This window comes from Bombus huntii, chromosome 2 (genome assembly GCF_024542735.1).
Source record: "Bombus huntii isolate Logan2020A chromosome 2, iyBomHunt1.1, whole genome shotgun sequence".
NCBI classification, from domain to species: Eukaryota; Metazoa; Arthropoda; class Insecta; order Hymenoptera; family Apidae; genus Bombus; species Bombus huntii.
Window position 1 is genome coordinate 558,782 of NC_066239.1, and position 950,378 is coordinate 1,509,159.

Genomic DNA, 950,378 nt, shown 5'->3' on the forward strand with positions numbered 1-950,378 from the left:
CTAGGTTCGATAACGAATCCTCGGTCGACGGGATGATTGATGAACGTGCTCACAAAATCTAAGTCGGACGCGTAATATTCACTGGTCGTAAGGGGTTACTCTTTTCATCGATGAGATCGCGAGAAAGAATGACTTTCCCGTCCCGATGATGTCCCGGTGTTCTTTCATCTCCGACATATACTATACATATACTTTACGTCCTTCATATTGCCGTTTCTATAGAAAAATATCGGGTTTATTCTAAATCCAATTTGAAAAATAATTCACCGTATAATAAGAATAAAAAATGAAATAAAATGGAATAAAAATTAAGACAGGAAGTGGAATCTAGTAAGAAATACAGTGGAAGGGTCGTTGACTCATGAAAGAAATCGGAAACGCCTGACAATGACTGATTTTAAGATGATTATCAATGTAAATGTAATTTATTCCAACCAATTATTTTTCATTGTCAGATCACTATGGCGTTTATTAGTAGGGTCTGCGTGGACACGCAACGCAAGAGGCTTCGAGTATTTCGCGAGAGTCGCGACCACGGCTTCGAATAGATATATCACGTATTAAACTATGTTTCGATGATTAATTCATTTCAATTATCTTCTCCTTCTTTCCTTTTCGTTAAAAAATGTTATGTTGATTCGCGAGATCGTAAAAAAAAGACAATCGCGTGAAAAGACTGTCAAACGGACTCGCGCTCGACGAGCCTCAAGAATTCCGTGGCCCCGTTATAATTACAAATCAATCGTTAATTAATAATTAATAACATTAGGTACATATATCTATTAGCACTATTAAGATTCACCCACATCGTTCGACACGCATCATACAGTAACAGTAGGTGATCAATCATTGAACGAATGTGTTTGTTTCATCCATTTTATACAATGCTTTTTTACGTATTTCTTTATTCATTTTTTGTTGTTATGGAACAAAATTTTGCTCATAGATATGATTTACTTACAGGATATAGGATAAACGTGTCGCTGATCGAAGATCACCTTTTGGTTGAAGTAAGGAAGAAATAACCTAGTACCTTTAATTCCACTAATTCTGTACTTTTTATAAGTTTGATAATAGTACTATAACTATAAAAGTGTAATTATAAATTATCTGATTAATGTGTTATACTCAACAAAATGACATAAATATATGAATTATTAAATCGATAGAATTAAAATTTTGCTGTAGTAGATTTTTTATCATAAATGTTAAAATTTTTAATTTTTGGAACAGGAAATTTAAACGACTTAAAAACCAAGAATATAGAGAAGTTTAAGCTATAATATTACTTTCAAACCATAGTTTAGGAAAATGCTTTTTATTATTGATATTAAAATCGATCCTAAATTCATTGAAAAATTTAAGGGAGCACTATTATACATAAAATATATACTTCATCACCTAGAATAAAAACAGATTTTGTCAATAATATTTTGAAACATTAAATTATCTCAAAAATTAAGGATATCAGCTATAAAAGAAATTCGAATAAGTCGATTAACAGAATTAGAATAAATATAAGCATCGTAAAATAATAAATAATCTTTTATATACAATCTTTTTTATCTAGTCGTATATCTATTTCAACCTAGTCGTTCTTATCCAACTTCTACGATCGATGATTTTGTTACACTCTAGAAAAAAGAACTCAATTATCCAGTCGATATAATCAAGTTGCTTTGTAATTTAGCGACACGTTTATGTTTTCTAATCGCAATCGTACGAATCAGATTGGAATAAAACATGTCTGTTACAAACATACGTTACGTGAAACTAGAAAAACAAAAGAAAGTACACCATCCACCAATCCACCCTTTCGTCATTATGAAAGTTACAAGTGTTCACCCTATCGTATGTAAGTCGTTGATTAACATTTACACCGTTATGTACAGGATATAATACATTGGGAAAAGAATGACGGTAAACAGAAAGATCGCCGCTACGGTAATAATGAAGTTATAATAAAATAATAATTATTACAATTAATCCTAATAATGGTAGGTACAGATATTTTTTTAATTTCTTCTTCTTTTCAATAAAACAACAAGATTAAACCAAGAAAACAAGATTATAGTTACGTGTCTTACGCATTTCCGTTCTTTCGCAACAAGCAAAAAAAGAAATTTGACTATCTGCTGAAATAAAGAGAGACAAATTTTCACGCACAAACATGAAACAACAGAAAGGGAAATATAATCTATGAAGCGAGGATACAAGCGTATAATACGAATCTCGAAATGCAACATCGAATTTTCGCGTGATTAACACTAAATCTACCGGCGCAGTCAAATTGACCGCTATGCGACTTCTGCACAAATTTAACCATATTTAAGCTTTATCATATCGCTTCATAATTTCTGACTTTTCCTAAAACATGCATACAATATATTTTTCGGTATTTAATTTTAGTTTGCTCTTTTATTTGATGAGAAAAATTTGTACTCTGCCTTGCCTACCGTAAGCGGTTATTTCGACCGCCCGACAAAATATGTTAGTTATTCTTAAAATAAATGCAATCAGTACAAATAAAAGCCTATCTCAAGGTCAGATGACAAACAAAATCAGAAATAACAAATAATAACAGCTGTTGCACCCGCAATCTTGTCATAAAACAATCTATCCCTCGATCAAGATAGACACCAGCTGTCAAACATATCAACTCAGGCCCATAATAATTCTAAGGAACCGCCACAAAATTTAGCATTTTTTACAGTCCATTGTTACAAACATTTTAAAAGTGGAGAAGTTTCTTAGGATTACTGCTCATTGCTATAAAACACGGGGAAAGCTTTCCCAACTCCACCTTCGAGTAACCGTTGGTGGAGAACGGTCAATACTCATCAATATTTTCGTATAAATATCGCCGTCACAGATCATATTTTTACTTGCTATCGTCTTTTCGACTAGAATACATCTCGGTTTGTTAGTCAATTAGACATCTAAACTTGTTATCTCTAAAACTCAGACAGGAAGCATCTCAGAGCATTTTGTGTAAAGTTGTTATAAAAGTAAAGCATATCAAATTTGACAATAATTTTGTATTCCGCACATAGTATTATTCTGTGATAAATATTTACCCTAGAAAAGGGCAAAAAGGAAAGAAATTATCATTGACAGCAGAGAGTGAAACTGGGTCCGATGGAACAGTTTGGAAAGAAATAGATGCAAGTCCCAAACCTGGCATAATATTTTTAGGAATATGCTAAACGACATATAATGAAAGGACAAGTAAAAACGGCATTTTATCTTATTATTGATCATCGTATAAGGGATCATATAATAAAATGTACAGAAGCATTTAGAGTATTGGGGACTAAGAGGGAGCTAGATGCAACAAAACTAGATGCATTTATTGCTCTGCTATATGCCCGCGGTGCATATCAGGCAAAAAATTTAGATGTCTCATATTTGTGAAATAAAATTTGGAGGCCTGCATTTTTTTTAAAAACAATGAGCAGGAATGACTTTGCTGACTTTATGAGGTTTATACGATTTGATAAGAACGAAAAAAGCCAGCGTTTATGAACCAATAAATTTGCAATGGTATCTACAGTATGGGGCCAATTTACAGAAAATTCACAAAATTGTTATAAACCTAGTGCATACATTACTTTTACATAAGAAATCGTGGGGAAAAAATCATGCAATGAAACTATCAACAAGTTCAGATTCATTACTACAAAAAACTTGTCACGTAGAAGATTGTAAAGGTTACAAAATTACGAAAATTTGTTTAAGATGCGGGAGATATTTATGCGGCAAATGTACATTTGATAATAAGATAATTTGTAAAAAATGCAGCAAAGTTGAATAAGATATATCTCTATATAAATAAAAGTGTAATTCTATTTAAGTCTATGATTGAATTAAACAAAAGTAAATTTGGACGAAATTTTGTGAAAGTTCAACATTTTATATACATTTAGTTATAAATTAACCATTATCTAAGTTAAATCATAAAAACTATTACTTCTTTAATCGCCGGTCATTTTGACCACACACGATAGGAATAGATATACACAAAATGTCGGTAGATTTAGTGTTAAGAAAAGGTGTACCCTCATAGAAAATAATAAAAAAATCTCAAAAAAAAAAAACGATTTGTTTCGCGGAGTTAAAACTCGTGTTAAAACTCGTATGAAAATAGAAATAAAAAGTATGGGGTGGAACGAATTTACTACCACTAAGAAAACAAAAGGTCGTATCGTTAATAAAAAAACAAATGAGTGGTAACGTAAAGCAAAGGACGCAGGAATAAATCTACACACGTGTATTTTCAACACACGCCAACATATGCCAACTCCTCCCTCTCTCTTTCTTTCTCACGAAAAGATTGAATTGCAAATATAATGCGAACGTTAATCGGCGTTAATTTGGTATGTAGTTGATTGACGCAAAATGTGATAACACAACGCAATTATAAAAGCTGAGTAGAATCACAGCGACGTTCCAACATCCACGTTGATTAACACTTAAAAATTACAATAACACTATAAAATACGCGTTGACGTGTTGACTAATGTATAGAATTGTATATTATTGTATATAATTGTATATTATAATAGGATATTCATATAACTCTAGGCGATAAAAAACAAGTTTCAAAGTAATAAAAATAAACTTGAAAGCAGTATATCTACTAATTATTAGGAATATTAAAATAAAAGAGTAAAGGACCTCCTCAATTCCAAAGCAATAAATTTATCATTATTAAAATCGTTAAATAATAAAAATATCTGTAGTCAACGTAGACAAACGTTATCGTCAAAAAAATCCAACAATCATTTTATAAAAATTACAAAGATTATTTTTAAAACACTCCCAAGGCAATTTTACAACAATTTCAAGGAATTAATATTTCGATCAACACGTCAACATCCAACGTTCAATTGAAACGACGCGACGCAACGAAAAATTAAAAAATTGTTTTCCTTTTCCTTAAAAATCTTTCCGATAGTAATCGCCGATGTATATGCATCGTTGCTAAACTGCACGCAACTGACGAACTGAAAAAGATGGAACACGGCTTTAAACTAAAAGCGGACGGTGCTAGACATCTCTAGCATCGCCTCGAAGGTACAGGTTTCTCACATTCTAACACGATACAGGTTTACACTCTACGTTTTGCACACTTTGCGCTTTCTTCTTTTTTTTATCTTTTACTATTTATTACACTTTCCTTCCTCTCTCTCTCACTCTCTCTCTCTCTCTCTCTCTCTCTCTCTTTCACCTTCTTGTTTTGTACAAATCGAGGAGTAGGGAGTTGGGGAGCGCTTATTAAGCGGTAAGGGAGCAAAGAAGAGCGTTACAGGGGGAGGGTTGGGAGAGTTAGGGTGTAAAATATACTATTTGGCAGTTTGGCATTTCGTCGGATATGAATCAGACTGTTCGCTATTTCGAGACCCAGGTGACGATGTCCTTTTATCCTCGACTCTTGAAACGTCATCGACCACGAAAATTGCTTAGAAAATGTAACGGCGGGAGATATGGAGATCATATCTATAACAGGAGTGCTCGACAAAAGTTCCTGATTGAGTCTGAACACGACGGAATGGACACAGGATCGATACTATTATTCTTACTCTTTAATTAGAATCTAAATTGGAGATTCGACTCGATAATAATCGCACAAATATATGGGATTTTTGAAACAGCTTGCTATAAACAACAAAGATCAACGACGCTTATATAGTGGCAGGTAACTTTTAAAAAATTCTTCGAATAAAAACGTGTTTAACATTTTGACTGCCACGTTGGTCACATATGGCCATGGTTTCTCCTGTGACGCCACGGTGGTCATTGGTGACCGGAGCGCTTGAACTTCTTACACTTGTAAAAATTGAATGAAAATTGACAGTTAGGGCATTCTGAATGTAACCGATAAATAGAAGATGCTTTGAAATAAAAAGTGCCCCATTGAACAATTAAACATTCTTATTAGAACATCAATAAAAGAAAAATGAGAACAAATCTTGTATCTAACGGTGCACTGTTTGCGTCCATATCTTTGAGGGGAAATCTACGAATATTATTATAAACACACCTTAGAAAATAATCGTAAATTCTGCTTTATAATCATATAATTAAAGTTAGTGAAGTGTGAACATACTTTACTCTTATACAAGGTGGTTGGTAACCGTTGGTACAAGCGGAAAGAGGGTGATTCTACGCGAAGAAAGAAGTCGAAAACATAGAATAAAAATTTTTTTTTTTAATTTTTCCATCGAGACAACGATCTGCAGTGAGATCCGTTATAACGAGACGTGATAAAATGCGCGCGTACCGAGCGAAAATTCAAAGTCGATTTTGTCGAAAACAACGCCTCAAACGAAAAATTTTTATTCTATATTTTCGACTTCTTTTTTCGCGCAGAATCACCCCCTTTCCGCTTGTACCACCAGTTACCAACCACCCTGTATATAGAATGAGCAAATACTGTTTACTAATAACTTCTACACGTTTCAGCAATATATTCTGGACGATTTGCTTACGACGAAATAACGAATGCGAATGATTTGTTGAAATAAACGAAGCCTTGTTATAATATGTCGCTATCAACTGTTACCAAGGCGCCACGGTGGTCACCCGTGACCACCAATAAGATAAACGGTCCATTGGGGAAGAATGTTGTCTTACATCATCAATTTATTATTATTTTGCCATTATATGCTTTGAACAATAAAAATACTCCGGTGGCGTCCTGCGCGAAACATGTGATTTTGGCGTGGCAGTCAAAATGTTAAAAGTGATTTTGTTTCCTGTTATAAATAAAAATATGTAGTGGTCGTTATAGTGACTTGATAACATTGTGTAGATACTTCGAAAAAAAAGAGTTTAAAAATTATTTTGTTTAGAGTTATAAAGCATTTTAGTTTAGCCTATTTATATGTAATATTATTTAAAATTAAAAGAATATATCATGTATAATTAATTTATCTATGGTATTAAACGTTTACTGCGATAAGTACGATACATATCATATACCCCTACGAAATTTAACACAACGTTTTTTCGGACCCCCTATAATTCATCTTCTATTCTTGATAAAATCTTTTCAGTCTAAAGTCTAGAGTAACACTTTTTATAAAACGTGTTTATAAAATGGGGCAGTAAGAAAAAGCACTGGTAACATGTGAGGCTTTAACAAGTTAAATCAAAGATATTTTTCCTTCAACGAACGTCTCTACGTATGTAAGAGTGCGCAAACACGTAGTTATAGACGCGTACGAGAATATTCTGTACACATTATATCATTATTGGTCTCACTCACTCACTCACTTATTCTCACTCACTCACTCATTCACTCTCACTTTCACTCACTCACTCACTCACTCACTTACTTACTCACTCACTCACTCACTCACTTCTCATTCCCTCACTCATTCACACACTCACTCACTCACACACTCACTCACTCACTTTAATTAAAACTCGATATCTCTTATTGGCACAAAATTGTACTAGTAATATGGAAACATCTGTGAAAACACGTTACCGTCGATAAAGTTCCACGACAAGGTGATTCTTTCAAACGCGTTTTAACAAATAAGTTCTGAGTGAATTTGTTGGTGGAACTACATTGACCCACAGTAATTCTATGTATGTATTGTTATTATTTATAATATCATAAATTAACCTACGTCGTAATAGGAATGTGTACGAGAAGAACGTCGATGGAAAAAATGCGGTCCCACACCGAAGAAGCATTCGTTCATTTAAAAAGAAAAAACGGACAGCGAGCCAGGAGCCGGATGCACGCGCGGAACACGTCACGAGGTTAACAGCTATTGTATCATCTCCTTTTCCTTCTCTTTCGTGGATTATGTAAAATAGTTTACTTACTATAATCGAACAATATTAAATCGTTCAGTCTTTTGGTGAATTGCAGCGTTCACGATGTCGCTACGAATAAACGCATCTCCGGTCGGTAACGCTCGATCGATGAATTACGAGAAGAATCTCATCGTCGGTCGTCGAAGAGAAACGAATTTTATTAATTTGTTTATTGACAAAATATTCTAGAGATACGTCTTGTTCCCACCTTTATAAGAGATTTGTATCGTTTATACACAAATTTTAATTGGATCGTACATCAGTATTCTTACTGTCGATGTCGCTTTTCTTCCAAAGAAAAAAAAAAGAGTCATCGACGTTGTGATTGTTTCTTTTTCCTTTGTTTTTTCGTAATAAAAGGGTCGTAGCAGCTGGGTTTCGAATGGTTTATAAAGTTCCTTTTAAAAAAACAAAAGAGAAAAATCCGTTGAACTTTCCCTTTCAGGAACGCAGTTAATAAAAAAAACAATATAAAAATACAATTATGTGTATATCGAAGGACCCTCCATTAATTATACCATAATTAATCGCAAGTTTGTAGACTTTTACGCTGGTTATTGGATGACAATGACTCGATTTACCTTTTCCCTTTTTTCTCGGTGTTCTCTTACACACTATTTACTATCGTTCTTGTTACTTCATGTTCTTTCCTGTCCGGTTCCAATTATGCTTTCTTGTGTCCATTTTCCATTTTCCGAATGTGTCGGCTCTGTTTCACGATAATATACGATAACATAACCATGTACCTCCGTCGAAGGAAGTTTGACGTCCTTAATTATCTTTTCCCTTTTTCTTCTTATTTAACATTACCAAATCAATCAGCCTTCTTTGGAGCCGCGACGAGTGGTCGTTAAACACAATTTAGCTTCGTAGAGACATACCATACGCATATTTCCATATTACTCGCTCGTTTTCACTATGTAACAAATACGTGCACAACTCTGTCTCTCATGATTGCTTTTCGGGAACCGCGGCACATAGGAACGCGTGTTACAATTATGAATATTTTTACCTTGCTCCTCAAAATGCGAATCTAAAGGAAACGTATAAAATATCACTCATGAAAAAGTCGGAGCGATAATTAACAATATTCAAGGAGAACACGCGTTCGCAATTGAAGCATCAGCATCGTTCTCTCTCTCTCTCTCTCTTTCTCTCTCTCTCTCTCTCTCTCTCACTCTCTCTCTCTCTTTCTCTATGCTTCCCTTTCTCATCGATCCATGAAAAAATTCACGAAAATATAGTTTCTCCAATGTTTTTCTTTGTTTTCTTTTTTTCTGTATCAATTTGCTTTCATTTGTCCTCTTTGTTCTCTTTTAAAACTCTCTTTTTCGCTACCTTTCAGTCGTAGGTTCGCAGTCTGTCTCTTCTTCCATTTTCTATCTTCTATTCCGCAGTTGCTCAGTCTGTACCTTTCATACGTAAACGAACATTCATTCTTGAGCTTAGCACCCTTTAATTTCAGCCTTCCTGTGTTACAAAGGAAACACGCTTCGAAAGTCCCGCGTATCATGACGCACCGCCTTCAGCTCGCGTATCACGATTAATACGCAAAAATATTTCGTCTTGAGCAAAACATCTGGGTATGTCTAACGCTAAGAATACGTGTAGTCGTATCAGATGTGTGTATATGTGTACGTGTGTGTGTAATATCCGGTTAACGAACCAAACCAAATAGTAGAAAATGTCATTCGTTGTAAAAACTTTGAGAACAATTGGAAATTTACCGCTGCGAAAAGGATACCTATATGTAAAAGGTATTGTTTGTTTCTGTTGAATAAAAGATCACGTAAAAAATGCTAAATAAAGAATACTAGTAGTTTTGTTTCTTTTGTTTAAGCATTCATCTCGATTATAGCTTCTCTTACAAACAAAAACAAAATCACGTATACTTCTGTGTGACGTGTCTATTCGACAACCATAAATTGTTCGGCTCTTGCTAACTACCCTGTATATATGTACAGAATCGATGCAAATATTCGACTCTGTCTAATCGCAAGAACGAGAAATAAGGATATGCATTTTTTTTCTAACATGATGTGTATGGATACGCTTCCATAAAAGAAGGAAAAAGAAACTTAGTCTCTGCACGCACCGGTAAAATAGGCGAATAAATCCATATGACACTATGTGTAAATTTTGAATAAAGTAAGAAAACTATATATGTATAAAATGTATAAGGAAAAGAGCGAAAACATATGAAATTGTGACGCGGAGGCCATTATTTTCTCGTGAAGTCGTCTCAACCCATACGCTGGACGAGGAAGGTCCACCTGTCAGGAATAATCATTGTCGATCGGTCAATCGAATTCGATAGTTAATTTTTTAATCATCTTGCTGAAATGATTGCCATTACAAACTAGTCGACGAACAAATTACTTCGGTTAATCGAATCGGATCGCCCAACAACGAATATACGTAATTACATATATGTGTATATATTAATATACAAATTTATTAATATTTATTAATATTACTCAATAATATTCATTAATATTACTCAATAATTTATATACGTCATTATCTTATCATTACTATTAATAAATATACAGCAGAAGTGTGTGACATGTGATCAGGCACGATATCATATTCGATTAACCGAACACTTTACGCATGTTTATTTATTCCGTTTCAATCAATCGATCGATCGATCGTCAGGAACTGAACGCCCTGATATTCTCTCATTTTGGACATTCATCACCAACCCTGTCCATGTTTCTGTTAGCCATTGCTCCCTAACGTGCTTTATTACTTTTTCTTTCCTTTATCTTTTAAAACAAGACGTCCTTTCAGTTGCCCGACTACGACTTCTTTACATAGAATTATTCCGCTACCTTATACGTACAATCTGAAACTTGAAATTAGGGTTACAACTCGACCAAGTCAACGCGATCAAAGGAACGTCACCTCCATTTCATTTATTTCTTTTTTTTTTTGTCCGATTTTTTCGCTTTTTTTAATATCTTTTTAACCAGTCTTTCGTTAGGCTCTTTGATCCAACTATTAGAATTTCTCACTTTCGACCAAATGTCTTATCTCTTTCTTTTTCGCTCTTTTTCCCATGCTCTCTCTCTCTCTCTCTCCTCTCTCTCTCTCCCTTCTCTTTCTCTCGCTCACTCGCGGAGTAACACGGCACTTAAAAGTGTTATTGCGATAAAAGTATTACAATTAAAGTAAATGTCCAAGTATGTTTCGAGCACTTCTAGTATTCCGGTCATTTCGACGACCTGCTGATTCTCCTCGTTTCACTTCAAGTCCTCCATCGCACCGTAGTTTGCGAGGGATTTTTTAATCCTAAGCGCGGTCAGCCTAGCTGCCGCGTTGTGATACCAACACTCCTTCATCACCTTCGACATCACTTGTAACGCCTGGAAAAGAAACCAAACGACACGTGTATCATAGATTATATAAAACTTTCTACAATTATCATACACACCTTTGCATATAATTAATGATCAAGCAAAATATAGGGAATTTAATTCACAATTTCTTTTAACCTATTAACTGCGGAATTTAGTTTCAAAAGTTCCTTATAAAGTGCGCAGGTAAAATCAAGCAATGACGAGTATACACGTCGACCGCAAGGTAAATGCTCCCATTATAAATTTTATGAGAGGAAGGATTACATTTCTATTCGATAAAAAATTAATAATTTATTGTTGAAAAAAAGGTATTACTATTAAAAATGTAAAAATTGCAAAAAAATAATAAAGTAAAGTACACAAAACAATTCGAGGAATAGCCGATGCATTAGGGAAAATAATCAACTCAATTTATAAAAAGCAATACATTATACGAAGCGTAACCGATATGACAAAAAAAATAATCAAATAATCAAACTCTTTTTTTTATATATGTGTGTATAAAATATGCATAAAATAAAAATATGTATATGTATAAAACGGAATACGTAAGTTTTAGTGGAAGTATAAAGGGAACATACCACTAAATGTCATTTATTAAAATTTTTTTTTTTAAATTTTGGGTTTTTATAGTAAATGGTAATTTTTTAATTTGCACGACGAGCATACACATCAACCGCACCGAAATAAAGTTTTAGATTGACATGTATACACATCAAAGGCAGTTAATTGGTTAAAGAATCTGTTACGAAATATAAGATAAGATAAGCTAGCTTAAGTATAGATAACGAGATGCAGAATAAGGACTATTATGTAAGAAGTAGAACTCTGTAAACCCGAAGGGAGAATGATAAAGAATCTTCTATGTGTAATAAAATATATTCGAATATAAGTGGACTGTGGATATTCATGTAAGTTTTGTTTTTTATAAGTATAACTGTAACAAAGTTAGTAGTTATATGTAACAATTAGGGCACACCTTATTAATTTCAATGACCTTGAAATATGTTGTCAAAATCAATACTCTTTTTTCTCTCATTTAATCGTACTTCATACTTTGTTCACTTGGACGTTTGATAAATTTTTCTAACTTTATTGTTGAATAACACGTGGATGTTTACCCCCAACGGGATACCATCTTGGAGTTTGTCTATTTTATTTCTTTAGTGCGGTCAATGGGATGTTTTCTTTTTGGTCTTCTTTTTATGTGGGTTTTCTCGCTTCAGCAGCCAGCTGGTTTGGATGTGTTGTCATTCTTTCCTTGTATTTTTTGCGTATCTGCCGATTTCTTCTTCGACCAGTGGTATTTTTAGGTCTTTCTGGATTAGGACTATTGTTCTGAATATTATCGATTGTAACAACTATAGTTTATTTATGTGACTCATTGCTGCAGTGCTCCATAGTAGTATTCCATACGCCCAAATTGGTTTTATTATAGTTTTGTATATTTTTCATTTATTTTCTATGCTGAGTTTAGAATTTCGACCAGTTAACCAGTAAATTTGTCTTCTTTTTATCCGTATTCAGTCTATAATTGATTTAGTATGTTGCTTCCATGTCAGTTGTGAGTCTAAGTGTTCCTAAGTATTTAACTTGCTTTCATTGTGTTATGCACGTCCCATTCAATTGGATACTTGATGATTTCCGTTTCCTTGGTGTAAATGTAATATGGTTGCATTTACTGAAGTTTTCTTTTATTCGTTTATGTTGTAGCCACTTTTCTATTTTTGTGATATGTTCTTGTATTAATGCGACTGCTGTCACAGGGTTAGTGTGCCTGACTAGTACCATTGTGTCGTCCGCGAATGTCAGTATTTTGCTCTTGGTAGATGTTGATATGTCGGTCATTTATAATGTGTATAATATCGGGCCTAAGACGCTTCCTTGCGATACCCCTGCCTTGATGTCTTTGACTTCAGAGTATGTGTCCTTAATTTTTATTACGAAGGTTCTGCTGCTCAAGTAAGATTTTATTAATTGGTATATTTGCTCCGGGAATTGTTTCCTGATTGTTTGTAGTAGACTTTCGTGGTTTATTTTGTCGAATGCTTTCTCTATGTCCATAAAGAGGGCCGTGCAGTATTGTTTGTTTTCTAATGCTAGTATTATTTCGTTAATGAGCCTGTGCATTTGCTCTGTCGTGGAGTGTTTGTTTCTGAATCCAAATTGGTGATCTGGTATTAATTTTTCTTTCTCTATTATTGGTTTTAGGCGATCGTATATTATTTTCTCTAGTATTTGGGAAAACACAGGAAGTAGTGATATTGGTCTGTAAGATGCAGTTTGGTGTGATTCTTTGCCTGGCTTAGGTAACATTATCGATTCTTAAAATTGCATTGAATATTATTGTGATTAATCGTATTGCTTTTGGGGAAAGGTTTTTCAAGATTTTACCATTAAAATCAATATTTTGAACCAGTTATTCCTGTACATATGATCCCCGTTCGGCCTCAGTTTCCAAAACGTTCAGTTAGCGAAAAAAACTTCGATTAAATTGTCATTCCGATTAGGTACACTTCATTCTGGAATAGGCACTCGCAGTTATAGCGAACGATTCTCCATTAACGTGAAATAATCTTTGACGAATCGATTGATATATGGAATATTGCGCTTTATTCTAATTTTCATTTGGTCAATCAAGTGAAACTATACAAAAAGTTACCGCCTCCCCAATTACAATGATTTTGAAATATGTATGTTGAGAACGCTTTACACAATTTTTTCCTGTACATATAACCATCGATCTTCGGTAAGGGCTTAGTTTCCGAGATCTTCGAAAGAAACTGTCGGTGACACTACAGTGAATTCTGCGTCCGTAGCAGCGTATGCGTTATTGCATTGGAAGCATCCACGTAGAATATAAAAGCATAAAATAGTGGACAAGGAACGACGTAGAATTTGTCTAATTGAATGGCAACAAGCACCTTGCCTTCGTAGGAGTGTAAAAGGCCCATCCTTTTCCGTGATGACGAACGTACAGTATCGTATCGACTCAGAGATTAGCTAAGCATCTTAGAAATAGCGGCAGTGACATGTAGTTCACATTGCATAATTACGAAATATAAACTACTGTGAAACATGTATTTCTTACATGTCCTTACACTAAATAATGCATTTAATTATCTTACTATTATTACGCATGGAAAATATCCTGTCTCCGCCACACTCTTGAGATACCTTCAAGAGCACTCAAAAAACAGAAACACCTTTTATTTTAAATTTCTCTAGTTTTAAATATCCTTTATCTAAGCAATGTAAGTAACACAGCTGCGATTGAGCTGGATACCTAATAGACCGTCACATCGCGTCGCCACGTGAGAAGAATCCAACAACCATTCTTTGCAAACTCAGAAGGGTTATATTTTTTCGCGCCAATCGCCTTGCAGGTAGATTCTCCTATTCCAACCGACTCCAGTCACAAAATTCCCTTAGTTTCAGAAAATACTGCCTCCTAAAATCCTTAAGACTACAAAACTGCATCGATAATCAGATCTCCACCAAAAAATTCTGTAATAAGAAGAATGTCTTTCTCCGTGTTCGATAGATTAAAATTACAATTTTAGATCTACTAAAATCCAAAAGAGCGACGAGCGTAAACGGAAGTGGCGGGCAGGATAGCGACTTTTTCGCTCCGAAGGTTATAACGACTAAAGAGTAAGAAGGAGACTGCATTTGTAATATCTTCGGACGGAACTCTTCATACAATTACGAGCGAACCTCACCTCAGGTAAATTCGTTTGATCATTTGATTCTATTTGGCATCACTAGTTACCGTACTGCCAGTGTGTCAAAATCGAGCATCCACGCTCATAATCACACATATAATAATCTTTCTGATTATAATTATAATATCCATATCTGGGTTCGAAATTCGAATCTAATTGTTTTAGATCTAATACCCACGTTTTGCAATCCTTCACAAAGATAGTTGAATATTACCCACATGATACGATTTTACTACTCAAATTGTGTTGACTTTTCTTAAACAAAACACAGAATCAATACTAATATTTCTCATGACTCCCTATGTCCGCATCTTACAGGTTCCTTCACGTCAGGTTCGTCCTCGCAAACAACAGTCCTAGCGTCCTGATTTCGTATCACGTTTGACCGTGTATTTACCTACTAACCAATTTACATTTATTTTATGGTATTTATAGAATACGGATGTATATATGTATACGGATTATATATATGTCGGAGAAGCGTCAGGAATAGGGTTGTGGGCGTTTGATAAATCGTCATTGGAATCGGCCATCGTTGGGTTATAACGAAGGTACGGTCTGTTAATACGAGTATGGATACTACCGACTCGACAAACAACCGCGGCGGTTGGACACTCGCGATACTAGTGATGTTGGTCTTAGGTTCAATAACAAATCCGCGGTCAACGGGATGATAGATGTACGTGCTCACAATAATCTAAGTCGGACTCTTTGCGAAAACTTGGAATATCCACCGAGCGTACAGACACTAAGTAATTTACTAATACGACCTCACGAGAGAATGACTCTCCGTCGCGATGATGCTGCAGAGGAAAGCTATGATAGTGTGTGTCTGAGGACACGAGATCATCGGATTCGTTGAGGATAGCCTTCGTTCAGAAGGTGACGGAATTTGGCGTTGCTGCTAATTGGTCAATCTCCATATCGGTGGTTAGAAAAGGATGCTAGCCGCCCTCGAGGTTGCTAGTGGGAGACGCCGTTCGTTGAAAAATAGGTTTCTCCTATCTTCCCGTAGTTGGGACAAAGACTGTTTGTTTGAAAGACTTTAGTCAACTAAATCCTAAGATTTATGACGGGCCCTCAGGCTAGCTGAACATGTACTCCGGAGACGCATCGACATTTGGCAATCATCTTGCTCGAAGAATAGGGTCTGCGTATGGCGAGCCACGGGACAGAAACCGCTGGAATGTTTACTGTCGCGTGTCGCCACAAATATTTCTTTTAAGGAGAGCTACAGAATTACTCCATACCTTTGTTAGACAAAGCGTTCATCCCGTGACCGCGGCTACGTTCGGCGACTGACTGTCGACTCGAGCCCAAGCTCATTATCACAACTCTCGAACAATTACAATCGGATTGAATAACTACAATTGTTCAATTACAGACTCCGGTGTTCTTTCATCTCCGACATATATATATATATATATATATATATATATATATATATATATATATAATCCGCATTCTATAAAATACAATTGCCGGGTTCTCGCACTACTCGCAGCTCCGACTCATAACACTATAATAACACTTATAATAACCAACCTCTGTTTTAAAATTATTAGGAGTGATCAGTGGAATAACAGTTAAAATGTTTTCAGCGCTGCGGGTAAATAAGACTCATTATTAGAATAATTTATGCCACTGACTGATTACCTAACAGACTGCTTGATTACGGATTAAATGAACGTAAACTTGTATTATGTAAATGAAAAATCGTAAGTAGTAAAGAGAATCAGAAAACTCCTTTTATGTATCTGATAGCTAATTATATGTAATAAAATAGTTCTACTCTGCTGTCTATTATTTTAAACCTACGATTTGACTTATTTACGTCTTACGTAGAACAGCCCGAACATAAACAGTAGCAAATTCACAACGCGAAGTGAGGTTTATGGCGTAATCTCAACCCTTTTCTTAAGAACGCAAGGATCAGAGCTTTGTAGAAGTTTTGAGAAGCTTTGAGAAGCAGCACGTGGCACGTACCTCGATCGACTGCCACCGATTCGGTATCGATGGCCTCTGTCTGTCGGTACACACAACCTTACGCATCTCTTCGATCGTCGGATCAGAAGGCACCAAGTCGTAAAACGGCAGCTGATATTCGTCGTGAATTCCGCCGACGTTGCATCGCCTTGCGATCTCCCAGAGGATCAGCCCGAGAGCGTACACGTCAGCCCTCTTGAAGGAATCAAAGTGGTTCATGTTTATCGTCTCTTCGAGAACCTAAAAGCAGAAGTAACAATTCTCAGCAACCGCACTCTTCAAGAGGAGAATGAAAATGGGCTTTCTCCGTAGCGAAAAGTTTGAGAACCAGCGAGTTAACTTTGCTGCCTTTCCCGCTTCCATGCCAAACACCAATCTCAAAAGTAGCGATTAAATGTGTTTTATAGCATATGTAAGAAAATATCGACTTCTCCAAAATTTTTTTAAGTTTGAAATATTGCGAGGTAGGTCGGTCATCGTTAATTCTAAGGGAGGAAAAATTTGTCGTATTTATTTGAATCAATAACAATCGATAAACCGCGAGTATTTATGCCTTTATGAGATGTTTCCAAACATCAAAATGCATATGATATTCAAAAATCTATGAAATGTCCAAAGCAAATTGCTTATTATAATATATATTCAGTAGATGAAACAAATCTTTGATTGGGTTACGTACTGATATTTTTAGGAAAAAGACACCATTTGAATCGCATTAAATCTAAATTAAATTGTATGGGAAAAGAAATTGAATTTCTTATCTGAATTATATTAAATGAAAATGGTGTAAGAAAGATTTGTATAAAAACAGAACCAAGGGTACGAAAAATATATTTTCAAATCTGATATGTATTACAGAAATAAAAATGGAAATAGAAATTTCCATAACATAATTACTTTTCAATTTACGAATAAGGATTCCTCTATTTATATGCTTATAATACTTGAACATGTGTTGAGTTATATTATATTATATGAGTTATATTATATAACTTATAGTATTATAATATAGTTATATAATATAACTTATAAGTTATATAATATAAATTTGTCGTATTTTTATATACACATGTATACGTATATGTACATAATAATATATACGCATATATATATATATATATATATATATATATATATATATCAGGTTGTCCTAAAAGTTTCTTTCGTTTTATAAGGCAATAATAAATACAGCATCTTTTGTTTTATATTATTTTATTGAACTATGTATGATCCATTTTGTTGTATTACTACAAAATGAATAAAACGAAAAATGTTGCGCATCTATTATTTCCTTATAAAACGAAAGAAATTTTTGGGACAACCTAATATATTAGAATTCAATATTTTCAATATATCTCACATTTGGCTATTTCGATAAACAAAGCGAATGGGTAAAATGTGAATTTTTTAAATTTATAATTTACCTCAGGTGCCATGTACCGCTTAGTGCCCACCCGATTATTTAGCTGGATATCGACGGTGTCTGTTATTACATCATGTCTGACGGCCAATCCAAGATCGCCGATCGCGCATGTGCCATTCGTCTTCACGAGGATATTTTTCGACTTGAGATCCCTGTGAGCGATGGCTGGTTTCCCTTGCGTGCCGACGATCTCCATGTGAAGATGCGCTAACCCGGTGGCAATCGACAGAGCCATCCTGATCATACCGTTCGTATCAACGGTCGATCTGTTCAAATAATCGAACAGCGAACCCTTCTCGTGATAATCTGTGATCAACCACAGCTGGGTCCACGTACCATTATCTGAGGAACAAAGACATAACTTGTATTTCGGATTATTCTTAATCTAAATATGTATGTCGCATACATTAGTGTTTGCTTAAATTCCAATAAATCGAGGGATTCGTATTGTAGGCACCTTTACAAAGAACAATAGAAAGGATATAGTGAAAACAAGCAAGAAACATATTCTTTGCTTTCTCTGACTATATTTATTCACTGGTTTTATTATTAAGTTTAGCTTACAATGTCTAGTGAAGAGTAACGGATCTAGGTCATTTGAATTTAAATTGAAAGTTCTCTCTTTACTCAGGATGGTTTCGACGCATCTCAGTCGTGCTTGGTGAACGTATTGCGCGAATGACGCGAAGTTTACATACAGCCTAAAATCTGGTTGTTCACAGCGCGTACACGCGTGCAGGTTGCTTTGTACATGTATATGCATATGTGTAATTACAATTAGTCCAGCCTACTCAATATTTCTTTAGGAATAAATTAATAATAAAAATGTTTTTGCATAATATGATTCGGAACGATACTTTGCACAAAATAAGCGGTTTTCATACAATTTTTACCTCCGTTGTTTCACAAAAAAAATATCAATTAAACGGAAAAAAGACTTTTTTTTACACTTGACTTTGTACCTTGGAAACAATTTGTCGTGCGTGAGAAGTTTCAATAAAAAGTTGTAGCTAATAAAATTATTATAAATATATGTAAAATTTTAACTGTTACGTTACGATAAATCCAATTGTTAGATGGCAAATTAGTAAAAGATGCGAAGAAATCCGTTTTTCTTAAATCCTTTATAATTTTAGGTGAAATCGTCTTAAAATATCGAGGATCTGTGGTAAGTTAGTATTAGTCGTATCAAACTACGTGTAGTGAACCAAATTTCGAATCGATCCGTTTCTTAATTTTCGCACAATCAATTTTTCAACTTACGAAACGGGAAATATTTTGATATTTAACCGAGCAAGATGTTTTCATTCAAACTCTTGGCTAAAATACAGCTACGATCATTTTTTATTAGTTGTAAAATGCAATAACTTTTACATTTTTTATCCTACCATAGTAGAATTTGTTTCTATCAATTTCTGAAAATCATTTCATGTAATTTAAAAAAAAAGGATTTCTCTAGGATTTAGACTATTGACTAGGTACTGACAGAGATCTATTTTTCTTCGTTCAAAAAATCGTCAATGCGAAACATTAGGAAATGAAACAGGCGTCGCTTTACAGTTTATTACTTGTATTATATGTGGATCCTTTCGTATTGATTGGATGACTATAAAAGATTAATTAATTAATGAACATTTACAACACATTTACACAGCAGGCGATTAGAGGCCTTCAATGTAGCGAACGAGGCTGTTGACAATGAGAGCTCAACGCGTCGTTGTTGACTCGACCGGAACCGCGATCGCGCGAAAACTGTAACTCATGGAAAAAATCGCATTATCTCGGCAGCTATAGTTTAGAAAGACAGTCTTTCTTTAATTTGGTGTTACTCGAGTAAAGGAAACCATCGGTGATATCTATTTCCTTGTTTAATGTTATTTAAAGACAAAAAAATAAAAATCAAACCTGTATTTTCTGTTCTACTTATAGTTATTAACGTCATAAAAAACGCCCTATGATCAAAATCAATAACAACGAGTTGGAAATTAGACTACTAATTAACAGAATAGAAAGGATCATTTTATCGAATGTCCCTCAGATTATTCCTTACGTTTTAATAGTTGACATTCTACACAAATTAGGGTTGAAACCATACTCTGCCATATCATTTCTGAGAGCTCGTTTAAGCGAACAACGACTGTCACATATCATGAGTTCCCGATGACAGGTTTTTATACTGATAAATGATGATACTGATAAATTCCCTGAGGTCCTCTAAATTCAATTTGATAATACGAACTACTGGACTTTCATATCCTCTGGGAATCTTACATACTTCCTTCCTATACAAGAGGATATATATACATAATATATGTACATAAGGCTAAACAGATGCTTTAAGAAGTTCAGAATCAAATACTACATTTCCAGCAACTGTTGACACAAGTCAAACTAGCAATAAAATAAATAATAAATCGAGCGGAACAGATAAAAATCTAATGAACAATGCCTCATCCCTTATACCTACAATCACATTCCTATCGGCCAAAGCAAAAACTAGACGCGCATTACCCTTTAATTCTATCTTATCAGATACTCCTGATCGATCGAATCCAAGTTCAATCTGATAATTCATGCTATGGGCAATGAGGAGAACCTCGCAAGTATCATATCACTTGTCACGTATAGGCGAAACTTACCAAAAAGAAACTCAGGAGCAAGTTTCGAATTTTATGCCCGGTACCAAACATTGATCAATTTATTATGAATTCAATTAAGATAATAAAGCAATGTAATCCAAAATAATTTTCACTGAACTCTTTGCAGCTATGCAGTTTTTTTAGAAAATTTATCGGAAATAGGCAAAGAATATACAGACAATGGGAACAATCTCATTAACCATTTACACCATACCCAAACCTGATGAGAGTTCTGATCTCCTGCCCAAACCTGAGACAGAGTTCCATTAAATATGGAATAACTAGAACCATTAAAAAGCTCCAATAAGCAAGTAATAGATACTAATATTAAAATATATTAAAACAGGGAACTGAATCCGATACGGCATTAAAAACGGTCGAAGACTTAAGATAAATAGAATCATTCAGCGCTACTGGAGATCTAGCCACTTATGTTAATAACAAATTTCTTAGCGAAGAAAAGCCACGCTATCTTTGAGACCGTAGTAGTGCAAGCTTATATCGGGCGAAAAATTTACAAGTATAGTGAATATATGAAATACTTGGTTAATTCACAAGCATTAACTAGTAATAAATTGCTACACTTACTAAATCAGATACCTACACCGTACATGATATGTGGAAATTTTAGTAACCATAATATCTATAATCATAATCCCATATGAAGATCCAATACATTCCTTTCCCTGTCTACAAGGGAAAATTTATTGAAAAAAGCTTGACTGTATAATAACTTAATTCTACTATGTAGTATACATAGTATGTATACTTAACACTAAGGAATATGTTCATTATAATCTAGCAACCAATTCTTATTCGTTGCTATCCGATATTAACGAGTAATTATTATCCGTTAGTCTCGAAAAGGTTAAAGTCGTTAAATTAGTCGTTGAGTCGTGAAGTAACCGACAGTTAAAACTGTTCGAATTCCAATTCGACGCGATATTTATGCACTTGTATGCAAATTTGTACCCACCTTTGTTATCAGCTGCGATGAAGCCGAGGATATTATCGTGTCTGAGCATAACCGTCTGATAAATTTCGGCCTCCCTGAACCAAGACCTTTCTTCACGCGAGCTGAAGATCTTCACGGCAACGTTCTCACCTCTCCAACGACCACGCCAGACCTCGCCGAAGCGACCTTTTCCAATTGTCTCCACCAGCTGAATCTGGCGGGCTATGCTTCGCTGTACCAGAAGCGGCAGGCCTACTTGGGAGAGGATGGGCATTGAAGAACACGAATTTCAGTATAGTTGAAAATGACTCTCGTGTGCACGACATTAATAATGTGCTTTGTATGAAAATTTACGAATTCTAAACAGAATATGATACAGTAACAACATAATTAAACCCTTTCGTAGTTAAACTCTCTATGTAAAAATGTATGAGTTTCAAACAGAATACGATACAATAATAGGACAGTTTAATCTCTTCGTGGCCCACACCACACGCAGCATTTTATCGTAACTGGATTATATTGAATAGCCATCACGCCTGGTACACTTGAAAGCCGTTTACAGTTTACAATACAAAGAAATTTTGTGAAAGAAATACACTTTTAAGAAATAAATATACTTTTGGAAAGTATAATATAAATAAATGTCGGAACTTCGATCTGGACTTTAATGTACGTATTTGAAATTAATATCAATACAACTATAGTCCAGATGGAGTGTCGTGTAAAATAAAAAGAAGTAACAGACTAACTGGTAGCAATCCACTGTTTGAATTATTGTTAAATTTACAATTATATTCGATATACATATATGTACTGTGCACTGTTGAAAAGAAGACTAGCGCGATGGGGGCAAGGCGATGGTATTCCTCTGTATTATTTTGTTTATATATGTGACACTTTCGGCCAATACGCATGCTATCTTTATGATTGTGTAGAATTTATACGAAACAGCCAATCAAGCTCGCATTCCTTACGCTAGTCATCTTTTCAGCAACGCAAACAAATTTAAATGTGACATCTATTTTCGCAGACAAATCTGATTTAGTTATAAAATATCCATTGCTAGGTACATAGTGAACATGAAAAATGAAACTTGATTAATATAGAATTTAGTGCATAGCGAAAGTTAAACAAGTTTGATTAATATACATAGAACTTTAATTTGACCTACCTGAGCCACTACCACTGGTAGTCATTTCCAGCATATCCCTGATGGTAACACCACCCAGGATGGGTCGATCTGGTGCCTCCTGCGAATCATCGCTATTTCCTGGCCTTTCTGGGGTCTTACGCACGTGATAAATGACCATAACCACCACGCAGATCACGCATATTGGCATTGCTATCATCAAGGCCATTTTCCAAGTGACCCACGCCGTGTCATCGCCACCCGACCGCACTTTCCCCAACAAATACTTCATTATCATTTTATAGTGAATCATTTACGCGACAGATCACTCCAAGAAACATAAAACGTTCAAACCATAGTTTTATCGCTAATTTTCGACCTTCTAATTTTTTACTATTATTATACTTATCTAATATAAAATAACAATACACATCTTTTTTAACGAAAGTAAATAGAATGTTGCCAAGTTTTAAATTCATTTTTAATCTTCTACTGTTTTGTCACTGTCTGTTTTTATAAATGTTTTCATTTCTCATTTAGTACCTTTGAAACTATTTGTTCCGCGTCAAGGTTTTGTAATCTGTCAGGTTTCAAAGAATTTAACAAAATTCAGGATTACTTAGATAATAACGCGTTCAGTGTGAAATTGAAAATCATGAAATTATAGAAAAGATTTGCAGACAAGTATTACATGAAAATTAACTAATAGCTTACAGTCTACAGTATCGTAGATAGGTAATGAATATTGGATCCGTAGTGGATGTGTTGATCTTTCTATTCTATTCTATTATCCAACATATTTTTAAGTTAACTGTTAAAAAGTTTTTTTTAATAACAATTCGATATCTAACCAAGCTAAAGACACGGAGATTTATTATAATATTTGAATTAGTATACACGTATCTACAGACAATTATGTGTAGATAAGACTTCTTAACTCGATGAAAAAAAAATTTAACATTTGTTATCGTAGCTAAATATCCCGTGAATCAATTTATATTAATCAGTTAGAGACAATTTAAAGATAAGTTGAAAAATGTTGTGAAACGTTATAGTTTGTAAACTGAACTATTCAACTGTACAAAAAAAACAAACTCGAGCTCTAAGTATGATCAAGCTAACAAAGTTAAACGAATCCAATAGATTGAACGTAACAAGTTTCTTGGAATGATTTGAAAAGCCAGCGAAGCCATTTTCGGAATAAAAATCAAGAGGTACATGTGTTAAGCTTGGGAAACAACAGAGATGCAGAAACATCTTCGTGAAACATGCTAAGGCTAAATGATGAGCACACCCAGAAGTATACAGCAATGAGTCGCAACAGCTTAGTTTAAACTTTAAATCAACAGAAGCATGTAGTTTACAATTAGATGTCAGAAGGTCAGTAGGTCAGGACTAGGGACAAACTCTTTTCCAATTCTTTATAAATACTTCAACGATCGATACACGATTCGTATCGTACCTTATTCTTTTCATATCAGTCTGTATTATATAGATACAAGTATAGAGAAAGAAAAAAAAGAAAAGAAAAATAACGAATTCGATCGAGAATAAAGCATCGAAAGTATCAACATACTATAATGAAATAACATCCTCTCGATGATTCTGCCTCTTTCCATCACGTCAAAACGAGCGATTCTTTGCATTACCTGTCCGGTTAGTGCATATACCTACTCGTACAACGATGACGGAAACCGCGCATGAGTCATCGTGTCATCATGTAGATGCAACGCTCCTTTCACGATGTCTGGATCATCGTATCGTACTGTTCCCAGCTTCACTTACCTGATGATTGATTCTGCTACATAAAGAATATGATTTCCTTCATACGGATGCTGTTAATCGGTTATTCTTCGAAAAACCACACGGATCACATTAGGAAGAACACGAGGTTAAATTTGGAATATTCCTATTAGGAGTGTTTGATATTTTTGAAAAAATCGAGAATTACCTTCGAATTAGATTTGAGACAGTATAGATCGAATTTCAAAGCGAATAATCGCTTTAGCTTTCGAGTCGACTTAAAAGATGAATAATGAATAATCATTTTAGAACCAAATTACGAAAGGAAAAATCATTTATGTAGCAAATTTAAAAATGGACAATTTCTTTGAATCGAAGTTTAAAACAAAAAGTTGCTTTCCGTTTAAATTTCGATACAAGCGCTTTCGGATCAAACTCTGAGCCAAATTAAATAATCGATATTAAGTTGAATATTGATATTAAAAACAAATGGAACTATATAGGAATCTATTGTCTTATGTTATAGATACCTACACACCTTACTATTACCGTAATTTTCAATTTTTTCGAGGCATACTGCAGGGGAAGTGGAAAGATGATGGGAACGAACGGCTGTGCTTCGCCACAGGGAACAAATATTCGTGAAATCGGATCGATCACAGAACTGGCGTCCGCGCAAGAAGCATCCATCTAGCAATTTCACGATAAGGCATCAAATTGATTCCCACGAGATATTCGATGAGATGACGAATAACGATGAGACAGACGAGTCACAGATGAATGATTGCACGTCCAGGGGATGTCCGATGAAGATTGGCAAAAACCAGTATCTTGCTAACGCGTAATGTTAGTGCATGAACTCGTGCCCCCATCCTTAAATCGACCGTAATACACGATATATGTCATTTTGAACCAAGCATACAATCTCACGCGTCAAATGTTCCGCGAATATCGAACTTTCTTTTTATTGCATAACCGTTTATGTACATAAATATAACAAACAACTCCGTGATTGTTTAGAAAATTTTAGAAAATGTTGTAATACTGCTTTATCGTCGAAATTCATCGATCAACGAGTGCTTTTCTGCAGAGGAAACAATTTCTGTGAATTATTAGGTTAGCAATGGATCTCTTTGTATACTAATACAAGTTTTTGTTATTCGTTACTGCTAGTTTTCGTTATTCGTTACGGCACACTTGTTTCGAATAATGTATTATTGAATATTATTAAATATATAAATTTTTTATTAAAAAAATACGAGCATTATTAAATCTATGTTTATAAGATGCAGAAGCAAATTCCTGTTATTAAGAAAATTTATTAAAAGCAAAGAATACCATAGAATAAAGTAGATATATCTACATTTATAACAATAAGAAATTCTGTGCATAGAATGTAGAAGTATGTAGCAGCATATAAACAATAAAACATATTTGGTTTATTAATGATCATTTAGATCACTTTCAATGTAACGAGTTGATTCTACTACATGTTACTTTTACTTTTACTAAATAATATTTTCTGCTTAATATTATAAAACAAGTTTACCTAAATACCGAAAATCCAAAAACTTGCATTTACAATAGCAAAGTGATTTAATGTCATCATTTGCCACATTAGTGCCTATGGCTATGGCAATAGCGACCGTCGACGTTGATGCGACATTAGTGCCATGCAACAATTAAATACTATTCTCATTCTTCTTCAATATATATATTTATTCGTCTATTTATACATTTCTATCTTTATATTTTTCAATTAAGTATTCCAAGTCATTGAGTTACTTTCCTACAAATATAAGCATTTCTCAAAACCACATTTTCTGTAATTCGCATCGTTAAAATCACAATCTCAACTATAATAGCCATAGCCAATATAATAGCATTAATGTAACAATTCACAGATCATTACTGTAGCATAAAATAATTCGAAAATATAGCGCACTGTGAATGATTAATGGATATTAGGCCGCTGTTCTCGTATTCTATCTTACATTTAAATCTAAATTAAATTTTTATCTGAACGTAAACCAATTTTTCTATAATTCTATGTTTATGTGCCAAGTTTTCCAATCGATTGGTAGCTATAACATAACTTAATAATAATCGTTATATTCTAACGATCGGGCGATAATATTGAAAAAAAAGAACAGAAAAAAGAGAAGATGAAAAAGAAAAATACCTGCTGAGCAACGCTATTTACAGACGTATATCCGAACCGAAACAAATCGTTGCAGTGAAAGCTCACTCGAATAACTAGCTTACTCTCCCTCGGATTTAGTGGAACCCGTATAATCGATGAACACCGCTTTCGATACGTTCTATCAACCCTCCGTCAATATCGCACGAATACGCCTCGTTATTCTATGTACAGCGTGTCGTGTTGTCGTCCATTTTATTCAACCTTGCCATGCCGTCCTGTTCTCCATTACATTCCTTTCTATCTACTTTTCATACGATTATTAAGCTTATGTATCGGTCACTTGCCAATGACAATAATATTATATATATACATACATACATACATATATTGTATATAGAGAGGTTGTTTGTCCGATTCGTGACAGTTACGCCAGTAGCATACTCTTCCCAAATCGTAAATGAATAAGATAGTTATGAGGGTTGTATCCTCATTTTTATTTACCCAGATATGTCGACTCAAATAATTGACCAAAGACAACTAAAAAGTAGTACGTATATATTTTTAAACGATATGGTTAATCCTTCCATACTTGTATAAGTTATTAATCGACTAAACGGTAAATAAACTATAAATTTGTTCTCGGTAAAATCGACTTCAAATTTTCGTACATTATATTTTCTTTATGAAAGCAAGAAAAAATTCTATTTTTATTATTAATAACTAATAACAAATAATTTTTCTCGCGAAAAACAAAATTTCGACCTCGCAAGTTTAAATGAATGACTTTTGAATTTGAAGTATTTTGAAGGGGTGAGCGTTAAATTGATATGTATATATCTATATATTTGATAGAGTAATATTTCTGGTAAATGATATACGTATAGTTATGGATAGAAACTGCAGCCTGTATTACTTCGTATACATTAAAAAGCTGTATAAACTGTACTTATATATACATATGTATGTATATCGAGAAAACTTTGTTTATCATTTATATCTAGGTGGAATACAATTTACATAGAATTAACGCTTGTGTGTAACGTATGTGTGTAGTTGTATTTTGAATAAATAAGAGGCTGTAAAAAGATGGAAACTTGTTTCATCCTACTCACCCTAAAGACTAGGCTGATTCAAACTTCTACAAATAGATCAGACTTTATGCTTAATATACAATATATGTTAGGTATTTACTCAATTATTTCTAAAAATATAGTCTTTTCATATTTTCGTTAATTATTTTGATATTTTATATTCTGGCAATGTGACGATTTTACTACAGATAGGAGATGCACTTTTAACACCAGGTTTACTGGACCCGTCAATTTGACGGATTTCGAACTTCGAAATGAAATATCTCAAAAACCATAACACCAATTTTAACCATTTTGCATCGTAAATTAATCATTTCATCTAAAGAATTTATACACAAAATTATTTTTTCCTAGACTTCCTAATTTTTGAAATCTGTATGTAGTATACCTATCTTTACGGGACCCGTCGAATTGACAGGCTAACTGATTTCAGAAACAAACCGTTTTTCAAAGACAGTGTGCAAAAGTTTCAGTTATTGTAGACATTTCCCATTATTGTCTCCGCTTATTGTAAGTATTTGCAATAGGATAATTGAATTTGGGCACAGTATTTTCTTTTTTTGACCAATCCCCCTTTTCTAGCAATCATGAGTAAGTCCAGGAGCTATAATAAGATATTGAATAAAATTATCAACATCAATGAAGATTATTCTGAGGATACCTCCGTAGAAGATCAATATGAATTAGGCCAAAGCGAAGCTGACAGTGAAAGTTCTGAATACACTGAAAGTGGAGAGACAGAAGGATCTTCGGATAGTGAAGAGGAAAACTTCTTGAAAGATTTTTTGAGATATTTCATTTCGAAGTTCGAAATCCGTCAAATTGGCGGGTCCCGTAAACCTAGTGTTAATGTTATTGTTATTTTTTTAGTGATAATTAAAAAAAAAGACTTTTTATTTATTAATAATTTATTTAAACGTGAAGCCTAATATCGTTCCTTTCATACTTAATTTGAATAAATCGATTTTTTAAAGAAAAATGCGTATTTTCGTTTATCCGTCAATTTGATGGGTGCTCGTAGAGATAGGTATATACAAAATGCCCGTAAATCTAGTGTTAATATAAGTGGATATATTAGAACTAAAATGATTCAAACAAGACGAAACATTAAGTTTATCCGAGTCTGTTCGGCATAAAATATATGGCAAAGAATTAAGAATTATTCCAAACCTAAAAGGAAGTTTTGAAAAGAGAATCATCTGAATTTTATTTCAGAATCTTTTTATAACCTCTTATAAGTTATTATCTATGTATTTAACCTAGTTCTACTCTTTACTGCGACTTTATATTATTGCAAAATTATTTGTGAATTGTACAGATTACTTATTTTTGAGCTAGGTTAATATTCTCATTATATAAAATATCCTTCTGACACTTGCTCCAAGATACTCGACATGGAGAATTTGTGATAACTAAACTCGAGACGAACGTACGATCGAGATATATGTAAAATAAAAACTGCATTTCAAATCAAAATATTTTTAGCTAGTCTGTATTTGAAACAGCTCGGCGGAGATAAGCGTGAGGCGGTTCTCCTTTTATTCCATTGACAGCGCGTTTTTACAACATCGTTTTTGTAATAAGAGTCAATAGCATAGCGACCATAAGCGCCGTACACTACTATTACACGCACATTACTATCACGTATACTGGGCTGCTGGAAACAAGTCCCGCTGGATGGCGTGGCACAGGGGTAAGGAGAGCACTGCTCTCTATTGCTCACATATGGATATTGTAATATTAGTATATGTGACACTGTCGGCCATTCCGCGTGCTTATCTTTACGATTGTGTCGAGTCTGTCAGAAATAACCAATTGGGTCCGCATTCCTTTCGCGGGACTTGTCTCCGGCAGTGGACAATAGACATATACATATCTATGTACTTACATATCTGATGACGCAACGTATCGTCATCGTCGTTGCATCGTGACATTCGTGACATTCGTGACAAAGAATGGCGAATCGTGGCGATGAAACGAGAAGATGTTTGGCTTTTACCTTCAGTTGTACTAGCTTCATTCTTCCAATTTCTCTCTAAATGACGTTTCAATGTCCCCGTTCGACATCGCTATTTGAACAATCTACTATTTGAAATTTCACACAAGTATGGTTTTGCAGATTTCAAACCTAACGCGACAATAAATTCATTTTTTAATACGTTTTATGTTACAAGAAAATGGAAACAGAAAATAAAAAGTTAAATGATTAATTAAACACGTAATTCTTAAGTTTTTTAATATTTCTATGTCGCAAGAAGAGCAGAACGAGAGGATTTCAAATGAAAGGTCGAAAGGCCAATCGAATATTTAATTATTATTTTTTAACAATTGTGTTAGAAAAAAATTAAAACTGGGAAATTTACGATAAAAAGTAAAAAATCGAATATTTAATTACTATCGTTTAATTTTATGTAGCAAAACAATTTCAAGGGAAAATTTTAACTAAAATGTCAACAAAAGTAAATTCGTTGCGATACTAACGATTCGCTATACAACATAATAGAAAAGTATAACAGCGAAGAAATATTGCAAATATTTGATCTCAACAAAAATCTCGGAAAGAATATGCAGCAAGATAGTAGAAATAATAAGACACAGAACGATAACAATAACAATTTCTTATGCAGATAGTGAAAAATCCCGATAATAACGAAATGCTGTTCGATTAATTTCATTATATCGTTGCTCAATATGCTTGCGATAATTTACAAGTATTTACTTGGACTACTGTGCAAAATATTTGGACACTTAAATTTTCGTTTCCATTTACTCTCAAGTACTATTAGTGGCATACTGAACAAACTTTTTTATCTTAGGCCATTGGCTAAATACATATATCTATTCATATATTACGGACTCTACAACATAATGTTCGAATACTGTTATTAGATATTATTTCTACAAAATGTGAAATAAATGTGATCGTAATAAATGTGCAATTTGCTCGCACGTTATTGAATTCTGCTTTAACTTTATGAACATTTCGCAGATATTTGCGAATGTACCTATATAATATATAGGTACTAACATAAATTTATTTTAAGAATTTTTCCATAGTAAATTATTTCCTAATACGTCGTTCTAATATTTTCGTTACTCACCGTAGATTTGCAAAAGACGGACGTAAGTTATCATAATGTAAATAGAATGTATCATCGGGTTATGCAATGAAACAGCGGCCTTACAATAGCGGTGCAAAATATTGAATTTCAAGCTTCGCAAACAGTTCTCTGACAAGGGAAACGCGGGCTGTAAACGAATCACGGTGTTTCGTTTCGCGGTCGCTGCATTATGTCAGCTCGATATAGTGAAACGGGACGCATGAACAAAGATAACGTGTATATACTTACAAAGGACATGTATAGACATGTAATGTGTATGTGACAAAGATGATCACCCGAACCCAGACAATTCACAAAAAGCATCAAAAATCGATGATTAAAAGCCCAAAATTCTTTTTTTCTTTTCCTTTTTGTTTACTTCATTTTTATATTTATTCTGTTTTTATCGCACATGTTTTTCCAAGGTCGTCGTTGCGAAGATTCTCTTTATTTAGGTAGGATTACAATAAGTAAAAGAATATACTATTACAATTTAAAATAATTTTTTTTTTTGCCGATTTCTACGCAAAAGTATCTATTGATGAAGATAAGAATATATAATATTGATTACTTTTAACTTTCAGCGTTAGATATTGAATATCGCATGTCACTATCGCCTTGAAAATGTAAATCGATCAATATGCACTAGTTCAGTTCTTCTTTTACTATGCCGAAATTTCTGGTTTCTGTCCCCGATTTTATTGATTCAACAATTAGACACATGACGCGACATCACCATCATGTTTAATCATAATACCAATATATAATATACATAGATAGATATCTATATTTAAGCAGCAAGAAAACAGATATTTCCACAATATGTAAGACAAAGATAGAATTCATTATTCGCGTCTCGCAAATACATCAAAAGTTATATTTACTTACTTCGATTTTTCTTTTTTTTTTTCGTTCATCGATCAATTTTAATACCTTTATTCTCTTCATTTTATTTTTATATATTATCAAGTTAAAAAATTACGCTTGTTTCTTAGCTATTTGCTAAGATTCTACCTAAAGAAATGTGATCGTAATTGTTCTTTAATAGTTAGCGAAGTAGAGTCATGTGTAAGTACAGTTAATTCGTACTCATATTGTATTTATCGACTTGATCAACTTGAAAGAGTGAAGTCGAGAGAATTTTGCCGCGAAACCGAAACAACGAATAAATTAATTTCTCCGGACAACAAACAGATTAACAATTTCAAATTTCATAGGAATTGTGCATTCGCTTTCGCCTATAGTCGATCGACCTTGGAAGAAAACAGAGGTTGCGGAAGCTGTACCTCGTTCGAGGTAATCGACGAGTCGGAAGTATGGCCCACCTCTGGACTCGCGAGGAGTAAAAGAGGGCCTTAGGTCGCGATTGCAGAAGTCGGAGTGGTCGCAGCAGGCGACCGCGTATTCCACGTCACCTGGACCGTGTAGCGTGTTATTCGCTTTGCACCAGACTGAGTATTCGGGCGCCGGGAAGAAGCGCACCTTATCATAACACCTGAGAACAATTTACATCACTTCCGAACCAGAATATTTACCGTATCTCCGATCAAAGGGAAGAAAAGCGTTTTTTTGTTACACAAATTCGATCTCTTTTCATTCCTTTATTAGGTGTTACGTATACTCGCTTTTATTTTCAAGCGTGTCGTGATTTTCTGATATTTTTATGTTCAATTATTTCAGAGATAATGCATTGCGTCTCATAAGTATAAAATCACTGAAAAGCTTTCGATTTTTGTGTGTTGTTTATCTAATACATATGTATATGTAGGTATGTATATACAATCTGCGGTATCATAACTGCTATAACTCAAATTGAAAACTGTACGAATAATCATTATAAGTGATTAATATTTTTTGGTTACTGGCAACGATTAATCGTTATTATCGGCAATGAAAGCATTCGTTGGTTGATGCTGGCTAAAAACAACTTCCGTCGTCGATAATGATTACCACTAATCAGCAATCATGAAAAAGGTTGTAATTATTTATAACATAATCGATATACCTAAGCCGTAACCAGAACATTTAAATATTATTATTTTTTAATAATTTCATTTTTTAGAGAATCTCTTTAAAATTCAGCGATCGATGTTGTCTACTTAAACAAAAATTAACTTTTACTCAATGACTACCTCCGTAAAAGTGTCATAAATAACTGTAACTTTTTACCTCCGATTATACCGTGGTAGTGTGTAAGTTAATCCATTGCTAATTTTCATAGAACAGTATTGTGCGTCTATTATTGTATAAAATACGTATTCATATTATGTATTTCGTTATACGTATGCAGGATGTCTGTACAATCGAGGTACAGTCAGAGAAGAGGTGATTCCTCGCGAAAAAAATAAGTCGAAAATGTGGAATGAAGTTTTTGCATATGAGATGAGGTGAAACTGCTACTTGTAAAAATAAGTCTTACTAATACAAAAGCTATTGAAAATATCGAACATGAATTCTTGCAATGTGTTACACCTTTTTTATACAAATATATGTAAACAAAGATTGAGCTTAGAGCGCAATGAAATGAAATTATAACAATAATTTTTATAAATTGAAATGTTTGATTTCACATAGATGATTCTAATCAAATTTTCTCATATTGAAGATTTTACGGCAGTTTTATATTTATGAGACGTATTGTAATTGTAATTCAAGACAGAAAGATGTATTATATTTTTGGAGAATTTTTGTAACGGTACCTCATTGAACGGCCACTTGCTCATTTTTCTTTGTTTATTTCCAAGCAAGATCAATTACGTTTAAATCAAGTATCAGCGTCATTCTGCGCGTAAAGATATTGTAAATAAATTACAGACGAGAGCCGCAGCTGGTCGATGCTCTTTCCCTGTTCTTTCTTCGCTTTTGCTACTCTTTCTCATGGCCTTCGTTGGCCAAGTGATAAATTACTCTTATTACAAGAGTTATAAATTCGGAAGAGCACACCAACGAATAACAGGCAGCCGAGATAAATTCGGGAATTAATCATTAATAACTCACGATCGCGGCCATTAATTCACATGGTTCTTCATTTCTTTTTCTTTTTTTTTTTTTTTTTTTTTGCTTGGTAATTTGGCCGTTAAGAGGCCATATTATAACATAACGTCGTTATCTTCAGGCTCTTTGCGGACGCGTCGTTGCGTCGGTAATTTCTTTTTTCGCACTCTTTCAGTAAATTCTCCAACAAAGGAAAAAGAACCACTGCACCCCACGAAAGACGTGGTTCTCAAAGGGGAGATTCAATAAAATTAGTTTATTATACACGTATGGCGATTCACGAAAATATTTGGGCGCGTATCATAGAAAATAATTATGTATGAGTATATTGTGCATATTATATATATAAAATTTTTAAAATTTCATTAACATTATAATACAACGCGATTATCATAATTATATTGGTAAAATTTAAAACCGATCTCGAAGTGTAGGTACGTAGGTATTAAAATTGCAACATATATTTAGTAAAAAAAAGTTAGTGTATATAGCATAATTCGAATCATTTTATCTTCAACACATTGTTATAAATAATAAGTACCTGTTGAAGATGCTCCCACTGATATTCAGGCATGTTAATACAATGTAAATTCACCGCTTAAATATTTTTGTGACCTCTACAAATTCATACCTTTTTTTTTACTAAATATCTTTTAATTTCTATATCCTATACATATATTTCCAAATATTTCTAGATTTGTTCCAAACTTTACCAATATATGTAATCATAAGATTTACAACATAGTCTTATTATAATGCTGATCTGATGAAACGTCAAAATATGTTATGTAACATAATAATATAGATATGTATAAAGACATTTTCGTGAGCCGCTATACCTACCGTTATACGAAAGATATGTAAGTCGAAAGATACTCACATGATTAGTTTATAATTTTTTTTCATTGCTCGAACGCATAAATGGATATTGACGGCGTCAATTCTATTATTCTAAATCTACTTTTGTCGTTTTGAACTTGGCATGATACGAAATTATCGCAATGTTTAATGTTGACTCGTGAAATTTTTTAATACAATCATAGTTTAACAAGCACTTGTGCAACAAGGTACTTTTTAATGCACATTATCTAGATATATTCTTGAAGAAAGAAAGCATACGAAACATTTGCCAATATTCAATTACAGCGAATATTCCCATTAAACCAGTATAAAGTAAACATTTTTAATCTCTGAGAAGTAGTACATGTACCTACATTATACAAGTACAAATATACATATATACAGTATATAGAGTTTTAAAAGCCGCGGAGGATAGGTAGTTAAGATCGATTCTCTGTTAAAATCGGAGAAAAACGGAATTTAATTCGTTCTACTGAAGTTGATTACCTTTCGGATGCTTTTACGTCATCATCTTCAGACAATTCACAAGAACAAAATAATTGGAGAGATTAAATTGAAAGGGCGTGCAGAGATGTAAATAATAATAGCTAAAGGTAAAGAAAAAAAAAAAAAGAAACGAAGCGTGGGTGCAAGATTTTATTTTACGTATGAGAATCGTACGAATGATTACAATAAACATTTTGCGCTTTAAAAAAAGCACTTGAGAACACGGATAGCTTAAAGACCACTTACACTTAGTGCGAATAACAAACTAACCAAATTACAATGCAAGTAAGCATCATTCGATGATAATCACTCGTTAAATGAGTTAACACTAACACAACATCGAAGCCTCGATCGCGTTTTCACGGGATTAAACGACGTTAAAAATTTAAGTACGCCACGAGTAAAACAATTCGACACAAAATATGCGTAATTATTGTTACCGGTAATACCATACTATAACATGACGAATAAATTTACCGACTAATAACCAATATTATTCGATTGACGATGGAATCGCGTAAATTTTTTTACGTGAACTTTCAAAAGTATTTAAAAATATGTTATTGATAATTAGTTTACGAGCTAGGCCTATTTTTGTGAAAAATGGTCATCAAGCTGCACATGCGCATTTTCGAGACTTTATCTATTACCATATTTTTAAATAAATGTACAGAGGTTCTCTTCCTCAAAAAATATGTTTGATTACGATGTGGAGATATATAGTCAGCATACGCCAAACAAGATAACACAAGAAGATAAGCGCTCGTCTATATGATTTTTTCTTGATTCGCTACAAAGAAAACTACAGTAAATAAATAAAGACAGAGTTAATTCTTAAACTAATTACCTACTGCATCTTTTTAAATAGTTTTGACAGCTTTATAGTATAATCTTTCGATTAATATTAAAAATTATTATTATTACAGATCTACGCGATTGTATCGTCAATTGAATAATACTTCTTTGCAAGCAACTGACTTTTAAATGTTCTTAATGATAATGCTTTCATGTAATATTATTGTATCTCACACCGACCCTTCGAGCTCTAAAGTTATTATCTATCTACGACTCTGAAAGATAAATTAACGCGTATATTGCATAATCTCTTAGAACTGGTGTGATATTATATACATATACAAGGATGAAATTGAAGGAAGATTAAGAAAGGCTAGCAGAGCAAGTCTGTATCTCCTTTTTCTAACAGAAACTGAGAAGAAATATGTATTTACAAAAGATATACCTTTTGAAAGAATCTGTTTATCAATATCATTACAATATTTATCTTCGTTAGAGAGTGCAGGGAGGTACGTATATGGCAACATGCTACCGGTGCTTTCTAAGTTCACTCGGGAAGACTTGCGGTCTCCTCGTGCAATTGTAAGTGAAAATATGCAGGAGGAGAGTACCTTGAAGTAACTAGAACCTCTATAGGTGGCAAACATTTTCACACTGTTTCTTTTTAAAACCATTCATCATCGTTATATAACTTTTTTTATCTATAAATATCAAAAAACGAAATTTTTCATTAAATTAAAAGTACACTACTATAGTGGTAGTATAATTTATTTTTATCTCCATGTTGTTCAATTATAAACTTTTGCGATTCGTGTATTAAAATTTTATTAATATAAATACATTAAAAAATATTAAGGGAAATCAAAAAAAGGAAAGGCTATTGTTATATTTCTTCAATCGGCTGTGCTGCAATAAAAAAATGTTGAACAGTAAAAAAACAAGAGAGGAGACAGGCGGTAACGTATTTGAATAAAAAAATCCTGGATATTTGAGAAAGTTCAATCTAAAGCTATAAAGATACACTGTCATCGAAAAGTATGTGAACACTTTGATCGGTTTGTGTTAACAATATGTGAATGTTAGTAAAATGTAGAAGTTAATGATAAATAGATGAATAAAAATAATAGATATTATCTATTTCTGGAATGTATTATCATGATTATATTATAATTAAATTAATATACATATATATATTATCTTAATTTCTTTTATTATATTAATATTATATCTTTTATTATTATATTAATATATTAAATATATATAATTAAGTTAAATATATGTATTATATATGTATATGTTTAATATAAATATTATGTTGCGTGTATACAGGATGTATCCTCTAAGACCGTCTATGATTAACCACCATTTTTCAGACAATTCCAATAATCTGCCAGTAAAATGTTTTAAACAAAAGTACAAATCTGTTAATTTGAACAGAACAATGTAATTTGGATATTAAAAATTTTCGAAAAAGCCTTCTTGACATTCTGCATAAAAAGTTGTTAACCTATTTATATGGAGAAGCAATTAGTTTAGCAGATATTTTGTCTTTTAATTTGGAAAATCTACCGGATGAAATAAATGTAAAGCATTACGTTTATATTTGTTCTGCTTGTCTCTCATACGATATATTTTGCGACATAGTTTATAACATTTTATACAAATCAAAATAGCTGTTGAACTAATTGTCTGTGGACATAAGTAGATTAATAACTTTATATACGGAATGCAGAGACGAGATTAACATATTAATGCAATAAAGGACGATATCCAAATATGGAATAGTACCTGGAATAGTATTTTTAGAAATATGACAGATTGTCAAATATCTGTCAACTTACTATAGGCCATCTCAGTTACTCATTTTGGCATTGCTTATTTTGCCAAAGACCTTTTACAATATTCTGTTGGAGAAATATAGATCAAGTGGCTCGAAATGTTTTGAATTAATGAAATTTCTCTAAATGTTTTATATAACATACAGAATATGTGTGGGTATACAAGAAAGCTTTTTATGATAAGCGTTGCAATATTTTCGTGTACCACTATAGGCACATACTCGTACAATCTTTTACATCGTTAATATTTACTGTTGCTGCTACTGCTGCTAATGCTGCTAATGCTGCGCACATACTATGATAATAATAATGTACGTAATACCCATAGCGATGGAGAAAGTGAAAGAGGTTGACTAGGCATGAGCTATGATGCGATACAATGATGGGCACTGAGCGTTTGCTGAGCGACGAATAATTATCGTTCGAATTGAATCGGAAATAATAAAATAATTATATTAAAGCATCGGTGGAAAAACGCGGGCGAGTCAACAGCATGAAAATGTAATTGATACTTTAAATTAACAAGATGCTCTCCGGCATTATTACATATTATCATATACATATATATCTATACTTAGTACTGTATAGAAAGTCTCGGTCATTTACAATAGTAATCTGAGTAGTAGCAGTGATAGTGACAACAACAATTATATTTTATAGAGAATATTTTCACATGATCTTACATAAAATCTTTTCAAATCCTTTGATAGTATTTTATGGCGTTACTTATGTATTTGTACTTCTTTCTAGTTGACAATCTTCTTAGAGATGTTTCTTACAATGTATTTACTTGTCAAAATGACGTGGAGAGTATTTTCACATTGTTTTAGATAAAAATGGATCTCTTAATATTTCCTTTATGCGAATACTTGTAGATATTCCTGTTTCACAAATTATTCATAATCGACAATTCTCGAATTAAGCATATCTTAAAACGTCAATATCTATGTAATACCAGATTTAAAATAACATTAAATATCTACTCATTTGTAAAAACAAAATATTCATTTAGTAGGTGGCTTAAGATTTGTATACAGTACAGTATACATAGATATACATATAGATATATGTACATATATTTCTTATAACATGTACACACAAGCGCGCGCGCACACACACGCACACGCACACGTACACGCACACGCACGCACACACAAACATACCCACCCCTAGTACATTTATATGTACTAAATATATACCTACACAATATTTTTGGTTCCAACGAAAATCAACGTCTGCAGTAGCAGGAAAAAGATTAGCAGATAGAAAAATGTGAAAATTGTGAAAAATGGTGTGGGGAATCGTAGCTACAATGAAGGAGATAGAGAAGACAGTGATAGAAAAGAAAGTGAGTAAAGAGTGAGAGAAAGAAACAAAGTGAACTGCAGCAAAAGCCTGAGCCACCTGCAGAGTCATCGCTACTTCCAGGTCGTTTGACTGTACCTTTGTTGCGAGGGTGTAGCTGAGGTTTCAGATCCCGATTGCAAAAATCCTCTTTGCAGCACTCGATGACAAAGGTCGTGTTTCGCGAGTCGCTCGTCATGCAGAAGATGAGCGGCTCGGGCTGCGACGACGACAGCTGTTTATGCACGCACCTTCAAGCCGAGTTTGCACCAGTTTCAGAATTAAAAAAACCAAGAAAGAGGCAAACCACAACGTGTAATGTCATCTGGGGGGGGGGGGGGGGTAATCGTGCTTTTGGATCACGGCTTGGGACACTTGACGTTACTCCGTGAGAAATATCAAGGGCAATGTTAAGGAGGATACACACATATGTATGTGTATATGTATATGTATATGTATATGTACGTTACTCTCAAGGGAGAACGCGACTCTCGCGAGTAGTATTTACCGCGGTGCGACGCGACGCGATGGTAGAACGATAAAATAACATAAGATACGTTTTCTCTTTTTATCATTTTCATTTTATTTTAATTCCCATTCCCTTCTTTATTTTTAACCTATTAACTGAAAAAGTAGAGCTGATTCGTCATTCGAATTGTTCATCCACGAATAGCTCACGAAAGTATTCCAAAACTTTCTGTTAACGAAAAGCTAGTACAACATAAATAATGGTCTTAAATATAGATATAATTAGTGCTTTAACGCGGCTCCACCAAATATGTATCGTGGTTTATTCGTGTAATGAATAATTTAATGCTTAAATACTTTGACGATCCGTGCGAAGTGTTGCAATAAATTGCAATAAACTTTTAACTTCCATATATATTTACATTTTTAAATCCATTTCAAATTGAACCAACATAATTATGCTAGTCATGTATCAGTATCATGTTCATGAAATTTCAAAATATTTTTTAATACACTCACTATAAATGTGTATCAATATCCATAAAAAGTTTCTACAAGTGTTAAAATACTTTCGTATATGAACCACTATATTTTATTTGATTCAAAAGTGCTAAAATAAATGAAACTAAAATTGTTATTACGTCTATTAAGCCTTATTTTCACAATTACAGAAGCTGCTATTTCAGAGACATGTCAGTTAATAGATTAAATTAAATCGTGAGTTGAGAAATTAAAGATGAGCGACGGAAAAACGAAGGAATTTCTTGCAATTAATAATAATAATTTCATTCAATTTGATAAGCCAAGATTTAAGATTGCATAACAAAGAAGTCATGAAACCTTCAACAACCATGAGATCATTATCTAAAAATATCAATTCGCGTTTGGAAACGTAACGACGCGACGTAACGAAGCAACGAACGTGTTACTCGAGAAACGTGTTTTATAAAAACACGTCGAAATACTAGTTGCAGAAGTTAACAATGATATCTTAGACTCATCAAATTAAATAACCAGAGATAACTGTGGATTATTTTAGATATAAGAGCAGGTTTTAATAATTTTAAAATTTATTAGTTTAACTCTTGAAAGCTATCACTAATGGAAATCATCTTAATGCTATTATGGATAAATTTTTATTTGAAAATTCGATATATTTTAAAAGTCAAACAGACGCAACTAAATATTTTATCATCCAATACCAGATGAAAAGAAGAAAAATTATTGTTTGTATCTAATGGTTAGAAATAACATTACAATAGGATCGTTAAAATATCGAAAAAATAATTAAAAATAATATTGAAAGAAAATTCTTATGAAATGGAGTTTTACTCATAATAACCTATGAGGATAAATCAATTATTTTAATTACGACAGGTACGATATTCCTTGTTCCCCATAACCCATAAACCCTTCACATTTCACATTTCACATACACTACCTTCAAAAATTCAAAAGTATCCACACATTTGCTTACTTTTGACAAAATGTACCATAATTACAAGGATATGGATATCTGTAATGATCTTATTCTTTCTGATCATCGTAGCTATGTATGATAGAATATTATTGACTGAATTAACTTTTAAAAGACAATACGCAATTATAAAGCTGACGTTTGTATCTGTCATATCTTATTTATAGAATTACATATTTTGTTACTTGTATAATCGAAATAGGGGAACATAAAAAGAGTAAAAGGCCGTACAACTGTATCATAAGCTTCATCGTTCTACCGCAATTATGCTCGTATCCTTTTATATTTGATCGAGACTCCATCATTCCGTGATAACGTGATTGTCTCATATACGCGCGAATCTTTTCGAAACGAGCAAAGCGAGCGTACAGCGGAATAAAATTCATAGCCGGCTTTGAGTCACAAATATGCATCTGTACAATGTACAATGTACAGCGTATAATATATTGCGTACGACGTACGGCGTACGGCGTACAGCATACCACGGGATCGCCGTCTCGCGAAAAAGACACGTTCGAGATGTACGGTCGCTGATTACTTCGCACCACTGTTAAAACAGGCGGATGCTGGCGCGAATGGGCTCGCTAAACAAACTTCAGCAAACGCTGAAAAAGGAACAGGGGGAAAAAACTAGCGGAAGAAAAAAACAAAAATTCAAAACGGAAAGAAGGTAACAGTGTAAACGGTAGAGTTGTTAAAAATCGAAAAAGGGAAGAAGAAACAAACTGTTCAACACCGTGCAATTCAACACTCGTTTGTGATACCTGACAGTGGGGGTAGCCAGTCGTAGCAGATCGTCGTTCCTGAAATCCCGTTATTTCTCTCCCGGCCGGTGTACACAGAGCAAACAGTAAAAAAGAAAAAAGAAAAGTAAAGAATAGAATAAAAGTAGTTAACCCTCGCACGGCGGATATAGGGTTCATACGGACCCAGCCGTGTACCGCTTATTTTAAAGTCGCAAATGTTCGCCTGAAATCAAACACCTTATCTCGATTGAGAAACGAAGATTTAATGTAAATTTCTATAATGACGATAATACTATTTTTTTTTTTTTTTTTTTTTTTTTGTTACCAGTAACCATTATCGACATTATAGAAGACGAAACATTTTTTGTTCAACTAGTTTCTATCATCTACCATCATCGATTCTACCACATACTCGTATTAGTATTAGACACTAATAGATGATTGAAAGTAACTAAACAAAATTTCCATCATCTATGTACATATGTATGTATAATGATCACCGGTAACCAAACAAATTCTAATCAGTATTCGTACTTATACAATAACATTTAAATACCGATATTTTCTCATCTTTTAAAAAGGCTTCTTTAAAATTTCATGATCACTGTCTTCCGTTGAAGAAAAAATTTGTTTAACTTTTTCTCAATGACTTTCCTTGTAAAATTGTAAAAACTGTTATTTTTTGTTCCTAATATGTAGAATATCGCAAATACTTAAATCCATAAAAATCAATGATTGATTTGAAAGTAATCGACTAAAACTAAAAACAATTTACACCTACGTAATATATAGTATTTCACGAACATATGCCATATGTCATGTGGGTTAAATTAGATGATTAAAGAATGTTTCGCTGGAAGTCCGCTTGGTCCCAGTACCCGCCTCGCACGTGGATAAAACATAAAGCTATAACCATCCATTTTACCTTTCGAAGATTAAAAATTCTGTGTACGATTTGGCTGTTAGCTTTAGCTGTTCTTTTAACTGCGTCTAGTCTGTGCGAGTTTCGAATTTATTCGTTCGTTAATAACGTTAATTGATCTGACAATCAGAAGAATGACGAGATCTCATCGAGAAGAGAATTCTTCGGTCGTTGAGCCAAAGTTAAAGTCTAGCTGGATTAAAGCAGGCACAATGTATTAAAACGAAACTCTCCAACACACCAAAATGAGGATAAAAAATAATAAAACAAAAGAAAAAGAAACGTATACAGAATAGGAAACCAGAAAGAAAAAGAAAACGGCGGTAGTTAGAAGGCAAACGATCGTTATCATCATCATCACTATCAGAGATGCAGTTGATATGTTGTTAGTCAAGGTCGTCCATACCTGAAGTTCAACGAAATCAATTGAAATTTTCACAAAAAAAAAAGGCAAAACACGAAATATAGAAGGGGCAAAAGATCCAAACGAAATATGCGAGTGTACATTGTACATACGAAGATCGCAACTCGTTACTCGTTACGAAACAAGCCCCAAGATGATCCACAACGAGCTGTAATTCGAACGCGCGCGTTTGCGAGCACGTAGGTATTTCTACAAGCCAAACCATGTACGAAATCTCGAATGTTCCTTCATGCTACATACGATATCTTTTTCTATGCTTGTTTATGCTTTACTTTTTCCTCTTATTCTTAACAATTTTGAACAGTTTAGTACGATTTACAAATCGATTTACGATTTACAATTAGCAAATTTAGGGCGTGATTATATCTCCTCCTTTCCTAAACAAATATTAGCATTAAATTCTTCTAAATACGATGGACTGTGAATTAAAGCGGTATCAGTCCACTCACCACTGCCGGTTTTCATAAAACTGTGCTACATTTATTATGACAAAGACTGATTATATTTTTTTAAGTTATGAAAATGTATCGCTGCATTGAATGAAGTTATAACTTGATTAACTATGAAACTAAAGGGATGATAACTCTAAAAGTTGCAGTACGTGACTAAATTGAAATTCTTAAAATCCTGATCTACAAGAATGTGAATTATTTATTTTTTAATTATTTTGTGATATATCAGAAATTGCTAGTATCGTAATAAGTATTGTATTATACTATGTTATATTATATTATATTATTAAATTATTATGTAATAACAAAAAGAAATGTCGAATTTTTAACATTTTCCAAATTATTGCATTTCTTAACGTTCTTCTTCTTTATTTATTATTGATTTATTCGTGTTTCGATGTGAATCTGGGACGAAAAAGTTTGTTATATATGCTTTATTTACCAAATTTCCCAAGGCAAAATATAGGAATATATATACATCGCTAATCGCTAATCACTGTCACCGATGTTGATATTCTCAAGCAATATTAAGCATCATTTACGCAAAATTCAACGAAATTGATTCCATTTATTCAAACAAACAATATAGCTTGAGTAAGAAGGTCAATCCAAGCATATAAAATATTTCTTCCATTCGACTCCGTATGTGAAATATGACACATATCTGTGTGGTTTTTTTATGCTGAATCCATTCTTGAAATGGGATTGAATTTATTTTCCTGAATCGAGCGCCAAAGGATTTGTGCCCGATCGATAATCGATTACGCGCGAAACGTGTCACAATGGTAGTCGAGCTGTATGAGAATACGTCACGCAAAAATTGGAAAAACTAGAAAAGTGAAAGTTAGATAAAAGCGGGAAAAGAGGGTGAAAAAAATGGAAGGAAACAATTTCCGATGATTAGTTGTATTTTTTAGAACAGAAAATTCAAATTACTCTGAATGAATTATAATGGATGATAATTCACAGAAATTAATTAACTGTACATGTACATATATACAATACATATCACTACATACTAACGTTCATTGAGTATTCTGACACATTAGCTAATTTCTAACAACAGTACATGAATATTAGAAAATGTACAATTTAATCAGAAGCTAATAGTTAACAGGAATATTCATAATCTTTTTTTTAGGATCAACAAACAATACATTCTAATTACTTGTTTAAAAATTGATCAACAGTATATTGAAATTTGAAACGTTATTGTTTGAATTAATCACAATATAGATTTAGAAAATCTATTTGTCGAGGATAAATAACTCCCCCAGAATGTTTTATTATCAATTTTATTGAAAAATTGTGCCACAACTTGTTCATATAATAACAAAATTAATTTTATCATATCATGACAATGATACAGAATGCAGTTCTTTATCAATTTATCAATGCACAAGGTACGTTTTCTTATGATTCTAAAATACATTCTGCCAAAAATAAGCAAGTGCCCAAATACTTTTGAACGGCAGTAGATACGTACCTACTGTATATATGTATGTACGCAGCGAAGAAGAACTTTCTCTTTAAGAATTTGCATATTATAACGGTATTATCTGGGTATCTTAAACGTTGCGAAATTTAAACATTGTCGAGGATTAGAGGATTATCATAAAATATAGCAGATATAGGAGTACTACTACAGCCTACGTTAATCAATCGTTTTACGAGGTATTAACAAAAGCCTCTTAACTTGGATAATCTGTTTTTATTTGAAGACCGTTAACGATCTCTCCAATGTCCAATCCAATGGATATCCATACTGGCGAAAAAGAAACCAAGTAACGAACTGAACAAGTAACAGATACTCAGTGGAGAAGCATCCAAGGTCATGAAAGAAACAAACTCATCATAGAACAACGTTATCTGTTCTATGCTCCATATTCTATACTCTATTTAGATGCGTGTAACACGTCGTTCCTATAGCTTTGCGAGCTCTCACCTGTTTTAGTTTTAATAGACAAACTGTGAGTGTATGTACGCGAAAGCGTAACACGAACGGAATCGTAAACCCGAGAAGATTTTACATCACTGTCCAAACATCGAGCTCCTCTCTGTTCTTTTGCCCTTCGAACAGTTTCTTTCAGAAACGGTCTCGCTGTTATTTTCGAGACCCTGAAATTAACCCAGGTAAAAAGTTTGATTCCCAGCCGATCCCATTCGAAGGCTAAGAATATATAATGTACAAGGTGGCTTGGATTCGATATATAACTACAAATATACACAGTTGACAGAAGAAATGTCGAAGATGATACATCGTTAGTCGTTAGTCGTTAAGTTCTGGGCTTTCTAAGAAACTATTATAAAACGGAGGAAGATTGGAAATTTTTAATTATTTTAATTATTAATTGGTATCGTCGAGTCATAGATGATTAAAATAGCTTTAATTAGATTTGGTTTAGGTTATTCTGTAACATTGTTCGTAATACTGTATTTGTTTTACTAATTATAGCCAATCTTATTCAATCCTTGCATCCATCTTAGTTGTTTAAGATTTAACTTTACAGTCTTTCAAACATTTCTAAGATTTTAAAATAAAGTACGATGGCTCACGTAACACGAATCACGTTAAGAAAGATATATCAGATCTCCAGCTGTATAAAGTTCGATCCGCGATAGGGGGAATATGTTCATGTTAAGCTATGAGTACATAACGAGGACGCCTCACGCTATTTGAACTTAAATAGTGGTGCGTTAACAAATGTAAAATATGAAACACGAGAGTCGAGAAAAGGGAGATTTGAGTGGTTCCAGAGAGGAAGAGTGGTATTTATGAGCGGCGAAATTTTAATCGGATGCACATCCCAAACATGTGTGTTCGCAGAGGAAAGTATGTTGGTGAATTGGAAAGGGGCAAAAAGCGGACGCAAAATACGGGATAGATGAAGAGGAAAAAGAAAAAATAGGGAAAGAAATAATGAGAAAGTGAGAGAATAGGAGAAAAGAAACACGGGCACTACGTTTATGATTACGATACTTGCTATGTATATACATACGACTGCAAGAATTGCAGTTAATGATCTCGTTAGGAAATTCGCTATTGAGCTTGTTTCCGCGGTTAACTATAATATAAGAAGAAGAAGATGTGGACGAGCGTCATATTGGTAGTAGATAGGGCTTAGATGGTCATATTCATATGTATTATGTAGAGTTGAATCGAGGTCGAATGGAAAAATATTTCCGTGAAAAACGGTTTTCACGCATATAACATAATACAGTAAATGTCCGGTTAGATGGTGATTTAATGGATATGCACCTTCAACTAGTCGCATTTTTGTTCAGGTAAACAACATTGTATATACATGCATACTATTTTCATTCTTTTCATTTAAGAGCAGATAAATAATAATTACTGTATGTTTCCGGTTTAACCGGTCATTCATTTATCTGGTTAAAGATCCGATTAAAGTGGAGTACTGTAATAAAAACGAGAAGAGAAAAATAACAAAAGAATAAGAAATAATAAAAGGTCCATAGAATTTTTTAATGGGACAGTTTCGTGCGCATTTGCGATTAAAAATTGAATCGATTAAAGATGGAAATTATAATGAATGTTATAAGGAAATAATCTAGTCACGAAATAAAATCGAAAACTGTATTAGCTGGTTTGAAAAGTTCTGCTCGTTTCTTCTCGATTCCGAAATCTCTATTTTTAAATCTCGCGAATACGCTTCCTTCGCTTCCGCTCTGGTGGTATCACGACATTGCAGTGGTAGCAGGCGTCGAAACATCATTTTACAGATTCGTTGATATTTCGATTCTTTTTACAAGTTTTTCTTGAAATTATTTAGTATAATGCAAGGAATATGCTTTTTTCTCATACGCCCTCTCATTGTCAGAACGTTTGCTATTTTCTATATAACATGATGATAATCGAAAACAATATTTGTTAAACAGCTACTGATAAACGTTAGATTGGAGTACATATCAAAGAGCAAATTTTTTTTTTTTCATTTAATATTTCACATTCACACCTTGTTCAATTTGGACATGGTAGAATTTTTTAGCTGTTTGATTATCATGTGGGTGGTTACCCCCAGTGGGGTATCATCTTCGTGTTTGTTAGGTCATACTCTTTATGAGATCTGCTGGGTGCTTCCTTTTTAGTCTTCTTTCCATGTTTGAGGTGCTGATCGTTTCCGCAGCTAGCCGGTTTGGGTATGTTCCTATTCTTTCTTTGTATTTTCCTGCGTATCTGCTAATTTCTTCTTTGACCGTTGGTATTCCCAGGTCTTTCCGAATGTCCTCGTTTCTAACGCACCATGGGGCGTCTACTATTCTTCTAAGCTTTAGCTTGGATTGTCTCTATTTTGCTTATATGGCTCATTGCTGCTGTTCCCCATAGTGGTACTCCGTACGTCCAGATTGATTTTATGATGGTTTTGTATATTTTTAATTTGTTTTCTATGCTTAGTTTGAATTTTCGACTTGTTAACCAATGCATTTGTCTCCTTGCTATCTGTATTTTGTCTATTATTGATTTAATATGCTGTTTTCATGTGAATCGTGTATCTAAGTGGGGTCCTAAGTATTTGACTTGCCTTGTTTGTATTATATCCGTGCCATTCAATATAATGTTTGGTGGTATCTGTTTTCGCAGTGTGAATGTAATGTGGTTGCATTTATCGGGGGTTGCTTTAATTTGTTTAACTTGAAGCCACTTTTCTATTTTTGTGATATGTTCTTGTAGTAATGTGACTGCTGTTGCAGGGTCAGTGTGCCTGACTAGTACAGCTGTGTCATCCGCAAATGTCAGTATTTTGCTATTGGTAGTTGTTGGTATGCTGAACGTGTATAGTGTGTATAATATTCATCCTAAGACGCTTCCTTGCGATACCCCTGCCTTGATGTCTTTAACTTCAGAGTATGTGTCTTTAATTTTTACTACGAAGGTTCTGCTGCTTAAGTAAGATTTTATTAAATGGTACATCTGCTCCGGGAATTGTTTTCTGATTGATTGAAGTAGGCTCTCGTGGTTTATTTTGTCAAATGTTTTCTCGATGTCCATAAAGAGGGCTGTGCAGTATTGTTTGTTTTCTAATGCTAGTATTATTTCATTAGTAAGTCTGTGCATTTGCTCTGTCGTGGAGTGTTTGTTTCTGAATCCAAATTGGTGATCTGGTATTAATTTTTCCTTCTCTATTATTGGTTTTAAGCGGGCGTAAAGTATTTTTTCTAGTATTTTGGAAAACACGGGAAGTAGTGATATTGGTCTATAAGATGCTGTTTGGTGTGGGTCTTTGCCTGGTTTAAGTAACATTATGATCTGTGGCTGGTTTCCATAGTTTAGGAAAGTATTGGATTCTTAGTATTGCATTGAATATTATCGTCATTAGTCGTATCGCTTTTGGAGGAAGGTTTTTCAAGACTTTACCATTGATTAGGTCGACCCCTGGTGCTTTATTGTTTTTTTGTTTTCTCGATTATGTTTCTAACTTTTTGCGCTGTTGTTTTAGGTATGATGTAGTGTTTGTCGGTTGAGGTACTAGTGGTTAACGCATCCTCGTCAGTATGACAATTGTGGTTGCTGTTATTGATATTATGTGGTGTAAATATGTTAGTTAGGTGGCTGGAAAATTCTTCAGCTTGTTCTTCGTTGCTTCTTGCCCATGTGTTATCTGCTTTTCTGATTGCTGGGACTAGTTTTATTGGCTTCTTAATTTTTTTTATGGCTTTCCATAGGGAGTAGTTGTTGTTCTCGTATGCAGATAGTGACTCTATGAATTTTATGAACTCGTTGTTGTTGTGTTCTTTTATTTTGTTTGTTATTTCCTTTGTTTTATTTTCCATTCTTTTATTTTGTTTGTTATTTAGGTGTTTTTCTGTTTTCTTTTGATCTATGTTTTTGCCATTTTGCTTTCGCTTTTCTTTTTTCTCTAATTATCAAAGAGCAAATGTAATAATAGCAGAAAGCTCTGCTTAGAGCAAACTTGCTTCGAATAATTCTGAATTGGATCGTTAGAAAGTTTTAAAGTAAAACTGTAGAAAGACTAACTGGACTCCGATTTCGATGATTTTTTAAGATATTGTAGTAATTGTAATTGATATTTTGAATAACTTTTTCCTACCCATATAAGGGCTGAACTCGTTTAATTTCCGAGATATTCGCGAAGAACTGCTGGTACACAGCGTATTTCTGCCTATAGTTGTACGTTTGTGGCAGCGGATGTGTTAGTGTTGGTTGCCGACCGCTTATCTTCTGTTTATAAGGGAGCGACCTTAAAGGCCCTATGCACAACGTACATATGCGAAGCTACAAGAATTTTAAACGCCTACTATAGTTCAAAAATGAATATCATAAATGTATTTATTGTGTCTTTTCAATACGGCTGCCACGAGACTCTTAATACCAGTGCAATGCTTATCGTAAAATAATATCAACTCCTCATTCATCTACTTTTTTTTATAATTGATTTGTTATTATTTCGCGCGAGTAGTAGGTAGTATTCGATTAAGCGTATGCAATACATAAAAAATTTCGTATTTTTAGTATATAGAAATATTTAATTATCATTAATTTTTGTACTATGCTGTAACATAACAACATAAAATATAGAGCATAAAAGACAAATCTATATCAATATGTGAATATTTTTCTGACTTACTATACAAATACAATGAAATTGTAATAAAGTATACATATATCCATATACATAACTCAAGTAGCCAATTTTATTCAAAGCAGGGATTGCACGACAACAGTTATATAATCGTAACAATAAAGTTCCATCATCGTTACTCTCCCTCCTATCTGTTCTAACGAGCACAACTTCCATTCCGATCTAACCAAACAACAGCACGATAGTGACAGTGAACTGCTTGGAAGAACTTTGTTTTCTTTTGCTTGGGGTCGTATTGAAAAAGTGGCGCAAAGATCGACACAGTTTTCAATCGCAATCACAATTTCTTTTTCTTTCCGGAATCAATCGCATCGGTCGCAAAGTGTGACAAACCCTATGGGTAAACATTTCAATTTCGTCCCAGAATCGATTTATAAAAATCCGGGCATACCAGTTACGCGTGTCTCCTAAGTTCTAATCCTAACCAACACGATGATGAATACACCGATGGATTAGTGTGTTGCTTGCGTTTGCAGCAGAACACGGCTTTTTCGCACGTCTAAATGCACATAATATTATTGTTATGCGCCTCGCAAATCGTCGCACAAATATGTTAATAAAAAAGATGAAGAATAAAACAAATGAAAAAAAATATCACATTAATAGAAAATAAATAGCCAATCGATATTTTTGTAATTCAAGTAATCTTTTTTTATTTATCTTTCAGTAATTTTTTTTCTATTATTTTGTAATTCAATTCTCAGACACAAATTTTATTCAATATTCCTCTATATCTACTAACGGCGCATTTCTAACATGCGTTTACAAAAATTTGCATTGAAACGTTTGTGAGCAGGAATATATTCGGAAAATGGTAACTAACAGCGTATCCAGTGGCCGCGGAAAATATTTACGAATCTTGTTAATGTGAGTTTTCTTCGGCAGAAATGCGAAATGCGCAAACAATCATGAATGATCCAAAATATTACTAGTACTTGATACAAGTAAATAACATTAGTGCATCAAAGAAATTGGATAATACGTAGTTTATCCAAAAAGAATTACAGATTCTATGTTATTCGACAATATATATAGTAGTTTATCTAAAGAAAATTTCAAACATTATCATCGAGCAATAGTTTATCTAAAAAGACTTCCAACTTTATTATTACATATTAATTGATCCAAAAAAAAAAATTGTATACTTCATCAATGAATAAGAATTTAACAAAAAAAAATTACGACCATTATCATTAGATAATAATTTATCCAAATAAATTATATAGCTTATTGATCTATCGATTATCATAGTTTATTCAGAAATAATTGTAAACTTTAACATTGGATGGTATAATAGTATAACACGTTATTTAATTAATAATCGATAATCGGAAGTATTATTCGCGACAGGTGAAAGCTTTATCAGTCGCAAACATTTTTTGTTTGAAAACGTTTATGTTGTAGAATTAACGATTAATTTCATAAATCACGTCGACTAGAAGATTAGGTACTAGCGACAGATCATAAAAAGTATTGTACTTTATGTGATTACGCTATGCCAGATGTTTAATTAATTACGATGGTCTTCTTCTCTTTGAACAGAAAGCATCAATTGTATACGATGCACTATTTGTTTAATAAAATACAAATTCATATCTTGTAAAATTCAGATGTTCTCAAATGAACGAATATGTATATTGACAGAATTCATTGTTTCAAAATGTGGTAATCCGTGAAAAGCGGATTATTGTATACATATATAGCGTACACAAAGCATAGAGAATAAGAGAATAGGTAAGAATAGGTGTATCATAGTTTCGTACGTATTTTAATTCAATTATTAGTTTTTATAAGATAACTGCTGGTATAAATTATTATTCACATCGGGAAAACTTTGACTCGTGAATTTATTTAAATGCAAAATTTTGCGAAAGTCCAATCTTTCTCGTAATATAAAATTTCTATGAAAACTTTTTATAAAGAACAATTGATTTTTGAAAACCTAAACAATCATTTCATTGGCTATTTATTTTCTGTTAACCTAATAATAATAAAACAAGGCATGGAACAAAAAAAGAAACAAAAGATTAGAATGGGGGAAAAAATAGAAAACACGTAGGTGGAACGTTGTCTACGCTGGTCGAGAACAGCGAAAAGAATACCTGAGGATAATTCAGGCGAGTCGGGAGATAGCAACACCGGATATAAATCCTTGTTGCAGTACTCTTTATCGCAGCAGATTCTGGACCGATAGATACCCGGCTTTCTGTTGCAGGACTGCGGTTCTTCCGGTGGGAACCATTGCTTTCGATCGAGGCACCTTTCACAACACCACAATACCACCTTTACTTTCAACAGTTCGTTCTCCATCGCCTACGTATGTATGTATGTGCTATACATACATATGCCATACGTATACCCATGAGCGCGCGATATGCCCGCCTTTTTTTCTTTCTTTCTTTCTTCTTTTCTTTCTTCCTTTCCTCCTCCCCTTCTTATTTACTTTCTTTCTTTCTTTTTTCGCGCGTAATAAAATTCAACTGTTACTTGAAATAACTTATTTCAAAGAATTCGGTAGACTGTCAAAAGAAAATAGTGGATTTCAGTAGCTAGATTAGCATTGAAAGTATAAGTGCAAAGTATTGTGTGATAAGTATGTCCATATACATATAGAAGATTTTCGTAGATATATTGCTTTTTGTTTTTATAAATTAAAATTTAAAAGTAAATAGGAGTTAAAGAATAGATTATTGAAAATAAAAATTTGAGATTAGTGAAGCTATTAATTCGGTAGATAAATTTTTATTTTGTAAAAACTGTAGTATGAAAGACAAGGAAAGATGTAAGGCACTATTTTTGTATGTGTTTCCTTTCAAGCCATTTCATTTTTACCTGAAGCATTTTTCGCTATGAATAGTAACAGTGCCGTAAAGCAAGATATCAATATCAGGTGATATTGTATCTTAGCATATATTGTAGCTTAGATACTAATATAATAAATAATTGTCCCTGATACTTTAGTGATGTTTAAAAAACATATGCTTGCACTAATATCTTGTAACTTTTATATAAATTTTCAAATTCGTTTCAAACTTTACCAATACACTCTTAATAGTCGAGTCTCGTTGCAGGGCTAATTAAATTTCAAAATAATTTATAAAGTATACATTATCACACAGTATTATATATGCATTCATAGAAAGTCACTGTACGTATATATATACTACAATCAAGAAATGTGAAAAAAAGACAATGAACATGCTTGTAAAAGAGAAACCAAGTATGAAACGAAAATTTAATATTTAATACGATTCGCGTATCAACCACTTCATTCTGTAATCGGTCGATAGCAGGAAATTGTCTCGTGCTGCTTTCTCGTTTCGACCAATCAAATAATCTCGGTCGTGCTATTTTCAATACGATCTCCGGCTGAATTATCCGAATTACCCGCCTAGCGCATTAAACATTGAGGTCCCGTCCGTATGTCTGTGACCTCAGGCATCAAGCCGTCACAGATCGTCTTGCACGATTTCATCCGATTTCAAAATTGCGCATCATACTGTATCGTATCGTATCGTATCGTATCGTATCTTATCTTATCTTATCTTATCTTATCTTATCTTATCTTATCTTATCTTATCTTATCTTATCTTATCTTATCTTATCTTATCTTATCTTATCTTATCTTATCTTATCTTATCTTATCTTATCTTATCTTATCTTATCTTATCTTATCTTATCTTATCGTATCGTATCGTATCGTATCGTATCGTATCGTATCGTATCGTATCGTATCGTATCGTATCGTATCGTATCGTATCGTATCGTATCGTATCGTATCGTATCGTATCGTATCGTATCGTATCGTATCGTATCGTATCGTATCGTATCGTATCGTATCGTATCGTATCGTATCGTATCGTATCGTATCGTATCGTATCGTATCGTATCGTATCGTATCGTATCGTATCGTATCGTATCGTATCGTATCGTATCGTATCGTATCGTATCGTATCGTATCGTATCGTATCGTATCGTATCGTATCGTATCGTATCGTATCGTATCGTATCGTATCGTATCGTATCGTATCGTATCGTATCGTATCGTATCGTATCGTATCGTATCGTATCGTATCGTATCGTATCGTATCGTATCGTATCGTATCGTATCGTATCGTATCGTATCGTATCGTATCGTATCGTATCGTATCGTATCGTATCGTATCGTATCGTATCGTATCGTATCGTATCGTATCGTATCGTATCGTATCGTATCGTATCGTATCGTATCGTATCGTATCGTATCGTATCGTATCGTATCGTATCGTATCGTATCGTATCGTATCGTATCGTATCGTATCGTATCGTATCGTATCGTATCGTATCGTATCGTATCGTATCGTATCGTATCGTATCGTATCGTATCGTATCGTATCGTATCGTATCGTATCGTACCGTATCGTATCGTATCGTATCGTATCGTATCGTATCGTATCGTATCGTATAGTATCGTATATATTATACTCTTTGCTACGCTATCCACGTCATGTTGTTAAACGATCATACGAGCTGTAATGTATATCAAATCGATGTAAATTCTCTTTACCAAGTTTATTATTATCAACATAAAGCAAGCATATTATATACGATGGCTCTTTAGTGCTAACACGAGATGTTAATTTCGAGATGGAAATTTTATGTAGAGATACGATTTTAAATCGGCGTCTCCTTTCATTAAAACGCAGAAAAAGAGTAATCTGATCAATAAATAATAAAGAGTAAGAGAAATCTGATCAATATCGGTCCAGCCTACTTTATTCGATTTAGATACGAGAATAGATGCAATAAATGAAAATAACTGCGACTACTTGGCCGAATGTATATTACATATTTCATTCTTTATATTATCTAATACATAATAAGCAATTTACGCCTTACGCCGTTATCAGGTGGTTATCTTCATCGATAATAAACAATGTTTCGCCGTTTACAATTTACAGAGTCAGTGATTTTGTGAGTTGGTTAATAAAGTTTGTACTATTTGCTCCGAGAACCATTGGAATCTACCTTTTTGTAACAAAGATAAAAATGGAATCGATTAACGATCTCTTACCAATGAAGAAATATAACGTTTCAGAAACAGCAACAACCATCTTTGCTTTTTATAAAATATCCGAAATTCCCAACTACGAGTATGGCTGGAGTTAATGCATTTATCAAATATTGAAAAATGACAAAAGTGTATAAGATACAAAATAAGATATAAATATAATAGAAAATGTGCAAAGCAAAACACTTACTGGTTATAATTTTTAACTTGCAGTTTTTTGTTATTATTCTTCTTTGTTTGGTAAGAGTGTGAGATTTACATAAACATCCACGGTCTAATTATTTCATATTCTTATTACATATTACGATATACTATATTAAGGAAGAAGATAGAAATATACGTGATACTTTCTGATCTAACAATTCTCAGAACAATTCTACTGTGAAAGTAGAAAGTCAGAAAAATAACTTGAATAAAAAACGACACAGCTATAGTGGGAGCGCGTTATAATCTTCAAAATGCGTAATTTCGAATTATTCTTAAAGATATCAGTACAGATATCTTTAACAATAGTACATACATATTATATTATTGCTATTCTTGTCAAAAGAGTTAGAAATAATAGTTAACCATAATTTTATCCGGTTATAGAGGATTACATAATATAAATTATAAATAATAAATACCTATTGTTCAGTCTGCTAGAATTTCCCTAAGGCTAAATTCATGGCTACCCCCACGCGTTAATCGAGAACAAAAAAATTAACTGAAAAAAAGTGAGGTGTAGAACATAGATTGCAGATGATAGGTACTATTGGGTGTTTTCATGAGACCTTTCCACTTTCGTTTGATTCGTATTTTCATAGCGACGAGAATCAAAAATCGCGAGAACGGCTACGTTGAAGCGTTACCAACGCGACCACCGGCCGACAACAATAATTCGTTTCCGTCGCGTTGAAACTGCTAAAATAGAGGCTAATCATGCCTTGGCAGGGCTAACTGAAAAAAGCGGTTAAACGTTCCTGGAAACTACAACGAGGGAATCGATCGTAATCGTGACGTAAGAGAACGGGATCGTTGAATTTGCTTTCCCGATGAACATGATCGAACTAACTTGGGAAATCAGAGCTGTCCGAGTACTCAGAATGAGCCAGAATATATACAGGATTCGACCGAATAACATGTAAAAGCAGACGTGTAATTCCTTGTGTAAAAATAAAGCAAAATATAGAACAACATTTTTTCATTCTCGGCTTAGTTTTCGACAAAGTCGAATTTGAAAATTTATTAAGTATACTTGAACATGGTTAATTTCGAAATGAACGGGGCTAGATACATAATCGACAGGAGGCCGTTCTGTGTAAATAAGTCAAAAATGTAGAATAAAATTGTTTCTTTTAAGACTTCATTTTCAAGAAAGTAGAATTTGGACGTGTCTAGTTAAGAATCAGCCTACTACACGCGTATGATAAATTTTCAAATTCTTTTTTTTTCGGAAACACAGTGTCTTGTGAAAAAATCTTATTCTACATTTTCGACTTATTTTCACATATAGAATGATCTCCTGACGATTATTTAGTCCTGTCCATTGCGAAATTAGTCATGTTCAAATATACTCGATAAATTTTCAAACTCGACTTTCTCGAAAACTAAGTCGAAGGTGAAAAAATTGTATTCTATATTGTTTTCTTATTTTTACGTAAGAAATCACGTCGTGCCCGCTTTTACGTGTTATTCGGTCGGACCCCGTATTACTTCGACCCCGTAGCTTCGTGTGTTGAGGAATCGAGTCTTTATAATGGAATTTTCAGCTGTTTTGAAAAATCATTGAATCGAAAGTATTGAAACGGGCAATTAATTATAATCAATGGAATCTGTTTTTTTTTCAAATACGCTCTAATAGTTTGTTATTCGAATAATTGTTGACTTATTACATATTTGGACGCGCTTAAAAAAATATTCTGGATTCGACTACTTTTGATTTAATACGTCGGAAGAAACGAGTTGGAGTTTGACTCTTCGAATTCTTGAATATTTAATGTTTCGAGTAATAATGTTTTTTAATATTAAAATTTTCGATCGAATATTGCATGCTTTTGAGTATTTGGTTTTTTCAATGGAATTCTTTTAGCATCGAAGATTTCAAGTTTGTATATTGGGATTTTTTAACATCGAAATTTTTACTTTCTCGTATCTGCTCGAATCACTTTCAATACTCCAATTTTTCGTTAATTAATCTAGTATTTATTGTACCTACCTACGATTAGATATTTCAAATTCAAAGAAAAAATCAAGCTCGTTACATTAATTTCAATTTGTCAATCGTTTAAGTTAGTCATACACCATAAAGTCGTTTGATTTATGTTTCACGTATATAGTCAGAAATTAAAAGGATTAACGACCATAAGTAGAAATATCAAAAATATCGTAAATGAAGTAACTTTACTTAAAAACAATATTGTATTAAAAAAAAATTTAGTCTACGCCAAAATATACTCAAATATAATTTTAAAAGATTCCATTTTGTAAATTATTACTCTATTACCATAAAACTGAAACTTTTTAAGCTACTTTAAAAATCAAATAATTATTAGCTCTGATAGCAAATCCGGAAACGTTTCACGGCGAATTCGTTATGTCGAATTCGATAAAACGGGCGTGATTTAAACCTGCAATGAAACATCTACATATGTAAGAAAGATAATGGTAATCTTTATCCGACGTATTTATATATTTAATTTGTTTTATTTTACGCGGTGCGTTTCACGAAAGGAACGCATTACCGACGAGCTTCACCGGTACACCGCGCTGGTTGATCGCTCGTTTTATTACTCTGTCCATAATTTATTCCTCAATAACGTCCAATTAACGCTGGAATTAAGTTAAAAAATCACTTTTGCCGGATACTCGAGTTGGGAAAGCACATTGTTCGCCGCGATTATCGCGGACAGATATTGCTTCTATTTATTTCAGATAACGCGATTACGCGAAGCAAATGTTGTTTTACGTCCATAGATGTAGTAAAATTAATTACTGGTCCCTGATATGAACATCGATATCGTTCATCCCCTAATGTCATGATTCGCCATTGTTACGAAATTTATCGCACAGTCTGTTTCAATGTAGAAATTTAACGGTAGTGGTACTACGTTCAATTATTAAACATATAAATGACAATTCAAAACAGTTCATGTAATATTGCGATATTACACGAGATACTCCCCGTAATCTAGAATATTTGAACTTAATGAACTTAGTAAATTAAATAACACAGTGTTTCGAGTAAATGTTCATTGGCGTCAAATGAGGAACTTACTAATGTAAAAGAAATTTCAAAAATATCATTTTCTTCATAAAAAACAAAAATCATTCTGTACTTAGTACTTTTCTGAATAGGACCATATATTTCTCTCGTCATATCTTTATACTACCTTAGAAAACGAATTCATTTCATTCGTTAATGTTAACTAATTTGATTCGTTTTTGACTTGCCACTTACTACTTCATCGTAGATACATAAGTAACATTGATATTCCAAAACTAATGAAAAATATAGATAGAAGACTATGACAAAAAGAATATATGGTACTATTGAAAAGATACGAAATAAACATAGAAAAACAAGATACAAAAAGACACAACTTTTACTCGAAACATTTTATTTGTCAAACTATGAGCTCAAACATCTTGGTAACCAATATGTGAACCACTCTGTATATAAAGGTTATAAGACATTTATTGCAAACATACAATAAGTAGATCTTTCGTGACTTGTACGTACATTTTTGGATTTGTTTAAAATTTTACCAATTGTATAATCATGATAGTCGTATTATGTCGTATGTTATAAAATAATATTTTGTATAACACATAATATACATATTCAGAAAAATTATCTTAAATATTCCTCACAAATGTTGGATCGTAATGTAATTTGTAACTTGTATCGTTGTGTATAGTAGATAACTTTTATATATGTATATTACAACAAATATCTATACGTACGTAAGTCGTTTGAATTGTCATTTACATGTTCCAATTCAATATAAATGTAACATATATTCAATTTTGATAGAAACATATAAATAATTTATTCATGATTGTCAAAATATCGAAGAATTAAAAAATCAAAACGATTTTCGAACGAAATCATCGTTTTCGTAAACCCAATAGAAACAAATGGATCGTTCGAAAGATTAACCTTTGTCGACTGAAAACGACATATCGGCGATTAAAGAGAATTTGATTTTTTTGGTCAGTGAGAAATTACTGTCGTGGCTAAATACACATGCAAATACGTTACCTCCGGGCATATGTGGTCATATCATTCTCCAAGCTGGTGCTCGCGAAACAATAACCATCGGTTTCGCACGTGTGATTGGTGTCCGTACAAATATCGCAATAACACTTCAACAGTCCTGAAAAACGAAAAAAAGAAAGAAATTTTATTGACAATGGTAAACCAGTTGAATGCCACCGAATATCACGCATTCGATGCATATGAAATGTCATTTGTTTGAAGTTTGAATTTGGTGCGCTATTACCACCCTTTAAATTTTGTTTTATCGTGATGGTGAATTATCATCCACTATATTAAATGAGAAGAATCACACATAGGTATGATTCATACTCTTCCTTCTACTATGAATCATACATATTCAATGTCAAGAAAATTTATAACAAAGATATCAAACTTTGTTATTCTGACATTAACGCGTTACACAAATTTATTCTTTTAAATCTCACGCATATCGCGACATATTTCAATGCTTGCAATTTTTTAAATAGATATTAAAAGCGTAACAATTTTTTTTTTGCATGTGTGATACTCAAATATATTCAAATATATTTTACAATATTCTCTGGCAGAAAATATAAGATTCAAAGATATTTACGCAACTATTTAAATTTAAATGAACTCGAATTTAAATTCCTCGTAATAAGTTGGGCAAGCTAAAAAAAACGTCGCTTCGAGTGCAACTCGATTTACTAAGAAAAACGATGGAAGCATTATCTCCTCGGTAATTTATCACGTGCTTGATGACTGATGACGCACGTCATTTCGATCGTACCATGTACCTTCTTTTTTCACTCGAACCTGTCTAGCTGTATGTCGAAATATGTACATACATATTGTAGTAACAAATATCAAGACAAGTTCACCATCACTGGGATTTCAAGGTTTCCTTTCCCAAAATTTTATGTATACTTTATGATTAGCATTTAATACATGACATACGATAGTCCAATCGCAAAATATTTGATTTCTCTTTGATTAGATACTATCAAAATGGCAGTTGATAGTACGTTATTTTTTCGATATTTGAAACTTTTTCTGATATTTTTCTATATAAGATACAATATACTAAAATTTAAGATTAATTATCAGAGTAAATACAATTGCGTACACGCAGCATGGAGCATGAAACACAGGGTATGTAATATGTACACACGAGTATGAATGTTAATACAATGTGTATGATCTTAATAGAATTCAAACAAATTCAAGAAATTTGGAAAAACTTTACTTAATAAGTAATTATTTACTTTACTTAATAAGTAAGTAAATATGCAATTGTAATTAATTATTCAAAGCTTTTACTATGCCAAAGGATTACTTTTTCTATAAATCGCACAAAATGAAAAAAAGGTTTTACGATTAAAAATCGTAATTGATTGGAATTTTTTAATTGGAATTTAATGTTGTATTAACTATAAGGTTACTAGCGATATTATAGCAGAATATATTATGTGGCAAACAAATATTAACATTATAGTAATATTCGTTCTTTAATTTAAAGTTTTTATTATATAATTTAGTATTCGTTTATGAAGAATTTCAATTTTTATCAACTGAATCATATAATAATTTCTAATACATTAACAGAGATAAAAATGAACGAAATTCCCCATTTCGTATCATATCCGTCATACCCTAATCTAAGCTACGAGAATAAAAAGAGGAGTCAAAACGACGCAATCGAGAAATTTAGTCGATTCGCGGAAATATATAATCACGTGTACAATATCTTTCCGTGGATCAACAGAACACATGATTTCGGAGAGGTGGTACGACCTGACGAAACAAGTTTAATTCAAGTCATTAGTGCACGCCCACAGCGAATGGTCTCGCGAACCGAGACCACCTCTTTGGCCGCAGCGGACACAGATCGTAGAGTCCCACGAAACTCGAGGAAATATATACCACCTGTATGGGATTCACAACATGCCGAGCCCCATACAGCGTTTTTTGCGCGCCCACGAGATCCGTTATGGACTATGGACCCTTCCTATGGCCAGAGCGTTTCGTATGGAACCACCTCTGTAAATTCAAACCTCGTGCGGATCTGTTTTAGTATAGTATGGTCTAGCGAAGAATTTTTAATCCTCTCATCGAAGGACCACGAAAGGTATTTTAGAAAGAGCGAGAGAGAGAGAGAGAGAAAAGAGAGTCCCAACTCGTTTCTTTGAAGATGTGGGAAAAATGTGGTAATATACGTGGTGCGGGTGAAGTCAGGCAGATACTGGGGTTCAAAATTTTATTTCACTGCTCTTTATTGTTTGCACCTATTTACGGCAGTAATTGCATTTATCTTATATATGCCTGACATACATTACAATTAAAAATAAGGTTTGGCTTCATTACATTAATCTGATTAAACGGTAAGCGCTATGGAGTATTTTATTATAGATATCTTGTTATCCAGAATTATGAATATAAACGAATATTTATTCGAAAAAGACCACAGTTGTCAGAGTTTCTTTTACGAAGAAACTCAATTATCTAACCCAAATATCAAAGAAAGAAAATTTGTCATTTACTGGTATATATAGTTGTACAATATATATACTCCCGAATAGATGAGCTACTACAAAAATAAATTGTATTTTTTTCCTCTCTCCCTGTCTTTACAAATTGAAACGAGAGACGTATAAACACATCACGTCACAAGCACATGTATAATATAATCATATCCACACATGAACCTAGCGCCAAGGTAAAAGTATCACAAATATTTTTATTGATACCTCGAAAACTAAAGAGGACGTCACAGCAGTTATATGTATAGGAAGACGTTGCTCAAAATGTTAATCTTCTTTTATACATGATTTACATAGTAACTAATCTGAAAAATATCTTTGTTTCTCCGATCCAAGTTTCATCTTCACTAGTTACCGTAGATCAAAGTGTTAGAAAAATCGGAAGCTTTTTTCGCAGTTTCTTTTACAAATTAATCTCACTAGCAAACGCGTGTACCGTCCGAAAGGACAAGAATACGATACTTTATTCTCGATTCGACTACTTTCATTTTCGAGAAAATTGATAATATGTCGTCTGGAGGCAGCGTCGATGCAAAAGTAAAGCAGTCAGCCTTGTACTTATGCTAGCTCAAACTTTTGTTCTGGGTTGTTGTCAGGTCTACGTGTTCCCTTTGTTGTATTATTTTTGTTACAATGTAGAGAAATATCCATTCTATTATAAATACAGCTTTTCATATTATTTCTTAAATTAGATATAATAGCGAAATAATACTTTGGAACAATGTTTAGAGCAAGTTGAACAATCCAGGACAACTTTCAATTTACATGTTCAAAAAATTCCAAAAAGTGGGCCAGATCAAAAATTCACTCTTTCGGGATGATTTCTGAAACTTTTCGAGATAAATCATTATTTATTTGGAACAAAATAATAAATGTACTTTTAAATTATTGTAGGATGTATAAGATATATTTGTAATGAACATCTTTGATCTACTCTTATCCTCTGATATTATCAGGCAACTATATAGAGTTGATGGATATTGATAAGCCAGCTGTTATAGATGGAGAATATCTTGTCTCCTGCTGCACTTTTCAAATTCCTTGAAGCGCACTCAGGAAACAGAAACGCCTTTCTCTTAAACATTTATCTAAATCTAAACAATGAAGGAACAACGGCAGCGGTTGTACTTTATAGATAAAACGCAAAGCGTGTACGATACATGCGGGGGTGTCGTTCCCAGAACTCTTGAGGCGTTGTGGTTTCCATATGTATACGATAAATCCTCCAACCCCTGCCACGAAAATTTGGAGATTTTTCATGGTATATAAGGAGCTGAATAAATCACGCTCCTCGGACAGAACAGAGAGGACGTCATGAAAAGTATCGTCGTGCTACTTCGCGTCACGTTTTTAACAGTCAATATAGTCGTATAGTGAGATCGGGCTAAAATTCCCTTCCAGTCAATCGTCGGATTTCCTCGTCAGAATTTACGAATCAGTTTAAATTGAGTTTGATATCGCTTTGAAACTGCTCTTAATTTTAAATCTTAAGACATTGCCAATGCGTCAAAACCGTGCGACTAAACTTTAAGGTAATACACATTATGCTTGTTTATCCGCGACACATACATACTTATAACAATGTTTTATTTGCAATAAATACAGTTGTGTTCTCTACAGTTTTCTACAACTATAACATAATTGAACTTATCTACAAGATACGACATTACTGCTCGAGTCAATTCTTATTAATCTAGTTAGGAAGCTTTTACTAACATTCCCTGCGATCCTCTGATTTCGCATCAGATTCATTCGCGCGTCTCGATCCAAAAGAGAATCTTTCTAATCGAGTGGCTCCCCGATTCCGCGTCGAGTTAAATAGTTTGCTTACGCCGCCTGTCTCGATGATTCGCCAATTTCGCATCGCGTTCGTTCACGCAATTCCAACTTACAACCTCTTGCGGCTGACTCGCTGACCTCGCGCCAGGTTCGTCTATATACATATCTGCTAGTGTTAATGCTAACACACCGCAACCGTATTCCCTAAAGCCCCAAAATACTCTCGCCGGCCTCTCGCGCTGCCGAAGCCCCGGCTCGTAACTCGTAACGGAGCGATAATACACATTAAAATGAACATTGATTCTGCAAGGATGCCCGAGTTAGCTTATAATTAACGATCCGTTGCACTCGGAGTGCCAATTACGCTGCTACCAATCTCTTTTCCTTTTATATGAACCTTTTAAATATATCAAATTTGCAAAATTATTATGCACGAGTTTTGATTCAAAAATATTTGTATTCTTCTCAAATCCTTACGTAATCGATTCATAGGAATATTATAAGTATTAAATTTAGGAATAAATAAGACATTAAAAATATGTCGTATGCGTGTATATGAAAATGATACGATGACAAAGACTCCAACAATCGGCGGCTATGTAAATTTTTTCAATAAGAAATTCATAGGGTAATTTATTTTAGAACGAAATTTATCGATATTTTAGCTTTCGAAAAATAAATCACAGATTTATTAAGTGTTGTAAACAATCAAATGTATACCTAATATTATAAATTATAACAATCAATTTAAATAATCATAAAAATGGAAAAATACATATTTAACCGTGAAATCAAAAAGAAATTAATCTAGTACATATATCGAGTTTTGAAAGCTGTAAGAATGATATATGGAGTTTACATGAAAGCATATAATAAATGACATTTCCTATTTTTTTATACGGAAGCAGTATTAAAATTCAATACGTTGTCGAACAATCCCGCGTTACCAAAGTTGTATTTTTATATATTTGGTTTTCGTTGCAAGTATATGTTCCTTCGTACTTTTCAAAATTATAAACATATTTTCATACTCGTACTATTAAAATACCGAGTATATTAAAATATTGCCTGTCTTAATAATTATACTAAATGTACATATATTTGGTTTCCACAAAATTTCATCAACTAATCAACTATTTTTGAAAGATTTACTCTAGACTTCCTCTTTAGACTTAACAGAATGTTTCCGTTTCCAATTGTCGTATTAAAATCCTTCTGTTTAATCCTAAAATGACATTGGAGTCAAAAAATCAGCAAAAATGTAATTATCGTGTTTTTCTTCCATAATCTTCGTGTAAAATAAATTGTACAATTACTCTTTTGAAAAAAATGTAAAAATAATATGCCTTATCGTGATCTTCTGTAGGTTTCAATTGTTTCCAGAGTTAGATTATCAGCCAAACGAACGATATCGATTCGAAGATTAAGATGACATTGTTTTACACACGCGACATTGTTCAACGTAATACGTAGAGCAGACTTGAGTAGAGTACAGATCAAACTAAGACAAACGTTACGGTGAACTTTCCTCACGAACGGGCTTTCGTGAAGAGGAAGACCGATTATACTACGCAAACTCGCCACAACAAGAGCAACTACATATAATCGAGTTGAACGGCAAACTGGTAACAAACCACCAACGAAACGAGAGTTCCGTCCGTACATGGCGATATTAAACACGAACGTTTAACGCCGTTCTGCATAATTTTGCGTAGCATCCAACACCAACTCTTCGTGCATATGAGACGCTATCAAAATAGAGCATGTATGTATTCCACTTTAGGGTGTTATACCTAAGCTTATTTTCTGAGGAATTTCTTGCAAGTATATCATTAAAATTAATGTACAAAATACAGTGGCAATTCTTATTAGTTATAGAAAATAATTCAGTGTTTAACAGGAAAATACGATAGTAATAATCATACCTTTGACTGGAGCTAAGATTCTTTTTATTTTTAGCAATTTTACATTTAAAAAAATATTTGTTCTCGATTCCGTTAAAATCAAAAGATCGATAATAATGAACTTATTATGTCTTTCTACTGCAATCATTAACTATAAGAATCCCTTTTGAACTTATTAAATATAGGGTGAATCAATGACAAAATAAGAAGTATGTATATAGTATGTACTACTGTCATAGTATGTAGTACTATCAAAAAAACTAAAATAACTTGTTACCTATTGGTTGGTTTGTTTTATCGAAAAACGTCTTAAATAAATTGTATTGCATTTCACGGGACTCATCAAGGGAGGAATGCAATTTTATTTTTTTATATAATTATATTTTCTGAGATATCAAGGAGACTGTTTTTTAAATGGCACTGGTATATTTTTTATAACATTGATCGACCCAGCTGGAAATTCTCTACAAAAAGGTACGGACGCATTTAACGACAGACTATTACTTTAGTAGATATTATACCATTAATTTGTCAAATTTAATGTATAAAAGACAAAGACAACGTAAACATAAGAATACCGCTACGCGTTTCGTGAGGTGTACGATTACGTAAGGATGTTCGGCTACTGATTTTACGCAATTGATTAACACCGAAATGAAACGACAATCAAGAATAAAAAAATTGCGTTTCGATTTTGTTTTTCAGTTATTGACAATTAAGAATATCCCTACACACGAGCAAACGTCCTTACACGAACGAAAGATCAGCCTAAGCGAGGAGCGATCCTCCGAACGACACATGAGCGACAGCTTACCTCGTACAAGTTGTAGAAAAAAAAATCATGGTATTCATAAACAACTCCGCGCGACGTTTTGCGGAAGAAGTGGTAGATTGAACATTAAACCTGCTTACTCGTGGAAATCGATAAGAGCATATCGAAAACTGCCCAAGTAGAGAGAATTAATGTTTCCTCTAATCCCTCGCTTCCGCGAGTGTCTACAGCGAAATCACACACGCACCGCGATAGCTCCGGCCGTGCATGTCCACAAAAAATACAACAAATTACAATAGTCGTTCGATATGTCCTCCGTTCTTTTGCAAACACAAAGCCTTCTTCGCTTAAAATTTTGCCGTATTGCATCTTTATGTGTCCCCAGTAGTAAAAATCGAGGGGATTTAAATCTGGGGACTGAACAGGCTAAAGAACAGGTTGTTTACGTCTCTGAATACCATGATCTTCTTCTGTACAATTTGTGCGAGCTGCCGCTCATATACCGCTCGAAGTGAGGATCGCTCCTCGCTTAGACCGACCTCCTTTCGTTCGTGTAAGGAGTATTGCTCGCGTGCAGGGATATTTTTAATTGTCAATAATTAAAAAATAAAGCCGAAAACACAATTTTTTTTATTCTTAATCTTCGTTTTACTTCGGCGTCAAGAATCACCAGTACATCAACAATCATCGGGTACGCCACTACCGCACATTCCTAAATAAGTAGCTACGTTCATAACGTATTGTGCTTAGTGCAAAATCGCGGTGGCATCGCATCGCCCATCTGCGACAATCGCACAATTGCACAACAGTCGCAACTGCGATGTCGCGTCACTTGTCTGGCATCGACCGTAATATGAAGGTGCATCTTGTGAGAACTTAGTATCAATCATTTCCGTACGATAACGAAATTTCTGTATTCCATCTTGATAATCATGTAAGATAAAAGATAGTGAACATTTTATCATTTGATTTCAGTAAGCTTGGTTTATTAATTTTTTTATTATTTTCATGCTTAAAATTATTAAAACGAAAGACTGCCTCTGGTACAAACGCGTACGGCGCGGCAAACGCACATAGGAAATCCCAAGTCACGGCTTTTGTTGCGACCGTAGCACTGTAGGACAACACAGGTCTAGTACAGCGTAATATTTCTTTGCGGCTATTCTTTTCTACCACTTTTCTATCACTTTTCTTAGAACTTTTAATTGTAATTTTAATTCTACCTCTGTGTTATAAGTTGCTCGTATGCTCCTAAACTTTTTTCGTAGCGTTTTCATCATTCTTCGCTTTTCGTTAATCTACTTTTAAAATGTGTATCTACATATTTTATTTCATAGACATGGACATAGACGTTTTTCGTATTCGGATAAGAACGATACAACATCGAAACGTCTTTCTTCCCCCGTGTTTCCTTAACCTCTATCTAACTACTTCTCCGTTCGCTTCGTAGTTCTTCGTTCGCTTTATTGCACAAGAACGAGCATTGTCGCGATAATACAACACTCTGGTTTTCACCAAGTTTCATACGTAACATTAACGTAAAATGTCATTAGAAAATAAAGCCTACTTTGATTTCGTAAGAGTAACGTTGCAACAGCGAGTCCAATGTCACAACAATGCGACATGTAGTTTTCATGACGACAAAAGTCGTAACATTTAGTATCATGACCGTAAAAGTCACGATTTACTGTCACGTGAAAACATACCTTAAACAGTCAGTGTATGGTGTACATATTTATACATATAGCCCAATAAATTCAACTATGTACTTATAGTACATACGTATATATTAAGACCAGATGGAAAGAAATGATCATAATATATAAGTCTTGGATGAATAAATACTATGTATATTTAAAATTTTTCTTTATTCTTCCCTCTGGAGTTTAAAAATTATTTAGAAAAATTATCCGAGACAATGTTTTCGTTAAAAAATTGTTCAAAAATTGATTGGAAAAGTAAACAACTCGTAGATGAGAGATCGACAGAATAGGAAGAGTGTAACAAATGTGCATATTTTAATAAATAACAACAATTTTTCTTGCTAGTGATAAAACAAATAAATTATAAACAAATTCTGATTATTTGTTTCAAGTAACAAGACGAGTTCTGACACTTGTCTAAACTCTAAAGTCGAAGCTTCTGCGTCTGTGCCTCGCTTAATTAACTCATACAAAACCCATTTGTCCATTTCCCTTACTTTTCCAATTTAAGTCAAATGACGAATAATAGTAGAATCACTTACATTCATTTCGAACGCTATTTCTCCTGTTGTTTCTCCATTTCTCATGCCATTAACAATCTTTTAAAATATTATCTATTGTGTATAGATGTCAATGACCTTTCTTTCTCCTGATTCATTTTCTATCCAAAAAATTCTGTTTTGAATCTCGCGTACCAACGTTACGAATTTCTTCAAATATAATTTTCAATAATTTTTGCAATATTTTTTTCAAATTTCAACTCGTATAAGGAAATCACACGAACAGGTATTCTGATTATTCATGACCAATGCCAAATTTATTATAAATCTTAACATTGAATGTACGTGATTTATAAAAAATTTCTTTTCTTTTACTTGGTTGATAATTGAGATATTTAGAGACCATACTGATCAATTCCATAAACTGAAAACTTTAACAACATCGCAAATATTTTTTTACATTTACTTGGAATCTACGTTTGCTTATGTTAAGCAAATAATTAAGTAAGTAAGTAATAATTAGTAATTTACTAATAACATTAGTAAATTAATAAGTTATAGATTGTAGATTGTAGAATTTTACGTCGAATAGAAGCATCAGATAGTTTGCAAAATTTAATTTTGCTCATTATCATTCTTTTTACTATTAAACAGGAAAATTTATTAGTGTCAGTTTCTAAATTTCACTAATAATATCACTTTAATATTAATTTTAATTTAATTAATTAATTAATTTAATATTACTTTAATATACTTTAATATTGTAAAAAGGATTCAGGTAACACATAAAATTGAAAAATTGTCGAAATTTACGAAAGGCGATGTGTCTACTAATTTTCGAAGGACTGTACTATTTGAAATATCATTTTACGAGATTTGAAATTTGAATTGAATCGAGACTTCTATATATATATATATATATATATAGTAACTGCCAAAGATCTCTCTGACCAAATATAGATTTATTTCAGTGTATATATCTAACTTATACATTAATAAAATTCTTCTTCTACTCGCAGTACGTATTGTATTGTATTTTATAAAATGTTTTACACTATACACGTTACATCGCGATAAATTTCTATTTCTCGAAATTCTTTATATTTATTTCCATCAAAATTTTTTTATCGTAACGATGCGATGCAGTAAAATTGCACTTTGGTTGAAAACTTGTAGTACTATACCATATCTGATACTACGCAAACAAATCATTAAATCAATCAATCGATCAAATATTTCTTTGAACTTAAAATAACTAAAACGAAACGTCTAAATATGACTGAAAGCGACATTTATTATGTAGGAAGCCGACAGTAGACCAAAGGAAAATAGGCGAACAGGGAAACACTGAGAGAGAACAGAGAAAAGGAATATGTCGTAATCTCGCCATAAGTTAACATTAACATCGAATACAAGGCAGGTAGCTAGCTAAGACATCGATCGAGCAATTTCTTCACGATATTCTCTATCAATTAAATACTTCCCGGAAATCATCTCTAAAGGAATTGTCAAGTGACCAATAACCCTGTAACGTGACCGTTCACTATGTAATTTATCCGATAACGCAGATTCGTGATTGGTCGCGTAGCGATCGCGCGATTTGTATTTAGACCTAATTTACTATTCAACAATACGGTTGCGTAGAATGTATTCTCGAGAGAATTTTGCATTCTATAGGCCGGATTCACGCGTGAATGTGTGTGTGTATGTGTATGCGCGCGTGTGTGTGTGTGTAATAATAATAATATATATATGCAAAACAAACGACTCTTTTTTACATAGTAATGTGTTACTTGATTGGAATGATGTTCGTATAATAACCAATCAGCTGATTCACGTCTTTCATCATCTTTTTTCTCTTTTCGTACATCCTTCTTTTTATACATACATATTTCTTCATCTATCTTTATACGATTACGCAATTGTCGTGGGAAATAATGAAGAATGTTTATACATTGAAACTTATTCCACGTGTACATTATAAGTAGACAGTGATAAAGATATATCATGGCGTTTTCTGTTGATCGATGAAAGAATATAGTGACGAGTATTGTATATGTACGTAAATAAGAAAATGATCGTAAATTCAACAGATTTTCTATTGTGAAACGTTTTATTTCTATAATATAGAATTTGAAAATATACATCTTACACTTCGAAGTATTATAAATACAAAGAGGCTTGCAAATAAAGCTACAAATATGAAATATGTTTTAATATAAATCGGGGAATGGTTACTGTATTGTAATTCGTCTCTGACCGTGTTATGAAAAGTTTTAGTTTTATAATGTAGGATTCGAGAATGCATTTCTTATATTTTGAGGTATTATAAATGTAATCGTCTTTCAAATTCTTATTATAAGTAATAGTTATAAAATAAATTAAATTTGATATAAGAACTTTTCCTATTTATGTATGTACATATATGCCATTGTACACTACTGCTCAAATATATGTAGGCACTTGTTTATTTTTGGTAGGATATAATTTACAAAATTAAGAATAGAAAGTCCCAGAACAATTTTATCTCGTATTCGAATTATCGAACTGTAAATATCAAAAATTTCTGAATAGTTTCGTTGTTTAGAAAGAGCTTTCATGATTCTCACTTTGTTTAATACTTAGTACATAAGATAAGAGAAGAGTCTTCCAAATCCGTAGCGAGACTGTTATGATTAATTCTAGCATTAACCACTTAATACTTTGAGGAATCGTGTATTTAATTTTAATATAGCATTAGTAATGATTTAAGTGGAAAATTTCAATTTAGTATGATATAACGTAATTTGTTGATTCCATAAAAATCTTGTTTTCTTTTCAGCATTTACTAATAATAAGTATCTTAAGATCTCTTAATCATTAGTTTCCCATTAATTCATATATTTAGCAACATTCATATACATGTATTGTTAATACAAATCGACCAAAGTATCCACATATAATACTCATGAGCAGTATATATCCGTTCCTCTTATATCAAAACCATAAATATGCGATTCGATGGATTCTAAAAATTCATAAGCGAACGTAAAATAATCAAATAATTCTGGAAATCATGAGTCGAGTTTAAAGTATAACCATAATCTAAAAACAAAGGAAGGGGACATTTAGCTCTGCTTTCCTTTTTTACTGAAATAGTAGAAATTCGCACATTCATGCTATCGATCATGTATTGGCATAAGGAGTTCCATATAAAATCTTTTGTGTTTTATGATTCTAAACAAGCTAATTTTTACACGAAGAAAGTTTATATAAAATCTCAATTTTTTCCTAGTATACAATAGAATGGTTTTTTGAACTTGTTTAGCACGAACGAAAGTCGATAATCGAGTGAATGAAAGTTATTCACAACGGATGCATCTTTGGTGAAAGTTGTGTACCAGTACCACTGAATACACAATAGCTTCACGTTCCAGATGTTTGATCAGGAAAATTTTTTAATTACTTTGAACTGCATAACGTTAGAGATATTTAGAGCGTTATATTATTTTTCGAATGAATATATTTAATATACTTTTAATACACTTTATTCGTAAATGAAATTTCATTATATCACGTAATGCAACATAAAGTAATAGTAAAAACACTTTATAATTTAACATAAAAACAAGAAAACCTTAAAAGAACGTAACTAATGTAAATAGAGATTAGAAATATAATATTAATGCAACCTATGCAAAATGAAATAGACGATAATAAGAAGAAGAACATTTTACAATAATTTGGTTTTAAAGGATGATTAAAAAGGCATTGCAGTAAATTATATGCTTATAAAACTATATCATAGAGTAAAATAAATCTTTATTCGTCATATTCTTATCGTATTAGTATACTTTTAATAAAAGAGAGTATTCTAAGAAAAGAAATAAATGAGAAAATTTAATGTAAAACACAGTGAAGAATCGAAACATGTAAAAAGGGCGATATAAAATATTTGTTATAATTCAATCCATTTTGAAATAGAGTTCTATTCTACAAACGTGAGAATCTTTTGGCAGTGATCTTGTCCACAAATTTTTCCATTTAATTTATATTGTATATTGTATATTGTCAGATATAGCGGAGGACATGCTGGTATTGCTATAAAAGCGGCGAGGCAAATGAATAACTACATGTAATTTTATCGGTATTTTTTTAAAAGCTATCTACAAAAGATTGAGATTTCAATAAAAGCATTATGTAATCAACTGTATATAAAATTTTCTATTTGAAAGAACAAATATTTTCTCACGCTTTTCATCACAAATTAGTTAAAGAATAATTAGTTTTCTCAAGGATTATTTATAGAATTTGATCACCCATACTCATACATCAATAGTAATTTGTAATCAAGATTATACTAGATTATATCAGATTATAAACGAACTATCGATTTTTATAATTGTCATTTAAATTTAAGAGTGAAAACAATAATAATCAAATTTAAAAACAATTAATACGTATTAATCGTAAACAAACTAGCTATTAATCTTAATCATTGTCAGTTAAACTTAAAAACAATAATCACTGAATTTTTAAAACTGCTCAATAACTAAACTCCTTACATAAACAAACTAGTGCTCGATCTTGCGTTCTTTATTGTAAATTGAAATAATTAAATTGCACGCTTTACTTTATAATACCCAAGGCTAAATTGTAATATTGGGTTGGCAACTAAATGATTGCGGATTTTGTCATTAGATGGTAATCACTTAGTTGCCAACATCAGCATCGATGTAACATAAATACAATAGACAAACACTTTTATCAAGCTCCTGGATATTATTCACTTCTGATATTAAAAAAAAAGTTGAATGCCTATGTTACATTTACGTTACGTGAAATAAAACTTTGTAAAAATAATAAATTTTGAATTTCTAACAAATGATTGTTAACGAGTTTGCAATTTTAGCTACTCAAGAATGGACACTTGCTACAAAACATAAGAGGTGCACAATACCTCATTTTATTAATTTCAATTTACTTCATGTGATTTCTTTGTTAATACCTTAGATATCGTTTTCTATTTTAGAAATAATTTGGTGGACCAGGAACTAAGATGAGCAAGTGAGACTTGTGCTAAATGCTTCTTTCTCAATAGAATGAAGTCGATTGAAGTAAAATAGATATAAATGATAAATATGACTATTGTAAAATATGTATAAAAAGTAAAAATTAGTAAATAACTTCAAATTCATTCACTGAGCATGGGTTATAGAGTAAATTTTGTAGTTGTGACATGGCAGGGAACTGAGAATTTCACGTATAAGAGGTCATTTTTGGATATAAATAAATTAAATTTTTCAGAATTTCCCTTATGAAATTACAGTTATTATTTTTCTCTGTCATGTAAATATACTACTGTAAATATACTGTAAATATACTATCTAACGTTTTCAAGAGTGTTAAAAACTGACATACAAAAAAATTTCCACTTTGTAGGATCAATTAGTATGCAATTTATCCTCGAATTCCAGAATGTAGTTTAGTTAGAAATGATATTAAGTCTTTGATATCTCATAAATAGTGAACTATATATATATATATATAGTAATTATTATAAAAATTAGTATTACAAATTCACTATTTATGAGATATCAAAGACTTAATATTATTTCTATTATATAGAATATTATATATATATATATATATATATATATATATATATAATTAAAAGCATTGCTGATAATTTATAAAAAGATAGGAAACACGACTATGACTAAAAGAATAATAAAAAATTATATATGTATGTATGTACACATACAGTAAGGATCGGGATACCGCAAGAAAAAGAAAATAAACAAAAAAAACTTTGAAAATAATCTAATCACGATATCCTAAAGTATACATAATCAAATATACAATAGGACTGTTTCTATCGCGTGCCAATCGAAGACTGCCACTTTTTTCCGTTACGTTGACTGTATGATCGCGCAGCATCTAGCCACGATTTAACCGTCGCGTCAACTCGCACTTCAAAGATACTTTGTCTCATCGCGGTTACTAATTTCTACATACAAATGTCTGTATAAAACATAAGACATATAACAAAGATAAAGGAAACGTTAGTAACATATACAATGATGAGAGAAACTAAACACAATTTATAAAATTTTCAATATTACACAATATTACAATATTACAAATTACAACCAATGAAGTGACATAAAAATCAACATCACGCCATCTTTCGAAGGCTAACAAACCTTTTTTTACAAAGATACTGCAATACTACACAAGGTATATATGTTTACGCGCTGTTTATGTTGCTTTTGTAATGTGCGTATGATTAATATTATTAATTCAATATTATTGATATTAATAATATTTATCCTATCGAGGCTCGCCATTTCGAAATGTGCTATTTAATCGAAATAAGACAATTTTTAACGATAATATTTCCCATAATTAAATCGTCATTTCAAGATTCAGGATCATTTCACAGTCATAGTAAAGTAGGTCGTTGAACTTGTCTTAACATCGGCTACAACGGTACAAAGTAAAAAATACACAGTGTCATTTTATATGTAGTATCAATGTCAAGATGACCTTAACTTCTTCTAAAAAAAACAATTTTTTTGAAATTTCTTAGCCGATTTTATCCAACATTTCTAGCCGATTGAAAGCTGATTAACTTTTATTCGAAACATATGACATGGTACAACCTGTAGATTCTATCAAAAATTGTACAACGCTTTAATTTCAATCAAAAATAAAACAAAAATAAAACACGTTATGCTGTAATATTCTGTAATATTCTATTATATGCAGTAAATTCAGTAAAATACAATATCAATATATAATTCTGTTATGTTAAATATAGATTTTATAACACTTTATAATACAATCTTGTTCTATTCCATAAAAACGTGATGAAAACCACAAAAAAACAAAAAAACATACATGTATAATTATACTATGTACATATAGTAAAATAAGTAAAGTTGAGTATCTACATAAAATTTTAGCATACATATTCAATACACATAGATTGTATCAAAAATACAGAGACACAACAGAACCACACATAGACATGTATTCGCATAGATGCTAGATATTTCACCGTCAGTGTACGTAAATAAAAGTTCTGAATTTAACAAATACATGCATTAGTTTTATCTGAAAAAGTCGGAAAACATATCAGCTTGCAAAACCTCCCAATTTCAAAGTTCAAATGTCACAATTTTAAAGTGTCACATTGCAAAATAAAAATTACTATTTATCAAATTGACACGGCGAATTGATACAATTATATACAGTGAAAATTATCAAATAAAAATTGCAGGGTCTCTTAACTTCAAATATTACGCCGATGCGATTCAAATTATTTGCAAAGTTACCGATGAAAATATCGGAACAAAGTATCCTGAAATATATATTCTTCTGTTGCAAGAGGCAGCAATTTCTTCGAGACGAGTGTGAATGGTATCGAAGGAAGGTCAACAAGACACCGAAAGAGGCAAAAACAAAATGAGATTGATCGTAAAGTATCTTAATTAACTATCAACGAAACGTGGCGCTAAAAGGCCGTGCTCTGACTATAAGGATGTGTTTATAATAATAATAAATTCATAGCATACGTAGACTGGTAAGTCGAGGTAACACGACGAAGCAAGCAACATTGGAAAATCAATCATTTGCATACACATTGCACGCACAATTTACCCGAATGATTACGTATCTCGCGAAGACGATTGGATTTCAAAATCACGAGATACCGCTTATCGACGTCTTCGTTATGAAAATAACTACCATGTAAGTAATTACTGTACCGCGATTTTAAAACCAAGTTTCCATCTTGGGAAAGTTTCTACATAACAAAAATAGCGAGTATTTTTTCTTCTACGTGTAATTCAAATATTTAACGATTTAACTATGAGAGACGAATTAATTTATTAATTTGTAAAGGCTTTTAGTCTTTTCAATAAATTTTTCATTTAGTTAATACATGTATATTTATCAGTGGATTCCTTAATTTTTTAGTTTGAATTAAGTTTAGTTTCAGCTGCCGTTATTTATATTGGACTTTAAGATGAAATATGTTACTGAGAATATGTGAGAACTTATACATATGTAGGCATATAATAATTTAGATATTTTTTACTGCCCTTCTAAAGAATTATCTACATAAAAAGTACGATTACATATGATATATGTATTATATTTACACAAATTTGGTTAAAACCAAGCATTCTTTAACTTTGTACTATCAAATAATACACTATCATATTTTTAGTGTATTGCATTGTCAATTGTGTTTTATATCTTCCACGATGAAATAGTATTTACATATCATTGCTAACATTATAACATAATAATTCTTTTGTACTTAAATTTCATTCTAATTCACTTTTACAACCTCTAATACATTACATCACAAAATTGAATGCTACAATTCGATAGTTTACATTGTTTAAGTTATAACAATAAGAAATGTTTATAAAATTATTATTTTAACATTTCGAGAAACATTGTTACAATTTCTTCAGTTTCAATACGTCTACATTGCATTTTGTTAATATTTTCAACTATACTGATCTTTAGTTAAATTATATCGTACTACACATGACATAGTATTATTTCTGTTTATATTCTAATTTGTCATTTAAGTAACTAATTTATCGGTTCGACTATCTGATTCAGATTGAAAAAAATATTTTTTCAAAGACATAAAAATGATCTAACAATTACAAATAATGAATGTAAAAATCAAGGTACAGTGTGTATCTAACATAACAAGCAATATTATTTATAGAATGACTGTGAATATTATTCAGATTTTCTTTGTGCTTTTACGTAAACATATATAGAATATATTATACCTGAGGCCTGAATGAAATAGGTTAGTAATAATTTTATAACAGAACACTACTTTATAGTGGCAAAAAAGGAGTTACCACATAAATTGTGCGTGAAACAGGGAGTTTATATTCATACAGTTTGTGCCGATGAAACATATACCCTTCCGCATACTCGACAAGCCTCGGTACAACAAGATTAATTCGGCCCTTCTGTATTCGCGCATGATGCCGCGTTGCTTACGGCTTACGCAACGTTACGTAGTCCGGAAAGTAAAAAAAAAAGAAGAAAAGAGGGGAAGAGCAGGAAGAACGGTCGGGCAGAAGTCGGAAAGAAGAGAAGAATGAGAAACAGGTAGAAACGGATGCACGAATGAAATTAGGGAGGAAAAGATCGACTCGAGAAAGGATCATACAATACATATACTACGTATGTACAATGACTAGAAAAAGTATCGGAACATGCCTTTATATTCAAGCGAAGCCTTTTTTTAGTTCTACAGTTTTTCGTTAAATGTTTGTTCATCAAAAAGTTGTCAAATGACAAACTGATTTTACTCCACTTTTTGCCAGCTTCACCATCTCATTATCTAATTTCATGATTAACTTTCAATTCTCGAGAAACAAATGTCTTATTTCAACAAATTTATTTATCGAGTATGGTATAAGCTATAAACAGTAGCAAATTTTAAAAATACTATCTGTAACATCATCATCATTTTTCTGTATATTTAAATTTGCGGAATGATTTATATGATACGAAAACTAATATATCTGGACCTAAGTAATTAGTATGTATATGCTGTAGTAGTTTTTGTAACCACCGTAAAAGAAAGAAGCAACGAGAAATAGAAAGACAGAACGAATGAGAGAGAAACTAAACTGACGGGCAATGGAAGCATTACATACCGTCCACAATGCATGACGTGTGGAATAAATAGAGGAGCGCCAGAGCGAGAAAGCTCGCTATGCCGCCGTCGCACGCGCCTCTCATCTTCCCTCGAGTTTTCCTTGTGATCGTTGGTAGTGGAGGTGGTGGTGGTTGCGGTGGTGATGATGGTGATGGTGATAGTGATAGCGATAGCGATAGTGATAGTGACAGTGATAGTGATAGTGATAGTGATGGTGGCGGTCGTCGTCGTCGTCGTCGTCGTTGTCGTCCTCGTCGTCGTCGTCGTCGTCGTCGTTGTTGTCCTCGTCGTTGTTCTCGTCGTCCACGGCCTCGCTATCCTCTCGCGAAAAAACAAATTTTCGCGAAAGCAGCCGCAGCTCAATGGCGACGACAGCAAACGGCGACACGAGGATCGCGGTCGACGTAGCCACGGCGGTATCTTGATACCCAGAATATCATCTTCTTGTCGACGTGGGGCTAAGGCCAAGTTCCCCGTCGACGGAACACTTGTCACCGTTGATCGCCTCTCGCTCTCATACGAGCACACACGCGTACACAAACTGAATGCACAGTGGTTCTTCGTTACTCGGCTCTCGTGTTATTTTTCCTTCGTTCTTCCTCACGTCTCACTCTCATCTCGTAACTCGTGGTGTTCGCGCTAACAAGGTCCCTCCTTTTTTTTTCTTAACCTCTCCCACTCTCTCTCTCTCTTGTGTTTTTCGTTCACCGCGCCGATGATCGAACACCAACTCCACACACTTTACACTGCGAACAATTGACAATAAAACGAAAGGTTACTTTTTTTTCGTAATGTGTTCAAGCGCTTCACGCCAAGAACCTCGTTGCCTCTCATCGTCTACATCGCGCAAGGCAAGCCGCCATTTTCCTACTGTACTGATAGGCCCGGCCTATTATCCCTGTTGGCCAACAGAGAGAGAGAAGCTTGCACCGACAAAGAAAAAACCAACAACGAACGTAATGATTCACTGACAATTCGATGAATGGTTCGATCTCGCGCGAATCACGCGACACCAACTCTTTGACATCATCGTCCGGCTTGTAAACGTAACCTCCAGACAACTGTCACGCGGACCACTTACGAATTTTCACGGCGAGACTGAGACACACAACGACTCGTGCTGTTGCTACTGCTTACTGCTGCCGCTACTGCTGCTGCCTCTGCTTCTGCAACCAGTAGTTCGTTCAGCGGCGCCATCGCTCTTCCAAATCAGGGCCGTAAATATCAACATCGACATCACCGCGAATTTCAAGGATTTTTGTTAATTACTCATATCACTTCATTCGGAATTTCGTATATCGATTACGGAATTAATTTCATGATAAATTATCAATTTGCAAAAAATTGACAAGTTTAATGATATAATTCCTTCAACGATATTCAAGTTATTATATTTATACTCAATAATTTTATGTAGCAATAACACTTTGAAACCTATATATTTCTTACATAAAAATTGAATATGTGTATATATATAATGATGATACTAGTAATAATTTTTGCATTAAAGAAAAATTTTTTCTTATTTTTTGCAAATTAAAGTTTTCTTTTAATTGTCCTTCGTTTCAGGGAGCAGAATGCTGAAATATTTGTTTGAAAATAGTATACACTATTTCGCTTAAGGAATGTTAATGGAATATATATGTATGTATATACTAAGTGTATTAATGTATTAATGTATTAACGTAAACAATCAATAAGGACACTGAATTAGAAAACTTTCTGTTAACATTTATTTATAAATCTCGTGTATATAACCACAAAAGTAAATTATGTTGCTTGGAATAAATCAATATTAAATTATTTGTTTATACCACTTTCCTGTAATTACATACAATGGAAATAGTTCTTGTAAAATTATCATGAATATTTTAATTTGCTAATCTTCTAAGACTGTTTTTTATAAATGGTATTACATATTATACATTATACAAAACATTTTGATATCAAACATATATCAAATATATTTGACATATAATATAATATACCAAATATAACATTGATATTATTGCTTACTTTTTTCATTCCTTCCTAATGTTACTACCACAAAAGAATGTAATATTTTGAAACTAATATTTTCTCTACAATAAAGCAGAAAACAACTTTCATAACAATTTCATTACAACATTAAAAGTAGTAGTACCATTAAGAACGAATTATTTACACTTGTAGAAATATCTAATAAGAGCGTAATATTTAAAATTAAATGGAAAACTATAGGAAAAGTTTTCCAAAAATGCAATAAATGAATATGGAAGTATGAAAAAATAGAATTACAATAATTCTCCACATAATGGAAAATACTAATACATCTTTTTAAGTTAAAATATTGGTAAGTATTGTACTGTATCCTATAATGTCATAGTGTATCGCAATAAGTAATGTAATTAGTATCAAAAACTTCATACATCCGTGCTCGCTCGCGCAGTATTTGTTTTATATGCGTAACATATATTGCACAAAAAGTAAAGGAATATTCTTTGTTTGTTTCTTTTAAAATAGGATCTTTCGCTATAGATCGTGTAAATGCCCACTTGTAAAAAGAATAAAGCTACAATATTTACCATCATAATTATAATAATTGCAGATATCTACATATCAAATTATGTAAAAAGTATATATAAATGTTTGATACAACTGACGTTGTTCACTACTACAAACAGTTACAATAAGTGATATATATTAGGTACATACTTGTTCTCAAAAAGGCGCATTTGCTTCCAACATTTATAATCTTAAATCTAAGCTCCATCAAAAATGCTCGATCTTTCAAAATTTTGTGAATCTACATTTTTTGTAAATTTGAAAAAATTATAAGCTAATTTACTATTTCACAGAATCTGTAAAAAAGGAAAATACTTTAAGTGAAAGCAAATACTACTTTCTATGTCAAGATTATTCCGTGGAGGGTATAAAATCTAGCACATTTCGGAATTTACAAGATTATAAACCCATTCGCGTGATAATTAAAATATTTATGAAATCAAATAAATTCGGTCTCATATGACAACCTGCGTATATTTATTTATATTTGAGGTTGACTTCCCCATGCCCTTGAAAGTACGGTCCTCGTAATCCTTTTGCCAATAGTCTGTACGATAAAACCTATCTTTTGTAACCTATCGTGATCTAAAATTTTTCTTCCATCGAAAATATATGCAGGTTTCATCATGTTAATATAAATTCGTTTGTAATCCAGTTCCTAAAACAAATAATAAATCATAAGATAATCGTAAAACTATTTTTTAAAATAATTACAATTGTTACTTACTACAAACTCATCCCATTCGGTACAAAGTACTATAGCGTGTGTATCTTTCGTAACACTATAAGCGTCTTTGTAAATACTGATCCTGCTTTTTACGTATTCTGGATCATTAGTTACACTCGGATGTGTCAAATCCTCGATAATTTGACTCTCCTCGACCTTTATAAGAGAAAAAAGATACAAAACGCTTAGTAATTAATCAAATGTACATATTACAGATTACATTCTCATCGATGAGAATTACCTTGGGATCATATATATGAAGCATAGCACCCTCATCGAGTAGGGTCTTAGCAACGTGAATGGCCGGTGACTCACGCGTGTCACCAGTATTTTTCTTGAAGGCAAAGCCTAGCATAGAAATACTTTTGTCCGTGACGGTATTGAATAGAGACTCGATTACTTTCGCGGAGAACCTAGATTTCTGGTATTCATTCATGTCTATGACTTGTTGCCAATAGGCCGCTACCTCCGGTAAGTTTAGACATTCGCAGATATACACCAAATTAAGAATATCCTTTTGAAAGCACGAACCACCAAATCCGACCGATGCGTGAAGGAACTTCGATCCTATTCGAGAGTCAAGGCCAACAGCCCGTGCCACCTCAGACACGTCCGCGCCAGTCGCTTCACATACCGCCGATAAGGAATTTATGCTTGATATGCGTTGCGCCAAAAAGGCATTGGCGGCCTAAAATCACAATTAATTCAAATAATTACATAATGATTTTACGTATAAGCTCGACTACGTGCCGTAGCAACATGATATTTCAAATGTAAAACATGACGACGCAGCGTTGTCATTTATTTGATAAATAATATTGCTTTTCCGTCTTTAATATTATCAATGTATACATTGCGTTGAAATTAGTTAATTTCGTTAATTAGCATTTCGCAAACAGCAACGATATCGTTTCGCCAATAAACCAATGTTTTATTTCCTGCTTTTACCAGCTTAGATAACTCCGAACTCCAAGTGTTCGTAGTTAAAATATTCTTCCTTGGAATCCAATGCTCGTAAACTTTGCATAATTCCTCGATGGCCGCCTGCCCTTCCGGTGAGTCCTCACCTCCGATCAAAACGCGATCTGCATTCACTAAATCCTCAATTGCGGTACCCTCCGCCAAGAACTCCGGGTTTGATAAGATCTGAAGAAGAGATTACGTCTTTCCTATTACTCTCGTCTTGCACGATTGCGATGAAACTAAGAACACGTGACAAATAATAGAAAGGCTGATTAGCTGAGAAAGAAAAAAGGTCATGAACGATACGTGGCGAATGAAAAGCAGTTCGAATAGAAAATCTTGTACACTTGAGCAGATTCGAACTCATCAAGTATTAAATCAGGTAATTCCAAAGCCCGGCAGTTAATATGTATATTGATCATAGACGTAAGCAAGAATCAGGAATATTATTCGTTGCATATCATCGAACGATTATTTCAAAATATTGTTGAAATGATAGATTGAACAGCTGTGGAATTAAATATTTATATAAGGTCGTACACAGCTGATAATTATCGATAGAGACATATCGAGGTTCTACATTTGGAAGATACATTATTCGGAATAATTAAAGAATCAGTTATTTGACTTTCTCGTTTGCAATAATATTTGCTTTTAATCGTGACTCAATTTCGAAATTTATCTCTTATTATGTTTCTGAAATTTTAAACTAGCAAGTATATTTTAAGTATTTTAAAAGATATTTAAATTGCATTAGCATAGCCCATAAACAGAAAGGAAAAGAGATTAATCCACATGCACTAAAAGTTGTATCTGGCGAGCGGCGAGCCTAAAAATAGCTTCAAAGGATACAGTAAAATACTCTATTACAGGCAACAAGCGGCTGTTCTAAACTTCCTTTGCCCTTGTTTTACTTCGATTCTCAATCCAATAAACTACATATCTATCTGTTCAATCTTGGCTTCTGAGTACTTTTACACAAAGGAGTACAGGAAGCCAGCCACGTGGCATTCGACCCATTACTCTCTAGATTCTACACGACTTTAAAATCTAGAGAGAGAGCAACGAAAGGGAAACAGAAGTTCCAAAGAAAGGATTTATACTTCGATCAAAGTAATTAGCATTTTACAACTGCCTTGCACGATAATTAACCAACTAACAATATTCTGCTGAATTTGCAAGTCGTAGGTTATAAATTTTTCTTTTATAATTTCACGGTCTTAAGATATAGGACAATAAGACTATTTGTAATTTATGGAATTGATAAAATCTCGTTTGATTTATCACCGAAATTGTTAGGGTTATACAAGGGAATGTATTAATAATTTGCAACTCATGCAGATGTTTATATAAGAAAATATATAAAATATTTGAAATAAAGTATTCATTATAATATTTGAAGGACGAAAGAAATCTCTATTTAGATTCCACCTTTTTAAATGCTTAAAGATATAAATTTGCATCAAGATCCCCAATTTACTTAGGACTTGTAAAATTTCATTAATATTAGTCTCATTAAGTAAAAGAGTCTAGAACGCGAAATTAAATCATTTTTTACTTCACCTCAGCTTTTCTTACATAAAATTATCTATTACGCAGTAAAAACATTCGATCAAGATTTCGCCGACATGGTTGATGCAGTCGTAAATTTTCGTAACAGAAATGTTACCTGATACGATACTCCTGGTTTATGGTTGGCACGCAAAATATTCATGATACTCTCCGCTGCTCTGACTGGGACTGTGCTCTTCTCCACAACGATTTTGTCCCCGGTCGCAATTTCCGCGATCATTCTGGCTGCGTTCTCGACGTACTTCAAATCGGCTGCCCTTCCTTTCCCATTGCCAAATGTTTTTGTCGGCGTGTTGACCGAGATAAAAATTAAATCAGCCTCCTGGATCGCGGTCTCGATGTCCGTAGAAAAGAATAAATTTTTGCCGCGACATTTACGCACAACCTCATCGAGACCTGGTTCATAGATCGGAAGCTTTTCTGAGTTCCATTGTGCAATTCTTTCTTTACTCTTGTCCACTACAGTCACCTGAATCTCTGGGCACTTCAAGGCTATCACGCTACACGTCGGTCCACCTACATATCCGGCACCGATACCGCAAATCTTTCTGATAGTCATATCGATCGATTTATATCGTACCTATCAATCATTTAACTATTACTAGTTATCTTCTTCGAAGAAAAATAATTTGTATAGTATAAAATAATATATATATAGTATATAATAATATAATAGTATATATAATATATAATAATAATATGGATTAATATATATATATATTGCAATGATCATTAACTATGGCAACATTGCACATATCTTTATTTCTAATGAAGCAATTTTCTATCAGATTCTGCATTTTACTTTTACAGTACCAAATTTTGGAAGTCATATGAGAGTAGTATATACTACTAACTGATACGAAATTTAATACTAATCAATTATGTAATAAGTATATGCTATAATAAAAACAATGATATGCAAATACTTTTTGTGTTCACTTAAGTGTATTTACGTTTCATAGATTCATAAAGTTTTTAGGGAATGATATCAAATTTTTATTTCGTAATGTTTATTTCATATGTATATTTACTGGAAAAATTATAGTTATTTAGTGCTAACTGACACTAAGAATTATAGCTGCAATATACTATATTTACAATTACAACAGTAATTTATTATCAGCAAACATTTTTGCACCGACATTTGCAGACACCGAGATCTTCTAAATTGAGAAGTATGTTGATAATATTAATCTATAGTTAAATAAATCGAAATCAACCGAGATGTTTTTTCCGCGACATTCTTCTCTTGTTAAACTGAAAATTGAAAGATTCTGTCGGAATATATATATATAAAATGTTATATTATATATATATATATATATATGTTCCGTTGATATTTACTGAAACGTAAATTTGATTGTTGTACGAGTTACAAAATTTGTATCATAATATAACAAAAAAAATTAATTTTAACATTTACTTTTTTCACAGACTATCCTCAACGTTAATTTAGGTACACATATTCATATTTTCACCGATTCAAGTAAAGTATGCTTTTCAATGAAAAATGTTGCGTACTGCTATAATTTAATTTGGATTTGATAGAATTAACATTAAAGATGTATTTAACATGTTTTTGTCAGTAATCGCGAGCGGAATTCTGCATGACAACTTCAGCATGCGATGCAAGTAGTGACCATAAAATCTATTGCTAGCTTTAAACAGATAGAATAGAAATCTTCAGTAATAACGTTTAAGATAATATAAAACAGTTATACTTAATGTATATACTAACATTACCTGTAATGGTCCAAAAAGTACACCCAAATAGAAAATGTGAAATTTCTCAGAATCGACAGTGGGAGGGAAGGAAATGTCACGATAAGTCGGAAACTAACACTAATCATCCAGGTTACGTACTGTCACGAACACACTAATAAACGAAAGTTTTTCGAATACCAAGTATCAGCTTTCATGACAGGTGAGTTTCTTAGACGGATTGTCGGGACATTATGAACTTAACACATCATAGCCGCTACGCGTCCTCCTTCAGAAAATAGTCCAGAGTGGAGGCGCCAAGATCGCACGCGCGAATCGTCGTCGCCATCGTTGCCACATTTTCGTCCCTAGTGACATCGCGCATGTGTTCTTTGAACAGTTTTAATTTGTTACCGCATCTTTCAGATATATAAACATATTTTGGAAAGAAAGCTTGTTCTCAAACTATATCTTAGGCGTAACGTTAATTGTTACGATTATGTTTCGTTGATATAATACGTTCTAAATCAATATACGTATAATTTCCGTGCTTTATATACATAGAATCTTGATGTATTCATATCCATAAATCTTACAATTATTCATCTCACATTTTCTATTTTTCTATTTGTATCTTTTCTGTTTGTAAATTTATAAATTTTCTATTTATACGTATATTTTCACAAAAGAAATAATAATTACTTTAAACGGTAGAATTACGAATTTATTTCATCTTTTTTCTTTTTTCAAATTTAGAAAGATAATTAAGATTATTGTTAAAAATATATTGCAATAAGTGGTTTGAAGAAATAGAAACAATCATTGTGTTTCTTTTCTAGAAGCAAGTAATTACATTAAAATTTTAATTGTCAAGTGGCGCTGTTGTATGCTTGTGGTGGCGCTGCTCCATGAACCTTTCTTTACGTTCTTGGCAGTCATACTTCGCGTTGTTCTAAGCAAAGTACAAACTTTTATATCCATTGTAATATAAAAGATCCGTTAGGTTTTGTGTTAAAACGATGGTTCAGAAGAAGGTAAATTTACTAAATTGCTAAATAAGATTAATATTTCTAACAATAATTAGTTACTGTTATGAATTATAGTGGTTCGGTCTCAGCATGTTTTGGACATATGATATTATAAATATATTTCTTTTATATAGATTTGTTTATTATATTTTATAAGCTATTGGAAATGATATTATTTATTATTGTAGGAGAATATAAATTTTTAGCATTTGCAAAAGTTATAATGTTTTAGTTTTTATAAGATTAACTGCAACATTTTGCATGTACACATGACTTTGAACAATGATAATAAATGCATAATAATATTTATGATATAAATGATATTAATATATGCATTTACAAAAATTTAGCCCAAGAAGAAAGTAGGAAAGAAGGTGGCTGCTGCACCTTTGGCAGTCAAGAAGGTTGAACCCAAAAAACAAACCAATCCTCTGTTTGAAAAACGTACACGTAACTTTGGTATTGGTAAGTTGGACACATAACTTTAGATACACAAATTAATTATAATATATTATCATTAAATAACATACAATATAACATACATGACAACAAAATAATAAACAATCTATTATTTAGGACAGGATATTCAACCTGCTCGTGATCTTAGTCGCTTTGTGAAATGGCCCAAGTATATTCGTATTCAGCGACAGAGAGCTGTATTGCAAAAAAGATTAAAAGTACCACCACCAATTAATCAATTTACACAGACATTGGATAAACAAACAGGTATATTTATTTTATATTTGTTACATGCTAAAAAATAAAACAGTTAGGAAAATTTAACAATTCATAGAGATCTATCATTAACCTTTCATGTTACAGCAACACAATTATTCAAAATGTTGGAAAAATATAGACCTGATTCAGCTCTTATGAAAAAATTGAAGCTGAAAGAGAAAGCTGAACAAAAAGTTCTAAAGAAAGAAGATCCATCAGTAAAGAAACCTAATGTGTTACGCAGTGGAACAAATACAGTCACTACACTCGTAGAACAGAAGAAAGCTCAGCTTGTGGTAATTGCCCATGATGTGGACCCAATTGAGGTATACTTCCTTGTCTCTTAAAATACTATGCAAAGTATATTTAATAGTTCTATCACAATGATGTTAGAATTTCTTCACCTGAGAATAAATTCATATAATCAATCTTTTTCAAAGGATGAAATGTGACTCTGAGTAATATATAGTTATAGTCATAAACTATTGATTACAATATTATTCTCTTTTATAGATATATTATTTTTTATCACAGGTTGTTCTATTTTTACCAGCCCTCTGTCGTAAAATGGGTGTACCTTATTGTATTGTGAAAGGTAAATCGCGATTGGGACTCCTTGTTAGGCGTAAAACCTGTACTGCACTAGCTTTGGTCCAGGTAAGGGTTTTCATCAAAGCCAACTATTCTTACATAACATATAATTAATAATTTATAGTATGATGAATTTAAATAGAGCCAATCCAATGATAATGTTAATGATATAACTAAACAATATGTTATACTGATATAATTGTATTAGTACTAAATATTATAATTTTAATGTACTTTATTTTCGGTAACACATTATTTTTATTTCAGGTTGATTCCGGCGATAGAGCCAACTTCTCGAAATTGGTTGAAGCTATTAAGACAAACTTCAATGATAGATATGATGAAATCCGACGTCACTGGGGTGGTGGTCTCCTAGGCAGTAAATCTGCCGCTAGGATAGCTAAGTTAGAGAAAGCTAAAGCGAAGGAACTTGCACAAAAGCAGGGTTAACACCTACCTGCTTACTGAATGTTGTTTATTAAGTACAACAATAAAATACAAAACCAAAGCTTCTGTTGTTCTATATAACACACAAGTCCTTTGATTAAGACGAAAAATTTAGAATCAAAATTATTAATTTAGGAAAATCAAATTTCATTATATAAAAACAATTTTTACTTTATTGAAACAAAGTGAAAGAATTATGCAAATTTAGTAATTATATAGTTACAATCATATTTAATTTATATATGTACATTAAAATATAATATAATTATATATATTATATTTTATATATAATATATATATATATATATATATATATAAGTTTTACTATGAAACATTCATATTCTTTTTTTGATTAATTTTTCCAATCTTTTTATTCGCCCAGCTTCATGTTCTGGGCTATCTTGAATGATGTGACTCCTAGTGTCATGTGAAATATCTGTATTCTCAGGTTGCTTGAACTGTTCTAGTAATAGAACTTGTTCTGTCTTTTTCAAGCCCTACGAATTATTGAGATTTTAATATGACTGTTAAGTATTCTAAATGTTTATAAAAAGATTAGTTTACCTTCATATCCAAAATTTTTTGAAATTCTGGCGCTTGCAAATCTGGTAGACGTATTCTGCATTGTTTTACAAACTCTTTTGGAGATTCTATTGGTGACATCACAATTTTGAGTATCATTTCCGCACTTGCCATGCCTTTTACTACTACCTGTTTATAGTGAAATATATGTTTTGATACAAATCAATATATCAAATTAATATACAAATTAATGTGCTGACTAATTTATAAAAAGTTAATATATATCAGACGAAATTACTTTAGTATATGTCGCTGGTGCTTTCCTTTGAACTTGATATCCTGTTGATGGGAGGTCCAAAAGAGCAGTTTTCAACATATGTACATCTAATAGTAATTGTTCAGCGCCCACAGTATTTAAAGGTTTGCACTTATACAATTGCTGTACTAATTTTACTATAAAAGAACTGCAAAGAAATACATTTTTCATTAACTTTCTTAGTAAAACAAATTCACTTTTTGTTTCAGTTTTTACCTGGCAAACTTGACACAGAGTTGAGTAAAATACTTTCTGCACGAAGATAACTTATCTCTGATAGTAGGTATTGTTTGTCGAAGGTGTGCCACAATAGTATTAACATAATTACTTTGGTCACCAACAACCTCTATGGCACTCCATTGAACCTAAAAAATATTTGCATATCAATAACAGTGAACAAAATCATACATGTAATATCGTGATATAATATATTTACAAGGAATGGATGATACAGATGTTAATCGGACAGAAAAAGACGATTGTTGTTCAACCTGAACTATTCACACCAAACGTACAGAAAACAGCACAACTAAATAATTAGATAACGACTCGACTTTCACAAAATGCCATCAACACTCTCTCGGCAACGCCACTCGCAAACTCTGCTTCTCGACTCACACTCATCGTTCATTCGTCTTTTTCCCTTAGCGTCCCTTTGTCTATTTTCTTAGCCCCACCACGCACGTGCTCCGCAACCGCTCGTGGCCAGAGTCACGTAGGCCTTTTCGGCGTAACTATTCGATCGAAGGACCGACGATACATCGTTGGGCCTGTCGGTACTTCGACTTTCTCGCGACATTGTTTATAGTTCGCCCGATATCTCTTAGGCTTTTCGTCCACGATACTACACATATAACAAATATGAAACTGAATAAGTACCTTCGTCATTGCAGTTAATGCAGATTCACATGCAGACTCTAAATCTTGAACAAGTAGTTGTATACAATTCGATATAACACTGGAAAAGTTGTTATGAATAATGTTAAAAAAATTAACTAAATATCGATAACCCGAAAAAGATATGTAAATAAGTATATACTTATGAAAAATATCTTGCTCCTGAGATAGATTAATCTTTTCTGAATAACATCTATCTGTTTTTTCTCTTAATTTTTCTTCCAATTGTTGTGTTGTTTCTAAGCAATATTCGGCCGTTGTTAGTATACTGAAAAATAACTTTGTGCAATTAACTTTTTTATAAATATTATGTTAATTAAAATGCCACCAATTAGCAAATTGTTACCAGCATATACGCGATTGCTCTTCTTTACTAAATCTTGTGCTTTCACCTTCCTTTAGAAAACTTTGAAAATTTTGTATAAAACCCGATGTTGATAGGTCTCGAAAATCACGTATACTACTCATACTGGTACCAATTCCTGTACCACCTCCGATTCTGAAATAAATTTTAATTATAAAAGGTCATAAATTTAATTAATTCAAATAAAAAGCGTGTACTCTACTTACTTAGGTAAATTATTTTGTAATATTTTAAGAGCATATTCTCGCAAATATTTTTGAAAAGTTTCAGCTAAACTCAACATAATCGAGCCAGTACTAAGTTGTGTACATTGCAACATGCACTTTTTATAAAATACAAACAGATCTGCGCAAGAGGATAACACACTACTAGGACCTTCAATACCATCAAAATCTTTTGCACCAGGTGGTTGTGTTTTAGAATCTGATATAAATTTATCCATTAGATCTGCCAGATTACGATCCAGACTTTCTATATAGATGTTTAAGTATGGTTCAAAACATTTTCCTATAAGATTTGAAAATGGTGATGGTTTTGGCTTTTCGTTTTGTACCTGTTATATAATACAGTCGTTAGTATAAATGTTTAGTATAAATCTTAAGTAGAAGACAATTTTATACAAAATTCTTAAAAACCTGGTCATTTTGTTCAAACGGATTTCCTGGAACTTTATTATCAGTCGTGTCTGCAGTAGTAATCCTTTTATTTGTTATATCCACATTTTCCAAAGTAATACCACTAAATCTTTTTGTTAATAATGATTCAAAATTACTTGTTCTTTGAATTGCATAAAGTAATAGTTTTACATCTATTTCAGAACGTCTTTTATGCATTAACTTTGTAAGATCTTCTCTTGTAACATGACAAAATTGCACAGCAATTCGTTCAGAGATCTCCCAATCTTGCGGGAAGATTGTACCAAATTTTGACTCAAAATCAAGTAAATGCTTTTTTATCCATGCATAGCGCCGATCTATTTTATCTAACCATGCAAAATCTTGATTTTCATCAAAGAGATGTGCATATTCTTGTAATTGAATACCCACAAACCAAGTAAGTAGATCTTTCCTTGTAAAAAAGAATTAGTCATTACATTTGTGTTAAAACTATTTGAGTAACTAATCTTCTAATAAACATACTTACTTAACTTTAGGGTCCAATACGGATAACACTAAACAACCTTCTGTTAACTGACTAAAATATTTTGGATTTTGACCAGAAAATGCTTGTTTAAAATCTGCTGTAATTTGTTGAGCCAATTCAATATGTATTTGACGTACCTTTATTTCAAAATGTTAATAAACATTATATATATATTTTACTATTACTGCTATAAAAATTCATATATTACATACTTCATCAGACAATTGTTTCACTTGAGGTATATCCATATAACTACTAAAATGTTGCATCACCTCCATCACTGCTTGTAATGGTAAAACAATTTCACCATATTGTTTCTTTTGCGTTAATACTCTAAAGCAACAAGTAAATAACATTATAAAGTAATAATCACTAAATTACATGTGTTAACTATACTTTTTTTAAAGAAATTATTGTACATTACTTTAAAGTATCTACACCCTCTACGAGCATATGTAAATGATTTAAAGCTGTTATCGAGGCAGTGAGATTTCTTTTAGCAAAGTCCAGTTGTTTAATATCTCTTGTTATTTCCTTAACAACTTCTTCAGATTGTTCTGCTTTATCTTTGATATCTTTGATATGCACAAATAATTTTTTTATTACTTTCTGCGCATCTTCTAATGCTGCTTTTCCATCTTGACCTACATTTGTTTGTCCACGTACTACCGAACGAATTTCCTTGTCTATGTTACATATTTTTAATTCCATGTTATTTACTACATCGTCTATATTCGATAGAGATTGTTCGGTTGGGAATAATGAATTTATATAATCTACTACATTAAAGTTTGGTTGATCCAACGGATCTGTACTAGGTAAAACCTAAAAATTAAAAAATAACTTACTTAATATAAATTCATATAGATCACTAAAACAAAAAAAGAAAAAATAAATCGTAATACTTAACAAGATAAGAAAACGTTAACTGCTCACTTAGGATAGGAGTCAGTGTATATTTTGACAGTTATATGGTCAATCTAACCTGTTCGATCACATTCTGTACATTAGGTGGAAAGGTGTAAATAGTTGAATGTAAATCTTCTAATTCATCTTCCTCATGTCCTTCCATTTCTGTTTATGCTTCAATCTCAACTATACAACTCATACGTATTTCATTTTAAACGTATTTGTATGAGCATATGACAAGAAGATATATAAAATGTTTATACGAATACTTCAAACCCACAATATACAAGAGTAGAAAGGAATGAATTTTATACTATAAATGTCGCTCATTTGAATATTATTTTTACGCCTCGCAATACAACAGTTAATTATTTTTGTCATAAGTTCAAACAGTAAGGAGCCATCTAATGAATTTTGCATATATGTATAAATTAACATTAACAGATTATTTTATGACATTTATCATTTATATTTAATGTATTATAACTTGTTGTAATAGCTTAGTATCTAAAAAAGTTAGAAATAATTAATATTTTTATCGCTATAAAAGTAAATATTCAATAAAAGAACACATTGAAATAAAAAAATTGCACTATTTAGGTGGTTTTCACAATATTTTTATTTATCTGTTAACACTTATTTGATTCCTAACATTTAAAAATTTGTACAGAATAATAAAATATTGATATTATGAATATTATATTCATACATATATGTATATACAAATTTATCTTTTTCTGTTTCTTTTAATCGAATCTTTCAATTATAAATATACTATAAAAAGTTATTAGGAAATATATACAAGTTATGTAGCATATTACTGTAAGTAATAATATTCTTTTCGCGATATTAATTCATCTCTTTGTCGTAGCAACTGTGTTAATTAAAATTGACGGCTCCACCTTATCATGAAGGTACCAAAGCGTTATTCATTTCGGTTTACACTTTGCATCGTTTATTTCATGGCTGACCCATTAGCAAATCCAACGCCGAAGATCGCTCGATAAGCGAAAAGGCAGCGAGTCTCCGCTCTATGTTTTATATTCTATGGGAGTTGGTGAAACGATCGAAAAGCTTGGTCAGTTGTAGCGCCGACTCAGCTCGAAGTTGTGTAGTTTAAAGGCACATCACTGTACAAAATAGACGCACGTTTTTTCCGTATTAAGTAACGTAGAGAGCAGTAAGATTTTGCGTAGAGACAACGCGAGAAAATTCATACGAGGATGCCACGCATTCAGTCAGCATACCGGGGGAAATTCGTATTCGTATATATTTTACAATTATTTTCATGTAAGTTGTACGCAATCGTGAACACCCACCCGGCCAGTTCATTCTGTTCTTGATAGTGAAAATTACCGATTGTTTTTCTATCGAAATTTTCAGTGTTATACAATGTTTCAAACTGAAAAGGAACTCAATCATCGAAATCAAGTTTCCTATTCTGAGAAATTTGCCCGATCGTTTTCGTTCTAAAACGTCTTATACGAAACATTCTAAGTCTTTTCAGAATTTGAATGAGAAAGTCATCTGTACTAGTGTTTCATTGACAGTATAAGAAAAATAAATAATCTAGTGAAATAAATGTACATCGATATACGTGACTTCATTTATGTAAAATATTATATATTTCGAATTTAGTCTAGACAATACGAATGTATTATCAGTGATTATGAGTGAAAAGATAACCAGGAGCAAGTTTAACTACTTATACGTCTAATAAATTTGGCTAAAAAGAACTTATTGTTAATTAATGAGAAATATTATTAGTTAGAGATTCTACCGAATTACGAAGTGTATAGATGTGTTTACATTCTTCGCGGTTTTTTTTTTAAACTTTTCGTCATATATGTAACGTGTCACACGTATTAAATATTTTTCTTCAATTATTTAAATTATTATAACATTTCCTAAAATTCATTACGGCAGTTTACAAATGGAATTCGCTTGACATTTGTCTACTCTTCCAATTATGGGAAGACAGAAGCAGGATACAACAAGGAATCAAAAATGGCTCAGCATATGTTCAATCTCATTCAATCATTTCAACCAATAACAAAATGGCTATACTTATATCAAATTTTTTATTTACCTTAATATATTATAGATATATTTACCACTTTTTCGCCTCAAAAATAATAATTACAGAAGTAAAATAATTATGATCTTATATTATTATCAGGAAATATTGTTCAAATCTATCGTATTGCTTTTTGCAGATTTATGATAATTCTCGTAAATTATCACTGAAAACTAGAATTAAAATTAAAATACGTGACGAACCATTGAACGGATTCTCGTTTCTGCCATTTGCTCGCCTTTTCTTCCCTTTCGTTTCACGGTACACACAGAGGCGTTCCGGAAGGACTCTCGAGCTGCGAACTGCGAACGTTGTTCGGAAAAATTGATTTAAATCTGAAACGTGCGCGATCTAGGCGATTCGTATATACCATAAAACAATTCCATTTTCGACGATTATTCATTGTTATATGCTGATTTCGAAATGTCTTAAAAATATCCGGAATAGCCTGCGCGCGTGTTAGTAACACGCGCTTTCAGTGATCGATACAGTAACACCTCCCAGCAACAGGGTACTGCCACAAGTAGTTATAGTCGACCGAAACCTCTCCATCCTTCCTTACGGTTACATTAAACCTTGCGTATTTTCCGCGATGTCTCCCTTTTCACTTATCTATTCTTTAAAAATTTCTCCTTGGCTAACCCATTAGCATAATCTCGATCATTTATATGAAGTTCTAGACAAGCGACAATTGGATGAACGGAACGAAAAATTGACACGAATACGTTGGATCTACTTCTACAACGACCTAGATTTCACGAAGGAACTCGCTCGCATTAACAGACACTTGCCTTCCGGCACGCTAAATTGTATCGATTATCCAGTTATTAATTGTTGCCCGATGATGTAGTTCGGGGTAATTGTTACTCGACACATTAATAGCGAATCGTCGCAACGTTACACGGCACACGGTCCGAACGTTAACGCGATAACATATAAATTTGATCGTAACAGCTGTTTCATTAATTATAGGTGAAAGTTTATTGGTTACTTTGAAAGATATGACCCGGGATCCGAAATTTTTGTTCAATCTACAGTTGAAATTTTATAATTGAAGAGATAGATATTGCTAATCCCTTGCTTTATCATTTTTTCTGTATATCTATCTATATACATATTGTCGATCGTATGTATTAGGATTCCTAGTCTCTACATCTATTGGGAAGCTAATAAATTTTACTTCATTTAGTACTTTACATTGTATGGCGCGTGTGAAAATTAGGAGAAGAACACAATAAATCATATTTTCCATTTTCTACAGAGAAGCAGTTTCAAAATTCAGTAAATTATTTGATGCTGGGGTAAACACGTATGTTTCCACTTTCTCCATAATTTAAAAATATTGCACGCCTTGTATTAAAATATAGAAACATTAAAATAAAAGAATAAAAAAAAAATGTATTTATCCTGTAATATTTAAGTGATGTGAATGGAATTACAGATTTACCTATATTAAAATAACTAAAAAGGTAGGAGAAATGAAAAGCATTTAATTTGTATTAAACATCAGCATGATCAATGTTATAAATGTTTGTATTTATACTGGAGAGCTGTCTCTGCTTTCCCACCTTTTATTGGTGAAAATAATAAGAAAAGTAATCATATTATCAATATTGCCGTAAAGACGCCAATGGAATACAAAGGATTAAATGCCGACAACGAGTTGAAATTGAATTTTCAGACGAATAGAAATCTTGTTACGTTTGCTCCTTAATTCACGCTGCGAGTGTAACTCGATATTATAAAGCAAGGGATTAATAAGAATTGTTAATTTCAACCAATAATAACATTTTTAAATGCATCATAGTTTGAGAATCGTTACAAAGTTTTTACAATAATTATGCTTTTTAAGATATGTCAAATTGTTTTCTCTTATCTATGTTCTAGTTATTTAATGTGTTTTTAAAACGTGATAAAGATTTAGACTACTATGGAGGACATTCGAATAATTTTAGATCTAAATTTCCTATGGATCACAATGCGGTGACAGTTGATGCATCAAAACGTTATCAGTTTATCAAAAATCGATCTTCAATCATGATCGTAATAAACTCGACGATAATGATGGCGGACCTGATCAGTTCGTTTTATCAAATTATTTTAAACTCTCCGAAAAAATGTCGTATCGTCGAGTTTATTTCTACTAATATAATAGAAAAATTATCTGAAACAACTAAAAATGAAACAAGAGGATTATTCGTTTTACTTTGCCTTATTTTTTGTATATATCTATTATAGATTTTGTACTATCGAAATATTTTTTAACCGTCATTATAATTGTGACCAGCTTTCATGAAACGCAGCCATTAATTATGATTTTAATAAACGTATAAAACGAGGAACACAAGATTCGTTTTAGCGGATGCAGCCGAGCACAATGTTTAAAGTTTTATGTCATGTTATTGAACGAGTAGAGTTTCCCGGTTTGTTGTCCCGAAAATAAATTAACGATTTTGTTATTGTCAACGATGTAATTAGGGGCGAGGGACAAGAAGGGCAAAACATTTTGTTGTTGAATCGTAACGAGGCAAGTTTCCCGTTATATCTGTTGCTACGTGTACTTTTCACTACGTATAATAACGAGACATTTGAGATTCGTTAAACGAATTATTATTCATTCAAGCCCACCGCTATTATCATGTGAAATGTTCTTTTATCCTGCATGTGCTCTGTATCGTGTTTTTATCTGCATTTCAGCCATATTTCGCTTTAAATACTCTACAATAATCTTCTTTTTTTCTGAAAACTGTTTGAATATGATCATATTTTATATTTTGATTATATTATATATATATATATATATATATATATATATATATATATAAAATATATAGGGTTAGCAACTAAATGATCGCGTATTTTAAATAAGAAGGAAAATTCAAAATTTTTGCTTAAAAATATAACTTTAGGTATTGTCCGTTTTTGTCGATGACCTTTTGCCATCTTTCAAACAGTGTCATAACTTCTGATTTTTGCCAACAAAAAACTGAATTAAATGTGATTTTACAACATCAGCATCATTAAAAATTTTACCATTTAAGGAGTTCTGCATGGAACGAAATAAATGGTAATCTGGAGGCGCAAGGTCAAAGCTATATGGTGGATGTGACAACACATCCCAACCTAGTTCCAATAATTTTTGGCGAGTGACCAAAGATGTGCGGCGCCTTGCATTATCATGCTGGAAAACAACATCCTTACGATTTGCCAATTCTGGCCGCTTTTCTTCAACTGCATCGCTCAGTTTGGCGAGTCATTGAACGTACACGTTTGAATTAATCGTTTGGTTTCTTGGTAAAAGTTCAAAGTACAGAATTCCTTTATAATCCCACTAAACCAACAGCATAATCTCAGCTTTTGGTGTCGTTTGGGCTGGTTCATCTTGCATCACCCACGATCTTTTCAATTAACATTGTTATAAACTATCCACTTTTCGTCGCTAGTAATCAGTCGTTTCAGAAATGGATCAATTGCTAATGCGTTGCGTCAAATGAACTTCCTTAATCCGATGAGAGACCCATAAGTCGAGTTTCTTGACATAGCCAAGCTGTTTTAATTTTTTTTTTAATGCATGTATGCGATACATTGAGGTTGTCTGCAATCTCGCGCGTTGTGCTATGACGATCTGAATCGATAATGGCCTTGATATGAATCTCATCAACTTCAACTGGACGGCCAGATCGTTGAGCATTTTTCAGTGAAAAATCACCAGAACGAAATTTGGCAAACCCATTTTAACACTGCCTTTCTTTCAAGGCTTCATTCCCATATACGGCACACAACTTCTTGTGTGCTTGCGATGCGTTCTTGCCTTTTCGGTAATAATACAATAAAATATGTCTGAAATGCGCGTCTTGTTTTTCCATTTTTAAATTAAAGGTGGAAGTCCAAACAACAAGGAAACAATATAGGTTAGATGCTTTGAACACGTTGACGAAACAAAAGAATGTGCTAAAACCACCTATTGACAAAATCTGCAATCACTTAGTTGCCAACCCAATATATACTAAATGTACCTCTAACGATATAGATATTTCGCAATAATAAAATATAATATTTTCATAATGAAAAGTACATAAATGAAATAAAAGTACGTTAAGGAATTCGTAATATAAAATGAAAAACTTTGAAATGTTCGATGAATCAAATGATGTATGCTCAATATTACTAAGTGGTAGAAATGACAAACGGGATGTTTTTATGAGACAGCAGATCTGTAACCATGTGGGATGATGTGAAATTATAATTATCTTGTAAAGGGGGAGAGAATGATATTTATTTGTTGGAATACTTCATATTTGTTTGAATATTTCATATATTTCATATATATTCGTTATTCAGCGGTATTGGATACTTTAACGGAAAAGCTCGGGAAATGGGATTATAATTATGCGATCAAAGGAAAAAGAAGCATAGAGATATGTAGTTGTCAAAATATTTGATAAATTTTATACTTTAATGAAAAAGATTGGAAAGTCAAATAATCATAAAAGCTACTTCCCTAGCGAGAAATTGTTATTCAAAAAGTAAAACGTCATCGGTGACTTTCAGATGCAACTTGCAAGGTGCATGTACGACTGATAGCACCCAACTACGTAACATACAACAGCACAGCTACTCTGCATTGCGATCATAATGTCCCAGATGCTGACTTGCATAAAGTCGAGTTCATGAAGGGTGACAAGAAGATATTACAATACATAAAGGATAGGGAACCGCCGTTCAAGGACTGGGAAGTAGAGGGCGCAAGCATGAAGGTGAGTTTTATACAATCAACATACGACTGGTCCTGGCTGTCTTCCAATTATGCAGTCTTTGAGCAATTGCGTAGTCATACTCATTGCATATGCTACCCCGAGCAAACGATAATCTTCGAATTGACAAATCAGCTTTCTTTTCTTTTACTCCTTTTTTCTTTGATACAGCAAAATATCATTGACTTAAGATTGTGTTGGTATTATATTTTCACGCATATTACATCAACGCATTCATTTTATATTATATCTAATACGGTTAATATTTTATGTGTCGTTGATATGTTATTACCTGTAACCTTGAATTCTTGACGTTTTATGTGCGTATCGGCTCAACTTTTTATTTTATCATATTTTAAACGTTGATAAATGTATTGTTATTTATAATTTACTATCGCATCCGTGTTTTATGTTGTGTTTTAGTATTTTCTGGTAGATATAACTTTGAATTTTATTTCTCTTAAATGGATAAAATTTTATAATTTATTATGACATTTATCTTATACGAGGCGTTTAAATATTTTACGATACAACTTTTTTATTTCGTTCGTGTTAAATGAATTTTAAAATCTCTTGAAATTTACGGTTTTAAGTTTCCTCGTTTATCGATTTCGGGTCTGCATTAATTTATTTGAGGTTATTTAAAGTTTTGGCGAAAATAATAGACTTTATATCACTACACTTTATATCATATTTTATGTCACATTGATCTTCCGCTTCATATTATCGTTTTGTATTAAATAATTGTCTTTAGTTAATTAGTTTCCTTCAAATAAGCAGAAAATATGGAGAAACGGTCATTGATGATATCCGCTTACGAATATTATACATGAAAAAGTAATTCATTAATCTAATGCATTTAACGATTCCGTGATACTTTGATAGATGAGTACGTGTTCGAGTTACATACCGGCTTCCTGTGTATTCGTGTCTAGTATTGTTTAGAAATTTTTTGCCTTCTATCGGAACGTGTGATGCTGGAACTTTTCGAGTCTCCATTAATGTAATTGTCTGGAATTAATATTTTTATTTTGTTCGGATGAAAATGAAGTGTCAGTATCAAAATTAAAATCAATCTTGTCAACGATTATAATACTGATTTGATACTTTTAATACCTGCCTTATCGATCGAGTTTATCTATGCCGCCTTTCCCAGCGATTCACCGATATCGCATCAGGTCCGTTCACCAAATTTCAATCTCCTGTAGTTTGCAGCCTGACCTCGTGGTCGCGACTCGCGACTCGCGGCTCGCAGCTCGCGACTTACGGTTCACCCCAGGTTCGTCCGTAACTGATTCCATTCTAGAGGTTTCCTGATTGATTTCACGCCAGGTTCATTCTCGCGAACAAAAATTCGTTCACGTATTTGCTAACACATTGCAATCGTCTTTTGCGCTACTCGAAGCTCGTGCTCGTAACTCGTAACGAGGTTATATCGTTACATCCATCGTCGTGTCAGTGCCAATATGAAAGCGAAAAGAAAGAGTATGCAAAAAGCTTAAAAGAAAATTATGCGTAAAAAATATTTAGAATTTTAAAATTTATCTTATGAAATAAATCAAAATAAAAATATTCCGTTCAATGTATTTAGGTATTCGTTTTTGGAGACCTATATATTTGACTGGATAATAAATAATTTTTGTGTATCGTCACAATTGAAAGAGGTACATACAATGCATGTAGGATATATGTTTAAGTAGCTATTTCTGGATAAAACATCCTGCAGGTCTTTTTATTGAATAAGGTCATATAATTATTTTAGCTTATCTAGTCTTTTGTGCGTAGTCTTGTAATGCGTGATAAGTAATAAGTAACGAGTAACGAGGTCATATCGTTACTGTTATTTTTTAGTATCTAAAACATTAAAAGTTTTTTTATTTTCTTTTATATCAATGTATAAGTATACATAGAGTACTAAAATCATGTTATCATTATCATTATTATTATTATTATTATTATTATTATTATTATTATTATTATTATTATTATTATTGCTGTTAATACAGAAATACACGAACATTCTCATTGATGAAAGTAGACTATCTTCTGCACCATTTAATGGATCAAAATTACAATGGCCGTCATGGTCAGTAAAGTTCAACGAACATGCATATATCGTTAATGTGCCGATGCATTGGGGTTCTATAGTACATACCTCGTCTGATCTAAAAATAAATCATTCAACGAACCCGTCTGGCTTCTTTTTTAATACTTTAATCCATATAGGTCTGAACTTGAGTCTAGATTAACAACCGTATCACGCTCGAAAACGCATTTCGCTGCAATCGAATCGAACGGTTTTGAGAAAATTGTTGATTTACTCTATTTGAATGTTCGATTTAATCTGTTTGAGTAACACTAGTTTAATGTGCAATCACATGGACAAAGACGCGTAATAGATTTCAGTTACAATGAGTTGCACCTAGACTTAAAAACCTTTTCTTGGAAAAGGACAAGAATTCAATTTTTTATTTAAAGATTATTGTTTAAAGTATTTGTGTTTGTTTAAAGGCATTAATTATAATTAATGATTATTGTAATATTTTTGCGGAGAAAATAATTAATGTAAAGAACTTTTTTTATTTAAAAAATTGAATGTATATAATATTTTGACGTTAAAAAATCTTTATCATTTATCAGATTTTTATGGGTACCTATGAGAAAACTGTTTGCAATATATAAAAAGGACTATTTTTTTCTTATTATAAGTATGATAATAATCGTGTCATTTCGCCTTTCTAAGTTTAAATGTAATAAGATGACTCTTAAGCCGTTTGCTCCATAATTATATAGAAACGAAAAGTTTTTTCAAGTATCCATTTGTAGCAGATACCTCGATGTGGTTAATAGATAATTTCGTTTCTTTTAACCTACAATTACATATAAGCAGTGTTTGTAACAGGCTTTCGTTAGTAGTTGATAGGTAAATTATAGTTAATTATATAGCCATTTTTATATGAATATCGTCGTTGTCTTTCTTGTAACTTGCATGTCGCTTTCCGTTTCACTCCCATGTTCCACTACATATCGTCTTACTCTACTTGCACGGTTAGATTATTGTACAATATGTGTCTGATCAGATATAGCGTTATTCCACTTCTACGTTCTACGGTCAGCATATATATATGTACAATATAAATGTGTAATTAATTCAGGCTCGTTCGTTTATTCTTGCGTGAAAAGACCTATTTAGTACTGTTTTCATTCGATTTCTCTCTTGATATATTACTTTTTAAAGATGTCGTATCGTTTTTTCATGGGTTAATTCAAAAGAAAGAGAACAAGGCAGGAGGATATGATTGAAACGACTGAAACGAGAAAAAGGCCATCGTTTAAAATAATCAGAAAGTAATTGATTTCATCGATCATATCGATTTCGACGGACAAATGAATAAATAAAGAAATAAGACAAATATATCAAGATCCACTTAACCGAATTGTTGTATCGAATATTCATGTTTTTCATCTATTACGAGCAACGTAACAAAATTAATGCTTGACGATATACATATGTATGTACAAGTACATATAAACTATATTTGTCGAAAGGACGATGAATGAGCTACTTGATATACTAACTTTCTGACTCTTTCCCCTATATCCACAAATGCAAAACTTTTATCCGATAAAATCAACATGAAATGTCAGAGTCGTGTATTGTCAAAATTATGCGAGACTGGTTTATATGTTATATTATCAACGTGATTACTCACACATTTATTATATTAGATATATTAATGAATTATAATAGACACAAAAATACAGTCATATGTATTTTATTGTGTCTTATAATTTGTGAATTGTAAGCGTTAAATAAAACTGGGATACGTTTGATGTTACTTTTCGTGCTGATTCAGATCATAAACAAAATGTCGTATTAAAATAAGTATCATATGAAAAATTGTTGATAAACTAAATATCATATAACTATTTTTTAAAAAGTATTGTATACCTACATAAATACATATATTTAAAAAATGTGATGGTTGAAGAGATATCGATAAAACTTGTTTATTTTGACCAATTTTTACATAACTAAATAAAAATTAGTGTCTGAAGTTGTACATAGTTGTATAAAATATAAATAATTTTTTCTAATTACCTGAAGAGAATTTGAATAAATAGATATTCTCTTATGTGTGTCAGTTATCGACTTTATTTGCAGAAGCTGTAGGTAGAATTTCGGAACTTTCTGGTATTACTAAGCGATATTTTATGAAGACAACTTTGACAAACAGAATCTATAATTTCTATTCTTCATCCTATTCTTTAAAAGTTCAAACTATAAAAAAGAAATAACTATTTGAAGAGTTTTATTTTCTATTTCTCTTAATTATAATAAATTACTTTTGTCACAAAAGCAAGCATTATTTTTTGTCAGAACAAAAGAAACGCAATCGATAATGTTAGATTAATTTACTCCAATTAAAACATATCGTAATTATAAACATATCGACAAAAATTTATAGTCTTTGTTAATGCAATATTCTTTTAATGAATTTTAAGAATATTCTATACCAAATATCAAAGATTAATTTGAGCACAATTTCATTGAGACTAACAATGGACTAACTTGTAAATTATTTTATAAGAGACACGAGATTCCTATAATAAGTATAAAAGAAACGGCATGACTATAATTATACGTAGAACGACGGTTCACATCGGTGTTTCAAGTTCACTGCATGTTCAGTGTTCAATGTTCAATGTTCAGTGTTTAACTCATGCTTCGTGAAAACGATTTACTTTGCGTTACGAACCGCGTCGTGCTTGAAACATCAAGAGTAACGTAGAAAAAGTGGTCATTAAACGCGTATCTTCTCAGTGTTCTGTTTACTCTATACTCTGCTCCCTCTGTCTCTGACATATATGCATAGCCTTCTACACTCTACACTTTACGTCTACATAGTATACCCCGTGAACGTTGCTGAACTTTGCACTTCAGGACTCATGAACCTGGTAACTTGAATGCCCGTAAGGATCAAACAGAATTATCCTCTTTTAGCCATGAAAAGAGGAACTAGGAGTTTAATGGTTGTTACGATTATTTAATATTCGAAAACGTTATTTAATACCTGATTGATTTTTATGCTTCTAAAACAGCCTTTTACAAACGTTAATTACCATTCTCTTCCTTTCTCTTCTTTAATACAACACACGTTCATGCATTTTCAGGATATAACAAGAAGTGAGGGTAAAATAAAATCAGAGCTATGAGGTAAATGCTCGTGCTTCTATAGCATAACAGGGCTGCAATTAGAAAAAACGTACATTTAATCTCTTCTTTAACTGTAACACATTGTAAAAAGAATGCGAAACGAAGGTTTGTTACATTCTTTGATAAAACTATTTTACTTTAATTGGGATAATTTATAAAAAGGCGTTTACAAGAAAATAAATAGAATATTATTTAGGAACACGTTTTTCAACAACAGTCTTCAAACAAGATGATTGCAATTATAAAATTCTAATTGTAAGATACGATTCTTTCGAATACAGGGTGGTTGGTAACTGGTGGTACAAGCGGAAAGGGGGTGATTCTACGCGAAAAAAGAAGTCGAAAATATAGAATAACAATTTTTCGTTTGAGGCTTTGTTTTCGAGAAAATCGACTTTGAATTTTCGCTCGGTACGCGTGCACTTTATCACGTCTCGTTATAACGGATCTCACTGTAGATCGTTGTCTCGATGGATATTATCGCAGTTTAAGTTTGTTTTTGCCGTAACGGAAAATTAGGAATACATAATGAAATAATATGAAGTAATCATAAAGTTTATTATTACAAAAATTGCTGAAAATATTGCCCATTCTTCCGAACACATACTTCTGCTCTTCTAATTAAATTTCTATGAACACTTTCTAACGTATTCGATTGTTTTAAAGTATGAAAGGCTACAATAATCTTTTCTTTCAATTGCTCGCAACTTGCGATTTCTTCAGAATAGACAATTGATTTAATGTGGCTCCATAAATAAAAGTCAAGCGGAGTTAAGTCAGGAGAGCGTGGTGGCCAAGCTATTGTTCCAGCACGACCAATCCAGCCTTGGTAATGTTGGTTTAAAAAATTTCTCACATGAAGACTAAAATGTGGCGGTGCATCGTCTTGTTGAAAAATTAAACTTCCTCTAGTTCTCAGCGGTACATCTTCTAATAATTCCGGTAGTTTGTTTTGTAAGAAATCGAAATATGCTGCTGACGTTACATTTCCCTCGAAAAAATATGGCCTAATAATTAGATGTCCGATTATGCCAGCCCAGACATTTACGTTCCATCTTGCTTGAAAATGTGTTTCAAGAATAGAGTGAGGGTTCTCATTTTGCCAATTATGCATGTTATGGACATTGAACATGCCGTCCCTTGTAAATTTCGCTTCATCGGTCCATACAATTTTTAACAGAAATTCTGCATCGTTGGCATGCTGTTGAAGCAACCAATGACAAAATGCCTTTCGCGAAATCTTATCACGAGGCATGAGTCCTTGTACTCTGGTGATATGATAAGCATGTAAGTGGTTTTCGTGTAGAATTCGAAGAATCGTGAAGCACCTAAAATTATACCGCAAAGAAAGGTTTTTTCCTCTTATGTCAGGATGTTCCAAAACGTCCTTTAGTATTTGCTCTTCAACATTTACACTAACGCGTCGTCGACGACCACCATGTCGTCTAAGTTTTTCAAAAGAACCATATTCGCCGAAGGCTTCTGCTCTTTGAATAACACGTCTGTCAGGATGTCGACGATTGGGATACCGGTGTCTGTAATGATCAGCTGCGGCTGATGCGTTACCACCACACGCAACCAACGAATTATCATGTCCGTACATGGTATTCCCGATTGCTGTATGTAGACATGATGGTAGACTAATAGGTACTGACAGTGGATAGCGATAAAAGTCGGATAGTAAGTTAATAGGTAGGAAAACACTTCAGTCACATTGGAAGTGTTTATCAACATAACGTTAATCGAGACAACGATCTACAGTGAGATCCGTTATAACGAGACGTGATAAAGTGCACGCGTACCGAGCGAAAATTCAAAGTCGATTTTCTCGAAAACAAAGCCTCAAACAAAAAATTTTTATTCTATATTTTCGACTTCTTTTTTCGCGTAGAATCACCCCCTTTTCGCTTGTACCAATCATCCTGTATATACATATATAGATACCTTTAGAATTCTATACATTTAGTTTTATGTGAAAAATATTTTTTCATTTAAATTTGAAATTAAGTATGTGCTTTGTCACCTACTTGAATATTTAAAAAATGTAAATAACATTAGATTTAGGTAGAATAATATCAATGAATCTAAACTACTATAATTACATAATCTAGTATTTGTTTCTTATTATACACAGTCGTTTGTCATTAATTTTTGAAAGGCTTATATCTTCGAATATATCGGGCTATTGTCTTTTTCAAATATTTATGTTGAAGTGGTCACCACTTCTAAGAAAACTCTATATCTGGTCTTTTTAGTTTTCTGAAGCACTGAAGTCATCGACAGCGTATAGTTAATAGACTGGGACGAAGGCAGACCATAGATAGTAGACAGGCGACGATGGCTTCAGGGTTTTCAGTTATAGGGTAACACTGGTAGCGTGCGGATCGGGACCAGCACAAATTATATTTCTACTTGTACTTACACTTCTGTATTAAAATATATTTTCTACTTTACAATTTATCCACGCGTTCCTCTGTTCATACATCTAATAACCTCAACAATTTACTTATCAAGTATGTATATACCTAGCCACAAATAAGGGAACTTGAAAATTTCGAAAAAGTTGGGGACTTTGCAAAAATGTAGTTTAAATGACGTCAACGATTTAATCACTTTTTGTTGTTATAAACAGAGGATTTATGGAGACAAAACCATTCCTCGAAACAATTGCAAATTCTTAATATGTAGTAAATATTTACGAAACCACGTAAGATATAAAAAAGAAATTGTAATCACAATTGTTTCATGCTCTATATTATGGTGGTAAAGAATTTTTAAAAGACCCTTCTTTTTCAAAATTTACTCATATCGTCTTTAATATTTTATAAGAAATTTTTAAAACCATATACATAGATGTCGGTATGTATAATACGTAGACACATACATATAATACATACACATATGGATATTACAAAATTTTTAGAATAGCCAAAATCAATCTTTCGTTTAAGAAAGCGTACTGTAATGAGTGATACGGTTTATTCGCTGGAACAGGGAATGATTTCGCTATTACTGTCACGTTGGAATTACATTGCTACAATGTTTCAAACTTTCCTAGAGTTTTGAGTTACCGAATTTCTCTTGCAAGTGATATAAAAATCTGAAAATTAAGAAAAATATACTGACAATATTTTTACCTATATTCCTGACTTATAATAATTCGCAAAAGATCGTTCAACGAAAACACGTGAAATATTATTTATTAACAGGTGTTCTAAGAGCGCATCCATTATATTTTTTAATAAAGGCTGTTGTTACGAATTTCGTACTTAAAAACACTCCGTTAGTTATAATAATCCGTAAAAAGATAGCGAATGAAAAATTGTGCAAAATATTGTTTAGTTATAGCTCAGCTGCAACGCGTTCGTTGTGTTTCGTCGTTAAAGAATATACAGTATACACTTCCAGCCCGTTATCCAATCTTGTTTTACGCTCTCTTATATTACTTCATTTTTTGTGACCGTTATTCTATAGTTTACAGTCTACAATCTACGGAAACCAAACTCGTCTCGACATACGCTTACACGACGAGAACGTTGTAAAACAAAAATTTTTCTATGCGCGAATCTACGTGTAAGCGTCCTCGTGACCTGGAATTAAATAAAACATCGCTTTTCATTGGGACGAAACCACGAAGGCGTCGCCAGAGGAAATTGAAACACGGTATTAACGATAGTCTGTATTATGTCGAGAGACAATATCGAGATGGACTTTCTTAACCAGTGGCCGATACCACGTGAAACAACCTGCATCGCAACATGCGACGTTAATAAAAATATAACACGATACCCTCGATTCGTGACATATCCCGTCAGAGTATATCCAAGCGTTGTCAGATTAAAGAACATGAAGTAAAAAATAATAGGGTATAATGAAAATACATTCTTTTTAGATATCTGATCATTCCATACTTAAACGATGCCATACTTATATATATTATAAATTGTGTATACATATAATGGCTCACGAACATGTTCCAATATTAAACACAGGAAATTTATATGAATATATTATGTACATTATACGAAATTTCTGGCAATTTCTGTAGCACTGTAATATGATACAACTATCATGATTGTAATAGGGAAGTTGCAAAACAATTCGAAAATGTATATGAAAGTTTATAAGACATTTATTGCAAATATACACTTAGTGAAAAATTAGTATACAGCATGAATTGTAGCCTCACTAAATATTGTGGTTTGTTAATATAGTGCATAATTAACTATTCAAATACGTTGGTAAATTTTGTGAAGTGTATGTTTCCAGTAAATAGTCTGTAGCTTCTATATACGTACATTTCTAAATGTGTTTCAAAGATCAATATAATCACGATAGTCGTATCGTGTTACAGGATTAATAAAATTTCAAAATTATTTAAATTTATTATATGTGTACACACGTATACTTTCGTGAGTCATAGTATATAACGTGGCATGTAAAAATATCAATGTTATCGTATTTGTTGATGAACGATGTATTATTTATTGCTTTTTCACACGACGTTCCTCCTTTTTAATCATTTTTTAACTCTTCTCTTGAAAACTTGTGAAAATTAAACACTTTTTTATTCTTTATAACATTTTGTCCTTATCAAATTACATATTTTGTCGTCAAATAAATAAAAGTTTATTCATGTTAGGTATAGAAAATAAAGTGGATGACGGAACAAATTCCAACTGTATTTTATTCTACATATGTAATGTCGTTTCTACTCTGTGTGACTGACCACTGACACGATGGAACAGACTTTCCGGTTCATTAATATTGAACATTTCTCTATTGATGTTATTTGTAATTCTCTTAATTAGTGATTATGTATACGAGTTGCAGTTACTATTCGATCCTACTTTAGCGATTCAAAATGCAAAATGCAAAATGCAAAATAGAGAAAGATACTACTTATAAAATGGCTTGATACGAGTATATACGAGTGCAGGCGCTCACGAGAATATAATATTTGAACATTTATAAATATTTATAAGTATCTGAACCTCTTATAAATTTAGATATTTATATGACACTTGTAATTTTTTCATATGGGTAAGATCTATATGAAATGCAGTGCAGTCCTTTTAGCTTTCTACTTGATTCATCTGTAATTTTACAACACCATATAGATAACAATTTTTCTCTTTTCTACATTTCATTCCTTTTCTTTCAACGCCTACACGATCAAAGAACAGACGTTTGATCAATTTCTGAGGAATCGATACACAAACGTTCCTTTCATTTTCAACCATGCTTTCGCACGCAAGAGGCACTGATAAAGGCAGTGGTATAATGGCGAAGGATTTGAGTTTGAACGAGTACACGGAAACAGTGATCGCGTTTTATTTATTTTATTTAATAGAAATTTTTTACCACCTACTAGCACTAAAACACCGTTTGTTTACAGCGCTTTGAAAATGGCACGACAATCAAATTAGAGAATGTCCGTTACGAGGCATCCGGCTCGTATAGCTGTGAAGTTTCGATGTCGATTCCTATTTATAGCCAGATTTCGGAAAGCGTTCCAATGGAAGTTATAGGTAAGAGAAGATAAATATCTACATTTATATATCTTTATATATATCATAATATTTGAAACTCGCCATGACGCTGCTGTAGCGTTATCAGTTATAATCTACAATTTATGTTACGACTATGATGATACAGTATAATTTTTTATAAATGTAGGATTCAGCCAAAGAGCGATATAACTGTGTCTTAAAAAAAAAAAATGAGATAAATCCAAGGAACAATGTATAATCTTGGTAAACACCAATTACTAAATAGTAATTTGTAGAGAATGTTGTATAGTTATTTACAATATCCATCTCACCCATCTCGATGATTTCTGAGTATGTGTAGAAATCACCGTTTTGAACCACTTTTTCCTATACATATAATTTGCAAAATAAAGAAACTTATTCGTTAGATACCATTATTTATCATACCATATTAATCTCATTATGATACTATTTCAAGCCGAATCAAACGTTGGAAAAGATGCAAACGAAACAAAAAATTATATGGTACTCTTTATTCGCATTTCTATTCGTCTCATCCTCCAACGCTAGTGCAACAGATCGAAGCTCATTCTCTGCCCATTGTCTTCTGTTCGATCTTTTCACGTAGGTTCGCATTGTTTGCTATAAATACACATTGTTTACTGAAATAAGTAAGTTGCAACCACTATACTGACGCGGCATTTTACTCCAACATGTTGAGAAAGATGCTAAACTCGTTAAATAGGTAAAATTTTATGCTTATCGTTTGTGCAAAAGTAAAAGAAATTTCGAAAAATTCGTCTTTTCCGGTTTGCAACCTGCTACTATTAATAACACTCCTTTCTTTTATTACAATACGAAATATTATACTAAGCTGCAGCAAAAATTTTTGCGGACGTCGTAGCATAAATTTCTTCGACATACTCATGTTGTATATTACAACAAATGCTAAGTGATTTTCTTTATCAATTGACGTAACGGAAGAATTCGTAACTACACATAATAGATAACATAGACTGAATAGACTTCAGAATTCTAATTACTTAGCATCTTTTATTTGCCATCTTTCCCCTAATTACCTTATGTACTTATATCTACATTTATTTCAGTTTGATGGCCTAAAATTGGCTTTACATAGTTCATAAACATAAAAAAAACTAAAACTAAACTTACAGATAATTACGATAGCATAAAAATATGTCAGTTCTTTGATAATCCTTCTTTTTTATCTTTAAATACTTTATCTTTATATAATCTCCCCATTATATATATTCTCTATCTTTATATATTCTCCCCATTACGTTTCATTCATCATCCGCCATCCATTTCATCTATTTTTTATAACACTTGTATTTGTACCTTATTTCTCAATAATTACATTTTTCTTCTATTCTTTTCCTTCTTCCTTTCTATTCTCCGCCACCACCTTTTTCATGTTTTTATTTCTATCCAGAATTTCCTTGACATACAAATTCATTCTATCTATCGTTTCACATTCCTCCTTCCAGTGCTCCAACCAGTCCTCCTATTTTTCATACAACGTACGTGTCTTTTTCTCCTGTTTCGACCAGGACTTATTTGCCTCTTTCAAACTATCACATCTGATCCTGACTAAAATTCTTTCATCTCCAATTTTAAATATAAGAAACATCGTTATAAAAGATTGAATCTCATATCTATAATATTAATAATTTGCAATTAGATTATATCTATAGCTTTTAAAAAGTTAGTGTTTAAATTTCACTCATATTACAAATATTTCAGGGGGCATCATAATATTTCACCTGTAAAGTATATCTATCTTATTCTACTTTCGTATGAAACGTAAAATTATAATAAGAAATATGTCCTTTGACGGACAACAACAAACGAGACAAAATGTCTTCTATTCCAAATAGATTAGTCACGCAAAGATTAATAGCGCTAAATTACTGTAGAAACTTAGGAACTATAGTAAAATGTGGAGGTTGGACTTTGAAAAGTGTATAACATATTAAAAAAGTTCCTTTGCAATACAATTATCTATTAATAAGCGAAAACCAAAGTTTGAAAAAATGGGAAATGTTATAAAATTTGAAAAAGTACTTGTAAATCAATTACAAGAATTCTTTGATGTAACATTGCTGTGAAGACACTGAGAAATGAAAACATTGACTTTTATATTTTATACCCTAACTATTAATGTCATTTTTAAGTATTTGCAAAAAGTACTCATATAATCTATATAACCTATATGTAAATTCATAATATAGGATTTATTTATTCAGAAATATTAGAAATAAGGGTTTTCAATGATTTTTATCCTAAATGATAAGTTTATTGATAGATGGATCCATTTACAATGGATTAGACAGGAAACGATGGTCATTTAACATGAACTAAATACAGTAATGTGCTATAACTAAGACAACTTTATAGATAATTCACAACTCACAACTAATAATTTACAACTGATAGCAACTTGGCAATTCAACTCTCAACTCCTCATAACTGGACTTTTAGTTAACGATTTTTTTCTTTTAACATGGGCAAATCCTCATGGACGGGGTACTGTCGGACTCAAATCGACTAAAAACCCACGGTGGACGCCCTAACGATTGGTAGGAGTGCCCCGGGATCCCTTGCGAATTATTGCCGGGGCACACCTTCTCCCTGATGGTGTTATCGGAAGTCATCCTCCGTTGATTGACCGTTAGGGACCACTCCTCCTAACGCCACGCTGCCTGGGCCGTCGTGCAAATCCGAGGGGGGGGGGGCAGACCCTCCTCGGCTTGACAGCACTTTCGATGGATGTTGTCCTCTCTCCCTTTCTCTCTCGGCACGCTTCTTTGCGAGCATGACCTGCTCGCAGTAGGAGCGGACGACGATGTACTCCTGTTGCCCCCTCAGCATGACTTTTACGATCGCCTCGGGGGCCAAACTCTCGCCGATGGCGAGTCGCAGGACACGACGCGGTTCCTCCCACGCAGGACAGAACTCCAGCGTGTGCTGTGCTGCGTCTTCTTCTTCCTCGCATAGGTGGCACGTGCTAGTCACCTCCCGCCGAATCCTTAGCAGGTACTCCCCGAACACTCCGTGCCCGGTGAGCATCTGCATCATCTTGTACGTCAGCGGGAGCCCGCCGCAATCTCTCCAGGTCTCCCAGTTCGGTAGGACCGCTCCAACGGCTCGATGAGGCCGTACCGTATCCTCGGCAGCGAGCTGAATGCGCCATCGTTCCCAGGTCTCGAGCCTTGCCTCCTTCCGGACGTCGTGGACCGACTGGCTGGCGGAGGGCGTATCCCCGCCCGAGCACAGGCCCTGCAGGTGATGTACACCCGTCGGAGGACTAGGGCCTGTAGCTCGAACGGAGGAGACGTCGCCAGCACAGACGCCGATGCGTAGAATATGGTCCGATATCCCCTGATTATTCGGATGGTGGTAGTCCTCTGCAACCTCCTCAGCAGCAGTAAGCTGCGACGACTCCTCGGCAGATCTTCCGCCCACACTGGGGCCCCATACAGTCGACGAACTCCGACTCCGGCCCCGCCGATGTTTGGTAATAGGCCGCATAAGGCGTTGGCTGCGGCCGTCACTTTAGGAACCAGGAACTCGAAGTGCGGCCTGAACGTTCATTGGCTGTCGATCGCGAGGCCCAGGTATTTTATCTGGAGTCCTCCCTGTACTGCCTTTCCGCAGATGTTCACACAGAGTCCAGAAGGAGGGGTTCCTGTACGGTGTTGGTCGAAGAACTACATGACCTCAGACTTGGCAGGTGACACGCTCAAGCCTAGCTTCTGGATGGCGCGAACCGCGCACGCCACGACGACCTCGCCGAGTTGCAGGGTCTCGTTAAACCATCGTCCCCCGGCCAGGACCAGAGTGTCATCGACGTAGCATACGATGCCCGTGCCCGGAGGCTGGAGGCAGCGAAGGACCGAGTCGTCGACCGACCTGGTGCCACGTCACGAGAGGTCATCCTCTTCTTCGCTTCCAGCAGCTCGTCGTCGGCGACATCCACCGTCCAGATGGAGAAGATCACCCCTGGGACGCGCTCACCGCCATTCTCGCGTGAACTTTCTGCAGGGTCTCGTTTTCCTCATCGAGCACCGACGGCCTCGCTTCCTACCGCCTCCTTAAGGATCCTGATGTAGGTTCTTTTAAGGTTGGACGATATAATCGCCACTCTAATTATCTCCTCGAACCTCCTGATCATCTCAACACCGATATTAGCCTTATACAGCCGTAGCAGTCCTTATAGTGCAAGTCACTTACCGTTTCTTGCCCCTGGACCACCCAGATACTACAGAGAGGTTCGACTTCGAGACTAACGATTCCTCGTCGTCGGACCTCGTGCAGGCTCTCCAATAGCCTTCTAGGGAAGATGCTCCGGCGTCTGACACCATGGAGGGAGCCACAAACGGGCCCTCCGGCCCGTCAGCCGATCTCAATAACCCCCTCACCAGACGCAGAAGCCGATCCGGGGGCCTGACGATCCATCTCCGAATGACCGTGGTCGTAAGATGACAACGCAGCGGAGCCCACTTGACTACCCACAACTACGCGAGTCTCCCCTACTGGAATCTCCCTCCTCTGCACCGTAAACTGTATATTTTTACGTCTGATATCGTTTCTGTGATTGTTTATTTAAATTTCGCCGAGGTCGTCACCATTAGTTCCAGTCCTAGTGCCACTCACTCTTCCGCACCCTACCCCGGTTAAAGCCGGTATAAAGTGACGGGGAGCCCCAACGAGAAGGTGAGGTGAGCGTTCTTGACAGGTATGGGACTACCAACTTCTCCGAAATTCTCCACACCGGATCGGCAAAACGGCGGATGCGTAAGGGCACCGACCAGCCGCCACCCGGCTATAGGACAATATCAGATTCATCAGGGTTTCTCACGGCGTGGTACTACGCCGCGAGAACCCATACCCGTCTCGTGCTCCCCTCTTAGTTAACGACTGCTCACAACTCGATTCTCAACTAACGACTGTCTGTTGATTCGTCTTTCTTCCTTAAGCATCCCTTTGTCTTTTCTCATAGCCCCACCACGTACGTGTTTCGCAACCGTCCACGGCCATGGTCACGTAGGTCTCTTTTCTGCGTAACTATTCGACTGAAGGGCCGACGACACATCGCTTGGCCCATTGAAGTTCCCAGACCCTTTGACGATCTGTTCATGATACTATACTCGGCCATTCTAACAAATACATCTGACCTCAGATGTGCTTATCGTCACTCGCACTACTAACTCCAACAATGTCCAACTTCATATGATCAGTCAGCGTAGAGGCCGTTTGCGGCCCTTTGTGCTCACCTTTTCGCTGGTCCATGTAACGGTCATTCCGTAAAACTTTTACCATTCGATACGGCCCAGGGAGCTTCGAGTGGAACTTTAGTCCAGGACCGGCCTGCGAGTTCTTGATCGCCACCAGATCCCCCGTCTTGTATGTTGTCACCTTCTTGCGTTTCTGGTTAAACGTTCTTCGCGGATAAAAGGTCGGATTGATAGCTCGTACCATCTGAAATTTTGTCATAGCTGCCTCATTCTCGTTTTTCATTCATTCCTTAGAACTCATGTTCTCGCCATGCTTCATCAGGGTACCAATTATCATACATTGTGAAGGGGTTCCCTGTTGCACGACATTTATGGAACAATAATATTTGCATTTATGTTTCTGAAACGAAGGAAATGAATAATAGAGTAATTATGTGCAAGTATGTATAATACACGTTTGTTACATGCATCATAAAACGATATTGATATATGATACATAAGTAGAGATGGAGCCGAGTACCATTAAATTCAATTACACCCAATTTTATATCAACACATAAATGCGTATTCGGATTTATATACATGTATGTATACATGTATATGGACGAATAAAGTGGTGTGTTGGTTATACATACTGGATACGTCATTCAGTATTCAGTATTGGATGATCAGTATTGCGTTACATGTTATACGAAATGGACATGAATTTAGCAAATTTTTATTATATGTTGTTTTGATAATCTTTTATTCAAGGTCTTACTAATAAATGGTAAATTAAAACGAGGAAATAAGATGTTTTCTTTAAGAGAGGAAAATGAAAAATATCGTATTTCGGTTCGAGATTTTAAATCAATTAGATAAATTCGAGAGTGCGATTATTTTAGAATAAATTCTGAAACACATTTTTATATTCTGCATAGATGAAACGAAAGAAACACTTGATAAACAATCATCATTCGTTTGAAAGATGAATTCTCAGTCACAACGAATCTGATGAAAAAATTACGTATATCGACAAGTATAGACGACATCGAACGATCAATATACGTGTAGTATGTATAACATAACAAAACCACTTGCATTTATTATATTTCAAGGCGTTCAATGCGTTTATTCGTGTATGTACACGGACGTATCCGAATATGCATCCAGTACAAACGTAGCCTAAGTTGGCTCATGCCTTTTACAACTACGCGATTGCAATTTATATTAAAATTTGTCTTCGTAAGATTCTAAACTTTCATCGAACGTTAATCTGGTACTAACACTTCACTTTATTCTTCATTGATCGACTGGTTAATTAAGCAATGTTTTCGTTTATATGGTAAAATAAAATCGTGATAAAACACAACATCCTTGCAGTAAAATTATGTGACTTTTATCGGCATAAGTCATAACAGATCCATACAGGTTAGAAGAAATTATTCGATTGAAAACAAATATAACATATATTATCATATATTTTATATAATATAATGTATTTGCAGGTGAAATTCATAGAAGGAATAATGTATAATTGCAAATACGGAATTTATTCTTTTTAATCTAAAATGTTTTTATTGTGGGAGTTCTGCTGAATAATAATTAACGGTATTTAACCAAATAATAATGTATATAATTGCAAATTGTCAAGTTATAAGCATAAATTATGAACTTTTCTTTTGTGACTTAGTAATTTTTCGTATCTATTCTTCTTACTTGTAATTATTTCCTTAAGAATATCTACTTGAATAATCTATAATCTATAAAATTCACTTGTAAAATTTCATTCATTCCATTACTAAACTCGTTAATGATCTTTAGTCGTATTTATTAATACTAATAATTCGTAATTTATGTCTTTTTAAATTGAATTAATATAATTATTGAAATTTTACAAATTATTAATGTTAATAAATATTCTATTATAACAGTAATACGTTTGGTAACTATGTAAATAAAGATTTATAAAATAATTTTAAAAAATTATACAAATCAGCTGATTGTAATGTTTAACATAAACTTGTAGGATTTAGAAAAAGATGATAATGTTCGTGCAACAGTAGTCTATAACCGGTACTTGTCATTTTTCAATTTGATAATATTACTACATAATTATTCGATTATTGTGGTAGAAGGCCCATGTGCCGTGGAAAGTCCTGTCGCCCTTTAGGTCACTTTTTTTCTAATACATACTACGTTTATTAAACGTATCATTCTATACATATAGTATATACATATACATATACATAGAATAATATATTCATTGGGATTAGGTTGGGATTAGGTTGTCATAGTTGTCATAGTTGTCATAGTTGTCATAGTTGTCATAGTTTGAATAATTATATTATGTTTCTAGTGCAACTTGGCTTCCAGTTACACATTTGGTATAACGAACGAAACATTGTCTTTGTAGGTAGACGTGTATATTTATCTTTGTTCAGCGAACAATAAATCTATAATATATTTTTTTCTATTAAACGTCAAATACAGCAAACTAAGAATATATTCCTTCCGAAATATTTAAACACTCAAAGGGTCAATCTATCAAACATACAAAACCATTTCATTAATTATTTAATAAATAATGCGATTGAATTTTCGAAAAAGAATATATATATATTATTGAGTATATGTATATATTGGTTAAGAGAAGATGTTTGTTTGAATGTAATAAATTTTGTTAGTACTACATACATATATAAAGGCGCATTACATACAGCTTAGTTATAGCTTATTAAAAAATGAAAGAATTTTCTGCGTGACCTAATAAAAATGAAGCGAAAGTAAACATCTAGCGAAGTTTTCTGTAGCACTGAATTGTTCTTGCACTGGTCTTCTCCAGAGTAATTCTATTCTAATTAATGTTATGAAATTGTACAGTTCCACAGACTGAAAACCCAAAAATCACGTTCAAGAAAAGCATGTACGTGGTCGGTGAAAGTTTAGAGGCAAACTGCACCTCCTCGGCTGCGCATCCAGTTCCTCACTTGACTTGGTACATAAACGGCAAGGAGGTGAGTAAATATCAAAGATAACAGCCAACAATTCAAAACGAATTAATTTTTACTCGGTAATGTCCTTAGCTTTAATCATTTAAAGTATACGTATAAGTATAAGTAAAAGTATACGTATAAGTATAAGTAAAAGTATTAAGTATAAGTATAAGTAAAAGTATTAAGTATAAGTATAAGTAAAGCTACATCTTCACAATGTTTCTTTTTCTTCACGTGTTATCACTCACTGACAGCAGTCGTGTTTCACGAAATTTTCCTTTCTTCGTCTATTAACGTCAACTTTATTCAACGGATTAATTTAATTAGTAGCGCTGTCGTGTATGTCTTTAAAATTTTATTTATTTTCATATTGCTCGTTAATCTCAAATTTCAATTTTAATTTCCAACATACTTATATTTCCTAATACGATAAATATATAATATTTGAGGACTACAAGGGAATTATTTCAAGAAGGCGATGAGTCAAATTTCAATAATACTGTAATATTCAATATTATTATAATTTCAATATTATTAGCATATACCTAGATGCATATATCTACATATGAAGATATGTAAAGCTAAAGTGCAATCAACATTATATTAAGCATATACATTTGTGAACAAATTATACTAGGCTTTAGACCTATATCTATGAAATTTTATAAACAATTAAAAATACATTTAATATTATAATAATCAAAATATTTAAAGTGTTCAGTAAAGTACAAAATATATATGTATATACATTTTAGACCGAACCAATTTAATAAACCAATTAATTGTGGTATTAAGTAAAAAGTATCGTAAGTAAAGTATCTTAGAAATTGAGCTATAAATGTAAATGAGTAATTATATTTGCACAATATTTAAATTAATATTTTATAATTTCTTTCCTAAACAAGAAAATACAAACAAATGAAATAGATTTTTTTTATTATTTTTCTATCAATTGGCAATTTTAATGCGTTTTATTAGGTATATTTGAAGAAAATGTGTACTCAAAGGTTGAAGTTTTCGATAAGCGGCAAGTTAAGTTGATGTTTAGTTTAGTTTAGAATAATCATCGAATTACGGTACGATAAGTTGTGTGAGTTAAATTGAGAGTTAAACTTTCATATTATCTTCTCGTATCCATGTGTAATACTGCTATAACTTTTTTTTTTATAAAAGCGCACGAGAAACTCTCCGAGTCATCCTGTAATAATTCAACGTTCGATCAATGTCATTCAGCTATTTTTGTCCTTTTTTTGTTTTGAAAAATTTTGCGCCTTAAATGTAATGGAAATTTTACAGTCTGGTCCGACTAAGCCATCAAATATACATAATATATAGTAGTAACTACATATAAACGTCATAATAAGTGACGCAATTGTTATGTAATATTTATTTTCTATGCAGATAATAATATAAAATAATATATCATAAAGAAATAATTATTTTTTAAATCGTTCATTCTACACTTACCATACTTTTGAAGGATTGTAATCATGTTTCCACGATATTAAAATTTATATTCAATTTTATTTCATTGAAACCAATACTAAACACAAAAGATTGTACATAAAAATATAACGATGATTCTTTTAACTGATCAGTGAATGATATTTTTATTTTTCTTTATATGCATTGTACGATGGACTAAAAATTATAGTGATATAAGTCATGATTCTGAGAATCTGGATATTTTAACTTTTAGTTTTCAACTATTATCCCTGTAGTTTCAAATTGATCGAGTTACAATTTTATTCATTGGCACGATATGTTTTTATGACTTGAAAAAATATATTGAACTCTTTATAACACCTAATAGAAGCAAAAGAGTATATTACGAAAACTAGCGATAGTCTGACTTACACCACTATGATTCTCAGACCTTCATATTTGTCTACAAAGATGATTATGCATCTTTTATTAATAATAATAATATTTTAGATTTTAAGTTTGCACGATGATTATTGGATGATATATTTATGGTTTTTCAAGTTTTTAATCGTGCGTTTGCGTTAATGTTTGTATCGACGCGACGCGTCGACGTCTTGTGAACATTGCAGTTTACTTGTTCAGAACAGAGTTGAAATTGGGAAGCCTCCCAATCATCGCTAGCATACAAATACGCTCCTCGTCAAAGAGATAGCCCATGTGAGCTGTCTTCAATTTCTTAATGACGCGTGTAAAGTTTTTCGTCTGTAATGTATAATATCAAAACATTATGAGCTGAGGATATGCGGCTTGCTGGAAATAAGTGACAATGTCGTAGATGTTTTTACCAACTAAGAAAAACTATTCCAAATTGAGGTCGAACACTCTGTCAATATGTTTGGAAATTGCTCAGTAGTTCGTGACCTATCGACGAGAAAAGATTGCAGTATATATATTATATAAATGTGTAAGTATGGGACGCGGAAAAATATTAAACGACTGTGAAAAAAAGCAAATTCTAGAACTAAAACAGCAACAGTTATCAGTAGCAAAAATATCGAAAGTAATAATAAGAAGTCGTAAAGTAATACACAATTTCTTAAAAAATGTTGAAGATTATGGCAAAAAGAAAAGTACCGGTTGGCCGTCATCGTTATCCAATCGTGATAAGCGAGCGATTTTGCGTGTAGCTTCCAACTCGCAGTTAATGCAAACAATTAACGAGGCAAATAATGGAAAAATCTAGTGTTAGTGTCAGTGTTTCAAGTGTTCGTCGAGTTCTACTATCCTGCAAAAATATCAAGAGGCTAAAATTGAAAAAGAAACCTTCGTTAACAACGAAGCACAAAGTAGGACGTTTACGCTTTGCAAAAGAAAGAGTGCATTGGAAAAAGAAATGGAGAAGGCAGACGAAAAATATTCAACTTGAATGGTCCTGATGGGTTCCAATATTATTTTCATGACATAAGAAAAGAGACAATGTCAGCAATTCGATGACAAATGGGGGAGGCAGCGTGATGGCCGGCATCGGTTATTTCGACAACACAAGTATCAAGTTCGTCGTTGGGAGAATGCATAAATACATAAATTTAATCAAAAAAACAAATAAATAATCACGCAGAACGCATTTCTGGGCCTGATTACATCTTTCAACAAGATAACGCACCTGTACACACATCAAGATTGGTCCAATCATATTTTAATGAAAAAAATATATCTATTTTGCCCCGGCCTGTACGCTCCCCGGACCTTAATATTATTGAAAATTTTTGGGCAGAACTTGTTCACGGCGTATACGCGAATGGAAAGCAGTATCAACACGCACAACAATTAAAAAATGCAATTGTGCGCGAATGGAATACGTTAAGTCAAAATTACATCTAGAAACTATATAAGTCGATACCAAATCGTACAATAGAAGTAATAGAAAATAAAGGGGGATGTATCCATTATTAAATAAGTATATAAGTGTAATATCGTGATATAATGTGTTTACAAAGAGTGGACAATAGAGATGTTAATCAGACAGAAAAGGACGATTGTTGTTCAACCTGAACTATTCACGCCAAACGTACAGAAAACAGCGCAATCCACTCTCTCTCGGCAACGCCACTCGCAAACTCCGTCTCCGCTCAACTCGCACTCGGCTCCTCGACTCGCACTCTGTTTTTCGACTCACACTCTGGCCGTTGCCGCATTCTGTTGTCTTTTTCCTAGGCCCACCGCACACGTGTTCTGCAGACGCTCGTGGCCAGGGTCACGTAGGTCTTTTCCACGAAACTATGCACTTGAAAAGACCGATGACACATTGATGGGCCCGATGGCGCCTCGGCTCTCGCGACATTGTTCATAGTTCGCCCGATATTTCTTAGGCCTTTCGTCCACGATACTACATAAGTTTGATAAGTAATTATCGTTAGTTACTATTTATGTTGATTATTATTTTCTTGTTATAAGAAATTAATTGAGAAATTAAATATCACATGGGCTATCTCTTTGACGAGGAGTTTAAATAGTGACAACACGACCCGAAGTCGTTACGTTAATTTCAGGTCTGCCATGAACGAGTAGATTGTAACAATATATTCGAAACATTTGCATAACTCCAACGCATCGTTAGAACACGATCGAAACCCGACAAGCCATAAATACGTCATCGAATAATAATATTTTTACCAAAATTTATTCTGACCAAATGTCATGAGCTTTTTGTGTGTTATACTATGTAGGTGGATATTAGTCTGGTAAACCACTATCCTCACACGTATCACGAACACCAACTAATGTCAGCTACTGCAAAACTAACGATAGAAGTATCCGCGTTGCATACAGGGGAAAATGGATATTTGGAAATCAGTTGCTATTCAACTATTCCTGATTACCCATTACGCCACGTGCAGTACGCTGATGTTAGGATGGAATCGGTTTCAGGTAATTATTCCACTTAATATAATTTTTAACAATTATATTTTCGTTCCAATCTTTCATTTTAGAATTTATTAACGTATTTATTTTATTATTTTGTTAAAATCACGAATATGGAGTGGTGCATATAATTGGAAATCCAGTTTAGGTAGTATAAATCCAGTTTGCAGATATTTATTTCCAGAAATTTATTTCTTACAGAATTTTTTAACACTGCTCGTTGATCCAATTTTAGGAAAGTAACTTTAGAACATTTTCCCCAGGTGCATAAAAGAGGCAGATTAATTACCAATGTATAATTTCTAAACACTGCCTTTATTCAATGTTTCTATACAGATTTTCTAAACTTTCATTCAACGATTATTGAGGATTATGTTTTTACAATCTTCTCATAGGTCATATCCTTTTTATGTATCAGTTATCGAGCACTCACTTTTAGAGAGGTCCTCAATCGGATTTTCGAATGCTATTCATCGCGTGCAGAGTGCGCACGTGACCTATTTATTTTTGCTATCTTTTTTCTTTTTTTTTTTTTTTAATCCGGAAATCATATATGAACGTCCCGTATTTTATGGAACTTGCCTAGTTTAAATAGAAATTTGCTTTTCAAATGGAAATTCGTTATTTCAGATAGACATCGATACGCAAGTACGTATTAGCAGATTTGGTTTCACAAAGAGAAAAAAGAATCACGTACATGATGTCATTTCTTCGTTCTTTTTTTCTGCTAAAAAACATTCTTTTACTCTAATCTAGTAGTCACGAGGTTTTCATCTCAAATTCCTTTTCCATGCTTCAGATAAGGTGAACTAATGAATGAGATGCGTAGTTACCCTAAAAAGTAGTTCTAATTAACCCGTTTGAAGTGCTATTGCATCGCGAGAGGAAACATCCAATTAGAAATAGCAATCGCGAAATTCGTACTTTCTTCAGTTCCATGTACATCTAATCTCATACTCGTAGCAACTGTTCCATATTTGACTTGGTTTTCATGCACAATCATGCTAAATAATATAATATCTTTTGTACTATATACAGTGTTATATGTATATCAAGTATATTAATTATTAAATGTAATCAAAGAAAAGTAATCAAGTAATCAAGTAAAAGTAAAGATATGAGCAGTGTGCTTAAGCGTGTTCTTGTTAACTTTTCTATTTTTTTTTTTTTTTTGTCATTGCTATAATTAAGTCAATTTACTATGCTGAAAGTAAAATATAGCTTTCAATAAACTGTATGTGATATATTAGAGCGAACATTATTAAACTGTGCTATCGAAAATAGTTTAGATATAGAGTAATATAGGTTATTATGGTATAATAAAAATAGATTTCCTATATATATTGTAATTCCTGTATTATATATTTAATGTTCTCTTGTGAAGAAGGAACTATATCTTCTTCTCAGTAATTTATATGATCTGTCAATAATTTGTGACGATACAATGCAGAAAATCGTGAATGAAAAATTGTTTACTTTCAATCTTAAAATCGTTGTTCTAACGTATTATTAAACACGTAGGAATATTTTATTTTTGATAAAACAGGTTTTCATTTTGAAAACATGTACTTTTCAATAGATTCGTGCTTAAATTCCAAACAAATGGCAATGCCAAATGAACAACGTAATGTGATCAATCATTGCAACGTTAGTTATGTACATTAACTTAAATTTTTTTAAACCATCGTAATAACAAAATTCATGTTATTCATTTCTTACGAAACATTGTATATTTATCTTCTACTTTCAAAAGACTTATACCCTCAATCTATCTGGTTACTCCGCTTTTTGGCTGTTTTATATTAAAATACGTGTTTTTAGCTAGTGACATGGAAGTCAGAGAATTAAAAGAAACAGATTTATCACATCTTTTCCATGCGCTTTTATCTTCATACCTCTCGTAACATGTTCTTCCATTTCTCATTAGAAATACATTCGACGCTAAAATTTATTCCAGTTACGTCAACAGTCGTACACCATGTTATATTAAAAGGCGAAATTCCTATTTACAATTTTTCATATTTTTCGAATATCTCGCATCCTATAATTTCTTGTAAAAAAATATTTGCAAATATGCAATATGTATTTTTCGTATAAAAACTTTTCGTTTTTATATTATCCGGTCCTGTGGACTATTCTTTCACGTTTTTAGATCACTTCTTTCGCAACATTATATTTTATTTACAGTTATTATGTTTGCTTTGAAACGAAGAAGTTTTATAATTGTTTAAAGATATCGAGGAATGTCATTTAATTCTATATTTTATATGACAAAAAAGAATTTGATATATATAAAAGTTGTTAGTGTATTAAAATACATACTATGAACGGGATATAATTTAAAGTTCATTATTTATATTAAATATTGAAACTTTACGATAGATAAAATATATTATAAGACTTTTGAAGTGAGGTATATAATTACCACTAGTCGTCAAATATTTCACAGCAATAAATTCGTCGTTTATTAAATTTTAACACGAACTATATTACTTGAATTACGGAGTGGCATTTGATCAAAGTATTCGAAATCAAAATTAGGAAGGCTACATAAAGGAAACAGTGCAAAAAATCCATATACTTTATGAAATAATCATTTTATTTATTAAAAACGTAAATGTATAAAATTTCTATAGAAAACCACGAGTTAGTTTTTTTGACAACTTGGGCAGTTTTACTATTGTCCAAGTTCGCACATTCTGTGTTTCTAACGTGATATTTGTTTTTTTAATTCGTTGTTCCAGTGCAAATTATACCCGCGCCGATCGCCGAGTCCTCAGCACCAAATGTCGCGCGGGGGTGGCCTCTAGCTACATTACTGTGCATACTCTGCGCGATGCACAAGATCATTCCTTAATAAAAGTCAATTGCTATAGGATAATTAAAACAAGAGAAAAAGAAAGAAATTAAACAAAGAAGAAGAAAAAAACACAGGAAAAAGTAAAAAAAAGATGTGTAATATACGTAAACGGAGAGTAAACACAAGTGGAGAAAAAAGGGAGAATTTGTGGGAGGGAGGGGGGAATATATATTATATACATATACATATAATATATATATATATATATATTAAAGAACGAACAATCACAATGTCTTCCTTGATTATACCGAAATACACGGGGGCAGCGATTTTATTGTCTTGCAGAAATTTTATAAACTCATATAGACGCGGCTTCTTCGTGCAACTATTTTCGATTGTCGCTTGTATCAATCGTTATCTATTTCGCGAAAATATTGTCGAATTCCAAGGAAGAATTCCGTTCGTTTTTCTGGTCTGTTTCGACTCGCAAGAGTTAGAAATGAGACCATTGAAACGGCAATAGGGGGAAAGAAAACGAGATAACACTTAGTGAATAGCAATTCGCCGGTTAACAGTGATTTTTTCTAAAAAGAAAAAGATGAAAAAAAAGAGATAGGTATATACGCACGGGCGCATTTTCCTTCTTCTCTTTCTGCTTTTTCGTCCTTTTTCTTCTTCTTTTTCTCCTTCTCGTCCTTCTTTTCCTTCTTATTCTTCTTCTTCTTCTTCTCCTCCTCTTCTTCCCTCCTTCTCTTTTTCTTCTTTGTTTTGTTTTTCTTTTTTTCTTCTTCTCGTAACGTCGACCACGCAACATCGATCCGTTTACCATCGTTCGAAATCTCTCTGCGCGTATCAGTGTCCTCGATTTCAGATTTTTTAACTACGTTGATACGATATCGAATTAAATCGATTTCGTACTGAACCATCGAGAAGAATTTATCAGATCCGCGAGAAAATAGGTATATACGGATGTACTTATTGTTTTATCGATAACTTAAAGAGAGTTATCCATCGCTATTCGGTGATTATTGCGACGGGACGCGATGGACAAATCCGTTCATTCGATTGGTCTATTATAACGATCGAACACGGTGTAATGAATGTCAATTCGTAAATCGAATTTCTTGTTCGAAATTAAGGAATGTAATCGTATAGTTATCGTTTCAAACAAATGTTGAAGCATTTATCGTATATAGTTTAATACTTCTAATTTTAACATCTGTTATTTAAATATATGAATTTTTCTTTTATTAAATTGATGTTTCGATTTCCGAAATACTGAAAACGATTTAATACGACAAACAAAAGAATTGAATATCTTTAGTGTGTCACTATTATTACCATTAAACACATTATTTTCTTGTCATTGCTTTTTTGTCGACATGCATAACCAAAGATGAACATTGTGATCGATTATTTAACGTTTCTACATTCCTAGTTGTAGTATTATGTATGTACTCGTCATAAAGCTAATTTATGTACTAATAATAAGTAAGAAGGCAGAATTACCTATATATTTCATATACATATCGTATATATGTATGTATAAAAAAATATTATAAGTTAAATAGGTATGGTACATACGAGCTTTGTATGTGTGCATGTGAATATTTTGTTTTTAAATATCTTACATATTTATATATAAAACAAAAATTATATACGTATGTACTTACGTATGTTTGCTAACAGACGCTAAATATGTATACCGGTATGAAAACTGGCATCCTATTTACAAATCAGAAATTAAGACTGTTGTACCTTGTTATCAGTATAATGATATAATTGGTCGTATTTGACTATGATATTCGTTAATTCCGCTATTAACGTTTTCTTCATTTAATCGCTTGTTCCTCGCTCTTTTTGATGAAACTCGCGAATAAAAATCATTAATGTAAAGCTAGTTACATACGTTTAGTTATACCGTGCAATAAAACTACAATATACATTATACCTCTATGTATAGTACATTATACAGTAATAATATACATTATAAGAACCATTATATGTGTATGACATACATTCTATTACTATGTAATATTATTAGTATAAATTTTACATACATTTGTTTTACTGAAAAAGTTTAGTACAGGCCAAAGCCGTACACTTTGTCGATCTACATATAATGTATAGATACATATGTACATAGAGTACAATTATATTTTCAATTTTAATACAACTTCTATAAAAGATGAATATTATGAATATTTAATCAAATTGGTATTTTCTCCCTTTTTTCTTTCTTTTTTTATTTTAAATAGAGACGTATCGTTAGATATACGAGATCATGATCCGTTATTATTGAAACTTTTTATTTGTTATTTAAAATAACTAAAATCTTAGACAATCTTTTATATAGAATAAATAAATAATAGTAATAATTAGTAAATTATTTATTTTATTAAAACGGCTAAATGCAAACGAGCTAAATTAATTATATCATCATAGTTGCCTAATCATGTCGAAGCAAAAGAATGCGAATTTCTGATACTTATTTTAATCTCACTTTGTCGGACTTCCCGCATAGTTATATTGCACGTTATAATTAACCGTGTATAGATAACTTGATAAAATACGTGCACACGTAGGATGGTCCCTTAAGAACAAAACTTGTTCGTTGCGCGACGCGTCCCATTGCGCTAATCCCATAGCAGGTCCTATTTTTAACGAAAGAGGGGAAAGCACGAAAGAAAGAAAGGAAACGTTTTATTTTATCACAGGGGAAGGTTTAGCTATTTTGTCAGCACGACAAATAGTCTATAAATGGCCATCCTGAACAAGAACAGAAAAACAACATGTGTAATTATAGAATTTCCTTGCCTACGCACCGTGTTCTGCACATCGTGTCGATCAATAAAGTTGTGTATACGACGGCTTTCCGGGACATGCCACGTGTGCACGATTCTAAAACGCTTCTGTTCCCCTTTTTCTTCTCTTCTTTTTTTCAGTTTAACGCGTTCTGTGGAAAAGAAGAACGAGAAGAGGGAGTGAAAGTGACAGATGATAGATACAGATAAAGCGAGAGAAAAAAAAGAAAGAGCGATCAAGTGCTGTGAGTGGGGGGGAGGGGACTGTTATATTCATAATGGTAAGAGTTCTTTAGCAAGTGATAGGTACTTTCCACGTATCGGGCAACATATCGTAGCGTTATAATTATACATAAAGAGTTAATCTTTTCGAGCCTCACGGCTACTTGATTGTCCCTGATCTCAAGAGGCGCGCGAATAGCTGCTAGCTACGGCACCCTGCCGATACAATGTAATGGAGACGCTGACGAACGCGAAACAGCTCTGCCCATTATACAGACTGATTGTGAGTCAACCGAAAAAGAATTTAACATGAATAATGACGACTATTTTCAGAGTTGGTTGGACAATGCTTACGACATGATTTAAACGTAAAATATATATATGTAAAGATTTGAATAGTCCCTGCTTTAAATTTATAGATTTTTAGCAGAGTAAAACGTTTACATCTATGATAATGAGATCTAAATTTATATTAATAATTTATAAAATTATGCGTCTATTTGCAGGGCATTTAAAATGTTATATCGAATTAAAGAGGCTTAAATATTACTTGCAATATAAAATGCCTCACCTATTAAAAAAGTAACACGAAAGATTCGAAACAGATCAAGATTAGTTAGTTACGATTTGTACGAACGAATATGTGTACAACAAAACATAATATACACTATGTAAATATTGATTGTAAGTATTCGGAAACTCTGGTTAATTTATAGTAAAACTTTTTGAATTTGACCAAAATATACAAATTGACGATAAATCAGTAAATAATTTCAATAAATAACAGATATAGCAATAATATAATATGTGTGTATATATATATATATATATATATATATATATATATATATATATATACAATATTTATTATTTAAATATCATTATTTGGATTAATCTCGAAAATTTTTCTATTCGAAAAATCTGGAAGAACTTTCTTGATCTAACTTATAATTCACAGAAATCCAAGAATCTAAAGATAAAAAGCTTGCCAAGTAACGAGTAATTTTACAACTACGCAAGTTAATTTTATCATTACGCGCTATACGTTAAAAATTAATTTAATCACACGTCACAATTTTATTATACGTAAATATGATGATTACGGAGAATGTGTAAAATTGTAGTACAATTTATGCGTAATTTCGTAATGAAAATATGTTTTGTTAAACCTAACAAGTGTCTACATATTTTTAAGCCATAGTGTGTATTGAAAATAATAATGGTACATATTTTTAGAATGATTCAGTAATATAATTCAAATGATGCTTTTATGTCATTAACTTATTAGTTACATTTTGTACAAAATTGATTAAACTCAAGATATTAATTATTTACTTCGTACTTGTATAGACGTAAGTGCTTATTATTCGTTTTTATATTACTTAGGAATGTGAACGAGTTAATATTCATAACAAACAATTCACACGAATCGTATTTCTTCGAGTGTTCTATAGTCAAAATATATAGCATTATATGTTAAAACAAAACTTTGCTTTTAATCTGGATATAGTTATAACATCAGGTTTGATCATCTGACAAAGAAGATTTCTATCGATATTACGATATTATATTAGTCCCTAAACGATTGTTTTGAAAATTCGTAACTTTTTTTGTCAGTAAATTTATTCTATTATATATTTTATATATTTGGCAACAATCGTTTATCGTGCACTTTTATAAAAAGCTACTTAATAAAGATTATTTACAAATTGGACATTAAATAAGGTTAACGATTAAGGGAAAAATCTGGCATTGGTCAATAAAACGTGTCATTTAAAAAAAAAGAAACATTTTCCCAGGGTATATATAGGCATATGTAAGTAGTACCCCGAAATTCTTCGATTTTGTCATGAATTTTCCGAACAACCCGATAGAATAGAACGTGCCCGTGGATGTGTAACTAAAGATTTTGTATTGTGCACTTCAGCCTTTCAGAAACTAAATTAATCATACTTTTTATTAACTTCTCAATTTATCACTCTGAAAGCCGCAAAATGGAAGACAAAAGGCGATTGACGATGAGTAGCGAAAAAAAACGAAGAAACCGGCAAATTCAGGCCGATAGAATATCGTTGACAAACGATGAAAATGTTGTTGCTATTCACATTGATGTCTTCTTTCCAAGCGCTGATTGTAATCATGAACGAGATTCCATCGAGCGATGATAAAGCGTTGATCAGTCCGGCGAGAAAAGTAGCCGTGAGGATAGTCGGCGGAGAAATCACGAACATAAGAAATTACCCGTTTCTCGTAGGTGAAATGCGCCCGTGAAGATTCCTAAATATTATTTAAAACTGCGGATACGCGAGTCATGCTCTAATCGTCTCCAAAATACAAAAATAGGAAAGATACAGGTAGAAAATGGCGCCAACAAAATATCTATTTACGAAATCTTTTCATGTCTCGATGACATGGTAAGAATTATTATTCCTCGCGATTTTACTAAAATTCGTAGAGAATAGTAGAAAATATGTACGTATTTAAACTGTTTCCTATTAACGGAATTGATCAAGGTAAAAGTAGGAGGGAAGAATTTGAAAAAGGGGGTTAAATAATAATTTAGGAGCGTATAGTGTCTATATAAAAGTAAGAAAGTCAGTATGAAAGTAAGAAGTAATTTACCGATATAGGTACAAATTAATCTTGGAACAATCTCATCCGTGAAAATTGACAAGAAGAATACTTAATCAGAGTTACAATTCTTATAAACAAGAAGAAAGTGTTTTATTGACTTACATATGTGCATAAATAGGTGCCCCTAACCAAATTCACCCTGGAAACGAGGACAAAATTCGATATAAATTCATAATTTCCAGAACGGTCACAATTCTATTCTAAAATATACATAATCTTCGTCCAAGTTGAAGATATACTTGTAGAGGAATACTTCTTATATTAAATAGAAAACTAGGATAAGATCTGCCTTGAAACAAACACTGATGAGACAAGTCGATAAAGAATATTTCAAAATGTTCAGAGTTTAAAGTTTCTTCCTACGAATTAAATGTACCAATTCTCGTCGAAACAATCTTCATCTATAACCGGATCTAATATCTCTTTCAAGATTAATTTGCAAACCTATGTGCAATTATATTGATAATATAATTAGACCGTAGATACTTATGCAAATGCATATTTTTATGAATATAATTAAAGAGGTAGAATCTATGTGCAGAGTTGTTTTATTTACTAAATATTATAATTTTATATATATTTACGCGTCATGTGCATTCTACGTATTTTTGTATCTTCACATTTCCTATGAATGCATAAAAGTTTGCAATTTATTAATAATAGTGTTCTTCTCACTTTAATAGATAGTATACGCACCTAAATTTTCATTCGTCTCTGTAGCAAACAGTTCTTCGATTAGTTCTGAAAGTCTTAGGTTGTTCGAAAGTTGATAGCGAGATGCATAAAAAAAGTAATCAAAAAAGTAATTAGCATTTTGTCGAATGTTTATTTACTATTCTTTTTTATATGACATTTTACTATCTACCGAGTGGCCTCGATTATTTTTCAAGAAGGCTTTTCGTCTCTTTTTGATAATGAATTCTTTCAAGTTACGACGTATTAAAAATGTTTGTGGAAGCTAAAATAAATGACGTTCAGGAGTCCTTAATTCCTCCGAATTAGCTTATTTTCTAACTGAGGTTCGATATACTACTATACCTGTTTACTATAACCTGTTCTTGTTAAAAAACGGTTTCTAATTGATTATATTTTCTAAATGTTTCTCTTTAACTACTACATTTAATGTTCGGTTAGGAGCAGTATTTCTTTGAATTTTCTATTATATTATATAAATTGTTCGTGAAGTTGACAGCAAAATTTCAAAAAAGTTTCATAACAATCTGTTCTTATAGGATTATTATGGAAAGTTATTTTATTAGGTTGCATGTATATCCATCGTTTTATTTTCCGTTTGTGCTAAATTTAGTTGCTCCAGGTAATATTTTTAGGTTTATAGAGAATTCAATTTCTTGGAAATCAAGCAATTTTCTAAAGCCTAGAATATACGATAAGCGAATGGTGCTATACTTGGTGAATATATGTTTTCAACTAATGTCTAATATATTTTGCTTCTTCTTGATCGATATATCGATGAATGCAGGATTTTTCTCTTCGATAAAGAATTTTATCGAATATATACATGCTATATAACAGAGTATACTAATACTCTATTTATTGGAAGGCTGAGAATTATATTGGTGTAAGTCAATCCATTATCATGTTCCACAACATAGTGTTCTACATTTATTGTTCTAATATTTATTTCATTTTTTAAATGATAAAAGTGTATTCAGGCAAAGAATAAAGACATAGCTTCGTTAACTGCGGAACTAACGGGACAGTATTTGTAAGAGCTGAAATGCGTGATTAAATCGAATTTCCTAAAATCTTGACTTACATCGTGTTATGATATTGCGAACATTTCGAACAACCTAATAAAAGAATTGTGGATGTTTAATATTTATGCAAGTTCATATTTTTACGAATATAATTAAAAAAGTGGGACATGATTAAGAAATTGTTTTACCTGTTAAATATTGTAGAAAATATTTTATGCTTTGGATATTTTATATATTTTTGCATATTATGTGCATTTAGTGCATTTTGCATCTTCAAATTTCTTATAAATGCATAAATGTACGTTAGGATAAGAAATTTCTTCGGAGACGATTAGAGCGTACGTTGTAAGTATCTGGGTTCTATCGGTAAGAAGTAAAGGTTCGCTGATGACGAAACCGAATTTTCAATGTCAATTTCTCATAGGTCTCGGTCCAACGGCGACACTTTAGTCATGTCTGCGGAGGTACTTACATAGCACCGAGATTCGTTTTGTCCGCCGCGCATTGCATGGTCAGGTGCGTTCTAATTGTAAGACTGCGACACGTACATATGTAGGTATGTATACAGTCTATGACTCTTATCCGTAAAATGGTAGCAAAGTATCGCCAGTACTGGATATCTTAACCGACAGATTAATAAAAATATTCTATTAGTGAAATGTTGCAATGTTTTTACCGATTCAACGAATTCTCATTGGTGCTTTGAAAAGTGAGTACATGATAAATGAATACGCGCTATACATATACCGCTCATACACCGAGAATATTTATAAGTTTCTGAGGATAATTAGAAACTAATTTTCAGTCATTTAATCGATCGTAGAAAGAATACAGGGAAAATTGCTGATAGTCAAAGCTAAGGACTTTTTTTAATTGTACTTCTTGAGCTAATAATGAAAAAGAAATGAATTGGGAAGTTTGTATATTGAATTGTAACATATGAAATGTCTTTTTGTCTAACTTTACCCTACGCTAAGATATTTAAAAGTATTTCATTAATGAAACCAAAAGAATTTCTCGTTAACGAATTACAATTATATACATATCTATAATATTATATTATTTAAAGAGTTTAGATTTATTTTGTATTTCTTTACAATTTATTAGTGAGCATCCATAATAACTTGTACGCTATTAGTGCTCTCTTTAATTAAAATATTCTATCTAGAATGTTCTTCAGCTTTCAAGTATATTTAAATAATTCAAGCCTCTATGTTTCTTCCTTTTAACATTATCAAATAACATATCAATAACAATATCAATAACATTATCAAAAACGCTTGTATATTTTTAAGTGTAAATATATATGTACATAATTGTAAAAAATAAAAAATCTGATATATTCATATTTTTCTGGTGTATAGTTATACTATTTAGGTGTATCCACAAGCTGGTGTGAAATAATTATTTAAATATTTGGAACTGAATGAAGAAAGCAAAGAAAATGATAAAACTTCCGTTTTGCCGGATGTTTCGTAGTAGTAGATTTTAACTAATGGAAATAGATTATTTGTTATTATTTATATTGTTACGATATATACATTTATATTTTAAATAACATTAATATGTTATTATATTGTTATTATATATACTATATTATATATATATTGTTATTATTTATATGACGAAAAAAATTACTACAGAAAACTTTATCTTCAAAATCATTTTAACAAGGGATACTATAAAATATATGTTCTACCATTGTAATAAATGGCAAGGACAGTAATTAATGATAATCGCCTTTAAATCTATAAATTACTCTTTATATCGAGAAACACTATAAAAAATAGACTTTATTCGCAAAATATAAATTATACATCTACGGCATGCGTATATTACAATCCAATATACTCAAACCAACGTAAGCAGTATTTCCAATCTTATATATCCAGTAATTAATTTAAGTAACGCTATCTTGCTTTTTAACATATAAAATCGACTTCTACGTATTATGATCTTCGTATTAATGAAATTCCGTTTATGAAAATACGCTCGATTATAAAACACCTAGTTTTTTTCATATTCTTTGATCACGCAATGCGTATAAATTGTGCATCTTGTATATGTACAATGTACTTGTATAGATACGTAAAGGTAAAGTTGGCCTGCTGAAAGCCATAGAAACGAGAACGTGGAATCGATTTCCTTTCAGAGCTCGACGTACCGACGATTTTGTAAAGATTAGTTATAACAGTTTATCGACACCAAAGGCATGATAAATGCTGTCAATAGTTATTTTTTTATTAAAAGCGTACATAGATGAGACATTGGTGGAAGAAAAGGATTTATTATAATATCTCACGCGTATCTTTATGCTACCATTTTACGGTAATAGAGCATTCTTCGCTCGTAGCGCTTTCATTGCTATCATAGATACGTATGCTGCTTTTAAGATCTCCAAATGTAACAGATACGATACGTTAATTTTAAGGATATCAGAGATCCTCTATAGCTCGTTTAAAATTAACTGATTCAAGGCTATTTATAACTTGTCCGTGTCTTTTATATCTAATCAAGTATCAGATGAAGAGAACGAGTTAAAAATCTATAGAAAATCTATGGAAAATCAATGAACGAAAGATTTTATCGTTTTATTTTTATCATTATATATAGTTTGGATGGATTATTATGGATAATTGAAGGATTTGAAGCAATAAGGGGACAGCTTCAATATTGAAATACTTAGTGGAAGAGAAAGGCCTATTCTACCTATTCTGTAGGTTTGGTACTGAAAAATTAAGAAGTTCATTATCGGGAATAATAGAATATGAATTTTTAACGCTTTTATATCGCATTATCAATATTCTTTTGTTCGATTTTAGAATTAAGCATGTACTTTTTTCATTCTTATAATTATTTCAAAATTATTGATTGTTATATGCAATATAATATTAGGTACATATTTGGTTCTTTACAAAATTTCATAATCTACGGTTTATTTCTCGAAAGCTTGAGAGCTTGTTCCCTTCCTAGTATCGGTTGTAGTATCTAGCTATAGGCGACCAGAGTAGTTGAAGGTAGATTTCAGTTACGTTACTTAATTTTAGGCTGTTTAATTATGAATTTCGATTATTACTTTGTGGTCTTTCGTTTACTTTTTTACTTTTGCAATTTAATGCAGTTTCTGCTTACTAGTATTAATCATTATTTACTAATTTTTGAAGACCACCAACGTTCTTTGTTTTACTGCATATAAGTCAGCAATCCCGTTAAAGTTAATCCGTTGAAGTCTAACGTTGCATATATATACAATATACATATATTCGTATTATAGATATGTTTGGAAAGAAATGGAATACATAATTAAATCAAAAGACGAATCATAGTATATAAATGATAACGTCTATGACGGGACAAATAGCATTGATCAGCCAATTGAACTAGCTGTAGCAAAGTCAATTTTACCATTAGATCGCTGTTTTGTTAACCTTTGCGACTGCGTTGCGAACCGCTGCGATTGTTAACCTTTAGATCGCTAAATGTACAATCTAATCTAGGTAGAATGTCTATGTTTTGAATGAGTCTATAGTAGAAGCATTGCTGAAAATCCAATTTGAACAGAAAATCGATAAAATTGCACATACGAATCAAATAATTAATTATTCGACCATCAAACTGTTAACTGAGTTAGATTACCTTCGATTAAGAAATATTTCTTTTTCATTGAAAAGCCAATTTACAATTTAATAAGTACTTGTACAAAAATTCAATACAATCAGTTCCTGATGAAAATACACGTATGTATTGTAGCTAATAAGAAACAGGAGCACTTTAAAATACTTATCGATTCAGCAGTGAAATAAAAAATTCGTAAGTTATGAATTAATATTAACACTTAAAGGCTATCATGTGAATATCACTTAATATTATTGTCCTGTAATAATTGTTCACTTCCACACTGTAAACGACTTTTCTACTTTTCGTCTAATATCAAATAATAATGAAATATTTAATTACATTCGTTTGACTTTATTGATTTGTAAAATGAAAAGTATGTACATACATACATATATATAGTATATTCGATGACAGCTTTTAAGGGTTAAATTGCAAATAATTCAACTAACGAATTGATAATTAATAACCAAAAATCTCAAGTTCCACACAAAATTTACTTTTTCATGGTACTATTTTACACCGATCAGCATACGTAGTAGTGTATACCAACGACAGTAGCGACCATAGCAGTGAAAGGGTTAGCGGCGTTATATAGATCTTATTAACGTTTAACAACCCAAATTTAGAACAAAAAAAAAAAGACAAAAATCGCAAAAACAAGAAAGAAAAGAGACGGAAACTGACAATGTAAGTGCACTAATCATTCGTCACTATCTTTGTAATCGACTCATCAATTTTCCATCAAATTTCGAAAAGTGTTTATTATCTTTCCGTGTGAAGTCAGCTTTCTCTCCACTTTGGAAACAAGGAATCAGTGGCCGCCCGTGATGATCTTTCAAAATTACTTGATCTATTGTTATTGTTCTACGCGAAAGTTCTTATGTGTGCGTTAGGAAGAAAAGAAAAGAAAAGATGTAATGCAATGAAAAGAGCGAACCATGTAAGAATATGATGTGCAACTTAGAACTGATTCGATTAAATCATTCGTATAGACCGACGTTCGACGGCAATTGGATAGCTGAAAGTCCACGTCGATTCTACGCGATCGCCGGAGCCACTTATGTGTACTTTCCAAGCTGGAGTTCCATACAGATGGAATTGATAGACAGAATATTACCGCACACGAACTTTAGATTCTCGAACATGCATCACGATATTGGATTGTTCAGGGTGATTATTATGTGTATATATAAACTCTGTGTGAAAAAAATAAAATAAATGAAAGAAATGAAAAAAAAGAGAGAAAAAGAAGAGAGGTGGAAGTTAATATGAAATATCCTGAACCAACTATATGTATATATATACGTACATTCGTATATATGTATATATCTATGTACTTACATGTGTATTTACATTCTAAATATATGTAGATCTAACCAATGACTATTTTTCGTTTCCTCTCATGTTCAAATCGGAGAATATTTTGATTGAAATTGAATAAAGAATATATATAAGAATATATATTTATAGTGTAAAGAAATATTTGGTCTTGGTTACCGTAAACGGATTCTGCACTTTTGGATCGATGCAGATCCAAGAGGAAGATTGTTAAAAAAGTTGACTGCAAGATTGACCTCGAGCATGGTTTCTAAATTTTTTTTATCGCTCCATATAGTACTCATTGTGAGGAACAAAAGTCTAAAAAAAATCATGAATTGCAAATGTAAAGTTCTCATGTAAAGTGGTAAGAGGGCGTTATTATTACCAAAACCGATTTTAATTACGTAAGTTTTATATTTTGAGTAAAGTATGTTATCCTTTATCTGTTTGCTAACGCACATTAATATTGCAACCACGAGATAATCAAAATGTTTCAAAGCGTTTCATACGCTTTGTTACGTCCGGTGACTCTCTACACAAACCAGGCCCCACGCCGCGGACAAGATTTTTTCTTTTTTTTTTTTATTTAATTCTTTACATTTATAATTTGTCCAGTTTGGACATTTGGTAGAATTTTTTAGCTGTTTGATTATCATGTGAGCGGCTACCCCCAGCGGGATACCATCGTCGTGTTTGTTAGGTTGTGTCCTTTGTGAGGTCTGCTGGGTATTTCCTTTTCAGTTTTCTATCCATGTTTGAGGCGTTGATCGTTTCAGCAGCTAGCCGGTTTGGGTGTGTTCCTATTCTTTCTTTGTATTTTCCTGCGTATCTGCTAATTTCCTCTTTGACCGTTGGTATTCCCAGGTCCTTCCGTATGTCCTCATTTCTAACCATGGGACGTTTACTATTGTTCTAAGAATTTTAGCTTGTATTGTCTCTATTTTGTTTATATAGCTCATTGCTGCTGTCTCTCATAGTGGTATTCCGTACGTCCAGATTGGTTTTATGATCGTTTTGTATATTTTTAATTTATTTTCTATGCTTAATTTGGATTTTCGACTTGTTAGCCAATGCATTTGTCTCTTTGTTGTCTGTATTTTGTCTATTATTGATTTAGTATGCTGTTTCCATGTGAATTGTGTTTCTAGGTGGAGTCCTAGGTATTTGACTTTCCTTGTTTGCGGTATGTGCGTGCTGTTCAGTAGGATATTTTGGTGGTCTCTGTTTTCGCAGTGTGAATGTAATATGGTTGCATTTATCGCGGTTTGCTTTTATTTGTTTATCTTGCAGCCACTTTTCTATTTTTGTGATATGTTCTTGTAGTAATTTGACTGCTGTTTCTGGGTTAGTGTGCGTGACTAGTACGGTTGTGTCGTCCGCGAATGTCAGTATTTTGCTATTGGTAATTGTTGGTATGTTGGCCGTGTATAGTGTGTATCATATAGTATTGGTCCTAAGACGCTTTCTTGCGGAACCCCTACCTTGATGTCTTTGACTTCAGAGTATGTGTCTTTAATTTTTACTACGAAGGTTCTGCTGCTTAAGTAAGATTTTATTAAATGGTACATCTGCTCCGGGAATTGTTTTCTGATTGATTGAAGTAGGCTTTCGTGGTTTATTTTGTCAAATACTTTCTCGATGTCCATAAAGAGGGCTGTGCAGTATTGTCTGTTTTCTAATGCTAGTATTATTTCATTAGTGAGTCTGTGCATTTGCTCTATCGTGGAGTGTTTGTTTCTGAAGCCAAATTGGTGATCTGGTATTAATTTTTCCTTCTGTATTATTGGTTTTATGCGGTCGTATATTATTTTCTCTAGTATTTTAGAAAACACATGAAGTAGTGATATTGGTCTGTAAGATGTAGTTTGATGTGGGTCTTTGCCTGATTTAGGTAACATTATGATCCGTGCCGGTTTCCATAGTTTAGGAAAGTATTGAATTCTTAGTGTTGCATTGAATATTATTGTGATTTTGTCTTATCGCTTTTGGCGGAAGGTTTTTCAAGATTTTACCATTGATTAGGTCGATTCCTGGTGCTTTATTATTTTTTGTTTTCTCGATTATGTTTCTAATTTTTTGTGCTGTTGTTTTAGGTATGGTGTAGTGTTTGTCAGCTGATGTACTAGTGGTTAGCGCATCCTCGTCCGTATACTATTGTGGTTGCTATTGTTGATATTATGTAGTGTAAATGTGTTGTTTAGGTGGTTGGAAAATTCTTCAGCTTGTTCTTCGTTGCTTCTTGCCCATGTGTTGCCTGCTTTTCTGATTGCTGGGACTAGTTTTATTGGCTTCTTTATTTTTTTTTTTTTTTTTTTTGTGACTTTCTATAGGGAGTAGTTGGAGTTCTCATGTGCAGAGGGTGACTCTATGAATTTTGTGTATTCCTCTACCTCTACCATCCGCGGTGTGCCGACGGTGGCGACGACACGAGGAGTGACGAAATAAGGATCGGACCGATCGACAAGCAAGTGACCGTGAAGGACGCGGAACCGACCCACGATCAGGAAGAGGAGGACGTCGCATAACTGCGAAGGAGGGTGTGCTTTCTGGAGAGAGAGGTCAGTCGTCTCCGAGTGACGGTGGAACGGCTGACCAAGGAATGCACGGAGAGGGCAGCTAAAGATGATAACAACGACGGTGAAGGACAAGAGGTGGGGATCACATCTACGAGGGGGACGAAAGAAAATGCTCCCGGGGTCCCAATGGGAACGATTATGGGTCCCCCTCCCCCACCTCCCCCACACCCCTGATCAACGTCGCGCCGTTTCCGCTGTCACGACAGGTCGGGGAGTAATACAAAAACTAAGAAAACGGATAGATTCGGTGGTCTAGGACCTCGAGATCCACTAGAGGATCTCAAGAATCTGTCCTCCGTAAGTTGGAGGAGTGTTGGCGAGAAATAATGCCAGGGGAGCGATCCCCCCGGCTACGGATGCTGGCGTCGCCGCAAGAACCGTACAAGCACGATTGTCGACCGTGAAGTCGTCGGCCGACGAAACAGGATTCACTACCATCATAGGAGGAGGAAGAGGGAGAGCGAGGCGGAAGAACAGGAAGACAACGACGCAACCTCTTCCAACGGTCCATGCGCCGACCGAGGACGCAAGAACCAAGGGACGGGTATCGTCGTCTTTTCAGTCATCGACGTTACGAACAGGGGCCTTGACCCCCGGGACGGCGACCGGTAGTGGCGGAACAAGGGCAAGGTAGCCGCTCGGCCGCCGGTGCGCCCTCGCACGGGAAGGGAATCCATGCGAGGAGCGAGCAGCGGCGATGGATCCGGAGCTATCGGGACAGGAAAGAGACGTAACGCTAGTGGGCGAGACCTGCGCGGCGAGAAAGCGCTGGGCCTTCCCCGACTCCCACGGTGTGCCGCGGTATCGCTCACCATGAGGGGCGGCTCGGGCTTCACGTACAGGGATGCGATGTCGATGATGAAGAGGGAAGTCAAGGTTTCCGAACTCGACATCATGGAGTTAAGACCGAGGAGGGCGATCACGGGGGCGCTGCTGTTCGAAATCTCAGGCCAGAACGCTGGGACCAAAGCATCGCGACTGGCCGAGCGACTGGCGGCCACGCTGAAGGACTTGCCCGCAAAGGTAACCGTGCCGCGAAGGACGGCCGAGCTAAAAGTGATCGGACTGGAGGACTCGGTCACCCCGGAGGAGGTGGCAACCGCCGTTGCTGAGGCTGGGGGCTGCCACGTCGACGAGATCAACGTGGGAGTTATACGCTCCGCTTCTCGGGGTCTCGGGTTGGTGTGGCTACGCTGCCCGCTGACAGCGGCCAGAAAAATCAGCAGAGGAGGAGAGCGGCAAGGGTTTCCCCTCTCCCGGCGCGCCGACTCCAATGCTTCAGGTGCATGGAGTCGGGTCACGTGCTCCGGGACTGCACATCGACGGCCGACCGGTCGGAGCGCTGCTACCGGTGCGGGGCGGAAGGACATCGTTCCAGGGACTGCTCGGCGCGAGTACCTAAGTGTCCGTTGTGCGCGGACCTGGGACTGCCCGCGTCGCACCGTTTGGGGTCACCGGCATGCAAACCGCCTGCCCGTAAAAAGAGGGCCGCACAGGAAGCAAGGACCGTTCCAGGCGACAGCGGGAACGCGGCGACGAGGAAGGAAACGATGCCGCCGTCAACTGGCCCCACGAAGGCCAGAAGAAAGGACGGAGAAGTCGGACACACCGATTGCGAGGGGAACGGCCCGGAGGAGGCTATGGAGACGGACCCTTGCCCGACGTGAGCGGAAGAAGAGGAGAAGGAACTGCTCCTTCAGTGCAATCTTAACTGCTCCCGCCGGGCTCAGGACTTAATGTTCCAGAGCCTGACGGAGCGGCGGATCGGTCTGGCAGCGGTGGCCGAGCCGTACAGCATTCCCGACGCGTCACGGGGCGCTGAGGATCTGATCGGCCCGGTCGCCATATTCTGGACCGGAATCGCGAGAAGCCCCTCCTGCTCGGTGATCGAGCAGGGACGGGGCTTCGTGGCCGTGAAATGGGGCGACCTGGCTGTGGTGGCCGTCTACGTGTCGCCCAACATCAGCCGGACAGAATACGCCTGCTTCCTGGGCGGTCACGCGGCTTGCGCGAGGCGTTTGGGCGCCTGCCCGTCACTGGTCCTCGGGGACTTCAACGCCCACCCCACGGCATGGGGCTCCCGCAGGACCAACGGAAGGGGGCGCGACGTACTGGACTGGGCGGCCGCACTCGACCTCCGGCTTATGAACCGGGTGTCGTCCATCACGTGCGTGGCGTGGCGGGACGACACCATAGTGGACCTCACATGGACAAACCCTGCCGCTCCCCCCCCGTGGTTCCGGTTAGGAGGTGTTCCCGGAGGAGACCCTCTCGGACCATCTCTACATCTTGTTGAAGGTGGCGGTTGGCGGCGCGATGGGCGACCGTTCGTTGGGTGCGCGCGGGCCCATCGGCTCACCGGCCATCAGGGTAGTGAGGGGCTTTCGCACCATTTCGGCGGCAGCAGCGGCGGTGCTCGCCGGGTTTCCCCCGTTCGAATTGCAGGTCCTGAGGTGTCGCGAGATTTATCTCCACCCTCGGGGTTTGTCGGGCGGGGGCGGCCCGGTGTGTCGTTCACGCCGCTTTCCAGACCTCTCTCGATCGCAGCCGTGACGATTATCGTGGAGGTTTTAGTCGGCACTACCACGCCGCTTTTCCCCAGAAGCGGTCTGGTGTCAAAGCAGATTTCCTCCACGTTAATAAAAAAATAAGTGTGCATTGGCTTACGGAAGAACAAGTCATTGCACTTGCACGTTTATACTCAGTAATAGGTTTACGTTGCATTGCTCATCGCGTCGGTATGCCACATATAGTGTGTTGTATAATTCACATTAATTTATAATTAATTTTAAGAAAATAAATAAGAAAAATGACTACAGATATTCCGGAATAACGCCCACGCTAGTGGAAGAAATTATTGTCGCTGGATACTCCGGGAATTACATCAGAATTGGACTTTTCTACATTCTCATATTATATTTTACTCCTCAGAAGTACGAAACGCATCGAAACATTTGATTTTCTCATAATTGTAATATCAATATGCATCAGCAAACAAACAAATGATAATATCGATTACATGCTTTACTAAATATGTAAAACTTACATAATTAAGATCGGTTTCAGCAATAATAACATTTTTTTATCATTTTCCATGAAGTCCATCTACAACCAATGGTTCTTTTCAGACTTTTGTTCCTCGGGATGGATATTATACAACGCAATAAAAAAACTTAATCTTGAAGATGGTGCTCAAGATCAATTTTGCAATCAACTTTTTCGACAGAATTCCACCGATTCAAAGGTGTAGAATGTTGTACATACATATATGTATACAAAAATTGCAAAAAATTAGAAGGAAAAGAAAAAATAAGTTATAAAGTTAAAATTTGGAACCAATTTGAGCTATTACAGATGATTTGTGTTTTATTTTGTTTTGTGTTTTTTTTCCGGCTTTTAGCTGCAGAAATATATATGTACTTATATGTATATATTTTACACGCGGCTGTAAATTCTATGAAAAGAATAAGAAAGGAAAAAGAATCCAAGTCGAGATCTTCGACTAATTGTAGATTGTTCGATCGATGACTGTTTCATTTTCATATATATATGTCGGATTAGGGTTGGAATTTTGGGTTAGGTCCCCATTCGATGAACCTTAGGTCATTCGATGAACCTTCGCTCAAATTTACCATCGCAGATATAGCTGATATTTATTGGTACAAATGTGGGCACTACAAGAGGCTATAAGTAATAGCGGCGATGGTCAAGATGTTGATGACAACGAATTCAGGTTCGACAACGAATCCACGGTCCACGGGATGACGAATGCGATACACGTATAACTCCACGTACAAGTAAAAGTTATCTGCATGAACTCTACCAAAATCCAAGTGGAGGTTATATATTCCTCTCCCCACCTCTCGGGTCAATCTTTGTTTTTAAGGAAAGCCATATAATCATTCCATCCCTCTGTCAGGTAAACGTCCCTCCCGTGATTGTGGATACGTTCAGTGACCCGCTATGTCATTTCGAGCCCAAGCCCATCGTCATAAAATCGGATTAGAGCATTAAAACTACTTCTTATTTTTATTACTTAAGTGTAGCTATAGGGTATTGGGGTTTTTCCCAACATTCCAAAAGAGAAGTCCCGATGTTCTTTCATCTTCGACATATATATGTCGGGTTCGCATTATGATTAGGGTTAGGGGCGTGTAATGAATCTTCATTTGGATTAAACATTGTTGTTATGCAATAGAGAAGATATTTACTAGTACAAATATGATTATTAGTACAAGTGTGGATATTGCAGAATTGACAAGTAACAGTGATGATTAGACACTAATGACAATGGTCTTAGGTTCGATAACGAATCCGCGGTCAACGGGATAACAAATGTACTTTCTTTCAAAGTTTAAGTCGGACTCGATTTACTTGTCTATGGTACAAGTATTACTAAACTAGCTCTTTGTTAAAACGTAAAAAATATTCACCGAGCGTAAAGACGTTATGTAACTCGTTAATGAGAACTCACGAGAGAGAATGACTTTCCGTCACGATGATGCTGCAGAGGAAAACTATGATGGGGTGTGTCTAAGGACACGAGATCATCGGATTCGTGTCTAAGGATCGTCGACATCTGGTAATCATCTTACCCGAAGAATAGGGTCTGCGTGTGGCGAGACACGGGACAGAAACCGTTGGAATGTTTACTGTCGAGTGCCGCTACAACTATTTCTTTTTAAGGAGAGCTATACCGTTACCCTATACCTTTGTTAGGCAAAACGTTCATCCCTTAACCGCGGCTACGTTCGGCGACTGTTTGTCGCCTCGTGCCCAAAAGCTCATTATCACAAATCTCGAACAAATACAATTGGATTGAATGACAACAATTGCTTAATTACGGCTGTGGTAGAATTCAGATTAAAGTGTTAAGGGGTTTTCCCAAAATTCCAAAGGAAAGGCTTCGGTGTCCTTTCATCTCCGACATATATATATATCTTCAATAATGAAATCCTTTTATATAAATTAGTGTATATATACGTATGTAAATTATATGCAATAATAATTACATATAAGATAAATAAAACAAATTTAAGAGAAAAGAAGAGAAAAAGGAATGAATGAAAGGAAAATCAGCCAAATTAGATCAATAGTTTGTTACTCTGTTTTCAAAATTCTCTTTTATATCTAACTTCAGTAAGCTCTCTGTTCATAAAATATATAAAAAATAGAGAATAAAGAATGAAATAAAACAACACGAAAAAGGAAAAATGAAACAAGATACAAAGACATGAAATTCATGAGAAATATCATTTTCATTCTATTGTTGTGTTTATTTTTATATCCAGCTTCGGAACCCCTTTCATATTAACTCGTACGTGAAATACATCACCCTTCCTCTTGCTTATGACGCAGACATTTTCCAAAGGTACACCGACCCCTGCACTGTGGCTGGCTGGGGACGACACATTCCTGGATCCAATGTACGTAGTTAATCGCATCTAATTATTTACTGTCATCTACAAAAATTGTTTTATTGATTGACAAGCGTAGAAACATTCTGTTTAAACTTGTATTGTACGAAGCGTAGAAAATCCACAAGTGCTTGAAGCATGAATATGGAATAGAGTACATGAAAGAATACAGAGTAAATATAGATCGTATAGTGGAAATCTAAAGTTGAATTTCATTAATTCTTTGAACAGAAAAAAAATGAAGTTTACTTCCAATTTTATTTTCTTCTCTAGATATGCTCTCATCCTATTTTGTGTTTTCTACTTACTTTGTTTATTGTATTGTATTTTATAGTTCTTTCTTTCTTCCTATGACTTTTTCCTGTTGTTCATATTCCGAATTTCGTTTCTGACTATAGACTCTACGGTATAATTCTAACTTCGACAGTGAGTAATAAATCGACTAGAATAGAAGAACTTTTAACTTGCTTGTGGTAACGCATTTCAATTTAGAAAGATGATTTTGATTTTGAATTTGAATTTAAAAACGTGATTTTAAATCTGAACTTGAATGTTTACAGGGAACGGGTTAATAAGAGATTTCATTAAATTAATAAGGAATAATAAATATTCTAGTACAGCCAAATAATTTTATTTAGAGAGGGTCTGGTACTTACCTTCGTAGTGTCCAATTACCTTTGATTCCACCGGAAAAATGTCCAGTTTCAGGAGTAGATAGTAAGTTGCATTTATGCGCAGGCGTATTACAAGGTGGACGAGATGCTTGTCAAGTTTGTAACAATTTAAATTCAAATTTATTTTATACCTAGGTATCCTTTTCGTAAAAGAAATAAATTTCAGGGTGATAGTGGTGGCCCACTTTTATGCAATGGTACGCAAGTTGGAATAATTTCATGGGGAAAAGGTTGTGCTCGTCCTAATTGGCCAGGCGTGTATTGCCGAGTAGACTTATATTTAAACTGGCTAAACGAAACTGTACAGAACAACACTGCGTTTCAAATATGCGTTCCTGATATTACAAACGTTCTCATTATAAAACTGATAATATTCTTTGTTTTGTAAAATAAAAGGTATTTAAAATAAATTATATATGTATGTGCGAATAATTTATAAATCAAGTGAAAGATTATAGGTCAACAGAAAAATATTTTATTGTAGCAATAACATTTATATGTACTATACGAATGTGGTAAATAAATATTAAATAGTTTTTAAACTTGGCGCAAGTTTTATGCATCCTGCCATCGCTACATCAGCATTAAATAAATCGAGGTTCTAATTTATATAACATTGTTAATTAATAGAATTTTATAATTGAATAAACTTTTCCTTTGAGAATCATTCCTTTTTTAATTTATTCTGTACTTTTTTGATACATAATACTCGATGAATACAGAGAAAATATAGCGGTTTCAAGTTTGAGAATCCATTCGCACTAATTCAAAAGTATTGTATAGCGTATTGTATAGCTTTCATTAACGTGACAACCACCTAGACGGTGAATTTTGTTGTTTATTGCAACATCGTAAAGTATCAAAATATGCCCTTATTATTATTATATGAATCGATTTGTCAAATAACATTTTTCATAAAGGTTTGAAGGAAATCTATACATACTGCTCACGATCCAACGATCTAAACAGGTCTCGACACTCGTATACCAATGCCTAGGGAAACTGTTCGAACATTGAGTCTTGACTAGTTATGGAAAATCAGCATGGAAGACAAGAAAGTTCTTGTTTTGCGTATGCGTGGTATGCTATGAATATTTCAGACTAGGGTACTTCATCCGTCTCTGTCTGTCTCGCAAGAACGCGACATTTGTCGACTTTTCATGTTGATTTTTCACGACTGAACACGAGTCAATTTTTGTATGGTTTTCCTAGCATGTATGGATACCTGTTTGTATGATCGTGCCCACGATCGAACCATATTGGACGATTGGTCTTGAAACTCCCGCGGTGGAAGATGCGATTATGCGGTGACTTGTGTTTCTCCAATCCGCCACTAACGACGTTACTGCAGAGTAGTCGAAACAATAGAGTGTACAAGGCCATAATTTTGTTTTCCCTAAAATGAAATTTAACCACACATAGAATTGTTTATGAATAAATAATGTATACTTACTCATAAAATATTATAAAAATTGTAAAAAATTTACTTGGTTACTTCTACCACAAGGTACTTTATTGAAATTGTTTTAACTACTCAACATTAGCGCCTTGTGTGCGATGGACAATACAAGAAACTTTCTGTCCTCAAATCTAGAACTAATCCCAGCGTAGGAGTTTTCAGACCTATGTATTAGTGATGCCGATACATTTGAATTTTATCGATATGTATTGATAGATACTCAGAGTATCGATATAATATCGGGAATAAAATATCGATATTATCAATATCGATACTCAACGACTGAGTTAAACTACTTTTCATAATTTTTTATCATTTATTTAGAGTAAGTTGTCATGTTCCGGGTTCGTAGCGGCGCAGAATTATTTCGCGGCGATTTTCTCACGGACGTTACGGATTTGCAATCTTTTAACTATGAGGTGCTTTCATCGTACATTTAACCTGGCCCGCGATAAGACGCTTTTACGCCGAACTTACAGTGCAGGCACGACGGTGTGCCTAGTAATAGGCGCGAAGTATGGCTAGTAAGCTAGTAAGCGTCAGTAGACGCCTAAGGTTTATATCGTATACCGAATCGTCTATGCAGAAATCCTCGAGGACGGGGAAACTGGGGCATATGACGATCGGCTATAGTTTCCACGTGATAAGAGAGGACGATTTCTGCGACAGCGGGTTCATACAGCTCGCGAAAAAGTTTCTGCAACTGTAACTTTGGCATTCGACGTCACAAAGTACAAATGCGATATTTCATTTCATTCATTCATTCATTCATTTATTCATTTGTCACAGAAAACTGTTAGATGAATATTGATTATGAATCATTATTTCCAACAAAAAAATTTAACAAAATTACAACTTTCAAAACAAACATGTACACGTTATATTTAATACCTTTATATTTGACTCGTATATTGAAAAGTAAACTTGTCTTTAATTTTGTTTAATTCGTTAAAAAATGGCGTAACTATTAGCTCTAGCTATAATATATGTAAATAATATTATGTCCAAAATATCACACACGATTGAAACACTTCAATGTTATTAAACTTTTTATTGTAAAGGTAAAATGATAGTGTAATTTTAGAGCTTACAAAGGTTTTTAATAATGAAAAAATACTTATATTATATAACATTTGGTACACATTAGTTGGATACAAAAAAATAATGATAATATAATCATAATAATCATATATTTGAGATGGAAGTTGGTCTGTATTATCATTATCATGGTGCCACTTTTTCCTTTCACGCCTTCTGCTACTCTATCCATTGTGAGTCAAGTACACGATTACATAAAGGAGAGAAAAGAGACAGTATTTTTACATGATGGCGTCACACAATGAATTCTAACTTCTCGATTCAAGCGTCTGCTGCGGACAAATTAATCAACATTGTCAGATCACTAAGAGCCTTACCCTCACCACGGGAGTTCCCAGACCTTTATATATAATTTTGTCTCTCGAACTGAAACTAGGATTCCTGATGCGGTGTTATCACGTTGTTCGACACAGCTAGTAATAGAGCCAGCTATGACCATTGTCGTATATAATTAGAGATAATTTTGCGCCGGTACGAACTGGGAACGTGATAATTTGCTTTATATAAATGGTGAAAAATGATGAAAAGTAGTTTAGTTCAGTCATTGAGCAAGCTTAGTGATTTACTTCATATATTTTACCTTAGATGCTTTCATCAAAAGATTGCATTATTTAATTTTGTATTTACAAAATCCTAACTTCTCGACCGCAGCGTTCTACAGTGATCGATTTGTAAAACACAACTCCCGATATTAACAGTCTTACTCCTTCCACTGGAGTTTTTAGACCTGTGAATACGACCGTAATAGGGACCAAGCATAAATTTCATTGCCTGCAGCGAGGTGTGGAACCGCTTCCAGAGGACCAGGAATAGGGTCACGTGGTGTTTGCAGCGCATTCGTCACCATCTCAATGAGGTATACCAAAAAGAGGAAATAAACCAGTTCAGTTTCCTGTTGAGTGCCGAAGTGCAGACGTGTGTCTAGTGCCCTGTGAAGTTCACAAAAAACACGTGACACCCATCCGTCGAAAGTGATTCGAATCAGACTTAATCCAAGTCTTTCTTAACTAATGGAAAATCCAACGCTCCTAATTTCTGATCCGAATCATAGCCTCTCGACTAATTATTTCAAATTGAATTAACTAGATCGATGATGGCCCAAGTATATCGACCGGCTCTCTTGAGCCATAACTGCACCGCTCTACCTCCTCTGTGGCAAAAGGACAATATATCCCTCCTAACATTCGACACTAAAAGCATTAAAAAGCGTAAGCTAGAAATAGTTAAAACAAACGCAAACATTAGCCAAAACGAACAGTCAACAACAGTACCTATAATAGATACGCAATACGAGAGTCCACAAACGACTCCATGGACATAGCTGAAACACCAACTAACCAAAATATGCGTAAAAATCCCCCTCCCTCGCTCATCTTCATTGACGATGTCATCGACATTCAAACAATGGTAAAGTCCATTGCGAAAGATATTAACAAAGAGAATTACAAACTTAAAATAAACAATAACCAAGTCAAAATTCTGCCGACTAACCCAGACTCCTATAGAAAACTAACAAAGCTACTAAAAACCTTAAACGCAAACTACCACACGTATCAACTTAAACAAGAAAGACCTTTTCGAGTGGTACTACGCAACATCCACCACTCAGCTAACTTGGACGAACTGAAATCCGAACTCCTAAATCATGGCCACGAAGTAACAAACATCAGCAACATAAGACATAGAATCTCGAAAAACCCGCTATCCTTATTTTTCATAGACTTACAACAAAAGCCAAACAATAAACAAATTTATAACATCAATCGATTAATGAACTCGGTAGTCAAATTCGAACCTCCTTTTATAAAAAAAAGAGATAGTGCAATGTAAAAGATGCCAAAGGCACGGTCACACATAGAAATACTGCAACCATAATAGCCGCTGCGTTAAATGTGCAGGTATACACCCTACTGAGCAGTGCACTAAATCTCTATAAACCCCTGCGAAGTGCATCCTCTGTCAAGGAGACCACCCTGTGAACTATAAAGGTTGCTCAGCCTACAAAACCTTATACACAAATAAGTACCCTAAACCCAGAGCCAAAGAGGTAACCAACCAAGTACTCAATCCTAAAAAATTCTCTACTACTTCAATGTTCTATGCCCAAGCAGTACAAGGACATCAAAACAATCCGAAAACCCATAGGGACCATTCTCAAAATAGTATTTCCATTTCACAAAACATAGATAACTTCTCTAGACTCGAAAAATTAATCGAAAAACAATCAGAACAAATTAATAACTTACTATCGCTATTAACACTCCTCATGGATAAATTAATACACCCCGACACAAAATAAAACCAAGACGCATAGCTCTTTGGAATGCCAACGGTCTAGCTCAACACAAATACAAACTAGAACTCTTCTTAAAACAACAACAAATCGACGTAATGCTCATATCTGAAACTCACTTCACCGACAAAAATTACCTAAAAATAAACGGTTATAACTTCTACCATACCCAACATCCCAGTAGAAAAGCCCACGGCGGCACCGGAATTATTATCAAAGCCAGCATTAAACATTACGAGCTTCCATCGTTCCAGAAGGACTACCTCCAAGCTACAAACGTAGCGGTAGAAGATTGCCATGGTACAATCACCACTTCAGCAGTGTATTGTCCTCCTAGACACTCCATTTCTAAAGAAGACTTTGATAACTTCCTTGATGCTCTGGGCAATCGATTCATAGCTGAAGGAGACTATAACGCCAAACATATCCAATGGGCAGCAGTCTTATCACAGTAAGAGGCAAAAATCTCTTGAATAGCATAAACACCAACAGTCTCAACTACCGCACCACATATGAACCCACTTATTGGCCCACTGACACTAACAAAATACCTGATTTACTTGACTTTTTTATAACTAAAAATATCTCGCCAAGATATGTCCAAATCAACTCCTCGGCAGAACTCTCTTCAGACCATTCCCCCGTTATAGCAACAATTATCTCAACAATTATCGAAAATCCACCTAATGGCTTTATTCATAGCCAACTCACCAACTGGCAGCTCTTTAGAGAAGTCTTTAATCATTCAACATCAGCCTTAATTTCCCTAAAAACAAATGAAGATATCGAAACAGCCACGGAATACTTAAACAACAGCATGATAAACGCTCTCCGCTCCTCCACACCTACTAAGACTTCTATCAACGAACATGAATACCCCCATTACATATTTAACAAAAATCGCAGAAAAACGTAGGCTTAGAAGGATATGGCAGATCCATAGAACACCTGAGGACAAACGCAAACTAAATAACGCGACTAGGAATCTAACCAAAATCATTAAAAATTATAAAAACGACTGTTTCCAAAAATATCTCGCCAATTTGTCTCCCACAGCTGACTCCAACTACTCACTATGTAAGGCTTCCAGGAAACTCACGCGTCCCCCGCAAATAATCCCTCCTATCCGCAGTCCGCAAGGTGGCTGGGCGCGTAGCCCTATAGAAGAAGCCAACCTGTTTGCTGATCACCTATCTAACGTATTTAAACCTCACTCCTCCAAAACTGCCGCGGAAATAACCGAATACCTGCACTCTCCCTTCCAAATGTCTCCTCCTATTGAACCCTTCACTTCTGTAGAAGTTACAGAATTAATCCGTCGCCTAAATCCCAGGAAAGCATCAGGGCATGACCAAATATGTAATAAAGCAATCAAGGAACTTCCCACAAAAGGGATTGCACTCATTACATCAATTTTTAACGCAATTCTTCGCCTTGAATACTATCCTATGTCCTGGAAAATATCACTGATTACTCTCATCCCTAAACCCAGAAAACCGATATATGAAACTAGCTCCTATCGTCCAATCAGTCTTTTACCTACTTTGTCAAAACTATTCGAGAAGATGCTAACGAACCGAATCCTTCCACTCTTAGAGGACTTGAAAACGCTTCCGGAAACCGAATTGATGATCTGGTAGTAACATTCGACAATAAAGCAAATCCATCGCATAACACATGATATCAGCCAAAACTTAGAAAAGAAAAAATATTGCTCAGCGGTATTCCTGGACATTCAACAGCCATTCGACAAAGTATGGCATGAAGGGCTTCTATACAAACTAAAGAAAATCCTACCACACACCTACTACTCCATCCTAAAGTCCTACCTAACCAATAGACAATTCATGGTTAAATACTTAGACGCCACAACCGCAACATTTCCAATAGAAGCTGGCATATCCCAAGGTAGTGTCCTTGGACCCCTGCTGTTCTCCATCTACACTGCCGATTTACCAATATTAACAGAAATAACTATAGCGACATTTGCTAACGACACAGCGCTATTAGCATCCCACGTAGACCCGATAATCGCATCATCCACTCTCCAGCGATGTCTCGACTCTATGGAAAAGTGGTTTCACAAATGGGGCTTCAAAATTAACGAAAACAAATTCACACAAGTAACCTTCACGCTGAGGAAACAAACCTGCCCACAGGTGACCATTAACAATATAAAAATTCCTAACAAGGATTCAGTCAGATACCCGGGCATGACTCTGGACAGGAGATTAACATGGAAACAACACATCACAGACAAATCGAAGCAACTCAAGGCTAAACTTAAAAAATTCTACTGCCTCATTTACCGACGTTCCAACCTAAACACACAGAACAAAATTTCACTCTACAAAACCATAATAAAACCTGTCTGGACCTACGGAATCGAACTATGGAGTACAGCAAGTAATTCCAACATTGAAATAGTTCAACGCTTTCAATCGAAAACACTAAGATCCCTAATAGATGCAACCTAATAGATGTTACCAAGGAAGCAATACATCGCGACCTCAAGATACCCACAGTCAAAGAAGAAATAACAAAATGTAGTAATAGATATATCAAAAGAGTTAACAAACATCGAAACCCTCTAATTACTAAATTACCTAATACGTCGGACCAGATCCGCAGACTAAAAAAACACTATCCGTTAGACCTAAGCACTATATTCAGCTAGATATTTCTAATAAGTAATATTTAAGTATTTGTTATACTATTATTTATAAATTATACTTATTTATAAATTATACTTACTTATAATGAGTTAATAAGTTTATTAACTTATTATAAATAATTAGGCATGTCACTGAGCCACGCCAGAGAAACTTACTCAAAATTCTCAATGCGAGAATTGATTGTAAAGTACTTGTAAAGTACTTTATTAAAGTATTAAAAAAAAAAACAGTTAACCAGCTACACCAATTCACTCCTACTAGATGATACAAAATTTATGCAAAAAGAAGCATTACTGATTTGAAAATGCGTTAAAAATATGAAATAATTTCTATTTTATTTATATTGTATTTAAACACATATGCAACAACGATTAATATTTTTCATTTACTTACTAAACAATGAATAAAGAATAAATCAACTGTACTCCGCTACCGATATTATATTTTGAACAGTGATAGAGAAGGATAATTAGTATATATACTTCAAATACGATTGTAATTAAACTTGGAAAAAAGAATTTTGCAACAGGCCAAATTTACATCATTCTCAGTCCCGTAAAGAGTTTGAACTGCTTAAGCATACTTGGTTTAGCATCAAGCATAATTTTTAATAAACCGTATAAAAGCTCTTGCAGAAATACAAAACTTACGAGGACTTCTGTCGTAAAGAAACAGTTGAGGTCTACTTCCTACGACCAATGTATAGAGAAGCGACCGAAATATGCTTGAAAAGAGAAATTAATAATAAAAACAAACGAGTCAAATCAGCTTTAAGCGACAAACCTATATGCAAAAACGGACAAAGTACGCTTTCAGAAATAATTTTGTAAAAGAACCGCCGCAATTTTATCGCTTCTAGTAATGTCTCCAGTTTGTGGAGAAACGATCAAACATAATGAAATGAAATCAGTGAATGATAATAGGTCATTTGCGATAACAATAGTTAAAAATGGAGAAATATAAAAAGATTTGTAAACGGGACCAATCGGTAAATTAGCCCTACAAGATGTAAAAGTTTCATTCTAATAGGTTAATCCAGTAAGGAGCAATCGAAAAACATGCATAAAAATTAGGTCTTTGCAGTAGACAGTTGTTGACAATAAACAAATGTAAAAAATTCTTTAACGGAATCAACGGAAGAACATGAAGTATACGATGCGTTCAGAATCATCCCGCTTGATCAAATTGTTTCGAAGAAATCGGGGAACGTACATAAAAAGAAAAAAAAACAATATTTTCATCGAGTTGAGATACTTTCGCTCTTTTTTGAAGTCAGTATAAAAATAAATTCTCAACGCGAGAATTGATTGTAATTTTAATAAATAAATAAAAAAAAAAGTATAAAAATAAGACTTGCGCTTTCACATTCACGACCAATCACCAATGCGTATCCATATACCACGGAGCCCGCTCCCAGGAAACGGCTCTTTGTAGTTATTATTCGAAGTTTATACATATTCGTCTGTCCGTTCTTGCTATCGAATTTTATTATTTATAAAATTACTTTTAGTCAAAATGAGTAGAAAAGATAATTATGATATTTATGTTGGTGGTAAATCTGGAATTTTCAAAGGTAATTGTAAATACTTAATTCTAACATTATGTCTACTTTAATCTGAAAAATCGGATGTTTTACAATAGGTTAGGAGAATACATTAACCTAAAAAGATCGTTTTTATTTTATGTACGAAATATTGTGTTAATAATAATGGCAGCTAAACGAAATATATAAAATTCAATTGTGCATTTTATCGACAGGTGTAAGAGTAGATAAAAAACAATGTACATCACAAAATATACAGAATTTGGCTTCCATAACTAATAACGATGAGGTTACGACAATGTCTTGGGGTGATGATGAGGAAAGAGAAATTCTAATTGCGTGTGGTGTAAAAGACATTAGGAGGTCATGTATAATAAGTCATTTATCGATTATACTGAAATTTCATTTATTATTTATACAAATATCATAACTTCTTTTATTTTACAGTATAAAAGTTTATGATACCGATTGTTCAACATTTACATGTTCCTTCTTTTGCAATATTGGAGCAGGAAAAATTACTGGCATATCTCGATATAATGAGTAAGTAACTTTTAGAAATATCAAACAGTATTGCGGTGTATAATTTTAATATGAGATTTTATTTACAGAGCAATTTTGTCTGCTGTACAATCAGGAGAAATAAAACTCTGGCGATTTCAAGAAGATGGATTTTTGATGAATGCTGGTAAAAATTTAGATAAAATGCGTCATTCGAGAATAAATAAACAAATAATAGCTACTGGAGGTCAAGAACATGCATTAAAATTATTTGATATAGAAAAACAAACACAAATATTTATAGAGAAAAATGTACCTCCTGATTGGTTACAGTTAAGGGTTCCTATCTGGATTTCTGATATAGATTTTCTTCCTGGTACAGAAGAAATTGTTACAACTAGTAAATACGGATATGTAAGATCTTAATTGATATATGTATGATTCTAATATGTAGTTGTTACATTATGTAAACATTTTTTCATTGTACAAAAATGAAACTTTTAAGGTGCGTTTATATGATCCAAGATCACAAAGAAGACCTGTTATAAATGTTGAAGTAAAAAATGAAGCATTAACAACTTTAACTGTGGTGCCACAAAAAAGGTATGTGTATGTAACATACATAACAAAATGTAATGTATATTTTTAACGGATATCATACATAAATATGAAAAATTGATTATCTAATTGTAGGCAGATTATAGTTGGTTCTGGCAAAGGTATAATGAATCTCATAGACTTAAGAAAACCAGCTAAAGTATTAAATACATATAAAGGATCAGTTGGAGCTGTAACAGGAATAGCTTGTAGTAAAATTGAACCTTATATTATTAGTGTTGGTTTAGATAGATTTTTGCAAATACATCATATGAATACAAAAGAATTATTAAGAAAGGTAAAAATAATTTAGTATTGGGAAATTTTATATTAAAGAATAGTATTTATCAAGTATTTAATTTAATCAAGTTGCTATTTATTATATATTGTCCTATATTGCAGGTATATTTAACATCAAAAATATCATGTATGTTGTTACGTTCAGAGTTTTCATTTGCTATGAATAAAGAAGTTAACGAAGAAAATACACAAAAGTGTAAGAATAAAACCACTAAGAATTTTCAAGGAAAACAGCAAACTATGCAAAGTAATTCAGATTCTGATTCAGAATATGATATGTTATTTGAGAAAATGCCAGTAATTAGTAACAAAGAAGATAGATCAATGGAAAGAAAGCAAAGGAAAACAAATCCTTCAAGATTAAATAATGAAATTGTAAGTGATTTGTTATATTTCTTTTCTTTTCTAATTGATTTACAAACTTCAATTAATGAAGATAAATGATATTCTTTTTATTTTTTAATATGCAGATTTCCCGTAAACATGAACTAAGGAAAGATGAACTGTCAAAAAGACAGCATAAGAAGATAAAGAAGTCAAATTCGTTAATAGAATAAGTAAGATAATAGTAATCACGAATTATCAGCATCTAATATTAATTATTAGTATTGTTCACAAGTAATAATGAAAATCTTTTTATATTTTCATATGTTTGATATATGTCATATCTTATAAAATTTTAAAAAATTTGTATTAGATAGAAAATATTAAAGATGTTAATACATATGTATAGTATAATATAAAGATAGGGTAAAGGCACACAGAAATCATTACAAACAATGAAATAAAATGTCTCAGTTATGATGTATTTTGTCACTCAGCAATTCGTTTTTTTTTTTCATTTGTACCTTACATGTACAAGGGACATGAATAATACGCTAATAGCTTTTGCCCTGGATATACAGTACTGCGACGCGACTAAGTGTACTGTCTAATTATTCGATTAATTCTTTTTATTGTACAATTTACTCTTAATACCTTGTTTATAGTGTTTTGGTTCATGAATGCAGCATATACCGACTTCAATGGTTTCTCACACAACAGTAACAATGTTTTCTGTTAATGTTACATTAACTTGTGCTTTCAGCTACAACATGTAATAATATTGAAATCGGATGCGCTGCAGAATGTAGGCTACTGTAGATCTCTTTACGTCTAAAAACTAGAAAAACAGTGAACGTGACAACTTGTAAAGTTGAAACGTATTTTGTACTAAAAGGAAATAATATTCGCAGCTATAGCACACTAAATCTTATTCGGCTACAATCATTTCAGCTGTACAAAAATCATTGTCCCCTCGCTACGCCTCTTGATAATTAATACTAACGTAAATTTGCTTTATCCTGACTGTGCTCTCATCTGAAATGGAATATTTATTCTTATCCTTGTAAATGTACCTAGGAATAAACTCACTAAATTACAGGCACTGTCCCCTTCAAGATTCAAATAGGTAGTTTTCATCTATATTTCTGTAGACGAAATGGAGCTTTGTGCCAAAAAGGAAAATATATTCCCCGGCACAGAGGCCACTTATATACAGATTTCCACATAAATGTAACACATGCAGATATCCTGCATAATTTATAATTCCACCTCTTCTTACATGCAGTAAGCGTAGAATGAAGTCTGTTTCAGGCTGAAACAGTGTTTTTTTAATAAAACATTTTTACAGGAATGCTTTCTGCCACTCATTTTATAATTTGTTATTTAAACAATATACAATATTGAGTAGAGCTTCTATTTTATATAATTCTCAAATACAGTTCAATATCGGTGCTTGTTTAATCTTTGTATGATACTATTAATTTTATAAATATTTACGAGAACCAATTTTCGCAGTTTTCGAAATAATTTCTTTTAACTAATCATCACTTACATGTAAAAAATAACAACATAAAATACAATTATAAAATGTTTCATTTACTGTATTTCTTTTCGAATGCCACTTGTTTCTTTGTCAGTGATTAATAACGTATTGAATTTAGTGAGAAATCGTAAAAATTTTAACATGTTCTCTTTTCAAAAGGAAAATTTGTGAACATATTAGTTAATTTATAAAAATCTCTTGCATATAAAGCAAACACAAACATAGAAATATTTAAAAGAAGCGCTACAAAGTAAAATTATATGTATGTATATACACACAAGTCTAAAAAGACTTAATATGTTCGTAATTAAATAGTTTCATAAATAACTTGAACGAAGTGCTGCAAGTATTTTTATACATTAATTAAAATACCCGTGACAACGCATATTAGTTGTGGAATTGTTATTTTTCACATTTTGTAGGCCTTTCAGTACTTAATAATGTATATTCATCTCATAAATGTTATTTCTTAAAAAACGTACAGGAAATAATAACATATAAATTTAACAAGTATTGCTTTCCTGTTGTGAAACATTTCGTGAAGCTTATGTAGAAGTTAGATAATACAATTAATTTCGAACATTTTATCTACTACCTATGTATTTTATTGTTTGTTATTCATTATCTGCACACTACTTCCATTTTATCGTTATATCAGAGTTAACGCAAGATCAAAAGCACCATGTTTTTCTCTTTTTTTTTCGTTTTTTAAAAATATCACATGCTGTGCAATCGTTTAAAAGAAAATCGTTTATTATGCATATCAGTTTCTAATATTCAGACATCCAACGTGACAGTTCATGGATAAGAAGCTTTTTTATAGATAAACATACAGGATATATGTACATGTTTAGACGTTTGCTTAACACTGTATTTCGTTCCTGTCAGGAGAAAGCATGGAAGGCCTCTGTAAAAACGAGGTCCATATTTATTAATTATGGAGCACTCTTTGACATACGACTATTCTGTTTTATGTCTTCTGCACATTTTTCTATACTATATGAGTAAAGTAAATTACTTCATAATCTTTGATTTGAAATAAAATACAAGGATACCAGTATTAGGAGCGTAGTAACATCATAAATCTAAAGGATGCAAGAAACTACTATTTGTTTCCTCGAAAATTCTACTGAAACATTCCCAGTGTACGATTGAAGAAAGGGTGTACAGAATATCATACCCTGAGTAGATAATGGCGTAGCAATCGTTCCTGGCAAGAAGCTCGAACGTTTACGCTGAGTAGCATTTGTACCATAAAAAATTAAGTTTAATTATTTTATACAGTATAGAGCATTGCATTATCGTTTTGTCGCGTCCAGTGAAATTCATTTCATCATTTTCACGCGATTATATTTCAACACGATTACATTATTTTAGATAACAGTTAGTTTTGTGACGTAAATTGATTGAACGAGCGAAGAACAATTTTTCGCATATTTTTCCTAAGTTCTTAAGCATTGTACACGCAAGCATTAAGAACAAACGAAAAACAAGCTCAGTCGTACACTGCTTGATGTCGTTATCTTATAACGGTTTGACGTTATAGTCAAACAATTGATTCACAATTTCATGCTTAATGGCATGTTAAGATAATATTGGCTCAATCTCCTCCTGATACGGCTACTTCTCGCCATGCAGATTCTTGAGACTGATTTACTAAAGTTGACTGAGGTTCAGAAATATCTGATGCTGCAGGACTCAGCGGTGGACTAGGTGTTGCGGGTGCTTCTTCGGATTGGTTTACTTCAGCTGTATCTTGTTCAGCTTCTACTTCACCATCAGGAATGGAAGCCTCCGATTGCACAGAACTCGGAGCCTTTGACATAGAATCCTGTGCTCTTAACGATACAGAACTATCTTTGTTGCTACTGCCATCTTCACCTAAGCATTGATATTTGTTTGTTATTAATACCTTTTAATCTTAATAATATTACTGCTGTGTACTTTTGTCTCGAAAAAATGTAAATTAAGATATATTCTTACCACAAGGCCTAAGAACGAGGTAGAAGAGTAAGTCGGATAGAGAAATTATACCGATCACTTTATCATCATCATCAACCACTACTAACCTATGAACCTAAAAAAGTTTTACATGACTTATTTATATATATTCACAGTCATATAAAATAGTACATTATACTACAAAATTAAATAATTATAAGCTCTGTTCTATTTAAAATGTACTGCAATGAACAATCAATAATCATTTCTAACATATTCTTTTAATATGAAAAATATGAAGATTATACCTCTGCTCTAACAATTCTCTCCATAATAGTAAATAGGGTTTCATCTAATTTACAACTTTGAACTCCTTCAAACCATTCATTACGATGCTCATTTGCTTCTCTTAATGAAATATCTAAATTATTATACGTTTTTTCTGCAGCTAAGTTCTGTGAAAATACAAAAATAACGTATTAGGTAATATTATTAAAAATAAAAGTATAGTATTTGAGACTTATAAAATTCACTTACAATAACATCAAACTTTGAATAAATATTAACCAACTTTCCTTCAGTGTCAATAATTGGTAATGCAGAAACTCTCCTTTCAACAAATTTCTTTAAAGCTAAAATTATGCTAGTTTCTTCTGTTGCTGTTTCTATGTTCTCAAAGGTACCTATCCTTAGATCCCTCAATGTTTTACTGGTGAAAGATGGTTTTGGTAGCTCGTGTATCTGTTAATGAATTATTCAAATAAGATATATATGCTGATAAGTAGTTCCTCTGATTTTACAATTCTTCTTGTTTCATACTTACATAAAGAAACAGGAACCTAAGGATTCGTTTGTGTGTCAAAATATAGAGAACATTTCCAGTATCTGGATCTATCACAGGCAAACGATGAATTCTATTTTGAATTAAAGTTTTAATGGCCTCGTATAAAGATGCATCTGGGCCAATGCTCACTAATGGATGCACTTGATCTTTCAAGACTTCTAAAATGATAAAATTTCAAATATTTATATCTTTGAACATATATAATCTATACAACATCTATCGATAAAAAATATTTACTTCTCCATGTATCTAATTCATGTTCTTCTAATTCATCCATTGTTACAGATGGGCTGGTATAGTACATCTGTAAGATTTTTATAAAGTCTGTTATAGTTAGCATTCCAACAAATTCTTGTCTTGAACTGTCCCATAGTGGTGCAGCTCTCACACCTGTATATAAAGTTATTTATGTAATATACGATAAAATAAATAATTTTATCAGTAATAAATACAAAAATATCAAAAATAATTTGTTAAATATTTACAAATGTATTAAATCATACTGCATGCAGTAAATGTAAATGTTTCCCATGACAAAAAATTGATTTTGTGTAATGAAATGAAATAATGATCATTAAAATGCTATACAAATATATATAATTTTGCAACTTACCATTGTAGACGAGAGCAAAGAAGGCCTTCTTGACGAGGAGGTGCGTATCAAAAACAACTAATTTAGCGCTGGTTGGTATTAGATCATAACACTTGTGAAATTTGAAGAACTTTACGAAAATCTGTGATTCGTCCTCCTCTGAAAGTCCAAATAGTTCACAGTAGAGTAACGCTTTTTGGTTACGACGTAGCATCTTTATTTTTTCATGCGATGTCACAATGTTCTTACAATTTACACAATATTTTTCGAATTACTTTCAAGCCTTATCAGCCGGAACGAATTATTATAACATTTAATCTACATAACAAAAAAGTTGACACTTGACACTTTTACATACTCAAATAGTTTAATCTTGATAAAATGATACTTTTCATACTTGCGAGTACGACCTATATTATAGATATAACTGTTATGGCTATGACCACGACCGTGATTCCGTGGTTGTGACTATATTATGATAGGTTATGGTAACAGAATTCGGCGCCGAATCAAAAGTCTTGGCGCTACCTTTGAATATATATAACAAATATGAAATACAGTTATGTCAAAATAACAAACATACGAGAGAATCGCTTATTAGAAATGTGTACTGAGTATCATGAAAATTTTTTGTTTAAATTTTTACAAGTTTTTATAAGTAGTATACTTTTAATTAATATGACAAAATCTGCGTGATGCCATTATCAGTTAAACAGTGTTGCTTGTTAGTTACTTCACAATGCATAAAAATTAGTTTAAGTTTAAATGATATTAACCTTAATTTTGTAGAGCTTATCATATAAAAAACAAACAGAATGTAAATACAAGAATATTGTTTTGCATATATAACTCAAAATATGATAATATTTTGAATCAACTAATTTTGTTCTGATACAATTTTTTCATTGATAGAAGTATATAACATAAGATATTTAAGAATTCGAAATAAATGAAACATTCTGTATATCAGTGTACTACTTATTTGTTGTTACATCACGTAATATACGCAGTTGCTTCTAATAACAAGGAAGTAAGGTATAACGTTAGCAACACGTAGCCTAGAATTCCATTACTCAGAGCTAGAGTATATACATATGTATGCTGTTTCGCTGTAAAGTTTCCATGCATTATGACGATTATTAACTGTTTTCGTATGTATGATATTTATTTCGTAATAAACGAAATGAGAAAAGAGAGGGTAATGAATGAGGGAAATAATAGAAATAATTTTGCTTCAGATATTAAAAATTTTATGACGCGAATAAATGAATGTATGTCATATCAATACAGACGTTACATGTATCTAATTATGGTTTCATAAAAAAGTATGAAATATAAAATATAAATTAATTTCTTTTTTCATTTTATGCAATATTATATTGTATTTTAAGATAATTTCTCTTATCTCTCTTTGAATAATATCACTATTAATGTAGTAAAACAATATTTTCATAATAATATTGAAAAAATATATGAACATACTCTCGTCGTTATCATTTTTTATATTGATATATTAATATTATAACAAGTTTTTCTGAAGTATTCAATTTCTGATCAAAATACAACAATTTTATATAAAAAGAGATACTTTTATGTAACCAGTGTTATACAAAAGACGTACATGTGTACTTTTACATAGCCTAAATGTGTTAATAATGTTTTCTCGAACAATCCCATTATTAAAGTATTGATAGTAGTGAAATAAGAAGTAGTAATGTACTAAGAACTTTACTTTAACTTTAAGATAATAACACACTCGAGATATTGCTATGTTAACTAACTTTTGAAAAAGAAAGACACTTTGCTATTAAACCGTTGAAAAGAACAGTACATAGATATATCAGATAACAATTATCAAGATTATAAAAAATAATAGACATACCAATAAAAAGTCTATGAAATTTTTCCAACAAACGCGATATGAGTTGACGTGAGATTTGAAAATAAAATGTATTGAAATTCAAATGAAAATTTGAAAACTAAAGATAAAAATAAACGTAACGTCTTAAACGTAATAAGTACGAATCAATGAAGTACAGATTGAACAACATGTTTTAATATCGGGAACAGAATATGAAACGAAACACTTACCATTTTTACCATTTTGTTCACCCTTGAAAAGCAAGCAACAGCTTTTTCGAGGACGTGCAAAATCACAACGAATAACAGGAGGGAGGGAGGGAGAGAGGGAGAGAGAGAGAGAGAGAGAGAGAGAGAGAGAGAAACAGAAAAGAAGGAAAAGAGAAAAAGGGGCGAAAAGCGAGGAAAGTTCTCGAGGACGCAAATATACAAGATCTAAGAGAACATAGCAGCAGCATGGAAGAGAAAAAGAGTAAAAATACTATGAGACAGGGAAAAAACAATCACGAAACTGGGAGAACTGTAACAACAGTGTCAATAGGATGAAGTGCCGTTGAATAACAGCTTGTGATAGAATAAAATGGATCTGTGGGTGTCATATGAAGTGAACAAAATTCCAGTTAAATTCCCGCCATTCAGATTATATGTATCCTTCATGAATCTGATCACCTTTTTTCCTTAACACGATAACTTTCTTCCACCTTAAAGGTAATTAGAAGTGCATAAATGAATAATAAATTAAAGTCGTCTTCCTGTACACTGTTCACTAATACGTTATAATAATTATTTTGCTACAAGTTAAATGAAATTCAACTAATTCTCTTTAATCAAAAGTATTCAGATACTTATAGAAATCTTTGATTGACACTGTATATTACAGGTTTAGAATGACTATTCATGTTGTATACTAATTTTTTACTAAATACATTTGCAGTACATATCTTCTGACTTCTATATACCTACATACAATATATTCGTAAAAAATTCTTATATGTATTCATGTACATATTTCGTGAGTCACTGTATGTTACGTGACATATATGGTTGAATAAAAAACTCGTTTCCCCGATTAATTGTAAATTACAGAAAAATCATGGCCGTAGCACCGACATTCACCGTACACATATAAACCATATACATGTATATATGATAAATATGTAATACTAATTTTGAGAATTAACACTTTTAATTCACTGATATTAACACTAACTTTGAATCACACGAGAGATTCTTTCACAAGTAACATAGACTTTCCAAGTATTTATAAACATACGTATTATACAAAACATACAAAACATTCATTAAAATATATTTTCTACATCACTATAGCAGAGATCATTTTTTTTAAGCTATTCCATTACATTTCATATTATTTGTTTGTCCTTCCGTTTTCGTTCAATTTTACTACGCGTATAAAACGGATAAACGATTACGAATCGATTGGTTGATAATAGAATTGCATGGGAAAATAAAGATTCTATTTGCTGATTGTGAGGTCAACTGTAAGTATACCAACGACTCGTAAAACGTGTAATAAATTGAATATGGAATATCGAGTAAAAATCATCATACATAAAAATAAATTCTTCGTTAAACGAATTCTCTGTAAAGGGAACATGCATCTATCTATCGTTAAAGAGATCGCGTTGTAAATTCAAATCGTTATTTTGTACCAGAGACTAAAGTACAAATACACTAACGAAAACAATGATAAGTGCGAGGAACTGTGTGATGAACTGAATGAACTGAACGCGTAAAAATTGACGAAACCTTGGCCAAACGGATGTTTCTCTGCTCGGATAACAATAGGTGAAACTATCTTTTGATAAGGTGATTGTATAGTAGATTTAAGAATTTAGATTTTGATTAAATGTGAATTATAAATATACTGACGAAGGCTCGCTTACTATGCTGGAATAAATTGTACGCGTGCTGGTTAGAGAAACGTTCACTACACGGGCTTTCTGTACAAAGATCATGAAGCTACTGACTGGCGAACACTGTGCAGTACAGTTAACCTGTCGTTCGTCGTCATCGTGTTTTAAATATACTGATGAAGAGAGTGATGGTGAATCGGCTGGGAAACGCGTCAGTATAGTTAACAAAAAACAGTTTCTCAAAATGAGTATTCAATTATGACGTCACGAAACTCTCAAAGCCATCGTTAAATCATCTTTTGATCTGATATTGGGTTGGCAACTAAGTGATTGCGGATTTTATCAATACCACTTAATGACAAAATCCGCAATCACTTAGTTGCCAACCCAATATTTCTACTTCTGCAAAAAATCATAAAGATATACGAAAATTGTTTTGTGTATAACAATTTGCAGATTTCCCTAATAATCACGAACAAAATATGCAAAATGTATCTGCATTAAAAATTGTTCACATTGTCAAACAAATTTTTAAAATTTAAATAGATTAAACTTAAAAGAAATTTTAAATATTATCCGAAACTGTAAATATACATGTGTAACTATGTACATATTTTCACTATATACCAATTTAGAAACGCTAATAACTACAATGTCCTTAACATGTTTAATGCTCGGAATAGGTAGGTACCTGTTCATGCTTTGCAACGCGACGCGACGTGCAACGGTCTGAACGCATCACATGCGTCACATGCGTTACATCGATTTTCCTGTTTTTCGTTTCGCACGGTCAAATACAAGGAATAAAAGTCAGAATGATAACTACGTCGTGGTTATTACGCCAATTCTCCAGTCAGGAAATTGCCGTAATTTGAAAATACTCTTGACGTTAAAATGATTTGTATGAAATCTGTGAATTAGAATGACATTTTACCCTCCAGTAGTCGCTACAAGTTACAGTCTGTCGACAATTCCAGTTGCAGAGTTGAATCTTATACTATTGAATTCTGCATTCTGTGCTTCAATATTTTCTCGTTAGCGGTGCCTATCTCTCTTTCTAGATACAATTATTGAAAATTTGATTTCTCTAATGTATAGTTTATCAAAGCGTGATGTTTTAACAGCGTGGTGAAAAAAAACTTCCCAATTATTAAATTTGGAGGCACTAAAATTGATTTGTCTTGATTAATTTCCAATTTCATGTTCATACGAGTTTCTAATTAACAGTTGACCCGGATAACAGATTAAACGAAAAATTCACATAAAATGGTCTCATCCATCGGGTATTGTACGGTTTCAAATTACGACAAACGTCAGTAACAATTCTATCAACGATAACGTTCACTCATAACGATATAAACTCCTATTGGAAACGACACTCGGAACTCGAAATATCAAGCGTCGGATAGCGAAATACCTTTTTTGAGAATCCAAGCGAGCTCATCCTCGAGCGGTGGATTCTCCACTTCAAACTCCTTGATGAGATCTTTCGAGTAAACAGGATCACCGTCTTCACTCCACCAGGCACCCGTGACCTTCCTCAACGTGGCACCGACTCCCTTAGCATTCGAGTAATAATGCAGGGCCAGCATTATTTTCCATCGTCACTTTCCGTGACCGGACTTTTGCCCCTGATATTGATTCTGTCCGCGGTGACATCGCCTCGAAAATTTCTATCGTACTACCGATTCACTATCTACTCGAACCACAACTTGTTCGAGATTTCATCATCGAAACGCCTATCTTGGCGATTTAAATCAATGACCAAGCCCTTTTTCTTATTGAAATAATTTTCATTAATTATATCTATATTTGTTCTAATGCATACATTTAGTTTTTCGTTCCTCTTTCCTTTTCAGGAAATTTTATTCCATGTTTAGACGTTTGATTGCGACGTTACTATGACTAGTAAAAAGTGCGAGAATTAAATTAATCATTGTATGATGTATATGTATCTGTATATTATTGAAACGGGATTTCATAATTCCAAATCATTCTGTCAATAGTTGCTAAATTTGAACGAAACTGGTTCAAAATTTTCGATATTTAATCAGTAAATTCATTCTACGGAACCAACTAAACACAGAACTCAAGTTCTCTATGTATTGTATTTGTATTTGGTTTCTCCGTGTACATTGACTAGGAAGTTAGACCGACTTTTGAGTTGTCAGATGAATTCTTCGTCTGATTATAATATCCACGATGCTAATGAGGATAAAAGGAAAATATTATTTTCGGTAATCTATAATGTCGTAACAAGAAGGAAGTGGCGATACACACACACATACACAAAAGAGAAAATGTTTTACGAGGCTCAAATTGAATTCCACCGAGTTTTTCGATTATGATTAATTATACGGATTTGCTTTACACAATAGACCTTTCCCCAATTTTGCTCGGGGATTATTGCAGAAGAGAGATAATATCATACTATATTTTCATAAAAGCTTTTTTACAGCTTTTTCAGTCTACAATTATATCTAAAAAATGAAATGTGAACTATACATTTACTAAGATTTGTAATTTTAAAAATTATAAGGAGGGAAACAAATGTAATAAAATTCGAATATCGACAGTTGTAGAATAATAAAAAAGATCAAATAACAATTGGCAATGATGCAAAAATAAATCAGTAGTTATCTATCGATAACATAAAAGTATGTAGGCATTATAATTTAGATATTAATGAAAATTAACGACAATTATAGATATTAATCTATAATAATAATTCCTATAATTATCTCCAAGTTCTAAAATTAGATAAAATAAAATTTCCTGGATTGAAGCATGTTTAGTATTTTTCCAAAAGGCTACAAGATAGCCTTGTTTTTTTACTTATACTGCGATTTTTAGCACTACATAATATGTTATCCTTTGCTTGGAAAGCTGAAATATTGAATCTATGATAAAGAATAATGCAAAAAATTCAATTGATTAAATAACAGAAAAACATTTACTTGATTTAAAGTTTAGGCAAAGAGGCGAAGTTATTTAAAAAAAAAAAAAAAAAAAACGTTATAAAGAAATCGATATTTCGGCTGAAAGAATTACAGCAATTTTTCAAATGAATCTTCGATACCGAATTGAAATTAAAGTGAAATTAAAAACTACTAAATGTTAATCGCGAGATGAAATTTCAATTCTGTTCGTTAAAATTTAGGATGTTTTTGCTGGTGGCGAAAAATTCATCGAGGATGCAAATAAATTGATCTGGGTTCTGATAAAACCGAGGATCGAAATAGAGTTTATTTGGTCCATGACACTTTAGCTGTTGGACGAATCATGGCAAAAAGTAACTTGGCGAACTTCGAATTTGATGCGCAGACCTTTTACATTGTAATTTATGATCCAATTATTTGGTTGAATAATGTTTCGAAGATTTATAGATATTTCTATAAGTATCCAACTTTATTGTTAGGATAACAAATACTTTTTTTATAAATGATAACTTCCTCCTCGAGTCTACCAGTCAACTGAAACATGTGAATTTTTACTGGCACCCAAGAAGTGCTACATTTTTACTATAATATTCTAATATCTTATTGCGATATTATTAATTGGAAAAATAAAAGTTTTGAGGGATAATTTAAGCTATATTTAATAATAAAAAATAAAAAAATAGAAAATATATTTCATTTGTAGTTGAAAATAATAGAAATATTTAATATGTTGGAATAGTTTGGGAGGCGAAGCAATTTGTCTGCAAATTTTCGAGGATGCGTTCATTTAAGAAGGACGATTATTTATAGTCTAGGATCAACTGTATACCTCCGCGATCGATATATCTATGCGTAGAGTAAACGGTATTTGAAGAAAGTGAATACAATCCAGCGAAGCGAATTTCTTATTTACGATAAGTTGCTAAAATAAGATCAAAATATTATTGTGTATGGAGGATCTATGATCTATGGATCATTACCCTTAACGTAAAAATTCGCCGAAAATACTGAGTTTAACGAGAAGAAATTTTCCAAAAATTCCAGTAGGAGCCCTTGACAAAAACACACGAATATAATATCGAAATGTTGCAAATGCATAACTTATAAATAGAAACATTTTCATTGCCAATCGGTCGGATATGTGACGGATAATTGACAGTTGGATCTCAGTCAAATGTAAGGTGGTCATTCTAATCACAATATCTCACCAATAGATCTATCTCAATACCTCTCACGGCAATTATTATCACTCGTGTTTCTCATATACATATAAACATTTAACATGTACCTAACCAACTTAAATATCTTGCTAAAAGAGTCTTGATAATCATACAACGATTGCAATTTTTCACAAATAAAGTTGTCCGAAACAATTCCATGTTGTAATAAAATCTTAAAAAGATTATATTTATATTACAATTTAGAAAATACTAAAATATTACACCACCAGACAGCTTCCTCCTACTTTTTCAAAAAGAAAATTATCCATAATAATCCCATGTTATTATAACATTTAGAAAGTATTATGTTTATATTTAAATTTAGAAAATATAAAAATTATATCCCCCCCCCAAGAAATTTTATCTTTTATCTTTCCACAAAGGAGTGTCACAGTAAATAACGTTATCCATATTATGACCAAATTTAGAAAACATCATATTTAGATATAAATGTAGAAAATAATATATCAAATGATTTCCTCTTATTTTTCCAAAATGAAACAATAATCTGAGATTAAATCGTAAGTATAACGATTATGAAAAGGAATAAGTGCAAGAGACTATTCGCAGTTGGAAGAGTTTCTAGTTTTCTAGGCTCTCGAGGATCGTCTTAATGAACCAAAGTTTCACCTGACAACTCTATATCCGCAATAGGGTTACTCTCGATACCAATAATCATCACTCTTTGACCGACGACGCGTCGCAAAGTTCCTCGATTCCGTCGCTGGCGAACCGAATAACCGTCTCCGACTACTTCGTGTCTTCCTTCTATTGCCGACCACCACCTCATCGACGATGCTCGTCATCGTCATGGACGATCGTGCCAAGAATAACTCCACACGAAAGCTGATGTTCATGCCAAGAAAAAATTCAGTCGAGATTCCTCTATCTCACATTTTGAATTTCCCTATTTCCCTATTTTCCTATTTCCTATTTTCCTACTCGGCTTCATTCCTGTATCTTTAATTATAAAACACGTATAATAAATGATGTGTTAGATAGATAGATAGGTCGATAGCTTTGCGATCTGTTGCTTTTCTTTGTCGTCAAAGTAAAATAGTATTGTTTAGATTGGATCATTGGATGAAATTGGATCGAAGCAATAGTTGAGTTAGAGAGTAGTAGATAGGCTAGCTACCTGATCGATAGCAATACTCGAGATGCTCGAGTAAATCTGGCGATCTACCAGCAAGGGGCTCGGCTTGTAAATTCCTCTTCTTACGATGTTACTCGCATATGACGATCGCTTTCAAGGTAAAAACTGCTTGTTTACTATATTACGATATATTCGCTTTCTCCCTGTTGGTTTATTTCAAGATATTTTAATTCCATGGCTGTTTTCCTTTCTATTTTTCGTATTTTTATCTTGTTCAGGCATGGAGTTGTATTAAAGACCGAGGTGTTTCGCTGACAGTAAGTTTCATTATTCCTATGTGGATTTATTGACAGAGAAAATGTTTATTTTCATTTTCTCGAATAGTTAGCCTATCTAAATAAGAATTTTCTTCCTTAGTGAGGGATGTAAATTATAAGTTAACTTGCATATTCACGTGTTTGTTGATTATTACTGTTGAGCTTGGTTTAAGTTTAAATAATGTAAGAGGGAAGTTATCTCCTTGAATCATATAAAATACAGAAGCTCTGAAGAAGCTATGTAAAAAATAGATAACTAGCCAAAAGTGAGTTTAAAATAAAATAAGAGGAAGGATTACTGATTACTTCATGACCTAAAATTTGACTCGAATAAATTTTTTTACTATAAATTAGAACGTTCCAAAAATAATGAAACGCTAATCGAACATACTTTAATCGGAACATCATATGCTGCTAGAATTATCGATTGCCTCGGTTTAGCAACAAATACAGTCACGTGCATAGTGACGGTTAATCGATAATAACCATTATCGTGATTATTATTACACAGTACTATACGAGATCCGGCTTCAATGAAATGCTCGAAGGGAATGATTTAATGCAGTCATTTGTACTCTACAGATAATTGCCCCTTGAGGAACATGTTGCAATAATGATTAAAACGAGTAGTATTTATTCAAAATAAGCATTTAATATTGCGCCTGCTTTTGAGAATTGTAACAGGTAAAACTCCTTTCTTCTTACGCCTTTGTTTTACGTGCCTGTTTCACGTAACAAAAGTTTATTTGCAAAAAAAAAAATAGACAAAATACGACTCGACAATTATATGGTGCACCTTTTATAGAATAAAATAAAAGATATACAACTGCGGAAAAAATTTTTCATCTAGAACAGGGTTATCGTTGATTAAATGTAGAAATAGCAAATGAATCTGTACACGCAATAAAAAGACATTCTTTTTAGGCGGATAAGCCGTGTAAGTACAGGTCAATGAGTTTTAGAGACTTGAACTGTCAAAAATATTTTTCAAGTTTCTGAAAGGAATTTTCGTTAATAAGAGGTTATTTTCGCTTAAAAGATACGTATCCTGTATTTGCATTTTATTTTCAGCTGAGTAAGTAAATACCAATCAATTTTCGCGAATAAGAAGATCCTTATAGCTTGTTTCCAAGAGTTTTCGGTATTTCTGACGTTTATAATTTTTATTAATATTTATTAATCAACTGTCATATTTTTTAACAGAATTTTCTAACACTTAATAATAAAATGTTTTAGAGTCTTCCATATTTTTCTTTGCAACTGAACAATACAACTATCAATTTGCCAAAACGATAGATTTTAGTACTTTTGCTTTTGCAATTATCAAAAACTATACACAATATGTGATTTTGGCACAATACAATAGGACCTCATATATAACGCGATCAGAAAATAGCCACCGTACTCTCATATAGCCCAATTGCAAAATTGCTTGAAAACATTCATACATTATATGTATGTATATTATGATAGTATATTTGAAAGGAGCAAAAGCATATTATTGCCTTGTCTTCGACGTACAAAATAAAGTATCTCTACATTTTATTTAAAATCATGATTCAAATCATTATAATATATATATATATTATATATTTTTTCCATTGTATCACTTTATTTATAATTATTTATACGCAGAATATTTATTGTAGTGGTCAAGTTGGTAGTTGTAGTATTAAATATTCTATCAAATTAAAGATGCTGATACGTATATTGCATTAACCTAGACATCCTATATACATACTTATTGTTAGTACCTATATGTAAATTTAAAAACTGACATTTGAGTTGAAATTAGATTAAAATGCTGATAAATATTAAAAGACAAAAGATTAAAGGTAGCATTGTATTTTACATCACGAAAAGTTGGATTTCATCGGTGGTATAAAATCGTAATAGCATGAATTATCATTCAGCCCCATCCGAACATAACGAAAGTGGTTATAGACATAGTCAAATTTGAACAGCAGTAGTAGATTTTCCAATGACTTCAATCCAAATATCCACCTATGTATTTATGTATACATACATATATCGTTGAATTATAAATAAACATTCTCTTAGAGACCACCGTTGTAGAAAATCGCGTTTGAGCATTAAACCTGTTTAAAGGAACTGCACGTATATATACCGCCAAGTAATACAACATTTCTTCATACAGCTTCCTAACAAACAAACGATCCTTTGTTTTGCAACGAAGCTTCGTCTTCGTCTAACTTTTTATTCCAGGCTATATATGTATTTCCGTTCTTTTCATATTTCATACGAGGCTTGCCGATCGAGTACATGTGCATTATTGTTCAGAAACTTTAATCGCTTGTAGCAGGAAAGTGATTTACAGGGTGTTTCAAAAGTACAATACCATTAAACATGAACTGGTAGAAGATGGTAAAAGAAATATGGTACATTGTTTAATCAACAATTTTTCGTTTGAGGCTTTGTTTTCGAGAAAATCGACTTTGAATTTTCGCTCGGTACGCGTGCACTTTATCACGTCTCGTTATAACGGATCTCACTGTAGATCGTTGTCTCAATGGAAAAATTAAAGAAAAGAAAAAAAATTAAAAAAATTTTTATTCTATATTTTCGACTTCTTTTTTCGCGTAGAATCACTCCCTTTCCGCTTATACCACCAGTTACCAACCACCCTATATATGTATACCCGTATATTGTATATGTATGTAGGTGTATACCTTTGGTATTAAAGATACTCAAATTTATTATTGCTATGTGATTTAATAGATAATTTCAAATAATTAAATGATTCTATAAAAGATAGTAAGTGCTGCTTGCAATTATTAATGCATGTAAATTCTTTTTAGTAATTTTCTTATTTTCAATATGAAATTCACTTCATTTAGACATTCATCATAATCGAAATACCTTGTACAATACACAAACCATCGTAAGCTTTCATCGACTGTAATCGATCAAAACAATGAAACCCTGTTTCTCTAAATGTTATGCAACAATGTGTACCTATAGAAGCAGAAACAACGTATCGAAAACACAGCAACGAAGTAGTACAAAAATTCTATTAACTCGCCTTGTCGAGTTTCCGTATTATCGAACGTATACCACCCCATGACCTAGACCCAAATACAAATGTGCGAATGCGTCATAGAATGCAATCTCGCCGACCTTGCACCGGTCAGAGCTTATCTTCTCCCTTGGTCGGTTCTGCCCTGCTTTCATCCATCCCCCTTATTGTTAGCCGAGGATTTTTCTACTCCCATTTTATAGTTCGATAAAGTACTATCTCTACTATTTTCTTTCTAACCCCTTGTTTTACTCGTCACTTCGTCTACCATTCTACGAGATGTATCATGAAATCTGAACTTGCTATAAATGAACCATACGTGAAACACGAAACTTGTAGTACCAAGCTATAAATATCTAGTATTTTCAACAATCACAAGAGACGCGATAACGTGAGTAGCATGCACTTTTATCATTTTTTAATGCGTTAAACTCCCCAAAACCACAACCTCTATCTATCCTTGTATATGTATATGTATATGTTTTCCATTTCCCTCATCTATACGTGAAATATAAGACTATCGCTACCTACAAATCTCGGTAAACAATGAAAACCTAATGTCTACTTTTTTTTATGAAAGTATACCACGTACTTCTTCATTTTTACACCATACAAAATTTGCTAAACTTCACATTCGAAAATCACACTCCGTTTATCGCATCCATCTATAGGTGCATTCTTTCCCTGTCCCTGTTTTTCTCTCTGCTATTTACCTTCTTTCTTTCATTTTCTTTTTTCCTTCGAAAATTCGTGTGCCTATGTTCCCTTTTCTCTCACTTGTCTATGCTACTATCAGTTTCGCGTATTCAAGAATCAACCCTTTCTATCCGTCACATCTCTTGGAATTTCCGTATCTTCTGTCTTTGTTTAACGTACACGCGAGCGAGCTGGACTCCCGGGAATTCATCGATCGGCTCCATCCACCCACGACAGACAGTGAAATGGAGGGGAGAAGAGGAATACCGAAGGACTCAGTATCACAATTTCAAGGAGCAACCAATATAGATCGTCGAGTACACAGGATAAGCTTCCTGGTTTAATTTAAAGTTGTTTTTGATCGATTCGACCTGGGATATTCGTATCGCAAATATCACCCCCTAAATCCGTACGTTACTGAGTAATTTATCGATTACACTCGCACGTACACGATGGTTGTAAGTACTCATACGGTGTTTCAACATGATGAACAAAAAATTTTCGTTGTTTGGAGTAATATCGAATTTCTTGAGTAGAAAGTGTTGTAATGCATACGTATATAGAAATATTTTTCAAGCATAATAATTAACTTCTTAAGAAGAAGACCAAAGAAGATGAGTTAACTATTTAATTAATCGAATTTTCCTATATAATTTCTTTATAGGCCTTAAAAACCAGTTACATAGCTTATATTTGCAAGGACTAAAATTGTTCTAACCAAAATTAACTAGTCTTTCTTCTCCTTGAATGTTAATTAGCAAAATGATCCGGTTAATAGGTTAACATATTTAAGGTTACGATTTTATTAGATAATGAATGAAATAACAGTTCTGATTAGAAAGGGAAGAAGATAATAAAAATTCCGGAAACATCTAACAAAATTGAATGGAATACTTCAAAAAGGAATAAGAAATTGAGGACTGTATTTGTAATTTTTGTACATAATCGAATGATATTCGATCGATATCGATGATATTTCTTTCTTTCGATTCAACTCGAAGAACTAGATATTCCAGAAGAAGCGAAACACTATTTCTGTACACGATTAAATCAAATTTACGAAGAAGGAAAATAATGTTTATGAAACAGGTTCAAGTGTATTTTTTCTTCATTTTTAGTTTCTAGCGTTGGAGATCCCTCTTTCTAGTTAGGACGCAATTCACAATAAGACGCATTTATAGAAAACAGCACAACGTCATCTGAATCAGAAAAAGCGAGGTAACTGCTCTTTATCGACCAAATTATGAAGATAAATGAACAAGATTTTCATAATGGGTTGAGCAGCGTGTCTGCAACATTTTCATAGTGATAACTCGAAAATCGCGTTTTTTCGAGTTGTGTAACATTCATTGCGTTATCATGTCAGTCGCATTAACCGGTTAACCGAATTACTTGTTAATTAAAAACTTGTATAATTATACAATTAAAAATTAAAAAAGACAACAAAATCCACGATTTATCATTCTTTATCAAGGAAACCAAATTAATTTGATAAAAAAAATTAGTATAATACTAACATCAAATTCCAATTTAAAAAAATAAAACGAATTAACGTATTAAACGTATAAACGAATTAAAGGTAAGTCAACCTCAATCCTTGCAAATATGAATTTGGTATAATTTATTTCTAACAAAAATGGTACGACTTATTAAAAAATAGGAGGTAGGTATGTAAATAAAAAAATGTATGGACAATTTTTGGAGCATTTTAGAGCTTTCGTGAGTTTATAGGATACATTATATTTTCTACTCGGAAACCCAGCCTGAACAAACTAAATTTCTGTGCACTGCACGGCATGAAACAGCCAGTACATAACTATGTAAAATTGTACATACAGGTATAGGTATATGTTTACAGTTTCCTGTTGAATTTCGTTCGCTATGTTTACTCGTTCCTAGTCGGACAATTTTTATTTTTGTCAAGTTAGTGAGTTTTTAACTCGGTTCTCGTTTCTTTCTCTTTGCGATATTGTGTACTTTGAATTTTCTTTTAAGAAAAAAAGGTAATTGCGACGAATGTTTCTTTTTCGTAGAATCAAACACGAGATGGGACGAAAAGTAAGCAAGCATGAACAGTAATTCGAAGCAGGTACTTTGGATGTGAATGCAAATGAAAATTGACAAGTTTTATGCATTTAATCAACGTCACATTGATTACTACGTATATTTCTTTAAATAAGTGTCATTTCCTTTATTTTAATAATTTTGTACTTTATTCTCAGTTTGATTTGATTTAATTTAATTTAATTTAACGTAATGTAATTTAATTCAACACTAAACATATTAAAGAAATGAATTCGAATAAATTATCTCATATAGAACATCCTTGCTAATACGTTCAATCCAGTTTTATCCAATCCATGAATTCTAATTCTGTCTGCAAGTCTAAATTCTACTTCTGCGAATCAATATCAATGTGACAGTATCCACGTTTATCAGGATACTACCAAATCTTTTTACACCTTTTCTTTGTTTAGTACCAGTAGAATTGCTATTTTGCCCATTTTGCGTCTAATAAGTTCCTTCTTAATTTTTAGGCATTCGTGTTTCTCGAAATATAATTTGAAAGATGGAAGTTAGATAGAAAATTGTCTTACTTATTAAATATTATAAAAAGTGTTCTATAATACTTTAGATATTTTATGTATCCTTGCACGTAAAAATCTAGTTATAAAGTCCTATATCTATAAACACTTACAATTGCAATAATTGTATTTTATTTTATTGTGAAATATTAAATGTAGCAAAATTTACCTCATGCAAATACTATGACCCAAACCGAAGCATGTTTAGAAACGTAATAAATTACAAATCGTGCTATTAAAAATATTATTTATATATTTTATATTACTAAAAGTTAAAAACATCGTCAATATCTTGTTAAAATTACTAAAAAATAAAGATAATATAAAAATATCGTATTTTATTTATTATTCAATGTACGGATAATAAAAAAATTTCATTAGAATTCTACGAGATTTAATAATTCATTCAAATCCATCCTGCGCATCTTATTTACGAACTACCGCTTATTTATAAATATGTTACCTGCTCCATCGATTTACCAGCTTTCCCCTCTTTTCCTTCGAAAGCTTTCACGAAAGTATTGTATCACCTGACCGTACTCGGTTGTGGGACCAGTAAAATGAGATGGATTGTAATAATACTAATGTGTACAGAGAAAAGAAGATTCGAAAAAGGGCAAAAATACTTTTAATTTATTAGCATTAGGATATCATCACAAGGAGTTCGTGTTAGCAAACAGTTAAACAAGAAGTTACAAGAAAAGCTAAATCAATGTATGGTATAACATACCTACATTCGAGTATATATAATCAGTGTATGTATTATACACTTCGTTTAATAAAAACTATCCATTAATTTTCGTGTGTATATACATATATATTATTCATTGTTATTAATTTCAAATTATATATGATTATAATAGTTTCACTGTAAATTTTAAACATTGTGACATCGTTTTATGTAAAAATGTACATATATAAATTGTTTAATCATCTGCATAGTCTATACGAATAACTACTAATTACTTATAATAAGTCTCCTGGGGTTTTTGATGCTTAAACAACAGAAAAAAATAATACAATTTCATGTTTTAATTAATAAAATATTTTCAATTCTATATATATATATAGTATAGATATATAAATATTATAACACATATGTAGAAATTATGCTATAGTATTTCTAACAAGTCGGAGCGATTTATTACTAAGTAGACTATGGATATTTATGCAAATTACAGGCAGTGATAAAGAATTGAAACTGTTATAAATATGAGATATATTTCACTTTTAATGCTTTATACGCATATATATTTCCACGTTTATGTATGCTCACCCTTATTCATTTTTGTGTATATTTGCACTTGGTATAAATGTATGAAAATCTCTAGTCTATTAATAAACTATAAGTAAAATGGAATCTTTTCATCATTTTTTGAACAACTTATCGGAATATTTTTCTATCATTCTCACACATTATTTTATTATTTTTAATTTTAATGCCTTTAGAATATTTTATTCGTTTAAAATCCATATACTACATTATTTATATAAAATATCAATAATCAGTAGAACCTTGAATCCCGACTCCCAGCAGACCAATCGAAGCGCAATGCAAAATATATAAATGTACAAGTAAATAATTAATAGAACAGTACTTACCGAGATCAGAGAGCGAAACTTTCTCCAGAAAAGGATCTACAACGGGCAGCTGAAAATAGAGAATACAAATGAATATTATTGGTTCGTCATAAATGTTATATCATAATATCTATCGTTTTTATCGTCAACTGTATTTTTCATTTCATCTTAGAATATTACAGTAGAATATTTTTCATCGGATATTTTTCTGTTTCTTTTCTTTCTATACAGCAGTCAGAATGATTTTATTAAAACATTACCAACATGGATAATTATGAAATAAATAAAAAGAGGTGCTCTGACGGCATTTTTTTATACTTTATGTTTTAATAAATCATTTATAATCTACATGAATAATTGTAGTCATTTTGAACAGAACAAACTACACGTGCCACAAAACGTAGGTGTAACTTTAGAATCGAAATTCCTTCCATCAACATACGTATACTGCGACTAAATTAGATCTATATATAATACATATACGACTGCATTAAGTGTATGCATACAGAGCTGCTTTTGCTTTTTGTAGCGACTACTTTTCAAAAGATAGAAATTAATATTATCTCGCTTTTCAGTAGAAATATTATTTCATTGAAAATTTCCAGAGATTAACTTCATTTAAGTACCTATTTCATATTGAAATAGAACACCCATACTTTCATTTTATAATAGTACACCCACACTCTATAATGTGCCCTATATAATAAATTTATATAAAATCGTAAGGAATAAATCCCAACTACGTTTTACAGTTTTACTAATAGACTGCGAATCTCTGTGCACTTACGGGAAATTTAAAAGTGTAAAAAGTGTAAAATGTGTAATAATGCAGTTAAGTGACTTTTTCCCAATTTTCACTATTTTACTTCGGCTTTGTTTTATTAAACAATGAAAAATTTTTAAAATATAATGTTTTTGACATTTAATGTTCAAAATTTATCAAACAGGTTAGAGTGGACCTTGGGTCTTTTCAGAGTCAACAATTTTTTAAACAATCGAAATATGTATTTCCATTTTTTCGTATATATATAAATAGCTTTATTGAAAGCTAACTGAATCCTAAAATACAAGACAAACTTAACTAACCATTTTAGTAAATTTTAAACGTTAAGTGAATTACATTGAAAAAATATATTTTTATTTCTTTTTACGTAGTAAAGAAAAATTTCTAAATTTGATTCTTTCTTAGTAAAATAATAAAAAGTATATTGATTTCTCGATTAGAACTGCCTCAGTTAAAATAAAGCTACAAATTTCCATAAAAATCCGCAGTCTATTTATTACAAATATCTGTTTCACTTTTATTTGAAGGAAAATTGTTTGCAAGATATGTCCTCAGATATATAGGAAGATATATAGTTAAAAAAATGAAACAATAAGTACCAACGCCTTCTTCAACAAAGATTTTGGACTGAACGGTTGCCTCTTCTTTACGTTTGTCGTGATTTTCGTGTACCAATTCGATAAAATGCCAGACGAGCTGGTACTATGAGCTATGCTGGGACTCTTGGTGACAGTTCCGGTCGGTTCGCTGGTTTGCCGACGAAACACCATTTTTACACAAAGATTTTACTCGACTCTCACTCTCACAGGATCACAATCCATGCACGATTATATTCGGATTATTCCATTTAAAAAGTAAACTTATATTATTCTATTTCCTTTTACTTTCGATATTTATTGTTTTTTAAGAGATGATTTCATGACATCATAAACTACCAATACCTTCAATGTATGTTTTTCAATGTATTCGATAGATATAGATACTTTAGTTCTTGATATATATATTTATTATTTTCCTCTATGAAAAGATTTTATTTCACGAAAACATTTACAAACTTTTCCTATTAATTTTCATGATCATTCGAACGTGTATATTTTCAAGAATCCTCGAGAATTCTCGAGGTCGGTTTTCGAACAGATCGTCTACAATACCTTGTATATAGATATGTATACGTATGTATGCTAGCGCATTATGATCTGTCTTATCGGAAAATAATTGAACATCGAGATCAAGAGACAACATATAAAACACATTTTATCAATTTCTTCCTCACAGGAACTGCTGATTACACATCCTTCACTTTTTCGGAAAATCAAATCAATTTTTCGGCTTTATTTGGGAGAAAAAGAGACATTCATACACTTTACCAAATGTTATTTGATTCTTTGGAAATATAGGAAGACACGAATCTTCAACAAATCTTCGTGCGAACGATTATTTTTTAAACTTTTATATGAGAATCGGTATTAAATTGAAAAATCTTGTTGTGAAAAAATACCCTATTCAAAATATCCTACAATGACCAGCAGAAATAAAGTTTCCCTTAAATAAACAAAAATATTCTTTCGCTGTCAAAAGAACAAAAAAAAATTATATCGATATTTTTTTTTTTTGTACTACAAATCACCAATAATTCTGAAATTATAGTAAACACGTTTTAAGAAGTAACAGCTTCCTAAATGAATTATTTAAATGAATTATAACTTAAAATGATAACAAATTTTATATTCATTCATAAAAACAAAACATTCTCGTTTGGCACGTAGCTTAAAATTTTTGATCGATAAAGTACTACATGAGAGTATTGGGAACTCGATACTCTGTGAACAAAGTTATAGAAATATTATAAGAATTTCATCAAACACTGAAGTGTCTCGTTTATACGAGATAAAAATTATATCGTTGAAACATCTTTTTTCCCTGTTTTGTTTTCCTGTTGTGTTTTGTGTGATATCTCCCAATTATTCAACGATATATTAAGCAGAAAAGTTTCTTTGCTGTATTTTTAATCGGTTATCTCACAATTATTGACAAATTTAGAAAAATAACTCTACAATCCGCCATGAACCGTCGAAATATCAACACGGATAACGATTGGAAATATCGTAAGAAGATTTCGATGACACAGCTTTCTTCGGTACACTGTACGAATATGTCTTCCGAGGAATGGACGACTGATTCGAGTATCAGAGTATCACAGATTACTAATGCCACATTGGCATTGAACGCCCATGTCTACTAGCATTGAATACGAATGAGTTAAACACAACAATACACTCAGAAAAATGATTCCTTCTATGACATGATCTGTGCCCGATACCAAGTGAATCGAAAAAGCGTATCCTCTTTGAAATTCTAGCTCACAGGAGGAGGTTTAATTAAAACATTTTGAATTGTACATGCTTCTCTTAACTTCACAAAAATTTTAATGTGATAAAAAATTCGATTACAAGTAAATAAGTAAGGCTTCAAAATTTAAGAAAAGCATACTATTAATTACTTTCAACTAAATTTTTTCGGTTAAACGATGCTATTTTTGAACACTAACTTTGAGAAAGTAAATGTTGAATTAATATTGAAATCAGAATATCCTCTAAACTATTCAGTTTTTGGTACAAATATGCTTTGATACTGTTTTATTAAAAGTAAATAACTGCATCGATTAGTGCATTATTATAATTATTAATATAATTATTAATATAGAACTTTACCATCTTTTCTTTTTTGTTTTCGTAGAATGTTATATATTATAGATACTACATGTTATATATACTGTGTATGATATACATATTGCACACACATAAGAGATATCGTGAAGCATCGTAGAAATTAGCATGATTCATAAAATTTGCGTTTTTAGTCCTGCAAGATCAATAATTTACATATTGCTAATCTTGTTTAATTAAAGATTGTCACTCGTCATATCGTTGATAGGATACTATGTATGTGGTGTATTCGAATGCATGTTGTATCGTTGTCAAGCCTTCTATTTATGGACTTCCGACTGGAATATGTATATTTTTGCTCGCTGATTGAAGAATTTATAACTTACAAAAAGGTAAAGGAGAAAGAAGCAGGAAAATCTCCTTTTATGAGAAACTTCGATAAAAATGAAGATGTTTTCTTATGGCTTCAAGCGATATTTTATTAAAAGAAATAAATATAGCCACTTTTTTCTAATAACTTAGATATAAATAATATTAATTGGATTATAGCAAGTTGGATTTAAATAATATCTTTATTAGCTTCTGTCTAATAAACTTCTCTAATAAGTTTCATTTTTGAATCTGAATAGATTATAGTGAATCATGCTATGATTTATCAACTCTAGAATATATTAACTTCGGAATAACTGATAATTAATCAAATCCAAGTTAATGATCCCTACAAAAAGTCCAAAGAATATAGATTATTTTTCATTCACATTTCAAAGAAAATTAAAAAAAGGTAACTACATACGTACCGATCTAACTATCTTGCTAGCTTTCATAATTAAAAGTATAAAAACGTCAAATAGCTTAAATAGATATAACATTTTTTTTAGATTGTGTATTTGTTATTAATTTAGCTGAAATATATTGTTTACATAGATAGGCATACATAGAAATTCATTTTTCAACCAAAAATTCTCACAATCAGTCGTTCACATTTACTTCTCTTCGAGAGAATTCATTGCGATAGAAATGTATCAGAAGATCGCGTAATACCTTTCCTACGAGCAAAATAAAACGTTCACGGAATCGTACGAGACATTCTTCTAGATTTTAGATTCTAGATTCTAGACGACCACGTTTCTTCCACAGTTCTAGTAAATTGTAGCAAGTTTACAGAGATTAGTTTGTCAAGTGTCTGCCGGTATCATTGTCGAGAGTTCGTGAAAACCGGTAAAGACTTTCTAATTTTCTCGTTGATTCTTCAGGTTTTACGCCACGTTATCGTTGCGCGTATATGTATAACATTGCGAGTAGCAAATAAGTACAAGTTTCTTGGCAAAGTTCTGTAACGATACATTAGATATGCAAAATTGTAGACGGATAAAAGTAAGAAATATAAGGAAAATTTAAAAAATGAGCAACTAAATAATGCAATTATTGACTTGTCCCACAATATTGTATTCGGTGAAATATTAAGCAACTTTTAAATCTTAACAATAAACAAATAAGATTTCATTACATTTTTTTAAGCATATTATTTTTTTTATCTAATTGTTTGAAGAGAAATAACGGTAAGCATATTTTATTTCAATACGTTATTTCTTAGAGTCATTTTCTTTCAATTTCAGTTAAATGATATTAGAAGTAAATATTACTTAAAAGGCTATTTATAATTATTTATTAAAATGATCATATTTGCTCAATTCCTTACCCGTGAACAATACATGTATATTTTTCTCATTTATAACAGCTTCTAATGAGTAATAATAAAAATGTTATTTGAACAACAGGCTACTTTCTGGTATACGAGTGTGATATCAATAATTCTTTAATATGTTGTCGGAGTAACACAGTTCGCTGTAACACAGTATGAGAATTCCTACAACACAGTTTTGCTGTAACATGGGTAGAGAACAGGGGAAATCCCAATACAAAACAGCACGTAATGAGAATTTTTAAGTGCATTCGATGCTTTTCACTCGAGGAAGCGTGTGCGTTGTCTGCGATTTGCTTACGAAAGTTTGAAATATTGAAATTTTCGATTTATTATTAATTCATAGAATATCAATCCTTCGCTCTCAAAAGCTTTTTCGCTAAAGGGAAACAGCAACTCGAAAATTTCCTGACAAAAAGTCGATGATATTTTTACGGCTAACAGATCATCGTGATGAAATCATACTTGAATTAACAAAGCTCGAAAGATGAGGATGTTTAGATGAAACCAGAAAAGAAACGCCTCCGCTTAGTGGTGTTTAGCAGTGACGAAGAAGAAAACATTATGTAATATTAATATGTTATACTTTTCATTAATTATTGGTTGTCCTAATACACATATGTCTCTTATTTGTGAAAAGAAAATGGAAAAAAACGACTATAACACCATAATGTTTGCATAGAAGCACGTACGATATTTATAATTTAAATTCTATATACACTTATTGTAAACATAAAAGTAGTACTTAGGTAGAATCTTAAATAAATTTTCTTATAAAACCTTTAAGAAACATAATATATACTGTACTTATAATATACGCAAAATATGTCTAAAAATAATTCCCAGCACCTAAGTTAATTCCAAGTTTTTAACAATATCCCTATTTCTGTCGAGAAAAGGTAGAATCTGGTCTATGTCTTCCATTATGAATACCCACGCAACGCTACTCTACGCAATACCAATGCCAATATTTATCGACACGCAGAGACATATTCCAAACACGCAATAACGTGTTTTCCAATATGATATACATCATAAATAAAATCCAAGAAAACATAAAAAATGTAAAAAGCTTAAGCTAAAAACAAGGAATGAGATAGTTAACACGCAGATGAGTACAAGTCAGCATCTAATAGCAGACAAAAGTTTGTGATCAAACAGATTTTTCACTTTATATGTTAAAAGCCATATTTTAAAGAATTTCAACTAGTGTTATATAACTATATTACAAAAGCGCTTACATATTTCTTTTAACGTTTTCTTTTCGTTGCCATGCCCTTATACGCAATATTAGTTAATATTCTTCCAAATATCGCGATTATATTTGAAATATAATATAATATTGAAATATAATATTGAAATATAAAGTAAAAAATATATAATATCCAGCTGGAAACTTGTGTACACCGGTGCAGAAAAACTCAAAAGAATTCATACAAAAATACCGACAACTACCGACAAGCGATAATCATGAGAGAAACCGGTGTTTTCCGTGAATCACCAATCACTGGGTGCCTTCTTTTCTTTCCATGGGCGTAACTCTTTCTTTTTTTCTTCTTTTTAACCAACATACATATACAGACGAGACAAACGAGACAGACTCATTCGATCCGTGCCAAGAATAGTGATACCGTAGAGTAGATTGCCGAACAAAATACACGTATATAACAAGCACAATAAACGAACGCAAGATAGGACGAGGTAGGCGCCAACGATCACGATCAACGTGCTTATTTCACCAATGGAATTTCTGCTGCGAAACGCGGTGAGTTTTCAAAATATCGACGAATATAACAGTTCTTCCGCTTTGAGGGAGAATTCAAAATTCAGACTAATGTATGATTAAGAAAATTAAAAGTCTGGATTTTCTTTTCTTAGAAGAGGAAATAAATACATATAATTCAAGGGTTTTGTACGATATAAATGAAGTACATTCTTTCCTCAATATGATACGACATAGATATAAACATAAATATCTGAAATTTATATTTATCTAGAAGGTTTCATTACGAATACAAAAATTTGTTATAACTGGATCGTAGATGTTTATAGAAATTCATATTTTTATTAGCATAATTATAAAACGGAATCAAACATGTTAAATTAAATATTATAAATGGGTGCTATACTTGAATATTTTATACATGTATCTCCGAATATATTATATGTTTCCTGCAGTTTTCAATCTCTAAATATTTTACAAGTATATAAACATACACAGTCTTTTTATAAGTATGCATGTGTGCGGTCTAATTACGTAAAAAAGAAAAGCAGTATGTATTATTTGTAAACAACCAAATTTATACGAATTTAATTTAATTAAGAGAGAGATTTATATTCTGACAGTTCACATGTAATCAAATTTGAGAAAAATATTCAGAGTTATTCAAACGTGAAGTATACAAAGAAATCTCGTTTTAATTTTCTTTCGGTTATTGTTTTTTTCCACAATTGAACAATATATTGTTAATGTATAATTTAATATTTCGAAGCACACAGATTTTTCTATCGTACTTTTATTGAAAATTAACTTTATTCACGAATTATACCTATGCAGGTTTCTTAAATTAAATATTTTGTCATTCGTGCCATTTCTCCACCTTAACTGCCCGATTGATTAAAACTTTTTTATTTCTACCTGCAATCTAAGAACTAGTAATTATGGTAAACGAATCGTTTGTTACGATAAGTTAATAAAATTTGAAATTGCAGGATATGATAATATGCGTAACTTCCAGTATCTCTTTAGAAATACGCAATAAAATGAATAAAATGAATAAAATGAGTGATCGTTTTTAAATAAATTCTTTGTTTTTAATTAAATTCTTCTTATGGTTATTGCGTTTCTATCGGATAATTCGCAAATATGTATGTACTACGAAACAGCTCGGAGATCGATCGATATAAATACTGTCTATTTTTTCTGTGCCATTAGCGCCACAAAGAGAGTTCCTGAAGACATGCCAAGGCTTTGTAGAACAGTTCGAACCATGTTGTAATATCAAGAGTACTGTAATGTTATGATAGTATAAGTACCAAACTTCTCGATTGTGTTCGATTTCCTAGGATCCAATGGTTACGTTAGATCGGTGTAGCTTTTTTTATGTTGAATTTTACTAGAACCAGATTTGATTTTGTTTACATTTATATATACTTAGAAATATGCGAATGAATTGTCTACCAAATATATCAAAAAGTATATCAAAATATAACACAGGAGTTTAGTGTATCTTCTTTATTCTTTTTAAAATTAATATTTAATGGTAAATTTGTTATTATTAGCGGAAATAATCAATTTTTCCGCTTCGTTAATGTATTAAAATTCATTGTGAATTTTATTTACATTGGGATTTTTATGAAACTTGCTTAAAAAGTTCGACGTTATCGGAATTAACACTTGATCATCGGTGAACTATAATACTTGTTAAAAGTTTCTTTCAACTCTTCAATTTTTAACTCTTTATTAAGAATGTTTAAGCAAAGTAAATATCGGAAAAAAGCAAAATGTCAGAACTTTTCAAAATCTTATAATTTTTCTCAAATGAAGTAATTTAATAAATTCTAAGAAAATCTTATTAATAATCTAAAATTTCGAAATAAAATTTTTTGCGGTGAAAGGTAAAAATAATTCCAAGTTAATTTCATAATTAACATACTTATGATTACATCTCTCAAAGAAAAAAAACGAAATATTCTAAATTCTGAAGAAGAGGAGGAATATTGAATTTTATTTATTAGTAGGAATTTGTGTTCCACACAACTGTTGATTTGACACTATTGTATCACGATAAATTTTCGTTGACTTCGAGCTTAAAAAGGCGCAAATGAAATGATTCTAAAAATACAAGGTAGCTCTTGTTTTTGGCGTGTATTCAACCACGATCGATCATGAAACATACTAACCACCAATCGATCAAATAGCTATAAATTATTAGAAATAGCGTGGACCGTCTATTCACACGGTTTTAAATTTACTACGAAGCATTTATTTCTAAATATAAATATCGCTATACTTATCCATTAAAACAAACTCTATTTGCTACGAATATTCATTTTTTAGTAATAATTGAATTCATTTAAATATCTAAATTTCTATTTCTAAAATTTATTTTTATTTTTTTAAATTTCTAAAATTAAATAAGTAAATAAATGTATTATAAATTATTTCCACACATATATATACATACATATATATGTATGTATATAATACATTTTAAATAAATTTATTTTGCTACGAGAAAATTAAACAAATTCAAGCAATTAACAAATAAAGACTATCGATGTTAACCATCGTTAAGCTTGTTCGTACATTGTTGTAGTTTAGTTTTCTTTCGTTGACAAATATAGTTGCACGGACATACAATTTGTGAAAAGACTGGATTTAAATGGGACAGCTACGCAAAAATTCCGTTAATGTAAGTAATACTTAAAGCCGTGTAAAATAGTGTAAATGACACGAGAATCATTGTCTATGATCGTGACATTTTAGATCACGCACACATCATTCTGATTCTACGATACATAATTCACTATTCCCTTTGTTAGTACCTTTACTTTATTTATTTGAAGCTATTGACCTATTTTTTTGGTTTACCAAATAATTATTTGATTTTTAGTCCCTTGATTCTGTGTTTAGGAAAAGGAAATGATTATTTTCTAACCTTAGTGAATTCGCCACTAAAAATATTAACACAGCCTATAACGAAAATTATTTAGTTTTGGATAAACGATACGAAGAATTATATTCGTTTAAAAAAAAAAAAAATGATGATTTCACAGATAAATTGGCAAAGTTAAAAAGCTAAGAAATGTGGTCTTTGCACACATGAACATGAAAAGTTATTACGTATTATCATAAAAATCCAAACACGGAAAGATGATTAAATTTGAAAATAAACGTACAGAATTGTACGAAAATGAAAATATAGTTTGTGTGGTAAACATTGGTCACGTGAATTTTCCCAGCATCAGTATATTATCCTAACGAGCGTTTTGGATCATGACCGATATTCTTATAATAGCGGAATTTATTGCGAGAATCGTGAGCCATCTGCCAGAGAGATGTGAATATTGTTTGAAGATGCGAGCATCGTCAAATAATAATCTAAACATATTTGCCTGATGAAAATATTTACAAAACCGATCACAGTAAACATGGTCAGTCACATAAAGATAAATGTACGGTAATTAATTATCAGGACTAGAGAGAACCATTATGTACGTCATCGTGTTAAGTGAATATAAAACGTATAGAGAGCGTCACTCAAAATTTACATCAATATCATAGATATTAAAGTTCTTCTAAATATATTAAACTTCTCCAAGAAACAAATTTATAAAATGCCAAACTTCTACAATATTAAGGAAATTTTTGACATGTATAATTTTCAAAAAACATACGAAAGAAAATTAAGTTATCTAACTATAAATCACCAACCTTATCAGGAATTTATAGGATCATTAACAAAATTTTGAATTATAACACGATTTCATGTTCAGAATAAAAAATCTAAATTCATTCAGAATTTTAAAACTTCATTCAGAAGTTCTCGATTAGGAATATTTTTCATTAAAAAAATTTGGATGTACGTATGTATGTGACTAATGATTATCCAATACCTACAAGAGTAACCAGAAAATTTGAATTTAGTCAAATCTACATACATAATCGAACGTACCAACAATATATCGAGCGAAATTCCCTATCAATAAGAAAACCTTAATTCACTCTATTCATCCGGGACTGACAATATCCAAGGAAAGTTTCATTACTTCACGAGTGAAATAGCAGACTGTGTGTTACCCCCACGAGTGCAATAATTCCAATAGGAAACAATGTCAGAGAAGAACGGGAGCAGGTATTCGTTCGACACACGTCTCTAGCCTTTAGCAACAAGTGTTCGTCATTGTCGTGGCGTGGCTGTCCATCGGTAACGAGGCCCGCAACAGCGTTCGCGGTAATGTTTCTATCTAGAAGGAAACATTCGCAACGGTCTTTGATCCTGCACGAATTCAATACCAACACTGACCTAGCGCATCGTCGCATGCTGTCACTCTGACGACGCTCTGGCTCTTATCAGCTCGAAGGGGCAATTTATTCGCTCCTTCTTTCGCAAATCGGAAACTTTCCTCTGCACTCTATTCAACGATACGAAACAGACTGTTCCAAATAATTTTAACCCTGCCTATTGGATTCATATCAAACTCAACCAAAAATTCTTCAAATTTGAAGAAAATTTCAAAAGCTATATGAAAGTTAAACTATTGATATATACACATGATTTATCGTTTCAATTATCGTTTCAATATTATGCTGAAATTACTCTTCGTTAGAAAGCGTAGAAACCGTTTTACTCGTTGAAACATCGAAAATTGATATACGAAAAGATTTGAAGATCGTAGTAAGGTTAGAATTACGAGGCGAAGTGTTTGACGAAGATCCAACCTCAAAGTTCAAAGTCATTTATGTTTTGTCAAGTTTCCGGTGGTGGTAGCGGATGTTACGTGTCGAATTACAGGCTACCAACTATCGACCTATCTACCAAGTTTCAACGTAACGTATGAGAGGAAACTCGGGAAAACTGGTTCTCACACTTGACTAGACTCACGATCAAATTCACCTTGAACTACACTGACCTAAATCACTGTTACTGTTCATCGTCACATCGTCGAATACAAGAATTGTCTTTTGTTCATTGATTAACAAAACGAGTATTTAGTTTCTTCGTTGTCTCATCGAGAACTGAACTTAATCGGTTGAACATTTCAGGACGTACATTGTACATATAACGAAAGTAATACAATATATGTAAAATATCGTTACTCGAAAGTAACACGAAAATGTTCCTCGTGGACAATTTAGGCTGAATTAAATCGACTTGTGATGAGATTGTACAAAGTCGGAGGGGGGGCGAGGATTTTAGTGTCGCGGACAACACCAGCGCGGTCGCTCGTTGCAAACTGGATCGGCTTTCAAGCCGGCGCGGCGGAGTCCGCGACACGTTGTGTCGGAAATTTACGGCGCATCGGCTCGTATGCGCGCGCGACACTCAACCGATGCAATTTCACGGACTTTCTGTTTCTTTCCCTGGGAAAGTCACGTGCGCCGCGTGAATCTTCATTTACGTTGATTATTCTGTCACTGATCCGTGTGCGTCTTTTGTCGCTCTAAAGAACTTGCAATAATATTTACGTATATGGATTATGGCTAATACGGTAAGACTTATGAGACTAATTTGATGTATATAATATATATAATAGATATGTATAATATATGTATAATGTATATGGTTGATTGATGACCCAAATTTTAAGAGTATAGCAAGGTTGGTCAGTTAGGACTGACAAAATCAATATGTGAAGCAATAAATAATATAATCGAGTATCGAATTTAATTGGAAAGTTAAAAATATCTTCATCGTTAAAAGGTAATAAATTCTAAGTATGATTAATCGTGATAAATAGTAAATCTTTGCAGGAGAGTTATTTCTTTTTACTATGGAAATCGTTTTTCATTATATGTTATACGGAACGCAAGAATATATCACATTTCTGAAAATTTCGATCTCGTTAAATACATCATGTTTTTGAAACTGTAAGATGGATATCTTTTTGGGGGAAAAAAAGAAATGTATTTACACATTATGAATCTCCCTTATGTAGTTATTGATAATTTATATAAAAAAAAAATATAATATACAATAATATAAAATTGAATACAGTTTCGATATCTATAACAACCATTACCGTACTCTACCAAAATGATTCCGAAACCAAGAACCAAAATGTTCCTACGAAACATAGATACATGCATTCTAAAACCATAAAACATCCTACTCATATTCTTAAGTAAAATAATAAAAACAAGCTTGTCATTTTCTGCGAAAAACTTGATCAAAACTTGTAAATATTATAAAAATTATACAAGTATCAAAATATCAGAGTATCGGTTAAAAAAACGCAATAAAAATGAAAAACTGAGAGGGCAACAATTTTCTGAAAATATATAGCAATAAATATTTGACAAATCAAAATTTCCTAGAATTCGTGAGTTACATAACGAATACTAAAATTTCGCGGCAAAACGATTATAGTAGCTCGCGCAAAGGCTGTTTCACAAGTGTGATTGAATGTGAACAAGTGAAATTGATGTCTGCTTAAACTTCAGCATGCAGATTACGAACCGTTTCTATTCGTTTATACTTTATACTTCACGAACATCGGTACATCTAAAAAGGACGCGGTAAAAACGGACCTTATCATGCAAATTATACAGCTTTGGTACACGATGAGTAATAGATAACGCTTGCGGCAAACAAATTTTTTTTTTTTTTGAATCGCTTGATAGTCAAATCGATTTAAGATATGACCTGCGAGATTATCTCCGTTGGAAGTCTATAGTAAATAGATTTTTCTGTATATTTTTTCCTATAACACGCTATCGATAGAGCGTATCTTTCGAAGTATTTAAGTACATTGTACGTAGATATCATAAATTTTATTTAGATTTTTAATCCCTTTCATAATTTTATAATACCTTTGGTGGTTCGCATGATTTGTAAGAATTTATGAGTAACTGTACCCGAAAGTCTATTCATATTGAGATTATGACATACATATGTATGGTATGTATTTAACTACGTTCATAGCGCAGACTGTAAACACTCTTTATCGTGTGTAGTTGTCGTTCAACTATGGATACACGAGCGATAAGGTTTCAGATAAGCGTAGGGGCATGTGCCATAAATGCACCGTGAATAAGAGAAAGTGATACAAAACAAAGAACTTATTCGAATTTCAACACGTATGTGTGTGTATGTATGTGCGGAGATACATATATAATTTCCCTAAATATTTCACTTTCTTTTCAGAGCTGTAATTAGATCTTCTATATAAGCAGATTTTTCTTTGCTTATAAAAAATGCGGTTGATTACTATTAAATCGCTGTATATGTTCTATCTGCTAGAGTAAATCTTCTATAAATTCAATTAACATTCGTATTTACACGTTATGTTATTTTGTTACGAACATCTTGGAATTTATTTATATTTACTGCATTTTTACGATCTTAAAATTATTTAATTTCTTCTAGCCAAATCGTTTTGCATGTAAAGAATGAAGATCTATTCGATCTATTCTAAGCGATATTTGTCAGTATAAAAGCTTTCTGAATGCCCCGCTATTAAGAGACCAATGGAAATAGTGGGAATAATGTATCTTGTATAACCTCTAGGAACACGGTTTATATCGACTTAGGTAGCAATGTTACATTTATTATAACTAGTTTGCGGATTTTTATTCATTTGTATAAAATTTAAAAGTGTGCGAATTACATATTTATAATATATAAAATATACAAAGTAAAGTATTCGATATAATTTTTAATAGTTAAAGCAAATTTCTATCTAAATTTTGTTTCTTCAGTTGTGTTTATAAAATTCTAAATTTGCATAAAAACCTGCAGCTTAATTATAACTTTGATAACCTACTTATACATATAAATAAAGAGGCGGATAGAATTTATGCTGCAACAAAATGTTTCTGATTCTAGTATGAGTGATAGGTTTTAATAATTGTTACTGACGTGATAATATAGTAATAATAGAAGAAAATATGACAATAATAAATATTTAATATAATAATATTAATAATAGAAATAATATTTAAAAGAACAGATTTATATATATAAATACTATTGTACTATTATTACTATTATAAACTATTGTAACGAATGTACTAAATAATGTAATTTTCAAGTTATGTCATGTTATAGGGAGTTAAAGTAAGCAAGTAAATGAAAATAAATAAATTTTAGGTATATATTTCGTGGTTAGAAATAAAAAACAATTCGAGTAAATAAAAGGGATTTTCGAAGAGCTCTGGGCATTCAATTTTTGTAAATAAAAATAAGAACACGAAGAAGAAAAGTAACGAGAAGAATGAAAATGAGAGGAATAAAAAGTTGCGGGAATAAGAATGGAGAGTGAAGAACATGTGTCTTACATTATCCGGCAATGTTTTTCAAGACTATTCGTAAACTTATATATTACTGGTAGCAAATTTTTGCACCCTTTCCACGACGCATATTTGACGAAGCTCCAAGAATACACCTTAACAAATCGTACAATCTTCGATTCTATATTTAAAGTCATGATAGAGTTTCGATAAAAACACATTCTTTACATATGTTTCCTAAATATAAGCATAGACGATATATAACTGTAACATTTTTCATATATATACAATACATACCCTGTCCCACGATCGTATATGTACACACGGCATATAAGTCTGACAACTTCCGTAGTGGGGGTAACGGAGACTCTTACATGCACATGCGACATTTTACTATATGATCTCGCTGTGACCATATTTCTTTCTTTGTTTTCTTATTAAGAACAATAAAGACAGCTATATGGTCATAGCGAGATCCCGCGGTAAAATATCGCTCATGTGCATTCAGCCTTAATGTCGTGATCACGATCGTAAGATGCACTTTGCAAATCGGCAACTAGCCATAGCGTTTAAACTTTTACATTTAACGCCATTCTTCGGTGAAAGCAATAAAGCAGTAAAGAATATAAATGAAACTGAAGTAAAGTACTTTTCATAATTTTTCAGAATATATTTAAAGTAACTATAGAATATTTCGTGTGACACAGAAAATGTTGTGTACGGTCGTGTTACAGATTGAAGACACGAGGTCGCGCTGTACGACAAAGCTTCACAAATCGATTGAAGCATTTTACTGCGAACAAATTGAGAAACATTCCCTGATCTGTCTTATGCCTATAAGACTTAGCCTCAGCCACGGCCATATATACAGATCGGAAAATGTTTCTTAATTTGTCCGCAATACGGCGCTTCAATTGACAAGTTAGGATTCGTTGCGTAACGCCATCGTGTAAAAGTAGTCAGAATCTTTCTTCTCTGTCTTTGGCGTGGAAAAAAAAAGCGATAATGATAATAGATACCAATTTCTGTCTTACATATACGATTATTGTAATTATACTTTTATTATTTTATATCTAACTTATGTTTGATAAATGTTATATAATATAAATATTTTTTTTATTATTAAAAACCTTTGTAAAGTCTAAAATTACACTATAATTATGCTTTTATAATAAAAATAATATTGAAGTTAATAATATTGAAATGTTTCAATCATGTATACTTTGGAAGTGACATTTACATGTATTACAGATAGAGCTAATAGTTACACAATTTTTTAACGAATTTAAGAAAATTAAAAACAAATTTACTTTCCAATATACACGTCAAATTTAAACATATTAAATATATGTATGCATATTTGATTTGGAAGTTGTGATTTTGTTAAATTTTTCGTTGAAAATAATACATATTTAATAATAGTTCGTAATTAATTCATTTAAAGTACAGTTTTCTGTATATATATATTTACCTTAAATTAATGGTAAAGAATTGTGAAAAGTAATTTAGTTCAGTCATTGAGTAAGCTTAGTGGTTTAATTTATATTTTTTACCTTCGATGCTTTCACCAAAGGATGGCGCTAAATACAAAATGCTAACTTCTCGACTGTAGCACTCTATGACGGCCGATCTGTAAAACACAATTCCCGACATTAAGAGCTCCCTCCACCGGAGTTTCCACACCTGTTTATACAACCGTATAGTATCCCATATCTCATTCATTATTTCATAATTATATATAGTTCAAATTTCTTGCACTATTAATGTTGTAGTACTGTATGTGCTTGTAGTATGTACTATTCTATGGTAAATCGATAATATTAAAAATGATATTAAAATTGAACATGAAATAAAAAATGCAGAGAAGAAAATCAACTGCATGTTAACAAATGTCGATAAAAATGAACTTAAACTAGCGTCGATAACGTAGAAAGAATAGTGGTTCCATCACTTAAGAAACATTATCAAAATGTCGTAGGTATCATCTTTACCAACTGCCAGATACTACTTACCGACCATTACAACTTTATGTATGTGTTTAATTGGTAAGAGAAAAAGCAAAATCATTAACGAACAATTTATATATCAAATTGGTAACTTTTCATTTATGAGTTTGTCGCGTATCTCATTCATTTGACTAGATACATAAACAGAAATGATAACCTTGTCCCATTTCTCCAATATGATAAAGCACCTATGAGAAGAACGTTACTTCTTTTCTATACGATTCTATTGAATTTCCCTCTCTCTTATGTTCCAAGCTTTCATTGTGACCTAGATTCTTCTCGCGTTTCGTCGGACGATATATACAAATGCTTTACATATGTATAATGAGTTAGAGTAGAGGGAAAGACAAAAAAAATAAACGACTTGCGAACGTTTTGTTTATGTTCCGTTAGTTATCCAGCAACCTTGTGCGAAAACCATAGCCTAAGGACACCGTAGATGCGTAACGCGATGCAGATATTGGATATCGTTCTTATCTCGCATGGAATGCGTGATAATGAAAATTTACCGCTGCGAGAAGCTTGTATCAGGGAGAACGAGAAAGAAGTGAAAAAAATATTTGTATATCGTAGTTTTACACTAATCGTCTTCAACTAAATACAACTTAAATTAATAATTAAAGCATACGAGAGCTAAGAAGTCAATACGCTTTGAACTCAGTCTTTAGATATATGAGATGTTCCATTTAACTTGCACGGTTGAATATTGTTTTATTATCTAAAATCACATCAACTTTCTAGGATTATTATCAGCGACTACCTTTTTTTTTATTAAAATAATGCACATGTCATGTTTATTTTATGACTCTGTGTCGTTTTTCAGACAATTATCATGTTATTCGCGTATAAATTTCTAATACTAATTTCTAAAAAGGCATAGAGACTATTAACATAGTTGAATATAAAAAGAAAAGATGTAAGAGAAGTTGATCTTGGAAAGCATCAGCATAGTTAAAACATTTCTATTAATGCGATTGAATAGGATAGATAATTATTACTATTATTTTCATTATTATATTTAATAGTAATTAATTGATTCAAATTAATTGAGTTTCGAGCTCACTAATATTTTTTAATGAAACTTTATATATTTTAATATGCCCTCAATATGCTCGTACATTTGATTCTCTAAATAATGGAAAGATATTAATATCTACTGAGAAACGTTTCTTTTATCTTTGTATCAATAGACTATAATCTATAGAAAAGCAAAAGCGTACAAAATCTTTATATCGAAATTTCTATTCGCTTTCAGTTTATTAGAAAACACTATGAATGTTGGCAATTTAATTTAACACATTTTCTTAATGTGATAAATACATGAACTTCTCGGCCTTCAATCGCCAAAATAAGAATAATTTTATGGGTGTTATCTATGTACGTAATATTAATTCATGCGCTAAGGCTTCATCCGCTTTCACCTTCCGAGAAAATATTATCCGACATTCTTCTTTAAAGCCATCATAAATTACAAATATTGTATAATAATAATCGTCTTGTTCGCCATTATCTATTTATTTACCTATTTATATTATTTATTTACTATTTTATATACTATAAAAATATTTAAAAAGTAATAAAAAAATGATCTCGAAATATAAAAAAAAAACAATCTAAAGTGAAAATTTTCGATCGTGGTCTTTTCTACCAAATATATAAAATATTGTTTATTCAGTTTCATATTTTTGTGGCCATAATTAAAGAAATAGGAGCCACACAGGAATTTGTTTTATCCAATAAATACGTATTTATTATAATTATTAGAATTTAGAGTTATGGATGTTCATATAAATTCAAATTGTTATTAACTGAAGGCTAATCAAAAGAATGGAACTTAAACAGAGCTGTGTCTTTCATCTACTAATAAACATAATATACCATGCTTTGGATATTTACATTCACATTACATTTTATACATTTTTACACTTTTAAATATCTCGTCAATCCATAAACATCCGCAGTCTAAGTATTACAGTGAATATTTTGGATATTTTTTTAAATTTTCTATATCTCTGCATATTGTATGGATGCTCTACATTCTTACATCCACAAGTCTATGTGAATGGAACATATCGCAACTATTGCAAGTTTATGTGGAACACCCTATATGTTACTTATCCCCAATAAAGATCTTGGCAGATAGAAATAGATTACGAAAATCAACATTGATGAACCAGCATCGAGTTATAAAAACTTAGATTAGAGTTAACACTCACCCCTCTCGCGTCTCGGAAGAGGATGGCGGCGTGCACAGGATCTAGACAAGCATCGGAAGCTCTATGAGGAATCGCGGGTGTACCCAAAGAGAATCGTCTGGCACCAGGATCCAAAGAGCTCCGTCTAAGTGCGCCTGAAATTTTCAATTCATATTTTATCGTTGGTTTAATATAATGCGAAAATTATAATTAAAAAACCGAGTGTCTGATATAAAATTATAAATGATAATAGAAATTTAAACTGCATGAAAAAAAAGAAGAAAAGACGTTATTGGATTATAATTTCTATTTCTATTTCTTAATTTTAGTTAATTTAATTGTAATAATTTTTCTATTAAATTAAATTTTAAATTAAAGTGAATGTTACGTATTAACGTTATATGTAATAATTAATATATGTATATCAATCTATTAATTGAAGCATTATAGAATAAAATATTAACGAAGAAGAACCAATTTAAATTAAGAGAATATTGGTCCATGTAAATGTAGATATGATATAATTTATTTATAACAAAAATGAACCGACATGCTTAAAAATAGGAGGTTAAAAGATCACGATATTATTATTTCGAGTGACGAGCTAACTGGTATTATAACATTAATATTCTTCTCTTCTTCTTCTTCTTCTGCGTTTTACGTCACATGGTTCATTAAAAAAAGGCAAAATCGTGGTTTACCTCGAGCCGTTAGAAATAACGGGGGGCATGTATGTATTAGGTTTTCCGGAAAGTTCGTTCCGATTTTCAAGGAAAATTCAAATGCAGCACATTTAAATTTCGGTATACGATTGAATTACATAGGTGCCATTTTGTTCCACAACCTTTCTCTATCTTTCACGCAAATTGAATATTTCATCCTTTCGGAACTTCTCAGGTTTTTCGACGAAAAAATTTTCAATATGATTTTTTATATCGACAAAAGAGTTCAAGCTTTTACCATTAAAGGAATTTTGTAATGATCTGAAAGGTGAACATCTGAGGGCGCAATGTCTGGTGAATACGGTGAGTGGGGTAGCACATCCCAAACAAGTTCCAACGGCTTTTGTCGAGTAGACAATGGCACATGAGGCCGTGTATTGTCCTGATGGAACACGACGCTCTTCCGATTCGCTAGTTGCCTGGACGTTTTTGTTCAACTGCTATTTTTAATTCGCCTAATTGCGAGCAATACTTTTGCGAATTTATCGTCTGGTTGTTTAGTAGAAACACCAGACACAGAGTATAGCTTTTTTTGGACGAAGACCGCCTTTTGGGGTGGCTAAAGGTGATTCGTTCCGCTTTCCTCAAGATTTTCTCCACTCAACATTATTATAAATAATCCATTTTTCATCGCCCATCACTACTTACTTCGAAAATGGTGTCCCTTCGCTGCGTTTATAGAGCGAGTTGCAAATGGAAATACGATCATTCAGATTTTTTTCCGTCAAATCGTGGGGAACTCATACATTAAAACGGTTTATATAGTCAAGCTTTGCAAAATTCTCGTGGATGGTGGATTTTGATATTTTTAATATTTCTGTTAATTCACGTGTCGTATAGCGTGAGTTATTCTCGATCAGAGTTTTGATCTAATCTTCATCAGTATGGGGGGCCTACCCGGGAGTTCTTTATCTTCAAGAATCATCAGCTTTAAACCTAGCGAATCACCTCTGCACAATTCTTTCAGCTATAACGCCTTCGGCATAAACAGCGCGTATCTTATTTGTTGCTTGTGCGGCATTTTTGCCCTTCCGGTGGAAGAAAGGCATCAAATGCCTATAATGCACTTTGTTTCCTTCCATATTTAAGAGCGTATGAAAGTAACAAAAATTAATGTCTGCTAGCCAAATTTCTTTCTAAAGATGTTTGAAAGATCACCTTTTAGAATATGTACACATGTCATTTGTTTTCGATCATTCTGATATATTCAAACCTGTTCTAATGTCACCTACCGAAAATCGGCACGAATTTTCCGGGCAACATCTCATACGGTTCTTTCTCCATTACATTTACATTGTTAATCTTTGCATTTCATCAGTTTATATCTTCGATATTTTTTACAGCACAAAAAGGAACAAGAAAAATACTAACAGCAAAATTGTTTATTTCTACATAAAAGATACTGTAATTATAAATTTCGAATCACAAAATTATTTTTTAGTTTCCAAGATCACTGATAATTTTGTTATGCTGCTTTTTAATAGATTAGTTGTAAAGATATAAGAACATGATAACAAAGATAGGCACGAATATTATTCTCAAATACATATATTATCACCTCATATCGACGAGATCAGAAATTTAAAAAGTACAAACTCGAATACTAAAATTGTCTTTTTACAACGCTCTTTACATAATACTTATTTTATACTGCTGCAAATAACAAAGATACGGAGGCAGAAAAGACAAATGAAACATCTTGAACGTATGTTAATGTATCCAGAAACGAAGGTCGCTCGGTAGTTTCGCAAGATGTGTCAGAATCAAAGAATAATTTGTCATTCGATGAAAGTTGATGCCTTGCATGTTGAGAGTTATCATTTATATTTCTACCTTATGCATTTTCCATCGTATTGTATATGTAAGCGCCATAGTCGGTAAATGTTTCTTTCCTATTTACCAGTGAAATATAAAACTACTCTAATGACCCAAGTCGGTAACAAGAATATCATATTCCATCTAATAAATCATATTCTATTTAATCAACAAAATTAAAAAATATACCACACATTACAATATTGTTTAAATTGTACCAAAACACTTTTAACGTTTAATATACAGGGTGGTTGGTAATTGGTGGTACAAGCGGCAAGGGGGTGATTCTACGTGAAAAAGGAAGTCGAAAATATAGAATAAAAATCTTTTTTTTTAATTCTTTTTGTTTTAATTTTTCCACCGAGACAACGATCTACAGTGAGATTCGTTATAACGTACCGCACGCGTACCGAGCGAAAATTCAAAGTCGATTTTCTTGAAAACAAAGCCTCGAACGAAAAATTTTTATTCTATATTTTCGACTTCTTTTTTCGCGTAGAATCACCCCCTTTCCGCTTTTACCACCAGTTACCAACCATTATAACCTGTTAACCTAACCATTTCTTAATCAGAAATTTTTATAATTATCGAATTGAAAGCCAATAAACACAACTTACTTTTATTTAAAAAAATTATATAAAACATACAAAGTGAAATACTTTTAATATGGCCGATTAGAAAATTGTAGATGCATAAATATCAAAATTATTATGTCCAAGAAATTGAGAACTTTATGTAACAACGAGTTTACTCGTCTTTCCCAGCTAACAAACTGATATACAAATATGTATATGCGAACACGATACACATTAACAGACATCTATTTTATTATTAGGAAATATTTGCTCATCGTATACAGTAATACATAGACATTAAGCAGATTCTGTGCGTAGCGCGTCAACAAGTTTCCTGTAAAACTTCAGGTTTAAATTATGAAATTTTGTGGATAAAAAACTTCTTGGAAGACTTTATATTTGAATTATGTTGCGATACTTGCAATAAGATACTCATCGTTCCTTTTACGCGCCATTACAGTGGTGCGTCATTGGATATGTAAATTCGGCCCATCATGACCCATACGTGAATCACCGAAAATAAAACTTGTTAAATTTCTTCTTTCTGATAAATTTTATGCTCACGGATTGGCCATACTGGTTGACCAACACTGGTTGGCCTTAACGAATTATAATTTAACACGATTTATGAGCAGACGTGTACAATGTACATCTGCTATATTCTATGGGAATACATAAAATCCCATGCCACTCTTTATTTACATTTTAATTGTGTTCGCATTGAACTCGCTCATGAAGTTCATCTCTGTGACTCATTCTACATTTTTCTATCATTTTTTTTTAGAAATTTCTATGATTATAGAATTACATGTTACAGTCGAATCTCGGTAATTCGAACCTCAAAGGAAGAGCTGGAGTCCTTGAATTATAGACTTATCGAAAGTTTCCAAGTAAAAGAGATCTAACAAACAAAGATTCGACATACTGAAATTTTTTTACGAACGCACAATTACATTCATCTTTTTAGAAAGTGTTAGTATTTTAGAGTTCGCACTTCCGTTTGGAATTCGTCGTATTCAACGTACATAAATAAAAAGTTAAAGACGCGGGAGATGATAGCAAGTGTACGACTGACGAAGAAAAGATTAGTTTCACGGATTTACACGTAGTTGGAGAGCGACGAAGTAGGGGTACGTCTTATGTTATCCGTTCTACATTATTTCAGACAATCCTAAAAATAGGAGGAAAGGAGACAATATAGAAATAACTGGCTTCTTACATCTTACAACACATAGCATAACTATGGTTACACTTCGAGTTGCAATAGAAATTCAACTTTTAAAGATAAACACTTCGACTAGTAGAGGCCTGACTGTTCTAAGTTCGAGTTACCGAGATAAAATAATGCATCTGCGATTTTATTTCGACGTCTAGAAGTTCTCGCAGCGGAGCGAAAGGGGATCAAGATTGTAGTCTTATAGAGGTTCGAGTTATCCAGATTCAACTGTAATAAAGATAAATCAATTTCAGAAAGGTGGATCGTAGTCTTACAAATTAAAAATATAAGTATCGTGTAATTTACATAAGTACATACGTACGTGTGTATAATTTCAAATATGAAGATGTAATTTATATGTACGTTATAATACAACGATAAAGATGTGATTTGCTTGCAACCGGAGAGATTCATTGTATTAAAATAATAAGAGATCTATTATTGTATCGAGATAGAAGATAAGAGACCGTTGTATACAAAGATGATTAAAAATTCGAATGATTGTGAAAATTCGAGTTGTTTGGTTTCGTCGCTTAATTGTTAATAGGTTTATATTTTTCTTAAAAATGATATTAACTTGGAAGCTATCATTAAAGGAAATCACGTTAATTATCATGGGTGAAATATTTATTTTAAAAATCAATAAGGTCAAACACAAATGCAATTTTTCTTATCATTATATTCAACATTAAAGGACAAATAAATATCAGTATTATTACAGGTCAACGTTAGAATAAAATTCGCATGACGTGACATTTCATCCATGATAGTCTTTAAAAGTTCGTCTAATTATGAATTATCATATTTTGACAAGTGTGAAACAAAATTATAACTATTACATACCTAGAATTAAAGCTTTTAGCCTAGTTTAGTTTACTTTAGTTTAGCCAATTTAGTTCATTAAGCTTTATAAAAAATGCATTCATCCATGGTTACCAAAAAGTATTGACTTATACTATGACTATGACTATATTTTCTTATAAATTTACTCGATTATAAGCCTCTTATGACATTTAGTAGGATGATGTTTTTAAGAGCTGAGACACGCGACTAAATCCAAATTGTCAAAATCTTGACATACGCCATTACGATTTTCAACCCGTTAATTATTACAAATATGTATAGTGGCTGCAACAAATATTTGCACATCACTGTATTTATTATAACATTTACATAGCAATAAATTATATATATATTAAAATATATTATCATTTGGTAGTATGTACTGTCATATGACTGCAACAATTTCGTACTACCAAAATGAAATGTAGAACCTGATAAAAAAATTTTCTTTGGAAAATAAGTGTATCTACAGATAAGGTGTGCAAATTCTTCGTGACCGTTATAGATCACTTTGCTGCAAATATAGTGCTATTTGCAGCAAATAGTAACTGACGACGATAATTAACAACGATATGTAGATAATAGCGCAATCATAAGCAGACAAAATAGCTGTGTATAGTAGTGTAATGATAAGCAGATAAAATAGAAATTTAAAACTATGATATTAACACATAGATATGTGATTTTTTAAAGCAAAGTTTTACCGCACATGCTTCGTAAGAAAAAATAAGCTATCGCATAGCCCGCATAAAACAGAATGTCTCATTTCTGTTGCGTGATATTACCTCGTTTGCATTCTTCGAAACGTGAGAAACGAAAGATTTGAATTCTGCAGATTCTCACGATTTGGATGGCGTGGCGCAGCGCGGCGCCAAAAGCATCAAGATTTCCGGTCGTGTATTGCGTAAAATAAACTTTTTCTCGTTAAAATTTCCTATTGCGTACGATACAGGAAATCGGAATTCGTTTCAATCGTTAGTTTCGGATGGTTATTTTATTCCCTATACAGATTGACGTATTTAATGAATAACTTCACGTTTCTATGAATATAAATAAAGAAATGAAACCTACGCAGAAATTTCGTTCGCTCACGAAATACTGTAACCAAACTTCTCGTAAATTCTTAAATATATTTGAGGTCTAACTATGATGCACAACGGTGGAAGTGACCTTTGGAATAAGTAGAATGGAGAAGGAACGTTCGGCTTCGGTTTCCTCGTTACATTCCACATTCGCATCGCTCGGATGATATTTCATCTCACGGTCAGTTAATTGACATACTCGATCAATTTTACCTTGAAGAAATTTAACCTTCTTTCCTGCATTTCCAGGATTTTACCGATATAAATAATAATGCAAATTAGAGAAATGAAAATATGGAAAAAACAATAGTTACTTCTATATAATAAAAGCTTTCTATAGTAATCATAGAATAATACGAACAAACTGAAAACAAAATATCTACAGAATATGGAAGATTCGGAGAAAAAAAGTAATAGTATATATTATACATACAAGTACATTATTTTGTCATTCACAGTTTAATAGTAAGTTAATATAATATAATAAGTAAAAATCAGCTTATGTTGTGAATTAGATTATTAGACAAAAGTTGCCTTGCTTGCTCGAATATTACGTGCAAGATTTTAAACTAACAATAAGGTCGTAGGAGGTAGGCGGTGGGAGGATCTAAAAATATATGTATACGTGAATAGCTGATGAAGCTGGTAAACCCTGCAATGAGGTATTGAATATGTAAACCACTTATTGTTAGACAGCGGAATAGTTACGCGATCGGGTCAAGGTGATTCTTGATCTTTCAATGGTAACTGAACTCTACGGAGCTGAGCTTGCAGAACAAAATATAGCGTAACGTCATTTATTTGGGAGCCAAAAATATAGTAGAAACCCACAAGTATAGTGCAACTACAATAATTGTAAGTCTAGCACACTAGTAGAAATAATTCGTAATAATTTAATAGAATAATTTCATCGTTCAAACGAAGAGGAACTACAGGCCTATATTTCAATAGAAATTAATCGTTTCACGCATATTATATTGCACATTCATTACGCAATAAAGAGAAAGAAATAATATATGAAATTTCAAATTTTTATCATTTTTAAGTATCAGTATTTTATAATAATATTTTTTTATAGGCAGACGAAAATTACATGCAGTTGAAAAGAGCTCATACATAATGCATCAACGGCATAAAGTTACCTCATTCTATATACTATTTCACCCTCTTTTTATAACATTTTTTTCCCCATTTCTAATCGTTTAAAAAATAAACCTTGCGATATTTACACGAAATATCTTTTATTTCTACTATTATTAATACTTATATTATTAAATGCAAATGACAGTATAAATATTTATACCTTTATCAATGCGTTCTACGAGTGAAAATAAGAAGGAATATTATATAAATATAAATTGTCTGAGGTCTTATTAAAGGATTTCAATATAAATACGAAATATGAAAGAAACGAGATCGTGGTTATTAAGTACAATTCAAAAAAGGAAAAAGTTGTAGCCTTATTAGCAAATATCGATATTAAACTTTGTGATGCATTTAGTGAGAGTGGAAGAAGTTATTTGCTTATAGAGTGTCGAATAGTGAGAGATATTTTGAATCAAATAAATATTGTCTCATTTGGAGCAAGAATTAAATGCAGTAATTATATAGGAACGCCCGAGATTCGCAAGTAACAAAAACATTGATTTTAAACACAATTATGATGGCGATTTAATTTCTTGAACTACATTGAACCCCTTCAAAATGATACTTAAAATTGAGAACATTTATTCATGAACAATATGAAAAATTGTACAAAACTTATGAATCTCTGAAACAAACGATGTAGTGTTAACCAATAGAATAATAACTTTATATAAAGTTTCATATAGTTTTCCTTGAATTTCATCGATCATGTTCATAGATATTGAATCCTTGCAAAAAATGCTTGGAACCATTTTCTGACAAACAACATTAAAGATTAAGAAAAAATTAGGGAAACGATGTATGTGTTATCCAATAGAATGAATAAATTGAATTTTCCATCAATTACATCAATCATATCCATTAGAATTTTATTCATTGATAACGCGAAGAAAAAAAAGGAAGAGTTCCTATAAAATCAGAATCAATACGTGATGAAGTGATACGCGGAATTAAAGTTTCATTCAATGGGAAGAAAAAAATCAAAATGAACTATGCAGAGGACTAAATGCAATTTTTACTACCGTCAATCTTGTATCGACAGAAACGACGAACATTTTGAAATAGAGAAATAATTCTTCGTGTCTCGTATCAGTGCCTGTAGATAACCGTAAATTCATTACTCCTTTGCATTTTATATTCTTTTTATGACATTTTGATAATAAATTTTATAGTGATAATTTATAGTAACTTTAATAACGATGATATTTTTATATAATTAATCCATTAAATATATTAAATATTTAATTTAGAAATTAGAATTATCGTTCTATATTTATATTATTCGGCTAAAACTTGATTATCATAATAATAATAATTGACATTTACATGTTGAACTATGTAGACTTCCAATGACATATACATTCTACATACATATACATATCTTTAAATGCTTCAGAAATTCGAACGCGAATAGTCTAATTCAATTTGGCACATCGAAATAGAGGAAATACCCACTTTCGACCATCTTGAAAACAACTTGCGTAATGATACGTAATAGGAAAATTAGCGTAAACCACAACAACAATTTCAAATATTCTCGTAAATAAACACGTCTTACACTTGCAATTTTATGACGCAAACAAATATAAAAGTCTGAAGTTACTTAAGTTGCCAAATTAAACAAGAAGAGAAACGATCTATAATCTATACGTACAATATTTTTCATTCGAATTAATAAAGCGTTAGATCTTCGATATGAAATTGACTTTAATTTAGAATAGAGATATTAATTTGAAGTATTAGAAAACAGAATAGCAAAATCTCTGAAAGGGTTTAACTGATAATATTAGTGAATTAACAGGTTATACGTTATCGACTTTTCTTTTATAATTTTATAAGTTTTCGTCAAATAATTGCGGCAATTTGTACAATTTACTCGTAAAATTTCATTTCTTTTATTAAGCAAACAAACCTATAAACTTATAATTCTTGTAAGATTTCACTAATAATATTAATTCAATCGTGCCTCGAGTCCCGAAGTTTCAATTATATAATACTTTTATTTCATAGATAAATATAGAATAAAAAAAATTGTTCGACCATCGAGTTAAGCACCATTCTAATGTCTATCTTGCAAACAGACAAATGAAAAGTTTTAGCTATATACATATATGCAACTGATCACTATTAAAAATAAAAGAAATTAGTATCTAATAATAAAATTTTTCAGTCGTGCCAATAAAAATATTCGTTCTCACCCTAGAATAACTGACCAAATCTACAGAATTCTAATAAATTTTCGCAGCCCACATTTCGATACGTTTTTTCCGTTACCTTGCCTAAGAATGCTTTCGTAGATTCTGTAAGTGGTCTCACAATCAGCATCCCTCAGACTAGGATGCTTCGCGCCGCCATCCAGACTCTGGCTTCTATTCCGGAAATCCTCCTCTTTCTTCTTAGGCGGGTCCTGACATTCGCTCTGTCGCCTCATATGGCCTAATCTTCTCCCAAAGTGTCGTATCATCTCCTGAATGCTGTAATGATGATGATGCTTCTCGTGATCGCTGGTCATATTGAGCGACGTGGGTGAAGCTCTTCCGCTGCTCGTCTGATGATTCTGTGCATATTGTGACTGTAGCTGATGAACATGATGAAGGGGATGATGATGGTGAATCGACTGATGGTGGTGGCTGCTCCCATGAATCGTATGATATACCGAGTGATTGTGCACACTGTGATGGAGGGATGAGTTGTGATTGGAAGAGTTTAAACCATGAGACGAGTCGTGAGACGAGCCGCGAGACGAGCCGTGAGACGAGTCGTGAGACGAGCCGCGAGACGAGCCTTGAGACGAGCCATAGGATGTTGAAGAACCATAAGAATACGTCGAGCTCACTGAACCTCGAGATATTCGTCTTTGGATATGTTTGTGATTTAATAACTCCTGCAGGATCTTTGTGTCGTGTGTTCTAGTGTCAGACACGGAGGAACTCCTGTCTTGATGATGATTGACAGTCCTTGTGTCGCCATTGTGGGAATTATGGTGGGACAGTAGATGACTTATTCCGTGCATCTTACTAAAAAACTTTTCCCTTTTATTTTGTATTTTTAAGAAGATATCGTTGATCTTTGAAGAATATTTCTTCTTCTTCTTCTACTCTTACTTCTTTTTCATTTAATGAAAATTGTAAATCGGGCAGAATGTATCCGAGCAGTCTTTTCTTCTCGATTTTCGATGTCGCTCGATGATCCTCGAGATCGTTGTTCGTTAATGCAATAGGGAAGACGCTGTTCCGGTGAAGCTGTGACAAACAATTACACACACACACACATGTGCTATTTATATGGAATAAATGAAACCAAATGACTCGGAGACACGTGGACGTATCGATCGAAGAAACTCGGTTATTACTTATTACAGTTTCACTGGCTAATTGCTTCATAGAACAAATATACATAGCATTATGTGTACTATGTATCTCAATATACAAGAACTGAGGTACTACAGGATTTGCGAAATATTTCAATAGCGGCGGAATAATGTAGATTTTCGTTGCTTTCAAAGAACTGCTGTTCGATTCAAGGAAATAGCGTGAATAGGCGGAGATTAATGTAGTCGGACAAATACGATGCTCTTTGAAAATTAAACTCGTCTCGAAATATCTAAATTTAGCGGAGCTTCGAACTCTTAATGCTGGTTTCTGCTTACGCAAACCAATTCTAGAGTAACTCGTATTCGAGTCTAAATCGCATGCAAATATATGGAATACATGCTGTATTTACAGCTTCTGTGAGGTAAGATCGCTCGTGTTACGAATGTACGTGCAATAATCGATGAATAAATTGTCTTTTGTGTGTATTTACAAATTGACAAATTTCTCTCATGCAGAGATAGTTCGATATTTAGATTGGTGTAAAAAGACGGATCAATTTTTGGCACCACGAACCATCTCCATTTCTATAAACAACTAACTTTTCGTGAAATAGCCACGATTCTCCGCGTGATACGCGACATTGAATGCGCATCTGGCATGACGCCGAATTATGAATGCATCCGATTAATAAGTACGTACAACTTACATATTTACATTTCTCCTTCCGTCAGATTAAATCGAGGAAATTTCATACTGCTGAATAAATTTTTTATATAAAAGATTCATAGCATTTTATTTGAAATTATTATATTTGGTTAATTGCGTCAGTATTAATAATATAATATTTGATGATTATTATTATTATGAATATTGTTCATATTATTTTGATAGATTTTAGTACTGAAAAATGTTTTAACCCTACTGTGGTTTCAGTAAAATTATTATAAATATGCTTGTTTGTATCCTCGTGACATTATATTAAAATCTCATTGTCCCTTTTCAAATGGTATGTTACAAATAAAAATAGTTACATATAACGTCTTCGGCTCGTTTTTGTCTATAAATATTAAGACACGAGGTAAAGATGGAAATCAATCGTTAAAATGAAATATTTTGAAGTATTGTCTGACATTAAAGTCGAATTAACATTATAATAGTTCTGTTCCTATTCAAAATTATAATAATTGGCCAATAACAGTCTTTTCAACTGTGCTAGACATATCAGCATTGAATGCTTATGTTTTATATTCTAAAGTAAATTCCTCGTGAAAACCGACATCTTTGAGAAAAAGAGCATTCGTAGAAAATTTAGAGAACGGATTGATACAAAATTATATTATACGATGAAAATATTAGTCGCGTACGAAAGCTGCAAAAGAGATATGGTGGAGTGTTATAAATACGTCGGAATCTTCGGCTGAAAAAGTTACAGTTCACAGAAAGAGAGACAGATACCACATATGTACTAAAAGACAAAAGAAAAAGTCGCAAAAATGTTACGAACGTCAAAAGCTACTATTATCGTATATTTACAACTTGTTATAAATAAATAACTTTAGTAGACTGTACCAACTTTATATTATAAGGCATTATAAAAAAAAAACATAATAACATATAGCATTTCCTTGATCCTGTAGTTAGAAAATGAAACTAAGAAAACGAATTTTACATATAAGGGTCGCTTTTGTCTCGGAGACCTTAAATGTGCAGTTGAATCAAGGACTACAGCAGAGTTAAATAAATTTAAATATGTTGATTTTCTCCTGAAAGTTCTCATAAATATTATAACTTCTGATTTACTAAGCTATTTATCTTAAAACTATTGAAACTGATAGGTATTAAGTGTGCATTATTATTATTATTAATGTAACTAATAGTGACAGTTTATTTCTTTTTGGTAAATATTAGTATTATAAATTTTCACAATTTAATTTGAAGTCCTTTATATTTTTTTCCGAATATGTCAATAGTCTCTGAAAATTTTCAATTTCTTATTGACCAAAAATAACGTTACTAGTAACAATTCATTTTATTTCATCGAATTTTAGTATCATGTTATTCCTTAACACTAGGTTTACGGGCGTTTCTTAGATACCTATCTCTACGAGGACCCGTCAATCTGACGGGTAAACGAAAATACGCATTTTCTTTAAAAAATCGATTTATTCGAATTAAATCTGAATTGAACAATATTAGGCTTCACGTTTAAATAAATTATTAATAACTAAAAAGTCTTTTTTTTAAATTATCACGGAAATGATAACAATAATATTAACGCTATAGGGTAATCATATTTATTGAGCACATTTTTTACAAATATACTGAATTTTGTTTGTGCATTTTCAGCATACGATCTTTTTGGAATATATACTATTTTTTTTGCACTAGCCCACTTGGCAACTTTTTCGCACTTCTGACGTTGAAAGTGACGGAAATGAAGCATCTGATCTTTGGCAAAATATGAACTCCTTCCTGGATATTTTCGATCCGGTGCACTCTTTACACAATATCCACGCGTTTATCGCTGCCAAATCTAAAATATTGAAAAAGAACTTGGAGGGGCCATCGGAAACTCCCTGCTTTCACACTATTATTTGCGTGCCATCTGGTCAACGACGTCCACACCAAACTTTGTTTTATTATAATTTATAACGTTTATAACACGTTTATAATTGTCTTCTACTTGTATACCTGTATGTTTGGTGCTTAGAAGGAAGATTTTTACGTTAGGTTTACTTTTATACACAGTAAGCGTGCAGTTTTCTGATTTATATAAATTTGAGGAAAACAAAGTCACCTTGTCCTTTTTTCCCTTGAGCATCGAGTTTCATCTTTCCCCATATAAGGGAAACCATTCGAAATATATTTTGTTTGGACGTCAACTCACTTACAAACCAAAACTTAATGCCAAATTTATGCGGCTTATTCGGCATATATTGCGTAAACCTGCATCGGGCTTTCGTTGGAAATAATTGTTCATCTATTGAGATATTTTCATATGGCTTGTAACAAGCCCGGCTATTACTTATAAATCTGTTCCATATTTCGGATATCAGCGCAAATTTATCTGTTTGTAATCTTTCGGAGGCTTTCAATGATCTCGCTTCATATGCGGCCCGGGCATGTAGAACTCCTAGAAAACTACGTGACTCAGCAACTGCGATTGTCCGTCTTTTCTCAAAACTCAATGCGCCTCGGCTTCAGTGCAATCTTTTATGTGTTCCATTATGTGTCTATCAATTACCAATTCAAAAGCACTAGTTACACAACCCGACATAATATTCCTCTTAGCATAGCCAGTAGGCCCTGCGATATCCTTGAATATCATACGAACGGGCGTCCTACCCCTAGAAGTCTGCTTTCAGTTTTATCCACTGCGTCCCGTCAATTGCAATTTCAGTTTCACCCATTACATTTTGGGATGTGCTTGGAACGCTCGTCCTGTCATCCTCGGAGTCAGAACTAGAAAAAATACGCATCCTTTTCTTGTTACGACACACTTTCAGGAAGTTTTCCTCTTCACTATCCGAAGGTCCTTCTATCTCTCCGCTTTTAGTATATTCAGAACTTTCACTGTCAGCTTCGCTTTGGCCTAATTCATATCGATCTACTTCGGAGGTATCCTCAGAACTATCTTCATTGATGTTGACAATTTTGTTCAATATCTTATTATATCTCTTAGACTTACTCGTGATTGCTAGAAAAGGGGGATTGGTCAAAAAAAGAAAATACTGTGCCCAAATTCAATTATCCTATTGCAAATACTTACAATAAGCGGAGACAACAATGGGAAATGTTTACAATAACTGAAACTTTTGCACACTGTCTTTGAAAAACGGTTTGTTTATGAAATCAGCTAGCCCGTCAATTTGACGAGTTTCGTAGAGATAGGTATACTACATACAGATTTCAAAAATTAGAAAGCCTAGGAAAAAATAATTGTGTGTATAAATTCTTTAGATGAAATGATTAATTTGCGATGCAAAATGGTTAGAATTAATGCTATGGTTTTAGGGATATTTCATTTTGAAGTTTGAAATCCGTCGAATTAACGGGCCCCGTAAACCTAGTGTCAAGGTAACTTATATTGCCTTATTTTTTTGTAAATAATAATATAATATATGTAATATATATATATATAATATATATAATAATAAGAATATATTAGTGTCAATTCACTCAATTCGATTCACAATCACGCGATTCGTTTCGAAGAATACTGAACATTATAACTGAACATGTATAAACACAATTATATATTATAATTGAACATTATACATGTGTCAACAGTGTTTAGGCTCGATACTCGGTAACGGTTTTGAATAACGACTGACGATACTCTCAAGCATAATCATACATATGTATAAACAGGTCTGGAGACTTGCCAGGGGAAATCGTTCATCTTTTGAATTGACTTAAATCGGCGGACTCGCTTTCGGTATATGAGTGCCCAGACCTGTTTATATGATCGTGCGTCGCGGATATATAGTTTCGGAGGTCCGACGACGATCTGTTGTTCGTCGCAGAGGACCGCGGGCACGGAGCCAATGAAGCGAGGTCACGTTGCCCCGTAACACGAAAAGCGATAAGGATTTTTTAAAAGGATCTGGTCACGGAGTGATGAATCCTCTGGCAAAAGAACTGCGAACTGAGTCAAGAAAGCTTAACACTTACACGAGATCCAGACCGACTAAGATCAATATAGGTATTATCTAACAAATGGTAATCCATTTTATTTCAAGATTTTATTTTAATAGCAGAACATTTTTCACGGTGACTCGAACTTGCCTTCTTTTTATAAAAATTTTCATATTCCCTACAATGCGTATAAATTTTCAAACCAGTCTAATACCAGAATAAATAAATTTTACGATTGTTTTAACTTTCCAAATATGTTACATACATTCGTAAACAAAACGAATATAAAGTATATATTTGTTTCCTTTAAATCAAAACAGGTAAACAACCGATATAACATTAGACATTATCCAACTTAAAGCCGCATATCCAGCGATAAGCCAAGCTAATCTATGTTAAGCATAGCGAAATGTGAAAACATTTGCATCGATGCATCTATAATCTATACGAAATATGGAACCGTCTCTAGTGGAAAACACAATACTCCGCTTATCATTCATAGTTTAGCTGAGCCGATGGATCTTCGATCTAACTCCTCCGTCCTAGAAGCAAGACTATTTACTTCAATTAAAATCGATCGTTAAGTATCTAACGACGAACTCGTTGAATCTTGTTACCAAATAAACTTTATCGTCGACTGCACAAGATGGAAACAAACCCAGTTTAAACAAGTGTAAAGTAAAACAGTACAATAACGAATTATATGTACATATTTATCGATATATAGAATAATTGGATACAGAATCAAATGCACAAAGATAATAGTGGAAGTGAAGAACGGGCACATCTTTGAGCGATAGTTAAATTAGACTTCAGGAAGAAGTATTTATTAGCACACTCGACTGGTTGCGAGATTAGAGGAAGTATTCAGATCCAGCCGATTATTATGTTGCTTCTACGAGAATGATCTTATTTTCCTATTATTGAAAATAATGGAATCTCATCTTGGCCAATTGCTAAAGTCACGCTGAAATTAATTTTTGGCGATGTTGAGATGAAAACTTTAATTTACACGAAACGATGGAATTAAATTCTGTTTCTATTAAGTTGGCAAGTATGTGATTGCGGATTTTGTCAATAGGTGGTAATGACCAATAATTTTTATTAATTAATATATATAAATAATTTTTATAATTATTTGTTTGTGTTATTAGAATATCAAAATTATTTTAAATATGATGAATAAAATATAATAGTAATTTTTCATTTGAGTATAAGAACGCAAAATTGCAATTTAAGTTTCTGAATTTCTTTTGGAAGTTTATAGCGCTTTCAGGATAGACAAAAATTAATTATCGGTTGTAACAGTAAAACATCTCGGCAAGTTAAAACTTGCATAAACAAGCAATTTATAGAAATGTATAGGATGGTTCGTTTTAACATTCGATCGTACTACAAATTTCTTAATTTTCTATCGATAATCAGCTAATCTTCGGTAAAAATTTGGTATCGTTACAATAATATAATGATAAAGTATAGTGGCACACTGATAATTCCTAAAGTATAAAATATTGAGACAAAGTAAGATATTAGACACTGTTAATTAAATAAAATGATATTTTAAAAATGCAAATGAAACTTCTAACAATACCGCAGAGTATTATTAAGCATATATAAAATTTATGAAAATGAAATATATATACACGATGTAAATACTATAATCAATAATTAATCTCTATAAACTTAACAAAACATAATTAACAAAACATTTTATTTTTACTTTTATATGTATTTTATGTATTTACATATGTCTTAAATATCTTGAATATAATTATATAATACAAGACCTTGTCTTAAATTATAGGTAATATCTTACAAAAACTTTCAAGTATTCCTTTAAAATATGCTACAAGAATAAGGGCTTAAAATTTCGCTTAAGATACGGTTAAGGGGCAAAATCGATTTAATTTCGTATCGTTCGATCGTTTACGCATCCCTGATTTTAATTAAGTCCCTGTGCTATCACGAACTTAAAATCATGGCACCAACCTTCCGGCTATATGCTTGGAAATGTCCCAATTTTGACAACGGGGTCGTCGATGTGGCAAATTTCGGGGTCGTGGCAAGGAAACTAGGTCATATCGATTGACCGTCTCCCCATTCTGCAGGAGTGCGCGCTTAAAAGAATTATTATAGTTCTCCCTTATTTTCGTCTTTCGTACAACGAGATGAGCAGTGAAATTGGTAGCTAGAACTAAGGACAGAAACTCGGCAACGATATTAAAAATAAGAATCAAGTTCAAATCGCGATTTTACTGCCTGGTAAGATTCATTCTTTCGTTCATCTTATTGCATTACAAACTTTTATGTCCAAAAAATTGGAAAATGATATATTCCATAATATATCCTATATTCTATATTATATAATTCTAAATTTGTTCATTTGAAAATTATTTTTATTTATGATATCTTACATTATTTTGTATGGGTACTGTCTATTTTAATATCTTATATGGTTATATTAAAATAACCAATTATGTATAGTTAAATACATTTAATTTTACATTGCAATTACAATACATTAATACAAAAAATATATTTAATCTTATTACTTCATTAATGTGTATTTAACTTCATTCCATTATTGTCGTTGTTTAATACTTGATGCTTTGATGCAATTTTTAGTAACTTTGCTTTATTTCCGAGCATTTGATAATTGAATTCATTTTAAGATATAGATTACATAGCTGTACTAAAATATATAACTGAGTCTAAATTCTGATATTGTGAAGTATCATTCTATTTAATCTTATCATCTTACAAATATATATCTTATTTGATTTTGTTCTTTCCGATATTTAGTATCCAATAAAGTAATGTAATTTCTTGATAACTTCGCTTCGTTTTGATTCATTTGATAATTGAATTCAAGCATTTAAAAATATATAATTATATTAAACTATGTAACTATAATATACACATAATAAAATATATATATAATATTTAAGTTCAAATGTTCGATGATTTTAATAAATATTTCACTTAGCTTCATTTCTTTCAATATTTAATATCTAATACATGAATGTAATTTTTAATAACATTATTTTTCTAAAAATCAGGTAATAATTAAGATATTTAACAATTAGAAGCTCTACGCAATTTCAACCAATAAAATAAACTAGATATAATATATATGTGTAAATGAGTAAAATATCCGGAAATTTATTTGATTTTTTATAGAGGCAAGATGAAATTTACGTTCATAGTATTGAAAAAAATTTTGATAGACGCAGTATCATACAGAATTTATACCGGAATAATAAGTGGCGATGACATCAGCAGAATTATTGTTTTTCCAATCACGCACATTTTAGCATAACGGAAATCATTTCCAGCATATCGTTCGTACAAACATGCATTGGAAGAATAATACATATTTAGTTAAAGTCAAGCGATAGGATAAATACTAGTTAAGAAACTAACTAATTTCTAATCATATTAATTATTAATATTGTATTTCAAATATCCTAATAAAGTAGTATCATAATTCAATCAAATTTATATATCACTTTATTAATAATAATAGTAAATTGATGTTTCAAAAGAGAAAAATTTATTTCCATTTCTGTTGAAAATTTGTAGAAACAATTTACTACACTCACTTCTTATTACTTAAAATATTAGATATTAAGGGTCTAGATTTTAGACAATTTGACCTAAAAATAGAATTATGATGATATCATGTGTTCGCTTATTGCGTAAGTTTTGCATTTATAATTAGGTGTAAGTTTCTTGCTGAAAAACAGTTTTCCTCTTTTTTTTCTACATTCTCTCTAAACCTAAATAACCCTAATATTTTCTAACCCTATATAGGTACATATTCTTTACGTTTTTATTTGTCATTCTTTTATCAAACATATGCTAAGTATAGGTATTTAATGAAGATATGTATTTCACTCACACTCACACTCACTCACACAATACAGTGTATTTTATATAACCTTCTAACTGTTTGTCATATCGATAAATAAAGATGACAAAGGAAGAGTATGTTATACATAATATGCATAATTTTATATTTAGAAGAAGAAAGAAGTTTTGATTAGATTCACAGATATAAAGCATAAATACACACAGATAAATCTTTTAAAAATAAATACATAATCGATGGAAATTTATAAAAGTAATGATGTAATTAATGTTATAACGCTTAACATTTCTAAAATGTTTAAAAAAATGACGAGAATATAATAATATGTACATATATATAATTCTAAAATCAAGTAATTGATTTGGTAACATATGTTTGGTTCACAATATCGAATTTAAAGATTTACTACCCTTTAACTAGAAACTTTACCCAGAAACTATGACTTATCATATTCATCTCTATCATCTTCATACGTGATCGAAACGAGAGACTTAAGGAATTTAAATATTCAAAAAATTGGTAGCGATGACGAACATAATCGTAATCGTAACAAACTAAACTATTAAGTTTAATATCAACTTATTATCATTTATTTAGTTAGTTTTTGTTTATCAAACGCAATTAGGGAAGTGCGTGTTTCGTTACTTTTTCATTTCTATCGTTCCAGTAATATCACATATATAAGAAATCAAGCAGAACAAATTTCTTGCAACAGTTCCTATCTTAACGAGCAAAGAGAAGAGTTGACAATAATCACCTAATAATTTTGTACATTATCATCCATAAGGAAACACGCGTAAGTCGAAAAACAATTTATACATGATACGTTAAACCATAAAGTATCTGCGTAAAGGTCAGGCTCGGAGCAACATCAACATGAAAAATTACATCAAAGGATTTATAAATACATTGGATTTTCAATTTACATACCGTTAGAATAGTCGGTTTGAGGTTGAAGTAGTGATTACTTCGGTTGAGATGGTTCACCGAATCGATCTTTAAAATGTCGCACATGATACATATATGTATGTATGTACATATGTAATTACGTTGCGAAACCGGTCAGAGTAAATATACCTCTATTATAATACGTATGCATACATATGTTTATGTACATACAATACATACCAATTACGTTTATGTATACCATGATCGAAAGTAGATGATACGTTGAATCCGTTCTGCTACTGTCTACACACCAAAAGTGTCAGTATTTCACCATAAGCCAATCGAAATTAAATTACAACTTAATGACAGTGATCATGTCCGCGATACGTGCACTTCGCATATTCCTGATTTAAATTTAAATCGATATGCAGGGCGTCCTGTATACTAACGTTATAAGCTGGTTTCTCGTAAGTTATCATAGGTACATAGCGACAGTTTACTTTTTTCAGTTCTTTTTAAACAGTATGAACTGTCTTTTTACTAGTCCTTTTCTCATAGAACATAACAAACATAAATGCATAAAGCATTTAAGAAAAAGCTACGACCTGAGATAGCTAAGTAGTTGATCGCAAAAATGATAGATAAAAAAAGGTAAATGCATAAGTGGTTAAGCATTTATAGAAACTGTAAAACAAGCCTATTTATATTTAGCCTTAAGGCTAAAAGTAATAAAAAAATCTCATCTATTATTCGATTCGCCTAATTAATTTAGATATCTCAAATTTTAAATTTTTACAACAATTAGATGACGTAGTTGCGATTCTTCGTATTTGAATCGTGTTATTGGTACGTTACGTTTTTATCATTCCAACGTTCAACGAATTTTCAGATCTGCTCTGAAGTAACCCGGAATATTCACAAGATATCGGAAGAAAGCGCAATATATCGACGATACGATTTGAAAAAATGGAAAAAAGATGCCGAAATACAAAACGCCACAAATACGACTAGTTACACCATCTGTTCTAAGTACATATATATTCGCACTCTTTCTATATTATCCCTTTATAATTAGAGAACTCTATTTTACTTGTGAGAGGAAACAAACACGATGGATTACCTATAATTCTTTTTAATTTAGTCCAGAACGTAAGAAATATCAATAAATTTTCAAGTTAAAAGGAACTGTAGAAAACTGTTTATTAAATAATCATAGACAACTACATATTTTCCGGAAGTTACAAGAACTGTTTATTGATTTACTGAAATTAAACTTATTTTCCAGTTTCCATCAAGTTGAATATTTCTTGTATTAATGCCGCGCACAAATAGTGGTGTGGTATCTGAAATCTAGAATCCGGAGACTCACATACATATGCACATTTCATGACGCGTTACATATAGCGCAAACTGCAGTGGCACGATGCAGTACATATAATGATTACTTGAAGTTGTCGATGTCAATTTTACTTCGATCACGTTTGAAAACCCGATTTCGCAGCACCAATGATATTACGTCGTGAAAATCACTAAACGTGGATTACAGAAGACATGTGAAATTCCTCGCAACGAATTGTATCTACGTATAATAATTTAATTTAGGAAGATAAAGGCAGCCGAGTACTATACAGAGACCACTGCTTACTTCGTAGTTCGTACAAGATACCAGATCTAGCTAATGAGATAGAACGTTAATAAGATTTTCAGAGCTTCCACTACTAACGCTTTCCGTTAAAACGTTTGCTTTATAGTATATATTGTAAACGTTTCTTTTATGGAGAAGTAATTACCTACAATTCATATTTCCCTTAAAAAGATTGAAAGAATAAAAAGAGAAAGAAAAAGTAAGTACATACATATACGCTGTAACAAGTAGCATATTATAACAGAGATAAGTAAAACAATGGGAAATGAGTGAAGCGTAAACATAGTATACGATCTTACTATATGATGAAAGGCCTATAAAACTATAAACAAGCTTTTTAGCGTTTCACCTTCTCCTTAAACACGTTTCCGGTTTCGAACATCGATACGATCGACGTGTGAATCTCGAAACCGGTTCTTCAAGGTCGATGAAGACCCGTCAGCACCAGACTGCACTTTCAGAACCAGCTATGGCAACATGTTTACTATAACACTTAACAAGTTCTTCGGTGACCGACCTATATACCTAAAGGCCTGTAAATCGTGTTTCACGAATGATCGAGAGTATTATCTAAAATTCATTGCTATATCGTGCATTCTTTTATTTTCTTTCTTCGTTTCGTTTTTTCAATAGAAAATTTGTATTACGAATGAGTACGAATCTAATGACAGGTGATTAGTGACTTTTGGCAATGTTTAAAATTAGTATGCTTAAATAAATTCGAAGCTGGTCATTTTATCAGAGTTTAATTGTTACTTTCATACGTTATTATAATTTTTTAGTAAACATCTGGATGAAATTTCACTGTAATGCATATTGAACGAATTACTGATGGTATTAATCAATGGAAATTTATTTTCTGTGCGTTTGTTATACCAAGAATAGATAGCTGACGTACGTCTGTTTATTCGCGCTGCGATACCAGACATCGTAACTGTTACGTTATGGTATAAGAGTTAATACCCTTAATTAGAAAATTTTGGTTACGCATGAACATCGTCGATGACGGAAATTTAATTATGGTTACCAATAATCATTATCAATGACACAAATTTTATTTTGGTTACCCATTATCGACGCCATTATCGACGCCAACAAATTTTTTTAATTACATTCGACTGCTAACGATTGTTATTAATGTTACTGATAACTAGTATATATTTATTAACAACATAAAAATATTAATTATAAAACATGTATTGCTTTTAAGCGAAAAAACGGAATGAAAATATATGATACAAAGAACAGGATAAAAGATATTGCACTACTATAATAATGCAAATATTATACTACAATACCCTTTATCCTATTTCCTGTTTCATATATTTTCACACCGTTTCTTTGTTTAATAGAATATATGTATAAATTTTACAATTACGTTTTTTTATGTTGTTAATAAATACTAATCATCAGCAACATTAATTGCTGACCCACGGCCATTAATAACTGCCAACCAATTTATCTGTCATCGTCGGTAACTATTATCGTATTTCTATCTCCATTTATATCATATATCAAACTTTAATGATTGTCGACAACAATAGTAGCCAAACAATTAAATTGTATACTTAGTTACATACGTTGAATTTACAATTTCGATGCTTTTCAAATTTTAAACAATGCATCAAATAAAGTAAATCAATAAAGCCAGTAAAATAAATAAATAAAACTATCAAGAAACTAAATCTATGTTTAAATATTTCTCAATCTATTCCATCTCCCACGCAAGCATTTCATAATTCAACTAAAATCGTAAACACCAACCACATAAAACCACTACTATTTAAGAAAATAGCTTTACACATAAAAATCTTGATTTTGCTTCTTCCATTTAATATTCAGCAACTACTTACATAACTTAATTAGAAATGAATCTCTTTATCGTTCGCTACTATAATATTATAATAGCAACAGGAATAAAAGTTCAGTTGAATGATACTCATAAAAGTATTAATTTTTAGAAATAAAAGCCATATAGAATACGTCAATATCTCTCAGTGATTACGCAATGGAATAATTTCTACGAAAATTCTAAAACGATATATTAAATAAAATACATAAATAAATAAATATGTATGGCTTAAAAATTATTACGCATATAATTACAATATAATTATTTCTGAGTGTATTTTATGTAATATTCAATTATCCCGTAATTCCATTAATCCTGCTGCGATCCTTGAATTTTACGTTGCAATCACGCTTTCGTTTTAAGAGAAAGGAAAATTTAATGTTCTAAGGAGATCTTCAGCATAAAGTGAAATGAGAATTGGTGAGTAGATACTGTAATAACGATCCTTTTATTTTCTCAACTTTTTTTCTAACGATAAAGAGCTACGATTCGGTCGAAAGATAACCCAAAAAATACAAAGGAGTTGAATTCATAAATAACAGCGATCAAATGAAATAATTAATTATAAAGTAATTTGACATATAAACATTAATTTTACTATTTTTGCCTAGTAATACCCAATTTACTGTGCAATTTGATTACAAATAGATCCCTTCATTGTTAACTGTCAACTACCGTCATAACAACAATTACAATGAAGGCAAAAGCACAAAGAAAGTAAAGGAAATAATCCGTACGAAAAGGATCCTGGTTAGAAGGGATCTTGTACCGTGTGACCTTATCCCTATTCTTAGGACATTCTATCCACATGGAAATTCTGAGTTGGCAAAGTAAAGGAACACGTCTTCTATTACCTTCTGCCTATACACCACATTTACATCTTTACATTGCTCACCAGCGAATTGGTGCACCACTCGTCTTCTAATCTTATTGCAAGTGTTATCAACGTGTGGCAACGTAAATATACAGGGTGGTTGGTAACTGGTGGTACGAAAAATTTTTATTCTATATTTTCGACTTCTTTTTTCGCGTAGAATCACCCCCTTTCCGCTTCTACCACCAGTTACCAACCAGCCTGTATAATAAAAGCCGTTTCCCAGCCGTAGGTTCGCAGCTGTAGTTTAAGATGATTGTTCCTTGGAATACATGCAAAGTTGCCAGAACTAGTACGTTCAGTTCGTGAGAATCACCTCTCAGCAGGAGCATTTTGCTTGTACGATCTACATACATATGTACGTATACATATAAGTAGAATTTCTTTTAGCCTAATACAACAGCACTTCTTTTATAAGCTTGCTAATTAAAACGTAAAAATTCGTCATGCAACTTCTAGACGACATATTTATTGCGAATTTCCTAACTTTCATCATTTTGAAATTTTCATATATAAATCTCTAAATTTCTAAATTTTCCTACGCAAATTTATTATTCCCCAAGTTTCTACATCCTAATTTTTTCATTTCTGAATTAAAATATTCTATCCATATTCTATCCTTTTTAATTTATGATATTTCATATCACCTAAATTAATAAATTCCCAAATTTTCATATCCGAATTTTTTACTTTCCAAAAATTTTACATACAAGTTCGATACTTTCAGGTTTAAAATGACCATAACCACCTTTCAAGAAAAGAAATTAATATAATTACATATATATTAATAAAATAACATAATTATATTATTAATATATAACAATATTATAAAATAATATTAATAAAATTACGTATATATTACAATTTTACATTTACGTTTCCTACATTTTCAATCTAAATTTCTTTAAATTACTGTACAAAATTTAGTTTTATACGAAACTATTGAACATACTTCATCAGTAATATACGTTTGTATATTTTCAAAAATATTTTCTCGTTAATGTCAGTTCTCAACTAAATTTTCTCACCCACTTTTTCTCTGCCGACAAAAATACCGTAATACTTGCAAACAGAGTTATATTTAAAAATTCGGTGGGTACGTTTAGGTAAACGTTTAGTTGAATAATGAATGAATAAATATGAATGAAGATAGAATATCTTTTGGTCAAAAGTTAAGACTTGTAACGTGTTAAACTGAAAGATTTTAAGAACATTTTTATTCATTATAATAATTAATACAATTACTTAACTAATATTAAATATACAGAAAATGTTCCATACAATCTAATTACCAATGATATGTATTTTCTACGTTAAACAAGATTTTCTTTAAATTATGGGATTAATTACCTGACCTCCAATGCTATATCAATTCCAAAGTTTCCATAACTTTTCAACGTCATTAACGACAGATTGTGAGTTTATGATCCAAATCTGGTAAGTTATTGATCATATAATAAAAACATTCTGATTAACAATATATACATATATAGCTGTCTCAGCAATCGTGATACAATTGGTAAGAGGGTAATTCTACGTAAAAAAAACAACGAAAATTAGAATACGATTTGTTCATGTGACGTTTCCTTTTCGAGAAAATCTTACTTACTTACATACTTAAACTTAGCTTATCGAAAAATGATCAGAATTGTTATTTTTGGGATCGTTATTGTAATTTCATTACTAGAATACAATTATATTATTGATTAATTTTATTATCTAACGCTATAAAAAATATAATATACGAAATTTTGTACAAAATATATATTATTTCCCGCTGTAATATTTAATTTGTTCGAAAGAATAAAAAAACTGTAGAAAATGTATAAAGCATAGAGTACAAGGGAAATATTTAAGTTTAAATATCTTCCATAAATCTTCAAACTCAAGAAAACGAACAAAAAGCTTAGAAGTTCTCGAAGGGTGAGAAGGTTCTGCTTGAGAACAATGTTTGCTGTCTCAGCTCATTAATGTGATTTCGACGGAACTATATATGTATTTTTTGTGCCTTGCAGGCTGCATGGAATTTCGAGACGTGTTTTTAATCGGACATGTTATGTGTGACCATGAAATGTTCACATACAAGACAAGTTCTAATAAAAGGCTTTCATTATAAAACTACAACGGACGACAAATGTAAATTACGTGAACAATAATAACTCTGGATAAAGTAAATATGTAATGTGCAAGAGAATATTTTATTGCACATTCGAGTTAAATCCGTTAAAATCGTGACTCGAAAAAGAAGATAAATTCTCTAGATCTGTTCCTTTTTCGTCGTTCATTTATTCTGGTATGACCACACACGTGACAGAGTGACTGAAGGAGAACACGAAAAAAGAAAATGAAGTATCTGAAATATATCGTACATTGTTGTTTATATATATCTGAACAGTCTGGTATATCTAATAAACGTATACATGTGTACACGAAGGTTACCGAATCTTTGAATTAACGGTAAATTAATGGCAATCAATTTTAATAATTACCGCATGTATAATAATATTTAAGATATAAAATTTATAGTAGATAGATAGATACATACATATTATTACATATTTAACAACTTGCCCGAACCTTTCTCATGAAACATTATGAAAGAGTTAACCCTACTGTATTCTTTCCGTCATTTTCGATAGTATTTTCCTAACGTCAAGATACATACATACATATATCTTAAGTTTCAGCAAAACATGAACAAATTATTATCGGTATGCGCGATTTTATATTTCAATTATGTATTAAATATCTTTCTAAAACATTATATATATGAAAATTCGGTGATTGCAGCAGGGATAAACAAGTGACAGTATGTATAGTCGATTATACATGTGATTTGAGCAAAAAATCATGCGAAATAATCATAAAATATTCATAAAATCATGTTTTTGTTTAAAAAAAAATTGGATCCAAAAAGTCTCATCAATAGTCATGCGAGTGTTAATACTAGAGGAAAAATACTGAATGGTAAGATACAGACATACATTTGCATTCAAAGGCGTGATATTATATTATGTCCTACTGAACTATATTTTTATATGAAACTGTTTTAAACTTCGTATGAGAATGACAATACGTAGAAGATAAGTACAACATGGTACAAAAGTAAGACAATTTCAAAGGTAGTGCACCAATGCTTATTTCATCGAATAAACGTCCACGTCTCCCAATCATTACGAAAATAAAACGATAAGTTGGAAAAACGTAATAAATACTTACCAACTGTTGCAGAGTAGACCGTTTACGCAGCAACCGATTCACCGATTCTTCGATTCTCCTACATACTTGTAAATTTCACAGTACACTACACAATTAACTCCATTTGTAATTTAATATCCTTTAACACTTGTAAAACGTCCACACTGTTTACTTTTACGAAAAAGCAATATCTATCTGGTGAAATTTATCGGCTGTCACTATACGGAAAATCGACGATTTGAAGCTTTTCTTGAGACACATACGCGAAAATTCTTAGCATTAATTACAACCACCATTGGGTAGTTTTGCGCAGCAAATAAAGTAATCTTAACGATGAAAGATTCGACAAATAAAAACTACCGACGCGACGTTCGATCGTCAAGCAACAAAAGCACCGGTTCTAACACACTCAGCAAGTTCGCCGCAGAAAAGCACGCAACGCTGAATCGTGTTTACCTTTACGATCACAGGTCGCGTCGTTATTGACAAGTTCTAATCATAGTCCGTTCGAATAGCAATTCGCGTCTTAGTATTATCGAGAAGACTGCGCATTAAAGTAAAAAAGAAAAGACATCGAACGTTTCACGTTACAACCAATAAGTTTCCAACACCAGTCTCGTGCAAAATCTTCAACGATACTACGTTACATTTCGCACGTACGAGTTTCCTGCGACGATTCACGCGCGCAACGTCTCGGCACGGCGTATTAATTGAGCACAATTGTAGGTTAAGAACAGTCCGTAACTTTTACACGATTGGTTATTTCGATGATGATGCGTGGTTTTAAAGAATCGCGGGCATTAATCGTTAAGCTGGTGAACAGAGAACACGAAGCAGGCAACTTCAAGCACGTGCCACCGTACGCGTTGCGGTACAAAAACCATCTGAAGCGCAAGTCCCGTCAGCATCAGTCGTCCTACATACATGCTTCGCAATATACGCGCCATATTAAATGCAATGTAAAAGTCGACATCTAGCGGCGGTGTTGAGAGTTATTATGAAATACATATTTCGTCTCTTGATAAGCGAGGTATCTGTCACAGTACTTATCATGGCTCACGAAAGCATTTGAACATCTATCTTAGAGTACTTTCATGTATACATGTACATTAGATATATATCACATAAAATGCTTTGAAATTTCATTAATGTTGTAACGAGCTGTACAGCTGTCGCGAGTATATTGGTTTTGAAACCTATCTGAAGATGTATATATACATAATAGATGTATATATACATAAAACATTATTGCATGAATAACCGTTATAAACATATTACAGGTGTTCAAAATGGTTACACTGAATATTGAGGCTTATTAATATAATGGATAATTGATTGCCTACATACTTTCCTGATCCCTAACTTCCCTATAGATTCCTATATGAATATATCCAAATGTGTTTCAAACTTTATCAATATAATTACGATAGTCGGGTCTCATCATAATGCTAGTGAAATTTCAAAATGTTTCCAAACTTCGCATAACATAATATGTACATATATCGATAAAAAGCTTTTGTTTCTACAAATGTTCAAACACTTTCGTGACGTAAGCCACTGTAAACAAGATACAATACTGCTCATAATCATCCGGATACTTTGATCGGTTTGCATTGACGCATATTAGTAATATATTATTATTAATACATATGAACTAATATTATAATTCCCAATGATCGAAGCACAATACTTGCGTTGGGACAATCAAAATGGACAGTATTAATAATAATACTTCATATAGAAAATTAACACGATTGTATTATATATTATTTAATTTATACTATTATATTTTGGTATACTATTATTAATAATATATATTACTAATAATTAATATTTATTATATATAATATATATTATTCATAATTAAATAAGAAAATTAGTAACATACATGTATTACTAATAATAATAAATAATAAATAATTAATAATAAATAAATAATTAATAAATTTTGTAATTTATTAATCATGATTTAATCACGATATTCAATCATTTAGAAGAACCATTTCCACCTTGATAATTTGAAAACTAAACAATCTGAAGATTCAGAACTTTTTAAATAATGAAACTATTCCGGACCTTATAGAAGGAAATTTCATTATTGCATATTAGGTTTTGAAAAGCAATGTTATTATGTCATAATGCCTTACGATATAGCAAAAAATCTGTAATAACAACAAATAATAGAATTATCGTTGACTTCTTTTCATTTCTGACTTTGCGGTTGAATTATATTCTCTAAATAATCACGTACCCAAATATTTCTGAGCAATAGCGTATGTACGTGTACAGTATCTAAATATTGAGAAATTGTAATATACATTTACGTAGCATTATCTCATAGTTGTGATGTGATTATTATAGAAGAGGTATATAATATGTTCTTAATGTAGTCTAAATATTCCTTAAAAATATTTTCTATTTTTTAGAACTTTCATCTTTTTAATTAGGAACGTTATATACGTATATAAATATAGATATCTATACGTATATATGTATTAATTTTTAATAGACGTACTGATTTTTATTTAATTGATTATATATAATATGTCACAACATGTCGTGACGGTATAAAAAGTAATTAAAAAACATGTAATTTTGTTTTTCAGACACTATCAGTCAGACATCATTAGTCGGACATCATCATATACATATCTCAGTTATTTCGACATGTATGTATGGTCGTTATTACTTAAATGTTTATGTTGTTGGAACTAATAATCAGACACACGATTCCAAATCTAATTAAATATAAAATATATTTATACTTACTTTGTGAGGCTGTTTGAGACTGATGTTGAGCTGCAGTTCTCTGTAACAGCAACAAACATTTGTTTTAAACGGATTGATTATTGAAATACAATAGAAGTAACTAATATGTTTGAAGATCACAGAAAAGTTACATAAATACTCGATGAATTCCCGATGATTCTTGATTTTAATAACATTATGACTACAAAGAAATGTTTTAATATAGAATACATCGATAAAAATAGGAAAAGCATGTTAATTTTCTAGAAGTTGAAGATATAATTTGTAAAGCAAACATATATAAACATATAGCTAATATATTAATATATTTCTGTACTGAAACATTATAGCGTGTTAATTTATATTTTTAATTTTAGAAAAACTGAACAAAATTTGATAAAATTTTACAAAACAAAATAAAAGAACTTGATAAATTGACAACGTTCTAAATTTTGAAATTGCTCCTCGGTACAAAATAGAAAATGTGATTTAAATGAATTGTTCCCGTACTGTTCGTTTGTACAAAGATCAATTTTAACATTATACAGCACGGACTGTCACGTACCGCTACCGGAGCGACACCAGCATGAGAACATTGAAACATACATTTTAAATAAGACCGTTCACACTATCCATCCCCAATCGTTACGTTACATTATCGTTACGTGACGCTCCGCGCCGTATAGTGTAAATTACCTTTAAGAGATATATTGAATATTCATTGCAATGATGATTATTACAAACCATTAAAATCATTGACATTTTATATCTTAAAAAATACATTATATAATAAAGTAATAAATTTTAAGTACATTTTGGAGGATCAACCGTATCCCTGATGCTTCGAGACTCTTCGAATCTAAGGAACGACTTCTTGGTTTCCCTTCTAAGTAATCATCCTTTTTTCCACCTTTTATCCATCGAAAATACGACGACATATTGCACTTTCAACTTATTACGCACTAACACAGTATCACATATATAATCACATAATTTCAAATCTGACAATATGAAGTTTGTTCACTGTATTCTTATAGATGTAAAAGAAATCAGATGGATTAATTTTGTCAATTAATTTCTGAATTAAAATTGTTATTTCAAACCTGCATTATAAAGAAACAAAGATAAAATATAAAAAAGAGAAAATAAGGTATAGAAGGCGTAATAATAAGGCATACAAGTGATTTACCAAAAAACACAAAAAGGATGTAGAAAATACTGATATCTAATTGTCAAGTTTGATGAATTGATAATTCAACGGTGAACAATGATAACTGGTCGCCTGAACGGCATTGTTTATGGTAAAATTGTACAAGTAATGCTTTCTGTCAACCGGAAATAGAAGAACATTCCATCTATGAATAATTAAATGTGATAAAAATGACTACGTATTTTTCAAATCTTATTTAAATCTTCTCGTTAATAAAATCAGTTCATTATAGATAACGAAGTTACGAAAAGGCTTGTTCTTTACGATATCACAAAGAATGCCGTATACTGAATATGATAACAACTAAACGTTAAAATGCAATAGCTTTACATTTGCATCGTAAATTCTCAGGTGACACGTTTTTATCAAAACACGTTTTATGAAAATATTTACACGTTCAAAACGTTCCATGCTGTGGATGAGAATTAACTATAACGTAGTATTATATTTATCCAAATTAGATTAAACTAAATTCAATGTATATACATATATATCATCGTAAAATCATATATAATATTTTACAGTAAACAGATATAGTAAGTATTTTATAATAGAAATTACCGAAAATTGAAGCTATTATAGATATATTATTACATCATGATCAAAATATATATGCAGCTACCATTAACATTGTGAATTTGCTGTTTTTAAATATTATTGTTATAAGTCTTGATATCACTTAATTGTTATAATACTACAAAACTGTAGTTCGTAAGATCGTTTAAAAATTCTGCTCTGAACTTTTGAACTTACTTTTTAGAAAATAGATAATCAAACGTTACAACACGCGCAATAGGATTAAAACACAACTGTCATTACGATACGTGAATTTCTCACTCTACTATTATCATAGTTGAATTTATTCGAATACATCTAAGGCTGATCAATTTTTGAAGTCGTACCTTAACGACTATGGTATTTTTCTGTTTTAAATAACAGTTTCTGTAATTATTTTTAATTTATATGTACAAAGTCGATCGTTTATGATACGTGACAACTCGGTCTTACTGATCATAAATAATTTATTCTGCTGGGCAAATTTACATTTTCTGAAATCAAATTATTGATAATTTATACGTGAACCTGACTCCGATCTTTTATTCTATGCATATACATATATGCAAAACCAATATTAATTCTTTAACAATTGTAAGAATTAATGTTGTTTTTAATACTTTATGAACAAAATAACCCGCATTATTTTTTTACTTTATTAACGACACATTGCCGCCATAAAGATATAATACCTATTTTAACTCATTTAATATCGTAAACAGAAAACTGATAATATGAGAACCAATAAATATCTAATGCAGATACTATATAGTAACAAAGCTAGTATCAAATATGCAGAGTATATTCCATCTTTTCGTATGTGTCCGTATTATTGCTGTAGCATCTATTAATCTTCTAAAATTAGAAGAAATAGCCAAGCAAGTTATCGAGTAAAACAAATCTCAATATTTTTCATATGAAACTCTTTCTTATATCTAATCAATTATTTCCACAAGTTTCGCAATTATCGATATTTTTTGTATCTACATACTTCAATCTGGTTAACGATAAGTTCTCTATTCGTAACAATTATAAGTTTCCATACTTGATAGCAAAATAGCCTGTAATTAACTATTTCTTTTAACAAGTAAATAACGTTCCGACCACAAATTACCAATGTAAGAAACATAATAAAGTAAGAAAATCATAAAAACATCGACGATCACCCGATCGAATATTTTAACGTTATGCAAATGATCGCGCCGTCTCGTTTTAACGGAAGAATCGCCATCATTTACACAGGTTATCGCTTTTATAGGACATCTGAGGAGAAAAAAAAAGAAGATACGCACAGTACAATAGTTCACTTTAAATTTGAAGACTATCGATCTAGGTTATCGAGCAAAGGAGCTCCAAATATTTCCAGAAATTGGCCAAAAATATCCAATTTAGACGTGACAGATGTGACCTATCGTACTATATATTCCATATGTCAATGCAGTGTACATATTTCACAATGTACTACATATGTCTATTGTCTGGACATAAACGATTCGCAAAAATTCTAAAATCGCTAACAATCCTTAATTATAGACCACTTGCTTCTGAAATAAATTTGAACTTCTGTTTTATCGCTATAATTTAATGAGGGGTTTTAATTTGTTAATCGGAAAAGATAAGTTAATTAGTTATTCGAAATCTCTCTCTTCTTTATTTAGAGGTCACTTTTTACGTGGCGTTCCATTTCTATTACAAATCAATGAAATAATAATATCCTTTAGAAGGATTAAAAATTAGAACTATCCTAATTGTAATTAATGTATTTCTATTCATTTTTAATTTCATAATTGTATGTAAAAGGTTTTGGTTAATAGGATGATTCACTCGACAGGTTAAAAAATTCAACGTTTAAATAATTCGCGCTTACCATTGAATTAACCTTAACAAAAAAATTAATAATAAAACAGTAAAGCAATTTACGATTACATTAAACCAATGTTAATGACTCGGCGATTTATGAAATAAAATGACTAAACGTAATGTTTGTAAAATTACATGATACTGTGATAATGGTAAGATGTAATACTCTGTACTGTGTAACTTGATGGTTGAAGATAGCAAAACAAAAATTATTTTCATAAGTTGTTGGAGCATTATATTTGAAGCGGAGATTGGCGAAAAAGTGAAGGAAGAGAGGATGAAGAAGAGTAGCATAAAACTGCTAGCTGTCGATTTAGAAGAACTAAACAATGCAATGGCGAGAAGCTTTGTCAATGAACTCGAGACATCCTTCACGACCGTAAGTTACCATTCAGCGTCTTTTATGTCGCAGTTAAGAAGACTGTGACTATACGATATTTTTTGTTCTATAAGTTGAACGAATATATATATCTATATACGTTACTACTAGAAAGACTTGAATATTTTAATGATAACATAGAATTGTAATTTTGCAATAATAAACATAAACATACAATTATAAATACGATCAAACTACAATTTTCCTTAAAAGAATATTCCAGAATGTTTAAGGTTTAGAATATCAAAAGTCACTGTAGATCTGAAAATATTCTTCGATCTTAGGAAAAGAACTGTGGCGAGGAATCGCTGTTTAGAAGAAGAGACTAATTTTTTATAACTGAATATTGGGACGTGACTCCAACCTGCTTTCGTAATTTTATTAGTAATCGCAATTTTCTTATTTTATTTAATAGTTCGTTAATCCATAAAAAAAAGTAAGTTCTGTGCACACACACACATATGCACACTATAATAGTATTACAATGTACATATGTATGAAAATACTGATTACTATGAGATAAGATATCACTTACAAAATAAGCCAGACAGCAAATATAAATAATCGAGAATCACGTTACTCAAGACAAATTTTCAATTTTCTGTTACTTTACAATCACAAATCTAAAATTAAGAATAATTTTCACCACTAGAGGGGTTTCCTCCTAATAAATCAACTTAAAAGAAAAACTGGCACAAGATAAATCTCTAATTGGAATAACAAACTGTGGCTGTGTGACACGTGAAAACGGATGTGATCACGGTTAAAAAAGTTCGATCACGATTGAAATTTCACCAGAACAACACACCGTAAATCTTCCATAAGATTGGAAATGGATCGGTCAGAAATAGACACGCGCGATTCAAATCGAAAATATGTGCACGTTTTCCTAGCACCGTCAACGTTGCAAGTTCCGTAGCTCACTGAGTGAAAAACAGCGCCTTTGAATCCGTCTTTTTCCCCGCTCTCTGTGCTCATACACACACATCCACACGCTTAAGTTGCTTACATATGCACAAACGTATATAGATGTATATACGCATAACTCCCACCGAAATCTCCACGTCATAGACTCTTCTGTCTATACACATGTACATGTATGTATTTAAACCACCTGCCCAACGACTTAAACACTGCATTTTGAACTGAATCGTAGCTAATGAGAAATTACAATTAACACAAATATCAACTTCGATGTCAGAGATAGTATGTCGTAAATAAGGAACTTTTATTTTGGACAGTACATTACGAATTGATATTAGATATACAATGGATATTTTATATGTAAATTGTTTAAATAAATAATCCGCGAGTAAAATAGTTTTTTTGAATAGTTGCAGTACGAAATCAGATATCAGAAAATTATGTGATCTACATTTTCCTTCTTCTATTTATTGAGATAACGTAGCTCTTTTAATGAAAGATAATGAGCTAGCGGTAATGATCTCCATTCAAATAAATTGAATAAAACTATTTTCATTTTAATTAAAAATTATTTCGTCTACTTTTCTTCCTTTTTTTTTTTAACTAATACGGTTTTCAAGTGAAATAAATTCGCGGTAATAATTTTGATCGAAACAAATTAAGTTTAGTTTTTACTGGAAATCAGTGATATCGTAAATTCGATAAATATAAAATTCCAGTAAATGAAATGTAATATAAAGCATATTAATCGTTTACTGCAAAATTCACGGCAAACCAATTTTTAATAAATTAAATTCAACATAAAATAAATTAATGGTAATAATTTTATTTGTTGTAAAGTTCGGAAAAGAATATGTCTTTCTATTCAATTAAACTTGAAGTGAAATATATTAATTAAACTCTCGCACTTACTTCAAAGTTTACGTATGTACCTCTTTGCGTAAAATAACAAACCGTAAGAATCAGAAATAAATTTCTCAGCAAAGTGAAGAAATTTGCTACGATATTGTGATCGGTAAGAGAAACGAAACTGGTTTCAGCGCTAACGAGTCATGTGACATGCGATGATACAACATACGACCAAGAACGTTGAAACGCGAAAGAGAATTTCATTGAAAATTATCTAAAAAAGATAATTTATTTCAGGGTCATACTGTGTATAGAGAGAATATTCATTTAAATTAATGTATGTAATTGGCAAACGTAATCAGTGAACATACAACTATTTGTTTAACTTAATACGCAAAACGTATTAGCAGGTGTATTCCAAGAAAATAAATAAGTTTCTTAGTTCCGATTCAAAGATTAACGTTAATTTTAGGGATGCATATAAAATTTTTAGGAATCTACAGGATCTAAAACTGAAACAAAAACACAAAAATCCTCACAGTGAAACTCGCTAAAATAATCAGTGACGAAGCACGAGTTAGTGACTTCAATGTTTGAACAGATGCTGTTTACGACTTCATTACAAGAACGACCGTTGCCCAACCGATAGTTCCTTTTGTTTTATAGATACAAAACTTTTACATTCTCATTGGAACATAAAAATAAATAATAAATATTTAGCTTTAATATTTAAATCCAAATTCTCCTAAATAACATTTTTCATATGATAAGGAAGAATTACATAAAGTAAGTAATAAAACAACATGATTAAGATTAGCATAATAGTAAAAAAAATACCATTTTTTAGCATTATAGTAAGGTGAATTGTGCAAAGAAAAGATGAATCGTCGACGTCAACACATGTGTTCTCTGCTTTCAAAGATCATCCTTTTGTTCCCTAAGATACTATTGTGTTAGAACGAACCAGCAGTGGTTATTTGTTACAAAAAGTCATGCTCTGTCGAGAGCAGAAACACTGAAATAAGATGCATGATACAATTTTGTGTTCTTTACTTATACAGTGTAGAACTCAAAGAATGACCCGAATATAACCAAAGATTATCCAAACTTTTTACTTCTCTTATTCAAAGTTCGAGAAGCTTTTCATAATGGTGTATTTAATTAATAATTTAAAATTCATAACCTGAGGGAAGTTTAAAACAAATAAGATTGCATAGTAAAACAAAAATACTGTATGAAAGTTAAACAATCATTTTGTCTACCAATTGAAATACTAGATGTATGCAAATTGTATTTAATATTCCTTATTAAAAGAATGTAAAATATATGATGACTCTATTTGTTGACTCGAACGTTATATATTAATTTGTTCGCATTGATTATGTAATCATATTTACGTGTGTATACATATATACATATACATATGCAGGTATCATAAAGAATTTCATCCACAAACGAATCGGCTCGAGCATTTAATAATTACTAATCGTTAATATCATAATGCTGAAGTAGACATCTATTTTAAATTCTAGATCGGTAATTATATACGCATAGTAATCATCATTGCAAGCTGAAGCCAATATACATATATTCTTATAACGTTTTAACTTTGCAAAAGATACAAAATGTAGCATAAAATTGAATTGCTCACCGCTTTTCGTTTATCTTCAGCACTAAGAGCACTGTGACTCCTATGCCTAATGAGATCCATAACTTTGCTAACAGGATTTCTGCTACTTTCTGAACCTGCTCGAGGACGTCCCATAGGTTCTTTACCTTCCTTATGATCCTTACTGTCTTTGTGATGATCCTTATCCGTACGTACGTCTGTTGACGAACTCCCATGTGAGCCTCTATGCAATGAATGCTGCAAAATATCCAATAGTATTCAATTAATGTAATACTGTCACCTTCTTCTTGATTTTTTCAATATAAATATATGTAAATTCATTATTTATTTAAAATCAATTGGCTGTTCTAATTAATTATGTACTCTTTATATTTTCTATATGAATTTGTTATTTTCTTTAATCATTTCCCCTTCTTTCTTGTGAAAAGCTTTCATTATAATACACTTGAATGATGAAAGCTGCAGTACTTTCTAACCGTATAATCTACATGTAAATTACAGAATAAAATAATCTGTAATAAACATATAGTGGTGTGCAAAAGTTTCTAACCAGATAGATTTTTCACTTTATTTTTCAAAAAAGATATCTAAAAGAAGTTCAACTAATATTGAACAGAAGAAAACATCACACAGTATCATACATGAACAGTGTCATAGAAATATATAATATTGTAATTATAAAAAACGTATCTCATGTAAAAACTTTCGCATAGCACTTTAAATACATCCTCTAATAATAAGTATTATACATCTAATCAATAACAAAACCATGTGCATGGTTGATCAATGAAAATCATGTGCATTTCCCAATTCCAAAGGTGATACCAAACAGCTAATTGATGTTGGTCAAGAGATATTAGAACTATCATTGTACCTGCACGGCACTCTTCATATTCGCTATAATACTGGGCTTTCTTTTGCTAGCATCAGATTTACTTCTCGGTCTAAACGCATCGAATAGCGCTGGTTTTTTAGTAGGGCTAGCCGTGTCATCGACAGTGCCACCACCGCTTCTTCTGCGTTCCGCGCTATTACTACGGCTATTACTGCGGCTGGTGGAGCCAGATCGCGTGCCAGAAGCTTTTCTGCCACCTTTGCTTGAACTCGACGAACTCGAAGGTTCCGCCTGTTGCGGAAGAGGAGTCGACTTTCCAGAACCAGGAGCGCTTCCCGAGGTCGGCTTCCTGATTGTTCTCGAATGTGAGCCCCACGTTCCTATCGTGATTGAAAAAACATATTTGACATGTAAATAACATCAGAGACAAACCAGGTAAGTAACTTAACCAACATATATAATTACACGACAAAATACAATCTCACCTGCGCGTGGTCTATGACCTTGATCGTGAGAGGCATGACCCGCCGTGTCTGCATCTTCTGTTACGATTGTTGGCAATGGCTGCGATCCAAGTTCCTGTAAAAATCAGTATAACAGTCATTATATATGTACACACGTACATAGATATATTATAAACAATGTTCAATATTGCGATATCGAGAACTAAAATTGTAATTTCAATTACTTTTATGTTTTTATTAAATTCTCGATTATTAAAATTCGCTACTATTTTAGTTTCGATAATCGTACTTTACTACCTTAAAGTTCAGAGAATAAATACTATCAATTTTGACTACTTTAAAGTGTTCGACATACAATTTCAATCATTTTATACATTACCATCTCGATTATTGAAATATAATGATTTTGTTGAAATAAAATATAGTCATTTTAATTTCAATTATTAAAATTCATTGCTATTTTAATGTGGGTTATTTTTAAGCTTCAGAAAACCGATATTGTTTTAATTTTAATTCTTTGAGAGAATGTTTAATATGTTGGAATTTCAATCACATACTTTTACTAAGATGTTTTACTATTTTCATTCCAGTTTCTGGATTTGACTTTTATTTCGATTTCGACTGTTGTTGTACTTTACTATTTTAGGTTGCAGAGAGCAAATACACGCCGTTGCACTTCACAGGGGAGAATTTATCGGTTAATAGAAAGACTAATTGGTTGAAAGATGAATGGAAATAAAGTTGCAATGAAGTTTTATTATCCACAGATATAAAACGACACAATAAGACGATTAGATACTGTTGTATAATCAAGAACTAGTTGATATAATGTTTTATATTTAGCTAGATTATCTCTGATGACTTTCTTGCAAAGTATCTTGCAAGAGGAAATTTTGACACGCTCGCATGTCTTTCTCGGAATAGATATGTTTCGTGATATCTTTGAAAATGTGAGCGTAAATTGCCTTATCATAAACAACAGTGAACACGTTCGATTTTTCATCCATGTTGTTAATCTTCGTTAATCGTTGCTAATTTTTTGTCGTTTTCAAGTTATATTTAACAATGAATACATGGTGAAATATTTATTTAATACATTGGGATGTTTACACTAAACTCTGCCTCAATTTGACTAATCTTACTATTTCTATTTACGTTTATGTTTATCGTGTTCAATAATGAAAAACGCATATAAATGAAACAAAACGAAAAGATAGGTGTCATTATTAACCAGTTAGGTATTTTTGACGAGTAATTCGACATGAAGAAATGACGATATTTTGTGTTATGACGAGCTCTGTCAGTGATAAAATTACAAAATAAAAGAGTCACTTAATTACAACTTAGTTCTATATTATAACAGTTACAAACACTCTGTGTTTGACGAGTATACTCGTTATCGCTTTTTTTTTGCGACACATTTTAGGCACAAACTTTTCAAAGAGGTTGCAACAATTAACCGGTTAATTAATTACTTTCATAGAAATTTAATATGATAAAGACAGAATATTTTCAAGATTTTTTTGAAGTAATAAAATTTATTCTTAATGAATATCTCGTATATTACTTGTCTTTATTACCAATGCAATAAGTATAAATATATGTAAGTAAAAGTATTTATGTACTTACAACGTAATTCGACAATTCGAAACACAGTTAAGCGTATTACTTGGTACTTACTAGATAAATTTTGACAGAAATAAAGCTTTATATGAAAGAAATGTTTTCTAGGCCTCCGTCGTCGAATGTTCTGGTTATATTATATTTTATGATTTAAACTAATACATTTCTTTTGATCTTTTTCATTAGATAAAAGACAAATTCATGTCAATGACTATTGCTAACATATACACATTTTGTTTCAACCAAATTAATCAGAAAATATCTATAATCTACATATAGGTACCATAAAATGTCAAATGTTTTTGAGTATTAAATAATTTGTGTTCTATTGGGGTTTATTTTTTCATGTATAATTATCCTCTTGGTAATTGTACTACCAGAACTCTGTGTGTGTATGTGTGTGTGTGTGCGTGTATTAGCAAATTATAAAGAACTATACAACAGTATTGAACATGTGCCGAAAGAACAGCACAGTTGTGAATCTATTAAAAGAGAAAAACAAAATCTAAGTTGTATCCAAATCTAGGATAGCCAGCCGTTCCTCTAATTTTCCGACTGTTTTACTAAGATGGAAAAGGTAAGTACATGGAAACAATCTCAAGGTTTAATATCGCAATAAACTGAAAATCTTAGATTGCTTTTAATTCAAAGACTCGATTTGTATATATTTCTTCACTTTCTTTTATCGAACAATACATTGCCAAATGTACATATCTGCCAGTATGTATATTCAAATCAAAAAGTGAACTCTGAGATTTTAACGTTACAATCAAATTTTAATAATTTAAATAATAACAGGAAAGCAACAGAAGATTTGTTTAATCCCATGAGGTATATGTATTTTTTTATAATTTAATTGTTAAAAAACGGTTTTTTATCAATTTCAATGTGGAAAGAAGTATTCACGTTTCGTTTAAAGTGACAAAAATCGAAGACGACGATCTTTATTGGTAAAATTGAAAATGTATTATTGACAATTTATTATCCTTTATCCAAATAACCTTTTCAAAGTAAATGTAACATTTCTGCATGTTAGACAGTGAGATGGATCATCGAGATAACACATTGTGTTTCGTAATTCGTACAGTGTATTACGAATTCCTGGAATATATCCAATTATATCGACGGATCAGTTAAAGTACTTTCACTGAGTGGTAATCAAGGTCTATTGTAAATGATCTGCTACTCGTCTTACGTCTTACACCTGTTCGTGGAAACATTTGTGACAAAAAGCAACTTCTTTATCTTTGCCGGTTCTATATATTATAAAAATGTCTTATATAATCTATTTATTAGTAAAAATTGGAATTCAACAATTTTTTATAATACATTAAGATTATTAAGAAATTAGTATTAAATATTAAATTTATACTTGGACTAATTTCGATTTAATTTCCTATCTGCATCTTGTTAAAAATTGCTTTAGACCATAATTCAAAATATTTATATATATTTACTTTAATAATTATTTTCATTTATTAGAAATTATTATTCTTCTGTAAGATACATTACACAGTATGCTATCAATTATCGATTGGCAATAACATAAGAAATACATTATATTCTTTAATCTTAATCACATGTACATGTATCTTATATTTTTATTTATTAACATATCGATATACATGTATCGTTCGAACAGATAACATTTATTTACTGTTTATTGCAAAAATTAATCAAAAGAAAATCTGCAGTTTCATACTTTTATATTGTACATTTATTAATTTTTTAAAAAAGGACACATATATAATTAACCCTCAAAAACTATCATCAAAGGAAATCATATTTATTCCGTCTTCTTTTTTTTCTTATTATATAATTTGTACTTCACAATTTGTCCAGCTGGACATTCGATAAATTTTTCTAGCTATTATTCTGTCATGAGTGAATTTTCACAGCGATATATTTTTAGTATCAATAAACTCCAATAAACGCACTTAAATGCCTCATACGTTATTCAATATGAAGTGAAAAGTGGAGAACATACTTTACAACTTAATGTTTAAGTATTATGCAAATAACGTTATAAAAATAGTAATGTTAAAACAAAATTCACAATTTGTACAATTTCATTCATGATGGTCTTCAAGGATTCATTCTATATCATTATTATTCAAATTAATTCTGTTTCGTACCCTTTTCGCACAATCTGGCACCAGATCACTAAGCAAGCTCTCAGTAGCTTCTTGAAGTGTTCGTAAAACAAAAATTTTGGGAATCATACATATTATGATGCGCGGGCGCGCGCGTATGTGTATGCATGTGTGTGAAATATAAACTTATATAATATAATACGAGTTTAATCAAATATATTATTTTCCTGCACCATAGATACGTTTCTCGCACATTTTTCATCGAATCATGACATCTATTACAGTGAACAGAATTTTTATATACATATGCATATATAATATATCTGTTCTTTCTAACGATTCACAGTGAATGGAATGATACTGTAATGATTCGTAGTGAAGCACAGACATAAAGAAACCATAGAAATTCAATCGATCGTTGTCATCGGCCGATTGTATTCATGCTCGTGGACATAAATTTTAATCCTATCTTCGTACGATCCGCGTTAAAGGATTTTATTTCTGTTTCAATTCTTTCATTTTTGTATCACATAGCATTTAAATAATTTTCGTTTCTTCGTATAAATATAAGCGTGCAAACTATAATTTCATATTAATTATGTATATTCTTATTAAATATTGTTTTCTATATATTTAAAATAATAATAAGTATCTATAATATCGATCCACCACTATATGAATCTAGGATGGAATGTGGAATTGATCAAGAAAGATGACAATAAAACGTTGATACGAATCTTGGTACTCTAATTTCTCAGGACTATGTAAAAAGTATTATTAAATTTTACTTTAAAAAAGGAAAAGTATATAAATAGTTGTAATATTATATGTCCTTAACAAAAGTACGTATCTATGGATACGTGGAATGCTATTTAATAGCACTTGCTTTTGAAAAAAAAAAGTAAAAATTCTATCTGGATAGCGTAAGATTGCCTGTGAGAACTGATAACAGGAAACTCTACTACATGTAATCACATTTTCCACTGTTTGACAAACAATTCACGTGACTATTATCTCGTGATGATAGACAAGAAATCTAGTGTAACAATCTCGATAAATAAGTCATAATTACGAAAATCTAATGATCGTAGAAAACATTTAGACCAGATAAAAAAATGATGATAGAACATTTAGCAAAAGTACCACCAAAATGACGTACAAAACAGTTTAGAAATAAAATCGATCTAAATGCAGAATTCTATTGGAACGAAACAAAAGAAACTTAAAAGATGTGAAAACAATAAGAATAAAACATATTTCGCGTATGAAATATCACGTAGTTTCTCGTGCAATTTGTATGTATATCCATTCGCATTTCACTAGTTTCGCTGACCGAACAAAAATATTATATATCCCTAAAATCGCGAATCGTTTCGTTCAATGTTCCGAGCTCGACTGGCTTTTTGAATTAACGTTACACTGGCCTGACGTCTGATACAATACCACTGAACTATATATGTACATAATACAGTGCGTAACGAATGTTATGAAACCAGAAATAAATCTAGTTTAAAATTGGCAGAGGGCAGAAAACAGTAAGGAAAATTGAACATCTCAATGCCACGTGAATATCATATTCTTTATATTATGTAGCAAAATATTTCGATCTAAATTTTCAAAGAAAAATTGTTAACCCAGCTGCATCCTTTCAGCCGTTTTAGAGTTTATTTATCGTTACTAATATCTTAAATTTCAAGAAAGATGTAAAAGGATTTTTAGCATAAATATTATTTTATACGTTAAAAGTATTTTTATATGTACATCAAAATAAGAATGGTATTAACCCCTTAACCTTCGATTTACGTTCGAGAATGCCCGTAATATTTACGTTTGGTCCAATCATCTACTACGGGCTATGCCCGTAATATTTACGTTTGGCCCGATCATCGTAGTACGGGCTATGACCGTAGTCGTAGGTTAAGGGGTTAAGATTAAGACAAAAATTTAACCACAGTAGATAGGACTAGTTCTTTCACTCTTCCCCAATTATCTTTCTCATTGATTCATTCCTAACATATTGTTCGAGTATTTCTTTTACAGTTTTCAGGAACATTAACCTTTCTTAACATTACTCCCAACTTTGTCGTACATTCACAGAAATACAGGAACAATGAGATAAATCTGGCGATCTTGTTTTTATTGAAAAACGTAAAAATCGAGCTTGATTTTATGATAAACTAAAATATTTACGAGAAAATAAATAACCAGTCGAGGACTGGACGCTTGTAAACAGATCGTTCGATATCTGGAGGAGAGAGACGCAGCTTCTATGGAAAACAAAAATGAGTGCCAGCGACAATAAACAACAACCATGTCAGTTACTCTTTGGAAAAACAAAGAATCTCTTGGTCAATTTAAAAATTTTCCAGAAATGTATCAGATAGCGATTAAATACGTAGATTGGATCGTAAAACACATTTCGTAAATATAAAATATATTTGTACATATTGAATTTGGAAAAATCATAGCGAAATCCAAAAAGGCTGTAGCTAATTAAAAATATTAGCAGTTTAAATTAAAGTATTTTCTTTGTAAATTCGATGATTTTTTCATCTCTTACTACTAACCCTAACTTTAAGAGCCCTTTCTCAAAAATATTGTCCATTCTTTTTATGGTGTTTATTAGTAATGAATTCTTTAAAATATCTTCTACTTGCACTTCTATTTCTACTTTTACTTCTTTCTTGGAGTATTTAATTTTTACACTGAATATGTTTCTAAACACTACAATACTAATAATACAATATTTCAGATAATAAAATATTTGTAGTATCTATATTTTAGATATTAAAATATATTTAAAAGTATATTGACGGATTCGTTTGAATTTTGTCGTATTTCGAAAAAGTATATTATTTATGCGATGAAAAAATTCTATCGTAATTCTGTTAAGTCAAATACAAATTGTCAATAGCTAATCATTAAAGCTTAAATCGATAAGATTACAAAATATCTTACTCGACAGAAGACATACATGTATTCATATTGATATAATTTGTAGATAAATTAATAAATGAATATCCCGCTAAAATTGTCACTTTTTTAATTTTAAGATTGTTTCAGACCTACTCAAACTTTGTGTACATTAAGAAATATAATACTTATAAACAACATAAAGACAGCCAAAGGAAAATAAGATCCAAAAATAATATTGAGCAAAGTGCATAAACCACATTCTGTATAAATTAAAAGAACATGAATATATATTTGAATATACCTATGTATGAATATATATACATATGTATACACAGTATATTTGAAAATATATAGATATTGTACATATTAAAAATATTTGAAACTTATACAGGGTGGTTGGTAACTGGTGGTACAAGCGGAAAGAGGGTAATTCTACGCGAAAAAAGAAGTCGAAAATATAGAATAAAAATTTTTCGTTTGAGGCTTCGTTTTCGAGAAAATCGACTTTAAATTTTCGCTCGGTACGCCTGCGGTACATTATAACGGATCTCACTGTAGATCGTTGTCTCGATGGAAAAATTAAAAAAAAAAAAAAAAAAAACCTCTTTTTTTACGTGGGGAAATCCGGCGGATTTTTATCGGCTAAAACCCCACGGGCGGGCCTAGGTGTAGTTCAGCAACGAGTGAAACCGTTCTCCGGGGGTACTTCCCAAACACTCATAGAAGCACAACAACATAGTAGGCAAGGGGGGGCCCCGCTTGCCCGTTGTATATACTTCTAAGATGATATTTGGTTTTCCACCTTGGCTTGCCCAGGAGTGGTCTCGAACTCGCGACATCTTACTACCGCATACGCCCTTTACGAGCGTAGCTAGCGAACCCGCCGAGTATTTACTAGTTGTTGACGCATTATGTTCATCAAGTTGTCCTTATACTCTGGTATAAGAAAACTTTGGTCTTCAGTGTTGCTACAACGAACACGTGTTTTACAGCTGATAAGATAATAAAATATAGAATAATAGAAAATATAGAATATATAGAATAGAAAATATAGAATAAAAATTTTTCGTTTGAGGCTTTGTTTTCGAGAAAATCGACTTTGAATTTTCGCTCGGTACGCGTGCGATACGTTATAACGGATCTCACTGTAGATCGTTGTCTCGATGGAAAAATTAAAAAAAAAAAACTAAAAAAAATTTCTGTACCACCAGTTACCAACCACCCTGTATATAAAATATTCCTTGAAAAATAGATCGATTTATTTTTTAATGACAAATTTGTTATTTATATAACAGTAAATTATCTAACGTACTTCTTAGTATAGAACTTACTCTGTTTGCCATTGATCTAATTATTTTAGAGTATTGTACTTTAGAAATGAAATTCTGTGTTATATACATACATACGTGTATATTTGCAACGTATAGTAACGGATAAAAATTGAAACAGTGGAGAATAATACTTTACTTGGGATGAAATGATAATGCTAATAAATACTGTGCATATCCATGTATAATACTATTCATTGAAATGATTGCATAAATTAAATTGAAAATATATAAATTTAGGATATGTTGAATTCATAACGTGTGGCGAACTACAAACATTAACGCAAGAATCAATCGACAATTTGGTAATTGAACAGTGTTAAACAGTATTAACATTTTCAATTAGTATAGAATTGCTTTCTATCGATATCAGATTACACTAAAAGTACGGCAACAAGTTATTCAAATTGAAATACATTTGCTACTACAATTTATATTTCAATTACGAATGGTATTTTTCTATAATTCACATAGTCAGTACATAAAAAATTAAGAATATTCCTTTTAACGATCGGTACATCTCGTAACTATCCTCAAATTATCCCTGCTACATCCTCTAGGAATTTACAAAGCAACCGTGCTTTTTGTAAAAAAGTATGAAGAATTTCTTAGATTCGTAGAAGGCATGGAAGAATAGTTATTTAAGCAATATGCGTGATTTCTCGTTTTAGTTTAGTTCAGAATAAAATTTAATCAGATTCTCTTAAAACATAGTAAATTTTTTACTCGTAGAAATGAGTCAACAACAATTTGAAGTCCGCAGTAGAATTAAAATTGTATTTTTTAATTTGTTAACCGGTTCGTCTCTTGATCAGAAACATCCATAATTGGAAAATTAAAAGTTTACAAAGGCAGATCAATCTTAGTTAGATCTTAAGTATAAATACGATATAACTTATTTTTTAACACAGAACTGAAACTACACATAGGAAGATACTGGGTACCTAAATAAAGAAATTAGTACAATGCCCGACAGATTGATAATTCAAATGCACGTATAATGTATTAATAATTTCGAAATTGAGGATATGTCGATTGTTTCGATATATTTCGATTACCTTATAAGTTCCATGAAATTCTGGACATCGATCTAAATATGGCACTAAAGAATATTTCCGAATTCTTCCGACACTCAACGACACAGCCGACATATTTTCACAAACGACGAAAAAAACAGCGCACCACCAAAGTTTTCAAATATTCATGACGCGGGGGTCGTGTATCTATTGAGATTTCGCCACTGACTGACAGTACCAGCACTCGTGGGTGGCACAAGCCACAGGGATTCACTATCACCTATCTGATATCTTTTCGTTTCGTCAAGAAATCGTATCGATAATAATTTTCCCTGGAGAATTGTGGTAATGTTCTCTTATCGCGAATGAATTGTGATTAATAAGATAATACCTCGTATATACCCATCCAGGCCAGTCATTCCAAAGCTTGAAAAACGTTTAACCGAAATTTAAAGCCATATAACTCGGCTACAGATGTAATATTACTAATTTATACCTATTTCGTGTAATCTTACTGAATTACGCCGCTATTGACAGCCATTCCCAAAATTTCTAATATCCTCTACATTGAATACGGCTTTTTGTGTAGTGCTGGATAAGAAAATACTAGTTCATTGCCACCGGAAAAAATATCAGGCAAAATTTCTTGACCTACGCGATAATCAACGAATTATGTTTGCTGATTATATTCTCGCCTTTACCTTTACTACCTTTACGTTTTAGAAGATAACCGTATTGCACGATTTAATGCTTCGAACTTATATGATTCTCTTAAGATTGCTCGATTTAGCACTAATAATATAAAAAATATAATAAAGTGTTACAATTTGCACACTGCAGATACAACACTAATGCAATACTTACAATACTAATGGTATAATACAAAAAGTTTCGTCTACTTCGGATTGCTTAATACATTAATAATTGCTTCTATGTATACAAAAATATTGTGTCAAAACCAAGTTGATTGATGTAGAACAACAAATATGATGACTTTCGCTTTTCCGCTCATCATTTTTCTTTTTCTATTTTTCAAGGTCACTGACAATTTTTAAGCGGGACAATTTGTATGTGCTAGACTTTACACGTTATTGTTAATACTTTCGTGATTCACATTTTATTAAAAGCTAAATTTAATATTATCATTTTATCTGTATTGCCAACCTAACCCCTTCGTGTTCCTTCAGTTCCTTCGTAAGGATAAACAGACTAAACGTGTAAAACATCATAAGTAAGAGATTATTGTAAATATTCCAGTCGTCGTTTCCATACTTATAATTCTTGTTTGTATACTTATGTTCGTACTGTAACATATTTCTTATTGTATTATATATATTTATATATATTCCTTATTTAAACGTATATATAGAATAAAAGTAGAAACTATTTGTAACATATAACCATTTAAGCGCGACGACACGCGTTGCGAAATCTCAATTAGTTGTCATCGTGCATAATATGATATAATATAATATAATATAATATAATATAATATAATATAATATAATATAATATAATATAATATAATATAATATAATATAACATAACATAACATAATATAATATAATATAATATAATATAATATAATATAATATAATATAATATAATATAATATAATATGATATAATATGATATAATATAATATAATATAATATGATATAATATAATATAATATGATATAATATAATATAATATGATATAATATAATATAATATAGTGTATGTTTACGGTTTTCATTCCGAATATGTAGGTATGTATATAGGTACATAATTTCATAAAGATGGCAGTTGAGCTTCGACGTATTGCATCGCCATCTATCAACTAATGCAAATAACATTAAGATCTGCAATGCGTCGAGAAGCGCGTTCGACGATAAAGATGTACATACATGCATCAAGCTTTTCTCTAATTCAAGGAAAAATATAAGACACGTTAAATAACTCTCATCATTGTTGGAAATAACAACGAAACAATTCTATGAAAGAATGCAACATGAAAATGTCACGACTAAAATAGATTAACCGCACAGAGTATGCAATTACTCAGTTCGGATGCCTATAGCGAACACGAAGCACGTGTAAAATTCTTTGTATTCTAAAACGGGCTTATGAGTCGTCAGACGGCCATGTTACGCAACAAAGAGTAAAATATCGCAAACAAATAAAGCACGTTTACTTCGCTTGATTTCGTTGGTCGTTTTTAGCAAATCGGACGATGCGAAGCTTAAGAACATGTTTAAGATTGTGAACATTCTAGATTGAACTTCCTTTCGAGCATTATCTAATTAGCATTACTGATCGATACTATCGCATGTATTGTCTTATCTTCATTACAAATCGTCTTTCGTACGATTTATTTACTAACCTAATCTCTATGCGTTACTAATTGAGCCAACAATCCACGTACGGGAAGCATTCGCAAAGGAGACCTTACGTGTCGACGTATCCGTCATAGTCATAATAGCCCTCAACGCATTGTAATTCGTCTTTCAACCGAATCGATAAAGCTTAAAGGAAGCCTTGTACCTACGTTCCCCTGTCTCCTAACCTCACCCACGAAACATTGAATTGAAACATTAAAGTCACATATCGAGATCTGGATCGAACGATATCGAAAATTTAGAAATACAAACTTCGAACACCTTTACACACATTTCCACCTAAGATTTTATGCAATTCTTAATAGTATGTAGATAAATGTTGTAAATTGATCTCTAATCTCATGCGGAGATTAATGATTATTATTACCATTAGCATTATCGTATCATCGAAAGTAAGATATTTCTTTTTTGAACTTATCTACTATAATCAGTGTTTTTAAATTAAATATGCTAGTATTTTAAATATGTTTTTAAATATTTTAAATATGCTAAATACTTTGTTTAGTCTTTAGTCAAATTTCCACATACGATGCATGAATGTTAGTAAAATATATAAGTCAATAAATATATAAAGTAATATTTATCGTATTCTTATAGAATTTTCAAATAATAGACCTTAATTATCTGTTTAGAAATTTTCCGGCAGTATACTAAGATTAAATATTACATACATATATTACATACATACGATTCATCGATATATCTAATTCCTACTTGAAATTCATTTAAAATGTTTAAATTCTTAATTTTTTTAGTGTTCAAGTAGATGATAACAACAGTCTTTTCGTGACTTTAGACAAATCTTTTTATACAATTTAGATCTTAAAAACTAGATAGTCTCTGGGGATAGACATTTTCCTCAGAATGCTTTCTTACAAATTTTCATATTTATTAGTTCTTTAAAATTAATTTTACCGTGTTTTAATAAGGAAATATTCTTATAATACAGAATATACTGACTGTTTATCAACACACAGTTCATTACTTATGATTCTGTAATTAAATTATATCTTATCAAAAATAACTAATTGTAAATATGTGTATACTTTTGATCAGTAGTATAAGTACATACTTACGTATATATGTATACACATATGTCGATCTTTACTCTTGACATCAAATGTTTTTTTTATATTTTGTGATTTAAACTAATACATTTTTCTAATTTTATATTATAATATTAAATAAAAAATAAATTCACATCAAAAACTAATAACTAAAACATACACATTCTGTTAAGGCGAAATATTAATCAAAAAAATATCTGTAATCAACATAAAAATTGAGATAATTTCATTTATTGAACCTTAAGATTTGTTAATTAAAACAAAAATTTTGTGCAATTATTTCACGTTCTATGGATATCCTTTGTTGTTTTAAAAATAAGAAAAGACTTTGTTACGAAGATCTCTGTTCGTTGCCCTGACACTTAGTGATAGTAAGGTAATCTACACTTTAAAGAAGAAGAAGGTAAGGCCCTCCAAGTTTCTTGAGGCCAATGTATCACACCTTTCGTCACACAACTACGCAATAACTGTTTATGTTCAGGATCGTTCGTTACACTTGTTATTTACGAAAACTGTTTTACATGATTCGCATGTTTTACTCTTCTTAAAAAAAAATTCTTAAAAAAAATAAATATTGAAAAATTGGCAAAGTTAGAAAACTAATTCTGTCATATCTATAGACCTCTTACTGGTAATGAATTGTATCTCAAAAAAGACCTGCTACCGAGAATTTGAATCCTTAGGATTTCGATATTGAAGTAAATTCGTGCGACTATACATATCACTTCTTTAAAGACAGTTTCTGCCAATATTACTCAATATGTATTACTACCAGAACGAAAGAAATCAAATCTGAGTAGAAATTTATTTTCACTATTAGATACCATTACAAGTTCCCCATTTCAGCTACTTTACATATTATTGTATATTATGTGCATTCTTTGCACACTTACACTTTTAAATTTCCCATAAATAAATAAAAATCTGCAGTATTTCACTGCAGAACATACTATAAAACTGCTTTAAAACATAATAATATTGGTAAAAACATACGTAACATACATAAAATTGATTTATAAAACAAAGTTACTAATAAATTTCATTATATCATATATCGACATCAATAAATACGATTATATGTAATAATAGTAAAATAAAATAAAATTTTGTCTTAAACAATATTCTTTTCAAATTCTTTTTATACTAAGCATCTAACGAAATAATAATTAACAATTAATAGTTACTTAAAGATTATTTCCAATACTTGAAAAGGAGAAAAGAATTACTATATAAATACAAATCGTTTGATCAAAGGGAAATGTAACTGAAAGACCGTTCTAACCCAGAGGGAAGGACTATGGAAAATAAAGAAATAAACTAAAATGCAAATCATTTTGTGAAATCACGCGTGAAGTAAGGAATCAATCCACCACACCTTACTATGATGTACACTACGCGAATATGTATAGTCGTGAACGACAATTTAAATAGTTAATAACGAACTATTTCCATCACATTTACTTTATCTTCGTGCAATTTATTTCTTTTAAAAGATATAAGAAGCAACAAAACAGCAGACCTTCACAAAATAAGCAACGTTCTTTCTCCGTTCTAACCGGAAACGAACATTATTATCGCTGCTGATAATTTCCTGCCTAAACGCAAGGAATTTAGATGAAAAGTATCATCGACTCGTAAACAACCTTGTGACCAACTATTTTTATGTATAAAAAGATATTTCATACTCATTATTTAAGAAAATAAACGAACAATCATGTCGTAATTTGAAACTGTATCTTCAATTTCCGCGATTCTTCAGTCACCGTCCATTTTCGCATATATATAAATATATATATTAATATGAATGTTTGTAAAAAAATAAAATCTATATTAATATAAAATACAACCTAATTAACTTACATATGTATGTAAAGTTATTGTATGAAAATCAGAATTTAAACGATTTTGCTTAAGAATAACAATTATAAATGATCGAAATCATTTTGTTTATAAATAACCATCATTCATGACGGAAATTGTTTTTAGTTACAGATCATCATTTTTGGCGATGAGAATATTTTTTGGTTAGTAATGAGTTACCAGAATACCAGAAATCGCCAGAAATCTCTTAGAAATTTAATAACCATTGTCTTAAAATTGCCTTAAAACTAAGAATTAACTTTTTCAAACTGATGTCTTCGTAAAAACTTTTTAGAATATATTTAGATATTTGTAACAGTATAGAAAAAAATTGCATAGGAAATAGAAATTTATCGATTTTATCTAATGACTATCAAATTTTATCAAACTATATGAATAAACAGTTCAGATAATTCAAAATTGGCTCACAATTACCTATACCTAGTTTACTAATTAGCACTAAAAACAAAAGGAACAATGATTACGAATAAACCAAAAGATTATTTTTTATAATAATATTTTCTCAACTACATTTCTATTATCCATTAATAAAGCGAGTAAGTTACGGTGTCACTGTCACTAGCATCAGCATATCGTTTCTCTTGTTCAATCATCTATCTAATCTAGCTATCCCTAAGACGACTTTCCTCATAGATAAAACCTCTCATAACCAATGTATGTAATATGTAGATACCTAGAACATCTAACAATAAGTCTTAGCATACCTTTCCTTTACTCCCCTAATATTTCCTACCGTGATACTAATACCATCATTAACAACCCACATGATCAGACAAAGCCTCATTTCTTGAAAAGATGTGATTGAATTTCCACAAAAAATTAAATATATAACTTGGCAGAAACAATTTCACTTACCTTTCTCTTTCTCTCCTGAACGAAATCTACCCTGCGAACCCAGACTTCCTCCGTCGAATCATAATCAAGAGTGCTAGAACTACTCGCTTGACTCTTCATTTCTATCAAACTGCTGTCGAAGAACCTTTTATCGAGATGAGGACTAGGCAGAGGACTGGTCCTCGAGAAAGTCATACTGGTCGAATAGGTCGGCGGGTCCGTGGCTGGGAAGGTCATCCCAGGGCCAGTGGTATGCCTTCTTCTTAGAGGAGGCTTCGTGGTGGACGTCGGTGAAGTAACCGTCGAGGTCGTAAACCTAGATGACGAGGTAGTTGTCGTAGCAGTCGTCGTCGATGTGATCGTCGAGGTAGTTGTCGAAGTTGTCGTCGTTGTCACCGAAGGGATGGTAGTTTGGGTATTCGGTTCGGATATACTGGGGGTAGGATTCGACTTTTGATCGATTTTCTCAGAGCTGGATTTCTCTGAAGTAGACGGACTAGAAGCTTTCGAAGAGTCACTATCGTTCTTTTCGTCCAACTCTTCCGTCTTCGCAACATCCTTCTTACTTTCACTAGCATTTTCCGCGGTCGATGCTTCCAAGTTTTTCACTGAAACACAAAAAAACGTATGTTAGCAACCACATACTATGAAGGATTATCGATGCCACTTGGCCTGACGTTGTTCAACTTTACGACAATTTTGCCCTCCTTCTTGTTAGTACGAATGTGCCCTATTTAGTATTTTTTCATTTTAAGAAAAACTAGAAAATCCTACGTGTTTCGTAGAAATCTGGAAACAGTCTAGAAACATGCGTCATTTATTAAGACAGGTTGAAGTTAAAATGCCAGTAAGACATTCTATTGTGATACATATGTTGGTATGACAGCTAAGTCTTCGGCAATCTTCAATTTTTAACGAATTTTTGTTTATTTTTCTTCAAATAAAAATTTAAAAAAACCGGAGCTTCAATCCATTTATATATTTAGAAAATTTTCATATAAAAATTTGTTAGCTATTCGCTAAAATGCGATAGGAGGCAACAGCGATCACTGAAATCTAAGGATAAACCTAACATCTAACGATACGATGTTCGCAGGTTTGCCTTGGAATGCATGATGGTCTCTTTGAGCATCTTCTGTAAAACAAATAATGCGGCACAAAACTCATTAAATCTTATAAACAAAAACAAATAGGACATATGTTTATATCCCTTTTTATTGTTTTCTAGTGTATAATCAATTTCTGCTGCGAGTGTATTTCGACTGTCACACTCTGTCCTATCACGACTGTCCTATCAAGAATAGGAATACTGTTCGTAGAAGAAGAGTATGAGGAATAGCACGAAACTTACCTCGCTACTTCTAAAATTAATGCATGCCAGACTGATTTGACTAAACTAGGTAATAATTTATGCATATGAAAATGACATAAAATTTTCTAATAAGTACGAATTAACGGTGAACATTCCTGGTGGCGATCTCGTTGTCCAATTTTAATTATCGACAAAGTTGCTATTATTTGAGTCGGTCGCACTTGTAACACCCGCTCCTTTCACTGTTATAAAGTCTGATACCGAGCATTGAGCTGCGTGAATCGAGTCGACACACGTTCGTTTGCACAATTTGCCAGACTCTATCATGCAGCATCGTAACATGTCGCGTTGTACGTCGTCTGTTATTATATTTTTCTTCGCACGAATATCTATTCCCGTGGCTGACAAAACATGCATAATATTAACGGGCAGCGATATAATTCAAGAAAAACAACTATTAAACTTGTTCGGGCTGCCGATTTGAATAAGGAAAGAGAACGTGGAAGATTCGCAAGCACTTGGAACTATTACATCGTTGGAAACGTGGAATATTATGCTTCCGGGGGCACTCTATAAATAAACATCAGCTAAATGAAGTAACTGTTCGCATCTCTAGCTGTGTTCCATGAAGTGGGTAATTCGCAAACAGTAGACGCGTTGCTCTCGTATATCGCAAATAAAAAGTCGTTTCGATTGGTAGTCACGAGAAAAATAAATTAAATGAATGGAAAATGTAACGCGTTGTCATTAAACTTATCGACATGGTATATTTGATTGGTAAAAATTATTCTGAAATATAAAGCATCAATGATATTAACTGATTTTTAATGGTAATGATAGCGATTAAAAGAAAAGTAAAGGTATGTATGTATAGCGTTTCCCTTTTTGATAATAATAAATATAACATATCGTTATCGAAAAATAAAGTGTCTTCTTGCAGTGATAGTAAAAACGTTGCAAAACGAAACTAAACACAGTTAAACCTCTAGTCGCACGCTAATCTTAGTTCTCATTGAACGAGTACGAGCCCCTGTTAATAGCTCTTAGCGCGTTTTAATGCTCGAATCATGTTTCGTAACATGCTGCTTTCCTCGCAATCTTCCATAGACGCTGGCAATGGCTGCAAACGATCGGAGAGAATCAATCAGGTTCTTATAATGAAACATGTAACATTTTAAATCGTAGCGAAAGAAATGAGGAAAAATGAGATTAACTGTTGAAAAGTAATTATATCGAAAAATTAATTTTTCATTTTATTCACATATACCTAATTGACTTTGTTATGTCTTTAAAATAATATTCGATTCAAACAGATTTTCAGATTTGAAGAAGATATGAAATAATCGTTCTTATATATATACACACACACACAATTTTACACTGAAATTTTTTTCTTCAAACATTACAAATCTTTTTATTTGCTGGAACGAAAGAAAAATTGAGACATAAAGATTCGATAATAAGATTAATTTGTTAAGGTCTTTTTTTAGCTTATGTACCTAATTTGTACAAAAATTTCTATAAAAAGATAACTAAATATAGGAATAAGATAAAATAATAGATATTCGCTGAATATCTAACGATCTAAACTAAACAGCAGTTGTACAATATTGGGCATATATGGTGTATAAATGAATTTCTTTCTATCCCACTTCAAGGTACTTTAAACGCACGGGAATACATATTTTGTGTCGTGATTTAATGCAAAAACCAATATATTTATTATATATGTAATATATATATTTATTTAAACAGCAGAAGTTTGTGTAGATTTATGACAAATTCTTCCTTTAATTTATTTACTTTTTTTCTCCATAGTTAGGTATAGTAGAGTAAAGTAGCTGTGCGCAAATAAAGCCAAACTGCTTTGTATATCACGAGTAAAGTTAACATTAAGATTGTAAAAATTTTTAACAAAATGTAATTTCTTACATGAAATAACATATTTTATTTGTGTAAAAATATAATAGTACTTCGATAAAAATAATAAATGAAAGAAGGTGTATGGAAGGCTTACTTACAACCTAATAATACCGATATGTTATCAACTTATGTAGGTATGTATATATGTCTCAGAAGAAAAAAATATCTAATTATATTGATACATTAATTGTTTACCGCTATATGATTACCATCTTATCGAAATTTATGCCTTATTAAGATCTTTCTTTTCAAATTGTATGCAAAAATGTAATTTATTAAATAACAAATACATCATAATGTAATTTTAACATTAATATGTTACTTAACCAGATTTTAGCTCTTTCCGTAATTACATAACGTTTTTACATAACGTTTGATATTCTAATATAACAAACGAGTTTGCATATTCTTTAAACAACTAATGAGGCAGCAGATAGCCATAAAATCAGATATACCATAACTTATGCATACAATAATTTTCTATCGATCATTTTTTCCTGCGAATTAAAAGGCAACGAGTTCAGTATCATCGATACATTATGATACATTAAGATAGATATGAGATAACCGATGAAGTAATGAAATTTAAAAGAACAAGTTTTAACAACATTAATGCCAAATGATATGAAAAATGTTCCTGGCAAGATAACACGATTCAGCAGATTCTATGTAAACAAGAAAAATAAACGCTCTGGAAACATGTCAATGCGTGTGGAAAATCTGCATTGAAATATTAAAGATACTTATTCGAGAAAAATAAAAAATACGCTGCATTTCTTTGATATTTCGATCTTTTTGTTCTCTATGAAACAAGGCACTTGAATATTGTGAATTAAATAATATTTTCATTTACGCGATGAAAATTTTCGCTGACTTTCATGAACCATGAAATCTATCTATAGTAATAATCTATCCATCTAAATATATTTAAACAGATAATAGATTAAATAAGAATTTTAACTGCCAATAGTAACTACATTTTATTTGAATAAAACCCGTTTAAGTAATGCTATTATCAACTAACTTAATATTTGTTTTCCTTCCAAAATTTGACTTCATTTCTCTTTATGTAAAAGATTAGTAAATAAATAATTAACTCTTTTTCTCTTCTCTTATCTTTTACATTTTCAACGGTGAGAGCAGGATATATTAATTTTTTATAAGATCTTGAAATATCTCAATGAAAATTTGAATCGTAATTTATAGCTTATGATTATAAAGTTCAATTTAACTGAACATTACGGAAGCTTTGCATCGTGTGTTACTTTGGAACGAAATAACGACAGTGTTTATATTACCTGAGTTGAGTACTCCACAACTAGATCCCACAGTAGCAATTAACCGCTTCTCAACCATAGACGAGATATTTAAAAACAATATGTGTTCCTAAAACAATATGCTTTTCATCCGCTATGAGGTTTTGTGAATTAATATTTTTTCGAATTAGATCTCTCGGTCTGATAAATAAATATACGAGATATCTCGTTCATAGTAGCCCACCGTATAAACGATACAGTGTAGCGGGACAATACATCCGTGACATCCATACGATTTGTATACATCAATATGGATCCGTACGATCCATATTGCGTCACGACATATCTCGTCCATGGTTGGGAAGCGGTTAAGAGTTAAAAATGGTAGAACTTTAAAATAAATAAGAATTTATTTGTTCAATTATTTGTATAAATAAAACTTAGCATATTAACTAAATATTAGAATAATAATGATAATAAAATCTTTTTACACGCAAATTGAACATACCAAATAGTCATTGACAAAGAACTGTAATGTTAAACAAATCAGACAGTGCAAAGGACGACTTAAAGAAAGGGAAATAGTTACGGAGGAGATTAAAGAGAAAACGATGGAATGGTACAGGCAGCTGGAAAGAAAAAGAAAGGAGATGCAACGTTTAAGAAATAGAATATAAGGAACAATACTAAAGGAGGATAGTGCAATAAGAAGACGAAAGTAAAAGTACAAAGGGATGGGAGGGGGTATAAATATAGAGTTAGAAAAACAAAAATAGTACGGTATATTTACAGGTTATATTAATAGAATATAATTTGCTATAGCAAGTTGAAGTGGATAGTAACAAGGCCAAAGAGAAGCGAGAGAGGCGCAAGTGGGTGAAGTATGAGAGGGAGGATATTTTAAATAAGCTAGTATTGTAAAACTGAGACCATTTCTTGGCAACATGCCGAAATAAAGACATATATATACAACGTAAAGGACAAGATTCAGCAATAATAAGTATACACCTAACTTGCGATATTGTATATTGTAATATACAATAAATACTAATATTATGTATGTATATTATCTTTCTTACCGTCTTCATTTTCGTATTCATCCTCTTCCCTGCACTCAGACAATCGTCTACCCCACGGATAAGGACTATGCGTTTGATTTCTTGATGGTAATCTGTTCACGTGAGAGAGGAAGTAATGATGAAAGAAACTATCCACACCATCTGACTCCTCTCCAGAAGATTGCAGCATATCCTTAAGAGCAGCTAAAGAGGTGATAGTATTATAATTGATAGCTGAAATCAAGTCATCCTCGATATCACTGTCATCCGTCGTGTCGTCGTTTTTCGTCGTTTGATCCGTTTTCTTGACTTCTGAAGTAACCGTCTTAGTTTGCTCGGTTTTCGAAGCCTCCGTCTTATCGTCTGAACTGGTTTCAGACTCGTCATCAGAAGTGCTGGTAGACGTTGTACTACTCGATGATTTCTCGTCTTTCTTCCCATCAGTTTTTTCCTCTTTGAGTTCGTCTTCGTCGGAGCCTTTACATTCGTCCACGTCGTCATCTTCGTCTTGAGAATCTTGAGACACAGCCTTTGATAATTTATTCGAAGCCTCGTCATTTTGACTGATATTCTCTAAATTCTTTAAATTCTTCAACGCCTCCTGCTCCTCTAAATCCTTACTTATCTTCACGTTAATGTCTTCTTGACCCGTCATTTTGTTCTGACGCTGATTATTGGCAGTCACATCACATTCGTCCGACTCGTTTTGCTTGTCTCCACCGGAACTCTCCATTGAGAAATCTGAAAGGTATAATTTTTCTTTAATATTCACTGTACCCAACTATAATTCTTAAATAATTATTGTCAGACGTGTAATTTCATTTCATAAAATTCCACGTGGTTTCGTTTTAACATTGTCGTTCCACAAATACACCACAGTATACTATTAAAACTACATTACTACTATACATTATATTTCAATAAAATCGTTATGCATCTTTCTGAAAATTATTCTCTTATTATCTATATAGATTGTCTTTTACGTGCATTATGTTTTCTTTATATAAGAAAAATGCCGTTTCTGTTATCAATGACTGATAGATAAAAATTCTTTTTACGGTTCAAGAACGATTAGGAAATTCTAAAAAGGATCAAAATATGATTTGTAGATATCATGTCTTGAAATGTCTAAGAAAAATAATACATATATATATACACACACACACACTTGGTTGTTATATCTCTGAATTTTTTGAAATTATAATTGAATTAAACGATAATTAAACATGCGCGTATGTATATAGTAATATTTGGTAAGAGCAACTGAAGACAAAATGAGCGTTACGTCTAATCCCTATACTCGCATAAATGGAATGATGATTTCTAGGCTGCAGATATTTATGCAAATTCATTAAAAGAATTTTAAATTTGGGCTAGAGACAGTTTCATCCACCAAATAACAGCTGCTATTCTTTGGATATTTTATGCATATCTATCTACATATATTTTCACATATTGTATGCATTTTATGCTTTTTACACTTTTAACTTTCTTATAAATACATAAAACTCTGTAGTCTAGTGATATCAAATTTTTATTTCGACTTCTGCAGCAGAGAATATTATTTAAGTATCCCATAATACATATGTTTTAACCAAAGAAATAAAATACATTTGTGTTTGCATTTATATTTGCATGTATATTCCGTTTTCTTTAATACAACTGCCAATCAAACAAACAATTTTTAGTTATTATATACCAGAAATATCCATTTTTTTCAAAAATTAGTCTATTAGTCTATTATCTAATGTTGAATTATTTTAACAGGAAAAAGTTTCGCGAAGCGCACCTATACATGTTTTAGAGTTATTTTAAGAGAGAAATAAACGAGTATGAAGTATGAAAATAACGAGAAATTATAAAGAAAAATTATCTTAAAAATTCAAGACTGTAGACCCCAAAGAAGTTGCCATTATGGTACATGAAAGACATTGCTGCAAGCAGTTAATGATGATGTATACTGTATGTGGTATATATTTACTTCGCTATTCATTGCGCGATTATTTCGTCGTTCCTTAAATACTCTCCTAACGTACAAAAATCATTCACGACATTTTTGTAATTTTCCAGAATGGCAGGGGAACAGATTTTCAACGCGATGCGATTTATAATCAAAGCGATAATTACTAAGACACCGAAAAAAATTAAAAATAACTTATCAATCGATTAATCGTGTAATAATATGCTCGTAAGTCGATATGTTAATCTATACTTATTTTCTCCTCGTATAACGTAAATATAATTATTCCTTTTATTAATATTCGTAAAACCTACAAATATTTTCTTTCTTCTTCTCATCTTTTTCCTTCCAAGAAGTACGAAATACAGAATGGTGTACGAAATATATTCCTTTCCATTTTTTTTTCCTTTCACAACGTAATATTCACATTCGCAATACAAGGTAACGTAGCAAATAATCACGTCAGAATCGAAAATAATAGAACAGACGAATGTTCCCAAATAATAAAAGAACTAGAGTTCATAATGCAACGTAATGGAATATACGAAAGGATATACAAATTTTGTAATTGATCGACCATGTCTTTTGAATCGTGCTTTTATGTAAGTTTTAACGAGAAACAGAAAACAGAAATATCGCGATAACGTCTGAATAAAATCTTAACCACCATTTACAATTTATAAGATACATGCGCTTGCTCTTATTGGTCAACAGCAACAGCAACAGCAGCAGCAACGATGTTTTATAGATACTCTATCCTGAAAGATTCCTTAAGAGACTTGCATCTGTTTCTTGTACAGTCATACAAAAAAATATTACAGAATTTTAATTGAAAATAGGTTGTATATCAAATATACAGCCGTAAGCTAACAATAATATTATTATTAATTATTAATTTTCTAAAGTTTGACACATATTATATACCTATGTATATTTATGTACATTTTAATACATTTTATGTTAGTCAAGTGAACATTACAATTATATAAAAATTCGTTTTAAGAATATACCAATATTTTGAACGAATTTTGACTTGTTCAAATAAAAAAAATTAACGAAAAAGCATTAATTCAGCGATTCGATGGAACGAATCCCGTTTACCTCTGCGATTTTCAAAAATCATTCAGCTTTGCTTTTTTTACTGTCATAATTTTTATTCGTTATGCGTATTGAACGAGAACTACGTTTGCCACTTGAAACCTTAGGCCTAGAGTCTTAGAGGAAGAAACAAAAATGGCCGTTGACCCAAATAACTTGATTGATTAAATGCAATAAACTGGTAAGCTCTGTTTTCGAATCCTTGGTTCAACAATTCGATCGTTTCTTTTCCTCTCTTTCGATCAATTTTTTCGTGTTTGGTTTTCTTCGTGAAAAATTCCGAACAGTCTACCGAACCGGAATAAACCTAACATATATCTATTTAAATTCGTACATTAGAATGATTAACGTCGAAATTACCAACAAAGTGCAAATTAGGAAAATTCTTTTTCGAATATTATTTTCCTTTTTCTTTACCTTTTTTTTTTTTCTTTTTTAAAAAGTAAAAGACGCTTTATTGCATCTGTGAACACGTCACTGGCGCATTGCGGTAAGTACGCCCTCTATTTCGTAACCGTGGTAACGTTTGTCTGTATACTAAGTTTTACTATAGATACATATTGTACATTGTACAGCAACCTGGTTCTTCACCATACCCGCTAGGAAAAGCAAGTAAATCACAGTATGTATGTAATGTACCTATATGACACGACGCGGCACGGCGTGGCGTAACAAGCAACAAGACTAACGTATAGCTACACCACCAATTATTTTTATCAATGAACTTTTCCCGTACTCCCACGTATCAACCGAAAATTCAAAATAAAGAAAGAAATGCGGTCGAATACGAAGCAAAATCAATTTGAAAGTAATGTTTGATATAATTTTCAGAAAATTATTACGCACAAACAAACGTCGATAAACTGATAACTCATTCGACGAAATCGAATATATCGCACATAAGGTTAAATTAACAAACTTTGATAACAGTCGCATTCGATCTTAAATACATAACTTGCGACGAAGTAATCTTAAACTGTAATGAATCGTATGATTAATAAGACATAATGATTTTTAAAGTGAAAAGTATTACGTGAAATACTTGCATCTATCACAGTGATTATAGGAACAATCAAAAATACAATTTAAAAGTATTGAATGTATCGCATCTTTTATATTACATAAGCCTACGATAACATAAAAGCGTTTCTAATTTTTGGAAAATTCAGATTGAAATTTATTCATCGATAAATTAGAGCTGGTAATAATTAATTACCCTTTTTAATTATTATTAATGTATATTATAATTTATAAATATCATGGCACTATAGTATTTGTAATAATTCTACAAATTTCAGTTTTAAACAATTTAGAACTTATATATAGTAATCTTTTATACAGTAACATATATTTGATAATATATAATTACGTGAACGTTTTTGTTTTAAATCTTTACGTATTATGTACGTAAGTGTACGTAAAATAGTAAATATACACTCGAGTGTGTCTCACAACTATAAAATCACACAAAAACTTTCAATTTTTATGGGCAATGTACCGAATGTCTAGCTGGACATTTCGTGGGTTGTGTTAGATATTTTTACGTTTACATGTTAACGTGATAAAGGATATTGAGAAATAGTTTATCCTTTTCTTTCCCCAAAAAGAAAGGAAAGCAGCAGAAAACTGTTCTAATTTATTCCTGTCCTATGTAACAGAATATTTTATCATAGATAAACAGCGCTCGATGTACAATGGTTGCAATGTTGCAAGGCTACTCCCTGTCCTTCACTGATTTCGATAATTTTTTAATATGTGTCGGCAGCATGATTCTGAACAACTTTTTCTTATACATGTAGCCGTCGTGTCAGTCAGTCCTAGTTTCCGAGATATTCGCAGAATACTACACATTGATACACTGGTACTATACACTGCAACTACACATTGAATCCTGCCCATATATCTCTAACACAGTCACAAGCATAGCCGACACGTTCACTTCGTTCGCCGCTTGATGATCTGTTTACATCCATCAGCTATCGATCTCTTTATCTTTGTATCGTAACTATCAAAAGATCGGTTTGTTCGCGACGTTCGTTATTAATTAATTTGTTATTATTTTACACAAACGTTACCGACTGAATTACAAAAGCTAATCCAAACCAATAATACATTACTAATACATTAATGATATACATTTTTAATTAAGTTACAACTAATAGACATTTCTTACAGCCCCGCATATGGAGTTGTGCACGAGACTTTCACCCGAGAGATCGATGGAATTAGTGAAATGTGAAATAAAATCGTCCCGTGCCTATCCAAGTGTTTACATATACTATAAACTAGTCCTCGTTTATATATACTATAAACTATAAACTATAAACAAAAGGTAAGAGTTAGGTTTTGTTTAGATTAGGTCATTGTATCTGGTACAATTATAGGCAGAATTCACTATACCGATATCGACACTTTTTTGCATATATCTTGGAAACTAAGGTCGTTTGACATAACGAAAAGTTACTTATATGTATACAGGAAAATGTTGTCCAAAATGTTGACATCTACAACTTATTAAAAAATCATCGAAGTCGGTGAGATGGATGAGATATATCGATAATTAGTAAAAACGTTTCACAACATTATTTTTAATCGACAAATCACTACGAAACCTTCAAACCACCTATTATCTGTATATATATAATGCAAAGGTAACTGACCTATTCATCAGCGCGCAGCTTAAGTCGTTGTATCTAGAAACGTGTTTGGATATTGGACAGTGTACTTCTTTTGTGACATAGGTATGGAATAAGCAAGAATTTTTGAAAATTTTGAAAAGATAAAAAGTGGAGAAAATTTTTTTTACAGGATACACATGTCTCTATGTCCACTAAAATTAAATACGTGAAATTTAAGAATGTTCAAACAGAGGATAATAAACATAAATTCAAATAGCGTGCGAGCGAAATCGCGGGCGGATAGCTAGTCCTATTAATAAAAAGAAAGTAATTTAAATAGACAGTTCTCTAATCCCCTCGAATCAGGTTAACGCTGGAATAATTTTATCATCCGAATTTAATATGCAGAGTAATAGATAATATCGGTGAAGCAAACATGACACGGATAAGATAAATAACTTTCCTCCTTGGTATGTATATTAATATAAATACAACAAAATCATAACTCATCGGGAGTGTCCATAAATACTTGAAATCAAAAATAATCTACATCAGTTCGATCAAGCAGAAACAAAATAAAAGTACAAGAATAAAACACTATTGGTTAGCGTATTGATACGTATTGATTTCTATTGATTCAAGTTGAACTATTCAACTATTAACGCAAATAATCACGAGTTTCAATTGGTTTTTCTACGACGAAAGAGTTCGGGGATGAAATTTACCAAAAATACGAATAGAGTTATACATAGCCGTTTAACATAATCTTGACAAGAATAAAGTAGTCTCGACGATATAGATAGACAAATATCGCGGAAACATATGCGGATGTTTGGCAGCACGCCAGACTCGTTTTGCGAATATGTACTTGTTTCCCACGTATGAGAGTGTGACGTAAAACTCTATCACCTTCAGGGCTAGGGCGCTCCACGCCGATTCACCCCCCCCCTCTCTCTCTCTCTCTCTCTCTCTCTCTCTCTCTCTCTAAACATCATCTCAAAATTCTATGTTCTCCACCTTAATTTCCCTTTTTCTATTTCCTTTCTTATTATATAATGGAAATATTTATGTTTCATTAATTTAAATACAATTAAAAATTAGTTTCCTATCTATAATTATGTTAGAACCTTCTCCAATTCAAACCATCGAGTATGCATATACTACACGTTCTCACATCTAATAATTGATTTGACGCGTTTTTCTTTTTTTTTTCTTTTTCTTTTTTTTTTTTTTTTTATAGTTCGATCTATCCACGAAATGCAATTGTATTATTCTTTCGTGCAAACATTCGTAGAATAAACAGTGGAACGTACAGATTAGAGCATCGCCGCTTTAACGTTGAATTGTTGGATGAGACATCGAAAGAGTGCACCTTGTCACGAGTGTTTGCAATCGTAGCACGTATGACGAACACCTACACGCTACATGTATAGTGTGGAAGACAAATGCGAAACACGACTTTTGTGCAATCGAATGAAAACATTGAATCAGGAATCAGGAATATAGGGACTTTTCGATTTCTTGAATGCATTAACAGGTTGAATGCCTCTTAAAATTGTTCTTAAAACTATTATTCGAGTATTCCTTTTCTATAATTGAAAAACGATAAATTAAATCAAAAAATGAATTTTGTAGAATTAAATTGACGTACAATTCGATATTTTTACAGCTATTTCTGAAAATTATTCGTTCTTTAAGTATTTAAGTATTTTCGAATTATTAAACGTGTTATTTTTATATTTTGTCTGAATCACTAGAGAAGATATAAATTTTAGTGAAGCTTACCTTGCTGTCACTTTCTTTGTTTTGACAAACTTTAGCAATGAAAAGATTTTGGAATTAACTTTTTGTCCACGAATTTCTGCAATATAGAGGCTTTAAATTTTTAATTAACATTATGTACAAATCTTCATAAAATGATATGCGATATTTATAATATTCTTCAGTTCAGATGTTTATAATATTATTGCGAGTTGCACCTGAGAAGTAGTTAATTTCTAATTTAGATTGAGTCCTCTTGCAAATTAAAAATCGGAATCTTTTAAAAATTATCTACTGATCTTACTTACATCCGTAGTAATCCTACTTTTTATACAAATCTATATATTTTGTTTTTTACATTACAGACTTTTTTCAAGAACAAAATTCAATATAAAATATTTTTGACTACAATTTTTTCCGGTTAATAATATAAATTGCAATTTTTGCTAAGTTTTCTCCCGTCTACTTATAATAATAATATATAAATATCATTTTTATAAGATTTATTTTTGATTTGAACGAAATAAGTAAATTACTTGTAAAAACACTATTTTCTTTAACTTGGATCACTCGATGGATTTTTTTCATTTTCAAACTTTTTCAATGTTGAAATTTGTAAAAAGGGAACATGTAACCACATTCTGCCAGCAAAAGTATGTAAATTCTAATGTATGTTCACATATATAGGTACATTGCAATTAAAGTGTACGTAAGTATGTATGTGTAAATATGTATATATAAATTATACAAATTTAAAAAGGCACACAATATTATCGAGAAATAGTTGTCGAATTTTCAAGTTGTGATGCCTGTTGATTTCAATCACATTATCGCACGATTTACGTGGTTTGGAATATTTTTTAGGAAAAAGTGCCAAATCTGTAGCAAATTTTCAATGTAACATTTAGCATGTTACAGTCATCGTACATCGCACATCTATGTTACCTCGTTATCACGGAAGCTTTGCGAGAAAATACATTATGTAATTTTATCGGTAGTCAAAGAAAAATATTGGCTATTGCAGATACGTTCATTCGCGTTGCGTGCAAGCGGCCAAGAACAATAACAGTAACGCTGAAAGCGCTAGTAGTCATGTAACAGCAATGAACGCACGAAACAAGTGAAAGGTTCCTATCTCTTGAAAGCGTTCAAGGAACGCTACCGTTCTCTTGTCATTATTGACAACGTAGTTGTGTTCTCTAGTTAGAAAAAATAAGGAAAAACCAATCATACTCCTATGATCGTTCGTAAAAGTTTCAAAAAAAAAAAAAAAAAAAAAAAAAAAAATACTGATTAAAGATAATATATGATGATTAAAAATAGAAAAAGTCTACGACAGTTGGATTTTAAATCTGTGTTGCCATTTGTAGAGATAATCAAAAGAAATAAATATATGTATATAATATGTATCTGTCTTCCTTAGTCCTTAGTTGAAATATTTATATTTTGAAATTGAAGAGAATTGAAATTTTATTATTCTTTTGTGTGTGTGTGTCATATTTGTTCTTCTTCGTTCGGTTCTAAACGTTTAGTCATTATTTATCCTTACTTAAAAGATAAAGAAATACGGAAAAATTTGAAAAATAAAAAATGCCAAATAGGTTATCTTAATTCAGGAGAACTGGCATAGAATTAATAAATAATTATGATATACGCATAAGTATACGTAGACTATAACATAGAATATAATACAATACAGAATTTTAGTTACAAGACACGCATATGCATAGAGGAGAATCGTGCAGTACCGACCAAAATCGGTTCTGGATTTTTTCACTAGATATTAGCACTTTTATTTGAACAAAAAAATTCATGGACAAATATTTCGCGACTGTATTGCTTATTCCATTGTTTTCGCTATTCAGGCACGTTAAATGTATACGTTGATATTCCGAATAAAAGTTGTTTTCTAGAACTTACATTTCTTCAGATAATAAATAGTTCTTTTTTATTACGTACACCATATCTAGTCTATTGAGAGTAATTACCAGCCCTAGTTTTGCAATTTTCTTTGTGTATTATATACATTATAAACTAAAACGTTTCCACATGTTTGTCGTCTATTACCGACTATTCAACTGCCGCCCAGTACCAACTACCGTCAACTAATACAGACTACATTTTTTTATCTGTAAGTGCAATCTATTGGCAAGTGAAATTAAATTCATTTAATCAGTTCATTTAATCTTTCTTGTACCTCTCCCGCAGAAAAATGTCTTCAATTCCAAAGCAGATAAAGAAAAATGATTAGAGGAGAACATGCTAAATATGATTTTGAAGCTACTCCTTGAAAATAAAATGACCCAGAGACAAGCCGCTGAGGTTCTCAATGTTACAACAACAAATGTGAAGGCTAGGCACACGTCGAATGCACAGACCACGAAAATATTAATTATGTCACTTACGATATATGTAAAAATAAGATTTGGAGTAAAACGTGTTTTGTTTTAACACTATTAATCATTCAAACCAATAAATCTATTAGTTACATAAATAGTCAATACCGGACTATAATCTTTCGTTTTTTACGAATTATGACATTTTTGCTCTTGAAAATTATTAGTTTTTATTATTAAATTTCGCAAAATTAATTTTTCTTCTTTTATTAAGCTCCATTTGTACTAAAAACTCATTTTTAAAATGTTGATTTTACAGACTTTAGCCTAAGATACAACAGAAAAACTTAGAAAAACTTACTTTTTTAATTACAGAAAATGAAGCAAAATCTTGGATTTGTCATACTCGTAATTACGTACAATCCTTCGTAAAAGTTTCCATAAGAACAGGATTTTTAAAGATTATTATCTTTTAATTTCATGTAACGAACAAAAATAGAAAAAAATGTACATTTCTTATATTTTAAATTTATACAGCTATCTAAAAAATCACGGGAAGGTTAATATGTGGAATTAACATAGATTTGTAATGTAAAATACAGTATAGAACATATCTATAGAGTTATAATATAAAACGAATATACCTATTGTTTGTATTTAGATATGTTAGATGCTAAGTCATACAATACTGATTACATTTGTTTCCTAATATCGAAACAACGACAAAATAAATGTTACAATGAATCATAAGAAACATGTATGTTATTAAAGAAACGACTAAAGATGATATTCAATGAGAGTGGTACAGTCAGAGAGAAAATTGCATGAAACATTTGCAGAAAGTAGAGCAGGAGAAAAAAGTCTATCTGTGCAAAATATCGACCGAGTCTTCCATTATCGTACTGTTGCTGTCATAGTTCTGTATCGATCACTTAACCGTACGATGACGAAAAAAGATGTGGGAAAGGGAATAAAAATGGAGATGATCACAATAAGCTATGACTCAAAGTATGCCGTATGTTTCATGTCAGAGTGTTTTCCGAGAATATCCGACGAGTTGCGCGCATTTCAATCTAACGTGCAAACTCAAAGTGAAATCTTCGAGTCAAAAAATTAGTATAAAAACATAAAAAAATAATGCTAAAGGAAATGTATTTGTTCGAGTCATATAAACGAATGTGAATAAATATAAATTATTACCTATTTTCTTTCATGCGTAACAAGGCTTAATGGTTTTAACACACGCAAAGTATTAGTGAATCGATGTCGTTACAGAAAAATTTATCATTCTGACTGATTTTATGAGCTTACATCGTTTTACGTATGACGTAATCGATATTCTTTTCCACTAAAACCTGTTAACTGTTACCAATCCAATCTTTTTGATCAGATGGCAAACACACGAATGTACATTCGTCGAGAAAAATAATTCGAACCAACACAACGGCTTGGTATTATACAAGGTGACATATAATAAGAGGCAATCCTGAGTCCTGCGGATAGACTATCATCGACGAGCAGATAGGAAACACCGGTGATCCTTAACTTAACTTTCTATTTACAACATAATATTATCGTCCTCCAATGCGGAAATATTTCTGAAAGAGAAGTCGATAAAGGTTAGTGCACCAAGTCAACGAGTACGAATAATTGGAAAATCTCGTTTACTCCGAGAATAAGGTAATTGTCGAGAGAGAAAACAAATGCTGTTACTACAGTACATTAAACGATGTAAAATGCTTACTAAATATATATAAAGATCATAGAAAAGACATTGAGTGTGTATATTGTATATCTTTTTTAATTTAAAAAAAAACCCCTATTAGATCTAATCAAGAATATAATTGTTAAAACGAACAATATTTGAATGTCTTTCAATATTTACATACTACACCCGTGCAATAAAAGTACAATTTTAGTGACATCAGTTTGATCAAATTTTAAATTTTGTCTCGTAAAAAGTGGAAACTGACTTATTTTAAATTTGCTTGAATCTTCAGTCTTGCATTTGTAAAAACTGATATATATAATTTTATTATCATCTTGCAAGAACCTAAAAATAGAAAATATATGGAGAAAATTTCATAACTTTTTGCTTATTGTACACAGTATGCAAACATTTAAAGATTGTAACCGATTGAAATAAGAAATAAAATACATTATTTCACTATAAATAATTTTATTACACACTCTTCGTTATAATCATCGTCCTTTCTGTCCAAGAATTTCTCCTCGAGAGGTGTAAGTATCATGTATTGTACATGTATTATACATCGTTGTGTGAAATATCCAAGGCAGATACGAACAACTAATGTATAGTGTATGTATAATGTATACCGGAGAAACGATTGAACAACTGAATACACAAGTTTTATATGTAGAACACGCGTTGCAGTAATACTGGTCAACATTGAAAGCAAACAGCTGACTCAAGGCTGACGCCTACTGACGTCGCGCGTTTCTTTGATAGTAATAAACTCACGTTTGAGGTAACCTCCGACCTACCTTAAGTCTTAAGCAACGAGAATGACACGCTTTATTATTTCACGTTATGAACCTATCTTTATACTTATGCACGAGCCCTCCTTCACGAAAAAGGCCAAACTTTCCATGAAAACTGACTGATATGATAGTTCGATCTTTCGTTATCCTGGCGTAACGATTTTCTGCTAAGGATCTATCCAAGATTTATGAGTTCTGTTTGAAATCGTTAGTGGATTAGATCGTGCTTTGCTTGCTAATAAGCGCAAATTTAATTTTAAGAATGAAACAGTCTGATATGGTTGATGGGATTGACATTGGAAGTAATTAAATGAAAATTGTGTTAATGTGAATCAATTTTGACTCATTTCACTCCACAGATTCTTTTGAAATATATCTCTTAATCAAAAACATTACGCGTATACTTAATTATAATGTACTCGTTTACTTTTTACGAAAATATTCTTCGAATAAATATTTCCGTTTTCATATACTTACATATATTTTATATTCTTTACTTTTCGCAGATATTTAAGTATTTTCATAAAAATAGCACACACGACTTCTGTAATACCTACTCTCGCAGGGAGTTTAAAATAATTTATAATTTATTGTATTCATTTAAAGCGTAAATATTATATCGTTAACAAAAACACTAAAATGTTTTGTTTATAGTTGCAACTAAGCGGTATGATAATTGTTCTTCCTACAATTTACACATCATCATAGATGATTACACATAACTTTGTTCTTTATGCATATAATATCACATGCCGCGAAAGAGATGTTTCGATCGATTGGCAACCGGTATATGGATTATAATGGGCATACTAGAAGTTATTTTGGACGGAATTTTTTGGCATGATACGAAAGCAATTTGTCAGCAATTAAAGTGTTCCATCAATAAACCTCGAGCCGAGTATTTATGTTAAATGAACTGTATTACTATTACTGTCCGTCATCAGTCGTCAAGTGAGTGTCGTTAATTGGTTAGTTGGCAAGCGTATATAGATAATCTAATAATCTAATATCAGGTATCGAGGAATATCATATTCTACATTTATTATCCTCTCTTGTCGTTCTTTGCTTCGATATTAAGGAAATGAAGGATAATATTAGGTAGATGCGAAAGCTCTATCGTGTTCTGTATTATCTATAAATAGTAGGTTCTTTTTTTATATAAATTCGTTTGCTTTAGTAATGCGTAAAAAATGATGACTTTTTATTCCTTTTATTTTTATAATCAAAGTTTATAATACATCATTGTATTAATCCGTTATTAATCGTCTACGGTATTCATCTAGTATCATTACCATTTTCTTTAAATAAGGACAATTGATTCTGAAACATTAAAGATTTAAAATTTTAAATAGTTGTTGTACAATTCTTAGTTTAAATAGTTCTTTAATTCTAAATAGTCCCCTTTTATCTAACTGAGAAGGATGTTCAGGATATAACTAAGAGTTTCTTTATGAGAACGATAAAATACCTACTCCGTAAACGGAAAAGATATTGTTTATAACTAACAGCTATTGTCGTGTGCCCGTTTTGAAACTTATACAGCGTAAGGTATCAAAAATAGATGCTCATTTCATTTCATTGTCAGTCATGATTTTTCGAGATATCAAATATGGCTTCTAAAAATTATATCATATTCGATAGTATAAAGCTAACCGTTTTGATTGATTGTTATCGGCTATCGGTCTATATTCGTAAAAAATATCAGAAAATGTTTGAAGGGAACAAACATAACCCGGTACTACTTTTTGGAATTAATACGTGATATATATTTAAGAAAGGTAACACTATAATGTAAAAATAATGTAAAAATAACGCAAAAATATTTGTTAAGTGTACAGTAATGAAGTTAAAAATGAAAGAATATGCTGACAATGATTTATTTCTTTTCGTTCTGGAAATATTTTATTTGAAAATCGAACAATAGCCGAATACTTACAAATGAGAAACGAGTTAAATGGATTAAATTAAGTCTAAAGATAAATAGTTCTTTACAAAAGGCATTGATCAATTATGGTTCTGGGGATATCCTTTTTAAAAAGCCACAATTAAATAGCTAAATGTTTACAAGCGAGAAATAAATAAAACGGATTAAATGCTAAATTAGGATCAAGGATCAACGACTTTGTGCAAAAGTTTAATTACTTGAGAAGCACATATTGAGAAATACATATATGAAGAAAAATTATAAAATTAAATGGACAATTTGTAGACACATGGAAAATAAAAGAAAATATCTACAGTGCACGTTATATTACTATTATGTATGTGTATAGTAGAGCAAATGTGTCACAATATCGCAAATGGTATGTTATGAATGCTTATGAAAAAAACATATTACATCCTATTACGTCAGTAAGGTATCTTTCATCGGTATAAACAAATGGAATTATAATTTTTAATGTGACATTTTATATTCGGTACAATATCCCAAAAGGTTGTACAATACGTATCGATTTCAATGTGTATGCATGGGATGGGATCGCTCTTTCGTTTCGATGAATACTACAAGCAATGAAGGAAGGAAACTTTCCATTCTCTAGAGTCTGGAAAAGTACCGAAATATGACGTAAATTTAACAGAGGACGCGAGGTGTTTGTGCCAATATTACTCTCAGTAAACGCAAAGGGTGCTACGATCCGTAGCAAAGTGACATAAAAATATCTTGATATGTTTTTACCGGAAAATTCATTTGTACAGGATCTATGTGCAAAAGGTAAATATAAAAGCCACCATAGCGGGGGTCTACACCTCCGAATCGATGGACATTTGTAAAACAAAATTGACCTTGTCCTTGACCTTGACCTTGACCTTGACCTTTACCTTGAAATTCAAGATCCTTTTTCAAGGACTTTTTTACTGCATCGTATTCCACTCATTATGAGTCACATAAAAAGTCACAAAGAAACCGTGGTTCGCAACTCAACCATTCGCTTGGGAAACGATGTTGAAATTTCATTAATTCTACGCACATGTATATGTATAATATATGTATCATTGTACGTATATTGCATATATATTGTATATAAAATTGATTTTGCTTATAACATATATACATTTCTCAGTCATTGAAGGTAGCATTGAAGCCACTGAGAATTATTCTTGATTTTCACACTTACATTGGTCTTTATACAGCCTATACAGTTTTGCTTACTTCGATTGCTAATTACAGAAAAATATTCGCGGAATAAACATTACATTTTCCAATATAAAATTTATATTTTTACAAGAATACTAACACTTTTATAGAACTTTCAAATAACGTGATAATTTTTCAAACAATATCAATCTAAATATTGTAAAGAATATTCTATTCAATAAATCAATCGATAATAACCTAATATAGATAATTGGTATAGTTTGACAGTGGGAATGTACGAACAATATTGTAACTTTTAATGGAAGTCTTAATAAACGATAATACCAAAAAAGATAATTTCCAGAAGTGAAAAACTTTCAATAGAACAATAATAATCTTCAACTGAGTGTACGAGCCAAATACCTACAAAAGAACTTAAACTGCCAATAATTCCGTTCTGTAACTGATAAAGCGGGCTCTATGGTCTATGTATCAGATAGCAACAATTTTTACTTTGGTAATTTGCTAAATATTCATCATGAAGTAAGTATGTATTGGTATCTGATAACGATAACCTATATACAAATATGCATTACTTAACTAGTCTTTAAATAAGGTAACGCACGATATTACCTTCTTTATTTTTTCTTTTTTTTTAATTTAATCTATAAATTTCTCAACATATTGTCTATAATCCTACGTAACAAGCTCTCTTTTAATATTTTTTAATTCCATTATACATACAAGCATTAATGGATTAATGACCAGCTCCCAAGAAACGAATGGTTTTGTTTCATCAGTTCATACGTACATCATAAGAAAATGTTATGAATAGTAGTAAATTCTATAAGGAAAATTTTCTAATAGTGTCTATAAAAGTTTTATTAGTTTTTTCTACTTTTAAATTCATAGAGTTGTTTGTTATAGCCTCTGGATGGCCCACGATCAGTTACTGATTAAATATTCTCACCTATTTAATTTTGTTTTATATTTCTATGAAACTAAATTTACCTTAATATCCACTTTCCACACATTACAGAAATATCTTCTGTGTTCATTTCAATCTAGCTTAACATTCCTATCGAAAGAACACACGCATCAAAGATAGAAAGACGATAAAAAATATGAAATCCATTGTGCTTTATTGTTTCAAAACATCGATAGAACAATAAACCAATTAATGAAGAAACGCGCGTCCGAGAAATATCTAATCATGCGGTCAGCGCTGGATGATAAATCCACGTTGGTAAATCGTGCGATTCTTGCACGAATCGCGGGAAAATTACGACTGGAGATCCGCCATCAACCACGTGACAAACGCTGAAAGCACGTGCCCCGCATCAATTATGCTCGAAGTCGAAGTCGAAACCAGTGAACAGAGTCCCATCCCGAGAAGGAATTCCACGGAAAGTGACTCGCTTCTTTTCGAATAAAAATACAAGAGCGATCGCATTGCGGCTCGGTTTCGCAATTGTGAAGAGAGAGATACAGAAAAAAAGATAATAAACGTGTTGCATTTAACTGGGAACGAAGTAAGAAAAATGAAACGCGCCATCGAGTTAATCGGTTCAGATGTACAGTATAGCAGAGGAAAAGAGGACCTAGAACGATACTGAAACTCAATTGTCATGGTGTAATACGTGTAACGTAATTGATATTGCGAAGACAATATGGTTGACACCGATCTAAGGAATAAATAGAATGTATATACTTAATTTAATTTAATCTAAATTAATTTAATTTAATTTTTATCACATTTGGGCTTTATTTTCAAACCTTTGATTCAGTGATACGATATTTCCGTTCTCCATTCGAAGCAGAATAAATTAATTAAAAGGCATTACAGGCATTTTCCATCTGAAAATCACAGGAAATATATTACTTAAACGCGATAAGATCATTTTTTTATTTTAATGCTATCCAATATCTAGAAAGAAATATGTACTTAATAGGTATAACATATGTAGTTGAAAAGGTAAATAATTTATGGAATTCAAAAAATTAAAAAATGGTTAATAAGTTCATAAGACTTTGTAAAGAATCAAAAACATTGCAAACATTAGAATTCATATTTTTTAAATGTACAGGAGAATAGAAAAAATACAAACTTAATGTAAAAACCAAATAGATCTTTTTGTTTATTTAAAAACTATTGTATCATTTTAAACGTGCAAATAATAAAATTGTCTAAAGAGCGCTGTTTCGATTGGCTAGATCTCGGATTCGTGACCAAAGATTCGCGAGTTCGAGTCTCTGCAGCTCGATTTATTCGTGTTGTACACTGTATGTATTACAGCACTATGCACGTACAGTGCTTATTTCAACGCGGTACATAAATTTGAATCTATTGGTTCGGAATCCATCTAAAACCATAGATCACGTTTACAGTCACAGTCACAAAAACCCATTGTACCAAAACCAGTCGCTAATAACACCGACAGTTGATGCGACTTAAAATAAATTTATATATATATATATCGACATGTAACATACACGTAACATATATATATATATATATATTATGTTCTTCTTCTGTATTCATTTATAACTATCACAAGTTTGAATTGAGTAAAATATGAAAATAGAAATATAATTTGTGTTTATTCTATTGAATAAAAGTGTTATTTAATGTAATAAAGTAGGAACCGCTTATCGAGAGTGTACATATACACATGTATAAACATAGGAATATGAATTACCACTTTCAATAAACGAATAGTCATGGCAAATATTTTTAAATAAAATTCATGTTTCACAATAAATCAACTATTCATATACATATAGTTATTCAAGATACAGTGACAGATTACATCAATGAATAATAAAGAGTATTGAATACAAAAATAAAACGAACGATAATTGATAGGAGCGTTTCGTAGGTAACTAAATTGGTTGGTTTACGATGAGATCTCGGGTGAGTTAGAATAACTCACAGCAATAATAAACACCTTGAACAACTTTTAGACCAGCGAAGTATACGAAATGTAAGAGAGCCGAGAATTACAACAGGTTTACTTAGAACCTTTTCTTATATGTGCATCTGACCTCATCTTTGGCACCTTCGCGACAAGAATCCTGGAAAATATATATGTTGTACAAGACAAAAACCGAAAAAGATGAAGAGAGAAAGAGGTACATTACAAAATCGGAGTAAGGACAGAGATTACTCATGAGATTTCGTAATCGTTCTCCCGTAACGATTAGCATTAATAAAATTAAGAAATTGCAATATACAAATTCAATCACTTTATTTTATTTTATTACCATAGAATTTTTCTAGGATAGAATAGAAAACTTTTGAAAATATTGTATATTTACACTATTTAAGGAAAATTACACAAATAAGTTCCTACGCAGATTAATTACGAAATTCTAACCTCTGTCTACTGAAAAATATATATTATTAATTTTTTATACTTCGGTCTTTGCTTCCACGCAAAAAAGAAAATTATAATTAATTACAGTTTTTTGTTTATTAAGAACACAAGCTGATAATAATTGTAAATAGACTGATTTTGTTATGCATTTATGGGAGATCCAATCCTTTAGAAAACTTATAAATTTTTTTTCCAATTTATCGGTGAAGATAGTTCAATTTTTTTTATAATAAAGAAACAAATAAAGGAAGTTTGTAAAATATATAAATACTTTAGTATATCAGAGATCCAGAACTCTTGAATCAATAAAATAGAAACAGATAACTACAACAAAATAATCAGCCACATTAAAAAAATCATGTGCATTCAGTTAAGTAGTTAAATAAATGTACAAAATTTACAAAGTAAAGTTATAATATTTAGAGGGAGAAACAAATTTCTACTTGGATTCTATTTCTTTAATTGCATCCTTAAAAAGGCATGAATTTATATAAAAATATGCAGTCTATTTATAAATAAATTATGTAATATAATGCAATTCCAATAATGTATGCATATATATAGATATGTAGTAACGATCGTATAAAATAAGACTCAAAAAGGTATGAATAACAAGCATGTAACCTTCGGGTCACACGTTAGACAATAATATGACATTGTACAGCATTACAAATGAAAAACGCCAGACACTTTTTCATCCTCGTGGAGGGAAAAGAAGAACAAACGAAGAATTTACCGTCAACTCGAGCAATCTTCCACAACTGCCCTCGATCACGCTATATTTCCTGAGAAGAATCGTTGCCAAGGGCTTTTGCAAATAATGCATCGCCAACGATTATGAATTGCTACAACAAAGAAAAGTACATATTGCGAAGACGTGGATGACGATGATGGCAATGGCAAGTGGCAAGCCACCTTGGCAAGTCGGTCGGTAAAGACGGTATATCCCCTTCGTGTCGCGTCGCCGCGATGTCTGCAGCAGCGGAACGTAGTTGCCACATATTATACGCCACCTCTTCTACCATTTTGTTACTCATCGTTAGAACTTAGAATTTAGAACAAGACGATTTACTTCGGCCGGCACTAACGTATTCAACAGAGACAGATGTATGTATATATAGTATAATATAAAATAATCATAAAAGTCATAGACGTAAATACTAGAACACTAACGAATTAATGGTAACAATAAATGTATGTATTAGATTGATCGGCAAACTCTATCATTCTTCTTTCCTCTTTTCTTCTTTCTTTCTTTAACGTTATTGTTGGCATGGAAAGGCGGATACTTATTTACATAATCTTTTTTAACAACTTTTTTTATTTTACATTTTTTCGTAAAAATATCACAAAACTGCTCTAGATATCCAGACTGGATATTACTAAATCTTATTCGAAATTTATGCAGAAATTTTTAATATTAAAGCTTCGAATGTACTTATACACTCTGCGCATTCTTTAAATTTAAACTTTTGTATGTACATTCTGTACATTTCAAATTTAAATTGTTTAGCATTACTTGTTCGATAGTTATCAATCACAGCATCTTGGTAATAATAATAGCGAATAGGAAAGTAGTTAATTGTCTTAAATTAGGTCTGCAGTAATTCGTATAGAACCGAATATTTCTGGATCGTGAGAAGAAAATACTGTTTTTATCTTAGTAAAATACACTAAATTTTAGCGTATCTTAAAATTAGTGCTCTAACGTGATATACAAAAAGAAAGAAATATACTTATTGTTTAATAACCTGTTGAAATATCCTGCATAAGTATATATAACATTGTAAAAGGATTAAATCCCTGATTTAGCACTCAGTACCCGTCGATTTTAGATATCACCATGTACTTAAAATGATTTGGATAATATTCGTATCGATTTAAAAGAACAGTTTCCGTCTAACTCACAGTTGAAAAATTACACATGCCGACAATAAGCAATTTTCCAAACAAAATTTTCGCAAGCTTTGATCAATACGAATTCGACAATGACAAATTATTTATTGGATATTATATTTTAAAAATCTATTTTATCGCATCATAATATATTACAATGCATAGTTGTAATGATCAAAAGGAAAAATATTGCTTTTTAAATATTATCCTGTCGAAGAAAAGCAAAAACTCGAATACTTTTGAGTGGTAAAAGTTAAAAGCATAATCATCGAACAATTTTCTAGTATCAACTTTTCCATTCAATTACAAAGAATGCGAGATTTGATTTTAAAAATGCAGTAACGATAATATATATCATTCAGAAATGATAAGGACGCAAAACATGATAAGAGTGGAAATGCAACCTGCAAAAAGTAGTTAAATGTACTGACATATACAATATATATATATATATATATTGTTCAAAAGAAGCGTATTTATAAAATTCTGTATTACAACTCGCAATTTGCAACTGTACGATTAGAGACATTTTAAAATGATTACACGTGTTGGATTTGACTATTCGCGTCTATTGAATAACGGAAATTGTTAGAATATATTATGTACATAACAACAGTTGAAATATTTACTAATTGTATAATCTTTTTTTTTTTTTCATTAATCGAACGAGAAAAAGTGAAGTCTCTGACGTCACAGACCGAGCAGACAGACACGGTTTAGACCTCGGCGGGACACGAGGCTCAAATCTCCACCATTTTACCCTAGTATGCTGTTTCTTGACGGAAAACTTATTTCGAATTATGGCTTTCGGGTAATCCAGCCTCAGCCTGCAATCTACAATGTAGAGTCTAGGATCTAGAACGACCTGGGTCCGAATTCGTCTCATATCATGAGATTTCTTTTCATTTGTTTCCAATTTTGCTAAGGAAAATAATGTTTGAAAAGTCATTGTAATCTTTACCGCCTTAAAAATTTCGTGTCCTATCGTTTACGTAATTCAATAATTGTTTAATTACAAATATATCGTGTTTGGGCTTATTCTTATTAGTATAATCTAGGAAATCCAGTATTTTTATTAACATCTAATAAAAATATTGTAATTATTACTTGAACGCCTGACATTATCCCTTTGATCTGGTGCCAACTGCTTACTGCTTACGCATGTCATCGTAATCATGTATCGTTGATCATGCCATCTTCTAATTGTAAGAAGATCATGCAACATTGTTCCTGAAAGGGCACTACGCCTAATTTCTCTTCTACTGCCACTTTTTCGTCCTAGAGCCTAAAATCTAGGGACCAGAGACTAGGGACTTCACATTTGCTCAGTTAAACTTATAGATCAGTGAAGCTAGGTACGTCATACGGCACGTACTGTTCGATAAGAAATACACTGTTGAATACATTCCTAATGTAAGTCAAGCGATGACGTATTGTCGTATCGCATATAACATTTAGAATGACACACTTCTATGATTACAAAATACGTGTTTTTGTTACTTTATGCGTGACAAAGGAATTATTTGATAGATATGATTTTCTTCGGAAATGAAGCAAAAATCTCTATAAAATATGGAACTTTTTACGTTAGTTTATTTAAATATGTATTTTTCATATCTTCAATTTTTTGTTCTACGAAACCTGTTCTACGAAAATTTTATAGTTTTACTTCTGACGATGATGTAACTGTTTTTAAATATAACATTCATCACTATGATGAAATTTGTTTCATTTTATATAATATCGTAAAAAAGAAATAGAACTCATCCAACTTTTTATGTAATGGAGTTAGTTGATAATAAATATATTGACAAGTTGTATGTGTATAATATGTTGCTAAGTAACAATATTAATATATATAAATAGAAACATACAAAAAATGATATTTCGGTTAATAAAATTAAATACAATATCCCATATTTTAATCTACTAAAAAGAAAAAATATATTCGTAAAAATAAACTATACGAGGTTACGAGTTATTAAACAAGTCTAGATAATTATATACTATTTTATATTGTTATACATATATATATTATATGTTAAATATTGAATTATATATTAAAGATATGAAAAATGTAATGTTTCACAATTAAGATATAAAAATTACTTATTATCAGAGATCTCTCTAGCTTCGTTTAACTAACGGAAGAAAAACTGCACAATCTATCCGGTCTTAATGCAGAAATAGTTTTTGCAAATATGTATATACATATATTATTTCTTATGTCATTTGTAATGTCTATTCTATCTAAGTATTTCATCATTAAACGTCTCTAATAGTAGAGACATACATACATGTGTTACCTGTAAATGTGTGTAGATACACTACACATACATATGTTTCAAACAATTTCATACATAGAGAGGCATCAATCTGTACTACCATATATATGAAATGTCAGAATTTTCTTTTCATTGTGAGTCAAATTTTGACATCTTTTAAAACTGATCATTATAATTATAATATTTCATCGCTTTTGATCGCTTCGTGTTATAACATTTTATATAATATGAAAAAGAGATAGGGATACACGGAAATAATCAAAATAATATCACGTAACAATTAATAAAACACTGCAAGTGAAATAAATTTTAGTTCGAAATAACACAAGTTATCTGAATATTTTTTTAACGATACATCTTTTCTTATATTTATTTTCTGACAGATAAAACTAATCGAAATATTGCATTATATAAAATTTGTCAGCCATCTTCGTATATACTGACTTCGTATATATGAATGAATACTAATATAACAGCTACATTAATTATAAGTACTACAGTATGAAATATTCCACAGCATTAAACACTAAAACTTCTTTGTATATATTCAGCCTTAAACCCCCTATTCAATCCTCTAATCAGAGGATCCTTTAACTCGAAATTTCTATAATCATAAATAGATTGCAAATTTATATGCATTTATGAGAAACTGAAAGCTGCAGAACGCACGAAATGCACATAATACTAAAAAATATATAAAATATACTCATTAATGAATGAAACAAATTTTTGCCTACAACATAGAGTGCATGGAACATAGGATGCATTTCTGCTATTCCTAAAAATTAAATTAATTTGCATAAATATCTACAGCACAATCATGAAATTGAAAGTAATAAAGATGAATTAATTTGAAATAGGTCGATTTAAAATTCTTCTAAATATAGCTATGATATAATTTATTTACGGCAGAAATAGAGAAAATGCGGGATCTCTAAATAAAGAAATTATTATGTCTAAGAAATTGATAATCCAAGTTACGAGTTAGCAGATTGAATTGAAAAACATCCATAAGAAGCATCGCTGTATTAAACAAAGTCAAAATATTCTTTTCACCTGCATAACTTAATTTGATTCATTCCCACCGTTACATGATCTAGAATCTAAAATCTAGATTTTGTATAGCACAGAAAATGCCTCGATTGTCTCCAGCAATTTGTAAGTCACTCTGCAATACTCTATTTCCAATTTAGCGTAACGTTAATCAAACAACTCTGCTATATATAGGTAAATGCTGTTTAATGAATAATGCTAATAATGAAAGAGAGGAAAAGATCGGATGACGAGCGATATACGATAGTGAGATGAAAACGAATCCAATTTAATTTAAGTTAAAAGCGACACGAATGTGACGAACGCGTTTCTGTCTATACATGGCAGAGCAGACAGTGTCACGTGCATCATCATCACCCAATATAATATAACTGACGTTCATCTTTCTTCTGCAAAAATACCAACTAATTAACCATCGTGTCTGCTCGACCTTGCAATTAATCGTACTGTTGCGCATGGCTACGTATTCGCTTCCGGCGTAATCCTTGATATATTGCCAATAGAGTTCTTAATTACACACAACCATACCAAATTACGATTTCTACGAGAAATGTAGAGTAAGTGTGCCGTCAAATTATGTTCCAATGCACCTTGCCCAGTAATATGCCGAGTAATTGTTTGAAATGTAATTAGGAAATCGACTAACTCGAATAACTTTCCCGATACTTTGCACACTTTACAGTTTATACAGTCGGGAAAGTTGCAATAAGCTAAGTAAATTAGTTGTTGAATGAGAACACCCCCTTATTATTTCATAATTTCAGTTTTCGGATTGATCAAATTGTTGAAGACATTTGAGTAGATAAATACGAGCTAGAATACACTATAGTTGAAAGTAGTTAACGACTATTTTCTTTTTCTCCATTTGATTCACATATATACCATATTATATATACAATTTTAAGGGAAAAGGTTGTAGTATAGTATAAGGTATAAGTTGTAGTATAGTATAAGGTTTGAAAAGTTTTGACGTTTCAAAAATAAACGAGTTTAAATTTCAGATTTTTCGTTCATATATAAACTTGGTTATATCTATCAACAAATATGTTTACAGTAAACAACTGCTGTATTATGTATTTACATAACTTAAATACGTAACAAACCAGAATTTGCTGTGCAATATACATATATATAGCAGTGAAAAAAGTTTAAGACAACTACCTTCCTGATAGATTATCACACCATATTATAAATACTAAATAACCAACAGTTCGAAGTTGTCCTTACGATTACATGTACACTCACACTCTATGTACGAACGATCATGAGACTTACAAAACGCGAACAATACTTGACAAGATTTTTTTTTTCTTTTTTATTTCATATCGAAAAGTTTTTCGCCGGAAATCCTAGAAGTTCTGGACAGATGGAATATTTAAGTTGCGTGAAAGATGAAGAAAGGTTGTCTCTCCAAATAACTATTATGAGAATTAACACAATCTTCATCAAGAGAACCATTACTTTTTTTTATTACTTGACAAGATGAGTATGAAACGATTCGATAGCTGACATTAATTTAAGGTGAACATTCAAACACAGTAGTGCTTCAAATTAATCGAACAACAATAAGTCTATTTAACATGATATATTAAATTTATAATAATAATTACCAAATTTAAATGAAAATCGTGGATGCAGCCAGCAATCTACGCCCAAAGGATGTATAAATTGTAACATCACTACGCAAGAAGAGAAAGACATTTGCTGAAATATAGCAAATATTGTTGGAAGATCTGAGACAGTTTGTAAGCAAGTATGGTATCTATAAATGTAGAAAAATATGCTTGCTATTGGGATCAATTAAAAGACTACTGCATCCACCTCCAAAAAGGATCATTTTCGAACTGCCACTGATTTCTAAAATGAAATTTGTGCTAAAAATAATCTGAACATTTGTCTAAAAGCCGTTCCAAGATATCTTCATAATATTAGCCACAAAGGACGTATATTTCAGAAGAGCACTCAGTTACAAAAATCGAAAACTAGGAATTGCTTTCATTGAAGCACACAAGCACTGGACATTGCAAAATTTGGAAGAAGCGTTAGTTTCTGGTAAATCGAATATTAAAGGGGTGTAATAAAGACATTGTTTCATATCGCTGCATATTTCTTCAAAATAATGAAAGAAGGAGACACACAGATATCAAAACAAAGTATCGCTATAATTTGAAAAAAGAATGCATGAAATTAGTAATGGCATACCTATCACTGACAATATTCTCCGAAGAAAGACAAAGAAATAACATATGAGCCTACTATTTTTGTTTTACCGAATGTTCTTATGAATAAACTGTAAATTGTCTCGAGGGAAGTAAAAGAAAAGGAAGGAAGGAAAATATTGCTGTAGTATGACAAATTATATAACACAAATATAAAATATACAAATTAGTAATACCGACAAATGAATTATATATACAAGATTAGGATTCTAACTTTCTTCAATAGGATATAGAGAGTTACAAAATATACCTCACCCAATCCAATTAAAACGAGACGCAATCATCGGATTAAATGCATAACTTGAGAATCATGAGAATCCGTAGAGAAGACACCGACCTGTGTTCAATTTGTCCTATCAGATCCAACACAAATGAATTTGGATTTGCCATATATGAATAGACAATAAGAAACATACAAAATTGAATAGAAACATCGATGTACGTACATAGATAGGAACATTCGTTTCGTCATACCGGATACAAGAACTACCGGCTTTCTCAAATCCAATACAAACACCATCGAACAATCAGTCTCAATATACGCATTGCGAAAAGCGCTAATCCCAATAGAGACACCACATCGATCACCCGATAGATACTCTACCAAATTCACCAGTCTCGATACAGACACCATTCGACCTATCGTACCCGATACAGGATACAGACACGAGCAACTCCCACAGATATGATACGCACGCGATCCAACTCATCGAATTTATTTTATGTGCATTTTGTATACGGTTGCATTTTGTAGCAGGGTCACATTCCCATTGCTTTTTGTGGCAGTGGCCTTTTCGACACGGCAAATGCTGTATTGAGTTGTAGTCGGAGATTAACCGAACGTTTTAAAATAGCGGCAGTAAATACGAAATACAGACTACTTTTTTTAAAGTATATTTCTTACATCAGCAACCTGGGATCTCGAATGCTAACTGACCAGGAATACCATAGAGCACGGCGTCAGTGAAACTATGATGTATGAAGGGTATAAATGTCTCGGAATATGGGACGTGTTCTCCAAATCCTAATATAGCTCTGTTAAACTTGATAAGTTTAGAAATGCCTGCATGATACCTAGTAAAGTGGTAATTTTCCACTTTAACTTTATCGTACCTGATGGATCTAGTGTTTTTTGTTATGTCTGTTGAATCGAATTGTATCTGTCTGGAATTTGACGGGCCCGATGGTATCCATAGCGACCATAACGCGTTGAATGGATTTAATATTTATATCAAGTATGATTAATGTAACCTTCTGCTACTGTAATAAAATGATGAAACATTTAGTATGAGTAATCTAGAAAATAATTACCTCTGTACGTAAAGTATCTCTAACAATAAATACAAATGATTATCTTTGCTGTAAGAAACAAATATCGAATTGTACACTTCTTTTCAGCAGCATCAGATTTTTCACAGATGTAAATGAAGCCTTTTATAGAAGCAAAAATGGATATACACGCAACTACCAACGATATTACAAATATTTAAAAAATAGCACGATGACGTGTAGGTGATCGTTGCTAACCTAAATTGAAGTGTTTACATTGGAAGTTGGGACAAATCCGATCTATCCGGATAAACGCACATCTACAAAGTACCTAAATAAATGATCTGTACAATCATTTGCATAATTCAACAATATAAAATAATTTCCATAACTAAAAACAAGGTACTTAATCATACTGTTACAAGTATTTCAACCTTTCTCGAAATTTTATAAAATTTACTTCGTCAAATAAAATATATGTGAATTGAAGAGGAAATAGATATTAGCGGAAAAATATAAAGTACATCCTACGAATTCCCTCTTATAGAAACAATGTTCAAAATTAAATTTAAATATATAAATTGATTGAAAATGCTAGAAATACCTATACCAAATATTATAAATTCATGTTCGCCGCATAATATTCCTTTAAAATATTACTTTAAACAATGCATATGTTCTAACGAGATTTTTATATTGATATGCTGCTCTCATTATAGTAACAAACAAAAAAGATTTGTAATATTTTAAGAAAAACGTTAAAGAAATACAATTGGGCCGAAAATAACCGAAAAAGGTAGCAATTAAATTATATATAATTTAATTTTCTTATATTTTATGTTCCCACCCAAGAATAAGAAGAAGCGTTATCCATATATGTTATTTATATGAATATATTAACGGTAATTAGCGCGGATAATTAATAGACGGACAGATAAACGGCAATGTTCGACATTATCATATTTATGCGAACAGTTAATTGTAAATGTTTATGAAAATATTTACACACGATCGAGCATGTAATAGCTCGTAAAAAGAAAGTTACAATCGATTTTATTTTGGGAAATAATAGTTATATAGATAACAACTTCTCTTATCATTTTTGGCTGTTACTTGCTATTGCATCTAATTTGAATATTTGAAATATAGTTACTCGCGAAAATATTAACTTACTTTCCATAGAAAACTTTTATGAATGTATTATATTATGTGCATTATACGAAACTTTTTAATGTTTCATTAATGGAATAAAATCTGGATGGAACTGGAATGAGACACGATTATTGTGATTATATTGGTAAAATTTGAAAGCAATCAAATAATGTATACGTAGAAGTGACAAAACGTTCATTGCAAACATACATTTAATAAAAAAATTAATATACTACATGAGTCTTAAACACACAATTAATAGTAAAAATGGTCTCTCTAAATATCATGACTTACTACAATAAATACTCTAGTGAATAACTGACTATTTAAATAATAATCTTTACGAAGTGTACTTGTATGTTTGCAATAAATTAACAAATATCTTATACCTTCTATACACATTATCAGATTTATTTCAAACGTTACTAATATAATCATGATAGTCATATCTCATTACAGCGCTAATAAAACATCATAAAGTTTCGTGTAACACTTGTAATATACCTATGTATATATTTATAAAATGTTTCTATAGGGTGTCCGAATACTTTCGCGAGCCACTATACATATGTGATTTTAATACATCGTTGAAACCATAAGAATCGAAAAGATATGTATCACACGATTAACGTGGACAAGTATATATGTACATACATATGTATACAGAGTGATCCTCGCAAATGACATTAAATTGATTAGTTGAAGATATATTTTAACTTTGATCTTGTAAAAATAACTGTATGAAAAACAAACAGATACATATAGATATAAACACAAGTGTACTGCTACTGTGATATATCTTTCTTTGTTTTTCTTACGAGAAGTTTTACGAAATAAAAGTTCAAATATCTTGTAAACTAATCAATTTCGATCGATGTGATTATTAAGTAAAAGATATTCATTTTTTATATGTAGAAAATAAAAAGATCGTTTGGTATCGATTGCTATATAGAAACATTTATAATTCACTTTAAAAAAATACAGGTAAACGTAAAATCTTCGAAACTCAATCAGGACCATTTCATTTTGCCTAATGACATATCTTTTATTTTCTATCGTTTTAGAGCTACATATATGTATGTAGTTTTGCCAAATTGCACAGAACACTCTGTATAATATAGTAAATGTTTCATTAAAAGTTCGACGTTAAATTTTGTATATACGTAGTACATTAAGAAAAAAAAAGGATCCTGTTTAATACTTCAAAAACTCATAATATTCATTAGAAAGAACAAAAACTAATTAATCGATATGATAATTTCAATCTAAAATGGAAGCTTAATGCTTTCCATTTTCTTCTAAGAAAATTTAATGAGACTGATTTGTTCATACATAACAATCCAATTGAATTACAGCAATGAACAGAAATTATGCGTAATACATAACAGAACGAAAGATAAAATGAATAGATTCTTTACAAATATATATACATACGTATAGTATAGCATGTACAATACTAATGACTATCAGAGATTTTGCATAAATGATATAAATGATAGATTTGTAAGAAAAATATAAAGGGACAGAAGGTTACTACTGTTTATATTGTATAATACGTTACGGTAACTTTTCATTTATGTTGAGTTTCTCATAATAAAAAAATCATGGATGACCTAACTAAATTTTTTCAATTTGTCATAGTCTTTTTTATAATAAGGAAATCACAGTAAAGAAATTAAGAAATTAAATTACAGAATTTTTACCGAAAAATTGTTGATATTCGAACTGTTATAACTTGGTGAGAAAAAATCATATAGCAATTCATTTGACATGATTTTACTCGATATTTTCACTCGATAAGATGAATCATCTCGAAGATGTTTTTACGCTAACAAGCAGTATGAAAATGTAAAGATGGTTTCCTTCCCCGAAGATTTTATAGAACTAAACGCCTCTACAAAATTTAAAAAATTTCTTCACGACTTACATCACCATGAAGAATGAAGATTGAAACCTCTCTTTTACAACGACTCCTTAAAAGTTTATATACGATTTCATGTTGCCGTTTTATTGCGTTTTAAATGAACAGTGTGATGCCGATATTAAAATAGCGAATAACGAACGTTACTCACACACACACACGCGCGCGAAATTACCAAAAAATGTATATATGTATGTATGTACTTCCAAAAAATATTATACTCCCAAAAAATTGATTACAAATTCTACATCGATTAAGCATGTTTTTATTCCTGTCAGCAAAAATAAAAGAAATTTTATTCGAATTGAGTTCCCTTAAATAACTCAAAATTTCCAAAAATTCATATTATTAAACAAATATATCGCAACAATCGATAATTATATCGAAATTATATAAAAAATATTGAAATATAAACAGCAGTTCGATATCATAACAGGTGCATATGTATATGTAGATATATATACATAGGTATGTATATATACCTCAGCTATTATTACTTCCTGATTAGCCAAACCCAAAGAATACACGGTATATCTTACATAAGGTGTCTTGATTATTTGGGATTGTCTTTGGCTTGGCCAAAATGAAATTTTATCATACATTCTGACATTCTATAAAAATCATCTTAATTTCGTTTCTGTATCTACATTGCATTCTATCTTTACATTAATAAATAAATACTACCTTACTTTATTCCAGAAAAGCTTATTTTTCACATTAAAGAATATGCTTAATAATCGATTTACTAAGAATTAAATTGAAGAATTAATCAATATATATAAACGATAAAAAAAACTAGTGTTACACAGAAAATACAAGTTGTTAAAAATACACGTTTCGTTAGTATTATGATATTTAAAATATGATAATGTGTAAAACAAAAAACAAATTTAAAAATTTTCAGAGAAAATGTTAAAATTAAGAAATGAAATAAGATTTCATACAAGATAATTTGTCTTAAATAGTTGTTTTATTTTCATGCCACTATGCATATATGCATTTACCTTGATACGATGCGTTGCACTGTCTAAAAATTTTTCGGCAGCGATGTCGTTTATTTGCGTAATAATCGTTTTCGTTATCGCTAGAAAATCGTCCTCCGATAAAGTTGGTTAGCCAGTAGCTACAAAATTGCTAATATAGAAAAGCGTTTCACTAATTATTTATGCACACACTGAATAAATTTTTCACCACTGAACTCTATACATTAGTATAAACTGTCGATAAATAGATAATGCCGGCACAGTGTGTTCTCTTTTTCTCCCAAGATCGAAACTGTTAAGTACTGGAATCGAGTCGTCAAGCCGTTTTCAAAAACCGATTGTAAAATCAAACTTGACGTATTCTCTTGCTTGTCTCATCGATTAGAAACGAAAGTACTGCAGATTTCGATTTACGATAAGTACTTTGTACTGCTTGCATTGAGGTTAGGTTTTGCATTAAGTACAAGAATCATGTGAGCCATTAAATGACGTCGATAACAAACCCTATAATTTGCTAACCCACGTCAGCCGTACTTTTTTATCGTTTAATTGCACACACTTCCTTCCGGTTTCTTGCAATTTGGAACACGTATCGATATGAACAATTAATATGTTCAGCAATTAATACGATCCGAAAATTTAATGACTTGAATGATATTACAGCAGCTTAGAGTCAGACTATTTTATTCCTTTTTCTTAAATTTTGTTTAATTGATCAGAGAAGTTATGTGACGTTTGCAGAAAAACATTTTGGATCATTCCCATCATCTATCAATACGACTAACGCAGAACGATGGTCACCACGCTGTCTTACCAAAGAAATCCACAAACTTCTTTCTCTGAGACACTTGGATCGTATCGACCGGCTTATTTTGCGGGAATTTTCGTTGCACCAAGAAGGGCACACAAATACATATGTTGAATTTGATCAGTTGCAATGGCGAGGTTCCGTCTCGTTGTTTCTTCGCCACAGTGAATCACGTTTACTACCCTTTCTCTCAAACAGAATGTGTACACTCGTGTAGTATCCGTAAAGAAAATTTTGATGTAATTGATGCAATAAGTATCTGCTTCTTTTTCAACTTGTCATTCAACAATTCGATGGTACATCGAATGACACTTAACCTAAGCGCGTCATAAAAATGCGAAGCGCACCACCGCCAAGTCGTGTCGTGTCGTGTTGTGTGCACGATATTCGTCAGTTCTAACCTTGAAAATACAGGTTTCAACTTGTCGAACTAAAACTTTAACGATAAGTACGCGGTAACTAACGAACGTCGTCAATTCTCGATATTGTTTTCACCGTAGAAAATATCTCGTCACCAAAAACTTTTCGCCAACAACTACTCCATTTTTGTGAATACAAGTTGTCGATCATACTCTTTACACCGGACGGATGAATAAACCACGAAATAAAGATATTTTAATCGGATAGCCGAGGCTATGGTGCCGCGTTGTAGGCCATAAAGCGGCCGGCACGCAAAAAACCGGTGGCAGTCTCAAGAACCGTACACCCCCGATTACACATCCTTCCTGGAGCCCTGGCAAGAGCCAACTGCTCGGCGCACTTGTATGCCAACATTCAAGGCGGTCTCACACAACTCACAAGTGACCAGCTGATCGAACAAACTACCTGGACGTTTATTACGTACACCAGTTTGATTACCTCCTACTCTGTATAAACATACTTATTTAAATTAAACGTAACTTGTCTTGAATTTTAAATGCATATACTACCAAAAAAACGATCTATGCGATCAAAGAAATTAAACGGAAAAAGAGCAAACCAGAGAAGAGGAACAGCGATCGTATGTCCCCCTCCTGTCTTTAATATAATCACTACTTCACATGAGTTACCAAATTTTCAATGGAGTTGAAAGAGGGCACCACTGACTGCAATCGTGTAGGCACACTCCAAACTCTGCCATCAGATGGCTACCGGCACACCGACATGCTGCTTGACATGATACTTTCTCGCTAGTACTTTCATTCCTATCAGCTCCTATTATGTTCTTACAAATATAACTTATCAGTTTTTCCATCACGGTGACAGTTTAAGTTACGACCCTGCAAGGTAAATTTTATTAACAAGTTTACTAATGATCATATAAACAGGTCTGGACACTAGTTAGAGAAAATCGACCGAAAATTGAGTCGTATCTAGTTGTGACAAATCAACATGGACAGTAGGCAAAGATCGCGTTCCTGAGAGACAGACAGAGATGAACATAGTGTCTCTGTCTCTGACTGAGACATTCATACTATGTCACGCATGCGCAGAACGAGGACCTTCTTGCTTATCATGTTGATTTTTCACAGCTAGTCACGACTCAATTTTCGGACGGTTTTCCTTAGACTTCGGTGTACGAGTGTCGAGATCTATTTGTATGAGCCACTCCCAAGGAAAACATAATCATGTAGTATTTTAGGGACGCATTGATCATTGATCACTGACTCAATGACTTGTATTGCGAGAAGAAAATAAACCAGTTAACCATTTACAATGGTCCAGTCTTACTTGATGAAAATAAAATTGCGCTTCCGCAATCACATCCAATCACCAATGCGGCCCTAAATACTATGTCCCCTCCTCCCTGGAAACGGCCACATCTATAGTCTCTACAGTTCCTATATTCCCATGTCCATAACAGTCAGAACTTTTGAACCAGCGAATTCCGTAACTTAAAATTTATATTTTGAAATTTTATAGGTCGAGAACTACAAGACTGCAAATAAAACATATAATTTTTGGTACCTTAAAATAAAGTTCAACCAATTCAAGGGAATAGAAAACAATTTTTTAATTTGTGATTGAAAAATGTTTAATCGTCATTAACGTATCTTTGTAGGTTATATTTTATTCATAAGTAATATACTCTTTAATTGATTAATTGTGTGTAATGTCAAAGGAATTTAACATAATATATATATGCTAAGTTATATATATATATAATTTTTACATAATAAATATGCTTTATGGGATCATCTTTACTAGAATAATTTTCGGACATATCAATCCACGCCTGTCATAAATAATGAGTAGAGAACGTTTAAATTTATTATAAAAATATTATTTTTTATTTAAATAAAATATAACATTTCTTATATTTTGGACCTAGTTGTGCACCATGCGGCTAAGTGCTGGGTTTAATTGACATTAACATGTACAAGAACCTAGAAAATTAGAGATCTGCCTTGTTTGGTTGCATACTAACATAGACAAGAACGTATTGAGTTCCATTCCAAATTCCATTGAGTTATACAAGAAACATTTAATTGTATGGTTCTACGGAAAAGTTCATATCTACTATCCTATCCGAGATAGACAAGTATAAGAATGATAAAATCGTGCAATAATGAAACTAATTGTAAATTGAGAAAGAGAAATTAATTGTTTACTATATTTTTGAACGATGACACACATAAAGCCGAGTTAGAAATAGTACAAACTGTTAGAATATAATAATTTACTAACAAAAAAATAAAAGAAATAAATAAATTTCTGTCGTTGAGAAAATCTAAACTGATCTTCGCCCTTCCTTTTGTCTTTTGATACATGCATGCCCTCTTTTTTTTTTATGTCTTCTCGAGCGCGGATCTTCTTTAGCTTTAACGGAAAGTTCTCCTTCAGAATAGTTGAAGGGGAATTGATTCTTCAGAAACTGTAGAATTCGGAACACGATTGTTTTGTAGGCTGACTTCACAGTGATTGATTCCCTTATCTTATGAATAAAAGAATCAATGGGAAACAGCATTCTCGCCTTCTGCAACGAAGCGTCCTCTTCTCAGGCGAAGATGTCGGGATTCATCCTCTTCTTCTTGATTCGTCCTCTTCTTTTCGTACGAATTTATACTATTTTGCATTTAATAGAAATAAAACTGGAACATTGTATTTTTTCCAAAAGCATTCACTAATATTTACCTCTAGAATAATAGAGCAATGAAGCTGGTGTGAAATCATAAAAATTTACGTTTTACAAAATGTTATTTTTAACACCAAAAAAATTTGTTACCTCTACACTAATAAACCACGTCCACTTGCTGTTGTTGGTAGTGGTAGTGGTGATGTTGATGCCCTTCTTCTTTTTTCATCAGCTGTTTTTCGATTACAAGCTGTCTTTCTTGTACATCTTCTGTTTCTTCTTTATTTTTTAAAGAAATATTTTGATGGTTCGGGCACGGCATTCTTCTTCAACCTTTTCCTTCTATTCGTATTTTTTGTAGGATTTACTTTGAACATTTCGGATAAAAAATGATCCGCACAGCACCCATATTCCTTAAAGTGAAGCGACATAATATTTTAAAATGGGATTGCCTGTTAAAAAAGTAGTACATATAGATAGTAATAGGAAGTAATATAGATAAAAAGAGTAAGAAGGGTACAAAAGACGAAAGTAGAATGACAGTCGTGGCTTAAAGCTGAGATGAATTTAGAAGTTAGCAATTATTATACATACAGGGTTATCCACTTAATTCAGAACCCACGCTCGCGAGAACATTGAAAATGACAACATTGTACATGCGTACATACTATTCCAATCAAATATTGCGAGTCATCTATGAGCTATCGAATACTGATTAAATCTGTCATTTAAAGATACGTTGGGCTTCTTATCATCCTATCATAAACAACTTCCGTCGTTTGCCAACTAGTTCGAACGAACTCAGGCACTGAATTAAATTAATATACTTTTTATTTTATTATCATATTATTTGTTAAATGTTATCAACATTACGTCAGAAAACTGTAAATTCTTACATACATACGTGGAATAGCGTATTCGTAATGGACACGTGGTCATTCACTCTTAACATCTGTCGCTTCAATTACTATATGTGTTGTACATATGTATGTACATATAATAACAATTAAAACGAAAGAGAAATTCGATTTTTCGCAAGATACTCTTAGTAATTTCTCGTAAGGTACTTTTTATTGTTTTTAATATTTTAATTCAGTGTTTATTTAGTACATGCTTTAATTTTTCCATGCAAGATGTTTACATTATAAATTGATAATAATTTGTTATGAATTAGTATAGTTAAAAAATATAAGATGTGCGGAATTTGGGCTCTCTTTGGATTAGATGTACCATGTTTAACCAATATTTCTGAAAACTTTGAGAGGATAGCACATCGTGGTCCAGAAGCATTTAAACTTGAATTTGATCATGCAGTTAAGGTATAATTTCCTTAAAATTTTTTAAAGTACTTTTCAAACAATTATATATACATTTATTAACGTAATTATATAATATAAACAAATTTTTGTAATCTTTTCTTGCAGAATGGTTATCTTGGGTTTCATAGATTAGCAATTGTGGACAATCTTCATGGAATGCAACCAATGAGACTTTATCAATATCCACATTTACTTTTACTATGCAATGGTGAAATTTATAATTATCAAAAGGTAACACTGTCATTTTTCGTTATTGTTTATTTAAATATTATTTTATTTTCAGATAACTGTTTCACTTATTACATAATAAATGTAATTTTATAGCTTGGTATGGAACATGGATTTACATATACAACCAGATGTGATGTTGAAGTGATAATACATTTATATGTACATCTTGGTATTGAAAACGTGACAAAAATGCTTGATGGAGTTTTTGCATTCTGTTTAATGGATATTGAAAGTAGAAGGATTCTTATTGGTAGAGATCCCTATGGTGTTAGACCTCTTTTCCGATTAAGCTCTGATGATGGACAACTTGGGATTTGTTCAGAGAGCAAAGTAATAAATTAAATGTACATTCTTTTAGTATAAAATAAACATTTCTGCCATTAAAATGTTTGTTTAGGGGCTTATGGAAATAACTAAACAAATGACATCGAAATGGACATTGGAACCATTTAAACCAGGAAGTTATGAAGAGTATGAAATTTTAAACAATGGTAGAACGAAATTATTAACAAAAGTAAACTATTATCAACCTGGAGACGAGCCTCATTTTGCAGCTTTTGTTCCTTATAATAGTTTGTTGAAACATGTAATATTGTAGTATTTATAAACCTTAAACAAACAAAATAATCTAATAAATTATATTTCAGGTTTGAGTAGTACAGATGTATATGGAAATATAAGAAAGCTACTTTCGGTTGCTGTGAAAAAAAGATTGATGTCTGACAGAGAAATTGGTTGTTTACTATCAGGTGGTCTAGATTCCAGTTTAATTGCAGCTTTACTTGTAAGACATGCAAAAGAGATGAAATTTCCATATAAAATAAAAAGTTTCGCAATTGGTATGGGAAACAGTCCAGATATTATTGCAGCCAGACAGGTTGAAAGTTACGTTTTTATGTAATGATATGTTCCTCAGGTTCATAATTAAATATAATAATATTTATTAGGTTGCAGAACATATAGGAACAGAACATCATGAAGTAATATTTTCCAAAGATGATGTAGTTGATATTTTGGACAAACTCATTTATCAATTAGAGACCTGTGATATTACTACAATTCGAGCATCTATTGGGTAAACTACACTGTACAAACAAAGTATCTTAATTTTATGAATCAATAATTTGTATATGTTCAGAGATATTAATTTTATTTTCAGTATGTATCTTATCTCAAGATACATAAAATATAACACAAAAGCAACTGTAATATTTAGTGGAGAAGGTGCAGACGAATTGGCACAAGGATACATTTATTTCAGAGATGCACCAAATGCAACAGAAGCTCACAATGAGTCTGTTCGACTATTGAAAGATATATATTTATATGATAGCCTGAGAGCAGACAGAACAACTAGTGCATTTAGTTTAGAATTACGAGTTCCATTCTTAGATATCCAATTCACAAATTATTATCTATCATTAGATGCTGCTTCAAGACAGCCTCAAGGTATGGTCTAATAAAATAAAAAAAATTGACGAATTAAATTAAAATTTAAATATATTATTCACTACAGGAGGAATTGAAAAATATTTATTAAGATCTGCATTTGATGATACGAATCTGTTGCCCTCAAATATATTATGGAGACATAAAGAAGCTTTCAGCGATGGTGTAACATCGTTCAAGAAATCGCTTTTCCATATTATAGATGACATAGTAGATGCCCATATTTCACAGGAAGAATTAGAAAAAGCTTATTTAAACTTCCCTCATTGTCCTCCAAAAACTAAAGAAGCTCTTTACTACAGGTCTAATATTTATCTTTGTACTTATTTTATGCTTTACTAGTACTCCAAAAATAAATATTAATTTTTACACTTCAGAAAAGTTTTTGAGAAACATTATGCAGAACAAGCTAAAAATTTTATGCCATACTTTTGGATGCCACGGTGGACAAAGGGAGTTTGTGATCCATCTGCAAGATTTATTGCACATTATAAAGCAGATGTAGAAAATAATCATAAAAAAAATAAAGCAGAGATTAAAAATGCAAGAATCAATTAATATCCTGAATATGCACAAATAATTAATTATTATATAAATTAGTTAAAAAAACTGTGTAAGGAATGTCTGTAAAAGAATATTTTCCGTTACGATAATGTAAACATTTGAATACTAAAATATTTGTGTAAATAAATTACCTTGTCTTTATTAATTTCTCTGTCATTTCTAAAGGCAGTAATGATAAATACTAATAGCGAGAAACGTAAAGATACGAAATAATTTTTTATTATAAGGATAAAAAAATTTATTGGATTGAAATTACCCCTGGTGGGACTCGAACCCACAATCCCCGGTTTAGGAGACCGATGCCTTATCCATTAGGCCACAGGGGCTGGTATGAAAGGATTCTTACATCTTTAAATTCCTTTAAAAATATAAAAAGATAAATATTATTAATAAATTAATATAGATATAAATACTATCCCTAAAATATTTGCGTTTTTCTATTGCACACATATATCTATATATACACATATATCATAAAATAATTAGAAATCAATAATGCAGCTGTTATACGTTATACTGGTAAATTACAAAATGGTGACACATAGTATCTTGTAGTAACATCGTTGTGTGCTTTTTTTATCTTTAGAATGCACTTTCATCAGATAGTCAGAATTTGAATAAGGCTAGAAAAAAGTGTTCCAACGTAAGTTGGAGCATATGTAATCTTTTGCTTGCCGTAAATTGCTTTTAATAAAAGTAATGTTAGTAGTAAATATACCGTTGTATATAATACAAGCTATGTAATTTTTTATTCTTTACAGATGATGTCAACAAGATATATTTCTTTTATATCTGGAATAATAATAGCTTCATTAACATGGGCCTCTAGTTTATATCTTTATTCAAGATTATCTCAAAATACTAATACTGCAAATCCAACAATGTTAGTATTAGAGAATTCAAAGTTAGGAAAAGACTCCCAATTTTATCATAAAACTTATAGTAATCAACATCTTAAATTCCACAATAATTTAATTGCGCATCATGACAAACAAAGTATGATAGATAAAGGTACTTATAATTTAAGGAGAAATGCCTTTAAAAATAGTGACAAACTATTACAACAATTACAACCTGTACCAGTAAAACCTGCTGTTACATTAGGACAAGGTATATTCAGAAAACTAATATTTATTTTAAATTCTTGATATAACATTTTTTAATATTATATATCATTATATCATGTATAATTGTTTTTTAATTTGATTCCATATTGATATAGCATTTATTTATAGGTTTAGATGAACTAGGAATGGTAAAAAATTTTGAAGATCAACGAAAACGAGATGAAGGATATAAAAATTATTCCTTTAATATATTAGTATCAGATAACATTGGGTTGCATAGAGAATTACCAGATACGAGGCATAAATTATGTGAAATACAAAAGTATTCTTCTAAGTTACCAAATGCTAGTATTGTTATATGTTTTTATAATGAACATTATATGACACTTTTAAGATCCTTGCATTCCATTATTGATAGAACTCCTGCAAGTCTTCTACATGAAATTATCTTAGTAAATGATTGGAGTGATAGCAAAGCGTTACATGAAAAGATTGAGACATACATTGCCAACAATTTTAATGGTAAAGTGAAATTTTTTAAAACAGAGAAACGAGAAGGATTGATCAGAGCAAGAATGTTTGGTGCAAGAAAAGCAACTGGAGAAATTTTAATTTTCTTAGACAGTCATATAGAAGTAAACAAAAGATGGATAGAACCCCTCCTCTCACAAATTGCTCATTCAAAAACTATCATTGCCATGCCAGTTATTGATATAATTAATCCAGACACATTTCAATATACTGGTAGTCCTCTGGTAAGAGGAGGTTTTAATTGGGGTTTGCATTTTAAATGGGATAATGTGCCAGTTGGTACATTTGCTCATGATGAAGATTTTATAAAACCTATAAAGTGAGAACATATGTGTACTTATTTAGCTACATGTGTACTAATATAACAGTTTCCTGTAATATATATGTTAGCAATTATTATTCAATAGGTCTCCAACAATGGCTGGAGGTTTATTTGCAATGGACAGAAAATACTTTACAAAATTGGGAGAATATGATGCTGGTATGGATATCTGGGGCGGTGAAAATCTTGAAATATCATTTAGAGTAAGATAATAATTTTTTTAACCATATATTTTTTATTCCAATAATAATTTGTAATGTCTTTTAGGTTTGGATGTGTGGTGGAAGTATTGAATTAATACCATGCTCAAGAGTTGGACATGTATTTAGGAGAAGGAGACCATATGGTACATTTGATCAACATGATACTATGTTGAAAAATTCATTACGCGTCGCACATGTTTGGTTAGATGAATATAAAGATTACTTTTTAAAAAATGTTCAAAAAGTCGATTACGGTGATATTTCGGAAAGATTAAATTTAAGGAAGAGATTAAAATGTAAAAATTTTGCATGGTATTTAAATGTAGTATACCCTGAACTAGCATTACCAGATGATAATAAAAATAGATTAAAAGATAAATGGGCAAAAATCGAACAGAAACCGATACAACCCTGGCATTCTAGAAAAAGAAATTACACTGATCAATATCAAATTAGACTTTCTAATTCAGCATTATGCATTCAAAGTGAGAAAGATATTAAAACAAAAGGTTCTAAGCTTATATTAGCACCATGTTTAAGAATTAAATCACAGGTAACTAAATACATTATATCTCTTCAAATTAAGTTTCTTTAAATTTATTTCAATTTTCATAGATGTGGTATGAGACTAGTAAAAACGAATTAGTACTTGGCCAGATGCTTTGCATGGAAGGAGCTGAGAAAGTTCCAAAGCTTGGAAAATGTCATGAGATGGGTGGTAATCAAGAATGGCATCATAAAAATACTGTAAGTATTTATTAGTTCTCTAATATTTACAATTTTAAATTATATTATATTTACCGAGTAAATATATTTTGCTTAGAATAATACACCTATATATAACATGGCAGCTGGCACGTGCTTGGGAATAATGCGTGGAGTAAAAAGTACACAAATAGTAATGGATTTGTGCACTAAAAAAGATACAAGCTCTATATCATGGGATTTGGTACACTCTAAAATTCTTTTAAAAGAAGTTAGGTGACATCAAATGGAGTAATGGTAGTTACAGAAATAAAAGATAAAAAATAGATTTTTAGAGAAAAAAGGTAATAAGAGGAAAATTATCATAATTATCATAAATTTTAACAAGCGTTTGTGATATGGAATAGATTATTATGAAAGTTTTAGGATTTTTATATTGTTTTATACGTTGCATTCTATAATGTTATTTTACATTATGAAGATGAAATAATTATTATTATTATTAAAAATGTATAAAAGTAAAAATTGAATTTTTTAAAGAATTTTAAATACAATTTTAACCAATTTTTAATATTATGGAACGGTTACAATAGCTGATATTTTATTAATAGAAATGAATTTCTCTGAAAGTAGAAACATATAAAACATATACATATTTAATCATATGTGTAGATATGTACATATATATATAGGGTGGTTGGTAACTGGTGGTACAAGCGGAAAGGGGGTGATTCTACGCGAAAAAAGAAGTCGAAAATATAGAATAAAAATTTTTTTTTTAATTTTTCCATCGAGACAACGATCTACAGTGAGATCCGTTTTAACGAGACGTGATAAAGTGCACGCGTACCGAGCGAAAATTCAAAGTCGATTTTCTCGAAAACAAAACCTCAAACGAAAAATTTTTATTCTATATTTTCGACTTCTTTTTTCGCGTAGAATCACCCTCTTTCCGCTTGTACCACCAGTTACCAACTACCCTGTATATTTGTACATACATTGTAACATTCAAGTCAATGTAAGTCAATGCAGTTAAATGCAGATGTCAAGCTCAACGCGTCGTGTGTTATGCGGTATCGGAACCATAAATAATGTTTCATCAAGGTTTAAGCTGGAGATCTACTGGCAAGTACGCTAATCAAAGAACATTTGCTTCAGTCTATTTATATGAAGCCGTTTCCATTAGTAAACTAAACTGGCCCAGCCACTTGAAAAATCGATTCTGTACACGTATATGGAACCATTTCTACTTAAGCTAAGTTCAAGTGCCTTGAAGGCCCATTTAACTTGGGCTAGCATGAGATTGCCTCGTGACCTTACAAAAGCTTATCAAGGGGCCTTCTCCTCAATCATTTTATATGATGATTTTAAAGAGTTTAATCTATTGTTCCGATGAAATTTCGGAAAAGTCACGTACCGAAATCCGTTATCTTCAGGACAAAATGTATGTGGTGCATAACAAAACAATATACAAATTTTCTGATGACCCACACACCTTCACTCCTTTATACTCGCATCAGGCAGCCTTACAAACCACCTACAAAAATGACATCTAATCAAAAAATTTGTACATCGATCATTCGAAATAGCTATTAACCAATAACATTATTTCTATGGTATGTAGCTGGGAAACTGAAAAATTAACGTGATTCGATTCAAGCAAATAGATAGATCAGATTAGATTCTCTCGAAAGTATAATATTGACATAAATAATGAATATCATAACGACGAAGAGATTTTCTGTCATAAAATACGGTATATACACTTGGCTGCTAATTGACAAAAACCCAAAATTTATTAATTTTATTTATATTTTTAAACCCTTGCAACAAGTTTTTTGTGCACTACTAATAAATTTTCAACATAAATAGGTTAATAATTTTTTATAAGAAATGCTATGATGAATCGATTAATGTATTAAAAAATGTAAAACGTTTCATTTAAAAAAGTGAAGTTGATCTCCTTCGGTTCCCGGACAATTTTTACGATACAGCCATGAAGAAATGGCATATAGCTTTACAGTGATTTCGACATACAACATGTATTTTCAAATTTTCTATTTTCACTTTTACTCGCCTTAATTGCAAATATTATGTCCATTGCTCCCTAACTGTTTGTATCTCAAGCAGCACGATCACGCTGTTTAGATTTTGTGTCGGAAAGGATGACTAACGGTATTTTCTATTTCATTGTTATCTTCTCAATAATTTTTATTGAACAAAACTTGAAATATTTATAAACTAATAGTACGCATATATAATAATATAGATATATTTCATAAATGGTTCTATTCGCAAATGATTAAGACAAGCGTTATCGCGCTGTTCGGGATTTTTCGACCCGGTTTTTTCAATGACTCCTGGGACTTAAATGGCTGAACAAGGTTAAAAACCATAGTAATTATCGATATCGCACCCATTTCATTGATTTCAATAATTTTTAGATATGTTGTAGAAATCAGTATTTTGAACAACTTTTTGCGATATATACAACTGCTGCTTGGCTTTAATTTACGAGATATTTGCAAGAAATTGTCGGTATCACTACACTACATTCTGTCTATAATTGTGTGTCCCTGACTGTGTCACAAAGCCATGAATTAGCGATAGAAAAACCAAGGGAGTTTAACGAACATCCTGCAGGCCATCGAAACAACAATGTAGAGAGTGTTCCAGTGTCAGAAAACAGTAACAGCATGGCAAACTCAGACCTGGGCCCCGGCGACACCCCTTCCATAAGAGCCAAACCCATAGTATATAAACCTTCCTAAAATCCACACAATCTCCACATTCTCTGTTATAACTCTGAACCGTCACTCTGTTAGATTCATACAATAAATTTTACTACTATATCTAAAGTTCAATTCTTTACCTTATTTGTGAAACGTTCGAACTGCGACGCGAGGAGATTGTCACGTAAACTTGAGGGTTGGAAGATAAAATAAAATAGCTGAGTCGTAACACAACTATTAATTTTGTTTTAATTAAACTTTATTATGAATTCAGCAATCACAATGGAATACACACTGAATTAACATAAATCACAATTCACTCCAACCACGTTATGTAAAACTTAGTTACACTGATACGCGACTGTTATAAGGGTAGAGACCGGGAAAGATATGTTGACTATTCTAAGGATACAGAATAAGTGAAATTTTACTGACGATACTGTGTCTGAGGAAAGCTATGGGTGGGTGTGTCTAAGGACACGGGACTATCGGATTTGTTGATTACGATTTTGGTTAAGGAGGCGAGAAAAGTAGACACCGTCTCCGATTGGATAATAAGACGGTTGGTGGACCAGGAAGGATTTTAGCCGCCCTCGTGAGAAAGTTGCTAACGGAACATACCAGACATGAGGAAAACCAACTTTTCGTGTTAACCCGTAGTAAACAATAAACGTGAAAGGAAATCTAAGACAAGAGATACTCGCTTGGTTCGAAGGACCTTAACTATGAAAATTCCAAGACCCCTGGTGGGTACTTAAGACTATTGAAGATACGCGCCAAGGATGTGCAGACATCTGGGCGCCATCCTGCCCGCGGTGTGTGGCCTGGTCTCTGATGTGAATTGACGTTACAAGATCACAGGTGATCTGTCAATTTCGTGATTTCCCGTGTCTCCGACGTGACAACAGCGTATGCGTCTGTTTGGTTATTGACCGCTGACTGTTTATCTTCTATTTATAAACGAGAGTCGAGGAGTTTGGAAGTTCTGTGCACAATGTGTATTTGTGAGACTATAAGAAATATCTGTTGTAACCTAATTAAAAGTGAATAAATATAATCGATGTATTGGATTTGGGTTAATTTTTTCAATCTAAGCCACCAAGAAGCGACTGGAAACGCCTCCGCAAAATAAGAACAATTGTACTTTTCGTAAAATAATATCAGTATTCATCAGTAATAATAATATTCATCTACTATCTTTATAATTACATAATTTATTAGTTGTCTACACTTTACGATGATCGGATTGAGAAGCCTAACCCAAATCCAAACTTAATACATTGATGATATTCACTTTTAATTGAATTATAAGTTGTAACAGACATATATGTTTCTTATAGTCTCACCTTTAAGCTCGGTCGACCTTTGTTTATAAACAGAAGCGAAGCGATCGGCGACCGGTAACCAATATACAGGGTTATCCACTTAACTCGGAACACGCGTTCGCGAGAACATATGAGAGTGGCAACATTGTAACATGTACGCTTATTATCACAGTCAAATGTCGCTCGCCATGAGTTGTTGTTAGAAGTATAATTAGGCGAGAACAGAGAGCGGTTTGGTAGTCGCCGAAGGATTGTAACACTAGAACTACCGACATTTGAGACGTAGCTATCTCTACTAAAGCCAGTCGAAATGACTGGTCTTTAAACAATACGTAATAGTAGAATATTTTTATATTTATTGATCTATTATTATCTTACAAAAGGAACTCCATGTTCTGAGATCATAAAAACTATATAATAACATCTTTAACAATAAGTACAATAATGAAGAATATTCAGTACTAAAACCTTTGGTAACAAGAATGTTAAAATAAATTTCCATTGGTAAATATAAGAAATATAATATAATATAATAATAAACGTAATAAGCGTAATAGAATAAATAAAGCACAAATATAATTTAAATTATTAGGTACAAAATTTATTATTCTTACAAACAAACTTTCTTCAATACAAACGTGAACTTTCTTCTGTGTGCATTTTTCGCAAACATATTTTTTACAAAGATTGCAAATGGTGGTGGTTTTATTATTGTTATAGTACCTTATCTGACACCATTTGCGAGAATAAGGTGAGTTCTTTGACGTACTTCCGATCTCAGATGCTCCATGTTCTATCCGAGATTTTTCATTGTCAGCGGCAAGTTCAGTTTGCGTTTGTCATCCGGTGTTCTATGGGTCTGCCATACTCTTCTTAGTCTACATTTTTCTGCTATTTTTTTTAATATGTAATGGGGATATTCACGTTTGCTGATAGAAATCTTAGTAGGTGTGGAGGAGCGGATAGCGTTTATTATGCTCATGTTTAAGTATTCCGTGGCTGCTTCGATATCTTCATTAGTTTTTAGTGAAGTTAAGGCTGAAGTTGAGTGATTAAAAACTTCTCTAAAGAGCTGCCAGTTGGTGAGTTGGTTATGAATAAAGCCATTAGGTGTATCACGGGGGAAGGATCAGAAAAGAGATCAGCCGAGGAATTGATTTGGACGTATCTTGGCGAGATATTTTTAGTTATGAAGAAGTCAAGAAGGTCAGGTATTTTGTTAGTGTCAGTGGGCCAGTATATGGGTTCGTATGTGGTGAGGTAGTTGACATTGTTGGTTATGAGATAACCAACCAAAGCTGTTTAAGAGATTTTTGCCTCTTACTGTAACCCCAGTCTGCTGCCCTATTGGGTATGTTTGGCGTTATAGTCTCCTCCAGCTATGAATCTACTGCCCAGGGTGTCCAGGAAGTTATCAAAGTCTTCTTTGGCGATGGAGTGTCTGGGAGGGCAGTATACTGCTGAAGTGGTGATTGTACCATGACAGTCCTCTATTGCTACGTTTGTTGCTTGGAGGTAGTCTTTCTGGAACGATGGAAGTTCGTAGTGCTTAATGCTTGATTTGATTATGATTCCGGTGCTGCCGTGGGCCTTTCCGCTGGGATATTAGGTATGGTAGAATTTATAACTGTTTATTTTCAGATAGCTTTTGTCGGTGAAGTGGGTTTTCGATACGAGCATTACGTCGATTTGCTGCTGTTTTAGGAAGAGTTCTAGTTCAAATTTGTGTTGAGCTAGACCGTTGGCATTCCAAAGAGCTATGCGTTTTGGTTTTATTTTGCGTCGGGGCGTGTTAATTTATCCATGATGAGTGTTAGTAGTGATAGCAAATTATTTATTTGCTCTGATTGTTTTTCTATTAGCTTTCCAAGTCTAAAGACGTTGTTTGTGTTTGGTGAATTGGGGACACTATTTTGAGAGTAGTTCCTGTGGCTATTCGGATTATTTTGGATTCCTTGTACTGCTTGGGCATAGGAGGTTGAAGTAGTGGTGAATTTAGGAGGACTGGATATTGGATTGGCTAAGGGGATTGAGGTAGTAGTGAATTTAAGAGGACTGGGTGTTTGATTGGTTATCTCTTTTGCTCTGAGTTTAGGGTACTTATTTGTGTACAGAGTTTTGTAGGCTGAACAGCCTTTGTAGTTAGCAGGATGGTCACCTTGACAGTATATGCACTTCGCTGGGGTTTCCGGTGATTTAGTGCACTGGTCAGTGGGGTGTGTACCTGCACATTTAACGCAGCGGAAGGTATGGTTGCAGTATTTCTGCGTGTGACCGTACTTTTGGCAACTTTTACATTGCACCCAAATTTCTTACCACGAGTTTCACTCGTTGTTGTAGGACAAGGGGTTAAACCTTTGCACTCGAGGACTTTTTCGGTCGGGCGTAGCAGCTACTCCGGATGATTTAACGCATACGTGACGCGTGTCTTACAGCTAGCGTAAAATGATTTTATATCCAAGTTAACTTATAAAACATTATATTCTAATAATTTATCTATATTTACATTTTTTAAAATATGATTTTGTGATACTAACTTCTATATTTTTTTGTATGATAATTTATAAAGCATTAACTAAGATGCATTCTTGAATATAATTGATCTCATTCTTCAACAGCTCAAAATCAAGTTCATCTTCATTTGAGCTAATTGAGCTAACGTTGGAGACGTTGTCAGAACCATAGTTTCGGAGGGATATGGGATTAAATATTTCATCTCCGTTTTAAAGTCTAACATTTTGCACTTCCTAACAAAGAACACAAAAAGCTAACGAACCAATTTACAAACCAATATTGCACTCTCATCAATTGAAGATGTCGAAATCTAGCATAAACAGGGACTGTCGCCTCTCGAGTGTAAAGGGTTAAACGTAAAACGAGTCTTAGCAGCTAGGAGGTTGCTAGATATTGCACAGCGACAAGTATGATGAAAGAAGTTTCATAAGCTCAGTCAACATAACCGAATTTTATAACAATATCGTATTTGGTTCCATTTTAATCGGAAGCGTTTCACTAATATGTCAATAAAATTTTTATTAACAGAAAATAAAAAATGCAGAAGTTTAAAACTTATAATGAAAATACTAAAGGCGAATTCAAGGCAATCACATTTACAATACGTCCTATAGAAGTAACGTAGGCTTTAGTATAGCAAAAACATTCTCGCGAGGAAAATAAATTTAATGTTAAATCTAAAAAATTATTGTGTATAGAGAATATATTAAAATTACTGCATCATTTCACTGATTTATTATCGTCAGAAAGCAAAGATTTTCTTTTCTCCACTAAAAAAAAATATAATAAACAATTAATTTCTCTTCCTGAGGCAGCTGAGTTTACTAATTGCGCGGTTTTGTTATTCTAGTATTTATCTGACAGAGATATGGAATGATTATATGGCTCTCGCTAAAAAAAACAAAGATTGACCCAAGAAGTGGGGACAGGAATATATAAGGGCAGTATCATTTGGATTAGGGGTTAGTTAGTTAGTTGGACGAATTGCTAATTGAGTTATCGAGAAAGTTACTCGAATCGTGTATTACGTTTGTACTCGTCATCCCGTGGACGGTGGATTCGTTATCGAACCTGAATTCGTTGTCACCATCATCTCGACCATCATATCGCCTATGACCTATTACTCATAGCCTCTTGTAGTGTCCACCTTTGTACAGATAAACATTGTACCGATGGTAAAGTAAGTAAAGGTTCATCGAACGCCCCAAAATGCCAACCTGACTCCGACATATAAATATTGGGCTGTCTGGAAAGTTCATTCCGATTTTTAAGGAAATTTCAAATGCAGCACATTTAAATTTCGATATACGATTGAATTATATAGGTGCCATTTTGTTCCACAACCTTTCTCCATTTCTCACACAACTTGAACATTCCATCCTTCCAGAACTTCTCAAGTATTTCGGCTAAAAAGTTCTCAATATAATTTTTTATGTTGACCAAAGAGTTAAAGCTTTTATCATTAAGGAAATTTTGTAATGACCTAAAAGGTGAAAATCTGAGGGGGCAATGTCTAGTAAATATGGTGAGTGGAGTAGCACATCCCAAACAAGTTCCAACAGCTTTTGTCAAGTAGTCAATGACACAGGAGACTGCGCATTGTTTGGATGAAACACAACACTCTTCCGATTCGCTGGTTGCCTGGACGTTTTTGTTCAATTACTGTCTTTAATTCGTCAAATTGCAAGCAATACGAATTTATCGTCTGGTTGTTTGGTAGAAGCTCATAATACAAGATTCCTTTCTAGTTCCATCAGACATAAAGCATGACTTTCTTCGGATGAAGACCGGCTTTTGGGTGGCTAAAGGTGATTCATTCCGCTTTCCCCAAGATCTTTTCCGCCCAACGTTATTATAAATAATCCATTTTTCATTCCCCGTCACTACTTGCTTTGAAAATGGTGTTTCCCCGTTGCGTTTATAGAGCGAGCCGCAAATGGAAATACGATCCTTCGGATCTTTTTCCGTTAAATCGAGGAGAACTCGTACATTAAAACGATTTATATAGTCAAGCTTCGCAAAATGCTCGTGGATGGTGGATTTTGATATTTTTAATATTTCTGTTAATTCACGTGTCGTATAGCATGAATTATTCTCGATCAGTCATTAAACTAATCTTCAGTGTAGAGGGCATACCCGAGGGTTCTTTATCTTCAAGGTTGGAATCATCAGCTTTAAACCTAGCAAACCATTTCCGCACAATTCTTTCAACTATAGCGCCGTCAGCATAAACAGCGCGTATCTTATTTGCTGCTTGTGTTGCATTTTTGCCTTTTCGGTAGAAGAAAAGCATCAAATGCTTATAACGAGCTTTGTTCCCTCCCATATTTAAGATAAATATGTATAAAATTAACAAAGATTAATGTATCCCAACCAAACTTTTTTCTAAAGATGCCTGAGACATCACCTTTTAGAATATATACACATATCATTTGTTTTCAGTCATTCTGATATATTCAGACCTGTCCTAATGTCACCTACCCAAAATCGGCACGAACTTTCTGAACAACTTAATATTTTTTCATTTTCACACAGAGAAAATTTACTATCTGGCATAATTAAATGTTCAAAATTATCTATAAAAAATGTCATCAATTTCTTATCAGAAAAAATTCAAGTTGCGACTTGCTTATTGCGAACAAATTTCTGAGTGACTTTTTCAAAAGCTTGATATTGCACAAACTAAAAATGAATCAAAAATTTCAATATTCCGAAATCCGGTACGCTAATTTAGGATAATATGTACGCTTGCTCGAATGAAAAATATCGAATGTTTATATTTAAAAAGTTTCATTATGTACCTTTTTCTACGGCGATTTCCCCAATTATCGAACCGATAAGCGAAATCGTGTTATAGAAATATTATGTTATATGGGAGATATCTGTATAACTATAATTTATAATTGAATAATATTTATTCTTCATTTTCAAGTATTCCATATAAAACATTCAAAAATGTATAATATTAAACAATATACATACATAAGTACATATATATACATATGTATATACCACATTACATTATAATATGGAAGTCAGTATACAAATTTTTATTAAGAGGTTTCATTGCTTAGAAAAATGTCACAAAATTATAAACAATCAGTATAAAACTTTATCGAAATATATGAGTAACAGTGTAATTAAATCAAAAATATTGCACTACATATAAATACAAATTGAAAGCAATATTTAAGGATTACGTTGAAATTGACCGTACTTATAGGTTATTCTCTGTAAAGCTTATTTCTCTCTCAAAAATGACAACATCAAAAGAATTAAATTTAGCCAGAAAAAGTCTTGTAGCCTCGCTTGGTGAAAATGCAAAAGTGTAAGATATATTTTATTAGTTTAAAAAAAAGGTTATTATATACCCAACGCATTTGGAAAAAAATATTTTACATAATTTTCATTATAAATAGAATATTATATTTTAGAATTTTTTATTATTTTAAATGATTACAATCTTCCTTTTTTTTGTTTTTTATATAAAATATTTATAAATATTGAAGTATAATTCTTAAAAATCTTATATTGTTGATAGGTACTTTGAAAAGATGAAACTGTGGTTTCAAATGAAGGTATTTAATATTATTGTGACATTTTAATATTTAAAAATAGTTTATAATATTATTAATAATGTCATTCATAAAATGTTATTATTTTAGACAACGAAAGAAGAATTTGATTGCGAAGCAAGAAATATCATGACAGAAGATCAAGTTCATCTTCATAATGAATTTCTTCTTTGTTTATTTAATAAAGTTAGAGGTTTAGCTGCTGCTACACCTACACGGAAATTAGATCGAGATAAAGCTATAAAAGAAAAAAGGCTAAGATTAAAACGCAAATATAGAACTGATAAATCAAATTTTGAGGTATGGAATTATAGTCAATTTATTTGTTTAGACGTAAACTATAATCTCTTTTATATTTTATATTTAGCCCGCAGATATGTATGTTGAAGTATTAAGTCAAACTTCATCACCTGTTGGAGATGAGCCTATTGGAGCAAATCGTTCTAGTGCTCAAGAACTTGTACTGCCAGATAGAACTTTTGTTTTAGCAAGATTAATGCTTGCAGCATGGGAAAATAATATGGATGGAGCAGAAGAAAGTACTGCACATATAGTTATAGCAGCTACACAGATTTTTTTAAAAAATATACTTACAGCAATATTTACAAGAAGAAAAGGGTATGCTGTTAGAGATGGTTCATTTATTTATAATATTGGAGAACCAGTACCTAGTTCATGGAAAAGAAATTCTACTCACATATTAAGATCATCGGACTACACTGCAACAGAAATAATAGATCCTTATGGTCAAGTGCCTATGATAAAACCAAATATTGAAGAAGCAGAGCAAGCTACAGCTTTTGCTTACGCATGTTCTCCACAAACTATTCCACCTTCGTTAAAACCTGTTAATACAGCTGATTTACAACATACACTAAAGGTTAGGGAAGATAATTCATTGAAACTATTTAAATAACGCTTAATATTTTATGGTTTAATAACTGTTTTATTTCAAACAGATGTATAAAAATCTTGTTAGCAACCATACAATTTATGCAACTAATATGGAACGATTATTTACATATGCAACACATCTAACATGGGAAGACCTTGAAGTTAAGAGATTATCATGTCATCAACCTATTATAGATTAATTTATTTAATAGCCTAGATTATTTTTTAAAACAAGTGTTTTAAAACAAAATCGAAATAAGTTACTTATATTATTTATGACATTCTTTTATAAGATACACTTTGCTAATAAAATAAATTGCAAATTAATTTCAAGTTTATAATTATATTCTTTCAATATTTTCTTTCCCTCTTCATAAATTTTTTCTTTGGTGTTTATTCCATTACCAATGAACACAATTTTTTATTGTGTCATTAACAATATAGTATACTTGAAATCATTTATATTAAAAAGCATGATGAAATGCTTGACTGTAAGTACATTCATAATGAAAGTTTAACATATAATGTGAATAAAAATCAAATTAATTTGTTTTACAAGATTTTATTATTCTTTATTTTTAATTATATATATTCCCATGAAATTTAACACACATATTTAGTCTTATGATTGATATGAGAAACGTTTCACATTATTCTTATTTACATTCTAATTTGAAATTTTCCGGCTTTGGTAATATATTTCACACCTTTGAATGGTTTATATTTTTCTCCATACATATCCAATCGATTAACTTTTAAGCCAGAAACTGCCAACTGATTGATTGTAAAGTGAACCTAAAGTAAAATAATTGTTAAACTATATTACATACAATAGTAATACATATATATAATATATACATACATTAATTGCAGGATTAGATTCCATTATACTGGCAGAATTTTGAATAGTAATCTAAAAAATTAATTTTTTAAATTAGTTTTTAATTTATGCATGTTTACTTACACCCTAAAAAATTATTTTATAATCGTATAATTATTTTACAGAGCCTCTTAAGTTCGGTAATTTGGAAACATCTATCCTTCCAATATCCCATAAGAGTATTTTGCTCACAGGATCAAATGAGTATTTTCCTTGATTTGGAGTTAATGTACAATTTAAAACTATTTTTGGCATAGGAATTTCTAATGTAACATTTTCTACCTAAAATATATATGTAGTAAAATTATATCAGTTTTTTATATTTCCACATAAAAATATAAGAAAAATATAATGCACACGGTTCTGCCAATGGTTTGCTTTGGCCCAACAGTTATGTCTAATCTCCCACCTCCTAATTCCTTGAGACTAATATTATGTCTTACATATATTGGAATTGCCACAATACTTTGTGATCCTATGTGATAAGAAAGAAGACGAAAATTACCATCTGGTGGAATAAAGGAAAGTATTCGTTCTGACTGGGAAAAAAAGTATTCTATTAATGATGTGATTAATAAGTTTAAGCTTTTACTTGTTCTTACCTCCCATCTTTTAAATCTAACACAAGGATGAAAACTGACATCATCAAATAATCTGGGATTCATGAAAGAAAGTGTTAAATCTGGCATACCACTTAATTTTATACAACAGTCAATCTACAATTTAAACATATAATTATACAATATATTTATTGTATAAATATTTCTATCCATAAATAAATCAGTACTGATAATATTAGACAAAACGCATACATAGCCTTGAATTTCTGCAAACACAGTTGCACCAGTTCTATCTATAATAGCATCAACTTCTTCTACAACATCAAAATATGCTTCATTATTTGTATATTTAACACCAGTACGCCTCCAAGGAACATTAGATAATTGTCCACTTGGTAATGTTGCACTAACACTATAATTTATATATACAGTTAAATATATATATATCAATTTTTATATTTTACCTCAAATATATAGTTAATATACTTACTTAGATTTTCCTGTTACAGTATTTGCGATAGTTCTTAATATATTTGGTGGTTTAATAAGTTCCTTCAAAATATTAGATTCTGTAGCTAATGGAAAGCCATTGTCCAACATTTCATCTAATAATTCATAGACAACCACATAGTTTTCTTTTATGATAGTTTCTGTACATTCACTAAAATAGTCTTCAAAAGTATCCACTACTCTGTGCAAAAATTCTATCACAAATAATGGCGGAACTATAAAATAAAAATAATATTTAAAATATATTTTACAATCAAAACAATTTATTAATCTCATATTATGAATAAATACCTTCTGTCATGCATACCGCAACAAAAAACATATTACAACGATATATACTAATGAGATAATGATGAGGTGTAGCTATTACAGGTGGTGTGTCTTCAGGAGATAAAACTCTTCGCTGTTGATCAAAGAAGTAGTCACATAGTGACCGTGCCACTGCACTTTTCCAATGCTTTTCCATGAAAACATCTCTAAGGGTAAACAATATTTTAAGTTTATGAAATCCAGAATTGAAATTTTTTAATCATACATAAAATCTTTTGAAATATGTATAAAATACGATATATATATATACAGATTTGATAATATATATATATATATGATCATATGCAAGTTTCTAACCAAATACTTGTCAGATACTAAATATATATGTTTACCCACAATTTAATACTTACCCTGACGAGTTGATAATAAAAAGACTATGTATCATTTTTTTTTAAAGAAATTGTTCTGAACAGTCCACTGTTCGAGTTGTTTGTCAATTTTATTTTGGTATGTTACATACACTTGACATATGGTTCTGTATTTATAAATTGTACTAACACTGATGCAGGAACCTACATTTATTATCCTGCATTTGCACCAGAGAGGAAAATATAACGAAGATATACCTACAGATGCAGATATTTTTATTAGTAAAATTTTAACGTAAATAATATAATGTAAATGATAAAAAATATCATAATTATAGTAACAAGTAAATGTAACATTTAAAATATATGAAGTAATTACAACCTATAACATTTTGCTACATACGTGTCATTAATTATCTTTCATTTTCAATCTGTATTTTCAACACTCTTAACTTGATGATGGATGAAATTAAAAATTGGGAAGATATAGAAAATGATGGTAATTTATTCAACATTATGCGTCAAAATATGTATTAAAGCTTTCTTTTTAAGCATATGCCTTTCAGAATTTTTTAAACAATTTTCTGATGGTGAATCCAAAAAAGGTGATATCAATCAAATGTTATCAGTGGCACAACAGATAAATAAATTAGGACAAGGTGAATAAAAAAATTATTATATCTCCAACATAATGTCATGATATATTATAATATATAATATTTTTGATATAGCCATTGAAATATTGAATGCCGAATTACAGAAGCAAGTATTAGCTAATCATGAAGATTTATTGTCACAAGCATCATGGGTAGAAAAATTGGAAGGTGTGCTTTCAATAATGCAGTTACATGTTCAGGTACATATAAATACATTTATAAATATTGAGGGAAATAAATATTACTTTGAATAAAATATAAATTTTTGTGTTTTAGAGCCTTTTATCAGCTGTAGAACGTTTACGTGGAAAAATTATTGATCCTTTTAATAGAATTGAGACTCAGACAATTGTTCTAGCAAGGCTTCATGAAACTTCTGATTTGCTACGGAGAGTAGCTAGAATGCAACATTTATCAAAACGTTTATGTTCTCAAATGACAAATAATATGCAAGGTCCAGATATCATAAAAGCTGCGAATAGCCTTCATGAACTTGGTATATTAATTTACTTTTAATTTTACATTTCATAAAAAAAATATATATATAAAAGAAATATGATAATTGTTGTTTATAGAACAGTTGATGATGGATACAGATTTAAATGGATTAGATGTTATTGCTGATGATCAACAAGTTGTAAAATCTCATAGAACAACAGTACAGAGAATAGCAACTCATACTTTATCTCAAGGTTTACAAACAATGGATAGAGCTAAAGTATATAAGTACATATTATTCTTTTAGATACTATTATCTTTATAACTGTTAATTATAATTTATAACAAATAGGTTAGTACAGCTGTACAGGTATTTCAAAATTTGAGAGTTGTAAATGGAGCTATAGATAATGTCATAGATTCTGCCTTATCAGAGATTGAAAAAATTGCTTCAGAATCATTAGATGTAACTTTAACAACAAATCAAGACCTTGGAAAAAGAGCAGCACCTGGACGAGCTGCTATTCCTTCTCCAGGATCTTCTGGAAATTTACGCACACGAATTTGGGAAAATCTTGAAAGACTTTTTCAAGATACTCTTTATACACACTGTTTACAAGTAATGTAACTGAAGAATATTTGTTCTGTATCTCTCTTAAATCTATTTACTCATATTTTCAAACTATATACTATATTATTATCTTAGATTGAACTATTGCAAAGAATACTATTAGAACATCATGTAAAGGAATTGGATGAACTATCACAGAAATTTTGGGACAGAGTAAACACTCTGCTTTCTAAAGTATTAATTGAACGTGCACAAGGTAAAAATTATAATATTGAAATCTTCGTTCTGATAAAAACACCGCGTTTATGTTTTCAGGCTCATCATTTGTAAAACAAGCATTAGAAGGTGAATACCCAAAATTTTTGAGAATATTTCTAGACTTGAGAAAACGTCTGAAGGAACGATTACAGAGCATTAGTATTTACAAAATCAAGTAAATAGAAAGATATATAAAAAAGACGTCAAATAATTTATCTTATATAATACAAATAATATTTATATTCTTTCAGTCATAATGTATTATTACCATTTGAAAACGCATACTTATCTCGCTCAGTATCACGTCTATTAGATCAAGTACATACTATGTTTTCTGGTGAAGGATTACCTACACAGGATGAAATTGATAGTCTTATACGCACAGTAACAAAGTAAATCAAGATAATAGATATATATCTTCATTTTTAATGCTGTCTAATAAATATCAATCCTTATGTTCTTTGTAGTGAATTAAGTGTGTCATTGGTTGATGATGGCCTTTCAACAGTAGTTGCTCGTAATGTAGGAAAAGCTATAAGACTCTTTTGCTTAAAATGTGAACAAGGATTACTTGTGGGTGGAGAAGCTAGTCAAGTAATTGATTCTCCAACCACTGTTCAGCAAACAAATGTGTCTCTTGCAAACCTACTTTATTATCTTTCTAGTCAAGTAACTCGTGTAATAGCAAATTTATCTGGTCTCCCATGTGAAGGAAATTCAGTAATTTCTGTAGCTCTTAAAGAAGTAGACGTATTAACAAAAAACATACTATCGCCGTTGTTAGCATCTATTAGTGACGCAATTGAAAGTATTATTTTAACCATGCATGATGATGCAGAATTTCGAGAGTAAGTAAATACAATGTTCTGAAATTAAATATATCTTAAAATATACGTACTATATATGTATGCGTATTCTTCCTCTACAGTCTGAGTAGCCCTATAGGAAAAGAAATTAATTGCTCACTCTACATGCGCGAATTGCAAGGATTTATTTTACGTTCTGTAAATACATTTCTTATGCCATATAAAAATCAGGCAGTAGTTGCTGAATGGTAATTAAAAATATAATTGCAACTTTTATAATGTATTTGCGACATAATGCTGAAATTAATCATATTTTTAGTTGTAAATCTGTTGCTTCACGGTGCATTGAACTTTTTGTAAGACATGCTTGCATATTAAGACCATTAACCGATTTTGGAAGAGCCAAACTCATTGTTGATTTTAGTCAGGTATGTTGTAATATATGGTAGTATCATGCTAAAATTTTATATTTAAGTTTCAATCTTTTATCTTTTTATTTTCATTTAGATAGAAATAGCTGTTGCTCCATTATGTAGAGGAGGGCAGTTGGGATCATCAGAACAACAACAATATAGAACATTACGAGCATTAAAAGCACTGCTTCCACTTAGCCCGGATGATATCGTCCAGAAAGTTTTAGGAGGGGAAGGGGAATGTGGCATACCTTCCTCTCTTGTTCTTTTACATTTATTTTCTACTGCACCACCTGAATTAGTATCTCCACATCAGGTATGAGAATATATGTTTATATTATTATTTTGTAATGAAACTGAATTATCCTAAATTTAAAAAATTTTAGATTGGTACTAATTTGTTAATTACTATTAATATAGAGTACAAGTTGGTCTGTGGGTCGACTATCTCAGTGGATGGATAAACATCCAAATGAAAGAGATAGATTAGCTTTCTGTAGTGGACCACTGGAACGTTATCAGTTAACAGTCAGACAACAAAATCTTCCAACATTCCATCCACTATTTCCATTAATGAAAAAATTAGCTAATTTAAATGAACATTAAAATTTGTAAAATTTTGTATTACACAAGATGTATGTTTCCATATTTATAGAAGATAATATTTCATTCTACATGAATAATTTATTAATCAAGTTTAGAACAAATAAATATACAAAAGTTCTTAATAGATACAATCATATTTTCAATAACATACTAATTTCTGAATGTATATTGTTTTCGATATATAGATTCCTGCAATTAATGTAATGCTTAAACACATAGGCCAATTTATGTTACGTTTTTTTGGTCTGATATATGTTGCGGGTATACCAATATCGTTTTCTTTTTCAACCTATGTTAATAAAATATATTTTAATGTTTCCTCTTTAATGTATGTGCATTGCCAGATATTTATATATTTACCCTTTTAGAAAGTGCTTTTATTTGCATAAGCTCGTTTTTTAGAATACTAAGTGTCTCTTGTACTTTTTTAAGCTCTTGCTCATAATTAGATATTCGTTCAGTAGTTAAATATATATCTCCACTATTTACCTTTAATAAGCTATTTTTAATATACCGAAAACTAGAACCAATAACAGCAATTTGTTTAGATAATATACCTAATGAGACTATACCATTATATAATCTGAAAACGAATATAAAATTACATTTTCATAATCCAATGCTACAATAATTGCAGTTAATTAATTAATACATAATTGTATTATGAAGTAAACATACGTATAGGGTAACGATTTATTGATAGCACCAATGCTTTGTATACTCCATTTTTTTCTATGAAATTTATGAAGACATTCCATAAATTGTATTCTATGTGCATTAATATCCAATCCTAAGTGGATTAAGTCATTTTCAGTTAATGTTAAAAATGTTTTGAGACTTATCCCTTGGAAAATATGAGTATATTTTTCTAAATTCATCCCATATAAAATTGTATACACATCAGGATCTACAGTTTCATTGTCTATATTAAGTAGTGATGGAAACATATGTCTCCACTCATACACTTTAAATATTTTATAAGTATTTATTGCTACTTCTTCATCGATATTTAATAGCGACGAAATCTGTAATAGTTAACATTATATTGTATTTTATAACAGGATGTTATAGTTTAACTTACTTTATCATATCCTTTCATAGAAGCTACATCATATACAGTTAGACCATTTAAGTCAGTTAATGTAACATCTGCTGCATTTTCTATTAATATTTTGACTACTTCTGGTTTATTAGCTATTGTTGCATACATCAATGCCTACAAATAATAAATAATTCGTAGTTTTATTGTTATTATTGGAAATAACTATTAGTATTACTAAAAGAGCTTACAGTTTGTTTCCTATTGTCATATGCATTAATATTTTTTATATATTTCACTAGTTCTGTTATAAATTCGGGTTCTTGTGACGTACAAGCATACATGAGAAGTGTTTGTCTGCAAAAATATTACTTAATAGTTATTAAAATAATTAATATATTAAAATATATATGTTGTAAATACCTTTGTTTATTGTTTGCATTTGGATTAGCACCTGCTTTAATTAATGCTGTTAAGCATTTTATACGTTGTTCTGTTGTTTCTTTAATAGAATTGCATAATGCCATTAATGGTGTATAGCCATCTAAAATATTACACCATCCATATTAGATTTCAAATTTTTCTCAAACATTTAATACATAACACAAAGTACAAAGGAAATACCCTTATGCTTATTAACATCAGCTCCATTGTTTATGAGATACTCAATGACTTTTATTTGTGCATTAAAAGCAGCATACAGAAGTGGAGTCCATCCATCACATAAAAATTTGTTTATATCATATGCTATATATTATAGTGAAATATACTTTTATATTAAAAATATTATTATTTTACAATATAAAATATAATTTATTAATATAAAATAATTACATTCAATATATTTGTTTACAATTTCGAACTTGCCCACTGTACATGCATTTATCATCTCACGTTCAATACTTTGTTCTTTATTATTATCCATATTTCTATCTTGATTAAATGTATTTATATTTTTTAATACTAAACTGTTTTGGAAACAATACCTAGTTGTTCTTGTTTGCTGTACAAAATATAGAACTTTTAATTTTTAATTAATAAAATAAAAAAAATTTTATTTTATACTGATAGAATTAAATAATTCCTTCTTCAATCTCTTTAATATTTTTAAAAAGATTAGTTTTTACTATTACATTATATTTAGTTTTTATTATACATTATTTACAGATTAGTTTTTATTATACATTATTTACAAAATTATAGGTTATATATATATTCATATGTATACGTATGTATGTATGTATTTTCACACCTTTTCCGAAAGAGAAAAATTTTCGTCACTTTTCACTTCGCTACTTGATATTTTAATATTTCTTGGAAGCACATTATTTCATTAAAATATATAAAATATAAAATTACAATAGTTTTCTTTTTAGCCTTGTAAAATTTGAAAATGTTTTCCATTCAGCGCATGCGCTGTACCACGATCATACATATAACAGATCTCGACCGACATTCACTAGGGAAAACCGTCCAAAAATTGAGTCGTGTCTAACCATGAAAAATCAACATGGACAGTCAATAAAATTGCATTTTTGCGAGACAGACAAAGGTGAGTAGAATGTCTTTGTTTCTGTCTCAAATATTCATAGCATATCACGCATGAGAAGAAAGAGAACCTTTTTACCTATCATATTGATTTTTCACATCTAGTCACGACTCAATTTTCGGATTGTTCTCCCTAGACTTCGATATATGAGTATCGAACCTGTCTGTATGATCGTGGGACAGATTGTACATCTTTTTTATGTAGCATATTTTATAAAATTTAACAATAAAAAAATGATATCAAAACATAGAATATACACAACAAAGATTCAAAATTTTCCATGAAATATTATTTTTAAATATAATTCTTTCAGTATGTAAAAATATTACCTCTGTTATATTACATGAAAACGAAAGCATATTGTTCCAATAATGAATTTTATAATTATGCTGTATATACAATGACTTATTATTCTATACAAATGACTATTAATGTGTATTATAATTAACGTTTGTATCATACTTGTATAAATAGTACACTGTAATTAAATACACATTGACTATTTTATAAATATTAAACATTTGTTTATAAAAGAGAGATTTATAGTAATATTTACTTATTTACATTTTCAAAATGATGAACTGTGTAAAACTATGAAAACGATGAATTGTTCAAAAATATATAAATAAGTATACAATAAACTTAATGAAACATAAAAAACTAACAAAGTAATAGGTATAATATTGAAAAATACTTAAAAATTATAATATATATATTTAATATACATTATATATATATAATCTATTATTATATAAAATCTGTGTGTGGGGGAAGTAATGGGTTTGTATGTATCTGGTTGTATCTGCTATAATAGCAATACTATTTATTTTCATGTGCACAATACTAACCTGCAAGCGTCAGTCTTCAATCTTTAGTCTTCAGACACCTGTCTGAGGGATCAGTTGCAAATTTTTATCCGTTTACGAATCATATTATCCAGATTGCTTAACCTATACAAACGTCAGTATTTGGATATCTGCCAGTTATTTCAGTTGCAAATTTTTCTTTGCTCCTAATTTATATTGTTAAAATTATTAACTCTACAAAGATCTGTTATTGGACACCTGCCGCGAGGTTTGGTTGCAAGTTCTCCATTTAAAAATTACAATATTATCAAAATCGCAGTTTTATGCATGGTTGAAAATTTGACTAACAGTAAGTAACAGTATAATATTTCGAAATAACTTGGATAACATTTTAATATAATTTTTATAATTAAAACAACATGTATATAATTATTTAATTATTGCTAATAATAAAAACAATGTACATTAGTAATATATTTCATCTTTTACAAATATTAAGAATTAAACGATTAAATATATACTAAGAAATGTCCCAGTCGCGAATTATCCCGAGAGAATATACTGTGTTGAAATATTAAAATCAAAATTCAAAATGAGTAACCTTATAAATTTATGCCGGTTGTCTTTGTAATGTATTTGTATTTTAATAGATGCATCGATCGGTACTCATCGCATTTGACTTTGATCATACGATTGTCAATGATAATACTGATATCGTGGCTCGAAAACTATTACCCAACGAAAAATTGCCAGACAGTGTAAAGGATCTATATCGTTCTAACGGTTGGACTACATACATGGGGAAGATATTTGAATTGCTTCACAATAATTCCATCGACATAAAACAAATCAAAACTGCTATTAATAACATACCTCCTGTACCGGGCATTGATAATCTTCTAAAAGAATTACATTCTCGAGGTTGTGAAATTATTATTATTAGCGATTCAAATATGTTGTTTATTAGCGAATGGTTAAAAAGTAAAAATTTAAATTATGTTATTACTGAAACATTTACAAATCCTGCGAAAATCGATAACGATGGGGTCATAAAACTAGACATGTATCACGTTCAAAATTCTTGTAAATTGAGTACTGTCAATCTATGCAAGGGGCAAATTTTAGAAGATTACATTAAAAAAAGAAACGATGAAGGAGTACATTTTGATCGAATAGCATACGTTGGAGATGGCAAAAATGATTTGTGCCCGATCTTACGACTTTCCGAACGTGATGTTGCGTTTCCGCGAAAAGATTATACACTTATGAAGATGTTGAACCATGCTGAAAATAACCAGATTCCAAAAATAAATGCACGTGTATTTCCATGGAGCGACGGTGTACAAATTTTAAAAATACTAGAAAAAGAAATTGGATTTTCTCAAATTTCTTTATAATTATAATGAAAATGAACAAAACATTTATTTATTCTTATCTAACTTTAATTATAACTAATAGGTAAAAATACTTATACTATTATCAATAATTATTATGTGATATAATAGTGATATTTCCAAGTCCCTTATAAAAATACATATATAAAATTTTCCCTTCTAAGTATACCGTTTACTCTAAAACAAATTTCAGGCGCATTCATGCATAAGATAAAATGATAATTGGAACAATGTATTTAGAAATTGAATTGTATTTAGCAAAATATTTGTATACACAATTTGATATAATATATTATTTTATGTAATTGCATATTCTATATGATGAAATAACATTAAACAATTTTTTAGTAAAAAGGAGTATATATGTGAAATTTTATAATTACAGTTTATAAATTTGTATAGTTCAAAATTTACTTTCACGCACAATAGTATATTTTCAAATTTTAACACCATTAAACTATGTGAAAGATATATTTAAAAAAAAATTACCTTTAATATATATATAGCGTAAAAAAATACATTACATATGTATAAAATATGAAAATAAAGAAATTAATTACTCTTAGTTATACAAGAGATAATTCTTAAGTTCTGAAACATCAAAATTTTACATTTTATATAAAATTATAGTATTTGTGCCACTGTTTCAACTTTATATTATACAAATTTGAATAATACTGAATTGTGAATTATGAATCATGAACTAACATGCGCACGCATTATTAGGGTTAGGTTGAACTTATGACGTGCGCGTTATGTGCAATATAGTTGCGCGTCTCTAACGTTAATTATTGTCTTATTATTGGTTGCAGGCGTCGGCAAAAGTTTTACTTTTGCCTTTAATGTATTTTATGATAAGACAGAAAAACATGAATTGATCATTAATTGTGATTTAAAAGTTAACATTTTTCTTTGCGATCAGAAAGTAACAGTATACGAACAGCAAGTTAGTGTATCAGCTTCGGTAAGAAAATTTAGAGACTCCTATAAAATTTTACTCAATTATAATTACGAAATAATAATCAATTAAAGTATCACAAAAGTAAATTTATTTATATTTCCATAACGTTAAACGTTATAATGGAAAAATTTCATAAAATCATTTTTTAATTAAATTTAGATACTTTTAGTTAAAGAACTAAAGAGCTGATAATGCATTATTATCATAACGCCATTTATATGCAAAACTAAAAATATACTTTATATAAAACTTTGAATATGAAGCTACTACAACTAAATGTGTATGTTATTTCCTTGGAATATTTAAAGAAATATGAAATTGAAATTCATGTAATAGGATGAATACTATTTATTTTTGCGGTATTTATGTCCTTCTCTTGAAGCTTTATCATTTTAAGATTGAAAATATTCCGTAATGTGCTAAATGCTATACCAGTCAGATAAGTTATATTCAGTAACCATTCTGGTATATATAAAACTGTAAACACTTTGATTAAGCATTCAAAAAATAAAGGTGTCCATAATAATACCCCACTTAGTAAAGACATTTTAATACTGTCAAAAAGCTGCAGCATGTTTGTAGCACGTTGACTTATTATATTCAATTGTATTTTTGTCTCATTAAATGAGATATTATGTTTATTATCTTTGCAGTGCTTGTTCCATTTTTGATTAAAGTCTTCGTGATGAATTCTCATTAGTTGTAATTTATTAAAATCAACTAATTCTTGTTTATGAGGGTTTTCATCCAAATATGTAAATTTTTGTTTTAAAGTAAATCCTTTGGAATTCATAGGAACATCAAAATACATATTATTAATTTCATTTGTGTACTCAGATTTAAAGTTGTTTAACAGAATTTTATTTTTTGCTTTCAACTTTTCTAAAACAATTTTACAGTTTAGTTTGCCATATTGCTGTAGAATTGAGGAGAACAAAATTGGCAGAAAATATATTATAAATACCAGAATAAGCAAATGTACCTTTAAGAATTCAATTGATACAAAACATTTATCTATTATATACACTTGCATTGTCTTTGATGTATTATCATTTTGATAAATATTGATTTTGGTATGTAGAAAAATTTCTGTTGGTTTTAACTCTTTCAACTCTTTTACTTCTTTATTATTATGGTATTTTGAATCGTTTGACATAATTAGTATATTATATTTTTCAGTTGTATTCATAAAATTGTTTATAGTGCCTTTATTTTCAGTAACATCTGTTTGTAATTTTCTAACATTTAATTTTTCTGTGGTATTTGTATTAATTTCATTATTGTAAATTTTTACTCTTAATGTGTCCCTTGAAGAATTTTTCATTAAGTAATCAAATAATAATGATTCTCCATTGACTCTATTAGTATAATTGCTTAATTGTATATCACTTCGTAAATTTGTATTATTCTTAACACTGACTGGATTAAATACATTTCCAGCATTCTTATTTTGCTCTATATCTTTTACATAAGTATCCAAATACTTTGTTTTATCTATAACTTCAGAAATGTTATAAGAAGTTGTATTAAATGACATAGTGGATATGTCATTCATTGTAGAAAAAATAAGATTTTGTACTTTGGATATTATCTCATTCACTTGAGTAATGTTGGAAGTTTGTAATTTTATATAGTCCTCATTATTGGTAAAATTATCGTATACTATAGCTGTATCTGTCTCAAATTCAGGATTTTGAAACATATTTATAGATTTAATATTATTGTGACAATCGTCAAGAAAAAGTATACTTTCAATAAAACATTTTTTATTTTCCATGTCCCTTGTAAGATTTGTATTATATTCAGACAAGTATAACAATCCTGTGATAATAACAGGTATAATCCATTGACTTAGTACAAATATAGTTGTAATTGTTTTATCTTTCTTTGTTTCATTATAATTAAACACATATAAGATATTCTTCATATACTGTTTGATTACTGAAATATTTTTGGACTTTATTACAGAATCAAATTTTATTTCACTGTTAAATTTATTTATACTAGTATCATCTTCGCATATTGCTTCTTCTGAATGTAGAAATTTAAAGCACTGCTTCTTAAGATAAAATACATTTAAATTGCATTCCACAGAGAATATTAACAAAGATACAAATGAATTTACAAATGGGAAGAATAGCATTCCATATTTCATTATGATACTTATGATATTACACTTTGGAATTGCATTAAAATAGTCTGGATTTATGACAGTGTTCAATTTTTCTGCAAAGCTTTTAAGCTTTATTTGTTGATTTTCATTACCTCTTTCTATATTCCATATACTGTCACTTACAGGGAAGACACTGTTCACTTTATTATGGTTGATATAAGTAAAGTGTATGATACAATTTGTGAATAATATACTTGATGTAAACATAGAAAACAATACATCAGATATTGACAAAATATATAATGGTGTACCCTTCCATTGTTTAAATTGCTTTTTTAACAAAATTGCAATTGTAAGAACACTGGATAACAATAATATGCATGCACATACATTTAGCATTATAAAATACATATTATATATATATAAAGATTTATATATTATAGTTTCACTTGTGTTGCATTATATGTAATACTAATTATTACTAAATTTACTGTAATGATTATAATTTTCTTATATATATACCTTGCACAGTTCTGGAAGCTACTATATATTTAGAAATGCTCTTGGATACAAATATATACAAGTATCTTATTTTAATATGTTATGTTAAGCTATAGGGGTATCTTAACTATTACATTTTAGATATGACAAGTATTGTAACATGGGGGTATGCTGATTATCTATATATCAACAAATGCTGGTATTGATATCATATTTCTAATGCAAAATTTTCATGTATATAGGCTACATTTGTGTAATAAATTTTAATATCCGTAAAATTATGTAAAACAATATATTTTCACAAAATGCCTCTAACTCAAAGTAATTTTATTACTTTTATATAGCTTATAAAAGTCCAATGTTCTTTCAATATTTGTTTCAGTGCATATCTATCATCATGTCCATTCGTCGTAGGACAGATCCTTTCATGACACAACGAATATGGGATGCTATCAAAATAACTATACATCAAAGAAGTTTACCAAGCAATGATCGTATGGTACGACATCTAGCTCGAGTTTATGGAATTACAGAACAAGAGGCCCAGGAAGAATTAAATAAAGCAGTTGATGATGGACTTGTTTATTTAAAGAAAGTACCAACAAAAAATGGTATAGAGCAAGAAAGTTACAGATTACCATCAGATATTATACCTAATGATGGTCATGACTGGTATTGCTGCAAATGTCACAAAGCAGGAACTGTGGAATGCTGTCAACAATGTCATAGGGTTTATCACCCTGAATGTCATATGCCTAGTAACGTTAAAGTGAAAATATGTAATTTTTGTGAAGTAAGTACATTACATTAGATATAAAATTTAAAACTTTATATACCAATAAAGTAAAAATAATTGTTACAGAATATAAATAATGACACATATCCAGATAAAATTGATCTCAATCACATTCTGAATTTTACTTGTGGACATTTGAAAGCAAAATTACCACCAGAAATTACAAATCGTACTATCGTTTTTAACAATGATCCTATTGTTACACCAACTAATAGATATTCAGGCACAACTTACATTAGTGATGGAGAAGATGCATGGCGACCAGGTGTTCTTATAAAACACCATATGGACTTAGCAATCATGGATTCAAAAATTAAGAAAAATGAATATAATAATCTTGCTGAGTTTCAAGCTGATGCACATAACATGCTACACAATATCATTGTATATCATGGAGGTATATAACTGGAAACTAATTTATGAATTATTATCTTCAAAAAATGTATTAAATTAGTAATTATTTAAAAATATACTAATGACAAATTTTAATTTGGATATTTATTTAGCTCATAGCATAATAGGAGAAATGGGTAATACAATGTATCAAGATTGCTGCTACGATCTTCAAGAAATCCGCCGCTGTGCCGATTGCTATAGGATATCAAATGAAAAATCAGAGAAGCTATGGTTTTGTATACCCTGTAATCCACCACATCAGCTAGTTTATGCAAAACAAAAAGGATACCCCTACTGGCCGGCTAAAGTGATGCAAGTTAATGGCAACGTTTATGACGTCCGATTTTTTGGAGGTCATCATATGCGTGCCAACATCGAAAAAATGTTCATTCGTCCGATTACCGCCAGTCTACAGAGTTTACAGGTAAAGATAAGTCACAAAATTATCCGGCGTTCAACGCGAAATTGTCACGCGAACACTGTGAAATTCTCGGTTTAGGTTACACGCCATTTACAATGTATCGTATCACTGACACAATAGAAGAGAACTGTCGAGAGAAAAAGCAATTTAGAAATTGTTGTTGCACTTAGGTATATTATTATCTTAACAACAAATTCTTGCATAGCCTTCGGAAAAAGGAAAGTGGAAAGAAATGGAGGTATGCACATACTGTGGCCTAAAGTGTACAACTAATTTCTCACCACTCTGTTTCATTGTGCAGTCAGAAGAAAATCATCCTTTCTTAAAACGTGCACAATTTACCTTCCATAGATAAAAAGATCCACTGCTTGGAACAGAGCATTTGATGAACTGAAGCATCATCAGAATTTGCTGCTAAAGTTGGACAAGAGCATCGGGGATTTGGACATCGACGACGATAGCGAGGGTCCAAAACCAACTAAAATCCGAAATATAGAGTCATCAGGTTCAAAAAATACGGCGGGAAATCCTAATCCAGCGAAACAACTTTTTAAGGATTTAAGAGTTAAAGTAGAACGTCTCAGTTCAGACGGTCACAATGATATGCCACCAAATCAAGAGGGAACCCTACATAATGAACGTTCTTCAAAAACTAAAGCTAAAAGTGAAGAGAGGCAAGTACCCTGCTTGCCAGTGGCAGAAGATGAACCTGCAAGAGAAATATCCAGTACGTGTCCTCAAGGCTTGAAGAAAGAAGGTTCTCAAGAAGATATGGTCACATCTAGTTCTCAAGAACCAAGAACCAAATGTGTTTTCGTACAGACGGAACAAATACAAACGGAAACATTACCTGCGAAGGTATAATATTTAAAAATTATTGATTAAATGTATTTATTACGTATCTGTATAATTTCATAATGTTATGTTTTACAGATAAAGAGGGAACGCAGAACATCGGAACAACCTACTACAACTGCATTAGAGAAGCTACGTCGGGAATTAGAACTGGAAAAATGTAAAGAATTGGAAAAATTACAAGCCGAACACGCTAAAGAATTACGGCAATTAACAGACAGACACCAACAAATTATATCAGAAATAAAAAAGAAACAATGGGTAATAATCTTTTAATATTTTTCTTATGTACACGTATTCTAATATTTGTTTTACATATATTATAATAGTTATCTTAATTTTAGTGTTATAATTGTGAAGCTGAAGCCATATATCACTGCTGTTGGAATACTGCATATTGCAGTACTGATTGTCAACAAATCCACTGGCAGCGTGAGCATAAAAGAGTCTGCAGACGTAAACGTTAAATTAGTGATGAGTGTAATAAGTGCAGTAAAATTAAAAAGATTATAAAATTGAAATGAGAAAGAGATTGAAATTGCTGTATTTGTAAAAAAGAGGATGCTTTGTAGAAGCATATTAATATATTCTTGACACTAATTTGACATACCTTGTTGTGAGCTTCCTACTTACACGGAAGCATTTGTAATATGTATGCAGACAAATGTGAGTGCTTTGATTTGTAATTATTAGTCCTATTTATAAGTAAAAATGTAAAGAAATAATAACTGATTATTATATATACATTTATTTGGAAATTTTACGTTTTTGAATAATGAATTACATTATTTTAAGTATTTGTTGAAGTGTCATATTCTTAATGTAAAACCTTTAGGTGTTAATGTGAATAGTAAATTTATACATTTAAAAGCACATTTATTAAAATTTTACATTGATAAAATATGTGACTGATCGCAATATTCTTCGCTATATTTTTGTATAACATGTGTATGTATACATATTAACAATAGTGATATAATCCAAAATACCACATGCATAATAAATGTATGTTTCCTTATTTTCCCAAATCATTTATGTGAAATATGACATTGAAATAAAACAAACATATTTTATTACATTATACTGCAGTACTATAATGCAGCTAGAAATAAACACAATTATGATTTATAGTGCACAAGATACATTAAAAATAAAACTATGTATATTTGCTTATTATATAATTTATATTCTACTTATAGAATTAAATTTATGGTGAAAATTGTTAACATTATTTTCAGTCTTAAGTCATCAATCACATTTTTATGAAAGTAACCATTTTGGAAATTTGATTGAAATTAGCAAGAAAATGGAGTGAACAGCTACAAAAATTAGATAATAAAAAATGCAAATTTTTCACATTACAACCAATCTACTTACAATAAACCTAAGTTATATTTAAAATTGAAAATACATATTTCCATATTTATACACATATTTATACGCATATATTGATTTAGCAATATTATTGAAATATATATTATTAATTTATCAATCTTTTTACATACTTGGTTCCCTTATTTATGTAAATTGTTATAAACTTGGTAAAAAATTATAAATTTATATGAAAAAATATTCCAGTTCAAGTATTTTGAGTTCTGACTTCATCACCTACCACTGCCATAGCCATTCGACCTTTCTCTACATTATCAGTTACTTGCACATAACTTGTTGTGTCAATGTTACTAAGCATCAATTTTTCCAATAGCTGTAATTCTTGAGGTTCCAATTTCTCTCCAAGCTGCCTTAATGCATTTAAGACCTCTGCACGTTGATGATCACTGACCTCCTTACTTAATTTTCCAAGTTTTACACCGCGATCAATTTGAGCTAATCGTTCTCTAAGTTGTGATGTCTCTCGTTTTCCAAACATCCTGATAACAGCAGGAGTTTTGAATGCTTCGCTAATTGCTGCTTGAATTGCCTATTTAGAATTGTAAGAATATATTTACAGTATCTTTGAAAATATTATAATTGATATCCTTATATTAAAATTGTTTAAAATTCAAATGATATTGATGCTTTATAATGTATAAAATAGTATTAGTACATACTAGTTGTATTGCACCCAATTGATCAACTAATGTTGTGTCGCCAGATATCATTCTTTGTAAACTTTCATTGAATTCCTGTAAATCTTCTTTTGTAAGTTGCATAGCTTCTTCATAAGCAGCAGCATCTAGTGAATTTCTATAAAATATATTAATTTTATAGAAGAAAAATATTAATTTTAAAATTATTAAATGAACAATTTTAAGAAATGTAATTTATCAATAATACCGGTTTTCTTCTATATCCTCTAATTGTTGCACCAGTCTATCCAATTGTGCTTCTAAATTTTTTCTTAGTTTCTCAGTTTGTAATTTACCATGAGAACTCATTTTTTAATATTAAAACGATAATAATTAGATAAATTGATAGCAAAAAGTAAAACAAACGTTTAAATTTATATGGTTGCCTGAATTTTACAAAGTGAAGTCAGTTAAAAAATTAAGGTTAAAAAATCAATTCTTTATCATTGTAGTAAATTATCTTGACAGGTATGTACTTGTCTGAAAACCTTTCAAATCGTTTTATGCTACGTATTTATATCACATATGTAACTACATCGATTTTCATATGTATTATTGTTATAGAAGTTTTTAGTTCCTTCTTAATTTTAAAAATGTAACTGTAGTTATGATATTTCTATAAACATGTGCAACAACATTACACTAAATCAATAATAGGTAAACAAATATAACAATTGAACCAAATTTATCAATAGTAGATACATACATAATTATCAAGTATAAAAGCAGTCATGTATGGATGTATGTATGTACGTATATATCTGTGTGCACATAAAATGGAAAATATGACTTTAGTATAATATATATGTTTATGCATTTAATATATATAATATGTATTTGTTCTGTTATTTGTAAGTATATAATTATGGAGAAATGTTTATTACATATTTTATATTGATATATTTATGTCAATATCAATCATAATCATATCAAAGTCATAATAATATTCATTATCATTCATTACTATCATCAATATTCATCTCTTATTTAAGAATATAAGATTTATTCAGTAGCAAATTCATATACGTTTTTGATATTAGTTTTATTTATAACATATTTAGAGGACATATGAGAATATATATATACATATATAGGCACAACAGCAAAATGTTGCAATATGTAGAAATAGTTTGAAATTCATTATTGAAAGCAGTTTTTACAACAAAAAATGCTGTTTATCTAAATATATTATTATCTACATAATCAGCATAAACAGGCGTGGATAACAACATAACAACCAATCAAATAGTTATCTGACTGATTCTATGTTCCTTGTACAGTTTATGCCAAATATCTGATTGGTTGGTAGATAATTTTGTTTCGTTACGTTACGACAAATCCGTTTGTGTCGTTTCGAAAAAATAGTATCTTTTGGACAAATTAATTAATACGCATATAATTGCAATTTATAATTAAATAATTTGATAAACATCACTTATTAACAATTCATTACATCCATTTTAAATCGTTATCGCGTCGAATGTACAACGAGATTTAAGATCTTTGTATTACCATTAAGGAACGTTGGGTAGGAGGAAATGGAAAGAAAGGCGTGCTGTGGTTGTGCTCAATTTATGGTGCGCGTCGCTTCTTTTTTCTTAGAAGGAAACAAGTCATTTACCGTTTGTTAGACAATTTACGCGACATTTTAGGCAGGTAGAACGGCCTAGGTACGATTATTGATGACAATAGTTTGTTAGTATTACAAGAAGAACTAAATGATTGTGCGTAGTTGAATATTGTAACCGCGCGCGATCTTGGAAAAAGAAAGTGATAATAACGTAAACACTTTTTGGTCGAATGAGTCAACGGAGGAAGACAGTCTGCGGAAAAAGTGTATAATTTGTCGGCGAATACGAACGAATCTAGTTATTTTGATCAAAAACACAAAATATGGAAAAAGTGAAGAAATAATTTTGCGTATGAATTGACCGTGATTGAAGCGCGCGCGCGTGTAACCGTGCCATCAGTTCTGTACGGCTGACCGAACGTTAACCGTCATTTTTCGTACCACCAATTTTTCAGCAAAGTTTGCTTTGGATAAGAAGTCTTTCGACAAACATTACACTTAACTACGCACGTGCGAAAATAACGTACCTATGAGGACCTCAGCGAGCCACATAAGGCAACAAACTTTGAAGGTAGTGGAGAGTTTAAAGAAAGGAGGCCTACGCCTGCGATGAGCATGCCAACGAAGGGGAAACATCACCACCTGCCCCAACATCACCAGCATCATTCACAGCCGCATCACAATCCACCACAGCATCAACCTCAACTCATAGTGAACGTGAATCAACCAAGTGTTCATTCTCCTCAAAATTATAACACCGTGGTTACAACGAATACACCGCGTTTTGTACCGAATGCTGGTGAGTACAAAATTACAATAGTGTCAACTTTTTTTTTAATTTCACTTAATTTTTATACATGCTGCCAGATATTTATTTGTTATTTGTATGTGTATGTGCTTTTCTACACGATTAGAATTTAATATATTGGTTAAATACTGGAAGGAGGTTAAGTTTTGAGGTTAGAATAGCCATGCGGTCCATGTGGCTATACATTAGAAACATTTCGTAAAAATGTCTACAAGGACACATTTATTTTCCATTTAACAATATTTTATATCTATTAATTTTTATTTTCTTTGGTTTTAATATTTATTTTATTAAAATATTACTTAAAGAATAGTAGAACTCTGAACAAAGGAAGCATTACTTACATACATATATGCAAGTTGATTGATAAATTTTCTACGATTTGTAAAAATGTACTTTTGTTCTAAAAGTAATATATTGATATATCCATTCAAAATTTTAATTTAAACAATATATTTTTAAATAATTTTTAACAATTTATTTATTTTGTCGCCATATTTGTTGTACTGATATAATACAATTTATAATTTTTGATTTCATTCTTAAATATGTTGCATCTGCTTAATATTTATTTTCTTCTATAACTTTATATTTTTTAATACTTAATGATTTGTCCATGTGTTGTAGACAAACATGTTCTGTAGATGGCAAATTATTTCATTTTGCCAATATATACTTAACGACCAAACATACAAGAAAATTAACTTAATGAAATTATGGAAGCCATAGAAGAAACATCGTAATTATGCGAGTTGTACTACTTTTCGATGTGTCGGATTTATTTAGGTTCCAATTTTTCTAATATAGTTAAAAATTTTACAAGTTACATTTTTTCGTGAGATAAATTACATAATAATACATTTTAAAAGTATTTTTTGAGATATTCGTTTGAAACTAGACGATTTACGTAATAAATTACCAATATTTGGAAAACGAATTTTGTCTGCAATTATTAGCTTGTGTCAGAGATATTTGTATTGATATTATACTTTATGGATCATAAATAAGAGATAATTAAAATAGCGATTAGAATTATAATTATATTAAGAGGAAATTCTTATTTTCTTTTTGATATATTGATTTAGATGTTGTAAATACAAATATTAATCGATCTTGAAATGACCTTATTCAAAACACTTGACGTTATTATTAAATTACATCAATACGATAATCTGTTTTTATACTTATTAATTAGTTCTCTTAAATCCATGGCTTCTTGATGTATTTTATTTCTCATTTTAGTTTTTAATTTTGATACGGATTCTTTCTTTCTTAAGAAAAATGTAATAAGAAAATGAGAAGTAACAAGGAAAATAATAATATACTGAATGCGGATATAAATAAAAACAAACGTAAGTGAGAGAGTGGGGGAACAATCTGTTGAATCTTACGAAACAGTTTTCTTCCAGTAAATTAGGGATTATTTAATGGGTGAATTAAAACAGTAAAAATAGTAGATATATGGGTTATGTGAAAGGATGAACGAAGAAATATCCTAAGAGAAAATAGTGAAAAACCCACAAAAGAAAGAGAGAAGGAGAGTAGGATGAAGCGAGGCAACATAGCTGACTTGGCGAAGGCGTACGGAAACACCCGAACATTGAGTTTATCTATATATTGTGCATAGTCTGTGTACATGTGGCAATCAAGCCACACGGTACACACGTTTCTCGCTCTCTTTTTTTTTCTTATTTAGCTTATAGTGAAAATAATCGAGTATAATTTCACCACAAGTATACAAAAGTTCACGATATACAACAAGAAATTGTGCGTAATACCATAAAAGAAACGTCATAATTTTCTTTTTAAGGAGTTGTATTTTCAAGGCTGTCTCTATAATCTTATGATTTGAAATATCACAGTCAGAAGTACATTTTTTTCTAGAACGTTTTATCAAGATAGTTTTCTTGTACGTAAAAATTTTGCGATTTGTATTTTGTGTATGGTAACATTTGTTAATAAACAAATTGTGTCATCTGTGCATTACGTATGGAATTACAAACAACATATGGTCGTTAAAAACGCGTGTTAAAAGTGCGTGAATTTAAGTAACAGAACATGTTTGTTGTAATTATCACATAATGTGAATATCACGTGTAAGGAAGAGTGCGAGAAAATATTGGTTGATACTTGACAAGCGAAACAGTCTTTTTAAAACTTGGTGATTTACCGTACCGAGAGTGAGTTTTACGATAGTAGTAACAGTAGCAGCAGTGGTATTGCCGGGTCTCGTGGTTACTAACTCGCACAAAAACATTGTCTTGCCAGTATCATATCGTCTTTGCTGCCGCGGAGGTTATATAATTTCGACGAGCGGTTTTTTCGTTTGCGAAGCATGAGGAGTGTCCATTCATTTAGATAGTTCATTGTTCTTTCAAGTATTTGCGCCATACAGGGCGTATATTCTCCACGAAGAGAGATCTCGTGTGTTACCTTCATATGTTTGAGAACGAAAGTGGATAGGATCACCAATAGGCAGTCACGCCACTAAAGATGTTCTCAATCGTCACTGTTTCTTACCATCACTAGCAATAACGGTCGTAAGAAAACTTGGACAAGACGTACAACAGCACATAAGGCGAAAAATGTCCACGGTGATAGGTAAGTTGAATGTCACGCTATGTTGCGGTGTAGGGACAGTTGCCTCTATTCGAATGATCGAATGTTTTCACATCGCTCATATAATTCATGTACGAACTGATGCTCATCTCATAGATAGTAATGTGCTTCGTTACTAGCATTAGCAACAGACTTCTCGTACTGTATCATTCAATTTTCAATTAACTCTGATTCGTATGGAAATTTTAAGTAATGTTTTCATTTGTACTCTTCTGTATTTGTTGTACGTTAAAACAATTTATTATTTTTCCGATAAGTGAATTAAAATTCTTTGAAAGTTTTAATTCTAGTATCAGATGAAATGATACATACTTACAATAGATTTCGGAAGATGTCGCGTGAGTCAGTAATCATTTGCTAAGTGACGACGTAGCTAACTGCCTACCAGTTGGATGTGTCACGTGTATAAGAGAGTACGATTTGAAAGATCGTCCAATATTTTTTAAATTGTCGACATCAAACTACAAAAATGTACGATATATAACATTAAAACTTTACTTTAAAGTGATCCAACTATTATGTATATATGTAACAATTTATTTATGTTTATATTATGCTTATGTAGTCAATCTGTTCATAGATAAAATTTATTTTCTTTATTACTTATTTACATGCTTACAGACGTCTATGTTAAAAGCTGCATCTGATTTTTCTTTATAATATTTTTTAATTTTTGCGATGAGCAATTTTTCATATTTCCAATTATAGTTTCTGGAAATCGCAGTTATCACGAATATGGGTTTCTAATAGCGCTTTATTACAATACAACATGCAATAAAAGAATTATTGTTCACTGTTAGGTTAAGGCTTCTACTGATATTGTCAAGGTCTTCTGTCTCGTCTTGTTAGGTAATATCTATTTATTATAAAGGCCATCATGGACGAAATTGCATAATACTCAGGTCTCAATAAAATCAAACTTGCCATATGGATGCGCTTCTAATTAATTCGCGCGTATTATTGTTTAAAATTGTATTCTAATATTTATTTTGCCAGCTATTCAGTTCCATTGAATAGCACATGCATAAAATAGACGTTCGTGATTCTGAACCATGATTTCGAAGACATAACAATTTTGTTATTCTTATTGTTTTAATTAGATACGTTTCTTAATAATTTCAATATCTAATTGCAATATTCTTCTAATAATTTAATATTCTTCTTTTAAATTATGATTTTATTATAAAAAAAAAAAAAGAAAAAATAAAGTTTTTTATTGTTTTTCTATTATACTTGAAATGTTGTGTACATGGAAGTTGTAACTTCAATACTTATGAAATATTTGAAACTTCCTACATCAGGATATGAATTTTGCAACGTAATCCCGCTGATTCCGCAATCCAACCTGGAAACCTAGCTTTGGATTGGATTTTATGTAAATTTCAGGTCACTAGTTCATCTTGTGGATTTCGTATATGTATAATTCAACTTCTGTATGAATGCAACGTAAATCTGTCTTCAAATAAAATTTTAATTCCATCATTAGGAATATTAAATAATAAAATGTAACTATGCTTTCATTTACATACTGTCAAATATTTCTTTGTACTTTGTACAATTTTGCATTCTGCGATAGTTACCTGTTCGTTGTTTTAATAATATTATGCTTTTGCTCTATATATGCAGAGAGTGTAATAATACACACACATGTACCGTCAGAAGCAGTCACTAATTTTCGCGTTCATTAAGAACCAGTTATTTGCTTGTGTTGAAATATCATTGCGGAAATCCTTTCTCTTTCTATATTACTAATAATAGTTTGGATAGGTAATTAAATAACAGCACAATAGATTATAAATATCAATTTTATTGATTCCCAAATAATTTTATATTTAGACATTTTGTAGATGTACTTGATCAGTATCTTATTATTTGTTAGCCATTCGATGATATTTTGAAAATGTATATATGTATACATTCAATTATTTCTGTATGAAATAGCAGTTTTCCTACTATTGCACAATAATACAGCAATAGAAAAAAATGGTTGAGTAAAAATAGAATTATTTCTGTGAATAAATTTTTTAATCTCTTCTATTGTATCCGAACTGCAAAGTATTCGGTTAAAGTGACACTTAGAGATTTTTAAGGTCGCTGAAGTCGAAAACGAACGTCGCTTTTTACGGAAATAAGGCATAACAAATTTCAGTCAATCTGTTGATGCGTGACGTTCTTATGGATTTTAACGAGACTTTGTAAAAGTTTAGTACTCTTAATGTCTTTATTTACTGTATGGTACACCTTGTATAGATGTAAACCATAAGTTTTAAATTTATTAAGTTAGATTTGGGTTACTTTATATTTTTCGGCCACTGTGATGCGGATTTCTAATGTTAAGATCTTTATCGCTCAGATGTTTATAAATGAATTTACGACGAAGTTTTAAACCGTTCATTTTCGTGAAAAATGAGCCTCATTTTCAACTTTGGCGAACTAAAATACTCCTAGAAAGAAACATTCAGACCAAGAATTTTACAGTCCGGATATGATTGTAAATGCTCTTTTCATTACCAAAAAGATAGTATGGCAACAGAAAAAATAATTCATTAAATATAGAATTATGTTTGTACTGTAACGAATAAATTACAAACAAAAATATTTATTACATTATTAAATAAATAATCGATTAAATGTAATAAATGTTTTCTATAACTTTACGTATACTTGGTGAATGTATATACGCTAGTATATATGTAGTATGCAATTTGTTTCAATAAGTCGCAATCCATTGTCCAATTTTTACATAACGAATTATTTCGCACTACGTCGTTCATATATTTTCGTTACCCACTGTATGTATGTGTAGAAGTTCCTCATTGTTAGGTATTTTCCAAGTAACATGTTATTCTTTTGGACTGTAAGAAGGTTAATTGAGAAAGAAGGAGATATTCGACAGAAAGTTTGAAATCGCTACCGAAAGTTCCTAGGATAGTCTGTGTGATAATAAGCATAATGACGAAATTGAACGATAACAAGTACAATCACGTGATTAGAAGACGATGGGTGAAAGGTGGCAGACGTCTGTGCATCGATTCGAATCGAAGCCAAAGTAAACGTCAAACGGCGAACAGGCAGAAAATGTGCATTCCTGGCAAGGCCGCTTGTACGAGAAAGAGGCCATGAGACATCCGGAGAGAAACTAACCGTACTTTGCCTGCTTCTTACTGATCTCTTCGCCTCTTCAACAACCATGTTTTTACGGTCCCGTTGCGCTCAATTGCCGTTTCCTTTTTGAATTTGTTAAATCCGAATATTCTAAGAAATCTTCACTATTCACTATTAGTACGTTCTCTGTAGATGGATCAATTGAATGGCATTGGTAGCTTTACTATAGAAAAATAATATTTTTCTAGTATCATTTTTGGAAAATTTATTACTACTAAAATTGTTTATTATTATTGAAGCTTAGAATTTTTTCTAAATGATGAATAGAAAGAAAAAATTGTCACAATTCTGTTATTGATGTTTTGAAAATGCTTGTAAACATATAGACATGATAGAAGCTTAAAATACTTTTGTTACTGAAATTATTTAAGTATACATACGCTTTCTGCACTTTTTTTAATTTGAATATGAATTCGTGTTGAAACAAGCAGTCTAAGTTTTGATATTTGTTAATAAGTCTGCTATAATTCCATTGTTTGAATTAATAAAAAAAACTAGTATTTAGTATTTACTTTTGTTTCTATTATATGCATATGTATAGAATGGTACCTCATTTGCATAAAATATCATTAGAAAATAATGAAGAATGAATAATTATAAATGTATTTTCGTTGAAACTTTTGTTTGTTAATACATTTTTTATATGAATATAATTAGTTAAATAAAAAATTAGAAAGCGGACAATTTAAAAAATATAATTATAGATAGTTGCGTAGGAAAGGAGAATGCATTTTGGCATAAAGAATCTCAAAATTTACGTTGACGGAGTTTATTGTAAGACCCAATTCTGATCGCACGGTCTCTTCAGCAATGCGGTAAAAGTCACATGAACCAAAATGCGAACATCGGCTCTTATGATTTCATATTTCAACAGCATTACACTCAAATTTGTAGCATTTTTACTTTCAATATATTTATATATATAGATACATTATATATTTTCCGTTACAAAAGAAAAATTCTACTTTCAAAAAATGCATATGTGTATCTATAGTACCAATTTCTTTCATTTATATCATTTACACTTTTTTTTATTTATTTTTGTGTATAGTTGATTAGATCATTCGAAAATCCATTAAAATAGTATTCTTGATACCGGGAACTTATTACATGTTATATAATTTATTCATAGTAAGTTTATAGCGACTAAGCATTGTGACATTTAACACATTCATGTCATATTGGTTGGTAAACCAGGTTCTGTATAGTTCCTGGTAGAAAGTGCACTTTTATATATCACTAAGTACTTTTTGTGTTGATGCATGCGTACGCTTATGTGCTAACCATTACATATTTTGTATTCTTCATAGCTTATTATGAATTATTTTATTCATTTTAATGCAGACTATCTATTAAAAAAATCATTTGTCACAATATTTTTATAATAAATGTAAATATTAAGAATATGACTTTATACGCAACGAGCAAAAAGATCTTAAATTTTCTAAAGATTATCATCGATTTCCCAAGTACCTCTACATACATACAGAACAAAAAAGTATTTGTCGTAGCATTTTTATAGTAAATATAAATATGGAAAACATGAATCCACGCGGAGTGAGAAAAATTATTAATTTTTATTTTTTAATGAGTATTGTCGATTTCCTAAGTATTTTCTACAATAGATTAGAAACTTTTTAAAAAATTATCTATTCTCTTATTCATTTGATTAAATGACGCAAGGTTTATCTTGGTTACTTTTATATTTTTAATCCAGAAGAAGATTATAGGTTGTATTGTTTCCAAGGTATCATTCTATAAATGTATCGTTATAATTTATGACAACCGACAACATTTTATTGCTCTATTGGTACTGTAATTAATATAACTTATATATACATGTCGGAGATGGAAAGACAGCGGGATTTCCCGTCCGGAATGTTGGGAAAAACCCAATACCCTGGTCCAGACTTTTACTATAGCTGCACTTAAGTAATAAAAATAAGAAATAGTCTTAATGTTCCAACCTGGCTTTGTGGCGATGGGTTTGGGCCCGAAGTGACATGGCAGGTCACCGGACGTAGCCACGGTCACGGGAGGGACATGTACCTGACAGAGGTATGAAACGATTATATGACTCTCCTTAAAAACAAAGATTAACCCGTGAAGTGGGGACAGGAGTATATAAGGGCAGCCTCTTTTGGATTAAGAGAGTTAGAGTTAGAGTGTTAGAGTCGTTGGACGAATTGCCGATTGAGTGATCCGAATCGAGCAGTACGTTGATACTTGTCCTCCCGTGGATCGTGGATTCGTTATCGAACCTGAATTCGTTGTCACCATCATCTCGACCATCCCATTACCATTACTCATAGCCTCTGGTAGTGTCCACATTCATACTGATAAATATTGGCTACATTCGCGACGGTAAAGTAAGTAAAGGTTCATCGAACGCCCCAAAATGCCATATATGTCGGAGGCAGATTGGCATTTTGGGGCGTTCGATGAACCTTTACTTACTTTACCGTTGCGGAAGTAGCTAATGTTTATCGGCGCAAATGTGGACACTACAAGAGGCTATGAGTAATAGCGGCAATATGATGGTCGAGATGATGGTGACAACGAATTCAGGTTCGATAATGAATCCACCGTCCACGGGATGACGAGTACAAACGTAATACACGATTCGGGTAACTTTCTTGATAACTCAATCAGCAATTCGTCCAACGACTAACTAACTAACCAACCCCTAATCCAAAAGAAACTGCCCTTATATACTCCTGTCCCCACTTCTCGGGTCAATCTTTGTTTTTAAGGAGAACCATATAATCATTTCATATCTGTGTCAGGTACACGTCCCTCCCGTGACCGTGGCTACGTCTAGTGACCCGCTATGTCACTTCGAGCCCGAACCCATCGTCATAAAGCCAGGTTGGAACATTAGAACTATTTCTTATTTTTATTACTTAAGTGCAGCTATAGTAAAAGTCCGGACCAGGGTATTGGGTTTTTCTCAACATTCCGGACGGGAAATTCCGATGTTCTTTCATCTCCGACATATATGTATATGTATATGCGTGCGAATACATGTAATAATTTTTTATTCTTTAATTTATAAAAATACAGTTTACTTCGCCAGGAAAAAAAATAAATTAAATTCTGGAACTATTAGATATAGATTTAGTTTTCTGTAATAATTTGCAACTATACTTGTATTAAATTTTTGAAGGTAGAAGTTCACACTGTTATTTGATCTAATTTTCAATAATGGATTTTGTTTCAATTTCGGGTTTCAGATTTTTAAAACACATTACATTTCGTTACGTAATATAGTACGAATAAAGAATGCTGATGCCTTCATGATGATGATACTATATGCATTAAGCAGTTTCACTTAATGCCGATGTCAGTACTTTATGATTGCATGCAGGATAAGGTAGTTGCTTTCAAGTTTGGGTGCAAGAGGCAACCTATTTTTTCCAGAGAAGTCTTTACAGTGTTCGGAGATATTTTTCCGCGATGAAATTACGTGTTCCTTGGAAATATCCAAGACGAATGAAGCATATGAAAAGTATACCCATTGACAATGGTAGGCGTTATCCACTTTGCGATATGCGCGCAAACATTTAAACGCAAAAAATGAGTGTTTATAGAATGAACTAATCCTTTAAGTATCTTATGTACGATAATGCTAAACCTCGCTGTATAACTCGAGATGAGGTCTCGATCAGATAATATGTAATTTGTAAAATTTTATTTATTTTGTTACCAAACTTGTGACTTGTGAAATTTTACTTACTAATGATATTTTATACGAGTTGGTTGGTAACTGGTGGTACAAGCGGAAAGGGGGTGATTCTACGCGAAAAAAGAAGTCGAAAATATAGAATAAAAAATGAAAAAAAATTTTTTTTTAATTTTTCCATCGAGACAACGATCTACAGTGAGATCCGTTATAACGAGACGCGATAAAGTGCACGCGTACCGAGCGAAAATTCAAAGTCGATTTTCTGGAAAACAGAGCCTCAAACGAAAAATTTTTATTCTATATTTTCTATTCTATATATTCTATATTTTCTATTATTCTATATTTTATTATCTTATCAGCTGTAAAACACGTGTTCGTTGTAGCAACACTGAAGACCAGAGTTTTCTTATACCAGAGTATAAGGACAACTTGATGAACATAATGCGTCAACAACTAGTAAATACTCGGCGGGTTCGCTAGCTACGCTCGTAAAGGGCGTATGGGGTAGTAAGATGTCGCGAGTTCGAGACCACTCCTGGGCAAGCCAAGGTGGAAAACCAAATATCATCTTAGAAGTATATACAACGGGCAAGTGAGGCCCCCCCCCTTGCCTACAATGTTGTAGTGCTTTCTATGAGTGTTTGGGAAGTACCCCCGGAGAACGGTTTCACTCGTTGCTGAACTACACCTAGGCCCGCCCGTGGGGTTTTAGCCGATAAAAATCCGCCGGATTTCCCCACGTAAAAAAAGGGTTTTTTTTTCTTTTTTTTTTAATTTTTCCATCGAGACAACGATCTACAGTGAGATCCGTTATAACGTACCGCAGACGTACCGAGCGAAAATTCAAAGTCGATTTTCTCGAAAACAAAGCCTCAAACGAAAAATTTTCATTCTATATTTTCGACTTCTTTTTTCGCGTAGAATCACCTCTTTCCCGCTTGTACCACCAGTTACCAACCACCCTGTATAGTTCATGCGAGATGCGTATTGCGGTCTCCCTACCGACCGTTGGGTTTCGTTTGTCCATCGTGCCCTTCCGGCTGGTCCTTTCCCGGGGTTTTTACCTGACCTCGAAGTCATTAGATTTACAGCTCGGGGAGGACATGCAATTCGGAATTTCCTAAAGAAAGGAATGGGCCTGTCCCTGCCATAAACGGACGACCCAAAATTCTGAACAATGCGCTCAACTGTATTTACTTACATTTGGTACTGCCTCAGCTGACAGATACAGTAATACTACTGACTGATATTTTTACTATGCAATAAAAATTTACATTTGGAGCATTTATTGCTCTATGTACTGAGGTGAAAGAAGTTTTTTTTAACTCTTATATATTATTTGATTATTATGTAATTTATTTCTCTACATTTTTCAATCAAGGATTTTATCATTTCTTCTATTCACATATAATTTTGACCATATATCTCGAAAACATAGAAAATTTGTATACAAAATAATTAATTTTTTTGAGAAATACATAATTTTCTTCTGTACTTATATTTTACTTTTGAAGTTTCTACTAGAAATTTTAAATTTTAATAAATGTCCTTGCTACTTGATATGTACTATGTAAACGTCTAGTTAAGTCTGGGATCGAAGTAGCTTCAGTCTCTCTACGTCCGCTTGATCGATGCATCATGATTTATGCAACCTGATTCATTCCTAAATACACACGATAATTTGTATCAGAGACTGCATCTTGCTAGAAATGCAGCAAGGCAGTTTCACAGTATATAAGATACTTCAGCGATAGATTAGAAATTGTAATTACGTCACACACAAACGCACACACACGAACCTTGAATCATAATACTTTTCTTTTGAACTCATTATCATATTTATTGTGTTTCTTATTGTATAATAATATGTTTACATATATACATATATGTTTACATACGTACATGATATAATAATTAAATAATAAGAAATACAATCGTTTGACAAAATAATAGCGTTTGTTATTTTTGTTCTTTAATGTTTTGGCGATTTTTATTATAAAACGATTAAGTAGGAACAAAAATACGAACAAAGGGGAGATGTTTTTAGATCAGTTAGTAAAATTGTTACTTCCGCTTGAGTTTCATTCGGCACAATTATGTATACCAGGGCACACTTCTACTGCGTGATCCTGATTAGAGAAGTTGAGCTGTCAGAATACATGCACGATCGTTTAAAGTATTCATCATAACGATTTTTGTCGTCTTATTATCATATAATGTATCCATTTGTATTTTACTTTCGATATTGATAATAAGAAAGTAATCAGGTTTCTGATTTAAAAAAATTATCGGTTTTGAAAACTATAAACGTACGAAAGAGTAAATGTAGAATGTAGAATATTAGATCCATTATTTATATACACGCAGTATAGCTCATAAATTTAACATAAATAAAATCAATATTTTCGGATCTTTTTACGTAAGCATACATTATTGTTACATTTTTAATTGAACTTACACCAAACTGTTAGAAAAAATCATTTTAAATTGCACATTCCTTTACCGACCGAGTTGGCGGAATTCCTTGATCTGTTCGTTGATACGTACAGATGGCAGTACAGCATCGTCCTGTAATTCATACTAAAATTTTAAGTAATATCGATGTACATACGTATTACACATTAAAATTTGTTAGCATTATCATTTTCTCTTACTATTTTTACATGTATTGCTTGTACTATTTAATATATCCATTTACTACGCTAGACATACTTAACATTGAACTTTAAAATACATTTATAAACGTGTTAAACATGTTTGTTTCATACCGCTCTTGTCACAAGATGGTTTTATGCAAAAAAAAATCAACTATAAAAGTAGCCTTACGTTCCCATCAGAGCTAAACAATACTAGATCAAACGATAACTGAAACTGGTTTTAAAGTATGCATATTTACAATTACATAAATATACTATGAATAATTAAACTGAACTCGTAAAAATTGGTATTTTTGTATACTATTGTACTGTATTCAACATTTGGATATTTTTAAGGCAGATGATTTATGGTAGGGTGATGGGGGTTTCCTGTTTTGTGCTCACCACGTATATTGGATGAGCCACGGTCGAGTCCCCGCTCTTGACCACGGTGTCTTTCTTGGTAGTTGGACATCTCAAGGGACACAAGCTGGGTCGTTTCAGGGTTAGGACACAATAACGTGTAACGTAGTGACACTCAGGGTAGTAAGGGAGAAGGAGAATGCTTATGGGCGGTTGAACGTGCCTCGGGACAGAAACGGCGAAGGGGCTGAGAGAAGAGAGAAATTGAATGTAAGACAGAAAGCGATACGAAGGGTAAAAGAGTGGATTTAACGGATACGCAAGGGGCGGTAGGTCGTTGCCCGGCTGAGAGAAGGGGGAAAGCCGGTAAATATCGACCCTCCCTTCATAGAGACTCTCTGTCTTTATCCAGACATACGTTTACTGGCATTATTCCTTTCCTCTACATTTGCGACTAGCCTTTTTCCTCTTGCAGGCTTGTAACCTCCTACCGAACGCCTACGTAGAGAGGCAGAGTACTACTGCTCTCACACCACAAGATTTCCATGCTACCTTTCCAAGGTCAACGGCTTGAGGGCTCAAAGACCCCTGGAAACTGACTTCTATGGCCCGCGAGAATCTTTAGTATCTACTTTTCTCCTGTATCTTGGTCCTCGTCTTTTCTATGGAATCTCTATAATGCACGCACATTTTTGGTCAACATCCTACACCAAAGGTTTTATATTTCTCTGAAATACGTTCGAGTAAATGTGTTCTTGAAAATATTACAAGCTAACAGTATCTGAATTGTTATGTTTTCCTTTTCAGTAATATCTTTCATATAAATAGTTTTAAGATTACTTAATCTTGTATATCGAATGAATCACGAAAATTTAGTTTTCGCTTAAGAGGCGTAATTATCACTGAATCATTGTGTACTTAGGAAAAGTTTGTGATCGTGCCTGGTTTCCTTGAAATCTTTTGGCAAACATGAGTCAGTGGCTATGTTTTCACCAGAGGATTTTGAACTACTACGTCTCGTCTGGGTGAAATGTTTGAACCGAGTCAACCAAAGGTTGCTGGAGGTTACGACCTAACTCCTTTTTTCTCCCCCTTTCCCTGCCCTCCCCATAAAACATTTTGTACGTCTTCGACGCACAGTTTACCTTTCATCCCCCGAAATCCTTCGCTCTTTTTTTGTTTAAGCGACCAGACGGTTTTCTTCTTGTCTGTTTGGACTCCATTCGCTATTATATACGCAATATGTGTCTTGTACATTATGTATATACACATGTACATCACAAAACAAAGACGAGATGTATGTGTGCAGAGGTATTAATTCTTTCGCTCGATGCTTTATATTCAAGGGACATAGATCTCTGCATTTTTACGATTTCAAGGTTAAAAGCTGAATGATTGTTTCTTATCACTATTGCGACGTTTTGTACACAAAGATCTTCTGCCGTTATGGAAATATATTTTTGAAATTATCCCTTAAATGTACATATATGCATTCAACTGAAAAATCAATATTTTTTGTTTTTTGTCGTATTGAAAATTAGGTTATAGTTCTGAATAATAGATTTAATTTTTTAAGTAAAGTTACAAAAATAGGATTTTGCAAAATTATTAATGTAATTATATTCTTGATAATAATAATCAATAATTTATATCTTTTACTGCCGTTAATAAGACATTTTACAATGGAAAATGTTTCCTGTTAATCGCAAAAATGATTCCTGATTCCACATATATGAGATTTTTTAAATTACACCATTTACGTATATGCGCAAATGGCACTGAAAGCTTTGCTCAGAACCTTAAACTTCACTTGCCAAGTACGTCAACTCAGTATCAAGATTAAAATATTTCAAAGATATTTATCAAGACCTAGGTAATCTAAGGATAAGAATCGTAAATCAAATTTGAATTTAATATACCAGTACAAGAGAATCATTCTCTCCATTCTATGATGTCATTGTTAATAAATGAACTTTGACGTTATATCTCTAAATCATTTTTTCGTAACATTTGTTCATAAGATGTAGGTCACGCAATCCCCTTCTTGCACCTATCCTAGACAAGAGAATCTAGGTTGTGGGCAGTACCGGGGTGCATATACGTATCGATCGTTGAACGGCGTTGCTGCAGCCTGGCCTGGTGCACCGGCGAAACTGGGTTACCTACCTAACCTATACACATCATTCGCGGATCTTGTTCCTTGTTTGAACGAAGCCGAGCACGCCTCTTGTGTTTCCTCTTTTCTCTGTATTCACACGTTCGTGCATTTTCGCCCACACATGGGATACACTCGTGCATCTTCGTGACTGCTCGTACTTCTCTTACTTCCTCTGTTTGCTCCATCGCATCATCTTGATTGTCATTAAGAAATATACTACACTCCTTCCATCCCTTTTCTTGCGACAATAATAGAGGAACGTTCACTGTTGGTAGCAGTGTATGCATATATCCTATGATTACATACATGTTTTGATTCATGAAATCATTGTTTATTGTCGCGTAGGGAGAAGTTTGAATTGCAAATGATTGAGCATTTCAGCTGCTTTGTCGTATTTATCGATTAAACAGTGAAAACTAATTCATATGATTATTAAAAATTATTTCTTAAAAGCATATTTAGATAACGATTAATTATGACACAGAGGATACTAAATAATCAACACATTGGTTTAACTGGCTTATGGCTTTCGTCTTTTTATATTGAAATTTCACTTTCGCTTTAACAAATGAAAAGATTTTTGATTTAAGAAAGATTTGTATGAAACTAATATGAGAAATTATGTGTATGGATAACGGTACATATTTTCCTCAAACATGAAAAGTTATTTAATGGTAGAAGAGCATGATTGAATCGAAAATGACCCAAACGATATAGTAGGATGGAAAGAAGTATATGCGATATTGAAACATTTATCGCACTTTTAAGTATGTTTGTACGTATGACTTTGACGTAAATTCTGGGATGCATAATACAGAGTCATAATACATATTTGTTTGGAACGTGCGGTGCAGAAAGATAAAGGATGTCAATCCACGTTTGCAGCTCTTGTTTCAAATATGTTCTATTTTTTCCGTAGTATAACTGGATAGACTTACAATTAATAAATATATTACTTATTATCTCCCGTAGAAATATTTTGTGAGATTTTTGTAAGAAATCTTATGATTAATTGTATTATTTGTAAAAATGTCGATATTACGCCATTGAACTTTCATTCATACAAAATATATTGGCATTAAATTAAGAATTTAATAACTAAGTCCTTTAACATAATTGTAGAAATCTGAATATTTCCACTATAAAAATGATTGCCAAGCTTATATCGTTTATATAAATCATAGATCGTTTTTATTACATTATAAATAAATAATTTTATTTGAGAAATATAAATTCGCCAATATTATTAATGAAAGAAATTAATCATTCAGAATTTACGAGAAAGTAATTTCTATTGTATTTATGTGAATTTTTATTATTTTAAAGATTTTAAAGAAATTTTACTGCTGAAAAGATAAAATTTTTGGAAATTCTGAAATATTGTTATTAACATTTGAAGAATATTTATTCTATGTCCAAGCACATTTGATTCTCACCGTAATACAAAGTATAAACAGACGGGTGTGACATCGTGGCGAAGTTAAGGTGAATTGACTATATGCGCGCATGCACAAGGCTGCACGTCATCTTACCCTCAAGTGTCGTGGGGCTGCGCCTACTGCATTCATGCGAGTTGAAGGGTCTGCCGTGTCGACGTCCATTACGCATGCGCAGGGCTTTGCACTCTGTCCACTGGTCTGCGCACGCGGCTGTACCTTCGACTCGGTGTGGGTTTGGCGTTTGACTACTTTTCAGGGCCGTATTACAACACGTGTATTTAACAGTTATGAAATTTGAATTCTTCACTTCGCTACTCATATAAAATGACAGACCTAACTATACTAAGTAATGTTATTTAAAAAATATCTTTCCAACGTGATCAAAATCTGATATATTTATATACTTTTGTATATTTGAAAGTAAAAACTTATTTGAAGAGATTGTACATAGACATTTATTTATTTCGATAACAATTTAAATATAATAAAATAAGGATTTTATTTTCATGAGTGAAAAGTAGAAAGATAGTGCTTAATAATAAATATTTCGCTCTTTTAATGATTTTTTTTAAATATTTGATATTGTATAGCATTTTTTAATAAATAATAGTTTATCATTAATTCTTTATTGAGAATAATTGAGATACTGTATTTATAAGAATTGAAAGGAAATCAGATGCCTGAAATTGTCATGTAGCAAAGGGTACTTTTAGAATCGATGCACGATCCTGTCACTCCTTAGTTGCAGAACGAAACAAGTAGGGAGCCACGGGTCGCGATTCGTAGGTCGTGCGAGAAGGACTAGCCTGCATCAGTCTACGTCGCGTCCCTTGCAAAAGGGTACGCTCGTCTTCACGTCTTCGTTGATTTATCTCTCCCCTCTCCGAGTGCACACGTTACACAGCTATAAACGCATCGTTAAATATATACCATATTTCGATTGTAATATCGAACAAGGAACAAGGAAGTCCTTGAAGAAGGACGACATTTTCGGACAACCTTATGGTGTCCGTATAAAGAATCTCACGGAACCTAGGAACGGATTTGACGCCTTTTCGATTTTCCTCTGCTCAGTTTTAACTTTTACATCCCGTATACATTTTCCTTCTCGACTATATAACGTGCGTGATATTGAATATTCTTAGTGTTACTAAAGTCTCCGTGTGTGCATTGTGTTGCGAGCAATTCGCTTCTTTACCTACGGCGCTTTTTATCGCGTTCATAAATCTCGATACGGGGAACTACAGAGAACGCGCGACTCGGTACTTTTCGGCACGCGGCCGAATACGTCCGATCATCAAGTCTCGAGACTTCCCTTAGTAATACAATAGCGAAGAAGGAAAACGTGCGAAAAGATTTCAAACGTTTCTGGCCTGTGAAATGGACTCCTGGTGACGCTTGATTCCGTTTTAGTGGTAAATCTACGGTGGACATAACCTATATGTGCCCTGAGAACAGGAAGTTTTCTCTGGCAGGAGTGGGCGGTGCGAAGAGGGAGACGCCGGTCGAGCCTTAAATATCGATTTTGGCATGGAAGAGGTGCGATAGTCCGTCCGTTTCAGCGTGTCTCTTACCTTTGTGCATCTCCACGTTGACAAGTTTTGACAGTTGAGTGCTGGTCTATTACATCAAGTGGCATCGCATGCATCGATACGAAACAAAAACAATATGGTAGTGCGATATTTTCTGGCAGAAAATTAAATTTCATTTGTGGGCAATTGTTACTTGAATAATGGAATCACACGAGTGAATTTATTTTTGTCATACTATTTTTGAAAAGTGTCGAATGAAAAATGTTGTTTTCCGATCATCACGTGTACAGACATTTTGTCTATAAAACACGTCTCAGGCAGGAATATTCGGTGACTATCGATCGATCATACCATTAAATGTTGGTCAAGAAATATCTTATTCCTTTTATTACCGTACCAATGGAAATTACGTCGTTCTTCAAATTTTTACAATTTTCAAGAATTTGATCTACGTTCCCCCTAGCCTTGAAGAATTTCCATTTTCAAGCATGATTTATGGCGCGGTTCGCGTTAAATACCTTAATAAGTGAAATTGAAGATATATTCCACTTGAGAAAAAGAAAAAGTATAATATCGTATTAGAGAAGAAAGTCAGAAATGACTATACATGTATGAATAAAGGAAACCTTATGAATATTTAAAGAAAAAAGGAGAATCAACAATACTGCCAGTATCTTCAAAGAAAACCTCTCGTGACTTCCACCGCAGGGCGTATTCAACTATCACGATAGATGAACTCCATTCGTAAAGCCTTGTGTTACATTGTCGATCAAGTAGATGATGACATCATGGTGCAGCATTGCCGATTGAGAGATTCGTGGACAACGAAAGTAGTGTCGGTTAAATATCGATGAGCTCTTTGCACTTGACACCATTGTCTGTTTGTTCAATGTATTGAACCTATCAGTAGTTTTGTGCTCGTCTACACAATAACAAAAAAAAAAAAAAAAAAGAACAAAGAGACAAAAAAAACATTACTTATTTTTACGACACAGCTAACTGAGAAACGTGTTTTTATACGATCTCGCGTATATTATTTAAGAATATAAACGAATGAACACGTATGATAGCACTGCTCCAACGGTAAAAAAGTTGGTTGATTGGAATTAGTTTTAATTATTATATTTTTGTAAAAGCATCGATCGTTCGAATCCTAATGAATTCGTCATTTGAAAAGATTTTTAAAAGGATCGACGGAAACGGTTTGTTCTGATCAATCTTTTTTTGATCAATCTTATCGGCAAAGGCGGTGTATAATTTTGACGCTGGATAAGAAGAAAAAGGTACATCAGGAAGAATGGTTTCGAGATATGGCGTCTCTAAGGAGGGCGCAGTGGGTGTAGCCGTAGGTGTAGGACCTATGCACTGTCTCTTGCCACATTGTGGAGGGCCCCATCACCATCATCATCTTTCGGCCCCCCACCCACAAAATCCACAGCCAGGTCATAATCACCACGTGCATCCGGCCCATCAGCCACCACCCTCGCCGAGTCCCCACTTGAATCATCAGCTGAGCCATCATCAGTTGACAGTTAACATTAACCATCTGAGTCATCAGCAGCAACAGCAGCAACAAACCCAGCATCAACAAGCACCGCCACAATATCGCGTCGTTACTGCAAATGCTAGTAAGTACAAGAACAATCAATGAAGAGCGAGGGCGAAATAAAGAGAACGAAGATTATATCGGACATTTTACATATAATATCTTCCTTGATAGCAGTAATATATCAAAATTACGAATATATTATCTTCCTTTTTTATGAAATTACAAAACTGGTTGAAAAATTATTCGAACGAAATACATATCCTACCTTTAGATATGTACAATGTACATATATATTTATATGCATTTCGATCGTTGTACAATATTCACATGTAATAAACTATCTGACTGAACAGTCTATTAAAAATTTAATGATTAACTACATGTATCGATTGAGCAGTATTGTTTTGTAAATTATTTAATTTATAATAAGGTAACAACATTCAAAGTATCTGATTTGAATTTTACAAATAACCATTAAGATAATTGAATTGTTATAATTTTATTTAATTGTTATAAGTTTAACTGTTATACTTTTCCTGAGCGTATGTATGTTCTCTTAGTACAAGGATACTTCATTCAAAAATATGCCATTTTCAGTCTTAAAACATCTAACAAAAGTTCTTCTATTGACGTCATTAAAAAAACAAATTACTCATATTTAATAATAGATTACTTGGTATTAATATTTACTAAAAATTGTTTTTCACTAATTTATACAAACTGTTGAAATTAAAAAATAAAAGATTAAAATAATTAGAATAACTTATATACATATGTGTAAGAGGAAGAGCATATAACAGGATAAGGAGGTCAAAAGTGTCCTTGAACCGATTTCATCTGGTGATGCACCATTCTATAGCTTATCAAAAGAAAACATAAACCAATTTCCGGCCTTCTATCTCGGCCGAAAGAGTAGTTAGATTGAATTTGGAATATTCGCCTTTATCCTATTTTCTCTATTTAATTGTATGCAACAATTCTCAGAAATTCTGGGTTATTGCAGACACGGTCATGTATTTTAGAAACTTAAAAAAGAAGAAATGCAAAAGCGTTCTTAAAAATATAGATTTCCTATATAGTTTTTAGAGCTACCACTTTTCTATTTTGACAGTAACAACATATTAGCATGCCTATTATCCTCAAATTTTTTCAAATATTTTTTAACAATGTATACTACAGTTTAAAAAATCAAACACCGATTTTGTCCAGGAATTTTGAGTAGAAACGTGATCAATACCATTCATTTTTGCATTTTTTAAATACAGTGAATATATTATGCGGTGTTCAACATTTTATAAGTGAAAAGAATTAACTACTTCAATTAATTGAAAAAAAAATGTTTTTATCTTTTAGGTTTTAATATATCATTTGTCCATTCAACGATGTAATGAAACAAGTGGTTAAGGTATTCGACAAGGAAACCTCTATGAAATTTTTTGATAGTTGGTTCGCATACAAATTTAAGTTTGTTTTGTATCATTAATTCCATGCCATATTGATGACTTATGATGAAGACAATATGTAATGTCCTGAGTTCTAATTTTTATGTACATTTTATGATAAAATACTTTTAAAGTATTTTTAGAACATTTGCAAGTGAATATCGTTTATCATCAGGTAACTAACAATTGAAAAAAATTAGCATAAAAAACTGAATTTCCGTGAGGGACGAAACTATGACAAAAAAAAGTTCATACAGAAACATTTCACAGTCGAATATTTTAACCATAACCGCGGTTGAAATGATGATTAATACCCCAGAAAATAAGGGACATATAGGTTGGAAAAAGGGTTTCTGATTTTTTTAACTACGGTGCACCTTGCCAAGAGATCTGAAAAAGGTTTAGGACAATAGTCAAAGTAACATGTCCCTACCATAGAAATAAAATAGTGGTCACTCTGAAAATTCTATATAAAATCTATATTTCTCAGCATTTTTTTTACGTTTTTCATTTTTTGCATTTAAGATTTGCAACGAAAAAATCTAAAAGAATTCTCTAACAGGCCAACATTTTGCATTACATTAAACAAGGAAAATAGCGTAAAAACGGATAATCCGAATTCACCCAGTAACTATCCTTCCAGTCGAAGTAGAAAACTGGAAATTGGAATACGACGTTATACTTCTAATTTATAATACCTGCAAAAATATAATGCAAATGTATTTTCCTTCTCTCCTTTATTTGTCGATTACTGCTCAATTGTACATTTAGCACACTTTCATTTACTGATTAAGCAGTAAATTTTAACCAAATTCGTGACTCGAGTATCGTCGTACAATAAATTCTCGGAATATATCAAAGAAGATTTAGATAACAGCGTAAGATTTTAAATTATTTAAAATTTTCTTGATATTTAGTGAACGATTTATTATTCAACATTCTTAATCACTTTTTGACAAGACAAGTCTTTAACTTTAAAATTTAACACGTTGAATGCCACGGCAGTTTTACAAGGTTTGGCCGTGGCGTCACGATTTTTTATTATGCGATACATATAACATTGAAATATTACTTACAAAAGGTATGTTACGGTTCCGGGACCTACCATAAACTATAATCCATCCCTCGGTCATACTTATTCGGATTCGCAATAATCCTAAAGGACCGTAGCAAGATTTAGCATTTGTTACTTTACTTTCAAAGCTCTTAATTGCCATCAAACATCTTTCAAGTTGAAATGTTCCTTAGGGCTATTTATTATTCACTAAGGTAAAAGCATGTTCGACAGCCACTGGTGCAGGACCGGGGCGTACATAAGATAGATCTATATTTCATGTATAAATAGAACTATTTTTATATGTTTTATACTGCATTAATTTCGTCATTACATTAATTACACCATTGTAGTAACAATGGTAATAATAACAAATTTTTATAACTATTGACATTTGTTCAAATTATGCATTTCTACTAATCTTGGTGCGCCGGTCACCGGTGACCCCCATGGTATTCAAAGTATTAATAATCATGGATAGCAAGTAATATACAAATTTTACTATTTGAAAAATATTAAATAAAAAAGCTTCATGCTGGAAAGGTCTAAAATTCTTTCACATAATACTATAAAAATATAAGGACATAAATATGTACTTAGCTTCTGTCTTATAGTCGTCTATTTATTGTTCGTTTATCATCTTCTTAGAACTTCTCTTAGTAAACAAGTTAGAAATAGGTACTATGTTCTTACTATAGTCGCGTTAGACATTTATTTGCATGTACATATTTCGCCCAAGCAAAATCTCATTTATTTCTTTTTCATTTGCTCCATCATGGACATACATTTTCGTGACCAATGGAAGCATCCTGACCTCATTTGTTTATTTATCCTTATTTTTATTACTTATTTACTTACTATATTTATTTACTTACTTATTTACTCAAACAACTTTTATTATTTACTCCAGTTAAGCCTTAATATTTTTAAAATCCATTCAACCACATATTCAATACAGTTTTCATTGGTTTGCAATCTTTCATGATTCTCCATTTTTATCTGAATGGTTAAATTACTTATTTCGTATGCCAGTGCATACGTATAACTATGTCGGAGATGAAAGGACATGTCGGGGCCTTTCTTTTGGAATTTTTGGGAAGACCCCCAATACTCTAGTTTAGGCCTTTCATTATAGCGGTACTTAAATAATAAAACTTAGAAATAGTTGTTTAGGATTTAATCCGATTATGTGTGCCCGAGACTTATGACAATAGGCTTGGGTTCGAAGTGACACAACGGGTCGCTAAACGTAGCCACGGTCACGGGATGGACGTTTTCACCTAACAGAGGTATGGAGTAATTGTATAGGTCTCCTTAAAAATATAGTTGACCCGAGGGGTACAGAAAGGTACGGAGAAGAGTATACAAGTGCAGTTCCACTTGGACTGAGAGAGTTAGTTGAGTTCTAGTTGTACTGTAGACGAGTTAGTTGAATTCTACGTGTACTGTGGACAAGTAAGTTGAGTTCTACTTATACTGTGAACGAGTAAGTTGAGTTCTACTTGTACTGTGGACAAGTAAGTTGAGTTCTACTTGTACTGTGGACGAGTAAGTTGAGTTCTACTTGTACTGTGGACAAGTAAGTTGAGTTCGACTTAGACTTTGGAAGAAAACGCATTTGCTATCCCGTTGACCGTGAAATTGTTATTGAACCTAAGATCATTGTCATTAGCATCTCGAGTATCTAATCACCACTAATCATATTTATACCAGTAAGTATCATCCATATTGTATAACAACAATGGTTAATCCAAATGAAAATTCGTTACACGCCCCCAACCCTAAGGAGAACTCGACAAATATATGTTCTGTGTATAACACCGCGCATCTATATATATAGAAAGAGATGTACATACATGAAGCCCGTTATTTTCGAGCACACTGGAGGTAGTTAATTTGACCTGGTGCCCTATCTGTCAGAAGTCGAATCGTTTGCATCTATTTGTAGATACGCGGCTAAGCTCGATTTATACCACATAGTGATTACAAAAATTAATTTACGATACTTTCACTTATAGTAACGAAAACCATGTTTTTGATTTAGTGTACGCTAATATCTTCTTATGTGAGTTTTGTTTTGTGAAACTAATCCAATTCCATCAAATCGAATTCCTAGTAACTCCAGTATAAATTTCTTTAACGTGAAATAAATTTTGTTTCAAAATTTTAAATAGTTAAAATCTTCCCGTCAAGACAGGTATTTAAGAAGACTTGATTAATAAATCACTCGTCATTTACAATTGACTACTGTATCGATATACATATCGAGTAGTTAGTATTTAGGTTAGTCCTTAGCGCCCCTGGGCGGCATTGTAGACAATTCACGATATAGGTCAATCGATAAAATGCTTTCTACCTTATACAGTCGCGAAGGTACGTTCGATTCTTTCCTCTTGCACTCTTGTATGACATGTCTCGCCGTGATGACGCCAACGTACTACGATATCAAGAAATTCTTGCCATTCTAAGAATTTTGAAGTTTATACATTTTCAATATTTTGTTCATTTCAAGTACAATTAATTATTTTACTTATCATATTATTTTTTCTTTAAGTTAAATATATGTTATTGAATAAATATACATATACTGTTATTAATAGCTTCTAGTAAATTAATAAAATAACATGCATTTATATGTACAATGATATATCAATGAAAATTTTTGTACTACAATTGTTATATTTTATTTTCATGAATCTGAAAAATGTTTTTTGAACCGTGATTGATTGCTGAAAGTTACAGCATAATATTTTATAGATACTTATAATAGTTAAAAAATTTGTCTATTATATTTATTTCTATAATTTTTATCATATTACTTTAGTCAGTACTGACTCTTCAAAGATTACATTTGAATCCATAGATACAGAAAGTTTATTTCCTAATATACGATAGCAACTAATACTGAGCAATAATATTAGTATTAATATCAATAATGACTATGAATGAGCAGCTGTTTCAAAAATGAATTATATAATATTACTTCAGATATTTTGTACGAACTGTAGCTATTTTTCTTATTGCGCTTAATCTATTATTTAGGTTAATAACAGCATTTTACTTATAAAGTTCAATATTTAAAGGATGAAGTGCGAACTGAAAGCAGTTTTCTCAAAATTCGAAAGTCAGAGGACTCATTGCGATAGTATGTTTTACCTTTTGATAATATTCTTCCAACATTAAAAGATCTCGTTTTTATGATTATCGTTTAAGTGTATTACTATTCTTATATTGGCCAGCCACGTGGCTAAAGTGTGGTCGTTCTAACCTCACTTTTCTTGTCATATACATCATATTATGTGTAATGCTGATTTCTCCTTGTATTTAAATTTTCCGAATTTTGTTCAATTCATCTCGTTTGGCTGAATAGGGAAAATCAAATTTAGTGCGCGCGCGCGCGCGTGTATGTGTGTGTGTATGTATGTAGAGTGAGGGGGAGAGGAAAGCGTCGGTACGTGTGCGTGCGCGCGCGAATGAGAGGAGAGAGAGAAGGAATCGGCACCGGAAATGACGTATTGCATTCTGGATTATTTTTCAGGCCATGTTCTTTCACTCTGTTAATATATATATATATATATATATATATATATATATATATATATATATATATATATATATATAATATATATATATATATATATATATATATATTATATATATATATATTAACCTTGCGGGAATACGTACATATCTATTTATCAATATTTTTATGAATAAATAAGATTATCAACTCTACAATTTTTTCAATATGAGTGTATGATGTTAGAGAATATGACAAAAATTATTTTTAACTCGCATGTTACATAAATAAACATTTTATGTATAAAATAATATACGATAGAGCTTACTCGAATATACATAAACTACTACCGAAAATAAAACAACCGTATTACAGTTCAATGTGAAACGCCTTCTAATCTTTTAAAAAAGTAATTTGCAGTAAGTGATATAAAAAAGAAAGATACAACTCTCTTTTCATTCTATTAAAGGACGATAAATTAATGAACTTACTTTATTAAAATATGGTCGATACATTACTCACTACAACTTTTTCGCTACAAATGAGTCCAATATGTACGACATAAAGTTCTGAATTTCTTTGCTATTATATTATGGATACATTTAATTTGTGTGTTTTCACGGTGCGGTAGTTAATACGATCCTGGTGATGGAGTTCGGCCTCGCCCCCCTTTCGTAGCAATCAATGTACTCACGGGACTACAGATAGCAGCACTGCTTCGAGCCCTGTCCACATGTGCAAAGATGGCCGTTCGCGAGGCCGTCTTCTCGGTTTCTTTGCTCACGTTTCAGCCTTGTTGTCACTTCATTGTTCTTTCATTATAAAAAATTCGCTTGTACGAATAAACATAGTATTTCCGTGACAAAACACGATAACCAGCTTTGTTTCGATTTTCAACGGTGAGCGCTCAAATATCCATATTTTTCCTTCATTTATCTCTCTATGTCCTTAACGTATTTTCTCGTCATAAAGTCGTAGCATGTGGTGATAAAGTTTTTCCATGTTTTTGTGAAAATGCATGTACCTTATGCGTAATACTTATTGTAAGTATATAGAGTCGTTTAGGGATAATAAATGTAATCCATTCGATGTTTTGATAATACATATGCATAATCAATCATACTGTATCTCTTAGACGATAACGACAACGACGACATGTCAAGCGATGTCATGCAATTCCACGCATAATCGCTTTCACGAGTAATTCATTTAACGACAGAATGGCGAACATATTATGGTAGGATAATATCGCGCATATGCAAACTTGAGTGTATAATTATCTATTTTCTTTTCTTTTCTTTTTTCTAGTTTATATTACGAATCCAGATATATATATTTAATAGCTAAATGATAAAATGAAGTTCTTGTTACATTTTTTATTGTACATTTACATTGTTTGTTTAAACAATTACATTGTTTATTTTTTGTTCCCGTATATTAATTATGCATAATAATCCCGTATAATAATAATGCATGTAAGGAACCCATTGCATTTCATATATGAAAGTTTTCGTAAAGTCGGTAAGATTGTCGAAACAATAGATTCTCATTAACAGGAAATTAATGTCTGCTTTATATACCTAGATAGTTTTTCAGAAATATGTTTCACATTGTATAAATAAATGCTTTGATTTTACAGTACAATATAAAGTATTTGACAGATATATGTTAAATCATCTATTTGTGATCGTCATAAAAGAGTCGCAAACATAAATCTTGATTTTTATTTGAAGGAAATTAAGTTTGATTTTTACACATATGGTAATAGTTAAATTTTGTTTTCCCTTAAAACAATTAGTATAACAACATAAATATGAAAATGCATGAAGCATTTAAACATTTCTAGATGTATATATGAAAATACAAGCTATAATATAGCGATAACATTGTTAGAGATAATTTTAATGTCTATTTATATTATTTATCTATAAAATTCAATTATTTACATTTAAATTTTTCAGATATTTCAAGCCTAATGTCTAATATCTTTTTTGTTTTGAATTTCAGGATCAGATTTTCATGTGTCTGGTCAAAATTACGGCACCCAACCAGGGGGCCAGGTGGGTGGGGGAGGGGGTAGTGTAGGAGTACCTGGGGGCAGAGGACCTCCACCACTCGGTGGCTTACAGTCCATTGGACAATCAGCAGCAGGTATTCCACCAGGAGGTCCTGCTGGAGGGCAAGCACCACCACAAACCCCTGCACCGGGGGTACAATCACAACCGCCGCAAGGTCCGGCTCCAACTACGACACCTCCTGTACATACTCCATCACCGCAGGAAATGGGAAAACAGGCCCATATGCAACCGCAACCACAGCCTCTATCTCAAGTATATGGGCCAACGCAAACAAGGCCATCATCCCAAGTAAGAGGAAATTGTTAAGAAAAAACGGTTGTTTATAAGAACTTTCATTATCGTGTATTAACTATATGAATTTATATATTTCATATTAATGTTTATAAAAAGTATTAGAAATATTTAAAATATATTGTAAATTTTATTTATGTATTTGTAGTATAATATATTGTAAGCGATCAATTTGATATTAATTCTATATATAAATGCACATCAATTTATAAATTTTACTTATTAATTGCATTATCAATTTCAGGGTTATTACCAGGGTCCTAGGCCACAACAGCCAAGAGGCATCAATCATAGAGGGGGTCAAGGGGGTACTAGTGCACAAGTAGTTGGAATGTCTGGAGTTGGTGGAAGTGGAGGTCAACCAACTGCAATTTATCATACAAGTGGTTTGCCAGTTCAAACTGGAGCAATATACCAAGTACCACATCAGATCCCCCATCAGCAATCCTTATACACAATGAACAATCAAATGCCCCTTCAGGTAGTAGTTAAGTACTGTTGATTTTATATATTTATCGTCATGCATCATTCATTTCATTTGTGTCATCAAAAGAATAGTTTCTGACAAAAGTTATTGTATTTAAGTGTTATTTTGCAATTAAACATTATTCTCTTTTCTTCCAAACATATCATTACTTGCTTGTAAAATGCTATCATATTCATCATTTTTATTGATAATGACTATAAATGTAATAAATATTTTATAATTTTAGTTTGGCGCTCCACCCCAAAGACATCCAACGCATCAAAATCAATCTTATTTCCAACCATTTCAACATAATGCAATTTTAACACAAAGCATGTTTGGATATGGTGCACCTGCACCAACTCCTCAACCTTGTAAGTAACACAAAACTGTAAAGATCGAAAATAAATTTAATCAGTATTATATGTTCCTTTATAGATTACTGGCCTACAGGCCAACCAAATACACCACTAAGTTTAAGTAGAGCAGGTGCAAGCGCTGTCACTGGTGGGGCTCAACATGTTGCAGGCCCGCTGGCCGGTGCCCAAGGAGCCCCAGTAGTACCACAAGGTACACTGCAGCAACCTACGCAACAAGCTCAGCCTTTACCCCCCATGGGTATATCTCTTTCTCAGACTGGTGAGTTGCAAAATGAACATAACATATTTCAATATAAACTGCATTATCTAGATTGTTAGGTTGTGTTAATGGTAATTTCCAAGAAGTAGATTTTTTGGAGAGAAAACGATATAATGTAATAAAATAAATAGTATTTGGTAAAATGTATAGAATCAAAATTATATAAATTAAGAACAATCATACATAAATTCCTTACATTTCAAAATCCTTACACATATATATGTATTTGTCTATATATACATAATATTCAATTTCATTTAAAACATTGAAACTGTTATAAAAATTATGATAGTTCAACATTTGCAAAGAAGTATTGTATCTCAAATTTGGGAAACCCCAATTCCAACAATAATCACTATTTTATTTTATTTTACTTAAGAACTAAACTTCTCCGAACACTTACCGCTATTATATAGAATATTTATGAAGGGTGATCTCTATGAAGGGTAAATGCCTCATGATTCAACGAAAAATACATGAAAGAAAGGGAAAAAGTGCAGGGAATTTTATTTATGACTCAGGGATTCAAATCGCAACTTCAAACTTTTAAAACCTGTTAAGTTTAGAGATTTTCTGATAAATTCAGGTAGAGATTCAGGTAGAGATTCAGGTAGAGATTCAGGTAGAAATTCAGGTAGAGATTTAGGTAGATTTCACAAGCTCACACGAGCTTGTAGTATATACAAACCTGAAGATGCTAATAACAAATATTACTATTTGAATAATTCAACATTAATTGATTAATCAATTAGGTCTTTGTATATATTGTGAATCATGTATTTTGTTATTTAAAGATATGTACTCAGGTCATAATGGTGGTGCAACAAGTGCGTCAAATAGTACGACAAAATCTCGGAAACCAAGAGGACAAAATGCTATTACTGATATCGTAGATCCGACGACTGGTAAAAATATAAGTCATGAGATTTACAAAGATAATGAAACTATTCAAAGTGGTGAATCCAGCAATCGTGATACACCTCAGCCACAAGTGAGTAATATTATTATATTAATACACTAACAATTGACTATAAGAGCTTTGTATTTAGAAGAAGAAAAATCAAATTAAATATAAATAAAACGCAAATTCTGGTATTCTAATTTTTATATTTACACCAATATTATAATAACTTTTAGAATGAATGTGATGTTTTATTATACTCTTATAGTCAGTTGCTTACATTATTAATATCTGTACCCAAAAGCCATGATCATTGAAGTATTTTTAAGATATTTTTATTTCGGACGATTAGAATATTGTATGCAAATTTTTATTACTCTTTCTATGTTACTCCTACTACTAGATTTTGCATTTATGATAGAATTTTAGTAGTACTAAATTTACGTCGATATACAAAATTTGAATGAATTGATTAAGCCACTTAGCTTAATTGCAGTTAACTCTTATAAGAATAGAATTAATTTTTATCTGGATTAGGTATATTATTATGTAGATACATTATTTACATACAGTTTTTTGTAATTCTGCTTATAGTTTGCAAACCATGGCTGAGGGGTTACAGAGGTATAAAATATATTGAATGTTTCTTTTATTTCGTTTAGTACATTTGGTTTTATTTCTCGTCCTATGATTTAAGTTTGGAGCCAGTTTTTAGTTGTCAAACATAATCTTTATCCGATTGCTATGTATCATTGTCTATCACGCAGAATTGGTGATTGTTACAGAATAATGACGTCGAAGTGCAAGCCGACTTTGCAGCCCGGGTTGCAAAAACACTTGTGAAAGTCGCGACCGAAGAGTCCAATTCCGACTCAACGGTACCGACTTGTGTACCAAACACATCTACATCTCAAAATGTAACACAAAGTTTATCTAATTCTCAAACAAATTCTACTAATGATGTGAATAATCAGTGTAGTACCAGTTCACCTACAACACAAAATGTACCTAACGTAACCGCGTTATGTAGTCAATCGTTAGGTACCACTAGTAACGTGTCTCAAATAGACTCTTGTGCAATGAAAACAGAGTCGAAACCATTACAAATTCCTGTGAAGGAATTTCAACCTCGAAGCGATTCGAAAAGTGGAGTCATCGAGGAACTACCATTAGCTATATCGCGTAACGTAAACAAGGATGATATTTCTGCGCAGTTACCCGCAATGATTGTAACTGAAGTTGAAGTGAAGAGTACGAGTGCGACATCTATCGTAACACAGACATCGGTTCCCATTGTGACTATACCAAGTACGAACGTTCCGGAGGCCCCTAAACCGTCCACCACTGCCCCAAATGCTAACCCTGTTCCTGCCAGAGAACCGTTCCCAAATTTATCCAATAAAAATTCATCGAGTTCACCGCCTAGAAGAAAATCTCAGACTCACACCCACAATCAATCTACTGCTACTGCTACTATTTCTGCTGCTGCAACTGAGTTGCCTTCGAGTGCCAAAGAACAAAAAGATAAAAAGACAAGGGAAAAGAGTCTTAGTTCTAGAGGTACTACTCCTACACCTGCTCATAATCAAACAGATCATCACTTGAAAAGCAATGGAGATGCGTCTGGTGATAAACCGGAATCCGATCCTGTTCGAACTGAAATTCAACAACAAAAATCATCTGATGGTAAGTTTTTGCAAACTTCCAAGTTTTCATTTGTTTTATCAGTTATTTTTCTGTTTGCTATCGTAATACATAATTCATGATAATGTAGTTAGAGTAATATATGATATTGCAATAATAATGATCAAGTAAGGGATATTATATTGCATTTATTATTATATTTAAATTTTTTGGTTGATATTTGAGCAATATTATATAAAAAAGGCATTTAAAATGCAGATAACATGTTTTATCTATGTAAGAGAAAAAGTTTAAAAAATGTAAATTTTTTATGATTTTATATTGCTATTTTTTAATTTATGTGAGGTATGTTATCTAACATTTTATGGAAAATATTTCTTTATTTTTTTCTTTTTTATTCAAAATATTCTTAGTATATGAACATATACATTATTGCTTAGTTTACATTTTTCTTACAAATAATTGATTTATGTTTTTGTATAGACATTTCTTATTTGATTTACAATATTATTGATAGTTATACTCATGATCGTTAATCATTTTCTATATGTATCCTACACTCATATATTGCAATAATGATTTTTCGAGAAAATACAATATTTTCATATACATATACAAATTAGAGTTATAGATTAAGATTTCTGATATATCTACATAGTTTCCCTCCGTTTTTCTCGTATCACTATAATTTGAACTTTGCTTCTGTGATAGCTTCGATAATCATCATTGTCCATAAGTTTACATGTTAATTGTTATGAACTAGTAATTCGGTAATGTTAAATAGGCATACTTAAAACGTATGTATCTCATGTGTAAAGGAAACGTATTTCTTCAGTTACATACGTGGAAATAGGTTTAAATATTTTGAAACTTTTCATTCTTTTTTACAAAATGTAAAGCACCTATGAATGAAATGTCGTGTGGTTATGTTATTTAAAAATATTGTTAAAGAGAAGGGTTGTTGGATATTACTGTGATGTTACAATACGATTTACTTTGATTCTAACCTAAAAGTTTTATAATTGCTTCTGCTTGCATTCAACTTAAACTTCGCAATTGTGACGCAAATTTTATTTTAAATAATACATTAATTTCGTATTCATTTCAATGTACATTAAAGCATTCAATATACATTCAATATACATAGATTATTTTTGCACGTATACAAAGAAGTTTGCATTAAACGATACACTAAATGTTTCTCAAAATAGATTATGCAAGGTGATACTTTTTCATGAAATTTAATATGGCACATTTAAGTAATAACATTATTGAAGTTGAAAGATATTCGAACATTCAAGCAAGTGAAGCATACATCTCAAATTTATAATTGAAACGATCGAATAATACTATAAGACAAAAATTTCTTAAAACAAAAATATTTAGTTCGTAATAATGATCTAAATGGAAACTATTATTTCTTAAAGTAGGTCTATTATAAAACATTAATTTATATTGCAAAGTGGAATAAAAGTACAGAGATGTCAAATTAGTTCCATTATAGATATTTTTTAAAAATGGGGACGAAAAGAAGGTTAAATTTTCATTACTTGTACGGAGGAAAATCGAGCAAAATAGTTTTTCGTGTATTTGTCAAACCATAATTTTATTACGTGAATTCTTATTTCTTGGGGAAAAATACGTTTTAAATACATGGAATGAAAGGACTATAGTGACGACAAATACATTGTCCATGAGATTAAAATTTTTATTCTTAATCACATTAAATTAAATTCAATCATTTCAACAAAATTGCATTATACAAGTTACAAATTTGATTATTTCTAGTAATTTTTAAAAATTTGAGAATATTATGAACAAAGTGTAGCATACATCATGTAATTTATTGGAATGCGTGTTTCTAATGTGAACGGATCTTTTTTCAATGATTGAAATGCAAGGTATATATAACACTCCCAAGGGAGCTTCGAACCAAACTGTGACATCATACGACGAAAAGGCGCGAAATGTACCGAAGGTACACGAACATCGGCGATTGTGTTGCTGGAGGGAGGTTCCCGACTTGTTTCCTCGTCGAACAACGGAGGTTCCTCCAGTAGCCAGCACGTGCTGTGCTAGCCAGCTGTATTTTTTACTCCGTTTTTCCCATTTCCCTTTTCCTTTTATAATTATTATTTTTTAATCAACAATTGTATATTCGTAGTTATACATAATTCTATATTTACATTCATACTACTTAAAAGGTTACTCATCTTTGAGCTTGCATACTTCATAACGTAACGAATACGCTTAATGTATTTGCGTCTTTACTATATTCCGTTCCTATATAAGGTTTCTTTTTATCTTGCGATATTCTGTAGAATTTATACACGTAATCCTTTATTTAATTGTAACGAGCGCCCTTTACACGCATCGTTTTTCTTTTCCTTATAAAAATTTACGCGTTTCTATCTGAAAGTCCTTATGTGTACTGGCTTTAAAGGATACAGGTCTTATTGCATTCTTTTTTTACTTTTTTATTTTATATTATTGTTACTGTGACAAAGTGATCAAGCGGATGCAACGACCACGGCAGAGGAATATCTTGATACAAAATGTATGTATAAATTATTTTGGTTTGGCCTTAGAACAATTTATCAAGTTAATAGATATAGTTGCAATATAATACCTGCTTTTCGCAACGTGGTTCCGACATCTTGTATTCACAAACTTTCTCAAATGTGAGCTCCATTATAACATCTAATACTTTTTTATACTTACATATTTGTAATTGGTTTAACGTTTTTCGTAGTTTTCTCCCAAGTTATATATTTATTCTTTAAAAAGAAAGTAAATCTTAAATCGTGGAAAATATATTTCGAAGCATCAGTTGTGTTCAAATATGGCTGCTTTTGACCTGACGAGACACATAGTGAATATCATATTTTAAGAGGTTTAAAATCATTATTATTTAGTAAGGTTAAAAGTTAAAAAGGACATTTATTACAAGAGGGAATTGAAGTATTTAGTTTATGAAAATCCCTGTAATTTGGAATCTATAGTTAAATTTCGTCCATTACGCTTTAAACACGTGTTTCTGAAATGATTTAATATTCAAGCATTTTGCTTTTTATCCGTTACTTAAATTTATAGGCTTGCATATATTAAAAATTGGTTAATATATAATGCTTATTTTACAGAATACAAGTATTTTCTACACAGTATTATTAACAGTAGTTTTATGTTTCTACGTAACTGCTTGCGTAGCCATTTTGTGAGCCGTTACAAAAGAGAACTACTCCATATTTGATCATCAGTTTCTATGTATGATAACTGAAATCATTGAATTTTTGAATTTGTTCATTTTCTTTCTGTTATTCAGATATTTTTTTTACCGCACGTGAATAATTTCATTATGTTTAATAAGAATAACGTAAAGTAAATCATTCTAAAGTAACCTCTTAAGTATTTCTCATACCGCATGAGCAGAAAAATTTTGATTAATTTTTAAATATATTTGTTCATTGATACTATTTCGTAAGAAAAATTGAAAAATGTCTAGTATTGGTTAGAGACAGTAGCAGAGGAAGAAAAATACACATTTGGTCATTTAGAAATAGACATAACTACGGGGAAATTATTGGGTGTGTCACCACTACTTTATTTATGGATGACTATTTTTTACTAGATATCTAGATTAATATTATAGCGTGGAATTAAACATAAAATACTAATTCAGTACAAGATTATTTCTCTTTCATTGATACTTTTATTACTCATTTCACTTCATAAAAATTGTTTGTTTCATGTGTCGAAGTGAAGTAGCACCATTTTTGGATATGTGATAGTGAAAATTGTATTACTGTTCGGTCATTAAGTCGCATGAGGTCACGGCCACGCATGTATGGCGAGCTACATGCATGGTTTGAAGGTCTCTTAATGCCGTTTCACAAGAGCACGCGTCGTGCGTGTGCAAAAAATATCTTAAGACTTTCGGCGTCAGTGGCAACCTTGAGCGTTCACCAATCCGGTGAAAGGTTCCCACTGGTTAGAAAAAATGGTCGTATGAATTGTATATATTTCCCATACGATAAAATTCAATAAATTAATACATGATGCTATGCTAATTTTGTGAACAAATTGAATGACGATATACAATAAATTGGAAAATTTTCTTAATTCTATCAATATAAAAGTTACTATTTACCTGCTATAGTAGCAATAAATTGCATATTTTCAATGTTAAATATAAATTGCATAATTTTTTATTATAATTCTGATTCTTAAAAATTATACAAATGAAATCGTGAAAGTGTCGTCTTTGAAGTATCGTCTCGAATTTTTAATTCCAATTAACATTTCCAATTTCTGCCCAGATGCATATGTTATGGTCAATTTCATATTCGGTATTACCTATAATTTTGTTATGTTTCTGAACTAATATAAGGTATGTACATTGTTCAAATATCCGATTCGGTAAATTTGATGAATAATAAAATGAAACAAATTTCGTGTATACCTTTAATGATCATTCAGCGTTCTTTTTAGATATTGTTACCTCGACCTGCTTTTATAAAATCTTACTCAAGCTACTTTCATGCATCAAATTAACTGCTATCTTATAGTAAAATACTTTTTTTAAAAGTTGTTGCTAAAGAATTGTACATAGGAATAATTTTAAATGATTATTCCAAAATAATAAAATATTGTCTTTATTTTGCTTTCTTTTATTACTCAGGTATCTTATTTGATTTTGTTTTTCTTTGTTGTGCATATGCACACAATTCTCTATGTATACACGCATAGAAAAATTTTATTTCTAAACGGAATTGTCTATTTAGTATTATAAAGCTGGAAAATAGAAAGGTGTTGAGTTGTACTGAATAAGTTTGTCAAGTTACGAACTATTCCTGTATTAAGAATTATTCATTAAAATTTCTATCGAAAGATTATCATTTTACTGCATAGTCAACTAATTTAATTTCTTCTGTCAAACAGTTATTTTAAAAGCTTTATCGGAATATTAATAACATAATTCGTGCATAGTTTTCTGCCTAAATTTATATTTATTCGTTTGCGATGATCAACGTGTAACTTTTTATAATATAACACTCACTCCAACAATCATTCAGCTCCATTAGAGTTTTTGTATTTACGGTTAGTCAAAGAAATGAAAAATTATGGATAATAGCAAATATGAAATTGATCATAATATAAGTTTTACCGTTGAGACTATTAACGCATCTTCCAATGAAAGATGTAGAAATTCTACTTTCGATACATTTCGGCTAAAGCAGTTCGTATGTCAGGTTAGGTATTAGGAAAGTCACTAATGCGCTTGCTCCGACGCGCAACCGGCGAACAGAACTAATTTAAGAAATCCTATGTCGTGCCTGTCGGTTTGCACCAGTTCTCAGGTTAAAATAGATGCGTGAAAGTCGTGTAAGAAGAGCTTCCAAGGGAATTTTCGAAGTGTTACTACAGTTTTTTGAATAAATCGGACCGAAAAATCTGTATACGTCGATCTTTTCATTGAGAATTCAATTGTACCTGTATTTTTTATTTGCTGTTATTCAGAGAATTCCGTTACTATTGTACTGTAATCTTGACTTTCTTCTGTGCTCTATCTCCCGCTGTGAAAAGAGTAAAAAAGGAATTTAAAATGCGTTGTGCACGGTTGCTCGTTGTTACGCGTGTGATCATGGATCCATCTACCCCAGTTTTGGCAAGCTTTTGGCAGATTTATAAATAAATACTGATTCAGTGCAGCAGTAGCATACAAGCTGTTGAAACTCGAGCCGCACAAAGAGTTTTATGTTGCAAGAATGTGATTTGCAATAATATGTAATATGCTTGTAATATGGCATGGACAGGCACACATTATGGCTTAAACATGCGTAAATAACAGTATATCTTTGATTATTGATAATCGTGAAAATGAGTGACCGCAAAGTTAATGGTAACGCTCGTGTCAGCACCAGCTCCCGATCAAGAAGTAATCGTCGGGGCTCCAGAGACCATGGTACATATTTAATTATATATTAATATAAAACGTGAAGTGAGTGTGTGATAACACATGTTAAAAGAGACTAGTTCGCTACTTTCACCCTCATTTTCGTACTTCTATTTCGAATGTTACAGAAATGCTCCATATATGAGCCATATAGAAGTCAAACCGATCAATTTCTCGAAACATTAAACACTAATCGTGTATTTTAGTCTCGAAATTAAGAAATTTTCAAAAAATTGGGTGAATCAGTTTTTATTTTTTTATTTCTGTAATCACTCAAAAACTTACAAATTTTGGTTGATTTTAGAATTGGTAGATTTTAGAAAAGTTCCAATATATTACATGTATAATGCAATTTACTGATTTTAATGCATTAAAATCTTTGCTTTTAAATTATTTACTTAAAGGATGTAGTATCATCGAATATATTTAGTTCTTGTACGAGTAAATACACTTATTTTTAACAATATTATTTCGAGAATAACGAACCATCTTTCTCTTTCTTACTTCTTTGTGAAGGTATGATAAGATGATGTGCTAATGCAAATCATTAATTTTTTCTCCTCTAACATTCATAAATTTCTGTATACATTAATAAAAAAGTGAAATGTCACACTACGAAATGTACTGTGATCCGAGACTATAATTATCCTTGGCTTGTAGCCGAAATACTCACTTTTCTTTACAGCTGCATCTCTCGGTAGTGATATCAATGTAATAATACTTTTGATGACTATTTACGATTCACGCATTGTGCGAATAACTTTCGTTAAAATCTAGTATTATATAAAGTTTTAGATAAGTTTTAGTAATCTAATTATTATATGTAATATGATTTTTCTGTTTGTCAGGTAAAGCTATGCAGAAGCAGAAGAGTAAAAACAGGCTCAAACCCCGTGAACTTAATCGGAAAGGAGCGGAGAAAGAAGGTACAGATATGGATGCTTTCGTAAACACGGTACCTCCGGCAAAACCTGAAATAAAACAAGACAACAAAGATCCTTTAACACCGAAGGACAGTAATAAGGAAGGAAATCGTGAAATTATAAAAGATAATAAGGATAAAGATAATTACGAACCAAAAAAAGAGAAGGAAACTAGTTCCGATCATATAAAGGAAAGGGCGGAGAAACAAACACCCGTGTCACCAGATAGCCTAAAACAAAGTTTTCTCATAGAAACACCTGCTATAGAAAAACTGCCAAGCAACAAAGAAACTATAAAGGAATCTTCCCCTAAGATCGAGGATAATAAAACATCAAACGCATGTAATATGCAATCAAAATCAGTTCCTAATGATGTTGTTGATCATGTGAAAGTGAAAGAAGAGTCCGATGTACAAGCAATAGTAGCACAAAAGAATGAAGAAAATTCGAAGGTGTCATTTATTCGAACGGTTAACGAAGATAAGCCGCAAACATCTCCGGTTATTGAAAAAACAACCGAAAGCGAAGCTCCGGTTCAAACTGAAATCACATCGGTTACAAATCAAATACAATTGAAATATAAATATAAGGAGGACCAGTGGAGCCCTATAAATAAAAGCGGTAAAAAGATTTATGATCGTGAGTTTTTAATAAAACTACAGGATGATCCCAATAGCAAAATCAAACCGTCTAATTTACCAGATTTAGACGTTGTTTTGAAAGATAGTTCAAAGGTATTGTATAAAAATGATTATTCCTATTTCCTATTATTATTGTAAATACATATGATATATAAAACAATAATTCTTATAGGCAAGGAATAATGTTGAACTTAGGTTATTTAAAGATACAAATATCAATAGACATGATGTTTTATTCCCTGGATTCATAAAACCGTTAAACGCAAATAACCGAGCGGTAAGTTGGTAAAGTTGAAATAGGTGGAGTTGGAATGATTAGTAAGTGATGTATTATAAATGAAAAGTAGTGGACTGAAATTCCTTGATAGAGAATATTTTTTCTGATATTTGCATTTTATTGTACATTAGATCATCATGAATGTTAACATGTTGATATAATGTATTTATCTCTATTTAGCTACCACCAAATCGGAAGAGCAATCCAGGGAAATCATCTAAACCAACAAAGCCAAATGTAATTCATGTATCTTTATCCTTGAGGGAAGACGTAAAATTAAGGGAAACTGAAAATGCATGGAGGCCAACAAGATTGAAAAGTTTGAATCTTAGCGAAGAAGAAGCTAAATCGGAAGCTCTTTACAAGAGAGTTAGAAGTGTACTAAATAAACTCACACCACAGAAATTCAATACCTTAGTCGATCAGGTTCGTACATTAACCATCGACACTCCGGAACGACTGCAGGGCGTGATCAATTTAGTCTTCGAGAAGGTAAATCTATTTATTGTATGTCTGCAATAATTATATAATTCTTAGTTATGTATAATTTAATTTATTAAATTTTAGGCTGTGGATGAACCAAGCTTTTCTGTAGCATATGCATTAATGTGCAAAGAACTTGCTGTAATGGAAGTCTCAGGTTCAGATAAAAATTCGGACAAACAAGAATGCTCGTATACCTTCAAAAAGCTCATTATTAATCGGTGCCAAAAGGAATTCGAAAGAAATCCAGTAAACGAGGTGGCAAGAGCTGCTAAGCTTAAAGAAATAGAAGAATGTACTGATCCTGTAAGTCCAATCAATAAATATTTCTGTATTGTATTGTATTATATATTTTTATATTTTCATTATCATCAAATTGTTTTATATTTAAAATTAGGAGAAGAAAAAAGATTTACAATTGCAATTTGAAGATGAAGAACGAAAAACACGTATAAAATCAGTAGGAAATATACGGTAAAGTAACATAAATGTAACGTAAAATATGTAGTTATCTTGTAAAAGCATTACATTACCTCTCAATGTATAGATATACATAATGTAATGTACATTATAATTTTTGTTGACATATTTTGTATTTTTTATGCTACATTTCTTACTTTTTGTTCTGCAGATTCATTGGTGAATTGTATAAACAAGGCATGTTGACAACTAAAATCATGCATCGTTGCACAAAGGAGTTGTTAATTCAGAGTGATGAAGATAGTCTTGAATGTTTATGCAAGTTGTTAACAACAGTCGGAAAAGATTTAGAGTCAAAAGTGTCTGCAGAAGTAACTTTGTTTTTTATTATAATTAATAAAAAGCATTCAGTTCGATACTGAAAAGATAATAATTTATTCCCTTTTTATTAGGAAATGCAAGATTATTTCAATAAAATGCAAGATATCGTTGCACGACGGGGGCATGGAAAAATTAGCTCTAGAATTCGTTTTATGCTGCAAGATGTAATAGATTTAAGAGCAAATAGCTGGATTCCAAGGAGAGATGATAGTAATCCTAAAACAATAGATCAAATTCAAAAGGAAGCTGATTCTGAAAGATTAGATAGCCAATTGAATAATACTCCTTTGAGTACACCTCGAAAAGATGAACGTACTAGTGATAGAAAAAGGAATCGTAAGTATTTAGTCAGTGTAATATCTGAATTAATAACAAAGATATAAATATAAATTATAAATAAATTGATATTTTATAAGTGGAGAACTCGCTTTCATAATACAGCAGCGTGATGATATTACACATTTTTTGCCAGACTAGAGTTTCTGATAAGAATGATTGTATTGTGTATTCTGACAACTTTTATTTCATTGTTCACATTATTATATCGCTTATAAATAAATATACATAGTATGTTATTCAATCAATAATGCATTATAATGTAGGTGGTGTTGGTCCCACTGATGATGGTGGTTGGAGTCAACCTGTTGTCAGAACAAGGCAACCATATTCTGTTGAGACAGCTAAGCTTAAAAATAAACCTGTAAGCATTTATATTACTAAAACTTCAATAATAGTTATGAAAGGTTTATAGTCACAGGTACAGCGAAAATGAATAATAACAAATAAATATTCATCATTTTTATTTTAGCCTCCAATGGATGATTTACAATTAGGAAGCAGAAACATGTATATGTGGAAAACGCCTTCGAGTTGTGGCTCAAAGGCAATAAATTCAAATAAATTTGCTTGCTTAGAAAATGTATCGAACTTAGATCAAGATAAACGAAAAACGTCTCCACAACTCTCTGGGTAAGAGAGTAATTTTTTTTTATGATTATTATATTTCTTATTGCTCAATATTTAATAAAATAGGTGTGATGAAATATAGATTGCTAGGCTAGAGTTTCTGATATGAAGTATGACTTTAAAAATATCCTGAGTATTTTTTTAATAATCGCATATAGGATGTACAGAATAATCCGAATAATTAATATTATAATCTCATTTATTTTTAGATCAAGGTCTACTGGACCAAGAGAGTATGGTCGTGACTACAAACCTTCCTATGGTATGTCTATGATACGTTAAATAATAAAAGAATTAAATAATTTGTTGATTTTTTAAGCAAAAAATTATGAAACGCATGATGACAAATTTTTTATTTTTGAAAAGTTGAACTTAATGTTGTTAGCCAAAAGGATTCTGATATTTTAAAAAATACATATCACATTTACTTTATTCATATTATTTAAATGTAAGAAAATTTTATATTTTCATTATTACAGATGGTAGGAGTTCACGCAATGGTAGTCATCAATTAAGCAGTTCGTCGTCGAGTAGAGATAGTTCTTTATTAGACAATTCACAGAGTCAAAGCGTTTCTATGCCACCGCCATCGTTAAAATCGTCCACACAATCTACCTCTAGCAGTCATAAACCTCAGATGTCAGAAGAAGAATTTATGAAAACGTTAAACAAAATAATGAAAGACTATCTCAAAAATCCTATCATTGAAGTGAGTTTTTGCTATATTCATGTTCTATGTGTATATAAATTATTATATCACAGTATTAATTGATTTCCTTAGTTGATAATATTGTGATTATTAACATTAGCACGCTCCTTAGATCCATCTCTGCTTTTTACTAGGAGATGCTTGAGTCATTAGTGTGCTAAATTATGTAATACCTTCCTTCTGGTCTTCTTAAACAGTGTTATAAATTAGCTATAATGCTACATTTATATAAATAATTGTTTAAGTGATCAGTAGGTGGACACACTGTTTTATTTAACAAATCTATTCTAAAAAATGCAATTCATTTAAATATCTGTTATAATTGGAATTTTTTATTTTATAGAAAGTTTCGTTGGCAATTCAACAGAACTTCGATAACACATTAACAAAATTCGTACGTGAATTGATCAACTTTGTTCTTGAAAAGTCACCTCTCGACAGAGAATGCATATCGTATCTTTTGTCGCATTTAATTACTCAAAAAATTTTACCTATATCACATCTAAGAAACGGGTAAGTTATTTTGTACATATGTGTATGTCTATAATGTTATTTGATGCACTAATTAAGATCGCTTTTTAATTAAATCTTTTTTATAAATGACGAAATATTTATGCAGAGAAAAAGGTGTTGAATAATAAATACAAAGCCAAAAGGATACTGATTAAAAATTTCAGTATAAAAATTCTAAATGTATGTTTTTTCGGTAAAACTAATCACAATTACCTTTTTTAGATTCATTGAAATATTGGAATTAGTTGATGATCTTGTACTCGATATACCCAAAGTTTGGTTATATCTAGCAGAGATATTATGTAAGTAAATAACATTAAAACTTTTTATGTTTAAAGATAACTCATTTATGATGATTATTCTTTACCGTAGAGTTTCCATGCGGGAATTTTAGCTCAACAGGACTGAAAACAATGACAAAAAATACTATTTATTCCAAAAGAAAATTAGTATTATGATATTTCTTTCTTTTTACAGCACATCCAATAGAAGAGGAAATAGTCCCCCTAATCGAGTTGAAACCTATATTTGATAGTTTAAGAACTCGGGGATATGTAGGCAAATTCCTTGGGGAATTATTATCGAAAATATCCCGAGATAAAGGACATAAATGGATTGCAGATAAATGGGACCAAAGTGGACTTAAGTTGAGTAATGTAATTGATACAGAACTTGAAGAAGTTGACAAAATCATTAAAGATTATGTAAGTTGGCACTAAAATTATTAATATATGTTATTTTTAAATAACGGGGACTAAGAATAATGTTATTGTTCATAGAACCTGGAGTTCTGCACTGGTGATTATAATAGTGCCAAAAGCTCAACTAGTAATCAACCCACAATGCAGCAAATTCATGATGAACTTAGGAGACTAATGAAAGAAAGTAGTTTCGATGAAATTTGTGGGTGGATAATTGTAAGTATTTTAAATTTAATTGTATATTATTTTACAAAATATTAAACAGTTATACTTCATTCATTGGTCATTACAGGTACATGTAGGTAGTCGGGTCAAAGAACCAACCTTCATACGTATCTTAACTACTGCCATTTTAGAGACGTCCATGGGTACGTTTTGCTATTTTATCATATTTCTTCTTTAACATTTTTTAGTGACTATAATTGTTTGTGTGCTTTTTTTATTATTATTATTAGAACCAGTGAATAGCAGGTGGTGTTTAAATAGTGAGGCTTTTATTAATTTACAACAATTAATTCGCCGATTCGTCGATGCAAATGAATCTTTAGAATTGCAGTGTCTTTATGCAATCCAGCTTCATTTACACAATCTACAATATCCACACGGTAACATACAAGAATAAAATGTTGTTCTCTGTAATAGAAAGTTAGTTATAATTATAAAAAATTTTTACCTACAGGGACTCTGTTCAACATTATGACAAATTTGTCGGATTATAACATAATTTCAAGCGACGCGTTCCTAACGTGGAAAAAGAGTCCTGAACCAGCCCAGCGTGAATGGCATGGAGTCGCGACGATGGCGCTGACTTCGTTTTTCACTGGTTTACAAGAAGCTGATGATGCTTCCAGTGTAGAAGACGTATCAACTAGCGTCAGCCAAGAACGTTGTTGACGATACCGTGATCGAGTACATTATCGTCTATTAAAAAGACTTAAATATATGTTTCCTCGTTAAAAAAAACTACGCGAAGTGAAATCAAATTGCAGTTTTTTAAAGGAAAACATCATATGTATTGAAAGAATACAAAAAGTGATGTGCGCGTGTGCATGTATTATAGTATAGAACTTCAAAGAACAAGAAGTGACAGATAATAAAGGTTATCACAAAAACGGACACAATAGCTGAGACCGCTATACATAATGAAGATAAAGATTAATTATTAATTATGATACAGAAGTAAATACAAGATAATTATTATATATAATTCATTGAAATGGTTTAAAGTTTAAATAAAGCAAAAAAAAACACTCAAGGACATTATCGTATTTCTTATGTGTTGCGATGTCACTGCAGCTTGTCAATCGCCCAATAAATTGAATATTACGTACAATTTTTCTTTTTCGCTTTATATTGGAAACTCGAAAAAGCTATATTCAATTTCATCAAACGATATTCGCAAAACAGCCGGTACTTGCTATGTGCAAAGTAGATAAAAAATTAAAAATCAGATGTGTATAAGTAGATCAATTTTAAGTAAATTATATTTGAGACATATGCAAAAGAAAACTATTGATAACCAAGCCTGACGCAAGGGTAATGGTTCTTTCTACGATTATAACAAATATAACAATTACTAATTTATATCTTGCGAACTTATAATGTATTCAACCATATGAAGAAAAATATACATTCACAACTAAAAGTGAATGAAAGTGAACGCTAAAACATAACATTACGAACCATGTTGTGATTCGGCGCGATATGTTTCGTAATGCAAAATATGCTGAAACTAGGAAAAGGATACAAATGGTGTGCATATTAAGGCGCTACTATTTTTTAACACTAGTTATTTATGAACATTGAGAGAACAGGTCATAGTGCGTGGAATATAATGTCTGCATGAATCCAGATCGACCGTGTAATAGGAAATTGTATAAAATTATTACACTAATTTAAAGTACAGTGTGAAAAATACATTTTCTGAGTATATTACACACATACGTGCACGCACACGCACACAATTATATATATGACTTTATATATATAGTGTGTGCGTGTGTGTATGTTTATATATAATACACAAAATGAAATAGGAAATTTGAATGCAATCATGAAAAATTTTCATTTAATTTTAGGAAATACTATATTGTTTTTGTCTAATGTTTTTCGTATTGAATGTATTCTCCTTATTTAAGAAATTGTAATTATTAATTAATACCGAAATGTTCAAATTTGTTATTTGATTATTAGATACTAGCAGAATTTGTCATTTATCATTTTTTCAAAGTTTCTCTGCGTTGTTGAAGGGATAAAAGGTTACCACGTAGATATTTTATCCAACTTGCATTAAATACATATGTATGCGTAAACATATGTTTATACATGTACATGTGTATGTAAATATTCAATATAAGAAAATTAGTTCTTGCTTCACAGAATGTCTATAGGTGTTCTTAAATTTTCATACGATATATACCCTTCACCATCGTGAGTTCGTTATATGTTTATTTCTTTCATCGCATCTTATAATTACACTATATAATTTACTTGTATTCCAAATTCTTTATTTCTGTTTAATAATCTAAAATTAATTACAGAATGTTGAAAAACTTTTATGTTTTTTGTGAATTATATAATAGAAAATTTTTAAGTATAAAACGCAGCATTTTTTTGAACACGACAGAATCGAAGGAGATAAGGATGAGATTGTAGGGAAGGTCACATACATCACTATTACTTTTTTCACACTGTAAAAATGAGACATACATGAAATACAGAAGAATGGAAAATTTTGTGTATGAGCTAAGTATTAATGATTTATAACATTTGTCTCCTTGAAAGATTTCATTCTACTTCAGTAGTAGAATGTATCATTCGACGGGTTGAAACATCAAATAGAAGACGCAGTAAATAAATAAAATTACAATAATTTATATATTAAAAAACGTTGTTGAGGAAATGTCGATAAGTGAATTACAACAAAAAAATGATCCCTGTAAATATTTAATAAGTAAATATTGTAAGTGAAGTATGATCAGTTTGCAAAAATAATGGAAGAAGATAGCATTGTTATTATGCTGACTGAAATGTTGCACATGCATGCGACGCATTGTGCCGATGTTTCACGTATGAACACGCACGTATATCGCTATTTTACATATATTTGCGTGTGCCTACGTTTACATTAATACACACATACAAAATATAAATAAAATATCACTAAAAATTCCAAAACACAATACAAAAATACACAATACACTTCTATGATAAATCATATCTATACATAAAAGAAAAAAAAATAAAAAAGAACTCCATGTCAAACTGTTGTTGATTATTTTCTTGAATATATGCCTGTCTAGATACATCGATCACACCGCCGAAGAAACTGATTAATTAAATTAGTAACCTGTATATTTTTTTGTAACACTGTTCAAATAATATTGTTTCTATAATCCTGAACGAGATACGTGTAATACTATACGAATTATATATATGTACACGATTTCGAATAAATCTTATTAAAGTTTCAACGTTAATATCTGATGCACTTGAAATTTAAAAAATTGTAGATATTGTATACTTAACAGGATGTAATAATTTACAGTATAACATTAAGATGCAAAAATTATAATCATACTGTAATGTATCACGTAAATACGCATTTTTAGAAAAATACTAAACACGTAATATCCTATATTGTATATTTATTACAATGTAGTTATTTTATATGTATGTAATATAACTGAAATTATTTATAACAAAATAATAAGGCTTCTGATATACATCCATCAAAATATTAGTTATCTTTCACGATATTTTCTTAAAACTATCTTTCATTTCCTTTAACGTAAGAATGCTAAAATAACATATATAAATAATATATAATATCATCGAAGGTTTTCTATGTATGAAAAATATTTAGCAGAGAATAAGCATATTTTTAATATAATGCATTTATATTATATATCAATGAATTTTTTACATCAAATACTTTACATTCTCAATTTATTTACGTTTTTATAACGTTACATCCAATAAAGAGTCCTTATCTTTAATATTTTCTTTTATTTTGTTAATTTTACAACATAAAGTTTGATAAAAGAATTACTGCAAGTCGGAAGATCTTCTAAAATGCGCAGAGGTCGTAAACGGGCCTTCATCGGCAAATCCAGCGATCTCTTGTGGGATAATTGCATATTCTTCTACACTAGTGCATGGTCTACACATACATTCTAAAGGCGCCTTGGTAATTACCTATGAACGAATAATTAGGTGGTAAATTGAATTATTTATATATATACATCCTTAAATTTTATTAAATAAAAATATTTCCATTTGATTTGTTATATTGATGTTAGTTATAAATTATATAAACAAACATGATTTTGTATTTATGAATAGTTCTTATAGGATAATCCAATTCAAATGACGCGCGATATTCATTTTCAGATGCGCTTTCCACTGATCAGTTAGACAAAAACAATATGGCTGTGAGGAACTCATGGTATCAAAAGATTTGCTCCTGATTTTATAGTGCGAGTGACTAATCGGCCAACACTTCATTAATTTATTACATTTATCCAAAATATTAAAAAATCTATGATTAAGTCAAAGCATTAACCTAACCTTTCGGAATTTCTTTTCGCCTGGTTTGGCTCTCGGACAAAATAAGGATACACTGGCCTCTCGTTCACCGCTTTCTTGACAACACATGCAACTCCTCTCCATTTGCCAAATTTTTGATCCAGATACCTGTAGAAACAGGTACGAATGAATAGATGTTTATATATATTAATTTGTCAATTTTCCATGAAATAAATGGTTGAGATAACATTGTGCAGAATACTATGATATTCAGTAAATATGAATATAAAACTGATGCCTAACTGTATGTTTATAGGAATTATAAATAATATAAGTAACAGAAAATACTTACATTATAACCATGAATGAAAAACAGTGATACCTACATCTTATTATGCACGCTTATACAAATCAGAATATTATAAATGTTTAAAAGAATATTTTAAAGAATATTTTTAAGTTTAAATGTTTACATAAACTTCGATTATTTTAATGTTAATATTAATATAAAATAATATAAACTGATTATATATAATAAAATTTGAAAGATTTTTAAAACTAATTAATATAAGTAATATGTTTTTATTTATTTTTAATCAGTAATTAATGAAAAAATATAAAACTAAACAAATATTTCTTAAAGAATTGTCTATTGATTGTTTTTATTCTTAATGTAGGGAAGATTCATAAATTTATTTGTATAAAAATAAAATACAATGTATTTTTCTATATTTGAAATGTTTTTATTTGTTTATATTGATATATTTGTAAGTAAAATTACTTGTTTCTTTATATATTACCTGTAGGTAACTGCTACAACGTCCTCTACAAGCATAACTAGGAATTGGTTTTGGAACACATCCTGGATATTGCAAAAAGTGAATAACTGGAGTTGCTTGACATTCATCAACGCCTATAAGAGCTTCTGCAGTTTCGTTTAGCAGGCATATTAAAACGCTGGCACCTACTACACAGTAAGTAATAGAATAATATAAATGTTACATTGACATACATTATACTTTTATGTTTCTTATTTTGCTTATAATTTCAGTTATAAAATTTAATTTATTTTATTTGCTTATATTAATTTTAATGTCAATGTACAACACAAGTATTATAATTCTTTATTTACCAATATGATATAGTAACATAGTGTTAGCACGATATTTTTCCTCTTAGATCTACCACTTTACTGTGCTTAGAGATTGTACGTTCTATCCTTTTATACCCTGTAGGTGATCATGTTTTCTCCCTTCCCTTTTCATGCGTATGTTAATAGCACTAAGAAAGGGATTAAATATATGGTATATAGAAGTACTATTAAGAAATAAAAATGTTTTTGAAAATATTGTTTCATACATATAGCAAATACTTTCATACTTTAGATTTATAAATAATATTTTTTATAATCTTCAATAATAATATTCTATGAAAGCAATTTGTTATAAGTAAAGTCAAAGTTTAATTTCCTATAATTTTTTTATACATTACAACTTTTTTTATATTGTTATACTTTTATTATAAGTTATCACTATATATTTACAAATATAATGACATTTGTAATGGTAATAATTATATGCATGATATATCAACTACACATATATGTATATAAAAATTATATTCTATAATACTATAATCTTGATAGCAATTAAAACCTCTAAATCATGAATAATTTTTAAAATATTATAATCAATACAAGTTCTAGTTACATGTTAAATTTTATTTATATTTATATATTTATAATTTTATCTACATACAAAATTTCTTTTAATTTTAAACAATTCCTTTTTAAATCAATTGTTTATACAATTAATATTACATAATATTATTTTCCATTGCAGTATAATAGACTTTGACAATAATTTGTTGTACATTACCATAGTGAAAATTATAATATTCAAACAATAAACTGTATATAAACTATGGTGCTTCATTGATTAAATGGCAAAGAATTATTTTGTATATTTTACAGCATATATACATATTTCTAGCTGTTAAAAATTCTAAAATATAGTATTATTAGTATTTTTTATAATGTTATTATTTATAATGTTATTATTTAGCTTAGCTTTTAACTATTTTATTCATGATAAAATTGGAAAATTAATTATTTGTTATATGTTAGTTATACTAATAACCAGTTCATTTTATCTATTATTTTAATAATGTTTTAATCTATTTGTTGTAATAATATGCATTAATATAATCTATGTGAAATTTAATTGATAATTATCTGGAATTCCATTCATGATTATATTAAATATTTTATATAATTTTTTTTTATAAATAAAATTCTATTTTTGTTAAAATTTCTAGTCATAAATAAATTAAATTTTATTACTCATTAGTTATGGAAACAAAATTATATATAATATAAAAACCAACAATCTTATATTGAGCATCCTAATATCTATCATTGTTTTTTAGTATTTAATTTATAACATTTCAAAATACACATTTAGTTAATCTGGCATTGTAGTTTTTAATTGTATATTTTTTAATACAGTTTACAAATATAAGAGGAAAGGGAAAGTAAATTGTCTTAAATATGTTCTATGTTTTTATTTTAAATCACATTATTTGTATTACATATAATTTCTATTTTATATTTTATTAATGCTTTTATAAAATATTTTCATATTTATCGGGATATATCACCGCATTTAATACATTTACATTCTGCTGGTTCTCTTATCTTGATTTCCATTACTCCATCTTCTTCATTCATTAATTTTATTCCATCTGCATCATAACAATGGTGTAGTGTGATGTGCCTTTCTTTTAAATAACTCTCACGACAGCAATAACATTCCTATTGGGGAAATGAAAATAAATTTCAAAAATGTGTATTTCATTACTTTTATACGAATTTTGTTCTTCTTTTAAACAGTATCCTCACCTTTGAGAATCCTGTTGTACTTGCAACACTTGGTTGTACCTGTGAACTGCAAAACCCTTCACATTTTGTAACAGTTATATCTCCACTACATGTTCGTTTTAATCGACCTATTTCATCATATTGATCTAAAATAATCAAAAAATATCTTCGTTTTACATATACTTGCTTGTATATGAAGCTAATTAATTCAAAATAAAAATAGTACCTTTTGTAATATGTACTTCTGACTGTAGTGTTTCACAATTTTCATCATCTGTTACTTGAGCAACTGTGTCATTCATATATATAAACGCTGTTAATACAAAGAAAAGTGCAAATATAAACATTGTGATAGAAATTCCTTTAAGTGATATTTGTTTTACTTAATCTGTTTTGAATATAGTAAAGGTATGGTCAAAGATTCTGACTGAAATGAAAGAACAGAAAATAAAACAGATGCTTTTATAGGTAACTTTCCCTCCAACATGTTGTTACTTAGGGGTGCTGAACTCCTGCTAGGAAATAATAGCATAGCTGAATCAGGATAAGTTTCCCTTGCTTTTACATTGTACACTGCTAGATTTTTTTCTACTGTACTTTTTCAGTATTTTGCATTATGACTCTAATGGATCTTTTATGTCTTCATACACTGTGGGTGACCACACTAAAGAAGCATTACTGATGTTATTTAGATGCTGAATCTTGTATGCTTTTTATAAGATTTCTTTACTGTATGATTAAAACATAGGTATAAGTAAAAACATGGTAAATTTTGATTTTACCTTTTTTTATTTATATGCACTTTTAATTGAAGTAATACAAATTAAAATAGCATTAGTGATCGTTTCTTGTATCTCCTGGACAATTATCTCTTAAATCATCTTCATCTAGATGTGCTACTCCACACCAAATACAATAAAAATATTTTTCTCTTAAATATTTAGTTAAAATTTCAAGTTTTCCACTAACAGGCAAAACATCATCATCTTCCTCTGTATCACTATTATCATCATCTTCATTATCTTGAGGTAACCAAAACCACATTTCTCGAGGCTTTTTTATCTCTTGTTGCATATCTAATTTCTGACAAACTTTTTGGCTTTTATACAAGTCTGTCTTTAATAATTGTTCTGTTCTTTTTTGTGCGATTCTATCTCGAAAATCCTTCATACACTTATTATCTAATTTATCGTGATACGAATTATCTTTCTTTTTCCTTTCTTTTTTTGCAATTCCTTCCCCTAAACCTTGCCTGTCTAATTTTACTTTAAGGCTAATTGGCTCAATCCTTCCTGATCCTGTTTTACCTATGCCTTGACCAGGTTTATATCCCATTTTCATAATCATTTCATAACCTAAGAATAAATTCATAAATTTGTATAATCAAGCATTACAATAATATAATATGCCATTAAACCACAAATGTTAGTAGAAACAAAAAAAAAAAAACAAACCTTTATTAGAACTTGTAATTGCAGAGGATAAGCCTGCTTCTCTTTTTTCTTCCTCAATATGTTTTATGCTATTTTTTTCATCCAATTTTGTTTCAATCTGAGTTTTCTTCTTCATAAGTTCAAATTTTCTTTTATCTGCATGTCGATATATGAGACTCGATGAAGTAGATTTTTCAATTCCATGTAAAAATTTATCTGACATATAATCTTCTGTATCTGACATGTTTATTTATTCGTTTATTTTTTGTGACGTTTTATTGTTATAAATATAAATTATGTTATTGTTTCTTGGCTATTTATACATGAAACACAAAGTCTTATAAAATTACAAAATACTTATTAATCACTGAAAAAAAAGATATACATAGCTACTTGAACATATATGTGTATAGTATGTACATACATGTAAAATATTTATATGTCATTAAGTTACTTATATTCTTTTATTTCACATCTCAGTTATAAGAAGTAAATATAAAATTATATATAATCAAAAAATGAATTGATATTGAATATTAGAATATTTATACATGATTTGTACGTTAAAAATTCCATGAACTTTGTTTAAAACCGTGAAATTTACTACGTAACCTTATTTAGGTTATATTCACAGTGTATCCGGATACAATAAGCTATTCTACAAACATCGATCTTCATATGTTTTCATATAAGAATATTCAAATCGAATATTTTTAAAGGTATTCATTAACTCTATAATAGTTTTATTTATCTTGTTCAGTTATTTACAATGTTTTATGAACAACAATTTTATATTTGCATGATTTTTGTGAATCGTACGTAAATTAATATCTGGTATTCAATCATAAAAATTTGTACTAATTAGAATTTCATAAACAGAAATAAATTTTTTATACATAAAAAGGAATTCCAATAACTCATTGTGAATTAATTATTCCAGTTTTGAAAGTACAACATTTAATAAGCTATTACTCTGAAATTATAAAACTTTAGATATGTACATTATAAAATTTGCGTTATAAAAATAAGCTACCAATACTTCTAAATATAAATTATCCTTTTTATTGATCATATTAGTATTTTATCAAGTACTAGCATTATTAGAAACGCCGTGAATACGTATATTCATTTTGTATTTTTAATTAATTTTTAAAAGATTTTTTTATAACGATATTATTATCCTATTCTCTTGTGCAAGTCTATCTGAGTTCACTGATGCATGCGATGTCCATCGATATTTATATGGAAATATTTCCTTTATACTACACATTTTGTATTTTGCAAACAAAAATATAAATATATTCTTTAATACGATAAACAAAAATACAAGACCAGAATATTATATATTGTATTCTTCTATTTTATGTTGTGACAGTAATTAATACTTCTATATTATAGAGTATTAACCTTTTACGATAGACTTAATAAATTTGTTTTGCTAAATATAAATAACATAGAATAAATAGCATAAAATAGACATTTTTTAAAAATTAGCATAATTATTTGAAAGAAGATTTAATGATTTTAGTTATTTATGAATAGTGCTTTATATCACTGATTCGAAATATATACACCAATTTTATAGTTTTTAATTCTGCCATTGGTTCTTTGGTTATAAATGCCTTTTTAAATGTCTCTCTTTAAATACGTTTCTTTCTCTTGTGAATGACTGTCGCGATGTAGCACGCCCAAGTGTCTACTTTGAATTTGCTACACCGTTGTAGTCGTATAGATGACTATACTGCCGTCGGTCGATAAACAGCGAAACGCGGAACTGAAAAGTACTGAGTTAAAGGAATGTGGACCGCTTGTATCTTAATACAGTAATGCAGTAGTTCGAGAATAATATATTTGATCTTAATCTAGTTGATCACAACATCACTCGGTTTATCATGTTCGAGTATTGTTGAATACGCATTGTGTATTTCACACTTTTCTAATGAACTTCCTTGAATGTATCGTCGAAGACATCAAAGTGCAAGGGAACTGGTACGAAGGACGAAAGTGTGAAAGCGTACGCTCACTGCTACTTACTCGAAGAAACATATCTTTTGGCTATTCTTAATGCGTTCGAAATATTCGATTTCATTATATTGTTGATGAAACGTTCGTTTGTTTAATTAACCAACCAAGGAACATTCTGGACTCGAGTAATTGACGAATACAGTGTAACTGTAACGTTTGTACGAGGAATTTTATGATAAATAGAAAAAGAAACACCACAAGACTGTTGAGATAGTAACGGAAATTTTTTTATTGCAAAAACATGTGAATTCGTATGTCACTTATTATTATGACAAATTTTAAGTTTTGGAAAGTTGATGTATGATCCTCATGTTCAAATTATAGGATCGAGTGTGAATAGTAACTTCCGTGACAAACCAACACGATAGTAAAAATATTCGATGATATTAAAACGCGTGACTTTGAAATTTCACAATTTCCCTCTTCTTCATTATGTATCAATAATTCCTTTTTCATACGAGTTTTAAACTTTTCTTGAAAAACTTGCCATTCTTTGGATTTTACATCGGCTATGGTTGTAGCCAGTGGTGAGTGGGTACAAAATGCCAGTTTTCCTGCCAGTCAGAATTCCAACTTGAAAATAAACTCTATGCAAAACAACAAAATGACAGCCAAAGGAATTTTAATTTGCCGTGATAATTCTCATCCTTTTGAAGAACGTACATTGACTCTGGAGCAACCTGTTAAAATTGGTCGCTCTGTGGCAAGAGCCAGAGCTACACCAAACAATGCCATTTTTGATTGTAAAGTATTATCTAGAAACCACGCACTGCTATGGTATTCAGGTGGAAAGTTTTTTTTACAAGACACACGTAGCAGTAATGGTACATTTGTTAATAATCAAAGACTCAGTGCAGCTAGTTTAGAATCAGCACCTAAAGAAGTATGTTCTGGTGACATAGTGCAATTTGGAGTAGATGTGATAGAAAGTACAAAAAAAGTTAGACATGGATGTATAGTTGCAACATTAAAATTATATTTGCCAGATGGAAAAGAAGCTAAAGCTAGTCTTAGTACATCGGTTGCATCTCCACTCAATAATGTTTCATTGGAAGATGTGCACAAGCTGAATGAAGTCATGCAAGAAGCCTCAAGACGCGAGAAAGCACTTTATTCTAAGTTAGTACATCTTCAACAACTTGTAGCAAATACTCGAAAGGCTGCTAATCAATCTTGGAAAGCATTGATAACAGAGGATCGGTTATTATCTTGGGTGGAGAGTATGGAAAATCAACTGGCTGTTTATTCTAAAAATTATACGGAAGATAAAATTAGAAACGAATTGGTATTGCTTCAGGAAGAAAAAGTACATTACCAAAATTCAGCAAAAGAGGCATTACAGAAAGTATTACAAGAAAAATTAGAGGTAACTCAGAGATTAGTCCAATTAGAAGCACGTTTAAATGAAACAGAAGAAGAATGTCAAAGCCTTCATAATGTAGCAAAATATTCTCAAACAGAGTTTCAAGAGTTATGTAGCAAATATACAGAAGCACAAAAAAAATTACAAGAAACTACAAATAAACTAAAAGAAAGTGAAGAAAAAATACAGGATATAGTACAAAGCACAGAGCAAGAAAAGCAAGAATTTTTAAAGAGACTCGAAGATCAATCTAGAATTGAGAAAAATTTGCAGGCAAGATTACGTGATTCTCGATTAGATTCTGCGAATATCTATAAGCAGATCACAGCCCTCAGAAATTACATGCAAATTTTGCAGGACATGAATTCAAAATTAATAACAACTGGCATAGTAGATGCAAAGGATGAAGAAAATCCTATAGAAGCCATCAATATTATTCTTAATAAGTTAAATTCCATTCATGTTGACAATGTAGACATTGATTTAGAGACAAAAATGGACTTTTATTCTGTGAAAGATGAACAAGATAATCAAATTAATTCACAAGATATTGATTCAAATCAGCTAAAAAATTCTGATGATTCTTTTTCAAAAGAACAATTAGATGATTCATTGGTTAATAATGATAATTCAACGGAATATATTTTACCACCGCCATCTCGAAAAACTTTAGTTAATGGAAATGTAAATATAAATAATACAGATATGAATTCAGAATCTGATGCTAATTCAGATGCAACAGATGATACGTGCAGTATTACCAGTGATGATACAAGTGAAAAATCTGTTATAGAAGTTAAAAAAGAAGAACCTGTGTATAAAGTAGCAGAAGAAATTTTTGTACCTTATAAAATGGAAGTTAGATTTATGTGCGAAGAAAATGTTAAACAGCTGGAAATTTCTCATTTACCTCAAACTGTACAGAAATTAAAGGGAAACGAAGAAACAGAAATGAATGTTGGCAGCATGAGCAATATTAACATCACTTCAAATGAGCCTGTCTCTATGGAAATTAATCAACTTGAAAAGAAAGATGAAACAGATAAAGATAGCAGTGAATTAGATGAAGAATATGAAGAACATTTAGAAGGAGATTATGTCAAAACTCTAAAACCATTATCTAAGAATGATACCATACAGCAATGTGTGCATATCAGAGAATATTTACTGCAAACTTTGATAGGATCTCTAGATTCGCTAAAAGTTGAAGACAATTTAGAATCGCAGCAAACCATCAAGAAAGAGCTAGAAAGCCTAAAGGAATGGTTAATTTGTGAATCTCACGAAGAAATTGTTGAGAAGCTAAAACAACTGTATTATCGTGCCAAGAACGAAGCTCAAAGAATTCAAGAGCTCCATGAAGAATTGGTTATTTTAAAAGAAAAGTACAATGCATTTGTTGAAGAAAAAGCAGAGCTCTTGAAAAAATATACATCTGTTAAAGCACAATGCGGTGATTTGTTAAATACAACTTACACTATACCGATACATTATGTGGCACCTATTGCAATTATATTAATATGGATGTTGCTTGAAAAAATATTTTAATGTCTTTCTTTTTGTTTTTTGTATATAACTTTAACATTGATTAATATTAAAGTTTCCTTTCTTTTCCCTTTTATTTTCGTAATTTTTTTGTATCGTTTGCTAAATACTTCGAGAATACAGAATATAACAAATTGGGTAGCGTGTAGGTTCAACAAAAAAGTCTTGAACATTTTTATACCAACAAAAATATTAAGAATTGTATATATTTTTCCGATATTATTGTTGAAGCACCAATCTCAAAAACCTGCTCTGATAAATGACAAGAATAATGCAAACGTATACCATGTTACCGTTTAAAAACAAGGAACCAAAATCAAATTAAGCAGAGAATTGTAGCAATAAATATGTACATAGAACAAAATTCTAGGCTAGGAGAAAATGTATTAGAAAAAATATAGACAATACCATGTAAAATGTTCAACATGCTGCCAATCTCGATATCATATCTTCTTGAATAAAATGGTATTAATCTCTATTTACAGATATTACACACGTTTACGTCATTATTTTTTGCGATCAATTCAAGCACTGCACCCTACGACTCAAATGTATCATTACATAAATTATAAATAACGTTTATATGCAAAGAACGATTTTTATAAATGCCTGTGTCGATATATCCTACGTCTTGATAAACTTTCCTTAATATATTTCTTGTAGAATTAGTGGTTTGAAATCCGTTCTAATTAAAAATACTCGTTATTTATTTAAACGATTTCGGAATTATTTGTGTTCAAAGTGTAAACCATTAATTAATTCGGCTCTTTTGACATTTTTTAATGTTAAGAATTTTAATGAGAAATGTAGTAATTATGATAATGATAAGCTGAAATAAGTCGAATTATCATGCTCTTTGATCAATAACTACATTATTATATAATCTTTTAATTGTAAATTAAAGAAATTATTTAATGTTAAGTCTTAGTCGATTTTAAATTGCAGCTGTTTTTTCCTTTTTCAACATGTAATTATCTTCTGTACATACATAAAAAATAATTTGTTATATGTTATATAATAGCTTGAAGAATTGATCAATAATTTTTTCATTTCCCATTTCGTTATACATATTATGTGCTTTTCTTTTTTTGTTTTCTGTTTTCCCCTTTTTTTATTTTTTACTAGTAGAATGACAATAGAAGCATATCGATTCGAACGACCTAATAAATTTTAAGACGAAAATGATTCTTCAGTGCGAAATTTTTACTGTGGTTCTTATTATTAAATCGATGTATTTAGCGGTTTTCCAAATATGATGGCCTAGATGTCTATTTCTAACAAAGAAGAACAAAAAAAAAAGACGGACAATGTTGTAGTTATACTTTTCTATTTATTCTTTTTATACGAACGCGACTAAAATTAATCGTATTTTTTTAATTCACTAATAGTTTAGTTACAGTGCCATTGCCCGATCTATTTTTGCCCTATTAAACGCTAGATACCGATCGATTGTAAAAGCGAATGATATAAAGTGTGTTCAGTTTCCCAAAAAAGAACATTGGCCTGACCACTTTATAGGGACGTTACTTTCTTGGTAGATTGAAATTATATTTACGATCGTGAAGGTTTATATAAATAATAAGGTAATATTGTATATAACATTGTTGACCTCTTACCACTCATGTAATAATCATTATATAAAAAAAATAAAAATTAATTTAACTGAAGTCTTTTACTCTTCTTCGCCAACAACCTATGTTAATCATCGATCAATTTATACAATGAATATGGAAATTTATTAAATAATATCTGCAAAAATCAGATATTGAAACATTAACAAGGAAATTTTAAACACATATTATACATGTTCTATGTTACACATATATACATGTTACACATATTCTATTCATTATACTAATACCTACTCACAGTAATTAACATTATGGCTTAATATTGTGGTGCATAATTATAACTCGTACGAGGTGTAATTATAGTTCGTATACGTGTTGGATTGTAGCGTCTTGAATTACCAAATTGTAGTAAAGTTCAGAAAATGCTTCTGTGATATAATACCGTTTTTTGGCATGACTACATATACGCGAACTAAAAATAATCTCCACCGCGAGAGAGTTGCGTAATCGTAATAAATATTTTAATCATTTAATCTTTCGGCGATATATAATTAAACAATTGGGCAAGGTAGTTCTTCTTTTTTACAACATTGTATACGTATATGCCAAATTATTTTCAAAGTATAAAAATAGCATTATTTATATGCGTGTATGTACGTAAGTTGATTAAGTTAAGCATTAAATGTTACAGGATTTTACGCAACAAGAAAAATATTATCTTCTCTATTTGTTATACCCAGAGATTTTTCTTTACGATACACCTTTGCCGACTATGTTACGTAAGTGCAGAAGGATGCAAGTCAAGCACGTTTTAAAATGAAGTAACAAATTAACGGCATCATAGAAAATATTTGAAATGACTCAAAAATATATATTTATCATATATTTATCAATTGTTAAAATAAATCTTGCGTTCCTAAATGTTTTTCTGATAAATAATTCTAAAAACAATTCGATGTTGCAAGAATCATTTTATTTTGACTGGTTTTGTCAACTTATTTTATGATTCTATACTGACATACTCGATATCGATATTGTTCTAACGTTCCAGTTTTTGACAATAGGAAAATCGATGACAATGTATTTTATTTCCTATGTTCGATTTTACAAATTCTATCTTTGTACAAAATAAATTGATTTACCTGTTACCAATTGTATTATAATAAACTGTTTTGTAATTACAGCACATACGTATAACGCGTGAGTAATAACGATTGATTAAGAATTCGTTACGAGGTATGATCGCAATGTATCATCGATGAAGAAGCTGAAAAAAAAGTCGGATAGCACGAGAGGCGGGCAAGCGAGCAAGACAGTAGGCGCGACGAATGTAAGCGGAGATGCATCACCTACCCGCGTATGCAGAGATTTTCTGCGAAACGTGTGTCATAGGGGTAAACGTTGCAAGTATTTGCACGAACGTTCCGAGGACGATCCTGTAGAAGAATACACGTTCTGTCACGACTTTCAAAATGGGATGTGCAATTGGCCTGGCTGCAAATTCCTTCACTGCACAGAAAGTGAGGAGAAGAGATTTCGAGCAACAGGAGAATTACCTGCTCATATCTTGAGTAGGCTGAAAAATAACAATGAAAAGTCCGAATATCCAATGTGTAAGGATTTTATCAAGGGTAGCTGCCAAAGGACAAATTGTAAATTTAGACATTGGAAAAATGAAGAACCACAACATAATTTGATCACAACATCCCATCATAATGTGTCCAGGCCGCAGCACAATTTCAATGGTACGAGTAATGGTGAGAATCGCAGATACGAGGAGGATAGAAAGTGAGTCTCTTAAAAATTTTACTGTTTATTTTCTTTTTATCTAAATTATTTGATGTGTATCTTAAAAAAGACAAAACTTTCGTCAAATGTTTAATATATTTTGCAATGTCTCAAAATATCTTTGAAATATATTTGTTTAATGATATATTTATATATCTTTATAGCTTTCACTGGCAAATGGAAGATCAACACAATTTAGTCACAAATAATAGTTACAGTACATCTTCACATCCACCTGATTATATAGGACCTCCTGAACCAAAGAGACGAATAGTTTCTGGTGAAACTGTTGTTCATTTTGAAACTTCACCACTCGTAGGCCAACATACCGCGCAACCGGTTACTCCAGGATATTATTATCCAGTGATACCGCGTAATGAAGCTAGAGCAATTGTTTTGGAAGATGAAAATGCGTTACTAAGAAAGAAAATAGAGGAATTAAAAAAGCAAGTCAGTTTGATTTAATTTTATTACTATAATTATTTTCAATTCGATATAATTCCATTGTTATAATTATTTTCTTTATATTGTATATGTATAATTGACGTATTTATACGTTTTATTTCTTTAGGTTAGCGATCTAACAGCAACTAATGAATTTCTTTTGGATCAAAATGCTCAGTTAAGAATGTCAGGGAAACGAACTGCAAATGTAACAGCTGTTACAGTTCCAGCAGTTACTATCACAAACACTGTTCCACCATCGCAAGCTCCAACACCTCAACAAATGGTTAACGCAGCGGTAGCTGCTGGAACTTTACGTACAGTTACTGCAAGCGTTGCGACAGTTCCTGTAAGTATAGCTACAGTTGCGCCTGTTTCTATTGCAGCAGTTTCAATGGCACCAGTATCAATCCCGCCGCCTATCGTTACGATGGCTCAACAAACGATTACGATGAGCGGTTCAGGTCCTCAGGCAACTAATCAACAGCCACCTAATACACAGCAACCTGCTAGTTTACCTCTTTCGATATCCGGTGCTACTGCACCGTTGGTTTCGTATCCCATTATGACTCAAGAACTTAGGCCTGTGTTGCAGTAAATAAATTATAAGCACGAAGGGAACGTCAAATAGTACCTCAAGCACATAGACAAGTCAAGAGTGCTGTCTCCTGCATTCAGTCTTTCAAAATAATACTGTATTTCTTCGACTACCAGTAATGAATGCGAATGAAAAGAAAAAATGGAGAAAATGTCTGCAGACTATAAAAAAAAAGATGAAAATGTCATATTAATTAAAGAATGCGACATCTTAAATATTTATATAGGAACTCATAGAAATTATCATACAGAGCAAAGATAATGATCATAATTGTTTTGTACTATTATGTCTTACAGCTGCTTAAGTTGAATATTTTCGTTCCTTTCAATAATTTATTCTGCAGAACGTGAATGCCGACTACATTAATATGTTAATATGTGCAACACAATAAATGTCCAAAGTGTGTATAGATTTAGATTAATAAGAATATTGATCTAGAACCATGTCAGATGGTCAAAAATGATATTCTCTTATTCTTTTTTTAATAATGTAATATCATGAAGATACAAATAATTTTGTAGGTAATTTTTTGTATCATTAAAAAAATAATCTCGTACAAGTAAAAAATTTGTAAATTAAAAAAGATATAGATAAGAAATGACTCGTTTAGACTAATATGTTAAGATAAGTACAAAACTAAAATGAAGCATGTAAATGAATTATATTGAAAGTTCAAAGTTAAGGTTTATCACTACGACAAAAATGGTGGTGAACCTTATGATTGTTCTCTATGCACTGCTGTAAATAGTATTCTGTTGCTTCCTCATTTTCTCAGAAAAAATTTTTATACTTCCATCTTTTTAGCAAATAAGTTAACGATTCTTATAAAATAGTGATATTTTAATTAATTAAGTACTTATTGTGAACTTTTGTGTTTTTACAATTTTACTTAAGTAAATGGCTTTGGGTTTAGGTGATGGAAAGTAAAGACTATGGATTTAAACCTGACCCATAAATGTAAGAATCAGGTATACAGATAATGTAATATGCATCCCATAAACCAAATAAATATGTGTATGTTTTCAAGTCATATTACTATTAGTCATGGGTTGATATATGTGTATATATTTTGCGTATAAGATATTGAGCAATAAGTACTCGTATATTTTATATATGCATACAAATGTATAATCTTTTATGTATAACTTTATGTTAATAAGCACTTCATTAAAAAGATAGATCTTCTTACTTTAAATTCTTCAGAAGTAGCACTCATACTACATTCTTTGTTCACATAATTGAAGTTTTTTAAAATTTTATTTTGTTACTTAATATTTTATTTTATTCTAAAAAAATTATGAAAAAATGTATTTCATATAACTTTTGTTTAGTTTAGCATTACATTCTAAACGTTATTCTTATTAATGAGAATCGAATGTTCTGACATTTACGAAATATTACGAAATATTTTTGATTTCTGAAATTGTAAATATATAAATTGTTCAAACAATTGTATTGCTTTGATGTTCAAAATGTTTATAACTGCACTGATTGATAAACTCATAAAATGAAATAAATGTGCTCACGTATAGATCTGCAAATTATTTATTCTCATATTCCACTTTTTAATCATTATTTTTTATAGAGATAAAATAATCTTGTGGAGAATAATCTTCTTAGAAATCTTGTGAATAAATAATAATGAATTATGTATCTAAGAATAAATACATCTTGTTATAAATTATGTATTTATAATGTACAAAATTTGTATTTTAATATTTTTTCAAATTTGCAAAGCTATATGTATGTAAAAAGATCTCTATTTCTTCCTATGAGTTCTAATAAATGGGATTTGCAAAGCTCTTTGTCCAGATGGATACTTTAGACTACTTTTGCAAACACAGATTGGTTAGCCAAGTCTCTACAGTAATATCCTCCTTTGTAGGTATTTTATGAATGTAAAGATCGCCATCACATAAAGGAAAAACGGTAATATAATAGGAATGTTAAAAATAAATTTTTGTATGTACATATAGAAACACATGGACAAATTTTTCTATAACAATCTTCTCTTCTGATATAATTTCAATTATGTGTCATTTGGCTGTTTATTTATACAAGATATACTAGGAGTAATAACCAGTGATACGAAAGATATTAAGAAATTCACAAGTTACAACTGAACCCACGAGTTTGTATTTCCATCACTGTTACAACTTCTTATTCTATCTTAATAATTATCAATGTTACTTATGTACTAAAAACAACTTATGTAGACCAGTTAAATTTGCTTTTAAGATCTCAAAACATTTTCTCACGTAATATGTCTTGACTCATGCTATTTTTTAAAGTACATTATTTATATATAAAATTACATATCATCATTTTATGGATACATTTCGTGTTAATTATCTAAAAAGTGAATATAATTATATATATCAGATATAAATTTATCATAATTACTGATATTATATGAATCACTAATAGTAACTAATAATTCATTCACCAATTCAAATATATGTATAAAGCAAATAGTAATTGTAATCTTGTACCTTATACTAACATATATGTATATCTCAATTTCTACAACTGGAAGAACTGTAAAGCATGATGTACGAGGATCATGCAGAAAGTACTATCCGTTTATTATATATAGCAACTATATAAAACGATGGAATGTATTTATGGAAGGTCACCTAGCTTCATTCATGTGTTGACATAAGTCATGAAAAATTTTGTGTTTAAATATTTAATATTGTCTTTGTATCACACGTTTAAAATGACGAGGCGAATTGAAAATCTCGTCGATGACGCTTTTACGCTTTTCGAAGGCTGAAAGATTCTTCCAAAAATTATTTATTACCGAATTACAGCAGGTAACGATAATAGAGTTATGGATGAATTATTAGTAAGATCGTGGGTGCGATAATTCAATAGGGACAAAGAAACTACGTGATCATAAGCATTCAGGTCGTGCGTTTCTCATTACAGAGGAGCTCAAGATCGTGTCTGTGATTTAATTGCAAAATGATATTCATTGCAGTTTTTTTTGCAAAATTTCAAGAGTTTTTTGTTCGATGATGTTTCACAAGAAACGATGATTTAAAGGATTGCGTAAGATGATGATCATGTGAACTGGCGGCGGAAGTGTATGACGAAGATATACAAAAACTCGTATAACGTTACGATAAGTGTTAAAATGTAAAGCTGGTGGTTGTATCAAAAATAACTTAGTATACATACTAAATTTAATATATATACTGAAATTACAAATAAAGAAAACTTTTTAAGATGCATTTGTATTGTTAATTCAAAACGGGTATTACTTTCCAGACGACCCCCGTATATTTTACTTTGTTTACAAAAAAGAAATAATATAAGAAAATTTTAGTAAATAATATCATTACATCCTATATTTTCAAATGTGTGTAAAGTGTGTAATAGCTATTTATTTTCTTAAACTATCTTATTTATATATATAAACAGGTTAATTTCTAAATTTGACAAATGCAGTATTAAGATCTCACTATAATTTGGTATTTGTGTTTATAAGCATTTGTAAGTGAATGACTATTACACTATAGTTGGTAAAGACCATATTTTTCTACTTCGTAACCAATATACACCTGCTAGTAAAGCAGTACAACAAAGTCCAACCAAAAAACGTAACTTCCAATGGTATTTGGAAGCCTTTAAAACATTAATAATTCTAATAGTTTGCTCTCTGGTATCATGTACATTACCAGAATTTTCAATAACAAAATTTGCCATTTCTGCTTTCCGTTCCAATGACATTTGTGCAGCAATTCTTAGTTTTGCTTTAGCTTCTGAGAAACCTGACCTTTCCATAAGTCGTTGTAATTGCAAATCTTCTTCGCTAAGGTAAAATGTACAGTTTGTTTTATATTTAATAACTTTAAACTATTGATTAGTTTAAATATTGATTATTTATTGATTAGTTTATGTATATGTATTCTTATAATTGTTAGTAAATGAAAATCCTTACCAAGTTACAACAATTATTTTATGTAAATAATTCAACATATGTCTTGTTTCAAAAAGTAATGGCAAATCCATAACTATAAACTGATGTCCTTGTAGAAAATATTTGAATGTTTGCCAATATATTTCTCTATATATTTCTGGATGTGTTATAGCATTTAATTTTTTTCTTTTTTCTACATCATTAAATATTATATCTCCAAGCTTCGTTCTATCGAGTTCATTTGTATCTAAGAACATTTCTGAACCAAATTCTTTTCGTATTTTTTGCCAAGCTGGCTTTCCAGGTTCTACAACTACATAATATGAAACATATAAATTTTTAAACAAATGAATGAAATATATATCTTTTTTACATATACAAAGTAATAAAAATATAAACAATATATTTATATATATATATATATATCAGAAATATGAGAGCAAAAATATTAAAATCATCTTATAGCAAATTACATCGTAATTATCACGGAGAAAAAGTTTTGTTTCGTTTCTAACCTTTTCGTGCAATTTTATCAGCATCAATGACAGGTATACCGAATTCATGAAAAATAGCAGCAACACTACTTTTCCCAGTAGCTATTCCTCCTGTCAAACCTACTAAAAACATTTCTTATTAAATATATATTTATTTCTATTCCCTGATCCCTTTCTTATCAGCTAAACGAATATTATTACTGTTATTAGCATTGCAAAATTTGATCTTATTTGACATTAGTCATGTTACGACGGTTTTCACTGAAGTCAAACCCTTTTCTTTTGTATAATTTCGACATACAGTATTATTGAAATTAGATACATCATCTAATCAACGATGTATGAAATGAATCAAACATAATGAATAATAACCTAATTTGCTATAGATTAATGATTTAATAGGACTGATAAAAATGTCCAATTTGAATTTGAATTTTGATAAATTCAAGAAAATAATTTTTTGAATATTTCAGTAATTTCTTATTTTATATATTCCGCATTTACGTAAAATGTTTTACGATCTTTTAAGATAAATAATGATTTATTTAATAATAATCATCAAATTCATGAAACATGGACTAATATTGATATCAGTTTAATTCCACAATTTCATTAATTTCTATTTTATTAATTATTATATTAGATTATATAAATGTAATTTTTATATTTAAAATTAATACATATTTTATTCACTAATATTGTAAAATATATTAGTCACAATTACATATAATTTATTTAAAATTGTATATTTTTCTTACTGAAATCCTTCGACATTTTTTTATTATTTCAAATTATAACTACAAATGTGTGTATATTATGACTTACTATAATATGATATTTTTTAAATAAGAAACACAGTTGTGGTGATAATCATAGTATAATCGGGCAAAAGGTAATTCTATGTGAAAAAATAAATCGAAAATATAGAATAAAATTTTTTCATATGATGCTTTGTTTCTGAGAAAATTGACTTTGAATATTTGTGAGATATAGTTTAACTTGGTTAAGTACCGATCACGATCATATAAATAGATCTCGACATTCATATACCGTAACTAGAGAGGAAATTTCCCTCTATCGTTAGCTACCGTAGTCTAGGGAAAACCGTTCGAAAATTGAGTCGTGACTAGTGAAAAATCTATATGGTAGACATGAAGTTCTCGTTCTGTGCGTGTGTGACATACTATAAATGTTTCAAACAGAGGCAGAAACACTCTATTCATCTCTGTTTGTCTCGCAAGAACACGAACTTTGTTAATCTTCCACGTTGATTTTTCATGACTAAGAACGACTCAATTTTCGGACGGTTTCCCCTAGCAAGTGTCGAGATCTATAACATCATGGTACCAATTAGATATGAACGAAAAGGAAATGACAGTGCTCACGCCCATTGCTTTAGTTGTTCCACAGCGCAGATGCTGCACCATGCGGCCAAGTGCTGAAGGTGTTCCATATTCAAGAATATATAAAGTTAAGAATCTGCCCAGTTTGATTCCACGCTAGCAGATACAAGAATTTATTTAATTCCATCAGAAAAGGAGTTATACTCGCTATGGTTCCACGGTACAAGAATCGTTTCATTGTTCTATGGAAATGTTCATAGTTTTCTATACGATATAGACAAATATAAGAATAACACAATCGCACAATAATTAAGCTAAGTTACCTCAGTAAGGGAAATTAATTGTTTACCTTTTTTTCTGGTGAAGATAAGAAAAGCTTTCTTTTCAAACGATAATAGATCAATGAAATGATGTAATAATTTTAACATGTTTTCTATAGACATTAAACTTACTTTCCTCGCGATTTGTTATAATAAAATCTAAATTTCATTTTAATAGTAATTTTAGTAATTGATCGGCTACAAATAATATTTCTGGCGTGATGTACCTGTTTTGCATTTGTTTATTCGTTTACGAAAACGATAAAAATAGAAGAATTAATTGCAAATAGGGCTTGACGTCATGACAGAATTTGCTGTAGTTGCACCGTAGTTTTTTGCAAAGGAAACCTCCAATAATTGCAGAAAAAGAACCTTACGGTAATTGCATAGTAGTCATTCCTACCACAGAGAGGGAGATTCCCCTTGATGCAGTGGAAAACTCGATGGTCCACCGCGGTAGAATAGTGTAACATGATACAATGTCAGATATCACTACATGCATATCAATGCATGTAGGTACTAATTTAAAAAATAAATTTTATTTTTGACTTTTTTAAAATTAAACTTCTACTAACGTATTTGTAATCTTTCCGATCAAACAAGGTATAATTTGAATTATATTTATTTATTGATATGTATTTAATTATCATTTATTAAGTAAGCAAGGATGCTCCAAATTATATTGTGTTTGTTGTTATTATAATTAGAGAAATGTAGCATATATATTGGTAAAGATTTCATTCATCACAAATAAAAAATAAGAAGGTTTGATTTTTTAATTAATGGTTTCAGCTTTTCGTGGCTCTGCAAGAAAATGTCTTTTTTTTGTTATTATTTAATTTGTATTTTACAATTTGTCCAGCTGGACATTTGGTAAATTTTTCTAGCTTAATTGCTAAATAACATGTGGATGGCTACCCCCAGCGGGATACTACCTTCCAGTTTAACTTTTTTATTTCTTTAGCGAGGTCAGTGGGGTGTTTTCTTTTTAGTTCTGTTTCTATGAGACTTTTGCTCGCTTCAGCAGTCAGCTGGTTTGGATGTGTTGCCGTTCTTTCCTTGTATTTTTCTGCATACCTGCCGATTTCTGTTGAAAAATGTTAGGTTGGCATGATCGCCAGTTACTACAAGCTAAGTTGGTACGACTTCTAACGACGCTTTTTTCTTAGAAGTCGACCACGTGTTAATTGACCAAGTGTATTCTGTGTGTTAAGACGTGTTGTACGAGGCGATAAAATATATTGGAGAAAATCGAATCTGCGTGAATCGATTAATTAATAAACCCAAACCTATATCCTTTAACAATTTCTTCTTTGACCGTTGGTATTTTTAAGTCTTTGCGTATGAATCCTGAGAAACATGGGAAAACCCACATTTCCCCTAATTTTACCTTTTTTTTTTGCACGTGGAGAAATCCTTATGAATACTCCGTTGCTGCTAATAATCGGTAACAGCAGAGTAGTGTCGGACTCTTACCGACTAAAACTCTACGATGACCATCCTACGCGTATGACAAGAGTGCTCCAGGAACCTTTTATGAATTATCTTCCTTTGAACAACCTTCAATACCTGTCTGGACCTACGGAATCCAACTATGGGGAACAGCAAGTAACTCCAACATTGAAATACTCCAACGCTTTCAATCGAAAACGCTAAGATCCCTAATTGACGCACCTTGGTATGTAACCAATGAAACAATACACCGCGACCTCAAGATACCCACCGTCAAAGAGGAAATAGCAAAATATAGCGACAGATACAGCAAAAGAATCAACAAACACCGAAACCCCCTAATCACTGGACTACTCGATACGACGGACCAGATTCGCAGGCTGAAGAGGCACTACCCGCTAGACCTAAACGTTAGATTCATTTAATTATCCAAATTAAGCATATGCACTTACTTATAATACTTATAAATTATACCTATCTATAATAAATATTAACTTATTGTAAATAAACAGCCATGTCACTGCGCCACGCCAGAAAAATTACTGAAAATTCTCAACGCGAGAATTGATTGTAATTTCAACAAATAAATAAAAAAAAAATCTTCCTTTGCACCCTCTTCCCGCGACCTCATGTTCGAGCCAGTCCTAACAATTCCCTGACTGTTGAATGTGGTGTTAGAGATTGCCCCTAGCGCTATCCCCCCTTCTAGTCACGGTCCATTGAGACGGCGACGAAGCGGCTCTAGGCCGCCTGACCGCCATCCACTTCCATCGCGTTATCCTACAAGAGTGAGAGTTTCTCTTTCTCTCCCTTTCTGCTCGCTCCTTTGCGAGCATAACTCGCTCGCAGAAGAGGCAGACAGCCTCATATTTCTGTGGCCCGTTCAGCATCGCTTTTACGATCGCCGAAGGGGCCAGTCTTTCGCCTATGACGTGCCGCAGAGTGTAGCGGGACAGCTCCCACGCCGGACAAAACTCCAGTGTGTGCTGCACCGTGTCACTGCCCTCTCCATAGTGGTGACAGATGTCCGTCGTCTCCCGTCCGATTTTCATCAGGTACTCGCCGAATACGCCGTGTCCTGTGAGCACCTGGATCATACTGTAGGTGAGCGGGAGGTCGCGGCGGCTTCTCCATGTCTCCCAGTTTGGCGGTTCCTAGGTCGTTTAGGGCCGCCTGCTCGCTCGAGTCCTCTCCCGGGTCCTATACTCTCATGTGGGTGTATCTCCTCTTGAGCGCCAGTGCCCGAAGAATCTTATTCGAAGAATAGAGTCTTTGTGTAGTGAGCCACTGGACAGAAACCGTTGGAAAGCTCACTGTCGAGTACCGCTACAGATAGATACGGATCCAAAAGAAAAGGCCCCAGCTCATATCGTTAACAGTTCTGCCCAAGTAGCCGAGCTAAACGGACGTGTAAAACAGTGCTTCAGAGAAAGTGCGGCAAGTGGAGAAAAGAAAGTGACGAACGACAGCGCCCATAGCCAAATGGTAGAAAACCCGTGTCTTCTACTGATAAGATTATTATTACTAAATCCAAAATGCAACAACACATCCCACCGATAATAATAATAAGCAAAGATTCCAAAAAAATTCGTATGATATCTTCAAATGTTTTGGATTAAGGTTATCATAAAACTTTTATCAAATAATTTTTTTAGGCAGGGGGCTGGGAAGGTTTTCTACCTGCTCCCTTGCGAGAAACTCAACTCGGTCAAAATAACTTGAACATGAAATATCCACCTCTACAGTTCAAGGGTTAAATCTTCTTCATCTTTTATCTCTTCTTAACATGCCGATCCGTACCCTTAAATTTTTTTAGGATCGTCAACCTCAAAATGTAGTTTCAGAAACGAAGAGCAATTTGAAAAACACTTGTTGAGATATGTATAATTTTCTGTGCTGGACTAGGTTAAGTGCGTAGTAGAGATACTTGTATGTGAATATCAGTGTGTGGAAGTATGTGTGTCCGAAGCGTCTCGAAAACAAATGAATGTAAACTCCTCAGTCGGTTAAGGGTCGTCGAAGAGTCGGTTTACAGTCGGGTATAGAAGAAAGTGCTGAGACGCGTGCAAATGTATATCGATGAATATATAAGGAATCGTCCATGAAATAAATATATCATTGTTTTAATATTAATCCTCAGTATAAATTTAGTGTTTCTATAACATTATTTCGGCCTCAAAGATCCACAATTCTCAACATGGTAGCAAAAATCGGGGTTGCTGAAATTCAATGTTAAGGAACCACGTGTAACCGGGAGTGAATGTATAAAAATCGATTTAGAAAAGATAAAAAATTGGAAATAACTTCTAAGAGATAGAAGGGCTGTTGCCAGAACAAATAAAAGGAATCTGAATAATAAAGAGGATTATTTTTGAAAAAGAAAAAAGAGGGTGAAAATAAAAAACGAATCAAGATGCCAAGGGACGACGAAATTAAGGTTCAAATATTCGATGGACGTGATTACAAAATGTGGAAGAAGAGAATATTAATGTATTTAAAGCGTAACAAAATATTATAAACCGGCTACACGAGAGAAAATGGACAAGGAAGAGCAAGATAAGTGGGATGAAAAGAATCAATGGGCGATGAACTACATCTATAGCAGTATAACTAATGAGCAATTAGAATTTGTTGGTGATCAGGACACTGCTTTAAAAATAATGCAGAAATTTGATGAGATGTATATGAGGAAATCAACAGCATTGCAAGTTTTTATAAGAAGCAGACTAGACATGATGAGACTGAATGACTTTGAAGAATCAAATTCATTTTTCACGGATTTTGAAAAAACAATAAATGAATTAAAGAGTGCTGGTGCAAACGTAAATGAACGTGAAAAACTTGACTACATGCTGAAAGCACTACCAGAATCATTGAGCTATATTGGGGACTTAATCGACTCAGTGAAAGAAAGTGATCAAACATGTGAATTCCTAAAAAATAAAATCACAATGTGGGAAACGCGTAGCAAGAAGGAAAGTGATAGGACAAGATCAAATGCATTCACAGTTGAAAAAAAGGACATAAAGTGCTATGGCCGTGGAAAGTACTGCCACATGGCAAGAAATTGCACAAACACGTGCAGAGGTGGAAACAATGGCGGAAACAACGGAGGAGCGCAACGGCAAGGAGGTGCGTATCAGCCGCAGCAGTATAGGGGTCGCGGTGGACGAGGTTTCGGCCAAAGAGGACGAGGATTTGGCCAACGAGGATTTGGTCAACGAGGACGAAGCAGAGGCAAGCAACAACGCTACAATGAGGACTACGACGACAAAAAAATTGAATCTTTCCTAACGAGAGTAGAGCGCGAAAATAGTAAGAGTGAAATTATGGTATTGTGGCGGCACTTGACAGTAAACTTCCCAACAGTTTACGTCGCGTGACGCACGACACAAAGACCCTATACCTGCGGACAAGATGATTGCCAGATGTCGATACATTCGTACCGAATATTTCCAGCTAGCCCAAAGACCGCTATAAATCTTAGGATTTATTTTAGCTAAGGTCCTCCAAAGAGACAAACAGTATTTGTTTATCAGTCTCGAAGTCGACCACCTACCACGGGGACACACGAGAAATCTGCTATCTCTCACGTACGATGCTTCCCGCTAGCAATACCCTCTCAGGGGCAGTTAGCATCCTTTTCCAACGACCAACACGAATTAGCCAATAAACATTAACGTACATTTCCCTCACTTTCCGAACCAAAGCTTTTCTCAACGAATCCGATGCCTTCGCATCCTTAGACACATCCCAACGCAGTCTTCCTCCGCAGCAGCATCGCGACAAAAAAGTCAGTCTATTACGGCGAGTCAACACACAACGATCATTACACTTACACAGTTCGAGTCGAATAATTACCTAAGCTCTCGACATCTCGTGCAATCATTGTCCACGCTCGTAGCGCATCTCGAATCATAGCTATCCGAGCTCTAACTTATAACCGCGCATTCGCGAACCGAATATAATCGCGAGTCCTGCGTCAAGTGTACTCATTGACATTACAGTGAATAAACATTTATCGTTGAATAAATCTGAGTTTTCCTTCCGACCCTATCACGACCTATCACCTCAGTATGTACTAGCGATACGCGAAAAATAGATTGGATATTGAATATTGGATAGTGGATGTTCAGATCACATTGTAAACGATGACTCTTATTTCTTTGAATACAAAAATTTGGAAAACCCGATAAATGTAAAGTTAGGAGACGGTAGAATTCTAAAAGGAACAAAAGTCGGAAAAATTTTAACTTACTTTGAAGTAACCAAAAGGAGGATTAAAACTATAATGTCTAATGTATTTTATGTGAAAAAAATGAATAATAACTTGATTAGCTATGCGAGAGTAACGAATGAAAATAAGATAGTCTCAGCAGGAAATATTTCAAAGATATATAACAAATACAGAAAGTTGATAGGAATCGCATTCAAAGATAATGGTTTATATAAAATAAGTAGTTATATTGAAAGGCAGGAATCTCACGCTAAAATTGTCGGAAAAATGACAAATAAAGAAAAATTTCACAGGATATTAGGGCATATAAACTTTAATTATTTAGATACAATGTGTAAGAAAAAAATAGTTGAGGGAATGCCAGAAAATTTTGAACAAGTAAAATTAAAATGTGGTACATGTATCCAAAATAAAATACACAATTTACCCTTCCAAAACAACCGTAGTAGAGCACGAGAGATTTTAGAATTAGTACATACCGATTTAAATAAAATACCATAAAAATACCGGGTTTGATGGATCCAAATATTTCTTAACATTTATAGATGACTACAGTAAGTGTGCATTGATTTATACTTTGAGATCAAAAGATGAAGTTTACAATTGTTTTCTTGATTACATAAACAAAGTTGAAAATCTTACTGATAAGAAGATAAAGAGATTAAGATGCGATAATGGAAAAGAATATATGAACAAAAACATGTACAATCTAACTAGGGCAAAGGGAATTGTCGTAGAACCATGCCCACCTTATGTTCACGAATTAAATGGAACTGCTGAGCGCTACAATAGAATAATTATGAATTCCGCTAGATGCTTATTATATGATTCAAAGCTGAATATTAAATATTGGCCGGAAATAATTAGAGCTGCAGCGCAATTAAAAAATAGAACCATTACGAACACGTATGAAAATAAAACACCGTTTGAAATATTCTTTAAAAGGAAACCGAATATAAATAATTTAAGATTGTACGGAAGTAGAGTTTTCGTAAGAATACCTGAAATTAAAAGAAATTCGAAATGGGACAAAAAAGCAGATACTGGGATACTTGTATGTTATGAAAACAATGGATATAGGATCCTAGTTAATAATAAAATTATAATTGCAAGACATGTAGAATTTATAGGTGATGATGATAATTTAGTAGGATTTCAAGGAGAAGATGGATCAAACGATGAAACAGAAAAGGATTTAAACGAAAAGGTCTAGCAGGTCACAATAAAAGAGGAGAAAAATTCAAGTAACGAACCAGAAAGTAAATTTGAGAACACAGAAAATAATTTGAGAAGGTCAGAACGGAAAAGAAAGAAACCTCAAAGATATGGTCAAGCGAGTTCATATTTCATTTATGTGAATGTAGTTAGCGCAGACAGTCCTCAAGCCTATGAAGAAGCTTTAAGTGGAGAGGACAGCCTTTCATGGAAAGAAGTAATGGATCGAGAAATGAATAGTTTAATTAAAAATAAGACCTGGCAGTTAGTAGAGAAACCAAAAGACAAAAGGGTATTAGGCTTGAAATGGATATATACGAATAAATCTGATAATCGTAAGAAAGCGCGATTAGTTGTTCGAGGCTTCCAACAAAAGTACTGGAGTTCCAACAGAAGTACTGGAAGATTTATACTCTCCAGTGGCAAAAATGCAAACGTTGAAATTATTACTATCTTATTGTTGTCAATATGGTTTAACGATTATGCAAATGGTGTAGAAACAGCATTCCTAAACAGAACTATAAAATCGGAAGTATTTGTAAAACAACCTATAGGTTACGACGATAAAAGCGGGAGAGTATGTAAATTATCAAAAGCGTTATATGGATTGCGTGAAAGTTCAAGAGCTTGGTATGAATGTTTCGACGAGTATATGAAAAAATTAGGATTTCAAAGAAATAAGAGTGATTATTGTCTGTATATGAAGTATGAGAGCGATGATGTTATATATTTAATTCTATTCGTAGACGACTTATTAATATGTGGAAAAAACAAAAGAAAAATCGATGAGATTAAAAACAAATTGTCAAATCAATTTGCGATGAAGGACTTGGGTGAAGTAAAGACTTACTTAGGAATAAACATTGAGTACGATAATAAGAAGTGTGAGATGAAATTGGATCAGAGTAGTTATATAGAGTCATTAGCAAGGCAATATAATATAGAAAATAGTAAACTATATTTTACACCAAAGGAACAAATTTGAAAATTTTAGATTATTTTTAAGAATAGTTTGATTGACTTATAAAAGGAATTGAATATGCAGCACAAAAAATTAAGGAGGTGTGTTGAGATATGTATAATTTTCTGTGCTGGACTAGGTTAAGTGCGTAGTAGAGATACTTGTATGTGAATATCAGTGTGTGGAAGTTATGTGTCCGAAGCGTGTCGAAAACAGATGAATGTAAACTCCTCAGTCAGCTAAGGGTCGTCGAAGAGTCGGTTTACAGTCGGGTATAGAAGAAAGTGCTGAGACGCGTGCAAATGTGTATCGATGAATATATAAGGAATCGTCCATGAAATAAATATATCATTGTTTTAATATTAATCCTCAGTATAAATTTAGTGTTTCTATAACATTATTTCGGCCTCAAAGATCCACAATTCTCAACAACACTACTGCGCTCTGAGTGTGAAATTTGTAACGTGGGTCTGTGTGTCGTACCGTGCTTTGAAATAGAGGGTGGTTGGTAACTGGTGGTACAAGCGGAAAGGGGGTGATTCTACGCGAAAAAGGAAGTCGAAAATATAGAATAAAAATTTTTTCGTTTGAGGCTTTGTTTTCGAGAAAATCGACTTTGAATTTTCGCTCGGTACGCGTGCACTTTATCACGCCTCGTTATAACGGATCTCACTGTAGATCGTTGTCTCGATGGAAAAATTAAAAAAGAAATTTTTATTCTATATTTTCGACTTCTTTTTTCGCGCGGGGGCACACCCACACCGAGCTTTCCTCCGTAATGAGACGAGAACACCTGAACAGAAATAGACAAAACTATAGAATAGTGAACATCTCTCCGATCAGTGTAAACCTGTGCTGTGAAATAAAGACAATAGTTGTGTTACGACTCAGCTATTTTATTTCATCAACCAACCCTTAGGTTTACGTGACATATGCAAGGCCGTCTCAACAAACACCATCGTATGTACTAAGAAAAAAGAATATGTGGTTCCATGCGACGATGAAAAAATATTCACGCTAGTACAATTGACATGCCAAGTACTGAGGATTAATGTTAAATCTAAATTCCACTGAATCATTATCGTTTCTCTAAAGGAGATATAATAAACAATCAATTTCTCTTTTTTAGGCAACATACAATTAGTTTCACTATTGCACGATTTCTGTTCAGGTGTTCTCGTCTCATTACGGAGGAAAGCTCGGTGTGGGTGTGCCCCCGCGCGAAAAATGAAGTCGAAAATATAGAATAAAAATTTCTTTTTTAATTTTTCCATCGAGACAACGATCTACAGTGAGATCTGTTATAACGAGGCGTGATAAAGTGCACGCGTACCGAGCGAAAATTCAAAGTCGGTTTTCTCGAAAACAAAGCCTCAAACGAAAAAATTTTTATTCTATATTATCGACTTCCCTTTTCGCGTAGAATCGCCCCTTTTCCGCTTGTACCACCAGTTACCAACCACCCTGTATATCACACTACATTGTATTATTAATTATTAAATTAAATTATTGAAGTTAAAGTATATGCGTCATATCTTTAAGATGAATTATAATTTAATTATCAAGAACTTCGTTCCAATGTGCTTGCATAGAGAACAGCATTATCCGCCACAAATTGCAGTGTTGTATCGTTTACGCGTAATTAGCGTCAAACTCTGCCGTACAGAGAAACAGCCTCGCACAAAATTCAACCTTACCTAAGAGGTTCGTCAGTTCGCTGTGGAGTGCCGAAGCGTGCAGACGTGTCTCTAGTGCCCAGCGTAGTTCGAAAACAACACGTGTCGCCCAACCGTCGAAAGAGAACGCAGCTAAGTGTCCCTTACCCTCTAGGGAGAAGAAAATCCCACGCACCTAACCCCAACCCGAATACTAGCCTCACAGCCTCACGACTAGTTGTTCATTCCGAATTAACTAGCTCGATGATGGCCCAGCAACCGCGACCAGGCTCTCCGGAGCAGACTCGCAGCTACCCCGTGCTACCCCCCCCCCCCCCGTGGCAGAAGTGCAGCAGAACTCTCCGCACTAACGACGCTAACACTACAAAGAAAAGGAAAATAGAAACAGCAACGCAAATAAACACACACAACAGGTTCGCCGTATTGGAATCCTCAAACGACGCCATGGAAATCGTAGAACCGCCACCAAACCAACATTCACAGAGAATCCCCCCTCCCCCACCAATATTTGTGGACGACGTCATTGACATACAGACAATGATCAAGTCCCTAGAGAGAGATACCAGCAAGGAGGAATATAACCTTAAGATAAGCAACAACAAGGTGAAAATACTACCGACGAACCCAGAAGCTTACAGAAAACTCACCAAGACACTCAGGACCCTGAACGCCAACTTCCACACCTACCAACTCAAACAGGAAAGGCCTTTCCGGGTGGTCCTACGAAACATACACCACTCAGCAGACATAGACGAACTCAAATACGAACTCTCAAAACTCGGCCACGAAGTCATCAACGTAAGTAATATAAGGCATGGAGTCTCGAAAGACCCGTTATCCTTATTCTTCCTAGACATTAAACAAAAACCGAATAACAAGGAAATATACAACATCAGTCGCCTAATGAACGCGATAGTAAAGATCGAACCACCGCTCGTGAAAAAAGAAATAGTGCAGTGCAAAAGGTGCCAAAGGTACGGTCATACACAGAAATACTGCAACCATACTTTCCGCTGCGTTAAATGCGCAGGCTCTCACTCCACTGACCAGTGCGCCAAATCACCGGAAACCCCAGCGAAATGCATCCACTGCCAAGGGGACCACCCTGCCAACTACAAAGGCTGCCCAGCATATAAAACACTATACACGAACAGGTACCCTAAGCTCAGAGCAAAAGAGGTATCCAACCAAACACCCAGCCCGCCGAAATTCACGACTACCCCAACCCCCTCAACCAACCAAACACCCAGTCCTACCAAATTCATCTCCACCTCAACCTCCTATGCCCAAGCAGTACAAGGCATCCAAAATAACCCGAACAGCCAAAGGAACCTTCCCCAAAACAGTGTCCCCAACCCACCAAACGCAGACAACTCCTCAAGGCTCGAAAAGCTAATAGAGAAACAATCGGAGCAAATAAATCACTTGCTATCGCTACTAACACTCATCGTGGAAAAATTAGCACGCCCCGACTCAAAATAAAACCAAGGCGCATAGCTCTCTGGAACGCCAACGGTCTAGCGCAACACAAACGTGAACTAGAACTCTTCTTAAAACACCAGCAAATCGACGTAATGCTCGTATCGGAAACCCACTTCACCGATAAGAGCTACCTGAAAATAAATGGTTACAAATTCTACCATACCCAACACCCCAGCGGAAAGGCCCACGGTGGCACCGGAATAATAATCAAAGCAAGTATTAAGCACTACGAACTCCCACCATTCCAGAAAGACTACCTCCAAGCAACAAACGTAGCAATAGAAGACTGTCATGGCTCAATCACCACCTCAGCAGTATACTGCCCTCCCAGACACTCCATCGCCAAAGAAGACTTTGATAACTTCCTGGACACCCTGGGCAATAGATTCATAGTTGGAGGAGACTATAACGCCAAGCACATCCAATGGGGCAGCAGACTGGTTACAGCAAGAGGCAAAAACCTTTTAAACAGCATAATAAACAACAACCTCAACTACCTCACCACATACGAATCCACATACTGGCCCACTGACACCAACAAAACACCCGACCTTCTCGACTTCTTCATAACTAAAAATATCTCATCAAGACACGTCCAGATCAACTCCTCGGCTGATCTCTCCTCTGATCATTCTCCCGTGATAGCAACAGTCAGTTCAACAATCATCGAGAATACACCTAATGGCTCCATTCACAACCAACACACCAACTGGCAGCTCTTTAGAGAAGTCTTTACACACTCAACTTCAGCCTTAACTCCACTAAAAACAAAGGAAGAAATCGAAGCAGCCACGGAATACTTGAACACGAGTATAATAAACGCAATCCGCCTCTCCACACCGACAAAGCCATCTAATAGCAAACAAGAATATCCCCAATACATACTAAAAAAAATAGCAGAAAAACGTAGACTAAGAAGAGTATGGCAGACCCACAGAACACCGGAGGACAAACGCAAACTTAACAACGCAACTAGAAAGCTAACCAGAACCTTAACAAACTATAAAAACGACTGCTTCCATAAATACCTCACCAGCTTATCCCCCACAGCCGACGCCAACGACTCACTATGGAAGGCCTCCAGGAAACTCACACGCCCCCCACAAATAATCCCACCTATCCGCCGTCCGCAAGGTGGATGGGCGCGAAGCCCTATAGAAAAAGCCGACCTGTTTGCAAAACACTTGTCAAAAGTATTCAAACCCCATTCCCCCCAAGCCGCCGCGGACGTTACTGAATACCTACACACCCCCTTCCAAATGTCCCCTCCTATCGAACCCTTCTCCTCTGCTGAGACTATAGAAACAATCAGTCGCCTAAACCCCAAGAAAGCAGCAGGACACGACCTAATAGGCAATAGAGCAATCAAGGAACTTCCCACAAAAGGGATAGCACTCATCACATCGATTTTTAATGCTATCCTTCGCCTGGAACACTATCCTAAGGCTTGGAAAATCTCATTGATTACCCTCATCCCTAAACCCGGTAAACCGATACACGAAACCTGCTCCTATCGCCCAATCAGTCTTTTACCTACCCTGTCCAAACTATTCGAGAAGATGCTCACGAACCGACTCCTTCCAATCCTAGAGAACTTGAAAACACTCCCAGATCACCAATTCGGCTTCCGAAAACATCATTCTACAGTAGAGCAAATCCACCGCTTAACTCATACGATCAGCCAAACACTCGAAAAGAAAAAATATTGCTCAGCGGTTTTCCTAGACATCCAACAGGCATTCGATAAAGTATGGCATGAAGGGCTACTATACAAACTTAAAAAGATCCTACCCCACCCCTACTACTCCATCCTAAAATCTTACCTAACCAATAGACAATTCATGGTTAAATACCTAGACGCCACTTCCGCAACATTCCCAATAGAAGCCGGCATACCCCAAGGTAGTGTCCTCGGACCCCTACTGTACTCCATCTACACTGCCGACCTACCTATATCAAACGATATAACATTAGCTACCCACGCAGACCCGGTAATAGCCTCATCCACTCTCCAGCGAAGTCTCGACTCCATGGAAAAGTGGTTTCACAAATGGGGCTTCAAAGTCAACGAAAAGAAATCCTCACATGTAACCTTCACGCTCCGAAAACAAACCTGCCCCCAGGTCACCATCAACAATGCAACAGTTCCTAGCAGGGACACAGTCCGATACCTGGGCATGACCCTGGACAGGAGACTAACGTGGAAGACACACATCTCAGATAAAAGGAAGCAACTAAAGGACAAACTAAAAAAACTCTATTGGCTCACGGGCCGACGCTCCAAACTAAATTTACAGAATAAAATTACCCTCTACAAGACCGTAATAAAACCTGTCTGGACCTACGGAATCCAACTATGGGGAACAGCAAGTAACTCCAACATTGAAATACTCCAACGCTTTCAATCGAAAACGCTAAGATCCCTAATTGACGCACCTTGGTATGTAACCAATGAAACAATACACCGCGACCTCAAGATACCCACCGTCAAAGAGGAAATAGCAAAATATAGCGACAGATACAGCAAAAGAATCAACAAACACCGAAACCCCCTAATCACTGGACTACTCGATACGACGGACCAGATTCGCAGGCTGAAGAGGCACTACCCGCTAGACCTAAACGTTAGATTCATTTAATTATCCAAATTAAGCATATGCACTTACTTATAGTACTTATAGATTATAAATTATATCTATCTATAATAAGTATTAACTTATTGTAAATAAACAGCCATGTCACTGCGCCACGCCAGAAAAATTACTGAAAATTCTCAACGCGAGAATTGATTGTAATTTCAACAAATAAATAAAAAAAAAAAAAAAAAAAAAAACCTAAGAGGTTAATGTAATAGATGTAGTATCGTGGAAAGAAGAGCCTGTGGCACTCGATAGCAAATACCACCATTCGACACTAACTAGTCTCTGACGACGGTAGCCCAGTGGTTAGCGTCTCAGATTGCAAACCTTCGGATCCCAGGTTTGAATCCCGGCGACCGATTTTTCTTGTACGATACACAAGAAATAAGGAGAAGAGCGGCCGTACCCAGCAGCGACATCTTACAGCTCTAAGCGCCGTAAGAACTGCCTCGGCCCCCAGCGATCACAACACAAAACTTGATTCAGCTTGCTAGAATCAGAATCACATCCACAGTCAACGCTAGAGCAAATACAACAAAAAAACAAAATACTACGTGGCAAAATGGGAAAACACAGTCCCACCATACCGCCAAAGCAATCAACACCGCAGGGGACGACAGGCCTCATCGTACGACCCAGGAGGCCCAGCGCCACCAGCATCACCACGGAGGGGCCGGGCACGAAGCCCCCAGCGCCCTTCGAGCGTACGAAGGCCCCACCCACTACAAGGGGGGAATACAAACTGCCGCCTATCAACATAACGTTACAAGACCCAAGGGCCTTCGTACGCTCCTCCGCGGTGTATCTGGTGGGGTGTCCATCGGATAACCGCCCCCCCCCCCGTGGTGTTGCTGGTAGTGCTGGTCCTCCAGGGTTGTACGATGAGGCCTGTCACCCCTGCGGTGTTGATTGCTTTGGCGATGTGATGGGACTGTGTTTTCCCATTTTGCCACGTAGGTATTTGGTTTTTTTGTTTTATTTGCTCTAGCGTTGAATTTGATGTTGGGTAGTTTGCTGGTCCTGGCTGTGACTGTGGATGTGGTTCTGATTCTAGCAAGCTGAGTCGGTTTTGTGATGTGATCGCTGGGGGCGAGGCAGTTCTTACGGCGCTTAGCGCTGTAGATGTCGCTGCTGGGTACAGCCGCTCTTCTTCTCATTTCTTGTATCGTGGAAGAAAAATCGGTCTCCGGGATTCAAACCTGGGTTCCGAAGTTTCGCGACCTAAGGCGCTAACCACTGGGCTACCGTCGTCCGACATTAGTTAGTGTCGAATGGTGGCATTTGCTATCGAGTGCCAGCACAAGCTCTTCTTTCCACGATACTACATCTATTACATTAACCTCTTAGGTAAGGTTGAATTTTGTGCGAGGCTGTTTCTCTGTACGGCAGAGTTTGACGCTAATTACGCGTAAACGATACAACACTGCAATTTGTGGCGGATAATGCTGTTCTCTACGCAAGCACATTGGAACGAAGTTCTTGATAATTAAATTATAATTCATCTTAAAGATATGACCCATATACTTTAACTTTAATAATTTAATTTAATAATTAATAATACAATGTAGTGTGATATACAGGGTGGTTGGTAACTGGTGGTACAAGCGGAAAGGGGGTGATTCTACGCGAAAAAGGAAGTCGAAAATATAGAATAAAAATTTTTTCGTTTGAGGCTTTGTTTTCGAGAAAACCGACTTTGAATTTTCGCTCGGTACGCGTGCACTTTATCACGCCTCGTTATAACGGATCTCACTGTAGATCGTTGTCTCGATGGAAAAATTAAAAAAGAAATTTTTATTCTATATTTTCGACTTCTTTTTTCGCGCGGGGGCACACCCACACCGAGCTTTCCTCCGTAATGAGACGAGAACACCTGAACAGAAATAGACAAAACTATAGAATAGTGAACATCTCTCCGATCAGTGTAAACCTGTGCTGTGAAATAAAGACAATAGTTGTGTTACGACTCAGCTATTTTATTTCATCAACCAACCCTTAGGTTTACGTGACATATGCAAGGCCGTCTCAACAAACACCATCGTATGTACTAAGAAAAAAGAATATGTGGTTCCATGCGACGATGAAAAAATATTCACGCTAGTACAATTGACATGCCAAGTACTGAGGATTAATGTTAAATCTAAATTCCACTGAATCATTATCGTTTCTCTAAAGGAGATATAATAAACAATCAATTTCTCTTTTTTAGGCAACATACAATTAGTTTCACTATTGCACGATTTTGTCGATAGATTCTTGTCAATGCTAGTGTGCAACTAAACAGGGCAGATCCCTAACTTTAAGCTTAAATACATAGGTTCTTGTATATGCTAAACTGCAACCAAACAGGGCAGATCTCTAATTTTATAGGTTCTTGCACATGCTAGCTTTATTTAATCTCAGCACTTGACCGCATGGTGTAGCACTAATCCGGAAACAAGCAGAATCATAAGCGTGAGCCCTCTTGTTTCTTCTCTATTAGTGCCATAACATTGATACACCATCTTTAATTTTAAAAAACGCGCTTTCTGTACTATAATAAAACCGTAAAAAGATTTGGTTTTCATTTCACTTTACTATTTTATTTACTTTGATTTTGGGATGTTAAATCTTCCGGAATATATGATATTGTTTAGTAGGTAATATCATCTGATATATTTTTATTATGGAAATGTGAAATTTCTGTGCTTTTTAAACGAAAAGAAGAGAAACTGATTTTACGTAGAAATAAATAAATTATAAAAAGGTGTTCAAAATGAATCAACGAGTCAACAAATGTATTCGAACCTATGAAAGAAAAAAATGTAAAGGAGCTGTAGTTCCAGTACCAAAAATGGTTATTTCGTCTTTAGATATTATGAAGAGCAGAAATCATGTTTTATTAAATGATAATTCAAATATAATTAAAGAGAAAGATGTTGATAATGATTCTATGTATAATGATCCTTTTGAGACAACATTTGATAGACTAATTAAAAATGCAAGGTACGAAATTTTATTATTGCTTTATTATATTACAATTATTAATAGAATTGTTTGTTTAATAGAATTCCACCACCTATGCCAAAGGCACATAATGATACAATACTACTAACTAGTTCAGATAGTAAATCTGAAATAAACAATCACCAATCTTCATTGCATAAAACATTAAGTTTTAACACAAAACCAGTTTCTAAAAAACACAGAAAGATAAAAGTGCATATTACAAAGAAAACAATGTCTAAGAAAAATGTATCTGAGTTTAAAAATAATGGAGAATCTAAAGTAGGTTTGATATTATAAAGTATATCTACATAATGTTGAATTTACATTAAAATTACATTATAAGTTAATATATACACATATTAAAAGTATTAGTAATAAATATCCATATATTATTGAATAGGTACAAGAAGACTTATCTTATAAAAAATATAAATTACGTAAAACGAGAAATAAAATGACGAATAAAATAAAAACGAGTAAAATGCCATTTAAATATTCATATATCAAACAATCTAAAAAAAATTATAATAAAAAATATTTTGTAAAAAACAGCGATAAAGCTTGTAATATACAAAGTGATAAATCTTGTAACAATGTGGAGATAAAACCATGTTTTATTAATTTAGACAGATCTGCTGTATCAAAATGGAATAGTAAGTTAGATACAATAGAAAATAATTTACTAAAAGAAAATGATCAATTATTAGACCAACATTCAATTAGTGGAATCAGTATTGATAATTTAAAACATGATGAAGCAAAAATAAAACATTGTACTATTGAACTAGAACGATTAGGAACAAATCCATACATAGCACCACTTGATTTTAGAAAAAAATACGAAAATGTATTCAGTAGTACACCTAATGGTAGACCTGTTAGATCAAATGCTCATTTAATATCTTTATCACCAATTCCACTTAAATATTTTGAAAAATTGAAGGATTCCACAATATTGTCAAGCAACATCTCATTTAATGAAAATAATGAAATTTTATTAAAATCTAAACTAATAAGTGATGATTTGTGTAAAGGAACAAATATGATAAAAAAATATAAAGATGAACATAAGTTATCTAGTTATTTAGCAAACACATCTAATTTTAGTAAGTATAATTTCGATCAATTTGAAAATATAGATAATAAAGATGTAGATTCATTGATTAAACTTAGTTATAGCGAGAATTGTGATCAGAAAGAATTTTTAACAAAAAGAGATTTGGTTCAAAATGTTCCAAGAAATAGAATTGAAAAAAATAATATACCAAATAAATCAATATTAACAGAAGAATATAAAACTTCAAATGTTAAAATAGATAAACATATCTTAAGATTCTCTAACGATGCAAATATGTCACGTTCTTTATTTGATGATACCAATGGAAGTATTCAAACTCCATTAGGCAATGATATTGGAGTAAATGATATAGTAAAAATATCTATTAATAATTTAGTGATAAATGAAAAAAGTACTGTATTAAATAATAAGAGGCACTCTGATTTTGTTAAATTAAATAAAACATCTACTGCAAATATAAGTACTGATAAAAAAGTAACATTCAATAAGTCACAGGAAGAATTACCTGCAACTTCAGTGCCAATTAAATTGACGAAATCAGATTCATCATCTGACGATAAAAACAATGATATAGCAAATGTAGATGGAAAAATTCTGTCAAGCAGAGACAGTGTATTAAGTATAAACCATTCTTCTGTAGACAGTAGTAGAAAATGTGGTGAATCTCATGTAGTTTTGAAGCAATTGCAAGATTCCATTAGAGTTACAAAAAGAAAAAAATATACTAAATGGGATCTTGATTTAGTTAGTATTGCAGAAGATTGTGATAATAGTACAGAACTGAAGAAAAAACAGATACATTTAGAAAAGACAAACACTGAAAGAGAAATGATATCACGAAAGGAATTATCAGTTTTAGAAAATATAACGGAGGAATGTACTAATAATGCTCATAGAGTAATTGGAGAACCTGTTTATTTAAAACCAGGCAAATCTTGGGCAAGATCTTTGTCAATTTTGCACAATTTACAAACTAAATTTAATCTGGATAAATTATCTGTTGGCAAAGGTAAAAAATGGAGATATAGTGTTCAGGATATTTTAAATATGCAAACACAAGGTAATTATGCAATGATTAAAAAGACATTTTTCATACATTTTTTAACTAAAACTTTTTGATTTAATAGATTATACATTATATTGATTTTGTTGAAATGTTAACAGAGAAAATTTAATATAATACATATATGATTATGCAAACATTTGAATGTTGTGTCTTTATTTGACAAAACAAAATATTACTGTAAAATTCATTAACCTGAAATATTAATATTTTATGTTTTTTATGATATAATATACATGGTTCATTTCATATTTTATACTTTTTATATATTTTTTATTTTTTAAGTATTCCTTACTTTAAAATAAGTTTTCATTCTAAAAATGTTTTTCTATTTAAAAAATAGACAAAATATACATTATTTTGTAAATATGTTGTAAATGGGTAGGTCTTAAAAGTGTAATATAAATAACAATTTTCTAAATATATATTATAATGATATTAATTCAATTTTTCATATATGTAGGAATTATACAAAGCTGCATAAAAAAGAATGATAGTAATACAAAATTACAAACAACCAATGAGGTAATTAATAAATCAGAATATGAATTGATTAATAACAAAGGTAAAACTTGTGATTCCACCAATCTCACACGTGTTTCAAAAAGGATATCAGTTCGTGTAGTTCCAATTCATAAAACAGTGAAATCTATTGAAGATGCATCATTTCTTGAAGTCTATGGTATTGTTCCTGTTAAGAGTCAGAGATTTACATTATTAAATAGTAAGTCATATCATTAAATTTAATTTTTAATAATGTTTTTATCATTATATTCATATATCTGTATACAGATCCTCAAAAATCTTCTATATGTAACATTCAAAATAATGACAGTGATATCCAAGTTACTGAAGAACATGTAGTTTCAACAGCTAGAGAAGTTATTTTACAAAGATGTTCACAAAAAGATTATATACCATTTACAACATACTTTTCTGATTCGTAAGTATATGTATATATAATGAAATTGTTAGAGAATAGTAATATAATAATTTGTTTAGATACCTGGAACACTGTCGAAAAATTGGAGAAGGTGTATATGGTGAAGTTTTTCTTTATGAGCAAGAAAATAAAAAATCTGTTATAAAGATTATTCCTATAGAAGGTAGTGATTGTGTAAATGGAGAACCACAAAAGAAATTTCATGAGATATTATCAGAAATTGTAATTGCAATGTAATTATAATTACAATTTGTTAGTTATAATGAATATTAAAATTCATTATGATACTAATCTTTTAATAAAAATAATTTTAGGGAATTACACAATTTAAGATTCAACACCAGGTACAATACTGATGGATTTGTAGAAGTAAAAGATATTAAATGTATAAAAGGAAAATATCCAGAAAGACTTATAGAATTGTGGAATATTTATGATGAAGAGAAACATTCTGATAATGATTGTCCATCAATGTTTAATGATGATCAATTATACATTGTTCTCGAACTTGGACATGGAGGTCAAGATTTAGAAGCGTTTGTATTTAATACTGCAGAGGAAGCTCATATTTTGTTCATACAGGTTATTATTATAATGTGCCTAATATTATAAGAATTTTAAGTATATTAACATTCATTTCTAAGTTTCATTGTCATATACGAATTATTGTGACTTTCTTTCATTTTTAAATACATACAACTAATCTCATATGATAATTAAACCAGCAAGTCAACTTACATTTAATTTCTCATCAACCTGAATAGTTATATTTAATGTTTTTTAATAGGCTGCATTAGCATTAGCAGTTGCAGAAAAGGCCATTGAATTTGAACACAGAGACTTACATTGGGGAAATATATTAATATCATCGGCAAATGAAAATTATGTATATTATAAGATTGGGCAAAAAAACATTGAACTAGTTAGTAAAGGTGTGAAGGTATATACAAAAGACAATTTTCAATTCTAGCTAAGTATGAGATTTCTCTTTTTAAATTAAATTGAAAAACATATTTGAATTTCTGCCTTTAGGTGTCTATTATAGATTTCACCCTTTCAAGAGTCAAATATCAAGGATGTAGTGTATTTAATGACCTCGCATCAGATCCTACACTGTTTACAGCTCAGGGCGAATATCAATTTGAAATATATCGTTTGATGAGGGATAAAGTTAAGTAAGTTTTTAAGTATATTAATTTCCATATATTAATTTTCATTATTCACTTATTAAATTGCGTATTTATTGTTTGCGCATTATTTTAGGAACAATTGGCAAGCATTTGAACCCTATACAAATATTTTATGGCTGCATTATACTTTAGATAAAATGATCACAGCAGTTAGATATAAAAAGAAAAACTTAAAAATTCATAAAAATGGTATAACAAAACTTAAAGAACTAGAAAACGAAATTTTGACATATAACAGTGCCTTTGACTTTGTAACAAATTGTGATAAAATCGTTAATTTATTACGTATTAATTCGAAATCCGAAGTAACTTCTGTATAACAAAGAAAAATATAGAAGTTGCAAAATGTAAAATATGAGTAGCAATATAAATTTTTTAATATCTGTATGTTAATAAATATTAGAAAAATATGTAAGTTTAATAATATTATATTAAATGTATATTTTTATTGTTTTTATATGTTTGTAACATGTCCTTCAAAGAATAAATCTTTATTGCAGTATTTAAATATTCTTTACATATAGTTTAATTTCAAATTAAAAAATATATTTGTTTCTAAAAAGATACAATGTACTTTTTAAATCATTTGTTCTATATAAACCAAATTTTTATTACAAATAATGAGATTTTATATTTTTTATAAAAATTTATTGCAATTACTTCTCATTTGAATATTAAACGTTTAGTTTTATATGTGTTTATATGTTTGTTACGTGTTTAACTTAAATGTATATCATTAATTACGTAATTTATAAGATAATAAATTACAGTAAGGAAGTCATTACAATGTTAAAGTTCAGAATAAACATCTTATAAAAAATCTTTACAAATTTATTATTTAAGTAAAAGAACGAATATTTTTTTTTAAATTAAAGAAATTTATCTTGAAAGACTTCAATAATATTAATTCGTAGGAAATGTAGTATATTCATATATATTACTCAATTTATGGTATGCACTACACTGATTAATAAAATTCCATCTTTGTTGATCAAACTGAAAATAAAAGTTTGTATTAGAATAAAATAAATATAACTAAAAAGAAAAACACAAATTTAAATAAATATACAGTGAAATCTTTTTCAATTTGTTTGTCTTTCTTAGATTTGTTTTCTAATTCTGGAGATTTTTCTTCACCATTGTGGTACCTATAACATAATTTTTATGGTACAGTTTAATGATATTTAATGCAGGGTGATATATTTAACAATTTACCCAAAGTTATGTCCCAAATTTGATTTATAATCTTGTGTTTGTAAAGTTTGATACTTTTGAGCATCACCCAAAAATGGCATAAATTGCCATTGATTTTGTATGTGTGAATTTCTTTCTTTCGAAATTGATGATATTATTCTTTTGTACATTGATTCTTTAAATGAATATATCAACGGAGTTATATTATTTATTACTTATTTTAAATATTATTTGTATTACCTTCTTCATGTACATTTGTGGGTAGAATTTGGAATTTTTTCTCCACTTCATTTAGTGTTGCATAAAATTCCTCTTGAGCATTATCATATAAACATTTATTTTCGTTTTCCATATGAATCACATCAGAGCTGTTGTTTATAATTACAGTTATCTGTTCATGTAGTCCCATTAATTCTTTCATATTCAATGACTAAAAGCATGTAATTATCCTCAATTAAATGTTTCATTACATGAATGTGCAGTTACATACTAATAACCAATTTTCTGAGTCAAATATTTTTTCACTCTTCATGTCATCTTCAAATTGTTTTTGCAAAATTTCAACGTTTGCTTTGTGCCTTTCACAAACTGCATTTAAACTACTGTCATAGTTTCTTTTCATTAACATTATTTTGTCTTGATATTCTTCCATCTGAGACTATGTAACATTGTAAAAGTATTAAAGTAAAAGTATCATCTAATATAAAACAGTTGAGCATAATGTAGTAATAGAAATAATATACTTGCTATAATAATATTAAGTAATAGCTACTTTAAGGATAGCACGAAGCTCAGCATTTTCTTGTACTAAATGTTTAATAATTTCTTTAGGATGTTTTATTTCACCATCTCTATTCATTATTTCATTTTGGTTTTCATTATGTTCACTTTTCATATGTTCTATCTTATACCTCATCAATAAATTATTTGGAGAATTGGATCGCTCAAATGTTATACAATTATTTTCAGGCACTTCTTTTATATTTACGTTATTCGACAATTGTACATCGATTTTTTCTATTTCAGTTTCTTTTACTTCTCGTTTTTGATCTTTATATTCTAGTTTGAAATTTTTTATTCTATTATTTACAGTTAACTCTATTATTTCATCTTGATGAATCTAAAAATAAAATAGATATATTAATACATAGTTAATAAGAAATAAAACATATCTCAAAAACTACTAACTATGTACTGATCATGTAATTTTTTAATAAATTTACTATTCGATGAATCTTTTTCTAAATTAGATAGATTTTGAAGACTTAATAGTCTTTCATATATTTGATTGGAAAGAGTATACAATTTGCTTTTTAGATTTTCTTCCATTACTTCATTATGTAGTCTAATTAATAATTCAGAGTTTTCATTTTTCCAATATTCCACATTTTTTCCTAATATTTCATTTTCATGTAGATATATGTCTAAGCTATTATCAAGTTTTTTGTTACTATTTTGATCATTTATAAGTTGTGTTCTTAGATTACTGAGTTCAACCTTTAATTTTTTTTCATATTTGTCCAATTTTGTAAGATCCTCTTGCATTGTATATATGATATTAATTTTATCATTTTGTTCAGTTAGGGATACAATTATTAAATTCATTTCTATAAGTTTATGTTCAACATCTTTCAGTTTTTCATTTAATAAAATATTTTCATCTTCCAATTTTATGATTTCATGATGTTTTTGTTCCATTGCATTTTTGTATTTACCAATTTTTTGTGACAAAATATTATTACTTGCATCAATTTTATTTTTCAAGGTAGTTATAGCTTCTTCTTTTGTAGAAATGATCATATTGGATTGAATAATATTCTTTTCTAATTCATAATTTTCAAATTGTAAATCACTCAATCTGCAAAAGATGTTAATGATTAAAAGATAATATAAAATAATAATTAATATTATAAAAAATATTTCTTCTTTTATAAAACAAATAGAAGCATTACCTTTTCTCTATTTCTTTAATTTTATTTTCTAAAGTAGTCTTTAGGTTTTTAGTTTCAAGAAGTTCACGAACTTGCTCTGATAAATTTTTAATTTGTTTAGTTTTTATTATTAATTGTTTCTTACTCTCACAACATTCTTCTGATAATCTATTTGTTATATTTTCTAAATTCTTGTTTTCTTTTTTTAATGCATTACAATCTTTATCATATATAAATAAATCACTTTTAAGTATCTCAAGTTGTTGTTCTAACTTCAATACATGATCGTCCTTTTTATTAAGTGCCGTAGTTATTTTTGATAACTGTTCTTTAATTTTTATATTTTCTTCATTTAAGCCAATACCTTCTCCTCTTTGCTGTTGCACTACTTCTTTCAATTGAGCTATTTCTAAATTTTTTCTTTTTAATTCGTTCTGTTGTTCTTCTATTGTTCCAGTTATCTGTATGTGTTGATCTCCGGCACCTTAACATAATTTTTCGTGTAAAAAAGCAATACTGCATATATAGTTAATATTTATTATAATCGTGGAAGGAATTAATTATTTAGAAATACTGCTATTAGTAAATAATTAGAATACTACAAATATATAATTTTATACATAAAATATAACTGAAATTATAATACAATGCAATTTAAACATTTAAAAATTACCTTGTAAAGCTGTATTTATTTTATTGATACAAGATTTCAAATGTATTTCGATCGCTTTATTAATTTTTTCATCATATAAATATGTTTCCTCTGTATGTAATATTTCATTTAATAACTGATACAAAATGTTTTCAATAAATTCATTTATCTTATTTTGTATGTGTAATAGATCATTAGGAAGCTGTTTAATACAAGAATCATATTTCTTATTTTCTTTTTTATGCTGATTATATAATTCAGAAATTAGTTGTTTCTTCAAAGTTATATCTAGCAAAAAAAATTAATATGCTGATATACATATACATATACAGGTGTAAAAACGCAAACCAAAAGTTTAAATTACCTTGAGAAACATTGATAGCTGATTGTGTATCTTTCATAATTTTATAAAAATAATAAGTTTGTTGAATCATGACAGGACGTTCGATTTCTACATATATTTGTAACTTTTGTGTAAGAGAACGTAACTTAATTAAAAAATGTGTAAAATATTCAATGATTTCCTTTTCTATATTATCTATGACATCTTTTCTACTTAATTTAATGGTATAATTGTGATATTCCTATTAAATGTTGTTATTTGTTTTCAACAAATTATAATATGGCATTAAAATAAAATTATAATGTTAAATAAAATAAAATTAAAATATTATAATATGTTGTTATTTTTTTTAAGTAAAAGATTGGGCCAATGAAATGTATTACCTTTTGAAGTCCACAAGAATCTAAATTATTTGCTATTTCACTTAATAAATTTTTATTATTAACTGTGTTAGAAATATCGTCAAATTCTATTTCATTTGAATTAGTCATATCTTGCTTTACATTGAATGCAACTACACTGTCTTCAACTACATATACAAAATATTTACATATATATACGTATGTATAATTATACATAATATATTATATATTACATATGTATTGCTTATATTATATATTATATAAATATATATATAATATTATTATGATATTATATAAATCATATAATATTGATTTCACGTATAATATAGAAAATGTGTGATGTGTGGCTCATATATATATAAGTATATAATGCACTATATATTATTATGTATGTTTTAAATAACAGCATTACTTGTATTTTTTGAATCCACTTCAGAGTCACAAGAAAGTTTTTCACAAATCATATATTTTAAATTTTGATCAAAGAAGGTTTCTAGTTTATCATTTTCTATATAATGCTTTAGATCTCCAATTTGTTGTAAGAGATTTTGACTTTCTATTTTATAACTTTGAAATCTTGCTATAATGATGTTTATGTTATACAGTATATTATTTGCTTCTTCACCAATATCCAAGCTACATTTTGAACAATTACAAATTTCTTCACAAACGCCATTAAGCTCTTCCAAATTATTTAGGACATATTTTAACTTATTGAAAAAATCACTAATTTCTTGTTTCATAGAAACCAATTCCTCTTTATGTTGAGCAATTTTAATATCTTTATCCTGAATTTCAGTTTTTAAAACTTCTAACATATTCTTTGTCTCCATCTAACGTAATTGACATTATAATTATTCATAATCGTGTAAATGTATATAATTATGTGTGAATAAAGCGTTTAATAAATATAATAAAAATAGTGTACTTGTTCATTATATGGAATAGACAGTTCTTTGATCACTTTTAACAGTTGATTTAGCTTTTCTTCTTGATTTGTTAATATACAATTCTGTTCATAATTTTGTTTTTTAAGTTCGTCTCTTTCTTCTAAGACATTCTTTAATTGATCTAGTGTTATATTATATTTTTCTGCTTTTTCTACTAGTTGTTCCATTTCTTGTATCTTTTTCTGCAATACAGTAAGAATATATAATTTTTTATTTTAAAATTAATCCTTGATATTAGATATGTGTGATAACTAACTAAGAGTAACTCTTTTTCTAATCGTAATGTTGTTGTTTCTTTGACATACAATTGAAGTTTTTCAATTTCTTCAGAATATAAATAACAACTTTCACATTTCTCATTTAAATCTTGTTTGAGTTGTTCCATTAAATATTTATAACTATAGAGCTAGAAAAAGAAAAGGAGATAGAATTTTCAAAGTGGAATAATATAAAGATAATATATAAAATAATATATAAACATATTACCTTCTTTTTCAGATCCTCTACTTCGCAATTACGTTCATGATCCAATTTATATAATTTTTCATGTAACATCTGCATAATTATTATCAAGTATTATTACTGGCACTAGTGAAATGCGGATTGATGGAGAGGTGGAATATCTATTGGTAAGAGAGTGAAAGAAAGAAATGTAACCTTTGTGGGGACAATTACGGAAATTTAGAGCACATGAAAAAAGAGTGGAATTACAAAGCAGGTTTGGTATAGGAGAGATAGCCAACAAAAGAGGAAAAGATAGGGTTGTCAACTTGGTGAGGAAATTGGGAAAGAAAAAAAGAAAAGAGTGAAGAGATATGTAGGTAAAGATTTGTGCAATAGATAACAGAAAATAGACATATAATAATAATTAATAATTAAATAGATGATAGAAAGTAAATATGTGATAGTAAAATAAGAGTAAAATAAAATTGTGTGTCTGAGTGAGTGGATGTGTGTGTAAATGAATAAGTGAGAACACAAAGAAATAGAGAAAATAATTCTGAACCAAATTCCTTTTGACCAGGAGACTGAAAATGAACTACTACTATTATTAGGTATTAATAGACTTCAATTTTGTCATACGACATACTTTAGTATTATTCTACAAAATTGTATTTTATATACTTGCTTTGAGATTTCCTTGTTGAGTGTATATGCAACTTTCTTTTTCTTTTAGTAAAACTTCCAAATGTTTATTCATATCATGTAATTCTTCTAACTCAGCATCTCTTACCTAGAAATTAAATACAATTGTATAAATTATAATATAACTATATAAATTATTAAGTTAATATATCATACACAGAGTTCATTTTTCAAAACTATAATTTCAGAATCTTTCTGGATGATAATCCCTTTATGAACGCTATTATGTAGATCAAAATCAGATTCTGTTTCCATTTCAGTGTCAGACTCAGTTAGACTTTCAATATCTTGTGAACTATTACTGCAAGAAGCATCACATTCAAAACTTTGTTCCTTGTGATTATTTGTTTGTGAACTATTTTTGTCTAGATCTGCACTGTTATCTTCATTACTGAATTTTGATGTGAATGATGTTTGTGACATTGCCTAGATAGAATAATATTTATATAAAAATATATTGTTTAAATGACAAAAAGCACAATTATTTTCATACAGATATTGTTATAATTTTGTTTAGATATTTATCAACTTCATCGTCAATTTGTATTTCTATATCATGTGTTTCTGTGTTTACCTGTAAGTAAATATTACATTTATTTAAATAATTTTAATTATAGTACTAATAGATTGATTATGATATAATGATACTACTTGTACAGCTACATCAATATATTCTATCCAAGATGATGTCTCTTTATTGTAATCTACAAAATTAAGATACAAATGAGAATTTAGAATATAAAAAATTTTTAAATACCTTTTTGTATCATTTTACCTGCAGAAGGAAGTGATCTTACAGTAGACCTACATGATGGTATTAAATTATAATTTTTCAAAGATGCATCAAACATAGTTAAAGAATAAGAATATAATTGATTATATTGGTTTGTTATAGCTGATACATTTCTTGTGTTAGACTGTGAATTTCTTTTACAAGGTGTATGGATTGATAACAAATTTGACTGAATTATAGGACCTGATTTACTGATATTGAAAAATGCACCTTTTAGAACTCCAGTTGTATAATTGTTTTTCTGTGGTAATTCTTTTATTTTTGAAATATTATCCTAAAAAATAATATGACATTATTAAGTTACTTTTAACTTTAATTTTAAGTTATTATATAGGAGACTAATATACAAAGTAAATTGTTTAAAAACTCACTAAATTTTGTAACTGTTCTTCTTGTTTAGTGGTAAGTTTAAGAGTTTTATATTTTTTAAGTTCTTTTTTAACTGTCTGAAGTTCATTTTGTGCTTTCGGATTGAGTTGAATAATATTATCAATAATTACATTAAATGGTATTATTTTTCCCATCTGCAAGAAGATACATAGTGAGAATGTTTTTCTTTGATATGAATATTTTGTTTAATTGAATACGTACTGATGAGTCATGTTCATTAAGTTCACGAAAGTAACGTGAATTTTCTAGAGAATTTGGACTCCATGCTCTGATATCTGAACAAGAATCATGTAATTTTAATCGACCTTCTAAACGTTTCTTCGGTAAAACATAGTCACCATACATCAAAGGTGTTCCTGAGTTATGTTTACTAGCTAAAAAAATTCGAGGTCCATGTTCTACATAAGACATATTTACTTGTTTTTTCGCTCAAAAAATGAGTAACATTAATTATTATTACTGTTAACGGATCTGAATCTAAAATTCTTTTTAAAAATATAATATAATATAAAATAAATTGTATTATTTATTTGATTGTTTTTATTTATATACTATAGTAACTATTAAGAAACAAAATGCAAAGTAACATAAATGGTGATCAATAAAATCTATGTAGTTATATAATAAAATATTTTATTTAGAGTTACTGATAGGTAATATTAATATAACAAAGATTTGTCGGTTTTATCGATGTTATGAAATAGACATACAGGCTTTTGAAGTGCAGAAATTATTATTACATAGTATAATTTTTCTTCGAAATAAGCAAGTGGTTTCTGACTCGAAATAAGTAATCCGCTATCCCCTCTTCTTTATTTGAACTTGTCGACAGAATGAGAGATCGGTGAAGGAGTAATAGGTTTGTGAAAGCGAGGAGCCATAAATTTTTGTGGTCTAATGAACAATGACAGCGTTTAGTAAAAGATGAATACAATATATATAATGCTTTCTCACTTTAGCATTAGCGATCCTGACGTCTTATATGTTACTTGGCCAATCACTTTCTGATTTGCCGCTATGTCAAGCCTCTCGCTCGTTTTCAAGAACAAAATCATTCAAGAACAAAATCAAGCAGAATAGCATATTTGACTCTTAATAAGCAATTAATCGGACCCGAGTGTGTTGTTTATTTAGAGGCAAAACTGTATATAAATATAATTAAAATTATGAGCATTATTTTACCTTTTTCATAATTTTACCTTTTATTTCAAAAAATTACATTTATAGATTGTAAAATGTAATTTCAATTTACATGCTTCATGTAAATGTATGTTGATGTCTTACTAGTTTATCTTCAGTTATCAATGAACAGAACGTTATCTTAATTTATGATTAAAAAGTGTTTAATCTTATCAATGACATACAATAAAAGAGGTATAAAACAAAAGTCTGTAATATAAGCAGATATTGCTCTGTAGTATTTAAGTAATTTGTTACAACTATGTGTATTTTATTTATTTATCGTAATCCTGATGCTGATTCTGAGTCATATCGATTGATTTTGGTCTCAAACCGAGATGAAGATTTTAAACGTCCAGCATCACCAGCTCATTATTGGGAACACCATCCATTATGTTTAGGAGGTAAGTTAAAACTATGTACATTTGAAATTAATTACATGCTAAATTTATATATATAGTAATGTACATTTGAAATTAATTACATGCTAAATTTATACATATATATAGTAATATATATGTATATATTGTACAAAATGTTTATCTTAATATATTATTGAATAATTAATTCCAAATTAGAAATCATTATAATTTATATTTTATTAGGTACTGATATGGAGCCTGGAAAAGAAGGTGGAACTTGGCTAGCTATGTCATTAACAGGAAAAGCTGGTGTTGTTTTAAATTTATCTGATGAAGCAAGTTTAACTGATATACCAAAACAAGGACGAGGATTTTTAGTGCCTAATTTTGTTACATCAAATGATTCTGCAGTTTCATATTTAGACAAATTATATAAGAAGAATAATGAAAATCAAATATATAATCCTTTTATTTTGGTTTTAATAGATTTACAGTATGTGAATAAATTTATAATATTTTTATAATCAAAAAATCTTAATAATCAAAGTATAATATATATATATATATATACTTAATATATAAAATATATTATATACTTAAAAATATATATATTTATATAAATTTATATATATATTTTAATAATATACATTTTCTTTAATTAATATATAAATTAATTAAAATTTTAATATATATTTTAATTCATTTAGGAATGCAGATGTTAAGTATCTGAGCAGTTCTCATAATTCAACAGGACCTAATTCAAGTCAAGACAATATCTTAGGTTTTGGTAATAGTGGTCTTGATATTCCATATAAAAAAGTTGAAGCAGGAAAAGAAATTTTCAAAAATATTGTTAAGGATATTAAGGTGTCAAGACAAATGACTCTGATTGAAGAACTTCTGAAATTTTTGAAATCAAAAGAAAGGTATGCATAATTTTTTAAACAATTATAGTTTATGTTGTTATTAACACATTATTCTTTTAATTTCCAGATATTTGCCAGATCCTGAATTGCAAAAACGTTGTTCAAAAAGATATAAGGAACTCAGCTCAATCTTTGTATCAACTGATGGATATTGTACACGAACTCATTCTATTTTGTTGGTTAATGGAAACAATGAACTAACATTCGTTGAAGAAACACTTATGCCAAATTTAACATGGAAACGTCAAATATTTAGTAACAAATTAATACGTAGAAATTGACAGTGATAATAAAAATAATTGTAAACGATATTTATATAGTTAATATTTTACTTAATTAATAATTATATTATTAGTTTATAACATTTGATATAATGTTAAATGTAAATACACAATTCTTTGGACGTGTATAAAAGTACATGTACAAAGTACACAAAGAAGTATTATAATATAAATTTGTTATTATAAAAATATGTTGTTTTATGCTATTTAGGTTTAGTAGAGTTATTTTTTTAAATCTTCTGTATAAAAAATATTATGGCACATCATTTTCATCAACAAGGTCATCACTCGAATCGCTTTCTAATATATCTGACGATACGTTAGTTGTATCATCAGCTATGTTAGAATTTGGTACAGAGCTTTCTTCTGATGATAAATTCTAGAAATATCAGTAAGTATATAAAATACAATTAAAATATGATACGTTAAAAGAGTATATATTTCAAAAAATACAAACCTGAGAAAAAATTTCTTGACCTTCTAAGTTTTTGTTAACAAGATTACCCATCCAAAAAGCAGTAGGGCTATTGTTAAGAACTAACATTCCCTTTACACTATATATTAATCTTTCTAATATAGATTTTGCTGCAGGAATATATTTTGATAATGTGAGATCTTTCTTTTCTGCACTATCACAACATATTGTATGTAAATATCGTGTGCCTCCTAAAACAAATTTTATGTATAATTTGTATTACTTTTTTACTATTAATATCTTTTTAGCTATTTGTTACTTTATTCTATTTATTGGATAATTTAAAATTTATACCTTGCATCATCTTCAATATTTTTGTTACTTCTTCTGTTTGATATTTTAAATTATGTTCTAGAACTGGCATTCCAAGGTTTAAAAAAGATTTCAATAATATAGGCATATATTTTAGGAATATCAATAAATTATTTTTTGTTGTTAATGTTTTACATATTTGAACTAACTTTTGCACGTTTTTCGCAACTTCATACCATACACCTATTCTTTTAGGATCTCTGATAAAAAACATGTAAACTTATAAAATATTCATTTCATGTAAAACAATTTTTATTAAGTACATGATACGTACCTATCAGCTATTTGCAACGCTGTTTTTATACCATTAATTAAACCATCGAACATTTTTTTAAATAAAAAATGAAAGCTACTTCTCGATATGGAAGGCATTCTACTTAGTCTATCCTGTGGCTTCTCCAATTCTGAAGTTTCATCTGGTAACCAATCCAAAATTGAAGTTACTGTTTGTAATGGTAGCGATTCATTATTAATCCAACTATTTAACAATTCAATTACAGTTGATTTATATTGAGTACTAGAATGATTGTCTTCCGGCCACTGAAGGCATAAAAATCCAAATGCCATTTTTGCTAAAAATGATAGCATCAATGGTTATTCTGAACACTATAAAGATTAAATATGTTTTAGATATAAAATTAATATTTAATAAGTTATGAATTGCATAATATGCAATATATATTATGCATACATATTATACATAATATTCCTCACCATACTTTTCTTTATTTTCCTTAGTATAAGATTCAGAATGTTTCATTAATGATTGACACATATTGATTAATGAAATTGATAATGATATTTGTGTAATAATATCGGATAAAGACTCAAAATATTTACAACATTCTGTAACAAGTTCTTTGCACGATCTTAATGTAATATTGCTTTCATCAACTTGACTTGCCAAAATTCGTAAACCCTCTAAACAAGTATGTACAAATTATTAAAATATGTTATAAATTACAATATGATTATTATGTATAAATATACTATATATAAATGTCATACCTCGTAATAATATATTATAAGTAACACTTTCAAATCCTTTCCAATTAAAAATTTTTGTTAGAAGACATAACAATAATCGGACAGCTTCTCTACTTTGAGCTTCATTTTCTTCTCTCAAAACGTCTACAATATCTCGTAATTTTGCACAAATTTTTGGTAATAATTTAATTAAGTCCTTTATAAATTTCTCATTACTGTCATGCTCAAAGATTCCTAGGAGTTCTTTAACAATAAAACATACTTGTTTTATAGATATACTGCATCTCACAGATTGTGTTGCATCCATGTCCATTTTTATATCTAATAGATGTACTATCTACGAAATATTATGCTAATTATAAAAATAAGTATAAGACAAATGTAAATAATATTTAATGTATATAAACATAAATAAAAAAAGTGCTTTTTGTCAATACTAATTATTTAATATTAAAATATATATACCGATGCATCGAATTTTCTAAAATATGTTGGATTTTTAGAACATATTAAAGAACCCAATTCCCAGTCTTTAATTTCGTTTATACTAACAGATTTTTCTTTGAACTTCTTTTTCTCTTTTTTTCCTTTTCTTCCAACTTTTTTATCTATTCTTACAAATGGTGGTAGAGGAAACTGATGAAAATAACATGGAGGTGGTTGATATTTTGTGTCACACAAAGAGAACAATGTGCTCAATTCACTTTGTAAATCTATCAAATTGTCTAATCGTTGTAATACTTGCTTCTGTAACAAAGAATCTTTTTGTGTAATAAAACCACTAATCACTTCACGAAACCTACAAAAAAATAAAACTTTTGTAGTACCTTTATTTAAAATTAATACTATATTTCTATTTACTTATTTAATTTTTAACTTACCAATTAATGCAACATATTATTAAATCGATTACTGAATTTTCTGCTATATCAAAATCTTTTGGCATTAATATTGCGCATCCTAAAAGAGAATCTATAGCATCTAGATTTTCATTTTCACTAAGTTTAATACAACAAGTTCTGAGAAGTTTGAAAGAAATTGGTACAATTGCGCCATATTTTTTGTCTTCAAAAGTTAAAATGCAATTTTCTGGCTCATCTTCAGCCTTATTCAATCCAAATTTAGGAATTAAATTTCCTCTAAATATACACAAGATTATAAGATAAATGAATATTATATTAAAGATTATAAAATATTATATACCTATAACTTGACTTATCAATCATATTTGTAATAACAAATTCTTCTTCAATATAATCTGTGAGTCTTTTTATAAATTTTGTATTAATATTTTGAGTTTGTAAAATGATACAAGTTAATTGATCATAAAACAGAGCTTGTGATCGTGAGCATTTCTTCACATTATTTAATACTGTCTCTATAAAATTAAAAAGTCTTAGTATCTTTATGACTTAGATGTAAACTTTAGTAATGGTAGTTCATGGTGCTTACCAAATAAATTATACGCTGCATCAGACTTCTCTGTCTTTTGCATTAAATGTTTTATTGCCATTACTGCTCCTAAAACACCTTTACATTTTGTGCTAAAATATAATCATTTAAAAATAAAATCAGTATCAGAAAATAATGTTTTTCTTCTCACTAAAAGCATTCTGGACATTACTTAGAATATTTTAGGAAAAGAATAACCAATTTGGAACTTACTGTCAAAGCAAAATTTTTGTAAATTATGTATTCATTGATTCTAGAGATATTAGAAGCCTTATTCAATATTTGATGAAAGAATTAGAAACAAGGAAATAAATGCAAATTCATTATGTAATAATAATAACGTACACCAGATTGGAGAAACAATTATTATAAAAGTAAAATGGGATACACTATGAGTCATTTGGAGAACGTAGCAACAAATGCGGACTACATATTAAGATAAGATAGTTCAACCAAAGCCATAGGATTATATGCAGATAATCACAAAACTAAAATTTTGTAACTCATGATTCTGGGACTATGGTACCTATTTTATTTCTTTTTAAGATCATAAGATTAGTTATACAAAAGACATTGAAAGAATCTGCTTTAAACTCTAAAACTCTGAAATCATAAGATCAATCGAAATTTATTTCAAAATTAAGGAACTCGAAAAAGCGAGTTTCGGAATCGTACTTTGACAACAGATTTCAGAATTGGTAATTTTTTTCACGTTGTTTTTCGTGATGTTAATACATACAATGGTTTAAAATTAGATAATTGCTTTTGCAGTAGTATGAATAAGTCATCACGTAGAGAATCAGCTATAACATTAGGGCTTGTACATAAATGTTGCAATAAGTCATTTAATGTACCAACTTCTTTTAAATTCAAGTTATCCATTTTCTCAAGTAAAATACGAAGATGATTGCAATGTGGCGTTAGACATTGTCTGTCTTCTTCTTTTTCCACCATTTTGCACAGAAACGCCAGACTATTTTTAACTGTTTGATTGCAATCACCCATAAGGAATATAATTCTTTCTAGAATCTCTCGTTGTTTGAACGCATCCTCTTTGTGACATTTAAATTGTAAACGCAACCAATCAATAGAAAAATCAATAAATACACGTTCATCTGTTTTTAATAAATTGCTAGATATTTGTAAAGCAATAGGTTGCAGTTCTTGCACAACCTATAAAAAAATATCTCAATTACATTAAAGTTTTAACAAAGACAATATCTTAACATTGTATTATGTTGTACGAACTTGTTTATAATCACTATATAATAAATTTAATAAGCTCGTTCTATAAAACCCAGATCGTATATGTTGTTTAAATATAGCTTCAATAATTTTTCTCTTCACTTCTGTTGTTAAAGATATAAGAAGCAAAAGAATGATATCTAATGGTTTTGGATCTTTAGTAATATCTTTTATAACTGTTATAGTTGCATTTACTATATTTTTTGAAAGAAGCATACTCATTTTTAATGTATTCACAATATTTAATTGACTTTGATAACACTCTTCAATCTTTTCTCCAACAAGAGGTTGTATATCAATATTGCGTAATACCTTTAATGTCTTTTCAAAAATTTCTGTATTTGTACAATCTTCTAAAACAAACCTGTAGAAGAATGAGAAAATAGATAAAAATTATACATGTAATTGTATTTCCATATTGTACTTTCTAACTAATAAAACATACTTTGTAATAGCTGATATTGCGTTTACTTTAACATTTGTTTTCAACAAATTTAATGTTTTTTCCTTGTATTCATCCAAATATTCTTTTCCAAGATTTAAGTTGCCCATACAATATAATATTAAATTTATTAATTCAGAATTATCTTCTAAAATTTTATTCAAAATTTCAGCAACAGCTTGATGTTGTTTGTCAGATACAATGTCAGGTAAAAGCATAATTAATTCACTCTGAAACCATAAAGGACATGATTCTAGAAGTTGTTCTAAATTGTTGACCAAAGCATCAGAATTAATTACAACATCCAAGAAGCGAAACTGTTGCAATAATGGAAGAGCCCAAGATACTGATTCAATGGAATCACTAAAAAAATATGTTTAAAAGAATTATAAAAATATATTCAAAAATTGTGGAAAACTATAAGAAACTATTATAACAATAGAAAACATACGCTATAAGTATAGCTTCATTGAGTTTAGACAAAAGACTGCTATATATTTCTGGATATAGTTCAGAAACTTGTAACAGAATCCTTATAAGAGAAGAACTATGTAACACATTTGACACTTCACCATCAATAAGTAATTCCATATCGCTTAAAGCATTTTTTAAATTTTCTTCATTTTCAAAATATTTTTCCATTAGGGTAATTAACTCATCTTTTTTATATTTTTTTGAATTTAGTAATTCTTTCATTTTCCTTTGCACCATTATGACATCTTTACCTATAGTAATTTAATGAATACAATGTATTTATATTATAACATTAATCGAATATACTTTTAAATATGCTATGTACTATACTATCAAATATACTTTAAAATTTATATACAACTAATATCCATCATATAATTGAAGCTCTAGGTAATTGATGTACTTACAAAGTACATGTGGAACAACTGGATTTATCTTAATGCCTGAGTCATGTAAAAACTCAAGAAATTTACACTTTGTAATAGAAATCGCATTAACACCTTTCTCTGTAATTATTGATAAATTTGATGAACTTCTGAGATGACTATTTTCACATTTATCTGATATAGTGTCAGAATCATCTCGTTTTTTCTTTAAAACTGTAGATTCTGCCAAAGGGAAACCTAAATCATCGTCACTGTCACAGTTTGACGAAGTAAGACTTGACAATTTGCGTTTACGTGATAATGATTCTCCATTTCCTACTTCTACCTTACGTGATTTACTTGAAAAAATATCCTCATCTGACAATTTGTTTTGACCTGTAAATATTTTATTTAATAATTTTCTTTAATTTCGAAATATTTCATCAATGAGCTTACTTTGAGTTGAGAAGACCTTTCCGGCTAATAACGTACTATTATTTCTTGGCAACTGTTCAATTAAAGATTTAGTTTGAGATATGTCACTTCTTGAAGATGTTGGACTTCCTATTAAATTTTTATGTAAGCCGCCTCTAAATTTTAATTTTCTTTTATCCATGATTAAGTGATTGTACTTTTGCGTACGATCATATGTAATATCTTTTCGCGCTAAGTATAAAGAGGTAGTATGAAAATTAAATGCGTATATGCACACTATCAAATTGAAAATAACTACATACTTTGAGTTTTCCTTATAAGAAATTTGATAATTAATAAACTACACTATTACAATGGAAATTGTTAAAATGTAAAAATATATAGAAATCAAAATATTATATTTTTATATAAAATATCTTTATATATTATTAAATGAGATATTCTAAAATAATAGTGGTAACACTGATAGCAAAATTTATAGTAAGATAAAGATACAAATTTACGAATGTATATACATACGTACATATAGAGAAGGGAGGAGAATAGTATTTAAGATACGAAAGTGACAGAAGGCGGTGTACGTTTAACAATTGTGTGCAAATTGTAGGATTAAAAATATGTCATCGGCACATTTATCGACAGGGCGTCTAAATGTGGGAATTATTCAAGTACAAGTTAGGAAACAGTTACTCTGTTTGCTTGAAAAGTGTGATGGCACAAAGGTATTATAATAAACTTTTCAATCTTTCACCATTTATCAATATGTATTGCTATTGTTAGATAATATGTGTTGTTACTAGTTTAATGAATAAAGTTAACTTATTTTTATTCATAGTTTACCTTAAAGTACAATTAAAGTAAAATTAGTTATCGTATATGTTTTGTTTACATTATCAGTAAACATATTGTGTTAGAAATATTTTGACTTGTATTTTATAATAGGCAATTATATGGGATCAATCTCTTGAAGGACCAATTGGTCTTGTTGCAAAATATAATTTGCTTGAAGAACATGATGTTGTTAAAATGTATCCTTTATGTGGTGGAAGTTTGACAATACCACCAAATATTGTTAATATAATATTTATAACTAGACCTCAGTTAGGACTTATGGATTTAATTGCTGAAAATGTTCATGGGTATGTATAAAATAAGAAATATTTGTTTTAAATTTAATTTTCAATAAGATAATATTATGAAGCTTACATAATAACAAATTTGTAGAGAAGAGGGGAAAAGACCACGCAAAGAATTTCATTTGTTCTTTGTACCAAGAAAAAGTCTTCTTTGTCAAAAAAAGCTTCAGAATCGTGGTGTATTTGGTAGCTTCACATTAATAGAAGAATTTAAATGTGACTTATTTCCTTTTGATAATGATCTTCTTTCCATGGAGCTTAGTGGTTCATTTAAGGAGTTTCATTTAGAAAATGATCCCACTTGTTTGTATCAAGTTGCACAAGCTATTCAAGGTTTACAACGATTATATGGAAAAATTCCAAAAGTTACTGGAAGAGGACCTGCTGCTAGCAAAGTATGGGAATTATTAGAAAGATTAAATAGAGAAGAAGAGGATAATAAAACAACATCAGTTCAGTCATCTACTATAGAACATTTATTATTATTAGATCGCTCTGTAGATTTACTTTCACCTCTAGTTACGCAATTGACGTATGAGGGATTAATAGATGAAATTTTTGGGATAAAATATAGTTGAGTATTTTTTTACTTTCTTTTAAACTTTAGTTTAGTTTATCTTTTATAACAAAATATCTTATAAGTAATTTTATTATAATTTGTTATTTTTAGTTTATTAAAGTATTATAATTTCAGATACTGTACAGTTGCCAGCAAGAAGATTTCATGATTCTCAAGACTCTCCAACAACAATGACCCTTAATGAAAAAGAACAAATTATACTAAATTCTGGAGAGGAATTATTTGCAGAAATCAGGTGAGTATTTTTATATTTTGATATGATTTTATATTTTACAGAGCCTTTATAATTGTAGGGATAAAAATTTTAATGGAGTTGGACCTATCCTTAGTAAAAAAGCTAAAGTTATTTCATCACAGTTTGATGAGAGACATGGAGATAAAAGTGTGCAAGAAATTAAACAATTTATAGCACGATTACCACATATGTTAGCTACTAAGCAATCATTAGCAAAACGTAAGTTTTTTAAATTCTATTTAATAATATTAATTGTCATTAATTATAGTATAATTTATTTTGTATACTTATTTTTATTTCGTTGTTAGATACAACAATAGCTGAAATGATAAAAGAAGTAACAGATTCTAGTAATTTTTTAGAATCTTTGCAAGTAGAGCAAGAGTTGTTGAATTGTATTGACACAGATAAACCAAATACTTTTATAGAAGATATGATAATACAACAACAACCACTTTTAAAAGTTTTACGTCTTCTTTGTATACAATCCTTAACAAATTCTGGACTCAAGCCAAAGTTATTAGACTATTATAAGAGAGAAATAATACAAACATACGGATATCATAATTTACCAACCATATTAAACTTAGAAAAAGCCGGATTATTAAAACAACAACAATCTGCGCGTCAGTATGCAGTTTTACGAAAAGCACTGCGACTTACTGTTGAAGATGAAAGTGAAATTACACCGAAGGATATTAGTTATGTTCATTCTATATATGCACCACTAAGTGTTCGATTGACAGAGCAGCTTGTACAATCAAATGGTTGGCAAGGTTTAAATGATGTAATGGGATTATTACCTGGCCCTACTATTAGTAGCCCACCATATAACATACTGTCATCTGGGAGAAGTAAGGAATATATGTAAAAAAAATATAATTTCAATTATATTGTAGGTGATATAGATATAAATTAAATTTTTAGGAAATTCTATTACTAGCGAAGACTTTAATTCAGAACCACCAAAATTAGTAATGGTTTTCTTTATTGGAGGATGTACATTTGCAGAAATTTCTGCGCTGAGATTTCTATCTCAGCAAGAAGATTGTAAGTAATACAATAAATCTATTATATTATTGAAACTTTACAATTGATTTTTTGTTTGTATGTATGATATATTTTGAGAAAAATGTCTATTTTCAGTAAACGTAGAATTTGTTGTCTGCACTACAAAACTAATAAATGGAAACACATTTTTAATGTCATTAATGGAAAACCTAGAAAGTACATAATCTAATAAAATTGAACGTTATTTTATGCGTACACATTGCTGACTACAAAATAATTATACATATTTTTTTAAAAATATGTGTAAATTCTTTTTTTCTAATAAGCATATTCATTAAAAGAGTAGAGTAATACATGTACAGATATGATAAAATTATTAATTTATACCTTCAGAAGTCTTTTATAAGCATTTCTTTGCAATATTCACATGTATCAAATTATATGTATAATTAAAAAAAAATCACTTTTGTATCATATGTATAAGTTTGATATAATTGTATATAATATCAATATGTATATATATAAATAGCAGTAACTAACCTTGTATTACACATTAGACTAAGTTAAATTTTGATAGCATATGAAAGCCAAATTTTAAAAAATGAAGCTTTTATAAGTTATTCTTAAAATTTTAAATATACATATATAAAATAAAATTATATACATATTTATGCAATAGTTATGATTATTTTGATAACAAATTGTATTCATATATGCGTATAAGTTATTTAAAATATGTATCAAAATCATATAAAATTTGTCAACAAATTTATAAAAGAAAAAGTATAAAAATAAATTCATTATAAAATTCTTATTAAATGTATTTTCTCATTTATCTAAAATTAACAAATACCAAAGCTAATTTTAATCGAACACTATTTTATATTTTATTACACACAATAAATTTCTAAAATTTAAATGACGTATCAAGTATTATCGTATATTTTGATCGTTTTCTATTTATTAACATTGTTTTATGTTATTAAGTCAAAAGCGTAAAATTGGTAAAGTAGTAGCTATTAGTTATCGGTAATGTTTTTTAGTTTAGTACTTGATCGACGTAGAGGCGCCACTGATCATCGTCGGAGAATTCGCCTGCTGTGTAGAGTACACCCAGGCTAGCCGAAAAGGCGTCAAAAAGTTAGCGAATTCTCGTGTGTCCGGCCGATAGTGGGTGCCGTATTGTTGCGTTGCCGCGGATTGTCGCGTCTCGCGCGTGTGTGCGTACGTGCGTGACACGTACGAGGCGTGTACTTTTCCGGGGTGCGGTGCGTTTGCACAACAAAAAATCGTGATCCTCAGATCTTAATATGCTCGAAGGATCGGCCAAGTTCAGGAAAAAGAGGTGCTCCGCCTGAAGAGAGTGCTCGGAGCTGCGCGCATGCTTCTGTGCCTGCTCCTTCGCCATTTTGGAGGTGAATATCACTTTTTTCCTTGTTGCCGGAGTTTTTGAGAAATTACAGTTGATACACCGGGATCTGACCACGATGTTGTACACCCGATCCAAACACGGCAAGCCTTTTTGGCTATACCGACGATATCCCTCTACTGTATTTGCGGGACCAATCTGACGCGATTGCTTCAAGTCAGAGACCCAACCCTCCTTACGCCCGCATTTCTACCTCCTGCAAATTTCACTCGACCGCCTTCTTTGCTTACCAACCCCAATTTTACTATTATTTTTATTCTCACCGTCAAAATACTTGCTCCTTAAGAGTTTCACCTACTATTGATAACATTCGATTCGATCTTCTCTGCAGATTTTCCGTTTAAAAACATATGATATTTATTCAAGTCAAATGAGTTTCCACGTATAGAATAGTGTGTTTCGTATTGAGGACCTCGTGATAAGTGTCAAGCTCATCTTAATTATAAATACGTTTTATAGCGAGGAAAGATTTTTAATTGTACTCCCTGTATATCCTACAAACTTGTGTATTTGTGTTTGTTGAATATTGTTTGTCATTGAACTTATTGAGAGACTTGCTGCTATTAATGTATTATAAAAAATTAAATTAGGAGAAATGTGAAATGAAGGTATGCAAATCACAGTGCATTATAATATACAAAGTTGTTATGTATTATACACATATTTGCTTAATTAAAAATAACTTAATTTATACGATATAAAGTTTATAGAAATATCAAGAATTAACTAAAAATTATGTCTATTTTTAGTGAAAAACATATTTACTTTATTCATTATACTTTGTATGTGAATCATATTTTAATATTAAATAAAATGAAAAATCATCTAAGTAAATTCAATTAATATATTCAAATTAGAAGTAGTATAATATTTAGTGTTTAGTTATTAATTATCAAAGTTAAAAATAATATAATTTGCTTCTTTTTCACAGATAGAATGTTAAATTTTGGAATGGATTGACAGAGGATTAAGTAATATTATAAAATTTAGCATAGAAGATTGAAAGACAAGAAGACATCTAAAGGTGTCTGAAATAGGCCTTGGTTATTTAATTATTAACATTTTACTATGCCAGCTGTTCCAAGGCCTGGTAGCCTTAAGGACCCAGAGATTGCTGAATTATTTGAAAAAAATGATCCGGAGAAAATATTTGAAGACTTACGTGAAATCGGGCATGGCAGTTTTGGGGCTGTTTATTATGCACGATGTTTGCTTACCAAAGAAATTGTTGCCATCAAGAAAATGTCATATGTGGGAAAACAAACCGTTGAGAAGTGGCAGGATATCTTGAAAGAAATTCGATTTCTTAGGCAACTTAACCATCCTAATACAATAGAGTATAAGGGCTGTTATCTCAGGGACCACACTGCCTGGGTATATATTTTCAAAATTATTTTAATAAGTCATATCTTAATAATATTGTGTTATAAGCATTCTTTTAATTGTCAGTGATGAATTTTATAAATTAATTATAGTTGGTAATGGAATATTGCCTTGGTTCTGCATCAGACATTATTGAAGTTCATAAGAGACCATTAAAAGAAGATGAAATAGCTGCAATTTGTGAAGGTGTACTACGTGGTTTGCATTATCTTCATTCTCTTGGAAGAATACATCGAGATGTCAAAGCTGGAAATATTTTACTTACCGAAAATGGAACAGTAAAATTGGCAGATTTTGGATCGGCAAGCATAAAGTGTCCAGCAAATAGCTTTGTAGGAACTCCTTATTGGATGGCACCAGAAGTGATATTAGCTATGGATGAAGGACAATATGATGGAAAAGTGGATGTATGGTCTTTGGGGATAACATGTATTGAATTAGGTATTAAAATGTTTATTTAGTTATATATTTTTACTCTGTTAAAAAATTCACATAATACAATAAATATTTTAAATGATTTGTTTTTTTATATGTTTCTAAAGTAATTTATTTATTGGATTATGTGAATATTTATTATAATTTCAGCGGAGCGAAAACCACCTTATTTTAATATGAATGCTATGAGTGCTCTGTATCACATTGCTCAGAATGACACACCAACTTTAAATTCTCCAGACTGGTCAGATGTTTTTCGTCACTTCGTTGAAGTGTGTCTAACTAAAAGTCCAACTGAAAGGCCAGCCTCTGGTAAACTGTTATCAGTGAGTCTTCTACAGAAATCTTCATTTTATCTTTAGTATATAGATTTTTTGCTGCTTTACTGTTCAATTTTCGTATAAACAGATATACTATAGTTTAGTTAGTTGTTTTCTTATAGGCTTTCAATTTTACAGCATCAATTTGTCACCAGAACGCGTTCTCCACAAGTTTTAATAGACTTAATTCAGAGAACGAAAGCTGCTGTTAGAGAATTGGATAATTTGAATTATCGGAAAATGAAGAAGATCTTAATGATCGATGCTTGTGAAACTGAAAGTACAGTTGGTGATGCTGATGGTATGTTAAGTTTTCAGTTGAAATTTGATTTGAGATCATAGTATTTGTTTATATCCTTTTTTAGATTTTTATATTTATATTTTTACTTGTATCTTATAGATACTCCAGATGAACAAACAGGTGGTGATAGTAGCAAGAGCAATTCAATTACCTCAGAGCATTCAATTCATTCAATGGGTGTTTCTGCCAGTTCTCAAAGTTCCTCCACCAATAGCTTGCCACTGCCAAATGCTGACGCAAACGATTATTCCACGGGATCTGTACGAAATAGACATAAAATATCAGCAGGTGGTGTCACTGCCAATCTTCTTGAACATGGTGCCAATAATTTTGCAACAATTAGGACGACATCAATTGTAACTAAACAACAAAAAGAACATATGCAAGAGGAAATGCATGAACAAATGAGTGGATATAAACGAATGAGGCGGGAACATCAAGGTGCTTTGGTAAGTGCATAATTTAATATCTAAACATTATGTAATTTTTATTGAACAATATATCTCATTTATAATTATTTAAAAAGGTAAAATTAGAAGAACGTTGTAAAATGGAAATGGAATCCCATAAACAATTATTAGATAAAGAATATGAAACTCTTTTACAACAGTTTAGTAAAGAATTGGAAAAACTTCAATTAAGGCATTTGCAAGAATTAGAACGTAAGCTTAAACAAAACCAAAATGCTGAGAAAAAACTGCACAAAGAGATAACAAGTAGACAGGAAGCAGATCGGAAAGCATTAGAAGCACAGCAAAAGAAAGACTATAAGGTAATTCAAAAAAGCTTTATATTTTTCGATAATATTTTATAATTAATGATATTTCGTTTTTTTAAGGTTTACAAAGAAAGATGGAAAAAAGAATTATCTCAGGATGAAGTTACACCGAAGCGACAACGAGATGCTACACTTCAGAGTCACAAAGATAATTTACGACAAATGGAAGCGCAAGAAGAGCAACGTCTTGCAAGAGGGCAAAGAGAATACCTTGACCTCGAAATTCGTAAATTCCGTAGAAAAAAGCTACTTGTTTTTCATAGTTTGGAACAAGAGCTACTTCGAGAAGTTAGTACAGTATTTTATTTTATATAGATAATTCTTTCGTTTTACTTTGTTATCAACATTTTGTTATATTTGAATACATTTTTTAAAATATATGTTATAAATATATTTGTATCATGCAGGAATTAAATAAGAGACAACAACAATTAGAACAAGCACATAATATGTTATTACGACATCATGAAAAAACACAAGAACTTGAATACAGGCAACAAAGGGCAGTTCATACTCTTAGAGAAGATCAAGTTCATCGACAACATGCTACAGAACTTTCTAATCAACAAGATTACATGCAAAGAGCAGAACGTGATTTGCGTAAAAAGCATGCATTGGAGCTCAAACAGCAACCTAAGAGTCTCAAAGTAAGTAACATGTTTTAATTTTTCAAAACGATAGTATTATTATTATTTATTTATTTTTCGACTTCACAGCTCAGAAAAAGGACTTGGCTTATATATACTTAACTCCCATTTACTCCCATACAATTCTTACAACATCCAAAGACCCACACTCATCCACTCTTCAATCCTAAACACATATATCCCCTCATATATCTAATACTATAAATTAAACATATATTTCAACATCATAACATATAAACACTTCATTTAAACAATAAAATCCGATATCGGGAAAAATAATAAAAGTTTAGATCTTATATAGATAAATTAAAGTTTTTTATACTTTATTATCATTTTAGCAAAAAGAAATGCAAATTCGAAAACAATTTAGGGAAACATGTAAAATACAAACGCGACAATATAAGGCATTAAAAGCTCAAATATTACAAACAACAGCTAAAGAAGAGCAAAAGGCTGTTATCAAAAAATTAAAAGAAGAACAAAGAAGGAAGTTAGCTTTATTGGGTGATCAGTATGAACAAAGTATTGCTGAAATGCTCCAGAAACAAAGTATACGTTTAGATGAATCACAAGAAGTTGAATGCCATAACCTCAAGGTAAAATGTTGCATTTATTTAAAAACTGATAAAATTACAGGATTTTTAAAATCGTTCTTTCGTGAACTTAACATTCTTCAATGAGTTTGTAAAAATATGATTTTGTTCAAATATACAAAAAAAATTCATATTATAATTTTAAAACTTGGTTTTGATAATGCTTGAAACAAACATCCTACAAGTATTAGAACCACAGCAATGTAAATGTAATAATTATTTCTCATATGTTTTATAGGAAAGGTTAAATTATGAATTAGAAATTCTAATGGCATATCAATCTAAGAATAAAATGCAAGCTGAAGCTCAAAGAAACAGAGAACGTCGTGAATTAGAAGATCGAGTATCAGTTAGACGAGCTTTGCTTGAACAGAAAATGGAGCTTGAAACTCAGGAATTCCTTCGTGAACGTAGTGAGCGGATACGTTTATTACATGAAAGACAAGAACGTGAATTACAACAATTTGATGAGGAAAGTGCAAGAATAGGATTCAGGTATGTAATTTGTGATTCATAGTTTTTAGTTCGAACAAATTTCGTAAATATTAACGAGAGAAGAAGATGTTTCAACTGTTCTATAGTTCTATACTTCTATTTTTAATTCATATTTGTGCTAAGCTAATCATTCATTACCATTTCATAAAATAGAAAGATAAATTTAAGAATTTTAGAAAGAAATATTGTAGATGTATCTATATACATTTTTTTTCAAATTATTGCAGTGCTCTGGCGATAGCTGAGGCATCAAAAGAATCTTACCCAGACGATGAAAGCCTTAGTGGCTCAATGTTAAGTCTGGCTCACAGTAATAGTTCTACATCCTTCCCCCCTAATAGTCTTTAATTTTAATCATAATCAATTAATAGAATATGTATGTATGTACGTTTGCCTGTAGTGAATGCATAACGAGTCTATCAACGTTTAATTCAATGATTTACATACATAGCAAAAGTTGGCTCGTTATATGCATTGACCCAAACCTAAAAGGTTTGTTAGGGTTGGGAATGTGTATTGGACTGAAATTAATGTAACAGCATATTTTTTAATTATCAAAATATGTCAATGTGATCTATCTGGAAAGAGAGCTTCATATTGAAGAAGAACTTAGATGCTTTTTGCAACGTTGTAATATTTATTAACCATATCCAAATATCTTGTGAACTAAATAGGATTAAAAAGGAAAACTCTTTTAAGTATCAGTCTCATCTACTATACTGAAAAGTAAATCTTAATGTTCTTGGGCTTGAAGTAAGCCAGCTATTATAGCATACAGAAAATTTTATATGCGACTACAGAAAATGTTTAGAGACATTTATTTATCAATATCTTGCAATTATAATAAAAAAAGAAAAAACAGTATAATCATAATGCTCGAATTATTATACATTTGATTTTGACTAATTGAAGATTTGAAATAAGCACAACACAGGAATAATATTTTCGGTAAGATTTTAACTTATCGAAGGTCTAGTATTAAATAATCTTACTGACAATTGCATGTGTTGATTTTCGAAAACCTTATTTCAAACTTTCAGTGACACTTAGTCTGATTTAACAAAAACTGAGTGAGTCGATTTATTTATTTAATTGCATTCTTAATGTAATTTAGATATTTACAAAGTGACAGACTAATGAAAAAATTTAGTTACAGTATCTTATGTTGTAGTTATAATAATGCATTCATAATAGATAATATTTGTTATTTCAATGAGAAATCAATTTCTAAAATTGAAAGACATTTTTTTACTATTTTATACAATTTGTTTTACATTACTAAGAAAGAATGTCAATATCAAAAATTAAATTGATAATAAAATTATTGTTGAATTACCAAAATATGACAGTGTCCACTTCAAATTCCTTTCAACATTAAAATATATTTTTTTGATTTTAATTTGATATTATTCCATATGCAGCCTTGATGCAAGTCTCTGTAAATTATTTACATAATTACGTTGATTTTTGTAATTGAATACATGATACATATTTTTTAAAACACCATATTATTCTATATTTGACATAAAAAATAAGAAACTTTATACAGTGGGAAATACCTAAATAATTCACTTAAGTAATAAGGTTAGCATTTTAAAAATAAAAGACAATGTCTTAGATAAAAAATGTTTGATGTCATGTTTAGATATTTTATAATTATAATATTCTTAATCACATATTTTAAGATTATAATAATACTACTGTATTACTATATAATTTTGTATTATATTTTCAAATTTCTTATAAAATTCTAATGATTAATATGGAAGTAGCGTTGTATCTTATAATGTATTGAGATTAATTCCTAAATTTTTATAATTTTTCTTCAATAATTTAAATGTACAATAGAGTATTTTATCTATAATTTTTTATTATAATAAGAAATAACAAATTATAAAAAGTGCTAAAAATAATTAATTGTAATTTAGTATGTTTAAATATAATATCAAATATTTCCTGTTTTCAACAATTGTTTTTATTTCCAAAGAAGTAGAAAATAACTTAAGTGGTGTTTTTTAAGTACCCATGTATATAGTGCTATATTTTCGAAGTTTTGGCATTTAATATAAATAATATGCTGAAAGTAAATATTGTTTTTAGCAACAAATTCCTCCTATTTTATTTGGCAAAAATGGAAACATATATGCGATATTAAATAAAATATAATGTAATGTAAACAATATTATTTTTAGCATATGATTCAATTCAACTTATGCATTTCCTCAAGATGATACTTACCAATGAAGCAAATATCATTATTATTAATATATTATCATTATAAATAATACATTAAGATTGATATAAAAATTTTACTTTATTGTTACACCTAACGACTCATTTGATTTTGCTTGATCAGAAAATTATTAAATTATATGTACTTTTACTTGCTAAAATGAATTTGCAAATATTATTCTAGTCTGTATATTGATTTTGGTATATCACAAATCTTCTATATTAATTTTCCAGATATAAAGTACTTCTTCTTTCAGTGTTTATTCGAATAGCATTATTTTTGCTTTTATTATCAACATTTCAGTTGTATTATATCATATTTTGTTATAATTGTCCAAAGTTTCCATCCAGTACACATCCCAATGTTGTACTTTTATATTGTAGTATCTAATTTCTGTCTTTTTTTCATTTAAAACATTTCCATGTATTTGTTCTGTTTTATATGTGTGTGTGTGTGTGTATATATATATATATAATATTTATATATATATATATATATATATATATATATATATATATATATATATATATATATATATATATATATATATATATATATATATATATATATATATACACACACACATATACATATCTTCATCTTTATTACAAAGTATTGCATCTAAATTCAGTGATTGTGACTGTTCTACTTGTTAATATTTAAATCATTACAATACTATTAATTATATTTTCCCTACAATAAAATTAACGAAAAATATTATTTTGGGAAAATTATTTCCATTAAATTCAAAATCTTTTCATTAATAATTATGTTTATGTTATGTCATATAACATATAATATATAGTTATCTACTCATATATTTCAATACAATAGAAACTTACATAAATATATCAATTTGTATACTACATAAATTAAGCTACGTATCTTTTATAATAAAATATTTCTTCTATGCACGCATAGTAAAACCAGTAAAAAGGCTTTAATTTTGAAGTAGTAAAATTATTTTAGATTATTTTGCTTTTCTAACATTGCATCATAAAATTGATAATTTAATGAAAATGACAAGCAATATTTATCTATTATGTTTTACCTCTGTTTACATTAAAAATGTAGTGCACATTCCAATTTTCTTGTATACTAATATTATTTATTAATAACGACTTAATTAAAAAGTAGAACTTCCATAATATAAAAATTGAGAATGTGTTCAGTTACAATAATAAAAATGTAAAGCAAAAATAGGAACATTTATATATATATATATTTATGTATTCAAAACTCTTTAAATGAAAATGGTCACAATCAACTGAATTATTTGTTTTGTAGCATTGCATATTAATATGTATCTTGTGTAAATTCTTCCTTTAATTATTCTTAGGAGGATACATGAATACAATACAGACTTTTAATGAACTTCTATAATTGATAATAAATAGTAGAGACTAATAGAGATGTTCGTGCTACATTTTATGTTGTGATATGAGTAAATAAAATAAGTCATAATATTTCAATCCTAGTCCATAGGCAATCCATATATCTTTTCATAAAATTATTATTATAGATTTATAAAGAAATATTTTGACATTGTAGATTATATGTTTTGTATATATAAATGCATTTTATTTAAGATAAATTACTTTAATATCATGCTAATAAATTTGATAATTACTATATTTGTTCTTAGAGTATTTTGTATTTTATATAGAAAAAAATCAAATTATAATTGTGACTAATAAGAAAGTTGTTTCAATGTGTAAAGTACTGTTATTTGATTCTTTATAGGAATACAATTTACAAAAAATAATTTATAAGAAGTATAGAGAATTTTAACTACAGGAAATTTTATATTTAGATATAGATTTATAATAATTGTATCAAACTCTAAAGAAGTGGACAAGAGAAAATGTTTTCATGCATCATTAAACCTAAAATTAAAATTTATATATTATAGATTGTCCATGACTTGTAATTATATACATAAAAGAACAAAACCTTTTATAACAAAAATTACATTTAGCTAATAGCAATTTAAAAATTGTGTTATATATTAGAAACTAAAGTATAAATAAAAATTTATTCATTAATGATTCCAAATTCTATAATTTGTAAAAATTGGAAGTGTATGTACAATATTTCACTTTTAATCTAAGAAAAATATTTAATATATCCACAATAAAACTTCTTAATATTTTCAGTTTGTAATGAATGCAAATTAACATATTTGCCTCAAAAATTATGGATTGCATAAGAGGACTAATATATATTATAAATATATATTCTAAGAAGACTAAAATGAAACTTAATATTACAAAATTGTAGATAAATAATTTTTTCTTATTTTATTTAGAACTAATGTCATGGAATTTTGGGAAATATGTATATATATATATATATATACATATATATAGTATAAGGAGTTATTAAAATGTTTTGTTTTGGATAGGTCATACTATTTTATGTGAAATTTCATGTGAAGTAAGCAAATATATAAATAGTATTATCACATACATATACTTCAATTATTATTAAAGTCAATTATATTAATGTTAACGTTATTTTATAATTATTTTCCTTAAGTGTTGCACGGATTCTCTATAAGTCTGATTGTATGTATGTATTAAAGAAAGAAGAGGAAAGACGTAATTCTTTGATCACAACTATGTGATTATCATTACAAAAAAATGCTAAATATTAATATAAAATATTAATTTTTGTTGTTATTAGCATTTTGTAAATATCTATTCACTCTGTGTAAGATTTTGAAATTGAATCTTGATTATGAAGAGTAGGATTTAATGTAATAGAATTTACTGAATTCTCCACAGCTATGTCTATTAACTTGGTAATTTGAATTTAAAACGTGATATACAGTAAACTAGCCAATTCAATATAGGCATGGCACATCAATTATCAATTACTAATTAATACTTGTAATCAATGTAAATCAGTTTCTTTCTCACTTATTTCCATCCATGTGTGATTTCTTAGTTTTGACAATAGTTTGTATTATAGTATATTCACTAATATTAAACTAAAATGTATAATATCCTTGCAAATCAATTTAAAAATGAAAAAAGATTTACTAAACGAATGTTGCTTTCGTTAAGTAACAGATGTACTGGTGAATATACTAACATTTATCATGGATATAATTTTTGGCTTTAACTAGATTATAATTTTCCTTTTTAGTAGTGTTATTTTCTAACAAGAAAAGGACTGCATAATATAATATGATGAATATAATCATTGTTCAAGAATTAACACTGATTAAATTTTAGAAGATAGGAAAACACTTCAGAGCACACATAGGCGGAGATTTATGAGATTTTCGGCAATATCTGTATATTTTATATGATTAAAAGAATAAAATTTTATGCAAAGAGTCCATAATATAAATTACAAAATCAGACAAAATTACAGATATCATTGGAGTAAATTATTAATTTGCCTTTCACGAAATAATGAACAAAACTTCTAATATATATAGTATTATATTATATGAAATTATTTTATGTTACATTTACTGAATATGTATGTATGTGTATAATGTATTTGCAATATTATTTGATATATTATATAAATCTGGTTTTTATTAGAATTTCAATCCATAACAATCAAATTACTTTATCAAGTATAATTTCCGATAATATGATATTATCAGTGATGTAGTAAAACGTTTTAAATTGATATTATATTGTTTGTACTTTACTTAGTACAAAACATTATGCATAGTCACAAGATAAGATTAATAAATTACAAAAGTTATTAATTACTGATTTTAATAGTTTTTGCATTTTTGTAAAAATTAAATTTCTATTCTATGTCAAATGATTACGTTTATATAAGTTTATAATATAATACTATGTAACAATACAAATTTCAACTTTTTATCCTTTTTAGCACTTTTTAATTTAAAACGCAATTGAAAATAATATTTAGAATTGGGTTATTATGAATCATATATACTATAAAGCTCATTTATTAATTACAATAAACTCTTCTATTAAAGATAAAATAAAATACTGATATTGATACATAAAATATTCCGATAAGGAATCTTCATTATTTCAGAATTAATTGTTTAACAATATTAAACTTTCCATTCCACATTAATATTTACGAAAAAATATTGTTACTGAAAAGATAATTATAAGATAATTAAAAAAATACATTGTCTGGCGTAGAATATTGATATAAGAATCACTTGACATAGAATAATTAAATGTCAAAACTTTGTACTAATACAGAATTTTATTCTGACTTATTTTATTCTCTTTTATAAAGTAATATGTTGGTTAATATATATATATATATATATATATATATATATCTTGTATATATATTTGTATATTGTAAATATTCGTAATTCGCAAAGATTTCATCGATATTTATTTCTGTGTTCTGAAGATGCTTTCTATTTTCAATATTACTAAACATATAAGTCCTCCACTGTTGCGCCACTTTTACGTTATTATAAGAAAAATTTGCTATAATTTGAATTCCACTTCATTTTCAACTTTTTCTATTCTTGAAACGCATCAGCATTGTAAGAATAATGCTGCATGAATCATAATAATTTTTAAGGATAATTCAAGCAAATTAAATTTTTATTGTATGATATAAGAATTCATACAAAGGACATTAACATAATAAATTTTAATAAAGTACATGATGTAGGTCATAAGATAATCATCTTTCATTTCATTAACTTTGTATTTAAAAAAGTATGTGAAAAGGTAACATACAGAATAATATACTCTAACTCCTGCACTTGATGCATTAAATAGAGGTAAAAATTGTTTTTAGAAATAATATAGTAAAAGTATAGTATAGTATAGTAAAAATTTAAGCAATGCTGAAGTGTTTTAAATTAATTTGACTATTAATTGTGTTAAGTGATGAGAAAATACTAAATATACTTATATATAAAACATTTTTTCTAATCCATAACAATCAATCAATACAACATAACAAGCAATATTGTGAGAGATAGTCTAATTATCAATAATAATATTCTTTATTACAATGACAATTATCATTTTATTTTATACGTATATATGTATATTTATATAGCTTAATTAATAAAGTTTAAAGACTAGTATCTTTATAAGAAAAATACAGTAAAATTAAATATAAAATGCAATTAACGTCTGTAATTGGCCTTCGTTTGTCAAGATTTCCATGTCTAATTAAATTAATATGTCCTTTGAATTATACGACTGGAGAGGAGGACATGTTTATCACTTAAACTTTAAACAGATTAGATTGATGAATAGATAATAAAAATAAACGATATTTAATAATTATTCGCATTTCATAACCTTCCCATACCTCTTTTATTATAAACTATTTCACTAGATAATTATTGAATTATTGATCAATCATTATGTAAATATTAGAAGTAGCAAATTTTAGTAAAGGAAGATAGATAAATGTTCAGAAATACAACGATTAATGTACTCATCAATATATAGATGTATTTAAAAACTGACAATAAAAATATATCGTGAAGCGTTATAGTAACAAAGAAGTTTAAATTTTATTAAAATACATTTTAGTAATTGCAATACAACAAAATGCTACATTTCATTTCATATTGAGCGCTTACTTTATACAGTTATATAAACGTAGTGTGTATAATATAACAAATATTTTTACATTATAATGTAAACATAAGAAATAAATTGTATTATACAAATGCATTTAGATTTGTGGACATAAAATCTTATTTTGTTGGTGAAAAGTTAGTTGGTCTTAATATACGGGAATGTGTTTCCCTAATTAATGGTACAGTATATGCAACACATTCATCCCATCCTGGAGATCTCCATGCACTTTCACGAGTTTCCATTCGCGCTTGGAGATTTTTGTAGCCTGGAAATGAACATGTCTTTTATTCTTAAAAACATATAGATTATATATATTTAATATAAATTATATATATCTTTTCTGTGAATTAATATTATATATAGTTCATATTGTTAATCTGGTACGTAAGGAATGCATAAATAATATTAACATTAATACCTACACCAAATGTGATGAACATTATATAATCTGCCAATTTGTGAAAAGAAACCAGCAAAAGGTTCATTATTGTTACGTCTATAATTGATGGCTTTTGCCCAATTATTACCCCATTCAATCATAGTACCAGGCTGTAACCTATAACTACGTATTTCATATATATTGGAACCATTTCGTTTTGTAAGCGGAGGCCAATAGCTAAATGCCAATAAATATTGTAAATAACGCGACCGTAGATATTTGCCATTTTCTTTGAATAATTGTTGATATGCCTGAGAGTAAACAATATTATATATAACATATAATTATCATATAACAATAAATAATAAAATAATATATGAAATGTTTGTTTTATATTACTATATATAAATAAATTTATTTAATTCTCATACCTCTTCTTTAGACAATTCAATTTGTGTGCGGTCAACACTATCATAGCCACCAGAGTATCGCCATAGATGCAACGCTTGATCGATATCACCAGCTACGACAGTCCATGAACCAACAAGCTCCAATTTCAATTCAGATTTCTTGGAGTTTATAATGTTAACAATCTCTTCACTGTAATATTCCAAAATACAAACATGTCCCCATATAATTTTCCTAATATAAATAATTCTCTGTGCATGCCAATTCTGCGACATAAACAAAATCTAATATTTTTTTGAAACTTCAAGAAAAACAATTTTGAAAGAATTTTTGTGCGAGTATTCTAAACATGTTTATGATTTAAACATACGACTTGACATTAAGATAAAGGGAATGTAAACAAAATTAACTTACTAATTGGTCAAATATTTATCAATGGAATCGGGTCGAATATTGTGCGTGTGCAAGGCGTAAATAACTCCTTTATCTGACAGCATCCTTGAATGAGACTCTTTGGTTGGCTCGATTTTTCTTACGAAAAGCTTGTTTATCCATCCTTCGCTGATATCCTGTCGGATCGATGACCTTGCAAAAGATCTACAACACACACGATGTGGCTATTGCCCTAAAAAGCCGCCGTTTATATACTAGCTCGCGTAGATTATACACGAAACATATGAAAAAAGGGCTCTTCAAAGTTTTGCAGTCGTGATCGCCTACCGGCTGGTAACAAATGACGGTAGTTTAGTTTTGCCGATCACCGTGATCTGCACGGCTCTGAATCTTCTAAAAACGGCAGCCATTCTTACTGGATCCTCGCGTACAGATCTCTTCTGGTTTGTGTCCAATCAAGATCAAAGCGTAATTTCGACAGTGCTGCAACTAAATACGCGGCGCTTTCAATTACATTCCCGGAGAAACCGATCGTTATTGTTGGTCTATTCTTATTTATCTCCATTCGCGATTTCTTCTTCTTAACACGAAATAAAACTTACAACCGTGAAAAATACACCTGTCTGATAAACTATGGAATTTAGTGTCACAGCGCTTGCGTCTTTCAATAAAATATTTTATTCTTGATGCGGCAATGACGTCAAAATACTAGTTCCATTCTGATTTATTTCCTGATTGAGAGGAATGTAATAACTTGCAATAATAGTGTCATATATGGGAAGAAAATTAGTACATATATAATTTAGCTTGTATAATGTAAATTTATAAATGAGGAAAAATTTCAGAAACAAAGATATAAATGTATATGTAAAAATGAAAAAATTTATAAGTATATAAATGCAAATTTTAAAAAGTTCAATATTCATGCAAATAAACATTACACATTTTTGATTTTAAAAACGTGCTACAATAAAAACTTTTTAAATTTTTATTCGCGTTTATATATATACAAGATATAATAATCTATTATGTAGTATATAAATTTACTTATTTTTTAAGAAAGGATACATGTATATAAGAATACATATATATATATATATATATATATATATATATATATATATATATATATGTATTATCAGGTATTATATTTCCTATAGTAGTATATATATATATATATATATATATATATATATATATATACTATACTATATAGTAGTATATATATATATGTACTATTTATTTACTGTAATATTATTAAGATTTGTACACTTTTATTTGTTATTGAAAATATTTTTGAATTATATGTTTTTTTTAAATTCAATATCTATTTTATGAAATACATATGTATAATAATATGTTATAAGTCTTTATTGCTAATCATCGTGTTTACATTCTTTCGATAGCATTATCTGACATCTATAAGTAACCTAATTTTAATAATATTAAATTTGGCTAGGTTTGAACTTGTTACATGGGATGTTAGGTTAACACGGTCAATTATATACATTAATCTTTATAATTCATTATTAATTTGTAATTGCATTAATAAATAATAGGAAGAGAGTAAATAATGAAATGATAATAAAATTATAAAATTAATTTTTTTCTATGATTTTATTTTGGTAACATAACACTAAACATTTATTGTATTCTGATGTAGTTCCTTTATTATTCAAATTTACTGTAAATTTTGTGTAGTTTAATGTATTATACTAGTTAATTTGAAAATGGAAAACGCAGAAGTTATAGAGCACTTTTATGGTGTATATTTGCTATATTGTATGAATCCAAAATATAAGGGAAGAACATATATAGGATATACAGTTGATCCTTGTCGTCGACTTAAGAAACATAATGCTGGAAAAGAACATGGAGGTGCATGGAAAACGAGTAATAAAGGGCCATGGTAATTATATAATTTTTAAATAACCATGAAATATGCTATTCTTTGTTATGTTAATTACATGTAAGTTGTAAAAAAGATACTTTGTTTCCTTTTAGGAATATGGTATTAATTATTCATGGCTTTCCAAATAATACATCCGCCCTTAGGGTACGTTCATTTAATTTTATAAAAAAAGAATTATGTAGCACTCTATCAGTAATTTTTGCATTTGAAGTTTAATTTGTTTTTACTTTTAGTTTGAGTGGGCTTGGCAACACCCTCATATTAGTCGCCGTTTGAAACATGTGCCTAAGAAAAAATCACAACAGAAAGTAATTGAATTTTGCTTTCTGGTTCTGTCAAATATGTTAAAAGTTGGACCTTGGTGTCGCTTACCTTTAACAATTCGTTGGCTAGATTATGAGTTCTTTGAAAAGTACTCTAGCTATGTTTCAGCTCCAATGCATATGCCTATATGTCATGGAAAAGTAATTTCCAAAAAGATTAAGAAGACAAATGATACAATAGAAACGTTGGATGAATCATCTATAATCTGTTCTATTTGTAATGTACCTCTAGATGCAACAAAACAAGCAGTTAGCTGTATAAAACCTAGCTGTTCATTAATATCTCATTTAATTTGTTTGGCACAATTGTTTCGTAAAGGCAACATGATTTTACCAATTGAAGGTACTTGCCCTATTTGTAATACCAATGTTTTATGGGGGGATTTAATTAGAAGAAAGATTGGTTGTTATGGAAATTTGCAAGAAGTTTCTAGTGATGAAGATTATTATACTTGAGGTAAATTATATAAACTTTTTCAATTGTATATAGTTTTAACAATGATAACAATGAATATATCAACAATTTAAGATCATCTAATTGCTCCAACTTTTTATTATTTTTAAAGTTTTATCTGTAAAAGAAAATTTTGAAAATAAAATGAATTATTATTATAACATTTTCTTATTTTGTACCATGTGCAAATAATTAAGTTAATAAGCTACTATTATAGGCTACTACTAATAACTTGATTTTTAAAATTTGTAATACAACAATTCAACGAAGAAAATGTTAGGAAAAATAACGCTTTTACATTTTATACAAAGATTTCATAAATGTATTACTAGTTGATATTATATATCTTTATTTCATGAAACAAAAATTTCATATCTCATATTCTAGCTGAAAAAGACATAAATGTATATTAAATATTGATTATTTCATTTATTTAACAGCTATATGTCTGTAAAAAACAACAAATCATGTATATTTATCAGTCTTTATTTTTAACTAATCGACAGATCAAAATATATTTATATATTATGTATATATATGTGTTTGTTGTGTGTCGTGCGCGCGTGCACGTGATGTGTGTGTGTGCTGTGTACTTTATGTAGAGACATAACATTATTTGATAAGGAGAGATACAAGAAAATTCCTCTGTTTCATTGATACTTAATTACAACCGCAATTAAATTGAAAGCGAAATCAAGACCAGCTTGATCCTTTTGTGCGAGAACTTTTTTACGTCGAAATTAAAACATCGTGAGATTATGATCCCTCGAGATTTCAATTAATAACGTATATTTCTTGTGCGCACTTCGATCACATCAACAAGCGTCTAGGTTCCTAATTTCCAATTTTTCACCTTAATTCGCTGTCAAGTGTACCTAGAGTTTCTATTTCAATTCACTATACGAGGTTACGAAATATTTCAAACATGGAAATTTGGGGTGTATTGCAACATTATTCCATTTACTTCCTGGAAATTCAGAATTGTACTTGCGTATACTTGTACACTGTTGAATAACTACTCGAATGTGTACTTTCTTTCTTTCATTCTCGAAAGGAACGCAATTGTGTCGATTTGTGAAGTTCAGGCACATTGACGTTCAAGAACACACAGCGAAGGAAGAAACTGGAAGATACGAAGGAAATACCAAGCGGAAGTAGAATGAGTATAAGAGGACAAAAGGAAGAAAGAGAGGTCGAGCTCACTTTAGTTTTTAAAATTTCTACGAAAAATTAAAGATTAATTCATCTTTACACGTGAATCAACGTTGAGCTTTGCATAAACATATATTAAATTGCTTAAAATTAAATTTGAAAGCATCTGTGCTGTAATGTTTAAATATTATCTATATATCATATTTGTGCGTGTAAATCTACAATTAAATGATTTATATTTTCCATAATGATTATTTAACAACAAATAAGGACAACAGTAAAATATATTACAAACAAAATTATTCTAGTAAAAATTTATTTTATATGAAATGCACTTTTTTGAGTAGCTGACACTTTTCACTACATATTAATATCAATACGAATAAGAAGATTCTCATAATAATGTCAAGACTCAACGCTGTATAGAAAATGCGTGTCATATATTCAAATATACGAAGTTCGACGATGAAAATCAAACAATACGTCGACCCTCTTAATCTTCCAGTTTGTCCATTTTTGTTTGCGTATAATCGTACATGTAAAATTGTACAGAACACGACTCTTCCATCGATCATATTGCTACTCTATTATTAATATTCCATTTGTTTTTTTCTAATTTAACTTAGTAGCCTCATGAGGTAGCACAACTCTTTTGGTAAGACTTGGCATAGTGACGTAATTCCGGGAATTATTTTCTATACCATGATTCTGAGGCAATTCCAGGCATTCTAAATTTGGTGACGTCAGGCATTCGTGGATGAAACTACAAACTGTATTTACGTAGGCATCACGATAAGTAGCATAATGCTTGACGTGCGGAGAATTGGTGAAAAGTACCAGCTGCACTCGTACACCACGTTCTGCTCGTCGACTGGCGAATTTCTCGACGTCCTTGAAATACGAACAAGTATAGTATATAAGTTCATATAAAAGAATAAAATACAAATACATTTAATCTGCTGTGGATTCTTGCAATCAACTATTATGTCAAGGATATACATACCGCTGCCGGAATTAAAGTGTCAGCGTTCGAATAAAGAAACAATTGCGGCCAAGAATAGGATTCTTCTGCAAGACCGATCGGGTTCGTTTGCACTGGATAACCACGTCCAAGGGCGTGAGCGATCACCTAAATCAAGATTTAAATTGGCAATACTAATAAATTCGATACAAAAGGAATGTAATGTCTAGACTACGGATTTTTATTAATTAAATTTATATTTTTATGAACACAACAAAGAAATAGAACCTAGACAGGGATTTCTTTTATTCACTAAATATTATATTTAATTATTAAATTTCGCAAAATGTATAAAAATCCATAGTCCAGTAATATCTTTATTAATACCTCTAAAAACCAAAGTATAGAGAGGAAGATCGTAATGAGGAAGGACATTGGTATGTTTGTAAGTGGATGTCCGCCGATGATTGCGCTAATTGCTTTGAAAAGAGCGGTTAATCTTCTTTCTCCCGGTGCGCTATCAAATATCACTCCTTTGACCTAGAATTTCAATGTTAATGTATATTATGTGAAGCAATGATGTAGAGAATGTTGGAAAGGTGAAAGGTAACAGTATTTTTTACCTTAAGCGGTGAGTTAGCTTGTTGCATCGCAAGGCTTACATGTTGATATAGAAACGCACCGCCGTTACTGAAGACATGGAAGAATATCGGGTGTTGATCTAAACTCTTGTCTGTGATTACCTGGATCAACCGTTTGCCAATATGAGGCATTTTGTCTCTTCGCCAAAATAGACATTCTACTGGTGCCGTGTATCGTAGCGTGATGCAGCTTGAGAAAGGAACATTATTTATCAATATGTATTAAATAATTTGTAAATCTCTACTATATAGAAGTATATAATATATTTTATAGATTATTAGAGTATCGTTCGACTTATACTACGTTTTATATCCGAAAACATTGAAATGTATGGATGGTACAATAAATTACTTACTATAAAAGCATTTCATAGAAAAATAGTATAAACATAAATGCATAGAATATATCTTCTATTATTGATCCAAAATAATGTTTATGATTAATTAATTATTGACTTGTGTAATATTATATTATTATATGTTTTAGTGATTGTAAAGTACGATTGAGTTATTGATTGCTAACGATAAATTCTAATAATACAACAACATTCACTAGGAATTCGAATAAATAAAAAAATTCATTTTGGAAGTCAAATTCTAAATTGTTATCGATTAAATAAACAAGTATCATCGGCATGATATTGCCGGCATTTTCTACTATGTCTTATCAACAGTTTTATGACACTTAATTCTACATTTTCTTCCAATATTTTGTCATAAAAAATACATGCGTGTACAACGTATATCCATCCTTCTACTTTAACACTTGCTCATCAAACTGTTACTCCACAAAATCTATCATCACGGACCATCGCGTAAAAACTATTATCTATATTCTCATCCTCAACTTCCAGTTATACGAAAGAATGAAAAAGCAAGAAGAAAGAAATTAATCGGAAAAGAAGGAACAGTTAAAAGGGGGGAGGGCTAGTTTTGCAAAACATCAGTACCTCTTCTCTTCGTAAATTGCGCTGTACTTGGCCAGATATTTGTCTTGACAGCCGGCCCATCCTAGTAGCACTATTACCGGTCGTTTGTCCTCCTTGTAAACGAATACGAACTCTTCACGTTGATCCTGACTACCGGTGGTTAACGTTGGATCCTTCGGGGACGGCGGAAACGACGGGAACATGATGTAATAGTCGAGGTCCTCTTGATTGCTCATCTTTCCTGCTTCTCGTTCTCCTCCTCGTGAGGATGCGAGAGAAAGAAGGAGAGAAAGAAACACAGAAGGTGAGGGGGGCTGCAAGCTAACGGGGTGAGGGAAAAGGTTGGGAGGAGGGGAGGGAAGAGGGAGTTAGTAGCGGTAACGAAAGGGAGGACAAATCACCCCTCTACCGCGAGGGATCCTCGTTCCGAGTTGAGCTTGCGTCGCTGTCGTAGTCGAGAGAACCGAGCTGCCAGAGGATCGATATCAAAGGCTCGTATGGTTGTATACCAAAGTTAGATGTCACGAATGAGGACGTCGACGTTTAACATTGGCCTCTCTACGTAGAGAGAGTGTTTTTTATTTCTTTCTGGACGTCACCGTTGACGGGATTCTCCATTAGTCGAATCTTTACCGATCGATAGCGAATATCGATTTCGGTCGATGTGGACCATACATGATAGCTGATAATAGACTATCGGGTTTGGCACTGAGGTTCACGATGCTGCGGTGCGGATGTAATGCCATGTTACACGTGTGCAAAAATTTTATGCGTTTTAGCTGACGCGGAATTTCACAGCTAATAGTGGTATCATATAGAATTATTAAGTTGGATCCTGATAGTTGTAGATATTGTCATGGTAATGTAAATTGATTGGTGATGATAGCAATAATGTATTATAATATGATGTGCAACATTATGGTAATAATGTTAATTAAATGTTTAAATAATCGTTGATTAAGAATGAGAAATATTTCTTGTGTTAACATTTTTTACGTTATACATTTTACAAAGAAAAATTTTGTAGTTACATGTGTACTGTAAATGTAGATTATGTAAAAAATAAAGTTACTATGAAACACACAAAGCAGAATTGATGGCATTGATTTATTTTTACTCCTATGGCAGTGTTGCGCAAAATGACGTATTATCATGATAGGCGAAATACGGATGAGTCATAAAGTAAGCCTAACTAGTCTTGTTTATAATCTAATATTCTATTAGCATTTTTTGTACTATACATATATTAGTTTGGAGGGTTGCGAATTTTTTGAACTCTTGTGTCAATATTATCGATACAATGTAGAATAAAACTAGAATTCTATTAATGACAGTAATATTATAACATATACTTAATCTCCAGGCCTTAAATTGAAATCCCAAATATACACTACAAGATTGCAATAACTGATTTCCAGATATTTTAGAATTCATGGATATTAAGACCACCAGGCCTCAATCATTTAAAAAATTCCCAGACTCCAAATCGCAGATTACCAACCACAATCCCCCAGATACCAAATCCAGACCCTAGATCTTAAAACTATCAAAACCTAGATCTTTAAGTTCTAATTAAAAACTAGCTCAGAATTTCTAGATCTTAACTTTTAGGCTTCACACTCATAGATTTAAACTTTAGTATCTCCAAATAACAGAGTTTAGAATTTTCAAAATTCAGAGCCCTGGTCTCAGAATTATCAAATTGCAGAATTCTCTTTGATAGTAGTAGATTTTAATTCTAACCGCTAGGGGTGTTATAATTCTAATTTTATTCTATGTTCAGTTGATAATATTGGAAGCCAACCCATCAACGAAGATCCATTCAAAGATTGTTTATTATTATACATATGTATATTGATTATTTATTACAACATACTATGTATTTTCGCTGGCGAGGTGTAGCTTGTTAGTACTATTTATAATCCTATTTTGTAAAACAATCATTTAGCAAAACCAGTATTATTCTGTAGTTCTCTCCGGAAACAGTTACCACCTTTTATCTGCTTTGTCGGTACAGGTGAACATGCTTGAATAGTGGTGCCCTCTGTTCGGATTAGTTTATCCGGAATATTGTCAGCGAGCAGGCGCTGGACCGCTTTCTGAGGCTGCGTGCGAGATGAAGAGCGTAAGACAGAGAAGGACCGAGATTCAAACTCGAAATCTAACGAGGAACTCTCAGAGCCACGAGAGTGGCCGCGCGATACGGCACGGGTGTTTGAAAACAGCCGATAACAGTGTGCATCGCGCCATGTGTACCGAGAAAAGTGCGAATTTCCTGTGGCTCCTTTGTTCCATATCGCTTTTCTGTGGATTTGTTCTTCCATACGGTGAGTACACGGATCAAATTCGATAAAACTTTATCGTCCTCAGGAGTTGTCATTAAAAAATTAAGCCTCCTTTTAGTAATACAAGCAGTAATTGTTCGGCGACAAATGTTTTTTTTCCTTCTTATGGTGGCCACTAGTTATATTCATTTACGATTTATGACAACAATGTGAAATTTGTGTGATTAAAAAGCATTTTGATTACAAGGAGAGCCATGAATATGAGGTTTGACATTTTTTATAGAAAGAAAATAGGAGCTGTATAAAAATTTGTTTAATAAAATCGTTTTATGTGAATAGTAAGTTAATAGCAGGTCAATATATTATAGATATTAGTAGGTTAAGGCTGATTTTAGATTAATGTTGATTAATATGTAATACTAGATTAATGTTGATTGTTACTTAAAAACCTTTAATACGCTATTGTTCAAACATTACACTGACAGTGATATTTGTGTTTATTGCTTTGGAAGGTTTCTTTCAAGATACTTTATTACTTGGACTATTTTTTAAACATCTACGTAGTACTGTTGTTTTTACATATGTGATAGTATAAAATTTGAGTAGAAATAGAAAATAGACGTTTTTGACTATAAAAGGAGTCTTCTTCATATAAAATACTTTCACTAATATTCATTTACTTTACCAATTCTTGTATTTGATTCGTATTTCTTCTATTTCTGCGATAGAGTCGCTTCGATAAAAATAAACAAATGCTAACAAAATTTTTCAAATTTCGAAATGACAAACGATATATATCAAACAAATTTCATTAATACTAAACGTTATATTTTTCGTTTACTAAAATAAGCTGAAATAACGAAATAACCAAGAAATTACCAATTATAAAACAACAAATTTTTCTTTAACACGATTATCTTTTTTTAATTTGATTTTTTCATATTTTTGCGTGTAACTTTTTTAAACAAACTTTTCAGTTTTATCATACGAACGAAGGAAACGACCAGATTCACGTATGCATACAAAATAGCAACCACAAAATGATAGCAAGTTTGTCAATTAACGTAACGAACAAGGTTGACGTTTAATTATGAAACAGTATCGTGTTCCGTGTTTCATTCATCTATTCCTCGACGTTGGAATGCGTTTATGATGTTAAACAAGGATCTCTTTTCGAGGGCCGCACGATTTCGCCTTTGAAATCGTCATTGAATAGTCATCGAAAGTAACCCAAATAACGGATTGCTATTTCGAGGGAACCAATTTCCGCGCGGATTTTCCATTTGAGCTATTGCTCATGGAATTAATGACTTAAGATCGATCTATTTCAGATGGCTATAAAAGAATTGATTCATTGATATTCACGTTTTAACCACGCGTTAAATTTGACAAATATGATTCAATAAATTTTGCAGACATTGATGCAAATTCATATTTTTATGAATGTTACTGATAAAATTATTTGATATCGTTATAATGAGTATTATATTTTACATATTTTTATATACTATTTATATCCCGGGCATCTTTGCGCCGTTATATTTCTCACATATATATAAAAATTCGCAGTTTAATTATGAGAATTTTGTGAAGATGCACAGTGTTCCAAATAGGTAAATTAATTGAATAAAATACATATTTCGTTGCTTACGTAGAAAATATTAAACATTTATAAATAACTGTTATACTGAATATTCAATTTGTATAGCTCTACCTGTATGCCATCCATAATTTTATGTATAAAAATATGTCGTGGAAAAAGTTAACTTCTTTATCTTTTAATAATTCTATTGATATATTTAATTTTGCATTATCATGGCAGTGATGGGAAAGAAAATATTGTTTTTCCTCTTTTCATTCTTTACTATTGTTACAACAAAAATAAATCTTTAGGAACTGGGTTTTGGACGAGTGACGAAGCGGCATATTCTGACTAAATAGAGCGCGTTTCAAAAAGAATATTCGACGACGAAGAACGGTCGGAGTGTTTATATCGCTTCAACCATTTATTTTTCATTTCTTTGCTTGTGAAAGGCGTTTACGTTTCTATGAAAAATCGAATTTGAGTAAACGAATTCTGACATTCAGTGGCGTACGTGGAAAGTTCATGACGTTTATTATTGTTAGAACATTCTTTCGATGTGTACACTCCGATGTGTGTTACAGATGTAAAGATCACGATGTACTGAAATTAGTACTTGACCAACTAATGCAGCGAGACATAAATCGTCTTTAGTTTAGTCCTTGATCATTATGACTTTATAGATTAAGATATGTATATATCTTATAAAACATATGTAGTACATACATTTGCATCGTAAGGTGCCTTTTATTATAATAATTTTACTAATTATTATAATAATTAATAATAAATACAATTCTGTCTTAATGCAACTTTTGATATCATATATTCTGATATACATATACGTATAACAAACTCTACTTATGAAATCAACAGTCGGAAATATACTTAAACTTATGACTAAATCTACTTGGGAAATGTATAATCTATTTCGAAAAAAAAAAAAAAAAAAATACTCGGCCGACAGTTTAACTCGTTACCTTCTATTAAGAGATTAAGGCATTATCACACATACACAGCGATTGTTAAAAATTATACAAAAATTACCTTCTGACGGATGAGAAGATTTCGTAGAATCTGGTTAAGGCTACTTTGAAAGTCATCGATCGCGTGCGCGTTGCGGAATAGTCGAATCTGAGTGGGACTGTTCGTATAGGAATCGTAGGCATAATCCTCCGACGAAATGTCGCAAATTGTACGGTAATCATCTTGTCAAGCTGTTGAGCTGTTCGCACGCGCGGTTGTCTAATATGAATTCCTCGGAGGTTCGGATGACCTTTTCAAAACTCGTGCACCGGCCTGTCAGACGCAACAACGACTCCCTTTGGTATATTACGTGCCGTAATACGCGGCAGCTCCAAACGACGAATGAAATTCCAGGCAAAGTGTACTCCGGAGAATATTTTATCGTCCTCTGAACGCCGTGAAATACGAAGAACAGCTATTTTATGCAGTTTCGGCATGCATCGCTGCCTCGCGCCGCTCTTACACCCCGTTGGAAAATATCGTCGATAGTCGGCGTCTTGTATCGGAACAAGAATTCTACCAGGGATCTAACTGAACCGGCTCGATATCACTTCCAGCTACGAAAAATCCTTACTACCGCCGTTCGCTTACGACGCGATTGGATAATCGTGTTTTAAGACTCGTTACGCCCAATTCTTTTCGCGAAAATCGGAAGCTATGAATTTTACGCGACTACCTTAGCTTCCTGTTATCCTATATTCTGATATTAGGTTGACTGCGATGGAAAAGTGTTTGTGAATTTGACGAGGGTGGAGGTTTCGCGTTGAATAATTTCGTTTCAACTGTTACGTTTGATTGCTTAAGGTATATTATAATACCTTTGTTTTGTTGAATTTGGTTTACTTTGTTCCTGTGTCGTTCGTCGTCAGTACAACCCGTAATATATCTTTATATTCTTTTTTTGTAATGTCATATTATTAAATCCTTATTATTCAAACTTGACATTCACTCATTGTCCAAAGGGTTTCGCACTTGTGTGACGGGTTGTTACTTACTAAAATATGTGTTTTTCTGTTACTGTTGTAGTATTTTTCTGGCTATTGCTGCTTTTTCTATGTCTTATTACTTTTATATTATTACATCTGTTTTTACGTTTTACTTGTCGTGTGTTTTTGTCACGGAATATTGTCATACAAACAGTTATAGGCTGATATCCTTTTAAAGTTTCGAAATATTTTCTATTCGGACATGTGCGACAATCGGCGCAATTTCCAGTAGTTCATCAAACATTTCGCGACCCAATGACGACAATTGTTGACTCGCTTTCGTTTTTGTAATTAGCCTGTCGATAATTAACTCCCTTAATTTTCTATTTTTCGCAGGGCATTGTTTGCCATAATGTTTGTCGTCATCGGTCATCATTATCGATGCACAGGATAATACAAATTTCTCAGTAGGTCACTGATCTACTGAACTATCTGAAATGTTTCTGTTAATAGCAAATCATAGAGACGGACATTCGAGAATATTCGAAACTTGCAACTACGCAAGTGTATGTGTATTTTGTTTCACGTACAGTGCATTCTTCTGGAAACTGCCTTTAATTATTTCGATTATTCCGAATAAAAGGTCGCAGGACGGTCGGCTGTTTATTTATGTAATTCACACAGGACGTATTTTTTGGGCATAACTTTTACGAATTTTAATGATTTAACAAATCGCGTACGGATGTTTTCCTGTCTGATTGATCCTGCCCAAAATACCTCAGTCGTTGATTTATGTTTTAATTAAATTTTGTTCCACTTCGTCTTTGTGACTTTTATTCGATTATAATTTGAATAGTGCTTGGAGAATGACAATTTTTATCATGAGAAGTTAATTGGAAGTTTAGATAAAATGTTGGGCGAGAGAATTAATCATATTGTCCATTTCATTATTATTTTTGAAGAAAATCGTGAAATAAATAATTGATGGGCTCATAATAAAAACAATCTACGTCAAATTAGCTAGTATTAGCTAACTTAATATTAGCTTTACTAACTAAACTAGACAATTAAATTATTTATCACGGATACGAGCTCTTCAATTTTTCAATTTCTTCGATAATTCTGATTTTAACATTTTTTCATCACACAAACTATTATGAAGGTATTTCTACATTATGATTTTCGACGTTTCAGCTTTTTTTTTATTCTAGTGGATTTTAATGTAATCTGAGATAATACTGAATATTAATTAAAAGGATTCCTCCCTCGTATCTAAATTGTGATTGATGTATCGCATAGCTGCAGAAACACTAAATATCAAATCAGAATTGCTTGAGGGACAGCTTTTCAAATCAACGATGCGTGTTTTGCATAATTGCACGCTCTTCTGCACCAGTCCTATCTGATACGAATGCGAAATTCAAGAAGCTATCCGCATTTACTCGCCTGTTTTTATAATCCTTTAAGAATTTTCTCATCCAAAAGAGGATACATTTTGCATTACAATGGATGCATAAAAAATAAACCAAGAACGCTAGTACTAAAAACGCCACATCACTAATAATTTGTCGATATACGAACTTTAAAATTCAAAAGTCTTCGAACTTCACAAAATACTGCATATTTTTCACAGAATTTTTTTTATTAGGTTTTAACATCGTGTTAACTGCGATTATATGATATGTTGTCATTAGCGACGATAATGAAGACAGAGAAGACGTTAAATTTTGTTATAGGACATCGTGTCTTTCGGAAAGCAGCAAACTTTCCAACTTTTACTGTCACTAAGATCTTCATTTAGAGTTTCTTTAACTGAAACTTTAATCAATTTAAATTCTGGAATTTAGAACAAACTTTTGTATATTTATGGCGGTATAATTTGTCAGTTGCAAATATTATCCACACCCATAACAGGTCCGACTTAGGAACTAGATACGTATGTGTAAATTTATTGTCGCCAATTCTAAGTCTCACAGAACATTATCAACTAAGACGGTACACGATATCCAAAAAGGAAGAATTCTAAATCTTGTAAACTGTAAAAATTATTCTAAACAATGTTTACAGAGGATTAAGAATACTAATAATAAAAATGTTCAGTTTTGTAATTTATATATCATTTACAATATTCGATCATTAAAAGGTAAAAACTATGCAAATTTTGCAGGATGTTATCAATAGAAGAATTACCTTAAATGTTAGAAATCGTAGAAATACAGATACAGAAATATGTACGTAGAAATGTATATGGAAATACAATGTCGGAAATTTGAGAAATCATTATAGACAAATAAGTCCACGTTGCAGATAATTTTGTTCTCATAAATCGCATTCGAGTATTTACTTGGTTACCGAGTTCCAAGAGACGAGAACGTCTCATTACTGTCGTTTGACATCTTTCGAACTTGTATATTCGTTATCCATCGCCTCATTAATGTTTCGCGAAACCCAAGAAAAGTTATTCTTAAGTGAAGCAGGGGAGTCAAGATTAGATCGAACAGTTAAGCAACCTATCTGGGATTGTCGGGCCGAAGTGGGTATAACTGATCGCAAATAAGACGATAATAGGGGTCGAATGGAGAAGCGAGTGGCTCTGCCACAGATCTTAGTATTTTCTTCGATAATGGAAATTGAAATCTCAACCACTTCATTCAGATTCAAACGAAAGATTCTGCGGTTTCTTTTTGTCTAGAAAAATTGATTTCGAAATGTTACATATTTCATCTCCTCTTTTCTGTGAAAATATCGATGTCAGAAGTTCTTCTTCAACTTTATATAATATTTCCAATGTTCCATGAAAAGTGGACTAATTCTCCGATATCTTGGAAAAAAGCTGGGTTCTGATAAATTTTTTCACGGGAACTTGTCTTTTATTTTTAATCTACGAACGAAGAATTTTATAATGATTAATTTAGAACGTAATGGATGAACTATGGCCAGATTATTGAATTTTTTGACTGATTTTTATTTGCTAACGGCTTTATTATAGATATTTTGATCCGATGATATTAATTGAAATTTTTATGGTGTATCGAATATTTCAATAAAAGCAAATTAAATAAATTGGAGTTTTCTTTTAAAGGACTGTAAAATAACTTATGTTTCCTTTTTTTGTTATATGTTTTTTATTATTATTTTTTATATTATATTTTACCGGATTATGAAGTATTTAAAATAAAATATATCGAACCCTTTATTCGATTTTAAATACTAATTTTCTAATTCATTGTATGTAGCAGCTAAGTTATCATGAAACTCGTATGATAAATTGTTCTCGCTTTTTACGTTTATTATTTCCAACAAATTCATATTCTCTTCCTATTTAAAAACTTCTCATTTTATTCCATACTACATGCAAAATTAAAAAGGTATTTAATTCTTCCTCGCGAACTCATGAAGCGACGATTATATTCAGCAATTCCAATCCTGACAAAATACACATTTCAGACAGAAATATAGCTTGTATAGCACACAACTGAATTAATTCATTTACCACCAGTTACAGGAATACAAAAATAACAAAATATTTGGGAACGTTAGAAAGGTTGTCAAAAGGTTGTAGAAAGGAAAAAATCAAAAACATTTAATTCTTACAGGAAAAAGAGATGATGGCGTGTATTTCTAATTTTCTTTTATAGCAAAGCAATTTTAATTCATTTTGTATCTTATCCATTGCAATTTTCAAAATTTAATACGTTATTGAGTAATTCTATATTATCGAAATTGTTCATACGATCGATTTCAAGATTAAATACCTATTCACTCCATTCTTATGATTATTTAAAAATTCGAATATTGAGAGACTTTACTGTTAACGATATGTGTCTTTAATTTGTTAAAAAAATTCATAGAGCTAACGTACTTTACTATAATGCTTTATATATAAGGAATATATGTAGATTTCTGTGACTGACTGTAACTCTCTAAAAGGGTTAAAGCGGTGAAGATAAACGGAACATCCTGTTATACACGTCTCGAGTCGATTTAACGCGTTGAATCTATCGACAATGACAAGAAAGAACTATCCATTCGTTCCCGTCTTGCGAGTATATCAATCCTCTTCGCTGTATCGCTCCTTTTATTAATGGCGTTGCCAGTGTGGCAACGAATAAGACGGAGGAGCGAAGAGGATGGAATAGAGAGTCATTTGAACAATCGAAAACGGCAATACCTATCGCTAGCTTTACTTCCTGATTCAATGTTTGTCGGAATAAACATCGGAGATTGGAACTTGGATCACGTGAATTTTTGTTACACACGAATCGTAGTTAAAGCCAGAAATACATGGATACGCTATAGAAAACAGCGTGAATGAAAATGCTCGATGGAAAGCGTAAGTCGACCCGATGGTGCGGGAAAATCATATTTTTGTCCTGCGTCTTCTGGTATAATCCTTTTTCCGTCATTCATTTGTCTCATTACTTTCTTTGCCTGGCTTAGATTTGAAAAATTGTCCTTCACTTTGTCTGCTTCATTTGAAAAATTTTTTCCTGTAATTTATTTAGTTCATCCTTAAAAATCGTTGTTTGATTATATGTATATTAATTAATATTTAACGTATTAACGAAATTCGAGTTTTAAGTAATAAAGAAATTATGAATATTCAATATATATATATATACTTAATAATGTAATATACAGGATAAAAATTTTTCGTTTGAGGCTTTGTTTTCGAAAAAATCGACTTTGAATTTTCGCTCGGTACGCGTACACTTTATTCCGTTTCGTTATAACGGATCTCATTGTAGATCGTTGTCTCGATGGAAAAATTAAGAAAACAAAATTTTTATTCTATATTTTTGACTTCTTTTTTCGCCTAGAATCACCCCCTTTCCGCTTGTACCACCAGTTACCAACCACCCTGTATATACATAATAATATATATACACATATTGTATATGTTACTATGTTATCAACATTGTCTTATCAAACAGATTTTCGATGAATTTGTGTCTTGTGTTATTGCATTACTCGGGCTTGAAATATGTTTCCTCGGAGAAAGATTCTTCGTCTTTAACGTTATGTTTCGCTTGTCGTGTATTTTTTTTTTTTAATTTTCCTATTTCTTTATTCTTCGGAACTTCTTTTCGTGAAAATATTTTGTTAAGTTTCTTTAAGATTCTAACGCTTCCAATTCTTTAGAAGATGACATAGAACATTTATTTTAATATGAAATGGATCTTTAGACATTAGTAGTTGGTGTAAATTATTACAGTGTATTCGCCGCAAATTAATTGTATTACATCTGAGCGACAAAACGCACGGAGTTTACGTGTAACTAGTAATTAAGGATGAAGGTAATTCGACGAGAAGTTAGTACATCGCCTTATCTTACTGAACCTGTAGCAAACGTGATTTGGGGTGTTGTTGAAATATTCCTTTAAATTGCTGCTGATAAATTTATTATGTATTATGAAATTTTTAATCATTAGGTGTAATAAATTTCGAAATATTACTCTTTTAAATTCTATATTCTATTCTTTCCCGAAATAATTATTTTTGCTCTAAAGGAACATTATTATTTGTTTGCAATAGATAACTAGAATACCTATTTGTAACAGAGTACCTATTACAAAAAAATTGATCAATGCAATGTAATAATATAATGATAAAATAAGATATTGACGATCACTCGAAATACGAGATAAAACTTGAGAAATGTATAGATGCGTAATTTTTAAATTAAATATAAATATAGGAAGATAAGTTTTATTCTTTTTGTACGTTTAATGATTAAGTGATAATAGGTCGACGGTCAGTTTTAATAAATCAAAGTTACCCACGTACTCTACATCGTATTTCAAGGTAAATAACATTTCACGGAACGAGAATAGATCTGAATTGATGATGAAGGTACCTTTTCTCGACGAGGTCGATCTTTCATTGTGGTCTCTCCACTGCCTTTCCAATGTGAGTGAGCTGCTAGCAGCCGAAATCTCGCGAAATTAGCAATGTAAATTCGATATTCCTGATCTACAGGACGAATTCATCTTTGAACGTATTGTTCACGTATTCTTTCCATCAGCTCTTTAAAGGTCACCTGGTCCTACGTGAAATCAAAGTTGCGTTTCAAGTGGAAAATAATAGGAAACGATTGTTCGATTCGAAGTTTAAATTTCTCTGTAGCTTCATAATCTGAATAAAATACTATTATGAGTCTAAATTTCTTTCAAAAAAAGAGATTTAATTTTCTCTAATTTATCGGTTAATTTTGTTGATTTATGCAACAAACTTTCAGTAAGCCTCTTAATTTATTCTTAATTAATGTGTTAATGAATATCGATTGTATTACAGCCAGTCTGTGCGTTAATGATGCGTGCTGATGTGTTTTTGCATCAGCCATGTAATCAATAAACGCAAACCATAGCTCGATGCTAAACAATGGGTACGTTTTCCGTTGCATTTTGTCGAGATAAATTAAATAATGATTGAATAATGATGTTATATTTTATACATATAATATTATTCCAAAATACATGCATAGGTACATGTGATGAATACAAATGTACCATTATTGTATTACATGTTATATAATTATTATAGTATCGTAATAAAAAGACAACATTTTAAATCAAAATAATGTAAATTTTTGTAAACCAAATTTAAATTGTATTAGACTCATAGTCTGGTGATTCTATGTATATATCGTTATGGTAGTAAACGCTGCTTCTAATTACTAGCTCATTATTTAATAATTATTATCAATTCACCATTAATTTATACATATTGGTAAAATCCATATATCGTTACCAGAAATGGACCAAAACATCCGCATATTGTATGCATATGTATGTATGTATATATTGTAATTGACGTAAACGTATCTTGATTGGAAGAAGTATAGACGACAAAAATATTATTAAAAATATTAAAGTACACGACGTTATTTTCTAAACCTATTAACAAATCTTAAGACTCGTAATTAAATAATAATTCACTATAACTCAATGCATGATAACATTTTGATTAATTTTGTTTCGTGTTGTCAACCGGAAAAAGTAGTTCGAAGAAGTTACGTTTCACCGTGTGTATCTGATGAAAGAGCTTGCTTTTAGCTCTATATCCGAGCCGTCCTCGAGCTTCGGTTTGCCGCCTTAAACTACGAATGATTTAACGGGAACTCTGTTAATTTTTACGGCACTCTGCAAACTGAATGACCACAAGGAAATACCAACTCCCTCATTTGTCTCAACATTTTCCTATGCTAAACGTAATTAGTTCTGCTATTATCGTGTTGGTTGACTTGTAAATTAACATTAACCAAAACTTAGCGTTACAACGCTTTAATCTAACACTATGTCTAAAGCATACAGATCACTTTTACTAACGACCCCGTTATTCCTTTGTTTTCCACGTTTTGTAGCGTATGTTGATTGCATATTAAACTTTAGGATGATAAAATTATAGCATGTTTATTATCTGGGATATAATGTCAGTATGATATGGTATTATTAGTGATATTCTATTGTTTAACCCTGCAGGAGTCTTGATCCTAAAATTTTATTAAATAATATTTCTTAGCAATACAGTGACTTCAAATTGTAATACAGTGCCCAAATTACTTTTTTTTATACACACTGTACAAATAAATGAAGGAAAGTTGAATTTTATTGAAACAGATACAGTGTGTAATTATTAAATAGAAAAGCATACTACGCACGCCTATATGTTATTAATTGTCTTAAGTAAATCTAGAAAGTATGTACTTCTATGTTTTGTGCGTTCTCTGTTGTTCAAATATGGTTGAATGTTCATCACAGATGAATGTCACATCACATCACAAATTTTCTGTTATTTGTAACATTATAAGTTTGTATATCGCTTAAAGCGTATGATATTGTTGGTATCGAAGGAGTTCCTCAAATTCCCTAAAGACTTTAGAATTCTATATACTTTCGAAACTCTATAAGACGTTTTGGACTTGCGATACTTTCGATACTCTAAGAATTTCGTAACCTCTGATGCTGTTATTTTTCAAGTTGTAGATATTTTGTTCGTACTTTTTCGATCTTTCATTCGGCGTTCTAAAGCTCAAATTTTACGTATGCTGCACTGTGAACTCTGTCAAAAATAATAATACAATGAAAGAAAGTTATTACTCCTTTTAAGATTACTTCAAAAAAATCATTAAATAATGTATCATGAATTTTGAACAATTTTCTCTTTTCTAACAATCTTTTTAATCCTCTATAAATTCCCATTACTTTAAACAAAACAGTATATTCAATAAAATCGGATTTCTCCTTTAAAATCAGGTAACTCTGGTGCTCGGTAATCAATTTATTTTCCCAATGTTATCCAACTGGACGATCTAATTGCTCCCATCGATGCGTCACAGTTTACCATGTTTCCATTCTTCCGCAAAGATTCGGCGCATCAATTTCCCTCATCCACGGGTCATATATACGCATTAATCTTCTCGAGAGAGGCAACTTGATTAATTGATTGTCCTATCGTTTCCGCATCTCATTAGACGGCCACTCACGAAGACGTCAATCCGATATCGGTGCCGCGGCCAATGGACCATTGGTCATTTTTGCTTTTCATCGATCGTTGGCTCTTGCGAGTATTCCGGTTACATCGACAAAAGCTCCGCCGGCTATTCGATTACTACGGTTCCTTAGCGAATGAAGAATTCCTTTTTCTTTCTTTCTTTCCTTCTTCTTCTCGGCCATGGCTTGAAATGAAATTTTCTTCTTTCTCCCCTCCACTGGTTGTCTCGTCGACGATGCAATCCCCGGTGAAAATCGTAGCTCTCCGCCGTCACGACGTCGGAGTAAGACCTGATAAGGGGTATGAAGGGGGCTTTAGGAGTAGCGTGTCAGTGGGAAAGCCCGTTGATGAAAAAATTCCATTACGTTGTCTGGCCTCGGCGTTGTTACAAGGAAAAGATAAATTTCTGCGTTGGGCCACGATGCATGTGGCCGGCCACCATAAAAACAATTTATGGAACAACAGGGGACCGTCCCTTTCGTTTGAAACTTGTATCACGGATACAGGTATTCACATTAACCCTTGGAGTACCGATACGGGTTGGGTTTAGGGTGGCCCATATTAGTAGATCAATGCAATAATACAGTGACTTGCGAAACTGTTACGTTCATATTATATGCGTTATGCAAAACATATCGAAATTTTGTTAGTATTGTAATGTATGTTGGTAAGATTTGAAATCAATCTGAAAATGTATATGGAAGTTGTAATAACTCATTATACTAACTTGCAATGCAAAACTTATAGAATGTAGATTAAGTAACAAAATAATTCTACAGGTTTCGTCAATTATATATGTCGCCTTTATTATTACATATTGACTTTTAAAAATCAGTTTAATCGCGTATCATGATATTCTGTTATACATTTGTTTTGAAAGAGCTCGTTTAAGGGGAGAGAATTAACGAGGTTGTAAATCAATATTACGATTACTTCATACTTTGTAAGAAAAAGTTAAGGCGGAGATTGAACGTGAATAGTCTAAAACAGCAAATAGAAATTTATGAGACCTTTCAATATTAAGAGTTCTTTTTACTTAAAAATTGTATGGTATTATGCTAGATATTTATAGAAAATGTTTTCGGTATATATGTCGACCGATAGATATAATATAATGAAATATTAATACAGCTATGATCAATAAAAGATCAGACGTAACTGATACTAGCCTCAATCAAAGTTGATGGAAGTATGATATTACTTTTCTAAATTAAATAAATGATGCAATATCATGAATTATGTTTCACATAAATGTGAACTACTTTAATGCGAGTCATAGGAATGTATACCCAAACGATAAAACGGGAGATCTAAAAACGAAGAAATTATTGGATCAGAACCTTAACCTTAATTCTGTCAATGAAATCGTGTAGTAGAGGTGCTATATAAAATCTCTTGTTTGTCGATCTGCAGATTTTTGGCGTGACACACAGCGCTTATATATAGAGAACGATACCGAGAATTAGGCGATGAAGTCGAACACACGCTATTCGTGAGGTACTCCGTTAATAGTGTTTCTAAGTGTTCAGGTATGATAGGAATTTAGTTTACTCAACCTTTTATATATCATAGGGTTTATTCCAAGTATAAGTGTGCGTACAGTATGAGATAAAGATATTTGCACGATGAAAATGTAGAAATGAAGAGAATAAAAAGAATGGGGATATAATATTGTTTTGCTAATACTATAGAGACATAAATGTACAAACGAAATATTAATCGACAAATATCACACGGTTACATATGTTTGAATATATGTATTTAATGATATAGAAAATATTTCTCTTTCTACGGTATCGAATATAGAATGGCGAACAGGTAACGTTTTAATTGAAAGTTTCATAATGGAGATTGGCAATAAATCTTCATAATTTCCCTTAATTAAAGGAAAGTAACAGTACCTTCGAAAAGATATGGTATATTTTATTCACGAACGGTTCATTGAAGTAACTTCCAACGAACAAAGAATAAAAGTTAACAATGAAGGTAACAGAAGGGTCCAAGGTAACGATCTAAAATCAGTAAGTCCGTAAGAAAATTTCAATGCAATCTTCTCGCTTAATACTATTGTTCTTTCTTCGTGATCCCTGGATTCTTCGACATTCCATGGAAACATTGTCTTTTACACAAAAAGTCTGATGAAATACCATTGTGAAATTAAATTAATTCTTGCAATTTAATGTCGACATTAACAAACTCAATTTTTTGCATATCTGCTAATCAGAATCGGTTGATTGTGAATGGTTACATTCATACTTTTATGAATGTAAGTTCCACTTTTCAATATTTCGCAGAACCATCGTTTTCTTCATAAAAAGTTATGTCAAATGAAACACCATCTCAAAGCTATATTAATTCTCGCAATCTAATGTTGTCATTAAGAAAACATACTTTCTTCTCGTATAATTAATCATAATTATTAGGCTGTACATGCTTATACATTCTATGGACAGAAATAAAGAGATGTAAACTAAATAGAGATTTACATTTCGTTCGTTCTCGAACATGTTTGTACATTTATTTAAATTTTCGTCTTAAAGCGTCTCTTTACTTTAACCTGCATAAAAAGATCAATATGATGACAAATATTGTTATCTCAAAATCGCAAAAACGACCTTAATTCGAAATCCAATAATCGATTTTACGATGCACCGAAAAACTACAAACCATCAATCAAGAAAGGGCCATTTGCAATATAGAAGTAATGAGAACTTTCTGATCGCAAAAACTTTTTATCGAAGAAATGAAATCCACCCTCGTCTCTTGAAAGATGGAAATATCCATTCACGGTAAAAACCGTTAACGATACGAAGAAACGCGCTACATTTTCTCACATGACCATTATGCGAGCTCCATAGCCACTGAGAGGAAGAAGTTGAACTAATTTCGTAATTTCTTTGGTCGGATGGCCGGCCAACGCGAGGGAAGGTTAATTACGCCCCTGGTCGCTTTGCACGTTCGTTCACAGCTAACTGAAACTTCTCGGTGGATCTCGCTCTTTGTGTCTCAGATACATTTAAACTTAAAAGTAGCCTCGAGCAGATCACGATCGACGACCGGAAACGAGAAATCGCGATGTTGAGAAAAGAGCGGAGAAAGGGCCTGCTAATTGCACGACAAATCGTCGGTTCTTCTCGTTGCTCGTTTTCCATTCGTACAATTAGATACGTTATAATTAGACTGCGGATTTTTATACTAATTCATATTTTATTTTTCGAATATTATAACAAGTATACTTTAGGTATTTTATTATTTTTTAACATTATATTGTAATCTTTAATAATGTATATAATAATGTATATTTAATAATGTATATTTCTATAATGTATATTATACTCCAGACGTTTTATATATTTTTTGCATATTATACATACTCTACGTATTTTTGCATCTTTAAGTTTCAGATAAACGCATAAAAATCCGCACTTTAGTAATAATATTTCACGGTAAAAGTTCCTGTTATCGACAAACGTTGATGATCTTGTATCGGCGTCCTTGCATGTTAATTAATTAATCCTGTTTACATCTATCAAAGTAATTCGTTCGATTATTAACACACATGTTCGAACGTATAGAAGAATACAAGTGATGCAATTTTCATTGAATGTATTTAATTTGAATTCTCGTATTCCTACGTTAGGCGAAAAGGTATTTCTGATATTGCGTTCGTATGATAGAGCATTCAAAGTCTATGCGAGAAATTGCAATGTACTCGTGGAAGTCACGTTTATTATTTAAGGAGTTCCTTCTGGTCTGTAATTTGTTTTCTTTTGTAAGTGGTTTTTCGGTAATAAATCTTTTTTTATCTTTCCACGAAAGGTTTGATTAATGGCTTCAAGATAGTGTCGGTGATTGATCTCTGAATATCAATAGAATTATTTTAAGATCATTAAGTTATATTGTTAAAAATGTTCTTTTATACAAAGTGTCTACATAATATTAATTAAAAAATGCAAAATGGCCATGATGTTCTCTGGGTAACTTCTTAACATCTTTCAAATGTTCAACAAATTGATTCGAAAGATATATTTAATAGTCAGCTACAGTCAAATGGAAAAATAGTTTAAAATTAATTCACAAGGTGTTGAATTTTAAAATTGCTCTATTATAAAAAACGAAAAATGTTCTTCACATTATCTATATATTATCAGATTGTCAAAGCGTTGATTTTGACTTTAATTTTTTATCTCAATTGTGCCCACTGTAATAATATACATCTTGTAAATATTTTCAAAAAACGCAATAATTCTTTCTTCCAATTTCTCAACAGAGTTTCTTAAATTTCAATATCAATATCGTTGAATGGGTGTCACGTTACGATTAAAATTCTCTCGTAAAACATCTTCCCCGTATCCAGCGGAGATCGATAACTTTCCCTGGGAAAAAGACGTCACGTTGTATTTTATTGGCGAGATGAGCTTTCAGTTGTTACTCAAGGGATTCGTTTCTCCATATCGAGTTCTTCAGAACCATCCAAACCGTCGATCACCTCGGCTCGTAAAAAGCTTGGTGAAGTCGCGTATACGTACGAAGGATCAAGATTGTTGAAGGACGACACCCTCTGCCACCCCTTGTCGAGGTTTAATTAAACTTTTGCAATGGATTCGCCGGCGTGGCGTGACCGCTTACAATGGAGGAACGAACGAATTACTCTCAATCGCCCGTCGGCGTGGCTTTGTTGCCGGCTTTAATCGTTTCCACCTGGAACGATTCTTTCTTTTGCCGTCTTTTGCTGTTTCGCTATTTCGTTTCACGGCCACATTTTGTAACAACAAACGCTCCGTGGAAAGGAGGTGAAGCTGCTTTTAAGCGAATTATGGAATCAGGAAAATGGATCGTCTCGGATCGACGGGTTTCTCTTCGATAATTGGCGTAATCGAACAGCGAAAATTATTATCGACGCTTCTTCGTTCGCGAGGTGGCCGCGAGAAATGTAGACGGTAAAATCGATATTTTATTGTCGCCGTCGTTGGAACAAGGTCAATGCGTTCGCTCATCTCATTCTTCTTTTGTTCGTACGATATATAGCACGTTATTTTACTTTTTTTTAGGAAAGTGATATTGAAAGTGAAAAGTTGATGTTTGTATCTCGTATGTGGTGCTTGGAGGATTATTTATTAAAGAATTAAGTAAGGGATAATGTTTGTTGAGGAATATAAGGAATGTATGATAAGGGATGTCAATAAAAAATGAAGTTTGTTAAGTAGCAAGGAGCATATAATAAGGAATAAAATGTGTTAAGGAATAATTAATAATCTTTAAGGCTTCGACATATCAGAAAATAACGGTGAGTTCAGAATGAACGATTTAGAATATAATTATCTCTTTGCCCCCAAGATTCTCTGTATTTCTGGTATTAAATGAAAAAAAACACATACTTTTAATTGTTTATGACAAATAAGTATTAATTATTGCGTTACACATGACATTTAAGATGTGATTCGAGTATTCACTCAAGCTTAAAATCTTATTCCATCTGTTGAAATCTAACATCTTTCGTTTTCCAAAACCTCATCGTGGCATGGTTAACAGGAGTACAAAGACATTCTCGTTTCATAAAATTGAGAGTAAAGAGAATACGGTCGATGAACTCTCCTCTCATGCATTTACCAATCTTTTCACCATTTCTCCTGAACCGTGCTCATTCATTATCATAAAACCAGAAATGATGAAAGGCCACAATGATGGAACACCGAATCGCCGGAACGAAGCGTCGATGGTGACATAATTGTTCTCGAATCTACGCGAAAAGCTGTGCGAAGTTCGCACTTCCGATAGACTGAAACTCGTCGGTGGCGCAAACATTCCATAAAATCTGGAACTGGATCGCAGCTGCGTACGAATTGTGTCCACAGAATCGATTTCTCCGGTTCTTGCACCGCGAAAGTATCTCCGATTCGGCCTTAATTACATGTTTGGCTAACGAACCCGGCCTCTTAAATCAAGTAAACCGTGGCAAGTGTTGCGAATGTGGAAAGTCTGTACTTTCAACCGACAGATACTTGGAAAGCGTTTTCAACTTCGCCGAGAGACGCTCACCCTTTCCCGGATCCACGCCCTACCGCAAAATTAACTCGGGAGATGCGTTAACGTTTTCCTTTTGCACGCTTCTCTTCTCGCGCGAGAACCCACGGATCAGACCTGAATTCTTGCCGATCCTCCGAGCCGAGAGATTTTTATTATCGGCCACGTTGATAAGTTTCTTTGTAGACTGATGGGCTCACCTCTTCTCTTTCTCCTTTCTTGCGTAAATACTGGGAAGGGTTTTAGGAGAATGAATGTTTGCTGCTCCTTTTCGAAGGGTAAATTGCTGGAAATGGGAAATGGGATTCGAGCGAGGGAAGAGTAGCAGTGGAAATTTGTGAAATTTTATAACTATTGATATATTCTTTAAAACGATGACCATAGAAGGAGAATATAATATTATATTTTTGAAAATTTTCTACGCTATTAATTAATTTCATATGAACCGATTCGTATTTTTATTTGGGTTTCGGATTAGATATGTCGTTCCCTCATCCTCTTGAACATTTAAGAAACAGTTATAGTGACAGTATCGATTATGCCGTGGGTTCTGCGTAATATTTCATGCATGTACATATCTATTATTTACTTTTACAAGACTTATATTTTTGCATCTGATAAATTGATCCACTTTCTAAGTGTATCACGTTGAAGTATTTCCTTTCAGCCAACAAGTAGCATAAAACTTAAGAAATCAGCAAAAGCAGATCCATGATATTTCTATCACGTGATCTTCAAATGTAAAATGAAAAAGACAAATAGTAATTTCAATTTTGTTTGCACGTTACCAAATATTTCTTCGTTAAAAAAACTTTCAATACTAAATAATTTTAGTATATCTTTCAATCCTTTAATCCCAATATGAAATAAGCTGTCGCGCAAAGTTGGAATAACTTCCTCATCTTCTTAGGTGAAAAAAGGGTTAAAGCGGAACCCAGACGAAGTTAAGTCTCTTCTTCGAGGGCATTTACCGGGCTCGGTGGATCGTTTGAGTTTTTCATTGCACAGGTGTCGGTGTATTTCGCGACATCAAGCTTCGTCTTGTGTGCGCACGCTACAGCGAAGAATAATTTCGGTATTCACGGGTTTGCCGGGTTCACACTGGAAGAACGTCTTAATTACCCGCTCAGGTAAGCTGACAAAAAAGGAGGGAAAAACGAGAGACAGAAAGGTGCACGCGAAAGGCGGGCCGGAAAGACTTACCTCGGCATTTTCAGGAGCTTTAAGCACTCTGAACTCTCGCGTCTAAGTAAAGTATGGAACTATACGTTTCTGTGACTAATTCGCGACCCTGGAAGCTAATCTACAACTTTAAGAGTAAATGAGAATAAAAGAAAAAGGTAATTTGACAGAATGTCTTCGTTTTCTTCCTCGTTTTTCGTGGAGGTGGAGTTTCGAAAAATTAAGGTTAGCGAGGCTACATTTCGTAAAAACTAGTGTTTTTCAAGAATTTTATTATCAGAATACTGATATCAAGAAATATGCAACTTTGAATTTATGTCCTTTTCGATATATAGATATGATGAATTATGAATGTTTAGAAATATATCGTGGTGTTAAATTCGTCGTACTATTGAAGTCAGGAAAATTCTACGCATCAAAGTAAGACGAGAACGGAGAGTAGTAAAGTTATCTTAGAGGCTTCAATTTCGTAATTACCGAATTACAAAATTTAATATACGTCAGTTCATTAGACAGAAATAGATAATTGCAGGAAGTTATTCTTGATTTTCGTCTTATTTTGAAATATAAGATCTGCCTATCTTCAATTGAATTTGGAGCCACGGTGTATAATTTAAGTAACGCTAATACAATTCATATAAGAACATAATTCAAATAACCATCTTTTGATTCAATAAAGAAACGATCTTAGGGATGGAGTTACCCACTTAAATAAATTGCAACTTGCCGTATTACCGAGAATATTTACGAAACAGTGTAAGTCTTTTTCAATGTTTTGTACATAGTCATTCACGACAATGTGAGATGTCACGATTTTTTTGAAGGGTTGATTACACTCTTACGACTGTTCCTTTAATAAAACAAAATTGATTATGATATTTTAGCATCACTTAAAGTAACATTTCTGTAAAGTTTCAAGCTTATTTTGAATTTTCGTATTGTCGAACGTTTTTCGTTAATGGCGTCCAATTAATTGGGAACTTTTGGAAGTTATCCTTTATGTTTTCACGAGTGATGTATGTAGTGTTAGTTGAACGTGGACTGAGAGGAAAGTATCGGGGGATTTTGATAATACGCTTTCAATAATGAACAACATATGTATATTTGTTCATGTATCTTGATATAGTTTTATAACGTCTAATAATTGCACCTATATTTTTCAATTTTAATATTGATATAGTAAATGAAATAGTAAGGAAAAGAGCTTAAATCTACCCACGATGCTTAGGTATCTTTCAAGCTCAATAATTCAAGATTGGAAGGTTTCAGCGTTGGAGTCAGCGACGCTCTGCAAAATCAATTACAAACTTTCTCGGCGCAATAGGGTAACTTTTTATGTGTAAATAAACGTTTGGTTCACCATTCCGCATACGATTCGCTTCACTATTACTCTGTCTCTCAAAATTGTGAAACATTCCTTTGACTTCTCGTCTACTCTCGTAGTTTTGGCTTAGAGTTTGATTTGTATGTATTTCGAATGCATTATACATTAATGTCTGAAAGTTTCTCAGTTATTGAGTAGTGACTGACACGTTTAAAAGCAATTTTAAAAATAATATGTTAAAATAGAAAATTATTTGAGTTCATCAATAAGAAAAGTTATTTGTTAGAAGCTTTTTAAAAGTTTACATTAGAAGAAACTTTCTAAAGAAGCTTTTTAAACGAGTAACTTACGAAAAAGATTTGAAGCAGAAAATATTCTAATAATAAGTAGAAGCTAAATAAAATTATTCTGTCTTCATCGATACAATACTGATATACTCCAATATCAATATAGTTATATCTGTTATATTAAACGTAAGAAATGAGTACCTCGATCAGATTATCTAAAAACATGTATATGCTTCATTATGAAATTTTACTATCCTCCATAATCGATATTCTTCACAAAGAAAATTGTAAGGTAATATTATTAATTTATTATTAAGGAATCCCTGCATTAAATTTACTTCGTGTTATAAAATAAAGAAAATATGTTAGAAATTATTTCGAGGTAAAACAACATATATTTGTCGAGATTCCTTTCACCGCATACGGGCATTAACTCCCACGTGCAAAATGCGAAGAAGTGAGCATTTCATCACTTCCCCAATATGGATTTGCTTAATACGGCGTCTGAACTCGGGTGTGAAACTTAAAATTGCGGTCGTCGCGCGTTGACCTGATACTTGTGTATAAACGCCGCTTTGTCAATGGAGTTTTATATAAACCGATGATCTCAGACGAATTTCTCGATGTACCACGGGGCGTGACACATTTTATTTCTTTCACAATGTCTTCGCCGTGGTAACATACATACGTAATTTCTTTTGATGTCCTTTCGTTAGAAACGTTGTAAATGTGTGTTCTCGCAGAAAAATTTCGAAGAACTCGAAGAAACAATTTTTCTTAACATATATTATATATACATTTGTGTCCTCAACTTTTTTTGAAGATTTGCCTCAATAAATTGGGAATGTTTATGGATATTTATATTTTTACCCATAATCAATAAATACTACACTTTGGATATTTATATATTTGTGCATATTATGCGCATTCTATGTATGTTTGTACTTGAAAATTTGTCATAAGTGCATAGGGATTCATTGAACAGCGTATGTAATTATTAATTCGGACTATCAAGATTACCGTAATTTTACAAAATTATTAATTTACGCAATAAAACTTTTTATTTAATCTCAATAATTCAATGTAATTAAAAACTAAATCAGCGTAATGCAACGTCGGATTAAATAATTCTCATTGATGATTGTATTCAAAATGTTCAGAGAAACCGGAGTCCATTAAAACGTTCTAAATGTATCATTCGTGCTTTCATTGCTCTTCATTTTTCCTAATAGCATCCCTATAATGTATCAGTAGCAAATTTCTCATCAGCTTCTTCGATTTATCTACTTTTGAGCAGTTTCGTAACGTTTGCCGCGCACAGAGCTGTGCTCCTCAGGTTCCGAATCAGACCAACGCCATTATATTTCCGCTTCACGTAGAATTGGCAACGGGAATGGTACGCGGCCCCCGTTAGAATGAGTTAGAGCTAGCAACTGACCTATCCCATGTTGAACGACCTCGACGAGCTTCGAAGGCCAATGCATCACAATTCATAACTTTATCAGACGTTCTCCGTTACGTACTTACTAGTTCAAAGACGTAGGAGTGCTATCAAATCATACTATGGGCACGTTAGGTTTTTGTTTTTGAGGCGCCAGATTAAGTAGAAAAAATTAAATTTTTACTCCTCGATTTAATACAATATTTTATTACGATTTTAATATCATTTAAAATACCAAATGCACTCAGTTCCGTTAGCTGATTTATGCGATGTATTTAATGAAAAGGAAGTTCAAGTAATACCAACACATACATTTGAGATAAGTCATTATTCTCTTCCCGTTGTCAATAAAAGAAGAAAGAAATGTGAGACACAGAAAAATTAAATAATATAATAAATTGTTACACATATTTTGTAGATATTCTATAAATATTTTTTGAAAAATTAGCAGCAAGTTGAAAATATTTCGTGAAATATCCATATTTTAAATAATTTGATGGAGTTGCACGTAGTATATAAAATACAATAATATCAAAGCATGCAATTTAATACAACAAAAAGAGAGAAAGCGTTATAGATATGTATTTCGTACATACACAAAAATGAAAAAATGTTTTTCTCTATTGCATCTAATAAATTTAGTATTCTGCGATTTATTTCAATTGTATGACGCAACTATATAATATCAACAATATTTTATCAAAGCTTTCGAAAGCGTTCATATTTTTCATTCAATTTAAAACAATTCAGAAACGCAATAAATTTTTAGGAAGCCAGGCAGAAAAAGATAACGGCATAACAGAGCAAGTCTTAAAACCGAGGGAGGAACACAAAAGGGACACCAGAATTGTGCCAATTTAACGGGTTCCAAATTATGTAACCGTCAACGTTAATGCTATCATTATAAAAGATAAAAGTACATCTGTGTCTTTCGTTGAGTGAAACCACATTGTGAATTCAATGGCAAACTTAGTTATTAAGAGATAGGAAGAGGAGCACAATAGCATATTTACCTATTTTTGATAATAAAATGAATATCCTTATTTATAAAATTATTGATAAAACAAACTGCAAATAATAAATTAAACTTCCTTATAATGATCATAGTTATACATAGTAATACATATATTATAAACTGATTAAATTGATGTTTATGTAACAATAAAACTGGCACTTGTAATTGTCAGACATTATAGAATTATTTTCTTACTGGACAAACTCTTTATCTTCAGATTTTTCAATTTTTTAACTTTTGAATTATAAGATAAATTATACTTGGATCTAATTAATTCATATGTAAATATAATAAATACCATAATAAATATAGTGGTATGCGAATATAAATTTTTGTAAACATCGTATATCATGTTCATTGCTAATCTCGTCTGTGATTGCGAACAGGTTAATGGCTAATGAAAGTATCAATCGATTTCCACTGCTAAACATCATCCAATATAGAGATGGTAAATTTACATATGAGTTTTGGGCGCCCCACTTTAGGTTCAACATGACCACGCATCCATAGGACCAAGCTTGACATGATTCTCGACCAGTAGCACCTTAACTCATTTTATAAGGTCCTGTCGAGGGTTTGAGGTTCGGGATCATGTTGGTCTTGGTCGAATGAGTCCAGGGTCATGTCGAGCGTAGTCCCATGCGTCCGTGGTTTTGTTGGAACTGATCTCACGAGTCTTCCCTTGCGCGTTCTCTCGACTGATGGTCCTTAGCGAGTGTGACCTTCTATTTTTGGTATTGAGGTGGTATGGTGATAGGTGCGTAAGGAACTACTCTTGGTGTTTTTAACGAACAATAGTTTAATTAGAACTAATCAACAATCAGAGTTAACAATTAACAACTAACAATTACACTTAACAGACAACAGGTAACAACTAACAAATAACGATAGACACCGAGAGATCATTCGACGCGTTGCTATGCAAATAGTACCGAGGAGTTACACATTTATGGCGCAAGACAGACTGACTCTGCTTTTGTTTCGGATCGCGCAGATTCTTCCCTTCGTAGCCCATCGATATCCCCCACTAGCGTGCATTCATTATGTGCCGCCAGTGCTGGCACGTGTATGCTCTTCCGAGAATTCGGCGGAAAGAGTGTGAAGATATCGATGGTACATTGGGCACGTCGGTGTTGCGCTTTGGCGGCGTCGCGCTTTGCATCCGGAGCCGTTGAAAAGTTCCGTGGCCCGTGCCGCCACAGTATTATTCCGTATCGCGTTATGTATTTGTAGAATTTGCTAGGTTGGGTATTTGTGGTTTCAAAATTAAGACACAATTCAATACTATCTGTAAAGTTTATGTGATTGTAGCTATGATAATTGTTGATTGACATTTCGAATAATTAATTGTTGTGTCTGTACATCTTCTAATGTTTCATTAAGATTTGAATTATTCCTTTACGTTTAGTTCGAATGAGAGTTATTCTTGCTATCACTGAAGATTTTTATTATGTTTTCTGGATTATGTTTTTTTATGTTTACAAAAGGTGAAAAAGGAAAAAAAAATTTTTGAGTGGTCCTGAATCAATGACCAGGGACAGTAGATGATTATAATTAAAGTGAAATGATGAAGACAAGTAAGGATAAAATTCAACGTTAATTTTGTTAAAAGTACTTACGTTCTAGTAATTACGAAAACAAGAATACTGAAACCCGATATTTTGACTGATTTAGTAGCTGTACCGTTAAAATCGTCGATGATGCTACGTCGTTTGTATGGAGTTCACTATGTCCAAAATTGTTTTCCGATTTTCACATTACTCATGCCAGCTTTGTTTAAAGCTATCGCGTATCAGCAAACCATGCTCGTAACCTTCGAAATAGGAGAAGGTTCGTAAGCAAATTCCAACGGTAGTCGGTGAAATGCGCATCTCGATCAACGATTTCTACGACTACCTGTACGCAGAACAACTATTGCAAACCGCCGCTTTGTTTCCTGCCTGGCTTTCGCTTTAACCTTTCGATGCGATAAAAAGTTCAATATCGCACTGAAAAGCTGACTTTCCAAACGGTTGTACGGCGAGGGGCGTATGCAAGTACTCCTCCTGGCATTTCAAAGTAGCGAGGGTCCTATTGACTTTCGGGCGGAGTGCGAGCAGAACCAAAGAAAGGTTCTAAGGCCTGGAATTGAGGAAACTTCCCTCCTCGGCCAGGTGAAACTTCCCGCCAGCCGGAAATGGAAACTCTCGCGCCTCCGTTCCGCGTTCAGTACGGACGCAGCAGTATCGCGCGCGTGTGTGCTTCTCTCTCTTTCTCTCTACACTTTTTGCTGTTTCTCTTTTTCTGCAGTAGCGCTTTTCTGTCGTTTTTAGATTTATTACAATGTTTCATATTCGACGTGAAATGAATGCGATGTGATTTTTGTGTTTTCAGGACGCTGCCAGAACGCAGGTCCACGGGAACAGCCGGATAGCAGGGATGATGCGAGGAAAATAGGCGATCTGCGCGACGAACTGCAGGCTGACGATGCGGATCAGTCGTATGTGTAAGTACTTTATGCATATTTGATGCCTTCGATCGAACGTTGTCGGTTATCGAAAGCTTTGTGTTCGAGGAAATAGAAACAGACATCAATCGGGCTTGTAAATTGACGAGCGATAGTTTGAACACTTTTAGGACCATGTTTTTTTAAAGATTATCATTTTTTAAAGCATCACTTTTTGCTGTAAAATTACTGAAAATATTTTTCTAGGAAAGCTTTTCTCGGTAAAAGTTTGCAGTAATTTATGTAAATAAATCACGGAGGTTGTACATCGCTGAACAATGACAAGAATATTTTTTTAAAAAAGTTTTTTCGGCATAAGAATTTGCAGTGATTTATGTAAAATGATTCATTACAGTTTGAAAGCAATTGCCCCATCTCCCTCTGGAATGTGTAACGCATGCCTGTGACATCAGAGTTAATGAGCGAATTGGCTCGTTAATTATCAAGGTCGATCGTTATGTTTGTGGAGCAGTGTCAATTGTTTTAAGTGAACCCACTTTCCAATTGATCTTAAAATAACATATTTTAAGAATATATATTCCTTTTTATTTTATAGCTCTATTAACCTTATTATAGCCAAAATTTGTCAAGATAATTTAAATTTTATATTCAATGTCAAGTATATTGTTGGTAGGTATATTTTCAGATTTATAAATATTTCAGTGATTGTTTGCTAAAAATGTAGGATTTCTTGTCAAAAGGGTAGATTGTCGTCCTTTCTACTTTGTAACCAGATCCTTTCTACTTTGGAATAATGAAATTAATCTCTAACAATACTCTGATGGGTCGATTACCATTTCAAAAATCGACCTCGTAACTTCCTACAGTTGCCCGTATATAATTACGAATCTAGACATTCTTTCCAGATGTATTCTTAAGGTTGCACGTGGTATAGATCCTTGGCATCTTTGGCGAATCTTTCAAAAGTACGGTAGTAGCAGGCTATTTGTCTCTAAATGTCATATTAACGTGCTGACGCTAATGTGTCTTTTTGAATTGAATTCATTTGTGATTCTTCGCTTTCTATTCTCTTGCTCTTCCCCAAACATTTCTTTTTTCTATTTATAAAATTGCTAATTATCTACATTGAGAGTTCTGTACATTCTACGTAGAATACGTTTTATGCTATAATTAATTTTTGGTAGTTTAATAAAAGTCATAAGCTTCGATTATATATTAATATCATCAGAAGTTTGTCATATGATTAAATATTAATGAATACAGACCATGTACATACATACAGTAATAACAATACATATGTATAACAATTCTGTACTCTGCCTATACTCTTCATATATCGACTTATCTCTTCTTCACAAACTGCAAAACTAACTTACAAATGTCGATACTGATAAGTTGCTGCACCTAAAAAGGAGTAAGACGAAGGAGAAAGAGAGGAAAAAAGAGAAAAAATAAAGGAGCAGGAAAAGTGAAAGAACGTGTCTCACGTTTCTTGTTTCTGGGCAACAAGTCCTCTTGGCGAATTCAATAAAGTCGATGGAATGGTCGCGGAAATCGTCGTTGGAGTAGAGTCGCAAGTTCCGGTGCACGGAGTGGGCATCGAGGATCAAACGGTTGGACTCTGGAGAACCGATAATTACGGTGGCGCACGAAATAAGGGCGGTCGTATTACGGTGGTATTACACACTCGAACTTTCTAATTGATACGTAACACAGTCGAACCGCAGTCATGGAAACCCGGTTAAAGCGCGCACACCACCTAACGCCTGTCTCAATTACACACTAGCACGACTTATAATTACCGAAGCTAAAGGGTCCCGGGAGGATAGAATCGTGCTCCAGGTTCTCGTGAGGCGGTGCACGCGTCTTCGTTTCTAAAGGAATCCCAGCTTTTCGCGGTATTTTCATTTACAAGTGCTGGAATGTTTAACGACCATGGTTACAGTTTCCCTCGTTTGTCGTTATTACGATAGTTGGGATGGCTGAGACTCTTTGAGTACGCTTCGCGGCTTCCTATGAAATTATGCATGCAATCAGACCGCCTGGTCCTCGTTGTTGGAACGTTATTGAAACGGAGATTTTTGTATATTTAATAGGATCAGATTCGTTTAACACATTCACTACCTTCTCAAAGGTGTCGAATCGTGAAATTCAGAATTTTCGAACAATTTCACAGGAAGACAGATGTGTACCTATTACTTCTTTAATTCTTTAATTCAGATACTTTCAACTTCTACAAAATCCCACCTGTTTACAATAGGAACATTAAAAGAGATTAAAACTTAAAAAGATACAGAACATTATACACGCGAAAGGGAGAAGGGGCCTATATTGCCAGGTATGGTTTCATTTCATTTTGTCGAGAAAGAAAGAGAGAAATAACGGTTGGCTATGTTGTCCATTAGCTGGGATGCGTCTCTCGAGGGTAAAAAGGCGCTCGATGAGGACGGGAGCTCCCTCTCGTCTCGAAACGCGGCAAAGGTGCCGGAGACGGAAGCGGAAACAGCGCCTCGGGCTGACGGAAATAGGGACAAGGTCCTCGTTCCACCAGAAGATGCTTCCAACTCCTCGCTTCGGCAGGGTTTGAATGTCAGTGAGTAAAAATGTTTACTTTTTAAATCGGACCGAAAGAGTCCCAGGTATGATCGTGTAACTTATATGTTGTAAATGAAAAGTGGAAATAAAGCTTTACAGCTTCATTTGTTTCCACTCTTCAAAGGCTGCTTTCATTGGTTTCAAAGAATTATTACAGAGGATTGTGTTGATAATTTATTATGAACGCAGTATTGATTCGAATTAAAGCATTTATTGTTTTGGTAGTTTTGACATATTGTAATGCATTAGAATAATTTATATGCTTGAAATTGTATCTAAACAGGATGAGAAATTAAATATGTTTTATAATTAATCATTTATAGTTGCCATGAATTACTACATAATAAATAGGTTATTAGCATCTTAGTTGAAATAATAAGTTGAGTTTTATCATTTTTAGAAGAGATTGGTTTGTTTTAAAAATTTTAACAGTTGTAATTTTGTCTAAAATTCTTTATAGAAGAGTTAAACGATAGAATAGAAGCGAAATTTTGTCAATAAGTATTACAAACAATATAGATTGGTTATAGATATTTATTATGATTATTATTTAGTTTTTAATTGAAACGTTGCATAATTGAAATTTCTGCATTTTTCTACATATATAATATTAAATTTCTTTAATTAAAGTTTTTTTATGACTAATTTTATATCATAAATCAGAATTTCAATTTTATTTTATATACCTATTTGTTTTATCTGTTTACTTATATAGATTGTTATCATCCGAGTAATTACATCAAATTAGTCTTTTAATGAGAACGTCTAAATAAATAAATAATTGCTACGGATAGAAACCAATATGCATTGTGTTACATATATGTATATTGTTGATAAAAATAGATTAGGCAGATCACTATTAATAAACGTCATCGGAGAAATTAAATATTATTTGATTGCTAACAGAAATTGTTTCAATTTACTGCATAGCAAACGACAGAGTTTACGTCGGAGCATACATAAATTAGTGTGCTCGATTATGTTCGCGGGGAGGCGCGTCTGCAGTGCGACTCGTCAACGAGAATCGTTAATTCTCGTCTTGATTAGTATCGACACCACGAATTAGCCGATTCCCTGCTTCGATTACGACGATAGGGATATTTAGATAGAATCTGACACAGGATTTTACAATTTACACATAGCTATATATTTCGCAAACAACACCGTCTAAGACTGAAGACTGAATGTTGCGGATGAATGCTAAGTGTAAGCGGATCAGTGTCGTTTTTCTGTGTGTCTTGTGCGGAGAGCTGACAATCGAAGTATCGGTGACGCATGTGGAAAAGACGATGTGAGTAAAGCATGGGTCAAGCGGATCCGTCAATTGCAATTTTCGACGAGGAAATAAGGGCAACGGTCATTGCTGCTAATTGGTTGGAAATTGATAGGAAAAGTGAGAATTGACTGCCGCCAAACTGAAGGTCACTCGCAGATACGGAGCATACCCTCGAGTGACGCACGTGGAAATGCCGCGTGTCCCAATGTTTATTTAATCATTACCGTTAATAAAATCAAGCAGCGCCTCGACTTAAATAATACATCGTAAAAATAAGGAAGTTGACGGAAAACACTAAACCTTATGGCGGGCAGATGGAATGAGTGCTAATAAAGACTAAATCTCGAGACGGCAGTAACGACTCCTTGGGGATTATTGTTGGTCCAAGCGAATATGTTAAGGAAAGCGTAGATAGAGAAATAAAAATTGGAGAAAAGTGTATGGTATCTTTAGAAAATTAGAAACAGCTATTCTCAAAAGGTTGTTATGGAAATAGGAACAAATTGTGGGGTACCGTGGATGAAAAAATGGACGAGTGTGTGATGGCTGAGTGGCCATAGGGAAGATAGTGCCTACTTTAAGCAGGGAAGAAATATACTAATCAGTGCGTGACAAACGCATCGTTGGCTGACTTCCAAATTATCCTGCATGGAAAATAATTTTTATAGTATAGCAGTTTATGGTGACATTCAATGCGCTGTCATTTAATCCAAAGATAGTCTACTTTGCATGCTATTTATTTCGTAATTTATGTTTCTATATTTAAGCGATTAAACTTACACTATTGCAAAAATAATCCGCTTATACGTGCACAACTGCTGCGTTTTAAAGAGAATTAAAAATAGCATAAAAACAGTCATAAAATTTGTTATCAATAAAACGTGAGCATTGATACAAATTCATGTTTTTAAGAACACAAACAAACATACTGATTCTAACTCGTGATTTATTTCATCCAAATTTCTGAATGGCTGTTTTTATATTTTTTTATATATTATATATCATTTTATACATTTTTGTATATATCTTTATATTTTCAAATTTTCCATAAATGCATGAATATCCATAGTCTAATTATCAAAAGATTTAAAACAATTTTAAACCGAAACGACTAAATCCAAGCTATCTATCCATAGATATCCATGTAAGAAAACTAACCAGATATTAGCAAAAACAAAGTTGTCAGCTCCATTTCACGCGTTTACATCGTATTTTCACATAAAATCCCTGGTTTCAGCAGCATCAACGTCTATCACCCGTCGAAAGGGGGATATCAACGACAGATCCCGTAAGAAAAGGCGTAGAAACAAAGATTCGAAGAACTCCGACGTGGATCGACAGCGTGAGAACACGCAGGAGGTGTACGAGAACGAGATCAGGGGGAAACGAGGTGGTCAAACGAAAAAATCGAAGGATACCGCTGCGAGGAGGTATCGCGTCGAGCGTCGGAGGAGGAGAAAAAATCGCGAACGAAAGCGTGGAAGGAAGAGGTCCAAGCAGAACGGAGAGAAAAACGAGGCGCGTAGAACGTCCAAGTTCAAAAGAAGAATGAACGATGTGCCCGCCGCGCTACTGCTTGGCAAGATCGATGGTCACGTGGCGGAGGACAATGTTTCCGGCTACGACTCCTCGAACGTGACCGGGAGAGGTAACCAGAATCTCTCAAATGCTTCTGACGTTACCTCGCCGTTCAATCTTCAGGACCAATTAACTACCGAGGCCACGAAACGGTCCACGCACACCACATCGCGTTACAAGATGTACGAAGACACCGTCGAAAGGGAATTCTCGAAGCAGCTTGAAAAAGAGATCTCGCGGACGCAGATGGAAGACCCTGCCAGCTTGGAGAACCGTATCCTGGGTAGTTCCGTACCGAAATCCTCTCACAAGAATACAGAACATAAAGAGGAGGATGGTTCTACAAATACGAACGAGTCGAAGTTTGGCAACTCGAGGTACGACGCCGATAAAATGTTAGGTTATTCACGGACGGAAGAGGATTTACCTATTTTGGATTTGGAGAACGAGGTGCTGGCGAGGACCTTGAAGGATTACAACGCTTATATGACGTCGAGCTTGAAGTTATCGATGGTACCCAGGCGGGACGCAATCGAGCATAGGAAAACTGGCGGATCGCATTTTCATGGGAAACCCATAATCGACGGAGTAGAGTTCGATAGGTTGGGCGGAAAGAAGAGCACGGAAACGATGAGCAGCACCGTGGCGTACGAGGAAGATACGAGAGGGGATTTATCATGCATAAACGGGACGTTCGTGCCGGCACCCCTTGCCCGCCATGCACTGATCAAATATGTAAAGTAAGTGGCTTTTAGCATGAATAATTCAACTCATCTCGAACACCGGCCAGGTACCTGGTTTCAGTCAATGCGATTTCTCTTATGACGATGGATCTTGCGCGCGTTTGTGAAGTTGAGCGCTGTATTATGTTCTTGTGATAGAGTAGAGCCAGAACGGGAGTAATTAATGCGAGTTTCATACATCTAGAGTTTTTATTCATGTGTTGGCAAACAATAATTTAGATATATTTCAGTCAATCGAGTTGGATTTAACGTTTTTCCGGTGAATAGTAAAGTTGATTCATTTCCGTTTATTTTTATTTAAGTGGAAACCTAAATAGGAACGTATAACATTATTTGCTTAACATATTCATAATGCATACATTACATTATCTACAAAAAATTAGCAACATATTGCATTGATTTAAAAATAAAAGCTAATTTGAATTAGTTTACAAGATTCTATGTGGTTTGATTGACCAAATGTTCCTTGGAATAGTTTGTTTGTTAACTGATATTATGGATTAATTAATGATCATTATTACGCTAGTATAACAACGATGATCGCGTAATTAAATTGAAATGTTGATCCATTTTGAGAAATTCAAATTATTTTCATTGATATAAGCACAATATTATAATATTAATTAAAACATCTGGAGTCAAAAATCACTTTAAATTACACATTAAATCAGTTTTATTATACTTTATTCGGGAACGTTTGACAATTTTAAGAATTTTAAGAAATCTAAAACTTTTGCTGGGATTGTAGATTGTAGAGAATCTTTTTCTCTGACGTGGCAAGAAAATGATTTTTCTTATGTTTCATTTTCCATGCGTATTGCCGCATATAATTATTTGCACACTTTCATATGGATGAAAGATACAGAGTTTGTCAAGTAACAAAATAATAATATAAAGTTTGACTATTATAAACACCAACATCATTATCGCATGTTGACTCACAAAAATCAATTTGATCATAATATGTCATTATACGTAGTTACAATGATCATAAGTTTGATGTACACATAATATCGTAATTAAAGGTTACTTACACGTCATCAAAACTAATATACTTTTGAGAGGTACGTAGTGAACTTTCAAATATTTTCAGTCTTTCGAGGTTTTCAAACTTTCTCGATAATAAAAAGGAAAAGGTGATTTACAAACGCGTGGCTTCTATCAGATATACGGAACGAACGTTTCGTTTTGAGCATTTTGTACAAAATCTTTAAGGAAGTGTGCATTTTTTCTCCTTGGGAGACTCAGATGAAAAAGTCTATAATTGCTGTTCTTGTTGTTCGTTCCGTTTGAAACGAACCTTCTCCGGTTGGTAGCGAAAGGTTCCTTTCAAAGGCTCTCTCTTTTGCCCCTTTACTTTGATCCGTTCTTTAATCGAGCACACGCCTCTGGTCTACGCCGTGAAACGTCCCTCCATTGCTGCTTGAAATTTCCACTCCCTTCCACTCTTTCGTCAGAAAACTGAATTACTGGGACAAGTTCGTAGCCGGGATTGTAGAACCAGAAAAGTTTCGGATCGGGGGTTCCGAACTTTTCAATGCTTCGACGTGCTGGAATTACCTGACAGCGCTGCAAAATATAAAAAGATCGTGAAAGTAAGGCAAGTGACTGTAATGGCAAGTAAATCTCGATTCTATCAAATGTTGAATGAGAAGAACAAGGAAGGTCAAAAGTTTGGAAACGTATTAGGAACAACATTGGAAAAATTGTGACGATTCTAAGAGGCAATGAGTGATTATGAGCATTTGAATGTACCTTGTCCTCTTTCATTATGTAATTTTTATATTCAATATCCTGTTACGTTAAATATTTTTATTGTTATTTTATTTTTATGTTTATATATTATTTAATATACAGGGTGGTTGGTTACTGGTGGTACAAGCGGAAAGGGGGTGATTCTAGGCGAAAAAAGAAGTCGAAAATATAGAATAAATATTTTTCGTTTGAGGCTTTGTTTTCGAGAAAATCGACTTTAAATTTTCGCTCGGTACGCGTGCACTTTATCACGTCTCGTTATAACGGATCTCACTGTAGATCGTTGTCTCGATGGAAAAATTAAAAAAAAAAAAGAAAAAAAACCCCTTTTTTTACGTGGGGAAATCCGGCGGATTTTTATCGGCTAAAACCCCACGGGCGGGCCTAGGTGTAGTCATCAGCAACGAGTGAAACCGTATCTCCGGGGGTACTTCCCAAACACTCCTAGAAAGCACTACAACATAGTAGGCAAGGGGGGGGGCCCACTTGCCCGTTGTATATACTTCTAAGATGATATTTGGTTTTCCACCTTGGCTTGCCCAGGAGTGGTCTCGAACTCGCGACATCTTACTACCGCATACGCCCTTTACGAGCGTAGCTAGCGAACCCGCCGAGTATTTACTAGTTATTGACTCATTAATATGTCCATCGAGTTGTCCTTATACCAGAGTCTTCAGTGTTGCTACAACGGACACGTGTTTTACAGCTGATGACCAAGATGGTCAACCTCAAAATATAGAATAATAGAAAATATAGAATATATAGAATAGAAAATATAGAATAAAAATTTTTCGTTTGAGGCTTCGTTTTCGAGAAAATCGACTTTAAATTTTCGCTCGGTACGCCTGCGGTACATTATAACGGATCTCACTGTAGATCGTTGTCTCGATGGAAAATTAAAAAAAAAAATAAAAAAAAAATTTTTATTCCATATTTTCGACACTTCTTTTTTCGCGTAGAATCACCCCCTTTCCGCTTGTACCACCAGTTACCAACCACCCTGTATATATGTATCTCATTTAAATGTGTGTATTTCATATTTCTATACTCTACATATTTTATTTCTATATTTATGTTTATGTAAGTTATTAGTAAGAAATTGTTGCGATAAATATTGTCTCGTATATGAAATTTCTTTCACAGTTTAGTTTATTTCATTTACCATAAATTAATTATTTGAATGGTGAAATATAGTAATAAAAAAGTTACGAGTCTGGGAGTGGTTCTTGTAATAATATTTTTCAATGATTTTTAAACCTATTATGTGTTATACGAGGAAGCTGTATTTCAATTATGTTACTGAATTTGATAGACTTACGGGTTTATAACGGATCATAAACTCTTTCGCGAGAGTCTACATCATCATGTTGGAAACTATCGATCAGCTATTGTATATCTACCAGCAGCGTAAACTTTTGAAGTCGGGGCAGTAACCAATCAGGGAATTAATTTCCACGGGCAACCAATGCAAACAAAAGTTTATTACAAAAGCTCTCTTGTACTTCACTTTCTCGGCTACGAACTTCCAAAGTGTCTTTCCCGCTAGTTTTTGGAGAAATCAAGGAAAACCAATTTACGTAGGTAAATCAAAGGCGAAGTAGTAGATGATGATAAATAATTCTAATCGCGCAATGTAGATAATGAATTGTTATGCTATGCATATTACATAAAGTTTATTATATTATTTTGTAAATTTTTAAAAGTATATGATTGCTGTTTTTCCAAGATCGTCGATACCAGGCCACGAGTATTTGGAGGCAGATTACGAGTGTGCTCCAGGGTACTACATGGTGAGCACAATAACTAGACTACTTTGCAGAAATCGTCAATGGGTAGGGCAACTTCCAAAGTGCAAGATCAAAGCGAATTTTGAAGGTGTGTGTATCGACGCTTCTTGTGACCATGTTTGCAAAGAAGTCGATGGCAGGCCAGTATGTTCCTGTTACAAGGGTTTCCGGTTGGAAGATGATAAATGTATCGGTGAGTTATGCTTGAGTGTCTTCGCTTTATTTGGATATAACCAAGCTGTGGATATTTATGCATATTGTATAATTCATATTTTTGCAGACACAGATAAGAAATTGAAACTTGAATATAAAAGAATGCTTTATTCTCCAAATGCAGACTAGTCATAGATCCATAAATATTCACAATCTAGACGTAATACTTAACTGACCATATTTATATGTTTTATCTGTTATTCTATCAAAATGTTTTTTTTTATTGTATTGGTTATTAGCATATTTGGTCGATGAACAAAAACGGCTACTTGAATTCAATATTTAAAATTTTCAATTTTCAATATTACATATTTGGAGTATTTAACGTTTCAAGCATAAGGTAATCGAATCATAATGCTTGATAGAAATTATGTGTTTTTATAGCTTGAATTGCGTTTATTACACATTATCAAGCATATATGGAACGCTTAACCACATAAATCAGAGACTATATCACGTTCATCTTTGTATTCAGCGTTGCATAACAAATTGTTTCGAAACGTTAATCTCCTATTCTATTTGCTACTGATTAAAATGTAAAAAGCTAAAAATCGGAGTATATTGTATGCACGAAAATGGACAATTAAGTGTTAAAATATTCTTTAATCTTTTAAATAGAAGCAATAATCTTTTCATTTTTTAAATTTATGTTCGTTCATGCTAATTTACATATTTTATATTTTACTATAATCTTAGTTTATCGATCAGGTGATTTTATTGATTAATATTTCCAGAACAAGATTTTATGAGATCATTACTCGTGAGAAGCGCAAAACGTTTTCGATGTCGACATGCTGTAAAATAATCATAACATTTTGCGATCTAATAATATTTTGATAGTCCACCGGTTCGAAGATTTCTTCTACGTTTTTATCCCTCTCCTTTTTCTTTCTCTTTTTTTTTAAGCGGTATGAATACTAAAACGTAGAAACGATACCGTTTTTCCTCGGAAGACGAGCTGTCGAAGCGGTGAAAAAGAAATGTCTCAAGATGAAATATCGACAGGATACTCGTTGAAATATTGACGGCTTCCGCATTCTGTAGGAGACAAGTTCTTCCTGTCTGTATTAAAACATCAACGATTTCGTTTCTGAAATCCTTCCTTGTTTGCCCGTGGAATGTATTACTGTCCGTTTCTCATAAAACTGAAGGGCGATTATAAATTTTTATTTCAAAGTTCGTTTGTATGTCCTGAAATGAAAGGGACGCTGGATATCGACAATGTCGTACTGTTTTTATTTCTTTCTCAATGTTTCTCGCGTTTATTGCAAGATAGATTTTAATTTCAAAAATGGATTCACAAGCTGTTTTTCGATATTAATCACGTTGGTTCAGTTTAAAATGTCAAAAGAAACAAGGAATCAAGAATAAATTTTTTAAATGAAAATATTTCTCTCGGGAAATTTCTTTAAATAAAAATTATCATCATATATTCGCGATAATTAAATGTAAATGGGATTATAGAATTCTCGAGTGAAAATTGTATTAAAAGCGTAGGAAAATACAAATTGAATGAAAGTTCGTTGATTTAAGTTGAATGAGAAAGTAGTTTAAATCAAGCATAAATTCGAATTAACGGATTCTTGGAAAAATTAGCTTGTAGCGAACGGGGAAATGTCGTTAATCTAGGCGAATCGTAAAGACAGATAATCCGAATTAGTTAAAAGTCCAGCTTAACCGAGTCTAGTAAAACAAAGTTCCACTCAATTCGACGAGGTATACATGTATATACGTACAAAATAAAAGAATCACTGACTCGAATAAATTGGAGGAACAAGGAATACGAATAGAATGAAACGTTGAAGTAACTAAATTTCTATCAACGAGATTCAGTGTATTTACATATTCTTCGGAAATGTTTTTCCCCATTCAAGGATTTTATTTTGTCTTTTCGAATCTTGTTCGTATCATTCCACATCATGTAGATTGTATCAAGTTTTCGAGAAAATTTTAACGAAATAATAAATAAGAAATAAGAGCTATTTATTTAAAAAACAGATTTCTCTTACTATTGAAACGATTATATTTTTGGAAATAATCAAATAAAAAGTCAAGAAATGCCATATGCGTAATTTTTTTAAAATATCGTATAATATTAAATCTAGGGCTATTACATTAAAACTATTTAGCTTGTATACAGGGTGGTTGGTAACTGGTGGTACAAGCGGAAAGGGGGTGATTCTACGCGAAAAAAGAAGTGTCGAAAATATGGAATAAAAATTTTTTTTTTATTTTTTTTTTTAATTTTCCATCGAGACAACGATCTACAATGAGATCCCTTATAACGTACTGCACGCGTACCGAGCGAAAATTTAAAGTCGATTTTCTCGAAAACAAAGCCTCAAACGAAAAATTTTTATTCTATATTTTCTATTCTATATATTCTATATTTTCTATTATTCTATATTTTGAGGTTGACCATCTTGGTCATCAGCTGTAAAACACGTGTTCGTTGTAGCAACACTGAAGACCAGAGTTTTCTTATACCAGAGTATAAGGACAACTTGATCAACATAATGCATCAACAACTAGTAAATACTCGGCGGGTTCGCTAGCTACGCTCGTAAAGGGCGTATGCGGTAGTAAGATGTCGCGAGTTCGAGACCACTCCTGGGCAAGCCAAGGTGGAAAACCAAATATCATCTTAGAAGTATATACAACGGGCAAGTGGGTTTCCCGACCCCCCTTGCCTACTATGTTGTAGTGCTTTCTAGGAGTGTTTGGGAAGTACCCCCGGAGATACGGTTTCACTCGTTGCTGATGACTACACCTAGGCCCGCCCGTGGGGTTTTAGCCGATAAAAATCCGCCGGATTTCCCCACGTAAAAAAAGGGGTTTTTTTTCTTTTTTTTTTTTAATTTTTCCATCGAGACAACGATCTACAGTGAGATCCGTTATAACGAGACGTGATAAAGTGCACGCGTACCGAGCGAAAATTTAAAGTCGATTTTCTCGAAAACAAAGCCTCAAACGAAAAATATTTATTCTATATTTTCGACTTCTTTTTTCGCCTAGAATCACCCCCTTTCCGCTTGTACCACCAGTAACCAACCACCCTGTATAATTTTCTGGAAAAAAATATTTAAGAAGCACGATATGTATGTGTTAAAGTATTATTATACTTACAATGGATTAACCGCGCTATTAAATGAGATCGGAAACGCAAACCATCACGGAAGTTAGCTAAATTTCAGAAATTACACGTACTCATTAAAATTCAGATGTGAACGAATGCAAGGATAACAAGGGAGGTTGTGAACATAAATGCGTGAACACGCCGGGATCCTTTCGTTGTGAGTGTCCGAAAGGGATGAAACTAGACGAAGACAGGTTCACATGCAAGGGTGAGTTATTTGCACCTGGATATATATCCTCCGTGAAAGAAAAATATCGTTCTGTCTCTCTCTGCCCTTCTCTTTGAAAAAGCAACAAGTGTAAACATTGCGAAAAAGCCTACGCTGTTTCATCCATGACTATAGCTGGAATTTCGATCGTGTTTCCTATTTGCTTAGAAATGTTATCAATTCGTTTCTTTTTTAATGTTTTGCTTAATTTAAATTGTTTCATTTGTTTTTATTTTAGTATCCTTTGTATCGGATAATTCATTTCGAATGTTCTTTTATGTCACTATGTTCTTAAAATTTACGTTTTAAGAATTTATGTAATTGAAAGTACTACGCAAAAACTGGTGTAAATAATATTTTAATGAATATTGTATTACAATTTTCTGATAGTTCGATAGAATTTATTAGAATAGATAAAGTAATATGCAAAGAAGACGAAGGTGTTTACATGATGGAAATTTCAAAAGTAATTAACTAAATACAAATTGTCACAAATAAAAAATGTATTTACACCACTTTTCATTTTCTCGAATGTAATTAACCAAAACAAGAATGTCGTATACTCCTTCAATATCCGCGTCAATTCAATTCAAACTCGATCCGCTATATATAAGAGAAAAATGTGAAATGGGATATGTAAAATAAAATTACTCGGCCGCTTTCATTATGCAGACATTAACGAGTGTCTGTTGAACAACGGACACGGGCCCTGTCAGGATACGTGTCGGAACACCATAGGCGGCTATGAATGTTCCTGCGATGGTCTACAGGATACTGTTCTGTCAGCCGACAACCACACGTGTCAGGACGCAGGTCCCTGTAGCGTCAACAACGCCGGATGCTCCCACACCTGTCTCTCCACGATGGGACGAGTATTTTGTCTCTGCCCTGATGGTTTCATCCTAGAGGATGATTGGAAGACCTGTCAAGGTAATAGAATTTCCTGATCGTTCGCCATCTTTCCTGGTCCTGTCCATTGTTCCCCCCTGGAACATTTGAATGACAAAAACAAATTTTAATAATATGCTATAAGAAAGAATTGTGGAAAATATGGAATAACTATATGTTTCGAGCGAGTAAACGAGCGATTCGTACAATTGGGAACGTCATCCTACATAGTCAAGAGACTTCTTAATTACTCTCGTCAGAGAAATCGAGAACGTGTGTAATACGCATATATGACAGGTTTATAAACGACATTCTTTCCCTTTGGGATTTTAATCGTCTTTTTGGTTAACGTATAAAGATCTCCGTCTATTATGAATATGCTATTGTTAGAAGTGTATGAGCTGCAAATAAAAGCTGCCTGCCATTTAGTAGCTGGTTTTCAAAGTGCTTCTTTTCCTTCTGACCACTTACTCGAACGAATACAATATCAATCAATTTTTATATTTAATTTAAATTCCATATTTAATGAATATATCTAAACGGAAAAGGTTGTAAAACATTGCCAGCTACATGTTTTCAATTTATTATTTAATAAATCAAATTTTTTATCTAGTTTTATCTAAACATAGATCGAGTCGCGTGACAAAAGAATATCCATGAATTTTTGGGGTAAAGATTGTTATCGTTCTATTATTTTTTACTGCAATTCTCTTAAAACGCAATATAATATTTAAAGTAAACAAGAAGTACAACAATTTATGAATTATCGCGTTTAAAAAGATTTCTTTCTTACCTCCTATTAAACAGTGCAATGTGATCGCACGCAATATCCTCTTCTTCATCTATGAGAAGCTTTACTGAAATACATACATAAATAAAAGTTTTAGCATGAAAGTACCCATCATTATTATCTCGATGAGTTATAACAGAAGTAACATCGATACTAGGAAGATTCATTTATCGAAAAAATGAAAAATTATAGCGCTTAAAATAAAAAAAGAAATAATAGGATGTTTTATTTCTTTTCTAGACGTGGACGAGTGTGCCCAACCAGATTTGCAAACGGAAATGTGCCGGTACGGTTGCATCAACACGCCAGGATCTTATCGATGCGCCGAACCAATGGAGTTGAAGGATCAACCGATACTGGACAGCTTGTCGATCACATGCCTGCCAGGCTACGAGGCCACCCCCGATGGAACTTGTATCGGTAAGTGGTTTAATCCGTACGGGTGATTTAACAGGAAGTTGGATTTGCCAGCGAAGCCCCGCGGCAGACACTTTTCACTGCGAACATCCACTCCGCTGTGTAATACATTGTACTTCGGTTGCCTTGCGATTCTTGTGATTCTGTGATTTCCATGCTTTACGATTTACGAAACGAACCACTGGTTTTAAACGCAGTTTAAAACGATTCACCAAATCATCAAATGACGATACTAAATCTTTTGTCATTCGACGTTTCGATAATTTGATTTAAATTGATCAATCGTTTCGTTATTTAGTATTCTAATAATCGAGATTTCATAAAAATATTTGCTTATATCTTGATCTAAACTTTGAATATTTCTAAAAAAGATATAAAATAAATACTTGACTGTTGTTTTTATAGTTTGCATTAATAAATTTTTCTGTATTCTGGATGCTACTCTGAATACACTAGATAATCCAGAATAAACCAGATTATCATTCGAAAGTAAGGTTTTTCTTCTCACTATGTCGTCACGAGTAATTAGCACAGTTTACCGTATATTCGTTACGGATACTTAACAAATATCGAGTTACGAAACGAGTATAATTCGTTTCCATTATATTTCCGCAGTGTATTTAAAACAACGAGACGTCCTAACATTCGTAACGATGATATTCTTCACTGGTCGGCATAATTGCGTTTGTCGTTCATTTCGCGGCGCAAAATTCCAGTATAGTCAACTGATGGGTAGTACGATAACAATTCCCTATAGGGAGATGAGCGTCCTAACGAGATTCTGCCGCCTGGCCCTAGTCGTGCCCCATAATACCGTTCTAGACGATCCGAGTATATACGTAATCGAATTAGCCTGCACATGGATCCACTCGGTAGGCGAGCGGCTTCTCTGCTGCAATATTGGGTCGAGATTCTGGATCATCAACTGTCGGAAAACTGTCCGAATTAATGGCCTCGTGGCTGCTTCGAAATGTTTCACGTTAGCTTAGAGAAAGCGTTTCTATTATTTTCCATTTCTTCGTATAAATTATGAATAGAATTCATTTTTATCAATTCATTTTTATTTATTTCATTTTAACCAATGATTAGTTCGCGGATTTTTATGTACTTATAGGAAATTTAAAATTGCAAAAATGCACATACTACGCAAGTTCATAATTACTTGGATAAAAGGATATTCAACTTTTTATGTTATTCAACTTTCAATAAGATTTTCCACTTTTTCTAAGCACATTTAGAGAAAATGTTTGTTGTTACTGAGGTGGTATGGTGATAGGTGCGTAAGGAACTACTCTTGGTGTTTTTTAACGAACAATAGTTTTATTAGAACTAATCAACAATCAGAGTTAACAATTAACAACTAACAATTACACTTAACAGACAACAGGTAACAACTAACAAATAACGATAGACACCGCGAGTTCGTTCGACGCGTTGCTATGCAAATAGTCCCGAGAAGTTACACATTTAATGGCGCAAGACAGACTGACTCTGCTTTTGTTTCGGATCGCGCGGATTCTTCCCTTCGTAGCCCATCGATATCCCCCACTAGCGTGCATTCATTAGATGTGCCGCCAGTGCTGGCACGTGTATGCTCTTCCGAGAATTCGGCGGAAAGAGTGTGAAGATATCGATGGTACATTGGGCACGTCGGTGTTGCGCTTTGGCGGCGTCGCGCTTTGCCTCCGGAGCCGTTGAAAAGTTCCGTGGCCCGTGCCGCCACATTACACACTTGCACTGTTACTTTGTGGTTAGAATCTTCTCAAGATCAATTTTCTAACAAGATCTTATTTTCGACTTTGACCTTTACGACACCTTCTAAACCAATTTGGTTGAGCAATCATTTGAGGGAATTGATATAGAGATGAAAAGATTTATAGATGATAAGTTTCAATTTTCAAATAACTTTTACTAACAAATATTAATTTACTTTTATATAATTTACTATAAGAGACTTTTTCATTCATTTGTTTTCTGCATTCAACAATGCCTTTTTACAGTGACAGAATCTTCCTTGGCGATTGAAAATAGTCTGAAATGCAAGTGTGAAGTGGCTAAATTAACAACTTTTGTTAGTACTCACGACTAAGGATCAGAATTTATCAGAACTTAGCTAGGTTGCTATTGTTTCCTTATGTCGTGTACGAATTACAAATCACTTATCACCGCAACTATCTAAGTGGAATTAGCCAGTAAGATTGCCATCATGCATCATTTTCTTATTAGACGAAACGTATAATCTACTTGTGTCTCGAGACGTTGGCAAGAAACTTTGATCTTAAGCGCAACTATCTATCATGCAAAACTTGTCTCAGCGACTGCTCAGTGTCTGACAAACCATCATAAAAGCTTAACTGATAGGATCAGCCGACTCTATTAATAAAAGATAACAACGACAATTTATATCTTCGTATAAAGTATCTGAGCGTTTCATTCAATTTTATCATTTGATTATCATTTGAAAATCTTGAAACTTGAAATATCTCTTTTATTTCACTTTTCTTTGACTTTTCTATGCTGATAGAAAATTTTTATCATGGAAACAAATTCTTTCTATTTCACATGTTTAAGGTAAAAAAAATATCGTTATACTTTAAACGATAAAATTGTATGTAGTACATTTTACGAATATCTAAATCTTCAGATTTATCTCTTAACTCGAATATTCTTAACAGCTTGTTAATAAGGTTTGCCTGTTTCAAACCTATTTTCTAATTCTTCGTTGTATTCCATTCAGAACGAATGTTTTCAATATTCCGTAATAATTCCGGAAGATCAAAGACTCAAATGTGGATATATTTAGTTTTCCTCTCAAAGCTCTCTTTTACAGAAATTCGCTGCCGTTGAAATTCTGTCACTGAAATTCTTCCAATATTGCACGAGAATTACAAAAAAACCAGAACCAGTCATTGCGAAATGCGAACTTCTTTTCTAATTCGTCATTGTTTTTTATTACAAATTCTTTCAGCATTTCACAAGAATTATAAAGTAGCAAATGTGATAAAATTTACTTTTCCCTTCATATACTTTCTTTATACAGAGTGGTTGGTAACTGGTGGTACAAGCGGAAAGGGGGGTTCAAGGGGGTGATTCTACGCGAAAAAAGAAGTCGAAAATATAGAATAAAAATTCTCTTTTTCTTTTTAATTTTTTTTTAAATCTACAGTGAGATCCGTTATAACGAGGCGTGATAAAGTGCACGCGTACCGAGCGAAAATTCAAAGTCGATTTTCTCGAAAACAAAGCCTCAAACGAAAAATTTTTATTCTATATTTTCGGCTTCTTTTTTCGTGTAGAATCACCCCCTTTCCGCTTGTACCACCAGTTACCAATCACCCTGTATATACAGCGAAGGCAAAAGAAAGAAAGGAAAGGATGATAAACGGAGAAATGCAACTTTATATCTATCTATTTTTCGGCTTCATAGTTTAGAAAAAGGATTTGGCTTACATATTTCTAGTTTTCACTCATTCCTTTACAGGTGCTGGAGCATTCACCACAATACAAGACTCGTACCGTACTCCCTTCTCAAAACATATATCCCCTTCTTTCAATATTCCGCAAGAATTCTAGAAGGCCAAAAAGATAATCATCGCAAAATACAGTTTCCTGTGTTCGAATCTCTTTTCTAATTTTCTAACATCATCCATTCGAAACGAATTCTTTCAATGTCCTACGAGATTTTCTCAGAGTAAAGAGTCAAGCGTTGCGAAATGCGACCACTTTTCATTCAAATGATTATAATATTCTGCAAGAATTTCCAAAGGTCAGATCATCGAGCATGGTAAAACTTAATTTTCTCTTCTATAATAATTCGTCGCTATGTTTCGCTAGAAACGGAACATTCTTTGGATGTTTGAGATGTTTACCAAAATAAAAAGCGCAAAATTCACGAAAAACCCCTGTTGCTTTGAACACCTGTTCTAATTCACCACCGTTTTATGGTTACCATTCGAAACAAACTCGCTAGGGGTTGCAGGAAACAGTAGTCGAGAGAAATGGTTTGATTTAAGGGGATTTCGTCTAAAGGAACCTGCACGTTCACGATTCTGATTACAAGGTGACAGTTTGCCGGAATTTCTCCCATGGGATATAAAGGGTTGGTTGGTTGAGATGGCAGGGACAAATGTGAACTTACCGTGGAAATGGAGACGAATTCATTAATGAAGTTATGCCCGGCTCATTATGTGATGCACGAAGCGGTTAGTTCCGGCCGAGTTAATTCACAAAAATTAAAAATTCGAGGAGGTAATTTATCGGGAAATTTCATCGAGTTTAACAACGCACTTTGAATTAAATTTTTGGTCTGGTGTTTCGTAAATCGTGGATGCAACGATGATTAAGTTTTCATTCATGCTATTGTGGTGTTTCGTTGCGCAGCTGTTGTTGACAACTTCGAGAACGGTGCGATTTCTTACTTTAAATTGTTGGAAAATTATGGAAGAGTTCTTCTTTTATCGCATAAGTAACGGAAATTCTTCTTTTCTTAATAAGGAAATTTATCGAGATTTGTGTCGTCACTGAAAATATTATTTTACACGTGAGAATATACGCTTCTTTTTAAATATTTGCCGCTCTTATTTTATTTTATTTACGTTTTTATTGGGTTCGATAAATTTTTAGACAATTTTTTAAATTTAGGAATACCTTTTTTTATTACGAACGAGATGCGAATTGTTTTCGGAATCTAGTCATATGGATTTATTTCTAAGTTACGTACGTTTTTTATGTCCTTTCATTTCCAATATTTTCCAGTCAATAGTTTTACAATTTACAACAATAATTCGTTGCTCGTCGGTATTTTTGAGACTCGTGATTTAAAATATTTCTGTTAATTGGGTTTTATCAAGATAGAATCAAGAAATAATCAGTTTCGAAGAAATATTGTATAAAGTATGAATGATATTTGTCAAACGTAATACCAATTAATTATGATAATATGAATGTAGTACCAATGATTATTAATATCTGATATTAAGAGAAAAAGTTGACTTTCTTATTAACGAATAAATTCAATTATTGAAAAATAATTCATTCTGGGAACATCAAATTACTAAAGAATACTTGGAATTTTTTATCGAAGTGAATTTCAATGAAACGAATTTAATTCCTTTTATTATCTTAATTGAAATACTTTCAAACATAATGAACGTTCATTATTGTTAAATTGACTAATTAGTTCATAATAAACCTTTAATTATCTTCGAATTAAACGTATTCGTGTTTCTACGTTTTATTATCTCTGAGTGCAGTAACATCAACTTTCAGTGATACGTATGAATATGAAATAAAAATTTGGTATGTGTAATTGAAGAAAACGTTTGGAAAATATTGTTTAAACAAACATCTTTGAACAGTCCTTGCACAAAGATATTGCAATTCCAAACTAATAAATCATTCTAATACCAAACTGATCTTGTGAAAAGCGATCACAGAAATCTTATTTTCTGTCTAAGAAGGATTCCAAAGCTAAAAACACGCTGAAAGGATCTGTAGATAGGATTTGAACTGATTGACGACCAGTAAAGCCTTCGTAGTAAAGGATCACAGAGGAAAAGATTTAATTTCTGAAACGTGACCTACATTTCTTTTCTGTATGATTCCACTACTACATTGGAATATAAAGTATAGTATGCTAGACTACGGATATTTATGCAAATTCATATTTTTATGGAAGTAATTAAAAAAATGGAACGTAGGAAATTGTTTTACGTACTAAATATTATAACGAGTACTATATTGCGGATATCTTATATATTTTTGCATATTACATGCATTCTGTGCATTTTTGCACCTTCAAATTTCCCATAAATTATAAAATTTTACATTCATAACTAAAAGCTGAACAAGACGCTAGTATACATGAAAAATTTAAAACCTACATGTTTGATACCATTGAAAATACGAGATCAGTAGTCTCGTTATACGTACATACATATGTATATTCCCAAGAAAAAAGTAAATAGAAATCGCATTAAACGCTTTTACTCTTTTACCATCATTCGCTATTACCATTTTCCCGGTTTAATTTATTCTTCGGTATTAGATTGATACAGTGATAAGAAATCAATATGTACGATGAAAAGATAACTAGATAATTTCGTAAATTTCTTTCATAAAAATATGAAATTTTTGTACACACAAAGTTACGACTTTTGAAAAGCAACGGAGAACAGATCTAAAAACAACGGAAGACTAAGGAATCGTTCGACTTTTAACTGCAATTTTGGTTTACGCAAACTTCTCTATTTAGGAACTTTCATCAACGAAGATTAACTTGGAAAACTGTTTCGCGAATGAATAAAAATGGAAAACAATAGCGCGCGCAGAAGCGAAAGGAGGTCTCTTTTTCTTTAGTTCCGTAGAGTTTCTGGCGGAATACGCGGAGGGCATCGTAAAAGTCTTTCAATGCGGTCGCAAGAAATTCTGAATTAGTTTCGTTCGAGTCTTTTAACACGAGCTTTCTTATGGCGAAGGGATAGCTCATTTTTTGGTACCTGTGTCGAGTGTCCGTTCGTTTTTCGACGAGGCAAGGATAAAGAGACGCGATGTACTTTAGGAAAGCTAACGCTTTCATTCCCTTGCCTTCATCTCAGTGCAAAGATTTCACGCGTTTTTTCTTTTCTATCGCTACTGAATCCGTTTCACATTACGTCCGCTTTTTACTAGCGATATTTGAACCGCGTTTCTACCACTGTGCGCTCTCTCCTTTTCTCCTAATAATTTTGCGAATCAGGGAATTTTTCGTCGTATTTTCTTACCGGTTAAGGCACTGTTCCGATTTATGTTTATTTTATAATTGACAATAGAGTTATACAAGGCGCGACCGAATTGCATGTACAAACGATTTGATTCCTTGCGAAAAAGTATGGAGAAAATATAGAATAAAATATTTTTCATATGACGCTTCATTTTTGAGAAAACTGAATTTGATTATTTTGTTGAGCATATCATTATTCTTATTATCATTCTTATATCATTCACTATTTTCTCAGGAAAAAGTATATCTAGATTTTTTTCCAGATCTTTGGTCAACTCAGTTTCTTGCACTGTTTCTTCAGTTATTGTGCCAATTCTTCCGTAATGGTCCTACAAAAACTGAGTCGTACGTGAAAGTTTAGCCGAGTATTATTCATATTTTCCTCGGTCCGGACGAACTTCTAACAAGATCCTCCGCGAACTCTCTGCGATTCTACTAAGTTTTTACGATGGCCCCGTTGCACTAGATGTGAGGAAAATTGTAATTTCTCTTTATTGTCTCGGTATTTTCATTACGCTTCAGCGAAATAGCCTGAACATCGGAAAATTCGTTAACTACCCTCTCAGGATTTCCATCATTATCGTATTTTCATTCTTCTGTCTCTTTTTTTTTCTAGTTTTCGTTGTAGTTCATCTGGACGTGACGTTTCCCTGGCCAAGTTTCACCGACGTCGTTATAAGTTCAGAAAATTGTTAGAAGAGTAACATTCCATAAAAAATTTACTCTCGTGGCCAAAGTACCCTTTTCACTTTTGTGGAACACAGCGTTCGTTTTTATAAGTGTCTCATTACCGGTTAACTTTGTGCACTTTTCACGAGAGTTTGTTTCCCTTTCGTGCACGTATATGTGCAGCGCTTTTTCTTCATTTTGAATCGTAGCAAAGCAGATAGGGGACGCGTACAAACATTTTGACTGCTCGTGTCTATCGTTATTTATATGGTTATTTACATTTCTTCTTATGGTTATTTAAATTTCTCTCTTCGCGTTTAGAAGCACGTCAAACGGTAATTTTGTCTAGAAAGTGATTGGTATGGAATTAATGAGGACGACCACTGAGAAATGTTTTTGTTGGAAATTCATTTCATTTTCTTTGCTTTCAGTCAGGATTGCGTGTCAAGTAAAGTAGAAAATTTATATGTACATATTTATGAAAACGAGATATACAAAGTGTCCCATGATTTAACAATCGAATTTTGTTATACAGGGTGGTTGGTAATTGGTGGTACAAGCGGAAAGGGGGTGATTCTATGCGAAAAAAGAAGTGTCGAAAATATGGAATAAAAATTTTTTTTATTTTTTTTTTAAATTTTCCATCGAGACAACGATCTACAATGAGATCCCTTATAACGTACTTCACGCGTACCGAGCGAAAATTTAAAGTCGATTTTCTCGAAAACAAAGCCTCAAATGAAAAATTTTTATTCTATATTTTCTATTCTATATATTCTATATTTTCTATTATTCTATATTTTGAGGTTGACCATCTTGGTCATCAGCTGTAAAACACGTGTCCGTTGTAGCAACACTGAAGACCAGAGTTTTCTTATACCAGAGTATAAGGACAACTTGATGAACATAATGCGTCAACAACTAGTAAATACTCGGCGGGTTCGCTAGCTACGCTCGTAAAGGGCGTATGCGGTAGTAAGATGTCGCGAGTTCGAGACCACTCCTGGGCAAGCCAAGGTGGAAAACCAAATATCATCTTAGAAGTATATACAACGGGCAAGTGGGGCCCCCCCCTTGCCTATAATGTTGTAGTGCTTTCTATGAGTGTTTGGGAAGTACCCCCGGAGAACGGTTTCACTCGTTGCTGATGACTACACCTAGGCCCGCCCGTGGGGTTTTAGCCGATAAAAATCCGCCGGATTTCCCCACGTAAAAAAAGGGGTTTTTTTTCTTTTTTTTTTTAATTTTTCCATCGAGACAACGATCTACAGTGAGATCCGTTATAACGAGACGTGATAAAGTGCACGCGTACCGAGCGAAAATTTAAAGTCGATTTTCTCGAAAACAAAGCCTCAAACGAAAAATATTTATTCTATATTTTCGACTTCTTTTTTCGCCTAGAATCACCCCCTTTCCGCTTGTACCACCAGTAACCAACCACCCTGTATAATTTTCTGGAAAAAAATATTTAAGAAGCACGATATGTACGTGTTAAAGTATTATTATACTTACAATGGATTAACCGCGCTATTAAATGAGATCGGAAACGCAAACCATCACGGAAGTTAGCTAAATTTCAGAAATTACACGTACTCATTAAAATTCAGATGTGAACGAATGCAAGGATAACAAGGGAGGTTGTGAACATAAATGCGTGAACACGCCGGGATCCTTTCGTTGTGAGTGTCCGAAAGGGATGAAACTAGACGAAGACAGGTTCACATGCAAGGGTGAGTTATTTGCACCTGGATATACATCCTCCGTGAAAGAAAAATATCGTTCTGTCTCTCTCTGCCCTTCTCTTTGAAAAAGCAACAAGTGTAAACATTGCGAAAAAGCCTACGCTGTTTCATCCATGACTATAGCTGGAATTTCGATCGTGTTTCCTATTTGCTTAGAAATGTTATCAATTCGTTTCTTTTTTAATGTTTTGCTTAATTTAAATTGTTTCATTTGTTTTTATTTTAGTATCCTTTGTATCGGATAATTCATTTCGAATGTTCTTTTATGTCACTATGTTCTTAAAATTTACGTTTTAAGAATTTATGTAATTGAAAGTACTACGCAAAAACTGGTGTAAATAATATTTTAATGAATATTGTATTACAATTTTCTGATAGTTCGATAGAATTTATTAGAATAGATAACGTAAAGTAATATGCAAGAAAAATTGGACGAAGGTGTTTACATGATGGAAATTTCAAAATTAATTAACTAAATACAAATTGTCACAAATAAAAAATGTATTTACACCACTTTTCATTTTCTCGAACGTAATTAACCAAAACAAGAATGTCGTATACTCCTTCAATATCCGCGTCAATTCAATTCAAACTCAAGCAAAATATAAAAAGATCGTGAAAGTAAGGCAAGTGACTGTAATGGCAAGTAAATCTCGATTCTATCACATGTTGAATGAGAAGAACAAGGAAGGTCAAAAGTTTGGAAACGTATTAGGAACAACATTGGAAAAATTGTGACGATTTTAAGAGGCAATGAGTGATTATGAGCATTTGAATGTACCTTGTCCTCTTTCATTATGTAATTTTTATATTCAATATTCTGTTACGTTAAATATTTTTATTGTTATTTTATTTTTATGTTTATATATTATTTAATATACAGGGTGGTTGGTTACTGGTGGTACAAGCGGAAAGGGGGTGATTCTAGGCGAAAAAAGAAGTCGAAAATATAGAATAAATATTTTTCGTTTGAGGCTTTGTTTTCGAGAAAATCGACTTTGAATATTCGCTCGGTACGCGTGCACTTTATCACGTCTCGTTATAACGGATCTCACTGTAGATCGTTGTCTGGATAGAAAAATTTAAAAAAGAAAAAGAAAATTAAAAAAAAAATTTTTTTCTATATCTTCGACTTCTTTTTTCGCGTAGAATCACCCCCTTTCCGCTTGTACCACCAGTTACCAACCACTCTGTATGTATTCTACAAATTTAACTAAGAAAACAATATTATATAAAGCATACGCAGGCTCACAAAAGTGTTCGAACACTTGTAGCTTATGATAATTTTATGAACATATTCTGCACGTTATAGGAAACGTTTTTAAATTTCATTGACACTGTTACGAGATTCGACTATCGAGATGATATTGATAAAGTTTGCGATCAATTCGAAAATATACATGTAGTCGTACGATTATATATATTCGATTATGTTGATTAGTTATCGAGCTTAGTTTCTTTTTTCATTTTCTTATTTTATTTTTTTTTTTTTTTGTTTTACGATAAGACCGTTATTGTATGTGACGGACGGTTTGTTGAAATTTATGTTTTAAATTTTCCAGTTGCTGAATTATGTAAATGAATTGTACAGTCCAATTGATTGAACGTATCAGAATATGCTCACGATTCGGTAACTAGTCGAATATATTTGTCATCTATAAATATGATGAGTTGTGCATTCACCATGCAACAACAAACGGAATTTTATATTTGTCCAAACAGCGAGTCACAGCATAACGTAATTAGTACTCTGCAATTAAATGAAGCATTATACCTGCAAATATGTCGCGGAATATTTGATAAACTGAAACATAAATCACAGTAAAAAAATTACTGCGAACGAAAAACAAACAGGAGTGCGGTGCGTGTTTTTCTCTATGAATAATCTAGTTCTCTGGAAAAGAAAGTGTTCTTCTAGTTAAAATTGAAATAAATGTATTTGGATATCTGTAATTTATAATTATGAATTGTAATGGAATATGAAAATATAAACAATGAATTTGATTATATTATGTAAACAATACTATATATTATTATATTATACATTATTATTTTCATACCTTTAGTTGCAAAATATTGATTTTATTGAACTACATTTCTTTTTATTAAACTCTAATTTCGTAAGAATAACTAAGTAATTCAAACATAATTTACATATGTAAATGTGTTTGTTACGCATGTATCGTGTGTTACTAATATCGTTGCTAATTGTTTCAATAAGCTTGCGATAACTTATCGTGTGGTAACGTAACATATTCCTATTATTGACAGCTAATACAACATGCTGTTAATTAATATACTAGTAACTACCAACAATGAAACAATGAAAACAATGAGTTGAGAACAAAGCTAACAGAGAAAAGATGAAAGCGTTGAAAAGTAGATTTTAATTTGAAGACAGAAACTATTACAGGAAGAAAATGATCTGTGCACAATTCCGATGAAATTTAAAACCGTATAAAATTTTTGTATTTCGTATATACACAGGTGTCATTGTGTACATGACACTCTGCATTTTGACTTTTAGATTAGTTGGTGGATAATAGCCTCTAGTGACTAATGGTCGTTCACCATCAATGTCGAAAGCACGTGTGCCAAATCAGAGAGTTTCAAGCTTAATGCTACTTACTATATAATTTTCTGTGCCTTTTGTGACTGTAATATAAATGAACAATGCATGTAGGTGTGTAATTTCAAATTATTTATTCGCTCATTTTTGTTCGAGGTGTTGCATTCGAAAGATCTGAATCAGAGTATATAAGGTTTCAATGATATTGACGATGAGGTAAGTTAAACTTACAAAAGATACTGTTACAATTTTATTTTATTACACCCTGACATTAGGTTTTGTATAAAAACGTATATTGTTACGCCGATTCTATAGTCGTGAGTGGACTGTAAATATTTATGCAAATTCATACTTTTATGAATATCATTAAAAAAGATGGAAGTGTTTAATACGATTTTAAACATGATATATTTCGGTTTTATCGATATATAAAAATAACACACGAAAATATATAAAAATGTAATATATAAAATTTGAACGTTTTAAAGTAGTTCTATAGTTATGAGACGAAGTGCAAAAATGAAATATGAAATGAAATATGCAGAAACTGTATGAGATATTCTTATCGTTAGACAATATCGAGCAATGGAGTTATGTAATAGCGATTTTCGTTCTCCAATACATTTTCTTCCGTCAACTGCTATATGGCTGTGTTGGATCGATGTCTACCATATGCGCACACGGGTCTCATGAAGTAGTATAAAAAGCTGTCTAGCTCAGCCGAGAGTTCTCAGATTTGCCTCCAAGTTCCACAATGAATAACGCATAACGTGAAGCGTTACAAATTGTTTCAGACTTGACTAGAAAACTGCATTGAATTTTCTTACGACGAAGATTAATTATAGCTCGCTATTTTTGCGCCTTGATATGTACACGTACATGCTTATCTCTGTGAAAGAAACGAGCCAGTTAAAATTTACGTGGCTTCAAAGAAGACAGATACAAGGTGCTGAAAACATTTGAATCTTGGAAAGTTAATAAATCTTGCATCCTTTTAAAACAAATGTATCCATTTTTTAATTACAGTTTAGTTATTACCAAAACTGTCTGTGAATATATGCCTCACAACTTTTAAAAGCAACGGAATTATCACTTTTTAAAATGATTTATGTACTTCATTTTATACTACGTCATTTATTAATTATAATAATGTGAGAGAGATAACAATATGTTAGTTTCAAAAGACAATATCTCACATGCACCGATCTAACGAATCTAACTCCTCATTTCTTGCACCAAATTCATATTTCTAATATTAAACTAAATCCTCTCATATATTCTTTTCACATTCAAGAGATATCAGCTCGCAGCAAGAATGCGCACAGCCAACAATAGAAATCCTATGGGACAAAATCACGGGGTATTGTATCGATTCGCCACAGAGTTATCCGAGGATCCGGATAAGGTAGACGAGAAGGGACGTTTCATTGCTTGTTCATTTTGTCGGCGCGTCATTATCACGCGGATAGTTCTTGTAGTATAGCATATCGCGACCGTAGGTCGTGAAAGGGACGGAAGTCGAGCACTCTTGGCGGTCATTGAAAGCGCTCGAGGCAATCGCAATCTGGCCGACCCTTGTACGTCTATTTCGGTCAATTTAACGCCACCGGGTGGACAATTGACCGGCCGGTCGGTGGTTGACTAGCGAAAGAATGCAGACACGTTCACGAGGAGTGGTTGTATGCGAATGAAAGGGGCCTTCCGTCGTTTTCCCTCGACTACCCAGACGATGAAAGGTCAGACACGTTATCAAGCGCGAGTACACTCGCGTGGTGAAACTTGAACTTTGCGGAATGTCGATCGATACCAGTCGGTACCACGATAGGGAGGAAACGCTTGTTACTGCTAGAATAACGCAGGCCAATGTGGTATTCCATATCGTCAGAAATTTCTCTTTCAATTTTACAAACGATATAGTGACTGCTCTTCCGTTACGCGTTTATGGAATTAGATTTCTTAAGTTAAGATATCAGACCGGTCGTAAAGAGTCGGAAGTTTTTGATAGAATTTGCTATCATAACCAACGATTATTTCTAAATTCATTTGTTATATCGATACTTGTCAAGGTACACTATCTTCTATTATTCCATTATCCTTTATATTACCCTATTTGCAATTTTGATTTAGTTAGTTGGTATCAACTTATAAGCTTCTCTATTGTATTTTTACTAAATAATAAATGCAAACTTCAAAATACCATATAAATACAAAAAATCAATAATTTTTAGTAACTTAAAAATGTACTTTTCGATTTTACTAAACGCTTACGATAATCACAAACAGTGGTATCTCACCACCTCGATTAAAATATTCTCAGGCAATGCACACATCAGTAAACTAACGATTAATTACTATCTAGTTGAAACAAATGGCTTCCAGTCAATAACACGTCACCGTGTATAATATGATCCATCGTATAAACTCAGGCCTTCTATGTGCGTTTATTGCAGCGCATCTGTAAACTGAGCACGCCACAGTCGGTTTTGAAAATTTTAAATCGTGATCGTGAGCAGATGGAAAAAGAAATGGTATTCCATTCGCGTACTCTCCGAGCGTTTAGTTTCGCCCTTGTGTTGTAGCTCGTGTTCTGTTGCTTCTCATGCATAAAATGTAAAATAATTCTGCATTTGTTTGTGTAGATATCAATGAATGTACGGTCGACAATGGTGGATGCATGGAAGTTTGCGAGAACACAGACGGAAGCTTCTTCTGCGCTTGCGACGGGGACGAGAAAGCTCTGTCGTCGGATGGCAAATCCTGCGTGGGTAAGTTTCTTGTCTTATATTGAGCGTTTCATAACTGTCGCTTGATTAAGCATTTTGTAAAAACGTTTATCATTAATCGTCTCTGTATACAAAAATTAATTTTGCGTGCGCACAGGAAGCAAGTATAACGATATTTTTTTAAATATGACACATGGACTGTGGATGTTTAATCTTTAATACATAAAATAAGGATAATATATGAAATGGAGGATATCGTATCTCTAAAACACTATGAACAACGCTCTTATTATATTAAGAAGAGCGTTGCAATTATAAATCGAAATGTTATCGTGTATTATCAATTACCATTAAAATTGAAATTATATATATGTGTCGGAGATGAAAGAACATCGGGATTTCCCGTCTGAAATGTTGGGAAAAACTCCAATACCCTAGTCCTGACTTTTACTATAGCTACGCTGAAGTAATAAAAATAAGAAATAGTTTTAATGTTCCAATCTGGCTTTATGACGATGGGTTCGGGCTCGAAGTGACATAGCGGGTCACTGGACGTAGCCACGGTCAGGGACGTGTACCTGACACAGGTAGGGAATGATTATATGGCTCTCCTTAAAAACAAAGATTGACCCGAGAAGTGGGGACAGGAATATATAAGGGCAGTTTCATTTGGATTACGAATTAGTTAGTTAGTTAGTCGTTGGGCGAATTGCTGATTGAGTTATCGAGAGAGTTATCCGAATCGTGTATTACGTTGGCACTTGTCATCCCGTGGACCGTGGATTAGTTATCGAACCTGAATTCGTTGTCACCTGACTCCGACATATGTAAATGTTATTTATAATTACGACGCGTAACATATGTACAGATTTTTCACATCGCTAATATATATTTCGTTCATGCCCAAAATTTTCATGTCCAAGTATCTTTTGTCAAAAGATGATGCATCTATTAATCAAGAAACGTCCCTTCTATCATTGCTTACCATGTTCTGCTCCATCGACCAACAGTTTTGTAGCAGCTTGTACACGGCTCGTCCCTTGAAACGTTCCCTTTTCTTTGGAGAGAAGTTTCGGATCTTCTCCTTTTCATTCGACTCCTTGTCCCATCCTCTAGGATCATACATCATTCGCGCGTCTGGGAAACGCAATATGTTCCAGTGACACGGGGGAAATTTCTTGGCTGCGTCGTAATAATGCTATCGTGGACACGCGCGCGAACGTTTCTGCGACAAGCAACGTTTTTGCGATTAATACTTACGACTGAGTAATAAGTTCTCTTTGCTAGACAGACGTATTCACGGGACAACGACAAATTCGTCCACGTTTCTTGCAGTCGGATTCATGCCTCGAACCCTTCATTTCTCTAGCTTCGTATTATGCATGGCGAACTTTGTCTATTTTTTTTTCTTGTCACTCTTTGTCGATCCACTTTTCCGCATATTGCTACTGGTAGTTTTCCCAGGAACCTATCTAGATGATATTGAATGTTGTGCCTCTAGGAAATTCTTTAGGCGATTAGTTTTTGGCGTTTTATCGAGTGCTCTGTCCACGCGAGAGTTTCTTGATTTTTATTTTAGTTTTTTATTGAATTCATTAAGAGAGTATCTTTTTTTATTTAAACGAAATAAGCATTATTTTTCTATTTAACTCATTCCACCTGCAATTTTATTGTAGTCGATCTATATTACTGAATTCTGTACTTTAAATATCGCGATTATGAAAGGGAATTCCGAGAAGTTGCCTGATATTTCTTCTTTCACATAAATTCTACAATTTTATAATATTCGAGGAAATTGAAATATTTGCAACACTCATAACTGTCATAAATTATACTTAAAAGTAGGTAAAGTATTTTTATATCTTTGACCTTTGTATTGAATTCTTCTAAAATATCTATTATCTTCAACTTTTTCGAGTGTATGTTAAGTCACAGGTGGTGAATAGCAGTTGGCGAGAGAAAAGCTCCGTTAAACTAAAAATTAACTATAGAATATAAAAACGGTTTCTTACCACTACTTTTCGTTTTCATCTTTCAACCCAACAATAAAATTAATATAAGATGCACAAATAAATTCATAGCATACATTGAATTATTGTACGTGGATATATAATGGATTCATTATACTGAAAAAATTAAATCAATATTATAGAACAGCAAGAACCGATCTTTACGATTTTTCTTCAAGTGTAATTAAATTCTTTGTGAAATCTATTTCTATCGCTATCTACAACAATATATTAGAAATCGTAAAAAGTTCTTGTCGCAAGGAATAGCCAAATCACTCGCATTCAATTGCGGGATTTTGGGGTAAATACCTAAGGTTCCGGACTAAGTACCGTGTTGTTGCTCGCAGTTCCCTTATCAGAAAGCTCCTTTACGTTCTCCACTTTGTGGCCAAATCCTCTAGGAACAATGATCCCATTCGTTAACCCTTTCCCAGGGTAATGTGGACCGAACAATTATTATGCATTATCGTGCACGATTATGCATTGCGCACTCGAATAATAGAACTGCGATAATAATGGAATAAAATAAATCTATCACGTGTGAATAAAGTAATGATCGAATATATGTTATTATATGATATTATGTGAAAAAATGTACAATGTAGAAAATGTAAAACGGAGACACTGACAGCTTTTTCGAAATAGATCCGTATCGTTGTATCTTTACGGAATCGAGGCTAGAACTTTCTAGGTATTATTCCGATTTCGTTCGGCGTATTGGTCAAATTTTTGTTGCTGCCAGTTTACTCTGTCGTTTGCATAAACTTATCGGGCAATAAGAAAGACACAAGAAGTTTCAGCGTGAAATTTGCATCGCCTTGGGTGCACGCTAACGTTTTACAAGTTTCTCGGGGAATATGAAATCAAGTGACCCAGATTGCGATTGTTTGCACAGTTATGCCGTGACGGTATATATTTCGCGACGAACCGATAACTGCCGAATTTCATTAAATTATCGATAAAGAATGTGTTTGGTTATTCGAGTCGCGAAATCTAGTATGTACGACACTTGAAAATTTAACAAGGAGTTTGTTCCGCTCTACCTTACGGAATTCTAAAAGAATTTGTCGGACGCGAGAAGGAAACGTGCCACCGTATCAGATGTTTATTGAAATTGTAAAGAATTGTAAATTCCATTTGGCATTCCGATTTAAACACATCATGATGTTAACTTCAATTGAATGCCTTTTATTGATTTTATCTTTTACATGTTTTACTATAAATCTGTTAATTTACTCGTATCACATGTTTTATAATACAAAATACTAGATAGGGTAAAACTTGTTAGAGTTTTGTAATAATTGTAACGAGTAGATTATCTTAATATGTATAGGGCAATGTATATCCTTAAATTTAAAAAATTATAATTGAAATAAATTTTTCAATATATCCTCCAACATGCAGATTAATTAAAAAGATACGATTCGACTGAAGTTATTGTTCCCAACAACAACGCTGTTAATAATGTGTTCACTGAGAAGAGATTGCAATTGAAATGCTGCGTTAACGCAGCGTTGGTCATTAATGGGTTAGTCGATACTCGAGTCGCTTATTCGATCGAGGATGCAGTATTGCAAATCTGCAAGATTCCCCGTCAAGTGACCCGATTTCCACGATGTTCGCCTCCACATATATACACACACACACAACGAAATCCTGGAGTATTCTATCGAAAGCCGTCCAGCGTTGAAACAACGTCGACACGCCGTGGCGCCATGCAGAACCGTCACGGAACTGATTCTCGCAAATGCAGTATCGATATGTGTCGTCATTAACATCCACCATTCATATATTATGCAGACGTGGAGAATAATAGGAGCGAACATCTGCTGTGGACGATAATGCTTGGTCGACGTTGTCGTAGGGTTGAGATTGCGCTCGACGCGTATCGACGCCTCGGTTCCGTTCTTGCCTCCAAGGCAACCGATTAACGCTGACAGAAACTCCCTTGCCTTCCGGCAACTACGCGTCAGCGAAAATCCAGCTAATTGTAAGCGGATTAAGGGATTCGCGATATCATATCGATGATCGATGCACGGCTTTGAAAATCGTTCTCCGGAGAATGGAGAGTGAATCAGCTAACAGATTGTCTACTGCGTTTCGTTCATTGATGGAATTCGTATTTAATACTTAACTTTCGGGTGGTGAAGGCAGGCTCAATACTAACTTACAGTGGTGGACATATACATTGTATGGTGGAAAAATCATTTAGAAGAAACCCAATGAACTACAGTGCAGGGAAAGGAGAGAAATCCCAATACGCTCGTGGCCCTATAGGAGAATAGGTAGTTGAAAAAAGGCATACTTGACCATTTTGGGTTATCAACGCGTGTACGTGGTCGGAGCATTAAAACTGATATAAAAGGATGTTTTGGTGGAGAAAATTAGTCAGTTGGAGTAGGTCGTCAGTTGTTGATTATCGATTGTTGTGAGTTATTAGTTGCGAGTTGTGAGTTGTGAAGTATCGCTTAGAAGTTGTACCAATTTAGTTTTAGTTGTATTGCATTACTACATTAAGAAATAGCTCTTTAGTTAAATAATCATAGTTTCCTGTTTCATCATTGTAAATAAATATATCAAATAAATAAGTCACTATAATTCCGGGGGCTCGGGCCAGGATCGAATAAAACAGAAAACGAACTATTTAACAGAACTATTCGTGTAGTAATTGTGAAATTATATTGAATCATTATACATGAGCGAAGGATTAAACGCGGATAATACCATCGTCGATGTCGAAGAAAGGTGCGTTGTTAACGATAAGCTGACGCGAATCGGAACAATGAAAGTTGCGAAGTTGCGAAGTTAAAAGATGAACTCAAGAAACGAAGGTTAAAAACAATTAGTAAGAAGAAAGAACTGCAAGATTGTCTAAGAGCTTTCATTGCCTTGGAAATTGAGCACGGTGAGGACGAAGAAGACGAAGAAAAAGACGAAGAAGACAAAGAGCGCGATGTGTTCGAAACACGCGTTAGAGTCGACAGTAGGAGCGCACACGACCTAACATTCAGGGACGTGAAAGAGTCAATGAGCACATATAGTGGTGATAACGGTGCCAATGTGCAAAGCTGATTGCTACAGTTTGAGGAAATATGTGACCTTTATGGGTGGACTGACCTGCAGCGAGTAATATACGCGAAGAGACCTTTACGCGGTTCGGAAAAATTGTTCGTTGGCTACGAAAAGTGCTTTAAAAGTTGGAAAACGATAAAGGAAATGTTGAGTACCGAATTTGTGCAAAAAGTAGACGCGCACAAGGTGCACAAGGAGCAGTCGCGTCGAATTAGGAAGGAAACAGGAAGACATAAGAGTATGTCTGCAAAATGTTCGATATAGCTAAGCAAGCGAGTATGAAGAGTTTAGCCGTGATAAAATATATCATCAACGGAATTTGTGACGAGGAGACCAATAAAATAATACTGTATGGCGCCAAGGATATTTGAGAATTAAAAGAGAAGTTCACCCTGTACAAGGCCGCAAAGGAAAACGCGAAGACGAAAAGCAAGCGAGCCGAAGAAATATCCAAGAGGACGAGTCGCGGCGAAGCTGCGCAGGAGCCGGTACAACGGTGTTTTTTATGCGGAGACAAAACTCATCTAAGTGCGAACTGTCCAATGAAAAGCAAAAGTGCTAGATGTTTTAAATGTCAGAAGTACGGACACATCGCATCGAAATGCAACAATCTGACTAAGTTCCCTACGGATGCGTGCAGTGCGTCGCAGTCGTTAAAGACGGAGCGTTGTAGAGACGTTAAGATCGAAGATTGCCGAGAGTAATTGTACACTCGGAGAGTTTTCGACGAATGTTGTAATAGATGACGAGTCCCGTTATGTCCATGTGCACTGTATGCCACGGTATGCTGGTCTTGGGTATAGGATGTAGTTCAGCTTGTATTTTACCTGAACTAGCCTTCGAAACTCGACATGACAGTTCCAACGAATTTACGAACATACTTCGCCATTCCTTCGATATACTCGTACTATACAGTAATACTCGTACAGTTTCTCAAGCGTTTTATCCCAATCTAAGTGCATAATTGACTGATGCACATGGTTGATAACGGACCATCTAAAGCCTTTCGGAACAATGGGGAAACAGAGAGTTCTGCCTTTTCTTTGTATTTTACAGGGTATTTTACAGTATTATAAAGGGTATCGGATCGTAGTTCGTACGTATTCACGATGTCGTCCGCGAGCTCATCGTTTTGCAATTTGTTAACGATTTCCGTAATTTGGGGATCGCGATGTTGTTCCACTAATAGCCAATCTTCGGAGATTTCGGTCAGATTGATTTCTTTCTCTGTAACTTTGCTGATCGTACGATGATCCAAGTCTACGGGGTTTCGCGAAAAGAAATCTACGTGGGCCATTCGTTTACCTTCCCGATACATAATGTCAAAGGTAAAAGTTTGTAAGTAAGTCTACCCCTATGAACCCAGTCATTTAAATGTACCTTATTATTAGATGCCTTCAAGGAATTACAATCAGTGACGACAAGAAATTCTCGTCCATGCAGATAATGGCGAAAGTGTTTGACGGCGTTTACAACTGCTAACGTCTGTAATTCACAGGAATGATACCTAGATTACGCGGGGCTAGTTCTTTTGCTGTAATATTCCACTACGCTGTTTTTACCTTCAACCTTATGCATTAAAATAGCCCCACATCCCTCAGAACTATCGTCGGTATGTAGTTCTATCGGATAATTGGGGTCGAATATCATTAACTCCGGCGCATCGGTCAGAACGGAGATTATTTTGCCTTATTTTTTCGTGTCTACCCGTCCAAGTTATATTTTTATTACTGGAAGTAAGTGCATGCAAGGGTTTCATTACCTGTGAGAATTTAGGGACGAATTTTCGGAAGTAAGAGGCTAAACCTATGAACTGCCTGAGCTGTGTGACGGTCGTTGGCGCAGGTAAAGAACCCAAGGCGTGTATTTTACCCGGGTTGGGTTATGAATTACATATCCCAAATAGAGTACCGATGTCTTTAGAAAAGAACATTTTGAAAAGTTAAAAGAGAATCCGGCTTTTACGAGGGTATCTAATACGGTGTTTAATCTTTCTAGAGCTTGATCTATCGCGTCGGCAATAATTAGGACGTCGTCCAAATAAACAACAACATATGAATACGCAAGGTCGCCTAAGGCATTGAGAATGGCCCTCTGAAAAACGGACGATGCATTTTTCAATCCAAACGGCATCGTTATGTACTCATATTGTCCGTCGGGGGTAACGAACGCTGTATATTCAGTCGAATTTAGATGAATGGGAATTTGGTGGAACCCGCTGGCTGTCCAGGCTGATAAAGTATCTCGCCTTTTGCAGCCTCGCGATCTGATCCGCTATAAGAGGGAGAGGGTACCGACCCGCGATCGTATTTTTATTTAACGCTCGGAAATCTACGCACAATCTATCTGAGCCGTCCTTTTTCTTCACGAGTAACATAGGGCTTGCGAACGGCGAACTACTTGGCCTTATGATTTTTTTTCTAATTAGTTCACTTATTCTGTCGCTCACTATTTTCCGTTCTTCCTCGCTAAGTCTGTAAGGGCTTCTTTGTACGGTGACGTTAGGGCCAATTAGACGTATTTCTAACTGGCCCGTACTTACGCGAGTACGCGGGAAACCCGTAATGAACGAATCTTTGAATTTTTCGAGAACAGAAATTAATCGATCTTTGTCGTTACCAACTACATCAGTGTCGACCTCGTTAATGTTGACCGCATCTTCCACGATTTTACTACAGGCGTTAACTATTTTTGTCTTACAAATATCGACGCTGTTTCGTGTAATATTCGCGTTAAAACCTTGGCTTAAAATTTCACGACCAATCATGATATCGTATTTTAAGTAGCTATCAGCAAGGACATGAAAAGTTATCTCCAATGTAAAACTGTTAATACATACAGTGGACAAGATCTGACATGTACTTTTAACACAAGGCTGTAGAGGCTGTAGATTCTTTAATTAATGAGCATTCGGCTCCGGAATCGAAGTAAAATGGGAACGACTCCCTACTAGCTCGACAAACTACCAGCTGGAGACTTCACCACGCAGGAGTCGACTCGACGTTCGTTCTTGAGGCCAGATTTTCTGTCCTGCAGTGGCGGACAATCAGGTGCGATATGGCCCTCCGCACGACACTTGAAGCAAACCACCTTGGACAATGTGGCTGGTCCGCTTCTTTCCTGGTGTCACGTAAATTTAAGAGTTGGTTGATGAAATAAAATAGCTGAGTCGTAACACAACTACTGTCTTTGTTTTCTAGCACAGCACAGGTATACACTGATCGAAGAGATGTTCACTGTTCGATGGTTTTTTCTATTTCTCTAGGTGTTCTCGTCTCATTACGGAGGAAAGCTCGGTGTGTGTGTGCCCTTTTTAATTAACAACGCGGATTCGCTGTTCGCACCTTCCGTTAGGAAAAGTGAGGGTAACGATCCACGATGCCAATTGGTTATAGGTCATGTTAATAAATGAAGATAGGAGGAGAAAGCCTCCTACCAACGTGTCTAGTAGGTAATATTGTTTTTGGAAAAAACCAGCTTTTTCGTTAGTCAAGTTGTTACGACCGTTCGCGGAGAGACGCGGTCGCGAGGAAAACGCGTCAGCGAGAGGCGTAAATTCTCGCTACGATTCGGTGAATCGACGCCGCGAAGTAGTCGTTCCCCTGTTTCGTTTAGGATAACAGAGGTGGTTGATATGAATATGACACAGTAGTAAGTTATATTTCACCGTTTATTCCACAACTTATAACGAGGATAGTTACACTGGTGCGTATGTACGAGATGAGCGAGTGACTGAGTGATCTGCGGGTGTGTATACCCGCTCGAAGGATGTTGACCGTTCGAAGGATGCAAAAACAGTACTCTTGGAAGACGATGCTGTCTCGGAGGAGAGCGAAGGATGAGTGTCTCTAGCGCACGGGACTATCGGATTGGTTGATGCCGATGTTATTTAGGAGAGTGAGGGAATAGGCTTCGTTTTTAATTGGTTAAACGAAGGGTCTTAACCGCCCTCGAGAGAAAGTGGTTAGTGGGAGGAAAGTTGCAGCGTGCGTGACAAAAACTGACTTTCCCTTGTTAAGCCGTGGTAGACAATAGTCTCTAGAAATTCCTCCGAACCAGATGTTTGTTTCGTTTGAAGGACCTTTTCTAGGAAATCTATGTGATTTATGGAAGGTCCTTGACATCATGGAGGATACGCTGCGAGTATCCGAAGACATCTGGTTGCCATATTGCCCGCGGTGTGTGGCCTCGGCTAGGTAGAGTGTTACGCGACGTAACACAAGTATTAGGTAACTACCTGCTTTCCCCATAATTAGTAAGGACGTATAACAATCTAAGGGCTGTTTCAAGGACCATCCATAAATAGATAACACAAAAATAATAAACTAAAAGTTTAAGTTTATGGTGGGTCCCTGGGCTAATTGCGAGTACGGGCTGAAGACATGCACACATCCGGCCTCTAATTTGAATTGACGTTACACTGGCGTCGAGTATTCTTCCGCTGTTCGCTACGCATTCTCTTGCGGCACTCCATTATTTTATGTCCTTAGGTACCACAGTAAAGGCACCCGGTGGCCCGAATGCTTGCGTCGTTTGGCTTCGGGTTCCGCTAGTGAATTTCCTGGCGAAGATATCGGCTGATCGTTGTAATCAAGAATTCTCATTTCATCATGAAATTGGTCTTCCGTCTTGATATTATTCGCGAGAGTTAGTCGTCGAAAGCGTTCGTCTCGTGAACTTAACATATAAAGGGCGATGGCATTGATTATTTCGGGCCTCGTTAGATCTTGCAACTTCATCTGCACCATGGTACGGACGCGACTACCGTAAGCACCTCGGGTTTCGTTCTCCAACGGTTGTTCTTTGGATATCCTTATTAACGCCGAGGCTGCTGTCTCTTTGCAACCAAAATGCGAAAGGAATCGTTTCTTAAACTTTGGCCAGGTAAGCTTTCCACCGCACACTATTTGTGAAAGCCAATGCGCAGCAGGACCCCTTAGGGCGCGAGTTAGAGCAAAAAGTAACGCAGTATCTTATATCGGGTAGTCCTTCAAAATCAGATCAGTATATGAGCACCACACGAATGGATCGGCGTCCGCGCCTTCAGGGTCAAAACGTGGTAACGTTACATCCTTAGGTTCCGTACTCGGTCTTTGCTCCCTCGGCTGTGTTAACAGGTCCACGATTCTCATGAGTTGTTCCGTGGTTATATATGGACCTGATCCCACTTCTGATGTCGGGGTGGCGTTGTGGATGTTTGATGAATCTTCATTGGAATTAGCCATCGTTATGGTATAACAAAGGTACGGTTTATTAACACAAGTATGGATACCACAGACTTGACAATCAACCACTGCGATTAAGCGCTCGCGACACTAGTAACAATGGCCTTAGGTTCGATAACGAATCCGCGGTCAACGGGATGATAGATGTACGTGCTCGCAAAATCTAAGTCTGACTCTTTGTTAATAAAGCGAGTAATATTCACTGATCGTAAGGCATTACTCTTTTCGTCGATGAGATCGCAAGAGAAAGTGACTTTCCGTCCCGATGATGCCACAGAGGAAAACTATATAGGGTGTGTCTAAGGACACGAGATCCTCGGATTCGTCGAGGAAAGTCTTGGTTCGGAAATTGACGTTGCTGCTAATTGGTCAATCTCCATATCGGTGGTTAGAAAAAGATGCTAGCCACCCTCGAGGGAAAGCTGCACATGTACTGCGGAAACGCATCGACATCTGGCAATTATCTTACTCGAAGAATAGGGTCTGCGTGTGGCGAGCTACGGGACAGAGACCGTTGGAATGTTTACTGTCGAGTGTTACAACTATTTCCTTTTTAAGGAGAGCTATAGAATTACTGCATACCTCTGCCAGACAAAGCGTTCATCCCGTGACCGCGGCATCGTCCGGCGACTGGCTGTCGCCTAGAGCCCAAGCTCACTATCACAAGTCTCGAACAATTACAATCAAATTGAATAACTACAATTGTTTAATTACAGCTATGGTAGACTCTAGATTACAATATTGCGGGATTATCCAAAATTCCAATCCGGTGTTCTTTCATCTCCGACATATATATACATATTTAAATAATAGAAACTTGGAACGAACTGGAAAAAAGTATTTCAATTCTTACAATCAAATAATAGAAATTTATATTTTTTATATCGGTTTATTTTAATATCTCTTCCAGATATAAATAACGTGTCCTGTCCACCATTGAATCCGGAGGGCCGAGGATATTTAATGTGTTCACGTTTGGCAACGCCAAAGCCATGGAGAGGTAGACGAAGAGTAGCCAATCGACCAGGTACCAAGTGTTTCTTGAAGTGTCCCCATGGGTATCAGCTTCATGGGGAATATGAATTGACTTGTCGATCGGATGGTTCATGGGATGGGCCGAAACACGGCGAGTGCGTCAGTGAGTAAAAATATTAATCCAATTGTTTCTTTTTACTCTGTTCTTAGATACATAAAGATAATGTAATTTTTCATGTATAGGATAGTATGTAGAAACTAATTTGTTAAATTTCACGTAATTTTGTGTATTCTTTAACTAATATTATTGAACACCGCTATGATTAAATACACATGTATGTATATTTCTTAATGAATGATTAAATAGTATTTATAATTCGAATTAATACCGTTTTGATGATAAATATTAATTAGAAGTCTAATTCCATTAGCTAAATTTACTTCACTATATGAAACTGACTTTATTAATAATTAATAAATAATATATATGAGTATTAACAATTTAAACAACAACGTAGTATTAAACATTTGGATCTTCATACGTACTTAATGTTTGCATGGGATTATCACAGTCCAAGTCTTTCTATTGTATGTACTAACTCAGATTCTAATTAAGCTAGCCTCAGGCGCGAAAGATGTACTAATGTACAAGTTAATGCTCACAAGTACAAGAAAATGTTCTTAATAATAATTTTAATGGAATTAGTCCTTCCAAATATGAATATATGAACGAATTTTTAAATATATTTTAAGTAAATCTTGTCAACATAATAAGATTATAACAAATTTTAATTTAATAATTTCAATTGTTTTCTCAAATTACTCAGAAGGACGAGGTGTGCAATTATTTTGTTATTCTTTTTCTACTTATTGTTATCTTTATTATTATTTTCTTTTTTGATGCTCTGATATCCAATTAATATTGCTTGCAGGATACTGCAAGTCTCGTTCAGAATGTCTGAAAAATGCTATAACATTTCTTGCAAATTGTCTTTTTTTATTATTTATTATCTAACCAAAACTTAATATTTGCATATATAAATCCAATCTAAACACTAAAAGATACCTTTGTGTATATCACGGCAACTAAAGCTGAACTGTAATTATAAGTAATATAAGGTAGACTCGGTAGACAAATATTTTACGTACTAAATATTATAATGGGTATACTCTGGATATTTTACATATTTTTGCATATTACGTGCATTCGTATTACATATTCGTATCACGGTTTAATTATAAGTGAAATTGCAATTATCCTTTTCTTTGATACTCCAATTTGCAACTACTTCGTGTTGCAGGATACAGCAAGCCTCGTTTAGAATGTCCGAAAGATGTGATCGCGGAACTACCGCCCGGACGAGACGAGGCCTTTGTGACTTTCGATCAGCCATCGACGGATCTCGATTGGTTCCGGTATGTTAGGTCGAAACCCTCCTGGGGGACTAGGCTAGAAGCGAATCTAACCCCCGGCATGCACGAGATCACGTTTTTTGCAAGACACCCGGTATCGAAGAAACAGGCCAGCTGCGTGTTACGCATCATTGTCAAAGGTGATTAATTAATACACGTGCATGAAATCAATGCGTGACATGTAAACTTCGCGATGATAATCGTTATTGATTATCAAACTGAGCTATTAATCAACGAGGGTAGATCTGCTCGTAGTCCGCGTTATCGGTGAATGGAATCAGGAACGATTAATTTTCCGGGGTTAAGGAACTGTTTCTGACAACATGCAGATAGTCTTCGGCGACGTACCGTTCTGGTTGCAAACACTAGTTATTTAGCGGTTCTATGTTTGGAACGTTAATTATGCTTTCCGCTTCTTTAAGTGTTAATACAATGATTGCGAGTATAAGGAGTCACAAAATTATTCGTATGTTTTTAATCGTGTTGATTTCAAACGATGGATATTTCCTTTCGAAATACCTGTTTGAAAATTCGTACGAATATATTTTGTATCTTCATTATCGTTTTGAATACTGTTCTATTATTCTACATTAACTTAGCCATCTTTGCAATGAAAGGCAGGAAAATGTTTAAGTTAAAATTGGTTAGTATAAAACGTACTGACATCTACTATCAATAAAACATTTATTAATATGATTTTTGAAATAATTATTACAAATCTTAAGGCACGGAATTAATTTAGGCGTAATATATTTGCATTTAATTAATGAAATGGGTACTACAGAGTATTCTGCACACTAAAGTAATTGTTTCATACAATACATCAGTCGTAAGATTTGATGTCTTATATTACACGCAAGCAACGGTACGTGTCTCTACATAAGCCTTTTTATTTGAACCAGAGAATTGTAAAAATCCTCTTGTACATTTATATATAGAGTGGTTGGTAACTGAGTGGTTGGTAATAAAAATTTTTCGTTTGAGGCTTTGTTTTCGAGAAAACCGACTTTGAATTTTCGTTCGGTACGCGTGCACTTTATCACGTCTCGTTATAACGGATCTCACTGTAGATCGTTGTCTCGATGGAAAAATTAAAAAAAAAAATTTAAAAAAAATTTTTATTCTACATTTTCGACTTCTTTTTTCGCGTAGAATCACCCCCTTTCGCTTGTACCACCAGTTACCAACCACCCTGTATATGCCGGGTTTGCATTGGAATTAGGGTTAGGGGCGTGAAACGAATTTTTATTTGGATTACACATTGTCGTTATGCAATAGCGAAGACATTGACTAGTGCAAATACGATTATTGCAGAATTTGACAAGTCACCATGGTAATTAGATACTCGAGAAGCTAATGACAATGATCCTAGGTTCAATAACGAATCCGCGGTCAACGGGATAACAGGATGCGCTTTCTTCCAAAGCTCAAATCGTACTCGGCTTGCTTGGCTACGATGGAAGTATAACTAAACTAACTCTTTGTTAAAACGTGGAATATCCACCGAGCGTACAAACGCTAAGTAACTCGCCAATACGACCTCACGAGAGAATGACTTTCCGTCCCGATGATGCCACAGAGGAAAACTATGATGGGGTGTGTCTAAGGACACAAGATCATCGGATTCGTCGAGGATAGCCTTCGTTCAGAAAGTTTTCTTTTTTATTTTTTTATTTATTTATTTATTTAAATTTTACAATTTGTCCAGTAGGACATTTGGTAAAATATTATAGCTTAGTGGTATAATAATATAACAAGTGAGTGGCTACCCCCAGCGGGGTACTATCTTCGTGTTTGTTAGGTTATATCCTTTCGTTCAGAAAGTGAGGGAAATTGACGTTGCTGCTAATTGGTCAATCTTCATATCGGTGGTTAGAAAAGATGCTAGCCACCCTCGAGGGGAAGTTGCTAGTGGGAAGCGTCGCTCCTGAAAAAAATAGATTTCCCCTATCTTCCCGTAGTTGGGACAAAGACTGTCTGTCTGTTTGAAGGACTTTAGGTAACTAGATCTTAGTGTTCATAATAGCCCTCGGGCTAGCTGATCACGTACTGTGGAGACGCGTCGGCATCTGGTAACCATCATACCCGAAGAATAGGATCTGCGTGTGGCGAGCCACGGGACAGAAACCGTTGGAATGTCGCGTGCAGATACAAATATTTCTTTTAAGGAGAGCTATAGAATTACTCCATACCTTTGTTAGACAAAGCGTTCATCCCGTGACCGCGGCTACGTTCGGCGACTGGTTGTCGCCTCGAGCCCAAGCTCATTATCACAAATCTCGAACAAATACAATCGGATCGAATGACGATAATTGTTTAATTACGCCTATGATAGAATTTAGATTACGGTGTTAAGGGATTTTTCCGAAGTTCCAAAGGGAAGGCTCCGATATCCTTTCATCTCCGACATATATTATACATTAGGATCATTCTATATCAATACGTTTTAGCTTCCATATGTAAATGCCATTTATTAAAAATCCTCTATACACGAAACTAGACTTTTAAAAAACTTCTCACATTATCATCATCGATTTCATGTTGCAATTAAATTTCTTTAAAAATTCGATTACTTTTAAAGTTCTGCCCAGAACTTCCAAATAACTATTTTTTTTCATTTCCGTTTAATTAACCCATCATTCACTTTTACCGTGTATCGAATAAGAAGAAACTGAAGGAAAAGGAACTAAATTAAACGAAACTTGCCCAACGAAGGTAAACTCAGAAATGACGATCTCAGATATGGGTGAACCTCAAACTTTAAATCTTTCATCTCTTGCCTCGAATCCATTTGGTAAGGAGAAATGATGTTCTAAGTGAAGGAAAGAAAGGAATGTATTTCTGACGAAAAACCTATTACGCGAAATAACCGTTCAGCCGCATTTTCTCGTGACTTAATGCGTCATTACACGTTTTCGTGTCGAGCGTGTCGCTGGTTTTAAAAGCTTCTGCCATGGCAGTGGCTATTAACACAGTCGTCTGAGACGCACGAGAACGCTGTGTTCTTCCATTAAAAGACACTCGAAAGTACTGGACGTTGTCGTTGACATTCCAGCGTGGCGTCCTGACGCTCCACATCCTGACATTTTTGTAATTCCGTAAGACAAATTACAATACTCACAGTCTAGATCTGTTGAGTTATAGATGACTATAGTGATTGATGTTAGGCTATTAAATTTTAAAGTATGTAATTTCGTTTGGTATTCTATATTCATCGTGACAAAGACTATTAATAAAATGAAACTAAATTAAACATAAATATTAGGTAATCAGCAAAATTAGGTAATTTAATTATAAATGCAAATGCGTATTTTTGTGAAATATACACAGAAATTTTTTACATGCTTGGATTATACAAATTTGCTTTTTAATATTTTGACATCTTGCATAAGAATTTACGAATGTTTGCACATCTAAGTTTCAGAACATATACAAAAGTATGTAAAGTAACCTAATAAAAAAATTAGTACATTATGTAGATAAGTGCTTATTTTAAAAGTATATATCTTGTAATTTCTATACATCCATATATAAGCCATTTAATGTAAGAATGGTAAAAAAGGTGTGTCAATTTTTTGCTTATTTGGTTCAACATCACATCACTAAAGCGTAACTAATTATAAAAAGCGTTAAATAATAAACCTTCACTCTGTTTTGTGCAGAAGTGGTGTAAGTATATCTTCATTAGTTTCACGAAGGATAGCGGAATAAGTAAGAACCTTTTTTGATTTACACCACTTTTACATTAAATGGCTCATGTGTATATACATACATACATTTTTAACCTTTCTTTACATTTTGTAATATAATCATGACAATCGAGTCTCGGGCCACAGTGTTAATAAAATTTCAAAATGTTTTATGTAACGCACATTATATATTAAACAAAAAAAATATTTATAAGTATTCAAATAGCTTTGTGAGTCACTATAGTTATCAACATTTAACAGAATACTTTATAATTTTGACTCGATAGATTATTAAAATGACACTGCGCGTTGTTAACAAGACGCCGCTGAGACAAAGGTCGAGATAGAAATTTTGCACTTGCCACTCAAATAAGTGTTCTTCCTTCGTCTGCTGGAATCCAAACTCCGCGACGGTTTAATTAAATGCGTTTCCGGAATAGGGTTCGCCACAATGCTGTATAATCTACGGATCGTTGCTCGTTGCCCCAACGAATTAGATTATTCGATGAATCCCCGAGTGAATGCTCAACTGATTCTTGCTGGAAACCGCTGAATCCCTCGACGAAGGAAATTACTCGCTGTTCTCTTACGCCAGTTGTTTTTTTATTCGATGTCGAGCTTTGGATTTAACGCATCCGACGAAGTATCGAACAGTATCTCGTCGGTGTAACGATCTACCACGGCGAACGATCGAAGAAATGGGGCAACAAATTGGGGTGTTGCCAGGCGAGTTATGTTGATTGAAATAATTAGGAGGGCGATTTGAATGGGTTAAGGTTTAGGGAGTGAAACGTTCTAATTGCATGAATTGCGTAGGAGGAATAAATGGGTGGATATTTTGGTGGATGTGTAGGCTTGGCTTTAGTGTTCTTGTGATCTTTTAGTCTTACTAAGTTTCTTTTGTCCTACATATGTTTTTACATGTCGAGTTTCGTTCGACCCTTTAGAGTCTAACTGTATCATACATTCGTTCAAGAAAGAAACTTTTTGAAAATACAAATCATTAGTTACATTGGTAAAATTTAGAACAAAATTGAAAATGTGCACAGAAGTTACATGATATTTAATGCAAGTTTTGAATAATTTTATAATGAAATCCCGTTCGCATATTTAAAAATGATTTTATGCCACATTCAAATTATATTATATAAGCATATTTTCTTTCATCTCTTGATACTTAATGCCTTATACTCTATGCTTTTAAAATTGTTTATGGTTTGGAAAGAGAATATTGTACAAGTACAATATACTGGGATTATTATTTAATTCTTTGAACTTTTTTCAAACCATTGTTAAATACATCTAGAACGAAGCCATTCGAAGAAATAATGGAAGTTAAATCAGGATCGTATTTCGTCATTGTTGTGTTTTTCATTCACGATGCGTACATAATTAATAAAACGCAATTGTTGAATCGCAGCTAACAGTTTTGAAACATTAAGAAAAAATAAAAGCCACGTTCAATCTATATTATACAAAGAAAAACTGGCTACAATTTTACTCTTCATTAAACTTTTTCCTTCCCTTTATTGAGATAAAAATGTTTTTATGTTAAAGGAATCTATTTCGCAACGTTGGTAATTAAATATGAGATTGCTTGCGTTTAAAAGAAAAGTAGGATTTAACTGCCGCTTAATCTGTAACCTACATTACTCACGATAATCTAAAAGATATGTTTAAAGCTATACGCTAAGAGGAAGATCATCCTTTGCTTCTTTGTGTTCGCATTAGCAAGCTTCAAATGTAATTCAGTGCACGCGAGCGAATGCAATTTGATCTGGCCTTATTAATTCGAAATTAATATCATTTCCAAGTAACCAAGACGTGGCGCGTTATCAATTTATTTTCTCTATTTAAACTAGTATTTGGATTCGTATCCATTTGCAACTAGTTGCTTTTATTCAAGTTAAATTAATTCGGTTCAGTAAAATTGAAATTATTGCCATAATATCGCGGTTACATTCCGTACATATACTATATTACACATATTTGCATTAAACGTATTTGCTTAACTCTATTCTAAAGTTGTATTTATAGTTTTCGTGACAGTGGCTTTATTAACGCGCTGCGGGTATTTACGTAACTTCATATTTTTCTGAATATAATTAAAAAATGGAGTCTAGGTAAGAAATCATTTTACCTACTTTGTATGTTTGCATTTAAGAAAGTAGTGCAACTGGAAAAAGACACTAGTTCACATCATTGCACTTGTGGAGAAAATATTTTTTTATTTATTTATTAAAATTACAATCAATTCTCGCGTTGAGAATATGTGGAGAAAATATGGCTGTAAAATTGTAGACCTCGTTGAATCATTCTCGTCTTTCTAGAATTTTTTTGCCCTAACATTTTATTCTAATTTTAGGCAAAAAAGAGTTGCGTGAATCATCCTTTGTGCCGTCATGATATCACCGAAAGAGTGTTCGACCCTTACAAAAACCTTATAAAAATCGGTATATTATGCGACCATTTTACAGGCCCTTACAAAGGTACTATAGGAAAGTCAGTAGTCGGCTACTAATCAAGAGTTAATAAGCTCTCATTTAGGAAAATCCGTAGAAATCTCTCGGCAACTGCACAGCTAATTCTCATTCAACACTATCCATCGTATAGCCGAAGATTAATTCGGCGTATGGCAACGTAGATACCCGCGTACATCGACAATTCTCTTTGTAAAGCAATTAAACGCGCGTTTACGCGTTAATGCTACAAGCGATCTTTCCACAAATGTGCTTATTCCTTTTCAACGTGCAACAACCCGCTTCGGTTTGATGCAAATTGTACGTGAAACATAATATGCCAAATGATTCGTATTCCCTGTTCATATACTGTTGTTTCTCCTATACATAGCCATCAAACGCAACGGTACAATTTCATTTTCGTATTACCTAGTAGTATTTTCATATAACTATGATACTATGAAAATAAAATATAGTATCTAATAACAAAACGCTTTATTGGTAAATAAGGGTATGTTCAAATACCTTTTGTAGCCACAATAACATATTCTCTCCATATGGTCCCAAACATTCTTCTTTCAAATTTTTAACATTCTACACCAAGTATTCACCATTCACACACCTATCGCCCTCTTTCAAATTCACTTTACGTGTCTGATATTCTCTCTCGGGTTCTCCTCCAAATTCACTTCACGGGTTCCAAATTTTCTTCACTTTTTATTAACTTCACAAAATTCTATTACCTTGCACAATACTTGCATGCATTATCAGCTTCTTTTCCATACAACTATCGAACTTCCATATGCGACGTTCGTAACCGATCGTTTCGTCAACGAAATACGCAAACTTTCCACAAAGTAACGCACAACGATCCCGACGCAGCACCCTCCACGGAAACTAATTTACCAGAATTAATTAAACGCAACCGGATGAAGTTTCCACTCGTCGAGGAGTCAGTTTCTCTCTCGACCACGGAAAGAGTTTTTAATCATAGCCCGTGATTTATTGGTCAGAAGCGGGATGCATGTTAAGCGTTGATAAAGATGGAACTTTAAAGCATGGCGATTCACTCTAAACAGATATTTGTAGTAATTCCTTTGGTGGAAATTTTAATAATGTAATCGCTATGCGGTGGCCATAGAGATTATTAATGAAGTCTTTGTAACTAGTATTGATTTTAAAACTGTAGAAGTTGCTACCAACACGGAGCAATTCGTTGCTCGCACAACGCCATGGTGGTTCTGGGTAGCTTGCACGCTACACTAATGAAGTGCAGCTGTGTTTTGCTTGGTACACGGTTATACACGGTTATCTTTACGATTCGAGCAATTTATTTTTAAGCTTTTTTTCATCCAAACTGGTTTGTATCGAATAAGTTATTTTCGAAATTTGCTTATAACTTGCACGTGTTTCTATATTTTTCTAACTATAGAGAATAGTTCTATAGTTTAGAACCGCAGTCTACTAATGAAAAATTGCAATTTTGACGGAAATTTTGGCAAATGGTGTCAGGAAGAAAAGGGAGGAATAGAGCGAAGAACGAAAGGAGTATTCAGAATATTAACTTGTCGACATTGGAGAACTCCTCACGTAATACTAATGTACCCTATAATAATCGTTAAAGACTGTTATTCTGTTAAACGTTCGGTAAATGCTCTCGCTTAATTGAAACAAGATGAAGTTTCGTAATTGAACTTTGCGTTACTTGTAGGTGCTGCCATTTAAGATATGTAACGAAGTGATTATTTGCTTTCAAATTGCGTAACTTTAACTAAGATCGATTTTTCCTTTTGTTTCCTTTTCGACTTTTTAAACAACTCGTTCGTATTTCTTTGTACTTTCAATTCAATGAATTTTGTACGACCTAGACGAGTAAAATACAAAATTCGAATGAAAACGAAATATATTTGAAATTAAATAACTTAATTCAAGCTGTCGTGAGACCTACTAACCCAATAGTAGATGCAAATTAATTTATTGCTCAAACTACAACACCATCATTGAACATTTTTTGTAATATCCGCTATATTAATAATGAACAATCTCTCAATGTTATGTAATCTTATATGCAAATTTCCAAATTCGACTTTCTCAAAAACGAAGTCTCCAACGCAGTTTTGTTGTTCTCGATTTTTGTCTTACTTTGAATCATAAAATCTCTCTGATCCTATTTGTACCATGAATTACGGACCACCTTGTACGCATAGGAGATTTCTAAGACTTTTGTGAGCCACTGTATATCTTCCATAATCATAGAGGGAAGCGTAAGGATTTGAACTTTAACATTTCGAAAAATCACGTCGTCCGCGCCCGTATCCCATTATTCTTTTTCGTTTTATAACTCACTTCAACCGAGTCTTCTGTCTCTGAACGAAGAAAAGGTCCTTTGATTGGATTTTATCGTATTTCAGGCGGTGAAGCGCCAAAAGTTAAAGACTGTCCGAACGACATAGAGGTCACCGGAAGAAATGGGACGGCAATCACGTGGACCGAGCCAATTTTTACGGACAATGTGAAGGTGACCCGGATTAGGAGCAACGAGGTCAGTATTAATTATAAAGCACTTAATTTCTTAACGAAGTTCGATTATATTGCGATTGTCGAATGTGTGTCACGTTCTTAACGACCAACGCCTGTTGGAGAGGAAACTATGAGTTCTCTATAGACTTTGGACTTTATACACTGCTTATGCGAGTCTATTGGTGGAGAAGCGTAATGCCCATAACACGTAACACTTGTACAGTAATTTATTTCTTTTCCTGTTTCTTCACTCGATCACCGACGAAGAATGGAAGATTAATTTGTACGTTTTATAACTGATAGCGATAAATAGATGTTTATTTTCTTTTACTTTCGCAGCTAGATGCGAAGATGTAAAAAATCTTGCATAATTTGAACTTCTGAAATGCAGTTTATACGATGCAAGACTCGATCGTATATTAATAGCGTTCTATTTATCGATTTCTGATTTCATTTATTTCGTCCCAATTTACTTTGTAATAGCGTGAAAGGTTTCTCGTGTTTGACAATCGCATGAATCTCGATCTATGTGAGGATTCCATGCAGCATTTATTAATTTTGTATACATTGTAAAAAATTCCATAGTTCCTGGAACCTTTCGACGATCGGCATTAATTTCGAATGAATGTGCTCATTCGAAGTGCTTTTGTTTAATAATTGTTAATTATACGTAATTTTGAATTTACTACTGCATAGGGTGAAAAGAGAAAAAGAAAGGAGGCAAGTAGACAATTTTTTAAACGTAGAAAGTTACTGTAGATGATTCTGATAATCTTTCTTTCTTTTATGTTATCATAAATTTCAGTGCAATTCATCTTTTTTTAGCTCATTTTCATTTTCCTTTCACAACGTTGATATCGTATTGGTATAATTCAGGTTTAAGTCACACCGTCTACAAAGTACGGGTTATCTTAATTTCGTAATATCATTTGGAGGGAAAATTTACATAAGAAAGACAATTCAAGAGGAAAGAAGAAACATTAGAAAAAAGTAAGGCCAACGAGCCGGGCGTGCAAACAGAAATCTCGGTTCTGAAATACTCTTCTCCAGCGAAATTACGGCGAAGGGTTTCTTGCTGTAGAAAGCACCGTTTCTGTACTTTCGCCGACATACAGGAATTTCTACGGAAATTTCATTAAAAGAAGAATAACGTACGTTTGTCCTTTCTTATCCATTGTTCTCTTTGAATAGTTCATATCGATATTTTAGTTATTTAACTTCGTATGTAAATTAATGTTACATCATATAAATTAGTTGCACTGTTTAACGAATTGTTTATTCGTATACACTGTCTACTACTGGAAATTTGAATACGTAGTATTCTGCGTGTTTTAATTTGTTCAAAATAGGTCACAGTGAGTATTAACCGTGAAAATACATTTTCATTCGCTTAAATAATGATAAAAGAGATTCAACGAGGCAAGAAGAATAAATATTACGGCAAATTGTAAAAAACAGAAATTTGTTACTATGCATATAATGCACTTTTAGCAAATGATTTTGAATGATATTATTAGTGAATTGAAAGCAGGCAAAGTTTGCAAAAATATATTTACAGAAATTTGTATGAAATAAAACGCGAAAAAAAGTTTAGAAAAATTGGAAATGAATAGATCATAGCGCAAACGAGATATTCGTCGAACGAATCTCAATTTTCATTATGGTGTTACACAAAATCATGGTCGTTGTGGTCGATGTCGATTCGGTCCGGTGTATCAGTTTAAATTACTCGTGCAAACTGCAGAAAGTTTGTCGAGGATTTAAACCGTGTGAAGTTTGCACGGAGAACGACCTATGTTTCCATGCAAATATCGTGTAACAATTTTGTTTACAAACTAGTTCGTGATGGTAAGCTATGTCTCACGGCTACATTGTATGGAGAATATGACGCTGCCTTATAAATACTGGCTGCTCTTCATCTTTTTACCTGCATTCTAAACCTCTTGACGTGCTTCGAGACAGATCCAATTGAATCAAACCGTATTTGAAGTGAAAGCAAATGACAGCACGTAGTGGTACAAAAATATTAAAAAATGTATCTTTATCCTTTTTAGAGAATTAAATATTTTTCTGTGAAAGTACTGTGAAAGATGTTATTGAATATGTAAGCACATAAATATATTTCTGTTGTTTTTTATCTGTTATTTTAATGTCACTTTATGACTAGAGAGGAATATTTTAATACAAAGCAGTTAAAGTCTATTAAGCCTAAAGATACTCATGGTTGATGGAGTTTTACAAATGGCAAAGCAATACAGTATAACTGTTAAGATAAACAATATTTTAATATTGCAAGAAGCAATATTTTTAAAATTATGAAGAAGATGAAAAAACACACATTTAGCTCCAGGATTAAATTTAAAAATCAAAAACGTAGATGTAGCATCATCTCCTATAGTCTTTATATTTAAAATTATTTAAAATTTCTAGCAATTTTAAATGTTACCAGGCGTTTTGAAATTAAACTTTGCCAAAGAAACATTTGAATACATGTATGTACATTGTACATACAACGGGATCCAGAAAAATGTTGAACAATTTGTTGTTAGGAACATACTGCTCCTATGAAGGTAAGTTATAAATGTTTTATTTATATTTCCTAGACCAGGATTTCATGAATTAATCTTGGAGAAGATAGATAAAAAATAACAATGTTTATTCAAATAAACAATGATTTATTTGAAAGTTTATTTGAAATGAAATTTTTCCAAATTTTTTACAAAAGATGATATACATACGTTTCTATTTTCAATTTTAATGTAAATTTCATATCTCCATGGGGAAGAGGTAAAAATATTTTAAAAAATTCTGAGTTTATTGTGAAAATATTTTATCAACGTTCTGTACTTTGCATCGATGTGCAAAATTGATTTATGTTAGTAATTTTTTATTTATTTTAGTAATTATTTGTATATGGGGCTTTTTGGATTATTTTCTATCTATTTAATGAAAAGTCTTTTCAATTATCTACCAAACTAAATAAATTACTGTACAGTATATAACAATTGCCTTTATTTTACGATGCAAAATACTAAGATATTGAAAAATATTTGCTTTTCGTATGGAGAAATACACATGCGATTACTGTACATTTAAAACAATACTCGTCACATTTCAATTTCCTGCTGTACAAACTTCACTAAACTCGGCAATAACATCCAAACCACTTTTGCGTGATACCATTCCCATTCAACAAGTTTCGTCGGATCCTACGAAACTTTCAATTTAGGAAGTTGGAATCTCCAAAACACCTTAATAGGATGCTATTACGATAGGATACTGGCGTGGTAATTATGCCACTGTACTATTACATATGTGTTATGTTCAAGCCAATGAGCTTTTTTAAAAGAAATCTCCTCTGTTGCTTACTCCAAACGTTTCCTTTTCAAACTTCTTTAGATACTTTTTTTTTTAATTATTTAATTTGTACTTTACAATTTGTCCAGCTGGACATTTGGTAAATTTTTCTAACTTAATTGCTAAATAACACGTGGATGACTATTCCCAGTGGGATACCATCTTCGAGTTTGACTATTTTATTTCTTTAGTGCGGTCAGTGGGGTGTTTTCTTTTTAGTCTTCTTTCTATGAGAGTTTTGCTCGCTTCAGCAGCCAGCTGGTTTGGATGTCGTTCTTCTTTCCTTGTATTTTTCTGCGTACCTGCCGATATATCCTTTGACCGTTGGTATTTTTAAGTCTTTGCATATATTCTCGTTTCTGACATACCATGAAGCGTTGACTATTGTTCTTAGTATCTTCGATTGGAGCAACTCTAGTTTAGTTATGTGGCTCATTGCTGCTGTCACCCATAGTGGTATTCCGTACGTCCAAATTGGTTTTATTATCGTTTTGTAGATTTTTAGTTTATTTTCTATGCTGAGTTTCGACTAGTTAGTTACTATAATTGATTTAGTATGTTGTTTCCATGTAAGTTGTGTGTCTAAGTGGAGTCCTAGGTATTTAACTTGCCTTGTTTGTGTTATGCGTATGCCATTCAATTGGATATTTGATGGTTTCTGTTTCCTTAGTGTAAATGTAATATGGGGTTACTTTTTATTGGGGTTCGCTTTTATTTGTTCATCTTGTGATTTGTCGTAAAAAATAAGATATAAATTTTTTCCGATTACTTACAATTTATTAATAATGAATTGAATATACAGGTATTAATTGGACAGAAAACGATGTTTGTTTAACTGAAACTAAATGCGATACTCGTATCTATCTCAAATAACTTTATAGTTATTTGGCAACTCTCGTCACAACGAATCCACACTCTCTCTCTAGCAACTCTAACAACTCTGCAACACTGACAACTCGATCAATTCTCTCAACTCTACTCTTCGATGTCTCGATCAACTCTCTCAACTCTACTCTTCGATGTCTCGATCAACTCTGACTCTTGCAACACACTCACTTTTCGACTCGCATACTCTGACCTCTCGATCATCCCTCCTTGAAACACGAAACCGTCCTTCTGCTCTAACGTTGTTTGTTGTTTTTCTCATATCTCTGTAAGAACTAGGTGACTTTAGTCACATAGGCGCTCTTAAATGTAAATAAACCACATGGACATGTAAATGGACGACGTACACGGTTTTTTTTTATTTTCAACCGATCTCCTACATCCTTTATTTTTACTACAAAGGTTCTGTTGCTTAGGTATGATTTGAGTAAGTAGTGGATTTATTCCGGGGAGATTTTTGATTGTTTGTAAGAGGCTTTCATGGTTCACTTTGTCAAATGCTTCCTCAATGTCCATGAAGAAGGCTGTACAGTATTGTTTCTTTTCTATCGCTAGTAAAAATTTCGTTGACAAGCCTGTGCGTTTGCTTTATCGCGGAGTGTTTGTTTCTGTATCCAAATTGGTGATCTGGTATTAATTTTTCTTTCTCTATCGTTGGTTTTAGGCGTTCATATATTATTTTCTCTAGTATTTTGGAAAACACAGGAAATAGTGATATTGGTCTGTAAGATGCAGTTTGGTGTGGGTTTTTTCTTGGTTTAGGTAACATTATGATCTCTGCTAGCTTCCACAGATCAGGAAAGTAAGGGCTAATATATGTTAGCAACGACGGACCATCGTGTCAATGCAATGATTAGGATAGCACGCCGCTATTTAGCCTTACGATAATTTATGTGTGGGCCGAGGAGTCGGTCAAGACTCCAAGTCGCCGAGCTATAAAGTGTCAGTGATGTGACTGTTTAGAAGACGCGTGAGATAGTTTACAGGTGGCAAGCGATCCGACGTCGTATTACCAAAGAATAGAGACTTTGTGGAAAGGACCTGGCCACGAAGCGGGGAAGGGATTGATCCCCTTTTGGTAAGCAGACTGTGAGAGACCACACGGCACTTACTCTAGAACTTTTTTTTTTTTATTATTTATTAAAATTACGATCAATTCTCGCGTTGAGAATTTTCAGTAATTTTTCTGGCGTGGCGCAGTAACATGGCTAATTATTTATAATAAGTTAATACTTGTTATAGATAAGTATAATTTGTACGTAAATATTGTAAATAAGTAGATGTTACTTAATTTAAATATTAGTTGAATCTGTCGTTTAGGTCTAGCGGGTAGTGCCTCTTCAGCCTGCGAATCTGGTCCGTCGTATCAAGTAGTCCAGTGATTAGGGGGTTTCGGTGTTTGTTGACTCTTTTGCTATATCTGTCGCTATATTTTGCTATTTCCTCTTTGACTGTGCGTATCTTGAGGTCGCGGTGTATTATTTCGTTGGTAACATACCAAGGTGCATCAATTAGGGATCTTAGCGTTTTCGATTGGAAGCGTTGAAGTATTTCGATGTTGGAGTTGTTGCTGTTCCCCATAGTTGGATTCCGTAGGTCCAGACAGGTTTTATTACGGTCTTGTAGAGGCTAATTTTGTTCCAGAACTTTGAAGGTGACAAGTTTCGCTAAATCCACTTTTAACATATACTTACATATAAGTACTAGTCAAATTTTGAAATTCGAATTTCTCGAAAACGAGATCTCCAATGCAATTTGATTACTCTTAGTTTTCCTCTTAGTTTCAATTCTATTTGTACGCTAGAATCTTTCTAACCCTATTTGTACCATAAATTACAAACTACCCTGTACTTCTTTATCCATTTTATTAATTGTATCGTAACATAAATTATCCACGATTTTCTGCTATGCGATACTCATCATTCGACGTACATTTTTGTCGTTTCAGAGTCCAGGCCGGCGTTTCGACGTCGGTGGTCATAGAGTAGAGTACGAGGCGAGCGATGAAGCAGGTTGGTCAAGCAAGTGCGTGTTCACCGTGGTCCTACGTCAGGAGTGAGTCGCGAATTCTTTAGCGATCAAGTGAGCGCGAGAACGAGGAAGGAGGAGGAACGACGGAGAAAAAGGAATCCAGATGAAAGGGGGGCAAAGGTAGCGGACCGGAAGAATAACGATAAGGTAATATAAATGGAAATGCTCTGGACTCGTGCAACGTTCCCTCCGCGTGCGTAATGGATTCCGTTTTATCCGGAAGGTTAAACGCGGATGAGACACGGATATCTTCTCGTGGTACTCGTTGATACACACGCGAGTGCGTGTACACGGAGATGGAAATCTCTTGGTTTGAATACTGAAAAGGGCTTGTTGGAAATCGTCCTTTTGAATGGAATTCAAAGATAATTTAATTTTGGAGAATGTTTCGAGAAATGTTTCTCCCTTGTCTTTTTTCACTGAGCTTGGAAAAGAGCTCTTACGCTTGCTTTTACTTTACATTTGCTGATGATAGTTCAAAAAACAATATAATGGGTATTATTCTCTTAAACTTTATTTAGTTCGGTGTTTTAAATTCATTTTCGGCAAATTGATAATTATTATACTTGTCATTGTTTGATATTCTAAGTCGTATAATTTATGCGTTATTATTTTTATTCTAGTATATCATTAATATTAGAATTGAAGTCATTTCTTAATTACGTAAATAGTGGAAATTTGCCTTGAGATTTTTGTACGAAATACTTTATGTATACGTATGTATTGTATTTAATTAATTTGTATTTGTATTTAATTAATCTGTTAAACTTCATTTAGTTTAATTTAGCTTCAAATTTATCCATAGAAAATTGACGATTATTACCCTTTTTCTTACTTGATATTCTAAATGGTATAACATTTACTTATATTATATTATATTAATAATAGTATTTTAATAATAATAAATTCGAGGTCATTTCTTAATCTCCCAAAGAATAGGATTTTTACTTTGAGATTTTTACAAGATTTTGTACGAAATACTTATACGTATACGTGCTATAATCTGCATTTAAACAAGAGAATCCCCAACAACAACAGTGAGTGTAGCTCATTTTTGTAATTATCACCACATATACACACGCGTAACATGTAGTATTCGAGGTATTCCATTCGAGTAAGATGTCTCGTCGATCATCACGATTGACTTTTCACGGTTCGGAACGATCCACAGGTTTCGCCATTGCACTCTCGTCTTTTCTTTTTCGCGTTTCTTTCACGTTCCGATCTATCGTGGCCCGCACACGGTGTACCCTGCAGCAAATCGTCTAGAATCTAGGCCCTAGATCAATCCTTCGACCTCCACCAGGAGGCTCGATTCACTTATTACATACCACGATCACGATTACGATCACGATCGACACACCATCTAGGAGATCTAGAAATTCGAGGAAATACTCAAGCCACTCTCCTCGCTGCTACTTGTCGGTTCGAACAAAATTACAAGTGATGGTTGCGTGACCAGCATACGCGATAAACCAAGGACAAAAGGGAAAAGAAGCAGGAAAGAGCGGGGATATTATATTCCGAATGGCACCGACGGTTAATCGTGATGAAATTTGGCGGATATTATTGGACGAGATAGTAAATGTGAAATATAAAATCCTAACTCCGAGAAATCATATGTACAAAAAGTATTAGCACGTATCCTTATTTGCCAATAAAGCGTTTTTTATCAATTTCCACATCTTACTTTCATAACATCAAATTTTTATGGTCGTGTGAAAGTAAATGATACGAAATTTAATATATTTGCACTGACTAATTATTACGTAAATGTTGTAATAAATACAGTGCTATGCTAATAGTTTTCATAGCCACTGTAATTGATCTAGTGACAACATTTTTACCACAAAAACACTCAATCCCAAGCCAAATATATATCGATATCTCTCTTTAAAGGAGACTGGCCGTTTTTCCTTTCACCTATTTTTACTTTAATGATATATTTATTCCTCATTCATGCTTACATCGTTATACTGATTACCCAACATTGCGCCTATAGCAGCGAAGATCTATTACATATAAGGACATGTATCTTCCGAACGTCTAATTTCTCAAAGCTAGGATTTTATATTTCAGATCTAATATCTTACCCCGTGTTATCCAGCAAATCTCATCCCGATCGGTTATCGGTGTCTTTCGGAAGTACAGCCAAGAGCGGAACAAAGGGCGATTTATCCGCGATCCGAAGATCCGTAGACGGCAAAGAGCAGGGAAATCTATCGGGAGTTCTATGCAAATCTGGAATCGAGCGTGCGTTGTCGTTGGTCGAACGAGTTTCGCCGATTACCAGGACCTGGTCGAAACACGCATTGCAGCGGACGCGGCGATTTTACGTTCGTTTCTTTTCACGGTACAACGATCGCGAATTTGTCGAACGAAACGAGGTTCGATCCGCATACAACGAAACTCCAGTTGACCCTCCACCTCTCCCCGTTTCAGCCTCACGCGGAGTTTCCGTGTTAATCGTCGATCGTCGATTAAAATTTCGCCAGGGACGGACAATGTCCGTGTCGGTTAAACGAAGCCGGTCGCGATTAATTTTGAAATTGGACGCCTCGTCGAGTGTGTTTTCACGCGGCTTGCAGCTGACAAGCCGGAACAACGATAGTTTTAATCCCGTTCAGCAGAGAGAGAGAGAGAGAGAGAGAGAGAGAGAGAGAAAGAGAGGGAGAGAGTGTGTTAAAGGGCGGTCTTCGGCTGGTCGCCCGCACGCCGATCGGAAAACGAAACGGATTTATGGAAATTGCAAAGTTCCCAGGTTACGTCAAAGCCCGTCGAATCGAGTGTGCGCGAATTATGCGTTCTATTGGACCGAGAACCGCGATTAACGGATAAAACGAAACGTCTTTTAATCAGTTTCCGCGGCCGCGCTTTACGTTTCGATTGGAATATTTTTGAACGTTATGGATCGCATCTTGTTTCGTACGTTTCTAGTTTTCAATCAACTACGATCCCTGACAGAATGGTTTTGATCAAACGCAATAATATTATATGTTTACTGTAAAACTGAGAAAGATATCGAGACTTTGATGTGAAAAATTAAATAAAATTATTGTATATATCTGTTTTGTTCACTTCCGTTTCTTGATACTAATAACATAAATAAAAATGTCTGTTCTGTTAAGCGATCTTTACTTTCTCTTTTGTTTTAAGAACATGTATCTGATTTGATTTTGTTTTAAGAACATTTTATATTCGTAAAAGGTAAATATTTTTAGTCAATCTCGTATTATTACGTTTGATCAATAATATTTTGCTATGGGGTTGCATATTTGTATTTTATTTGTAACTTTATAGTACATTCATTTTTCATTTAAGCACTTTATCGGACAATAAGTTATTCATTCTTTTTACTGATTTACAAAATATTTTTGTTCCGCGCAGATTGTGATTACGTGTAATTTAAATTTTCCAATTTTTAAAATATTTGTCATTATTAATTACACTCTGCATATGACTTTTAATATTTTCATTTTTAAAAGCACTCAGTATTCCAGGATTAATATCGTTTAATTCAATTTTACAAATATGTTTCTATAATTCTTTAAAACCCATATTTTCCATTAGTACGTAAAGTTTCTGCTAAACGACCGTAAAACAAATATATTCGTGATTTTTCGTTGTCTTTTTCGAATATCATGATATTTAATTTTATTATTGCAAAGACGTCGAGGGGATTCGTATTTGCATCGCTATTTGTTTGTACGATCTTTTTCTGATATGTTGTTCGTAATACCTACACGTAGTATGCACTATTTTGTCACAAATTGTTACATAAATTACATGTTATATATTTTTTTATAAATTAATATTATACTTTCAATAGTTATTAATTGTTAACAAAATAATTTAATACTATAGTATTGCGTCGTAATTAATAAAATAACGATCAACAAATACGTAAACCTACGTGCTGTATGATTAAAATGAGAAATCATTAACAATGAAAATGGAAAATTTGAAAATTTAACATAAAATAAAAGATTAGAAATTACAAATTAAAAATGAATCCATATATCGATAGTAATCTTTTCTTATATGTTGTAAAATCCCATTTTTAATTTACATCCGATACATTTTATAGTAATAAATTTTTTCTCATATCTGTAAGAATTTATCAGAGTAAAAGCACCTAGTGCTACATTTTGTTGATTTTACAGTCATGAGTTCGAAATAAATAACGCGATTGTTATCCGTGTAATCAGCGATAAGCACATTGCCAAGCTAAAAGATGTTATACTATGTATTGTTTGTTTGGAATTTACCACTATTTATTATGTTAATCGAATTATTTATTCCTTCGCTAATTAATTGTTACCGATACATAATAGGGGATAATTATTGTATAAAGTATACTCCTAGATTATTAAACGAAAAATTTATCAAAAAACAGTCCTTATGTTTATGTTATGCTCTTATCGTATATAATCAAAAGAATTTATATTAAATGTATGATATTTTTTTTATCACCGTACTTCAAGAAAAGTAAGTTATAAAATGTAAGTAGTTATACTTTATTCTGAATATAATTAATTAATAATTAATTTATAAATATCTCTTCAAGATTATATTAGATATAAAATTTCTTGTAATATTACAATTTGCGTCTACTATTCAACTTTATAAATAACGAAATGTTTCTCTCGAAACAATCTCGTTATATATTTCAAAGCTCCTCGACTTTGATTTGCAACGGGTTTTTATAAAAAGGAGCGCTCGAGGCTTGTAATCGTAGAGAGTACGATAAAACAGTACGCACGTAAACTACGTGCAAGTACTTGCATTTAAAGGGCTATTTTAGTATAGAAAAACCGAAAATTCGATTTCCTATTTTTTGTACATAATTGGGACTATATGAAAGTGTATGCGTAAACTACAAAGGAGAAATTCCTACTATTTCTGAAAATTTAAAGACTATAGTTGCTTCAAAACCTTTTTGACGTATCTCTTTAAAGCGACTAGCACCCAAGTTCGAACTTCATTTTTTCTTTCAGACAAACCGATAATAGGTGATTTTGATTGAATTATAGCTTTATTTTGTTATATTTAAGATCCATATGATAAATAAAAGATCTTTTTATGAAATTTAGTTGTTTGATCTGTATGATTTCGGCCATGACAAGATTAAAAATATTAACGGAATTAGTAAAAAGAGGTAAATGTGTCAGAGTTTACTTAAAGAGGGTCGTTTAGATCAGAGTGCTCCTTTAACTCGAACTGTTCCACGTAATCACTGTTCGAGATCCGTGCATAAACGATTTCCAGGAAACGTATTATGAAATCGTCATTAAAAGTCGACGATATATTAATCCTCCGTACCTCGGTACCCTTCCGAGGCAGATGGAAGGCGCATCCAAACTATCAATTAGTTGGAAACGTGAAAAATTGAAGGGCCAGATCTTTTCGTGTACACCGTGTCATTTGTGCTCGACAAGCGGTATCATCGATTGGAGCGAGGTTAGCGTGTTAGATGTGATGTTCACGCGTGAGCAATGAATTCCAAGCGATCAAATGTCGACGACGTCGATCTTAAAGATGTAAGAACGTGCGAGAAAAGGGACTATTTGGTAGTTGGGTAGAGAAATTTCAAATTTAGTATGAAGAATGATGATTTCGTGAGAATGGGAAGAAGTTTTGGAAGAAGGTGATTGATTCTTCAACTGGAATATCGTGGCATTTTGACAGAAGCATGTTGGACATTTTTGGAAAAAATTATATAAGCTTCATCTTTTTATAATCTCATTGCAAAAATTTTCTTACTGAAAAAGTTTAGATATGTTTGATGACAGATAAATCTAGAAAATTACATCGTGTAATAAAGTAAATGGAGATTTGGTACAAACGTAATTTTCATGTTATAGCAATTTGCAGTTTTTGGGAGGCAATATATATGCATATTGTATTTTACAAATTCGATTAAAATGAAAGTAGGTTAATCGAAAAAATATGGAAATTCATAACGTTTATGGTACCAAAGAAATTGTTACAAGATTTGTAAATGATTTACATTTTGGAAAGTATTATATGATATTTTAAGATCTTTTAAATTAAAGAATATGTAAATTACGCGTTAAGAAAAGTACGTTAAATTTTCAAGTGTAAAATGTATTCCACCGTCTCCGAAATCTGTTCGAAATTAACTTTATGAAAACTTTCAAATTTGAATTTAACTTTCTTTATAAAGTATAAAATATTCAAACGCTTCAATTACCTACATACCATCACGATGTTCCACTTTGAGGGTTAAATCACCCTGTTGAACCTCGATCAAAGCATGGAACGAGGAGTATAATAATCGAGATTATTGATTAAATCACTTTAATTAATTAATAAGCATAGGGACAATATATGGTAAATGTAATTAGAGGTCATCAAAAGTTTGTGATACCTTCAATTATATCGATAAGCGCTGACTGCGTTCGAAGCCGTAATTTTTAGAACGAAATAATAAAAACGAGTCAGGAGAAAACAGTTAGAAGATCATTTTTCTTTTGTTTCCATCATGAACGATCGTCGATGATCACGGAGCCTAACCAAATGTATTTACTTTCTCATAACTAAATTTTATTATACTGTAATACTATTACTACTATATTTTAACTTATTCCAAGAAAAACAGCCCGCCTCAAAATTTTTGTTTATTGTGACAAAATAAACAATGGAAATTAATATAAGATATTATTAGATATATAAATATAATTATATAAAAAAAACTTTTTACACCTATGTGCATTATTCGTACATTTATGTGATGTATATACATTTATATATAAGTTTCTTCATAATATAGAGGACATTTTAATAAATTCAATAATAAGAAATAGGATGGAAAAATGGAAGAGATAATCGATAAAATGATATTTGGATTTAGAACAATATTTTCTAAGAAATAAAATTTTGGTCCTTCATTTCTTTAAAATAATTTCTGTATACGTATATTTTCAGATTTGTTTCAAATTTTATCAATATAATTAGGATAATTGGATTTCACTACAGCGGTACATTGCCTGCACCGCGTATAAAAACGACTCATCCACCAAAAAACTTACAATTCGAGGTCGTTTAATTCTGCCTTACGAGATTTTTTCTCCAATCTTCAACTAGATCATTTTCAAACCGTAATGTTTTCTATTTTGGACATTTGGATAAGGTATCTTGTATATTGGATTTCAACAGACTATCCAAAATTAATCGGTAACAGTGAGTATAGCCGTGCAATACTTCGCAGTATATCCTAAATATTTTACGAGGAAATTTTCATGTATCTACGTCACGAGCAGGTAATCCCTTGGTGCAAGCTACGCTTTCGCGTTCACGTGAACCAGATTTACGTATATTAATGTATAACCATCGTATATACGGTGTAGTTCCAGACGATGCTTCTGTCATCGCCAGATTCCTGTTTTCCTGAATAACATTGTCGCGAAGGTACTGAATACTTCACAACCGCGCTGTTAGACAATAGGCTATTAAGAACGAAAACCGGCATAATAAGTGGCGAGAGTGCATATATCTCAAGAGGTGGTTAATATCGGTGGCTCTACTTATTGTTCGTCAGTATTTTACGCTGTTTGTTCTTGTTTTTATACGTCTATCTTTCCTATTTTTTCGATTCTTCATCATCATATATATTATACAAAATATTTTGTAACTGATGGTATAATTAAAGGAAGTTCTAAAAAAAAGAGTTGGTTGGAGAGATATATTATCAAGATTTAAAAGCTTTTCTAAAAAGCGAAACGTCATATGAATAAATTTTATTCCACATGTTCGACATAATTTTTTACGTAAAATCATTTCATATCTGATTGTACCGTCATTTACAAAATATCTTGTATATATGAATTTACCATACAACTACCGTAACGAAATATATACAACAACAATAATTATTTCGGTCAGTAATCGATAACTAAGTATACCAAATGAAACGTTAAAACCTTCAGCCCACCAATAAAGAAGTCTTTAATAATCTTCCTACAGAACCTACGTTTCAATTACCAGTTTCACATCCATTAATAAAGATATCCTCATCTATCTTCTTGCTGCGAGTATTTCAATTGTATTTCACACCTCGCATACATATCGCGCTACTTCACCAATGACGTGATCACGGTGTTTCTGGATGACGCTACTTCTGTGGTGCAATCCCTTTCTAATTGTAATGTAAGTACATACTGTCCATAAAAGGTGGCGAACAACGCTGTGTATGGTTGATGGAATAATTGGCTATCATTAAGGGTATTGATCGCATTAGGCCATGTCTATTGTCGAGTTATACGCCCATTAAACGTATATCTCGGTAAATTTGCCAGAAATGAACCACTCTCAAGCCATATTGATCAACTCCAAAATTGGAAAGTATAGAAAAGTGACAGTGTTACGAGCATTGATTTATAAATTTATCTCGAAATTTACTAAATCGGCAAAGTTACAAAACACTTTTTTGTTACAAAATTAACAAAGTTGTAAAACACATTGGAATAAAAAACGCTTTTTGATCGCTAAGTCAATAGAGTCGTAAAAAAATACCTCTCTTCTTTTTCTTCAAAACGAGGAGAAACAGAAAAAAATACGCCTATTACCTCTCTGCAGCGAAATCAATAAATCATCGAGTAGCACTGCACCAAATGTTCCTCTCCACGGCAATCGAAACTGCGGTTCGCGTTCGATATGCGCACTTTTTGTCTCTTTTCCAAACGAGGATACGATTGCTCCGTGATCGACGACGTCGATGGAACGGAAGTTAACAACACACTAAGGGGAAAACTAGATTGCGTTATATTTAAGTATTGTAACTGAGAAAAAAAAGGATAAAAGAGAAAGAACACAATGAAACGATTTAATGTATGCGAAGTTTCGTTTATTATTTATTGATACCCCTCCACGCCACTCGCATATCATTGTTAAAGAGTAACGTAATCCTAACGACATTACGATAAAATAAATGTATAAAATTTATGTATCGAATACATGTATGTATATATATGTATATTACAAAGAACAAGAAAGAAAGATTAAAAAAAAAAGACATAGTGAAAAAGAAACACCTCTGAAATTCCTCTACTGAGCTCACTCTCTTTCTTTTTCCTGGCTTTAAGAACTTATTATTAATTACAATTTGTAAAAGGCAGTGCTGGATGGCAGTAATTGTTTCAAAATAATTATGTAGTCGTAATAAATCTACGTGCAGCGTGTAGATTTACGAATATACAGTGTAGAATCTAGAGCGATGCATTGTTCGTACGATGCTTTGAGATTCGTGATCTTTCTGGATTAACCCTTCAGTTCGTGAGATTAAACTGATTAAGAAAGAAAAATGGAATAAAATAACAATGGCATTAAAAATAAATAAGCAGGATATTATATGTCGTAATTAAAAAACAGAAGAATGGGAATTTTGTTGAAAATACGTGGGAAAGAATTTTTTTTTAGTTTTTTAGTCGTTTTAGTCGTTCGAAAACATCTTTTAAAACATTTTTCCAGTACAACAAATAAGATATTATAAATTTTAATTAAATTTGGAGTTGTCTGAGAAGTAGGTTAACAGTATAAGTCGGTGCAGGACTAATTGCAAGTAGCTCGTGAAGAATATCTCCTTAAAAAAATATAATGGAAATTAAAGTAAGTTCGTCTTCTCTCTTTTTAAATGTAGAATTTCTTAAATATCCTCAGTTAAAAACACAGTTGTTTAAAATGAGAATAAAAGTCTACTGAAAGAGACTTTGTAAATTAAAGCTAATAGATGATTTTTCACGAAATTAGTTCAAACTACAATACTGAATATCAAATTTGCAAGAAACAAGTAAGAATTCATTAAATATATATTATAAGCATAATACTTTAATCTCATTGATAAATCAAGGAAGCATCAGGGCAACTGATATTATATGTTATGATACGAAGACGTTACATCCATGGTATAGAACATAAATGATATCTTTAAGATACTAAGATACAAAGTACCTGGATTCAGTTAAATAAAATTCTACCGTACTTCAGGAAAATACAAAGAAAGAAAATTAAAGAGAAAGAAGAAGAGAATACTATTACCTAATCAATACCACTCAATCCTTCAATCTCCTTAAATTTGATCCGTTTCAAGCACGAACGTTCACTTTTAACTTCCTGCTACAACGCAATCTATCAGCGCGAAGGGTTAAAAGCCAAAGATCACCGTTCACTCAAGACTCGTTTGGTGAGGAAAGGAAATACTCATCGGAACACTGTCGATCCACTGAATGGAAGTGGCGGACCGGTCGTGCGCCTCGCGAAATCAACCGACTTTAAATTAGACTTAATTAAAGCGAGGAACGAACTAGTAGCCTTCTCTACCTTTTCTGCCTTGCTGCTTTACTCCTTCGGTGAGAGGAACTCTTGACATAATTTATGTGCGAGCCGCAGACCGGCCGTTCTTTTACAGTTAAATTACTTTCGGTTATTGCGTGTTTCGTTGGCAAACAATCGATCTTCTTATACGCAACATTTACGCCGCGGCAATATTCTCGTCTCGACACGGCCTCTGCCATAATGAGTCGTTGGTGAAGATACTACGTGGTCAGTCCTCGAAGAATGCCGCTGCTGTTGCTCGCGCAACTGCTGAAGCTGATATTGTCTCGCGTGTCGATCTGTGAACAAAATTATCTGGGTTAGTCTCAGTTGGTCTATGGTCTGAGTCGATATTAGCCAAGTCAAGGTCGCGGCTCACAGAGCTTCCCCCACTCTACTACCATTTCCACGTTAAGATACAGTTATTCGAACTATTTCAACACAGTATCGCAATGAAACTCCGTTTATGTAAACTCCGTTTATGCGAATGAAATTTTAATAGTGTCTGATTAATTGAATCCTAGCTGATCCGCTATCATCTGGAACTAGCGTCGAGCATCAATCTACTTATATGAATGTTCAACAATAAGATGTAAACAGTGGAACATACTTTGCAGTCGATACAAGTTTGCAACTTTATTATCTGTTTAAATGTAAATGTACCGTGGAATTCTCTTATATGAACACGAAATGAACTATTATCTTAACGAAAAGTTATAGGTGGTGAGGGAAAGCAGACGGACTCCTATCATGCGAATGACCTTGAGTTCTATTTTCTATTTCTAGTTCTATTTTTCTAGGAGTTCTATTTTTCTTGTTATTTCTGTATTTGTTGCTTTGTATAAGAGATGATAATAAAAATATTGTGTTGCTTAGTCTATAGAAACATGAATCATTTATTCTAGTTTGAAAATACAAACAATTTCTTTTTAACCATAATGCCTAATTGTAGAATAGATTTTTAACAAAAAGGAGGTTGTGTCAAGAAGTTGTTGCGATTGCAAAAATCGTTACAAAAAAATAGCGAAACGACGAACTTCGATGAAATGTCACCCATTCACTTATTAAATTGGGCCTGTAATTTCAACGAGGTTGCTGCAGTGAGTACATTCACAAATTGAACCATTCGAACAATTAATTTAATTGATTTTAACATCCGATGACCTTCCTAAACCCAACTCCCGACTTTGATCTGAATCGGGAGGACAACCTTAATCTTAACCAGGAAGGTGAGTATTTAAATTTGTCGAAAAGAAAGAGGTAAAAAAAAATGAAGCATAAGGCAGGACAATAAATCTGACCAGTCAAGGACACTTCTCCGCCGACGCTTTTAGGGCGCTACTACGGGCTCTAGCGAAATTTACGTATGTAAATCGGTGCTTCTGAATTTTCAGCGTATCTGACACATTGTACGTAATTTTCCTTTATAAGACAATATACCTTTTGCGTTTTTTCTTTTAAAATAGAATAGAAATGTTAAGAAATTTCTTTGTTATTGTATTAAATTATATTTATTCGACTTTTATTTTATTTTATTTTTAATAAATTTTAATAAATCTCTTCGTTGTTATATTTTATCGTACACACGAAATTAAAATAGTACCTAAAAACAAGGTAGAGAATAAATACGCGTTGGAAATTGCTGATCAAATTTTCAGCTGAGCACTTACGGACAGACCATTAGCAAACCTATTGATCGACAAACGAGCAACGTGATAAACTAACTCATTGATAGTCATCGTAACGTGGAGCGATCTGAACGGCCAATTGCTGCAGCAGGAAGTGGATATTGTATTGTCTCGTCAAGCTTCAGACAGTTTCTAGTGTTCGCTTAACTAGAAGTGTCTTGTGTATACGTGTATATACAAGCAAGCGTTGCTTATCGTGTGGTTGCGAATAAGTAGAACGGAATGTCTATCGTCGCGGGATCAAGCTACTGGAATTCTTTCTTAGATGACCCAATGCGTGTCATACGGTGATTACCATGTCACAGTGAGACGCGATGTAATCGGGTTGGAACGTGGACGAGTGTCAATGTTGAAGATCTGCTTCGAACTCGTTGCAGATTTCAAGGAATTTAATCGTTATGAAACGATAAATTTAGTTTTGTAAGTTTTCAAACAATTATTTGGATATTTGGAAGATGATACATAAGACTGCCGTATCCTGGATTAAAATGTAGCATATTTTACTCTTTCTGCGATACTGCACATCTGAAATATTCAGATCATGATATTCACGTTACTGACGAATAGTTATCCCAACAGATCATTTTAAGTACTTCGAGAAGTGCAAATGAGATTTTAAGTTTCAGGAAAATTAATATTACTTCAAAGTTTGATAATCACTTTTACGTATTTTACCCAACTAATTATCTCGAATTAAATTAAAGCTAATTTCTTCCTTTCTCGAAAAGTGGTTCATTTTTCGAAAGTTTATCATAGTGTTTACTACTAATTTATCATCTAAACCTCATTAATTAGATTCAATGTAATTTCAAATTTCAATATATTACAATATGTATACCGATATTATTATTATTATTTAAGTGATTATATTTAAGTTTCGCAAGCTTCGCAATTGCTTAATATTACCAGAGTACAGTTAACAGAAATTGACGAAACATTAACAGCTTCTATAAAATATTTACTAAGTATTCCACTCGTTATGTCCTTCAATAACCTGAAAACGGAAAACGTTTACTCCTAAATAAAATAAAGCGAAAATGTATAGAAATATTTTATCGTAAATACAACGATATTGCCTATATTTTTTAATACTTACGGTTGTTTAATTTTCCAGAGTACAAAAATAGAAATATACTTAGCAAAACTTTATAAAAAGGAGCCAATTACCATTATACTCAAGATTTATTGAGAATTTAATCGCTTTTACCTGAATAAAGTTTACACATACGAATCTCGATAGTTCTTATAAATCGTCGTCGTTAAATAATTACTGCCTTTGCAGCAATCTAACAGCGATTTGTTAAAATTTCTATCGTAAATGTAAAATGCCTCGTCATTTGTCAAAACATCGATTTCGTATCGGAACAACTTGTCGAAAACGAACATATAAACAAACGAAAAAAGCACGTTCCGTCGTTCGATGACTTGCTTTTTTCTGATTGTAAATCATTAAACGTCGATCGATATCCGATTAACCACTGGCGTCCGTAATTCAAGCAGATACCTAAATCCTTCTTTTACTGATTTATTCTCGCCAGATACGGCCATCAATGTTTTGTTTCTCCACTGTTTCTCTACCTTTCATTCTTTTTTGTTGTTTCTATCGTGAAATACGAGTACAACTTATATTTACGAAGTTCAAAAAACAAAGTGAAACATCAAAGAAACTTCAGCTTTTAATGTTACAGAAAGATTTTCACTTTTGACAATTGAACAAGTGAAACGAAATATTCGCTAAAAGATAAACGATAATTTCAACAATGTCCTTAAAAAGAAACTTTATTCATAGTATTGCATTATTTATTTTTTTATAATCGTGATTATTTTCGTGATTATCGTGTATTTTCATTTCTCAAAGAAATATACAAAAAAGTTTGTACCAGTCAAAAAGCAAAGGACGCTCCAAACTTTTGAGCGAATGCTGATGGTGTGTAATATAATTGATTCTAATGTTTGTTAAAAAGTTACAATTTGGATTCTTTTTAATGTTTATATTTTGTTATTTTAGTGTATTTTAGTACTTTAGAAGATTTCCAGATGTAGTTAGTTAACTCTGTACTACTCGCTACAGATGCTAGAAACAGATAACAGTTCCGTTATCGAAGGTGAGATCAGTACCAGCTTATGAACGCGTAGGATATTAACTTCTTGCTACTGTTGTTACACTTAAAGGAATGTACTGCCATTGTAAATTAGTTTGTCCAGAGTGTCCTGTAAAATATGTAGGGAAATAAAGAGAAGAAAGGATGAGAAGATATTTCTTGAAATTTTTTACTTTTCATTTCCCAGCTTTTTCTTTGCTATTTTATATAAAAAATTATGTCAAATTATGTGCAATATTACTCGCAAGTTTAGATACATTATTTTTAGTATTATCATTATTATTAATTAATTTTATTGTTATTAATTATTTTTTTACATTTGTCTGAAAATGCAAAAAGCAAAATAAATTATATTAAATACTATTTTACACAGCGCTATATAATATTCATAAAAACAATAAAATTAATTAATTAATTAATTACTAGTAGCAAAAATTATTGAAGATTTATGAGAAATACATTTATAACAAGAGCATAATATTTCTCCTATTTTGGAGAATTGGAAATTCATCTTTTTTCTGTTTCGACACCCTCCAATTTTGTTACGTCTGGACGAAAAAATTTACCGTGCATGTTAAAACTCAAAGGTCTTCAAATTCCCCCACTTTGTAGCGACTGAATTCTTGAAAACAGTGAGAATAGCGTAACTGAACAAGGGAATGTAAAATTATAGACAGGTTTCAAAAGTCTAATCATATAATGCAAAAAGAAAAATGGACGAAAATGCTTGATTTTGATATTTTAATAAAAATTTAGGAAAATACACGTTATCTATTTTTTCACGGTTATATAAAAGTGTTATACAAATTTAATAAAAATTTGAAAAAATATACGCTATCATTTTTTTACGGTTATATAAAAATGTTACACAAATATCAACACGATATAGATTAAAAAAAAAAAATTGTAGCTTCGCGCTATAAATAAAAGAATGGTTTTCCAAACGAAAGTAAGTCATTTTTGGCTGTAACGTAATCCTTTTTATGAAATTTAAAATATTTACTGGAATAGTGTTCTGTACATTGTACATTATCATTGCGCTCCAAATTTTATTTCATCGGTTTCATTGGTGTTAGAATTATTTACTGCACAGAATTTTAGATGGCCGATAAAATGTGGTGCACGCTCTCTCATGAACACATGTTAGCGATTCGTTTCGCGGGTGCACTTGCAATTAACGGCATTATGCAACGTACAATGAAAATAATCGATCGTTCCACCTATTTTTCGACCTAATATGTACTTACGGAAATGAAATTGTAGAGCAACAATTAAATACAATACATATACTTAATGAACATATAATTACTTTTACTTTTAGCTCGTAAATTAATTACTTTGGATTTTCCATTATTTTGTAACCTGCTAATGGCATATATTTCTAATTTTCTCATTTTGTCCCATTCAGAATCGACTATTTTTAGACTTTGAGAAATATTTATTTTTATCAAATATTTAATTATTATTATTTAATTACTATTCTATTATTTTTACCAATTAATCCACAAAATTATATTTTCCTCAAACGGACTTGTTCAAAATACCTTGTTTGTTATCATTCTTGTTCTTATCGTAATCAATGAAAAACGTGCGATTTTCGGTTTGAAAATCAAAACTACAATATCGCCAGATCATCGCCGTGAGACGATTGCGATGACAATGCCGACGTGATGCGGCGGCAAGAAGTCGCGTGACCCGAATATCCTTAATGGCACGATGGTAAGCTCTTCTGAAGCGAAATTCTGAAGCGGACACAGGGATATAAATCAGCTGTTCCACGATTTCCGTAAACGCGCTCGCGCGCGCGAATATTAATCAAATCATCCGACTCTCAAAGCACGCTTTCTTAATCGTCATCGGCCTTGTTACTATACCAGTTCGTATCTTTTGAGTTATTGTTTCGTATGAACTTAACTCTGAATATTACACGTTGTTATATAGAACATGTTTCCGGTCAACCGTGATTTTTAACGGTACATTAATTTTTAAATTTACGATCGTTGAAATTTCTCGTCCTCGTTTTAGGCGAAATATATTTAATGTTCTAGGAGAAATCATGTACATATATTTCAGCCAAAAAATTCTACCAAATGTCCAAATCGGACAAATTGTGAATGTAAACAACTAAATAAAAAAAATATATATATATTTGTTAGACCTGCTGCGGTTCTAGAGCTCGTGCGTTTCATTCTTCGTTTTGACTCAACGAACAAAGAGGGTTTCAACATTGTAAGAAATATTGTAGCATAAGATTGAAACGAAAATTTATGCATATCAATAGTGATTCATATTTTCACATGCTACGTACGTACACGTAACGTACTACATAATATGTTACAGATGTAATATGTAATATGTAACAAATATGTTATATAATATGTTACAAATGTTAATATGTTATAGGACAAAGAACAAGTTTTACAGTTTCAAGAAAATAATTACGAAACCATGGTGAAGAAAGGATTACAAAAACTAAAGAGAAATATACATTCACAGATAAAGGATTCAACTGTGAAACCTAAAAGTGTTCATTTTTTATCGCTTGAAAGTAAAAAGCTCATCGTCGATTATCTTCACTTTCTCCGTTTACGTCAGAGCATCGAATATTTGCTTGGCAAGAAGAAATTCGCTTGCGGCCACGAACCCCTTGGGAGCCACGGAAAGAAAATCGCAGGGGCAGCCTGAACGTTAAGTGCCGTGTCGTAAAGCTTAAACGAGATTGCAGACGGTATCGAGATACGAAGAGCCGTGAGCTGATCGTCTTCCGCAAGTGGGTGTCATCGTGGAAAGTTGGCTCACGTGCACGCGTAAGCACACACAATCGTGACCATCTTCTTGGCAGTTTATGTCTCGACCTCCAGATCTTCCCTCGACACCGTTCTCTTTCTTTGCTATGCATTATTAATAGGCTCGTCGTTAACACGATGACTGTCAACGACACATAAATCACTAAAACAGTTAGAATCGTTTAACGAGACTCGTATCGTTAATTCGCAAAGAATGGAATTTGTACACGAATATCGAACCGATAAATTCTCACCAAAAGAATTTTTGATTATGTGTGTAAATATGTATGTTATGCGAGTTATTATCAAGCTACATACTTATGATATTTTATACCTTAACGGTATGCTTTAATCTTCACAGTGTGATATAAAACATAGCCCTTATCAACAGTAATAAATTCCCTTATTTAGTACCAACAAGTTTGGTTATTAGCAAAATTGAATTTTATAAATTACAAGTTATCTGATTATCCTATCTCACGTAAGCTTGTAAATTGCGTAAGACAAGTTTATAACCTACAACGTGTAATTTGTCAATTCACTAATATCATTAGTTAGTAAATTATTGCGCGAGAAGATCCTGGTGAATAACCTAATAATTTTTGCAAACGAACAAAGATTAATGAGATACGATATTAGAAACATGAGTTCAATAAAATATTATTGTTCGAAATCTATTTAATATCGAGATAAGATATTTAATATCTCATGAAATAGAAAGCTTCGTTTGTATGAATACGAATGGAATATGAATGGAATTATATCCGTATATAGATATAAAATCTACAGAAGAATATAGGTAAAAAAGAATTATTTTACTAAAATTCGATTTTATTTATATTTAGAGATAGTAATATGTATCGAGTCGAACTCTTCTAGCGTCGTTTGCTGGTAACATAACTTTTGTATAATATCCGATAGGTTTGATTCTAAAATTTTTTAGCTGGATTTAAATGTTTTTTAGAACGCTGCCATTGATGCTAGTATGCGAATCCTGCGTAACAGGTTTTCAAAAAACTGGTGTTCATGAATATCGGAGGGAATATATAAAGTACTATGTATGTAGATCGTACTGCAATTGAAAAATGATTGGTTGCCTGTGATAAACTAAATGTATCTATGTGTTATAGAATACATTTATCTCTTCTATTTTTCTTTTAAAAAGCACAATGTTGTAAAAGTACTCCGGTGACTATTTTTCGGGTCGCTACATTTTTTGTATTACATGTACAAAATTAATTTATACTGTTCACTATAATATTGAACAAAATGTTTCTGCTCTTGATATATTTAGAAACTTAATTTTTTTAATCTTGTTTATAAAGATAATCATCTCTATCAATATTTTATTCAGTACGATTATGTTAACATTATGTATTAATGAATTATATTAATATAGTGTACTATGTAAATACATTAGAATAAATATAACTTGAAATATATTACGACAATGTATGAAAGATACTTCATTTTACAGCATTTTGAAAAATACAAATTTTTTTACCAAAAATATACACGTACCCATATATTTGTTAACATAAGAGATAGAAATTCTTCGTCTTACAATTAGTACATGTAAATATATGTCGGGTTCACATTATGGTTAGGGTTAGGGGCGTGTAACGAATCTTCATTTGGATTAGACATTGTTGTTACGCAATGGAGAAGATATTTACTAGTACAAATATGATTATTAGTACAAGTGTGGATATTGCAGAATTGACAAGTAAGCATTGTTGTTATGCGATAGAGAAGATATTTACTAGTACAAATATGATTATTAGTACAACTGTGGATATTGCAGAATTGACAAGTAACCGCGGTGATTAGACACTAATGACAATGGTCTTAGGTTCGGAAACGAATCCGCGGTCAACGGGATAATAAATGTACTTTCTTCCAAAGCCTAAATCGGACTCGATTTACTTGTCTACGGTACAAGTATTACTAAACTAGCTCTTTGTTCAAACGTAAAAAATGTTCACCGAGCGTAAAGACGCTATGTAACTCGCTAATGAGACCTCACGAGAGACAATGACTTTCCGTCACGATGATGCTGCAGAGGAAAACTATGATGGGGTGTGTCTAAAGACACGAGATCATCGAATTCGTCGAGAAAAGCCTTCGTTCAGAAAGTGAAGGAAATTGACGTTGCTGTTAATTGGTCAATTTCCATGTTGATGGTTAGAGAAGGATGCTAACCGCCCTTGAGGGAAGGTTGCTAGTGGGAAGCGTCGCTCATGAAAAAAATAGATTTCCCCTATCTTCCCGTAGTTGGGACAAAGACTGTTTGAAGGACTTTAGTTAACAAAACCTTAAGATTTGTAACGGGTCTTCAGGCTAGCTGAGCATGTACTGTGGAGATGCGTCATCTGGTAATGATCTTACCCGAAGAATAGGGTCTGCGTGTGGCGAGCCACGGGACAGAAACTGTTGGAATGTTTACTGTCGAGCGCCGCTACAACTATTTCTTTTTAAGGAGAGCTATACTATTACTCCATACCTTTATTAGACAAAACGTACATCCCTTGACCGCGGCTACGTTCGGCGATTGGTTGTCGCCTCGAGCCCAAGCTCATTATCACAAATCTCGAACAAATACAATCGGATGGAATGACGACAATTGCTTAATTACGGCTATGGTAGTATCTAGATTAAAGTGTTAAGGGGTTTTCCAAAAATTCCAAAGGGAAGGCTTCGGTGTCCTTTCATCTCTGACATATATATACATGCATATATTCTTAATATTATTTATTAATATTTCATGAACAACCACGAATTTACCATGCGACGAGATTATTGTCATAAATAACAGCCTAACTATCTGAATGACTTAATTAAAATGGTAACAGGTGCAAGAACCTTTCCTCCATCCAATTCCTACATTTTAGTTCCACTTTATCTTCTCAAGTAGACATTTAAATTGTATGTTTATGATATTATAAAGAAGAATATTCAAAAGACAAATTAATTAAACTTGCTTGCTAAAGGATATTAAATCCATTAAATCTAAATATGTAATTAAACAAACCGTCCTTAAAGACTTACTTTTAGTCAAAATACGAATTGGATGAACACACAGACAATAAAATCACACAAATCACCAAAATCAATGAAAACTGCATTAAATTATATCAAACTATATTATACCAAATTATATTACATTTCCAAAGGTTATAGAATCAGACTGCTCTCAAATATAAAATCATCTTCTTCGCAAAAAGTTTTCAAGCCAAATATACAATAATTCCAATAATATTAACAAAATATATAATAATATACACAGAGGGAAACAGAGAAAGAAACCATCATAAAACCTTCTTTTTAAGTCCAGACAAATTGTTTTGCATCAATTCAGACTTCTTCTCTGCCATGTTTAACAGATCCTGTACTTGCTGCACCTCGACAGACGACAAAGTCGACTCTAGATCCGGCAAAATAGCGTCGGTAAGGCTTAAAGATGCCAATTCGCCTATATCGGTGTTGTCGCGATCGGATAGCACCCGTTTCAATTTTTTGATATACTTCTTCAATCCGACCTGCATCGCTATGCCGGCCTTGGAGTCACGACGAGGCAGTTTTAAGCCATCGGGACCACTTTCTTTCAATTCCGGCCGATTCACCTCGGTTCTTCCCGGCTTTTCATCCCTCGAAGGCTTCCTCTCGCCCATTGGGGACTTGCTCGACCTGATTTGCATCGATCGAGCGCCAATCACATTATCATGCAAACCGGTGTTCAGCCTCGAGCCCGTCGTTCTTTGTTGCGAGCTCTTCGACATGGAGGACAGCTTACCGGCATTCAAAAGGTTGCTTTTAGCAGTGCTCGTTGATCCGAAATTTCTGATCGCGCTGAAAGCTTTTCTTCTATTAACGTCGCTTGTCTTCTCCTCGTTCTTACTTCGAAACGAATCGATCGTGTTTTTCCTCCCGCACGCATTCAATTTCGCCGAACTCGAATCCACATTCGTTTGCTGATTCTCTTGATGTTTTTTAACGTCCTTTTTGAACATTCTAATATTCTCGTTTTCTTTGTTCGATACTTCCTTTCGTTTCTCGTTATTTTTAAACTTGCTTAAATCGTCGATGTTTCCACGAAGCACTTGCTGGAAAAACGTGTCAGTAGAAAGTTCCAATTTCGGTGGTTGTTTCGCCGATACAGGGCCGATAGTATGCGAGTCTTGTTTCCTGTCGCTCAAAACTTTCCCAAGTTTCTCCGGCTGGTCGTGTTTCGCCGACGACTTTCTCGAACACTCTTTAATGCTCTCGTCGTTCGTCGTCTTCTTCGACCTAGTCTGCGCTAACCTTGGCTCTCCGGGAGGCTGCTGCGTGATCTCCGCCAAGGAGTCGATCGTTTCGATCACCTGACCACTTGACGAGTTTCGTTCGGACAAATTCTTCGCTGGTGAACGATGTTTGTCAGCGGCGTTCGTTGCTGGACAATTCTGATTCGAAACGTGGCCCAAAGAATCGTTTTTCCTACAAGACAAATCAATCGCGGAACTTGTGGGAAAATCTGCCCTTGGTAACTCTTCGGTTTCGCTTTTGATTACTTCCAACTTGCCGAGTTGGTTACTCAACTTAGCGTTGTCGAGCTTTAATCCGCCTTTGTCAGATCTGTCAAAATTCGTATTCAACGGAGGTAAATCCGTGGACATTTGATCGACGTAGTCTAAACTCTGACGATCAGGCTGTTTGCTGGTTTTCTGTTTACTCAGGAAGCTGGATTTCTTTGTCATCGAGCTTCTCCACGATGCTTCGAACATCTTCGATGACGTTTTGCCAGAGTTTCCGTACTTTTGGTTAAAGGATATCCGCGGGTTTCCTGTCAACCAAGGCAGAATTTGAGGTTTCTCCGAAGTACACCGCCTGGAGGCAACGGAAGAGTCGCGTGATTGTCCGGAATGGTCATCGCGAGCTTTGCTGGATTCGCTGCGGATGCTTTCCGTGTCGATGGAGCTGATCGTCATACAGTTCGTCGATTCTCTTTCAACTCCATCGATGGATGACGGAGCTTGTCGTTTGTCTTCGCATTTCTGCGAGCCTGAGAACGTGTCTCGTTTCGAGCTGACCGAATCCGTGCTCGAATTGTTCTTTGAGAATTTCGTCGCGTTCTTCTTGCCTGAAGATCGTTGTAACATGGATCTTCTCGACGTCGTTGAATCGGCACCCGCGCTGGACGGTCTTGGTTTAAGAGGTCTTAAGTTTCTTTTCGTTATCGAGTCTATAATTTACGTGAAAAAGCGGCAGTTACTCAAAATATTTTTTTTAATTTTCATTCACATTTTTATGTGAATGATTATTTTTCTTTTTAGCACTTTTAGCCTTTTTCTATGGGTTTTTAAAGAATTTGTTAGAATCGTTGTTAGAGATTGATGTTATGCATTATTGAAGAAGATAGTACACTGAATTTAGATGAAATATGATGCGAATTGCGAGAGTTTAATTATTAAAAAAGCTTTTCTTACTACTGTTACAAAATATTTAAGACCTTCGATACTAACAAACTTTTAAATTGATACAATCAATTTGTAGAATTAAACGAGTTCCACTGAACATAAAGCAAGAAACGGTAACAAAAAGGAACGAAAACGGTTTATCTCGCAGAAAAACTAAACTGTAATTAACGACAAGTTCTCCGACTATTTTATTTCGATAAAAGTGTAAACGGAACGTCACTAAATACTCCAGCATTCTTTTCCATCCGATTTATCTCTTTTCATGTTCTCGCGAAAACCATCCCAACAACGTTACACAACGTAGTTTCTCGTGCAACATACCTTGCCTCCTCTGCATCGAACCCATAGCAGTATCATCATAAAACGAAATCCTGGGCGATCTTTCACCTTGACCAGCAGCATTAACCACATCCACTTGTTTCGTTTCCGTTTCCCTCTCAACAGTTTCCGGCTTCTGCGTCCCCTTTATCAAAAAGTGATCCAACGGATGGAGGTACTCCGTCTCCTTTTTGCTCATCCCCTTCGTAGCATCGTAATATTCCTCGATAAAGTCAAACAGACTATGATGGTACCGATCGTTCAATCTGATAGCAACCGTCGAATCATTATTATTTAAATGAATAGAATTCAAGACAACGTCTCCGGGAGGCTGATAATCGTCGTACTGTTTCCTCAAAGCAGCCTCTACCAGTTGGAATCGATATGCGTCGTAATCAAACGCAGATATGTCGACGATTGGTAATTCAGAATTTGTGGCGACGAACGACGAAGATTCTTTCAGGACCATGTCGTTCTGTTTCGTCGTTGATTCCGCTTTTCCTCGTGCTTCCTGCACATTTGCCCGAGTTTTAGCGTTCCAATATTCCGTCCTCACGTTGTCACCACTCGCTTGCAAAATGGGCGTCGAGATCGTCTTTCGAGCCGATTCCAAATGGAAATCCGCACTCGAGCTCGAGGCTGAGTCGAACGTCGAGACTGGATAATGCGTCGTCACCACGCGATCTCGACTTTGTTCCACTTTGTGCACGTTACATTGCCGAGTCTGCCAGGTCTTCGTGGTGAGTTTCATCGAGCTATCCTGCTGCCACGCGGTGTAGGCATTGGATATTCCGACAGTGTGCGCAAACGAACGTACGACGAAGCAGGGATGCAAGAAACGAAAGCAGAGGATTTTTGATTGGATTACGTGTTAGGTCGCGTGTTGTGTGATGTATACTGGTATAAGGAATTGCTATGGTATATCGTTTCACAGACAAAGTTAAGGGAAAAGATGTTTGGGGATAATTCGTTTAGGGACTGTTTGGGAAATATTCGGAGATGCCTTCGTTCCTACGGTGGGTTCCTTGGAAATCTTTCGTCTTTGACGTAATTAGGGGCTTTATGCTTCAAAAGTTGGCAAAACGTTTTTCTTTGTTCAATTTTGTTCTATTTCATACGTAAATTCTTTACTTTTTGAACACCATGTTCTAATTGTTACATAGCAAAGGAGTATAAAAGAATCAATTTGGAGAAATGCGTCTGTACTATCTTTTTGATGTCTCTCGAATTCTTCATTTACAAAGAAAAATACAGAGATATTTCTTAAATGTATGATTACATTTTAAAACTACAAGTCCGATCTTTCACATCATAATTTAACTTTGTCAATCTCTACATTTTTTACCTCCATTTTTTATCATACATTTGAAATTATTCTCTTACTTTTCTTTATAATTGGATCACCCGCGCGATTAAATTACTTTGTCAAATGCGCTCACGCAAAGTACGTTCAATGGCAAATGGAAACAGTATGAAATTCCAAGGAAACACCGAACGTACGCAGGTACTGGATTGAATTCTGGCAAGCCTAACCAAAGTGCACGTACCAGAGAATGTTGAACGCGAAGGATGAGTGGTACAGCCAAGAGCACGGTCAGCGTCAAAGCGAAAATAGTCTCGACAACGAACGGTGGTATCGATTGCAAGGTTAGAACAAGCTTTCCGGGCGCCACGACGTTCAACATAACGGTGCCTTTCTTCGGTGCCTGCTCGATTTCCGGCAGCTGTGCTTCCTCGAGTCTCGTGCCTCATGTTAGAATCTCGATCAGATGGAAGCTCGACCGATCGATGTCGTTCGCAGCCCGCACACTGTCCTCGAAAACGCTTTCCATAATTGAACGATCGCCGATGCCCCGGATTCCGCTCGTCACTTTTTTTCTTCGTTTGTCTTTCACCGCTAGAATATCCGAGTGATTGTGAGTGGCGCTTCACGATAGACAAAATTTTAAGTAATTTTTCGTCGCTTAGTGGGGAGTAAAATTGGACGCAATTCGATTCATATAACAGATAATGGATAAAAATAAGAAATAAGAGTTTATTTGGTGAATAAACACCCAGTCGAATAAGAACTTATCCGAATAAGAAATTTGTTCGTGTATGGGGTAATGGAACCTATGGAAATTAGAAGTGCTAGTTTCTAATAGAAATTGATGTTTTAATGGAAGAATTTCTTTTCTGGTCTAACCGGACATTAAAACGTTCTATTCTACGTATAAATCCAGGAATAATCTGTGGAATATGTGCGATTTTTCTACGAAATATATTTCAAATGGAAATGTTATTCTCTCATGGAAATGACGAACATGTATACTTAAATAATCGAACAATAATATTTTCAATGTGTGTAAACGATACTCGATGCAAATTTCTCAAATAAACTTTAAAGATATTCTTATTTTCTTAATTTTGTAACATATTCCACTGATTCGTTTTAAATCATCCGAACATATATAATCTGCTATAAAGTTATATTTATATAATATCAATTTTCTAGATACTAAATTCTTCAATGTAAGATCACTTAATCCTTACATATTCCAGGAAGTGAAAATTTTATTTCCGCGAGGGAATATATCGCTGAGAACGTGTTGCTCGAAAAATAGGGTGATACGTGGAAGCAGATTCTGTTCGTCTCGATGGTTTGATTCGATATCGACCGGCTCGACTGCTGTTTCTTTTTCTTCGGATTTTAATATTGGCCACGTTTGTCGTTTCACGTCCTTTCGTGTTTACTGTCGCGGCGATATTCATGTTGCGGGACCCCGGGGAAAGATTGGAAAATACTTCCAGATCCTTTGTTTCAGTCGTACAAGCTACTGAGATAGTCTTACGTGGTATCGTCTTTAATCTCTTCGAAGACGAACTTTTTAAAGTCGTGAGAAGATCATTTCATACTTTGTTTAATATTAAGTAATTTAAATCCTGAATACGTTGCAGCCTTTTAATGTTCTCTTTTCTATAATGAAATATGGTACATATAAATATCACTACGACAAGTATAGTATAAAGTATACGTTTTTGTTCAATTTGTACAAATATTAAAATAGCGTGTTACGTCTTTCTTTGTTTTCCATACGATAGGTCGTACAAAATAAAAGTGGATATTTCAAATTAGTTAATTAATTTTCTAAATCCATCGTCTTTCGACATAAGTCGATAGGTCTTTTTGTGGAGAATACCGAGACAGATCGTTTAGTCTATTACAAATTACATAACTCCGTTTAAGAAAACGTATGTCACCCTCTACATCACCTTCTATTAGGTTGTCCGAAAAGTGTCTTTCTTTTACAGACCCGTCTTTTACAACGATGCATCTTTATACTAATCTGTCGAAAGTTGTGATCTTTATTTTGATAGAACAAAATGGATCATACGTAATCCGATAAGATAATATAAAACGGAAAATGTTGTGTATCCATTATTTCCTTATAAACGAAAGAAACTTTTCGGACGACCTAATACATCTCTACATATTTACAAAAAACTATACAAATTACACTGGGTTATGTTCCCTTTGAAACTATTTAATTCTTGCCTGAAATCATTTTCATACTGCAGCCAGTTTAGCAGAAATTTGCATTTAGAGATTAAATTTCGATATATCATATAATAAATAGAAAAGTGCTCTTTTCCATGCTAAAAAGTAATTGAAAAATTACCCCATTTAAATCGAGTCTAAACAACGAAATGGCAAATTTTCTAGAGTGTAAAATAATTCGATAAACATCGAATGGTAATTAACGTCCGGCATAATGAAACTGCAATAAAATGAGCAGAGAAGAACAATAAAATAACCGAATACCGTGGAAGCAATACAAGGTAGTGGAGACACGTTCCCTTTACCAGTTGTCTGTTATTGTTCAACGATTAAATGCTCAATTGTGATACGATAAGCGGCCTAAACGCTCCTTGGTAATTTACCATTCTCTTCCGCGGATCACCAAGGCAACCTCCGATGGAAAATAATAGACGCTCGTTGGCCGAACAATTTAAATTATTACCATTACGCGATGTGTTTAAACGAAAATGCGCCGCCATCCACCACGGCCCGAGTTTAATTATTGAAATTCGCGCTTGACAAAATTCGATGAACAAAACGCAATTTGTACAAAACCGGTATAATGTTTTGCGTAAATGGCCGGCCATAACTGATTTAATGGCAACCAGCTTGAATTACTCCATGTACAATGTAATCGTTTTAAGTTTGAACAAGCGCGGGCGCAGCAACCGTGATCGAAGTACTATCGATGCTTTCATAAATTTTCTCGGCCACATGGAAAATCCGTTTAATCCGTCATGATCGTTTCGTAAGCATAGATGATCGTTTCGTAAGCACAGGTGATCGTGGCACGGTCGCATATTCCTTTTTCCTTTGGAATATTCATAAATTTTCTTATTATACGTGGGTATACGCTCTTTGTATGCAGAACGTGTCATATACGTCGCGCGATTTCGTGTTACGTTCTAAACTTAGCTAGCGATAGGAAATATTTACGAGATTTAAAAGGAGTCAATGAACACGAATTTTCAACGCTTTTTGATTTTCGGATAAGATGCTTTCTATTGAAAGAAAGTGATGTTTAACTAATACTATTGGTTTTGGTTATTGGTGTAGTTATTCTCGTCATTACTATACTGTGGATATCTATGCAACTTTACCTGTAATTATCTTTTACGAGGTAATTAAAAGTAATGAAAGGAATTCCCATTATGAATTAACGAACACACACATTTTCTTGTTAGTAACATTCGTATAAATGATGTGCAGGTTTGCTCGATTTCAACGAGACCCTGTTATACTGAAGTGTAACACGTAATCTACAACTGGTGACCAACGACTCCCAACAGAGTGATTTACCTGCCTCAACCGCTTTAAATTACTTGTAAACTGTGTGTTGTATGAAAAAACATTTCAAATAAAAATCGTATAATATCAAGGGATGCGTAAAGTATGGTAATTAGATTTTTACTACTTTGCACATGTAAGGGTTACTCCGAATTTTTCAAGTGGAATATGCAACGTTTCACGCTGCAATTCGAAAGAATAATGAACGCTGACGACGAGTAAACAGATTTTATAATAACGATTCAAAGTGTAACAAAGATTCAAGAATTAGTAATAAGAAGTAAAGAAGTATACCATGAATCATTTACTAATTATATTATATTAATTATGTCGAAAATACATTATATTATAGAATTCATATAGAATATTATTCTATATTTTCGACTTCTTTTTTCGCCTAGAATCACCCCCTTTCCGCTTGTACCACCAGTTACCAAACTCCCTGTATAAGAATTATTTTAACCCTTCTGTTCAAAAAATTATTTGAACCACACCAATTTATTATTTCAATTAATTATATAAAATTCTTACAACTTCTCTCGAATTTGTTTCACGTTCATACAAATAGTCTTGTCCAATAGGATACGAATATTTTCAATTATAAAACTGCAATGCCGAGTCGGTCGAATTATAGGTCCCATTGTGTCAGCACGATCGATCGTACAGTTCAATCCGTTTTTCTGAATCCTCGGAAAAGTGAAACGATTCGGGCATAATACGATAAAGCAGTCAGTCAATAAGACAAAAAATGAAAAAGAAGGAAATATCATGGAACGATGTATATACAGGCGTTGTTCGTAGTTGTGTTACGATAGACGGCACCGGACTACGGTGAAATTGCTTTCTGAAGAAGTTCACGAAACGACCGGAGCTCGGATAGTTAAGCGCAGAATCTGTAAACTTTTCACGGCTGATTACTCCGATGTTGCCAAGCCATTGAAGTAATGAAGTTTAAATCCCTGATAACGCTGAAACTCGCCGGGGATTGATACGGCCTTTCATCCCTCGCAACACGTCCTTTATTTCATTCTATTTTCTCCCTATTTGCGTTTTTCCCCTTTCTCTTCGTTTCTTTTCTTCTTCCCCTTAGCTCCACTTTTAATTATTATTTTAATTAGTCTTGAGTGCAGTGTCAATTACAAAGTTATTAGTAGATTGCGGATATTCATGCACTTAAGGGAAATTTCAAAATGCAAAAATGTATAGGGAGCCGGCAATGTGCAAAGTAAATATCAATGAAGTTTAATCGAACTGGCACTACTTTCATATACTTAAGTTTTATTTATCGATATGCAATCGAAATTGACATTTACATCTTTGTGCAAGTAATATTTTGTTAACGAAACTTCATTGTCATCTGTTTCCACTAGTTGTCTATTTACCTTTGTCCCCGATTATACGTAAAATAGCCAAAGTACAGTACTCGTTATAATATTTAACAGGTAAGTAAAAAATTCTAACAAAATCCTATTCTGTTAATTTTGTTCATAAAAACATGAATTTGCATAAATATGTGCAATCTAGACATTATTAGCGATGGTTTGAGAGAATATGTACTGGCTCACGATATATCTCTATGATCGATATATGATATTGTGGACGAGGCGAATCAATATATTTACAGTGACGAATTTGTCTAACGGATAGAGGAGAAAAAAAGTTGTTGTAATATGCGTCGGGACGGGTAAAATGTTTAGATTGTGCTATGATCGATGTTTGCACAACGATGAAACTCGATTTCGCGTGACTTGGCTACGCAATAAATGGAATGGATAGATTTGATTTATTGGTATGAATTTTAATTTTTCGAAGGAAATGTAAATATATTTTAGGATTTATTGGTCAGGATTTATTTAGAATTTCATTGGTTTTTATATAGTCTCAATTTTTATCTAGAGAATAACGAAAATTATAATTATGATTATATTGTGCGTAAATTATAACTATAGCTAAATATTCGTGAGAAATTAAAAGGTGTAAAAACGTACAGAAAGCATATAATAAGCAGAGGTATGTAAAATATTGAAAGTAAGGGATTCAATTTCAATTTTATTTCTTTACTTATAATCTAGTTTTTATAATTAAATCGTTCAGAAGATACATTTGATAATAATTTTCTTGATTCCCGTTAAAAGCTACTATAATTGTCTATTTTAATTATTAACAAATGCGTATCATAACATCATACAACGAAACGAATACCTGTTAATTGAGAAATATCTTGTTTGCACAATTTTCATGGCAAGCGTCGCTGAATTCCAAAAGATTGATCTATCAAACTGGCATATTACTAGGGTGTCAAAACACTAACAAATGTAAGTGGGGTTGATAGCTCGGGTTAAATGAAATATAAATCTACTTAACAGAGAACAATTTATCACAACTTATTTTCGATCTTGTTGCCACAACTCGACACGTGTATCGTTTGATTTGCCGAAACGATTGACACAGCTCTATGAAACGTTTATTGAACTCGGTCTGCAGAATAAAATCTTCGTATAATCTTTCGAATCATGTACGACTCTCGCGTATCGTGTAAATGGTAAAGACGTCGCGGATCGACGTTAATTTAGCAGTTTCATTAAAAGAGACGGTGCCGTCCGAACGACCGTCGACTCTGCATAAACTCGGACGAAATAGTCCCGTAACGAGGTTAAGGATTATCCAAGCGACGTCGCCTGTTTCTCGTTTATTCGTCGTTCATTTTGCTTGCCCAGCCTGGGCGATTTCGCGGAATACACGTTGGTCGCGTCCTCCGCGAGAGCGGAAATAAAATTTCGGGGGTTTTAATTACCGGTCGACCCAGTCACTCCTCACCACGTCTCCTTCCAAGAGCGTGTTCGCTTGTTTTTATGTTTTTTGCCTAATTTAACCCCCTGCTTGCCAATGTTTGTAACGAAATTGACGAGTTGAAATATGGGAAATCCGTACAAAACCGTATATTGAAGGTTGTGAGTCTTTTTTATTTTTGTGACTTGTTAATCTGTAAAATTATATTTCTCGAATGTCTTCATAGTAAACACAAAATAATAAACATAGAATTCAGAGGCTCGAGTATTAAACATTATAACACGCTTGAGGACTACCGAAAATAATACTACATTTAAATGAGGACAGTGGAATATCTCAAGAGGGATTAATGTTGTCGAGTATGCGTTTATACAGGAGTTGTTTGGTATATAGAGGGATGTTATTTAATACAAGTAATTTTTTCATAAGCGTAGTAACGAGGAAAATATGAAAATTAAGTTATTTTTGAAAATATATCCCTGTATTTTTTTTATTCGTGATATGCTAGCATTTGTTGAAATGAATACAACGACCTACCACTGGGTATAGAACTTTTTTCCTTTTGATAGTCTGTCAATGTATTATATAAATTTATCTACTTAAAAATGACAGAAATCATCAACTTTTGCCATGCAGATAATGAAATGCTAAATTTGACGACATTATCAAAAGCAGTAATTGAAAAGAAAAGACAGGAATTCATCAGTAGGTACCGTCTTGTAATGGTACAATGTTATCTTTCACAATAACATTGTTCAATAGAAATCATTTTGTACAAAGAAATGAAATTCTATTCAAATATGGTTAAAAAATTATAGGACTTAGAAAAATTTATTTCAACTTTTACATGCACTGGAAGATAAATATATGATCGTAAATGTTAATCGTTCTATGGTTAAAAAAGATGAAAGCATAATGTACAAAGAAATAAATTTAACTATCATTCATTCTCTCTCTAAATTTTTAAAGGTGATGAATGCAGAAAGTCCACAGTTTAAGTGACCACTTTTGACATTTCTGAAAAAAATTTAAGAAATACGTAGAATAATAACTAAACTGCAATTTTTGTGCAAATTTATACTTTTATGAATACAAGTAAAAGACTAGAACCTAGATAAAGATTTATTTCATCTGCTGAAATTTATTTTTATACGCATTTTTGCATTTTTAAACGTCGCATGAACATATAAAATTCGAAGACTAATAATCACATTTAAAATATTATTCTGACGGCTGGAAACTTAAAGGCAACGCCGGTGAACAAATATCTCGGGCTATTAATGTACACTTGATACTTGAAGTTCCCCAACTCGATAAATCCTTTCAAGGGGGTCGAATCAAGGACTATGAACAATCGCGTTTAGCCAAGCTTTAAATGAATCGCATTCCTTCAATTCGTCTACCGTTTCGTTGCTCATTGCCATTCACGAGCAATTTAAACAATTTAAATAATTCAAGTTGCCGGCATTATTCAAATAAAATTAAATAATGGATGGAATTAAGTTTTACTGTCGCGTACCACCAGGGAAATTCCCGGCTCTAAGCGAACGGCCTGATTTTCAGAATCTCCCGTTAGAACCTCATCTACCATCGAGTTCGTCATTTTTGGATCGAAAATTTCCACTGGGATTGAAAAAGAAACTCAACTTTCATTGCTAATATACGAAGGTAAATCAAAGAAAGAAACGTTTATCCTTATTTGAAATACAAATTCTTTCAAAATTTCACAAAAATTAGAAACATTCCGATATTTATTATTTTATATTATGCTTTTTTATATTTTTACTGGAATTTATTTATTTCGTTATTTATGAAAATGGAATGTTTATGGAGAAAACGTGTTGTGTATCTGGCAAATTTTCCTTTCTTTCAAAATTTCATTCTTCGTTTCTCTAAAATTCTAACATACAACCTGTCAGAATTCCGTTCCACAGTCCTTCGAAATTCCATTTCAGCTACCTTCAAAATTTCATCCTACTAGTCCTCTCAATCCTTCTCCATACGTGCTGTATCGCTGCTGGATTTCTACGAAATACTATTTCAACAGTCTGTCCTCTTACGGATTTCCGAAGTCCATTTGGTGTTTAGCGTTATTCCTATCCAAATATATTCTATCACACGATTTTACTAGTTTTTATCTTATTACTAAATTGCAATGGAAAGAAGGTCTTTTTTATTTCGAAGTAATAGATATTAACCGATAAAATTGGTAACGTTTAAGCCACTTAATTTCATACATCTCTGTTCTCTTTCGATAATAAAATGGAATGTAGAATTTTTAGTTATAACGATAATCATCCAATTTACCCGTCCTCAGGCACATATTATATATAATATATCCCGATAAAGTAAATACAGGCTTAAATAACCCTCAAGCATAAAATGAGAAATCGCAACACTGAAGCTATTTATTCTTCGTTTCCATCTATTCCCTTCCAGTTCAACTAAGATGGTATTTCCTAATTACCTACTATAGTATAATATAATAGATATATTCAACAATACATGCTCTTTAAATAATTTCGAAGGACAAAAAAAAGAGAAAAACAAAAACATAAGAACCGTTTAACCTACTTAGGTTCATTTTTCATTATTCTTTGCCACTTCCTTAAAAATGATACATTTATTATTTTTATTTACAATCATTACTCACTTTTATATTAATACAATATATACAGGGTGGTTGGTAACTGGTGGTACAAGCGGAAAGGGGGTGATTTTATACGAAAAAGGAAGTCAAAAAATATAGAATAAAAAATTTTTTTTTTAATTTTTCCATCGAGACAACGATCTATAGTGAAATCCGTTATAACGAGACGTGATAAAGTGCACGCGTACCGAGCGAAAATTCAAAGCCGATTTTCTCGAAAACAAAGCCCCAAACGAAAAATTTTTATTCTATATTTTCGACTTCTTTTTTCGCCTAGAATCATCCCCTTTCCGCTTGTACCACCAGTTACCAACCACCTGTAGATATATGTTATAACAATAAAAATTATATGTATGTATTAAATAACAAAACATGAAAGAGAAACAATAAACACAAAACAACAGAAAAATACAAGAAGTACAACAGCACGAAATCGCAACACGAAAAGCCATTTAACTTCTACTCTAGCTATTCTCTTCTACTTCACCTAAAACGGTATCTGCTAATTATCTAACAAACCCATTGAGAACCTCATATCAAGCATCTGAAACGGCACGAACTACCCCATATCCCTTCAAACGAAGAATCCGCTAAACGCTTGCTGCTAATTCGTCAACCATGAAACTACACGATCCGATTTCGCTTCGTATTTGCTCGCCCGTGGGCTACTTGCGATGTGTCGTGTTTCCGCTAGCAATTTCGGCGAAACCTCCGCGGGACCAATTTAACACCGCCCTGTGTGCCCGAGTGCGCTCGTTAATTCGTAATTACCGTACGAATTACAGTCACTTGGGACGCCATCGCGACGCCAGACGGAAGCTGCGAAGCGAGGGCAGACCAGAGGGCGAGATAAGAGATAGGTAACGTCGATTTTCGCGGCCATGCCTTTTTATCGAAATTTAATCTGTATATCGCGATGGCAACGACACCAGGTCGATCGCGTCTGATTGTATATTCATATAGGGTTGGGTGAAAAACATGCCTTCGGGGGCAGCGGTAACGAGAAACGCGACGTAATCTGTCGCTTCGAGGCGAAGTCGACGCGACCACATCGCGATGTGCCGTGAAAAATTATGGGAGCCGGGGTATTCGGTTGACGTGACTGAAAAATCTCGGGTATATCAAGGGGGACTTTTATTTTTAATAACGCTTGCATACGTTTCTTTGAATTGTGAGTGAAATTTTACGACGGAACGTTGTAATCGTTAGAGTTACTATTATTTCTTCTTTTAGTCAATTAATTATAGTCGCATCAAGTACGGTAATTGGTGATTAAATGATTTAGTTGGAAGTGTACGTATGACGTGTTGGATTTGTAATTGTTTGGGAAAGATTGATTTGTTCGAAATATTTTAGCAGTTGCAATGTTTAATTAATATTCTTTGAGAAAGTGTAGGTTGAATATTTAAATAAATTCCAAGATCCAACTTCAATACCTAAAACTCCAAAAGTCGCGTCACCCAGAGCTCGGTTCTTCTTACGTAGGCTCTTCGCTCTTAGAGAATCTTTGTTTTTTGATCGAGGATCGTGGAACGTGCGAATCGGCGAAAAATCAGCGTTGAAAGGGTGGCAAAGCGGAAATGGGGCCACGAAAGTGGCCACGATACGCGCGAAACCATCGGCGCGGGTTCGCGCGTAGCGTAGCAGCCAAGTGCAGTCAGCGAACCACTCGATGCACAATGGTTTCGCACTCTTTCATTTCGCAGCCGACTACCCATGTTTTTGTATATATACATATACACGTATACGTGTGAGTGTTGTTCAACGTTTTCCGTCAGATTTTCGCGTCGAAAAATAGAATGTGGCGTAAAGGGGTAGATCGTTCGCGGAAAGCACTCCGTTTCTATTGCCAAATAGACGCCGTTGCGATGCTTTTTTTTCTGTCGCCTCTGAAGAAACACAAACGTTCTCTTGGGCTTTTATGTCGAGAGTTAAGATCATTTGCATGGATGTTCGTGATACCAGTGTGGATTTTAGGTATGATAATAAACGAGGAACAGCGTTTTGAATAGTTTCAAATGCTTTAACGTTAGAACTACTGACGTTTAAAGTTTAAGGTACCAAGAAAATCAAAGCGAAAGGCAAGTTAGTCCCATAAACATTCGGATAGTAACAAAATTTTACTTGTGAAACGTTATTTCTTGTAATCTTTTCATCGCGGAAGAGTAAAAGAGATTTGGTTGTTTTTGAGGAAACACATCTTGCATTTATTTAAAATGTTCATGAGTGGAAGATTAAAAAATACTTGTTGTAAAATTACAAAGTTCTGGTTTGTCTATAAAAAGCGTATTCATTATAACAGATACTATAAAAATATTACACTATCAATACCAATAAATTAAACTATTATTTACAGTATCATTTCAACAGCAATCATATCTTCTTCAATAGATAAACCGTCATAAAATATTTATTAAATATTGCTTTCAATGCGACAAACGAAATCCATTAAAATTAAACTTCTCATTATTTACCTTTGGAAACGATTGTTCAGAGCAAGGTAAGAAAAATTATGAAAACAAGTCGAAAACACAGGCTAAAAGGAAGAAAGAGATCGCTTTAGCTAGAACAGAGAAATCTCGCGAGGGAGAATTATTTTTTAATTCCGCCTGAGAGTATCGTGATACTAAATAAAAGAACGGCTTGTCTGCGGCCGAGCGGGAAACATTTTCCCGGAAATTGTGCCGTAAGTAAAAATCAAGACCATGAAATAACGCAGCGATAAGTCAAAGTAATCTGGAAATGGAAATCAGTCGTAAATCAATTTTTACTGAAACAGTTCCACGTTCTTGTGAATCATACAAATTCGTACTATTATTTCACCTAAATATTGTAAAATTATTTTGCTGAATTGAGAAATACATTATACAATAATTAAATATGTATATAATAATATATACAATACTCCAATATTTTTAGTTAATTTTTAATTTCACTGATCAATGTAAAAGCTTCTTTATTTATCGAAACAGCTTTAATTTTATTCTGCGTTTGATAGCTACGGAATTCAATTGAATTAAGACTTTAAATTACAATTAAGTATACTCCTTTAATTACAGACTTGGACAAATAGAACAACCAAAATAACTAAAAGTAGGTAAAACAAGTAAACAAAAGCATTCCAATAAATAAGACATACATATCCATGAACAGATAAAGAATGCTTCAAAAATATCTACGAAAAATAATTCCAGGAAGCTGAGAAAGAAATATCGTGACATGGAATACACGAGAAAGCGGGGGAATCGATAGAAACAGGGGAAACACTTGCCGGAGATGGATGATTTTTCGAAGATCGTGGATCGAAAGGAAGTCCCAAGAGCTCGCTGCGACTATCTGCATTTTCAGCTTCGAACTAGGCTAAGATGGTGGGCTGAGTGGAAGAAGTGGAATGAGAAAAAGGTCGAACTGGACAGAACCGATGATTCCCTGAAAATTCTTTAAAAACAGAGGAAAGTAATTTCTTTCCAAGTTGCTTTAATCTCAACGAAATCAGAACTGGAACTGTATTAAATGCAGTGATAATGAAGAAAGAGAGAAAGGAGAAAGGCAAGAAAAGAAGGAAGAACCGATATCATTCGTCGTAGGATGCGAAATATTTGAACTGAAAAAATGTCGAAATTGTTGGCGCATCGAATCCTCGGGATACAGTGAGAGATACTGGATTTAAAATTCTAATGAGACTGTTACTTTGTGTCCTGTATTCCCCTGGGAACATGTTTTCAACTAAAAAGGGGTTATATCGTTGTGTCTGTATAAGTACTGTGTGAAAGCTTGTTTTATATTCAGATACATTTTTATGAACGTTTAGTTTTTATAACGATACTATGAACGAATTCTGATGGTAGCAACAAGTCGATATAACAAAAGTTTGTGGAATCATAGGAGAAGAGGTAATTATTTAACGAAAAATTAAAAAGTAAGAGATCATTTGTTGAATTAAACCATCTAACTGTCTCGAATTTTGTGCTAAAGCTTTCATGGAAATGTTAAATATATTTTCGTTTGTTGAAACCAGAATAAAATAAAAATTCGAAGACCAGACTAGGATAGATGTTATAAACGTAGAAGCTTGGAATTTTTAAAATAATTATGAGAAGATCAAATGTGACAAATAAGGCAAACATAGTATGTATATACATATACAATTTCCAATATTATTTATGTTGTTCAAATCCATATCATACTTTCACATAATATAATGCGTTCCAAATTATATTCCTATATTTTAATTCTAATTTACATATCTCCTAATAAGTTTTTGAATTTCCTAATTCGAACGCTGTTAAAATAAATTGTCGTTTCAATAAAATTTATCATTTCAAATTTGATTTGGCATTTGATTTTTGCTTGTATTATCTATAGTATTATTTATTATTTGGAAATTCTTTATTATTTATATGTTTTATTATTTTGTTCTTAATCTCTGATAAAATTAATCTCTGTGCAATTCTATTTTCTGAACATTTATTTTAACATCTTAGCCTGTGTTTCTTTTCCATAGATGTAAAAAACGTGACATTTTTCCTACGTAAACTACAATTGGTCTCATAGGACCAGTTAGTAGCAGTTACCACTTTGTTGTGCACAAGTCGCAAATGATACTAATTTTTCCGCGATCGTGCATAGGACGACCGCAAATGGGGTCGTTACGTCCCCTGCTTTGTTTTAGCCAGCGCATTGAAATATTTCTGCGACAACAGTTAGAAAAAGTCCCTGTAAAAGTTAATTCCCGTTTTTTCCTCGTGGTCTAATTCTCGTAAAAAATGCAATAAAAAAAAAAGTTTAAATCAGTCGATCGAGTGGATTTTTTGGCATTTTCCCAGTGGAGCACGACATTTGTGAGAAAACATTACACACATCCATCCATTTAACTGGATGCAATGGATTAGTTCGTTTTCCGCGAAATATTCGTACGTGGAACGAAGTTAATGTTTGCAATACAGTTTCAACAGAATTCTCTGCAACTTGAATAAAATGGAAATTCTGACCGCGATTACGAAGATTGTTCGCAGGTATTATAAATACTGTCCCATTTCAAATTTATGAACGAGTTGATGAATAGTTATAAAAGATAGAATGATAGAATCAAGTATTACATGGTGTTGGAATTTTGTGTGACTTCGTACATTTGTAAGTTAATTATTCTTGCCCGGCATGTTGATAAAGCCACTCTGCAAATAGCTTCATTACATAGCAATAAGTTGTCTAAAGTAATAAAAGGAAGTTTTAATGTAGGTGTGTATTTAACTTAATATCTTCTAGAAATAGAACAAGGTGTATAAGCTCTAATCATTTTCTTGAGAATTAAATCACAATATTGCTTTATATATTGTTAGAATTTAATCTTAAAGTTAAGATAAATAATCTGTGGAAGACACAATGTTTATGTTGAAATAATATTAGGTGATATTTATTAAACAGAATTACAGGACCAAATGTATTTAAAATATAGGGTGGTTGGTAACTGGTGGTACAAGCGGAAAGGGGGCGATTTTACGCGAAAAAAGAAGTCGAAAATATAGAATAAAATTTCTTTCTTTTTTTTTTAAATTTTTCCATCGAGACATCGATCTACAGTGACATTCGTTATAACGAGATGTGATAACGTGCACGCGTACCGAGCGAAAATTTAAAGTCGATTTTCTCGAAAACAAAGCCTCAATCGAAAAATATTTATTCTATATCTTCTATTCTATATATTCTATATTTTCTATTATTCTATATTTTGAGGTTTAGGTGACCATCTTGGGTCATCAGCTGTAAAACACGTGTTCGTTGTAGCAACACTGAAGACCAGAGTTTTCTTATACCAGAGTATAAGGACAACTTGATGAACATAATGCGTCAACAACTAGTAAGTATTCGGCGGGTTCGCTAGCTACGCTCGTAAAGGGCGTATGGGGTAGTAAGATGTCGCGAGTTCGAGACCACTCCTGGGCAAGCCAAGGTGGAAAACCAAATATCATCTTAGAAGTATATACAACGGGCAAGTGGGTTTCCCGACCCCCCTTGCCTACTATGTTGTTGTGCTTCTATGAGTGTTTGGGAAGTACCCCCGGAGAACGGTTTCACTCGTTGCTGAACTACACCTAGGCCCGCCCGTGGGGTTTTAGCCGATAAAAATCCGCCGGATTTCCCCACGTAAAAAAAGGGTTTTTTTTCTTTTTTTTTTTTAATTTTTCCATCGAGACAACGATCTACAGTGAGATCCGTTATAACGTACCGCAGGCGTACCGAGCGAAAATTCAAAGTCGATTTTCTCGAAAACAAAGCCTCAAACGAAAAATTGTTATTCTATATTTTCGACTTCTTTTTTCGCGTAGAATCGCCCCCTTTCCGCTTGTACCACCAGTTACCAACCACCCTGTATAAGTGAGTGATATGGTATAATTAACAAAGTGTGCAGGTAAAGAATTTATGGATTGTTGACAGTTAGCCAGTCACTCTCAGACTGACTGTACGTAGTGACCCATGGTCCCTTAAAAGATTTTGAACTCCACTCTCTATACAGTAGTGAGTATGACCTGTGTAAGCGTCCTGTTCAAATGCCTGTGTAGGTGTCTGTATAAGATTATTTGTGTTTATGTGTGTAACATCGTTGTATTGCAACATATATTATAGTAAATTTATGATAGATTCTTATGATTATTAATTTCTACTTAAGACAATGAAACACGTCAAGAGCATTTGTATTTAAAAATATGCAATATTTATTTCATAAAACGATGGTACAATGACCAATAATATAATTAGGCCTTATAATCACGTTCGATTCCATTGAAAACGTCTGAGATGAAATAGGTGGAAAACTCCGAGAAGTCTGTACGAAATCTGAATCTGTATTTCGGTAATTATCAAAATCATGTAAAATTAACGCACTCAATGCGGCTTCGATACATCTATCGAGGAAGAGCAAGCTCAATGTCGATGATGTCATACACTTTTTTTTAAATATTTTTCAATAGTTTAACGCATATTCTAGACATTTTTTTAAGTAAATGCAAGAAAAAATCTTTTTTTCAATATTCTTCGTGAAAGAAAAAAATTGTAGAGATTCTCCCGCATTGAACGTAAATAATGTGAACTTTAATATTGTAAACTTAGAAATCGCATGAAACTGTGTGCAATCGGAACCCAAAGATCTAATAGAACAACAAGGGGAGAGTAATACTAGGACAAAAGCATGTAGAAACGTGCAGAAACATGCAGAAACTTACAGTCTCCGAGGGGATACGAGGCAGGTAGTTGGGCTTGACCTTGGTTCTCGTGAATGGGATGAACTTCGTGATAAGCCGCCCTCGCTTCCTGATAAGCGTCCTGTCTCTGTCCTCGATAGTTCTGAACAGCGTACGCCCCGGAGAAGATTCTTGTATACCTCAGATAGCATCCGCTCGGTATCTGCCACTGAAAATGCGGCTCGTGATTTTCTTCTCCCTCTATTTTCTCCTTTGAGGCTCGTTCAGACATGGCCAGTAACTTAGTCAAGCGAGACAAGTAAGTAACTCACTACTAAAGGTTTAGAATTTAGGGCCTTTAAACATCGTTTACATTAGGCAACTTTTGATTGAACGATTTAACCGATCGACTTTAAATTGTTCAAATTCACTCGTGTAAACACAGTGTCAATCAAACTGAAACGACTTTTACTCTAGGGAGATGAGATGTTGGCAGTAACCTGCAAGCTGAAACGGCACTGGGGAAAGAGGAATCGTTCGCTCGTACTAACCGACGGACAAAACAGTGACGCCCCTATTCAGACACATTGTTATTATTGGCTGAGTCGGACGATTTCCCTTTCCCCTGTGTCATTTCAGCTTGTGGATAGTGTGCCAACATCTCATATCTTCATCGTAGTCGTCCAATCAGAAATAATTTATTCTTCTGGTTTTGATCGAGCGACCTGGTCATCTCAGCTATAGATGCCTAAAAACCATTTAGATATATCCAGCAATTTATTTTTACCGATTTATCTGACCGCTATCTTAAAATTTTAGTACTGAGTTTCTTACTTGTCATTTGACTAAACTGCTGGCCATGTCTGAAGGGGTCTTTAGAACGAAAATTATTCTAGAGGAAGAAATCGCGTACACTCACCCCATAAGCGGTGGATGGTATCGGCTGGGGTGGTCTTCCGGGACACATCAGCATCCTTCTTCTGTAGTACCGTGGCTAAATAGCAAAACAAGTGTAAGCACCGGTTTCAGATTGGATTCTGCTGGTTGCACGGCGTTCAACCGCTGCTTTGATTTAAACGCCCGCTATCTTAACACTCGGAGCTGGGCATCACTTTGATTTAGATCGAGAACATGAGATAAGAGCACGCGAGAACAAATTGTCGACGTTTAGTGGTGATGATGATGATCGAGTTCGAGGTTGAATAACGATTTGCTGTGAATTATAGCTGCGATTGCTGTCAAAATTTAATGGCCAAGGTGTATACAAGTTGGACAAGTTATATTTCTTCCTTCGTTTGTTGGAGGAAGAAGATGAATAATCGAAGCAGGACTACATTTCCACGACCATATTTGTTTTATAAGTGCAATGATGCATATGCATTTTGCAGTTGCATTATTTTTTAAAATGAAAACTCACGTTCCTTTTTGCATAGATCGAATTATCTTCTCAGCCTACGCAAATGTTATCCAAGTGAAATAATTGAATACTGATTAGTTTAAAAGATATTTTAATTTCGATTTTGTAGAACTCGTCGTATGAACGAAAAGGAAAACACATAAGAATGCGACATAATTTATAAAATTATTATTCGGACTTGGTTTAAGATCTTTGAAGCAACAGTGTTATTCTTGTGTACAAATTTAGTTGAAATAGACCTACACTTTAGTTAGAAGAATTTGATAGCTTCTCCGTATGATAGTAGATCATTGAATCACTTTTTGGATCAAAGGTTAGAACTGGTTCTGAATACTTTAAAATATATTTACAAAATCTTGATAGAAATGAAAAATGTTTGACTATTAAACATAATCATTTCAATAATTACTTATTATCGATATTGCATCATACATGTCTAACAATTACTGGAACATTAATCAAAGTCTACGACAATCAGCAACAATTATATAATTTAGACGCGTTATTAAATTAAATACAGGTTATTTGTCCCAACTTGTACGTAGCATTCGATCTAAATCACGCGAATAATATCCAGTTGCGAGTGTTACTGAAACGTGATCTCAATAATCAAGTGATCATTAATATAGGTTTTAAGTGGTCGTGCAACAGTAATTATATGTATGTAGCCTGAGGAGCAAGCACGTATTTAGAATTTAAGCATCGTAATGCGTTAATCGTATCTAGATTGGTTAAGCCAGCTAGTTTAAAAGAAGGAAAAAATACGTAAACCTAAGTAAGAAAAATAAGAAAAAGAGAATTCAGTCAATGATCGATCTTAACATTAATTAACGCTATTCAGCGTCGAACGTATTAATATGATTTACCAATTCGATGAGTGTCTAATTATGCCAATATCGGTATGGTTATTATGCATGCAGATGATCGAGAGTTTAATTAATAGGTATCCGAATAATCGACAGGTGAGTTAATTGATTTCTAATTAACGGGGATGCTGCTGCATTAATAAAACCATCTCACCGATGTCGAACCATTAAATCACAAATCAGCTATCTGCTTTCTCTTTAGCATGGTACTATCGAATACTAGATAAAAAATATTCAATTGTTTGTTGAATTTTAAAGACAAAACAAAGTAGAAAGTAGGAGAGGAGTATATACAAAAAATGAGCCACTTAAATATTTCAAGTTATCATTTTGCAATAGACGAAATACATAGGAATTTGTATATACAAAGACTTAAAATAAAAACTTGAAGAAATTTGAGATAATACCAGAATGTACAAGACCTTTATAATACCTTTATCAGATCGCGTAAGATGTATATTAATTAATGAACTGCCAATTTTTGTACAAATTAATATTTTTAGGAATATAATTAAAAAGTTAGGAACTCTGAGGAAAACCGTTTGATTTATCAAGAAAGCACTACGCTTCAGATGTTTTACATATTTTTGTATTGCGTGTATTTTGTGCAACGTTGCACTTTCATATTTCCTATAAATTCATAAAAATCAACAATCCACTGTTAATTAGTAACATACTTTTTACAATGGACATAAATTGTACAAGATATTTTATGCAAGTATACACGTTGCAAAGATCACAAAAGCACGTAATCAATTATCCACAATATTAAATTATTATCCACTCGATACATATTTAGTGGACCTTATTTAACACGTATTATATGTTTATACATTATGTAAAAGATGATTATTCATAGTATATATTAATTTTGATTAAATATATATGTGTTTGCAATGTGTAGCTTGTAACTTCCATATGCATTTTCAAATTAGTTTCAAATCCTACCAATATTAATTACGATAGTGTTGTTTCATTATAATGTAAACGAAAATTTTAAACGTTTTACGTAACGTGATCTGTTTTCTCATAATTTTATAAGTTTTCTCTGGTAAGTGTTCAAATACTTTCGTGAGTAACTTGATGTGAAAACGAAGACGACACGAAATTTGTCGGTTAGCGAATTTCCCTTACGTTTACAATCGCGTACAGCTATTTCCGTTATAAGAAGCTATCGCTTTTCTCGCATGAAAAACTCGTGGAACGACTATAAAGTTGTCTGTCAGCTCGGCCAGAAAATCCTCTCTCGTAAATCGCGTGATAAACTAAGTAAACGTAGGAAGCGTTTCGAAATTTTCTCGGGTAGAACACTTTCGAACATGCAACAGCATCCCGCGGCTTCTGGAATTTTTCTTCCACGAAAGGGAAAAGATAAGGGAGTATACGAGATCACGCGATGGATACCGGATTTCCGGCGAGACTTGCCCGTATTCGTCACCGTCGAATTATGCAACGCTAACGAATTTATGTCTTCTCTCGCGAAGATTCGTGCATTCGTGCATCCACCTCGAGCATTTTTTTTCACGAATAAGTTTACGATTTTTCGCGAAAGTGGAACACGTAGTTACGTGCATTTTTTGGACATTTTAAATCTAAAGCAGAATTTTGTTTTTTTTTAGAGAGTTAGATAAAATTGCCATGCAATGTTAATGTAGGCCAGAATATGCTTTATCTGGCGTTTGAAAGAATAAACAAAGAATAAACAAAAATTTTAGCTTAAAAATTAGAAAATTTTAGACAGCATTGCAAATTTACTAATTTTTCTAATGAAAACGATTTCAAACTTGATCCATGTACTATATACAGAGGGATTTTAAAAAAGCTGAATAATTTACAGGCGTTTAGTACTTGTATAAATAAACCAGAAAAATTCAAACAATGTAGGTTTGTAAATTAATCCCGAAATAAATATAGACAATCCATTTTATTTGTTAGAGTTGGCAGTACGTAAGTTACAACATCCTATGCCACGTTGCTGGTCTGTATTTTTTATTACTCAAAATGAGGTAAAACAAACACTTTTTTAGAATTATTCTTTTTCGGGATTAATGTTCACACCTATGTTCACGGAATTTGTTTATACTTGTATATATATACAACGTTTTCGGTATCAAACTTTCAATAAATACACGCTTGTAACTTTACACTTTTGACAGTCGCTAAAGAACGAAAATAAACAAAATATTTTCAAAAAATAAATAATAAATAAAATTAAACGATTCTCTAAGTTATTCTTTATAACTGTCAATAAAAAAATTAAATAATTAAATTAAGGAATTATAATTGTAATGTTACCAAATAACGAGCGACAACATGCAGCAGTGAAACTTTCAGAGCACTAAAGCTAAAGAAAATGAGGATTGCTGAAAGTGCTACGAAATGAAAAAAATAAAGTTATGTTTCTGATGAAAGAAGGGACTAGCCATTTCATCGTATCAGAAAACTATTCCGCTCGTACGAAACCTTGGCAAACGATCCCTTTTTAGCTCACCTCGGAATCTCGACGATGCTCGGATTCTGAAAATGTACGGGACACCAGATAAGTTCGATTAATCGTCTTCTATCGTGCGCAATCGATGTTATCGACGATGAAATTTCCCCGAGCCTCCGACGAAAGTATAATTCTTTTTCTTATCATGGCGATTCCTCGATTAGGCGATTGGTCTACACGGAAATTTTATGAGAATCGCCTTCATTGAATCCATTAAACCGATGTAATTAGGTGAAGTTGATTAAGATAGATCTTATCTGATAAATTGTGTGGAAAGAGGGCTTCGCCCAAGAAACGTATAACTTTTACAGGTATTTCTACGTTTCTAACAATTACTATTTCATGTCTGAAGTTACACCTTAGTGATTACTTTTCTGTTTCTACTAATTATTATTTTATTACTAAAGTTACACTTTGGTACTTACGTTCTAACAGTCTTCACGTTTTTTTAAAGTCAATGGAAAGATTATCCTGATTAGTACTTGTAATTATTGTCTTAAAAGATGATATAGATTTATAATTCATGGGAAATAAAAATCCTAAATGTACTGTCTTTTTCTTAAAAATGGTGTTCGAATCTATCTCAACTGAATTATTTTTTTTCAGTCATTCACGTAAATTTCTCTCATCATTATTTTACATTAAATTCTGTTAGTCTTGGAATAAGAAATTCCATTTTTCATAAAAACTGTCAAAGGATTTATCAGATCTAAAATTCTAAAACGATCACTGCTTTAAAGAGATAATTAGGTTGCGGATATTTGTACAAATTCATATTTAAAGAAATGGAACCTGAATAGAAATTTATATAATTTATATATAATTTATACAGATTATTTTTTATATATTATTATCAAATATTATATATCACTTCTCATATGTTTCTTATTTTTTATATTTGCATGAATATTGTAAATATAAATTTTGAACATTTTTACACTTTTAAAATCCCTTTAAATGCATGAACATCCGTATGTTATCTGCTAATAGGAACAACTTCCCCTGCAAACGCGCATGCGAGCGAATCTTCGTTCAGCCTCCTAACAAACCATAAACCAGGATCCTCCGCTCAGCGCAGTGATCGTATATAACAGGCAATCATCGCGTCCAGCTAACAGGACGTTCTCTGTCCACCCTCCAATTTACCAGGCGAAAATATTCGGCGGAGGTCGTCGTAGTTCGATATCATCGATTGCTCAACCGGGCGCGTCGTTCTCTCACATTACATAAATTTACCTCGTACGTGTATCGAGAAATGGCATTCGGCTCGATTTCCGGCTGCATCGGAAGCGATGTAGCGCACGTTGTGAATGCCGGGGTACATCAGTTGTCCGGGTTCCTGCGTGGGAATATACGCGAGTTAACTTTCGATAGCAACCGCCCTCGCGTGTTGAAACTCGCCCCGCTTTGGGGATTGAAATACAGAACGGCCGCCGTGATACCGTGAGCACTTCGAATTATTATCTAAAGCGGCAGACGTGCGACGAGTTTCGTTTATCGTTCGATAACTCCGCATTCCCAGACACCACGGCCAATGTTCGATAGAATCCTCAATGAATTCTCAGACGATACCCACCCCTTTCGACGATTGAATCGCGTTGCGTCGATTAACTCGTGCCCTCCACCCGGTTCTTCCATTCATTCGATCCTTCTCTTCTGTTCTTTTCGTTTCTCATGTTTGTTTTGACTGATATTTTTATTTATTTCCATTTCTTTGCGTAGTGAATTGGTATTTTAGAAAATGCTGAAGATTGTAATGTTAAAAATTTGTTGGCAGCTGAATGGATTTTTAGAAAAGTTTAAGAATTTGGAAAATAAGAATTTCTTAACCCATCTATCTTTATATTTGACTTTGTAACCCTCTTGAATACGTAAAAATATTGTCAACATTAATCAATTAACATGACAATTATATTAATATTATTTGTTTCTTTCCTATCGTTTTCTATCATCGTATGGATTTATCGTCTATTTTCGAAAGGATTATATCTTCAAATCTATCAAGTTGTTCCTGATAGGATTAAAACTTTCTTGTAGTCACCAAGTTACATGAAAGTTCGTGAATTAAAAATGGGTTTATTATGAATGTTTTTCTCATGTTGTCCTCATATAATAATTAGTATATAACAAACCACATAAGGCGTAGTATCATATTCCAACTAATCCGACGACGAAACGCCTACGTTTGCAAAGCAAAAGTCAAATTTCCCAGAAATATGTAAACATTTTCAGTCTAATATCAATAAAATCGACTGAAATTTAACACTTTAAAACCCCATAGGTATCTTCATTTGCCATTATTTTCTACCTTTTTGCGTGTCTTCCTCGTTACTCTCGTTACACGTACTTTTCTCTCTTCGCCAATATTCCCTTTTTTAATCCCTATCCTAGTACCCTTTCTTTTTACTCGAAGCCCACTTTAATCGACGCAACTTAGCAATTTGTCGGTGCACACCGGAACGTCGCGTCGCGTTTATTAGTCGCGTAGGAGGAAGCCCTCCAATTACGGCTGGGTCAATTATCGCCCGTCCAGCCAATTCGCGAACACGTTATCGCGTTATAACGCAACGGTCGCGATGTCGTTCGCCTGCTTGACGAGTGTTCGAAATCCAACCGTAGCTAATTATCATTGACCTCAAACTTTCTGTCCTAACTTCACTATCCACTCGATTCACCAAAGTAAAGTGTACAACCCCCGCCAAAGTACAAGTTCAACAGAAAAATAGAAGAGACAAACAGATAGGCAAACAGAAATTAAAAAAGAAGAGAAAGAGAAAGGAAAGAAGGGGGAGAAAAAGAAAAAGAAAAGGAAATAAGGAAAAGTTAAGCGCCGTTCGATCCTCGAAACTTTTATGTCTCAATCTGGCTTTTGTTTCTATCGAGAAAACAAGTTTTATTGCGTCAAAAAAATCTTCCACATAAGGATGAAACAGGAAGTCACAAATATCATTAATGATTGCTTTTTATAGGTCATTCTATAAATAATGTCATCTCTTATTTTGCACTTTAAATTTTTGTAGTAAAATTAAATGGTAATTATCGAAGCTTATAACTTGCCATAAGAAATAGCGCTGGCATTAATTTCACTTTCACCGTATCAGCGCGTGGTTACGTGTAGCGAAAATAATAGATTATTGCGCTATCTTTCATGCGTAGATTCGACAAGAAGTAAAAATTAAAATTTTATAAAGAACCAAGAATTTTATCCAACGAATGATTTCGAATGATAAGCTAAATAAAACAGAATGGAACACTTTGTGATGGAATAAAAAAGAAGAATTAGATAAACGAGTAAACAAATGAAGAAGAAAGATGGATAAAAGGAAAAGAACGAAAAGGAGAGTAGAAAAAAGTTGATCGCCCAAGAATTTCCACTATTCTTCCTCTTTTTACCGGGTCCGCGTCTTCGAGACACAGCGAGGTAATTAATGACGAGACCGCAGATAACCGCGAGATTGGTAAGTTTGATCGTTAAGGGAAGAAGTTTTAATAAACTGTTCGCAGGAGAAGAAGTGTCTGGTAGAAAGAAAAGGAACGAAGAAGAAGAAAGAAAGAAGGAGGAAGGAGGATGGGAACCTTATCCCCTCGCGGCGAGGAATGCGAAAAGGGGGTAAAAAGGGGCGTTTTCCACGCGGAAATAAAGGAAGAAATAAAATCGGATATAAAGGAAGGGGTCGTCGCGAGGCGTCATCTTCTCAAGATCAAACGCGAGCAGAAATTTCCGACTGTCCAGAGGGGGCGGGTGGAGCGGTCGGAAACGGAGACAGCGCGGATTACCCGGCCGAATTCGACGTCGTTTACTCACCCTCGTTTTGTAGACCCGCTCGACGGCGACGTTGTCGGTGAACGTTGGCTCCTGCCAGAATATTAAGCGATTTCGCTCGCTGGGGCTTAGCCGCACTTCAAAGGACGTCGGGCACGTCGAAACTTTCGGATTCTCCGTGTCTGTAAATGGTAATATAATCAGTCGTCAGTATGGTAAACAAATTGAGCCGTTTTAGGAGTTCCAAATGCACGGCGAATGTCAATTCCAACATCAGAAATTTATCTCGATTATTATGTTTTACTATTATCTTTATTATAGAATCAGCAATCTAAAGTTATACATTTTTCATAAAGCATTTACAATAATAAAGTATTTATAAGTTTATGTTTATATGACAGTTTTTTTTATTTTTCTTCTTGCGGAAAATATCTGGGACACTCTGTATAAATAGTTTTTATTATCGTAGCATAAATGTATACATATGTATACGAAATTCTACGGAAATATCTACTATATTTCTATCTACTTTAATACATTATGAAACTCTACACAGTATCTTCTTATAGATATCGTTAAAAATATTTGATGTCATTCTACGTAGGTACTTGATTCATGATACTACACTAATGAAATTGCCGCTTTAAAGTATACAGCGAAACTTTCAGGATACAAAAGTTTAAATTTTAGAAAGAAAGATTTTCAAGACTTTGGGGTCATATCTTTGCAATTTAGAATGTTTCGTATAAGTTGCGTAAAATTGTCCACTCTATTTTACTTTTTTGTTTAATCAGATTAGCTTTTGGAAGCGTTGGGGTAATTAGTAAGTACGTGGGGAAATTTGGGATAAGTTTGTATGTAGGTTAATGTAAGCGTTTTTCTCGGTTTAGAGTTCTAATTCTGTTTACTTTAGTTTTTTCTGTTGCGATTATGTTTTGGAAAGGAATTGTATCATCGTCGGAATTGTAGTAATTAATTTCAAGAACATTTACAGTTGAATGCCTTTGATATAATAAATACATTTGAGTTTAGAAAAATTCAAGAATGTATAATGTTTAGTTTATAAGAGATTGCACGATTTAAAAAATTGGGCTTTGTGTGTTATTCGGTAAATTTTCTCCAAGACTTTTATTCTAAAAATGGCGATTTCGAGAAAAGTTGTATTTTGTGAATGAAGTACACATACAATTTATTCGTAAAGAAAGAGTTTGCTAGCTTATATAACTTATTTAAGAATAAAGAAAGAAAATAATCATTAGCAGGTCATTAAATATAATCACTTATGTAAGCTATCCCTTCATTATCTCGTAATTTAGCGAAACAGCTAATTATATATAAACAGCTCCATTACTTAATCATATTCTCTTTCACTGATTTCAATACTACTTTACTCGATACAAAATATTTTTATTCAATAAATTAAGTATTGAAGTATATACATATATATATGTATATATATAATAATGTAATATAGTGGAAATTTAGGCTGCGCTTAGCGCTTGTAGATGTCGCTGCTGGGTACGGTCGCTTCTCTTTTATTTTTGTATCGTGGAAGAAAAATCGGACTCCGGTCGCCGGGATTCGAACCCGGGCCCCGAAACGTTCGCAATCTAAGGCGCTAACCACTGCGATGCCATCGCCCGACACTTTTTTTTTTTGTTTATTGTTTATTTAGTCCAAGATACAATTTGAGGTACATATTCACAATAAACGGTGAATTTCTGTAATGATATGTTAGGCAAAGGTACCGATACGCGGCGGTACGATGTAGCCATGCTGTATTATGTGTCGGCGCTTTACATTTTTCGTGTATAATACAATTTTTGGGTTTGAGCCGCTGGGGAGCGGAGCTTTTTTATGAATCTTTTTATTTTTTTCTGTCCTGAAAACTTGGTCGCAAAACAGGATGCTTCGGTAGTCTGCCTTTTGGGCGCTGTGTAATTTTGGGGAGGGACGGGATGAGAGGGAGGGGCGGGATGAGAGGGAGGGGCGGGATGAGAGGGAGGGGCGGGGGAGGGGGATGTCAAATAGGTTTATTTACAAAATTTACAATATTTACAGTTTACACCTGTGTTATGCGGTGTCAGAATTGAGTTCTGTCGGTTTAATGGTTTTCCATGTTGTATCTCCATCTGGTGTCTGCGGTCTGTCCATTTATGTTTTCTTCGTAGAGTATGGTTTTGATCCCTATTTTTCTTTTTATGTGATAAATTATTGGAATATTGTTTTGGTCCTGGAGGTAGTTTTTTTCGTCTAGGTATAGGAAAGCTTCTGGGGGGATGTAGCCTGTTGTCAGAGGGTTTTTTAATATGCGTTGTTAGGAAATAGGCGACTGAAGATTAAGCTGCCGTCGCCCGACACTAGTTAGTGTCAAGTGGTGGTATTTACTATCGAATGCCACCACAGGCCCTTCCTTCCACGATACTACCATAATAATAGACGCACAGTGTTTTTTGTTTCATATTAGTTTATCGAATTATGCACGAATATAATAACAGAAATAGAATGCACGAATATAATAGCAGAAATCACCTTATGAAACGAAAGAAACTTTTCGGACAATCTAATACATATATAGTACTATATACTTCTACTGTATTTATGTATCTACTATGTATATATGCTACACGATACTATTCCGTGGCCATTATCACTTATATTGTGCCTTGGAAAAATTGTTATCCAGAGCAATGTTTGGAAAGCGATTTGAAGCCAAAAATTACCAACAATATTCACAGTCCACTTTAGACTTCGCAAAATTCCCTTTAGTTCTTTTCATCACTAACACTAAACCCACCCATAAAAAGAAGATTAAAAAGGAAACACTCAACGGATCTCACAAAGGACATAACCTAACAAACACGTATTATCTGAGATGATTAAAGAAATAAATCAATCAAATTCGAAGATGGTATCCCACTGGGGGTAGCCATCCACATGTTATATTACTATATCACTAAGCTATAATATTTTACCAAATGTCCTATTGGATAAATTGTAAAATGTAAATAAATAAATTAAAAAAAAAAAAAAAACTAAACCCACCGATATTTCGTGTACACCTATTTCTACCATATCCAGTCAAAATGATCGGTGATTAGAAAAGTAATAGTTTTTATGATTTAACTTAGATAATGGTCAATTTATAACTGAATGTATGTAAAATGATGAATTTTCAGAAAATTTCGTCCAAATTTACTTTTGTTTAACTTCAATTATAGACTTAAATAAAATTACACTTTTATTTACATAGAGATATAGCTTATTCATCTTCACTGCACTTTTTACAAATTATCTTATTATCAAATGTACATTTGTTGCATTCATATTTCCCGCATCTTGGACAGATTTTCATAGTTTTGTAACCTTTATAATATTTTACTTGACAAGTTTTTTTGTGGTAATGAATCTGAGCTTGTTGATAGTTTTATTGCATGGTTTTTCCTCGCGATTCTTTATACATCAATAATGCATGTACCAGGTTCATAACAATTTTGTGAATTCTCTATAAATCAGTCTCATACTGTAGATACCATTGCAAATTTATTGGTTCTTCTTATCAAATCGCATAATCCTCGTAATTTCAGCAGTCATTCCTACCATTGTTTTTGAAAAAAATACAGGTCCCCAAATTTTATTCCAAAAATATGAGACATCTAAATTCTTTGTCTGATATGCACCGCGGCCATATAGCAGATCAATAAATGCATTTAGTTTTGTTGTATCTAGCTCCCATCTAGTCCCCAATACTCTAAATGCTTCTTCTTCCGTACATTTTATTATATTCCTTATACGGTGATCAATGATAAGATAAAATGCCGTCTTTACTTGTGCTTTCATTATATGTCGTTTAGCATATCCCTGAAAATATTATGGGCTGATATCCTGCCAGGTTTGGGATTTGCATCTATTTCTCTCCAAACTGCCCCATCGGGTCTAGTTTTGATACTTTGGTACTCTACATCAATCTCACTCTCTGCTGTCGACGATAATTTCTTTCCTTTTTGCCCTGGACGTGAACGCTTATTTATAATATTCAACTCTGATTCGGTTGTAAATAGCTTTTCATGTGTTTCCATGCTGCTTTCTGTTGCTGTAGTTTCTTGTTCATCGCACACTGAACAGTCTTCTTCTATGTCCGTTATTCTTCTTAATAATGTATTTTTTGAAAAGTCTTGACAGTTCCAAGGTAAATATTTATCACAGAATAATACCATGTACGGAATACAAAATTATTGTCAAATTATATATGCTTTATTTTTTCTTTTACAACAACTTTACACAAAACGCTCTGCGATGCTTTCTGCCTGAGTTTTAGAAAAAACAAGTTTAGATGTCGACTGATTGATTAACAAACTGAGATGTATTCTGGTCGAAAGGACTATAGCAAGTAATAATATGGTTTGTGACGGCGATATTTATACGAAAATATTTATGGGTGCTGGTCGTTCTCCATCAACGGTTGCTCGAGGGTGGAATTGACCGTTGAACGTGGGAAAGACCCGTGTTTTATTGGAATGAGCAATAACCCTAAGAAACTTTTCGACTTTTAAAATGTTTGTAACAATTGACCGTAAAAAATGCTGAATTTTGTGGCGGCTCCTTAGGATTATTATGGGCCTGAGTTAATATGTTTTGACACCTGGTGGCCATTTTGGTCGAAGAATGGATTATGGTTTATAATTAGATTATTGGCGTAACAGTTGTTATTATTTGCTATTACTGACTTTGTTTGTAATCTGATCTAAAGATAGCCTTTTCTTTGTACTGATTGCATTTATTTTAAAAGTAAATAAAATATTTGATCGACCGGTCAAATTGACCGCCCGCGGTAGGTAGGACAGAATACAATTTTTTCTTACAAAAGAAAAAAGCAAACTAGAAATAAATACCGAAAAATATTATATTACAACTATTAAAAATATAATAATTGTATGCATGTTTTATGAAAAGTCGTAAATTATGAAGCGATATGATAACGTTTAAATATGGTTAAATTTGTGTAGAAATTTGAAAACGGTCAATTTGTACAGCAGTGGTAGGTTTAGTGTTGAACTGAAGTGTAAGTACAGCAAGTATACGTTATATGCCTTCCTCGTGGGATTTTCTAAACCACAACAGATACGTGGTGTCTTATGCTCAAACTTAGCTAATAATAAAATATCTCGGTAAAGCTCTCTGTGCATTCAGTTCTAAAAGATGTTTTCTCTTACGTCAAGAGAGAAATCGATATTTCTTTCCTACTATATTCCTCATTTATACGATAAAAGAAGACTGTTTTTAGCTTGTTTGTCTTATTATTTGAGATATTGCGATATTCCTTCCTTCTGAGTTAATAACGTTAAAAATTACATAAAAGTTGCAGAAGTGATGTACAACTCAGATAAATGTAGTACAAAATCACATTATGTTTTAAATCTACAGTATTTATCTATATCATATTTTTATGTCACACGTACATTTTTAGATTGGTTTGAAAGTTTAAGTAGATATACATATGTAATGGTGTAATATTTTGGAAACCAGGCGATCGATTCGTGAAAACTCAAGAATCGATTTTCTAAGTCCTCTTCCGTATCTCCTCAAAATTTCTCCTTCTAATTTTTCTTCTCTTTCTCCTTCTAGCTTTTAACTTGCTTTTCTTTTTCTTTGTTCAATCTTCGCTTCTTGAAATCCTGTTTTATTCTCTATCCTAAGTCCCCGTCCTTCTCTATTTATATTGTTCGACCGATTCCCAGTAAACACAGGGAAGTCAAACTATCGGTTGATGTTCTACATTCTATAGAATTTACACATGTATTCATAAAAAAATTCATGAAGATGTTTGTATGCTGTGTTCGAATATTCTCGGTTTTTACGATAAATATAAGAACACTTTGCGAATTATTGTATATGAGGCTGTAACGAAACTATTTTCTCATTTTTCATTATAAGACTCACTGATGCTTAAGCTCCAGCCAAATCGATCCAAAAAAAAAGTGTACGTATAAATGTAACTAATTGCAAGCGTAAGCTACCCACGTTCTTTCTCACGGCACTCATAGTAAATCATCCTCATTGGAGGGCTCGATCGATTTGACTGCAATTACCAATCGGTTGCTTCTCCATGTCAATAGATTATCCAGCTTATCATTTTATGACCTTTAATTAAACCAGAAACAAGATCTGACGAGCAGCAGCGACGAATCGTGTTAGGAGACACTTTGCTAAGACGGTCTGACACAATTTAAAGTTTCACAGATCCGATTTAATAGTTCGACAAGATCCTTGATGCCCTCGATCTCAACGGTAACTCAGACGAGGACATTTATCGCGATAAATTGCACTGGAATAGTTCTTTGATCACGGTTTTGTTTTCGATTAAAAGTTTCACACTTGACTAATTTGAAATTTCTTGTTTGAACTCCTGTCTAAGTCCTAAGGAAAGAATTTTAACCGCTTCAATCCCTTTATCTTACAGTGTACTTAATATAATTTGGTGTTTTATTACTATTTTACTAAGTGGTGAATGAGGTAAAACTTAGCGTGCCAGTCTGTTAAGATGGGAGTTCGGTTAAGAACAGTTTAAATATTTGAATATTGTTTCATACAGAGCTTAATTAATCTTTTGATTGAGTTTCAAGTGGAATTATAATTAACTTTCATTGAGTAAACATAAAGTTATTGTATCGTCTCTTTCCAAAACTTAATAAGTTATCTTTGCATTATTCAAATACGTAGTATATTTATGTACTATAGAAGCATTATTAAACTCTATTCTGAATATAAAAACTAATATACATCAATAGATGCGATATATAGATCGAAAAGAATAATTTCTGTGACACTTGTTCCGTATCGCAACCCAGTCATTACACACTCGTCCATTTCTTCATCCACAACAACCTTTCGAGAATAGCCGTTTCTAATTTTCTAAAGATGCCGTATACGTTTTTCCAGTTTAATTTCTCCGCCCACGCTTTCCTTAACAAATTCACTCGGACCAGGAATAATCCCCAAGGAGCCGTCACTGCCGTGTTGAAAATTAGTCTGTATTACCAATGATTTCATCTGCCTGCCATAAGGTTTAGTGTTTCCCTTATTTCTACCATACGTCGAGTCTCTTATTCCTACTATATTATTTGATTTTATTAACGATAACTGTTGCGTCGGGCAACACTTTACCTACACCAGGCCACACACCGCGGGCAAGATGGCAGCCAGATGTCTTCGAATCCTTACTGCGTACCCTCAATAGTTTCAAGTACCCTCCATAAATCTCAGGAATTTCCTAGTCAAAGTCCTTCAGACCGAATAGATATTCCTTCGCTGCATTGTTTCCTGAAGTTTATTGTCCACCACGGGTTGACACGGGAAAGTTGCCTTTTCTTACGTATGAGGCCCCCCACTAGCGACTTTACCTCAAGGGCGGTTAGCATCCTTCCTCACCCACCACCATAGTAAATAACCAATTAACAACGAAGCCTATTTCCCTCACTCTCTTAGCCAAAATCGTCACCAACAAATCCGATGGTCCCGTGCGCTAGACACATCCATCCTTAGCTTTCTTCCGCCACAACATCATCACCGAACCTCACTGATTTTCTATCCTTCAAACAGTCAACATTCCTTCGACCAGGTTTACACCCGAAGATCAGTCACTCACTTATCTTATACATACGCACCAGCGTAACTATCTTCACAAAGTTGTTGGAATAAACTGTCATTTACAACTAGTTACATCAGTGTAATATTCAATTAACCATCTCTATTATCCTAATCGAAATAGGGGATCGATCATTTCGTGGCGTCGATTATCTAATCGTAACGGGAATTTACGACTCCCGTTGGCGTGCTTCCTCGCGATCGCGTCTCTCCGCGAGTGGTCGAAACAATAACAATTGAGCGTTGGGACACGCGGGATGTCGGTATGGAGCGTACCCTCGAGTGACCTTCAGTTTGGGGGCAATCAGTTCTCATTTTCTACCTGCTTTTTCAACCAGTTAGGAGCGATGATCGCTGCTGTTACTTCTTCACCGAAGATTGTAATTTACGAATTGACATTTGTCCCATGTTTTAGGCACACCCATCTCAAGTTTTCATCCTTTCTACATGCATCATCTATACTTCACTTGTTCTCAGCTCTCCGCATAAGATACACAGAAAAACGACACCGTTCCACTTACACTTGACATTCATCCGCACATTCAGTCTTCGAAGGTGTTCTTTATGAAATATATAGTTATATTTAAACTGTAAAACTGTGTTAGATTCTATTAAAACTTCCCTATCGTCGTAATCGAAGTAGGGAATCGACTGGTTCGTGATGTCGATATTAATCGAGACGAGAATTTACGACTCTCGTTGACGAGTCACATCGCAGACGCGTCTTCCCGCGAACACAGTCGAACAACACCCATCACTTTGTCTATTTCATAAAGTTCTCCACAATGAAAACACATTTCTCTGACCTTCCTCTCCAAGGTCATAAGTGCATCACTCTCGTCATTTACACGTTGAGTTAAAATTTCGTAAGCTCTTGTGTTATTATGTAATACATTGATATTAATAAGCACTACTCTACAAGATTCATGAATGAACAAGAATAGTTTTCATTACATCTTGTTGGAATGCAACGATATTAATCGCATACAGATGAGGTGATTGATTCCCTTCGTTGCCCAGCGATATCCCCACTAGCGTGCGTTCGTGAGATGTATCGCGGCGGCTAGTGTCACGTAAAGTTGGTACTTGGGTTGGAGTAAGAAGGCTGAGTTGTAACCCAACTACTAATTTTCCTTTATAAAACTTTATTATAAATGTTAACACTTAGAAAATAATACCGAACCGGAGAAAAGGGGTTGTATGAGTATAGCAACTAGAAGAAGAACAAGAACTGCCCGACCTGGGTGAAGTCTCGGTTTATATACGTTTTGGTTTTAGGATGTTGAGGGGCTAGGTGTAGCCGATGATACGTCGGAGATCAGGGGGTCGAAGCCTTTATCTATGATGTGGACTAAGGTGTGTCATAGCTTCTGTGTAGGCTATGATGATAAGGTGGTGATGTGTCCAAAGGAGTCCAAAGCTCGGGGTCGCTATCTCATGGTTGAGATAAGATTGATGTCACACTAGCGCGTGCATGCTCTTTCGAGAATTCGGCGGAAGGAGCGTAAGGATATGGATGGGAACATTGGGCACGTCGAGAAGCTACTAGAAGGTTCCGTGGCACATGTGACGCCACACAGACATCTACACAGGTTTTTTTTTAATTTATTTATTTATTTAAATTTTACAATTTATCCAGTAGGACATTTGGTAAAATATTATAGCTTAGTGGTATAATAATATAACATGTGGGTGGCTATCCCCAGCGGGGTACCATCTTCATGTTTGTTAGGTTATATCCTTTGTGATCTACACAGGTCACACTCATTACTGCGTAGAGAGTGGGGTTCAAAACCTTTTCAAGGGCCATGGGTCACTAAGTCAGTCAGTGTGAAAATAACTAGCCAACTGTCTACATTCCACAACACTCACTTATATTCACTGTAATAATTGTTTAATAAATATCACATAATATTATTTCAACACAAATATTGTGTCTTCCACAGATTATTAATCTTAATTCCAAGATTAAATTCTAACACATCTTGTAATTCCTTTTACGATATTTCATACAAAATCGAAAGACAGTTCTCTGACATTTCTTCCCAAGGCCAACGATACATCGGCGCGCTTTCACCATTTCCATGGCCACCGGCCAGAAAAAGTTGGCGCTTTTTAAATCGTCCATTAATTAATCCAGCGGGAGATTTTACGGTATAATGAAATCGTAGGTCGAGCAATTAAGAATCACCGTGCCGGATTCGCTCGCACTGCTGGATCAACAGCAGTTCTGTTTCACGTAATTGCATATCGAGCCAGAATCCATCTGACCGTGTCAGCCAGCTCTCTCTCTCTCTTTTTCTCTCCTGTTTGTCCAGCACCGGCGTCCATCGGAAGCAACTCGCTTAAAGCGAGTTTCGCGAACTTCAGGAATGAGTAATTAAGCGAGACTGGACTAAGTGCACTCGCTAGCAACGAAACTAAACTTCTACCAGTCTCGGAGCTCCGATTCGAAACCGGGACCGAGGCCGATTTCGTTCGATGTCCCCAAGCTTTTGAAAAAGTTTCCTTTTATTAGAGAATCGAGCTAGTCTATTCGTCCACATCCTGCGTTCCCTTCGCTTTTTCTTCCTCTTTGGTTTCTCCGATTCCGCCAACCTTTACCTAGTCGTCCAGCGTCGAGTTCGCTGGTTTTCTCGTTCTTGCTGTTTTTCTTCTAACTCTAGATTGAACCGCGGCTTTGTAACCCGTCCGGTTTGTTCGTTAATGCCCTTCGATCGTTGGTCTATCCGGTGAATTGGCGTACGTTTTTTGTTTGCCTTCGAACAAACGTTCCTCCGTGAGCAGAAACGACCGTACCGATCCTTAACCAGGGCGCACCTTGTAGTTTTGCGCCGGAGAGTTTGTTGTCTGCGAACTTGTTCCGAGTAAACGCGAAACGATTCACCTTGCTTAGACGTGGAAACAGTAACGTAGAAAACACGTAGGTGCAAGAGGATGGAGGAGGCAGAATTAATTGTACGAATTTAGAAGTTTCGCGCTCGGAAAGGAGATGTTTTTCGGTGGTAAGGTTCTGGATCTTTGGGTTTAGAAAACTGAGAGGTGCGAGTTACCTGTTTTACAGAGTTTGAATTTTTTTTACACCCACGATCAATTAACTTGGTACCTCGTTGTTTTGTATGTTCAATTTTAGTATTTTCTGAGCTATAAAGAAGAATTAAAGCTTACTTTCGATCGTTACTTTGATAAAAAAATAGCTAATAAAGCTATAAAGCTATAAATATTGTTTATAAAATTAATTGACGTTCATCAACATCATTTTAACTAATTAACAATAAACCTAATTAACAATAAAAAGGTAAGATTTGTTGAAACCAATTTATTAAAACCGATTTATTGAAAATGAAAAAAAAAATGTTCTTGTATCTAGTGTATAATAAATACACTAGAATATGTATTTAGATATTTAGATATCGAATTTTATTAAACTAGTTGTATGTAATACAACTTTTATATACAACTCTACAATATAATATAGAATTTATTGAATTTTTTTCTAACGTAGACTATATTTCGTATTATGTATAATGTTTTATAAAATTTCTTGCTGACTCACTGCAATATTATTTCGGCATTAACTTTTAATAAATTAATCATATTTTCCTCTTGCGAACTTTAAATTAATTTATAAATTTAATTAAAAAAATCTTTCTGATAAATACATCAACGAAATGCTAATAGACAGTAAGTGTTAGTATATTCGAAAATAATTTTCTTGTATTTTTTTGAAAATCTGATCGTGTCGCGTTCGAAGCAAGGCTGCCGTATAATTACGCTTTTTTATTCCGCATCGACCAAACGTCTACGCGCCATTCTTTAAATTGTTTTCCGTGTAATTTGTCCCAAAGTAGGAGACACTTCCTTTCAGGAACAGCAATCAGGAACGGAGAAACGGAAGTTTGCTAGTGACAGGACGAGCAAAGATTCCGCCTGTCATCGACTATTCGAATATCGCGAAGAAATGAAGCAAGCGGGCAGAAATCCTGGCTCGTACAATGGCAATATCGGCCTTTGTGGTTTCACGAAGCTCGCTCGTAATTTACGGACGGTACTCTGCTGCGAATTAAACGTCCTGCTGTGCGCGCGAAAATACGAAACCGACTGCTTTTGGCTTTGCCTCCTTTGCTGCCTTAATTTTATGGGAAAAAATTGTAAGACGCAAAATTATGAAAATGTAATTCAACTACTAGAAATTATTTTCATAATATCTTATGGAATATTATTTCGAAAGCTCCGAAATCTCATAATAACACGAACCGTATCTCTTTATAATTTCTTGGTTTATTAATTTTATCAATTTAACTTGAAGTTTTAAAAATCCGTAAGTACTTGTAATTATTTTGATTTTACGAATATAATTATCACTAAATTGCAATTATATCAATTAATCCTTACATAACGGAATTCTTTTTCACTCTGCGAGAAAAATTATTCTATTTATTTTTGGCATTTATATCCTCTCTTATATCGTTTTTGTTTTCGGAGGGGACGATTTACGTAGGATTTACGGAGGATAAGAATATTAATTAATATAAATAAACATATAAAAAGTACAAAAATCCAACTGTATTTATAATACTTAAACTCCCTCTGTTCACCGGAAAATAAAAGCAACAGAAAAGTATGTACATGGATTCACATTTACGATGAAGGCATTTCCTCTGAAAAAAACTAGCTGTCATGTAAACGTAAACCCGATAAAATAGCACGAAACGCAAGCTAAGCCTAGCGCGAGCTCGGGCACCGCTAGAAACCCGACATTAATAATAGAGACGTTATATTGAACGATCAAGATGAAGAATTATGGGACACGTTGGTTGCACCCTGGCAGGCGAGGCAAGCGGTCAGGAAAAATTCGAGAAACAAAGGGACCACGTGAGAAAGCCTGTTCACTAGGATGATATGTGATCGACCGTTTCGATTTCTTTCTTTACGCGAACGCTTTGGGCAACGGTCCCATTATCCGCTGGTTAAGCAGCGCGATCGTAAATCATGCATCACCGAGATCAAATAATACCGCAAAATAACGTTTCTATTCGAACTGTCTGCGGCCACAGCCATTCATTTCTCTTCTGCGTTACGCGATATTGTGGCCGACCTATGGAATGCGAATACATCCATCGAAACCTTAACGATTCGCACTATCGGTTTTGCAAGTTCGAGTTCGTTGTGCAGCAATTTTTTGAAGCACAGATTTTTCACTGGTTCGACGACTATCTTAATCCATTCGACCGTTTTAGACATTCAATAAGTGATACTTTCTAATAAATCCTGTGTTTCAATTGTATGTATGAGTATTATTCGTAATGGGTGGATCCAGTAAGTGGAATTTTAGATAGTAGAGGGGAGAAAATAGATCATATTGTATATAAAATTTATACACATTAAAAGTTTTTCCAGAATTTACTAGCTAAACTAATAGCTATAATAAGTTATTGCTACATGTTAGAAATGTCATTGAGATTTCACGATATATTTTTTCATATTTTTTCGTCTCAAAAACAAAGAACGTATTAATGTTTGGAATTTAAGAAAATGATCCTGTATTTAGTCTCGTTTCTCTTTTACCTAGAATTCGATCTTATAGACTATAAATTTTCACAAGTGTAAAGTTTATGAAATACGTGGTTGCAAAATAAACATGAAATTCCGACTGGAAATAACCAGAATAGCATTCTCATGATATTAATTAGATATGAAATACGTGAACAATTTCGTTCCTTTTACAACAGTGGAGAGTTCGTTGTTAACATACATTAAATAGATTGCGAATTAAATAGATCGCAAAAGTTGGTCACGCTTGCCATAAAATGGAAACATGCTTCTCAGGATCAGCGCAGAATACCGTAGTAGTATACATAACAGTTCTACGGTATTTAAATTTCACTTTTAAACTCAAAGGGGATCTTAAGCTCTGCGTTTCATTAATTTTTCTTCTACTATTGTTCCTTTACTTTCAGCATATTCGACCTTTTCTTATTACCATCATTATTATCGTTCCTTTTCATTCTTGTATTATTTCCTTTCAGGATTCTCAACGCCATTCATTTCATTAACAATCAGCCATAATAATTCTATCTTCAGGTCAGTATTAAGAAGCATTATAATTTTCTTCTCCAATATTAAATGTTAAAATTATATTTACAAAATCGATCTATTCTTTTATCATGCTTTAGTCTCACTGCTATTAAGGGAATTATAGATCAAATACAATATGTATAAAGTGTGATAAAGACATTTTTAAATCGTAGAAAATGATAAAATTAGAAACGATTTCGAGTCATCATTGTGCTGCGTTCGAATTTGTCTAAGAAATACGGAATTTTGAATTTTACGATTTTTCCAAATTGTAATTTTAATTATATTTTTTTATGTACGAGTATGTTTTGTATATATACAAACACATTTTAGTTCCGAATATAGAAATTATAATTTAGAGTATATAAATATTTATTCGGAATATAGAAATATGTTTAATATATATATGTATAATATATGTTAAATATAATATAGTGACTCTTTCGCTATAATACAACATTACAAGTAGAAAGATCGAAGGAAAATTGTTTCCTAACCCCATTAAGAAAAACAATTTTAATATTTTCAAATATGTTGTAACTCCATCTAACAATCACATTCGAAATTTTATTTTCTCATATAATCTCGTATCTGATATCGCACTTGTAAATATCCTGTAGAATCAAATGAAAAATAGAATTTTTTTACAGCAAACGAAACATTCCATCGAAAAACATATTTATTTTTCTTTAAACTTATTTAACTAAGGTTAACATCAACAAAAAATAGGGTTTTATTACGGATCACTCTACACGCATAAGGTTTCATAATTTTTAAAATTTTCAGGTTTTCTTGAAAATCTCAAGGAACAATCACTGAATGTTTTTCTTAAATTCTATTTCTTTTACAGAATCATTAAAATTATTTTCTAAATTCTTTAATTTCAAAATATGTTGAAGAAAATTAATAAATTATAAATATTTATCTCTTCAACTAACTTAAATCTATAGCCTTTGTAAATAAAATTTATAGCTCTTACGGGACACATAATTTTGTAATACTGTTACCATATGTGATGAAAAGACACGGTAGAAAAAATAAGGGTAAAACCATGTGCAGCCGATAAAAAATAGACAGCGCAGTAGATACCAGTGAAATAATGTTTCCATAGCGTGAAAAATTTTTTTTCCATCGATATCTGGATGACCTCGGTGGAAAAGCCAATGGGAGAAATACAGCTACAGGTAACATGGACCACCGTGTATTTATGACGTCGGTACCGGAAACCGTCGCGGTCCTCTGGAGAACGCTTTCCGTCGAGTGTTATTTCGTACTCGCGGAAACCAATGAAACAATGACGTTTCGATGAATTTAATGTGACCGTTGTATCCCATGAAACGAAATGGTCAACTAGGTCTCAAAAATTGTCGGTGAATCGAATATTTGTTAGATACTTAAAGTCTGTGACAAGTAATGAAAATACCAGAAAAATGTAACGAAGTTACTTAACGCTTTTAAAGAGCAATAAAAATATTGGAAAAATTGTAATAAAGGAAGAAAATAGGGAGAAAAATTATTTTGACGGTTCTAATCTTCAAAAGCTATCCTGGACGAAATTTTATTCGAAAAACGAATTTTGATTCAATATTATCGTCCTGTAATACCATTTCAATGTTATTGTTTGTAATCACTGTAAATAGCAATTTTTCTACTCATCCGGTATTGATCAATAGTAAAACATTTAATCCCATTTGTTTAATTTCATTAATCTTTTAATTTCAAGATATGTGCTGCGCCGATCTTTCATTAACTTTAACTTTCAGAGATGAAATTAATAATTGTAATTGAAATTGGGTTTTGTATAATTTTGTAATGTAATTTAGTAATTAATTTAATTGTAATTGTGATTAAAGTGTTATACAGGTGGAATGTGCTATATTTATTTAATTAAGAACGTTTGTATTGTATCGTAACAAGACTTACATACGTTATACTGTATATACATATAGGAAATTGTGTAATTACCAGGTTAATTTGGTTTGAAACTGTAAACCGCATGATTGTTGTAGACGATTGTTCACAGAAAGGACGAATACACCTTCCTCGCCGCTGTCTTAAAATATCAGCGAAAAATTATGGAATTATGGAAATCGTTTTAAAATTTAACTTTAATCTTGCTCTTTCAGGGTCGAACTTCTCTTTGACTTATAAGAAGAATATTTTCTATACATTGTTAATAATAGAAATATTTTCTGGTAGACAGTTGTAAAATTTGATTTAAATTTAAGTCCCAAGCAGCGCGATCGCGCAGTTAAAATTTTGTGTTGAGAAATCCCAATACATTTGAACGTATTTTTTATTTCATTGTTATCTTCCGGATAATTTTTATTGAACAGAACTTGAAATATTTATAAATTAACAGTACGCATATATAATTATACAGATCTATTTCATAAAGTAACAAATATTACTCAGACGGTTAATATCTCAAATCTGGATAACTTAACATTAGTCCAATCTTAAAAACTATTTCGTAGAAACGAATTTTACTAATTCGTGGAAATTCTTTGAAAAAGACCACATACATGCCACGCCTAACAGTTTTAGAAGCAAACCATAATGGTATATAAGAATGCATACACTGCAAGCGTGTGCCACAACTGTGTCTCTTAATTCCATGGAATTAAGATCGCAATGCCTAACAGGAGTATCGCGTGACACGAAAGTCGCATAAATTCGAATTGAAACGACAATGGTAATTCTCCGACCACTCGTACGTGAAATAGGATTTAAATCGCGATATCCCCGCATTAAATTATCCTGTAAACGGTAATTTTCGAATTTTCCATCGGATCGATGGATCGAGCCTTATAATTCCTCGATATCGATATTTCCATATTCATAGTCACGTTGTTAAAGTTTGTACGTTTGTGTGTGATTCAAGTATCGTGGATAAATCGAGAAATTGCCTCACGAATGTCCTCTTGTTGCGAAAACAACGTTACAGGTGAAATTACCTTTTGCACGAGATAAAAATATCACCGACTCGGCGTTGGTAATTTCCGAACGGAATTTAAACTTGGTTTGAAATTTTTGTAATTAAACTCTCAAACTTTACTAGTCGGAGATTCTTCGGGATATCATTTTTTCGTGCTGCGAGAATAAATAAGATTGTATGTTTCCGACTCCATTTTTTGATAATTTAGAAACATACATTGGAACAATTTTGGAAATATTTTGACAAATAAGATAATCCATCATAGACTTGTTTTTTACGAAATTTCGAAAATATATACAAATATATTTAGCTAGCTAGATATAAATTTTTGTCATGGACTATCTTTCGTCACCGATTTATTTAGAAAGAAAGTTTTCTGTGGGAAAACGTCCCCTGCAATTTCAATTTATCTTTTACGTGTTTTCCATCGACAATACATGCGAAACTTACATCTACATACAATGAACAAATGCAAAAATCTCGTCATAAATCGGTATATTCACAATCAACAATCGTACGACTATCTAGGAACACTCACCTCGAACACGGATCACTATCCTGCACGTACTGGTATAATTCGATACGGGTGACCATGCCGTGAAAGTGACGATCGTCGTACCTGCCGGTAAATCCGCCTCCAATTGCTTTGCCCACGACGGCGACGCGTCCACGTATCTGCAAAACAACCAAGTCAACCATTGACCCAACTAACATAGAATTCAGACTCGTCATGCACGCAGCGAGAGATTTATAGAGATCATGATCTCTATGTCTGTCAGACGAATCAAGGACCAATCGACGGTCGATTACCAAATGAATATATGTATATATAACAACTAAACCTTAAATAACAGTGTAACATGTAGCATCTTTGTATTTGGTTGTGGGATTAAGTATATGTTTCTGTTACTTTTTTGAATATTTAACAGACATTAATAACATTAGTCATAATGCAGACTGATACTAGTAAAGTTAAACTAAGCTAATATTATTTATAATATTATTATGATTTATCAGCTATTTTCAGAAGACTTATATCTTGGAATTCATCAGGTTATACTTTTTCCTAATAATTTCATATTACATAGCTATAAAAACCATGAAATCAGGAAAAATGCACTTGTCATAAATTCTCAGTGTGATCTTCATTTAGCACCTAATGAAAAAAATTAATAAATTGTAGACATTCATTTTGTCAGTTGATTTAATCCTCTGTGATCGGATATCTACTTTTACTCATCAAAGCACTTTTACATACGACTTGTATATCATACTGAGTCATACATTGATCCAATTAACATAGGCAGATTTGTAGAGATCATGATCTGTCTGTCAGGCGGGACAGATATCGATCGACAGCCCATTAACATAAAAATACAAATACGAATCCGCGTTGCCTTTACGATCCCCATGGCGATTGACGGGGCCGCGTCGCGGATGATTTCTCTATCGGACCGCGTAAAAGCGTGCACGACCGACTCGACGCTCGGCTGAATAAATAGAAACGCGAGCACAAATACCGGGGCAAAGACGTGTATACGGCCTTGGAGGAAGCCCCTAAGCTCGTTTGGAATTCCCATTGTGCACCGTGGAAGGCTTGCAAGCAGACCCGCTTGCGACACAAGATAAACCAGTCTATTGTGGTGACATATTGCAGCGAAGAGATTCGCGAAAAGAAATTAATTTCACCTCGTCACGTGAAACTTTACGAATGCCGGAGATACTTTGACCGTCATGTTTAATATAAAAATTAATCTGGACCGAAGAAGTCCAGGCATAAAGGAATTATGAAGTGGAAATGATGTTGGTGTCAATTTTGAAACGTTTGGATTAGGAATTGATTTATGTGTGATTAGTCAAATGTACAGTTGCTTTCAATTGCCTAACCCTGTCCAACTGAGAATTGGTCAAATTCGTAAAATTTGTAAAATATTGGTCATATTTTACAAATGTTCAAATTCGATTTTTTTTCAGAAACGAAGCTTCTAACTGGATTTTGTTATTCCTAACTCTGGTATTATTTTTTACTCTGATTACACTTGTACCATGAATTGCGAATTGCCATGTATATATAACGAGTATAACAGAGTACTTCATTATAGAAAAATTGATACAAGAAAAATGAGATTGTAACGATTACTTTTAAAAGTTTTAATTGTTCGATATTGCATATTTCCAGGCGGATTTTATGGTGTTATTAAAAATTGAAAATTTTATGATGATTTCATAGTCATAAGGCACAGTGTATTTTTTTTAGATTTACACAAAAGGAATTGTCAGTTCCTGTGTTAAAAAGAACTAGAAACATCGTATTTTCCACAGCCTAATACCATAACTATCGACATACATTAGAATTAAAGCCAATTTCTTACCTTATCGTAAATTCACCATCACATTCAACTTACGTTACCTACGGAAATAGCGTTAGATATAATAACATGGACAAAGTGTCTTGATAAATACCTCCACCAGTTCATGTTGGACTTAGGTTGAGGAAACGAGACGCGTATCGTGTTCTGCCTTGCGGGTAGCTCGACGTCCATGTCTCGGGGACACCTGACGAACGGTCGTGGCATGTCTGAAGCAACAAAGCCTGTTATTAAACATGCGGTGTTCTATGAAACGTCTGGAATTATAGTTAATAACCATTGGAACTGGAAAGGATGTGATGCAACCGTATACTATTCATTGTTTCGAAATGCCTACAAATATTATTTTTTATTACGCCTCAACAAAGCTCGTCATAAAGAGCTATGTGGTTTCACATTAGCTGTTACATGAAGTTATTACATTAAAATTGAACTGCAATTTATACAAATTGATATTCTTATGTACACTATTAGAAAACTGAAATCTAAACAAGTTTTATGTATTAAGTATTATAACGAGTCCTCTATTTCGGATATTTTATATAGTTTTGCATTTTATACAGGGTGGTTGGTAACTGGTGGTACAAGCGGAAAGGGGGCGATTTTACGCGAAAAAAGAAGTCGAAAATATAGAATAAAATTTCTTTTTTTTTTTTAATTTTTCCATTGAGACATCGATCTATAGTGAGATTCGTTATAACGAGACGTGATAACGTGCACGCGTACCGAGCGAAAATCTAAAGTCGATTTTCTCGAAAACAAAGCCTCAAACGAAAAATTGTTATTCTATATTTTCGACTTCTTTTTTCGCGTAGAATCACCCCCTTTCCGCTTGTACCACCAGTTACCAACCACCCTGTATATACTTGTGCATTTTTATCTGCATTTTTGTATCTTAAAACTTCCCATAAGAGTATAAAAATTGGGAACTGCAATGTCAATTGTGAAAAGCTTAGATTTGGAAATTACATTTTTTAAGAAAACGATATACATGAAAATACGTTTAAATATTTAGTTAAACCAGATATATCGTGTTCGCGTTCAGTACAGTCGGTACAACCTGTGCTTTCCTAAATTCTTTTATTAAATTAATGGATTGATGATTTAGATAATTTCAGTGGAAAGAAAATAAAGAACATTGCTATATGACTTATATCCTCTTTTTCAAAGTTGCGACTATATTTTGCTTTAAAATTGTCACGCGAAATCGTCTCACGACTCGTGAGAAGCCGAATTATTGATTGGGTTTCTCGCCAAATTACTCGTGGAACTCAATTATCGCGAAGACGCGGTAAACTGTCCTCTTCGAGATCGACCAGTTACTTTACGCGTCTAATTGTTTGGCGGCGTTCCATCTATATCCCGTAATTATTTGCCACCGTAAAAAGCGTTTCTAATTGCAGGCAGCCCCTTTTCTATGCATACAGAATGCACGCGCTAGGTTGAATGTCTGGTTCGAAGTAAATAGCGTGGAAGGCAAACGTTTTCACGAGCTGACTCTCCCGTCAAACGACTGAAACGTCTCGTTTGAGCGATAATATATATTACTATTGATTAACAGCTATTTCCTAGGTTTGCTTTTCTCATAATGAAATTGACATTTGGTATTCATTGCAAATTGATATCTTTCTCAACTAACACGAGGGTGCGGATTTTTATCGAAAGAATTATTGGATTGTTCGGAGAATTCGTAGTACATATTTTTATCATGAATTCGCACATTTACCTGATTTTCTTTTTTATCAACGCACATATTTTTCTACAGGCAGAGCATAATGCACTAATATTAGGGTCAGTTTTACCATAGATATATTTGTATTATATAAAAGAAAATAAAAATATATTCATTGTTCAATTAACCGATAAGTTGCTAATTTAATTAATTCTGCTAATTTAAATAAATTTTAACAATTAATAATTAATTAATTAATTAAAAATAAATAATTAAATAATTTTAAGAATTCTGTTTTCAAAGTTCGTATCTTCGGTATCGAACCAACAACTTGTGTACTAATGATACCAAGAAAGCTGATAAATATGGATTAACATAAGACCATAAGTCTGATTTATAACGACTCGAAATTTGTCAGAAAGACCAGACCAATTATGAACACATAAAGCTCAACTTCTGAATTAATTGTCGCTATTGACCTGCAGAGAACCATTATCAACACACTTCACTGGAGGATCATCGTAATCAGAGTCTGTGACCTGACAACCCCTCGATATTAAATTCTAGGAGCAGAAATCTTCCTCGTTGGATCTCTACCACTTCCGAAGTCTTTCGTATTAGCATCCACGACGCAAATTTTATCGTCGCTGGATGTTCTCGGCGTTTCCCTCTCAAGTAGTTGAAGTAGTGTCTCTAATGGCTATCACAACTTAGAAGTGACTCTCGACCCATCCGACGCTAAGACGCCAAATAGAATAGTGCCGAATTTATGATTTGCATGCCGTACGCGGATATATCCTATCATAGTATCTCTAGAACGTTTCTCGTAAGTTTTTGCAAGAGGAAACCGGTCCACGTGATATATGCAACGTGATTCTAAAATTGTATATCCGGAGAGAAAGTGATTCCTTACATAGAAGTAAGTTAAAACTATACGATGATAGTTTTTATACATATGATATGAAAATTGAGTTTGAAAATTTATTAGATATATTTATTAGATATATTACATGAATAAATTTTTGAAGACTGGACAGAAATTGTTGTTATTTAAACGGATGCATATCTAAAGAATAATTAATTAAATGAAATTTTCGAATTATTCTGTGTAACACGGCTACAATTTTCAGTTTGTTTAATACCGCTAAAGTTTCTAGACTTTCCACTAAAAACTGAGGAAGTTTTTACATTTTGAATAAAGGTAAGGCAGGATATTTATATAGAAGGAATATTACTAGAACTTCCATGAAAACATACAAATGTTTTAAGTACTCTAGTACAATTTTATTAGAAGATCAGTAAAACTCAAATTTCAGAATTAATTGAAGAATATATGGAATTAAAAATCTCAAGATTTTCTGAATTGATTAATGACAAATTAGTGACTTCAGTGATGGTCGAGGTCTTTGATCATCGAGATCAATCCTTGCAGATTCTGCGGATTCTACCATTTTAAAACCAGAAACGTCGAGATCTTGACACTTTTAATTATTCACCCGAAAAAAATTTTACATCCTTGAAATCAAAAATAAAAAAGGCTTCGATCCAATTCAATACAAATAGACACTACTACAAATACTATTGGAAAATCAATATCACGGTTTCTAGTCTGTAGATTGATTCAAGATCAGTTTTGCAATCTCCAATAGAAATTTTTAGATTGCTAGCTCCTGAACAGATTCAAAACGCATTCTATAAACGAAATGTCGAGATCTTTGAATTCTGAACTGATTTGTAGTAGATTCTACTGTTTCAAGTGAGGAATGTGATGGTTTCTAGACTTTCAACTAGCCTGAAGAAGATTCTGTAACCCTAATGTCAGAAAGCTAAGGGTTCCGATCCGAATCAAGGTAAATCCTATCATTTCGGAGATGGAACTGTCATAGTTCCCAAACTTTGAACTACTAGTCTAACGCAAGTTCTGCGACTTTTGTGTAATCTCTGGTGAATTGTACGCCCTCGGGTACGTAGATTCCGAAATTCTATGACTCTTGTATCTGAGATGTTTACTATGGATTTTGAATCATGGATTAGGGTAGTGAAGTTATTGGTCTCGTGTCTCATGGGTTTTCTGTAGAGATACAATGTTAGAATCGACAAAGTGGAACTTTTAATTTTACCCTTATACAATGATAGATTACAAATTCTACAATGCTATATACTACAAATGTTTGGACGATCTCTGTTGTATTTTCAAAGTAATAATACGATAATGTAATTTTACCGTTAAATTTCTATACGGATAAATTAACTATTTATAAGTCAACTACTTATAATTACCGAACATTGTGGAACTATTCCGTTAGTTAAACAAGATTTCATATTCAAATGGCTTGATTTCTGAATTATAAATCAGATTAAGAAGGTTGTATATAGCATTCCAGGATCAATAAAGCAACTGTCATTGTTATGTAATTTTTTAACAGATATTCTATATTTTAATAGCAGGCAATAAATTCGTCTTCATCAAACAAGATAAAAAGAAGAAGACTCTCATCAGCACGCTCCAATAAAGCACGACAACCAACACGTGGAAATCTCATCGCTGTCGCGCGAAACAAAGCGGCATGGAAATCACTGAAGAGAAGAATAGACATTCAGAATAGACAGGGAGAAGAGAAAGCGAAACGATGGAAACAACACAAGGGAGTGTAGGAAATGAAATGTAAAAAACTGAAATGCGTCTCTGCAAGCTCGTTAAGCTATGGCGTTAACGTATAGCGTCGTTAGCAACCGGCCTTTACGCCAGAACTTCCTATTATTAAAAGCTGTTTAGACCGGCCGCGTGACTAATTAAATGCGCCGGCAGGATTTGCGTTGGTAAATAATTGCTGCTGACGGTGATCTTTCTTCCCGATCGTTTGCAAGGGCCACCTGCGAGCCGACTACTGGATTCCCCAACTTTCCGCGACCGTTTTGCCATTCGTTTTGGAAAATGAGACGTAAGCCGACCCTCTCGGATCTCGCGGTTGTAATTTCGTTCCCTCAACAGGCGAGCTAACAGATTACTCGAAACGTCACGTTTCGCGGTTCCTCAGAAGGATCATTTTAATTTATGGTGACGTTACCTTAAACTTTCGAAAAAATGTGTCAACATTTTCTATTTTTCTGTTACATAATACCCATTTTTTTAAACACATACAGGATTCCTTATATTACATATTTTTTATGAAAATGCGATAGAGACGCATTATCAATCAGAAGTTTAGAATTATTAAATGTTTCGGAAAATCTACGAGTTTCAATTATTTGAATTTATAACAGAGCATTTCCTTAGATTTTTTGCAACATTTTTTAATTTTATATATCTCTTGATAGAGTATATAACTTTAAACAAATGTGGTAAACACATTTAAATATTCCATATAAATACAGTCTGTACATTCTTTGGAATATTTAATATGTAATTTCAATCGTTAGATCGATAACGTGTGTTTACCACATTTGTTTAAAGTTATACATATACTCTATCAAGAGATATATAAAAGAAAAAAATGTTGCAAAAAATCTAAGGAAATGCTCTGTCATAAATTCAAATAATTGTAACTCGTAGATTTTCCGAAACATTTAATAATTCTAAACTTCATACTGCACATTCAGTATTAGTATAGCTACTACTATACAGTAGTAGTAGAAAATATTTGCAGATCATTGTATTTGTTGTAACATTTACATAGTAATTAATTAGGTTCAGGTATATTACACTTTTTTACCATTTAATAATACTTTCGTATGATTATAAAAATTTGATAATATGAAAATTAAATGTGCAAACACTTTTTGTAGCCACCGTAAATATTCATAGTAAATAATATCAACACTCCAACGTGTAAGTATGGTTTCTGAACCTTTCTTTATCAACAATTTTATCGTTCCACATTTCTCCATCCAGAATGTCTACAAATAAAATCTCTCTAACATCAATCTACATTATTTCAAATTTAACATTTATGCTTCAACCTAAAACGTCCATCATTTTGATCTCAAATCACTAGATATCTCTAGTGCACAGTGCACATTCTCCGTCATAATAAAAGTTTCAAATGCAACGCCAAATTTAACGTAACTTAATTTGACGTTCAAGAAGCACACTGAATTTTAAAGAACATCGACCAGATATCGTCTCATCGTCTGCTATACTAATTTTCTTAATTACATTTTCTTCGTTAATTTCATCGTTGAAAACAAATTAGGGAAAGATACAAATCTTTTATTGAATCTGTTTATTGCAGTGGACATTTTCGTTAAAATAATTTGGATGATTGACTTCATGCAATTTTTGTTAATTGGTAACGGAATTCTTACACATAACTAACATTGTACGTAATTAAAATCGAAATATATTTTACATAATCCATACTGATTTTACAAAATTTACTACTCTTTTTATAAAGATTTCACAAAATAAATTTCTGAAGTTTTTAAATCGTTTATTTAAAAAAAATATGGTTTCACTGGGATTTGATGCTTCAACGTGTAACAGAGAAATATTATTAAACCGAATCACTGCGAATTATTATTTTTTTACAAAGCGAATGTAATCTTTTCAGGAAAATAACATCGTTTTACTACTGTGGCCTGCTCTAGACATTAGATTAAAACTCTATCAAACGTGTGATGGTCTCGATGAAAATATATCACGGAACGTACAAAATAACAAAACGTTACTTAAAGATGTTTTGTTACAAATCTGGTCGGAAACAGATAACAATAACATCAACAAATTAATATCAAGGAAGAACGCGAGAAAGGATCGAAGAAATAACTCGAAATCGTGGGTGGATCAAACTTTCTTTTGAAAGCACGTAATTACAAGCAAATCTGCTTGACTCGAATAAACCTACCTTACGCTAGTTTTAATCAAACATTAAAATACAAATAAGGAATATGTAAGGAAAAGCATTTAAATTTGAAGACTGACTTACAGTTGCAACGGATTACCATGGGCTGAAAGGTCAAAGAAAGAGCTCACCTGAATGATAACGGGAATCGGTCACGATCGATTCTTGAATACAAGTCGGCTCTTTCCCGTTCCATCGATCTCCGGCCATGCAGTACCTCGTGTGCGGTCCTTCTAGCCTGAAACCTCTTCCACATCGTATATGACATCTGGCTCCAACAGGATAATCCACTGCCCCGGAAGAATGACCTGGGCATCTGATCTAGAATAAGAGGGACGTCAAAAATACAATATGTCTGCAGGAGCAGAAATTTTAAGAATATTGTTCCGAGCCGGCTAGAGAATTCGTACACGTAAGAGGATTGGGTATTAAAGTGGCTGTGACATTGAAATGAGGGTATTGGCGATCAGAGATTTGATTCTTTTTTTATTATGTTCAGGCTTCCTTTTGGTGGTTAGTAGGATGACAGATATAGAGATTCTAAAGCGATACGATATATTGACTTTAATGTACTAGGTTGTGTAGTAAATTCGTTCGCTTTGCAATGTCGCATTTGAAGAAATATTTACAATATTTTTTGGTTAGATAGTAAAATGGAGATAAAATTTATATATGCGATGTACATATAATTTCGGTTTTAAATATTTTAGAGCAAAGTTGATCGAAGCTAAAAATTGGACTAAATTTAGATAAATATTTTGACTAGAATTTGTTAGTAAATATCCTAATGTTTTAAATATGGGAACGTATTTTACCTAGGAGAAAAACACCCTCTCCGAAACAACAGAATGTTCCTTTATTTCAGTGACACTTTGCAATTTTTCCGGTGGATTTTTTGAAAAAAAACCTTTAAAAGCGGAATAGCTCGGGTAACTTATTTCTTTTTTGTTTTTTACCACTACCCGTATATCAATACTTTAACCCCCCCCCCCCCCAAAAAAAAAACACGTATTAAAATTCTTTTAGTAAAAAAAGTGCATCGTGTATAATCTTTACAAAATAATTCCGTACTGTCTTTTTCTTTCTCGTGCGGGTTTCAGTGCATAAAATTGACGAAAATGTATGCAGATGAAATTAACATATTTCAAATATATTTAAGCAGTTACGTATATTTCAGAGAACGAATTGTCACGCACTTCGGCGTGCAAAGGCGGTTCCATGGCATGACATCTCAATTCCGCTGAAACGCAAGTTCTCTCGTCGGAAGCCAACACCAGGTCGCCGCTGCACGTACAGTAGTAACTTCCGGCTGTGTTAATACATTCGCCGCTGCAGCCCCCGTTACGGTTCAAGCACTCGTTTATATCTTGGCACTGGCTTCTATTTCTGGAAACAAAAGCCAGAAATTCGTCTACGAAAATCTCGATGACGCGAACTACGTCGAACGTTTCGATAAAGTGTCATTGAATTTATATACATGGGAGCCTAAATAATTTCTGTTTTATATAGAAGCAATTTTCAGAAGAAAAATTAGGTAGAGAACTGAATTTCGTAAAATATATTTCGTTTGCGATAAAATTTAATGTTGGTGGTTAAAAACAAGAATAATTTCAATTATTTCTGACATGTTAATTATGCGTAACGATTGTTTGGAATATTTTTGTTTTATAGTCAGCTATAAGGGAATAAATTTAATTAGTTTTCTCACCTCTGACTGGATATATAGCCAGGACGACAAGCACATACATAGGAGCCGACTGTATTAATGCAATCTTGTTCACATCTGCCGTTGTTCCACTCACATTCATTTATATCTAATTAGAAACAAGAAGGTATTATAGTCAACATATGCGTGTCTCTGATTTTTCATAGTTTTCAAACGATCGTATTCATGCGTTGATTAACTTTGATTATAAAGTGTGAGGTAAGTGAATTTAAATATTTTCCTTTCAATAGTTCCGAATTTTTAAACAACAATTACGGAAGAGGCGTTTATACGATTCAAATAATCATGCAAAGTAACCACGACTTATCATTGTCTGGTCCTTTCCTCTGAATTTTTCTTTATAAAAAAAAAGGGAGAAATATTTTAAATCAAGCCGCAATATTTCATTGAAAATTTGCTTAGTTTCCCAAACACACGAGCGTTCAATTATTCCGAAAATCGGCGCTGGGTTACTCTTTGTCTTCCTAATCAAACTTCAGCATCATTCGAAATTCTCTCCGACATTCCCCGAATTTCTGGAGCGCAACAGCCTTTTAGCTATTGCAAGAGCCAAAGTATTCCTGTTTGGCCGTTAACAACCGATTAATCGTCGCGACTCCTTTCCATCTGACCAAAATTACATAGGTGAAGCATGCACCACGTCTGACGACGACAGTTTCGCTTCTGAAACACCGCCATAGTCGACCATACTTGCCTATGCAATCATCTACGCGTGGCCTAAATCCCTGCGAGCAACTGCATCGATATGAGCCAACCGTGTTGATGCAGTTCTCTTTGCAAGGCGCGTTCTCGACGCACTCGTCGACATCTGTACAGGCCAATCTTGCGCTTAATAGAAATGTAGCGAATATTTCGATCAAGCAAATATTTTCCACGTACCTACACAATCGTCGCCGTCCAATCGATAGCCTGCCTTGCAGTTGCAACGATAGCTGCCATAAGTGTTGATACACTCCTTTCCTTTGCAGGGCATTGTTGTACATTCGTCGATGTCTGAAAATGTTTGGTGTTAGAAAAAGATTATTATTATTCGTGAAGATTCAGATTTTTGCGAATATAATTTAAAAAATGGAAGCTAGGTAGAAAATTGTTCTATCTGCTAAACCTTGTAAGTATTCCGCTTTGGATATTTTATTTACTTCTGTATCATATCTGTGTCATATTGTGTATATTCTATGCATTTTTACATCTTCAAATTTCCTATAAATGCACAAAAGTCCATAGTCTAAATATTATTGATTATTGTGACGTTTTAACAAATGAGGTTTAAAAACTTTGTAATATTTCTTTTCATTTATTGATTTATACGATTCTCGAGTTTGAATTATAAAAATGACGGTATATTAGCCATTTCGTTACTGGAGAGAAAACTAACCGACATAAATCGGGAAGATAATAACCACATTCGTGTTTTTTGTTCACTTTTACGATTAATAATTACAATTGGATAAATAAAGTCTAATTAATTCTACTTACGAAGTATTTTTATTTACTTCAATTGCGCACATAGTTTGCAAAATCATATGCAAACTTTCCGTTTATAAACATGAAATTTTAATTTTAATATTATATGTATAGCTATTGCTATTCTGTCCAATTTATTATAATTATGAATAAATCTGCAAATTGAGACCACGAGGAACAAGAAACCAAACTTTCATGAAAACTGTGGTACCGAATGAAACCGAATTCTAAGAAAAGTGAAATGCCGAGGTAAAGTATTATGTTTCCGGTTTTTCAACAATAATGCTACCTGCGCAAAAAAAAAGCGACTGTAAATACATATTGTACGCGTTTAATTTTCCTTGACCTGAATTTTTAATTTTCTACCTCATGCAATGCTTGGTTATATTCGATCGAAGAAGAAAGGTCTGGTCTTAAGAAATATGCATAATACAGAATATAATGATAGCATCATCAATTAAAAAATTTAAATCTTGAAAAGCTAAATAGTTCAACATATCTGTCCTAATCCTAAATATTGTACATACGTATTTCTATACTTAAAATGAACTAAGAGGCTAAATAATTAAATGGAACAGGGCTCGAGTTACCAAGCAAAACTAAAGAGATATGTTCATAAACAGAAACAATACTCACCAACACACGTAGAATTCTGCATCTTGAATCCATCCTTACATGTGCATTCGAACGATCCAATGGTATTCACGCACAACTGATCACACCCATGCCGACCAGCGCATTCATCGATGTCTCTGCACCTCGAACGATCGGTCTCGTCATACTGGAAACCTTCCTTGCACGTGCATATAACCGTGCCATTCTTAGCGTTGCAAATCTGCTCGCAGCCACCATTGTTATTGCCACAAGGATCTATGTGGTGGCATGATTTATTCTTCAACTCGTGACCAACTGGACAATCGCATCGATAAGAACCAAGTTCGTTGATACATTTATGAGAACAACCACCATTATTATTTTCACACTCGTTTGTATCAGAACAGGATCTTGAATCATCTTTCAAAAAAAAGCCATTTGGACACTCGCAACGATAGCTGCCTTCCACGTTTATACAATTATCAGAACATCCTCCATTTTCCATCTCACATTCGTTAATGTCCAAACAAGTCTTGGAATCCGTGTGTAAATGGAAACCACTCAAACATTGACAGGAAAAATTTCCTTCTAAATTGACACAGATGTCCGAGCAGCCACCATTTTCTGTCAAACACTCGTCCACGTCTCTGCACCTCTTTCCAGTTTCGTCTAAACGCAACCCAATGGGACAACTACATCTAACACCCCCGATAATGTTATAACACGCGTGAGAACAACCTCCGTTGTTCAGCTTGCACTCGTCGATATCTACGCAGCTTCTGGAGTCATTTGCCAGAATGTGACCATCGGGACAAGCGCATTTCCATGAACCTAATGTGTTAATGCATTCGTGGAAACAGTCAGCTACGTCAGTTTCACATTCGTCTACATCTACACAGGTCTTCTCATCTTGAGAAAGTTCGTAGCCTGTTGGGCAGGAACAAAAATGACCACCTATAGTGTTGGTACATTGGTGGGAGCAGCCGCCATTTTTTTCGAGACATTCATCGATATCCAGGCAAGTGGACTTATCAGAGTGCAGATAGTGTCCTTCATAACAGGTGCACACGTAGCTTCCTAAAAGATTCAAACAGTCGTGGCTACAATTGTGCTGGCTGTTCAGGCATTCGTTCACGTCGATACAATTTTTCTTGTCCTCTGGTAACAAAATATATCCTGAAGGACATTCACAGTAATAGCCTCCTTCGGTGTTCACGCATATATGAGAGCAACCTAGTTCTACGTCATTCTCAAACTCTTCACATTCGTCAATATCTTCACAAGTTCTTTGATCTTGTTTCAATCTGAAGCCCAGAGGACAGGAACAGTGAATCTTTTCGTTGCCTTCTTCGTGGTGACAATGATGGGAACAGTTTCCATTGTTCTGTTTGCAACCATCGATTAACCTACATGTTTTATTATCGTTCTCCAGGGTATATCCTGATGGACACGTGCAACGAAACGATCCTACCAAGTTTAGACAGGTATGAGAGCATCCTGCATTCGAGTCCTCGCATTCGTCCACGTCATCGCAAAAAGCGGGTTCGATAGGATTCACTTTGAATCCTCCGTTGCAGGAACATTCGAATCCTCCGTCCGTATTCGAGCACTTGTGCGTGCAGTTGTCGAATAATTCTAAACATTCGTCGATATCGATGCAAGTGGCGTTATCTTCTTCCGATAGTTTGAATCCGGATGGACACTCGCAGCTGGTAGATCCGTTGGAATAGGCGCAGATGTCGGAGCAACCGCCGTTGTTGACGAAACATTTATTCGTGTAAATGCAAAGAAGTTTATCGTCCGAGAGGATCATGTCAACCGGACAGTGGCAAGACGTTTCTCCATCCTCGTAATGGCAATCGTGGGAGCAGCCACCGTTTTCCACCAAACATCTGTTTTGTTCCACGCAAATGGTTCCATTTTCTGACAAGATCATCTCGGGTGGACAGGAGCAGAATATCTGTCCATTCTCGTTGTTGCAAAAATGTGAACATCCACCGTTATCTACGTAACATTTGTTCTCTTCCGTACAAGTGGCATTATCATCCTCCAGGAGCATTCCAGGCGGACAGAAACAGGACACAGTGCCATTTTCGTAATGGCACAAATGAGAGCAACCACCGTTATCGATCAAGCATTCGTCGATCTCGACGCATGTTTTCCCATCGTCTTCGAGCAACTTGTAATTATCAGGACAAGCACACTCGACGCCACCCTCGATGTTTGCGCAGAGATGAGAGCAGCCGCCGTTGTCCTCGATGCACTCGTTCACGTCCTCGCAGGTCCTTCGATCGACGGTCAGTCGATAGCCGCTCGGGCAGCCACACTCGAAGCTGCCGGCTGTGTTGACGCAGGAATGAGAGCAACCGTTGTTTACCTCGTTGTTCGCCTCCTCGCACTCGTTTTTGTCCAGGCAGGTTCTGTTGTCCTTGGACAAAATATAACCGGTCGGGCAGTGGCACTGAAAACCGTCCGGGCTGGTGACACACTCGTGGGAGCAGCCGTGTTGGCCGGCGCAAAAATCAATTTCCTCGCATGTCCAACCGTCCGAGCTTAATTTCCAACCGGTGGGACACTCGCATTTGTAACCACTGTGGACGTTCACGCATGTGTGGCTGCAATTGTGTGCACGTTCGCACGGGCCCTCACTCGAGCAGGTCTTATTGTCCTGCCCGAGGAGCAAATCCTCTGGGCACAAGCAAACGTAGCCACCGTCCAAATTCTCGCATCGATGGGAACATTCATGGAGATCCTCCTTGCATTCGTTCACGTCCAAACAGATCTTGCGGTCATCCGTTAACTCGTACCCCTCCGGACATGTACAGTCGAAGCTGCCTTCGGTGTTTACGCAATCGTGAGAACATTCTCCGTTATTTTCAAGACATTCGTCGATGTCTTGGCAGGTTGTTCTATCTGCTTGTAATCGAAGACCAGCAGGACATTCGCAGTAGTAAGATCCTTTGGTATTCACGCAACCGTGACTACAAGAGTGAAGTCCCTCGTCGCACTCGTCTACATCGCCGCAAGTACTCTCGTCTTCCTGCAGCTCGAATCCTTCGGGACAACCGCAACGATTCTCTTCGCCATTTTCCTCGTACGTGTGCGAGCAATTCCGATTGGTGGATGTTCGGCAGCTTCTTAAGTCCTGATCGAGCTTCCATCCTGGTGGACAAGCGCAGTCGAATCCACCGATGGTGTTTATGCATTCGTGGGAGCAGTTATGTTGTAAAGTTAGACACTCGTCGATGTCTTCACAAGTTATATTGTCTTTGCTTATTCTGTATCCAAAAAGACAGTCGCATCTATAGGACGAACCATCCGGTATGCAAAGATGAGAGCAGGATAAGCGAGAACAAGGATCGCTGTAAATACACGTAATGCTGTCATTGGATAACATCAATTCTGGAGGACAGGAACAACGATAGGAGCCATGTTCGTTGATACAGATATGCGAACACTCGTGATTCTGTTCCAAACACTCGTCGATATCCTGACACTGTCCTTTCTCATTCTCACGCAATCCTCGGGGACAAGATGGATCCTCGCATGTCAAACCGTCTTGTAGAAGCACCAGGCCTTCAGGGCAGACACATTTGTAACTTCCCACTGCATTTACGCAGTCGTGAGAACAATCGTGTTCATCTTCGAGACATTCATCGATATCATTACACGTCTTCCCGTCATCTTGCATAATGAACCCCTCAGGGCAACTACACTTGAATGTATCTTGATGTTTTTCACAGATATGAGAACAATTAGCCAACCTACACACGTCAGTTGCAATACACAATCTTTTATCATCTGCTACCATCATTCCAAGAGGACATCTACATTCGTATGATCCTTGTACATTGGTACACTCGTGGGAACATTGATGAGTGCCTTCTAAGCACTCGTTCACATCTTGACAAGTTTTAGTATCGTTGCTCAATAGGAAACCGAAAGGACAACTGCATTTAAATCCTCCTTCTTCATTGACACACTCGTGGGAACATCCATGTTCCTCATTAACACACTCGTTTATATCTTCGCAATTGAAATTATCTTCAGAAAGTTTGTATCCCTTACGACACGAGCAACTGTAGCTGCCAAAGGAATTTACACAAACTTGGTCACACCTGTGTTCATCGTTTAAACATTCATTCACATCTGAACAGGTCTTCTTATCATCGTTCAACGTGAATCCAAGTTGACAGCTGCAAGTATAACTGCCATGAATGTTTATACATTCATGTTCGCAACTATGCATGCTTCTAGTGCACTCGTCTATGTCGGTGCAATTAAATTTATCGTGTTCCAGTGTTTCGAGGCCTTCCGGACAGATACACTCGAAATTACCCTCTAAATTCACGCAGAAGTGGGAACACAAGTCCAGAGTACACTCGTCGATGTCTGTGCAGTTCACTCCATCTTCATGAATTTGATATCCATCAGAACAGACGCAAATTGGTCCATCTTCTGATTCCTGGCACTCGTGAGAGCAGGGTGTCGTGAGACTTTCACAAGTTTTTGCACGAACGCAGGTAAGATTGTCTTCTTTCAGGGTGAATCCTGTAGGACAGGTGCATTCAAAGGAACCTATGGTATTGTTACAAGTATGAGAGCATGGAGCGGATGTTCCTTCGCACTCGTTGATGTCGATGCAGGACACACCGTCTTCATGGAGCTCGAAACCCAAGTGGCAAGTACAGTAATAACCACCAGGCTCATTTATGCACTCCTCTTGGCAACCGTGAGGCTCGCCTCCGTCACCCTCCACGCACTCGTCAATGTCTGAAACAGCATTGATTTTAAAAAATCACTTTGGTAAATTTAATTTACCATATAAACATCATTGTCAAACATTGCTAATTCGTGTCACATAAAAATAGAATATATACGAACCAATGCATTCGCCGTTGTCATTCTTTCGAAAACCATCCTCACATTTTCCGAATTCTGGAATTTCCGTGATACTCTCTTCCTCGTCATAATCATCGTCGTCATCTTCCGTGTCGTAATCCTCATCCTGAAGAATCTTTGTCATCTTTTGCGGCTTGCTGACGCATTTAAACGAACCGATAGTGTTCTCACAATCAGTATTATTCTCACAAACCTTGGATGCGTTTTCGCATTCATTCACATCTAGTAATAAGATAAATTGTATCATGTAATTATGACAGATAACCAAGATCAAACTTAAACTGTATTTATGTTAAATTAACTTTTTTAAAGATTATGGTTACTCGTTTTCAACATACGCCCTATATTAAATTATATATTGATATAAAATTATCAGCTCTTCTACATATTTAAATGGTACAAAATTTATTATGGTCGAATTCAATTAATTAGTATACCAATGCAATGATAAATAGTGCACAAATACTTTTTATAGCTACTGTATAGTACAAATCTAGCTGCTTCCAACATTACTTTTAGTATATAAATAAAATTCCACTGTGTGTGCGCGTGTATTCCACTAATACGCAATAATTTTTTAAATAATTTTTCAATAACGTAATACCTTCTAACAGAATTTTCTATCGAACATTTCAGATATTCTTAAAATTTAAAGGAAAGATGGTTTACCTTGACAAGTCTTCCAATCGCTGGTCAGATAAAAGCCATCTGGACAGAGGCAAAAGGCGCTTCCGGGTGTGTTCAAACAAACATGAGAACATCCACCGTTGTTCGTCGAACATTCGTCGATATCCTCGCAGGTGTGATTATCCGGAGCCAATTTGTGACCAGGAATATCGGCGCAGCTACACTCGTAGCTCCCTTCGAGATTGATGCAAGTACCTTGGCATGGGCCATGCCCGTTATTCACCAGGCACTCGTTAACGTCTGAACGAGAACAACCAAGCAATCTTGTGAATTGCTTTCGAAATTTAACGAACAAAGCTCGCGACTATCTACTTTCGTTGTTCATTTAGCTCTTCAGACAGCATCGAGCAGCGATTCTCGCAAAGCATCGTAACTGACTTAATCCAAACCTAATTCAATTTGAAGCAATGATCGTTCGTTTCACATTTTGGGAACGAAGAAAGTAAGAAGTTTTGGATCTGAAGTTTCGATAAACCGAGTACGATAGAGATATGCAAAGAGATATCGTTTGTTCAAACAATGGTTTAATGGAATTTGTTCAATTGATTTGATATAAGTATTACTTTATGTCTTATGTAGTATCATTACTCTAATGAAAGTAGTTTCATTTAATTTATTTACTAATAAATTAAATTAATAGATAGAATTTAATTGAAAAATTTCATCGAAAGTTTAACATTAGTTTAATAAAGGTAGTTTAATTTATTTGGAAAATTTGTGAAAGAGTCTGTGAATAATTTATAAAGCAGTAGCAGCAAGAAGAATTATTTTTCTGTGTTTCGCTTATAACAATTTATGAAGAGAATTCTTTTCAGTTAAATATTTATATGCTTGAATGGACAGCAAAAGAATTAACAAGAGAGTAATAAGAAAAGTGACGAAAGGGAAACAAGACAGAGAATTTAGAAGCATCAAAAGCAGAAATGCAATTGAAAGCGTATATAAGGAAATTATAAACAGAATAAGAGTTATTTTTAAATACATCTGAACTTATTTATTAATCTCACTAATCAAATCGATTAGTGCTGTTTATATTTAAAATTATTTTCTAGTATAAACAAATTTCTGATAAAGAAGACGGAATCGTGCGGCACAACAACCTTGCACAGCTATAATAGATTCTTGATTGTTTGAGCACCAGTTAATAGTGCTTTCAATTATCCGAGCATCGATTCCATTCAATTCCAATCGAACTATCTCGTAAAGTCAACAAACGCCCAGCGGATTTTACAGGATATGCTACATTCCAGTAATTCGATGCTTCGACAACGTAAACTTTTTAAAAAACATATTTTTTGGTAGCTTCCTATTAATACAACGAAGAAAATATGAAAAGTATTTCACATCTAGGTTTCAATGGTAACTTTACGATCGAAAGCGTAATTTTGTAGTTAAAGACTGTTAAAATTGCCCCAAAAATTCATCCAATTATGCTTATTATATTTACTTTAATTACTGCGTGACGAAAAACACTATATATAATCAATTTATCGAAGGACGGTTACAGTTCTCCCAAATATTTAATCAATTTTGTTTATAACAATTACAAGACATCAATAGGAATAATACAAACAAAAGAATACTCTCTTTGAGTTTAATTTTTAATTATTCCATAGGAAATTAAAAATTGTACCATGATCAATGTACTGATGAACCATTAACACTCCTCCACAATGTAATCTAATTCTGTTGATGATAACTATAATTGTGCGAATTGTATTAAAAGAAATAAAAGAAATATTCCATTACGCCTAACTTCTAATTACTCGCCAACTAAGAACACGATAACCAGTTTAATCAAGAACCGTCAAAACTTCCCTAAAAATTCATCCAATTTCGTTGATTTAATCCACGTCGACAAAGTTGAACGCGAAATAGTATGCCCGTCTCGAAATTTCGTTTCAAAAGTGCTTTCGTTGAAATGGCTCGTATCAAATTTAAATTTCCCCCTGTACATTCAACTGCTCCACGTTTTTTTTTCACTCGTTCTCGAGGGTTAATCAGTTTGAATTAGCGGGACAGACGGTAAAACTCGTCCAAATGTACGAACCGCAACACGTAATTCGATAAACGGAAGGGTTGTTTGTAATTCTTCGGTTTGCTGTTGAATCGCGGAAAGCCAAAGCTTCGCTTCCTTCACCTTAGCTAGTTACCCAGGAAAAGCTGAATTTACTGGGTATCTTGGGGGCGGAGTGAGGTTAAATTAATTCGTTATGTGAGTTGAACGTCCGCCATACAAATTCTTTGCACGAATCTGCGAGTTTTTGCCTCGTTAAACGACGCGTCCAGCTAATAGACGAATAAAATGCAGCGGATTTTTCATTTCATTTTATTTGTATTGTTTCCTCTTCTGCTCTTTTTTTTACCTTTTACCGGTATTCGAGGTTGGCGGGTCCAATGAAATTGTTAATATTATTAATTATAATTATTAGCGCGGTTGTCTGTACAGATTCATATTTTTATTGACAAAGAAATGGAACTTCAATAATAGTATGTTTTATCTTATATACAATGCACGAAGATAATATAATTATAAGTTTCGCTGTATAAAAAGAAAACGACTAGGGAGTGTAAAAGAGTAAATTGATCTTATAACTCACCCAGACATGATTTACCATCAATTCCCAGTTGGTAACCAGAACGGCACTCACAATGGAAGGAGCCAGGATTGTTGTGACAAATTTGCGCGCAACCAGCTGTACCTTCGGCACATTCATCTATGTCTGTGAAGAGTCAACGAGAAAACTGCTATCAAAACAATTATTTACAATGTTAAATCGAATCGCAGCAGTATATTCGCGTCTTTGACTGAATTCATATTTCAATACTTTTGTACTTTTTATTGCAAAAATATACTATTTCAAAATTTTTTATCATTCCACTTTTTTATTCCTGTTATCGACCTTTCGAAATACATATCCAAAATTTTTATCGTTTTTCTAAGTTTATAAAAATCACATAAAACATTGCTTTACGTTAGATCGTAAAGAAAAATTACGAAAAGATTAATTAAATATTCTAACTCTAAAAAAATAAAAATTAAACGATATTGAAAGTAGCTTGTATTTTCTTCATAGTATTAAATTACCTAAATACTATAAATAAATGCCATTTTATTAAGAATCAGTATAACATCGTTCGTCAATTTTTCGACGACACGATATCGCGCGTGACCACGCGAATGTGAATTTATAGACAGGAGATTATCGTGACGACACGAATTCCGGCACGTAGAGACTGGAGGCGAGCGCGGTTGCACTTGAAACACGATTCGATTCGAGCTTGTGTTCGCGAGCTCGTTTTCACGGAGATACCGACGTCGATTAGCATACAATGGGATTATATAGGCACCTCCGCCGTGTTCAGGCCACGCGTCGTCTGCGAATCGCACACAGTCGCCTGTTAAGTTGACTAATCGACGCGAAAGTGCTCAGTGATTTATTCATCGGCTTCTGACCAAACGGAACGAAACGATTGATGGATGTCGGATTGTTCTCTGATGATGATCGGGATGATTGGTTGTAGCTGCGGTCTGTTTGGAATTTCAGATGTTTGCCTAAAATTTTGTGTTCTCGAGATAGGTATCGGTTTCAGAATCTTCGCTTCTTGGTTTCTTTTTTATCTCAAATTACTCAGAATCTGAGGAATTATTAGAAAATATCCAAAATTCAACAGGGAATTATTTGTATCAAAAAGTACCCTTCATTTTATATCTCTTTAAAGACATTAAAAATTGCAGACGCTTCCGTGTTTCTAACAGCAACCCTTCTTTCCACCATATACGTTCTAAGGAATTTATTGGAATTTAGTAGAATTTATTTAAGGAAAACGAGATCTCACGATTTACGAGTTTCTCATTCAATATCGTATCTGCCTTTTTCACGCCTTGAACTACACGATCCTCTAACCTTAGATTCTACTCCCTTTCGAATTTCGAGCAAGTTGCGCGGAAGAAACATGGGGGATGGCAACGCCGAGCGTAGGTTTTAGGGATAGAAAATTGCAAGACACGGTTTCTACCTTTTGCGTCCGCGTGACAACTGCGCTATGTCTCAATCTCAGGTCCTACCGGCTTTACAAATCCAAGGATTTGCCGGTACGAGATATTAGATGCTATGAATAATTGAAAGAAAGAATTTCTTCTGATATTACCAATACTGCGTAGAATATCCGTATTGTATCATTTCACAAGTTAAATAACAATTTCTGGCAGTTAGTTAAATTAATTTCTGAACCAGGTGGATAGCAAAGTTTCACAGTAAATGGTAATTCGTGATTTGAAATGATATAATTGTGATAATAATAATTCATAAAAATAGCATTCTTAATTGGGTCGAAATTATTTACAGTTAATCAAATTAATTTCCGAAACGAATTAATCTATTCATCATATATACAGGGTGGTTGATAACTGGTGATTCTTGGCGAAAAAAGAAGTCGAAAATATAGAATAAAAATTTTTCGTTTGAGGCTTTGTTTTCGAGAAAATCGACTTTGAATTTTCGCTCGGTACGCGTGCACTTTATCACGTCTCGTTATAACGGATCTCACTGTACATCATCGTCTCGAAATTAAAAAAAAATTTTATTCTATATTTCCGACTTCTTTTTTCACGTAGAATCACCCCCTGTCTGCTTGTACCACCAGTTACCAACCACCCTGTATATGTGGGATAGTGTGACATCAGGGAAGGACGTGGCGTGAGGAGTAATTGTTTATTAGCGTTGTCCGTTTAGGAAAAAAGCGAGCATGGAAAACATTGTAACGAGAGTTGAGAGAGTAAGAGTTGAATTTATTGTTGTCGTGTGAAGATCGTTGTGTCGTAGAAGTAGTGAGTAACGAATACGTGAAACGGGGTATTATATTCGATTTCGTGCGAGTGCAAACGATATTGTATAAATCATACTTTTACCTACAAACTAATAATATAATATTCCTACATATATATGTAACGGCACATGAGTCAATGAAAGATTCGAATCGAGAGAGACTCATATTGTTGTGCCTTGGAATGCCAACGTTGTTTTGGTAAACGAACTCCGGACAAAACATTATCGTCGTTATTTGTAATCGTCAACCGGAGTTATGTTTGAACTTTTTACAATACCACCGGTCGATACAAATAGACGAACGTGCTCTCTAGGACGATCATTATAGCGAGTCATACAGTCAAATAGCGAGCGTGAAATTGAACAGTAGCATTGACCGAGCAGCAATTACGTCCGGCATACTTGTACTTAAACTTGTGCTCGTACTTAAAGTGATTTTAATGTACACTGACTATTACGATTTTATCAATATATATTACAATTTTATCGTCTCTTTAGTAAACCAACACGTATAATAAACCACCTTATATATATATATATTTATTTACTTATTTATTTATTTATTTTGACCGATTAAGGTGAAACTATTTCGTTAATTCTAAAACAAATTGTCTAACTCATGAATGCATCTTATGGTAGTATTTGTTGCCAACAATGAATACATCAAACTGTGTAACACTATAAACAATATCTTTCGTCCAACCTTTTCCATTCGCATGTATATCACCGTGAAACAATAGTTGCAATTATAACGTTTAAAATGAAACATAAATCACCTATGCAGGAAGATCCTTTGACACGAAATCCGTCGAAACACGAGCACTTCACGCCCGTTTGAGTGTCTTCGCACACATGCTCGCACCCACCACGATCCTGATTGCAACGTTTCACGTTATTCAGTGTCGCTTCTGGAACAAAAGCCAATGAATTTTTCCCTACGTGGACTCTTATCCGACCAACTTTCCCTCGTCGAGAAGCGACTTTAAATTGATCGAGCGAGATATTTTTATGGATTCTTTGTGTCTGGTATATGGTGTTATCTACGGTGACGAAGTTTGAAATTTATAAAACGTGTAGTGTAGGAAAATATTCCACGCCCCCTCCCGTTATGTTCGCGTTAATTCTGTAAAAATTCTTTTTCCACAATAGAATTTCTTTGGAAATTCTGAAAAATGAGAATCAACCAGTGATAAACTTTTGTAATATGGAAAATACCTTTGTATTGATTTTATATAAAACGTATAAGAAATTATTTTCTCCCTTTTGTCATGTTTATTCTGTAAAAACCCTTTTTCTTTTTCTCCTCTTTCCCAAGACAATAGAATTTCTTTGGAAATTCTGCAAAAAGAAATTGAATCAGCGATGAACTTTTAAAATTAAAATTCTTTTGGGTCTTTTCGGTCCAGATATGCAAAATGATCGGGACCGTGTCAGTGAATGAGATGAGATAACGTCATTTTAAGGGCCGGTTATCAATGTCTTCTAATTTAGTTAATTTTAATTATTCCTGTATAACAAAAATCACGAGTATTGTTGAAGCATAACAAAAATAGATAAGAAAACGCTAAAACAAAAATGCCTCACGATTTTTTTTTGGAAAACCCCAACGCGATGCTTTGGTGTTTTCTAAAACATTTATTTTAACTAAAAACTAAAATACCCTCTTAATGTATAAAATTACGTGAAAGCTTTCATTGGAAGTTATTTCATTTTCGTTTTAATTCCCACCAAAATCGAAGGAAAAAGAAAAGAAGGTTCCATCGTGAGTCAAGTTGAAGCTTGGACATAGAAATTACTTTGAAACTTCACTTTTCTATATTTTTCTGTCCGAAAACGTTTTAAAAGGTAGTATTATCTTGAATGTCTCGGACAAATATTTTTCCATGTATCGATTTTGTTTTCACGGCATCTTACCTTCCTCTTTTACGCAACGCGGAAGTACGCCTAACCAAGTGCCATCGCTGCAGAAAAGTCGATCAGCCGTGGAGTCCTCGAAAACGTATCCCTTGGTGCACTCGTAAACTGCTACGAGGTATCGATTGTACGGTGGCAGTATATTCTTCCTCCTGAAAAAAAGTACCCAGAGAAACATGTTTGGTGGTCGCAGCCCGCACTCGAAATTGCGATAAATCCTTATCGAACGAGACGCTACGTTAATAAGATATCAGTTAATCTTCATAAGTCAATATAACGTTCGTTACGTTACACAGCATGTTCAGAACTATTTTATCTTTTGCACGATGAAAATAGAAAAAATTGTGATATTATGTTTCAGTTTATGTCATGCCTAAAGTTAAGTTTCATGTCTATATTAATGAAATAAAAATGGATATATAGCGAAAAGATCGAAATTTAGTTGACCGAGAGATTGAAAGTTCAATAAACTAACAACTAGATTTTATCATATTTACATTTCTCAATTATATTATTGAGAAAATTGAAATACAATTCGTTGAATTAATCAAAAAGCTCTGCAAAGAATATCACGAGAGAAGAATCTTTTGCGATAAAAAGATTTACCCTACAGATTTAATCAAATTACCAAGATTTGCTCTTACATCTACGAGACAAAATTCTGTAGGACTGGAGAGTAACATTAGAACTCTCTGTATGTCACTTAATCAGATACGGGAGCTCTCCATCGAGCCGATTCGAAACGCAGGATGTATAGAAATCCTCAAGAGATGATTTCAACTCATAGGGATATGATGTTGATAAGCGAGATCTGTTCAAAGGAACCCATCGATCGTGAGAGCTTAAATGATTAGAATCTGCGCACAGTATTATATCTATTACCTGAATGACTGAATCGATATAATGACCAATATTTTTGTTTGCTTGATGAAAATTGAAAAGTATTACTTCTCAGAAATACCATAAATCACCGGCGACCTGCGTAGCAAGGGACGCGTTAACAAATGTATCGCTTTTCTCTAATTTCACATGCGACCTAGTTCCTGACGTTACAGTAAGTTCCGAAGTTTCAATAATTCTCCAATATCAATTCGAATTTAGGTAACAGCCTCTATCTCGATCCTTCAAACTCGTAATGACTGATACATCATGGTCAAATTGAAGAAATATTTATATGGAATTTTTTGCTTACTGTCTATTAAAAATTCATCCAGTATTAACCTTCTTAAACTCTGATATTAGCTTTTCTTCGATTCCCGATCCCTCTAATTGTCGAACAATAAATAATAAAGAACCTCCAACATTGATCCTTCGGGAAAAACCTGGCAGCGCTCAGGTAAACCGCTAAATATAATACATCTAATGCTATTTTCGCATGTTAAATGTCATTATGCATAATATAATTACTACTACCATTCTTTTACATCGGATATCAGAAACGCAAGATGTCTTGAAAATAAAGAGATAATTATCTTTTAAGTGTTCGTTCTGAATTCCTCGTCACTTTATCGCACTAATAAACAGTTGTCGAAATCCTATTCAATCTCCATATTTTTTACAATGTAATATCGCAAATAGCAATTATGTGAAACACAGCCGCATCAAATAAATCAAAACGATGAAAAGAATTCCTTCAATTACTTCAAAAATCAACTCTATGATCACGTTCAAACAATCAAGAAGAACATACAAAAGAGTAATGTGCAACTTGCGAGATATACCACGAAACATCAAACCGCAAATCAAGTTAGAAAATAGTTGAGAAACAGGTACAAACGTAATAAACATTCGCCTCCTTTATCCCTCTGTTTCCCGATAGAGCTAGAAAGAAAATGAGATACAAACCTGGCGTACTTGGCAGGATTCGCGTTTTCAAGCAGAGGAGCTTTAGCAAATCCTTTTCTGCGAGCTTTCATGAAGCAGCTGAGATCCAACCTCGACATTATTGTTTCATTGAGCGCGGCGTGCGCCATAGCTGGCGGCGATTCGAGCGCCGACTTCTCGCCGGTTTGTTTCAACCTCTGTTTCCTCTCCTTCGCCTTCCTCCGCTTCTTCAGCTCACCGATTCTTTTGCGCGCCCTCAGCCTCTCCCTCGCCGCCCTTTCCTCCGACGGTGTCGTTGAAATTGGATCGTCACCGAGATACAGATCGTTGCGAAAGTGTCGGAATCTGTTGTCTAAACGGAGATCAAAATTGCGATAGAGATCGAGATAATGAAAATCGTAATTCTTTGAATAATCCGCGGAAATTTAAATAATGATACGTGTTAAAGGGAATGGCTGTCACTTTTGTGAAGAATATAATAGAAAATGAAAAGACTGAAGGAACGAGGATGATGAACACATTGCAAACGGAATTGTGTATTTTAATGTAGAAACTAATTTAGTACACATTCTGTGTGACATAAATTTTATGTGATTTGTTATCCAGGATGTGTATGTCACTAGTGAGCCATCCAAAATATAAACTGAAACTTGGAAAATATAATTCTCTTCTCAGCAAACAATAAACAGAGAAAGTTTACTGACTGAAGAATCATTGAAACACAGTGTCTGACCATTATCCTACTTATTCTACTGTGTCAACTAGTTATATTTCTATTCCTTATTAAAGCAAGATTTAAAAACTATAATTTTTTCACGCACGAGATAGACCGAGCAATGAAGAAACATTGGATTTTAACGTCTGACCATTTCTCTACTTATTCTACTGTATCAAATGTTTTTAGATATATTTCATCCCTTGTTTAACCAGAATTTTGAAAACATAATCCTTTTTAGGCAAAGATAAACAGAGAAGGTGTACTTCATTGAAAAAGCATTGAGACCTAATGTCTGACCATTACACTAGCTATTCTACTGTTACGCGGTCATTGCAGAACCAATTATCTCCACACAGAGAATCATCTATATAATAAACTTCTACCACTTACCAGACTGTGCGCAGGAAACGAGAATTACCTGTTGATATAATGCTTAAAATTAGTTTCTTCAGAAACCTTGAAAATATTAGTAAAGTAATGGGTTTTCAGTTAATGGCAACACAGTTGTGCTTCACCTTTAGCATACAGGCATATTCACTTCTGTTCCTCCTCTATTTTTTTTTTTTTTTTGCATGTTTCCTTTCTTTTCTAACTCCTCTCTCCTTATTTTATCTATACTTTAATTTTATATATTACTTTAATAAGTAATTATTGCATGACAATGAAGATACTGTAGAATATGCAACATTTCAATGAATGGAGAGACATGATTAATTGGATAAGAAGGCTATTACATAATGAAAAACATAGTTTTCTACATATTAAAATATATTATAATATTTGTTTGTTCGACCACTCGCGGGGAGACGTAGTCGCTAGGAGAGACGTCAACGGGAGTCGTAAATTCCCGTTACGATTATAACAATCGACACCACGAATTGATCGATCCCCTGATTTCCGTTGAGATAATAGGGGTGATTGAGTTTGTGTAACACTGTGATTCACAGAATTATAAATTATATATTTCCAACACTTAGATTACACTGATGAGCATAGATAGATAGATAATCACTTATCGCACGAAGATAAGATATATATGTACGTTAGAGCAGGGCTCTTATAATTGGATTTAATGTATTAGTGGACGTAGCACTATAAGATATTTAGGAGAGGAAATGTATGCTCGACAATACCTAGACCGACTCTCGCGTTATGCTTAGACTGCTCCGATGGGCATTAGCGGTAGACTTACTAGTTGACTTTTCCAACGATGTAGAAGAAGAAGTTGAGTGACGATGCTGCGTCGGAAGAAAGCTAAGGATGGGTGTGTCTAGCGCACGGGACCATCGGATTTGTTGGTGACGATTTTAGTTAGGAGAGTGAGGGAATAGGCTTCGTTGTTGATTGGTTAAACGAAGGGTCTTAACCGCCCTCGAGAGAAAGTGGTTAGTGGGAGGAAAGTTGCAGCATACGTGAGAAAAACTAACTTTCCCTTGTCAAGCCGTGGTAGACAATAGTCTTTAGAAATTCTTCGGAAACAGACGTTTGTTTGGTTTGAAGGACCTTTTCTAGGAAATCTATGAAATTTATGGAAGGTCCTTGAAACTATGGAGGATACGCTGCGAGTATACGAAGACATCTGGTTGCCATATTGCCCGCGGTGTGTGGCCTGGGCTAGGTAGAGGGTTACGCGACGTAACAATATTGTAACGCATTTTATTATAATCGAAATATGAAATAATATCCGTTATAATAATAATGAAAGAGATATAATGTAAATATAATATTTTATAAATTATTCGTGGACGTCCTATTCATATTCTGCTACTAAATTGCAGAGATTTTTTAATATGTTAAGTTGCGTTGAATTACATTTCGCGAAAGTGCCATCTCTCAAACCATGTGAATGTCCTTCCATCTGATATTAGTATAAATGTTTCAGAGTGAGAATGGTTTCAACGATGTACATTTTTGCGACTTTTACGCTACTTTTACCGCATTTTACCCTATAAAATAGCTTCTCTTCGTTTCAATAGTTAGCGTCATACTTTCCTTTTTAAACTCGTAACATAAAACGATACAAATTCCATTTTAATATACCGTTCGAGCGATATGATATTTAGATAGCAGAATATTTGAATAGCGGAATATCTGAATAATAGATGTTAAGTAATGAATGTTCCATTGTGCTCTATTGTTATGATTATTATAGTGATATTATTTACCAGTATCTACGTTTCATGTCAAAAAACTAATTTTGTGGAAATATTATACGCGTGTTTGCTGCTGTAGAGGCATCATAGTAGGATCGAACGATCTTAAAGTTCCAAAGAAAGGCACGTTCTCCCTAAATCCATAGAAATAAATCTCTCTTGATAGAAGAATGTAATATCAAACATCACTCGCAAATATATACTGCGATCTTGTCAGGTCAGTTTTAACAGTTTATTTATTCCTCATTAAACAAACTCTGATTCAAACCGTGGTCATCCATAAATCCTCTACCATTAAGTTGAAAATGGATAACACAGTTTAGTAATTGACGCAGTCGCGTAAGAGAGTTCCCCAAATTTCCATAAATTCAAATTTGAGTTATAACGAACAGACTATGTAACACACAGCTAACCATGCATCAAAATCACATCTCCACCGCCAAAATGATCTAAATACACGGCGGGACATTTATCAACTAAAGGTCTCAGTGAAAACGTAGTATAACTGTATTTATTCTACAGGAAAAATTGTACGAATGTTCTCCATATTTAGTCGCGCCATTTGATATTTTAATATATAGAACATTATACAGATTTCTTATAGGTATTTTGTCAAATATTTTTTTATATAAAAATGCCCAGAACATCTTTAAAGAAATGTTTCATAGTAGAATACTCCTTTAAAAAAGAACCTTTAATTTTACCTACAGTTCTTTTAAATTAAAGACCTTAGCACTTGAGTCAGTTTTCCTCTTTCATTAGATATACAGACTCCATCTACACTGCCGACCTACCTATATCAAACGATATAACAATAGCGACATTTGCAGACGACACAGCGCTATTAGCTACACACGCAGACCCGGTAATAGCCTCATCCACTCTCCAGCGAAGTCTCGACTCCATGGAAAAGTGGTTTCACAAATGGGGTTTCAAAGTCAACGAAAAGAAATCCTCACATGTAACCTTCACGCTCCGAAAACAAACCTGCCCCAGGTCACCCATCAACAATGCAACAGTTCCTAGCAGGGACACAGTCCGATACCTGGGCATGACCCTGGACAGGAGACTAACGTGGAAGACACACATCTCAGATAAAAGGAAGCAACTAAAGGACAAACTAAAAAAACTCTATTGGCTCACGGGCCGACGCTCCAAACTAAACATACAGAATAAAATTACCCTCTACAAGACCGTAATAAAACCTGTCTGGACCTACGGAATCCAACTATGGGGAACAGCAAGTAACTCCAACATTGAAATACTCCAACGCTTTCAATCGAAAACGCTAAGATCCCTAATTGACGCACCTTGGTATGTAACCAATGAAACAATACACCGCGACCTCAAGATACCCACCGTCAAAGAGGAAATAGCAAAATATAGCGACAGATATAGCAAAAGAATCAACAAACACCGAAACCCCCTAATCACTGGACTACTCGATACGACGGACCAGATTCGCAGGCTGAAGAGGCACTACCCGCTAGACCTAAACGTTAGATTCATTTAATTATCCAAATTAAGCATATGCACTTACTTATAATACTTATAAATTATACCTATCTATAACAAGTATTAACTTATTGTAAATAAACAGCCATGTCACTGCGCCACACCAGAAAAATTACTGAAAATTCTCAACGCGAGAATTGATTGTAATTTCAACAATAAATAAAAAAAAAAAAAAACATGTAACCTTCACGCTCCGAAAACAAACCTGCCCCCAGGTCACCATCAACAATGCAACAGTTCCTAGCAGGGACACGGTCCGATACCTGGGCATGACCCTGGACAGGAGACTAACGTGGAAGACACACATCTCAGATAAAAGGAAGCAACTAAAGGACAAACTAAAAAAACTCTATTGGCTCACGGGCCGACGCTCCAAACTAAACATACAGAATAAAATTACCCTCTACAAGACCGTAATAAAACCTGTCTGGACCTACGGAATCCAACTATGGGGAACAGCAAGTAACTCCAACATTGAAATACTCCAACGCTTTCAATCGAAAACGCTAAGATCCCTAATTGACGCACCTTGGTATGTAACCAATGAAACAATACACCGCGACCTCAAGATACCCACCGTCAAAGAGGAAATAGCAAAATATAGCGACAGATATAGCAAAAGAATCAACAAACACCGAAACCCCCTAATCACTGGACTACTCGATACGACGGACCAGATTCGCAGGCTGAAGAGGCACTACCCGCTAGACCTAAACGTTAGATTCATTTAATTATCCAAATTAAGCATATGCACTTACTTATAGTACTTATAGATTATAAATTATATCTATCTATAATAAGTATTAACTTATTGTAAATAAACAGCCATGTCACTGCGCCACGCCAGAAAAATTACTGAAAATTCTCAACGCGAGAATTGATTGTAATTTCAACAAATAAATAAAAAAAAAAAATATTTTCGACTTCTTTTTTCGCGTAAAATCGCCCCCTTTCCGCTTGTACCACCAGTTACCAACCACCCTGTTACGCCGCCTAAAACATCTGCACGCCAGCCCGCACGACCGGACAACAACCGACCTGCGTAACGTCACTTCGACCCTCAATAAACCTAAGGACCCACCATAACTTTCACTTCCCTGTATTGTTTCGCCATGTGTCTTCAATCCTTTTGTCTTGAAGAATTTCTAAAGCTTAAAAATATTCTCGAAACACAGTCGGTTTTTAGAGAGGTCCTTGGGTTTATTAGTCGCACTTAAAACACGGAGAAAGCGGGTATGCACCCATTAGGAAAATCGGAATAGCCCTGTAATAAAACAAGCTAGGTTTTTCTCACGCACACAGTCATCTATCCACCACGATGGTAGGAGACTTCCTACTCATCCCTTCGAACAGTAGTGCAGGTTATGACCAATCGACACCGCGGTTCGTTATCCTCACTTTTCCTAACGAAAGTGGGAACAACGAATCCGCGTTCTTTAGGCACAGGGGCACACCCACACCAAACTTTTCTTCCGTATTAGAAAAAACGCGGCAGTCTACACATAGCGCAAGAGTCGCATACTTTACGCAAACCTTTGTCGGTTCTCGGTGTTGTCAAACATACATCTCCTCTCCTAAATATATTATAGTGCTACGTCCACTAATACATTAACTTTCGTTATAAGAGCCCTGCTCTAGCGCACATATCTATCTCATCCTTGTGCGACAAGTTGTTATCTATTTATCTTTCCTCGACAGTGTAATCTAAGTGTTGGAAATATATAATTTATAATTCTGTGAATCACAGTGTTATACAAACTCAATCACCCCTATTATCTCAACGGAAATCAGGGGATCGATCAATTCGTGGTGTCGATTGTTATAATCGTAATGGGAATTTACGACTCCCGTTGACGTCTCTCCTCTCGATTACGTCTCCCCGCGATTGGTCGAGAATACACACCCTGTATAACGAACAGTGGTTGAAAACTGCGATGAAAATGAGCGCGTGCTCTATAATACCGCCAAAATTCCAAGAATTGATTCAATCACTCTTAAGTTAATGAGGAATTACTGGAATATATCTAGTAATGACTCTATATGGTTTATCCACAGTCGAGTTATTTTGAAGCGGCAGAATCAAGTTACTTTCCATCAGAACCTTCTGTTTATTTGGATAGTCCAGGCTTAATCCAAGACGAACGAAACATTCCTGTAATCTATCACACTCTTCGACAAGTTTATGATAAAAATTTGACGTACGGTTTCAAGCCTATCCTTGATAGTAATTATTGCAAGTTTGTAATTCCTGAATCGGACTGATATTCATCGGCAGGACACTAACAGATATTGGCGGATTGAGAGTGTCAGCTGATCTTAGTGGAACTAATGCCATATTCTAGTTATGTCCACTAAAATTCTGCAATCATGATCATTTGCTAAAGAAGTGTATTTTCTTTGTATTTACGGATCAGTTTAGGTTAATAATATAAGGTTTTATACAAATATTTCCATCTATTTTTTCGGTTTTAATTTATTTACGCTTTTTCTTTTTCTTTTGTTATTCAGTTTTTATCCCAACAAATAGTTTTAACACGAGGTGCAAAATAATATTCAAAAACCTTCTCTAGTTAGTAATGGTATCTTGAAAAAATTGAAAGTAGTTTATTTGATGAAGCTCGTTTATCGAGCTGCGAACTATGCACGTATTGTCGCTTTAGTTGAGCGTTTACAACATGATCTTGCGACGACTTGTGTAATCAATTTTCTCTGGGAAAACAAAATAAAGAAAAGAATGACTAAAAGTAGCATCACATCCTATCTTTCACCTTTCAACAGCCAAAGAAGAAGGACACAGCGGAGAAATATATAGAACACGAAACGTGTGCAAATTGAATTCAGATTGAACGCTAATTAAATCGTGGCATGGCGATACCGTGTACTGTTTGTCATGTATGGTATTACGATCGTTAATGTGATAACGAGCGTCATTGCTTAAATTCAACAACACAACGGACGCGCGTGTGCACGCATTACCGCGTTAATATTGTTTATCGCGGCGTAGAGACAAGCAGTAAATACCGACAATGCGTCAATGAACGATGAACGTGCCGTTGCTCGCGTGATTCCTATCCGAAACTTTCGGAGAACTTCAACTTCGACACCCGGAATATCCGGTCGTCACCAGAACTTTCTTCGTAAGTGGCGTGTTTGCTCGTGCGTTTACTGAAATCCGTTTCGATACGACTACCGAGTCCGATACGTCCGATTCATCTTCTTGCTAGATGGCTATATACGATACATGTCGAGGATCTTACGACTTGAAAGATTTCGAAATGTTGATTTTTAGAAGACGAACGTGGTTTAAGAGAGACTTCCAGTTTGGAGAGAATACTTCATATAATACGGAAAATAACGAAGTACAGGAATTTTACTATCATGGAACTTTTACGCGTTTGCTGATGTAGCTGAATTATTTTACTTGTGAAATTAAAAAGAAACAAATATGAATAATTACGAAGTAAATAAAATTTAATGAAACGAAAATACCATATAAAGATGATAATTGGAAAAACTAGGAAAATCATTTTTATTCAAAAGAAACTTATTTTGCTCTCTTTTAATTAAAATGTCTTATCTCGCATTTTAGGGTTTCCAGAATATGATACAATATTTGAAGTTCCCAGCGTTTCGTTTCTTTTAAGCGAAGTTATATCATGTTGCGATATTCTAACTTAATATTGTAAAATGAATGAAGAAAAACGGAAACAGTATTGTATTAATAAACATATTAGGTAATAATGACTATTAGAAAATTATCACAATAGAACTTAATTTATCAGAACTGGTCAAGAGACAAAATATTTCGGGTATTCGAATAATATGAAGTTGGATAATAAAGACTCGCTTGCTACTCCCATCAGCTGCTGCTATGAATTTCGATAACAGAGGTTGACATTCGAATAACTGAAGTTGAACCAAAATTTCGAAACAAATTGTGTTAAATAAACGTGTTCGTATAACTGAAAATACGCTGGAGTATAGTTCGAATAATAGAGGCTTAATTACGAGTGCTTATACAACTAACGATAAACAAAAACAGATTCCTATAAACGGAGTTCGGATAAACGAAGTTCTACGGCGCATGAAATAAAAATGGAATCCGAGAAGAAAATTGACATGAATTGGTAACTTTGAAGTAGCTTAGTAAATATTAAAATCAGATAAGTGCACATTAGTTAAAGTTGTGTAGGATAAGAGATAATTGATTCGAAGGAATTTCGGTCGATTGATCCTTCTCCAGCTTGCATTATCCACTTAATAGTTTTACAACTTTTGCTCATATTTCCAAAGTCAACTCCGGATGAGGTTCCATGACGTTTCATTATAATGAATTATATATCCCATTCTATCTCAGGAACAAAGACAAAGGCAGGACAATGACTTCATGTTTCAATGTTAACTCATTTGAAATGGACGATATTGTTCTGTTAATAACGTGAATATAATGTTAATATATAAATAAATAAATATATGAAATATATGTTAATAATATAAAATATTAGTAACTTTATTACACCGGAAGCTACGTGGTCTGCTCTCTTTTTATTTTTGAAATTTAATTTCTGGTAATTCGGGTAAAAATTATTACAACTGAGATGAGATACAATTGTGTAAAAAGAGAAATACATGTAGTAACTGATGGTTCTTAGAGTAAGGACAAGTGATGATGGTAGAGTTTAAAGTTTAAGGTATTTTAATGAGTGATATTCAATAACAGTTCGCTGTGGAGTGCCGAAGCGTGCAGACGTGTCTCTAGTGCCCAGCGTAGTCCGAAAACAACACGTGTCGCCCAACCGTCGAAAGAGAACACAGCTAAGTGTCCCTTACCCTTTAGGGAGAAGAAAATCCCACGCACCTAACCCCAATCCGAATACTAGCCTCATAGTCTCACGACTAGTTGTTCATTCCGAATTAATTAGCTCGATGATGGCCCAGCAACCGCGACCAGGCTCTCCGGAGCAGACTCGCAGCTACCCCGTGCTACCCCCCCCCCCCCCCCCCGTGGCAGAAGTGTAGCAGAACTCTCCGGACTAACGACGCTAATACTACAAAGAAAAGGAAAATAGAAACAGCAACGCAAATAAACACACACAACAGGTTCGCCGTATTGGAATCCTCAAACGACGCCATGGAAATCGTAGAACCGCCACCAAACCAACACTCACAGAGAATCCCCCCTCCCCCACCAATATTTGTAGACGACGTCATCGACATACAGACAATGATCAAGTCCCTAGAGAGAGATATCAGCAAGGAGGAATATAACCTTAAGATAAGCAACAATAAAGTAAAAATACTGCCGACGAACCCAGAAGCTTACAGAAAACTCACCAAGACACTCAGGACCCTGAACGCCAACTTCCACACCTACCAACTCAAACAGGAAAGGCCTTTCCGGGTGGTCCTACGAAACATACACCACTCAGCAGACATAGACGAACTCAAATACGAACTCTCAAAACTCGGCCACGAAGTCATCAACGTAAGTAATATAAGGCATGGAGTCTCGAAAGACCCGTTATCCTTATTCTTCCTAGACATTAAACAAAAACCGAATAACAAGGAAATATACAACATCAGTCGCCTAATGAACGCGATAGTAAAGATCGAACCACCGCTCGTGAAAAAAGAAATAGTGCAGTGCAAAAGGTGCCAAAGGTACGGTCATACACAGAAATACTGCAACCATACTTTCCGCTGCGTTAAATGCGCAGGCTCTCACTCCACTGACCAGTGCGCCAAATCACCGGAAACCCCAGCGAAATGCATCCACTGCCAAGGGGACCACCCTGCCAACTACAAAGGCTGCCCAGCATATAAAACACTATACACGAACAGGTACCCTAAGCTCAGAGCAAAAGAGGTATCCAACCAAACACCCAGCCCGCCGAAATTCACGACTACCCCAACCCCCTCAACCAACCAAACACCCAGTCCTACCAAATTCATCTCCACCTCAACCTCCTATGCCCAAGCAGTACAAGGCATCCAAAATAACCCGAACAGCCAAAGGAACCTTCCCCAAAACAGTGTCCCCAACCCACCAAACGCAGACAACTCCTCAAGGCTCGAAAAGCTAATAGAGAAACAATCGGAGCAAATAAATCACTTGCTATCGCTACTAACACTCATCGTGGAAAAATTAGCACGCCCCGACTCAAAATAAAACCAAGGCGCATAGCTCTCTGGAACGCCAACGGTCTAGCGCAACACAAACGTGAACTAGAACTCTTCTTAAAACACCAGCAAATCGACGTAATGCTCGTATCGGAAACCCACTTCACCGATAAGAGCTACCTGAAAATAAATGGTTACAAATTCTACCATACCCAACACCCCAGCGGAAAGGCCCACGGTGGCACCGGAATAATAATCAAAGCAAGTATTAAGCACTACGAACTCCCACCATTCCAGAAAGACTACCTCCAAGCAACAAACGTAGCAATAGAAGACTGTCATGGCTCAATCACCACCTCAGCAGTATACTGCCCTCCCAGACACTCCATCGCCAAAGAAGACTTTGATAACTTCCTGGACACCCTGGGCAATAGATTCATAGTTGGAGGAGACTATAACGCCAAGCACATCCAATGGGGCAGCAGACTGGTTACAGCAAGAGGCAAAAACCTTTTAAACAGCATAATAAACAACAACCTCAACTACCTCACCACATACGAATCCACATACTGGCCCACTGACACCAACAAAACACCCGACCTTCTCGACTTCTTCATAACTAAAAATATCTCATCAAGACACGTCCAGATCAACTCCTCGGCTGATCTCTCCTCTGATCATTCTCCCGTGATAGCAACAGTCAGTTCAACAATCATCGAGAATACACCTAATGGCTCCATTCACAACCAACACACCAACTGGCAGCTCTTTAGAGAAGTCTTTACACACTCAACTTCAGCCTTAACTCCACTAAAAACAAAGGAAGAAATCGAAGCAGCCACGGAATACTTGAACACGAGTATAATAAACGCAATCCGCCTCTCCACACCGACAAAGCCATCTAATAGCAAACAAGAATATCCCCAATACATACTAAAAAAAATAGCAGAAAAACGTAGACTAAGAAGAGTATGGCAGACCCATAGAACACCGGAGGACAAACGCAAACTAAACAACGCAAATAGAAAGCTATCCAGAACCTTAAAAAACTATAAAAACGACTGTTTCCATAAATACCTCGCCAGCTTATCCCCCACAGCCGACTCCAACTACTCACTATGGAAGGCCTCCAGGAAACTCACACGCCCCCCACAAATAATCCCACCTATCCGCCGTCCGCAAGGTGGATGGGCGCGAAGCCCTATAGAAAAAGCCGACCTGTTTGCTAAACACTTGTCAAAAGTATTCAAACCCCATTCCCCCAAAGCCGCCGCGGACGTTACTGAATACCTGCACACCCCCTTCCAAATGTCCCCTCCTATCGAACCCTTCTCCTCTGCAGAGACTATAGAAACAATCAGTCGCCTAAACCCCAAGAAAGCAGCAGGGCACGACCTAACAGGCAATAAAGCAATCAAGGAACTTCCCACAAAAGGGATAGCACTCATCACATCGATTTTTAATGCTATCCTTCGCCTGGAACACTATCCTAAGGCCTAGAAAATCTCATTGATTACCCTCATCCCTAAACCCGGTAAACCGATATACGAAACCTGCTCCTATCGCCCAATCAGTCTTTTACCTACCCTGTCCAAACTATTCGAGAAGATGCTCACGAACCGACTCCTTCCAATCCTAGAGAACTTGAAAACACTCCCAGATCACCAATTCGGCTTCCGAAAACATCATTCTACAGTAGAGCAAATCCACCGCTTAACTCATACGATCAGCCAAACACTCGAAAAGAAAAAATATTGCTCAGCGGTTTTCCTAGACATCCAACAGGCATTCGACAAAGTATGGCATGAAGGGCTACTATACAAGCTTAAAAAGATCCTACCTCACTCCTACTACTCCATTCTAAAATCTTACCTAACCAATAGACAATTCATGGTTAAATGCCTAGACGCCACTTCCGCAACATTCCCAATAGAAGCCGGCATACCCCAAGGTAGTGTCCTCGGACCCCCTACTGTACTCCATCTACACTGCCGACCTGCCTATATCAAACGATATAACAATAGCGACATTTGCAGACGACACAGCGCCAATAGCTACCCACGCAGACCCGGTAATAGCCTCATCCACTCTCCAGCGAAGTCTCGACTCCATGGAAAAGTGGTTTCACAAATGGGGTTTCAAAGTCAACGAAAAGAAATCCTCACATGTAACCTTCACGCTCCGAAAACAAACCTGCCCCAGGTCACCCATCAACAATGCAACAGTTCCTAGCAGGGACACAGTCCGATACCTGGGCATGACCCTAGACAGGCGACTAACGTGGAAGACACACATCTCAGATAAAAGGAAGCAACTAAAGAACAAACTAAAAAAACTCTATTGGCTCACGGGCCGACGCTCCAAACTAAACATACAGAATAAAATTACCCTCTACAAGACCGTAATAAAACCTGTCTGGACCTACGGAATCCAACTATGGGGAACAGCAAGTAACTCCAACATCGAAATACTCCAACGATTTCAATCGAAAACGCTAAGATCCCTAATTGACGCACCTTGGTATGTAACCAACGAAACAATACACCGCGACCTCAAGATACCCACCGTCAAAGAGGAAATAGCAAAATATAGCAACAGATACAGCAAAAGAATCAACAAACACCGAAACCCCCTAATCACTGGACTACTCGATACGACGGACCAGATTCGCAGGCTGAAGAGGCACTACCCGCTAGACCTAAACGTTAGATTCATTTAATTATCCAAATCAAGCATATGCACTTACTTATAATACTTATAGATTATAAATTATATCTATCTATAATAAGTATTAACTTATTGTAAATAAACAGCCATGTCACTGCGCCACGCCAGAAAAATTACTGAAAATTCTCAACGCGAGAATTGATTGTAATTTCAACAAATAAATAAAAAAAAAAAAAAAAAACATGTAACCTTCACGCTCCGAAAACAAACCTGCCCCCAGGTCACCATCAACAATGCAACAGTTCCTAGCAGGGACACGGTCCGATACCTGGGCATGACCCTGGACAGGAGACTAACGTGGAAGACACACATCTCAGATAAAAGGAAGCAACTAAAGGACAAACTAAAAAAACTCTATTGGCTCACGGGCCGACGCTCCAAACTAAACATACAGAATAAAATTACCCTCTACAAGACCGTAATAAAACCTGTCTGGACCTACGGAATCCAACTATGGGGAACAGCAAGTAACTCCAACATTGAAATACTCCAACGATTTCAATCGAAAACGCTAAGATCCCTAATTGACGCACCTTGGTATGTAACCAACGAAACAATACACCGCGACCTCAAGATATCCACCGTCAAAGAGGAAATAGCAAAATATAGCAACAGATACAGCAAAAGAATCAACAAACACCGAAACCCCCTAATCACTGGACTACTCGATACGACGGACCAGATTCGCAGGCTGAAGAGGCACTACCCGCTAGACCTAAACGTTAGATTCATTTAATTATCCAAATTAAGTATATGCACTTACTTATAATACTTATAAATTATACCTATCTATAATAAGTATTACCTTATTGTAAATAAACAGCCATGTCACTGCGCCACGCCAGAAAAATTACTGAAAATTCTCAACGCGAGAATTGATTGTAATTTCAACAAATAAATAAAAAAAAAAAATATTCAATAACAAAGGACAGACTACGATATCGTCGCACGCCGACTTACACTCCGTGTCCGCTCAACTCGCACTCTGCTTCTCGACTGACTCTCTCTGGCCGTTGTGGCACTCTATTGTCTTTTTCTAGGCCCACCGCACACGTGTTCTACAGACGCTCGTAGCCAAGGTCACGTAGGTCTTTTCGGCAAAGCTATTTACCTGAAGGACCCGGTAATGCATTGATGGAGCCGACAGCGCCTCGGCTCTAGAGACATTGTCTGTAGTTAGCTCGACGTTTCTTGGGCCCTTCTCCCCGATACTACATACAGTTATTAGAGGAAAGAGGAAGAGAAGAGAAGAGGAGCTTTTACGATGTTCACGATAAAGATGTAGAATTATTTAGAAGTTCTAATAATATGAAAGTAGGAATAATAAGAAATAATTCTACAAATTAAAATGATGAAATAAATCATTTTTAATACTCTAACTAAATATATTATACAAATTGTAAGTTGTTTAAAATATTAAATACATTTAAATCTCAATCTCAATGAATATCAAGATGAATCAATCATGTTTGAAATTTAATTTATTATCATAACACATAGTTTTCGCTCGATTTTAAACTCGACTGTAAGATAGTAATATCACATGGAATAAATGAATCCATATTCAAACATACAGATACAGTTTAATTAGCGAACAAGCAACAGTTCTATTCTCGGAACGATTTAACGGTCTAATAAACGAATCAACTGCTTCGCCTCGCACTTCTCTAAAATAGGAAAGATCGAGTTCAATCGCTTTCTTTGGAACATTCATTAATAGCATCGACGAAAAAATTCTATCTGATGATTCTCTCGAAGATGATTCGATAGACGCAATAAGGAAACGAGTAAAAAATGCTTTACAATTAACTACTAATGATCAAACTCTTCATAAAACTGTCAAAGTCTATAACTTCCTGAAAATAATAATACAACCAATAAGAATAAATGAATCGATTACGAAGGATACTATCGTTCGTTCTCCTTTTTTTTTATCACATTAAAATATTAAAGTACATAAAAAATTGAAATTCTTTATTGTTACGAGGTTTTATGGTTTAGTGGTTTTATAGTTACGAGGTGTAGTATGCGATGTTTCCCAAATTAAACAGCTAAAAAACAGCTATTTATTAATAGTTTCTGTACTTCCAAGTTTATCTCATTCTTAAATCCTGTTCATCAAATCTCTCGATCATTATCAACAATTCAATGTCATACTATGCCAACTTAGTTTAGTCGCGGTAATCGATAGCATTCTTATGCGATGAAAATCGTTGATCGGTTCGTAACCGCATGATTTCGAAAGTTCGTGGCAACCGTAACTTCCTTGTTACCCTAGTTCGGGTTCTGGGAAGCCTTTGTCGTTATCGATTAATGAAAACGTAGCAAAATAGTATCTCGCAGCGAAGCATTCAAAATTGACGTTGACTTTTCTGATCGGAATTATCGGAATATTTCATTGTACAAAATCTCTCCAAAATTTATTCGATTCTATTTAACATCAAAAAAAAAAAAAAAAAATAACAAAGTAGCAGGGAAGTTTCCCATATTAAATGTAGGTTCAACTGAATTTTTTCGTAATTGTTTCTCGAAATAAAAATTTATAAGCTATTCTACACTTTTAGTGTTTCAAGCTGTAAGGAATGTATTCTTAAATTCTACATTATAGAAAAATATTAGAAATGGGTGATGATCTACTGTATTTAAAATGAAATAACAACATTCTGAATGATTTCAAACATCTTATATCTTTGTTACATTATACATAACAAAGGATCTCGCCACGAAGAGGATCCTGTCATTACTAAATCATTGTCAGATACAGTTGCCATCTAACCGACCACACCCTCGCGAAGATTTATAAAACGACGTGTACTCGTTTGGAAGAGACACGGGACGAGCCGTAAATTCGACCACGCGTCAAACGTACACGTGTTTCGAGCATTGGGACAAGCGACTTGTAAGAAACATCGGAAACAAAGCACATGAACTTCAAACTGACCCGTCTAAAACCTTCATCTATTAATCTTATTCGAAGATATATTTTTTAAATCTTAAAGTAAGGTGCTATGGAAGTTCTGACTCTTATTATTTTAATAGACATATATATATATATAACTATGTAGACAAAAATGCATGGTTTTTGTAAGTAACATATTTTTCTATGACTATTAATTAATCCCTTTGGGGGCATTTTGAAAAGTTAATTTAAAAAATGATTCGACCTAGATAGGATGAAACACGTTGTAGACGAGAAATACTAGTACATACTTATGAACAGGCATTTCTGTCAAAATCCTATTAGACAACAATCACAACACGTTTATCAAGATCGTGAAACAGTGACCATTTGCAGAGTCGTTTTCAAACACGAGAACAGCTTTGCGCGATGAATTAACTTTGAACGCGAAATAATTACTCTGCACGTCGATAAACAACGAATTAAGCGCAATGCTATTTTCCTCTCTCATTTTAGCTTCAATTTCCCAGCGAAATCATTAATTTCAACATCACCAATCAAATCTCTACCGTAAAAATTACTACTCCTCGAATACGTATTAACTGTCATCAATTGCCAATTTATTCCACTTTTGCTTTCATTTTCAGCAAAAACATTTTTAACGTTGGAAACAAATGTTTAATATAATATTCCAAGAAGTCATATATACCAATAGAAACTTTTCATATTTTACACAAATCTCAGACAGTTTTGACATTAGAAAAATACAATTGTTTCGAGGATGACCGAAAGAACGCAAATTACAAATAAAATTGGTTAAAGATGTGGTTTGGCCAAGTTGCGTGGGACATCCTGTATAAGCCAGAGTTCGCGAGACTGGATCCTAACCACGCACATAATGCAACCGTGCTTCCTGTCCAGGGTTGGGCCTGCAGTGACCAATGCACTTGATTTGCACGCTGGCACGCGCGTGCACACGATTACCCGGAAGGTTTCTCCGCGGTCTTCGCCCGACCCACTTCGAATCAGTAGAATTAGTCGCATAGTAGTGTCGCCTGTCTACCACATATTTACACTCGCATCTTATTAACGCCTCATGCGATGCGTAAAATTTAACAAGTCATTCAGGAACTGCTATTTTCTCTTCCTTTTTTTTATATAAACTGATTACATATGTAGCGGTCCATAGCCGTAGAAAAAGTTTCAAGTTGAAACGGGAAATTCAAAACTGGGAGAGACCCATATTATTGTGCCTTTGGATACTAACGTTGCTTTCGGTTACAAGGTCTAGATTGTTATTGCTGTTTCTTGTAATCTTCGGCTAGAGTTACACAAGAAAGTTAACTTTTTCTGGTAATATCCGGTGATATAAACGTATGAACTCTCTATGATATTCTTTTGGTATTGTAGCATTGAGTGAGCGACGATCAAAATCGATCATACATTATCTCTATACTTGTTTCAATATATCTTATTATTGCAAATTCATACACTCGTTTCTTTATCAAACCAGCCTACATAGTAACCACCTTACATAGAAGAAGCAAAAAAATTTTGATCCGTACTTCCTAATTACCAACTTTGTACAATTGATATTTGTCACGTGGATGAAGGCATAAGAAATTCCTATAGTCTGTTTCAAAGGCTAAAGTGACACTTGCCAGGGCTATGGGTCTCGTAAAACAAAACCTCATAGAGTCCTACTCTGGCACCAATCGTATTCTGGAGCACAGATACAAGGAGCAAAGATAGTTTTCGAAAGAAAGTACACTGAGGTCGCAATAAAAGGGTGAGTTAGGTCACAGTTCCTCAATTTTCCCCAGTAAATAGATTGGAACATGAAGTGGCAAAGATCAGCTGAAAAGATCACTGAAACAATCACGATTCTAGCCCAACATTTTCGTTCTGAATTACCTAGCGATGCTTCGAAGCTATAAATCATAATATACAGGGTGATTGGTAACTGATAACTGGTAATATACAGGGTGGTGATAACGATGGAAAAATTTAAAAAAAAATTTTAAAAAGTAATTTTTATTCTATATATACAAGAGGAATGATCCTCTTTCCGCTTGTACCGCCAGTTACCAACCACGCTGTATAAGATCGTAACGGAGAAAGAATTAGGTCATAGCTCTTATATTTTTCAAATAGAGTCCATTAAGATTTGATGTAATGAAAGTCAACAGAAAATGTCGTTGAAGCAATGAAGCTTTTAACGCAAGGACGTGTCGAAAATTATTTAACAATCCATCGAAATTCTATTATATCGTAACATACGAAATTATTTTATGAGATCCTTCGCGTGTTATACCTGATTGAATCCTAAAACAGAGGCGGTTATATGCGTGAAAATTAAAAGATTTAAGTCGTATATGAAAAAGAAAATTCTCAGTTTTAAAATGATAAAAATATCTTGGGAAAAAGCAGAGAGACTTGTTAAAATCTTGATACGATAAAGTCGGAAGAATGAACAATTAAAGATAAGATGAAAATAGTAAAATACGAATGAAGCTCTTGTAGAAAATCTCGAGCAATGTAAATTACAAGATTAAAGCGAAATTTCAGTCAGATTTCAAACGCACGGATCGCTGCACAAATTCCTCCAAGAAACATCGAAGAGAATAGATCAAGTTCTAGAATTGAGGATTTCCAAGTTGTACTCGGTATCAACGTCATCTAAGGATCCTGATCATAATTCGCTATATACGAAAAGTCCCTATATACATACTATCAAACTAATGTTAATATCCATGATTACTAAAAGCATTCATATTTATAAAAATTAATCATACTGATATTTTTTAACCTTATTTAATTACTTTTACAATTTAACAATTTTACTTTAGTAAAAATGACATTTCTAGAATTTAAAGATTCAAAAGTCCTAAACTTCAAAGATGACAAAAATTCACAGAAATTTTACATTTAAAATTAAACAATGCAACGTTTCTAGGATTTAAAAATCGAATTTCAAAAATCCCAAATTTTTAAGACACAAAAATGTACAGATAGCTATCCCAAATGTCAGAGTTCAACGATTCTAACCTTAAAAAACTCAAAGATCCAACTACACACCAATTTTAAATCCTCGAAAGAATAAAAAAAAATCTTTAAAAAATGCAAGAGTTATCACGTTCATATAAAAACTCGTTCAAACAACATCCTCGGGACAATTCATTGAAGTACTACGCTGGAATAAAAAGTATATTCGAATAATCTGGAGCGCTGGCCAACATAAAAACAGAGATGACGGTGCGAGATGAGCATCGCGAACGTTATCGTTAGGAGGGAACATGGTCTCCACGTGTTATACGATACATTCAGCCAGAGGTTTATCTCGATCGCGGCAAATCCGAGGTATGCTATGCCGGTGAATTTCGTGCCCCTGAAGCACGCCGAATGGAACAAGGGGCGACGCGTTCACGAGGGCACGTTCCTTAACCGCTACTCGACAAATTCCCCAACCACTGCAGAAACGTTCCAGAGTTCTCTACGGCCCCTCAGCTATTCCGTTCCGACGGCAGACCGCCGAATCGATCGTGAATCGACAACATCTTCAACAATTTCCGCGTCCTCGACCTTTCAACGGTTGCTTAAAGCAAAGGACACCCGCTAACGCGTTCTTATTCCATTGAATTATTTTCGGTTTGCGTAATCAACCGGTTGATTCAGATGGAAATCCTCTATGAATCTGGTTGAAACGTTGAGTTGATTTAGTATTATAATGTTTCGAGTTTGGAATTTAGTGTACATTAAATTATCACTTATATAGAATTTCGTTTTAACGATCAGACGTTCAGAAAGATTTCTATAATGATAGAGCTGGTACCAATACTGACGTCATATTTTCTTTTATAAAAAAATTAAATAATTTTGAAATCGTAAAAGTGCAAGTCCTTTTTTTTAATGACAAGACCGAAGATTTTTATAAAAAAAAGGGGTAAATGGATATTGTAAATCGAATTTATAGATATGGTTTGGCGAACATACACACACAGAACTTATGAAGCAGATAACACAATAGTATTGTACCATTGTCTATATTAAAATAATCCAACAAAATCCGAAAATTCTAATATGTAACATAACAAACAAATGAAAGACAATATAAACGTAGAAATCATATTAAAGTTAAAAAATGAAGTCATCATCGGCAATATCATAAAGGGTACGTGTATGCAGGTATTATAAAACTTAGACCTTACAGTCCACAATAGGAAAATTTTAGAGTTACACGGTCCACTTTGTGCTTTAGACATTTCTCTTGAGGAAGAGCGCTGAACCAGAGTTCTCATTTCCAGACTTCCTCAGACTTTTAACAATTTTCACAGTAAGGACGGAGATGATAAGATAGAACAAACTTTGCAAAATTCTAATTCGCCGTGTGATTTAGATTCGCTGTAGGACAAAAGTGACGCTAGACACGGATAACATCGAAGAAAATTTAGTTATCCATTTACGCTTTTTCTTTGCTAAAAAGGAAAATTCAATTAAATTAACGACAGAGATTTATTTCTTAATAAATTCAACAAGTGATATATAGATAAAAGATAGGTAGTTTGCATAAACAGTATAAATTTGCAAAGCTCCGATAAAACTAGCGCCGAATATCTTTTTAAAATTTCCTGAATTATCCCATCCATTAATCAAGATCAAACGCTATTACAATCCATAATTTGACGTTTGCAATTCTAGAAACATTTTTAACCTGAAAATCTAATTAATATTTCCTCGGCTAACTATGAGTTCCAATTAGAATTTTGGTCACAGTCTCATCCTTCCATCACCGTTATACGATTAAAAATTTCAACATCTTATTCACTGTCTACTCTTCTTCAGAAAGATATCTCAACAGAACGATGTCTTCGGGCGAGAAGCTAAAAGTGTCGCGGTACTTTAGATAGCTTGACTAACGATTGTCGTAAAGTCTGGTACACACGAGTGTCATGGATTGACGTTATAATATCATACTAAGAATCTTATTTTTTACCCAATATATGGCCATCGCCAATGTAGTATGGACACAGTAATCGTGTCAAATCACGTTATATTTTAAAAACTGTAACTCAAGTTCAAAATGATATTTAACTATTAGATCGCTCCATAAATAACATCATCTGTTATTTTTCATTCTGAGTTTTTGAGGTAGAATAAAATGTTACCCGAAAAAAATTATCAGTTAACAAAGCTGGAAACCTATAAAATTCCTATGAAAAGTTTCGAATCGATCGTTCCGACCACTCTGATATTTCTATTGTTAAAATGTAGGCTTTAATTCTGATGGTAAATGATACTTATATTCGGAGCACGATACAATGAATTTAATTTTATCATTTGCTCCATTCATCAAGTGTCGTTGGTAATATACAGCTTCCAAACTTATCACTGATGGAATATGAAGCGGATATCTAGGTAAAAGAATGATAACACAATACCTATACGATAAAATGAAATTATAAAATTGTCTACGATCTACGAGAAGCTTCGAGTATAGTATCGTCCAATTATTTAATTATGAAGAAATATAAATAAATTGAAAAATTACTTTCTAAGATCGGTAAATCGCTCTCGTGTGCAGCGAGCCTAACGCTCTGATCGTTTTCGCCAGGCATTTTCGTTGCCGATCGCGTATCGGCGGTCGTAAATCAAATAAGCGATACTCTTATGGAAATGCGAGATGGCCATGAAGTCGAGAAATGACAGTTCTTCGCGAAACGATTGAAACGACGATGGAATCGAGCGAAGTACACTTCTTTTGAAAGCTTCGCGATTTATCCTCTCGATAAGCCGTGAGGATCCGCATTACTCTTCGCGCAACGCTTGTTGCCACTCGTCGAATCACCGTTTTCACTCGTGGATAGGTCCACGTTTTATGAGAAGGATTCGTGGATTTGTAGCGGAGGATACGTGATTTAGTTTAGTCCGGGTGGTTGAGTGATCCAGTGGTCAGTTCGTGATTTCAGATTGGTTAAATATTTGATTATTCCAGCAGGTATTGCATCCAGTATTGTGTATCGATTTTTGTGAAAACGTTATAAATAAGTGAAAAATTTGGAAACATTTTATTTGCCGTTGGAGAGGATTAGTTTACGTGGATAATCCATACGAGATATCTAATTTGAGACATTCTATATTTTACAAACAATAACGTTAAAACAATGATTTTGTATCCTTTTTCTAGAATGCAAATGATCGAACTAAAATTTTCTTATTAGATATACGACATTTTAAAGAAGGGTTATTTATTAATATACCTTCGTCGATTTACTTCTACCATTGTATTATCTGAACATTATTCCATTTAGAACTAATATTTGTTAACCCCTTAACCTACGATTTACGTTCGAGAATGCCCGTAATATTTACGTTTGGCCCGATCATCGTACTACGGGCTATGCCCGTAGTTGTAGGTTAAAGGGTTAATAGCAGTGTTTCAACGAATTAAATATTTCATAAGATGCAGAAAGTTTGACACGATAATTAGCGTTTCTCCTAGTTCCATTTCTACGCATGGCATTTATTCTCCTAATAAACTTTAGTTCAGCTCCTTAACTAATCATTCCGTAGATTCATTCCTCGGTCAATTCGATACAGTTCATTGAAACGGTTCATCATGATTTATCGCTGTAACCACTATCTTCTACACTAACACCATTAACCTTTTGTAGACCAGTTGCGTAACAATATCTTTGCCACTATTTCTTTAAAATAATCTTAAAATTACTTAAATCCTATCAGTACAACGTACTACACTTGGGCCAAAAGATATTGGCATACCCTCTTTTGGAATAATTTTATATAATAATATTAAAATAATATTTAAAGAACTAAAACAATATTAATATGTTTTCTAATGTCTTTCGTGCGAACTTTAGAGACCTGAGGTAGAAGTCCTACGATTTTGAGGTAATCTGTGGCGCGGTGTACTTAACTGTGGGTGGTCAAGGATGGATCTCCTTATTCTCAAATATCGTAATGGATCTCACAATCTCGAGAGATCTGAGTTTGTGGTTCTACAAACTCTGGGTAATCTATGATACATCCTGCAGGCCTTGTACTCGTGATTTCAGAGACTGAGATCTTTCATGGGATCCTGATATGATGGGATCAGCTTCGTACTCTAAGGAGAAACAGCTTCCTAAACCTTTAGCATACTGAGAATAGATTCACGATCCCGATATATCAGAAATTAAACGTTCTGGATCTCAGATCTGTAGTATACTAATTCCTATGACTCACGGATACTGAATATACGACGTTTCAATCTCAATTCCAATTCCGAAACCTCAAATTTAATTAAATGTAGTACCACGATCCTAAAACTTCGGAAGTTGATCCATATGGAATTGATCGAGAACTGAATCTATGAAATGATCGACGATAGAATTGAACTAATTATCGTTAGGGGAGTAAATGTCATACGTAGAAATGAAACTAGGAGAAACGCTAATTATTGTGTCAATTCAATCAAACTGTTGAATTTCTACATTTTATGAAGTCAAACAAGTAACTTCTGAGCGTTCATTTATTGATCGCTGACATTGCGAGCTCAATGTCTTGAGATTTAAAGTCTGTCAATGTTGAACTGATCCTACATGGAACGTGTAAATTAGAATGTTTTGCGTGAAACTGTTTCACATTCCTTGCAAGATCTGAGGCGAGATCACCCAATTCCATGCGGATGGTTGAAGAATCTAACCTCGTATCATCTGGCTTATTCACTCGAGAGAATAGTTACAAATACTATAGAATTATTAGAGTGATATACAGCTACTCATGAAAGTATCTGTACAAACAATTATTTATTATATTAATGTCGGAGTGGTCACCACTTCTAAGAAAACTCTACATCTGGTCTTTTTAGTTTTCTCAAACACCGAAGCCATCGACAGCGCGTAGACAAAAGACTGCGACGAAGTCAGACCATAAACAATAGACAGGCGACATTGGCTTGGGGTTTCCAGTTATTGGGTAACACAGCTAGCGTGCGGATCTGGACCAGCTGAAATTGTATTCTTACTTATAATTACACTTCTGTTTAAATATATTTTCTGCCTTACAATTTATCCACGAGTTTTCTCTGTTTACACATCGAATAACCTCAACAATTAATAAGTGACAATATTTTTAATGCGACCATCATTAGAAGCAATCTCGTATGTCTAAGATTACACATGCTGTGTGCTAATTTTTTACCAAGTGTATATTTACGATAAATGTCTTGTAACTCCCATATATATTTTCGGATTGGTTTCAAATTTTACCAACAAAATAACGGTAGTCGAGTTTTATTACAGTACTCATTGAAGTTTCAAAAAGTTTCATTTAGTACACATAATATAGTCGTACAATTTTTTTGTGGTCGCGAACCACCACTGAATCTGATTTATTTACACTAAACATAATTTCAATATCATACTGTGTCCAGTGCTTAAATTTCTACAAGTTCTCAGCTCTATATTTACTATTTCAAAGCTTTTAAACGATCAAACAACGTTACTGATGCGCTAGCACTTGAGCAGTTCTCTTTTCCATTAGTATCCTGTGAGGCTAGTTATGCTAAACGAGGCAAAGTTCTTGGTCAAAGCGATGCAACATCGCGAGACACGAGGAATAAAAGCAAAGGCAATATCCTTTGGCTGAAATGAAAATCCTTCGGCGTGTAAACGATGGACGATGGACGATGGGCGAAGAACGGAATCGATTAGTATTCAGAGCGGTGATATTAATTTCCGTGGGAAGCGAGCAAGAGCAACGCGATTACAGGGATTTTTATTCGTACCCTATCAATTGCGAAACGTTCCGGCTTCCATTTTCTTCGTTATGATTTTAGAGAAAGAGGAATTCGCAAGTAGCTTATTCCGCACAGCAGAATCCGTTAATAATTTATAGGATGAAGAGGCTCGAGATGAAAATCATTTTCTCTTGTCCGAGTTTATTGCAAAGAACAGATACGTTGGGTAGTTTGAAAGTTTATGACACTTTTAATATATAAAGATACATGTATATTTTTATGTACTTGGTGAGATAAAAAAAGATTGAAACTGAAATGATATTGAAAGAAATTAGATTCAACCAAATAATAATTTTTCGATAAAAATTAAATACAGCAGATATAGAGGAAAATCTGGAAATTTGATCGATAGAAAAATGTCATTTCTCAGATACCCTTGCTATCGTGATTGCGTAATTTTATGTTTCAGATTTACATCCATAAAGAAAATGAGTGTGCTTCTCTCGTATCAAGACTTTCATGCAATTTAATATACAAAAAAAAAAAATTTGCGAACGAAATTTAGTTTTGTATTGGTTCTCCACGAAGTAAAAGATGTATAATTCATTCCAACTTTTCAGAGACTACACAAATCCGATGATTCCACGTTAACAACGATTTAAAGCACGTAGCGCTCGCGTTAAATCATCAGCTCTGCCAACGAAAAAAGAGAAGGAAAATCTAAATCAAGCGATTTAGGGGGCGAGAATTAAAGCGGAGGTTCGCAACTGACGTATTCAGGCCGAGTTGTACGATTTTATTTTAATTCGAACTTTTAGCACAGTCACGTTCGGGACGCACTTTTAATGGCTCTCTGCTTAAAACTTGGCTAACAGTTTGCCCATTGTTACCGAATAGAGCTATAAAATCTCGTACGAGGCGTACGCAGACTTGCGTATTGAAATAATAATGCGCCCGAATAGGATTTTCAGGATGAATCGTGGACCACATTGAATATGCAATATTAAAAAGCAGACTCGAAGGGAGAAAAGAAGAGATAAAATATCGTCAAACGCCGAATATTTAATATGACGTAAATGTCTTTCTATATTCGTAGCTACCTAGATAAGTATGTAAGAAAAACTGGATTCAACCAATATGATTTTTTACATTTCAAATTTTATAGTTCTTATTCGAGATAATTATTCAATGGCAGATAGGAACTACACAGAAGCCAAATTGATTCAGCAACTGGTAGTTAATATAATTTGAGTTTTGAAGATTAAATACATATTAAATATAAATTATGAAACTTTTTAAAAATAGAATACATCAATTTGGCTTATGAATATATTAAAGTATGTTAAAGTATGATATTTTTTACATATATATTATAAATAACAGTTCCAAAAAGATGTACTATAATATGGTTAAGCAAATCTGAACGTAACTAATGCTTTCAGGATCGAATCTCTTTGCCTGTGAGATAAATGATTTTTATTCGTTACAAATAATAGAAAAAAATCTTTTGGGTCATTTTCTAAAGAAGACATAAGAAGACACTTTTACCGAAAGCAAATACATTTATCGTTTAATTAATCAATGATTTGTTAAAATCTTTTTTACCCAAGCACATTAACTTTTCCTCAAGCCACAACAATTTTCTCTATAATTCGTATCTTGCTTAAGTCTACTTGCATAAACTTCCATTGGAACAACCTTTAAACAAACATAAGAAATTCATGGTTGCAACGAAAGCCCGGCAACGAACGACTAAATCAATGGACTTTCCATTTCCATAGACTTCATTTCCTGTCGCGTATCGATTTATCTAACGACACGGTTCGCAATCCTCGAGTTTAATGCAAGCATGCGAACCCGCCGGCATCTTTCGCGGGGCGATCGTGGAACAATCGTCGCGCATGAGAAATGCCCCGGCGAGCAAAGAAACGCCGGAAGTCTCCTCGCCGGTTAATGCTCTTTGTCCTTTTAACAAAGGAAACTTCTTTATGCCTGAACGCGCACGGTCTTTTTGAGCGATGTTTTCCTGCGAATTTTCGGCTCCTATCCCTAGAAATAATGCGACAAGTAATTCATCGGAAACGCGGGCTAGAGAAGAATGGAAAATATTTGGCGATGCAACTTGCTAGATACAGCGAAGTTGAACACAAGTTTTAAGTGAAGTTCGTCGGAACGTTACTCTTGCCGAGATAGAAACGATGAAAGTGGTACAAAGGCAGCTGGAAGAACAAAATTCGAGAGCAAATATCCCAAATTGAAACAATCGAAGCGTGTAAAATTGCTGGCCAATGAGAAATTTCTATACAAGAGAAAGTTTCCGGTTTGTACTCAAGATCGATGATAATGTTATTACATTTTGGCGGAATTTCGTAAGCAAGATTGTAACACCGAATTATATCGTAACAGTGAAACATATTTTCGTGACTGTTTCTTGGGATAGTTGGAAGCGTAGGAACGATCGATGGATGAGCCGATTTTGAGGCAGGAGACTAACTGTTGCTGACATTAACTGCGTGCTAACAATGTTGGGAGAGAGATTAACTCTTGGTTATTGGACAAAATAGACTTAACCGATCATTGAACGTGAAGCAACTATTACTACCATTGTTGTTGTTATGTTTTATTATCCTTGATATTCTTTAATATCCGTATTATTAATATTATTATTAATATTATTATAGGATCTTCACTGCAGTTTATAGATATTTACATTTATATATATAAATGGTCACATCGTAATGTATCAACACAATAGAAACATATTTTGAAAATATAAAAAATCTATCTGTCACACAAAGAGAAGATAATAATATTTCAAACTTGGTCGAAGCGCCATGTCACTCTGAAATTATCACATCTGTCAACGACCTAACGCCAACTAAATAACATTTTTCGAATTAAAAACATCGAATTCTCGCAATTCTTGAAAACATATATGACATTAATCCAAAGTGAATTTAATTAATGTTCGACACATGCAATTCTTACAAGTGGTATTTTAAAATAATAAAAATTATTGATTTAATAAATTTTATATTTTCAAGGCAATCCAATTTTCGGTATAACGATTCCACGCTACTTGCTCTTTCCTTTTTACAAGACGTATCCAATTATCACAGTTTACGATTACCACTTGGAAACCTTACAAGATGTATGTACGTAAAAGTCCCATTTTGTTGAACGAGAACATATTTACGATGAGAACATCGTTTTGAAAGAAAAATAACGAGCGTGTCTGCGTACATTTGACAGTAAAGAGACGAGTGCTTTTGAAGCACCGCGTGAAACTATGTCTATATATATTTTGTAGTTATTGGTAATCAATAAGGCAATAAAAATATATATGACTGTTACGAGATAACGAGTCACACTGTATTTCGGACATCGTCGAATCCTGAACCAGTCGAGATACGAATAGTTAATAGAATTTATTGCAGCGGATAAACGAAATAAAGTCAAAATAAAAGCGCGACTTGATAGGTAGATAGAAAACCACGGGAGTGAAATAATTTCAAAGTGAACGGCAGACCGTGAAATTTCCAGAGCAAAGGAACTTTTTTATCGGTGTAAAACGTTTTTTAATTTTGAAATACCGGAAGAATGACGCGGTAACTCGAATGCTTGTGTGCTGACCGTATAAAACTGAATTTGGACACTTTCTTTCTTATTTTCTAAAAGAAAGATAGATAAGTAGTAGCAGTAGGAAAAATTAGAAAAATTTTACAGACAGTAGAAACTGGACTGGTAACAAAAAATGTTGGACCACCGTAAAATTAAAGAAATAAATTTAATAAAAGGATTTGCCATAGATTGTGTTGTAAATTATGATTTTTGTTTTGTCTCTTTGAGTCTGAGAATATTGAACTTTCCAATCTTTTTCATTTTAAACTTCGGAATTTTGTATTACATTTATGTGGCGATAAAATTAATATTGGCATATTTGGTACATCTACGATAAATCTTATGCGGAAAGCTTTAATCCTTTCGTTGCGGGAACGTTGACTGTACACCAGATATTGCACTGCACAACTAGATATTACGTATTCGAACAATAGGACAAGGATAATATATGGAATAGAAATAAATCTAATGCGTGTCGATAAAGTAGGGATAAGATATATGTCCATTGAACGAATAAGCTATCTGCAATAATTCATGTGATGATCAGAATTAATATATATAAATAAGCATAAATTGATACGAAAAAGCTGTTTTCGGATGAAGATTAAAGTCGACGTTAGAAAAAATAAAAGTTAGAAAAAGAGATCTTCCGCTATTTATGTATTCGCTATTTGCGTCCAAATTTCCCAAGTTTCTCTACAATTTTACAATTTTCCTATGCACACACTATCATCCACAGGTATTAGGCACCTGATCCAATTCAATAAAAAAGTGCGAATATTAATTGATCCATTCGTGAGACAATTTTTATACAATAATGAAAATGGAACATGGAAAACGATTAAAACATTGAAAGATATAAATGTTTCTATCAACTTCACTTACTAAATTGTTTTTGCTATTTTGCTGTATTGAGGTCAAGTTTCTACATCAAATAGGTTCTGCTATTTTTCTGCATTTTCCCTCTACCAAGCAAACCAAGAACCATATTCTCTCTTGTATTTTAGATCATTCGTATCTTGTTTGACAGGAACGTTTCAACCATACCACGTATCATCTCGACTTACCCATTAGCAAAGGAATAATATCGTAGGAACAATTTCATACACGCTGGATTACATCACGGTACCAGCATTTGAAACCCTTATCCACCAATTCGATCTACGGATACGAGTCGAATGTGGTCGTTGCTCAACCGATTTTGATGTGTTACAACGTCAACTCCGAAATTGAACTCTTATATGTGTTTATTATACTACGACGACGTGACGACGCGTAAGCTAGCCTCGTAAAAACTATATCCTCTGTTAAATTTAAGATCTACGGACACGTCGAGATCTTTGTCCGTTAAGAAGCAAACTTCAGATATAGTTGTCCTCTAATAAGGTGTCAGTAGTACATCGAACCTTCGAACCATACGTAATCGTTTAAAATAGTTCGATTCATTCGATATGTCACGTAGATATCATTTGAATGTAGCATAACATTAGAATGTTCCACAAACCTAAACCAGCGTTTGCAATTATTTAATAATTGAAAATTAAAGTATAGAGTGCTTTGTAATATTTCATGACGAATTAACTACCATTTTATTAGTGGATGAAGAACACAGAAATAAACAAAGAAATTCATATATATGTATGATCTGTAATAATTCTGAATTGTGCTGTGTACAGGACAAAATGGTTACCTCTACTTTTTGAAATTTTAGTGTCAAAGTACTTTCGCAAGTGATATTTAATCCTACAATGTAATTTCATGAACCTTCTCTATCTGTGATTTTGTGGAATTAATTGATTTAACAAATAAGCGGCTCAATTATAGGATGAATAATTTGTATTAATTATAAGGTATAGAGTTGTAACGTCAAAGATATTAATATGTAAAATAATAACATGTGTTGCGTAATAATATATGATCGTGGAATGACCTTCAAAATGATTTTAATGATTGCAGCAAATGCATGTTTTAAAATCATGCAAATAATTGAAATGTTTATTTCGACTGTTTACTTCGAATCAATAAACTAACATTTAGTATGCACCAAATACAAAATATTCCCTGAATCATGTCAATAAAAATAAATCGCAATCTCCGCTGTGTAAAAATGTCAAATAAGCACGAGACACAGACAGAAAAATTAAAGTCATTTTTATCATGATGGATTGTGCGCATAATGAACGAGCAATGAAAACTTAATTCCAACCAGAGAGGTAGACCCTAAAATTACGGCCACATTTATCTAAAATCAAAGAAATTTTATGCTAGAATCCATGATATTACATTCACTCTGCTCTTTACGACTGGTTGTATTACTATTCTTTTTCTCTCTCTTCTTCTCAACATTTTTTTTTCTTTTTTTGTACTTAACCTTTGAATGGGATTTGACCAAATTAATCAGTAACTTTTTGAAAAAAATTATCTGTTGCGCTTTGTTGCTTTATATTTTAACGAAATGTATTCACTTCGCTAGACATTAATTTTACGTGAAGTCATACCATCGAACATTTTATTTCCGACTTTGTAATTTGATTGTGTACAGCAAGGGATTAAATATTCCAGGAAATCGTACGGCAAAATTGCGATGGTAATCGAGTTAATCTTGAATAATGAAAATGATTGATAGGAAGATAGGGGTCTAAATCTTTACAGGTTTTTAAATCTTTTTCATTTTTGTAGTGGATTATGAATCTTTACACAACATGAATGGTGCAGAATAAAACAGAGATAAAATATACATATGTGTGTAGACCAAACAATTATTACACGCAGTTTAAATATTCTGTGTCTGTCCACTTTGGGAATTAAAAGGCTTCGACGAAATAATGAAAAATATATTTCGCGTGAATAAACAATACCAGGAATTCATCACATGCACTGCGAGAATTTACTAGGAACATTTCTTGCACCAGACGACCCTTTATTCACACTAATAAAGAGTTGATCGATTGACCCGTGATTCAATTGACCAGCGGTCAATATTCGAATTATGACTGACAAAAGGAACAACAAAAGGTTTGTAACGAAATGAGAACATCGTAGAATCAAGCGCTCCCTGATTGTTCTATCAGAAACCTACAGTTTATAGGTTATAGGTTTATAGGTTTAAAGGTTATCTTTATTGGAATAAAATACAATACAATTTTATTGCAATGCTTCATTATTGCTGTGAGCAATAATTGATATAATATATATCCGAAATATTTATAATATGATGACATGAATATTTTGAAAATAACAACTATCATCTGTGCAAAGAGCGTTATTGCTACATTAGATTTCATTCTTTCATATACTTCATTGTAACATAGATATAAACATCCTAGTTTAGAAATTGAAAACATCGAAAATTTGTTTCCATTTAAATTAAACTAATTTCAAATACCAAATTGTAACTGATAAAATGGTGTCATTAACGTTAGAACTATCACACCAGTCAAATTGACTGGTTTTACAATTTTATTTTAAAATTCCTATTTCATGTTATATCTTTTGTTTGCAATGATAACTAAAAGAATAATATAATGAATTTTATTTTCTTTTTTATGTATTCAAACTGAAAATAATTTTGTATCCAGGTTACTTATACCAATACCAGTCGAAATGACTGGTTCTACAATTTTATAAATGTGTCAATTCTCGTTTAGGGATGATAGTCCCAGATGGATTGATAATACCAAAAATCTACTGCATAACATGAAATTCCTTCTGTAAGAAAGTAATAAATCAATAAATATAAAAATATTCTATTATTACGTATTTTTTAAAGACCAGTCATTTTAGCTGGTTTTGATAGAAATAGCTTCGTGTTAACTATCGGTAGTTCTAGTGTTAAACATTTGAATGTCTACTTTCGTGATAATATTAGAAAATACACACTGTGTAGTACTGCCAATTAAAATAATAAACATAACGTACAATATCATCGTTTTTATTTCTGTAATTACCTGTAAATTTCTTAACATTTATGAGAAGTACTGCGAACCTCGGTAAAATAGCTGCCATGTTAATTACAGGTTAATTACACTTTGCAAAATTTACACATTCACTCTCGTCGGGTAAACATACTCGTACATTCATATTTACTCAAATACAACAAGTACACCTTATTCAGAAAGAGAAATTGTTGGAACCCGTACTGACTAACGTAATATAAGCCATGTGTTAACCAAAAAGGGGAGAGTGAACTAGGGGAGAGAACGTGATTTCAGAGTATGTTCGAGAAGTGTGTATACAACGTGCAACTAGGAACGTGTAGATAACTTGGCTCGTGTACAATTGTTATTTCAATTTACTAAATACATTTATACTTGTCCTTTTACACCTTTACGCTTGGTTAATTAATCCCATTAGGTTATGGACTCAGAGTAGGTGTAAAAGAGGTAGAAATGAAATAGAAAATGAAAGAGACAAGCTGTAACAGACAATCGAGAGGGTAACCACATGCAGCGAAAAGATAAAAAATCAGAGTTTCATACGTAAATAGTTTCAAAAAGAGTATTTTAAAAGCAAACATGAATTCAGCACAGTATCTCTCCCGTTGTCCGTGGAAAATTTCAATAACTGGAAATTCCCAGTTAAATGCCTGTTGGGTGAGAGGCAAATAGATGATACGCTAAGCGTCGAAATCGCGTCGTTCACAAAGGATGAAGATAGAAAGAGTTTTCTGTTAAGAGACACGAAAGCCAAGTCGATAGTGCATTACGCAGTGCATTACGGACAAGCATCTAGATCTACTGAAAGATGCATACACTGCAAAAGAAATGATGAAGATTTTGAAAAATACGTTTGAGAGCAACAGCACGTTTTCAAAATTGCACTTTAAAAGAAAGCTACTTTCATTGAAGAGTGGACAGAATGAAAGGCTGGAAGATTTCTTGTTAAAATTTGAGCATAAGGGAGATGAAAAATGCAGAATTCAAAATGGATGAATCCGATAATATTTGTCACCTACTGTTGACGATGCCTGAGGACTATAACGCCATAATAACTGCCAAAGAGGCAATGAATAATAAAGAGGTCACTTTAGACTTTGTCAAAACTAGGCTGCTTAATGAGGAGTTGAAAATGATGAGTAAGACGATGAACGAGAAAAGCAATAATGACGAGGTAACGCTTAAATCCTTTCTAAAAAGGAACTCTAACAAGTATAGGGGCAGAAGTTCCTTCAGAGATAGAGCCAAGGAGACCAGAAACAGCTGGTCAAGCTACTAAGCATGAAATCTCATTTGTGGTCTTAAGCAGCGCGGTCTGTCGCAATGAGAGTAAATTTACCAAGTTTATTCTGGATTCAGGCACGACTGTACATTTAATGAAGGCAAGTATGGAAAAATATATGAGCAATATAGAAATGTTACAGGGAGGGGTAACAATCCACGTAGGCGAATGGGGAGAAGATGAAGGCTACAAAAAAGGGTGACTTTGTTGGAATGTACAAAGGGGAAAAATATATGGTTTAATAGTAAAATGATTAAAGTATAACCTCTTGTCAGTTAGAAAGCTAGCCCAAAATAACTACAAGGTGACGTTTGATATGAAAAGCGTAGAAGTTGTGAACAAAAACCATAAGTTGTACTGCAAAAGGGAAAATAACCTATACATGTATATCTTGAAATTAAGCCCTAAAAAAGATAAGGTTTGTGTAGGTTTCGAAGCAAGTCGGACCCAAAAGGCTGAGATCTGGCATAGAAATCTAGACCATTTGAATAGAAAAGGAATAAGAATTCTAGGGCTGCCAATGAGCAATGACAAGTGCTCCGCATGTGTGGAAAGCAAAGCCGGAAGACCTATTTTTTATGAGAGAAAGAAACAATCTCAAGAAATAGGCTCCGATCTATCAGGACCCATGTACTCTAGATGGACATAGATACTTTCAAGTGGTGATAGATGACTATTCTCACTTTATTTAGCATATCTACAAAAACAAAAGAATGAAGAAAATTTTAAAAATCACAACGAGGAATAGCAGTAAAAAATATGAGACTAAATAATGGTAGAGAATTCACGTCAGGTTCCTTCAAGAACTACTATAAATCACGAGGCATAAAAATTCAGTATACGTGTTCATACACTCCCCAGCAAAATAGCAAATCCGAAAGGATGAATAGGACTCTGATGGATAGAACTAAAGTTAAGTTCATTGAGACAAAGTTACCAAAGACCCTATGGGGAGAAGCAATTAGATGTTCACCTTACGAACTAAAAAGAAGCCCAGCAAATGCCAACGAGAATGTAACGCCAGCAAAAATTTGGTTTAATGAAAATGATTTATCAAAATTAAAGGTATTCGGTTTGCTATATATGGAAGGTTGCTCTACCGAGATCAAGTAAACTAGATCTCAGAGCAAGACCCATGCTATTAGATGGATATGAAGGCAGTGGGTATAAAATATGGTATCCGGAAGAAAAGAAAATAACAGTATCGAGGAATATTCAATGAAGAGAGGTTAGGAAATTTCGAACAGAACAATACAGAACCGCTTGGACGGAGAGAAACCAAGGAAGAGGAGGACACAGAAGAAACAGGAAAAATTAAATCAACAAGAGAACAAAGTGAAGTTGAAAATAGCGAAAAGGGAAGTGGAGAGTTAGAAAGTGAACAGGCAAGGCCTAAAAGGATAGTGAAGAAACCTAAATGGCAGTCCGAATATGAGATGTATATGCCGTATTGTCTTTTGATCCAAAACGAAAATCCAACCACCTTTGAAGAAGCGACACAAACCAAAGTATGGAAACAAGCAATAGAAGAGGAGCGCTTGAAAACCAGAGGACGTGGAAAGTAGCCAAGTTACTCAAAGAAAAAACAGCAATAGAAACAAGATGGGTATTCGCGACAAAGGAAAATGGACGTAAGAAAGCAAGCTTAGTTGTTAAAGAGTTTCAAGTGAAAAAAGATAGATATCAAAATACATGCCCCTGTCGCAAACTTATCCACCATACGAATGCTGAAAGGCGGTCAAGGAAAATTCACCTATTAGAATCAGATATTTTCATTAAGATACCAAAATATTTACAACATAACGGGGTCGAAACTTTGAATCTAAAGAAGGTCCTGTATGGGTTAAAAGAATCTCCGATGTGCTGGAACAATAAATTTGACAAGTTTATTAATGGATTGGGATTTCTGTGACCACAATATGATTTTTGCACATATTATAAACAAGATTGCTATTTAATAATTTATATGGACGATATAATAATAAGTGGGAATTACGCAGAGGTAGTAAACGCATTAGTGAGAAATTTCTTGGGAATGGAAATTACAAAACAGGAAACAAACCATTCAATAAGTCAAGAGAGGGTGATAGATAAAATTATAAATAAATTTAATATGGAAAATTATAAAACAGCTATTACTCCCATGGAAACAAACTTCCAGATAGATATAGATTTAGAGGAGATACAAGTACCATTCAAAGAGCTAATAGGTAGCATTATGTATGCTGCAGTAACCTCAAACCACATTTAATGTACGCAGTTTCATATTTAAGTAGAGTATTAGATAGACCCATTGAACAGACTTGAAAAGCCGGTAAGCGTATCTTAAGGTATTTAAATGGTACGAAAAAGATGAGATTAGAATATAAAAAATCTAAGAACAGGATCATAGAAGGATTTTCAGATGCTGACTGGGCTGGTGATAAGACTGGTAGAAAAACATAAGTGGCTGAGCAATATTCTTTTAGGGTAACCCAGTATCTTGGCATTCCAAGAAACAAACGTGTGTAGCACTATCGACTACCGAAGCAAAATATGTGGCAGCGACCTCGACTGCACAAGATTTAATAAATCTCAAAGGAATAGTTCGAGACTTCGATATAGATGACAAGAAGATTCTACAAATGAACAATCAATGAGTAATAAGTATGATTAACTCATATGAAAACTCGAAACAGGGAAACACATAGAAATCAAAGAACATTTTATAAAAAAAAAAAACATTGCAAGGAAGAAAATTATAGAGATGCAATATGTAGATTCCAAAGAAAATATAGTGGATATAATGACCAAAGTGTTAGTCAAAGATAGATTCATAAAATTGAGAAAAGGTACTACTATTAATAATCCATAAGGTTAATGTAAGTAAGAAGGGTTAGAATAAACGATCGAAAAGAAGGAAAAATAGCGTAATCTACGTAAATTTTTATTTGAGTTTAAATCGAGGCCAGGTGTTGGAACCCGAACTGCCTAACGTAATATAAGCCATATGTAAAGCAAAAAGGGGGAAGTGAAATAGGGAGAGAGTTTGATCTGAGCGTGTGTTCAAAGGAAGTGTGTGAACAACATAAAACTAAAAACGTGTACATAAGTTGACTCGTGTACAATTCTTATTTCAATTTACTGAATACATTTATACTTTTTCTTTTAGACCTTTACGCTTGGTTAATTAATCCCATCAGAAATGATATAGATCTACTAGCAGATAAATAAATAACACGAGTCTCATAAAAATAATATAATAAATCTTACTGTATACAAGTAAAACTTGACGTGGAATTTCACGAATCACGATACGTGTCTAACAGGGCGCCGAAAGAAAGCCTAATCTCGTCCAGTGAAATGAATGCAATTTCATCTGACGGCACTGTCACGGGCCAGTAATAACCAGACATTCGCCAATCACATGCATCTGACCGTGTTCCTGCGAAGGACAAATTGCGAATCTCATGTCCCATCGCACATCTGACCAGAAAGAATGAAACAAAACGACAGTGAGGAAAAGAAAAAAGGAGGAAACGGTGAAGAAGAAGCTTCCACGGGGAAACCACTCTTTCGAACGAGATTCTTTCACGGCCATTCTAACGTCGTCCCTTGTTCGCGGCATTTGGACTGCTGAAAATCCGAAACGTTCGTGTTAAATGCTCGCTGAAAAATGTGACCCCGGAGCCGTGAAAACGGTCCATGAAAAGAGGAAATCGTCCTCCGGGATTCTGAATTCTATTTGAAAATGAAGATGAATATCAACAAATTGAATAACGGAAAGTTGAAAGGGGTAATGTTACATCGCTAGCGTTAATTGCATGGGAAAATAAAGAATGGAAAAATTTATTTCGTCGATTTGAATGTTATGTTCGTAAGGTAAGATTCATGCAGAATTCTTTTTTCTCCGATTTTATCGTTTTATCGTTGTCTTTAAGAGAGAAAACTGTAGATGATTGTTTGGCATATCACGTTAATGTTATCTGAATATGTAATGTAATATGTGCGTGTATCAAAAAATATCGCATTGCTTTGGCCATCATTCCCAATTATTTTAAAATTATCAATCAAGGTACTGGATGTTTCGTTACATTTTAGTCAAATTATCGTTTCAATGATGAATTTTATATAATATGCAGACATATGTCTGATTTTTTAATGATCTTCAAAATGACTTAAAGAATCGGTCATTTATCATCATCAGATGCAGATTTTGAAGTGACATATTAATTATATGTAATATATTATATTATATTAATTATATGTAAATATATAATTTATATTATGTATAGAATAATTTTGTACACAGCTTCTATACCTGTTTTGTGCTGTTTTCTATTTGTTCTGCACTTTAAAAAACTTTGAGTGGCCAAGAAATTAATATTTTTTCAATCAACTAGGATGAAAACTAGATTTGTTTATCTACTACAAAAATCAATTGAATTTTTTTACGCATTACGTCCTAAAAAATACAAAAATACTGATTCAGTATTTTGTAATAGAATTTATATAATGGTTAAATTCGAATACATTGAGTCGTCCGGAAAGTTCGTTGCGATTTTTAAAGAATTTTGTCGATATGAAAGATCATATTGAACAATTTTTCGCCGAAAAACCTGGGAGGTTCTGGAAGGATTGAATATTCAAGTTGCGTGAAAGATGGAAAAAGGTTATGAAACAAAATGGCACCTATATAATATATAATTCAATAAACGTATATCGAATCGAAATGTAAATCGGAACGAACTTTCTGGGCGACCAAATACTTTCTGGAATAATATAAAGTTCTTTTTTAAACTGTATTTGCTTTCACAGAAGAACAATCTTAAACATAGATATGATTTTAGGCCTTTCAGGCGTATACATGTAGGTCTTGAAAGGAATAACGTTGCATTACTGGCGTCAATAGCGTGGAAAGATAAAGGAGAAAAGAATTGATTTCGATTCGGAGGTTATGTTCGTAAGATGAGGAGGTTGCTTTGGTGAGTGTAGAATTTTATTTTCTTTATTTTTTCATTTTGTCATCGTCTTTAAGAGAGAAGAGATTAGAAGTATGAAATAAGGGTACTGGTGGCGGAAGAGATATGACGGGAATCATAAATCTTGTAGACGGAAGTTAAGCGGTGGTTGGTTTGGAATATTGGCACGTTTTCACGCGAAAAGATATAGTGTATGGGATTTCAGTTCGGGATTGAGATTTGAAAAATATATTTTGAAATAAGGCTAATGAAAAATGGATCAATGTTGAAACGTTTCATGTATTTCGAGAAGTTATAAATACAGGGTGATTCTTAAATCATGCAACCGAAAAACATGTGATTCCTTACATAAAAATAAGTTCAAAATATAGCATAAAATTGTTTTATGTGAACGTTATCCTTTCGAACGAATCACATCCTTTCCAGTACCAGGATTTCGGAATCGCTCTGTACATGTAACATTTGAATTTATAATTGAGACTTGAAAAGTATTTTTTAAAGGAGCAGAAAGACGTCTCATAATTAACACACGCCATAACAAATTGCTTCATGACATATTAAAGGAACATGACTTGTTTTTAAATTCACCATAACCTGTTCACTAGACGTATACATAATATCCGTAAATAGTAGCTTTTATCTTCATGCTGAAAAAAATAATGATCAGAAGTAAAATCCGAGCATAAATACTAGAACGGAACATGTATATTCGATCTTTAAACATTATAAGTATTTTGGTAAAATAGGATGATTTAAAATCAAAATTATAAAACATTGAATGCCATTAATCCGACAAAGATGTATTTCTACCACATTAAATTACTAAATTTTTTATTTAAAAAAGAAGCGACCAAATTTCCACATATTCAAACCAGGCAAATGAAAAGAGAATCAGCGACGTGTATACAATGTTCTTTCACGTACAAATCCCAATATCGAGCATCAAGAGTGAACGAAAAAACCTGTTCCCTATGCTTTGACCGGCTTTTATAAATCGTATTTTTAAATATCGTTGGAATTCCTGCAATATTCCATGTTGTTTTATCGAGGCACGAGAGATCAATGTCACACAGGCTAACAGATATAAAAAAAAAAAAAGAAAAAAGAAAAGAATATTTACACCGTTCCTTCTCTATGATGCGGAAATAAAATTCCATTAAGGCATGTAGTCTGATTTATCAGGATTCGTTGCACCACAATAAAGAGAAAAAAAAGGAACGAGAAGAAAAGAAGCGGAAGAAATAAATCGGATTAAAGTCAACGAATCTCGTTATTTCATATTTGCATGGTTGGTATTTGACGCGTGATTCGCCGTTTGATACCTGCAATTCTCCTTGTTGAGTGTTAAATATCGTTACATGGTAAAATTTAAGAGGAGGATCAATGTCCTTCAGAATTCTATCGTACAAAACGTTCTATGTTCCAGAGGGAAGCTTCAAATAAGCGTCTCACCATAAATCCTTGTCGCATCCCTCTAATTCTTCTCTATCTTTCCGTCACTCGGAATCCTGCTGTCTAACTTTTCTCCTGTCATCGTCGGCCTTTTAGATGTGATAGCGCTGACCAAACAGAATTTTCAATTCTGGACCATCGCGAATGACTGTGGCTTCTTTCGAGCTACGGTTCTCCATGTTTTAATCATTGGTAAACCGCGATACGAGTTGCACTGTATCCCATGACTACAAATATAGTCACAGTTCAGTATAAATGTATCAACCTGATCGGGCATAAATACCGATAACGCCATAACGTTTACATTTGCTCTAATTCATGATCATTTTACATCCACTGCAATCTACAAGCTATTTCTGAAAAGGAATACTATATTGATGTCTTCTGGTTGATAATTGTTCAAAAAATTCGATTATTTTGTTTTTAACAGAAAAAAGTTCTGAGTTCTTGAAGAAAGAATTGTTTAGGTGTTTATAAAAGTCTTATTACGTTTCAGGAGAATAATCCTTAGATACATGTTCCTAAATTCATAAATTGCTTATTTGTCACGTAATGAACAGAAAGGAGTACTTGTGGTTGATAAATAATTTAGACATTCAAGAGCTACAATATATAGGTTTTTAATCAGATTCATAGTCTTGCTTCAAAATTACTGTCAAAATTCTGTAGAAATTATTTCAAATTGGGAAATAAAGGAAAGATTATCGCAAACAATGTAATGATTACTTGTAAATCAAATATTATCGAAAAGTTGTGAGATAATATTGGGGAAACATTATTTAAAATTATCAACTTTAGAAGAGCGTTCGGAATGATTTCGGAAAACCATCCCCGTGGATTCAATGAATAAACATATTTATAAAACATATTTATTATAAAACATATTTATAAAACATATTTAAATCTTGTTACACTTAAAAAATTAAGTTTAAAAGATAGAAATCTGTTACAAGAATTATATGAAAAATTATCATTAACTAAATTTCAACAAAAAAGATATGTAAATTATTCGAGCGAATGAATTATTATCGAAAATTTTTATATTCCTTCTAGCATAGATAATTAACTATGTACAAAAATTTTTTTGGAATTCCGATACGTTATCAATGGTACGTACAGCTTACACAGCAATAAATTTTTCTATCGCAATTTCGGTCGATTTTTGCTTTTTATTTCCAATGTAGATTAGTGTTTTTCCATCCACGTTCTACAAAGATTTTCCAACCCTCGCATACACGAAAAATCGTTGTTTGTCAATAAAGTAGAATGATCAAGATTTGTAGTAGGTTGTCGGTACGTTAACATCAGAATTGATTTGGAAATTTCGCTTTTACCGAATTGAGGTGAAACATGAATGAAATCGAGATTATCTTGTTGGATTTATCGGAAAGCAATTTGAAAAAATAGAGGAAAAAAGGTTCAGGTAGTTTCTATAAAACGTTTCTGTAAAAACGAACCTAATTTAGATTCATAGAAATTGAATAATTTGAAATATACTATTTCAATTGGAAATTCATCTTGATTTGACATCATATTTAATATAAATTTATTCAAATCCTTATTTACAGTTACAAGAGATAGTTTCCTTGAATCATTCGTGTTTAACAGTCAATTTTATATTCAAACAAGTTCGCGTTTATGTCAAAATAAAGAATTTCCAATTTTTCCGTGATACTCTAAACTCTACTCTAAACCGTATATATCATTGAATAAATATTCTCACACGTTTGCTTTTTTGCCACATAAACTTAGTTTTTAATTTGTGCAATTTCAAATATATTTTTGGCAGCTATGATTCCGCAAAAAAATGTTTTAAAATACATTTCATTTATAAATATAAAGCGAATTTATAATGTGCAGATAAAATGAAAATGGATATATGCACATATTCGGATCAAATACGTTATATAAAAATAAAAACATATTTGTAAAACAAAAAATGTGACTATTCACTTCGAACAGATTCATTCGTTGATTTTATGGATTTCTCTTTTTTATCTTATCATCCTACTTTGAGATTATAAGTGTAAAATTCACGTATACTATATTTGCATTTACTGTACTAAAACTAGTTAAATAAAGATGATCAGTATTATCCGAATTAAATTGTAAGATTATTCTAATTTCTGGATTGTAATTCTAAATTATTATTCTAATTTATAAATCCTACGAAGCAGGAGAGGAGCAAGAAAGGATGACAGCAGATCAAATTATAGAAGAAAGAAGAAAGAGAGAAGCAGAAGAGAGGGGGAAAAGGACAAGGGAATCCAAATTTAATATACACTACAAAAATATAGCCAAAGAAAAATTACCAAAGCACTTGGAAGGGAGAATGAAGTGAAAGGACAGAAGAAAACTGGCAAGATTCAGATGTGGAAACGAGACCAAAGCAAGGGAATACTGTAAAGAAGAGGGAGAGAAAAGATGCAGACTATGTAGAAAGAAAGATGAAGACCTGAGACATGTAATAGAAGAATGTGAAATAACGGGAGGACCAAAGGACATAGGAAAAACGCTGAATGAAGCTGGAGAAGGTTTAATAGAACTGAAAGTAATAGTAGAGAAGAGAAGGGCAAACGACAGGAAGGATGCACAGCAAGGCGGCTAAAGACCAAAGTTGCAATAGTTTTTAGTCATTAGTTGCTAATTTGTAGTTTCTAGTTTTAGTTTTTAGAGATAGAATAATTAAGGGAGTGAAATAGAATAGAGTGAAAAAGAGCGGAGGTAGACATATAAGAAGAGAAATAGACATAAGAGATGTAAAACCGAAAGTTCGTCCAAAGCCGAAAGGCACGGACTAAGCAATAATAGATAAAAATATAAATTCTACAAATCCATCAATGATCTTGTATTAGTACATATATAGCTTCATTTAAGCTATCTAACTATCTGCCAATCAAAAAGCCCTCGTTGGATAATAAATCAGCTCTTAACATATCTTATGTATAGGTACACAGTAGGTACTTTATGCATGGCCAGTGTGATATGACAAGTTCTGACATAAACCACGTACGTATCAAGTATCAAGTCTATCCTTCAATCTGTCTAGATTCTAGATTCCTATAATTGGCCCTGACTCAAACCTTCTTATATAAGTATACATTACTGCACATGTCATCGTGCAAATGCAAGATGAAATACGATACTTCACCTTAACTTTTTTTCTTAATATTTGTTTGAACATTTCATTATTTGATAGAAATTTTAATAGAAATTGGAAATAGCTCAATACCTCTAACAATTATTGAAAGCCACCAAGGAACATGTATTCGGATCCTTGATCTATATTTTTCCAAATCCAAGCTTTAACCATTAGAAATTCTTTTAGCTGCTCCACCAGCTATTTCTTCGCAAAATTTCTTCAATCTTCCTCAAAGACTAAAACCACAACTGTTTGCAGCGACGCGACGTATCCAAAGTAATCAAACTTTTTCATCCATCCGTGAAAACAATTTCTTCAATCTTTCCCTCCGTAACAGTTTTACAAGCGAAAGGGGAGAACAGGGTGAGTCCTTCGCTGAACCCAAAGATAAGGCGGATACATTCTGTTTTCGTACGAGTTTCGCTATCCCAGTGTCCCAGTGGAGATTTCGTCGTCGTCGGTCGTGTTGACAAACGAAAGAGGTACACCACTATGCGTGATATCTCGGTTTCTTTGATGGCCAACCGCCGTCCATGGATTTCATGTGAGTATGTGTGTGCACGTCTGTGCTCTTCGATTCGATTCGAGTGGAGTGCCGTGACCTCTCGACCTTCTTTAAGGAGTGCTTCGATGAGTGGCCACTCCGTAGCGAAGAGTCGATCCGGAAGTATATCGAGTCGTGAGTCCTCTGCCAGTCATCCGACAAGAATGTCTTTTTAAAGATTTTAAAGTATCGTGAATGTTAGATACGCGAGAATGAGAATGAGAAATTGTTTTCAGCGATCGATTGGTTAGTGATAGATTGTTAATAATAACTGGCGATAGTACTCGTATTTAAAATTGAAGGAGGTGTATTGAAATGATAATCCTAATAAATATATCGATATATTGTTTGTTTTAGCACTGATTCACAATTACTGTCTATTCCTATATGATATTTTCTGTCATTAGTCTACCATACATTTTACATTTTTATTCAGATTGATTTCAAACTTTATTAATACTGTCATGATAGTCGAGTATCATAACTGCGATAATTACGTTTCAAAATGTTCTGTACAACGCACGTAATACATTCATAAAAGGTGTCTCAAGATATGCGAGAAGAAGTACATATACGAGCAGATTGAGTTAGAAGTAAGTAATGGGATTTGAGATTGTTGTTATTAATAAAATTTTTAAATGTTTCGTATAACACACATATTATGTTCATAACAGGTATCTACAAGTATCCGAATACTTTTTTATGTACAAATATGTGTATAATCATTTCTTATTAATTCGATGTTCGTACTGTGTTGAGAAGTGGGTTTCCCTAGTAATGGCGAGTGTTGGTTCGAGAACACAGCGAATTATTCCCTCCAGTTGCACGAAGGTGCAACTGTCAGGGACAACTTAATGACTACGTTGTTGGTGCTGTGCATGGAAACACGCGGCATTCCTCTGAACTCCTATGTTAAATTCCGGCTCAACGGGACGCCGACGAAGACTCCCGCTGCGACACAACGCTTCCACTAGGTGCAATGATAACGGCATAATAGATCTTCCGCATTTAATCTACGATTTCATTCGATTTAACCGCGCGGAAAGCTCGCTTAACGCGCCTCCTCTTAATTAGCTTTTATTCCGCGACGTATCCGCGGCAACTTTATGAGGAAATCGAGTTCGCGATTGCACCGGTGTGATGATAAAGATGTATCGTCGCCGTTTTGACGAAGTTAGGGGGAATGGAAATGTCGAAATTACATTGCGAAGAACGTGGCTTGAATGGATGGAAGATTCTCTATAATTTGTAACAGGCTTTTATATTTAGTAACATATTGAAATATGGGAAACATTTATATTTTATTTGGGTAAACACGACGTGCACTGTCCGCATTTGTCTTTCTACAACATTACTTCCACTGAATCAAATCGTGAAATGTTTATATCCTTTATGGACCGCATTTTTAACATCATTTCTTAACGTATTGTATTTTTAGATAATAATAAAACTAAATTTAACACGTACATCGCGAAACCAACTTCAGCTGACTTTCCATCCACGTCGACAATACTATTTTAAATTAAGATGAGCAATGAAATATACATATAACTTAATTTTATATTGTAACATGCTACAAAATAGCATGTGTATTTCGTTCATTATTTATGTGATGACCATTGATCGCGTTGAATATGATAATTAATTTTCATTAAATGAAACAATCAATTCAAAAATTACAAAACAAATACTCTCCGTCAAAATCAAGCTTTTGCTTTCGCCTTCTCCTCGTTTTATTATTGTGTTTTCGAGCAAACGGATTTCCAGATTCAGACAGGCTAAATTAGTATATTTTACGGGCATAGGCTCGTACTCATATTAATTAATTACCATAAGAAGCAGGACACGTTTGAAAGTGCACGAGAATAGACTGGAAAGGTACAAGTGGCCTCTTTCACTTACTTATAATACTTGATACTTCAACACCAATTCTGTGGCGGTCGCGCTTTCATTAAATGTACGAGACTGAATGCGGCACTTCGACTTTTATGCAGATGCGCAGCTCATGAATTTGGCTGGTTTATTATCCTCGCCGAAACAGAACCTTTATCATACGCGTTCGATGCTTTCTATTGATTCGCCTTCTCTTTGAATCGACGTGCTTAATAGTATCCGATTAATTGAAACATAGGAACATGTACCTTAATTAATTTATCAAAGTTTTGAAATGTATAAATATATTTTATAATATATAAAATTTCAAATTTCGAAATCTTCTCCTTTTTGAAAATTTGGAACATTCAAAATCATTTAAATCTTTATTTCTTTGTGTAACATCAACCCTTTTTGTATCGTATCACTATTTTGATGGCATAGATTAAATCTATCTCCACAGAATATTAATAATAATATTTTATTACTTATTACTACTCATATTTTTTCCTCAAATTTACTTTATCTTTATTATATTTCCATTTCAAGTATAAATTTTAATATCTTATTTCCTTACGTAGATGTTACCAATTATATTACGATAAAAGCGTCAAATATTATATTAGGATAAAATAACTACTGCTATCATATCAATTATAACTTAGTTTAATTACTAATCTATGTATTTCTTTGCACACAATAACGCACACATTGTTTTTCCACTTATCCCGCCCAAAAGTTGTCTCACACCTACGCTCCATAATAAATGACGAAACGTATATAAGAACACAAAGCTGCTGATCCTACGTGTGACCTAAAAACCTAGACTGACAAACTTGCTTCGTTTTTCACAACGATTGACGTATCATAAACCTATATTAAGTCATATTTCCATGCATGTATTACACAAAACATTCGATGAAGGCGGATGAATCGTTTGAAAACCAAAATCGTGTTCTCACGCGTGTAACATGCGGCGCGAAACACGCTGGAGCACTTAAAAGGATGTGAAAAGGCACACGTACGCCGGAGCATGTTGTCGAAAGCATTAGAAGAGATACAAGCTGCGTGTTGCACATGTGGAAACGTGATATTGACCTAAAACAGTCCGTACCCCTTCCCAGAGTCTATAAGCAGAACCTAACCAATTCGTAGAATTTTAAATTTCTTTGAATTACACAGGGTGGTTGGTAACTAGTGGTACAAGGGGAAAGTGGGTGATTCTACGCGAAAAAAGAAGTCGAAAATATAGAATAAAAATTTTTTTAAATTTTTTTTTAAATTTTCCATCGAGACAACGATCTACAGTGAGATCCGTTATAACGTACCGCAGGCGTACCGAGCGAAAATTTAAAGTCGATTTTCTCGAAAACAAAGCCTCAAACGAAAAATTTTTATTCTATATTTTCTATTCTATATATTCTATATTTTCTATTATTCTATATTTTATTATCTTATCAGCTGCAAAACACGTGTTCGTTGTAGCAACACTGAAGACCAGTTTTCTTATACCAGAGTATAAGGACAACTTGATGAACATAATGCGTCAACAACTAGTAAATACTCGGCGGGTTCGCTAGCTACGCTCGTAAAGGGCGTATGGGGTAGTAAGATGTCGCGAGTTCGAGACCACTCCTGGGCAAGCCAAGGTGGAAAACCAAATATCATCTTAGAAGTATATACAACGGGCAAGTGGGGGCCCCCCCCTTGCCTATCATGTTGTAGTGCTTTCTATGAGTGTTTGGGAAGTACCCCCGGAGAACGGTTTCACTCGTTGCTGAACTTACACCTAGGCCCGCCCGTGGGGTTTTAGCCGATAAAAATCCGCCGGATTTCCCCACGTAAAAAAAGGGGTTTTTTTTCTTTTTTTTTTTAATTTTTCCATCGAGACAACGATCTACAGTGAGATCCGTTATAACGTACCGCAGGCGTACCGAGCGAAAATTCAAAGTCGATTTTCTCGAAAACAAAGCCTCGAACGAAAAATTTTTATTCTATATTTTCGACTCCTTTTTTCGCGTAGAATCACCCCCTTTCCGCTTGTACCACCAGTTACCAACCACCCTGTATATTCTTCCCTTTAAGTCAATATTCAATTCATTATCTACAGTCCTTTAATTTTTTCGTTCAAATTACCGTAGCTTATTTTTATACTGCAATACGTTTCATATGTCGAAACAGTAAAATCATGTAATACGAAAAAGTATTTATTTCATGTGCTTGTTTATACATGTATATTATATTATATTGCTTGTTTCGCATAAAATCTAACGAGTAAAAATGCAGGGCTCACGGGAAGATAACATTATATGTACAGAGTGGCTACAAAAATCATTTGCATAACACATTGTGTTTATTATTATTATTAGAATTGGAAATTTCATATTATGAAAATAAAATATAGGATGTGATTAAAAAAACGGCTTCCTTGTAAAATAATTTCAATTTAGCGTATCAGATCGATATATTAGGCTGTCCGAAAAGTGTCTTTCTTTCGCAAACGTGTTTTTTACAACAGTGCACCTTCATACAAACGTAAAACTAAGTCTGTGAAATTTTTTTTTTTTATTTATTTGTTAAAATTACAATCAATTCTCGTTTTGAGAACTTTCAGTAATTTTCCTGGTGTGGCGCAGTGACATGGCTGATTATTTATAATAAGTTAATACTTATTATAGATAAGTATAATTTATAAGTAAGTATTATAAATAAGTGAATATTACTTAATTTAGATAACTAATTGAATCTAGCGTTTAGGTCTAGCGGGCAGTGCCTCTTCAGCCTGCGAATCTGGTCCGCCGTATCGAGTAGTCCAGTGATTAGGGAGTTTCGGTGTTTGTTGACTCTTTTGCTATATCTGTCGCTATATTTTGCTATTTCCTCTTTGACTGTGGGTATCTTGAGGTCGCGATGTATTGTTTCGTTGGTAACATACCAAGGTGCGTCTATTAAGGATCTTAGCGTTTTCGATTGGAAGCGTTGAAGTATTTCAATGTTGGAGTTACTTGCTGTTCCCCATAGTTGGATTCCGTAGGTCCAGACATGTTTTATTACGGTCTTGTAGAGGGTAATTTTATTCTGTATGTTTAGTTTGGAGCGTCGGCCCGTGAGCCAATAGAATGAGTCTGTGAAATGTCGCGGTATTTATCTCAGCAGAACAGAATGGATCGTACGTCATTCGACAAAATAATATAAAACAAAAAACGTTGTGCGTCTATTATTTTCTCATAAAACGAAAGAAGCTTTTCGGATAACCTAATATTTCGTCATTTGTAAAACTCTTTCTCTGGGCAGCGCAGACAATAATAATCGTAATCAGTGCACCAAAAGCTTCTCAAACCATATAGCATTAATGGTCTTATGAAAAGGCTATCCGATATATTCTGACATACCGTAATATTCGCAGAATCCGTTCAAAGACGTCATCTTAATGATTAATTGATTCATTTAGCTCTGCCATCTAGGTTTTTCCTCGTTTAAGACAAATAACAAAGAAGTTTTATCAAGAATGGGGAAATTAAGTTGGCATTAACCTTTTTTGGGGATTTACCAGACGAAATTCTTTTAATTTCGGAAGAAGATCTTCCTTTAATCGTTGCGACCCTTTGAAAAGATGCCGTCGTGTTTGTGACAGCTTCTAATAAGATTTAATATTTCCTACCCGCTACTATGCTTGTACACGTTTTGCTAACGACCCGGTTTAACTGATGAGCGACGTTTCAATTAATTTCCCGTCCACTATTTTTGCGTTCTGAAAAGTTGACTGTTTCTAGCCGTGGCGTCAAACAAGAATTAAAGTCACGACCCGGTAAAACTATTACTCTATCAAAGAATCGGCCGATCAAATGCTTAATTAAGGCAACGATTAGAATCGCGTAACGATTAGAAAGAATTAGGAAAGAACTGTTTTAATACAAAAAAGTGGATTTTTTTATCGTTCACTTATAAGGCAAACAATTTAGGAAACTACAAACTTTCTGTTGAAAATTCTAATGAAAATTGTTTTAATCCTCTTTCATAAAAAATAATTACAAAAATTTTAATCAACCGCTACAACTATTGTAATTTAATAAAACAAAGCAATTTCTTTCAAATATTATAAAATTTAGTTCATTTCAACTGAATCACTAATAACCTATCATAGCGATTAACATGATGGTAAATAATCAATTAAAATAAAAGTGATAAGGTAACATAAAGAACGTAATACAATGTACAATAAGATAACATAGATATGTTTATGATAAAAAGAATACGTGATTTTTAATATAAGTTGGTGAAAGAGGAAAGGAACAAAATAAATATTTGTTCGTTACAAACCTCAGGGATCCCTATAGAACAATTAAAACGGTCCCTCGTGAGCAATGGAATTGCATAGGCTCTTTTTAAATCGTAGACACTTTATAACAATAAAATGATTTAAGAGCGATTAATTGTCATTATTTGCAACACTATTATTTCACTATAGGTACTAATGAATACAATTGTATTCATATATTCATATCTCTCGAAACTATAAATTAGGAAGAACTTCATCATCGTCACTCAAACCATACACCATAAAACAATATCAGCTTCCTCATTTTCTATATTACGTACCTAAAACACCTCAGAAATCCTATGAAGATTACAAACAATCAGATCAGATCTACCCCAATATATTCCTCCCCCTACACCTTAATCCATGCAATCGCCCGTAATAGTGTTCTCTAAAGTTAAGAGAATATATGCAAAGGATAACAAACGACAAACAGACCATGTCTCATATATACAAAAATATCTATAAGCCAGGAATCCAATATTTTCGGGAGATAGAAAATGTACACGTGTCTTGGGCACACGGTATGTCCGCCCAGTCGGAAAGAAAGATGTCGCGTTGCCTCTCGAATATAACGCGCGAGACCGCGGCAATAAATCAAAGCGAAATCCCGTTGCTTTCGATCCCGACCGGCTTTCGAAGGAAAGGGGTGCTTTTCAGGACCACAGCCCCTGGGAGGTGTCGCGCTGCGAAAAATCCATTCGTCATCGTTGCCCACCCGCAACCTCATCGCCTCCTTTCTTTTCTTTGCCGGCGCCTTCGCGTCTTCAAAACCACCCACCTCTTTCCATCCACCGCTTCCGTCCTTTTTTTCTTTTTTATTGCTTCTTCTTTTTTCTCCGAGCACCATCCACAGTGCCGGACGAAATGATAGGACTCTTTACATATTTGTGCATTTTGTACATTTAAAAAAGCAAAATCCACATTTCGTGCATCCATCGTTGCATGCCACTGCTGGCATTTATGCGTAATCCATTACCTTGATGAATATTAATTTGTTGTGTGTGCACGCGCGCGTATCGTATTATAGTAAATGTTGATTTAACTTATTGCTTGATACAGTAACGAAAATTAATCACGATTTAAGAAATAGAAATTTCAATTACAAACATTTGCTATGACTAATAGAGATCGAAAAAAATATTCCACTTTATAAAAATGTATAATTCAGACAGTTGCAAGGGAAAAATATATTTCACGAAAAGACATGTCAAAATATACAAAAGTATGGAACGTTTACATAAGCTACATTTAAGCTTTGTTCATATTTGGATAATATTAAATCAACGGCCCCTAAATCTGTTAAAAAAAAATGGAAAATTCGATCCAATTTTGAAGAAGAGTTTCACATCTCGTTTAACTATTTTATTTAAAATCGCTAATTTAAAAGAAAGTACAAGTACCGAAGAAGGAATTGAAATAAAAAGGGGAATGTAACATAAAAATGAGACACTTAAACGAAAGTATGTCGTGGAAAGTGGATTTAAAAAATTTATCTTGTTCTGAAACGAGATCATCACGAGTCAAGTGGGCTATTTGCCGTATTATTACGCCGACATCTGGCGAGATACTTGCAAGATACTTTGGATCGAGATACATGTCGTGGTATTATATCAGTTACTTCACAAGTGTTGTAACGTCGAAACCTTCTTAGCTCACTCACATTATTATATTTACGACAGAGCGTTAAGAAAGACAGAATGTCCATTCAATTTCATGTATCGCATATCGAAAATATTTATCAAGTACAGTTTGCATATAGCACGCAAAAATATTTAAAAGATCCAAAGTATAGTACTCGTTATAATATTTAACAGGTAAAACAATTCTCTACCTGCATTCTACTTTTTTAATTATATTTGTGAAAACATGAATTTGTATAAATATCCACGGTCTACTTGTCACGTAAGCGTAGGTATCGACACACAATACATCTCTCGAAACCCACTTGTCAGCAAGATTACGTTCTTCTGTTTAACGAAGATCTCCGTTCCTAGCAATGTGACGATAATTTCAGCGATCGATCGCGAACTTCTTTGTCACGAAATGAGAACGTCTCGATACACGAGGAAACGATGAATAGGCTTGTTGAGTGGCACGTCTATCTGGATAAATCGCGAGCAACACACTTATTCCGGATTTCATATGTTTACCCTCCGCCTACGCAAACACGTGGTGTCCACAAACACCCGGAGATTCATTCCACTCTCCGTTCGATATTACTTGTCTTCTACTCGATAACTTCTTCACGTTCCACGGTATTCAAAGAGAATCGTTCTCTTCACTCCAGCTATCGCAAATGCTTTCACAAAAATTCCTCTATACAAGATTATCTACTTGCATACTTGGATTGTTCAAATACTTGGTAAAAATTGTTTTTTAGAGCTTTATACTTTTCGTCTTGTTCTCTGCTGTTTTATCAATGAAATGCATTAGAATTAATTATTTTGAAAAATCCAAAACGTAATATGAAAAGGAATATTTAAGCGAATGAACCCTGTTTGGTATTTTTATCGTAGAGAATGTGTGGTTCTATAAAGACACAAAAATAGATTTGTAGGTTTGTGACAGTGTGTCTCAAAAATTAGTCACTACCAAAATAGATAGCAGAAAAATCTTGAAAATGCCAACTTTGAAGAAAAGAATGTGGTATCTGAGAAAGGAGTTTCTTGTGACACATTTAGGTTTGTTAGAACTCCAAGTGTAATACACTTAAGATTGTTAAGGGCTAAGACATAAAACGAAGTAGAAGTAACTTACCGTGAGGCACACATTTTGGGATAGGATGATTCCAACCGTCGGCGGTGCAAGTCAGTATTTTATGGCCCTTCAATCTACGGCCTGGTTCACACGAGTACACGGTCTGTAAAGTGCCATCCTTAAGAACGCGCTCTCTCACTCTTCCCCACTGAGGTGCTTGCACCAGGGGACAATTTCCCAGAACTCCTGAAAGTCGAATTGCAGAGCTTTAATCGTGCAGGAGCGTGGGAAAATAAAAAGGTTCTATGCTTGAATAAATCTTTTAAAACTTTGTAACTAATAGATTTAATGCCTGTTGAGAAAACCTAGTAGAATTGGTCTCCTAAGTGGATCGAAATATATGAAAATGAAATATCGGAAAAGTAAAAAGATATAGGAGAAATTATACGTGAAATATTGTTTCTTCGTTTTATATACTTAGTAATAATAACAATGATTTCATTTCATTTGATTTAAAAACTTGTAACTAGCATCGGTGAAAGGTCGAATAATTTAATTCCATTTGACTTAATTTTAATTTCAATTTTGAAATATTCATATAGAATATAGAACATAGAGTGTATATATATGTATATAAATTAGAATTAAATATGTTCAGATTAAGTAATCCAACTCAAATTTGATGCAGGCTATCGATCTATAACCTAACGGTTCAGGACAAAAGAAGATATACATCTATGCAGAATATAAAAACTTTTCTATTGTACTTTACAATCACGAATAAAACTAAAATATTAATAAATCAATAGAAAAGATCAATAAATGTTGTATTAAACAGTTGTAACAAAAATATAAAATATGAAAGCTATATTTGAATTTCGAAATGTCATCCACTTTTATCAGAACAAGTCTGATATCGACAGAGTATTGAATTTATTGCACATCAAATTTCACCACGATTTCACTTCGTTGTATCGAATACAATATTGATTTTCTCAATTTTTATGCATTGTACATTTTTTCTTTCGTTAGAAAGGATTAAAAACTTAGAGAAATTCGAATTTTATTATACCCAACGAAATAATATTAATTTACAAATGTTATTAGTTGATAAATTATCGTACAAGAAAGCCCTTATATTACAAATTTACAAAATTTATTTACAAAATAAGATAATTAAGCTGTTTCGTTAACAATTCTTCTTATTTTATTATACTGTATATATATACTGTAACAATTAAAGGACTAGAAATTGAAAATTATCTTCGATTTGATTTATTATACAAAGATGTGATTCCAGTGTGTGCCCAAATTGTGATTGGTCTTGCTGAATCATTATTTAAATGACAAAAACCAGTTTTTGCGGTACTTTATGGGCTCGGAACATAGGATAGAGTACACTGAAAATTTAATTTCGAAGAGGTATTGGTCCAGCACCACAATTAACTCTGCGATTGGTTACTACCCAATTTCGCTTATAAGAGCAAAAAACTAGTACGTAGTTAATCAATATTTTTTCAACTCGGTAACAAAACTTTTATAATTTAATGTAGCTACGAAGTTCTCTTTCTACGCATTGGGGTACGAAAATTGGTGCGCATATTTTTCAAAGAAATTTCGTTTATCGAGTATATTATGAAAGTTTCTTCAAAATTAACATCGTAGTTGTAAAAACGATTTTCAAAGATATTTGCGGGATATCTTTCTGTCATTATTTTTTTTTTTTTTTTTTTTTTTGATCGTACGGTTTCATGAAAATTGAAAAAATTGGGATATTTACGATACTATAATAAATTATTCGTTTTATTAAATAATAGAGAACTTACCCATGTTTCTGATTTCTATACTGGGGTTTTGTAAAGTTAATGTATAATATAATCTACTGTAAAATAAATGACGGTGATTACTAAATTTATTTTCTTAATATATTGTTTGTACCTTAACAAAATACGCAGTTACGAATTACATTAAATTACTTAATAACATTGCGTTTATTCGACTTTCATGCATTATTTCGTTGCTTGATTTTTAATAAGTTAATGAACATCGCACGTTTCACTTTTAGAATATTACGTGTTATTTTATGATAAATTGTAATATATATCCATACCAGAGGAACTGGACCTGAGTGATAGTAACACGAAACGAAAACAAAGAAGAAAAGCACGAGTAACTCGGCGGTTGTAAAATCGCCAGTAGTTTCCGCAGTAGAAGGGTAAGCTCCTAATCGTTTCGCCACAAAAATCTCGAAAAGTTACGAGCCACAAGACCGGAGGTCATGTTCGCCACCGCCAACGATGACCAGAACGAAACGAGTCTCCGAGTCGTAAGTCGCCACGCGAAACGACTTTCGTTGTGTGCGCGGACAGTGATTTCTACGTGATAAGCGGACACTTCGATTTCTACCGCCTCCCGTGCAAACTTTTTGTTTACGCACTCTTCCGGCTATACGTTATTCGAATTCCATGGAAATTTGACTGTTTGATCGATCAATAAGTTTGTTCGTTCGTGCTATAAATTTTATGGCATTGTTGACTAAGTAATATCTACCGTCCATTTTTTCAATGGTCGACAAGTATTTTTGATGTAGAAATATTTTGAACGATCAGTCGAGATGGAAAAAGAAATACACAATATAAGAATTTGTGTTTTATAATAAAAATCGGGAACTATGTGGTTGTAGTATTTTTTTTTTTTAAATTGAAAATTAATTTTACCAAAAGTAGTTACATATTCTTAATAATTATAAAAAATAACAAATCTAAATCTACTCGATAGTTCCGCAGTGAAAACGATAGAAACAACGCTTTACTCTGCAGTAACAGTACAACCGTAATTCCGTAACCAATTTCGAAACACTCTGCTCCAATATTCGCATGAACGTCCAACGAACAATAATCTACAAACATTACAACTCGGTAACACGACGAATTCCATGGTGAGCAATCCGATGTCTCGCATATAAAATGATAACGTTCCTGGCTCGAAGCGAGATGAAGGAAGTTTCCGTTTGAAGCCCAAAGCATCATCCACAGAAGGTCTGTCATTTAATTAATACCTGAACGTTTACGTTCCTTAATTAATATGAAGACGCCGTCTGAACAGTAAGCGCACGGTCAATTCTCTATTCATGTGCCTCGATATTCCTCAAAGGGCAAAGAGAGAAACGTAATCAAACGAAGGGGCGTTAATTAAACGAATAGAACGACACAATATGTATAAAGATACGGGAACTGATCAGCCCATTGAATGCTTCGATCGCTTTCTGTATAGTACTATATCATGCAGAAATGAATACAAGTGAATTGAGAAATCTAGATACAAACATTATTGAAATTCTAGAAAATTAATTTCCATATTTTAGGAAATCTTTTGTTGTTTATTAGCATTCTGTTCTTTCTTGCTCTTTTTTCGTCTTTTTTTCTTTTAGTATATTAACACTAGATCTACACTATTACTGGAATTTCATGTAGGTACATTCTTTTTTCTTATCATAGAAATTCCTTTCTCCATGTATTTTCATCTACTTTATTATTGAAATTTTTCTCTGCTCTCATTGTTGAAATTCCTTTTTTAATACCCGTGATTATTTTTCCGCTGAAATTTTATTTCTGCGTGTCTTTGCATTTGTTCTTTGTATCATTGAAATTTTATTTCTTTCGTAAGTTTACATAGTAATAGAAATTATTACGTAAAAGTCTCAGAAATATAGAAGAACGATTAGATCAAGTAATCGAAAATGTTATTTTATAACATCTTCTTGACAGTAACTCCGCAAATATAAGCAGCCGATCAAAGATATTGTCTCAATAAATTTATATCAATATGATCAAAATTGTTATAAATATTTCTCAAGTAGAGACTGGAATAAAAATTAAGAATTTTCATCAAGATAGATTCGTCACGCATGATACATGTATAATAGAGGAACGAAGATTTCAATCACTGGAAGTAACACTTTAATTGAAACACCTTAATTAGTGTCACGAACACTCGTCTAAAATGCCTCGATAAATTAATTCGTCGACGCGCAAGGGTGCAAGCAATTTTCGAGGCGCTGCCTCCAGACACGTATAGTCGAATCGAAATAATTAACCGATCGTACGGAGCGGTATTGTATCAAATGAGTGGTTGGGCGGGCCCAAAAGCCAGCCACGTTAGCGTTAACCGCGAAATTTATGCCTGTCGATAACGACTGGTTAGAATTTCAGCCAGACCACAGTGCGCCAGCGAAATTTGCAGCGCCTTTTGAATTTTTAACGAGCATTCGCCAGTGCACAATCAAATGATTTATTTTATAGAAATTTTCAAATATTCTCGTTTCCATTATTTCTAATTTTATGTCCATTAATGTTTTATTTCAACGTTATGCGATTCGTAGTTTTATATTTCACTGCGATTTTAATAATATTATGAAAATGTTTCAAGTGCACTTTACTTGTAAATAGTATCATCTAACCGTAAACGAAAGTTACCCATCTCGACGAGTAACAAAGGAAAATTAGGAACAAGCCACGTCAATGTTAATTAACAAAAAATACTAACGAGATAGTTCGAACGTTGAAAAAACGGGAGTAATTTCGTTAGTTTTTAAGGCGAATTGTAAGGAAAAACGTAGGAAGGATATTCTCTGTCCGGTATCTCGGTAGAACGTTAAATGCTGCAAACTGCTTATAAATTGTGGAGTTACGGTTCATTGTAAGCGTTCGAGGAGCTTTTTCTTGCAAGAGGGACTTTTTCGTAATAAGATAATACAATAGTGTAACGATTATCGGTCGTCTAATTATATCACGCGAAATTCTTCTTCAGAAAATATGAATGTGATTGATGAAAATATGATAAATTCGTTCGCGACCACGAATTCTCCATTCTCCATTCTGTGTTACAAGTTTAAAAACGTCTTCGTGATTTTTTTTAAATTTTGATCTCTGTATATGTAACGTTTACACTTATTTGATTTTGTTTAAAATATGAATTTTCTAATAATTAATCGGCTTTTCAAATTTTATTTCCTTTTTCTTTTTCTTTTTTGCCTGAAATTTTATTGAAACGAAAGGATAATCGCTTTTATCTAATTATCGAACAATCATATACGTTACTGTCTACTTAACTATTCTATCGTACGTATTACCAACTCTGCAAAATTTAATCCTCTCACCACTGTTCCCATGTAATCGGAAATAGTACAAAGTTCAAAATTCCTTGTGTTATTTGCACATAATTAGAAATAGCAGAAGTTCAGGATTTCGCCGCTCCCTGTTATTCCATTATTCCCCAAATTGTTATAAAATGGTGATATCGAAGAAGTAGTGAAAAATATCGCACCTTCATCGATATTATGAGACACGATTATCACGATTATACTCGTATTGATAAAATATGAAATATTTATTAAGTGTATGTTTGCAGTAAGTCATCTTAAACCCATAATTACTGCTAAAAATGATCCTACTAAATAACGAGGCTTATTAATATGACAGATTATTGGTTGTTTAAATATGTTTGCAACCACTGCGAGGTATATGTTTGAAATAGATAATTTTGTGACTTATACAGAGTGTGGTTGGTAACTGATGGTACAAGCGGTAAGGGGGTGATTCTACGCGAAGAAAAAAGTCGAAAATATAGAATAAAAATTTTTCGTTTGAGGCTTTGTTTTCGAGAAAATCGACTTTGAATTTTCGCTTGGTACGCGTGCTGTACGTTATAACGGATCTCACAGTAGATCGTTGTTTCGATGGAAAAATTAAAAAAAAAAGAATTAAAAAAAATTTTTATTCCATATTTTCGACTTCTTTTTTCGCGTAGAATCACCCCCTTTCCGCTTCTACCACCAGTTACCAACCACCCTGTATATTTGATTTACTTTCAAACTCTGCTAATATAATCGAGTCAATTGCATCTCATTACAGAGCGAATGACATTTCAAAATATTTCGTATGAAACATAGGATATACTTTTAAAAAGTTTCTATAAATGATCAAATAGTCTCCTAAGACCACTGTCTTACACTTATGTCTAACACAATGACGCTTATTCTGTAGAAAAAAAGCCTGCTTTTCAGAAAAGTTATGTCGTTCATTATTATACACGATTAAAAAAAGATAGAATAAACGTTGACAGTGATTCAGTAGCAGAAACTGCGAAGTTTTCCGCACTACTTGCGTAATCGGAAAAACAAAATCACTCATTCGTTCTTTGAATCACTCTTACAAAAGGCTGGCAACTCAAACGTAACGCGACCGCGGGCAAACCGATTCGATTCTTTGATCGTTTCCACGTGAATAGCAGCTCGGTTTTGTCGCGAGACCGCGGAAAAATTGCTTGTTCCCGTTCAAAAAATCAACATGGTTCGAAAGAAAAGGTTAACAGAGTGCCGTTGCATAGGAACAAAAAGAAACTCGTGCCCGTTGGGCGTTTAGCGTAATTTGTTCACCCCGCAAATTCTCGCGGCCAAACATCGTGCACAAGCTACCAACAGGGAAAACAAACGATCGCGAGTCTTTTATGGAAGCAATCTGCGCGAACCCGGACCCCATTTACTTAATGCAGCCTGCCCGTAGTGACTCTCTAATTAACGTCACCCGCGATCTCTCTTCCAAAAGGCGTGTTGCCCGACTTTATAGTCAGATTCCGCGGAATGCAACTTCTTCTGCCGTTGGAATGCAAATATTGCCGATAAGCATTATATTGTTAAAAAAATTCATTGTACTTATCGGAACAGTTTCTGCTTGAATGCTCTATCGCGTTTATGAAGCAACGTTCCCTTTTTGATTTTCTCTTCTACTTATATTCTCTTAATGCAATTGTTATTCTTCAAATTAAATTTTATTTATAAGCTCACAATATATTTATATTTAATTATATTTAAAACAATCGAATACGTTAGAAAGTGTTCACATAGAAATTTAATTAAAAGAGCAGAAGTATGTGTTCGGCAGAATGGGCGACATTTTCAGCAATTTTTGTAATAATAAACTTTATAATTACTTCATATTTTCCGTTACGGCAAAAACAAACTTAAACTGCGATAATATCCATCGAGAAAACGATCTACAGTGAGATCCGTTATAACGAGACGTGATAAAGTGCACGCGTACCGAGCGAAAATTCAAAGTCGATTTTCTCGAAAACAAAGCCTCAAACGAAAAATTTTTGTTCTATATTTTCGACTTCTTTTTTCGCCTAGAATCACCCCCTTTCCGCTTGTACCACTAGTTACCAACCACCCTGTATATATGTAGCGGCACACAATTCAAATCCTGTTGTTGTTTTGTTTCGTAGTATCTAGACCGTTAGGTTACAAGTAATGTAAAAACAAATAAACTCCGAGCAAAACAATGTCGCCGCTACATACAACCGTCAAACGTAGACGAATTCGAATTTTCCGGTTCTCCCCCGACCAGTATAAATAAGCGGACGCGATCGCAAGGAAATGAGTCACAGTCAGTTGTCAATCAGTTTTCGTCCAGTTATCAACGAATTATCAGCGATCTAATTAACGAGTCATTAGCGATCCTATTTTACGACTTATACGCTGTCTTAGCGAATCGGTTAGTAAGAGCGTCTTTGCGAGCATTATCTGTATACTAATTTATCATTTTAAATATATTCGACAGTTTCAACAACAATGCAATCTCGTCATTAAACCTCACCGACCAACCGCTATGCTAAAGTTCCTTATAATAAGCTATATATCAGTCGAATTATTATAGATCTATACTAAAAAGTATCATCTGATTTACTCTCTAATACCCAAGTAAAAGTTTTACCATTTTTATTCTCCACATACTTTAGTTATGAGCATGGAATACACGATCTTAAACTTTATTTCAATAACCTATACGTTTCGCTGGATTTGCTATAGTATTATTTATACTAGAAACATTACGAAACGTATTGTCACAATGACTTTTCATCTCGTTTGCTTTGCATTTTCATTTGAATATCGTATTAATCTTCTCGAGTCATCTGTTCTCTCTCGATCGATAGATGCGGCATCCACGTCACTCTAAGTACTCGTTATTAAGCCTCGTCGCACCCACCTCCCTTTTAACGACAGCTAACCCGCTCCACTCGTATATTTCTCCCACTGGAATATTTTACGATCGAAGGGAGGAACCGGCGAGCCAAGCGTTGTCACAATCCCAAGATTTACGTATTGTTACACACAGCTAGTTTCGCAGTGCTGTTTCATCCGTAAGTTGGATCAAAACTCGCAGTGAAACCATCGAGCTTCGTCCAGGAACGATCCTCGAAAACTGGCGAACTTGGCAGTCAGTGTTCTTTACGAAATTTTATTGCGTGAGTTTGAAATTTTATTTTTCGATACAGGGGATAAAATTTCACTGTCGCCGTGATAAGTAATTGTTATATTCTTGCTTTGTCAATTCAGAGTCTGACTTTTTCAGGTTTAGATCAATAACGATTTTTTCATACACCTAGCCAGCTCACGAAAGTATTAAAATATTTGTAAAAACTTTATATACAGATATTTTGATAGATATCTTGTATTATACAACACATTTTGAAATCTCATTAGTACTATAACGAGATACGAGTGTCGCCATTATATTTATTAGCAAACTCTGAAACCGATCTGAAGATATATATGAAAATTACAAAATATTTATTGTAAACATAATTTTGCAAAAATCACCAAAATACAGTCAAACTGAACAATCAATTATTAACTATATATTTAATAAGCCGGAATATGTAATGAGACTATCTTTGACACTGATTGCATGTTTAGAACCATTGTTGTTCATGATGTATGCTAATTTTTCATTAATTGTTTTGTACATTTTGGAATTGATCTAAAATCTTACCAATATAATCATGATAGCCGTGTGTCGTTACGGTGCTACTTATATTAAACACGAAAGATGTTTATATTAAACACAAAAAATGTAAAGCGCCGACACATATTATAGCATGGCTACGTCGTACCGTTGCGTATCGGTACTTTTGCCTAAAACATCATTACAAAAATTCACCGTTTATTGTGAATACCAAAATGTATTTAATTGTATCTTAGGTTTAATGAACATCTTTAAATAAAAAAATAAAAAAATCGTTACGGTGCTAGATTTCAAAAAGTTTCGTATAATGTGTTGTTAACAATGAGAACACACAATCGTTTCTGAAATAGCCAAAAAACGTGCTACAAGATTATGAGTTTACAATTTTGAATTTCATATTTTAATGTTCAAATTGTCTCATTATGCAATGCATTATATTGTAACTGGTGCTATAGGTACGATATTGTACGATATTGTGTGATATTGTGCAGAATAAATACTAGCTTTTAACTATTTGAAACAGTATAATAACATCGACAAAATATCTTTTTGCATTACTTTCGCAAACATCATTCACTGGACGCCATTCTCCGTTCCAATTCCATAATCGCACGATCTAACAGAACCGCCTCAAATAAAAGGTTGTTCATCATCTCTAGTACAAAATTGTAAAAACTCAATTTACGTTTACACTACGGCATCCTCGACGTAATCATCTAGAAAGTCATACCAATAAATATTCCGCTTGTTTAATGAAATTCCCTTTCATGAAAGTACCAAAGCAGCAACCAGTGAACCTAACTAAAGCCGACGATTTACGAGAACAAATTTTTCCAAGAGGGAGAGGGGGCGTTCACAGCGGAATCGACGCAACGAGCCAGACAATCCGCTGTTTGTATTAACGCAAATCGGATAAACGTCGGCGGTTCGTGCAGATTCTAAAATAATGCAGCACTCCGTTAATATTGCCATGGCCCTCAAAGACGAAATCCACTTCTGACACTGTGGCTTTCATTCGACGCGATGGTTATGTTCCATCAGCGCCGCTTTGAACAATTTTTAAAAGAGACGAACTGTCTAAAGAGAACCACGGAGGATTCGTTCGTTCGGATTTTGTTCCGGTTTTGTAAGGTTGAGCGAACAGGAATATCCTGATGAGTTATATAATTTCGTTAGCTCCTTTTACATTGTTTTTCCTTAGTATACTTTTATCGGCTTTTTCACTGTACCAGAAATATCTCGCATGGAAAACACAATACGAGTAAAATGCATCGAATCGTGCTTATTAATATTGTATTTTATTCACATGTTAACTGGATTATTACTCGATGAGAAACTCTTGGCGAACATGGAGGTAAACGTTAATGGAATGAAATGACGTAATTTTGTTTAATTTTATGCAAATGTGGATATAGTAATATATTGTTCATACGACACAACTGTAGATCTAACCAAAGTAGATCTGTAGACCAAAGTCAAAACTACAACTAGCAGAACATCTGTCATTAAATAATCTTTAAATAATCTTTAAAAACTTTATACATGAATCTATTCATAAGAGACGACCTATTTGTATAAACCAATAATTAATTATAGCGGACGATATCTTCGTCTAAAAAAGTGCAACGTTAACAAATCTTGTAAGCTCAGAATACACGTGAGCATCCTTAAAACTATGAAACCTGACGTACATTTTAATGAAACCATTAAATTAACACCGCAAATAAACAAGCCATTTTTTAAGAGAAAAATCTGTCATTTTAAATTAATTACCGCGGAAAAATTAGCATGCTAAGAGGATGGTACACAAATTTCATAGAAACTCCGCAGCTCTTATTCTGTTTGATCCTTCCTGTTTCTGTATCACATTCAACCAGTTAAAATAACCAGTTCCACATTTTTATCTTTACAATTCCTAAAATTAACGTTGTTAAGTGGCAGACGAAAAGAAGCTTAGATAGCTGTGTATATGAATATGAATCAAATTTGTGTCAAACACTTCTTGTCTGCTATTATAATTTATTTTCACAAAATTACTGCGCTTTTTCCCCTTTTTACCCTTTACCCTTACTTTTACTCGTCGCTGTATATATTTATTTATTTTTATCGCTTCTCCTTAATTATAATCTTCTATATATGATATACGTATACTCGTATTTAGGAACATGACATGTACGATATATTTAAAAACATTCATGACATGTTTATATTTAAGATATATTTCTGATATTATTTACAGATTCGAAATCGATAGTTCTAGTGTTAACTCCATTTATCATATTGCTTTCAATGAACGAATGAAAATGGTCGATCGTATAGATGTATGTTGAGGAAACTTGTGCGATAACGAACATTTCTCTGAAACTTCTGCTACGTTCCACTTCTGACACGGTCGATTCCCACGAAGATGATACGATACAGCTTTTCGCGAGATTAGCGTTGAGATAAACCCCGTAGAAGCTTAGAATTCGCGAGAACACGTTAACACGGTCGCGTGAACTAATGCAAGCGAGAAGTGTGCATGCAAAACCGATTGGTGGTAAAGTGAGTCATCTCCCCGAAGGCATTCGGATGTGTGTTACATAAAGATTACATGGAAACCCTCGAGTTTACTGACACCGCCGCAATTTACATAGATCGATAATTCGAGATTACTTACCCCAGAAGTGACCGACCTATTGACTTACATGTTGTAGTGTGTTGCGGAGATTTCATGTTAACTTGGAAAACTAAATTACATATAGATATATGTGAAAATGATGGCTGTTTCATACACGTATGTCGCAGTTCTCGAATTTTTGTTTTACGTATTTATATAATTTATTTAACGAATAAGAAAATGTTTAATATTTTGGCAACATTTATAGGAAAATATTGAAACAAGAAATTGTGTATATCAAGAATAATTACTTCATTTCTTCCTCAAATTTGCTGATACAAAAATACGATAGAGTATACACTTTTTCGGAAATATATTTATCTTTAAAATCTGTCCAGGTAGGCATTTGGTAAATTCATTTAGCATTGTTCTTTATTTATTGGGTTGACAACTAAGTGATTGACAACTAAGAGCTTTTGTCATTAGGTGGTAATGACAAAATCCGCAGTCACTTATTTGCTAACCCAACATATATCCTGCGGGTGATTCTCAGTGTTGTACGACGACACAGGTAAGTACATATCTTATAAAGTCAAATATTGTAAAAATTTTTGCAAAAAGATATTTTATTAGGGTATAAACTGAAATAGGATTATACTTTAGCTAGAACTATTTGATGGCGACAATAGCACTTTCATTACGAGGTATTTATTACCATTAACCTTTTATAATACACTAATGTTGCTATAGCAGCATTCATAATGTTAAAAGAACTATAAATAAATTTATAAATATCAATAAAATTCTCGTTCATAGACAGTCTTAATTCTAAGTTTCAATTCCGTGGTTGTGGAAATTCCTGGTTAGGAAACAATCCACTTAACGTGTTAACATTACGACACTGATAGCAGCTGCACATATTCAGCGAGACAGTCTCATATTTTATCTCGTCAATGTGAATTCTGTGCAACGTAAAATTTTAATAAACTCATGAAAACAATGCTCCAAAGAAAGCGATGCTCTGATCGGTAATTATACCTCATTGCATCGTCAAAGATTAGGTGTACTAACTCTTATGTCTTCGAAATTTCGCCTGTTAAAATTTTATCCTCTCACTCGACATCGGCAAAGATCGCGTTTCTCATCCCGTCATGCTAAAATCATTCTCCTCGCTCCAATTTCAGCTACTTTGCTATCCATGCAGTACGTTTTCCTGACACTATATCGTTGCTTCTTCGAAGATGTTCAAACGATATTTAACGATTTCATCGCACACAAGGAAATGGGATACACAAAATTGGGGAGAGAAAATGGGTAGCTAAAACGCTACTCCGATTTCGTTGTAACAAATCGTTGTATGTCGCTGAAGAATGGACCACACAGTATGTGTGGTATGTACCTGTTTCTTATATAGATGTAAGCTCGATATTATTTATTATCGATATTATATGTCGGGGATGAAGGGATAGGAACGGGCCTTTCTTTTGAAATTTTGGGAAGATACCCAATACTTTGGTCTAAACTGTTCGTTATAGCTGTTCATTATAGTATTATAACAGTGGGCTTGGGGTCGAGGTGACACAACTGGTCACCGAACGTAGCCACGGTCACGGGATGAACGTTTTACTTGACAGTAGTAGTACCAATATTGAGGAACACACGCTGTATTAACAAACAAGCCCCGGGGCAGGAGCAATGACGGCTCTACGCGAGTCTGCCTAGTAACGGCGCCTGGAATTTTGTTGATAACTTCGATCAATACGCAATTGACAAGTGTGATCGTGTCAGTCTTTTATTCTTATGACCACCTTGGAGAGTTTACACACAACGTCTGGTCAGTCAGTCTGACAGATACCGTACGTCACAGCTAACGTCACTTTGAGTTTCAAAACATATCCAATTGTACAAAGAGTTATCCCGTTGACCGTGGATTCGTTTGAACCTAAGAACATTGTCTTTACTTTAAGAGAGTCTAATAATCACGTTTAGTTGTTAAATCCTGTTAAATCAACACTTGTACATATCACTGTAAATATAAACCTCTTTGAGCAACTACAATGGCTAGTCCTAATGAAGAAACGCAACGCGCCCCTAAAACCAGCGCCAACCCGACAAACCCGACATATATGTATAAAACAATAATTATATTATAAAACTATGATCGAATCAATTCTATAATATGTATATATAAAGTATAAAGTAATTCCGGTTTTATATAGATTTTCTATTGGATGATATATGATTATGATATATAAAGGATATTTTATTTACTAATTTGTAGTCTGATTATTTCATAATATTATAGTAGGTAGATAGTATTTAGTATCAGGAATGGAATAGTGCAAAGTAAATAGGTTTCAGCTATTGTATTAGTTGTACGTAACACCAGGATCAAGGATAGACTACTCCAAATTCGGGAAACTTGTAGTAAAGCACGTCACAGACCAAAGAACCCGACCAAGAGAACATCCTAGGTCGAAGGATCCGAAAGGATCAAGCTATGATAGCCCATAGCATCTTGTACAGAATAGGATATCATCCATAGGATTTAGGACCATGTAATGTTAATATCAGCTATAAGTAGACTACGGACTACAAATAGATTACAAAGAACATCTTACTTTGGATATTTTCTACATTTTTGTACATTATGCTTATCTCATACATTGTTACATCTTTCCCATAAGTGCATAAATATCTGCAATCTAATTGTATAATATATCAATCAAAGTTAAAAGAGCCACAAATCATTTTAAATTCGAGAGAGTAATTAATAAATGATATCTAAATAAATAATTACAACTGAAAAAAATTATCTTGCTTTTGTGAAGTGCATTGTTATTAAATTTATCTTCAGAGGTAACAAGCACACTTATTTTTTATTATTATTGTCTAGGAATTATCGCGGGAGATTTCTAAGCTAACATTAATGTGCATTCGTCTGTGAATGATACTATGATCTTGAAATGAAATCTTGGACTAAAAGATTCTGGGATTAGCGTGAAATTTTTTATGAACTTCAATGATGAAAACAACCACTCATGCTTTCAATCTGACAATTTACGGATCATCGCAATGAAAGTTCGAATTTATTATAATTGTAAATTGTTTCTGCGCAAGTATTACTTAACCGACACAGATATATTGGAATAAGCAACAGTTAGAATGATATATGTTGGAACAAGATAAACCAGCTTGCTTTGGCAGAGTCAAAGAAATTTACGATGCAAGTCGACTACAGGATTAAGCATAGTGTCGCATCTCGTTTCAAGGTTACATGAGAAATATTGCCATTGTGCGATATTGCAGAAAATGTCCACGCCAGAAATGGCGCTTATTTTTTGTGCCACTATGAAAACGTCAGACCACATTCATGCAATCTGGTTGCTGAAACATACGACAGGGTGAAACTAGTCTGCCAGTAACCTGGTTACAACAGATGCTCGGAACGACAGCTATCAGCAAACTCTCGAGAAACCACGAAGAAAGCAACGTCCTTCGCGTAGACTTTCGAGCGCGAAATACCCTTGTAAGTGTTATTGGACAGCTGAATTACCACTATTCGACACACGTCTTCTCGATAAACGATCAAGTTTTCTATACTATTAACATTGTTGGGCGCGAATGTGAATAGTGACTGACATAATTTTCCAGGAAGGGACAGTGATCGGAAACTGAAATGTCATCGTAAAGGAAGAAAGACATTTTCAAAGGAGATTATCGATACATGTACTGTAGACTCACCAAAGTATTATATGTGACAGTGTACTTAAATTCGAGTTCCTAAATTCGCGATCAGTTGAAGTTCTATGGCTCAAAGTAAGACGAAAATCGTGGCTTCATTTCCAACAGAATCAAATTTTGAAACTTGTCAAGTATACGTTAATTTGCATAATCCCAACTGGATAGGAGTAGACAATCGACAGGAGATTATTGCACATGCGAAAATAAGTCGAAAATGTAGAGTAGCTCCCTATCGATTGTCTAAATGATTGACATATATCCGATAAATTTTCCAACTCGATTTTCTCGAAAATGAAGTCTTCGACATGATTTTGTTATACTTGATTTTCACCTTATTTTGAGCCATACAATCTCCCTGACTCCAATTGTACTACGAATTTAGAGCAACGTGTATACTTGTAAGTAGTCATTGTAATATTGTTTAGTTTGTTCTATAGTATTTGTTAAATTATATGCAAATAATTTATTACGATAGATTCAATCTTCATATCTAATTATGGATGTATTAGTCTTTGCACAAAATAGCCGGCCAACATTGTGTTTAGTTCGTTAGGCGGTAACGAGGCTAAAAGCTCTATTAATGTAAAATACTTTATAAAATATCATATTGTATGAAGAGATCGCTTAATGAATATTAAGTACATTATTAAATGAAGTTGCTTCATTTTAGTTAAATACGATATAATCCTTTAGTAAATAGAGTATGAAAACTTCTTATTCTCTTGAGAGAAGAAAATATGATTTATTACCTTAAATTAGTATATGAACAGTGAGATGTTTTGTTATTCCATGTATTAACTTAAAAATAGTATCAATAGTAAAACATAGTTCTATAAATTTTATATAAATGCAGTATAACTATAGAATATAAAACATTTGATAAATTTGGAAATTTATTATTTATACAAATATAAGGTACGGAGAAAATACGAAGATTTTATATTAAAAATATATTCGAAATAAATAATTTGAGGCATTATTTAATCGTTAAATTCATATTTCATTTAATATTACATAATATGCATACACAGATAAAATGTTATGAACTTTTAAAGTCAGGTAAAGAACGAGTGAAACGCGATTAATTTATTTGCGAAAGTAATATTTGAACGTTTTGTATTTATCAAAGTATCATCGGATCGCGCAATAACGAAATGTAAAATTTCAACTGTAAAATTAATCGTCTCACTGACTGATCAGAAGCCATCCACCATTCGTACAATTCTCATTTTTAATAAATACCGATGTGGAAAAGTTCTTTGCAAAACAAAACAAACAGGCTCACCTGTTTATCACGAGAAATTATCATTAAAAATCGCATTTTGACCTCTTTTGATCAAAGCGTGAAAAATGAAATGTGATATCAAATGTACGCCAGGGCATTGCATAGAAATAATGAAATAAAACTATTTCTCCTGTAATAAAACCTTCGCATCACGAACCGAAGTTGTTAATCAGAGAATTTCGAATCGAGCTACCTTACAAAATATAACGATTAATCGACATCGTACACTAATATACGATACTTATAATTGTGCATCGGTATATTTCCCGAATGCGTTTTTCGTTGATCTAATCAACAATTTGTGTTCGTACGAAACAAGCGTCGGGAATGTCACAGGCTCAGAAAACAGTAAAAGGATAGATAAAATATCCTGCATGCCACAACCATCCAAACAATAACCAGATAGAGGAGGATAACCACGTCTGATGGGCACCCGACGATAACCCTTTCTGAGGGACCAAACCTTAATATATAAACTTCCAAATCAGCACTCAAGACACTTTTATTATAACATCCTAAACCGTTACTCTGTTGAATTCATATAATAAATTTTACTATCATATCTAAAGTCCGAATTTTTCACCTTACTTGCGAAACGTTCGAACTACGACGCGAAGAGACCACCGGTGATCTGTTAATTTCACGATTTCCTGTGTCTTCTACCTGACAAGAACATCGATGTACCATGGAAAAACGTGAATGTATTGAAAAATATTTTCTAACACGTTGTTACATCTCGTAGAAACGATCCGCGTTCGAACCTTTCTACGGATGTTAGGTTTTGAACGAAACGTATAGTGATTCACTAAACTATTTTTTTGAATATTCACATTAAACATTTCAAAATTTCATTGGCATTGTAGTGAGATACGACTGTCATGATCATATTGGTACTTAGAGCCGATCGGAAGATATAGGTAGAAGTTACAAGATGTTTACTGAAGATACACAGGGTGGTTGGTAACTGGTGGTACAAGCAGAAAGGGGGTGATTCTACGCGAAAAAAGAAGTCGAAAATATAGAATAAAAATTTTTTTTTTTTAAATTTTCCATCGAGACAACGATCTACAGTGAGATCCCTTATAACGTACTGCACGCGTACCGAGCGAAAATTTAAAGTCGATTTTCTCGAAAACAAAGCCTCAAACGAAAAATTTTTATTCTATATTTTCTATTCTATATATTCTATATTTTCTATTATTCTATATTTTATTATCTTATCAGTTGTAAAACACGTGTTCGTTGTAGCAACACTGAAGACCAGTTTTCTTATACCAGAGTATAAGGACAACTTGATGAACATAATGAGTCAACAACTAGTAAATACTCGGCGGGTTCGCTAGCTACGCTCGTAAAGGGCGTATGGGGTAGTAAGATGTCGCGAGTTCGAGACCACTCCTGGGCAAGCCAAGGTGGAAAACCAAATATCATCTTAGAAGTATATACAACGGGCAAGTGGGGCCCCCCCCCCTTGCCTATAATGTTGTAGTGCTTTCTATGAGTGTTTGGGAAGTACCCCCGGAGAACGGTTTCACTCGTTGCTGAACTACACCTAGGCCCGCCCGTGGGGTTTTAGCCGATAAAAATCCGCCGGATTTCCCCACGTAAAAAAAGGGTTTTTTTTTTCTTTTTTTTTTAATTTTTCCATCGAGACAACGATCTACAGTGAGATCCGTTATAACGTACCGCAGGCGTACCGAGCGAAAATTCAAAGTCGATTTTCTCGAAAACAAAGCCTCAAACGAAAAATTTGTATTCTATATTTTCGACTTCTTTTTTCGCGTAGAATCACCCCCTTTCTGCTTGTACCACCAGTTACCAACCACCCTGTATATGAAAGCATAAGTAGTCATCTTACGAAAATAAGTGTTAATTTTTCACATTCCGCTGGCTATTGAGATTTAGTAGCATAACGAATGATCGATCGTTCACATACTTTTGTGGTCTCTGCGAAAAATATACCCGTATTTCGTATTTTGTAATCTCGATATATATTCCCATATTTGTTACAAAATTTATCAATATAGCCATAATAGTCGGGTTTCATCGCAGTGCTAATATAGTTTCAAAATGTTTACGAATACTACACTAAAATACTAGAATACTGCAAGCGCTCGAATACTTTTGTGAACCACTGTACAGGCTTTTCACGACTTACCACGGTTGCGTATCCGTTTTCGAAATAGTATTTTTACCTTTTCTATGATTCACAATTCATCACGTGGTGGACTGCTGATTTAAACGATCATAACCGCTTCGTGGTATAAAATTATAATATTCGGCCTGTGATGTATCTACAACGAGCCACAATTTCCATACATTATTTACGATCTGTGCCAGCTAATCAGGAGTTGATTGGCTCGTGCAATTTGTCCTCTGCCATATTTCGAAACTCGATCTCCCCTTTCATCGTTCCTTCCACATTTTTATAGAACTGCTCGACTGCACGATTACTCGTCGACATAAAATCGGCAGAGATATTCACCGTGTATACAGGGTGTGTCGTTGTTGGAGAACGCTACTGATACTTAAACGTTAAGAGGAAGTCGATGGTTGATCGAAATTGGTAACATTTTGATCAGTTAAATCAACGACGTAATAGAAGTTTATTGACTTTTTCCACTATTCCTAATTTTTTATTTAAATAACCGTAGTTCACGTTCCAGTAGCTAGATATAAACATGCATTTACGCAGTCCTTCGACTACTAATAAGAGTAAAATTGTGTAAGCGTTGCTGCAATTGAAGTGATGTTCGACAATAGTCCAAATAATAGGAATTCACAGTAAATCGAGCATTGGATAGAATTTCGTTCCAATGAATAGAGTTTGTAGAAATGGAGCTCTACTGTGTGGAGTATAATGTGTATTTAAAGTGGAGAATACTTAACTGTTGTTAGTCGTATACAATACCCGTACATGATTTTAAATATTTATTAACATTAAATAAAATATAGGTATACACATAGTGACACACGAAATTGTTTGAATACTTATTATAACAAATTTTTATGAATATATTATATGTATTATATAACTATTTCTGAAACATTAACATTATAACAAGACATTATGGAAGGTTATTGAAAGTTATTCGACTAAATATCGAAGCTTATTAATATAATAAATAGTTGACTATTTAATTAAGTTTGCGAAATATATATCTATTTAAAATGTACAATTGCGATAAATAGGTATATTGTAACTTCCATGTATATTTTCATATTTGTTTCAAACTTTATCTATATTATCATAATATTCGTAATCCCGTATTATATAAAATCTCCTGCATCACATACATAGTATATTCAAAGTTGCAACGAGTGTTCAAATACTTTTGAGAACCACTGTATATATTGTGATGGATTTTGTATGAAACGTTAATAAAAATATAATTGACATATCCTCTAAAGAATTTGCAAAAGAATAAGTTGAAACATTTTTCCTGACTTTATACGCAAAGTTTATTTCTCCTATAAAACTTCATTTAATGAGTTATAGCCCATGAAATAAAAATCATTATGACTTATACCGTTAATCTATTTCTGTGCTATGCGCATGACTATACAATGTTTATGGGTAATGCTATTTAAATAACATAATTTGTCAATGAAGTAAAATGCAGGCTGGACAGAAATTCATGATTCATCCTAATAAATTCGAACGTTCCAAGCGTTCGAAGATTTACAGGCGGGAATATAATAATCGGCTACAGTGTGTATAGAAAGTCTGTTTTTCTAACAATAGATTTAGCAAGAAGTATTATACAGATAACCTGAATAGTTGAATTACTAGAGCAATCTCAAAGATCCGAGTTTCAATTCCGGTCTAGCAAGCCCGTTTATCAGTTCTATCTCTTCCTAGAATAGATTCTACACATCGTAGTTTCTGAACTGCGACAAATCAGAATGCAATCTCTGTGCGTTTGATTTCGGTTCCGCGAATATATCGAACATCAATCGTGAAAAATAATAAACGCTTAGAATTTCCTTTATTTTTTCTTTGACACTTATAAACGGTGATATTCATATTTTATACAGTGGAATCGATACATAACCGTTAATGTATCATTGATCAGATCTTGAACTTGAAGTTCTCATTTAATTCGCGAGTAATAGTTAAACAAAACACCAATTAGCGTCGTGTATACTAAAATCAAAGCAATGCTTCATGCGTTCAGAACACCTTATACATACAGGACGAACAATCACGTTGCTCCTCCAACGTTCGTTATTCCTGTACGTAGATTGATTCGGCTTATCCAAGTTGTCGTATCAGGCCAGATATGGTAGTTGAAGTTTAAAAGCTTCGTTCGTTTCGTCTCTCGGACTGTCGTGTCGTTGATAAACCTGCGTGTAGTTTTGGCGTTGGATACGCGAGTTTGAGTGCTTGTGCATACGTTTACACAAGAAGGGAAACGTGGAATAGCGTATATACGAATGGCCAGCGCCAGGACTTCCTCTTTCTTTTCCTTCTTCCGGTCCCGCGCCGCCTCCCACCAGCCATTTATATTACCTTTTATATTCTTCAGCGCGCTTTATACTTCTGTATCCTCCTTCACACTGCCTCCTTTTTTTCTTCCCGCTGTTCTTTCTTCTAAATAGTTTTGTTTCTCCCTTGCCTTGTCATAATAGCCTCTCATGCATTCTGCATCTTCTACCTCGACCATTTTACATTCTACCCGCACTGCCGTTTCTTGTTTCAGCTACGTACATTTAATAGACCTTCCTTTCTCTTTGTGGCTACGCCTTTCGAGGGCTCCTTGCGTTTTATTGCTTTTTTCGCTCATTACGTTACGTACGGTATAATCTATGCGAGAAATTATTTTGCAATGATTTTATATCGTTGTAAGTTTGATTAGGAAGCTACCAAAATTAAAAATAGCAAGTTGATGGTAGTTAACAAAATTGTTCTATAATGATTGACACTTATAGAAACTGGCCTTTTTATTAGGTGTTAACTTTGGAAACAAATTTTATCGTGCTATAATCTGTAAAATAGCTTCAGTAAAAAATAAAATTCGTCTTGGGGCTTTCTGTTTATAATCTTGTGTAATTAGTATAATCAATTATTTCTATGGTTCTATCGCAGAAATGAAAAATTCCACGTGAATTCAACGCTTTTTGAAATAACAATGTTGAGACGTAGAAGGCGAGAAGTTGGAATCACTCTCTTTTTAAGTCACGAGCGAAATTTTGTATGTTTACGAGTGCATAGAAAATAATTGTAGACAAACTTTACTTAAGAACTTCATATTCCTCGATCATTTCTCCTCTTTATAACTCTTCCTTTCAAAGACCATAATACTAGAACTTTACTCTCCTCGGTATTTGCTTAACCTCTCTACAATCCTCTTTAGATGTCTGTTCTCCCTTCTTTGGAATAACTTCGAGAATTTTTTCTTCGTTGTTCACTTCGTTTCCATTCATTGTTCGTTTAATTTGACCGCTGCTTTCTCTCGCGCAAATCACTTTTCACTACTTTGCATTCCATTTGTATTATTACTTTGAACTTCAATTCATTTTTCTTCTCCTCCATCCCTTTCTTTTCTAGTATACTCTCTCTTTCTGTTGCATGTTTACCTGATGTTTGAATATTTATCAAGCCAATATAGCGCATGATTGCATGATTCCTCGAGTTGCTAGCAGAACAGCGAAATTACACACTGATATTAGGCATTCGCCCATGGCATTCGATTTATTTCCTAGTATCAATAAATTAGGCTTCGACGGGAACAAAAACGTATGATTAAAAATGTAGCAACTTTTCTCAATTCTTATTTTTATTTTCAAATTCTTCTTATATCATACAGGAGATCCAGTACTATATTCTTTTAATGATTAAAATCAGATAAATTTGACGAATTAAAAAATTTTCAAGAATATGAATGACAATGTAATATACTTTGCAAAAATTGAATGTTATATTTCAATCTATTACGGCTTCCAGTGCAAACTATATAAAATTCGCGTGGCGGTCGATGTATTTTAACAAAAGACTTACAGCGATGGCCAAAAAGGAACATAAAGTGTAAACTAAAAAAATCGCAGTAATTAAAAAAAATGGATTATAATTGACAAGAGAAATAAATTAAATTATACATTTATTTCGACGAGTGTTTAATACAGAAAAAATGTTTAACACAGGTATCTTCATACTCAAATACAGGGTGGTTGGTAACTGGTGATACAAGAGGAAAGGGGGTGATTCTACGCGAAAAAAGTCGAAAATATAAAATAAAAATTTTTCGTTCGAGGCTTTGTTTTCGAGAAAATCGACTTTGAATTTTCGCTTGGTACGCGTGCACTTTATCACGTCTCGTTATAACGGATCTCACTGTAGATCGTTGTCTCGATGGAAAAATTAAAAAAAAAAATTTTTTTAAATTTTATTCTATACTTTCAACTTCTTTTTTCCACCCTGTATAATAAATAATAATATAACAATATAACAAATGCATATATAACAATAAATGCACAAGTATCGAATGTAAACTTTCTTCTGGCTATCATTGTAGTCCGTTTCTATCGTCAGCCAACAAAATCCCAAGAATATCTTCTCAAACAAGAAAACTTCACGAAATCATTGACACGCACATAATGGCAAATCTGTCTCCTCCGAACGAATCCAATAAACAGAGTTCACGACAAAGAGGAAATAAAGAAAAATCGGACGTTGTCAGAGTCCATTGGAAATAATTCGACGATCGAGCCGAAAGGACACGGAAGTGCGGAAATAGTTTCCCGCGTAAGCTCGAAGGCAACGAGTCGTATCGAATAGAATAGTAGGAAGTGACGAATGAAAGCGGTCACCTTAACTGACCTACATGTACAGCATAGTCGAGGGGGCCGACAGTGTACGTTTCCAATTTCCAATTTCGAAACTTTAAACCGTTCCACGGCAACGTCTGAAATTCCTCGAGCTTCTTTCGAATTTTCCACCGTATGCAAATACTTCCGGGCGTTTTCGATTTGCTGCTACTTTCCTCGGGAGATTCCGTGCGAATTCCAATAGCTAGGTACCTACCCCTCCGGTATACCGGTGTACGTGTGCAATAGTATGCATACATGCGAATTTATGCTCTCCATGCCTCGCATGATGAGACTGTAAATAGCACGTCCGTCGTACGAATAGCTGTTTATTAAAAATCTAGCGGTCCATTTTTTCAAATATTTCTCTGATTAATTTTTTCTCTGTGCGCCATTTTCTATGACATGCGTCGATGTCGACGAAATTTTTACTATCAATACGACGAAGTGAATAGGTTTCCAAGCGCTTTATAAAAATTCTGATCAGAAAGAGTAAAAATTAACTCAGCTACTCTGAAAAAGGTCGCGGTTTTCTATGAAACAGAATGAAATAAAAATGAAATAAAATTCAAAACGGCCAAATTTTCGACAACTCTATTTTCCCTAAAACCGTAATATCACAACATATTATTCTTAGAATTACTACGAATGCTCTACTCTAATGAAAACAGCGGATTCGAAGCCACCTTTTCTTCAAACCTTCCGAAATCGAACCACAACTACGCAGCTGCATAATCTCGAATCTCCGAGAAGTCTATTCGCGTTTAAAACTTGGACAGCTTTGATCCCGAATGAAAAGTAGCAACAGAACCGTACCGAAAGTCTTAATTCGCGAAACGACGAAGTCGAAACGTTCTCGACCAGTCTCCACTAATGCAACATTAGAAGCGGCGTTCGTTCGTGGAGGATCGACGAATTACCGTGGCAGCTACATCGCGAAACGCTTTTCCGGTTCATTATCATGGAGATCTATTATTATGAAGCGGCGGCGGAGCGACGCCGCCGGCAGAACCATTGCACCCATGCCGATAACAATCGATTCGCGAGAAATATTAGAATTGATTCGGACGTCGATTTACCCGACAACAATGGCTAGAACGTGCGCCACTGCTGGCATGGCTCGTTAGCCTTCCTCTTTGCGCGCGGATGCCAATGCGCCAGCCTGTATACTCTACTATACTCTATGTATTGTACATGTAGGTACAGTCTTTTAGTATTGTTGCAAAACTTGTATAACGAAGCATCCAGGCTCTATTTCTCTTACCTCGTACCTTTTCCTTCCTTTCTTTTTCTCTCTTCTTCGTCTTCTTCTTCTTTTTCTCCTTCGAGGTACAGACCTTTTATTCTTTCTGATTTAATGCTACTGTTTCTTCATTGACTCTCTTGTTTGACTGATTGGCTAGTCTATTACGAGTAAATTGCAGCTTTTTATGTATTTATAGGAAATTTAAAGGTGCATAGATAACGTAAAAGAAAATTGCAAAGATTCGTTTAATATTCTTCTTGTTTTTTTAACTAGATTCTACGATTGTATAACATTTGAAGAAATTGAAGTATTTCCAATATTATGATGAACCATAAGTATTGCTTGCTGCTTAATAAGTTAATCCATTAGCGAATATATGTATCTGTGAGGTAGACGAATATAGATCGAATATACGTGATTTTTGTAACCAATCTATTTGAATTTATTATTCAAGTCATGATGTTAAGATATTAGAATATCTTATAGAAGATGTACATTTCTCTGCTTCTGTCATATTTGTTTTTCATTTTTAAAAAGATTGATTATTTTCAATGGCGAACATAAGAAAAATGTATGCATTATACTATTGTTTATAATTCGTGCTTTGATGTTATTTTGTAAATTTGTATGCATATATAAGTTGGTTAATAAATTTATAATAAGTTCATTTTGTATGTTTATTAAAAATACGTGATTCGTAGAAATTGTTTTATTATAGATAAAATATGCATGAAATAATGAACCTGGTATACATATATCAGAATAATCCTTAGATATGCAACCGAATGCAACGATATGACTCGACAACGTAAAATGAGTTTGGCTCCCAATTCCAACCCCGTGCACGCATCTTCCACCCAATATACATACATATACACTTGCACGTTCTCTCTTTCCCTATCCTACAATCTCTTTCATTCAGTTCAGAAATACCATGCAGATATTTTTAGAATTTTGGTCACGTTCAACTTAAACCTTGGATAACCATACTTTCTTCTTTCGCACCTTTATCTCAAATACTGATCGTTCCTCATAAGGAGCCTCTCGAAGGTCAAATCCATCAACTCCACTTTTTACGAATTTCTTAATTTCATTGCACCAATATACGATTAATGTTCGATTCTCAAAGAAAAATTAACACTTGAAGTAGGACATCTGTAAACCTATTTCTATTTAAGTATCTGCGTAAAATTAATCTCTAAGGCAATCTATAATTTAAATAATTTATTTGAAAAGACAAAACTTTTGGTATTTATAGTATTTTGGTTCTTGACTTTACTTGATTGATATAATTCTACTTAGCTTGCCGCAATCAAAATTACGATTAATCACGAGTTCACTGAGAAAATGTCATTACCTGTACTATGGCATTAACATTAATCCTTTGTCCTGGTAACATCCACTCATACTCATAGTGGAAATTACTGTTTCGATTCAATAACAATACCTATGTCGTATTCGTAACAAAGTTTAGCTGGGACTCTGACTTCAATCTCAATTCTCTTTAGAGGGAACATAATTACATAGAAATTATGTATTGTAATATTTGCAAATTGTCTTCTGATATGACGCTACGCTAATGGATAACTTTGCGAATAATTAACATCATACTAAATCAATGGTATAATGTTAGGAATATACAGGAATATATAGGAATATGCAGAAAGAAACAGAATGAATATAAAATATTCAAAGTAGATTGCTGATAATAATTTTTAATAAATAGAAATTCTATTTTTTTAGTCGTGTCCATGAAAATATAAATTTACATATGACCGTCAATATTTTTGTAATTTCCAACAAAAGGGAGGAAGGTATAGATACATGTAATACATGGCAACATCAAATAAAAAGAAAGAAATTGGTTATATAAAATTAATTGATAATATATCGAATTTTAAAATTTTTCCTCTGTAAAGCACGGAAAGTGAATGAAGCATCATTTTGTGGGAAAAACTGGTGTATCCTGTATAATTAAGGCTCTGTAAATTGTTTGAAAGCCCTACACCAAGTACAGCATACAACGCCACTTGCTCTGACCAACCTGATGCTCCTTTGTAACATGCGTACGCAGCTATGGATTGCATATACGAGCACGGTCAATGGTCGTTCCGATTAATTAGCGCTCTAATTTACACGACGCGCGATATCGTGCGGTACATGGATCGAATTCGTATCCCGTGTATCGCGAATGTTGCGAGAGACTCGAATGAATTTAATTCAAAATTTAAAAAATTAAACGAATGTGGTTTGAAACAACTTGTTTTTCTTCTTTTTATGTCCTTTTTTGTGCTTTTTCAATTCAAGACCAGTATGAAACAGTAACTCGTGCGTCGATTAAATTTTGAATAAAACTGGAAAATTATTTATGGTTTATTAACTAATTTTTGTAAAACTGGTTCATATATATTTTTAGAATGCGCAGCTACCAAAATTAATTAGCCAATTTTAAGGAAACAAATTTTATTTGCCTCTATGTATGGAAATTATAATTGTCCAATAATAAAATATTCGTTAGAATAGCGAAGAAGGAAGAAGCATCTGAAACGACATTGTTTCAAAAATATTTGTCATAAAGATTCCACGAAGAAACAGTCGTGCTAGTTTATATTTGAAAAATGTCACCCGGCTTGTTGACATAAATATTTCTACGCGAAATTCAAATGGAGCATTTAAAGTTGAAGCAGTGTATTGTTCGTTCCCATTTCAACCGTTTCTCGTGTAACAAATTAACGCGAGATTTTTAAAAAAGAAATATCTATGCAAGAACGGAACAACATATATGACGATATAAAAGAACAATCAAATAACAAAACCTTTTGAACTCCTTTCCCATGTTTCATTTTATTCAAATTTATTTAAATTAAAAACACAAGACCGCTGTTCACGGCTGAAAATCCAGACACAAAGTGAATTCGAAGTTTCGAAAATACGTTCATCAGGATCGAGAAAAACGTCGGAAACGAAACGGGCGTAAAGCAAATTCATGACATCTTGTCTTAAAAGTTCCAATCAGAAAACGTGCTAGTCAAACACTTTAGCACCGATAAAATCGACTCTTCGGTTCCCAAGAACATCGAGAACGTTCAGCATTGGCGGATGTTCCTCCGGTTCTTTCCCACCCATCGAATTTCCATATTTTCCAAGATCAGTTGGCAATATTCCCTTAACACGTCAGATTGTGCTTATCCCTGCTTATGTATTACGATTTGTATGTAAATTTCTCGGATTCCTTCAAAAATTCCGTTGACCCGCTTTCCATCTCGAAATAATTCGGGAGGAAAAAATAAAATAGGTGGCTCCGCATAAATGATGCAAAGGGGGAAATGCAAAATGGCGTGCAGTCCTAGAATAGAATAAGTTGATACGTATATACTACAGCACGACGTGGTGCGGTAGTTTTGTCAAATGTATAACTTAAAAATGATACATACTCTCTTGTATAATTTATAAAAAGCTAATTAATTTTAAAAAATGCGACGGTTTATATAACTTCAAAGTTACATATATATTCATTGTAAAATAATAATTATATGCATTTAACTCTGTAAACATTTAGAATGATTTTTTCATAGGATTATTCGTCCTATACCTTTTTATAATTATTAATCACATAATTACCTATATATATTGTGTGAAATTAACCTCATCATTAAATACATACAAGAATTATTATTTCATAATTATGTACATAATTATTTATTTATATTCTGAAAAAGTATTTGTATACTATTTATTATAGTATTATAACGAGAAAGGGGAGAATATACAATAGCAATAAGTGAACAAAATAAATTAAACAAAAAGTGAACATATAAATTACTTAACCTGCAAGTTAAACAACATTCCAGGGAGTCAATGGTACCGATACAGAATCTTCGTTATAGCGTCGTATAAATACAAAAAACAACATGGAAGCAAACTCCAACAAGATAAAAAGAAAATTAAAACGGATAAAGGGGAATCGTTATAATATATAATAATAAACTTTTCACTCCGAGAAACCTTGTAATTGCAAAAAGACGGAATGCCTATATGACTTCCTCTATCACAAACTTAAGTTATTTCAAATAAAACATTAACTATTTATCATATGAGATTCTTGTTACACTGAATGCATATTACGTGTTGAGAATTATGGATCGTAATTGCGGAAATAGATATGTAGAAATGCATTATAAATAAAAAAAAATTTGTTATTTATTTAGGCACGTGGTTTACAAGATTACTCTCTTCTAGTGTCACTTCTCCTCCTCTTGCCATGTTATATTTTCTCTTCTTTCGTTAAGGGATCCCTGCCACACACGTACTCACAAGAACTCATACCACACTCATACACTGTAATATGCGTATAACAACATATTTCAATGGAACATCACGAGTTTGCACAAGCATGTCACCCTTGCGCAGGGGCCACGCTAACACTTCTCTGATCGTTCCACTTTTAGTATATGTACTACCGAAGGAAGCACGTAAGGTACGATTTGTTTCCTGTATATAAAGCAACATATTACTTTTGCGACAACTAGTGAGAAAGCAAATATCTTATAGGCCACCTATCAAACGCACCGACGTACTACACACGCAAGAGTACTTATTTTATTGCCTATGTAATATCTTTGAGCTGCGCTTGGCGCTGTAAATGTCGCTGCTGGGTACAGCTGCTCTTCTTCTCATTTCTTGTATCGCGGAAGAAAAATCGGACTCCGGTCGCCGGGATTCGAGAATCTGGGTTCCGAACGTTCGCAACCTAAGGCGCTAATCACTGGGCTACCGTCATCTGACACTAGTTGGTGTCGAGTGGTGGTATTTGGTATCGAGTGCCACCACAGGTCCTTCTTTCCACGATACTACATCTATTACATTAACCTCTTAGGTAAGGTTGAATTTTGTGCGAGGCTGTTTCTCTGTACGGCAGAGTTTGGCGCGAATTACGCGTAAACGATACAAAACTGCAATTTGTGGCGGATAATGCTGTTCTCTACGCAAGCACATTGCAACGAAGTTTTTGATAATTAAATTATAATTTTTCTTAAAGATATGACGCATATACTTTGACTTTAATCATCTAATTTAATAATTAATAATGCAATGTAGTGTGATATATTTTAAATTAAATTTCACACTCAGAGCACGATAGTGTTTTTCAAATTGCTCTTTGTTTTCTATTTTGTAGCGACATTTTGAGGTCGAAGATTCTAAAAAATTATAAGGATACGAACCGGCATGTTAAAAAGAGCATCTAATAATGATATATCCATTTCTAAGCAACAATTCATATCTGACACTGGCGTATCAAAAACAAAGACTATATATTCTGCCTGTGTATCGGTAACACTGTTATAAAACATTGCGAGGACAAAGAAAAGTGTGAAGCAAGACAAATGAAATACATCATCATTTAGTTCAAACGGTGAGTGAGTGAGTCGGTAGAATGAGCCAGTATAGTGGCGCGTCGTACCTAAAAGGTTAAGTCCCGAACGTGACGTTTGTTTTGTTCGTGGAGAAATTAAAGGAGTTGTCTCTAAACAGTTCCTAGTACACCTGATAAATCTGTTTTATGAAGCAAGTGCTGAAACGTACAGCCTGGATATAAAACGATACGATATTTATTGGCTTTCAGAGACTCATGACAAAATACGAGACGTAATAAATCTCCTGCAGGCTGTTACTTATTATCCTTCGAGACGCGTTCTGTGGATTTACAGAACGACAACATAGAAACTACGGTGGCAGTTGTTTTAGAAAGGACGAAAAGGGCGTGCTCCATTCTGTTATGTTTCATTCTGTAGAAGTATGGCGATACCTTCTCCTTGACCATTTCTAAGCTTGAATTGGTGTTCCTGGTGCACTATCGTACGTTCTACACGATAATCCGATTTGACTTTCGTTTATGCGAGATATTTTTAAGAAAATACGTCATACGACAGAAAATTATGTTATCTCATTTGCGTGATATAAAAAAAGCGCTTTTTTTAGATGTGTTCGAACATTTTAATTTTGACCATCCTTTAACGGACTCTACCGTATGTCCTTTAATCTATTAACTGTAGAAGACGAGTTAATTCGTCGATTGAATTCTCGTTCTGTTGGGTATAATAATTTTTTTATTTATGAGTCCTTTATAAGTCCCTTTTTAATCTATCTAAACTAAATCTATCTGGAAAAAACTAAAAATAGATGTCATATTCATATTTGCTAGAATTAAAATAATTTGTTTTTATTAATATCTAAAGTGCACAAATTGACACTACAATTTTTTAAATTCTCTATATAATATATTTTAAAATTAAAAAAGAGATCAACAGTAAGTTGATAATTTCATTTCAAACAGTTCCAAGCTCCTTACAAAAGTCAGCATTCGTAACGATATTAAATTTCCAAATATTACACATACATAATAGAAAAATATTAAAAAATGATCAGAATGATACCAAAATTTCTCTAAAAATACTAAGAAACTATATTAAGAATATCTTTTCGTTACACAATTTACGTTAGTTTCGATTAAATAAATGCCGTAGTAGGAAGGGGAGGTCGTAACGTGGCAAACAAGATTTCCTACGAAAGTCGAGGAACGGAAAGGCAAATCCATCCCCCCCCCCCCTCCCTGTTCGCGCATACACACATTTCGGCCGTGGATGGTACGGAACTCGAACTCTCCATCCGAATGAAACGAGATTGACTGTAAAAGTTGGCATTGTTGAGGGAAAGAAGAAGAACGCGAGCCCGAATTCCGGAAAAGGGTCACGGAGCAGCCATGTATGCACACAGCGCATATATACATACGTACAAGGTGTTTCATCTAGCTTACATAGTTTAGACTTTTCGACTTCCTTGATAGTAAAAATAAGTACTTCAAAAATAAATGAGTAAGATTGAGAGAAAAAAAATGGCATGACTAGCCAGATTTTTAATATGAAACGATCAAAGCGAATTAAATGACTCTTATACGTTAAAACACATTATTGTACGCGCTCGTGGACGTCTAGAAGTTAGTAACAAAATTTCTAGATCAACGATTCTCAACGGTTTCGTCTCGGTACCCGTATAAATTCCTTTCCGGCGTAACAAAGCGAAGTTCGTCTTCGAAACAAGCCAGTGAAACAATCTGTACTCCGATGTACGCGTGTATACGTACAAAGATACAATCGCTTGAAGAGACCTTATCGAGCGAAACAAGTCGAGTTGGCAAAATTGCTTTCGTAGCGCAGACGATTAACTCTCGAATGCTCATCGTCGAATCAGCGAACTATGGTTCATTAACGCTACGCCGGCCGCCGCTAGCGATCCCGAACGAACCGAACTTTGCCAGTTAATCGCGTTTCACGAATTGCCCGTAAAGAAGAACGACGAATTTCTTCATCCTTGGTCCAGCGTTCGGCCTGCTTCCTATCAACAACGATCTTGATTAGGAGGGAATAGCCGATCATGATGACCCTTCGGAGAATTACAAACCGTGTCAAGGATGGGAGTCAGGGTTTGTTCCTCCCTTTAGTTCCACTTCTGATACAGTAATTGACTTTATAGTAGAAATATTCACTATCGCGAATCCACACGTGAGTCGTTGACGAGTTAAACAACGATCTCTCTGACGTTCAATCATATGGTCAATATTTCAGGATTCTCAATATTATTGTACGTATAAGGAAACCCTCAAATATTACATATTGTATGATTAATATATGTAAGTTGATCGTCTGTATACATACAACGTATAATAATATTGAGGATGCTGAAATATTGACAATATCTATATATTGATCGTATAATCAATAATAGTGGCCCTTTTAGGTCAAACACATCACTTCTCAACCATTAATTTACCATTTGCGCATATTATCGCTACTTCCCGCTTGTTACAGCTCATTCCTGCTAAACGACGATAATTCCAGTTCCATACACTCTTTGATCCTTCTAAAAGACCTGAATTTTCCTTTGTACACGAGGCTATTCATGAACACTATAGAAAGATCGCAGTTTGTTAGGGGGTCAGCCGATCAATTTTATTCGTTCGTTTCGTGTCGCGTATTACGTTGTACTGTAATCGCTTCTCGAACTCTACAGTAGAGCAAAAGAACAAAAAGAATCATTTTGAAGCGAGCAGCGGTTCGTTTCTTAATTTCTTCCGTTGCGGCGTAACAGTTTGGTAATTTGCAAGTTCAAAGTGGGCTGTATGGAATTTATGAATATAAGATTATGATTCGACGTGTGATAAGATAAAGTCAAAGTAGATAGAAATATAATTAATTGAAATAGGAGATAACATAAGAGAATAAGAGATAAAAGAAGTATTTGTTTGAAGCATAAAGGTTTGACTCAAAATCCTTCATTTATATTGAGTTTTGTGATATAACCAGAGTAAATATGTACGAAAGAAGATATTTCATTCTATTCACATTCAAGTAAACCCTTTAGTCAGATTCATAATACTGTCATGGAAGTCTATATGTTGCTTCGGAAAAATATTCTGTCTTTTGACTTCAATCTAAATCTGTCACGAACTTTATACCCACTCTTTTGCCCTCAATATGTTTCTTTCAAAGAGAAAAGTTGAAACCATATCGATTTTATGTATGTTGCAAGATGAAAATTGCATATAGCATGGAAAGTTCTCTTTGAGTGATTCCAAAGTTTTCCACAAATTTTCATCACGCTTCTTCTTTATCTTGATGAAACGTCAGCTCAATATTAAAGATCCATAAAAGAACAGAAGATACATAATATTTAATAAGTCATATTCTCTTTCAATATACAAAAATTGTTTTATATGTCCGCCAATTAAATCTTGCGTCGTATCAAAAATTTCTTCAAAAGTATTTGAAAACTATTATTAAAAATAAATAAAAATAATAAACAACAATATTTAGAAGAGCGTCTTAAAAATAAATCCTTAAGAAAGTAAATACTAAAGACACTCCAAAATTTCTACACTTTAATTATTTGCTCCTTTACTTACTCCAAACAGTTCCGTTATTCCATACAGTTACTCATTATTCCAATATATCATAACATAATTTCAAAATTTTAGTAGCTTGCGTATTTAGAAGAGCGTCTTAAAAATAAATCCTTCAAAAAAGTGAATACTAAAGACACTCCAAAATTTCTACACTTTAATTATTTGCTCCTTTACTTACTCCAAACAGTTCCGTTATTCTATACAGTTACTCATTATTTCAATATATCATAACATAATTTCAAAATTATGGTAGCTTGCGTATCTATAAGTACATTATGAACTTTTATACAAATTTATATGTTTGGAGATATAATCGAAAGAATAGAAAATTGTTTTATCCACCAAATATTACATATCGCTATACTTCAAATATTGCTCGTATTATGTGCATTCTATGCATTTGCGCATGTTTACAATAACAGGTATTAGTACAATGTTGAAGAAATAAATCTGTATGTACTTATTAATGTTTCACATTATGTTTGCAATTGATCGCGCTAAAGAAGAAGAATAAATACAGTGTTTTCAGTATTTATTTGTCTCTCGAACAACTACATAAATTTGAAGACAGTCCTCGTCGATACGTTTCAGTAAGTACTCGTTGGTTCACTGAGAACGAACGAGATGCACATCCATCAGGATGGGAGGAAATGGCGGTAGCATAGGTATATGTTCTTTTAGAAGCAACAACCTCGTTGCTTGCAAGCTTCGAGTATTCCCGTTCGCGGTGAGTGCACATTTTCGTCGTGGCGACCCTTTCGTTTCCGAGACTAATGGTTTGCATTAACCCATGACCTGGCGTTCAGCTCGAATCGCAGATAATTCTCGGGTAGATTGAAGAGAGGCGTGGAAAAGAACGTACGGATTTCCGATTGCAGTTGCCGGACCATTTTTTTCGGACCTTTATTACGATGCCATGCTGATCTGGCAAACGCCATAAAATGAAAGTTATGCTTTTTTCCCCACTTATATTCAAGATTTTTATCTAAAGGGAGAAATTTCAATGAATGTAGCAGAATAATCGAAGAAAAATTGCTGTTATAGTTTGATTATTGGATGTAGGGTTTATAGAAAATTGTGCTTTCCAGGGTTGATATTGGATCTTTTTTTATATACAAAGAGATGTTTTGGTAAATTTAATTGATTAATTGAGAGAAAAATTGCGTCATGATTGCAAGGCAAACATGTTTACAGTCTATAGTGTATATGTTTACAGTATATGCACAGTGATGCTATTCTAGAATGATGCTGAATATTTTTATCTAAAGAGAAGGTTTAATAAATTTATTCAAGGAGCAATTTGTGCATTACGGAAGTAGTTCTATGAATTATGTAGAATTATGTTTTGTTGGAGTCGTATTAGAGACTCTCATTTAGAGAGAGAAGTTTTAAAAAAATTTAATATTTAATCGATAAAACCGAGTGGAAAGCGGTAAAAACTCGTGAAGGTAATATTTTCGTGGTTTATAGAAATTTTGTTAATAATATGGAGCAAATAAATGCCAGATTTGAGGAACTACTGACTCAGACATGTTTGCCATCCTCTCGATATATTTGTCACAACATAATTACGAATTTCGTTCAAACTGTATCTTTTAAAAACTAATAAAAATATCGACAATAATTTTGGAATATGTTAAAGAAATGTTAATTATTATTCCTATATTATTTAACATTGTTTGTGTTACAAACTATTTGAGATATCTGGTTCTTATATCTATTCATTGCAATGTGATTATTTCAAACAAAATCGGCATGGTTCAAACATTAATAATCCTTAAAATATTATTTGTTGTAATCAATACCAACGACTGAAATACTGTAAAATAGAATATAACAAAGGTTTTAGAAAGCACAAAATACAATCGTCTCCCCAGACCAACACTTCCATTCATCAAAAATTTATACAAATCCTATTAGAACAGTGTATACTGATCAACATACTAAAAAGTGTTCGTAACATGTAGATTCAGCCGCATGAATTTTAATAATAACTCAAGCCCGCGAATACTCGAGACCCGATAACAATCTTGTTAAAAGTATTATTCTATGCATATTTTGCTGCTCGTATTTGAAATTTTAATTAAACGAAACAGGGAGGTAGATGGAACATCATTATACGTGGTGCGAAATTTCGTTCGATGAATTGTAGCTTCAAGTTATTCGTAATCATTATAACGATATTAAAAGTTTCGATTTTCTTACAGTTTCAATTTATTCGCGAGGAAATAAATCATAATATCAACCAAATTATTCAGGTTGATATGATGCTTAACTTTATGATGTTGTTCTGAGTCAGTAAAACGGCTAAGGTGTCTGATTTCATGATTTAACACCCATTCGTATTAGGAGATATAACAAATTTGAATATTTTTTTTTTATTTATTTGTTTACATTCACAATTTGTCCGATTTGGACATTTGGTAGAATAAATTTGAATATTCTATAAAAAGCTTTAGTTTTGGCAAGAGATATCGAGTACAATTAATTAGACGAAAAAATTTAGGAAACAATATTGTTATGAAATTTGATATCAGTTTGATTTATCTTTTTGTTTAAACTTGTATTAAGATTTGTATTGAAATCATATAAATCACTTTTAGCTTATTTTCAAATAACGTGATAAATAGTTTGGAGTTTAATATTTATTGGAATTCTAAAAATTGCATTTTGCATACATTTGAGTCATAGACAAAGTAGTCGAATTATTGTCCAACGTACCAGCATTTGGAAATATATTAATTTTTATTACTCCTAAATAATAAATGTTTATACGCATCGAATATTATAAAATAATCTATATTTTTGACAAAATTGATAATATCGATATAGTAGAATCAGAACCTATTCCAGAGATTAATTTAAACAGTACTTGATGAGTACCTAAAACAAAAGAATTATTTCATTTTCTAATTAATAATGAATAAGAAATAATAATAAAAATGAATAAGAAAGAAAATGAAGAAATAATTTAGAGAAAGAATCATTTGCTTATTCAGATAAATTAGTATATAATTACTTCAAAATAACATTCAACAAAAATAACAAACACGAAATATTATGTAATTATATATAATTCTATATTAATAATATTATTATTTAAATAATACTTCTCCAAATATTTTACTTAAATAATGTGAGGTCTAAACCAAATATACCTTTGAATAAATAGCGCAACCGCAGGCAACTTAGCATAATGAATCTCTCCTCCCTTAGTAATAACAAACAACAAAGCTGTGGGCCATGCTGAACCACAGGCCACGCTAATTTGTCTTGAAGAAAAACGACTTGAATCGAATAACAGGAAGCGTCTTAAACTGAAAACATCGAATTAAACTGCGAACCATTTGGTTAGAACCTCGATACCAGACGTCGAAACAAGCTCCGGATAACTCGATTTTCGGCGTGCAAGCTGACCGTATCAGAGGCTTCCAATGTTGTACACTGGCTTCCGGCAAGCACAGAGAGCTGCTAGCCGGACCCGTTCGCCTGGATAACCTTTTCGTAGCAGAGGAGAAATTACGATCTCGACCCCGGATTCTCATGGTAGCCGAGCGATCGTGATTTAATTACGGACGCCTCGGATGGGCGTTAAAAGAGTTTCAGCCTTCTGGCCATCTCCTCTTTTTCCCTCGAGGATACGTAGCTTCGTCTACGTGAACTTGAAGATCGTCATCTCCGAAAAATCTCGTTTCACGTACACCGTTCGCTTTGCCTTCACAATGTTCAAGATCGCGTAAACTATAAACTATAGGCAGTATGGAATAAATAAAGTCGGGACGTGATACAAGAAAATGGGTTTTGTTAGTCTCGGTATTATTAAACACTTGGATCGAATAGGAAAAATATAGAAAATGAACAGATAGGTTGGGTATGTTGTTAATGTATTTGCTGTGTACAGATACTACTAGATATAGGTACTCGCTTATTTTTAACAAGAAAAAGTCTTAAGACCATCAAAATTTGATAAAATTATGGATGGATTATGTTTTAATATAAAATTTGAAGCGATATAACGCTATATGTACAGGAAGAGAGATGTATGTTATAGGAAAAATGTATTTTATTTGCGAAATTACAGATAAATCGCCAAACCTATCTATAATAGAATATTACAATATGATGAGATTAAATTAATTTTTAAGAATCAATAGCAAAACCGGTGTTCACAAGGGATATATCTTGCAGCCTATTTTCGTTAGTGGACGAGCTTTTCATCTTCGGACTATTTCATTGCTGAGTTGTAAATTATTATAAAGTAAGGAAATTCTCTTAAACCGATGGGAAGGCTTTCAATATATTGAAAAATGATTTTTCGTTTTGGTTAATAAAATTCAATTTATGTTTAATCAATCCATTCGTTCAACAATCGACTTAAGTACGAAATTTTAGTTCCTTTATAAAGAGCTTGCAAAATCGACAAATCACCATTGTTTGAATTTCTCTTATGTGCTGCTGTAGCCTTGCATAGAACGTGAGCTAAGTATGTCAGAGCGGATGCTATCACCTCGTTTTGTTTTAACACTTTTGAAGAAATGAACAATTTACATTAATATTTCTCACATGTCAAGTATTTCGCCTATTCTATTTCTCGTTTTATTTCACATTGTAATATTAAAAGCTTAATTACTTGCTGAGCATTTTTCGCCGATGCATTATTTCACAATTCATTAGGTTCGGAATAATTGCAAATTATTCTGCAATATTGTAATTACTCTGATCTAATGTAACAATGTGCATCGTCTATGATTCTAAGGGATTTATAAATATTTCAAAGAATTAAATTAAGAAAAATAGCTTTGTTGAGTGAGACAGTAAGGAGCCGAATTCAAACCATTAATAATTTTGCTACAAACCCAGTACATCCTTTCAGTAGGAGAAGAGATCTGAAAAGAAGAATGCACTTTTGTCGGTCTTTATCATTTATTTGTAAGCAGAACGTAATGGCACATTTCTCTCGGTGTCGGGCAAGAGACAAAATTTTCTTCGGCTCGTATACTCTGACTCGTGAAACATCTCCCGGAATATGTTATGTGATCCTTAAATATGGGTAATTTATTTCTTCCGTCCTACTGCAAAATAAAGTATACCAATCGCACGATGTATAAGATATAGGTACTACTTTTATAACGTCTCGCCAATGTAACATCATTAAGTGTAACGGGGTCTTTAGCACAGACAAAATTTAAGAGACTGTGACATTAACCAACGAATCGGTGCCAAAACTGATATTGGAAAAAATAGTCGGAAAAAATAGATTCTGAGTACATGTAAAAATGAATTATATTTGTGATTTTCATAAAAATAAATCGTGCAAAAATTTTGTGTATATATATTGTTTCACGAAAATATTTGAACACCCCATCATATAGGTAAAACTTTCGTGTATCTATTCTGTGTACTATGTGGAACACATTAAGATTTAATTGGCATCGTAATGAGACACGAGTGTAATATGCGGGTGCATAATAATATTGGTCAAATCTAAAAGTAATCTGAAAGTGTATATAAAAGTTAAAAAATTTTTACCGCAAAAGTATATGTACCATAAAAAGTTATTGCTTATACAGTATAAATAGCGAATGAATGATTAGTAAAAATAGTGGTAACAATAATGAACAGTGTTTAAATATTTCTATGTTTTCTGCGAAGTGTATACTAATATTAAATACTAATATTATTATCTTCTCTATCTTCTGTATACATAGATCTTTTAGCCTGATTTCAGAATCAATCAGATTTCCTGCAATTTGTAAAAGCCAAAGCATAAAGTACAATAACTCTGATACACACAGGTCTTTTCAGCAATCCCCAAAATCCTTGAAACGCTCCAACCCCTCGCATCTACCGGATCTAAGAGATCCATAACTCCAGAGATCTTCGAAACCCTTAAGACCGTCGTAGTTCCTGGAAGTCTAAAAACCACATTTTCCAGACTTCTCAGACCTCATACACCAAACATTCGCAAATCCTGGAGGCTCCGAAATCCCTAGAATGTTTGAGTTGCTTATAATCCTCAGGATCTCGATGTTTCGGTGTTTTCTGTTCCTATCGTATTCTGGTTGTTTTCGATAACTTCCATTAATCCTATGTACTGGAATTATGGGTAGGTCAAACTTACCACACAATCAATAATTACATTTTCTCAGCGACATCTGGAAAATTCCTCGAATCAAACATAGATATTATTTATCTTCAAACTACGAATATTTACATATCGTCGCTCTAGTTCTTAATTAGTCTACCTCCACTAGTTTGAAAACTGAGAACACCTAGCTTAAAGTTCGCGAAGATTAATATAAGACAAATAAAGAACTGAATATATGTTGCTTTCTAAATAGAATTTTCATCCTATCGTCATTCATTTACATTCCAATAAGACATATGTAGATCGGTTAATTACATTTTTGTTTAAATAGAGTTAGAACAGCTAAGAGTTACAACGATGATACACGAACATGCTATGTATATTTACGATATTTTTCAGAAGTATCCTAACACTTATGCACGGACGTGTACATTCCGTACATTCTATCATCTTTAAACATTCCATAAATCCATTAACATCGGCAATCCGCTTATCATCGCTAAAATTTCCCTTTCATCGCAATATTCCCGAAACAACACATAACGAGACTCATAACGATTCCAAATATACATAAATCGATAAATTGAACAAAACGTATAAACTACACGCTAGACGCGTGAAACTGAACCGTGCCGTGAATGTTGATCCCAAAAAGCGATTCACAGGCGAACTCTGCTGGAGCCCAGCACGTATCCGCGTGCGATACATCTTGTTAACGTTCTATTCATACCACATAGCCGCGATAGCCATGTGCATCAGCCCTTTCGCGTACCGGAACACCGATAAAGGATTTTTTCCCCCCGGCGCCGACATCCTCGACGATTGTGTTCAAGGGGCATGACGAGCCGGACACTGGGTGGGATCCACGTATACCCCGTGTATATTGTTAAAGGGGGACAACACATCAAATCTGCGATTTCGATCGTGAAGCAGGCTTTAATGGACGCGCGTGACTAACCGTTTCGTAATGTGGCACGATGTCAAAGCGGTTAACGCGCACCAGGGTTCTTCGGGTTAAACCACCTGGATTTGCCACGTACGCAATGGATTACCTGCGGAGCTACGCCTCCACGTTGTTATATTTCCTCTTTTGTTACTTTAATCGTGTTACTAATCCTTGATCTGTTGAGAAAAGTTAGGTTGGTATGATCGCTAGTTACTACAAGCTAAGTTGGTACGACTTCTAACGACGCTCGTTTGTCTTAGAAGTCGACCACGTGTTAATTGACCAAGTGTATCCTGTGAGTTAAGACGTGTTGTACGAGGCGGAGAAATATATAGAGAAAATCGAATCTGTATGAATCGATTAATTATCAACCCTAAACCTACATCAATTAACATGATCATCTTTTGTCAACTATTCGGCAAAAATAAAAACAGAGAGGGCTGAAATAATACATAAGCAGTGACCGAAGACAGTATGCTATATTTAATGAGAAACTATTATAGGTACATTCCCACTCAGAAGTTTTAAGATGGTTACATTTGCTTTGAAATTATGGGTGTCAAGATTATGGATGAATTATGTTGTGATGATTCATTTGTATAATTTGATACTCTTATAGTAAAGAAAATGTAAGTGGATGCAATTTGAAATTTATATTTTGCCGCATGAATAAAAGTCTTAAATACGCAATTAGTACTAAAGGTGGTCTTTCTATGTAGTGAATAATTGTCTGCTTAAATACTCTCGTGAACAGTTTAAACATTTTCATTTTCAAACCATTTCAAAAGCAATATAATCGTGATAATTGCATCCTGCTAACGAAATTCTAAAGTATTTTGTATAATATATATAGGGTGTGTCATTTTTAGCCCGTCAAACGGTACAGACGGTATTGAAGATACTATGATTAAAAATAAGTAAAAGATGTTATATAAACATAGTGTCGTAAATGCTTTATTACAAAGTTATAACGAAGATACCAAAATTGTAAATGACTGAATTCTCGCCCGATCGATCGTGTTTACCAAAGTTCTTGTTCAGAATATCATTCTTCCGCATACAAAATTGACATCGTTTTCATACAGAATCAAACAGGAAACCAAACATTTATAATTTTAGTACTTTATTATAACTTTGCAATAAAGCATTTACGACCTTATGTCTATATAACATTTTTGCCTTATTCTTAATCATAAAATATGCTAATATCGTTTGACGGGATAAAAACAAACGAATGATATACGTAAAAAGTTTTTAGAAATGTGTCGATACTTTCGTGTGCCACCATATGCTTTTACGATAAGTGTATACACTTCTCCAGTATAACATAGGATCATGCATAGCTACACTACAGCATCATTAACACTTAACCAACCTATATGCTGTCCACCATTCATTTTTCCAAGTATCGAGGATTAATATTCACTTCTTAAAAAACAAAGAAGTATAAAAATTACTTAAGTGGTTAATTATATTTTGTGGTAATGATTTTATTTAACGATTTCACATGTTGCTTATACAAAACATCGAATTAAAAGTATACAGTGTGGTTGGTAACTGGTGGTACAAGAAGAAAGGGGGTGATTCTACGCGAAAAAAGAAGTCGAAAATATAGAATAAAAATTTGTCGTTTGAGACCTTGTTTTCGAGAAATTCAACTTTGAATTTTCGCTCGGTACGCGTGCACTTTATTACGTCTCGTTATAACGGATCTCACTGTAGATCGTTGTCTCGATGGAAAAATAAAAAAAAAAAAGAAAAAAAACCCCTTTTTTTACGTGGGGAAATCCGGCGGATTTTTATCGGCTAAAACCCCACGGGCGGGCCTAGGTGTAGTTCAGCAACGAGTGAAACCGTTCTCCGGGGGTACTTCCCAAACACTCATAGAAAGCACTACAACATGATAGGCAAGGAGGGGGGGCCCCGCTTGCCCGTTGTATATACTTCTAAGATGATATTTGGTTTTCCACCTTGGCTTGCCCAGGAGTGGTCTCGAACTCGCGACATCTTACTACCGCATACGCCCTTTACGAGCGTAGCTAGCGAACCCGCCGAGTATTTACTACTTGTTGACGCATTATGTTCATCAAGTTGTCCTTATACTCTGGTATAAGAAAACTCTGGTCTTCAGTGTTGCTACAACGAACACGTGTTTTACAGCTGATAAGATAATAAAATATAGAATAATAGAAAATATAGAATATATAGAATAGAAAATATAGAATAACAATTTTTCGTTTGAGGCTTTGTTTTCGAGAAAATCGACTTTAAATTTTCGCTCGGTACGCCTGCGGTACGTTATAACGGATCTCACTGTAGATCGTTGTCTCGATGGAAAATTTAAAAAAAAATTTTTTAAAATTTTTATTCTATATTTTCGACTTCTTTTTTCGCGTAGAATCACCCCCTTTCCGCTTGTACCACCAGTTACCAACCACCTTGTATATTAAAAGTATAAAAAAGATATAGATAAAATTAAAAACATGAAAGATGTCTAAAGATAAATAATACGACTTGAAGGTGAAATTAAAAATTCATAATGCACTTTAATATTTTTGTACAGTGTGGTATCGTTCGATTATAATTTTATTTAGTCATAACTGATAGTGCAACTTTTTAATTAATTTTAACACCACTAAATTGCCGTATTTTATTATAATTGGAAACAATTCCAGGTAAACAACAACTGATAATAACGACAAAAAAAGAAAACGCAAAAATTGCAAAAGTCAAAAAGGGAGATCTCCCCGTTCGGTCACGCAGCGATGTTCTTCACAGGGGGGAGATCTCCCTATTCGGTTGGCTAAGTGTTAACAGGAACTAAAATCCTCGGAACACGTCTACCAAGTGAAATATGTGTCGCCGGTTAAACTGGTGAAAATCTTCCCTACCCTCGCACGTGATCCGTAATGAACCGATTGCTAGACGAAATGGAAGCTTTCCCTCTGAATGGTGGCAACCTAGTTTCTCTCCGTGTGTTATTCCGTATTGTCGAACGAAGTGGAGTAAGGGTGGTTTGAGTTCGTGATAAAAAAGACACTGTATTCGAAGTGCACAAAAATGAAATCGCGCGCCGCGACCTGCCGTGCTAATGAGTTCATTACAATCGGCGGTGATCGTCGACCGGTTCTACTCGCGATCTCGCGGAACGAGCAGCCGACTCGCTTTCGGCGATTTGCACGCGTGTGTACACACGTGGCCCCCTTCTTTGTGGCCCGTACGGCGAGGACGCACGGATCGATAACCAAGGCGCCAATCAAATGATAACGAGCGAGCAAAACGCCGCTACCATCCGTACCATCGACCGACATTTCCCTAAAAAAGCACGTAAACGCACCGATACGCGCCTTAATTGGGAGTGTGGAATTTCAGAAACGTTAAAGTGAGCCTGGGATGGTGGATCTCGATTGATGGCGGGGTTAACTCTCTGCGCTCGAGAACTTTTTCGGTCGGGCGTAGCAGCGACTCAAGAGTTTTAGCGTATATGCGACGCGTGTCTTACAAGTAATGTAAAATGATTTTATATACAAATTAACTTACAAAAATATTATATTGTAATAATTTATCTATATTTACATCTTTGAAAATGTGATTTTGTAATATTAACTTCTGTGATAATGATAATTTATAAAGCATTCGCCAAGATGCATTCTAGAATATAATTGATCTCATTTCTCAACAGTTCAAAATCAAGTTCATCTTTATTTGAGCTAATTTCACTTCTTCCACACTACAGTACTTTTGCCATGATCGTCGAATCCAAACTGACGTCGGAGATGTTGCCAGAACCATGGTTTTGAGCCATTTGGGATTAAATATTTTATCTCCATTTTAAAGTATAACACTTTACATTTCCTAACAAAGACATAAAGCGCTAAGGAACCTATTTACGAACCAATACTGCACTCTCATCAATTGGAGGTATCGAAATTTAGTATAAACAGAGACTGTCCCCTGTCACACGCCACTGGAGTTGCAGCACGCAACGCCGTGACGATTGAAAGTCGCCTCTTGAGCGCAAAGGATTAAATGTGGTTTGATCGTGTTGTCAGAGTGAATTTTGGATTTATCGTTACCATTTCCAGCGGTAAGCAATTTTTGACCAAAATCATAAATATGAAAATTTTCGCTTCTTCATCAAAGAAATAGGCTGACTGTCTTCTTCTTCTTCTCAGCTATGTAAATTAAAAGACGCGTTATAAGTGTACGTATTATGTGGTTGTAGCAGTTTGTTACATTACGCGTATTACATTATAACGGTAGTTTGTTACATTAATGTAGTACGTATTAAGTGTAAATTTTATAATTAGACTCGAATATTTATGGAGATTCATATTTCTGTATAAATATAAATAATATATATTTATATATTTATATATATTTATATATAAATATATTATATATAAATATACAATTTATAATTTAAATCTTAGAGATAAACTGAAACTTGGATAAAAAATATTTGTTATTATGTTTTATCTATTTAATATTATAAAGGGTATCGTATTTCGAATGTTTTATACATTTCTACATATTATCTTCGTTCTGTGAATTTTTGTACCTTCAAGTTTTCCATAAATGCATAGAAATCCGCGGCTTAATTATAACAAGCATAGTATAATAATGTAATGATTATACCCTAAACTCATGTGATTCATTATCTTTGGAATTACGTATCTGATAATTTTACATTTGATTGCGAGTTCCTATAATGCATCGAATTGCACGATGCTAGTATAAGAGAAACGATAAAATTTTAGAAAAAGAATCTTAAACGAGAATTTTTGTAATATATATTCAGTCAAAATACTGTCCAAAAGTGTTAAAATACCCCTGGAAGATTTTTATAAATAAACTGTGAGTATTTATGCAAATTTACATTTTCACGAATATAACGAAAAAAATGTAATTTCCGCAGAAATTTCTTTTGCCCACCGAATATCATAATCACGTTTTTGATATTTTATATAAATTATCCGTTGTGTTATTCTCTGTATTTTTATGCATAACGATGCATTATGTGTGTTGTACAAAACTTTTTGAAATTTTATAAGCTATGTAACGAGATATGATTATCAAACCATAATATTATTAAAAAAGACGAACTTCTTTAACACAAATTGTGGAAAAATTTGTAGATTCTAAAATTTCGTGATGATACGTGCTATATAGCGTAAAATAGGTCGAGGAAAAATTTGCTCAAAAAAATATTGCTCCTCATTAGAACAGTAAAGTGACGCAGCAGATAAGAATTCTGAATGATACATTAGATTCATTAAAATAGTTCGTCTAAAACAAAAAACATTTATAGAATTAATATAATAGAATACATGATGCACTGTATATAATATATATTAGTAGATAAATAAGTTACCTTTGTTGATCTTAGAATACATTTATTTATTTGCATTGACTACATTAATTTTACTTAATTCAACGTACACTATGTACTCTCTGATTATTGTCGTAATATATTCCTTAACTTAATATAAGCATTAAACTTCAAGAGAAAATAATTCATCTACAATTAATTTCCCCTTTAAATTCAAATAATTCGTACAGAACGTGATAATCGATCTAGCTCGTTACAGAAATACTTAACGAAATAATACTTTTGTAAGAAACCGGTATATACATATACCATTTGTATAAAGTAGATACGCTTAATAAAATTAGATAATAAAACAGTATCTAATAAACTTAGACAGTCAGAGAGAGTTGAATGTAAACCTTGGATGTCACTGATTCATCATACGTTTGTTAACTGTTAACAGCTCAATTACGCGCAATTACGAAATTTGATTGGAAACGTAATGACTCAAAAGCGTCAATTAATGGTGATCGACTCTCGGACTAATACTAACATCGAATGAATGCTAATTTATAGGAAAACCTTGTTTAAAATTTCCAATACAATAAACATAAAGGAAATAAAATTTAATTTCCTCGTAAGTATTTAAACTGCATAATGTGTAAAATATAAACGACGAATTAATTACAGAGCAAATCAGTTCGGCTTATCGATTTTAACGAGTCGTTAATTATATCGGATAATTCCTTTTCGATACATCCGTAATAGGCTTGCTATAAGGAAATCATCTTGAACGTCGTATGAAGAAACTCGAGAATCTACACGCATCATTTGCACGCATGAATGTCAAGCTCGATTGGTTCGTAACTGTGAACAATCAAGGCGCCAATCGAATGATTGTAAGAAGGCAAAACGACCAGACGAATATCTACCGTGAAGTTTATTACGTGATTAAAAAAAACAGAGAACAAAGTAAATAAGAGTACAGCCAGCTTCTACTAACGAGTAGTTCATATTCAACAACCTTCTGAAACAAGAATTCGAAGATAAAAATAGGAAAAGATAGAGATAAAAAACGAGTCAGGTGAGACGAGTATTTCCTGTAGGATCTCGACCGACTTTCGTTCGTTCGAAGCTGTACCTAGTGTTTAATATTCGTTATATTAATATATTGTTTCCTACTGAAAAATTATTCAATTTATTTAATTTATTCTTCGTTTCCTTCCTTACTCTTAAATGAATACTTTCATAAATAGAATATTAGATGTTAATATAAATTCATATTTTTATTAACGCATTTAAGGAAGTGTAACCTATATAGTTGTAATATATGTTAAACAGGGTGGTTGGTAACTGGTGGTACAAGCTGAAAGGGGGTGATTCTACGCGAAAAAAGAAGTCGAAAATATAGAATAAAAATTTTTTTTTTTAAATTTTCCATCGAGACAACGATCTGCAGTGAGATCCCTTATAACGTACTGCACGCGTACCGAGCGAAAATTTAAAGTCGATTTTCTCGAAAACAAAGCCTCAAACGAAAAATTTTTATTCTATATTTTCTATTCTATATATTCTATATTTTCTATTATTCTATATTTTATTATCTTATCAGCTGTAAAACACGTGTTCGTTGTAGCAACACTGAAGACCAGAGTTTTCTTATACCAGAGTATAAGGACAACTTGATGAACATAATGCGTCAACAATTAGTAAATACTCGGCGGGTTCGCTAGCTACGCTCGTAAAGGGCGTATGGGGTAGTAAGATGTCGCGAGTTCGAGACCACTCCTGGGCAAGCCAAGGTGGAAAACCAAATATCATCTTAGAAGTATATACAACGGGCAAGTGGGGGCCCCCCCCCTTGCCTATAATGTTGTAGTGCTTTCTATGAGTGTTTGGGAAGTACCCCCGGAGAACGGTTTCACTCGTTGCTGAACTACACCTAGGCCCGCCCGTGGGGTTTTAGCCGATAAAAATCCGCCGGATTTCCCCACGTAAAAAAAGGGGCTTTTTTTTTTTTTTTTTTAATTTTTCCATCGAGACAACGATCTACAGTGAGATCCATTATTACGTACCGCAGGCGTACCGAGCGAAAATTTAAAGTCGATTTTCTCGAAAACAAAGCCTCAAACGAAAAATTGTTATTCTATATTTTCGACTTCTTTTTTCGCGTAGAATCACCCCCTTTCCGCTTGTACCACCAGTTACCAACCACCCTGTATAAATTTCGCCCCTTCAGTATTATGATAAGCACATTGCCATGAATATTTTTATATTTTTGCTTATTGTGTGCATCCAATATGTTTTTACGCATTTCCATTTTCCACAAACGCTTAAAACACTTCAAAAATTAAAAGAAAAGACGACCCAACGAAATTAATATACCAACCCTTAATAGAAATCTTTTTCATCCTCTAAATATTATAACAAACACCTTGCCATCGATATATTTCTGCGCATTATTCATATTTTTTACATCTTTACACATCAAATTAAAGCTTCAAGTATTTCAAATGTTTCGAAAGAAGAAAAGACCAATACACCTCTTAAAACACTCAAGAAATTAGAAAAGAAAGAGATCCAACGAAATTAATATATCAACCCCTAATATAATAGAAATTTCTTGCATCCCCTAAATATTATAACAAACACTTTGCTATCGACATTTTATATATTTCTGCCCATTATTCAAATCTTTTATATTTTTACGCGTCAAATTAAAGATTCAAATATTTCAAACGTTTCAAAAGAAAAAAAGACCGATACACCAACTGCTAATACGTTCCTTAATTTTGAATAGCGAGTAACAACGAAACAAGATGTCAATCGAGTGATAACGAAGAGGCAGGCCCGTCAACACGGGACGCCAATAAACGTCGACAACGAGGAGCTATTAGTTCGTACAGAAAAAAAACAGACGTGATGCAACGGGCAAATAAACAGTCCTAATTACGAGAAACTCTCCAAATTCCAACCGATAGCAATTAGCGAGCCAAGACTGACCATGCACAACCATAGGGACTACTCGTTAACACACGGATCGATCCTTCGAATTAATCGCGACGAATAAACCCCGTCGTGGGTTTACGAATAAACTCCGCCCATTTTTAATTAACCACAGGATGATAAATTTAGGATGTATCAATGACTTGAGCAATTCGATATACGTATTTCTATAATAAAATAAAGTATTTTTATGATAATAATAACAGTTTATATTTCGGGAGAAATTATTAGACCGGCGATTTTTATTCAAATTCATACTTTTGAGAACATAATTAAGAAAATAGAACTTAGATAGAAAATTATTTTACGTATCGAGTATTATAAATAGAATGCACTATATATTCTGGATATTTTATATATTTTTTCATATTATACAGGGTGGTTGGTAACTGGTGGTACAAGCGGAAAGGGGGTGATTCTACGCGAAAAAAGAAGTCGAAAATATGGAATAAAAATTTTTCGTTTGAGGCTTTGTTTTCGAGAAAACCGACTTTGAATTTTCGCTCGGTACGCGTGCACTTTATCACGTCTCGTTATAAGGGATCTCACTGTAGATCGTTGTCTCGATGGAAAAATTAAAAAAAAAAAATTTTATTCTATATTTTCGACTTCTTTTTTCGCATAGAATCACCCCCTTTCCGCTTGTACCACCACCGTTGTGGGCGTCAAATGAATCTTCACGGGAATTAGCCATTGATGCGGTACAACACGGGTGTAGTTTATTACAATAATGGCGTTGTTACAGTCTTGACAATTAATCACGGCGATTAGGCACTCGCGACGCTAGTGGCAATGGCCTCAGATTCGATAACGAATTCGCGGTCAACAGGATGATAGATGTACGTTCTCACAAAATCTAAGTCTGACTCTTTGTTAGCAAAACGTGAAATAATCACTGATCGTAAAGACTCTTTTAGTCGATGAGGTTGCAAGAGAGAATGACTTTCCGTCGCGATGATGCTCCAGAGGAAAAGTATGATGGGGTGTGTCTAAGGACACGAGATCATCGGATTCGTCGGGAATAGCCTTCGTTCAGAAAGTGAGGGAAATTGACGTTGCTGTTAATTGGTCAATTTCCACGTTGGTAACTAGAAAAGGATGCTAGCCGCCCTTGGGGGAAAGTTGCTAGCGGAAGCGTTGTTCGTGAGAAAAATAGGTTTCTCCGATTTTCCCATAGTTGGAACAACGACTGTTTGTCCGTTTGAAGAACATTAATTAACAAAATCCTAAGGTTTATAGCATGTCCTCAGGCTAGCTGAACTTGTGCTGTGTAGGTGCATCGACATCTAGTAATCATTTTGCCCGAAGGAACCGTTGGATTGTTTACTGTCGAATACCTCTACAGATATTTCTTTTAATGAGGGCTATATTATTACTCCATACCTTTGTTAGACAAAGGGTTCGTCTCGTTGACCGCGGCTACGTTCGGCGATTGATTGTCGCCTTGAGCCCAAGCTGATTGTCACAAATCTCAAATAAATACAATTGTTTAATTACGGCTATAGACTATAATACATAATAATATAGACTTTAAATACAATTTTACGGATTTTCCCAAAGTTCCAAAGGGAAGGCTCCGGTGTCCTTTTATCTCCGATATATACATTCTGTGCAAATTTATACTTTGCCTACAAATGAATAAAAATTAGCGATAATACGGGATTGATTGACAGTGTATCGAGGTCTAAAACTGTAAAAAATGTCCTTGTAAGAAATAGGGAATTTGGCTTATCGTGTTCTTTCCTGTAATCTTCAAGCGGATTAATCCTAAATGCGCACGAGTGACGTTGTACCGTGCGATTCAGCTACGACCATATGTCTTTCTTTGTTTTCCTATTGAAAACAACGCAACAGACATACGATCGCAACGTTACTTTGTTTATTTATCAAGGTACGATGCAGTATTCATTCCTCAAAATAGTCGCTTTGACATTTGTAACATTCTATTCTGTGAAAACCAGATTTTTTACACAGATTTAAAAATTTCTTTTATTTTCTGGTTGTTCTAACAAAAAAGATCGAATGCGCATCCATTTTTTATAAAAAGAATTCTGTTTTGACACGTTCAATTTTTTCTGTTTTCCAACTGTACTTCGTGTATCAATCTCGTATTGATACAATAACTATAGACAGTTTTTTCATATTTCTACGGATAAACTGCGAACAATAACCAACTAAAAATCTACGATTTACTTGATTTCATTAAATCAAGTTTCTGAATTAAGCTACATCTTTAAAATCAAGAAAACTACACTCTTAGCATATAGGAAATCTCTTGTACCCACTAAAAGCCCCTTGTCATTAAAATATCGTCTGGATGAAATTACATTATCTTCAAAGAAGAAAAGTACATAACTTTATACAAAAATCCAACATTCCCAATTACTACCAATATTGCAAAAATTTCGGAGAATCGCGATAACCCTCTGCATCCACTGAGACGGGTTCGTCATAAATATGCTTTAAACGTATCCTGACAAGAGCTTTTCCTCTTGAAGGAATCGCATCCCGTTAAAGTTCGGCAGAATCTTTGAAGGGAGGAAATCGTTTTTCCTTTGCTCTCGGTATGAGACTTTTAGCTGGCAAAGGATCCAAAAGGATGATGATAAGTATCCTGAACTGTTTCATTATCCATCAGAGTAAGCGCGCGTGGCTTAATGAAACCGTAAAACGACACCTCTGGAAGATTAGTCACTGTGAGGCGGAGCGTGCGGTGCAACTAGTACAGTCCGTTTCCTGCCGCTATTTATTCACATGCCAGGCCGCACACGTATTCCACCATAGCAGGTAGTTGATGGCCGACTGAATCCTCCGCTACACGGACAACGGTTTCCCATTTGGCACCGTGAAACTGATCCAGCGTGGCTGCCGGTTCTCCCTGCTGAATTTTTCACCCAATAAATCCGCCGTTGGCGCCGCGTTTCGCGCAAGAACGACGAATAAGTAATGACGTTCGAGGCAAAAAGAAGATGCGAAGCAAGGAAAGGAAAAGGGACGAGAGAAGCTGTCCGTTGTACTCCTACCTATCGCTTTTTAGCAAATTGAAAGTTTAATCACATTAACGTTCAAAGGGTCAGGACTTCGTCAAATCGATCGAGAAAAGGCTTGAATTTTGTTCGAACGCATTTTGCGCAAAGAATCGAACGTACACAGGGTCGCGAAGTTACTCGAACAATCGTAAACAGCTTTTAGAAATATATCGCGTGTGTTGTACGAAAGATTTTCACATTTCGTTGATGTTACGAGTGTTGATTATCATGATTGTGTTGGCAAAATTAGAATAGAAAATGTATATAGGGATTACAAGATATTTAGTACAAGCATACACAGTTGGCGATGAGATCCAGTTCAACGTGTGTACTTATAAATCTGAATCAAATCCAACAGCCAGTCAGCTTGATTGGATTGGAATACTGCTCATAACATATAATGGTTCATTCATTGTACTTGCGAAGTATTCGATCTTCGCAAGCTGTTTTCGAGCCCTAGACCGAGTACTTGCAAGTTTCGAAAATCTACTTACAAGTACTTAGATAGTAGAACGAATCCGATAATCTTACGAGTATTAATGGAGTCTTGAGAGTCAGAAAAGCACTGTATATCCTATAAATCGCATTTTATTGCTTGCGCGTGCAATTATTTGGAAATAACGTTTGATTTACAATATTATATGGAGGTTTGCATAGAGATTTGAATATGGCTTGCATCTGGGTTGTTTCGATGATACTGAATTGGTCAAACTTACGCTATCGACGCGACGACATGTCGCCAGCATATATATATCGTATTGCTTCGCCCATTGTTTTCGGTTATGTTTTAACCATCTATCGAAGGTAAGTTATATACGTCATACATGCTGATATATGGTTTGAAAACTCTTTCTACGTTGGTCATTGTTGGTATTCCCATTGTTCGTTGCGTTTCAATAAATTATAGTTTGGAAAAAGTGTGATAGTTTTTGAGATATCCCAAAGATAATATTCGGTTAAAAAATAAACACTAAAAGCAACAGTTAGATACAAAGAAATGAGACGAATTAAAGTCAAATCCCATTGTAGTTCCGATGAAATAAGTCAAATATTAGGTCATCCCATAAGTTCGTGCCGTTTTTCGAGCGGTTATATATGTTATTTTTTTTAAACACCTATGAATCGTTGTCTTAGGTATTTTCAGAACATTTGATATCTCTCGAACTGTCAAACTTCGTGATTTTTCAACAAGATCCCGAATTTTATCTTCGTCTGTCTGAGGAGGACGCCCGGAGCGTCCCTCGTCTTCTAAACAGAAATTCCCAGCTCTAAAACGTTGGAACCACTTCCTACAGGTGCGAGATAAAAGCGCATTTTCTCCGTAAACAGCACATATGTTTTCCGTGGCAATTGTTATAGAACTTCCTTTCCGAAATTCATATAACATGAGATGTCGAAAATGGATACGCATTTCACTCACGATTTTTTACTGTTAGAAGTCACTGTGTTCACTATATTACGATCTTATACCCACGAAAATCTGCTCTAGCCTGTTCTCGATCAGCTAAGCTCAAGTGCATTGGTCCCTTATCGTTGTATGTTTATAAATCGACACATGAAATGTATACACAAAAGTCGGCACGAACTTATGGGATGACCAATACATAAATTATTCGTGAATTAATCGAGGGCATTCTAATAATTGGCTTGAATTATATACATATGTAGAATGTGAATGTTTTAATGGTGACGATGAGCGATAACTGGTATATATCGAACAGCTTATTGACATTAAAACAAAGCTTCTATTGATGGATAGAAACGAACGTGTTAATAATTTCATAAATGATGTAGTGGCGATAATACCTAGACCCATATTTGCTTAAATAGTTTTTCATTTTAACGTTTAGGAAGTAATAATTATTGTTAAATCATTTTATGTATTATTTGTATGACTACTTGTATTTGTATGACACCATACTTTGATACTAATTTTTTTTATGCGAAATAACTTAGAAAATTCTAATGAGACATTGACAGCTGCTAAATTTTTTTAAATAAACCAATCTTTTTCGAGAATTATAAAACTGAACGTATAATTTCAACAATCTATTCGAATGACTGATGAAACTACAAACAGACAATTAAAAAGAACTAACGGAGAGAAACTAATTAAAATTTATCTCGTAGAATTTCATACACCGTTCCATACTATGTCGAATTATGCTTTAGATAAATTCCAGATTGTCGTTAAATCCATGTATAGAACATTCTGCAGAAGGGGATTAAATTTGTGGAAAGAAATAGACGTTCAAGTAGGCCAAAATTTGGAAAATACCGTGCAAAGATGGAAATCTTCGTGTTCACGCGTTCGTAATTTTCTTTCATACCAGTTTGCAGAACGGTGTGTACTATACAAATACGTATACTGCTAGCGAAAGATCCTTAGGAAGCATGTTTGAATCAAGTCTGTCACCGAGAATTAAATCTGTTTAGACGGCACCGCGGATTCCAATTTCCAGTGAAATTAAACTCCCGGATGAAATTTTCCAAATGAAGTGGTCGTGCGCCACAACAACCTCAAATTCATCTAGTCAGCAAGAAAATTAGAAATACACACCTTCCTTTTTTCCAATAAAATTCTACTCTTTGATCCATTGCATCGTTTAAAAAAAGAAAAGCAAGAATAGTTTTCTGTTTTTGATAATATTTTACGGTCTAATTCGTTGCATCTCCGAAAGGGAAAAGAGAATGCTTTGAAATTCTAAGGTAAGATATTTTCTATAATATTTTTCTTTAATATTTTTCTTTAATTTCTATAATTTTTTAATATTTTTTATAATATTCATACTATATAATACTTTATTTCGTTGCATCGTCGAACGAAAAAGGCAAATATCTTGAAATTTTTTGATCCATTGTATCATTTAAGAAAAGATTTGCAAAAGTAGTTTTCTTTTTCAAATGATATTTTACCGCTTAATCCGTTGTATCGTTAAAAACAGGAGAAAAATGTCTTGAAATTGTAGGGTAAGGTATTCTATTTAAAAAATTCGATGTATTTTCTATGAAATTTGTGCAATTTCGACGTCAGCCAAATTGAAATGTTCCTGAGTCGCGAATACTGGCCAATGATGGTGAGAACCTCTAAGAGGATAAGCAACTCGAGCTGTTACTTTCTCGTTGTCTTTTTATGATAGAACGAAATGGACGGCTCGTAATACAAGACAAGCCGATTGATACACTCTTCTCTGTCCTGGTCGTTCGATGCACGCGAGAAACCATTTTGATCCGGCATCGGTTTTGATCGGTTAGTTGAAATTTTTTTCCCGTGAATTTCCTGTCCGGCTCGTTCTCCTTGCTCGATCCTATCCTGCAATCGTTTCGACCTAATACTTTGGAAAACGTCGATGTATCAAAAATTGAGTATAAATCTGTCGTGGCATTTGAACTATTGATAATCAATATAGGTAACAAGCAATATAGTAGAAGAAGATAAATCCTGAAATGAAAAAAAGAAGCGAATAATGAAAGATGGAGATAAGCGGAAATGGTTCAGGAAGTAATATACAAATACAGAATATGACAGAATGAGTCGCAGAAACCTGACAGAAGAAAGTTGTTCTACATGCATAATTCAAAAGTGTCACAATTCAAAATATCGCTGTGCTGTGTTAGAAGAAGAATAAAACTGTCAAGAGCTAAGAGTGGAAAATTACGAAAATAATAAAAGAATAGTGATATTTCACATTAACATATTGTTTCCAAGATGAATAATTCTCTTGTAAGATTCCAAGTAGTTTTTCGCTTCTCCTGAAAAACTTGTTTGAGTGGTATAATTATTTAAATGCATTTCCGATATCTTAAAAGATGAGTACACACTAAATACTATATTAATAAACTACAACTAAACCAATACTATACTAATAAAATATATCAATAAAACATTTTAATTATCGAGTGTCACTTTTGAAATATACGCGCGATATCTTTAAAAAATGTTAAACGAAACATTTTAATTAATGAGGATACAAACGAAGGCGAAGCGCGTACTTTTGGAGAGCGCGGGAAATTCAAATTAATCTCGATAAATAGTAGAACGCAGCGAAGCTGACATCTGCGCGACCGATTTTTCCCAGTTCGATTCGGTAATACGAATCCACGGATCGCGGCTGAAAGCGTCAACGGCACTCGTTCCAGTATTCGACGTGACGAAGGAAGGTTTTCCAAGCCGCACGAACTTTTGCCGTACAGTGCAGCCATTGGCATAGTTCTATCGTATTACCGCGACCACGAAAGAGCACTCAGGCCGCGTTGCTCGTTTGAACAGCGACGGGGATCGACCAGCTTAGAAAACCGACTACGTATTACGTTGCACCGCTTATTATAACGGATATCTGCGGCGAAGAATGATGTGTGTCCTCAGTCTTCGTCCTTTGTTTGCCCCTGCAAATCGATGCGAACGCCACCTTCCTCTTCACGACGACGACGATAACACGAGTTAGCTGCAGCTTTGCTAAACGTTTCGGCACAGTGAATTATGAAAGAACGCGGGTCTCGACGGCAAAGGGCAGTTAAAGTATTTAAAGCGAAAGGTCTATCGACATTCAAAGGACGTTACTTTCGAGTTACACTACGCCATGTACACTCCCGTTTATAAATATTAGGATACTTAAGAGAAATAAGATAAATCCAAAAAATCATTAACATCTCGTGTTTGTTACAAAGTTATACAGATAGTAGGAAGATTGTCCGTGTTGTCTGAGAAAATTTATATTAAATTCTCTATATAAAATTTGTATTACATTCATTGTTAACACTATAAAAACGTAGAGTTTTTAAATTAAATTATATAAATAGAGATAAAGATATTCGCTGAGTAAATGAATATCCAGTCTGTAGAATTATTTCTTTTACGATATTAATACTTGTATAGGGTACAAAAAAGGTTATTAATAGATTTTATGTAATCGTTAATTACAATTTACAATACGAGTTAATTCGTTAGGTTTCGTATAAAACTAGCAACACAGGTATCTATGTATATATGTACGTTGCATAACGAGAATCAAGCTCAGGAAGTTAGAAAGGATTAAGTGTATACGTACTTTTCTGCGTTCGAGAGAAACGCTAACGGTTATGGTCGAAGAAGGTTCTTTTTTTAGATTGAAGATCGAAGAATGAAGCGGTGAGAAAAACAGAGGGCAGGAAAGTAGAATGAAGAAATAGGAGATGAAGTTATCGAGAAAATGGAGAAGCGAAGATTGGGAAATAATAAGTGGAAAGGGTGGTAGAATGGCAGGTGGAAATGGAAGAAATGAAAGTCCGAGGATGGAGAAAATTGGAAAGTGAATGGTTGGTGGACGTGAAAAATAGGAAATGGGCTAGAGAAAAATGAAAATTGAATATCACGACGATAAAGAAGAAACCGTTTTTGATATTAAAGGTCTTATGGTTTCCTTTACTTTCGTCATACGTTCAACATGACGTAATGGCAATTCTTTTTTACAGCCAACTGCAGAAGTTTCGATCGAATAACAAAGTTACCGAAACCATGCAATGCATCGATTTTTTTTCTTTTCCTTTTTTTTCTTTTTTGCTGTGTCGTGAATGAATAAAATAATCTCATTTACCGTTGATAACGAAGCGATTCTGTTGCTTTAAACGGCAGAAAGAACAGAAAGTTGGTTAAGTCTACGACGAGGAAAATACGTTTATTTGAAAGCAAAACGCGCACAATGCACTCTGTTGACAATGCAGTATAGCGATTCCATTCGGCATCTTTATGAAAAAAATCAATAGGTTTAAAAAAAATGGTTCCGTAAACACGATGGAGAAATGGGAAATATTATTTCCTTGGAACTCTGGAAAAGTCCGTACTTTGTTGCACTTTAATACAAATTAACGATCGACATTGAAGATCACATAAATACAAATTTTAGTAATACGAAGAGGTGCTTTATTTGTGATCAACTGCCGCATACCGTTTCTATAAATCGTACAAAATATTTTATATCAAAAATATAATATTATTTTTAGAATTTCTAGAACGAACGAGTTCATAATAAAAGAATACTTTATTCCATAAAACATTGATCTCGATGCAATAAAACAAAATTGTAACGACAACTTACTAATCATAGGATTCTCCTCTATTTTCAATAAGTATAACTAATCTATTTTACATATTTATTTCTAACCAATTTTTATCATACCGTATCTTGAAGCTCGTTCTTGTATAGAAATCGACAAAGATAATTTTATATTCGCGTGACACACAGTATCAAACCCACGATAAAGTGTGCATGATAAAAACATTTACAAGAAATTTCTCCAAAACAAATAGCGTATGAATGTTTTCGCAAAAATCTGCACAATCAAAGGAAGAAAAATAAAATGCAATAATCCAAAAACCAATCATCGTTGGTAGAGCAAAGTCGCAAGCGTAAAATTCCATTTACGAAAACGTCCCGCCCAGAAGCAGAAGAAAAACGACTTCAAAGAACGAGGCAAGAGATCTGTTGGTCCATGAGTGTGCTACGGTCGGCGATTCCTCTCGTTCCACGCGCACCACGGCCGACATTTTCGTTTATACTTAACTCCGAATTTTATATGGTGGCGAGCGTACGCTCCTCCTCGACCGTATGGACCCAGAAAAGGCTCGTCGTCGAGTTCAAAGCCGCGAAGGGGAAGTTCCTCGCGGCGCGGCACGGCGTGCTGTATAAAACTTTGCAGCAACCTGAAACGGTGCAGCTCTGCGTGACGTGGAACCGTTTGACACCCGCGACGAAACTGAGATAAAGTTGTAACCAGCCGCGAAACTCTCGAAACGCTTCTCCTCTCGCGCTTCAGCAACAACAGAACCATTTGAAATAGTCAAACTGCTCAAATTGAAAACATCTTTAGAATAGAAATTCTAATATGTGATCTTGGAACCCTGTTATTTTCAAACTAAATTAATTTTATCATTATTATTTGTTTATTATAGCGAGGCTTAAAGTCTGGTACAATTGCTGTTACACATTTAATATAATTTTGACTGCTTTTTATATCTACCTGTACTATGTCAAGTCATGCATTAGGTCATGAATTAGGTACTAAGTTACTGTGGTATAGTATAATATAGTATAAGTTAATTCAATTAAACATTACTATTATTAAACTTTATTTAATTCTTCGGTCTTTCCATCAATGACATCTTGAACGTCTCTCTTTTTATCTTTGAATAATGCAAGTCATAATAGTAGAAAAGAACTATTATAATGGTCAACGATACATTCGCCATTTCACATTGTTATAATCATGCTGTAAATTTTTGTGTACGTTTATAGGAAACACGATGCAAACATATATCAAATATCCAAGGTATAATAGCCATTACGGTATTTAATACGTAAGACAATTTTTACCTAGTTTCCATCCATCTAATTACCTCCATAAAAATATGCATTTGCATGAACATCCGTAAATTATGAACTAACAGTCACCAAACTACTTGTTACTCGTTACATTCAATTATTCTTCTACATACACAACCAAATGTCGCAAACCATGCAAATAGGTTCCCTTACAATTTTGCAACAACCTGAAACTGTACGTAACGTGAAAACCGTTTGACACCCGCAACTAAACCGAGATAAAGTTGTAATCCAGCACGCGAGCTTCTCTCTCGAAACGCTTCTTCAACGATAACGGGACGATTCGAGCGTTGCAATCGTATCCAGAGAGAGAAAGAGAGAGAGAGAGAGAGAGAAGAAGAGGTCGTAACCTTAACGCGATTTACGACGAGACTTCCTCTAAACGTATGCTTCGAATTATCGTCCCTTTTGAGCCGCTGCAGCTTCTTTTCATTGTTCCTAGTCAGAACCAAACCACGGTTAAATTGTCGAACATTAAAGAGCGATTGTTATTGCAGAGGTTAGTAATTGACGTTTGATTAAACTGCTCCGAGTAATTGAGGTTGTACACGTTAAATGAAAGATCGATCGGGGTTTTGGTTTTAGTTAGTTGGTATAGGCGAGACACGAGGCTGGGATTAAATGGTTTTTGCAGTATCGATGGGATGAGAATGATGAATTGCTCGTTTTCGAGTTTGGAATGTGTTTGTTTCTCCTGCATGGAGGAGATTTTATTTATGGCATTGTTACCTTGTATTTTGTGTTAATATAGCGATCGAGGTAAAAGAGAGTGGAGCGAATGGTGGAAAGTTTTTAATGTCGGTCAATTTTCGAAGAAATTATCGTGGACAGCGGAAGCTACCGAGGATAAAAGTTTCATCGAGTAAACAGACACGTTCTTCGAATATGAAAATGTGAGATTAACTATCGTTTTCTTGTATCGTAGTTTCTTTTGCATATAGTATGACATAGTTTTTACAATACTGCCACTTTGTCGCAGCAACAATGAACAACTTGATATATAGTTTTAATGATAAATATCGATAACGTGTATAATAATGTAAGTCGTATGTAACGATTCGTTAGAAGAATAATAAAGGGGAAAACGAGTTTGAGGCAGAAAATTATTCACAATCAAAGAGTATAATTTTGATAGTAATCTTCGGGTCTTGGGAATCCCCAACGAAATATTATTTTTACATATTATTCAACGTTTAAAAAGGATAATTCCAAACTCTGCTAAAATGTTCCCAACAAAGGAATATTTACTCCGTCGTTCTCGTATGTAAAATGTACGTACTTACAGTTTTGCTATTTCTGAATTGAATTTCTTTAAGTGTCAGTTTTGAAAGACGAAACAGGTTCTTAAATTTCCAACTAATTTTCGCGTTATTTATGCCTTTTATTGAAGCGCATTACATCATAGTCGAGCCTCATAGTGAAGCGAAATAAATTTTAATGGTAAGTAAACGTAGATCGTAAACTAGAATCTCGCTGAAAGCGGGCGTGTAACGACGTTCGATTATAATCGAATATCCTCTTAAAGTAAAAGTTAAGAGCCGCGAAATAGACACGAAGCGGAGGAATCGCGGAAAGTTTCTTGCTGTCATAGTTATCGTGATATAGTTTTGCGAAGTTTTGTGTATCGGGGAATTTCAACCGCAGACGGCACTTATGAAAAATGAACCTCTGGTGAAACTGAAGCGTGTTCTCGCTCGTTATAACCGCGCTTGTTAGCGGCGACGAATCAAGCTATTGCGACGCATCTTTGACGAGTTTCGACGACGCAAACAGAGGCTCGAGTTCGATGAAAGTTTCAACGTGCTTTGTGCCGTTTCCTCCGATGACTTCACGGCGATTCGATTCCGGAAGTTGCGCAAAGGAATCCCTGGTAACGAGATAACGTGCTCAAAAACGCGTAAAACTCTTGCTGTCTTTGAATAGGAAGAAAATTCTATTTGTTCAAAGTACAGTTTGCAAAGAAAAAAATTTCTATGAGAATGCGAAAGATAATAAGTAAATTGAAAGTTTTATCGAAGTAGTTGATGAATGTATTGGGAAATATAAGGTTTATTTAACATATTTGTTGCAGTACATTAGAAATAATTGTATTGTTGATTAAACATATTATCTTAAATGTTCTACATTTATATGAATCAGATATTAATAATTGTAATTTATAATTACATAAAATTAAAATATCGTATAATACTTGATTTATGTATACCTTGATATTTCCCAGAAATATCGATAATCGTAAATTAATACGTGTATTTAGCGTTTTAATGGAAATCATATATACGTATACCTGTCATTATATAATCTGTATAATTATTATGGAAAGAAAATTATTAATTAAATCTCATTTAAAATATGAATTAGTAAACAAGAGAAATAAAGCTTATCGTGGAAAAAACCGAATTTAAATCGGAGTATTCTATATACGAGTAATGTTTATCATTCTATACTTTGAATTTTTAAGATAAAAGCAAGCAGTACCGAACTGTATGCTACCAAAATCAACAATTACAAACGTTGCAAATAGTCCTAATATAAAAGCAATTAATACTAATAAATCAGAAAGGAATTTTCTTTTAAATCTATCCAATATACATTAATAAATGTAATAAGCTTTTCACGTTAATATTTTTTAATTTCATATGTAATCACAATATTACTTATGAACGTGTAATTTTTATGCTGAAAGAGCTTCCTGCAAAAGAATATCATGGCGCTTACCTAAAATCCGCCATATTTTGATCACCGATAATCATCGATTCGAACGCGGATCATCTTTCATTAAACTCATAAAACGCGAACAGAAGCATAGAGAAAACGAGGAACAAAGAGTTGCAGAGGAGCTGTTCGACTTAATTTCGCCCGGTGCGGTGGCCCGGCACGAATTCCCTGAAGCCAGGCAAAGTTTATTATTCCCGGCGGCAAAGACCTTTAAGCCTTTTACATCGGTACTCGAGGAGTCGGCGTAACAAACGAGCACGAGAGGTCGTCGGACAGTGGCGTCCCGAAAAAAGAAAGCGTACATACGCGGCAGCAGCGGCTTTATTTTTGCCGGTTCATACATATATCGTTCGGACTCTTTTCACTCGTCCCGTGCGTCCACCCGGACAAATAGACCGGCATTAATTTCCACCAAATGAGAAAACTTCGCCGAATTAGTAACCGTGCCGCGCCACTCACGGTCTTTGTATATTTACGCGACGTGTTTTTACGAACTGTGAGAAAAGACTTCTCACGCTTGTTTTTCAAACGTAACGGCCGTGTTTGGAATATGTACGAGTCGCTGTCACTTAAACGAAGAAACAAGTTTAAAGAAACTAATGCTAGAAAAAATTGACCACTTATTTGTAAATTATGTAAGTCCATGAAGAATTGTGTGTAGAAAAGGACAAAAATTCCCAAACGCAGGGCAACGCATAGCATTCCAAGCAAGCTCAAGATGATCCTAAATAAGAAGGAAGGAATAAAACGGCTCTTACAGTTTCTAAAAAGCACAAACTTTTTCCAACTAATCTGGCCTCAGAAAAGACGCGACATTTACTATGTCACGTAAAATAACACAAAAGAACAACAGAAAAAAAAATAGAAAAAAGAAACTTTATTTTTCTTCTAACTCAATTTACAATTTTTACTTCCAAGCTCTAGGCGTAATTTTTTAAGACTGACTCTTACGGCTCGACTTCCGATCGGATTCGGTTATTTGTCTTTTGTCACCCCTCAATATCCCCGCTATCTTTGAGTTTGTTAGGCATCCGCGATCGCCGCCACGCACACCTTCTCCTCGAATATTCGGCGGAAGGATCGTTGGGATATCGATGGCTCGTTAGGCACTTCGACGATATACATCGTCGTCGAGTGTCGCCACATCTTTATCTCCGATTTTAAAGTGAGCCGGTCGTGACAGCGGCCTGGTCTCTGATGTGAATTGACGTTACAACTACGCTGACGTGTATTATCGATGGATAGGTAAGCCCCCTAATCAGTGTAAATATTGTACACATTTTTGATCAAACAACAACGTGTTGGCCTAATGTGATATTGTATAAGTCCACGAAATACTGTTGTATACAACTGTAGTCGCTAATAACACTCAGAGTTGGATCGCGATTCAAAAATAATCGATTAAAAAACAGACAGAACAAAAAGCTCAAACTCAGACGTTTGTAGTTAACGATGAAACTATTTATAACGTATATTGTAACGTATTATTATTTATTTACATTAATAACTTACAATAATAAGGATTTTATTTACCGTATAGAGAGGCTTAATTCAGAATACATGTTAATACATGAATAATATTTAATCGATATTCTGGATATTTTCAGGGATCAACGATTTTCTTGCCTTCTTGCCGCGGTGCATGTAAGTTTTGACGTCCTACATTATCGAGCAAATATGTTTGCGTTGATACAATAAAGGGTCTTGAAAGGATGATTGCAGTGTCGGCGTAGTTCATTTACGCGAATTACAGTGCGTATTAATCATCGTGACGCGTTAATCATCATTAATCATTGTTAATGTAATTTTAATGGCATCTAATTAAGCGGTGAACTGTTAAAAAGGCTGTGTAAACTGCTTCACCCAGCTACACGCGACAAAAAATCGCTTGTCACAAGCCAGTATGAAGACGCGCATCTAAACTTCGTATCGTCTAATAATATTCTCTTTACGAGACTACAAAAAATGAATACTATGAAAATTAAACGTATAGAACCTGATAATAAAAAACGCTATATTGGACGATAAGTGTACGTACTGATATTTCTTGTAGCCGTTACATGTATATCGATCGAACTTAATCTGCTCGCGAAATTAAATTCTGTCCACAGATATCCTCCATCAAACACCGGACGCGTTAAAAGCACACCTAACTCCAAAATCCAAACTGCAGATTCAGTCAACTGCAGAGTCACAGCGTTACTCGCGTGCATCGTAAAGTCGATCAAGCGTCGATCACGGCTAAGGTAATTAATATCCATCCTTGATGACAGTGAAAGAGCAAGATAGCTGTGTCAAAGCCAGCAATTACCAAATTCTGATGCTTGGTAACCGATCGATGGCCCACGAACCATCGTAACGTCCAGGATCCTTTATCATCCGGTGAGACGAGGATAATTAAGAAGCAGGATCGCAGGCTGTACGAATTACCGATTCAATTAATGTACGATCCCGTGTCGAAGACCACCACTTCCACGCGTCTATCATTCCCTCGGCTCTTTTCCTTCCATTCTGACCGTTTTTGTAACAGGATCGACTGCCGTTTAATTTTGGCCACTTCGATAAACGCCAGAGGAAGAATTACGAGCTATCCCGGTACCGTTTGACCCCGTCTTCATCGATCTTCAGATAAACTGGCTGATTGATCTGTTGCCTTCGTCGATCGGAACTGCGGAATGAAATAATAGCGGAACGGTTGCCTGGCCGGCGTTATCTCCTGTTAGTCTCCAACAGCTTTTTGGTGAATCGGCGGTTTTTGTAGAAGTATTTCTTTTACGGATGTTTCGTTTCCTCTGTTTGTTATGAAAGAGTTAAAAATTAAAATTCGAGCTTATTAAAAGTTATTAATACGCGGCATTGAGAAAAATGAGCGATGTTTATACGACGTATGTAATTATAAACATTGAGACAATGTGAGAAAGTTTCGCGTACAGAAACGTTGTTTAACGATTATTTTTCATGTTATAAACAATTTGGTTTCACGCTAAAAGTACGGTATTAATTTTTTTAAATAACCTGTATATTAAAAGGCTAAAGTTAATGTTTTACATTGTAATAAAATGACGAATGTTTTATATATTATAAATAAAAAATAAAGAACGGGTTTTTCGGATAGGCAAGAGAGAACTGAATAGTTTTGTGAATGAAATTAGATCGAACTAGAAATTGCTATGGCTAACGCGAATACCAGTTATTTCGTATCAAATGTACCATACGTATTTAACGATTAAATGTTAAGAATATTAATCGTAGAAATTTTTATCAAAGCACGATGAAATAAATAAATTTAATTATCGGATTATCGAATGATATTTAATTTAAAGTACTTTTTAACAGTAAAGCGATATTCGTTACGTTTTATCTTCTTTGAAGAATTCAATTTTAAATCAGGATCTTATTGAAAAGGATATCTGTATTATTAATTTTCTCTGGAAATCGTTGGTTTCCGTATCTAACCTCGATTTATGCCAGCTATTCAATTATAATATCATCAGCGTGTGTTCAAAGGTTATTGAATGCGCCGAAACGTGATTATGCCACCAACTCCGGTGAGCATTAATCCATTCGAAGGTTATTGAATAATATATAAATCGAAACATCCTATTCAATCAAACTATGTATCTGATAATCTTTATTCATCCTGCTTTCACTGTTCGTATATCAACTCTTTCAATCGATAATTTATTTATATTATTTACATAATATTATTATAGGTACTGTTTATCATAAGGGTAAGCCAATACTGGGCAAAAACTAGCTTTATGTAGGACAGTATTGTCATGTATCTTAAAATAAGCATTGTTTTCAAATTTACGACCTATTTGTCCGGCTATTTATTGTACTTGGTAAAATCGCTATTACGTGAAGATTCATCCAAGGAAATCTTTTATTTTTTTTTTTATTTTATTTAAAGATGTTTATTAAACCCAAGATACAAATTTTTAAATACCTTTTGATGTTCACAATAAACGGTGAATTTTTGTAGTGATGTTTTAGGCAAAAGTACCGATACGCAACGGTACGACGTAGCCATGCTATAATATGTGTCGGCGCTTTACATTTTTCGTGTTTAGTATGATTTTTAGGTTTAAGCCGCCGGGGGAGCGGAGCTTCTACGTGATTTTGTTTTTGTTTGTTTTTTCTGTCCTGAAAACTTGATTGCAAAACAGGACGCTTCGGTAGCTTGCTTTTTGGGTGCTGTGTAACTTTGGGGGGGGGATTAGAGGGGTGGGGCGGGGGGCAGGGATGGGGCGGGGGGGGGGGGCAAATAGGATTATTTACAAGTGTTTACAATATTTACAATATTTACATTTTACACCTGTGTTATGCGGTGTCAGAGGCATCCAAGGAAATCTATTGCGCAAAATCTGATCAAAGCGAGGCACGAATCATCGTGTACTTCCTATTTTAAAAATAACTATGAATTCTTGATTAATAATCGAAACCTCAAATCGATTTATTTATGACATTTTTCTTTATCTTTAATTACTAACTAATTTTATTAATCTATACTTACTGTATGATTCTTCATTTTTCTGGATCTTCAAATCCTTTACATTCAAACTTAAGTATCTACAAAATTAACTTGCATTCGTATTTTTTTTTAATTTTTTTTTAATGATGTTTATTTAACCCAGTATATAATTTTAAATACATTTCGGTATTCACAATAAACTGTGAATTTTGGCAATGATGTGTTAGCCGTACGCCATGACGTAGCCATACTATATTATGTGTCGGCGCTTTACATTTTTTGTGTTTAATACAATTTTTGGGTTTAAGACGCTGGGGAGCGGGGCTTTTATATGATTTTGTTTTTTTTTCTTATCTTTTCTGTCCTGAAAACTTGGTCGCAAAACGGGACGCTTCGGTAGTCTGCTTTTTAGGTGCTGTGTAACTTTGGGGAGGGGCGGCGGAGGGGTATGTCAAATAGGTTTATTTACAAAATTTACAAATATTTACAGTTTACACCTGTGTTCTTGCATTCGTATTAAGAAGTGCACTTTTACCTGTATGTGAATAATTCTATCCAAAACAAAACAACTTCGTTTTAACTCTTGCAACATAGTTATTGGCAACACACCATCGTTTTAATCCACAGCAAAAGGGTTAATTGTAGATATATTATTTATTTCATATGTAACTACACACAAATTCTATATTATACCGTGTTATTTACATCATCATTTTTCCCAACTCCATACGACTGCGGTGATCGAATTTTTCCGAAATTACGAGAATGATGCCATTGTCAGATGCAGAAATCTAATCTCCGGGCCAGAGTGGATTCCATTGTGCCGGCACGTCAACGAGCAAGCACCGTGGGACGAGGTAGAGGGAGGAAAACGGCAAGGTTGGTTTAATCGCCGAGTTAAAAGCTCGATCGCATTGAATTAGTCAGCCGAATTTAATTGATCGAATGACTCGCTCCCTATCCCACTCTGCTGTACCATTTTTCGCTCTCTGTCTTCCTTTCTCCTGTGGCCACAACGACCTCGATTTATCGCCGCGTCCAATTGCTAACGTTTTAATACTTTTTCGCCGTACACGGCCAGAAAAGTTGGATCGACTCGGCCGATAAAAATTGCCGATGCATTTAAATCGATCACGAGTGTCCTTCCATCGTAAATTGAAAGGAGTATCGTTTGCTTCAACCTGTCCTTTATCAAGAATCTTGCGTTCCGTTTAACGTTTCGTTAAGCCCGCATCTCCTTCGGTCGAGATTATAGTTGGAAACAAATTAAATTCACAGAATGCATTTAAACGTTGCCCTGAAGGGAATTTATTAGATATAATTTATATTTATTTGACTTTTTAGCTAAAGGATTCTCTTAAAACGTCAAATCATTTATTTATTTTTTGTATATGTATCTTTCAAATATCTTAAAAATTTTATAGCATCTGTAGTTCCTTAATTCTAAATATTTGCAGATATAAAACATTTGTTAATATGTCCAGAGTTATGTGATTTTAATACGAAATAAATTATATTGATCTCAATTTAATAAACACATACAAAATGATTTAAAAATGGGTCAAATTTGAATGTATATAGCATCCCTTAGTAATGAATAAAAATAAGTAAAAAGTATTCTATTAATCATAAATCAAAATAGAACCGACCATTTCAACTCAAACTCGTATTATATCGTATGTCCTTCTTAAAAAAATGTTCTTAATGGAATAAATATTCAAACTACTCTTGAAATTGTCTGACCAAGCGGTTGATTTAACGATTACTACGTGTTCATAAATTATCCATTCACTCGAATCACCCTGTATAATTTCTGTAGGTAAGCAACGATTTCCTAAGATTATAAGATATTTCCTAATTTTCCACGAACTTGCAATCGCTCGTTATACACGAGATTTTACAGGATCGAAGGGTGTAAGATGCCGGAAGGCCATTCTTGCATCTCTCATCCGATTTCATTAAATTTCTTTTGAATCACCCTCAAGGGGCCAATGCATTCCCCCTCTTTCTAGAATTAGTTTTCTTCGATTCTTGAAATATTTCTCGAAACCAGCTATCCTGAAACCAGGTCTCTCCGCCCCGGCTTCACATACCGACCAGCGACTGAATAACGCGGAGCGCGCTCGAAAGTGACGTTGAAATCGCAATGGAAAGTAAAATAAGTCCGCGCGCTCGCTAATTATCTAATAAATTCCGTGCAACTTAACGGAATAACCTTTGTGCCTCGGCCTGCAACGGTTCGCGCCGTTACCATGCATCCCTGTAATAACTGGGCGCAATATTTTCACGTACATTTCGCGATATTTTTCCTTTGATCTAAATGTCACAGCCAGGATGAAACAGTTCACTTCTGCCGTGTAAATTTTAATTCGTAATAACTCCGAGGTGATTACTTTGCGAAATATTTAAGTCTTTGTGTGAGATTGTAGGGGCTATTATGGACTATGAGGGTGCATTGTAAAGTATTTAGCAGATAAATGAAGTAGAAGGTAACGGGGTAGTTGAGTAAAGTTGTGTGAAAAAATTGGATAATTTAGTTGTACAATGGATGTAAAAAGTATTTGTGCAGCACCCTGTCTATTATGATATCTACGTATTAATTATATTTATCGTCGATACTACAAGTATGTCTATCATGTCGTTTAGTAGTACTTTGATATTCGCCACAAAAATTTGATGCCATGAAGATGAAATGCGGAGCCTAGAAACAATGCTTCTGTACGTGTGTTATTGTCCAAAGGCACTCACTAGCTTGCTTCTGGAATGCTGTAATTTTATTACAAAATTATCGATCACTCGAAGTGCAGTTGAATTTATTCTTCGTAATGGTCGTAGTTACGTGACCCTCGAAAGTAGATACATATTTCAATGCTTTGGTCAAATTCAAGTGGTAAGTTCATTTTGTAATCGATAAGAAGAATCCTGCCTTGAAGATGCTGAACAATCATTCGATATACAATTCTATCGAAGTTAGTGGCATTCGATGTGGCATTTTCCAATAATTGAATACTTTAAATATCAAAATAGTTCAGTATGTACAAAAATCAAGCTTTCCTCGATTGAAAAATAAAATTCTTCGTTAATCAACAAAATAATAATAATAAATCATCCCTGTAGGAGCTAATGGAAAATATATAAAAGATAAGGTAGAATTACTACGTTATAACAGAATGAGATAGAACAGAGAAATATTATACAAACTAATAAATCATTTCAGATGAAGTAAATCTCACCTTCCCTTATTTCCACAAATAAACTAAAAATATAGCGAAGTATTACTCGAAGCGATCGATATAAAATTTCCAACCCAAGCTATCTTAGTATTATTATTGTTTATTTTATTCAAGATCGCATCTACTACCAAGACCATTAGCGACTATTTTTGTATGATTTATTAAATTCTGTTTTCAGTATCTTCATTTTTTTACAAAACTTAATAAGCTTTAACCATTAAAAACTTAATTATCATTTAAAATTTAAGATTACTGTTGACATTATGTCTTACTTCGTTGTGCATAGGGCGCTCTATGATTATGTGACTGATTGACAATCTCACATTGCAGATGTCACGTTTAACAGGAGACCTATTTTCCAATATGTACGTATGTGCCAGTCGAATGTGTCCTGATCTTATTCTAATTATCGTGATATGTCTTTTACGGTTGAACTTCTATGTCTTCAAACCATGGAAGCTAGGGATTAATTTTGTAGAGAAAGTTTATATCGTAATTTTGCCATAACACGTTCCACAACATGTTTCACGATGCCAAATGTATGTGTTGCGTATCGGAAGTTGAATTGGATGCAAATTTTTGCCGTTAGATCAGCAAAAATATTGTACCTTATCTTCCCCTTTCCACAAGAGAGAATAACGCTACCGATAACAAAATTCGTTTAATAAAAATACCTTTAAAAATGCATAGGCTCGTTCTGACGTTATTCACGGCAACAAATTGTATTCAAAATAGGAAGGAAATTGTTTAAACGACATAATGCTCGTTGATTAGATGAATAGCCGGAAAACGAGTAGCGTGGTCGCGTACTCGCGCAATTTATCTCCAGCGAAGGAGGAATTTCCGAAAATTCCATTAACCGTTTAATTCCATGCAAAGTGAACATTAAAACCGTAACGCGGACTAAATTCCTTTCGGCAAACAGACGAGCAACCTCTTTTCCCGGCTAAAACCGTAATCACGTTTATACGGCCGTGATCGTTCGCCTCGTAACGCTCACATCTAAAACGAATTCCCTTGCCAAGTTTTCCTTTTTTTTTTTTATGTATGTATGTGTATGTGTTTCCTCCCTTCATCTCGTCGTCCCTTCTATTTCACTCCTCTTCTTCTTTTTTTTTTTTTCTACGCTCGTACACATGCGAATTAATTGCATTATCGATGAATCGAACGAACGAGCGCACGGTGTTTCTCTCTGTTTGCCAGAAATATTGAGAAATTGAAAATTCTGGTGAACGAATCTTCACGCTATAGGTAACAAAAGCGGGTTATAAACGCGATCGAGTAATTTATGGAAAAGGTATTCTGTAAAAGTTGTAGCGGGCTAATAGCGTCGAGAGGTGAATTTAATGTATCCGGTATGGTTATTACATTTACGATATAATGCTATAAATCCGTTTAATATATCATAAAATTGAACGTACTGAAGTTGGACGAGTTTAGCTTGTTATTAAAGTACCTAGTAAAAGATTTATTAACTTTTTAATTGACAATGAATTGTCTCTTACAACGAACGCTATTCAATTCATGATGTAGTCACATAGATTTTTTGATATGCTTCGAGAAGATACAAAGCTCGTAGAAATACTATAGAAAACGACACAATCAGTTTAGAAGCCAAGTTTATTTTTCACTTTTATCTGGGTCAACAATTTTCTAAATATTCTATAAATAGAAACTGTTGGCATATACTTCTCTGCGTAGCATATCAACTAATTACGAAAACACCGCTTTGATAATTAATATTCAACGATATTTTCGTACGATGAAAAATAATCGCCAAATGACAGCCGGTTTCTTTGAATTATTATGAAAATAAGCGAGGTACGCGGTTTTATCCTCGTGTACGGTTCTGTACTGTTTTCTGAACGAAAACTTTCAAAATACGATAAACACTACTATACCAGGGCAGAATATTTCTGAACTAATTGCAATTCCTTAGCAAGAGTCAATTATTAAAATACAAGTCCTCTCTGAGATTTCTTAGCGAGCGAAATATCAAAGAGGGTGGAGAAAATCTGTTAAATCGCCGGATATTCGATAATTCAACGTCCGCGAACGTGTACCCGAGGCAACAGCAGAGGGAAAGCTTCTGCGATTCGAAAAGTTGCCGCTTCTAGCCTGGCCCTCTTTGCCTTCTAACAATCGTCCTTTCCATTCTCTTCCCCCTTTCTCCAGCCCCGCCGTGAGATTTAATTTCGCCCGGACGTCGCGTTGCTCTTTCTTTCCGTTTTTAACGACCAGACGATACTCGTTAGGAAACTTTTCGGTTTTTACCTCGGCGAGTACAACAACTTCTCCAGCTCTTCTACTGTTAATATTAGTCTCTCCTTTTTTCTTTTTCCTTCACACTGTTTCTCTATTCTTCTTTTTCTTCGAAATCTCCCGAAAGAAACCAGCTTCCCTGACGGTCCTCGAACGAAACACAACAGAGTACGAAACATCGAAAATATCTCGGGGGAGAAAAGAGCACGGCAGGACGACGAATGGTTTCCAAGTGGCGACAAAACGGGGGAACAAACTTGAAATCACAACTTGAACGTCGAAAAAGAGGGACAAAAATCTGTATGGACCTTTTAACGTATCGTCCTGTGATCCTGTTCATGGCGAAATGCGTTCGCGTCACCGTTTTTTTCGCGCTTTCCTTTTTCGACTCTATTTAACCGCCCTTCCACTCCTTCCACTTCCTTCGACCGCTGGCCGCTTTTGTTTCCAGCGTTAATTCCGCTCTTCGCTCGGTTTTCTGTTTTTCATCGATCGTTTATTTTTACTTAACGCCTTTCGAACTATCTACGGTACCTATCAGCCATCATTGGCAGAGAAAAGGTATAAGCATTTTCGCAAAAGATCGCATTGACCAAACAAACTTGCTTTAATATACATAAATGAAGATGCACAAATTATTTACGTATATAATATTTAATATTTTTAATATTCAAAACATTTATTTCGAAAGTAATGTAAAGGTAAAGTAAATGAAATTACATAGTCATTTGAAAACGGTAAAAGTTCCATTTCCTGCAATTTGTAGCCTGTCCGAACAGTTGAAGCATCAGTAATCAAAAACAAGTGATAATGAAATTAAACCACAGTATTCTGTTTTTCCTGCTCTTATTTGTAAACAAAAATATACATTTTAAATAATTAAAATTTAATGAATCGTACAACTCACTAACTTTGAAAGTGATGTAGGTCCGTTCATGATCCTTGAAAAGGATATTAGTCTAGTTAATTTTCAAAAAAGCTATTTGTATAATGAATTTACATCTATTTAAATACGCAGAGACGTGAACAGGCGAAGTAGACTTTATCAATATTTTTCAATCGATGGAGTCCCGAACATTTCAATATGTCAAAATAAAGGACAATAGGCGCCACGTTACACCATTTTCAAAATAAACGGTCCATTTGTTCCTTATTAAATATTAAATATTATACGATTATTATAAAAATATTATATATCATATAAAGAGCCATTTTAAGTTTTGCAACACAGTCATTTTAATCTACGCTGAAAAGATTAAACATTCTGATCTAATCACTTCGTTTGAATCTAAATTCTGACCAAAGCGTGTTAATTACCCAGCGTTTAATGCCTGCACCAGTTGCAAACGTGATAACGGGTTGTTTCACGTGGTTCGAAACTTAAGAAAAATTGACACTCGACCAACGTGTGAGCATTTAGATTCGACTTTCTCGCAGGACACGGAGGCGTTTCCACCGATCGGCCTGTTTTCGCGGAGACGATAAGGATCTTTGATCGTTTGGCCTATTACCGATACACCTTGTGAAAGAGTAACTCGACAGGAAAAAGGAACTGGCCGAGTCGCCATCGCGTGGGTGAGCGATCCTTGCGCCGTGTAGGCCGATTCCAATGCGACTGCAATTTTCTTCTAAACGGAATCGCTCGTCGATTCATATTTTTTAATCTTCTTCTAATTCTCCTAACATGTATCTTTGTTTCTAAAAATGTTATTAGAGTCTATTGTGTATTTATTACGTTGTGGGACGAAAGTAATTGCGTTGGAAATGACGTTTGAGAAACGTAATTAAGGCTTGGTAGTAATTTGCACAGATAACGTTGTAAGAGGTTCGTCATTTTACTTAATCGCTGCTTCTATTATTATAACGTGATATCCTCGGAAAATAATATTGACGATATAATAACATAATACAATCGTATTCCAAAATGTTTATTGCATTTTTGAAAAACATTTTTCATTTCTTTCGTTTCCAATTTCTTAAATCTGATTTCTTCTTAAATGATCTTATATCGCATATACGATACAACGATTCGTTAGAATTCTATTCAAACAACATACTTAATCATTCACGGAATACCAAAATCGCTAACATGTTACACTTAACTACGTACGTTATTAGCTACGTATCGATATTATTTTACGTTTCCCCTACAATATACAACAACATCACACAATTTTATAATATAACGTCATTAACGAGTTGAAATAATTCATTACCACTCGATGGACCAGCGACTCTCCGATAATATCTTGCGACAAACATTCGCGTGAATTAGCGTGAAAAATGTTTCAGCTACGTCTCGCATTAATCGACCGAAGTGCACGCATTATGCAAATTGATACTCGCGCAAAACGTCAGCTCGTAGAAACGTCACCGTGCAACGTTTCATAAATTCATCGAGATACGAGTATACAGTGGCTCGCGAAAGTATTTGAACACGAGAGAATTTTTTTACAAATATACATATTGTACACATTAACCAAAACTTTCGAAACTTAATTAGCGTCATTAGCGAACACGACTATCGTGATCGTAGCAGTAAAATTTGAAATCGATCAGGAAGAGTGTATATAGGGATTACAAGGCACTTATTGCAAACATACACTTAATGAAAAATTAGTATGCACAATGAATAATGGTGTTAGACGTACAACAGAACTAAAAATAGTTCCTCCATATATCGTGACTTATTGATACAACGAATAATTGATTGTTCAAATACTTTGGTGATCTTCGCGAAACGTATGCTTTTAACGAACATCTTGTATCTTCTATGTACATTTTCAAATCTGTTTCAAATTTTCTCGCTATAATCATGACAGTTGTGTCTCGTTACAGTGCTGATGAAATCTCAAAATATTTTGTATATTAGAAATGTACATAGGAAATTTCTAAAAGTGTTCGAATACTTTCATGAGCCACTGTACCTACCCTTCTAATCTCTCTCTCTGGTAAGCTGTACCTACTAGAGGCTGCTTTATTTCTTCGTTCCACATATCCATTTTATTTCTTGTTTCCTTGCGTTTCTCCGTTCCTCCGCATAACTTGTCGATACGGCGGCCTCGTTGTTTCGCGCTGTCTGTGCAGCGATATGCAAATAATACGAGCGGCCACCGCAAAATCCGATTGGAGGCGATGCGCGTGCGATTTTGCGGTCGCTGATAGCCCTCTACACGCGAAAGAAAAGTGTTCGTTTGTCGACAGCCACGGAATTACCTGAATTCATTGGTACGCCTCAGAAATTGATTATTGACCAAAGCGCGGAATTTGTTTAAACGTTATTACGCCCGTTAATCAGCCAATCCGTTGTTTCCAGATTTCTATTAAAATTGTCGTTTCCTATTAAATCGCGATGAAGACATGGTATTTGCAAGCCGGTGCCTCCCAACCCCTCGTTTCTCCCCTCACAATTAATCGAAATCATACGCATTGTTGAAAACTTGTTAGTCCATAAAATCTGGATCGTTTTAACGGCAGTAAAAAATTGTTATAATCAGCGATGACCATCGTGGCAGTTGGCGTGTTAAGAACTAATGAAAATATTTTATTCCTATGTCTCCTCCAAGTTATACAAGCGCAGCTTACGTCGATGATTATAAATGTAACATTATATCCACTATAACACCGATAACTTGTTTGATTATATAAATGAAGGGGCGGACAGAATTTATGTAGCATAAGAAAATTTATTGCCGCTATTAACTTGTAACTCGTGATTTGCAAAATTCGACCAGTGACATCGACTTAATTATGCAAAGGGGTCTAACAACGATTCCGTCTTCTTTATTCTATAATTCCTTCATTCATCCTGGAAGACGCAACTATTATACTTCTATATACGGACACAACTATATACAGTATGTCCGTTATGTGTGTACGTGCGATTATTTCTGTAATTGCCGAAGATACGAACAAATATTTCATTGAGAGAAGATTGAAAACAGAGAACATTGGAACAGCCTTTGAAAATCACTCGAAATATCGAATAGATCTTTATATTTCTTATTGGGTATTCTTGTCTAAAGGTCTAAGACCTTTCCAAAACACTAACTATACGTGCGATTCACATACGTCGTTTTACAAATATGACCTCTGAAAGTTGATGTGCCTATGGCATTAACGTTACCCAATGTACACCACGAGGATGTTTCTCGGTCGAACTTTGTGCACCATGATGGCTCTAGAAAAAACCGATTTTTTACGTATGTGTGTGTGGATGCGTTTGAAGAAAATGTAACATCTGGTTTTAGTCGATTAGGAACACGCTTATGAAATTGTTTGCACACTTTGCGATAAGATAAATATCCATCGCCTCGAAGTAATACAAATTCAACTAATCCTTATTTCTTATGTGAAATCAACGTATTAGAACGAACTTCTTCATTTTATTCCAATTGCAAGATTGCAACAATACGTAGGCGCTAATGGTGTTGTGCAATCGCACGGCGACGAATAAACAGAATCGAATCCACGTGGTTCGATTGTTTTTATCCTACAAAAGCAACGCGGATTATCGGATAGCCTTTTAAGGTGCACATCGAGTGACGCAAATATCGGCGGCACGTCAACTTTCAGAGGTCGTATCTCTAAACCGGTGTATGTAAATTACGTGTGTTTTGGAAAGATCTCGATATTAGCTGCAAGATTGTACGATAAAAAATTTAGGGTCGCGTTCAAAAATTCAAGAGCGATGTTCGCATGTGGCGCCAATGTTATTTAAAGATGAAACAATTATCATCGTAATATACTGCCCCCGATATCATACAACTTTCGTATAAAAAATAGTAGGCACTTGAAACAAACATATGGTATACCAACTTTTTTTTTCATTCTCTTCTGCAGAGATATAATGCTACATTTATTAAAAACAGAGCGCAGATTTTTATGCAAATTCATATTTTTATGAACACAACTAAGAGAGTATTATCTAACCAGGGACTTGTTTTGCTTACCAAATATTCTAACTATAACTACTACACTTTGGTGGTTGTACATATTTTAGCATATTACGCGCATGCCGTGAATCTTTGCACCGTTGAATTTTACATAAACGAATAAAAATCGCAATGTAATTATAACATTGATAACTTGCTTATATAAAGGCGGACAGAGTTTATGCGGCAACCAGCTATAAGAAAATTTATTACCGCTATTAACTTGTAACTTGTAACTTACGAAATTTCGCTAATAGTATCAACTCAATTATGCAGGAGGGTCCAGCATCGATTCTTTCGTCCTTAATTCTACAATTCCTTCGTTCACCCTGCAAAGTGTAATTACTTCCACATACGTTCGTTTCTTTCCCCTCGTTCTCCACTGCCGGAACGGTCAAAGAAAACGCAGTCGACTTTCAAAACTTCGCAATACGCGTGTACAGTCGTCGGGTATTAGCCGATTTTCGCAACAAATCGCCGCTACGCTAACAAATTACAACGTCGTTATTCAAAATGAAATTACATCTGTATCACGGCTAGATACGATAACGATAGAGAAAACCAATCGTCCGCTTGATTACAGGCGATAGAAGACAGAACACACGTTCGAGAACTAGTGGTAATTTTCCTTTCACGTTAGCCGGTATGTTTAAGTTATGACGCGCCGATAGTCTATGAAACTACGCCTCGTCACGACAGGAAGAAGTCACTTTGCTGTTCGCGACTTTTCGCTCCGTATTTAATAGACCGGTTCGCTGTATATGTACTTTCGCAAAGCAATCGGCGCGGTATCGCGTGAAAGTCGCTGGGGCTACCAATGGCAACGTATAGTCTAGCGTTTGATTAATGAACGCGCCGTAAATTGATATCCCGACACGTACGAGCGGCGATTTTCGCATTAACCATTTGACATTGTTATCGATCACCGATGTAATTCCATCGTGATTACGATCGGTTTCTTAATCATTCAATGACTGGTTTTGGCTCTTTTAACCTGAATGTGTGGTTAATACATTAGATAATAATCGCTTCAGTGATATTTTATTTTCTTTTATAAATGCTAGTGACATGTATAGCTTGTAATAAAATGAAAAATGATATTTTAGATTAGACGTCAAATTTTAAATAAATCAGCAAATAAATCGAATAAATCGGAGAATTATTTTTAGCGGAACTTGCTTTAACCCTTGCACTCGATATTTTATCACTGTTATATCATTATAAGCGCAGTGACGGATACAACTTGTAATAGAACGAAAAATAATATTTCGAATTATGTTTCTGTAGTTGTTTTAAATTTTTGTCGAATAAATCAGAAAATTATTTCTAGTTGAACTTGTTTTCACCCTCTGATTGCTAGCCACTATGACCAGCTATTTGTGTTTGTAAAAGAATTAAAAATAGCGACTCTCAAGAAAATATAATTGTGTCGAAAAGTCTGCAGGGAACAAATTTCATGAAAAATCAACATGCGAAACTTTGAAAAATCTAATGACGTGATTATAAAGCTGAATAAATTTGAAAAAATAAAGTACCTCAAAGCGTTTCACGATGTTTGTCGAGCAATTATTCCAATCCATCGAGAACGATGAACGTCAGTTGTATCGAAATATTAACCCGCATGGCAAGTATGTATAAAATGCCTAATGTACACTCGCACGGTATATACGCAAATATCATTCCGCTTAAACTAACTTCCCAATGGATCGGAATTTCCATTAAATATTCATGGAATTTTATACGTGACCCAGTAATTGAAACTTTACGCTACTGGAGAATATCACAGTGCTCTCACCGTAGCCAAACAAATTTGGCAACCAATCAGATAACGAAATGAAGAAGAAATCTAGTATCTTATACTTGATAAACGATGGAATATTTTATTAGTTCCAAGAGAATTATGATACCTACTCCTATACCTATATCCTATGTAGAGTTTGTTCTAAAGTACAATGTTCGCCTCTCGAATTTTATTTTCTACCTATTTTACAATTTGAAATTTGGTAAATGCATTCGAAATATTTCATTTTTTACGAAAAGAAAAATCCAAAACGCTCTTCGACAATTGATGATTTTTTCAATTGAGTTCAAGTCTTTTTAAGAATTTACAAACTAGAGGAAGTGCAGCATATTTGGAATACCAGTTTGTTTAAGACGAATAATAATTATGGCGGAAGATACAAATAAAACTGCATAATATCATAGGGAAACTAATAAACTTTTACATCTCAAACTATCGGTAACCGTGAAAAAAGAAAAGTATGTGAAGCTTCGAACTAATTGAAAAATGAAATAAGATATATTCCAATTACCCTTTTTATAAATTTATAAAATTAAAGAAACGACAGTATACTACAGTATAGGAACGATCATCTCATATAAATATCGATTCTAGGTTTTAAACTTTACACACATAATCAACACATTCACGGTATAACCATATTTCGCGCACGAAACACTGCAGCCACTCGTCTCTTTTGTCTTCGCTGTAATTCACATTGCAGAAGAGGTACGCAGCATCCTTCTTAGTAGATTTTCCCTTGGTATTTCGAATTAGCAGCATCGCGTTAAAACTTAAAATTCCACGTCAAATTTCGTATTTTCGAAATATTTGCAGGATCATCACGAAATCATAGAATTCATAGACAAATGAGTAGATTCAATAATTTACTCTGAAGTTTTGGCATATTTTAACCATAATTACAATGAATACTTGCATACTTGCTGAAAGTCTTTTACAAACCAACGTCTTCTCTCTCTCTCTCTCTCTCTCTCTCTCTCTGTCTCTCTCTCTCTCTCTCTCTCTCTCTGTCTCTCTCTCTCTGTCTCTCTCTCTCTCTCTCTCTCCATGTCACTAGTTAACAAACCACTGGACCCTGTTATTTGTTACAAATTAGACAAAATTATTAACAAATAGATACTCCGGTATCCCAAACATGGAGCACTTTCTCCACCAATATCAGATAATAAATATCTTTGCACGTCACAATGGCAAGTTTCGTAATAAAAATCAAACGTTAAGAGTAAGTATTACGAATATTATTAGTGAAATTAAAATGTTAAATTACCGTATAACACGTTTACTTATTTTAATGCCATTAGACTCGCCAGACTTGAAATATGGGCATGTATTTATAAGTCACCCTGTATTAAAACAAAGCCAAGAAAAAAGCTAAGAATCCTTCATACTCTATATACGCATCATCTTCCAAAACACAAACAACCATCTTCCCCTCTATAACTCAATCCAAGATACAAACAAACTTTCACAGAGAGTCTCCCTCGTCGGCGCGCGTACTTACATACACCAGGCACCAGGAGCCATCTAAAATACTCGTCTCCCCTTATAGATCACGTGCATCTCCACGGAGACACTTTATTCTGCTCGTCAGCTACTACGAGCGTGCGTGCTTTGACGTGAGAATAAAAGTGAAATCAGAGTGAATCCGGCAGATCGTGCGACCACGCAGTCGATAATCAGCCGGCAATAAAGTTGTAAAGCGTCGCACGCCGCACAGGAATGTCGTTTCCGTGGGCCGTGACCCGTGGCTTTCGTAGACTACTCCGGTTTATCGGTACGTGCATCTGGTATTTCCGTCTGCAGTTTCGTCTACTCTTTTCGGCGGAAAAGAACCACTAAAAAACCGCGAGATCACTTTTGACGAATTGCTCGCGCAAAATTCAATACGATGCCGTGCTGTTTCGACGCGATCATCCGACGTCCACCGGTAGAGAGCTGTTTGCACGAAGATACGAACAGTGGTGGACGTTTGAATCCGAATTTCAATGTTCTTCGATATTGCGACAAATTTGAAAAATTCCGACATTTCAAAATATCAAAAGTCTTAATAAATCTCGGCATTTGTACGTTTCTGTGATTATTGGAAATCACGAGGAATACGAATTAAGGAGGACGTTTGGATCGAAATTTCCATGATTTTCAATAGCGTAAAAAATTCTAGTCACTGATGGTTCGATATCTGAAAATATCGAAAGTCTTAGTAGATCTTGAACTTTTTCGATTCCTATAAATACTGGAAGTCTTAAAAGCTATTAAAAGTACTAGAAGTCTTGAAAATTTCGAAAGTTTGATAAATATCCAACGCTTTATGGAAAATACAGGGTGGTTGGTAACTGGTGGTACAAGCGGAAAGGAGGTGATTCTACGCGAAAAAAGAAGTCGAAAATATAGAATAAAAATTTTTTTTTTTTTTAATTTTTCCATCGAGACAACGATCTACAGTGAGATCCGTTATAACGTACCGCAGGCGTACCGAGCGAAAATTTAAAGTCGATTTTCTCGAAAACACAGCCTCAAACGAAAAATTTTTATTCTATATTTTCTATTCTATATATTCTATATTTTCTATTATTCTATATTTTATTATCTTATCAGCTGCAAAACACGTGTTCGTTGTAGCAACACTGAAGACCAGAGTTTTCTTATACCAGAGTATAAGGACAACTTGATGAACATAATGCGTCAACAACTAGTAAATACTCGGCGGGTTCGCTAGCTACGCTCGTAAAGGGCGTATGGGGTAGTAAGATGTCGCGAGTTCGAGACCACTCTTGGGCAAGCCAAGGTGGAAAACCAAATATCATCTTAGAAGTATATACAACGGGCAAGTGGCCCCCCCCCTTGCCTATAATGTTGTAGTGCTTTCTATGAGTGTTTGGGAAGTACCCCCGGAGAACGGTTTCACTCGTTGCTGAACTACACCTAGGCCCGCCCGTGGGGTTTTAGCCGATAAAAATCCGCCGGATTTCCCCACGTAAAAAAAGGGGTTTTTTTTCTTTTTTTTTTTAATTTTTCCATCGAGACAACGATCTACAGTGAGATCCGTTATAACGTACCGCAGGCGTACCGAGCGAAAATTCAAAGTCGATTTTCTCGAAAACAAAGCCTCAAACGAAAAATTGTTATTCTATATTTTCGACTTCTTTTTTCGCGTAGAATCACCCCCTTTCCGCTTGTACCACCAGTTACCAACCACCCTGTATATTGAAGATACTATTTTGTAATATGTCAAAGCTAAAATGGATATAATACATGTAAGAAGTTCCAAATATGAATTATTAGAGATATTGAATATCCATCCAAACCTTGAAGGCTTTTAAGATTTGCAAGATTCGTCGAACCTTTAAAGACGTAAGACGATGTGAGATTTAAAACTCAAGATTTGAAAATTATCTAATATAGCTACTGGGCGTCAATTTTATTTGACAATTCCTTTTCTTTTTAATTCTATAGTACAATAAATTTCATGCCTGAACTATTTTGTGGCTGCATTTTACAAAAGTAACGCCAAACTGACGATATAGGCGTCATTCTTTATGCTCCTCGTATCAGGGCGAAGATTAACATAAAAATATAACTTGTTCGTTGTCTGCTCAACACTTGAAAAACTATGTGCATTAAATAAACAAAATTTATATTTCTACTAACTAGAATAAGTATTTTAATATAGTATACTAAAAAACGACCAATTGGTTGTACAAATGAATAATCTTAAAGAATAAACTTTTTGTGAGTGAGATTCAAATTTTTACTTAAAAAAAGGTACAACAAGTTGTTCAATCAAAACATTCGTCGTTGCTTTCTATAATTTTAAACCGTCCATCGAGTGATGAATTCCGCCAGGGAAAAATGCTGTGTCTTCGGACAGGAACCAGTCATCAAGTCATTTTCGTACCTGATTCGTTAATTGGAAACGCATATCGGATAAAGCATGTCGCATCGATCGGAACTGGTAGTAATCCAAAGGAGTAATGTCTAGTGAATAAGCTGGCTTGCTCGCAGCAATTTCACAAAAAGTTCTACTTTGTCCGTCAAAGCTACAGAACGCAACGACAAATACTTCGATCGAACAACTTGCGGTATCTTTCTTTATATAAACCTTGAATTTGACTGAAACATTTGGATTATTCGTTTGTACGCGTAATGCAAAGAGCGATAATCTCTCGACCACCATGATGTTCAAATATCAATACGAGCCGCTGTATGTATTAATTAAAATCTTGTACCAACATCAATTAACGATGGAAAAGAACAAACAGAAGCTGGAGATAGAAAGAGAGTAAATTGTCGAAAAAGAAAATAACGATGGAACATTGTGTAAAGTCGCATGGATTCTCATAATACAGCGTTTTATAGAGGCAGGATCTATGGTATATTGTATATCTATATCGTACACATACAGTGCGCGTGCAAAGTATTGCCAGATGTGAGATCTACCAGGCATGGAACCAGCGATAAAGTTGCTGGTACGTTGATACTGAAATCTTTCGTTGATGATAATTGATTATATTTGTACGAGCTACCGAACCGTGCAATTTACAGTTAATACAGCAATGATAAGCTGCGGACTGGAGTAAAATTGTTAATTTCATACACGAATGAAAATGCATGTTTACTAACTAACTGCGTTATTTGTAGAGAAAAGTTAATTGATATACCGTACATCCAATTTAAAATAATTGATTCTTGAAATATCGCGAAAGTAATAACTATTTGTATAAAAGCTTGATAATGGAGAGGAGAGTGAAATGTTACATTTGAACTTTTACATTTGAACGGCGCGGCTCTTAATTGCTTCCGAACAATTCGTATTGTAATAACGTATGTTCCTTATTTATATTTAGCTTTCGTACATTTTGAATCTGTTAACTCGGAAGAACGAGCCAATTTATCATTTGAATTTTTAATATCTATGATATCATAACTTCCTTATTTATGGACGCCTTATATCTTAACTTGACTTTTCACTGTTGTTGAAGATATATTACATTCTTGTTCGGAAGAATAAAAATCGACCCACTTCAGATGGATTTGTTTCTATCGATTTTTGATTTCGTGATTATTGGACTGTTTGATTAAAGGATGAATCTAAAGCTAAACTGCTATTAACCGCCATTAAGGGGGAGGGGGGGGGGTAAGGTTAATTCGTACAAAATAAGGCATGTTTTTGTGAATTATTTGTGACGACACAGTTAAAATCTCCTTATTAAAACCAATATTACATTAAAGTATGACATTCGAAGAATATTGTATAAAATTTTCACGGAGAAATATTAAAAAATACGGCAATGGCAGCAATTATTCGGACGTGTCTCAGAAAAAAGGTAGAATTGCGGTGCCCCTGATAACTTGGTGCTGGATTATCTGAAATAAAAAAATCAAAGTTCATTCGTTAGGTAACAGTTTTCCCCAGGTAACGCTGGGAGGGTTTTTCGAAATTTCAATTCTTCACTTTTTTGTAAGACTTTGAAGAAATAAATTAGCTGATTTTGCGAAAATTTGCGGCTAAGTTTCCCTTCAAAGTGTTCCAAAAAAGTGAAAAATTGAAATTTCGAAAAACTCTCCCAGCGTTACCTGGGGAAAACTGTTACCTAACGAATGAACTTTGATTTTTTTATTTCAGATGATCCAGCACCAAGTTATGAGCAATTCTACTTTTTTCCGAGACACGTCCGAATAATTGCTGCCATTGCCGTATTTTTTAATATTTCTCCGTGAAAATTTTATACAATATTCTTCGAATGTCATACTTTAATGTACTATTGGTTTTAATAAAGAGATTTTAACTGTATCGTCACAAATAATTCACAAAAACATGCCTTATTTTGTACGAATTAACCTTACCCCCCCCCCTCCCTCCTTAATAAGAGAGATCACTGAAATTTGACATTTATTTACAAACTGTTGTTTCTTCTCAACTTTCTTTAAACTCTCCGTCGTACGTATTCGCACATTTTATTCAAATGCCATCACATTTTTGCACCTTCGTCTTTCTTGTAGATGCACAGAAACCCGCAGCCTAATAGTTACGCTTCGATTCTAAACTACGTATTATTAATATCCAAAAGAATAAAAGAAAATGAAAAGTTTCCTGTTCGCCTGTCCCATTAAACAACTTTATGGAAAAAGATCAGCAAAACTTAAATAGTAAACTGTTTAATGACGCGTGCACATTACCTTTGCCCGGCTCCATTAAGCGTCTACGTGTCCGACTAACTTCTAATTATAGACATAAGGATTAAATTAAGCAAGTTCCTACAACCGGCTGTACGCGTCTGATATTACCGATGCTTAACATACTGCCACGAAACGATGATCAAAATATAATCGCCGTCGCGCCTAACGATACGGCTCGAGCTTAACACTTTTACCAGCAGCATAAATTAGTCGTGTTATTGGTGTCATTAAGTTGCTTCGCGTCCCTGCAGTGGCTGTACCCTCTCTATGGTGCACCCTGTTACCATTTCTCTGCGGCTACGATGCCGTAAATAAAGGTGCTCGTCAGAAAAAGGGCCGGTTCCTACCGCCCAAACTGAGGTGACAAGAAAAGTGAGAAAGAAAGGTCAAACAAAGGAACTTGACTCTGCTACAGTTCTCGAGCTTTCATATCTCCGTCTCGCTCTTGTCTTAACAAGCAAAAAGATCTTTAACCCATTAAAAATCAACGTTGCCTTAACGCAACATTCCCTTTGTTATCTCTCTCAATCACTTTATTCAACTCTATCGAACTTTGATACATATTAACTTTTCTATTGTAGTATGTCCAGATACGTATGACGCAATCGTTAATTATTTTGAATAATTATAAAAATTAATATAACTCTCTTCTACCGAGCTTTACTGGTTTTATTTATTTAATTTTGTTGTATAATTTTCAGAACGCGTGAATAAATTAGCGATTAGATTTGTGAAAGAGATAGGCAATGATAATTATTGTACAATTACGGTTTTTGCGAATACGATAGAAAAGTTAAATAAAATTCGTCGTTGCTAAGCATTGAACGGAGATGATAGGTTCTTCTTTCATCTCCAAATTTCCCATAAATGAACACAGATTCACAGTCTACTAATCAAAGATGATTACCAACATCCTCCGTGCCAAAACATATTCGCGATATAATTGCAGAATCTCATCCATGTCTCGTTCTTTTCGTTCGTCCAGGAAGGTTACATGGCGACGTTATGTTATAAATGTATGTGAATTCTGCTTTAACGAACGTTTATGCGAGGGCATAGCACGCGTCTCTGTCAACCACTCAAGAAGCTCGCAAAGGTTCGCGAACCACTTGCGCACCCACGGATGCGTGTCTGTACAGAAAGAAAAAGAGAGAAGAAAAAGAAAGAAAATTGAAGTAGAGAGATTCGCGACGGCTCAAAGGAAACCGTTTCTCAGCCTTATTCTCCTCTTTTTTCCTTCTTTTCTCTTCCTTTTCTTTTCTTTTCACACCTCGATTCGTGACAAGGGATAAGTAAAAGGAGGAAAGAAACCGTGGAATAAGAAGGTTCGATCGACGGGAAATCTTTGAACGTGTTGAAAACGGTAAAACAGACGGCGAAGCGGGCGAAACGTTGGGACGGAATCGAATAGTAAAAGGGAATCCATAAAATGGAGTCCGATTGACGGCGACCATGGAGGGAGAAATGTACCACGAAGACGTTACGTCTGATCGTAAAAAGAGAAGGAAAGGAACGGTGAAAGAGAAACGATATTTCGAATCATCGTTGAGGCTTGACGGGCTGGAAGCCGCATAACGCGTCTCTCTTCTATTCAACGATTTATCCGCTGGCCTCTGGACGGAGAAAGAAAAAAATTCCAGGATCGAGGACCGCTTTAATTCCTTTCGATCGTAAGCAGAGATCTTTAGCGTTCGGGAAAATAAGGAAAATGATCGAGTGCGAGGATACGCAGTGCTACGTAAGTATTGAAGATTAAATGACAAAGTAATTAATAATTCGTTTTCATTTCTTACTTGATACTGAAAACGTGTTAATATGAATTATAGAATAATAGCTAATAAAATGTCCTTCAAATTTCCCTACGTTTCACTACTTATTCTGTAATTAATATTAACGTGTCTATTCCTTTCAATACAATTATACGTGGTATATTTTATCCATGATATACGCGTTCGTCTTTAGATAATTATCAAAGAACAAGTGGTATAAATGACAAAGTCTCCAATTGGAGAAAATTTTAGGCAAAATTAAATCCTGGTAGAAAAATTTATATATATTTCATTTATGTATGTACAATCATTTTCTAAATCGAACATTCCAGATTCCTGAAACCCTAACAGATGATTAACGTATGTACTATATGTATCAAGGTCTACGTTGTTGTCTTCCTCCCACCATTAACTTACTACAAATTCGTCAGCCGAGAAAGATTCCTTGAAAAGAAGAACCAGAACTGAGAAAGATGATAAAGAAGAAACAGTAGCCACGCCGTGTTATTTGTTGCTCGCTGGACGAGCGTCGTTAAAAATGACTCTATTAATTCGAAGGATGATTTAACGAAGTGACAGCAGTTGCGTCGCATGACCGGTGTGCACCCCCTCTTTCTTCGTCCATTGGTGCCTCTTATTTCGTGACGTTTGGATAACTTAAGGTTGCCTCTGGCGAGCTCCTCCTGCGCTTTCGACCCTCGTCCGCTAATAGCAACAAGTTACTTCTGACCCGTCAGCGGGACAGACCCTTGCGACGCCTCTATATTTAGCCCGGGTCGAACCACTAGAGAACGGCGAGAAAACACAAAAGAAAGCTGGCGAGCGGAGGAGAGCGCCGGCGAAACGAGTGCAAAGGGGACATCGTGATATCTCGCCGCGAAGATTCTGCCGGCCTGCGGCTTCTGGCTCGCAGCTGCTACCATGTCGCGGTAAAAACAATGTACATAGATACGCCAGACAAGCCGAAAGGATGGCAGCCTCGCCCTGCTGACACGGTCAGTCCGAGGATGTCCACCAGATCTGGATAAATTCCTCCGAATTTCTTCCTGTCGCGTACGCAGTTCACATAGTGATTTCGGCAACGTACACAGGCACGCGAAAATGTTCCAACACTCGTGGCAACTTGTCCCTACAGCGAAGATGTTTATGCAAATTCGTATTTTTATGAATATAATTTAGAAAACACAGTACGTAGGTGGAAGAGTGTTTTGTCTACTAAATATCGTAAAAGGTACTATACTATGGACGTTTTATATATTTTCGCATACTATAAGCTTACGATATCGGCATTTTCAAATTTCCTATGAACGCACAAAAATGCGTAGCGTAGTTGTTCTGGAGAAAAGTTGAACGAAATGTTTGTTCGAATAACGGGAAAGGAAATTTTTTGGACAAGTTTATCGGATCTGAAACGACGCAATGGAACGAAATGATGGCACGGGGATCGATTAATGCAAAAAAAGTCGTAGGGTTTTGTTTGAAAAATAAAGTGGACTTTGCAACTGCGCCGATGCACTTTTGAAAACAATCGCACCACACGATACGTAGAACTTGACAAAGGATGCAAAATTTCCCTCCGTATTTTTTTTCTATCTGCAGTAGAAACGGAGTTGTAATCTGGCTCGGTTATTAGATTCATCCTGTCTAAACACGATAAATGTCTTGTTAGAGGAACTAAAGTAATCTATCTCGTATAACAGATTAAATAGGACTCGTGAGAAGGTTTTCGTAAGTATGAAGGTAAAGTTTTAATAATATTGTGTCGAGAATAATTTTAAGGCCGTAAAAATAGCTCCAAGAACGGCTCTCATATCGTTCATGTTACAACGTATTACTTGCAATTTGATGTCGATCTACAGCAGAACTGCCTAAGCCAAGCCCCGGAGCTTACTATATACATATTACCATAATATAGCAGTGATGACTGATGCGACGTTATATGGCAGAAATGTGTATTAACGAGCACGATTTTCCTGTACCTACATAGTTACGGTAAATACAAGGTATTTCTTCCATAAATAATATCGATTTGAATATTATTTGATATAATATCGGGTAACCGAGAAAGTTCTTGCCCTTTTTAGGCTTATCTCTGTTGATTAAAACGTCAAGAACTTTCTCGATTGCCTGATATTTAATGGATGAAATAAGTGTCTGTTTAGGTTCCATTCTTTTAATCGTCTTCGTCGAGATACGAATTTGCATGGATATTCGCAATGTATTCGTTAGAACGCTAATGACATTGAAAAATGTTTCATGTATCGGTCATAATATGTTGAGTAAAAAGTTTCTATGAAGCCACTGTATGAAAAACGAAATGCGCTCTCATTAATCCTTCGAAGAAGAAAAGTAAAAAGCAAACACGCTTCCGACGTAATAACACTCGATTCGAGGAAGTACCGCACGTTTCGTAGTCGGCGTCGAAACTAGGACTTCACGGAAACGCGAATGAAAAAGAAGGAATTTTACGAAATGACGAGAAGAAGGGATGCTTCTTGCGCAAGTGTGGAGAGACAGGTCTCTCGTTGTGCTGCCTCGAAGCTCGTAACATCGGTGAGACCGGAAACGAGACAATGACAGATCGTAGCTTGGTCAGAAACGATACTATGATCTACTTTTCGAAAAGATTGAAAAAATGATAGACAGAGAAATGGATACGTGGCGATTTGAATTCCCTAAATGCTTTGAAAAATATTATTTCTATGTTCCAGCTCATTTATCGCTTTCGTACTGAGACGATCTTTTGTACGATAAAAATTAATAGATTTTATCTAATATCTACGTTCACGACACTTTTAAGCGATTATGAGTTAAATAGAGTACCTGATATCTGTCTTGCAACAAAATAACAAAGAAATAACGAAGAAGAAAATAACGATCAATTTAGAAAATAACTATAATAGTAATACGATTAAATATAAAACATATGCACTTTCAATTTTTCCTATAGGAAATAAATATCGACAGTTGTGTTACGTATGATAAAATTTATAGTACACTATGTTTGTTGCCTCGCCCGATACTTCCTTTTTAATCTACCAATTCTTAATCATTAACGTAATAATATAAATTTATGCGATTGTCTTGCAGGTGTTATCGACGATCAGTAAACTCGACAAAGTGATTCACCGCAATGGTATTGCACAGAAGCGTGAAAGAGGAAGAAAGTTGGCCACGTTGTTGAACGCAATTCGGCTATCAAACGGAGAAGTTGGCATGAGAAAGCGCCACCACAACCTGGTAATGAAGTTGGCAAGTAGAGATACCAAGTCGACGTTTCCAATACCGCGGAACTCCGCCTTTTCTACGTTTTAAATCGACGATGGTAAAAGCATAGGAAAATTGTTTTAGGAACGATGGAAATTTCGCGTAGAACGACACTACGATCGTAGTGTTCGATGAATTTTTCCTACAGACGCGTTAACTCTAAGTCTACGCTTCAAGCCGTATCCGCACTTAAAAGAAACGAGTCTTTTACTATGGCTCACGAAATTGTTTGAATACTTACCATAGACAACTTTTATACAGGGTGGTTTTTATAAAAGAAGTCGAAAATATAGAATAAAAATTTTTTTTTTTTATTTTTTTTAAAAATCTACAGTGAGATCCGTTATAACGAGACGCGATGAAGTGCGCGCGTACCGAGCGAAAATTCAAAGTCGATTTTCTCGAAAACAAAGCCTCAAACGAAAAATTGTTATTCTATATTTTCGACTTCTTTTTTCGCGTAGAATTGCCCCCTTTCCGCTTGTACCACCCTGTATATTAAGTTGTCCGAAAAGTGCCTTTCTTTTACAGACACGTCTTTTACAACGATGCATCTTTATATAATACAAACATGAAACTTAATCTGTCGAACGTTGTGATCTTTATTTAGATAGAACAAAATCGATCATACGTAATTCGATAAAATAATATAAAACGGAAAATGCTGTGCATCCATTATTTCCTTATAAAAACGAAAGAAACTTTTTGGACGACCTAATATAAAAAAATTACAAGATATTCGTGGCAAACATATATATGTATTTAATAAACAATTAGTATAGGATATATAGTATTAGTATACATAGCCATCTTAAGCGTATAATAAGTATTAAATATGGTTCCACTTAATTCTTAGGCTTGGATAGTTAGTTATTTAAATAATCTAAATAATGCGATCTCTGTGAAATATATATTTGCACGGGATATCTTGTAATTTCTACGTACATGTTCTTAGATTTGTTTCAAACTTTACCAATATAATCAAGTTAGTTGCGTCTCATTATGAAGCTAGTGAAACTTTATAATGTACCGCGTAACACACGTAACATATTCACAGAAGGAGTTTACAAGTATTCATTGTACCATGAGATTATTGTATTATTATCGATAATATGAATATTGTGTTATTAAAGTAGTTTTGAAATCCAGATTACTTGAGCCGTATTTTCATTTATTTTTTCACATTTTCTTAAATATTTCGAATACTGTACTTATAAGCCAGATGATATAGATGCATAATTCATGATCTTGTTAATTTACGTTCGTTCATCCAGCGTAAATCGGACGTAAGATGTATTCCACGACGCTGGAAATCGAACCGAATTTCCCACAATTTCCCCGATAGATAATAATTTGCATATCGAGGGTTTCTCATCGCAGAAAATCATTCGCTACAGGCCATTCTCTTTCCGTTTTCCGTAGCGTAGACGATAACAGTTTTAGAAGAAAGCACAGTCACCGTGAAACCAGAACGAATTCCGTGTCGACGAAATTTCCGCGAACCAAGAGAAGATGGCGTGAATAGGGACGAGGGAAACAGGGAAACCTCGATAGAGAAGTTGGAGGCAGTCGCGTGTTCTCCCTCGTCGCGTAATAAAGCTCGCACGAACGTTGTTGACAGAAAAATAAAAGCTGGCTGTGCTCGTGGCAGCTGTGTCTGCCGAGGGGGAAATATCGCGTATCCTTTTCCGATTATGCGTTTGCACGAAAATACGGGCCGGCAAATATTTCAGGCGTGCACAACGAAAATTCCCAAAATTGCTAGAGGCCCGATGCGTTTGCGCCGTTTTGTGAAATATTCACCGGCGATGCCTCTGTGTCTTCGTTGGATAGGTGCAAACTCCCTGTAATCGAATACGTTCGATTTACGAGAAAGGAAGCGGCTAAAAAGTCGATAGATGAGAAATGCAAACCGACATTGTTGCCACAGATGGAGACTTACAAGGAAAGAATACGTTAAGTCACATTTCCAATTACTGTATTTCAAATGTACGTGTGTCCAATTACCGAATCAGCATTTTATATGGTGTATCGGTAATACATACGAATTAAGTGATGACAGGACGATGCATTGTACGGTGCAATGCAACGAATGAAGTAGAATGTGCCAGCTAAGGTTCGGCACATTGCAGCCTAAAATCGTTTTCTTGCAAGACGATATGTTTTCTATCGACAATTTCTCAATCCGAAATTAACGTTCTATTATTTGACGACGATTTATAATCTGCGTTATTTGTATTTACGACATCTATATCGTGTCTTTCTGTTATTCACGAAAGTTTGTTTAAGATTGATTTTCCATGGCAATTTCTATGATATAAAGATATGTACTTTATTACTCTCATCTTTTATTTATTTAAGTAAATAATCATTTCTTAAGGTAATAGCAAATTGGCACGAATACTATACAACTGAATGATGTTTTGATTATTAGCACTGATGAAATTATCGCACCTCGATAATTCAGGCCACGGTATTTCATCGAAAACAGCGTGTTCCGGAGTTTTGCAAAGCGAAAAATTCCGCATCATTCGTTTCGATCGAGCAAAACCCGATCCGAATAATGTATCGGGATATTATCGATGCTTCTCGACGGTACGAGCGATAAATGTTTGAATGCTTCCAAGGTTAATCAGCCAGGATTGGTAACAATTAAACAATTAAATTCATCGACAGATTAGTGTAAATAAAGAGCGACTATTGCGTCCGATTTTTATTTCTCACAGTGAAACGAAAGTTAATAATTCGTTAAGAAATTCGGAAGTCGAGAATTTTAAATAACTTAAATATTTTAAATAAATAATAGAAAGCAAGTTTAAGGAGATAACAATTTTAAGAGGATGTTCTACTGCGAGGAACGTGTTTCTTTCGTTTTATAAAGAAATAATAAATATACAACATTTTTCGTTTTATATTATTTTATTGAATTATTTTATTGAATTGTTATCGTTCCAATAAAACAATCCAATGTTTTTAACTGCTGTTAACTATAATTATTCATACATATACGATAATATATTTCAAAGTACACATTGGAAGTGATTCTAATATTTAAAAAGTACAATCAACAGATTTTTTCAAAGATTTATAATAGAATGTCTTGAATAGGTCGCACACATGTGAATAAATTATTCACTACGGGACAAGGAATATTCTACGAAATCCGAGGTGTACCGGTATATATTTCCAGAACAGCTTTATCTTTCGTACTGTTTAAAATTTAAGTTTAAATATTTGTTTCCTTCTACACATTTCGATATCCCATTCTGTTACATCGCATCGTTGCTTTGCCAAGTATTATGCCTTCGATCGATATTCATAATCCGACGTGAACCAGTCAGCAAACGAAACTTTCCGGTAGAGATATACAAATTTCTTACCTGATATCAGGGAAAGCAATCCGATCAACAGAAGAAGGTCCATCGTGCTGTCGCGAAAATCTCGCTTCTCTATTCTGCATCCGCTACTAGGTCGTCGCTACTTCTGTGTCATCCTCCGTGTCATAGACTCGTTTCTGGTAAATCCACTTGTCGATATTGCACAGTCTTTGCTTCAGTCGTTGTTCTTCACCGAATCACAGACAAACCCAAACTTCCCCCTTCCTATCGATCTCGTTTCAAATAATAATTTCTTTCGGCCGGATTGAAAGATTGTGTCCCATGAAAAGGCTGAGAAATTTGCGAAAGATCTACGAAAGTTTCACGAGAACTTGACAAAAGTTTCACGAAAGTTTTGTAGGAATTTGACAAGAATTTCACTAGAGTTTCGAGAGTTTCGAGAATTAAACAAGATTCGATAGAAATTTCACGAGAGTTCAACGAAGATTCAATGGATTCGCAAGAGTTGTGAAAGTTTGAAGGATTGAACGAGAATTAAATGGGGATTTCACGATAGTTCCACGCGAATTCAATCGGGATTTTAACAGAGTTCCACGCGAATTCAACAGGAATTTGCGAGAGTTCCGAAAGGGAAAACTCCGAGAATTGAATGAGAATTTATTGAAAAGTGCACAAGAGTTTAACGATTATCCAATGATAATTTTACGCGAGTCCAATAGGAATTGCACGCGAATCCAATAGGAATTCCACGCGAATCCGATAGGAATTCCACGCGAATCCGATAGGAATTCCACGCGAATTCCAAGCAATACGTTAGAGCTAGGTCGGCGAATAAATGTCGCGGAGGAGAGTCGTGCACGACACACTGGTGAAGGTAGCCGGTAGACGAGGAGGAAGATTTAGCAAGCGACAGAGACGACGGAGTCGACGATGCGGAGCGGCACACGGTGTTGTTAACTAAGCTGCCGCTGTTCGCGGGGCTGTGTGACACGCTGCATAGAGCGCGGTACGAGACCAGTTCGAAGACTGAGTACGAGTCCATATCCCGGAGGCTGACTTCTCTCAGCCCTACCAGGGTACGCCGTACAGTAATGTCCGTCCATTGCCCGCCTCTGGATAACGTTTCCTTCCACCATTAGGCAACACACGCGATACACGCTTCGCCGTGAGACACGCCGTGCTCCCCGTGTCCTCACGCGGGGGGACCATCGCAGGATTATCACGGATCTTTCGGAGGACCCTCTCTCCTTCTCTTCCTTGTCCTTTCTTTCTTCCGAGACAGCAGACCTACTAGCAACGAAACGATAAGCTTCTATGTAAATTGAAATAAATCAGTTGTTCAAATAAATTTTAAGTATATTCAAATAAATAAGAATGTTATTTGAGAAGCCACACTGAACAACTGCATAAATAGGAAAGTACAAATAAATGTTATTGTTACAGACACTGTTTCTCGAATTTACAGCGGCTCGAAAAAGTGTTCGAACACTTGCTACATAATTTCTATGAATATATTGGTACTATGTGCATTAAAAGAAACTTTTTAATATTTCGAAAATGAGATACAACTATCGTGATTGTAAGAGCAAAAGTTGGAATCAGTTCGAGAATGTACATGGAAGTTACAAGACGTTTGTTGCAAACATAAACATAAGAAAAATTAATATTCAGTTGTCTTACACATACCATTAGTGCTGAAGGTGATCCTATTGCAAATTGTGGCTTATTAATATAGCGAATGATCGACTGTTGAAACACGTTGACGATCTTTACGAAATGTATGCTTTCAGCGAATACCTTATATGTTTTCAGTTCCGTTTCAAATTTGACTAATATAATCGTGTCTACTTACAATGCTAATGAAATTTTTTAATGTTTTCTATAATATATACATGAAAAGTTTCTAGGAGTGTTGGTATACTTTTGTGAGCCACTGTACTTTGTTCATTGTCATCATCTTGCGATGAACGAAATTATGTAAGTTGATAATTCGTTCTTTTATAATTGCACATTAAATGTGCATTTAATGAGAAGAAGGAATTGATAAAAAGTAGCGTTGAGCAATTTGCCTTTTGAGAGGCTCGTTTAATTTAAGTAAATTACAGATAATGTGCATTAGAGTAATATTAGAAAGATTAAAAGTTGTTTTTACATTAGAAAGATTAGAGTTATTTTTGGAAATAATCCAGAGTCCAGTTCAGACTCCAATTTCTCTCTCTCTCTCTCTCTCTCTCTCTCTCTCTCAGATATATTTGATTTAAATGTATCATAAATTAAATATTTAACTAAATTGCTAATTAACATTTTCGCTAAAACTAATTTTCATTTTGATTTACCAAGCAAAATGATTCGTATTTACAGATGAACTTATCTAATCGTGTTTGCTAGCAAAATGCGAGTTACATTCGCGTTAATTACGCGGACGATACGATTTAATCAAAATTTTAATCCGACCACGCGAAAGTTAATTGCACGTTTTATCGCGATATAAATTATGCTGAAACCGCGAGGCATTTTTTTCTCCACACTTACGGCTACGTATCAAGAAATGCAGTAATATTAGCAGAAAATTTTTGAAACAACCACAAAGCGAAGAAAACGATAGAAGAGGATAAGAAAGAATAAGGAATTAACACGTTAATAAACTTGAAAATTTTGTCTATAATTTCTTCGATGGTTATCCTGCAATGTATATACGTCATGGCCAGAAAGAGAAAACGCATCTTTTGTAACGAAAATTATAGTTACTTAGACCCACCGAAAGCGTTATTCCCGTGGTTGGACTCGAAACGAGGAAAATTAATTAGAACGGAGAGCTGAGAAACGACTTAACACGATTAAGCGGTGAAAGGCGGTGTTTCGAATGATAATTAGTGCCAGGAGAGTACGAAAAATTCATTTCGTTTTGCCGCTTATCCGAAATTGAGTTACGGTTAAGTTTTAATTGAACATTGTACCGCACCTGTATGTTACCTGTATACTGTATACTAATCATCATCTTCACGTTTCAGTTTGACAATAAAAATAATAAGATATATGTATCTGTAATGTATATATATATACGTGTTTATAAATATATATATACATATTTATTTACATACACATTATACATTACATATATCTTATGTATATTATGAATAACAAAAATGTACTATATTATATTTAATATAGATAACGCAGAAGAAAAATAAAAGATACAAGTTTTTCATGCCACTTATACAAGGTAAAAGGAATTATAGCTTTATTAATTGAAAAACATACATGATCTTTGAATTACATAAAAACAATAACGACGACTATATAAATATAATTTTCTGAATTTACTAATAAGTAATAACATTGTAATAATATACTTAAAAAACTTTGTTCAAAATATGATGATTATACAAAAAAAAAAAAGGTGTCTAAAGTCCACTCCAATTTTGTGTCACCTAATTAAAAATAAAAATGTATAGAAAATAATTTAAAAATAAATAATACATGTAATTATTACAGTATTTAGATTACAGTTGCATTATTTATTTATTGTTAATAATCATAATTAATTAATTTATTTATTGTATAGATACATTTCAGTAAGTTAAAATGGTAAAACTTAAATTACAGAATTTAAGTCGCTTTAAACGTCAGAAAATATTCCAACTTTCTGAAAGGGAAGATTCGTTGAAACAGAGCTACTGTAAAGCTCTTGAAACAACATGATAATAACAGACATATACCGTACAGTCTTAAAGTACCATAGTGTATTTCTGTGTATGAAGATTTCAAGTACAACAGAATTGAACGGTAATTTTCGTAATCTCGACGATGGTATTAAACTGCTGGGCGGAGCTGGAACACTCGAAAATTCGTTCATATTTCGTCAGCGCGTGAAAATTTTAATCGAATTGCCGCCCACGTGCATCTGACCAGCTGAAGTATAAATAATTGTAGGCTGACCGTCCGTCGCCAGTGTCACTGACCATTACGCATCGCCTCGTTCAATTTCTTCCAATTTATATAAAATACGAGACGTACAAATAATATGCTTATTCTCATTAGTATTATCACAATTAACGTTGCAAATTAATACGCTCGAAAAGAACAAATACATTGAACAACTATATATATTGTTTAGATTAGAACGAATATGATGTATAATCATTATAAATTTTCGTATGGCTCTAATCGATTTAAAGTCAAAGTACAACGAGAAAATATTTCTTGTAGAGAGCTAGTTTTGTATTACTATTACGTATTCTACTACAAGATTTCTTTGTTAGATAAACAATATCGTAATTTATTTTAAAAATTAGTGTAATACGTTATATTGTACGATACTGTAATACAAATTAAAGAATATAATATAAAATCTATATAAAAAAAAAATGTAATATTCTAATGTATTTAATTCGTATTGTAGATAATAGCTTACAGTTCACTGGGAAATAAATCCTTAGGGAAGATTATTCTTTCTTATTTATTCAAGCTTTAGTCCATGGGCGTACCTACCCCTTTTGAATACAAATACATAACAATTACATTATAACTAATATTCACTTCAAAATCCTACTGACGCGACATCTGAACGAAACGATCAGAAATCACTGACATCCAAATACCTTATCATTTCACTTTTATACTTGCACCAATACATCAAATTTTCAATTATAAAACTAAATTAAGTCTTAAGCAAGATTATTATATACAACACAGATTATATACAATAAATTTTAAACGAGAATATCATAACATGAATAATTTTTAATTTAAATTAAATGAATCTATGCTGTAAATTTATTATCCTCAGGAAGGAATAATATAAATGAGAAAAAAGCTATTTATAATCCATTTATTTCAAGTAAATACTTAATAAGATTATATATCACTCAATCAATAGCTATGATGGCTAAAAGTAAAAAAATTAGTTTCTATTTACTTAATATAATTTTTTAAATTAAGGTGCGATCAATATATTAAATCATCGGCCACCACGAAGGCGAAGAACAAGATGAAGAGTTGACTCCTTTTGAATATTATAGTCGGACAGCGTGCGTCCGTCCTCCAATTGTTTACCAGCGAAGATCAATCTCTGTTGATCGGGTGGAATACCTTCTTTATCCTGAATCTTGGCCTTGACATTTTCGATAGTGTCTGAAGCCTCAACTTCTAGAGTTATCGTTTTCCCAGTAAGGGTTTTTACAAAAATTTGCATTCCTCCTCTGAGACGAAGAACAAGGTGAAGAGTTGATTCCTTCTGAATATTGTAATCTGATAGTGTGCGTCCATCTTCCAGTTGTTTACCCGCAAAAATCAATCTCTGTTGATCTGGCGGAATTCCTTCCTTGTCTTGAATTTTTGCTTTCACGTTCTCAATAGTATCAGAAGCTTCAACTTCTAAGGTGATAGTTTTCCCAGTAAGGGTTTTTACAAAAATTTGCATTCCTCCTCTCAGACGAAGTACAAGATGCAGGGTTGATTCCTTTTGTATATTGTAATCAGAGAGTGTGCGTCCATCTTCAAGTTGCTTTCCAGCAAAGATCAATCTTTGTTGGTCTGGAGGAATTCCTTCTTTATCTTGAATTTTTGCTTTTACATTTTCTATCGTATCGGAAGCTTCAACTTCAAGTGTGATAGTTTTTCCTGTAAGGGTCTTGACGAAAATTTGCATACCACCACGAAGGCGAAGAACAAGGTGAAGAGTCGATTCTTTCTGAATATTATAGTCTGACAGCGTGCGTCCGTCTTCCAATTGTTTACCAGCGAAGATCAATCTCTGTTGATCGGGTGGAATACCTTCTTTATCCTGAATCTTAGCCTTGACATTTTCGATAGTGTCTGAAGCCTCAACTTCTAGAGTTATCGTTTTTCCTGTAAGGGTCTTGACGAAAATTTGCATACCACCACGAAGACGAAGAACAAGGTGGAGAGTTGATTCCTTCTGAATGTTGTAATCTGATAGTGTGCGTCCATCTTCCAGTTGTTTACCCGCAAAAATCAATCTCTGTTGATCTGGCGGAATTCCTTCCTTGTCTTGAATTTTTGCTTTTACATTTTCTATTGTGTCGGAAGCTTCAACTTCAAGTGTGATAGTTTTTCCTGTAAGGGTCTTGACGAAAATTTGCATACCACCACGAAGGCGAAGAACAAGGTGAAGAGTCGATTCTTTCTGAATATTATAGTCGGACAGTGTACGTCCGTCTTCCAATTGTTTACCAGCGAAGATCAATCTCTGTTGATCGGGTGGAATACCTTCTTTATCCTGAATCTTGGCCTTGACATTTTCGATAGTGTCTGAAGCCTCAACTTCTAGAGTTATCGTTTTTCCTGTAAGGGTCTTGACGAAAATTTGCATACCACCACGAAGACGAAGAACAAGGTGGAGAGTTGATTCCTTCTGAATGTTGTAATCTGATAGTGTGCGTCCATCTTCCAGTTGTTTACCAGCGAAGATCAATCTCTGTTGATCGGGTGGAATACCTTCTTTATCCTGAATCTTAGCCTTGACATTTTCGATAGTGTCTGAAGCCTCAACTTCTAGAGTTATCGTTTTTCCTGTAAGGGTCTTGACGAAAATTTGCATACCACCACGAAGACGAAGAACAAGGTGGAGAGTTGATTCCTTCTGAATGTTGTAATCTGATAGTGTGCGTCCATCTTCCAGTTGTTTACCAGCGAAGATCAATCTCTGTTGATCGGGTGGAATACCTTCTTTATCCTGAATCTTAGCCTTGACATTTTCGATAGTGTCTGAAGCCTCAACTTCTAGAGTTATCGTTTTTCCTGTAAGGGTCTTGACGAAAATTTGCATACCACCACGAAGACGAAGAACAAGGTGGAGAGTTGATTCCTTCTGAATGTTGTAATCTGATAGTGTGCGTCCATCTTCCAGTTGTTTACCCGCAAAAATCAATCTCTGTTGATCTGGTGGAATTCCTTCCTTGTCTTGAATTTTTGCTTTTACATTTTCTATCGTATCGGAAGCTTCAACTTCAAGTGTGATAGTTTTTCCTGTAAGGGTCTTGACGAAAATTTGCATACCACCACGAAGGCGAAGAACAAGGTGAAGAGTCGATTCTTTCTGAATATTATAGTCAGACAGTGTACGTCCATCTTCCAATTGTTTACCAGCGAAGATCAATCTCTGTTGATCGGGTGGAATACCTTCTTTATCCTGAATCTTGGCCTTGACATTTTCGATAGTGTCTGAAGCCTCAACTTCTAGAGTTATCGTTTTTCCTGTAAGAGTCTTGACGAAAATTTGCATTCCTCCTCTCAGACGAAGTACAAGATGCAGGGTTGATTCCTTTTGTATATTGTAATCAGAAAGTGTGCGCCCATCTTCCAATTGTTTACCAGCAAAGATCAACCTCTGTTGGTCTGGAGGAATACCTTCTTTATCTTGAATCTTTGCTTTCACGTTCTCAATTGTATCGGAAGCTTCAACTTCAAGGGTGATAGTTTTTCCTGTCAGTGTCTTGACGAAGATCTGCATGATTATCTGTTACAAAATAAAATAAATTTTGTACTCAATTAGTGGATACTAACATGTATTCATATTAACGAAAAGAAATGTTCTCTTTGAAATTTGAGTACATTATTTATGTATTCTACTAGCATATTATAAGCTTTTTGTTTCCTGCATTTAGTACCATTTTTATATTACTTTTTACATAACTGTCTATCATATCTGATACTTCAGACAGCTTTCATCAGATATATTCCTACTATCATAAATCACTTCACGTATCGTTTTGAAACAAAATAATCTTTGTCTTTCATTTCAAGAGAATAAAAATGGTAGTATTTTGTGCACAATTATATTAAAAAGAATTATATAAATTAAAAATTTTCCATATTATTCCACAAATATAGTTATTCTCGAGGTATAATTCGCTGTAGCTTAAAGTCAACGGCTTTTATTTGTGCACTTTTTTAGAATAATCGTATGAAAGGCTTCAATCTGAATAATGCTAAGTGACACAGAGGTAATGGCGTCATACTGGAGAATCAATAATCGCCATTTTGTTTTCTGTTACTACGCAGCAGAAACGTAACGAATGATATGGAAAATTCTAGAGTTTTCTCAACAATTAATTATTATTCTTCGATTATATTAATATATGTATTTTAAATATATAGAAAATACATCCTTCGAAATTTTGTTAAAAATAGATCTTAAATTTTGCATTTGTGGTTGACGTCTTCAAGATCACTACTGTTACATTAAATTATGTTGCATTATTATTTTATTATTTTCTCTAAACAGTGCATTGGAGAATTTAAATACTGATAATTAACTCTTTCACTGCTGAAACTGTAATAATACGTTCTCTGAAATGCATGTCTATCATACTGAACCCATTAAATTCGTAGATTTCACATAGCGTATAACCAATCGATTGCAAAATTTGTTCAGCACTGGTCGTCTTCTTACAGGAAATATATTCAGCAGTAAGAATAAAATAATTTAGGACAAAAAGGAAGTAAAAATCGGAAAAAATAAGAAAATCTACAATTATCGGAAATTAAAATACAACAAATTCATAATGTATATAATAAACAAACGAAAGTTTTACCTTCTTTGTAGTAGCTCGTTGCAGCAAAAATTTCAATAAAATTTAAGGAGTCTCACGTTCTGCCTCTGAAAACACCCAACGTCCTATACTGAACTGAATCGAAACCACAGAGAACGTTCCTTTTATATCAGGAATAATAAGTCTTACTGATCATGCGCAAGCATGTCAGAAGATTCCTAGAAAGATGCCTATTGGTTTATATTTTTATCGTCATCGAATCTCTGACGTCGCTACGTTTGGTTGGTTCTGAGACAAAGGCTATTCTTTGTGAAATAAATTTTATTAAATTGATACCGTTTATAAAATCATTTATGGCACATTATTAGTTTTGAAATGATACGTCTCCACCAACCGAAATTTTTATTTATATGTAAATACATATGTTTCTATGAGCTGTCACATGTTGATGATAATATTATACAGCTAGAGGGCGCATAGGAAAACTGTTAAACAAAGAAAACTAATGACTCATTGTTTTTCAGAATATATTTTCTAGTAAATTCGCTATACATATAACCAACATTTATACACAATATACTAATTTTATCATTTTCCAGAAATCTCAATATTTAAGAAGTTACGTATGTGTACGTGCGTGTTTGTATATAGAACATACGTTGGTTATGTTTAGAATATTTTTTATTTGGATGAATTTTACAATCAATTGAACACATTAATCAATTTAAGCCGATTTTAATCTTCTAAGCAATTTGATCGATTTGATATTAAATTATCCTAAAAATTCAAATAATAAAAATTGTCGCACAAAAACAATTCACTATTCATACGTGTCACATCAATATTGAAGTCATGCTACATCGCAATACGATACTAGGCTGATGTAATAATCTTGGAATTGATGAAAACTTATTAATTTGATAATAAGAACTTATTTTACAAAAAAATATTAGGATATTGAAGTAATATTTCAAATTAGGCACTGCAATCAAGGTTATACATATATTTTAATGTAATTAAAGCGATGTAATTGTTTTTTTAAAAATAACATTTCGTTGATATTATTTACCAAATATTTTTGGCAAAGCGTAATGAAAATAGCATTTTTTTTTGTATATTTCAACAAAAATAAACAAAAATGCAATTAGACAAATCATGACTATGAAAATAGATTAAAATTCTGTTTATATGATTCGTTTTACATGAAATACATGACAATTTCAAAAAACAGGCGTTTACTTACGATACTATGTACAATTTTAACATGTTGAATGCCATTCTATTTTTACAGAGATTGCCCGTGGCACCTAGTTGCACCAAACAGAATGAATGTTATATAAAATTATGTTCGTAATTTACAAAAATTATCTTCTTAAATTAAAGATGATGAATTTTGTATTATGCGATACATATTACTTTGAAATATTACTTACAAGAGATAAGTTATGATGTATAATTATGTTTAATGAATTTATCTCACAGAGGTCACCGGCGACCCCCATGGCACTAAAGTGCGACTTCACGCGAATCACTTTTTTTTGCGATTATCAATTATCTCATATTATTTCTTCGCGTTGTTAAATAATTGTTCCACATCTTTATTCTTGTTGAGAGCGTTTAACAATCAGGTAGGAGCGTTTATTATACTTTTATATGCTACAAAAATTTTTGCACTTCATGTATTCTATTTAATTTTTTATAAGTCGTAAAATATTGTGAAGACTGTGCTGATTCACCCTTACTTTGTTTAGAGTATTTCAACACGACACATCGCAATATGCATCGCATCGTAATATATAGGTTTATATTTCATGTATAAATAAAACTATTTTTATATGTTCTTTGCTTCATTAATTTCGTCATACCATTGTACTAACAATGGTAATAATGAAAAATTTATAACTATTGACATTTGTTTAAATTATGTATTTCTACTAATCTTGTCGCTCCGGTTACCGGTGACCCCCGTGGCATTCAACGTGTTAATTTAATATTTCATCATTAACATCGAAGTAACCAGCTTTAAGTACCTAGACAATTATGTAATTGATCAATAATTACAACAAATCATTAGTATAAGGAAAAAAAACGAAAAATCTCGCAGATAATATAGCTGAACTCTAAGAACAATATATTTACCTTCTACTATCGAAGTACGTTTATAATAAAACACGTAATAGCTTTTCTCACATGAAATAAATCACATATTGTTCTTAAAAGTAAAGTATAATTAGAATGGCACAGCGAACGTTTGATATGATTTTTCTATATGAAAAAAATATAACGTAATTCCCACCTTAATTTCAGTACATCATCCAGTTCTTAATACTGAAAAGATAATATGCATTATTTAGATTTGAAACTTTATAAAGGCTCTACACACACGTTTTTGTAGATTTGAGGTACTGAATGAAAAAAATTTGTGAATTTCCTTCGTAATATATCTGCAGATATGTAGCGCATTACATTACATTAATATTTGGTTTAACAAATAATAATAAATTAAAGATATTACACATGTCTCTCATATATTTAAATATATACAAACATACTTTAATTAATACTGTAAAACAGAAAAAACGAAAATGGCTTAATACTCTGTCTTATAATGATTCAAAACCTGTATCAGCCCAACCTAATTAAAGGACGAAGATAAGAAGCAGAAAAATCGAAATTATAAAATTTGAATATCATTAATACACTTATTTGAAAGGACTAGTTGCACCAAACAGAATGAATGTTACATGAAATTATGTTCGTAATTTATATAAATTATCTTCTTAAATTAAACGTAAATTATATTTCCTTTGCTTTTATATCCTATCTTCTACATGTTTCATTAAAAAATTAATACAATATCAGTCTCAGTTCTACTCGGTGCCATCCAAAAATAAATTAACTTTCTTTTTATCTCAAGTGTTCTTTTTTTCTGTAAAAGATTAGCTAATTATAATCTTACAATCGAAGTGCTATTGTGTGTGTGGCCTTCTTGTTAAAGAGGATGCTTATTATCAACTCATCTTATTTGTAAAAGCTCTTACACGATATTGTAATATGCAAAGGAATATGGAAGTGAAGAAAACCTTATTCTTATCTCATGCATGTTCGATTTATTCAATCATTGCATGTGTACAACAGAAGATTCATACACTAGGTCAAAAAAATTTATTAAATGTGAACATTTTGAAATAGTATTCGATTTCCGGTGAAATTTGTAAACAAACTACAGGAAAATATTAAGAATTCTTGACACGTGCACTTAACCCTCATTAGACAGCAAAGCATTTATTTTAATGATTGATTTTTCAACTCTGCTTTCTTGGAATCTTCTGCGTGAATCAGTACACGCGGTGTGAACATACGTTGTTAGGAGTTGTTTATGCAGGGAAACATTCTGCACTTCTTTACGACTACACACACAACATACACACGAATTCTCAATACAAACTAACCTACTTTTAACTTTTCAAAACTTATAAATGTTCAGTTTTTACACCACCCTTTCTATTAAACTTTCGTCATACATTGTGACTTTGAAATATAGCTAAATAAGTAATTCAAAACTAATTAACGCATTCATCATTTCCTTTGACAAAATCCTAGTGCTGGAACTAATCGTACCAATTGCCTGTTTGGGAAAGATCTTTAGTCTTTTTAGAAGTATCCAGTGAAATATTTGCAAAAGTGTAACTATTTTAAAAGTAACATCATGCTTATTTTTATAATAATTGTAAAAACTAGAATTTACGTAAAATAAATTTAATAAATGAAATCCGAAATATTGTATTATTTTAAAGATGTTTGGAACTTGCTAAAAAATTAAGTTGCTCATAACAGACAAAGCAATGCATAATGTTTTGTCATTAAAATATTAAACTTAGTACTAATAGAAACGTGATAACTCTATGATATTATTATACATTCAAAAACAAAGTCAAGGTGCAATGATATAATCCGACCTAATAATTTCTTTCGCCATTAAAATCACGATTGCGAATTAAAACGATGCGCTATTGGTTGTCCAAAGGGAGATACATTCCAAATAATTACAATACTGTATTAATAGATCATTAGTCTTGTTTTAAACTTTGATATCTTTCCAATATAGAAACAACCTCATTGAACAAGCAATTGACACGAGAAAATTTTATTTCTTATACTATATAAGTTATGAGTAAATCGATAAAGCGAATATTTTGGTAGATCTACTTGGAGTCAGTCTCCATTTTGATCTCCTCTGCTTTTTTATCCTTTTTTGAAGCTTCACTATCTGTTCCTTCTCCATTACTGTTGTCACGTCTTCGTTTTCTAGCATATCGGCCCTTATATTTAGGTGGCGGAAGTTGTTCCATGCCCAAAACTTTATGAATTTGACGAAATGCAACTAATCGTAAAGCATGTTGCGCTGAAGCAGTTATATCTTCCCTTTGTTGGGCTGTCATATTGCCTATTGCATCAACTGGCTCTTTTTCGCACGGATCAGATAATCCTATGAAGAAATACATTATTTATAACCAGTGTAATTCAATACAAAACTATATAAAATTTTATATAAGTATATAAAAGTCAGATTGCCAATCATCTATGCAATACTGCAAAATTTCCATTGAGATAAAAAAATCGAAATACTCGATCTTGGAACCTACAATGGATTTCACAATACACTCAGTCTCGTCATCAAAATCATCACTTGGTTTTACGATTTTAAAAAATTTGAATTTTTGTACTGATTATATTAATTAGCGGGAAGATATTACGATATACCTGGGCTTCCTGGAAGCAATATTCCGCCAGCAACGCATTCTAGAAGTCTTCTTAATGCTTCACCTGGACTAAGAGGTCCTCCAGCAGTACTAATCACTTTCTCAGTTAACAATTCTAGTGCCTGAAAGAAGATTGAACACCTGTTTGTTTCTATCTAATCCTTATATTCTGACCGGGACTGAATCCAGCCAAAATATAAAGAAGAGTCTATATCAGAAATTCTACATTAACGTGAAATAGACAGAATCCTCGGCCACTATGCAAGACAGTACTGTATTCAGTTTTGAATTTTTTGAATTACCATTGAATAGTTACAAACCACTTTGTTCTACTTCTAATAAAATCAGATATCATACATGCATCATAAAAGTCGTTTCATACTAACCCATGGGTTTAATGGTCCCCACGTGGGTACACGGTTACAAAGATCACGCATTATGCGAATGACCATAACACAGCTCTGGAGTGAAGTTGCTCTAGCCTGTTAAATACGATCAGTATTTTAGTACATACAATTTGATACACACTTTAAAGTCTCTGAGTCTTCTGGAGATGCGACACCCTAAACTACTTTTAATTTGCTTTGTGTGGGCTTTAGCTATCCTCCCAGCCTCGTGCCTATAGCTCCTAAATATTAGCCCATATCAAAATTATCGGGTGTTTATTAAGTATTTCCTGAACAATTAATGCCTAACATAATATTTAAAAAAAAGTGCAACGTATCAGAAAAACTGTACACTTGTCGAACTGCCAAATACAACTATTGAACTTATAACTGAAAAACACCCGATATACTTATGACACCACTGTGTGTTTGTGCTTGTCTGTCTTTCAATATTTAACAGTGCTTTCAATGCACATTATGTAGAAAGTATGAAATAAAGTACATATGTATAAAGAGAAATACACTAACTTCAAGGATTTCTAAGACAGACCTAGAACAGACTCAGTCTAGGCTACAATGCATTAAGATTAATCCAGAATAATGAATAAGCTTGATCATAAGCATCGTAAAGCAATTTAGTGCATTATAAACAAAACAAACAAAACTACATCTTTTGAAGAAAAATTACGTACTTTTAACACGACTTTCTGCAAACAGTTTCCTATTATTCTGGATGTTGATGATTTGAAGCAAAGCAAATGTAAATGCTTTTGATGTGCATTAATATTTTAAATGCTACAATTCACGTTTACATTATGCTTATACTTCTTGCCTGAGACTATCTGATTGCACGTTCGATGTATTCTGTTTCTGAAATTATGCTATACATACACTTCTTTCTCTTCCTTTTTCCCTTTTTAATCAAATTCTGCCAATAATAAAATATTGCCACTACCATCCACTTATAATAACTAACACATTGATTATAAATTACAAATAGTACATGACAAAGATTTTCGGATTAACTACCATAAAATGTAATATTAGTGGATAAAGTGGATTGGCAAACCTACAAAACTGAAACATCAAACGTGATCAAATAAACATTTCAGACAAAATCATATCAACAAGAAGATAGATAGTAATAAAAATAAAATTGTCACAAGGCTGGAAGTTCTAAGACTGCTCTTTTTGGCGGACAGAGAGAGAGGACAACTTGCACGCGTTTCACGTATTAGGAAAAAATAACAGAAAACAGTCACTAGTGCCAACAAAATGGCACTGACAATTCGAGATCTTGAACTGAGAGTTGATTGATTCAAACCTGAAACCACTTGGCATGCCTGAGTGCAGCTAAAGCCTCCAAACACTTAGCCTTGGGAAGTACATCCGGTGGATCCGGTTTCGTCACAGTAGGCGCCGCGGGCGTTGTTTGCGGTTGAGCAGCTCCCTGTTGCTGCTGTCCAGCATTATCTGAGATTCCAACAAAGAAAGCACAACACGCTTAGACAACACTTAGAGTGTTTGATCATGCCCAACTTGGGTTTTCCCTCTATGTATAATTATATTTTAACTCAAGTACATCAAACTTGAGGGCATAGTCTAAAACATTCTCATTGAAATAAAAATAAACCTAATCGAATGTAGTACATAACAATGATGCATTACTCCTATTCCTGGACGTCCTTTCTTCGCGTTACAAAAGAACGACCGACGTTTCTTACTAAAATTGACAGCGTTACTTAAAATTTAATATTAAAATAACGCTATCAAAAGAATCGTCGGTTAAGAATAAGGAGTTAACTGCGCATTGTGTATTATGCGTACAGCATTCGATAATAGAGGGTTTTCATTAAAATTATTAATGCATGATCAAAAAGTCCATAGTTTTAAGATTGCCTCAGCGTTGTTTCCTCATACCAAAAGCGTGTCCACGTTCATAATAACATATTATCTTCCTTAATGGAGACTCCAGCTTAACTATTATCGACATAACTTATAAAGTATACTACTACAAATTAACTTAAAATGAAGAAAAGCGACATCTAATCGTACCAAGTTTACGCTCTCTCTTTTCCGTTAAAAAATGGCTGTTAATATATTTCTATCTACGCTCTTACATATTTTTAAATAGTAATGCCTTTCAAAAATATAAATTATACTCAGTCGTGGACACACTAAAATGCGGCTGTATCAAAAAGAAAAAGGAATTTTTCATGTTAGAGCGTATATACACTGGCAACCGTTGAAGTCCTTGGCTGCCCCTGCATCATCCTGGTGCTTAGAAAAATTTACAAAGAAGCTTTTGGGCCATGAAAAGAACAAACAAAATTCATAAACCACGTTTTCAAGATAGTAGCATGAAAATAAAAAATGCTTTCTGTAAAATCTCTAAAATTATCAGTTATCCTTTTCTTGGCCACTATGAAAATATAAAACGATCAAATCACCTGCAGCAGCAGCTGGTTTGGGAGTTTCGCGCATTAAAGGACTGGTAAGTGTTACGCTAACAGTCACGCTGCCTCCTGAAACAGTTAATGCTGCTGACTCTGGGTGTTTCCCAACATTGTAAGTATCCTCGGGAGCTACGATCTTCAACTGTGCCGGAAGTATCTCAGCAACTTTATTTAATAATGATCTGTAAATAAGAAAATATTTATATATGAATTTGTGTACAAAATTATATATTTATGTACAAATACATAAATTTTTCCAACTAACCGTGTTGGTTTTTCTGCACACAGGACTACAAGACAAACGTGATTGTCACCAGATAATAGAAGTCCCTTCGCTAAATTGCCAACACGCATTACCCCTCTTAATATCCTGGAATCTTCTTTTTCCTTTTGGAATGAAAACAAATTGCCGTCGCTGCCATCTTCTTTCTGCGGCGTTATTGTTTTCTTTTTGTCAGAATCTTCTTTAATTTTGACTATATCTGCATTTTGTTGCTGTTGTTGTGACTGCTGTTGTTGAGGTTGCTGCGGTGTAGTTGTAGTTGGAGCCGTTGAAGTAGCATTAGTAATAGATGGAGCTGTTTTCTTGCCTGCAATTATAAAAATATTTTAACTATGCTACAGATATAAAATATAAAATAAGAAAAAGATAAAAGAAGAAATAATTACCTGCTTCTGCCAATGTATCAGATACAAATTTCAATGCCTTTTCAGTATGTGAAACGATCTTCTGAACTGCCAGCAGTTCCTGTTCTTTAGGATATATGGTGGTATGATGAGCTAATACATGTTTGTCATCTGATGAATCTGGTCTTCTTTGAGGACCAGGGAACATCATCATCGGTGGTGGTCCTGGGAAAGGACGTGGCATTGGTGGAGCTCCAGGTCCACGTCCATAGCGTCGATACCACTCATAGTACTCACATTCTTCTTCATAGCGTCGTCTTTCTTCCCAATACATCATTTCCTCATCCATCATTGGACCCATAGGTCCCAATTGATTAATTTCTTCTCTACGTCGTAAATAGTCGTCTCGCATTTGTTGTCTACGAAATTTTTCTTCTAACATCTTTCTTTGCTTCAAACTTGGTTTCATATCAACAACTAAGTCGGGATTAACTTTTTTCTTATAAGCAAATCTGTGTCGTCTTCCTTTCATATGCATATCTTTGGCATTGGGGTCATTAAATCTGCATTCACAAAGCTTACAATTAAAACTTATGATTTTTCCATCTTCGGATTTGTTTTCTTCTATGTACTCTTGACCAACTGGTTGAATATCTTTTTCATCAACAGCTGCTTCTTCGACAGTTTCCTCTGTTGCAGTTTCTTCTGTCTTAATTTCCGGGGCTTGATTTTGATTTACAGTCCCCAAATTTCCAGCTGCAAATATTACACATGATATTAATATGTATTCCATAGCTATCAAATTTGTATATTCAATTTAACATAGAATGTGTATCTGTAAAAAAAAGGATTACTTACAAGCAACAAAGTTAATTTTAGGAGTAGCTGTTACAGTTGGCTTCTTAACCCCTGTAGTTTTAGCTGCGGCTGCTGGTTTTGGGTTCAAAACTGTTGGATCTGCGCTTGGTATCGGTTTACCAAGTTTAGTGTGTAACTTAACAACTTTTTGATGTTTAGCCCCCCTAATATGAGCAGCATAAGCATCATTTCCAGTACAAGTTACATCACAAAGTTCGCAACGTAGACTGTTGCCTGCGCCACGTGCCGGTGGTTGTTGAGGTACTTTCAAAGAAGCTTCTTTCTTCTTATGTTTTTGGCCCTCCAGATGCTCACGGTACGTTTGAGGTCCAGCACAGCTGATCTTACAGACATCGCAATAGTGTAGTTGTTGTGGCTTGGGGGGCTGCTTGGGCCGCATTGCCTTCATTCCTCCCCCTCCAGTGCCAAATCCCTTTCGTCCGTAGCCCTGCCAACCTCCAGTCTTCTGGTTAGTTGAATTGCTGTTTGCACTCTGTTGGGCTACATACATAGTCGCAGCGCTATATAGCGCTGCGTCGTAGCCGGAATACGTTGTACTCGCCGTTTCTAAGGGAAATGAAATTGAAACCTCAAACTTTGGAGGAGTCAATCCTTTATATTCATGGAACCATTCTACTAACTTGTACCCATCAAAATGAATACTTTATTCTTTTGATGAAACATTTATCACGTATAATGTATAGTAATCACAAATCTTTATATAAAGTCAATTTTATAACTTCAGAAAGATTCAATTCAGCTAAATTTTTAAGCCATGTCATGGTTTAAAATATTAGCAGAATTTTATTGTATCATTCATATGTATCAATTCCAATACCCAGAGGATCAATTTCATGTTATTAGTGCCTACATCACGGTTAGCAGGACATTTACATAGGATTTTTAATCTTGGCGAAAAATATTAACATATATACATATATATATATATATATATAATTTAATGAAAACTTACTATTTGTAGCTGTCGATGGTGTAGCCGCGGGTGTTGCAGGAGCTGTATATCCTGAAGAATAGGTAGCACTTTGAGTAGGATTAGATTGCTGATAAGCTGTACTTGATGCTTGGTATGTTTTAGCTTGTCCAGTAGTAGTAGCTTGTCTGGCTGTGCCTGTATAAGCACTAGTGGTGCTATATGCAGGTTTCGCAGCTTGATAATGTGTTTCTGTAGTAGTGTAAGTCGCTGCAGCTGCAGCAGGTTGCTGATAATAAGTTTTAGCAGCGTCGTATGTAGCTGCAGGTGCAGCACGCCCGTAACCGTAATCGTATGTCTGAGCCACAGTACCAGGATTAGCAGCTATAAAGAAAAAAGACCTTATGAAACTGGAATGTAAGCACGAAAATACTGGATACTAGACTCTATTTATGAAAGAAAAGAAAGATGAAAAATATGAAATTGATTAAAATGAACTTACCAGCGTACGTGGTCCCAGTAGCGGCTGCAGCGGCGGCCGCTTGATACGTTTCGTAACCTGTAGCCGCAGCAGCAGCGGGTCGTTGAGTGTACGTGGCGGCAGTTGCCGCTGGAGTTACTGCGTATCCCGCTTGACCAGTCTGATAAGCGGCTGCGCTGGTCGCTCTGTTCGAAAGAATAAATAGGTTTTCTTACAGACAAGGAATACAATGAAAAATGGAAACGCAAAACGAAAAAGACCTCTATCGGATCCGTGCCCGGGAGAGACGCTCGATGGACGCTCTACTCTCAGCAAGAAATGGCGGCCAAGCCGGCTGGGCTCTCGCGTGCACCGATTTTAACGAACAATTATTACTCCCGCCAACGTAGTTACCGTCACGAATTTTCGAAAAACTTAACACTAGCTACTTAATAATTATGGTATGCAATCGATTTCGTACCCATATTGCGTTCCGCCGTGAGTAAACCCAAAATAATTGTTCTGAGCCATCCTTCCTCGCAGAGAATCCCGGAAAGAAGGACAATGGAGGAAGTTGTAGGGCGTGCCACGAACTCGATAGAATGGCGGCGCTGCCGCGGCTCCTATTGGTTATTCTGTTGGAGCCGGGCGCAACAATTGCAAGAATGCCGCGCCCTCAGTGGCCGCTTCCACGAGAACCCTTCGTCGTCCTCCGACAAACTACCTCCGCGCAAATCAACGCGCTACCGTACTAGCCAGAGAAACTACCGCGAGAAAGTATTCACGAAGCGGACAGATGTATACGGTTAATTGAAACTTAACTTACTGCGTGTTTTCTCGTTATCTCCGTTATCCGGGGTAGTATGTAGTTTGTGTAATTTTCGCGGCTGGTGCGTGTTGCAGTGAACGTCCGGCGTGCGCAAGAAAGGGCTAGTTTGCCGGTGACGCGTGCGTTCAACGAATTATTTTTCACGCCCCCTATTAGTAACTGCATCTATCGTTTAGAATTGAAGCGCTCTCTAGTAGGTCTTATCATAATTCTAATGAAATCTTTTTCCACTCGCACAACCAATTTGAAAGTAATACTTACGTTCGATACGTAACCGTAAATATTTTAAATATTATTTTTTTTTTAATCATACAAACTCGCGATACATCATGCCACCGCAGTTAGCAAAGAAAAAGCATGCTAAATATTTCCAGAGGTTATTGCAAATTATGCCCAATTCATGTTCAGCAGAATTTGACTGCTCTAGACTTGCTGTGGCGTTTTTTGCTATATCAGGATTAGACATATTGAATTGCTTGAATGATCTTAGCGAACAAACTAAATTAGAGGCAATAGACTGGATCTATGGGCTTCAAGTAACCGGAGCTGGACCACGCTCCGGCTTTCAGCCTTCGACAACAATACCAAAGGATGCTCCAAAGTATCAATGTGGTCATTTAGCAATGACATATATTGGATTAGTTACTCTCTTAATTCTTGGAGATGATTTAAGTCGAGTCGACAGAGAATCTATTATTGAAGGAATGCGAGCATGTCAAAATCCAGATGGATCATTTACAGCTATTATAACAGGATGTGAAAGTGATATGAGGTTTCTTTACTGTGCTTGTTGTATATCTATAATTTTAAATGATTGGTCAGGCATTGACAAGACAAAAGCAATTGACTACATTTTAAAGAGCATTGTAAGTTTTTATCCTTTCCTCTTTTTATTTTACTTATAAAGAGTATTAACAAAAATTGGCTCTGTCTACTTAATTTTATCATAGCACAATATCTCAACAATGATTATAGTCATATGATGGAGCAATGGGCCAAGGACCTGGTCTTGAATCACATGGAGGATCTACATTTTGTGCTGTAGCTAGCCTATTTCTCATGAACGAACTTCATAATGTATTGACAAATGATCAATTAAACAGACTAAAAAGATGGTGTCTTATGAGGCAAGATAGTGGCTTTCATGGGCGACCCGGAAAACCTTCTGATACTTGTTATAGTTTTTGGGTGGGAGCAACTCTACAAATGCTTGATATTAACAAATTATCAGATCCTGATGAAAATAGGGCATTCCTGCTTGAAACTCAAGATAATATCGTGGGAGGATTTGGAAAATTTGCTGACTGTCTCCCAGATCCTCTTCATACTTATCTAGGTATGTAGCAGATAGGATATCCATAAAAATAATGTACAATAAAGATAATATACAATATGAATACATAATTTTTTAGGTTTATGTGGTTTAAGCCTCTTAGGAGAAACTGGTTTATGCGTAATGAACGCTGCGCTTAACATCTCTGATCGAGCGTATAAACATTTACTAAAAATTCATGAAGTATGGTAATGCAGTTAACAGTCGTATAAAGTATTTGCAACAACTGAATATCATATCCAACGCACAGAGCTTAAAGTACGAAGGAAAAGTAACATTTTTGCATTTCCATGGATCCTATTTGTACAGTTTCCACAGATCCTCTGTGCCTAGAATTGTTATTCCAAAAGCGTCAATTAACAAAAATATTATGATTTTGAGGTATGTTATCAATTATTCTGTTTCAATTAAGACATTTGTTGAACATGTATCCAAAGCACATATTGAAAATAAGAGGAAAAACAATAGCATAATTTAAATGCATCTTAAAGTGTCATTAAGTATATACAAATTTTAAAAATTCTAATAAAAACAACAAAAAAATATGTACAAAGTATTTCTAATTGATACCCTACATCATAATAAAAATTTATAAAATTATTATTCAACTAGTATCTTTCACTTTTTTTGAGAAATTATTAACACAATGCTTCATCCAAAAAAGCATTGTATTATATTGTATCGTTAAATGAAGAAGTTTCGTGGTCAGATCCCGTTCTTTCATATTCACAATGACACCGTCGATGAATGAGCGCGTACTGCAAAGGAGAAAACTCCTTAACACTGCGAAGTTGCCCGAGCGTAGATGCCACATGCGCCCCACCTCGCGGAGCGATGATTCCATGGTAACCGGGGTGGGTTCGCAGACCACAACAGACGACGTTCGTTCGTTCAGTCGAATAGACTGTGAGACTTGAGAAGAGAGTGTTCTATCTTTGCCGGTGTGATTTCTCGTTTTTTTTTTCGCATACATGTGTATTGTGTTCAATTACGTCTAGTTCGATAAAATATTTTTAAAGGTTCATCATACCGGTGGAATCTCTAACGCGCACGAAAACAAAGTGGAACGCAAACAAAACAATAGAACAATATCTATCCTACGGTTGTTGGAAAAGAGAAACTTCATTGTCAAGTGTTGGGGTCGCATTCGCGGCCCAGGCATCAGCAGAGGTTAGTGCGCGTCTAAAATTTAAATTAATTTGGTATGAACAAGACTGCTTCTTTACAGTCAAGAATGGAATCGCTAAACGATCGTTCAAACATACATAATTCAGGACAAACGTATTTACCGTCGGGTAATGCGCGTGATCGAAGAGATTGTTCGATATAAAATTCATTTTTAAATTCTATACTTAATTTTAATAGTATTTCTTTTTAAGTTATTTATTTACATTTAAATTACTTTTTATTCTGTGAGGTCGTTAAAATTTGATATTTCACATCGTCATTTCGTGATGATATCATGTTGGAAGTTAACTTCCATCAAAATAAAAAGAGCGGAAAAAGTTCACAGTATAATAATACATATATGTACTTAAAGATAAATAGAAACTTGGGAACTTACGAAACCACAGTTGGCGTATAACTCGCGGAAACGGAAAAGAGAATAGTTCTCGTACCATCACTCTTATCATGACATTGAGTCACGTGAAAAGGAAAGTATACACAACACGATGGAAACTGAATTTCGCAAAACCGACGAGTCCGTTTAATTGCGTCAGTTAGTCGTGGCTGAATAGATGCATGTAACTTAATTCCGTATGTGCATTTATCACCGTGTAAGTGACGGGTACCAAGAGGAGTAACAGAGTAATACAAAAACATTGTGTATATTTAGAAAATAACGTCCAAAGCTTGTCCAAGGTATCGCGAATTAATCGATTATCAGTATAGCGTGAAATTTTCCACAGTATACGATTTTCATCCACGCAATCGTGCATATCCGAAGGCAAACAGAAAAGGGGGATAGAAATATGGGGTAAACATCTTTTTCGGCTCAATGTAAATCGCGCTATAACGTAAATGAACCGTCTAGTCTACGGAATGTGAGCCTGTAAAGGCAACCTTAACAAGTAACCGTGCAATGAATGAGACTGTTGTACAACGGGCGTTCACCGTTCTGTTTTTAATTAATACCAGCACAATAGTATGGTTTTTCGCCAGTTATTTTTATCTCCGCAAATCCGTCTGATATGTGCGCTCTCGATGACTGCGACAACTTCATTTGTGGTACTTAACCAGCTGATTCGCGTTTCATCAATCAATCAATTTGCCTAAATTATGGGTTAGGTGCATATACAGTACTGTGCAAAAGTCTTAGACCATTTCATGTAGAAATACCAGACTAGAATACTTGATGTTATTTGCATTTTATTATCATTTTTTAGAGAATCCAAGAATCTAAGTAATTTATGAAATACTTATTAAATTGAGGTAATTAATATTTTATGACGTCTCTTTTTACTATCTCATAATTTTTTAATTCTGCAATCCTCTGTTCAGTTTTTCTTAAGATTGAATCCCACTTTTTAATTTCGTTGACGTTATGTACCCCATACGTATTTTATAATGCGTTCTAATGCGTTATATGTTCCGTACACTTTTATTCGGTTAAAATTTGAACTATGTTTTATATTGAAGAATAATTAAGGTAACTATTTATGTTAAGAATGATGGATTTATTCACGATGTGCGACAGGTTGTAATTTGAAATTTCAATGCTATACGTATAGGATCAACTGTATCTTCAACCTTGAATAAGCTATCTGCTTAAAACAGAGGCAGCGATGAAAATATGTCCCTCCTAGAGCTCTGAAGGACACAACATTAATTTTGTTCTTCCTTTTTCATTATATGCATCTTGTACATTCTTCCAAGAGAGATCATAAAATTTCATATCCTATTTGTTTTGTCACGTAATAAAATATTTTCTAACATTGAATATTTTTATAGATTTCATAATATATATCTTTTTCGATTGCAAATATATGCAAATATATAAACGGATACGGATGAATGAAATTGAGAATGAAACGATTTTTTTAGATTTTTGATAATCCAGTTCATTATCTAATTCTATTTAAAATTGCTTAAAAGCAGTCGCACAGTTTAAAGGAGCTAAAATAAAAAACTTATATATTTCAAAAATAGATATAATATAATATCTAAAATAATCACTGCACAAAAATTACTTACCAATTCTACATATAAAAATATCCTTCTCGCATATTTGTACGTTATGAATCGTATATTTAATTCTATTTAAAATTATTTCAAAATACGCATATGATCTAAAGATCAGATAAAATACTCTTCTCACATACCTACACGTCGAATCAAATACGTTTGAATATCGAGAAAAGTCGATATCGCGAGGACATAGTCCCGCGCTCGTTAAGATCGTCGAAGGATTACAATTGAGATTCGCTCGGCAGATAGGATAAAAAGTTGAAATTGGATACGATTCCGTGAGAGAATCTTGCGTGTGCAATCGGCGGGATCGATATCCAAAAACGACCGCTACAGGTTACAAGTTAGCCAGGCAGGAACGTGGACCTCTCGAAAGTCGTATTTAACAGACGAACGCGTGACCTTTGTGGATAGAGTATAATCCTTCTCGTAACTTTGTCCATGTGAGCACGTGCGCACCGCGTTGTGTACGACATGTGCGTTCGTGCACACACATGAAGCTGAACACATCGATCGAAGGGCAGGTGGTGGGTATATTCTCAGACAAGATGCTCAGTTTAACAAGGAGGTTCGTGCCAGTTGCACAGCTGTCGGTGTGACAGCTGCATCTTTCGAAATAAAAAGAAAAACGTTAAGGAAATTGAGGGTTGGGAAGAAGACGAACGTTGCCACTCGATTTGAAATCGTTTGATGATTCGTTATTTTCAATTGTTGAAAAAAATAAATTGCAGTATTACTTGATTTGATTGATCTCTTTATCTGATGCTTTGCCTGATGAAATATACTTTTTAGTTTAATCGAATTAGTTACATATACACATATATTAGAATATCATTTACATGAATTTATCGGAGCGTAAACAGTTTATATAATTGAAGTTTATATAATAAGAATCCGCTGATTCCGCTTATTTTCTATGATACGATAGTTCACGTTCAGACATGTGGATTCAATCGACTAAAATTTCGTTTAAATAAATGCAGTGTATACGTACTATATAAAAAAGTAACGTTAAAGAAATCGAGGGTTAGGAAATTGCCACTTGACTTGAAATCGTTCGACCATTCGTTACTTTCAATTATGAAAAAACAAAAACAAAAAATAAATAAATTGGAGTAACGCTTGATTCGATACCTCTACATAATGTTTTGTGATGAAATACACTTTTCAATCTCATCAAATTAGTTATATACATATGTATATGTAGTAGAATTGCGCTTACATAAATTTATCGGAAGTCAAATAGTTTATATAATTGGAGTTCGTGTAATAGAATGATTCTCGTTCATATAACAGTTCACGTTCAGATAAATGGATTTAACCGACAGAAATTCATATAATCGGATAATTGAACTAACGTTCAAATAAATGGGCTTGATATAAGTGGCGTTATATAAACGTATGGAAATATCATATAAACGTAAAGGAAATAACGAAGTGGAAAGAAAATGAAGATTGACTTTCCATTCGAAATCATATTGCGACTATTCATTACTTCCAACTATTGAAAAAACTAAATTGGAATCAAATTAATGATAATGGAATACATTTTTTAATTCCATCAAACTAAGTACGTTATTGTCTCACTTGTAAGGGAAATGATGGTTCGATGATGATAACGACGGTTTAATAACTCGAATCGTTGAAGATATAAGTCAACATAGGAGACTCATTGGATTATTATTCTTATTTGGAAAATCCCTCCGTTTCGTAAACTTAATTGCATGTGACGCTGTTATCAAAACTGTCATGAAGAAAGAGTGACAGATCATTTGCGCTCCAAAATCGTTTGACGAGGGTACCGACAATTCCATTACCCGAATTGCTGAACAAACAAATTAAAACGAATTAACTATTTCCACGTGGACTGTTCTAATTTAGAAGGTTCCTAAACTTCACAAATCTAAGAAACACATAATGCGATATATGAATTTCAACGATTCGTTGCTTCAAACATTTAGAAATATAAGTTCACCATAATTAAGTATAGGGTAAATATCGATATAATCGCATGTGAAAATTGTTAAGGAAATTGAAGATGGAGAAGAAATTGCAGATCATTATTACTTAATAAAGACAACAGCGATAAGCTTAACAAAATAATAATCATTCGTCAAGAATATAAAAGTCCATCCTTTTGAAAGAAATAACGAAACGTTTCCAATTGAGTTTTTTCGCACCGTCATAATTCTTTAATTTTATAGATTCGATCACGTGTGAAATTGCCTCTCTAGATTCAGATACAGTTATTCAATACGACGCAATGCGAACAAAATTGCCTGCAAAGTTCAATTTGCAAGCTGGCAAGAAACGAGAGTGTCGCGTGCACACACGACGTGTACATGTTCTTGACGTTAAAAATAATGTTCGTGCATACGTTAGAAAATTGTGGGCTGTTAGGTCCTATCCTTCGACACATCGCGATAGAACGAAGCAGATAACTAATTATAGAAATGACGAACCTCCAGCCTACTCGGAAATATACCTGCAGTTCACCTGTTTATCTATACTTTTTAACTTCTTTACGAAATTATTGTCTCTATTTTGCATTAGCTTAAAACATGAAACCACGAAGAATTCACTTCTGTCATCTAAATATTTTAAATAAATAATTTAAATAATCGTATAACTTTTCGAAAGAAGACTATACTATAAAATAGTTATTTTAATATCTTCTGTTAAATTTCATTTTAGCAATAATTTTTGTGTATTTATATACAGTTTTATTCATTATTCAAGTAATCATGATTATTAGTTGTATCAGTAAGATAACACAGTTCAGAAATGCATTAGTCAGCAATGATTCATCGCGGAAACCAGATTTATTGTATAGATATTTAATGTTCGAGCGAAGCAAGAAAACGAAATTACAGAAAATTTCATGGAGCCACCGATCTGACACGAATGAAGATCAGAATAGAATCTTTGACCTGTTTTTAAAGCGCTACCGGAAACTATAAACTCCGTATCGTATCTCTTGTCTCATTTTATGCGAGTTATGGCACAACACTGTACAAATATATGCTACCGTTAAAAAATATCCCCAGACACTTGCTCACCTTTGACAAGGTGTATTTTAATTTAACTTGTAGATAAATTATGGATAAATCGAATTTCAATGACTTTAATATTTATAATCGTCGTAACTACATATAATATAATATCGTTGTTTTAATTAAATTGTTTTTCAGAAGCCAAAGTACAATAATAAAGCCGGAGTTTGTTATCATCACGCGTTTACAGAATTACAAATAAAAATGATGTATTGATAGATAAGGACTACGTTCTGTATTATTATTTTGTTATTACGACGTGATATAATTGGTTTTAGATAACTACTAAACATACAATTAGATATTGATCTCTGCAAGTGTGAAACAAGTTACGGAAAAGTTATTTATCCCCATATTATATACATAGTCTCTAAATTACACATTGATAAGAAAAGTTTTTCTAAACCTATATCGTAATTAATTATCGAATTTAAAAGATTGAAAATTGTTTCGAGGAAAATGTAGTTTCTTTTTTTTCCGGGTCGTTGTTCCAATAAAAGAAAGTGGATCACTTTAGAAAATGTATTCCAATTATAGAGATCTTCTGATCAAAACAAAATACGTAGCTAGTTTGTACTGATGAAAGAATTTGTGGACCGTGCACCTTGAAATTTGACGATGTCAATAGCGAATAATGCGCTTAATATGGATACTCGACAACCGCCTAATGGCGCGCTAGTAACTCGATCTATTGTAGTTAGGAAACGACCAAGCAAAGAGAGCGAAAGTTCTGCGAGCGATCGATCATTTGTTTTAGTCGTACGACTTTACGGTGTTTCCCAGCAGGACAATACATCAATTAAATCCTTTCAACTGGAATTTAATTTCCTGCTTTAGAATTGTATTGAATAGATTAGATATTGTCTGATACACATTAGTTGGGTAGTTTTATCTATACTATACATATATGTATGTACCTAAAAAATCATTTAAGAGTTATCTAAAAATTATTTAAAAAATAACTATAAGAATTTATCTATAAATTATCTAAAATTACTTACATAGTATTTTAGATAAGAAAACTAGTTTATGATTAAATTATTTCTTTTAGATAGAAACAATATTGTTGAAGTCGGTCTTGAAGGGCTTAAATATCATTTCAAATCTGTTATTTGCGTGTAATGCTTTTACTTTTATAAAATATTTTATTTTGTTTTACTTCAAACTACCGTGTACTAATTCTTGCATATCGCAAATATCGTTCGATAGTGTTTAAGCGGTACGAACGATTTAGGATACGACTGGAATAGGACTCTCGTTTCAGTATGATCTACTACCTCATAAATCAAGTATATTCACCAAAAGAGTTACAAATTTTATTGGTTTATTTCGAAATTCAATAATTTCATTGGTTAAATGCTTCTAATAGAATTTGCGCACAATACTAGCTGCTAAACATACGATAATGAATTATTCTTATTAGAATTAATCAGGATTAGTTGGATGAATCAGTCACGATAAATTTAGATATGTTACCTTTGACGTTTTAAAGTAATTGAGTACCATCCCTAAAGTGAAACCTCAATTTATTTATTACACTTCCGTGTAATTAATGTTCCCACTTTAAGAGCCACTCTATTATCCAGACCTTTTTCTTTTTTGCCTTAATTGCTTACTTTTATGTAACACTGTTCATATAATTATATAATATTACATTACTTTTGTAAAATTATAATTGCAGTATTTATCTAATAGTTTGTGCTTTATCGCTGCCGTCTAAGTAATTGAAAAATTTAATAAAGGTTGGATTTGTTATGAATCCACGATTTTCGATCGATACAAAAAATATCTACCTGGGTTCTCATGCACAATTGAACTAATATTATCGATGAAATTACAAGTTATCAATAGATTATCAATTTTAAATTATTAGTCTTCATAATAAAATAATAAAGAAATTTCATAAATTACGAATTATTTGATTGCACTATTTGACATAAAACTATAAAATTATAAAAAAGAAGCTTATAACTTACAACGTACAGCTTGCAATTTAACGATTCACTAATATTTTTAATTACTAAATCATTTTGTGAAAAGATGTTGACACAATGTGGTTTCTTAGATTTTTTTATCATATATGAACTTAGTAGATGACAATACATTTAATCTGAACGATCATCCTGACGATCATAGATCGAATCACGCGCGTGAGTATTTCCAGCGTTTCGATAACTCGAGTGCGTTTAAAAACGTTTCGGACGTTCTCGAATATCTTAAGATCAGTCGAATGCTCGAAAATCTTGAAAATTCGCATTCGGGTAAAATGATAGGGAATTTTGAGGTACTCTAATACTCGATCGATATCGATATTTGTCATGTTCTCGAAATACATATCGATCTAACCGTATCGAGACTAGGTAATATCCCGTAGCGCGCATCCATTTGCCCCTATTACGTCGATAAACGAGAATGAGAGTCTCTGGCTTGCCTTGACGCTCCTTACAAATCGATCCAACTTCCATACAACTATACCTCTTCGATATAAACGTCTATATGTGTGTGTATATACATATATGATTATACCTCGCGACGACAAACCACACGCACATTACGTTCCATTTCCAGTGTATCGAGTTTGACCTCAGTTATTGACATAAATTACACGAATGAGGGAGCATGTATGCTGCAACCTATTTAATTCTTTGCCCTCCACCAACTTGCACCGATCGTTTGTTTTCTTTTCTTTCTATTCTTCTGTTCCATTCTTAACTATTTTGTAATGGTAATTTAATTCTATAATGATAATTTGATCCTGAAATAAAGAATTGGAGCCTAACGGTGAAATTTTATGGAGATAATTGGAAAACAGGGATAACTTTTTTTTCACGAAATCCTTATAATTACTGAATTGTATCGGTTTATCTGCAATATTGAATACACTATAGGTACTTGAATTAATTCAATGTTTATTTCATTGCAGTTTCAATTAAAATTTTTATAGATTGGAAAGTACGTGAGTTTTAAGAATTTTTGTGAAACTTTGAAATACCAAATAACAGTTATAAGTTTCTGACTGAATTTAAAATAACATCTTCGTTTAGCTAGACAGTTTCGCTTCTATTGCAAGTATGTACATACATGTGGGTGGTTGATGACACGCGTGGCACGGAATGCGTGTTGATGTTACTTTAAAGACAGAGCATGTATATTGAATAATAAATAATAATAATGTTCCTATTTCTCAATCTGCTAACGTCTGTTAACAATCTGTCTCAATCTGTTAACGTCTGTTAGGCACCTCTTATTTTCAAATGAAAGCAATGCTTATAAAGATTAAATGACAAACAAATATAAATATATATAATAGAATGCAATATAAATATTATAATAGAAATATATTGTTATTCTAAACATTAAAAAAATATATTACAATTTCAAAAAACCCATAACTCGCTTTAAGTATGAAACTATTTCTCATCAACTCACATGTTCTTTACGAACATAAAAATGTGTTTTTTCAGGTGGCGTGGGGGACGGCAGTGATGGAATTGCAGAGCTGGCTGCTCTATCATCTTGTAGCTGTAACCGACTGCAATCAAGGTATACAAATGTTAACTGTACGATGCTCTGATTCGTTCCCATGAATAAGAACACACGCATTTGCACAACGCGCGCAACATCATTTTATTATGTGTTGCCATATTTAATTTATTTGACATAATATCATTTTATGTATATGTTTTGCTAAATATTGATTCATTTTACATCCTTGCTTATTTTAGTTACTTTTGCCTGAGTTTCGACCGTGCTCACAGAACACTTCTTTATTTCATTCACAATCCCGTTATCGCCTAGAGGAAACAGCGGTCTACCAATGTTTGATGGTAAGTTCTGATCATACACACATTATAATGCAAACTATCATTTTTACTATTTTCGTCTGGATAAATCAATAAGATATCACATTTTATGTTATTTTAACTAGTATATATATATATATATACTAGTGTAGTAGTGTACTAGTATATAAATGTATATATATACATACATACATACATATACATACATTGGTACAGAGTATATTGAAGTAGTTGAAAAATTTCTAACATAAATTCTATGAGACAAAAGAAGGAAAAAGATTGCATAGACATGATTTGAAAACGATATAGGTTTCACTTTTTTAATATACATTTGGATGTAATTTGTTGAATATTATTGTAAATTTTTTGTCATATTATTTTTTATTGCATTATTTATTATGAATGTCTTATTATTATATTTCACTCTAAGAAAATATGGTTCCCAACATTACATGTATATACATGATGTTTATTAAGCCATATCAATCTGAACTGAACTGAACTGATCAAACTGAAATTAATAATATATTAATAATATTTATTGTATAATTGGGTATAATTTGTGAACAAAATACTTTATCTTTGTGTTATGAAAATGTGTACATTTTGTGCATAACAGTGCCTCATAATTCTCTTAGATAAGTTTCATAAGCTGTTACAAGTACATACATGTATTAAATCTCGTAAGAAACTTTTTTAGTATTTAATATAAATTCGTACTTTCATACCGCTTCAATACATAGAACAGTTAACTTATAGACTAACTTTCCTAATGCACCCTTTGTACTATTTTCACAAGTCGATCTTTTCATGCAACAAAAGGATCATTATTCAACCCCATATCTCCCCGAGCAGATGGTACAGCGTTTGCAATTTTTTCCCCAGTGATGCAGTCGGCGACTACATTGAACGGCGGATCTTATCCCGCCGGGGGCACCGGAAGCCGCGCTCGTGATTTAGGTCTTCGTGCACAAAAAAAACTCCTCGGCAGAGTCGTATCTACAGGGGCCGGAAGATCATTGCTGATAGATGACGCCACTACGTCACTTTTGGACAATCTGTATAAGCTTATGGAAAGAGCCGCGAAAACCAATTCTAATTTAGACAAGAAACAGCCTGAAAAGGTTTTAAAGAATATCGTTAAATTATCCATTAAGGTACTTGTCTCTCTCTCTCTCGATGATTGCTGTGACATAGATATGCAAAGTAATCGCGATTTTATTTCTCATATTCGTTAAATACTTTCATTTTAGGTGGGTCTCCTACAACGTAATCAACAATTAAACGCCACCGACGACGCGAAACTCGTGGAAATAAGAACTGCCCTTAGAGCTGTAGCAATGTCTGTGGTCTCGTTTTACGAATTGGAGTTCAGTTTCGATCGGGCGTACTTAATCAAATCGTTAGAACGATGCAGAACCGCGATACAGGCACTCATAAAGCCACATCTCACAGACAAGTCTCAAGATCGGTGTGATCAAGTGTTCGATTTCTTAACGCATTCCGACTTCTTGGACTCCGTTTTTAGACAGGATTCGGAACACAGATCTATCCTCGGAATGCTAGTTAGTGATATAAATAAGGCCTTAGATGCTGGGCATCTTTGATTCCTTTTTAAACATGACTGCGCTTTCGTGACTAACGGGGAGCATGAACGAAAATTACCAAGATAATTAAGGAAGGATAATAACTCTTCTCCCTGATTATTTTTTAGAAAGAAGAAAGCAAAGGAAAAGAAAGAAGTGTACGTGTGATACCAGTTATTTGCGATCGCCTGTGTAAGAAAAGATAATGATAAATATGTTTTCGACGCGAGAAAGGCTTTTGAAATATAATGTTTGTCGTGAGAATCGATCGATTTCACACAGTAGTGCTCACCAATTTATGCAATAATTGTGAAATACTCTATTTATTTTCAGAATGTATATTGTTACGATCAGTGTATATTTATTTACGAGACTTGTGCGTTAGAATATCAATTGTCAATCTATACCAAAAAAAAAAAAAAAAAGAAATGAGCTTATTTATGCCCCAAGATGGGTTTATAGTAATTACGGTAGAAACTACTTTGTTAATCCCGACAAAATAGCACGTAAAAGAAGCAATCTGTCATCGCTAAGGACGCACTGACAGAGATATGTGCTCCAAAGATATCCTTTTGAAGGTATAATCTTTCACTCGTCAAAGAGCTATATTCTGATACTCTGACATATCGACGAGTGTATCTATAAAGACGGATTGCCCTCCGTTTTTACTCACATAATGCGCATCTATACATTTTCGGCACACAAAATAAATACAACATATCTAATATAGTCATGACAAAGCCTCGATAATTAAATTGAACATTTACATTACATGTACTACAAGTATGTTGCAGTGTCGCGTGTTTTGTATACATTATACACTCTTTACACGTTATTTGTGATGATTCTAAGCGAAATAAAAATCTTGTATTGATATATATATATATATGTATATATATACTATATATATATATATAACATTAATAAATTATTTGTAATGAGACAAGTCTCTCTCTTTCTCTTAATATTCACTTTAGTGCGACTAAAGAAGAAAAAACTGATAAACGCAATTGTGATTAATGATTTGACATATTTATTTACATAGATTATTTAATGCACACACGCGCACGCACACATATAAAATTAGTGCAATTTGTTCACCAATCAAGTAGCACTGCCTGTACGAAATATTTAGTATTTAATATATTAAATAAAAGTACGGAGAAAAAGTAACGTAGCTTGATAATATAATTTATTCTAGGAAAATGTATATATTTACTTATAATTGTTACAATATTTTAATTAGCAACAAAAAACAAGGATAATCTAGTTGTAGTTTATGAGAAATTTTTATACATATATTAATTGCACTGGATATTTTTTTAACAATAAAGAACGCAAGTTTTTTTTTAACAAAATTTTGAATGAGCTTATAAGCAATTTATATATTGTCCGCATATACTTAACGTAAGTCATAAATAATTTTTGAAAGGACGTTTTGCTACAGATCTAACAAAAACACAACCATACAGAATAGTATATGATAAACTTATGATCTTATAATACAAAAAAAGAATACATTATACACGTGATACATTTTACAGAAAAAAAGATCGATGAAAATCGGAAAAAATTATTAAGAAATATAAGAACAGTTGTAGAGGTTACTATAATATATAATATTTTCTCAAATCTTTTTCGTGATATTCATTTAATAAATATGATATACGAAAAAATGTTTTCTGATACAGTGATGCAGTGATTGTACCTGTACAAAACTTTTTTGTAACTTATACATATAGTTTAAGTATAAAAATTATTTATTTATACTGTTTCTATTGCATTATTTTAGTTAAAATACACGATACTTAGATTTGTTTCGCTTAAGTGACGTTAGTATGAAAATTAGGACGTTTTAACATGGACAATAGTTGCTCAATGTTACTTAAAAATTTTATATGAAAAACAGTGAACTTTATGAATCACATTTAATAATCACTGCTAAAACGTATATCCCGAAATACACGAAATTATTACAGAAACAAAATTATTAGTAGTTTGTAGCATTGTTTCATAATATTTTGTTTGTAGTATTTGTAGTAAAAGTACATATTGATAATCGTGTTAAAATGTATTCAATGTATTCGTTCATTATGCATAATCATATACATGTCGTACAGTCTAATCATGAATGTATAAATACAACACACATTTTTATTTATTATGTAATGCAATGACTTTATGAATGACTATATGCCAGCAATTTATAATTTGTTAATGTAAAAACACACAGAATATAGTTTGGTGACATATATTCATTGTGATATATTAATAATTCAATTACTTATTGTTTACATGTCAACAATTTCTTGATCTGTTAGTTCTATCCTAAGTATTGAAAATGCACTTGCATCGTTTTATACCATCAACAAATTTAAAATATATCTAACAGTGACAAACATAATGGTGAACTTACTTCATCACTTAAGACTTAAGTACACCAAAATTCGACCAAAAATCAAATATAAGTCTGTTTACAATCAAATGTGTAATGTAGTTATGCACAATTAACATCATTATAATAATACTTCATTCAATAAAAGTACAGTCTGTCTTACAAGAGTATATAGACTTAGACGATATTTATGAAAATTAATATCTGATGAAGAATAAGTTTTAATAAACTCAATACAATCATTTTCTCCATTACATGTTAATTTAAAGTTTCTCAGATTCGTTCGTGTTGCTGAAAAGAACAGAGCTTTTCGAGATGAAGTGTTTTATATGTAAAACAATTTGATACGATCACCCTGTGTTTTCATCCAAAGGAACAGAAAATGAATTTTGTAAGTACAACTAAATACTTGCATAACTCTTCATAGTTCGTTAAAAAATGGATACAATATTATAAAAACACAAGAAAGACATAATGATTTATCAATTTTTTCTAAAAATTCAACACTGTTAATGCATAAGTGACAAGCTTCTTATGTAAACAAAAAGTCTATTATGAAGTATAAACTCCAAGGAAATTGTCTTTTAACATTCACAACTTTAGTTCATCGCTTTTGAAAAATATACACTTTTGTCTCACATGCCAAGATGATGTCAAAGAGAATAATCACTAGGGGAATAGAACCTATTATATATGAAATAAATGCGTATTAACATTTTAGATGGATTTTTGACAAATATCTTTGCAGAGGTATTGTTAACTCTTATAGAACAGACTGTAGTTTGTTCAAATACATTTTTTGAATTGTATACAAGAAACACATTAATCGTAGGTTGTGTACCATTATTTGTAACTGCAAATACGCACTGCTGATGTTTTTTAATACCTTTGTATCATAAAATGTACAATATATGAATAATCAATTTGATTGAATTTGAGCAATTACAATTTAAAATATTTCCACTGTATCTTTGCATATGTAAAATACAAATTGTTACAATTAATAGATTTTAAATTTTATATTTATAATATTATTAACAAAAAATGATATAAAGAAATCAATATTTCAATATTTAAATAAATCAATATTTGGAAGATAATAAACTAAATATATATTTTTTAATTTTATTTAACAAAACGATTGATTCTTTTCATTTAACAATTGCCATGCACACTTAAAAGATATTGCTTTCTAATCCATGCATTGATTAAAATTATATATGTTTCACATTCTATTATGTAATACAGAAATACATTATAAAGGCTTTAATAGATATTGTTTTTCTAAAATAAGTTTTTTTATAACAAATATTCATTGTATATTGTTCTACTAAGGCCAGTATTAAAATTTCAACTTGATAGATTGCATCTGAGAAACTTAATGTTCATTGCAGTGTTATTCGTTGATTATTTTTTAAATTTTCATTTCTATTGTACTGATGTAGAAATGTACAACACAGATTAAAGTGCTTTTAAAAATCACACTGTATGCAGATGATATAAAGATTTAAATTAGTGATCACAATTTTTAAAGTACTTCAATATTCATTGGTATGATTTTTTTATGAAAGATTTTCATGCAATAATTTGTTCAATATCATATATAGTAAAAAATACTAGAGCATAATTTCATACTAAAAGACGACATTAGTTTAACAACTTTACAATAAGATGGTAATAAACTCGTAAAATAAGTCACCCATGAAATAAATCAATCGTAGGATTATTGTTTACCATGTGTTAATTTTAAATTACACAACAATGATATTTTACATAGTACATTGAATTTGGCTCTTTCCACATTGCATACAAACATGCTGATATAGTTGATTAATAAGAGACAATTCAATCAAATTCACTTTCAGGATTAAATATATGATTGAAATGATAAAAAATTGGATATCTTTATTTTTATCACTTATTTCTTCAGGCAGTCAAGATATATACACCTTTAATTATAAAATGCTCTTATTATCTTTCCCTACTTTCTCATTTGTTCATAAAGTATCAAAATTTTTGAAAAGTGTATATTGGTATCTTAAAATTTTAATACATAAATAAAATTTTTTGTTTAGTTCATTAGATAATAAAATCGAAAAGGAGTAAAATTATACAAACATAAAAATAAAAGATGATAATGACCAGAAAAGGTTTCTTAAGTCTAGGTTGGGTGTATATACCTCCTGAGGTAAAATTTTAATAATGTTTAGTTAAATGTACAACTTATTACTTACGTAAAAGTCAATGCAGTTCTTTAATTAATTAAAATTAACTTTATTGCCATAATCCTGCGTAGTTACCATATAGATTTACGGGAAGAGGTCCACCAGCTGTGAATAATCGGGTTCCTGATCCATCATAGCAATGAGTATATATAGCAGGTGTATATTTCACATTTTGAAATCCATCTATGTACTCTTCATCAGGAAACTAAAATTATCATGAAAATAAATATTATATTTACACAAAAATGATCAACTTCAATATACATACACACAAAATAGATGTCCTAGCGAGAATCTAAAATCTCTAATACCCGACGTTTCAGTCATATAGTCACCCATAAGTATACTCGAAATATGTTTCAAGATAAATGTTACTCGATACAACCATAGACCAAAAATGTTTGTATTAGACTATTGTCTAAAAGTAAAAGTTGTAGACTTTTGATTAAGATTTAATAATATGTAAAATTCTAAAACATTATAAAATTCGAAAACTCCAGTTTGCGATTATATTAAACAATATTTATTTCAAAACGTGCTTCGGCTATTTGAAATTTGGGAAATTTCTTGATGTTCTTATGTCACGAGATACTCTCGGGATTCCTGATCCTGTAAAAGAATTCCTAACCCGATATTTTCGAGTTTTCTGTATATTCCTAAACAGAACATACCACGTATCCCTTTGATGCTTTTAATACAACAATTCTGTTAGAATTAATTGAAGACTCGAGATACTTTTGAGCTCTCACATCATAAAAGAACATCATTCCTAAGCCTGTTCCAATTGTTAAAACGGAACCTTGAAAACTAACTGATCGGATTCCACAACCGCTATACCTATAGAAAAGATATTATGATTTAGTATAGTTTGTGGAGATCATATACATTTTAACAAATTTGAAGAAATTAGAATTAATTCATGTACCGTGAAGGTATTCTTTTTATAGGTTGCACAGTTCTTGCATCTAAAAGTAAAGTATAAGAACGGCATCCTACGGCATAAACACCATCATCTTGTACAGCAAGGCAAACATTTTCTTGACAAACCGGTAATTTTCTAGATATTTTTTGTCTAAAAGTCTCAGCAGACCAGATGTGTATGAAATTATTCAGAGTGATAGCAGCAATTTCTTTGTAAGTTCTATTAAAGACAAGCGCACGTACTTTTTGCGCAGATCTACATTCTTTAACACATACAGGTTGAATCAACCTAATAACAATAAAACAATGTAACATGTTCACACAACATATACTTGTTACTTGTATTTTATGTAATGCAACCTGTGTGTTGGCACATCCGCTTTGTCAGGAGCTTCAGCAAGATCATTATCTATACGCCATAAAGCCATTTTGGTATCTCTAGAACCAGAAACTAAAAATTCATCATCTAGCCAACACATGTCAAAAATCCAATCTCTATGACCACCTTCTCCTACACAAACTGGATCTAATGTTGGTAGCCTATATATAGCTATTTCATTACTATTTCTTGCCCCAGTTGATAGGAGAGTTCTGTAAGTTACAATTACAAACTACAAAGTTAGTATAAATAAAAGTTATACTAACATAACTATAAATTTTAAATTTGAATACAAAATGTTTTATTCATATACCTAGAAGGATTGATTTGAACAGAATGTATACCGCATTGCTGCTCGGGAACAGCACCACCTCCTGAATTAATTTGCCTTCCATGTAGAGATGGTATTTGGTCTAATTTCTGAGTGGCTACGTCATAAACCATCAATTTGTTGCATTTTGTACCAAATACTACTTGCCTATCACTTAACCATTGAGAACAAAAGACTTTATTCATATTATTTAAGCTAACCGAATATTCTTTAAATAAATCATGAGTCAATATGTGTCGAAATCCATACTCTTGATTAATTTTTCTCACTTCTCTAGTGTTTGTCTCTCTTGCACGTACATAATCCACAAAATTAAAGGAAGTTCTTAAAAACTGTTTTCCTTCACTTACAGTCTCTGCTTCGTCATCACTTGATTCATAACATATAAAATCATCTGGTTTATCTGATTTTCGATTTCTTTCCAACCTTAAGGCTAATCTAAATTTAAAAAATTAATTTACATTATAGATTGTTCAGAATAATAATTTACGATATAAATTAGAATAGAAATTTTATAACTAATTTGTACTGTAATATTTTTTTACCTTCTGGTACGACGTTCTTCTAAACGAGTTCCACTCGCACAAGGAGGATGTCTACCATAAACAGTCATTCGCTGTGTTTCAGCCATTATGTCACAATCTTATAATTTATTTATTAATGTATACTAGAATATTTAAATGTTCTTGCATACAAAATTTATTTACTTAGCTGGTATACAGTGAAATAATAAGAAATTATCTTGGCAGCAATTCTTCCTTGACTGAAACAGAAGTAGAGTTCCAAATTCTTTTCTTATTTTATAAAATACTATAAGTTTCCCGACCCCGAGGATTGTCGGATACGTTTATAAATATCTACACTTTTGTGATTATTTATGAGATATAACAAACCTTAATAGGACAGCAAATTGCCGAATCTATCGTGCTGTCTAAGCAAAACTTTTCGGATGAAATCGTTTCTTTTTATCAGATGCATAGATTCATAATTATATAAGTTGCCCGTACTTATAGTTAATAATATGAACATCAAGGTTTCGTATTCAAATAACAGAAGGGAATAGAAAGAAAAGCCACGAAATTCATTATAAGCAAAGGGACCGTTGAAGCACTAAGCAACTAACCATCGCCATATTGAAACGAACAGCAAAACCATAGTAAATTTAACAAAGCACACTGAAATCTTCTAAACATATCGTTCGAAATATTTCTGAAATGATTATTAGAAGTTTCTGTATTTAATGATTGTAACAGGGAAATAGATTCTTGAACAGTCAGGAAAATCGAACGGAGCACCTTCCATCAATTGTCAACAGGAGAAGTTTACCCCCTCTACTGAATTTTATTACAGCTGACATTTTGAAAGAAATGGCGTCCTTCAAGAAGATAAATACTAAAGTATTCGCAAGACCAAACTCCGAATTTACTCCGGATAATATATATTGGAAAAAGTATAGTGTAAGTATATTGTAACAACAAAGGCAACAAAAGAAATTAAGTTTTCTATAATCATATAGTATTGTTTATTCATGATGCTCTCACGTATACAAAACTTAACCTAGAAGTAACTAGTATTTATGATTATTTATATATTATGTAAACTATTTAAGGGTATTGTGAAATTGAAATTTATAAAAATGTGATTGTGTCATTTGTTCTACAGGCTCCTGTTTTAGTTAAAGAATTTGGGCCAATCGATTATATCGATTTTTCTCCAGTAGAACCACATTATTTTGCTGTTACTTGTTCAGTCAGAGTGCAGGTATACAACCCAATTACAAAGTTGGTTATAAAAAATCTCAGTAGATTCAAAGAAGCTGCCTATGGTGGATCCTTTCGTAATGATGGCAAGCTAATCTGTGCTGGTGGTGAAGAAGCAGTAATTAGGCTCTTTGATGTCAACACAAAAAGTCTTCTTCGACTTTTTTCTGGGCACAAAGCTGCTATACATAGAACTTTCTTCACTGCAGATAATCTTCATATTGCTTCATTTTCTGATGATAAGACTGTAGCTGTTTGGGATATACCAAGTGAAAAGCAAATAATATCCTTTAATGAACATTCAGATTATATCAGAGCTGGTGCCGTTAGCCCTATTTCTACAGACATATTATTGTCTGGTGGTTATGACAAACATATATATATGTATGATACAAGAACAAGCAAACAAATTCTTAGTGTAAACCATGAAGCTCCTGTTGAAAGTTTATTATTCTTACCCTCTGGTGGAATATTTTTATCTGCAGGTATGTTATTTTGATTTTGATAAAATATAATATTTCTTTAAAATAAAAAGGTGTTTCACATATAGATCTAATTATATTTTTCTGATTGTGAACAGGTGGGACAGAAATTCGAGTTTGGGATGCACTTGCTGGTGGCAGATTACTTGCCAAAATTACCCAACATCATAAAACTGTAACATGTTTAAAAATAGCTTCAAATGGACACAGGATTTTGTCTGGCTCATTGGATCGACATGTAAAAATTTATGACTCTGGAACATATAAAACTGTTCATTCCTTGGATTATCCAAATTCAGTTCTTAGTATAGGAATTAGTGTAAGAAAAAAATTACATTTTATATTTTTAATCATAGTATAAAACAGCATTATACTTTATATTCTTAATCACAAATCAAAAGTCTGCATGCAATTTATGATTGCAGCCAAATGATGAAACAATAGTAGCTGGTATGATTGATGGTTTAATTTCTGTGAGAAGAAGAGAGGAAGAAGTAAAAAGTGAAAAACTGCAATGTAAAAAGGTTTCATACAGACGCTCTGGAAGAAATTTACATACACCTCAAGTAGATGTTGTGGTGCATGAAGAAACGAAAGAAATTATGTCCAAACATGATACCTGTTTAAGAAAGTTCGAATATTCAAAAGCTTTAGATTGTGTCATGTCCAGTTATGTGGTAAATAAAGTACCACATGTTACGGTTGCACTTATGCAGGAACTTATTAGAAGGCAGGGCTTAAAACAAGCTCTTAGCGGTAGAGATGGCAAATCTCTTGTAAATATTCTTAAATTTCTGAATAGACATATAGGAAATATTCGATTTGGAAGAGTTTTATTATATGTAGCTAATGTATTAATGGGTATGTTGTAAATTTTTCCTTTTTATATCTACTGTTTAAAAAGCACTTGTTTCGAAAAGTATATATTTTATTCAAATCGACTTCTTAATAGATGTGTATGAAGATCATTTGGACGAACTTGCTGCAGAACCGCGAAAAATGTTTAGTATTTTAGCGGCGAAGTTAGAAGAAGAAGAGAATTTAATACTAGCATTATCAGAATTACAAGGAAAATTGCATATGATATTGTCTGCTGCGGAAAATATACTTCCTGCACCAGCGAAAGATGTCCAGGCCTTGGAACCTTCAAGTGCAGCTCAAAAAAATTTAATTTTAAGTATAGTATGAATATAATTTGATACAATATGATTTATGTACCATAATAAAATTCTATACATACTTTTAATACGTATTTTAATAAAATTGAAACATTACACGCTTTCAGTTCTAAAAGAATATTCAAATCATGATATATTTAATTAACTGTGGGTATAAATATTTAAAATACAGTAGACCAGAGAAGCGTTTATTTTTCTTAAATCATATCATATTTAAATGCGTATAATGTGTACTGTTTATATTTGTATAGTATAAATTATTAGACGATATCAAATTTTACTTATTTTCACAATCTAGAATCTACAATTGCATACTATGAGTTTATTTCATGAAACTTCTTTTTTTAAGCATTTTTGCCAGGCAGCAGAGGATGGCTCATCAGGCATTACCCACCCAATTGGTATTGCTGATGCATTGCTGTCTGTACTTATATACTTATCCCAAGCAGTTCTAGAAATAAAGCAGTTGTAGTAATGAAAATAGTAATAATATATAATTATGATAATAGTTACGTTTACCTTATAATAATTAGTTTGGTTAAATCTATATTATATTGATCAGATGCTATTTTTTTTCCAAATAATACTTTTTCCCATTCATCAAACAGACTCCTTTTTTGTTTTTCAATTCTTTCTTCATTATCATTTTTCAACATTAATCTTAAACCCTGTTCCTCTATAGAATACTCACGATCAAGCATCGACCATTGCTCTGTTAGTTTGGCTAAAAATATATATATATATTTACGATGTAATTGTCAGATACAGTTATCAAAATAATTATTACAAATAAATACCAATAATATTATTAAATGCTTTATCTGCTGCTGAAGATAAATGTTCCCCTCTAGCTCTGGCAATATTGGCCTTAACATTTCGCAAATTTCGCAATTCTTGTAACAATCCAAGATATTTCCTAGCATCAGTTCTTTTCCCCCTAACATCAAATAAAATCATATCAGCATCTTTACGTAAATTTTCTTCTTGCTTTTCTTTCTCTATTACAGCTTGTTCCTTCCTAATCCATGAGTCAATTTGTGCATGCATTTTTGCTCTCCTTTCCATTCTCATTAATTTCTCATTTTTCCATTTTTCCCTTTTCATTTTTTCTCTCAACCTCTTTTTCTTTCGTCTTTCTAAATCTTTTTTTAATTGATTACAAAAATTCTGATCCCTAATAGGCTCTAATAATTTAACAATTTCTTCTTTTGCTGCATTACAGATACTTATCTTCTGTTGCCATTCTTCTTCTGTTAAATGCTGGCTATTTTTAAGCTCTGCACAAATTACTTTTAACTTCTCATTTAATTTGTATGCCGATGTTATAGCATTTTTAGTTATTGCAATCTTAGATTTTTTGTAGGTATTTCTCTGGTCATTTATATTATTAGATTGATCAATTTCTAGAAGAAAATTTTCAATATCTCTTTCGTCAGCTTGTCGTCTTCCTAAGTTAATTATTGATGTAGCATTCTCATTATCAGATATAGCAGCTGAATAAACAATATTTTGATATACATTCATATTATAATTGGCATTATAAATGGACTGATCTATTGGATAAGACATATTGTAGCATGAATCCCTACAACTTTGTGTAGCATCCTCTAAACGACTTTGATTATTAAACATAATTGTTCCAAGTTACTTAATTTCTTAATTTCAAGTTATTTAATTTCAAAAAATATAATATACCTTAATACTATCACTTCCTTTACGTATGAAATGATTATTTTAACTCGTTTACAAATCTTATATTATCTTACATGAAAATATAGTTCTTTCAATTTTCGACAATATCTTAAAGAACTCAATAGGCTTTGTTTTTTTAACACATCTCCATAATTTCTCCTTCTTTGGGAAGTTGAGCTTCTGCACCTTGCAATACCTTTTCTGCTTCTATATAATCTTCAACCTCTTTTAAATCTTGTTCTGTGTCTAAAATTTTTTTAAGTTCTTCGAAAGCTTTAACAAGACGTCGTTGACAATCTGGTATCATCATGAGAGATTCTTGAAGTACTTCTTCTTGCTTTTTTATATCATAACCATCTTTATCTGTAATAAAATTAAAGCGAGATAACTATTACCCTTCAAAGAAATAGAAATAAAGTGAACTTTTTATTGCATCATCTCATGTACTGAATACATTTACAGGCATAATAATGAGTAATATATCAGTTGTTTAATCAAGTAAATATTTCAGCGTATTAAATGAAAAATAAAAAAGAAGGATATGAAAATGTTTGAATAAATAACACAGCTATTGAAAGGATCGAAATAACAAAAAAATACAACAAACTTCGACTGCATTTTTCAAGTGTTCTCACCCTGTTCCTTTAATTTTTGTATCCTTTCACGTTGCTGTGCTGCTTCTTTCTCGTAAGTGACTTTTTCTTTCGCGAGACGTTTCACAACTCCAGTCTTAATTTTTAGAGTTCTTATACGAGGATCAGACATTGTTTTAATTTAAATATTTTACCTCAGATGCAGGGAACGAAGCGTTTACAGATTAAACGAGTTTTTCCTTATAAGGTAAGATGAATAGCTATAAATGAAATGAAGAGGAACTTTGTAACGTATAGGTTATACCGATTGATAGCCGGAGACTCCTCGTCGTATTCCATTAAGTTATGTTCTTATGACATGAACTTATCGAGAATGTCGATTATTTCAATCGATTATCTAATTCACGTTTAATGTCTTTCGAATTTTGAAAAATAAAAATATTACGTTAAAATCAATTAGCGTAATACTTACATGAAAAAAAGTGTGTTCTTCATGTTTTAAAACAAATATCTTTTGTGAGTATTAATGTATCTACTTATTGTTTTAAAAGGGGAAAGTTTTTATTTCGATTAAATTATTATTTTAACAGTTATTGTTATATTGCATGATAGAGCATTCTGCCGTTAATATTTCTATAGATATCAATAGTAGTATAAGTCATTGTTCTATAAATATATATATAACAAGATATTAATTAGCCTGATGTTTTAAAAATAAAATAATAAGCTACATGTTTATATTATTACATCTATTTAATTTGTTTTCTTAGAAAGAGAAATATATGTAGATCTAATATTTTCTTAGCACAATTCAGAGGTAATAATTTCGCGCCATTTGATTTCGAACATTCGAGACTTGCAGTAAACTTCAAACAGTATCGCAGTATATCCCCCACACTTCCGCAGAAAAACGCTACATCGTGCCTGCATTGAAAGGTGCAGTGAGAGAAACAGAAGGGTTAATTGTGTATCGGTTTATACCTGATTTCCCGAGACATGTAACGAATAATAGTGACAAGGTTACAATGCAAGACGATATTTTCCCAGCTGCAGAGAAAATCCTTTCCGACATCGAAAATGTGGTGAAGAAGAATCCGTCACTGTGAGTGTTTTCTTAGATACATTACGAGGGCGGAGTCTTTAAAAATATCTATGAAATGTACCACTAAATCCTTAGATTTTGGTCTCTTAACGTGTTTATCGTATAGACGGTGCAACGTTTCACATAGCGTGTTTTAATTTTGATAAAATTATATCGTAACATCATCGTTGTACATTTTAATCGGACATAAGCATATACGACGCTTTGTAAAAGGTTTGCATAGTAAATACAGTATTAGCAATGTTGGTATCTGGTATTTACGATAGGAAACTGGCGCCATCGCGATTATTAAATCTTAATACTTACTATTGAACATGCTTTCTCTCTCTCTCTCTCTCTCTCTCTCTCTCTCTCTCTTTCTACTGTATAAAAGTGCATTATATATATATTATAACATGTATGTATATTGCAAGTATTATAACTGCATGTATCACGTATACCATATACCAATAACCAATAATGATAATATATATCAAACTAAATTCAGATATGTTAAAAATATAATTTTATAACAGTATGTACACATATGTACATCTAAAAGGTGGTACTATTCCTACATTATCCTATAAATATTCTTTATGTTGTTATGTAATTCATAACATTCCTTCTGAGATATAATTTAAACATTTTTTAAATGTATTGCCATATCCGTATTTATTTATATTGAATAATATTTAACCCTGATAAGCTCTGTGAATTTTTATGTTCTAACATATCTTTTATTTTAATACGCAATAGTGCTATAATGCTTGAAGAAAAATTGTAGCATAAAAGTTAAACTAGAAAAAAACCTACTCTTCGTATAATTTGCTCAAACTTAAGAAATTCTTTAACAATAGAGAAACGCAATTGAGTCGAAAATGATCCGAAGGATATAAAAGGGTTAATAACAATTTTTCAGTTCAGTTATATAAATTGGACATATTTGTTGTACATTGAAAATTGTTATTCATTATTTAAGTTACTTTTTACAGCAGCAGTTGATAGAATGCGAGAATTCGCGTGAGTAAAGCCTTGACTCGTTTGCAATTTCAGGAAGAGTTTCGAAATAATTCCCGCGGAAGACAATGAGAACAAATCGCCTGTATTCCATCAGGAGGACTGTCTCGGGTTGGCGTCGTGGTGCGTGCAACCACTATACTGCTACGCTTATCGTCGTCTCTTCGAACTTCGGCAAAATAAACACAGACGGGAGGAACCAAGCACAATAGCAAGATGGTTACTGGGCGCGTTGTTATTGAATCCAGACGTCACGACGTTTTGGAATATGCGTCGGGAGTTAGTAAGGAGCCACAAGTTGGAAGCACCCGAGGAATTCTTTTTCTCACGATTGGTGCTATATCATAAGCCGAAATGTTTCGAGGCGTTTGCCTATCGGCGGTGGTTATTGTCGTACATATTGAACAGTAAGGATGGACATTACGATCCGGAATCGGTGGAATCGCCCTTATGTAGGGAACTGGATATAGCGACTACGTGCGCGGACAGATACGCGAGCAACTATCATGCCTGGAGTCACAGGCGTCATGTGATGACTCTTCGTGAATCGTGTGGATTCGCTTATCCGACTCTAGAGACAGAATGGAAGAATTCGCTGGCATGGTGTCAACGACACGTATCGGATTATAGCGGGCTTTCCTATCGACAGTTCCTGTTGAATAAGTACATGTTCGAATTGAAGGAACTGCCGAGGGAACCGTTTATAAAGTGCCCGGATGTCGGGGAGCAATGGAAAGAGGAACTGTTCGCTTACGTTAAATCGAACATCAGTGATACAGAGGACATGCATCAATTGCAGAGGTTATTCGGTAGAACGAACGCGGAATTCAGAGCGACTACTCCTTCGTCGAGAACGAAACAACATCAAACAGCGTATTTCCGTTCTTTGTCGTATTGGCTGGAAGAATGTCGCGCGAATGACAGTGCTATTTGCATGTATAACGATCACGAGGCTCTCTGGTGTCATCGTAGATTCCTCGCGTATCTTCTCCTGCGTTTTATGGCGACGAATCGTTTCTGTCGCGGAGATGAACACAATGTCGACGGTCAATCCGACGACAGATCGGTTGAAAGAAAAAATGTTCAAAAATTATTAGCGGACAACGATGTGATGTTGTGCCACAATTTTCTCGTGCAAGCATTCCGCGCGTACACCAACAAGATCGCTGATCTCGCCACCAAACGGGATCAACACGAGAAGATGTTGGTCGAGAGGTTCTTTAAATTTCTTCAGAGTATCGGGTTCGAAATCAGATCGTGATTTCGTTGAGTCGAGGTTGTACTTTGGCATGGCGGATAACATATGCGCAATAATCGATATGCATTGATATGCCATTGTAAAAATAACGCAATAACTCTCTTATTCCGTATTCCACGCAGACGTAATTCCTAGCCGTATACTTTATTCATGAATTGTATCTCAATAATGCTCTCTCGTGTGATCTGTTTGCGCGGCGAATTCTGTGCGCGTAAATCAGTGCTGTCCACGAGAGGGGCCCCTTATGTGACTTTGTCCCCCTTTGCGTGTCATCATATTATAAGAGGAAAAGAAAAAGGGGAAGAGATCAAATATTATTTCTTTCTCTTTCTAACTCTCTCTAAAAACGAACGGATATAGGCGAGAAACTCATATTGGTAGCGTGTATGCGTAGCATATGCGACAGAGTGGAAGAATTCTTCTCTACACTCTGGAGTTGAAATTGAACAGCACTGTCACATAAATAAATGATATAGAATCGTTTACGGTAACGCAAGATCTAATGTACAATGTAGATGAAAATGGAATGAGTATCGATACTTATTTTTGAGACATTTACCGCGTATTATTTAAGGATATTTTCAATAACCGAGCACGATATGTCGTGTCGTGATGAATTAACGGAGAAAAAGAAGAAACCAGAAGTTGGGCGATGTTTGATTTTCTAAACGTTGTCCGACATTTGAGAGAATATGTACCCTATGGTTGTGTGGTAAATAAGAAAAAAAGTGTCTTTTGAGGCTATAGGGAAGTATTATCACGGGATAAATGTGTATAGTCGAACGTTGATGAAGTATGATATGAAAAAAGAAGAAAAATGTTAGTTTTGTAATCATGTGTTTTTAGTCACCTTGTAGAATAACAGAGGCCCGGTAACGCAGGCCGTTTACGTCGTCAGGCCAATTGTTTTGACGCCACTAGTACATATGCGACATTGGCCACGTTGTCCTCCTTTGGCACGACAACCTAACCAAAAATAAACCTTTCGACTTTTGACTGAATTTCCGTCAGTCTACCGGGAACGGTCGTTAAACGCGTGCGATCGCCAGATTTCTTGTCCACCAAGTCCTATAACTTCCGTTTCATTGTTACATGTTAATAAAGTTCAGTGAACCCTGTCGACAACAATTCTTATCTTTTCATGCACCGTCCACCGATGCAGCTCCGCCTTTGGTACATGTACATATGTATCTCGTATAGGTTTTCTCATAAAACGGACTTGGCCCTAATGCGACGTTCCATTTGTCTTGACCTTAATCTTTCAATACCCTTCAACTCTCGTAATTAACGTTCACACGTGCAAGAAAGAACAGAGAACGCAAAATTCGCGGGAAATTGCACGTCTCCAATAGTATGATTACAAACGTTATTTTCGTCGATGCACGTGAAGTCGATCCAACAAGATACCATGCATTTATTCTTTTATGTAATTGTACTGCATTTATGAAAACATGCTACAATTAATGATTAAGAACATCACTATTAAATGCTGTGGGATATAGTAAGAATACCTATAAATATCGCTGTTTTAGTTCTTTCAAGACAGTTTCGTGTCTTCCAATGTACAATAATGCCATCCTACATATTTATATACGATATTAACCGATATATGATGATTCTAGTTAGTAAGCAATCAACGACACATTCGTCACTCAAACGATTAGTCGGTAAGTTTTGATGAGTTGTATGCAATACATTGATATACGTTCAAGGAATCAAAAGAAATTCGTATATTACATCACACATATCATTGTCAATGGATTACCCTTAATATATTGTCGAAACTTGCACGTGACTATTGTCTATTACGTCCATTGGTCGATGAGTTCGATTGTGCCACGAGGTACGACGAGTCGGTCGATAGGTATCCTCAGAAATTCCACTCGAGGAAGCAACGTGACAAGGTGTGCAGTGGCGGGTCGGACGAGTTGTTTTCTCTTTGCTTGTTTATCCAAAATCGAATACATATATCGGAAGGCGAATCGATGACGTCTGATGACGGATCCACGTTTCAAAATAACCTCAATGATTTCTCCAAACAGAACCAGATGGAAATCGCTCAAAACAAAGGTAAGCCGAACTTTTTTCGTTGCTTATTACATTGTCTACGATAACTTTATAATAATCAACGATCGTTTAGCCAATAACTAATTTTTGGAAATTTTTTTATAAAATAATTCATTTTAATACTTTTATTGTTAAGACGTCATAGGTTATAAACGTCGTAGTATTTTCTTGGTTTGTTGGTATTCATGGATAAGTAATTACTATTTTATATCGATGTTCTATACCGCGCGAGTATTTATAGCTTGCGTTACAAGCGTACCTAGTTGGAAGATTTGAACGTTGGCGGAAAGCTCGATTTTTCAATTAGGTGAATTTAATTATTTTTTAGATGTTTAAGTATATCATGTTTGATTATTTTTATTGAAACTATTGTTCTTTGCATTTTGAAATCTTAGATATATTCGCGAGGACATTGTCGCAATACACCATATGAAATCTCTTACGTAAAAGGTTTGCAATGCTGTGAAAGTAGGCAGTAAGTGTTGTTTGTTACAATAAAAGTGGGCGAATCTTATCTTTCTCTTGATTACGCACAATCTTTAGCTATTAAATTATCACAACGTTTAACGTATGTTGTATACATCTTAGTGCAATATAACATATTTATTAATTAAAATACTAAGCTGCTTTTTGTTAAATTATACTTTTTATTATTACAAAGTGCACTTCATCCTTAATGAAGTATTCGCACGAAATCAATTTTTATTAATAAAGTACTATCATAGTTAGAATTTGATACATTCGTATGAAAAACTAGGATTAAATTAATGATATTGAAACTAACAAAATAATTTTTTACACGACATAGAAATTTGTTAATAAAATAATATCATAATTGGAATCTGATATATTCATAACTTTATTCACCAGAAATCAATAATAAAATTTAACGAAAAATGATTATGTGAAGATAGAGACTAATAACATAGTCACATAAAACTGAAACTCACTCAAAAATAATATTGGAATTCGATGTATTCGTTGTAGAAATCAGCAATAAAGACAGAGAATTATTAAACTTTGACCTATTGTTGAATTAACCACATACAAGTTCGCTCCTTCCCGCTTGATCCTTTATTCGTAGACTCGGCATATGTAAGAGAGTTCAGAACGGCTCCACTTTGCGTGTAATAGTAGTTAGGATGTAAATTTTATTAAACAGCAATTCACGCGAGGAAGAAGTTCGCCGAGTTTTGATAAACCGACGAAAATCCTTTAAGGGAATTAATGCATTATTAGGCAAGAGACCCGCGTAGTGTTACTAATAAAAAATATTCTATTTAAAACGTGTACGTAAAACAATAAAGCAGCTTTTCAACGGATTTCTATAATTTTTCTGGGATTATAAATCCCTATTTTTAATCTAGGAGTTAGAACCACGAATGAAGACGATGAGTCTCACGTCTTCATTCATGTACATTCTTTTAAGCGAAGACAACGACTTAGATAATTAAAAGAAATTTTTCCTCTTGATAAAAAATTCAATGGTTTTAGACATTTGTTCGTTTATTGAAAAAAATAATTGTAATTATTGTGTGGATGCTTACACTTTTGTAGACATCCAATAATATCTCATGTATTTTTGCATTTTCTAATTTCATTCTACATTCCATAAATGCATAAATACCCATAGTTCAGTTGGTTCATCTTTCCTTTTAATATCATAATTAATATAAAATAGAAAGAAATGGAAGAGTTGAAGAAACAGATTGTAAAATTAAAATAGAAAAATATGATAAAATATGATAGAATTTATACGAAACTATTAATATTTTGCATTAATAGTATTAATACTATTAGAAATTCTAGTTGCGTTTGTAGCAACTCAATTACTCCCATAAGACGATCTTCTTTTTAATGTTTCCGTTAGAAAATTAAAATTCTATTATCTACAGACATTACACACCGTAAATCATAACGGTTTAAAAATAATTTCCTAACTATTGTATACGATCGTAACATTATCTTGTTATCGTTTTACAAACATGTTACAATCAGAGACATTGTCTCGAAGATATCGTTGACACCGTGCATATATGCATATATAATAATATGACCAGAGGATAGATGTTCGACATATAGTATCTACCATTATTGTCAGACGAACTTTAACTCCACAGTGACTACCATCCATGCAACTAGCACATTGCAAACAGGAACTATTCGTTTACCTTACGTATTAAAATACCTATGTAGATACCTTTAATTACGTTTAATATAATTTTTTTTTAAGTTATAGTTACTTATAATAACACGAAATCGATAAACATACAGCGATATGTATTTAAATTTTTCTCAGATACTAAACATTTTTTCTAGTAAACACAATCTAAATATCAAGTATTTAAAATTAGAAAGATATGAAAGTGTACAATATAATTTACTAGATTTATATTTAACGTCAGCTTTGTAGCTGGAAATATAATAATTACGTTTGTTTTTTATATTTGGAGAGGATCCTTTTCCCACAAATATATATATATATATATTTATAGATAAATATTATGATATTGTATGTGACTTATCACACTTGCCCTCTGTAGTATTCACAAAACCAAATATTTATAAGAGACCCCGTTATATTTTGACTCTGACGGTAGTAGCATTCACGTGTCGTCGCATAAATCTATTTCAACGTTTCGTTCCCCAACAGAGCGACTGATTCCATATAAATGTGACAATTTTCAATGCAATGCAGACTGACCTTCTATTTTAAGATCGGTTTAATCTGTCGTTGGCATGCTCGCCGTAAACAGAGTGCACATTTCTTCGTGCAATGCGTTTCATTACAAGTGTCGCGACGTACATATATATGTATGTATGTATTATGCTCTGTCGCTTAAATAAACACATACTTCATTTGCGTAGTTTAGAAAAGCGTGTTATGTCAATTATTATGAAACGCACGATGAAGTCTGTATATAGATTTATCTTGTCAGTCATAAGTACTAGAATATTGTATTATGTCTATTCATTAGGCACTTGAAATACACATACATTGCTCATAAGCATCCAAACATTTTAGTTAATTTGTAGCGACAATAATTTTACGTAACAGTTAAAGAACATAAAGAAACTCAAATACTTCCACAATTATAATAGAAAGCGAAAAAAATGCTAGATAGGTTTTTTCGAAGGAGAGCTGTGCTATTTGATACAAATTTGCTGTTTGCCATTACTTTTATTTCCTAGTTGTTTTATTAAAAATCTGTTATTTTAGTTATACAGGGTGGTTGGTAACTGGTGGTACAAGCTGAAAGGGGGTGATTCTACGCGAAAAAAGAAGTCGAAAATATAGAATAAAAATTTTTTTTTAATTTTTTCCATCGAGACAACGATCTGCAGTGAGATCCGTTATAACGTACCGCAGGCGTACCGAGCGAAAATTTAAAGTCGATTTTCTCGAAAACAAAACCTCAAACGAAAAATTTTTATTCTATATTTTCTATTCTATATATTCTATATTTTCTATTATTCTATATTTTATTATCTTATCAGCTGTAAAATACGTGTTCGTTGTAGTAACACTGAAGACCAGAGTTTTCTTATACCGGAGTATAAGGACAACTTGATGAACATAATGCGTCAACAACTAGTAAATACTCGGCGGGTTCGCTAGCTACGCTCGTAAAGGGCGTATGGGGTAGTAAGATGTCGCGAGTTCGAGACCACTCTTGGGCAAGCCAAGGTGGAAAACCAAATATCATCTTAGAAGTATATACAACGGGCAAGTGGGGCCCCCCCCTTGCCTATAATGTTGTAGTGCTTTCTATGAGTGTTTGGGAAGTACCCCCGGAGAACGGTTTCACTCGTTGCTGACCGCACCTGGGCCCGCCCGTGGGGTTTTAGCCGATAAAAATCCGCCGGATTTCCCCACGTAAAAAAAGGGGCTTTTTTTTTTTTTTTTAAATTTTTCCATCGAGACAACGATCTACAGTGAGATCCGTTATAACGTACCGCAGGCGTACCAAGCGAAAATTTAAAGTCGATTTTCTCGAAAACAAAGCCTCAAACGAAAAATTTTTATTCTATATTTTCTATTCTATATATTCTATATTTTATTATCTTATCAGCTGCAAAACACGTGTTCGTTGTAGCAACACTGAAGACCAGAGTTTTCTTATACCAGAGTATAAGGACAACTTGATGAACATAATGCGTCAACAACTAGTAAATACTCGGCGGGTTCGCTAGCTACGCTCGTAAAGGGCGTATGGGGTAGTAAGATGTCGCGAGTTCGAGACCACTCCTGGGCAAGCCAAGGTGGAAAACCAAATATCATCTTAGAAGTATATACAACGGGCAAGTGGGGGCCCCCCCCCTTGCCTATAATGTTGTAGTGCTTTCTATGAGTGTTTGGGAAGTACCCCCGGAGAACGGTTTCACTCGTTGCTGAACTACACCTAGGCCCGCCCGTGGGGTTTTAGCCGATAAAAATCCGCCGGATTTCCCCACGTAAAAAAAGGGGCTTTTTTTTTTTTTTAAATTTTTCCATCGAGACAACGATCTACAGTGAGATCCGTTATAACGTACCGCAGGCGTACCAAGCGAAAATTCAAAGTCGATTTTCTCGAAAACAAAGCCTCAAACGAAAAATTGTTATTCTATATTTTCGACTTCTTTTTTCGCGTAGAATCACCCCCTTTCCGCTTGTACCACCAGTTACCAACCACCCTGTATATTAGATATCGATACGTGTTTTATAGAACCCGAAGCTTCCTCGATTCGGTATATTTCTACCTCCTTTAGTCAAAATATACTAATGTTAAAATATATGTAATATTTTTTCACTTTACAAAATATGTTGAGATATTTGAAAGTTTCTATGTTTTTGTACATGTTAAGTAAAGATATGTAGTGTATAAAAATGTACAGTCTATTACGAAATATGCGATGACTGAATATTTTAAATTGAATGAAGAAAAACAAAGATGGCACAAAAATTGCGTATATAATAAAACTTCAATTTTCTCTAATTTAAAATATTATAATTATATTTATATTATATCATATTAATATTATAATTTTAATTCTCTAATTAAAAGGAACAGAACAAACGCCGTAGTCCTTATGGCTGGCATCGTCTATCTCTGTTTCGATTCGATTAAAAATAATTTCGCATAGAATCTGTTCTGCTTGTCGTGAAATATGCAGCTCTGAACTCGCGACTTTCTCTGTGAGGAACGGACGTGCATATATGTGCTCACTTAATACTAATTGAGACCGAATTAACGAGCACACGAATAAAATGGAACTTGAACGTGCTATCGGTCGAGCACCGACGATATTATATTGTAGTTATCACGGTACTCTTCGATCCGTCAACTCTTGTTTTCTTTATCGTACGTACTTCTTCATTATCGGACTACGTCAACTCGTGGTCTGTTGTGTTCTAAACCTTGCTGCGTTCTTTTGATCATTTTCCAGCCAATCGTATTTTCTAACTTGAAGAGGTTTTCAGTATAAATAAGAAATATATTAGGTTAAAGTTGACAGTCACTATATTCTAGCATTACTTTATGTTGGCTCTAATAGCTAAATCGGCTAACTTGGTTCTAAAAATAAATTCTTATTTGCAATATCCAATACTGTATTCAATTTTCTATTAAGAAAATTATTTGTTATTTTTTTTGACGATTACATCGTTTGTTATTTGAATTCTTTAATCAGATATATAAATGGCTTGAAATTTTCCTAAAGTGCTAGATACGAATAGAAAAAATTTTACAGGTTATTTATATCTTTGTAATTTCGAAAAGAACAATTCCCTTAAAACTATTTCTCTATGATTATCACGTAGTTTCTTAAAATCTTCTAGGTAAGCGAGAAGAAAGTTTCCGCTCGAACGATTACTAATCTATTCCAAATCGTGGAAGTTTAATGTGATTACATTACTATGGAATTCTCAGATGTGTGCAATTCCGGAAATAATTGTGAATCAAGGAAGATACACGAACGCATATACGTGTCGCAAATATGTTCAGGGAAATGCGGCAATCCCGGGAAGGACGCGCGGCTTATTGCCAAAAAGCGTGATTGTCCTTGTACCTAAGTGAGGCATTCGAGTTTTTAGTTGTTAGTCAGAGGCTTACAGAATCGTTTTTCATACTTTGTTATATAATTCCAGTATTTTCGATGAGCAAAAGATTGGTGATTTTTAATACGACTCATGCTATATTTATGATATAAGTAAAATCGGTATAAAATTAGCAACAAAAGGATTCTTATCTTTTTCGATTTAGGGAGATGTACATCTGTCTGGAGATCCGTAAAATAATTTCGAACTCTTAAAAAATAATATGTACTTTCTAAATTTTGTATATGTCTATCCTATTTCTTTAATGATCTTCTTTTGTTTTTAATGTATTTTGTCACACGTTGTGACTCGTGATTTTATCCTCCAAAGTCATTTTTTTTCATCTTCGAGTCCATCGATTTTCTCTTAAATAAGGCTGTATATTTTTTTTATAAACTAATCGATGCACTTTTTATTGTTTATGGGAAGATATTGAAATACTTGTATCTGGAAACGATTAGATTTGAAGATATTTTATCTTTTTATATGATAAAGATTTTATAGATATAAAGGTATCTTATTTTATTTTGTAAAATTAATTGTATGAAAGACAATAAAAATATAAATATAAGTTTTAGGTCTTTCTTTGTTTTTCATATGATAAGTTTCATAAAATTAGAGTTGATAACTTTTGTGTAATACTTCTTTGCAAATAATATATGATATTAACATAAATATTAAGATAAAAGGCGAATCTATTTATTATAAAGAAATATACAATTATATCCTAAAAAATGTCAAAATAATCGTATATGTTTATTTATACATATTTTTATTAAAAAAAATTTTTATTTTATTTTATTTCATTTCTCAAAGTTTCTTTAACATAAGCTTTTTCCTTTAGATGCTTCTTCCAAAATACTTCGGCCACGAAAGATGTTAATACAGACGAGCGTTAATCTTCTCATTTCGTCGTATTCGACTTCTGGGCGATTTCTTTACGAAATTCGTGCAGCGTCTTTGTATATTATATTTCGTGTTTCACTGCATCGACCATCAAGGTTATTTTTTAACGCTCTGGGAATTGATCAGATACGAGGTAAGCCTGAATATGCACGAACGGATGGATGGCATTGATTTGATTACAGAAGCATGTCTGTAATACGCTCACGTAACTTATGAGAAACCGAAGATATAGTACACTAATGCTAAGGTTGACGTGATGCAATAGGGTTTTAAACGAATTAAAGCAGTGTCGCCAAGAATAGGCAAGAAACGCGTATTTGCTAATATCAGCACACCTGTTTCTTAAACATCATTTGCTTCTCAGCTCATTCGGTGGACCTTTCGTTTCGCATAACTCAATTGCGATTTTACACTTTGTCGTTCATCGAAATATTCAGTTGATTTTATCGTCTATCGGTCTTTCGATGAAAAGGAACGTATGTACCTGATAACAATGTCAACACGAGGATTTTCAGGTGAAAAACGTTACTGTTCATGAAAGGAATGAAAGTAAGAGTGTTGTGATGTGTCATCTGTATTTATAAATGTCCATCACATGTAGTTGAATGTCGCTTGGAGCTTGGACTATGGACTACATTTTGCATCTTTATCGTTTTCACTTTCGACGGTAGTTGAATTTGTTTTTAACATTGAAGTTGGGCAATTCCGAGTCTTCCGTTGTTCGAGCAGTAAATAATTATTTTTGAAGAGTGTTTCTGTGTATTTTTCGCATAATATCGGTTATTTTAACAAGTGTTTCCGATAACTGTAATTTCGATAATAAGATTTTGGTTAGATAGTACTAACGAAATAACTTTTAATAAAATGAAAATGTGTTTCAAAAGTAAATTCTGTTTTTCAAGTATAAAAATATTATGACTATAGAAATTTTCTTTCCCAAGTAATCCTTTATATGTTAATGTTTTTATCGAACACATGTTTTGTTTTCAAATAAGGTTATGGTATGTATAAAATGTCTTATCTTTAATCGTAAAAATATATATTCGACAGGAGCATAAGAATTCATAGAAGAATATATAATTATTATAGCATTCTCAGTATTATATATAGTATAGTATAGTATAGTATAGTATAGTATAGTATAGTATATATTATATGTTATTCACAGTATTTATTCCTTTGTATGAAACAACTCGTTCAAATTAACCATCTTTAAATTACTTTATACACATCATGTGCATTCAATTTCACATACTTCATAGAAATCGAAATGAATATCATCCATAGTTATGTCGAGAATTGTGAAATTAACATAAAACTAACCTAGTAACCTAAACACTTCTACTCAGTTTGTTATTCGCCTTATTAAATCGATGAACATATGGAACAGCATATCTTTAGCTTTTTATTTATTTACTTTTTAATTTATTTATGTACATATATCCATTTTATTTATATTTTTGTGTTTTGCTTTATATTTTTAATTTGCTTTATACACTTGCATTTATCTTTCATTTGTTTACTTACATTTTCACATTTATTTCACACTTAATCAACATAATCGCGATACTTGATTTAAGACAAACTCTCAGAATATAAGAAGATATAATTTAAATCTTTTATGAATGCAATTTCTTTTTTAGTGTTTAAATAAATATCTCAAGGAACTTTTTTCAGACAGCGAACTAGGAACGTTTCGGCGAACTACATCCCTCAGATTGGCAAAATCATCGAATTCAAGTACCGTCAATAGCAATCAATCGTACGTGTCGTCGAACGATGGAAAATCATCGGTGTCCATGACATGGACCCCAGATAAAGGAGATACCATACCAGTTCGGCCCGCCAGGCACTCCGCACCTGCGATCGACGCACCTGCGCCGGAATACCTCGCCAGAAATCTTCTGCAGCTTGGCTGTCCCGCCGTGTCAATGCCCACGTAAGTCTCTCTGATCTATCGTGTGTGGACTAGTAACGGTTCAGTGGATCCCTCCGGATACATTCGTGGCAGAGATAGCGATTTCCGCAAACGCAATCGTCTCCGCGTTCTCTATCTCTCGTCTGGGATAGGAATACTGCGCATTTTGTTGCGAGAGGCTGACCATTGAGTGGTGCATAGGGTGTGTTACTTTAGATATAGGAGGATATAGGACCTCCCGTCCAGTGAATTTTGTGGAAATAAAATTATTTTGAGAATCGAATATTGTGATTAAAAACATAGAGTCGGATATGGTTAGGATAGCGGTATAATAAGTGGAAATAACATAGTGAGATCATAAATTAAAGCATTAAACAGAGACAGTCGTCGATGTGTCAATATTTAGGGCTGTATGTATCGCGTAGAGGTCCTCTGAATTTTAGGCTACCAAAGTATTTCATTAAATCTGGATTGGTTACAGTGTTTGATTAAGATTATGATATTATAACGTTGTTGCTTCTTGTTCAGTAACAATCGTTATGCAAATAAAACTTAATATAAGATATTAAAGATTAGGACAAATATTTTTTGCACAAGGAATCTGAGTTGACGTCGTACGGACCTGAACCAGGCTCAATGTCCTTGCATTTTCCAAAATGTCTCAAATTACTTGTTTTGACACCCAAAACGTGTTAACTAATTGCTGATTAATTTTAAAATTACATATCCTTTTTAATTATCACGCGTTATTTCTACATATGGTCATTTTTGTTCTTTGTATTCTACAAATCGTTCATATAGAATCTCGAATTTGTATCTTGCATTTCATCGTCGAATATATTTCGTTTTATTGAATGAAAAGTTTCTAACTCATCGAAGATACAAATATTTTATACAGATTGAAAATTCAGGATCACAGTCATAAAAAAATTTCGATCCAATTTGTAGACAACCCTACGACAGAATCAAAAATTTTCATTCGCGCTGGACCCGCGATTCTTCCGCTACGCTCCTGTCAGTCATCGCGATGCACACCGGTAGTTGCTTAATGAGGAAATTATTCTTATTTCATCAATCCATGAGGCAATTAAACGTCCACCGTAAACTCGTATCAGCTTAAGACTGTGCACGTGTATCGCTCTGTTTCACTCGCGCTATTGCGGTCACCACGCAATAAAGAGAGACGGAAATAGATTGGGTTAGTCCGGGAAACAACATCGCGATCAGCTGACCGATACCGCGGTCCCTCTATCGGCCGTTTTTCCGAGATAGCGGTGTGTGCAGCGATGCGATCCCATCGTTTCAGTTAGATCGCATACATTCCCACGTGTACACACGTTTACAAATCAACTCGTCTATATAGCTATACAACCAGCAGCGTGGTGTTCGGTCAATAGCTGGCAGGACTGGCGCAGACGCGCCGAAACAGCTGAGTGTGCGTTCACGTACATCCAATGGTGCTGTACCATTGGCGTACATCCGCGAAAGCCTCGTCTAGTAGCGAGGAGTCGCACGAGCGCGGACTGCAGCACGTTCGGCACACCGCATTGCTGTATTTTCACCGCAAACTTTTGTTGGAATCACGTAGTCCACGTTGTATACCCTCGCACTTTGATCGAGAACAAACCAAACGAGTTTTGCCTATTTTCAAAATACCCAAATTGCGTCGAGATGAAGGAAGTTGGTGCATCGTGTTAGAAGAGGGATTCTTCGAAAGGTGGTTCGAATCTGTCGGTGGTTAGTCTCCGAATACAAGAGGAAAACAACAGGAGGAAGAGGATTTGCGAGAGAAAAAGTATTTATATGTCATCCGATAAAAGTTTCATTGATCTGCCGAGCAGCTTCTCAGAGAAAAATGATGCTGCAACCGTATTGACGTTCGAACGTCTCCACGAAAAGTTGTCAAGGTCTTCGTTGTTATGTAGCATGAAGACCGGAAGGAGTGGACAGGAAGTCTGGAGTAATTGAAGCGACTATTCGTGAGTCGTGGGAGAAGACCTAATTTTAAGTCAGTTTTTGTATGTGACTGTGTAGCCGTGTAACGTGGGACAGTGGCGCCCCTCTACTGGACTGCTAGCTACGATAACACTCATCGCAGGTGTGACTTTTTAAACTCGTTTCTCGTGTCACCCATTACGTCCCGTGTCCCATAACGGTATTTTGGCCAGCTATGTATTTCTAGACGTCACGAAAGTTATTAAATCACAGACTCATTCTTATATTCGTCGATTATGACTCTATTAAATAGAATCGATTTTTCATGTTACAAATAAGAAAGAAACTTTCTTTCTTTTTACCTTGTGCCCTATTATCTTGAAATTTACGTCACATAGAAAAAAACGAGCCTTAGTGCGCGTCGTCTCTGTAAGGTTAAACATGTCATCGTTGACGTATGTGGATCATTTCCTTCCCGTTGTTGCATCTAATATAAGCTCTTATTATTCTATTTCCTGTCTATTTTGGTGTATTTTAAACTGCAATATTTATTCTATTTTCGATCTCAAAGCAACTCTAACATTAGATCGTTATACGTTATTTCCACAAATTTCAAACAAAAACTTTCTAAAAATCGTTAAAGATAAAATTTGCTAAATCCAATAATAATCTTATACTAATTCCTTCGGAGCAACTTCATAAATATCAAAAATCGCAATAACTATGCGAGAAGTCACGATTATCGACTGTCGAATTAAATTAATTTATCGATGAGTTGGATTTTGCGTCGCTCTGTAATCAAATTCGTTGTTTGCGACCAGTGTCGTATAAATTTCAGATATCATGCAGTGGTCGTTGGATAAAAAAGAGCATTTTTAACGAGGAATTCGGAGGGAGACCGACAGTGTATTAATTAACGATATTTAAGATAATGATCGTAGACCGATTTAATATTTCGAATGTATCGTCTTTTTTCAGACCTCGTGGAGGAGTAGGATCTGAGCCTCCGCAGAGTAGCGACAGCGATGAACATTCGACGACGCATACCCAACAGCAACAACAACAACAACAACAACAGCAACAGCAGCATAGTCATGGGCATGGGTATGGACAAGGACAGGTGGATATCTACAACTTGCCCAAAGTCCAGGTGTCGGGACCATCGAACATTGATGAATCCTCTTCCGTCGTCAATGGGTAAGTCTAATGTTATCCTTTTTCATTTATTTCTGACGATGATCGTTTAACGTTTATGATCATCAGCATATTGGAAGTCTGATGCACTGTAATAACATAATTTTCCTAGAAGGCTGCGGATGTTTATGCATTTATGAAAAATTTGAATGTGCCAGAATATATATTATATGGAAAGATATGAGAAATATTCAAATATTTAGAATAATATTTAGAAAAAAAGTTCTATTTAGATTTCCTTTCCTTAGTTGTGTCTGTGTTATCCGTGAAAAAATTTAGAAGTGAATTTACTCTCGGGGAACTTTTAAACAATTGAACTAATATTATTAGTGAAATTTTACAAGTCTCAGAAAGTACCAATATACATATTTTCTTATGTAACAGATATAAGTTTGGTAACAAAACGGATGAAATGTCAGAAATAAATTGTACAAATTTCAAGTTATTTGATTATCCTTTCCTAATGAATTATTGTGCAAGAGGATCCAGAAACTATATTACAAATAACGTTCAAAATAAATTATTTTTATTTATTGTATAAAAAAGATGAGAAAAATGCAGTGCATAATTCATCTAGATAAATATAACCCTTTGCAGTTGAAAAAAGGAACACAACTCTATAGTTTACTTACTCTAGAAACATACAAAATTTGCATTGCAAAGCCAACCTAGTATGTTGTCTCAAACTTTCTACTGCATAGTTCATCACTCATTTGACTTTCCTTGCAAATGAACCCAATATTCTGGCCTCGCATTTGCACGTATAGTTTTACATAAGACTGTTAGTATATTCTCTTAATACATATATCGATCGTCAGTGCATCATATTTAGTACACTAGGTTGGAAATTAACACTGACTGCTTTCAAGCCACATAGTCTGTCCGCGATGTTACCCGTTTTCTTGAAACTTCTCCACAAGTCTGATCGTGGATTATAAACGAATTTATTTGCACTCTGCCTGTAAATATTATATTTTCAAAAATATTTCGCTTTACGCATATATTTATTTAATGTTTCGCAATATTCTCAGGTCAATCGTCTTTGAGATACTTTGAGTAACGAAGTCACCGATACACTTCAAATAAAAAATACACTAACTTAAACTTACAATGATGCATTAAAAATACTGTTCTCCGAACGTTCTTAAGACCAGCTCGTAACAGCTTTTCACGATAATACCTGTACTTGACTTCCAGTTTGGCAATCCACGTAAGAGAAAGAAACATATGTTCTACGTTAAAATTAGTCGCTACGTACGTATTGTACAGGTTTTGATTAAATCTGTATATAATTCGATATGATGTTGATAACGCCCAATATAGACAGGAAAAGGTGCATCGTGGTTTCGGTATGTTCTATCACGTGGTTCGTTGACGTTGGATCGATTCGTTCCGCATTGCAAAGCGATAATATTTTTAGCAAGCCCACCTGATATCGCGACATAAATAATTTTTTCGATAAGGAAAACGCGAGAGTTCCTCTCTGGCTTCGTCCGGTTACGTAACTTGCCGAGTTCCATCGAAGTGTTTGCGTTTCTCGTGGAATGATTTATTTCCAAGCAGTTAAGAAACGAGCAAATAATTGCGATAAAATATGCATGCGGCGAACCATAGCATCAACTTCCACGAAAATTTGACTGCTCTAGAAAGATAGCTCGTGCGTTATGGAAATTTTCCAGAACCGGATGTTCTTTGACGTGGTATAGTAGAAATGGGATTAACTTTGGCATTTTTAGGGAATTACAGAGTAGACTCTTGGTTATCAGAACACGGACTAATAGAACGAAAGATGTTATCGGAAAACTTAGAGATGGTTCCTTGTAAAGAGAATGCCAACGATAAATGCTACGCCCTTTGCACTACGAATTTTATTTCGATTTCGTTACCAGCAGCTCCCAACGCTTTTAAGTGTTTTATTTGAAATTTACTTTAATTAAAAGATAAGACAATTTAAATAAATAAAGGGAGAAACAAATTCATTTAAATACCAGTTTTATTCACACTATTGTTGCATTTTGTAATTTTTAAGTGTATGATATATCTTGAAACAATTTCCAGGATGCAATCCTGGTTTTCTTTCGCACATTTCACAAAAAAAGGTGGGAATGAAAGAATGTCGAGTGGAACTCGACAAAGGAGCTCCTGAGATAAAAATCGAGTCACACTCGACATAGAAGTGCAAAGGGTTAATAAGTACTTCTCCAGTTACTATTTCTTCATTCGTCCTTCTCCTGCAATCTAATAAAGTTTAAGGAAATTGAAGCATTTATTACCATAATTGCAGTTTTCTGAACTCCTGTGTCTACTATTCCAGTACATTTTTTTATCCTGATAAAACAATAAGTTACTTTATTTAAATCTTCAAATGATATTGCGTTTGTGCAACTTTTACGAGAATAATCCTATACGTTACCATTAAAACCCTGTAATACTCGTTTCCTAGATTCTTCGTATAACACACAGTTTACTATTACAGATTAAAATCATTCGTAATCAATATGACCTTGCTACGTCTAAAACGGGATTTCTTCCATCCAATCCTGTTTAAATCGGAGAAAAGTCACTTTCCTTTTGCGTTTCTCCGCCAGATTTAGACGCGATCAATTATTACACGTGTACATACACTTCCGTTCGTAAGTAATTAGGACACTGGTTTCATACGAAGTACGACAATGGATCTAAAGTATCAAGGAAGCGAGTTGGAATTTTATACTCACGCAAAGTTGCAATTCAATGTACTATGGGAAAAGGAAAGATTTATTAAGACTACTTTGTAAATGGTAAAGTTGTAAAAATTATGTATAAATTTTATTAAAAGTTATTCCGGCGGCTTCTCGCCAAAAGGAGAAATAATACGGTGGCGGGCCTTTTTTTAAAACGGTACTTGCGCGTAAACCGTTACACGTCGATGAACGGATTTTCCATTAGTAAATAAGCCGCAAGCATTGGTCACTTATTTTTAGATCAACTTTTATACAACCAAGGTTGTGGCATCCATCGATCTAAAAATATACTCTTCTGGAAATTCCTTTTTATTCGACTTATCGATTGCCCGTAAGGTAGTTCGAACGATTGCTTATGAATCATTTAACGTCGCTTGTCTTCTAATCGTGAAAATGTACATGAAACGCTGATTAAACGCTCGAGGTTCTACCACGCTTTCTGAATCCGTGAAATATTTTCACGTTGAAATCTTAAAAATCTCACATTCTTTTATGTAAGTATTCGTCGTCATCTACACAATGCAAAAATATCCCCTCGATCCCCTTTATCGTAAAACAAATAAAAAGGGGAGGGTAAACATTGCTCCGAGAAGGATATAACGTTTGTCTTTAGTATCTTTTATGATCTAATTAATCCTCTCATATCCATGGACGAGAAATCTCGTGACGCAGTTCCATTTACGCTACAAACGAAATATCTCGAGCGTCTGTTTTGCGATATTTCCAATTGGATGTGGTTTCGGTGAAAGAAAAGATAAAAAAGATATTTTTGCAAATGCAACATATTCTACGTTCAGCATTGCCAAATTCTTTCGTTCCGTTGATTTTTGTTTGAAACGATGAATAAGATACTAATCTTAAGCCTGGACGTCTTCAGGGACGAAGTTATTAAGGCCACAAGAAGGTAATTATTTTTTAATTTTTAGTTTTAATATTTATCCAAAATATGTTTGTAAATATCAAAAAAGTTAACAACTGAAAATCGCTGAAATTGAAAAAAAAAATTGGGATAATGCTTTTTATGTACGATAACCTCAAATTCCAAAAAGTTTTCTATTCCATATAATATGTACATCTATAAAAATGGTCTGTGACAAGTATTCGAAAATTTTTGTATGTCTTTTTTTGTATGTAATTACGAACTCCATGTTTGTGAAACGGGTGCAAGAAATAGAATCGTCTGTCGTCGTGTGTTCTAACGAGCGTTTCGTGGAAGGGGAAAAAATGAGCAAAGTACGAGGGACGGGAGGCTATTCGAGATTCTTGCACGGGTTTTTCATGGTGCGACAGAGTGCGGAGAAAGCCAGCGAGAGACCGAGTAGATACAATATATCGTGTATATGGCAGCGTTTTCTAAATTTTTTCGAGTTTCGTGTTATAACAGTGAAATAATCGACCTGCATTTAAGTAAAAAATACTTTTCATGCGATAAGGACTCATTAAGAGCCATTGAACGAAAACACGTTAAAAGTCATTAAACCAAAAGACGTTAAAAACAGGTTATACATTCTACGCGAAAAAAGAAGTCGAAAATATAGAATAACAATTTTTCGTTTGAGGCTTTGTTTTCGAGAAAATCGACTTTGAATTTTCGCTCGGTACGCGTGCACTTTATCACGTCTCGTTATAACGGATCTCACCGTAGATCGTTGTCTCGATGGAAAAATAAAAAAAAAAAAAATTAAAAAAGAATTCTATATTTTCGACTTCTTTCCGCTTGTACCACCGGTTACCAACCACCCTGTATAACAAACGTCTTAAATAGTAATCAATATGTAGGATGTAAGTTATTTCCAAATGGATCGATATACCAATTATAGAAATGAATTTTTAATTTGTGCTGAATTAAACTAACTCCGGTCGATCTAATCCGCTTATCTGAATTTTAATTTCTAATTTTATATGAACGAACTTATTGTGCGTGTGTGTGTGTGTGTATTGCGACCTATCAATAGGTGGCGATCACTCTGGTTGCAACTGTTCGGTTTAGGTGGCGAACCTTGAACGATATTGACACTCAAGGTGGAGGTAGATTAACCCTTTGCCATACTTTCACGAGTCTGACTCGTGATGAAAATTTTGAGCTAAACCTGAATATCGCGAGTCAGGCTCGTGATCTAATTTTGAGCCAAACCTGAATATCACGAGTCAGGTTCGTAGTCCAATTTTCATGTTAAAATGTTAACGTATAAAAATATTAGTATATTCTAATAATTAATCTATATTTATATCTTTGAAAATATGATTTTGTAGTATTAATTTCTGTAATTTTGTATGATAATTTATGAAGCATTCACCAAAATTCAACCTTGGTTTATGCCAAATCGAATGCGATGACAGTGTCCTCGCCCCCTATCAGTTTTGGAGCACAATTGTTTCTTTCAGTTGTTATTTGATTTATTAGCTCATCGGTAAAAAATATCTTCAAAAAATCTAACGATTTTTTACCATTTGAGGATACTTGCGGCCCTGTAGATTTTCCGCCGACTATGAATTTCATTCTTGGTAGCGTTTTGTTAGATTCTTCACAAACTGTCCATTTTGAATTATTAGAATCACTTCCGAAAAACGATCAATCTCAATGACCAAATACTGGCGTATTTCCCCATTATGAGGAAATTGCACAAGGGCTAAAAAGAAACTATTTTTTTACATGTCTGACATGGCTCCATTTAATACATATATTATGAAAAAACAATTAAATAATCAAGGAAAACAATCGTATGTGAAGTATAGAATAGATGTAGCTGAGACAATTTTAAAACATGTACAGCTAACTGATTATACAAAACGTGGGAAATCCGCAGAAAGTACAACATCATTACAAGCACAATATTGGGGTTATTTCGCGAAGCATATTAATAGAACGCCTAAAAAGAAGCACCCAACTAGAATGTGTGAAGTTTGTTACAAACAGAAAAAACGAAGCGAAACGACCTGGGAGTGCGCAAAATGTAAGGTAGCTTTGCATTTACCGGAATGTTTTATAAAGTACCATACCATTCAGGATTATTAATTCTTAGATTTGTGAGTATTTCTCAATAAAATAGTTATTTATGGCTTCGTATAACTAAATTGTTTATTTATATTTTGTTTTGCATTTTTAGGTCCGGTGATTATGACATAGTCAGAAAATTAATTTCAATTCAAATATTATTGTCCTGGATATGCTTCAAATTATTTGTATTCCGCTATTGATTAATTATAGCATTAATACTTATTTGCTACAAGATTTCCTCTAATCATATGTACTAATTAAAATATTTTTTAAAAGCTTTTGGTTCAAATTCATTTGAACTGCGTAAGAGCACGATCGCCTCGGCTATCTCTCATTCAGCCGCACGATTTTATGTTTCAAGTTCCGACAGTCTGTCTCTGCCGCTTCGGCTTCTTTCGCTACCATTCGGGCGCAACGTTTAGGCCCGAATTCTTCCGAGTTAAATGGTATGGCAAGGGGTTACAGATTTCTAGTAAGCTTGGGTTTAGTATGTTTATTTTAACTGTTTGGTATAAGCGGAAAAGTATGAAATGTGAGTAGCAGAGTTTAGACGTTGGCGGGAGAGTCTTTTTTCTCTTGAAGCGCCTGCTGCTTATATTATAACTGTCCACCCAGAGGGTGTGTTTTCGTCAAAGTTTCCTGTGGAATAGGAATCTGTTTCTGTCCAATCCTGTGACTGTCCAACAGTCGTTGGCGTTCCGCATGTGATGCGTCTTGTTCGTACGTCCTCGAGGGGGCGTAGCATATCGTCCAGTTAGCGACATCGTCTATTGTCGAATTCTCATCGAGTGTCGAGGGTTATGACACGTGGTTTACTGTTGAGGGGATCCATTGTGTGCACGCGTGCGTGAACTCCAATTATCTGAACTGTTTATTTCCCAATAAATGGAATTTTATCGTTGTGTATTTTCATCTGTAATTATACGAATTTTATGAAAATCTGATATCCTTGTAATTTTGGAACAATTTATATTTATAAACAGTAAATTGTCCGAAAACTACATTTCTGCATACTAGATTAAAAAGAATTTAGGATGTAGTTACTTAGCAAATACTCGTATTATTAAACTAGACTGAAGCCTTATAGAGAAAATATACAAATGAAAACACTTGTTAAATTTTTTATAATTTTAAGATAACTGATTCAAGATCTTGTCGGGAAGTAATATTTATTATGCAATTTTTTTGCGAACATAATTCTAATTTAGTACCTTCTAAAGAAATAAGTATTTAAGTAATATAATGGAAAATTTTGTTATATCAAATATGTTCCGCCGTTCTCTTTCTCAGAACTGTTCGATAGACGTGTATGTCGTGAAAAATTGATTGCGTGTGGGACGAAATCAAATTTGTCTGACTCGAGCGAAATTTGTTAGCAGTTAATTTCATTCCGTGCAATAAGTATAATAGGGTAAATGCACAATTTAAATAATTTGAGGTATGTTTTCGCATTAATCTACACTTATCATTTGCTCTTACTATTTATTATTGATTTCCTTTACACAACCAACGCTTTTATTATTTTCAACGTTCCTTTTCGATAAAAATTTTTTCCTACAATAACGTTATGTGAAAAAATTTACCATAAATTTTCTTCATTCAAGGCAATTTTTCACAACCAATCTTCTTATCGTTCTGAACATTTCTTCCCTGACAGCAGAAATCATTGTAGAAAAATTCATTAGAAATTTTTTTTATTTAAAGAGACGAAAAGAATTTATTAGACTTCCCATCAAAATTTGTCGAACAAATGTCATAGCCCGTGATTATTTCCAAAAAACATAAAACTATTCAGATATGTCTATCGAATATTTCGAATTCATGAGCAAGAAAGTTGGCAAAGATTCCACAATTATATAAATCCTTAATCGTTACAAGGAGCGTATTCCTGTTCCAATAATATTGTGAGAATATTGGACTGCGGGTAGATTTTCGCTCATTAAATATAAAATGAGATAACAAAAGGTCATTCAACGCGACTTGATTCTTTCAAATGCTATCTCTATATTTCTGCACGACTTTCAACCTACTATAGATTCGCACAGAACCCTCTAGTCCTTCAATTAGACTGCATTCTTAAAGATATGATACATACAATACACATTCTTATCACATTTAGTAAGATGTATACGTTGTTTCATTCGTGTCGCTCTACGCTTACATTCTAGAAATAGCTTTTCATTCGTCGTTAGCATTTACCTTTCTCAACTTAAACGTTCGCTATATAAAAGACAATTCATTCCTTGTAATCTCTATTTACAATAAAAGTATATGCATTGTTAAACATATCGTACAAAAGCACAAGAAATAAAACATATAAAAAACAAACACATATGTCATATATCGGAGTAAAACTGAGAAGTAGTTGTTTATGAATTACCCGATTATGTGTACCCGAGAGTTAGGACAATGGGATTCTTTTAGGATTTAAAGTTGTTTATTGAGCCCAAGAATACAGTTTTAGGTACATATTCACAATAAACGGTGAATTTTTGTAATGGTATGTTAGGCAAAGATACTTTGTGTACAAAGGTATTATGTGTCGGCGCTTTACATTTTTCGTTGTATAATACAATTTTTGGGTTTATGCCGCTGGGGAGCGGAGCTTTTTTATGTATTTTTTTTTTATTGTTTCTGTCCTGAAAACAGGACGCTTCGTAGTTAGAACAATGGGCTTGGGCTCAAAGTGACATAACGGGTCGCTGAACGTAGCCACTGTCAACAGGGTAGCAAATGTGCATTCTTCCTGGTCCACAAGTGAAACTCCAATCCTTGACTCTAACTTTCTAACTCTTAACTAACAAACTTCTTTAGTCCAAGTCAAACTGCCTTTATATACTTCTCTCCGTACCTCTCTGTACCCCTCGGTATCGCTATATCTTTAAGGAGAGTTATACAATTACTAGCCATTAGAGATAGCCATACCTCTGTTAGGTAAAAATATCCATCCCGTGACCGTGGCTACCCATTGTCCTATCTCTCGGGCACACATAATCGGATAATTCATAAACAACTACTTCTCAGTTTTGTTATTCAAGTATCGCTATAATACAAGGTCTAGGTTAAAGTATTGGGGATCTTCCTACAATTGCAAAAGAAAGGCCCCGATATCCTTTCATCTCCGACATATATATCTATATGTCGGGTTGATGTCAAAAATATGGTTAGGGGCGTTTAACGAATTTAGGATTAGGATTGGCCATGGTTGTTATACAATAGCGGTAATGTTTATTATCACAATCGTAAGAATTACAACGTTACCGAGTAATCGCGGTGATTAGACACGATGTCACTCAAAGTGCAAGTAGTACTGCTCTGAATAGACTTTATGTATGTCTAAGTGGAATTGCCCTTACATAGTCCTCTGCCTATCTCTCGGGTCAATCTTTGTTTTTAAGGAGAGCTATATAATTATTCCATACCTCTGTTAGGTACACGTCCCTCCCGTGACCGTGGCTACGTTCAGTGACCCGTTATGCCACTTCGAGCTTAAGCCCATCGTCATAAACCTTGAGCACAACTATTTCTTAGTTTTATTACTTAAGTGTAGCTATAGTAAAAGTCTGAATTAGGGTATTGGAGTTTTCCCTAATATTCCAAAAGGGAGACCCCGATGTCCTTTTATCTCCGACATATACAGGATGGTTGGTAATTGGTGGTACAAACGGAAAGGGGGTGATTCTACGCGAAAAAAGAAGTCGAAAATATAGAATACAAATTTTTCGTTTGAGGCTTTGTTTTCGAGAAAATCGACTTTGAATTTTCGCTCGGTACGCGCGCACTTTATCACGTCTCGTTATTTTTCCATCGAGACAACGATCTACAGTGAGATCCATTATAACATACTGCAGGCGTACCGAGCGAAAATTTAAAGTCGATTTTCTCGAAAACAAAGCCTCAAACGAAAAATTTTTATTCTATATTTTCTATTCTATATATTCTATATTTTCTATTATTCTATATTTTATTATCTTATCAGCTGTAAAACACGTGTTCGTTGTAGCAACACTGAAGACCAGAGTTTTCTTATACCAGAGTATAAGGACAACTTGATGAACATAATGCGTCAACAACTAGTAAATACTCGGCGGGTTCGCTAGCTACGCTCGTAAAGGGCGTATGGGGTAGTAAGATGTCGCGAGTTCGAGACCACTCCTGGGCAAGCCAAGGTGGAAAACCAAATATCATCTTAGAAGTATATACAACGGGCAAGTGGGGGCCCCCCCTTGCCTATAATGTTGTAGTGCTTTCTATGAGTGTTTGGGAAGTACCCCCGGAGAACGGTTTCACTCGTTGCTGAACTACACTTAGGCCCGCCCGTGGGGTTTTAGCCGATAAAAATCCGCCGGATTTCCCCACGTAAAAAAAGGGTTTTTTTTCTTTTTTTTTTTAATTTTTCCATCGAGACAACGATCTACAGTGAGATCCGTTATAACGTACCGCAGGCGTACCGAGCGAAAATTTAAAGTCGATTTTCTCGAAAACAAAGCCTCAAACGAAAAATTGTTATTCTATATTTTCGACTTCTTTTTTCGCCTAGAATCACCCCCTTTCCGCTTGTACCACCAGTTACCAACCACCCTGTATATATGGCTATCTATCTATGTCTCTCTCTCTTTTTCTCATTATCCTTTCACTTATAAAGCTGTCTTATATAAGAAAGTTTAAAATACACAATACACTATTACCTAGCTCAATATTAACTAAATTGAATTTTTATTTGATTTGGATAGGTATTAAATACGTGCTCTTGTTAAATATCTATCCTTGAATATTTTGAAAATATCGATTGTCATAATATTAATTATTTTGTTGATTTTACATAAAAGTTTTTGGATTTACCATCTATTTTTGAGAGGGAATATACTCGTATCTGGGCTCAAATTGTCTTTCCTTTCGACTAAGAAATAACAAAATACCTTTTCTTTACAAATATAGCCCTATGACGTTTTTCCCATGCGATCCTCAATCAATAGTCTAATGTCTTGATTTTTATTTAACAATTATGTTAGTTATAGGTATATATATTCACCTACTTCAAAGCTTATGGTAATAAGTCTAAATTAGCCTTAGCAAATGTATTAAACATTTATCCTTGTAAAAAATATATCATCACTGAAATCGTCGTTTCGGCTGTTCTACATGTTGAAATTTTTTTTTTAAAACGTATGTATAACACTCGGGATACTCCCCTCGGGAGAGAAAGAACGATAACGTACGGCTGTACTTGAACGTGGCAATATTCAGTCTTTGTCGAGTATATGTGCACCGACTCTCTGGCTAAAATTGCGCTCTTTATTAAACGTATTCATCGAGCAGAGGCACGCGTGCACTTTGCTACACGTGCGTTTCAAGGTGTAAATTCAATGTGAATCTGTTGACGCGAACAAGACAATTTTTATGGGTTGCTGACCAATTTGAAATCGTAATATTACTTTGTACGTTTTGTCGAGTATTATTAAAATGTTATGTATGTTAGCTGCAGCAGATAAATATATCACAGTAGTTAATCTTATTATCCAACCTAACACGATGTAACTTGATCTTTTAGAGATTTATTTATTTATTTATTTATTCCATTTGTTCTTTAATTTTCGCCAAGAAAAACACGTAAGTTACAGGTATTCATAAAATAGAAATTGGACAAATGTCTTAACTCTTGTGACAGTGATCCCTTTGTCTTTATCGTGCAGAATAATATCCTAAGGTTTCTTCAGAGAAAGAGGGAGAGGGAGAGAAAGAGAAAGATGTAAGCTTTTGACATTAAGGTTAATCTCCCTGATCCAGTTCTAACCAGCATGTTGGTCATTGCGATTTGAGATCACATTTGGCCATGTTGCTCTTTCCACCGCGATCGTTTTAGGGGACGGATTTTAAAAGTGAAAAATGTTGGAAAATAGTTTGTTTTCTATTATATCATAAAATGTATTTAAAATAGAGTCGAAAAATTTTAACGTAATATTAAACGTAGATTTGAAATGTGATAAAAAATGAAAAAAGGTATATTCATAGTTAACTAATAAATTGATCGCTTTGTTCTACTTTTGTCGTAAGAAAAAAGAAAAATATCATAGAATACTCTATCGGATGGAGGACGTCATGCTTTCCAATTTTTTTGAATTTGTTTAATTATTTGGAGGTTCCTTTAGAACCTTCTTCCGTGACAAGACAAACCTTTCGTGATTCACCAGGGAACTTATTGATTGCTTAGTAAATATCCGTAATACCTGTACAAACAGACAAATGTTTCAGAACATTAAACAAATGATCGAGATAAAGATATTCATCTATTGTAAATGATTTTGCAGATGTAAAACTTTGATAAATTAAACACCGTTTTTACGCAGTTTTATTTCGGGTTTATTCATGGACAAAATTTCCAAGGAAAAGTTTTATCTTCACGAATGCATGTGCACATAGATTAATAAGGCTATTTTTTATCGTTGCATTCGCAAGCAGTTCATTTTTTCTTCTACCATTTTCATATCTTCGTTATGTGATTTTTTCTATTAACACATTCTAAGCAAATCTTTTTATTTCTTTTTTAATGTTTTTGGTTTCGTTAAATCGATATCCTCTTATGCTGTTTGTAGGATGTGAACTATTGGTTTATAAATAAATCTTCAAAGAGTTGATTATAGTATCCAAGAATATGCTTGTCATAGATATTTCTAGGCAAGTAGCATATATTTAATATGATTCTATTTTTATTGAACATGTAGCCAGGAACACATAATATATATATGTATGTATGGCTTTATTGTCTAACGAATAAAATGTATTTTAATGTAATATTTATAGAAGAAATGGATATTTTACTCGCATAAGCTTTTTTAAATTAAAATATGTCTAACATATTTTTCAATGAAACTACTAGTTTCTGTCGACGAGTATCGAACATCTTAATAATAATATTTTATCAAAAAGTACATCCAAATAACTAATTTCCAGTATTTCATATAACGCACGATCCTTTCGAGTCGCATTAAATTAATACTTCATTAGAGAATTTAAAACTCCAACATTTCTAGCAAACAATATAGCAAGTAGCAAACAGTAGCAAACGAACAAAATCGTAAAAAATTTTTCCCTCCGCCGATACTCTATCAAACGCACGTCTTTTCTTAGATTTCGATCGATGGGAATATGATAGGAAGCCAATTCTATCTGACGCAAATCCATGTCGGTTGTTACACGGGGCTTCACCGTAGGCACGCGTTGTCTGTCAGATTAATTGCAAGTCCTTCGATGGTTAACCTCGACTTCTTTGCCTTTTCTAATTTTGTTTAGTCGGTGGATTCTCGTAACGCGACAGCTGATCCTCCGCTACTTCGGCGATGATCTTTACCGGTGCGGTGTGGAACACGTGCGTGTAAGAGCACTGGGTGCTAATGGGTGCACACGTGTTTCCGTACATGCGCTTCCGCGCGCGCTATGACACGTTATTTACCGCGCGACGCCGGAAACTCAATTGAGACGTTACTCCACGGGAATTTCCTCAAAGAGCGTCATTATTCGTGGAATATCGAAGCGGATAACGAGACGCTTTGTACCGTCATATTTTATACGGTGGGTATGAAAAGTATTAGGTAGAAACACACTTCTATCTGTTACAGTACTGAGTACCTTTCTGTAGTACCTAATTAATGTATTATGTATCGTTAAGGTTATTCGTTGTGTAAACAGAGAAAACACGTGGATAAATTGTAAGGCAGAAAATATATTTAAACAGAAGTGTAATTATAAGTAAGAATACAATTTGAGCTGGTCCAGATCCGCACGCTAGCTGTGTTACACAATAATTGAAAACCCCGAAGCCAACGACGCCTGTCTACTATTTATGGTTTGACTTCGTCGCAGTCTTTTGTCTACGCGCTGTCGATGGCTTCGGTGCTTGAGAAAACTAAAAAGACCAGATGTAGAGTTTTCTTAGAAGTGGTGACCGCTTCAACATGTATTAATAGGATTTGTAATTGTGGATTTTTATGCAGTTTGAAGATTTAATTGGATTTGAGAATTTTTCCAGTACGTATATCCCGGTCTAAACAATAGTTTAAACTATATTTTCTGCAAGTCGGGGTCTTCCATGAAAAAATGTTATTCGACATGTTCCACTTATTTTGCTTTATAGAACAACCTTCTGTCGATTGTCTACTCGTGTCGAATAAGAGATCAAACTAATTCCCCTATACTTGGCAGGTTTCCAAACTAGATTTTCTCGAAGGCGAAGCTTCCAACGCAATTTTGTTATTCTTAATTTTCGTATTACTTTGAGTCATAGAATTCTCCGATCTTCCAATTTCTGTGTAAATTTTACGAATTTCATCTCTTAATGTGTATGCACAATGACTGTGCTCAAATTACTCCGAGCTTGAAACTAATAACCTTATTGACATTTGCTTTCTTATTTACATGGATTCTCGGAGAATCTACCCTAGGAAATTATAATCTTTGTCTTTACGAAGTGGTTGACCTATGATGTTTGTGCGTCAGCGTGGTTGCCTCTCTGCTTACAGATACGATGTGAACATAACGTGAATGTTTATAAAATTTTTGCGCAAGACGTATCTCTCGGTGGTCAGTTTGAAGTAGATAATGTCATCCCATGAAGCTGGAAATCGCTTTCTCGAATAACACAGTATGGAGATGTTTTTCTCTTTTAAAATTACGTTTAAATGTTTCTTCTTCGTCTCATTGTTCGTTTTGCAAAATGTCTGAGACGCATCGAATGGAAGAATCGTTCGATCAGCTCACGTTGTAAGAACTTTGTAAAACGCTGCCACGTTTAGTCAGAATGTTCTGTCCATCGTTTTGAAACATCGAGAAAATTATATACAGAAGGTACAAAAAGTATGACCATATTATTTTACTTATTATGTATAGCGTTTATGTATACTGGTATCATATATAATTAGCTAATGCAAGTAATATTAAATTTGGTATCATTTAGTAATACTTTTATGCGATTACAAAAATTTGATACTATGGAAATGACATGTAGAATCTGATAGAAGAACGTTTCGTTGGAAAATAGGGGCATTTTTGACACGTTTTTCGGAGAGTTTCTCAATTATAGTATTTTCAGCATACATATATCACAGATGAAGAACGTTTTTTCGTCGGTCAAATTTATCAACAGATCTAAAATATTATTAAATTGTCAGGACGTGTTAAAAGATGATTTTTAGATAATCGAGAGTCGAATATCAGAAGTAAAAAGTCTGCGTCGTAGTTCTCGAGATATTGGGTACTTCGTTGTTTCATGAGACCATTTTAATAGGTTGAATTAGTTGAAATTTTAATTAGTTGAAAAAGGTTAGACGTTTTATGATGTGTAAGATGATGAAACAAATTCAAAATTAAGCTTTAAGAAATAGTAAAGATTTCTACTGATCCTAAATATCAAAAAGTAAGTGATCTTCTCTTCAAATTTAAATTTTGCAATTAGTGATAGGAAACATTTTCATTTATAGTTTCATTTAAATTCTAAGAAGTAATAAAGTAATAATAAGTAATAAAGATTCTATAAATTGAAGTATAAAAGTGAACTTTTCTTTTTTACAAGTACCATGATCAAATTGTTAGTATAATTTTATTCGCAAGAATTAAGTCTATAAAAACATGTGTTTAAGTAAATAATATTTAATTATCTAATTATCTATTTAAATAAATAGTGGTTTTTTTATATCTGTAAAGGAACGAACAAAATATCTTACAAATTCGACAAAAAAGATGATTTCTGAATAAATGTGCATTAAAAATGATTGCTTTGCTTTGATAAATTAACGGTGCGTGTGTCTTGTTAAAATTTCACTTCAGTTTTATTGATCAGTGTATATCTTCCGTTATCAAATATTTTGTATGTTCGTAATAGATCAAATATGATAATAATAACAATTGTAAATAAGAACAATGCATAACGCAATCTAACACGTATATGATATATGACTATATGACATGAAGTGCAAATTGTTAGATTTCGTAGTATGCGCGACAGCGGGTTTATTATAAATTGCACAATCATCGAACTGTCGTAGCAACAACGAGTTATTGACAGCGTATCAGCGGAAATGAGATATCGTGAAAAATGGCATAAAATTCGTGAACTGACGATAACGAGCCGGTTATCGTTAATTACCGTTCATTTAATAAAATAGAATTTAAATAGATTGTAGAATCAGCGGATTTTACGGTAGAAACAAAACACTAGCGAGGAATTTACTGATTTTCTCTGTCTTATGTAGAAACGTATTATGTAAGTATATATCTCGCGATAAGCATAAATGCCTGCTTTCAGCCGACAGACTAAACAAATTTGACTTACTAAAGACATATAACTGTAAGCGTGATTGTAATTGTGAAAGGAAAGGAATCTTTTACTTTAATCTGAAATCTAATAATTAATCATTTGAATAATATAAATAATGGAATAATAAACTGACGATATTAAATTTACAAAATGTGCAACTTTTCACACTACTTGTTGCTTTGTTTCTCGATGATAATGCACAATGAGAAAATGCATAAATATAGTTCTTTCCTACTTGGATATTTAGAGATACGACATTAATTAAACTAATTGTAAGTGATGTATCGTCGACATTAGTCATAACATTTTTCACGCTATTTGTTACTTTGTTTCTCAGCGATAGTGCAGCGTAAAAATGCACATAAATATAGTTGTTTCTTATTTATTCAGAGATAAAATCGAATCGAGAGCATACTTGCGAAAATAGACGGAATTCATTTACTTTATGTCAATGTTTGTTTAACGCTATCACAGTTTAATAATTGGTAGGGAGGGAGATCAAGTGTCAAAGAATTCTTTTATCACCTAGTTTTCATTTCGTTCCCGTAAAATTCGTTTCGCGCCAATAAAACTTCCTTATCTTTGTAATAATGATTTATTGGAAATCGGGTACAGACGCAAAATTGCGCGAGGAATTATACATCGCTCTCGTAAGACGATATCAGCAAGTTATAATAATACGGCTAAAAAAAGACAAGAATACACATTTGTTCTCTCCCGGCGCGGAATATAAGAAGGCAACAGGAAAAAAAAAGATACAAGGATTTTTAAGTGCAACAACCTCGAGATTAGATGAAAATGAAATAGCAGACGCTTTAAATTATGTAACACAGATTATACACGATGAGCTAAAAATCATAATAGCGGAAGTGAAGATTTTGGAAATTTTAATTTAGTCAGAGAGAGGAATCCCAAATTTTCAAAGTATCGTCTCTTTTGCTGTATGACTAATTAAATTATAAGTAATAACCGTATCCTCATTACAGTTTTTCAAGTGATTTGAACAAATATAATTAACTTTTTACATTAACTACAAAACGTCTCTCTATTTTATGAAAACTAGCAATAGAACTAATTTATGATTCTCGCAGCTAACCATGTTAATATCTGACGAAAGTATTTGAACATTTATCGTACAAAAGTTTATTGAAATTACATGAGCATTGTAATGAGATATATCGTGATCATGTTGCTAAAGTTAAAAACAGATCCAGAATTGTATATGTACATTTCAAAATCGTTTAACATTGTTTCTTACAAATTCAATTTCGTAAATTATACAGTTGCGAACAATAAACGATTGGCAATAAATTAATAAGCATTTACGAATCGTTGAACAAAAAAAGATAGCGATAACGCAACGATAAGGGTGAAAGTGTTGCGCTTACTCCTCGGACACTGATCGATGAGGATATCTAAAATAGCCCTACCAATCTTGCCCCCTCTACTCTCGTAACTGGCTTTGTTTCTTCTTTTCTCGTTTCTCTCTTTCTATCTCCGTTTCCTCTCTTTCTATTAGCGCCACTTCCTCCCTACTCCCTTCCCACTGTTTTATCTGTCTTTCCGTTCTTTCTTCGGCTCACCACCACCACCACCACTCCCAACTCTCTATTTCTCGTCGTTGGGATCATTGCTTTGCAGTCATCGGTTTCTAGGCGCCCATCCGTCTCTCGTATTCAAACCAGTATTCAAACGTATAACAAAAACGTAATTTCTGTATTCAGAGGAAATTATTGTTTCCAACAGATAAAGTCATGTATGTTCAATTCGAAAATAGATATCCTAAACGTATTTCAAAAATGACACGACTCAATGTTGACAGAAAGAATAGATTTTAGGAAACAATGGTGAAATATTACAAATTATTTTTGCAATCTTCCATTCTTAACTTTTGAAATCCTTTGGCAATTTTGATACTCTTCTAACGTAGGATTGGATTATTTTGAGTTGTTACATTTGACAAAGATTTAAATTCTCTTAAATAAATATTAAGTTAGAAGATTCAATATGAATATGTAAACGAAAGGACGATACTACTCATTACTATTTTATCCTACTACAGATCTGATAAAAAAATTGATAGATTGTTGATTGTTATGCATTTATGGGAAATTTTAAAACCTATGAAATAATCATTAATATCAAAAATCTATGAAATATCCAAAATATATTTCTCATGATACTTAATAGGTAAAACAAATTTTTGTCTAGGTGCCATTTTTCAAATTATATCCATAAATATATGAATTTTTATAAATATCCGCACTTTATTGATATTACTATAAAATATATTTCATTATTTATAAATACATATTTCGTTTAATATGCTTCGCATAGAAATTTTCAATATTTTACCAATAGTTAAGTTGTATTCGTGAAGAGAGTAATTAAAAGGCGGTCGTAAAATCTAGCCCCAACCCCTAGAACGATGACGTTGGAGGGGAGGGGAGAGTTAAGAGAAGGAGAAGGGAGAGTTAGGACGAAGATAGTATAGGTGAGAAGGTAGGACACGTATCGAGTAAGAGTAACGTGAGCGATCGAGCAGACGAGCTGACGAGCGCTGGTAGCATAGAAAGAGGAACGCAGCGGATCGACGGTGCCAGTCGTCTCCACTTTCGTCCGCCGTCAGGCGCGTATGCGTTCTCTCCTCCTCCTGTGTCGCTCGAAAACGACAACGCGATAGTTGCCAAGAGATACAGAGGTTAGAATCGCGTGCGCGATCGCGCGATGCCAGGCGACGCTGTATGTGTCGGCGCCGTCAGCGGCCACTTCGCATGCGCCATCTTGATCGCCAGAGTCAGTGCACCGTTCGAGTACTCAGATGATCGTTTTCGATTGATCGACGCAGGGACGATATATCGTGTTCGTCGGTGAACGATCCCGCCACGTTTTTCCTGGCGCGCGTTGACTCGAATGTTCCCCTGGATCATAATCATGCCGTGTTCTATATGCAGTGTGCCAAGCTTCCGAGACGAGAAATCAGTATTGTGAAAGTTGTTCGATAAGATGCGCGTAAGTGATCGCTATTATCGTGGTCCATTATTCGTGTGAACTATGATGTGACTATGATCTATGATCAGTGATACATTCCTTTCCTTCTATCGAACGGTCGTGCGAAACGCGTGTGAACCTACACGACTCTCTTTTGTTTACAAAGTGGGATAAAGTGAAAAGCGAGGGAAGCGCTGTCGAGCGATATCGCGCCGCTTTCGTGTGATTGCTTTTCATCAGCGGAGGATCGATTTTTGCTGGAAAACCGCAGTCGTCCGTTGTTACTCGTCATGGATCATCGAATGTTACTGCATCGACGTTTCCATTAAGATGAATTCACATCGGACTTGAGAGATGTCAAATCCTATCGAGTTGAGAAATTAAATTTTTAAATTTCGAATTAATGTTTTTCTATTGTGTGATCGTGTTGTCCCGATCGATTAATACGAATCAAAGTTTCGGTCCGAAGAAATGTGCAGTGTGAAGTGTTTTCAAAAGTACAAATGAGCAACTGGTATTATAGATAAAGAACGAAGAAACTTGAAAAATCGATATACGACTGGTCTCGCGTCTCGTACTCTCCTTCCAGCGGCAAGGAAACATAACAGAGACTCTTGTTTTCTCTTTATATCGTGTTTGTTGGCTTGGTAACCGTATGGGCGATACCCTTAAGGGGTTGTATCACGACCCTTGACGACAATGACCGACGGTGCCAGCCGACTTCTACGTTTTTCACGCGACTGTCCATGCAGTCGTTCGAACACGTGAAGAACGATCGTTTCCGGTTTTCGATCGGTGTATAATGATTAAACGATAGGCGTTTCGTGAACTTGAAATCTTTCATTGGACGGTATATATCGCGTAATGTATCAAATGAAATTGGATTGACATCTCGATGATACGAACCTACGCTCGACGAATACTTAATTAGTGCCTTGAGTGACGTGCCATGGATACTAAACATTAAATGATAAACGTAGAAAAGAACATACGTTTTTTCGTGACCTTATCTGTGAATCCGACGAAAATTCACAGAAGTAAGTTTTGTCGAAGAATATTATTCAATATATCGAATGTGCATGGGGGAACTCGTAGCTGCCCTTAAGAAACCGATCATGCTTTGCTTCGTACAAGGATTTTACTCGCGGGAGGATTCGAAGTTGCGCCGCTTCAAAAGGTAAAGGAACTTTTTTATTTTTTATTTTTTTCATTTTCTTTCTTGATCTATTGTACATTAAGTTCCATAATAGAGAATGAAATATTCAATAATCCGATAATTGAATTAAATACTCAATAACTCATGATATATATCTCAAATAAATGTTAGGAATTCTAAAAAACATTAATTTGTTAAGAGTTTTATGAAATATCTGTCTATTTCTAAAAAAATAACTAGAACATTTTTTTATGAGATACGTTCCTCATAAGATAGCTATGTAATTGCGCCAGATGTTTTTGACTAATTAAGGATTGAGTATTCGAAAAGAAATTTTTATAAACGAACATCGACTTTTATAATAGTTGATGAAATTCTTTTTGAATGTTCTTAATTTAATTATTTTGTTATTAGTTGAAAAATCAAATATAATACTGCATTCGATTGTATAATTCTATCCATTTTTCTTACACTAAATTTATTGCAGTGTAAGGTCAATGATTTATTTATGTAATGAAAATACAAACGTTAAACAGTACAGAGATTTGATTTTCGATCAATACGAAATTCATAAATGATACATATTTTAAATGGATCTTTAACGTACGTATTTTGACGCCTGGTATCGCATCCTTGAGATTCCTACGAGGAAAATTTATACGTATATCGATTATCCCATTTAACGTCTCGATCGTTTTGGATGATAGGAAAGAGTCCGAGGGGAGAAAAGTTGTCTGTCCGTAGGGAAAGCATTTTGTAATTGAGATGAAAATTTTCCAAGGTTAGAGTTTTCGAAATTAAAAAATTATTGTTACGCTTTCGAATGGGGACACGTATTTTTTTTAGCTTCTATCAAGGCGAATTTTACGATCTAGTAAAAAATAATAAAAACGAAATATGAATTGAAAAATTAGATGAAAAGGTTAATATTCTAAATTATTAAAAAACGTATATTTATAAATTTATAATATAACTTATAATTTAATGAAATAATGTTCATAAATTACGCTTAATTTATAATTTCATAAAATTAATTTATTAATTTTTTAATTTTTAAATTAATTCATTATGCAGAAGCAATAACGTATCTTTAACACACCAATAAACATTTTTACCTTAGAGTGTCATTGTCGAATATTAATTACACTAAGATTTGTATGTATGAAGAAATTGAAGTTTTTAAATTTTGCAAATCATCGTATAAAATCAAAAAGTTTGCTAAAACAAATTGATACATAATGAAAACAGGAAACCATATATGCATTCGATTCATCATGCAAAACGCTTCAAATCTTATCTTAACTCTGAGCCCGAATATACTAAAGCCATACGTGACCAAAGAATTTATCGCGCCTTGATTCCACAGTCTATGGATTTCAATGTGTCTGTTCACTTTCACAATTAAACATTTTTATCGCTTTTACGCTATTTATAATTGGCGTATCAAACATGTGGGTCTAATTTCAGGGTTGAACAGATAAAGGTGATATAAATTTATGTATCAACATATTTCTCTTATTTGATGTTGTTTTCAAGTTATCATAAGCGTTTGGATACCTTAATAATTGAACTAGGAATGTTTGGTTATTTACAGTGAATTTAAATGTGTAGATTGCACATGGGTGGTATGAAAAAATACTCAGAGCAGAGTACTTGTAATATTTTATGCTTGAAACATTATACCATTATTATTATGTTCGCAGAATCTAAGAAAAATATCATGTCCAATTTATTATATTAATACATTTTTATACAATTAGGTAGTATATATCTATACAATTTCATGTTTTGAAATAAATGGAATTTAATACGTTGAGATTATACCTATGGCATATTTGTTACAAGTATTTTATTTTGCATATTCTGTATATTTTTGCACTTTTAAATTTCCAATAAATGCATATACATAAATCCACACTCTATACATAACAATGTAACTATTTTTAATTCTTAATGGAACTAACCTGCCAATTAAATTTAAACAATCATAACGATACCTAATATTTCCAAACGGATAAAAAATGTAATATTGTACAAAAGTACTTAGTAATGTATCAAATCTCTCATGCTTGTCATTCTGATAATTTCGTCTAAAAGCTATAAAATTCTAACTGAAAATGCTACAAGAATTACCGAAGTAAATATAGCTCAGAAATGAGGTCAACAAATGGGCTACATATTTATGTGAACCTCTATTATTTCCACGTGACCAATTCATCCCTGAAATTCATCCCACGTGCTTTGTAACGTCCAGTATATCCAGTTCGATTGAGTTCTCGAGGGACGACATCCGGACCGCTAAAAAGGTAAACAGAAGCGTGGCCAGTTTTTCCGCTTTATCCTCTTCTGGTTTCGATCTTCTTATTCGTCGTTTAATGTGGCGCATCGATAAAGGTCTAGAGGAGAAGAGAAGATCGAAAACCGCGGCTTATCACACGGTTGAATAGAGTTCGACGAGCGGTCTTTTTTTCTTTCACGGACCTTCATTCTATCTAGCATCCAACGTTTCTCTTATTTAGGTCATCCAAGTTGCATCGTTATGTATATACATTATACTTAACATACAGGGCACGAACACACATGGGCACATATTCACACGCGATATGTGAAGCGAATAGAGACAAGTGGTTGCTGGAGGTCACTGTTGACCAATACAAACATCTTGTCCATCTTATCGGTTTCCAGCATTTCTTGTTTGCGTTCGCTCTTGTCTTTTTTGATAGACCGGAATTAGTGATAAATATTACTTTTTTATCAGTTTCCAGTACTTATTGACCTACTTAGTTAACCCAGCTACGGTCTTTTGATTTTCTGTCTCAATTTCGCTGCAGTTTCGACAGTAGAAAAAAATGTTAACGTTTTGAAAAAATCTTTAGCGTACAATTGACATGACAAATCACATCTACTAATCGACTAGTAGAATGTGTTAATAACTAGATTCTTTTTTATGCATTTATGGAAATTTTGAAGGTGCAAAAATGCACAAGTTACACATTATATGCAAAAATATATAAAATAGCCAAGGAACACCTTCTATAATATGCAATAGGTTAAACAATTTTCTATCTAGATTTTTCCTTTTTAATTATATTCGACAAAATATAAATTTGCATGCATATTCGCAGTCTACTAATAACGATTCTTTCATACGTTTGACAAATTTAAGAAATTTTCTAACGATAGAAAAATATGGTTTGGTCGCAAATAACACAAAGGATGTAAAATTAAAATCCCTGTTTTTAATCATTTATAATAAGGATCTACTTTCTTGCAGAGATATTCAGTAATTTTAGAGAGATTGTTTGGTATTGGTTTGGATTGAGGAATTGGTTGGTAAAAATTCTTCACTAAACATATTGTATTGTGATATAATTGATGAAATTAATGTTAGTTACAAATGAATTTAACTTCTACCTATCTCTTTCTCTCTACTCCATAGTTCAATTTTATAATACATAATTACGCAATTACTAGTTGAACTTTTATCTATAAATGACTTTTATGTGTTTTCTTTGTAGTGTTTAGTTTTCGTTGTAGTATTGTATCGCGCTAAACAATTAAAGAACAGCGAAAAATAACGATCTCGTTAATTACAGAGCAAAAAAAATAAAACAAATTTATCGCATGATTATAAAGCTAGTAAGTTTGTTGTGAATTCATTGGATGTAACTGTATTAAGCCATATTAAATAAAAATAAAAATAAAAATAAATGAAATGGTTAATTAAAAGCTTTTAACTGCCAGGATAAATTCGTCAACCATCTAATATTTATTTGGGAAAATATTACATTTAATGTAATTGATTTAAAAAATTGCCTTCTATTAAATTATTTTTTTCTTGCTATATAGTATTAATTTCAACTTAAGAAGTAATGATAGTAAAAATATTAAATAAGTGAACGCGATATATATTTTCTGTTATCTACTTTTTAAATATAAACATTTACATCTAATAAATTAATTGTTTAGGAATAAGCTTTTCGAATCATTTTTAGCAACTTAGTAAAGACAGAATTACTTGTTATATAAATTTCCAATTATGTATATGGTTTCTTTATTTATGTTTTCATTTACGCGCTTGATCAACTCAAGAAGATCGTGGAATATAAAATTTTAACGAGAATTTATTAACGATACAAACTTCCTTGGAATTTGATAATGTGTGTTTCATTAACGAGTGGCAACTATTATTCTTAATTGACTTTCACTGCGAACAGCGCCTATAGGCGCTCAGCCATAGTATCTTTCTCCGAGCATCGTGCCATCCGCGCGACCGATCTCCCACTGTCACGCCGGCTGCCCAGAGAGCAATTTGTGTCTGAGCGCTCCGCAGCGTAAGGGTTAAATTTTATACGGTTTCCTTGGTGCGATTCAACGGTTCTTCTTTTGTCTTCTTTAGCGAATGAAATGAAGGAGACAGAATAATGAGACAGTATGTATATATTCTTAAAAAGTTTCCGTATATTTTTGTTCGATCTTACCTGCAGAAACTATATTCGCATAGGTTTAATTTTATGTTAATTCCCTTGTTATTTAAAGCGTGACAAAATATTAAACTGGGGAATCGTATCACAATTTATGGATAAAAGTAAAATCGATGTAGTATTATTGTTATTGAGAATATGCTTGATGCAGTGTTATTTTTATTGAAAAGTTTGAAGATATCTTATTGAATATCTCTGTGATTGTTGATAGGATTGATCATATTTAACAGCATTCTTTTGATTTAATTAATATGTCGAATTTCAATCGTATATAGGGTGCAAATAACATTATTTTGGAAAATAATATTGTTTATTAATGTTTTGAAAAATAATGTGAATTGTGGCACAACCTGGATTAAATAGTCAGAATGAGAAAGCGAAGAACGAGGATTCATTATAATAAATAAGAATTATAATAAACATAAGAATTGTTATTGTTCCTTGGTAAGCACAATGACATTATATTTTTGTGTATATACACGTACGTGCGTGTAGAAGAATTAATCAAACTAATGATGCATAATAAAGAGTCTGCAGTCTATTGTGTTTATTGCCAAGAGCCAGAGAGTAATTAACAGCGTCGTCAGTGTTGGAACGTCCGGAGACGGCATTAATTCAATTCTTTTTCGTTCCGTCTTGGTCATTCAGTAAATACTTCTATGGAATTTCGCTCGACAATTCAATCAAGGGTAATCGAAAGGTTGTTGGCGCGGTATAGTAAGCATTTCCGTTTTTCTTTTTCGCCTGGTTACGTAACATTGTTTCCGACCGGTCGATTCATTCAATCCTCCTGCATAAAATATTATTCTTTGTCTTTGTTTCTGCACTCTGTCTTACGTTATTAGAAAATAAATATCGTTGAAAATATTTTGTGTTACTATAAATATTATTCTGAAACGATTATACAGGCTGGTTGGTAACTGGTGGTACAAGCGGAAAGGGGGTGATTCTAGGCGAAAAAAGAAGTGGAAAATATAGAATAAACATTTTTCGTTTGAGGCTTTGTTTTCGAGAAAATCACTTTTGAATTTTCGCTCGGTACGCGCGCACTTTATCACGTCTCGTTATTTTTCCATCGAGGCAACGATCTACAGTGAGATCCGTTATAACGTACCGCACGCGTACCGAGCGAAAATTCAAAGTCGATTTTCTCGAAAACAAAGCCTCAAACGAAAAATTTTTATTCTATATTTTCCACTTCTTTTTTCGCGTAGAATCACCCGCTCTCCGCTTGTATCACTCAACCACCCTGTATATGAAATTTTATAAACTAATTCGGAATTTCTTTTTATATTGTTCTATCTGCGCTCGTCTTATATGAAGCATTTATGTTTTTATATGTTTGTGTCTTTACACTTTAATGTTTTTATATGCGGTGGTGTTTGGCGTAAGGTGCCAAAGAAATACTCGGCGGTGTTCAACAATATATTTATTCAACACTCTTCGCCTTCGACTCGTTTCGCATAATTCTCGGATTCCTACTTTTTCTCGCTTCTCGTCTATGTTCACCTCGCTGTTAACACGACTCTCCTCACTTCGCTGTTCATTTTACCGATTCATTTCTTTTGTTGCCCCTCGGTATCCCCACTACGCGTTCGTTAAGTGTCCGCTTTCGTCCAAATATTCGACTGAAGGACCGTAGGGATATTGATGGCTCATTAGGCTGTCGGCCTTACGCTTCGGTGATGCTTTGTGTCGCGAAGCCGTCAGAAAGTTTTGTCGTCGAGTGCCGTCGCATATATATTTATGTCTTTATGTTTACCTTATTGTTTTTATGTCTATACGCCCAAATTTCCCTTGTTATTTCCTTTATTTTGAACTTCCTGTCCTAGTATATATTTGTTGAGACAGAGCTCGTTATAAGGATACTTTGCTTGCTATGGTCGTTGGGTAAAGCCCACTGAATTTCTACGGAGACCCTCACAGGTCGCACCGTACCCCCGAATAAGGATAACGCAGGGGTAGTTATTTGCAGAAGGAAAATTACCAATCGTATTAACCTTTTCGTTATGGCACTCCGGCTGAACGAGCCGCCGTACGAAAATTGTGCACGGTGCGCAAGAAAGTTCGTCAAATATAAAAATCGATCTCTACTCATAACTTCTCCAAAGATTTTGTTCTCCAACAGTTTATCGTTAGACCAGTATTCGCAATATGACAATTTTTTATTTTGCGACATTGATAATCTGATGGCGAGAGAGCGATAAATTTCTGGGAGAGAAGTGTTTCGGGAATTTATCGTATCATCATCCTCGTCAACTCTACTCAGATAATCGTTTGTCGTGCCAACAGTGAAATTTATAAAGTTTTCGCAACAGAATAATTGAAAAGTTCTAAAACCGCCGCCGAATAACTAATTGATGTTTTTATTTCCGAATGCTTGCAATGAAATTTATGAATATTTGGCCGGAATAATTCGTTAGTCCATGTAATTTCTCTTGTATCTTTTCCACATTCAGTTTATTATTTGTATTACATCTTTCTCGTGCCAAATTTGAATTTATCTGGTCATCTTTTGACAGCTCCGAATAATTCCGATTTACGATAGTACGTCTTTTTCTGTTATTTGTCATCATTTTAGGGGTGACATGAAAACTGTTCAGAAATCATTAATCTAAATAAAAATAAACAAAGCATTCCTTTTTGTCTGTTGTTGGGAAAAAAGTAAATTTAATTATTTTGCTTCAGTAAGCACTCACTTTATTCGTACAAGTGTCTCGAGACTGATTTGGCATTTGCTTTGCTGTTACATATGAGGTGCAGTTGGATGTAAGTGCCCAAGAAATACTCTCGATGTTCAACAAAAGTTTATTCAACAATTAACAGTCAAGAATCAACAATCAACAATCACGCTTCTCGAATGTGTTTGCTTTCGCTATTACGCTAAACCCTTCGCACTTCGCTGTTCGAAACGGAACGAATCTCTTGTTTAAAACCGAACGAATTCTTATCCTTTGTTGCCCCTCGATATCCCCACTAAGCACGCGTTTGTTAGATGTCCGCGACCGCTGCCGCGTATGTATTCTTCCGAATATTCGGTGGAAAAACCGTAGGGATATCGATGGTACATTAGGCATGTTGGCCTTACGCTTTGATGGTATAGCGCTTTGTGACGCGAAGCTGTCGGAAAATTCCGTCGTCAAGTGCCGCCACACGTAGTATTGAGGTGTTCGTCCGTGAGAAACACATGATGCAAAACAAAATACTAACGCTGCATGTCCAGAGTAAGATACTTGATGTGCAATAACTCCGGTCGCTCATCGTATGTACAATACGCGGCATCTTACGCAGAACGACTATAGTCGCCCGTAACAACGAAAGGGTTAAATTGACCACCACCCTCGCACACCTTAAATTAAATTTCAGTATTTATTTTACCGGCAAATAATTTTCGTTGCTGCATTCTGTCAAGCCTAGAGGTTCGAAAAATAATTAGTTAGTGTAATATTGACTAATACGTATTAACAAAATTTCAATGAAAGTATTTGGTATTAATGAGAAACTGGATCGTTTTTAACTCTTCAGACATGGACAACATCGAAACCATGTTCTACATATTCTGTTAATTTCAAACTGGTCGCGTTGTTTGTAAGTTGTACATTGACAAAGAAGAATATTTTGTAGCGTTTTCTGCATTTATTTTAATATCTTTCTGCATAAAAATATGATTAAAATGGCAAACCTGTACAAGATATTTTTGTTCGTGTTGTTCGATCTGTAGTTTACTAAGAAAAAGTGAGACTTGAATAAAAATAATCTTGAATAAAAGCATATTCCAAATCTTTTGGATGTTTAAAATTGACACGAATGTCTGGAAAATAATGAACATTCACAGTCTATTTACCAGAATCTCCTTCGATGCATGTTTCAATAGCAAATGAACTGTTACTGACATTTTTTCCCACTTAGTGTGCAATTAATTGTTTCCTCCGCCAATACAATAGGACGTTGATACGTAGATAATTCAGGAGAAACTGGAAATTTCCAGATTGATTTCTAACTCCGATATTTCTAACTTTTTCGATAATTAGCATATCAATACGGCGTTGAATGAATTATCAACTTTCCAATAAAGGCTTCCCACGACAATCAATGTTAAAGTTCCTTCTTTACATAAATGTACGTTATTAGCTTGATGCCTATGAAATGTTGTTTCTTTCAAATATGAAGTTTGCATTTGACAGGCCAATATTACTCATCGAAATCTGTCTTATGTCGATTACTTATATTTGATAAATTGCTATGAATCACGTGCCTTTAACTTTCACGTGTCATTCAATTTTCAGCCATCTTTTCACATTTTCAATCTCTAAAATATAAATAACTTCTTGCTACATAAGCTCCCTTGCAAAATAATTTCTATACGCAAAAGACGTAATTGCTTCAATAAAAAAAAAAAAAAAAAAAAAAAAAAAAAAAAAAAAAAAAAAAAAAAAAAATAGTATTCCACGTTCATACATTTTTCTCATCGAAATACAAAGCTGCAGTAGAGTTTCACAATGAAACAATTCCAAATCCTATTGATGGTACGAACGTAATATTATGAAAATACTGCTGTTTGATCGATCGTGTTAACCTTCGCGAATGTCGATATTCGGTGGCAGTCAGCACGCTGATGGAAATCCGAACTGCTGATTAACTTGCCGTGACACGTGCTCTAATGAGTGCGCTGTTTCGAGCAGAAGTACCGCTAAACTGGATAGTATAGTTCTCGACGATATAAGAACGACGACCTCGCTAACGAGTCGTTGTGTCGTGGCCAGTCAGCAGCTGCCACTGCCGCCGGTTCGCTTTCATAGCGTGCTCGCACGCATGCTGATTATTACCGAGCACCGTGTATACCGTCCTCGCCGTAACTCTTTTGATATCTTTGTTCTGCCTGCTACCAGTGTTTAATTTACATATCACATACACGTTTCGAAAGTGTCAGAACTAGCGATGGGATGGGAAACGCTTCGAGCCACTCATGTTGTGTATAATTCGAATTTGTCGAATCATACACAACATGATTGAAAGTTTAAAACTCTTGAAAGTCCTCGTAACCTTTGAATCTTGCGTGTATGGTAATTCGAACTTTCTAAACTTCCTTTAATATCATATGTGGACGATACAGTTTGGGCAAAAGTAATCAAAACTTGTAAACAAAGCCTGTAAAGCGAAGTAATGAAAGCTTGTAAAACTTGAATCAGGCTTTAAAAATCTATTTAAACTAAATTAAACAAGATATTGAAAAAATTGTCTTTAATTTTATTTAAGATTCATATCACACGATGATTGTCTACATTTTACATTACGATCGAATCATCATGGACTTGTGGTATTTCTGTTCTTGTCTTATTGGCGAGATAAACATCTTTGGAAAAGTAGTTGATACTGTAATAAGGAACATCTGGAGAGTTTCCAGATTTTAATGTATCAGCTGACGAGTTAAGAACTGGTTGGCTACACGAATAAGCAACATGTTAAATACGCTTGAAGCAAGAAACAGATGTCAATATCAAAGTGCACTTTGATGATGGTTGTGACGGTACTGGCGGAACACGAAAGGTTCTCCATATTGGTACCACTGGTAATTGTTAAAGTTTTGACGTTGCGTTTACTACAAAGATTTGTATTATTTCTTTTCTTTTTCTAATCTTATTGTTTTCGCTTTTAGAATAACTTCGTATAAACATGTTTCTGATGCTTTTAATAGAAAAAGTTTATTCGTCAAATGTAGAATATATAAACAGAATTTTTAATCATTTATTAGATTATAGAAAATTTCTTATTTGTTATTTACTGTTTTTGTTCTCTGCGAAAGTAGATGATGCTAAATACATTTTGAAATTGAAATTTTTAGGAAATGCACGTCCTCGTATCTCGCACTGAAACACTTACAGTAGTATTTTACATACGAATATAACTTTATAACTTTATATAATAACTTTTATAATAACTTTAACAAATTGGTAGAAAATATTTTCGCGCAGAAAGTTTACATATATGTGTAGCCTTTTATTAATTTGATTTAATTTTACATGTATCCTTCAGAAATATTATAGTGTGTGTACGTGCTTTTGATATACCAAATACTTTTAAAAGATGTATTCTTCTATATATCGGTTTAATTATTTGCACCGATTTAACGATATAATTTGAAGTTAGGTTTAAAAAATGGAAAAATCTTTATATTTGAAAACATCGAGCTTGTGACTAAAATACCTTTTCTTTCCTTAGTAATGAAATTAAATATATATAAATAATAACACAGACTCTTCTAAGGGGTTCTCTTAACCCCTTAACGTAGTACGATGATCGGGCCAAATATAATATACAGGGTGGTTGGTAACTGGTGGTACAAGCGGAAAGGGGGTGATTCTACGCGAAAAAAGAAGTCGGAAATATAGAATAAAAATTTTTCGTTTGAGGCTTTGTTTTCGAGAAAATCGACTTTGAATTTTCGGTCGGTACGCGTGCACTTTATTACGTCTCGTTATTTTTCCATCGAGACAACGATCTACAGTGAGATCCGTTATAACGTACCGCACGCGTACCGAGCGAAAATTTAAAGTCGATTTTCTCGAAAACAAAGCCTCAAACGAAAAATTTTTATTCTATATTTTCTATTCTATATATTCTATATTTTCTATTATTCTATATTTTATTATCTTATCAGCTGTAAAACACGTGTTCGTTGTAGCAACACTGAAGACCAGAGTTTTCTTATACCAGAGTATAAGGACAACTTGATGAACATAATGCGTCAACAACTAGTAAATACTCGGCGGGTTCGCTAGCTACGCTCGTAAAGGGCGTATGCGGTAGTAAGATGTCGCGAGTTCGAGACCACTCCTGGGCAAGCCAAGGTGGAAAACCAAATATCATCTTAGAAGTATATACAACGGGCAAGTGGGGCCCCCCCCTTGCCTATAATGTTGTAGTGCTTTCTATGAGTGTTTGGGAAGTACCCCCGGAGAACGGTTTCACTCGTTGCTGAACTACACCTAGGCCCGCCCGTGGGGTTTTAGCCGATAAAAATCCGCCGGATTTCCCCACGTAAAAAAAGGGTTTTTTTTTCTTTTTTTTTTTAATTTTTCCATCGAGACAACGATCTACAGTGAGATCCGTTATAACGTACCGCAGGCGTACCGAGCGAAAATTCAAAAGTGATTTTCTCGAAAACAAAGCCTCAAACGAAAAATTGTTATTCTATATTTTCGACTTCTTTTTTCGCGTAGAATCACCCCCTTTCCGCTTGTACCACCAGTTACCAACCACTCTGTATAATAGCTTGTTTACGTTTTCGGCCCAAAATTCTCGAACGTAAATCGTAGGTTGATGAGTGATTGAGAAGATAATTTACATATCTGAATAACAAGATGATAGAAATCTCCATATGAAAGTATTCATTCTATTAATTCACATGTATTATTGTAATTCAAACTAATGAAATTAAAATGAACTTGAATTCTGATTGAATTTTAACCAATAATCTATGTCAATTTAATAGTCACTTCTAATAGAATTGTCATTTATCGAAGCATTCATGCCATTGTGTGCGATAGGACATATTTTTCTACTGCAAAATCTATAACATAATTTATTCGAACAGTAGGGTAATAGAAATTTCTGTATGTGAAGCACACAAACAGCAAATTGCAAGGTAATTTGCGAATTGATTGAATTGAATTTCAATTGAATTCCGTTTCATAATGTAAATCGATCTAACATAATTACCATACATTAAAACTTTTGTTGAATTTTATGTGATAAAGTAAATAATCCTGCTGTATAATTTATTAGAATGTATAATGTAACTCAGTTAAAAAAAAATAGGATAACAGGAAACGTGAAAAACAGATTTGCACTTATTTGACTTTAATTGAATTTTCGATACAACTATATTTACAAGTGAAATCGATTGAATTTAATTTTAATGAATGTCATTCAATCATCTATTGAATTTTGTAAGACTCATCGGTACATTCGAAGAATAAGGTAATAGAAATTTCTATGAAAGGCAAATCTATTTGGGTCAAACTGAATTCTTTAATAGGACCATAATTGATTGATACATTCATTGAACGTTATACACAATGAGACAAACTCTGTTAGTGTATAATTTATAATATACTGTATCTGAATAATAGAATACAAATTTATTTTATACGAAGAATAGATCCATTGTTTTATACTGAATTTTCAGTACAGCTAAATTAGCAAGTGAGATTGATCGAATTGCATTTCAATTGAACTTCATTCAGTAGCCTAAATCAATGTATGGTATGTACATAATAGACACTTTTGATAGAATCATCTCATTCATTGGGAAGTCCATTCAATTGATTCACAAACATTACGAGTACATCCTATTTTACGCCTTTGTAACTTCTTCTATCTTTATAGTAGAACGTAGAACCTTGATTATTATTATTCGAATCAATTAGTTAGAAAATAAACACGTATTTGCGATTACTTTGTAATTATGTAGACTAATTATCATCTGTTGATAATAATTTATTTCATCTTGATACATTTTTGACGAAACAATTTTCTACCCTAGTAGAATTCTAAGCTAACTTTTTTCAAATTTTTGAAACCCAATGGGACACATGCTTTTAGATAAAAAGCTTTTAAATACCAATTTATGCTGTAATTCCTTTCTTTCGTCTTTCAATCTGTTTCTCTTATTTTCTTATTTTGTCCAGTTACAACTTGTATTTTCGACCAATCGCGGGGAGACGAACTCACGAGGAGGGACGTCAACGGGAATCGTAAATTCCCGTTACGATTATAGCAATCGACACCACGAGTTGATCGATCCCCTGATTTCCGTTAAGATAATAGGGGTGGTTGAATTAGTATAACACTGTGATTCACAGAATTATAAGGTTTTATTTTCAACACTTAAGTTACACTGTTGAGTAGATATAATTCCTAGATGACAACTTGTCGCCCGAAGGTACGATAGATATGCACGTCAGAGCAAGGCTCTTTTAATTGAACTTCGTATGTCAGTGGACGTAGCACTAGAGGATACTTAGTAGAGGAAGTGAGTGCTCGTGCTTAGGCGTTAGATTTGGACTTGGTTGGTGAGTTTTCTCGCGGTATAGAAGAAGTAGTTGACTCTTCCAACGGTGTAGAAGAAGTTTGACTTGACTCTCCTGAGGTCGTAGGAGCAGTAAGTTACAGGGACGATGTTGGGTCGTAGGAAAGCTCGTGATAGGTGTGTCTAGCGGACGGGACCATCGGATTTGTTCGGGACGATTTTGGCTAAGAGAGCCAGGGAAATAGGCTTCGTTGTTAATTAGTTAAACGAAGGTTGGTGAGCTAGGAAGGGTCTTAGCTGCCCTCGATAGAAAGTTGTTATTAGGAAGCATCTTTCGTTTGTCAAACCGTAGTAAACAATATTCTTTAGAAGGTGATTTAGAAAAGATATTTGTTCGGTCTGCAGGACCTTAGCAAGCATATTAATGGGATTTATGACGGGGCTTAAGGTTATTGAGGATAGTAGGAGCGGACGTCTGGTGTTCGTCTGGCCCGCGGTGTATGACCTGGTCCAGGTAGAGGGTCGCCCGGCGTAACACAACTATTTTTTTGAACTCTTCAATTCAACAACATGACCTTCTTTTTGTCTTTCAATACCAGTTAATTGATTCGTGCTATTTAGTTGACACGCCAGTGTCTAACGATGAACCGAATACGATAACGCGATTGAACAATAAGACGCTGATATACACAGAGAGTGCAATATTGTTTGGTTAATCGAAAGTTTGTTGTAGTTTTAAAATATTACCAAATGACTTCCAACACTTTCCTTAGCATTATTAATATAAAATAACTCGCAGGTTCATCCACGATCGATACTCTCAACTTCCATGCTTTTTCATCAGACTTGGCGTCTCCTTAATCACGTTAACTGATTCACATCGATCAAAAATTCCTGACAGTAACTGCTCTCTATTGTTTCGCCGGCATTATTACCTGCTTTTCTAAAATACCACGCTTAATGTATGTAAATATCAAAGGAAACGAATCTGACAATCGTGCCTCATGCAATTGTAAGTAGAAGCAGTTAACATCTAACGATATTCGATTCCCACGCAATAATTTGTGGCCGAGGAAAAGGAATAGATTTTTTTGCATATCAGTGTTTCCGTTAGGTTGTAAACGATGCTTGTGTCTGATTAAATTTAAATAAACTGTTAACTTTGGAATATATTTCGTTAGCTTTCTTTTAGGTGTTGCGATTTTAAATGTTACTTTGAAGTTCTGTGTTTAGTATGTCAATTACTAAGATGTAGATCGAAATGATAATGGTGATTCGAGGATATACAGGGTGGTTGGTAACTGGCGGTACAAGCGGAAAGGGGGTGGTTCTAGGCGAGAAAAGAAGTCGAAAATATAGAATAAACATTTTTCGTTTGAGTCTTTGTTTTCGAGAAAATCACTTTTGAATTTTCGCTCGGTACGCGCGCACTTTATCACGTCTCGTTATTTTTTCATCGAGGCAACGATCTACAGTGAGATTCGTTATAACGTACCGCACGCGTACCGAGCGGAAATTCAAAGTCGATTGTCTCGAAAACAAAGCCTCGAACGAAAAATTTTTATTCTATATTTTTGACTTCTTTTTTCGCCTAGAATCACCCCCTTTCCGCTTGTACCACCAGTTACCAACCACCCTGTATAACTTCTTCGACACAAAGTTGCCTATTTTTTCATATTTCCTTTGTTTTACTTTGTATAAATATATTGAAAATTATTCTAACAATCTCGTTTACTACTACAATAGAATATAATTTCGTTCTCCAATCTGCAAGAATTTCAAATTTTTTAATTTAAAAAATCACGTTAAGCTTTTCGAGACTAGGTAATGGTACGATAAATCCCAAAGTAACTTTTCGACAGACTGCTTGATCGTTATAGTTTTTCTGACATCACCAAGATACGTAGTTCTCATGATAAATGGGAGCAAATATTCTATTTTGAAAATTACGAAATCTATTCCTTTTCTCAAACATTGGTGAATCAATATCCTTATATTATTATACATATTGTTATTGCCACTTCTGAAACGAAAAATCCGCCTCGAAAGGGTTAAATCAGAATCTTAATGCAACGTCAAATTTTATATCAAAAATAATATTAAAATAACGTTAAAGTATTAATTAACTGTTCGAGTCCCAAGCAGCGCGATTTTCACGTAAGAGACACAAGAAATCACGAAAATGATAGATCGCCGGTGATCTCGCGTCGCAGTTCGAACGGTTCACAAATAAGGCGAAGAAATTGAACTTTGTATATGGTAGTAGAATTTATTATACAAATCCAACAGAGTGACGGTTCAAAGTTTTGCAACAGACTGATTCGAGCGCTTATTTTGAAGGGTTTTTATACCGAGGTTTTAATCCCTCCGGAGGGGTTGTCGTCTGGTGTATATCAGAGGCGCCTATTCCGTTACTATTCGATTATTGTTTCGATGGCTGTGGTATGCAGGATGTCTAGCCTCTATCCTATTACTGTTTCTGAGCATGTGACCTTCTTGAGCGTGTGACACGATCGTGCTGTTTAGATCTCGTGACGAAAAGTCTCAGTAGATTCGAACGCTACGGACGACTGACGGTATTTTCTATTTCATTGTTATTTTCTTTACTTACGTACAAATTATACTCATCTATAACAAGTATTAACTTATTATAAATAATTAGCCATGTTACTGTGTCACGCCAGAAAAATTACTGAAAATTCTCGACACGAAAATTGATTGTAATTTTAATAAATAATAAAAAAAAAATTGTTATTTTCTCGATCATTTTTATTGAACAAAACTTGGAACATTTATAAACTAATAGTACGTATATATAATAGTATAGATGTATCTCAGAAAGTACCAAATATGACGAGCGCTATTGCGCCGCTTGTTTCTCTTCGCAATCGATTAAGACAAACGCTGTCGCGCTGTTCGGGATTTTCGACGTTCAGAAGTTCAAGCTTAAATCCAGCTATAAATAACATACATTAGGCCAATATTCCAATTAATCAGCAGAAGGTAGCACGCGATCGTCAAATTTTCGATTGAAAATCGATGTATCCTAGTGAAAGGGTTAAAAGTTGCCTACGATGGCTCGTTACATTGTAACACGCACCCGTTAGCTGCACGCGCTTCACCATTAGCCGTTCTGCAACGCTTTGATGCGTAGTTTTCGTCGAAAGTGAAAGGTTACACGCGCGATGTGATATCTGTAACGCACCACGAGTGTCTGCGTTTCGTCCAAACCTCTCTCGACAAGTGGAATCAAATATGATGATACAAATCGATTTCGTTCACAGGCGATTACGTAAGTAACTTCTATGTCGCTGTAGGCTACGCTGCGTGTCCTAATTTGGCGCTTTCGGGCGGAACCTCTTCAGCCAGTCTGAAACGATCTCGAAGGAAATAGCTCGAGGCAATTTCCTCCGTACAACTCTGATTCGAGGAACATTTTCAATTAGTGGTTTATGAATATCTATCTCTCCATCTTAATTAGGAAAGTAAACAGCACTTTGTGGATTTTAACTACCAATCAGATGCTATTTATCTTATTTCATGGCGCTTACCAATTTTCATCTATTTCTTCTATTTCTATTTCTTCAATTTTTTCTATTTCAAAATTTCTAATTTTCAAGTGTTTCATTTCGAATGAATTTCAATGGTTGTTCAAGTGTCTGCAAGTACGCGGACACAAGAGCATTGGATTTTTAGTTAGTTTTGTATTTAATATTGCGTTTGGATTAGGATGTTTTTAGATAATTGAATTGCTTGGGCGATTAAATTTTTCGAAAATTTCAGCTATATATAGTAAATATTTTAGCTAACTTTTCAGATTTACTTAAATTTTCGTAAATATTCTTAACTTAGGAACGTACGTATGCAGTGGCTACAAAAAGTATTTGTACAACACTGCAGTTATTTTTTGCATTCATATATTAATTAATTACATTCAATTATATTAAATCTCGTATCATTTAATAGTATTATTTTTTATTATTATTTATTTAGTCCGTGCCTTTCGGCTTTGGACGACTTCCAGATTACATCTCTTACATTGTCTTTACTTATATTTAACGCTCATTTAATAGTACTTACTGTCATATAATTATATCTTCGTATGACGAATAGATTGTATGTCAGAAAATTGATCACACATTCTATTCAAAGAGGCAAACAAGCTTAGAGGAGAAGTTGTATGTAATTATAATCTGTAAGTTCATACTTTATGGTTACAAGTTTCACTGACCTATAATCATATACAGGGTGGTTGGTAACTTGTGGTACAAGCGGAAAGGGGGTGATTCTACGCGAAAAAAGAAGTTGGAAATATAGAATAAAAATTTTTCGTTTGAGGCTTTATTTTCGAGAAAATCGACTTTGAATTTTCGCTCGGTACGCGCGCACTTTATCACGTCTCGTTATTTTTCCATCGAGGCAACGATCTACAGTGAGATCCGTTATAACGTACCGCACGCGTACCGAGCGAAAATTTAAAGTCGATTTTCTCAAAAACAAAGCCTCAAACGAAAAATTTTTATTCTATATTTTCTATTCTATATATTCTATATTTTCTATTATTCTATATTTTATTATCTTATCAGCTGTAAAACACGTGTTCGTTGTAGCAACACTGAAGACCAGAGTTTTCTTATACCAGAGTATAAGGACAACTTGATGAACATAATGCGTCAACAACTAGTAAATACTCGGCGGGTTCGCTAGCTACGCTCGTAAAGGGCGTATGCGGTAGTAAGATGTCGCGAGTTCGAGACCACTCCTGGGCAAGCCAAGGTGGAAAACCAAATATCATCTTAGAAGTATATACAACGGGCAAGTGGGGCCCCCCCCTTGCCTATAATGTTGTAGTGCTTTCTATGAGTGTTTGGGAAGTACCCCCGGAGAACGGTTTCACTCGTTGCTGAACTACACCTAGGCCCGCCCGTGGGGTTTTAGCCGATAAAAATCCGCGGGATTTCCCCACGTAAAAAAAGGGGCTTTTTTTTTTTTTTTAAATTTTTCCATCGAGACAACGATCTACAGTGAGATCCGTTATAACGTACCGCAGGCGTACCGAGCGAAAATTTAAAGTCGATTTTCTCGAAAACAAAGCCTCAAACGAAAAATGTTTATTCTATATTTTCGACTTCTTTTTTCGTCTAGAATCACCCCCTTTCCGCTTGTACCACCAATTACCAACCACCTTGTAGAATCACGTATGCATCTTAAAACGAAGTAATCTCAAGTCTCGTCTTATCGACATGTTAAGAAGCGAAACTACAAATGACCTTCCGCGATAAATCGTTAATCCGATTTTAATAATGGCTGCCGCCCTACATATTAACATTAAATATAACGTCTAGCGTCAGAAAGCAAGATGACCTTGAATTCTCTTTAACGCCTCCACCATCATTTTTTAATCCCTTCGACCTTCTCCAATTTCCAATATGTGTGTCTTTTTCTTCACCTTCGTTCATTCCAAAATTATACCAACACAATAATAATAGCAAAAAAAACTCACCGAGAATGAATACTGTAAATCAATTGACCACTATTTTTCACAAGGTCGTACACTCTGTTTGTTACTGTACGAAATTCATTATATTTTCACAAGTCACGAAAACGTGTGATCGTAAAGAATAAAGTTATTAATTTAATTAGCCACGATATTAGAAGAACGATACTTGTAGGAATCGAAATACTCGACTAAATTCGAATTCTCTAAATATTATCTTACAGCACAGAGGCAGAATCTGAATTTTTTAGTGAATCAGAACTTTGAATAACTGAAATAGACGAGAGTATAAAGTAAACGAAAGAATTACACATTTTACGACAATTTATAAAATAAGCGGAATAGTGGCGATTTGCACATGGCGCGAGGTTCATGCGAATTTACTTAATATTTTGAAACAACGAGAATTATCTATGTATATATGTATATTTTTCTAACAGTACTGCAACGAATGTTTATACATACCATTCGTTTTGGTAACATTTACTCGAACCAAAGGTTGAATCATCGTCGGAGCATTGCGCGTATTTCAACGTGTTTTCTCTCGTTGCAAGATGATACTCCATGGTTCTGGCGAAACGCAATAGTTGACTGTCTTAAGAGGTGTGTAACACCTGATCTTCTGACCAACCTTGGTACATTCGTAACGATCGATCTACCTTTTCTTGAAATATACAATAAACTAGATAACGAATATCTAAATGTGGATGAAACGCAGGAAAAGACAATACTTTCACAAGCTTCCTCTCGTCATGGCTATCACGGCTACCGTTACTCCGATTTTAGACCGAAATTTGTCGCAATTTTACTGTCAGATATCTCTCGATTGACAGGAAAAATAAATTAAAACGTTTAAATCAACTAAATTAAATGAAAATACATTGAATCAACGTCCGTACATTTATATTTGTATTTCTATATTTTTCTTGTACTAGGCGAATACAAGAGTTCCTGGTGTTAGAAAAAATATGAGGAATATTTCTTAATATCTTCGTTTATGCCCTACAGTGATTCACAAAAGTATTTGAACATTTATCACAGAAAAGTTCTATGAATGTGTTATGCGCGTCGTACGAAACATTTCCACATTTGCGTTGTAACGAGATGCGAAATAGAATGTAGAAAATGCACGTAAAGTGGGAAAATATGTAAACTGTCGAAAATGAGATACTCGTGTAAATTCCACTTGCGTAGTTATATTCATATACAAGAATTGAGAATTGTCTAGAATCGTATTCCTCGAATTTCATTCCAAAATTCCATTCCCGGAATGAACTCGAATGAACGGATAAATTTTTGTCCATCTACCACGAAACCTACTAATATATATGCGTACGCAAAACACGGCGCGATTTATTTGGGGCGGTTTACAACACGTTGGATTGTTTAGACTGTCCGGATGTTTTATGCGTACGATGCACCATCCGCGATGCATTATCGTGTGTAATGCACGAACGCATAAACACACTCGTCGATGGTTAATGCCCTAAAAGGGCTGAAAGAGACGCTGAATTCTTCTTGGAACATAGAAAACGGAGAAAATCGGAAGCCTGTCATCGAGACATAATCAAGACTGTCACTTGCTTTATTGTGAAATCTAAAGTGTTATGAATTTGTGAGCAAGAAGTTGTATTAAGAACCTAGTAACGGAGAATGCAAGAAAAGAAAATCAATTCAATTAAATTTGATCAAATATGAATATAAATTTGTAATTAACAATCGATTATTCTCAAACACATTTATTATTACCAAACTGGGAATATTTCTGCAATTTCATATTCTGATCCTCCACAACCGCTAGAAAATTGCTTATTAGTTCCTTTTCGCAGAGCGAAATAATTTCTCCTTTTTACCTCGTCTCGGCTGTTTTCACTGCTGAGCCAGCGCATGGTTGTTAAGAACTCATAAAATTGAATGACTCTCTAACTGCAGTTTATTTTTCCAATTTATTCGTCTTATCTTGAACTCTGATTGTTTGCGATAATAAAACTCTCAGCTCTGTACACTTCGTGAAACGCTGTTTGATATTTTCAAGTAAATTTTGCAGTTTCTTCTATCATCAGTATTGCAACACAGTATTGCAATATTCTATTTACACGTTTAGCATCTTATTTAACGTTTTATTTACTATTACAGTCTATATATTTATCATCTTTCATCGGTATTAAATAGATCCAACACAAATTCAAAGAAATCATTCTCGAGCCGGGATCTACGAAATTTCAGTTATTTTTATTTTTCTTCTTTTTGTAATAATTTGAAGAGCCTGACAATGACAAATGACAAAGGAGGAGAATAATTCTATATTTTGTATTATATTCTCAAATCTTTCTCGATAGAGGAAAACCAGACTTATCGTAAAAATAAAAGCGATGTGGAAAATTATATAATTACTTTACTAGCTTAGATATCAAGGGAAGAGAAACTCTCTTTTCCTCTCGGAAACGAAACGTTCACCGTTGCGTTTCTCAGTTCAAAACCTAACAATGTTCATTAAAATTATTTCCAGTTGCTTTCACGCCTCTGTTACTTTGCATTTCGACAGTGTCAGATTATTCGCGACAAACTTACCGATCTACTTACTTAATCAGCCGCAAAGATTTCCTAGCTAATAGGTGCATATCGCTAGATCTCTTTCTCGATCGTCCTGTTTATTCTTTCCCGTTCCACTAGATCGACGTCAACGATTTCACGACCACTGAATTTTTCTTGTCGAACAGATCAGCAGATTGAAAACATGATCGATCGACGAGTAACCCTCTTCTACGCCTCATGTACGAGTACAATACCGGTTAGAAGTTTCGTATCGATACATCGTATTATAAAAGCTGACAAGCTAGAACAGAGGTCAGTATTAGTATTGATCATATTGGAATAAATACTCTGCTACTTCAAAAAATTCTTCCATAAAAGAAACCTGATAAAGTAAAAAGATATTAATAATGGTATCTATGCTATTAATTTTAAAGCAATGTGCATAATTTATTAGAGCCACAGGAGAGATAATACGTTGTTTTTCAAGTAAACAATACATAATAATAAAGATAAGATAATGTCAAGTGAAAATAGTTTTGTACAAGCGATGAAACTTAAAAGTCTACTTCACGATGGTATTTAATCAAACAATAGAGTTTCTTTTGTGTTGATTCTTGTAAAGAATCCAAGATCTCGATCAGAGATGCAGTGTTCTTTATTGATTTAAACAGTTTTAACAATTAGACATTGCTACATGCAATGGATATCACTGCATTAATCTGTTCAGTTATTAAGCATTTCAATTTACCGTCACGAAAACTGTTATTCATATACGTGTCAACACGTATGTGCACAAAGATAGATATCGTTATCATCCGATATCATAGTATGATATTATCGATGAACAGTGCACACCTACTGCGTTATCTTGTCATTACGTTTACTCCTTCCAAATTTCGCATCATCAAACAGGAAATCCTCGATAATTACCTGTTTCGCGATATTTGATACTCGTGCGTACGCGGAAATTTCACACTGCGGATGAACCGCGTACGAAACTGTGTCTCCATAGAGATGTTGTAACGACTGCTCTTTCACGGTTCGTTGTTTCCTGTTGCGTTAATTAACGTGAAATCTTATACGATCACAGTGTCGACACGCGTGTTAAGCATCCGTTGTATTATTTAATTCCTCCTCGTGAAAAAAGCAGACTTCTTTAACGCAGTATTGACGTCACGATTCTTTATTTACACTGATTAACTTGATGGGTGTAGAAGTAAAGTGGAGAAATAACATACGAATCCTATTTATCCGTATGGAATGATAAATTAACAGTGTTTCGTAGAAACACGGTAGAATCTCGATTGAAAAAGCTTTGGACATTAATTAATGGAGCATTTAGGGATGATAAATGGATGGTGTAAAAGCAACTGAAGAACAAAAATCAGAATCGAAAGAAATTGTTAAGAAATCATCTGACCGTACCAACGATTCAGTAATTTTCTGACGAGCCTTACGATCGTGTCAATAAACTTTTCTCATGGTCCAGCCAGATTTAAATAGCGTTAAAAGCTATAAGAGCGGTGTATGGATGGATGGTTCTGTATAAAAGGCGAGATAAAATGGTTTGTTTAGACGATCATCGAGATCGAGAGCGCGTATGCAAGGCGTTAAATCTTTTAATCCGGCAGGATGCGTGTTAACTGTCTCGCACAGAGCCGGCAGACACGTTCGTGACGTTGAATGCGGGGATCATTGACCAACCCGGAGAACGTTTTGCATGTTACATATAGCAAATATCGATAACTTGTTATCGCGACATCTGGCGCTGACGGTAACGGTAGTATTTGGTTGGCAACTAAATGATTGCGGATTTTGTCATTAGGTGGTATTGATAAAATCCGCAATCATTTAGTTGCCAACCCATATATATACAGGGTGGTTGGTAACTGGTGGTACAAGCGGAAAGGGGGTAATTCTACGCGAAAAAAGAAGTCGAAAATATAGAATAAACATTTTTCGTTCGAGGCTTTGTTTTCGAGAAAATCGACTTTGAATCTTCGCTCGGTACGTGTGTGGTACGTTATAACGGATCTCACTGTAGATCGTGGTCATAACTTACTTAAATTACTTAAGTGTAGCTATAGTAAAAGTCTGGATTAGGGTATTGGAGTTTTCCCTAATATTCCAAAAGGGAGGCCCTGAGGTCCTTTTATCTCCGACATATACAGGATGGTTGGTAACTGGTGGTACAAGCGGAAAGGGGGTGATTCTACGCGAAAAAAGAAGTTGGAAATATAGAATAAACATTTTTCGTTTGAGGCTTTGTTTTCGAGAAAATCGACTTTGAATTTTCGCTCGGTACGCGTGCACTTTATCACGTCTCGTTATTTTTCTACAGTACATTTTCTATCTACAGTGAGATCCGTTATAACGTACCGCAGGCGTACCGAGCGAAGATTCAAAGTCGATTTTCTCGAAAACAAAGCCTCGAACGAAAAATTTTTATTCTATATTTTCTATTCTATATATTCTATATTTTCTATTATTCTATATTTTATTATCTTATCAGCTGTAAAACACGTGTTCGTTGTAGCAACACTGAAGACCAGAGTTTTCTTATACCAGAGTATAAGGACAACTTGATGAACATAATGCGTCAACAACTAGTAAATACTCGGCGGGTTCGCTAGCTACGCTCGTAAAGGGCGTATGCGGTAGTAAGATGTCGCGAGTTCGAGACCACTCTTGGGCAAGGTGGAAAACCAAATATCATCTTAGAAGTATATACACGGGCAAGTGGGCCCCCCCCCCCCTTGCCTATAATGTGTAGTGCTTTCTATGAGTGTTTGGGAAGTACCCCCGGAGAACGGTTTCACTCGTTGCTGACCGCACCTAGGCCCGCCCGTGGGGTTTTAGCCGATAAAAATCCGCCGGATTTCCCCACGTAAAAAAAGGGGCTTTTTTTTTTTTTAATTTTTCCATCGAGACAACGATCTACAGTGAGATCCGTTATAACGTACCGCAGGCGTACCGAGCGAAAATTCAAAGTCGATTTTCTCGAAAACAAAGTCTCAAACAAAAAATTTGTATTGTATATTTTTGACTCCTTTTTTCGCGTAGAATCACCCCCTTTCCGCTTGTATCACCAGTTACCAACCACCCTGTATATAGAGCAATCGTAAAATGATACGCAGGGAAAGATGATTTCTAAAAGTAGGTCGACAACGTGGAATAAAAGTTTTTATACAACGTCATCTTCGAGAAGATGGAATTCGAACACTTATTTAGTATAAATAAACTTGGTTAATTCTATATGCAGAATTCTACTTGTACAAATATGTTAAAAACGAGAATTCAAATTTATTCATTCATAGCGAGATGTGAATCATCCTTTTGTTTACTTTCATACAGGATATTGCTAATCTCGAATACCTTCCAGGAAACTTTCTAGTGATATCGATATCGATGCAATAAAAAATTACTGTTATCTAGGAGGCGTGTTCGTATTATCACTTTAGTTCCACTCTAATTGCAGTTGAAAGTTTAGCAACAACATAGTTCGAGTCCCATCTTCGATTGTAGACAGTTTGTTCCGTATGATTGGGACTTCCTTAAAAATTCATTATTTTATATGCGAGATTAACGTTAACGTCGTAGAACGCTTAATAATCTTAACATAACGGAAACAAAAACCTAATGGCTAGCATTTATTATGTAACAGCCTAATAATTGGCATGACACAGTAGTAATAAAAGGTAATAATTAATCGTAAAAGCAATATTTCATTTTATATGAGCGATCCTTCCGACTAAACTTAAGAAATTTCCAATTTCCATAAAAGCAAAAAGCTAGCTTTTAATTACTAATTTAATATTCCTATATCAAACCTTAGGTAAGTATCTACTCAAGCAAACATAATCAAGGAAATTGTGTTTTTATAGCCACCTTGAAATATGCATCAACTTTACACGTAACAAGTTTCACCTAAGTACACGTACCACCTAATGGTATATACCTAGCAGTTAGATCATCAATTAATCAAAAATTAATCGTGTTGATAATTAAATCGTTAGGTGTATGGCCACGCGTTAGGAGACGGAAATATGTATTAGGTTGTTCGAAAATTTTCTTTCGTCTTATAAATAAATAATAGATGTTTTTTGTTTTATATTAATTTACTGAATTATGCACGAACATAATAATAGAAATATAACGAAATAGATCATACCTGATTCGATAAAATAATATAAAAGAGAAATTGTTGTTCATCTATTATCGTCTTATGAAAGAAAAGAAACTTTTCGGACAACCTAATACGTTTGTCAGAGTTTTGAGAAAGGGAATTTAGGAAGAGGTCTAACCTTTTGGGAACAGGAACGGAAAATAGCACTCGTCGGAATTTCAACTTGAAATATCGAGCCGCGTATAGTGTATAGAGGTCGAGTGTCTGCACGTGCTAGATCCACGTACAGTAAGTGCAAAAAGTGTTTATGCATATCTATCTTTTTTTCTTTTAACACTAATATTACCGACAATTTATTGCGTAATAGTATAATTAAAACAACTGCGCCACTATATCTTGCATCTGTCGCATACAGACTATTCTCAAACGTATTCTGATGCTATATTTTTGATTCTTTTAGTATATACCTTAATTGCAATTATTCGAGTCTTTGTTATTATTTTGCATATATTGTAATGCGATAAAATTGTTTTTTAAAAATTATTTTTCAATTATTATTTCATTCCTATTGCGAATTACTGTACGCACCTGACATGCTTTATAAGAGGACTCGATTATTTAAAAAATTGTAGAAAGATCGTTACACAAGTGCTACAGGTAATATTGAAATAATTAGATCAGATAAGAAATTCAATCTTTTTAGCTTTCCTTTAAAAGGTAATCAATATCGTTTTTAGTCGTTAATCTGTTATTTAACCTATAGCACTTATGAGCGATAGTATATACAGAAATACCTATAATTGAAATTACAGCTATTTTGTGAAGTGCTTCTTTTATTTTCACTTATCGAAGATGAGTAATCCTACTTTAAGATGCAGATCAATTCGAGCTTATTCAACGACCACCCAAAGGTCGATATCAAATATTTGTTTTGCATCATACGTTTATCTATCAGGAATCCCTATGGCTGTCGCTGATTCATTCCGGGAAATACCTTTTAAACTGGTCGGTTAAGAAGGCTTTACTTTTTAACTTTGAACATCAAAATCCTTATCGTGCCGATTATCAGACAATGTTTTCGGAAGCTTTTATTTTGGATAGATCATCGGTTGAAATAATCTGATATAATTTCTGTAATTCTAATCGATGAATCATCTATGTTAATGTTTGATTTTCTACGTGCCATGTGTTTCTGAATATCTATACTCATAAATAAACGAATACAGTTAAAATGATAATATAATGATAATAAATAGATACATATATTACGTAGATTATACGTAATTATTAGAATTCTGCGAATGTTCATGCAAATTTTCGTTTTTATGAACACAATTAAAGAATTGAGAACTAGTAAACGGAGGCTTGTTCTGTTAGCTGGATATTATAATAAGTATCATAACTATATTCATGTGCATAATGTGTATGTATTGATCTATGTAATTGATTCACATTTGTAAAAATAAGAAAGCTGAAATCTATTATTTTAACAAATTTGGTAGTTCCAACGTTAGCTTGCGAAGAAAATTTCGCTACTGTTGAATTTGTGATAAATATAAAAATGTTAAAGTAACAGAAATCATGGTTTATCTAATTTCTATTCGAAATAAACGCGTGAAATTTCATGATTTATAAAATATTATTTTATGATTTATCAAAATCTTTGTTTGCTAACAGAGATTGAAAAACTCGATTGAAAAAGAATGTTTATTTTCGTAAGTCAAATGGCATTTGATTGTCGAGAATTCGTACATACAGGTAAGCACTTCGAGTGAATTATGTAAAATTGATACTTCTCGTAAGTGATAGCAACTGATTTAAGATTAAACCTTACGTTGTTAGCTAAAAGTAAATGTTATTAGTTTAAAGATTTCATTCGGTGTTACCTAACTCTTACGTGACAAGTAATACATTTTACGAGCGTGATAAAAGCGTTGTGAATATTGGAACAGTTTCTCAGAATTGTATAATTGTGAGATATATGTAACGGTATCGACGAATGATAATCGTAAATTTTATTACTCAATCAGATATTTTATGGTGGTATAGAAAAAAATAAGCGATATTTCTTAACCTAGCGTAACTAAAACATTTTTTTTTTTTTTGAGATTTAAAGTTTATTGAGTCCAAGAATACAGTTTTAGGTACATTATTCACAATAAACGGTGAATTTTTGTAATGGTATGTTAGCCAAAGGTACCGATACGCGGCGATACGACGTAGCCATGCTGTATTATGTGTCGGAGCTTTACATTTTTCGTTGTATGATACAATTTTTAGGTTTAAGCCGCTGGGGAGCGGAGCTTTTTTTTTATTTTTTTCTGTTCTGAAAACTTGGTCGCAAAACAGGACGCTTCGGTAGTTTGCTTTTTGGGTGCTGTGTAACTTTGGGGAGGGGTGGGATGAGAGGGAGGGGGAGGGGGATGTCAAATAGGATTATTTACAAATATTTACAGTATTTACATTTTACACCTGTGTTATGCGGTGTCAGAATTGAGTTCCGTCGGTTTAATATTCTCTCTTATTTTATTATGGGTTCTGTATCCACCAGTATTTTTTTGTGTTTTTTCTATGTTTGTCTTTGGTGCCTTTCCGGGGGAGGGCCATGTTGTATCTCCATCTGGGGTCTGCGGTCTGTCCATTTATGTTTTCTTCGTAAAGTATGGTTTTGATCCCTATTCTTCTACATAACTAGAACCTTTAATCTTTGAAATGATCGTCGAGGTAAAAACAAGAAGGCGGAACACATGTATTCGATGTTGAAAGATACATAAAACATTTAGAATACATAATAAAGTTTGAACAAAGATCAGCGTGAAAATTCATTGCTGTTTCTAAAATGATATGGTAAAATATGATAAACAGCTGGTTTAACATGTGGTTATTTACATAATTACACAATTTTTTCAAAATAATAATTCACATTCAAGAGTATCGTTGAATAAACGAAACAGTAGATAAATAATTTATAAACAAGCAATAAATAATTGAATTTTTATTCCTATTGAACTTTGCAATAAAAATCTAGATCGCGAAATATAACTATACCTACCACTTTGCCAGATTGCAAATTTCTATGAATTTATGAGTTTAAAGGTGAAGTTTGTAATTTTTTTTTACTTCGATATTGAGTAGTTTTTTTTTTTTCGAAATTTATTTCTCTATTCAAAAGTTTGACGTTATAATAGTGCAAAAATAAAGAAAGAAAAAGATGCGCGAAGTCATGAACAAACAAAAACTGATACTTATTTAACATCACAAAGTATTGCAAATGCGTTTAGATCTATCCGTAGATAAACAAAAAATTCTTAGCGCAAAGCGTGAAATATCTCACGAATAACGAGAAAAAATTTAGGATTTTCACAAACATAATGGCGCAAGAGCGAACGAAAATAACGTGAAACGATGGAATTTTACAGGACTTGGTCGTAAACCTTTAATTCTCGATCGTTATCGATTTAAAGAGTATGAAAAAAAAAAAATGTCGGTTCCAGGGGTTCGCCGATAAGCTGCTCGAGATAAGACGAACCCAATGGGAAGACAAAGCGTGCATAATCGACGCGTTCGACAGCTTTCTCCGAGACAATCGACGAATCGGTGTCGAATACATTTTCGCTCCTTTTTCTTCAGTGTTTGCGATCGATTCGCTGACCTCGGAATGCAAATGAGAAACAGGCAGAAGAGATAGGCGTCGCACATCTACGTTGAAAACTCAGCGGGACTTTTTAATCTCTCAGCGAGGACGTCAGCCGTATAAAACGACGTGCCGACGAATAAATACGACCTGTAAGTCAGTTTACACGATAACAGCTCGTCCCCTTGTTTCATCGCCCAAATTCAGTTGTTTTCATTCTTCTTCCCGCGTGTAAATTATGCGGCCGTGTTCGTCGTAATAGCGTCACGAAACACGCTAATTGCCTATCCGAGAATAAACCGAAATTGTAAAATATGTTTCTTTTCTGTACGCAGCTTCTGTATCGAGATAATCGATTTTTAAAAATCGTTCGTTGTTAAGGTGCGTAGAAGTTGTATAATTTCTTGAAAATGTCTTAATTCGAAGATTTTATTCAATTAAAATTACATTCTTTAACAGTAAAATACTAAATGCTGGGACAATTTACACTAAACTGTGCGAAGGATTTTATTTTTTAACATTAAGAACTGAAATAAGAAGTTTCTCAAACGCGTTGTTGCTTCCTTCGTCTCGTACAAATTTCTCAAAATTACGTCAAAGTAAAATATTACGATTCTTAAAATTCTAATTTCTGAAAGTATCGGAACGTTTCGATTTAATTATCGATTCTAATAATCCAGTAATACACTGAATCATATTCATATTCAGAATTGCATAAACAAAATCTAGTTAAAAAGTAAACGTACATTTACGCGAAGTTTCAAAATAGATCGTCTCGAGAAAGAAGCTTTGTAGAAAAATGATTTGCGTATTTCATAATTTCGATTTACTTTCACATAGGAAGTTAGCTAGTGCACATTTGTAAATAATGCCATTATTGATCTAATTAATACTCTCACACATGATATATGCAAGATCCTCGATCCTGCACGTGTCTGAAAAGTCAGTCAAAATTACGATCGTCGGAAGATCCCAGACCAGCACCCTTCGTACATACGCTCGTTTAATCATCGTTCAGATAAGCGTGAAGTATCATTGCTCACAATCAGTCGTGAGCGTCGCATTGAACGGGGATGAATGCAAATGATGCACGTCTCTTCAGTCCTGTCACCGTTTCAATGTACACCTAGACGAACCTGTTTCCTCGCACGTGACCGAGAATAATTAATTAGCAGAAGATTCGTGTCCCTGAATAAGATCGTTCGCGATCAATTCGAGACGCGTTTATGTCAAGTTGTTCGTAAAGATTGTAGCCTTCAGTTGTTTTTAACAACCGATGTTAAGTGGAACTCCTCAGGTATATGTTACACGAATGTAATTATATTTTCGTTCGTAAATGTTCTGACTCGTTATGCTTTTATATAAAAAAACCTGATTATTGACCCAATTATATAATTAAGTAAATAATATAATTGGTCCAATTTACTAAGAGCAAAGGATTAATCCATCGAAATTTTGTATTTGTGCAGAGATAACGATTTAGTAAAAATAATCGTAATACTTTGGTATCAGGAACTAAAGAAAATAAATCTTCCTAATTTTTATTTAGTTATTATTTGGTAATTAAAAAAGCTTATTTTAGTATTTTTACTGTACTTGAAATAAAGAAATAGAAAAATTAAAGAAGAAGGAACAGGATCGAAACACCAAAGACTGAGACACGAAAGATATACAGTAATCTGTATAATAAGTAAGATTTAGGTTTAAGGAATAAATTAAATGTAATAAGGGCGTATATACGCAAAAAAATTGTAATAGGCGTGAGTCTGGATACAATAAACGAATACAATGCGATACAGTACAATACCTAAAATTATGAAAGTGGAATATTTTGATTTAATAATTAAAGCAGTTATTTTAAATATGTCGGTACTTAATTGCAAAACTGCTTTGGGAACAATGTAACGCTGTGACAGCAAAATCAGTCAAAGGCAGCTCGCGAAACAAAAGATAAAGAGGAACATTTCGCAACGTGTCGTTTACTATTTAATCCAGAGGACAGTCGAATCGTATCCGGATCGATCTGCCTATCATTCGCGGGCATCTCGTCGCGACGCCACGTTATGCACGATCTGTTTTCAGATGATGTCGCTACGAGACGACAACACATCATTCGAATAAAGCACGATGAATTGCATTTTGTATCGGGCGGTACGTTCATTACTTGGCGAGGGTCGCGAGAAAATGTGCACATGCGAATCCGTATGTACATATGGAAATAGACGACCGTGTTTCATACAGTCAACTTGATGCATCGGTTTGCTTCGGAAATTCGAGATACCGAAGGCAATTTGAAAAAGAAAAATTTCATGAAATATATCATTGTTGGATAAATTCAGACATTTCTCGTGTTAGTGACTTTTGCCGATTTTTTAAATATCGTGCTTCATACTTTAGACAATTTTTCATCCTTTTCAACAATTTTTTAAATTAATTCTTCTACTGTGCTCTATATGCTATTTTCTGTTCTACTATACACTACAGTTAAAAAATTATGCGTTAATAAATAATAATTATATTTTATTATCACGATATTCGTACGTTGAGCTTTCAAGACCCGTTTGATGATGCACTATTTCAGTAAAAAAATATTTTGTAGAATATATTAAAACTATTGCAAATGCAATCATAATTTTGTATCTCTCAAACACAGCCTTAATTAAAATGTATTTCATGCTTTGTTCACAAGCTACAAAGTAATATTTTTTGTGCTACAAATTGTATTTAGGGCGCGGTCTACGAAATCTAAACTATCAATTCGCATTCTGCGTTAACCTAATCTAAGCCCTGTAGAGTATGTTTGAGGTCAATGAACTACATAGCATTCAACGAAAGCTACCACTGAAACCAGCAGTGAATTCGCATACAGTATCGAACGAAAGTTACCGTGTGGTAATCGATGAACTCAGGTGCCTATGTAGATATATTCGAAAGAAATGCAGTTTTATACAATTTATCTTAGTAGAAGGAAGAAATTTAAATAGCAAGCTAGACATTCGTGTTTCAAGCAATCAGTACTTTATTTTCCGCAAATAATAAGTTTCGCAGGTTGAGAAAAATAGAAAAGCACATTTTTCTTTTAATCTTTTACACGCAATACAAATAAATTAGTTAATTTAATCTGTCGTAGGTTTCGTTAATGATGCAACTATGAATATTTTTAAATTGAATGATATTTTCGCATTTTTTGAGCGTTTATAACATAGATTAACAAAAGCCAAGTAGCATTTCTTATTATGCATTGTTATAATATTAAAAAGTTGTACAAATTTTATGAGTTTCTTTAATTCAAATACATACATTAATTAAGTGATTTGTATGCATTTATAAGAAATTTGTAGGTACAACAATAAACAAAATGCAAAAGATATTAAAAACTATGCGAGATATCTAAAATATAATACTCGTTATAATATTTAGAAAATGTGATTGTGTATAAATATCCGCACTCTGGTGGTTCTACTGTATGCACTTGGCCTGTTTAAATATGATTTAACAATTTTCAAGAATTTGTACTCTATTCGTTCTTATCTACTTTAACTAAAGATAGACCACGTATGTTGTTCATCACTTGCATAGTCTCACTACCGTAGAACAATGAAAATCGTTGAAAATTGAAAACGCTTAATTTTAGAGTAAATTGTCTGCGATCGGTTAAGAAAAGTTGATGAGCACGCGATATCCTAGGTTTTTCGCGATATTCCTCGCATAGCGGTCGTTGCACACGAATAACAGTCGTGTAATCGAGCCATCGGATGTACATCTGTGGCGAAAACACGCAAAATGAACAAGCTGGAGGACACGCATGCAATTAGATTTACATAATTACACGTGTGTGCCACCGGTTTGTATCTGATTGACTTGGAAAGTTGAATTTCGAAACCGAGATCCCCATTTATGTCCCTCTTTTTCTATTTATATTTCTCTTTCCACCTGTAATTAAGTGAATCTATTTCAAGCGGACACGTATTCGTGTAACCCTTTTACAGTAGCATGCAGAATATGTAATTTATGCTTTTTGCTATTCGTGTTAGGTTTAATATTTTATACATTACGACGATATTTTCTTGTATAAATCTGTTTTTCTCGGGAAAATATTTGAAATGAATATCATTTTCTTTCAACACTGTCGTTCACTTTGCTTCTTTTCTCTTCATATATTTTCTTCGCGAATTTTTGAACACTGTATTCGAATATACAAAAAGAAAGTCAAATTTAAATATATTGAATATTAATACTCTATAATATAACGCAATAAGTAATAGTAATATAATATGTATATACAGGGTGGTTGGTAACTGGTGGTACAAGCGGAAAGGGGGTGATTCTACGCGAAAAAAGAAGTCGAAAATATAGATTAACAATTTTTCGTTTGAGGCTTTGTTTTCGAGAAAATCGACTTTGAATTTTCGCTCGGTACGTTATAACGGATCTCACTGTAGATCGTTGTCTCGATGGAAAAATTAAAAAAAAAAAAAAAAAAAAAAAGAAAAAAAAACCTCTTTTTTTACGTGGGGAAATCCGGCGGATTTTTATCGGCTAAAACCCCACGGGCGGGCCCAGGTGCGGTCAGCAACGAGTGAAACCGTTCTCCGGGGGTACTTCCCAAACACTCATAGAAGCACAACAACATAGTAGGCAAGGGGGGTCGGGAAACCCACTTGCCCATTGTATATACTTCTAAGATGATATTTGGTTTTCCACCTTGGCTTGCCCAGGAGTGGTCTCGAACTCGCGACATCTTACTACCGCATACGCCCTTTACGAGCGTAGCTAGCGAACCCGCCGAGTATTTACTAGTTGTTGACGCATTATGTTCATCAAGTTGTCCTTATACTCTGGTATAAGAAAACTCTGGTCTTCAGTGTTGCTACAACGAACACGTGTTTTACAGCTGATAAGATAATAAAATATGGAATAATAGAAAATATAGAATATATAGAATAGAAAATATAGAATAAAAATTTTTCGTTTGAGGCTTTGTTTTTGAGAAAATCGACTTTAAATTTTCGCTCGGTACGCCTGCGGTACGTTATAACGGATCTCACTGTAGATCGTTGTCTCGATGGAAAAATAACGAGACGTAATAAAGTGCACGCGTACCGACCGAAAATTCAAAGTCGATTTTCTCGAAAACAAAGCCTCAAACGAAAAATTTTTATTCTATATTTCCGACTTCTTTTTTCGCGTAGAATCACCCCCTTTCCGCTTGTACCACCAGTTACCAACCACCCTATATAGTAACTAAGAGATCAATGTAGGAATAAATCAAAGTGTAAGAAATTAGAAATAAGAACCCAATGTTCTCCTTGCAATAGGAGATATAAGTCTAAAGTAAAAATAAAATTAAAAAGATATGTTGAAACTGAACATTTAAAAGCTACATTTTAATAATATGTAGTATATATAATATTCATGCCAGATTATGAAACACGAAAAAGTAGCAGGCTTAAATAAAAAATTTTGTTTTATTTCATTCAAACAATTAAAATAGGTGTAAGATCAGTATCATATTTCTCATATAAAACATCTCAGCGTGTGAATTAGTAAATACGATAAATTTATGTTACAAACTTCGTCGTTAAATTTTCTTTAAATACAATGAAAATTGCTCGATAGAATATCATAGAATTCAAGGTGTAATCTTTTATGAAGGTTAATGGAAGATCATGCAAGGAACGTCATAAAATATTTAAAACATTTGCATAGGTATAAAAGACTAGTTTTTAATATCGTTTCTTTGGGAAGAATTTTGCATATTAGCATAAATGTCATTTTTCCTCAATCTTGAACGAAGTCATTTATGCGCAATGAATTAATTGAATAATTGATTCATTTATCTTATCGTTGAAAGCAATACTTTTTTGAATTTATAATTTATTATGACCGCGTTATATTTCGTGATAAGCTGTGTTTCTCATCATCTTCTGATAACTTCAGGCGACTACCATATAATTATCAGTCACTCTACTATTACTTTAGCGTTTATGTCCTTCGAGAAGTATTCACAATGATGTGCACCTGTCGTGTTTTAATAATGCACAAAGTACGTCATGGCGAATAGAAGATTATGTTATTGACATTGCAAAGATATAATAAAAACATAGAAGTTCTAGGAAGCATTTACGTATGTGTGACATCCACGTGGCATAAGATAATGATTAATGACCGAGTGATCATCAATTCTGTATACGTACGTTCATATTTCTATTGGTGAACTTTATACTACAAATCTATTCATTCAATGATATTCATGTCTATTGTATCGATCGATTTAATTCCAAGTCAGGATATAGTATGAATATTTTCTACAAGAATAAAAAAAGAAAGGTTTGAAGATCTTTTACCGTAAATTTAAATCTTTCATAAACTTCAATATCCAAAAAGATATCTTTATAATCGCATTTATTTCACTCTAATTTCCCGCTATAAATAAAAATTTATAATATTAATATAAAACGTATCTTAAATGTATCCCCCAAAAAAATAAAAATTAAGAATTGTAAATTAATGATCAGATACATATAAGGCTACTTTTTGCATCAAAATTCAAATTAATATCTGTACTGGCAAATGAAAATTCTTTTTAAAAGAATACATATAGTCGAGAGAACGTGTGATCGCGATATCGTTTCGTATATAATATTTATAGAAGCTATAATTTACTAGAAACTAGAGCTACTCTATACTGTCCAATGAGTTGAGCCAGAATAAGTAAAGACAACCGGTCTCGTGATAGTGAATTATGATCTGACGGAAGGCTTCCTATCATTGCAGAAAATTTGCTCAATTTAGCTTGACAGATATATGATCGCCTCGCTTACGAGATTAATAAAAAAAAAAAAAAGAAGGAAAGAAAGAAAGAAAGAAAATTGACAACTTTCTATCTTACATGTATGTCAGAATTGTGAATTGATCCTGATTCAGAATGCAAGACAATTGCGGTATTATTTCTAAATCGATTATCTTATCATTACGCGCTTTTAGGTGGTCTCGTGAAGTTTGTAGGAACGTATGATAGTGGTATACGATTCACGTTCTCTTTTAAAACATGGTTACGCCTCTTATTGATGCGTAACACGGCCGACCTTTTGGGACGGTGCCAGCCATTTCGTACATATGTATTTCCTGCGAAACGGTCAAGTGGCTAATAGAAAAATGTTTCTCCTGTTCCGCGATGAGACAGCTGAGCAACTATAGCGTTTCTTCCGAAACAAATGAGATCAGTTGTTAAATTCAGTTATATTTCGGTTATGAGAAACTCATTAAAATTTATGCACATTATAAATATTTTGTACATCCAATTGTAGTATTTATTAATGAAACGAAAATAATTTCACAAGTAGCTGAAGCAACTATTGTTCAATATAAATTTTTGTATCGATAGATTAAGGGGCATCGTTGCGTTAACACAACGTATTATTTGTAATTTCTTTTTAGTCAATTTACATCATTAAAATCTAGTGGATTCTTATTATGATTGTAAAAACAAATTCCGAGAATTTGCTCAATATTTTGCTGTTAAATATGCAACATTTTCCATTGAGAAATAAAGGTACGTGGAAATATTGTATGTAACGGAACAAAAATCGAAAGTTTTCGAGTAGTTTTATAATTACTAGACACAGTGTACGATACAGTAGACCAGAAGAAAAATATGTTCCACGTAACTCGGTCTAACTCGTAAACTTCCACCGCAATTACACAGCGTTTAAACAGCTGTTAGTTCAGTTCCAGAACTTTCCGTCTAAACCTTTACTTCCGGTTTCATTGTTCTCTGTTATTTTTCCCATACATACCTACCGCGGAATCAATCAACGCGATACACGTTTGCTGTATTACATCCATTGCAAGGGTATAGATTCCTCCTACCATGGATTACTAAGTTCTAGGTTATAATGCGTTTATTAACTATTAAAAAGGTCGAAAGGACGTATCGGAGTTACACGTTGGTCTTCCCAACCCTCTAGTCAGTCTGATTTCCCGGCTGGCCCGTGGTGGACTCGCGCACTCGTTGCTCTTCAGACTCTTCGGCTTCCCTTGCTTTACCACGATAAAATCCACAAATTAAATTCTTCATTGGCCACAACTAAGAGTCGACAAATCTCCGCGATCGTATCGTTGCTTAATTTTCGATTCACGGACGAAGTTCGTGGAGAATTTAAAAAATAGGACAATATTCGTTTCTTGGAAGATATGAGTATCTTCTTCATCGCTCGACTGGCCTTCAGCTCCTGGGGAGCAAGATTACGATCCACGGCTCGAGTGATTTTTAAGAAACATCGATACCCGCGTGGTTTCTACTGATTTCAATCGGATTACATTGGATTACATTGAACACATCGAAAGTAACGTTTCCGTAGCTGTAGAAGTTTGTTATCGTCGCTGGTCGATGATATTTTATCCGACGTTCCTTATTAGCTGATTTCGAATCTAAAAGGATTTAGAAATTAAGAAGTTTCTTTCGGAAATATTAACACTTTGAACATCTTTCGGTTCTCGTTTTGATCCCGGATCTTTGAGCAAATAAATAAGAAACTATTGTGTTTCTTTGATTCGCAGGTGTAGAAACAGCTGCTTCAAAGTTGCGTTAAATTTAACTTCCACTTTGTTACCGTGGTCGATGCATCGATTGATACTTTCTTTAAAATATCTTGGTTCTTGTTCATTCGTCGTTTTATCGATACATCTGGTATAAAGTCTTCTCTCAATTGTCGAAAATATACAACGTGGTCGTCGAATTTGCTTTCCAATCTTTCCTTTCTCTCTCTCTCTCTCTCTCTCTCTCTGTTCCGGTTATCATTGGCTGCTTCATGAAGATCTCTTCGATATATATCCAGATGGACTTCGGTTCGTTACGATTTTTGGGAGAGTTGAAAATCGATATCGATACTGGATTCCCCAACCTGAAGAATTCATCTTACAGAAATAATTGCGCTGTAACTGAGCGGTAGAAAAAGAAGGATTGCACGATGGAGTTCGAAACACGCGCATTGATCGAGCTTTGCTTCTCTTCTGGCCCGATCACTAGAGCTAGGTATGTCGAGAGAATTTCTGCAATGTAAGAAAAAGTCTTCTTTTTAATTTTTCCATTAAAAAAAATTTATTTCTATCGTCATTGGATTGTAAATATTTATGTAAACTCATATTTTTACGGATACAGTTAAAAGAACAGGATGCTGCTTTCAACTTCTCAACCTTTGGCGTAAATATAAAATCGATTAAACTTACTATGCGATCATTGTTTAGAGGTCAAAATGACATTATTGAGGAAAAACGTTATCTGTGCTGGCGTTAACGTTAGATTAACATGTTATGAAATCACTGCAGAAGGTTGTCAATGATCGATGAACTTTCAACTCTTTGCACTCTGAGATTCAGTGGCAGGCGAAATACAATAAAGTACATGCAATTGACGATGAATGTCAGTCTATCGTTTGTAGTCGTCTTTAGTTATTACACTTAGAAACTTAAGTATATATTTTTAAAGCAATTAAACGTTATGAGTTTTAATAAAATTTGTCTTAAAAGGTAGTTACAGTATTAAATAGTAATATTGTTAGACTTTTTATTTTGACTTTAAAAAAATATTTTGACTTTAAAAGAATTAGTTTAATCGTCGAATTGATAAATTAATCGTTATGTAATAAGATATCTTTATTATAATTTCTTCTTTAATTATTACACTTAGAAACTGAAGTATATATTTTTAAAGCAATTAAACGTTGTATCTGAAATATAGCTTGTGAGTTTTAATAAAATTTGTCTTAAAAGGTAGTTACAGTATTAAATAGTAGTATTGTTAGATTCTTTATTTGGAAGAAAATATTTTGAGTTTAAAAGAATTAGTTTAATCGTCGAAATAATGTAATAAGATATCTTTATTATAATTTTAAAAAATTCATTCTTAGGAAATTAGCGAAAAATATGTCAGGTCCAGGAAGGATATATACAAAAAAAAAAGAAATATTAACAAATAATTAAATAATTAACACCCTGCCAATTGACTATTGATCTTTTTCGCAGTTGCTGAATGGATCTTATAAAAATTCTCGACTGAACGAAGCATTGATTGGTTTATCTGTATTTTTGCAGGTCTGCGGGGTCCATAGGAGCACGATCCGCGCCCAGCACGCCTCTTCAAGCAGCTCCTGGTGCGCAACAAGCGGGCCAGCAGTCGATTAGCGGTTCTCAGCTTACAGTAGCCGCTGCCAATAATTCGCAGCCACCAAGGAGCCCGAGCCACGCGGCCTTGAAATGTAACGACAGGTAAGTCCTCGATCTCCAATCAGTTTTTCCTATCCACATCACATATAACAGGGTAGGACAAGGTTATGTAGGTAGCTAAGCTTCGCATCTTAACACTTTCACAACAGCTGTGACTTGGACTGTCAGAGATCATGACAGTATCCAAACCATAGAAAAATTATTGCAAAATGAAACAGGTGTTTGCGGATTGTTAAGGTTGCGAAGAAGGAAGATATGCGAAAATTAAAAAAAAAAAAAAATGTAAATTTAAAAGGAAACATAACAGAATGCCGCAGGGAGGATAAGAAACTTCTATACGGAAAAAATCGTGCACTAGCCGATAACGAAACAAATAACCCAGTGTCCCGCCGTGAAAGTGTTAAGATTCGTCCTTGACTTTTGCATGGAATAATCAGACATAAAATGAATCAGCTGTTTGAAAAATCGAACGGTTGAAAGCTTATAATAAAAATGGCGCATAAAGAGACCAATTTCGTCATCTTGAAAGTTCATCTAATCATTCGTGATAAAAAGAAATATCTCACGGAGATAGTCACACGCGACTTACGTTGCATCTAAATTAAATACCTGTGAGGATATTTACGAATTATTATTTTTTCCATTCTTGCCTTTTACCGGTTTTCTTTCGATTGTGCGACAGCGTGAATGGAGGAGAAATAAATCAACGACCTGAATATTTTAATTGAGATTAAAATTGATGGGGATTCGACCCTAGATTCTTCATTCATCGAATAACCTATTGAGCCAATTGAGTGTTTCCATTCAATTAATTCTTGACTTGGTAGGATGCTTTTTCGAAAAAGCCGTTAAACTCCTTCCTTTCTTTGACCTTCGATCTTCCAATTATAAAATTCGTTAACCCTTTATCTTAAGCTTAAATATTCCACGCACCTGTAAATTTTCAGAAAACATACACCAACGATCCAAGTGATTTGTTATTATCAAACAAAGAGAAAATAAAAATTCATAATCCGAATCTATAATTTTTAGTTAGTTTATACGCTCTTCTTCCTACGTGTTCCATTCAATCTTTTTAACCCACATTTATGCGAAGGCAAATGGTTGGCCTTGACGAATGGGGTTAAGACAATTATACCAGCTGACCAATTGTGCACCGTGGTTTGTAATATGCTATTGCATAACGTGGCCAAGTGTAGTTAGTTTATTGGAAACGTTTCTGGAAGTCGTCAAACACAGTTAATCCTACTTCGGCAAATGCGAATCAAAATTTATCGACAATGAATTAGTTCTTTATGTTTATTTAATGCGATACGATCACGCTATGAATAACATTTATTGTCGTGTATAAAGTGCGATAATCTTTACGGTATATAATCTAAAAACGGCATTCAATCTTTATACCGAATTATCTAATTCGTAATCGATCAAATCAAATATTGGAAACGATACATGGTATACATATATTTTCTGTCAATTTTTGATAGTTGAAACTATTCTATGAGCGTTAAAATCTTTTACTTTTATAGTGAATTAGCTGCCCAAAAACAATTAAACGTAATAATTAAATTACAAAATAATATATATATATTTTGTCAAAATTAAAAAAATGAAATTCTTGCCAATTCTCGAAATAATTGCCAATTGTACATAATCATGTACATAAACGAATCACGTTAAGATAAGTAACAACGATAGTTCTGATACTTCTTCTGTCTGTTATGCATTGAATGCAATCAACTTTTACTACATTTCGTACCACGCCGGAAGTAGAACGCTAAAAAGAGCTCTATCTATGAAGAGAAACTAATTGTTTTCGCGATCGTCTAGGCTTAACGTAGATTTCCAGGAATTGTTAGTTCCTCTAGATAACGTATCACGAGATATCGAGACACCTGTTCACATAAGAACGAAGTGTGAAAAGCAATACGTTATTTCTGTCACACCTGCTTGATAACAATTTCGAATGAAATCGCTGCTATAATCGTTCTACGTTTTCGCAAGAAAAAAGTTTCTAGTTTGATAGAACTGCTATAATGTTTGCCTTTAAGCGCAATTCTTTATGATACTTTTTAGTACCTTTTTGCGCTTTTATAAAAGTCATAGACACAAATCAAAATGTCATAATCTATAATCTTGATTTCATAGAATATCTACGAATTATCTACGTCTATAATTTTCATTTTCATCCATAATTCAAAATGGCATATGAACAATATATATGTAAGATTATATGTACACATATGTATACATATACAATAATATATTATAGGAAATAATGCTTTATAGAGATATGATTATGATGAAAGACAATACAAAATTAATATTGAAAATTAATATTGATATTACATAGAAATAAGAAGTATATTAAAATAAATATTAATACAAGATGTGTTAAAATAGTAAATATTAATGGAGCAAATATTTTCATAGGCCACCAAGTGCCCTAAAACTTCATAGAACTGACATTATTTGTAAAAAGGGAATATTTAGATTATATTTCTGCCAACTTACTACGTTACTTATCTTGAGAATTCTTAACGTAATGTAAGTGTTAGTGGAATATATACTTATACGATTAAGATATGTAATTCCTTTTATTAAAAAATCTGATATGGATTAAATATTCTCTTAGAATTCAACTAGTTGTATTTGTTAGTCAGCTAAAAATATTTATTAAGAATCTTCAATAATTATAGTATTTCATATGTAGACTCGCATAGTTGGTATTAAAATTTGTAAGTATAAATATTTCTTGCTACAAAAAGAAATAAAGGTGTTATTTCCTATCTTTCATTTTCAATCTTCTTTTAAATCTTTATATTAAATCTTTATATAATATCTTTATATAATATCTTTCGTTTAAATTTAATTTATTCCTTGGTTTTAAATGGATATAATAATACAAAATTAATACAGTAAAAAGACAAACAATATTAAATTTGCAAATTCTTTTGTTAAAAATAAATGAATGATATTTCTGCGCATTTAAGTGTAAAATTGTTCGATATAAAAGGAGGTCAAAGTAAGATATTCAAAAAAGGTAAAAAAGAGAGAACATTATACGTAACTTATTTACTTCTCTGTTTTTAGATTCTCTGTACATTGAAATTTGTTATAGAAATGATATTCTATCTCGTCATTTGTTTACGTACTTGTAGATGTTACAAAATCTCATTGCATGGCGAATAAATAAAAATAATTATATATACGATGAAATAGTCAAAATCCAACATTAATTATCATCGTACGTAATATTTAAATATTAATATTTATTTTACTATTTCATATCATACATCTTATACCTTGCTACTCATACATTTTATAACAATAAAATCACGAAGAATTTGAACAATGGTTATCGAACAATATATATACGAATAATTATATAACGAAAGACACAAGGTTTTTAATATTCATTAAGATATGAGTGTTGATATAGTTACGGGAAATTTAAACAAAACAAAAAAGTACAAAAATGCCTGTAACAAAATATTCCAAGTAAAACATTAAAGCAGTGTATAAAATAAAATTCCAATGCAATCGTATTTTTTATAAGAAAATAATTGAAAAAATCGTTATTAACATACGCAATTTTTCGTTAAAACAATAATGTCTTTCAAAGATAAAAATTAAAGTACTGTAGCAGATTTAATTACGTTCATTAAAATATGAATTTACATAAAAATCGGTGGTTTACCGTTTATTAGCTACAACTTCACCGTCATATTATCTAATTTTCAATCTGTTTATCTCATTATTCTGTATCTTATATGTTGTTGGTAACGAAGACGAACAGCGAGGAGTATTCGTTACATATCATCGGATGATCATCGAGTTATTAATAAGCAACGAGTTATTTTCACGTTTAGAAATATTTTAAGAGACGTCTGTCTATTCCTATCGTCACTATTATGTATCATTTCGTGTCATTGATAGGATACAAAAAATTGTATTTACGCTGAAGTATCCCTCAGAAACATCCGGTGGTTTATCATTAAAAAATGAACTTTAACTCACTGAAATTTTCTTAGTCTACAGTCATGTACGAAGAAAAAAACCAGAGATATTTCGTCACGTATTATCAATATCAAGCTTCTGCTCGATAACACCACGATATATCCTGCATTCGCAAGTCTAATACCGTACGATACGCGACACGTTTGCTAAACGATCGATACACGGCGACCGTGATCGTTGGTCAAATTCTTACGCTGTTTCCTGTGTTCACCATGACGCGAGCAAAGAAGAAACTAACGAGAAGCCAAGAAGAAACGAACAAAGATTGAACAAGATACGGAAAACAAGTAGAAGAGAAATATAAAATAAACGGCGAAGAAACAGAAGTGTGATCGAATGTTGGAAAATGTTTGCACGTGGTTCTAGTGGTATTTTAAAAATCCACAGTCGTCGTAGTGTCGTCGGTTCCTTCCTCGAGTCGTTATAAGCTCTGTTTGTAAAAGATCTTTTACTTCGCGTGCTCTCCTTTCAAAAATATTTTTTTCTTTGTCGTCGTATTGGAATAAAGGAGGGAATCTTATTCACACGGAATACCGATCGCCGGATATGAACGTCCCTGGATAGCAACGGCTAAAACGACATAAAATATTCTCTAGCGAATTCAATTACCAGTATCGCATCCCCGATCGTCTTCGATCGTCGCTCGACCTTAATTTACATTAAGCCAACTGGTAGCGGGACGCAATTAACGATCGAAATAATTCCTTGGAGCGGTTGCGCTGACGAATTAATGCCAGTTCCGTAGAAGGTGGCTAACAGTTCGTTTCATCGAATTGTCAATCGTATGGTGTACCGCATAAACTGGAACACTTTCAAAGAGAAAGATCGTTTCGGTTGCTAACAGATTTGCAGAGTCTTGGTTTTTTCTTTTTCTAAGATACAGTTTATCTGTCAGATCTGTCACCATGGTTTTTCGATCGAATTCCAAGTCTAATATATTCGAATGTGACGTCTGGAGCAATGATATTTGGAGCCCGAAGATTCGGAAAAGAAGGTGCGACTATATAATAATCACATATAATAATCAAATCGGTTGTGGATGTTAACGCATCTATGGGGAACTTAGGTACAAGGTATCTGAGAAATCATAGTACAATCGGCAAGGGGCGATTCTATGTGAAAAAAGAGCTCGGAAATGTAGAACAGAATTTGAGAGTCTTAAGGCTTTCACAGCCTGCTGGATTATTCTTATTCACACTGTTACGCTTAGAGCAAAAGAAGGGAACTCTTTTTCCTCTGGACACGGCTCTTTTCTGCAAGACTCGAACAGTGCTAGACAAAGCAGTGTTAAACGTATTGGTATTAGTGTAATAGTGCGAATAGAACAAAATTGCTTGATGCCTCGTATTCGAGGAAATCGAATTGAGAAATTTGTTAACCGGAACTTGGCTAATTTCAGACGGGGCAGGAGTGAGTAATTGACATAATAATAACAATAAGTCGAAAATGCAGAATAGGGTTTGTTCGTATGACGTTTTATTCTGTAAAAAAATTGGGAAATTCGTCAAATAGATGTATATAGCGTGCTAACGCTTTACAGAACAGTTTCAAACCTTATTTTCTCTAAAATCCAGCTTTTTTTTTTACTTATTCTGCTATGTAGAATAATTTCTTGCTAATCGTTTACTTAATGAAGCGTCGTGTGAAGAAATGTTAGTCTGTGTTTAAAATTTCTTTTTTCACGTACGAGTCGAAAATGCAGAAAATTATCAGGCGCAAGACAAATCTCTTATTCGAATTCCACTTCTCTAGTCGAGCTTGTACAAATATGGATCTGTCGTAACATCTGCAGTGTTACAATGATTTAAAATAAGAACGATCGATCATGGTGACGCTATGGATGACGAATTGCATAGGAATCGACGTCATTGAGAAAGTTTGTTTCTTTAATTCTCGAGATGAGAGGTTTCGGTTTGTGGATTCGAGCGTGATTTATTTTTCATTTCCATTAATTCTATTTGAGTTTTGGCATGTTGTTATGACATGTTGTATATAATACGTAATAGGGTGGTCTAGAATTATAGGCGGGAATGTAAGCGGTAAGTGAAGCTCATGGAACAAAATAGAGATATTCTAAATATTAAAGAAATAGGATTCTATTACAACGAAATGTTTATACTTTGGAAATTCTTTATTAATTTTTATAATTCTCCGCAGTTTGTTTTTCTCTGTGAATTACGTCAGATTTGTACATTTAAAATTCATGAATTCGCATTCAGTCATAGTCAGAAGTCTTTATATATAAATTTATATACGTAAATAAGTTTTTTAATATTTCATATGTCATCAATATCGAATGACGTGACATTTAAAAATTTACATTTTCTACGATGCAATATATCTTTATTTCAAAAACAAAGAAACTAATCGACAAAAAATAACAGAAAGTTCCCATTTCTTTGTAAAAGAAAGAGATTAGAACGCATTGGAGTTTACCTACAAACTTCCGTGAAAAATCTTAAATCTCTTAATTTTTGTGATAACAATGAAAAATATTAAATTTGAATTTATATATTATAAGACTCTTAACTTAATTGAAGATTACCGAAACACAGATAATTGTTGCTCGAAAGCTAAATTATAGTTGTAGTGCTCCACGGTAGTGTTTTGAACTTAAATGCGTAATAATCGATATAATATGTTAACAATAATTAAACACATGTTTTTACACATCATTGATCTTTGTGTTGCACGCAAAAAGACATGTAGACTTTACACAGACTGTCATAAAAACAGACTGTAGACTTTAAGCTCTTACGTTATATTTAAAGCTGCAAAAATGCACAGACTGCATACAATATACAAAAATATATAAAATATCTAAAGTATAATACACTATGTAGGTAACACCGCTGAAATAGAGTGTACGTTCAAGTATTAAGTTCCCACTTAGATATTATTCCTCTAGTGCTATATGTAAAAATATAAAATTGCACATAAAAATCTTCAGTTTGATTACGAGTTACTGATTTAAACGCAAAAAGTAGATAAAATACTACTCTAACGTTTCGGTATCAAATTTTAGGTGTATTTATCATTTCACGTGTTAATCAAATATATCGTCTATAAATCACTGATCTGTTTATCAGACTACATCAAAACTGTACTTTTCGCTATATAGAAGATTTTAAGATCTAGAAGATGTAGAAAGTTCAGTTTTTTATTAGGATCAAAGATAACTGATTATTCGTATCTTTCAGAAAAGAGTTACCATCTGTTTATTCTTATTTACGAGCATTTACTTTATCGTGTTCACACTGATTTGTTAGATTAATTAATTTATTCTGTAATTAACAAATTTCTATCTCTTTTTTTTTCAGTCATCTTTCCAAACCGCTCAGTAGAAGTACACCATCAATGGCAGCTGGTGGTGTTGTGCAGACTCCAGGGAAGGTTAGTAGATCTTCGTCCACATCGTCGCCAACGACTACCAGCAGCGCGAGACAGAAGAAATTCCACAGGCATTTCTCTCAGGTAATTCATAAGAGTTTCGCTCATTCTCATTGATGTCTCACATACACGACGCTACTTTCTTGAACTAGAACACCGTTGAACGATGAAATTTACGATATTATTTTTTATCTATAGATCTTACGTGAATGTTTACTTTAATTTGTTGTTTACTATAAATCGACAAGGATAATCTCCCGGAATCGCAACTAAAATCTTATCGCTTTATCGATAATAAATTTATACTTTAATTTTCTTTAAGTATATAAAGGAAATAAAAATTTTCGCGTTAATTATCAAACTAATGATAAATACAGCGATAAATCCCACTTGCTTTTCATGTTTGATGCTTTGAATTGTCATTATAAAATAATTTCTGTTTCATAAACTTCATATTAATAACGAATAATAATAGATTTATTTTATATAAATCATAATGAAATAATCTCGTGAGAAAAATACGCGAAGTTGGGATTAACTATTTGGGTCAAAACTCATAATTGGCGATGAGAATCACATTTTTACTTAGTTTCTTTCGCAATCGACATATTCTGATCTTCTTTTAAGAAAACTTGATAAATTGTTTCTCGATACGATTCCGGACGTAACATATTCGTTGCTTATTATATGCAAATCATGCTATTATATTATTTGATATAAAAGCTGGAAATTCTTGGAAGGTTTTGTAGTTACGAGACGTAGCGTACGACGCTTAGCCATTTTCATGCCTTACTCTCAATATAAAACTTGACCCAGATCGGTAATCCACTTCGAAATTCCACGCCTATCGATCGATCTACATCTATCAGCAACTATACTCCAACAAGACGAATCAGTGAGGGTAAACAGAACGTAAATGCCGAGACTACAGCTATTTGGTGCCAACTAGTGACATTCGTGTATCACCATAATCGCGTTTTGTTTACCTTTCCTGACTCTTCTCGTTGGGTAGAGTATGTATGGAAAACCTAATCTCGATCTACTATTCGATTCAGGTTGCTGCGGACGAACGGGTATTAAACTACTACAGTTGCGCGCTGGTAGGCGACATCTTGTTGCAAGGACACCTGTACATTACACCAAATTATTTCGCGTTCTATAGTAACGTGTTCGGCTATGTAACGAAGCTTTTGATACCTACAGTTTCCGTGTTGAAGATCAGTAAAGAAAAGACAGCACGAATCATTCCAAACGCTGTGGCAATCGCCACCGAAGAGGAGAGGCACGTGTTCTGTTCTCTTCTATCCAGAGACTCGACCTTCAAGTTGATGAAACAGGTTTGGGACGCTGCGCTGGAACCACAACCGTCGCCAACGATTCTACCGTTGACCACAGAGCAGAAGCTCCTCACCCCAAACGCGTTGGTTGTCGATGATTCCGAGGTGAACCCGGAGGAAGATGATTCTAGCATGTCTGAAAGCGGGACAGATCTGAACTCCAGACCGCCGACCATCTGCACCGACACCGATGCTGTCCCATTGAAAATTGTCAGGCCTAGTTTGCCACCACCTACAAAGTAAATAAATGTTCTAGAAATATTCTCGTCATCTTCTTGTCTGCAGTCAGTTAGAATGCCGTTTATATAATAGCTCGTGAAAGCATGCGAATCCTTGTGGAAACTTTTTATGAATATATTGTGTGTGTAATACGAAGTATTTTGAAGTAGCGTTAACATCGTAATAAGATACCACGATCATGTTTATATTGGTAAAGCTTGAAACGAATCTGAAAATGTATACGGCATTCACAAGGTATTTATTGCAAACGTAAATGCAACCACAAAGTATTTCAACGATCATTAATCAATCCATAACATTGATAAACTACAATGTTTAGTCGGCTCATCTTTAGAACTATTTATATGTCTGAAAAAAAGCACCATTTATATGTATAAGTTACGTACTAATTTTTGACTGAATACACATATATTGTCTGTATGAATCACTTGGAACTTACATATACACTTTTAGCCTGGTTTCAAATTTTACCAATATAACCATGACCGTATTGTTTTTATTACGTTTATCTTTTATTTTTTATTGTTAAATTTCATAAATCGTTCCGAGTAAACTGCTACCTGAATCATGTTAAATATATTCTATCTTATATACAATTATTAATCAAGATGTAGCTATCAGAAACTGTTTAATTATTCTCATAAGTCTTTTAATAATTACCTGCTAATTAATTTTTGTATCTGTTCAGGGTGGAACCACCATCGGTGCCGATACTTCCAGCAACGTCCAACAACTCCAACGCTGTTTTATCCTTGTTCACGGGTAGATTGAGAACTAGCACAGTGATCACCATACTGATAGTAGTCCTAGCAGCTCTATATATGTCGGCGGCTTTGATGATGATTCGCATCGACAGGTTACATACGGCGTATCTCAACCATCCGTTTGTTTCGCCGGAACGTTTCACTCAGGATCGACTTTTGCATTACCTTAATACAAACATTGATCAAATAGTAAAGGTACGATTACTTCACTATAGAAAAATGGACGAAGTTAATCCCATAAGCAGATTGCTGATATATTTTTATGAATATAACTAAAATACTGGAATTTACAGTGGCTTTCGAAAGTATTTGAACCACTAACCATAGGAAAATTTTGTTTCATGTATATACCTTTTATGTAAAATAGCTTGAAAGTTCATTAACTTTATAATGTCTGTCACTATTATTTTGATAAAATATTAATATTATGGGCGAAAATACTTTTAAAGGGAAATTTTTTTTTAAAATCTGAATTGTAGGAAAGAACACATATTTAGCTTTAAAATTAAATTTACTAAGGCTATTTATCTATGTATCTATCTTCCCTGTAACTTTGACTTATCTTGTTCTTCCCCTGTAGTACCCATTCATGTAATTATCTAATGAAAAAATAGAACTGTAATAAATATTCATTATTTTAGGTACGACAGAGTCTACAGATGTTGTCGCAGCAGTTCGTGTCGATGAGCCAAAATAGAGAAACCGAGCCGAGCGTGTCCGGTGGCATGTTGGAACCGGAAGACGCTCCGAGTTAGCCCCCGACGAAGCTAAATAATTTAATGCAACCAAATAATATGAGTCCCCGTCGCCTCGCTAGCGTATGAAGCGTCTCCTATTAATTTATTATCGGCGTGCGAAAACGATCTCGATTCGATCAATTAATTAACGGTGTCGCTTCGACGGTCCTTAATAGGCAATTATTATCGTTAGACTATCTAGACTTACTTGGACAGGTTTCGGAGATAATAGGTTATTTAAAGTAAAAGAACAAAACAGACAAAAAGAAAGTAAATTATACACTGAAAATTTTTCAAACGCAGGGATCGCAACGATAGTAACGGTCCTTCTACACTTAGATTGGGAGAGCATGCGTAACTCGATTCTTAATTTTCAGTCACGCTTGCAGAATTTAAATAAGATGCTTAAAGGCTGTAACAAACGAAGTAAATATAAAATAGAAAAAATATAAGGAGCGTCGTATATACGATATACGTGTACGAGTGTGTACTAGACAATTATATGTATGACAAGATGATGCGAAATGAATTGATGAATATGGAGTAGAAGAAAAAAAAGAAATATTTGAACACGCAACGCGAGCGAAGGGATTTTCGTTTTTGAAAACTAGTCACGTATTTATATATGCCCCACATACAACAAGAGTATAATGAACAAAAAAATGGAATATATATATAAATATAAATATTATAAAGAAGCTATATATATATATATATATATACACACACATACGTACATGTATATATCTATATATATGTATATATGATGTGTATATATACATATATATGTTTTATATATATATATATATATATATATATATATATATATATATATATATATATATATATATATATATATATATATGCACACACACACATACATACATAGAATAATGCATATTTCGCGATTACTTGTTGATATCGTATATCTGAGATAGTTGAGGCACTACCTTTTTAATCGATACAACTGGCAAAGAATTACATTATAGAATTAAAAAAGTGGTTATGCATTTCTGTCGTACCGAAAGCAAGAATAATGTATTGTATCGCTACAAGAAATACCAAGAACGAAAAAGTTTCTTAAAAGACGAGCTTGTGCTGCAGTGTTCTGATCGTTCGGAATACACGCTATTTCGTCATCGAACATCGAATACTGCGCCTTTTAGACAAAAACAGTTAAAATGAAAAAAAAAGAAAAAGAAAAAGAAAATAAATGAGATACTGCATTTCCCACGCACACTGGTGTTCCTACGAAAAAAAAATTGTTTCCGGTCGTTTATTCGAGATGATAACGAAAGGGTAGTTTTCTTCGTTTCTCTGTCTTTTTTTATCTTTTCCGTTTGCTTTTTTTTTACTTGACTCCTTCGAGACGATTCTTGGTATGTGAAAGTGCTCGCGAAATATTCTATTCACTTATGAACATATTTCAATATCGTTGCACATGTTCTTCTATGTGTATGTAAAATAATGCGAAGAAACGTTCGAACAAAGTGTTGTTATAATTGCGGTTAAAATATGGGATACGAGAAACGGGAGATTTGACTGTGATAGTAGGATCGAGGATCGAATTTTGTTAAAACACGACCGCGTTTAGCAGATTCGTCGTGTTCGTCCCATCGAAACAAAAATGAAATAAATAAGTAAAACTAAAGTAAACGAGAGACTGGTTATTGCGATCGGACCAAAAAAAAAAAAAAAAAAAAAAAAGAATGTCGTAAACGCGGTCGTCATTGCGCGAGATCGCGTGGGATCTAAAGAGAAATGCTGTTACGTTATTTACCTGATATTTATAAAAACTAAAAAAAAATGCACGTACGATGAAGCGAAATTCAATTGAACCGTTGTTTTTCGATACGATTATCATTTATTACGATTAAATCATTGTGATTATATTTACCGATAAACGGCGTTAATTTTTAATTACTTGAACATATATTATACCTTTGCTATTGTTCGTCGTTTTATTGTCATTACGTTCGCGAAACGTATATTCTAAATTGTGAGAAAGAGAAAATGAAAAGATATAAAAATGTGGGGGTTATGTTTATCTGGTGGCAATTTAGTGGGCTATCTAATTCATTGTAATTTAGTCTTTATGAGTTTCTAATTACGAATTTATAGTTTGAATCTTTTTGTGTACTTTACCTTTACGTTGATTAAATTCGCTGGAATTTGCAGTTGCGAATTGTATATGCCTTTTAAAAGTATTGCTTATTCAAGGGGGAGGAGATATACTTGTGCCTGGCGTGTGCCGTAATGGAGAAATATCGGCTGCATTCTAAAATAGAAAATGGAACACAGGAGCATACGTGTATATGAAGCAAAAAATGCTGGGATACGTTCGTCAGGCGATTTACATCGAATTTTATTTTATCTTTTTCTAATATATTGAACGTTTTGAAATTGAACGATGTTAATATGATATAAAAAATTAATGAAAATTGGACGACGCTCGCCATTTGAAAGCAAAAAAAATTTAGGGGAAAAATGGAAAATTATTTAATCAAATTTATGCCAAATGTCGGATCTATTGTACTTCTCGTATAAAGAACAAGAAATTGTTTTGTAAAAACTTATCTGTTACTGTAAATTCGCTAAAAATGATGTAGTCGAATAACTCACAGAGCGATTGAACGGAGAAAATATTTTTTAGAATGACTAGTTGACGATAATTATCCATTTGATCTAGCTTTGGATCTCGTTACGTAAAATTTTAAACGGAAACAGGTCTGTAAAGGAACGAATGGTTTCTCTCTTTCCGTTCTCGTATGAATATCGTTCGCCTTAATCCTATGTATTGTTAGACCAATGCTCAACGTACGACTCATTATTCCTAGAATATATATCCGTATATAACAGCTCTTGATTTGTACTTGTTCTATATGTGCGAACTGTCGTGGCGACGTCAATTGAATTTGCTGTACTTTTCAGAATCTGATGCTATTAAATTTGACCAAATGGACAGAATTGATCAGTATTGAATACTTTCAAACATAATAGGTCAAGATTGTCTGTTTCGTATTTCTGTATATTTTTAATTTTTGAAATAAAACAATAATTATTTATTTAAGAGAATACAAAATACTTTTATTTAAAAGGATTAGAATTATTATTGAACTTTATCAGTTAATATTTGTACTATCATTGTCTCTTCTTTTTATAACATTAAGGTTAAAAAAGCTCTAAGATTCGTTTAATTGTTACAAAATATTATTTAATCTCATAGTTCATTATAAATTCCAGGTGAAATTTTATGTATTTCCAATTTTTAGTAAACTTGCTGTTAAGCATTTGTAACGTAGTTAACATAATTATGATATTATTATATTATTTAAGTTATTAACTTGCGCTGTAAATACTGTACTATTTTACATTCATGTTAATATCTTACTTTGTCGCCCTGTAAGTAATTGTATCTTTATATTCAGGGGCACAATGTTTTACAACAGTAATATCAATAGGGGAAGTAACTTTGTTTCCCAATAGTATTTAACTAGAATAATATAACAGCTTTTCTGGCTTTTTAATTTATATTATTTTCCACTTATTCTTACATATTTTCTAAATTTCATGATTTATATTTTTGTGATATTAACTATTTCATTTGTAATTATTCATATTTTCAGTAAGAAACCAGCATCTTTCTTGTAAATTCTAAATTATTGTAATTAAGAACGAGGGAAATCAGTCTTATATATGGATAAAGCTTGGGCAGCACTACTTTATAAAATAATTTTATTTTCAATTATGTTTAATTTAATTACTATTTTATGATTGTCCCGCAAAATATCTAAAAATCTTAAAGAAAAAATGTGATAAATTACATTTCCATAAATAAAGTTACGCTTATAAAAAATACGCTTTTAGATTTCTCTTTGTATTTGATTTCGAGACTAAATGTACGCTTATGCAGATATGCCACCTATTTTTAAAATACTTGTATCTTTAGATCTAATTGTTTTCTTCTTTCCAACTATGTCAAAAGTGGATTTATCATGTTTGTTCTGTGTGGAATCTACATATGCAAATCAATATACATTTGATCAAGATCTCCAAGAACTAAGGAACAAATATATTCATCGAATATACAATTCAAATAACCTCAATGTTTCTCTGCTCAATTGTCAATCAGATTTTGAAAATGTATAGCTTTCGTTAACAAATTGTATCCTCTGTGTAAATAAGAAAAAAGCAAATTTGTCAAACCTGACATAGATGTGTTTAGAATGCATTTAAAAATGCGTGCTGGTTCCTAGTGAAAAATATTTAGCGCGCGACGATATAAAAAGGAAAAATAAAGGTGTTAGGAACGAAAGAAAAGAAGACAAATGAAAGACCGTACAATTGGAAAATTACAGACAGACCAATAATTTACAACGTAATTTGTGTAGTCCGATAAGACGGAGCGCAAATAAATTTATGGAAAATTGAAACATGCATTTTCTTCCTTCTTTCAGCCCCTTCATCTATGTGCAACGATATCAATCGTGTGGAAAACCGCAATATCCCTCTACATTTACATTATGAGCTAATTAGCGATGTATGTCAAGACGATAAGATAATATTCCTTTAATATTTCCTTTCTATTGACATTCATAAAAACGAGAATTAAGTACATACATTTTTTTTATTTTCAATGTTTGTTATTGGAAATTCTATTAATAATGCTTGGGTTAAATCAAGCTGTGAGTGTTAGATGTTTATCTCATCTGGAGATAATCTGGATTAATATCTACCATAGTATTTTAAAAAGTAAAAATTGCACAGCTATTTTAAAAACGCAAGGACCTACAAAGAAATTAATATGAAATAACAAGTTTTTTCTAATAGAAAAAAATTTTATCATTTTGCTTTTTATAGATGATAATAATCATAGGATTACATTTTGTATATACCACTATACATAAGAAAGGATTAGACATCATTGGTATAAATTTTTATTCAAATCAAATTTTTATTTTAATTCTTATTTACTTTCTCTATGTTATCTTAAATAATATTATTTGACGAATGATGCATTTGGAAAATAAGTTACTTTTTTATTGAGATTTATACTATATAATGTTTGTTTTCTTATTTTATCAAGAAAATATAAAGATGCTTATCTGCGGTACATGATTGTTCTACAGAAAAAAAGGACTTAACGAAATTAATGTCATACCTGTTGACTAAAATGAAAAGAATCACTTGATGATATCTTGTGAAATTGGTGGCTGAAAAATCGGAAGCTGGTACACGTGCAGCTCGTACTTGCCGTAGTGGGGACTGCAGTTAGCTCGATGGAAGCTGTTCGTATAAAAAGACAGAACATGAGTGTCAGTTTAGAGAGTGTAAGTTGGTTGTTAATGGTGGCCCGTTCCTTGTATCCAGGATCAAAGAAACGTCTTTAATTTTTCGACTGAATTTGTAAGTTTAACAAACTGTATCTTTCCTACCTTTTTATTTTTACGGCACTGTTATGAAATTAATCTCATTTATTTTTATAACTTTTTTTTATTTTTGTAATCTTTGCTAACCTTAATTTGACAGAACGAGATCGGGAGAAAATTAAATTGACAGTTATAACAATTATTCACGAGAAAATTACTTTGTTTGCATTCTTAGTTAAATAGCTCATTTGTTAACTTTTTATACACAATTTTCTACTCATTTTTTTACTTTTTTTACTAAATTACCAAATTTCCTACTTACTTTTCATAATGACAGCTTGAGACTTATTATTAAAATATGTTAAAATATGTAATTTATTACGTAATTTTATTGTACAAAAGCCGAAACAAATATATTTATCAGAAAACGGAGAGTTTTTAAAAAAAACTGGGAATTACCGTAATCTCGTAGAATGTTTATGCGGATTATACTCCCTCTTAAAATGTTATCAGTATTAAATCCATGGACAAAAAAGTACATATAAAGATTAGCTTTATACCAATGATATAATTCGTTCATTTGTCTCTCTTTGGTATGAGAAATCTGAGAAATCGAGAGTCGTTGATTACATTCAGGGGTGAAACACGCCCGTTTTATAAGGCAGATCACGTTTTGAGGTTCGATCCCGGATATTTACGCAACAATTGGATGAATCAAAGGTAAATTTCGTCCTGTCTTGGAAATGAAAACGCGTCTGGTATTTGGGAACAAGGCTTATTTGCCATGCTCAAGGCCTCGTGATTACCTTTCCTGTTCATTCTCGGAAATGCAAACTGCAATTTAGGTTTCGACATGTGCCTACGTTTAAAATCACAAGAAATTAAATTTTCATTGACATACTAGTTAGTCAGTATTACTGACATACTTCATTATAGAAATAATTTTAATTTTAGGATGTTTCGTTTGATTTAGTTAATATTTATAAATTAATATTGCAATAATATAATTAGTTATATATTTATTAATCGATATATAAAATATCACAATAGTTCGATTTAATTTGATGGACATTTAAAAATATGACCAGAGTTTGGCAATTTATTAAGCATTTATCTTCGTAAATATGTATAATCATTTTTTTACAGAATTGTTTTTGAGAACGAAATGAAAATTTCAATTTTTGTATTAGTCATAACTTTGAAACACAGAGAAGGATACTATATGTGATCATTGTCACGTATCTAGAAAATATGGGTGTAATGATTGTGGACTGTAATAATTTTAAATTTTTCGTGCAAATGTAAACTATAATTATTCGTATTAAAACAAGGAAGAAAATACATACATAATTCGAAGCAATTTGTATTATTCGGAACAGAAATGCAAAATTTAATTCTTGTCTTGCGAACTTCAAGAGACAAAATTTAAGAAAATGTATCTTCAATAGATATTTGGATATTGATAACGCCGCACATTTATTTTGCATATCGTGATACTAAAATAAATACATATAATCGTTACGCATTTCGATAAAATTGGACCGCCTCTCGTTTTATCGAACGTATAATTCTATATATTCGTTGCATCATCAAATTGAAACGATAAACGTTTAAACAGATTTTACTCTTCCAAAAAAATTTTCTCATAAAGGATATAATCTAACAAACACGAAGATGGTACCCGACTGGGGGTAGCCACCCTCATGATAACCAAACAGCTAAAAAATTCTACCAAATGTCCAAATTGCACAAATTGTGAATGTGAAATATTAAATTAAAAAAAAAAAAATTAAAATTTTCAGTTAATATAGGCAAAAGAAAGTGGATTAAAAACCTTGACATTTTCATAATAGCAAACGCATCGTACGAATGTGAATTTCTAAACAAGGTGAGAATTGTTACGGAGCTATCGTTCGACATTTACGGCTTGATTTCTTTTAAATAAGAAATCAATTCTTTTTCTGCATAAAGCTCATTGCCGTCATACTTTTCTCGTTTCCTCGCATTCCAGTTACGAATGCGTAACGTTTCGAAGAATTTATCGTGAAGAATGCTTCCTGTTCTTTCGCGTGCACTTGAACCTAAACATTGACATGAATGAAAGTAGTATCATAAATTTACGATACACTACATAGCATGAATGAGAACATAGTTATTTCTAGCGAGCGTAGTAACGTATCCACACATGGCTTTTCGCAATGATGAGTAGCTTCAGTAGTATTGTTTTTATCAGCTCGTACTATAGCAGAAATTTAATGAATCACTTGATTTATCAAATTATTACTAAATTTCTGAGCTATTACGCATACAGTTTGACTAATCAACCTGCTATCGACCTTATTTTACGTAATTGGGGAAACTCATTATTTTATGTAATGTATTATTATTATTTTATAGTATTATTTTATGTAAATATATGTATTATTAATAAATATATTTTACTTGATAATTATCTATTTACTCGCAAATGATTATTTCAATTTATAAGATTTTTCTACTTAAAGAAGATTATATATTTCGAAACATACACGTGCACACAATTTACTGCTCCACTTCGGCGGTTTCGAGTTGCGACACCTTGAAATACGTGTACGATTCACATATGTATATGACACTGCTTTATGTTTCCTCTCCTAGATTACCACATGAAACTATAGTAATTATCGCATAATACTCAATAGTATTTCATCTCTCGATATAATATCATATCTTTTGTTCCAATCACAAATTTCTATAAACTTATTATTCATATTACCATCTCATCTCTCTCTTTCTTCAGTACAGACATTTATAGATGCTCTTAACAATTTCTTTTAGTCGGAAGAAACCAAAGAAAAACCAACAAAGTCGCCAAAATGTCGTCGGAAGAGGCATTAGTCGTCGATATGGTGTACCTTTACGAAAAAGAAAACGCAAAGGCCCATCGCACCATCAGCTACGAATTGGTACATCTTGAACCAGCGACTCCTGTTCTTAGAAGAGGCCAATCTTTCCATGTAGCCTTAAGATTCAATCGAGAATACGTGGCTGAAACGGATATCGTTAGATTGCTCTTTAGTTTCGGACCAAATCCGAACGTTCTTAGAGGAACCAGAGGAATAAACACCATCACCAATAGAGACAATTATTTGACTGATTTGGAGGCATGGGGTGTTCGTTTAGTGGGCGTCAATGGCGTTGATCTGACCGCGGAAGTAAGAAGCCCCATCGATAGCCCTGTTGGCACATGGCAATTAAATGTGGAGACCACCATCGTAGGAAGTAAAAAACAACCAAATACCTATAGTTACGACAAGGACATTTATCTGCTTTTTAATCCGTGGATGAAAGGTATGACATTGTGTTTGATATTTAAGTACAGCGAGTACAAAGAGCAACAAGTATTGGCACATTTTTGTAATATCTTTTATAACATTTATTACGTTTCATTTTAATAAATTTTTATAATCGTATGGAGGTGCTGCTACTTTATTTAGTTTACTCGAAATTTAGTATAGAATTAAATTAAATTTCTATTTTCTCTTAACCTTTTAATTGCTTTTAAATGCAAAATGAATATAAAGATATTTCTAAGATGTAAAGGAACTAAGGAATTGGTAATAAGCCAAATTCTTTTAAAGATCAAGGTTTCATCTCCGGAAATAAAGATCTTTCGCATAAAAATGATGTAATTATATTACGTTAAAAACGGGAGATCGTAAAACAGATTTACAAGCTAATATAAATGTTTACATTACATCTAGAATCTATGTGCATTTTTCGAATAATATTAGTGTTCTTGAGTTAATATTTTAGAGGATGTTAATATCCCAAATTGACATATAATTTATAGAACTCGATTTGAAAATTACTCTTCATATTTTCGAGAAAAATAGATCAAACTGATTTCTAAACTTTGTCACAGTTTTTATATAATATACCGATCATGAATGTGCTTTTAAATTCACAGCTATAATATACTTCAACTATACTTTGATTATGTCAATTATACTTACTCTTACCTTAGGAGTATTAATGTAATTTAATTTTTATATAAATATGTAGAATATATAAAATAATATTATCTTATGAATTTTGAGAATTCCATGAATCTCTGAATTTTCTGAACTTATGTTATATTCTTGTTTTATTTTCAGAGGATTTAGTATTCATGGAGGATGAGCAGCTGTTGGACGAGTATGTTCTAAATGATGTTGGAAAAATATGGGTTGGCTCATGGGGAAGTGCGCGTGGTAGAGAATGGGTGTTTGGACAATTCGATGCTTGTGTGCTTAAATCTTGTGAATTGCTGCTAGAAAGATCCGGCATCAAAGCTAATTCCAGAGGGGATCCAGTTCAAATGTGTAGAGCTATTTCGAGAATCGTAAGTTCGATTGCTATTCAATCACGTGTAGAGCGAAGTAAGTTCTAAATGTAAATCGGTTCTACATAAATCTCGTTATATTAGCTAGACCAAATGTCAGGTTATATTAGATTTCCCATTTGTAAGATTTGTAATTAAAGAATATAAAGAACCATAAACAGTTTCTCTTCGACAAAATTCAATTCTTTCAAAAATGTTGATTCTCTCTCAATCTTTCATTACAGTTCATTTGTGTAACAAACTCGTCTTCTGCTATTTATTATTTTACCCAATTTGTGCAACGATTAATCGTATCCCAGGAATTTCCTAAATATTACTTATTACCTTTAATCGAACATATACGTATATATTTTTTGTATCTGATACCAAAAGATCTTGAGACAAGAAACTTAATTGTTCGTCGAGTCCTCAACCTGAACTTCTTTCTCTTTTCATTATGCCATCAAGTAATTGATTTTATTCTTTCTTTCAGAATCACAGTTTTCATATAGTATCCCCTAATAATTGATCGATCGTTAACTAGCTTATTCAAAATCCAACTCTTCTTGCAGGTAAATTCCAACGATGACAGAGGTGTGGTTACCGGTCGCTGGGATGGTGATTACGCTGATGGTACAGCTCCAGCCGCTTGGACAGGTAGCGTGCCGATTCTCGAACAATTCTTAGAGACAGGCGATTCCGTGAAATACGGACAATGTTGGGTATTCGCTGGTGTTGTGACCACCGTCTGTCGTGCTCTTGGTATACCGTCCAGAGTGGTTTCAAATTTGGTATCGGCCCACGATGCGAATGCCTCGCTTTCCGTCGATCGTTATTACACCAAAGACAACGAGGAACTTGATTACGATCCAAACAATCTCGAAGGCGAAGATTCCATATGGAATTATCACGTTTGGAACGACGTATGGATGGCTAGGCCAGATTTGCCTAAAGGTTATGGTGGTTGGCAGGCGATCGATGCTACGCCACAAGAACCTTCAGGAGGTATATATCAATGCGGACCAGCTTCTGTCGAAGCTATCAAACAAGGAGTCGTTGGTTATAATTACGACGTGACGTTTATGCTGGCTTCGGTGAATGCCGATTTGATGAGATGGATGGAGGATTCTGAGAGCGAGCTGGGATTCAGGAAAATCGACTGTAATAAATATCAGTGAGTATATATATATATTAAAGAAACCATTCGGAGCAGCAATTCAACTAAGAATCGATTTAATTGATAAGCAATTCAAATAAGAATTGATTTTGTAAAAAGAGAATACAAAATTAGCAGATTTACAATACAATAATGTAAAATATGAGTTTGGATAAAAATGCTTAGTCTACTTATGACAACTTATTTATATCAATCTTTATATCATATCAGTCTTTTTCATATATAAATTTGATATATGCTGATGTCATAAGACACGAAGATTACCAACGAAAACATTAGCAAGTCGATAGCGTCATCGTCTTTGTCGTCAGAATCGTTAATTGTAAAATAAACATCCAACTCCGCTAGCATCGGTTTTCTTTTTGACTCATCAGCTTGTTAAAAATCGTGATTGCAGTGGTAATTTTGACCTTGATGTCTTTAGTATGCATATTGCCGTATATTATTAGTTTATATGCACACTGTTAAAAGCTAATCGAAAGGAATTGATACGTAGAATTGTACAATCGTATTTTTCGAATACTTTGGTTTATAATCTAGTTTGAAATCCCTTATAGATAGATCTTTTTCACGACTGTTTTATCCTAGAAGAGGAATTTTACGAATTAATAACTGCTATTAAATGAATCAGTTGATAACACGGCAATAAAGTGAAATTACAAAATAAGATAATATAATAACAATGAATATTATAAAACCATTTTCTAAGCATATAGACTGATGGTGACATAACTTTAAGTCCCGTGGCGTTTTGGAGAGTGGAATGTTAAACGATGTTAGTGATAAAATCATTTGAAAAACAAATTTATCGATCGGATTATTACCGTATTTTTTAATTAAGTAACTTTAAGGAACATGAAAAATATTCGTACACTCCACGTTTCTTAATCGTGCATTCTCCAACACATTTCGTGATTGCGAAAATTATAATGTATTAAAAAACATTATAGTAAAAGATATATCGTAAATACAAAATGAAAGTTTTATTAGAATTAATTATAATAGAAATAGCCTAATTATCATAAGTTATTCATGGCCTTGGGGACATGGAACACGTAAGAAACTTAATGTACTTGTTATGTATCAATTTGTATAGAAAAGCATATCTTATATGCTCCTCCTCTATTTAAAGAAAATTTAAATCACTATTTCTATTTTTGATAGCATTGGTCGGATGATCTTGACGAAAGCACCTTGGATTTTCGATCCCAATGGCGACAGAGACAGAGAGGAGATAACATCTATTTACAAGGCAAAAGAAGGTAAATAAGAATCTATTGAACGATATTCATCGATATTTGAATATTTTGTATATTACAGTACACGTTTAAAAAATTTGTAACGCTACACTTGTTTTAAACTTCCCCTCTTTATATCTGCATCTTCTACGATACAATTCCTTTATCAATTCTTTTTCTTACAATTAGAGAAAGATGATACACCGAGCTGAAAGTAGAAACAGACAATATGGAGCGGACATACATAGTGTGATAGGAGTCAATGAGAATGAGTAATAGGAATAGACGTATATTTTTAAATGGACCTGATCTAAACCCCTGTGGCTGTCATCAATCTTTTAAGCTGTTACATCTATTTAAACATTTAAACTCAATGAACTCCTTTAACTTTTATGGTGGAATTCGTTGAACTTTAGATGCAATGGAACTTTGAACTTCAAGATTGACTAACTCATTCTAATTCCACCAATATCTTTCAAGCAGTTTTGAAATAAATTTTTCACTCTTCATAACACGTAATTAAAAGATAGTTACAATAGCACGATAAAGACTGTTACTTGATTCTCTTAAACTCTGTTTATCTATACTCTTTAACGATTCTCTAGAACATCCATATTTAAAAAAATCATACAAATCCTGCAAAATTGCACCTTTGCGAATTTATAAAAATTTCTATGAGAAGTTACGAATTGATTATTTCAACTCTGGTAATTTATTTACATTCAGGAACGGAAGTTGAGCGTCTGACTCTGTACAGAGCCGTACGCAACACAGAACTGGCGAAGAGATTCTACTCTTTGCCCTCACCGGCGAAAGAAGATGTCGAGTTCGATCTCGTGGATATCGAACGAGTGAACATCGGAAAACCATTTGCAGTTATAGTGAACATGAAGAATAAATCGAACCAGATACGTACTATTCAAGCTGTTCTATCTGCTGGTAGCGTGTACTATACGGGAATCAAAGCACATCTAGTAAAGAGAGCGTCTGGTGACTTCGTTCTGCAACCACATGCCAGTAAGTTTATTATTATTTATTCCTTTATTTAGATTTTTATAATTTATTGATCCTTTTTAGACAGTTAGGTCGTTTATTGAATTTTATTTTATATCAAGTTGTTAGAATCTTTATTTAATTTTTATGTCATGTCTTTCATTGAACTGGAAACTTTTATTTGATTTCTTATTAGATGTTAGATTTTTATTCAGCTGAGAATCTTACTGTCGCTAAGAATTATGTTATTATTATTTATTTATTTATTATTGCTGTTATACCTATTTCGCTTCTTATATATCTACCTCCTCTCTTATCCACTCTATTATATTGCACTCCCTTAATTATTCTATCTCTAAAAACTAAATACTAATGACTAAAAAAAACTATTGCAACTTTTGCTGTGCTTTCTTCTTGTCGTTCTTCCCCCTCTTGTAATGCCCTTCTCTTCTCTATTATTGCTACTAAGAATTATGTATTTATTTATTTGCTTACTTGTTTTTCAATTACTGTAATCCAAACATACGACAAATTAAAAAAAAAGCAATCAGTGTTTATGATGATTATGCGTATATCATAGTAATTCTTTAACGTTCTTAAAGTAAAATATTTCTTTTTATGAATCAGGTTAGTATATGATTTCGAAGATATTCGTATGTATTCCTCGTCCTATTTTTTCTCAGATGATGACTCAGATCTAATTTATTCTCAGGCGAACAGTTAAGGCTCAGAGTTACAGTGGATGATTATTTGGACAAGCTTGTGGAGTATTGTAATATGAAATTGTATTCCATCGCTACGGTCGTGGAAACTAAACAGACATGGGCTGACGAAGATGATTTTCAGGTCTTGAAACCGAGCATCACGGTCAAGGTAAAGTAAACGATTGATCTGGACTTGCAAGATATAATCACGTGAAATTCTCGTCCAATTGAAATTGAATATTTGAAAGAAAAAGGGAAAGTACAGTAAAGACTTTCATATTCAAATTAATGAGGGGACAAAAATGTGCCAATGAATTTCCAAATAATACAACAATCATCCTTCTGATACATAGAGCCGTACTGACTTGGTCGACTAGGACTTGAGTTCATAACTGCGCGAAGGTTCTCAGTTCGATTCTCGATATTTCAAAGACCGAATTGCATTGTTAATAGCTTATTTTCGTCTCTATTTATCTTGGCTTGGTATTATGAACTTCGTGTGCATGATGCCAAATGTGAGGAAAAATAAGATAGTATATGTATGAGTTTCAGGAACTATATAATATACATATATATAACCTTCCTGATACTAAATTTCATTCATTCTAGAAAATTACCAGTTCGTTTCAATATTTAAATATCTAACTTAATATCTGAAGATTGAAGATTCAATTCTTTTTGGTTGCTCAATTACATATAAATTTATGAACGCAAGTAAATGTGTAGAGTTACATTATTTTTATACCTCAAGTCATTTAAGGCCTTCTAATAATGCACGTCGCATAAACTTGCATTTATAATTTTTAATCCATCAATCAATTAATATTGGAATAATTATATTTTAGAATTAATGTTTGTTATCATTAATATTAGATCGACGGCGAACCTGTAGTAGGAAAACCATCGATTATCAGTCTTAGATTCAAGAATCCCCTTAAGAGAGTATTAACGGAGTGTATGTTCAATTACGCTGGCCCCGGGTTAACAAGGAACAAGACTCTAGCGTTCAGAGACATCGAACCTGAGGAAGACGTCTACGTGGAACATCAATTAATTCCTCAAAAGGCTGGCGCGCAGAAGATCATTGCCACATTTACTTCGAAACAGCTAGTTGATGTCACAGGATCAGCTGCCATCGATGTTCTTGATGAGGAGGAATAAGATTGTCCGAATTCGAACAATATTACATTTTTATCCTCATTACGAATAGATAACGCATATTAATATACACATATCGACACGTATTAATTAAAAAACGTATGTATATACCTAAAAACCTGTATAATATCAATGTGGACACGTTCCATCCAATCATTACTAGACTCTGGATGCTTATACGTGTTTCTGGAAAAACTATACGATATATTTTATCAGTCACGAAAATTAATATAATATAAAAATTCTAAATGCTTTCGTTCTAAACGCGTAATGAATGAAAATTATGCGTAGTAATATCTAGGCTGTAGATGTTTGTTGGAGAAATTCATATTTTATATAATTTTTAAGAATACAAATATTTTACTTTATGAATATATTAAAGAAATAGAATCTAATTAGAGGTTCATTTCACCTACTAAATATTATAACGTGCACTTTAGTTTGTATATTTTATAAATGCATAAACAACCGCAATTTAGTAATATGAATTCCTTTTGGCTCCCATTACTCTATTATCAGGTGTATTTTTATATATTAATAATTATGTATATTTAGAATGTGATTATATATTGTGATATTTAAAAAAATATTATATTATTAATTATCATTAATTATGATATCACATTACGTAATTTGTAGTCCTTACCTTTTTTCAATTTTGATGCACATTTGTTTTTTAATAAATTTAAGTATCTGTGTTTCCAAGCGTGTATCGCTAATTCGTGAGTTATTTGATATGTATGGTATATACTGTTACAAGCAAGAAATAGTTTTGTATATTTAATAATGTCTACCAATAAATAATATTGTCTTATCTTTTATGCATTTTTTATCCGTAGAATGACGTATATGATGGTATAATTATCTTATTTCGATTTTATTTAAATGAAAAGTTTACTTAATATTAATTAAATGTTTTTAATTCAATCATTTGCTTAACAAAATTATTTTTTGTTAAATTTTGTAATTAACAATAGACTAAATGTATATAAAGCGTAGGCAAAAGAACTAACGATACAACATTCACAAAATCGAACAGGAAAAGAACGATATAAATGAACAATACAACACAAAGCGACCCCATAAATCATAAGACCTCGCAGCTAATGGTAAAATTTAAACACCAGAAAACGACAGAGCACAACATGCCGTAAACTAAAATCAATAAACTCTCTGTTGAGAATACTGAAACTCGTCTTTCCACTTTCACAACTTCCATCCTCATATCTCCGCAAAACTCTGGCTCGCATGTATTCGATATTTTTGTAACACACTCAATTCTCCCGAACGTTACATCATCGATCTTGCTTATCAAAAATCCCATCAAAGATCCCACGTCTCTTAAAACAACGCTGCTGGACGACCTTTTCGGAATTCCCAGGTCGACTGTTTTAAAACTGACTTCACTGAAGGAAGTACTCGTTGATAAATTAACAACAGACTCAAAACTGTCTTCTTCAGATTCGCTGTTGACATCGCTATGACGATCCAAGCATATTTCGCTTAACGCTGATGTAACTTCCGCTTGTCTGAGATCCTTAAATACTTCGATAACGGCGTTTCTACTGTCGTCTCTTTTTTGCAAAATGATCTTCACCACGCTGCTGCTTCTCGACACGTTTTTCGATTCCTCCTCGCACGTTTTACAAACTTTGCTTATCTTCTCTTTTCGTCTCGATTCTTTATGTCGTTTCTTCAGATTGTTGCTTAATCTTCGTTTATAGATGTCAAGGGCTTTGTACACGTTCCGAGCTCTGATGACGGCCACTTGAAGGGCAGCTACTATTCCACTGGAAACTATTTTAACAGGAGACTGACCTTCCTCTTTACTTTCTCCCTTAATTATCATAGACGAACTGTTGGATGTTAATGATATTTTCGATTCGTTGAAACGTAGTTCATCCAACGCGTCATCCTTTTTATAATTCGGTAAAGATTCATTATATTCCTCGCGCATCTGATTTAATAAATTTTCAAACGCTCGAGAACACTCTTTCGATGAATGTTTCTCAATTTTATTCGTCTCTTCAATGTCTGTAGACTCTATATCGATAGATTTTGTAGAAACATTTTTGGAATCTTTGTGCAAATCGTTTTGTGATTTGGAATTTTCTGAGTCTTTATGCATTTTCGATCCTACATCTTTCTTCTTAAGTTCAGTTACATGTTCGATAGTTACAGACTTGCAAACATACGACTTTCCTAACGCTTTTGGGGAACTGCAGTTAAGCGACTCTGTCATTGAACACGCGTTTCTTCCTTCCACTTCCGTTTGCGTCCCCGTAGCTTGCAATTCTATCGACGTTAAAGCGTCCTTCTCAGGAGTAGACTGCAAACATTTGGATATCTTACAATGGATAACCGTTTGAGAATAGGCGTCGTTATTGTTTATAATTGTACACGTAGCAATATCTTTCGTTTTTGGCAAAGGAACTTCATTTAAATTCTCCTCATCGTTAATAAAAGTTTCAGATTTTCCGATAGTTTTTCTTAAATCCTTCTCAATATCTTCTTCAATATTTTTGTCCAATTTCTCCTCCCAAGAATGCTCTTCCTTCAAAATCGTCTTTTTTTCAAAATGTCGATTATGTTCTATGTAAGAAGGTACATCCGCGAAGCTGATAGATTTCTTTTTTAAACTTTTGCAAGTTTTCTGTTTATCCTTTAGATATCTTTCAGCTTTATTTACCAAATCAACGTCGATACCCTGATCACAAAGGAATTCCTTTAACATGCTCAATGATACTGCATGAGAGTTTATTCTCGTTTTCTCCTTTTTCATAATCGATGGATTATTCAGGATCTTCGACCCCGTACTATCACATTTCTGTCGCTTTCTGTTATTATCGAGGAAGAAAGTGTTATTCTCTTGACAAGTGTCGTTCTCTTTGGATTTTTCTCTTTTTTGTTTTAGTTCTGAAACATCTGGCGAAGAAATAGCGTTGGAAGAAGTTTGACAAGATTTCGTAGCTTCTATTTTGATACTATCAACTGAGCTCGAATTAATATCCACAATACAACTCGTAGTAGTTCCTAAAGCAACGCTTGACTGAGCTTTTGACTGGAAATGTTCGAAATGTTCGTTTGTTGCAACATTTTTAGTATTTTCTTCAACGCTCGTATTTAGAACAGGAATAACATTTTTTGGCATAATTGGTATCGAAAGATTTTCAGGAAGATTCTCTGAAAAGTTCTTCGCTATCTGATGATCTTCTTGAAACTTTTCCTTCAACTGTACTTCGTTTAACTGACATTTTTTATATTGCTCAAAATCGATATCCCTCGTAGGCTCCTCCTCGTTAATCTTCATTTCTTCTTTAACTGCGATCGGTTCATTCGGTTGTTTGAAAACATCGTTTGTTTCCCCTTGAGCTTGATTTTTATAACAGTACGTTGGTTTCTCAACATATTTTCCTTTGTTCTTTTCTGGCGTAGCTTTAATAATTTTTTCGAGTGCTCGAAGAATTTCCGATTCTCTTGTGATTCTTTTATTAATAATGTCACACACTGACGCGTTAGTGTAATTTTTTATGCCCCAGGCAGTCCTTTCCGATTCACTAAATTTTTTTGATGGATGTCGCAATGTTTTCGGTTTTGATTTCGCTCTGGGACTAGCCTTCAAGCTTGTGCTACTTCTTTTGCCTGTCGTTTTTAAAATGTTAATGGTCAGTTTAGGAACAGTATCTTTGTGTGGATATACCTCGGTAGACGGTTTCTTCTTAAATTCGTTTCCTACTCGTCCATGTTTCTCTTCTCTAGATGAGTAATTTTCGTTAACGTTAAAGTATTTTTATTATATCACACACTAAATGTAATTGAAAATTTAGGAATCTAAATTGTGTAAACAAGATATAATAAAGAAGAGTGAGAAATATTGTCTTTAACAGACGCTATGATTCTTTTCAAAGGAAACAAAAAGTTTCATGTAAACAATGTAGTTAGTTAAGCAGAAAAAAATATATACAGGGTGGTAACTGGCGGTACAAGCGGAAAGGGGGTGATTCTACGCGAAAAAAGAAGTCGAAAATATAGAATAACAATTTTTCGTTTGAGGCTTTGTTTTCGAGAAAATCGACTTTGAATTTTCGCACGGTACGCCTGCGGTACGTTATAACGGATCTCACTGTAGATCGTTGTCTCGATGGAAAAATTAAAAAAAAAAAGAAAAAAAAACCTCTTTTTTTACGTGGGGAAATCCGGCGGATTTTTATCGGCTAAAACCCCACGGGCGGGCCTAGGTGTAGTTCAGCAACGAGTGAAACCGTTCTCCGGGGGTACTTCCCAAACACTCATAGAAAGCACTACAACATTATAGGCAAGGGGGGAGGGCCCCACTTGCCCGTTGTATATACTTCTAAGATGATATTTGGTTTTCCACCTTGGCTTGCCCAGGAGTGGTCTCGAACTCGCGACGTCTTACTACCGCATACGCCCTTTACGAGCGTAGCTAGCGAACCCGCCGAGTATTTACTAGTTGTTGACGCATTATGTTCATCAAGTTGTCCTTATACTCTGGTATAAGAAAACTCTGGTCTTCAGTGTTGCTACAACGAACACGTGTTTTACAGCTGATAAGATAATAAAATATAGAATAACAGAAAATATAGAATATATAGAATAGAAAATATAGAATAAAAATTTTTCGTTTGAGGCTTTGTTTTCGAGAAAATCGACTTTAAATTTTCGCTCGGTACGCGTGCGGTACGTAGATCGGATCTCACTGTAGATAGAAAATGTACTGTAGAAAAATAACGAGACGTGATAAAGTGCACGCGTACCGAGCGAAAACTCAAAGTCGATTTTCTCGAAAACAAAGCCTCAAACGAAAAATTGTTATTCTATATTTTCGACTTGTTTTTTCGCGTAGAATCATCCCCTTTCCGCTTGTACCACCAGTTACCAACCACCCTGTATAATAAATTCTTACTGGATGTGATTGGACATCTTCGTCGTTCGTTTCCCGTTATCGTCTATAGTTTTCTCGACATTCGTAAGATTTGTCTTTACAAGTATATGGTCCATCGAAGCTCCTCGTTTATGCGCAGACGTCCTATTAAGTTTAACACATTTATTAAAAATAATGAATCAATTATCTTATTTTAAAGACATTGATTCGAATAACTAAATCGAATATAACATAGAAAATAAGAAGCATGAATTATCGTTAAGTCAAAATTGACCTACTTTTGATCCAAGGATCAAGGAGAAATGAAAGATCATTATTAATACAAAATTATAAATGTGAGTACTTTCACGTTACAACATTAGACTCAGAATTTTCCTAAACCACTAGAAGTGTTTTCTCACTATGAAATTCTTCAATATTTTCTATTAGATAGGGAAAAATATATTATTTACTTTGCATTTTCCGGATACGTTTTTTCTCTGACATGTATCGCTGGACGAGTTTTCTGGCTCAACGTGGTTGCACTGTTAAAAATAGGAATTTTGACCGCACCTCCTGGCCTCCAAGCTGGTTGTTGATTACTAGAAGCACGTTGCTTCTGACGAGACATCGATTGTTTGCACTGATTTGAATTCGTACTCAACGCTATCTTTTTTGGTAGTTCCCCTTTCTCTGCATGGCGATAATTGTCGGCCATTTTTTTATCGGTAACAGTTGTCTGCGCTTCATACAGATGCTTTTCTTTTTCCACACATCTTCCAGGGCTTAAGCGTTTCGTGAAATTGCACTGTTTCAAAGAATTCACGGAATTCGAAACTACCGACATTTGAGTCTCCACAGTGCTTTCCTTTTTCACAAGCTCTGATTTTATATTTCCTGTGCGAACAGTACCAGTTGTTTGTCTGAAATGTGTGTTAACATTTGTTAAGTGGCATTTTATAAATAATATTACTTAGCAATGATTATCATCTATTTTCTTCCTCCATCATTTTTTCCTGATTATACCGAGGATAAGATTATAACTTGAAATATTTGTATAGACTATCCTTTATAGAATGTATAGAAACAATATGTTTAAAGATCTTCGCGTACAAATAATCATCGAACATGTATTTTATCTATATAATAATATAAGAGTTTTTGAAACATTAGCTCATGAAGAAATGAACAAGAACGAGACTTGTTCGATTTTATATCCGAGTATAATAGTTCTGTGTATTTATTTAGTATATTTATATTTATTTATTTAAATCTGTTATAAAATTACTTGGCGTCATTAATAGAAGAGCTGTTTACTATACGACGTGGCATTTTACGTCTTTCTAAACTTTTAACATTTTCTTTCTCTTCGTTCTCGAACATTACTTGTTTCACCAAACGTGAAATATATTCGATGTAACAAAATATTTCTGCCACCCAATATCTTGAAATTAAAATCGTTTCGTTCAAAATAAACCTCTATAAATTTATGAAAAAACAATTGTTTAGAAGTAAGAATAGCAGCAAAATGGTATTCGTATATTTTAAATACTACTTTTTTATTAACATAACGCTTTTGAAGTAATTCTAATTGCATTTGGTCGACGCGTCGTTCTGTAATACAAATTTTATCGTGTTTAAAAATCAACGACTAATTAACTTTTAAATTACATCAAATAGATTTTCCAGAAACATATAAACAAACCTTGATTTTTTAAAGTTATCGTAAGAATTTTTACAATTTTTATCATCCGGGCAACGTGTTTCGCCAGTAGGTTAGCCATTTGCAATTCAGCTTCGTGGCTATCGTTCGAATCGTGAATGTAAATCTTGCACCTGTTTAGCATAAGTTTTTAAGCTGTTCCAAAAGTAGAATCAACGTAAATAGACATTTTTTATGTCCTTGCGTTCTTTAACAAAAAGATCGAAGTTTAATAAAAATTGACCAAAAGCTTTAAAAATCATCTAATCGACGGGAAACAATTTTAATATTTCGAAAGAAACGTTCGTTCATTTTTATTTGATACCTAGTGATGGTTTTGTCCAGTAATTGTAACATCAACGTCGGATTGACAGATTCTATCGAAATTGGGACTTCTAATCTCATCCGAAGCCGTCCCATTCGTTGCCAATTGCTCGTCAAACTCTCGTGAATCTTCGTCAACATTTTACATACGTTCATATCCTCGTAATTGATACTATCTCGTTTCGATTTTCGCATAGCTATTTCATCATTGTTATCGTTAATCGCGATTCTCGTAATTTCCTTATCAAAATCTGCAGAATCTCGTTCCTCTATATCTTTGTCGTTGATTATCGACGATGGAACAGTTTCGCTACACGACAAATTTTTATCGTCGACAGTTACATCCTTATCGGTATCATTACTTTTCTGATTTTCTTGCTTCTCAGCGATTGTCTTGAGTTTGTTCTCTTTCGACGAGTCTACGTCCGCATCTTTTCCTTGAAGATTTGATTTTTCTTTCGAATGATTTATGCTTTCTGAGGATGATAAATTTCTTGAATCTCCGAGATCCTTAGATTCGTTATGCTGCAACGTTGTTTCCGAAGCTTTGCTTTCGTTCGAGTTCATGGAAAGCTGTTTATTGGCACTGTCACCAAATGCGTCTAATTTGCGCGGATCGATCTTCAAATTATTTTTTTGACATTTTCCTTTCACATTTTGATCTTCCTTCTCAAATGTGGACGAAACATCCACATGTGCAGAGTCAACGTTAACGATAGACTCATGAAGTTTCGAGAAATCTGAGTTTTCACTGGCATCGAGGTTGCCATTCTTCGTACAGAATTTTTCTGTATTATTCAAATTCTGTGACAGAGGAATTGAATCAACGACGTCTCGATGCTTTTCTTCGGAAGTTTCTTCCTCAATTAAAACGTTTTTTTCTCCAGTCTCTGTTGTTGCATCATTTGTTAATTCAGTGCTCTTTGAAGAACTGGAACTCAAGAATTTGCAGCAATTTTCATTAGCAAAAAGATCGTGACTTTTTGTCACTCTTGACAGAGCAGGAATTGAATGAATATTATTTGATTTATCATCGTTATTTTCTTCGTTTCTTGCTGATAAATCCTCCTCTTCCGATGAAACAATATTACGCATATCTTTGTTACATTCCAAAGAATGTACGTCTTCGATGGTGTTAGGATCGTCACCTTCGACAAACGATTTTTGTAATTTTAATACTTCGACGTCATTTTCGAAAGTAGACAGATGATTTAGACTGAACGATTTCGAACGAATAGACTGTCTCGCGTTATGTTTTTGCGTATCGTTAGACACTTCAAATTTGTCGATATCATTCTCTACGTTTCTTTTCTCAATCTTTTCCTCTATACACGATTTTTCAATCGCATCGAAGATTCTAATCAAATTTACATCGTGATTAGTTTGAATCTTTTCCGACGTAGATGCAGAATCTTCGTCTAAGTAATTTTGTCCATTCATTTGCATTATTCCAATTTCTGCGCCACTTGTGTTAACAATACGATTTTCCCGGTCTTCGGGTGATTTAAACGCGATATTTTCTGACATATTTTTCTTGGAAACTCCACCAGCTATACTATTTTCTTGCCTACATCTTTTCTGAAAACCTTCGTTAGTTTGATTATTTTCTTGTATGTATTCTTTCTGCAAATCTGCGTCAATTAGACCATTGTCATGTATGTTTTTTTTTCGAAAATCTCCACTAACTAGAACATTATGTGCAGCGCATTCTTTCTCGAAATTTTCATTCATTCGACAATTTTCATGCGTATATTTTGCCTGAAAATTTTCACTAGTTTCATCTTTCTTTGGCCCATGACTTTCCTGTAAATCTCCACTGATTACATTTTCCTGTTTACATCCTTTCTGGGAACTTCCATTATTCAAACAATTTGTTTTGTTGCTTTTCTTCTGCGGATCATCACTGTCCTGACCACTTTCCTGCGTGTATCTTTTCCGAGAAATTTGCTCAACATTATCACCACGCCTGACGCTTCCCACGTTTTTCCTATCGATCGTTTGCATTTCTTTCTTCGATATATTCAACTTTATCTTCGATGGAATCTGATTTTTCTCGGGTACGATACTAAACTCTTCGTCATCTTGCTTTGGAAGAACTCTCATCGAACACGTTTGTTGATTTATATCGAGTCCTGTATCTAAATTATTCTCACTGCTTCTTCCTTTCTTATTCGAGAAAATTTCCACTAATTCCAAAGGATAACTGAAAAGCGTACCTCCAATAGCTCTATCCTCTACATTTCGTATTCTTTTCGAAAAAACTTTATCTTCTTCCTGCAAAGAAGAACCAACGCAGTTTTCTCGCGTCGTTGGATCGAGAAGGCCTAATCCAACATTAATTTCCACGCTTGTTTCGAAGAGCTGATTACCTTTATCCAAAGAATGTTTAGGAGATGTGACTTTTCTCGAAGAATTAACGGATTCAGAAAATTGATTACTTCCGGATACTGTTTTCTTGAAAGATGTCTTTGAATCTATCTTAAACACAGTGGTACTTGAAGAAACATCTTCCTCTTGCAGCGAAGAGACACTCGATGTCATTTGAAAATGTATTTCGTGTGTTTCGTCGACAAATTTTTCTACAGAACAATTACTTTGGTTCGTGGAATTCTTGGTGCAACTCTTCGGCGAAACTTTAGTATTACCATGGAATTCTTCGTTCAAGGAAGCCTGTTTCATCATCAACTCGTTTATCCTTAGAATTTCTCGTAGCATGTGTGCTTCGTAGAATAACGCTTCGTTTTGCGTGGAATTGTTCTCATTTGGCATCGTGGACGATGTCGTTCATACGGAACCCAGTCAAATAATAATGTTACCACGTTGCAGAAAGGAAACAGCGATATGACGAAGAAAAATAAAATATTTTATATCGGGACGAACATAATTTCAGGATTAGGGTTAATGTGAAATTTGGTATGTGAACATCATGTATGCTTTCAAATGTTCTTTGTAGTTAATTAAATTTCGAATAGATAACATTTGCAAAGCGGATGTGAGCTTCATTTTCGTTCCATATTAGATGAATGTACTGTAAAAAGTAGTATGGAATAAATTAGAAAAGTTGTAATTATATAAAAAGTTATATACCAAATAGAGTATATCATATATTCTACTATGTAATGTACGAAAAATAAAATGCAGCAAAGTATAATATACAGGGTGGTTGGTAACTGGTGGTACAAGCGGAAAGGGGGTGATTCTACGCGAAAAAAGAAGTCGAAAATATAGAATAAAAATTTTTTTTTAATTTTTTTTTAATTTTTCCATCGAGACAACGATCTAAAGAAACAGAGCAACGTATAGAACACAGAGAGATTCCGCAGAAAACCGATAAAGCCAAGTATACAAAGTACAAGTATAAAATATTAGATAAAGAATTTTCGTTTCTTGTCATAAAGCGCTTTAATTCCACTGAGAAAAAGATCGTATTAAGGGCATAAAATTTATCTAACCTTTTGTTAGAGGAAAAGAAATAGAAGTCGAAAATATAGAATAAAAATTGAAAAATTGACAAATTTTAAAAATTACAAAATTAACGTCAATCGAGACAACGATCTACAGTGAGATCCGTTATAACGAGACGCGATAAAGTGCACGCGTACCGAGCGGAAATTCAAAGTCGATTTTCTCGAAAACAAAGCCTCAAACGAAAAATTTGTATTCTATATTTTCGACTTCTTTTTTCGCGTAGAATCACCCCCTTTCCGCTTGTACCACCAGTTACCAATCACGCTGTATATAGTGATATAACAGTACGGTGACATGATAAAAGGCAACATAAAGATTAAGTATAATGAAGCAAAGTAAAATATAATAAAGTGTAATAAAATAAAATATACTACAAGCTATAATATATTTACAATCAATAATCAGTATTCGGACAGACAATAATATTGTAAAAAATATTTCGAGGTTTTCAACGAAAATAAGGTTTGTCGATAAATATTAACAGTATTGTATTGGCAATACATATTGACCCTTTTAGTTGAAAATGTTGAAATATTGACATTATACGCGTATATCGAGAGTCTGCTGAAAAGATCCTTTTATTCAATATAATAAGACACAACGATGCGATAAAATTCGTTCTAATAGTTAATTGTGGCGTAGTGAAAAAAAAGAAATAAAAACTGCGTAGTTTTTATGTTAATCTCAGGAAGTAAGGTACGTATTATCGCAAATACCCGATATCACATGGAAACATATCGCATTACCATTATACGTAGGTAGGTGTACAATATAAGAGAAAACGTAACAGTACATAAAAGTTATTAGATAGATCATGCATTTTTCATTCTAAAATAGATATCGCTCTGGAGAATATCAGTAAAAAAACTTGGTCATATCTGGGTCAATTGATTAGTTCTATTACCTTTAGTCCCATTTTTATTTAGAAAAAGCGATCAAAAAATTGTAAAAAAGCAATTCAAAATGATTTACGCGTAAATTCTATAGAATATCGGAAATATTTCAACGATATTCGTAAATCGGAATAATCGAGAAACTAGCTGAGATTGTAACCCCACAGCAGTGAAAATATCGATAAAAAGCGAATTTTATTTTGTTTTCCGTATACGTCATTTTTGATGCAATATTTTTTACCAGGTTAAGAACGGAACGATAATTAAATAAACGACTATATCTTAAAACGTAAACGGAATAGGAGGACTATTTCTGGAACTGGCGAGGATTTTCGAAGGATTTCCAAGTTGCTCCAGATTGCACTGCGCTCCAACATTTTTGCAATTGTATCCTGAAGCCGAGGGGGATCATGATCGTGAAACCAAGCGGATCAATGGATTGTCCGTATTCGTTAAAGAAACAGAGCAACGTATAGAATACAGAGAGATTCCGCAGAAAGCCGATAAAGCCAAGTATACAAAGTACAAGTATAAAATATTAGATAAAGAGTTTTCCTTTCTTGTCATAAAGCGCTTTGATTCCATTGAGAAAAAGATCGTATTAAAGGCATAAAATTTATCTAACCTTTTGTTAGAGGAAAAGAAATAGAAGTCGAAAATATAGAATAAAAATTGAAAAATTGACAAATTTTAAAAATTACAAAATTAACGTCAATCGAGACAACGATCTACAGTGAGATTCGTTATAACGAGACGCGATAAAGTGCACGCGTACCGAGCGGAAATTCAAAGTCGATTTTCTCGAAAACAAAGCCTCAAACGAAAAATTTGTATTCTATATTTTCGACTTCTTTTTTCGCGTAGAATCACTCCCTTTCAGCTTCTACCAGCAGTTACCAACCACCCTGTATATTGACCATTTAAATTATTGTTTTTAGTAAAAAAATTTGCCAAACGTATGATGGAATATTTATCTGAATAAAATGCCATTTTATTAGACAGATAAATATAAGAAATTGAAGATAACTGTTACAAGTAAATTAACGTATTTCAGCGACTGCAAGAGCTGGTGTAGATCGATTTGGAGTTCGACGAAGAGGAAACGCGTTCGTACAGGGCCGATCTTTCACAAGAAAGGAGGAAAGGTCGTATTTAATTTTCAACACTTCGTGAAACCGGAGATAATCATCGAGGAATACACTCGCGTGAACATTTACAACAAGTAATATTTAGTTTTCTAAATGAAATATTATAAAGATTAGAGGAGACATTCTTTCATGGTAAGACTAATTAAGCTTTTCTTTGTAATGCCGATCAAGCGAATGCATTAAGCGAAAAAAAGGTCTGTGATGTTAGTACGAGAACAATGGAAATTGGAGTTTTGAAAAAATGAGGTGTTGCATGAAACGGTGGTAGGTTTTTCGAAAACACTGATTTCTGAAATTTCACAGGCCGCGTCTAGTCAAAATTAACAAGAAAGAATCGCCGAAATCTGCGTCGTGCATTCGTGAAAAACAAGTTTCTACGGAAGCGATTCTTCGTCAGAGCAAATCTAAGTGTGAAAAGACGCGAACGAATATCGATGCTACGGTCGAAGAAAAGATAGCTGGATGGAGGTTAAAGAAAGTTAGATATGTTATATTGAAATTAGTATCCAATATACAATAATGAATAAATATTAATATAAGTATTATCACGCATCAGCATATTTTATAAAATTCTATGTGACCTTGTAGAAGGATTTTTTTATCCAAATTATTTTGTAAAATATAAGAAGTACAGTTGTGTAAAATCTTCAGAAAGAAAACACATATAGGGGAGCAAAATTTGTTTCGATGCTGCAATCATTATCTTATTATCAAGCCTAATATCACGTATTTATTTTACTTTCTCTTGAAGTGTTAGAATTAATTCTTACATAGATTTTACAGTTGAACTTTACATTTATTTGAACTTTAATCTCGATAATCGTGTTTTATAAAAACATCGCATAGAGAAACGTAAATTACAGCGATATACACAGAATTTAATAAAAAAATCTGTGTAAATATGAAGAAAGTCTGTGTCAATATTCTTGTTTGTTACTGTACGTAATTGTTCCCCAAAAAAATGTTTACTTTTTAATTCTCAGTTTGCTAACTTTATCATATTTATGTATATAGAATAAATATTTACATCTATTGCTTTAATATGAATTGTTTATTCAAAATCATTAACATATCGGAAAATATTCATAGTCCGTAGAAACCGTGCCAAAGAAGACAAGAAGGACTCCAAAAAGAATTACAGCAACGCATAATTTTATATATGAGTTCAATCCATTTGGAAATCCAACATCCACTTCCAATAATTCAACGACAGCGAAAGGAATTCGAAATCTGTTGAATGTTGGAGAAGGAGGTACAGTATACATATATACGTATACATACAGGGTGGTTGGTAAGTGGTGGTACAAGCGGAAAGGGGGTGATTCTACGCGAAAAAAGAAGTCGAAAATATAGAATACAAATTTTTCGTTTGAGGCTTTGTTTTCGAGAAAATCGACTTTGAATTTTCGCTCGGTACGCCTGCGGTACGTTATAACGGATCTCACTGTAGATCGTTGTCTCGATGGAAAAATTAAAAAAAAAAAGAAAAAAAAACCTCTTTTTTTACGTGGGGAAATCCGGCGGATTTTTATCGGCTAAAACCCCACGGGCGGGCCTAGGTGTAGTTCAGCAACGAGTGAAACCGTTCTCCGGGGGTACTTCCCAAACACTCATAGAAAGCACTACAACATTATAGGCAAGGGGGGGGGGGCCCACTTGCCCGTTGTATATACTTCTAAGATGATATTTGGTTTTCCACCTTGGCTTGCCCAAGAGTGGTCTCGAACTCGCGACGTCTTACTACCGCATACGCCCTTTACGAGCGTAGCTAGCGAACCCGCCGAGTATTTACTAGTTGTTGACGCATTATGTTCATCAAGTTGTCCTTATACTCTGGTATAAGAAAACTCTGGTCTTCAGTGTTGCTACAACGAACACGTATTTTACAGCTGATAAGATAATAAAATATAGAATAATAGAAAATATAGAATATATAGAATAGAAAATATAGAATAAAAATTTTTCGTTTGAGGTTTTGTTTTCGAGAAAATCGACTTTGAATTTTCGCTCGGTACGCGTGCGGTACGTTATAACGGATCTCACTGTAGATCGTTGCCTCGATGGAAAAATAACGAGACGTGATAAAGTGCACGCGTACCGAGTGAAAACTCAAAGTCGATTTTCTCGAAAACAAAGCCTCAAACGAAAAATTGTTATTCTATATTTTCGACTTCTTTTTTCGCGTAGAATCATCCCCTTTCCGCTTGTACCACCAGTTACCAACCACCCTGTATATAACTTTGCAAAAGAACAGGAAGCTATTTTATTTTAAATAAAATTTGACCAAACCTGACAAATGATATGAATTTCTTTCTTTCTCTCTTTTTATTTAAAGGTATATATATTTTCTTATTGTGTTTCCAGATTCGCTTTTCAGACATACAAATAACACGCAAAATTCCACTAATGTTCGGCCACATACCACGGCAGAATTACCAAAATTGCGCTCACGTAGCGATACCCTGCGAAGAAATTCAGCAAGACATGAAAATATAACTAATTATGGGAAAATTGCAAATTTGCCTACGATAAAAAAGCAGGAAATAGGCGACGAGCTACGATTGGCTAAAGCTCGTAATGATAGACGTAAGATTTTTATGCAAATTATTTTTAATTAACAAACGCTTGCATTGAAATTAATATATAAAATATTTCAAAAAATTAAAGATTCTATATACTTTTAGGATCTTTTTAAATTAGATCCATTTTAAAAAGTGATTCTAATTTAGAAATAAAAGATCATTTCCAACTTCCAATCATTTCAAAAAATTAACGATTCTGTATACCTTTAGCATCTTTTTAAATTAGATCCATTTTAAAAAGTGATTCTAATTTAGAAATAAAAGATCATTTCCAACTTCTTTTTATTTATTTATATCATACGTACACTTCAATGAAGTTTTTGATTTTTGCCAGAATCAAAACTGTCAAATTATAATAATGTTAAAATTCTGATTTTCTAGGAAAGCTTGTCAGCAAAATTGATCAAGAAGTTGAAAAAGTAAAATCAGATTGGCAAGCATTACGTTCGAATAGCGAATGGACGCAAAGTAAAAATTTTGCAAGTGACCGAACGAGAAAATTGTATGATACACTAGAAAAAATGACAAAGGAGATAGATAAAATGCAAAAATCCTATTTGGATCCAAAATCAAACCAATATTTGCACCGAGGCGCAATGAAAGCCTTAGATCCTCCAGATTTATCTTTCGAAGAAAAGGCGGCGAAAGTTAAAAACATGTTGTTCCCTAAAGAGAATAAAAAAATAGTTGACGGAACGTTGAATGATCTATCAAACACGTTAAAAGGTAGTTTATCAGGCGTAGTTTCATCAAAAGATATACCCAATAAAGAAGTGGAAAAAAGATCGCTTCTTTCCAATATGCAATCTCAAAATGTTAAAAACAGTACAAAATTAAGTAACAACTTGCCATCGAATCTTATTAAACGAAATACAAGTGCAAATAATCGGAAAAATTTAAAAAAGATTAATTCTGATACTGAACAATATTTGAGCAATTATATTAGTGAAGCAGAAAAAATGTTTGTTAATAAAGAGGGACCAAAAATTAAAGAATTAGAAATCCATCCAGAAGATGTATCAGATATACTGAAAAAGCTGGATATAAATTCTGTTGATATATTTGATATTGCTAATAACTCTGAAGAAGATTCTCCATTACAGAGTGTGGAAAAAATGGGAAGTAGACAAATGCAAAGTTCTGTACAAACAATTATGGATCAAGAGATTGGAAGTGAAAAAGTAAAAGAAGAAGGAACTACAAAAATTTCGTCATTAA

General features: G+C 33.1%; 48 protein-coding genes, 9 long non-coding RNA genes and 3 other non-coding genes across 126 annotated transcripts; 29 read left to right on the forward strand and 31 right to left on the reverse strand.

Moving 5' to 3' along the window:
• Window positions 1-406: 406 nt before the first annotated feature.
• LOC126873472 (TGF-beta receptor type-1-like) lies at window positions 407-79,861 on the reverse strand. Of its 8 annotated transcripts, none has more exons than XM_050634367.1 (9): window positions 78,720-79,861; window positions 59,857-59,971; window positions 52,666-52,823; window positions 42,161-42,199; window positions 23,098-23,325; window positions 21,945-22,178; window positions 18,331-18,671; window positions 16,907-17,146; window positions 407-11,201 (listed from the first exon to the last, which is right to left on the reverse strand). In XM_050634367.1, the coding sequence occupies exons 1-9, from the start codon at window positions 78,802-78,804 to the stop codon at window positions 11,079-11,081; spliced, it is 1,563 nt and encodes a 520-aa protein (XP_050490324.1). In that variant the 5' UTR covers window positions 78,805-79,861; the 3' UTR covers window positions 407-11,078. The 8 variants fall into 8 exon arrangements, with proteins under 8 accessions (XP_050490324.1, XP_050490327.1, XP_050490365.1 ...); XM_050634370.1 differs by lacking the exon at window positions 52,666-52,823 and adding an exon at window positions 39,551-39,702 and having other exon boundaries at window positions 78,720-79,859; XM_050634408.1 differs by lacking the exon at window positions 78,720-79,861 and adding an exon at window positions 52,906-53,082 and having other exon boundaries at window positions 59,857-59,933.
• Window positions 79,862-80,431: 570 nt separating this feature from the next.
• On the reverse strand, window positions 80,432-86,521 carry LOC126873502 (UDP-glucose 6-dehydrogenase). Of its 2 annotated transcripts, XM_050634433.1 has the most exons (7): window positions 86,271-86,521; window positions 84,625-85,107; window positions 82,941-83,138; window positions 82,234-82,680; window positions 81,993-82,148; window positions 81,733-81,923; window positions 80,432-81,561 (listed from the first exon to the last, which is right to left on the reverse strand). In XM_050634433.1, exons 2-6 carry the CDS (start codon window positions 85,084-85,086, stop codon window positions 81,747-81,749), a joined length of 1,440 nt encoding a protein of 479 aa, XP_050490390.1. In that variant the 5' UTR covers window positions 85,087-85,107; window positions 86,271-86,521; the 3' UTR covers window positions 80,432-81,561; window positions 81,733-81,746. The 2 variants fall into 2 exon arrangements, with proteins under 2 accessions (XP_050490390.1, XP_050490379.1); XM_050634422.1 differs by having other exon boundaries at window positions 80,432-81,923; window positions 86,271-86,520.
• Window positions 86,522-87,096: 575 nt separating this feature from the next.
• Window positions 87,097-89,072, forward strand: LOC126873543 (60S ribosomal protein L7a). The gene is made up of 6 exons (XM_050634537.1): window positions 87,097-87,262; window positions 87,607-87,721; window positions 87,833-87,982; window positions 88,079-88,299; window positions 88,508-88,630; window positions 88,832-89,072. Exons 1-6 carry the CDS (start codon window positions 87,248-87,250, stop codon window positions 89,012-89,014), a joined length of 807 nt encoding a protein of 268 aa, XP_050490494.1. The 5' UTR covers window positions 87,097-87,247; the 3' UTR covers window positions 89,015-89,072.
• Window positions 89,073-89,156: 84 nt separating this feature from the next.
• On the reverse strand, window positions 89,157-93,544 carry LOC126873445 (vacuolar protein sorting-associated protein 53 homolog). Its single transcript, XM_050634294.1, has 13 exons — window positions 93,239-93,544; window positions 92,678-93,078; window positions 92,466-92,586; window positions 92,254-92,390; window positions 91,746-92,178; window positions 91,317-91,663; window positions 91,093-91,245; window positions 90,889-91,014; window positions 90,729-90,807; window positions 90,066-90,214; window positions 89,832-89,997; window positions 89,576-89,722; window positions 89,157-89,508 (listed from the first exon to the last, which is right to left on the reverse strand). Exons 1-13 carry the CDS (start codon window positions 93,323-93,325, stop codon window positions 89,347-89,349), a joined length of 2,508 nt encoding a protein of 835 aa, XP_050490251.1. The 5' UTR covers window positions 93,326-93,544; the 3' UTR covers window positions 89,157-89,346.
• Window positions 93,545-94,240: 696 nt separating this feature from the next.
• Window positions 94,241-138,330, forward strand: LOC126873535 (uncharacterized). Of its 3 annotated transcripts, XR_007692448.1 has the most exons (7): window positions 94,242-94,452; window positions 99,791-99,996; window positions 110,610-110,742; window positions 118,824-118,957; window positions 123,088-123,289; window positions 126,028-129,168; window positions 133,886-138,330. XR_007692448.1 is itself a non-coding variant. In XM_050634523.1 (6 exons), exons 1-6 carry the CDS (start codon window positions 94,386-94,388, stop codon window positions 129,031-129,033), a joined length of 747 nt encoding a protein of 248 aa, XP_050490480.1. In that variant the 5' UTR covers window positions 94,241-94,385; the 3' UTR covers window positions 129,034-138,330. The 3 variants fall into 3 exon arrangements, 2 of the variants coding, with proteins under 2 accessions (XP_050490480.1, XP_050490466.1); XM_050634523.1 differs by having other exon boundaries at window positions 94,241-94,452; window positions 129,029-138,330; XM_050634509.1 differs by having other exon boundaries at window positions 126,028-138,330.
• Window positions 138,331-142,254: 3,924 nt separating this feature from the next.
• LOC126873526 (uncharacterized) lies at window positions 142,255-147,373 on the forward strand. The gene is made up of 2 exons (XM_050634497.1): window positions 142,255-147,162; window positions 147,233-147,373. Exon 1 carries the CDS (start codon window positions 142,712-142,714, stop codon window positions 143,624-143,626), a length of 915 nt encoding a protein of 304 aa, XP_050490454.1. The 5' UTR covers window positions 142,255-142,711; the 3' UTR covers window positions 143,627-147,162; window positions 147,233-147,373.
• Window positions 147,374-155,996: 8,623 nt separating this feature from the next.
• On the forward strand, window positions 155,997-158,340 carry LOC126873623 (WD repeat-containing protein 74). Its single transcript, XM_050634693.1, has 8 exons — window positions 155,997-156,164; window positions 156,350-156,497; window positions 156,582-156,677; window positions 156,746-157,049; window positions 157,141-157,238; window positions 157,329-157,530; window positions 157,635-157,907; window positions 158,003-158,340. The coding sequence occupies exons 1-8, from the start codon at window positions 156,107-156,109 to the stop codon at window positions 158,087-158,089; spliced, it is 1,266 nt and encodes a 421-aa protein (XP_050490650.1). The 5' UTR covers window positions 155,997-156,106; the 3' UTR covers window positions 158,090-158,340.
• LOC126873570 (serine-rich adhesin for platelets-like) lies at window positions 158,318-292,377 on the reverse strand. Its single transcript, XM_050634614.1, has 16 exons — window positions 290,640-292,377; window positions 259,134-259,853; window positions 253,585-254,171; window positions 238,447-238,540; window positions 238,001-238,341; window positions 237,148-237,363; window positions 229,741-229,780; window positions 199,314-199,447; window positions 180,006-180,054; window positions 162,798-162,935; window positions 162,422-162,574; window positions 162,164-162,342; window positions 161,878-162,081; window positions 161,649-161,795; window positions 161,383-161,476; window positions 158,318-161,280 (listed from the first exon to the last, which is right to left on the reverse strand). The coding sequence occupies exons 2-16, from the start codon at window positions 259,843-259,845 to the stop codon at window positions 161,000-161,002; spliced, it is 3,369 nt and encodes a 1,122-aa protein (XP_050490571.1). The 5' UTR covers window positions 259,846-259,853; window positions 290,640-292,377; the 3' UTR covers window positions 158,318-160,999.
• LOC126873645 (uncharacterized) lies at window positions 181,537-188,348 on the forward strand. Its single transcript, XR_007692476.1, has 2 exons — window positions 181,537-186,901; window positions 188,072-188,348. It is a non-coding gene; the product is annotated as an uncharacterized LOC126873645 (long non-coding RNA).
• On the reverse strand, window positions 201,379-226,982 carry LOC126873639 (uncharacterized). The gene is made up of 2 exons (XR_007692475.1): window positions 223,882-226,982; window positions 201,379-202,264 (listed from the first exon to the last, which is right to left on the reverse strand). It is a non-coding gene; the product is annotated as an uncharacterized LOC126873639 (long non-coding RNA).
• A 162-nt stretch (window positions 292,378-292,539) lies between the features above and the next one.
• On the forward strand, window positions 292,540-298,189 carry LOC126873604 (asparagine synthetase [glutamine-hydrolyzing]). Of its 5 annotated transcripts, none has more exons than XM_050634660.1 (10): window positions 292,540-292,692; window positions 295,661-295,800; window positions 295,906-296,031; window positions 296,125-296,361; window positions 296,429-296,603; window positions 296,679-296,908; window positions 296,979-297,106; window positions 297,191-297,480; window positions 297,548-297,782; window positions 297,858-298,189. In XM_050634660.1, exons 2-10 carry the CDS (start codon window positions 295,675-295,677, stop codon window positions 298,036-298,038), a joined length of 1,728 nt encoding a protein of 575 aa, XP_050490617.1. In that variant the 5' UTR covers window positions 292,540-292,692; window positions 295,661-295,674; the 3' UTR covers window positions 298,039-298,189. The 5 variants fall into 5 exon arrangements, with proteins under 5 accessions (XP_050490617.1, XP_050490598.1, XP_050490627.1 ...); XM_050634641.1 differs by having other exon boundaries at window positions 292,547-292,692; window positions 295,656-295,800; XM_050634670.1 differs by lacking the exon at window positions 292,540-292,692 and adding an exon at window positions 295,396-295,544.
• On the reverse strand, window positions 293,668-295,224 carry LOC126873630 (uncharacterized). 2 transcript variants are annotated; one of them, XR_007692468.1, is made up of 3 exons: window positions 295,076-295,224; window positions 294,632-294,894; window positions 293,668-294,542 (listed from the first exon to the last, which is right to left on the reverse strand). It is a non-coding gene; the product is annotated as an uncharacterized LOC126873630 (long non-coding RNA). The 2 variants fall into 2 exon arrangements; XR_007692469.1 differs by having other exon boundaries at window positions 294,632-294,933; window positions 295,076-295,215.
• Window positions 298,190-298,297: 108 nt separating the features above from the next.
• Window positions 298,298-298,370, reverse strand: Trnar-ccu (transfer RNA arginine (anticodon CCU)). The gene has a single exon. It is a non-coding gene; the product is annotated as a tRNA-Arg (tRNA).
• Window positions 298,371-298,544: 174 nt separating this feature from the next.
• LOC126873576 (polypeptide N-acetylgalactosaminyltransferase 35A) lies at window positions 298,545-302,364 on the forward strand. 3 transcript variants are annotated; one of them, XM_050634625.1, is made up of 7 exons: window positions 298,545-298,687; window positions 298,806-299,154; window positions 299,280-299,961; window positions 300,050-300,167; window positions 300,232-300,720; window positions 300,783-300,914; window positions 300,991-302,364. In XM_050634625.1, the coding sequence occupies exons 2-7, from the start codon at window positions 298,806-298,808 to the stop codon at window positions 301,150-301,152; spliced, it is 1,932 nt and encodes a 643-aa protein (XP_050490582.1). In that variant the 5' UTR covers window positions 298,545-298,687; the 3' UTR covers window positions 301,153-302,364. The 3 variants fall into 3 exon arrangements, with proteins under 3 accessions (XP_050490582.1, XP_050490591.1, XP_050490587.1); XM_050634634.1 differs by having other exon boundaries at window positions 298,553-298,745; XM_050634630.1 differs by having other exon boundaries at window positions 298,553-298,740.
• An 8,082-nt stretch (window positions 302,365-310,446) lies between these two features.
• On the forward strand, window positions 310,447-312,239 carry LOC126873714 (transcriptional adapter 1-like). 2 transcript variants are annotated; one of them, XM_050634896.1, is made up of 5 exons: window positions 310,447-310,802; window positions 310,985-311,021; window positions 311,109-311,318; window positions 311,386-311,898; window positions 311,978-312,239. In XM_050634896.1, the coding sequence occupies exons 1-5, from the start codon at window positions 310,762-310,764 to the stop codon at window positions 312,110-312,112; spliced, it is 936 nt and encodes a 311-aa protein (XP_050490853.1). In that variant the 5' UTR covers window positions 310,447-310,761; the 3' UTR covers window positions 312,113-312,239. The 2 variants fall into 2 exon arrangements, with proteins under 2 accessions (XP_050490853.1, XP_050490844.1); XM_050634887.1 differs by having other exon boundaries at window positions 310,448-310,771.
• Window positions 312,240-312,458: 219 nt separating this feature from the next.
• On the reverse strand, window positions 312,459-314,692 carry LOC126873704 (AP-3 complex subunit mu-1). 3 transcript variants are annotated; one of them, XM_050634864.1, is made up of 9 exons: window positions 314,543-314,692; window positions 314,154-314,338; window positions 313,843-314,077; window positions 313,605-313,764; window positions 313,395-313,508; window positions 313,236-313,331; window positions 312,916-313,074; window positions 312,775-312,825; window positions 312,459-312,707 (listed from the first exon to the last, which is right to left on the reverse strand). In XM_050634864.1, exons 1-9 carry the CDS (start codon window positions 314,575-314,577, stop codon window positions 312,573-312,575), a joined length of 1,170 nt encoding a protein of 389 aa, XP_050490821.1. In that variant the 5' UTR covers window positions 314,578-314,692; the 3' UTR covers window positions 312,459-312,572. The 3 variants fall into 3 exon arrangements, with proteins under 3 accessions (XP_050490821.1, XP_050490810.1, XP_050490830.1); XM_050634853.1 differs by having other exon boundaries at window positions 313,152-313,331; XM_050634873.1 differs by lacking the exon at window positions 312,916-313,074.
• A 158-nt stretch (window positions 314,693-314,850) lies between these two features.
• LOC126873664 (conserved oligomeric Golgi complex subunit 5) lies at window positions 314,851-318,253 on the forward strand. Of its 2 annotated transcripts, none has more exons than XM_050634765.1 (14): window positions 314,851-314,999; window positions 315,067-315,159; window positions 315,232-315,356; window positions 315,433-315,652; window positions 315,732-315,874; window positions 315,947-316,213; window positions 316,301-316,421; window positions 316,481-316,598; window positions 316,675-316,815; window positions 316,891-317,271; window positions 317,352-317,477; window positions 317,549-317,657; window positions 317,737-317,958; window positions 318,063-318,253. In XM_050634765.1, the coding sequence occupies exons 1-14, from the start codon at window positions 314,957-314,959 to the stop codon at window positions 318,246-318,248; spliced, it is 2,295 nt and encodes a 764-aa protein (XP_050490722.1). In that variant the 5' UTR covers window positions 314,851-314,956; the 3' UTR covers window positions 318,249-318,253. The 2 variants fall into 2 exon arrangements, with proteins under 2 accessions (XP_050490722.1, XP_050490731.1); XM_050634774.1 differs by having other exon boundaries at window positions 314,965-314,999; window positions 315,261-315,356.
• A 53-nt stretch (window positions 318,254-318,306) lies between these two features.
• LOC126873685 (ankyrin repeat, SAM and basic leucine zipper domain-containing protein 1-like) lies at window positions 318,307-321,827 on the reverse strand. 3 transcript variants are annotated; one of them, XM_050634797.1, is made up of 10 exons: window positions 320,915-321,324; window positions 320,540-320,746; window positions 320,122-320,290; window positions 319,912-320,034; window positions 319,711-319,831; window positions 319,539-319,644; window positions 319,330-319,464; window positions 318,927-319,273; window positions 318,609-318,831; window positions 318,307-318,537 (listed from the first exon to the last, which is right to left on the reverse strand). In XM_050634797.1, exons 3-10 carry the CDS (start codon window positions 320,210-320,212, stop codon window positions 318,388-318,390), a joined length of 1,296 nt encoding a protein of 431 aa, XP_050490754.1. In that variant the 5' UTR covers window positions 320,213-320,290; window positions 320,540-320,746; window positions 320,915-321,324; the 3' UTR covers window positions 318,307-318,387. The 3 variants fall into 3 exon arrangements, with proteins under 3 accessions (XP_050490754.1, XP_050490744.1, XP_050490763.1); XM_050634787.1 differs by having other exon boundaries at window positions 320,540-320,778; XM_050634806.1 differs by lacking the exons at window positions 320,540-320,746; window positions 320,915-321,324 and adding an exon at window positions 321,685-321,827.
• Window positions 321,517-323,346, forward strand: LOC126873725 (pyridoxal phosphate phosphatase PHOSPHO2-like). The gene is made up of 2 exons (XM_050634910.1): window positions 321,517-321,991; window positions 322,293-323,346. Exon 2 carries the CDS (start codon window positions 322,293-322,295, stop codon window positions 323,037-323,039), a length of 747 nt encoding a protein of 248 aa, XP_050490867.1. The 5' UTR covers window positions 321,517-321,991; the 3' UTR covers window positions 323,040-323,346.
• Window positions 323,347-323,673: 327 nt separating this feature from the next.
• On the forward strand, window positions 323,674-329,878 carry LOC126873678 (zinc finger MYND domain-containing protein 11). Its single transcript, XM_050634781.1, has 8 exons — window positions 323,674-324,000; window positions 326,994-327,404; window positions 327,474-327,804; window positions 327,914-328,227; window positions 328,430-328,462; window positions 328,576-329,082; window positions 329,158-329,340; window positions 329,424-329,878. Exons 2-8 carry the CDS (start codon window positions 327,009-327,011, stop codon window positions 329,544-329,546), a joined length of 1,887 nt encoding a protein of 628 aa, XP_050490738.1. The 5' UTR covers window positions 323,674-324,000; window positions 326,994-327,008; the 3' UTR covers window positions 329,547-329,878.
• A 569-nt stretch (window positions 329,879-330,447) lies between these two features.
• On the reverse strand, window positions 330,448-331,848 carry LOC126873775 (protein LZIC-like). The gene is made up of 3 exons (XM_050634988.1): window positions 331,357-331,848; window positions 331,131-331,266; window positions 330,448-331,000 (listed from the first exon to the last, which is right to left on the reverse strand). Exons 1-3 carry the CDS (start codon window positions 331,455-331,457, stop codon window positions 330,659-330,661), a joined length of 579 nt encoding a protein of 192 aa, XP_050490945.1. The 5' UTR covers window positions 331,458-331,848; the 3' UTR covers window positions 330,448-330,658.
• Window positions 331,849-335,126: 3,278 nt separating this feature from the next.
• On the reverse strand, window positions 335,127-336,189 carry LOC126873801 (uncharacterized). Its single transcript, XR_007692552.1, has 2 exons — window positions 336,047-336,189; window positions 335,127-335,959 (listed from the first exon to the last, which is right to left on the reverse strand). It is a non-coding gene; the product is annotated as an uncharacterized LOC126873801 (long non-coding RNA).
• Window positions 336,190-341,857: 5,668 nt separating this feature from the next.
• On the forward strand, window positions 341,858-350,037 carry LOC126873804 (uncharacterized). The gene is made up of 2 exons (XR_007692553.1): window positions 341,858-346,360; window positions 346,470-350,037. It is a non-coding gene; the product is annotated as an uncharacterized LOC126873804 (long non-coding RNA).
• Window positions 350,038-352,420: 2,383 nt separating this feature from the next.
• On the forward strand, window positions 352,421-378,007 carry LOC126873648 (eukaryotic translation initiation factor 4 gamma 3-like). 2 transcript variants are annotated; one of them, XM_050634730.1, is made up of 25 exons: window positions 352,421-352,751; window positions 360,696-361,054; window positions 361,302-361,544; window positions 361,771-361,897; window positions 361,962-362,162; window positions 362,957-363,153; window positions 363,849-364,749; window positions 371,509-372,317; window positions 372,397-372,501; window positions 372,682-372,993; window positions 373,069-373,290; window positions 373,382-373,458; window positions 373,616-373,775; window positions 373,857-374,121; window positions 374,388-374,485; window positions 374,594-374,754; window positions 374,961-375,013; window positions 375,231-375,460; window positions 375,804-375,973; window positions 376,196-376,275; window positions 376,451-376,677; window positions 376,753-376,890; window positions 376,967-377,042; window positions 377,130-377,279; window positions 377,354-378,007. In XM_050634730.1, exons 1-25 carry the CDS (start codon window positions 352,421-352,423, stop codon window positions 377,566-377,568), a joined length of 5,907 nt encoding a protein of 1,968 aa, XP_050490687.1. In that variant the 3' UTR covers window positions 377,569-378,007. The 2 variants fall into 2 exon arrangements, with proteins under 2 accessions (XP_050490687.1, XP_050490696.1); XM_050634739.1 differs by having other exon boundaries at window positions 361,302-361,538.
• LOC126873793 (uncharacterized) lies at window positions 364,756-370,579 on the reverse strand. The gene is made up of 4 exons (XR_007692545.1): window positions 368,855-370,579; window positions 367,337-367,564; window positions 365,715-367,251; window positions 364,756-365,609 (listed from the first exon to the last, which is right to left on the reverse strand). It is a non-coding gene; the product is annotated as an uncharacterized LOC126873793 (long non-coding RNA).
• Window positions 375,559-375,724, forward strand: LOC126878403 (small nucleolar RNA SNORA53). Its single transcript, XR_007695667.1, has one exon. It is a non-coding gene; the product is annotated as a small nucleolar RNA SNORA53 (small nucleolar RNA).
• A 1,962-nt stretch (window positions 378,008-379,969) lies between the features above and the next one.
• Window positions 379,970-382,801, reverse strand: LOC126873790 (bursicon). The gene is made up of 4 exons (XM_050635028.1): window positions 382,334-382,801; window positions 382,002-382,168; window positions 381,244-381,369; window positions 379,970-380,871 (listed from the first exon to the last, which is right to left on the reverse strand). The coding sequence occupies exons 1-4, from the start codon at window positions 382,350-382,352 to the stop codon at window positions 380,722-380,724; spliced, it is 462 nt and encodes a 153-aa protein (XP_050490985.1). The 5' UTR covers window positions 382,353-382,801; the 3' UTR covers window positions 379,970-380,721.
• On the forward strand, window positions 382,027-396,377 carry LOC126873693 (zinc finger CCCH domain-containing protein 10-like). 3 transcript variants are annotated; one of them, XM_050634830.1, is made up of 5 exons: window positions 382,040-382,175; window positions 392,708-392,795; window positions 393,201-393,804; window positions 393,969-394,254; window positions 394,376-396,377. In XM_050634830.1, the coding sequence occupies exons 3-5, from the start codon at window positions 393,275-393,277 to the stop codon at window positions 394,844-394,846; spliced, it is 1,287 nt and encodes a 428-aa protein (XP_050490787.1). In that variant the 5' UTR covers window positions 382,040-382,175; window positions 392,708-392,795; window positions 393,201-393,274; the 3' UTR covers window positions 394,847-396,377. The 3 variants fall into 3 exon arrangements, with proteins under 3 accessions (XP_050490778.1, XP_050490787.1, XP_050490797.1); XM_050634821.1 differs by lacking the exon at window positions 392,708-392,795 and having other exon boundaries at window positions 382,027-382,175; XM_050634840.1 differs by lacking the exons at window positions 382,040-382,175; window positions 392,708-392,795 and adding an exon at window positions 386,092-386,231.
• On the reverse strand, window positions 383,749-384,704 carry LOC126873778 (partner of bursicon). The gene is made up of 3 exons (XM_050635002.1): window positions 384,306-384,704; window positions 384,101-384,225; window positions 383,749-384,013 (listed from the first exon to the last, which is right to left on the reverse strand). The coding sequence occupies exons 1-3, from the start codon at window positions 384,424-384,426 to the stop codon at window positions 383,843-383,845; spliced, it is 417 nt and encodes a 138-aa protein (XP_050490959.1). The 5' UTR covers window positions 384,427-384,704; the 3' UTR covers window positions 383,749-383,842.
• Window positions 384,850-386,085, reverse strand: LOC126873732 (G patch domain-containing protein 11). 2 transcript variants are annotated; one of them, XM_050634922.1, is made up of 3 exons: window positions 385,937-386,085; window positions 385,534-385,825; window positions 384,850-385,434 (listed from the first exon to the last, which is right to left on the reverse strand). In XM_050634922.1, exons 2-3 carry the CDS (start codon window positions 385,754-385,756, stop codon window positions 384,914-384,916), a joined length of 744 nt encoding a protein of 247 aa, XP_050490879.1. In that variant the 5' UTR covers window positions 385,757-385,825; window positions 385,937-386,085; the 3' UTR covers window positions 384,850-384,913. The 2 variants fall into 2 exon arrangements, with proteins under 2 accessions (XP_050490879.1, XP_050490889.1); XM_050634932.1 differs by having other exon boundaries at window positions 385,534-385,849.
• On the forward strand, window positions 386,240-392,112 carry LOC126873657 (sarcolemmal membrane-associated protein-like). Its single transcript, XM_050634752.1, has one exon. The coding sequence runs from the start codon at window positions 388,049-388,051 to the stop codon at window positions 390,446-390,448; it is 2,400 nt and encodes a 799-aa protein (XP_050490709.1). The 5' UTR covers window positions 386,240-388,048; the 3' UTR covers window positions 390,449-392,112.
• Window positions 396,378-396,790: 413 nt separating the features above from the next.
• On the reverse strand, window positions 396,791-400,054 carry LOC126873743 (dephospho-CoA kinase domain-containing protein). 6 transcript variants are annotated; one of them, XM_050634974.1, is made up of 5 exons: window positions 399,467-399,631; window positions 399,287-399,388; window positions 398,793-399,084; window positions 398,413-398,663; window positions 396,791-397,198 (listed from the first exon to the last, which is right to left on the reverse strand). In XM_050634974.1, the coding sequence occupies exons 1-5, from the start codon at window positions 399,501-399,503 to the stop codon at window positions 397,191-397,193; spliced, it is 690 nt and encodes a 229-aa protein (XP_050490931.1). In that variant the 5' UTR covers window positions 399,504-399,631; the 3' UTR covers window positions 396,791-397,190. The 6 variants fall into 6 exon arrangements, with proteins under 6 accessions (XP_050490931.1, XP_050490922.1, XP_050490918.1 ...); XM_050634965.1 differs by lacking the exon at window positions 399,467-399,631 and adding an exon at window positions 400,024-400,054 and having other exon boundaries at window positions 396,791-398,663; window positions 399,287-399,385; XM_050634961.1 differs by lacking the exon at window positions 399,467-399,631 and adding an exon at window positions 400,024-400,054 and having other exon boundaries at window positions 396,791-398,663.
• Window positions 400,055-417,047: 16,993 nt separating this feature from the next.
• On the forward strand, window positions 417,048-428,227 carry LOC126878234 (uncharacterized). Of its 5 annotated transcripts, none has more exons than XM_050640818.1 (11): window positions 417,049-417,575; window positions 417,638-417,857; window positions 417,979-419,716; window positions 420,183-420,443; window positions 420,512-420,662; window positions 420,722-420,895; window positions 420,977-421,244; window positions 421,450-421,602; window positions 421,695-421,837; window positions 421,926-422,263; window positions 427,783-428,227. In XM_050640818.1, the coding sequence occupies exons 1-10, from the start codon at window positions 417,346-417,348 to the stop codon at window positions 422,170-422,172; spliced, it is 3,585 nt and encodes a 1,194-aa protein (XP_050496775.1). In that variant the 5' UTR covers window positions 417,049-417,345; the 3' UTR covers window positions 422,173-422,263; window positions 427,783-428,227. The 5 variants fall into 5 exon arrangements, with proteins under 5 accessions (XP_050496776.1, XP_050496779.1, XP_050496778.1 ...); XM_050640820.1 differs by having other exon boundaries at window positions 417,438-417,575; window positions 417,621-417,857; XM_050640819.1 differs by lacking the exon at window positions 421,926-422,263 and having other exon boundaries at window positions 417,048-417,575.
• LOC126878240 (uncharacterized) lies at window positions 422,325-423,698 on the reverse strand. The gene is made up of 5 exons (XM_050640830.1): window positions 423,537-423,698; window positions 423,287-423,476; window positions 423,068-423,221; window positions 422,922-423,000; window positions 422,325-422,848 (listed from the first exon to the last, which is right to left on the reverse strand). The coding sequence occupies exons 1-5, from the start codon at window positions 423,696-423,698 to the stop codon at window positions 422,756-422,758; spliced, it is 678 nt and encodes a 225-aa protein (XP_050496787.1). The 3' UTR covers window positions 422,325-422,755.
• LOC126878232 (uncharacterized) lies at window positions 422,325-430,721 on the reverse strand. 16 transcript variants are annotated; one of them, XM_050640807.1, is made up of 18 exons: window positions 430,568-430,721; window positions 429,815-429,987; window positions 429,595-429,747; window positions 429,206-429,497; window positions 429,082-429,134; window positions 428,924-429,004; window positions 428,587-428,856; window positions 428,414-428,518; window positions 427,771-427,839; window positions 427,541-427,690; window positions 427,263-427,466; window positions 426,747-427,167; window positions 426,356-426,501; window positions 425,994-426,213; window positions 425,651-425,917; window positions 424,999-425,461; window positions 424,235-424,904; window positions 422,325-424,166 (listed from the first exon to the last, which is right to left on the reverse strand). In XM_050640807.1, exons 2-18 carry the CDS (start codon window positions 429,956-429,958, stop codon window positions 423,804-423,806), a joined length of 4,071 nt encoding a protein of 1,356 aa, XP_050496764.1. In that variant the 5' UTR covers window positions 429,959-429,987; window positions 430,568-430,721; the 3' UTR covers window positions 422,325-423,803. The 16 variants fall into 16 exon arrangements, with proteins under 16 accessions (XP_050496764.1, XP_050496768.1, XP_050496765.1 ...); XM_050640811.1 differs by having other exon boundaries at window positions 429,815-429,888; window positions 430,568-430,667; XM_050640808.1 differs by having other exon boundaries at window positions 429,815-430,011; window positions 430,568-430,667.
• LOC126878239 (transport and Golgi organization 2 homolog) lies at window positions 430,267-432,550 on the forward strand. The gene is made up of 4 exons (XM_050640829.1): window positions 430,267-431,196; window positions 431,398-431,647; window positions 431,862-432,080; window positions 432,148-432,550. Exons 1-4 carry the CDS (start codon window positions 431,055-431,057, stop codon window positions 432,359-432,361), a joined length of 825 nt encoding a protein of 274 aa, XP_050496786.1. The 5' UTR covers window positions 430,267-431,054; the 3' UTR covers window positions 432,362-432,550.
• LOC126878231 (Fanconi anemia group D2 protein homolog) lies at window positions 432,392-438,833 on the reverse strand. Of its 3 annotated transcripts, XM_050640800.1 has the most exons (17): window positions 438,570-438,662; window positions 438,460-438,509; window positions 438,156-438,371; window positions 437,726-437,999; window positions 437,278-437,637; window positions 436,836-437,196; window positions 436,327-436,760; window positions 435,588-435,679; window positions 435,339-435,513; window positions 435,017-435,274; window positions 434,601-434,934; window positions 434,157-434,472; window positions 433,863-434,069; window positions 433,423-433,720; window positions 433,131-433,348; window positions 432,819-433,027; window positions 432,392-432,740 (listed from the first exon to the last, which is right to left on the reverse strand). In XM_050640800.1, exons 4-17 carry the CDS (start codon window positions 437,983-437,985, stop codon window positions 432,615-432,617), a joined length of 3,648 nt encoding a protein of 1,215 aa, XP_050496757.1. In that variant the 5' UTR covers window positions 437,986-437,999; window positions 438,156-438,371; window positions 438,460-438,509; window positions 438,570-438,662; the 3' UTR covers window positions 432,392-432,614. The 3 variants fall into 3 exon arrangements, with proteins under 3 accessions (XP_050496757.1, XP_050496756.1, XP_050496758.1); XM_050640799.1 differs by having other exon boundaries at window positions 438,156-438,509; window positions 438,570-438,827; XM_050640801.1 differs by lacking the exons at window positions 432,392-432,740; window positions 432,819-433,027; window positions 433,131-433,348 and having other exon boundaries at window positions 433,530-433,754; window positions 438,156-438,509; window positions 438,570-438,833.
• A 223-nt stretch (window positions 438,834-439,056) lies between these two features.
• On the forward strand, window positions 439,057-441,767 carry LOC126878237 (vacuolar protein sorting-associated protein 33A). Its single transcript, XM_050640826.1, has 8 exons — window positions 439,057-439,270; window positions 439,491-439,687; window positions 439,773-440,257; window positions 440,379-440,499; window positions 440,558-440,718; window positions 440,808-441,353; window positions 441,427-441,549; window positions 441,646-441,767. The coding sequence occupies exons 1-8, from the start codon at window positions 439,166-439,168 to the stop codon at window positions 441,732-441,734; spliced, it is 1,827 nt and encodes a 608-aa protein (XP_050496783.1). The 5' UTR covers window positions 439,057-439,165; the 3' UTR covers window positions 441,735-441,767.
• A 747-nt stretch (window positions 441,768-442,514) lies between these two features.
• On the forward strand, window positions 442,515-448,510 carry LOC126878236 (serine/threonine-protein kinase Tao). 3 transcript variants are annotated; one of them, XM_050640823.1, is made up of 12 exons: window positions 442,515-442,925; window positions 443,871-444,313; window positions 444,415-444,763; window positions 444,908-445,083; window positions 445,216-445,378; window positions 445,478-445,827; window positions 445,905-446,150; window positions 446,217-446,444; window positions 446,564-446,803; window positions 447,142-447,399; window positions 447,635-447,891; window positions 448,119-448,510. In XM_050640823.1, exons 2-12 carry the CDS (start codon window positions 444,008-444,010, stop codon window positions 448,237-448,239), a joined length of 2,694 nt encoding a protein of 897 aa, XP_050496780.1. In that variant the 5' UTR covers window positions 442,515-442,925; window positions 443,871-444,007; the 3' UTR covers window positions 448,240-448,510. The 3 variants fall into 3 exon arrangements, with proteins under 3 accessions (XP_050496780.1, XP_050496782.1, XP_050496781.1); XM_050640825.1 differs by having other exon boundaries at window positions 443,875-444,313; XM_050640824.1 differs by lacking the exon at window positions 442,515-442,925 and adding an exon at window positions 443,233-443,547.
• Window positions 448,511-455,599: 7,089 nt separating this feature from the next.
• On the reverse strand, window positions 455,600-457,935 carry LOC126878238 (protein NipSnap). Of its 2 annotated transcripts, XM_050640828.1 has the most exons (6): window positions 457,477-457,935; window positions 457,202-457,363; window positions 456,896-457,078; window positions 456,505-456,673; window positions 456,117-456,384; window positions 455,600-455,959 (listed from the first exon to the last, which is right to left on the reverse strand). In XM_050640828.1, the coding sequence occupies exons 2-6, from the start codon at window positions 457,282-457,284 to the stop codon at window positions 455,811-455,813; spliced, it is 852 nt and encodes a 283-aa protein (XP_050496785.1). In that variant the 5' UTR covers window positions 457,285-457,363; window positions 457,477-457,935; the 3' UTR covers window positions 455,600-455,810. The 2 variants fall into 2 exon arrangements, with proteins under 2 accessions (XP_050496785.1, XP_050496784.1); XM_050640827.1 differs by having other exon boundaries at window positions 457,202-457,935.
• A 163-nt stretch (window positions 457,936-458,098) lies between these two features.
• LOC126875721 (structure-specific endonuclease subunit slx1) lies at window positions 458,099-459,724 on the forward strand. The gene is made up of 3 exons (XM_050638607.1): window positions 458,099-458,783; window positions 458,879-458,930; window positions 459,020-459,724. The coding sequence occupies exons 1-3, from the start codon at window positions 458,605-458,607 to the stop codon at window positions 459,563-459,565; spliced, it is 777 nt and encodes a 258-aa protein (XP_050494564.1). The 5' UTR covers window positions 458,099-458,604; the 3' UTR covers window positions 459,566-459,724.
• A 309-nt stretch (window positions 459,725-460,033) lies between these two features.
• LOC126875709 (transmembrane protein 53) lies at window positions 460,034-464,094 on the reverse strand. Its single transcript, XM_050638602.1, has 5 exons — window positions 463,268-464,094; window positions 462,300-462,507; window positions 462,064-462,216; window positions 461,719-461,844; window positions 460,034-461,606 (listed from the first exon to the last, which is right to left on the reverse strand). The coding sequence occupies exons 1-5, from the start codon at window positions 463,480-463,482 to the stop codon at window positions 461,328-461,330; spliced, it is 981 nt and encodes a 326-aa protein (XP_050494559.1). The 5' UTR covers window positions 463,483-464,094; the 3' UTR covers window positions 460,034-461,327.
• A 1,275-nt stretch (window positions 464,095-465,369) lies between these two features.
• LOC126875553 (uncharacterized) lies at window positions 465,370-553,154 on the forward strand. 3 transcript variants are annotated; one of them, XM_050638505.1, is made up of 13 exons: window positions 465,372-465,573; window positions 491,205-491,316; window positions 493,683-493,870; window positions 496,386-497,466; window positions 500,951-501,204; window positions 504,446-504,568; window positions 505,241-505,498; window positions 506,487-506,666; window positions 521,043-521,168; window positions 532,343-532,570; window positions 533,709-533,960; window positions 542,380-542,510; window positions 548,679-553,154. In XM_050638505.1, exons 1-13 carry the CDS (start codon window positions 465,495-465,497, stop codon window positions 548,787-548,789), a joined length of 3,123 nt encoding a protein of 1,040 aa, XP_050494462.1. In that variant the 5' UTR covers window positions 465,372-465,494; the 3' UTR covers window positions 548,790-553,154. The 3 variants fall into 3 exon arrangements, with proteins under 3 accessions (XP_050494473.1, XP_050494462.1, XP_050494467.1); XM_050638510.1 differs by having other exon boundaries at window positions 496,389-497,466; XM_050638516.1 differs by lacking the exon at window positions 504,446-504,568 and having other exon boundaries at window positions 465,370-465,573.
• Window positions 505,427-545,026, reverse strand: LOC126875755 (uncharacterized). Its single transcript, XR_007693648.1, has 3 exons — window positions 544,416-545,026; window positions 506,250-506,313; window positions 505,427-505,554 (listed from the first exon to the last, which is right to left on the reverse strand). It is a non-coding gene; the product is annotated as an uncharacterized LOC126875755 (long non-coding RNA).
• Window positions 552,347-787,817, reverse strand: LOC126875544 (fibrillin-1-like). Its single transcript, XM_050638503.1, has 21 exons — window positions 786,820-787,817; window positions 693,683-693,868; window positions 640,948-641,278; window positions 639,103-639,254; window positions 637,965-638,096; window positions 634,960-635,082; window positions 632,342-632,599; window positions 631,655-631,894; window positions 626,813-631,543; window positions 625,592-625,705; window positions 624,695-624,800; window positions 624,183-624,372; window positions 623,118-623,307; window positions 616,568-616,682; window positions 614,643-614,779; window positions 597,487-597,626; window positions 594,918-595,020; window positions 593,682-593,707; window positions 589,827-589,901; window positions 588,950-589,136; window positions 552,347-559,392 (listed from the first exon to the last, which is right to left on the reverse strand). The coding sequence occupies exons 1-21, from the start codon at window positions 786,860-786,862 to the stop codon at window positions 559,238-559,240; spliced, it is 7,734 nt and encodes a 2,577-aa protein (XP_050494460.1). The 5' UTR covers window positions 786,863-787,817; the 3' UTR covers window positions 552,347-559,237.
• Window positions 722,478-722,579, reverse strand: LOC126878402 (U6 spliceosomal RNA). Its single transcript, XR_007695666.1, has one exon. It is a non-coding gene; the product is annotated as a U6 spliceosomal RNA (small nuclear RNA).
• Window positions 787,818-791,594: 3,777 nt separating the features above from the next.
• On the reverse strand, window positions 791,595-797,068 carry LOC126875613 (polyubiquitin). 3 transcript variants are annotated; one of them, XM_050638539.1, is made up of 4 exons: window positions 796,727-797,068; window positions 796,537-796,600; window positions 793,465-794,257; window positions 791,595-792,780 (listed from the first exon to the last, which is right to left on the reverse strand). In XM_050638539.1, exons 3-4 carry the CDS (start codon window positions 794,249-794,251, stop codon window positions 791,738-791,740), a joined length of 1,830 nt encoding a protein of 609 aa, XP_050494496.1. In that variant the 5' UTR covers window positions 794,252-794,257; window positions 796,537-796,600; window positions 796,727-797,068; the 3' UTR covers window positions 791,595-791,737. The 3 variants fall into 3 exon arrangements, with proteins under 3 accessions (XP_050494496.1, XP_050494497.1, XP_050494495.1); XM_050638540.1 differs by lacking the exons at window positions 796,537-796,600; window positions 796,727-797,068 and adding an exon at window positions 795,336-795,499 and having other exon boundaries at window positions 793,465-793,692; window positions 793,921-794,257; XM_050638538.1 differs by lacking the exons at window positions 796,537-796,600; window positions 796,727-797,068 and adding an exon at window positions 795,336-795,499.
• On the forward strand, window positions 791,846-793,767 carry LOC126875749 (uncharacterized). Its single transcript, XR_007693635.1, has 4 exons — window positions 791,846-791,995; window positions 792,452-792,679; window positions 792,908-793,135; window positions 793,592-793,767. It is a non-coding gene; the product is annotated as an uncharacterized LOC126875749 (long non-coding RNA).
• A 734-nt stretch (window positions 797,069-797,802) lies between the features above and the next one.
• On the reverse strand, window positions 797,803-806,572 carry LOC126875567 (zinc finger RNA-binding protein). Of its 2 annotated transcripts, none has more exons than XM_050638518.1 (11): window positions 806,256-806,572; window positions 805,817-805,980; window positions 805,357-805,698; window positions 804,384-804,950; window positions 803,568-804,281; window positions 803,164-803,488; window positions 802,893-803,080; window positions 801,767-801,915; window positions 800,443-800,538; window positions 800,058-800,178; window positions 797,803-799,782 (listed from the first exon to the last, which is right to left on the reverse strand). In XM_050638518.1, the coding sequence occupies exons 1-11, from the start codon at window positions 806,303-806,305 to the stop codon at window positions 799,499-799,501; spliced, it is 3,000 nt and encodes a 999-aa protein (XP_050494475.1). In that variant the 5' UTR covers window positions 806,306-806,572; the 3' UTR covers window positions 797,803-799,498. The 2 variants fall into 2 exon arrangements, with proteins under 2 accessions (XP_050494475.1, XP_050494478.1); XM_050638521.1 differs by having other exon boundaries at window positions 804,384-804,839; window positions 806,256-806,470.
• Window positions 806,573-806,600: 28 nt separating this feature from the next.
• On the forward strand, window positions 806,601-808,481 carry LOC126875699 (geranylgeranyl transferase type-1 subunit beta). The gene is made up of 3 exons (XM_050638592.1): window positions 806,601-807,469; window positions 807,579-807,939; window positions 808,016-808,481. Exons 1-3 carry the CDS (start codon window positions 806,933-806,935, stop codon window positions 808,126-808,128), a joined length of 1,011 nt encoding a protein of 336 aa, XP_050494549.1. The 5' UTR covers window positions 806,601-806,932; the 3' UTR covers window positions 808,129-808,481.
• Window positions 808,482-808,792: 311 nt separating this feature from the next.
• Window positions 808,793-820,513, forward strand: LOC126875732 (tumor necrosis factor alpha-induced protein 8-like protein). 2 transcript variants are annotated; one of them, XM_050638622.1, is made up of 5 exons: window positions 808,795-809,106; window positions 817,643-817,721; window positions 817,904-818,005; window positions 818,867-819,138; window positions 819,235-820,513. In XM_050638622.1, exons 3-5 carry the CDS (start codon window positions 817,996-817,998, stop codon window positions 819,586-819,588), a joined length of 636 nt encoding a protein of 211 aa, XP_050494579.1. In that variant the 5' UTR covers window positions 808,795-809,106; window positions 817,643-817,721; window positions 817,904-817,995; the 3' UTR covers window positions 819,589-820,513. The 2 variants fall into 2 exon arrangements, with proteins under 2 accessions (XP_050494574.1, XP_050494579.1); XM_050638617.1 differs by lacking the exon at window positions 817,904-818,005 and having other exon boundaries at window positions 808,793-809,106.
• A 224-nt stretch (window positions 820,514-820,737) lies between these two features.
• Window positions 820,738-827,089, reverse strand: LOC126875662 (DDB1- and CUL4-associated factor 12 homolog). 3 transcript variants are annotated; one of them, XM_050638558.1, is made up of 7 exons: window positions 826,942-827,089; window positions 826,364-826,581; window positions 825,801-826,256; window positions 825,469-825,699; window positions 825,113-825,397; window positions 824,859-825,024; window positions 820,738-824,392 (listed from the first exon to the last, which is right to left on the reverse strand). In XM_050638558.1, the coding sequence occupies exons 2-7, from the start codon at window positions 826,447-826,449 to the stop codon at window positions 824,237-824,239; spliced, it is 1,380 nt and encodes a 459-aa protein (XP_050494515.1). In that variant the 5' UTR covers window positions 826,450-826,581; window positions 826,942-827,089; the 3' UTR covers window positions 820,738-824,236. The 3 variants fall into 3 exon arrangements, 2 of the variants coding, with proteins under 2 accessions (XP_050494515.1, XP_050494509.1); XM_050638552.1 differs by lacking the exon at window positions 826,942-827,089 and adding an exon at window positions 826,712-826,860; XR_007693612.1 differs by lacking the exon at window positions 826,942-827,089 and adding an exon at window positions 826,712-826,860 and having other exon boundaries at window positions 824,244-824,392; window positions 824,456-825,024.
• Window positions 827,090-827,139: 50 nt separating this feature from the next.
• LOC126875649 (U3 small nucleolar RNA-associated protein 15 homolog) lies at window positions 827,140-829,306 on the forward strand. Its single transcript, XM_050638542.1, has 5 exons — window positions 827,140-827,275; window positions 827,481-828,063; window positions 828,159-828,379; window positions 828,486-828,921; window positions 829,013-829,306. Exons 1-5 carry the CDS (start codon window positions 827,186-827,188, stop codon window positions 829,246-829,248), a joined length of 1,566 nt encoding a protein of 521 aa, XP_050494499.1. The 5' UTR covers window positions 827,140-827,185; the 3' UTR covers window positions 829,249-829,306.
• Window positions 829,307-829,410: 104 nt separating this feature from the next.
• On the reverse strand, window positions 829,411-830,873 carry LOC126875690 (programmed cell death protein 7). Its single transcript, XM_050638583.1, has 3 exons — window positions 830,036-830,873; window positions 829,758-829,962; window positions 829,411-829,689 (listed from the first exon to the last, which is right to left on the reverse strand). Exons 1-3 carry the CDS (start codon window positions 830,868-830,870, stop codon window positions 829,566-829,568), a joined length of 1,164 nt encoding a protein of 387 aa, XP_050494540.1. The 5' UTR covers window positions 830,871-830,873; the 3' UTR covers window positions 829,411-829,565.
• Window positions 830,790-831,891, reverse strand: LOC126875740 (tubulin-specific chaperone A). Its single transcript, XM_050638630.1, has 2 exons — window positions 831,566-831,891; window positions 830,790-831,293 (listed from the first exon to the last, which is right to left on the reverse strand). The coding sequence occupies exons 1-2, from the start codon at window positions 831,693-831,695 to the stop codon at window positions 831,067-831,069; spliced, it is 357 nt and encodes a 118-aa protein (XP_050494587.1). The 5' UTR covers window positions 831,696-831,891; the 3' UTR covers window positions 830,790-831,066.
• A 104-nt stretch (window positions 831,892-831,995) lies between these two features.
• On the forward strand, window positions 831,996-836,010 carry LOC126875679 (protein prenyltransferase alpha subunit repeat-containing protein 1). The gene is made up of 2 exons (XM_050638572.1): window positions 831,996-832,625; window positions 833,661-836,010. The coding sequence occupies exons 1-2, from the start codon at window positions 832,549-832,551 to the stop codon at window positions 834,883-834,885; spliced, it is 1,302 nt and encodes a 433-aa protein (XP_050494529.1). The 5' UTR covers window positions 831,996-832,548; the 3' UTR covers window positions 834,886-836,010.
• Window positions 836,011-836,153: 143 nt separating this feature from the next.
• Window positions 836,154-923,610, forward strand: LOC126875580 (GRAM domain-containing protein 2B-like). Of its 3 annotated transcripts, XM_050638534.1 has the most exons (9): window positions 836,154-836,952; window positions 843,870-844,064; window positions 845,609-845,870; window positions 848,763-848,981; window positions 908,558-908,731; window positions 916,030-916,183; window positions 917,155-917,675; window positions 918,365-918,635; window positions 919,082-923,610. In XM_050638534.1, exons 1-9 carry the CDS (start codon window positions 836,868-836,870, stop codon window positions 919,193-919,195), a joined length of 1,995 nt encoding a protein of 664 aa, XP_050494491.1. In that variant the 5' UTR covers window positions 836,154-836,867; the 3' UTR covers window positions 919,196-923,610. The 3 variants fall into 3 exon arrangements, with proteins under 3 accessions (XP_050494491.1, XP_050494493.1, XP_050494494.1); XM_050638536.1 differs by lacking the exon at window positions 843,870-844,064; XM_050638537.1 differs by lacking the exons at window positions 836,154-836,952; window positions 843,870-844,064 and adding an exon at window positions 844,309-844,446.
• On the reverse strand, window positions 888,170-893,393 carry LOC126875763 (uncharacterized). Its single transcript, XR_007693656.1, has 2 exons — window positions 891,562-893,393; window positions 888,170-891,003 (listed from the first exon to the last, which is right to left on the reverse strand). It is a non-coding gene; the product is annotated as an uncharacterized LOC126875763 (long non-coding RNA).
• Window positions 923,611-924,334: 724 nt separating the features above from the next.
• LOC126875574 (hemocyte protein-glutamine gamma-glutamyltransferase-like) lies at window positions 924,335-934,974 on the forward strand. The gene is made up of 8 exons (XM_050638527.1): window positions 924,335-924,583; window positions 927,364-927,876; window positions 928,683-928,909; window positions 929,461-930,062; window positions 931,230-931,327; window positions 932,030-932,320; window positions 933,009-933,169; window positions 933,874-934,974. Exons 2-8 carry the CDS (start codon window positions 927,402-927,404, stop codon window positions 934,159-934,161), a joined length of 2,142 nt encoding a protein of 713 aa, XP_050494484.1. The 5' UTR covers window positions 924,335-924,583; window positions 927,364-927,401; the 3' UTR covers window positions 934,162-934,974.
• A 127-nt stretch (window positions 934,975-935,101) lies between these two features.
• On the reverse strand, window positions 935,102-943,838 carry LOC126878192 (uncharacterized). The gene is made up of 7 exons (XM_050640751.1): window positions 941,071-943,838; window positions 940,749-940,879; window positions 940,599-940,657; window positions 940,332-940,522; window positions 939,517-939,966; window positions 939,086-939,208; window positions 935,102-937,913 (listed from the first exon to the last, which is right to left on the reverse strand). Exons 1-7 carry the CDS (start codon window positions 943,836-943,838, stop codon window positions 935,246-935,248), a joined length of 6,390 nt encoding a protein of 2,129 aa, XP_050496708.1. The 3' UTR covers window positions 935,102-935,245.
• Window positions 943,839-950,378: the final 6,540 nt, after the last annotated feature.

What these genes read in the sequence shown, in the direction of transcription:
- LOC126873775 (XM_050634988.1), bottom strand. Translation starts at nt 331,457, where the DNA reads ATGAGTTCTCATGGTAAATTACAAACTGAGAAACTAAGAAAAAATTTA. An exon ending in GAGGATATAGAAGAAAACCG is followed by an intron (nt 331,267 to 331,356) that starts GTATTATTGATA and finishes TATATTTTATAG; the next exon opens with AAATTCACTAGATGCTGCTG. An exon ending in AATTGGGTGCAATACAACTA is followed by an intron (nt 331,001 to 331,130) that starts GTATGTACTAAT and finishes AATTCTAAATAG; the next exon opens with GCAATTCAAGCAGCAATTAG.
- LOC126875699 (XM_050638592.1), top strand. Translation starts at nt 806,933, where the DNA reads ATGCCACCGCAGTTAGCAAAGAAAAAGCATGCTAAATATTTCCAGAGG. An exon ending in ACTACATTTTAAAGAGCATT is followed by an intron (nt 807,470 to 807,578) that starts GTAAGTTTTTAT and finishes CAATGATTATAG; the next exon opens with TCATATGATGGAGCAATGGG. An exon ending in TCCTCTTCATACTTATCTAG is followed by an intron (nt 807,940 to 808,015) that starts GTATGTAGCAGA and finishes ATAATTTTTTAG; the next exon opens with GTTTATGTGGTTTAAGCCTC.
- LOC126873790 (XM_050635028.1), bottom strand. An exon ending in GTTGTAGCAGTTACCTACAG is followed by an intron (nt 381,370 to 382,001) that starts GTAATATATAAA and finishes CTGTTTCTACAG; the next exon opens with GTATCTGGATCAAAAATTTG. An exon ending in GCGAAAAGAAATTCCGAAAG is followed by an intron (nt 380,872 to 381,243) that starts GTTAGGTTAATG and finishes ATTCGTTCATAG; the next exon opens with GTAATTACCAAGGCGCCTTT.
- LOC126878236 (XM_050640823.1), top strand. Translation starts at nt 444,008, where the DNA reads ATGCCAGCTGTTCCAAGGCCTGGTAGCCTTAAGGACCCAGAGATTGCT. An exon ending in TACAGTTGGTGATGCTGATG is followed by an intron (nt 445,379 to 445,477) that starts GTATGTTAAGTT and finishes TGTATCTTATAG; the next exon opens with ATACTCCAGATGAACAAACA. An exon ending in AGCAACCTAAGAGTCTCAAA is followed by an intron (nt 446,804 to 447,141) that starts GTAAGTAACATG and finishes TTATCATTTTAG; the next exon opens with CAAAAAGAAATGCAAATTCG.
- LOC126878238 (XM_050640828.1), bottom strand. Translation starts at nt 457,284, where the DNA reads ATGGCTGCCGTTTTTAGAAGATTCAGAGCCGTGCAGATCACGGTGATC. An exon ending in TTGAATTGTCTAAAGAAGAG is followed by an intron (nt 456,385 to 456,504) that starts GTATGAGAATTA and finishes GTTTACTCTCAG; the next exon opens with GCATATCAACAATTATTCAA. An exon ending in TAATGTTCATCACATTTGGT is followed by an intron (nt 455,960 to 456,116) that starts GTAGGTATTAAT and finishes GTTCATTTCCAG; the next exon opens with GCTACAAAAATCTCCAAGCG.
- LOC126878237 (XM_050640826.1), top strand. Translation starts at nt 439,166, where the DNA reads ATGTCATCGGCACATTTATCGACAGGGCGTCTAAATGTGGGAATTATT. An exon ending in AAAAGTGTGATGGCACAAAG is followed by an intron (nt 439,271 to 439,490) that starts GTATTATAATAA and finishes ATTTTATAATAG; the next exon opens with GCAATTATATGGGATCAATC. An exon ending in TCTATCTCAGCAAGAAGATT is followed by an intron (nt 441,550 to 441,645) that starts GTAAGTAATACA and finishes GTCTATTTTCAG; the next exon opens with TAAACGTAGAATTTGTTGTC.
- LOC126875732 (XM_050638617.1), top strand. Translation starts at nt 817,664, where the DNA reads ATGGAATTGCAGAGCTGGCTGCTCTATCATCTTGTAGCTGTAACCGAC. An exon ending in TGTAACCGACTGCAATCAAG is followed by an intron (nt 817,722 to 818,866) that starts GTATACAAATGT and finishes TTTTTTCCCCAG; the next exon opens with TGATGCAGTCGGCGACTACA. An exon ending in TCGTTAAATTATCCATTAAG is followed by an intron (nt 819,139 to 819,234) that starts GTACTTGTCTCT and finishes CTTTCATTTTAG; the next exon opens with GTGGGTCTCCTACAACGTAA.
- LOC126873778 (XM_050635002.1), bottom strand. Translation starts at nt 384,426, where the DNA reads ATGTTTATATTTGCACTTTTCTTTGTATTAACAGCGTTTATATATATG. An exon ending in AGAAGTACATATTACAAAAG is followed by an intron (nt 384,226 to 384,305) that starts GTACTATTTTTA and finishes TGATTATTTTAG; the next exon opens with ATCAATATGATGAAATAGGT. An exon ending in GTACAACAGGATTCTCAAAG is followed by an intron (nt 384,014 to 384,100) that starts GTGAGGATACTG and finishes TTTCCCCAATAG; the next exon opens with GAATGTTATTGCTGTCGTGA.
- LOC126873657 (XM_050634752.1), top strand. Translation starts at nt 388,049, where the DNA reads ATGGTTGTAGCCAGTGGTGAGTGGGTACAAAATGCCAGTTTTCCTGCC.
- LOC126875544 (XM_050638503.1), bottom strand. Translation starts at nt 786,862, where the DNA reads ATGGACCTTCTTCTGTTGATCGGATTGCTTTCCCTGATATCAG. An exon ending in TGATGGTAAATCATGTCTGG is followed by an intron (nt 632,600 to 634,959) that starts GTGAGTTATAAG and finishes GTTCTCGTTCAG; the next exon opens with ACGTTAACGAGTGCCTGGTG. An exon ending in GATAGTGATCCGTGTTCGAG is followed by an intron (nt 597,627 to 614,642) that starts GTGAGTGTTCCT and finishes TACCATTTACAG; the next exon opens with ACACGGAGAATCCGAAAGTT.
- LOC126873502 (XM_050634433.1), bottom strand. Translation starts at nt 85,086, where the DNA reads ATGACTATCAGAAAGATTTGCGGTATCGGTGCCGGATATGTAGGTGGA. An exon ending in AACCAGGAGTATCGTATCAG is followed by an intron (nt 83,139 to 84,624) that starts GTAACATTTCTG and finishes TCTCTTCTTCAG; the next exon opens with ATCTTATCAAACCCGGAGTT. An exon ending in GTTCGGAGTTATCTAAGCTG is followed by an intron (nt 82,681 to 82,940) that starts GTAAAAGCAGGA and finishes TTGTGATTTTAG; the next exon opens with GCCGCCAATGCCTTTTTGGC.
- LOC126873714 (XM_050634887.1), top strand. Translation starts at nt 310,701, where the DNA reads ATGACAACATCAAAAGAATTAAATTTAGCCAGAAAAAGTCTTGTAGCC. An exon ending in CTTGGTGAAAATGCAAAAGT is followed by an intron (nt 310,772 to 310,984) that starts GTAAGATATATT and finishes TATTGTTGATAG; the next exon opens with GTACTTTGAAAAGATGAAAC. An exon ending in ATTTACAACATACACTAAAG is followed by an intron (nt 311,899 to 311,977) that starts GTTAGGGAAGAT and finishes TATTTCAAACAG; the next exon opens with ATGTATAAAAATCTTGTTAG.
- LOC126873472 (XM_050634351.1), bottom strand. Translation starts at nt 78,804, where the DNA reads ATGAGAGGCGCGTGCGACGGCGGCATAGCGAGCTTTCTCGCTCTGGCG. An exon ending in CACGTCATGCATTGTGGACG is followed by an intron (nt 59,972 to 78,719) that starts GTATGTAATGCT and finishes TTCGTTTTTCAG; the next exon opens with GACTGTTGAAGTGTTATTGC. An exon ending in CGTCGATTACCTCGAACGAG is followed by an intron (nt 23,326 to 32,419) that starts GTACAGCTTCCG and finishes TGTTGGGGAAAG; the next exon opens with TGCGGTCGGGTGGCGATGAC.
- LOC126873732 (XM_050634922.1), bottom strand. Translation starts at nt 385,756, where the DNA reads ATGTCAGATACAGAAGATTATATGTCAGATAAATTTTTACATGGAATT. An exon ending in AATTACAAGTTCTAATAAAG is followed by an intron (nt 385,435 to 385,533) that starts GTTTGTTTTTTT and finishes ATTTATTCTTAG; the next exon opens with GTTATGAAATGATTATGAAA.
- LOC126873704 (XM_050634853.1), bottom strand. Translation starts at nt 314,577, where the DNA reads ATGATACATAGTCTTTTTATTATCAACTCGTCAGG. An exon ending in TTTATTATCAACTCGTCAGG is followed by an intron (nt 314,339 to 314,542) that starts GTAAGTATTAAA and finishes GTTTACCCTTAG; the next exon opens with AGATGTTTTCATGGAAAAGC. An exon ending in AGCAAACCATTGGCAGAACC is followed by an intron (nt 313,075 to 313,151) that starts GTGTGCATTATA and finishes TATATATTTTAG; the next exon opens with GTAGAAAATGTTACATTAGA.
- LOC126875679 (XM_050638572.1), top strand. Translation starts at nt 832,549, where the DNA reads ATGCAAGACGATATTTTCCCAGCTGCAGAGAAAATCCTTTCCGACATC. An exon ending in GTGAAGAAGAATCCGTCACT is followed by an intron (nt 832,626 to 833,660) that starts GTGAGTGTTTTC and finishes TTGCAATTTCAG; the next exon opens with GAAGAGTTTCGAAATAATTC.
- LOC126873678 (XM_050634781.1), top strand. Translation starts at nt 327,009, where the DNA reads ATGTCCATTCGTCGTAGGACAGATCCTTTCATGACACAACGAATATGG. An exon ending in AAATATGTAATTTTTGTGAA is followed by an intron (nt 327,405 to 327,473) that starts GTAAGTACATTA and finishes TAATTGTTACAG; the next exon opens with AATATAAATAATGACACATA. An exon ending in CGGAAACATTACCTGCGAAG is followed by an intron (nt 329,083 to 329,157) that starts GTATAATATTTA and finishes TATGTTTTACAG; the next exon opens with ATAAAGAGGGAACGCAGAAC.
- LOC126873648 (XM_050634730.1), top strand. Translation starts at nt 352,421, where the DNA reads ATGGTTTCGAGATATGGCGTCTCTAAGGAGGGCGCAGTGGGTGTAGCC. An exon ending in TCAATTTAGTCTTCGAGAAG is followed by an intron (nt 372,994 to 373,068) that starts GTAAATCTATTT and finishes ATTAAATTTTAG; the next exon opens with GCTGTGGATGAACCAAGCTT. An exon ending in CAATCTACAATATCCACACG is followed by an intron (nt 377,280 to 377,353) that starts GTAACATACAAG and finishes TTTTACCTACAG; the next exon opens with GGACTCTGTTCAACATTATG.
- LOC126873623 (XM_050634693.1), top strand. Translation starts at nt 156,107, where the DNA reads ATGAGTAGAAAAGATAATTATGATATTTATGTTGGTGGTAAATCTGGA. An exon ending in GGTGTAAAAGACATTAGGAG is followed by an intron (nt 156,498 to 156,581) that starts GTCATGTATAAT and finishes TTTATTTTACAG; the next exon opens with TATAAAAGTTTATGATACCG. An exon ending in GGCATATCTCGATATAATGA is followed by an intron (nt 156,678 to 156,745) that starts GTAAGTAACTTT and finishes TTTTATTTACAG; the next exon opens with AGCAATTTTGTCTGCTGTAC.
- LOC126878232 (XM_050640802.1), bottom strand. Translation starts at nt 430,024, where the DNA reads ATGTCTTATGTAGAACATGGACCTCGAATTTTTTTAGCTAGTAAACAT. An exon ending in ACAAAATTATAACAATATCT is followed by an intron (nt 428,857 to 428,923) that starts GTATGAAAATAA and finishes TATTCTATCTAG; the next exon opens with GCAATGTCACAAACATCATT. An exon ending in AGTGGATTCAAAAAATACAA is followed by an intron (nt 426,502 to 426,746) that starts GTAATGCTGTTA and finishes TTGTATATGTAG; the next exon opens with TTGAAGACAGTGTAGTTGCA.
- LOC126873743 (XM_050634944.1), bottom strand. Translation starts at nt 399,503, where the DNA reads ATGTCAAATAAGATCAAATTTTGCAATGCTAATAACA. An exon ending in ATTTTGCAATGCTAATAACA is followed by an intron (nt 399,389 to 399,466) that starts GTAATAATATTC and finishes AAATGTTTTTAG; the next exon opens with TAGGTTTGACAGGAGGAATA. An exon ending in AAAATAATTGTTGTAACTTG is followed by an intron (nt 398,664 to 398,792) that starts GTAAGGATTTTC and finishes ATTTTACCTTAG; the next exon opens with CGAAGAAGATTTGCAATTAC.
- LOC126873604 (XM_050634660.1), top strand. Translation starts at nt 295,675, where the DNA reads ATGTGCGGAATTTGGGCTCTCTTTGGATTAGATGTACCATGTTTAACC. An exon ending in AGCTTTTGTTCCTTATAATA is followed by an intron (nt 296,604 to 296,678) that starts GTTTGTTGAAAC and finishes ATTATATTTCAG; the next exon opens with GTTTGAGTAGTACAGATGTA. An exon ending in TGCTTCAAGACAGCCTCAAG is followed by an intron (nt 297,481 to 297,547) that starts GTATGGTCTAAT and finishes TATTCACTACAG; the next exon opens with GAGGAATTGAAAAATATTTA.
- LOC126878240 (XM_050640830.1), bottom strand. Translation starts at nt 423,698, where the DNA reads ATGGAAGAATATCAAGACAAAATAATGTTAATGAAAAGAAACTATGAC. An exon ending in ACTCAGAAAATTGGTTATTA is followed by an intron (nt 423,477 to 423,536) that starts GTATGTAACTGC and finishes ACATGCTTTTAG; the next exon opens with TCATTGAATATGAAAGAATT. An exon ending in CACAAATGTACATGAAGAAG is followed by an intron (nt 423,222 to 423,286) that starts GTAATACAAATA and finishes ATTCATTTAAAG; the next exon opens with AATCAATGTACAAAAGAATA.
- LOC126875567 (XM_050638518.1), bottom strand. Translation starts at nt 806,305, where the DNA reads ATGGCTCAGAACAATTATTTTGGGTTTACTCACGGCGGAACGCAATAT. An exon ending in TACTGGGACCACGTACGCTG is followed by an intron (nt 805,699 to 805,816) that starts GTAAGTTCATTT and finishes TTTTCTTTATAG; the next exon opens with CTGCTAATCCTGGTACTGTG. An exon ending in TGTGCAGAAAAACCAACACG is followed by an intron (nt 803,081 to 803,163) that starts GTTAGTTGGAAA and finishes TCTTATTTACAG; the next exon opens with ATCATTATTAAATAAAGTTG.
- LOC126875574 (XM_050638527.1), top strand. Translation starts at nt 927,402, where the DNA reads ATGTCGTCGGAAGAGGCATTAGTCGTCGATATGGTGTACCTTTACGAA. An exon ending in TTTTAATCCGTGGATGAAAG is followed by an intron (nt 927,877 to 928,682) that starts GTATGACATTGT and finishes TTTTATTTTCAG; the next exon opens with AGGATTTAGTATTCATGGAG. An exon ending in AACCGAGCATCACGGTCAAG is followed by an intron (nt 933,170 to 933,873) that starts GTAAAGTAAACG and finishes CATTAATATTAG; the next exon opens with ATCGACGGCGAACCTGTAGT.
- LOC126873445 (XM_050634294.1), bottom strand. Translation starts at nt 93,325, where the DNA reads ATGGAAGGACATGAGGAAGATGAATTAGAAGATTTACATTCAACTATT. An exon ending in TGAAACAATTGTCTGATGAA is followed by an intron (nt 92,391 to 92,465) that starts GTATGTAATATA and finishes TTTGAAATAAAG; the next exon opens with GTACGTCAAATACATATTGA. An exon ending in TTACAAAATAATTTACCTAA is followed by an intron (nt 91,246 to 91,316) that starts GTAAGTAGAGTA and finishes AATTTATTTCAG; the next exon opens with AATCGGAGGTGGTACAGGAA.
- LOC126875662 (XM_050638558.1), bottom strand. Translation starts at nt 826,449, where the DNA reads ATGGCTGAAACACAGCGAATGACTGTTTATGGTAGACATCCTCCTTGT. An exon ending in GAAGAACGTCGTACCAGAAG is followed by an intron (nt 826,257 to 826,363) that starts GTAAAAAAATAT and finishes TTTTAAATTTAG; the next exon opens with ATTAGCCTTAAGGTTGGAAA. An exon ending in AAGCATCAAAGGGATACGTG is followed by an intron (nt 824,393 to 824,858) that starts GTATGTTCTGTT and finishes TGATAATTTTAG; the next exon opens with TTTCCTGATGAAGAGTACAT.
- LOC126875690 (XM_050638583.1), bottom strand. Translation starts at nt 830,870, where the DNA reads ATGTTTAATAATCAAAGTCGTTTAGAGGATGCTACACAAAGTTGTAGG. An exon ending in AGCATTTAATAATATTATTG is followed by an intron (nt 829,963 to 830,035) that starts GTATTTATTTGT and finishes ATATATTTTTAG; the next exon opens with CCAAACTAACAGAGCAATGG. An exon ending in ACCAAACTAATTATTATAAG is followed by an intron (nt 829,690 to 829,757) that starts GTAAACGTAACT and finishes CTTTATTTCTAG; the next exon opens with AACTGCTTGGGATAAGTATA.
- LOC126873543 (XM_050634537.1), top strand. An exon ending in TACACGTAACTTTGGTATTG is followed by an intron (nt 87,722 to 87,832) that starts GTAAGTTGGACA and finishes TCTATTATTTAG; the next exon opens with GACAGGATATTCAACCTGCT. An exon ending in CTGCACTAGCTTTGGTCCAG is followed by an intron (nt 88,631 to 88,831) that starts GTAAGGGTTTTC and finishes TTTTTATTTCAG; the next exon opens with GTTGATTCCGGCGATAGAGC.
- LOC126873576 (XM_050634625.1), top strand. Translation starts at nt 298,806, where the DNA reads ATGATGTCAACAAGATATATTTCTTTTATATCTGGAATAATAATAGCT. An exon ending in GATTTTATAAAACCTATAAA is followed by an intron (nt 299,962 to 300,049) that starts GTGAGAACATAT and finishes ATTATTCAATAG; the next exon opens with GTCTCCAACAATGGCTGGAG. An exon ending in AATGGCATCATAAAAATACT is followed by an intron (nt 300,915 to 300,990) that starts GTAAGTATTTAT and finishes TATTTTGCTTAG; the next exon opens with AATAATACACCTATATATAA.
- LOC126873685 (XM_050634806.1), bottom strand. Translation starts at nt 320,212, where the DNA reads ATGGATAATAATAAAGAACAAAGTATTGAACGTGAGATGATAAATGCA. An exon ending in ATGACAATAGGAAACAAACT is followed by an intron (nt 319,465 to 319,538) that starts GTAAGCTCTTTT and finishes TATTATTTGTAG; the next exon opens with GCATTGATGTATGCAACAAT. An exon ending in TAAAAGCACTTTCTAAAAGG is followed by an intron (nt 318,538 to 318,608) that starts GTAAATATATAA and finishes TTATTAACATAG; the next exon opens with GTTGAAAAAGAAAACGATAT.
- LOC126878234 (XM_050640818.1), top strand. Translation starts at nt 417,346, where the DNA reads ATGAATCAACGAGTCAACAAATGTATTCGAACCTATGAAAGAAAAAAA. An exon ending in TTTAAATATGCAAACACAAG is followed by an intron (nt 419,717 to 420,182) that starts GTAATTATGCAA and finishes TCATATATGTAG; the next exon opens with GAATTATACAAAGCTGCATA. An exon ending in TCAGAAATTGTAATTGCAAT is followed by an intron (nt 420,896 to 420,976) that starts GTAATTATAATT and finishes AAATAATTTTAG; the next exon opens with GGAATTACACAATTTAAGAT.
- LOC126875553 (XM_050638505.1), top strand. Translation starts at nt 465,495, where the DNA reads ATGTGTACCGAGAAAAGTGCGAATTTCCTGTGGCTCCTTTGTTCCATA. An exon ending in TCGGCAGGGTTTGAATGTCA is followed by an intron (nt 493,871 to 496,385) that starts GTGAGTAAAAAT and finishes CCCTGGTTTCAG; the next exon opens with CAGCATCAACGTCTATCACC. An exon ending in CCCGGATTAGGAGCAACGAG is followed by an intron (nt 542,511 to 548,678) that starts GTCAGTATTAAT and finishes TTGTCGTTTCAG; the next exon opens with AGTCCAGGCCGGCGTTTCGA.
- LOC126875740 (XM_050638630.1), bottom strand. Translation starts at nt 831,695, where the DNA reads ATGTCTGATCCTCGTATAAGAACTCTAAAAATTAAGACTGGAGTTGTG. An exon ending in ACAAAAATTAAAGGAACAGG is followed by an intron (nt 831,294 to 831,565) that starts GTGAGAACACTT and finishes ATTTTATTACAG; the next exon opens with ATAAAGATGGTTATGATATA.
- LOC126873725 (XM_050634910.1), top strand. Translation starts at nt 322,293, where the DNA reads ATGCATCGATCGGTACTCATCGCATTTGACTTTGATCATACGATTGTC.
- LOC126873664 (XM_050634765.1), top strand. Translation starts at nt 314,957, where the DNA reads ATGATGGATGAAATTAAAAATTGGGAAGATATAGAAAATGATG. An exon ending in GATAAATAAATTAGGACAAG is followed by an intron (nt 315,160 to 315,231) that starts GTGAATAAAAAA and finishes TTTTTGATATAG; the next exon opens with CCATTGAAATATTGAATGCC. An exon ending in TCATTGTTGATTTTAGTCAG is followed by an intron (nt 317,658 to 317,736) that starts GTATGTTGTAAT and finishes ATTTTCATTTAG; the next exon opens with ATAGAAATAGCTGTTGCTCC.
- LOC126873570 (XM_050634614.1), bottom strand. Translation starts at nt 259,845, where the DNA reads ATGGAGAGTTCCGGTGGAGACAAGCAAAACGAGTCGGACGAATGTGAT. An exon ending in ATTCAAAGTTTGATGTTATT is followed by an intron (nt 161,796 to 161,877) that starts GTAAGTGAATTT and finishes GTATTTTCACAG; the next exon opens with AACTTAGCTGCAGAAAAAAC. An exon ending in CCTCGTTCTTAGGCCTTGTG is followed by an intron (nt 161,281 to 161,382) that starts GTAAGAATATAT and finishes ATCAATGCTTAG; the next exon opens with GTGAAGATGGCAGTAGCAAC.
- LOC126875709 (XM_050638602.1), bottom strand. Translation starts at nt 463,482, where the DNA reads ATGAGCAATCAAGAGGACCTCGACTATTACATCATGTTCCCGTCGTTT. An exon ending in GCAATTTACGAAGAGAAGAG is followed by an intron (nt 462,508 to 463,267) that starts GTACTGATGTTT and finishes TCCTTTCTCAAG; the next exon opens with CTGCATCACGCTACGATACA. An exon ending in ACACTTTAATTCCGGCAGCG is followed by an intron (nt 461,607 to 461,718) that starts GTATGTATATCC and finishes TCGTATTTCAAG; the next exon opens with GACGTCGAGAAATTCGCCAG.
- LOC126878231 (XM_050640799.1), bottom strand. Translation starts at nt 438,729, where the DNA reads ATGGATAAAAGAAAATTAAAATTTAGAGGCGGCTTACATAAAAATTTA. An exon ending in TATATAGTGATTATAAACAA is followed by an intron (nt 436,761 to 436,835) that starts GTTCGTACAACA and finishes ATTTTTTTATAG; the next exon opens with GTTGTGCAAGAACTGCAACC. An exon ending in ATAATATGTTGCATTAATTG is followed by an intron (nt 434,935 to 435,016) that starts GTAAGTTAAAAA and finishes ATTTTTTTGTAG; the next exon opens with GTTTCGTGAAGTGATTAGTG.
- LOC126878239 (XM_050640829.1), top strand. Translation starts at nt 431,055, where the DNA reads ATGTGTATTTTATTTATTTATCGTAATCCTGATGCTGATTCTGAGTCA. An exon ending in CCATCCATTATGTTTAGGAG is followed by an intron (nt 431,197 to 431,397) that starts GTAAGTTAAAAC and finishes ATATTTTATTAG; the next exon opens with GTACTGATATGGAGCCTGGA. An exon ending in TTGGTTTTAATAGATTTACA is followed by an intron (nt 431,648 to 431,861) that starts GTATGTGAATAA and finishes TAATTCATTTAG; the next exon opens with GAATGCAGATGTTAAGTATC.
- LOC126873693 (XM_050634821.1), top strand. Translation starts at nt 393,275, where the DNA reads ATGAAGAAGCTGAAAAAAAAGTCGGATAGCACGAGAGGCGGGCAAGCG. An exon ending in AGATACGAGGAGGATAGAAA is followed by an intron (nt 393,805 to 393,968) that starts GTGAGTCTCTTA and finishes ATATCTTTATAG; the next exon opens with CTTTCACTGGCAAATGGAAG. An exon ending in TAGAGGAATTAAAAAAGCAA is followed by an intron (nt 394,255 to 394,375) that starts GTCAGTTTGATT and finishes TTATTTCTTTAG; the next exon opens with GTTAGCGATCTAACAGCAAC.
- LOC126873535 (XM_050634509.1), top strand. Translation starts at nt 94,386, where the DNA reads ATGCCACGCATTCAGTCAGCATACCGGGGGAAATTCGTATTCGTATAT. An exon ending in GGTACATAAACGGCAAGGAG is followed by an intron (nt 118,958 to 123,087) that starts GTGAGTAAATAT and finishes TATACTATGTAG; the next exon opens with GTGGATATTAGTCTGGTAAA. An exon ending in TAGGATGGAATCGGTTTCAG is followed by an intron (nt 123,290 to 126,027) that starts GTAATTATTCCA and finishes TCGTTGTTCCAG; the next exon opens with TGCAAATTATACCCGCGCCG.
- LOC126873526 (XM_050634497.1), top strand. Translation starts at nt 142,712, where the DNA reads ATGTTCCAGAGCCTGACGGAGCGGCGGATCGGTCTGGCAGCGGTGGCC.
- LOC126875580 (XM_050638534.1), top strand. Translation starts at nt 836,868, where the DNA reads ATGACGTCTGATGACGGATCCACGTTTCAAAATAACCTCAATGATTTC. An exon ending in GGGAATTGATCAGATACGAG is followed by an intron (nt 844,065 to 845,608) that starts GTAAGCCTGAAT and finishes AACTTTTTTCAG; the next exon opens with ACAGCGAACTAGGAACGTTT. An exon ending in ACATTGATCAAATAGTAAAG is followed by an intron (nt 918,636 to 919,081) that starts GTACGATTACTT and finishes TCATTATTTTAG; the next exon opens with GTACGACAGAGTCTACAGAT.
- LOC126875721 (XM_050638607.1), top strand. Translation starts at nt 458,605, where the DNA reads ATGGAAAACGCAGAAGTTATAGAGCACTTTTATGGTGTATATTTGCTA. An exon ending in ACGAGTAATAAAGGGCCATG is followed by an intron (nt 458,784 to 458,878) that starts GTAATTATATAA and finishes GTTTCCTTTTAG; the next exon opens with GAATATGGTATTAATTATTC. An exon ending in ATAATACATCCGCCCTTAGG is followed by an intron (nt 458,931 to 459,019) that starts GTACGTTCATTT and finishes TTTTACTTTTAG; the next exon opens with TTTGAGTGGGCTTGGCAACA.
- LOC126875649 (XM_050638542.1), top strand. Translation starts at nt 827,186, where the DNA reads ATGGCGTCCTTCAAGAAGATAAATACTAAAGTATTCGCAAGACCAAAC. An exon ending in TGGAATATTTTTATCTGCAG is followed by an intron (nt 828,064 to 828,158) that starts GTATGTTATTTT and finishes GATTGTGAACAG; the next exon opens with GTGGGACAGAAATTCGAGTT. An exon ending in TGTAGCTAATGTATTAATGG is followed by an intron (nt 828,922 to 829,012) that starts GTATGTTGTAAA and finishes ACTTCTTAATAG; the next exon opens with ATGTGTATGAAGATCATTTG.
- LOC126878192 (XM_050640751.1), bottom strand. Translation starts at nt 943,838, where the DNA reads ATGCCAAATGAGAACAATTCCACGCAAAACGAAGCGTTATTCTACGAA. An exon ending in GATAACTTTAAAAAATCAAG is followed by an intron (nt 940,658 to 940,748) that starts GTTTGTTTATAT and finishes TTTGTATTACAG; the next exon opens with AACGACGCGTCGACCAAATG. An exon ending in TCTTCTATTAATGACGCCAA is followed by an intron (nt 939,967 to 940,331) that starts GTAATTTTATAA and finishes CACACATTTCAG; the next exon opens with ACAAACAACTGGTACTGTTC.
- LOC126875613 (XM_050638539.1), bottom strand. Translation starts at nt 794,251, where the DNA reads ATGCAGATCTTCGTCAAGACACTGACAGGAAAAACTATCACCCTTGAA. An exon ending in TAAGATTCAGGATAAAGAAG is followed by an intron (nt 792,781 to 793,464) that starts GTATTCCACCCG and finishes AAGACAAGGAAG; the next exon opens with GAATTCCGCCAGATCAACAG.